The 821,214-nt window shown below is 50.3% G+C and overlaps 331 protein-coding genes across 331 annotated transcripts; 154 read left to right on the forward strand and 177 right to left on the reverse strand.

Moving 5' to 3' along the window:
• Nucleotides 1-827: 827 nt before the first annotated feature.
• On the reverse strand, nt 828-1,556 carry AUEXF2481DRAFT_4846 (uncharacterized protein; the record flags this gene model as incomplete). The annotated part of the gene is made up of 1 exon (XM_013488251.1): nt 828-1,556. The coding sequence occupies one exon, from the start codon at nt 1,554-1,556 to the stop codon at nt 828-830; it is 729 nt and encodes a 242-aa protein (XP_013343705.1).
• A 1,226-nt stretch (nt 1,557-2,782) lies between these two features.
• AUEXF2481DRAFT_39752 (uncharacterized protein) lies at nt 2,783-3,460 on the reverse strand (the record flags this gene model as incomplete). The annotated part of the gene is made up of 1 exon (XM_013488368.1): nt 2,783-3,460. Exon 1 carries the CDS (start codon nt 3,140-3,142, stop codon nt 2,783-2,785), a length of 360 nt encoding a protein of 119 aa, XP_013343822.1. The 5' UTR covers nt 3,143-3,460.
• A 568-nt stretch (nt 3,461-4,028) lies between these two features.
• On the forward strand, nt 4,029-5,102 carry AUEXF2481DRAFT_29316 (uncharacterized protein; the record flags this gene model as incomplete). Its single annotated transcript, XM_013488320.1, has 3 exons — nt 4,029-4,237; nt 4,293-4,942; nt 4,996-5,102. 3 exons carry the CDS (start codon nt 4,029-4,031, stop codon nt 5,100-5,102), a joined length of 966 nt encoding a protein of 321 aa, XP_013343774.1.
• An 899-nt stretch (nt 5,103-6,001) lies between these two features.
• AUEXF2481DRAFT_210144 (uncharacterized protein) lies at nt 6,002-6,754 on the reverse strand. The gene is made up of 3 exons (XM_013488499.1): nt 6,698-6,754; nt 6,318-6,639; nt 6,002-6,244 (listed from the first exon to the last, which is right to left on the reverse strand). The coding sequence occupies exons 2-3, from the start codon at nt 6,516-6,518 to the stop codon at nt 6,125-6,127; spliced, it is 321 nt and encodes a 106-aa protein (XP_013343953.1). The 5' UTR covers nt 6,519-6,639; nt 6,698-6,754; the 3' UTR covers nt 6,002-6,124.
• Nucleotides 6,755-13,484: 6,730 nt separating this feature from the next.
• On the reverse strand, nt 13,485-14,061 carry AUEXF2481DRAFT_29317 (uncharacterized protein; the record flags this gene model as incomplete). Its single annotated transcript, XM_013488321.1, has 2 exons — nt 13,485-13,940; nt 14,014-14,061. The coding sequence occupies 2 exons, from the start codon at nt 14,059-14,061 to the stop codon at nt 13,485-13,487; spliced, it is 504 nt and encodes a 167-aa protein (XP_013343775.1).
• Nucleotides 14,062-22,445: 8,384 nt separating this feature from the next.
• AUEXF2481DRAFT_79680 (uncharacterized protein) lies at nt 22,446-26,886 on the reverse strand. Its single transcript, XM_013488478.1, has one exon. It carries the CDS (start codon nt 26,824-26,826, stop codon nt 22,543-22,545), a length of 4,284 nt encoding a protein of 1,427 aa, XP_013343932.1. The 5' UTR covers nt 26,827-26,886; the 3' UTR covers nt 22,446-22,542.
• Nucleotides 26,887-28,289: 1,403 nt separating this feature from the next.
• On the reverse strand, nt 28,290-28,719 carry AUEXF2481DRAFT_39758 (uncharacterized protein). The gene has a single exon (XM_013488369.1). It carries the CDS (start codon nt 28,675-28,677, stop codon nt 28,489-28,491), a length of 189 nt encoding a protein of 62 aa, XP_013343823.1. The 5' UTR covers nt 28,678-28,719; the 3' UTR covers nt 28,290-28,488.
• AUEXF2481DRAFT_210223 (uncharacterized protein) lies at nt 28,708-30,103 on the forward strand. The gene is made up of 2 exons (XM_013488500.1): nt 28,708-28,990; nt 29,046-30,103. Exons 1-2 carry the CDS (start codon nt 28,910-28,912, stop codon nt 29,877-29,879), a joined length of 915 nt encoding a protein of 304 aa, XP_013343954.1. The 5' UTR covers nt 28,708-28,909; the 3' UTR covers nt 29,880-30,103.
• A 618-nt stretch (nt 30,104-30,721) lies between these two features.
• AUEXF2481DRAFT_210323 (uncharacterized protein) lies at nt 30,722-31,859 on the reverse strand. Its single transcript, XM_013488501.1, has one exon. The coding sequence runs from the start codon at nt 31,601-31,603 to the stop codon at nt 30,821-30,823; it is 783 nt and encodes a 260-aa protein (XP_013343955.1). The 5' UTR covers nt 31,604-31,859; the 3' UTR covers nt 30,722-30,820.
• A 1,986-nt stretch (nt 31,860-33,845) lies between these two features.
• AUEXF2481DRAFT_39762 (uncharacterized protein) lies at nt 33,846-36,921 on the forward strand. Its single transcript, XM_013488370.1, has 5 exons — nt 33,846-35,501; nt 35,552-35,589; nt 35,639-36,034; nt 36,095-36,320; nt 36,373-36,921. Exons 1-5 carry the CDS (start codon nt 34,328-34,330, stop codon nt 36,576-36,578), a joined length of 2,040 nt encoding a protein of 679 aa, XP_013343824.1. The 5' UTR covers nt 33,846-34,327; the 3' UTR covers nt 36,579-36,921.
• An 872-nt stretch (nt 36,922-37,793) lies between these two features.
• On the reverse strand, nt 37,794-39,925 carry AUEXF2481DRAFT_39764 (uncharacterized protein; the record flags this gene model as incomplete). Its single annotated transcript, XM_013488371.1, has 1 exon — nt 37,794-39,925. A coding segment is annotated over exon 1 (2,020 nt), but the record flags the coding sequence as incomplete, so codon positions are not given.
• A 410-nt stretch (nt 39,926-40,335) lies between these two features.
• On the reverse strand, nt 40,336-41,397 carry AUEXF2481DRAFT_65663 (uncharacterized protein; the record flags this gene model as incomplete). Its single annotated transcript, XM_013488473.1, has 1 exon — nt 40,336-41,397. The coding sequence occupies one exon, from the start codon at nt 41,395-41,397 to the stop codon at nt 40,336-40,338; it is 1,062 nt and encodes a 353-aa protein (XP_013343927.1).
• A 449-nt stretch (nt 41,398-41,846) lies between these two features.
• Nucleotides 41,847-44,074, forward strand: AUEXF2481DRAFT_39765 (uncharacterized protein). The gene has a single exon (XM_013488372.1). The coding sequence runs from the start codon at nt 42,172-42,174 to the stop codon at nt 43,924-43,926; it is 1,755 nt and encodes a 584-aa protein (XP_013343826.1). The 5' UTR covers nt 41,847-42,171; the 3' UTR covers nt 43,927-44,074.
• Nucleotides 44,075-44,150: 76 nt separating this feature from the next.
• Nucleotides 44,151-45,316, reverse strand: AUEXF2481DRAFT_4857 (uncharacterized protein; the record flags this gene model as incomplete). The annotated part of the gene is made up of 4 exons (XM_013488252.1): nt 44,151-44,880; nt 44,940-45,098; nt 45,152-45,251; nt 45,301-45,316. The coding sequence occupies 4 exons, from the start codon at nt 45,314-45,316 to the stop codon at nt 44,151-44,153; spliced, it is 1,005 nt and encodes a 334-aa protein (XP_013343706.1).
• Nucleotides 45,317-46,735: 1,419 nt separating this feature from the next.
• Nucleotides 46,736-54,624, forward strand: AUEXF2481DRAFT_29326 (uncharacterized protein; the record flags this gene model as incomplete). Its single annotated transcript, XM_013488322.1, has 9 exons — nt 46,736-47,388; nt 47,444-47,714; nt 47,765-47,790; nt 47,824-47,934; nt 47,984-48,177; nt 48,230-48,593; nt 48,653-53,711; nt 53,763-53,939; nt 53,995-54,624. 9 exons carry the CDS (start codon nt 46,736-46,738, stop codon nt 54,622-54,624), a joined length of 7,485 nt encoding a protein of 2,494 aa, XP_013343776.1.
• Nucleotides 54,625-55,314: 690 nt separating this feature from the next.
• AUEXF2481DRAFT_65596 (uncharacterized protein) lies at nt 55,315-56,969 on the reverse strand (the record flags this gene model as incomplete). The annotated part of the gene is made up of 2 exons (XM_013488469.1): nt 55,315-56,604; nt 56,652-56,969. The coding sequence occupies 2 exons, from the start codon at nt 56,967-56,969 to the stop codon at nt 55,315-55,317; spliced, it is 1,608 nt and encodes a 535-aa protein (XP_013343923.1).
• Nucleotides 56,970-57,090: 121 nt separating this feature from the next.
• AUEXF2481DRAFT_210545 (uncharacterized protein) lies at nt 57,091-59,462 on the reverse strand. The gene is made up of 3 exons (XM_013488502.1): nt 59,396-59,462; nt 58,989-59,320; nt 57,091-58,941 (listed from the first exon to the last, which is right to left on the reverse strand). The coding sequence occupies exons 2-3, from the start codon at nt 59,150-59,152 to the stop codon at nt 57,213-57,215; spliced, it is 1,893 nt and encodes a 630-aa protein (XP_013343956.1). The 5' UTR covers nt 59,153-59,320; nt 59,396-59,462; the 3' UTR covers nt 57,091-57,212.
• Nucleotides 59,463-60,108: 646 nt separating this feature from the next.
• Nucleotides 60,109-61,878, forward strand: AUEXF2481DRAFT_46949 (uncharacterized protein; the record flags this gene model as incomplete). The annotated part of the gene is made up of 3 exons (XM_013488436.1): nt 60,109-60,244; nt 60,295-61,256; nt 61,306-61,878. 3 exons carry the CDS (start codon nt 60,109-60,111, stop codon nt 61,876-61,878), a joined length of 1,671 nt encoding a protein of 556 aa, XP_013343890.1.
• A 255-nt stretch (nt 61,879-62,133) lies between these two features.
• On the forward strand, nt 62,134-64,031 carry AUEXF2481DRAFT_210415 (uncharacterized protein). The gene has a single exon (XM_013488503.1). It carries the CDS (start codon nt 62,616-62,618, stop codon nt 63,993-63,995), a length of 1,380 nt encoding a protein of 459 aa, XP_013343957.1. The 5' UTR covers nt 62,134-62,615; the 3' UTR covers nt 63,996-64,031.
• On the reverse strand, nt 63,952-64,951 carry AUEXF2481DRAFT_39772 (uncharacterized protein). Its single transcript, XM_013488373.1, has 2 exons — nt 64,731-64,951; nt 63,952-64,650 (listed from the first exon to the last, which is right to left on the reverse strand). The coding sequence occupies exons 1-2, from the start codon at nt 64,763-64,765 to the stop codon at nt 64,068-64,070; spliced, it is 618 nt and encodes a 205-aa protein (XP_013343827.1). The 5' UTR covers nt 64,766-64,951; the 3' UTR covers nt 63,952-64,067.
• Nucleotides 64,952-65,089: 138 nt separating this feature from the next.
• Nucleotides 65,090-67,210, reverse strand: AUEXF2481DRAFT_39773 (uncharacterized protein). The gene is made up of 3 exons (XM_013488374.1): nt 66,964-67,210; nt 66,006-66,906; nt 65,090-65,952 (listed from the first exon to the last, which is right to left on the reverse strand). The coding sequence occupies exons 1-3, from the start codon at nt 67,146-67,148 to the stop codon at nt 65,311-65,313; spliced, it is 1,728 nt and encodes a 575-aa protein (XP_013343828.1). The 5' UTR covers nt 67,149-67,210; the 3' UTR covers nt 65,090-65,310.
• Nucleotides 67,211-67,438: 228 nt separating this feature from the next.
• AUEXF2481DRAFT_39774 (uncharacterized protein) lies at nt 67,439-68,468 on the forward strand. Its single transcript, XM_013488375.1, has 4 exons — nt 67,439-67,611; nt 67,662-67,912; nt 67,970-68,087; nt 68,151-68,468. Exons 1-4 carry the CDS (start codon nt 67,489-67,491, stop codon nt 68,322-68,324), a joined length of 666 nt encoding a protein of 221 aa, XP_013343829.1. The 5' UTR covers nt 67,439-67,488; the 3' UTR covers nt 68,325-68,468.
• Nucleotides 68,469-69,168: 700 nt separating this feature from the next.
• Nucleotides 69,169-70,635, forward strand: AUEXF2481DRAFT_211725 (uncharacterized protein). The gene is made up of 2 exons (XM_013488504.1): nt 69,169-69,357; nt 69,421-70,635. Exon 2 carries the CDS (start codon nt 69,525-69,527, stop codon nt 70,569-70,571), a length of 1,047 nt encoding a protein of 348 aa, XP_013343958.1. The 5' UTR covers nt 69,169-69,357; nt 69,421-69,524; the 3' UTR covers nt 70,572-70,635.
• A 63-nt stretch (nt 70,636-70,698) lies between these two features.
• On the reverse strand, nt 70,699-71,919 carry AUEXF2481DRAFT_4864 (uncharacterized protein; the record flags this gene model as incomplete). The annotated part of the gene is made up of 1 exon (XM_013488253.1): nt 70,699-71,919. One exon carries the CDS (start codon nt 71,917-71,919, stop codon nt 70,699-70,701), a length of 1,221 nt encoding a protein of 406 aa, XP_013343707.1.
• A 164-nt stretch (nt 71,920-72,083) lies between these two features.
• AUEXF2481DRAFT_4865 (uncharacterized protein) lies at nt 72,084-72,761 on the forward strand (the record flags this gene model as incomplete). The annotated part of the gene is made up of 1 exon (XM_013488254.1): nt 72,084-72,761. The coding sequence occupies one exon, from the start codon at nt 72,084-72,086 to the stop codon at nt 72,759-72,761; it is 678 nt and encodes a 225-aa protein (XP_013343708.1).
• Nucleotides 72,762-74,280: 1,519 nt separating this feature from the next.
• AUEXF2481DRAFT_4866 (uncharacterized protein) lies at nt 74,281-75,465 on the reverse strand (the record flags this gene model as incomplete). The annotated part of the gene is made up of 1 exon (XM_013488255.1): nt 74,281-75,465. One exon carries the CDS (start codon nt 75,463-75,465, stop codon nt 74,281-74,283), a length of 1,185 nt encoding a protein of 394 aa, XP_013343709.1.
• Nucleotides 75,466-78,552: 3,087 nt separating this feature from the next.
• AUEXF2481DRAFT_4867 (uncharacterized protein) lies at nt 78,553-79,841 on the reverse strand (the record flags this gene model as incomplete). The annotated part of the gene is made up of 2 exons (XM_013488256.1): nt 78,553-79,311; nt 79,365-79,841. The coding sequence occupies 2 exons, from the start codon at nt 79,839-79,841 to the stop codon at nt 78,553-78,555; spliced, it is 1,236 nt and encodes a 411-aa protein (XP_013343710.1).
• A 192-nt stretch (nt 79,842-80,033) lies between these two features.
• AUEXF2481DRAFT_79696 (uncharacterized protein) lies at nt 80,034-81,404 on the reverse strand. The gene is made up of 4 exons (XM_013488479.1): nt 81,191-81,404; nt 81,064-81,138; nt 80,628-81,008; nt 80,034-80,569 (listed from the first exon to the last, which is right to left on the reverse strand). The coding sequence occupies exons 1-4, from the start codon at nt 81,219-81,221 to the stop codon at nt 80,112-80,114; spliced, it is 945 nt and encodes a 314-aa protein (XP_013343933.1). The 5' UTR covers nt 81,222-81,404; the 3' UTR covers nt 80,034-80,111.
• Nucleotides 81,405-83,238: 1,834 nt separating this feature from the next.
• Nucleotides 83,239-84,051, reverse strand: AUEXF2481DRAFT_4870 (uncharacterized protein; the record flags this gene model as incomplete). The annotated part of the gene is made up of 2 exons (XM_013488257.1): nt 83,239-83,589; nt 83,659-84,051. 2 exons carry the CDS (start codon nt 84,049-84,051, stop codon nt 83,239-83,241), a joined length of 744 nt encoding a protein of 247 aa, XP_013343711.1.
• A 2,143-nt stretch (nt 84,052-86,194) lies between these two features.
• Nucleotides 86,195-86,874, reverse strand: AUEXF2481DRAFT_210516 (uncharacterized protein). Its single transcript, XM_013488505.1, has one exon. The coding sequence runs from the start codon at nt 86,812-86,814 to the stop codon at nt 86,299-86,301; it is 516 nt and encodes a 171-aa protein (XP_013343959.1). The 5' UTR covers nt 86,815-86,874; the 3' UTR covers nt 86,195-86,298.
• Nucleotides 86,875-87,139: 265 nt separating this feature from the next.
• Nucleotides 87,140-89,426, reverse strand: AUEXF2481DRAFT_79699 (uncharacterized protein). Its single transcript, XM_013488480.1, has 4 exons — nt 89,097-89,426; nt 88,805-89,002; nt 88,497-88,752; nt 87,140-88,438 (listed from the first exon to the last, which is right to left on the reverse strand). Exons 1-4 carry the CDS (start codon nt 89,219-89,221, stop codon nt 87,482-87,484), a joined length of 1,536 nt encoding a protein of 511 aa, XP_013343934.1. The 5' UTR covers nt 89,222-89,426; the 3' UTR covers nt 87,140-87,481.
• Nucleotides 89,427-89,659: 233 nt separating this feature from the next.
• AUEXF2481DRAFT_39790 (uncharacterized protein) lies at nt 89,660-92,652 on the reverse strand. Its single transcript, XM_013488376.1, has 16 exons — nt 92,542-92,652; nt 92,423-92,489; nt 92,049-92,131; nt 91,963-92,000; nt 91,722-91,756; nt 91,617-91,670; nt 91,473-91,502; nt 91,299-91,326; nt 91,110-91,179; nt 91,033-91,058; nt 90,949-90,979; nt 90,841-90,897; nt 90,749-90,786; nt 90,579-90,605; nt 90,430-90,525; nt 89,660-90,355 (listed from the first exon to the last, which is right to left on the reverse strand). Exons 1-16 carry the CDS (start codon nt 92,591-92,593, stop codon nt 89,876-89,878), a joined length of 1,212 nt encoding a protein of 403 aa, XP_013343830.1. The 5' UTR covers nt 92,594-92,652; the 3' UTR covers nt 89,660-89,875.
• Nucleotides 92,653-92,793: 141 nt separating this feature from the next.
• On the forward strand, nt 92,794-96,204 carry AUEXF2481DRAFT_73365 (uncharacterized protein; the record flags this gene model as incomplete). Its single annotated transcript, XM_013488476.1, has 3 exons — nt 92,794-93,033; nt 93,115-93,533; nt 93,591-96,204. Exons 1-3 carry the CDS (start codon nt 92,917-92,919, stop codon nt 96,202-96,204), a joined length of 3,150 nt encoding a protein of 1,049 aa, XP_013343930.1. The 5' UTR covers nt 92,794-92,916.
• A 55-nt stretch (nt 96,205-96,259) lies between these two features.
• Nucleotides 96,260-97,889, reverse strand: AUEXF2481DRAFT_212380 (uncharacterized protein). Its single transcript, XM_013488506.1, has one exon. The coding sequence runs from the start codon at nt 97,560-97,562 to the stop codon at nt 96,315-96,317; it is 1,248 nt and encodes a 415-aa protein (XP_013343960.1). The 5' UTR covers nt 97,563-97,889; the 3' UTR covers nt 96,260-96,314.
• A 526-nt stretch (nt 97,890-98,415) lies between these two features.
• AUEXF2481DRAFT_39793 (uncharacterized protein) lies at nt 98,416-100,169 on the reverse strand. The gene is made up of 3 exons (XM_013488377.1): nt 99,503-100,169; nt 99,170-99,372; nt 98,416-99,115 (listed from the first exon to the last, which is right to left on the reverse strand). The coding sequence occupies exons 1-3, from the start codon at nt 99,698-99,700 to the stop codon at nt 98,608-98,610; spliced, it is 909 nt and encodes a 302-aa protein (XP_013343831.1). The 5' UTR covers nt 99,701-100,169; the 3' UTR covers nt 98,416-98,607.
• A 1,079-nt stretch (nt 100,170-101,248) lies between these two features.
• Nucleotides 101,249-103,971, forward strand: AUEXF2481DRAFT_4876 (uncharacterized protein; the record flags this gene model as incomplete). The annotated part of the gene is made up of 3 exons (XM_013488258.1): nt 101,249-101,427; nt 101,486-101,679; nt 101,738-103,971. 3 exons carry the CDS (start codon nt 101,249-101,251, stop codon nt 103,969-103,971), a joined length of 2,607 nt encoding a protein of 868 aa, XP_013343712.1.
• A 356-nt stretch (nt 103,972-104,327) lies between these two features.
• Nucleotides 104,328-105,716, forward strand: AUEXF2481DRAFT_88708 (uncharacterized protein). The gene is made up of 2 exons (XM_013488489.1): nt 104,328-104,655; nt 104,681-105,716. The coding sequence occupies exons 1-2, from the start codon at nt 104,478-104,480 to the stop codon at nt 105,367-105,369; spliced, it is 867 nt and encodes a 288-aa protein (XP_013343943.1). The 5' UTR covers nt 104,328-104,477; the 3' UTR covers nt 105,370-105,716.
• On the reverse strand, nt 105,477-108,186 carry AUEXF2481DRAFT_39795 (uncharacterized protein). The gene is made up of 2 exons (XM_013488378.1): nt 108,025-108,186; nt 105,477-107,857 (listed from the first exon to the last, which is right to left on the reverse strand). The coding sequence occupies exons 1-2, from the start codon at nt 108,142-108,144 to the stop codon at nt 105,560-105,562; spliced, it is 2,418 nt and encodes an 805-aa protein (XP_013343832.1). The 5' UTR covers nt 108,145-108,186; the 3' UTR covers nt 105,477-105,559.
• A 175-nt stretch (nt 108,187-108,361) lies between these two features.
• Nucleotides 108,362-109,090, forward strand: AUEXF2481DRAFT_46954 (uncharacterized protein; the record flags this gene model as incomplete). Its single annotated transcript, XM_013488437.1, has 2 exons — nt 108,362-108,448; nt 108,518-109,090. The coding sequence occupies 2 exons, from the start codon at nt 108,362-108,364 to the stop codon at nt 109,088-109,090; spliced, it is 660 nt and encodes a 219-aa protein (XP_013343891.1).
• Nucleotides 109,091-109,341: 251 nt separating this feature from the next.
• On the reverse strand, nt 109,342-110,244 carry AUEXF2481DRAFT_65431 (uncharacterized protein; the record flags this gene model as incomplete). Its single annotated transcript, XM_013488450.1, has 1 exon — nt 109,342-110,244. One exon carries the CDS (start codon nt 110,242-110,244, stop codon nt 109,342-109,344), a length of 903 nt encoding a protein of 300 aa, XP_013343904.1.
• A 908-nt stretch (nt 110,245-111,152) lies between these two features.
• Nucleotides 111,153-113,072, reverse strand: AUEXF2481DRAFT_39797 (uncharacterized protein). The gene has a single exon (XM_013488379.1). It carries the CDS (start codon nt 112,818-112,820, stop codon nt 111,543-111,545), a length of 1,278 nt encoding a protein of 425 aa, XP_013343833.1. The 5' UTR covers nt 112,821-113,072; the 3' UTR covers nt 111,153-111,542.
• Nucleotides 113,073-113,456: 384 nt separating this feature from the next.
• On the forward strand, nt 113,457-114,083 carry AUEXF2481DRAFT_29352 (uncharacterized protein; the record flags this gene model as incomplete). The annotated part of the gene is made up of 1 exon (XM_013488323.1): nt 113,457-114,083. The coding sequence occupies one exon, from the start codon at nt 113,457-113,459 to the stop codon at nt 114,081-114,083; it is 627 nt and encodes a 208-aa protein (XP_013343777.1).
• Nucleotides 114,084-115,207: 1,124 nt separating this feature from the next.
• On the forward strand, nt 115,208-116,441 carry AUEXF2481DRAFT_39801 (uncharacterized protein). Its single transcript, XM_013488380.1, has 2 exons — nt 115,208-115,508; nt 115,612-116,441. The coding sequence occupies exons 1-2, from the start codon at nt 115,342-115,344 to the stop codon at nt 116,111-116,113; spliced, it is 669 nt and encodes a 222-aa protein (XP_013343834.1). The 5' UTR covers nt 115,208-115,341; the 3' UTR covers nt 116,114-116,441.
• AUEXF2481DRAFT_4883 (uncharacterized protein) lies at nt 116,228-117,112 on the reverse strand (the record flags this gene model as incomplete). Its single annotated transcript, XM_013488259.1, has 1 exon — nt 116,228-117,112. One exon carries the CDS (start codon nt 117,110-117,112, stop codon nt 116,228-116,230), a length of 885 nt encoding a protein of 294 aa, XP_013343713.1.
• A 341-nt stretch (nt 117,113-117,453) lies between these two features.
• Nucleotides 117,454-119,637, reverse strand: AUEXF2481DRAFT_29354 (uncharacterized protein; the record flags this gene model as incomplete). Its single annotated transcript, XM_013488324.1, has 10 exons — nt 117,454-117,924; nt 117,984-118,048; nt 118,103-118,331; nt 118,385-118,540; nt 118,591-118,770; nt 118,823-119,078; nt 119,131-119,228; nt 119,283-119,372; nt 119,423-119,450; nt 119,501-119,637. 10 exons carry the CDS (start codon nt 119,635-119,637, stop codon nt 117,454-117,456), a joined length of 1,710 nt encoding a protein of 569 aa, XP_013343778.1.
• A 430-nt stretch (nt 119,638-120,067) lies between these two features.
• Nucleotides 120,068-122,083, forward strand: AUEXF2481DRAFT_97566 (uncharacterized protein; the record flags this gene model as incomplete). The annotated part of the gene is made up of 4 exons (XM_013488507.1): nt 120,068-120,308; nt 120,359-121,100; nt 121,158-121,223; nt 121,278-122,083. The coding sequence occupies 4 exons, from the start codon at nt 120,068-120,070 to the stop codon at nt 121,729-121,731; spliced, it is 1,503 nt and encodes a 500-aa protein (XP_013343961.1). The 3' UTR covers nt 121,732-122,083.
• AUEXF2481DRAFT_4886 (uncharacterized protein) lies at nt 121,769-124,054 on the reverse strand (the record flags this gene model as incomplete). The annotated part of the gene is made up of 3 exons (XM_013488260.1): nt 121,769-123,015; nt 123,089-123,890; nt 123,947-124,054. The coding sequence occupies 3 exons, from the start codon at nt 124,052-124,054 to the stop codon at nt 121,769-121,771; spliced, it is 2,157 nt and encodes a 718-aa protein (XP_013343714.1).
• Nucleotides 124,055-124,337: 283 nt separating this feature from the next.
• On the forward strand, nt 124,338-125,986 carry AUEXF2481DRAFT_39806 (uncharacterized protein). The gene has a single exon (XM_013488381.1). The coding sequence runs from the start codon at nt 124,523-124,525 to the stop codon at nt 125,882-125,884; it is 1,362 nt and encodes a 453-aa protein (XP_013343835.1). The 5' UTR covers nt 124,338-124,522; the 3' UTR covers nt 125,885-125,986.
• A 153-nt stretch (nt 125,987-126,139) lies between these two features.
• Nucleotides 126,140-127,795, reverse strand: AUEXF2481DRAFT_65505 (uncharacterized protein; the record flags this gene model as incomplete). The annotated part of the gene is made up of 1 exon (XM_013488456.1): nt 126,140-127,795. One exon carries the CDS (start codon nt 127,793-127,795, stop codon nt 126,140-126,142), a length of 1,656 nt encoding a protein of 551 aa, XP_013343910.1.
• Nucleotides 127,796-128,117: 322 nt separating this feature from the next.
• Nucleotides 128,118-129,026, forward strand: AUEXF2481DRAFT_79716 (uncharacterized protein). The gene has a single exon (XM_013488481.1). It carries the CDS (start codon nt 128,245-128,247, stop codon nt 128,968-128,970), a length of 726 nt encoding a protein of 241 aa, XP_013343935.1. The 5' UTR covers nt 128,118-128,244; the 3' UTR covers nt 128,971-129,026.
• Nucleotides 129,006-130,082, reverse strand: AUEXF2481DRAFT_65626 (uncharacterized protein; the record flags this gene model as incomplete). The annotated part of the gene is made up of 1 exon (XM_013488471.1): nt 129,006-130,082. One exon carries the CDS (start codon nt 130,080-130,082, stop codon nt 129,006-129,008), a length of 1,077 nt encoding a protein of 358 aa, XP_013343925.1.
• A 248-nt stretch (nt 130,083-130,330) lies between these two features.
• Nucleotides 130,331-132,467, reverse strand: AUEXF2481DRAFT_29361 (uncharacterized protein; the record flags this gene model as incomplete). Its single annotated transcript, XM_013488325.1, has 5 exons — nt 130,331-131,503; nt 131,535-132,107; nt 132,205-132,259; nt 132,327-132,355; nt 132,414-132,467. 5 exons carry the CDS (start codon nt 132,465-132,467, stop codon nt 130,331-130,333), a joined length of 1,884 nt encoding a protein of 627 aa, XP_013343779.1.
• Nucleotides 132,468-132,708: 241 nt separating this feature from the next.
• Nucleotides 132,709-133,840, reverse strand: AUEXF2481DRAFT_88722 (uncharacterized protein; the record flags this gene model as incomplete). The annotated part of the gene is made up of 1 exon (XM_013488490.1): nt 132,709-133,840. The coding sequence occupies one exon, from the start codon at nt 133,838-133,840 to the stop codon at nt 132,779-132,781; it is 1,062 nt and encodes a 353-aa protein (XP_013343944.1). The 3' UTR covers nt 132,709-132,778.
• A 466-nt stretch (nt 133,841-134,306) lies between these two features.
• Nucleotides 134,307-136,509, forward strand: AUEXF2481DRAFT_39813 (uncharacterized protein). The gene is made up of 4 exons (XM_013488382.1): nt 134,307-134,390; nt 134,446-134,525; nt 134,575-135,606; nt 135,656-136,509. Exons 1-4 carry the CDS (start codon nt 134,337-134,339, stop codon nt 136,434-136,436), a joined length of 1,947 nt encoding a protein of 648 aa, XP_013343836.1. The 5' UTR covers nt 134,307-134,336; the 3' UTR covers nt 136,437-136,509.
• Nucleotides 136,510-137,049: 540 nt separating this feature from the next.
• On the forward strand, nt 137,050-138,311 carry AUEXF2481DRAFT_39817 (uncharacterized protein). The gene has a single exon (XM_013488383.1). It carries the CDS (start codon nt 137,066-137,068, stop codon nt 137,888-137,890), a length of 825 nt encoding a protein of 274 aa, XP_013343837.1. The 5' UTR covers nt 137,050-137,065; the 3' UTR covers nt 137,891-138,311.
• A 569-nt stretch (nt 138,312-138,880) lies between these two features.
• Nucleotides 138,881-140,810, reverse strand: AUEXF2481DRAFT_79721 (uncharacterized protein; the record flags this gene model as incomplete). The annotated part of the gene is made up of 4 exons (XM_013488482.1): nt 138,881-139,256; nt 139,306-139,857; nt 139,906-140,329; nt 140,719-140,810. The coding sequence occupies 4 exons, from the start codon at nt 140,808-140,810 to the stop codon at nt 139,098-139,100; spliced, it is 1,227 nt and encodes a 408-aa protein (XP_013343936.1). The 3' UTR covers nt 138,881-139,097.
• On the forward strand, nt 140,740-141,406 carry AUEXF2481DRAFT_108023 (uncharacterized protein). The gene is made up of 3 exons (XM_013488508.1): nt 140,740-140,967; nt 141,016-141,168; nt 141,227-141,406. Exons 1-3 carry the CDS (start codon nt 140,916-140,918, stop codon nt 141,376-141,378), a joined length of 357 nt encoding a protein of 118 aa, XP_013343962.1. The 5' UTR covers nt 140,740-140,915; the 3' UTR covers nt 141,379-141,406.
• A 363-nt stretch (nt 141,407-141,769) lies between these two features.
• Nucleotides 141,770-142,938, reverse strand: AUEXF2481DRAFT_39822 (uncharacterized protein). The gene is made up of 4 exons (XM_013488384.1): nt 142,608-142,938; nt 142,406-142,557; nt 142,119-142,354; nt 141,770-142,068 (listed from the first exon to the last, which is right to left on the reverse strand). Exons 1-4 carry the CDS (start codon nt 142,767-142,769, stop codon nt 141,803-141,805), a joined length of 816 nt encoding a protein of 271 aa, XP_013343838.1. The 5' UTR covers nt 142,770-142,938; the 3' UTR covers nt 141,770-141,802.
• A 535-nt stretch (nt 142,939-143,473) lies between these two features.
• Nucleotides 143,474-145,087, forward strand: AUEXF2481DRAFT_46963 (uncharacterized protein; the record flags this gene model as incomplete). Its single annotated transcript, XM_013488438.1, has 5 exons — nt 143,474-143,591; nt 143,649-144,024; nt 144,074-144,160; nt 144,207-144,532; nt 144,579-145,087. The coding sequence occupies 5 exons, from the start codon at nt 143,474-143,476 to the stop codon at nt 145,085-145,087; spliced, it is 1,416 nt and encodes a 471-aa protein (XP_013343892.1).
• On the reverse strand, nt 145,010-147,719 carry AUEXF2481DRAFT_97586 (uncharacterized protein). The gene is made up of 5 exons (XM_013488509.1): nt 147,202-147,719; nt 146,351-147,151; nt 146,196-146,302; nt 145,619-146,143; nt 145,010-145,572 (listed from the first exon to the last, which is right to left on the reverse strand). Exons 1-5 carry the CDS (start codon nt 147,262-147,264, stop codon nt 145,245-145,247), a joined length of 1,824 nt encoding a protein of 607 aa, XP_013343963.1. The 5' UTR covers nt 147,265-147,719; the 3' UTR covers nt 145,010-145,244.
• Nucleotides 147,720-147,889: 170 nt separating this feature from the next.
• On the reverse strand, nt 147,890-149,109 carry AUEXF2481DRAFT_39826 (uncharacterized protein). The gene has a single exon (XM_013488385.1). It carries the CDS (start codon nt 149,072-149,074, stop codon nt 147,923-147,925), a length of 1,152 nt encoding a protein of 383 aa, XP_013343839.1. The 5' UTR covers nt 149,075-149,109; the 3' UTR covers nt 147,890-147,922.
• A 310-nt stretch (nt 149,110-149,419) lies between these two features.
• On the reverse strand, nt 149,420-152,854 carry AUEXF2481DRAFT_39829 (uncharacterized protein). Its single transcript, XM_013488386.1, has 4 exons — nt 152,052-152,854; nt 151,260-151,999; nt 150,933-151,213; nt 149,420-150,881 (listed from the first exon to the last, which is right to left on the reverse strand). The coding sequence occupies exons 1-4, from the start codon at nt 152,614-152,616 to the stop codon at nt 149,795-149,797; spliced, it is 2,673 nt and encodes an 890-aa protein (XP_013343840.1). The 5' UTR covers nt 152,617-152,854; the 3' UTR covers nt 149,420-149,794.
• A 149-nt stretch (nt 152,855-153,003) lies between these two features.
• AUEXF2481DRAFT_39831 (uncharacterized protein) lies at nt 153,004-154,657 on the reverse strand. Its single transcript, XM_013488387.1, has 2 exons — nt 153,103-154,657; nt 153,004-153,048 (listed from the first exon to the last, which is right to left on the reverse strand). The coding sequence occupies exon 1, from the start codon at nt 154,403-154,405 to the stop codon at nt 153,113-153,115; it is 1,293 nt and encodes a 430-aa protein (XP_013343841.1). The 5' UTR covers nt 154,406-154,657; the 3' UTR covers nt 153,004-153,048; nt 153,103-153,112.
• Nucleotides 154,658-154,702: 45 nt separating this feature from the next.
• Nucleotides 154,703-156,307, forward strand: AUEXF2481DRAFT_213219 (uncharacterized protein). The gene is made up of 7 exons (XM_013488510.1): nt 154,703-155,029; nt 155,079-155,427; nt 155,475-155,681; nt 155,731-155,796; nt 155,850-155,944; nt 156,000-156,047; nt 156,099-156,307. Exons 1-7 carry the CDS (start codon nt 154,999-155,001, stop codon nt 156,236-156,238), a joined length of 936 nt encoding a protein of 311 aa, XP_013343964.1. The 5' UTR covers nt 154,703-154,998; the 3' UTR covers nt 156,239-156,307.
• Nucleotides 156,308-156,499: 192 nt separating this feature from the next.
• Nucleotides 156,500-158,314, forward strand: AUEXF2481DRAFT_97600 (uncharacterized protein). Its single transcript, XM_013488511.1, has 3 exons — nt 156,500-157,431; nt 157,482-157,707; nt 157,763-158,314. Exons 1-3 carry the CDS (start codon nt 156,623-156,625, stop codon nt 157,961-157,963), a joined length of 1,236 nt encoding a protein of 411 aa, XP_013343965.1. The 5' UTR covers nt 156,500-156,622; the 3' UTR covers nt 157,964-158,314.
• On the reverse strand, nt 158,018-158,459 carry AUEXF2481DRAFT_213444 (uncharacterized protein). Its single transcript, XM_013488512.1, has one exon. It carries the CDS (start codon nt 158,351-158,353, stop codon nt 158,072-158,074), a length of 282 nt encoding a protein of 93 aa, XP_013343966.1. The 5' UTR covers nt 158,354-158,459; the 3' UTR covers nt 158,018-158,071.
• Nucleotides 158,460-159,044: 585 nt separating this feature from the next.
• On the forward strand, nt 159,045-159,790 carry AUEXF2481DRAFT_4904 (uncharacterized protein; the record flags this gene model as incomplete). Its single annotated transcript, XM_013488261.1, has 2 exons — nt 159,045-159,718; nt 159,772-159,790. 2 exons carry the CDS (start codon nt 159,045-159,047, stop codon nt 159,788-159,790), a joined length of 693 nt encoding a protein of 230 aa, XP_013343715.1.
• A 148-nt stretch (nt 159,791-159,938) lies between these two features.
• On the forward strand, nt 159,939-161,657 carry AUEXF2481DRAFT_213447 (uncharacterized protein). Its single transcript, XM_013488513.1, has 3 exons — nt 159,939-160,340; nt 160,393-161,088; nt 161,145-161,657. Exons 1-3 carry the CDS (start codon nt 160,186-160,188, stop codon nt 161,476-161,478), a joined length of 1,185 nt encoding a protein of 394 aa, XP_013343967.1. The 5' UTR covers nt 159,939-160,185; the 3' UTR covers nt 161,479-161,657.
• Nucleotides 161,658-161,759: 102 nt separating this feature from the next.
• On the reverse strand, nt 161,760-165,528 carry AUEXF2481DRAFT_97605 (uncharacterized protein; the record flags this gene model as incomplete). The annotated part of the gene is given in 12 exon segments (XM_013488514.1): nt 161,760-161,995; nt 162,015-162,329; nt 162,414-162,781; nt 162,829-162,956; nt 163,007-163,340; nt 163,394-163,447; nt 163,501-163,722; nt 164,160-164,197; nt 164,246-164,551; nt 164,607-165,085; nt 165,139-165,324; nt 165,376-165,528. The coding sequence occupies 12 exon segments, from the start codon at nt 165,410-165,412 to the stop codon at nt 161,760-161,762; spliced, it is 2,703 nt and encodes a 900-aa protein (XP_013343968.1). The 5' UTR covers nt 165,413-165,528.
• Nucleotides 165,529-165,916: 388 nt separating this feature from the next.
• AUEXF2481DRAFT_65486 (uncharacterized protein) lies at nt 165,917-167,827 on the reverse strand (the record flags this gene model as incomplete). The annotated part of the gene is made up of 2 exons (XM_013488452.1): nt 165,917-167,503; nt 167,555-167,827. The coding sequence occupies 2 exons, from the start codon at nt 167,825-167,827 to the stop codon at nt 165,917-165,919; spliced, it is 1,860 nt and encodes a 619-aa protein (XP_013343906.1).
• Nucleotides 167,828-168,534: 707 nt separating this feature from the next.
• Nucleotides 168,535-169,857, forward strand: AUEXF2481DRAFT_46971 (uncharacterized protein; the record flags this gene model as incomplete). The annotated part of the gene is made up of 1 exon (XM_013488439.1): nt 168,535-169,857. The coding sequence occupies one exon, from the start codon at nt 168,535-168,537 to the stop codon at nt 169,855-169,857; it is 1,323 nt and encodes a 440-aa protein (XP_013343893.1).
• A 954-nt stretch (nt 169,858-170,811) lies between these two features.
• AUEXF2481DRAFT_29379 (uncharacterized protein) lies at nt 170,812-171,372 on the reverse strand (the record flags this gene model as incomplete). The annotated part of the gene is made up of 1 exon (XM_013488326.1): nt 170,812-171,372. One exon carries the CDS (start codon nt 171,370-171,372, stop codon nt 170,812-170,814), a length of 561 nt encoding a protein of 186 aa, XP_013343780.1.
• A 683-nt stretch (nt 171,373-172,055) lies between these two features.
• Nucleotides 172,056-172,492, forward strand: AUEXF2481DRAFT_39840 (uncharacterized protein). Its single transcript, XM_013488388.1, has one exon. It carries the CDS (start codon nt 172,083-172,085, stop codon nt 172,308-172,310), a length of 228 nt encoding a protein of 75 aa, XP_013343842.1. The 5' UTR covers nt 172,056-172,082; the 3' UTR covers nt 172,311-172,492.
• An 898-nt stretch (nt 172,493-173,390) lies between these two features.
• On the forward strand, nt 173,391-173,933 carry AUEXF2481DRAFT_4911 (uncharacterized protein; the record flags this gene model as incomplete). Its single annotated transcript, XM_013488262.1, has 2 exons — nt 173,391-173,701; nt 173,753-173,933. The coding sequence occupies 2 exons, from the start codon at nt 173,391-173,393 to the stop codon at nt 173,931-173,933; spliced, it is 492 nt and encodes a 163-aa protein (XP_013343716.1).
• Nucleotides 173,934-175,971: 2,038 nt separating this feature from the next.
• On the reverse strand, nt 175,972-179,039 carry AUEXF2481DRAFT_46972 (uncharacterized protein; the record flags this gene model as incomplete). Its single annotated transcript, XM_013488440.1, has 3 exons — nt 175,972-176,358; nt 176,573-178,772; nt 178,834-179,039. The coding sequence occupies 3 exons, from the start codon at nt 179,037-179,039 to the stop codon at nt 175,972-175,974; spliced, it is 2,793 nt and encodes a 930-aa protein (XP_013343894.1).
• A 378-nt stretch (nt 179,040-179,417) lies between these two features.
• AUEXF2481DRAFT_39843 (uncharacterized protein) lies at nt 179,418-181,064 on the forward strand. The gene has a single exon (XM_013488389.1). The coding sequence runs from the start codon at nt 179,829-179,831 to the stop codon at nt 180,738-180,740; it is 912 nt and encodes a 303-aa protein (XP_013343843.1). The 5' UTR covers nt 179,418-179,828; the 3' UTR covers nt 180,741-181,064.
• A 24-nt stretch (nt 181,065-181,088) lies between these two features.
• On the forward strand, nt 181,089-182,691 carry AUEXF2481DRAFT_213605 (uncharacterized protein). The gene has a single exon (XM_013488515.1). The coding sequence runs from the start codon at nt 181,436-181,438 to the stop codon at nt 182,624-182,626; it is 1,191 nt and encodes a 396-aa protein (XP_013343969.1). The 5' UTR covers nt 181,089-181,435; the 3' UTR covers nt 182,627-182,691.
• A 65-nt stretch (nt 182,692-182,756) lies between these two features.
• Nucleotides 182,757-183,494, reverse strand: AUEXF2481DRAFT_29384 (uncharacterized protein; the record flags this gene model as incomplete). The annotated part of the gene is made up of 1 exon (XM_013488327.1): nt 182,757-183,494. The coding sequence occupies one exon, from the start codon at nt 183,492-183,494 to the stop codon at nt 182,757-182,759; it is 738 nt and encodes a 245-aa protein (XP_013343781.1).
• Nucleotides 183,495-183,804: 310 nt separating this feature from the next.
• On the forward strand, nt 183,805-185,732 carry AUEXF2481DRAFT_213520 (uncharacterized protein). The gene is made up of 3 exons (XM_013488516.1): nt 183,805-184,058; nt 184,112-185,382; nt 185,478-185,732. The coding sequence occupies exon 2, from the start codon at nt 184,269-184,271 to the stop codon at nt 185,364-185,366; it is 1,098 nt and encodes a 365-aa protein (XP_013343970.1). The 5' UTR covers nt 183,805-184,058; nt 184,112-184,268; the 3' UTR covers nt 185,367-185,382; nt 185,478-185,732.
• A 2,736-nt stretch (nt 185,733-188,468) lies between these two features.
• On the reverse strand, nt 188,469-189,446 carry AUEXF2481DRAFT_79743 (uncharacterized protein). Its single transcript, XM_013488483.1, has 3 exons — nt 189,379-189,446; nt 189,206-189,318; nt 188,469-188,841 (listed from the first exon to the last, which is right to left on the reverse strand). The coding sequence occupies exons 1-3, from the start codon at nt 189,395-189,397 to the stop codon at nt 188,563-188,565; spliced, it is 411 nt and encodes a 136-aa protein (XP_013343937.1). The 5' UTR covers nt 189,398-189,446; the 3' UTR covers nt 188,469-188,562.
• A 429-nt stretch (nt 189,447-189,875) lies between these two features.
• On the forward strand, nt 189,876-194,471 carry AUEXF2481DRAFT_4918 (uncharacterized protein; the record flags this gene model as incomplete). The annotated part of the gene is made up of 2 exons (XM_013488263.1): nt 189,876-194,046; nt 194,128-194,471. 2 exons carry the CDS (start codon nt 189,876-189,878, stop codon nt 194,469-194,471), a joined length of 4,515 nt encoding a protein of 1,504 aa, XP_013343717.1.
• A 1,076-nt stretch (nt 194,472-195,547) lies between these two features.
• AUEXF2481DRAFT_46974 (uncharacterized protein) lies at nt 195,548-196,750 on the forward strand (the record flags this gene model as incomplete). The annotated part of the gene is made up of 3 exons (XM_013488441.1): nt 195,548-196,176; nt 196,259-196,617; nt 196,728-196,750. The coding sequence occupies 3 exons, from the start codon at nt 195,548-195,550 to the stop codon at nt 196,748-196,750; spliced, it is 1,011 nt and encodes a 336-aa protein (XP_013343895.1).
• Nucleotides 196,751-197,143: 393 nt separating this feature from the next.
• On the reverse strand, nt 197,144-198,072 carry AUEXF2481DRAFT_214173 (uncharacterized protein). The gene has a single exon (XM_013488517.1). It carries the CDS (start codon nt 197,965-197,967, stop codon nt 197,560-197,562), a length of 408 nt encoding a protein of 135 aa, XP_013343971.1. The 5' UTR covers nt 197,968-198,072; the 3' UTR covers nt 197,144-197,559.
• Nucleotides 198,073-201,959: 3,887 nt separating this feature from the next.
• AUEXF2481DRAFT_214533 (uncharacterized protein) lies at nt 201,960-204,467 on the reverse strand. Its single transcript, XM_013488518.1, has 3 exons — nt 203,220-204,467; nt 202,152-203,144; nt 201,960-202,093 (listed from the first exon to the last, which is right to left on the reverse strand). Exons 1-2 carry the CDS (start codon nt 204,358-204,360, stop codon nt 202,234-202,236), a joined length of 2,052 nt encoding a protein of 683 aa, XP_013343972.1. The 5' UTR covers nt 204,361-204,467; the 3' UTR covers nt 201,960-202,093; nt 202,152-202,233.
• Nucleotides 204,468-204,928: 461 nt separating this feature from the next.
• AUEXF2481DRAFT_29392 (uncharacterized protein) lies at nt 204,929-205,519 on the reverse strand (the record flags this gene model as incomplete). The annotated part of the gene is made up of 1 exon (XM_013488328.1): nt 204,929-205,519. One exon carries the CDS (start codon nt 205,517-205,519, stop codon nt 204,929-204,931), a length of 591 nt encoding a protein of 196 aa, XP_013343782.1.
• An 853-nt stretch (nt 205,520-206,372) lies between these two features.
• On the forward strand, nt 206,373-207,149 carry AUEXF2481DRAFT_39856 (uncharacterized protein). Its single transcript, XM_013488390.1, has 2 exons — nt 206,373-206,655; nt 206,709-207,149. The coding sequence occupies exons 1-2, from the start codon at nt 206,544-206,546 to the stop codon at nt 206,879-206,881; spliced, it is 285 nt and encodes a 94-aa protein (XP_013343844.1). The 5' UTR covers nt 206,373-206,543; the 3' UTR covers nt 206,882-207,149.
• Nucleotides 207,150-207,228: 79 nt separating this feature from the next.
• Nucleotides 207,229-209,730, forward strand: AUEXF2481DRAFT_39857 (uncharacterized protein). Its single transcript, XM_013488391.1, has one exon. The coding sequence runs from the start codon at nt 207,391-207,393 to the stop codon at nt 209,611-209,613; it is 2,223 nt and encodes a 740-aa protein (XP_013343845.1). The 5' UTR covers nt 207,229-207,390; the 3' UTR covers nt 209,614-209,730.
• Nucleotides 209,731-210,377: 647 nt separating this feature from the next.
• On the reverse strand, nt 210,378-211,436 carry AUEXF2481DRAFT_39858 (uncharacterized protein). Its single transcript, XM_013488392.1, has one exon. The coding sequence runs from the start codon at nt 211,329-211,331 to the stop codon at nt 210,510-210,512; it is 822 nt and encodes a 273-aa protein (XP_013343846.1). The 5' UTR covers nt 211,332-211,436; the 3' UTR covers nt 210,378-210,509.
• On the forward strand, nt 211,228-212,263 carry AUEXF2481DRAFT_214650 (uncharacterized protein). Its single transcript, XM_013488519.1, has one exon. The coding sequence runs from the start codon at nt 211,438-211,440 to the stop codon at nt 212,230-212,232; it is 795 nt and encodes a 264-aa protein (XP_013343973.1). The 5' UTR covers nt 211,228-211,437; the 3' UTR covers nt 212,233-212,263.
• A 723-nt stretch (nt 212,264-212,986) lies between these two features.
• Nucleotides 212,987-214,141, forward strand: AUEXF2481DRAFT_214445 (uncharacterized protein). The gene has a single exon (XM_013488520.1). The coding sequence runs from the start codon at nt 213,372-213,374 to the stop codon at nt 214,023-214,025; it is 654 nt and encodes a 217-aa protein (XP_013343974.1). The 5' UTR covers nt 212,987-213,371; the 3' UTR covers nt 214,026-214,141.
• Nucleotides 214,142-214,229: 88 nt separating this feature from the next.
• Nucleotides 214,230-215,879, reverse strand: AUEXF2481DRAFT_65402 (uncharacterized protein; the record flags this gene model as incomplete). Its single annotated transcript, XM_013488447.1, has 4 exons — nt 214,230-214,598; nt 214,654-214,777; nt 214,830-215,257; nt 215,322-215,879. 4 exons carry the CDS (start codon nt 215,877-215,879, stop codon nt 214,230-214,232), a joined length of 1,479 nt encoding a protein of 492 aa, XP_013343901.1.
• Nucleotides 215,880-216,827: 948 nt separating this feature from the next.
• AUEXF2481DRAFT_4929 (uncharacterized protein) lies at nt 216,828-218,394 on the forward strand (the record flags this gene model as incomplete). The annotated part of the gene is made up of 3 exons (XM_013488264.1): nt 216,828-216,896; nt 216,965-217,789; nt 217,846-218,394. 3 exons carry the CDS (start codon nt 216,828-216,830, stop codon nt 218,392-218,394), a joined length of 1,443 nt encoding a protein of 480 aa, XP_013343718.1.
• Nucleotides 218,395-218,934: 540 nt separating this feature from the next.
• Nucleotides 218,935-220,481, reverse strand: AUEXF2481DRAFT_39863 (uncharacterized protein). Its single transcript, XM_013488393.1, has 3 exons — nt 219,936-220,481; nt 219,673-219,879; nt 218,935-219,613 (listed from the first exon to the last, which is right to left on the reverse strand). The coding sequence occupies exons 1-3, from the start codon at nt 220,127-220,129 to the stop codon at nt 219,382-219,384; spliced, it is 633 nt and encodes a 210-aa protein (XP_013343847.1). The 5' UTR covers nt 220,130-220,481; the 3' UTR covers nt 218,935-219,381.
• Nucleotides 220,482-222,075: 1,594 nt separating this feature from the next.
• AUEXF2481DRAFT_79756 (uncharacterized protein) lies at nt 222,076-223,102 on the reverse strand (the record flags this gene model as incomplete). The annotated part of the gene is made up of 2 exons (XM_013488484.1): nt 223,015-223,102; nt 222,076-222,955 (listed from the first exon to the last, which is right to left on the reverse strand). Exons 1-2 carry the CDS (start codon nt 223,047-223,049, stop codon nt 222,076-222,078), a joined length of 915 nt encoding a protein of 304 aa, XP_013343938.1. The 5' UTR covers nt 223,050-223,102.
• Nucleotides 223,103-224,961: 1,859 nt separating this feature from the next.
• Nucleotides 224,962-226,683, forward strand: AUEXF2481DRAFT_215155 (uncharacterized protein). Its single transcript, XM_013488521.1, has 3 exons — nt 224,962-224,979; nt 225,045-225,792; nt 225,844-226,683. Exons 2-3 carry the CDS (start codon nt 225,396-225,398, stop codon nt 226,488-226,490), a joined length of 1,044 nt encoding a protein of 347 aa, XP_013343975.1. The 5' UTR covers nt 224,962-224,979; nt 225,045-225,395; the 3' UTR covers nt 226,491-226,683.
• Nucleotides 226,684-226,875: 192 nt separating this feature from the next.
• Nucleotides 226,876-230,049, forward strand: AUEXF2481DRAFT_4933 (uncharacterized protein; the record flags this gene model as incomplete). The annotated part of the gene is made up of 3 exons (XM_013488265.1): nt 226,876-226,988; nt 227,040-229,670; nt 229,722-230,049. 3 exons carry the CDS (start codon nt 226,876-226,878, stop codon nt 230,047-230,049), a joined length of 3,072 nt encoding a protein of 1,023 aa, XP_013343719.1.
• A 1,227-nt stretch (nt 230,050-231,276) lies between these two features.
• Nucleotides 231,277-231,864, forward strand: AUEXF2481DRAFT_29402 (uncharacterized protein; the record flags this gene model as incomplete). Its single annotated transcript, XM_013488329.1, has 1 exon — nt 231,277-231,864. One exon carries the CDS (start codon nt 231,277-231,279, stop codon nt 231,862-231,864), a length of 588 nt encoding a protein of 195 aa, XP_013343783.1.
• A 519-nt stretch (nt 231,865-232,383) lies between these two features.
• AUEXF2481DRAFT_29403 (glycoside hydrolase family 79 protein) lies at nt 232,384-234,782 on the forward strand (the record flags this gene model as incomplete). Its single annotated transcript, XM_013488330.1, has 6 exons — nt 232,384-232,440; nt 232,599-232,664; nt 232,719-233,166; nt 233,227-233,326; nt 233,382-234,200; nt 234,266-234,782. 6 exons carry the CDS (start codon nt 232,384-232,386, stop codon nt 234,780-234,782), a joined length of 2,007 nt encoding a protein of 668 aa, XP_013343784.1.
• On the reverse strand, nt 234,525-236,252 carry AUEXF2481DRAFT_88761 (uncharacterized protein). Its single transcript, XM_013488491.1, has 2 exons — nt 236,091-236,252; nt 234,525-236,032 (listed from the first exon to the last, which is right to left on the reverse strand). The coding sequence occupies exons 1-2, from the start codon at nt 236,173-236,175 to the stop codon at nt 234,918-234,920; spliced, it is 1,200 nt and encodes a 399-aa protein (XP_013343945.1). The 5' UTR covers nt 236,176-236,252; the 3' UTR covers nt 234,525-234,917.
• A 236-nt stretch (nt 236,253-236,488) lies between these two features.
• On the reverse strand, nt 236,489-238,665 carry AUEXF2481DRAFT_39868 (uncharacterized protein). Its single transcript, XM_013488394.1, has one exon. It carries the CDS (start codon nt 238,435-238,437, stop codon nt 236,608-236,610), a length of 1,830 nt encoding a protein of 609 aa, XP_013343848.1. The 5' UTR covers nt 238,438-238,665; the 3' UTR covers nt 236,489-236,607.
• Nucleotides 238,666-239,423: 758 nt separating this feature from the next.
• AUEXF2481DRAFT_65554 (uncharacterized protein) lies at nt 239,424-243,092 on the reverse strand (the record flags this gene model as incomplete). Its single annotated transcript, XM_013488462.1, has 4 exons — nt 239,424-239,891; nt 239,945-240,146; nt 240,195-241,779; nt 241,829-243,092. 4 exons carry the CDS (start codon nt 243,090-243,092, stop codon nt 239,424-239,426), a joined length of 3,519 nt encoding a protein of 1,172 aa, XP_013343916.1.
• Nucleotides 243,093-243,144: 52 nt separating this feature from the next.
• AUEXF2481DRAFT_215779 (uncharacterized protein) lies at nt 243,145-244,252 on the forward strand. Its single transcript, XM_013488522.1, has one exon. It carries the CDS (start codon nt 243,314-243,316, stop codon nt 243,917-243,919), a length of 606 nt encoding a protein of 201 aa, XP_013343976.1. The 5' UTR covers nt 243,145-243,313; the 3' UTR covers nt 243,920-244,252.
• AUEXF2481DRAFT_39870 (uncharacterized protein) lies at nt 244,194-246,147 on the reverse strand. The gene is made up of 2 exons (XM_013488395.1): nt 245,232-246,147; nt 244,194-245,177 (listed from the first exon to the last, which is right to left on the reverse strand). The coding sequence occupies exons 1-2, from the start codon at nt 245,679-245,681 to the stop codon at nt 244,458-244,460; spliced, it is 1,170 nt and encodes a 389-aa protein (XP_013343849.1). The 5' UTR covers nt 245,682-246,147; the 3' UTR covers nt 244,194-244,457.
• A 166-nt stretch (nt 246,148-246,313) lies between these two features.
• Nucleotides 246,314-249,410, forward strand: AUEXF2481DRAFT_215998 (uncharacterized protein). Its single transcript, XM_013488523.1, has 3 exons — nt 246,314-247,123; nt 247,174-247,557; nt 247,616-249,410. The coding sequence occupies exons 1-3, from the start codon at nt 246,468-246,470 to the stop codon at nt 249,081-249,083; spliced, it is 2,508 nt and encodes an 835-aa protein (XP_013343977.1). The 5' UTR covers nt 246,314-246,467; the 3' UTR covers nt 249,084-249,410.
• A 1,107-nt stretch (nt 249,411-250,517) lies between these two features.
• Nucleotides 250,518-252,170, forward strand: AUEXF2481DRAFT_215939 (uncharacterized protein). Its single transcript, XM_013488524.1, has one exon. The coding sequence runs from the start codon at nt 251,004-251,006 to the stop codon at nt 252,132-252,134; it is 1,131 nt and encodes a 376-aa protein (XP_013343978.1). The 5' UTR covers nt 250,518-251,003; the 3' UTR covers nt 252,135-252,170.
• AUEXF2481DRAFT_215415 (uncharacterized protein) lies at nt 252,171-254,248 on the reverse strand. Its single transcript, XM_013488525.1, has one exon. The coding sequence runs from the start codon at nt 253,971-253,973 to the stop codon at nt 252,207-252,209; it is 1,767 nt and encodes a 588-aa protein (XP_013343979.1). The 5' UTR covers nt 253,974-254,248; the 3' UTR covers nt 252,171-252,206.
• AUEXF2481DRAFT_4942 (uncharacterized protein) lies at nt 254,171-256,383 on the reverse strand (the record flags this gene model as incomplete). Its single annotated transcript, XM_013488266.1, has 3 exons — nt 254,171-254,245; nt 254,296-254,623; nt 254,675-256,383. 3 exons carry the CDS (start codon nt 256,381-256,383, stop codon nt 254,171-254,173), a joined length of 2,112 nt encoding a protein of 703 aa, XP_013343720.1.
• A 231-nt stretch (nt 256,384-256,614) lies between these two features.
• AUEXF2481DRAFT_39877 (uncharacterized protein) lies at nt 256,615-258,576 on the forward strand. Its single transcript, XM_013488396.1, has one exon. It carries the CDS (start codon nt 256,854-256,856, stop codon nt 258,486-258,488), a length of 1,635 nt encoding a protein of 544 aa, XP_013343850.1. The 5' UTR covers nt 256,615-256,853; the 3' UTR covers nt 258,489-258,576.
• A 74-nt stretch (nt 258,577-258,650) lies between these two features.
• Nucleotides 258,651-260,159, reverse strand: AUEXF2481DRAFT_4944 (glycoside hydrolase family 76 protein; the record flags this gene model as incomplete). Its single annotated transcript, XM_013488267.1, has 3 exons — nt 258,651-259,244; nt 259,298-260,007; nt 260,066-260,159. The coding sequence occupies 3 exons, from the start codon at nt 260,157-260,159 to the stop codon at nt 258,651-258,653; spliced, it is 1,398 nt and encodes a 465-aa protein (XP_013343721.1).
• An 837-nt stretch (nt 260,160-260,996) lies between these two features.
• Nucleotides 260,997-262,832, reverse strand: AUEXF2481DRAFT_215477 (uncharacterized protein). The gene has a single exon (XM_013488526.1). It carries the CDS (start codon nt 262,523-262,525, stop codon nt 261,203-261,205), a length of 1,323 nt encoding a protein of 440 aa, XP_013343980.1. The 5' UTR covers nt 262,526-262,832; the 3' UTR covers nt 260,997-261,202.
• Nucleotides 262,787-265,128, forward strand: AUEXF2481DRAFT_215712 (uncharacterized protein). Its single transcript, XM_013488527.1, has 5 exons — nt 262,787-263,259; nt 263,316-263,496; nt 263,556-264,238; nt 264,293-264,544; nt 264,599-265,128. The coding sequence occupies exons 1-5, from the start codon at nt 263,047-263,049 to the stop codon at nt 264,842-264,844; spliced, it is 1,575 nt and encodes a 524-aa protein (XP_013343981.1). The 5' UTR covers nt 262,787-263,046; the 3' UTR covers nt 264,845-265,128.
• Nucleotides 265,129-266,028: 900 nt separating this feature from the next.
• AUEXF2481DRAFT_4947 (uncharacterized protein) lies at nt 266,029-266,883 on the forward strand (the record flags this gene model as incomplete). Its single annotated transcript, XM_013488268.1, has 1 exon — nt 266,029-266,883. The coding sequence occupies one exon, from the start codon at nt 266,029-266,031 to the stop codon at nt 266,881-266,883; it is 855 nt and encodes a 284-aa protein (XP_013343722.1).
• A 51-nt stretch (nt 266,884-266,934) lies between these two features.
• On the reverse strand, nt 266,935-268,404 carry AUEXF2481DRAFT_4948 (uncharacterized protein; the record flags this gene model as incomplete). Its single annotated transcript, XM_013488269.1, has 1 exon — nt 266,935-268,404. One exon carries the CDS (start codon nt 268,402-268,404, stop codon nt 266,935-266,937), a length of 1,470 nt encoding a protein of 489 aa, XP_013343723.1.
• A 171-nt stretch (nt 268,405-268,575) lies between these two features.
• AUEXF2481DRAFT_29417 (uncharacterized protein) lies at nt 268,576-269,241 on the forward strand (the record flags this gene model as incomplete). The annotated part of the gene is made up of 1 exon (XM_013488331.1): nt 268,576-269,241. The coding sequence occupies one exon, from the start codon at nt 268,576-268,578 to the stop codon at nt 269,239-269,241; it is 666 nt and encodes a 221-aa protein (XP_013343785.1).
• An 810-nt stretch (nt 269,242-270,051) lies between these two features.
• Nucleotides 270,052-271,938, forward strand: AUEXF2481DRAFT_39885 (uncharacterized protein). The gene is made up of 2 exons (XM_013488397.1): nt 270,052-270,701; nt 270,808-271,938. Exons 1-2 carry the CDS (start codon nt 270,271-270,273, stop codon nt 271,844-271,846), a joined length of 1,470 nt encoding a protein of 489 aa, XP_013343851.1. The 5' UTR covers nt 270,052-270,270; the 3' UTR covers nt 271,847-271,938.
• A 1,379-nt stretch (nt 271,939-273,317) lies between these two features.
• Nucleotides 273,318-274,688, reverse strand: AUEXF2481DRAFT_215364 (uncharacterized protein). The gene is made up of 2 exons (XM_013488528.1): nt 274,499-274,688; nt 273,318-274,430 (listed from the first exon to the last, which is right to left on the reverse strand). The coding sequence occupies exon 2, from the start codon at nt 274,348-274,350 to the stop codon at nt 273,340-273,342; it is 1,011 nt and encodes a 336-aa protein (XP_013343982.1). The 5' UTR covers nt 274,351-274,430; nt 274,499-274,688; the 3' UTR covers nt 273,318-273,339.
• Nucleotides 274,616-275,354, reverse strand: AUEXF2481DRAFT_29420 (uncharacterized protein; the record flags this gene model as incomplete). Its single annotated transcript, XM_013488332.1, has 4 exons — nt 274,616-274,846; nt 274,868-274,966; nt 275,017-275,137; nt 275,191-275,354. 4 exons carry the CDS (start codon nt 275,352-275,354, stop codon nt 274,616-274,618), a joined length of 615 nt encoding a protein of 204 aa, XP_013343786.1.
• Nucleotides 275,186-276,219, reverse strand: AUEXF2481DRAFT_39887 (uncharacterized protein). The gene is made up of 5 exons (XM_013488398.1): nt 276,165-276,219; nt 275,990-276,104; nt 275,873-275,938; nt 275,694-275,816; nt 275,186-275,638 (listed from the first exon to the last, which is right to left on the reverse strand). Exons 1-5 carry the CDS (start codon nt 276,197-276,199, stop codon nt 275,495-275,497), a joined length of 483 nt encoding a protein of 160 aa, XP_013343852.1. The 5' UTR covers nt 276,200-276,219; the 3' UTR covers nt 275,186-275,494.
• Nucleotides 276,220-276,428: 209 nt separating this feature from the next.
• AUEXF2481DRAFT_29422 (uncharacterized protein) lies at nt 276,429-278,345 on the forward strand (the record flags this gene model as incomplete). Its single annotated transcript, XM_013488333.1, has 1 exon — nt 276,429-278,345. One exon carries the CDS (start codon nt 276,429-276,431, stop codon nt 278,343-278,345), a length of 1,917 nt encoding a protein of 638 aa, XP_013343787.1.
• A 216-nt stretch (nt 278,346-278,561) lies between these two features.
• AUEXF2481DRAFT_29423 (uncharacterized protein) lies at nt 278,562-279,125 on the reverse strand (the record flags this gene model as incomplete). The annotated part of the gene is made up of 3 exons (XM_013488334.1): nt 278,562-278,648; nt 278,730-279,009; nt 279,064-279,125. 3 exons carry the CDS (start codon nt 279,123-279,125, stop codon nt 278,562-278,564), a joined length of 429 nt encoding a protein of 142 aa, XP_013343788.1.
• A 478-nt stretch (nt 279,126-279,603) lies between these two features.
• AUEXF2481DRAFT_4955 (uncharacterized protein) lies at nt 279,604-281,208 on the forward strand (the record flags this gene model as incomplete). Its single annotated transcript, XM_013488270.1, has 2 exons — nt 279,604-279,668; nt 279,723-281,208. The coding sequence occupies 2 exons, from the start codon at nt 279,604-279,606 to the stop codon at nt 281,206-281,208; spliced, it is 1,551 nt and encodes a 516-aa protein (XP_013343724.1).
• A 690-nt stretch (nt 281,209-281,898) lies between these two features.
• On the forward strand, nt 281,899-282,987 carry AUEXF2481DRAFT_29425 (uncharacterized protein; the record flags this gene model as incomplete). The annotated part of the gene is made up of 1 exon (XM_013488335.1): nt 281,899-282,987. The coding sequence occupies one exon, from the start codon at nt 281,899-281,901 to the stop codon at nt 282,985-282,987; it is 1,089 nt and encodes a 362-aa protein (XP_013343789.1).
• Nucleotides 282,988-283,332: 345 nt separating this feature from the next.
• Nucleotides 283,333-284,585, reverse strand: AUEXF2481DRAFT_216140 (uncharacterized protein). The gene has a single exon (XM_013488529.1). The coding sequence runs from the start codon at nt 284,436-284,438 to the stop codon at nt 283,677-283,679; it is 762 nt and encodes a 253-aa protein (XP_013343983.1). The 5' UTR covers nt 284,439-284,585; the 3' UTR covers nt 283,333-283,676.
• Nucleotides 284,489-285,276, reverse strand: AUEXF2481DRAFT_216296 (uncharacterized protein). Its single transcript, XM_013488530.1, has one exon. The coding sequence runs from the start codon at nt 285,170-285,172 to the stop codon at nt 284,732-284,734; it is 441 nt and encodes a 146-aa protein (XP_013343984.1). The 5' UTR covers nt 285,173-285,276; the 3' UTR covers nt 284,489-284,731.
• A 195-nt stretch (nt 285,277-285,471) lies between these two features.
• Nucleotides 285,472-285,870, forward strand: AUEXF2481DRAFT_4958 (uncharacterized protein; the record flags this gene model as incomplete). Its single annotated transcript, XM_013488271.1, has 1 exon — nt 285,472-285,870. The coding sequence occupies one exon, from the start codon at nt 285,472-285,474 to the stop codon at nt 285,868-285,870; it is 399 nt and encodes a 132-aa protein (XP_013343725.1).
• Nucleotides 285,871-286,507: 637 nt separating this feature from the next.
• AUEXF2481DRAFT_216143 (uncharacterized protein) lies at nt 286,508-288,191 on the forward strand. The gene is made up of 3 exons (XM_013488531.1): nt 286,508-287,339; nt 287,396-287,793; nt 287,844-288,191. The coding sequence occupies exons 1-3, from the start codon at nt 286,646-286,648 to the stop codon at nt 288,105-288,107; spliced, it is 1,356 nt and encodes a 451-aa protein (XP_013343985.1). The 5' UTR covers nt 286,508-286,645; the 3' UTR covers nt 288,108-288,191.
• Nucleotides 288,192-289,998: 1,807 nt separating this feature from the next.
• Nucleotides 289,999-291,921, forward strand: AUEXF2481DRAFT_4960 (uncharacterized protein; the record flags this gene model as incomplete). The annotated part of the gene is made up of 1 exon (XM_013488272.1): nt 289,999-291,921. One exon carries the CDS (start codon nt 289,999-290,001, stop codon nt 291,919-291,921), a length of 1,923 nt encoding a protein of 640 aa, XP_013343726.1.
• Nucleotides 291,922-294,506: 2,585 nt separating this feature from the next.
• On the forward strand, nt 294,507-298,253 carry AUEXF2481DRAFT_39903 (uncharacterized protein). Its single transcript, XM_013488399.1, has one exon. The coding sequence runs from the start codon at nt 294,954-294,956 to the stop codon at nt 297,858-297,860; it is 2,907 nt and encodes a 968-aa protein (XP_013343853.1). The 5' UTR covers nt 294,507-294,953; the 3' UTR covers nt 297,861-298,253.
• A 53-nt stretch (nt 298,254-298,306) lies between these two features.
• AUEXF2481DRAFT_39904 (uncharacterized protein) lies at nt 298,307-299,687 on the reverse strand. Its single transcript, XM_013488400.1, has one exon. It carries the CDS (start codon nt 299,608-299,610, stop codon nt 298,390-298,392), a length of 1,221 nt encoding a protein of 406 aa, XP_013343854.1. The 5' UTR covers nt 299,611-299,687; the 3' UTR covers nt 298,307-298,389.
• An 879-nt stretch (nt 299,688-300,566) lies between these two features.
• On the reverse strand, nt 300,567-302,008 carry AUEXF2481DRAFT_4963 (uncharacterized protein; the record flags this gene model as incomplete). Its single annotated transcript, XM_013488273.1, has 2 exons — nt 300,567-301,924; nt 301,993-302,008. The coding sequence occupies 2 exons, from the start codon at nt 302,006-302,008 to the stop codon at nt 300,567-300,569; spliced, it is 1,374 nt and encodes a 457-aa protein (XP_013343727.1).
• Nucleotides 302,009-302,951: 943 nt separating this feature from the next.
• Nucleotides 302,952-304,411, reverse strand: AUEXF2481DRAFT_29434 (uncharacterized protein; the record flags this gene model as incomplete). The annotated part of the gene is made up of 5 exons (XM_013488336.1): nt 302,952-303,361; nt 303,422-303,489; nt 303,547-303,664; nt 303,713-304,100; nt 304,154-304,411. The coding sequence occupies 5 exons, from the start codon at nt 304,409-304,411 to the stop codon at nt 302,952-302,954; spliced, it is 1,242 nt and encodes a 413-aa protein (XP_013343790.1).
• A 1,443-nt stretch (nt 304,412-305,854) lies between these two features.
• Nucleotides 305,855-307,078, reverse strand: AUEXF2481DRAFT_4965 (uncharacterized protein; the record flags this gene model as incomplete). Its single annotated transcript, XM_013488274.1, has 1 exon — nt 305,855-307,078. The coding sequence occupies one exon, from the start codon at nt 307,076-307,078 to the stop codon at nt 305,855-305,857; it is 1,224 nt and encodes a 407-aa protein (XP_013343728.1).
• Nucleotides 307,079-307,705: 627 nt separating this feature from the next.
• On the reverse strand, nt 307,706-309,316 carry AUEXF2481DRAFT_39909 (uncharacterized protein). Its single transcript, XM_013488401.1, has 4 exons — nt 309,184-309,316; nt 308,959-309,126; nt 308,298-308,888; nt 307,706-308,247 (listed from the first exon to the last, which is right to left on the reverse strand). Exons 1-4 carry the CDS (start codon nt 309,209-309,211, stop codon nt 307,871-307,873), a joined length of 1,164 nt encoding a protein of 387 aa, XP_013343855.1. The 5' UTR covers nt 309,212-309,316; the 3' UTR covers nt 307,706-307,870.
• A 75-nt stretch (nt 309,317-309,391) lies between these two features.
• Nucleotides 309,392-310,523, reverse strand: AUEXF2481DRAFT_216655 (uncharacterized protein). Its single transcript, XM_013488532.1, has 3 exons — nt 310,005-310,523; nt 309,635-309,935; nt 309,392-309,521 (listed from the first exon to the last, which is right to left on the reverse strand). Exons 1-2 carry the CDS (start codon nt 310,384-310,386, stop codon nt 309,685-309,687), a joined length of 633 nt encoding a protein of 210 aa, XP_013343986.1. The 5' UTR covers nt 310,387-310,523; the 3' UTR covers nt 309,392-309,521; nt 309,635-309,684.
• A 138-nt stretch (nt 310,524-310,661) lies between these two features.
• On the reverse strand, nt 310,662-310,989 carry AUEXF2481DRAFT_4967 (uncharacterized protein; the record flags this gene model as incomplete). The annotated part of the gene is made up of 2 exons (XM_013488275.1): nt 310,662-310,807; nt 310,860-310,989. 2 exons carry the CDS (start codon nt 310,987-310,989, stop codon nt 310,662-310,664), a joined length of 276 nt encoding a protein of 91 aa, XP_013343729.1.
• Nucleotides 310,990-311,641: 652 nt separating this feature from the next.
• On the forward strand, nt 311,642-312,756 carry AUEXF2481DRAFT_65409 (uncharacterized protein; the record flags this gene model as incomplete). The annotated part of the gene is made up of 2 exons (XM_013488448.1): nt 311,642-312,527; nt 312,581-312,756. The coding sequence occupies 2 exons, from the start codon at nt 311,642-311,644 to the stop codon at nt 312,754-312,756; spliced, it is 1,062 nt and encodes a 353-aa protein (XP_013343902.1).
• Nucleotides 312,757-312,893: 137 nt separating this feature from the next.
• AUEXF2481DRAFT_216829 (uncharacterized protein) lies at nt 312,894-314,418 on the reverse strand. The gene is made up of 2 exons (XM_013488533.1): nt 314,276-314,418; nt 312,894-313,982 (listed from the first exon to the last, which is right to left on the reverse strand). The coding sequence occupies exon 2, from the start codon at nt 313,940-313,942 to the stop codon at nt 312,959-312,961; it is 984 nt and encodes a 327-aa protein (XP_013343987.1). The 5' UTR covers nt 313,943-313,982; nt 314,276-314,418; the 3' UTR covers nt 312,894-312,958.
• A 466-nt stretch (nt 314,419-314,884) lies between these two features.
• AUEXF2481DRAFT_88793 (glycoside hydrolase family 47 protein) lies at nt 314,885-316,812 on the reverse strand (the record flags this gene model as incomplete). The annotated part of the gene is made up of 3 exons (XM_013488492.1): nt 314,885-315,733; nt 315,785-316,064; nt 316,115-316,812. 3 exons carry the CDS (start codon nt 316,810-316,812, stop codon nt 314,918-314,920), a joined length of 1,794 nt encoding a protein of 597 aa, XP_013343946.1. The 3' UTR covers nt 314,885-314,917.
• Nucleotides 316,813-317,357: 545 nt separating this feature from the next.
• AUEXF2481DRAFT_39914 (glycosyltransferase family 57 protein) lies at nt 317,358-319,412 on the forward strand. The gene is made up of 7 exons (XM_013488402.1): nt 317,358-317,474; nt 317,524-317,602; nt 317,656-317,849; nt 317,899-318,392; nt 318,439-318,578; nt 318,630-318,940; nt 318,997-319,412. Exons 1-7 carry the CDS (start codon nt 317,398-317,400, stop codon nt 319,205-319,207), a joined length of 1,506 nt encoding a protein of 501 aa, XP_013343856.1. The 5' UTR covers nt 317,358-317,397; the 3' UTR covers nt 319,208-319,412.
• An 864-nt stretch (nt 319,413-320,276) lies between these two features.
• On the forward strand, nt 320,277-323,508 carry AUEXF2481DRAFT_29441 (uncharacterized protein; the record flags this gene model as incomplete). Its single annotated transcript, XM_013488337.1, has 8 exons — nt 320,277-320,279; nt 320,337-320,402; nt 320,459-320,517; nt 320,573-320,591; nt 320,650-320,715; nt 320,768-320,887; nt 320,937-322,384; nt 322,434-323,508. The coding sequence occupies 8 exons, from the start codon at nt 320,277-320,279 to the stop codon at nt 323,506-323,508; spliced, it is 2,856 nt and encodes a 951-aa protein (XP_013343791.1).
• Nucleotides 323,509-325,037: 1,529 nt separating this feature from the next.
• Nucleotides 325,038-327,494, forward strand: AUEXF2481DRAFT_46998 (uncharacterized protein; the record flags this gene model as incomplete). Its single annotated transcript, XM_013488442.1, has 2 exons — nt 325,038-325,090; nt 325,115-327,494. The coding sequence occupies 2 exons, from the start codon at nt 325,038-325,040 to the stop codon at nt 327,492-327,494; spliced, it is 2,433 nt and encodes an 810-aa protein (XP_013343896.1).
• A 526-nt stretch (nt 327,495-328,020) lies between these two features.
• Nucleotides 328,021-330,847, reverse strand: AUEXF2481DRAFT_65670 (uncharacterized protein; the record flags this gene model as incomplete). The annotated part of the gene is made up of 10 exons (XM_013488475.1): nt 328,021-328,601; nt 328,654-328,726; nt 328,779-328,845; nt 328,896-329,435; nt 329,482-329,657; nt 329,712-329,994; nt 330,050-330,180; nt 330,235-330,470; nt 330,519-330,575; nt 330,628-330,847. The coding sequence occupies 10 exons, from the start codon at nt 330,845-330,847 to the stop codon at nt 328,021-328,023; spliced, it is 2,364 nt and encodes a 787-aa protein (XP_013343929.1).
• Nucleotides 330,848-332,149: 1,302 nt separating this feature from the next.
• Nucleotides 332,150-333,787, forward strand: AUEXF2481DRAFT_65502 (uncharacterized protein; the record flags this gene model as incomplete). The annotated part of the gene is made up of 1 exon (XM_013488454.1): nt 332,150-333,787. One exon carries the CDS (start codon nt 332,150-332,152, stop codon nt 333,785-333,787), a length of 1,638 nt encoding a protein of 545 aa, XP_013343908.1.
• AUEXF2481DRAFT_39921 (uncharacterized protein) lies at nt 333,772-334,639 on the forward strand. Its single transcript, XM_013488403.1, has 2 exons — nt 333,772-333,829; nt 333,879-334,639. The coding sequence occupies exon 2, from the start codon at nt 333,892-333,894 to the stop codon at nt 334,165-334,167; it is 276 nt and encodes a 91-aa protein (XP_013343857.1). The 5' UTR covers nt 333,772-333,829; nt 333,879-333,891; the 3' UTR covers nt 334,168-334,639.
• Nucleotides 334,572-336,230, reverse strand: AUEXF2481DRAFT_217073 (uncharacterized protein). Its single transcript, XM_013488534.1, has one exon. The coding sequence runs from the start codon at nt 335,944-335,946 to the stop codon at nt 334,744-334,746; it is 1,203 nt and encodes a 400-aa protein (XP_013343988.1). The 5' UTR covers nt 335,947-336,230; the 3' UTR covers nt 334,572-334,743.
• A 735-nt stretch (nt 336,231-336,965) lies between these two features.
• Nucleotides 336,966-337,349, reverse strand: AUEXF2481DRAFT_29446 (uncharacterized protein; the record flags this gene model as incomplete). The annotated part of the gene is made up of 2 exons (XM_013488338.1): nt 336,966-337,166; nt 337,215-337,349. 2 exons carry the CDS (start codon nt 337,347-337,349, stop codon nt 336,966-336,968), a joined length of 336 nt encoding a protein of 111 aa, XP_013343792.1.
• A 236-nt stretch (nt 337,350-337,585) lies between these two features.
• AUEXF2481DRAFT_65435 (uncharacterized protein) lies at nt 337,586-339,966 on the forward strand (the record flags this gene model as incomplete). The annotated part of the gene is made up of 2 exons (XM_013488451.1): nt 337,586-339,601; nt 339,652-339,966. The coding sequence occupies 2 exons, from the start codon at nt 337,586-337,588 to the stop codon at nt 339,964-339,966; spliced, it is 2,331 nt and encodes a 776-aa protein (XP_013343905.1).
• A 400-nt stretch (nt 339,967-340,366) lies between these two features.
• On the forward strand, nt 340,367-341,149 carry AUEXF2481DRAFT_29448 (uncharacterized protein; the record flags this gene model as incomplete). The annotated part of the gene is made up of 1 exon (XM_013488339.1): nt 340,367-341,149. One exon carries the CDS (start codon nt 340,367-340,369, stop codon nt 341,147-341,149), a length of 783 nt encoding a protein of 260 aa, XP_013343793.1.
• A 1,070-nt stretch (nt 341,150-342,219) lies between these two features.
• On the reverse strand, nt 342,220-344,517 carry AUEXF2481DRAFT_65552 (uncharacterized protein; the record flags this gene model as incomplete). The annotated part of the gene is made up of 2 exons (XM_013488461.1): nt 342,220-344,259; nt 344,317-344,517. 2 exons carry the CDS (start codon nt 344,515-344,517, stop codon nt 342,220-342,222), a joined length of 2,241 nt encoding a protein of 746 aa, XP_013343915.1.
• A 553-nt stretch (nt 344,518-345,070) lies between these two features.
• On the forward strand, nt 345,071-347,408 carry AUEXF2481DRAFT_65575 (uncharacterized protein; the record flags this gene model as incomplete). Its single annotated transcript, XM_013488465.1, has 2 exons — nt 345,071-345,369; nt 345,422-347,408. 2 exons carry the CDS (start codon nt 345,071-345,073, stop codon nt 347,406-347,408), a joined length of 2,286 nt encoding a protein of 761 aa, XP_013343919.1.
• A 269-nt stretch (nt 347,409-347,677) lies between these two features.
• On the forward strand, nt 347,678-349,039 carry AUEXF2481DRAFT_4981 (uncharacterized protein; the record flags this gene model as incomplete). Its single annotated transcript, XM_013488276.1, has 1 exon — nt 347,678-349,039. The coding sequence occupies one exon, from the start codon at nt 347,678-347,680 to the stop codon at nt 349,037-349,039; it is 1,362 nt and encodes a 453-aa protein (XP_013343730.1).
• A 1,106-nt stretch (nt 349,040-350,145) lies between these two features.
• Nucleotides 350,146-363,729, forward strand: AUEXF2481DRAFT_29452 (uncharacterized protein; the record flags this gene model as incomplete). Its single annotated transcript, XM_013488340.1, has 3 exons — nt 350,146-362,710; nt 362,759-363,597; nt 363,655-363,729. 3 exons carry the CDS (start codon nt 350,146-350,148, stop codon nt 363,727-363,729), a joined length of 13,479 nt encoding a protein of 4,492 aa, XP_013343794.1.
• Nucleotides 363,730-364,712: 983 nt separating this feature from the next.
• On the forward strand, nt 364,713-365,774 carry AUEXF2481DRAFT_88806 (uncharacterized protein; the record flags this gene model as incomplete). The annotated part of the gene is made up of 3 exons (XM_013488493.1): nt 364,713-364,900; nt 364,958-365,409; nt 365,461-365,774. 3 exons carry the CDS (start codon nt 364,713-364,715, stop codon nt 365,772-365,774), a joined length of 954 nt encoding a protein of 317 aa, XP_013343947.1.
• Nucleotides 365,775-366,410: 636 nt separating this feature from the next.
• Nucleotides 366,411-367,430, reverse strand: AUEXF2481DRAFT_29454 (carbohydrate esterase family 8 protein; the record flags this gene model as incomplete). The annotated part of the gene is made up of 1 exon (XM_013488341.1): nt 366,411-367,430. One exon carries the CDS (start codon nt 367,428-367,430, stop codon nt 366,411-366,413), a length of 1,020 nt encoding a protein of 339 aa, XP_013343795.1.
• Nucleotides 367,431-368,294: 864 nt separating this feature from the next.
• AUEXF2481DRAFT_217223 (uncharacterized protein) lies at nt 368,295-370,094 on the forward strand. Its single transcript, XM_013488535.1, has 2 exons — nt 368,295-368,698; nt 368,748-370,094. The coding sequence occupies exons 1-2, from the start codon at nt 368,326-368,328 to the stop codon at nt 369,905-369,907; spliced, it is 1,533 nt and encodes a 510-aa protein (XP_013343989.1). The 5' UTR covers nt 368,295-368,325; the 3' UTR covers nt 369,908-370,094.
• A 186-nt stretch (nt 370,095-370,280) lies between these two features.
• AUEXF2481DRAFT_65415 (uncharacterized protein) lies at nt 370,281-371,646 on the reverse strand (the record flags this gene model as incomplete). Its single annotated transcript, XM_013488449.1, has 2 exons — nt 370,281-371,393; nt 371,443-371,646. The coding sequence occupies 2 exons, from the start codon at nt 371,644-371,646 to the stop codon at nt 370,281-370,283; spliced, it is 1,317 nt and encodes a 438-aa protein (XP_013343903.1).
• Nucleotides 371,647-372,174: 528 nt separating this feature from the next.
• Nucleotides 372,175-373,982, reverse strand: AUEXF2481DRAFT_65500 (uncharacterized protein; the record flags this gene model as incomplete). Its single annotated transcript, XM_013488453.1, has 2 exons — nt 372,175-373,297; nt 373,348-373,982. The coding sequence occupies 2 exons, from the start codon at nt 373,980-373,982 to the stop codon at nt 372,175-372,177; spliced, it is 1,758 nt and encodes a 585-aa protein (XP_013343907.1).
• A 304-nt stretch (nt 373,983-374,286) lies between these two features.
• Nucleotides 374,287-376,113, forward strand: AUEXF2481DRAFT_39931 (uncharacterized protein). The gene is made up of 3 exons (XM_013488404.1): nt 374,287-375,283; nt 375,333-375,391; nt 375,440-376,113. Exons 1-3 carry the CDS (start codon nt 374,486-374,488, stop codon nt 376,047-376,049), a joined length of 1,467 nt encoding a protein of 488 aa, XP_013343858.1. The 5' UTR covers nt 374,287-374,485; the 3' UTR covers nt 376,050-376,113.
• A 608-nt stretch (nt 376,114-376,721) lies between these two features.
• AUEXF2481DRAFT_97676 (uncharacterized protein) lies at nt 376,722-378,026 on the forward strand (the record flags this gene model as incomplete). The annotated part of the gene is made up of 2 exons (XM_013488536.1): nt 376,722-377,566; nt 377,618-378,026. 2 exons carry the CDS (start codon nt 376,722-376,724, stop codon nt 378,024-378,026), a joined length of 1,254 nt encoding a protein of 417 aa, XP_013343990.1.
• A 211-nt stretch (nt 378,027-378,237) lies between these two features.
• AUEXF2481DRAFT_217262 (uncharacterized protein) lies at nt 378,238-379,253 on the reverse strand. Its single transcript, XM_013488537.1, has 2 exons — nt 378,532-379,253; nt 378,238-378,480 (listed from the first exon to the last, which is right to left on the reverse strand). The coding sequence occupies exons 1-2, from the start codon at nt 379,028-379,030 to the stop codon at nt 378,275-378,277; spliced, it is 705 nt and encodes a 234-aa protein (XP_013343991.1). The 5' UTR covers nt 379,031-379,253; the 3' UTR covers nt 378,238-378,274.
• Nucleotides 379,254-379,476: 223 nt separating this feature from the next.
• On the reverse strand, nt 379,477-381,370 carry AUEXF2481DRAFT_4990 (uncharacterized protein; the record flags this gene model as incomplete). Its single annotated transcript, XM_013488277.1, has 3 exons — nt 379,477-381,168; nt 381,220-381,233; nt 381,286-381,370. 3 exons carry the CDS (start codon nt 381,368-381,370, stop codon nt 379,477-379,479), a joined length of 1,791 nt encoding a protein of 596 aa, XP_013343731.1.
• Nucleotides 381,371-384,273: 2,903 nt separating this feature from the next.
• Nucleotides 384,274-386,595, forward strand: AUEXF2481DRAFT_4991 (uncharacterized protein; the record flags this gene model as incomplete). Its single annotated transcript, XM_013488278.1, has 2 exons — nt 384,274-384,303; nt 384,364-386,595. The coding sequence occupies 2 exons, from the start codon at nt 384,274-384,276 to the stop codon at nt 386,593-386,595; spliced, it is 2,262 nt and encodes a 753-aa protein (XP_013343732.1).
• A 2,205-nt stretch (nt 386,596-388,800) lies between these two features.
• AUEXF2481DRAFT_39935 (uncharacterized protein) lies at nt 388,801-391,338 on the reverse strand. The gene has a single exon (XM_013488405.1). It carries the CDS (start codon nt 391,247-391,249, stop codon nt 389,078-389,080), a length of 2,172 nt encoding a protein of 723 aa, XP_013343859.1. The 5' UTR covers nt 391,250-391,338; the 3' UTR covers nt 388,801-389,077.
• Nucleotides 391,339-391,676: 338 nt separating this feature from the next.
• On the forward strand, nt 391,677-392,422 carry AUEXF2481DRAFT_65536 (uncharacterized protein; the record flags this gene model as incomplete). The annotated part of the gene is made up of 2 exons (XM_013488459.1): nt 391,677-392,253; nt 392,307-392,422. The coding sequence occupies 2 exons, from the start codon at nt 391,677-391,679 to the stop codon at nt 392,420-392,422; spliced, it is 693 nt and encodes a 230-aa protein (XP_013343913.1).
• A 272-nt stretch (nt 392,423-392,694) lies between these two features.
• Nucleotides 392,695-394,692, reverse strand: AUEXF2481DRAFT_39938 (uncharacterized protein). The gene is made up of 3 exons (XM_013488406.1): nt 394,229-394,692; nt 393,932-394,177; nt 392,695-393,834 (listed from the first exon to the last, which is right to left on the reverse strand). Exons 1-3 carry the CDS (start codon nt 394,247-394,249, stop codon nt 392,941-392,943), a joined length of 1,161 nt encoding a protein of 386 aa, XP_013343860.1. The 5' UTR covers nt 394,250-394,692; the 3' UTR covers nt 392,695-392,940.
• A 332-nt stretch (nt 394,693-395,024) lies between these two features.
• Nucleotides 395,025-396,402, forward strand: AUEXF2481DRAFT_29466 (uncharacterized protein; the record flags this gene model as incomplete). Its single annotated transcript, XM_013488342.1, has 2 exons — nt 395,025-395,551; nt 395,607-396,402. 2 exons carry the CDS (start codon nt 395,025-395,027, stop codon nt 396,400-396,402), a joined length of 1,323 nt encoding a protein of 440 aa, XP_013343796.1.
• Nucleotides 396,403-396,727: 325 nt separating this feature from the next.
• AUEXF2481DRAFT_39940 (uncharacterized protein) lies at nt 396,728-398,107 on the reverse strand. The gene has a single exon (XM_013488407.1). It carries the CDS (start codon nt 398,075-398,077, stop codon nt 397,178-397,180), a length of 900 nt encoding a protein of 299 aa, XP_013343861.1. The 5' UTR covers nt 398,078-398,107; the 3' UTR covers nt 396,728-397,177.
• A 191-nt stretch (nt 398,108-398,298) lies between these two features.
• Nucleotides 398,299-399,424, forward strand: AUEXF2481DRAFT_4996 (glycosyltransferase family 8 protein; the record flags this gene model as incomplete). Its single annotated transcript, XM_013488279.1, has 2 exons — nt 398,299-398,356; nt 398,406-399,424. 2 exons carry the CDS (start codon nt 398,299-398,301, stop codon nt 399,422-399,424), a joined length of 1,077 nt encoding a protein of 358 aa, XP_013343733.1.
• A 344-nt stretch (nt 399,425-399,768) lies between these two features.
• Nucleotides 399,769-402,393, reverse strand: AUEXF2481DRAFT_217401 (GMC oxidoreductase). Its single transcript, XM_013488538.1, has 4 exons — nt 401,874-402,393; nt 401,745-401,821; nt 400,575-401,689; nt 399,769-400,520 (listed from the first exon to the last, which is right to left on the reverse strand). Exons 1-4 carry the CDS (start codon nt 402,180-402,182, stop codon nt 400,114-400,116), a joined length of 1,908 nt encoding a protein of 635 aa, XP_013343992.1. The 5' UTR covers nt 402,183-402,393; the 3' UTR covers nt 399,769-400,113.
• Nucleotides 402,394-403,378: 985 nt separating this feature from the next.
• On the forward strand, nt 403,379-404,892 carry AUEXF2481DRAFT_39943 (uncharacterized protein). The gene has a single exon (XM_013488408.1). The coding sequence runs from the start codon at nt 403,508-403,510 to the stop codon at nt 404,714-404,716; it is 1,209 nt and encodes a 402-aa protein (XP_013343862.1). The 5' UTR covers nt 403,379-403,507; the 3' UTR covers nt 404,717-404,892.
• Nucleotides 404,893-405,284: 392 nt separating this feature from the next.
• Nucleotides 405,285-408,347, reverse strand: AUEXF2481DRAFT_108135 (uncharacterized protein). Its single transcript, XM_013488539.1, has 4 exons — nt 407,519-408,347; nt 407,317-407,469; nt 407,157-407,271; nt 405,285-407,108 (listed from the first exon to the last, which is right to left on the reverse strand). Exons 1-4 carry the CDS (start codon nt 408,290-408,292, stop codon nt 405,493-405,495), a joined length of 2,658 nt encoding a protein of 885 aa, XP_013343993.1. The 5' UTR covers nt 408,293-408,347; the 3' UTR covers nt 405,285-405,492.
• Nucleotides 408,348-408,414: 67 nt separating this feature from the next.
• Nucleotides 408,415-408,889, forward strand: AUEXF2481DRAFT_217410 (uncharacterized protein). The gene has a single exon (XM_013488540.1). It carries the CDS (start codon nt 408,537-408,539, stop codon nt 408,786-408,788), a length of 252 nt encoding a protein of 83 aa, XP_013343994.1. The 5' UTR covers nt 408,415-408,536; the 3' UTR covers nt 408,789-408,889.
• A 148-nt stretch (nt 408,890-409,037) lies between these two features.
• AUEXF2481DRAFT_65372 (uncharacterized protein) lies at nt 409,038-409,648 on the reverse strand (the record flags this gene model as incomplete). The annotated part of the gene is made up of 2 exons (XM_013488446.1): nt 409,038-409,361; nt 409,424-409,648. 2 exons carry the CDS (start codon nt 409,646-409,648, stop codon nt 409,038-409,040), a joined length of 549 nt encoding a protein of 182 aa, XP_013343900.1.
• A 202-nt stretch (nt 409,649-409,850) lies between these two features.
• On the forward strand, nt 409,851-424,909 carry AUEXF2481DRAFT_97693 (uncharacterized protein). The gene is made up of 3 exons (XM_013488541.1): nt 409,851-416,230; nt 416,333-418,441; nt 418,529-424,909. The coding sequence occupies exons 1-3, from the start codon at nt 409,909-409,911 to the stop codon at nt 424,810-424,812; spliced, it is 14,715 nt and encodes a 4,904-aa protein (XP_013343995.1). The 5' UTR covers nt 409,851-409,908; the 3' UTR covers nt 424,813-424,909.
• A 183-nt stretch (nt 424,910-425,092) lies between these two features.
• AUEXF2481DRAFT_29474 (uncharacterized protein) lies at nt 425,093-426,149 on the forward strand (the record flags this gene model as incomplete). Its single annotated transcript, XM_013488343.1, has 2 exons — nt 425,093-425,290; nt 425,349-426,149. 2 exons carry the CDS (start codon nt 425,093-425,095, stop codon nt 426,147-426,149), a joined length of 999 nt encoding a protein of 332 aa, XP_013343797.1.
• Nucleotides 426,150-427,605: 1,456 nt separating this feature from the next.
• On the reverse strand, nt 427,606-427,767 carry AUEXF2481DRAFT_65624 (uncharacterized protein; the record flags this gene model as incomplete). The annotated part of the gene is made up of 1 exon (XM_013488470.1): nt 427,606-427,767. A coding segment is annotated over one exon (162 nt), but the record flags the coding sequence as incomplete, so codon positions are not given.
• A 3,867-nt stretch (nt 427,768-431,634) lies between these two features.
• Nucleotides 431,635-432,332, forward strand: AUEXF2481DRAFT_39946 (uncharacterized protein). The gene has a single exon (XM_013488409.1). It carries the CDS (start codon nt 431,724-431,726, stop codon nt 432,189-432,191), a length of 468 nt encoding a protein of 155 aa, XP_013343863.1. The 5' UTR covers nt 431,635-431,723; the 3' UTR covers nt 432,192-432,332.
• A 1,434-nt stretch (nt 432,333-433,766) lies between these two features.
• Nucleotides 433,767-434,874, forward strand: AUEXF2481DRAFT_39947 (uncharacterized protein). Its single transcript, XM_013488410.1, has one exon. The coding sequence runs from the start codon at nt 434,034-434,036 to the stop codon at nt 434,790-434,792; it is 759 nt and encodes a 252-aa protein (XP_013343864.1). The 5' UTR covers nt 433,767-434,033; the 3' UTR covers nt 434,793-434,874.
• Nucleotides 434,875-437,400: 2,526 nt separating this feature from the next.
• On the reverse strand, nt 437,401-437,757 carry AUEXF2481DRAFT_217537 (uncharacterized protein). Its single transcript, XM_013488542.1, has one exon. It carries the CDS (start codon nt 437,701-437,703, stop codon nt 437,488-437,490), a length of 216 nt encoding a protein of 71 aa, XP_013343996.1. The 5' UTR covers nt 437,704-437,757; the 3' UTR covers nt 437,401-437,487.
• On the forward strand, nt 437,505-438,659 carry AUEXF2481DRAFT_217641 (uncharacterized protein). Its single transcript, XM_013488543.1, has 3 exons — nt 437,505-437,730; nt 437,811-438,424; nt 438,476-438,659. The coding sequence occupies exons 1-3, from the start codon at nt 437,694-437,696 to the stop codon at nt 438,548-438,550; spliced, it is 726 nt and encodes a 241-aa protein (XP_013343997.1). The 5' UTR covers nt 437,505-437,693; the 3' UTR covers nt 438,551-438,659.
• A 706-nt stretch (nt 438,660-439,365) lies between these two features.
• Nucleotides 439,366-440,493, reverse strand: AUEXF2481DRAFT_5005 (uncharacterized protein; the record flags this gene model as incomplete). Its single annotated transcript, XM_013488280.1, has 1 exon — nt 439,366-440,493. One exon carries the CDS (start codon nt 440,491-440,493, stop codon nt 439,366-439,368), a length of 1,128 nt encoding a protein of 375 aa, XP_013343734.1.
• A 756-nt stretch (nt 440,494-441,249) lies between these two features.
• Nucleotides 441,250-442,340, reverse strand: AUEXF2481DRAFT_29479 (uncharacterized protein; the record flags this gene model as incomplete). The annotated part of the gene is made up of 2 exons (XM_013488344.1): nt 441,250-442,020; nt 442,077-442,340. 2 exons carry the CDS (start codon nt 442,338-442,340, stop codon nt 441,250-441,252), a joined length of 1,035 nt encoding a protein of 344 aa, XP_013343798.1.
• Nucleotides 442,341-442,562: 222 nt separating this feature from the next.
• Nucleotides 442,563-444,941, forward strand: AUEXF2481DRAFT_217585 (uncharacterized protein). The gene has a single exon (XM_013488544.1). The coding sequence runs from the start codon at nt 442,709-442,711 to the stop codon at nt 444,755-444,757; it is 2,049 nt and encodes a 682-aa protein (XP_013343998.1). The 5' UTR covers nt 442,563-442,708; the 3' UTR covers nt 444,758-444,941.
• A 492-nt stretch (nt 444,942-445,433) lies between these two features.
• Nucleotides 445,434-446,800, forward strand: AUEXF2481DRAFT_39955 (uncharacterized protein). Its single transcript, XM_013488411.1, has 2 exons — nt 445,434-445,720; nt 445,772-446,800. The coding sequence occupies exons 1-2, from the start codon at nt 445,613-445,615 to the stop codon at nt 446,507-446,509; spliced, it is 846 nt and encodes a 281-aa protein (XP_013343865.1). The 5' UTR covers nt 445,434-445,612; the 3' UTR covers nt 446,510-446,800.
• AUEXF2481DRAFT_217532 (uncharacterized protein) lies at nt 446,743-448,584 on the forward strand. Its single transcript, XM_013488545.1, has 2 exons — nt 446,743-447,836; nt 447,897-448,584. The coding sequence occupies exons 1-2, from the start codon at nt 446,976-446,978 to the stop codon at nt 448,233-448,235; spliced, it is 1,200 nt and encodes a 399-aa protein (XP_013343999.1). The 5' UTR covers nt 446,743-446,975; the 3' UTR covers nt 448,236-448,584.
• Nucleotides 448,585-448,953: 369 nt separating this feature from the next.
• On the reverse strand, nt 448,954-452,213 carry AUEXF2481DRAFT_65516 (uncharacterized protein; the record flags this gene model as incomplete). Its single annotated transcript, XM_013488457.1, has 2 exons — nt 448,954-452,032; nt 452,083-452,213. The coding sequence occupies 2 exons, from the start codon at nt 452,211-452,213 to the stop codon at nt 448,954-448,956; spliced, it is 3,210 nt and encodes a 1,069-aa protein (XP_013343911.1).
• Nucleotides 452,214-452,548: 335 nt separating this feature from the next.
• On the forward strand, nt 452,549-454,624 carry AUEXF2481DRAFT_217704 (uncharacterized protein). The gene is made up of 3 exons (XM_013488546.1): nt 452,549-452,586; nt 452,637-452,947; nt 453,004-454,624. Exons 2-3 carry the CDS (start codon nt 452,770-452,772, stop codon nt 454,404-454,406), a joined length of 1,581 nt encoding a protein of 526 aa, XP_013344000.1. The 5' UTR covers nt 452,549-452,586; nt 452,637-452,769; the 3' UTR covers nt 454,407-454,624.
• On the reverse strand, nt 454,564-456,662 carry AUEXF2481DRAFT_5012 (uncharacterized protein; the record flags this gene model as incomplete). Its single annotated transcript, XM_013488281.1, has 3 exons — nt 454,564-454,817; nt 454,872-455,845; nt 455,893-456,662. The coding sequence occupies 3 exons, from the start codon at nt 456,660-456,662 to the stop codon at nt 454,564-454,566; spliced, it is 1,998 nt and encodes a 665-aa protein (XP_013343735.1).
• Nucleotides 456,663-457,565: 903 nt separating this feature from the next.
• On the forward strand, nt 457,566-458,339 carry AUEXF2481DRAFT_29486 (uncharacterized protein; the record flags this gene model as incomplete). Its single annotated transcript, XM_013488345.1, has 1 exon — nt 457,566-458,339. One exon carries the CDS (start codon nt 457,566-457,568, stop codon nt 458,337-458,339), a length of 774 nt encoding a protein of 257 aa, XP_013343799.1.
• A 1,445-nt stretch (nt 458,340-459,784) lies between these two features.
• On the forward strand, nt 459,785-461,298 carry AUEXF2481DRAFT_39961 (uncharacterized protein). Its single transcript, XM_013488412.1, has 2 exons — nt 459,785-460,958; nt 461,014-461,298. Exons 1-2 carry the CDS (start codon nt 459,966-459,968, stop codon nt 461,230-461,232), a joined length of 1,212 nt encoding a protein of 403 aa, XP_013343866.1. The 5' UTR covers nt 459,785-459,965; the 3' UTR covers nt 461,233-461,298.
• A 732-nt stretch (nt 461,299-462,030) lies between these two features.
• Nucleotides 462,031-464,117, reverse strand: AUEXF2481DRAFT_5015 (uncharacterized protein; the record flags this gene model as incomplete). Its single annotated transcript, XM_013488282.1, has 8 exons — nt 462,031-462,237; nt 462,296-462,363; nt 462,411-462,624; nt 462,683-462,870; nt 462,917-463,007; nt 463,067-463,196; nt 463,251-463,707; nt 464,027-464,117. 8 exons carry the CDS (start codon nt 464,115-464,117, stop codon nt 462,031-462,033), a joined length of 1,446 nt encoding a protein of 481 aa, XP_013343736.1.
• A 2,517-nt stretch (nt 464,118-466,634) lies between these two features.
• On the reverse strand, nt 466,635-467,195 carry AUEXF2481DRAFT_217861 (uncharacterized protein). Its single transcript, XM_013488547.1, has 2 exons — nt 467,064-467,195; nt 466,635-467,010 (listed from the first exon to the last, which is right to left on the reverse strand). The coding sequence occupies exons 1-2, from the start codon at nt 467,099-467,101 to the stop codon at nt 466,698-466,700; spliced, it is 351 nt and encodes a 116-aa protein (XP_013344001.1). The 5' UTR covers nt 467,102-467,195; the 3' UTR covers nt 466,635-466,697.
• Nucleotides 467,196-468,673: 1,478 nt separating this feature from the next.
• On the forward strand, nt 468,674-469,390 carry AUEXF2481DRAFT_29490 (uncharacterized protein; the record flags this gene model as incomplete). Its single annotated transcript, XM_013488346.1, has 1 exon — nt 468,674-469,390. The coding sequence occupies one exon, from the start codon at nt 468,674-468,676 to the stop codon at nt 469,388-469,390; it is 717 nt and encodes a 238-aa protein (XP_013343800.1).
• Nucleotides 469,391-469,564: 174 nt separating this feature from the next.
• Nucleotides 469,565-470,127, reverse strand: AUEXF2481DRAFT_5018 (uncharacterized protein; the record flags this gene model as incomplete). The annotated part of the gene is made up of 2 exons (XM_013488283.1): nt 469,565-469,917; nt 469,971-470,127. The coding sequence occupies 2 exons, from the start codon at nt 470,125-470,127 to the stop codon at nt 469,565-469,567; spliced, it is 510 nt and encodes a 169-aa protein (XP_013343737.1).
• Nucleotides 470,128-471,154: 1,027 nt separating this feature from the next.
• On the forward strand, nt 471,155-472,549 carry AUEXF2481DRAFT_5019 (uncharacterized protein; the record flags this gene model as incomplete). Its single annotated transcript, XM_013488284.1, has 3 exons — nt 471,155-471,687; nt 471,742-472,358; nt 472,413-472,549. 3 exons carry the CDS (start codon nt 471,155-471,157, stop codon nt 472,547-472,549), a joined length of 1,287 nt encoding a protein of 428 aa, XP_013343738.1.
• Nucleotides 472,550-473,513: 964 nt separating this feature from the next.
• On the forward strand, nt 473,514-475,570 carry AUEXF2481DRAFT_5020 (uncharacterized protein; the record flags this gene model as incomplete). The annotated part of the gene is made up of 2 exons (XM_013488285.1): nt 473,514-474,232; nt 474,292-475,570. 2 exons carry the CDS (start codon nt 473,514-473,516, stop codon nt 475,568-475,570), a joined length of 1,998 nt encoding a protein of 665 aa, XP_013343739.1.
• A 924-nt stretch (nt 475,571-476,494) lies between these two features.
• On the reverse strand, nt 476,495-478,029 carry AUEXF2481DRAFT_217998 (uncharacterized protein). Its single transcript, XM_013488548.1, has one exon. It carries the CDS (start codon nt 477,778-477,780, stop codon nt 476,584-476,586), a length of 1,197 nt encoding a protein of 398 aa, XP_013344002.1. The 5' UTR covers nt 477,781-478,029; the 3' UTR covers nt 476,495-476,583.
• Nucleotides 477,934-479,581, reverse strand: AUEXF2481DRAFT_218202 (uncharacterized protein). The gene is made up of 2 exons (XM_013488549.1): nt 478,057-479,581; nt 477,934-478,004 (listed from the first exon to the last, which is right to left on the reverse strand). The coding sequence occupies exon 1, from the start codon at nt 479,352-479,354 to the stop codon at nt 478,140-478,142; it is 1,215 nt and encodes a 404-aa protein (XP_013344003.1). The 5' UTR covers nt 479,355-479,581; the 3' UTR covers nt 477,934-478,004; nt 478,057-478,139.
• A 70-nt stretch (nt 479,582-479,651) lies between these two features.
• On the forward strand, nt 479,652-481,012 carry AUEXF2481DRAFT_39970 (uncharacterized protein). Its single transcript, XM_013488413.1, has 3 exons — nt 479,652-480,084; nt 480,144-480,255; nt 480,348-481,012. The coding sequence occupies exons 1-3, from the start codon at nt 479,802-479,804 to the stop codon at nt 480,889-480,891; spliced, it is 939 nt and encodes a 312-aa protein (XP_013343867.1). The 5' UTR covers nt 479,652-479,801; the 3' UTR covers nt 480,892-481,012.
• Nucleotides 481,013-481,605: 593 nt separating this feature from the next.
• AUEXF2481DRAFT_5024 (uncharacterized protein) lies at nt 481,606-482,343 on the reverse strand (the record flags this gene model as incomplete). The annotated part of the gene is made up of 4 exons (XM_013488286.1): nt 481,606-481,620; nt 481,677-481,903; nt 482,010-482,090; nt 482,310-482,343. 4 exons carry the CDS (start codon nt 482,341-482,343, stop codon nt 481,606-481,608), a joined length of 357 nt encoding a protein of 118 aa, XP_013343740.1.
• A 498-nt stretch (nt 482,344-482,841) lies between these two features.
• Nucleotides 482,842-483,633, reverse strand: AUEXF2481DRAFT_5025 (uncharacterized protein; the record flags this gene model as incomplete). Its single annotated transcript, XM_013488287.1, has 2 exons — nt 482,842-483,465; nt 483,523-483,633. 2 exons carry the CDS (start codon nt 483,631-483,633, stop codon nt 482,842-482,844), a joined length of 735 nt encoding a protein of 244 aa, XP_013343741.1.
• Nucleotides 483,634-483,827: 194 nt separating this feature from the next.
• AUEXF2481DRAFT_39973 (uncharacterized protein) lies at nt 483,828-486,208 on the forward strand. The gene is made up of 4 exons (XM_013488414.1): nt 483,828-484,006; nt 484,056-484,109; nt 484,166-485,558; nt 485,616-486,208. Exons 1-4 carry the CDS (start codon nt 483,872-483,874, stop codon nt 486,035-486,037), a joined length of 2,004 nt encoding a protein of 667 aa, XP_013343868.1. The 5' UTR covers nt 483,828-483,871; the 3' UTR covers nt 486,038-486,208.
• Nucleotides 486,209-486,527: 319 nt separating this feature from the next.
• Nucleotides 486,528-487,959, forward strand: AUEXF2481DRAFT_29500 (uncharacterized protein; the record flags this gene model as incomplete). Its single annotated transcript, XM_013488347.1, has 2 exons — nt 486,528-486,585; nt 486,638-487,959. The coding sequence occupies 2 exons, from the start codon at nt 486,528-486,530 to the stop codon at nt 487,957-487,959; spliced, it is 1,380 nt and encodes a 459-aa protein (XP_013343801.1).
• Nucleotides 487,960-488,266: 307 nt separating this feature from the next.
• Nucleotides 488,267-489,925, reverse strand: AUEXF2481DRAFT_29501 (uncharacterized protein; the record flags this gene model as incomplete). The annotated part of the gene is made up of 1 exon (XM_013488348.1): nt 488,267-489,925. One exon carries the CDS (start codon nt 489,923-489,925, stop codon nt 488,267-488,269), a length of 1,659 nt encoding a protein of 552 aa, XP_013343802.1.
• Nucleotides 489,926-490,069: 144 nt separating this feature from the next.
• On the reverse strand, nt 490,070-491,101 carry AUEXF2481DRAFT_218278 (uncharacterized protein). Its single transcript, XM_013488550.1, has one exon. It carries the CDS (start codon nt 490,902-490,904, stop codon nt 490,215-490,217), a length of 690 nt encoding a protein of 229 aa, XP_013344004.1. The 5' UTR covers nt 490,905-491,101; the 3' UTR covers nt 490,070-490,214.
• AUEXF2481DRAFT_5030 (uncharacterized protein) lies at nt 491,083-491,706 on the forward strand (the record flags this gene model as incomplete). Its single annotated transcript, XM_013488288.1, has 2 exons — nt 491,083-491,140; nt 491,195-491,706. 2 exons carry the CDS (start codon nt 491,083-491,085, stop codon nt 491,704-491,706), a joined length of 570 nt encoding a protein of 189 aa, XP_013343742.1.
• A 1,557-nt stretch (nt 491,707-493,263) lies between these two features.
• On the reverse strand, nt 493,264-495,653 carry AUEXF2481DRAFT_39976 (uncharacterized protein). The gene has a single exon (XM_013488415.1). The coding sequence runs from the start codon at nt 495,178-495,180 to the stop codon at nt 493,345-493,347; it is 1,836 nt and encodes a 611-aa protein (XP_013343869.1). The 5' UTR covers nt 495,181-495,653; the 3' UTR covers nt 493,264-493,344.
• Nucleotides 495,654-496,747: 1,094 nt separating this feature from the next.
• On the reverse strand, nt 496,748-498,050 carry AUEXF2481DRAFT_97722 (uncharacterized protein). The gene is made up of 4 exons (XM_013488551.1): nt 497,602-498,050; nt 497,382-497,536; nt 497,102-497,333; nt 496,748-497,051 (listed from the first exon to the last, which is right to left on the reverse strand). Exons 1-4 carry the CDS (start codon nt 498,017-498,019, stop codon nt 496,756-496,758), a joined length of 1,101 nt encoding a protein of 366 aa, XP_013344005.1. The 5' UTR covers nt 498,020-498,050; the 3' UTR covers nt 496,748-496,755.
• A 495-nt stretch (nt 498,051-498,545) lies between these two features.
• On the forward strand, nt 498,546-500,478 carry AUEXF2481DRAFT_5033 (uncharacterized protein; the record flags this gene model as incomplete). Its single annotated transcript, XM_013488289.1, has 2 exons — nt 498,546-500,131; nt 500,193-500,478. 2 exons carry the CDS (start codon nt 498,546-498,548, stop codon nt 500,476-500,478), a joined length of 1,872 nt encoding a protein of 623 aa, XP_013343743.1.
• Nucleotides 500,479-502,041: 1,563 nt separating this feature from the next.
• On the forward strand, nt 502,042-505,460 carry AUEXF2481DRAFT_218390 (carbohydrate-binding module family 18 protein). Its single transcript, XM_013488552.1, has 2 exons — nt 502,042-504,493; nt 505,188-505,460. The coding sequence occupies exons 1-2, from the start codon at nt 502,462-502,464 to the stop codon at nt 505,196-505,198; spliced, it is 2,043 nt and encodes a 680-aa protein (XP_013344006.1). The 5' UTR covers nt 502,042-502,461; the 3' UTR covers nt 505,199-505,460.
• Nucleotides 505,461-505,757: 297 nt separating this feature from the next.
• Nucleotides 505,758-506,126, reverse strand: AUEXF2481DRAFT_5035 (uncharacterized protein; the record flags this gene model as incomplete). The annotated part of the gene is made up of 2 exons (XM_013488290.1): nt 505,758-506,042; nt 506,106-506,126. The coding sequence occupies 2 exons, from the start codon at nt 506,124-506,126 to the stop codon at nt 505,758-505,760; spliced, it is 306 nt and encodes a 101-aa protein (XP_013343744.1).
• An 801-nt stretch (nt 506,127-506,927) lies between these two features.
• Nucleotides 506,928-507,458, forward strand: AUEXF2481DRAFT_5036 (uncharacterized protein; the record flags this gene model as incomplete). The annotated part of the gene is made up of 2 exons (XM_013488291.1): nt 506,928-507,035; nt 507,087-507,458. 2 exons carry the CDS (start codon nt 506,928-506,930, stop codon nt 507,456-507,458), a joined length of 480 nt encoding a protein of 159 aa, XP_013343745.1.
• A 682-nt stretch (nt 507,459-508,140) lies between these two features.
• On the reverse strand, nt 508,141-509,343 carry AUEXF2481DRAFT_696946 (uncharacterized protein). The gene has a single exon (XM_013488553.1). It carries the CDS (start codon nt 509,133-509,135, stop codon nt 508,377-508,379), a length of 759 nt encoding a protein of 252 aa, XP_013344007.1. The 5' UTR covers nt 509,136-509,343; the 3' UTR covers nt 508,141-508,376.
• Nucleotides 509,344-509,869: 526 nt separating this feature from the next.
• AUEXF2481DRAFT_218503 (uncharacterized protein) lies at nt 509,870-511,141 on the reverse strand. Its single transcript, XM_013488554.1, has one exon. It carries the CDS (start codon nt 510,974-510,976, stop codon nt 509,990-509,992), a length of 987 nt encoding a protein of 328 aa, XP_013344008.1. The 5' UTR covers nt 510,977-511,141; the 3' UTR covers nt 509,870-509,989.
• On the reverse strand, nt 511,058-511,972 carry AUEXF2481DRAFT_218522 (uncharacterized protein). The gene is made up of 2 exons (XM_013488555.1): nt 511,333-511,972; nt 511,058-511,272 (listed from the first exon to the last, which is right to left on the reverse strand). The coding sequence occupies exons 1-2, from the start codon at nt 511,739-511,741 to the stop codon at nt 511,139-511,141; spliced, it is 543 nt and encodes a 180-aa protein (XP_013344009.1). The 5' UTR covers nt 511,742-511,972; the 3' UTR covers nt 511,058-511,138.
• An 894-nt stretch (nt 511,973-512,866) lies between these two features.
• AUEXF2481DRAFT_79856 (uncharacterized protein) lies at nt 512,867-514,804 on the reverse strand. The gene is made up of 2 exons (XM_013488485.1): nt 514,180-514,804; nt 512,867-514,122 (listed from the first exon to the last, which is right to left on the reverse strand). Exons 1-2 carry the CDS (start codon nt 514,307-514,309, stop codon nt 513,071-513,073), a joined length of 1,182 nt encoding a protein of 393 aa, XP_013343939.1. The 5' UTR covers nt 514,310-514,804; the 3' UTR covers nt 512,867-513,070.
• A 2,605-nt stretch (nt 514,805-517,409) lies between these two features.
• On the forward strand, nt 517,410-520,198 carry AUEXF2481DRAFT_29512 (uncharacterized protein; the record flags this gene model as incomplete). Its single annotated transcript, XM_013488349.1, has 2 exons — nt 517,410-517,580; nt 517,634-520,198. 2 exons carry the CDS (start codon nt 517,410-517,412, stop codon nt 520,196-520,198), a joined length of 2,736 nt encoding a protein of 911 aa, XP_013343803.1.
• Nucleotides 520,199-520,903: 705 nt separating this feature from the next.
• Nucleotides 520,904-522,373, forward strand: AUEXF2481DRAFT_39989 (uncharacterized protein). Its single transcript, XM_013488416.1, has 2 exons — nt 520,904-521,392; nt 521,463-522,373. The coding sequence occupies exons 1-2, from the start codon at nt 521,070-521,072 to the stop codon at nt 522,127-522,129; spliced, it is 990 nt and encodes a 329-aa protein (XP_013343870.1). The 5' UTR covers nt 520,904-521,069; the 3' UTR covers nt 522,130-522,373.
• Nucleotides 522,374-523,033: 660 nt separating this feature from the next.
• On the forward strand, nt 523,034-524,661 carry AUEXF2481DRAFT_29514 (uncharacterized protein; the record flags this gene model as incomplete). Its single annotated transcript, XM_013488350.1, has 4 exons — nt 523,034-523,259; nt 523,314-523,660; nt 523,721-524,061; nt 524,118-524,661. The coding sequence occupies 4 exons, from the start codon at nt 523,034-523,036 to the stop codon at nt 524,659-524,661; spliced, it is 1,458 nt and encodes a 485-aa protein (XP_013343804.1).
• Nucleotides 524,662-524,712: 51 nt separating this feature from the next.
• AUEXF2481DRAFT_88861 (uncharacterized protein) lies at nt 524,713-527,088 on the reverse strand (the record flags this gene model as incomplete). The annotated part of the gene is made up of 5 exons (XM_013488494.1): nt 526,673-527,088; nt 525,815-526,605; nt 525,588-525,759; nt 525,144-525,539; nt 524,713-525,096 (listed from the first exon to the last, which is right to left on the reverse strand). Exons 1-5 carry the CDS (start codon nt 526,835-526,837, stop codon nt 524,713-524,715), a joined length of 1,908 nt encoding a protein of 635 aa, XP_013343948.1. The 5' UTR covers nt 526,838-527,088.
• A 306-nt stretch (nt 527,089-527,394) lies between these two features.
• Nucleotides 527,395-528,504, reverse strand: AUEXF2481DRAFT_47014 (glycoside hydrolase family 28 protein; the record flags this gene model as incomplete). The annotated part of the gene is made up of 2 exons (XM_013488443.1): nt 527,395-528,431; nt 528,462-528,504. 2 exons carry the CDS (start codon nt 528,502-528,504, stop codon nt 527,395-527,397), a joined length of 1,080 nt encoding a protein of 359 aa, XP_013343897.1.
• Nucleotides 528,505-529,583: 1,079 nt separating this feature from the next.
• On the reverse strand, nt 529,584-532,883 carry AUEXF2481DRAFT_696950 (glycoside hydrolase family 3 protein; the record flags this gene model as incomplete). The annotated part of the gene is made up of 9 exons (XM_013488556.1): nt 529,584-531,080; nt 531,130-531,619; nt 531,646-531,938; nt 531,986-532,075; nt 532,125-532,157; nt 532,209-532,394; nt 532,454-532,510; nt 532,563-532,658; nt 532,766-532,883. 9 exons carry the CDS (start codon nt 532,881-532,883, stop codon nt 530,014-530,016), a joined length of 2,430 nt encoding a protein of 809 aa, XP_013344010.1. The 3' UTR covers nt 529,584-530,013.
• Nucleotides 532,884-535,008: 2,125 nt separating this feature from the next.
• AUEXF2481DRAFT_29518 (uncharacterized protein) lies at nt 535,009-535,591 on the forward strand (the record flags this gene model as incomplete). The annotated part of the gene is made up of 2 exons (XM_013488351.1): nt 535,009-535,168; nt 535,233-535,591. 2 exons carry the CDS (start codon nt 535,009-535,011, stop codon nt 535,589-535,591), a joined length of 519 nt encoding a protein of 172 aa, XP_013343805.1.
• Nucleotides 535,592-536,666: 1,075 nt separating this feature from the next.
• On the forward strand, nt 536,667-537,663 carry AUEXF2481DRAFT_29519 (glycosyltransferase family 25 protein; the record flags this gene model as incomplete). The annotated part of the gene is made up of 2 exons (XM_013488352.1): nt 536,667-536,759; nt 536,818-537,663. The coding sequence occupies 2 exons, from the start codon at nt 536,667-536,669 to the stop codon at nt 537,661-537,663; spliced, it is 939 nt and encodes a 312-aa protein (XP_013343806.1).
• Nucleotides 537,664-540,634: 2,971 nt separating this feature from the next.
• Nucleotides 540,635-545,387, reverse strand: AUEXF2481DRAFT_108185 (uncharacterized protein). The gene is made up of 3 exons (XM_013488557.1): nt 544,873-545,387; nt 542,598-544,817; nt 540,635-542,111 (listed from the first exon to the last, which is right to left on the reverse strand). The coding sequence occupies exons 1-3, from the start codon at nt 545,036-545,038 to the stop codon at nt 541,087-541,089; spliced, it is 3,411 nt and encodes a 1,136-aa protein (XP_013344011.1). The 5' UTR covers nt 545,039-545,387; the 3' UTR covers nt 540,635-541,086.
• A 306-nt stretch (nt 545,388-545,693) lies between these two features.
• Nucleotides 545,694-549,805, forward strand: AUEXF2481DRAFT_65592 (uncharacterized protein; the record flags this gene model as incomplete). Its single annotated transcript, XM_013488467.1, has 2 exons — nt 545,694-545,753; nt 545,804-549,805. The coding sequence occupies 2 exons, from the start codon at nt 545,694-545,696 to the stop codon at nt 549,803-549,805; spliced, it is 4,062 nt and encodes a 1,353-aa protein (XP_013343921.1).
• An 8,338-nt stretch (nt 549,806-558,143) lies between these two features.
• Nucleotides 558,144-561,663, reverse strand: AUEXF2481DRAFT_65667 (uncharacterized protein; the record flags this gene model as incomplete). The annotated part of the gene is made up of 3 exons (XM_013488474.1): nt 558,144-559,044; nt 559,249-561,562; nt 561,618-561,663. The coding sequence occupies 3 exons, from the start codon at nt 561,661-561,663 to the stop codon at nt 558,144-558,146; spliced, it is 3,261 nt and encodes a 1,086-aa protein (XP_013343928.1).
• A 376-nt stretch (nt 561,664-562,039) lies between these two features.
• On the reverse strand, nt 562,040-562,611 carry AUEXF2481DRAFT_29525 (uncharacterized protein; the record flags this gene model as incomplete). The annotated part of the gene is made up of 3 exons (XM_013488353.1): nt 562,040-562,192; nt 562,243-562,321; nt 562,373-562,611. 3 exons carry the CDS (start codon nt 562,609-562,611, stop codon nt 562,040-562,042), a joined length of 471 nt encoding a protein of 156 aa, XP_013343807.1.
• Nucleotides 562,612-563,150: 539 nt separating this feature from the next.
• Nucleotides 563,151-564,320, forward strand: AUEXF2481DRAFT_5053 (uncharacterized protein; the record flags this gene model as incomplete). The annotated part of the gene is made up of 2 exons (XM_013488292.1): nt 563,151-563,308; nt 563,357-564,320. 2 exons carry the CDS (start codon nt 563,151-563,153, stop codon nt 564,318-564,320), a joined length of 1,122 nt encoding a protein of 373 aa, XP_013343746.1.
• A 1,013-nt stretch (nt 564,321-565,333) lies between these two features.
• On the reverse strand, nt 565,334-566,073 carry AUEXF2481DRAFT_5054 (uncharacterized protein; the record flags this gene model as incomplete). Its single annotated transcript, XM_013488293.1, has 2 exons — nt 565,334-565,973; nt 566,039-566,073. The coding sequence occupies 2 exons, from the start codon at nt 566,071-566,073 to the stop codon at nt 565,334-565,336; spliced, it is 675 nt and encodes a 224-aa protein (XP_013343747.1).
• Nucleotides 566,074-567,364: 1,291 nt separating this feature from the next.
• AUEXF2481DRAFT_29528 (uncharacterized protein) lies at nt 567,365-568,961 on the forward strand (the record flags this gene model as incomplete). The annotated part of the gene is made up of 2 exons (XM_013488354.1): nt 567,365-567,801; nt 567,866-568,961. 2 exons carry the CDS (start codon nt 567,365-567,367, stop codon nt 568,959-568,961), a joined length of 1,533 nt encoding a protein of 510 aa, XP_013343808.1.
• Nucleotides 568,962-569,857: 896 nt separating this feature from the next.
• AUEXF2481DRAFT_5056 (uncharacterized protein) lies at nt 569,858-570,886 on the reverse strand (the record flags this gene model as incomplete). The annotated part of the gene is made up of 2 exons (XM_013488294.1): nt 569,858-570,004; nt 570,833-570,886. The coding sequence occupies 2 exons, from the start codon at nt 570,884-570,886 to the stop codon at nt 569,858-569,860; spliced, it is 201 nt and encodes a 66-aa protein (XP_013343748.1).
• Nucleotides 570,887-571,203: 317 nt separating this feature from the next.
• On the reverse strand, nt 571,204-575,426 carry AUEXF2481DRAFT_219103 (uncharacterized protein). The gene is made up of 2 exons (XM_013488558.1): nt 571,550-575,426; nt 571,204-571,493 (listed from the first exon to the last, which is right to left on the reverse strand). The coding sequence occupies exons 1-2, from the start codon at nt 575,304-575,306 to the stop codon at nt 571,390-571,392; spliced, it is 3,861 nt and encodes a 1,286-aa protein (XP_013344012.1). The 5' UTR covers nt 575,307-575,426; the 3' UTR covers nt 571,204-571,389.
• Nucleotides 575,427-575,814: 388 nt separating this feature from the next.
• On the reverse strand, nt 575,815-578,414 carry AUEXF2481DRAFT_88876 (uncharacterized protein). Its single transcript, XM_013488495.1, has 4 exons — nt 578,244-578,414; nt 578,014-578,176; nt 577,847-577,958; nt 575,815-577,797 (listed from the first exon to the last, which is right to left on the reverse strand). Exons 1-4 carry the CDS (start codon nt 578,247-578,249, stop codon nt 576,021-576,023), a joined length of 2,058 nt encoding a protein of 685 aa, XP_013343949.1. The 5' UTR covers nt 578,250-578,414; the 3' UTR covers nt 575,815-576,020.
• A 176-nt stretch (nt 578,415-578,590) lies between these two features.
• Nucleotides 578,591-580,452, reverse strand: AUEXF2481DRAFT_40008 (uncharacterized protein). Its single transcript, XM_013488417.1, has 2 exons — nt 579,863-580,452; nt 578,591-579,804 (listed from the first exon to the last, which is right to left on the reverse strand). Exons 1-2 carry the CDS (start codon nt 580,264-580,266, stop codon nt 578,736-578,738), a joined length of 1,473 nt encoding a protein of 490 aa, XP_013343871.1. The 5' UTR covers nt 580,267-580,452; the 3' UTR covers nt 578,591-578,735.
• A 1,176-nt stretch (nt 580,453-581,628) lies between these two features.
• Nucleotides 581,629-583,518, forward strand: AUEXF2481DRAFT_5060 (uncharacterized protein; the record flags this gene model as incomplete). The annotated part of the gene is made up of 4 exons (XM_013488295.1): nt 581,629-581,816; nt 581,870-582,221; nt 582,275-583,028; nt 583,085-583,518. The coding sequence occupies 4 exons, from the start codon at nt 581,629-581,631 to the stop codon at nt 583,516-583,518; spliced, it is 1,728 nt and encodes a 575-aa protein (XP_013343749.1).
• A 60-nt stretch (nt 583,519-583,578) lies between these two features.
• AUEXF2481DRAFT_219177 (uncharacterized protein) lies at nt 583,579-584,730 on the reverse strand. Its single transcript, XM_013488559.1, has 3 exons — nt 584,417-584,730; nt 583,780-584,364; nt 583,579-583,726 (listed from the first exon to the last, which is right to left on the reverse strand). Exons 1-3 carry the CDS (start codon nt 584,507-584,509, stop codon nt 583,640-583,642), a joined length of 765 nt encoding a protein of 254 aa, XP_013344013.1. The 5' UTR covers nt 584,510-584,730; the 3' UTR covers nt 583,579-583,639.
• AUEXF2481DRAFT_219221 (uncharacterized protein) lies at nt 584,418-585,163 on the reverse strand. Its single transcript, XM_013488560.1, has 2 exons — nt 584,989-585,163; nt 584,418-584,938 (listed from the first exon to the last, which is right to left on the reverse strand). Exons 1-2 carry the CDS (start codon nt 585,010-585,012, stop codon nt 584,564-584,566), a joined length of 399 nt encoding a protein of 132 aa, XP_013344014.1. The 5' UTR covers nt 585,013-585,163; the 3' UTR covers nt 584,418-584,563.
• Nucleotides 585,093-585,876, forward strand: AUEXF2481DRAFT_65504 (uncharacterized protein; the record flags this gene model as incomplete). The annotated part of the gene is made up of 3 exons (XM_013488455.1): nt 585,093-585,179; nt 585,230-585,385; nt 585,436-585,876. 3 exons carry the CDS (start codon nt 585,093-585,095, stop codon nt 585,874-585,876), a joined length of 684 nt encoding a protein of 227 aa, XP_013343909.1.
• Nucleotides 585,877-586,348: 472 nt separating this feature from the next.
• AUEXF2481DRAFT_65581 (uncharacterized protein) lies at nt 586,349-587,483 on the forward strand (the record flags this gene model as incomplete). Its single annotated transcript, XM_013488466.1, has 4 exons — nt 586,349-586,606; nt 586,661-586,709; nt 586,765-586,781; nt 586,836-587,483. 4 exons carry the CDS (start codon nt 586,349-586,351, stop codon nt 587,481-587,483), a joined length of 972 nt encoding a protein of 323 aa, XP_013343920.1.
• A 378-nt stretch (nt 587,484-587,861) lies between these two features.
• On the forward strand, nt 587,862-588,923 carry AUEXF2481DRAFT_88881 (uncharacterized protein; the record flags this gene model as incomplete). Its single annotated transcript, XM_013488496.1, has 2 exons — nt 587,862-588,892; nt 588,913-588,923. The coding sequence occupies exons 1-2, from the start codon at nt 587,914-587,916 to the stop codon at nt 588,921-588,923; spliced, it is 990 nt and encodes a 329-aa protein (XP_013343950.1). The 5' UTR covers nt 587,862-587,913.
• Nucleotides 588,924-588,995: 72 nt separating this feature from the next.
• On the reverse strand, nt 588,996-589,532 carry AUEXF2481DRAFT_5065 (uncharacterized protein; the record flags this gene model as incomplete). The annotated part of the gene is made up of 1 exon (XM_013488296.1): nt 588,996-589,532. The coding sequence occupies one exon, from the start codon at nt 589,530-589,532 to the stop codon at nt 588,996-588,998; it is 537 nt and encodes a 178-aa protein (XP_013343750.1).
• Nucleotides 589,533-590,181: 649 nt separating this feature from the next.
• On the forward strand, nt 590,182-592,219 carry AUEXF2481DRAFT_219323 (uncharacterized protein). Its single transcript, XM_013488561.1, has 5 exons — nt 590,182-590,616; nt 590,676-590,797; nt 590,846-591,062; nt 591,115-591,505; nt 591,558-592,219. The coding sequence occupies exons 1-5, from the start codon at nt 590,323-590,325 to the stop codon at nt 592,166-592,168; spliced, it is 1,635 nt and encodes a 544-aa protein (XP_013344015.1). The 5' UTR covers nt 590,182-590,322; the 3' UTR covers nt 592,169-592,219.
• AUEXF2481DRAFT_40014 (uncharacterized protein) lies at nt 592,187-593,176 on the reverse strand. The gene has a single exon (XM_013488418.1). It carries the CDS (start codon nt 593,042-593,044, stop codon nt 592,310-592,312), a length of 735 nt encoding a protein of 244 aa, XP_013343872.1. The 5' UTR covers nt 593,045-593,176; the 3' UTR covers nt 592,187-592,309.
• Nucleotides 593,177-594,653: 1,477 nt separating this feature from the next.
• AUEXF2481DRAFT_5067 (uncharacterized protein) lies at nt 594,654-596,055 on the reverse strand (the record flags this gene model as incomplete). Its single annotated transcript, XM_013488297.1, has 2 exons — nt 594,654-595,938; nt 595,991-596,055. 2 exons carry the CDS (start codon nt 596,053-596,055, stop codon nt 594,654-594,656), a joined length of 1,350 nt encoding a protein of 449 aa, XP_013343751.1.
• A 1,270-nt stretch (nt 596,056-597,325) lies between these two features.
• Nucleotides 597,326-599,136, reverse strand: AUEXF2481DRAFT_65660 (uncharacterized protein; the record flags this gene model as incomplete). Its single annotated transcript, XM_013488472.1, has 3 exons — nt 597,326-598,381; nt 598,432-599,022; nt 599,080-599,136. 3 exons carry the CDS (start codon nt 599,134-599,136, stop codon nt 597,326-597,328), a joined length of 1,704 nt encoding a protein of 567 aa, XP_013343926.1.
• Nucleotides 599,137-600,119: 983 nt separating this feature from the next.
• Nucleotides 600,120-601,229, reverse strand: AUEXF2481DRAFT_88886 (uncharacterized protein; the record flags this gene model as incomplete). The annotated part of the gene is made up of 4 exons (XM_013488497.1): nt 600,120-600,383; nt 600,670-600,759; nt 600,812-600,866; nt 601,102-601,229. 4 exons carry the CDS (start codon nt 601,227-601,229, stop codon nt 600,171-600,173), a joined length of 486 nt encoding a protein of 161 aa, XP_013343951.1. The 3' UTR covers nt 600,120-600,170.
• A 3,732-nt stretch (nt 601,230-604,961) lies between these two features.
• Nucleotides 604,962-605,920, forward strand: AUEXF2481DRAFT_219471 (uncharacterized protein). Its single transcript, XM_013488562.1, has 4 exons — nt 604,962-605,323; nt 605,374-605,439; nt 605,490-605,558; nt 605,612-605,920. Exons 1-4 carry the CDS (start codon nt 605,264-605,266, stop codon nt 605,843-605,845), a joined length of 429 nt encoding a protein of 142 aa, XP_013344016.1. The 5' UTR covers nt 604,962-605,263; the 3' UTR covers nt 605,846-605,920.
• Nucleotides 605,921-607,266: 1,346 nt separating this feature from the next.
• Nucleotides 607,267-608,958, reverse strand: AUEXF2481DRAFT_79886 (uncharacterized protein). Its single transcript, XM_013488486.1, has 7 exons — nt 608,730-608,958; nt 608,626-608,680; nt 608,321-608,571; nt 608,156-608,272; nt 607,741-608,109; nt 607,623-607,687; nt 607,267-607,572 (listed from the first exon to the last, which is right to left on the reverse strand). Exons 1-7 carry the CDS (start codon nt 608,838-608,840, stop codon nt 607,362-607,364), a joined length of 1,179 nt encoding a protein of 392 aa, XP_013343940.1. The 5' UTR covers nt 608,841-608,958; the 3' UTR covers nt 607,267-607,361.
• Nucleotides 608,959-610,665: 1,707 nt separating this feature from the next.
• Nucleotides 610,666-612,631, reverse strand: AUEXF2481DRAFT_219540 (uncharacterized protein). The gene is made up of 2 exons (XM_013488563.1): nt 612,468-612,631; nt 610,666-612,409 (listed from the first exon to the last, which is right to left on the reverse strand). The coding sequence occupies exons 1-2, from the start codon at nt 612,565-612,567 to the stop codon at nt 610,773-610,775; spliced, it is 1,737 nt and encodes a 578-aa protein (XP_013344017.1). The 5' UTR covers nt 612,568-612,631; the 3' UTR covers nt 610,666-610,772.
• A 188-nt stretch (nt 612,632-612,819) lies between these two features.
• On the forward strand, nt 612,820-613,848 carry AUEXF2481DRAFT_73434 (uncharacterized protein; the record flags this gene model as incomplete). The annotated part of the gene is made up of 2 exons (XM_013488477.1): nt 612,820-612,882; nt 613,057-613,848. The coding sequence occupies 2 exons, from the start codon at nt 612,820-612,822 to the stop codon at nt 613,846-613,848; spliced, it is 855 nt and encodes a 284-aa protein (XP_013343931.1).
• Nucleotides 613,849-614,462: 614 nt separating this feature from the next.
• Nucleotides 614,463-616,459, reverse strand: AUEXF2481DRAFT_5074 (uncharacterized protein; the record flags this gene model as incomplete). Its single annotated transcript, XM_013488298.1, has 3 exons — nt 614,463-615,270; nt 615,321-615,535; nt 616,019-616,459. The coding sequence occupies 3 exons, from the start codon at nt 616,457-616,459 to the stop codon at nt 614,463-614,465; spliced, it is 1,464 nt and encodes a 487-aa protein (XP_013343752.1).
• Nucleotides 616,460-618,182: 1,723 nt separating this feature from the next.
• Nucleotides 618,183-620,292, forward strand: AUEXF2481DRAFT_29548 (uncharacterized protein; the record flags this gene model as incomplete). Its single annotated transcript, XM_013488355.1, has 3 exons — nt 618,183-618,653; nt 618,710-620,161; nt 620,209-620,292. The coding sequence occupies 3 exons, from the start codon at nt 618,183-618,185 to the stop codon at nt 620,290-620,292; spliced, it is 2,007 nt and encodes a 668-aa protein (XP_013343809.1).
• Nucleotides 620,293-621,195: 903 nt separating this feature from the next.
• Nucleotides 621,196-623,629, reverse strand: AUEXF2481DRAFT_5076 (uncharacterized protein; the record flags this gene model as incomplete). The annotated part of the gene is made up of 5 exons (XM_013488299.1): nt 621,196-621,921; nt 621,968-622,343; nt 622,391-622,532; nt 622,594-622,865; nt 622,917-623,629. 5 exons carry the CDS (start codon nt 623,627-623,629, stop codon nt 621,196-621,198), a joined length of 2,229 nt encoding a protein of 742 aa, XP_013343753.1.
• Nucleotides 623,630-623,882: 253 nt separating this feature from the next.
• AUEXF2481DRAFT_220093 (uncharacterized protein) lies at nt 623,883-625,293 on the reverse strand. The gene is made up of 2 exons (XM_013488564.1): nt 624,714-625,293; nt 623,883-624,629 (listed from the first exon to the last, which is right to left on the reverse strand). Exons 1-2 carry the CDS (start codon nt 624,902-624,904, stop codon nt 624,137-624,139), a joined length of 684 nt encoding a protein of 227 aa, XP_013344018.1. The 5' UTR covers nt 624,905-625,293; the 3' UTR covers nt 623,883-624,136.
• AUEXF2481DRAFT_40030 (uncharacterized protein) lies at nt 624,939-625,733 on the forward strand. The gene is made up of 4 exons (XM_013488419.1): nt 624,939-625,123; nt 625,181-625,287; nt 625,350-625,591; nt 625,642-625,733. Exons 1-4 carry the CDS (start codon nt 625,041-625,043, stop codon nt 625,726-625,728), a joined length of 519 nt encoding a protein of 172 aa, XP_013343873.1. The 5' UTR covers nt 624,939-625,040; the 3' UTR covers nt 625,729-625,733.
• On the reverse strand, nt 625,642-626,661 carry AUEXF2481DRAFT_40032 (uncharacterized protein). Its single transcript, XM_013488420.1, has 2 exons — nt 626,614-626,661; nt 625,642-626,562 (listed from the first exon to the last, which is right to left on the reverse strand). Exons 1-2 carry the CDS (start codon nt 626,647-626,649, stop codon nt 625,867-625,869), a joined length of 732 nt encoding a protein of 243 aa, XP_013343874.1. The 5' UTR covers nt 626,650-626,661; the 3' UTR covers nt 625,642-625,866.
• A 453-nt stretch (nt 626,662-627,114) lies between these two features.
• Nucleotides 627,115-630,562, forward strand: AUEXF2481DRAFT_40033 (uncharacterized protein). Its single transcript, XM_013488421.1, has one exon. It carries the CDS (start codon nt 627,154-627,156, stop codon nt 630,103-630,105), a length of 2,952 nt encoding a protein of 983 aa, XP_013343875.1. The 5' UTR covers nt 627,115-627,153; the 3' UTR covers nt 630,106-630,562.
• A 2,225-nt stretch (nt 630,563-632,787) lies between these two features.
• AUEXF2481DRAFT_29553 (uncharacterized protein) lies at nt 632,788-634,816 on the forward strand (the record flags this gene model as incomplete). The annotated part of the gene is made up of 2 exons (XM_013488356.1): nt 632,788-633,402; nt 633,452-634,816. 2 exons carry the CDS (start codon nt 632,788-632,790, stop codon nt 634,814-634,816), a joined length of 1,980 nt encoding a protein of 659 aa, XP_013343810.1.
• Nucleotides 634,817-636,506: 1,690 nt separating this feature from the next.
• AUEXF2481DRAFT_220166 (uncharacterized protein) lies at nt 636,507-639,367 on the forward strand. The gene is made up of 3 exons (XM_013488565.1): nt 636,507-636,780; nt 636,833-638,512; nt 638,563-639,367. The coding sequence occupies exons 1-3, from the start codon at nt 636,593-636,595 to the stop codon at nt 638,933-638,935; spliced, it is 2,241 nt and encodes a 746-aa protein (XP_013344019.1). The 5' UTR covers nt 636,507-636,592; the 3' UTR covers nt 638,936-639,367.
• Nucleotides 639,368-640,562: 1,195 nt separating this feature from the next.
• Nucleotides 640,563-643,085, reverse strand: AUEXF2481DRAFT_29555 (uncharacterized protein; the record flags this gene model as incomplete). Its single annotated transcript, XM_013488357.1, has 1 exon — nt 640,563-643,085. One exon carries the CDS (start codon nt 643,083-643,085, stop codon nt 640,563-640,565), a length of 2,523 nt encoding a protein of 840 aa, XP_013343811.1.
• A 424-nt stretch (nt 643,086-643,509) lies between these two features.
• AUEXF2481DRAFT_40038 (uncharacterized protein) lies at nt 643,510-644,879 on the forward strand. Its single transcript, XM_013488422.1, has one exon. The coding sequence runs from the start codon at nt 643,578-643,580 to the stop codon at nt 644,643-644,645; it is 1,068 nt and encodes a 355-aa protein (XP_013343876.1). The 5' UTR covers nt 643,510-643,577; the 3' UTR covers nt 644,646-644,879.
• Nucleotides 644,880-645,303: 424 nt separating this feature from the next.
• On the forward strand, nt 645,304-646,253 carry AUEXF2481DRAFT_5084 (uncharacterized protein; the record flags this gene model as incomplete). The annotated part of the gene is made up of 2 exons (XM_013488300.1): nt 645,304-645,349; nt 645,409-646,253. The coding sequence occupies 2 exons, from the start codon at nt 645,304-645,306 to the stop codon at nt 646,251-646,253; spliced, it is 891 nt and encodes a 296-aa protein (XP_013343754.1).
• Nucleotides 646,254-646,329: 76 nt separating this feature from the next.
• AUEXF2481DRAFT_65566 (uncharacterized protein) lies at nt 646,330-647,605 on the reverse strand (the record flags this gene model as incomplete). Its single annotated transcript, XM_013488463.1, has 2 exons — nt 646,330-647,267; nt 647,317-647,605. The coding sequence occupies 2 exons, from the start codon at nt 647,603-647,605 to the stop codon at nt 646,330-646,332; spliced, it is 1,227 nt and encodes a 408-aa protein (XP_013343917.1).
• A 347-nt stretch (nt 647,606-647,952) lies between these two features.
• AUEXF2481DRAFT_40040 (uncharacterized protein) lies at nt 647,953-649,262 on the forward strand. Its single transcript, XM_013488423.1, has one exon. The coding sequence runs from the start codon at nt 648,411-648,413 to the stop codon at nt 648,924-648,926; it is 516 nt and encodes a 171-aa protein (XP_013343877.1). The 5' UTR covers nt 647,953-648,410; the 3' UTR covers nt 648,927-649,262.
• Nucleotides 649,263-650,646: 1,384 nt separating this feature from the next.
• Nucleotides 650,647-653,712, reverse strand: AUEXF2481DRAFT_29560 (uncharacterized protein; the record flags this gene model as incomplete). Its single annotated transcript, XM_013488358.1, has 5 exons — nt 650,647-652,058; nt 652,108-652,761; nt 652,813-653,098; nt 653,153-653,618; nt 653,672-653,712. 5 exons carry the CDS (start codon nt 653,710-653,712, stop codon nt 650,647-650,649), a joined length of 2,859 nt encoding a protein of 952 aa, XP_013343812.1.
• Nucleotides 653,713-654,389: 677 nt separating this feature from the next.
• Nucleotides 654,390-655,662, forward strand: AUEXF2481DRAFT_88904 (uncharacterized protein; the record flags this gene model as incomplete). Its single annotated transcript, XM_013488498.1, has 3 exons — nt 654,390-654,516; nt 654,565-654,888; nt 654,941-655,662. The coding sequence occupies 3 exons, from the start codon at nt 654,390-654,392 to the stop codon at nt 655,660-655,662; spliced, it is 1,173 nt and encodes a 390-aa protein (XP_013343952.1).
• A 169-nt stretch (nt 655,663-655,831) lies between these two features.
• AUEXF2481DRAFT_220639 (uncharacterized protein) lies at nt 655,832-656,925 on the reverse strand. Its single transcript, XM_013488566.1, has one exon. The coding sequence runs from the start codon at nt 656,721-656,723 to the stop codon at nt 656,001-656,003; it is 723 nt and encodes a 240-aa protein (XP_013344020.1). The 5' UTR covers nt 656,724-656,925; the 3' UTR covers nt 655,832-656,000.
• A 1,419-nt stretch (nt 656,926-658,344) lies between these two features.
• On the reverse strand, nt 658,345-660,255 carry AUEXF2481DRAFT_5090 (uncharacterized protein; the record flags this gene model as incomplete). Its single annotated transcript, XM_013488301.1, has 1 exon — nt 658,345-660,255. The coding sequence occupies one exon, from the start codon at nt 660,253-660,255 to the stop codon at nt 658,345-658,347; it is 1,911 nt and encodes a 636-aa protein (XP_013343755.1).
• Nucleotides 660,256-660,910: 655 nt separating this feature from the next.
• Nucleotides 660,911-662,901, forward strand: AUEXF2481DRAFT_40045 (uncharacterized protein). Its single transcript, XM_013488424.1, has 3 exons — nt 660,911-661,821; nt 661,876-662,498; nt 662,547-662,901. Exons 1-3 carry the CDS (start codon nt 661,263-661,265, stop codon nt 662,757-662,759), a joined length of 1,395 nt encoding a protein of 464 aa, XP_013343878.1. The 5' UTR covers nt 660,911-661,262; the 3' UTR covers nt 662,760-662,901.
• Nucleotides 662,902-663,596: 695 nt separating this feature from the next.
• AUEXF2481DRAFT_5092 (uncharacterized protein) lies at nt 663,597-665,291 on the forward strand (the record flags this gene model as incomplete). Its single annotated transcript, XM_013488302.1, has 6 exons — nt 663,597-663,915; nt 663,965-664,093; nt 664,727-664,763; nt 664,813-664,966; nt 665,017-665,079; nt 665,136-665,291. The coding sequence occupies 6 exons, from the start codon at nt 663,597-663,599 to the stop codon at nt 665,289-665,291; spliced, it is 858 nt and encodes a 285-aa protein (XP_013343756.1).
• Nucleotides 665,292-666,174: 883 nt separating this feature from the next.
• Nucleotides 666,175-666,850, reverse strand: AUEXF2481DRAFT_220863 (uncharacterized protein). Its single transcript, XM_013488567.1, has 2 exons — nt 666,661-666,850; nt 666,175-666,577 (listed from the first exon to the last, which is right to left on the reverse strand). The coding sequence occupies exons 1-2, from the start codon at nt 666,735-666,737 to the stop codon at nt 666,301-666,303; spliced, it is 354 nt and encodes a 117-aa protein (XP_013344021.1). The 5' UTR covers nt 666,738-666,850; the 3' UTR covers nt 666,175-666,300.
• Nucleotides 666,851-667,561: 711 nt separating this feature from the next.
• On the forward strand, nt 667,562-670,979 carry AUEXF2481DRAFT_220831 (uncharacterized protein). Its single transcript, XM_013488568.1, has 2 exons — nt 667,562-668,850; nt 668,912-670,979. The coding sequence occupies exons 1-2, from the start codon at nt 667,850-667,852 to the stop codon at nt 670,665-670,667; spliced, it is 2,757 nt and encodes a 918-aa protein (XP_013344022.1). The 5' UTR covers nt 667,562-667,849; the 3' UTR covers nt 670,668-670,979.
• AUEXF2481DRAFT_220681 (uncharacterized protein) lies at nt 670,820-671,904 on the reverse strand. Its single transcript, XM_013488569.1, has 6 exons — nt 671,577-671,904; nt 671,474-671,524; nt 671,386-671,417; nt 671,316-671,332; nt 671,135-671,244; nt 670,820-671,082 (listed from the first exon to the last, which is right to left on the reverse strand). Exons 1-6 carry the CDS (start codon nt 671,611-671,613, stop codon nt 670,973-670,975), a joined length of 357 nt encoding a protein of 118 aa, XP_013344023.1. The 5' UTR covers nt 671,614-671,904; the 3' UTR covers nt 670,820-670,972.
• Nucleotides 671,905-673,621: 1,717 nt separating this feature from the next.
• Nucleotides 673,622-675,137, forward strand: AUEXF2481DRAFT_220795 (uncharacterized protein). The gene has a single exon (XM_013488570.1). The coding sequence runs from the start codon at nt 673,757-673,759 to the stop codon at nt 675,035-675,037; it is 1,281 nt and encodes a 426-aa protein (XP_013344024.1). The 5' UTR covers nt 673,622-673,756; the 3' UTR covers nt 675,038-675,137.
• A 2,867-nt stretch (nt 675,138-678,004) lies between these two features.
• Nucleotides 678,005-679,255, reverse strand: AUEXF2481DRAFT_221102 (uncharacterized protein). Its single transcript, XM_013488571.1, has 2 exons — nt 678,225-679,255; nt 678,005-678,174 (listed from the first exon to the last, which is right to left on the reverse strand). The coding sequence occupies exons 1-2, from the start codon at nt 679,031-679,033 to the stop codon at nt 678,063-678,065; spliced, it is 921 nt and encodes a 306-aa protein (XP_013344025.1). The 5' UTR covers nt 679,034-679,255; the 3' UTR covers nt 678,005-678,062.
• Nucleotides 679,256-679,639: 384 nt separating this feature from the next.
• Nucleotides 679,640-680,137, reverse strand: AUEXF2481DRAFT_5097 (uncharacterized protein; the record flags this gene model as incomplete). The annotated part of the gene is made up of 4 exons (XM_013488303.1): nt 679,640-679,763; nt 679,816-679,936; nt 679,992-680,018; nt 680,077-680,137. The coding sequence occupies 4 exons, from the start codon at nt 680,135-680,137 to the stop codon at nt 679,640-679,642; spliced, it is 333 nt and encodes a 110-aa protein (XP_013343757.1).
• A 790-nt stretch (nt 680,138-680,927) lies between these two features.
• On the forward strand, nt 680,928-683,087 carry AUEXF2481DRAFT_5098 (uncharacterized protein; the record flags this gene model as incomplete). The annotated part of the gene is made up of 1 exon (XM_013488304.1): nt 680,928-683,087. The coding sequence occupies one exon, from the start codon at nt 680,928-680,930 to the stop codon at nt 683,085-683,087; it is 2,160 nt and encodes a 719-aa protein (XP_013343758.1).
• Nucleotides 683,088-684,899: 1,812 nt separating this feature from the next.
• AUEXF2481DRAFT_29574 (glycosyltransferase family 31 protein) lies at nt 684,900-686,182 on the reverse strand (the record flags this gene model as incomplete). Its single annotated transcript, XM_013488359.1, has 3 exons — nt 684,900-685,211; nt 685,266-685,779; nt 685,836-686,182. 3 exons carry the CDS (start codon nt 686,180-686,182, stop codon nt 684,900-684,902), a joined length of 1,173 nt encoding a protein of 390 aa, XP_013343813.1.
• A 1,077-nt stretch (nt 686,183-687,259) lies between these two features.
• Nucleotides 687,260-688,225, forward strand: AUEXF2481DRAFT_5100 (uncharacterized protein; the record flags this gene model as incomplete). The annotated part of the gene is made up of 2 exons (XM_013488305.1): nt 687,260-687,518; nt 687,570-688,225. 2 exons carry the CDS (start codon nt 687,260-687,262, stop codon nt 688,223-688,225), a joined length of 915 nt encoding a protein of 304 aa, XP_013343759.1.
• A 258-nt stretch (nt 688,226-688,483) lies between these two features.
• AUEXF2481DRAFT_29576 (uncharacterized protein) lies at nt 688,484-689,698 on the reverse strand (the record flags this gene model as incomplete). The annotated part of the gene is made up of 2 exons (XM_013488360.1): nt 688,484-689,086; nt 689,207-689,698. 2 exons carry the CDS (start codon nt 689,696-689,698, stop codon nt 688,484-688,486), a joined length of 1,095 nt encoding a protein of 364 aa, XP_013343814.1.
• A 2,590-nt stretch (nt 689,699-692,288) lies between these two features.
• Nucleotides 692,289-696,719, forward strand: AUEXF2481DRAFT_29577 (uncharacterized protein; the record flags this gene model as incomplete). The annotated part of the gene is made up of 1 exon (XM_013488361.1): nt 692,289-696,719. The coding sequence occupies one exon, from the start codon at nt 692,289-692,291 to the stop codon at nt 696,717-696,719; it is 4,431 nt and encodes a 1,476-aa protein (XP_013343815.1).
• Nucleotides 696,720-697,729: 1,010 nt separating this feature from the next.
• On the reverse strand, nt 697,730-698,623 carry AUEXF2481DRAFT_5103 (uncharacterized protein; the record flags this gene model as incomplete). Its single annotated transcript, XM_013488306.1, has 3 exons — nt 697,730-697,825; nt 698,006-698,416; nt 698,471-698,623. 3 exons carry the CDS (start codon nt 698,621-698,623, stop codon nt 697,730-697,732), a joined length of 660 nt encoding a protein of 219 aa, XP_013343760.1.
• A 1,404-nt stretch (nt 698,624-700,027) lies between these two features.
• On the reverse strand, nt 700,028-701,396 carry AUEXF2481DRAFT_220936 (uncharacterized protein). The gene has a single exon (XM_013488572.1). It carries the CDS (start codon nt 701,187-701,189, stop codon nt 700,395-700,397), a length of 795 nt encoding a protein of 264 aa, XP_013344026.1. The 5' UTR covers nt 701,190-701,396; the 3' UTR covers nt 700,028-700,394.
• A 206-nt stretch (nt 701,397-701,602) lies between these two features.
• Nucleotides 701,603-702,961, reverse strand: AUEXF2481DRAFT_5104 (uncharacterized protein; the record flags this gene model as incomplete). The annotated part of the gene is made up of 1 exon (XM_013488307.1): nt 701,603-702,961. One exon carries the CDS (start codon nt 702,959-702,961, stop codon nt 701,603-701,605), a length of 1,359 nt encoding a protein of 452 aa, XP_013343761.1.
• A 1,057-nt stretch (nt 702,962-704,018) lies between these two features.
• On the forward strand, nt 704,019-704,432 carry AUEXF2481DRAFT_29580 (uncharacterized protein; the record flags this gene model as incomplete). Its single annotated transcript, XM_013488362.1, has 1 exon — nt 704,019-704,432. The coding sequence occupies one exon, from the start codon at nt 704,019-704,021 to the stop codon at nt 704,430-704,432; it is 414 nt and encodes a 137-aa protein (XP_013343816.1).
• A 3,919-nt stretch (nt 704,433-708,351) lies between these two features.
• AUEXF2481DRAFT_40064 (uncharacterized protein) lies at nt 708,352-709,210 on the forward strand (the record flags this gene model as incomplete). The annotated part of the gene is made up of 2 exons (XM_013488425.1): nt 708,352-708,910; nt 709,105-709,210. Exons 1-2 carry the CDS (start codon nt 708,422-708,424, stop codon nt 709,207-709,209), a joined length of 594 nt encoding a protein of 197 aa, XP_013343879.1. The 5' UTR covers nt 708,352-708,421.
• Nucleotides 709,211-709,752: 542 nt separating this feature from the next.
• AUEXF2481DRAFT_221772 (uncharacterized protein) lies at nt 709,753-711,397 on the forward strand. Its single transcript, XM_013488573.1, has 3 exons — nt 709,753-710,422; nt 710,523-711,202; nt 711,376-711,397. Exons 1-2 carry the CDS (start codon nt 709,933-709,935, stop codon nt 711,023-711,025), a joined length of 993 nt encoding a protein of 330 aa, XP_013344027.1. The 5' UTR covers nt 709,753-709,932; the 3' UTR covers nt 711,026-711,202; nt 711,376-711,397.
• Nucleotides 711,398-712,799: 1,402 nt separating this feature from the next.
• AUEXF2481DRAFT_65528 (uncharacterized protein) lies at nt 712,800-714,760 on the reverse strand (the record flags this gene model as incomplete). Its single annotated transcript, XM_013488458.1, has 3 exons — nt 712,800-714,023; nt 714,075-714,546; nt 714,597-714,760. 3 exons carry the CDS (start codon nt 714,758-714,760, stop codon nt 712,800-712,802), a joined length of 1,860 nt encoding a protein of 619 aa, XP_013343912.1.
• Nucleotides 714,761-717,757: 2,997 nt separating this feature from the next.
• Nucleotides 717,758-719,821, forward strand: AUEXF2481DRAFT_5109 (uncharacterized protein; the record flags this gene model as incomplete). The annotated part of the gene is made up of 2 exons (XM_013488308.1): nt 717,758-717,958; nt 718,016-719,821. 2 exons carry the CDS (start codon nt 717,758-717,760, stop codon nt 719,819-719,821), a joined length of 2,007 nt encoding a protein of 668 aa, XP_013343762.1.
• Nucleotides 719,822-721,293: 1,472 nt separating this feature from the next.
• On the reverse strand, nt 721,294-722,250 carry AUEXF2481DRAFT_697012 (uncharacterized protein; the record flags this gene model as incomplete). Its single annotated transcript, XM_013488574.1, has 2 exons — nt 721,294-722,064; nt 722,121-722,250. 2 exons carry the CDS (start codon nt 722,248-722,250, stop codon nt 721,646-721,648), a joined length of 549 nt encoding a protein of 182 aa, XP_013344028.1. The 3' UTR covers nt 721,294-721,645.
• A 172-nt stretch (nt 722,251-722,422) lies between these two features.
• AUEXF2481DRAFT_40074 (uncharacterized protein) lies at nt 722,423-723,670 on the forward strand. Its single transcript, XM_013488426.1, has one exon. The coding sequence runs from the start codon at nt 722,543-722,545 to the stop codon at nt 723,476-723,478; it is 936 nt and encodes a 311-aa protein (XP_013343880.1). The 5' UTR covers nt 722,423-722,542; the 3' UTR covers nt 723,479-723,670.
• Nucleotide 723,671: 1 nt separating this feature from the next.
• Nucleotides 723,672-725,274, reverse strand: AUEXF2481DRAFT_40081 (uncharacterized protein). The gene is made up of 3 exons (XM_013488427.1): nt 724,482-725,274; nt 723,857-724,244; nt 723,672-723,745 (listed from the first exon to the last, which is right to left on the reverse strand). Exons 1-2 carry the CDS (start codon nt 725,023-725,025, stop codon nt 724,018-724,020), a joined length of 771 nt encoding a protein of 256 aa, XP_013343881.1. The 5' UTR covers nt 725,026-725,274; the 3' UTR covers nt 723,672-723,745; nt 723,857-724,017.
• An 86-nt stretch (nt 725,275-725,360) lies between these two features.
• AUEXF2481DRAFT_40082 (uncharacterized protein) lies at nt 725,361-727,260 on the reverse strand. Its single transcript, XM_013488428.1, has 2 exons — nt 727,149-727,260; nt 725,361-727,095 (listed from the first exon to the last, which is right to left on the reverse strand). Exons 1-2 carry the CDS (start codon nt 727,207-727,209, stop codon nt 725,708-725,710), a joined length of 1,449 nt encoding a protein of 482 aa, XP_013343882.1. The 5' UTR covers nt 727,210-727,260; the 3' UTR covers nt 725,361-725,707.
• Nucleotides 727,261-727,679: 419 nt separating this feature from the next.
• On the forward strand, nt 727,680-728,675 carry AUEXF2481DRAFT_58586 (uncharacterized protein; the record flags this gene model as incomplete). Its single annotated transcript, XM_013488445.1, has 1 exon — nt 727,680-728,675. A coding segment is annotated over one exon (996 nt), but the record flags the coding sequence as incomplete, so codon positions are not given.
• A 316-nt stretch (nt 728,676-728,991) lies between these two features.
• AUEXF2481DRAFT_40084 (uncharacterized protein) lies at nt 728,992-731,160 on the forward strand. Its single transcript, XM_013488429.1, has 2 exons — nt 728,992-729,402; nt 729,450-731,160. The coding sequence occupies exons 1-2, from the start codon at nt 729,334-729,336 to the stop codon at nt 731,010-731,012; spliced, it is 1,632 nt and encodes a 543-aa protein (XP_013343883.1). The 5' UTR covers nt 728,992-729,333; the 3' UTR covers nt 731,013-731,160.
• On the reverse strand, nt 731,151-733,173 carry AUEXF2481DRAFT_40085 (uncharacterized protein). Its single transcript, XM_013488430.1, has 3 exons — nt 732,529-733,173; nt 732,258-732,464; nt 731,151-732,198 (listed from the first exon to the last, which is right to left on the reverse strand). Exons 1-3 carry the CDS (start codon nt 732,888-732,890, stop codon nt 731,313-731,315), a joined length of 1,455 nt encoding a protein of 484 aa, XP_013343884.1. The 5' UTR covers nt 732,891-733,173; the 3' UTR covers nt 731,151-731,312.
• Nucleotides 733,174-733,544: 371 nt separating this feature from the next.
• Nucleotides 733,545-736,192, reverse strand: AUEXF2481DRAFT_222713 (uncharacterized protein). Its single transcript, XM_013488575.1, has 3 exons — nt 734,370-736,192; nt 733,955-734,315; nt 733,545-733,867 (listed from the first exon to the last, which is right to left on the reverse strand). Exons 1-3 carry the CDS (start codon nt 735,922-735,924, stop codon nt 733,762-733,764), a joined length of 2,022 nt encoding a protein of 673 aa, XP_013344029.1. The 5' UTR covers nt 735,925-736,192; the 3' UTR covers nt 733,545-733,761.
• Nucleotides 736,193-736,763: 571 nt separating this feature from the next.
• On the reverse strand, nt 736,764-740,636 carry AUEXF2481DRAFT_222752 (uncharacterized protein). Its single transcript, XM_013488576.1, has 3 exons — nt 740,627-740,636; nt 738,330-740,579; nt 736,764-738,147 (listed from the first exon to the last, which is right to left on the reverse strand). The coding sequence occupies exons 2-3, from the start codon at nt 740,136-740,138 to the stop codon at nt 736,894-736,896; spliced, it is 3,063 nt and encodes a 1,020-aa protein (XP_013344030.1). The 5' UTR covers nt 740,139-740,579; nt 740,627-740,636; the 3' UTR covers nt 736,764-736,893.
• AUEXF2481DRAFT_40088 (uncharacterized protein) lies at nt 739,968-741,235 on the forward strand. The gene is made up of 4 exons (XM_013488431.1): nt 739,968-740,587; nt 740,635-740,796; nt 740,907-741,048; nt 741,154-741,235. Exons 1-3 carry the CDS (start codon nt 740,379-740,381, stop codon nt 741,046-741,048), a joined length of 513 nt encoding a protein of 170 aa, XP_013343885.1. The 5' UTR covers nt 739,968-740,378; the 3' UTR covers nt 741,154-741,235.
• A 115-nt stretch (nt 741,236-741,350) lies between these two features.
• AUEXF2481DRAFT_5119 (uncharacterized protein) lies at nt 741,351-742,140 on the reverse strand (the record flags this gene model as incomplete). Its single annotated transcript, XM_013488309.1, has 4 exons — nt 741,351-741,422; nt 741,488-741,887; nt 741,940-742,059; nt 742,121-742,140. 4 exons carry the CDS (start codon nt 742,138-742,140, stop codon nt 741,351-741,353), a joined length of 612 nt encoding a protein of 203 aa, XP_013343763.1.
• Nucleotides 742,141-743,998: 1,858 nt separating this feature from the next.
• AUEXF2481DRAFT_5120 (uncharacterized protein) lies at nt 743,999-746,113 on the reverse strand (the record flags this gene model as incomplete). Its single annotated transcript, XM_013488310.1, has 4 exons — nt 743,999-744,882; nt 744,932-745,666; nt 745,718-745,848; nt 745,902-746,113. 4 exons carry the CDS (start codon nt 746,111-746,113, stop codon nt 743,999-744,001), a joined length of 1,962 nt encoding a protein of 653 aa, XP_013343764.1.
• A 1,826-nt stretch (nt 746,114-747,939) lies between these two features.
• On the forward strand, nt 747,940-748,293 carry AUEXF2481DRAFT_5121 (uncharacterized protein; the record flags this gene model as incomplete). The annotated part of the gene is made up of 1 exon (XM_013488311.1): nt 747,940-748,293. The coding sequence occupies one exon, from the start codon at nt 747,940-747,942 to the stop codon at nt 748,291-748,293; it is 354 nt and encodes a 117-aa protein (XP_013343765.1).
• A 5,712-nt stretch (nt 748,294-754,005) lies between these two features.
• On the reverse strand, nt 754,006-755,191 carry AUEXF2481DRAFT_5123 (uncharacterized protein; the record flags this gene model as incomplete). Its single annotated transcript, XM_013488312.1, has 4 exons — nt 754,006-754,151; nt 754,187-754,692; nt 754,741-754,962; nt 755,016-755,191. 4 exons carry the CDS (start codon nt 755,189-755,191, stop codon nt 754,006-754,008), a joined length of 1,050 nt encoding a protein of 349 aa, XP_013343766.1.
• Nucleotides 755,192-756,708: 1,517 nt separating this feature from the next.
• AUEXF2481DRAFT_5124 (uncharacterized protein) lies at nt 756,709-757,706 on the reverse strand (the record flags this gene model as incomplete). Its single annotated transcript, XM_013488313.1, has 2 exons — nt 756,709-757,604; nt 757,664-757,706. 2 exons carry the CDS (start codon nt 757,704-757,706, stop codon nt 756,709-756,711), a joined length of 939 nt encoding a protein of 312 aa, XP_013343767.1.
• Nucleotides 757,707-758,508: 802 nt separating this feature from the next.
• AUEXF2481DRAFT_697018 (uncharacterized protein) lies at nt 758,509-759,584 on the forward strand (the record flags this gene model as incomplete). Its single annotated transcript, XM_013488577.1, has 1 exon — nt 758,509-759,584. The coding sequence occupies one exon, from the start codon at nt 758,509-758,511 to the stop codon at nt 759,202-759,204; it is 696 nt and encodes a 231-aa protein (XP_013344031.1). The 3' UTR covers nt 759,205-759,584.
• On the reverse strand, nt 759,513-761,179 carry AUEXF2481DRAFT_79939 (uncharacterized protein). Its single transcript, XM_013488487.1, has 4 exons — nt 761,128-761,179; nt 760,563-761,063; nt 760,114-760,409; nt 759,513-760,038 (listed from the first exon to the last, which is right to left on the reverse strand). The coding sequence occupies exons 1-4, from the start codon at nt 761,132-761,134 to the stop codon at nt 759,790-759,792; spliced, it is 1,053 nt and encodes a 350-aa protein (XP_013343941.1). The 5' UTR covers nt 761,135-761,179; the 3' UTR covers nt 759,513-759,789.
• A 784-nt stretch (nt 761,180-761,963) lies between these two features.
• On the forward strand, nt 761,964-766,739 carry AUEXF2481DRAFT_40095 (uncharacterized protein). The gene is made up of 4 exons (XM_013488432.1): nt 761,964-762,297; nt 762,401-764,073; nt 764,130-765,517; nt 765,570-766,739. Exons 1-4 carry the CDS (start codon nt 762,097-762,099, stop codon nt 766,610-766,612), a joined length of 4,305 nt encoding a protein of 1,434 aa, XP_013343886.1. The 5' UTR covers nt 761,964-762,096; the 3' UTR covers nt 766,613-766,739.
• A 3,753-nt stretch (nt 766,740-770,492) lies between these two features.
• AUEXF2481DRAFT_223736 (uncharacterized protein) lies at nt 770,493-774,752 on the reverse strand. Its single transcript, XM_013488578.1, has 2 exons — nt 774,347-774,752; nt 770,493-774,296 (listed from the first exon to the last, which is right to left on the reverse strand). Exons 1-2 carry the CDS (start codon nt 774,397-774,399, stop codon nt 770,636-770,638), a joined length of 3,714 nt encoding a protein of 1,237 aa, XP_013344032.1. The 5' UTR covers nt 774,400-774,752; the 3' UTR covers nt 770,493-770,635.
• On the forward strand, nt 774,344-774,957 carry AUEXF2481DRAFT_223574 (uncharacterized protein). Its single transcript, XM_013488579.1, has one exon. It carries the CDS (start codon nt 774,387-774,389, stop codon nt 774,759-774,761), a length of 375 nt encoding a protein of 124 aa, XP_013344033.1. The 5' UTR covers nt 774,344-774,386; the 3' UTR covers nt 774,762-774,957.
• A 940-nt stretch (nt 774,958-775,897) lies between these two features.
• Nucleotides 775,898-776,782, forward strand: AUEXF2481DRAFT_29603 (uncharacterized protein; the record flags this gene model as incomplete). Its single annotated transcript, XM_013488363.1, has 1 exon — nt 775,898-776,782. One exon carries the CDS (start codon nt 775,898-775,900, stop codon nt 776,780-776,782), a length of 885 nt encoding a protein of 294 aa, XP_013343817.1.
• Nucleotides 776,783-776,873: 91 nt separating this feature from the next.
• AUEXF2481DRAFT_65574 (uncharacterized protein) lies at nt 776,874-778,510 on the reverse strand (the record flags this gene model as incomplete). Its single annotated transcript, XM_013488464.1, has 4 exons — nt 776,874-777,482; nt 777,538-778,263; nt 778,317-778,373; nt 778,427-778,510. The coding sequence occupies 4 exons, from the start codon at nt 778,508-778,510 to the stop codon at nt 776,874-776,876; spliced, it is 1,476 nt and encodes a 491-aa protein (XP_013343918.1).
• A 232-nt stretch (nt 778,511-778,742) lies between these two features.
• Nucleotides 778,743-779,269, forward strand: AUEXF2481DRAFT_5131 (uncharacterized protein; the record flags this gene model as incomplete). Its single annotated transcript, XM_013488314.1, has 4 exons — nt 778,743-778,765; nt 778,825-778,857; nt 778,911-779,168; nt 779,227-779,269. 4 exons carry the CDS (start codon nt 778,743-778,745, stop codon nt 779,267-779,269), a joined length of 357 nt encoding a protein of 118 aa, XP_013343768.1.
• A 526-nt stretch (nt 779,270-779,795) lies between these two features.
• AUEXF2481DRAFT_40100 (uncharacterized protein) lies at nt 779,796-780,938 on the reverse strand. Its single transcript, XM_013488433.1, has 3 exons — nt 780,534-780,938; nt 780,136-780,483; nt 779,796-780,084 (listed from the first exon to the last, which is right to left on the reverse strand). The coding sequence occupies exons 1-3, from the start codon at nt 780,880-780,882 to the stop codon at nt 779,900-779,902; spliced, it is 882 nt and encodes a 293-aa protein (XP_013343887.1). The 5' UTR covers nt 780,883-780,938; the 3' UTR covers nt 779,796-779,899.
• Nucleotides 780,939-781,056: 118 nt separating this feature from the next.
• Nucleotides 781,057-784,039, forward strand: AUEXF2481DRAFT_79945 (uncharacterized protein). Its single transcript, XM_013488488.1, has 2 exons — nt 781,057-781,204; nt 781,283-784,039. The coding sequence occupies exons 1-2, from the start codon at nt 781,123-781,125 to the stop codon at nt 783,865-783,867; spliced, it is 2,667 nt and encodes an 888-aa protein (XP_013343942.1). The 5' UTR covers nt 781,057-781,122; the 3' UTR covers nt 783,868-784,039.
• A 446-nt stretch (nt 784,040-784,485) lies between these two features.
• Nucleotides 784,486-786,278, reverse strand: AUEXF2481DRAFT_47038 (uncharacterized protein; the record flags this gene model as incomplete). Its single annotated transcript, XM_013488444.1, has 6 exons — nt 784,486-784,900; nt 784,957-785,740; nt 785,794-785,851; nt 785,902-785,936; nt 785,991-786,118; nt 786,169-786,278. The coding sequence occupies 6 exons, from the start codon at nt 786,276-786,278 to the stop codon at nt 784,486-784,488; spliced, it is 1,530 nt and encodes a 509-aa protein (XP_013343898.1).
• A 2,126-nt stretch (nt 786,279-788,404) lies between these two features.
• Nucleotides 788,405-789,646, forward strand: AUEXF2481DRAFT_5135 (uncharacterized protein; the record flags this gene model as incomplete). Its single annotated transcript, XM_013488315.1, has 7 exons — nt 788,405-788,445; nt 788,500-788,531; nt 788,585-788,609; nt 788,657-789,084; nt 789,137-789,155; nt 789,206-789,472; nt 789,529-789,646. 7 exons carry the CDS (start codon nt 788,405-788,407, stop codon nt 789,644-789,646), a joined length of 930 nt encoding a protein of 309 aa, XP_013343769.1.
• Nucleotides 789,647-789,854: 208 nt separating this feature from the next.
• On the reverse strand, nt 789,855-791,695 carry AUEXF2481DRAFT_224073 (uncharacterized protein). Its single transcript, XM_013488580.1, has 4 exons — nt 791,426-791,695; nt 790,908-791,369; nt 790,538-790,855; nt 789,855-790,478 (listed from the first exon to the last, which is right to left on the reverse strand). The coding sequence occupies exons 1-4, from the start codon at nt 791,558-791,560 to the stop codon at nt 789,957-789,959; spliced, it is 1,437 nt and encodes a 478-aa protein (XP_013344034.1). The 5' UTR covers nt 791,561-791,695; the 3' UTR covers nt 789,855-789,956.
• Nucleotides 791,696-792,482: 787 nt separating this feature from the next.
• Nucleotides 792,483-793,592, forward strand: AUEXF2481DRAFT_40105 (uncharacterized protein). The gene has a single exon (XM_013488434.1). It carries the CDS (start codon nt 792,576-792,578, stop codon nt 793,371-793,373), a length of 798 nt encoding a protein of 265 aa, XP_013343888.1. The 5' UTR covers nt 792,483-792,575; the 3' UTR covers nt 793,374-793,592.
• Nucleotides 793,593-794,660: 1,068 nt separating this feature from the next.
• Nucleotides 794,661-795,359, forward strand: AUEXF2481DRAFT_5138 (uncharacterized protein; the record flags this gene model as incomplete). Its single annotated transcript, XM_013488316.1, has 2 exons — nt 794,661-794,936; nt 795,009-795,359. The coding sequence occupies 2 exons, from the start codon at nt 794,661-794,663 to the stop codon at nt 795,357-795,359; spliced, it is 627 nt and encodes a 208-aa protein (XP_013343770.1).
• A 756-nt stretch (nt 795,360-796,115) lies between these two features.
• AUEXF2481DRAFT_29612 (uncharacterized protein) lies at nt 796,116-797,077 on the reverse strand (the record flags this gene model as incomplete). The annotated part of the gene is made up of 2 exons (XM_013488364.1): nt 796,116-796,757; nt 796,811-797,077. 2 exons carry the CDS (start codon nt 797,075-797,077, stop codon nt 796,116-796,118), a joined length of 909 nt encoding a protein of 302 aa, XP_013343818.1.
• Nucleotides 797,078-798,283: 1,206 nt separating this feature from the next.
• Nucleotides 798,284-799,989, reverse strand: AUEXF2481DRAFT_5140 (uncharacterized protein; the record flags this gene model as incomplete). Its single annotated transcript, XM_013488317.1, has 5 exons — nt 798,284-798,476; nt 798,527-798,997; nt 799,055-799,413; nt 799,472-799,791; nt 799,845-799,989. The coding sequence occupies 5 exons, from the start codon at nt 799,987-799,989 to the stop codon at nt 798,284-798,286; spliced, it is 1,488 nt and encodes a 495-aa protein (XP_013343771.1).
• A 917-nt stretch (nt 799,990-800,906) lies between these two features.
• On the reverse strand, nt 800,907-802,127 carry AUEXF2481DRAFT_29614 (uncharacterized protein; the record flags this gene model as incomplete). The annotated part of the gene is made up of 1 exon (XM_013488365.1): nt 800,907-802,127. The coding sequence occupies one exon, from the start codon at nt 802,125-802,127 to the stop codon at nt 800,907-800,909; it is 1,221 nt and encodes a 406-aa protein (XP_013343819.1).
• Nucleotides 802,128-803,083: 956 nt separating this feature from the next.
• Nucleotides 803,084-804,797, forward strand: AUEXF2481DRAFT_224411 (uncharacterized protein). The gene is made up of 3 exons (XM_013488581.1): nt 803,084-804,074; nt 804,129-804,196; nt 804,247-804,797. Exons 1-3 carry the CDS (start codon nt 803,413-803,415, stop codon nt 804,660-804,662), a joined length of 1,146 nt encoding a protein of 381 aa, XP_013344035.1. The 5' UTR covers nt 803,084-803,412; the 3' UTR covers nt 804,663-804,797.
• Nucleotides 804,798-805,582: 785 nt separating this feature from the next.
• Nucleotides 805,583-807,597, reverse strand: AUEXF2481DRAFT_65549 (uncharacterized protein; the record flags this gene model as incomplete). Its single annotated transcript, XM_013488460.1, has 2 exons — nt 805,583-807,365; nt 807,419-807,597. The coding sequence occupies 2 exons, from the start codon at nt 807,595-807,597 to the stop codon at nt 805,583-805,585; spliced, it is 1,962 nt and encodes a 653-aa protein (XP_013343914.1).
• A 1,253-nt stretch (nt 807,598-808,850) lies between these two features.
• Nucleotides 808,851-810,231, forward strand: AUEXF2481DRAFT_65593 (uncharacterized protein; the record flags this gene model as incomplete). Its single annotated transcript, XM_013488468.1, has 2 exons — nt 808,851-808,974; nt 809,045-810,231. The coding sequence occupies 2 exons, from the start codon at nt 808,851-808,853 to the stop codon at nt 810,229-810,231; spliced, it is 1,311 nt and encodes a 436-aa protein (XP_013343922.1).
• Nucleotides 810,232-810,775: 544 nt separating this feature from the next.
• AUEXF2481DRAFT_40113 (uncharacterized protein) lies at nt 810,776-811,624 on the reverse strand. Its single transcript, XM_013488435.1, has one exon. The coding sequence runs from the start codon at nt 811,437-811,439 to the stop codon at nt 811,221-811,223; it is 219 nt and encodes a 72-aa protein (XP_013343889.1). The 5' UTR covers nt 811,440-811,624; the 3' UTR covers nt 810,776-811,220.
• Nucleotides 811,625-814,040: 2,416 nt separating this feature from the next.
• On the reverse strand, nt 814,041-815,328 carry AUEXF2481DRAFT_29618 (uncharacterized protein; the record flags this gene model as incomplete). Its single annotated transcript, XM_013488366.1, has 2 exons — nt 814,041-814,781; nt 814,828-815,328. 2 exons carry the CDS (start codon nt 815,326-815,328, stop codon nt 814,041-814,043), a joined length of 1,242 nt encoding a protein of 413 aa, XP_013343820.1.
• Nucleotides 815,329-816,401: 1,073 nt separating this feature from the next.
• Nucleotides 816,402-817,930, reverse strand: AUEXF2481DRAFT_5146 (uncharacterized protein; the record flags this gene model as incomplete). Its single annotated transcript, XM_013488318.1, has 3 exons — nt 816,402-816,625; nt 816,680-817,730; nt 817,781-817,930. 3 exons carry the CDS (start codon nt 817,928-817,930, stop codon nt 816,402-816,404), a joined length of 1,425 nt encoding a protein of 474 aa, XP_013343772.1.
• A 596-nt stretch (nt 817,931-818,526) lies between these two features.
• Nucleotides 818,527-818,919, forward strand: AUEXF2481DRAFT_5147 (uncharacterized protein; the record flags this gene model as incomplete). The annotated part of the gene is made up of 1 exon (XM_013488319.1): nt 818,527-818,919. One exon carries the CDS (start codon nt 818,527-818,529, stop codon nt 818,917-818,919), a length of 393 nt encoding a protein of 130 aa, XP_013343773.1.
• An 831-nt stretch (nt 818,920-819,750) lies between these two features.
• Nucleotides 819,751-820,961, forward strand: AUEXF2481DRAFT_29621 (uncharacterized protein; the record flags this gene model as incomplete). The annotated part of the gene is made up of 3 exons (XM_013488367.1): nt 819,751-820,041; nt 820,079-820,279; nt 820,329-820,961. The coding sequence occupies 3 exons, from the start codon at nt 819,751-819,753 to the stop codon at nt 820,959-820,961; spliced, it is 1,125 nt and encodes a 374-aa protein (XP_013343821.1).
• Between the last annotated feature and the right edge of the window lie 253 nt (nt 820,962-821,214).

Genomic DNA, 821,214 nt, shown 5'->3' on the forward strand with positions numbered 1-821,214 from the left:
TTTTATTTTAATTTAGATACTAGACTCTATTTCTAATAGCCTTATTCTTATATATATACTTTAAGATATAGTATTTATAAGCTATTAGTAAAAATAGACTAAATACTTTTTTAGACCTTACTTAAAGTTAGTTAAAATACTTTTTTAGAATACTTTTTTAGAATACTTTTTTAGACTAAACTTTTTAAATACTTTTTTAGACTAGGACCTTCTAAAAGAGCATTAGATTCTAGAATTATAACGAAGCTGCTCGGCCTCGAAATCACTGAAGCCTTGCAGTCCGATCGGTAGACACTTCCTTAACGGCCTCGTTAATCTTCGCCTCTGCGTCCTGAGGTTTCACACAAAACAAGGAAGGACACGTGAAGCAAAACGTGAGAGCAGGGGTGTAACAATTGATAACCGGTCTTAATGAGAAGTTTAATCTAGCAATAATGGATGAATTTCGCAATTCGAAAAGAATGGAGAATTGGAGAACCCTAAATTTATGTCGATTCTGTATGAAATAAGATTGCGTCATGCAAATCTATCTAGAACAGCGACCCCGTCTTGTTTCCAATTCTATACTGACTTTGAGGGATAAGTGCCTATAGTGAGTGGACAACTTCGCTACGCATTATAGAGCTCCACACAAGGTTTCTCGCCTCCGTTAGAGCTGATTGCTATTGTAACTATATGCTTCGGTATTACCTAACAAGAAGGGAAAATTCTGCCGGGGGAAGGGCGTCACATTTCATCTGTTAACTCACAAGAACTCGCCCTCCGATATTCCGGCTTCACTCTCCACCGGATTTTCAGCTAACATCCTTGCAGAGGGCGAGTGGTCCCTAGATAAGATTGACAGCGAAGGCCATGAAAGCGACCAGAGGAATTGTCATGACAGCGCTTCCCAATTGAGCCGTACGCATAGCTCCACTTGTATTTTCCTCCTTCTGACTAGTGCATGCCTTGTTCGGCGCATCAGCTGCACTGCTGACGTTGGCTGGATTACAGGTCACAGCTTTAGCAGTGGCTTCATCTGTTTTTACAGGGTTGATGGTGCCAGAGATGTCATCAGAGCCCTCGCCGGCTTTGATTGGCGCACAAGCTTCGATGAAGGTTCCATCTGTCAATGCTGCACTGCCACCGGGGCAGCCACTAAGTGTGCCTGATACACAGCGGAAGTTTGGCGTAAAGACCACGTATCCGGCAGTGCCATTCTGGATCCGTTGGGTTGAAACTGATGAGATGTTGTTGCTCATAGATTCTGTGAAGTCGACTGAAGGATCTGACGAGCTAATCAAAGCGAAAAGGTCGGAGACGGTGCCATCATCAAGTCCAGTGACGTTCACAAAGCGGTTTACGGTGACAAAGCCACCAACCGGAACGTCACAGGGGGTGCTGCCGCTGCAAACCACTCCAGTGCTGATTATGAACGGCGAAGGGCCTGGCAGAGTGAACGGTTGTCTCTGCGTGCTGAAGTCTGAACAGGTTGCACGGCTCAGGATTGAGTCGGATGCTAGCGCGGTGATGGGCATAAGCAAGCAGGTACTAAGCAACGAAAATGTAAGTGTCATGCTGAGTGTGTTGGAATTGGAAATGTGAAGTGAAAAGTGAGAGGGGAGATCCAGAGAGCCAGGTAGATGAAGGATTTGTCGAGCCTGTTGTCATTGAGCACTGGCACTCATTGTACGCTTGAACGGTTTATCGTAATTGGACTTTTGCAGATCCCTAGAAACTACGGGCGTAAGTCCATTAGTGCGCATCCTCCAAGAAACATGCTTTGAATTGCTATCCGCACTCGAAACGAACAAGTGCTTGGCGTCTCTTGGTGCTAAGCCCGTACTCGCCTCGACCTCTACAATCTATCGCAGATCTCTGGCTCCTTCCGGTACATGGTAGGTGGCTTTCTGGCGCGTCGTGCATTATTTACTACTAGCCTGGGCCATCACGCGGGCGCCTTTGAGCTTTTGTCATGAATCGCGAGGGACACCTTAGTCATGACTCATGATTGATCATCAGCTCCGTCGATCATCATGCTCCCGGTATACGTACCTCTCGGTCCACTTTCTACGGTAGGACTAGAGATTTTCATACATCGTAGACTTCTGGAGTCGCAGGGTTGCGACGGTTCCATTGAGTTGCTTCACGAAGGAACATCGTAGTCCTCGCACCGTAGGTATTCGATCGAGGTCTCGGTCGCCATGTGAGTAAGTGATTCTTAATGCTGCGGAAGATCTCGTACTCGCGACGTCATATGACTCTAATCTACCAGGTGCATCAGGCTTGCCAAGCTTGCAACTTGGGCGAGCTAGTAGGAGCACAAGTCTATCGTTGAGACTCCGACATGGTCCGTATCCACTTACGAGGCTCCTGCTCTGCAAGCCAAGAGACTGCGCGCCCGTAGTGGCCCCACCATCTCGGATTTCGGCCGCAATCTTATCTTGACCTGGCACCTCACAGCGAGCAACCCAGAGCACATTGTCACCGGCGACATCCTGCCGAAGCGAACTCTATTCGAACAACACGCCCTAAACTCATCATTGCATGCCATCATACCATCAGAGGCACTAAGTTTCGGCCGTAGCGTTATCACAACAGAAACAGTCAAGTACGTTTTCAGTGAGATTGGTTCAATCAGGAGAAAGTATGGTTCATATGGCTTCGAATTCCCCACGCCTCTTAACTATCATCTGAATCTCACTTTCGATCCACCGATCCTCACCATGCCCCCTTGATATTTCCTTCCAACGTGACTAGATGAACGTCAGGGTGGTCCGCCATCATATGATCAAGCGCTTACCTAGCGAGGAGTAATAGAGAAAGCTGTGACGAACTGGCCCTCGGGAGTCGAGATACACTGATTGTCTTGAATGTTGCTAACCAAGCTGACCGTACAGTCTAGGTCGGTGAAGACGTTGACAGCCCATTTACTGGTAGAATCATCGAAGTTGATGCTACGGTATCCATAGCCCTGGATCGAGGTGCAGTCCTGAGCCTCTTGTCCGTTGAACGTGTAGCGGGGGTTGTCATCAGAGATTGCGCATCCGCTTTTGAAGATTTCGGCGACCCAATATCCGTCGGGAGCTGTTGTGGTTTGTGGTACTGGCTTGCACAAAACAGCCTGAGCAGTCAAGATAGCAAAGACCCCGGCAAGATACATCTTTTGACTTGTTGAGCGTGTTAGGTGGTGTGAAAACGGGTAGTGATAGAGAAAAAGGCTGGTGATAGTTGTTTCTGGACGACGGTGATGTGAGGTCTCGGGAACGGACTTGAGGCCTTATATGTGTTAGATGCAGCAGAAAAGACCTGTGGCTCTTCGTGCTTGCTTCTTCTATATGTTGACGTGGTGTCATGCGGAACTGTTATCAATCAGTTCTTGTAAGTTCGATAGTGTTGACCAGGTGTTGCGTCGATGGTCACCTGCGACCCACACAGTGATATGATGGTCATATGGAGCAACAATCCTTCGACCTCGACAAGTAATTTTGGCAGGAGATCACGACTCCGCATCAACAGTTGGTGGCTGTCAATTGACGAAGGCTACATGTGATAGCGCGGTGGGCCTCGAGCCAATTTTTCCTCAACTAGTTGGCGCTCCACTGTAACTGCGAGCAAGCGAATCTTCGCTCCATGCAGGTATCGGCCAACGAGATCAGACCACGGATGTCACATCATTTGCCCTTCATAGCTTGCGGCCCACTAAAAGCACTAGACTCTACCAAAGTAATGGAAGGCCTTACACACTTGTCGAGCACCATACCTCGATCTTGTTGACCTAGAGCCAGCCTTGGAGGATTCTGGGAGGCATTTTTGCCTCCAGACAACACGCTAACCACGAGCCAAGAGTCACGAGTCCCATTGAACACCCACACGTTAATGCATGGTTGCAATAACAGTACGTACAAGGACAGCCTTTCCAGTAGGAGGTTGGGCCGTGCGGTTGCTTGACATAAAAGGAGTCCATCCTGCGCCTGAGCATGTATCAAACAATCATCTCTTCTACACTTTGCACAGCTCAACTATTCCACCTGTCTACATTCTCCATCATGTTTTCCAAGTATCAGCAGATTGTTCCTCTCATGGCGCTGTTTAGTGCTGTCCAAGCCCAATATCCGCCCTTCTCCCTCTGCACTGCCGCAGGATGCGATGACTGTCCCCAAACTGTGACCAGCGGGGGCACTGGCTATCCACAATGCGTAGTATATGATTCGGAGACTGTCTTCGCTTCCGGGGATTTTGCTGCTGCTGCCTCTGGGTTAGTCCTTAACAAATATCACAAGGCGCAGATATGTCTAACTTCTTACGACTAGTGGTTATACAGTCTTCTTTGACATCGCTCAGCCAAATGAGCACTGCGCCACTATCGTCAAGTCTCCTGCCGATACTAGCGTCCAAGGCTGCGGTACTACTATTGGAACTTTCCAAAATGCCGCTTGTGTGAGCCTTAATCTAAAGGAGACCTTTATGGTACAGTTCTGCTGTGGGTCAGGCGATTGTTCTGCGGCCGGCGTCTCAGTTCCCGGTGGTCTGAAGCGTGACCTTGTCTATCGCATTCCGTCTGCTGAGGCTGGCGGCCTGTCCGCGGCTATGCTGATGTTCCAGAATGGTACTGTCATTCCTCCTGCTAAGGCAGGACCCCTGCCCCTTGATACAGGGCTTCTAAAGCGAGCTGATTGTTCGTACACCGCCGACGGAGAGCCTTACACAAGACCTGCCGACAACACTCAGGTTGTGTCTGTCAAATCTGCAACTGGTCCCGCCAACCTTGAAGTTTCCAAATCACGTACCCAGGAGTGGAGCACTTCTATCTCGGCCGGCGTGGACATCTTTGAGATCGTTAGTGCTAGCGTTGGCTTCGAGTTCTCCAAGAGTGTTACAGACAGCGATTCATTCACTTTCCCTGTTCCCTCTGGACAAACAGGCCGCGTCGGTTTCACTGCAAATCTTCGTTGCACCAAAGGTCAGCGGGACTGTATTTTCGATGACTTAACGGACACTGACACAACCATTCAGGAACTATCTCTTGCTCCGACGGCTCTAGTTATTATGGTGAGACATGTTCGCCTATCAAGACCAGCGGCGAGATTGATGGTACTTATGCTATCATTGTGTCGGCTTAGTGACTTAAAAGCGAGGGAGTCTGGGCCGGGTGATCTGACAAGACAGAAAACGGAAAGGTCAGGTATAGATTTCTCGCAACTTCGGAGGAAGGAGGCATCGAAGTTCAAACACGAACTGCAGGACGTTGGCATTCTGCTGTAGCTTCAAAGTTTACAAATATCTCGATGGCTGCTGAGACTATAGCATTCGCGCAGCACGAATATAAGATCTGTACAATCATTCCTGCTTCCGAGTTCAGCCGTGACTGTTGGGCCCAACACATCTGATGCTGTCTATTACTCGTTACTTGACTCTTACATGTTACCTCAGGGATACTAATGGTCTAATGAGCGATTGCAGTGACGAGCATCTCAGAGTGGCATTCTGATCGAATCCTAAAGCGAAGCATGAGGGTTTGACCTTGCGATTATTATGACGTACGGACTTCTCTGCGAGACCTACTGGTTGACATGCATAGATATTCTATGTCCATCTCACTATTGGAGACATTCAATATCTATCATGAGATCCCAACTGGGGTCCCATGGTTGCTTGAGTCAGTCATATCTCAACTGCATAGCAGTTGTGTTATTGAATGTGAGCATTACCTGACACTTACCACGTTTTCTGATGAGGGAGTTAGTCTCTTCATCCTCCCAGTTGTTCATCACACGGGCATGGTGATTGATAGTGAGCTTACCGCACTTGCAAGTCATGGTGCCAATCTCTCCGGCCAGTCAAACAGATACCAGTGACCGGTAGCGCGCATTTTCAGGTGAGGCATATGAGAGCGTGATGGATAGGATCTATGCGCAATCCAAGGGATTCTAAACAGCTCGCGTCAAACATAGCGATTTCGGTCTGGCGAGGACTTTCACGTGATCTGGAAAGCATACAAATCGAACTATCAAGGACAGCGGTTCCTGGGAACTGATGCTTACTTTGACTTTCTGGATGGCGTTTCTGCTGCTAATGAAGACCAATTAGACGATTGGAGTTACAAGAACTACAACTTCAGATGAGAGACTCATCCTCATAGACACTAGGGGACATCCGCTGGATCCAAGATTGTTGAGGTCGTCGGGGTATTCGATACTGTTGGCGCACTAGGATTTCCGGAGATGCTAGGGGTGAAACTTGGATGGGGTCCTAACAAGCACGGCTTCCATAACGTCAGACTCATTCTAAGTAAGTCCCAAATTACTTATCTCTTGTGTTTGATCGTATTCACTTACGTAAAATCTAGATATCAAGCATGCATTCCAAGCTTTAGCCCTCGACGAGCACCGCGAGGCATTCTCGCTAACACTTTGGCATTTGCCTAAGGAGATGGATGAACAACAACAGCGATCATATAGAGCGCAACTCTCTAAGCAAAAGGAGCTTGTTGAGAAAGCCAACGCGGCATAGGCACCTAGAGCACATGACAAAAACATCCCTATCGCAGAAAGGCAGAAACTCAAATCTGAGTACAACTAAGCAAGACGAGAATTGATCCGCTTAGAAGGCTTGGTAGAGGCCAGTGAAAGACCGTCTGAACTCCTGCAAGTCTGGTTCCTAGGAATATTTATCAATATCGGAGGCGGTTTGAGTTGTCAAAGGATCTGTAGAGGACAATTGAAGGCTTGGTGATTCCCTCGTCGCGAAAAAATTCTGCATTTGATGCAGAGCCGAACAGGTAATAGTCGCGGTGTTTTTCTGCGGTGGTAAAGAAAGCCTATCGGGATAGCTCGTCGTCGTCATCGAATATCCCAATGACAGTGACATTGTCCTTGGTACTGAAACGTGCGATATCGCCCGTCGTATCCAGTTTGGTAACTACCGGCTGACTACGTCTTTTCACGAAGGCTGTCATGGCTCCAACTTCACGGGGTCCATTGTAGGCCGTTTGGCCCTTGGTATCAAATGCAAGATCGTTGGATAGATTGGAGTCTGGTAGCGCTCGCAGAGATCTTGCTCCTCGACACAGTCCACACGTGCCAAAGCGACATTGTCCTCCACAACTCTTTCAGCCGTGCTCGCGAGTCGAGGGTCTAACTCTTTACAATACGAGCACCATGGTGCGATGCCTACATCAAAATCCCTCGGTCAGCAATGTCATTTGATCCAGTCAAGTTTGGGACACATACATGCGACCAGAGAAAACTCATTGCTCGCGAGAAAAGTGTCAAAGGATGCTTTGTTCAGGTTTTGCACGACAGAAGCAGTCGCAAAGGCAAAAAAGTACCAGAAGGAGTACTTGACACTCATGTTTGCACCAAAAGACACAACACCGCGACGGAAAGGACGAATGGGTTGAAGTCAGCCTCGACTGGCGAAAGCGAAGATACGATTAAAGATAATCGCTCAGATGTGTTTATTTGGATCACTCTTTTTTTTTTCTTTCCTTGAATGATGTGCTTCCAATAGTCAGACATTGTTGAGCGGCCAGATCACCCACTAGTTGCTGCTAAGACTCCGATCCAAACCTTTTATTAGGTAGAGGTACGATAGACTGTGAAGCTAATGGTAGCTAATTTGGCGTTGTGTACACCAGTTTGTGCTTTGGTGATGGACAACTCGTTCTTGAAACGTGCGTTAAGCTCTGACCACGAGACAGAGTCATGGAATACGTGCGTAAGGGTCCAAGGGGATCGTGCATGATGCAAGACTCTCCGCCAGCGGGCTGCGAGCCGATCCATTATATGAGCCTCTGACTCCATAAGTGGCCCCGGGCAATCTTACCAAGCTTGGCGACGTAGAGCCGGATTCCGAATCCCAACGGGTCATGGCCCACATATCATCCTCCACCCTGTTTTCTTCTGGATGACGTAAGTGTCGGCCTAACAAGAGACGCCAGATAAGCTTTATGTCGACCCTTCCTTAGTATTATGATCAGCGAGGACAAAATCCTTCGCTCAAAATCCTTGTACGAGGGTCCGCGGTCGAAGTGGCCGAGCATTCAACGTGCCGTTAGTTACCATCCTGGGCAAGTGGGCTGTGAATTTGTGTGGCTACTACACCCTGCGTTCGATCACCTTGACCGGACCTGTACAGTATCACCTCAAAGCAGGCATTCGATCCGACTCCACAATGTTCATTGTTTTCTCACTGAGATCCGCAGAAGAAGCTAGATAGTCACTGTCGGTGCCTCGAGAGGTCACATGTGGTCCTTCTGATCAACGACAATAGTCGTGCCTCATTCGGGGATTGCTAGGTCATACCCAAGGGAAAATTTTGAGGCTGGAGGATTCAGCTTCGGTATCAATCGACGGGTGTATATATGTACCTACCTGCCCTTCTCCGTGTCGAACCTGATCATTTTCCCATTTCCTCCTTACAGACTCCCAAGAATACAAAGACGACGACTTTATGTATATACAGAGGATGACCTATTGAAGCTGTATCCAAAAGCGTATCAATATCTTCACTCGCAAGTCAAAAACAAGATTCACAATGTTATACCCTGCTTCGTTCAGTTTTGGCGTCTGGAAACCGCCTTGAAAAGATGGTAGACAGGACTTGAACGTCAACAAACCGGGGTTCACCTCCTTAGTCCGACGTTCATCCGCCCACTCATAGTACAAGGTTCTGTATACGTCAGCTGACAATTCTCCCGTTCAGATCGCGCTCGAAGTAGCCAATCGATTTTGTTTACATAATCACCTTTCTATTGTCTTGGCGTTATGCTTGTAGAAAGTTCTCAAATCCATGATCCCTGCTTCTTAATCATGTCATATTTTTACACCGTCGGGTTACTTTTTTCGCTCACTTACAGACTTACTCTATATTCTATTATTCTTCACCTCTACTCTCCGTCCATTGAAATATGTCTAACATGATTCACAAAAATCAGACAACTATAGTTGGGTGAGGGACAGCCTCTTAGCCTGTATAGGACTTTTACTCAGTTTTCTAGCGATTAAAGCGCTTTTCCCACTCCTAAAAATCAGGACACGAAAGCTAAAGACAAAACAGGGCACAGAACTAACAATGTAAGTCACCATTCAAGTGTTAATGAAATTCTTTATGCACGACGTTAACTTCTTTAATGACTAGTGTTAGTACACGAGTCATATTAGGTATAACCCTATACTTCTAAGCTATGTTCTATTGCTTTGCTTCGTAGATAGGACATACTTAGTAACCGTCACTAGGCCTAGTAAGCCCGTTACTAAGATGCGTCTGTACTTTCTATAGTCGCTTCTATATGCTTGAGATAGAGAAACAGGAAAAATGAAAGCTAACTTTTAACGGGCTCGTGCTAGTTTAAACACGAACCTTACCTCCTAGATTAATTGATTAATTAATTCAATTAATCAGGCTACTTAGTTCTACGGCAAACCTATTAGCCGTCTCCTATTAGCTTTACCTTCCGTGTCCCTATCTATCCTTATTCTATTCTAGCCTCCCCTTACTCATTTTCCTTCGTCTACTACGTAAACCTACCCGTCTTATAAAGGAAGTGAAGAACCGCCTTTACTGCCAGAAGGTCTACTTTCCATTTTTCCCTTAGCCCGTCGACTAGTTACCTAGTCCTTAGGTCTTCCTAAGGGTTCCATCCCCTAAGTATATAAGATAGGTCCCTCTACCTATACCCTATTGCATCGATAGCGACCTAGCGGTCCTCTACAACTTATTAACTTAATAAGGTATAGCGTAGAACATCTTATAGCTCTAACTTCGTAAGTCGGTCCTTATTACTAGTTATAGCGCGAATGTAACGTCGTTTCTAGGACCTCGGCTGTATAACCCTATAACCCTTCTCTTTTAATAATATATACCAGTAATTCAGATTTTTCGAACGAGTATAGCCTACTTAGTAGGGGGAACGTATAACAATTTAGCCGAGACGTAGGCATAATAGTCCAATCGCGTCTAAATCGAGCTAATTATGTAGAGCAGTTTAGCGCCGACGATTACGGTCTCTATAACTTTCTAATATAGAACGTATTAAGCGGTCTTAGACACGCTGCTTACGGGCTCTCGTAGTATAGTAATAGTAGAATAAGCTACCGTATTAAAAAACAAAGTAAAGAGTAGAATTACACTATATAAATAGATTTCTAAACCGGTATATTACCTTAGAGTATATAGCGAGTGTCGGATAAGTACCGGTAAGTCGAGGCTAGAATGTGTCTTTCGTAGAATAGGTAGAGCATCGGTATCGGCTTAGATATATAACCTAGAAAGACTGGAACTATAATTACGGGGTTACCTGCTCCTTAGTAGCCGAGATCTGTCTAAGCTATCCCTAACTTCGAGAAAGAACATACTATAGTAGATTTAGGCAATATATATAAGGGTGAGACTACTGCTATATACTTCCGTATAACGGCCGTAGATAGTCTATAAAGTCTCTATCGCTCGTAATCCCTACCGTTAATATAGAGTCGGTAATTAGCTCTAATTACGATATCCGCCTCTATACACTCTAGCAGATATATATATAAACACTATGCCCCGAGCGATGGTTAGTGTTATCTTAACCTATATAACAAATTATCCTCGTAGTACTTTACGATAAAATAGATATATAAGTCCTTCTTTTATCTATCCTAGCATTCGCTGCTACTAGTGTCCTTACCGCTATAAAGCCGAAGGCGAACGAGTACTATGCCTTTAATTAGTATGTTAGACGAGCGATATAGCTTTTCTGCTCCCGAATTAATAGGCTAATATACACTTACTATTAGTTAGGGCAACATTAACTATTCTTATAACACTTTCTACTTTAGAACTGTTAATATAGACGACACATCGAATTCGGTATATCTTACTACTAGCTAGCGCCCTAATAGCGTTAATAACAACGGATAGAGTAGCTATTCTAGTAAAGCTAACGGTAGTAGCTACACCGGCAGTTTCCTTAGTCGCCTACCTAATAGTTGTATTTCACTCTACCTAGATAGGAAGCTAAAGATCCAGTATATTAGTAATAATCTTGCTAACTGATATATAAGATCGGGGTCGTTCTTAGGAGACTTACAGGAAATATTAGCTATTTTATTTACTTTTATAAGATTATTCCGGGAGTTGCTATAGAACGAATAAGCTATTAAGATAGATTAGAATATAAATAGCATTCCTCCGTAATCCTTCTCTACGATTCTACGTATAGGAATAGGGTAGAAGAATTTTAATATTAGAAAAATGTATAGCTATACTTTCGACATTAATCTAGATAGCGGATAGGTTGTCTATAATCCCGATTCGTAACGTAACTATACTTAATTACTAAGTAAGAACAGCTACTAGTATAGATATAGCGTAATTATTATAAGTAGTTTTAATTCTATAGCGAGGATCTACTCTACGAAGTATTAGGCGTAATCTAGTAGTTCTAGTCTGCTAGTTAAATCTTTCGCTGTCCCCTACTTACTAAATAACTTAAAATCTCCTAGATGACTTCTAGAATATATCTATCTCCCCTCTACCTAAAACGGAAGTTTATAGATTCTAGACGAGCTATAAAGACGGTCGCTTCTTAATAAGCATTATTTAGCCGCTAGTATAGTTAGTAGCATAAAAGTAATAGAAGAAACGCTATAGTAGAATACATATATATATAAGGGGTATGTAATATAAGTAGTAAAGCGGTTTAGACGGAAATACGACGAGATGATGTATACTATAATTGTTCCTTAAGTACTCGCTAACTTATACGACTTACCTCTACTATCTACTATACTTATTAATAGTACATATTGTCTTAATCTTCTATCCTTTGCTCTTCCTACTTATATCTAAGTTTTATACTTAACTAGGAGAAACAGCTAAATCTATAGCCTAGCATAATCTCTGTACTAGCACTCTCTTAGTCTCCGTTTCCAGTAGTACTAATACTGAACGTTAAAGTCGATTATATATATAAAGCCAAGATAATATTAGTACGATAACTAGGTGCGATAAGAGAAGATATAGTCGAGCGTATATTTTTAACGTCGCGAGGATTATAGAGGTAGAGGGTAACGAACGGCGTACTGTTATTTATACTGTTAGCTTAGAATGCTATAAAGATAGACGTAATTAGCTTATTAGATCGATAGACGGCTATTAGGGTATAATGCTAGTATAAGGACTAGACTACCTCTATAAGAAATCTTAAGATTTCGCTGTTAAGCGGATATCTAGAAGGCTATATATAGTAGAACCTTCGGACCTAAGTCTTTTATACCCCTATAACTGTTCCTATATGCTATAAAGAACTCTAGATTATATCTGCCCTCTATTATATACTACTTACTCTATAGATACTTATACGTCCCTATATATACTATAATTTAGGCCCTGCCACTTATATCGTTTGCATTATAATCCCTCCTCTATATTCTTACCCCTCCGTTAGCTACGTAAAGTAGTGCTCTAATATCTTAAAGTCTTACCCGAATCGTTCTTATAACTATATTAGTCCCCCTATACTCTCGAACGCACTAAAATAAGATAGAAGTATTAAGTCCCTATACTCGTATTAGCTCCTTCTTCGTCTTTAAGCTTTGCTAGTTAGTAGAATAGTTATAGATCGAGACACTAGAATTAGCCCGAGCATCGTTATATTTACTTCCGACCTCGTCCTTTATAGAGTTGTTACTAGATAGATCTCTAAACTAGTTTACTAGATTGATCTGCTAGATCGCTTAGAGCTAATCCTTAGCTCTATTAACAACTCTTACGCCGTCATTTAAGCTTAATGTCCCTACTAAATTTTAACAACCTAACGACTTCTAAAATACTGCCGCGCGTACTAATACTTCTCGCACTGTTAGAAACCTCAACAACTATAAAGCGCTAACTTTACACGCCTCTACTAGAGAGAAAGAAGTAGTTCTAAGATACAGCTCGAGAGTGCTTATATAGCAAGGGTGCGAGCAAAAGCTGGATCTTTAACTATAGCTAGCGGATGCAGGATTAGGGCCTAGTTCCTAAGGCTTACTACTAGGTCTGTCGCTCTTACTATAACAAGGTTATGATTTGTCTATGTCCGAGTTCCAGGAATTGGAAGAGCTGCCTCCGTATATTGAGTGAGATCAAAGGATGAATATAGAGCAGACACAATTACTATAAATAGCGCATGCCAGCTTTGACTCTCCCTACGCGACGTGATATGCTGCTACTTCCCATCAAAATGCACAAAGGTATTGAAAGAACGCATAGGACCGCAGAGAGCTTGAAGAATTTACTCTCTCACTGGCCAGCCTCTCATGTTTCAATAATACTGTGCCTTTTGATATATCGATTTTCAGGAGAGTTGGGCGCTTGGAGTAGCTACATACGCATGCCAGTGTTGGCTTTCCTTCCTTGCACGGTGCAGTCGATGCTACTATTCATCAAAATGCACAAAGTTATTAGGGATTCGGAGAGGGTCCATTGAGAGCTCGATTTGTTTCGTATTTCAATACTTTGCATCCTCATCTCTATCTTCATCAACCCTCTTCGTCCTCAGTCTCGGCGGCAGGACTACTTTCGCCTTTGTAACGGCGAATGGGGCGGTCGTCTTTGTCTTCATCCTCGTCACCGTCAAGCATCTGCTCACGGTTGCGAGCCGTGACAGTGCGCGGGCGAGCGCGAATGGTGGCACTTGCGGCCGAAGTTGCACCTGCCGGAGCAGGATCATCATCTTGTTCGTCGGGATTGTCAACGGAAGGTGCAAGGTCGATATTTCTGTCGACCACTGCGAGAGTGGGAGAGGCGTTGTTGGCGGGATCATCGCCCGAGGCCAGATCGCCTTCGTCTTCGTCTTCTTTCTTCTTCTTCTTCTTCTTCTTCTTCTTCTTCTTCTTCTTCTTCTTCTTCTTCTTCTTCTTCCTCTTCCTCTTCCTCTTCCTCTTTCTCTTCCTCTTTCTCTTCCTCTTCCTCTTCTTCTCTGCTGCTGTTTTCAGCTACAATGTCTGCTGCATGGTAGTTCTCCTCTACATCGGGTATGTGTTGTTAAAGCGGACGTAGACCTCTTACGGTCGAACCGACTATAAGCTCGATTAATGTTGCTATTGCATTACTCATAACTTCGTCCTAGATCCGTCGTCGGTGTCGTAATCCGAGCCATTTTGCGTACGCTGCCTAGTCTCCTTGTGTGCTAGTGAATCCAAGATGCTGTAAGACTATCATTCCGTTCCGCATTCCTATAACTCTACGTAAGAGCGGTATCGCTACGTTCGGCCATTAACACGCGCTTTGTCCATCTTGCCTAGTGTTACAGAGTCGTTAACTAATGCCGCACTTATAACAACTGTAAGTGCTCTTCTCGTAGCGAATCGCTTGTCGGAACTTGCTACATTCGTCTTCGCTAAGCCTAAGTCCGCTGTCGTTCAGCTGTCGAATCGTACAGTCCTGCGCGCTGTAAGTCTAGAGATCGTTATTACCTTCGTGCCCTCAGTTTTGTGTTACTGCTAGTATCTAGCATAAAGCACAGCCGTCGGTGAGATCATCTAGTGTCTTCTCGACAGTCTTACGCTCTTTACCGTTCTTCTCGTATAAGCGTTCTAGAGCCCCTAGTCCTTTACTACAGCGATCGCACTATACTAGGTCTCCTGCACTACACTCGACGATCTTTCTATCTAGATACCTGCTTATAACCCGTCGTCTGCACTTACGCGTCGTTACGAACTCGGCCATAATCTCATTATCTAGTCTACGGATCCGGCTAGCTTATCTTATACTTTCGACCTTACCTTATTCGACGATAATAATAGAATCTACCCCTTCGCCGGCCCGGCCCGGCCTGCCCTGCTAGACTCTTAAGCGTAATCGATCATTCCGTACGGCAGATCTATGTGTAAGATAAAAACAATTCCGGGAAAGTCGACTCCGGTACCGAGCGCGGATGTAGCTACGATAAGTCCTCCCGTCTCTATCTATACGGCGAGCTTATCTTCGTTATCGATCGAACCTCTATAATAGTAAGTATAACTAAGCTCTTTTACTATATCTTTACACTAATTAATGCTACGGCAGTAGATTACGCCCTTATTACGTCTGATGTGTTTCTGTATACGTTTGTAAGTCCCGATTGTCGTCTCTTCTAGCTCACCTCGCCTATATGTCTCTACGATATAGCGTGTTCGTAGTCGGGTCGTTATAGCCCGAATATATCGGGTAACGGTTTAATAAGCTATGCTAACTTCTAATTCGAATGCTAACATTAGCGGTAGCGTTACGATAAGTATAATAAGCGGCACTCGCAAGCCTCGTACGTAGCAAGCCGCTACGAGCTTCGGCCGCTAGTCGCTCGCGGTAAATGTTAGATAACATTTATCTACGAACACGCGCCGGAGTAAGCCTTTACTATATAAGAGCTCTACGTAGCTTAAGAAACCGCTACCGATAATCCTATCTACGCTAATAAAAACCAGTGTCGCTAGATCTATAAGCCCCGGGTGCCACTCTATACTATTAACACTAGCCTCCTTTACTATACTAACTAGTTTATTAATTAAAGCTCGGAACGGAATTTTAACTATAGTCACCCCTACGTTCTTAAGACATGCCGGTGCTATAAACAATAGACTCTTAATACCTCTAGTCGGAAGAATGATAACGAGCGGTATTATCTAATCGTTATATAGTATTAACTGCATTGCTACACGCTATACCTTAGACCTATATAATACTTTATCTCCGTCTTCTAGTCTAAGAGCCTTCCGCATTACTGTTTATACTTAACTTTCGGTTAGATATAACGTGTTACTAAGTAATCCCGGCGTTACTACTCTCCTCTCGGTACTATCGATAGACTATATAACTTAACTACTTTATCTAAAGAACTACGATTCCTCTTATATATCTGCTCGAGTGTTTTCTAATTGTCCTTATTATCGATACCTTAAAGCAGCGTCGAATTAAGCTAAAGTCGATGCCTAGTTACTCGTATACCCTATATTATCGCCTTCTACTACCGGACCTACTATAGCGAGTCGAGTGTTCTATTAACTACTTAGCGGAGACATTTCTCTTACGTGCTTTTATCCTTTACTTATATTAAAGCTATCTAGACTAAGAAACTTATACTATTTCTCGCTAAGCGGCCTAAACGTGTTAATCGATCGATCGTTTATATACTTAACGATATTAACCGAGACGCTGTATTAATTACCTCCTATCTTACTTCTACGGCTAATAGATATCTTAAGCGGGTCGTCCGTATCTAGTTTAGGGGCTTCTACCTCTTCGATCTTATTTACGTAGCCGTATATAAATCATTTACTAACTGTAATACGGCCGACTACGATAGCTAAGTGTCTATAGTCGTACGTCGTTAGTCTAACCTTTAGTCGCTTCTATATCTTATAAGCGATAATCTAGTTTAAGTAGCCTATTTCCTAAGTGCCGTTCTAATCGCCCTAGATATACTTAGTCTAGCCGCTACCTTTACTTATAACCGAGAGATATTCTTTTAACGGCTATACGTAAGTAAGATATACGACTAGTAGCTATACTACCTAGAAAGCGCAGTATAATTTTCGGCTTATCTTATTATAACTACGATTTATAATATCTTATAATTATAGTAACCTATCCGTAAATAATATACACATTACGGTCTTATATAAAGCCGTTCTTAAATCGTACGCTTATTAGTTCGGTTCCTCGTGCCGGTTAACTTATAGTAATATATATATATATAATAGTAGTAGCTCCTAGAATTTATCGACGTACTAAAGCTATCGTCGTATATATTAAAGCTACTAGTCTCTTATTCGACTACGTAGTTTTCGTCCGATTTTATAATTCTCTATACGGCCTAGTATAACTTCTCGCTTATCTTCGAGCCTATTCTTACTATTATTTAAGAATAACACTCTACGCTTTATTTAAATCGGATTATCTTTTAGATCGTTTAACGGTATATTAAACCTATCTTCGTCGTTATTACTCTATATAACCTTACTTTATAAGATATTCTCCGCGTCTATTACGATAATAGTTACTATTAACCTAAACCGAGTAATAGGTATCTTATAGCTATAAAGTAACACGTTTTTATTACTACTGTATTACGGCGCTTACCTGTAAGTAAGCGTTATAACGGCTAGGGTAGCCTACGTAGTGTTGTTATAAGAGTTATAGTAGCTACGGGCCAGTTACAGAAGGCTAAACGAACGCTTTAAGTGCCCCGGCCGCCTAGGTGACCCTAATAGGGTCACGTGAGTTATAGAACCGAGGTTCTGCTAGGGAATAGTTATATAGCCTATGCTACCTCTATATTTATAGCTCTTCGAGCTACGTCCTGTTATTAAACCTGCCTATTAGTTTTACTACCTAACCGTAGATAGCCTGTTAAATACTACTATACTCCGTATAGCTGCTCCTTCTACTATACACCTAACCTGCCCCCGTAATATACTGTCCTAGAGAACTACGCCTTAATTTCTATAATCTCGCGCGATAAGTTTACCGTAAGCTAAAAGACTTAATATCTTACTTATTAGACTATAGCTACCGTCGGCTAGATAACGCTCTTACGTCTCGAGAAATTTCTTATTATTATCCTTACCCTAATAGTCCCGTTCTACCGACGGAAGTATTACCTTAGCTATAAAGACTCGCGTATAATAAATAATACCTATTTACTTCTTGCGTCTCGTAACTAATAAAGCGTAGCTCGAGGCCTTTCGTAAGGTCTTAGTTAATCGTAGCGTAGTACTAGCATCCTTTATTAATAAGAGTAGAGGTTCCGGTATTATTCTTAAGGATTACGTTAGTATATACGAGGTTACTATTTATAATCTTCTTAGCTTTAGCCTATCCTACTACTAGTACTACATTTCCTACTCTTATCTTCTATCTTTAAGCGAGAGCTAACCCTTTTCCGACTTATAGCTTATAGGGTCCGATCCTCTAATATCGTCCTCTAAGAGAGGTAGGGCGCTAACTATATTAATAGTAGTAGGTCGAGTCGTAGGTATATAGGGGTATTCCTTAATATAGTGTCCGCTTACTCTATAGCGGAAATAGAGTCTATTCTCTTTATATCTCTCTCTTTCTACGACGCTAACCTATTTAGCCTTCTATTTCCCGCTATTCCTTTAAGGGTCTCCTTATCTTTTATTATAATCTTTAACTGTTCGTACTAGGGCTATTATAGTATCTTTATCCGCGTCTACCTAACTAGTAGAGGTAGGGACTCTAAGGTCGGCTATATATCCTATTATAATTATAGCAGTATCCTTATTCTTTTCCTTATTATACCTTTATTAGTAGCGCGGAACTAGTCCGTCGTTTCTAAGTTTATTATAATTCGCTCTACTTCCTCCGAAAATAAGTAGTAGTTATTACTTTTTAGGATAGTTATATTACGATCCTACCTCGGATAGGGTTATATAGCCTACTCTATAGTTCCCCGTACCTTAACGGAATAGAGTACTCTATATAATACGCTATCTACTCTACTCTACTCTACTCTACTCTACTACTCTACTTTATAGAGTATAATAGAGTATATAGAGTATATAGAGTAATATATATATATACTTATTATCTATTAAGTATATAGGTAGGTAGGACGACCTTAGGTAGTCCTACGTTTAACTTAATTAGTTATTCTAATAGTCCCTTTAGTATATACTATTATATATACTATTTACTTTACTTTACTTAATACTCCGCTTTACGAGTCTAACCCCGTAACTAGTTATTCTTCCTAAGAATAGTTAGCTATAATAAGTTACTATATAGATCTTCGCGGAATTTAAGAACGTGTTCTTTAGGTACCCGATCTTAGTAGAATCGGGCTAGCTATCTCTACTAGCGCTAAGTAGGAGTCCGTCGAATTCTAGCTAGTATTTATACTAAGGTTATCTAATACTATATCGTAGGTTAGTAAGCTATTTAAGGGCTTTTACTTACTTATTACTATCTATAAAGACGTATTCGAGTTATATAAAGAAAGCTTTAAGGTCCTTTCTATTTATAAAGCTTCCCTTCTCTTAGAAGTAGTATATACGGGCCCTTTTATAAAGGGGAAGCGTATTATAAACGGTTTTCTAGTAGTATTCTATAAAGAGCGTAGGTTTTAGGGCGGAGCGTACGCGGTACGAGCTTCTTAACCTAAGAAGGTAGTCTTAGAACGTTTTAGCTCGGCCGTCCTAAAAAGGAGGTTTCTAGTCCTTAAGTCCTAATAGTTCTTTTATAGCCTTTACGACAATTATAGTAGAGAGAGCCTCTATTAGCGCCTTTACTAGGACTAGTAAGGAAGCGTCTCCCGACTACTTAGCCTTAAGCGCCTTTAAGTACTAAGCGGCTTCCGTATTATTACGAGCGGGGCGCGTACTAGCTAATTTAGCTTCTAACGCGTACTAACGGGTATATAGCGTCTTAATAATACGTTATATCTCCTCGAGCGACCTCTCCTATTTAGTATCTCCGTTCTCCGGTTAGTTTACTAAAAGGTTAGGAGTAAGGCTAGTAAGAGACGTATCTTTTAAATTAATCGAACCTAATATTATAAGTAAGCGTCGTATATACGGGCGCTCGGCGTAGTTTAGTATTTAATAGGTTCGATAAGAGGAGGAACGAGGATCTATTTACGCGGACTCCGCTTAAAAATATATAGACGCTAAGAATACTATACGGGTACTACCTATATCCTACTTAAGGCTTCGCCCTTTATAGCCTACCGGCGGCGACCCCCTACTAAAGTAAGAGTCTAACGACTCCTAACTAGAGCCCGTCTTAATAGAGTCGTACGAAGAATACTATATAGAGGAGATCCTATACGCGCGCCTAAAGAAGAGGGGAAAAGGAAGGGAAGTCCTAGTAAAATAGGCGAGATACTACGACCCTACCTAAAAACCCTTAAAAGAACTATTATATAATAAGGCTATAGATCGTTTTAAGAAAGATTTATAAGACGCTATATATTATAACAGTCTCTTAAAATAATATAAAATAAAAAAGAAGAAGAGAAGGTTAATTTAGAATTAGGACTACTAGTACTATAAAACGGATACCGACACTTTTATTATAGAAAACTATAAAAACACTAGAAATTTATTATGGAGAACAACGGGGAGATTAATTATATAGAACCTACCTAAAAACTACTAGAAAATAAAAGAAAAACTAAGAAAAAAAGCGAAGAAAAAAAAAAAAAAAAACTTAGTTCTAGCGACTAGCGCTAAGGACTAGGGTAGGAGGGACGCCGCTAGTACTAAAAACGACCGGTTAGCGACGATTTTCTACCGGAGAATAATATATTACTTACGTGTAACCTTACTAAGCGATAATATCGACTACTAAGCTAGTAACTTTACTAGTAATTAAGCTAGAATTACCGTAGGTCGATAAAAAATAAGCGGATATCGATATAAAATACCTAGAGAGAAGACCGGAAGCCTAAAGAGGCTTAAGGGCCTTATAAGCCTTAAGGACCTTCTTAAGGTCCGCGTAGGCCTTAGTACTAAAATACTATAAGCTAATATAAAAGCGACGGAGGGCGATATATACTTAGTATCNTTATTAGAACGAGTCTAAACGGCGTAGGCTATATAAGCTATTTAAGGACTAGGCGGTAAGCGACAATTTTCGAGTAGAGAATAGTAAAAATCTTACAGATTCTCGTAATCTTTACGAGCGCCGGCGTAAGCGACGTACGCGTAGGAACGGGAGGACTAAAATATTAGGAATCCGACTAAAAACCTATAGAGACCGATAACTTATAACTTAATCGATATAGTCGACGCTAGTAATAGCGTAGCCGATATAGTAAGTAATAGTAGATATCTAAAAACGCCGATTAGTTTCGTACGGAGAGCGGCGATACTACGTAAGACGCGTAGGTCTAAGTACGAGGCGCGACGTATAGTATTACTACTACTATTATTATTATTACTATTATTATTACTATTATTATTAAGGAAAGGAAGGGTAGTAAGAAGGAGCTAAGCGCGGTAGTATACGCGTAGAGTCCCTTTATAAAGGCTGCTATTATAAAGGAAATCTATTATAGTAATAGCTACTATTATAGACGGCTACTTATACGCGAACCCGCGGTCTTATAATAGGAAGCCGATAACTACGTATTAGAAGCAGATATTTACGTAACGGTAAATAGGAAAGCGGCCGCTTACGTCGTTTACTAGTATCGCTAGATCCGGCGTAGCGCTAGTAACTAACTTTACTATTATTTAATATAACCTTATAGCCGCTTTACTCGACTTTATAAAAGAGTACCGGTTATTTTATACTAGAGGGAGAGAGGAGTAAGGAGGGAGGGGAGTAATATAAAGGGCGAAGCCTTAAACTAGGATACGAGCGGTACTTATATAGTATCCTTAGCGTCTATACATTCTTAGGCGGAGTCCGCGTAAATAGATCCTCGTTCCCTCCTTTTATCGAACCTATTAAATACTAAACTATACTAAGCGCCTGTATATACGACGCTTACTTATAATACTTTATAAGTCTAGTAGGTTTACGTAATAGACGAGAGCTATTAAGTAAGGGGAAGCTAGAAGAGAATAAGGATAGATAGGGATAAGAAAGGAAGAACTAATAGAAGACGGCTTATAGGTTTATTATAGAGCTAAGTAGCCTAATTGATTAATCTAATATTAGACTTATCTATATAGATTATTTTAAGGGTACGAATAACCTATCTATCTCGTATAACGATAGCTTTATTAACTATAAAACTACTAGGAAGATGCTAAGCTATATTACTAAGTTTATACTCGTTATTATCTAGTATTTATACTTACGATATATACGGGAACTATTTCTTACATCTTTAGTTAACTCTTTATTTTCTACCCCCTTCTTCTCTCTTATAACTCCGACTTAGTATAAAGGGCGAGGCCTTAAAGTAGGATACGGGCGGTGCCCGTGCGGCCCGTGCGGCATCCTTAGCGTCCGCACATTCTTAGACGGAGCCCGCCTAGATAGACTCTCGTTCCTCCTCTTATCGAACCTATTAAACACTAAACCACACCGAGCGTCCGTGTACACGACGCTCACCCGTGACACTTAGTAAACGAAGTAGTACTTAAGAAGAAGGGTGTCTAAAATTAAGGGTAGCGATGTTTAGAGTTAGGCGTCGCTTCGACTAGCTAATCGTTACCGGCGCTAATTGCAGCCCGAAGCTTCTCCGCACGTGTAACTTTATACGAAATGTAGCAACTCTACGTAGCTCTCTACATCATCGTTATCTATAGGTACGAAAGATTTTTTGCTTTAGATCTAAGCTGCTTCTAAACTAAGATGTCGCGACGGTGGTACTAACGGGACACACTCGGCCGCGCATCTTAGAGGGACAGTGTAGACCTAGCTTAGTGTCGCCTTTACCTATAGGGCCTTCAAATAACGATCACCTTCCCGACCCGCTACGTTATGCCACTTTAGGAATGCAGATCGGTACTAATTCTTTTGTGTTACAATTTCTTGAATACATTAATTGCGTCTTAAAATAACACCTATGAAAGACCTAAGATAGACAAAAGAAATGATGGGTCTTAGAAAAGTGTGTATAGATCATCTGTACGATCTATTCTAGCGGCGGCGTCCGATCTTAAGACCACCGATATGGATTATAGGGGCAGCGGATGTAGAGCTGGATTTGGTGGAAGTAGCAGCGGAAGACGAGGCTCTTGTAGTCAAAGTAGTGGGCACAGCGCTAGAGATAGCGGAGGATGCGCCACCGACCAGACCACCGACCAGACCGCCAACGGCACCAGTGGCTCCAGTGACGACGGGGACGAGTGCTGAGGTAACACCTGAGACGGCCGCACCAATGATTGAGCTAGGCGCAGAAGCGACGACAGATCCGACATCAGAGACGACAGACACAACGGGAGTGACGACTGCAGAAACGACAGGAGTGACGACTGCAGAAACGACAGGAGTGACGACTGCAGAAACGACAGGAGTGAAGATTGCAGATACGATCTGGCTGACAGCAGTGGCGCCTGAGTCAACAACCGCAGTACCGACCGAAATGGCTACGCTAGCACCCTGTGAAACTTCAGAAACGATGGGCACGACGACACCAGTAGCGACGGCCGGAACGTCAGAGTTGATAACAGTGCTAGCGAGTGTGGAAATTGCGCCCACGACGTTCGAAACCACAGCTCCAAGATCTCCAGTACCAGCACTAACACCAACACCTGCGTCGGTGACGATTGGCAGAGCGGCCGAGACTGCAGTGGAGATGACACCGCCAACGAGGGTAGAGGCAGCAGATTCGACATCTGACACAACAGATGGGACGAGACCAGTGACGACAGAAACCGCAGCTGATAAAGAAACCGAGGCAGTGACGCCGTTGTCAAGGAGCGTAGAAGCAGCAGATCCGATATCTGACACAACAGATGGGACGAGACCAGTGACGATAGAGACCGCAGCTGGTAGGGAAACCGAGGCAGTGATATCGTTGTCAAGGAGCGTAGAAGCAGCAGATACGACTTCGGGTACGATGGATGTAATAGTTCCATCAACAATGCTACTGACTGCAACAGGAATGTCGGTGATCTGAGGAAGGTCAGAGGTAATTCCGTTGACAATACTGCTGATGATTCCAGTAGTAGGAAGGCTGATAGGACCATTGGTAGGCAAAACAATGCTAGTGGGAAGAATCTCACTGGCAACGCTGCTGATCCCTGAGGGAAGGTCACCCAGATCACCGACTATGCTGGAAACTGCAGTAGGTATCTCGCCAGTGACGGAAGGGACGATGCTAGAGATCACCTCAGGCAGATCGGTAATAGCAGGAAGGCCGATAGTGATCGAGTTGACGATGCTGCCAATTCCGGTAGGGAGACCGGTGGGGAGAACCTCAGTAACGACGCTGCTCAGTACAGAGGTAAGGCCACTTCCGGTGGGCAGATCGGTAGGCAGAGTGATCTCGCTCACGATGCTGGGGATATCGCTAGGAAGACCGGTAACGAGAGGAAGGTCAGTAGAAAGAATCTCGCTGACGATGCTGCTCACTGCGGAGGGAATATCAGAGACAGAAGGAAGATCGGTAGGCCCAGACAAATCAGTGACGACAGACGCAACCTCACTAAGGATGCTAGTGACCGCGGTGGGAGACGCAGTAGGTCCGGAGATGTCGGTGATAGTAGCAATCACACTGACAATACTCGAGACAGGAAGACTGGTAGGCACCGAGATTTCGCTGACCTCAGAAGCAACCTCGCTAAGGATACTCGAAACTCCAGAAGGCACCAGAGTAGGAATCGAGATCTCGCTGACTTCAGAAACAATGGCACTGGCGATGCTCGAGACAGGGAGACTGGTAGGCACCGAGATTTCGCTGACCTCAGAAGCAACCTCGCTAAGGATACTCGAAACTCCAGAAGGCACCAGAGTAGGAATCGAGATCTCGCTGACTTCAGAAACAATGGCACTGGCGATGCTCGAGACAGGAAGACTGGTAGGCACCGAGATTTCGCTGACTTCGGAGATGATTACGCTAGCGATGCTTGAGACAGGGAGACTGGTAGGTCCAGAAAGGCCACTGATTCCAGAGAAGACATCGCTGATAACGCTGGAAATAGGGAGACCAGGCAGGATGGGGAGCGAGGCAGAACTCGGTACGCTTGGAGATGTGGACGACGAAACTCCAGCGGAGGCACTCACGCTAGCCGAGACGGAAGCGGAAACGCCTTCGGAAGCAGCAGACGAGACCTGGGAACTGACACCTGAGACGGCCGAGGAAGCTTGGGAAACGGCCGAAGAGACCTGGGAGCTGACGAATGATTCGGCGCTGGACGCGGCAGATGAAGCCTGAGAAACAGCAGAAGAAACTTGAGAGCTTACAATTGATTCGACACTAGACACAACAGAGGATAGCTGAGAGCTGGCTGCTGGTCCGACACTCGAGAGTGCAGATGGAGCATGCGAGACTGCAGAAGAGGCCTGCGAGTTGACGCTCGAGACGACAGACGAAGCCTGAGAAACTGCCGAGGAAACCCGAGAGCTGATGACTGAGTCCGCACTGGACACAGCAGTAGACAACTGAGAGCCGACGACCGACCGAACGCTTGTGACTGCCGACGCAACGGAAGAAACCTGAGATTTGACGGTAGAAACCTCACCACCAGCTGCAGACGACGCCTTAGACACGGCCGAGGAAATGTGAGAGCTAATGACGGAATTTGCATTTGATGCGGCAGATGCACCTTGAGAGACAGCTGAGGAGATCTGAGAGTTGATCGCTGAATTAGCACTGGATACAGCGGATGTAGCGTGCGAGATAGCAGAAGACAACTGAGATCTGGCTGTAGAGATATCGCCACCAGCCACAGAATTGACTTGCGAGGCTACAGACGACAGCTGAGACCTGATGGTAGAAACATCACCAGCGATTGAGGTGGGTGCCTGCGAGACCACTGAAGAGATCTGAGATCTGACAGTGGAAATGTCTCCACCGACGACGGACGTAGCCTTGGTAGCGATAGAAGAGACACCAGATCTGACGGTGGACACTTCTCCGCCTACAACGGAGGTGGCCTTAGACGCGATCGAGGACACCAAGCTCGACGCGCGGCTCAAGAGCGACGAGAGAGGTCCACCAGTGGGAACGTTGACTCCTCCAGTCAGTGTAAGTCCAGGAATGGTAACTGTGTTACCAGGAAGTCCAAGTGAAACGCCAATACCGCTTCCAGAGGGCTTAGTCACAATCGTTGAGAGAGTAGGCTTAATCGAAATGGAAACCACAGCGGAGCTGCTGGGTTTTATGAGGGTGGGCAACACAACCGAGCTTAAAGTAGGGAACTGGCCAGTCTCGATCGAGGTCAAATCTTGTTTGCCGGTAGTGGCAGAGGAAACGGGGATAGAACCACGAGAGATCGAATTGCTCAAGGACCTGACTGAGCTGCTTGCAGGCTTGACAGAGCTGCTTACAGGCTTGACAGAGCTACCTGCAGGCTTGACAGAGCTGCTTACAGGCTTGACAGAGCTGCTTGCAGGCTTGACAGAGCTACTTGCAGGCTTGACAGAGCTGCTTGCAGGCTTGACAGAGCTGCTTGCAGGCTTGACAGAGCTGCTTGCAGGCTTGACAGAGCTACTTGCAGGCTTGACAGAGCTGCTTACAGGCTTGACAGAGCTGCTTGCAGGCTTGACAGAGCTGCTTACAGGCTTGACAGAGCTGCTTGCAGGCTTGACAGAGCTGCTAGGCTTTGCGGAGACCTTGGAACTACTAACAGCAGCCTTGCTTGAGCTCTTTAAAGTGGGGAGCGGGATCGGGATCTTGAAGGAGCTGCTGGACTTTGTAGAGATCTTAGCACTGCTCGTGGCGGGCTTGCTAGTTGATGAGCTTGGCTTCTTCGAGGATAAGGAAGAGCTGGACTTCTTGCTAGAAGACGACAGCTTTACCGATGACGAAGAAGCCTTCTTGCTCGAGGACACAGGCTTTACGGTGACGGTCGACTTCTTTATGGTGACCGGAGATGAGGAGGCAGGCTTAGTTGAGCTAGTGAACTTCAAAATGCTCGAAAGGGGAGGTATCTTGCTGGAGACTGGCTTGACAGCAGCGGTCGATATCTTTGAGCTGCTGCTGCTGACTTTCTTGGAGCTGATTGACACCTTGATGGGAGAGACCTTTGGGATGGAAAATGTCGTCTGCGGTTTGACCGTGGTGACCTTGACTGTGCCGGACACACCGACAGTAGCAGAGAGTCCAACGCTTAGACCTAGTAGAGGGTCGCGCTTATCGAGGAGCCCATTCTGTTCAGCAGCTTCCAACGTCCCATCTCTCTTGTCCTTGGAGTTGAAAGGAGCTGCAAGGATGAGAGCAGGGGCTAAGAGACCCAGGATGGCAACTTGACCGACCATGATAAATGTATCGATTAGAGAATAACGATCGAAATTAGAGAAAGAAGCAGTGCTGAAAACGAGATATAGATTGTTGAAGAGTGTTGATCCCAAGATGTTGCTGGAGCGGATGAGGAGATGTATGACCGGACTTCATGCTGCCTCTTATACTTGTCGACGAGCATACCCGACACCTTCTGCCATAGCTGTGTAACGTGGAGTTTCCTTTTTCCAGACAGTCTGGGCTTTGTGTCAATCAGAAAACGTCAGGTTATTGACAAAAGTGGAGTTCATGAACGAAACAATTGCCTTGCCGTTATGTGTCAGTTCTGGCGGTACATTTACAATACATTCGGGTGGCGAGAGCAGCTGTGCCTCTCAATGTCAAATGCTCGGTTCAACTGAGATGAACGACGATCATCAGAACGAGATCGGCTAAACGGGGTCGTCTTGACAAGGCCTGGAAGACGTGCTCGCACGCGTCTAGGCATATGTATGGTTGCCATGCTAGTTCAAGCTGAGTATTCTCCCAAAGCAGCAGTTGACGTTTGGATAGTTGCCGTTAAGGATTCTTGAGGCTGAACTAAGGTGCTACACCAAAATCTCCTGCACAGTGTATGGTGAATCAGACCGGTAGCTTCTGCTCAACGGTCAAATCATACACGGCTTGTACCTAGAGAAGAGTGGAGTGGCGGACCTTGTAGCTAACAGCCTTATAGCTCTGACACACAATATATTTTTCCGTTAACATGCTTGAGGAAAAGACGGACTGACAATTCCCATTGTAGTGATCGAGTATTGGAAAACGTCTGGAGTAGATTCACAGAAAGCCAGGTGATGATATTGATATCCAGAAGGATGGTACGACGTCCACGCCAAAAGCTGTTATCGATCCCGGGATTGAGGGACAAGCTTCTTCAATCGGTATCGGATGTTTGATCATGTCCAGTCAGAAGATGGGACACGAGGGACGAATTTCTGGGGTACTAACGTCTGATATCGAACGAAAGGTTGCGGAGGAGCTCGGTACGATGCCTTCTAAAGCGTTTGTGGTTAGATCTTGGGGTCGGCGTTTCCGAATCTTCTACGAAACGGCGTCGGGACGCTTGACCGAGGATGACCGGATGGGCATGCGCGTGGCCATCAGAGCTGAGGTGAGTACAGATCTCCGTGACACAGTCATCCATCGATAATGCCATGTAAGATGTTCAGACCTGCTTGAATCTAGATAGGCTGTGGTCTACATCTTGCATGAGTGGCGATCCGAGGAGAGTATGCGAAGTGCGGAGATGAGCCCTGTGAGCTTCTCGCTCCACACTCCTGTCAGACATCTTTTTCCTCTAGACTGGGCGTGACATTATTGAACGTTATGGACACCGACGAGTTTACTTCAAGTAAGCTTGTCTTCACGGCGCGAGCCCAAAAAGTCTTTGGGTTACCGTTCTAGTCAAGACTTATGGCCAACGGACCAACTCCGCGTGTAAGGGGCTTGTTGTTGACTGCTGAGTCCTAGCTTGTGCTTCGCTTGTGTTGCCAACAGCAGTGCCATTAGAAGGCTTCCTTCTAGCCTTCTGCACAACTCTCGGGAAAAAGTGTGTGGGCCAGCGATCGAAACACGCGGAGGGACAAATCCGCCGTCGCGTCCTTGCATTGGTCATTCGAAAACAACAACTTGCCGAGCATTTATATTCTACTGCCATACTTGGTGTTATCCTTTTGTGCTGTGTCTCGTCGTTGTTGACTCGGCTTGACGGCCGGCGGTATGAATCGGACGAGGCCTCCTGCGACAGGCGATCGGACGGTCTTTATGGGACAGTTTGTCGCGCGGGACGAACGCGCTTTTGTAACACCTACGATCATCGTGGATCTCATGTTGCATCGGATTGGATTTGGGTACTGTTGTTGAGCGATCGAAGGTGCTGGGGAAATCGAGATGCGGAGAAATGAAAAAATCAGGCGCGTACGGTGTTCGGCTAATGACCACCTCGATGGCCGGCGACTCCGCAGAATTTGACAACCAGCAATGGGCAAAGTCGCCAAGGCCATCACTTTGCGAAACTCTCATTCAGCTGCACGCTGCTTCACTACCTGACTCCGAACACTCATGCAGTTCTTCAAGACAAACGATGGCTGCCAGATCGCCTTCCAAGACGTTGGTGACAAGACGCTCCCCGTGTTGATCCTTGTAAGCGAATTGACATGCAACGTGTTCTTTCCCGGCTCTTATTCAAGACGCACAGCTACACGGTTTTACCGGCTCATCTGAGGTCTTTCAACGAAACATACCCACTCTGTCAAAGCATTTCCATGTCATAGCACCCGATCTGAGAGGCCACGGTGCTTCTGGTAAACCACGTCACGGCTTTCACGTCTTCCGTCTGGCGATGGACCTGCACAACCTTCTCGGCCATCTTAACATCACTCAATCTAGCACTGTGAGATGTATCGCTGGAAGTCTCGGATGCTCGATTCTATGGTCTTTCGCTGAATTGTTCGGCACAGACATGTTCTCCCACATGATCTGGATCGACCAAGCACCGATGCAGAATTACGCGAGCGATGGGAGCTGGGGTAGTGCTGAAGGAAACCGCGGCATGAATTCTGCATCTGCTGTAGCAAACTTGAAAGCAACGCTGAAGTATGACCCTGACAGCGTGTACAGAGGCACAATTGCTGGGTGTCTGGGCTACAGAAGTCATCCTGTCGCGGATGAGTCAGTCAGCGATGAGGTCAGAGACGCCGATGAAGAGTTCTTCCTGGCTATCGCAAGAAAGGGGAATGCTGAATGGTATGGCAATTTGATGGCTGATCACACCGCGTTGGATTGGCGGCAGAGCATCGTAGAACAATTTGGAGGGCGAGCAGAGCACAAGACAAACGTGCTTGTCATCGCCACAGATAGAAGCGGATGTTTCCCTGCACTCGGACCATTGGCAGCAGTTGACTTTGCGAATGCTAAAGCATCGACCCCTAGAGCCAGAGGCATTGTCATTGAATGGGGAGGTCACTGGTGTTACTGGGAAGACTCGGAGAGATTCAATCGATTGGCGCTAGATTTTCTAACGGAAACATGATTTTCATATAGCCCAATTTGGTATGGCTTTGTGGTTGAGCTGCAGGCGCGAATCAGTGATGGTCAGAGAATTATGATAAAAAACACAGACGACGTGTCAGCATTGTGTAGTGGCAGTGGAAACGACGGGCAGGTCGATGCAGTCGGACGCTGCACACATGTCGCAGCTATGGTGCATCAGACACGAAAAGGACGTGAGAATAGCCTGATAACGATGAATGCTATTCCAGGTGATTACAAGGCATGCCTACCGGTGTGATTGGATTGATGACACGGGTTGATAATCCGAATGCAGGTGGTTGTGAGGATGGCCCTGACCCTGCCGGTACAAGCCCGCATTGTCCCGGCGATGCGGCATACACGAATCTCTTAGATCACAAATCTTGCGCTCTCCTACTTTCACCGTCAGGGAACAGAATGCCCTGAATCTACGGGCGCATGTAGTCGTTATGGCGTGGCCACAATTTCCAGGAGCACTGCTCGACTTGTCTCAGCCTCGATCCTCGCCGGGCACACTGAGCGGCGCCTTCGACCTTCTCCGAGCGACCTTATCTTTGTGCTCTCGCTTCGAGTCGACCTCGCACGGGTCGCCCCCCTTCCCAATGGGACTTCCACTCCACCCCGCCCACTTGTCCGTACTGACCACAGCAGTCAGTGTCACTCCCAAATCCAACAAGGCGTCAAGGAAGAGAAGGATTGAGATACATTGGCACGGCTTGTTGCACGTTCGACTTGGACTTTAGTGACCTCTGTATCCAAAACGCCTTGTATACCACAGTACCTTCGCAGTCATCGATTCTTGCGCAAGGTCTCTGCGCAAGGTCTCTGCGCATTCGACAAAGCATGGAAAGCAAGCGGTGATGCCACGGTAGGACAAGTGTAGGACAAGCATCAACTTCGAGTAAAAGAGCTGCTACCACGCTGGGGTAGGCGGAGTCCAATCTAATTTCGCTCTTCTCCCACCGAGTCCCTCCTTGCTAACATGCTCCGCACGCTCTGACAGCGTTTCGGGGACATTGATTCGTCTCTGTGGATCCCAGACCTTTCTGTCTCGCAAGCTCCGGCTTGCTCCTTGTGTTGCGAATTTCCCGACAGTCTTCGAAAGATGGTGTTCACGGAAGGGCGAACCCCGTGTAAGATAGCCCAGTGGTCCAATCTCTCAACTGCATTGAAGCGCATGTCCGATCCTGTAGCCACAGGCTCAATAGGTCTTGGATGCTCATCTTCGATCGTCTCGTGAGCTGTGACCCTGGATGATGGTGGATGCTTCCCAGAATCTCTTGCTGTGGGCTCCTGTATCATTTCTTCGCGTTCGTCTTTTCCGGTTTGATGTACGAGCCAGGCTGGAAAGCGAAACGGAGACTTGCGCCTAGAGGAGCTAGGCCTTGGACAGTCCCGAATCTTGTCGGCAGTAGCCATGAAGTGTTCGACTGGCATCTCCTCGTTTTTCAGTATCTCATATGTATCGACAGTACCGCGATCCTCATTGATACTGCTGCTGCGATTATTTGATTGTCGAAGAGCGCGACTCCCACCGTCTAACGGAGAAGGGCCACCATAGCAGTCCTCACCAATCGGCTGGTTCGCATTGTCGTCACTTCCATCTGGTTTTGATGAGACGCGTTTGACCTTCACATGTTGTATACTTGAGCTCTCACTATCCTCAACGAGAGATGGCACAGGTGTAACATCATCACTCTCTGTATGGATACCAGGTTGGTTCATTGCGTGTCGGAGTATCGTAAGTCAGTGCAGAAATGATTGCGTGGAGTGCATGAAGGTAGTCCGCGACGTGATTGTGCATCTATATCCCCCTCACGCAAGGCGACTGGGATTTCGTCGGGTAAGAAATATTCAGAGTTAGTATCCCGTAAGTGATGGTCAGGTGGAGTGACTCTGAGGTTCTTGGCCAATTCCGGCGTGATATGTATCTTGGCTTATAATATATCAGAAGCACGGGACGAGACCGTGGCAGCTGAGTCTGTCCGCGATGTACTGATTTTCTGACACCACCCAGACTTCAAGGGTCTTACCACCCCTAAGCCCCTACGATGCATCCTCACCCACACCACTTTGTGTCTTTCGACTTTCTGGACTTGTATTTGCTTGGCCAGAGACAGTATATTGTCAACCTTAGTTCTTTAGCAAGGGAACCGATGAACCAGGTTAGCATTGCCATAATCGACAAGACCTCCATGTGATGATAGAGACCTTGCAAGTGCTTACAAGGACGCCAAATGTTGAGTGAGTTCGAGCTTAGCCCGCCACTAAGCGTTAGGTGGTAAGAGGGGTCCAAGCTCTGCTGGTTTTTGACCACCTAGTGACTTCATGGACACGATTGATGTACCTGCAGCTGTGAGCTGATTATGGGACTACTGCTCACAGGGAGAATCATCAATTTGATCATCAGCACTATTCACAGCACCATGGCAAGACAACTGCCGGAAGCAGACCGACGTCGACAACTTAGCTCGATATCCGAATTCGACCTCACATGCAACTTCAAGTCCCGTGATCTCTATATGCGGTACGAAGTAGCGGTCTGCCAAGAGGGAAGAAGTTTTCTACAAGGGTGATCGAGAGGCTCAAGGTCAAGTAGTCAGACTGCAGACGACCCGAATCACCGATGGTTGCGGTGTCTCGCTGATGATAATCCATAGAAAAAATGGGTTTGGCCCAAACGCACACGGTCGCCACGCTTCTGTACTCGTCTTTTCTTTGTCGTCTTGCCTGACTTCTGGCTTGTGGCTTCCGGTCGATAGAGTCAATAATGCAACAGCAATACCATCGTTTTGACCTGGACTATCTGACACCTGCCAAGTATCTTGTCGTCTGCCCGCATATTCCCATTGACTTCGTTCACAAATAAGCACATTGCGAGGGAAGAAATCATCTTTCAACGAGTCTCCTACCCCTTGGTATATCGTCTTTAAAAATCATTGAACTTCCATGACTTTGTTGTCCATGGTCGTGTCCTTGTACTGCAAGTGAATCGCCTAAGCCTGTGATCGTCTTTTGAACTTTGCACCACTTACGTTATGTAGCATATCGATCATCACAAGGTCAAGGAGATTCCAGATAGGATGCCCTTATGCGGCCACTGTGGCCAAGAAGCAGACCTACACAAGAGCAAAAAATGCATATGTCCTTGTTATCCAAGACCCTTTCGACTCTCGTTACGGTGCTGCCAATGCTTTATTATCCATGTCCTCACCGCCAGCCAGGATTGGACGCACATTCTCCGTTCCATGTTCCTTGGTCAAGATGATATCTTCTGGCTTCTTCAGCCGCTGTGACTGCTTCGACTCAGAAACATCTCAATCTTCGTGCAGCAAGCTTTGGGAGCGCAACAAAATCCCCGGCAGCACACGCAACTGACAATGGAGTGTTTTCCTTCTCTTTCTCTAGTCGCCCATCAGACTTCTCGCTCATCAGACTTGTCGCGGGCGTCTGGCAATCGGCCGTGTAGACAGGCGGCTCTCCGCTGAGACTGGCGACACATCTGTTTGCGTGCGCTAAGCCTGAATCCAGATACGGTAGGAATAATGCGAGGCGTGGGAGCGCGAGGATTCGGATTGCAATATTACTAATGGGACAAATTGTCTAGCAAGCACGTCAAATGACAATTCTTCATGCCGTCGGTGATGCTTGATGTACTCGACGTGCTCGACGTGATTGCCGTCGTGCTTCGGCCATTAAACAGAACCAGAAAGCAGCCCGTGTAATGGTATTTTGTCGCGCCGGTAGTTCACAATGTCAAGATCCTGCGAAATTTATTTACCGCGGCTATGCGGAATGTGGTTGCACCAGATCTGTCGGCGACTGCAGACTTGAACAAGTGAGAGAGCAGGCCAATCGCGGATGGAGGCCAGCGGTGATCTGGAGCGGAACCTCCGGAAAGTCTTGGCAGCAGGCATCACGGACTCGGTCGAGAAACACCGCCCTTCTTTCTTTCTTGCCAACCGCCACAAGATTCGCAGAGCGCAAACAATTCTCCGATCGCCAAAACAAGGACAATTGATCACGGCCTAGAAGTCAGTCTACGACTCAATCGATACAGACAAGCGGCCTAGAATCCCTAGGCCTAATCGCAATCGGATATGGATCTTGCTCGCCGTTAAAACCCTCAACGGTCTATACATGTGCGATGGCCGGACAGAAGCAAGCAAGGGTAATGACTATCGCAGGATGCACCGGTGAGACTATAGCTTACCATTTCCGTGCATTGCACTCCACTTGCTGTCTCCAGTAGCAAACGTGTTGACGTCGCTTGTCTATAACTTCTCAGGGCACTTTCACTTTGAGCGTGCGGCTACAACGGCTACTATCGAATTACAAGACAATATTGACATCAGCGGAGATCTTGAATGATTGTAGCAGAATATATTCATGACCCAGACCAGCAGTAAATTTCGTGTAGCTACTTTCCTGCTCTGGTGTAGAAGCAATATGGCGTCGCATCGTTTCCGTCTGGCATCGCTCTTTGTTCTGTTCTTATACGTCGCGACTGTTTACTCTGCCGTCGTGCAGAGACAAGCAACATCTACAAAGGTCTCGTCGTCAACCAAGATCTCTTCGTCCACAAAGGCATCATCATCTGTCAGAGCCTCATCATCCGTCAAAGCTTCATCATTGACCAAGACCTCATCTTCTGTCAAGGTCTCCTCTTCCCCGAAGCCTTCGTCTTTCAAAACCTCATCGACCAAGGTTTCTTCTTCCAACGTCGCTACTGCAATCTCCAACCCAAGAACCGGTTCGACTACGTCAACCTCTGCTTCCGGGTCCGCGACAAACTGGTACGCCATCCCTCAGAGGGCAGCTCTTCCCGCAAACAGAACAAATGCCATCGCCCTGAAGCAACAGAACTTCCAGTATGGTCTCGCTGTCGCAGGTGGACCTTACTTCCCCACTGGATCACTCGGCACCACCTTAATCAATGCCGATATCTCAAAGCTCCAAGCCGAGACCAGCTTGCAACAGAGTGCTTCTTCCCAGGACAATGCAAATGCCAACGCGGATACCAGCAAGTACAATGGACTGAAAACATTGAACGATTACACGTTGCTTTACGACAACGAATGGACCGCCACTCTCCCATCTGGACCCGTCCCTGGCATGCTCACCAACTACACTCAAGATCTGCTGTTCTCCATGGAGCGTTTGTCCTTCAGTCCTTACCAAGTCCGAAGACTCAATCCTAGCTCAGACTCTCTCAACTTCCAAGTCGACGACAAGACTGCAAAAAATATCACTGGTATGACACTGCAGCAATTGTTCCAGGCCGGTAGATTGTTCTACTCGGACTACAGAGACCAGGCAAACCTTCAGCTCGGAACCAGCGATCGCTACTCCGCCGCGGTAGACGCCTACTTCTATATCAACCAGACCTCAGGAAACTTTCTGCCTCTTGCCATTCGCACCAACCAAGGAGCAAGCCTGATCTACACACCAGCAGACACTCAATCCGACTGGCTTCTCGCAAAGATCATGTACAATGTTTGCGATATCTGGTTTGCGCAGTGGGAACACTTGCCGAGAACACACGAGGTTATTCAGATTATTTACATGGCAGCTATTCGCACCCTGAGTGATGACCATCCAGTCAAGGGTCTGCTTGATAGAAGTAAGTTAGCAGGTTGGAACTCTTCAGAAAGTTGACTGACAATGTGGTAGTGATGTACGAAGTATTTGCAATTCAGCCTTTGGCAGCGGTAAGTGATCTTGGACTCCTCATCACCCCCCTTGTCTAATTTCTATCAGTCCATTCTTTTCGCTCCTGGTGGCGCTGTTGAAACCAACTTCGCCTATTCTGCAGCCTCTGCACAGGACTACAGCAGCGGTTACTACTTCAACCGCAGTGGTGCTTTCCAGTCAAACTACTTTTTGACCGATCTTACAAACCGTGGATTGATCAATCCCAAGGTCGGCCCAGCCCTCAAGAACTTCCCATTTTACGAGGACGCTTCTGTGATCCACTCGGCGACGCGTACCTTCATGACTTCATTCGTAAACTCTTACTACGCTCAGAACTCCGTGCTCACAGCCGACAACGAGATCCAAGCTTGGGTAAAAGAGTGCAACGGTGCAGCCAAGGTTATCAACTTCCCATCTGCGATCTCGAACACCAGTACACTCATTGACATCCTGACTCAAATGGTAAGCACACTGAACACCAACGCTCTTTACAATGAACATTGCGACTAATGACCATCGCAGGCTCATCTTTCGTCCACCGCCCACCATGTTGTCAACACCAACGAGCTAATCTCCGCCTCATCCGTGCTCCCTTTCCACCCTCAGTCTCTGTATCAGCCCGTCCCAAAGCAGAAGCGTTCGGTCAGCAACCCGGCAACGTTCCTTCCTCCCTACAACAAGGCACAGGATCAACTCAACGTCAATGCTCTGTTCTCGCGTAACTACTTTGCTGATACGAACCGCACATGTAAGCGAAAATAGCACTGCTTCTGTCGTTGACTTGATACTGACTTCTCTAGTGAGCCACATGTTTGACGACCCTACCACATTTAGTCGCATGAATGTGAACACACGCAATGCAGCTGCGACTTTCAAGAGCACTATGGACGCTTTCAGCTCCAAGGTCAGGGCTCGTACTTTCGACTCGAAGGGCTTGTCTCAAGGCATGCCATTTGTGTGGAAGGCACTCGACCCAAATCTCGCACCTTTCGGTGTTACAGTCTGAGTGACATAGCGAAATTTTTACTTAAGCACACGGGCATTCATCGATTCACAGTCTTGAATGCTCGTCAATGAATCGCAAGCATCGATGGAATTTATCTTCCGTACATCAGTTTCTCATCTCTATCTGATCATAAACAACCTCTTCTGTTCCGCCTTGCTTCATTCTAGAACCATCATTTCCCGTTTCAAAGGGAATGGGCTCCGTCCCCACGCCTTGGACGCTCGTCGTCAGCTGAATGCCTCGCTTGATCGTTCGTTTAATATCTCCTCAGAAGTCATCATAATCGTCTTTACCCCTTTTGTTGAACCTTTCGTGCAGTTTCTGCGATACAATTCAGCGGCTGGTCTTTGACTACACAGTGTCGATCACTCTCACCCTTGGCAGATTGACATCAGGTACAATGACCGAGTTGAGAGCAGAAGGTGCATCCTCGATCCTAGCTTTTTTCCCTGGAGAAGCTCTGGAGTGATAACGATACTTTCCAGCGCTGCCCTCACATCCATCCTTCTATGGCTCCAAACCTCCAATTCTCGAGGTTCTAGACTCGCCAGTGATTGACGCCCAAAAGTGAGGTTGGTACCAGCCGTAAGCCCCGACTGTAGCTGGGGTCAGGGCATACAGTATCTGTCGTCGTGAAGTCTGCAAAGATCTAACACTGAAACTGATAAGGTAACTCATAATTTGTACGCACGTATATCTCAGGATCCTTTTTCATCTCTTTGTGCGACTTCTTGGCCTCCGGGCGCGGATCTCTAAGAGTCAAGTGCTCTCTAGGTGTTACGCCTCTTTCACCAGCATTGACACCGGATGGCGTCCTTAATGATCCGGTCGAAGAGAATGTCTGATAGAAAAATCTTCGTGACATGGTGTCTTGCGGTGTTGTTCGACGTTCTGTGTTATGGTTGACGAAAGACTCGGGATTGATGTCTAAAGAAGAGAGGAATTCGATCGTGCATCAGTCCGGGTCCACAAGTATGAGACCGCAATGTCATTGCCCTCACTATGACCGCAAGTGGTGTCAGCTTGTTGGAGATAGATCTACTGTTCTTGCCTGCAAAGATTTCTCGGAAACATGGTGTATGTAGCGACTTCACAGTCAAAATGCTCGAGCCTCACGTTGACCTTGGAACCAGCCTTTCAACGAAAAAGCTCGACGTGCTGCCGGCGATATTCGAAGTATGGAAACCTCAGACACAGCGATGAATGAATAATAATGGCTTGAATACGCGATAGTTTTTCTGATGTAAGATCAGCTTCCGCATGTGTCTGCTCGTGCCTACACCAAGAAGGGATCGCATCTTGTCACCTCAGAGTCTTAAGCCAGTCGCGAACAGCCGATCTATCTATGCTTTCGTCTTCAAGACGAGGTAAACGACCTACGACATGCCAAATAATAGGCATCTCGCCACCGACTAAGACAGACTTGATGTGCTCTTGTATATCCTCCAGGCATCGACTTACCCCTGGCGAGATCTCCTCTGGCATCAATCGCAGGTCCGTACGCTCATGCCCTACCAGAGTTAAAATTGCAACAAGTCTAGTACGCCCTGACACTATCTTGGGCAACACTACTGCACCCCTGACCGCATCATCATCCTTGATTGCTTTTTCGATGTGCTCAAGCTGGACGACACGGCCCGCGAGCCTGATTCTATTCTCATGTCTGCCAATCACCGAGATCCTTCCGTCATGGTCGTAGCGGGCAAGGGCACTGGTTCGGAGGAGACGTGTCGACTTCTTGCAGAGGTCGTTAGCCCACGATGGCACAGTGGAGACGGCACCGAGGTCAAATTGGGGGCGGAAAGTAGTGCCCTTCAACGTCGACGGATGCTCCACGAACAGCTCTCCAACACTACCGATAGGAAGAAGCCGCTCATTGTCCTTTGGGTCTACGATCCAGAAGCCATACGCCATCTTTCCGAGACTTGTCCATGATTTGTCTCGCAAATCACCAACAATTCTGTCTGCCGCGGATGATGCATAAAGATTTCTGCCCATCGCTGTGTTCCACTCCAGCATTTTCGTACAGTCGTGGTGATTCAGACGTTGAAGTTGCCCAATCTTGGTCCCTGATGGTACCTCAATCAAGATTCCAAGGTCGTGTTCGAACTGATCCAAGATGTGTTGTATCTCGTCGCTGGCAAGGATGGCTGGATCGTACAGTGCTTCGAGCATGATGTCATCTCCCACAAGTCGGCAATTAAAAGTCAACGCGAAACCGCCACGCGAGTGTTTGATTACGTTGTCCAATGCGACCGACTTCTCCTGTTCATCCGTGGTGGGCAGCGATATGGACTGGGGAGGTACGATGTTGAAGAGACTTTGAAACTTTGAAGCCATACTTGCTGCGTTGCTAGTTGCTGCGATGTTGGGAAGTCCGTATTGCAACAGAAGTGGTTCAGCTTTGAGCTCACGTAGTGACGCAGCACGACCTTTTATCAAAGTCTCCACGGTCATGTTTGGATGAATGTTAACCTGTACCGGGATTTCGACAGTGGTAGGACCAAGAGTATGACCAGCTTCGCCCAACATTGAGGATCTTCCAGACATCACTATGCCGTAAGCAATAGATTCATTGTCGACATATGTCGCGATTGTCAACGCCCAAGCAGCTTCGGCGTACCATGCAATATGACTCTCCGAGATCCCCTTGACTGCCAAGTCTAGAGTCAATGTTTTCTCCAGCTTCTTGCTCGGTCGCGGGCAGATACCGAGAGCCACAGGAGGGTATATCGATGGAAAGTCCTTGAACCGAGCTGCCCAGAAAGAGTCGGCTTTGGAAGTATCGATGGATGAACATAGCGAGACGAATTCTTTGAAAGGAGCTCTCTCGACAGGCTCAATGCCCAAGTAGAGCATAGCAGCATCACCCCTCAAAAAAGAGTTCAGTGACCAGTGGTCCATGATGGCGTGGTGTATCGAAGCCACGAATAGATTACCGATCGTTGTGCTGCGGAAGAGAGCAGACCCCAACGACATATCGTGGGAGGCTTCACTAGCTAGGAAGCCTTGGAGATCGCCAGATCTACTCTCGGTGGTATGATGCTCTGTTGTGACCACTTGAAAGTAATCCGCCTGGTGACGCACGATCCGGGTGCGTAAGATCGAATTCAAAGCGACAACCCGACAAACGCATTGGGTCCACTTCTTCATGTCGCCACCGGGGCCGAAGGATAGAACAAGATGGAAGAGTTCAGATCTGTCCTCAGAGATCTGAACGACTTGTTGAGGCGTGCAAGAGAAGACATCTTCGACTTGATGTTCTCGAAGGTGACATAAAGCTGCGACTTCTGCTGCTGTAGGCAGATTTTGTTCTAAGAGAGTCATTGCTGTCAAGAGGAAATCTTAGAGACGGTTGCAGACAAGGAGGGAAAAGGTCGAGGGAGCTCTGAACAATCCCAGGGATCGCTTATCTCCAGCACGAGTAGATGTCACGTCACCAATACCTCGGTAAAGATGTACGGGATAATCCTTGACATGCTTGTGTAAGCGAAGGATTGCATTTGGCCAGTGGCGTTATCGTTGGGGCAAGATTCACATGGCTCTTTCGAGTGTGCTAGAAAGTACCGCCTCAATCATGTGCCATGCATGCTACGAATTCAGGTAGCTCTCAGAATTGTATGGGTGGCTATTGTTAACTCATGGGAGGGTCTCTGGTCTGCGCTAATCATGCTGATGCATCGTTTTGACGCTGATTCAATTCTCTTCTCCATTGTAAAAGACTCATGATGACTGTTCTACGACCCGCAGAATGCTTTCAAACCTCAACGACTAGCTTCCCGAACTGCTTACTGGTCTTAAGCTCCTGGAACAGCCCTTCGATAGCTTCCAAATTCTCTAGGCCCTTGACAATCTTGCTGATAACTGGTTTAATCTGCTTCTCCTTGACAAAGTTGACCATGTTCGTGAATTCCGCTCGTGAACCAAGTGTACTGCCTTTGAGCTCGATATTCTTGAGAACAGCTTGCATTGGCCAATCCATCACTGGTGCAATGGTCATACCATAAGAGGAGATGACGCCACCGGGCTTGAGTATTGGGACTGACCTGACCACAATATCACCACCAGCTCCGTCAATGACAGCGTCAATGTAAGGTCGACTCGAGGGTAGCATCATTTCTAGTTGCTTGTTCCAGTCTTCGTCCTTGTATATGACCCCTCCTAGAGCGCCCAACTGTTTAGCTTTGTCGATCTTGTCTTGAGAGCTGGAGGTTACATAAACATTACTACCCATGGCGACTGCAAATTGCAGAATTTGCAACGCGACTCCGCCGCCGATGCCTGTGATCAAGAGGTTGCGGCCCGGCTCGGCGTTTCCAGACTTCACAACCAAGGCACGCCATGCAGTTAGACCTGCTGCGGGTAGACAAGCGCTTTCAGCTGCGCTAAGATGGGGAGGAGAAACTTCGACTTCATCTTCGTTGACAAGGACATATGTCTGAGCAGTGCCAAGAGTATGATCTGGTCCAACACCACCAATAGTACTGAAGTTCGACCAGTCTTCGGGACCATGTGGATTGGTCTTCCAGCCTCGACAAGGAGTCAAGATTACATTTTGACCAAGGACGTCTGACGTGCAGTCCGGCCCCATCTCTTCAACAATGCCTGCGCCGTCGCAAAGTAGGGGCGCCTTGAATGAGATATCTGGGTACAGATGTTGACGAATGAACAGGTCGCGATGGTTGAGAGCCGCAGCTTGTATCCTGATCAGGAGTTGCTTGTGAGTTGGTGACGGCTTCGGCACCAACGAAAGTTGAAGAGGATAGTAGACATAGCCGGGTTTGCCTCTTCTCTCTTTGAGCGTGATGATGTGAGGCATGATGGTGTCCTGATTGTGTGAGCAAGCAGCGATGGAGACAGTCTTGGGAGGTTCGACTGGGAGAAGACCTTGGGGACCCGACTGACCATGAGTCTTGTTGGCCTCAGCGCTCCTATGATGTCGCTGAGCACATCGCTCTTCAACTGAGCCGTAGGCAGTTCGCGTCGAGTCTCGCTATCAATAATGATTGCAATCTGTGATAGTAGGCAAGAACTGTTGGTCGTTGCAAAGACAGCCAATGAAAAGAATGTTCGGATAACCGTGTCCTGGATTACTGAGGAGTCTCCTTGACCAAGTGGAGACCAGATCCCGGAAATGTGGCCCGGGTCACAGCGGGTATAGCGGGGTGTCCCTCCGCCACGCTTGGTGAACCACAGTGTCGGAAGGCCAAGCATCCTTGCAAAGCAGCGAGGAAGTTTCGATCGAAATGACTCGAACAACAGCGGCAACAAAGATCTCCGTCAGTCCAACTTGTTGGGGTCAATGGTCGCAGACATCAATGTGGTTGTATAGCCTCACCGGTCGGATAGATCAATGACACGCCACCTTGGAAGCAACACTTTACGTGCCCCTCCGTCCGTGCGAGATTTCTCGCGAGCCACGGGAAAGCGAATAGGCCGACCCAAGATCTGCTGCTCCAGACACTTGTCACTATAGGTCACGCAAAAATCAGTGAACAGCTCGTACAAACCAGCATCTGAGCGACAGTGTTCAAGGAATTGGAAAAAGATCCAGCTACTACACTCTTGTCAAACTCGCCTTCACTTGGAGAACATGACCCTGATATGGAAGTTGTTGATCACAGTCTCAGTGCTGCGCATCACTCGTTTCGCAATCACCTTCTGCCGAAACATCAAGAATGCACGCAGGGTTGGGGTGACAGTGAAAGTCCTGCCCGTCGAGCAAGAGAACGTCATCTGGCTGGTACTATCGCCTTGGATTCGGCAAATCACTTCCCTTCTCTTGCCAAACCGTATCTTCAAAAAACTGAATCTCGCAATCTTTGGCTGGGAATTCGGGGAGAAACGTCGACCTTTCGATCAGCTCGGCAGCAATGTTGGCTCCATCAACGACAACTCCTATATCCTTGCGGGGCTAAGCACTTTTGAGTTCTGGACGATCGATCCGGAAGCTATCCAAGATATCCTTCATCGTACGCATGCTTTCGAAGTGCCTCGAGCGCTCGAATTTGCTCTCGGCCAGTTCGGGCCAAACGTCATGACGACCAATGGAGGAGTCTGGGCAAGACACCGCAGAATTATCTCCAGTGTCATTGACGAACGTATCTTCAAAGTAGTGTTCGGAGAATCTGTCCGTCAAAGTCTAGAGCTATTGAGCACGCTTTCCGATGGGAGTTCCCCATCAGGAGACCCAAAGTTATTCGACATGCTCAAGAAGATAACAATTCACGTTCTGATGGCAGCTGGAATGGGTCAAGAACTTCCCCAGCAGGACGATAAACATATCGTATCAGAGTTAGGCTATACCATGAGCTCTATCGACGCTTTGACGACTGTAGTGACCAACCTTATCGGTCTTGTGATGCTTCCAAGCACTCTTCTTGTCAATTGGCCGCGATGGTTGCCCTGGCACGAGAAGATCACCAAGGTTGGACATGCAAAGTTGGAAGTGCGGAAGCGAAACAGACTCATGCTCGAAGAACAACGTGAACGTCAGAGTAAGCTGGACAAGAGTGATGCAAACATCATCAGTAAACTTGTCCATGCGTCCACCAACACCACTTCTGGTCAGTCACTTTCCGAGGATGAGATGGTGAGCAACCTGTTCATCTTCACCGCTGCCGGTTACGAGACGACTGCAACTACCCTGGCTTATGCAATGGTTCTGCTTGCAAGACATTCTTGCTGGCAAGACTGGATCTTCGAGGAAATCCAAGCATCATTGTCGAAAACGTCGGCTGTGGCATGGGATTACGCAGACATATTCCCCCGCGCGAATCGCATCATGGCATTCATGCTGGAGATTGTGAGACTGTACCCTCCAGCTCCCAATATCCACCGTGAGATTTCATCTCCACTGACCCTTCAGACGAGCTCAGGTGTCCTTCATCTCCCAGCACACACCCGCGTCTACATCGACTCTGTCGCAGTACATCTACTTCCATCATGGCGGAATGTGAACCGGTGTTCAGATCCTCCCACATACGACTCAGACCCTGAGATCCCAGATGAGCTGACCTTCCGACCAAGTCGATGGATCAACCCACCAGGCTCTGGTTCCGCCATCTTGCGACCTCAGAAAGGCACATTCGTACCTTGGGCAGCCGGTCCGAGAGTGTGTCCCGGACAGAAAATGGCTCAGGTCGAATTTGCAGCAGTGCTGATGACGATACTAAGAGAGCGCAGAGTTGAAGCAACTCCTTTGGAAGGTGAAAGACAATCAGACGTCATGGCTCGATTGGACAAGAGACTGGACAACAGTGTTTGGCGGACCGTCTTGGAGATGGAAGATATCTTCGATCCTCGCCCAGGACGAGGACTTGACATGAGATTGGTACAACGGGAGTGATCTAAATCCCTGAAGGTAGATTTTCGACATCGGATAAGAGCTTCCAATGTTGAGCCGGGATTTGTCAGTGGGGTGTCTTTTCATCATTACTATCATTCTAGTTCTAATACAACTCTAGTATTCAAGGTCTCCTTGTTCCCTGACGCAGCTGTCAAAGACACATGGTTCGACGAAACCTTAGCACTAACATCAACCGTGAACAAGAGATTATCACCTATCAATGTTCATGTTTGCGAATCGCGACTGTTGCCTGAGTCTAGGAGATAGCTCTGCTGCCTCTCCGTTTTCTTCTTCCGGAAAAATAGGCCAAAAGTCAGCACTGATCCGGCTTTGGCCAACAGTGGTCTGGTATCCGAGTCTTCCACTGCTTCTACCTCGGTGCCATCTGATGAAAGGTAGATGTTATGTAATCTGGGCAGGTATCGACCAGGATGCCAGATGTTCCATACAGCCGAGTTGAAGAGCATCGTGGTCGATTCGAACACATAAAAGAACCACTCATAGCGAAGGATCGGGGTGAGCTGTCTCATCGATTCCAAGTCGTCTATGGCAAGTCCGACGTTTCCCATGTGTTCAACAAGACGATATATGCAGCGTACGAGGATGAGGAACATACTCGAAGACAGTGCTATGAGTGGTACGTTGACGTTTCGACTGTGGATACCTTGCTTCTTGCAGTTGCGATAGAAGAGACCAGCAAGCAGTACACAGACAACGATGACTGCAAGCTGGAATGCGAGCGATGCTTTGGTCAACTTACTACCAAGCTCTTGTACGCTTTGTGACGAAGACGGGTTAGAGGTGAAGGCGACACCGAGACCATTGAGTGCTTCGACGACGGCGACCAGTGCGCCAAACAACGACATGATTCGATTGGGAGGAAATGGAGCGCAATAGGGCACATAGTACAGTACGCGGCCCAAGACGTGATAGTTCGCCAGCTCCAGCAGCGGTCTGCATGATGATTATTAGCTTAAAGAACTTGAGGCGTGCTAGGGATGCGATGCACGTACGGGCAGATGTATATCATCACTTGACTGACGATGAACGCATTCAAATTGGTTGTCGAGTACAGGTAATTGAACGCGCCGTACTCACGAAGACCATAGCCGGCGGTGTAGAAGACGGCACACATCGGGTGAAGCCCTATCATTCTCCAGGCACTGTAATGACTGTTCCGGAGCGTCAAACGCATTTCTGGTTCGCATATGCTTCATGAACTCACACGCATTGCCATATATGACCGACTGCCGAAATTCCATACAAGACAGTGAACAGTACGGGCGCGACTTTGTTGGGCGCGTAGACGTAGAGACTGTACAGAACTGCAAGACTTTAGCGAGGGCGGCATAGCAGGCAGGCTTAAAACCTTACCAGGCTCTCCGCTCATGTTTGGCAGATTGGTGGGTCTTGTAAAAGCAGCGATGCTCAAGGCACGGCAGTTTTCTAGAGTTGATACGAGCCGGCCAGAAGTATGGGGTTTGATTTGACTATTTTATGGTGGCTATTAGGCGTCCAAGCATTGATTGCCGATTGGGACGCGCGGCGCGGCCCGACGCTGTGGTAGTTCAGGGTTTCAGGCATCTCCACGCATGCACCCCTGCCTCACAGGATATGAGCACGGCTTGGCGACTGGCGGCATTCACGCTGTGATGATCGTCGCTGCCTAAGAGTGGCCTGATACCGGAAGGAACGAACTTCTTCCCGGCTAATCTCGTGATCGTCGGAGACTACCCCGCTCGTGATTTCTGTGATCGATGGTTTCGTCTCTATCATCTACCAGCTGTGCCTCCGCAGACCCACACTGGATGCGCAGGGGCAGACCGATCCTGAGAAACACAGTCATCGCCCGAAGGATTGTGCCGAGCAACGCGCTCGCCCAGCCACCCACACAAGTCAGGACAACACTTGTCCTTGTTTGCATGTTCATGGATCGATCATGTTGTTGTTTGCTCCAGCCATGACTTGACAATCACGACGGTTTGCTCAGTGTGATGGAATCGTGCAGAATGATGGTTCGGTCCTTCCTTTTACGTTCAGCCTCGCTATTCTCTTGGGGACTTAACAAGCTAATGCTCAGATCTCAGATCCCATGACTCCACAGAGTCTTGAATATGCTCGACCAAGAAGAGGGTAGAGGTGTTGTCTGCTCTGAAGGACGCTGAAAGTGGTCACCAGTACTTCTGGTAGGAGAATCATCACCGCCGTCTTCTCAACGTGATGTAAGTGAGAGTCCTCAGGCCATCGCTACAATATACTGGATGGTCGATCACGAATGGCGACCCTTGTCACCTACGATAGCAATCTCAACGCCAGCAACATTGCAACAAGAGTTCCGCATTGCATGGAATCCTTATGCATCATTGATTCGAGTCGTCTCGCTCTGATTGATGTATGAGGTGTGGGATCTTCATCCACCTGTCTGTAAGCGTCACCCCATGAGGTATTCAATATCTTCAGAGTGGATATTGTAGGATCGCGCACGACAACACATTCTCGGCACTATCTGAGATGATCTCGTAAGCGTTCGCCTGCGATGCGGTTGATTCAGCTTGCATGTTATCTTCGGTTCTTTGATGATGGTCCAGCCACTAACGGATGCTCGAATGACAGGCCGAATGTCGGCTTCGATAGTCGGAGGATTTTAGTCTGAATATTTCCGTCGGCAGATGATGGAGTGTTGTTGCCAGTTGGCGAAAACATCTTGCCAAAGGAGAGTAACTATAAGTTCCTGCCTCTGCTGCTGAGAGGTCCGTCTTTTCAAACATCTATTCCAATCAAACTTGAACATTACACTTTATCATTCATCATGCCTCACGACACTCCGATCGCAGTGATTGGCCTATCCTACCGTGCTCCTGGTATCGGGAGGACAGGTATCTGGGATTACTTGGCACAGGCTCGTTCTGCTTGGTCTGACATACCTGCCGATCGTTTCGAAAAGGCTGCGTACTACAAGCCCGGCGCCGACAAATCTGGCGTGTTTCGAGCTGAGGGTGCGCATTTCGTACCTGACGACATCTACGCATTCGACGCAGGGTTTTTCAACATGCGTGCAGAAGAAGCCCAGAACTCTGACCCTCAGCATCGTATGATGCTTGAGTGTGTCTTGGAGGCTGCAGAGGACGCAGGCAAAACTCTTCTTGACCTCGCCGGCCAAAAGATCGGTGTCTACATCGGTAGCGGTCAGCACGAGTATTCTCAGCGTCTGGGCGACGATCAGTTCTCTGCCAAAACGTTCTCAGCTACAGGAGTCGCTCCATGCATGGCAGCCAATCGTGTGTCATATTTCTTGGACATCGATGGACCAAGCATCACTCTGGATGCTGCATGCGCAAGCAGTGTCTACGCGGCACATCAAGCAGTTTCCGCTCTCCGCAACGGCGAGTGTACCTCAGCCTTCGTCGGATCTGCAGCACTCAGCTTGGGTCCTGGCGGTTGGCTTGCACTTGAGAAGACTGGGTTTGTGCATCATGTAACAATTCTTGTGCTTAAACATTGCTAATGAAGTCGTCAGCGCACTCTCTGAGCACGGCAGAAGTTTCTCTTACGACTCAAAGGCTTCCGGCTTTGGTCGTGGCGAAGGCGCTGCTTGTCTTTTGATCAAGCGTGTTGACGACGCGATCAGAGATGGTGATCCCATTCACGCTATCATCCGTAACACAGCCTGCAACCATGGAGGACGTTCGGACGGCATCACTCTGCCTAACGTGCAAGCTCAGAAGAGACTCCTTCAACATATCCATCATTCAGTCGGGCTGGATCCTGCTGAGACTCCCGTTGTTGAGGTCAGTCAACTGGTTCATAGCACAATGAATACAAGCTGACTCTTTCTCAGGGCCATGGGACTGGTACAGCGGCTGGGTAAATCTGTCCCCTCGACTTCCTTTCACACAGTGCTGACTCGTGTAGTGATCCCATCGAAGCAAGTGCTTTTACAGCCGTCCTCGCCAAGGACAGAGGAGCCTCTAACCCGATTTATATCGGATCCGTCAAGTCTAACTTTGGGTGAGTGATTATCGTACTGATGCATGAAACCACTTCTCACAACTCACAGGCATCTCGAGGGCGCTAGTGGAATTCTCGGCATGGTCAAGGCCATCCTGATGCTCGAAAATGACACCATCTTGCCCACGGCTGGTTTTGAGAAGATCAACCCGAGAATCTCTGACAAGGAGAAGATCAAGGTCGCAGATGTTGCAATCCCCTGGCCAGCCGGAGAGGCCAAAAGAGCCATCGTCACCAACTTTGGTACATCAGCATCTCCTCCGGTCGTATACCGCGCATGCTAAATTTATCGTAGGCTTCGGCGGTAGCAATGCTGCTGTGATTCTGGAAAAGGCACCTACAAGACCCGCCACCAACGGTGTGAACGGGCACAGAGCCTCTGCTGATTCGAGAAAGCTAGCTGTCTTCTCGGCTCGGACTGCGAAGAGTCTCGAGGACTACTTGGAGACCTTTGAAGAGTACCTCAGTGAGGCTCCGGAGTCCGAGAAGTTGCTCAAGGATCTCAGCTACACTCTCGGTCAACGTCGCACTCATCACGCTCATCGAGTCGCCATCGTAACTGACTCAGTGGCCGATCTTCAAGAGAAGATCTCGACCGTCAAGCCTGTGAGAAACAGAGATCCAGTAGTTGCCTTTGTCTTTACAGGACAAGGTGCTCAGTAAGTGACTTCTTTACCACATTCTCAGATCCAGGCCTCTGACTAGATTGTCATGATAGATACGCTCAGATGGCTTCTGATCTGCAGACCTACCCAGTGTTCGAAGCTACGATTGATCGAGCAGAGAACAGCCTCAAGAATATCGGAGCTTTCTGGTCTATAAAGGAAGAATTGGCAAAGTCGACTGCAGAAACACGCGTGAATGAGGCCGAAATTAGTCAACCGGCTTGCACGGTCATACAGTTGGCGCTTGTCGAGTTGCTGAAGGCCTGGAATGTGGCCCCAAGCTTCGTGACTGGTCACTCGAGCGGTGAAATAGCTGCTGCCTATGCTGCCGGTCTTGTTCCCTTCGATACCGCAATCGCTCTGGCCTATTTCCGTGGCCAAGCTGCTACCCTTTTGGCAAAAGAACAGACTCAATCTCAAAGCTCAAAGGGTGCCATGTTGGCTCTTGGTGTAGGACCCGAGCAAGCGTCAACACTCATCAAGCAGCACGCCAACGGTTACGCTACTGTCGCTGCTTATAACAGCCCACAGAGCGTCACCATCTCTGGAGACGAAGCCGCTATTGACAATGTTCACAAAGCTGCTGAGGCCGATGGTTTGTTCAGTCGCAAGCTCAAGGTTGAGCTCGCATACCATTCTCAGCACATGCAGGCCGTTGCCGACTTCTATCTCCGCGCCATCACTCCCTTCTGCAAGGACAAAACACCAGAAGGTGACGGCAACTCAGCGACTTTCGTGTCTTCTGTTACTGGTTTGGTTCACGATGGTGGTAAGATCGAGGCATCCTACTGGGTCCAGAACCTGGTACAGCCAGTGCGCTTTGCAGATGCGATCAAGACAGTCCTTTCGCCTAGACAAGGATCTAGTCGACCACCAAATGTCATCGTGGAAGTCGGACCCCATGCTGCTTTGAAGGGTCCGATCAAGCAGACCATCGACGCGCTGCCAGGTCAAACTCCGGCATTCACCTACATCTCTTGCCTTGTTCGAGGTACTCAGAGTAAAGAAGCGGTTTTGAATCTCGCAGCTTCACTTTACACGTCGGGAACCGCCATCGATCTTGGTGGAGTCAACCAGACATCCAAACACAATGCGAGCGTCGTCACTGAGACTCCCAAATATTGCTGGGACAAGTCAACCAGATACGAGATCAGACCTCGAGCAACCGGCGAGAAGCTTTTCCCCGGAGAGCCGTATCATCCACTCATCGGAAGAAGGATTGAGTCGAGCGGAGGTCGAGATCGCGCGTACAGACAGGTCTTCACGCTGGACGAGATGCCTTGGATCCGTGATCACAATGTTGCGGGTGCAATCATATTCCCCATGACTGGTTACATGTCTTGTGCCATCGAGGCAGTGAGAAGGACTGTCAGCAACCCTCCGGCTGCGTTCCTTCTCAAAGACTTCCATGTTGTCAGAAGTATGGAGATTAAAGAGGAAGAGTCCGTGGACATGGTCACGAAGCTCAAGCCTGCTGTTACTGGTACCGGCTCTTTCTCGTCCACCATATGGTCTTTTGAGATCTCTGCTTGGACGCCCGCCAATGGATGGACGATCCACGGTTATGGTCAGATTGAGCCAGAGGAGGTCGACATGACATCAGAGACGCCAACTCTGAAAGCCACTCTGCCGTTGATCGACAGGAAGTCCGAGTTGATCGAACACGATACTGCCTATGCGTACGAAAACGCCGGTGTACGAGCAACTCGCTACGGCCCGACATTCCAGAACACTGCTGGCTTCTGGGAGGGCAAAGGTTACACTGTTCTTGAGCATCATCTTCGTGATCTCGGCGCAAGTCTGCACAGTCCGGGACCTTATGGATCACACGTAACGGTCGATCCTCCTACCCTTGATGGCTTCCTTCAAGGAGGTGGTCCGCTGCAGACAACAGAAGATGGTACGAAGCCTGCGCAGATGCCGAACTACATCAGTAGATTCAGAATCTCCAACAAGATCCCTGCCACTCCGAAAGGCAAGTTCGACATTGTCACTAGCCTTCTCCATTACGATACCAAGGGCGGTCGTATGCAGATCAGCGTTGCCGCCTTCTACCGTGGAGTCGACAACGTGCCAATTCCAGTCGCAGATTGGGAGTCTGTGGCATTCCGCTCCATCGGATCCGCAGAGGAAGAGATCAATCCAGCAGCCAACGTGCCTGACCACTGGGCCTGGGAATTGTTGTCCAAGTTTGACCATCTACCTCAAGATGAGTTGACCAAGCAGATGTACCTTGGTGGACCTCCGAGCACAGAGATGCAGCGTGCGGAGAAGATGGAGAAGATCGCAGCTTACTACATTGATCACGGTCTTCGTGAGACAGCCGGAGATGATCGTAGCAAGTTGCCATATCACCTCGCCAAATTCGTCAGTTGGGGTATTAGAGCAGTGAAGAAGTACGGTGTAGTCTTCGACACCAAGCCAGTCGCTTTAATTGAGGAGGTCCGCAGCGGTAATGGTCAAGGAGAATTGCTTTGCATCATCGGCGAAGAACTCGTCCGCATTCTGAGAGGGGAGCTCGAGCCTCTTGAGCTCATGCTCATCGACAACCGTCTGACTCGTTATTACGAAGCAGATGTGACGAACGCCCATATGAGCAAAGTCCTGGGCAACCTTGCCGAGAACATGAGTGATCTTGAGCCACAGCTCCAGATACTGGAGATCGGAGGTGGCACCGCTGGTACAACTCTTCCCATTTTGGAAGCGCTTACCAGGGGTCGGGATGAGGCTGCGCTACTCAATTACACCTTCACAGACATCTCGTCTGGCTTTTTCGAGAACTCTCGTAAGAAGCTGGCACAATGGTCGGATCGTATCACGTACAAGAAGCTTGACATTAGCCAAGATCCCTTAACCCAAGGCTTTGCACCCGGAGAATTCGATATAGTGGTAGCTGCCAATGTCTTGCATGCCACAGCAGACATGTTGACTACCATGACCAACGTTCGTACTCTTCTCAAGCCAAGAGGAAAGCTATTCCTACTTGAAGCGAACCAGCACCCTGCTTATGTACTGCCCTTTGCATTACTTCCCGGATGGTGGTACGCAGAGGACGACTATCGCGACCGAGAGGAAGGACCCATGCTCCCAGTACCTCAGTGGGACCGTCTCTTGAAGGACGCAGGGTTCTCCGGTGTTGATACCAGCATTTCTGATCGTCCTGGCGTCGAGCAAATGGTGGGCATCATTACTTCCACCAGAGTCGGCTCACAAGCTGAGCGCAACACGATCACCGTGTGCGGACCATTCATGGACGAGGAAGAAGTTGAATATGCACAATCTGTGGCTGACATGCTTTCCAAGCGACTTGGCATCTCGGTAGAGATCAGTCCTGTTGCTGAGATTGGCGATGCTGCCGACACTTCATATGTCTTCGTTGACTCCCTGACCGATAGTCTTGTGCAGAACGTCGACAACGAGAAGTTCGAGATGCTGAAGAACTTGCTTTTGCACAACTCCGGACTTTTATGGGTGATCCCCGAAGGTTCCACACCTGATGCTGCATCGATCAAGGGCATTCTCCGAACCCTGCGCCTTGAGACAGATCCCAAGAATTTCATGGTGGTCGAAGGCATTCCTCGCACAGAGGACGGCTTTGCTGGAATACTAAAGCTGTCTCAGACACTTCGCGATCCTGAGGTCACACGCACACAAGACCAGGACTTTGTCTGGCACAATGGATCGATTCATCTTCCTCGTATGCGACAGATGAAGGAAGTTAAGGAACAGTTTGCCGTCGAGAGAGGCATTGCCTTCCGCAAGTCTCTTAATATCTGGGACGGACAGCGAGCTTTGGAGATGACCATTGACACTGCTGGCAGCCCTGACTCAATCTACTTCCGCAGAACATCAGTCCTGCAACAAGCCCTCAAGGAAGATGACGTAGTTGTCAAGGTTGAGGCAGCTGGTCTCACATCTCGGGATCTCGACTTTGTCCTCGGAACACTTCCTTGGGACGCTCCCGGATTCGAGGGTGTTGGTGAAATCGTGGCTATCGGCAGTGCGGTCAACAACTTGCAGCAAGGCGACAGAGTCGCCTTCCTCACATTGGAGGGCAGTGCCTTCTCTAATTACAAGAAGGTGCCTTCTTCGCTTACGTGCAAGATCCCGTCGGGTGTAAGCTCGACCGATGCCGCAAGCATTCCGCTCGCATATACCATTGCAGTATTGGCTCTGCAGTACACGGCAAGACTGCGAGAGGGAGAGTCTGTGCTGATCCACGCGGCTACAGGTGCTATCGGGCAAGCATGCATCGTCCTCGCGCAACACACCGGCGCTCAGATCTTTGTCACAGCAGGAAGTGAGAGCAAGAGAGCGTTCCTGAACGAGACCTTCGGCATTCCTGCAAGCCAGATCTTTTCCAGCCGCAATACCCAGTTCCGAAACGACATTCTGTGCGCGACAGATGGTAAAGGTATAGACGTAATTGTTAACTCACTGACCGGAGAGCTCATGACTGAGACTTGGGCCCTGACTGCCAAGTGTGGTCGCTTTGTCGAGATTGGTAGAAAAAATGCCTTCCAAAGTCATCTTCTCCCCATGAAGCCTTTCGACAACAACGTTGCTTTCAGCAGTATCGATATTCGCGATCTATACAAGCACCGCCCTCACGAAATCCAGGACGTCTTCGCGGATGTTACCAAATTGCTCCAGGACAAGGTTGCTGTACCCCTGCAGCCTGTCACAGTTCTTCCAATCTCTGACTTCTCGACCGGTCTTCGAAAGATCAAGGCTGGAGAGGGTTCCGGTAAGATTGTATTCACTCTAGGTGCAGATGACCAGGTCGTTGCAGAGAGCGACCTCCAGCCTACTCCTCTCGCAATGAGGACTGATGGCACATATCTCATCACAGGCGGTACCCGCGGTATTGGTCTCGACCTTGCGCAGCTCCTGATCGACATGGGCGCACGTAACATTGTGCTGCTTGGTCGTAGTGGTGGCTCAAGCCCCGAAGTACAGAAGCTCCTGAAGAAATACGAGAACAGCGAAGTCCGCGTCAAAGCTCTCGCCTGTGATGTGGGCTCACTTGTTGAGCTGCAAAAGGTCGTCGATACAATCAAGGACGAACTTCCTCCTGTGAAGGGCGTCATCCACAGCGCTCTCCTTCTTAGCGTAAGTTGTGATGAATGTCGCCATACAGATGAAAGCTGACGTTATGCCCAGGATAAATTGTTCGAGAATGCGACCTACGAGGATTGGAAGATCATTACCGGTCCCAGAGTTCGCGGAGCTTGGAATCTGGATCAGTGCTTCCATGACGGTCTCGACTTCTTCATCAATCTTTCTTCCTTCCTGGGAGATACTGGTAATGTTGGACAAGCCATCTATGCTGGAACTGCGGTAAGCATGCTCGCGTCTGTCTCGATGTGCCACATGGCTGACGTTCGCGATCAAGTCGTTCTACGACGGTTTCACGAAGTATCGCAACGCCCGCGGTCAGCACACCGTTTCTTTCGCCCTGCCGGTCGTTCTCGACGTCGGCTACGTGGCGCAGAACGACCTCAGCGAGTCTCTGAAACAGACTTTGGGCGCCACATTGACAATGGCTGATATTCGTACTGCGGTCAAGGGAGCAATCCTCGGCAAGTCATCGCCATTCCACCACAATGGCAAGATCGCCGCCTTCAAGATGTACTTGGATGGTCAGGCCGTACAGAATGGCCCGTGGAAGTACTTCCACCCTGTACATACCAAGGAGCGGCTGATCGCAGAGGCAAGTAAAAGGAAGAAGGCCGGTGTGGTAGGAGACGCCAATACCTCAGCAACATCGTGGACTGCTTCGGCGGATCCGCTGACTGGTTTGATCGAGGCCCTCATATCGAAGGTCTCCGCCATGACCATGATCGAGCGTGAGGATGTCAGAGCAGATATTCCACTTGCGACTTACAGTCTCGACTCACTCGTTTCCGTCGAGCTGCGCAACTGGATCCGACGCGAGACCAGTGTAGAGTTGGCGTTGAGCGCCATCTTGCAGGCTGAGAATTTGCAGGCATTGGCCGAGAGCATTCTCGCGCAGAGAGGTTAGAGTAGATAGAGGCATATTGTTCGTTCGCACAGCGTAGATCAACGTAATGAGCCTTGGACCTCCGTTGCCGGTGTGAAGTTGAAGTAGGTACGATCAGATATTGTGGGTCATGGTCTTGCGTCGGAGCTAGGCGGGTGACAAAACTCAATCTTTGTTCTAAAAAGAAAAGCAAAAAGTCTTTGGCTCAGTCGATGATGTCAGCGCTGCCAAGAATGCCATCGAAGCCCGAATTTGGAAGGACAGGGTTGTCCCATTAGCCGTACTTTGGGATTGGTCGACGACGATGGAGATCGCCTTGCTTCCCTTCACTCTCCCAGATTCATGCAAGAGGCCAAGATGTAGTACTCCTGGAGGTTGCCCAAGTCTCAGGACAGTCTGTTGGATGTTGCGGTCGGGATCACGAAAAACACGCTCCTTGCACTCGTTCTTCCGAAGCCCGCTGTCACCACCATTTGATTGCACCACTATCTTTCACTAACCATCTTTCAAGCTGTCAAAAGCAAATATCAATGACGCGAACAATCATTGTCCTCCATCTACGTAGTTATCTCTCTGTCATCGTCTCCATCTATCCAACCACACCGTTCACAACGAATGATCCTCGTTGCCTGACATCGCGCAAAGAAAAGAAAGGCACCATGCGACTTGGCTTCCAATGGAATAACGTTTAGGACTATCGTGTACTGACACCTAGTCGCTCTTCGGCTTGAAATTCTTCCACTGTAAGCCAAAGCTCGCGAAACAAGCAGCCGCCGCCAATCCCGCTCCCAGATAGAACGTACTTGTCACACCTTGGTTATAAGCATCCAGCACATGACTCAGACTCTCCTCTGGCACGAGCCGCCGGAGATCTGCAGGAGCGGCATGAACTATAGCTGAAACATCCAGTCCGGGAACATTAGAGGACTTCAAAGCAGTGGCGAAGACACTCGAGAAGACCGCTTGGCCTAAAGCCAAGAACAATGCTGCGCCAAAGGATTGGAAGAATTGTAAAAGAGCTGTGGCGACGGGGATGTCTTCGGCTTTCAGTACAGTCTGGATCGCAACATAAGGCATCCAAAGTGTGATACCAGCGCCCAGACCGGGAAGTATTTGATAAGGAACCCAGTATTTGAGACCTGAGGATGTGGTGAGGGTTGACAAGAGCCCTGATCCAACAGCAAGCAAAGTCGTGCCTGCCAGGATGAATGGATTGGTCAGACCGACATATGGCAGCAGTATGCCGACCACCAACGCGGAAGCGACATCTGACATGGACAAAGGCAGATACATGACACCAGACTTGATAGGAGTGACACCCTTGACGATCTGGAACCACTGAGGAAGATAGAAGATTGCGATGTAGACGGTACCCATGGCAAAGAGCTCTGTGAGGCAAGCAAAAAATACCACACGCTGAGTAAAGAGCCTCGGTGGGATCATAGCGTCGTCGCCCTTTCGAACTTGCCAAAGAGCAAAGATGCATGTGAGGACCACCGCTCCGGCAAAGAGTCCGATGATAGTCGCGCTACCCCAAGCATACTCCAAACCGCCCCATTGAAGCGCAAGAAGCATCATGACGGTGGCCGGAGCGAACAAAAATAGACCGATCAAGTCCAAGGCTGCCATCTTGCGGGCTGGTGTGGTGTTCAGATCCTGCTTTGGTGGGTTGAAAAAGAAGAAAAGGAAGAGGACTGTGATGGCGCCGATCGGCAGATTGATGTAGAAGCACCATCTCCAAGAAGCACGTTCTGTCAAGACTCCGCCCAAAAGTGGGCCAAGCATGATGCCGATGCCGAAGGTTGACTGTAGCACGCTGATGTAGGTTGTCCGTCTGGGAAGTCGTACAGAGATTGCGACAATCGAGAATCCGCCAGTCGTGCATCCAGCAGCTCCAGCACCTGCAATCGCTCTTCCAACAATCAATCCCACAGCGTTTGGTGCCGTCGCACAGACCAGAGATCCGATCTCGAACAGCGCCATGAAGGCAAGAAACATGGTCTGCGATAGTCAGCGGCTGCGCGGAAGGTTGAAAATGTGACGCTTACCTTGATAGGAAACTTTGCGTATAATTTTCCAGCGATAGGTTGGAGGGCGCATGTAGCAAGAGTATACGCGCTGCCATACCAAGCAGTGTCGCAAGTGGACTTGAATTCGGCTGTCACATATGGGACAGCGGTAGCGACAATGGCCGAGTCAAGCGAGACCAGGAAGATTGCGAGTATCAATCCTGAAATTACAGTGATCAGGTTGAGTCCTGTCAACTCAAACTCATGTGCAGTTTCGTCGATACTGAGCGGTTCCAAAGCGTGTTGTGATTGAGTGCTATTCGTCTGTTCGCCTTGCAAGGCGATGGAGTTGTCCATATTGGCAGCGAGACACAGAATTTACAATTGAGCGAGAGAAGCCGAGACATTGGCAGGCCTCATAAGAAAGGTTTGAGGTGTCGTAAGCAGTGTTGTGCAAGTGAACCTAAAAGGGTAATCTCGGTGTCGCGTGGGTCGAGCGGGCAAGCGCGGGCTTCTCCATCCTGGGGTATTAGCCGATAGTAAGCAAACCCCCTCCGCTTTTTCAGGCGTTCACATTGCTTTAGCACTGGCATGAACACACTATTCGTGTTTGATTGTATGCAAGAGCATTGGACGCAAGCACATGCGATCGAGACCCTTGCGTTCCGCGTTCTCTCCACTGCCACGTCCTAACCAAGCTCTCCATAATTCACCAGCAAATCGAGCATTGTGATACCAAGTGCTTCCCAAATGATTGTGCTCGAAAGCTCCAAACACTGACGAAGCATTGCCACCAGAGGAACCGTTTTCGCCGGCATTGAATATGTTGTTGGCGGTCGCGAGAGGCCATTCGCGGTCGTAGTAGACAGGGTGAGGCGCATACACTGCCTTCAGACCGTAGTGCAGAGCAATGCTCGGTGCCCACATCTCTGTCCACATCGAGCGTTTGTACTCAACAGTCTCGATATGCATCACTTGAAGCAGTCTGCGAGACATGCGAGATGCTGCAATAATAGCGACACGACGAGGGGGCATTGGCAAGTCGGTGTCATATCCAGTGATGTCCTTGTCGAAATACCAGCCTGACTCATTTGGATCAAAAAGAGGGCTCAATGTGATCAAATCGGCGTCCTCTTTTGGATTCGCACCAAGAACCTGATCCTTCTTGTGCGACCCGAATGCTTTCGAACCAGGGAAGTTTACCGGGCCTGGAACCATGTTGACATTCTCCTGAGCAACAAGTTTAGAAAAATCGGCCCAGGTCTCATGCAGTTTCTCGATATAATACTTTGCGCCACGTTCCCAAGCGCCATGTCTTTGTTGCAACTTCGTCCACTGGCCAAGCTGGTTGTATAGTTCGTAGTAGTGACCGATGTACCTCATGTCCATTTCCCAATTCCAGAAATGCTCGTAGTGAGCATGAGTTTGGGCAAAGTGCTGTAATGGCATGTGGGAGCTTCGATAGACTCCATGTATTGACATTCCTGACTTGTTCAACGTATTGTTGCAAAAAGGACCAGGATAGATCAATTCCATTTGTTTCTCGGACCAGAGGGTGACCAGACCTCGGAACTCCTCCGGTACAGACTCATTGCGAAGTGTGGCGTAAAGATGTTTATCCTCCCAGAATAGTGCCGAATTGTTCTTGACATGGACCAAGAGATGGACATCATACTCTCCCCTCGATGCTAGAGATGCTTCGCTGATGAGTGCTCTGAGATTCATCATGACATGAGATGTGTAGTTATAGCCCGTCCACGTCCTAAGCACAATAGCTTGTCTGGGTACGATCTGCCGATCGGAAGGCTTGGCTTGTTCCGCTTTCTTGGGCGGGTTGAATCGATGGGAGTTGTCCTTGTAGCATCTCTTTTGCGCTGCGGCCCAATCGACTGCAGTCCAGTCCACAAATGCTGGCTCGGGTCCCTCCGACGCAGGCCTGCTCTCAGTTCCAGCTCGCGACAGCCATGTGTTTTCAGGTGCCGAGTCTGTAATGTCGCCATAGACGTCTAAGCGACCATGTTTGTCGAAGCACACATCATCTCGTAGACCAAGAACTCTGTAAGAGCCGTGGAGCGGATCTGGATGGTGTTGTGGTACACCGGTATACGAGTAGACCTTTGGAATGCTCATGGTGCGAGCCTCGTCAAGGAAGCAGTCTTGTGTCCCCACTGTCCACTTGTGAGGGCTGTATTCAACGCGTCGATCGTCCACGTCCTGCTCTTTCAGTCCAGATGACCTGTCGGAATCGGCCAGGCCGCGGGACGAGGAGTTGTCCAGGTGGTGCGGGGACGGAACGAGCGTACGGATACCGGCATAGTAGCCGTTCAATCTGAAGAATGTCAGCCATATGAAGAACACAAACAAGTGTTTGCCTACAGCGGAAACTTCTCCCAGTGGGCGCCAAACACGAGCAGTCCAGCGCCTCTCCATGTCCGATCCGGTATATGGTAGAGAAGCAGGCACAGAAGCAAGCAGGCAGCTGCAACATTGCGGAGCCACCTCCAAGGCCGAGCGCAGAGGGGTGACGTGAATCCGCGCATCGATGGCAATCGAGACAAGGTCAAGCGTGCCTCTATCTGTCTATACAACTCTCGAGAACACCATGTACAAGGACCTACGAAGACGCCTGGGATTCAAAGCTGCGTCGCAGTCCGCGCACGCCTGTACGCGTGGCTGGACACAGAGCCTCAGGAACACGAGAAAGGGGTCTAGACGGCAGACCGACCGTCTCAGCTGTGGCATGTAGCCAAAACAGCGCTGGGTACACATTTACCCGAACTCACCCATATGAGGACTTGAGTGTCGTGGTAGACGAGTGTTTTGCAGTAAGAAGGTCTGAACTCAAAGAAAGCCCAGGCTTGAGGCATTCAGCGACTCTTCCAACGTTTGAGGCCAGACGGTCAAGCCCTGCACCGAGCGAAGAAGCATCTGCCAAGTGTCCGAGGCGCTTGCTTAGCATCATCATCTATCGAACATGGCTTGCTCGAGGATCCAGTATTAGGGAAGGATTTCCAGCTGCATATACCGCGACGAGGCTCAGAAGCGCGTCTTGCCGAGCGTGAATACGGCAGAGGCGCTCAATGTCTCAAGGTCGAAGTCGAGAACTGCCAATCGCATCGCGGACTACATCCATGCTGTAGACGGTGCCTGGTATCGATTGCACGTGGGCATGTTGCTTTTGACGGCTCATGATGGTCTTTCGCAGGGTTCGATGCGACACGTGCCAAAAAGACAAGCTCTCCTTGGCTCTTGGCTTCGAGCTCTCCCGCATGACGGCAGTGGTATGCACGATTACACTTCCACCAGCCATTTCTTCGAGGCATTTTTGTTGAACAACGCATCCTTCGGCAATATTCTTCTCGCGAGCTTCCCAATGTAGCCCTGACGAGCTTGAATTCATGTACCGTGGCATCCGACATGGCGATGGTGAAGCAGTACAAATGCCTGCTTGCCGGCACCTCTTGTGTAGCGTAAACATTGTGTTCAAACGATCAAGATGCTCTCTTCCTTGTTCAACGTTGCCGCATTGGCTCTCGTGGCGGATGTAGCCTTTGGCGCTGCTGTCAGCAGCAATGTCGCAAACTCAAAGACTGCCGGATCTACTGCTTCAGACATCTTCCCTCCAGCAAGTAGTAAGTAGCACACGACGTCGTGTCAATGCAACAGTACTAACCCTCTGCAGCCAAAGTCAACACTGCCCTGTTCCCTGACGAGTCCGTTGTCGGCTTCCCCGGGCCTACTCCCACTGGTAAAGAGGCCGCTGCTGCCCAGACTGCTCCCATCTACCCATACAACTCAGGTGCCGCTCAGTCTTTCCCGCTGGCCGTACCTCAACCTCACGGTTCGTCCGGCTATGGCGACAAGTTCGACATTACAAAGTACTGGGGAAACTTGAGCCCTTGGTACTCGGTCTCGTCTGCCGACTATGGTCTGCCCGAAGCAAACCCACTCATCCCAGAGGGCTGCACCATCAACCAGATGCTCTTGCTGTACCGTCACGGTGCCCGCTACCCTACCAGTGGTGCTGGCCCTTCCACCTTCGCCCAGAAGGTGCACAACGCCACCGCTTCTGGCTTCAATGTCACAGGAGACTTGACCTTCCTGGCAGATTGGACTTACAAGCTTGGTGCCGAACTTCTCACCCCCTTCGGCCGCAGCCAGAACTTCCAGCTCGGTGTTGAATACCGTCAGCTGTACGGTGAACTGCTCAACAACTTCACCGAGCAGGATGCCCTCCCTGTCTTCCGCACTCAGTCGCAAGACCGTATGGTCAAGACAGCCGAGAACTTCGCTGCTGGTTTCTTCGGTGTCCCCGAGTATCTGAACCAGGTCAACATCGAGATCTTGGTCGAGAACTCGACTGTCAACAACTCCGGTGCACCCTATGAAGTCTGCCCCAACTCCAACATCGCAACCCGTGGTAGTATTGGAAGTACTGTAGCCAACAAGTTTGCCAACAATGCGTTCAATGCCACTCTTGCCAGATTAAACTCCCAGGTTTCGGGTGCTCTCAACTTCACTGCCACAGATGCCATCGAGATGCTCCAGCTTTGCTCGTACGAGACCAATGCTCTTGGCTACTCAAAGTTCTGTGGCCTTTTCAGTGAGGAGGACTTCATCAACTACGAGTACTACTACGATCTGGTAAGTTTTCCAAAGACCCGTCTGCATTACCATTGCTGACATGACACAGTCGTTCTACTACAACAACGGTCCTGGTTCGCCCGTCTCCGCTGCTCAAGGCAAGGGTTTCTTGCAGGAGTGGCTCGCACGCTTCACTCACACCTACCCTGACGCAACCTCTGCCCTTAACAAGACCTTTGATAACTCATCGACTTACTTCCCTCTGAATCAGTCAATCTACGCCGATGCTACTCACGAGGTTGTCGTGCTGGACACTCTTACTGCTTTCAATCTGACAGCCTTGTTCAACGGTCCTCCGCTCAGCGCCACTGGTAATCAAGGCTCCAACACCTTTGTCGCCAGCAAGCTTGTTCCCTTTGCCACCCACTTCACCACCCAGATCATGACTTGCCCTTCGAGGAACCAGACTAAGCAAATTCGCTTCCTGGTCAACGACGCTGTCGTTCCTGTCTCGGACTCACACGCTGGCTGCCCTGTCGACAAGGATGGTCTCTGTCCTTTCGACACCATGGTCAATGTTCTGCAGAAGAGAGTTGCTGAGATCAACTACAACTATGACTGCTTTGGCAACTATACCGCGTCTGCCGGTGTCAACTACAACGGTCGTGCTCCTAAATCCTAGAAACTTATGAGAAGGATCAGGATCTCCGAGGAGTGGCATAATAACGAAAAGTAATCAGGGAGAACTGGTAATCAGGGAGGACTGCCGAACATCATAGGAAAATTAGATGATGCTTGCAGGAACAATAAGCTTCGCTCTTTCTCAATGCTACGGACGCATGTGCACGTGACCCAGATTGCTTCCCCACATAAAACCATCGTTGTCCTAGATAAATCACCTGGGCTTACTCAACATCAAAGAATGGCAGCGCTGTCGTCAGACATACTCTAATAGAGTATGCTGCTGCTTACCTCGACCATGCCAGTCTCACTAATTTTGCCCTTGTCAACAAACAATGCCATAGCTTTTCGAGGATACACTTGCACCGGACCGTGACCATTACGTTTGCTTCACCAAAAACACTTGAACTTGCCGTCGAGCGATGGCTCAGTGTGCTTGTGGATACAGATGGCTTCCGATATGTTCAGCATGTCAAATTTCTGGCGCAAAACTTTTGGCAACATCCCTACACGGAGCAGTCCAACGACTGTGGAGACGAGCCAGTCGAACCTTGGAAATATTGCTTCGTAGACGGAAGGGAATCCACACCTGTTCAACAAGATGAAGAGTGGAACAGCCTCGCTTGTCTCATTGAGAAGCTGTCCAGGTTACGGGAATTGACATGGGGTTGCGGAGAACAAATACCCCCGCGTATCTTGAGGTACATCAATCGCGATCGACCTACACTTCGACTGCACATGCGAAACTTTAGGATGCGTTGTTTGTATCGACCTGCAGCGGAGCCGATAGTATTGGATCCCTACGAGGTGGAGCTGGCCATCTCTGCTTGCCTGTACAGTCTGGCTATGCATTACGACACTCTGGACGATCGTGGTTATGCCAATTATGCCGAGGATGCCATCAAGGACATGTTAGCCGGAGCAGCGCCAAATTTAAGCAAGGTCGATCTTTTCTGGGAATTTAGTGGGAGCTCTCCGTGCTTTGTTCAAGCTCTTAGAGGCCCTAGCCATCGGTATCAACGTGGAAGCCTCCCCTCATCCTCAACATCTATGGGATTTCTGCGACATCTCAATATCGTTGCCAGAGACTCGGCACTAGCGCTCAAAGAGTGGAGCACGGTCACAGACTTTCCCAAGCTGGAACATCTCGAGTTGCACAACTACCTCGAAGTTGACGCATTACTCTGGTTATCGTCATGTCAGCTTTCAAAACTCAAAATTCTCACCTTAAACTTGGGTCTTGGTGACGTGTGTGAATCGGTAACTGCCGCATTGAACCAGCTATCACTTGGACTATCTCTTTTGGAGGCTTTCAAGATCAGTGGACCGTACGAGAGCTCAACGATAGATACAGTACTTGAAAACCACGGCGTGCGTCTACGCCGATTACTGCTACCACGTCCTAGTATGGTGCCGGACGGACACCTGTCCGCAAATACAGCTGGCTTTACAAGTGTTGAGTTCATGCACAAGATCCATCGAGACTGTCCACAAATAGAAGAGCTAGGTCTGTGTTTACTCAGGTCGCAAGGTGATGTAAACGAAGTGGCCGTCTATCGCGCTCTGGGGACCATACCCTCTCTACGCAAACTACATCTATCACTCTATAGTCGGCAAGCTTTTACTTTCAGTTCCGAGTCTTGCAGACAATTCCACAATCCCCGGGGGATCGAGAAAGTCATGAGTCAGGAGGAGAGTACCCAACTCGGGGGGGCTCTGATTGACTTTGCCGTTGACGCGAATCTCGCAAGATCAATCTTTCACACTATCTCGGCCGCGAAGCCAGCGATTTCGCAGCCTCTAGAGTGTCTCACCCTATCTGTCGATGGAGCAAAGGAATGCGGTGGTTTTGGTGCCTCACACTTGACTGATGTGCTATCCTACATTGGTCGCTCTTGGTATTGTACCAGGAATACGAGAGACGACAAACTACATGAATGCTTTGTCACAGAGCGAGATCCAGAAGAAAAGCTGGACCGGGAATGGATGGACGAGCACGATAAAGATCCTATGCTGGAAGGCGTTGTGTTTGCACAGAGTGTCCGTCGCTTGTGGCCTGCTGCAAAGACGAAGGATTGGAAAAAGGTATGGCATAGTTTCGAAATCGACCTTTCTTGAACTTGTTGGAGCCCTCGAAAACTTGACTGCAAAGATATTTGGGACTCAATTTTCAAGATTGCTGGCCAAGCACTACAGAGACTCTAGAAACTCTTGTTCTTCCTCCGTAGTGACGCGTCCCAAACTCTCATTCCTCCAGGGAAGTCTCCCAAACCTCTCAATTGCGACAAAATGATTTTTGGTCGCTCGATCAAATATCACCTTGACATCACTCAGTCTCTGCGCCTCCTCTTCTAGCACCCTTCTACACTCCTTCTCTCCCTCATACCGCCCTTCCCCATCTCCTTGTACAAGCTCTTGAAGATCCTCAAATCTCGCCCTATGTTCCTCGACCATAATCTCTTGCATCTTCAAATCTACAGCATGTATGGACGGCGTAAATAACCAAATCCTGTACCCCAATTTCCATCTCACTTCTAGCATCTCATGAATGTTCAATCTGCGGGCTGTCATAACGATAGATGGTGCCAACGGGTCGATGAAGTCGAATACTTGCGCTGCTTCCTTGCCCCTGTAACAATTTCGCGTGAGCTGATCAAGGAGAATGATCAAATTCATCCAAAAAGTTGCAGAACATGGCTTCGCGGCTTCCAGAATCTGGTCGGTTGTGGGCTTTTGAGAGTAGATGACTGCGAGAATATGACTGAATTGTTTACTGCAAAGGTTTCTTTCGTCAACAACACAAACTTTTGAAGAATGAACAAACCACTGTGGCGGATTCGGGCAGCTACGTACAGACACTCTTCATCATATATATCGCTTTGGTCCATGAACCAGACTCGAACATCATCGGTGCTGGGGACGATTATATGGCTCTTGTCTGGGGGATGGGAGAACCGGAAGTCATGGACTGAGTTCGTGATGTCGGGGGGTGATGGTTTCGGCCAGCGAGTTGATCATCTCATGATCAGCCATTGCGATTTACTGTCAGTGGAAGCTTTACAGTATGTTGTTTGCTGCTCTGTTGGCATTACAGTGGTTTGTGGGCAAGTGGAGACGTCATAGCTCGCCCGCCATCTGGCTGCGGAGGTTTCTCCGGGCTTGCGGGAGTGTCGGTTAGCTACATACATATTTCGATAATTCATCTGACAGAGCTCGAATGATATTGTGTCGACATTTCGCCACAAAATTATGATTCTACAAGTCGTAAACCTGTACCAAGAAGCATCATTCCACAAGAAAGAAGTCTGATTGTTTCCATCGATAGCTGAACATGCAGATATGATGATAATGGCCAGTTCTTCCCAGCTTGCTATGTGAACCATTGTAGAGACTCTAGTATCACTCGTCTGACACCATCTTGTCCATCTAACATCTAATCTTCGAGAATGATCTTCAAAGCGTGCTTCAGAGACTCGCAGTGTGTGGTGCCTTTCACCTCACCAGATCTCCATGCAATCACTCCATCTGGTCTGACGAGCAAAGCTTCGCCTCTGGTAAGCTTCCAAGTCTTCCGTGCAAGCCCCTCTCGATCTTGGTAGGTCGATGTCATGTTGATTTCGCAAAAGTCGATTGGCAATATTTGGTCCTGCGATGCTTGTAACCACGGCGAGTCCTGTTCGGCGACAAAGAGAACGAAATTCTGCTTGATTAGGTCAAGACTTGACAAGCTTTTACCTGAGACGTTGAGAATAACATGAGGCAGCCTTCCTCCTGGTAGGACGTATGGGTCGTATGGATCTTCGTGGGTCTTGTTCGAGTTTTGGTTGTCTGAGAGGCAAATCGCGCCACAGGTGAAGCGGAGACCCAGTTCACAGATCATGTCGGATAGTTCAGGTAGAGACTTGGTTCCATCGGGGCTCTTTCCATGGTAGACTCGAGTGACAAGCCTGGAGAAGGCTTGCTCCATTGCAAACTCTGCTGCTGGCTGACGCTCTTGATCGTAGGTATCAAGAAGGCGCGAGGATGCCTTGCCACCAAGAACGAAGGCAAGTTTCCATGCGAGGTTGTAAGCGTCCTAGAAGATATCAGGATGGTTGGTTTACTAAACGCTAAGATGTCACCACTTACCGCAACGCCCGTGTTGCCGCCCATACCACCCGTTGGTGGCATAACATGAGCTGCATCACCCATGATGAAGACACGACTATTTTCCTTCTTGCCCCTGAAGGTTTCTGCCGTATACGCTGCGACTGACCAGTACGAGATGAACTGGATCTTCAACCCACAATCATCGGCATTGATGCCGGAGCAGTTTTCGAAAAAAGCGCGAGCTTCTTCTTCAGACACGGAATCTGGCTCAAATCCTTCTCGACTTGCTGCACGAGTGACAATCAAGAAACCTCCTTTACCACCAGCATCGAGACGAAAGCCCCCACTCACATCTTTGTTGTTGATGTAAGTCGTTCCATGGACCGCTCGAGTACCGAGATAAGGTACCAAGTCTGCTTTGAAGTTGATCGAGATGGCATTATTGATGTGTCCTGGTCCGCTCCACTCAATGCCCTCCTTTTTTCGTGTTGCACTTCGGTTACCGTCTGAGCTTACGAGGTACTGCGTCTTATACTTCTTCAGCGTGCCGTCATCGCCTTTGACAACTACCAGCACACCATCCGGAAGTTCCTCGTAATGTACCACGCTTTGACCAAACTGTTGCTGAGCTCCATAACTCAATGCATGTCTTCGAAGTATGGGCTCGAACATATTTTGCGTAAGCCAGAGTCGGACACTTGGAGTGACCTTTGCAACTTCTGCAGGATCGCTCTCCTGGAAGGATGCAAGTGTCTTGCCTTTGTATAACTTTTCCACCACAAGCATACCGGCATCAAGGTCGAAGTTTGATCGACTCTCCTTCACAAATGTCTCTTCGAGTCCTAACTGACGTAGTATCTCGACAGTGCGAAGAAGGAATAGTGCCGCTCGAGGATGAATCGCAGTCGAGGGGTGACGATCGAAGGATATGGAAGGGACGCTAAGTCCATGTCAGTCAGAATTCTCTCTATCTCTCCGAGAGAAGTGTTATACACACCCATGATGACCCAGTAGTAGTCCCATAAACATGCCAACCATACTGGAGCCAATGATAATGACAGGGACCTCATCCGCCTCCAATGGTATACCAGAGTGGTCGAATGTGGTCGGGAAATCGAACTGTGTTCTCGACGATCCCTTCATGGGAATAGTGTCATTGATCTGTGCAGCGTTTCCTGCCATGTTGAGTGTGGTGAGAAGAGTTGATGATAGTGAAGAGGTGTGACTACGGCGGGGTATATATGCTTAACACACCTCATTTGTCCGAGCTGTTGATCAACGCCCTTGATACTCCGGTCCCGCTTGTGACCGACAATGTCCGCTCCTCCTGGACGTGTGCGATGCTCTTATCTCATAGGCGGAAGGGACGGGACCGCGTCCGCTCGGGACCGCACGACCAGCGGGACCGCGAGCCCAACGGAACCGCAATCTATTTGCAGACACCCACCTTGGTACAAATATCAGGCGCTGTCCTCGCATCTTCAATGCGTTACAACCCCGTCTTTATCTACTCACTGGTAAGATGACTATAACGCTCCATGGATCAAGATTTTCTACATGCACACAGAGGGTGATGCTCGTATTGGCAGAGCTGGACCTGTCCTATCAACTGATCGACATAGACATGGGAAAGGGCGAGCACAAGGTAATGTTTCATGCTTTGAACTCCAGTCAGGCAATGCTAATTTCCTCCAGGCTCCCGAATATATCCAAGGATTTCATCCTTTTGGCAAAGTGCCAGCCCTCGTGGATGGACCTATGCAAATATTTGAGTCCAGAGCTATTTGCAGATACCTCCTGGCCAAGTACGCATCTGCCGGTTCATCGCTCTTGTTATTCGCTAGTAGTGCAGACTACCTAGCTACATTTGAACAAGCTGCATCTATCGAGTATTCGTACTTTGAGCCTAGCATCTCGATACTGGCCTATGAGATGATGTTCAAGAGGTGAGTGCCTCCAGCCTGGATTCTGTATATGGCCTTTTACGCTGACAATACGAAAAGGATGATGGGCCGCGGAGAACCTGATATTGCTGTGGTGAATTCCTCCAAGTCCAAGTTCGAGGAGGCTTTGGATTACTACGATAGAGTCCTGCAAAAGCAGACTTACCTTACGGGCAACGTAAGTGCAGACGGGAGCGAAGTGATCGCCTCTTCCCTTACTGATTCAAGGTGTCTTCTGTAGGAAGCTTCCCTGGTAGACATGTTCCATATCCCATGGCTTGAACTGGTCCCGCGTCTTAACATGGAGGGTATGATCTTGACCCGACCGAATGTTAGAGTTTGGTGGGACAGGCTGCAGCGGAGGCCTGCGTGGGGAAAGGTGTTGCGCGATTGTGCTCTTGAGAATGGACCATAGATGCAACTTAGATGCCTTGATCTGACTGTTATGCTGACCTTGGAAATTCATCCTATGCGTATACCGTAGGCTCTATGCGCAGACCATTTAATCCTGTTGATATACATGTATTGACCGAAGGGCCGAACGGAAGCGGAGCGGGGCGGCACAAAGCGGTCCCGTGTCCAGTTGTCCGCACTTTCGCTATCCGCTCTCTTATGCCTGCTTTTAGACCCGCACATCCATGGACATTATGGATGCATCTCAACCGAGTCCGACTTCAGCACGCACGAGTACCCCTCTCACTCGTGGTCACAGTTGTGCGCGATGTCAGCGACGCAAAATCAAATGTGACGGTACACAACCCTGCGCTTCATGCGTGAAAGCTGGAGTGGTATGTGATCGCCTTCCCGGAAATAGAAGGCCATCAGCGCGTATCATCGGAACTCGTAGACGGCTTATTGGTAGAGATACCGGTATCTCAGGTCTACAACATGTCATGAATGACGCATTGCCGGCTGAGCAGAATCCACCACGATCTCCCAATGGACCATGTGAAATGCGAGACGAAACTCAGGGACCTGAGTCAAGGTAAGTCATCTGTTAGATGTGAGGATCTACCAATACTAACACTTTCTCGACGTACAGTGATCTGTTTCGGGTCGAAGCCATTCTTTTCGGCAATTCCCTATCGACCTCTCAACAACAGCTGTACTGGCCGGAGCCAGTGCAAGCCTTCCAGCTCTGGCAAATCTATATCGACAATGTGAATCCAATCAGTAACTTGATTCATGTGCCAACGACTCAGAGACTACTGCTCGAAGCAACAGGTGTAGGGCAAGAAGATCTGAGTCCACAAACCAAAGCGATGCTCTCGACTGTCTATCTCACTGCTGTCGAGTCTCTCGACAACGCCACTTGTCTCCAGCTCATGAAGACTCCACGAGATCGTTTGTTATCAAAGTTGTTCTTCACGACCCAGCAAAGTTTGCTTCATGCAGACTTCATGGCAAAATCAGATCATGGACTGTTGCAAGCTTTTGTGCTATATCTGGTATGTTCTCTCCCATCTTGTTCTATCAAGAAAGACCGCTGAAGTTGACTCGAATGAAGCTAGCAGCACGCCAACATAGCGATCCACAAAGTCTCTGGCTCGTGATAGGTGTAGCAGTACGATATGCACAACGACTCGGCATTCACCGCGAAATTACACTACAAGAGATGCCCATCTTCAGAGCAGAAATGTGTCGTCGATTATGGTGGCAGATACACTTGCTAAACCGCCACTTCACCAACATTTGTGATGGAGTTGATAATACCGATTCAGCTCACATAACACTCTTTGACACCAAAAGGCCTTTAAATCTAAATGATGCAGATCTGCACCCAGATATGATGGTTCTTCCCATCGAAAGGCAAGGCTTGACAGAAATGGCTTTTTGCTCCGTACGCTACGAGATTGGTGATTTTGTGCGCCGACTCAGCAGCGAGAATTGGAGCCAGCAGGACAAAGTGATAGGCATCCATCAACTAGAAAAGACTCTAGAAGAAAAGTTTGCAAGCTACTGTGACGGGTCTATCCCGCTGCAGAGGGTGACAAGATGTCTGATCAAGACGACTGTCTACAGACTCTCTCTGATACACTGCCATGGTCTGCTCACAATACACGAAGATACGACTACAGAAAACAAGGTCCAAATCTTCGCCACCGCACTGTTGCTCTTGCAGACTCAGAATGCAAGTTGTAGTAACCCAATGCTGGATCGCTATCGATGGCACACAAAACTCTTCTACTGCACCGAAGCGCTCTTTCCTGTTCTTCACGGCTTGGCCTTTGATAGCCTCGATGAGACAGACGAGACGGAAGCTTGGAAACAAGTCTCGCTGGCGTATCAGTATAATCCGGAATTGCTGTCTGGGAAGAGTAATGTTTTGCACAAAGATTTGTGTACCAGTCTCTTGAAGCTAGTATCGACTGCGTGGAGTCGTCGACGATCGAGGGAGAATACGAGTACGGCATCCATACCACCTGATTTTGTGGATATCATGTCCTCTTATCCGACACTACCCGTAAATACAGAACTTCACGGCAGCTCGATAGCACCATGGCAAACGGATGCAAGCCTACAAGAGTCTTTCGGTCTTGAGCAACTCCCAAATGCAACGGCGATAGACAGCTCAAGCAACCAGCATTCCCTTGCAGACGACAATCAAGCATGGGAACATTGGCTGAACTTGTTAAACAACGACGCACTCTTGGACTTTTGATGACACAGCAGGACATCCTGGGTTCACGGCTTCAAGCCTATCTGCTATATCGCAAGGCTAGAGGCTTAGTCAGAACTGGCTGCGAGTTGAACAAGAATGCAATGACTTTTATGATAAGATTAGACCATCAAGCCTTCTTACTCCTCCGACTACCAGTCTTCTTCGTCTCTGGCTTCTTAGCTTCAGTCTCGACAGGCTTGATTTTGCCCTCTGCTTTTGCTTCAGCCCTCTTCTTAGCACCTCTCTTCTCAGCCTCCTGAATCATGTTCTCAGAGTATTCCCAAAGCTGTTTCTGCAACTCTTCGTCCAGCATGTCTCTTCGCACAGGAGCAATCTCGCGACATTCTTTGATAAGCCAGCCGCCGTTTCCTCTTCCCCATTGAGCTTCCATGGCGGCGTAGAGGAAGGATTGAGCACCTTGGGAAGGGGATTTGAGGATAATGTACCAGAGAGGATAGCAGAGGAGGTAGAGGAAGAGGCCGGTGAGAGAGCCCCAGGTGAGGTAGCGACGCATACCGGGGGTGCGAGTTTGACCCGGATCGACGATGATGACGCGGGCGTTCATGGGGTTCTTGTCGGGACGAGCGTAGACGGAAAGATGTTTCTGGAAGGACTGGGCAAAGGCCATCATGGCGAGTTTGGACGACGCGTATGCCGAGTATGGGTCGAATCTCTCTGCTCTTTCTTTCTGCCTGACTTTTGCGTCCTTGTTGCCTGTGACCGGAAGGACGCCGCCAATGTAGGAGCTGCAGGTTGCCATGATGATGCGGACATCGCGGTCTGGTGGCTGGGCACGAATAGCAGGAGACAGGATGCTGAGAAGGTGGAAGTTGGCCAGGTAGTTCAAGCCCCAGTTGATCTCGACATCGTCGTCGGTCTTTGTAATCTTTCCGCCCTTGGGAGTGAGAGTGTCTGCGCAGAGGATAATCATGTCGAGGCGTCTCGGCGGCGCATTGTCGACCCATTTGGTCGCGAACTGACGGATCGAATGGAGGGAGGTGAGGTCGACCTGGGCGGCCGTGACGAGTTCGTTGTTTGAGCGATCGCGCAGCTCTTCGATGTACTCGACCAAAAAGAAGTCGTCCAATGCGTGCTGGGTAAGAAGGACGAGTTGAGCGCCTCTTGTGGCCAGATCGCGCGCGACTTCAGCACCTATACCAGAAGTGCCACCGGTGATCATGACGACCTTGCCATGCATGGTCCTCTCGGACGTGTTTGTGGCTCCTTGGAACCATCGCCTGACCAGGTAGATGACCAGCACGGCGGGAAGGAGCTTGAGCAGCACAGCCGAGTTGGGCACTGTTTCCAGTCCATCCAGAATCGCCTTTTGTATTAACGGAACAGGCATCTTGTTGGTGTACTGGAAAAGGAAGGAACAAGGGGCCACTCGGAAGTGATGGAAAGCGAGGAATCATCGCCGCAATCTAAAAGCCGCAATCTCCGACCAGAATTCACAGGTCTGGCCACGTCATTGTCGTCGTCGTGCCTTCCACTTTGATGCTCAAGTCAACAATGTCGGATGATGATGCAGACTATTACAGTGTGCCGCTGAAAGACCAGCGATACTTTGGAGCAGGCATCAAACGTCAGCGTGTCCACTTCGTGCCTTCGTCGACTTCTGAAACTGCAGCGACATCCGGCACACCGACGCCCTCGGCCCTCTCAGCCAGCCAACGTTATCTGTCCATCGTCTTGCCCAAAGCCTCTTCTGAGCCCCCCATAACTTCTGATGTCACGACAGAAAGCACAGGACCGAAAACATGCACCGTCTGTAAAGCACAATATGAAGGCGACCAGGCCACGCACTGCAGCTCGCTTGTCCACCAGATCGCCCTTCCACACTCACATCCTCCTTCGGCCCTCGACAGAAACCGCAAAGGTCTCTCCATCCTGCAATCTTACGGCTGGAATCCCGACGAGCGACTAGGTCTCGGTGCGCAGAGAGAAGGCATCCTGCACCCCGTCAAGGCAAAAGAGAAACGCGACACCGTTGGTCTTGGTGTCAACCTGAAGCACGATGAGCCAACTCTCAAGAAGAAGAGAAAGATGGCCGATAAAGTGAAGCCTGTTGAAAAGTTGGACGCTGGCAAGGTCAGAAAGCTGGAGCAGAGTAACAAGCGCAAGCACAAGAGATTGCAGGCTCTGTTCTACTCGAATGATGAAGTTGACAAATACCTTGGAGCTGGATGAATTTGGCGCATACCGAACTTCACCATCTCTCTCAACCTCTCCGAGCTCTCATCAGCTACACCGACCGCACTTCTGTCACATCGCTTGACTTGGCCACTTCCTGATTACGCCACATTCTACCACCATCGGCTTTCTCATCCTCACGTGGCCGCATCCATGACCCGCATGAACTTCAAATCCCATGACTGCCTCCACCCTGACGAATCGGATCTTTTCGCCTAGCTTGGACCCCACGTCTACGGTACTCCAGTTCATGCACCTGATAACGTGCCGACATGCATGACTGGCAACGGCATGATTCTGTGAAGAAAGGCTTGCTTTGGGACACCTGACTCTTGTGTCTTGTCAAATGTCATGTACGTCCTCTTGCCATGTGGCATACGACCTTCTGCTTTGCTTCTAGTAGCGAGGCAGGTGATTCAAGCTTCATGCACTCTAGTACGGGCCGTCCCTCTTCTTATACCACTCAGTAGGTAGTCATGTCAAACTACTCTGTACCCAGATAAGTATTCAATCTCATGACTCTTATAGCCTTGCTACCTTAGCTCATCTTTATATTGGGCATTTGCACATACGTCAATCAGAAGAGTGGCATGATTGCCCTTATCACATGTGACTTCACACACACTCCCCATACGACAAGCCCAAGTTGGGGATATTTCCTGCAAAGGAGTTAGGAAAAAAGACAAAGGACATTGATGGGGAAGATGAAGTTCCCTGAAAGTAAGTAGTTGAAGAGATGGCAAGAGTTGTGATCAAAAAAAAAGGTAACCAAAAGACTAGGCAATAGAAAAAAGAACTATACGCATTGCAGAAAATAAAGATATCTTGCCGTGAGGCGTTATGGAAGATGTTTAAGAAGCCCCCGAGAAAAGAGAAAGGACGGAATATGAAAAAGGGATATCCCCAATATTTTCCTTCTCCTCCAAACGATAGACCAACGCAAAAGAAAGGTGAGTAGCCCTGTCCAAAAAATTGACGCCATGCCGGGGAGGGGTCCCGGTGTTGAAGAAGTCGAAAAAAAAGAGAACCTGGGTATTGTGGAGGGGACAAAAACGTTGAAAGTGAGCGACGAGATCATTTTGTGGTAAAAGCTGGTGCGCCGCGCGTAAAATGTCCAAGGGAAGACAAAAGCAAAGGGGGGTATCTTTTGCCGTTGGATAAAAAGCAGTTAAATCGAAAAGATGCCTGGCGCCGGTTGATGAGGGACTTCTGCTGTTGTTGGTTCTGATGGTGGGAGGTGTGATGTGATTGTGAAGATGTTAGGATGGGGACGACCGAGATGGATAGGTGGATCTTGTGCGAGCGCGTCGAGATGGTGGATATTGGCGTTGACGAGGTAGTAAGTAATTGTGTTGATCAATGATGTTGCGATGTTGGTAAGATATCGTGATGGAATCAATGTGAACGTGAAGAAGGCAGTGGTGATGTCGAGTCTGTTGTGTTTGCGTGATGCCGGTCAAGTTCGAGATAGGCAATTGGGTCAGAGAAGTAGTCGAGTCCAAAGTCATACCCCTCCTCATCTCGAAGAACGCAAGACATCCTCACAATTGGCATCAAATCTCATACCCCAAAGCCTAATCCCCGTCGTCAACTTCTCAGTCCTCTCCAACTCTCTATCCCTGCCAAAAATAGTCTCCACAAACTCTCTTCCCGAGTTGTTACCCATGTACAACTTGTCACTGCCACGATCTCTTTTCGCAGTCTTGAGCATATGCTTCTCACACACTTTCAACAACTTGTTAAACCTCTCCCAAAGCCTCTCTCCAGAATCCAAGAAGTCGTCAATCATCTCACGGTCATCACGGTGACGCACACGAGGCAAGCATTCCTCGGCACGCTTGATTTTGCCAGCGAGTTGAATTAGGGAGAGCCAGAGGTCACCGGCCATTTCTGTGATTGGTGTCGAGGGACCGTGGAAGGCGACGGTCCAGTCATAGATCCATTTTCCGAGACTGTTGGCGTCGAAGACGCTGCCGAGGAGGAGGATCGGCTCTTCGTTTGGATCCCAGTTTTTGAAGTTGTAGCCTGCTGGGATCCCTGCTGCTCGTGCGTCGCGATCGGTAGCAGTGGCGCGCTTCGGTGGTGTCTTTTGTGATTGTTGTTGATGTTGCTGTTGATGTTGCTGTTGACGAGGTTTTGGCGGGGCTTGTTCGCGAGGTGGTGCTGATTGTCGTGGTGTCGAGTATGAGGCGGCTCTTTGTTTTCTTGCTTGTGGCTCTGGTCGAGGCTGAGGTGTGGACTGATAGTAAGGGTGTTCATCAGCCTCGGAGTATTGCGGCGGCGGCGTGTGCTTGCGTGGGTCGCGCGAGTATGCCGGTGGAATCTCGTCTTCCGTCACATAGGCGTAGTAGCGGCCATCTGCATAGACATACGTCGTCGATGCGCGTCTTGCGCCAGACTGTGGTTTGCCTTGCCGTGGGTACCGATCACTTGAACTTACATGTTCAGGTTTGCGTGCATATCCGGAGTATTCGTACGGTTCTGCGTACGAGTAGTATGTCGTCTTTGCCGAAGGGTAAGAGTAGTCCTGTGTTGCTCGTCGAGTATGTTTATGCGCCGAGGTTTTTGGTGGAGATGTCGTGTAGTATCGTGGAGAATAGTATCCATAGCCAGGCGGTGGAGGTGTCGTAGATGATGTGTGATACTCGTAGCCCGTGCTACAATGAGGCCCACCCGTATAATGCGAATAAGGTGGATACATGTCGAAGTGGAAGAAAAAGAAGAAAAAAGAGAAATAAAAGGAGATATAAAACTTGTCAAACGAAGATCAACCTTCCGGCTTCTTATGGTCTACCGTCGGAGCCGGAAGCCTCTTCTGCTACTGCTTCTAAACTCGAACGATGTCTTTGTTCTTGTGCACCCAACATTTGGCTTCCTGCAAGATATAGCGGAGAGGAAAGAGGAAAGAGTCGTGTCCAGGAAAGATCTTCTCCCGGTAGGACGCGGATCGTTATTGTTCGCGTCGCAAGTTGTCGCAAAGGATCACCGGTTACAAGAACGGGAAGGGATTGGCTGACGTTGCAAGTATAAAAGCAGGAAATTGAACAACCGGGTTCGAGGGAGGAGAAGAGACGAGTCCACTCGAAGGCGAGAGAAGATGGCTGAGATGCAGGCCTCGCCCAGCACCTTGCACACGAATGCCTTGCGTGAACCGTTCCTCACAATCTCGCCAGAGGTGCGGGAATTTGTTGTGGCTGGGAGGGGAAATGTCTGTGCGTGGCTGCCGTCCGCGATTTCATCAAACTTGATAGCGATCCAAGATATGCCCTCTTTCTCCTTTGACCAAAAGAATGGACAGACTGTTTTTCCACTCGTAAATGCAGTCGACGAGTAAGAAAAAGGGGGGTTGTGATCGTCTCTTGTCTCTTAGTTGGAGACCACACGCCTAAAGAGCAAGCCCGGCTACGTGCAGATGCAGCCCAAGAACAGCAGAATCTGCCTAACCCTTTGCACGTTGTTCCTTGATTACTCCCAAGGATGCATCATGCATCAGCTTCGTTAGCGGCCGCCAATCTAATCCTTGCAGTACCCCCGTCATCCTTCTTGATCCTGCCGAGATGAGGACTTTGAAAGGATGTTCCAACAGCTCGTGGCTTCCGGTAGGTCGGGTTTTGTGATGGGAAGCACCACACAACTCAAATCACACAAGCGAATCACTTTCTTCTAGTCTTTCCACTTGCCTTCCAATGATTTCTCTCAATCTATCATGCTGCCTGGAATCATGTCTTTCAAATTGTTTCTCGAGAATGAGCGCGTCAAGTGACTACCACGCGCGAGCAGCCGCAACAAGTTTCGTGTCTTTCTATTGCCCGGTGCTTTGAGGAGGCCGGCTCGCGCGTGGCGTGTACGGTGAGATATGATGATGCAGAACGCCACAACTGCAGGAATGATCCGGTTCGTGACAGCCCAATACGGCAGCCAGCGCATTTCGCTTTCCGCTCTCACTTTGCTGGAGGCCAAATGGTTATTGCTGCCCTTGGGTTGCAAGCCTATTTGTCCTCGCCAAAGTTTGGGAGGGTTGGTTCATGCAAACTCCCTACGCTCAAAGATCTGTTTGCGCTGCCCTATCCAGTATAGTCTTACTTGAGCCTCCTATCTTGCCTCTTATTAAATTATATAGCAGCACGTTTTACGAGGACATGGCTCCGGGGGCGGGAAGGGCCAACGTCCCTCTTCCTGTCAAAACCGTGCGCCTACCATTCTTTTTTGCACCCCAGAGTTTCACTTTTCTCCAGACCTCTCTTGCTGTTGGTGTGCGGTGCGTCTACCACATTTCTCGAGTAGATTGCGATATCAAAACCTTGCTTGACCGCTCAAGTTCGTCGCTGGGCGATATCCGCCAACATTAACATCAAGGACGCTTTCGACATCCCAACAGCAGAAAGAAATGCACTCGACTGGTCAAAACTCGGGCATCAGTCAAGACAGAATTTCTCTCTTGTTCTGCTAGACCCGTTGGAAGGTACATTGTACATTGCACATATCACCGGCGCGTAGGGCCAGACTGCCGTTGATTGGACGGCTAGTAGGTTTGATCCCGAGTTCCCCTATCCATGCCACCGGTATACTCCCTCGCGTGCCGTGATTGGCTTTATGCAACACAACCTTGCATGGAACAAGGGTTGCTCGGCTGAGTTCGCTCCCAACATGAAATATGCGTCCGAGCCCAAAAGAAATTTGAAGGGCAACTCTTTATTGTCGTCTGTTTGTTTGCCAACACTCACCGCCAACAATAGCTTCTTCAAAACCTATGCGGTGAAGAAAGATGAGAAGAGGTGAGCAGAAAGGCAAACGGATGCTAAAATTGGCAGTATTGAGTGGAACTCCAGATATTGCAAAGATACCGCGAGATATCGTCAATTCCGTCGTACGGTCGTATGCATGTGTCATTGGTCTGAGAAGTATGCCATTTCTTCCAGACCTTTCACAAGAGGTCGAGGGCCCGCTGACTCATTTCGGTGCAGCAAGGGAGGCATGCGTATGTCGCACGGGAAGTGAGCAACATCTTTCTGGAGTCGCATTGCTAAGCTTCTCACTGTACGAGTAGATGCATACTGATGGGGTACTCGGAGCGACATTTTACTGGACGGTCGTGAGGTGATCGCAAGAAGAGGGGTCGAGATGCAAAGACGGAGTACCAATGCTTGTCGTGTCATGGGAGATTCAAGTGCACCGGGACCCAGATACTCGAAATTGCGCAAACAAACAGCGAGCAGGGTGGTATGTTGCAAGATTGGAGTAACCTCTGACTGTCTGACTGTCACTCGGCTTGATCAGCCTCGTGACGGTGACGAGGCAGATTACAAGAATGACTTGCATGAGGGCAGGTCTGGCCGAGGCGCGTGGTGATGTCGCACAAGTTTCCTCCTAGTGCAGGAACAAGAAAGAAGACGTGTTGATCAAAATGAAGGATCGCTTTACCCCAGCTCGAAACAAGGGAGCTCTGTGGGGTTGCCATTTCTGCAAAAGACATGACCAGTCGGCGTAGATCGTTTATACAGAGACAAGAAACGGGTCGCAAACTGAGCACATGCAGAATGACATGCATAACCAGCCAGCCCTTGACCGAGTGCCTTATGCTCCGTCACGGCCATTGGCTTCCAATCAACGCGATTCTGAAACAAGATGCAAGAGAAGGCATCTCTCCTGTTGCCCTTGCATCAACATGGGCGTTCATTGACATGTCGCTTGCTCATGTGGAAAGACTGATTCAGCAATTGGAAAGGCATGAAATTTCCGAACGGGTATACGCATAAGTAGGTCATATCATCATAAGTCATTAGTCTCCTCACAGCTTTGTCCTTCCTTCGTCGGTTGTGCGCCTGACAGGCAGACGCGGGTTGATCCTTGAGGAATCGCTGGGACCTTGATCGGCCGGGTCTGTGGGCGAGACGAGGTTTGGTTGAACAGACTGCAGGCGAGCGTTTGTCAACCAGCCGACCTGTCGCATGAGCGCGCTAAGCTGAGCACCTTGGTAGGCCAACTCGTCCTTGAGACGCATGTTCTCGTTCAACAGCATCATACTGAGTCTGGTATCGACTTCGTGGATTGTGTTTGCTTGACGCGAGACCTCTTCGCGCAGGTTTTCATGCAGTGAGAGGAGGTGCTGTGTCGGCGATGCGTGAGGCTGGAAGTCTTCGAAGTCTGACAGCTCGAAATCGGCGAGATTGTTTGCGAAATAAGACGTGTCCTCAGGTGGAGCTGCTACTCTCTTTTCTTGCTGTGGCTGCATCTTGTAGTAATCGAGGTCTTGTTGCAGGGTTGCTAGCTTCTTCTCTTGCAGCAGACGGGCTTGGTCTTGTTCATCTTGACGTTGTTGTTGAGCGGAAAGGTAAGGGGCGAGTTTGGCCAGGGAGCACATGAGGGCATGACTCGGTAGATGCTTGCGTTTTGTGTTGAAGGGACAGCCGAACTGGCGAGCAGGACAGGCGGCATTCGTCTCTGGGCAGTGAAGGGCAAGATGGGTCTTCTGGTAGCGGTAGGGTATCGAGGCGGCGCAGGAAGGGCATGGAACATGGTGGTCGGCGCAATCGTTCCGCCAATGGGACTGCGGGAGACAAAGTTAGTTAGGACAGGGAGGGGGACGGGGATTGGACGGACATCAAGATCTTGCACGGTCATGTTCTGACGACAGGCGAGACAGGCCACTGGCTGGTGAAGACACTGCGCTGCGTCCTTGCGCCGTACCTTCAGCTCGCATTCAGGTTGTGGACAGTCGACCAAGGTGTATTGGCAATAGATGTTGATGTGGTCGACCAAGTGGCCTCGCTTGATTTGCTTGTCGCATCCCTCGGCTTCCTTTGGGCACTTGACGACGAGCTCATCCAGCATGTTGACCAAGAGCTTCGATGCCGATCCGGAACCGTTCAGTCTTCCAGCTCGGCGACAGATTGGGCAAGTGCCAGAGCGTTGATTCCAGCTGCTTGTATAATCGAGACAGTCGCGGCAGAAGTGGTGATCGCAGTCCGACACGACGACAGGGTCCACAAAGGCGCTTCGGCAGATGGGGCAAGAGAGGTTGTCATCGTATGTCGACACATAGTCGAGTGCCCGAAAGTCGACTTCTCGCTCCTTCATGGCGCATTCAGGAGAGACAGCAAATCTATCTTGAAAGATGTCAAATAAGGAAGGAACAAACCATCCGGAGCAAGGGAAGGTGCCTGCACGCTGTATCAAGGGTCCCCCCAGCTTTGGCGCTTGTCGGCCCCGCTTCTGACTGCCCGCTGCCGCTGCCGCTGCCGATCCCGCCTAAGCCCGTCATCGGCACTTCTGTTTTCTCTCATTGGCTCAAGCATTAATATCATTGACATTAGAAATCAATTCGTTTACCAGTGCAGATCATTACTTCTACTTCTGCTGCTTCTTCAGCATAGCATCCACCTCCTCTCTCGTCGCTGGCATGAGCGCATTTGGCGGCGGCGAGTTCTTCTTCTTGAACTCATCCGACATTTCTCCCATCGTCACCCATTCGACACCCTCGTGCTTGTTGATATGTTCAATGATCCTTTCATGCATCAACAAAACATGCGGTCTTCCACTGACATCCGGGTGAATCGTCATGGGAAAGACGAACTCGTCGTGCTCGCGGTAGAAGTAGTCAAAGTGGTCCATCCAGAGTTGTTCGACATCTCTTGCGCTGACCCAGCCATGACTGTTGGCTGCTTTCTTGATGAACATCATGGGTGGCAGGTCATCGATATACCAATTCGCTGGGATCTCGACAATGCCAGTATCCTCGCCCTTGACTAGAGGCTTCATCCATTCTTCCGCCTTTTTGCTGTAATCAATCTTGGTCCACGAGTCGCCTGTAAGTAGCATGTCAGTCGTGTGCTCTGAGGCTTTTTACGGAATTGAATGTGATACCTGTACGTAGCCAGTACATCTGACAATCCTCGTGGCTCATTGAGTGGTCGTACTCGATGCCGTAGGAGAGCAGCAACTCTGCACCCTCGCGGCTAGTCTCCCACCACGGTGCAACACTGCCCTTTGGTGGCTTGCCACAGAATTCTGTCAACATCTTGTATGTCTTGTCCAGAACATCGCGTTGCTGGTCGATTGTCATGTCCGCCGGGTTCTCATGGCTGTAACCGTGGAGTCCAATCTCGTGGTCTTTGTCTCGGATTGCCGCACAATCCTCGGGGAAGGTCTCGAGGGTATGCCCAGGGATGAACCAGGTAGCCTTGATGTTGTATTTGTCGAAGAGCTTGAGCAGTCGTTGGACACCGACTGTGCCAGCAAAGAGTCCTGTACATCGCCTTGTAAGCATAACTCCCGAGGTTCGAGAAGGGAGAACAGTTACCTCTGCTGATGTCGCTGGTGGAGTCTTCACCACCGTATGAGCCCAGCCATCCCGCGACTGCATCAATGTCGACACCTGGAATATCTGTTCAGCAAATCTCTCTCACAAGCTTCGAAGCCAATCGTACCGTAGCTGACCAAAACTCTCTTCTTGCCCATGTTTGCTGTGTGCTTTGTCGTAAAACGTGTGAATAGTGTTGAAAGGACCAAACCGGTTGGAATCTGAGGAGTGGTCGGTACTGACTTCAAGTACCAGCCAGCTCAAGCCCCCCGAGATCCAACATTTGCTAATTGTTTGTAGCTCATAGCTCTCGATAAGGGTACCTTGATAATTAATTGAGGGGTCGACTGCGTCATCTGCCGTCCTCGGCCGGCGTGGCACGAGAGGGGTCCTTACCCCAAATCTTCTTGGGCTGTACCCCAACTTGGTTGGAGTAGTTCTAACTACGTGAAAGTGATTGAGGCCTATATACGACACATTGTAAGACTGATCTGTCAAAATCCCTTGATGCCTGGCACAGATGAAACTACTGATCAGGCGACGAACGCGACATGTAGGCTGACATCTGCTGGAAGGCGATGCTGTCAGGACAACCCTGTACGACACCTTCACCAGAAGACAACTGTGGCCAGAGGTCAAGAACACAACCTTAATCTACCGGAATATCAATACATCAGATGGTGTAGATTTATGTGCTACTGAAAGCCTGTTTGACTTTGAAGCTGGCTAGGAAAGAAAGAAGAAAGCGGAAAGATGTCTGTGACCTATGGCACTTGGGATGTGCGACATCAGAGTGCACGTCGCGCGCATGCACCTAAAGCTGGTAGGGCCCGCGCTATGATCTTCGTTCTGCAGCCCGCAATCCTCACTATCTTAACCTCTCAAATTCTGCTCCAACTGCTTGTGACACTTGTCGATACCCGAGACTACATGCTACTCCTTCCTAGCTTCAGCAATCAATCCCTCTAAGTCAGTGTTATCTCCACCCATCTCGGCATGAAGACTCAAGTTCTTCTCCAACAAAGCGCTCATCTCGTCCATCTCCTTCTTTGCGACAGACTCGGTCTTGTCTTCAGAGATGACCTTTTCCTTTGCGACCATCAAAGCTCCAATCTCGTTGCGAATCTGCTTGTTCAGATGAAGAAGCGAAGTAGTGGTGTCAATGGCAGGATTAGCGTTGTCCTTGACGCCTGAAGTCTGGACAGCAGGAGCAGGGGTAGATGTGGCAGGCTCCATTGCTTGGAGCAAGATATTTGCACGGATGTCTGTTGGCAGAAGCGTGAAGGACGATGGAGGAATAGCGTGTGCTGTGTTGGTGTCAGGATTATGATGCGCACAACGAGAGATTGAAATGGTGTAAGAAGAAGAGGGATGGGAACAATGTGGAGTAGGTGGTAGGACGTACTGTATGTGGGAGATCTTTTTTTCTTGATGCCGCTGTTGGTTCTGTCGCGAATGTCTTTGGGGGGAGTTTTGAGCGTAGCGCGGAGATGGTCTGACAGAACGGGTGTGTCAATCGTTTCGATGTCATTGCCGTCGCCGCTCATGAGAGCGTCGCTGGACGCTTCCTGCGTCTGGCTGGAATTGTTGTGATCATTCATATTTGTGGTGCTTGTTGAGAAATGCGTTGACCGCTGGCGGTGTTTGCAGTGGAAGCGACGCTAGAACGTCGAGCAACAGGTTCAAGTGCTATGGTCAGAGATACTCGCAGTGCTGAATAAGAAAGAAACTGAGTTCGTTCGAGGTAAATCCGAAATCGAGCTTTTGCAGTGCAGAGTTGTCATACAGTGTTGCGCGAAAGGAATTGGGAGCTCGATGCCATGGGGAACTCACGAGAACATCTCCGAGTACGTAACGTATGCAGAAATGTCAAAGTGTTGTACGTTGTAGAATAATTCATGTTCAAGAAAGAATCTGGAGTTTGCTGCAACACACTTCTGAGACAACTTCGCAGCAGTCCTTACACGGCATAAGCTCGACTTGATGATCGACCCGGAAAGAAAAAGGGTGGAAATCCATACGAACGGTCAGACGAGTAATCCCTCTCTAGAAGGCTGAAGTGAAATCTAGACGATTCGGTCAGCGTCCGATCAAGGCATGGTCTGCTACAGCCTAGCCTGGAGACTCGGAGTGAAGATGCATCTCCACTACCCTTACTCTCGAAAAACAACTCGATCAGCTCCAGTCCGCAAATACTCCATTGATCCGAACGCCGGACATGAACAGTAAATCGATAAAGACAAACGCTAGAACAAAGCCGATGATCATGGCATCCATCTGATGCCACAATCTCATTAGGTAAGCTCGAGCATCACCGATCCATATTCGTTCTCCCCTTGTCCTTCTTCCAGCCTTCAAGCCAGGCAGATCATCAAGACTGTATGCGTTGTTCTTGGCGCGGTAGTCGACCATCTTGTTCTCAGAGACCGTCTTTCCAGCCCAGTGTCCTAGTGTGTCGCGATCGAGGAGTCCTTTTTGTTCAGTCTCTGAGAGGAGAGGTACACCATAGCCGCATGATGTTTGGACCTGAGAAGAGTCAGCAAGGAAAGACCATTGGACGCTACTGTACTAAACATCATCCAGAGGGAGGCTTACTTTAAAGATGTCCAACACAATGACTGCCCTTGCACCAACAGGCACTTCCATTCCCATTTGCCTTGTCAAAGGTCCAAACTCGTCATCACAAAACTCGACCACTCTGCCTTTGCAGAACAATCTCAAAATTCTCGGGGACTTGTCAAATGAGCAAAACATAATCGTACATCGTCCATTCTCATATAGGTGGGCAATCGTCTCCGCTCCAGAACCAGTTGCATCAATGTAAGCTGCCTCATTGGGGCCAAGAATGGAAAATGTTGTTGATGGGAGACCTTTTGGTGAGATGTTGATGTGGTCTCCGTAACGAGGAGCTGAGGCAATGTAAAAGAGAGGCTGTGACATGCACCATTCGCTTAGGTCCGGCGAGAGGGATGGGTAGAATCTGACCATCTTGGCTAAGGGCGTTCTTCTGATCAATGAAGAGGTGACAGGGTAGGGGATATACTGGACGGGGATGTTTCGACGTGTGTTATTGCAGGATGTATGATGGCTTGGAGTGACTCACCCCGCTTTCGCTCGGTATCGGCTATTGCGGGCGTTGTGTATGCAGCGATAATATGCTCGTGAGATAGATCAAATATCCCCAAGCGGTAAGAATCGATGGAAAATTTTGGAAAATTTGTCTCGTCCTATGGATGACTTCTTCCGAATTTTCTAGGACGAAGAAGACCACCTTTGTGCTGATGTTATCGTCACGGTCCATCTTGAGGAGCATAACCGCTATGCTCGAGAGCCGATCGCTCATATCTCAAGTCGCTTGTCTTGGAACACCGCGCATACTCGTTGCAGCACTGCTCATAAGATCCAGATCGGTCGTTCAAGAGGTCATCAACATGGGATCAAAGGCTCTCTCTGGACATGTTGTTGATCACAACCTCAGGTCCCAACCCCTGTTTGTACCAAGTGAAGCATTGCCAAGTATGAATATGCGCCATCGTTCATGAGACACCAAGCGCTGTGAAACTTCCTGGATGCCAAAGCTGTCATCGCACAATGGCTTCTCTAGCATTGGTCAAGGGCTGTGGTGGCCTGAAAGTTAATCTGTGCCGCTGGCAAAGGTCGGGAAAGAAAATTTCGAGCTGCACAAAACTTCTCTCCATTGTTTTTCTCTTGCTTTTCAGCGCAACTTCTACGACAATCTGCACGAGAAATTTCACGATATGTACCTGCGTCACTACAATCGATGAGACTCTGGTTTGACCTTGGTGTCTGCACCTTACTAGCACAGGCGCCGGTCGAGGTTTCCATGTCCATCAACGCCAGACCTTGCGGGTGAGGCGATATCTATCTACAAATTGCGCAAACCCCCATCCAACTTCACGATCTAACCAATCTCGGGAGTAACTCAAGGCGCTTTGGCGGAGTGGTTAACGCGATGCCCTGCTATTATCCAGCGGTAAAGTTTAGGCATTTCCTTCGGGAGCGTGTGTTCGAATCACACAGGCGTCGTCCTTTTTGCATTCTCTGAGGATGCTACCTTCTTTTTGAGTAGAGCCAAATGTAGAGAAAGGCCGGGCGCATATTTGGAGCTCTCAGTAATCTTTTGTCGAGGAGCGATCGTGGAGCACTACCACTTTGCGTGAAAAAGCTTGGGCCGCCATGATTTGGCGTGTCGGCGTTGAGCGCCGGAGAACAACATCCTGATCAAACACGATTGCGCATATCTATCTGATGTCCATTGGATCCTTCAACAAGACCAGCTGTTCAGAGTCTTTCCGAAAACACACTCATGCCCATCTTGATTCTCAGCCTCCCGAGTGGCCTTGCCGTGGATGTTCATGATGCCTGTTTCGATACGCTGGGTCTTGGCTTCGCTGTCAAGGCCAGCAATCAAATCGGCACGGCTTTACTCGGAAGCAGTCTATGATTCTCGAGCATTATGTACATACAGGGACAAGATGGCCTGTCTGAAAGGCTCTGTACACTACTCGCGACCGTGTCGGAGGTCTCGATATCATGACAAAGATATTATGTCAGCCAATTTGTCTATGGGAAACATGCTGACTGAATATCGAAGGGCAAGCTGTCTCCGATCCAAACACATTCAAATGCCATCCATGTTACTGCGAGCCGGGTGTGTCCGAAGTATTGCCCACTGGCCTTGAGTATAAAGCGTTTGGGCGTAGAAGTAATAAATCTCCAGACCATATGCCAAGCCAATCGCCGATATCCCTGGCTCAATCAGTGTCAGCGATGGCAACAAAATCCGAGCCATCGAAAGATGACAAGATCAACTGAACTCAACGAGTCGACTTTGAAGATTGCGCAGGCCCTCGCTGAGCCGATACCAGAATTGGCTGTGTGACCGGCCGTATGAGTGGGTTGAAAGCACGGTGTGCTCGTCTCCAGTGCGGTGGTGCTGAGCCAATCTCTCTATATCGTTGTCCGAGATACCACGATACTTCGAGATGAGCAGCGGTCAATACCATCTCGCGCGTGTTCTTGGACTGCACTCGTAAGTCCTGCTGTACCAGAAACAGATTTGTGGCTCGCTAGGCGGGGATATAGACAGTGCGAGGCCGCACAATAAACACTTTCCTCCAGCCGAAGGGCTCGGGTCGTGATGCAGATGAGGGCGAAGGCGGTGCACTTCTCGCGCGACAAACTGCACGGTCCACATCCATCTCGGAGACCATATCATCCAATTCGCTTTCTCTCCTTCTTCTTGACCCAGACCTGTTCTTCGCCGGTTTCCCCTCTTCTCGACTCAACATCATAGAGCCCCAGCTTATAACGACTCACATCCGCCTCTCCTGTATGCAAGTCAAACGTCCACCCATGCTTCGGACAAGTGATTCCGACACTCAAAACGATACCAAAATCTTCGATATCTGATAGTGAGGCTCTTGTCAATGGGTAAGCTTGATGTGGGCAAGCCTGCTCAATCGCATAGATCCTTTCCTTGTATCTGAAAACCATGATTGAATTCTGTTGTGCTTCAGAAATTGGTGTCTCGTCTAGTGGTGTAGCAGATGAGGGTTCAGCAGGTTTTGTGAATGTTTTGCAGGATTGAGGTGGTGCTTCTCTTGGCGAGTCCCAGGGGTCTGGTGTTGGCAGACATATTCTTGTTTTGTTGTTTTCTGCTCGTTCAATGTTCGGGAAAGAAGATGCTAGCCCGGCGTACAACCACGGATTGATCCGATTGTTGGTCATTGGTCCTGCTCTATTTCCGTGTCCGGAACGTGATTGTGCTGCAATACTGTCGCATGAAGTGACTCATGTGGATGGTATGGGGTCGGCGAAGCAGAGGCAGTGCTTATGTAATCACCGCGCGCGCTAGTCGGAACTTTAATCCTACTTCGGAAGATGGTGCTCGGTGCCGGCCCTTCGCATCGGATCGCATATCATAGTACACCATCTGAAGAACAGAATCAAAATTATCCACCCAACTCGTCCCAGATATCCTTTAACACTCAGATTTGCTCCACAACTTGACTTCAAAATCAACTTCGCAATTTCTGCAATTCGACAACGCGCACATTACTTCGACTCAGTACTATCAGGCCAACGAGAGACGGGGATGTTCTCAGTTTCACATATATCATGGCGGTCCATGTACGACGCCATTGAACATATCGTCCCAAAACGTCTATTCTCATGCAAATTTGTCGTTTCCAACCCTCCCGGACATGTCGAACAGCGGGAATTGCACGCGGAGCGACAGCGACAATGCTAACAGCAAAAATACTATCAGCAACAAGACTATCAGCGACAATACAATGGCGTGTTAGACTCGCCAAGAAGAAGTGAACCTGTAAAAGAGTCTGTTATCATCTTTGTTGCGAGGGGTTAAATTGCGGACAAGAGATTTCTAGATCCCCTACACTTGTTCCAGCGGTCCCACACCTCCTTCCTGCGCCTCTTCCGCTCCTTCCTTCTCTTCTTTGGCCCCTCTGGTCTGCTTCATCCTCAACAGCCTCTTCTCATACGCTCTAAACCACTCTTGCGTATGTCCTTCCACCTTATCCGCCTCAGTTCTCCCTTGATTCACAATCTCCATCATCTCCCTCACATACTTGACTTCGCCTTCATCATCCTTCAAAGAGTGCAAACCCCTTCCCACCCCTTTTCTCTTGACCCTTTCAACATACTCCTTCCTCATACTTCTTTCCACCGGCAATCTCGCAGAACCAGAAAATACTGCAGCCACCGCCATCGCTTGGAATTCAAAGCATGAAAACGTTGCTACATGGTAGGGGACACCTATAAACGCCAAGGTCGGATCAGGGATATAGAAAACATCTTTGTGCAGGTTATGCGTAATCTGCCCTGTTGTGACGAGAGCGGTCTCCGACGCTTGATGAGGTAAGAGATCGTCGAAGTGGAGGAGGGAGAGAAAAGGGTAGGACATGTGGTAGCCTGTTGCTAGGATGACATGGTGGATGTTGGTGAGTTGCTCGCCGGTAGAAAGAGTGATGGTGCCTGGTAATGCATCTCCATCTTCGAGATCTGGAGAGGCGAGGGAGGAGAAAGACCTTATTGCGCCAATGCGTGTGCAATTCTCCGGTAACATGGATGGGAGTAGATCGTATTCTCCTCCTCGACTTGATTGGAACACCTTGTTCGCGACAGGGCCTAGTTCGCGACAAATATCTGTACTTGAGACCCCAGCGCCGATGACGAGGACATTCTGTCCGGCGAAAGAGGCAGGTGAGCGATAGACCTTGGAGTGGCTTATCCGGGAAGGGAAAGCGGTTTTCCAAGATGAGACACCAGGGTAATCTGGAATATTGGGAGCATGGTAATGTCCACTTGCTACTATCACGGCGTCGAAATGCTGTTTGATGTTAGCTCTGTGCCCATGTGTGTTCTTCTACCAGGCTGCAGTCACTTACCTGACTTGACGTCTCAATTTCGCCATTGACGAGTCTAGACACATTGACCTCCCATTTCGTATCTTTCTTCTCTATCTTGTTGACCCGTGTTCGAAAAGAGATGCTGGGGAGTATATCATTCGCAGCGGCTGTGTCTTGGATATAATTCGCCAAGACGTCATGGGGGACAAAATCGGGAGTATTCGGTTTCCAACCGTGAATGCGAAGCTTCATTTCTGGTGTCGAGACGTTGTTGTGAAGACCTTGATAGCAAGGTCTTGCTGACTGTCAGTATGTTGTGATGGGAAGCGGAAAAGGAAAAACGTTACCCTGGCGGTGCATGGAGAATGTTCAAATCATCCTTGCCGGTTTTTTTCGTCGCGTCAATTGATTCATGATCAACTGGACTATCTCTTCTTTCCCCCCGGTTGCTGATCTTGAGTAAAGAGTCGAAAGCCGGCGAGTCTCCAGTCGAAGGTATCGTGGATGGATATGAAGGTTCTATCGCTGTACGATCGTTGTACACCCTGATGTCGACTAGTCAGCTTCATACTCCACTGGCCACAGATTTCGAGCAACTCGAATCCGTTGGGAGAGATGGAAAGGAGTGAAAGAACATACCAAACACCTCCAGCGACGTCCCCACGCTCAAACACCGTGACATCCAACCCAGCATTCTTGAGATGAACAGCAGAGGAAACGCCACTAACACCCGCACCTACAATAGCAACAGTTTTGACATCCATGATTGTCAACTACTACTCCTCTCTTTACTGTAGCGAAAATACAAATACTGACCAACCCAGGCACCTACCCATATTTACATCTCCACCTCCAGGGCAAAGATCCATCACGCAACTCTTGAAGGATCTCAAGCTCCACAAAATGCTTAGATAAGGACAATTGACACAACGAAACGGGACGAGTATAGATGTCGCAATTGAATCGAAAAGTGATGTTTGCTGCAGAAGAGGTAAAGGTGTGATGGGATAACCCCGCCTGTCACGTAAAGTTGTCGTTTGAGCACGCAATCGCCAAAAAACTATCCGAGATATTGCGACTTTTTAGTCTCCTACCTTGGTAATCGAAACAGGCTAGTAACAGTCTCATCTTCTCGTTGTCGAGAGTCGAAGTGAAACGAAATGTATCATTCGGGTCGAGGCAATTAGACACTGACAGTATTCGTGAGCTGCCGCGACCAGAGCGAAACGATGACACTGATCACTACGTGACATGCAAAGGAAGCGATGACTGTGGCCAAGTTTGCACGGCTACTCGGAAGAGTCTGGAATGACAGTGCAAGCGTCAGTCTACCTTTTATTCTGATATGTAATCAACACACTATCAGCGCGTCGCAAAATCTTTTATTTTTGCAAAGTCTCCAACCAGGAGCAAGACTTCTACTCCTGCTTGACATCCAAATTCTTGAGGGCCTCCTCAGCCTTGCCGACATTCACCTCAGCGCTACCAGGACCCTCAACATGACCATCAGGCTGGGCGACAACATCCTTCTTGGCGGCACCGGGGAACTTTGAACCCTTATCCTTCTTAACCTTGACCTTCTTCTCAGGGGCAGGGGGAGGAGGGTAAGCGAGCTTCTCAATCTTCTGCCACTCCTCGCTGTTCTGGAAGTCTGCTTGGATGGGTGCGAGCAGCTTGTTGAGCGCGACTGTGACGGCGGGCTTGAGTGCTTGAGGAGAGAGGATGTCGTTGGCGTAGTCTTCGTGCATTTTCTCGATGGTTGTGTAGACGAGGGGCTCGCCTTCCCTGCGCTCGACGACGAACTTCGGCTCGCCGGTTTGGAGAGCACTGAAGGGGAGAAGTACGTGCTCTACGAAACTGAGGATACCGTTGTCGGCAACGATCTTGGGAGCAGCGACCTTCAGAGAGCAGAGTTAGTGCGGCCTCGACGACGGAGTAAATCAAGACATGAGACTAGGAAAATGATACGTACGGCTTTCTTGAGCTTCTTGGTGACGACTTCGGCAGAGTCAAGAAGATCAATCTTGGACTCGGGCTCCGAACTTGACATCTTTGATCCTTGAAGACCCTGACGAGATGTTAGCACGCACACGATAGAAAGAGTTCAAGGGGGATGCTCACTGGAATCATAGGGTTCATGAGATGTGCCTGAAGCATTACGTTAGCAGAAGTTCGGCATAAGATGCGAGCCGGTGGGTGCCAGATTGATGATTTTTTTAGCAGGTGACGTTGAGGGTTTCGGATACCAATCTCGCTCATACGTCCTGGCGCCCCCTCGTTGATATACTCACGCGTTGTCTGAAGCCTACTCTGGGCAAAATCTCCTTTGCTGCAAGTTGTTAGCAATCCTCGTCATACTGGAAGTAGACGGCTTAAGACTTACACAGTGCAAAGATCTTCCTCTGGTCAACACCACCAAACTGAGCATCCACGTCAAGGTCTGGAACATGTCAGTGCTGATGTACGGTCTCTGGATTGGCGAAAGACTTACACTGCTCGTCAAGACATTGCATGATGGGGTACTATATCCATGTTAGTCAGGAAAATTTGAGAGCCTATCTGATCCGAGTCATACGATGAGTGCACTCAGAGGAGCGTTGTCTGTTCAATTGTCAGCTTGATAATCTCTCCTGGAAGCTCGAATCCACACACCAGTTTGCTTGACGACCTCGGCGCCAGCCTTCTTGGCGTCGTGTGATGAGACAACGGAGTGGAGACGGTACTGTTGGTAGAATACGTGGTCAGTGAAGCTATTCGAGAAGAGCCAGAGATGAGGCCGTGCCCATGGACCGCTCCGTTGAGAGAATCGAGAACATAAGGTGTTCATCTTGATCTGCGTACCATGTCCATGTTGAACTCAGGGGTAAGTCTGCCCTTTGTCAGTAATGTGTTCGAGATTGCGACGAAGCAATATACACTCCATCGCCATTTGCAGCCAGTAATGCCAATAAGCTTAGCTCCACACGGAATCTAGAGATTTTTGACACCACCACGTGCAACGTCATAGCAACTTACTGGTAGGAAGAACCGAGGACAAACTCCAATCTATTTAGAATGTTAGTTTAAGTCTGCTCGACTGAGGAATGCGAAGACCATGGCCAGAGGAGCGTCTTGGAAGATTCATCTGCTCCCGAGGCGCTAGAACAAAGATCAACTTACTTGTCAGTGGAAACTCCAACAGCCTTGAGAAGACTCGTGATGCAGTGACGGTAGCTACAAGACGATTAGACTTCGGAATGATCGTACACGCATTCTGGCACGTACTATTCGGCACGGTACTTGACCAGCTCAATGGGAGCCTTGACAGGAGTTAGATTGGTCCTTCAAAGAGCACAATGCAATGAGCATACCTTCACTACGCTCTTGTTAGCAAGAATATCCATGACACTGTTGCCTTTCCACATTTGCGGATATCTTTAGGGTTACTCACAGTTGTCAAGGAAGCCATGAATCTTTCCTGGTCATCAGCATACTGATCACACAAAAAGTCTCAAGAAGAACGCACATCAGCGAGCAAAATCTTGACTTTGCAGCCGGCCTGAACTAGAAGAATTTAGTGCTGAGACTGTCAGAAAGGGCCTCAAGACCTACGGAAGGAAGCAATTTGCATCGCAGGGACAAGGTAACCACAATGGGGACGACCAGTTGTAGCAGTACCCCAGTAGATTGAAGGGCTGGTACATGTTAGTCGATTGCCACAATGTGAGGTTAATCATGGCGAGCAGAAGTGTTCTGTTCTCCGTTCCTCTTATCCTTCCTGAGCTATTTCCGAAGATCTGGTGATGCGTCTGAAGAGATCGCTAATATCCCCGCATTTCCGTAGCTCGCGCAAAGCTCATAAAAAGGAACATCAAGAATAGTCCTCGCGGTACATGGGAAACACCTGCGGAAGAGCCGCATATAGCTCGAGGAAGAGATGCCAAGGAATCCTGCTCGCCATAATGATATTCGCCTTGTTGACCTACGTTCTGCCTTCTTGGTAGACCTTCTCCAGAATTTCAATGTTCATGACCTCCTGAAGGTTGTGGGAGACTATCGGAATAATGAGATTTTTGTCCATGTAAACGAGATAGGTGATGAATACTCAGTGCGAGCCTTTCGGCATCGGTGGTCGGAATCATGTTGGGGGCTGGCATGTTTGCGGACTGCGCGATGCGATAAGAAACAGCTGATATGGCAAGGGCGAACAACAGCTGTATAGGCAGATCGAAAATTGTGGAAGGAGTCACACTGCTGGCGACGCACGCCAAGCCCCGCAGCGCACAGACGTTTAGCGGCGAATGATGAGACTCCGGAAGTCAGGGAGAGGGTTTGGGCATGAGCATCGTAGATGCATGTTGGACAGTTACAGCCGTTTGTACGACGGTTTCAGGAGTCTGTTATAATTATAATTATCATTTACGCGGAAAGAATGAAATAGCAACTTCTTCCTTGGATGAAGTTTCTTGCATGAACGACAATGGACGATAACCAACACGCGACAGCGATGGCAGCACAGCCGGCTTCTACGGATGACGCTATGAAGCATATCAACAATAAGAATAATGAAGAGCATGACACGCCTGTTCACGACAAGGTGACGGTTGATGAAAACGACCATGGCCAAAACGATGGTGGAAAGTCAGCTGCAGTCACAGGCTCAGCTGCAACGATACAGATCCAAGACATAAGCGACAGAGCTCTACGCTTCATCTCGCACGCGAGCAACGAAACACTTGGAGCATGTCTGGTCGGCCTGGGTGCCACGACCTACTTCATCCTGGGAAGAGTTGGACTGTTGTTGATTGGTGTGGTCGGCGGTATAGCACTGCATGCGACATGGGACTCTGCGCACTCGTCGGCTGACAGACTCGGTGCGAAGGAGCTTGAGCAGAAGAAGAGAAGGGAGATTGGTCTAGAGGTCGTCCAGCGCGTGCTGCAATGGAACGACAACAAGACAGACGCCGGAGACACGGACGACGACGACACTGAGATCAAGCCATTGGCCCTCAAGAAGAGCGACTTCTCGACCTTCCGTCCAGACACGGCTGCCGCCTTGAGTGCTTTTACAGACGCCATCATCCGCGACTATGTCACGTATGTCCAAGCACATGCTCGCACACTCTCGTTCCACTGCTGACTGACTTCATGTAGTTGGTGGTACTCACCTGTTTTGCCCGGCGAAGACTCATTCCCGGCAGCCTGTCGCCAGACTCTCGTCAGCTTCCTCGTCTCCCTCTCCAACCACCTCTCTCGAAAGCGCCCCGTTGACACGTTCCTCGATTTTGTTACCAACTCGTCCTCGATCGTCATCGTCTTCCTCAATGAACTCGCCGCCGCCCTGAACGCCTCACCCAATGCCACCTCCGAAGACGCCGTCCATGCCTACCTCGAAATGAAGCCCGAGAGCAGTCTCGCGAGCATCATGGACGCCAAACATCAAGAGAAGAAGCTTAAAGTTGTCGCCAATGACATCCTGCTGAAGTACCTCGACAACAAGACATACATGAGCGCCCCTGCCCACATCTTCCTCAAGCAGATTCTGGCCAAGCTGGTCTTGTCCATGACCGTCGACAGCTGCTCAAAGCCAGAATTCATCAACCAGTGGATCGTCTACCTGCTTGAAGACGGAGAGCCTGAGCTCATGGAGGTCATTGATGCTGGCGTCGAAGGTTCTGCTGTTGTCAACGGCCAATCGTCAAAGAAGCAAGTCGCCGTCGACGAGCAAGCCGAGAAGCCAGCTTCCAGCCCTGAAGCCGTTCGCGAGCACCGACGCAAGGCTAGTCGTAACAAGGCCGAGGAAGCCATGGACGAGGCTATGAGAGAAGCGCAGAGGCTTAGCCAGCTGATCGCTGAAGAAGAAGCAAAGAGGTCAAACAACGCTTCGTCTACTCTTGGCAGCAGCGGCGATATATCTGAAACCACCACCCAAGGCATCATGACTCCCTCATCGTCTCAAGGTGACGCCGACGACACTACAAAGTCAGAGGCTTCAAGAGCTTCACCTACTGCCCAGTCGACCGAGAGACAATCAGAAGATTCAAGAAAGCCATTCACCAGCTTCGATCAGATACTACCCGCCACAAGCCCAACTGCTCTGTCTAGCCAAGAAGACAAGCTCCGTCTCAAGCCACCGCCGGTCTTGACTCTACACAATGCATCCATCAACATCTTTGACGATGCGTCGCCGGGCAACAGCACCGTCATGCGATCAAAGCCCAACATTGACTACATGATTCAGATCGAGCCTACTTCTTCGAGCTTCCCTGGTTGGATGATTGTACGCAAGTATACAGACTTCGAAACTTTGCATGAAGTCCTCCGTCGCATTTCCGTCATCACAGGCACTCGCTTCACCGACTCTCATTCCAATCTGCCAACATGGAAAAACAATACCAAGCACGCTTTGAGAAACGACCTCGAACGCTACCTGAACGACGCAGTTCGCTTGCAACCACTTGCTGAGAGTGAGGGCATGAAGCGCTTCTTGGACAAAGACGGCGGTGCCTCTCGTTCTCCGGGTGGCAGTAAGGGTTTCGGATGGCCAACTCCAGTTGCCTTTGATCAGATGGGCAAGAGCATGATGGACACATTGACCAAAGCTCCCATTCAAGTTGCCGGGGGCGGTAAGGCAATATTCGGCGGTGTCACGAGCATTCTCGGAGGTGGTAAGCGCAATTCTGTCGCCTCGAACCACAATGCCAGCCGCTCGTCCATCTCGCTGAACCCTGCCAACTTTCTCGAGGACAGCTATATGGGCAGCATGGGTAATGTCGGTGTCGAACGTCAGAGCACAGACAGTACCCGAAGTGTGCCTGCGCCGCTGTCCCGCACTACGTCGCTGTCAAAGCGTGTCCCGTCAGCTGCTCAATCAATCCACAGAGCTGAGCAATCTGTCGACCGGAGAAGCCGACCTAGCTTATCATCTCCTCGTGCCTCGTACCAAGGCACAAGGAGTGAAGAGTACAGTCGTACTTCGTCATCGGCTGGCTTGTCCAAGCTTGACACTGAGCTTCACCTTCCTCCTCCACCGTCCGATATCCCTGACGACTATGCCTCGCCAACCGCAGTATCGGCTCAGCCCGCCAGAATCATCGATGACATGACTTATGCTTCTCCCGACGCCCCCGCGCCCGCATCGAGCTACCCAACCTCAGGCATCAGATCACGAGGCACGTCCAGATCTCCCGAAACAACACCAGCAAGAGTCACCTCCGCAAGACCAACTCCAGCAACGACTCCAGCCGCAGCGAAACCGACCAAGACCACACCTCCCATCTCGGAACAAGAGACTCAAGTCGCCGTCGAGTTGATGTTCGCAGTCATCACAGAACTCTACACCTTGTCTTCAGCATGGAACATCCGCCGTACTCTGCTCAACGCCGCAAAATCCTTCCTCCTCCGCCCTGGAAACCCGCAACTCGAAGCCATTCGCCAGCTCATACAGACCAACGTCATTGAGACCTTTACCTCTGACTCCTCCATCGCAGCTCAAGTTCTCAAGATACGAGAGAACTCTCTGCCTACAGAGGAAGAATTGAAGGCTTGGCCGAAAGAGATGACTGCTGAAGAGAAGGAGGCGCTCAGAGTCAAGGCGCGAGGCTTGCTAGTTGAGAGGGGTATGCCCGCTGCGTTGACTTCTGTCATGGGAGCCGCGGCGAGTGGAGAAGCGCTGGGGAGGGTGTTTGATTGTTTGCAGGTTGATGGTGTTGGGAAGGGTGTTGTGTTCGGTGTTTTGCTGCAGGCATTGAGGGCGATTGTGCAGTAGACTTGTTGCGTGGTAGAGATGATACCCTTTTCGAGCTGTTTTTTTATGATACAGTACGAGACGATGTACGAGTATGAAAGTACGATGTTTATCCAGATTCCTCAATAACTTCAGGAGCATTTCATAATTATGGCTTTTTCGAAGACTTCCTTGATATTCGCGCCTGCGGCGGTCAACTGCTTAGAGTTAACCTCGGAAGGGAAAAAGTCGAAGTCGTCGTCCTTGTATCTTTGCATCTCTTCGGGCAGTAAATCATCATCGAGCCGATCCCAAAGCCAGAAGGGGGGCCTGCGTGTCAGGACAGGTGGTAAGCAGTCAATCTCGTCCCAATCAACGATACCGGTGAGGTGCCAAGAGGAATCTTCACGCTGTTCGACCGTAATGTTTCGAGGCATGCAGCCCCAGTGATGAAGCACACTGTCAGTGGTGGTTGTCTCATCAGCGTCGAACCACCCCATGCTCTTCATTTCTTGGAGCATACTGTTGAGTTTGTCGCGGAATTCTGCATGGAAGTCATATTCCCCAGGCTTGTATCCTTCATGAGGTCGAAGTGCATGCTTAATACCAACTTCAAACTGCTTGTACAAGGAAGATGTGACTGGAATGGTAGGGCCATCTCTCTCATCGTCCCAGCCGCTATTCTGGAGAAAGCCGCGTACAGCCACTTCCATCGTAGCCTCAACGCGTTCTGATGGTCCCGGCGGTAGTTTTGTAAGAAGAGGCTCCTTATCATCATCGTGGAGAAGTCTGCCAGAGACAGGGAACTTGATATCCTGCAACCTTGTGTAGAATTCAGCCAATTCTGACGCGATGACAGCCATATCTTCCATAGGTATCTCGTCCAGGACAGATGCCAGATTAACACCAGAAATTCGGGTGTACAGGGTATAGGGAAAGCCTATAGCATTGTCAAGCGTACTATCGAATCCAAGCACCTCTGCAACCTTGGGGACGCGCCCTGCAAGAAGATGAAGGACAGCCGCATCATCCAAGATCCTGGGATCGCTTGTTATGACGACAGGTACTATGTCACCATCAGCGTCAAGTTCCCTATCACCACGTGGTATCCGCAAGATAGCTTGGGTGTCTTGGATTCCTGCTTTGCTTGGGAAGTCTTGAATCGTAACAGCGATGATACGATTGTTGTAGCCTCCATCGATCCTTGTAACGTCTTTGAAGTGTAATCCGAGTTCAGTGCCTAGGGCATACACCTTGTGCTGGAAGGTTTCGAATGATTCATGCTCGTGGATCACTGTTGAGATCTCCGACGCGGACTCCACGATGGATGATGAGTCTCCTTCCGTAGAGGTCGGTTCTTTCAGAGCTTCCTGTTTGGTATCGGTCTGCATGATGGTCATGCTCGTGGGAGTCGTTCAGGATATTCACGAATGATCTGTATGCTTGACGTGAAATACTTCTCTGCTGATTGTACGCAGCGTCATGATCACCACAGAGGAAGGGCGGCGAGCTAGGCTGCGTGCAGGCTTCTACATCCCTTTGTTGCCATTGCGACAGCTTACCTGGTTGCGAAAGGCGTCTACGTACTGTCAACCACAAGACATTCACATCCTGATTGAAGAGGATGTGTGGAGTTGAGAAAAGGACGAAGCAGGGGTCCGCGAAGGAAACAAACAAAACCGGCTACGTCACGCGTTATGGCTTGTCCCGCTCCCTCCATTTCCGGTCATGTTTTCGAAAGAATAGTCGATACAGGCTGGTTATACGTGGCTCACTGAATACTGGCAGAGATGGGACTTGATACAAAGAGGTAATCCTGGTATTATTATCGATGATGGTTTCTGAATAGGAAGAGCGATTGGTCGGTCGTTGAGAGATATGTGGGTGGGAATCGAATAGCTTGCGTCGCGATGTCCTCGATTACAGAACTGGGACCTGGCTATTCTCATTTGTTGATCATATACTCTTCCGGGTAAGATAACTGGCAAACATGTCATTGGACAAGTCTGGCGAAGTGACGGCGACGGTCCTGGGATGCACGTGCTCCGCGAGCAATGTTTAGACATGGAGAATTGGAGTGGACAAGTGGACGATTCACGAGAACGTATCTGCCCACCACCAGACGACAGGGACCCATACTATCAGCAAGACAGAGCACAAATTCGACCGAACAGTCTATAGACCAGATTACTCTTGCGACTGTCATGTCGTGTTCACCCATGTCTAAAAGGCAGCGACAGGGTCGTACCCTTCACGAAAAAGTCTTGGCATAACAGCTCCACCAAGAGCATCATCGCTGCTACTAAAAACATCGTGTGTTACCGTTGGTAAAGGTGACTGCAAATGGATGTAATACGTTTGGTTACTCGATGATATATAGACCCAAGCTTGCACTTGAGAGATCGCTCGCCAGCTGAAACCCGAATCTTCGAAGCTCAAGAAGGTCTAAGCCAGAATCACTTTCTGCACCATCGAGTTCCACACACCCATACCTACAGCAGCAACTGTAGCAGCCATAGCAAAGTTGACGCCATTGTTGTTGAGCACATCCATACCTCTCTGAACTCTGCTACCTCCTGCAGTGACCTTGACTCTCTTGCCATTGTCTCCTTCGACAATTCTGCCGCTGCTCTTGTCCTCAACGGTAGCCTGGACCAAGGCACCCAACAGAGAGTCTAAGAGAGTACCACTGAATCCAGCAAGGGTCAAGGTGACCCAAAAAAGAAACTTGGAATCTCCAGTCCATGCCATGCGAGAGAAGGGCAGGGTGAAGTATGCAAGTGTAGAGATGAAAACAGAGCCTGCAAGGCCAGCAAGAAGACCAGTGATCGTGACTCCTCCGTTAGTTCCGCGAGGAACCTTACGCCAGGGCGCAGTGATAAGCACAGGAGAGCTTGGTGAGAGAATACCAAGTTCGCTACTGAGAGTGTCGGCGGCGGCAGCAGCATAAGATCTTGAGATGAATCAGCAGCTGTCTCTGATTACTGTAAACAGAAGCAGAACTTACGCAGCAATGCCAAACGGAATCACATCAGTCAAGCTGTACTCATCCTTCAAACCTGTTCCTTTTTGCGAGGCGTAGAGATGCCACAAGATCAATACTGATGCCGTGCCCGAGTTGGCCAATACTTGGGCGTAGTTACGTGCACCTTCGCCACCTACTCCTCCGGTTGCAGATTGAGTGAGGGTCTTCTTTGTTGTATGATTGATCTTTTCGTGTTGTCAGTACGACTGCTTGGCACGTGCTGCAACGCCGCTGATGGAAGTATTGCGTTCCACAGTTTGAACAGTGCAGTACCCCGAGATTGAGGACCTCGGAGCAGAGTCATGGAGGACTAACCTTTGTGCCCACAGTACCGGCAATGAAGAAACCTACGAGGAGGTTGAAGAACACACCCCAGGGATGCATCATGTGTATTTCCGCAGTCACGACCGCGGCCACAATGCCGCCTGGTGTCAGTTTATTTTTGGCGGCAGAGTACAAAACCAATGCTGTGACGGCGCCCAGCTGGCCCTTGTGTTGTAACGCAAAATCCATGACAGTTGTTGTCCTGGTCTGTGGTAGTCGATGCTAGGTAGTGTTTGAAGATAGACGTCCAGGAAGACGCGTTGAGAGAGGATCACGTTCACGGTATGACGTTGTCGTTCTTGCGATTCGTGGGTCAACTGGAGGAGCTCGTGCATGACTTGGCATTAGATCACTCATCAATCTTTCTTGTCCCTGATCGTCTACCGCGATCTGCTCATCCTTCTGCAAACCCAGACTAGGCATCTCGACGACAACTCTTTCTTCGGTGCAAACGCATGTGGAGTCGTCGGCAGTCAATGTGGCTTTCGAAATTTGAAGTCCGGCTGGCTGTGTTGAGGTGTATCTCCACTGTTTCGTTCACACGGAATTTGACCTTCGGAGCTCCGTCCATACCTTCTCAACCACTAATGCGCAATGACCTCGACCTAAATTCGAGCGCGAACCCGCCAGTTACCAGTGGTCAGTACATCGTGGACAGTGCGAGTGACTCGATGAAGAAAAAGGTATGCGACGACGACATCTCGCGGCTTCAGCCACAGCGACACAGCCACGGCCAGACGCATCTGTGGCTGCTGTACATCTAGATCCAGCCTTCAAAGGGGTCAGCAATTAAGATACGCACGTTAATGTGCCGTTTCTTGCTCTGTCCTGCTCATGGCCAGAGACACTCGTGCGTCAACAATATTTTTGCGCTCCCGCATGCGTTACAGCAGCTGGCACGCCAGCACAACGGCTGTGCTCCCATTCTTTTCCGTTCCTGCCATGTACAGGTCACAAACGTCACTGCTCATTTTACCTTGTCCAGTGGCCATGCCGCACGGCATGGTTTCAAAGGGCCTTTTCTGCATACCCCCGACGGCTGGACCAGAGAATTCAAAGTGGAAAATAAAATCGATTCAAGGGTTCTGAAGTGTTTGAAGTGATGATCGAATGGTCCGTGTTTTCTTGGGCCCCACGATCAAAAGCAAAAAAAATCGTCTCCCAAGACCGTGTCGACGGCTCCAAGAGATTGAGGTGCTGCAAAGATCAACGTCGATGGCGCGTATGACGCCCGATGACGCTAGCGAGACAGCCATGTGAAAATGCTTCGAAACGAATCAATCATGGCTTGCATACCTCCCCAACCCCCTCTGATAACACATTATATGCAAGGAGTGCATGTTGACTCCAAATTAATTGTTGCTCACCCTAAACACTGCCCCAAACAAAGCGAACAAGAACTCCGTACCCTAGCAGTTAATCGACCTCTCCGTGGCTGTGTGTCACTGTTTAATCTGACCGTCTTGATCTGTTTTGTTCTGGACCTTGAAGCTTTGCGCCACAGGAAGCACCACGAAAAGGCTATTGACCAAGGCTGATCAAACACAACCGTTTTTGACGTCCAAACAAGTAAAAGCTGTCGAAGCGTGTTTGCGCAGCCGACATACTGATCTGCGGTGTGAGAATACAAATATTCCCGCCATCGCAATCCGCCAGTTCGGCTTTGCTCCATTGACATCTTTCCCACACGATTGATCGCGTTGACACAGCGCTTTCAGCGAAAACAACACCGCCATCATGTCCGACACCGGTGCAGGAAGTCACCGCGATCAGTCGCCCTCAGCGTCGACTTTCTTGTCAACACTGATCCCTGTTCTCATCATTGTAGCAGTTATCCTCTCAATCTTCCTGATCCTTCGCCCGAAGTACAAGAGAGTTTACGAGCCGCGTACCTATCTGCCGCTCCTCAGAAAATAGTGAGTATTGCCTTTCACAAGACAACGCAGTTTTTGAGTGTTTCCTAATATTTCCCAGTGAGTATACTCCACAGCCATCAGACACCAAGTTTGGATGGGTCAAAAACTTCCGCGGTCTCAATGATGACCACGTTTTGATGCACTCTTCTCTGGACAACTACCTCTTCCTACGTCTTTTTAAGATCCTCTTCACCATCTGCTTGGTCGGTGCTATCATTACCTGGCCCATTCTCTTCCCCATCAACGCTACTGGTATGTCATGAGTTTTTGTGTATCCTCCAAGCTCATACAGAATCTAACGAGCACTTAGGTGGTGCCGGTAACAAGCAGTTCGATCTCTTGTCATTTAGTAATGTCTCGATCCCTAGCCACACCAACTACTACTATGCACACGCCATCCTTGCCTGGGTCTTTGTCGGGTTCGTCATGGTTGTGATCACTCGTGAGATCATCTACTTCATCAGTCTTCGTCAATCGATCATTACCTCCGTAGCTTACAGCAGTCGCCTGTCAGCCAGAACTGTCATGTTCACCAATGTCGACCAGGAGTATCTCAAGGAAAGCGCTCTTCGTGAGCTGTTCACTGGAGTCTCGCGTGTCTGGATTCAGCCCAACACCAAGGAACTCGATGATGTTGTCGGCGACAGAGACGATGCTGTGACTAAGCTCGAGACTGCTGAGAACAAGCTCGTCAAGAAGTTCGTCAAGAACCACAAGAAGGCAGAGAAGAAGGGCAAGACCGATACCTCCACCATTGACCGTGAGAGCGGCCGTGTCGAAGTCGATCACAAGATCCGCCCCACCCACCGTCTTGGAAAGATCCCGCTCATTGGCAAGAAGGTTGACACCATTGATTGGGCCAGACCCGAGATCACTCGCCTCAACAAGCAGGTCGACGAGGAGCTCGAGAAGACCCACAACGCTGAGAAGGTTCCCGCTGTGTTTGTCCAATTCGAAACTCTCGAGCATGCTCAGGCTGCTCACCGTCAACTCTCCAGCGGTATGCAAAAGGTCAAGGGAGCCAAGCTCACCCCCAAGGTTGTTGGCGTCCACCCCAACGATGTCATCTGGGGCAACTTGAGCAAGAAGAACATGGTCACTCGCATGATCCTAATCGCCTCAACCATCTTCGTTGTTCTCATGATCGTCTTCTGGGCCATTCCTGTCGCTTTCGTCGGTGTCATTTCCAACATCAAGACTCTCGAGACCATTTCCTTCTTGACCTGGATTTCCAGCATCCCCGACGTCATCCTGGGTGTCATTACTGGTCTGTTGCCTGCCGTCATGCTTGCCGTGCTCATGGCTTTGGTACCCATCGTTCTGAGACTGCTGGCTGGTATGTTCGAGCCTACCAGATCAACCGTTGAGTTGAGAGTTCAAGCTTGGTACTTCTCCTTCCAGGTTGTTGATGTCTTCCTCGTCACCACTTTTTCATCTGGAGCTGCCGCTGTCGCAAAGCAGATTGTCAACAACCCGGGATCTGCACCAATGTTACTTGCCAGCAACTTGCCTCTCGCATCCAACTTCTACACTGCCTACTTTGTCGTTACCATGTTGAACCAGGCCGCCATGCTCGTACTCAACATTGCCCCTCTGCTGTTCATTGCCTTCCTCGGCAACATTCTTGACTCGACTCCTCGCAAGGTCTACAACCGTTACACCAACTTGATCGGTCTCGGTTGGGGTTCCGTCTACCCTGCGTACGCCATGCTCGGTGTCATTGCCATCGCATACTCCTGCATTGCCCCTCTGCTCCTTGGATTCGCAACTGTCGGATTCGCTCTTCTGTACTTTGCCTACCGTTACCAGCTTCTTTACGTTGTCGGCAACGACTCCATCGACATGAAGGGTCGCGCCTACGCTCGTGCCATGCAACAGATTACCGTTGGTGTCTACCTCCTCGAGTTCTGCTTGATCGGTTTGTTCGCCATTGGTGTTGCCGAGGACAGAGCGGCTCTTGGTCCTCTAATCATCACCATCATCCTCGCCGTCTTCACCATTGTCTACCACGTCATCTTGAGCAAGACTCTTGGACCCATTGTTGACGGTCTTGAGATGATGCCAGGAAGTGAAGACCGTAGCAGAGCCTTCTCAGCTGCACCCACTGAGAACATGGAGGAGGGCAAGCCTAGCACTACCAGCAACCGCGAGACCTCTCCTACTCTTGCTGGATCGACCGACTCCCCCAAGCCCAAGTCAGGTCTCAAGGGCAAGCTCCAGCACTTCTTCTTCAGCTCGCGCTTCGCCACGAAGTGGCTGACTGTTCAGAAGGAGCTCGCATCTCACTTCAACGAGCCGATCCGTCCTTACACCCAGGAAGAGCTCGAGTACGCCTTTGTGCCCCCAAGCATGCTCAACGAGCAGGCCATTGTGTGGATCGCCCGTGATGAGTACGGTCTTTCTTCGCAAGAGGTTGCTGGCTGCAAGGAGCACGACGTCCCTGCTACTGATGAGGAGGCTACCCTGAACGAGAAGGCCAAGATTGAGTGGAGCCAGGAGAGAATCCGCGAGGCTCCTGTTTACGAGGAGAAGATTCCCTACTAAGCATGTACATCAACTCGAGCTTTGAGCATGAGTTTGAGCAACGAGCACGACGATGAATGTTTTTTCCTTTTGGTCGTTGGGTTTCAGTTTAATACCCCTTTTCTTTTTTGTCTAGTACAAGTTCTAATTGTTAATGCGATAATCCCGAAGAACATGAACTCTTCCAATGTGTGATGTTATTTGACTCGAGACTAGAGTAAATTATGATGGGAGTATTGAGATGATTGAGATGACCACCTTGATGTTCTGGTATAGAAGAGGCGGCGTGAGTCTTGGCACTCGCAATCGTGGCTTTCCTCCCGCAACGCTTAAGCCTCGGAACACGCATCATCCGGGGGAGCCCTTCCCAGGCTTCAACTCCCAGGCATACAGAGAAACCCACTTTCCCCCTCTTCCAAACTACTGCCTACCTGTACTCCAACACCTGACACTGCGACTCTTATACCGAGAGCGCACCACTGTTGTCCTTCTCAAACCACGATATACTCACAAAAGCACGCGCAAAGATGTCAACATCACCACACCAACTCTTCCTCCTCGCCGACCACATCAAGCTCTCACTGCTCGAACGCCAACGCGCGCAAAGCCTCAAACTACCCGGAAACAATACCGATGGCCCTCTCACCCGCAGTCTAGAATCTCTGCGTGCTGGGATAGAAACACTGGAGCAAAAAGTTGAAGAGGGTGAAGAGTGAGTTCTGCCGTCCAGCTTTACCACAAGAAGAAGAGGAAGAAGCGTCACTAAATGAGGGGGTTTCTCGCAGTGATCTAGCAGCACAAGTGCAGAAGTTGAGGACGCAATATCAAGATTTGGATAAACAGTTTCATGGCCATACCCCTACGACTGCTACAACGACACCGAACGACCCCTCCTTGGCCCCCGACTTTGCAGCCGTAAAAGCAACACCCCAACAACCTACGAGGTCGAAGGCCGTAAGATTTGATAAACCATATCGAGATTCTTCGCCCGATGATGGGGATAGAGGGAAATTATTCAACAACACCAACACTTCAGCATCGGGATTAGGAGATGCAACACAACAACCCTACACCGATAACGACAACGATACCTCAACACCCAACCACACCTCCCTCTCCAACCATCAAATCCACACCTACCACACCCAAGTCCTCAGCGAACAAGATGCACAATTAGACGTTCTATCTTCGAGTATACAACGTCAACGTGCATTAGGTATACAAATGGGTGATGAAATGGATGTTCAAAACGCCATGCTTGAAGATGTTGAAGCAGGGGTCGACAGGTTTCAGAGTAGACTTGATGTTGCGAGGGGACGATTGGGCAGGGTTGCGAGAAAGGCAAAGGGGAATTGGAGTTGGGTTACTATTGGGGTTTTGATGTTGGTTTTGGTGCTGTTGTTGGTTATTTTGAATTAAAGCAGATGGAATGAGGATGCCATAGAACACGAATTCAGAGATGAAATACAACATCTAGGATATCCTTTTCATGCTTTGAACAAGGAAACGTGGCAACAGTACAAGAGAGAGAGAGAGAGAGAGAGAGAGAGAGAGAGAGAGAGAGAGAGAGAGAGAGAAAAAGCAAGGGATAAAAGAGGCCTTATACAACTCAATCCAACAATCCAGCAGCCAAAGCCTCCAAATCCTGCAAAGTTTCCGGCGCAGAAGCTTCTTCCCTTCCAAGATCCGTCCTGCGACCTTCCTCCTCGAACCACTTCTTCTGTCTCTTCTTTGGCTGTTCGTCTTCGTCGTCTTCTTCTTCTTCTGCAGCACTCTCCCCATCATCCGATCCAGCGAGGAATTTCTTGAAATCTGCACTTGCATCGGCGAGTTCTGGCGCTTCTTCTTCGTCGTCGGAAGCATCTCCTTCTTCTTCTCTTTCTCTCTCCTTGCGCTTTTCCTTCTTTGCTCGTTTCTTTTCCTTTGCGAGGGCCTTGTCCAGGAGATCTGATTCCCGGACACGTTGAGCTTCTTCTTCCAAGAACTTCGCTCTCTGCTCTTCTGCTGTGCCCTTGGCCTTGAATGCATCTTCGTCTTCCAATTCGTAAATTTGGTGTGCATTGCCTTCGTCGTCGAAAACGAGTTTTGTGCCACTTTCCTTGAATTTGAGCAACTTCTTCTTGGACTTGAGCAGTTTTTCTCGGCGCTTGCTGTCGATAATGAGGGCGTCTTTGGCTCCGGGGATGTGCACTGCTTTTGCGCCCGGAGGGAGATTCATATCTGCTACTGCGAGTGTTGATTGCTCGTCCGCGTCGTCTGATGACTCTGCATCGGACTTTTCTCCCTGCACAGGGATTCTGCGCTTTACACTGAACAAATCGTCGTCGGACATTTGAGTCCCATCCAAAGCTTCGATATCGTCGTCGCGAACCATTTTGGCGTAATGGTCTGCCAGGACATCTTGGTTCTTGCGCTCGAACATGCGGTCGTATTTTGTGCGTACTTCTGGCTTCTTTGTCTCTTGCTTATCTGCATCGCTTTCTTCGTCTGAATCGTTGAGTTGTGCTCTAGGGGCATTCTTTCTGGCCTTTGCGTCGTCTCCTGCGATGAACTTGATTTTAGGTGCACCGGGTAGACCAAGACTTGCAGCGAATTCTTCGAGGTTTAGTTTGTCGAGTTTGAAGACGTCCTTGTCTTTTTGAATGTGGATGCTGCGAACGTAACTGGCAAAAGCCTTTTGACCTAGGTACTTGAGTGTCGGGTCTTTGAAACACATGTTTTGTAGTTGAGGCTTGATGGATTGTTGCTTCTTTTGCTTGACACTGATGCGTTCGATGGGGACCTTTTTTGCTTCGAGACGAGAAAGCATGCCTTCCTCTTCGCTGGGGTCGAGGAAAAGGACGGCTTTACCCTCGCGTTCGTAACGGGCAGTACGACCTACACGGTGGATATACGTGTCGGCATCTTCAGGAGCGTCTAGCTGTACAACCCAGTCGACAGCAGGAAAATCCAGACCTCTTGCGGCGACATCGGTTGCAAACATACACGAGTGTTGAGCATGGGAAAACTTCTTTGTAATGTCGAGACGAGCAGTTTGCTTCTGACGACCGTGAAGATGTAGCAGAGGAATACCAGGCTGCATGTGGCGGAAGGCTTCAAAGACAAAACGGACCTGCTTTCCAGAAGACAGGAAGACGATGATTTTGGACTTTTTGCAAGTCTGGATAAATGACCAGAGAGTGTCGAGTTTGTCGGGTAGCGGAGTGAGGACGTAGTTTTGTTGCAGGGATTTGGGAGTGGCAGACTCGCCTTGTTCCGAGGTCGAGACGTATTCGGGGTCTCTCAGACTAAGACGGGCGAGATCAGAGACACGCTTTGTCTGGGTGGCAGAGAAGAGCAGAGTCTGGCGGTCCTTGGGCAAATACTCGACAATGGCATCCAGGTCACGCTGGAAGCCCATGTCCAAGATGCGATCAGCCTCGTCGAGCACTAGCATCTGCACATTGTCGACGGAGAAGAGGGCGGTTTGCGACAAGTGCTGCAGCATACGACCGGGTGTGCAGACGACAATGTTCATACGCGCCAGAGCACTTTGTTCCTCCTGCAGGCTCTTTCCACCAATGACCAGACCAGCCGAGAACAAGTGACCCTTTCTTCCAATCTTGACCAGGACGTCGAAGATTTGAATGGCGAGTTCGCGCGTGGGAGCGATGATCATGGCGCCCAGACCTGCATCTTGACCGACGCACTGTTTGCGATATAGGTTTTCGAGGACGGGGATGATGAAGGCGAGGGTCTTTCCAGAACCAGTCTTGGCAGCACCCAGGATGTCGGAGCCGTGGAGGGCGAGGGGAATTGCGCGTGCTTGGATGGGTGTGAGAGTAGCAAAGTGGCAGGCTTTGAGACCTTCTTGGGTGGGGAGGGAGAGCGGGAGGTCGGAGAAGGACGTGTAGCTGCCCTTGGGATCCTGCGCAGAAGCGTTAGACTCGAGCGTTGATATAGAAGAGAGAAGAGAGAACAGAGAACAGAGAACAGAGAACAGAGAACAGAGAAGAGAGGAGAGAGGAGAGATGCGAGAGAAGAGATGCGAGATGCAAGATGCAAGATGCAAGATGCAAACAAGGCGAGACTCACCAGATCCTGGACCTGCTGCTCCAGCTTTTCCACGTCTACATCATCTCTCTTGCGCTTGATGGAACGTTGCTGCTTCTTTGGCTTTGTCGGTTTCATGCGACCGGTGACATGTGGCGCCATCTTTGGGTTCGTGCTGTGAGAGAAGTAGCGACTGCCTGTAGCGACTGCCTGTCTGATGGAAAAAGTGCGACTTTCACATGCTTAACTCCGCGTCAACTTTTTGGGTGCACGTGCCACGCTGCCGAAGCTCTCGGTTGTGCCTTCCGCCTTCCGCCCTGTTACTCGATCAGATCAACCATCGTCTTCTTTGCACTCGACACAGACATTATTGCCCATCATGTCGGACAAGAAGCCAGAGCCAAAGGAGTTGTCCGATGAATACATTCTAGCCGCAATCGCAAAAGAATCAAAAGAATTCGACAAGGTCCGTCTTCCCTTGCACCGCATCCGCCCTCAGTTCACCCATGCTGACCATGCTGACCATCAATCCCAGGATGCCGAGATCGACCGTATCCTCAAAGCCTTCCGCCTCGACTCGTACGCTGTCCTGGATCTCCAACCCGGCGTGCCCGACAACGACATCAAGAAATGCTACCGCATGAAATCCCTCCTGATCCATCCTGACAAAACCTCAAACCCTTCGGCACCAGACGCCTTTGACCGTCTCGCAAAAGCACAAAAGTCGCTGCTCGACGAGAAAGAGAGAGCGAAACTGGATGAATGTATAGCAGATGCGCGTATGCTGTTGATGAGGGAGCGCAAACTTACTACCGATAGTGAAGAGGTCAAGGACCCGGATACTGAGTTCAGAAAGGCGTGGAGGGAAAAGACAAAGATGGTGCTGGTGGATGAGGAGTTGAGACGGAGGAAGAAGATGAAGGCTCAGATGCAGGAAGAGGGCAGGGCTCAGAAGAAGGAGGAAGACGAGATTGCCGAGCGCAAGAGGAAGAGGGAGTTTGAGAGCAAGTGGGAGCAGTCAAGGGAAGAACGCATTGGCTCATGGCGTGACTTTCAAAAGGGAAAGCAGCCAGACAAGAAGAAGAAGAAGATCAAGACGCTGGGTTGACCGAGTCCACCATCTCTGTCTGTCACGAGCCACGACCCTTTCCTGCTTCGACTCCAACAACCAACATGCATCTTGTCTTTTCAGCGAGGCGTTAATGGCGTATAATTACATCTATCATCCTGTACCCTACAAGATCTGGAAACATTGACAAAACTCCACATCTTCCATCCATGCAACATGCAACATGCCTTTGCGCTAAAAGCAAAATCAGAGCCTCGACACCATCTCTTCTTCCATCCATCTCCATCCATCTAACATCTCGCAGTAGCCCTCTTGGAGTCCAACTCAACCTTGCTATACCACGCAGCACCTCCCAACGCAACAACCATACCCAAAGCATTCATCGGTCCAACCACCAAATCCCACAACACAATACCCAAAACAACCGTGAGAACTTGCTTGACATTACCACAAACACTCAACGTCAAAGCACCAGCCAACTTGTTGGTCTGGAAACTCGTAACATTCAGCAAGAAAGCCAAGAACCCATTCCCGAGCAACGCAAAGATTAATCCAGTGGTGAGTTTTCCTTGTGCTGTAAATGTGAGGAAGCGGGATACTTCTCCTGTTGCAGTTGCCCAGAGGAGAGATTGCACGGCGGCTAAAGGACACATACGGAACAGCAGCTCCAGTGCCGGTAACTTGAGACTTCCGGTGAGTAGTTTGTTTGTCGCGACAGTTTTCAGCGCTGCTAGAAAGACACCGAGGAATGTAAGAGATGCTCCGAGGACAGTGGCGTAGTAATCCCCATATGTACTCAACCCTACTCCAGCGATGATAGGGATCAAAGAGATATAAGTCATGTTTCCATAACTTCTCCCCAAGTAGCGGTAAATAAGCACTGTAGCCACTGGTGTTGTTGATCTAACGATTTGATGAAAAGGAACCGATACCATTGCCAGACTGACGTTGGAGATGGCAATGTTTATGGTAAACAGCACCGAAAAGGCTGCGAGGATGAGTTGCTCTCTACTTCCCACATGACTCAGCTTCAACTGTGAGGGTGCAACGAGCATAATCACCCAACACCCCACCGCAGCACTGGATGTGTGGAAAGTAGTGACCAACCACGGAAAGCGGAAATTGTTAAGGACAGCTTTATTGTACAATGTCAGTCCCAGATTCATGATAAAGTAAAGACCTAGACATAGCATCTTTGTCTTTGTAGAGATTGTGTATTCATGGCCATCGGTCCTTGGAGAAGAAGAGGACGAAGAAGAAGCTTGTACAGCATCCACAGGGGTTTGTTTCTCGACATCATCCGTTTGAGATAAAAGACCAGTGTTTGGTGTTGTTTCTTCCATTTCAAAGCTTTCGGCAAAGGAGGCTGGGCTGCGGAGGTCGAGGGATTGGGAGTGTGAGGATAGGCGGGGTGAGGATGAGTCTGCATCCTTGATTGGTAGAGAAGCCATGTTTTCTGCACGACGTTTGTGATTGTCGTACAGAGAACCGTTCTTTGCTCTTTTCTATTCCTCCCAGAAGTTGTGTGTTTTGTGTTGTAACCGATGTCTTAACTCAATCTTGTTGTTTTGTTGGTAGGCAAAATCACTGTTATAGCCGTTTTGCGGAGAAGAATCCGAAATATGCTAGAGAGAGTCAAATGCGCAAGTCCAGCGTCAGTTGCAGTGACAATACCAATTCCACAGAGAGAGAGAGAGAGAGAGAGGGACAGAAAGCAAAGAAACCGATTCAGCTTTCCCCAGTTCCCCAAACAGCGCATGGCCCTGGTTTTTGTGTGTTCCTTGTCTTTCCATCAAAAAAACCCTGGCACACATGAATCGAATTCGCATGGGTTCCTGGTTTTCCAAGGCGGCTGCTCCGGCAAAACAGGCATAATCTCGCCACTTGGCAGCGTTCTAACCCTATGCCAAGGTTTTACACACCAACCTATCATGATAAAAGAACTCCTGACCTTTCCTACATGGGAATGTTGGTGATTTATTAGATATGCGCGTCGTAAGCTTCTTTCTCTTGGCTGATTATCGTTTACATATGCGGAGGAGAGTCTGAATCTGGTTCGATAGCGATAAAGTTGTTTCATCTGTGTATAATCATTGTTTGATCATTCTAGCACGCCATCTGTCTAATTTCTGTCATCATGGGAAAAAAAGAGATGAAGAGGACGCGATTCATGGGGGTTTTCTTGGAAGGTGTCGTGGACCTTTTTTCCTTGGCTGATGTTTCTTTCTCGCTTCCTTTCGTTCTTCTATCATAGGCATAAGTCACGACTCCGTGTTTTGTCGGACAGCATACAAACTGCAAGCCAAGCATGTTATAGCAACCAAGCCAAGCACTGCAAAAGGTCAGAACCACTTCCTTGTGATACGCTGAATCATCACATGACGATTGACTCTTGAACTTCGAGATGTATGGATGCAAATGTTCTCGAATATGTTGGTACAAAAGAGGTGATAAGTATTTACAAGGTTGTGTGAAGATGTCGGCGTGTAATCTATCTTCTCCATCCGCCCTTTCCACCATTCTCGGCAAAGTCACCGCCTTGACGTTCCTTTTCTACTCTGGCGTCAAATTCCTTCTGTGCTTCGACCTTTGCAAGTTGTCTCTCCTCGTCTGAGGCGGAAAAGGCGAACGAGTCGCCAAGCGTAGAGCCCTCCTGCTGCTCGTTCCTCATCTGAGAGTTATTGGTAGGTGGCTGACGGGGAGAGCCCTTCGAGGAAGCAGTCTCCTGTCTGATACGATCCCAAGCACTGCCTGAAGAGCGAGGAGCAGGTACAGCCTGAGATGAACCAAGAGGTGATGAGTCTTCTGTGCTGTTGTGGTTGTTTCGTCGCGACTGGTCGACACGAGATTGAGCATAAGCAGCAACTCGTGACTCTTCAGCACGTTCGGCACGGTCAGCATTCGACTGCTCCTTGCGAGCACGTGCATTCAACTGGTCGTCCGTCAAAAGACCAGTATCTTGTGCTTCTTGCTTGTAGTCATCCTGCCATGCACCTCCAGTAGGGCTCATGTCATCGTAGTCGGAAGCCTTGCGCTGCACATCCTGCCGCTTCCAAGCATCCTCCATACCAAGTTTCTGCGATGCACGCTGTGCTTGTTGATCCATGCGGCCTTCCTGGCTCATGATGGGATTTCGTTGGCCTTGTGGTTGCATCTGGCCGCTATGTCTTTCTGCGCGTTGCTTGAGTGCCTCGATGTAGTCCTTCATACGAGGATCCGAGCCAGCCTCGACGGCATTGACCGATGTCGCGTAACTTGCAAATAGGATCGCACCAGTGAAGAAACCGACAGCACCGTATAGCTGGAAGCGTAGAGTGTGCCAGCAGTAACGAGCCATTTGTCCACGGATAGGACCAAAGCGGTCAGGGTTGAAAGCACCGCCATCGGCTGCAGTCTTGGGAGTGTAGCCAGGGAAGCGGTAGTTGCTCATTGTGCGATAGGCAGCGAGAGCACCGCCAGCTATACCGACAGGTGGACCCCATGAGACGGTCCGTAGTGATTTTGCAAAGTGGTAGCTGATGGCGTCTACCTCGTCCTGGCGCAACGGGCGGTGAACGATGGCTTGAGCTTCGTGACAGCTTCGAAGAATTGTCTTGACTATAGCATCGTCTTTCACAGGCACCATGAAGAGGTTCACAGGCCGAGGCAGCTGGTCGAGCTTGATGTGGTAGCGTGTTGGTGTTTGCGATGATGCATCGCCGTCTTCTGGTGTCGGCAACTCGCCGTATGCATTGGGCTCGCTGTTGTTGATTGCGTCTTGGAGAACCATGACTGAGTAGTTATGCTTCTCGTTAATGTCGATCGAAAGGATGGCAAGAGAGTCGAGAAACAGACCGAGAGCTCTTCGGTCATGACACGCTCGAAGAAAGTCCGGGGTAATGAGGTCATGGTTCGATGCTTGGCTTTTGTGCAAGATGCAATGCAGAGCACAAGTACAATTATTCTCAGTGCATCTTCACTCCTTCTTCAAGGAGTCCTGACCATTAACAAAACGGACAGCATCTTGTATGCCTCTGCACGAGTGCCAATAACCACAGTCTGGGGTTTTCGGATCCGCATGAAACATGTCAGGACCTCAGCAGCGGACCTGCATCCCGCATCCTCCGAAGGATTCAGTGTCACATGAGATTCCCTCAGCCTTCTGCCTTGATAGGAGTACCGAATTGACTATCCTTGGTCCTCTGCTAGACACAGCTCATCGCGCTCTGTTCTCAGTATGCCGTCTGTCGATAGCAACACGACTCACGACGAATATGTCGCACTTCCACATCTTGAGCTCAATCCTTCAGCCGCCCAGACGATCCTTTTGATCCACGGTGCAACAGGCGATGGCTCGAATTGGAATCTCGTAACCCCTCATCTATCAAAATATCATCTCCTCATACCTGATCTTCCTGGACACGGCATGGCCAGAAAGCAACCGTTCTCTGTCGCACAGGCTGCCAGCGCCTTGCATACTCTGATCCTCAAACGCGCACACAACGGTATTGCATATGTTGTGGGCTTTAGTCTTGGTGCCCATGTCGCCATGCACCTAGTATCTCACTATCCAGAGATTGCAGACTGCGTCCTGGTTTCTGGTTTCCAGGTATTCCCCCGCACGAAGATGTCACCATATCTGCCATATGCTGTATGGTTAGAACAACGCTTTGAATATGCTATTCCACGCTCTTGGGTGCGCTGGGCGATGGATGGAATTGACATCCCTCGACCAGATCTCACTATGTGTACGGCAGAGTACTTTCGCCAGGTATTCGGCTCCGGAGATGATACTGAACAATGGCCTAAACCTTGGCCTGCACGAACGCTCGTCATCGCTGCAGGCAAAGGTGGTCTAGTCCCTTCTAATGATCGTCCAGAAGATGCGAAGAGATTGGCTAGGATTGGACGAGATCAGAACAGTGCTACCAGAGCTGTTACTCATCTTGACATGAGACATCCTTGGACCTGGCAGGATCCTGAATTGTTTGCCGAGACTGTCAAGAGGTGGCTTGAAGAAGGGACAGTGCCGAATGGATTCTTACCCTTGTAACACGACACCGAGATCTGCGAGTTTTTCTGCACTGTTGATTGGGGCGGACATCTGTTTCCACAGCCTTCGATTTTCACGCCATGTCTGGGTCTTCGTTTCACGCATTTTATTGCTTCGATGCTTCCAGCTCCATTGACCAACTGCTCGCTTTTTGCTCTACATTTGCCGAAGATAAGCTGGGTCTGGCCACAAGACACAGATGCTGGCAACAATCTTAGACGTATTTCAGGTCCTTGTTCTGGCTCGGTCTGTAGCATCAGTCAAGACTCAGTATTTATGAGCATTTCTATACCAATCTAATGGGTGCGTCTGTACACGAGTAGTGGTTCCCCAGACTCAGTAATGACGATAGCCGCCAAAGACCTCCGATATCCTTTTTACAATCAGCCCGCGATAATCAGAACAACATGCGCACCCCTCTTGTGGCCTACAACACAGCTCGTCGAGTTTCTGTTCTATCAGCGAGGCGCAGCAATATGATCCGTTGAAGTGACTACCAACCGCAAGTCCAGACTCTGGAGTTCGAGCGTCCCTTAGCGACAGTCTGCCGATTCGGTTGTCCCGCTGTCTTGCAATCGTATCGACCCCACCATCCACCACTTTACAATTGATACTATGATGGCATGCCCGTCTACTTTTACCATCCCAGGACCCTGTTCCATCATTTGCCGGGTACTATGACGAAAGGATCATCTTATTTCCGCACGAGAAACACGTGTGAGATAAGGTTCCCGGCAGCCGCGGGGTGAACTCCCTCGATGATCCTATCGCTCCGTGAACTCTACCCGCCAAACAGCGGAGACCTTCTCGCGGAAATAAGTGCAGAAAGTGTATATACTCATGCTTTTCGACTACAGAGTGCTGTGGCTTTGCGGTTCCCCCATCCGACTGCGTCCCTGGCTAACAATAAGCCTTCCGCGGAGGGTCATCGCAAGCGTGCGAATAGGTTTTGGACAAGTAGAGTTGACTAGTTGTCGGCTGGTGTTGTTTGCAGCCTCTCAGATCCACTGACGGAGAGAGAACATGTCTTCTCCAACGGTAGACACACTGATCATAGAAGAGAAAAAGGTAAACTGTAGTAAGACACGCTGTACTACAAGAACCATCCACCATCCCAGCAATATCTCAAGTTCATTATCATTTCAATTCAACCACAAGCATCTCTTTTCTCACACAGCAAGCGTATCTTTACTTCTAGCATCCCAAGCGTTATACTTTTTGAACAAGCACCTATTCCAAGCAGGGTCAAGTCTTAATCATGCCACCAACTCTCCATCTCGTCCGCCACGCCGAAGGCTTCCACAACTGCTCCTGGCATGGAGAGAGTATCCACGACCCTCTTCTCACGGAAAAGGGCGAAGCCCAATGCGCCGAGCTTTGCAAGAACTTTCCTTACCACGACAAGATTGACCTTCTGATGGCCTCGTAAGTGTCCACATCTCAGATACACTCGACGTAACAACGAAAGATCGTGTCGTCTCTCGATCACATACATGAGCATCCCACTAACACATGCGCAAAACAACAGTCCCATGAAACGCACCATCCAAACCTGTAAACTCAGCTTCAAGCCCGCCGTCGAAAAGGGCCTTAAAATCATGCTCATGCCTTTAGCTCAAGAAAGCTCCAACGAACCAATGGACACGGGCTCCGAAGTCTCGGAGATCAAAAACATGTTCGGGGACCTCGTAGATGAACACCGCATCACCGACGTTTTCCCCCACTGGACATCCAATTGCGGCCGCTTTGACGAGGACCCAGAAGTCATGATTGAGAGAGCTACCATGCTACGTCTGTTTATTAGGGATAGAGAGGAGAAGAATGTGGTGTTGGTTTCTCATGGCACTTTTGCGCATGCTATTACGGGAAATTTCTCGAGAGAGGGGGAGCAATTGACGAGGATGTGGGAGAATGCAGAGTGTAGGAGTTACACCTTTGATGAGGGGGAGGGGGCCAAGATTATTGAAACGGAGGAGAGTATTGCTAGGAGACCTGATTTGGAGAGAAAGGATTCTCCTCAAGCCAAGTGATTTGTGGGGTTTCTTTGTACGATGATGCATATGTATGATTATGATTGTAGGAGTATGAGAATGAATTCATGGGTATGAATATCGTTGATGATTATGCAGAACACACTTCCCCCTCTAAGCTTCACTCTCAATCTCCTTGAGCAAGGTATCGGCAGCCAGTTTTCCGAGGTTGTTGGATGCCAGAGGAGAATCTCCAGTCAAGACATATCTATCCTGGTGAGTTTCTCCAGTGATCTTCTCGTTCAAAATCTGCACACCGAGTCTCTGCAGCTCTTCACCAACCAACCACTTCATCTTGCCTGGGATGTATCCGATGTCAATGTTTGCGCCATTGTCCAGTGAGTCGGGGAAAACATCAATCTTGTATCCGTCATAGATGAACTTCTCTCCCTCGGGCTTCCCGATGTTGGCGGCCAGCATGCAGGCAGGTCCATGACACAGCGTGATAAGATACCTCTTGTTCTTGTCCGCCCATCTAAGGATATCACCAACGACCTTGGACTGAGGAAGCCCATTCAGAGCTCCATGGCCGCCAGGCACAAAGACAGCCTTGTAAGGTGTGCTGTCATTGAACCCGCTTCCCCAGACCTCAGAAAGCGTCAAAGGGTTCCTAAGCTTCTGCTTATACTCCTCATAGAAGCTTTTGACACTCTCATCCTCCTTGGGGAATGCCCACATCTCCAACTTCACTGGTTCCCCTGACAACGTAGCGACATCGAGTTCAAAGCCAGCACGGTGTAAATGCAGCATAGGAACCAACATCTCTACGGGATGATTGCCGGTAGAAAAGAACTTTCCATCCTTCATTTGGAGATAGCGTTCTTGTGTGCCTATGACGAGGATCTTCCATTTCTTGCCCGTGTAGGCGTTGGTGTATTTGGTGCTGGGGTCGAAGTCGGTTTTGGGACCGACGTATTGGGTCAGGGAGTAGGGGGAGGGAAAGTAGGCGTCGTCCTCGGCTTGGTCGGCGACGGGTTTGCGGTCAGAGGAGTCGGACATGATTGTTGTTTCTTGGTGGGTTAGACTTGGTGAATGGTGATTGTTGGCTTGTTTCTCTCAAAGACAGCAGGTGCGATTGCTTTTGTATAAACAGGAGAGCTGCTGGAGCTTCATCGCCAACTATGACGTAGCTGCTGAGCTCAGCGCGGGGTTCTTCGGCAATCTTCACCGAATTGACAGTTGACAAAGAAACCTTGAATTGCATGTGACGACTCTGTGCGGTCAGAAAGCTTCGATAAGCAGACATCTATCCATTTCTATGGCTTCTATCATACGAATGTCACATTATCGTTCCTTCGTTTGCGGACGTATGAATCCCCTGAGCCTCGGTATTTCGTTGCTTATACATCACTCTTGGGTGTATCATGGACGAGATCGACATCGGGAGATGTTGACCGGCCATCTTCGGAACCGTCAAGACATCTGAGTCCGTACTCGATGAAGCTCTCACCATCAAGGTATCCATCCGTCAACGCTAGCTCCTCGAACTTGGGCTTTGAAGCTCCTCTTTGGTCACCAGGGAGGACTTTGGCGGGGAACACTAAGTTCACGACCCAATAGAGGAACATGGCGACCGCGAAGCATACCACCCATCCGGTCTGATACAGATGTTTGGCACCTTCAGAGACCCAGGTCGGATGGTATGCGCCGACCAAGCCAGGTATACCCAACACGGCGGCGGAAAGCCAGGCGAACAAGGCTTTCAGATTCCAGCCCTTGTTGCCATAGTAGAGACTGCCTGATGTCGGATTGAACAAGGACAACGTATGTATGTTGCCTTGCTTGATGACAAAGTAGTCGATTATGATGATCTTTGTACGACTTTTGTCAGTTTCAGCTATGGGAAGCACAACGACTAGTCTTGACTTACTCCACAGATGGGTGAGATGAAGATGTTGTAGCTACCCAAGAAGGTCACAAAACCAGCGCCACTTGCTGAGCAGACATGTCAGCATTATGCCAGCGATCTCTCATGTATCCAGAACTTACTGAGGAGCTTCCAAGGCACGATAGCCAATGAGACGATACCGCAGAAGAGCTGTCCTCTGATGATGTTGAAAAATCGAGGAAAGAGTCCGGTGACATCGGCGCCGAATGGTATAGCATTGCAGCCAATGTTGACACCGAGAACTGATAAACCAAAGCCGAATGCAGCGAAGAAGCACCCGGCTCTGGCAGCGGGGCCCCAGAAACGGTCAAGTATGGCATTCAGCAGGTCCTGTAGAGATGAATGTCAGTATGTTATGCTTCTCTGGAAAGTTGTAGTCATACCCATTGGTTCCAGTATGCTTGTCCAAACTTGCCCTGAACAGCAGCAGTAGCTCCGATGCCAAAAAAGAAGATCAGAGTTTTGCTGGCGAAAATGGAGGAAGCCTGACGCCAACCAGCATCTTTCGGTCTCTTGGTGTAGCGGGTCAGATCAGGTTGCTGCAAACTTGGTCAGTGGTCGATACTTTGGACATGATGGAAGGTTTTACATTGACCAAGAGTGCTGATGTGACTCCGAGACAGCTGTTGATGCCGTTGAGCATGCCCCAACCCAGCGCACTACCATGAATGCGAATGGTACCGATGCTGCCAACACCCAGACCGCCTCCATAATTGACACACCAAGCAAAAACACCCAGGCATGCGATGGGGCATATGATCGATTCGGCCTAGAACAAATCAGTAAGAGGAAACAAGACTCGCAGCAAGATGTTGACTGACGGCAAAAAGGTACTTAATCTTCGTCGGGTGCACAGCCTGGAAAGGCAGCTCGATCAACCAGAACAGGAAGAAGGCCAGGAGGTCTCTAGAAGTTATACCAGCACTTTCGGGCAGATGGTTCGCCATATTCCACCATGAGTTGCCAAAGATGCACCGGAAGATGACGTTGAGGTGCTGTGATCCAAAGTAGGTTTGCACACCAAACCAAATGATGGCAACGACAGCGCGGATCCAGACGAAGAAGTAGTGACCATACCTGGTAAGCCATTAGCCAGTTATCAAGCCGGAGGTGTAGAGATTGTACTGACATGCCAAAGACGCTCCTTGCAAGCACTGGATAGCCGATGTGATATTTTGCTCCTGGCCTTCCCAATGAAAGCGCTACTGAGGATGAGATAAGATTCGCCTAGACGGGTGTGAGTCTCTGTTACAAAGTGCAAAGATCCTTCCAAGCTCATACCATGATGCAAGCAATCAATGCCTGCCACCAGGTGAGGCCGATGGCGATAAGACTTGCTCCGTTGGACCATTGACTCGAATTGAAGGCATTCTAGTTCATGATCAGTCATCGCTATCTCGTGAGGGCGCTTGGTTACTTACACCCCACCAGTAGCTACTCAAAGTCACCCTGCCGCAGAAGTTAGCATTTGAGGAGCAGAGACGACATGTTCTGCTTACCATGTGTAAGTTCTGTCTTCCTTGGAAGTTGGCGCGAGATCGGCGTTGATCCATTGCGACGATGTCTCCGAAGCAGTGTTTGTGGTAATTGCGTTTTTCCACTCTGTCCGCGTTCTTGGTAGAGGAAGGTGAATCATGTTGAAACAGTCTTCCGAGGAATTGAATGTGGAGTATGTCAATGCTGCAGACGAAGCTCTACTACTGCTTTATGCAGAATTATAGACATGACGATGGCGTTGTATGATAGCGATCTTTCCGCGAGACTGGACTTATCTGACTGGGTCACTGTGAGGATAGTAATGATGGTCAGAGAGATCGGCATGTTGCGACAGAAAGTCTATCTCCACTTGTAGCTGAGCGGGTGGCTTCCGACGCAACGCCTTCTGATAGGAGAAGTCGCGATAGGGACGGTCCGAAAAGATGGGGTTAACCAACTCGATTGACATGTGGATTTCATATTGAGCAAGCTCGGGAGCGACCCTAGCGACTCTGAAATGATTATAGCAAAACCCTTGTGTTCTTTTCCTCAGTGCCACTCTTCGTTACCATCTCCCTAAAATACCCGACATGCAAGAATTCGACCTTGTCCTCAAGAATGCCTTTGTAAATGGAGCATATGTGGCCGATATAGGAGTGAAAGGTGGAATCATTACAGCACTCGGCCTCAATCTCTCACCAACAGAAGACACACAAATCATAGATTGTGAGAAAGCCATCGTCACGCCTGGAGGTATAGATGGCCATGTACATCTTGCACAAGATCAGTCGCCAAGAGCGAAAGAGGCCGGTTACAGATGTGCCGACAATGGTTAGTAGATCCCAGACCATGATTTGTGCGTTCAAGCTGACAAACTGAAGTTGAGACTGGAACCAGAAGCGCCGTAGCTGGAGGTACCACTACCGTCATGCTGTTTGCCGAGCAGTCCCGAGGACAATCTTTGCTGGAAGCTGTGGAGAATTACCACGCACTTGTCGCAAGTCAAGGGTCATATGCAGATTATGGCTTCCATGCGATCATCACCGATCCCTCTGAGAAGGTACTCCAGGAAGAGCTCCCTGTACTAGCTCAGCAGGGTATCATGAGCATGAAACTTTTTTTGACTTACAAGCACATGCGGATATCCGACCATCAGTTTCTACACGCTCTCCTGAAAGCACGTGAGTTAGGCATGATAGCCCTAGTTCATGCAGAGAATGGGGATCTGGTTGACTTCTTCACCGAGCAATTAGAAGCAAGAAACTTGACGGATTCAAAGTACAAGGCTATCGCACATCCCAGCGCTGCGGAAGCGGAAGCAACGAACCGGGCTGTGACGTTTTCCACAGTAATGGATACCCCACTACTGATTGTTCATGTGTCAGTACCTGAGTCTGCAAAGGTCATCCGAAAGGCGCAGGCAAATCTCCAACCAATATTCGCAGAAACTTGTCCTCAATATCTGCTGTTGGGAAAGGCCAAATTGGATCAAGAACACTTTTGCGGAGCGAAGTTCATTTGCTCTCCGCCACTGAGAAGTGAGAAGAAGGATATCGACGCGATATGGAGGGGTCTGGTGAACGGGACTTTCAACATCTTCTCATCAGATCATTGTCCTTACAGGTGAGCAGATACGCCAACCATATACATTGGCCAATCGCTGACGGGGGACGCATTCAGATTCGAAGATCCTTCTGGAAAGCAACTAGGCCTCACGAGAGCTGATAACGGCAACCCTCAAGGAATGTAAGTTTAGATCTTGCCTTCGCAAAACAAGTGTGTGAGCTCATCCGGTCCCAGGTTCACCAAGACCCCTAACGGCCTACCTGGAGTAGAGACCAGAGTACCACTGCTCTTCTCCGAAGGAGTTCTTCGACGAAAATGTATAGACGTCAAGCGATTTGTGGAGCTTACGTCGGAGAATCCAGCAAAGCTGTACGGTATGTACCCGCAGAAAGGTGCAATACAGATCGGATCAGACGCAGATCTTGTCATCTGGCATCCTGAAAGCTTCACTCCGAGACGTTTGAAGCACTCACGGGATCTGCACGATAACTGTGATTACTCGCCCTACGAGGACATTGAGTTTTTGAACTGGCCAAAAATCACTGTGCTCCGAGGCAGAGTAGTGTTCCGCGACGGCGTAGTTCAGGGACGCTCAGGATATGGCAACTTCATCAAAAGAGGCAAGTGTGCAATGCCAGTAGTGAGGGTTATGGAACAAGAATGGGATGTGCTGCACGCAGCTGTATGACTAAATAGCTAGCTTTACATCACTTCGAGTTGTCATATCAGTTGATCGCAGAGTCCGGTAGCCAATCGAGACCAGAAAACCAGTCCAAACCTTCATTGAGAAGAAGTTCACGGACTTCGTCGTATCCTGTGTTCGAGTCGAATAGAGACAAGTCGCCTCCAATGTTGCCATCACAGAAAGTACTGGAAGTCTGCACAGTCTCCTGCGGTTGTACGTCATTCGGTGGCAGGCCATTGTCTCTTCTGATACTTCTAGTTTCGATCTGCGCCAGTGCTGAGTCGTGCACTATTTCATAACTGTCTCGAGCATTTCTCGTTTCGGTGTTTTCTGACCTGCTCACTAATTCGACAAGTCTTTCTGCAACAGCCTCGAAAGCGTCACGATACCTAGAAGCGCTGCTCCATTGTTCGGTAATAACGTACAGAACTGTTGAGCAGGCTCCTATCTCGCTAGCACGACGAGCAGTGTACAGAGCTGGTTTGGTTGCCATGCAATATATGGAGGTGAACCCAGCAATGAAGACTGCGTGAAGATCTCGGAGAGTAAAGGGCAGGGCGGAGATACGGTGTAACTGCCTGTACAACTGACAGATCTGACCAGAAGCATCCGCGCAAGCTGCAAAATCCGCTACAGTTGGCGTATAAAATGAGCCAGATTCGGTTAACAATGGCTGTAGAAGAGATCTTCGTGCTTTGTGGAACTCCAGCATGAGCTCCGCCCGATCGAGGTTGGCGGATCTTATGAAAGGCTTGACCATTTCGTCGTCTGATTCGGAAGAATCGCTAGAGGACCGCGTCGCCGCGATATTCTCCTCGGACGAAGGGAGCGAAAGTCTCGAACCAAGGTCTTCATGAACGTTGTCCTTCCAGTCATCCAGTTTCTTCAAGCACGCTGCTACCTTGTCTTTGGTCTTGTGCGACCGATCCGTATCTTTGAGGCAGCGTAGGGCAGACCTGATCTTGCTGTGTATTCGGTAGAGGTATATATGGTGGCGATGAACAGTCAACCAAGTATCTTGCGGCTGTCGGACCACCGCAGGTGATCCAAAGACCTCTGTCGAGTCGCTAGTGCTGGGTGGTAGAGTCTCAATGTCCTTATCCGAAACTGCAAATGGCCGACCAAGCACGAGAGCGCTCTTGCGTTCGAATATGTAAACACTCCAGAACAATCTTCGCCTTCGTTGCTCGAGGCTGGAGAGGTGGACCTGATGAGGCCTGGGTCTATGCAATCCCAATTCAAGACACTGTCTCATCGCGAGACCACAGAGATGCCACACGCTAGCGCCTTATCAAGTCAGCTCACTGAAACAGACTTGACCTTCGGTCGTTGCAGAACGTAGGCCACGCCTAGCACTTACCTGATGGCGACCTCATCGAATGGATGGCTAACAACAGAGTGATTTCAACTCCATGAATACTAGTAAACTTCAGCGCTTCAGGAATATGTTGCATGGCCGACATGAGATGCTCTTCTGGAAGGCCTCTCTTCACCTTCCTCGGCTTCAAAAGCTGTATGCAACGTGATCCGATAGCGTATATCAGGTGCAACCTGGCCAAGTCAGGTCCGCTTACAGAATCTGATGCATCATTTGTGAGTGTGCGATGCATCTGCCAGATGTTGTCTTCGTCCAGAAAGGGATAGAGAGGATGCACAGTCGAGAGATAGGCTTTGATCATTTTGCTCCCGAGCGACCTGGTTGGCACTGGTGCTTGTGGTGTCTGAGCTGTGGGCACTTGGTGTGAGAAAGGTCTATCGGCGAGGGACGGAAGATTAATAGCCGAAGCATTGCTACCGGACCCTATAGCTGCTTCCACAAAGTGTGCAAGCGTCAGACCGGAAGAAAATCCAAAGTAGTGTGGTTCGGCAGCAGCACAGGAAGATAGCAAGCCCATGCCAGAAGCCAATCCCGTTGTTGGTGCTGGAAGAGAGGATGGCTGGCCAGGTACCGACGACGGTGTTGTCATTTGAGGAGTCGTTTGGTCATTAGTGTCCATGTGATCGCTGGCTTGACTTGGGTCGACATCGCGAAGTCTTGCTTCTAAAATGCCTACTCTATCCTCTAGTTGCTTCACATATGACGTGGGATATGCGTTCTCGGGGTAAGTGCAACTGGTTTTTGACCGAGCGCAATTTGAACAAGCAGGCACAGCATTGTCGCACTAGCGAACAACAATCAGACAAGTAATTGACGAATGCGCATGAATTTTCTACGGACCTTCTGGCGCCGCCCTTTGCATCTCTGACAAGCCACAAGCACTCTGGATCGCTTTGCCGGTCTTGCCACCTCTTCTTCGTCTTCGCGATCTAGATTGTGGGTCGACATGGCGTTGGACTTAAGATGTGTGCACGAAGTGCAAGTCGACAACTACCATCAACATTTTCTTTTCTCCCACACAAGTTCAATTGCGCTTATCGAAGCAATCCAACAACATCAGATGTGTGTGTGTCAGATTGTCTGCACGAGGGCCGGCCGCTTTGCTCGGTTGAGCTTGTCGGAAGTCCCGACATATTTCACACCGAGATCGCTCGACGCGTCTGGCCGACCTCGCCGTCTCTTACGCGTCGGGCCATCCGACAGACTTCGCATCTTCCTCAAACGCCACAAGGATCTATTCGTTGCTACACGCGTATAGTCAGGCTATAGGTAGGTTTACAATATGGTGGCCTTGCTTGGCTTCTCGTCCCGGCAGTCTACTCGAGTTTCGCTGCCTAGGTCCTCGCCGCCGAAATCTCGTAACACCCCTCGACGCGTTACCAACAGCAGTTTATTGTTCACGTGTGCAGCCCAAGAATGGACCCGAGCAATCTGGGAATTTCGCAATTGCAGGTAGCATATTCTACTGGTCCAATCAAGCCGGCCGATGTCGTCCGCCAGGTCTATCAGTCGATCGCGGAATATCCTGACAAAGCTGTGTGGATTCATCTGCTGCCAGAATCCGAATGTCTTGCCCGAGCCCAAGCCTTAACGGACCACCATGATCCGGACTCGCTGCCCCCTCTGTTTGGCGTACCTTTCTCGGTCAAAGACTCCATCGACGTAGCCGGTTTACCTACCACTCTGGCCTGCCCATCTTTTGCCTACATCGCCGAAAGAACTGCACCTGTTGTGTTGAAGCTTCTACAAGCTGGAGCAATTCTGATAGGCAAGACCAACCTTGATCAGTTTGCCACGGGTCTCGCTGGCGTTAGGTCACCGTACGGCGTACCGCGTTGCGCGCTTGACATCGACTATATATCTGGCGGAAGTTCATCAGGCTCCGCGATTAGTGTTGCAGCCTCTCTAGTCTCCTTCACGGTATGCACAGATACTGGAGGAAGTACGAGAGTGCCTGCTGCTCTGAATGGACTGGTTGGCTTGAAACCCACGTTGGGCGCGGTCAGCACCACCGGATTATTTCCCGCTTGCAAGAACATAGACTGCGTCTGTGTCATGGCACGGACGGTTGACGATGCGAAAACTTTGTATGATATTGTGCAAGGTTATGACTCAAGCGACGCCTTCTCTCGGAGAGAGCTTCCTACTTGGGCTCCCTGGAGTGACTCAGTACGATTTGCGATACCTGATGGTGAGGACTTGCAAAGCCTTTCGCCAACATATGCTGGTTTATTTGATGATGCTGTAGCAAATGTCCAGCAACGGCCTGATTTTGTAAAGACCAACTTTGATTATAGCATTTTTAGAAAGGCAAACCAGATGCTCTACGACTCGTCAATTGTCGCACAGCGCCTCTTGGCCTTCCAACCTTACATTCGCACTGAGGGACTTGAGAAACTCCACCCAGCGATCAAAGCAACTTTCGAATCTGCAGCAGCGAATGCATTCGATGCAACACGAGCCTACGAAGACATTTTCACTCTGGCCCACTACAAACGACTAGCCGAAGAGGAGTTCAAGAAGATCGATATCATCATTGTTCCTAGTACCGTATGCCACTGGACAATGGCAGAGTTGGAAGAAGAGCCTATGGAAAGGAATAAAGTCATGGGTCAATTCACGAATTTTGTGAATCTGTTGGACCTTTGTGCCATCAGTATTCCTGCCGGGACTTGGAAGAGCTGCAATGGCAAACTTATGTCCTTTGGCGTTACTGTTATTGGACAAGCTGGCAAAGACAATGAAATTATGGAGGTCGGCAGGAAGCTGATGTACTGAGATCAACTGTCGTCAAAGCTAAGTATCTGAACGAAGGAATAGACAATACCGATTGCTCGTTGATCACGAATATATGTTTTGACAGGCTTGTGCTCAAAAGAGACTGACAATTTATTGTTCACATCGACTTCGATCTACGAGACAGACAAATGCAGGCTGGAATCATAATGTTCATGGGTAACTCGTTATTCACCGCTTGTGCCGCTTATCACGGTCTTCTGCACCGACCACCCACAGCAATCTTTCTCCGAATTGTCAAGCTGACCCAAATTCTGTTACAGCGCCCACACTCTTCTCGTCTTTCGCCAGTGGCTGTTCCTTCTCTTCTGGAGTAGCAGTGTCAAATGGATCTCTTCCCTCGATCAGGTACAGCTTACCCAAGTCCTGATCCTCAGTCTCAATTGGGACTGGAAAAATCGTGGTCAACGCCCAATATATCGAGCCAGAAAACGTGACAACGAGAACATAGTTCCATGAATACATATTCAGGATCGGCTTGTTCGTAATTTTGACGCCCATTGAGTACAGCATACCTGGGAAGAGCGGAGCCAAAGCAACAAACCATGCTACAAAGGCACGCCAGTTGAAGCCTTGCGTGTACCAGTAGATACCGCGAGGCTTGAAGAGATGAGAAATGTTGATGCCGTAGCTGCGACGCACCCAGAAGTAATCGACCATCATCACACCAGTCGTCGCTCCCAGGAAGAGAGTATAAGCACCCATAAAGGCGAGGAAGGTCGTCGCCTTGGCTTGAATCTCCCACGGACAGATCGCGAATGACACGACAGCACAGATGAACTGTCCACGACGAATATTGATATACTTCGGAAACAAGCCAGTGAGATCATTTGCCAAAGGAATCGAATTGCCAGTAACATTGGTCATGATGTTGAAGAACACAAACAATGCACCTGCGAAGAACTTGGCAGGTCGATTCTCGAAGTGGTTGATCACTACAAGAGGATTCCACTCCACCTGGCCATACAACACAGACGAAGCGACTGCCATAGTGCAACCAAGAAGCTCCGTCAATGTGACAAATATCGGAAGCGCGAACAATTGGGTAACCCACGCAGCCTTGTCGCTCTTTGAGTGTCTCGAGATGTCCATGATGTTGACAGCGAAAGTGGCATTGCCAGAGATCGCGGCATTGACGCAAATGCCAAACAAATATCCGACAGACATTCCGTCGAGTGGAACGCTCTTCGCTTTCCAGATATCAGGGAAACCACCCGCCACTGTAATGGACCAAGTGAACAAAGCTGTCCAATACAGAGGTACCAAGACACTCTTGAGCACGAAAAGGTATCGCAATGTCCTGATAGGCAGATACAAGAAAGGTAGGGATAGTAGCCAGAAAATGACAAAGCATAGAATCTCCTGGGCGGTGATATTGGCTGATGTAGGGATGGAGTTGACTTTCCAGTTTGCGAAGGAAGGCCAAATCGCAGTAGTGCACGCTTGCACTGCTTTTCCAGCCAAGCTGACCTGTATGCCGTAGTAGATGATACACGGTACAGCTCGCACGATCATCGCCCACTTGGCTCCCTGCATACCAAAAGATGCTCGAATGGTAGCAGGGAAGTTGGTGCCAATTTTACTTCCCAGATATCCAGAAGCGGCGCAGGGTACTGAGACAATAATGTTTCCGACGAGGCATGCGACTACGCAGAGACCTGGGTTCAGACCTAGGGAAAAAGCCGAACTCGACACTTGAAGCTGAGCGGCATTGAAGCCTTCAGCGATCCAGAAAAGGCCCATCTGGTACCACTCGTATGTGCGATCTTGTCTTCTGATGGGGTCCATATCCTCGTTGCTGTAGCTGATAGACTTTGGGTCTTCGGCCCCAAAGGCACCGGGTTGTGGTTTGAGCACAACATGGTCATTCCAGAGAGACTTGAGCTTGCTCATGTTTGTTATTGTCGTGAATGTTTTGTATGATGTGCAGAATCCTGGAATATCTGCAGGTATATATTCCTGGTGCCCACTTACTACATACTATGTCTATGTGCTATCTATTTGATCAATGATAAGCGGCTGAGTACAGTTGACGAGACAGAAGCATGATCATCTTCGTGCATAAGATAGGCAAAGCGGTACTTGTCCGATCGGGAAGAACGAGTTGAGTCGTTATATTGCTCTTGGCAGTCCTCGCTTGCAGCCGGTCAGCGTCTCCATGGCATCGGATGTTCCGACGCGGGCAATTTGATCGGGAAGGAGCGACGGCATCACCCCTCATCTCAACATCAATGATTGCCTTCGTAAGAGCATTCTACTAGAATCAACATTAATCGGTGGTTCCCCAAAGCTGCTCATAATCATCGCGAAAAGACACCTCTTGTGGAAGCCCAAAAATAACCATGTCAAAACGAATTCGCATCGGCATCCTCACGCCATCTTCAAACACAGTCCTGGAGCCTCTCAGTCAAAAAATCATCGATCAACTACCAGAAGTCAGCGTCCACTTCTCCCGCTTCACCGTTCATAGAATCGCCCTATCAAGTGATGCTTTGGCACAATTCGACAACACCAAGATCATCGAAGCAGCGAAACTTCTTGCTGACGCTTATGTCGACGTGATCGGCTGGAGTGGAACCTCTTCAGGCTGGCTTGGCTTTGAACAAGACGAGAAGCTATGCGAAGAAATCACTGCTGCTACCGGTGTACCTGCAACGACCTCTGTGCTGGCACTGAATAAGCTTGTAAAGAAATTGGGAGTGGAGAAAATGTCGCTCGTCACACCGTACACAGATGATGTGCAAGAAGCTATAATCAGAAATTATGCGACTATTGGTGTGGATTGCGATTTGGAGCGGCATCTGCGACAGTCGCACAACGCCGGATTTGCGGATATTTCTGTCGCGACGCTTGATGACATGGTCAGAGAAGTGGTCAAAGGAGGTGCTAAGCACGTTTCAGTCTTCTGTACTGGTCTTAAAGCGGCCCAACGTGTCGACTTTTGGGAGGAGAAATATAACATTTGCGTACTTGATACGGTAGCCACAGTCATGTGGGATGCACTTAGAATCAGTGGTGTAGACACAGGTCGGATAGTTGGTTGGGGAAAGCTGTTTCAAGAGGTATGATCAGGCAGCTACACAAGAAACAACAGACATGAATTTTAACACAAACTCTTGACTGCCCTTCTGATACCTTCGTCAACCGTGACAATCGGGACATACCCCAAGAGCCCTCTGGCTTTGGAAACATCGTGCGTGCGATTCAGACACAAGTGCTCAACGTCTTCCTTCGAGAGGTATGCTGATGACTTGTTGCCCAAGGTGAACGCCCATGCTGCAAAATCGCTCGCGCTGCCCAATGTGAGAGCGATTGAAGTCGGTACGATTGTTGGGTTCATTTTCGAAATATCGTATCCATTAGCCTGCCAGACTGCTTTCATAAAGTCGTAAAAGTGGCGTGGATCGTCGTTCGTGATGAAGAATGATTCTCCACTGACTTGCTTTCCCTTCTCTGCCTCAATTGATGCCTCTCGTACTAGTGCTTCCGCTGCTTTGATGTGCGCTTCTGCGACGTTTCCGACATAGACGAAGTCGTAGAATGCAGTGTTGGGGCCAATCTGATAGTTCTGGCGGTTCTGTTCCAGCTGTGAGAGCATAGTAGGAAGAAGCTGTGAGTCGTCCTCTCCAAAGGTAGCACATGGTCTGATAGTCGCAGTACGCAGACCGCCTGCATCTATTGGCAGATCATTACTCGAGTCTCTAGTGATTTTGTCTGCAACTGCCTTTGTGGAAGTAGGATAGCGGCGGCCATCTGGGCTTTCGTCCACAGGATCAGATTCCTTGGCAATGATGTAGTCGGTTGCGATAAGGATGTGTGCCGAAGAAGTGTAGACAAAGGCCGCGGTGCTCTCACAAGCAGTTGCCGCGCGGAGCAGGTTGCTTGTCCCTTCCACATTGATCTTGTAGTGCGACTCCGGCGACCCTTTGAGAGGAAAGGTGATGGGAGCAACCGTATTGATGACAACATGGGGCATGGCGGCATCAAAGACTGATTGGATTGACTTCTCATCCAGTAGGCTTCCTTCTAGGTACTGTACTCCTGAGCGACGGTGCTGTTTGTTGGACCGACTCATGACAGATACTTTTGTACCGTCATTTCGTGCCAAGAGATGGTCAACAATGTGGTGCCCTAAAAATCCACAACCCCCAACCACAAGAACAGATTGAAGCTTAGTCATTGCGATGCCGTATCTCGTTAGTGATGTGATTGGGCATTGTGGTCTGGGAAACAGACGGTCTTATATGTCGTATTAATATGCCGTTGTGCTTGTCGGCCCAGGCATTGACGCGCGCCGCGCATCCCGTTTTGAATCCTTCAGGATCGGTTTCCAAGCAGTTCTCGACACCGTACACTGACAGGATATATTGTTTCTCTGAAGAACATCGCATGAATCTAGGTTTCCGCTCTCATTGTACTGTCGACAACTCACGTCATTTCCGCGGCCCAGCTCGTCCAATCGATTTGATCAAGGTTTTGACTACCTGAGAGCCATTCCTCAAATCCATCCGGCAGCAGGAAATTGAGATCGCCTGCGGAATCCGTGGTCTGCGCAAATAACGCTGACCCGCTTGAAGCATTCTTACAAGCTGCCACGTACTGTCTCGCAAGTGATGAGAACGCCTCACACAAGTTGTGGAAGTCTTTCATCGAGTTCGGGGATCTGGTGTCCGTGTCTTCGAGAGATTTTGTAAAGCTCTGGAGTAGGATGAGATCATCTTCGTCAAAAGTCGATATGATATGACAGAACAGAACTACAAAGGGTGTAAAGGGGCAATTCAAGATGGTCCAACTGGCGTAATCAGTTGCACTGCCGTCTTGCTTCCCTTGTAACATCTCGGTCACATCCAAATGATAACGTATAGTATCTCGTGCGGCCAGAACACATCGCGGATCCAGACTGATATGTGTTTCGCTTGCTGCTGGGACCACGGATCGGTATATCAGAGTTCGCAGACAGCCGATCACTACTAAATTGGACTTGACCAGGAATACCATATACTGCTTCCGGTACATGGTCGTCTTAATTATCTCGGAGTTTGTCTTCGATATTGCGTCCAGGCCGGTGACCAGCTCCTGGATGGAATCCGATCTTTGCCGAGAGGAGTGCTTCATTGATCCTGGGCTGTAAAGTCTCTCGTAAACATGACCGTGCATAGTGGCGACATCAACCAATATTCGAAACCACATATACCAAGATCTGTATTCGGGTCGTGAGGGCTCGCTCGGATAGCCGACGGTGATGTCATTATCTTGGAGAACGGCAGACCGACTGAGTCGTAGCGAAAGGCATCTGTCAAAATAGTATACTACCCAGAACAGAATCCTTTGAGCTTGCGTTTGTTGCAAATTCTGTTCCGAGATTTTGTGCCAGCCAAGAGCTTGACACATACTGCAAGCCATAGACACTAGTGGCCAAGCTGATGCAAAGTCGGCCTTCTGAATTGCGTGGGCAGCACCGAAAACTATCGCCATTACGTTCTCGGTAGATGGCGAAGTCAAGACGCTGTAGCTGCGCAGATAAGCTTCGAAATGGGCAAGGAATGCGCTTGCGAAGGACCAGTAGGCGGGATCATGTCTTGTCTTCTTGGCAGACAATTCCTCGATGAGCATGTAGTGCATCGCGCCACACACTATCGTTCGGATGGCCAGCGAGCAGGTGTTCACTATGATAAAGTTGATTGCAAAGATGCAGGAATTCAGGTGGTGTAAAGAATGGCGACCAGATGAAGAAAAAAAGACTGTCGCTAGCTTGAGCGTCCCTGACCATGTCCAAAACAATCTCATAGGGAGGAAATGAGTCTAGGGCGATCTTTTGGTAATCAATACTGCATACATCGTGCAGAAGACTGGAACTGTCTCCACTACGATTTTGCGTGGCTTTTCGCAGAGCATCAAGAGCGAGAGAAATTTCCGGTCTATCTCGTGTTGACGGTATCGACTGCAACAAGCGCTCCACGTCACCTCGAGCTCTTCGCGAATGAGCGATCATGGACGTTTCGCCGCCAAAAGACGTAGTCTGGCTGATATCATTGTCTTCCGAGTGTACTCGCGAGTCTTCAAGCGTTGGTGTAGCCAGCTCTACTGTGCTTGCCAATTCTCCTCTGCTAAGAAGAGCCCGAAGCATATTGTTAGTTTCCGTGAGTTGTGATTCAATCCCGCTCAGGCGCTCTTCCATCGAATCAATCTTTTGCTCGCTTGTCAGCTGTATCAAACCAAAACGATCCTCTCTTCTTCTTACTATTCATTCGAGATGAGCACTCTCTGACGTTTCACCTGCGGTCTGTCCTTCGTGATTTTACACGATGTCCTGGCAGATAAACAATTTGCACAAGGCGTAGATCTGTCGCAGCGAATCTGATCATGACCAGATGAGTCTAGAGCTATGAAAACTGAAGCGAGACTGGTTGTACATGCCACTTACCTTACGTGCTCGACAGTGATCACACTAAACTATTAGACAGTGCCGAGATCGCGACCGAACGCAGTGTACGACAGTACCAGGACTTACAGCACGGCCGATCTGGCCACTAGACGTCAAATTGTGATCGGTATCTGATGTCATATCGCCGTGTATCAAAATGGACGTGACTCTTTTTGAAAACAGGTGTTAATGGAGTAGGAAAGAATGAAAACAGAAGGAGAGGGCGAATGGCGCGAAGGACGATGCGGGATGCGCGGCGCGCGTTTACACGAAACAGCTGACATGTTGAGAACGTCACATCATCACGCCGGTTGCCAACAATCGCCCACAAATTACTCTTGAATGGTTGTCGCTCTTCAATTCTTCGCTTCCTTTCAACATAGCATCTTATACAACGCGGCTTGACTACAGGGTATACTATGAGACAACTTTAAGTCCTCAAAGCTCTTTGATCACTGGACGTCTCGTAGATACATGAGCCCAGTTCCCTCAAGACATCCGACATATTCTGCTTCGAACTCATCAGACTTCACGATAAGCAATTCAACATACAGCTCCGCTTTGCCAATTCCATCCATAGGACCACCTGGACCATACATCTCCATCACTGTCTTCCTCAGATGTACGTGTCCCTTGAACGCACGGCCAGACGCTTCGAAATGAGCTAGATCAAGGAAATAGGCCAGCTGATCGGTCTCGGCGGCGTCAGAATTATTCAGCTTTGACTGTTTGCTGACATGGGTTGAGAAAGATAGCACACCGTTCTTCTCACGGTGCGAATCCAGATGCTCAATCCAGGATTTTGCGTGAGGTGCGACCTTCTCGAGCCACATGCCTAACTCTTCCTGTGCAACATTTGGCTGCCGTTGTCCTTCGCGTACGAAGCAAATGTTGTTTGGGATGTTTTGCAATTGCACTCGGCCTCGCCTGATTTCGTTCGACGACCGCGGACCATTTGCCGGAACATCGAGTACGCGACAAGCGTCGAGTTGGTTAGGTTTGCTGGTTGCCTTCTTTGCCTTTGCAGCAGTCACATACGGCGAGGTGAAGGTGTCATCGACTGAACCGATTCTATGTCTGTACACACCCCAATAACCTTCGTCGTTACTCGCTCGCAGCTTCTCGGTCAGAGTGGTAAGACCCCATCTAGCATTCTGGTTGGCTGCAAACATATATCGTGAGGTAGGTATCGTCATGACTTCACGCCACACTCCAGCATCCTCGGGCAGTGCTGTCCAGAAATGCTGAACGGCCTCCGAAGCAGCCCACGATTGGTATGTCGTGGCATCTAGCCAATAGGCGACGAAAGTCGTGGCGTGAGGCTTGTCCTCTGTCTCAAGACCGTGGCTCTCATCCACAAGAAGATCAACCTGGCCCGCGGATGCAGTCAGGAGATTGTGTAGACGATCAATGGTGGACTTCTTGTCTTCCGTCAGATGATCTCCATGCTGTACAGCAAAGATTCCGTAGACGAACAGATGCTTTTTATCCTCCCAATCAGCAAGGAAAACCATGGTTTAGATTGTACGAATATGAAGAAAGAGATGAATGATACTGCGGAACTGATTAGGCCTACAAAGACATTTATCACTTGGACATGCACACATCAAATTACGGACCTCCTGACCATCCCCGCTCAGCATCGCCAGAGCTTCAAACGCAATCCGCAGTGCGGATGGGTTATCCGCATGATGCTTTAGAGAAGTAATAAAGGCCCGGCGTTGAGGGAGTATGCGGATACCGCATCCGCACGTCGGATAGAGTTTGGCAGTTGACAGAAATCAGGGTCCAGGCGGGGTACGATAATCAGCGCAATCTGGATGACCACTGCCAACTTCGTTACGACAACCATGGTCCAATACAACAATCTGTGCCGTAACCGACACATTGGATTTTGCAGTTACAATCTAAGCTGCGGAGACGCTATCCGCATGGTTACTGCCCAGACCATCGCATGATGGACCGTGACGAAACGGGGGCGCGACTTCGTATCAGGATTGCCTGTAGTGAATGCCGGAGGGGGAAGCGAAAGGTATGTGGCTCTTGATTGGAGTGTACAAATCTGTCAGCAGTATGATGCGTGGTACAGCCTTTGTGCAGGACTAATGGTTCGATACAGTGTGACGGACTAAAACCACGATGTACACTATGCGCCAAATCCGACCGTATATGTCAATATGCATCTGAAGAATCCAGAAAGTGAGAGAACAGCTATCATTGAAGACACCCGTGGCTGATGCATCCTCAGGCGCGTCTTTCAAGACGATGATCTCGTGTCTTCTCTACGAGAAGAAATAGTAGCTTTGCGGATTGCTCTAAGCAAAGCCAATGCTTCCAACATTGGATATGCTGCACATGATTTTGCGTTAGATCATTCGTCGGAAGCTGCAACTTTGACCCACACTAGCCAGCTCGTCCTGGACTCGGAAAATCAAAATGAGCCTCTAGGAGGTGAACATGCTTTCGAGAGCAGGTCGTCCCAGGCCATGAATGAGCTCTCCTCCTTGATGCTGCAACTCGATGTCGCTGATATAGGAGAGCCGTCATTTACCCTCTCGTCTCACAGAACACCACAGGAACTTGTGCCTGACACATCCGGATTGTCGCGTGAGGCCCGCCTTGACGGTGAGACTACAGTTTCCCAAGATGACCGCAGGCAACTGCTGAAATGCTTCTCGGAAACCTTCAATCGTTTCCACCAATTTCTCGACCTGAAGGAAGCGCTGAGCTGGTCTAAACTAGATCTAGGCTCACAAGAGGTCGACCTCGAATTTCGAAATTATGCCCTGTTAGCTGTTGCTGCTTCTTGTTCTGATCTGCAACGATTGAGAGATATGCAGGCGCACTTCTCAACGCATGCCGAAAGCCTTGTCCTTCGTTGTATCAAGGAACGAGCTAGTGATCTTGTCGTTCAAGGTCTTGCCCTGTTAGCTTGGATCGAGCTTAAGGTTGGGTCCGACAGTATGGCTTACAACTGGATTGCCATGGCCACGGGACAGGTACTTCATCTGGGACTGCATGCAAGTGCGCTCAAGTCGACAAAGGTGAACGATGGTCAAGATCAGATCATCCAACAACGTCGCATACGTTCCTTCTGGGCGTATTTCTCTGTCGACCGGCTCGTCACATCAAGTCTCGGTATGAATTGCACCATGCACTGGCAGCGGGTCAAATGTCCGTCATTCACGTCTATCCTTCCGGCCACCCCTTTCGTGGATGAACAAGCTCATGAGCGCTTCTGCGAAATGTGGCATCTCTGGGACTCCTGTATGGACCAAGGGCAAGTGGTTCGCTGCTGCACAAGATACAGCTTGTTAACACGGTGCCAGATACGCTTTCGGCTGGTATAACTTGAGCCGACCCGAGAAAGAAAAGCTGGTCTCGCACTCACACCAGACTATGACTAGATTTCATGCCGGTAACAACGTATCATTGCAGATCTTCAAGGACAACATGACCGAGACGGCGGTGTGGCTCGAGGTTGCTTACAACGCTGCGCTTATTCTGATTCATCGACCGCTTCTCAGCGAAGCAAGCAGTAGCAAGGCAGGTAGATTTTCCTTGACAGTAGCTACAACAGCAGCGTCAGCTATCTCTCGCATTGTGCGAGACTTCGGCGCGACTCATGACGTCTCGAGGATTGCTCCTCAGATCATTGACTACGTCTCAATTGCTGCTATCATGCATCTACTCAATGCTACTTCTGGGAGGAACAGGCTAGGTCGACAGTCCGCGAATGGCCTCCGCATTTGTGTTCAGGCATTGTCGGCAATGGTTCCCAGATGGGAGAAGCGGGCATCGAGTTCATTACGACACATACAAAACCTGGCTCGGCGATGGGAGGTCGTTTGGGCGTTGCCGTTGCAATATAGCCGAGCCATGCCTCCTCAATCTCGAGTCCAGGAAGACAGTAATGGCCTGCAAGATATGCAAGGTTATGGAGCTCTAAACTCTTACAATGTCTTCAACGATGCGGCGTTAGATGTAGCAGCAGAAACGCTATGGGGCTCGGAAGGCATCGAGGATCAGGACTGGATATTGCATAGCGCATCAAATTTAGATGGCCAAGCTAATATCTGGGATCTCGACTGGCAGCTTCTCGGAGAATAATCAAATTTGATCCAATCTGATCAATACGCTCAGCGCGGCGAACCAGTACATCATCTATGAATCTGTTAGCAATCAAAAAACTTTCACATTCAATTCCTCTATCAAACTAGTGGGGTAAACAGGTGAAACATGTGCCGAGGCAGACAAGGAAGTTCAACGATATGCTTGTGTCCAGCTGATCTGTTGTTCGTCTGCATGCGGATGCCACATCCGCATCCCAGATACGCGGGGTATGTTGGCAACAGTTGATACACCTGATTCATACCTATTGCCAACAAACTCTCTCGCTGACTATAAGGTAGCTCGTAACCTCCATTTGAGCTATCGTCTTAACTCCTCTACATTTCTTGACAATACTGAATCTCCAAACATATCATCTTTGTTAATCATGGCCACCAAAACTGTCCGTGTCGCTGTTACACAACATGAGCCTGAATGGCTCGATCTTCGCAAGTCAGTCGACAAGACTTGCAAGATTATAGAGGAGGCGGCGACTGGAGGAGCAGAGCTCGTCACTTTTGCCGAAGCCTTTATCCCTGGCTACCCAGCCTGGATCTGGTAATCATCTCGCGTCCTCTACACAACTTTAAACTTACGTTTTCCTGAGCAGGTCGCGTCCGTTAGACCCTATGCTTTCTACTCAGTACATCCAGAATTCTCTAGCGATTGACTCGAATGAGATGAGAGAAATCCAAGACTGTGCAGCTCGTAACAAGATCACCGTGTCTTTGGGCTTCTCCGAGAACGACAATAACTCTTGTTACATCGCTCAAGCACTGATCGACTCTGATGGCAAGATGCTGATGCATCGTCGTAAGCTCAAGGCCACTCACATGGAGCGAACAATCTTTGGCGACGCGTCAGGAGACAGTCTGCTGAACGTCGCAATGACGAGTACAGGCAGGCGAGTGGGCACCCTGGCTTGCTGGGAGCATGCACAGCCGCTGTTGAAGTACAACACAATTTCCCTGAAGGAGGAGATTCATTGTGCTGCTTGGCCGCCAATTGTGCCTCACCAAGGAGGTCCAGATCTTTGGTCACTGTCCAAAGAAGGTAAGGTCTACACGACCGCGCATCGCTTCAATCTGCTGATATCAAGAACAGGTTGCCAGAGTCTATCGCAGGTCTATGCCATTGAGTCTCAAACTTTTGTTCTCCACGCCACGACGGTGATCACAGAGAAGGGTATCAAGGCCATGTCGACCGAAGCCGGCCTCTTGATGAACAGCCCTGGAGGAGGAGCTTCCGCCATCTTTGGTCCGGACGGCAGACTGCTGTCTGCACCCTTAGACTCTGCGGCAGAGGGCCTGATATATGCTGATCTTGATTTCACTGCAGCCATCTTCGCGAAGACCTTCTTGGATATCTGCGGCCATTACAGTCGTCCGGATCTGCTCTGGCTTGGTTGCGATAGCAGGAAGAAGCTTCCACGAGTCGTTGATTCTGCCAACTGAGTCGATAAGGGGTTCGGGACGGTGTTGGAGCTAAGGCAAGCTCTGGTGCGGCGTGCAGGAGAAGATCCAATTGAGCGGCCCTGGCTTTCTGGACTAGGTCGAGACAGCTGTGGCTGGTGATGCGGTGCCTGACTCCTTTCAACTCAAAGCCCAGGCCTAAGTGTCTCTCTCAGTGGACGATCGAGGGGAGTGCTGCTATATAGACGCGGTGAAGCGTGTACCCGTTGGGCCTTGAGTCTGTGGCAGGCCGCGCGTGATGTGGGGAGTTGAGCGCGTCGGTTGTAGTGTAATGTTCGCCGAGGGCCTGACGAGACAGTGCGGGCATGATCGTACACTATACATATGTTAGCATCTAATAGAGGCAGTATCGACGAAACAGCCTACTGCCTGTTCAACGATTCAGGAAGAAAGAGGAAGTCCCCCTGTCTTTGAGAAACGCGCGAAGCGCGCGTTCTGATGACGTCGTTTTGGTCTGCCGGAGTGTGGCTCCGGTGAGATGGATATTGCAGAGCATCACAGGCATCAACGACGTTGAAAATAATACATACCAGACGGGGTCTACCCAATGAGAATGCCGGTATGCATGGTGAGCTTCTAAAGCTTGACGCCGGGCTCGCTTGGCCAAGTTGTGTCTTTCATGATATTCTCATGTGTTGCCAGTCCAGTTCACACTCTTTTCATGCCAATTCGAGATGAAGCTCATGGAAGAAACTTGTTTTCGGAATAACTCTTCCAAACATTATTCAGATCACTTCAGATATCTGAAGATCACACAGATCTAATGGTTGGTGATACATATACCTATCTGTAGTGAATATATGTAATGTAGCGGGCACAATGTCGTTGCTGGCAAGTCAGATACCTGTGAATGGGAGCACCCTGTCATAAGGAGCTCGGCCAAAAGTCTTGACGTCGACGCGTCTTGGCGCGTTTGGTGATGTAATCGTTCACACTTCCTAGTTTTTTAGGGCCTAAACACGACTCTTTCTTGCAAACTCACCTTCTTGTTTCACAAGCATACAAAATATCGTAGGACTTCGCCTTCTTGCAGCAGTCAGAGCTACAGACTGTGATGAGGTCCAGCAGAGAATTATACTTCACCAGCAACACACGTCGAGGTCTAAATGACGACACGCCGCATGAGGGAATACTGAACGCGATGTATATGTATTAGTTGACACTCTCAGGTCTTGACGTCGTCACTCCACTAGACTGGCAGCAGCACTTTAACACCCATGTACTCTCGCTGTTGCATCAACCTTCCTTCCATCAACACCTGGTCGGCACCAATCCTGTTGCGTTGGTCGTCAGTAGGATCAGTCGCTTCGGCAATCTGGATCTCGCGCCACTGCTGATTGGTCGGGATCTGGACGATGTTAGTCTTCTTGCTTGTCCCACCTTGCATCGGCACTCACTGGGAACCCGAGATCCATGACTCTCTTGAACTCTCTGTATACACCTTGGTCTTCGACACAGCCCTCACGCTGGATGAGAGGTGACTCGATAGCAGGAGTCATCCTCAAATGACCAACACTTGACTGGAACTGGACAATCGAGAGACGTTCTTCCTGGAGCTGGTCGACCGGAGGAGAGAACACACGGTGTCTAGTGGCTTTGAAATGGCCACCCGAAACAATCTCTAGAGTCTCTCCGATGTTGATGACGAGAGCGCCTGGTCTATAAGGAGCGTAATGCCACTGCTCGTCTTTCCCCCAGATCTGGAGACACGAGATCGGAACTGAGAAGAGCAGAGTTGTCAGGCCGAAGTCAGTGTGACCATGCATTCTGATGTTCTTCGACTTCTCGAGAGTCGCTTCATTGACTGGTCTAAACAGAGCATGGCGGAAGTAGCCTTCTCCCGAGGGCGATCCGTGGGACTGGACGTTGTCCCATAGCCAGTTGTCAGGCAGTTCGAGAACACGAGAGAAAAGTGTGAGTAAGCGGCGATTGACAGAGTTGGTCAGATACTACGGATGTGTCAGAGTAAGCCAAGCAACAGATCATTCGATTCATACCTCAGAGAAAGCTCTGATCTCGTCCATGAAAGGTAGAACGCATGCGGGCAACAACTCCTCGTTCTCCCATTGCTCCTTGTACCAATTGAACTGATTGATGCCATCCTTCTGTTGACGGTGTCTCTTGAAGCCATATTCATGCTTCCAACCAGCCCATCTGCCAGTAGAGGGATGAAACAAGAGACGTTGCTTATCTTCTTCCGAAATGTTGTTGAAAAGATAGTGTGCGATCGAGAATTGGCGATGGAGCTGCTCAAGACTGATGCCATAATTCTCCAAGAACAGGAATCCGTCTTCTCTGATGGCTCTCTTGACATCGGCAACCAGTTCGGCCTGGGCTTTCTCGTCGCCATCGAGTTTGGAGAGATCAATAGTCTCAAGCTCGGCGAAGTTGTGCTTCTCCTTTGTGGCCGGTGGAGGTATCCTGATACAAGGTCAGTCTGGTTTGGTGTGACAGCTGGGAAATGCTAACCATTGCGGCACCGATGGCTTGTCGCGAAGCGATGGCGATGGGGGATTGAAAGGAGCGGACGTGGGCATGGCGAAGGTAATTAATCAATGTGCATGCAATTGCTGTTTGTTCGTGACACACATTCGAGATGTCAATCCAATCTTTATAACTCCTTTTGACATCCTGACTCCAGCTATACCACATTGTCTACTGATCTGGTGCTCCTCCAACTATCTGCACTCTGAGGTGCTGTGTCAGAGGAGCCCCAGTGTCTCTCAAGCTCCACACACGGTTATCCGGCGGATCGGCTGCGGAGAACTCGCCTATCAGTCAGGGCAGGGAGGAGCTCCTCCACCGCGGACTTGAGTCGCTCCACATCTAGAGGAGCACCCTCCGTGAGCAGATAGCCCAGATGTATGCTCTTTTGTGAGTAATTGGTAGGTCCAATAGACATGAAGTCACTTAAGTCTCCATACATAATCAAAATCCCCGCTGCAAGAAGCGCCAATACTTTACACTGCTACAACCAACAACAATCTTCTTCTCCACAACAATCAACATGTCTCGCGAATTGATCTCCTCCGCCGAATTCCCACCCAAACCTCACAACTGTCAGTAAATCCACTTCTCAAGATAGTCATCCTACTAACATCTCCCAGGTCCTGCTGTCAAGGTCCCCGGCCTCGTCTTCGTAGCCGGCCAAACCTCCGCCGACCCCGACATCAAAAAAGCCACCCTCACCGTCCTTCAAAATCTAAAGAAAGTTCTCGAACTCGCCGGCAGCAGTTTAGAACAAGTTGTAAAGTACAATGGTAAGCCACAATACTCAATTGATGCAGATGTGTATGTGAATACTAATGGGCACAACAGTCTACCTCGCAGATATGAAAGATTTTGCAGCGATGAATGAGGTGTATATTGAGTTCTTGCCAAAGAACCCTCCGGCGAGGACCTGTATTGCTGCTGCTGCTTTGCCGGGCGCGGGGACTATCGTGGAGATTGAATGTATTGCTCAGGCTTAGAGTCTATGAATGAGAATTGCACACAACGTATCATGTATGATTTAACCTTGATCGCGCTTAATATTTGTGATGTAGAGTCTGGTCGTCATCTCACCTCTGTGCATTTGATCTCGCCAGAGTTCATGAGACATGACGAGGAGTCTGGTACCTGTTAACCTGTAACACATGTAGCGAGCTGCGGAGATGGGTCATCTTGAGTGATGAGAAGCACCAAAGAAAGTTGCTGTCATCATGTGAACCTCGTGTGTGCAGATGGACTGAGACAGCATGATGGTTTTGCTCCAAAATTCCCATCTTACTTACAATCCTTCTCACGGGTCATGTACAGTTCCAGAATTGTTAACAAGTGACAAGACCAATTCAGGCGGAAGTAAATGTTGGAGACGATTTGTGCGTGTAAAAGGATTTCATAGATGTGATCTGTCTAGTTTTCTCTGACACAGGCAATCTGCGCTGTGTACCAGTTGCTGATAGCCTTAGTATCACCGGTGATAGCAACAGAGTCGAATTGCTTTGCGGCTTCAACAGCCAAGGGGCCATCGTTGACCAATCTTCCCACCCACTTGCCGTGTTTCCTGGCAGCTGCGACAATTCTCTGAATGGCATCCACATATTCTGGCTCATCGCCTCTAGCAGGTACATAACCGAGTACAGACTGTGCAAGATCATTGGGACCGATGAAAAGATAGTCTAGATACCGTTAGCTTGCAAATATGTTTCGCCAATAAGCTGTTACTTACCAACACCAGGTACAGCAGCAATTTCTTCAACATTGGCCACGCCCTCCTTTGTCTCAATTTGTACGATAGTCAAAAGTGTCTCATTGGCACTCTTCATGTACTCGGGGGTCGTCAGGCCATGACCAATCGCTGGGAATGCCGAACCTTGGCCACGGAGGCCGAGAGGAGGGAATTTTGAGTAGCGAACAACACTCTCTGCGTCTGCAGCTGTGTTGACCATAGGTACCATGAGACCGCTGCAAGACCTTAGCAAAATTGAATCACTCGCAAAAGTGAATTACACCTACTGCGCACCAGTGTCCAATGCACGCTTCAAAATGTCAGGCGAGAAGCCACGGACACGGATAATGGGAGATACTCCCATGGATGAAATTGCTGCAACAGAGTTGTGCATTGAATCGTCACCAATGTGTCCATGCTCGCAGTCAACAATGACAGCCTGCAAAGGTCAGCTGGAACCAATAAAGTAACAAGGCTCCTGTCGCGTACATCTAGGCCGGTCATAGCCACAATTTGAGCATGTCGCACAGAAGGAATTGCAATGAAGGTCATCAAGGCCAATTCATGTTTGCGGAGGGTATTGAGGAGTCGAAGACGAGCGTTTTGCACGGGAGTGGTGTGTGCGGTATAGTTTTGTGTTTGGATGGCCATTTTGTTTGCTGTGTGTTTGGTTGGGAGCGCCGCAGGTTATGGGGTGAAGACTAAATTGTGTGAAGGATGATGAATGGACAACTTGGTCATTACAGGATCTATCTGCATTCTATACTCGCTGGAAATCGAATCCGGTGTGCCTGCCACGGTGGATGATGATAGTGCTGAAGCTGAATGGAGAAGGTTGGAGGAGTGGGAAGAGGAGGAGCGAGGGCAAGGAGGAGCTCCTCCCTCCTCCGGCCCCGCAACGTGGCTTCGCCGGCGTCGCATCTCCTGGCCGCATTTGACATGCTCCTCAACCTTCCACTCAACATCCGTCAGAGCCCGCAGCTTATCGCCGAATATGTCTCCAGCTATACGCGTTGTTGCATTGGCGCCTCAGATGTTGATGATGGAATCTGGAAGACCTGTGGGGAGGAGCTGATTTCTACCAGCTGGAACAGAGGTCATGACTTGCTACACCTCAAGACCTCTTTATCCACGGCGACTGACAAACATACCCTTATCGTTGTTCCATTGCCGCAACCTATTTTATATTTATATAAGTATTCGATCAATCTCTTTCTTGTTGTCATCTATTCTTGAATCAAGAAAAGCACAACATGTCAACATCCTTTGAAGACACCAAGCTTGACTCGACTATGAGCAAAAATGTGATACCGGACGAGGCCATTGGTATTGTTGAGGACTTCCCGCCAGTGCCTATGCCGGAAAGCCTACAGCACTATACCGAAGACGAGGTCAGAGAGATTGAGAGAAGCCTGAAGCGGAAGGCAGACTTCACCATCATGCCGATCATTGGCATCCTTTACATCCTCAACTGTTAGTATTTCAAGAAGAGTGATTCAAATAGAGCAGATAGATGCTGACCGTTCAAAGATATCGACCGTCAAAACCTAGCCGCCGCCAAGCTACAGGGTATCATGGAAGATCTCAACATGAGCACCACACAATTTGCTACGGCGGTCTCCATTCTCTTCGTAGGATACCTGCCCTTCCAGATCCCATCGAACCTGATATTGTCTTCTATCACTCGTCCCGGCGCATACATCTGTACTGCTACGGTCATCTGGGGAGCCATCTCTGCGGCTACAGCCGCGGTCAACAGCTACAACTCTCTGCTTGCCGTCCGCGTCATTCTTGGAGCAGTCGAAGCTGTATTCTTCCCTGGTGTTATCTACCTCCTCTCAGCTTGGTATACGAAGCGCGAACTTGGAAAGCGATTCGCCGGACTTTACATTGCTCAGCAAGTTGGGTAAAAACCATTCTTGCCGCGCTTGGTGTACAGCTCTGACATTGAACAGTAATGCTTTCGGTGGCCTCATCGCTGCTGGTATCCTCAAACTTGACGGCGTTCATGGTATCCGCGGATGGCGATGGCTCTTCATCATGTAAGTGTCTGAAATATGTATGTTCTTCAGCTCCTAACGGAATCAGTGAGGGCTCTGCAACCGTTGGGGTAGGCCTCTTCTGCGTCTTCTTCTTGCCCGAGTACCCTTACAATGCACGTATGCTCAAGCCTGTCGAAAGAGATCTGGCAGTGTGGAGACTCGAAAAAGAGGCTGGAGCAAGCGAAGCCAACGAAGAGATCAGCACTCTAAAGGGCTTCCTTCTAGGCCTTCAAGACCCAAAGCTCTACGTGATCATCTTCATGAACATGATGAGTCAGGTCCAAGGATCCATAGCCAACTTCTTCCCGAGTATCGTCAACACACTTGGCTACGGACATTATGAGACGCTCCTCCTCACCGCTCCACCCTATGGTAAGTTATTCTCGAGATGATCCCTAACCATATCTAACATGAACAGTGCTCGCTGGTGTCGTCTATTTCGGAATCACCTGGTACTCGGATCGAACGAACAACATGTACCGCGTCATCGTAATTTGCATCTGCATAGCCTGCGCAACCTACATTATCGCACTCTCTACCCTCAACACAGGCGCACGTTACACTGCAATGATGTTGATGCCATTCTCGTCTGTCGGTCCGCAGTTGATGCTCTACAAGATCATTAATCAACATCTCCCCCGTCCAATCGCCAAAAGAGCAGGAGCTGTAGCCATGACAAACGCCATTGGCGGCATCTCCAACATCTGGATGTCGTACCTGTACATCGGTGCTCCGCATTACTATCCTGCCTTTGGTGCCTTGTTTGCTGCTGCTAGCATCTTCTTGGTCACCATTACGGCGTATAGATTTTATGTTCTCAAAGAGAACAGGAAGTTGGAGCAAGGCGGTGAGGTTGCACAGAAGGCTATGAGGCATGGTATCACGCAGCAGCAACTGCAGATGGGCTGGCGTTATGAAGGTCTCTAGGCCTTGAGATTGAATGGCTTCGAAAGATATGGATTGAGTCCACTCGGGTATAGGAGGGTTATAGGAGGGTTATATAGCGCAATGGAATTGAAATTGGATGATAGGAAACAACGACATAATTTACTTCCCCAATTGGTTGGCGTAGAAGGTGAATTACTCATGATACAGCCTCTAGCTCTTTCAAACTGTTCGTCACAAGTCTACCAACGCACCAATTCTTCCTTCGATCAAATACAGTGTCCATCCATTGGTACATGTCCCACTTGTCACCAGCTCCAATGAAATCTGCAGGTTTCCAGCAATCTGCGGAGAAGAGCTGCCAACCGATCAAAGCAGCTTTGAAAGCAAAAATTGTCACCCAAGGCGCCTCGTTATAAACCTCGTGCTCACAGCTAAGAAGTGAGAGGAAGTAATTGATATGCGGCTCTAGTGAAGCTATGGCTTCAAGAGATGGCGAAATCTCCTGAGTCATGCTGAGATGGGTACTGTGAAGTGTGAGCCGTGATCAGATCAGATTTCCGAGATACTTACGCTGCTGCAAACGCGGCGTCAAGACTGCCTTCAACGACTCCATTCGTATGGGTATGTGACCAGTGTAACAGTTCAATCATCACCATATGCCATGTTGACTTCATCAGAACCGCCATCGGATCATCATCTGCGAATTTGTCGACCAAAGGCTCAAACGCCAGAAGACTTGCATTAAGAGCATCAAATCTCTCAAAGCAAAGCCGGCCCGTCATAGTCGTCCATCCGGAAAGTTCGCGCGCACTGCTCAACAAGAACAAGAGGACGATCAAAGCGCTGTAGGGCTCCAAGGCAGAGACGTCGAATGTGACGCTGGACGAAAGACATTCTTGTATGGCTGTGAGATATTTGGGCGATGCCGAGGTTCTCTGCGTGAGCGCTTGATGAGCCCAAGCAGTTGAGGATGAGCATGACCAGACCTGCTCGGAGCAAGGAAGATCATGCTTGATCTCAAGATGGGATAGCAGTCGAGGCTGTGACAGCGTGTCGTACCAATAGACATCGAGCTGATTGACCGTATATAGTGTCCTGCGGGATCTTGTTATCATTCAGCAGCGATGATGCCATGGAACGAAATGACCTTTTGTGACTCTCGCTGCGTATGAACTGTCTCCAGAGTGCATCCAAGTCTTCTGTTCTCCCCGAGTGAACCGTGAGAGGCTCGGTCAGACCATAGCGTCGCACAAGCTAAGCACTTAGCACTAGTAGGATTTAATCACTTCAAACTGAACTCACCTCGACCGATTTGTGATGCATCTGTAACCCGATAGTTGTACTTAGACCTCCGGAGTACATGGCAGCGTGCATCTCTAACAGAATGTAGGCCTGCACAGTGTGTATATTCATCGCAAAAAGTGGCTCCTCAGAGTCATTCATCTGACCGAGGAGCTCTCGTCCACGTGAAAACGCAAGAGCTGACATCTTGGAATCTTTCTCTTGCTCGGACTCAAATTGGAGGCTGACACTGAGCATACCCATCAACAAAGCCTCGGGTACATTGACAGTATCAAAGGTGTGCTGGTGAATGAATGGAAGATAAGGTGACACGTGTATGAAGAAGAGCTCTACGCCTCTCTGTATTGTTGCAGGAAGCAGAGTCTCCGCAAGGATCGTCCTCGTTGGGGCCTGAGACATCGAGGAGGATGGTGGGTTTTTATTCGGCGACAAACAGGCATTATTAGTCCACGGTATCGTAGGATCTCTCTCCGCGATGTCTATATGTGCGAGATCATCGCCAGACAAAGAAGGGGTTCGAGGATATACTGGGTCATGATTGGGTCCAGGACATTCAGTCTCTTTTTGATGTGTCTCGATGTGACTGAGGAGATCTATAGGCTCCGCCGAGGTACTCGTTGACACTGCGTTGACATTCTCGTCATGGCCTCGGTCGGGATCAGTGTCACATTGTGGATGTTGCTTCTTGATGTGACGCTTCCTCAGATCTCTTCGGGAGAATAGTCTGTCGCAGTAGAAGCACGGATGCTTAGTACTACCGTTTGAGGCACGATGCAATAGCAGGTGTCGCTTCAGGTTTTCCTTGTATCTGTGAGCAAGGGTTCAAGAAATCAGACCGGTGTATCACGGACATGGCGTGTAAATCTGGACTTGCATGTCACGCATTGAAATGGCTGCAAGACGCGTTCCTCCATTGACTAATTTGTAATTGCGTCCGAATGGCGTGAGAGACTGGGGTATGGGGCAGCACGGTCCAATGTCGAAATGAAGATGTTGCCAGATGCTGACCAGGTCGGGAGGGAGTGTTGCCTTTCATATGGGAGGAGCTCCTCCGAGATTCGGATCGTTTCCCCCGCGCTGAGCCCCAAGCCCTATCTCTCGGTAGATAGGCGTCTGATGGAACTAGTACGATGTGCAAGTCCTTGATGGGCGGACCGTTTCGCCGATTGAACCTATTAGACAATGCCTTTAGGTACACAGTATCCAGCTACAGCGTGTTTGTACTTCGCGGCCTGGTGTGAGTACTTGAGGACATCGTCGAGCTGATGTCGATGGTAGAGAGCTAGCACTTAACAGGCGGGTCAAGTTGCTGCGCTTCAGCAGACATGGAAAGATAAAATGTGAATATTTGATGCTTCGCAGACTTTCGTATGTTTTCAAACTTGCTCAGTAATGTCAAGGGGGGAAGAAAGAAGGAGCTGTTCAGTCCGAGACTTGGTGGCCAAAAGTCGTAGATCCTAGCGCGACAGTTACGCGTTCGATGATGCAGTAATGTTCCATCATGACCGTCATCTTCAATCATTTCTTTGACGCGAACCTCTGGTAATGATATTTTATTCTTGACTTTCACGTTCACAACTGAGCTCGCACATCTGGGCTAGAGATAGTGTCCATCCCTGTTGGCCAGCGACGCTCAACATCGCGCTGACAGTCGAACGACATCAGCCAATTTCCAACACCGCTTCTTCTCCAAGCCAAAGGGTCATCGCCTTCTGCGAGTCCTGAAGGCAGCTTCACGCTGACACCGCCGTTGGCCATGATTTCCTCCTCTAGCTTCTCGAACAAGTGAAACCTGTCATCTCGAGCTTGCTGTTCCGGACCGTCGTCGAAGTGGTAAAGCTCTTGCTGCAAATTACCTCTCTCGACAATGCTTTCTGTTCGAATACGTCTACAGTCTTCGTAGACTTTCAAGGCCCTTTGTTTCTCCTGGCGTGAACGGCTCTTGATCTTGCTCAAGCAGAAGCCTAGTGTTGCACCGTCTTCGAGCGACATGCCTGCACCTGAAGCTAGGTAAGGTAGGGTAGCATGGACGCAATCGCCAAGAAGAACAAATGTCGCATCCTCATTCGACCAGGAAGACTTCAAGCCAGCACGGAAGCACAACTTCCACTTTTGTACCGATTGACACAGAGCAAGCAACTTTGGTATGCGAGGGTCCCAATCTTTGTACAATTCAATCATCTCTTCGACATTGCCGTCTAGTGTTGTCGCATCAGCCGGCATGTCATCTGGTACAAGCAATACCATGTTGAAGAGTTCCCCATCTCGAAGAACGTAGTTGACAGCGTGGGCTCCTGGTCCCATCCAATAGCGAACCTTGTGGGGCTTCTCCAGCAACGGCGCGAGCTCCGGATCTTCCTTCATGGCTTTTGTATCAAGCAGCACACGATACGCAAGATCACCAGTGGGTGTGGGTGGGCTGGGCGCTCCAAGAAGAAGTTCCCGGCAAGTCGAGAATATGCCATCGGCTCCAACGACAAGATCCGCGACCAAACGCTCTCCAGACTTCAACAAGACAGTGGCAGTATCTTTGCCATCTGTTTCGTACTTGATATCCATGACTCTGGCGTTGATTGAGAACCTGGCCCCAAGTTCTTGAGCTCTATCCAGTAAGGCTTTATGCAAGTCTGCACGATGGAAATCCCAAAATGGGGCTCCATACTCCTTCGTCGCGTCCTCAAAGTTCATCGAAGATAATCGCTCACCCTTCCAGCCAAGCATCATACACTCGTCCGGAAAGGTCGCATGGCGGAGAAGTTGCTCCTCCAGACCCCACTGGATAAGTACACGAGAGCTGTTGGGAAGGACTTGGATGCCTGCTCCTACTTCGGCAATTTTGGAAGCGCTTTCCAGAACGTGAACTTTGTGGCCAGCGAGTAAAAGTGAGATTGCGGCACCGAGACCTCCAAGACCAGCACCGACGATGATGATCTGATGTCAAGTCAGCATTTAGAAGAGATGAACCTGATGGTATGCGAGCTGACGTTCAACTGAGTGCTTTCATCTCGTACTTGCTGCTTCAACACTGGAACATTGAAAGTACCGCTCTGTGTTGACATTGCCTTGACTCGTCAAACAGTTGTCTTCGATTATAGATCGACTAGAAAAATGCGAATTCAAAGCGTTGGAATGTGGTATAACAAATGCTCACACACAGTTCACGGCAGTTATTAAGTTACCATGAGCTGGCATAACGATTGGCACACCCATTGTGCTGACACAGGATATAGTGGAGAAGACGACAGTGTATCTGAGGGTGGAGTTGCTTACTTGTCAAGGGTGGGGTTGCCCTTGAGCCGGCCCCGCGCAAGCGCTTCCCTATCGCTGTCTTATCGCACTTTGCTGGAAAGCTTATCATCAGACTCGAGTAGCACAACTGTATGACCAACGAGGTTTGTCCCAGGTTGGAAATCGATACGGGCGGCATTAGTAAATCTGCGCTGATCATACTTCTGGCTCGTTGATGAGTCTCCACGGAACAAGTCCCTTCAGCACAAGCATACCATCTCGCACAACGGCCCACCTGATCTTACTCAATTGCTTGGAGATGACCGCAGTCAGCCCAGCAGTACTAATCTTCCTGTTGTTTGTCAGAGAAGTCGAAAGTTGTTCCGCGGTACCACTGGTCATACTGCCGATCAAGGCATTCATATCCGCTTGCGAGTCCCAAATCATCTCGTCTTCATCATCATCCGAGCCTTTGGTCCGCTTGCCGCCAGGACGCGCATGATGGAAGCTCCATATTGTGACTGTTGCGAGGTACAGACACCAGGGGTGTATGAACAGACCTCCAGCGTCAAAATCTTCGAGGTTCATCACGGCATCTTTGATGATGTGACCAGCGTGCCATGCCGCTCTCGCAGCGTGCTGACTTTGCTCATTCGCCCATCTCTTCACTACTTGTTGCGACCTGGCATAATCCTCCCTTCTTACAGGTCTGCCAAGAAGATGTCTGGCACCGGCATAAATCTGGACATCCAGGAAATCTGAAAAGAGGATGACATAAGCTGCATGGTAGAGTGCAGAGTTCGCTGTGGAGTAAATGGCGAAGCCCTTCCGTGTTTCTTGCAATTCCGCTGGTGTCATAGACGCCGAGGATTGGGAGAGCAGTTGCGTGACTGACATCACATAGGCGTCGAAGTCGGCTTTCCAGCTGTCGTACGATACTGCAATACGATGCTTCCAACCGTCTAGCATGTTACTGCCGACGACGCCTAGCGATGTTTGATCCCGTCTGTTCATGTCCCAAGCTATCGACATTAGCCCATGTAAGATCAGCACTCGAGACAATCCATTCAGCTTGCGCGATACGGCGGGAGATTGGGCGCCGATGTGAGTCTTCAATGCAGTAAGAAACAACGGAGGCGTAGCTTGTGCTTTGCGGAGCTTCTGCCAGGACTCTGCAGAGTCTGCTTCCCATACAGATTGATCGCAAGGCAGATGACATCTCAGCTCGAATGCAGACATACAGAGAGACTGACAGAACAAGACAGCATGCTGAGTATCCCACATGAAACAGAGAAGAGCAAGTCTGTGCGGCGTTAGTACCGCATAGAGGTGTCCGCAACTTTTTATCGCATACCTCTTCTTCTGCTCTGCATCGGCCCAAGCCTTCCACTCGTCTTCCAAGTCTCCGTGAGCTTCCATAGAGGGGTCAGGTTTCAGAAGTTGGCAGTCGCTGCGGCGGATGAGATTGATCAACAACCCATGGAATAGATGAGACATATCATGCTGTTTTTGTCCAGCCCGCGACTTTCCAAAGCACTCGACCAGCAATATCGTTTGTAGGATCCAGAGTTCAGGGACAGCACTGAAGCTAGAATGAGCAAAGATTTGCGGTCTCAGGACGTCATGAATGCAAACCTGTGACTATTAGCGACGGACAAACACCGGAAGTCAATGGACATACAGCTATCTGATGAGCATCCTTTTCGCAATATGTGCAACCAAGGAGCAGCACCGACAGGAGAAGTAGGGTGTCAATCTTAGACGGTTCGAAAGAAGATGTGTGTATCAAAGGATAAGTTGCGTTGAACCTGGTGAAGAACAAGTCGGAATAGGTCTGCAAAGCCGGAAGAGCAAAAAACGGATGGTCAGGTGAGATGAGATCACCGGTGGGGGTAACTGGTCGAACCGTCTCGACTAGTTGTAGTATGTGGGATCTAGCGAGCTCATCTAACTTGGGCAGCTTGGTGTTTGCACTCATCAAGGTCATAGGACGTTCTAAGCCAGTAGGTAAAGCTGGTCGCCGTGTAGCCACTGACTTACGCCTTCTATGTTGATGTGTAGAAGACACAGACGTCGCTTTAGTAGATTGTGACGACCTTGGCGAGCTAGTGTCAGCAGCTGACGACCCGTTTGTGGAAGTTGCTTGAGATGGCATCGATGACTGGTACTGTTGTTGGCTCTGCTGAGGGTAGATCATGGGGGCAATGGGCGCCTGCGTCTCTGTAGTAGTCAAGGGCTGGTGCAAGGTTGACATGTCGAAGTCTACCATGTGAGTAGAGTCCAGATCGGGCTGCATTGGTGGGAATGCATTGTAGTCCAGATCTGCAATACTGAAGCTGTTGTTGTCACTTAGCTCCGTGTCAAGATCGAATAACCAATTGTAGTTGCTCATGGTAGTATACGGCATGTTGAATGAACTCGCTACACTAAGTCAGTACTTTGATTCGGTAGTGATGATGAATGGGGGCCGCACCTGTATCAGGATTAAATGCATCTTCAAAGAGGTTATCATCAGCAGCCTGATTTGTGAAGTTGGCGTAAAGGTCATCATCGTTTAGAATGGGATTTCCGGATTGCTCAATTCCTGGTTGGTCGTGGATGAAAGGTAGCGACTCATCCATAGACTCCAAGTTCATGGCGCTCAAAGCTTGAGCATCTGCAGCGTCAAACGACAATGGTGGAGACAACAGACGAGCAGAATCGTTGACAGCGCTCTGCTCATCTGGCTTGTCGGTGTCATTGTCTTCACCTAAATTGGGCTTCTTCGAGACAATATTTCCGTCTGCATCTTTCCAAGATCGCTTTCGCGTCATGAGAGCACTTCCTTCCGCATCCTTGGCTTCATGTCGAGAAATGTGTCGGTCCAAGAGATCACGGCGCTTGAAATGTGCCCTGCATCTGTCGCACGTAAAATCACCCCCTGCGTGGTTCTGATAGTGTCTTTGCAGATGCTCATGTCGAGTGAATCGTCTATCGCAATTCTCATGATTACAGATAAACTTCTTCTCAGCTCCGGCAGTAGACTTAGATTGGCGCATAGTAGACAAATGATTGCGATACGAACTTCCGCTATAGTTGATGGAAAAGATTCGCTGAGCAGTGGACTCATGTGATGAGTGCACAACGAGGTGTTGCTTACCTTATCAGCAGGAAGGGCAAGAGCGATAGGCGACCATGACATGCGGGGCTACATCAGTACAGCGGCGGACAAGTTGCCGCGAGACTACGCGACATATGTCCTGATTCGGTGAATAATCTGGACCCTCAACATGTCCGTTGTATGGCTTGAAGAGAGGAAGGCTCACACTGATGTCGACGTCGGCGAGCCGGGGCCTCGGGGGATCTCGTTGAGCACGGCCAATCACAACCCCGCATTTTTCCTATCAACCTCAACGCGCTCTTATCAAGAATGGGGGTCAGCTTGTAATCAATAGTGGGAAACACGTCCAAGGCACCTCAGCGACTGTGGTGTAAGCAGGTAGATTTCTATTGGTCATGACTAGGAGATACTGATGGTCTCGCAGCTGCCGTATTTCACGCCGACGCCTGCGCTCCACCGACGAAGAAAGAATAATCCGTGTAGCCCTTCTGAGGCGGAGACGCACCATAGAACGTGTCTCTGTCGTACTTGTTGAGAGGCAGACCCTCGGCCAACCGTCTGGGCAAATCCGGGTTGGCGATGAACCATCTGCCCATCACAATCGCGTCCGCGTCGTCAGATTCGAGCTTGGGCACAGCATTGTCGCGTGTGTAAGCACCGGCCGCGAAAAACTTGATGTCGGCCTTGGACAAAATTCTTCGGAACGGCAACAGCGAGTGGCCAATCTTGCGCGTTGCCTCAGCTTCGACACCCTTGCCAGGACCGTATGCTGACAGAGCGTCCATCTTGGCCTGCTCGTCAAGCACTTCGTCGAAGCGAGGCTCTACACTGTGGACATAGACTGGTCTGTGTTGTTGGGGTAGAGAAGCAAGTTGTTCGCATAGGTGAGCCCAGTGAGCATTGGGATCGCTGTCCTTTGTGTCCTGAAAGTAGTTGTAGGGCGAGAGACGAATGCCGACACGGTGCGAGCCGATAGCGTCGCAGACTGATTTGACGACTTCGATCGGGAAGCGACAGCGGTTCTCGACTGAGCCTCCGTATGTATCAGTCCTGACATTGACATTATCGTGAAGAAATTGATCCAGCAAGTAGCCGTTGGCACCTATCGCAAACGTCAGATAAAGAGCAGGATGAAAGATTCGAACAGGCTTACCATGAATCTCAACACCATCGAAGCCAGCTTCGATTGCACTCTTTGCGGCGGTACCAAAGTCTGCAACCACCTCTGCGATCTCCTCTGTGGTCATCTCCTTGGGTGGTGTGGCGCTGAAGTCTGTACCGTCAAGTGCTTTGCCCGAAATGGGGATGTTACTGGCACTGAGGGGCGTCTGACCACCAAGGAGTCCAGCCGGGGAGGCGCGTCCGGTATGCCACATCTGACAGAAGATGTAGCCGCCCTTGGCGTGTACGGCATCCGTCACGCGCTTCCAAGCAGTTAGCTGCTCTCCTGAGAACAGACCAGGAACTCCTGGATAACCACTCGCATAACGCGAAATGTCAGTGGCTTCTGTAAGTTGAAGACCTCCTTTGCTGGCTCTCTGGCCATAGTATTCAACCATGAGATCTGATGGGATGTTGATGCCCTCATCGTTCTTTGTACACCTCATTCTGGTCAACGGAGCCTGCACCAACTTGTGCTCGAGTGTGATATTTCCCAGCTTCCATGATTTGAAGAGAATGGTGTCCTTGAGAGGAGTGAATGCGGGAGGAGAGATAGCCGAAGGCATGATTGCTGGTGTGTCAAGAATACAAGATTGTATCGGGGATGGCGATGGTTGTGTGATTTGCACCAGGTCGACGACATTCTTAAGTATGCTCACAAGCCATCAAATCACTTGACTTTGACGTCCGGACATTAGCGTGGTGTCTGTAGGTGTACACAAGGTGGGGTGTTTCAGCATACTCTCGATTGTTCGAAGACATGATTGCACTTGAAGAGTGGGATCGGGCCTTGACTGACTGCAGCCGGTCATCACTTGCGGGCAGGTCCCGTATCAAGGTTCCCTTGGCGAGCTGGCCGAATAATCAGCCTACTATCTCGGAAGTCAAAGGTATGCTTGTGAGTTTGGTGCCATGAGAGGAGTGCGCGACTTGGAGCTTCGAGTAAGGTTGGGGTCACCTTTGACTTGGATTGCGCGAATCCCCACCTTTCCCGCTGAAGCTTACCGCAAAGTACACAAGTCCGCCAGCTCTCTCAAAATCCAAAGTCAGACTAGGTCACCGCTATAATATCAGCCACGACCTCTCGCGTTCGCCATCACATTTTGCAAAGTCTGAACTTCACTTCAATTAACCTTGATCGTACTCTCAACACTAAATCATGGGCAAAAAGAGAGTTCTAGTTGGTTACGGTGAGTGAATCCTGTATCATGCTGTGCTTATGTCGCTGACATTTCAAAGGTGTCGACATTGATGCAGTTGCCGGTTGGCTCGGTAGTTATGGCGGCGAGGATTCCACTAGCGACATCAGTCGAGGCATATGGGCCGGTACACACGGTACCAGAAGAGTGCTCAAACTCTTTGACAAGTACGACATCAAAGCAAGCTGGTTTATTCCAGGCCATACACTTGAGTCTTTTCCCGAAGACTGCGCAGCTGTGCGGGATGCTGGTCATGAGATTGGGCTACATGGTTACAGCCATGAAAATCCTGCAGACATGACTTTCGAGCAACAGAAGGATGTCCTGGATAAGACTTTCAAGATGCTGACTGAATTCTGTGGTAAGCCACCGCGTGGAAGTGTCGCTCCGTAAGTCAGATGCACGAATACAGTGTGAACAGGCCTGACCATCACAGATGGTGGGAGACGAGTAAAGAAGGCACAGAGCTCCTTCTATCCTATGGCATTGAATACGATCATTCAATGAGTCACGAAGATTGCCAGATGTACTGGCTACGGACAGGTGACACCTGGACAAAGATTGATTATGCGAAGAAAGCTGAAGAATGGATGAAGCCTCTGATTAAGGGTGAGGAGACAGGTCTTGTTGAGATTCCTGGAAGGTATGACATCTTGCGCGTCACTGGTAAGAAGATCACTGACAGCCATTAGCTGGTACATTGATGATTTGCCGCCCATGATGTTCATCAAGAACAGCGCCAACAGCCATGGCTGGGTGTAAGCCATATTACCAAGATTGTCGCTTTGACAGTGCTGACCGGGCTCGCCAGGAACCCTCGTGACATTGAAGATATATGGAAGGACCATTTCACGTACTACTATCGCGAATATGATGAGTTTATCTTTCCGATGACCATTCATCCTGGTACGTATGCTACGTCGGGTCGACTGAAAGGACGTTGTATTGACTGGCGAATCAGATGTCAGCGGAAGACCGCATGTTCTCTTGATGCATGAACGCATAATAGGTCAGTAGCCGCAATGCAAGTTGAGGCTCACCGGTGCTAACATCTATGCAGAATTCATCAATTCGCACGAAGGCGTTGAGTGGGTGACCTTTGAGCAAATGTCGGATGAGTTCAAGAGTAAGAATAAACCACCGGTCGGCGGTCTGATGCCTGCAAGTCGTGAGGAAGCGATGCGGAAAGCAAAATGTTGATAGCCACTACTCAAGTATCGTATTGAGCTTTTGTGAAATAATGAGTAATATTCGACGTAACTATCTCACCACCTTCTTACACCTCCGGTACAGATATGATTCGCTGATATTGACATGTCGTCAGATCCCTCTCTAAACTTGCTTGGCAAATTTTGACTTACGATAAGCTTATCAGTATACAGAATAGGCAGGATGCGGCGTTGGTCCGCCTATCGCAGCTCCCGCCGAACATGGGTCAACCCCACCCTTGCCTATGCTGACCACACATCTCCACTGCTCGTTGAATACAAGACAGAAATTTGGCAAAGATGTAGTACAGCACACAATTCAGTCTGCGACGTCCATCCTTTCGCCTCAGTCTCCAAGCATCACACACTATCAATCATGTGGCGTCTCTTCTCCCGCTCCTCGACGGAAACTCCGGCCAACAAACCCGAGCCACAGCGAAACCTGCCAGCAAGCTGGTACAGATCCGAGGCTCTATACCAGCTCGAGCGCCGGGCAATCTTCCAAAGGAGTTGGATCATCCTCACCCACTCTTTGAGATTCGCCAAAGCTGGAGATTACATGTCATTCATAGTCTCTGGCATCTCATTCTTCCTGGTTAAGGACCGCGAAGGCAACATTAATGGCTTTCACAATGTATGCAGACATCGAGCATTTCCTGTCGTACAATCTCAATGTGGTACGGCGAGCATCCTCAGCTGCAAATATCACGGCTGGTCTTATGGACTCAAAGGCAACCTCTCCAAAGCTCCCAGATTCGATACTGTGGAAGCCTTTGACAAGACTGAGCATGGTTTGCTTCCTATACACGTTCATATGGACAAAGCTGGGTTTATCTGGGTGAACTTGCAAGCCGGCGAGCCAGACATCAAATGGGATGACAAGTTCAAGGGCATCGACGACTCACCAAGGATGAAGATGTTCGATTTTGCCAAAGAGTTCAAATTTGATCATTACTGGGAGATGGATGTCAAAGCAAATTGGAAGTCATTGATTGACAATTACAATGAATGCTATCACTGCGCGACATCACACCCACTGATAGCTGGAGTTTCCGACCTGACGAAATACCGTGTCGACACTACAAATGGATACATGGAGCACAATATCTTCAACAAGTCACGGACCGATGAACAATTCAGAAGAAATATCACGTTCTTCTACCCAACAACATCTGTGACCGTAACGTGAGTCTGCCTCGCAAGCATCGACTCATACTTGAGCTGACATCTTCCAGGGACAACTTCTTCTACATACAACGCATGTTTCCAGTAACAGCCACAACCAGCAAGATCGAGTATGAAGTATTCCGCCACACAACGGCTGGTGATGAGGAGTTCAAAGCGATCAACGACTTCTACGTACAGGTACTCAACGAGGACAAGGAGCTATGCGAAGCCGCTCAAGAGAATCTGAGTGCCGGTGTCTTCGTGAATGGCGAATTGCATCCGGAGAAGGAGAAGGTTCGCACCCTTCAGCGCAAGGCCTCTTTGTGACGCTCTGCTAACTCGAATCTAGGGACCTTTGTACTTCCAGAAGAACGTGCGAGAAATGGTCATGGAGCATCGTAAGCGAGAAGAAGAGCAAGGCGGAAAGGAGATCTGGCCGGCAGTGCCAAAGGCAGTCAGCAGCGCGAAGGAAGACGAGGAAGAAAGCTTTGTGTCCAAACTAGACGAAGCCGCTGGTTGCATGTCGTCTCGAGTAGATCTAGCTTGGTAGTAGATTCCAGTCAGGGCGATCTTAGCCAGTCTGCGACTCAATTGTCAATCATATGGCCAGGAAGGCTCAGCTCATCGGAAGCAGTTATTTATTGAAGATCATGATCAACTACGACGGCTTCATACTCGAAAAACAATATCTCGCAATCTTCCATGCACCCTCCACTTTCTGACAGACAAAAATCTCCTGGTTGTGATGACCTTCCTGTGTATCCTTCTTGAGCCAATATTTCGTCCCTGCTGCAGTAGTTCTCGCAAACGCCCACTCACGATCCATTACAACGATTTCGTCGATGGAGAAGTCGATGTCAAGTTTGATGGTTGAGAAGATGCGTTCGTAGGATGTTTCGAGTGCTTCTTTGCCGACCGCTGGTTGATAGCCAGGCGCCATGAGAACACCGTCCTCAGTGTATATATCGAGAAGATCTGAGATGGAGCGGGAGGATAGTACAGAGCCATATGTATGGAGAAGAGTGGTGATTTGTTGTTGGTCAGACACTAACGAAATTAGCGCGGTGGTCTCTTTGAGGCCTTCCGAGGCTTGGCTTACTTTTTGTGTCGCAAGTTGCTCAGGTGGAAAAAGAGATGTGCTCGTGTGCACCTAACAGAGTGATGAAGATAATGTTATTCTACTTTCCGGCTAAAGTAATCTTGTGTCTGCACATAAATGGAGATCGGCTTCGGGAGTGAGACGTCGGAAAGGCTCCCCTATCGTTATTGGTCGCGGATTGAGTCCCAACTTTGCCCCCATCCTTGCGACAAGTGCGACATACTCTATGCAGACAAAGCACTGCAATCCAGATACTGAGGCATGGATGTACTTCCACCGTGCACCTGGCTATATTCTTGGTGCTTAGATGGAGGATTCTTGAAAATGGGGACGTGTTGATTGATTAGTAGTTGCAGCGACCGCAAAGATCGAAATCCAGCTTCCAAAGAGAAAAAATCCCCAACAGCCCAGACAAAATGTCCAGAGTATGAAAACGTATCCAACTCACTGCGACAGAGCTGACAAAGGTTAGTTTTCACTGACTGGTAGGACCGCACTCGTCACAGGCGGAGCCCGAGGCTGTGGCCTAGCCATGGCCGAAGGACTCGCTGAAGCAGGTGCGAATATTGCAATCTTCGACATGATTCAGCCCGACCCAGCATTCAAAGAACTGGCAACAAGATACAGTGTGAAAACGGCATTTTATAAAGTCGATGTGACATCCCCGGAGGACCTGAAAAGAGGCTTTGCAGAGTTCCAGCAGCAGTTTGACGGAGCCCTCGATATTTGCATCCCTTGCGCCGGGGTGAATAAGAATGTCAAGCTTCTTGAAACAACACCGGAGGATTTCGACAGGCTTGTGAATGCCAACATCAAGGGCGCTTACTTTACCATGCAACATGCCGCCAAGATGATGGTCGAAAACAAGACTAGATGTGGCTCTATCATTTTGGTCGCGTCCATCGCGGCTTCCAGGGCTGTCCGCGGTCAATACTCTTCAGCATACTGTGCGACCAAAGGAGCCGTTCGGGCGATGTGTGCGCCGTCAGCTGTCGAGCTTGCTGAGTATGGCATCCGCGTCAACACTATCTCACCGGGGTATATCAAGACAGAGATGACAGCGCCGTTCCCTCATCTACTCGAGAGCTGGAAATCGGAAGTCATGAATTACCGGATCGGCATGCCGGATGACATTCGTGGAGCTTGCATATTCTTAGCAAGTGACGCGAGCAGCTACATGACCGGTAACGATATTGCAGTAGACGGGTACGTTGACTCGACGCTCACTTTCACTATAACAATGACTGATGTCAACGCAGCGGTGTTTTGAACTGGTGATGGAAAGAAGAGTCGCGAGAAAAGATGATCGGTGAAGAACGCGGGATGATTGTTACGTTTAGCCGAGGTGGTTGGAGAACGTCACCCTGTCACGAATTCACATAATGAATTCGAATGCCATCAACGCTGTGCGATTTCAAAATCATCATTGAACCTCGTCATCTGGCGATTTTATTTCATGTCGTCTTCCAATCTTCACTTCACTGGGCAGAGAGGAGATAATTGTAGAGCAATAGGGTCGTTCACTCCGCTGACTCGCCGCGAAGAGTGGGGGTTTGAAGTGAGCGACAGCTTCGCCGACCGCGCTGTCGACGCCATCGTCAACAATCTTTCGATTTACACGACACGAAGTCCCTCACGTCAAAGACCTTTCCAAACTCACCGAAGTTTCCATCATGAGCCAGAAGCCAGCATCCTCGACGGTCCCAATCACTGTGACAGAGATCGAGGAAATCGCCAAAACAAGATTGCCGAAGAATGTCTACGACTACTACAGTTGCGGTGCAGATGAGCAGAAGGCGCTGGCTAGAAATCTCTACATGTTTGACCGGTAATCTCAAGTGAAAGCTGCCGACCATGTGTAGTTGCCTAACAAAATGCAGACTCCTAATCAGACCTCGTGTGATGATCGATGTGCGGAACATCGATACAAGCACAACAGTATTCGGCAAGCGCTACCCGTTCCCGGTGGCATTCGCGCCCAGTGCAATGCAGCAGCTCTGCCATCCTAGAGGAGAGCTCGAGACAGCAGAGGCCGCTGCAGCCCATGGCTTGTCAATGACCTTATCTTCCCAATCAACAACCAGCCTCGAAGATGTGGCAAAGGCATGCGACATCTCGAAGCTCGACGGTCCGGATTTCTGGTTCCAGCTTTACCTCACCCAAGACCCGGAGTACAGTTTGAAGTTGATCAAACGTGCTGAGACTGCTGGTTATACTGCTCTGGTACTTACAGTCGATACGCCGGTTCTTGGCAATCGTATCAACGAGAGAAAAACACCTTTGGTACTTCCGGAGGGTATGCATCTTGGGAATTATGACATTCCTAAAGGTCCAAAGAAGCCAGTTGCCGAGCGCATCTTTCTCAATGCTCACACAGTGGAGGAGGCCAACGAGATTGTCAAGCAATCTGGACCTACTATGCACAGCTCAAGTCTCACCTGGCAATACACACTCCCATGGCTCCGCAAGGCAACATCAATGAAGATCATTCTGAAAGGTGTCATGACCGAAGAGGACGCGAAGCTGGCTGTAGAGTACGGTGCAGATGCCATCGTCGTCTCCAACCATGGAGGAAGGTGAGTTCGAACAGGATGAATTTAGTCGCATGGACGACAGAAATTAACTCTACTAGACAATTGGACTTGGTTCCGGCTACCATCGAGGTTCTTCCTGCTATTGCTGACGCCGTAGCGGGACGAATTCCTGTCATCTTCGATGGAGGCGTCAGACGCGGCAGCGATATTTTCAAGGCACTTGCACTCGGAGCTGATCTTGTGCTCATTGGCCGTCCCGTACTGTGGGGCCTGAGCTACGATGGTAAGAAAGGAGTGGAGGCTGTAGTCAACATTCTCGAGAGAGAGTTTTCACGCACCATGACGTTGGCTGGCGTGAGAAGTATCAAGGAGATCACAAAGGACAGCTTGGGCATTGCAAAGAAAGATGGCTTTGGCATCGCAAAGCTCTGAGAAGCAGGAGATGAATCACCTAGTGCAGGTCTCCATGATTTGCAAATAACGAGTGAACATTGCACATACACAATTTCTGAAAGCTGATCACTTCGAAAGCCGTCCCTTGGAATTAAGAAAGAAACTCGCGGCGAATTAGTCGTTCTCATCTAAACAGGTTAAGCATATGCAGAGATCTACTGAGGCACCCCAACCACTCGATCGATACTAGAAGCAAGTCCTGCCAGCTCGATAGGTCTGCGTTGCCACTGGGCTCCGCTCTCACAAACCCCCATTCTTGCTCAAATAGCAGCACGGCCGTGAGTTTCAAACGGCAGCGCAAAAGAAATTATTCCCACAACGATCCACAGGCTAGCACTAACGTAGATGGGAGCAACACTGAAGTTCGTGTATGTGCCAATCAAGGACGCACAGATACCACCAAGTCGAAGCAAAGTTGCAGCTGTTCCAGTCGCAGTACCTCTGTGGGGAGCAGGGAAAGACTCGGGTGTAAAAGCATACATGATGGCGTATGCTACTCCACATCAGTACGGAACCGACCAAGTGATACAAGGCGCACTTACTAAAGTTTCCGAAAAGGCCGGTGATACAAGAGAACGCGAGATCTCCTGCTTTGTTATTCGCAGCAGTGTACGCGAAGAGGAAGATACCAGAGACGATTGCTGAGGCTCCTAACATCCAGCGTCGCCCGAGACGAGTGTTGACGAGTACTGCAGCGCTCAGAGGTCCGAAAACTGAGACGATGGATTGGATGCAGTAGTTGCGGTATGTGAGCGAGAGCGAAGAGTTCGTGGTAAACCTTTTTGCGAGGTAGGTGGGAATGAAATTGAAATACAGCGGATAAGCGATGCCTGTCGGAAGAATGGTGAGTCAAGAGCGAAGAATAAAAGGAGGTGAATAATAGAGGCAATCGACAAGGTAACGAAATGACTTACCAATGGTCAACCAGATCAACCAGATGATACTAGTATGCCGAGCCAACTGAGCATTGGCAAACAGGTTCTTATAGTTGATGGACTTGAAGTCTTTGAGATTCTCCTTGATGATGGCGCTGCGTGTGAGCTTGGTTGTTGCTCCGGCTTTGATCTCCCCGCCCGTGACTCTGTCGACTTCTTGGAGCATCTCGAGAGTGAGTGGTTCAGGCTTCTTGTTCCGGCGGGCGATGTAGTTGACGGCGTCAACCGCTTCGGCATCTCGTCCTTTGGAGATGAGGTAGCGAGGAGATTCGGGCATCTTGAAGATGGCGATACGGACGAAGGCGAATACAAGGGTCATTGCTCCCAGGGTGATCATTGTGTAGCGCCTAGTGAGGTCAGTAAGAGCCTTGTTCTATGGTTTCCACTGGCTTACCATCCCATGTTATCACTCCTTTTGCAAGTCGCAGGGGTGGAGTCGGTCGGGCAAGAGAAATTTGCCAGGAAGACCCAAGAGAGCAACGACACAATGACCTGCCCAAGCATCCACCAACTACTGAGAGCCTGATAAGAGTTAGTACAAGGAGCGCCTTCTTTAGGTTGTATGAGCATACAGTAAGCAGATACTGGTGCGAGCCAGGTACAAACTCGAGAAAGATCATCGAGTCGACAGGCACATTGCCACCAGCTGCCGTGCCAATGATTGTCCAGAAGATACAGAAAGCAGTAAAGTTATTCAGGCCGGCTACAGCAGTGCCAAACAGACCTCCAATGATCAACGTCGCGTTGAAAGCTGGCTTTCTTCCGATGAGATCAGCGCTTGTGCCCCAGAAGAAAGCACCAAAGATTAAGCCAGCGTAGTAGGCGACTGAGCTGAGAGTAATGTTTGTTACACCAGTAAACTCGAGTGCTACGGATGGTTGAATAGAACCGATGCCTTGCGACCAGCTTCTCGATGTCAGCATCGAAGCGGGTAATATCCTTGCCTGTCTGTGACTCACAAGTTGTCTGTGATCCAGCCGAACCCACTGACGACGAAGAGTTCCCATTGATATCTGGTTATATTTGTGAGTAGGTGTGAATGTCAAGGTGTCGCTTCTCAATATACCTTCCCATACCAATCTCTTCCATGCACTGGTTGACAATCTCCGACTTCATGCGGTAGCTGTCCGAGATGGAGCTGCCATAGAACTCGCGAGTGCGCTCATCGCCAATGTCGACCACGGTACCAATCTCTGTCTCAGGAGACATGTTCTCCCCTGCTGAGGAGGAGACATTCTTCTTTTCGTAGTCCATCTTGGTATGTATGAGTTGGGCTTGAATGGTGTAACTTCTTGAGATCGCGAAGAACATCAAGGAGCTTTATGGTCAATCAATGGTATACTTATGTTGAGGGACACATATATCATGTATGGTCAAGCGACTTATCAGATGTAATGCTTAGTATCGTGCTAGGGTACTCAGAGTGGTCAAAAAGGACTCGGCAGCTGAACGAAGGGTGGGGGTTTAGTCTTTGAGTGGCGTCGACTGATAGTGCCCTTCTCTGGGGATATCTGTAATGGATTCTACCACATATCGCATGCAACGTTGTTCGATAAGACTCCTTCGGATACCGTCATGGTTGACAACGATTCCAAAATTAGGGTACATTCGAGATGCTCTTAGACGGAATGGTGTTGATGCACTGTCTGCGAGCAAACTTGGCTAAGACTAATCTCGATGTAGTATTGGCTCTTTAATCTGAAGAACGTTCTCTAAAAGTATCACTAGTAGATGTATGAAGAGAAGCTTGATACAATGTTCATCTTATCTCATCCTTCTCAGGAAGCGAGCACAGAAGGAGCACCGTTGACGGTCTCTAAAGCTGTCTTTGGCTGCTCCTTGAACACCTTCGCAGCACCATAACTAGCCTTGTAGCTACCACCAACACAATCCATCACAGTAGTCGGAGGGTACTTTGGTGCCTGTCCTTCCTCTCGGCAGTTTGGTAGACAGTCAATGACGTAGTCTGGATTGCCGCTGTAGAAGAATGGTACCGAGTAGCGCTCCTTGCCTGACTTGTTGATAACGCGGTGGAGGTTGGATATGTATCTGTCATTGGCCCATCGCATGAACATGTTACCCAGATTGACCACGTAAGCACCCTTGACGGGGACAACCTGTCGCGTTGTTAGTGATGCATAGTGATTTAATCTTACAGCAGGTGTAACTCACATCGAGCCATTCGTTGTGCTCTTTATCGTACACCTGCAAGCCATCAACATCTCCTTGCATAAGCAAAGTGACCGATCCGAAATCAGTGTGGGCTCCGATACCTCTTGCCAGCTTCTCGTCAGAATCTGCGGGTTGTGGAGGATAATGAAGGTAACGGAGTGTCGCAACGGCGCCAGTGGTGAACTCTCTGAAATAGTCGTCCTTGAGATCAAGTGTCTGAGCAATGACAGCCAGTACATCTCTTGCCAATGCATGCATCTGACTGTAGTACTCCATGGACGTCGCACGGAAATCGTCAACCTCGAGCATAGTCTCAGGCCAGACATTCGGTCCACTGTTCAACTTTCTGCCCAGAAAGTATGGGTGGTCGGTAGATATCTCCTCCCCTATGAAGTAGCCTTCCTTGAGATCTGGGTTGGTTCCCAGCTCTAGTATTTGTGATCCAATGCGTTCGTATCCACGATTCCAAGTGTTGGAGTCTGGCACAAGTCAGTCATGGAATCGCCGGGTCGGAATTGAAAGAGAGACACACCTTTGTGAACTCTGTCCTTCTCTTCTTGAGGCTGTGCGAAGAAGTTCTTCACCCATTCGAGTACTTTTTCTTGTAGTTCTAAAGGTACTCTGTGACCAATAATTTGGAAGAAGCCATTGTGTAGACAGCACTTCTTGACTGCTGCTGTGAGCTCTAATTTTGCGGCTTCGTCATCGCCATAGAAGACTATACATATAGATCAGCATCACCAGTGAGAGCAGAGTCGAATTTACTTACCGGAGAAGTCGAGGATTGGTGGTGCTTCAGCAGGCATGATGAACGATTGGATAGTTTCAGACCTGTGCTAAGGAATATGTGAATCAACAATAAACCAGTAGAATATCTTTCCAATCATCTGGATATATCGTAAGTGCCGGCCACGTGTATAAGACTGGTGTTCGGCGTACGATAGGCGAATGTAAGCAAGCTTCATCAGCGGGCGGGCAAAGATGGGGTTGACTTTCCCCACCATGCGCCCCAAACAGCACAACGACAAGTGACAGTGAGTCAATCCCGCGACTTCTTATCTATTTCGCCATGTCCTTATCGTATCGGGGCCAGAACTTGAGGCCACTGGTACCCTGCGGGGCCGATTCTGAATCTGAATTGCTCCCTGCAACACGCGTGAGGCAGCGTTCTTCACGAGGTGGACGACCGGGTGAAGGCGAGCGTCGCAGGTGGTCATGTTGGAAGGTGCAATAGCAAATTGCAGGTGTATGATCATGTTGTTCAAGAGCATGGTAGAATCAAGACTAACAGTTTACATCTTTTTGATAGCTTAACAGACAAGGAAACTTCCGTAGTAGTCATCCAACCATGCTGAAGCTTGCGCACTACTTTCTGTGCTGCTTGGCCACGACTTCATAGCACCAACATATCCGTCAGGTCTTACGACTAACAGAGCAATTTGTTCATCCTCGAGAGCACCCGTCCACTTGTCGATACAATGCTGACCGCGAGTATCTTGTTGAGGCACATTGTCCAAGTATACCGTCCACTTGCTAGCTTGGAGCACCTCAGGGAGATCAGCTATTTCAAAGTCTGGTTTCGATGTGGTTGTAATGAGGCAAAAGGTCGAAAGACGGCTGCTGGCAACGTAGCGCTGAGGTTGGATGTAAGAATCTGATTCAGTAGGCGCCGGAGCTTGATCTTGGTACGAAGCTTCAAGTGCCTCAGAAGCCCGACCTAGGACTGAGTCGGAGGATGAGACATGTGCGCAGACAGATTTCATGAAGTCTTTCGACCGATGAACGTCTTTGCATACGAAGTAAGTCCGAAACTGCCCCAGCATTGGGATGTCAAGCTGAGCATCTACAGGATTTGCATCGATGTAGCGAGTGAGTTTTGCTGGTGGTAGCAGACTGCCTGGCTTCGCGCCGCCAGGTGTGTCAGTAACGCGGTTCAGGGGGTTGGCACCATATTCAACCCCTACTCCTGAGATGAAGCGAACGTTGGTCAAGAAATTGCGTGCGAGAGCCTTTGCGTCTCCGTCGTGGAATGCATTAGCATGCTCATAGTCGAAGTTGATCAGATCCTGGGCGATTTTGCGGCGTTCAAGTTCATAAGTTTCCAGTAAGGATGGTTTGGCGAGTCCACGGACGGCGAGATTGAGTTTCCAGGCCAGGTTAAGGGAGTCGTGCATTGAAGTATTCATACCCTGCGCCGCTTTAGGAGAGTGTGTGTGACTCGCGTCGCCGGCAATAAAGACACGTCTGGCGTCATCTGTGAACTTATTTGCGACTCGCTGGCCAATCTGGTAGATGCCGAACCACTCAACACTCTCCCATGATAGGCTGTAGGGCGCCAGAATTTGTCTCGCCCTATCTATGACAAACTCCTGAGTCGCCTTTTCCTTGTCAATAGGCGCATCCGACTCGGGTCGGAGCTCGATGTAGAGTCGCGTCAAATTACGCTCGCGCGGAATGCAAAGAACGTTACCAGCCTCTTCTGAGTAGACAACGACCTTGCTCCAGAGATCAGGGAAGTCTGTTTCTATAATACCGTCCAGCACACCCCAGATAGCTTCGGAAGATGAACCCTCAGCTCTGATATCAGGGATAGCTTTGCGGACTTGTGAGTGTGCGCCGTCGCAACCAACTAGATATTTTGACTGCCAGAGTCGCTCTTTTCCAATTGTGGCCGAGCGGCTGAACACATCGAGGGCTATTCCAGATCCATGATTTCTGTACTTCACAAAAGGAGAACTTCTGGTGACCTCAACCCCTCTGGTCTTCAAGTCTTGCAGAAAGATGTCTTCTACCATGCCTTGATGGACGAGAAGGATGTACGGGTCCAGAAGATCTACCATGGAAGGAAAATGCTCTGTTCGCTCTGTCCTCTTCAGAGGTGTATCTTTATCAGAGCTCTGTACAGAGCATCAGCGGTTGTAAGGTATCTTCGTTGATAAAGCACTTACCCAGAAACAGATGTCGTGGATTCGAACACCTCGCTGCAGCAATGGGTCGGCAAGACGCATCTGTTTCAAAGTCTCAATCGATTTTGGCTGCAATCCGTCTGCTCGACCAGTAGAAGTCTTGTCCGCTCTGTCGTCAAGAATGGTTGTCTTGACGCCAAAACGGACTAGATTGGCAGCCAGCATAAGTCCAGCGGGGCCTGCTCCGACGACTACAACATCTTGACCAGATATCCCATCAACTTCCAGACCCTCGATTACATGAGTAGGCGACATGGAGAATGCGATAAAGTAGCAACGTAAGGTGAGGCGATTAATTGATTGCGATCGGTATCAGGCAACAGAGAATCCAGAATAGCTTTCAAGGGTACGAGAGCTGTGATATGATCGCAGCTTGGGAAGTACAAGGATGTCATACTCGAGCTAGGCCCCATTGCTGTTGGACCATTGCTGCTCGAGCGGTGCAGTGGTTTGACGAGTTGAGTCGCATAGGGCAGGAAGCTTGCCCGCAACTTCCCCCACTTTTGATAAGCTCCGGCAAATCTACGGAAGGTCTCTTTGCCGAGATAGCGCTAAATTCGAGACGCATTGATGCGGCCATTCAACCCTTTTTCCCAGAATGCCAGCAGGTGAAGATAGCATGATAAGTGCAATGCATCCTTCGTCCGCTCGACAACTCCCATTCGACGGAAACATCTATGTATGTACAGATATCAGTTCCAGTGCCTCACGCTGCGAGGCACAAGAGTGGGCATGTCGGGTTGCGCAATGTAGTATAATATGAAGCTCGCAAGAGTGAATCTAGTAGTGTAAGTAGTCACACAGCACAGCATATCACCATGGAAAAAACGACCAAGCATGATTCGATCATCGTTCCAGTCGATCAAAAAGATACCTCGGGCGACATTCGACTAGTGGACGCAGCCTCTGAGAGAGCATATGTCTGGAAAATGGACTGCTATCTACTTCCATTTCTCTCTCTGATGTACTTTTTCAATTCGGTAGATCGAAGCAATCTCGGCAATGCGAAGACAGACGGTATCGATATCGACTTGCACTTCACAGGCAACCAGTATTCACTGCTGCTACTGCTTTTCTACATACCCAACGGCTTGTGCGATCTACCTTTGAACATGCTCACGAAACGCTTCTCCGGTCGCGTCATGTTGCCTGCACTGATGCTCGGTTGGGGAGCGATGGCACTGGTTCAATCCGCCGCAAAGAATTTCGGTGGTCTTCTAGCTCTCAGATTGGTTTTGGCAGTATTCGAAGCTGGCTTCTTTGCTGGAGCCGTGTTCTATCTTTCGCTCTTCTACGCACGTGGAGAGCTCGGATTTCGAATCGCCATCTTTTTTGGATCTGCTCTCCTCGCTTCGGCCTTTTCGGGCTTAATCTCGTATGGTGTGTTCCAGGTCCACAGCAGTCATGTCCAGGGATGGCAACTTTTATTTGTTATTGAGGGATCTTTGACCTGTATGGTGGCGCTTGTTGGATTCTTCTGGTTACCAGCCACTCCGGAATCTGCCTGGTTTCTTGACGACACGGAGAAGCTCGCAGCAAGGCTCCGTATGCTTCGTGATGGCTCATCTGAAGTTGGAACCGAATTCAATCTCAAAGACTGTTTTCGGACATGGAATAACTGGAAGTTCGCCTTGTGGTGCATAATCTCGTTCACCTACTCCGTGGCGTTCACCACCACTGCAACTTTCTTGCCTCAGATTGTTGCACGCTTGGGGTTTTCGGCTGTCAAGACCAACCTGTGGACGGTTGCACCTAATAGTGTTGGCTTTGTTGTCTTATTGTGCATCACCAAATCTTCAGACTACTTTCGTGAGAGAAGTTTGCACATTGTTCTGGCTCTATGCATCTCACTCACGGGCCTGATAATCCTCACTGCTATTGATGTTGTGGACAACAAGGCGGTGGCATACTTTGCATGCTTTCTACTCTGCTCAGGTGCATACATTCCTTCTTGCTTGGTACACTCGTGGCACAACAACAATAACGTCAATGAGAGCTCTCGGGCAGCTACTACAGGCCTCTTAGTCGGTCTGGGCAATCTGTCGGGTATCCTGAGTACCGCCACATTCCGAACAGAATATGCTCCTGCTTACAGACCAACGCTGATCACGACAGCGGCTTGCAACGTGACATGCATTGCATGCACTTTATGGCTCGGTATGTGGATGAAGATGGAAAACCGAAGAAGGAATAAAGCTCACAGTCAGCGAGGAGGTGTGCATATGGCTGACACGAGTGAGAATGTGCATGGCGAAGACGATCCGAGTTGGAGGTACTTCTCTTGATCGATCCGGATTGGAGTGCGAGTGGAGCTTGGTCTCCAACTAGCCATAGAATAGCAGTATACAATCTGCCTCAGAGGCTACCATGTCGCTACAACACGAGCACTGAAGCTCAAGCTGATCCTGTGTTGGTCGTGATGGTGGAGGCTTCGGATGACCCTGTTCCTCACGAATCCATGTCACGACTGCCTCAGTACACGTACGTACCTTGGTATATCAGGTCAGGATACAGCATTGAGAAAGCGCATATCTGTGGCAGCATGGTATGGAGATAAGTCACACGCTCCGAGCTGACTCGCGTAGTTTCTGCACCTATCTTGCATCGTCGAGATGGAGGTCTTGAGGCTTCATCAGAGGCTCTCTCTGAACGGATGCTGTGAGACGGCATGATTAAATTCGAGATCATGATCACTGTGCTCGAGCAAGGTCAGATCAATATCTCAGTGAGAAATTATCCGACCATCTCAACAGCTGTCAACTGTGTTCTCATCATTCACAAAGGTTGTTGTCTATAGTTGTGCCTGCTTGTGGATGCATGGCTGGCAGAGTGAATAGAGATGATTTGCCAGATCTTGTCGCCATGATTGCCAAAACACGCGGTGTCTGTTTGAAGATGGCCGTAGAGCTTCCTCCTGGACAGGCCTAAACTCTGCTTTCGGATTGCTGGTGAAGATACGTAATTCTTGACGCATGTCTGCACCTGCCATGCTTGGCCAACGGGCCTTGTTGCGCGCTTTGATCAGGCGGTGCTCTGTAGCAAGTCCCTTGTTGTCTAGGTCAGGATTTCGTGGACTGAATACTGGTGAATTGGAGATACACGTGCCAGTCAACGCTGACAGCTCTGTACCTCACGCGATCGTCTGGCGTGAACCTTGCACCCTCGGTTATATCGCGACCGTATGTGTTGGCCTCTGTAGCCCTAGACACCGTCTGCGTTCCATTCTATATTTCCCTCTGTCAGTGGGAGGCCAAGTCTACTTTGATCTGAGATCCATCGATCACTCCGTTCCACCACGCAACAGTATCAGTAGCCACTTGGCTCAGATACTCCTCAACATATGTCTTGTCTTCCGGTGACTCTGGCCTTTGCATGTTGAGGTATTGGTCGTGCATTTCCTGGATGGTAATTCGATTTGGTGCGTAGGCGTCACGAAAGGCTTTGTCTTGCTCTGACTCAGATTCGAGAGATTGCTGCTGGTATGCCATGTTGAACCTAGCTACCAGACCATGGCCCACAGAGAAGAGGTACAGGTTTTCGACATCGTCCGACGGTCGGGCCCGTCGGCCATAGATCTCGGCAGTGATCAACTCTTCGGCGGTGCTCACGCCAAACAGCTGGTCGTACTTGAGCCCGGTCATTGCGGACTTCGTGACGCCACGATAATTCAGTCGCTCGTCGGGCGTAAGCAACCTCTTCATCTCTGCTCGTACTGTGTCATAATCCACGGTTGAGTTGGGAGTAAGAGCCATGACGGATGTCGCTATAGTAAAGAGATATATGACTATATTGTAGCGCATGGTGTAAGCATATAGTTTGGTATATGAAAAGACAGTGGAGAACTGACATGGACTTTATTGGGCCAACAAGCCATTTATATAGCACGAGCTGTGTCAAGATGACGCAGATATGTTCTACCGTTGATCAGCTATCACGTTCAAGATACGAGCAGTTCGCATCCGCGCTTCTTACTAGCTCTCGAATGCAACCCCATGGATTTTCAGAAGCCCATATCAAGCTTTGTGATGATCGGAGTTCTGGCTGAAATACTGATAAGGTCGAGTATCCGCGAAGCTTTCGATAAAACACCGTTATTGATACCAAGCACGATTCTCTCTGTTTGGCAAGTTATCCACAATAAATTCGCCGAGTGGCATTGTACAAGAAGCGGTACTCGAGACGAGCGACCTACTTACAAGCCAACGGTCATTCCGCGCGTAAGGAAAGAGTGCAGATGGCGCGTCAAAGCTCTTATCCGCAAAATTTCGCGGACTTCTCCACGGTTTCGTGCGTAAATGTAGAAGGATTATACGCCTAGGGGACCACCCGATGATAGGTACTGACAGCAAGCCAGATGGAGAAATCAAGTTTCTTCGGCCGTAAGTATAATTAGATCAAGATTAACGGGCATCGCGTAGAGATTGGCGAGATCGAACATGCCCTTATACGGATAGGCATTATCCACGAAACAGCGGTCAGTCTGGTCGAAATCCATACACGGCCGGTCTTGATGGCATTTTGCGTCTTCATATCAGCGGCCACCCATGCTAAAGACGAGGGTCACGATGGCAAGAGCATCGAGGCAGGTCTGACAGATCTCCTCTCTTGTATGATGCCCAAGTATGTTATCATGTCAGATGACTTGCCGAGACTGCCTTCTAGGAAGATCGACCGTAACGTACTTAAGAAAATAGTCGGAGAAATGGACGCGACGGCTCTACAGAAATGCTTCCTCTAGTTTAAAACAAATAGGCTAGAAAGATAGACTAGAAAGCCACCCTTTATGCCTAGTAATAGGAAGGATTTTTCGCGGCCTATTATAGGTACAACGTTTCACTCTAAAGGATTCTAGCTACTCGAAGATAGCGGAGGATCTTAACGGATCATAGGAAGGGGAATTAGAAAGCAGGTTTGCCGGTATAGCTATGTACATCTCTGTCGATCTTACAGCTTAAAAAGTGACCATCATTAGTCGACTTAGAATAACACGAATCGAGCAAGGTACGAAGCAGCATATACTCTGGCATGCCGATTGCAAGCTTCGTACATGTTTTTTCTTAAGACTGTCATCTGTTTTGCTGACTTCGAGACGTAGGGTGTTCTCCGATGACTAGAAGCAAGTGACAAATTTAGCAGACAAAGAAAGCATAACCTAAAGATATCTTGCTGATTTCTGCATTAAGCTCATAACAGTCGATGCTCTCCAGGCAATGAATCTACGATATCGCCGTCACGCCATACTAATGTTCATAGTCAGAAAACAACCGTATGTGAGTTATCACTATTAGGTGATAAACAGCTCGCAGAACAAGAGCTGGCAGAATTTCACCGCCTTGACGAAGCGGTCTGCTGGACTCCATTACCTTTGTTCTTTTCTCGGCATGATTTTAAGATGAGCAACTTTCATGGGTGTCGACTATAGGTTCGGAACGAGTCTACCCTTACGTGAGTAGACGACTGGGGTTCTCCAATCACACGTCTTGAGAGAAAGTGTGCGCTACATGCACGGGTTAACAGCCGAGAATGGGAGGCGCGTCTGCACAAGAAGGTCAAGCTTTCATGCTTGCGACGATGCGCTACAGCATATTTTCCTATGCGTCAACCGCGTGAAGAACGGAAGATCTTCATTTTTCATCGACGTTCCTGCCATGGTTGACTCCCATCCATGACTGCGAAACTTAGTCATCCCCTTCTGCGGGGCTGACGGCAATTGCGGCGGGGTCTTGGAGAGCGATATATCCGAGCATACCACTCCAGACACACTTTCGCAACGACCAATCCCAGCCTTCTCAACACCTACACATCTTGTAATTGCATCATGCCAGAACTAACAGGCGACCCAAAACGACATGATCTCTCCTACTTCAAGGACTCATTAACCGGCAGCTGCCTCTGCGGCAGCATAACAGTAACAATAAACGACAACGAACTCTTCACAAAACCACGCGGTCACCTCTGTCACTGCGCAAACTGCCGCAAAACCTCTGGCTCTGTCGTATCTGCAAATCTCATCATGGAAGAAGAAAAAGTCGACATCAAAGACCGTGATGGGACGATGAAGATTTATGAGGATAAAGCTACGAATAGTGGAAATCCGGTATACAGGTACTTCTGCTCTGTGGATGGAAAGTGAGTTGCTGATGATGCGATAATGGAGGCGTTTGCTGATGGAAGAACAAGCCCAGTGATGTCGAAAGTTGATATGCTGCCTGGTAAGGCGATTATCAAGATGGGCATGATGCCTGTTATCCCAAAGCCTGAGATGGAGAGTTTTGCGGAGCATAAACACAGTTGGTTCAATAAGCCAGATGATATCTTGTCATACAAGATTCTGCGCACTGGAGAGTTGATGGATGAGTAGAGCGTCGCTGAGTCACGAAAATAAAAGACACTCGTTGTTCTCAAATACTCATTTTCGAAACCAGAGAGTCATGTATACGATGACTCGACTATCAACCAGTATAATTTCGCGTCGCTAATTCATACATCCTCTACACTCTAGAACCTCCTAGACAGGAAATTTGCTCAGCTATGACGGACTTACACTACCCTGATAAAACCACTCGCTATTAGACACAATCACAGAACATATCGAGGCTGGTCTCTCGAAGCCTCCTGCACAATACGAGCCTACAAAATCCGCAAAACTCGACAGGGACCCAAAAAGGCCCAACTCCTACAATAACCAATCCTCTCAACCTCCACCATACAAAAAGTCAGCACCGTGAAATGCCATCAAGACCAGAACAAGCCCCAACAAATACCACAGCGGACCCACCATCCTCCTCCGACAAAGAACATCACGCCAACCTGCCGCCCTAACAACAGCAGCTCTAGCAACTCTAGGCCCTGCCAATATCCAAGAAGCAGCAGCATATAAATATTACCGCTTCCGAGAGTGGTTGGAAACCCAACCATGCCCTTCTAGCTTTTTCGATCATCGCTCCATCTCCGCACAGACGCGTCTACTTGACAGATTCAGAAAGATGGAGAGGGATAAGCCAGAAGCAGATTCCAAGCTTCATAATGGCTTGATAGATCTTCAGCTCAAGAGAGGGAAAGTGGAGATGAGAGTGGGTGTCAAGACGTGGAAGCATGGCCAGAATATTCATAAGCACATGTGTTGGTTGAGGGACAAGTGGCTGGGTAAGGAAGTGGGTATTGTGTATCATATCAAAGGATAATGTGTAAATAAGTGTATTGGGTCTTATAAACAGAACTTGTTAGCGACTAGATTTGATCTAACCGTCTGCTGAGATTGACATCCCCACATCTGTCTGGTGTATGGAGGAGTTTCATGTAATGAGTAGACTGTCTTCGGGTCTTGCGGTAGACAAAATGGCATCTCGTAATTCGGCAATACGGTTATACTGGCGCTTCCATGTATTGGCTATGACAGGGCCAAGCTCGAGCCCCTCCGTACAAGGAGAGGATTCAAAAGATCGCCATTCAGACTCGTACACACAATCTGTTTGGTACTTTGTCCATTTCGAGATTGAGTATATGACATTGGCGACATGCAGCACCTCCACTCTAGCTGTATAGCCATCCCCTTCCGTGGTGCTGAGATTGCATCTAGTGGAGCTGCTGCGCTGTTTGCAAAGTCGATTGCGCGAATGCTGTCGTCGTCTGCGAGCAATAGATTGCGCAATGCGATATCAAACCGCAGCACTTTCTCATTTTGACAAGTCGCGACAAAGTCAACCACTTGCAAGATCCGGTGAATCTTTTGCTCCACGGAGGAGGGGGCTTGAGTCAAACGTGCTCTTCAAGATCTCCTTTGCTGTAGTACTCAAGCTCCATTCCATTTGTCGTGATTTTCAAACATTTGGCGATGTTGCTCACGCCTTATAAGCGGCGGTACACTTCTTTCTCGACATCCAAACTGTTGATCAGCCAAACGTAGTCCTTGTCAGGCTCTAGAGATCCATCCAGGAGCTTGGTCGCGTTCAACGTGGGAATTTTCATGACAGACGAAGGACCATTCCTGAATACAAAGCCATCAATTCCACGACCGATGATATTGTCTGCGCTGACAGGTGTTTCGTCTGCAAGCATCAACTGGATGATACGAAATGACCCAATATCCATGATGTGATGGAGGTGTTGCGAAGAGAATGTTTCCTCTGTGAAAGAACACAGCGTCCGTTTTTATCTTCGGAAGTGGGTGGAAATTCACTGGTCCGGAAAGTGATACGCAGAGGTGGTTACCAAGCCGTGGCCGCCGCCTACGATCGATTGAAGCAAATTGCAGCTAGCCGAAGCGCCTACATCTTGGGAAGCTGCGATTGATCGAAAATACCCCTATCCAGATGCGCATACAAGATGCTTTAACGTGGTTGTGCTGGCGCGTGATCGTCTTCCTCTTCGTGCCTGATTCCGAGTCCTGTATTCTAATATCATCTTCCAAGTCGCGCCTTGATCGTTGTGAGCAAATCGGACACCAAGAAAGGCTTCGGCATAACCGCGTCGATTCCTGCAGCCAGCGCACGGTCAACCTGTCCCTTTCGCACGTTTGCAGTGATCGCAATCACCTCCAAGTGCCTCGTCAACTTGCCTGCTGCTTCCATGGACCTAATTTCCCTGCAGGCGGAAAGACCATCCATGACTGGCATCTCCAGATCCATTAATACGATATCTAGCTTGTGACCAGCACCAGCTGCTTCTTCCCACACGTCAGCGCGGCGTAATGTTTCCAGTGCCTCCAGTCCATGGTTCGCGACGTAGACGATGCAGCCGGCTTTCACCAGTTGTTTCTTCAAGATCGCCTGATTGATTAAATTATCCTTGAATTATCAGATGCGCAGATCATATGTGGTTTTCATTCAAACTTACTTCAACAAGCAGAACATGGTACGCCACCTTGGGTAGTGAAGTTTTCTCCTGCGGAACCTTTGGACTGGGTTGTGTTTTCAGCCGTTGCAATGCCTTTGGTTCTTCCTTGACCGCAGTATCTTGTACCACTTTCAAAGCTTCAGTGTTTTCTAATTGTCGAAACACCAGTTCTTGTGTCAATCTGAGAGATGGTTCCGAAGACGGTGTGGGTGGATTCGGCATGCGGCGAGCCTTGATGTAGAAAGCGAAAGTACTTCCTTGTCCTGGCTCTGAAACTACGCCCATGCTTCCATTTTGCTTCTCGGAAAGTGTGTGGGATATGAAGAGCCCTAGTCCGCTACCTCCATACTTGATTGAAGTCTTGGGACTTGCTTGTTGGAATCTTTGAAATAGTCGGCAACGTTCTTCTTCGGTCATTCCTGGTCCAGTATCGGTGACGCAGAAACTTAGATAGATCTGCTCGCCATCTCCCCATTCTTCTGCTAAAGTGACGTCTTCGTGTTGGCGTTTCGAATCTGCCCAAACAAGGCCCATTCCGATTGAGTCCTTTGGCTCTTCCAGTGATACTCCGTATCGAACAGTCACGCAGCGATGGCGCTCCAACCTTGTAAACTTGATCGCGTTCGACAGAAGATTAATCAGGATTTGAGTCACCCTCAGAGGATCGCACAGTGCCCAATTGAGTCCTAGCTCATCGATTGACTTGTGTGCCTCAATCTTCATGTCTATGTCTGCCGCAGTGATGTTGGCCTGAAGCATCTTCACAGCATTCTCAGCAAGATCTAGAGGCTTGACCGGGCTTGGCGACAAAGATAGAAGCATGAAATCCATCTTTGACAAGACAAGGACATCGTCCACGATCTTTTTCTGGTGGTCCGCACAAAAGATGATCGTCTTGGCTGCTTCTATGTTGTCTTGTATGATATGCAAATAGTGGTCCGCGGTGGCGTCCGAGTCCTGATGATCGTCCAGCGACGCAGCAATACCATTGGCTAATTGCAGCATAGCCGATAGAGGGTTGCGGACCTCGTGTGATATCGCGTCGGTGAACTCACTTTGCTGCCGTTTGGCTTCTTGAGCTTCTTGGGCAGCGCGAGCTTGCCATGCTTCGGCCCACTTCAGACGGCTCACCTCCGTCATACAAGCCATAACGGACTTGATCTCTCCGTCCTCCTTGTATGGAACAGCCGAGATGAGTACAGTCGCGGGTATGGGAGGTCCGAGTGGTGGAGTCCACAGTCTGTTCATCCGGAACTCAGTTGTGTAGGTTGGGGCACCTGCTGCTACCGCCTCCCATGCGGCAAATATCTTTGCTTGATCTTCTTCCAAGACATGAGCTTTGAAAGGCAGATGCAGCTCTGAAAATCCAGACGTGGGCTCCTGCCCAATGATTTTGAAGTAGTGTTCGTTGGCCCACAGGACGTTCCCGTCCAGACTTAGATGTTCAAGGCCAATGTCCAGATGGTCGGCCATGTATCTCATATGGTGTTCACTAGCAGCCAACTTAGTTTCCAGACGGGACTGGCGTGCTGTCGACTCCTCTGTGGATATTAGGAAGCCTATAGACGAGGACAGCTGTGACGAAAGATCGCGCATAAATTGTTCGTGGTCGTCATCGATCGGCCTCCTTGGATTGGTTCCGATCATCAAGAAGCCATACGGGCGGCCAGCGTTCGACAATGGTATAGCGCAGATGTGTTGTGATGGTTCTTCGAAGCCCTGCCATTGCACTCCGTCAAATTCTGGCCCGCATGGCGATGTGACCGGATGGTCCCTTGCCGCCTGCAGGAGGGGGTAGATGCCCTCCTCGCTATCGAGAGATCCTTGCCCTTCGGCAAGTTTGTGGTCTTCCGGTATTCCAATGCTTCCAGATAATTTGATTTTCTGAGAACCTTTGGTCGAAGGTGCGCTGTGATTTTCCGACGACCAGACTAAAGCCAGGGGGACGTCCAATGGATTCGTGCGGAAACAACTGATAAGATGAGACCCAATAGTGTCAGAGGTACAGCCTTCCGGAAGAGCAGCAATCAAATTCAGCATGTTTCGTCGGCGGTCAGTAATTTTCTGTCTGGTGACCTCGGCCAATGAGTTGTAAAATCCCTGGACTCGTCCGTCGTCTCCGCGAAGAGGATTGAAGTTGCCAGTAAAAAATGTCTCCTCGAGAAAGTTATTTCGCTTGACCATCAGAGGAATCTCCACTACTGGGACAGCTTTCTTCGTTTGCGTTGCCATATCAAAGACGGGCATGATGTTGTCCACGATCTCTGGGTATACCTCTGCAAAACCGTGTCCCATCAGGAAAGGGTGAGAGCGTCCGGCAGCTTCAACGAAAGCTTCATTGTAGATTGCGATTTTGTCCGGACCCCTGATGTCACGTCAATGTGGTTCATGCGCGTAGAGAATGACATTGCAAGCTTTGTACTCACCAATAAATGCAACCGGGACGATTGTCAGCAAAGACTTGGTACGTATAGAGACGAAGTGTGACTCCCCAAGACTCGACAGGGCCAAGCGACGTGTAATGCCACGGGAAAGATCTGAAGAAGCGGGCATGATCACTATCTGGAATATCCTGGGTCCAGTCTACTCCATCTGGAGATGCAGGCCCGAGTGGGATACCGTCTCTTTCCATGTCATGTCTGTCAAAGGAGAGTCTGGCGGGACGTCGCGCGCCCAAACGTGGCTCTCGCGAGATGTTGTTTTCACCTGATCGAGATCTTGCCGACCGTGGCCGGACCCATCGGTCGATTGTGGCTTGCCGGATCTCGAGCTCTGCAACTGCCAAGCCGAACGCGGAAACGGTCAATGACCGATTTTATGATGGAATTGTGCGAATCCCATGCGGAGAGCAGCCACAACTCGGGAGTCGGGAGATCTCCTTTGCGTTCGGGCCTCCCTGTGCTAAAGAAGGTATGCAGCGCTAGTAACTGTGTAGTTCTTCCGGGCTTCCCCAACTTACAGATCGATCGTCAGCTCATACTCGCCCTTCCTTGACATGAGAGAGAGTGGGAGCTACAGAAGTTTAGCACATGGAGAGGGGTTCGGCTTTGCCGACGGTGTTTTCTCCGGTGGCTGATTGTGAGTCACCGCGGCAGCCTATCAAAACACTTCTCAGGAATCTCTGTCATCTGACCAACGACTCGATATCCTAGAAGACTCGTACATTGGCTGGAGGTTTTGTGATCTGTCTCGATGTCCTGAAGCGTGAGTCAACTAAGATGTGTGTAATGACCTCTCATTGGTTGCAGCGCCGTCTGGCCAATGGCCATATTACACAGATCGAAGGTGACGAAGTCATCAGAATTGTACTTAAGAGACACATTAGCCTGTGAACGTAAGTCGCCCATCAAAGTTAAATTTCTACAAAATTCAGGACAGCCTCATGTTCGCATCCCTTATACACCATTCTCTTTTGTCAAATATGGTCGTAAGCAGCACATCCAGATCCGCCGCTGTTCCCGAACAAGCATCACACGACTCGGCATCCGAGGTGCGGCCAGCCCCTGTAGACAACGAGAAAGACCAGGATTTCTCAAGCGACAGCGATGATGCGTCGAATTCCTCGCAAGCCCTGGACTTCAACGCGACCCATTGCCTCTTCTGCTCCAACATCTCGGACGACATCGACACGAACTTGATACACATGTCCAAGTCTCATGGCATGACAATCCCGTCACCACACCAGCTATCAGTTGATCCAACGACACTACTCAACTATCTCAATCTCGTCATCTCGCTTGATCACGAATGCCTCACATGTGGCACACAACGACGCAACACTCAGGCCATTCGACAACACATGCTTGGAAAAGGGCATTGCGCATTTGACATATCCGATGTCGAGTCTGAGTACCGAGAGTTTTGGGAGTTTGAAGTGGATGACGAAAAGGCAGAAGTTGATGGGGACAACATTACTTTGCCCTCTGGCAGAGTGGTGACATCTCGTTCATCAAGAGCAACACAACAACGTCGCAGGCTTCAGGCTTCAGACATGGGAGCTTCCCCAGACACCTTGACCTCCGGTGAAGGCACCACTGAAGCCTCTTCTTCCTCGACGATAATCAGCCAATCCTCAGGCAAACAGACTCTCACAAAACAAGACCTGCGCGCCTTGAACCACGGCAAACAACTCGGTGCACTTCGCGCTAGTGATCGTCTTGCCCTCGCACATCTTCCAGCTTCTGAACAACGCGCCATTCTAGATTCACAACACAAACAGCTACAAAAGGCACGACGACAAGAGAGGGACATGCAAGCAAGGCTTCAAAGGAAGAACAATCAGACACTCATGAAGCACTTTGTACCAGATGTACCGGGCCCAAAACTAGGATAGGCTTGTCAATTCAAGACGAAAGACGAAATAAAAGTTGGACTCCCTCATGAGTCGTGTCGATCAGGAAAAAGAATGTGCCTTTTGACAGGTACAATCAGCGATGTGTTGACTGAGCAGGGAGCTCCGATGTTCACTGCAATCGACCAGGTCACACAATGGAAGTCTTTCGGGCACACTACCACACTACTATGACCTCCGTTTGATGTAAGAGCAGCACGAATATAACTATACATTTTCATAGCACCTCATTTCCCTGTCCGACGATCGAAGAGAGACACCTTGCCCTAGTCGCAACTACTAATTATACGTCGCTCCGTCAGACGCATTCCGGTGCTTCCTATGTCGTGCGTTCGTCCCGTGATGGTCTTTTGATTGACACTCGTCTACGAGCGACCGACACCCACCCTACGGTGAATTGACCGGATGCGCGTACTCGGCTTCCAGCGTCGTAGTCTCTCTTCGCACGCAGATAGCCGCACCCACAATAAGAAGGTACGCGTCGCTAATCGTTGCTAGTGGTGGAAGTGTCCAGCAGGTTGACAAAAGTGTTATCGGGTTGCGACAAAAGAAGCCCATCCAGCTCATTTCGCTTGGCACATGTCATTCTCGCATCTCTCCCCTCACACGCGAAACATGATCCACTCAACGCGTCTCCCTCACATGCTGCTTCCCTAATACGAGACCACAACAATACCATGCCGCGAAACCTACCATGGCTTACCAATCCCGCCCCAGTAACCAGCAAGTCAAGGACCTCTACATCAACAGCAACGATGAAACGACGTAAAATCGACACTTCACCGCCTGCCTCTCCGAATACCCTTGACGAATTCATCCGCCCGCAAAGGACAATTGTGGTAAGAAGAATTGCGCAACAGGCTCGCTCGCCTTCTACCTCTCCTCCGCCCGTGCCACCCAAAGAAGAGTTTATGCGACAAGGCTGGGATAAGGATGATGGTTGGCGCATGGTGACTGATGAGTTCATGGCCACGGCTCAGTCTTTTACCGCACATCTCGCACACGCCGAATACAAACGTCAGAAAGCATTGGCGAGGAAGAGGGAGCAGGCGCTTGGGGGCGCTGATGCTATTGCGCGACCTGTGGTGGGGGGTTTGAGTAAAGAAGGAAAGAGGACGAAGGAGGGGGAGCTGCACAGAGCGGCTGTCAGAGCAGTTGTAGGGGAGGGAGAGGAAGAGGATGAGGAAGAGCCGTGGTTAGGGACACAATTGGCGGGACTTATGATGAGTCCGAGGAAGAGGGGAGCTCTGCAGCCGAAAGCTGTGGTGGGGAGGAGTGCTACGAGGGCTGCTGCTGGCTTTGACAGGGCGAGACCTTTGGATCTGAGAGGGAGACCATTGGAAAGAGACAAGAGTCCAGAGGTGAAGAGAGAGGTCAGGAAAGAGGTGAAGAGAGAGGTCAGGAAAGACGTCAAGATGGGAGATGCACAAGACTCGACCGATGATGATCTGGATGCTGCTACACAATCTAGGACTCTATCTCGTCCACCTCGTCAACCTCGTCGATCCGCATCACCTACTCCCTCTCGTCCGAGCAACAGCAGACACTTTTCCCACAACCCTTCATCATCAATAGCACCCTCATCAGAGTTCTCCTCCGACAGATCTTCACACAAGAAATGCAAAAGCATCGACCGCGACATTTCTCGCCCAGCACCAAAGCGTGCTGTGAAACGCGAACCTTCACCAGCAAAGGTCAAATTAGAGCCAGACTTTGGCTTCCATCCCATCCCTCAACCATCACAGTCCGGCATATCAGCTGTTCAACGACGAAGAGAAGCAAGATTGAAGCGTGAACGAGACGAAAAGACAAAGATCAAGACGGAACCTAACGATGACCTTGACGAATTACCCACTTTTCTCTTCTAACTACTGCATCACATTCTCATGACTTTGTCTTCTTGGACACGGCGTTATTTGCATTCAAAGATACCCCTCTGCGCGCTTCCTTTCGATAGTTTGGGTTCCCATAACGCAACCAAAGACTTCAATCCCACCTCTACCACTTCTCCAACATGGGTCTGATGTCAATCTCATTAGTAAAACACCTGTTGCTCTGCGTGTGTAGATTCCAATACGCCTCCGCAATAGCATCAGAAGAAATCTTGGCCTCTGCTGGCATATCCTTCATCCACTCCTTTGTCCTGGGGATATCGATAACACCATCAATGATAGCATGAGCAACATGAACACCCTTTGGTGCAAATTCCCTTGCAATGCTTTGGGAAAGCGCTCTCATGGCGTACTTTCCAGTGCTGAAAGCAGACATCAAAGCATTGGACTTCACGCTTGCAGTAGCGCCGGTGAAGAGCAAAGTCCCCGGGTATTTCGCACCAGGATCCTCAGTATGAGCCAACAGCAACGGCAAAGTCTGCTGCGAGAACAAAAAAGCCCCCTTACAACTGACTTCATAACCACCCGTAAATTCCTTTTCCGTCAATTCCAACACACTCTTTCTCGCAAAAGGTCCAGAAGCATTAAACACGGCCGCGGCACATTTATCGCCGTATTTTTCCTTGATTTCGGAGACTGCGGCGGTGATGGAGGATGCTGAGGAAACGTCGGTGGAGATTCCTATGGCGGTGCCTCCGGATTTGTTGATTTCTTCGACGAGGGTGCTGTAATTTTCGGGGTTTCTGGCGAGGAGGGCGACGGGGTAGGTGAGGGCGAATTTTCTGGCTAGGGAGGCGCCGGTGCCGGGGCCTACGCCGGCGATTATTGCGAATGGGGCTGACATTTTGTATAGAAGTGTTTGGTGAGGGTGAGTGATGGTTGGCAGAGACTCGGATAGTTGTGGCGCAGAGAGGCTTCAGGAATCGGTCAACGGTGCTGGACCACGGGAGATTTCCAAGTGTGAAGAAGGTGTTTATGAGTGAGGAGAAGACAGAGTGATATATACCGATGATGTTGACTAAACATCAAGGTTGATTTGAAAGCATTGAAGCTTACGAGCTTGTGTTTGGTGACGTGATTAAAGGAGGGGTAGCTTCGGGGTTGGACGTTCTAAACGCCGAGGAGTTAAAACACAATTCTGGTCGTCTTCTCTGAGCTCTCCTTTCGTCCATATCGCAGCACAAACATGTCAAGACGAAACTACATGGTGGCATCACAATCATGTGGAATCTTCATGGATTGTTCCAGATGGTAACATACTGTGTATCGAAGGAAGCGACGTGCAAGGTGACATTCGTGAGTCTGTTCGTGGCCAAGTTCAGCTGCATCCTGGACTGGTGAGATGGAGAAGTAGACCTGATATCCAGCAAATAATCGAGTCGAAACTTATCGAGAAAGCTGGAGGAATGTAAGAGTACTTGCCTTTCGAGATCGGAGCTGCTACTGACACACCACTTACAGGTTCAGATGGGTTGCGTGTCAGCTTGATACACTGAACCACTGTTTGACACTAGTGGATCTTCGAAAGGCTCTCAATAACTTACCTGCTGGTCTGGATGAAACCTAGTCTCGCGTCTTGTCGAGAATTGAACCTAGCAATCAGGAGAGCGCCATAGCAATGCTTCAGCTGCTTCTTTGGGTCAAGAAAGAATTGTCTCTAAATCAACTCGTCGACGCGCTGGCTATTCGACAGAGTGGACAAGGACTAGTCTACGATCCGGACAACAGGATGCCCTTGCCCAGAGAAATAATCAAGATGCTTCCGGCTCTGATAGTCATCTACGAGAAAGACTCACCTCAACCCTTCGACACAGTTTTAGACATGATGGACCGCGATGGGTGGTTTCAATCCGATTCTAATTTAAGCGTCCGATTTGCGCACTATACAGTCAAAGAATACATGAATTCGAACCGAGTCCTGGAACCCTACAAGTCCAGTCTGGGTATGCTCTCCGCCCATGTGGCGATCGTCGCCATGGGTATGAGCCTTTTTACCTTCTTAGGAGGTTGTATTAGAGGACTGATTCTCCAAGGATGGTTTGGGGACACTCCGTGGTTCGAGGAAGACAGCTGGCAATATTTCAAACCTTGGGCCTTGCTCAAGCATTGGCCATTCTCGCTCAAGGTCCCTTTTCTCTTCTACTTGGAAAACACCTGGGACGCTCATGTCGGGATTGCACAGCTCAACAAGAGTTCCTTGGAGCGCATCGTCGACTTCTTAAGGAATGAACAAGTGCCTGGCAATCCATTCGCTGTCTGTATCCGGTTCACTAATCAGTACTGTCCGGAGCCTAAGACCGAAATCACGAATCCCTTGTATTATGCCATCAATGCTGGGTTCGATGATATTGTTCTGCGATTGCTCGAACATGACGGACGAACGATCGAGATAACCCCCGACGAACTTAGTGGCGGACTTGAGATAGCAGTGAATACTCTTTGCCTCTTGGAGCAAGATATGGAGCCACTACACAGACTGGACAGCCCCGAATCCGAGATTATGGACCCACCTACTCAAGTACTCGCCTCGTCCCGGTCTAGAGTCATTCGTGGACCGCTTGAACGTGGTGCCAAGCCGACTCTCCGTTCCTTCGTATACGCCGTTTCTTACCGAAAAGACCAGTTAGTACAGATCCTGCTCGACAATGATGCGCCTCTGGAGGACATGAGATGGTCCTCTATGGTACGCCGTAGTGAAGGACGTACCTTCGTGTGAGACTCGACTTGGAACCGTGAGGAGCCCTCATTGAGCACGATCCATGACTTATTGCCTCCTCATGGACAATCGTCTGTGATTGAAGCTGACCTCGATTGTGACAATATTCAGGAGAAAAACACTTGCATCCCTTTTTGCTTACCACTACATGTGGCTATTTCGCGAGGCGCAGATATCCTCGTCAGGCTGTTACTTCGCTACGAGGCTGATGTCAACCTTCCGAACCCCATCGGCTGCACGCCACTCATGCAAGCAGCGCACGGTAATCCGGATTTACGAGCAGCAGAAAATCATTCGGCTCGGATCATCCAGACACTATCAGACAGTCATGCGGACATGGATGTCAAGGACTATTGTGGCAATACGGCACTTCACGCGGCTACGAAAAATCGCTTCCCCAACTCGGAGACAATCATCCAGCTTTTGCTGAGAAATGGTGCCAACCCTTGCATCAGAAACGACAAAGGACTGACTGCGCTTGACATGGTTCGAAACAACAGTGATGAAGATGGTAATCATCTCATACTCCTACTACTTCTACAAGCCATGTGGGCGCAAAAGGCTGGTACACAGATCGCAGCACGCAAGAGCAAGAAGAGAAGACCTCGTGGCCTTTTACATGGCAAGTCACCGCCATCACGAAAGGCAAAGATACAGGGCCGCCAGCTTGCACTGACGACTGTCGGCAGTAAATTGATGACATTGGAAGAGGCAAGATTGCATTCTCCAGCGAAGCCCATCAAGGACGTCACGCCGGCGACAATTGAATACGATGTAAATCTCGAGATGTTGGATTGGGGCTGGGATAGGGAAAGAGAGAGAAAACAAGCTGCGTGGAATCAACAGTTTCTCCCTGTTTTGACTCGCCTTGGCCCTTACATATCTCTCCCTGTTCCAGCTCGCTATGACCCTTGGCCATCTCTCTGATCCAAGGACGTTGACGTTAATCACCTCACTCTCCTCTACCCGCCTGCTACTCATCATCAATCACTCGCCTACTCATCATCTACCACTCGCCTACTTATCCTCCCCTGCTTGTTCTTCCTTCTCTACTCTAGCTACCCTCATCACCTAGAAGATCCTATCGAACATTGGCAATCTAGTTCAGCCGTTTTGTCCATTATCCCCCTTTCTTGCATAGAAAGACAAAGCCTACTACCACAACAGCGATTTTTTCATGTTCCTCAGGCATCTTCCCATATTTCTATTTGCTTGTCAGTATCCACCTGGATAGAGAGAATTATATTGTACCACGGCCGATGTAGGGACAACAACTGGTTGCGTGGCCCAATGGCAAGGCGCTTGACTACGAATCAAGAGATTGCAGGTTCGATCCCTGCCGTGATCATCCTTTTGCTGCCTCCCGGTACATCATCGATATACTTAGACCCTCCTTTTGCTGCGTAAGGCAGGAAGGGTTGTTATGTTTGCTATCGTTTAGACCAAGACCAAGGCAAGTTTTTTGACTGGCAGAACTTTTTTCGCTCGAGCTTAGGAACCAAGAGAATTTGGGGTAGTTAATGGTCATTTCTAGCGTACATGGAATTTGGTTGAATGATGGAAGGGGGATAGGGATGTTAGGTCTTTTTCGTCTTTTTAGCTCTTTTATCAAGTATTTCAAAATGATATTGCTAGGGCTTTTTGATAATACCTTTTCTGTTTCATTTTCCAGATAGTTTGAGATATTTTGGCTCTGAGGGGTCAGGATCGTCGTGGCTCTTGGCCCGGGGTTTTGCCCTTTTGCTTTAGGGGGAGGGGATCACCCTGACTTTGAATTTACCATCTACTAAAACTCCTTTGCCATCAGAAAGTCGTTGTTGTCCTATGCATCCTTCGAGATGTAAAGGTCTAATGCCAAGTTCTAACTGTTGGATCTTTTGCACAAGTCTATTATCCGATTGCACTTCAATTTTTTGGCTAGAAAATATCATGTCGCTAAGACTCGCGCATTCCTAAGCTCTGTCAATTACTACAATCTGGCCCGCAACAATTTTCGCGACCATGTCACCGATGACACACACATTCTTTTCCAGCATCAGGTTCTGCACGATTGTAGATAAGATGGCCATTTAGTTTTGACAAAAGATAACGTAATTTCATTATTGCATATAGCCAGAGAAGGAAAAAAAAAAAAAAGTATTAGGTGACCTTTTATCTGACAAAAGACCAAATTTTTGATGTGACGGGGGAAGCATAAAAAAGTCCGAGCGTTTGGTCGTTGGGGAATGCCTGACTCTGACCATGAGATTTTTACAAGTCAAGAATGGTGGAATGGGGATGGAAAGTCAAAGTGTCACGAGCGAGAGACTAGCAACCTTTTCTAATTCATGACTTTTCTTTTCGTTTTTTGAGAAAGTAGAAGACGAGACAGGTTTTAATGCGAGAAATGGACTGGATCCATAGCCATCGAAGTCGACGCTTACGCAATAAACATCAAAGAGCAGTGACAAAAAAAATGAAGGCGGGAAGAAAAGATGATTTGAAAACCAAGTAGTATTTCTGACATCAAGGGATTAGAACTGTACCTCTTACTGCTTAGACGACATGACTGCAAGGGGAAAACATGTTTCAAGAAAAGTAGAAAATCGTCAAGACATCAGCAAGGCATTGTTGTAGAATTACATGTATCTCACCATCAAACCGGTTACTCTACCAAAAGAATCTAGAGCAGACGGTCTGCAGGCGAGAGGGGTATTCAGCCCCGAGCATTTATTCTTCGCGTAGTCGTATAACTCGTCCATGCCATTGTTTGTTTGGCCGGTAAGTAGATATGCTAGCGGTGTGTTGATGGGAAAAAAGAACGTGAGAGATGTGAGAAAATGGAAGATGGGGAGAAAGAAAATGGTCAGTCACGGTGGTCAAGGAGAATGTCCTAATGTCTCCAAGTCGAGCAAGAAAATGACATTTTCCATTTTGAATGTTTTGAAAATTCATTGTCGACAGTTTTTTGTGATCGAACCTCCTCATGACCATTGATTGATGTGCATCCCCATTTGCCAATGAGGAAGGAAAACCCCGAAACGCGCTAGAAGAAAGGAGGAAGGAAGCAAGGAGGTGGTTCGGTCGTCACTCTTGTTGATGTACCAAGGAGCGGGTATGTTTGGAGACGGGCAGAAAAAAGAGGTTGGAGGCAGACAAGGGCAAAGCTTTTGAGGTTTCATACGACAGAAAGATGCATCAAGACACCTTCTCATATTTAAGCCTTCTGGGTCTTCTCCTTGTTGAGCTCACGGCCCTTGGCAATGCGGGCAAGGATCTCCTCACGGTCCTTGTCGAGCTTGAGGGAGGTGATGACAACCTTTGAGGGCGAGATGCCGAGGGGGACGGACTGGCCGTTGGACTTCTCGCGGGCGACGCGGTCGACGTGGATGACCCACTTGAGACGGTAGACAGTTGTGACCTTGCCCTCGCGGCCCTTGTTGGAGCCACGGACAATGGTAACCTCATCGTCCTTGCGGATGGGGATCGAGCGGACCTGTAGGACACTTAATTAGCATCATACAAAGACAGCCGATCGACGAGCATTGTTTTGTGTTTGTGTATGGGGAATGTTGTGGTGCAAAGGTCTTGAGAGAAACAACAGCATCTGATCGTCGTGGGTCATCGAGTCGGACGGTTGGTCTTGGTCGTGGTTGTCGAAATCGGCGCTTTGCGGTGACAGGGTCGTAATCGACGGTGGTCTCGTAACGAGAGCGGTGATGGTGTTCGTATGCGACGAGTGATGGGTGGACGATTGGCGAATGATGGACTGATGTTTTTGCAGATGTTTCTCCCAAAGCCTCCAACTCTTTCTAATGCGGGTGTGCGTCGTCGATGGAGTGATGCCGGTGTGTTCATACGTTGTACTTCTCACGGAGCTCCTTGGAGAGAGGGGCGCTCATGATAGTGCGGCGGACACTGGAGGGGGCAGAGAAGTGCGCCTTGCGCGACTTGCGTCTGGAGGAAGACAGAGCTGCGTGCGATGAGGGTCAGTTGGGCCATGGATGATGACAGCAGCAGGCGCATGGCGTACAGGTGTTGATCTTGGTCATCTTGTCGGTATTTGGGCGAGTCCGGTATGTCTGTCGAATTCAGTCGCTGGTCGTCACAAAGATTCAAGCAAACTTGCACGCGGCCAGCAAATTGGAATGTGTGAGGGCGGCAGATTCTCGGTTCAGGCAAGCGTGAAGAGTCCGAGCTTTTCGGCCGGCTTGACACCCCCGGGCCCCGGAGGCGCGAGACCGCCGGGCCGTGCACAGACACTTCGCGTTGCTCTTGCGTCGATGCGCGTACTGACGACTTGACAAGTTGCTCGCGACGGGACGAGATCCAAGTCGCAAGTGTTTTGGTCGTCTTCTGTGCATATTGCCATCTGCATACATACTCCGCTCAGATCGACTAACACATATCGAGCTAGCTTCAAGGTCAAACAGCCTCACAGCGTGTCATGCAATCCGTCTTTGGTCCTCGCGTTTCCAACTTCTTGCCTGATCTTTCGGATCGCAACGGCATCCATGGTCTCCCAAGGCCATGGCTCCGTACAACAGCCACTACGACGACCGCTACGATCCCGTCGGCAGTCGCTATAATCAACAAACCCACCAGACATACTATGCTCCCGGCTCCCAGCAGCCCGCGCAACAGCAACAACAGCAGCAACCTTCGACCACTCAGACCCCTCAGCCACAGCCTCCAGCGCCGCCTGGACACCAAACCTCATACGCTGCTGGCTACTCCAATCGACCCTACTACAACGACCAGTCGACCGAGAGTCGTGCCGCAGAGACTCTGAGCCACTTGAGCGCCCAGGACAAGCCAACCACGTCTAACCGCTCCTCAAACTCTCAGTACGACACAAGCTCACGCGCAGACTCCTCATGGAACACGTCAGATCGTCCCTCCGCGAATCAGCACGAATCAAAAGCCTTGACAAACTGGCACAACGCTGACCGACGACCCGTCAATCCCTCACCTCTCTACCAGCAAGACCAGCGCCCCAACAGCACAACAAATAGCTATAGCCCTGCACAGTCATACTCTCAGCCGGCAAACAACCCAAGCACATATTCATACCCCTCATACTCTCAGTCGGACCAGCCGAGGGCACCGACAATCACCGCTTCCCAGCCGACATCCTACGATTACTCGTCCTCCAGCTTCCGCCCAGCCAGTCCCTATTTGGCTCGTCAGTCACAACAGTCCGGTGCTCACCGCTCGAGTACCTCTTCACAAACCTCTACAGCTCCTCGCGACCATCACTTGACTGCTGCCGCCTCGCACACCTCCGCTAACGTCGGTCAACCTCGCGCACCCAGTGTCGCCCCGACTTCCATTCGTGCCAACTCCTCATACGCTCACCAATCCAACCCCCCAGATCAGGCTTACTCCTCTGCTCCTACCACAGTAGATCCCGTACAGGTCTACGATCCCTGGCCGGAACAGCAGAGGAAATTGGCAGAAGCTCGACGCAAGGCTGAAGCCGAGGAGGAACGACGAGCCGAGGAAGAAGCAAAGATCAAGGCCGAGGAAGAGGCGAAGCGCAAGGCTGAAGAGGAAGTGAAGCGGAAAGTAGAAGAGGAGGCGAGGAAGAAGGCCGAGGAAGAAGCTCGCAGAATGGCAGAAGAGGAAGCAAGAATCAGAGCTGCCGAAGAAGCAAAGCGCCGGGCAGAAGAAGAGGCCAAACGCAAGATCGAGGAAGAGCGAAGAGCAGACGAGAAGCGCAAGGAGGAAGCAAAGAAGGCAGAAAGCTCATGTCTTGCACGAGAGGTTGCCAACCAGGAAGAGGCCAAGCGAAGGCACTACCGAAATATGCAGGAACAACAGCCTTCGACTTCGGCTGCACAGCGGCCTGCGTCCAATGTCATCCCTGCTGTGACGACTGTCCACGACACACAGCGTAAGATGGCCGCTGCCATGGCTAATTTGCCTTCAGCTGGTGCTGGCAGTAGTAATCTGGAGACCGAGATGGCTGCTTTTCTTAGGAGGATGCGCGACCTTAATCAAGCTGACCCTCGCATGTTTGCACGCATGTGGGAGACTGAGAGGCAGGTTCATCTCCCACAGTCTGTAAGTGCCACCCAAGCTCCAGCTCAACCTCCACCACAAGTCCCGGCTGCCATTCTCACCCCTGCACAACGAGCACAAGGTCCAGCACGCCCTGTCTTCAACCCGGCACCGGCTGAAGCACCACAAGCTCCCATAGTACCTACGCCTCACTCTGCTACGGCTGGACCTAACAGCAATGCCGCATCGAATGCTCGGAAGCAGACGGTGCAGGCCAACATCAGCGCTGCGACTCCTTCAGGAGGTCCTAATACTATTTGGCCTCCTGGTAAGAAAGCCACTTTGGCTGAAACTGCTATAAGGTGGCTCAATGCGAGAAAGGAGAACACGAACAAGCTGGTCTCGGTCGAGGCTATCCACGCATTACTCGCCCCGAATCCTTCATACATGACTCTTTGCGAGAGTCTCGAACGTATGGGACTGTACGTTGATCGTGCTCAGTTTGCTCGCGCCTTGTTGTCCGTCGTACCAGATGCTGCCAAAGCAAACCAAAACAAGCCAGCATCTCCTTCCATCACACAAGCACAACCTTCGATGAACGCGACTGCTTCAGCCTCGACTGCTTCTGTGCAGGTCACGCCACAATCTGGCTCTGCTTCCAAGAAGTATCCTAACATTGGAAGGTTTCCAGGACGACGAGGCCGACCTAGTCGTGCCGCTGTAGCCGCTCTTCAAGAAAAGGGTGTAATCGACCTTACTGGTCGTGACTCTGTGCCTCCGACGACTTCCACTCCACGTGTCTCTCAGCCATATCATGCCGCAGCTCATCCCACCGACGCTCCCACTGTCAACTACCAATCAGAGTTTCATTATGCTCCACCTGCAGATGATGTACCCGAATACGCTTCATCGTACACCCCGCCGCAGCATCAGCGTCAGTTCCAACCTCGGCCTCAACACCAGCTACAACAACACATGCAACAACAGCAGATGCAATCACAGCAACAACAAGCTGCTGCAGTACAATCTCTACAGGGACAGCACCGCAATTACTCGAGTCTATACTTTCAACAACAAGGGCAAGCCCATAACGCCGCAAGGTCAACACCTCCTTCAGTAGGACCAAGACCGCCCTCAGCCAACAAGGGCGAGGCAGCTCGCAAGCGCAATTTCGCTGAACTCGTTGACATGACAGCAATGAATTCTGACTCGGAAGAGGATGTACCTCCGGCAAAGCAGGCCAACACTGCACAGTACGACATGGCCTCGACTTCAGAACAAAGCGGTAACGTCCATAGTAACGGCCACTTCAATCCTGGAATGCCAATCAACCTCCAACAGTCTTACTTCAATGGTACCGTCTATCCTACATACCTTCCAAGTAATGCCCCACAACCTTCGGCTGCAGTAGCTTCGCGACCAATGGTCATCAGCAAACATGTTGAACTTAAGAATCAAACTTTGGTCGAGCCAGTGAGACGCGCCAAGGTCGCTCGCAAATCCAGATATGATCCGAAGACAATCTGCAGAGATGTGCTCCTGGCTACAGGACGTCATCCGGACATGCGGCCACTGAATCAACATCTCAATGTCATGCACAACTTCCTCAAGAATCACTCCGAAGGTGTTGATCAGGACAAGTTTGATCTCGAATCAATTCGATGGGACTTGATCGATCCAGGAGAGCCGATAATCGAGCCTCTTGAAACAGCCGAGGCAGACAGAGAATCCACAGTCCCGGAGGTGGAAGTGATGAACGAGAGATCGGCCACCGATGCCGACGATGAAGGCGGAAGTGAAGATGAAGGAGGAGCTCGCCTCACTTCTGATGCTCCAGCTCCTGTCACAGTCACTGACGCAGCTTTCACGACTGAAACTACACCAGCACCTCCATCATCTGCGCGACGTGCATCAACCCAAGTCGTTGCTGTTGAGATCAAGACGAGCAGAGGCCAACGTTTCACTAGAAAGCCATTTCCCAAAGCCAAGGTTGGATGGCCTCGCAAGAGTATGCCAGTGGTTGCAAGCACGAGTGTTGGCGACGGAAAAACTCCGGCTAAACCTACCCGCCGGCATACCGACATCCATCAACGCGCGACATCATCCATCGCGACCGACACACCTCGCAATCAACAAACACAAAAGATGTCGGCAACACCAGTTCCAGGCCAACCGATCGGCTATTCTGCGTTCCGCTCGACACAAGTCGATGAAAACGGTAAGCCGATTAAGAGAAGAGGTCGCCCAGTCGGCTGGCGCAAGAGCGTCCATAGTAAGGCAGCGCTTGCAGCAGCAGCAGGCGGTGGTCTACCAGTCTCATCGGCACCGAAACCATCAGCGGCGCAGCGCCAGTCCCGAGGCCAACCAAGCTATGCGCCACCAAAGCAGCGTCGCACCAAACAAGCCAAACCGGTCGTCGAAAACAAGGAGCCTGAAATTGAGTTCAACGTGTACAAATGCGACTGGGAAGATTGCGGTTCTGAACTGCACAACATCGACACCCTTCGCAAACACGTCCTCAAACTCCACGGCAAAAAGACATCGGAAGGCGACTACGAATGCGCATGGTTCGGCTGCTTCCAAGAAGAAGAGGTGACTGCATTCGATGACTTGGGCTCATGGATGGAGCACATGGAGAATGTTCACGTCAAGCCACTCTCCAAAACGTTGGGCGATGGACCTCGCTCAGGACTTTCAGGTGGCTCTTGAATTCCCCCCTTCTTGACTCTTTGTTATGAGAACCCCACCCTTTTAATGCTAACCAAATGGCGCACATCAGACCATCATTCTGAAAAGTCGGGCGCTTATCTTTCCGACTCATTCGGCAGACAAGTGACACCCATCATTTCCATGGCACGAGTCCAGAAAGGAACGCGAGAATGGGAAGTGCAGCAAGCACGCGAAGCAGACGCAAGAAGACTCTCCACTCTGACAGGCTCGAGATTGAACGACGAAAAGCTGTTGCAGCAGATGGAGGAAAAGAAGAGGGTTGTTGGACCTGCTCTAACCAAGGCGGGCAGCAGATTATGGACCGAAGAGCGCAAGCGCAACTTTTTGCACGACGAGTACTTTTACGAAGTTTTGGGTCCAGCTGAGCGATTGAATTGGCCATCACCCTATTAATCAGCTGGCATGAGTACGGCAGAGGAGGATGAGCAGAGAGGGATAGGATAGCTGATTAAAGGGCATCCAATAGCTTGACAAATGGCAGCGCAGAGCGAGCCATTGTGCACAACAGCAGGCAATCCAAAGGCAATATAATATTTGGACAAGACATGAAGGTCTTTGGTATCCTCCCCCTTCCTGTGCTTGTGGATTGAAATATAGAGCGGTCGCATAACAAGCATCCGCGACCGACTCTTGCGAAAAACTCCCATGAACTCCTAGCCTTTGTAAACACTCGTCTCTACTTGTTCCTGCATCTCCCGTCTTCTTTCCTGCATCTCCGAGTCTTTCTGGGTGCTGTTGCTCATGATCTAACAGGCTTGGCTCCAGGCACGCTATCTGCTTTGCGCTCGGCAGACAGAGGGGTCTTGTCGTCGTTTTCTGCATTTACTTCCAAAAAGTGGTAGACTACTATCAGGAGCATGCTGGCGCTTCCGAGGAAGATTGCGAGTTGGTAGAGTTGGTCGTCTGTGATCATTGTGGTGGTGGGATTTGTTTGTGTCTGGAGGGAGAGGCTGTTAGTTGGAGCTGTGTGGAGAGAGGTTGGGAGGGAGAGAGAGAGCACTCACGATTGGAGTTTTGAGTGGGAGAAGCTTGGACGGGCGAGTGAGGATTTCGATTGGCGAAAGGTAGAGTGGCTGGTGAGAGTAGTGGTATTTGTCGAGACAAGGTATGGTATAGCTGTTGATCAAGGTGTCTCTTGCGCGTACGTGTACAGTGATGGACCCTCCCGCACCCGGCACGAAACGGGAAGGTGCACCGAGCTCGAAAGCAAGAGTGAAATCTTGGCGGCCTTTTCAAACTTGGACGGATCTCGGTGACGTGCCTGGTGGGGAAAGAGCGCTTCAACTTCTGAATATTCGCAAAAGAGACGTGCCCGCGGCCCATCCACAAAGGCAGCAACCCATCCCAAACCACGGGGCCATACAAGACTCGCCACCACTCTCATTGAGCGCATTTGCTTACACCCTCCTTCTCTCCCTCTGTCAACCTCTCACACCCACACCCACACTCTCACACAAACACACGCCACCATGCCGCCCAAAAAGGGAGCCGACAAAAATGCCAACGCGCCCAAAAAGGTGGCCGTCGACAAGACGTTCGGCATGAAGAACAAAAAGGGAGGAGCGGCCCAACGCGCAATCAAGCAGATCCACAACACATCCTCGCTCTCACCCGACGAAAAGAAAAAAGAAGCCGAAAAGCAAGCACGCGAAAAGGAAAAGCTGGCCGCCGAGGCCGCAAAGCGAGAAGCCGCCGAACTCTTCAAACCCGTACAGATTCAAAAGGTGCCCTTTGGTGTCGACCCAAAGACTGTGCTGTGTCAGTTTTTCAAAAAGGGTGCTTGTGACAAGGGTAGAAAGTGCAAGTTTAGTCATGATCTGAGTCAGGGTATCAAGGGAGAAAAGAAGAGTCTGTACACTGATACGAGGGAGTTGGAAAAGGAGCAGCAGGATGAGGAGAGGAAGAAGGACGATATGGCTGATTGGGACGAGGAAAAGTTGCGCAATGTCGTCATGTCGAAGCATGGCAATCCAAAGACGACGACCGACAAGGTGTGCAAGTTCTTCATCGAGGCTGTCGAGAATGGCAAGTATGGTTGGTTCTGGACTTGTCCCAATGGAGGTGACAAGTGCATGTACAAGCACAGTCTACCACCAGGGTATGTTGCACCTCTCTTTCTTTTTACTCAACTTCACCCCTCTAGTATTCGGTCCATCTCATACTAACAACACCTCTCACAGCTTCGTCCTCAAGACAAAAGAACAGCGCGCCGCCGAAAAGGCCCTCATGGACAAATCTCCCCTCAACACCCTCACCCTCGAAGACTTCCTCGACAGCGAACGCCACAAGCTCACCGGAACCCTAACACCCGTCAACGAAGAAACCTTTTCGAAATGGAAGAAGGAACGCATGGACAAAAAGGCCGCCGAGCAAGAAGCTCAAAAGATGAAGGAAGCCACCGGTCGCGCCTTGTTCGAAAAGGGAGACTGGAATGATGGCGACGACAGTGATGCTGATGACAACGATGACAACTGGAACTTGGAAGCCATGAGAAGAGAAACCGAGGCGGCTAGACAGCGCAAGGAGGAGATTAGGCTGGGTATTAATCTGGACGAGGCACAGCAGATTACTACGGATGCTAGCGAGGGTGTGGGTGAGATGGTCGAGATTGCTGTTGAGCCCAATGGTAATGTCAAGGATACCGAGTAGAAGGGGAGAGGAAAGATGGCTGAAAACTTTGTCTTTGCATTTTCTTGGGTTGCGAAAAAAACAAACGCCAGTATGATGTCTAGGTAAACCGTACCTCTTCTTTCTGTCACTTAAACAAGTCGCAGAAGAAGGCGAGCGGCTGGACTGAATGGCGAGGAGTTGGATATCTTCCCGTCCCATTGCGTCTTTTTCCCCTCTTTTTTTCCTTTTTTTCCGTCATATCCTTGATGTTTTTTCTAACACTCCTATGGGGGGGTTTGCTGTCTTTAGAGCGGTCTTTCCACCCAAAGATTATGACATTTATGCTTTTTGATCTCTCAAACTTCTCCACTCTTTTCCTTGTCTCTTCGTCCTTTTTCGCATAGTTTCCCAAAGCACACACTACTACATCGCTAACAGAATCACCACCCTTTCAAAAAAACTCTCGAACAACGAGGCTAGACTTATGCGACCAGTTGCACAGTACATCGGAAGGGGGGGAGAGGGAGAGGAACGTGTTATCAACCGAAGAAGGAAAACCGGGGTCAAGGACTTGGAACTCTTACTCTACCATCTCCGTGTTGATGGGAAAAACAGCATTGAACCACTACACTACACGAACAAACAAAACGACCGGCAAGCACGAGATCTGGTCAAGATGACTTGACAGACCCGGAGCCTGCGAAACTTCACCCCGGGCACTATGGCGAACAACCAACTGGCAGGGACCATCTCCCTGCAAAAATTCCACCATCGTGCGTTGCCTCAAGGAACGGGCTTCGTGTGTCTCGGATAAGGTGCGAAAGCACTGGTCAAATCTTCGCCGCGGACCCGGATCGCTTCTCGATGTATGCTAGCCGGACATCCAGCCAACTGAGGCACGCATGTGGCATCTTCTCTCGGCACCCATGTTGGTAAGAAACTCCTTTATGATGACCATGTTCGAGAATTGGAAGTGGTTCTCGTGATAGTACTCGGGCATTGTCTCGCCATAGATTTGCTTGTCGACGGAAAGCAGAGCCAGAAACACTGACGATGGCGGCATAGTCAACGGCATCTGAGTATGACACTCCCAGACAGGAATTTTCTCGTCATGGGCGATGAGCCCGTGCTGACCAACAACCAGACGGGAGCCAGCGACCTTGAGCACTAGACGATAGATCTTCAGGCGGATTTCGACTGGGCTCTCTAAGAAGGGACATATTGGGCTGCTGACGGGGTGATTGGCGGTGTTGCGCTTGTCGCGTTGACACGAGTCCATCCGTTCGAAGAGAATAGATGCAGAGATACAAAGGATGGGAGGGAGCCAGCAGAATGTTCTTAACGGTTTGGAATTATGCCTTGCACCAATCTTTCCTTATTGTATGTTCCTTGTCTGTTCTTCTCCCACTAAGAAGTTGAGATGTTTACGTGTTTTCCTAAAAGAGGCTCAATACCGAACTTTCATGCATGCCAAGGTTGAAAATATTACATGCTGCGGCACCACCCTCTCTATCACGAACATACATCTTGGCATCTGGGCAGTCATGGGTTGGTAATACGGTTACTTCTGCAAGCTTGTACCTGGAGTTCCTTCGCGGAGACTTGTTCCACCAATGGCCTGTTTGGCACGAATCACGGCATCTCAGCCTCATGTGCTGCTGTGGCATCCTCTCGTCTATCTATGCTGGGCTCTGTATCTCTGGATGAGCCGCAGACCGAATAGCTCTCGCTATGTGTATGGAGTACACCTTCTTCGTACGCCGAGTGTGGTATACATAGACGAGACCATTCGATATATGCACATTCGCGTACTGGCAGTTCGGAAACACTAAGACTAAGCCCTAATGCAATCCTTCCAGGTGTTAAGTAGATAAGGCTAAGCTGTAGTGCTTCTTCTCTTAAACTCTGCCATCGGTGCTGTTGTCAAATCTTCCTTTGACTCTTGGCTGCTGCTCAGTGAGAACACCATAGATCTGACAGCTGACTTGCTTACTACCAGCCAAGCCAGGTCTGTTCGAAACCGTACACTGTCTGACGATGGCGCTCTTCTGCGAGATAACAGGGAGGGTGAATATGGTTTTGCATTTTCTGACGATAGCTTGGCTGGTCACCGTCAATGGTGTCGGCGCAGTTCCACAACGTTAGTGACTGTGGACTTTTATCGTGATCTTGGCTCACAGTGAGTACTTCTAGGTACAAGTACGGCATTTGCCAACATGACTTCTGCCCCGACGCGCACTACAAGTTCATCTGTTATAACTACGACGCCTGACCCGAGTCTTTCGAGATCATGTGGTTTCTGGATGCCGGTCGAGATCTTTCTGAATTCGTGGTACACCGAGACTGCTACATTCACGGTTAGTATTTCGATACATTGGGTCTTGTCTCTGACTAACGGCATTTATTATAGATGGCAACGGAAGTGGACTACTACATTCAATACAACAACACCATCGTACCTGCCAATTCATCTACGCGGTATGAAGGCATCACGGCGACTTGGACACCCACATCAGGATTGCTCTCCGGAACCGCAGTGACTTCTGTACATACAGACTTGTCATCTTTGGAAGAAACTGGAGTTCTAGCAACCATGCAATGGACATTCCCGGGTGTCCCCACTGGTCTGATTTCCATGCTGCCAAACACAAACAATGAACACACATATGCCATGTCCAGATTCCACACCTATTCAGCCTTTACAAGTCAATGGGGTCTTGAGCCGACTACAGTAGTGTAAGTTCCCACCCATTCACGTCCAATCCACCACTAACTTGTCCCACAAAAGCTCAATGCCACAACCCTGGGCAAACCCAATCTTCGGCATCCTCTACGTAGCCCACTACTCTTCCAACGGCACCCAAATCTCCCTCACAAACTACACAGATCTATACACAAACCTCTACACTGGAGGACCATGGCTAAACTCTTCAGTGGATTGGCCTGTCAAAGTAACTTTTGACACTATTCCAGAGCAGTTTATAGCTTGGATGTTGAGAAATGAGAGTATAGCGGCTAGGTTTCCTTGGTTGGGGGAGTGTAGCGGGTGGGTTAGTAAGAGGCCGACGGGGGCGCCTACTGTGCATGTTGTGGTTAGTACTTTGACGCATATGACGAGGGTGATTATTGCGACTTCGCCAGGGAATTTCGGTGCGAGTATGGAGACATCGAGGGCGGGGATGATCGGGGGGACGAGCTCTGGGGTGCAGAGTATGAGGAGTTCGAGGACGGAGATTACGAGTACGACGGTGGCTGCTGTTCCGACAAGCAGAGAGACTACTCCAGAGGTACCGAGTGTAATAGAGACTTCTGCTACGAAGAAGGCCATCACAACTGGACCGACAGACTCAAGTGTCGAGGCCACGAAGAAGACGACGATCGCTGCTATATCGACCAGCAGGGAAGCGACATCTGATGTATCAAGCGAATTAGAGACTTCTGCTCCGACGTCGACTATTTCAACTGGAACTCAGGTCTCGACTGCAGTTTCTGAGCAACTCTCGACGACAACAGTCGCACAGACTCCAACTAGTCAGAGGACGTCTGTCGATCATACATTTTCTACTCTTGTAGAATCACCATCTTCTATTGGACAGTCAACAGTGCTTACACGCTCTCACGAAACGACTTTCCAAGCGCCTCCCTTGCCTGTTGTAACTAGTACCATCCAAGGTGAACAAACACCAGCGACGGCATCTTTCGCCGACGAGTCCTCCGAAGTTGACCAGCCGACAACGACTGAGAACGCTAGTGGTCCATCGCTCACCGTACAACCGAGTGTTACGGAGAGTGCTGGCTCACAAGTGCTCACTACCACCACCATCTCGACAAACAATCAAGTGATCACCAGTGGGAGCTTGACCGAAACTCGACAAGCAAATCCGACCACAACAATCTTTGCCTCGGGACGGACCACTGGATCTCAAGGTAATGAAGCGAGTCAAGTTCTACCTAGTACCATCATCACGAGCAGTGGTATTGCTGAGCCTTCTGCTTCGTCTGGGAATGCAATCGTGGTTATCCCAGACATCACCCTTGACTTGACGACTCTACCACCCAATCCCTCTGGAGGTTATGACATAGGATCTCAGACACTAGTTCCAGGTGGTCCTGCCATAACCGTCGGAGAGGCTACGTACTCTCTCGCTCCTTCGGCGAGTGCCGTTGTTGAGAATGGTCAGACGCGGTCTTTAATACCTGTCGTTGCTACATCTGGTGCTCCTGAAACTACGATAAGCTCATCTGTCGAGTTAGCGCACGACTCTCAGACTACTTCAGCAGTAGGCTCTGTGAACACGGCTTCTGGTACTATCTACTCACTCGCAACATCTGGCTCTGCCATCTATGTAGTCGAAACCCGCGCGACTCAACGATCGGAAACGTCTACTGCAGCTCCAATGATCACATTAGAAAACACAGTCATCACTGCAAACACGAACTCGGCCTTCATTCTAAGCTCTCAAACACTTGAACCAAATGGCCCAGCAGTGACTTTTGACTCAACAACATACTCACTCGCCACCTCTGCCTCTACAAATGTCCTCATCGCAAACGGAGTAACTTCAACCCTTCCCCTTGCTTCTCCCACAGAAGCCGTGGCTTCCGTCATTACTGCAACTCTTGCTCCCATCATCTCACTTGGTTCGGAGATGTTGACCCAAAACTCAGCTACAGAATACGTGATTGAGGACAAGACACTCGCACCAGGATACTCTGCAATCGAAGTAGAAGGAACGATGTACTCACTCTTTCCTTCCGCAACCGCTATACTTGTAAACGGTCAAACTCTTCGTCTATCAGGTTCTGTAACTACAGAGACTGTCATCGAAGGAGAGGAATCAATTCGAAAATCCAATGACGAAGAGGGAGAAAGCAGTACCGCTTTTGCTGCTTCCGGCACTATGGAACACGTTGATAGTGAGACTTCTGTTCTTCCGTCCACTTCTGGATTGACATCTGGAGCTCCTATCTTCGTACTAGGAAGTTCTACACTTACTCCAGGCGACGTTATAACCACCCAGGGAATTGTTTACTCCATTCCCACCTCTGCAGTTGATGTTGGAGAGCCTGTCATCGTGGTGAATGGACAAACGACTACATTACCAGTGACCGAAGCAACAGGCCCCATGGTCAGGAGTTGCTCACAAGGAAGTATGGAGCAAAGTGGAAGTGGTTCTGCTATCACGACTCTTGCTTCAGGAAGCCAGGAGAGTGAGAGTATGTCAGGGGCGGAAGGTACGAGAGGCTCGGGAGTGGAAAGTACGAGTTTGATCGCTGCTGCTTCGACGGGTGGAGCGGGAAGGCGAATTGGCTTGGGAAGCACGGCAGTCGTTGTAGTGGCAGCTGCGATCGGTGTGATGGTCTTGTAGAGAGAGTTGTGTGTATATGCAGGATGAGTGAACAGACTTAATGTTTTGTAATGCGTTGAGAGATAAACCCTCTTCATGATCTTGTTCTACTTACATGATGTTTCTTACGCTGTTTTGGCTTTGGAGGTCGGATGATGTGCTGAGTACTTCTTGCTTCTCTGTCGAGTGGTACATCCTCATATATTTCTCTTGCCCTTGCCTTGAGACTTTTTGCATTGCTCAAGCATCTTTTGCAAGCTCTCTCTCAACTGCTCCCATGTAGGACAATCACTCTCGTTTGCCTCCACCATGTTCAGGATCCACTCCTGCATACCCCGACACCCGATATCATCATCAAGCTCCTTGGCGAGCTCACCCTTCTTCAATCGATGCAACATCTCATGTCTCTCCATCCTCGTGCCGAATCTATGCAACAGCTCGAACGCGATGATACCCAATGCATAGACATCCAAACAGGGGTGATTGTTCCTCGTAACAGTGTAAGGACGGTAGATCTCCGTGCCTACTGCTTTGGTGGACGCGCCTACTGTGGGGGGAGGCTCATCTTCCGGGCGCGCGATGGAGGAGACGAGACCAAAGTCCCCGATACAGATGCTGATGTTGAAGGGACGATGTGTGTTTACTGACAGGCAGGAGGAACAATTTGAGAGTGACAGAGCTCCGGGAGGAGGTTTTGAGCCTTCGCGGACTGCGAGAAAGATATTTCCGGGTTTAAGGTCTCGGTGTACTATTCCCTCTGAGTGTAGGTATTCGACACCTTCGATGACGGATGCCAGGATCTCCAGTGATGAGTGAGCGTGGAAGCAGTGACGTAGAGATGAAAAGTCGTTGGTATCTGCACCGACTGGATATACAGAAGGTGCGAGGAAATCAGAGAGCGTCATTGAATACAACGACATTTGTATGTGGAGAGCAAGTGATGGCTCATTTGATTGGTGATGGTTGTTCGTGAAGGAGGAAGTGTCGTAGCTACTTTCGGATGGGTAGTTTCTGCGCGTGATTACTTCGACTTCGCTTTCGTCGCTAACGGAAGCGACTGTACTTCGACTCGGTATCTTTTGAAGTGGGTTGCCTTCGGAGTAAGATCCTGGTTGAAGGGACTGCGTATCAGAAAAAGCAGAGCTACCTTGGGCTGATCTCCTTGAATCCTCGAACATGATACCTTCCTCTTCTTGTGTTGCAAAACGCTGGCTTTGGCCAGTTGACATCTCGAAGGGGTCTTCGTCATCATCGTAGCCGAATTGAACATCGATAGCAGGTACGTCTGGTCGACCACTATAGCCCTGTGATGTACTAGTCTCATCTTCTTCTTCCGATTCTTTGGGAGCTTCGAGCAGCTTGTGACCGTTGGACTCCAGCGCCTGTTTATTGGAGATCAAAGGTGCCCATTCGATCCAGCCGCTATGGTATCGAACAATATTCGGATGCTCCAAGCGGGCCAATGTTCTTACTTCGACAAGGATGTGATCCAGCTCTGCTTGACCATTCTCCTGGATCTTGCGCATTCGACTTGGTCCGAGAGGAATCTTCTTAATTGCATAGTGACGGCCATCAAGGTTGTGCTTGCATCTGAATACCGTGCCGTAGCCACCTTTGCCAAGAATGCCAAACTCCTCAAAGTCTCTTGTGTAGCGTGTGGAGTTCAGCAGCGGATGACCAGGCAGGATGCCATTACCAAGCAACTTTGGCTGAGCATGTAAGTCTGAACCAGCGATTGCAAGATCACTGAATCTGCGGCTCATGTCGATTGTCGCCGAATGTTCGTTTCCTCCCATCAAGCGAAGCAGTGGTCCTGGCAAGTTGCTGCCTTGCGACTGTGCCAGAATCTCCTCAATCGGTGTTTGAAGATCAACGGATTTTCGCGTGATAACAGAAAGACCATCCCGGTATGTTTGGCGAAGAGGGCCAAATTGCTCAGAGTTCAGATCACCAGTTTCGAGACCGTATCTGCCAAGCTGTCGTGAAAGTCGAGCATACTTTTCTTTGGCTAGCGTATCGACTTGTGGGTGACTCTTTTCGACATTGACACCAGAGTTCTTGAGATCCTCTAGTGCTTCACTGTAGCAGCGTTCTTCCAGCAGCGCATGTAGGAGCAAATCGCGATGGTAGCTAGAGCTGCGAGAGGCTTGATCAAGAGTCTGTGTCGCTCCAGGCTCCGATTGCTCTTCCGCCGCAGTACTTGACCCTAGAGTGCGTACCCTCGTGATTTGCTGGCCACTGCTGTCCGATTCATCGCTCGAGTTATCTGTACTTTCTTCGCGGGAGGAGCTAATGTCTGCTGCCGACCTGAAGAATGATGACATTACGTTGTTTCCGGATCAATTATATGCTCTTGTGCAATTGACGAAAGATTTGACATCTTTTGCTTGATGGAAAAAGAACGTGTTGGCGATGTGTTATGCTTGGCCGAACAAAGCGATTGTTGCCGTAGCGAATTTACTCTTCGACTTTCTTTCAGTTTCCGTAGATTTCAGGCAGGAGCGCTTGCACGTGCATGCTTCGCAGATCACTTGTCGCTCATAGCATGTTGTAAAATTCGGATTGGAGAAGATCTCGTAGATGACACAAGTCAAGAACAATTGTATTGTGGACCATCTTCAGAGACACTCGTGAAACGTTATTGGAAAGGACAACATACAGCGGCCATAATTTCGCGTTTTGAGGCCTACTCCAGGCGGTCATAATTCTTGGCTTCTAGCTCCGCTCCAGCGCATGAAACAATCTTGTCCTCTCCCAGCAATGAAATCTGCAAGCAGTACTCCTTGATGTCTCATATCTATAGACGTCTATCGCCTTGAAGCGTCTAAGAGATCGTGTCATCGACATAGCTTTCTCTGCCGTGGCTCATTCGTTTGCCATCCCAACCAAGTCCTAGGTCACGCGAGCAATTTCGCCCTCTCCAAACACCCAAAGATTCTTTCTTTTGGGACCAGCGAACTGGATATTGTTCACGGTGAAGCCTGTCTCAATTCTCAGAAGCATTTCATCGTATTCGCTCAGAACAGTCACACCTCCACCTTCCGCTGCTGCTATAAGATACCCGTTCTGAGCTACATGAAAGCCATCATCACCGAGAGTCTGAGCTAGGTAGATATACACTGGTCCTTCATGGATGGAGTCATTGCGGCTGGCGAATACGCAGTCTAGCCTAGGGGAGGAGCCAAGAATCTGGTCACCACGCTCATCGAACATGACAAGTGTCGCATTCTTTACGAGATTGAAGGACGGATCTGAGGGTACTTGTGTCTTGACGAAAGTGTCGTTGGGTGAAAATGCTCCTCCAGTAGAGCTCTGACGCTCAAATGAAGGCGGCATGGAAGATGCATAACGATTCATGCAAACAATGTTGGTGTCGTTCACTCGTCCAGGACATGGTCGCGCAAGTGGACTGATGGTACTGGACTGAGCAAGAGCAAGTCCCAGACTCAAAGAAAGCACGCTCGCAATAGTAAATAAGACCATGTTGACAATTAGTGTTTGGTCGAAGAAGGGTGGAACATTCGAAACACTTCACACGGTCATGCTTTATGGACACCTGGGTCGGGAAAATGGTTGCGTTGATGCAGCTATGACTTCTCTTGATCGTCACCGTCATCGTACTGAGACCTAATGGACTTCGGTGCATTGTCCGAAAGGAGGTTGGAGGAGCCGAACCACGGCCCCGCATTTTGGCTGACGACATTGATGGAGGTCTTGTCCAGGAACCAGGAACGGTCGCGTGGTCGTCAGATTGTTCTTCACGAGCGGCTTGGAGAAGCTGGATGTTTCGAGCAAATGTATGTTCAAAACAGTGTTGGTGCAAAAGCAACACAAAACACCAGCGCCTCAGGGCAACAGACGGTTGTGAGTTTATTCGTGGCTCGACTTTTGGAGGCGCGCGTCCAGCGGTGTGAGTTTACATCGGCCGGTCAGAGGGACATTTGAATTTTAACAGCAAGCTGACCCCATGATCGATGGCTGTCTTGAAATTAGGCATGGATAGCTGGCGACCAAGAGCTACTTTGACCATCACGTGTAGCCGAACTAATCGTCGACTCAAACTCAGCCTGAGACCGGTCAGAATGATCCAAAATGGCTCACTTTCCCTGTGGGTTATGCTTTGTCGTCGCCTGGAGAACTTGGTGTTGTGTTGCGTGATTTTCGTGAAAATGGCTCACAATTTGGTGATGAACTTGAAATCGCGCAGAGCCGCAGGAGCGACGCAGGTGCGATTTCGAGGAATGCTTTGTGGCAGTGTTTGATCTGAGTGTGTTCTTTGTACACTTTCACGTAATCGAGGTGCGGTACGACGTGATGCTACTTGCTGCAGTCCCTGTACACCGCACTTGTCATATAAAGAGGCTGCTCCTCTCGAGCATTGGATTCTTTGAATATCGTCTGAACTCACAATTTTCTACTGTACCACAATAGTGCCAATCATCCAATACTCTTCTCTCACTTCACGTTATTCACAGTATCCATAATGTTTGAATCATCAAGCATCACAATGGCATCTCCTTCGCAATCTCTAGCCTCGGACTCGACAACCTCAACTACTCGACGACCAAGCTTGAGCGCATTCAGATATCCCACAGCACCGGAAGCACCGACGCAAACAGGTAATTCGCGAGTTCGAACTCATGCTTTGCTACGTTGCTAAGTATCTGTGTAGATTCTTCTTCCTCCACGGCACAGATCTCGTGCGCTTACAGGAGGCGTTATGCTTCGTACTTGGCAGCGTCATTTGGCATAAGTTTTGAGGCTGCGCTCGCGGATACAGACGCGCAACTTGCTCCTCGGAGGCCTTCATATGTATCAGAGTCGGAGGTTGATCGAAGGGAATAAGCGTGTTTAATCAAATGGCATTTGGGTCAGAACTTGGAAGGGGGGCGTTTCGGAACAGGAGTTATGGCCAGCTTGGCCAAGTTCATTGGCGTCATTGGTGATTAATGGCAGTTGTGTTTTCACACCGGCTACCTCGTAATGCTCGAGATGTGTTATTGAGTGGTTGTGATACTTGTTTCATTGCATACAAACAAGTTTTCTGATTGTCATCGCAAACATCAATTACCTACTGCTAGTATGGAGATTTTGTGATTTCGTGATGTAACCTCGGCAAGAGTTGCGGTCTGTGTGGCCTGATTTAGACGCGGAGTCCTGACTCGCACCAATTTCCTCAATCAAAGATCTCACAGAAAACCAAAGTGACCCGCGATTTGCACTTCTTCTTTTGAGATTGTCTCGAATGGCGCTTTAAAAGACGCGCGCATATACCAGATAGGATCTACACGTGTCTGTGTTGTCTTAGGTGCGCGATCAGCCAACTCAAGAGCTGAGCTGCGCTCGACGCGAAGATGACCTCAACGGATAACCACAACCCGGCGATGGCCTCAACACAGGACGAAAAGGCCACACAAAACACAACAAGCCTCAAGGGATCAAAGTCCGATAACATGCAACAAGTTGTGAAGCAATCCAAGGGCAACTCAAAAGTACTGACGCCATGGGTCTACGATCTCGGACTGGGAACCTTCAATCTTGCATTGGATGTGTTCTTCAGAGAAATCTATCCGAGAAACACCTACAGAATTCCCAAAAAGGGGCCAGTCATTATCGTCGGCGCTCCTCATGCCAACCAGTTTGCTGATTCTATCATCCTCATGCGACTGCTGAAGCAGCATGTTGGACGCCGCATGTCTTTCCTAGTGGCTGAAAAGTCCATGAAGGAACCTTACATCGGTGCCATGGCTGGCAAGATGGGTTCTTTGCCAGTGACGCGAGCTATGGATCACGTCAAGCCTGCTCAGGGTTACATCTCTCTCCCAGATCCTGAGAATGATCCAACCCTGGTCCGTGGTGTGGGTACCAATTTCCTCAATGGCCAATACATGCATGGTGGCAGCATTATCATGCCGAAGCGACCGGGCTCGAAGGCAGCACCTGAGAGTCAGTATATTGAGGAAGTCCTGGGACCAAGGGAGTTCCGCCTCCGAGAGGCATTCAAGACCGAGGACGCTATCATGCAACTTACTGGCGAGAGCAAAGCTCCAGATGGGAGCAAGATCAAAGGCACAAAATTCAAGGTTGCGCCTCACATCGATCAAAACCGCATGTTCGATGCAGTCTACCGCGAGCTCTCCAAGGGTGCCTGTGTTGGTATCTTCCCGGAAGGTGGATCTCACGACCGAAGCGACTTACTGCCATTAAAGGCCGGTGTTGCTATCATGGCTCTGGGATGCCTGGCTCGTGATCCGGACTGTGGCCTCACCATCATCCCGGCTGGTATGAACTACTTCCACGCTCATAAGTTCCGCTCGCGAGCTGTCATCGAGTTTGGAAACCCTATCGATGTACATCCTGATCAGGTGAAAGCTTTCAAAGCTGGAGGCAATGAGAAACGCGATGCTATTGGATCACTTCTCGAAACTATCTACGAGGGACTGGCAGCAGTGACGCAACCTAGTCCGGACCACGAGACGCTACAGCTGATTCAAGCTACGCGCCGTCTTTATAACCCTCCTGGTCGCAAGCTTCCTCTACCTGTCGTCATCGAATTCAATAGACGTCTACTGAAGGGCTACACCAAGTACCAGGATGATCCGCGCGTTGGAAAGCTGAAGAAGGCGGTTGTTGACTACAATCGCCATCTTCGTGCGTTAGGTATCAAGGACCATCAAGTCGAGTGGGGTGATGCTTCCGCACGCCCTTGGTGGTGGTGTCTGGCCACGCTACTTTACCGCCTTGGCGAGCTACTGCTTCTGGCATTGGGAACCTTGCCAGGTATCCTCATGTTCTGGCCAGTCTTTGTGACTTCCAAAATGATCTCTATCAAGAAGCAAAAGAAGGCCCTTGCTGGTTCGGTCGTCAAACTGCAAGGTCACGACGTCATGGCTACCTGGAAGATCCTGGTCGCAATGGCACTTGCCCCAGCTCTGTACATCTACTACACCGCGCTTGTGAGCACTTGGCTCTATTACAATCGCATTGGTGGGCAGTACACCTTCTCTCTCCCTTGGTACCTCCGAGCAAACACCTATGTTCCCGACTTTGTCCCTCTTTGGCAATTCTCGATCTTCTTCTTCGGTCTCATGGTGTCTGTTTCTTTGGCTGCTTTACGTATCGGTGAGATTGGTATGGACATCCTGAAGTCATTACCTCCTCTCTTCGTAGCTCTGAACCCGTCATCCTCGGCCTCACTCACGCAACTCCGCGCTCATCGCAATGCCCTCGCTAAGCAAGTGCGTGAGACTACGGACGCCATCGGTCCTGATGTCTTCCCTGGAATGGTTGCTCGTGGTTTGGAACAATCCGAGGATGAAGAAGGCGAATCATACCAATCACAGATGAAGCGAAGCTCTCTGGCCGACAAGGCTGACGAGAGAAGCAGAAGCCGTGGACCCGGCCCATTCTGGTGGCCTGAAGCCTTGACTCCTGGTAGTAGATCTACCTCGTTCTCCATGGCTTCGTCAACGCCAGAAAGAAGAGGAAGAGGCAGAAATGAGTCAGTGGTACAGGAACCCCGCCAAAATGAAGATGAGAGCGAAAAGGTTGATGAGTATGTTGACTACAGTTATTAAGTGATATTTGCATAGCTTCCTCCCATCACATATTTGTATAGCGTCTTTCATCAGTACATAATGACCAAAATTCACAGCCTCTCCTACCAAGATCAATTCGATCATGGCTCTGCAAGTTGACTACGACTGCCCAGAACGCTCGTGCTCCCATCCCTGGAGAGCAAAAGAAAAGACCAAGCAAATAAGAGACAAAACATACAGCAGCAGGAATTCCCACGTGGTCACCCACCGTAGTACTAATCTGCCGTTCAACTGCTTATGTATGGCAGAGCGGACGGGATGCCCAGTTTTCAGCTGACTGTGGCCGTATGTACAAGATTAACCATCAGATCTGACTATATACTCTGACTTGGCAAAACGACCTTTGCGCAACACTCAATCCGGCGCAATCTTAGGCGTATCGGCATGAGCGCCACTATGAACAATTCCAGCGTTCAACGTAGCTTTCGTCCATGACATCTCGAAGCGTCGTCCCATGGAGAGACACCTCTGACTGGTGCACAGACCAGGATGTGGTGAGAATTGGAAATGCAGTGGCAGAGGGTATGCCAAGAAAATGGTTGACTAAGCAGATGCGATGAACTAATGCTGCTCACCGATGTGCCAACTCTCGACTTCTATATCTACAGATATACTCTTGTGCCGGCACGTGTGCGAACATTCAAAAAGCATCTTGATTGATGGTCATAAGATCGTGAACGAGTTGATAGAGGGCGCGCCACCTGATCTTCAGACGTCCTTATCCTCTTACAGCTGACTACTCTATTGCGCCAATGCACAGGAAACGTACGAGTAGACGGTATACAGTACTCGTTGAACATCATCACGCGAGGTTCGGTTTCCACAAAAGGCAAGCTCAAAAGTCATACTGTCGAATCAACTGACTATATATTTACTCAAGCTGGCCCCTGTCCAGAACAACTGAATGCATCCACATTAAACACCTGGCTCACTGCATCAGCCACCGAGCCGCCATCGCAAAAGTCTGATTGATTAAAGGTAAAGGTAGTGCCGCCGCCCTCAGGATCCTGACAGCTGAATGCTGTGACTGCGAAACAACCACCCTCGCCTTGCAGGACAGCTTGAAAATTGTTGCCGTTGACAATCGCATCGCAACCGCCTTCGATGCCGCTGAGATTCACGGTCCTATGACAAAGGATAAGTATTGGAAAGTTGGAAGTTTGACGGTGGGTTTTGCTTACCAGGCGAAGAAGAAGACGTCGTTTTGTCCCTTGCAAAAATCTGCTCGAACCAGGACGGGAGCGATTGCTGTCGCCGCGACGAAGAGAATGGATTTGAACATGTTGAGTGAGGTAATTCGTTTGCTTGATGACTGATCTTGGATGATGATAGGGTTCTGGCTCGATGGCTTTCTGCTGGAGAGTTGATTTATATACCACGACATCCTCAGCGCACACACAGAAATTCTGGATCTCGGGTGAGCTGAACGATGATTGCGTACACTTTGGACAACCAACAATGCAACGGAAATGGCTCGAGACTCGTGTGCTGGCGCGTATACTTTTCAAAACTCCAACTCTTGCATTGACAGCTTGGAATCCAGTCCAAACTTGTAGTATGTAAGTATCCATCATTTGTCGGCTGGGTACGTCATCTCCGGATGTTGGGCTTGCTTTATTTGCCAGTATATCTGGCAGGTCAGCATGATTTGGTGTAGTGACACAAGATGTTGTAAGTCCAGCATTGTGATTCGACATCTTTTTTGAGATCAAGCTCCATTGTGTCCCTTGCCAAGACAGCTTGAATTCTGATATCCGACGGCACTGTAACATTGAGCTATATTCGTACTGTATACACGCGGCTATGCGTGCAGAGGACGACTACAACGCTCTGCTACTGCGGTCAAACATTACATATAGCCACACCTCGCCTACCATATGGCTCTCTCTACGCAACTCGACTCATTTGTCTCAATACATCATCATCTATCCTCGATTGAACATACTCATAATGGCGTTCAAGACAAGCTCAATTCTCTTCGTCACCTTCAGCATCGCTGCCCAGCACGGCGCCTATGCTACTCCTGAAGTATCTACCATGACTATGTACGATGGTGGTTCGGTTACCGGAACAACCATCTTGACCACTCCTGCCTCGACTGCAAGCTCAATCTCGGACACGACCTCAGACACGACCACTTCTTCCCAGTCGCTTTCAGCCCCCTTCACCGTCCAATTCACGACCATGAGCTCCAGCTCCATCATGTCCATGTACACAAGCGCCAGCTCCAGCGTCATGAACGACATGATGTCCTCGATGAATTCTGCAATGTCTTCGGCAATGGACAGATGCAACAATTACCTGACATATGCCAACTACTATGTCAGTGTCAACGAGGGATCAATTACTGTCAGTGGAACTGCTACTGACACTGAAGCCTCGGCTTCTGCTTCTACTACGACCAAGACTATGAAGACTAGCGACAAGACGAGCAAGACTAGTGGCAAGACGTCCGGTACTGGTTTCAAGACGAGCAACACTTCTTCCAAGACCACGCTGAAGAGTACTGCGAAGACTAGCAAGACTAGTTCTGGGAAGACGAGCAAGACTGAGTCGGCTACTACAGCTGCTGCTACTACTACTACTACTACTACTTAGTGTCTGTGACGACACGGACAGAGACAGCAGGAAATATGGTTGGCAGATGATTCCGTTGAGCAGTTAGATAAATAGCAATCGAAGGGTCGAGTCATCGCATTGATCGGCGTCTCCATAGTCATGACTACATGACAAGGGATGTACATGCTGCAAATACTCCGATATGTGTAAGCGTGTCATTCTCTTGCCACAATGGATGAGACAAGATTCTTGCGAGACTATAATTTCGTAACATCGTGAATTCGTGAAGTGGTATCTAGCGCTACATGTCATCCGGCACATCATCTCCAGATGCGAAGTCTCTCTTGGATTCTCCATATTCAGATGAGTGTTGATCAAGCTTCCTGGTATCCTTGTTGAATGTCGCATGCATCTGGCTTGTCACGACGACTATGGTCAGACAATGAGGGTGTGCTTGCGCGGACCGGGAATAAGGGGGAGCCGTGGAATAACGGACTTGATTGTAGGAGGGCGTTTTGCATAGAAGTGTACCAGCAATTGATATGCCCATTGCACTTGTGTCTATTGCTTCTTTGGGACTCGATCTTGTCTGCGATGTTGTGCAGCGCGTAGAGGGAGCGGCTCTTCGTCGTCATCGCCCCCCTCGGTACCATCAACAAGAGCTTCGGTGACGAAGGTCAAGCTTGCGGACCCTCCTTTTATCATCGAACTGTGAACGCTGAGCTGTTTGCTGCCTGGCAGATGCTGCTCGAGGGGAAATGCGATTGTTTGCCGCGGCGTTCGAGCGTTGCGCCTAAGTGCATACAACAGCTTGCACCGAGGAAGTTGCGCCTAGACTGTTGTTCGTAGTATACCGTCTCTCGATGCTGGAGTCGTTAATTGCTAGCAGCTGGCGTGAGTCGGTCGCGCCTATGTTGTCGGTGATAAAGACGAGCTTGACGGCGCGACAACGATCATGAATGCCCTGTGTTTTGAGCGGCTTGGCGATGACGCGCGAGCTGCCGAGGGGACGTCGTCCGACTTCTTTCTCTCAATCCTTTCTCCCGCATCATGGAAGCCTTCAATATTGTTCCTAAGAGGGGTCCGTCTAAACGTCTACGTTCGTGAATTCGACGCATGTCTAGCTGGTCTCGCCGTCAGCAAAACTTCTGGCATTCCAAAGGTGGCTACATCACCCGATGTCAATGAATGAAATAGGTAGCAACACTTTGATCCCGGCAACGAAGGTTCTGCGCGCTGTAAGCTTTGTCTGTATGCCGGATTTTACTGGGTTCAGTCCGCTTTTTCCTGTCAAGGCGTTGCTAGCTATGGAGAGTAGGTGGCTTCCATTGCACTCTAGATTGAGCTCAGACGTCTCGGTCTCGGCTTTCGAAGAAATCTACGACCACGTACTTTGTATTGCCGACATTGAAATCAAGAAGCAAGATGTGGGTATTCGCGATTTGGAGATTATGTTGTATCTTGAGTCTCAACACTACGGTGACGAGTTGTATCGATTGTTCAAGGACTCGTTTACAAAGGCCATGGAGATCTTTACCCAAAGAGAAGACTTCAATGGGTTCACATTCCAGGACACTGCTTCACTTTCGGACAGGGTGAAGTTGCCATGGCTGGAGTATTTCTGGGGCAAGAATTACTTTTTTGAAGCTTCCGAATGGGTTTATGGTTACATCGATGATGACTGTTGCGATGACGACGAGTCCAATCAAAGTGACAGCGAAGATGGCGGACATTCAGACAAGGATGAGAGCAAGAGCGAACAGCAGAGCCAATCTGACGAGCAGTCTGGGTCAGAATCTAACGACAACAGTACTGAGACTCGGCCAACCTGAAAAATGCCAATTCGGTAGTAGCCATCAGCGAGCACTAGGGCGAATTTAGGACCTGCAAGCACATTTTCTCTTCTCCACTTGGCCGAGATCTTAGTGTTTTCTGAGCACCATCAGCGTTGTCTTGGCTGTGGCTACATTGTGATGAAGTGCACTGGTACGAGATGAGAAGAGATGAGATCAACTTCATGAATCGGATATGCCTGGCTAGTCTACCTGCTCCCCACAATACTCATGCAGCGCTCGGAGCAATTTAGTTCTAGTCGCCCTCTGATCAAACACCTCAGCATGATCCAATTTCTCAAACCACAAGATATCCAGGCTTTTGCCCTTGAATTCTTGTGTCTTCCAACTATCATCATCGGTCCCGCTGAGATACTCGCCAACGTGTTGTGTGTCAACGATTAGATCTTGTCCACACAACACTACTGTAACGAGTCGGTGGCCAAAGTCCTCCTTCCAGATGATGCTTTCCTTCCAGAAGAAGCGTCGGGATAGCGTGTGAGCTACACCGATGTCGTTGGAGGCGAAGTAACTGAGTCGGTGTTCGTTGGAGCTAGTTGGTTTCCGGTGTAGCTGGATCGGTGGTTAGTAAAACATTTAGTCTAAGTGAGAAGGTGGCATGGCTTACGAAATTGTACGCTACGTCGGGAAGATGCAGCAGGAAAGTGACAGGATCTATCAGAAGGACAGGTCCGATTTTCTTTGCAATACTCGGCGTGTACAAAAGATGGGTCGAAATCACCGACCCGTATCTAGAGCTAGTCAGTATTGCGAGATGCAAGAAACAGAAAGGATAGCACTCACGAATGCGACATTAGCACACATTTGTCCCACTGGTGTGCTTTCAAGATCTTGTCAATCTCAGCGCACATTTCTTGCTTCAGCAAAGTCTGTCCAGCCAATCTGAAGCTGATAGACATGATTTCGACAGCAATTACACCCACACTTTTGCCATCCTTGCCCTTGATCTCCTTGTTGACCTCTGCGAGGAAGTCTACATAAGGATATAGCCCAATCCCTATACCATGAATGAAGAGAATCGGCAAGTCGGTTTTGGAGTGGTGCGGCCGGTGCCAATAGGTGAGTTTGTCAGATGGCGACTTGATGGGAGAGATAAGATTGTGCGGTCTAAGAGGGAAGACGGAGAAGAAGCGCCGCAAGGGTAAGCGATGATAGCTGAATCCATAGTAGAACAATCGGAGCGAGGTCAAACAATCAACCACCCACACGCACTGCAAAAAATGTCAGTTCGTCCAAGACGTTCGCAGTCCATTTGGAAGAGAATGTTCATCTTACCAAATACCAGAAAAGGCTTCGGTGCAGCAATTCAACTTTATCAAAAGTCAATCGAATACATCTTGCACTTCCTCGGCCAGGTTCGAATTCTTTTTGACGAGTCTTCTCTATCAACTGGACGTACTCCTCAACTTCGTCTTCGTAGGCTTCATCGACAGAGTCTAAACTCAAGAAAGCCCACCGTAGGAACTCCTTGATGTTCTCTCTCTTGATTTCTGAGAGCGGGCTATTTTTGAACCACTTTGACAAAAATTCGTCTAGATCAGGTACACTTCCCATGCACTGGATGAAATCTTGTTTCCGCTGTTCTCGGGAGGCGTGCTCAGGATGCAACGCAGGGCGTTGAAGGTGACGTCTAAGAGGAAGGAAAATGACGAGATAGAAAACAGCCTCTAGAAGAGCCCAAGCAATCAAAATATCTTGTATAGAAAATCCATGCGACCTGTTCGGTCTAAGGTAAAGGTTGACGAAAGAATACGCGACGCTCAAAGGGGCTATCCAATGCAGGAAAGCAATGCAGGTACGGATGAAAATGTATTCTGAGGTCGAGGGTCCCATCGTGACAGGTGTCAATGTCGTAATGGTCAAGAAAACATAATGTGCGGATGCAGACGCTCATATACGCCAAATACAGCGCTGCGTAGGTATCCTTCTGTCTGAATTAGTCGCCCGAGAAGGAAATGTTTGCGAAGGCGTTGAGGTTTGTGCGGCATGACGATCCACGTCAAACACCGGAGTCGTGTCCGAAACACGCCATTTCCCCGGTAGTTGCTGCCTGTGATATCTGCTCGGCACCTTCAGGCAATGACTATCACACTTTCTTGCGCGACCCGATATATCTGACCAATCCTCAGGGCAGGAGACAGACCAATAGATAATGCAGAGATGGGAGATACACAGTTTGTCATCAGCTGCCTGGTACGATCAAGGTAGGTGATTCGCCAGCCCTGACCGCGTTGAGTTTTCGAGCATGGATGCATAGACAGACTTATCGCATCACCATCATCTTCTGCAAGCTACAGGCATCTCGTTGTATCTGACCAGCGTATCACTTCCCTCTCCACTCGTGGGACGCATCGATACTGTCCGGCTTTCTTGAGCCCTATCGTTTCAACCCGTCGCTCTATTCGGCTGTGAACCCCTGCTCAGAGGCCTGCATTATCAGTAGCAAAAACCACTGAAGTTGCAGTCATATATGCTATAAAAACTGTGGCTCGAACGTTGGGAGACATACAGAGTCACAACTGGTCTGGTTTTTTTTTAGCCAAAGGATAAAAGCATGCACGAGTAAAGCTATGCCTCTGCTGAGGCTGCAGGTATGCAAATAACGGTAGACATGTGCTGTTTTGTCTTAGCTAGGCTTAGTTGGAGCTGCCCGTGTCTTTGTTCTAGTTTGAAGCTGTGTGAAGCTTCCGTTTGCAACCCCTCTTCCTCCCCCATATATGTGCTTCTCGTAGCCTTCTCCTTCTTCTCAACACTGCAACTACTGACAGAGCCTCTGCAAACATGAGTACTCAATCCAAGCTTCCCATTGGAGAGAATCCCGCTTCCACCAAGAAGGACGTGGATATCAAGGTAATACTGTCATTGCCTTCTCATGAAGCATCGAGATGCTGATCCTCTTAGATCCTGCCGACCCTCAGTTCTTCAACCTGAGTCTCGAGGCCAGGAACGAGATTTACCATGCCCTTCTCGACCCCGGAGGAACCAAGATTCTGGCTGTCGAACCACCTAATTCTCTGAGGGCCGTCAACAATTTGCTTGCCTTCTCTGAACAAGTTTGCGTCGAAGTCACCGCCCTGATCGCATCCGAAATCAAGGCTCGTGTTCAAGCCGGCCTGTACCACGATTTGACGCTCGCGCCTCACACCATCGCTGTTGGAATCCCGATCAAGCAGAAGAAGAAGGCCAAGAAGGGCAAGAAGAAGCAAGACACCGACACCACCACCTTCCCTCTCGAGCTCAAAGTCTGGAAGATGGACATCGTCGTCTTCAACGCCGAGATGGAAGTCAGAGTCATTGCAAAGCTGGACTTCAAGAGAAAGACCCTCAACATGAGATTCCCTGGCTTAGAGGACGGAATGTCCATCTTCTCTTCCAACTACTGCGAATACTTCTACGAGATCTTCGAAGAGGCTTTCATGAAGGTCATGAAGCTTTTCACCGCGAAGAAAAGCTTCGATGGCTTGTTGCTCAAGGATGTGCCTGAGTTCTTGCACAAGGTGGAGATGCCTTGTCCCAAGCACTTTTGGGACAATGACGAGTTATTTGGTATGGACTACTGCGACGAGTGGGATGATTCCGATGATTACGATGATTACGAGGAGTATGATGATGATGATTTCTATGAATCTGGAGGAGATCCCTTCAGCAACGAGGAAGATGACTCTGATGACGTTGACAGTGGAGAGGAAGGTGAAGGCGGAGAAGAGAATGTCCAGTCTAGAGAGTGTGTTGATAAGGTTGATGTGAGCCACCAAAAGATCTCAAGCCCTTGAGCCGTCTCCTGGATACATCTCAACAGATTCGCTTTGAAACGCATGAGCTCGTCTCTACTCTCAACGTCAAGATCATGGTCTCGCCATGCGAACGCGACTCTAATCTACGACCATGGAGCACATTCTTCGATAGTTTCAGAGTCAGAAAGAGACACAGAAGAATCATACCGCCTCCTGACTGGGCTACCTTCAATTCAAAAGTACCGTATGATCTCAAATTGGGAAAAGTCATCCTTGCTATCGTCGCCCGGTCGAGTAAAGACAAGCTTGCCGCGCAGATCGATATCAGGAGCAAGACTGTGCATGTACTTGACTGTCAAGACACGTTGTCCGAAGAGGAACAAAGTTTCCTCGAGTTTCTGCTCGGACCGATGGATAAGGTGACTGCAGAAGACATGCAGGTATTACACTCCTCCTTCGCGGATGGTATTCAGAAGCTCTTGAACGACACTGGGCTGAGTGGAGTGACGCTTAAGCACATACGTCCTCTGCTTATGGCACTGGAATCGTCTACCCAAGCGGCTTCTGGCGTTCTTTTAAGGTTTTCAGTAAGGCGTCTGGCGAGAGATTTGTAGACGATTGGTAAAGAGAAGGGAGGAGAGGAAGTGAGGACGTTGAGAACATGATTAAAAAAAGCCGAGAACGATCGGGAAGATAGGTCGAAGTCAACACTGACCTTTATTCATGAGGGCTTGGAGACACAAAAAAGATGTCAACGGATTCCCATCACATCTGCTGCAAACTAGCGATTATCTACTCTCGGTAGATACAAACTTTTTCAAATCGATCACCATCATGTACCATTCACTACTTTTCCTCTCCTTTCTGCCCGGTCAAACTACGACCCGTGATCAATGTCTTGCCCGAATCGATTCACCGAGACTCCTCGGCATCAAGATCAAGCAATTCTGCCTTGCCGAACTTGATAAAGACGTTACTGCAGATCTCTACATACGGCATGCCTATACTAAGACGTTGATGGGATCGACAGGAACGTCCGTTGGCTTGCCACCGCGTGCATCAGCCGCGTGGTCCTACTTCTTCACTTCACTCCTTAACTCTCAAATTCGCTGCATCTCCATAGGAGAAATGGTTAAAGGGGTGAAGAAAATATATCGGGCGGTCAAAATCTTGGTATTTCCCTTGGTTCTTCTCAACGAAGCCAATCTTTCTATCTAGAATACAAATTATATAAATTCTTCCACTCCATGCTATGTGAGACAGAAAATATCAAACCAGTGATTTTCTATGCCACAATCTTTCCATCTCTTTGAGTAAACACTGCAAGCAGTAACTCTTTCCTCCTATTAAAACCCTCCACCGGTAAAATCTCCTCCTCCGAAGAGAAGAAGAGTAAAGAAAAGAAAGGGATTGTTCCATCCAAACATCCAAAAAAAAAAAAAAAGGGCATCTATCCCTTGATGATTTTGTCGTCGCACAAAAGAAGTTTTGTCGTCGTGGCTGTTCACCTCCCACTCCTGTTCGTTCGAAGTATCATGAAGAGAGCTGATCTGGTGAGGCAACCGACGCGGAAAAGAGAAGAAAAAGAAAAAGTTCTTCTTTTAAAAAGAAGGAGTGGCCTCGGCGGCAACCTCGACGGTGACGGTTCTGCGCACCTTTCTGCGCTTCTTGCATGCAGAAGCGGTGGAAGTGGCTTTGGCAGTAGTCTTTGTGCTCGTGCTGCTGACTTTGATGGCAGTAGTTGCGGTGCCACCGTTTGCGGCAAGAAGACACTTGCAAGATTTTGTGATTTGGTCGGCGCTGACACCGGGGATGGCTGAGCGAGAGCGAGGACTGTGGAGGTTTTGTCAGTGACTTGCAGGGGAGGAGGCGGGAAGGGAGAATGAACTTACATCAAGCCCCACCATGTGCAGTAGGATTTGAAGTTTCTGGGTGCTTCATTCTTGATCAGGTTGATGTCTGAGGCGGCGCAGGTGTTTGCTGCTGTGGAGGGCACGGAGGTAGGGTTGGCTACTTTGTTCCATTGGGCGAGGAGACATGAGCATGCTCCTGTCAATTTTGCGGCAGTCAATGTGGGAAGAGGAGATGAGTCGCGAGGTCTGATGCTGTTGTTAGTGATTTGGGTACTGATTCAAGTGGTGTGGAAGGAACATACTGAGCGTTGTACATCTGGCAAAAGACGTTGTAGTGGTTGATGCGGTCCTTGACGGCTTGCATATCGGACTTCCAGCATGTGGCGCGAGTCTCGAGGTTGACGTAGGAGTCAAGATCGCGAGCATTGACATCAATGACCGAGCCATAGACCGAAGAGGCGGCCAACGAGATGAAGGCGAAAGCTGAGAACTTCATCTTGAGATTGTGTTGTTGTGGTGTTTGTTTCCCTTGATCCTGATCAAGTTTGGGTTTTTTCTTTTTAGTTCCTTCCTGAAGGTGTTAATGTTCTTTTGTGTTGATGGATGAGAGCTTAGATGATTTTTGGATGTGGATGGGAAAGCAGAAGTTAGTAGGGAGGACTTGATGGTCTTTGTTATATAGCAATTTCTCTCAATACGGCCAAGCCAATTGGAAGAGGCTTGGGTCGTTATGGCCGTTGAGACCGTTCGGCACAGCAGGTGGCTCTGGAGTCGTAATTCCCAGCCATCTACTATTGTTTGCTGATATTGAACGTCTGTTGATACGAGGCAGGAGTAGGGAAGTGTTGTACTTGGCCTCATTGTCGAATGAGATGGCCGAGTGCAATTCTTACGTTCTTACATATGTTCTCAAGTCGCTTCGTATACTTACTTGTGTGTTGTTCACTGCCGAAAGACCCCTGTATAATCAAGATTAAGGGACATGAATTACCTCGACGTTGTACAAAAAAGCCGTTGTCAGTCAACGGTACCATCTTATAATATTGCCAAGACACAGCGAAACCACGCAGTGCCAGCCCGCACCGTTACCATCAACCACCGAGACAACAGTATGGAAATGGTCGAAAAGAGGTGGAATATCATCAGAGACGTTGCTTGCAGTGGCGGGTATGCGGCCTGGATATAAGTCGTGAATCATGATGCAGATGTCATGGCATAGGGAGATTGTTGATTGCGATAGGCGTGTAAGCACACCCGCTGAGGCAGAAAACCGTTCACCCGGCAGTCATGAGAGGGATGAGAATTTCGTTCGTGTTGTTCATCTCCTTTTTCGAAGTCAAAGCCAAGACGACGTTCGGAAGTGATGTTTTCTTGGAACGCGATCAGATCAAGTTTTGCGCAGCAACCATTATGATGGTGATGGGTCGATTTCTGAGGACGACTGATTTGTGAATTGCCCTGAGTGGAGTAGCAACATCTATCGAGCCCTCTTACTGTGAGTCTCTCAATGTCACATGAGAATTTTCCTCTTACTCCGATTGATAAGACCAGACTGAACGTCATCATGGGCAGCAGGGGGGTTAAGAGTATAGATGTGATGTCGCAGGTCCACGAGGGAAGGCGGCGGCTTGGAAACGGCAGGTTTCGGATGGCTGGGGATGGCTTCGGTTGACCTTCATCATCTTCGCGTGTTAGAAACGGTCAGGGGACGTGTTGAGAACGGAGCGCAGAAACAGTGACAGGGTAGTACCCTCGACAAGCATTTACGCAACCATTGACAAGGCATCTCGTCTACGAACAGGTTCTGTCTTTGTCCGACCTGTCTATTATATACTCCAAGCTATGAATTATACAGTATAAGGCTTTGTAATGTGCAGCACGAGTTCTAGTGCTGTAACATCAATTTTCGTGTTTCTGGACAAGTCTTGTTGATACCCTCCGTCCACACCATGTGCTCACAGACCAACGACTCGAACAAAGACGACCACATATCGCCAAACTCCAGCTAAGCTCTTCAACCTCTCATACAGTGCCTCTCACGTATACACCGCAACATACACGACAGAAAATCACAATCTCACGAGCCGCGAGTAATATTCAGGTTGTTTACGGCCGGGAGACGAGATTGCTGATCGTTCACGGTGTGGTCAGGGACGAGGTAGATCAACAAGAGCAAGTTCGCTGTATGAACGACCAAAATGATGATGGTAAGATCTGGCCAGCAAACATGTTATAAAAAGTAGCACAAGTGTAGAGTTGCATAAGGAAACAAGAGGAAGCAATATTGAAGATAGGAAACTAGGATTATTTTCTTGAGGAGCTATGTATATTACAGGACTGCTGAACTCCCAGCGCTGGAAACAACATTCATAATCGTGAACAGAGGTCGTGAAAAGACGATCATCTCATAGTGGTATCAATGGAAACAGGTAGGCGAACCGTTTACTTCATGAAACCGGCCTTGCCATCGTGGTCGGCATCCTTCTTGGGGTTAAGCTTGTCCATGAGGGAAGGCTTGCCGTGCTTGGAGTCGTGCTCGGAGGTGGAAGAGTGAGAGTGGGATCCGTGCTTGAGGTCACGCTCGCCAGCGACACCGGCACCGGTAAGGCCAGCGCCAGTACCGGTGGTGGAAGAGTGAGAGTGGGATCCGTGCTTGAGGTCACGCTCGCCAGTGACACCGGCACCGGTAAGGCCAGCACCAGTGAGACCGGTTGTGGAGGTGGAGGTAGAGGTGTGAGCACCACCGACAGTGCGGGGCTCACCCTCGAAGCCGTCGTAGCGCTCCTCGCGGCCAGTCAGGACACCACCCTGCTTCTTAAAGTCGGCCATGGAGACGGCGGGAAGAGCAGAGGCAGTGTGGTGCTGGGCGGCGTTGTGGTGAACCTCGTGGATGGGGACGGTGGTGTGGACAACGTGGGGCTCGATGGTCTCCTTGTTGACGACAGGCTGGATGGTCTCGTGGACATGGTGGTGGATGTGCTCACCGCCGATGGTGGGGGCAATCGACTTAGAGTGCACAGCCTCAACCTCGGTGCGCTGGTCTCTAAACTGGGCAGCCTCGGCAGCAAGGCGCTCCTTGACTTGGGAGTCGTTGCCGTGCTCGAACGAGCGGTGCTCGACGGCGGCAAGGTTGTGGTGGTGCTGCTCAGGGAGAACCTCACGGTCCTTGACAGGCTGGATGGAGGTGTGGTAGTGGTCCTGGTGAACCTCCTTGTCGATGGCGGTCTGGATCTGCTCGTGCTGCTGGAGCTGATGGCTCTCGTGGGTGACAGCGGGGGCGACCTTCTCGTGGACGGTGGTGTCGTGGTGTCCCGACTTGGACCTGAGTGAATGATGTCAGCAGACATTCGAGATGGAACTGATAGAAGAAGGGATGCTTACATGAACTCAGCGACGGCGGCCTTGGCGGATTCCATTGTGATAATAGATTGGGGTGGTTTGGTGGGAAAGTTGTGTAAAGGTGATGGAGTTTTTGGAGTGGAAGATGTGTTGATGGGAAGGAAGAAAGATGAGAGAGACGTCGACGGGGTCTCTTTTTGTAAGGTCCGGATGGCAGGAGCTCTCGGCTGCCCTCACTCGACGATTGACATCATCCGTGTCGATTTGCAAGGCAGTGGCAGATGTGACGATTAGCCTGCCCTGCTCCTTCCCCCAACGGTGGCTAAAACGACTGGGAGCACCGTGAGCCACAGCATGTGATCATGGCTTTCACTTCTCCTGCGTAGTTGGCCGAGAAGCCACAGTGCGGAGTGGGTTCCAGGACCCAAAGCCGTTAATGATCTCATAGCTGTCGTGTCTCTGCTTGCCCAAACCCATTCTTAAACCTGCCTCTTGCTAAAACTATCCCAAACTAACGAGCGGACGACCCGGACCAACCGAACCGCCAGACTCGATTTGGTTTACCTCGTGGCGGACCTCAAAGCTCTCGACCCCGCTATATCCCGCGGACGCGCAGAGAAGGTGATGCACGACCGCGAGCAGGGCTGCATACTTCATGACGCTGGAACAGCACCGTTGGACTACTGTGGCTGGGTACTTGCTGTGCACCAGATCTTGTATCCTGCATTAGCCTGTTATTTCCAGAGGGTCCAACAGCCTCATGACATCTCGGTCCCTCGGATGCTCAGGGAAAGAGTAGAGCTCATGGCATGGGTTTGGGAAGCATAATCAATACGTGTACATTTTGGCATGAGGGCTCGCAGACAAACAGCCCCAGCGGTCTGGGTCTTGATCGACACGCCAGATTATGCAATGATCGTCCGGAGAAGCCAATAGTTAATTGCGACGTCTTCTGTCTAGAACAGCCCGTTCTCATTTGGTTAATTTCCTTGATTGCTCTGCTCACTTTGGCAAGCACGAACACCTCGCATCGACGGATTCAGCACACGCTCGCTAGACGCCGCCGTCGATTGGTCGGATCTGCCACCGAACTCCACTAAGGCAGCCGCAGCGCAGACGCAAAGCAGGGATCGAGATTGCGTGTCTGCATCGAAGCTTTGGCGGCCCGTGATTTAAGAACCGCCGGAAAATGCACCAGCGCGCAAATCAGCGATCATCAACAGGAAGCACAAAGCTCAACTTCCGTCGTCAGCCAATCGTGAAGTGCCCCGCAATTCTCGACGTCACACAGCATCATCGAGAGATTCGAGACAGCTCCAAAATCCTGGAGCTCTGGTAAAGTTCGAACAGCCTTCCTGCATGAACAGGGGAATACTGAACGTCAACACACGCGTATCCCCGGGTGATGGTTGCACGACGGTATGGGAATTGCGCTCGAGCTCCAGGAAGGAAAGGCGTTTGTACAACAGGAATCAGAATTACTGCAGGCATTTGTATTGTTGCTCTGTGCGATGGTGCATGTGTCAGGACTCGCCAGAGAGCTCCAGACCGCAGCCGATTGTGTCATACCAACGTAGTTACATGGACTGCAGGCCGGTACCGTGTACGGGGTTTGCGTGAGACAACATCGTAGCCGACGCCAGTGGCCACGGCCACGGGCGGCACCACCTAGCGCGTGGCGTGAGTTCCCTGTTATTGAAGGCAGTCATAATATGACGTTGGTAGAAACACGACCCGAACGGTAGTGACATTGTCCGCGGAATTCCTAGAGTGCAGCAACCTACTCAGCATATTGATCACATACTCCCTTGATCCCCTCACTGGTCGATTGTTCCCCCGCGCGCATCGAGATTATCACTTGTCAAAAGATGCCGGTTCGCGAGAAGATCAAGAGCTTGTTCCACAGACACGATGATGAGTCGACACCTCCAAGCAGCCCGGGTCGTCAAACTCGCGCCGACAATGGTGTAAGCGCTCAGACCGGCGGGAGGCCAATATCAGGCACAGGTAAGAGTTCTCAGTAGATTGCATTGCAAATTGGGCAAAGACGGCTGACTTTATTGACAGATCAGTCTTCGCAGCCGTCTCCTGCAAGATCCCGATCCAAGCTTCGAAGGTCGCTTGATCGCAAGTCTGCTGCGCCCACTGCAAGCGACTCAACCACGACCAGAAGAAGTCTTGACACAAAGCGCAAGAGTCTTGATCAGCGTCAAATTAATGCTGGCGAGGCACCCAGTGTTCCCGCTGTGCCTGACACTTACAAGGGCGAGACCGTGGCAAGTCCCATCTCTCAAGATGCCGCAGCCAAGGAGAAAGCTCGCAGAAGTTCAAACGTGATCGGTTTCAATCACAACAACACTGCCTCTCAACCACTTTCAGAGAGATCTGATAAGTTTTCCGAAAACACTACTGATCGCAACATTATGAATGGATCTTCTGATGCGCCCGCTCCCCTCAACGTCACGAAGTCGACTCTCAGTAAATCTCGCCAGTCTTCGGCGTCTTCTTACTCTACGGCGCACGGCATTGGCCAGACAGCAGTCTCGCGCAAGGCTGTCGGTGGCGTCGAGTCCTCACGCGATCTTGATGGTCGCAGGGGAAGCATTTCGAACACGGAGCAGAGATCAAGACTTAGTATGGATAAGCCTCTGCCTTCACCTCCCAAGCAGACTGCATTGAGCGAGGATCCAGCCTTCGGCCAGTTCCTCCCCAAGGACCAGAACTACCTTGTGAAGGATGCTCCGGCTACTCCTCAGCTCGAAGGCATTGTGGACCTGAGAAACACTGTTGACACAGACGTTACCGAGCATTGGGCTCCAGGTATGTTCAATGTATATCATCAATGAATGATCGGAAGACTGACTTGTGCAGCTGTTGTCCACGAAACTGTGATGCCGCAGATTCATCACATTCGGGAGGAAGTCGTTACTCGCGAAATCCACAACCACGACATCTACCATCGCATTCTGCCCATCATCGACATCGAAGTTCTCCCAGCAAGACACTTCGTCCCAACTGGAAACGGAGACGAGCTGATGGAGATTTCGGCGGACGAAATTCCCGGCAGAACTGGCTACAACCAGCAGTGGTTCGTCGGCGAGATGTTGTCCAAGCTACCCAAGGACTCGAACTTTGGAAGAGAGCCACTTCGCTTCACAGCCAGAGAGTTCCCAGGAACCGAAGGCGACTACAAGGAGTATGTGCGCAACGGTATCCCAACAACAGAGAGGACTTGGGTTCACGCACCGACGCTCGATGACACAATGTACCTTGCTGGGCAGACGGAGCCGTTCCACTTTGGAAGCGCCAACCCCGCAGACGATGGACTCCGAATTCGCGCACCTAACGGTAGAGTGGTTGGGTCGTCACGCTATCACAAGGTGCAGCTGGAGCGTAGAGTGGAAGCGACCGAGCCACCAACAGAGTCAATGAGAGACCTCTCGATGGGCGATTATCTGCAAGCAGCCCCTTCCGGCGAAGCGACGAGCTCAGAGGCCTTGACACCTCACGCGAAGTAGTGAGATTGTCGGAAGAAGACACGAGTATGTAGCGGGCGTTGTGAGTTTACGAGGCATTGGGTTTTTTTTGAGGCAGCGTGATAGCGAAAAGCGAGGTGTTTCTAGGCGCAGAAAAAGGGCGATATATAATGTGTACACAGCATACCTAGGAATAATTCGACCTGAGTTTGCTGACCCTTTTCCCCTTGTTTCGCCTTTCCCCTCGTGTTTGGACTCTGAATTCGGATCTGACAGGTGGCGGCTATCGACGGGCTGGACAGGCCTCTCCGCATGGCGATCGTGGGGAAAGGCGGCTTGGCGCGTGAGGCCGTTCGGGGGCCGGGGCATTCGAAGACGAGAGGTCCGACCGAGTTCGCAGGTCTACCTACATGTCAGAGTAGTGGATATGGCTCGTAAAGCGCGGCAGAGGATCAGCTATGTGCTCCCTCTCACGAACTCGGCAGGAGGCCACCGTCTCGGCGTCAACGGACTCGCGGTAGACAGCGACAACTCGATCCTGTAGGTACTACCGAGACACGCAATGCAGGGCGCGACACTGACGCTGCACAGCTACTCTGGAGGACGCGACGGAGTCATCTGCGCATGGGACCTCAACTTCGAGGTCAAGCACAAGTCGGACCAGATCACGGCCGTCGACGCGAAGCCCCCGCCGTCACCCGCCTCGACGCTGCACAACCAGGTGCAAGCGCATACCCACTGGATCAATGACCTCGTCCTCGCCCAGTCCAACCAGGCCCTGGTGTCGGCCTCGTCAGACATCAGTGTCAAGCTATGGCGGCCCGCCGCGACCGACTCGATGCCACCCCAGACCATCGGTCTGCACAGCGACTACGTCAAGGTGCTGGCTTCTCCCTCGCCAGATGCCTCGTGGGTCGCCAGTGCAGGCCTGGACCGTCACATCCGTCTCTGGGACCTGAACGGTGCAGGAGAGACTCTCCGCGTCGATGTCAGCGAGGATGAGAGCTTGGCCGGCTTGAGCAAAGAGAAGGCCAGCGTCTACGCTCTGAAGGCTACACACTCCATCCTTGCCAGTGGTGGGCCTGACAGCAACGTGCGCATCTGGGACCCGCGCTCGGGCAAGCGCATCACCAAGTTTGTTGGTCACACGGACATCGTGCGCGACATTTTGATCAGTCAAGATGGCTGCACCGTCATGTCTGCGTGTTCCGACCAGACGGTCAAGGTGTGGAGCGTTACTGCCGGTCGCTGTATGAACACCCTGACTATGCACGATGCCAGTGTCTGGTCTCTGTGGTCCGATCACCCCGATCTCTCCGTCTTCTACTCGTCCGACAAGAGCGGCATGGTTGCAAAGACCGACACGAGAGGGTGCGGCGAGGAGCTGGAGGAAGGCTTGAGTGTCGCCATCTGCCAGGAAGGTACCGCTGTGCACAAGCTTGCTGTTGCTGGCGACTACATCTGGACGGCCACCCCTCGCCCCACCATCAACAGATGGGCTGATGTCAACACTGACGGTGCCGAGATTGACCTGCCTGACATTTACAAACAGAAGCGCTTCGGCCTGGCCACTTCCCGCTCGAGAATCCCCAGTCCACCCGTCAACTCGTCCTCTGACAGACTCGCTTCCCCGCCGCAACCCATCTCTCCCACCTCCCCTCCGCCTTCCGCAAAACGCTCCATCCCCCTCAAGCACGTCCTCAGACTCAGCAACGCTGCATACTTCCCCAGACCGGTAGCAAGAGAGACCACTCCAGACGGTGAGGTGACTGAAGCCGAACACACACAGCCCCTGAGACACACTCCCGACTTTGCCATTGAAGGTCAGAACGGTTTGGTCAAGCACATCATGCTCAATGACCGGAAGCGTGTCCTGACCCAAGATACCGCTGGTGAGGTTCTGCTGTGGGATCTCCTCAAGTGTGTGCCCATCAAGTCCTTCGGCAGGAAGCATCTCGAGGACGTGCAGCCAGAGGTTACCACGGTCGAGACAGTGCCTAACTGGTGCTCTGTCGACACCCGCACTGGAACCCTGGCCATCACGCTGGAGGAGCACACGGCTTTCGACGCTGAAATGTACGCTGACGAGCTCGACATTGATCAGAACATCGACTTCAAGGAGGACCAGCGAATCAACCTTGGCAAGTGGGTTCTGCGCTATCTCTTTGCGAACCTGATCAGTGAGGAAAGCTCCAGAGACTCGCAGTACAGAAGACACCTGTTGGAACAGGCGCAGAAGCAGAAGTTGGAACGCGAGAACGCCCCGACAAGCATCCAGATGCCCCCCGGCATGGCCGACGGCTGGAAGCTTGACCCCTCGGCTCCCCTGTCAACAAACACACTCAGGCCGACAAACACAAACACTATTGGTTTCGCAACTCCTGGTCTATCCATTGCTGACACTGCCTCATCATATCTCGGCTCTCCAAACTTGACGAGAGATGGCTTGACCAATGAGGACGACGAGCGCACACAAGACCGATCCTCGATTAGTGGCGACTACTTCTCGAACACTTCAACAACCGTCAACTCTACAAATGCAAACAGCCAGACCAAGCTTGTACCCCAAACTCCTGGCGAAGCTGCTACTACACCAGCTGCAGAGGACACCTCGACGGCCGAGACCACTGACACCCCATCAAAGTTCGGTAAACGTCTGCGCATGAACATGTCCTTTAACATGAAGAAGCTGGGCAAGGCTCCGACCAACGACAAAGATAAGCCTGCGATTGTTGAGGAGACCAAGGAAGAGGCAGAGGCCGACGCCCAGAGCTCGTCTGACAACAGCAATTCACGCGTCGTTGACGAGAACTTCCTCGGTTGCATCCAGAAGATTCGTTTCGCCTACGAAGATCATATCCAGGCACAGGTTCAACGAGCAGCTGCTGTAGATGCTGCGGGGGGAGCGTTGGGCCAGTCAAAAGAGCTTGAACTGCCCACTTCGGTCGTGCCATCGTTGCCTTCCGAGACGCCAGTACTGAAGCCACCGCCAAACACAACCATTCTCATCCAGGAAGAGCGACCAGAAGCCGGTGGCGTGGCTGACCTGTTCGAGGGCAAGGTCGGCAGCACAGGCGAGATGGCCGATCTGATTGAGAAGGTTGCGCCCATGTGGCTCGGTGATGCTCTCTTACGAAACCAGATTCCGCTCAAGGATCTTGTCAAAATCAGCTTCGTACTTGAGCCATGGCAGAATGTATTGCCAAGTATTGCTGCAGATGGGTATGTACCTTTTGCGATAACACTCCCGAACCCAGCTAACAAACGCGACAGTAACAATCGTCTCAACGCCAATCGTATGCTACGTGCTCGCAAGATCCTGGGCTATGTCGCCGAACGAATTGAACCCGCACAAGACCCGGCCACAGCCATGCCACCAGAAGATTATCTCGAGCTATACTGCAACGGTCAACTTATTCCACCAAAGATGACACTGGCGACAATTCGAACACACATCTGGCGAGGTGGTGGTGATGTTCTGCTGCATTACAAAGCCAACGGCAAGAGAAAGATTCTGCACTCTGCCGAGAACTTCGACACCACCGCTGAGGATGCTGATGCTCAAACCGAATCGACAGATTCTGCGGTGCCACAGGTGTAGATTTTGTGCACGATCTTTGGTTTCGCGTTCTCTGATATCTTTTCATCTTCTCATCTCCTTCCCTCACGACAATACCCCTTCTTCCTTTCGAGATGGTCTTCGCAGACCGATTTATCTGTATGTAGTGTACAAAACTTTAACAAAATCAATCTCTCGAAGACTCTTTTCAAAGCTTGCAGTTATCGCGTCATAATCTATCGCACGTTTCTGACCAGGAGGTGTTAGAATGTGGTGGAATTTGTGACACTTGCTTTTAAAGGGCAGATCGTGTAAAAGCTCAAGTCAAGTCCGGAACGCAATTATTTGGAACTACCATCACCAGACTCAAGATATGTATGTCATTTAGACACAGGTGTATTCCGGTGATGATGATCCTGAAGTTTGAAGATGCTGTTGTCGTTGATGCTCATGACATGTGATTACGAGCATCACGCGAGGTCTTGGCATTCTGGCGCGTCTGCCCGGCCACCGCGATGTTATGAAAGCGAATGCTACGCGTGAACTCTTCTTTCTTTTCACAAACTATTTCTCGATGTCTGTTCGCGTCAAATTCATCGTCCTCGGTCTTGAAAAAACTGGTCATATCACTGCTGACACTTTGGATCCAGGCTTTCAGGAAACTCTTCCTCCAATTCTCTGCTGCTTTCTCTCTCTGCTACATACCACGCGTCTCACTCTCTCCACAGTCACGAGGGGGGTCTAGCCACTGTCATGGTCGTTATCTCTCGCGAGCTGTTTGCTGCCGTCTAGATCTCGACACAGTCATAATCCTGAGCCTCATAGCATGGTCTCATTTGGGTTTCCCTGACTGCTCTTGTTGATTTCAAGCGCTTCGAATGGGCATCTCCCTCGGAACTTAACCCTAAGCCATACATCGGTTTCTCTCCAAGTCTCGCGGTCCTTTGCAGGAAGTTGCCGATTTCTCGACTAGTTCATCGGCGCCTCTTTTTCTTCTCACGAGGAATTTGTGGGCAATGCGAATGAAATGAGATATCGACGTCCGGTGCTTTTTGGAATTCTTCGGAATGAAAAAGGCGTTTAATTGGTATTATCATGCGTCTGGCTGGTAAGACCTTCTTAGAGGGCGCGCGTCGATTTTACCATCTGGACAACATGCTCTGGTCATCTATGGACAGCTTCTTCTGGTCTGCCGTTCTGGATTGCGCTCGGAGGAGATGAGGAAACCTTGTCGGACACCTTGTATGAGGATCGTCTTTGGGATCTTACATGTGTTTTGCTGCTTGTACAGAGGGCGTTCGGGGAGCTTGTTCAGCAAAGATGAATCTCCGCCTGGATGTAGACGGCCTTGTAAAGCATCATGAGCACCTCGGTGCCTGCAACCCTGGTGGTCGGGAGATCAGTCCGGACATTGCAGAAAGAGCTTGGTCATGCTTTTCCAAACAGACCGTGTCAATCTCTGAGCCTCACAATATGCTTGTACGCCACCTGTCAGAATCGCGAAAGCGTAGCAAGGACGTCAAGCTACAAACAGAGGCACAGAGTGGCACAGTCTATTATGGCATGCCAAAGTCTCCGGCTTCTGTGATGTTTCGTCCCCTCTCGGTCGCCTTGGAAGCGGTTGATGTACTTTCAATGTCCGCTCTTCTTCCATACCAGGGTGGAATTCATCACGCATTCATGATCGATGCTCTTCGTCGTCTATCAACCTGTCAGGCAACATATACAGATCCCGTACAAGCCCTACCGTGCTCGCACGACCGTCTCTCATCCGCCGCAGTTCTCAACCACAGCCAGAAAGCCTCTGCCAATAGCGTTCAGCTATCAGCAGAGTTGACATCCAAGTCATTGTTCTGACCAGCCGCGTCAATCATCAGTCTCTGCTTCGACCGCGGAGTCAACGATGAGCGCCGACATACTCGCCTACAGTATCTTCATCAGTGTCTGTCTGGCATCATACCTTTCTCAGTACACTGCGAAAGAAGGAAGTGGGTTTTACGGATGTACTTTGTCCACTTCGCGTTTTCCCACGTATCAATGCTCTTCGACGCTGGCTTTTGCTGGCCGGAGAACAAACCAAAGACTTGTCTCTGAGAAGAACGCTACAACACACCGAGAGGAAGCAGCAGAGTTTGATACCGAGAGTCCCTGGAAGTCTGGTGAAGCGGTGAGGTATATGAGCCAGCTAATGTCAGACTGAACCAAGGATTTTGAATGAGGTCGTTCAGAACTTGGGATAGCGATGGTTCTTCTGAAGTTTGATGCGCTCACGCTTCATCTTGTTTGGAAAATCTCTGGTTGATGAGAAGACACTATGAAGGGCCGAGACGTTCGACTAGTCGTGCCTATCTGACGCACTCATCCACGGTTTTTGACATGCTGATCGATGGGAAAGTGCATCTGCTGAGGTTGTACGTGCGGGACCTCTCTCGAGTGAGTGTCAAAGCTCCGGCTTGTCTGCTGTACGCCTCGGCTCTGCACTATCCCTCGTGACGCACATTCAAAGGCCGCCGTATGCAGAGGAGAAAGCATGGCGATGATGTAGATCGTCAAAATTCGGGACTTCAATGTGTTCTTCTCGGGACTTGCAGATTGTGAAAATCGAATTGTGGTGTGTTTCTGCGGAAAGTGGAGGAGGGGCTGTCTGGAGCGCATTGGTGCGCTGGTGCCATTCTTTCTTCGGAAGGAGTGGCCAATTACTTTTTTATAAGTGGTCCCGAGCCCTGACTGCAAGATTATCAAGGACTGACTACGGAAAAATAGGTCTTACCCCACCTTCTCCGCAACATCCCCACGGCCCAGCCACTCCCCCACATCAGTGCACTGCAGATCGTCAAGCCGGCACGCTGTTTACGGTCAAGACCAAGCGAGTTCAATTGCCAGATCATGTTTCGGCTGATGCTTCCGTTGCCGATGGGTTGTATAAACCATTCTTGAAAGACCTCATTGTATACAGCACATACGAAATAGAAATGTTTCTCAACAGGCGCTCTCTCTTTGTTTGGTGCCTCGCGACCTTGCTGGAAGCAGAGGCTGCCACCTTGAAATCTCGACCAAATCCGATCGCACTTTCAGAGTCTGCTCCAAGTAATGCTGGTATTCCTTTGGACTCATTTGTGTCCTTTTCTTTTGAGTTGTCGTCATGGCCTGACTTTGCTGGTAAGTTAATTGACTGCTTCTTCAGATTTATGAGATAGTGCTGATCATTGAACCGTTCAGGAAACCTCTCGCATCCAAACGAGTTCTCGTACAATCTCTTGAACAATCTCGATAGACTCCAAGGCTCTTTCCCCATTGCTCGAGTTGGAGGTAATACTCAGTGAGATTTCGCCATGCCTATGATGTGCACGCACTCGTACTAATACCAAAAACAGAGACATTGCAATCTTTGATGAGAACCAAAAGACTGGTCTTGTGGGTGTAGTTCGACCAAACATCTCAGCCGATTACCCAACCATCATCACCATTGGCCCTTCCTTCTTCGAATCCTACAAGACCATGCCAAAGGGGACGAAATACGTCCATGGCTTCAACCTGGGTGCCAATTCTTCTGCAGCCAGAGCCGCGACTTATGCTTCTGCTCCTTATGCTTGCAGAGCAATTGGTGATGACCTTGCGTACTGGGAATATGGCAATGAGCCCGATCTCTTCCACGCTTCTGGCTACCGTCCTCTAAACTACACGGAAGCTCAGTATGTCGAGGAGTGGCTGAATGGCACGACGCAGATTGAGCGAGCTGTCAAAGAAGCCTGCCCTCAGCTTGCAGGCACCAAATTTATGGCTCCTAGTTTCGCTGGTGTTGGACCTGCCAATGCATACTTCACCCTTGACCCTCTCAAAGCCTTTGAAGCAGACCTCAACGCAGACAAAGATATCGGATTGATTTCTGCCCACAACTACATGGGTGTCTCCACGGACCCTGGTATCACTCTCCAAGGCACTCTGATGAATCACACAAATGTCATTGCAAAAGCTGCTGGTCACCTCAATCTTTCGAGTAACATTGCAGCTCTTGGAGGTGACTTGGCTCCTGACGCACCATACATCCTCGGCGAACACAACTCCCTTGCTAGACAGGGACGTCCTGGTTTAAGTAACAGTTTTGGCGCTGCGCTGTGGGGTGTAGATTGGAACGTCTATCTCGCATCTCAAAACATTTCTCGCTCTCACATGCATCAGGGAACTAATTATCGGTAAGTTCCTGCCTCTTCTCCTCTTCTCTCCTGTAAATCAACAAGAATCTAACAAAAAGTAATAGTTACCAATCCTGGCAACCCATCCAAACAAACATCACCACAATCGGTACAAAACCCCCTTATTATGGCAACTTAGCCGTAGCAGCCATGATGAATAAACCCCACCCCGCCGCCTCTCTCAAGATAACCCATCTCAATGCTTCCTCGGCAAATACCTCATTCTACACTGCTCACATCGATAACTCTCTGTCACGTATCCTCATCGTCTCACTTCAAACCTACAACACCACGGCGAACAATTACACAACACTCTTTGCTCGCCCGGTCGAGAGCTATGAATTTTCTCTTCCGAGTGGATGTAAAGGTGGTGTGGTGCAGAGGTTGTTGGCTAATGGTAGTGATGCTCTGAGTGGGATCACTTGGGATGGAAATAGTTATAATTATGAATTGAATATGGGAAAGGCTGTGAGGTTGCATAATGTTACTAGGGGAGAGGGGGTGAAAGTCGATGGGCAGGGGATTGTCAAGGTGGAGGTTCCATGGAGTAGTGCTGCTATTGTGTCAGTGGACTGCTATTGAGGAAAGAAGGAATAGTACGTTGTGCTTCCACATAAGAAAAATTTTGCATGTCGAATCAACCATCTCACTCACAGAAGCATGTAGATCTTTCGTATCTATTCGACGTGATCTTCTCATCATACATGCATGTATCTCTTACAACTTCGCCCCACCACCTCCACCCTCAACCCTTTCATAAACCTCCCTCTCAAAAAGATCAATCATTTCCCCAACCTTCCCATCCCCAGGCGGATAAACCTGCGTACCAAAAAGTCCACATACACCCTTTTCCCTATCAACCCACCAAAACAAATTCGGCATCCCACTCCAAGCCATTGTACCTTTTCCCCTCTTCTCGCCATTTTCCCTCAACACCACACCCCCAATCCCCCAATCATATTCTACACTTTCCGGGAAACTTCCCACGAATACAGCAGAGATTTCTGGCTGTGCGAAAATGGTATTTATAGCCTTTCGAGAAGGTGTTGACAGGTGTGGTGAGAAAAAAATTGCGGTGCTAGAGGGAGAAAGTAATTTCCCATCGTCCAAGAGAAGGGATTCTAGGATTTTGAAGTAATTCGTCAAGTCGGCATAACCTCCATGACCGCCGAAACATTCCAGATCTCCAAAGTCTATGTTTTTGCTTCTGGGTAGGTTTACCAACTTTCCATCTGGGATCCTAAGGGCGATGGAAGCTGCTTGGACTTTCATCTCTTCAGTGACGTACGGGGTGAATTGAATACGTGAGATGCCCAGAGGAGTAAAAATGTTTTCATCCATGTATTGTTGTAATGTTTTTCCTGTGAGGAGTTCGATGATTTTACCCGTCCAATCTGTGCCGGTTCCATAGCTCCAATGAGTACCCGGTTCAAACAACAGTGGATAGACACATTTATTTTCCATCGTGGCTCTGTTTTCCGGTTGTCCGATTTGAGTTCTGTATTTTTCTAGCATTGGAACCATTTTATCGTAGCTGGTTCCCGCGGAATGAGTGAGTAGATGCACGAATTTGATTGCGTTTTTGCGTTTGCTCAAGATGGGTTTATCGTTTGCGTCAAAGCCATGTAGGATTGGTTGGGCGGCGAGCGATGGGATCAAATCTCCTACATCGGTGTCCAGGGAAATAAGACCACGCTCTACACATTGCATTGCTGCTATAGAGGTGAGGAGTTTTGTCATCGAGGCTAGGAAGAGGATGCTGTCAAGTTGAAGAGGCTGAGCATCCTTGTCCATGGAGAGAGAGCCAAATACTTTTGCATAGTCGAGTTTTCCTTTCGCATTCTACGTCAGTCTCTGATCATTTGAGATGTGGTAAGGAAGGGTGCTTACCGGATACATCTCTTGCCATGAGGATGGCGCCTGGGAAGACGCCATCTTTAACCGCTTGCTCGAATTTCTCCTCAAAGGAAGACATTGCTATATTCAAAAGTTCACTGGATTTGGACGGATTCTATTCAGTATTTGAAAGTAGAGAGAAGAATGTCGTAAACGATGGAGTTGGTGTTTACGTGGTTGATATACTCGGCTGTTTTATCCTGATGCCTGAGCCGAGGCTTGTGCGCGGGGGTGCAGGTAAGCTGCAGTTCGCTCCCTCAATCACAGACCAGCCTGTCATTCTTCCTTGCTTGGCCGCTTGGAAAACGTTGACATCGTGCTGTCTCTAGTGAGATGATAGCTTATGCATGCAAGCACATATGTAGAGCTGCCCAACAACATACTGGATACTGGCGGTCTGCTATGGCTTGTAGACTTCATCCTTCGCGTAAATGCAAGCTGATGTATTTATTGGTTTGTATAAATTACATCCTGAACGCCAAAGTTCCCATGTCGTGTTGACTTCAACTCATCATACATCATTAGGATAATCATCCTTGACTTGCGCCCCAACCTTGATCCTCCATCCGTTGATCGCATGCTTCTTCCTCCCAACCTTGATGAGGTCCTTGATGTGTCTCTCCAAAGTCTCCTTGACCTCCATAGGATCATCTCTATTCTCCGTCGCCCACACCAGAGTAAATGTAACCATCAATCCTTCCTTATCACCTCTCTTTCCAAGGTTATCCACGTACTCAGACGAGATGCGGATCTCTGGCTTCTTGAGAATTGTGCGAGTGTGGAGGTCGTAAAGGTCATCTTGGACTACTCCAGCCGGGAAAGCGCGGGACAGGATAAGACCAATGACACCGATGTATTGTGTCCACCATGCTTCCTCGTTTGAAACCAGGCGGATGAGTTGGTTGCGGTAGTCAATCTCGCGAGGGGCTAATTCGCCTTCATAGCGTGCTTCTAGCATAAGAGCCAGCAGCGCCCTATCTGCATGCGAAGATCCATGTGTCGAGCACAGGATGCCTGTTCCTGTACTGTAAAGCGCCGATGTCGAACTCACCTCTTTATTCATGTTTGCGTGGAAGTAAAACATGTTGGCGAATGCTCTAATCATGTGAACATCAATCGACTCTGGTACCCTTGGATGTCCGTGTGCAGCAGCAGGAAGAGATTGGGTGACCAGTGCTGCCAGTTTCGGAGAGATGGGCTTGGCCATGTCGCGAGTCGCTACTTCCAGGGGGTCTTGGGCGCGAATCTCCGAGGGAAGACGGTTGTAGAGGACACCTTCGCGGACACCGCCTTGACAGAAGTGGGCTTCGCGGATGCCGTGTGGAATCGCTGTAGCCAGGATACTGACGAGGAAGGAGACGGCAGGGACTTGACCGCGACGACGATCAGAGACGCGGAAGATTTCCTTGGCCTCTCTGGCAATCTCCTTCATCTTTTCGGTGTCTTCGAACTCATCCTTTTGTGCCGTGAAGCCGTTGATGATGGAGAAGGGATAGCCGCCTCCTGCTACTTGCTCATGGTGAAGCAAGAGATATCCCCAACCGCGGAAACCACCGCCAGTGAGGTAGAGCCTGAATCCGCCATTCTTCTTCGCGTCCTCGACAAGTTCATCCGGAACCTGTATCTTGCTGTACGCCTCCTGGAACTGCGTCTTGACCTGCGCGCGGAACTCTTCTCTCGCCTCATGAGCCTGATGCTTACTCTTGCCCTTCTTCAAATCCTCCAATCGTCTAGTCAAAGCAGCAGCTCCATACGGGAAACTAACAGCACTGACAGGAGAAATCTGCGTCTCTCCTCCCTTGGCAATCATCCAGGTAATCTGAGTGCTACCGCCACCCATATCCATAACCAGACCTCTCACGGAAGAAAACGAACTCGCAACTCCGTAAGCACCAATCCTACCCTCATCCTCTTTGCTCAACAACCTCATCTTCAACCCCGTCTCCTCTCTAATCTTATCACAGAACTCTGCAGAGTTAATAGCAGCTCTAGTAGCCTCGGTCGCCACAATCTCAATCTGCTCCGGCGGAACCCTGAAATCCGCACAGAATATTTGAAACCTGAGAAGCATAGAAATCACATCATCCTGCACTTCCTTTGAGATGGGAATTTTGGTGCCATTCTCATCGTATTGAGCTTCGTAGAGGGAGATTTTGTTGCGGTAAGCGTAGACTGTAGGCAAGACGCGGGTAGTTGGTGCAGATTGGTCGGTTATGGAGAGTCGGATGCCGTTACTGCCCATATCGACGAGACCCCAAAGATCTTTGTTCCATTCTGGCTCTGTGACGGGTTGATTATGCGTCGTCACATTTCTGTGAGGAAGCTGCTGTCCTCCTCCCATGGTGAAAGAAGCACCTTGATGTCCGAGTGAAGTGAAAGTCCTAGGCTGCAAAGCTCGTCCCGCAGTGGTGAATCGCGAAGGCCGTAGTATGCTGAAGATTCCCAGTACTGTCGCGAAGATACCCAGCTCGATTCAAGTATAGTTTGTAGACAAAAATTAGACAATGAGATGTTCAAGGAGGATGAGGAACCTAGACGCAAGACACCGCCCAGCAAAAACAAGGTCGAGACGAACAGCTCATCTCTTGGTTGAGCTCTCCCCGCAACGGTTTCAATGCGAGTCAGTGGCGGTTGCGCTAATTTCAGAAGGGAAGAACCATCGTCATAAGCCAGTGCATCTGGCACGAGGTCCAGTATCGCGAGCTTCAGTGCAAGAAGATCAAATCGGTATGTTAGTAGGACATCGAGTGGTGATGATTCGTCCGTTGACTGTATGCAGAAAGGCACGGAGCTGCATTCCATTACTTTGAACTGACATTAAGAAAACCGTCATCAAGGCCTTAGCCAGGACATCACCTTCACAGCCAACTAGATTCACGTAGAGCAACACATATCGAACAAGAACACAAAACTGATCGTCAATTACTGATTTCATAGGCCGTTACAACGTTGTGGTGATGATGATAAGTTCTATATCCGTAATTCTCTTTGACTTGCGTGTTTCCGTCCAAAAAAAACAAATCTCCAATTGTGCACCAGATGAGCTTCTTGACACACTTTGCTCAAGCGTCGTGTCTAATATACTGCCGTACCTGAGCGTAATGTCATTCCTCTTTCTTTAGACGTCCTGCATGGTATCTTTGTCTACGTCTCGAGCGCGCCGTAAAAGCAGACAGGGATTTATTGAAAACCCATACGACTAGGGTGATGTGAAGCAAAGGATGCGATGAACGCGTCGCGCTGGATATGCCACGCTGGCGTCCGCGGCGATAAAGAATGTCAAACGTGGCTCCTGCTCGTCTGCCGAGAGACTGCTCCTGAATGCGCTCAAACGAAATCGGCCGTGTATGAGAATCCTCTGAACTCTTCTTGCATGCCTTGAGTCAACACTGACTGTACAGGTGTAAGAACTGGTGTAACGCTCGTGAACTCGGTGTCGAAGTTGCTGGTATCAGCCTTGCCCTTAATGGTAGGCAAGAAAGGTGGAGGTACGCGCTTGTGGTAGATATCCTCCCAGTTGATGTTCTTGAAGAATGGGTGGCTCATGATCTCCTGAGCATCGGTAGGTCCACTACCCAGACGGAGCTCGGGCTCACGTGTAAGAAGCTTCTGCAGGATTGATACCGAGTCGCGCGGCATGTGGATAGGGTAGAGAGGCTCGTCTGCCAGAATAGCGTCGTAGATCTCGTCTTCATCCTCACCGCGGAATGGCGATTGTTGGAGAAGCATTTGGTAGATGAGGACACCGAAGGCCCACCAATCGACAGCACGGCCATACTTCTTGTCTAGAAGAATCTGTTCAAATGCATTAGAAATGATCAACAAGCATAAACCAGCGTAGAACTTACCTCGGGCGCCATGAACTCGGGAGTACCGCAGAACGTGCTGGTTGTGCTGCCGTACCACATGTCTTCCTTACAGAGACCATAATCAGCGATTTTGATGTGTCCATCCAACGTTAGGAGGATGTTGTCCAGCTTCAAATCACGGTAGATGACACCGTTCTCGTGGAAGTACTTCAACGCCAAACACACTTCTGCAGCATAGAATCTGTGGAATGTTAGCAGTGTTCGCGTTCAACAAATATTCTTAACTCACTGAGCTCTCTTGGTACCGAACTGGCCACGCTGAATATGCAACATCAAGTCACCACCACTAACGTATTCCATGACGAAGTAGATTCTGGTCTCAGTCTGGAAACAAGCATGAAGGTTGGTCAAGAAAGGATGCCTCTCTTTGTTCGCGATGAGGAAGACACGCTTCTCTGACCTCGTACTCTCGACTTCGTCGTTTTCAATGATGAACTCCTTCTTCAAAACTTTGATGGCATACAGCTGCTTGGACTGCTTGGTCTCGGCAAGCATGACCTTACCGAAGTTACCCTTGCCGAGGACAGCAAGGAAGTTGAAGTGGTCGAGACCAACACGAACATTACCACCTTGAGTCTTTCTTGCAGGAGGACCCATGGATGTTGCAGTCTTGCTTGGTGGTGATGCAGGCGTGTTGATAGTAGGAGTGGTCTGAGCTGGAGCCGAAGGGTATTGCTGACGTGGAGGTTGAGCTTGCTGGGGAGCTTGCTGAAGAGGCTGAACTGGGAAGCCACTGACAGCAGCATAGTCTGCTGGGTTGTAGCCTGCAGGCTGGGGCTGGGAGTTTCGCTGTGAAGAGTATTGATCTCCACTGGTGGTCGCAGTGGAGCTTCTTTGACTTGACGCTTGTTGCTGTTGCTGTTGCTGCTGCTGCTGCTGTTGTTGCTGTTTCTGGTAATCGGTAGAGGAGCGGTTGTAAGGAGGGATTCGTTGCTCTGCGGCAGATGTACGCTTGCCAGACAGGGCGGCGGCAGCGGCTGCGGCGGCAGATTGAGACGAGTATTGGCGGTGAGCGGGAGGTGGGCGAGCTTCTGACTGTTGAGGGGATGGAGGAGCGGCGAAGGATGCACGAGCAGCATCGACTGAGGTGGCCGGAGCGCCGTACTGCGAGGTACGAGGTGGAGCATCGTAGGCATCTGACATGCGGTCTTTGCCGTAGGAGAGTGGTCTATCCTGCGGGTTTGAAGCCTGGTCTTGGTGAGAAGGAGAGGGGGTGAAGGAAGGCTGAGAGGGCTGAGCAGGAGGCCTCAAACTGTTCGAGGTACCAGGGCGCAGCTTGCGCTCCGACATGCTGGTACCCTGGCGGCCCTTGGTGGCTCTGCGGATTTCTCCCAGAATCTCATTCGCTTTCTCGTTGGAGATGCCGCAAAAGTCTGGAACAAAATGGATGCAGTTATTGTGGCAGGTGGAACTACACTCGCTACACTTGCGAGCTTGTTTCCTTCCAAGAGGGAGCATGTAACCACAGTGACAGCACCAGTTGGCGCCTATGTTGGAGAAGGCCTCGAAGCGATGAGGGATGCGGTGGTTGATCTTCTCCTCATCGGGATCTGATTCTGCGTTGGACTTGCTGATGCACTTTGTGACGACGCTCGGGTAGCACTTTTTGTGGCAGGTCAATCTGCAGTCAGAGCACTGCATGCCGGCCGTGTACTTGAGGAAGTCGCCACACAGCGAGCAGCGCATGACATTGTAGAAAGTCTGCTGAACAAACTTGTGGCCGTACTGCTCGACGGCGTCTTCCTTGCGCTGACGAACAGCGCCTTTACGCCCAAGGCCGACATCGAATGGTCTGCGTTCTCGTGTTTGTTTGACTGAAAAGTGTTAGCCTTGTCAAATTGCGAGCGAGGAATGGGAACGAACCAAAGCTCAAGTTGAGCTTGATCTTGCCAACAGGCTCGAGTGAGAACCAATCGTCAATTACAACTGGGTTGGTGAGAGGAGCTGGACCACCACCGAAGCCTCCGGGGGGACCTTGCTGGCCAGCGTGTGCCGAGCCAGCGCCAGAGCTTCCCGGAGGAGGAGAGAACTGCGTGTCGGGACGTGGGCCTGAGTCGCCCATGTGGTCCGCAGAAATCCAGCCAGAGTTCTTAACTTCGGTCTCAATACGCTTGCGACGCATCTCCTCTGCAATGTCCGAGATGCGCACCCACAGCATACCGATGGGCATGGGGTGCTCGCCTGCCTTGTCATAGACGGTCAACTCAATCTCGTTGGCCTTGTCAATGTCAAAGTCGTGTTGCTCGTCGGTCCAGCGATCTGTGCGTGTGGCCTTTGTACGACCCTTGAAGCTGTCCTCGACCTTGAGGATGACAAATGTCTCTGGTCCGCGCGAGAATCTACCAGTCGCGGCATGGTCGACGTCGGCAATGGCCTGGATCCGGATGGAGAGGTATCCGCTGAGGGGTTTGCGCTGACTGGGTATGTTCAAGCTGTCGTCGTCTTGCATGTCGGTGCTGATATCCGCGACGTGCAAGTCTTCGTGGCGCTTCAGAGCCTGCTTGAGAAGGTGGATCTTCTGGCTACTCTCGATGCGACGCCCTTCTGCTTCTGCCCTACTCTTACGGTCTCCCTCGAGCTGGTACAAGCGCACCATCTTCTCGATACCATCCTTGTACTGTTTCTCGACACTGAGCTTGAACTCGAGTTGTGACAGCATGAGCTGAATGCGTGGGCCGAGATGGGGTGTTTCGGCCTTGATGAGGTCCAATCTGCTGTAGTTGGGTCTGTTCTTGAGACCACCCTGGCCGGGCGCTGGCGGGGCGTAGGGAGCGCGAGGAGGCATCAGACCATTGCCACCACCTTGACTGTATCCGCCCGGACCGGGAGTCCCGTAGCTGCCGGGGTCTTGTTGATCGTCTTGGTGCGAGGGCGGCGGCGGGCCGGAGTCGTTGGAGAGGTTCATGTTGGACATGTGGTCGCCCAGCTTGCGGGACTGCAAGTCCTGCAGCGTCTTCTCAAAGTACTTGAGGTTCCTTTGAGCATCGCGGACCTGCGAGTCGATACGTGAGTTGACTTGGCTGTTGTTGGTAGCCTGTCGCATCGAGTTGAAGCCGGCGATCAGCGTCTTTTCACGCTCTATCTTGCGACAGAGATCGCTGACGGCGGCATCCTCGTTGTTGCTCATGGTTGGCGGCGTCTAACAGGCATACACCTTTGTGGTGCAGGAGGCGCACGCGATGGAGGGGAATAGGAGGGCGCGCCGGAATATGACCGAGCAGACGCGTACGAGAGAAAGACTCTCTGGACTGCGGCGACGGGGACAGAAGTCGCGGTCGATGGGCGAGTGGTAGGTAGAAATGTGGATGTTGTTGTTATGAGAAATGAGGAGAAGATGGTGTGGCTTGAATGAGGGCTTTGGCCTTTGGATGTGGAAGGTGGAGCGGAGACAGCAGGCAGAGACGACCGACTTCTGAAAGTGGGTGCTTCGGCAAAGCCAGAGACAAAGACAACGATAGAATGTCGGTCAGCGACGATGAAGAATTCAACAAGCCGATCGATTGCACATGGACAAGACGATTGAGAAGGAAAATGTCACTGGCAGAGAGGGCGCAGGGAACACGACGCGAATCAGAGTTGAAGGATTCTGGCAGTTATTTGAGCGAGCTTGTTATTGCTGCCGGCGGCTTGCGCCCACCAGAAGACGCGCACCAGCAGAAGCTCGAATCACCCTCGAACCTCGTTTGTTGGGACGACTTTTGCCCATTTGATTCAAACATGCCATTCCGGCCTCCCAGCACTTGCCATCGTCATTCCCTGCTGATCCGCATTTCCGATCAACTATGTCTTCCTTTTCGTCTTGCTCGACTCCTCGGCACGTTGCGAGATGGAACTGATGTCAAGAATATACTTTGCGACCATCGCATCCGGGCGGGACAGCTCAGCCACAGCTCTTTTTGTGGCTGCGAATTGCACTGCGCCTCCAGTTTGAACACGGTAAACGTCCACTCGTAGCAACCACCCGGCATCTAAGGCAGTGGATCGAAGAACTGCATGACAAGGCAAATGCAACTCGGCCGCTCGAGTAGCAAACATGGAGGAAGATTCACTACTACCCGCCCAATCAACACAATGATGCCCGAGATGTGCAATGGTGGGGTCAATGACATTCAAGCTTGAAGAAAGTCGGCAATTCCTTCTGTCGCAGAACTTGCTGCTTCTGTTTGACGAGACGTGCATCTGCCTGTTTCTTCAACACCCATCTTCACATGTCTTGCAGCACCAACTTTCTTTGTCGTGCCTCGTCGTCCTTTGTCGCCGACATCTCAACTGTCGGCTCCGCTTGAACTTTTGGTTCCCAATCCTCCACGATGCAAAACGTGAATGATCCAACCACAAAATTTCTCTAGCGCCCACGACACATGCTAAGGCTACCTCAACGAAGGAGAATGATCGGAAGAGTACATGTATGTGAAGTATCTATGTCTATGAGCATTTTCTTTATCGAGTCAGACAGTATATGTACATTTGCGAACACCTGTCGAGCTCTTAATCAGCACCAGGCATATTTTTCGTTGTCCATCCACTCAATCGTCTCGATCGAGCCTTCACCATACCATCTCAAACTCGCAATGCTGTCTTTTTCCCGGTGAGTGACTTCTGCTGCAGAATTCAACTGTTTTGCTGCCGCCAGGGTTGCAGATGATGGGTTCCATATGTCGACCGATCCCACATGCCATCTGCTAGCTTCCGCTTGAGCTGCAGCCAGAAGTGAAGCGATGGCTGCAGTTACATATGTACCCTTCGCTTTCTCCACGCCCTCATCGGATGCTGCAGATGAGTCGGTGTATTCAGCATCTTCCACCACAAGTCGAAGAATATTCAACGAGTTGTCTTTGGTCCTTTGAGGGTCGCTGCTATACCACGTTCTCATCCATACACACCAGACTCGCTTGCCTTGCTCGGTACCGACGATTGCACCCTTGATATCAGGAGCCCTGCCGTACAACTCGTTTGCGACGAACTCTTCACGAGCATGCTGCCAGGAGAGAGTCTCAACATCGGGCACGATCGAGGCAATAGTCTTGCCCGAGGTCGCTGCATTCATGAGCTTCTTACGCACGAGTGTCAAGTCGACATCGCAGAGGTCAGTAAGATCGCTGGAGTAAAGGCTCTTGGCTTCGGGTAGGGGAGTGTCTTGCGAATTTGCTGTTGGAGGAAGAGAGATGTGGGCAGACGGAAACGGCTTCCATTTATGTGCAGCGTAGAATTGCTGTAGTCGGTCAGTGATGACTTGGGCATGCAATTTCACACTCCATTGACCTACCTTGCCAATGTCTGAATACAATACGCTAAACAAACACTCGTGTCCGTCTGTCTGCCACTTGGACAGCGTCTCTCCAAGATCTTTTATCATCCTCCCAGCATAACCTTTCCCGCGGTACTCCGGAGGGCAAAATACACTGGCAACACCATGACAGATGACCTCATTGATCTGGCCATTCTGGGCAACTAGAGCTTTCTTGCGAATGGTTTCGCAGCTGGAGAGGACAGAACGAGGACTACCGTCCTTTGTTACCAAGGCCCAAGGAGTTAGTCCGCCATCACGGACCAATTTTTGTTTCCCTAGGTGCTCTTCCCTGCGAAGGTATGCCTCCAGAGACAGGGGACCTTTCCACTCGATACTGTTCAGTTCGGTTTGATGTACAGCTTCCTCATGGGTCAGTTGGGTGAGCTCGATGTTCGAGCTCTTGCGGTCAGGTAGTTGTGCAGACATGGCCAAGCTATCTGCTACGTCAGTTGAGTTTTGCTTTGTCGAATGATGGCAATTGAGATTGTTTTTTGTGGTAAAAGACAGCTTGTCCGATGATGGTGACGGGTATTTGGCTCGGGACCCAGCAGTTTTGCAAGCGTCATTGTCTCGCCTCGCATGTCGCGCTGTGGCCTCGACCTCGACCGCTCCTTCATCGTCCTTCTCTGCAGTCTAGCGACATGAGAACCGGAGTGTTGGGCGAGCCAGGCAAGTATAAATCGAAGGTTGGCCGCCTGCTAGTTCATGTATGCCCTCTCGGATGCGCATCGCAGGCTGCCTCTTGTGTTACACGTAAACGCCGTCGCCGGCCGTCGGAATGACAAGGCACCGCCAAAGGTCCCTTCTTGCCCGCCTTGTTGTTCAAAGTCCATCGATCTTCCCTCATATGTGCGCGGAATAAAAGAGAATTGAAAGACGAAGTGGTTGCCTTGTGAGATCGCATGACTGACCAATTTTCCGCAACACCGCTGTCTCGATGAACAACCTATCGCTGTCAAAACTCTCCGTCCTCTCTGTGCCTCTCAAAGCCCCATCACAACACTGCCGCTTCCAGATTTGCATATACCTACAACCATACCTACACTCACACTTGTGCAAAACAAGGCTTTGTTCGTGAAACTTGACGATCTCTCAAATTGGCCGTCGAATCCGTCCGACCTCAGCCGCGCCGCTCAATTCAGCCACGCCCTCTGTCAAGCGCGCAGCCGCACTCCATACCAATTACAGTGCATTGACCGGCGTGCGTAAGTCATGGCGGCTGTCAAGAGACCTTATGATGTGATCTCGATCAATTCAGACTCCAGTGAAGACGACCTGGACAGATTTGCTCGACCACCGAAGTTGGCTCGCCATAACAACATGTACTCAGGACCAGACTACTATCAGGACGACTACTTTGGACAGGATAACATGGAAGGCTTGATGCGCACTGGATTGATTGTCAAGGACGAGCACGCTGGTATTCCACAGGCTGAAGCCGGTGCAACGGCAGCCACACCCGAGACGATTGAGAGCGGCGACGAGGACATTGATGCACCTCTCCAATTCGGCTATGAAGACATCCAGGACTTGTATCATGTCGACATAGACGACTTCCCAAACGAAGCCATCGTGATCACCGACACACCTCCTACTCCCGAACGCGGCCTACTCGATCGTGTCCTGGACATTGTGCCGGACGTCGCCCAAGACCATGTCACTCAGCTCCTCGAAACTCACCAAGACGACATTGAACAAGTCATAGAGGTCCTCTTTGCCGCGCCCTACCCGAAGGAACGCGACAAGCGCGCAGCAGAAGAAGCCGCCAAACAGACTGCGCTGCGTGAGCAGAAGGCGGCCGAAGAAGCCGAGCAGAATTCATTGCTTAACCCTCAGTGCACTTTCTCAGGCAAAATGAAGGACACCATGTGAGCGCTTTGACCCTATGCTCACAATAATTTCCGCTAACAACTTCCAGCATCGAAGTGCTCAAGGATGAGTTCAATACTATTCCCGTCAAGTACATCAGGAAAATCCAGAAGACCAAGACACATCTCTACGCCACCTACCTTGCTCTCAACGAGGCAAAACATGCTGACGTTCGTCCATTTGGCAAGACTCCTCGGAGACCCTTGAAGGACGTTGACTTTGACCTTCTTGCAACCACAAAGGACCACAAAGCCAACGTCCCAATCCTGAAGGCGCAATTCGAATCCGCCAAGAAAGCCGCCGCCGAATGGGACCTTCAACTTCGCAAGAACCTTGCTCAAAAGAAGAAAGCAGAAGAGGAAGCCGCCGCAAAAACTCTGGACGAGGTGGCAAATCTGGAACAAGCCAAAGCCAGCGGTGCTGTCGTCGAATGGTAAGTCATCCATCTTCTCTCATGTCTAGACATTTTTTACACTGCTGACTGGTCACAGTGCTGCTTGTTTTGATGAGTTTCCTTCCAACAGAGTTGTCAAATGCGCTTCGACAGATGCCCATTCTGTGTGCCTCGAATGCATGAAGATCTACCTGGAATCAGAGGTGGGACAGTCCAGCTTCAAGCTCGCCTGTCCCGGTGGTTGCGACGACACTTTCCACGAGCCTCAACTCCGCCTTGTTCCGGATGCCGACGCACTGGTCGACGAGCTCATGCATCTGCGTCAGGAAGACGACCTTCGCACTGCTGGTATTGACGACGTCGAAGCTTGCCCATTCTGCGACTTCAAGACCGTCTGTCTACCTATCGAGATCGATTTCGAGTTCCATTGTCAATCATTCGACTGCGGTATCACCTCGTGCCGCAAGTGCAAGGAAGAGACCCACATCCCCGACTCATGCGAAGAAAATCAGCGCAAGCGCTCCAAGGATGCCGCTCTCACTCATCGTCACAAAATCGAGGAAGCAAGAAGCAAGGCCCTCATTCGCAATTGCAACAAATGCAAAAGGTCTTTCATCAAAAGTGAGGGCTGCAACAAGATGACTTGTCCAACGTGCGGCAATTTGCAGTGTTATCTCTGTGGCAAGGATGTGACTGCTAACTACGCCCACTTTCAACCCCCCAACCCATGCCCCACCTTTGATGTCAACATGACCGTTGAAGGTAGACACGAACAAGAGGTCAATGCAGCTGCTGAAGCTGCTCAGGCCGAGGTTCTCCGTGACCACCCTGAGCTTGACAAAAATTATCTTGACATCAATTTCTCCGACAACGTCAAGGAAGTGGAGAGACCACCCACTCTACCACGCCCAATTCCTGACGTCAATCAGCTTATACACCAGGGAGAGATGGCCCAGCATCGTCGCCGCCCCTTTGTCCGTGCACCGTTGTTTGGTGTTCGCCAGCGACCTGGCGCAGGACGTGTTCCTGGGCCACTCTTTGCAGGTCTTCGACGTCCCGGCATGGGCGACCAAGCAGCTGCTCCTGCAGGTCTCGCTGCCAATGTCCGACCCGGTCGTGGTATCGCTCTGGACCCAGTGAATCCCTTCATCGACGATTTTCAACAGCGGGATCCCTTTCTGTATGCGAACGACAGAAATAACATGGCTGCTCACGGATTCGGCTTCGCAATGCCGTTCGACCGTAATCGCCAGGCACATGCAAACAACTTCTTGAACAACGACCCCTTGTTCTATGAGCCAATGTTGTACGGAGCGCCTGCCGCAATGCCAGTTGCACAGAATCAGCCTGTCTGGAATCACAATGATGAGGAGATACTCCAACAACTGAACCAAGCCTTTGCTCCTCCCCTGATGCACAACGAGCCGGTCGTGCGGCTCCCTGTTAACGCAGCACCTCCTGCTCGGGTTCCAGGTGGATTTCTCAACGAACCCAACGCTCCATTCGACTACAACTTCGATCCTGTCGTGCCTCAGCAAGATTTTGGCTATGGCTATGCCTGGTAGATGAAGCTTCTTGGCATGAAGTCACTCGGTCTCGAAGTGAATTTTATCACCCCTCACCCCAAATAAGCCCTTTTGACAGAAAGAAGAAACACACAACCTCACTCTTGGCCCAGAGCCACTAGAACCCCAGCCTTGGAGTTTTTCTTACTTCTTGGTGGGGAGAATTCTTCCGACTCGATAGGAGTCTTTTTTTATTTTTTTTTATTTTTACAGCACATCCGTCTCCTTCTCAGCATGGCGAAAGAAGGCGCACAAAGGATCGATACCGACTTTCAAGGAGTTATTATCTCGTTATCGAAAAGTGGTTGGCGGGGTTCCAGTTGCATTGCAGTTTTGTGCACCTGCATCTCGTAGACCCCTTGTTTCCAGTCAAACTCCACTTTTTCTCTCTTAACTTTTCTATAGAAAAGACAAACTCAGTGTTTTCTTTTCTTTCTTGATTCTGTATTTGCTGTGAGATCTTAATTCTCTATTTGCTCTGAGATAGTGGACCTCGTGAGCTCTGTAACGATTTCAACAGGATCTTTGTTGATGATGAGACGAACGTACATCCAAGCGTTGTCGATGCCTAAATAATTGACCTCGAATTTTGCTACAGCCCAAGTTGTTTCTGTATCTCTCCCGTCGGCCAACCAAACCCTTGACATCTCTCCATGATCTCTCGGCATTTTTGCCTCTCTTCTTCTTCTTTGAACACTGCTACAGCCTTGTTGAACTTGCTTCTTCCGGTGGCATTTCTCATCAAGTACAGCCAGAGTAGCGGGAGAGATTCGAGGATGCTTTCGCAACCGAAGCTATCGAGTTTTGTGAGAGTGTTTTGGAGGACAAGCCTGTCCCAGTGGCTCTGGATATCGGTGTACAGAGCTCAGAGATTGGATTGGCTTTGCAAAATGCGTTGCTTTCTGGTCAGGTACAGAGATTCGATGAGGATGTTCATAAAAGTGTAAAGGTGGAATACCGGTGCCATAATATTGTTGTAGTACCTTTTCATTGATCGCAACCTCGTTGCACAGTATTATCTGCCTTGGGGGCTCGTTCGAGAGAAAGCGGACGGTGAGCAAACATGTACCAGACGCGTCTAAGAGCCATACGACAGCGTGAGTCCTTGTGTACTGCTGTTTACGCATGCATGAGACAAACAGGCAAGGCATAGACAAGCCTCAGCTACATCTTGTATCTCCGAAACAGAACGGATCACAATCAGTGTAAGTTGATGATGTTGCGAAGCAGCGAGTCGAAGGAAAGCGCTGGTCAAGTAGTCAGGCGCGTCCAAGCGTGAACATCCCAAAGCTTCACCATTATTCCGTCCCGAACTCCGCCTCGTCTTTCATCTACAACCGCTCATCGCTAAAGGACCAGTAGTAGCTCAAAATATGCACCTGGTCTTCCTCTACATCTTCCACAACTCGAAAAAGAGATGGCATCCTTACAGGGCGCCACAAAAAACGACGCCTGTGTGATTCGAACACACGCTCCCGAAGGAAATGCCTAAACTTTACCGCTGGATAATAGCAGGGCATCGCGTTAACCACTCCGCCAAAGCGCCTTGGATTGCGGAGGTTGGTTAGACCTCACTGCGATGGAGTGTGGGGTAAATTTGGCACTATATGGTTACTTGCACAGGTGAGGGAGGTGGTTGAAGCATCACGCCATCGCGCGGCCATCAGGGACTCGGAGTTGCCAGATGACGAGAGTAAAGTCGTCTGGTGGGCGCATGGGTGTCAAGTCGGGTCCAGGTCGGTATAACCACTGGTGAAGCGGTGTCCACGAACGGAAGGAAGGAGAGAAAAGAACAGAAGGATTTTGGAAGGTGCGACGCCAAAAACACAACGCGCCAAAAGGGCATGGGTCTGCCGCTAAACCATTGACTTTCGCCTCGAATTCCGACCATACCCACTACCGTGTCATTCACACAGACCTATGTCGGATCAACAATCTGAGGAGATCATAGTAATACTCCGCAGAGCTCTGGACTCATCAGAAGTTCTAACGCAGGATGAACGACACAAAGCCTCATTTCGCCTTCCTCCAGCCGAAGAGGATACCTTAGTGCAAGGAACAACAAGAAATGCTTCTCGTGCAGAGCTGATACAAGCATGTCTCGACAAAGGAGCTTGGGATTTGACAGATGGAGAACTGCAAATAATCATCAAGGGCATTTCATCAAATACAGAATCACCACTACAGCGCGTCAACGTCTTCAAGAGCCAACAAGGCCAAGAAGTGCAAGACTTGATGGACCAAGTATATGCGAGTCACAGACTCAACGATCCTGGTGAATTGGATGCTATAATGCAATGTTACAAGGAGCAAAATTATCGCAGAGAGGCAGCACGCACGACGAGACAACTACATCGCTACCGCCTTGTTGAGCGACGATACCAAGAATTACTTCAAGACGGCATACAAAAAGCACAACCCATCGCAGATTACGCTTTGAAAAGAAGAGCATTCGAGCAAATCATGAGAGAGACCAAAGGCCAGGTAGACTTTCCTCGACCACCGACCAACGACTCTCTGTCCCAGAAAATCCAAGACTTTGCTATAAAAGCGCAATTAAAACCACGTCTCGACATCGGCATCTGGGGCTTTGCAATTCTTCGCCTCGATTACAGTGACGACGAAGCTTGGGCAATATTCAAATCGAACGTCGAGACCGTTGCGCAGAAGGTTATGCGTAGCAACAATGTTCCAGAGCCTACATGCAAGATGCTACAATTCGTCTATTTGGAAGATGAAGAAGCACTTTCCGGGGAAGTGGATCAGACAAAATTGGTCGGGTACTGGAAGAAGAATGGATGGAACGAGAATGTCCACATGCAGATAAATCACCAGTTCTTCTTCTCTGCCACGGGAAAGTTATCGCCGCATGAGAACCCGAACATACCATCTCTGTATCTGCATGATACTTACGTCGAGGAAACCCCGACCGATCCGAGCGCATTTCCAGGATTCATACTTACAGATATATTTCAATTCTTTGCTGGCGGTATCGCTGGGCTGGAGACGAGCCGTCGGTATGTAAAGTCTGTGTGGGATATTCTAAATTGAAATCGCTGTCACAATTGCCTATTGCTGAACGACATTCATGGTAGTAATTACATTGTGTCTCAAATACTTAGATCAATTGAAATCAAATGCCCAAGACCAATTCTCAAACAACTCCGCAGGAAAGTAGATCTGTGGCGAGTCTTCTGAGACTGCCAGATGCTGTGGATTGTGGAGGCTTGGAGATGCCAATTCGTTGCTTGAGCGTGCCCATGGCGACAACCCACCGACTGTCCCACTTGCATCCACCGATCGCTGTATCTTCATGAACTCGTCAATGCGAGAGACCTGAGCGCGTAATTTGTCGCTTGTGCCGGCAGCGCAGTAAAGGTCCACTTCTAGATTAGCTAGTAGATTGGCAAGATCGAGAAGTACTGATCGCACACGTCGATACGACGACTCGGTGAGACCGTTCTCGAAAGCCGAGCCCATGATGCCACCGATGCCAGCCAAGTGATGGAAGAGCGGCGAGCTGATGGCACGTAAGTACGCTACCGGTACACTAGCAAAACCGTTGATCACTTCGCTCGCAATCTGACACTTTTGATCCACGGTCGAGTGCTCGGTGGTGAATAGCACCATGCGGACAAGCTGGAGCGAGGCAGCAATATTCGCCGCTTGAAACCCAAAGAGATCGCGTTCGAGTTGTCCGGTCAATGGTTGTGTTGCTTTGAAGACGGACGGTAACTGTTCATATAGTGTCATGATGTGGGTAAGAATCGATGCATGTCGAGGACTGCCTTGATCAACATGTCCATAGATAGAAGGTGTACGCTTTACTGGGTTCCTGAGATGACCGAGACGGTCAACCGCGTGTTCAAGGATACGATATAGATCGGTGACAAAGTTCCATCCTTTCAGCCAGCTGTGGTCCTTGTGTATGTCGCTCGCGAGAGGTTGCTTGTCGCCGAAGTATTCGTCATCACACTCAGTTGGGTAACACACGTTGAAACAAGCTTCTCTACTTCTGGCGAAGCCACCCCAGATGATGGAGGAGAATATGTCCAGAGTGTAAGTGGACCAGAAAAGTCGTCTTCGCTCCTCAACCTCGACATGACCGATATTTGTAGGCCAATTGTTCTCATCCTGTAGTATACCTACAGCAACAAAGCTTTGGTAGAGACCAATGTAGTAGTTCATCTGACGAGTATCCCCATACTGTATTGACGTGATGGCGAGCAATGCGTACGCTCGCATGTAATCAAACTCTTGCGACAACGAGGCATCATGCGGAATGGCTTCCTTGGCTGCTTCAAACAGTTCCTCCGAAGATGGATCCTGCAACGATTTCGCATCCCATTTGCCGGTGTAAAGAGCTCCATCACGGACGCGAGCTGAGGAGAGCGCACACATAGCTAGGACAGAAGCGAATAGAGGTCGACTCGAGGCGTACTCCCCTCGCGAGACCTTCCGTAACAATGTCGGTCGGTGAAAGAAGGGAAACACAGGATAAACAACCTCGAAATATATCTCGGTCAGATCCATGACGACTGCCTGAGCAGGCATCTTCCTCGGCTTCCAGTTTGTAGTGGTGACAATACTGAGTGTGACTTCTCCATCTTCTTCTTCGGGAGACGTTTGACCTTGAGAACGATGTCGACTGCTCGATTGCGCCGGATCGTTCGTCAATTGACTTGCTATAGATCTGGACGACCGAGGTTTTGGACCCCTTCTGCCTATTGGCCGAAGCGAAGTGCAAGCCTCGCCATAATCGGTACAGTTTTGACACCCGGATTCACCTTCACCCGGGCGACATTTGACACTACGAGCGCTGCATTGATCACAGGCGCGTCGATTACGTCGCAGTTTTCGCGGCCTTTGGGAATTCTCGACTCGGCTCATGACAGACAAACATCGAGTGGTGTGTGATGCCGTAAACGTGTAAGCTCGGACGTTGCTTCAATGCTTGGCATGACGCGATCATGATGTCTTTCGGATGACGGCTCCATCATAATATCATGATCTGGCAAAATGATGGTAAGGAAGCCCCGTTGCCCTGTCACCCTGTGACTAGACACAACGGGGATACATGTCAGAAATTATGGCACGTTGGCCAAAGGATCTGTCAGACCGAGACCACCACTGTAGTCGATAAGATAAGTGTCGATATCATTCTACGTCCATGGTCAGGCGCGTCATACAATGGTCTAGTGGGAAAACTTACCCAATTCAGCAGGTCAGGATTATCAAGTATGCTCTCTAGAGACGCAATGTCCATCATCTCGTGGGCAGTATCTTGGGCTGGCGTAACACTCCAATGCGCATTATGACTGTCCAAATTGGCTGGTGTTGGTGGGTGTTGACAGTTGGGTATGTTGAATGTGCCACTCTGAACAGCTGTCGGCGGGTCGCCCCCATGAGCAGTCAACTTTGCTATCATGACACCAAGAACATGACTTGCTCGAATGGCATCCCGATAAGCAGGCTTTTTGCTGGACCATACATGCCGTGAGTTCTGAAGTGCTTCCAATTTCCTCGCCCTGGACTCTGGACTTCGTCACAGTCAGCTAGGTGCCATTTGCTTCGTCTCTTTGTATACATACCTCTGCGATGTTGATTCTGCAAGGTCTAAACATACAATCATAGCGGCAGCGAATTGTTCATGTAAGGTCACATTCGTCAACATCCATCTGCTCTGATACAGACGTCCTTGCGGCTGGACGGCTTGGAAATAGTCAGCCTGCAGGTCGAGTTGACGTAGTGCAGAGCTTTTGCAAATCTCTCTCGACTTCTCGTATGCCGGATCATCCTTTTGGCAGGCCATATATGGTCGATGTAAGATACAGTATCCCTTAAGGTATTGTAGCTCAAGCATAAAGCGCTGCATGATCAAATAGTCTTGGTCGACGAAGCTAGTCTCTGCGATGGTCCGGATACGCAATGATTGTGGTACATTCCTGCGACTCTTCTCAAGACTATCGTGAAGTTTGTTCGTCTCCTCTATGTCGTATCTTCGACTGGACAATGCATGTCGAATGATTGGACGCAAAAGGCGAACAGCCTCAGCTTTGCAATTGAAGAATAGCATGGGGATGTGAGTTGTGTCAGATCGCGAAGGGGGCATTACTGAGGTGTTCTCGTCGAAGTCCTCGTCCAGAAGGTTTATAGGAAACTGACAATCGCATTCATCTTCGTTGATCATTGCAGGTATACCTTGGTTAGCTGACATGGTGATGTCAAATATCTCGATGTAATGCCATGCTCTGCGTCGCATTTCGCTTTCGAATGGAGATAGTTTTGCTGACAAATGCCTAGGGTCGCGGTGATAGCCCATCTTCTGGGCCAGTCTGGTAGCCATAGTTAGGATGGGCCACGGTTGTATATCAGGATCCGCGTGAAGAGCATAGATGCAATGGAAATGGAACAGTAATGCTTCAACAGAGTATGGTTGGGCTTTGAGGTATTGGCCTGTGACAAGACATTTAGTAGCCAACCTCAGAGCTCCGGCTCGTTTTGTGTCACATGGATCAGAAGGTGCTAGTTGACCTCTTGCCGTGGCAATTTTTGCTGCCATGAACATGATGGAGAAGAGAATGCTCAACCAGCAGAAGCTTGCTGAGGATGGGTCTTTCCAGAAACCTTCGTATTCTCTCTGAAACTTGCCACTGTGTATGAATGTCAAAGATAAAAATGATTCCTTGAAGTAAGTCGAAACAAGAGTATCGACTATCTGCCGCTCTGGAAGCGCCACGAGAACCTCGTCGATGGTCAAGAGGCGTTCTTGACCGAACAGGGGATCGGCTTTCAGTGCTGGCTCAGAAGGCACATCACTAAGATCAGAGTCCATGACCGACCGAATGTCATGAATTCTCTCGAGTATCGACGCCCAATGGGTGCCGCCAACATAAGCTCCTTGCTGACTTAGGTGACCACCAGCAGATGTTGCCAGATATGCAGGAGGGTCGATCTGCGGCGAGTTTGACGAGCTTGGAGGAGTTACCACAAAGTTGCTTGGGGGAGTAGCATGCATCAGGCCGTTGACCAGATCCTCGAGTTTCTGTAAGCGGCTAGCAGCAGCATCATTGCTGTTGACAGCAGAGCGAGATCTTGACTTCTCCTTCGAGATGACCGGGCTGTAGTCGCAACTCGCAGATTCTCCCTTTTTAGCACAAGAGCTGCATGGTTGCTGTCGGTCACACTTCAACTTTCTGGCGCGACAAATTGAACACGAAAGAGGGCGGCGGTTTCGTTTTGCGACGCGATTGTCGTTGTTAGAAGAAAAGACGGAAGTAAAACTAGACAGTCCTTCCATGACGTACTGATCATATATTGACGGGCTGCAAGATATCAAAGATGGCCTGCGAAAGAATCTTCAGCTGCTGTATTCGAGCAGATGTCTAATTACATGATTGAGAGCATGGAGGAAGGCTTCTCGGAGTTACGGCCTTCCTATTCGAGCAAGAGTGGACCCTGACAATCACAAGCTGCCAAGGTTTCGGGCAAGGCAGAGCTGGATTGTGGCATGAACTCTTTGATTTGCGAAATGAGATTGGCAGGAGTCGAGTGAGGCAGATCAGTCGGTCAGAGAAGAATTCTGCCTGACTCTGCGTAGTATCTATCGTAGTACAACTGACCTTGTCGAGAATTCAATCTAGTGCCACCTCGTGTGTAAGTGAGACGCTCGTATTAGACGCGTACAGCGTCGTCGGCAAGCGCCCCTAAACACGAGCAGCAGTGACAGTCCAAACATAGCCTCAAGGTTTGAGGCAGCCGCATGTTATAATGAATCGACCGAACCCATTCGCGTCCAGCAGCTTCTTCAAGCCAGCAGCGTCGCTTCTTGGATCCTCCAACGACTCCAGCACAGCGGCAGCGCGACGCAGAAGCCTGTCACTTGATGACTCGGACACGGAAGCCCAGCGACACACCCCTGAGCCACCTCCCTCGCTATACACCATGAAGGAAGCATCTTCCACCATTCCCCCAAATGCTAAGGACGCCTTCTCGGAGCCGAGTTCACTTGCGACAAGTCTCCGTGCTGGCACGTCACGCTCACAATCACCGAGCGCGAAGGGCTCAAGTGCCGCACAGTTTGAAGATGACGAGGAATATGAGATGCGCAACATTTCTCAGAGTAGACCCCTGGTCGCAAAGAGCAATACAGTCGGAGAGCGGAGTAGTACACAAAGTATCTTTCAGAAGGGTGGGGTTGGTCAGTTTCTGTTCGGCACAGTTGTTGGCTGGAGACTATACCTGGCTCTTTTGGTCTTCTGGGTCGGAGGCTGCCAATTTGGCACTCTACTTATGAACCGCTTCATTCTATGGACGGGCACATATAAGTTTCCTTACCCACTCACCTTGACACTTCTGCAACTCTGCATGACTCACCTGTTTCTGCTGGGCTTTGCTGCTTTGACCCGAGGACTTGCTGCACCTCTAAGAAGCATTGGCCTTGGTGCTGTCGTAGCCCCTTCGAGGGCGTATAACAAAGGCAACAGACCCACTAGGTACACCGGAGGCTCACGAACAAAGTCTGTCTTGACCAACATCTCCGACTGGTTTTTGCACGGTTCAGGAGGCATTGCTGGAGGTGGTCTGTTTGAGTATCAGCACAACACAGCCAAGCATGTCTTTCCCGTCGCTGTGGTCTTTCTCGCCAAGACTGTTCTGTCAAACATCTCCTTTGCATATGCTGTTATGCCCATGTACATGATCTCCAGGATCGCCGTTGTCCCGTTGACTTTGATACTTACCGCCGTTCTACTTCGCCAAAAGCATTCAATTCAGACTATGTCAGCGGTGATTATTTCCACACTGAACTTGCTCATGACAAGCATACGTACTGGAGAGCGAAACCCATGGGAGTCAGTCGTAGCTGGAGCTTTCAGTTCCGCTTTCGTCGCGCTGTATCCCATCCTGCTTCTACGCAGTTATCGTCAACTCGTATCCGACCTGGTACCTCAAGGCGACTTGCTAAGCGTCTCAGACTCACGCATGCCCGCCATCAGCACAGGCACAAAGGAGGAAACACGCGCATACTGGAGAATCTTACACTACACCTCCTCCCTCACAATAGCCATGCTTATCCCCTTGTTACTCATCTCTGGCGAACTCAAGCAAATTCACCGCAACTGCTACTTCTTGGATGTCCCATGGTTCTGGTTTCTCATGTCCTGCGCATCTCTCGGCGGCTTTGGCGTCTTCTCCTCCTTCTTACTGCTGGTGAAAGCTACATCACCTCTCTCGGCGAACTTTGTCTCGCTGCCCAGGAGTGTTTTCCAGATCGCGGTGTTGAGTAACTTCAAGATGCCAGCGCATAGCTGGGTCGGAGCTGGTCTTTGCGTTCTCAGTTGCATTTGGTATTGTCTTGCCAAGGTTAAGGAAGGAAGAGGTAGAGGTGCAGTTAGTGGTCTTTGAGCATGCGTTCTACAGGCATATAGTGTTTAATAATCCATCACCCTGGCGTCTTTCGCTCTAGACCTGAATGAACTTTCAAATGCGCGTGATGATTATCATTCGTATGACTGTCATTATCCTATGTATGTAAGTGGCTGTTGCACTTTCTAGCTGGCTTCTAGCTCAGTCAATAACCAACCATACAGACCCTCCAACGAAGAAGACCAAAATCGCGATCGTCAGTATCACAGCTCCCGCCCGATCACCAGTTGTAATCTGCCTGGTGACAATAGAAGGCTCATCCGTGACGGTGGTACTTCCCGTACCAGCACTAGGATCACTCGTACTATTTCCACCCGTTGACGCCGTCAATGGAGGAGTGAATGCCGCGTCTTCAGTATCCAGCATAAGGGATTGAATTACTGCCAATGCAGACATTTCTTGACCAACGCCGTATGTGCCGTCCCAGACTGTTGTGTTCCATTCCATACCGCAGATTGAGCCTGTTGTGCCGCCATCGCATTGTTGAGCTGCTCCTTGGGCGGAAGCTCGTAGGTAGGGGTATATTGTCTCGTGGAGAGAAGGGATGAGTTGAGTGGTCACTGCTAGTGTGCGGGCTAGGTACGAGCGGAAGGAGAGTTGATCGGTGTCACAATTGCCCAGGGGTTGACATGTTATCTCCACCATGATCTTGTCGCCCATGGTCGAAGGGAAGAAAGTGGTGAACGTGGTGTTGAGTAGACCTTCAACTATATCTAGCCATTTTGCCTCGGATGTCTGAGACGCGTATCAGCTGAAGAGTAGACTTGGGAAGATTTGGGTGAACGTACGTGATTATACATGTAAGCCGCACCCCCAATGGCAGCTGCATAGTTGTATGTCCATTCGAAGTGGTCCACTGAAGTGCAGTTGTCGTCCGTCGACGTACCATCGAAGACTTGGTAGGTCCCAGCATCCCAGAGTGAAACATCAGAATACCACTGCCATGTCTTCTCGGCCCAATCCGTATACGTAGTATTACCGGTATAGCGACCTAGACGAGCAGCGAGTTGGAAGAGTCCAAGATTCGATATCGAGTTCTTGTAGTTGTAGCCTGCGTTGAAACTGTAGATCTGCCACCGAAGACCACCAGCGCAAGTACTAGTGTCCCATCGTCCAGCCATTTCGTTGAATACTGCTTGTGCTAAAGAAAGCCAAGAGGGTGCGTCTGCGTCTGTAGACTCGGGAAAGTTGAGTTCGGCGGCATCCATCGCGGTAAATGCCCAAAAGACCTGATCATCATTGCCTTCATCCTTTGTTTGATTTGCTGGTAGAAAGTCATCGTTGGATCCTACCTGGAACTGAATGGCTGTTGAAACAATCGAGTTGTAGTAGTCGTCTCCTGTATAGTACCAGTAGTCGATCATATGGCCGAACATTCCTCCTGCTTCCCACCAATAGTACGGCCCTGGCAGAATACCAGGTGTTCCTCCAGTGTCATTCCCGGCGTACCATGCCATCAGACCCTCTGCGACTGTTTTCGATGCATTGCGTATTGAATCTAATAAGAATTAGCTCTCGGAAAGCGCCTTTGAAATGTTCGTAAAGATTCTGTGTACCTGCATCTGTAATGTCGAGGGTAACAGCATTCGTAAGGCTCGCGAGCCAGAAAGCACAAAAGCACAGGTTAAAACTTTTCGTCGAGAACGCCATGGTATGAGATTAGCCAGATAGAGGTACTGTTGCGAGAGCAGGATGAAGCAATCAGTAAATGCCCAGTACGGAGCATTGAACAAGAATCAGTATATCTCTTGTTTGTTCCCGTTGAGACAATGACGACGGGTGGCTGGTGGTTGCCGGCTAACCGATAAGATATGCTTACGACGACAAGTGTATTGGGAAGTCTATTTTCAGGAAGAGGCTGCAGCTACGCGCGAGTGACTCCAGCGCTTTCGAGAATTGATACGATCACTTACCAGATGACAAGCTTTGTGCGTCGGATGATACAGGCCATAGTCTGTCGTGTGTAAACGGTACAGTATATCGACAGGGACTGTGGCGGTCTCTCAGTCGGAGTCTTGTCTCGTACTTGATCTGGATATAAGTCCAGGACAATTCGCAGCGTCATCAGCCACAGTGCAGGTCCCGTTGACAGGGCGGCAGTTTCCCATCTAGCAACGTGAGGTAAGGCAGATTGTTCCGCAACCCCCATGGGGTCATTGATTTTCGTCGTCACCCGCAGGCTTACGACGACGATTGAGACTTCCTTCAGGCTGCGGCTGGTCGCGGGACATGCAACAGGACCGTACAGCTTGACTGGAAAGTCACAGACAGGACATCTCATACAAATGTGCCCGTCAGAGCCGTGTATCGTCCTTGAAGATCGGTGATGTGAAATGAAGTGGTCAAACAAACATGCAGTACTCTGTCAGGCGACAGCTTCCTCAAGCCTTTTCCAAGCCTTTCAAGCCTTTTGTGACCACACGGCAATAACCCGGACATAACGCGCATGACCGATAGCGGCAGCAGCGCGTGAGCGGTCTGAATCGATTAATTATTATGACGCATACATCGCGAAGACACTTATACGCTCAAAACTTCAACGTGCACCGCGGGATGTCCTGATCGCAGGGTTGATGTCAGTGAACGATTTTCAAAGCTACAGCTATCCAGGCAAGAACGAACAGATGAATTTGCTAACAATATGCTAGACGAGTCGCTCATGAAATGCTACATTCAACTCCAAGGAAAACCTTCTATGCCCAATTGTTGTCAAACACCTTGCCGTTCACATAGTTAATCATCTCCTTCACTGGCGGCAGTCTGTTACCTTCTCCGAACATCATGCCTTGCTTCATGACTGTTCTGTAGTTCTTTCCGGGTGCCACTTTTCCAAGCACATATTCCTGCCTTGTTTCTACTCTGTCGGGCACAGGTATCGATCGGCCAACAACTGCTTCCATCGCCTGCCATGCAAAGGTGATCGCTTCCTTGGCACCAGCAGGAACTCCTGCATCATCTAGCATGAAAATCTTGGTGTTTGGATAACTCTTCTGAAGGAAGTCGGTGATGTTCGGGTTGTACGCACCGCCGCCGCACATGAAAATCTCGTCGATGTCTTGTGACGGTGCATAACGGCGGTAGTGGTCGACAATGGCTTGCGCAGTGATGCGTGTCACGGTAGCGACAACATCATCTTGTGACATGCCCAGCTTCTCTGCTCTCTCGATCAGGTCGTGTGCCATGGTGTCTCTGAACACCTCTCTGCCAGTCGTCTTTGGAGGATCCAGCTTGAAGTACTTAAACTTCAAGAACTCGTCGATCAGATCCTGGTTTACGGTTCCACGCTTACCCATGGCACCGTCCTTGTCGTACTCTTGCTTGCCGCAGGTGTAGTGTCGTACAACCGCATCGATGAAAACATTGCCTGGACCAGTATCGAAGTCGAAGCACTGGTCAATGCCACCAGCATTGTCAGGTGGAATGAAGCAAACATTGGCAATACCACCGATGTTCTGGCAAGCCCTCAGCTTCGTTGGGTGATGCAGTAATAGGGCGTCGAAAAAGGCGATGAGAGGTGCTCCCTGTCGACCAGCAGCTTGGTCGCTGACACGGAAGTCCGTCACAGTAGTGATTCCTGTCTGTGCAGCGATGAAGGTGCCCTCAGCCATGGTCAACGCGCTCTTTGTCTGACCAGCCTCAGGCATACTGAGCAGCCATATCGTCTGACCATGCGATCCAATCACATCAATATCTGCCATGGGGACATCTTCATCTCTGCAGAAGTCTTTTACTGCTGAAGCGAATGTGTTGCCCAGCAAGACGTTGACTTCGGACAGTTCCTCTGGTGTAGTGCTGTTGTGCAAGATCATGTTCATGACTCGCTTCTTGATCTTTTGCTCCAAAGGAATCTCGCCATATTTGAGCAGCTCGAAGTGCACTGGTGCTTCGGGACCAGTTTGTCGGAATCTGCATAGCGCGCAATCGATACCATCCATGCTTGTTCCACTGTTGAGCCCGAGTACAGTAAGATCTAGCGCCGTCCGGTCGCCATTGATGTATTCTGTATTGCCGTTCATGATGATCGTGGTAGGAGGTAAGGAAATGAGTTGTGAGGACGAAGGAATGAGGGTTCAATAAAGCAGCTTGTCACGGTAAATAAATGAATTCTGCCAAGATGTCATAAGCTAAATGCCGACAACACGGAGGGACCTTGAACATCCAGTCGTCCGCGAGCCTGGGGTGCGAGTGGGGAGAGTAATCGCTTAATCGGGTGCTCGTAATGAGACCGTCACGATCGCGATTAAGCGATTACCCGAACATCAATCCGTCATCTCCACGACATCGGCAGTCAGGCGCCATGGGGTGAGCCAAATATCATAGCAACGACAAACGCCTTCCGGGGCCCCGATCAGCGTTCTGGAGTCTTTCTCGGCTCCCGGTTACACGATGTCCAGAAGTGTCTTTCTAATCACTACCACGTCTCGAGTATCACGCTGAGAGTGAGAATATAAAACCTCCATTGACTACCCTTCCATGCCGATCGTCCAAACCAGTCACTTCAATCTCCAATCTCACCTCATCTCATCTTCCAGAGATCATGGGTTTCACAACAGCCTGGAAGCGGCTCACGCCTTCTCAGCTCAACATCGCAATTCAGACATTTGCTTTGATCTCCATCTTCTTCGAAGGCTATGATCAGGGTGTCATGGGAGGTGTCAACGCCTCACCAAATTACGTGCGAGAAGTCAACATCGGTACTGCTGATGGTACTGTCACAAACACTACCAAGCAGGGCGGTATCGTCAGTGTCGTAAGTTGAAGCCAACATACATCGACCCCCAGACTGGAAGCTAATATGTACTGCAGTATTATCTCGGTGCCATCGTTGGGTGTTTCGTTGGTGGCTGGGCGGCCGATCGCATTGGCAGAATCAACGGCCTGTTCTTCGCCGCCATCTTCGCTCTGATCGGAGGTGCTCTCCAAGCTGCCACTCAGAGTGCTGATTTCATCATTGTTGCTCGTGTCGTCACTGGTCTCGGTACTGGAGGTAAGCGGCGTATTGCAGAGATTGGTCTTGTAACTATGCTGACTACGACTCACAAACAGCTCTTACTGGTATCACTCCCGTACTTGTCTCGGAAGTCTCCAGCGCAGACCACCGTGGTGGTTTCCTGGGCTATGTCTTCATCGCAAATTACCTCGGTATCTCCGTCGCTTACTGGCTCGACTTTGGACTATCCTTTGTAGACAATGGCGATTCGGCAGTTCGCTGGCGCTTCCTTCTCGCTTTCCAATGTCTTCCCGCTCTCCTGCTCCTTGCAGGTATTAAAATGTTACCCGACTCTCCTCGTTATCTTGCATCCGTCGGCAGAAATGACGAAGCCCGCGATGTCCTCGAACGGGTTCGAGGAGGCCACAACTCTGCAGCCGTAGAGCAGGAGTTCAACGAGATCGTCGCCATGGCTGAGGACACCAAGCCTGCTTCTCCTATCGAGTTCATTAAGATTATACTCGGACTCAACAAGGGCGGTCATCTTGGCCGCAGAGCATGGCTCTGTATCTGGCTACAAATAATGGCTTCCTGGACTGGTATTACTGCCGTCACTGCATACTCGCCTGTACTATTGCGTCAAGCAGGATACAGTGAAATCAAGCAGAACGGTCTGGCCGGAGGTCTCAACACTATCGGTATAGTCGGTACCATCATCTCCGCTCAAATCGTTGACCGTCTCGGAAGACGTAAGTGTCTGATGTACGGTGCTGCTGGTTTGTTCCTTGTCAACCTGATTGTACGTACCTGTCTTGCTTGAACACGATCTAGCCACAGACTGACCAATTCGCAGGCCGCTTCTCTTTACGAAGCATCGCGCAGCAACCCCTCGATTGCAAGCAGTATTGCCCCTGCTGCAGTGACTATGCTGTTCCTCTTCAACCTCGTCTACGCCTCTACCTGGGGCACGGTAGCCTTCTTGATCCCAACAGAAATTTTCCCCAGCAGAATGAGAGCACAAGGAAACGGTTTCGGTATCACCGGCTGGGCCATCGGTGTGGGTATGACTGTCTTGGTGAACCCAATCATGTTCGGCAACATCCAGGTATGTCCATCCACCGCATCCATCATTCCATACGTCCACTGACCATATTCGCAGAGTCGTACATATTTCCTCTTCGCCGGATTGAACTTCATCTGGATCTTCATCGTCTACCTGATCTACCCAGAAACCTCCAACCGCTCTCTCGAGTCTATTGAAGCCATGTTCACCACCTCACCATTCTACTGGCAGATGGAGAAGGCATATGCTGAGAACAAGGACATGTTCATCAACAAGCACGAGTTGGATGCGAAGGAGAAGAAGCTTGCGTACACCTCCCACGATGAACTACCAAAGGTGTAGAGGCGGAGTAATGACTTTATTTAGGGGATCTTAAATGCTGAAGATAATCTGAACAGTCCTCGAAGAAGAATTCTGCCTGTGGAAGTTGTCATCTTGGTCCACTTCCACTTCCCAGCTCTATAAGTCCTCTTCCAATCAGCCTATTGATGCAGTGTCTGGTTCGACATGAACACGTGTATCATGTTTCACATAAGTAGAAGCTGTTAACACCAAGTTGCTTGTCTCACTTGTATTTTGACATGGGAATAATGGTTATGGGGATGACCCTGGTCGAACTTATCCAGTAGAGCATCTGTGAATTATCATCGAAGGCGTTGCTGCTAGGGTGCGTCGAACTAGCAGAACCTGAGTTGGGCTGAGAGGGCAGTGGTGGTAAACGATGAGTGGTATCCAAGCTGGCTGGAATAGTATGGTCTGAATCTCGACGTCAGCTGAGAATTCTTGTGCTATGTATAGCGGAGCTATATCTCCCGTGGGGAAGACAACATAGAGCTCATACGACGCGTGTTCCATTGCCATTCGCTTATTCGCTGTCTGGAAGATACGATCAGTCGATTCTGGTTGCTGTCAACTGTCGGACATGGATGGAATGCCACCGTGGGTCCAGTTGCTTATTGATATTGTCGGTCGGAGTCTGTCGCTCCTGTAGATTTCGGATTCATCAGTCCTGACTAGGTTCAATGCAATAATCCTAAGCCTCGCAGGGATCCTCTTCATGGTTCGCAGGGAGAGAATCAAGATAGAGACAAGATGAGAGAAGTGGTATGTTGATTGATGTGAGGGAGGTGCAGCCGAGTCTCCGAACTTCGGCGTCGCGTCGTAAAACTGCCATAAAATTGCATAAAATATCTCCAGATTTAACATCTTGTCAGTGGCTATCCACAGCTGACCATACTCTTTGCGAGACCTTCTTACAAATAGCCTGGAGTTGTAGCTTAGTATAGTGGGCATAGTAAATTCTACAGACAGTAATTTCGATCATCTGCTCTTGCCAATCGTCACCGCGGGCACTTTAAGATACTCGATCGCAAAACAAGGTAATCCTCGAATTCTTCAATGAGTGATCAAGATTATGACTGACCTCTGTCCCAGGGCATTCTTACTGGACACTTCACTCTTGGTAACACTGCTCTATATCCTGGCATATCCGATATCTGGTAGATTGCGGAGGTCAAAACACCAATATGAGCACTTCCCACCCACTTCCCTCGGACCTCTTGGAGTCCCAGATATCAACTCTTGATCTCTTGCTAGCCATGTTCCCTGACGAGAACGAATTCGGAATTTCTCAATTAGATCTTGATTTGATAACGAATGTCCGCGACAATGGTAGCGAGAATATCACATCCACACCTTCAGAGATCAATCTATCTCTACACATCCATCTGGACCCAACACATTCGATCCAAGTCAACATCACAGCACCATTACGGACCACAGAATCTGATCCATCGGAAGCTCCACCCTTGACATTCTCCCTTCGTCAACCAACATGGCTTGATAAAGCCGCTCTCGCAACTCTAACGTCCACCCTTCCTGAGGATATCTTTAGCGCACTAGACCACCTCCGAGATGAAGCGCCCTCACTCCTCCCCACTTACACCCCCACCACCGAAGACCCAGTATCCTCAGACCCCTTGGTACGAGTATGGTTCTACTTCCCCTCCCTCAGCACCCGCGAAAAGCGCCTCCACATGGTCCTCTGGGCACCCTCCTACTCCCTAACCGGCTTCGTGCTGGCCGGAAAACCCGGTCTTTTATGCCTAGAAGGTACATCACCCTCAATCTCCGCCTATATGAATGAGATCAAAACAGTCTCTTGGAGTGACATTCCTCCGCATCAGAAAAAGGTTACAGAGAGATATCGGGAAGAGGGTGATGAGGTCAAAAGGGCTTTTGAGGATATGAGTGAGATTACGGCTATGGTGGGGGAGAAGCATGGTGCGAGGCAGAATAGAGGGGATATGGCTGCTATTGAGAATTGGCTCAAGGTAAAGGGGTTGGGGCACATGTTTGAGAGTGTGATATTGCAGAGTTAGCCTCTTCGGTCTTTCTAACTCATTGGCCCTCCAGATATATATATGAAGATTCTAGTAATCAGGCCATTCAGGATCCACTTCGTTTCTCCATGCTCGGAAGCCTCCTTGTACGTCTTTTACACTCTTCATCTCTGGAGTCGCTGCAGAAAGCATCTGAACGGCGAGTTGAGAGTCATTGCCTAGTTTACACACCACCAAGACATCTCTGCCCCGTAGGTCTTCGAGAACTTGTTTGTCATCGCGAAGACGGTTGGATAGACCTTGATAAGGTAGGTTTATACTGTTTGGTAGACTGCACAGTTCGAATTGTGTGGCATCGCGGACGTCGAGAATGACAGGAGCTTCGTCATCGTGTGGTAAGGATGAGGAAAGAGTGGAGAGGAGTTCACCGGCACTGATGCGGGAGGAACGGGGGAGGATGTCAATCGGGCTGGTGACGCCGCAGAAGGCTATGTAGTCCATGGAGCCAGATGTCAGACTGGACTCTGTGACTGTGTGGTTTGCGGAACAGGAAGCACAGTCGGCACGTCTTGAGCGCAGCTTTACATTACGGAATTGAGGTGTGCTGTAGGCGGAAAAGAGGAGGAGAGATGGAGGCGGTGCTGCTGCGTCTGGGGACGCTGTGATGAGCTTGAGTGTCTCGAGGGCTTGTAGCAGACCCATGACGCCGACTACGGGACCCAAGATGCCGCCCTCACCGCAGCTGACGACCGACTCGGCTGGCGGTGGTCGAGGGAAGACACAGCGATAGCAAGGACCACCTTCTGATGCGCCAGGAGCTCTTGGCGGGTTGTTGAGGACGATGAGTTGACCCTCTGTTCGTAGAGCGGAAGCAGAAACCAGAGGCTTCCCAGACAAGACACAAGCATCTGAGATCAAGTAGCGTGAAGTTGGGTGATCTGTGCAATCCAACACCAAGTCGTAGTTTGAGAAAATGTCCAAAGCAGTAGTCGGAGTGAGATGAGCTCGGTGTGGGATGTAGTTGAGATTTGGATTTAGACCGCGTAGATTGGTCAGGGCACTGTCGACCTTGAACATGCCAATGCGGTCGGTGGAGTGGGCTATTTGGCGGTGGAGATTCGATTCTTCGACAGTGTCGCCATCAACCAGACCCAGAGTACCGACGCCAGCGCCAGCGAGATATGCAGCAGCTGGACAGCCCAGTCCTCCGGCACCGACGATCAGGACTCGAGCAGCCTTCAGTCGCAATTGACCGTGCAGACCGACCTGCGGCATGATGAGTTGGCGACCATAGCGCTTGAAGTCTGCGTTGCTGAGACCGAATCGCTGCGGCGCTTGTTCTCGCTGGTAGTATTGGTGATCCGGATTGTTCAAAGCTCCCATAATCTCTTGCTGCCAGTCCGTCTCGAGCTTGCCAGCATCTTGGGCGCGGTGTTGGGCCTCCTCGGCGTGAGCTAGTTGTTCGCGAAGTTGGGCGAGTTGGTCCTCGGTGGCCTGAATTTGTTCCCGGAGTGCTGCGACGCGGGCATCGACATCCGATGTCGAAAAGGCGGTCGTCATTGTCTCTTGTTCTGGTGGAGAAAGCTGGCGCGTCTTCGAGGCTTCCTTCAACCTGGCACTGAAGCCTGATCAACAGGGCGGGGCGTGTCAATGCGGCTCAATTCCGCAACAGCGACAAAGACGAAGAAAGTTTTTGCGCCAACTTGAACATCTGCCTCGGCACCAGCAACCATGTCGCAAGAAGAGAATGCACAAGACGCAGTGTCGCAGGAAGAATTGCCTGTCGACTGGCCCGAAGACATCGAGTACCTACGCCGACCCAAGATCTCGCCCGCCGTACCTGCCGTCGCTCTCAAGCTGCTCAACACGCCGACAGCTGCGACTGCCTCTTTCACTCGCTTCTCTGCCGATGCTCTGAGATTCCCCAACCCTGACGTCCGTATCGTCCCTCTCAACGACCCTCAACATCCTGCCAATGGCCAGTTCGGTCTCGCTGCCAACAAGCACTTCTATCCGGGAAATTTCATTCTCCCATACATTGGTGTCCTCCACACGAACAATGCAAAGGACACCGACCCCGACTCCGAATACGACATCTCGGTAGACAGAGATCTCGATCTAGCTCAAGATGCTGCAAAATCAGGCAACGAGGCTCGATTTATCAACGACTACCGCGGCATCGCCGACCGGCCCAATGCAGAGTTCCGTGACATCTGGGTTCAGACTGGCGAGAGAAAGTGGGAAAGATGGATTGGCATCTTCGTTGTTACGCCAGGCAAGTCTGCCATGAGGAAGAACGGCATCACACCAGGAGAGGAGATTCTTGTCAGCTATGGCAAGGGCTTCTGGAAGGGCAAGAAGGAGGAATGGGTCCCGCCGCCAAAGAAGTACACCTGAAGTGCACCACTCCTCATACCGCAACTCAAACCATCTTCTCGCATCGACTGACCAATGTCGTTGATCGTGGAAGCGCTTCATTGACGTCATCTGTTGACAGCTTTCGTCCTCGCCTCTCCTCAAACGCTCCTCAGCCTCGACCCTCGACGCCCAAAGGATCATCACGCGCTCGCGAAATATGGACTTTGCGCATCCATCTCCAGCTCCATCTGCTGACCTGCATGCTGCCAACTCGTGGACCAATTGCCGGGTAATTACCCACTGCGGCCCGGTGGATCAATCCGAGATGGTCCGCATCAGGATCAACAGGGTCGACCATGGCTAAATTGAGAGAACCGTGATGGCCATCTTACAACATGTCATCTATGCCTTTTTGTCATGTGCCCAATCTATCGCCAGCGGAGAATTCTGTCAACAATTCTCCTGTCATTGTCATCTCAATCATAGATTGTCAACATAGAGTAGAGTTCATGTGAATTTGTCAGCCGAGGCCAAGGTCTAGAACCGCAAAGGATTGTATTCTGTTATATCGAGAGATACAAAGCTACACCCCAAGACTCCTCTCGGCTCAAACTACGTACGCAACACTATCCCAATCCTCTATAGCCAACTTTTCCTTCCTTCTGTATTCTGTCAATAATTGGCACATTTCCCTGTTTTACTCTGCTACTCAAAAGTGTCCGTTTTACTTATTCGACTCCCCAAAAAGGCCAGTGCACCGCCCACATTACGTAGGTAGGCCGTTTGTTCCGCACGCGGCTCTGGCATTTTGTGTGGAAAGTATATAGACAAACCACAGCCCCAAGGAACGCCATCGTTCGGCAAAGGGACTTGTATAGGTGTACATTTGCGACTTGTCCTCAGCCTGACTGCGATTCTACTACTCACGCTTTGGGAACCCCCTCTTTTCTTGGACCGCCTCTTATATGCACGGCTGGCAGAAATCTCGACATCAAATCTCTTCTCCGGCTTTTGCGGGAAACTTTGGGGATAAACTCGTACAGGACAGTGGGAAGTAAGGACACAAAAATGGCTAGCCCTTTTGCTTCCATCGCGAATCAAAGAGTCACGGCACAAAAACCGCCACGAGAATCTCCAGAATTGGATTTTGACAGATGCGCCGCTCTTCATAACACGATAGCCATATATGGCTGGCTACGCAGCGGCCGCAAAGTAGCCGACATGGATCGCAAAACCTGGTGGATGAAGCATGGCAGCAAAACGCTTGAGATCTTACTACGACCTTCTCTTGTCAAGTACCTGAAGAAAATCTTTGATTTGCCGGGTGGAGATGGGAGTCATTTTTTCTATTATATTAGTAGGGTTGCGAGACCGAGGGAGATGGTGTATTTGGGGGATTTGCTGGACGATAGTGAGAAGAAGGTCAAGGGGGAGAAGCATCGATTTATCACGCTGTACATGACGAACAAGGAGTTGGTCAGTCAAAGAAGTGGCATTGTGTGAGTGGTATACCTCGAGGCTGCGCGCCTCTCCTTCTCATCGAGATTGCAAGCGCGTGGTTCTCGAATGATTTGGAGAGGACAATTAGCTGACAAGAAACCATAGATATGATCAGGAGACAGGCAAGGCAATCTTCATGCCGACATTCTTACACATCTTCGACTTGTACGACCAAAAATTACCATGGCAACGACTGGAATCAATCCTTAGTGCCTATATCGACATGATTGAAGCTGGGAAAGCGGTGGCCTTGCACGATTCAATTGGTCGCGAGCCTCGACTAGGACCAGTGGAAGGACCAGATGGACAAACATCGTGGCAAGAAATTGCACCTGCTGGACCGAAAGTGGACCCATACACTGGAGCTCGGCGGTCCCGCTACGACACACATCCTTGGAGTCTGGTATCCTACACACACGCCGACCTGACAACCTGCCTAAAGCTCTGGGAGGAGCTCTTCACAATAATCGAGATCAAAAGTGGACTACGAGACGAAGAAGAAGACCCCAACACCACCCCCCTCTGCAGTAGATCCGGTCTTTCCGCCGCAGGTGTACCCCGAGGCTTCGCCTACGACCTCCTCTCCCACGCCCGCCAACCACGAATCTGGTACGTCGCCCCGGGCATCCGTCTCCCCCAAGCCTCGGAATTCGTAAACCAACCCTTCAAACACGTCGCCGCAAAATACCCAAAAGAAACAGAGGGCATCAAGATGCCATTTTTGTTTTTCCGAGCCGAGGGCACTGTGACGTCCAAACAGGCAAATTTCCGCTGGCCGTTTAGTACGGTGCAGGAAGTGCCTTGTGGGCTTTACCTTGACTCTTATCCTAACAAGGAAAACCCATTTGAGGATGCTTGTAGACTTGTCTTGCCTTTTGCTGTGGGAGCGAATAAGAAGGCTAGAACTAGTGATGGGAGGTTAATGTCAAAGAGCCATACTGAAGTCTACGCTCATGGTATTAATCCTTTTACTTTACGTCATGGCCCGAAGTTGACGGCGATATTGGAGAATTGGTTGGTCAATGTCAAGAGTGGGCATTGGACTGTGGATGAGCAGGGTGTTTCTGGTGGCGTGGAGGCTTGGAAACAAGCGGATACGGAGGAGCATTGGGACAAGTATGTTTCGGCGCATTTAGCATTGTAGGCATGGATAAGACGGCATTTTGTATGAGCATTTTCTTGCATGTTCCAGAGAGACGATTACTTCCATCATGCTCTTGCTATAAACACGATATCCAAAATTTCTATTATGTGAGATTCTCCGTCACGACTTCGCGACACATGAAGGAAATGTCAAGCAGCTGCGATGTAGCGATATTCGACACTGAGGCTGCGAATTGTGAGTGTGAGAGCGACATATATGACAGGCCTCGAGATTGCCAAGAAGCATCGTTCTGCGTGTTTGGTATCTCTGGCCTACCGCCTGCACAACGTCACCAAGTCGCTGTCAGCCTCCATCTCGAATTTCTAATCCAAGTACCCTCATACATATAATACCATCACAACACGACTTTTACGAGGAGAAAAAAAAGAACAGTCTTTGTTGGATCGCTTGGACTGGTAAACTTTTCAAAATGTCACACCTTGACACAAATCAACAACGTCGAGCAGCCCAGGCATACCGAGTCCTCGGCATAACACCAATAACCTCTTCCTACAAAACCGGCTCTCGAGCATTCTCAACCCATCGCTTAAAAATCGCTTCTCGTGATGAGAAAATCGCACTGGCCAGCGAGATAAAACCTATAGATCCGCGGATGGATATAGATCAAGCATTCCCCTTTATGGATCTCCCGGCAGAGATTAGAGTCAGGATATACAGCTATGCTCTTTCTCGACAACGTAGACTTCACCTCGAAGTCATGAGATTACCGAATTTATCAGCAGTGTCAAAGCAATTAAGACAAGAAACCCTGCCCATTTTCCTGCGAGTCAATGATTTCTCAGCTTCTTATACACGCGGCATGGATGGCACATATGGTCTAACCTTCCTCCCCTCTACATTATCAATACTACACTCCCTGCCCCTGACGACAAAATTCTTTCGAAATCTACGCGTTACCTTCCAAGGTGATCTAGGACAATCCGACCTCACAAGCCCAATCTTCCAAATCTCCAGCACAGGAACTGCAGCACTGATAAACCACTACCACAAATCTTGTCCCTTTTGCATAGACGGGAACTTTGGCTCTTCCTTTCATCTCCCCCATCCTCTTTATGATCACCCTTGCCTAAAAGCCCATACCTTGAAAATGAAGGAAATGCATGATCTCTTCATCTCTTCCATTGTTGGCGAATATTTTCCCAAGGCGCAAGAGGCTTGGAAACAAGGATTGTCGATTTCAGAGCTTGTGGATCTGGGCAAAGTGGCTGAGGGGATTAAACAGAATCCAGAGGTTTTTGTGAGGTTTTGTTTTTGTATCATGAGGGTTGTTGTGCATACGGAGAGGATTGAGAGGTGGGCGGATCTGCATAGTAGGGTTTTGGCGCAGAGGAGGGAAGAAGGACGGGATGCGGAGGAGGAAGAGGAAGGGGGAGAGGAAGGTGGGGAGCAAGATGGAGATGCTCAGACGTGGGTGTTGGATGGTGTTTGAAGGATGAGAGCTTGAACCGTTCCTTCGATTTGGGAGGATGATCTCATATTCGAAGTGGTGGTATGTGGATATCTATACTACAAGTAAATACACCAGGGGTGTGGGAAGCGGTACGTTGGATGTGCTCTACGACAGGTTTTCTGGCGTCAATCTTGCCATTGCCTAAGTATCCTCTTTCTCGGTCAAGGGTCTGGACAATCTCTTCCAAATCCGCGCGCATCTCGATGGATCTGGGTACCACCTCTTGGACGCCGCAGCCTTCCTGGATATAGACCCAACCACCTAGCTCTGGATCCAAAATCGCTGCCGCCATCGCATACGACTTCCGAGATGTAGTTGTTGATCCACAATGTACACGACGAACAGGCGGCAACTTATGCCTCAAGTCATTAACCCTCGCCAAAGCCTTCTCATCCTCCTCTTCAAAAGCTACAATCCTGGTTTTCGGGAGCAAACCAAGACTCTTGCACCGACTCTGGCTTTTCCGCCGAATTTGAACGTTCCATCTATTTTTTACAGCACCTCTTCTCAGTCCTTCTATACTCCAGGGGTTGGAGTCCCAACAGAGGACTTTGTGGACTCCGGCTGCTACGTGGTTGAAGGCGAGGGAGCCCGTTTCTGCGGAGAGAAATACTGCTGTACAGCCTTTGTGTGATTGATGAGCAGCACGAGATATATTCGGCGTTCTGGTGGCTAGTGTAGTGTTGTGATGCGGCGAGGAAGTATGACGAGGAGCCCAGTATTGTATGATACCATTTTGCCTTGTGCTGGCCCAGAAGGCATTGTCAAAGTCTTCCTTGGTCGGGTATTCTTCTGCATCTGTACGTCGCGAGGGCGAATCCTGAGATCGGACTTTGGCTGTCGGTCGCAAGGCTGCGATGTCTTCATCTTTGACAGAAGCAACAGAGATGGCGCTATCGTGTCTCGGGACCTCCAGCGGTGTAATGGCTGTAGTCGGGTATATGTGATTCAAGCGATGGTCGCAAATAGCCAGGAAGACACTTTCAATCTCATCGTGCTCCAGAGTGCTCAGCAGACTACCCCATGCTTCCATCTCTTCTCAATTGCTGCAGTACAGCAGCAACAGATTACTGATAAGTACACAATAGTCCCGGACCAAGACGTCGACATTGGCTGGATATGGCAAGTGAGATGGGAGAGAAGACGAAAGCAAACGGAAACAGTAGAAGGATGTCAAATACTTCTTAGTTGGCAGGTGACACTGAGGTCCATCAATCCCTGACTCTCACGATCTGGAGGGCCTAGTGATTGGCAGTGCCGGAGATCGGGACAGTTTCGAAAGTGACGATGATCTTCATTCAGGGAACCTGTCTCGTCACGTTTTCGGGGCCCTGGATTATGCGCCGGCCGGCGACCGCGAGCTCTTTTTTCGGGGAACCAGGGACGCCTTGTGAGCATTCTTCGTCATCATCGTCCAAGGCTGTTCGGATACAAGGATCCGGGCTTTCTTGACAGAAGTGCAGCCAGCCATCCCTGATTGTGTATTGCCATAATGCACTTGGCGATGTTTTTGTGGAATCCTCTCTGCCCTGCATATCGCCGTAACGTACCGTCGGGTCTAAACCAGTGACACAATGTTTACCAAAAAGCATGTTACTTCCTACGCGAGCATCCCTTTCATCAAACTCTACTGGAACAAGGTTACGAGACTTTCCACGCATTCGACACGTGGGAAATGTCAAAAGGGAAAGAGACTGACAGAAAGCTTGGGTGTCCGACTGGCCTCAGGGTCCAGCGGATATGTCTCCGAGCCCGGGAGACAATTATCCCGAGCAGAGAAAAAATAACGGTGTGGTGATGCATGTGATGATTGTGGCATGCTATGATGCACAAGGCAAGCAAGACAAGAGTGTGCTCTTGACTCTCGAGATACCTGATGTTATGACGCTCTTGGCCGCCGTATTTTAAATCGTCGATATAAACCACAATCACTTGCACGACCGGGATGCCTGAAGCCCTTTTCGCCAACAGTTCAGAAGGTGACATGACCCATGACTCTTGTGGATTAATAATGCGAAGAATCGAAGGTTTTGACATTTTGTCCTAAAGCGACTCTTGTAGCCGAGTACCGTGCTCGTAATTCCAAGAAGTGAGCTGATATGGAGGCTCTTTTTACCAAAGACTTTGTCTTAGCATTTCCAAGCAGAAATTCTCTAGGAATTGCGTCGTCATAGCTATCAAGCGCGCTTAATCTCCCATTTCTGGCCTTGAATGCTGACTTCTTCGCTGGCCTTTTCATCGTAGTCGTACCAGTCGCCTTCTGTCAGGTCGATGGCGTCGAATTTTGTGTTGGATTCGATGCCGGTGGCCTTCCACTCGCCCTGAGAATTGTGAGTTATGAATGGATGCTATGTGATTGTCGCAAGATATACGTACATCTGGCTTGAACTCGACGAATTCGAGACCTCTGCAATCGAACTCGATGATCTTCTGGCTCTTGGGGGTGTCGTTTTGGACCACAGCCTTGGGTGCTTCCTTGATGTTGGCAGAGTGTTCTCTCTGGACACAAAGGTCAACTTCCATGTGTCTGTGATAGTAGCCGATAAATCACAAACCTTGCAGTTCTTGCACTTCCAGACAAAGTTGGCCTCGCCTCTGCTGCCGGAGACCTCGTTTTGTTCCTAGTGAGGTGTCGGTGGAGGAAAAACTGGAAAAGATATGAAGAGACCTACAAATCTGCTCACGCTGACCCAATTGGGGTGAACCTCACGACATGAAGTACATTGCACTTTGAATGTGTAGTAGAAAGGGCTGTCTTCAGTGTCGATGGGGGCGAGATCGGTTACGCTGTGTGTGATTGTTGGCAAATTGAACTCGTGCTTACACACCCACGACTACGATACCTACCCAGTAAGCTCTGCGGTCAGGAAAAGTGCCAACATGATGTTTTTGATTGTTTGTCCGATAGACGTAGAACGAGATGCTCACACCGCAAGCACCAGCGTGGCAGAGAGTGCCAAGGCCGAGCGGGAACCTGGAGTCGCCAAAAAATACCGATGGATCATTCACCAGAGACGGCACAATTGACGAGCACCGGACCACCCTCCCCTCGCGTTTCCAAAGGATAGGTGGTGGGCAATATACAGGGGACGCGATGCAGTAGGAAATAAGATGCAAGCACTTTGGTCTCGAATAGCGCAGACTGGTCTCGGATGCCATTGCCCGTCCTGTGTGGCTGCCGGTACCAGCGGCATTGCTAGGCGAACAGGCAATGCAGCGGGCAGGAGGCCAGTGAGATGGGCTCTCTCGTCGACTTTCGTATACTCGGGCATCTTCGCCGCCGCTGCCACCACCGACGCCGGATTCAAGCAAAAGAGACGTGAACAATGGGACCGCGCTATCGCGGACATCAAACACGATCTGGACCAGCCCGCACTGGAAACTCCCAAGGTCGAACGACAGCCCAGCCAGGCTAAGAAAGAGGACGAGGAGACTGTGCGATGGAAACCGCTATTCGATGAGCCGCAACAAGTCATGCTAGCAGGACCACAATTTGGGGAGGGACCGGCGTGGCCAGCAAACACTGGCGCACGCTTGCACCGAGGTTCTCTCCCTCCAACTTCCATTCACGCCGGCATTCTGTCGCGCGAAAGAGCTCGTGCCTCTCGATGGACGACAAAGAAGATTCGTACGAACGAATTGGCTGTTGACAAGCTCATTCTCCGTACCTTGTTGCATCTGGACAATCTTGGATCTCGCGAGCACATAACGAATACTGTATCAGAATCCTGTCTCGATTTTTTTGGCGCTTCAACAACCCATCTCAAGGCTCTTCTGCTCTTCACAAATGAGCAACACCACGAGGCTTACAATTATCCGGATCCCAATGCTCATCCAGATGATTTACCACGACAGCACAAGCATGGCGTCACTTACAAACAGGATGAAACCGGCGATTTCCATCGCATTGCCGAAGAGCTGCACTCGGCCCTTGCTCAGCTGTTCAAGAGGACCAAATCTGGACAATTACCCTATCATGATCTCATCGCGAAAGTTGCCTACAATCTCTACGTTTCCCCTGTCGCCCCTAGCTTGGACTGTTGGAACACCTTGCTCTGCGGGTTCTTGGATTGCGAGGACGCTCACATGGCCAATCTTACTATCCAAGCCATCCATAATGCGAATGTGCGTAGCAACGAGATTACACTGAAGACGACTCTCAAATACTACATCATGGTCAATTCACGGTCCGGCTTTATCACATTCGTTGATCGAATGCGTGGTTTACGGGGTGGTCTTGCACTCGCAAAGCCCGGTATTTCGATCACCGACACCGGCCGTTCACGTTTGATGGTAGATCAGGCCACCAAAAAGGTGTATCAAAAGCCATACCCCAATCCGGGTGTCTTGGAAGTGCTGATCCAAGGTGTCTTGCATTTCGTTGGCTTCGATGCTGCACTTCGAGTGTGCAAGGATATGGGCAACAACGGATGGGGATTATCCACCCGCGGATTAACGTCATTACTAGACGATCGAGCACGCAATGCCGACTACGCAGCTGGATGTCAAATCTGGGATCTGATAAAGTCGCTGCAGAGGGAAAGTCACCAATCGAGGCAGCCCGAGAGGCTTTTCCCCCAGACGTATACTGCCATGTTACGCCTTTGCAGTGCGTGTAATGAGATGACTCGATTTGATTACATTGTAAGTGAGGCACGTTCTGCCAGATATGCGCATCAGGAATTACTGGACCTGTTCAGGCATGAGACACATACCAAATCTGGAATACGACAGCTCCCACGTCCCCAAGTCGCTATTCCGAACCTGGTATATAACGTCAGTGAAGAAGACTTCGACCTCATCGAGGAGAAAGAGCCAATAGGAAAGTCAAAGCCAGAGCATGTAGCCGAGCTGAGTACATCGCCATCAGATACTCTAGCTACGTCTACCGACTTTGATCAGATGGCTGGCTTGAGCGAGTCTGAAGAAGGCGGGTCAGCATTATCACAGAGGACCGTTGATGAAAAGCTGGATCAGCACGAAGATGACTGGCTTGATTCATCCACGGCAGCTGGAGTTAGGGGATAGAACGACATACGAATTTTGTACATATAGCAGAAGATGCATTGGGCCGCGGCGTTTACGGAACATGTGGGAAGAGAGACATCACGAAAAGGATGATGCATCTGTTTGGGAAAAGGTCAAGGCGTGAATGGCCATTGATAGTGTACAACACTACGGATGAAAGCTGTAAAATAGCACATCATTATTCTTCATCTAATTGTCCCCCCTACGAATCGGCATTCAAGCAAGAGCAACTGCTGCCTTGTAGAATTGGTAGAAGCAAAGAACTACAGTGGCCGTCCAGGTCAAGGAACGAGCATGACTGGCCTGTTCCGAAGAAGTGTTGATCTGGTTCTGATATTAGCAAAGGATGAACGCATCGGCCATGTGAAGATGAGTTCCGCTTACGTAGAGCAGAGTGTACAAGATTCTCAAGCCCAAGAACACAGCAGCAAATTGAGCATTGCCAACATCGGTTCTGGTGACCTTCTCGGCGAGAACACCAGACAGGATGGTACCGATGAACAAAGGCAAGTTCTCCATGCTGTTCTTGTGTGCAGCTTCGGCACGTTCGTAGGTTGCGAAGACGGCGGGAGGGAGAGACTTCTTTACGTGTTGGATGTTACCTTCGCCTCTACCATTTGCGTTTGACCATTGTGTGTGTTTCTTGACAGTTGAGAGAGCATATCTGCGATACGTGCTCAGAAGATACAATAGCATGTTATGGAGTAGGAACACCTACGCGTGAGGGACCACGGCCAGAATGGTAAAGGCCGGGATGGCGAGAAGAGCAAAGTCAGGCATGTTGTTTGTTCGGTGGTTGGAGTAAGCTGTGTGAGTGGTATATGTATGCTGACGACGGAGAACACTCGACTTCTTATTGCTATTCAGAAGCCATCTCGGAACAGAAGCTATCGCGGAACCGGGTCTCCTCTCGAAGATGTGTGCAATGACGCGGTGCATAAAGCATCATGCAGCAATACGAATACGACATGCGAGTCATCGTTATCTTATCGCAAGTCTTGGCAGCATCAGAGCGGGGATGTCCCTTTGATTTTCTCCGAAGTCTTGTGGCGTCGCTGACAGAGAGAGAGAAGTTCCTTCGAGAACATTTTTGGTAACGAGAATTAATCCTCTTGTTTCCTGCATTTGCCTTTGGCCTTTTGTCGCCTCATATCACTATCCAGGCACTTTCTCGAAGTGTTCATCAACGCCACTCGTCAAATCAAGCGGCGTAACTCCTCGACCTTCATCCCGTTTCCACTTTTCACAGCACATCACCATGTCGATGGATCTCGACTCGGTATCCATGGCACCCGCCGCCCAGCGCGAGGTGACCAACGCTACGTGAGTTTGCCTTGCATTTCGTGCGCCTCTGACAGCCATACTGATCCGACTTAGCATCCTCTGCTGTAACTGTGGTGCTCCCATCGACGGCACTGTCGCAGCCGGCGCTCTATGTTACGATTGTATCAAGCTCACCATCGACGTATCGCAAGGCATCCAAAGAGAAGGAACGCTCCACCAGTGCAGAGATTGTGACCGTTGGTTGTCACCACCCAACCAGTGGCTCGTCGCCCAGCCCGAATCGCGCGAACTTCTGGCTCTCTGTCTTCGCAAGCTGCGCGGTCTGAACAAAGTCCGCATCATCGACGCCTCCTTTATCTGGACCGAACCTCATTCGCGTCGTATCAAGCTGAAGATCACCATTCAACAAGAAGCTTTCCAGGGCACCATTCTCCAACAAACCTTCGAAGTCGAGTTCGTCCAGGCCAACCAGCAGTGCCCTGATTGTCAAAAGAGTTTCACACACAACACATGGCGCGCCGTTGTACAGGTCCGCCAAAAGGTTACCCACAAGCGTACTTTCCTCTACCTCGAGCAACTCATCCTCAAGCACGGCGCTCACCGTGATGCCATCAACATCAAGGAAATTCACGACGGCATCGATTTCTTCTTCTCTGCAAGAAACCACGCCGAGAAGTTTGTCGACTTCCTCAGCAGTGTAGTACCCATGAAGAGCAAGAAGTCGCAAGAGCTGATTTCCATGAACGTTCACACTTCGGAAAAGACCTACAAGTTCGCCTTCTCTTGCGAGATTGTGCCTATTTGCAAGGACGATCTTGTCGCTCTCCCCATCAAGCTCGCCAAGCAGATCGGTAACATGTTCCCTCTGGCTCTCTGCTACCGTGTCGGTACTGCTGTCAACCTCCTCGACCCCAACACACTACAAACTGCCGAAGTCGCTACTCCCATCTACTGGCGCGCTCCTTTCACTCCCATCGCCGATATTCCTCAGCTTGTCGAGTTCATCGTAATGGATATTGAAATCACTGGCCCTACAAAAGGACGCTATGTTCTCGCTGACTGCACTGTTGCCCGTGCTGCAGACCTTGGCGTGAATGACACAACATACTTCTGCCGTACTCACCTCGGTGCTCTTCTGAACCCTGGTGACAGCGTCATGGGATACCTCCTCGCAGGTACCCAGTTCAACAACAACGAGTTCGAGGAGGTCGAGGCCAGCAAGACATACAAATCCGCAATTCCCGATGTCATTCTGGTCAAGAAGCATTACCCTCGCCGCAAGAAGGCCGCCGGCCAGAAGCGAAACTGGAAGCTGAAGCGTATGGCCAAGGAGGAGAGCGAGATGGCACCCCGCAAGCAAGACCAGGAGCGTCTCGAACGCGACTTTGAGCTCTTCTTGCGCGATGTCGAGGAAGATGAGGATCTCCGTCACACCATGCAAGTCTACAAGGCCCAACAAGAAGCCAACGCCATGGAGATGGAGACAGACGATGATGACGATGACGAACAAGGTCCTCAAATTCCCATGGAGCAACTGCTTGACGAGTTTGAGGAGATGAACATGAAGGATGCCGAGTAAGATCTTCGTAGTCTTTGCATGAGTTTATTTTGGCATGGCCAGCTTCCTGGTGAGTTGGTCACTAAAAGGGGACATGGGTTCTTATTCTCACGGCGTTTATAGCATGTAAGGCGTCCATGTTCTTTTTCTTTCTTACGAGTTCTTATCTTTTGGACGTTTAGAGATATCCATCAATGTCAGTCGCAAACAAGCGGCACACTTCCGTCATATTCACGCGTGCCTTCCTGATTTGTCTCAACTCTCGACGCGACTTTTGACTGCTGCCTCGGGCTTCCGTCTCACACCTTCCCAAGTGCTTTACGTGTCGGCTTGCAACGCCAATTCCGTCTTTCAGGATTCCACTGTGCTGATCTCACGGGCTTCAAATCTTCAGTCAAGCTGTACACATACTTTCACTCATCTGTACAAGTCTTGCATTCTCTCTTTGCCTGGCTACCAACGCATATCTCTGCGCGCGCTGCGCACCTTCCTTCATACCAGGACTGACACGCTGAACCTCTCACGTTATTGCACAACCAACTGCTCTTCAAGCACTGCAAGTGGATGCTCACCTCTCTCCGTGTATCCATTAAGATACCTTCACATCCACTGCATCCACCTAGCTGTCTCATTGGATAAAGCGCCTTCAAGTACTCCTGCCAACACAAACCACGAAACAGTTCTTCTGTCGCAGCAGTGCCTCGATCCAAGATGGCCACCGAGCAGAAGTCTGACTCCGTTCTTGATGGCCGGAAGCAGCAAAATAAGATGAGGCCTTCATCTGAACTCGGCTCGCCCATGCCGACCAGAGGCTCATCCCAGATCATCAAGATACTGCAGAGTTCGCCTGTTCCTGACACGCCCTTGCCTGACAGCGGCAGCCCTCTCTGGGACTCCATGTCCTTACCGTCTAGTCCTTCTCCCAAACGGAAGCCTGAGCCATCCGCGAACCTGGATCGTTGGAGTTCACGTGGATTCTCTGAGGATGTCGGACTCCCACCTCGTCAGATTGAGAAGCCGTTCAGGTTCTTGGATCTGCCACCTGAGCTTCGGAACATGATCTATGGATATGCCTTCAGCAAGTGTACACCACGTTGTGACGACTGGGAGTGCAGTTGTTGCTGGAGACCCCCACCCTCTGGTTGCAGCTGCGAATCATCGCCGAACCAATTCTCGCTTCCTCCAATCGTCTTCGTGAACAAGCATATCAGGCTAGAGTCTTTGTCTCTATACTATTCAACCAACGACTTCCGTTGGTTCTGGGATCCTCTGAAGATGTACTGTGAATATGGATATTCTCACGCCGCACGATCCGTCCAAGTGTTCGAGGTGGTCTTGAACTTTCTATCGACCAATGCCATTCAGCTCAGAAGCTGCACCATCTGCAGCCCGCAGCATCATCACGGACCCACGCGTAATATGGAGAGTATTATTGACTCGGTACGCTTCCTTGCACCACTCTGGAAGAACGTTACTCAAATCGGCAAAGCACATCCGATGATACGCGAGTTCAAGTTCGCTGACAAATCCACACTGGCCTACCGTATCTTTGCCTTCGCTGGCTCTTTGGAGACCTCGGAGCTCGAGAGTGAAAAGCTACTAGATGCAAGGCTTCGCGTCTTCTTGAAGGGTGATGAGGATGCAGCGAATTTGGTAGCTTCCATCGAATACTCAGAATATGAGACCAAGTGGTACGAACAGCGCGGTCGCAGAAGAAAGAAGAGCTTCCAGAGAGAAGAGAACCGGAGCAAAGGGGAGGAGAGGTGGACTGGCGTCCTTCGTAGTCGTATTGCCAAATGAGAGGAATGACATTCAACGACCATGGAGCCCTGGAAGGAGTGTGCATGAAGCTGGGAGGAGGATTCTGCACACCGAAGTTGAGACTACGACAATGATTGTTAGCGCGACTACGGCTTGACATCCATTGAACTCTTCGACAGTCGCTTGTACAGCGGAGATTTCACCAGTGGCTAAGACTTAACGAGATATAATTATTAGCTAGCATTTGCTTTTGATGAGTGGCTGAGATTGAGCTTTCCATAACATAGTTCAAGACAGAAACCGAAACATATTATGACTTACATCTTACACTTTTCGTCAACAACTTCATCTGATGAACAATCGAATTACAACTAGCAACATACATCTTTCTGCCCTAGTGATTTGACATATGCAGACGGCTGAGGAAATGCACAATCAAAACTGGGACCGACACCACCATGTACGAAACGGGCAACTTTTTTCTGATACGACAACCAGACCCAAGATCCCTGACTCACGACCCGCAGAACTTAACCTCCACCTCCGATACTCCCCCTAATCACCCAGCTTTCGAGATGCACAATAAAATACAGCCCCGTAATCATCACACCTAAGATCCCAAACTCCTCAACAAGGATTCTCCAGCCCCTTGGTCCTAACCTCCGTTCTCGCATGCAAGAGTGCAGCGACCTTTTCCTGCTTCTCCTTATCTTGACCCGCCCATTCCGCTAGGGTGTGCATGCTTGGATGCTTTGACTTTGGTTTCTCCGGCTTGGAGACACGGGGGAATGGGAATCTGAAGCCACGCACAAATTTTGCGTTGATGATTTTGGCTTTGCGGGAGGCGTAGGCGGGACCGAGGGCGGAGGAGGAGGAGGGTCGAGATGTCGGGGAGGGGTGTGAAGGTTGGGGGTGGTGTGGAGGGTGAGAGCATAGAGGCGAGGCACGACATTGTTGTTGACTGCTTGGTCTTCTGCGGAGACGGCAGGGCTTGGGGTTGTGGTAGGTTGTTTGGGGCTCTCGATGGCGATGATAGAAGTTTCGGGGGGCTGTATAAAGGCAGAAACATTTTCATTCCCGAGCCTGGTCTGCTGGAGCTTTTTGGCAGCTCGTGTGATTCTTCTGGATACGGGAGAAGAGGCGTTGGGATAACCTTCCTCGAAGTCTTCAGTGCCTCCTGGAACTTCGGGATCGTGGGTAGCAGCCAGCATCATGACTTGAGGTTCGTCGTCGTGAATGTCTGGGTCTCTACGTGAAGACATGTATGGGTATGGTACTGGACTGAACTTTGCATAACCCACGTCTGGAGAAGGTGGGTTGTGACGACGGTCTGTGAGTTCCCGGAAGACCGTAGCTTCTAGACTGTTGGACATGGGTGATGTCTTGTACTCCGTTGTAGAAGAACTGCCGTCGGAATCTTCTGAGACCGAGTCCGAGTCCGAATCTGAATCTGGATCTGGCAATCCGGGTGGTGTGGTGAATGTGGCCATGTGAACTTGTGTATAGTCTGTGCTATGTCAATATTTGGAGTGATCGTAGCGACAAAGTGAAGAGTACGTGATTCAAAAGTTTACGAGGGTGTGGGCTTACCAGAGACGTTTTATCTAACCTTTGTGAGAACAAGGAAGTGTGGTAGGTTTGAGGAAGTGTCTCGTAGTGAGCAGACGCAAATTGAACTTGCGATGCAACTGTGTCTGTCAAAAGTTCGTCGAGGACCAACGCAACGCAATTTTGGTGTCGTAGTCTTCTCCTTCAATTATCCCAACACCTCTGCCAACCACAATCAAGCACGGCTGGAATTGGCCTTACGCTCTCTCACAGTGGACCAGTAAACGGCTCCAGCAATCCCAGCAACCCCTACAGCCAGAAACGCAGCTCCATGGAAGGCAGGCTTGAACAGTCCTTGTTCCAACAATCGCATGTTCGAAAAGTACCTGGTAGTCCCATATGCAATGCTTCCAGCTCCACTTCCGAGTAAAGCACCGACTAGAGCATCCGACTTGTCGTTGTGTGTCTTGTCCTCGTGGAAACGCTTTTTATGTTTCGTGGGCAGAATCTCGGCCAAGTCCAGCTGATTGAATCTTTCCACACCGATGCCTAAAGCGAGGAAACCAAGACCTGTTCGCATCCATGCTAGATATGTTCTCTCGGAGGCTAGATGATCACGAGCGGTAGATCCTGTGTTCTTGAAGACTGGAGTGCTGAATCTGCCGAAGAAAGACATCTTGGTTGACCGTCTCCACGATACCGAGTCCTGCTATAGTTCTCCAGGCAGCTTTTCAATAGTAATATGAGTGTGCAGTCGCTGGAAGGTCCAAAGAGAAGATACCAAAGAACGTTGGCAAGACGACGACGATAAGGAAGTTGCAAGCGGGCAAGGACGTCACAGATAGCCGAAATGGTATCCTTGGCGAGGCTTCGATCTTGTTCCATTGAGCAGCTCGATCGCTCCATCACACTCTGATGAAGCGTCGCACGTTCTTAACGTGGGTGTTGCCCTGCCTTGCTATTGTCTTTCTCGCAATGCAACTCCTCAGATACTTTCCACGCGCTCGACTGACCGGCCTAGCTGAATTGAATCGACCCACTTTCACGTCCACCACCAACACAAAGCACTATTCGTCCACACCGAACGACAAGATGGCAGACTCGCAGTCACATGAAGAGGAGAAGAAAGGGACACCTCTGGGCCTGCCTGAACCGCCTGCCGACGGGATTAAGCTGGACGTTAGCTCTGGTGAAGGCGTAGCTCTGGACCACCTTGGACCCATGGTCGTCAACAAGGATGGCACAATTTCGAGAATCACAAACTGGGACAACATGGCAGAGATTGAAAAGAAGAACACTTTGAGGATACTACAGAAGAGGAACAAACAACGCCTGGAGGCTCTCAAGCAGGCCGGCGAAGATGAAAGCAAGTGAGAGGCTGAACATCATCCATCTTCATGATGCGATAAAGCTACACTCTTTGCTTCGTCTGGCGACATGCGCAGTATAGCTCGAGTGCAAGCGCTATCTTTGCTTGTAGCCAGACGGGCGCATACACCCTTTGTCATGAGATGGGAGCCACCAACTTTCAAGCTCGATACTGGAGGCCCGCCACGGGTCATGTCGACAACCCTGACTGCTTCTCTGAGTCTCAAGGACAAGCGTGTCGTCGTTGAAATGCTCTCGCTCTATATGGCACAAATGATGCATGCTCAAGCTCAAAAGAACGAACAAGCACCGTCGTCGCTTTTCTGTCTTTCCGAGCTCGTGCACTATGCAATCCTTACGACTCTTCAACCTCTCCGATTTTTATGCCTTTCTTTCTGGGTGTATCTCGGTGCGGTTGGGATCCTTCAATTCACAATTTTCAAGTTTCACCCCCGTTTTGTGCCTGAATTCCTCCAAGCAAGTTGCGTCCACGAAGTCGCATAGTACTGATTCTGCACGAGCGCCCGAAACACTCAAATGCAGATCGCATGCAGTCAGCCATGACTTTAAGCGAATGGTATAACGAGATCTGCCATGCCAAGTCGCATCCTGCACCACGATTGTCTCTGTGCATAACCACCCACCCACATGTACCCAATCGCTTACTTCTTCATGAGCTTATAGCTAAGACCACTTATCCAGCAAGCCTCTTTCGTCTCTTCTCCATGTTGTACTTCACGTGCCTTTGGTAACAGTTACGTCTACTCAGATTCTCGTTAGAATGCCTTTCTCTAAGAAGCCAAAGGCCGGGATGGATACGATTGCCACTGCTCTGACATGCGACCAGCGTGAGGTGTTTGTTGATGACAAAAACCACTCAATTAAGTATCGTACACTGTCCTGGCAATCTGCTGCCTTCATCATGATAACAGAGATCGTAACTGGCGGTACCCTGACCTTACCTCAAGCAATCGCTGTCGTTGGTCTTGTTCCTGGCACCATCATCATAATCTTCTGTGGAGTCTGGGCTTTGTTCACATCATACTTGCTTATAGACTTTAAGCTCAATCATCCAGAAGTCCACAACATGGGCGATGCTGGATACATCCTATTCTCACCTCTTGGGATCGGATCTGTGGGGAGAGAAGTGCTGAGTGCCGGCACCATCCTTTTCGCCATCACTGGAGTGGGGAGTATGAGCTTGTTGGGTCAATTGGCCTTGCAGACTTTGAGTCAAGGTGGAATGTGTGCAATGTCTTATCTCGGTATCTGGACATGCATCACCTTTCTGGTCGCAATACCGAGAACCTTCGGAGCTGGGCTACAAGGTTTCTCAGTAGTTGCCTGCATCTCAGTCTTGGTTGCGACTTTGGTAGCCATGATCGGGAGTGGTGTCGAGCCAACTCCTGGCCGTGTTGTTGTTGCAACGGCACCTAACACATTCTACACGGCGTTCTTGGCCATCACGAATCCTGGTAAGATGACCTGGATGACTATCGACCAGAAAGGAGAAGCTGATATGGATATTCAGTCCTTGCTTACGCTGGCCACTTCCTGTTCTTCACAATCATTTCCGAGATGAAGGTTCCAAGAGATGCCAAAAAGTCAGCTTGGGCACTTCAGGTCTTCAGCACGACTTGGTATGTTATCTTTGCCGTGGTCTCATACTGCTATCTTGGTGCTGGTGTCCAAAGTCCTTCATTCCTCAGCCTGTCCAAGGTGTGGGCGAAAGCAGCTTGGGGCTTATTCTTACCAAACATATTGGTAGCTGGAGCATTGTATAACCACTTTTCTGCGAAGCTGATCTTTGTGCGAATGTTCCGAGGTAGTAAGCACTTGACAGAGAACACTCTAGTGGGATGGACAATCTGGATTCTGCTACTCGCAATTGCAAACGCTTGTGGGTTCGTGTTGGCCACTGGTGTGCCAGTATGTTAATATTCTCGAGGTTCTCATATTCATTTACTGACCTTAGGCAGTTCTTCTCTTACTTAGGTGGCATAGTCGCTTCTGCTTTTGCTTCCTGGTACACATACGGCCTTGCAGGGGCATTCTGGTGGCACGATACGCACTACTTTGGGGATGGCTGGAGGTCCGTGAGACAGAGATGGCCCATGTTTCTGCTTTGCTTTGCCACATTGGTATTGGGAGGCTTCATCTGTGTTGGCGGATTGTACGCGATCATCAAGTCGCTGATTGAAGCCTACGCTTCCGGTGCCGTTGGTCACCCATTTACCTGCTGATCGTCTTAGCTACTTGAATAATTGTTTTTCGCACTTTCAAACTCAGCGAGAGTCTTCGCGATTGATGGTTTCGAACCCGGTCGAATATACAACATCGAACGACTGACTTGGACTCAGAAGGAAGATGACGGTAGCGAGATGTGCCTCTGTCTTATGCAAGTATAGCCGATGTTCGTCCGGCTAAACCTGCAGTCCAAACCGATTGGCCAGCAATCGAATCAGGAGCCGAAGCTGCTCATGTCGCTGTCCGTGGGAGCAGAACATCTCTCTAGCTCGTTTCTTCTTGAAACATCATACTTGTCTGTTTGCGACTCGTCTCTCCATACCATCTCGTTCGTGCCGCCATCCCGGTCATGCCGAAATCGAAGATGGACAAGAGCTCGTGCGTGCCCTGGCCAGAGTAGCCCTCGCGGGCCAAGCCGAAGCATAGAGAGATGCGCTGGCATCGGCCAGGTTCTGCTTTGAAGCCCAAGGCAGGCTTGCCATCGAGTTCAATCTGCCAATCATCCTGCCAAACCTGGTCATATCGACCTGGTCGTTGACGCGGACAGCTGAGAGTACTTGCTGAGCAGATCGATCTGCCTTCACGCTGTACCCCTAGCTCCGGCCATCCACAGCGCTACAGACCCACTGCTGTGTCACAAAATCAACACATTCTTCTCCAATCTGTTGGTTAGAGTTTTGTGAAATAGCTGCAGGGCCATGAGACGGGAATTGATGAGTCAGGTGTCCTCCTTGCTCCGATTCAGATCTGTTCCAGCCTCAGCATCATCGCTTTCTCAAAGCCGGTCCTCGAAGCCACACTTGAAACGCTGCCCAAGCCGCGACTTCACGAAGTCCAGTTGACAGCCGACAACAGTTGAACAACCTGCTTCGTCCGTCTGAATTGATTAAGTCCGAGACTGAAAGGTTACGACCTTAAGCAGGAACCACGTTACCGGTCCTTCTATTTTGGATCTTCGTATACCGAGGCTTCAGGTGCGTTTGTCTGGTCTTCCGTGATGACCGTGCTTTGCTTCCCAGCCACTGCTGTTTCCTGCCACTTCGGTTCACCCAAGTCTGCTGTTCATACCCAGCCCCTCGAGTAATATTATCCTTGTTTGACAAAGCGATGCCTTGTCGGGCAAAAATCATGTTTCCTTCCGATCTCCTTGTCGTGCAATTGCCGGTCCACTTTTTCCTGCCCAAACCTTCTTTCATGTCTTTGCACCAAGTCGTCATACATACGGATACTGAGTGTCGCAATAGTAGCAGTGCATTGTTGACTCGGCAGCTTTGCGATCCCTCGTACACATCGGTGGCTGTTGAAATAAGAAGTATAGGCTTCAACCGAAGGAATTGAGCTGTAACGGTCGAAGTAGCGACTCTGGATCCACTACCAGCCTTCAAACTGTCGCATCAACGGCGCAGTTCAATTGACGATCCCCACGAACCTCGAGACCCATTGGCAGCATCGCAAAGGCAACAGCGACAAGCGCAAGACCAGAGCAGCTTCAGTAGTTCGTCCCGGTCGTCGTCGTCGTCGTCGTCGGACAGTGCTGGTAGAAGACTCCGTCGAGCCCCTCGAATCCACATCGCTCGACCCCGTGTGAATAGGCGTAGATCTCTTTCATTCGACAGCAGCCACGGCCACAGCGACTCACACATACCCCGGCTTTCGCAACGAACCCCGTCCTCGAGAGACCTTGAACGTCACGAACCTCATCCGGCTCTTCGCATCTCCCGCAATCGACACTTTGCGATCCTCTACGCAATCGAAGAAGCAATCCGTACACCATACCCCTTCACACCCGTCCTCGAGGAAGAAGAAGCACGTATGTCAGACCTTGCGCACGACAGCAACCAGGGTAGCGGCCGGTCCGCTTCCTCAATCCGTACGCCTCGCAACATCATGGCAGACCGTCTCGCAAGAGAGGCGAGAAGAGAAGCTGAGGCTAACCGTATGGAAGAAGGCGAGCAGAGATCGTCGGAACAAGAGCATAGAAGAGCAGCTGTCACTGCTGCAGAGCGCATGGCTGGTTTCCAACCCACTGCATCCTCATCGCGCATGTCAGAAGACACACAAGCCCACCACTCCTCAAGACTGCGCTCCCAACCTGCCACACCCGCACAACCAGCCATGGGTCAAGCCATGCCTTCGCACAGAAAAAGTCAGACTGCCACACAAGCTGGAGCACGTGTGTCATCGGCGCCCGAGACTCCCAAGCCTCCCCGATTCAACGATCTCAGACCAGAAGATGTGCCTCAGCCTAGCAACCGCGCAGCCTTCCCTCATGCTTTCGAAAGATGGGAATTCCTGTCCTCGCATTGGGAAGGCCTCACTTCCTACTGGTTGCACAAGTTGGAAGACAACCAAAAGGAGATTGCTCGCGTTCTGCCAGGTGCACCTGCCATGCAACGTCAAATCCAGGATCTTTCGGCTGCTGGAGCCAACCTGTTCCACGCATTGGTCGAACTCCAGCGTCTCAGAAACAGCTCTGAGCGCAAGTTCAAACGTTGGTTCAGTGAGGCCAAGGCTGAACAGGAGAAGTGGCTGGAGGCCCAAGCTGACCTGCAAGGCCAACTCAATGCTGAGCGCCTCGCAAAAGACGAGCTCCAGCTTCAGCTCGAAGCCGCTCGTAGAGGTATTGTCCATGAGAAGAACCGTGCCAGTGAGGATCGCAAGGAGCTGTACATCGCGAAGAATGAGGCAAGACGCGCCTGGGAGAGTCTCGGAGAGAGGAATGTCAAGGATCTCGAATGCTTGAAGAACCTCCGTGAAGGTCTTCCCACCATCATCGGAGGAGAAATCCACGTGGTTCCCCTTTCCACTTACAAGCAGGATATGGAGCGTCGTCCCGCCACTGCCGACAGCCCTCAATACCATCAAGCAAGATCGCAGCAGTCGCAGCATACACAGCAGCCTCAGCAGCAGTACCAGCCCATCGTTCCGGATGTGCAGTACCAGGCCGATGAGCCCTCGCCTACCAACACTGACCCTTTTACCGAGGCAGCTAGAGCCGGTCAGCAGTTGCACCATGAGCCTGACCTTGAGCAGCTCGGTCCCGAGGACCGCCAGCCATACCTTACCGGCAGTACTCCCGCTTCGAGCTCGACTGCCCGTACTTTCATCTCGCCGCAGGAGCAGCGCCGCGACATGTCTCCACAAGGCATGTCTCCTCTCTCACCTAACGTCACCACCACTCGTCCTATGTTTCAATCCAGTCAGTTAGTCGGTAGTGGTTCAGCCAGGGATCAGCCTGAGCTCTTTTACCAGCAACTCCCTGGTAAGGTCTACCTTCACTCTTCACCTGGAAGTGGTGCTTCAGGCTCCAAGACTCCCACCGCCGTACCCGCTCAGGAAGCTCCTGGTCTAGGTTCGCGCCCTTCCTTCGACTCGAACACGTCTGAAGGAACTGAATATGAGGTGGATCAACACGGAAACGTCCGCCGTGACGCTCAGGGACGTCCCGTCGTGTATCGCAACCCCAACCGCAGCACTACACAAAACGTTAGCCACGTATCTTCCGAAGAGTACGATACTGCCGCTGATGTCGCGCGCGAACGCGAGCTTGGCGCTCGCTACGGTGTCGGTGTGGCCCCTCCCCCGGTCCCCCGCGCGCCTACGAGCAGCGCCGAAGCCATGGCCTCGTTTGCTACTTCCACTGTTGGCGATGTTGACGACATGCCTGCTGGCTATCAAGCTGCCGAACCTGCCGACTATGAGGGTGCAGGCTATGGCGACTGGGAAGGTCTCCAGTCCAGACATCACCACCCCACTCGCCTTTCCGACGTTTTGGAAGAAGACGAACGAAGCCGCACCACTGCTGAATAGGAAAAGCATGCGTATGATTCTGGCAGCGTCCCTTTGATCGATATCGACGATTTCGATCCCGAAACAGAGGACTTTGTCTTCGTCCCTCGCCCTCTTTACCCTCGCGGTCTCTGGAGCGACGAGCTCAACTGATTGTGGTCGACGCCCGACCTCGATCACGACACCGAAATTCCTCTCGGGTCTTTCTCGATGATGGAAGCTGGCGGACTGCGCCTTTTGCTTCCATTGCGGCTTTTTGCCTGCCGATTCCTTTTTCTTTTGCGTTTTCATATCGAGCATTGCTGTTTTCGTGGTCGAAGCGAAAAGCGCGGCGCTACTGGGGAGCTTCAGGCAGTGGTAATAACGACTTTGCATACTCGGATGGTGGTATTCCTTTCACGATGTCAACGATGGTTGGGGGAACAAGGGAAACACACGACAAAATCACGCAACGAACCGCAAAAACGCACACACATGGCCCTTTCTTCACGTTTTTCTTTTTTTCTGCTTTTCCTTCCCTTCCCTTAATTCCCTTCTTCTTTTCTACGTGGGCATGGAGCGAGATCTCCTGCTCTACGGCGTTTTACATTGCGGTCATAGATCGCTTTTCTGATTATACACACTTGCTCAGGATGCCACTTGCGGACTTGTGGTATCGTCTTTCAAATGGGCTGTTTTTTCTGCACTATGCTCTTCTGCTTCTATACCCAAGACTCTTTTACTCTCTTTGCTTGTAATACGAAGTTTTCTCCCATATGTACATGTGTGCTTTTGGTTTGCTGTATAGCGATTGGAGACGTGTCTCGCCGTCTTCTGGTCGAATCAGCGCCGGTTGTTGTGATCGACTACTCAATCGACTCAACACATATCAACGAGTGACAGGTAGAAGTGTAAATGTCGACTGCGTCGATGGCATAAAGTCTATCCTCAATACATGCCATGGCCCTGCCGTTCAGGACCGCCCTCTCACAGTGTCATTCGGTGTCGTAGCATCATGCTTGTCATAACCATGCCTGTCCAATATCATACGATCGTCCGAAGGATGCAGCACTGGTCCTAGGCTCCAGCATGCATCTCTCATCGTTCCATCATCGTCAACCAATTCCTCCATCCACCCTCACATCCCTCTGGTTACCGTTGAGCAAGCCACATCATTTCGCCTTCATGACAACTTCATCTCCCGACTCGTCTTCCAGCTCAGAGACCTCTTTGGTATGATCGACACAGCGTCGGTTCACCTTATTAGTGACAGTGGTGTCAGGATTATCCCAGTCTGAGCAGACGGGGTCGATTTCCCAGTCGTTTGCTGTGCCGGCTTGGAGGGCTGGAGGGCAGTAGTCGGTGTGTTTGTGGACGCAGCTGCAGAGGAGGAAGGTTGTGATTCTTGCATGACACACTGTAAGACTGTCGAATCTGTGGGTGTTTTGTCTCGATGGATAATTCGGTGAATGGCTGAGATGCTAGACGGACGTTAATGGTATGGCTCAATATTTGCCGGCACGGATAGCATACTGTTGTTTTGTAGGGTGGTGTTAATCAGGACCCGATATCTGCAGTCTTTTGATGGTATTGAATGGTGGTGATGAGGTCTTGATCTTGTTGTGATGGCAATGGTTTTGTTACCTTTGATGCTTTACTTCTTGATAGAAGCAAGTACTCGACTGCTTCATCGTACCTTCATGTTACTGAAATTGCTGCGTGCGCGTGGCACCGCACGTGGTGTTGTTATACCCTACGCTGTGGAAGGTGCAACTACGATGGCTTCCTGACTTTTTGATTTGTCGACGAGTGCAGGTGGTGTTTATGATATGGAAGAGCTCATCGCTTGAAGTGCTGATACAGAAGCTGTCCTTTAATGATTGTGATAAATTGAAAAACATTGTACACCTTGACGACTCATCTTAGTATACCGACGAGCCGAGTGCAGGGGTCCAGGCAACGAACTTCGTTCTGTAGAGAAACACTGCTCTCAAGGATTTGGAAGTCGCTGCTGTGCCTATCAACATGTATGAAATTGCTATGGTAGCACATCTACGTTCTCGCAAGGTCCACGTTTGAAGAGTGTAGGCCACTGCCAAGTGGTTCATAGAGTAGCAAAATGCAGGGACAAAGTATGCGGATCTTCAACTGCAGGGTTATACCATGATCAGCAAGTAGATCATCTTCGGCTACGCACGCATCCTGTAGGTGATTGCGTTGTAACGCCATGAACTGCTTCCGAGTCGCAATGTTGATGAATAAAAGTTAGATGGCTGAGCAAAGGGGTCGAAATATGTGACGTCGGTGGCTGTCGCATCCGATCACTTCCACTGCACGCGTCCGGCGCGTTGGTGCCCAGCAGATTCCCGAACTTCCAAGTAGAAGTTGTGGGTCCCTGATAACCATTCTCGCTCCGTATCGTCCACTACACTGTCCACGGTGCACGCCGTCGTTGATGATATGAAGATTGAGGTCTATGCTGAACCCCAATGCCATCATGGTCTCCACTATCCCCCTTGGGGCACAATCCTCAGGAGACACCGTGAATCGGACCAGAACTACTACTTCATCTGGGCACAATGTCGATTTCTCTCCCAGAAAGTCCTTCCATGAAAACTACCGCATTTCCTGTCTTGACAATCCGAGCCCCTATCTGAGAAGATCGACCCTGAGGCTCAAACGCGTGTGCTAAGACCGTCGTATTTCCGACCTCATCGGTCCTTCTTATACAGGCTTCTACTTGAAATTCTGCTTTCTAACGGTGGCACTCAACCACCCCAGCTCAGTGGCGGCGCATCTGATTTCTCCTTCGCAACCCCGTAATTTTTATTGAATCTCCAGTTCTGATCTGGGGTCAGAAAGCGCGTCGGTCGCTCTGTCGTTCGCTCCTTCCCTTCGAACTGTTATTTGCATCTTTGTTCGTCGCTTTCGTCGGCTTCGAAAAGGTGGGGTGGGGGAAACTCAATCCTCACGCATTCGGCCACACTCTGTCCGACCACATCTCAGACGCTCGAGTATTCTTTGTTCTCAGTCGGGCGAGGCACCAAGCCTCTGCTCAGTGAGTATCTTCCGCGATGAGTTCAGCAAACACACCACGGATCGAGCTCAATCCGTTCGAGGATCCTCCGGAGACTGTGAACAATGCGCCCTACTTTAACTCGAATCAGTCGAGCGATTATCTCAGCAGTATGGAACCTAGTCGGCCTGGCAGTGCTGGAGGACTCAGGCCTAAAGACAAGAAAAAGGTCATTTTTCATCCGGATGCAGAAGAACCACCGCTGTTCAGAAAACACCGTCCGGCCAGCATCACATTGCCTACGAGGATCACTTTGACGCCGCCTAGTGGATTGAGTCCCGGTTTTGCGGTCTCCGATAATCCATTCACTTCACATTCTCGAAACTCGAGCGGAACGGGCGAGGCATTGCTGTCATCTTACCGAAGTCATGCTCCTGAGGTGTCATCGGAAGTTTCGGATCAGATAAAGGCCGCTTTTGCTCCACCATCCTCACCGATCGCCACATCGCCCACAGTACCACGTATACCTCCGCGACCTGTCCTCCGACGTGGCGACTCTGCGCTATCGGTTGTCTCCAATAATGAACCTGAAAATACCGTTCAGGGACGACGAGCCCGCGAGGCTCATGAGCGAGGCAAAAGGCTGGAACTGGACGAGCGCGTTTCTTCTGCTCCGGCTTCCAGAGCCACCTCTCCCGCGCGCAGATTCGGCCTACCCAAGCTCAAGCTGAACCTTAGCGATATACCGCTCCAGGACTTCAGCAAGGTCAACGTAGAAGAAGACGCGTACGAGCATGATCCTTTCCGTCATCTCAATGATCAAGAGTCCAACGAACTGCACGCTGCACATAAGCTTGTGCGAGCTCATGCTGCTCAGCAAGCCTTGCATCTTGATTCTTCTTCAGGTTTGACTTCTGTCGGCACCACCCCTAACGAGGAGCGGGAAGCCTATCTCGACTACGTTCCCAAGCCTGAACGTCACCGCGCAGGAGTTTTGGGCGCTCTGCTCCGACTTTACAACAACGATGGCCAATCCGACTCCCGCCATGATCGCTCAGCTAGCCTACCTCAGCCTGCGCACTTCCGTGATGGAAGCAGTGGATTCAATACCCCACAGCACTCGCCACCTTCTTCTGGGTACAACACTCCAAGCGGTAGACCTCTCTCTGGCTATGGTACACCCGGTGGCAGACAGTCGAGATTGTGGCATTCTAAGAGTAATAGCGCCTCGACATCGTCTTTGGCCTACTTGGTTGGTTCCTCTGTCAGCGGTGGCACTCCAATTGCTGGCATGTCCCTCGGTGAACAAGTCACTGAAAACCTACGCCAACGAAGCGAGTCGGAGAAGAAGGCCAAGAAGTCTCGCAGCAGTAATGTGCTCAGTCGCATGGGCCGCTCTCGACTCGACGAAGAAATCAGGATTACAAAACACATCAAGGAGAACCTGGCCAGACAAAAGTATCTCCTCAAGCTTTGCCTGGCTTTGATGATGTACGGCGCCCCAACTCATCGTCTTGAAACGTACATGCGTATGAGCGCCAGGGTACTCGAAGTTGATGCTCAATTCCTTCACATGCCTGGTTGTATGATATGTTCATTCGACGACCTTTCTACTCACACGACCGAGGTGAAGATGGTCCGCACTGGTGAAGGGTTGAGTCTTGGGAAACTCAGAGACGTCCACGAAGTCTACAAGGAAGTTGTCCACGATCGCGTGGGAGTTGATGAAGCGACTGATCGTCTTAATGAGATTCTCAACAAAACGCCGCACTTCGGCAACCTGAAAATAATATTATTCTCTGGTGTCGGCACCGCATCTGTCGCTCCATTCGCATTCGATGCTGGCTGGATGGACTTGCCTATCTGTTACGCCCTCGGCTGCATTGTGGGATACCTTCAGGTCGCTTCCAGCAGGCACGATGGCATACAGAATATGTTCGAAGTCCTTGCTACCATCATCGTTTCGTTCCTTGGTCGAGCTATCGCTTCCATTAGCGGAGGTCGCTATTTTTGCTTCGCCGCTCTTGTTCAGTCGTCAATTGCGCTTATCTTGCCAGGCTATATAGTACTTCGCGCCTCGCTGGAATTGCAATCCAGGAGTATTGTTTCTGGAAGCGTAAGGATGGTATATGCTATCCTCTATACCCTCCTTCTCGGCTTTGGAATCACGATAGGAACCGTACTCTATGGCGCCATGGACTCCAATGCGGTGTCGTCAACTACGTGCCCTGCTAGTCGCACGCTCAGTAGCCCTTTGCAGATGCTTTCCGCACTCATCTTCTCCTTCTCCCTATGTATCCTGAACCAAGCCAAGTGGAGACAAATGCCCGTCATGATCGTAATATCGATGATCGGGCGTACTATCAACGTGGTTTTGAAAAACAAGTTCAAGGGAAACACACAAATCACTGCTACCATCGCTGCTTTCGCCATTGGTCTCGCTGCAAACCTGCATTCACGTTTTGGAACCAAGATCGAGAACAAGGCACTGGACGTCTGGGAGACTTACATACGACCGCAATTCAGAGCATTACACAAACGAGCTCGGGGCAAATCAACAGCTCTGCGTAACATGCATTCTAAGAGAAAAGTAGAGAGCATGGAGTTTGGAGAAGCGTACGATAACGACAGCATCTTCACTCCACGCATTCGACGTGTGGGCTATGGTCTTGCAGCCGCAGCCATGTTGCCCGCCATTCTGGTACAGGTACCTAGTGGTCTGGCTGTATCTGGAAGTCTGCTCGCTGGTGTCCAAGCTGCGGATCAGATTGCTGGTAAAGGTTCAAACGGTAGCACAGTGACTGACGCCAAAGCAATCACAAGTGGTACCAGTCTCAACACGGTCAACCTTAATATTGCGTTTTCCGTCATTCAGATTGCCATTGGAATAACAATCGGGATCTTTGCTTCGTCACTCGTGGTCTACCCATTCGGCAAGAGGAGAAGTGGACTGTTCAGTCTTTGAGCGGTTGCTTTATCCTCCCATACTTCGCCCCTCTTTTTGATCAGAAGAGAAGAGCCTATTCTGCTCGTCTGTTCCCCCTCGCCTCTTCCCAACCTCACTACACATTGCACAAGAAGTGCATTCCCTCCTGTTTTTTTTGTCTGTTCTCTCTTCCTAAGTTGTTGTCAGTCTTGTTACGATAGACTTTTTGCATGGTCCCCCGGTGTCGGATATTTGTTTCTGTCCACTTAATCACTCATTAATCTGCACTTTGTCCTTTTTTTCTGTGTTTCGGTTCGGCGTTTGTGTTTTGGAAAGGCAATTCACGACGATCATGATTAGATTATTATACTATAGACATAGACAGGAGTGGCTTCCTTTGATACCTAGAATTCGAGAATAAATCTTCCTACACTTCTTTTTTTTTTTTCGTGGTGCACTGGAATGTTTAATGCAAGTGATATGAGCACGAGAGCAATGTTTGTCTTGATTGAAGAGTGTCTGCTAAAAAGAATGGTATCGTCATGTCCCTAGTTTTTCCTCTCATCTTCTATTTCGCAGGTCTCATCCTCTCCCACATGTCATATATAGTTTGAAAGACACTAGTAGCCAATTTCAAAGTCTCCTCATCAACATCACCACCACCGAACCTGCGTTGAAATCTATCAGGATGCCAATTTACACTTTGATCTTTGAGTGTCTTGATCCTTGCTTGGTCGTCCAATGGCGCATTTGTGAAGAAGTCTTGCACGTTTTGCTTATTCACGTCTGTAGAGACGAGAGATTGAACCGGCCAGGGGATTTCCTTGAGTAGAGCTTCTGATGAGGTGGAGGGAGGAGAGGATTTGAGAGCTGCCCAGCGTTGGAGATATGCAAACCAGGCTGAGTGGTATCTCTTTGATTGTTTTCGAGCAGCACCTCTGGCCAGCGCGGCATCGACATCAGAGACAAAGGCTGCATCATGACGAGACTCTCTTGTTTCTTGTGGGCGAGGTATACGACGCGATCTCGTTGATCTCTTCTCATATCCCTTTTCCGCATTCCCCACCCATTCGAAATCTTCTTCATATTCATCATCGTCATGTTCCTCACCACCATGACGCCTCTTTGCTCTCTCTCCTTGTTCTTCACGAGAAAGTTTTTCCCTAAGCAACTCGGGGTTTTTCTTTTCCCACATTTTTGTTTTTACGTAGCAGACGTATTGGTCGTCTGACATTTCCTCGAGATGGCCGTGTGGGGTTTGGATGGTGGGGCGGGGGTACGAGTGTATGGAGTCGCCGTAGATGGCTTGCCAGTAGGCTGCTCCTTCGTCGTCGGCCATGGCGTCAAAAAGAGATTCTCGGAATGCCGTGTCGGTGTCTTTTGGAGATGTTGCTTTGTTGGAGTCGTGGAGGGGGGAAGTTGATGCTGTGTGTTTTCTGGCATTGCTCTCCTGGTCCTCTGGGCCGGTGTGTCCGTGTCTGTGACTGTGTCTGTGTGATCGATGTCTACTCTTGCTCTTGCTCTTGCGCTTGCGCCCATCACTCCCTTTCCCATCTTTGAATCGAAACCGCATAGATGACGGTGACCTCGACCTTCTCCTCTCCCCTCCGCTTTTTCTAGAGCCATCTCTTTCCTCACGTATCCTCGTCGATCGCTTCCTCGTCATACGATCATATTCATCCAAAATGCGCTCGTGCTCGCGCTGCGTCTGTTCATGCGATTGCCGCGCAAAGTCCTGATCGCGCAGTTGATCTTTGATGCTGTTGATACTGTCCGCGATACTGGGCATCGTGTGCGTGTGCCTTGCCGACCGCAGGCAGTGACGGGGGTGTTTGTTGTGCTTTTCCTTTCTTTGGAAAAGTGGAGAGGGAGGTTTGGAGATGGGTGACGCCAAGGTGGAATTGCAGGCACCTGCGTCATTGCGATTTCAAGGGTCCAGTGGGGGGGGAAGTGATGGTGGAAAGAGGGAGGGACGACCTACTAGAATAACAAGAACTTCTAGGAATTCATGTACTATTTCGATGACACGACCTAGATAACAAAACTGCGATGAACTAGCCAAACGCTTATAGCTGTGCATTAGACAGTGGTGCTTGATTGAACCCTTTCACTCTGGGGTCAGAACTGTTAAACACTTCCCACTCAGCAGTGCAAAAGTTTAACCACTCTCAGTGCACCTTTGACCAGCTTCCACACTACTTAGCGCCATACTAATTCTCCATATGCTCAGCACGAATTGACTTCCTCCGTCGATATAAAAGCATACCATGACCCAATCTATCTTCCTCTCTGTCAAAGGACTCACGGCTTTTAGGGCATTGTTCTATACATTGACACATCCTCATACTTGGCCATCTACTCTCTGCAAGCCCTAAGGCTTTCTCGTTTGTTTCATGCATACAACACAGATCTACAAGTTTCTGTCACTACCTTGGTACCTGTCCAATTTGACACCGAGGAAAGCAAGGGTGGCGGTGTGGCGGTGTGGAAGCGAAATGGAAGCATGTCAGGACAAGTGCCAAAGCTTATGTGACAAGCCAGGGCAGCGACAAGGGTCGGATTTGCCCTAATCACCAAAGTTACAGCACAGACAAGACAGTTCGTGTTTGGTAAGAAACCGCAAGAGACAAATATTGAAGAAGTTAAAGTATTCATTCAGAAATGGTTCGTTATACTACATTAAAGATAATCGTTCGTGACTGTAATCGTGTTCTACTTTGGGTATCGATTGGGTGTTCCAGGAGTTTACTTCATGAAACCCTTCTTGCCATCACCGTCGGCATCCTTGAGGGGGTTAAGCTTGTCCAAGAGGGAAGGCTTGGTCTTGGTCTTGGTGGTGTCGGTGGTGTTGTGGCCAGTAGCGTGCTCGCCCTCGCGGACGTCATCTCTGAGGCGCTCACCAGTGGTCTCGCGGCCGGTGGTGGAACCGGTCAGGCCAGATCCAGTGGAGCCGTGGTGACCGGTGGAGCCAACAACGTGCTCTCCCTGGCGGACATCATCTCTAAGACGCTCGCCAGTGGTGCCAGTCTGGCCGTAGCCGGCGCCGGTGGTTGAGGAACCGAGACCAGAGGTAGCACCGTGGGTGCCAGTGAGGCCGGAACCAGTTGAGCCGTGGGTGCCAGTGTGGACAGCACGCTCACCCTCACGGAGGAGGCCCTCAGAGCCGGTAAGGCCGGTGCCGGTGTGCGAGCCAGTGAGGCCGGTGCCGGTGTGGGATGACCCGGTGAGGCCGGTGCCGGTGTGCGAGCCAGTGAGGCCGGTGCCGGTGTGAGAAGAACCGGTCAGACCAGTTCCTGTGTGCGAAGAGCCGGTAAGGCCAGTGCCGGTGGTGGCACCGCCAGCGTAGCCGGGAATGCCAGTGTCTCTACCGTTGGCAGGGTCGAGGAGAGCGCCGGTGCGGGTGGTGTGCTCATGGCTGAAGTCGTGAGCGTGGTGGGCAGTGCCGTGGTGGAGCTGGTGACGCTCCTGGGGGTCGGAGCCGCTGAAGCCAGATGACTGGAGGTTGCCAGCATCGTATGGGGCACCGCCAACACCAGCACCTCTGACACCAGAGATGGGCTCAGTGCCAGACTGAGAGAGACCACCGGTCAAACCCGAGCCAGTCGAGCCGTGGTGGTGGGTGCTGGAGCCAGTGAGGCCTGAGCCAGTCGAGCCGTGGTGGTGGGTGCTGGAGCCGGTGAGGCCTGAGCCAGTGAGGCCTGAGCCAGTCAGACCGGAGGTGGAGCTGTGGTTGCCAGTGAGGCCTGAGCCGTGGTTACCGGTGAGACCAGCGTTGGAGCCATGGCTGCCCTGCTCAAGACCGCCACGGGTGAGGTGGTCGTCAACACCATCGTGGCCAGTGCGGCCGCCGGGGATGCTGGAGTTGTGCTGGCGCTTCTGACGGTCCATGGACTCGACGGAGCCACCCTCGAGGGCGTGCTCAGCAGTGTTGTCGGTTCTGGGGTCGCTGTTATGGCTGTGCTTGGCAGCGGTGGCCTCGTCATTGATGCCCTGCTGCTCGCTCGAACCAATCTTGACTTCATGACCACCAGAGTGAGGGATGTTGCCCTGGGGGTGGGCCTCACGGCGAGGGTCATGCTCGCCAAGGTCGCCGGGAAGATGAGCTGAACAGATGTTAGCAATGGGAATTGAATTGAGGCTTGAAGAGCTTGGAGCTCGGAGCTCTACTTACAAGGAACGTTGGACATGTTGTGCGGTTGTATCGAAAGTATGAGTTCAAGGTGTAAAGGTAAAAGAAGTTGTTTGGATATCAAAGATGAGAAGTGTCAAAGAAGATTGTATGGTATGAGGAAACAGCTGTTGGAGGGAGTTGTGGCAGCTATTTGTACCAAAGTCATCGACCTCTCCCTAGCTATGATGTACGACCCCACCATGACGTGCTTGGTTGGAAGGAGCAAACAGCCAAACCTGCAACTGCCCCGCATCCCGGATTTCTTCACCAACTATGGCCTGCACTTTCATCATTCCAATTCGCCATCTTTCCATATGACATTTTCCTTGTTTCTACCCTAAGGATAATCTCCTCCATCCAACTTCCGTCGCATTGGACGCGTAAAATCATACGATATTTTACTACGAAACTTGGCAGTGCGGTTCAAACATAGAAATAGATAGGCAGAGCCTCGTCAGAGCACGCTTCGGTTACGAAAGTCTAGACTTTTTAGCTTTCCTGCTTTCAATCCTTCCGTGTCATTCTTTCTGCCCTGCTTGTCCAAACAATCGACGTCAATGTCGTCTTCTAGCTCCGTCTTTGGTCTTCCTGCCACGCAAGCCTCACCTCATCTTGTCAAGCCACATGAAATTGCTGCACGTTGGACCTGTCATCGCTCCAACAACACAACGGCCAAGAACCTTGGGCAATTGGCTCTGAAACTCACATGACCCTGGTGAAATCATGCTTAAAGAATACGGCCAAGCCCATCTTGGCTAGTCTTGTTTCCGTATACCAAACTTGGAGGTGGAGGAAGCTTCTGACGAGTTTCTCTCCAATTGAGTCGACGTGTCTTCATTACAAGACAAACACTCATGTGTGCTCAAATAACCAGGTCGATGCAAAAGGCTTGCTTTTGGGTCGTGTAGACATACATTAGAAAATAGCGACAAAAGAAATGTCCAAAATCGTTCATGAAATCATCGGCCAGCCAGACGTTCCATCGCTTGCCCTTGGACCAAGCCAACCAACGCAGCATGTATCATCGGCGTCTCATTTTTCTCGTAACTGATCTCCACCTCGACAGTGCGTATGACAGCTTCAGGATCTTGTTGTGCCACGAAGCCATTATGAGCTGGTGTTGCGCTCAACGCAACGACACCTACGCCGGCTCCTGTTTTGCTCTTTTCGTCATTCTGTGTATGGGTGTGGATGCTCCGCAGTGATATTGTGTCATCCCAAGGCTCTTTGGTCTTGCGATTTACGGACAGCATTCTGGTTGCTCGTTCGCGCGCTTCTTGGGCAAGGGGTCGGAGAAGAGGCAATGACGTGACGGTGAGGACGACATTCAGCTCAACTGACACCCAAGTAATATATGGCGTAAGTTCGTCTGAGGGGGTAGTAAGTATTGATTCAACAGGTCATAAAGAGGCGCTTCGAGTAGACCTACAGGTATAGTCACCAACATCATTGAGTATATGCGCGGCGACTGTCCTGACGACGGCTGCAATCATAGCTCTGTTCAGACACTTTATCAGTATCACTGTCGTATGCGAGATTCTGAGGTGCTCTTACATGATGCTCAAGCAGAAGAGAGAGGCGACACCAATCTTGTTTGAGGTGGCCAATTTGGTATGCACAATCAACATGGCGGGTTGAATGGTCAGGAAGAGGTCGGTAAATGTGTTGAAGGCTATGACTATTAGTACGGCATCTACGGCACAGACTTGCTCGCACTCACATCCAGCAAAGTAAGCATAGTCTGTCTGAACCTGAACAGGCAAGCAATATTCGAAATAGTTTCCGAGGTTCAGGAGCCACAAGTCTTCAATATGCGTTCCACAAGTACTGAGAAGCAGAACAGATGCTAGAACATTGACAATGATCTGAAGAACGATAAAGATCCAGATTGGCCACTTCTTGGTTCGAGGATCGGTCTCTGCAACGCAAAGGAGGAAAGCACAGAAGCTGAGTCGTCCGAACAAGGGACAGAGATAGCTCCACACCAAAGAGATAAATCCATATTTAAGAGCAAGATATCTTTGGGCGGGTTCCAGGAAGTAAACATGGCGACCAAGACCATTGGTAAAGGAGACTTGTAGGAAGACAGCATGGACCCAACCAAGTACCTAGGCTCTGAATTAATACACAAAGTCGAGCGCGGGAACATGAATTAACCTACCAGAGCGACAGCCATAAGTCCATCATCCAGGTAGAGCCGACGGGTCGTCCGATACTTGACCGCCAATCTAGTGGTGACCACAATCGTCGACATCGCAAGCAAAACCCATACTATCCTCACGACAGGAGGGGACAGGTCAATGTCTTCATTGCTGGCCCGCGCAATTGAAAACAGACGGTCGAGCAAAGCCGACTGTTGAGTTGCATTCAACTGCAATATCAACGGCTTCAAGTCCGTCACACCCTGGTACTTTGACATTCTGACACTCACCCGGAAACCGTGCAAAGATTGTGGGCGCCAGTCCTTATATCAACCAAATCGAGACCTGGGGACAGGTTTCATGCATGAACATCTCGATAATCATATCCACGTGCCGCTGCGGAGCACTCTAAGTAATCGATCGACGGCGAGAAGCGAAAGGAGGGTTCATGCTCAAGCAATGCCAATGGCGTTTTTTCCTTCTTCTAGCATGGTCTCTGGTCCTGGGCGGCGAGCAAATGTCTGTATCTAGATGACTCGCGACAGCAAAGTATGAGTCGTGGGACACCACGTTCCCAGCGTGGTGGGTCCATTGCGATCTAGCGGCAATGAAAACCAAGATAAATTGTGGCTGCGATTACTCGTAGACATGGCTAGATGCGGTGCTAGGCGGGGTGCTTCTTCCGAGGGAAAGCATTGGTAGGACACATATAAATGTTATCGGCGTTGTTGGCAGTATCAGAGTCTCATAGTCTTTTCTGGTGAAACTACATCCTCCTACGCGGCGCTTGGTCTCTTGGTCGGCCATACCAAGAAGTATTAGAACCGGGTCGTGCTCTTGTTTGACTGGACCCTGAGAAATGTCTGTCTGTCAATGCAAGATGCGCGCGGCTATCAAGTCTAATTTGCCTTTACGGCACAAACAGATATCATGTGCTATGGTAGCGAATTACATCCGTCAAGTCAGATGTAGATGATAAGGTGCAAGGTTCAAGAGATCAAAGTTGAGCCGCCTACCTGCCTGATTGCGAGTTTGTGGTGGGCACCAAGAGTCAATGCAAAGCATGCAAGCCTCTTGACGAAGATCTCCCGAAACTTGACACGAGCAGCACGGCTCGAATTATCTTTTGAAGGAAACAAAACAGTTAACGGGCTACTGATCCATCGCGCCATCATGTACAGAGACCATTTGGAATGGTGCGGTTGAGATGGCCGAGAAGATAAGGAAAGTGGACACACCACGTTTGAGGTGTGTGGTGGACAAACCAAGAAATTCGCAAGGCATATGTCTCACTCTCCCACAACTACCCCGTCCGTTCTCGTCCGGCCGGCAGTCGCGATTCAGATATTAGTTGCTGCGATTCGTGTGGCTGCTTGATGGAAATTCACAATCATCATGACTCTTGTGCTTGGCGAGAGGGTGCCTCGTTGTAATAAAAACGTGGATATCCGAACTAGGTGAAACTACGCGACTTGGAACACAACTTCGGTCCTCGTGAACCATGACTTCCTCCATCAAACCTTTGACGTTGGTACTGCGGGTCTGACATACATGGGATCGATTCTGAGAAGCCAATACACACAGGTAAGATACGCGAAGATCCTCAAAGCCCTACATGACGCGGACCACTTTATCATTGCAGAAATATATTATAGATTATTCGATAGATGACCTCGTATCAAGAGTACGGTAGACCACCCAGACTTCATCTAAAATGCCGATTACCAGCCATGTCCATGAGCCGAGAACTGCCCACTCGTTGCAAACATGTAGCCGCACATACCATTGCTTACAGCATAGGTTCCGAACTGTTTGATTGCAGGAAGAGTGTACTGCAGGGAATTTGCAGATTGAGCAGGGCAAGTGTCGGCGTAGTAGATAAGGCAGCGACCGCCGAGGGGGAGTAAGGCTTGGAAGGCAGATCCTACGCAGTTACTTGACTGTTGGCATTGCTCGCAGCATTGCTGAGCCGAGCCTGCGACGGTGGTCTTGTACTTGGCCTTGCCAGAGATTGAAGCAACAGAGCTGAGTATGTTGTTTGTCTGGCATGCAGCGTAGGCCTTGATAGTGGAGGTGACCTCGGCAGTCACTACCGCATTTGAGTAGGCATTGTACCCATTGGTCGTGGTTACCCAAGAGGTTGTGTATACAGTCTTGCCACGGCCAAGCTTGGGCTGTACCATTGCTGTGACAGTGGCACTGACGGTGACGGTAGCTGTAGCTTGAGCAAGTGTACTTGTCTGTGTAGTCCCAGTGACGGTAGTATCAATGGTCTTCTGGATAAGGACACTCTTCAAGCAGTGAACAGCGTGCGCAAACTGCTTGAGACCCTTGAGACCTAAGCCTCTCTCATCAAGGTTGGCGGAGCCTCCAAAGCCGACTGAGCCGCTGAGACCAGCAAGACCAGAAGCTGAGGCAGTCATGTTGAAGTTGGAAGCAGCAGAAGCCGAGACAGCCAATCTGGAGCTCGATTGCGAAGACACGCTGGTAGGCTTCGAGGCAGAAGTCGTTGAGCTATCGGATGACTGTCCATTGGGATCGGCAGAGTTTGTGGTATCTGAGATGGGAAGGAAGCCAGCAGGAGCTGCGATAGTGGTGTACACGTTGGACACATGTGTTTGCGTGTAAGTATTCACTATCGTCGAAGTTGGAACCAGTACGGTTTGCGTCAAGTCGATAGTGATGGTAGAAACGGCAGTATCTGTTTCTTGGATGATGTGTGTCCAGGTCTTTGTGAAAGGTCGGAGGGTCACGAGATGCTGAGGGTGGAAAGTATGCTTGACAACAAGATCAGGCTGTTGTACTGTTGTAGTGGACATTGAGGTTGACACTGTTTTAGCGGACGTCGTGCCGCTCTCGGTCACGCATGACTCCAAGGCACTCCAGTTGACAGCCCCAAGTGCTAAGGAGAAGAGGGGAAAGGCGGCAATAGTAGAAGACCACATGTTGAGGGGCAGAGGAATATTCAAGTGGGTTGAGATGGGCAAAGCAAAGAGGGAGAGGACTCGCTCATATACCTACAGTTGCTCGTCTTGACCAAAGATACTTCCCACCATTGTGCCATCTGGGTGGCCAGGCCAGCGGTAGGTGATTTCAATCCTAATACGTGCTCGCTGCCATATTCCAGGTATGTTTGACTTGAACTTTACGCAAAAATGTGAAGGGATGAAGAAGTAGAGTTTCTAGATCACATTCGATAGAAAGACGTTGTAACAGCCGATGGGTTGACAGCCGGTGTGATGATGTGTCAAACACTTCGTGCGAGCAGGAGTCCAAGCGATCTTGAATAGCGGGCATACGGATAGACACTTGATGTCGAACACCCAGAGTCGATAACAAATTGATTAGGAGATCCATTCGACATTTAGGTGTGGTTTACAGAATCCGAGGGCGGATATGTTGATAAACGTTGAAACCAAGCATTGCCGTTGACAGCCTCAAGGCTTGAAATCAATAGCCACGTTGTCCCAATCTTCGACCATGACAAAAGTCATGTCCTTTACAACAGCTGGGCATATTGAGAAGCTGAAGCTTTCGAATGGATGGTGGGTGAAAAGTATACACAAAAGAAAGCTGAGTTAATCATCTAGCATGGCCAGTCCTGAGATCTGAGCAATCATCCCTTTCTTTTGCTCATGGATGGAAAAAGAAAATGGGTATCATCTGTAAGCATCAAGTAACCGCCTTCCCATAAGAGCCTTATAACGCCAAACCCCGAATCATGTGTACTGCTCTGTTCAACTGACAGCGCTTGTCTTGCGGGAATGCGTTCCTGTCATTGTGCGTTGTACGCCGCTCATTCTTCTGTCACTGTTGTCTGGTGCTGCGTTCATGGCGTCCAAACCGTTCATAAGATTGCTGTTGTCTTCGTCAGGTGGAGGGCCGGTACGGAAGAGGCCAGCTCCTTTCCCGCCTAGTGCACTGCTCATCATCTCCTTGATGCGTACGTATTGATATTTGCGTTTGAGGGGTATTGGTTGGGACTGCCAAAGCGGTCGTGGTTGTGAACGTGCGATGGCAGCAAGGACAAGGTCCTTTTCTTCGTCCGAGTCGATGGGACCGGTATGAGCGAACTCGTCATCCTGGAAGGGTTGTTGCGCCTCGAGAGCTTGCTCTGGGATATGGGTCAGTGATGTGTTGTGAGGAGAGCTGGAAGAGACGTACTCTGTAGCTTAGCCTGGTTCTTACGCTGGTACTCAGCCAGCAATTTGTCGTAAGGAGCACTTCTGCCCGGCACAGCACGTTTGGCGCCCATACTATGAGACTTGCAGGTCAGACTGCGAGCGCACTGTGCACCGTTGGCGAGAGGAACACCACACTGCTTCTCGACATCGACCGGCGCCTTTGGACGAGGGGCCTTGGCCTTTGGTTCGTCCTTCTTTTTCTTCTTCTTTGCTCCTTCGGTGTGGTCTTCGGCCTTGCGCTTCTTGCCCGAAGTGCCGTCGTTCTTACCAGCCGTCTTGGAGCCTATTGTACCTTCTTCCTCTTCGGATTCGCTGTCGGCATTCTCGCGTTCGGCTCTGCGTGCAGCAGCGTCGCGTGCGTCTTTGGCCTCTTTCTTTTTGCGTTGCTTCTCTTGCTTCTTCTGGATGCATTCTTCAATGTGCGCTTTGGCCTTGTGTCGGAGAACGGGACGTTTGCAGTGGTTACAGCGGACGATGTCGGGCGTGTCTTGCATCGGATGGCCGGTCACGAAGGCTCGAGCGACGTCCATGGGTACCCGGTTGACGACTCCGGTCGTGTCTTTGTCTATGCCTGAGATGGCATATGTAAGCTTGGACTAGTCGAGGCTCCATCTCCAGAGACAAGATGTTGAGCAACTCACCTCCCACGACATCCGTGTCCCAGTTGCCAGGCTTGGACACCTTGGGCAACCGCTTGACCACCTCATCCTTGAGCTTGAGAGCTTGCTTTCTGATATCCGAGCCTAGGGCATCGTCGACGTGTGATCGCGACACAAAGTTGAACGTCTTGGGTTTTCCAGCAGCCGGCGCTTTTGGTGAGGGTCAGCTCTTGCGCGCTTTGTGCTAAGTGTGACGTTGGCGCTCACCCTTGCGACCCGTGCCATTTGGCGCCATAGTGCTAATCGCATAAATCGCACGACTCTTTCAAACCATCGGGCGCTGGAATTTCAACTGCCTGTCTGCGCACTGAACTACAGCAATGAGCTATCGCGCCAAGATCGTGGATGCGTCAAGGGACGACTCCGCGCCTCCGCGTTTGGAGAAGGTTCACAAGCCTTGCCGACATCCCGCCGATCTACATCGAGTTCGTCGAGACCATCACCCGGTCGCCATCATCTATGAGCGATATCATGCCCTCTCACACCTCGGAATGACTGGTGCACTGCTGATACGGGGTCTTTTACCTAACTTCGAATTGCTGAGACTGCTACAATGGTCAATCTTGCTCTCTTGCTGCCATTAGACCAAACCTTCAGCTCCCACATGAATCTGCACTGGCGTCGCTTGGGGCGAGCGTCATCTTTACCATGAACTGACCATTAAGCACGAAAATCGGCCAGTCCAGAAGTACATCAATATGAAGTCTCTCAGATCCCTCGTTTCTCTTGTCCTGCTTCTTCGCTCGACCAGTTTCTCCCTTGAGTGTGGAAGCTTGGTGGTTTGGCGTGATTTCTCAATTCACCAATGAAAGCTTCGGCGGCAGGGCCGAGGTCCACTCTCAAAACATCGACAACGAGCACTTTCAATGCACGCATTGTTATGTAAAAGGCGATGCATTTGATGAGAGTTGCGACTGCGTGTACCAGATTAGGCATCTCTGCTCGGACCAGAGCATCATCTGTGATTGCCTGTGAGTCGCGTCAATGCTATGATCTCATCGATGGGCGAGTCAAGGTAAGTCGCGTACCATTCTCTGAATCTTGAAAGATGTAATTACACACACGAGACTTGAGAAGGGAAGAGACGTGAAGAAGTCGCATACAGGACGTCAGTAGATTGATCCTGTTGGATGCCTCCGCTTCCTTCCGCCGATGATCACGAGTTGCTTGCACCCGCTGCTGATCTATATCGCTACCGCTCCTTCTTCTCCGATCCCGAGCCTCGATTTGACGCATCTGCTCCATATGCATGAGATTCTGATGCACTCTGTCCACGACTGTTTCGCTTCTCGAGAGCGACTTGGGAAAGGGACTTATGATCAACCAACTTGCCGAGGTCGGCGACTGCGGTCCTGAATATGTAATAGAGCACATAGCAGGTGATTGCTTTGAACAGGCCTGCGAACGCATTCAACAGGTGAGCCACGGCTCGTTGTACGCGGGCATCTTCTGCACACAGCTGTCGCGTTGGTCAGAATTTGCAACTCTTCAAACAGAAGGAAGACCGCCCATTGCTCACCATAGTCGTACACTCGAGACTCGGAAACAGATGAAATGAGACGGGAATTTGGTACAGGATAACCAGCAGTAGATTTTACGGATAATTGCTTTGTATCGAACTGCAAACGCCAGCAGAACGAAGAAGATGAGAAAGGCATAATTCGTCAGTTGATAACAGCGTTCGTTTACCAAGCCTTCTTGCCTTGGCCAGCCGACTCGACACCTCGAGCAATGTTGTTGGTGCCGTCTTCGACACCATTTCCAAGCGAAGCCAAAGCATCGCCGACAGGCTTTCCAGCGTTACCTGTGACTCCAGTCACGGTGTTACCGACTTGTCATGACTGTCAGCACGAGTGCCTGGAATGGATTGCACATGGACTTACCTCCTCGAGCAGCAGCTCCAGTGACACCGCCTACGGTGCCCAAAAGGCCACCGACTCCATTGCCGAGCGTGGAGGTGACAGCAGTTACTCCTCCAGCAACGCCAGATTTCTTATCATCTCCGAGAGCCATTATGATATCTAAGCATGGTCAGAGTAGAATTTGACATGGTAACCATTGCCAGACTTACAGTGTGAAAGTGTGATGGAGAAGTTCCGAATATGAAGTCTTGCCGACAAAGAATTCTTCCAGAACACCTAACTCTGCTCTTCATTTATATCTGTGAGGACTTACATGGGTGGTTGGTGAGCTGCTAGCCATGACGTCGATGGATGTGGCTCATCATGCATGTGATTTATTCATTGGCAAGGGTGTATGCAGACAAGTTGCACCACAAGTACAATTTACCCGAGCAGTGGCATCCATGTCCTTCTCCAGCCATCCAAGACAGCACATGTAAAGTAAAGTAGGTATCGGTATACCCGTTGCACAAAGAGAGTTTGGCGGGTCAAAACAGTGACGTAGCGAAATCATGGAGATATCGGCAGATGACTGAAGATGACTCCTTGAACCTCCGACACCACAACAATCATGGCGACGAGAACGACGAGTACGTTGAGAAGCCTTGCGAGGCCCTCAGTTCTATCACGCTGGTGTCAACCGACATGTTCAGCACAATGGACGCGCACTCTGATCGCATCCAAGCCTGGCGCGGAACACCCAGACTTTGCCTTTGCTTTTGAGTACGTCGCATAGCTCGTCTATGCTCGAGGCTGATGCTAAAATGCAATGTAGTATCGATGGAGTCCTGCTGCGCTCCTCAGACCCTCTACCAAGAGCCCATAAAGCCCTTTCTTTCCTACAGACCGAACGTATCCCCTTCATCCTCCTCACCAATGGCGGCGGCAAGCACGAGTCGGACAGAGTGGAAGAGCTCAGTCAAAAGCTAGACATCGAACTGGATACATCCATGTTTGTGCAAAGCCACACTCCATTCGCCGACATGAGGGAGCTACACGACAAGACCGTCCTTGTTGTAGGAGGCGACCACGACAAATGCCAGCTTGTCGCTCAGAAATACGGCTTCAAAGCTGTCGTAACACCTGGCGATATCGTCAACGCCTATCCCGACATCTGGCCATTCACAAAGATCTTTGCCGAGTACTACCAAAGGTTCGCAAAACCACTGCCAGCTCCCATTGAAGCAGACCACCCGGACAAGTCTCTCAAGATCGACGCAATTTTTGTATACAGCGATCCTCGTGATTGGGGCTTGGATACGACAATCATCGCAGATTTACTATTGTCAAGAGAGGGAATCATGGGAACATTGTCGAGCAAGAATGGAGACAAGACACTTCCGAACAATGGCTATCAACAAGACGGCCAACCCAAACTATACTTCTCCAACCCTGACTTGTGGTGGGCTGCAAAATACCACTTGCCGCGATTGGGTCAGGGAGGCTTCAGAGAAGCTTTCGAGGGTGTCTGGGCTGCCATTACTGGAGGACAGAATGCTGGCGTCAAGTTGCAAAAGAAGGTTATAGGCAAGCCTTACCATGAGACGTATGAGTTTGCAGAGAAGAGGCTGCGCGCACACAGAAATGATCTGTACACTGGCGAGTCGATAGAGCCTTTGCGCAAGGTCTACATGGTCGGTGACAATCCCGGTAAGTTGAACTATGTATCGCAATTTGTTCGACGTCAGCTAATAATGACGCAGAATCTGACATTGCTGGAGGTAACAACTACAAGAGTACCTTCGGCAGCAAGTGGTCGTCCATCTTACTCCGTACTGGCGTATACTCTGGAGGCGAGCCTGCCCATAAGCCTACGGTCATTGTCGATGATGTCTACGATGCTGTGCAGTGGGCCATTGAAGACGCCAAGAAGAACTAGACATGATAGATCACTTACACCCCTCCCATACACCTTCTCCATTATAGATAATACACATATTGATAGTCAATAGATTCAGCTTCAACTACAGTAACCGAAAAGATCTTTCCTCCCTGGGTATCTCAGCAAGTCATAGGAATCATAACATCATCAGTCAAACACTCGCTTCCTCCAACCCCGATCTGAACTTCCTCTCTTACCATCAAAACCACTTGGATTGAGTAATCCTTAATCGTGATGGTGAGACCTTCAAATGCGGCGATGGCACCTGAGAAGGCGGCGCAGTATCCACATCCCTCTGTGGCGGCAAAGTCCCACTCGACGGAGGAGCCCACCCTTTGTCCAACACCCTCCCAGTATAAGATGGTCTCCTGCTCTGCCCCGGTCTCTGCCCCGAAGCACACCTGAACTCGACAAAAGGATACGCATTCTCCTCCAACACCACAGGACCATTCCAACACTGCGGGGGCGCATGCAAACGTACTCTGTGCTGTACTTGCTGTGCTGGTATTTCTTGTGCCCGTGCAGCTCTGGCGGGCAGTGAAGATTGTGGTCTAGCAACTCTTGAGCTAGGCTGATGTGTATCTTCAAGTCTGACAAGGGGGTCAAACCTCCCACCTAACCATGCAGAATACTCGTTCGCATTCCCTGGCAGCCTATTCATCTCTGGCCTCCACCCCTCCGGCACGCAAATCTCCCCCCCACTCGCTACACGATCAAATCTCGGTCTTCCTCTGCCTTCTCTCCTACTATCATCTCCATTGGCCACTGATTGCAAAGTAGGATAAGCCGAGGAAGTGGCCAGTAAAGCTTCATTGGCAAGTTGTGCTTTGCGGACTTCTTCGGCGTGCAAGCAAGAGGGACATTTCTTGAGCGTGTGCCAGGGGATTGGAGAGCGGTAGGCCCAGGAGAAACCGTAGCCATCGCAGGGTTTCTTGCGGAAGATAGCCTTTCGGCAGAAGCGGGGGTCTTGGAGGTGGGTGCAGCCGCAGGTCCAGATGAGGATGCCTTTCTCGCACATGGCTGTTGGTTGTGTGGTGTCAAGATTGCCACAAGCAGAGGATATGTCTCGAGTGGCCGGGGTCGCGAGGAGGTGCGTTGAGAAAGTAGTGCTGCTCTGTTTGCCCTTCAAAGAGTGTGGGTTTTGCGGTTGAAGAGGTGTTTGTTCGGTATGCAGTACTTGCATATAAAAGAAAGGATTTATACATGACGAAGACCTAATATCCCTTGCCCTCACATCCAGCAATATCAGCCTGCATCTCATGTTTGTTACACATGGAGCCTAGGGAACATGACCTGTTCGATTGGGCACTATCGCATCTCTTTCTCCCTCATATGTTCTGCCGTGTTGGAATATCCAACCAGCCATTTACCGTCAAAAAAGGCGGTAGCCTCCTCGTTGGCGAGGGAAAGTGTGGCAGTTGCTGACGAAGCACAACTATATCAAGAGATGCGGAGGGAAGAACAGAAAACAAATGACTTTCCCTGCTGACGAAATGGTGGAAGAGCAGCGACTTACGTGGTCGGTCGCACCTAAAATGCCATGTGCTTCAAAACACCAAGCCAACCCCAACAAACAAAACCACAATCAACCTTCATTTCGACTCCACCGCCTACGTACCTCTAACCTGTCACAAAGCATTTTGTGTGTTATATCTAGCTGTACTCTTTCTGTCAGGGATAAGGTACAGTAAACACTTGTTGTGTGTGTGAGACCTCCTGATCTTCTTTGCGTGATGGGCTCTTTGCTTCCGCTACCCGCCGCCACGTCTTGCCATTATTGCACCCGGACCCGCGCTGTTGGGTGCAGAGAGGGTTTGAAGATGCAGGTGTGGAAAGAGGCGTCATGCAACGAACCTGTCACGTCACGGGGATCGACTTTGCAGGGCTTTGTTACCTGTATTTCAATCACAGAATCCGATGTCGGTTTTCACTTTCTAGTGAAAGACAGAGCAAACAGGTCTTTGGCGTGAAGATGCAAGTGGGGATTGGTCGACTGGCTAGAAGATATCTGATTGGTCAATCGAATAATCATAATTGTGCTCCGTGCATCCAAGGGAAAAGTGATGGATGTACTCGGTAGAGGTACTGTCCTATCGAGTGCCTTTTCTATGAAATCCAATCCCAGGTGTAATATATGCAGTTAGGTCTATTGTGTTACTCAAATCTGCGGCCTGCGCAGAGGATGAGCCTCTGTGTTCAATACCCAGGTATCCAAGCTCACAAGATCTGGCTCGCTGAAGATGAGGTAAAAGTATTTGAGTGTCTCTCCTGTCCAGAAACTCTCCATGGTGTCTGTTAATTGTGATTGCTCGTCACGCACATCTTGCACGACGGCATACGCAATATCTGTCTTGGCGTGCGAATCAATGGCTTGGAACATACGCCATGCCTTGTCCTGCCATGACTTGTCGCCAGTGATTCTGTACATGTAAAAGACCGATTCAATGGCTTCTGGACGGAGGTAGTAGCGAGAGTCGACGATCTTGGCGAAACCGAGCGGAAGTCTTGATCTCTCGATGAGTGCTTGCGCTTGTTCTTTCAAAGATCTCGTGGCGGTGTCAAGGACTCGGTGAACAGCCAGTACGAGGCCTTTGTGCCATCTTTCTTCGGTCCACTTGCAGTCTTCGTCATCGGTGCAGGGAATGGCTTCGAAAATTTCAGGCATCATTCCACTCGGGGTTGCCTCGTATGCCCAAACGCAACCATCGGTAAGTTGTCTTGCTGTATTGAGATCTTCTGGGGCGTTGAAGATTTTTGCGCCCAGAGCGACCATACCTCCGACAAAGCACGTCAGGTGCTGGCCTTCATTCTTCCGGTCATAGCTTGCACCAATCTGTCTTGTGGAGCCAGAAATGAGGATGTCGAGGTTCTGAGGGTTGAGTGGTCTGTAGAACAGGTGTTCTTTTGCCACAGCCATACTCTGTTCATACATGTTTTGGGTCTGCTTGTCCCTGCCATTGAGAAGGAGAAATTGCTGTTGTTGTTAGTTATCGTGCTGCGATTTCCACAGACTAAGCAAGCGAACCTTTGGAAAATACTCGTAGAGCGAGTCGGCCATAGCACCAAGTGTGAATATCCGGTCATTGGTAAAGTCCAACTTGCGAGCATCTAAAGAGACTGGCCACATTCCAGGAAGTCGTGTTGAGTTCTGTGATTGTTCGAATGCGATCATGATTCTTTGTACAGCATCGTAATACTTGGGATCTCCGGTGAGCTGTGTCAATCGGGTAAACTCAAGGGAAAGAGACCCTATGTCAGCAGAAAGAGCGTTTGAGGGCGCTGTTTGCAAGTCTCCTTTTGCAGCCCTACAGAATGTAAGCCAGGACCTCCGGGCAGCATCACACACAACACTCACTTCAGCCAGTTCCAGTGTCCAACTACGGGCATCGCATTGGGTGTGTCAAACGAGGCATACAGCATGTCGCCAAGTTCAGTCGCCTTTTCCAGCAAGATCGGATGCTTCTCATCGCTGAGATCGTATGCACTCAGAAGACCGCCGACGTAGCGGATGGTCGTTTCAAACACACTTATCGACGGCGATGGAGACATATTGAAGTCAAGGTGTTTCAACGCGTTGACAGCAACCTCGAATTCCTTCTTCATGTCCATGATCCAGAGAGTATCCAGGGAGTCGACCAGCGTTGCTCCCCAACCTCCGAAACCGTTCTTGTATCCTCCAGACAATGGGCGAACCTCATCTTGCAACCAAGCATTCTTCTTGTATCCATTCCATGAGTGCTTGAAGCTGTTCTTGACAGCTGCCAGTCTCTTCTGCCTCTTGAATCTTTCCACAGGTGTCTCCTTGCCGAATGTGTACTGGATTGTTGGTATCTGAGCTGGTGGTCCGCTCGGTAGCGGGATCATTGACGAGTTCAATGGCCACTGTCGGGGCAAGTTCTTCCAGCTGAAGTCTGGCGGTAGAGGAGGGTTCTCCATCGGCGGAGGAGGCGGTGGCGGTGTCCATGAATCATGTTCGAGAAAGTTGAAGACGAGTGATAATGCTATACAGATCAAGATGCAGGTAAGGATCCATCGGCGTGAGATGGAGATCATGGTGAAAAAAATGCAGTGGTAAAGCAGAAAACGAAATAGAGCGTTGATGAATGGGAAGTGGATAAGGATGGAATTGACAGTGACGATATAGAATACACACAAAGAAATACAGCTCTCGGTCGGGGCTGTGGTCGGATATTTCGAAGAAACAGTTCCAGCGAAGGATGTTCATCCAGACTGCACTTACTCTCGTGTTTCTGACTCCCCTGAAACGCCGATCCATCTTGGCGGCGTGCATCTACATGTTCTGTCGAGCAGAGCGAGATGATACTCTATGTAGATAGGACACATGTCTGAGGAAAGCGCGTCCTCCCAGGGTGTACAGAGATGCCATCATAAGTTGTGAGGAGGATTAGGACAATCGGAAAACGGCAGCCGTCACTCTAAGACGTCGCCGAGTCTCGGCGGTTATCTGGTTCGGTAAAGCCAAGCGCGTCAATGCTACCACGCGTCTTTGGCGCGTCTGACTCCATCATCGGAAGCCGGGAATTTCACGTGATAGAGATCTGGCCATTCTATTGACAGAGCCTCATGGTGTTAGAAAAGGTCAACTTGGACAAGTAGACTTGACAAGACCAAGCGAATATGTCGGAGCTGTATCCTTCGCTCACGCAATGTGCGATTGTTGCCACAGCGTTCAAGATTCTGCTATGGCCCGCATAGTAAGCAAGTTCGCTCGATCTGTAAAACAACCCCTTAATTCGAAAGCAGCAAGTCGACAGACTTCGAAGTGCATCGCAATTGGCTGGCTATAACCAACTCTTTGCCTGTCAAAGACTGGTACTATGAGGTCGGTCGTTGTGTATAATTGCCGTCTGGATCAAGGGTTAATCGTGATTTCAGAAAACGTCAGAATGGACTCTCGACTATCCCCCGTTTTTCGCAGCGTTCGAATGGACAATGTCACAAGCGGCTGGCTTTTTTGACAACGATATGCTTCAAGTGAAGAACCTAGGACACTCTAGTTGGCAGACAGTCTACTTCCAGAGAGCTACAGTGATCTTGACTGAGCTGGTGCTGCTATATGCACTTCGCCTGTAAGTTGTTGCTGTATCCGTTTTAGATGTCCAGAAGCTAAAAAGGCAGATTTGTTCGCGGTGCGCCCATTACGGCCAAAAAGACATCTCACGCGGCTGCTATTTCGATTCTTCTCTCTCCTGGTCTTCTCATCATTGACCACATCCACTTCCAGTACAACGGCTTCATGTACGGCATCCTCATTCTGTCCATCGTCTTAGCACGTAGGCAATCAGGACTGCTGGCTAGTGGTATCACATTCGCTGTGTTGCTTTGCTTTAAGCACATCTATCTCTACTTGGCACCGGCATACTTCGTCTTCTTACTACGTGTATACTGCCTCGATCCACGATCATGGTTCAGCATACGTTTCGCCAATTGCGTTAAACTTGGACTTGGAATTGTATTCGTCTTTGGACTCGCGTTCGGACCTTTTGTATACTGGAACCAGATAGATCAGCTTCTGAGTCGCCTGTTCCCCTTTTCTCGAGGACTTTGCCATGCTTATTGGGCTCCAAACGTGTGGGCGTTGTACTCCTTTGCTGATAGAATCTTGATCTACCGTAAGTGACCCTTCATTGGACATTGATCAACTACTGACACAGATAGTGGCACCCTACTTCAGTCTTTCGGTCAACCGAGAGGCTATCAACAGTGTCACACGTGGACTTGTTGGAGACACTTCGTTCGCCGTGCTTCCAGAAATCTCACCAAGGATGACTTTTGTCCTGACTCTGGCAGCCCAGATGGTCAGTCAAATCAACATGAAGTAAATGGTTCTTTGACTGATTTGGACATAGCCGGCTCTAGTAAAGCTCTTCTTCCGACCGACTTGGGATACTTTTGTTGGTGCGCTTACTCTCTGTGGCTATGCATCATTCTTGTTCGGTTGGCACGTCCACGAAAAAGCGATCCTGTTGGTCATTATTCCATTCAGTTTGGTTGCACTCAAGGACCGAAGATATCTCGGGGCGTTCAGACCTCTTGCGGTCTCTGGCCACGTCTCGCTGTTCCCACTACTCTTCACAGCCCAGGAGTTTCCCATCAAGACGGTTTACACCATCTTCTGGCTGGTGGCTTTGCTAATGGCATTCGATCAGCTCGCGCCTGCGTAAGTTCAGCCTCACCAAACGGGACGTAAGATGAATATACTAATGGTCGATGCAGCTCTTCTAGACAGAGAGTGTTCTTGCTTGATCGCTTCTCGTTCGTGTACATTGCTGTTTCAATCCCGCTCATCGCGTATTGCTCACTGGTGCATCCGCTGGTTTTCGGTGCGAAGTATGAGTTCCTACCGCTCATGTTCACCAGTGCTTACTGTGCAATGGGAGTGGTGTCGAGTTGGATCAGTTTCTTGATTGTGTATTTCACGTCATAGATCTTCTAGACAACAATTATATCTGACAGGAAAGTGAATCGTCTTTGGATAGTCCTGTCAATCATTCCCTCAAAAACTGCAGAAATTGTGTTGTTTGCACGGATGCGACCTCAATTGGGATGGAAGCTCGGTGAAGGCACATCACGTCAACGATCTATGGAGTGCTCCACGTAGGATTTAATATATCATAAAAGATGAAGCCGCATAGTAGTGCGATATGGTGAAGTTTTCACGAACGATGCTGGTGGGTATAGTTCGGGAAGTAAGTGGCCTGTCGTGGGACGCAAAGTGAAAGGAGATTTAGTAGACAGTGCGACCAGAGTATTGATTATGATATCGCTCGCTAGAAAATCAGAGCGGTAATTTGGTACTCTACGAGTATGACTAGCGACTTTTTACGGATTACGCGACCAGAATGAGTCCAAATATCGCAGTAGTCGTCGAAGTGGCAATGCGCAGGGTCACTGTCGAGCAACGAGGATATGACGGAGCATGGAAAAGCGTGCTGGGCGTCGCGAAGAGAAAGAGACTAACCACGGGCCGACTAGTTCCCGTAGGCTGGCTGGTCGAACGCGACCAAATACTAGGAAGTCAAGGGCAGCTCATTGTGCCTTCCCCACGACGGCTCTTCACAGGTCATGACCTCCTTCCACTTGCAAAGCTTTGCTCCCTCGCTCCTCCTCCTTCCCTCTCGCCGGCCGTCACACTGAGTTGTCACCAACGGATACACACTCCTCAGCATTCTCTCAGCCACTCTCCCCGCAGACCCTCTCCGACTTCTGAAGCCTCGTTCGTAATTTATTGCGCGTAGTACCCGCGTCTGCCGCAGCAATATCTTCCTCGTCCACCGACACGCACTTTCTACGCGACCTTCCATCCGCAGACGTCGTATGACATCCGAGCATAAACCACGCGTTAATTGATCAAGCAATTGGCTTCAGCTTCGCATGCGACTTGATCACCACTAGAGACAGACACCCCACCGTGTCTACGCCATCCCGGCTCACTCGCTCTTCGCGTCCCACTTGTCCGGCTCGAAGCCCGAATCACCCTCCCTCAACACATCAACATGGTTCGCCATTCTCAGACTATAGCACGTGCAAGCTGGGCTCGACTTACCATCTCATAGGTTCTCTACAAACGAAAGCCGGTGACAATGACGCCGGTACCTGCCAAAGTCGACAACAATACCGAGGTCGGTCGACTCGTCTGATCTCATCTATGCAGATGTCCTGACTGAAAGCATCATAGGTCTGGGTCATGCCCAAGTCGGGAGAAGTCTTTACAGACTACGAATCCTATCTCTCACGGTACGCTGCTGCTTCCTGTCCCTCTTTGCATACCCCTAGACTAACATGACTGCAGCTTCGAGTTCTGCAACCGAGTACGCTAGACCCGAGAGAACAACACCTGCAAGAACTACGTCCTGACCACCGCTATAGAAAAAGTTCACAGATGCCGTCAATGGCAAGTCCGGTCTGACCTTCTTCGCCGCTATCGACTCAGAGGTATGCAATACTCTCGCCATGTTGGACAGGCTAGAAGCTCACAATCACACAGAACAACAGCTCCAGCGACATTGACAAGATATTCCCCGACGCCCTCCGCGATCCCATTCTGAGAAAGGTCCAATTCTCCGACATCTCTCGCATAGATGAGCTGGTCTCTTTCGTCTACGACGTACGTATCGTACCCACACCATCTCCCACACAGCCTCTAATCTCTACAGGAATTCCGCAATGACTACTTTCCCGGCGAGGAAGTAGGCGTCACCCTCGACAGCGGCGAGGTGTACGAGGGCGTGATCCGCGAGAAGGCCAAGTTCCCTCAACTACTTAACCCCGATGGCTCCATCCAGCGCGAAGCCTTTTCTCGTTACTTTGTCAAGCTCAACAACGAACAAGGCGACGAAGCACTTCTGGACGGCAAGTGCATCAAGAGAAGCCGCAGACTCTTCACCAAGCAAAATCTGAGATCCTTCCTTAAGAGTTCGATACAGCGAGACATGTTCACTGGTGCACCGTGGCTGGTCAAGGAGCATCTCGCAAGACAATACAGACTGCCCATGGAGATCCCTCCCCACCTCGCCCAACGCATGCAAGCCTCACCCCAGCCCGGCATGCCTCGCCAACCACATGGCACATCAATCTTCAACAAGGTCAACGGCCGTAAAGGAAAGAATCTCACTGTTGGAGACTTTGAGGCAGACGGTTCGCCGCAAGGATACACGACCCCACCTCTCAATGGCTCCAAGTTTCCTGGATACCAAACCGCAGCCATCAAGGCAGAGCCGCAAAAAGCTGTCCCTCCACCCATCAAGTACCCTATCGATGATCTGGACGTCCCAGCAAGAAAGACCGATATTGTTCGTCCTGATCTGAAGTTCATCACATCGCAAAGCCCAGCCGAGGGCGAACTCAAGATGGATTATGTCGGTCCTTTACTGGAGATCTGGAATACGCTCAACGTACATTCTGAGGTACTTTCACTAGATGCCTTCACATTTGACGACTTTGTGGAGGCGATGAAATTCACCTCGGATGATGTGACCTGCGAGCTACTCGAAGAAGCACATTGCGCAGTGCTGAAGACGATTGTCAACGACGAAGGCACTCTCCAAGTCACTCTCCCGGACATGATTGAAGACGAGTCTTCAGACGAAGAGATGGACGAGAGCGAGCCAGCCACCCCTATTATGGACGCACCTGCACACGCAACTAGAAGCCGCATGAGCAACATTAGTAACGTTGAGCCGGAAGAGTCAAATGGCAGATCCAGCAGAACACCCGCAGAAGGCCGCCATCGCCCGCATCGCACAGCTGAACTACTGGCATCTTATAGCTGGGTGGATCGACTCAAGGCTCGTGACTTTGCCCATGGAGGCTGGCAAACAATCATGGCAGGTTTGCTCCATCAGCTCTCGTTAAACCCTCGTCAAAAGTCTGAATGCGACAAGGTATTATCCAAGCTCGTGCCACTTGAAGAAGATCCCAGCCAGGAGAGTGTTCGGATCAACTATATTCGACTAGACATTAATCTTCGCATCTCTGCGTTGCAGCTAATCACCCTGCTTTGTGTCAGCACAAAAGCCGTAAGGAAATACCTCGAGGAGATGAGCGAGGAACAGACCAGAATTCGCAAGGAAAAGCTCGAGCATCAAAAAGCGAAGAAGGAGTTGTATGTACACCCCTCAAAAGCGAAGAGTTACCAGCTAATCGTTGTACAGCGTCGCAAAGCTCAACGACCTCGAAACACAGAAGAAGATTCTGTTGCCCGACAACCTCCCGGATTCGCCCAAAGAGGAGCAAGCTGATCCTATGGACATTAGCATGAGCCATGTCGATGATACCATGGATACTGTGGACCTCGCGACATCAGACATGGACGAAGAAGGTGGCCGTTCCCTCCGACGTGGCAACGAGCGAAAGCGTAAGCGTGACGAAGACACTGCTCGACGCGAGAAGCTGCGCGAGGAGAAGAGAGCAAAGACCAACCCGAAGCAGTCCAAGGAGTTTACTAAACTACTGAAAGACATTGACAAGCTCAAGGTCGACATTTCGAAACGCGAGAAGGAGATTGCCATTTGCGACGATGATCTCCGTGAGGCTAACTGTCAGCGCACCAAGGTACTTGGAAGAGATAGATTCTGGAATCGCTACTATTGGTTTGAGCGCAACGGTATGCCTTTCACTGGCCTTACCGATGGCAGCACCGGTGAATATGGGTACGCCAATGGGCGCATCTGGGTCCAAGGCCCCGATGAGATGGAGCGCTTGGGCTTCATCGATCTGCCCGAAGATCTGCAACGCACCTACATCCAAGACCACGGAATCTCTGTTCCTGATCGCAAGACCAAAGAAGAAGGCTCTACCAGCCTACGAACCGCCAACGAGTGGGGCTACTACGACGAGCCCGAGACTATCATTTTACTGCTAAGCTGGTTCGACGATCGTGGAGTCAGAGAGAAGGCACTGCGCAAGGAGATGACTGCTTGGCAAGAGCCAATCACCGACCAGATGCGCACGCTCAAGACGCATCTCGACAGCATCAACCAAGACGATGTAGATGATGAACCCGTCACACGTGTGTCAACCAGAAAGAAGACATACGTCGACGTCGAGGCATCCAGTCAGCGCTGCCTCAGGTGGAGAAACCTGACAGCTATCGAGAAGCATGGTCATCTGCATTCTGAACAGCCGAAGCCCAAGGAGAAGAAGGGCAAGAAGGAAGCGAAGGGCGTCGCCAAAGTTGTCGCAAAGGGAAAGCCTACAACCAGACAGGGAACTAAGTATGGCAAATAGACGATGGATCATGTTCGCATCAAGGCGTATTATTATTTGGGAATTCTGGCATGGAGCATGTACAAGTATTTTATCCTCAGGAAGCATAGCGAGGGAGGCATGAAAAAGCGGCGCAGGAATTCGCCGGGGAGGAAAAGCGTGGCAATAACTTGCTTTGAGCTCAGCAGCATATGTGAACTTGATAGCTTTTGACGAAGCAGCTTTTGCGCTGTGATGCAATGAATACAGAATGAACCATCATATTGCTCCTTTGAGAATGCGTGCGTGAGATTATCAAGATGTCAAACTCGGCCGGGAGACGGGCAGATCAGTGTCTTGACATCAAACCCTGATCTGGCCAGAAAGCGCGTCCCGAAAGCCACGTGAAACAGAAAAGTGGACTAGCACGAAAGCATTCTCATGTTGTTATATTAAGAAACGAATTGCGAGTTGTGAATGTGGTGATGAACTTCTCGCAAATGTGTGAGAAAAAAAAAGGGATGAGGATGGTGTAATTGATTGGCACTGAGCCGTGTGGGATTGTGATGGCAGGCAATTTGCTTGCTTGTTCCTGAGGAAGAGGAGATAGGCTTTCGCGAGGATTTCGTCGGGACGAGCACACACGCGACACACGAATCGAGGTCAAAGGGCGAGTCGCTGGTGCATGCAGGCAGGAGGCTGTATAACAATATGCAAGAATAGACAGACCCCTTTCTTGTTCAGCACATGTGCTTTGCAGGACGTTTGGGCCTTCTAGAAAACAGAGTTAGGTGGTGAGGCTTAATAAGTGGGGGTCTTGCACGGATGTTTTTCTCTGTGCCTGACGATCGTTCGCTCAGAGTATCAACGGTCGCGGTAACACAAAAGATGGCGTTGTCTGAGTGGGAGTTCGATGGGAGCGGTGTTGTACAGTGCGGGCTACTTGGGCAGGCCTCGCACACTGTGCTCCATCTTATCGGAGCCTTTTGGCAGGTCGAGTCTGGCTTGTAGGGCGATTGCTGAAGCGCTGGGCAAGTGCGAGGCCCGTGTGTGATCAATGTAATTTCCTTTGGGCTAGCATGCCGGGTGGTTTGAGCATCGCGCTCAACCGCCGTCGTCTCTCTCGCTCTTCCTGGCCCTCTTTCTTCTTCACGCCCTGCTCGATTAATTCGACGTCTCGTCTAGTCACTCGCTTCGCATTCTTTCGCCTTTCTTCTTTCGCACCCTTTACCTTCGCTTTGCAGCAGCTTCCCTTCGTTGATACGACTGCCTTTAATCGCGCCCCTCGTTCGTCATCTCCCCTTGGCTTGAGTCCTGACCAGCATTTCTCAATCTGATACAAGGACAATCCCACGACATTAAGAGGAGGACACGCATTTGCTCCAGCTGTATATACGACCTGCCCATTTGGATAACCCTGGAACATATATCCTTTTTTAATTACGCCGCCCTGCCGCAGACCTAGCCCATCCACGTCCACGTCCCCGTCCACGTCCCCGTCCACGTCCAAGCCGGTCAGCGACGGCATCCTAGTAGAACTCGCGAGTTCCCCGTCCCGTCCAGCCTAGGAAATGCAAGTGTCGGAAGCTCCCTCAGGCCAGCCCAAGTTCCATCGGCCATCCCAGTCCTTCTCGACTCTGGGCATGAGCAACGACAACCTGGGCTTCTCTCACAGCGCCTTCACCACCAACCAGCCCTCTATTTCTAGCTACTCGGACCGTCACCGAACAAACATCCCCTCCATAAACACTGGCCGCATGTCCAACATGAACTCCCAGCCTGAGCAGACGCCTGGCACTGCCCTCGACATGAACTTCACTCCTCTTCTTCCTTCCAACCTCTTGATTGGCAGCCCTTTCCAGCCTCAGTCGCCATCGGCCTTTGCTTCTCCAGGCTTCAATAGCTTCTCCAGCTTCCCTCAGCAGCCTCAGCGTCAGCAGCAGCACAACCAGTACCAGAGCCACCAGAACCAGGCCATGTCCATGTCTCCCCCTATGTACGGCGGCATGATGTCGCCTCCTCAGATGCACGCTCAGATGTACCAAGGACCTCAGTCTCCCACCCTTGGCTACAACCCCCTGAACAGCCAGTCGCTCAATGGCCTGTCGACTGCTCCTCTGGGTATTGCTCCTGGCTTGATGTCGAGCTCTAGCAGAACCGTCTATCTCGGAAACATACCTTCGGACACATCTGCCGAAGAAATTCTCAGCCACGTCCGTAGCGGCCAGATTGAGTCGGTCCGTCTTTTGCCCGACAAGAACTGTGCCTTCATCTCCTTCCTCGATGGAAGCTCGGCCACACACTTCCACTCGGACGCCATCTTGAAGAAGCTGTGCATCAAGGGTCAGGACATCAAGATTGGTTGGGGCAAGCCCTCTTCGGTCCCTACTTCGGTCGCTCTTGCTGTTCAGCAGTCAGGCGCATCTCGCAATGTCTACCTTGGCAACCTGCCAGAAGAAGTCTCTGAGGATGAGCTGAGAGAAGACCTTTCCAAGTACGGTCCCATCGACACGGTCAAGATTGTCAGAGAAAAGGCTATCGGTTTCGTTCACTTCCTCTCCATTGGTAACGCTATCAAGGCCGTCTCTCAATTGCCCCAAGAGCTCAAATGGCAGCCTCCGCGACGCGTATACTACGGCAAGGACCGTTGCGCTTATGTTTCAAAGACACAACAGCAGAACGCTGCTCAATATCTTGGAATCGCTCCCGGTTATGCACACGTCCTAAACAATGCTGATCGCGATCTCATCTCAAATGCTTTGGCTCAGCAATCCGTTGCTGCTGCTGCCGTCGCAACCACTGCTGGTGGTGTCAACAACTTGGGCAACCGCACTGTATACCTGGGTAACATTCACCCCGAGACTACTATCGAGGAGATTTGCAATGTCGTCAGAGGTGGTCTTTTGCACCACATCCGTTACATTCCCGACAAGCACATTTGCTTCGTCACTTTCATCGACCCTACCTCTGCTGCTTCATTCTTCGCTCTTTCCAACATCCAAGGTCTGATGATCCACAACAGACGTTTGAAGATCGGTTGGGGTAAGCACTCTGGAGCTCTCCCTCCTGCCATTGCTCTTGCAGTCAGTGGTGGTGCCTCGCGTAACGTATACGTTGGCAACCTCGACGAGACCTGGACCGAGGAGCGTCTTCGCCAGGACTTTTCCGAATATGGTGAAATCGAGTTGGTCAACACCTTGCGTGAGAAGAGCTGTGCTTTCGTGAACTTCACAAACATTGCCAACGCCATCAAGGCCATTGAGGCTGTCCGCAGCAAGGACGAGTACAAGCGATTCAAGGTCAACTTCGGCAAGGATCGTTGTGGAAATGCTCCTCGTCAAGTCGTCGCAAACGGCCAGGGACAATCTCAGCAAGAAGGCACACAATCGCCCAGCCCTGTGAGTGGCATGCGCGGCCAGAACTCCATCTCCCCCAGCGCTGGCGCATCGAACAACTACAACCCTCTTCAGGGACCCACCGCTTCGACTATTCTCAACGCTGGAGCCAACAACCCTCTGGCAATGTACCTCGCCGCTGCCTCGCAAGTGCAGTCTCAACCCTCATCTTCGCCCAACGATATTAGCCCTCAGTTCGCACAGATGAGCCTGTCACAGCCGCAACAACAGCAACAGCAGCAGCAGCAACCACAGATGACCACCCAGCAAGCCTTCTACAGCGGAGACTCCAACATGCCTACGCGATCTACCGCTCTTGAAGCGCCCTCGCACTTTGGTCACCACGCCACTCACTCCGTCAACTTGAGCAATGGACTCTCGAACGGCTTTGGTGGTGGCAACGTTGGTGGTAACGGTATGCAGTCTAGCCAGAACAGCGCTTCAAGAAGCCAACACTCTCGCACTGTTAGTCTGCCTGTCTTTTCGCAGCCTCAACCTCAGCATACCCATCAACAGACCTTTGCCGGACTTGGCGCAGGACTCGGTGGCTTTGGCAACAACAACTCTTACGGCTTGGCCATTTCCGCTGACCGCGGTCTGCCTGGCTGGGAAGAGGAAGAGCCTGTCAACTAAGAAAAGACTTTTGAGATGACGAAAGTTCTGTTGAAGTTCCAAGACCTTTATTGATTATCAAGGGTGCCAAGTCGCACCTATAATCCTCTTTTTCACACTCTTACCTATATTCGTTCTGATATTTCTTCCTACTTCCTTTTTATAGGCCCCCTTCTGTCTTTTGCCTCTTCTTCTTCATTCTTTTTACAATTTTTCTTTTTTATCTTCCGTCTTGCATTTTTTTTGCACAACCGAACACCCTAATTCTTGACCCTGCTAATTCTTCTTCTTTTTCTGTTCTCAAACATTGTACTTTTATGGCACATTTTGTCATCGCGATGATGCATTCTTGCCACAATCGCAGAAAAAATCTCAAGTTTTGTTTCTCTAGGCGTTTTAGGGAAAGGAGGGAAAAAGAACAAACAAACTCTATTCCTCTAAGAAGGAGACCTTGCCAGGAACCTGAGTCTGGGTTTGTAATGAAAGAAATTCATCTATCAAAACTACTCTATCTGCCGAATCTATGCCCCCGGCCTTTTCCCGTTCGTCAAAACTCACCAGGTCCCTTGCCAAAATGCTCTCCTTTAGCAACTTTCAACCAAGGCACCGAGTTCGCGTCATCAGTATCTCCACCCACTGTATTTCCCCACCAGTTGAATTTAATCCCATGATAACTCAGCGCAAAGAAAATAACAATCGTCGCCACCGCAGTGCCCGTATCCATTGCACTCTGCAAAAGATAATTATACCTCTTCCACCACTCGAATGCCTTTTTCCTGATTAAAAAGTTGAACAAAAAACCCACGATAAACCAGAGAGAGTATTGTGTAGTATTCGCAGGAGGAATGTTTCCAGCAGCGTTGAAGAAGATTGGTATATTGACGTATTTTATCCAAGAGGTTGGGTAGCGGCGGTAGAGGAGGTAAATTGCAATAGTGACGATGGGACCCAGAGCGAAGAAATACATCAATGCCGAGTAGACTTGACCGTGTTGGAACATTCGTTGGGGACCTATGGTGCCCCAGATTATGGAGGCGTTGTAGACTACTTTTGAGCCGTTGCAGGTGAAGCGTTGGGTGTTTTTGGGGGAGCAGAGGTCAGTTATGTTGGTCATCATCCAGCGGAGTACTGTGGGTTTTCTTAGTAAGAGGTGGGATTTTGGGAGGAGTCTTTGGCTTACCTCCGACTTGGACTGCGGTTGCTAGGATGGAAGAGTAAATTTGTCCGACGAATAAGACTCGAGGTGGGATTTTCTGTGTAGATGGTCAATGATGTGTCATCTCAGGGTGCATAGCAGAGACATACCATATACTGTCCGAGCTTCAGATCCATGGCAAAGTCAAGACCATGTTTGACACTGTTGTATCCGTACCTGAGAATGCCAGTCAGCAATGTCGGGGATGCCATGAGCGAAGCACTTACATCTTGACCATCATGTTGGCGATAGGCTTGCCCGGCCAAGCATAACCAGCAATAAGCTCGGTGATAATATTGAGGAAGATTCTTTGGTTAGTTGTGCCCTCCAGAATACCTTCCGGGACGATCAAAATCACTCCCATGCCGAAGCAGACGAAGATGAAGCCGTATACAGGAAGACCGGTGTCCCAATTCCTTACAGTCAAGATGCCAAGTCCGAGGACGATGACAGTGAGTACACCATACCACCAATCAGGTACCTCTTTATAAGGACGCATGAGACGCTTGTGAATATCCTCACCGCCATGTCGTGAGTTCTTAAATTTTGCCCATATCTCAGCACCGTTGTAGAGGTATGTGTGCACCACAATTGCTGTGACGGCTGCGAAAGAGAGTGCATATGATAGTGAATATGACATCGAAATGTACATTGGCGAGTACTTCTTGTACTCGGCAAGGTCAAAATCCAGGTGAGCATTGACGACACGAGTGACGTTGTAAGCCTTTCCAGTATTGTCGAATGTGCTTGAAGAGAGTAGTGGTAGACTGAATAATTAGCATTGGACACTTCCGCGGATAGAAAATCACATACTAGGCACTGTTCCAGACATTGGTATAGTAGAGGATAGGCGAAAGGAATAAATAGAACAAGACAACAACAGCGAAGGCGTTGCAGGTAATGTAGAAAGGTGTCGTGAGTGGCGTACCAGCATAGTTGATTTGCGTCCAGTCGAAGGATATCGGCAACAGTCCTAGACCAGAGTTCATCTTGAGGCACGGTCAGCATTCCCCTCGAGCTGAACGTCTATATCAGCCACTTACGCCAAAAATTGTGTTGACCTTCTGACTATGAGGGAAGATCCAAGTAATGAATGCAAAAGTACTCAAGCTCGTCCAAATATAGTCTGGGAACCAGAAGATCACGAAAGCGAAGATGGTAAAGTATGCAAAGAAGCGGTACCTAGTGATTGTCCAGCCGTTTGCTGAAGTAGGCTTCTCTGGTTCGTGAAGTGCTCGGAAGAGCACGGTACTGGCTAAACTGGACGGCCAGATGAGAGCGGCTGGGTAGACTAGCCAACGACGAGAGAGACCGGCGAGACCGAAGCTACATGTGATGTCAGTATAGAGTATGGAGAGAGCTGGATCATCTCCCGGCTTACCCGATCATCTGTGTGGAGAGCAGGAAAAGGAAGCTGAAGCCTGCGCCGAAGTCCTGGCCCCAAAAGACAGGACTAGTGATGGCGACCAGACTGCCTGTTGCATAAGCTAGCTGAGTTGAGATGTTAACACACTTGAGTAAAGTCAGTACAAATCAAGCTCAGGATAGATGATGGTCGGGACAGACAATAACAATCAAAGCATGTTCTTTGATGGTAAACTTTCCCGGATTGATGTCGAACGAAAATCGTCCCAGAGGAAGTCGCCATCGAGGTAGCTTCTCCCATGCACGACCGATGGGGAAAACAAGAAGTTGAGCAACGACATAACCGATGGACAAGGAAGGGTAACGAAGTCCGAAGAACTGGTTAGCCCCTGCGAAGACTATCACGAACACGGTCAAGAGAAACCATGCTCTGAAAGCTGGAGAATGGTCAGTCATGTTCCAGATGCATGATCCAGTCAGCTCACTATTGCAAAGAGTTCTGGGATCGTCTGTGTTGGGTACGCAAGCTGCGACTTCCGGAACTACAATCGATGTTAGGCTTTCTGTTCAATTGGAGATTAGAAAAGCACGAACATGGTGATTGATCTCCATCGACACTCCACTTGAAGGCCTCAGTTGGCACGATCTCCCTTCTCTCCTCTCCGTCTAAAAGTTTGCTAGCTCCATGATCCGAATCACTACTGTTGTCTGCTTCAATATCGGTCGCGTACGTCTCGACATTGCTTTTTGCCTTCAAATCCTGATCGAGGTGGGAGATCTCAAGTGGCACTTGGCCAATCGCTGAGCTCGACATTGTCGTACGACCGTTTGCGAATGATCCTGGGAAAATTGTACTAGAGAGAATGATGAAACATGTCCGACGAAGACAGGAGGGCTTCCTTCTATATAAGTAGCCGAATGGCATGCCTGGCCTCACCTCTGATCACATATAGGGAAAATTCCACTGGTCTGGCTGGTATCATTGCGTGCGATAACTAGCGGCGCTTGCGACATCCCAACCAACGATACGACTTCTGAGGATCAATGAGCCCTACCATGTCATGTCTTGCTATCCGAAGCAACAGGGCATGGATATGCATGCAAGATACAGACGCGCATAGCTGAGATTGTCTTTCAGACAACTCCGGTCCACAACCCAGAATCGGTCAAAAAACTGGCTCGTGAGTATGTAGCCTTGATTATACTACAGGTGGTAGATAGGCCGAGTGCTATACGTTAACATTCTCGGCAGGTACAGGCGGAGAGCACGGGGACTTTGTTCGCCTAGATGCTTATGTGCAATCAAGTTACGTTTACGTGCCTCTCAAGACGTACGTTCATGCCTTGGGAGTCTGGTCTAATATCAATGAGTTTCTGATAAGATACGCGGATCCAAGCTATCAGCAGCGGATGCTGAGTCGACTTTCTTCGAACATGCTTCTGGTGCCGTGAGAGCCGATTCTGCTCAATTGATGCGCCGTAATGCGTACTTGTCGAGGCAGGAAGTGCTAGCGATGCCTTGCATCCTTGAGCTACGTTAAAGCACCATTCGCAAGAGCACGCCATATCGAATCCTGACGACGTGCACAAGTGTTGAGATAGTCGGAGCTTCATATCGGAAGAGCTCAGTCCCTCGAGCAGTTCTCTTGGCGGGATAAGATTTAGTCAGTGCACGATGACGCATCGATCGATCTTTGTCGGGAAAGTTCAGCCACGACCATTTTAGGGCTCTTGATCTTCCTGCACGAGATAAACACGTTGTGATGATGATTTCGAGATGATCAAGACTCGACAGGATGTGGGATGTAGGCGTAAGAGGTGTTAGAGGTGTTGCGCTGCCTGTTAGGTTGTATGTCGATGGGCTTCCTACGAGTAGAACACAGCACATCACACACTCGTCTCCTTCTCGCATCCCTGCCTTTCCCCAAGAGGACCAATCGGGCGCTCGATCATGAAGATGACGTCGAAGACTCTGTTCAGGAAGCGTTTCCATGCCACTACTGGTTGTGTTTACTCGAATCGAGCCTACTCGTCATTCTTAAGAGGGGGAAGACCTCAGTTTCTCTCCCCGAAGCAATTGTTCATCTCTCGACTCTTCAAAACCTCTGTTGCAAACATGTCGAAACGCTCGCAGCCTCACGATGCTCACCCTAGCGATCACTCAGCCATCTACAACGAGGATCTGAAACATCCTTCGCCAAAGCGTGCAAAGCAGATTGACGAGCACTCGCCTTTCGAAGCGCTACAGAAGGCCATCTCCGAGCAAAAGACCGACCATACGGTTCGCAATGTCTTGCATTGGTTCAGATCTAAGGATGTTAGAGCTCACGACAACCGCGCACTTTATGCTGCATCGCAAAAGGCCAAGGAGGGTGATGGAAGCTTGATTACCATGTACCTCCACAGCCCCAAGGACTTGGAATGGCACGGCACAAGTCCTGCTAGATCTGACTTTTTGCTGGAGTCACTCAAGTTGCTGCAGAAGGAGTTGCAAGAGAAGAATATCCCGATGGCCATTGTGACGGCAGAGGAAAGAGCGGAAAAGACAGACAAGGTCATTGAGTTCATAAAGGACAACGACATCTCACACGTCTACGGAAACTACGAGTACGAAATTGACGAGATCCGCCGCGACATCAAAGTTGCACATCACATGAAAAAAGAGAAGGATGTTTCCTTTGAGCTTCTGCACGATCAAACGGTTCTCGAGCCTGGACTTCTCAAGACTGGCAGCGGCACACCCATGAAGGTCTTTACACCCTATCACAAGGCCTGGCTTGTCGAGACCAAACATGATCCCTCCCATCTTGAGCTCATCAGCCCTCCTGAAGCCAACGACAAGTCAGCAGCGGACAAGTTCAAGAAACTGTTCGACTCCAAGCTCCCCTCGCTACAAGAAAACAAGGACTTTATCGACGACGAAGAACGTCAACGTATTCGCTCTCTCTGGCCCGCAGGCCATGAAGCTGGCATAAACCGCCTCAAGCAGTTTCTCAACGACAAAGTCTCCGATTACGCCGACAAGCGCTCAGAGCCAGCCGGAGACCCATCTTCCCGCCTCTCGGCTTACTTCTCAGCCGGCGTGATCAGTGTCCGTGAAGCTCTCTCCCACGCAAAGAAATTCAACGACAACAAGCACTTTGACGAAAATGATGCGGGCGTAGCATCTTGGGTCCGCGAAATTGTTTTCCGCGAATTCTACCGCCAAGTCCTCGTCGCCATCCCTCACAACGCAATGAATCTACCCCAGAATCTTAAGTTCGACAATGTACACTGGGAAGACGATGAAGAAGGCTGGGAAAAGTGGTGTCAAGGCAAGACTGGTGTTCCGTGGGTCGACGCAGGAATGCGCCAGCTGAATACGGAGGCTTATATGCACAACCGTCTCAGGATGAACACAAGTTCCTATTTGACCGCGAACCTGTTAATTGACTACCGCAGAGGAGAGAGATACTTTGCTACTCATCTGATTGATTGGGATCTCTCAAACAACACACAAGGTTGGGAGCCTTCATACACAGTCTTCAACCCCATTGCTCAGGCAGAAAAATGCGACAAGGAGGGTGAATACATCAGGAAATGGGTTCCCGAGCTGAAAAACTTGAAGGGTAAGGATATCTTTGATCCATATGGAAGATTGAGTAAGGCAGAGTTTGAAAAGCTTGGATACCCGAAGCCTCATGTGGATTTCTCGGAGAGCAAGAAGAGGGCTACCGAGAGGTTCAAGAAGGACTTGGCTGCGGCTGTTGTTTGAAGCTGCTCTATGAAGCTTATCATGTTGTCACTATTCAGAGCCCTGTGTAATGTGTAAGACACACTTCTCAATCACGACTTTTTGCAATTACCTCATGTTCGCAGATGCTCAAGGTGGAATCGCAGACATTGTCCAAAACTCCAGTATCACCGGAAGCCTTTGACAAGGCCACGAGGGAGCAAGAAAAACAGCAAGACATGCCATCCCCTCTCACTCGACAAGCAGCCCCCTCTCCCTCAAAACCCCAACCATCATTCCTGACACCTCCTCAACTTCTTCCCCTTATTAATCCCCTTAAACCCATCATCTTGTTTCTCCGCCAGCACCCCATTTTCGCGAATCTCACCCAAAGCCTCCTCCCCGATAGTCAGTCATCCTAGCAGCCTTTTCTCGAGAAAGTCGAGTGCGCTTTCAGGAGCACCGAGTTGAGGCCTTTTGTCGTAGGTCATACAGGTGGCTCTTGTGCCTGTGGCTTGGAAGATTGTGCCGTTAGAAGGGAGAGGCGATGAGGGTGATGTTGAGGTGGTAGGAGTTGGGCGTGGGGAGGTAGAGGGCGTGGTGGTCGCCGGCTGGGGTTCCACCGAGGGAGACTATGAGGTAGAGGGTTGGTCATTGTTTAGGGTAGTGATTTGTAGGTACGAGATGGAGATTGGAAGGATGTTGACGCGAGACGAAGAATTAGGGCGACGGGGGCTGTGTTGTACGATATGTCTAAGCGCGCGCCTACGGAACTCCTATCTAGTGTTTCACTCCGCATTTGTTGATCTGTGAGCTGCAACCTGAAAAGTTATCACCGTACAGCTCACAAGACAAAGGTGGGTTCGAATTAGTCAAAGAAGACTGCCGGTTTTGTATTTGGGAGAGACCACTTCGGAAATTAATACGGTTGTATTCAGTTCTACACAATTTCGCTAAACACTAAACATTACATTTCACTTGTCTCTTTCCTCCCACATCTAGTATCTGTTCTGCTTGAGGAAGCTGCCAATGTATTTGTAAGCGTCCAGAGCAGTGTAGTGCAAGTTTACGCCATGACCAGTCAAAGGAGCCAAGTAGTTGCCAGTAGCCGAAGCAGCAGGGTACAGCATGGTAACAGCAGCCTGAGCAAGATTCATAGGGTAACTGCAGTTTCCGAAACAAAAGGGGAGATCAGCGTCACCGTTGACAATAGCAACAGGCCCAGTGAAATTGCTTGCAACACCAGCGATGGCAGCTTGGGTGAAGAGTTCTCCGAATGTGACAGTTCCCTTTGCTGCTTCTCCAGCGGCGAGGATTGCAGGATCGAAGTTGGGAGAGCGGAAGAAACCGTATTGATTGCTTACCGCCGAGTAATCGACGAGGTAACCGTTGTTGAGGCCGGAGAATCTGTAAGGCTGGTTCTGGGAAGCGATCTGGAGGTTCAAAGCGGTGACGAAGGCGGCGATAGCGGTTTGATTGCCAGAGAATCCGGTCAGAATGGCAGCGTCAAAGGTGGAGGGGTGGTTGTGCGTGACTGATTGAGTGATCGCACTACCGAAACTGTGACCAACACCGATCACAGTGGAAAAGTTTGCGTTGGCAAAGGCGGAGTTGCGAAGAGACAAGGCGAGCTGGTTGGCAATGCTGGCCTCAAGAGGTCCTTGGACTACTTGAATCGGATCGGGAGTAGCAGACTTGCCAACACCAAGACGGTCATAACTGAAGGTGGCGTAGCCTTGCTCAACGGCATAGTCAACGTAGCTGTAGCCTGGGGCGAAGTCCCAGTAGTAGCGATCGAATCCAATTCCGTGAGTGAGAAGCTGCACAGAGCTGGGAATGGTGCCATTTGCAGGCATACAGAGAGTCGCGCCAATGGTGTAGTTGCCGGAGATAGTCTGCATACCTCCCATGATGCTCTGAGCGAATGTCGAGCCCGAAGTAATGTACTTCAGGAAAGTATCCGTGACTTCCGATTCGTTGGCAGGAATGTTGAAGTTGAACTTGACATTTTGTGCAGAGGCTTGAACGGCAACATCTCCAGAAACACAGATAGCAGCACCACCGCGAGAGGGCTGGATTGTAGGGTTCGTGAAGCCAGCAGTGTTGGGTGCGCAAAGTCCAGCGGGAATGGCACCACCAAATTGGCTGGTATAATCAGCAGCGGCTAAGCCGGCGAGAGCGAGGAAAGTCAATGCAGTCATGGTTCGTAGGTGAAGTGTTGATCAAAGCGATCGCAGCTGGTGCTGTACTTATAGCTCATAGCTACAAGCTCGAGACGTGACGTCGATGTTTCCCTGAGACCCATCGTTCATTTGGAATAGGTCACCAGTTCCTGAGGCTAATGGTAAACTACAGGTGTCGTGCGAATGCTTCTCGAGAGACACGGACACGGGTTCCGCGTAGCACGGCAATATCAGTGACGTACTGTCTGGGGATAAGCGGGAGCTAAATGTTGTGCTCCATTCGGCCACCAATGCTACTTGACCACAATCTGCTGATACAGAAGTACTATGCCATTGTCTTGAAGCTTTGTCGCGAGGATTGTCATTTCAATTAACATAAGGTTCTGTGCGCGTGTGTTGTCCATCACAATCTTGACAGATGAAGCAACAAGCCGCCGTCTCCGCGGCAAATGCGGAGAATATTGATCTTCGATTTGGTCGATAAAGTTGAGGCTCGATATTTGTAAAATCCAATTGACGTGAACACAACTAAGCGTGGGAAGAATTGCGAGGAGATAGCATTCGCATATAATTGGTCAATTCCGCCATGACATGTTTCCCATGGCGAATTGTGCTCAGGCGTCAATGGTTGATGGCTTTCTTGAGTGTGAACGTTCTCATCTACCATGAATATGCACGTCTCCGACCTGCTCGAGCAATGCTCATAATGCACCAAAGCCAAGTCCTGTGTCAGCGATGCAGGAATATTGATACGATGGTCATGCTCCTGATGTCATCTGCTTTGCCGAATGGTGTGGTTGCAACAATAGATGGAGCCAGACCATGCGTCCTTCCGGTCTTGCTGCTCCGTCTTGGAGAGCGACCCGTGTTGTGAGAAGCTCTGTGCTTCCTCGATCAATTCTATACAAAAGCATGACCTGGCATGCGTATGTCTAGTCATAAGATGTCTCCAATGCTGTCGTCGACTGACGGCAGCCCTCGCCTTGAAGGTAAGAAGGATGGGCAAGACAGGCTGGCATAACGAAGCTGATGGTCACTCAGATGTAGCGAAACATGTTGTTCTTGACTGATCTCTTCATGGAGACAGGCTGACCATCCTCGAATTCGACACCAGCATCGCCGCCATCACCAGCCATGCCAGCCATTTTCTGACGAAGCTCGTCATCCAATTCGGCTTGGGTCTTGCGCCTCTTTTGCGGCTGCTCAAAATCAGCTTGTGGGACTGTTTCCTTCTGACTCTGCTTTTGTCAGATTGCATGAGATGACAATGATTTTGATAGACTCACATCCTGCTGTTGGTTATTCGAAGATCCAGATTTAGAGTTTGAGCTAGCTTGACGAGCCTGGCTTGCAGCTGATGCTTGCAGGAGATGAAGTTGCGAGAGAGCTCTATACGATGGTCTGATTGACTGTGACAACATGTTTCTTGAATGTGGTTGCAGTGAGTGAAATCGCATCTCCATCCATTATTTTCAAGAGCCATCTCGCAGAGTTTCAACGACGTCACAAGCAGGCCATCCAACTAAGCCCAGTTAGGCTATCTACACGTGATTGGCGCGCGGAGCTTGGCAATCTTCAAGTCGCGACTGGCTGTCTACAGCACCAAAGTGAACATTATTTTGCTGTCTCGACAGCCACAGTCTGTACAGTCGCCAATATGCCTGTCGTCAAAGGAGGAGTCTGGACCAACATCGAGGATGAAATTCTCAAGGCGGCAGTGTCCAAATATGGACTTCAACAATGGGCGCGAGTCTCTTCGTTGCTTGCGCGCAAAACTCCAAAACAGTGCAAGGCTCGCTGGTCTGAATGGCTGGATCCTGGAATCCGAAAGATCGAGTGGACCAAAGACGAGGACGAGAAGCTTCTACATCTTGCCAAATTGATGCCAACGCAATGGCGCACTATCGCACCCATCGTCGGAAGGACTGCCACACAATGTCTGGAGCGCTACCAAAAACTGCTCGACGACGCAGAGTCGCGTGAGAGCGATGAATTCGGTCTTGGAGGTCCATCTGGAGGAGAAGCAGCTGCGCCATCAGCGGAGGATGTGCGCAAACTCCGCCCTGGCGAGATGGACCCCGATCCGGAAAGCAAGCCCGCTCGCCCTGACACGATTGACATGGACGAGGATGAGAAGGAAATGCTGAGCGAAGCTCGTGCACGTCTGGCCAATACTCAGGGAAAGAAGGCAAAGAGAAAGGCAAGAGAAAGACAACTTGAGGAATCAAGACGTCTGGCTGTGCTGCAGAAGAGACGCGAGTTGAAGAATGCCGGTATCAACATCAAGGTTGTCACAAAAAAGAAGGGTCAAATGGACTACAATGCAGACATTCCTTTTGAGAAGGCGCCTGCTCCTGGTTTCTACGATACTGGAGAGGAGATTACCACAAATGAGCGCGAGCGCGATGCCTTCGACCCGCGCAAGCAACAGCTACAACGTAAACGACAAGGAGATCAGGACGACAACCCCGAAGATCGCAAGCGCCAAAAGAATGACAAGGGCGGAAATCAAGCTGCTTTCGCTGCAGCTGCAAAGGCTGGGAGGGAACAGAAGTTGCGCGAGGCTGAACGCAGCAGCAGACGTCGCGGTCTCGTGTTACCTGCCCCTCAGATCAGCGAAGGAGAGTTGGACGAGATTGTCAAGATGGGTATGGTTGGAGAACGAGCAAACGTTCAAGCCGGTCAGAACGACAACGAAGCCACACGCGCCTTGATTGGAAACTACTCGGACGTTGTTGGATCCACACCACTTCGCACGCCACGTGCACCTCAAGAGGAGGACCGCATCGCCAACGAGATCCGCAACGCCAGAGCAAGAACAGAAACACAGTCTGCCCTGCTAGGAGGCGACAACAATGAGCTCTACGAAGGTGAAGCTACTACTGGATTTGGTGGGGTCGCTCCCAGCAAGCAAGCCACCGCTACACCGAACCCTATGGCTACTCCGTTCCGTCAGAATGGTATTGCCGCAACACCACGTGGTCCTGGTGCCACTCCTTTACGCACACCTCGCGACACATACGGACTGAATACCGGCGATGGTATGCAGATGGTTGCACAAACACCGAGAGACCTCCGCCTACAACAAAATGCTCTTCGTAACGACATCAAGAGCAAGCTTTCTGCCCTTCCCAAGCCGAAAGAGATGGACTTTGAGTTGGAGCTACCCGAAGAACAACAGGAAACTGCTCCCGACGTCGAGATGAGCGAGGAAGATGCCGCACGTCGCGACGCCAGGAATAGGGAGGCACAGCAAGCTCTAGCAAGAGCAGAATTCAAGCGTCAATCGCAGGTCATCCAACGAGGACTACCACGACCAAGTGTAGTCGATGTTGATGCAATGCTAAAGACCGCCGCCGACGATCAGGATCCGATCAAGAGCAGCATCAACAGCGAAATGGCGCTGCTTATTGCAAGTGATGCACTCAAATTTGGCAAAGCCAAGGTCAGAGGTGCTCCCAAACCCACACAATCCTTCTCAGACGAGCAAGTCCAACACGCACGCCTCGAAATTGCTCTGGAAATGGGCAAAGACGAAAGAGGACGCGCATTGCTTGCAGAAGGCTTTGGTGCAGAATGGGAAAAGGCTCACGAAAGAGGCATGCTCCCTGGACTCGCCGGCTACGCAGAAGACGAGGTTGATGAGCACCAACTCATGACCGAAGCCTTTGATGTAAGTCTTCTTTACCATTCTAGACTTCCACGTACTAACTTCCTTCTCAGAATATTCAGTCCCGCATCATTGCTTCCGCAGAACAAGGCAACACGCTAGAGAAGAAACTCGTCAAATTACACACAGGTTACATGATGAGATCGAAAGCCCTACGGCAGAAGATTAGCGAAGCTGCGGACTTCTTGGCAAAGACGAGTATTGATGTTGATGTCAAGAGAATCGCTGCCGCTGCTGAAGAGGCTGGGTTGAACGAACGATTGGAGAAGATCAGAGATGAGGTTAATGTCGTCGCTAGACGTGAGAGGGAAGCACAAGGCACGTTTAGAGAAAGGCAGGGAGAGCTGGACTCGCTTATGGCAGCGTAGAAGGATTGCTTCACACCAGCGTCTTCGACAAGGAAGCGAAATATCATGTATAGCTCGTATTACTCCCCGATTGACTTGGGATCGTCTTTCGATGTTCAAGCCAGACTTGTTGGTCGTTCCTGTGGTAGTTTTGTATTCCGCGCACGCGTGCACATTTTCGCATGCTGCAGGTTTGACCAGCGTAAAAGCCCATCGCGACTGCCTTGTCGCGCAGTACGTATTGCTGCCTTGATAGCAGCTTCCTCATTTGGCGGTATACAAGATTAGTAAGCTTACACAACGTCCTACAACCCCACTCGACTCCCCACGTCAATGAACAACTCGACCCTGACAACGAACCGGACCTCTATATAACTCAACCCGGCTCAAAGTTATTCACACAGATTGAAACCAATCAACCATGTCTTCCGAGCTCATCTTTCACGACCTGACATCACAGAAATGGCCTTCTGCCTGGTCTCCTTTTACGGCCCGAACAGCTCTCTGCCTAAACTTTCTAGAAATCACGTACAGGCACAATGAGATCTCATACCCAGACATTGCTTCTGTCCTCCCACCTCTAGGCGTCGTTCCAGCACCCGAGGACAAAGACGAGGAAATCCAATACACCCTTCCCGCCGTCACTTTCTCCGACGGCACAATAATGGGGTCTGGAGCTATCGCTGATAAACTGGCTTCTATATCCTCCGATTACGACAAGAAACTTTTCCCACAAGGACAGAAGTCTAGAGATGCGGTGAGAAAGTTCGAGAAGGAGGTTATGAGACCAGTTGCTAGAAGTTTGAAACTGGGACCACGCGTCAAGGCTTTTGTACCGCTGTTTTTGGATCAGAGGGGTGCGGCGTATTTTGTTCGTACTCGTGAGCCTGACATGGGTAATTTGGAGAAGCTGCGTGAGCAAGTGCTTGAGGAGGAGAAGGAAAAGGGGCTGCAAGCACATGTCGAGGAAGCTGTGGTGCCGGTCCTGGAGTTCTATGACGGCTTGGAGAAGGAAGGGGATGGTGTCTTTGCGTTTGGAGGGAAGGAGCCGCAGTATGTGGACTTTGTCTTTGTCGCTTTGGTGCAATGGTGGATTTGCTGTAGAGGAGAGCAAGAGATCATGGCAGGCTTGGAGAATGTCGGTGGTGGACGACTTGCAAGTATCATCAAGGGCTGTGTAAAGTTGCTCCAACCTACAAAGTAAGCAAGAGCCAGTCTTCATGATGATCCTTGACAAGTCAGCTACAGGCAGCACAGTATCTTAGGTACAAACTTGACAGTCCCTATGCAGATCAATACAACAATTCCTACGCGAATCCTAAATGTATAAAAGCCAACTTGTCCGCAAACTAATCAGATCAACCGTCGCAAGAAGATAAACACAGGGCAAGAAGGAAGATCCCAACATCCACTATTCGATGTCGAGTCGTCTCGACCCATCCATGGGGTGCACAGCGAGTCGAAGCAGCGTCTCGGGTCGACGACTCCCCAAATAACCTCACAGTGCTGTCAGACCCGATGCTTCTAGTACAAACGCGCAACTCCTCGACAAGCGAGAGCCGGCAATATATGTAGTGTTTACCGACCCGTGCCATGATTATGAGGCCACATCGAAAGATGATATTGACGAAAGGCATAACAATATGTGTTAGACAACATCCGAGGGGCAAGTCATCTTAGCCCACAAACTATTCACGGGATAGGTCGTGAGCCGAAGACGAGATCTGGGTCCACGGCTCTCCCACACTCTTGCAACATTACCGGACTCGATTTCTCTGGTCTGTGTACTCCATACATCTCTAGCTGTAAGTCTTGGAGAGTGCACGCGGGTCATCGACCTGTGCTGCAACTTCATCTCACCGATTATATGCTATACAGTGAGCCAAAGAGGCGCTCCGGGTCAACAATCCTCAATACTCCCGCTACGCCACTGCCCTAGCTCTTTCCGTTGCATACAGCCCCTTTCACGATACCTGCGAATCGCCTGGGGAGCCCACGATTCATCGACCCGTGTCGCGTCGTCGGATGTTGCGGTCGAACATCCGCGATGCAAAGATCTTGTTAGACCTTCGCTCCCAGAACAATAGAATGCTTGGTGAAGCTAGGAGTGCTCTCCAAATAGAAAGAAGCAGATTTGATATCAGTGAGAGTGATATGAGGTGGAGGCGTGCTTTTATATGAAAGATTTGATTGTGACTATTGCTTGCGGAACTTTGGCATTATTAGCAGAATTAACTTCTATTGTCAATCATCTGATCATCAAAGAATCTCCATTCAGTAGCCACCTCCTTGGTAATATCCCGAGGACTGACTCCCACCGTATCCAGGTGGAGGATGTGGACCATGTCCTGGGCCTTGCTGCTGTTGATCATACCCACCGTACTGGCCAGGTGGAGGTGGGCCAGAAGGTGGAGCTCCGTACTGACCGCCGTACTGCTGTGGTGGTCCAGGTGGGGGCGCTCCATAAGGTGCTGAGCCATCATATGGCATCTCGTAACCTTGTTGGTAGGCACTAGGATATGCGTGAGGGTCATTGTTGGCGAAACCTGCAGGAGCGGGTTGCTGATAAGGCTGCTGATATTGCTGATTGTAGTCCGCAGGTGGAGGTGCACCATATCCCGCCTGTTGATCTGCATGTGGAGGCTGGCCGTAGGCAGGCATGTGCTGTTCGGGAGTGCCGGTCGCGTCCATGCCGCGTTGAGGATGTTGGGCATGCTGACCCATACCGAAGACGTTTTGCATATCTTCTGGACCACCATGAGAGTGAAGGTGGGGGTTAGAGCCGCCAGTGTGGTTGTGTCCAGCCTTGACACTTTCAGAGCTCAAAACTCTGTCAAGATCGTGACGCGAGTGAGACCAAGTCTCGACAACTGCGAACATACTCTTCTGAATCTCGCAGTGAGGGTCACGAATAGCGGGATGATGGAAAGCGCGAAGGACATCGTTGAGAACCTCATCTTCAGGCACATCGACGTGGTCGAAGGCATAGATGACTCGAGGAGCAACATACTGCAGAATACAAGCAGCGACCTTTCCAGCGGGCTCGTTCAAGATGTTGCTGAAGTGGTCCTTGGACAGCAGAGAGTGAGTAGGATCAGTACTGAAGGGGTCGGTCCAGACTTCGTACTGGTGCTTGCCACTGGCATCAACGACACTGCTGCTACCTTGCTTGAGACTGTTTGAAGCAGCAGCAATCAGAGGTGTGATGTAAGGTGCAAGAAGGCCCATGACGGTCAATGTAACCTTTTCGGTAATCTTCTCAATCAGACTCTCCAGACCTGGGATCTTAGAAACAATGTTGCTGATGCTGCGGACGACATTGTCACGGAAGACAAGAATGGGGTAGATCTTCGCAACAATAGCTTGAGGATCGGCGGTGTTGTTAGCAGACGCGACTGGGTTCCAAGCGCGATCTTGACTGTAGCCGCCATCATCAAAGCCACGAGCACCTGCACCAGCATTTTGAGCAGCGTACTGATCAGACTCAGATTGCAGACGTACAGCTTCCTGACAAAGGCCACTTGTACCAGGCACCTTAGACAGGAGGCTAACCAGGCCGGATACCTCGCCCGATGGACCAGAGCCGGATCGCTTTCCATCAGCAGAAGCGTTGTTCAAGGCACTTTGCATTTCATCAACCTCGCTTTGAGTGACGTGGTCGGTGGCCTCACCAAGAACAGAGTGCATGAAGTCGACTCCACCGAAGGTTCCAGTGACCAGAGGGAAGACTCGCTTGCCACGAAGGTTGATCTCGGTATTGGTACCGACATGAGCAAAGACGTTGCGATGTCCGAGCTCACGAAGGGCAAGCTCGGTGTAATTTGTGTGAGCGCCAAAGTCTTCCATACAGTGGAGTGCTTGACCGAGACAGCGAAGAGCCTCACAAAGATCCTTCTCGTCGCCCTTGTTGTTGCCATGAGTGTAGACACGTCCGTAGTGGATAGCTCTCTTCAAACTGTATCTAACGTAACCGGAAGAAGTGGCCCAGTCACCGCGCTCGTTTGCGATGTAGTTCTTCATACCAGTCTCAGGATCAATGGCAAGCTCCTCAGGCTGGACAGGACCACGAAGACGCTGATCGAATTGTCTCGCATCTTGGTTGTCGGCATAATCCTTGGGGTTGTCAATATGCTCCTCAGGACGATAGACACCAAGGCGTTCGTCGGTAACTTCAAACTCGGCAGTTGCATATCCAAAGCTCATGAAAGCAAGAACCCAGACAAGAATGCGAATGGTGCTAGCAGGCACGCCCTTGAGAGTGCCGACATCAACAGCTTGGCTGTAGTCACGAAGCCAGTTACCAAAGTACACACGCTGTGATTAAGAGTCAACTATGAAGGAATTTGATCTTTATCATCACAGTAAACCTACTTTGATCATCATCGAAGTCCATTTGTGCTTCTTCAGACAGTCGACAGTCTTGAGCATATCTTCGATGTCACCATGACGCCAATTCTTTCCTTCAATCTTTGAGATGGAAGCAATGTTTCCGGCGCCGAAAGCATGAGTGGGAGTCGCGAAGAGCAAGACTGCCGCTAGGCAGAGGCACAGCAGTAATTTGGTGTTCGCCATGTTGATGATTGTTGTGTGAGAAGTTCAAACAGCAATGATGATGACGACGAAGGTGGGACGGATTTATATGAGGCTGAAGGATGGAGGGGCACAGCTCGCAGGTGGCTGTGCGTTTGCTTGGTGGAACGCGAATGCGAGTAATGCGCTACCAATTCTTGAACACTCTTAATATAGTCATAAAGTTGTACCGCAGCCAAGAACGACGCGTAAGAGATCCGGGAAGTTAACAAGTGACTCGACACAAAGTAGATATTATGAGTATATACTCTCTACGGTTAGGAAGACAGTGAAAGGGTAGCCTGTGGCTAGGTGACCGGAGCGGAAGGCGCGAAGAGGGCGGAGGAGCGAAACGCCAAGACAAACGATGATGGAGTTGCAGGGACTTTTTGGCTTCAAGCAAAGCGGCGACTCTTTGGGGAATCTGCTTGTTGACTTTTCGACGACAAGCACTTTATCGCTTTTGTCGCACCCATTGTCCAGCCATACCTCTTCTTATTCCATTGGCGCTTTCATACTTGAGTCAAATATAGGACACCACGAGTCAAACGACAGAATGTCTGACAGAAGATCCGGAGACGAATCGCGCGCAAAACGTCAAAAGATGGAATCCGATCCCGCCTCCAACCCCTACCTGGCACACATGGACCACAGCGAGAACAACGGCTACTCTAATGGAAGATCAAACGGTGGTGCGCACGACGGCCTCACGCACTTCAAGCGCCACGCAACGACTGCTGCTCTGGCCGCAAAGGCCGAGGACGGTCCCTCCAACCCTTTCAACGGCAAGAACCTCTCCGAGCGCTACTTTGGCATCTTGAAGACTCGCAGAAATCTGCCTGTCCACGCACAGAGGTATGTGGTCCTCCTCGACTCGCACGGCGCAATTCACTGACCAGGCACACAGAAATGAGTTCCTCCAAATGTTTCAGCAAACACAGATCCTCGTCTTCGTTGGTGAGACGGGTTCAGGAAAGACTACTCAGATCCCACAATTCGTCCTCTACGATGATCTGCCTCACCAGCAGGGCAAGATGGTCGCTTGTACCCAGCCTCGTCGTGTAGCCGCCATGTCGGTCGCCCAGCGTGTCGCTCAAGAGATGGATGTCACACTTGGTCAGGAAGTCGGTTACAGCATTCGTTTCGAGGACATGACTTCGCAAAACACCATCCTCAAGTACATGACAGATGGTATGCTTCTGCGTGAGGCCATGAACGACCACAACCTCAGCCGCTACAGCACCATCATTCTCGATGAGGCTCACGAGCGTACCCTGGCCACCGATATTCTCATGGGTCTTCTCAAGGAGGTCGCCCAGCGCAGACCCGACTTGAAGATCATCATCATGTCCGCCACCCTCGATGCCGAGAAGTTCCAGAAGTACTTCAACGACGCTCCTCTTCTCGCCGTTCCCGGTCGTACCCACCCCGTCGAGATCTTCTACACCGCCGAACCCGAGAGAGACTACGTCGAAGCCGCCATCCGCACCGTTCTCCAAATCCACGCAACCGAACCCGAAGGTGATATCCTGCTCTTCTTGACTGGTGAGGAGGAGATTGAAGACGCCTGCAGAAAGATCCAGTTGGAGTCGGACGAGATGATCAGAGAAGCAGATGCTGGCCCACTGAAGGTTTACCCTCTGTACGGTTCCCTGCCTCCTGCTCAACAACAACGCATTTTCGATCCCGCCCCTGGTCCTTTCCGCGCTGGTGGTCGTCCTGGTCGCAAGATCATCATCTCCACAAACATTGCCGAGACTTCGCTCACTATCGATGGCATTGTCTACGTTATTGATCCCGGATTCAGCAAGCAAAAGGTCTACAACCCTAGAATTAGAGTCGAGTCTCTGCTCGTTTCGCCCATCTCGAAGGCTTCAGCTCAACAGCGTGCTGGTCGTGCTGGACGTACCAAGCCCGGCAAGGCTTTCCGTCTTTACACCGAGGCTGCTTTCAAAAAGGAGCTGATTGATCAGTCATACCCCGAAGTCTTGCGCTCGAACCTGTCATCAACAGTCTTGGAATTGAAGAAGCTTGGAGTCGATGATCTGGTACATTTCGATCTTATGGACCCTCCCGCACCTGAGACTCTCATGCGTGCTCTGGAAGAGCTCAACTACCTGGCTTGTCTTGATGACGAAGGTGAACTGACCGAGCTTGGTCGTATGGCTTCAGAATTCCCTCTGGACCCCGCTCTTGCAGTCATGCTCATCTCATCGCCCGAATTCTACTGCTCCAACGAGATTCTCTCCCTCACAGCGCTTCTCTCAGTGCCGAACGTCTTTGTGCGACCAAACAGTGCTCGCAAGCGTGCTGATGAGATGAAGGATCTCTTCGCACACCCCGACGGTGACCACCTTACCATTCTCAACGTCTATCACGCCTTCAAGTCACCAGCAGCACAGGACAACCCCAAGCAATGGTGCCACGATCACTTCTTGTCATATCGCGCTCTCCAGCAGGCCGACAACGTCCGCATGCAGCTCAAGAGAATCATGGAGCGCAACGAGATTGAGCTCATGTCAACTCCGTTCGAGGACAAGAAGTACTACGAGAACATCCGCAAGGCCTTGGTCTGTGGTTACTTCATGCAGTGCGCCAAGCAGGATTCTGGCAAGAAGCAGTACATTACAGTCAAGGACGAGCAGACTGTCTTGTTGCACCCTTCGACAGTGCTGGGTACTGACAGCGAGTGGGTCTTGTACAATGAGTTTGTTCTCACAACAAAGAACTACATCCGTACAGTGACATCAGTTCGTCCCGAGTGGTTATTGGACATCGCACCCAAGTACTACAACATTGAGGACTTCAAGAAGGGAGACATGAGAACATCACTTCAAAGAACGGCAGACAAGTTGAGAAGAAAGGAGATGCTCGCTGCCGGTGGCAAGCGCTAGAGTGTTCTGTCATATTGGGTGTATAGATTATTCTGGAAAGTTGGAGGGATTCTAGTTCATGCGCACTACTGTCTGCATTCTGACAGACAAAGCAAAGAAACAAGATTCCTCATGCCTCTGTGAAATGTTGTAAAATTGGCCGGTTGTGGAAGGATGATTGATTCACGAGGGCACGTGCACGCGTCAAGCCTCGGTTCAGTCTTCGCGTCTTCGCGTCTTCCTTGAATGTTGTAGAGACGGTCATCATACGCCATACCACACGCAACAAGATGTCGACACCAATACAACAAGCACTCATTACCCTCGTCCCAACTCTCAACACACTTCCGCAAGAACTCATCGACCTGTCCACATCACTACTCGCACAATCACGAAACAGGGCATCTTCGCTCAAGGCGGAAGAAGAGATTGGAAGAACATATGCATGCGCACACATAGCAGTCGAGCGACTTAGACACCGACTAGATATCGACAAGATTGTCGCTAGACCGCCCGTCGCACCACGAATCTACAAGAAGCTATATGGATATCTGGATGCTGCATTATCTGTGCCAGCGACGCCGAGGACCAACAGATTGAAAGACGTAGGAGCCGTGGGTACACCAGGGAGTGGTAGAGGGAGGAGAAGCGCTTTGGGTACGCCTGTTGGGACACCATCGAAAACGCCTGTAAAGAGTGTCAAGAGTGCTGGCGTGACTCCATCGAAGACGCCCATCTCTGCTGCAAAGAGTGCAGGAAGTGTCACGGCATCAGGCAGGAGATCAACAAGATCTGCGGCAAAAGAAGTAGAAGAGGAGGTTGTAACAGCCGACTCGGAAGAAGAGCGACAGAAGAAGACGCAGGAGAAAGAGGCGGAAGGCAATCTACCTGAGCAAGTGCGTCCTATGGCTGAAGCGATATGCGATACTCTGGACGTGCCTCAAGCCACATCACACATCTGTGCAGCCGTCTCTGCCATTTTACAACTACGAGGTTGGAACGATACGAGACTCGAAGACCGCAAGCCCACACCTCGATCGTCTGCCAAGAAGAGGAAGCGAACATCTACAGATGCAGAGGAGATTGCGCCTCAAGAAGATCCAAACACAATCACACCGGACTCTTTACCGGCACTCATCAGTGCAATCTCCCTAGTGACGACCTTCACTCTTCGCAACAGCGTCATAGATGGCACTACCTACGCTACCGCTCGCTCTTCAGCCATCCAAGCACTAGAACCTAATGCGCCGGCCTCACAAGATGTCGACGCCTTCCTCCACGCCAGCAAAGCAGAAGGCTGGCTACAACTTCCCTGGTTCCTCGCCGTCAAAGCTGCTGCCACCGCCTCGGCCGTTCCAGAAGCACAAACACCAAAGAAGAACAAAGCTCCTGCCAAAACACCACTTCACAGGAAAGAGAAACACGCTCCGAGACCAGTACGCAAAGATGTAGACATGGATACTGTAATGGAGGATGCAGATGCGGAGGCTGAGGCTGAGAACGAAGCAAGACCTGGTGCTGGGTTGAGGTCAGGCTTGGGTACTATGTTTCAAGACTCGATTGACTGGTTGAGCACAGGGAGAAGGAGAGAGTATAGAACATGGGAGGGGGAAGTTAGACGAAGGTGCGACGAAATTGAAGGCAAAGCCTGATTGCGTTAGTCATGTCTATAGACAGTTCTGACACCTGACCATCTTTTGCCGCTTCCGCGAAGAAGTCAACTCGGAATTGTCTGTCGTTCAAAGTGTGTGGTCAGCCAAAGCCTCGAATCACAGATCGACGACTCTCTTGAATGTCTACCACGGTGCCGATTTATGCAACCGTAGGCCCTCAGAATCGTGAATATATATCGCGAGAGCGCCCTGAAACATCAACACACTCAATTTGATGTTGTCAACGACTGTGAGTGGTCGACGAAAGGGTCGTAATCATGGTTTTGGAGAGCACCCTGGCTATATGGTCTGAGCTCCCAGACGCGATCGTGTCTCAAAGTCAAAGAAGGCACGATCGATATTTCTCAGACGACACAATCACTCCATTTCGCGTCTCTCTCTGTCTTTGCACCCATTGTCATCTCTTTCGTCGTCTCTGTCTCTTTGCTATGAGGCTCAAGTCGGGACGTCTACTGACATGGCTGCATCAATTGCAACGCATGGCACCGGACGTGATTCTCGAAACTCCGCATTCGGCCAACGAACAATCCTTTGTGCACTCCAATTACATTCCTCGACCTCGTCAGCACTTACTCCTGGGTGACAGTTCTTGGCGACTCGATCGTGCCTAAACACACCCTCTCCATGTTCTCAAGCTGGACGATGGATCACCTCACCAGTCGACCTCGACGACGTGAAGATATAATCGAGTTGGCTCTCGAGTTGGGATGAGGCCTCCTTCTGGGAGAGTATGTATCGAATGTGCCCTACAACACTCCCGCACATCATCGCTTCTTTGTGTGCATGCTCAACACATACACATCCGGATGCGGATATTCATGAAGGCTGTTTTCGACACAACACGCTTTCAAACACAAATGGAGGCTAAGTCACTGGTCTCCCGACCTCTTTCTTCTCTCAACCGAACAAGAGGAAATCCTGCCACTACTAACACCAGCTTATTCCGAATCCACCATAGTGCCGCATGCTATTCTTGTTCTCGTCCCTATCTTCAATACTCCATTTCTTCTTCTTTTGCTTCAGAAAAGAACAAGAGAGATAAATTAGGTATAATCTTGTTTTGAATAAAAGTTACTGATAACAGTATGACGGACGAAGGGGATCAGTCCCTAAACGCCGGCTCGAGAGAGCAAACTCCCAGCCAGGAGTCTCGAAATTCGACAACTCCTACTCCCATCGTTCGTGTCACACTTGCGGAGCCTGAGCAGACAGTCGAAGCCACCGAGTCTTCTGAAGATTCGCTTCAAGCTGAACACGAAACCGAGGATGATGTAGCTTTGCCCAAGGTTCGTTCTGATTTCGAAGAAGCCGGAACGGATGAGGAGCCTTCTGTCATCTTCTCTGGACAACCTACCGAGGCTGAGACTGAGGAGGATTCACTCCTTTCTCCATCAAGCGACAGATCCAGACTCAGCGACATAGTCATTGGACGGTCATTTTCCCCAGAAGATGACGACTACGACAACGAGAATGACCACGAAGACGAAGACGACGACCAAAGTGTAACATCCTCCAAGTTTTCTGATTCAGACTCGGACGAAGAATCAAGAGGGCGTCCAAGAATCTCTTCTAGATCCCACTCCCCTGCCAACACTTTCGTCACGCGTGTTGCAAATCAGAAAGAACTCGAGAAATCTACAGCGAAACGCCGCCGCAGCCAGGAAGGACTCCCTAGCGGTGCTAAGCGAAAGGCGACTGGAGAGAGAAGCCCTCTTGCCATCGAATATGTCACTATAGATCGCGATCACGACCACGCCGAGGTCACTTCTCCTACAGATGTAAAAGTGATCATCACAGACCCAAATGCTGTCGCAGACTTGAAGAAGTGTGCGGAGAAGAACGATTGGCCCATGTCTCCTGTCGACAGAGCATCGTCTCTTCCGCAAAGCACCCAAGACGCTGTTACGGAGGCTTTCGAGTTGCAGGAGATTCTGAAACTTGCCGAAGCCTATAACAAGGATGGGCCTAAGCATACTCCACCACAAGTTCCTGAACGACCTGGAACACCAAACTTCGGCATGTCGTCAGCAGATGCTGAAGCAGAGGATGAGGATGTCAATGCTCCCAATATCCCCGGCAGACTCACCGCCCCAAGTTCCAGGCGTGTCGAGACAGGTAGTTTGGGACATCGTCGATCTACCTCAGCTGATGAGGCTGCCAAAGCTAAACAAACCCTACGAGCTGGCAGAGTCGGCCTCATTCAGAATGACTTGAGAAGACTAGCTGTCAACAAGCACCACAACGTAAGTGTGTGGAAACCTGAAGATCTCTGGTACTTCATGCGCGTCCAGGAGGACCGAGTTCTCTCGCTGTCCAAGGTTTTGGGGCAAAACAAGCTATCGATCGACTCCGAGGGTGTTGCAGATGTGCGCGCTGAACGCGAGGCTATGCAAGATGAAGTTGAGAGAATGAAATCTGAACTTGCCGTGGCCAAAGTAGCATACGAGAAGAGAGTCTTGGAGCTGGAAAACGAAGTCAAAGAGGCCGACGCGATGGTTAAAATACTCCAAGGAGAGCGTTTCGAAGGATCTTTAGTTGAAGCTATCACCGCATCGCCAACTCAACTCCCTTCAGAGGTACAAGAAGGTCTTGACAAGGTCTCGAAGGACGTCGCAGAAATGGGCGGCATGCAAATCAGTATGAACGACAACATGGCCAAAATGCGTTCCATGCTCGACGTCAGTCAAGTACAAGAGAAGCAGATCCTCGCACTAAACGTCGACAACGCCCAGCTTCGCAACCAGATCGTCTTCTTCGAGAAGCAGGCCGAAAAAGCCGTGCAGAGGTTCCTGAATGAGCAAAAAGCCTGTGGCAAAGTCACGAAGGCATACGAAGAACACAAGAAGGAGACTGCTCACTTGGCACACCGAAATTCAACCTTGAAAGCTCTCAAGGTCCAGACGGACCTTGAACTTGCCGGACTCAGGGGTCAGATCGAGGAGTTGAATGATACTGTCTCTGAGCTGGAATCTATGCAAAACGCTACCGTAACAATCGCTGCTCCAGTCGCCGCTTCGGTTGCTGAGAAGTCAGAGCCTAGGGTCGACCTCCTGGAACGAGAGCTTGAGACGACAAAGCTGTCAAACAAATCGCTCGCAGGCAAGGTTGCCACACTGGAGCATCTTCTGTCCAAATCGGAAGAAAAGAGCAAGAGGTTCAAAGAACTGTACAAATCTGCAAACGACCAGCGTGTCTGGTCTTTCGCTCACTATGCGACCTTGAGACAACCATGGCCAATTGCTACCAGGGAAGACATTGCACAATTGATCGTCAATGTGATAAACGAGAACAGACTGCCTGGTGATGAGTCCGTCCAACCCGCAGAATCGGCTATCCACGGCCGCTCTACTGGTGAAACTTATTCAGAACTTGGCCAATCTGTGCCCGAGCTTCGACTCCCAGAACAACTCACAAGAGACCACGTCGTCCCATGGCTTGCTGCAGACATGGGTGTACGCAACATTTTCGATGAGATCCGCGCTCTCGGCATCTACCTGGATGGCCGTGTTGAAGACGAGATCTTGCGTACTCTCATCGAGCAGGGATTGTGTTATGGTAACTACGACGTATTCTCCACCTTCGTCTTTTCGGGCAGGCCCATCTCCCGCGAAGAGTTTGTTACCCGTCTTGCCAGCCTCATCGGAACCCTGGATGTCCTGGAGAAGCGATTGTACAAGGCGGAGACAGACCGTGACCTGGCCGAGAAGAAGACCTCCGAGCTTGCACAAAGGGATCATCAGAACCAATTGAAGCTCAAGCAAAACGCACATGACCTCAAGAAGGCTCGTAGGGCTATGGATACCTTTGAGAAGCATCACGGAAGTCCTTCAGGCGCTCTCGAAGACTTGATTGTACTGCAGACCAGAGAAGCAGACCTCGAAGCAGACATGGCAGATCTAAGAGAGGAAGTCGCCTACTATGAACGTGAAATGGCGCAGGTACGCCATGAAGTCATGTCCGACAGCGATCTTACGATCACTGGCGAAGAAACATGCAAGATCACCGCCCATAGGGAGTTGGAGGCCAAGATTTGCACGCTCGAGAACGAGAAACGAGAGCTTGTGGCCTCCTTCAATAAGAAGATGGCCGGAGATGATCCTTCTTATGGTGGAACAGCCGATGATAGCGTCATTGACCGTCCAATTGATTACCAACCCTCCGTACATGACTACTGGGCAGAACTCAACAAGCTTAGGGAGGAGAGTGAGCAACTCAACCGAGTCCACGAGATCGACAGCGCTCAATTGCCAAACTCTCCTACATGTCCGAACTGTAGCGTCATGCGTAAACAGATTGAGAAGTTGAAGAAGAATCACAAGTTGGCGCTGAAAAGAGCCGAAGAAACCAGAGAAAGTGATGTCATCCGCACCATGAACTCCGCCGAAGCCTTCGCACATGGGGAGAAAGCTGAGCTTCAGAGTAAGATCTCTGAGCTTACACGACAGTTGGGCGATGCCTCTTCAGAAACACCAATTCCCACCAGACCTGCTCGTTGTGACGATTGTGCCTACCTCAGTTCTGAGAACACAAAGACTAAGATCAAGCTCAGGGCAGCGCAGGACATGGTTCGACACCTCGATCACCGAGTCTTTGCCTACTCTGACCGTGCCGATACTGCCAACAAGGAAGTTGTCAGACTCCAAACCGAGGTCGACCGTTTGAATGGTCAATCACCCAGCGTAACATCCACGGCCCCCACTTCTGCCGGTAACAGTCCAGAGCAGCAAACTCAGAAAAACAACCGTATCAAGGAGCTCGAAGTTGAACTTGTCAAAACTCAACAGCTTTTGACTGACAAGATTCAGACGACGCTGGGTGGCTCTTGGGGTGCTACTAAGCTTGCTGCTGTCCCTCTTGATCAACAAGAGGACATGTGGGACTCCTTCGAGACTGAGAGTAACCATCGTAAGCTTGTCAAAGAGAGAAAGGAACTTCGCGAAGAGAATGCGAAAATGCATAAGCTTCTTGACGATTTCGAGACCGCTGCCGCTGTTTGGGTAGTCGGAGAGGAGGTCAGTGCAGAGGACTTGGATAGAGCCACCAACATAGGTCTTCAGGCCAGACTCGACCACTTGGAACTTCTGAAGGCAGATGTTGGCGAGCTGCAGAAACTTCGCGAGAAGAACGCCACGCTAGTCTCTGAAAAGGAAGCTCTTATCACGAAGGCGTATGATCTGGAAGGTGTGATTGGGTACCTCCATGGAAACAACTCACCTAAATGCTGTGGAGCTGTCAGGAACGACCTTGAGAAAGAAAGTGAAGCTCACGCTGTCACCAAGAGTCAGCTTGAAGGTGCTCTCGCTAAGGCCAACGCCAATGACGACTTTCAAACTGGCGAGGGCCAGGATCCTTGCAAGGTAGTCAAGCAAGAGCTGCAGACTTCCAAGGAACGTCTTGAAAACATCACCAAGAAATTCGAGGACGCCGAGTCCGATCACGACTGGAAAGTCGACGTAATGATCAAGGACTACGAAAGTCTACACACACAGTTCAAGGACAGCGAGAAGAAGCTCAAGGAGGCTCTTAAAAGCACCACGCCTGATGAGAACCCTGATCAAGCCGATATCAACGACTCTGGCAAGGACGTCAAGGCAGAGCTCAAGACTGTCAAGAGTCAATACAAGGAACTGGAAGATGCCTTCAAAGTCAATACAGGTCAGCTCGATACAGTGAGGAAGCAGCTTCGTGAAGTCAATCTCAAGGCTAGCGCACAGAACACTGGCGGCAATGTCACAAGTCCGAACGATGATAGCAAAAAGCTCAGAGAGGAACTTGAAGCCACCAAAACAGAGTGTGTCAAGTCGACTAAGCAATTGCAAGAACTCCTTGATCAGGAAAAGCAGACCACCAAGAAGTTGCAAGAGGATCTCGCCAAGGCGAAGGTTGTAGACCAACCTACCAACAACGACAAAAATGACCCTCAAGAACAGATCGCGTCACTTTCTCAGCAACTGCGTGAAAGTGCGGTGAAGATTGTAAATTTGCAACATCGCATTGGCGAGCTTGAAACCACCAAGGATACCTACAAGCTTGCTGGCGATAGACACTTGCCTCCTCCAGAGGACGATCAGTGCAAGGATACTATCATGGAGCTCATCGGTGCACAGACAAAGCTCAAGGGACTCATTGATACTTACATCATGCCAACACCTGAGACGCCAGGAACCCCGATCAAGCATCCAAAGCAGAACACTTTTACCGAGGATGTGTTTAGCGTGTTTGAGAAATTTGTGCTCCGCAAAGATCCTGGGGCTGAGTCGGCTCCTGGCAGCCCGACCAAGGCTTCTCACGAAGTTCCAGCACCTAGACCTATAGCTAACGACGACCCTTGCGGCGTCTACAAGAAGCAACTCAGGGATGTTCAAAAGCAGTGTGATGCTTTCGAGATGCTCACCCTGTACAAGGAGAAGTTGTTGAGAAGCGAAGAGCGTCTGGGTAGAAGAGACAAGGATCTACAAAAGGCAAAGAACATGCTGGAGAGAGTCGTTGATGATTCACCTCACGCTGTTCGCAAGCTTCTCAACGAAGCCTATCTAGCCAATCGTAGACAAGCCAACATCATCGAATGCAAGGAGATTGTCGCAGCTCAACATGCTGAAGAGATGCTTGCTCTTCACAAGAGACTCGAAAGACTCAGAAGACCTAATGCGCCCATGGAGGAACTGCAAGACGAGAATGACTCGAAGAAGAAGAAACTTCTTGACTTGCACGACGAGTTCCACAAGTACAAGATTGAGAAGGGCAAACAACTCAATTTCCTGGGAAGTCAGCTTAGCATACTCTACACCGAGAGGGACGGATGGAGAGCTGATACAAAGGGCGAGAAGAAGACACCGGTAAAGAGTCTTTGGAAGCCGGCTGAGACGGCCAAGAACGCCTCGACAGCCACTAAGAATGTGTCTCAGACAGCTTCAGCCGAAGCAATAAAGCTCAAGAAAGCAAAGGATGACGAAGCCATCGAGAAAATCAACAAGGCTATTTTGGAAGCCCACGAGGCTAGGAAGTCTGGAGTCAAGACAAGTGAGCCTGCTTCCAAGGCAGTCAGCTCCGAGTCGAAGACAGCCGACTCCACCTCCAAGACAACCGAATCCAAGTCTACGACAGCCGGAGATGAAGAAAAGAAGGAGCCGAAGGAACCGGAGCCTCCGCTTCCTAAGCTCATATATGAGTTCTGGCCTTGTCCGCCCCCAGAGAAGCAGAAGATCTTTGATGAAGCATTCGAAAAGAGTGAGAAGTTGTACGGAACCCCAGTGTACATTACAAAGGACCGTCTGCCTCATCATCCTAAGCCCAAGCCCTCGTCTCTGTTCAACGAGGGAGAGAGTTTGAGGTGGAAACTCCCCAAACTTGCCAAACGACACTGGTACTCGGATGCCGCCGAAGCTGTGGTCAGGTTCCCAACCACTGAATGGTTCTTGCCATCCTTCTACATCACAATGGTGGTTCTCGACCAACTGGACAGTGAGAGCCGTTACGCACACGCTCTCATAGACTCTGTCTACGGACGCGAACGTGGTCCCCACGATTGGATTTGGTCATGGCCCGTACTGGTTGCTGCATTCTTCTTCATCTACACCTGCTGGATCACAGACTCGTTATTCTGCAGGAAACCAATCGAGATCAAAGAGGCCAAGGTCGAAGAGAGCAACCTAATGCTACCAGATTCTTCTGAAGTGGAAATACCTCCTAAGATTGATCCTTGCAAGGATGTCAAGAAGGGACTTGCTGATCTGAAGTTCAAGTACAAGGAGACTGAGGAACCTAAGAAGGATGACACCAACGCCAACGCGGACAACGCGACCAAGGTCCCTAAGGGTACTACTGACAAGGCCGCTGCTGACAATGCAAACAAGGCTGCAGCAGACACTCCAGCGAAGGCTGCTACGGACAATTCGAAGAAGTCTGTTGGCACTGCGAACAAGCCTGCTACCGAAGCCTCAAACAAGATCGCCACCAACAACGGAGATCCTTGCAAGACTGTCAATGACGAGCTTCTTGCGACCAAGTTCAGACTTCAAGATGCTGAAGATCGACTTCAAGGCAACAAGACTGTCATCGACTGGAAGAACGACAAGAGGACACCTGAACAATGGAAGGAAGTCGAGAACACCAAGTTCTGGGAGATTGCTGGTGTTCCGGGACCTCGACGTGGTACCACAATTACCTACGAAGACTTCCAGAAGAATGGCGGAGTTGAGTTTACTAGACGTTCAAGTCAAACAGCTGCCCAGTTGGCCGCACAAAAGGGTGCATCTTCAGCTGCTGCACAAGCCGGACAAAGAGCCGCGTCTGCAAATACAAACTCCGTTCATTGGGCACCTGGTACAGGGGCACCGACTACCCAGCAGTTCTCAACAGGACGTCTGTTCAGCACTCCCGAACTAACTGGTCCCTGGCCCGCACCAACACCAGATTATCTGATTGAATTCAACACACCTGATAATGGAATCTTCGCTTCTCAACAGGGCTATGGGTCAGCATCAAGCGCAGGACCGGACTACACCGAAAATGTCTTCTCTGACCCGTCTTTCAACGTACAACCCAAGTCGAACAGTTCGTTGAATTCTGTCATATATGGCCCATCGAGTTACGCCGGACAGCGTCTTGATGACACTTTCTTCAGTAATACTCCATTTGATGAAGCTGGATTCTTTGTCCCTGCTGAGATATCATTCGGAGGCACTGGTCTTAGTGGTGGACTCGACGACTTGGGCAGCTATGTGAACAGTCTTCAGGGCCAACGCGGATCTGCCACCACAGCTTCAGCCAGTGACGCTGGATTCAGGCCCAAGGATCCTCCTGGTCAGGCAGGCAAGAACCCTGAAAGCGCCAAGGAAGGAGTCGAGCCTCCTCGTACTCCCCCTGGACAAATAGGCAAGAATTCGGCAATTGCTAAGAGAGGAGTCGAGTCGCCTCATACCCCACCTGGGCAGATCACTCCTCCACATGGCGATGCGTATGATGGCACACCTATCAACTCGTCCATCCAGAAGACGCCATCGGAATGGGTCGATTACCTCAATGCTAGACAGTCAAAGAGTCCAAAGATCAAGCAGACACCTGCACTCCCCTTTATCTACCCGGCTACAGACGATACCAAGCTGTCGTATGCAGAATTTGTCAACAGGCTACATTCGCCTGAGTCTGCGGGCAACAGTCCTTCGAAGATCGAGACCAAGCCTGTGGAGGAGTCCAAGTCTGCTGCCCCCTCCAAGCCTGCGGAAACGTCGGAGGACTCGCCATTCAACGGGTCCGGTGCATTCGATCCCCAAACACCTCCCCCTAGAATTCCCCCGCAATACAGGGATGGCTTCTTCCAGAGACTCCAGACCAACGAAGTCTGCTGTGAGCACGAGTATGAGTGGAAAGCCGCAAGGGGATCTCTATTGAAGAACCCATCAGAATACGTGCAGGAAACGCCCCGAGAGTGCGTACATGGAGGAACCTATCGTATCCGTGCCAACAATTTGAGCTCACCCCGGGCTAAAGCTTTACGAGTGGGCGTAGATGCCAACGATATCATCATGTGTCCCACAGCAGCGACCCCAGAAGCTCTGAGCGCTGCATGGACAAAGTTTCTTCACAAGTACCCTAATGTGATACTCTACCTTGGCGAATTCAACGAAAAGGAAATGAAGTTTGGAGTCAATGCATCCATCAACGTTCACAACTTCATCGCCCAGAGACAAGCTATCGCTAAGAAGAACAAGGTCAAGTACCCTTCGCTCATCGAATTGTCGCTCTGGCGTGCTGAAAATGGGTTCTTGCCTCCTGCTGAATCCGAAGTTGCGATCCTTGCAGACATCGTGGATCGCCGCAGAATCGATCTTACACAGAGCGTTCGAGGAACAGATTCGGAGCTGTCATCGTTGATTGGGCAGTATCAATACACCCCGTCAAACAACATCCCGGGAGCATTCTCTCAGATACCAGAGGCAGTGCGAAACCCTGGGTCTGTCAACCAGCAACAGCCTGCATCACGTGGCTATGTGGCGCCCACATATCCACCCGGATCGTTCTGGCAGCTACCAGAGGAATTGCGAAACCCTGGCTTTATCCCCACTGTTAGAAATCCTACTGCCACCAGTCCTACTTCAAATGCTTCGTCTTACTCGATCTCACGTCCCACAATGTCTGGCTCAAACATCGATTTGAGTGGTACACCCGGATTCAAAATACTAAGACCGCGCGGTGAAGACCCTTGTAAGGACGTCAAGGAGAGACTCGAAGCAACACAGAAGGAGCTTGATTTCTTAAAGGACCAAGAAGATTGCGACGAGGTCAAAAAGCGCGTTAAAGAACTTCACGAACAACTCTCAGCTCTGAAGATTCTTTACGACCCCGTTCGTACGCAGCTCACAAACACGGAGGCCGAGCTCGAAAAGGAAAAGAAGGCGCATGAAGAGGCCAAGGCACAGCTTGCCCTGGCAGATCCGAAGACTATCAAGACGAACGGAGATCAACTCGCAGCAGTCAAGGCTGTCGAAGACAAACTGAAGGCTGCTGAGAAGGAAGCCACCAAGAAGCTTGAGGACGCCGAGACTGAGGCCAAGAAGTGGAAGAAACAGGACGCGGAGTCTCGTAAAGCACTTGAGCTCGAGAAGAACCGAGCTGCACCTTCCAAAAAGCAAGTCGAGGAGCAGATCGAGGAACAAGTCAAGGAGCGAGTCAAGGAAGAAGCCAAGAAGCATGTCAAGGTGCAGATCAAACAAGTGGAAGTTGTCAGACCTGTCAACAAGTCTTCGTGGACACGCTTCTTGATCACACTTGCTTTGTCGACTTTCTTGGGAATCAAGTACTACGACAACTATATCCTCGGATTCACACCTCTGCATGAGGGATCAGCTCTCTCTGTGACAGACATTATCTGGTATGACTTTGTAGAATTATTCAGAGATAACAGCGGTCTCATCACCACTTTGGGCGCGAGCACCGTTGGAGTGTTGGTCATCTATCTGGCCTGGGTCTTTTGCGCTGTCTTTGACCCGTACCCTGATAGCAGACACCGCGATCTTGACGGTAGCGATGGCGATGAAAGTGGCGACAGCAGCGACGACGACAGCAATGACAACGGAGGCGACAACAACGGCGGTGATGACAAGAAGGGCGATAGCTCTAAGAAGCAGACCAAGGAAGACAATCGTCCCAAGGAGCTCAATACTATGAGCCCGATGCCTTGGTTCCCACTGGGTATTGCACCTGGTTCGCCCCAGTCACCCAAGTCACCTCAGAAGTACAGCAGCAAGAACCCCTTGTCCTGGTTCTCACTGGATATCGCACCCGACTCACCAAAGTTGCCCAAGTCACCCAGATCGCCTAAGCCGTTCAAGACGACTCGTCAACAGACTTGGAAGCACTCGGACATTTCTTCCGTCAGCACTGAGCCTTCTTCGACAAGAACGGCTGATATTCGTACCAAAGTCCATAAGGAGAAGGATGTTTCCCCTTACTGCAAAGAGCTTGAGGACAAGATCGAAGAGTATCAGAAAGAGGTCTCACAAGCCAAACGAGAACTCACTGCTGCAAAATCCGAGATAAAAGCTTTATCCGAAGCCCGAATCTCACCCTCCGCTACAGCCCCACAAGCTGGTCCCAAGGCTGATCCTAAGCGTCACCCATACGCACGCTCAGCCATCAGCTCTGTCAGCAATGCACCCGAGGTGTTTGAGTCAGTCAAGGAAAAAGTCAAGGAGACGGCCGAGGAAGCAGAAAAGACTGTCGAGAAAAAGGCCCAGCGTTCTCAGAGTATTGTTTCGACAGCTGCCGAGACAGGAAAGACTATTGTAACAGAGGGTCTTGATATCTTGAGCCTCGGTCTTTTCGGTCTGGTAAAGGACAAGGTTGCTGGTTTGAGACCGCAGATCACGTCCTCCACGGAGTCGTCTGTACCTGAAATCACAGCTACTAAATCTGACGAGAATAAGAACTCGAAGGCAGAGCTCGAAGCTACCAAAAAGGAACTCGAAGCTGTCAAGAAAGAACGTGATACCGCTCTGAAGGAGCTCGGAGATATCAAAAAGAGTCCTGATGCTAAGAAGGGCGAGAACGAGCTTTGGGATGGTATGATCAAGGGAGAAGCAGATTGGGAAGACCCATGTAAGGATGTCAAGAAAGAGCTGGCGCTTGTCAGAAAGGCACTTGAACAAGCCAAGGGAGAGGTTGAGTTCTTGAGAAAGGAAAAGAAGAAAAGAGAGTCGAAGCAAGCCAAGGAAGAATTGAGGAGAAAGGAGAGAATAAGGAGACAGGAGGAGCTCGGCGAAGACTATGAGGATGAGGATGAAGATTCACCGGATGGTTCTGACGATGGCGACGACGACTTCCCTCCTGCCGGTACGATCGAGGCAAAGTTCTTGGTCAAGGAAAATATGCTGAAGATCAGAGAGATTCAACTCAAGGAAGCTGCTGAGCAGTTGAAGGCTTGTCACGAGGCTAACAAGGCATTGCGAACCAGAATGTACGACGCCGAAGACGGATGGGCCGTCGAAAGAGAGGGAGTCAACACTCTTGATCAACTGAACAGCACCTGGTCTCAGCGCTACTCGAGGAAGAATCTTTCGGACCAAGGCACTCAAACATCACCTGTCCGTCTGGACAGTACCCAAGCCTCTTCTGGCGATGCCGATCACACCGAATGCAATTTCAAGATTCATGCCTTGACTGTCGAGCGCGATCATCTTGTGAAAGATCGTGATGAGGCCCTTCAGAAACGGGAAAATTGTGAGGATCGACAACGCCAAGCTGAGCAAATCAAGCAAGAGAACACGCTCAAGCAAGATGCTACTAGCCAAGAAGATCTCGATCAAGTGATGAGTCAACTCGAGGCTGCGAACGAAAAGCTGAAGGCTGCGGAAGAACAAGTCGATGCTGCCAACAAGGAGATTGCAGATCTCACTGCCGAGGTCATGCGTGGAAGTAGTCATGGCTTGTGTCTGACTGGCGGCAAGCGCAAGATTGTCGAAGAGAACCTTGCCGACCTTGAGAAGCACGTTGAAGAACAACGTGCCGACCATCGGCACGAGATTGAAGGCTTGAGGGCAGCAAACAGGAAGCTCAAGGCAGAAATCGACGTAAAGAAAGACATGGTTGAGAAGTGGAAGAGGGAACATTACAGGACTAAGGATGTGATCGAAGATCTTCACCGTAAGCTATCGAAAGCTCAAACGAAATACGAAGAAATAAAAAAGATGGAGGAGCAAGCATTCAAGGAAGCTGAAGTTTCGAAGAAATTATTGGATGCTTGGCAGAAAGAACTCAAGGGTCCATCGCCGACTCTTCCCCCAAACCTTTCTTCGGACCCTGATACTGCTAGGTATCAAAGACTGCTACACGACAAGACTAGGCAACTCGAAATGGCAATCTACAACAAGGAACAGGTTCAAGAATGGGTAGATTGGTACAAGACGCGAGAGGCTGAGAATCACGTTGAATGTAACAAAACCCTCAAAGTCTACAAAGAGAAGTGGGACAAGGCTCAGGAAACCCTATTCAAAGCCGCCGAAGTCAACGATGAGATGCAGAAGGTAGTGTTGATCGGTAAGAACAAGGTTCTAGAAGCAGAAAAAGAAAAGAGAGCACTCGCAAAGCAAGTCGAGGAGCTGACCGAAGAGCGCGCTTCCGAGAAGAAGGGTAAGAAACATCCTAGCCCTCCAGGTATGTCTTGCAGAACTACATCAAACATACATTAAGCTGACGGATAAGAGGTACCGTCTAGCGCACTCCAGGATACCAGGCGACAGATTCGCCTCGTTGAGGACGAAGCAAGAAGATTGGAGGCCGATTGCAATCGTCTGGCACGTGAGAATACACAACTTAAACAACGTTTTGAACATAAAATCGACACCCTCGAGCATGCGGCCGATCCTAAACTCCCTGTCAAGACCGCATACCCTACCCCCATCAGCGGTGTCAGAAAGCCAGAAACCGACAAAAACAAAACACGCCCTGCAGGAATCATCACAGACTTCAGCAACTTGGATGACCCCTTTAACGATGCTCTCGTAACTGGCGGCCTTCTTTCAGCAAAAACACCAGAGTTTAATCCAAACCGCCTCTTTGATGCCCTCGGACTCCCACATTCTGAACTCACACCCCGACGCAAACCTATACCCATGCCTATCCCACCATTCCTAGCATCCACTCCTCTGACACCACAAGGTCGCAGAAGGGCCGCAGAACGTGTGCTCACCGATCCTAAACGGGAAGCAGAACTCGCAAAGGAGAGAGCTGTCAATGCTGCCTATAGAAGTGCGGAGACAGAATTCGAAGAGTGGAGGACTGATCAATACGCATTGGTGTACTCGCGATTGAGACCCAAATTGCAGATCCCAGTCAGAAATATCCTGGGCCAATTGGAGACGCTCAGTGAGAGGAGTAATGAGGAGAGATCTGTGAAATTTGAAGAGTCCGAGAAGAAAGACGACAAGGAAGAAGCAAAAACACCAGAAAACAAAAAAGAAAAGCAATCGAGGATTGAGACAGATCAATCTCAAAAAAGCGATGATAGTAGTGGAGAGAGTTTGGATGATGAGGAGCATGCTGTAAGTTTTGTTTGATTCTCTACAGATGCAGAGGATGGTATACTAATGATGAAGCAGAAAAGATTCCTACCTACACCATTTCCGAAGAAACCGAGGTTTCCGGGTGCGACGGGATATCAGAGTCCTGATTGATATAGACCAGGACAGAATGAGAAAACACAAGAGCCAAAAAAAAAAAACAGAACAAACACCGTCTCTGCTGAAGAATCTGCTTACTGTTGGCGTTGGAGTGTTTGGGAAGGAGTTTTATCAGTTATACATGTGCTTTACATGGCATTAATATCATTCTCTTTCTTACAACTACAAGAGCCTTGGAAACTCATTTCTGATTCTCTCGTGTTTTCTTCCAGTCCAAGGTGAGATGGGTATGAACCCAGCCTGATTTTTGACTTTTGGCACGCAAAAACTTGCTCGATAGCCGACTGTCCAGCTAGAAGCCGGCACGACTAGGTGTGAGCGTCCATACTTTTAGTCGTGCAGGAGCTGGCCTTCCGCCGAGTAACTACAACAGACTTAAGAGCGCGATAGAGGAGCTATCTAGAGAGAAAAGCTGGCGAGCTAACTAGTGGCGGCAATTGGTGTTTAAAGCTTAGATGAAACCCCGCAGCAAGTGTAGGCGAGTGTCTTGTTTAGGATTAGTGCTAGCCGTCTCTAGCTATGGACCCTTTACACGTACCTATGTAGACCTCCTAAAGGAAGAAAACCGGCATTGTAAGGCTGAGCTGAAAAGCCTCATGAGCCTACTGGACTCGTTATTTCACACGACGGAGCGGGGATCTTCTCAGCTTGTACATTAGGTTCGAGGACTCCAGCTGAAGACATCGGATTCGTCTAGCCGTGCTCGCCCATTGGATTGATGCTTGAAGCGAGATCAACTTTGACCCCCTTGTGACCAGAAACCAGCGCCCGGCCATTAGTACCATACGCCATCAGAGCTGAGAATATTGATACCTGCTACTGGAGTCAGTAGACCGAGCGCATTCGGTTTGTGATGTAGCATGCGCTTTAGCAGACAGATGGCTCTCCTTGTTGTATAAAGTCTCGCACTTCGCCAACTATCGATGTGACTTTGTTGTGCTCACGACTCTCGGACATTCATAGTAGCTCGATTCGTCATGCACTCCCTTTTCTCTCTTCTGGCTTTGAGCTCCGTTGCTGCTGCCTTGACTACCACAAAGTCAATGGTATGTAATGCCGACCTTTGCCTTCGCTCTATTCGTGCGACAAACACACCTGGTCGTCTCGCTCAGGGTGTAGCCGATTGTAGCAGCTTTCTTCGAGCTACCGTAACTCCAGCCACGTAGTAAGAACTCGCCCACCAAGGATGGAAGAAAGACTCCTGCTGATGGATCTAAACCAGTACTTCGACATCAACAGTGACGGTCGAAAGTGTTAGTGTCACCACAAGCACTTCAACCAATACTGGAACCGTATTTACTACACAAACGCTGTACAGTGTGTTCGGTGGGAGCGTCATCACTCCAGCACCGAGAGCAACAGTTCAGAAACGTGATCTTCGCATTGCTAGTCCAAACACTGTTTCTGACAAGATCGTTGCTGCTTTACCTGTCCCAAACCTCGAGAAGAGACAGCAAACGGTCAGCCCATCTGTGATTCCAGCTTATGCCTCTCCCTGCTCTGGCGCAGTTCGTTACTCGAGCGCATGCTCGTGTGTAGGAGCTACGGCGACTACGATCACTGCGGCTACCCCGACAACAGTATTCATTACGACCATGACGACCATCTCTGTTTCTACTGCAATAGCTAGCGCTACCACGACCACCACGATCACGGTCCAGACTACATCAGCCGGTGAGTTTTGAATCCATTCCAGTGGGGAAGCGGGCTAACAACCAATTACAGTCTGTGTTCCACCATCCTACGGTTACGACTATGTTGGTGGTTACACATCTTCCGGTCCAGGTCAGGGTAATATAGGCGCAACCTTCCCATCATTCCCCGATATCAACGACCAACAGGGATGTTGCGCCAAATGCTTTGAGACACCCAACTGTTTCATCTACTATCTGAGCGGAGGATGTTCATTGTACGTCCTCAACTCTGCCCCAGTCACAAGTGGTTCAGACCAATGTCCTGCTGGTGTGGCTTTGGAATATACGTCCTCGGGGAATTTGTTTGGGCTGGGAGCTTGTGCAGTCTACGCGGGCTCGGGATGATCAATCCATGGAGCTTTGTAGCAAGCTGGAATCTCGAGGTTGTGATTGTTGGATGTTGTTTGCTACCGAGCTGAGTGCAATCGTTCATCTGCTGAAGAGTGGGAGAAGACTGCTCTCCTAGTTGCGCTATAAGAATCAGTTCTCGCAACATTCGCAAGCTGAGATTTGTTGCAATCCGCACCCCCCTTCATTCTTGTGAGGATAGTGGGAGGTATACTACGGCGATATAGGTTGGGTGCTTACGGTGGGGAAGGATATGTGGAGAAGGAAGACAGGTCTGTGAGTCGTGACTACCCAACATCCGCGAAACTCGACAGGGGGTATAGGGTCACCGCACGATGAAGTGGTTCATTAGCCTGTGTTCTCCGTTCGCATGGATCGCACGACCTGGTCAGATGCCACAGGCCAGAAAATGCTTGCGCTGCCCACGTCAGGGGGAGGGGCAGGAGCCAAAAATATGTTGACGGAAGGCTGTATGCAACGGAACAGAAATGCGCAAGCAAACCACGGCTTGCGTAGTGGTCTGCTTGTCCTAATTCGTCAGTATGAGCTATGACTAAAGTGCCGAATGCTGACCTCCGTGACCGAAGCTGCGGCCGTGAAGTCATGTCTGCATTGAAAGTAATTCGTGCTTGCCTAAAGATATCTTGGATCAATCCACCACTCCTTCTTATACTGCTTTCCAAACAGTGTCTTCAGCTTCACTGGCGCATTCAACTCCATGCTGAAATTAGCCCTCGGACCCACAGCTCCAGGTCCTTTGTTCTTGTATTCTCCATAATAAATATTTTCAACACTTTGGACATTATCCCAAGGCTCCCAGCCGACAGACTTGACCACGTCGCCCAGGTAAGATCTCTGGAACACGACTCGTGAGAACTGTCGCCATGGTCTACCAAGTACTGTAGATGCAACACCACTGGTTCCACCGACCTGGCACTGATTGAAGACATAGAAAGAGGTATTGTTCGCTGCTTCGCGTCCATTGGCTGTGATGAAGCCAGGGCCGACGGTCTCGATATCGCACTCTTCGAACCAAGCTCTTGCACGAAGACCGAAAATGAAGTCGACGGCACCGTTGAAGAATGAATTCACGTACACTTGTCTGCCTTCATTTGCATATATCGTATCTTGATAGCCTTCGAAACGGCAGCCGTAGAAGCCTTGGTTGGTGTTTTGAGCACTCAAAGCAAGTGCTTGTCCACTGGTGTTTGCTTGACCAAATGTGTTTGCGATGTTCAGGTTGTAGAGCTTGACGTTCGCGGTCCAAAGGCGGACGGTCGCGGTCTGATCGTTGTTTGTCAGGCCTGGAGTAGTTCGTGAGAGGTTGCCGGTGATGGTCGCTTGGTTATCTGCATAAGAGCGGCTATCGCATGTATATCCTTGTATGGTGAGCGGACCGGCCAGCTTGGGCACATAAACTTGCTCAGAGTATGTTCCTGGCATGAGGAAGATGTATTGCTCTGCTGTCGTATTGGTAAGAGCAGCCACGGCAGCGTTGACGGTGCTGAAGCTACCGAAGAACTGGGTTGAGCTATCAACGACAAGTGCACCCGGAGGAGCTTGAATTTGAGCATGCTTTCCTTTACAAGCCGGAGCAGCGCTTGTACTGCCCGAGAGAAGAATAAAGGAAAATATGAGGTTTGTTAGCAACATGTCTGTTGTACTCCCCGTGAAGACGTTGATTTGTATATCCAGTCCTCCAGGGTATGATCACTGCTTATATGAACCATCGACTGCTCCTAGTGCCACGATTTTCAGACCGGCTATACTTTGACGAGAGAGAGGTTCGGTACTTACCCCTCATATTCCCTCAAGAGACCGCATCAGTGGCGTTGGCCATTACAATGAAAAGTTGACCAACAGTATAGACAGTCCGAGCCTATCATGACTTCTGAAAGTGTCCAGTCTTCACAGAGGCATTGCCAAGGCGGAAGATCAGCCAGAGCTTGTTCCGCCAATCACAATTTGATCTCTTTGACCTCTTTTGACCAACCGGGAAAACCCAGCTTTTGTCCACAATCTCCTGCATCGTCCTTATACATGGGTTGATCATCTGGATTATCCATGATGTGATCTAGACAACGTCGCTCTCATGATTGCATACTTCATATGCTTTTTGAGTCTCCGCAGAGCCGGGATACTAGACATAGATTGAGATGGGCGCAAAGACTCACTCAGTTGTTCGTGGGTCAAGAACGATCAACGGCCAGGCAATTGGAGCGAGGGAGGTGGGTGACATTATCATGGTCGCGATGATGGATATTCAAAGACTCAGAGAGTAGAGATGAATACACAAAGCTTGTAAATCTGAGAAGCAACGACTCAACCAGTCACCAGAGCATCAACGGCATCATTGACTGTGTGCTCGTGGAAGCAAGTAGCAAGCAAGAAGAGACTGAGAGGCACGCGTCGCGAATTTCCAACGTCATCCCGGGCAACAGTTTCCCGAGCCGAGGTGCTGCCGCCACATCTTTCCCGATCTCGCAATACGTATCTGAACCACGACGTTAACCCCTCACCATATCATCCAACATGATTTGCAATCATCATGTCGGGCACACGCACTCGCTCAGGCTGTATGGGCTGCCGACGTCGAAAGAAAAGATGTGATGAAACCAAGCCAATCTGCAGACGCTGCCAAATATCTGGCGCGTCATGTGTCTATCCTAATGTCAGCGGAGCCTTCAGTGAGCGATACCTTATCTCGTCAGCTCTCGAGCATTACATTTTGCCTGGAGTATCCACTGAGCGACACTTTGTCAACTTGACTACACGAGATATCGCTCGTCTTTGCCTATCATATGGTTCACGACATATTTACCTCCTCGACGTGGACTGTGATGCTAATAATGAGATCCCGAGATCAATGCCCATATGTGACACAACTGTGGACATATCGGAAAGGCGACTGCTTCAATACTGTTTGTGTCAGGCTAATTCGATGATAGACTTTAGCTCACGCCTTTATAGATACCGAGGTCATCAGTGCCAGCCGAGTGTATGCCACTGGAGATGAAAACCCGTTCTGCTCGTTGACTATGCCCTTCGCATGTACCCGCCGGGGACCTCTGCTGTTTACTATGCTGGCGCTGAGTGCAGCCGAGATGGCAAATTCTGGACACAGCCTTTCTAATCGCCTCATGTCCAACGCTGTCACATACTACGATAGTGCTATCAACGCACTACAAGCGTCGCTAGTCAATTCAACGGACGCCGAAGAGAACATTCTCACTTGCGTGCTCTTGTCTTCCTTCGAGATCTCCAATGGGCACCGCTCAGCTTGGCTGCAACATCTGAATGGGGCCGTAGCCATACACAACTACCATGCATCTACCATCGGTCGAGAATGTGCTCTCTTCGCCTACCAATATTTCAGCTTCCGATGGATTCTTCTTGAAACGACTATGCCGCCAGGAACATATCCCCTGAAGGAGGTGATAGCAGATACCTCTATGACAGCCCAACTCTTGCTGAACTTGAATTTGATGCTGGAACAGACTATTGACTCAGCGCCAACCATAGCAATGCAAAACATTGATAACAAAGTCGGATGCTCGCTGGAGTGTCTTCAGCTAATCAACAGGATATCAACACTCTCGGCTCTCAAATACCATTGTCAGGCCGACGAGAATGTCGCGGAAGAGACGTCTGACCTGTATTCCACTACGGCTTTGGCCTTTGATGATGCCCTGAAAGAAATGATATTCATTGCCAAGGTTGATGACAGCTATCTTCAGCACAGCAGTCAATGCTTTAAACTAGCTGCTAGGGTGTATCTTCGTCTGATCTGCCTTGATGCCAGTCTCACCCATTTAGCTCTGGTCCAGATGCAAGATGATCTACTTCAGGCTCTGCGAATAGTGATAAATGAGAATCAGCCACGTCGAGCATTCCCCATGTGGCCATTGTTCATTGCGGGCTGCGCATCATCTGTGGATGAGCAGCGAAAGATCGTCTTGGACATGTTTCGTACGCTCGACAGAAAATGGCCAATAAGCAACATTTCATACGTCCGGAATGTCACTACTCAGATTTGGCAAAGCCGAGACCTGAACGGACTCGACAACAGTCGTAAGCACGACTGGCAGACACTCATCACAACATTCGGTTGGAAGCTTGCTCTTTCTTGAGTGATCGGCTGGGAACTAGCTTCATATGCCCAACATTCGCCCAATGTTCCAGAGACACAAAGCAACCTAGATCTGGCACTCAATGTCGACAGGGATCTGACGTACACCCTGAGTCAAGTGGGCAGGAACCACGGAAACACTGGCATGCGCGGATGAACCTGACGATGCTGGCGCTAACAGCATGTCTCTCTTTCGGAATTGATCGACATTATGGTGCGCTGCGGAAATGCACAATTACACTGATAAGAGAGTGCACCATGAGGAGAGACTATCGTTTGCGGATGTACCTGGGTATTTGTTCTTCCGTGACCCAGTCAAAGGACTTATGCTACTCCAACAAGCCGATGCTCCAGACGAACAAGTTTTCGCATTTCTATAGACGAGCATTCAGACTTCCCCTCCTGGCTTCATCAATCAATTCACTCAATTCCCTTCCCTTTCCAATTCTCCAGCTGACACCGTCACCCCAATCTTTGCCCCTCTCGTCCTCGGTCTTCCATCTCCACCTATCAACTTTCTGCTCTCCATTCTCCAACAGTTCAACAACCCATTTACCGAAGATTGGCATCATCTTGAATCCATGCCCAGAGTCTCCTGACAGAACAATGACAGATTTGTTGCTTTCAGGCACGAAATCGATACAATACTCGGAGTCTGAGGTATCGGCGAACCAACACAACTTCTTATCCACAAACGGTCTGTCCGCCATCCAGGGAAACGTCTCTTGCAGAAGCTTTCGAAGCTTGATCTCATCTTCAGCAGGGATGAAGTCTTGAGGCTGAGGTTTCCTAACCATGGGTGGAATACTCGTGCCCTCTGCGTCCGTATTACTAAATCCGGCTCCCAAAGGACAAAGCTTGAAAAGACGAGTAGCAGGGTCTGGCTCGAAGAAGAAGCCCAAATCGCGAACATTAATGACGGGTATGCCGCGGAGGTAATCGCATTCTTGTTCTGTGAGCTGGACGTGGGCGACTGACCAACTTCTTGCTGTTACGAAGTTGCCGAGGGAGGGGAGGAGAGAAGCTGTCCAGGCTCCGGATGCGAGGATTGTTTTCGTGGCTGGGTGGACTTTGTCATCTGCTGTGCGTATGCCGGTGCATTTGCGGCTGGCTCCTTGGCCCGTGTAAACGAGTTCTGTGACCGTGCCGGCAGTTTTGCCCAGCACAAACTTGATACCGAGGGTGGCACAGTGCAGGAATATGCCCTTTAGAGCATTGGCCGAATGGGCGTAGCCGGCAAGACGGTTGTGATAGCCAGTGAAGCCTTTCAGTGGTCCTGTGATCTGCCAAGCGTACTTTTTGAACCCGTCACTACTGTCCAAAGCTTGTATGCCAGGGGCAAAGACCGGGTGCTTGGATACAGATGCGAGTGCGGTCTCAAGACTCTTCTTTGCTTTTGCAGGTGCAGAGCCAGAGGTGGCTACGATATATCCGGTTTCGTGGTAGTATGGACCAAATAGAGGATCTTTCCACGCTTCGATTGCTTGCTTTTTGAGAGTCAGCTGCCTGTTGCTTATTGGAACAAGATACACTCACCAAAGAGAGATCTGTATAAAAGCTTTCCTCATACTCAGCTCGAACAATCTTATTGAGGTCGTAGGCTGCAGAGTAGCGAGAAGGAATCGAATCGGCAGTCTCAAAGACAGTAATGTTGGTGTATCCAGACTGATGGAGATGAAGAGCAGTGGAAAGACCCCAGGCACCACCGCCAACAATAGCGATAGGCTCTAATTCCGACATGATGGGTCGATGCAGTAGAGACGAGGGGCAGAAATACAATCACCAGAGTACAAGAGCAGTGACAAGCGCGATAGTGGTATCTATAAACGCAAGGAATGTGTCTACATGATCTGATCACATACAAAGGTCCCAATCCGGCAAGGCTGTCCTGTCGAGAGATGCGTATAGAATGGGGGCTAGTGCTACCGCTGAAAGTTGTTTGCTGCTTGATTGTTACATTGATGGCGATAAGCTTCGATAAGAAGAGCGGTCAGCGTAGCCGCATTATACCCCGCCTTTGATAGACATGTGATGACACGGAAGGAATGCCGGCGGTTAGCGTAAGCGCCTATTGCTGGAGAGGCTTATCGACAAGTATCATTCGTTCTCGGAAGACTATCCGAGATCTGCTTGCGTCCATGGTTCGATCAGAGGCCTACGTCCATAGCTAACACTGTTATTGGCGAAGGACAAAAGGCACGACTCATACAAGAGTGATCACCCAAGCATGATTCGAGACATGACAATCGTATTTATGTGTCATCTAGCTCAAGCAAGATTACTAGGATAGAGTACAGACTGCAGCGGAATCATCTCTTCCTTCAAAGTTCTCGGAGATGTAAACCGCATCAAGGCGTTCGCACTTCCGGCCTTGTCGTTTGTGCCACTGCTTCTGCTTCCACCGAACGATTGATGACCAATGACTGCTCCGGTGGTCTTGCAGTTGAGGTAGAAGTTACCTGCAGAGTATCGTAATGTGTCTTCGGCCTGACGAAGGATCTCACGGTCGTTCGCGAAGATAGCTCCTGTCAGTGCAAAACCACCTCCTTGTGTATCAATTTTCGCCATCACTTGCTCAAACTCTTCATCAGGGTAAAAGTATGCAACCAGCACCGGGCCGAAGATTTCTTGATCGAATAACTCATGGTCGAGGGTTTTGGCGACATAGAGAGTCGGCTGGATGAAGTAACCCTTACTTCCGTCGTATGTGCCTCCAAAGACTTTCTGTAGTCTGCTGTCGTCATTCGACTTATCAATGATACCTGCAATCTTGTCGAACGAGGCCTTGTGGATCACCGGACCCAGGAAGTTCTCATAGTCCTCTGGCGGTCCAACCTTCACTGGTGCCATCTCTTCCTTGATCTGCTTGAGGAAGTCTTGCGCTTTGCTTTGAGGAACATAGACACGAGAACAGGCGGAGCACTTTTGACCAGAATACTCGAATGAGGCTCTGACAGTATGTTTGACAGCGTTGCTGATATCAGCAGACGAGTGTATGAGGTGGAAATTTTTGCCAGAAGTCTCGCCAACCATGCGTGGCATGTCGCGGTATTTTCTACTGACAACTCCTTCCGCCGCCTTACCGTAGAGGCTGCGGAACACGTCTGAGGATCCGGTAAAGTTCAGAGCTGAGAACTCTTTGTGCTCATACAGGGTCTTAGTAATGAGCTCTGCATCGCCTGGCAAAAATTGGATTACGTTGGGTGGAAGCCCGGCTTCAAGGAGAATTTGATAAACCAGCCAGCTCGCGTAGATGCCTGTTGGTGAAGGTTTCCAAAGCACGACATTGCCCATGATGGCTGGACCAGATATGAGATTACCACCGATGGCGGTAAAATTGAAAGGCGAGATAGCATACACGAAGCCCTCAAGCGGTCGCCAATCGGTTCGACTGATTAATGTCAGCGTGAATAATCTTGAACGAATATTTTATAGACTTACCCAAAGTTTCCAGGTGCATTCAGAGTCGGCTGCTTGTTGTAGACTTCTTCGGCATACGAGACATTAAAGCGAAAGAAGTCAGCAAGTTCAGCAGCAGCATCAATCTCTGCCTGCCACGCATTCTTGCCTTGACCGAGCATTGTCGCAGCGATCAGTTCATATCTGTACTTCCCAGCCACGAGCTCCGCAGCCTTGAGGAAGATTGCTGCACGATCCACAAACGGCGTCTTCTGCCATGACTTCTTGGCTTCCAATGCTGACTTGATGGCGTTCTCAACATCTTCTGCGCTTGCAGAGCTCGACTGTGCGAATGCCTGAGTGTGTTCTGATGGCATGGTTGATATCGATGTCTGCTCGGTCGTTTTAGAAGTGCCAGACGTGTAGAGCGGCACCTGTAGAGGGAGCTTGGAGCGCAGTGTGCTCAAAGCTACCTCGAGATGTTCCCTCTCCGGAGATGATTTCGCATAGTGTAGATTCTCTTCATTCCGAGCATTTGGCAGTTTGAAGTGGCCGCTCGTGGCCACTCCAGCTCGCAAAAGCGGTTGACGAACAGAGCATACCGAGTGCTTCCATGAGCGAGTAGTGGGACGCAAAGTAGAGCGTATAGCAGGAGTGACGGGTCGAGGAAGCAACATCGTTTCAGGTAGGGAGTGAGAGGCTCAGAACAGAATGCAGAGACAAATCAAGCCTGAAAAGAAGTCAGGCCTATCCGCCTTTCACGTTTGTCCACATGATTGTAAGATGTCGCGCGTACGCTAGCCTCCGTGTACAACACCGAGGGATGTTATCGCCCATCAAGGTTATGAGAATGGATTGTAGGACGGAAGCAGCAAGAGTATCGGGAAGGTGTCCGGTGACGCGTCGGGAGCCGCAAAGCGGGGGCACTTGGCGGGATCCTCGCGCCTACGCTAACCTCGCATCTCTTCCCGACAACGAACCACCCTCCTTCTCCTCTCAAAATTGGCGTCGTTCAGCCGCCATGACCGATAACACAAGTCACTCGATGGTGTTACTTTGGACCGGATGTTTTGTCGCGTTTGGGCAAGCGGTCGCGCTGTGCTCGAACATGTATGAACCTCGAACAATCTTCTCTGACTGTAGAACCTGCATCGTGTGAACCTGTGACAAGACCGCAAGCATGCAGACGAGTATTCCAATTGCAACCACACTATCTATCAGCTCAAAATGGTTGCCCGGATTGAGCCGCAGTATCTCAAGGATTATCTCCAGCAAGACCCAGCTTCAAGCTCGCAGGCACACTTCAACTTCTTTACATTCGAGACAACATGCTCCGGATTTATTCAAGTCGCCTTCTCGACGAACGCTCCAAGCTATTCCAACCACGACTCTTGTGCGATCACTTGTTGTTCTTTCAGCGACAGTGCTCCCAGCAAAAGTGTTAGCTTTCCTTATCCGCACGACCAAGAACAATGTAGGCATAGTCGAATCTGTGCCTCCGCTTCGATGGGCATTCAAGAAGATGTTGTACGACAACTTTTGTATCGGACTCCAGAAGGATGAAATACTGTCCAAGACCCAAGACCTTCGCCGCATCGGCTTTACTGGCATTGCTCTGGCAAATGCTCGCGAGGCTCAGCCCACTACAGAATTGAACATTGGCTCGGTGATTGGTGACTTTCAATGCGAGGAGTGGGTGGAAAACAATCTTCAATCTGTACAACAAGCGGAGCCTGGCGACTACGTTGGTTTGAGATTCACGGGTGCAGGAACAGCAGCAGCCAAGTTCTTGTCGGATTTTTCGGCCACTTGCAAAATCCATTCATTGGAGGAGGCGAAGAGAATCTACTGTGCCGACATGGAATACTACGTCGAGCAGGTAAAGAAGATCTGTGCAGCAGCCGAAGCACGACAGGTTCGTGTCTTGATTGACGCGGAGTCTTCAACTTATCAGGGAGCAATTGATTGCGCAGCTCTTGTAAGTCTTGTGATGATGATCAGCTTCCTCGTTCTCACATTTCCATCAGCAGATAATGGCACATTTCAATACTTCGCAGAGAGCCTCGGTGCTGAACACGTACCAATCGTGAGTGCTTTAATCGCGCACTCAAGAGCTGCCGCTGACTCCAAAAAGGTATCTCAAGTCGAACATCGACAAGGTGAAGTTGCATCTGCAGCACTCAATCGAGCACAATTATGTTCTCGGAATCAAAATGGTCCGAGGCGCTTATCTGCATACTGAACTGGACAAACAATCTCTGCATATCTCTAAACAGCAAACGGATGAAGCATACGACGCGATGGTCCGATATCTGCTACAGGCAGAGGGCGATCGATCCTGGAAAGCCGACGTATTGCTTGCGACTCACAACGCACAGAGCGTCCGAAATGCCTTTGACCTGTACACAAACACTCACCTGCTCGCAGCCCAGAAAGAGCATCAAGTTCGGGGCATGACTTTCGCACAACTAATGGGAATGGCCGACGAAGTGTCGATGGATCTTGTGGTCAAGATTGAGCATGCCAAAAAGCAGGATCTGACAAGATACTTGACAGAAGTCGACATGCACAATCCATATCCTCGTCTTGGTGTCTATAAGTATACTGCTTGGGGATCCTTACGCGACTGTCTTCTGTACATTCTGAGGAGAGCAGAAGAAAACAAAGACGCCGCTGCGCGAACTCAGGACACAGCGTTTGCGGTCATGCGTGAGCTTCGATCAAGGGTCTTTCGAAGAAGTTAAATAACAGAATGTCATCATTATCTCTATCAACCGAACAGTCTAGTTTCCCAACCTTGAAATCATCACCTCATGAAACTTCATGTGCACTGCTGGACATTGTCTCCGTTCTCAAGTCACATTGGATTGCAGATTTCGAGCGACCATAGAGCTGTTTGAGCTATCTCGACTCCTGGAGAATTGCTCATTCTGCTGAAGCTTCAAGCTAGTGTAAGCGCATGATTTTACAGAAGGGGCTCGCGTTTAAGGTTATCGAGCTCCAGACGTTCTCCATGTTTCGGATCTCTGCCGAAGCTAGCGTAGTGATACACAAGTTAGCGTAGCCGCCTACACCAATCACCACCTGCGATTACTATCGTTCATGCTTGCTGGATACGTCTTGAATCTTTATCTTGTGACATCTTGCTGTTAGCGCTCCGTTCAAGTTTTCCTGGAGAAGTAATGGTATCCCGCTGCGATTGCACACACCTGTGGTTGGCTGTTGAGCCGCATCGATAGGCTAAGCCAGCATGACCAGACAACTTCCAAAGATTAGCGCAGGCGACTTTGAGCTATCCATCAGCATACTTAAGGCTCTCCTGAAAAAATGACATTCTCTGTTACCATAATTCACAAGTGTCAATCTCCAGCTTAAATCATCTTACTTCTGCAACACAAACAACTGGTCACTCATCGATGTCCTCCTACCTCAAATACTTCGGCTTCGGCGGAGACAAAGCATCTTCCGCAAAGACTGTGGGCACCTTGCCTGAGAAACATTCTCCCGTCCGGGCATTGCCAGCGACATGGTACACATCTCCAGAGATGTACGAGTTCGAGAGACGAGCAATCTTCACTCGCCGTTGGCTCTTTATGACACACAGCTCTCGCATCAAAAATCCCGGAGACTTCCTTCGCTTCAACATTGCAGGCTACAGCCTCATCATCAACAGAGACCGTACAGGGAACGTTAATGCGTTCCACAACGTCTGCAGACATCGTGCCTATCCAATTGTCGAGAAACAAGAAGGCAATGCGAAAATCTTCGCCTGCAGATATCATGGCTGGTCGTATGGACTGAATGGGAAACTCGCCAAAGCTCCTGGCTACCAAGAGCTAGACGGCTATCAGAAAGAAGAAAACAGCCTGTTCCGTATTCACGTCAAAGTCGACGTCAACGGCTTCATCTGGATCAACATGGATGCCAAGGAAACTCCGGAAGTACCTTGGGAAGAACATTTTGACAACGTGGACGAGCAAGAAAGATATAAGGAGTTCGACTTTGATAACTACGAGCTCGATCACACTTACGAGATCAAAGGCGACTTCAACTGGAAGATCCTGGCGGACAACTTCAACGAGTGCTATCATTGTCCCACCACCCATCCTGATATCCCTGACTTCATCAATCTCGAGACCTTCGACTCTGATCTCAAGGACGGGCATATCCAACACCACTGTATCTCTACGCCTGAGCAAGCAGCACAAGGCCTTGGTGTAGCCAGTACCTACTACTTTCCAAACACATCAATGACAGTCTCGTGAGTGGTTTTCTACTCCCCATTCTTCACATCCCTTCTGACACTCTCTAGTCCACACTTCATCATGGTGCAGAAGTTCCTACCTCATGGTCCGGTAAACTCGACAATGAACTACGAAATCTACCGCAACAAAACCTCTTCCGAGGAAGACTTTAAGCTCATCTCCTCCATGTACGCTCGCGTAATGGGAGAAGATAAAGTGCTCTGCGACCAAGCACAAAAGAACCTCAATTCTGGAGTATTCGTCAACGGACAATTGCATCCAAAGTACGAGAAAGCGCCATTGTTCTTCCAACAGACTGTTCGAGAACTCATCACAGCTCACTTCAAGAGGGAGCAGCGAGAGGGAAGACAAATTTGGCCAGCGAGACAGATGGTAGGCGATAGGATTAGTCAGGAGGATATTGAGATCTGCGAGGGTATAAGCTGTGGATCGCAGAAAGAAGCTTTGGTATGGTAGTTCAGGTCAGGTACTTGGTGTCCTTGGGTTTTGCAGCGACACAGCAGAATTGAAACATTGCAATACAAGATCACTGTACGTTCCAATATCGTCGTTTCAGCGCGCGGTCGCATTGAGGACTTGTTATTCAAGAGGAGAGTCGTGCTTCGATTCATCTTACAGTAGATCTATCTGACCTGTCGTTCCACTCTGTCTGCGCCTCAGACCCAGGCATCCGATCTCGTCGTCACCTTGTCTACCTTGCGTCTCTAATTCTGCTTTCCTTCCTCATGATGATTTGTAGGCTTTCCGGCCGAAAGACCACTAATCGCCATTTCCCCCCTGATTACCTCAAGCGTAGAGTGACGAGGGCACTTGTTGTTTGTTCTGAGGCAGTGCTCATGTTCTGCATTCCATCCTTCAGGTGCCTCGAGCCATGCTTCACCAGCGAAGTAGAATTGTCTGATTGCTTGAGCTATAACGAATCAGCATGAGCAATAGGGAGAGGTTCACTCAGACGTCTTACTAGCACGCTTGCAGGTTTTCCAGGGGACGTGGCAGTGTTGCATCTGTTGATGATGCCAGTGGCAATTGGGGTTGTTGTCTGGGCAGGATCGACCAAACATGTGGCTTGGGCCAGTGGGTACAGCGTCAGGTGAGGTGGTTGCCACAGCACCAGGTGGGATGTCGTCAAAAAAGGGCTCCAGGACTCCCTCTGATGAAGAGCGAGGACGTTGGAAGGTGGTCTCGACTGGACTCGGGGTATACGTGAGATTTCTGCTGGGATCGAGTGCCAGCTCTGAGTTACTTTGAGTACCCCTCAGGGCTGAGAGCCTGGGTGGTGAGTCTTCTGGGGATGACGACATGTTTGGATGTTGATGTCGCTGACAGAGATCGGGAGAAACAATTGACGCCTTACACGCGATCGAGATTGGTAGCGTGTTGGAAGATTCACCCGGACCTGGCTCCGGGGTTCTCCCTATAGAAGTGAATAGAGGGACAACAAGTGGCTCTCCAATGACCATTGATGCCGGGAAAGAGGCGGTAGAAAGGCACAATGTTTTTCTGAACTGAGACGTGTGTTGTGGGGGACGTGAAAATTTGCTCTCTCTGCTGCCTGGGAGGATATATTGAGAATGTTCTTGCCTTGCGACAGGTCTGGAGGAGCGAACAACAGACTGAACGATGCGGGCGTACCTAGGGTCTCCTCATAGTCTTGTGTAGGGTTCGTAAAGCCAACTACCAACATTTGTCTACATCATCGTCCACTCTTGCGGACGGGGGAGCGGTAGAGAGGCACAGCGATTTTCATGGTCAGACATATGTGCACGGAGAAAAGTAAATTAGTACGCTCTCTCGGGATGGAGTCGGGAATTGGGAGATGATTCTCCCTTTTGACAGACGTCAACCACAACGGAGAACTCATCTTGGTTTCGTCTGTAGTAGGCAGGTGTGAACAAGAACTGAGTTCCTATCTGGGCTGCACATCGTGCCCAGGCAACTCAGCAATACCGATACCTTCCACCTCTGATGGTTTGTTCTTATGCGACGATGAAGGCAGCTCGCTCATCCCCATCATCTTTTCTGGACTCTCCACCTCATACACCGGGGTAGATCCAGCCTCATGAGTCGGCTTGTGCTCCAGTTCAGGTGTTCGGTGCGGACTGTCCTCACTGTCTGCGAATGAGATCAAAGCGACATCACCATATCCTGCCTTGGCACGGCGGCGTCGGACGTAGAAGAGAATAGCAGCCGCGATGATAGCAATACCTGCCAACGCACCAATGACTATTCCAGCGATCGTTCCACCAGAGATCGTGTCAGACTCGGCCAACGTCGAGCCGGTGGTGCCATTACCGAGCACCTGATTCCAGTTTGATTGTCTGAGAGTGCCGTCCCATGTAGACAGCCATGCAGGAGCGTTCGGCATTACGGCGATTGTAGTGTCGCCCTGTTGTATAATGACCGGTCTAGACGAGGCCGTCGCATTTGGGCCAGGTGCTTGTGAGAGCCATGTTGTATTTGTTTCCCAGTTCTGTGCTAAAAGTGCTGCCTGCAAGAACGCACGTCCGAGATGATACGGTTGACCGTCGCGGGGCGTGTACGGTCTGCAAGGGAAGTAACGTGTTTTGTTATTTGTGATCGGATAGTCCAGCTCGAGAGTGAGAAGCGCAAAGGGTACATGGAGTTGCTTGTCTTCCTGCGTGGACTCGTCTTGGATATTGAATGAGAGATAGGTGGATGTCTCAATCAGCTCCTTATAACGACTGTTGCTTGAATCTAGGTCCTGGTTCCATATGTAGAGACCAAGATCCTGGTTGTAAGTCACTGGAAGGTACTTTGCGATTGAGTCGCATGTTTGCTGAGGCAAATACAGATATGGGACTCCTGGATTCGCTAGGATCTGCACGGATCTTTCGAGAAAACCACTCTGGGAGTTCTCTGAAAGATTACCCATGCCACTGTACAGATCAACAAAGGGCCATCCGGAGCCCGCAGATCCGATTGACACATCAACCAGTATGAATGTCGTGTTGTGCGTAGTAACAGGATCGGTCAAGCAACGAGACCGATCATAGCCTCCCATCACCAGACTTGGGTCCAGACTCAGACTTGGAGAGCCGACATGAAGGCCATAAGAGACGGATGAGACAGCCGACACGTTCTTCATGAAGGGTAGTTGAATCATCTGAGTGACATTGGATCCAGTAGCATTGAGCCATGAAGATTCGTTTTGACCTCCGTACAACGAGAAGAATCCAGCGTTCATAGTATACATTCCACCAGCTGGTGAATTCACAGTATAGTTGTGCGTCAAGGTAATCGCTTGATCGTACAAGGAGACATTCTCGTCGTCAGTGTTCCACACTATAGCTCGTTCGTGCGCCCATTGTCCATCACCAGTCAAGTTGAGAGGCCACGATACAGTCTCATCCCAGTTGCCACCATTATACAGCTCACCATCCTGCCAAAGGTATGGCTTGTGTGCTGCGGATGATGTCCACATCGGCCAGTCGCCAGATGACACTTGGTTGGGACATTGCGAGTTCTGTGTGGAGCAAGCGTCGGCTGCGATCAACAAAGATGTCTTTGTGAGCGAAGGGAGCATCGCGAAATTTTGTGCTGGCTTATCGTCCCACGAGATGTTCAAAGCGTGCCATGGCTAGGTCTGTTAGTGTTGGGGAAGGTCGTCTCATTCTTAGACTCAACTTACACCATCAGGTCCAACTGGAAAAGTTAGAATGACTTCAAGTGCGATCGCGCATTGCTTGCAACTTACCAGGTGTATTACTCCATTTCGAGACCCAAAAGTCACTCGCTAGGCAAGTCCTCGTCAAAACGCTGATCGTCAGTATCAAGAGCATGTCAGTGGTTCGAATAGCGGTTTCCGAGTCTGCGGCGACGAACTGGACACGAAGCTTCCAAAATCGCCTCGAGCAACAACTGGAGAGAAGGCCGGCGACATAAGAAGATGATTACGGCCAGGCTCCAAAAGCTGACTAACTATATTGCACAAGGATTGAGATTAAATGCTGACCGGATACAGGATCGTTAGCCACCTTTTACAGACATATACAGGCAGTGCTACATGATTAATTGAACAATATGCGGAGGATCAGGCTGTGCCGACGCTTGATTCGCTGGCTCTCATGCACGACGGAGTTGGTGTTTGAGATAGACTCGCAATAGCTTTGCGGAGGATTGTCGCTATCCTCAATCTACAACACAACAAAGATAGATGAAAATCAAAGAGCAGCCAGGCGCTTTCTTTCAGTTGGTTTAGCTGGTGATGGGAATGGCACGAACGTTCATCGCGTACAAAAGGCTGATCGATGCCAAGCCGATAAGCGGAGCGGAATCATATATCTGTCCTGGAGGATAACGAGAGGCATTATTCCTGGTCAAAGCGACATCTTGAGCGAACACGTTCACTGTTCAGTGCTATATATGATAAGCTACACAGCTTTTCTGTTGCAAACGCCGCACTAACGCCTTCGATCCCTTCTGTTGAGTGTCGATGGACGAGATGGCCGATGACGTTAGATGATGCCGTGGGGACGACCCTGCTCCTACATTTATCATTGACATGATGCCATATTATGCCTCTGCCAAAGGGGAGTTTTGCAGGGGGTCGCTCTCTATATCCTGTTCCTGAGTTCTACATAGGTAGTGCCAGACTATTTCATCAAGCTAGCTAGGACGTGGGCTTGGTGGAGATCTTGACCGGTATTGATGTACATCAGCATAGCTTCACACTTGTGAGTCTGTGTCCTGGCCACTCGCAGACAGCAGAGACCGGTAATGGAACAAGAAGACGGCTAGTAGTCTATGAGGTAGCAAGACATCGCAAAACTCCGCAAGTCAGTCATGACCCTTCGAATGAATACCGCCTACCATTACGGTTTTACACACAAAACATCACTGGTAAGCACTAGTCGAATTGCGAATATCAGATTGATCGCCGATGATTTCTCGTGACCAAATACTGAGCGGGGTCATACAGCTACACATAGACTATTGCATCTTCGTTACACATAGCGTCGTTGGATCCAGAGCCAACAGCCAAGAGGCATCCCTATGTTGGCGAGTCGGTTGATCGATCAAGACATGCAACAAGTGCTTGTCACTCCATTACCTTGACCGTGGTGGCCAGTGGCCGTTTATCGTCCTGACTCGACAGGGATGTCGAGGCAAAGATACTCCCTCAGGTCATAAGACACAGCAACAAGTCGCGCGCAACTCCCAAGATTAACATGAACAATATGGCGTCTCTCCGTGAAGGATAGGGGGGCTTCAAATGGATCAAGAAATATACTCCGCTGGGCTGTCTCCCAGTTCACACATGATTCTCGCCACATCCAAACGCTGTCGGTAATACGGTGATGGGTTTCGACATAAGATGCAATCAATTTCCGTTGCATGATGAACAAGGTGATCCAACGCGAAGCAGAAGGTCAGCAGATAGAGCGAAGGAATGGCCGCATCCTTCGACACAGAGTGAGCCATTAAATGGTGTGTTTGATTTGTGTCAAATTTGACAGCACGATTGAATGTCCCAACGGACCTGCCCGATTGAGCCTCGAGTGGCCGTTCCGCAAGTGTGAGCAGGGAGGGAAGTTTTTCGCTTGATCTCTTGGCGGCCAAGCACTCCGCAACCTTGTTCACAGCCACAAAAAAGGACCGAGGTAGCCTTCGGCAGGCTTGAGTTTGGCTTGTGAGGCTTGAGGCTCTTAGTTGGACAATTCTGTCGACTTCGGTTTCATGCTTCAAGACCCTTTGTCTTGCCTGGGACAAGTTGAATGCGCAGCCAACCTTGTACGCCCGTATAACCACTTTTCAGGCTTTCCGTAGCAAGGAGGTACGACGGTATACGGGCTTCCAAGATGTGCCGGTAAAGGCTCATCATCCTTCCGCCATCACGACTTTGCTTCTTATCGTGCCCAGAAATGGTAATACGAAAGTCATCTGGCTTCCCCCATGGAGTGATGTCTGGTCGGGTCGCGTGAGAGTCCATACGCACAATTCACACTATAACTCGCCCTACCATTGACAAGCGCCTTGATCACCGGAAGCACAAGGAATCAGGCCTTCCAACTCCGGCTACAGCAACCGAGAAAGAGTCATCCAGAATCAACCGTCTTATGGTGCCAAAATCGACGGCCTTTGCGAATTGATGCTCGAAACCGCGGAATCCTCCACCTTCCCAATTTCCATTTGCTAATGTCACTGGGGTTCAACGTCCGTGTACAAAGGGTCCGTGGAGAGACATGAGAACAATTAGCCGAGTCTGCGGATCAAGTCCTAAGCGCAATTCTCGAACTGAGCAACGGCGAGGATTATCACAAGCGAACAGCAGGCACCCAATGGACTGTTTTCATGACTCAATTTGCACGTTGTCCATCCGCAATCTGCGTGCTTTTTATGCGCGCGTGTGGTCCATTATCCGCCACGATGAGGTCGCATTCTACCTAAATTGGAAGGAGACAAGAGCAGATCTGCTTGGCGAACGAGCCAAGCATGGCCAAGATTAATCTCGCACCAGTCACTGGAAAGGTCGCCTATCATTAACCAATATGCATCCCGTACTAGGGCCCGACGGTAGGTTCTGGCCGCCATAACGGACAGGTCAAAACGATTCGTATCTGCGGGCTTATCACAAGCCACGGTACTACCAGGAGTGAGGGTGATGAGTGCTTGATAAATACACCTACTCTGCCCCCTGGTTCCTGAGATTCTGCATCTGTGTTACACACGAACAACATTCATCATGCCGAACGTTGTAGAGGTCACATCTGAGGTATGCTGACCATGACCTACATGACTCCTTGATCAACGTCGCTAACATATTCAATCATAGCCCATGGGCGGAACCATTGATGTGCACGGTGAGAAGCACCAGGAGACCCTCTCTGTCAACTCCATGGACAAGGACAAGTTCGACGAAAAGGATCCCAACCTGGTCAAGGCCGAGGAGGATACCGACTACGATGAGGGTACCATCGCAGACCCTTTCGCACCCTACGACGACCTTCCCGAGGAGCGCCACTGGGTCGTTACATTCCGTGCCATGCTTGTCGGATGTATCTGTGGTGCTCTCGTCAACGCTTCCAACATTTACCTTGGTCTGAAGACTGGATGGACTTTCGGTGCCTCGCTTTTCGGTGCCATCATCGGTTTCGGTGTCCTCAAGCCTCTCTCCAAGGCTCTCCCTGAGAACTTCCCAATCTTCGGTGGATCTTTCGGTCCCCGTGAGAACAACATCGTCCAGACTGCTGCTACCGCTGCTGGTGGTCTCGGATCCGTCATGGTTTCTGGTATTCCTGCACTCTATCAGTTGAAGCTCCTCAGCACTCCCAAGGAGGACTTTGGCAGACTTATCTCCCTGACCATCGTCGGTGCCTACTTCGGATTTGCCTTCGCTACCCCTCTTCGCAAGTTCTTCATCATCTACGTCGCGAGAGAGCTGAACTTGATCTTCCCTACTCCCTCTGCCTGCGCCCTTACCATCCGCAGCATGCACGCTGCCGCTACTGGTGAGGCTGTTGCCAAGCTGAAGATGAAGGCTCTGAGTTGGTCCTTCATGTTCGCCCTGGTTCTCCGTGTCGTCTCCCAGTACGCCACTGGTATTCTTTGGGACTGGCACATTTTCACCTGGTTCTTCATCTGGGGCAAGTACAACAACGCTGCCATTCTCGTTGAGAACTGGGGTTGGTTTATCGAGTTCACTCCTGCCTTCATCGGTTCTGGTATGCTCGTCGGTCTCAACGTCGCCCTCTCCTTCTTCGGTGGTAGTGTCCTCGCTTGGGGCATCATCGGTCCTGCTCTTGTCGCCTACGATGTCGCCTTCGGTGTTCACCCCTACCCTGATGACCCGAAGTGGGGCAAGATTGTCTCTTACTACTCTTTGAGCACCAAGTGGGCCAACAAGGATACTCCCAGCCCCCGTTACTGGCTCTTGTGGCCCGGCGTCTTGGCCATGATTGTCATCTCCTTCACCGAACTCTTCCTCCAGTACAAGGTCTTCTTCATCATGTTCAAGGCTATGGGTCGTGGAGCTGCTAAGGGCTTCAACGCCATGACCTCCAAGGCTGGCATGAGCGGTACTACTATCAATGTCAGAGATCAGGAGGAGAAGGATATCATCAAGGACTCCGCTGCTGACCACGAGCTCGTCAAGATCTGGATGTGGGGTCCTATCCTCGTACTCAGCATCATTGCTTGCTGCATTGTTCTTGGTGTCCAGTACGATATGCCCGTTGGCATGTCCCTTCTGTCCGTCTTCCTCGCCTTCTTCTTCGCCATTCTCGCCGTCCAGTGCGCTGGTGTCACTGATGTTACTCCTTTGACTGCCGCTTCCAAGGCTTCCCAGCTTGTTCTCGGTGGCGCCACCAAGGGTGAGCACTGGATGACCGAGCACGCTCAGCGCCTCAATTTGATCGGTGGTTCTCTTGCCTCCATCGGTGCTGGTCAGGCTTCCGATTTGGTTGGTGACTTCCGTGTCGGTTACCTCCTCCGCACTTCTCCCTTCCAGCAATGGGTTGCTCAGGGTCTCGGTACGATTGTCGCCTGTGTCCTTGCTCCCGCCATGTTCATGCTCTTCAGCAAGGCCTACCCCTGTATTATCGACGTTGATGCCGAGACTTGCCCCTTCGCTGCTCCCAGTGTTGGTGCTTGGCGCGCAGTTGCTGTCGCTGTCACTGATCCCGTCTTCCCCGTCCCCAAGACTTCCGGATACTTCGCCATTGCCTTTGCCATCTTCGGTGGTGCCATGGTCATCATCCGCCACTACGCCTACACTGGCTCATGGGAGAAGTACAAGGCTTACCACCCCAACGTCATGTGCATTGCCCTCGCCTTCGTCCTTAACGCCACTGTTTACGGATCTGCTATGGTTATGGGTGCCGTCCCCGCTTACTTCTGGGCCAAGCACAAGCCCAAGCACTTTGAGATCTACGGCTTCGCCATCGCTGGTGGTCTCATTGCCGGAGAAGGTATTGGTGGTGTCGTCAACGCTGTCTTCCAGATCGCTGGTATCGCCGGACCCAGCCCTTACGGTACCAACATTGCCTGCCCTGGTGACTCTTGCTAGAGGCAGCAAACTTTTGTACAAAAAAAAGTTGGAATATCATGTGTATAATGGGATTGGACGGATAGGATGTTGAGATGATACCAGTTTTGCTTTTCCGTTTTTACTTCACGACGAAATTATGCCTAGGACGATAGACTTGTCCGACATATTTATAATGTCTCTTCCAGTATAATGAGAAGATTGTTCATATCATATTGTGTGCTCTCTTACTTCCCGCCGCGTGAGATGTTTCCTGTCGCATGAGCTAATTGAACCTGCTGCTCTTTTGAATGCACGATGATGCGTTTGCGTTCACTGTGCTTGGCCTCGTCATCGACGTGACTTCCTTCCATCTGAGCGAGCTATCAACTACTTTCTTCTTCTCGATCCAGCCACTATCTGCAGACAATATGTAGTCCATTCATTACCTCCGCGGGCGCATCTTTATCTTTGCTTGTTTTGCCGTCATTCGATAACCTACTGTATATTCTTCCCGGCGCATCCACATCTGCAGCTCTATTATGATGACGAACCGCACGCTAATGCGACATTTACAAGATCCTACAGGATGCATACGGCGTGAGATACGCATCACCGTCTCAGATAGCAAAAGATACATTGAACTTGTTCTTGGAGGTCTGATGACGATGTGAAATCTTTCCCGCGTTCTGTCCATACCTCTTAACCGATAGTTCTCTCAGCTGCGTCGTGAAAGTCATCGATGGAACTTCACTGCAAACGTCCCAAGAAGCTCTATGTGGATCTCTCTCACGCTTCCCACTAAATCTGTACTCATCTACCACGCAGTAAGCAGAAAACATCATTGCACAACTGGTGCTCGAGCAAGTCTTCTGCAATTATCACCATTTTTCTTACGGATCTATCGAGAGGGACAGAATAACCAGGTACATAACGCTAGAACATCTTCAGCATCTCGGACCGCACCAGATTGTCTAGTTTCTTGAGTAGACGACCGTTGTAGAAAGACCTGGCTCAGCGTGAAGCTTTGCAGACCTGATCATTTATCCATGTGATCTTGCTTCTGTGCCTTCATCCCATCAGAGCAGAACGTGGATGGCATCAGTTGAGACATGAGTGTGTGCTTGTTTCTTAATAGTTATGATAATAGGAAATGGAAGATCTCCCTCATGCGTTCGGATTGTCAATTAGCAGCCACGGACAATGGTATTGAGAATCCTCGATAGATCACGCCCACTAATACAAGTAGGAGCAGTGAACGCAGGTAACACTTAAATTATTGCTGATCTGCCCCGCATGTAATTCCACCTCTTCCTTGATGGTACAAGTTAAGCCGTAAAGATCCAGCTACAACTTTCTCACTGCCGTCGGAAACGTTATGGACCACGTTGTCTTGTTATCAAGAAGTTTGAACTTAATCACGGATCGCGACTCGTCGACTTGCAGCCTTAAAACCCCTGTACATCACTGCAAAGGCACCAGGTCCGTAAATCTTCTGGCTTTGTATCTCCTTTTATGCAGACATTCATCGTGCACTCTAAGAGCATAAAACTCAAGGACGAAAGAAGGAGCTCCGGTCATGGACTTACGGACCTGATTATCTGCCTGTTCTCTCCATTCGCAAATTCTGACAAAGTTCAAATAGTACGACCAAGGACAACTCTCTGGAGATCTTGGAGAGATTTTTCTTTCCTGATGATTTTCCACAATACATCAACTTCCGTAGTTGAAAAAGGCATCAGAGGTATAGCCACTCAAAAGCTCAGCAATATGGTCAGATAAACCAAGAGACACTTTAAGCCAGTCTTTTGCACTATAACATCGAAACCTGTCACGACTATAAAAATCGTTGAGAGTCCGAACACACAGCAATCCCTAGTTGTCCTCTCGATAGGTATGGTGCGGATATTGAGACGTTGTTGATTGCTGCAACAATTGAAAGATTTCGTATGGGGAGGAACGGGAATACTGCTGCAGGGCACTAAGGTCTGTGTAACCTGCTTTTTGTAATCTCATCATCTCAATTGTAGCCCCCCTTCGTCTTGATGACAAACACTGAATCCTCCATGCAGGGAAAGAGAAGCACATGACGGTGAGGAGTCATTGACCTGATCATTTCCTCCACTCGTCCGCTTTGATACCGTTGGCATCGCCTTCTTTTCCAACAACGGATGCCAGATACTTGGCTTTGCTGTCGTCGACCTGTACTATCACCTTGTAAACGTCGTGATAGGTCAAGTTTGATCAAGCCTCTGCTTGTATACTACAAGCTCTTCATCAAAGCTAAGTAGATATTTTATTGAAAATCTGTGTAATGTTTCCTATCATGGTTGAGATTGCTCTATCTCGTTTAGATCAGTGAAAATGATGCAATGCCAAACACACAGACCGTGCTATCCAACACACTTCTAAACCAACAAAGCACGTTGACGTTGTGTGAAGTGTTCGCACAAAACACCAAAGAACCACCTTAGGGTCTTCATCGAAGCTCATCAGGCCCTCGACGCCAACTTTCAGTATATCCTCACGAGGAGCCAGACCCACCCCAGCGCTGATCCTCTGCCCTCTTCTCCCGATGCGCCTCAACTTCCTGATCCAAAAAGCTCGATGCGCCCTTCTCTCCACTACCCGTAGTCCTGTCCTGTAGCGTCTCATCTTTCAATTTCGCAAGCTCATCCACAAATTTCGATGGAGCTATCTCTGCTGAAGTATCAAGCTTTCTGTTCTTGCCAGACGGCGGTGATGTTGTCAGGGGAATCTGCCACCCATGATGACGAACTCTGGTTGCCTGGTGGTATTCTGCGGCTACTTCTGTTGGTATTTTGTCAATCGGTATTTTTGTAATCGTAAAGGATTGCTGAACTGCTTCCTCGCGTTTTGACCGCACCGCTGTAGGCGCTTTTGTTATCTTGATTGATGCATCTTCAAAGGGTTGTGATGTTCGATTCGAGTCTGGCACGCTCGAACGACTGGTAGCATCCGACGCAAAGGCAGGGGAGATCGAATAGTCATCATCTTCAACCCATAGATCGTCTTCAACCGGTGTTCGAACAGCTTGTGACCTTGTCTTAATCCGCTCAGTACTCAGACTTGCTTTTGCATGCTTTGTGTAGTGATCGACTGAGTCAGGCTCAGCATCAGAACTCTTCCTCTTGGTTGAAGATTCAGGCTCCGATGAACCGATAAGTGGTTTAGGGGCTGGAAAAGAAGCGTGTCCATTACAAATATCAAGACTGATCCTCTTAAAATCTGGTATGTTCCCTTTATTTTCCCGAAGTAATTTTCTGGCAGCTCTTTCACGAGCGCGAAGCTCATCTCGATTAGGCGGCGGTCGTGTAGGGTTTCTCGGGGCTATAAGATTCCATTCCTGAAGATCCAATTCGTTATCGCGTTTTACTTCCTCCTGTAACAAGGTCTCGACAGGCACAGAATCGGATTCAGCCATTGACTTCGATAGACCATAACGATCTAGACTGCTGATAACTGAGCCATTGAGTGGTATCTTTGTGATCCTCGGGGCTGGATTTGGTGCCTTTGTCTCAACTGACGGAGGGGCTGTTGCAATTTGATCACGCGAAGCCTCGACTACAGGTAGGGCTGCTGTCTTCTTCTCGGCGCGCTTCAGCTCCTTCAATTTTGCTATGTTCGCCTTGTGATCTTTATAACGCTGCTTCGCTGGATCCAGCTTGGCCTTTGCATTCGCAACGGCGTTGATATAAGCACCAGGCTCATTCGTGTGTTGGACCGTCATCAAGACAAGTGCTTGCAGTGTGTATGCGGCATCGTTTCCTGCATTGTGGAGATTTTCCGCTTCGACACCAAGTCCCAACATCAGCTTGTTCAGGCCGACGGTTTGCTTCTTGGAACCGACGAATTTCTGAGTATCGACATCCTGGATAATGTTGCCACGTGCATGAGGAGCAAACTTGAGCTTGTTGAGGTACGCAGTATCGTTAGAAAGCCCGTGGCCAACGAGAATAAGCCTTCTCGATCCGCTATCAGATGGTCGACTTGATCTAGGCGAAGGGTCGTCGAAGAGTTGGGTCAAGGTTTGGTGAATATTCCTCAGCGAAACAGTCTCGGATTTGCCAAAGTTGAACTTGTCGGGACAACCATGAACAAACCGCTTGTTGACGAGATGCTTGTATTCTTTAATGATCATATGACGAGTCCTGATCTTGGAAAGCCAGGCCGTGCCATCAGTACCGGCATCAGTACCAACGATATCTCGAGAGTCCAGAATAGATACGCCGACTTCGGTGATCTTGTCTTGAGCAAATTCATAAGCTTCCAGATCAACACAGACAAAGACAGGCTCGGCAGCTTTCAGACGTTCCAATCGCTCAAGATCCTTGGGCTTGATTTTGACAGAGTCATCAGTTGCATTTTTGAGACCGAGAATATGCTGAATCGCCAGGAGTTCGGCTTCTTTCTGAGAGTTCATGCCTGCTTCTTCAGTTTCGACTGACGCGATGGCAAGGTCGATGGAAGGTGTAGAAGCGGCCTGGACGGATTCGACACTTGGTTTGACAGAGGCGATAGTTGTTTCAGTTGGCTCAGCAGGAAGTAAGCTCAGATGTCGACGAGCAGTCCTAATGGGAATGGACGTAGGAAAGCCGAATGGGACAATCGATGATGGTTTGACCACAAAACGAATTACACCATTTTTGAGGTGCAAGGCTCGGTAGGGTATCATTCGCCACTTCCGACGATACTGAAATCCATGCAAAATAGGTAGTTGGTCGGCTTACTGTTTCGTCCAATAGTCTTCGTACACAGTTGAGAGTGATGATTCGATGGCAAAAAGAGGTTGGCAATTGACGATGACGGCGGCAAAGCCGGAGATGGGGTCTGTGCACGCCGCATGTTGGAGTCGGCGACGCTGATCAAGCAGCGGCGAAGTCCCAAGTTGAAGTTGAAGTTGAAGTTGAGAAAGCACGACTTGAACATTTCTTGATCAAGACAATCTTCATCAACTCACGATGCCAACGACATCACTACCGCGGACTGCTCTGCAGCGCGCCTTCTTCTCCGCCCGCCCTTCGCCGTCTCAATGCGTCTCCCAGCGCATCTCATCCCGCGTCAACCAGACCACCACCCGCACATTTTCTCGTAGCTCGACTATGCACTACAAGACTGTAGAAGAGGCCAAATCGAGATATCGCTTCGGACCGTTCAGTTGGCAAGCTGGTATGCTCTTCCTGTCAGCCGGTGTCGGTATGGCCTTTTACTTCCGCTACGAGAAAGAGCGCATGGCCCGCAAGCGCATCGCCGAACACAGCAAAGGAGTCGGTCGTCCTCTGGTCGGCGGTCCCTTTAAGCTGATCGACCAAGACCGTCGACCCTTCACCGAGCAAAACTTGAAAGGAAAATACTCCCTGGTCTACTTTGGCTTCACACACTGCCCGGATATTTGCCCCGAAGAGTTGGACAAGATGGCTGGTATGATTGACAATGTCAAGGAGAAGCACGGTGATGTCATGAGACCTGTCTTTATCACTTGTGATCCTGCAAGAGACACACCAGAAGTCACCAAGGAGTACCTAAAGGAGTTCCACGAGGATATGATCGGCTTGACTGGAGAGTACGAGGATGTCAAGGCTACTTGCAAGGCTTTCCGTGTCTACTTTTCCACACCACAGAACGTTCTGCCTGGGCAGGATTACCTCGTAGACCACAGCATCTACTTCTACCTGATGGGTGAGTCACTCTACAGAAAGACACCATGAATCATTGCTGACTTCACACCACAGACCCTGAAGGCGACTTTGTCGAAGCCATTGGCAGAAACTTCACCGTCGAGCAAGCATCAAGAGTCATCAATGACCACGTCGCTGACTGGAAGGGCAAGATTGACAAGTCCACCTAGACTTGTTGTACAAACATCAACCCACAAAACTTGTACGAATACTGGACGCCTTGTAAAATCACATTGTACAATACGAATCACTAAATATACTGAGACTCCTCGCTTCTTTGTCAGATTTTGATTTTAATCTTTCGGTGCATGTGGCATGAACTCTGCTCCTACTCGTCTAGGTTGTTGGATGCATGGATGTGACACTTCTGATTTAACGCACTCCAGTACGTTTGATAGGTGGAATGTGGGCTGTGGAAAGGCAGAATGATTTTCAATTAGTGGCAGCTGTCGATCAGGAGAGAGCTGGACTTGCATGGTCTCCTTGACAATGTCTCACTTTTGGAAAAAGAAAAAGATCATGCATTTTCACAGCTCACTCATGTCTATTACATCGCAACGAAATAGCCGTACTTTTTCTCCCTCAACCCACGAGAGCACGCTCTCCTCTATATAAGCTCTCCTGCGCGTCAAAGAACCATGCATCTCCACAACTACACTTCCAACCCACCTCCCTTCCATGATACTCCTCATTTCCTCTCCTTGTTCCAAATCAACAACCCTTTCCCATACAACCCACCAATAACACCAACACCCCTCTTCTCATCCACCCCCACGCCACTAGACGAGTAAATCTCCTTGCCAACGTAAACTTCCTGCAACCCTGCTTGCTCAGTCCATTGAGCCACATAAGTAGCTGCTTCTGCATTACATCCTGCTGTTGTAACATCAGAAGCGCATCTGGCTCTTTGTTTTGCGAATTTTTGCAGAGAGGAGAGGTGGGCGTGGCCGGCGATGAAGAGTTTGTCCCCAGAGGTGTGTAGATTATCGGGGTAGAAGGGTGTGCTAATCGCTTCTGTGTGCTTCAACGTCGGTGGAAAAGTGCTCTTGTCGATGCTGTAAAAGAAGATTTTTGCTAGACTGCTTGATGCGACGGCGAGGGTGGTTTCGTTGAGAATCGCAATGCCATTCGCATATGCGAGTCTGGAAAGTTGGGTCGCGGCTCCGGTTTGCAAGTCCACATGTGTGATGCCGCCGAAAGGTAGTCCGAGATAGGTTTCTAGTTTGTTCATAAAGCCATTGCTTCTCGGGGTGAAGAAATGGTCGTTGGTAACTAGCACACTTGTGTCTGAGATTTGCACAGCAGCATTAGGAGCTCTCAAATAAGGCGATGAGATACTTCTGATGAACGTAGCAGAGTTTCCGAGCCGGGAAAAGTGGAAGAGATCGAGTCTGCTGCCAGAAGTCGCGTGATTCACTGCAATAAGCGTATTTGTGGCGAGATTCAGAGAGAGACCCAGAGGATGGAAGGAATAGTCTTCTGGAGTGGAAAGAAGACGTATGCTTTCCAACGATGGCGTAGGTCGAGAGTAGTCGTAGAGATAGAGTGCGCCGTTTTTGGTAGGGGGTGTGGTGAAAATGCCCTATTGTGCATATCATTAGTACACTGTCTTGACTTTCTATACCGCTCTGACTTTTATTTTGATGTTTTGAAAGAGACTGATAAAAATGCAAGCTTACCATGACAGTATTCCACCCATCTCTACTCTCGTCGCAGCTTAAAACTACATATCCAGCCTTTTCGTCTACAACCAAATCTTCACAGTTTCTTAATTTATCTGCATATTTCACTTCGTAGCTTCCTTGTTCTGTGAACCAGCCTCGAGGTGTCGAAAGCTTGGATGGATGATTGGAAGATTCGAGATTGTAGAGTAGAGATAAGCGAGAGTAGATGTGTGGGATACAAGCTGCGATCAGCAGGAGAAACTGTTGCTTTCAGTTATTACAGAATCTGGATAACGAGTTGAGAGGACTTACGATGTTTAGTTTAAGACCCATTTTTGATGGGTTTTTGGGTGTTTGGAGGGTTTATTGGTAGGAAGGACGGAGTGACGTTGGGTGGAGGATGGGACGTCTTGCTTACGCAACGGCTTTTGGCGAGATGCGCGGTAGATCAATGACAAGCCCCATCAAACATTCCACAAGGATGGAATCGCACAGCATACTACAGACAGAGAGCTCAGACCGTGGCAGTCCCGGCGACAAGTCTTTTTTTAGCAGTCTGTGGATTGCAGCGATATGACAGAGAGGCGCATCGAAGCCGGAGTGTAGTCCTCCGGGCGACGAGCTCCTGTCCACTCTGCATGAGTCCACGGTATTATGACTGTCTGATTGTTCACTGAACTTTCCGACTATACACCTCTTTGCTGTTTTACGATCGAAGTCCAAATCTCTCTTTGTGCATGCTCATGGTCGGAAATATGGTTCTCTCTTTGTACTCACTACCGCATCCGGAACTGGCTTCCGCCCGGTCGAGTATCTGAATATCCTGCATATTGAGACAGTTCAAAAAAATTGAGAAGAAAGATTCAAGACTCATTCTCCACTATTCATGGCTTACCCTGCTGATATAGACATGGAAGGTGTTGCACTCCCCCAACCACACACTTTCCCCATACCCGAACCACCATATCTACCTCTCCGCGGGAAAGAACACTGGTCCGACATCTCCCAAAGCTACACCGCAGAACTCAAAAGCGACAATACCGGTTTCTGAGTCCGTAAAATCACTTCCAATGATCCTCCAGGATGCAGACTCGGTCCTCCCAGCCAAATGCCAGACTATCATCCCGTGGTGGAGAAATATGGCTTGCAGGTTCTGGAAGCTGCTGGCTTTCTCAATGATACAGATGTACAGATGACGCCGGATCTGCGTGGTCAACTTGCCATTGCGGGATATAGGAATCCGGAGGGAGAAATGAGGAAAATGCTACATCCAGTTTTCCGCAGAGATTTGTGGACGAATGCATCGAAAGCACAATTTGCTGTAATGCAGCCATCTATTCTGCTAGCGACGGCTATTCTGGACGATCCGGTTACGTTGTGCTATTTCCACGCTTTAACAGTGCCGGCGAAGGAAATGGAGACGCTTTCGCTGGATACTTGTACAGTGAGGACGGAGTGTAAAGTCATGGAAATACCGGAGTACTTGACTGCCGTAGAACAAAATGAGATTCTCGACAAGTTGTGCAAAACGCGGGAATGGATACAATGGACATTGACAGATTCGCTTTTCGCAGCAACAGGTCAAACAAACCGTATCGAAGACGAGGTTGGGAACAAGCGACCTGCCTCTAGCTCGTAAGTAACCACCCCCCCTCCGACTTCTTCACCATTGAACTAACTGTTCGAGCAGCAAAACAGCACAATCAATGATCGAGATATCCTCCTACTTTACAGAAGTCCTACTCTACCACCGCGCCCTAAAAACAAACCCTCACGATAGCCGCCACGAAGACATCCACCTCGACACCCTCCTAACAGCAGGAATAAAACCCTCACACCTACGCTCCCAAATCTCTCTCAACTCATCTATGAACCGCACAATCATCCAGCTCACCATAACCCTGCTCCACGAATTCACCCACGCCTTTACAATAGCCTGGCACGAACGCCAAGATAGCTCCCCTTCATCTCCATCATCCCTCCACGCCTCTATTGCAGACACAATGCAAGATGTCCTCAAAGAACCCTTTTGTCCCGGGAACAAAAGCAACGAGCAAGGCTTTTGCTTTGAGAATTACATTTTCGGCGGGGTTGTGAAGCCCATCCATACACTCCTCCCTGTGCTCAGTGACGCCTTTGTCGCACAACAAATGTGTTTGGCAGTTCTCGGTCTGAGTATCTCTCAAACCTGGGATATCTGGGCTGAAAACGATGGAAGCCATGATATGGGTATTGTGGATGACAGTAATAACATGACAAGCCCTTTGGAAAGAGGCAACGACATACAATTCCCAGTTCCTGCAAAGTGGGTTTCTTGGTTGGTGGGGGAGCGGTGTTGGGGAGAGGAAGTGCAGAGGTTTGGCTTACAAGTTGCTGTCAAGGTGCCAAAGGTAAAGGGGTGGGGGGTTGTCAGGAAGGAGCAGGGGGAGAGGGGGGTTTGGGGCACTGGGGAGGAGAGGTGGGGGGGTTGTGGACGAGGGGGATGATGAGGGGGGTGTCGTGGTTACCGAATTGGGATTGAGAGGGAAAGAGTGAAAGAAGGGTAGAGATATTAAAAGCCCGTCGGTTCGGTCTATGAGTACGAACTTCAGAGGGATCCGAGGAATGGAGACGGAGGTCGCGTCTATCTGAGTTATGTCAATAATGACTTATGCCACTTTCCCACGGACATACAATCGAATTCCGTCGTATGTTCGGTCAGGGACGCCATTGCCGACCTCGGTGGTGCCTGCGCTTGCGTTCTCGTCCTGAATGGCGACAATATCACATGTGCTGACGGGCCTCTCGCTCACACACTTAAACATGAGGTGGTTGGTGTTGGAAGAAGATTGACTTCGCTTGTATGGAATGGATATATACAACACACTATCGGACAACATTTGAGCGGCTTCCAAATCGTTGGCTGCTGTCCATCTAGCAAATAACTTTCCGCTGTTTTGAGTAGTGTCCATTTGTGTATAAAGACATGCTACATGTACCCAGGATGTGGTGGTGATGTGTGTCAGCCGAGTGTGTTCCTCCCGGAGACTACATAGATCTGACCATAGTTTCTGGCAGTGTCGAGATGTGGCATGTCGAATTCGGGCTGCTGTGTGCAATCTCATTCTAGAATCGAAAGTCCCGGAAGTCTGAGCTGCGTACATGAAGCTGGACATCGGACACGTGTACAAAGACGCGGTCGATGAAAGAAGCAGCTCAAGGCGGTACAGTTCTCAGATCAGATATTGCGACCGTCAGGGTCAAGATATCTTGTCCATGGCTTCAACCTCTCGAACGTGATCTTGACTTCAATGACGGACTTGTCCTCCGGTCAGGCAGCTCCCTGCTGTGGCTTCGCCTTCCACCTTCGCGATCGCGACTGTAGCTCTTCCTTCTCCCATAGCTCCCACTCCTGCTTCGCCTATCGTAACGGTCATGACTCCTGCTCCTGCTTCTTCGTCTCTCATAGCTGCGGCTTCGACTCCTGCTATCATAGCTTCTACTCGGTGATTGGCTGTCGCCATTCCTGACTTGTTGAATTTCGTCATCACTTCCGTCTCTCATATCTTCGTCATCGTCTCTGTCCAAGTCTTCAATCTCATCTCCTAGCGGACTGATACGCGGCTCCAGCACATCGAGGTCTTCCAATTGTGTACGAGTCGGCATTTTCCATAGCGAGGTTGCGCAAATACGGTCTTTTGTGAGCAAATCATCGACGAATTGATCGACGTAGCTCAACGAGTATGCATCCCTCGTCCTTCTCTTCAGCTTCCTGTAATCACCGAGATATTGTTCCAACGTCTCATAAATGTCCTTTGGCTCCCAAGTCAAGCGAATGTAAAAAGCCGCCAATGCTCTGAGGTATTTCCACTCTTCTTGTTGCAGGTAATGCAGTATAATCTCTTTTTCGGGTGTGAGTTGTAGCAGTTTGAAAGCCAAGCAGAGGAATGGTGTGGGTTTTTGACCGATGCCGTACGTTCCACCGATAAAGGACAGTTCGACTGCGCGATCGCAGAGGGTGGCGGCATTGAGACCAAAGCATTGTTCTTTCCAGTAGTACGAGTCGATGATGCGATCGCGGACGGCTTTTTCGAAGAGGAGGAGCGGGTTTTGACCGCGGATCAGGGTGCCGGTGTAGCCGCGGTCGTCGAGCATGCGCGTAGCATCTGCTTGGTGCGCCATGATGTGTGATGTAGGTGAGTTGGCGCAAATGATGGTCGGACAGATTTGGACATGCGATTGGATCCAGTGACGAAGTTATGCCAAGTGGGATAAAGCATGCACAAAAAGTGCGGAGCTTGTGTGTTGCTGTGGGGATGGGCTTTTGTCAACAATCATGCACGCCGATGAAGTGTATACCATGACGCTTGCATTGCATAGGTATATAGCAGGAGTAGAAGAATATGGGCAAGTTACTACTGACCAGCGGGCAAGTCCAAGTCTTGCTCTCTTCGGCATTCGGTATGAGAAGTCCCTTCTCCCCCTCCAAGTGTGTGCTAACCAGCAACAGTGGTAACAATCACTTTCTTCCTGTTTCTCGCCGGCTACACGATGCAGCAACACTCGGTGGCAAGCCTTCAAGCACAGCTCAAGCCTCGCATACCCATCGCTCCTGCCTTGAAAACCGCGCAACAACCTCTATCTGGACCACACCACCCATCACGCCTATTCGACGCCGAACAGAATGACCTCATCAACAAACACAATGCTGCCCAAGAAGCACCGACCGTAAACTGGCAGAAACTTGCGCATGTCCAACTCGTCACGAACCACCATGATGTTTGCAGCGCGATAATGCTCTTTGGCGATCTCGCACGCTCAAAATCACCGGCCCGTCGCATCCTCCTCTTTCCACAAGCTTGGGCTATGGAGAAGCAAGCTGGGAAACACGACATGATTGATCCGTACATGGACAGCACACGTCGCCTTCTTCGCCGAGCTGCTCGACGCTTTAATGTAGAACTTCGACCCGTCATCCCTCCTGCTGGTCAGGAGGGTATCTCAGTCGCAAGCCTGTGGGCCCTGACGGACCTGGCAAGAGTTATGCTGTTGCAGACACCAGGCCTGGTGCAAGATGTTGAAGCTTTGGATGCCGTGTTAGCCTACACAGAGCCTGCGCCCATGACTTTGTTGCAAGATACAGACAACTATCTCGAAGCCGAGGACTTGATTCTCGCAACACCTGCAAAGGAAGCACACAGAGTGCTCACAGCAGCCGGTCTGCAGAACCTCACCTCCATAATCCCCATGCTCCATCCCTCTCACCTTGCCGTCTCCATCATCATAGCCAGTATCGCCTCTCTCCACAACGCCATACACCCAAACAAGACCTCCTTCCTCCAAACACCCTACATACGCTTCAACGACCCCAAGCTACCAGGCCCAGAGTGGGAAGTCGACTACTCCAGAGTAGTAGAAGCCCGTCCAAAGGACAAAGATGCAGATTGGCTATGGACAAAACTATACGGCGAGTTTGCTGGTAGAAGATATGATATCTGTGGTTTGGGCCTGGAGGTATGGAGAGACTAAACTCCAAGCAGTGGTGCAGTGATATCTGAATTAGTTTGTGTATTCAATTAGACGTCACGTTCCTTTGAGCGCTTGATTGGGAGTTGTTTGCCGTAACACCCGATCGACCGTACATCCAGGGCTAAGGGGCCCGTGGGTGCAGGTACACACATGGTTCATCGCTCTCGCCTCCGACGTTTTGTAGTCTCTCATCCGCGGTGCAATACGACCGCGACTGTATGCGACCCCTCGCGCCACGCCGAGCGTCTTGCAGGAAGAAAATGCGAAACCGACCCGAATCGCTTCGTCGGCTCCGCTGCTTCTCGTAGAGACGGCAGTCGAGACGCAACGAACAGTGCCATGAAGGAATCGCGAGCGACAGGTTTGCTTGATGGCGGGGAAGAGATGGTGAGAAAAAGGTTGTGGCCAAAGGTGGTGGTGGTAAGTAATGAGAGTTGTGATGAGAATGTCTTGCTAGCTGTGTCTGTTTTGAAACGTCTATCCCATTATGCCATTGCCCAAGAGGATATTTTGGTGCATCTCACAATGACAAAAACAGGCATATCGTAATTTTTTGAGTTGTTGAGTAACGGCACGAAAAAATTTGGTCTCAAAGACTGCCTTTTGGTCATACACCCCATTTTGACATCCAAAGTAAAGAAGAAAAAATCCCATCTCACAAACTTCAACTCCGTGATCCCCCAACTTCCTCAAACCTCAATCCCCCAATCCTCCTTGATCAAATCCCCACCCTTCTCCGCAACCATATAAACACTACTACATATGTTCCCACTAACATGACCCGGGAAAACACTTGCATCCACCACTCGGAGTCCCTTGACACTTTTGACTCTTAATCTACTGTCTACCACTTCTCCCATTGCGCAGGTACCTATGAGGTGATATTCTCCCATGACCCAGTCTTTTACTGCTTCTTCGCAATCGGAGAGGCTGGAGAGGTTGCGGTGGGGGGCTGGGTATGAACGTGCTTGGATGAGAGGAGCGAGGTGGGGGGATTTGGTTAATTTGTCGATAAAGTGGAGACCGGCTGCTAGGACTGAGATGTCGGCTGGGTGTTTGAGGTATGCTGGGTCGATGCGAGGATGCGCCATGGGATCTAGGGATCAATGAGTCAGGATAGGACTTGTAGCTTTTGAGATGAAATGCTTACCAGAGCTTGTTATGTGACATGAGCCTCTGGACACTGGATATTGCAAACACGATGCTATCGTTACACGATGTGCGTGATTGTTATCTGGCGGCGGCCACAATTTCTGCGTGCGGATTCCATTTTCGAAATCTGCTCCTGCTGGAATCATGATGTACTGTAGATTTGCTGATTTGTCGCTCTCGAGATGTGTAATCACTTGTTCCAATTGTCGCTTATAGAATGGTGATGCAGGTGAACTGCTCTGGGTTTCTCGGATACTCTGGATGGTACTCTCGAGCTCGCTGGCAGAGACATGAGACTTGTAAGGCTGGAAACCTTGTGTGCTTGCGATGGCTGTCAGTGGTCCTTTTTGATACTCCACAAGGGCTTTTGTCGCTGCTTCCATTGTGTCTGGATCGCCGAGGATGTCCAGTGTGATATTTCCAGGCTTGAGGTCAAGACCAATGACAGCGCAAGCATGATCCTGAAGATTCTCACCGACGCCAGGAAGTTTGACAGCGCACTCGATACCAGCTGCATTCAGTTTTTCAGGATCTCCAATGCCAGAGAGCTCGAGGATCTGTGGCGAGTTGATCACACCTCCACAAAGGATGACTTCCTTCTTGGCATAAACAGTTTCAGTCATGCCATCAAAGACAAACTCTACACCCTTGGCAATTCCATCTTCAAGAACAATCTTGGTCACTTGTGCTTCGCAAAGCACTTTCAAATTTGGTCGACAAGCGTTTGCTTCAAAGTAGCCACGAGCAGCATAGCTTCTTTTTCCTTTGTGAGGTCCAGATCGAGCAACAGCACCAAGTGTGTTGAAGAAGCCGATATGATCTCCACTCCAAGGATCTGTAGGCTTCTTCGAGAGACCGGCGACTTCGTCCATGGCTTTTATAGCAAGGTCATTGATCGGAAATGAGCTGTCGTTGAAAGACGTATGGACTGGTCCTCGGGTACCATGATTTTTCCCGATATGAGGATAGTTAGTATTGTCAGATATGGACTCGTCCAGCTGATCGAGTGTCTGATGTTTGCGCATATATGGCTTTAATGCTTTGGAAGACCATGACGAGTCACCTACGAGAGTCGCCCAGTCGTCATAGTCCGCGTCCGAGCCTCGAACGTAGCTTTTCATATCAGCATTGATGTTTGTTTGCGCCCTTCGTACTCGAAGTAACTGACAGCATGTAATTGATAGCACTCGACCCACCAAGAGCTTTTCCTCTGCACAGATGATGAATAATTCCGCGATTGCCTTCCTAAAGCCACCGTCAGTAGCGTTCAGTGGTAGCAACTATCACGCTGACATACCTGCGGAACAGATTTGTATCCATAGTCATAGTCAGGGTTGCCCAAAAGCTGTGGGAAGGTAGCGGGAGTGTCCACGAGAGGGTCATCCAGCCTCGATTTTCCAGCTTCGAGCACACCAACCACGATGTCGGGGTCTTCAGTCAAGCGGGCAGCGATAGTCAGGCCAGCCGTGCCACCACCGATGATTATGAAGTCGTAGGTCTCGGAGAGAAAGCCTCGTGCACAAGCGCACAGTGCTGGGAGAGAGTTGGAAGCATTGTCGATACCATACAGGCCCTCACCTTGTCCATCAGGGGTTTTGTTCATCATTGTAGCTGTCTGTTATCAACGTGGTGCAAAACAAAGATGGAGCGACGCGATCTTATAAGCCATCGTGTTTGGTGAGGGCTTCTATTAGTTCATGCTTGGCTACAAGGTAGATGGCATTGGCGGCTTAGTCTCCATCAGCACTTGTCGTACACATGAGTAAGCCTATGAGATGTGATCGAAAGAGCTGGGTCGGTACAAATATCGAGATGCAAGTCCCAAGCCTCGACCCCTCTTTGGCGCCACGGCTAATAACAAGGACGCGGTGAGATCTGAGCGTGTTGGAGCATCTCGAATCCTTACCGTACTTGGCGGTCACAATCATCTGATAGTTCGAGCCCCATCGCTCGCTACGTTCCGCTGTTACGGCTGTAGGTATAAGAAGACGGTTGTCTCAGGAGATGGTAGGGTGGTATGGGCTGCATGCTAGACAGAGCTGCATGCAAACACTACGGGCTGGACACACGTAGACACAAGATCCTCGATCTGGAGACAAGTCTGACAAGTGCATGGGGTTGACTGGTTAGAGTTCAGCATCTGACAATTTTCTGAATCTCGGAATGGTCTCGCAGCAAGGTGTGACAGCTGTAAGTCGGGAGAGCAAGCGGCGAGCTCGCGATATATTACGGCTTGGCGCTTGTAATTTTTTGGCCTTGTGGTCGTTCTCAACGTCGTTAAGCAAGTCCCAAACTGGCGCTTGGCATGACTTGCGTTCATCTCGTCCTCTCGCACCAAAGGAACAATCGCAACTTCTGCCATTTTGATCATCGTCCATCGCGGAGTCAGATGCGCATTTGAAAAGTTTGACATCGAGAAGATGTCTTTCACTGCCATCTGTAATGATTTCATTGCTGCAGTCAGTGTTCTCGGACCAGAATTTGCACAACGGTCTATCGCCATGACTGGCCTCAAGGTTTCAATACTAGACATTCAATTAACCCTCTTCACAAGTACTCGAATACCAAAAGCCTGTCTGCCGTCATTTGTCAAACATTTGTATGCTTCAGACGTCGCTGCAGACACAAATTACCTATATATAAACATGGATGACGACGAATAAAATCTTCCACGGATGTCTCATTCGCACGAGGTGTCTCGCAGGCGTTGAAATTTGCCATCAGCCGCGCCAACAGGGCTTTAAAACCCGATATGTAAGACTGTTTTCTCGGCATGCGATTAGCAACGGGTGGCACACAAGACATCTTCAACGGCCATGTTGGCCGGATCCGTAACGTCTCTGGCAGCGTGGTGAACATAAAGTGAACAATGGCCATGCTGAAAATCACAGAAGCCACACAATACAATCTCAGCACGAAACTCGACTAGTCATGCACTTCTACCAATCTCTTACTACTTTGACGGCCTTGTACAGTCTATGCGAGGCTATACCATTGACAACGGCCGACATTCAAGGCAAACAAACATTTACCCTTGATCAGATACCAGGCGTCAACTCGTCCAGGCAAGCTCCTGCTCAGAAGCTCCTCAATGTCTACGCAAAGTATGCAAAGTCAGGAGCCTCAGCACCACCTGCTGTTCAAAAAGCTGCAGCCTCATCATCAACAGCGAGTGTTGCTGCCTCACCCGAGGTCTATGATCAATCCTATCTCTGTCCAGTCACCGTAGGAGGCAACACTTTGAATCTGAACTTCGACACAGGAAGCGCAGATCTCTGGGTATATTCAAATTTGCAATCTTCCTCACAGCGATCCGGACACTCGTACTACAACTCGAAGAATTCCAACCTGATGGGTGGATATACCTGGGCGATCACTTACGGAGATGGTTCAGGTGCGAGCGGCAAAGTCTTTGCAGACAAGGTCGTGGTTGGAAGCGCCACAGCTACGTCACAAGCGGTTGAAGCAGCGACATCAGTCTCGGACAGCTTCATCTCGGACACAAACAGTGACGGTATTCTCGGATTGGCTATGAGCTCTGCCAACACTGTCAAGCCAAACCAGCAGAAGACCTTTTTCGATACCGTCAAGGGCCAGCTTACCAAGCCAGTCTTCACCGCAGACTTGAAGAAAGGAGCACCAGGCACCTACGACTTTGGTTTCATCGACACCTCAAAGTACACTGGCAGCATCACATACACCAACCTGAACACCAATGGTGCTTTTTGGCAATTCAACGCAGCCGGATATGTCATCGGTAGTGGCGCCACAGTCAGCAAGACATACAGCTGTGTAGTCGACACTGGAACCAGTCTGTTGGTTTTGCCCCAAGACGTGGTCAACGCATACTACAAGCAAGTCTCGGGTGCCATGTACAGCGACTACCAAGGTGCCTGGATCTTCCCTTGCAACTCGAAGCTTCCATCTTGGAGTCTGGTCGTCAATGGCAAGCTAGTCACTGTACCAGGGTCTTACATGAATTTCGCCAACTTGGGCAACAACAATTGCTATGGTGGTATGCAATCAAACACTGGCATTGGTTTCAGCATTCTTGGTGACGTTTTTCTAAAAAGTCAGTTCGTGGTATTTTCGCAGATGAATGCCAAACCACAGGTGGGATTCGCGGCCAAGAAGCTGTAAGAGGTGAACTTGGTCACAAAAGCGCAGGTTGCAGTGGTTGACAGATTGAGCTGCTGGTCAGCAAATCGTTCCGACATTCAGGCTTTTTTTGTTCCTCATTATTTTTTTGCATCGTAGATCTCATGTACATATTTCATCTTCATTCTACGTTTCAAGTTCATCCAACAAATGCCCCACTAGTATCCTCTACACCCTTTGTGGAATATTAAAAGCTCTACCAAAGATCTCCAAGTTCAATTCGGCTCCCTACTAATGCCTTTTTTCCTAGTCACAACATGTTTCCAGACGGGATGCCACCTCGGGTACCCAGTTTCTACAGATCAAAAATTTGTCATTGAAGTTCACGATACATTCTTGCCAGTCTTGTAGCACTGCTCAGTAAGTCTTCCCAGCCTTGGAGAACAAAATCGCAAACACGAGGCATGAGATAAAGCGTTGACTGATCGCAATCCCAACGAGCTATGTTCCTGGTAGGATCACGGATAGAGACACGACCTTATCGTTGGGTGTGAGAATATCAATAAAGATGAGGTAATGGAGTTTTATGCGGAAGATGGTGAGTTGAGGAGTGGGCTGAGACTTGACGTCTCAGAACTTATTTGTGCTTTCTTGGAGACTTGATACATGTTCCGAGGTTCGGTGATGGGACAATAAGTCGTGATGACCAAGTCTCTCACTATCGTTTGCATTCAATCACATCTTGATCAACGTCATGATCATGTTCAGAGTTGAGTAGCTCGCTGTGAAGGATAGCACTATCTTGCAACTTAATGCTATCAATCACGTCTCCCGCCCCCTACATCCCCATCTTCCTCCCTCCCCCCTCTCCCTTCAAATAGCAACCCCCTCTCCTCCCCCTCATCCCCTTCCCTCAAAATCCCACTCCCCACACCTCTAACCCTTCTATGCGCATCCTCATCCTCCCTCTCCCCCTTGACCCTCCCACCCCCCTCGTCCCCCCCATTAACAACAAACCAAACATCCTTCTTCGTCAAAAGTCCCTTCAACACACCCCTATCACAAAACCCAAGGTACCGCAATCCCAAACGTTGGAAATAATTTACACAGAGTTCTAATCCTATGGCGGAGTTTAGTGTTATGGGTGTTTGATCCATCCAAGGGCGTAAGTCGAGTGTATGTTCTACATCGGCGAGGGGCTGATGGGAGAAGAAGCATAAAGTCTGTGGTGGCAGCTTTCGTGTGGATACCGCGGAGTTCAGGGCGAAGTTTAATTCTGTACGTGAAATGTAGCCGAGTAATATTGCATCGTGGGAGTTTGAGATGACGGGGAAGCCTCTGTATGTATGCTCCTTGAGTAAATTGGTGAGGCTGGCAATGGTGTTGCCTTCAGCGTTAATTGTGACCAAATCTTCTGTTCTCGTCATGATCTGAGAGACTGGGATATCAGGAATAGGTCGATCGTCGCGGTTGTCCAGGAATGGGTATTCGTTAAAGGCAATCCAAGCTTCGTAGATACCACGTTTGCCCATAGCGTCACCGACCCATTTGGCTATCATGACAGCAATCATGATAGGAAGGACATAAGTAAGAGCTCCGGTAAGTTCGAACATGATGACAACGATGGAGACGGTCATTCGTGTTGCGCCTGCTAATGCTGAGGCTGCACCCACGATGGCGTAGGTACCGGGAGTGATGCATGGAACGTCGGGCTCGCAAGAAGCAAAGACAATCCACTTGGGATGTTCGCGTTGCCAGACCTCGACTATGAGGCCAATGACACGACCGTACAGAGCCCCGATGGTCATGGAGGGAAGTAAGATACCAGCGGGTATTTGGAGACCAAAAGTCAATGCCGTGAAGAAGAAGCCGATAATAGTAGAGATGAGCAACAAGAAGATGACACCAGTGTTAGCGATGCCACTCTTACAGAGACCGAGAGGGTCAGATTGAATGTCTTTACACTCGGCAAAGAGATAGTACACCAACTCAGAAGCCTGGGCGCGTAGGAATGTGACGGGAAAAGCGATGACCGACGTAGCGATAGTGATGATGCAGACCTCAAGGATTGGCCTACCCCTGAGTGGGTATCGAGGTGAGTCTCGAAGAGCCGCTAAGCGCATATTCAGCTTGATGAGGAGACCACCATACAAACCACCAAGGACACCGATGATTGCGTACGCCACCATCTCGAAGCCATGCCAGCCAGTGTGGTAGGTCACTGAATAAGGCACAGTCTTGCCTGTGCGGAATGGATCGACAGCTTTGAGTGTGAAAGCGGCGATCATAGCGCAGACAAACGACTGCCACATGGTCTTGTCTGGGAAGTAGTACGAGAGCGATTCGAGACTGAACAGCACACCACCAACAGGTGCGCCGAACGCAACAGATATGCCAGAAGCAGAAGCAGCAGATAACACCTCGCGTTTCCGAGCTGCTTGAAGTCAGTGAGAGCCTTTGGTGAGATCGTGGTACGACAAACCTTCGTTGCTGTTGACGCTCTCGAAAGGCTTCATGAACAGGTTTGCGCAGCAACAGGCGACATGGACAAGGGGACCCTCTTTACCAAGCCAGAGACCAGAGGCAACCGCAAGACACTATAATATGTCAGCGTTGTACGTCTACAGCGTCAAACAACATACCAGCCCAGTAGACTTGGTCACTAGCGTCCAAACACCCATGAATCTTCGAATGACAAAGCCTCCAAGAACAGTCTTGATCTCAGGTATACCACTCTGCTTAGCGTATGTCGAGAACCTGGTGACGAGATATGTCGCGACAGATGCAAACAGGACCTAATGATGTTAGTCGCAAGATCATTGGGGTTCGTTCTGACGCGCATACCGAGTAGGCAAGATACAAGACAAAGTTGATGATCCAGCTACCAGCGCTGGAAGTGACACCCATACCATGACTCCACAGCTGCCAATCCGGACATGTCTCGAAATCTTTCTGTCCCCAACAACAGAAGCCTCTGTTCAGGTAGAACTTTCCACCATCTTGAACATTACTGCAGTATCCCGCCTTGAGGTCTCCCAGCCAGCCACTTGTAATATCGATAGCAGCAGCGATGGCACCGACAGCAATTCCAGTTGCGACCAAGATGAACCAAGTCTGACTATTATCGGCGAGCAGCTGGAAGTATCCCAACAGGCCAACAGCATTGGATCGCAACACTCTCAACCGTTGTCGTTCTTTTGCGTATTCGAAGATCCAGTCAATGGCAGTCAAGTTGTCATATCCGACACGTCGACCTGGTCCCTCAACATACCAGTCCAGAGCAGACGGGTCTTTTGCATCTTGCGCGACAGCCGGGGTGTTGAGGTATGATAGGATGTTGCCAGTAGTAGGCTGAACAGGGGATCGCGAGCTGACACGTCTTTGGGACAGATTCGTGGCATCGTTGTATCCAGGCGACGGACTTCGACTAGTCGATAGAGGCGAAGGTAGAAAGCCAGAAGAAGTTCGAACGCCGGACTTGAACGAGATGTGCTTATTCAAGTCGCCATCATGGTCTTCGTCACCAGGGGACTCGGCGTAGGGAGATTTCCACGGGTTGCGACTGGATTCGGCCTCGACAGCTTCATTGCTGTGAGAATGAGTTGAGGATGCTGACATGAGGCATGCGATGCAGCCTGTGGATGAAGCGAGCGATCAAGTTGGCATGTTGGTGTTGGATAACGGTTGTCGCATCGCTGCTCCATACTTTCTGTCCCTTGACGCCCCGCTGTTCGAGCCCATCACGAAACTCTATGGTTCATCCTGCCAAGACACAGATATACCGAAACCAGTGTAGAAGCATGGCAGAAAACGGGATATAGAGGTGATTGTTCGCAGTGTGCTCTCTATCTCTGTTATATATATGCTCAAAAGACGCATCACTTTGTTGTTGCCGAGTGGTCACGGTGCCTCTCTGCATTGCCAGTTTATGTTGGAGCATTCGCTTGGGCTCATGTCAATACCAAGATCGCACTTTTATGTCTTTGAATCCCAAAATCGGCCTACAATTCTGGAACACAGTCAGGTATGCGTGGCTAAGATCACCAAGTATCAAAAGCTCCTTACGAGTGCTGCGTCCATCTACACTTCCATTATCTCTTGGTATACGGGGTAACCCTGGTCAAGAACCATAAGCATCAGATTACCAAACTGATCGAGCAGACAGAGCACCATACATCCACATTCATCCCGAGTCTTGGAAAGATCTGACACCAAAAATGCCTTCTCTAGACATGGTGCGTAAGTCGAGTCATGTATAGAAGTTTTTGTACACCATTTGCCCCAATATACAAGTACATAGAACGCCGTCACATGTATGCCATGTTCGCGTACAAGGAAAGAAGGAAAAGAAGAAAGGGAGCATCTACTCCATGACGACAACGGCACCGAGAGCCTTGAGTGTCTCGACAATCTTCTCACCCTCCTCCTTGGGGACACCCTCCTTCATGAGCTTGGGTGCGCTCTCGACAAACTTCTTGCTGTCAACCAGAGACAGACCCAACAAGCTCTTGATCTCCTTGATGACCTTGGGCTTGGAAGCAGCGTCGAAAGACTGGAGCTTGAGGTTGAAGAGAGACTTCTCTTGTGCGGCGGGGGCGGCCTCCTCCTCTTCGACGGCAGCAGGGGCGGCAGTGGCGGGACCAGCAGCGAAACCACCAACGGGCAGATCGGGAATGTTCAGGCGAGTCTGAGCGGGTGAATCAGTATATGGTTCGAGATAGATGTTTGAGCGTCGCATGTCGGACTAACCTTGAGGGAGGAAACAAGGTCGGCAGTCTCGAGAAGAGTCAATTGACCGATTTGGTCAACGATGGCGGAAATCTTGGGGTTGGTAGAAGTGGCGGCCTCAGCATCGGTGGATTGCCATCTCCTTGTGAGGAATTGCTTGCTCTGGGTGGATGAGAGAGAGGCGCGGACAACGGGCGACTGGAAGGTGGCGCATCGTCTGAGGACACGTTGGCAGGAGAGCGACATGATGGCGGTGTGTGAGAGGGATGTGGTGAATCGACGAGCTCGGGACGGAAGGTGCAACTGCGGTATACAAGACTCGTGACTGCCTCTACTGAAATCTGAGGAACTTTGGAAGGAGCGATTTGAGAAGGCCCGTGCTCACGAATCTGCGGCGAAAGGCAGAACCTCCGAAGCTTTGAATCTTTGAACATTTCCAGATCCAGAACTTTTTTTCTGGTTTTATTCAATCTTCACCATATATAGTTCATTTTCCTGTCGCCAAAATGGACGTATCATGGGAAACATACAATCTGGCCTCGCGGATCTCATTATTACCGCAGGAGCTTGCTGAGACATTACAACGAGGCGACGGTGCACACTTTCTTGCTCAACTCAGCAGAGCCGCTCTCGACAGACGATACACAGACACGATCCTGATTCACGCCGAATCTCTCGTCCCACACTGCTGCGCCGAATTCCAAACCTCCTCCGATTACGTCTCTGTCGTCGCCGCATACGCTCGCCTCGTTTCCCTCGCTCCTCACATCTCTGAATACGCCGAGCGCTACCTTAGTTCGCATAATGTCGATAGCATTTCCGACTCAAATCTCTTCACCCTCGAATACTTCTTTGCCCTGATCCGCTTGCTACGATTTGACCGCCAGACTTTTGCCAAATTCGTGCCTTTCTCGCGGATACACCAGTTGCTCGACCACGATGCGCGTGCATTGCGTTACCTTGCCATTCGCGTGCTATGTCTGTATCTGAGCGCCGCAGATGCTGCTCTACAAGACATGACCAACAAGTACCTCGCCAACAATGCTGGAAGCCAGGACTTGATCGCACCACTAGGACCGTGGGAGGACAAAGAGATTGACTATCGCCTTCTCACGCTATGGGAGGAACGTCGCGTGAAGAACCTGGAACAAGAGAGGGAAGCTTTACAACAAGAACGTGCTGCCTACATGAATGCTGAGAATGCTCAGAGACAGCACGTTGTCTTGCCCGCCGAACTCTTCCACTCGTCCACTGCCTGCATCTCCGGCGTTTTGCTCCCTCGTGGTGCCGCTCCGACAGACTCGCAGACGAGTACAATCGTCGACACTCCCACCACTGCCTCAAATCTATGTGAGCTTGCAACTGCGTTAAAGGCACCGAACCCGGTACTACTGACTGGGCTTGCTGGTTCTGGAAAGACGCTCCTGGTACGCCATGCTGCACGCCAGCTGAACAAGCTGAAGTCTATGGTCACACTACACTTGAACGAGCAGAGTGATGCGAAGCTGCTCATCGGAATGTACACAACCGGCAAAACTCCTGGATCGTTCGTGTGGCAAGCTGGTGTTCTGACCACTGCAGTGCTGGAAGGTCGTTGGGTTTTCATCGAGGATCTGGATCGCGCACCGAACGACATCATTAGCACTCTGCTACCATTGATCGAAAGAAACGAGCTTGTGATCCCAAGCAGAGGTCAAACCTTACACGCCGCTCGAGGCTTCCGCATCGTTGCCACTATGCGTACTTCGTTGTCCAACAGTGGTCACGAAACGAAGCCTGCTTACAACTTGTTGGGTGCCCGCCACTGGAAGTCTGTACACGTCAGCATGCTGCCTTCAGACGAGCTGAAACAAGTCGTCATTGGTCTTTTCCCATCACTATCTGAATTCGCACCGCAATTCGTCAATGTTTTCCAGAATCTGCAACTGCTCAAACAACAAGCACATTTGGCAAGTCGCAGCAGAACTGGTCTCATGCGTGAGGTCAACCCTAGAGATCTTCTCAAGTGGTGTGCTCGTGTATCTCTTATGCTTGGAAACAGGCCAAACATGACTGCTGGCGAGCTCGATCAGATCTTCCTGGACGCTGTTGACTGTTTCGCCGGTGCGTTGCCTGAAGGCTCAGCATATACCGCTCTGACTTCGTGCATTGCCGAGAATTTGCAGATCGATCCTCAGCGCTGCCAGCATCTGCTTGCCGAACGTACTATTATTCACAAGGAGGAGCCCACAAGAGTCACAATAGGTCGTTCAGTCTTCTCTCGTCAACAGAGAAAGAGTCTCGCTGGTCCGTTCGGTAAACGCGCTTTCTCAACGAACGCACACACTCTCCGTCTACTTGATCGTGTTGCTGTAGCCGTCTCTCAAAAGGAGCCTCTCCTTTTGGTTGGTGAGACTGGTACTGGTAAAACTACCAGTGTACAGCATCTTGCAGACCAGCTTGGCAAGAAGCTTGTCCCCTTCAACTTGTCGCAACAAAGCGAAAGCGGTGATCTCCTTGGTGGTTTCAAGCCTGTTAATGCTCGCTCCATCATTGTACCCTTGAAAGAGGAATTCGATGATTTGTTCTCTGCCAGTTTCTCTTATAAGCGCAATGCTCAGTTTATTGACATGCTAAATAAGTGCATGGGCAAGCAGCAGTGGGTTCGTGTGTGCAAATTGTGGAACACTGCTCTTGGTATGGTAGAACAGCAAAGACTAGCCACTCTGCAAGCAGGCTCGAAGTCCCCTTCTAGAAATGCTGAAAACCCCGCAAAGAAGCGCAAGGTCGAACCGGCCATGACTGCAGTCCTTAGTGGAAGATGGGACAAATTCGCTTTGGAGGTCAAGAGTCTCGAAAATCGTCTCACTGCTGGTCAGGAGGCGTTCGCTTTTGCTTTCATCGAGGGTAACATTGTCAAGGCTGTCAGGAATGGCGACTGGGTTCTTCTTGATGAGATCAATCTCGCCTCACCAGACACACTCGAAGCGTTAGCTGATTTGTTCGATGTCAGCTCTCCCTCATTGATGTTGAGCGAAGCTGGCAGTGTCGAGGTCATCAAGGCTCATCCTCAATTCCGAGTCTTTGCAGCTATGAATCCTGCAACTGATGTCGGAAAGAAGGACTTACCTTTGGGCATCCGTTCAAGATTCACCGAGCTGTATGTTGAGAGTCCCGATCGCGACTACCAAAGTTTGCGCAACATCGTGCAAACATATCTTGGTCAAGAAGCTGTTCTGGACAGGTCTATCGCGTCCGATGTGGCTAAGCTACATCAAGCAGTACAAAAGCTGAACGAAGACAACTTGCTCGTCGATGGCGCAGGTCAGAAGCCTCATTTCAGTTTAAGAACGCTGACTCGTGCTTTGATCTATGCAAAGGATGTCTCACCGCTATGCTCGATTCGCAGGGCCGTTGCGGAGGGTATCCAAATGAGTTTCTTGACGCTCCTTGACAAGGAATCGGAAGCCCGCCTGCTACCACTTATTCACCAGCATATGTTTGGCAAGCTTGCAAACGCAGCTGCTGAGCTCAAGAAGCCTTTCCGACAGCCTCAAGATGGACACACTTATGTCAAGGATGGAGCTTACTGGCTCAGACAAGGCAACTTCGCCGTACACGACCAACCACACTACATCATCACACCCTTCATTCGCCGCAATCTCGACAACCTCATTCGCGCTTCTTTCACCCGTCGATTCCCCGTTCTGATTCAAGGTCCTACTTCTGCAGGAAAGACCAGTATGATCGAGTACCTGGCCAACAAGTCTGGTAACAAGTTTGTGAGAATCAACAACCATGAGCATACCGATCTACAAGAGTACTTGGGTACTTATGTGTCAGGCTCTGATGGTCGTCTGCAATTTCAGGAAGGTGTTCTAGTCAAGGCTCTGAGAGAAGGTCACTGGATTGTTCTCGACGAGTTGAATTTGGCTCCCACTGATGTCTTGGAAGCACTCAACAGACTTCTCGATGACAATAGAGAGCTGCTTATTCCCGAGACGCAGGAGACTGTTCGTCCTCACGAGAACTTCATGCTTTTTGCTACCCAGAACCCGGCTGGTCTGTACGGTGGACGTAAAGTACTATCTCGTGCTTTCCGCAATCGTTTCCTCGAACTTCACTTTGATGATATTCCGGTTGAAGAGCTGCATACCATTCTCCAGCGTCGTACTCAGATTCCTGACACCTGGTGTAAGCGTATTGTGAGTGTCTACAGAGAGCTTTCGATACTGCGTCAGGAGAATCGTTTGTTCGAGTCAAAGTCATTTGCTACGCTTCGTGATCTCTTCAGGTGGGCTTTGCGAAAAGCAGACACTATCGATGAGCTTGCTGTCAATGGTTTCTTGCTCCTCGCTGAGAGGGTCCGTAAGCCTGAGGAACGCGATGCTGTCAAGAAGGTCATCGAGAAGGTTTTGGGTCAGAAAGGGCCCAAGGTTGACATCGATACCACTGCGCTCTATGGCGTCCAGTCTCCTGTGTTGCAATCGTACCTGACCCAGGCTGGTTCTAAGGGTGTCGTCTGGACAAATGCTATGCGTAGACTCTATGTCTTGGTCGCCACCGCTCTCCAGAACAACGAACCGGTCTTACTGGTTGGTGAGACTGGTTGCGGTAAGACTACCGTCGTACAAATGCTCGCAGATGCTACCAGGAAGGAGCTGCACATTGTCAACGCACATCAAAACACCGAGACTGGCGACTTGATCGGTGCCCAGAGACCTCTGAGAAACAGAGCAGGCATCGAGCAACAGGTTCGTGACATGCTCGTATCGCTTCCTCATCCCGAGATCCAAGAGGCTGCCCCTACGGCTAGCGTCGACGAGCTTCTTGTGATCTATGATCAAGTCAAGGCCAACGCCGACCTAAGCGATCCTTACACAGCTCAGGTCTATCAGGCCATCGGTACCAATCGACCTCGCCTGAAGGCACTCTTCGAATGGGCCGACGGTTCGCTTGTACACGCCATGAAGACTGGTCAGTACTTCTTGCTCGACGAAATCTCACTTGCCGACGACTCGGTTCTTGAGCGTCTGAACAGTGTACTTGAACCTTCGCGAGAAATGTTGCTGGCCGAGAAGGGCTCGCTCGACTCCTTCGTAAGGGCTCAGCCTGGTTTCCAATTCTTCGCTACCATGAACCCTGGTGGCGACTATGGCAAGAGAGAGTTGTCTCCCGCTCTGCGCAACCGTTTTACCGAGATCTGGGTGCCTGCATTGTCTGATATCGAGGATGTTTTGCAGATCATCCGATCCAAGCTAAAGGACCATGCAGCACCTTATGCCAATGTCCTCGTTGAGTTCGCTCAATGGTTTAACCAGCGTTATAATACTTCTGCTGCGTCATCAATCTCGATCCGTGACACTCTTGCCTGGGTAGAGTTTGTTAACCGTCAGCCGCATCGCGATCCTGTCTTCTCAATCATCCATGGTGCTGCAATGGTGTACATCGATACCCTCGGTGCCAATCCTGCCGCCCTTCTCGCCATCAACCCTGGCACTGTCAACTACGAAAGGTCGCAGTGTCTGGACGAGTTGAGCAAGCTCATCAAGGCCGATGCGTCTGCTGTCTACAACTCACCAATCCACGTAGAGGTCACAGATGAGGTTTTGGAGCTTGGCGCTTTCTCTATCCCCGTGATCACTAAGGGCAGCGAGCCTGGATTCACCTTCCTGGCACCGACGACCAGATCAAATGCTATGCGTGTCATTCGTGCTCTCCAGCTCACCAAACCCGTTCTTCTCGAGGGAAATCCTGGTGTAGGAAAGACGACTCTTGTTACTGCACTGGCACAGGCAGTTGGTATGCCTCTTACACGCATCAATCTGTCGGAGCAGACTGATTTGATGGACCTCTTCGGTTCAGATGTTCCCGTTGAAGGAGCTGAAGCTGGCACATTCGCCTGGCGTGACGCACCATTCCTCCGAGCCATGAAGAACGGCGAGTGGGTGTTGCTCGATGAGATGAATCTCGCTTCCCAGTCAGTACTGGAAGGTTTGAACGCCTGTCTCGATCACAGAGGTGAGGTCTATATTTCCGAATTGGACCAAATCTTCAGCCGTCATCCCGACTTCAGACTCTTTGCCGCTCAAAATCCCCACCATCAAGGTGGTGGTCGTAAAGGTCTGCCCGCATCGTTCGTCAACCGTTTCACTGTTGTGTACGCCGATGTATTCAGCCCTGAAGATCTTGTCCTGATCTGTCAAAAGTCATTCGCTAGCTACGATGCCGACAAGATCGCTCCTATCGTCTCGTTCATTGACCAGCTTGACATCGAGACCCACCACAGAAAGATTGGCTCGCTCGGCGGACCTTGGGAATTTAACTTGCGTGATACACTGCGTTGGTTGAGCTTGATCACCGCGGACCAAGGTTTGCTGAAGGGGGGTGAGGTAGATGATTTCTTCTCGACCATTATCGCGCAGCGTTTCCGCACCTCCATGGACAGGGCTCTCGTGGCCAAGCTCTTCCAGAGTATCTTGCCAGACGCTCCAGTCACTCACAGCATGTTCCATGACATTGGTCCCAAGCATTTTCAAGTTGGCTTGGGTCTGCTCCAGAGGAACGCTCACGTAGCCAGGGTCGGCGCTGACCATCAGTATTTCGACTTCAAGCCTCATCTTCATGTGCTGGAGTCCGTCATGGTTGCTGTACAAAAGAGATGGCCAGTTCTGCTGGTCGGACCGTCGGGCTCGGGCAAGACCGCTATCCTGGAGAAGCTCGCCGCAGTCCTTGGTGTTGACATGGTCACCTTCTCTATGAACGCCGATGTTGACTCTATGGACTTGGTTGGTGGTTATGAGCAGTCAGAGCCTCAACGTGCCATTCACAGTTTCCTCGAGAAGCTCCGTACCTTCGCAGCGCTGCAGACCGTCCGCTGCTTGACCCTGGACGCAAACAAGTCTGCTCTTGAGTCACTTCAGCGCCTCCGCCAATTGGCATCTAAGGCAGACACAAGCCTGGTCACGACTGGTCGCAACGAGGTGACTCTTGAGATTTCTCACTTGCTTCAGAACTTTATCTCGGTCGCTCGGTCGTCTGGATCGTTGTCATCAAACGCATTCATGATCGACGTGGCTGAGGCAGAGTCCCTACGCGAGCAAGTCGAAGCTTTGATCTCAACGCCTACTGCCATCAGCCGAGCACAATTTGAGTGGATGGACGGTATGCTTGTGCAAGCTTTGGAACGTGGTGAGTGGTTGGTCCTCGACAATGCCAACCTCTGCAGTCCTGCAGTCTTGGACAGGCTCAACTCACTACTTGAGCCCAACGGTACATTGATCCTCAACGAGAACACTGATGCCTCTGGACAAGCCCGTGTTATCAAGCCCCATCTTAATTTCAGGATCTTCTTCACCATGGATCCTAGATATGGTGAGCTGTCCAGAGCTTTGCGCAACAGAGCTGTTGAGCTGTTCTTGTTGTCTCCTATAGCCGCATTTGAGCATACACCAAGCCTAGAGTTCTGCTCGGAGTCGAGTCTTCACAGACTCCGCAATACGGAAGCTTTAGAGAACATTGACGTGCGAGATACCTTGACTCCTCACATGGCACAAATTGTCATGGAGAGTATGTCATATCAAGACACGCCCATTATGCCTCAATTCATGTCAGGTCTGGAGGTCGGGCTCTACAAGACGCCTATCAATGTTCTTGGTAGAAGCAAGGATGTTCAATTCAAGTTTAAAACCTTGCACGTTACACAGACCGTAGACGAGCAGGCCATAACTGGTATTGACTCTGCAGTTCAGCCGTTCCACCCTCTGAATAACGTCGCGCTGGCTCGTTGCAATATCGAGCCTAGCAAGTGGGCTGCCGCGCTCTATGAGCTCGAGTGGGACATACACTCCATGCAGATCGCCCTCGAGAACGTCAGAAACCGTGATGTACCAAAACGTGAGCAAACTCGTCTCCAACGATCTGCGATTGGTCAAGGCCCAAAACAGAAGCACTTCACCAGCAACGTTTTCGGTCTTCTCGGTGCCGCTGTGGAAGTCTGGTCAAAATTCCTTGACACAGCTGTGGCCGCCCAACAACAAGGTCAGCTCGCTGGTCAGCACTCTGTTGACACGTTCAAGCCATGGAGAAGATATTGGTGGGAGTTCTTCGCCCTCGTCGACTCGGTAGATGTAGAAGAGGCAGTTTTCAAGGCGTACATCGAGATCGGTATTCGTCTTGAGCAAAACAACGGTGTCGAATTCGCTGCACGCTTTGCTTCTGGTGACGCTCAAGCTGGGGAACGCTTCAGCTCATACTTTGTGCTGCCTCTAGACCGAGCATTCTCCCCCGATAACAAGGGTGCTTCGATGACCGCCCTGTGGACAGTCATGAGACCAAAGACTGCTCGTACATTCCAACAGTTGCAGGATATTGTTGGACTCGAAGCTATGGCCGACAGATTTGACATATTCGCAAGAAGACTCGATGCCCCATTGGACCAGCTTCTGCAACTACAACAAGCATTCGGTAAAGCTTTGGCTGTCGTATTAACTGGCTCCGATGAGGCATCTGCCCTCATTGCCAGTCTCAAGGAAGCAATGTCTGCATTCAGCATTGAAGAGACAGAAATTGCACATGTTATGCCTCACTTCAGAGAGCAGTTTGAAGGCATTGCCCAGACTTTCGATCTGCTGTACGGCAAGGATATGTCTCAGTATCCTCGATCAGGAGTATTTAGCGCACTGGCCGGGCGCACACTCAGCGAACAGTTGCAGTCACAGCTGCAGCGCGTGAACTTCCTTGCTTACAGGCCTACAAAACACATCTCTGCACAGCAAGGCGACGTTTTCGAGCCTCTGGGCAAGCACGTCGGTTTCTACAGCGATGATCAGAAGCCATTTGCTCTGGAGACCAACCTTCACCAGCACGTTCTCTCGGGTCTCGACCACATTGACCAAGTTCCTATGAGCAAACTGGACCTGCTCCGGACCGAAGCCCAGATTATGGGTCAGATCATCACAAGCAATACACATGATCTGGAAGCAAACTACATCCACGTTCTTGACGGTCATCTTGCTGTATTGGCGGATGTACTTTTGCGCTCGCTGCGCGAAGTCTCCCGTGCAAAGGATATCAGACAAGCTGATTGGCAGCCCTGGATCGATTGGGCTGCTGAGTCGTTCAGCTTAGGCAAGATTGTTGCAGCAGCTCCTTCCATGGCATCTACTCAGGAAGCTGCCAGCGTTTGCAAGCTTTATCTCAATCCGTTGGTGCAATACCTTGTCGATGCTTCTGCTGCACATACTATTGATCCCGCTATCTCTGCTAGAGCTTGGTTGAGATTCGCTCTTGGATGCATGTCATTGTACATCACCAGCAAGCCTTCCGATCCTGCTTTACGTCCTATGCTTGACAGGCAAATGTTCCGCAAGACATTCGCTGACTTGCAAACTGAATTGGCAGCCCTGCAGCGCTTTGCTGATGCCACTGGTCTCTACTCTTCGCTTCGTACTGCTTCGGTCAAGCAGGATGTCATAGATCTCGGTCAAGAGCCTGCCGTTGAAGATATCGCCAGACCCACTATCTCAGAGATCACCAAGCTGCAAGGTGAGCTCAACGCTTTGCAAAGGGCGCTTGCACCACTCTACAATGCCCCTGAGGATATGATCGTGGGATTCGCAAAAGACGCCGTGCTGCGTCAAAACGTCAGACAAGTCAAGGCTCGTCTCAGTGACGGTTACCGTGCTTATGCTGATATCACTGGACCTGTCATGGGTTTCTTGCACTGTCTCGAGGTTGGATTCGCACTTGCCAGCCTCGTTCCTGAGGATGTGAAGATTGACAACACAGTCGACATTAAGCACTTCTCGCCTCTTACTGGCGCATCCCCTGACTACGTTAGAAAGGCTACTGCCATCTCTGCTGTTATGGAAGCACCTCACCACAACAATGTCAGAATGCACGCTTTATCTTCTTTCGCAACCATGAGCCGCATCTTGCCGGATACACAGCTGTCAACCTGGGATGCTGTATTTGACGTCTTTGACTCGATGTATCAGCAATGGCAAATCGAGCTGCAAACCAACCAGCAGCAGAACGCCGCAGACCACAGTCTGTACACCCATCGTGGTGATGAAGAGGCCGAAGAAGAAGCAGACGAGGCAGAGTTGGCCGAACTCTTCCCGGAGTACGACACTGAAGCAAGCACCGATACTCAGAACAAGTCTGCCGTGCCTCAAAAGATGCAAGCTCTTGCTCCCGGTCTTGCCACTGTTCTTGCAGAAATCTACAAGAAGGGCGAAGCCAACGAGGAAGATTTGCTCGCACTTGTTAAGAAGTCAGCAGCATTGCTCGGCAAACAGTCTGACGAGCAGACAATTGCCAGCGTTGACGGTTCAAGTGGCGTCTTGACTCCTCTCTTGATTCTCATCCTGCAAGAGAAAACCCAGATGTTGAACGGTTCTGGCTTCAAGAAAAACCTGTACAACATCTACACTGAAGCCAACCTCACCGAAGCAGACAAGCTCATCTCGTTGATCCGCAAGATTCAGACCAGATTCACAGAGGTTCAGCAAGTCTGGCCTGAGCACGCAACCCTTGGTGATGTGTTGCGCGTGTGCGACGAGATTCTCGGATTCGCTCACACAGACCCTATCGCCAAGATTATGCTCAAGGTCGAGAAGCTACACTCATACATCCATGAGTGGCAAGTTGTCGCTAGCAGAGAATACAGTGCTGCTGGGCTCTATGACAACATCACAAGTCTCATTGTCAGCTGGAGACAGCTTGAACTATCTACCTGGTCAAGACTGCTCGACATGGAGACATTGAAGTGCAACGAAGATGCCAAGAGCTGGTTCTACATTGCTTATGAGAACATCGTTGTTGTGCCTTTGACTATCGGCGAGGGCGAGACCGAGATGAAGAACCACGTTACCGAGCTCATCAAGACATTGTACGGCTTCTTCACGACTACCGGTCTCGGTCAGTTCTCTGCTCGCTTGAGAATGTTAGGCAACTTCCGGGAGTACATCAAGACTCGCGCAGCAAGCTTCCCATGCTTCGAAATAGCACACACTGCTTTGAGTAACTTCATCTCGTATATGGTGCGTTACGAGCCTTTGGTCAACCAAGCTCTTGATACTGGTAGACAAAAGCTTGAGAAGGATATCAAGAACATCATCCAACTCGCCAGCTGGAAGGATACCAACATCCTTGCACTGAAGCAGAGCTCAAAGGCCTCTCACGTCAAGCTGTATAGAGTTGTTCGCAAGTTCAGAGCTCTTCTTTCTCAGCCTGCTCAGAGTATTGTCTCAGCAGGTTTACCAGATATTGCATTTGCAGAAACACCTACAGCTGCCGGTTTGCGCAAGACTGAGGTTCCTGTCGACCCTAAGGCCTCTACGTTGTGCATTGAGGTAGTGCCCAAGTGGAATGAGCGACCTGCCCGTTTCAAGAACACTGCTACCACCTTAACTGTCATGCAGTCCAAGGGTGCCATCAAGGCTGAGCATATCGATTGCGCCTCTGAGATCAACATCTGGCTCAATGACACAGAATCTATTGCTGCTCAGCTTCGCAAGGCCACGCCCACCGTCTTGACCGAGGAGAATACCGAGACAGTCAAGCATCTCAAGAACCGTAAGCGTAAGCTTTTCGCCGATGTTCTCAAAGAGCTCAGAAACATGGGCTTCAAGAGCAATGTGACGAGCGATGTTCTGGCCAGGCAAGACTCACTGCAAGCTGTCCTGGCTGCAATCCCGGTCATGGAAAAGGACCTTGCTGAAAGCTATCTGCATCGTCTTTTGTACTTGATGCCTTTGGTTAGAGAAGCTGCTAGAGAACACAATGACGACTTGACCGGTGCCGAAATTGCGAGATCTGTGGCATTGTGCGAGAGTATGTTGCAAGTCCTTATTCAGCAGAGAAACATCCTTGGCTCCGTCACCGATGATCAAAAGTCTTTGGAGTCGTTCCTTGCCCAGGCTGAAAGTCTTTGGGGCAAAGGTAAGCTTGAGCTTGCTGATAAGAAGAAGCAGAGCTATGATGCTGCCACTGCTATTGCTTGCCTGCCAATCATGATCAAGTCTGCTGCTCGCGTTGTTGCTGCACAGGCTGAACTCAGTAAACTTGATTGCAGCGACATTGTCAAGGCTCTGAGTCAGTGGGCCATTCGCTTCGAGAGCTTCAAGTCACAATGGCAAGCTCTTCACTCGCTACCTGCTGGCGTCAACAGTGACCAACACATCAAGGTCCTAGAGGAAAGCAAGGCTGCTGCGCAGCAGCTGCACACCGAGCTTGCTACCATCATTGGGCAACATCCTTACCTTGGAGCTACCCTGAGACAGCTCCAACTCTGGGCTTCTGTCGGTGACAACGTCAAGACAAAGAAGATCTTAAAGAAGAACTCGATCAAGATTGATGAGTTCGGACAAGCAGCTTGCGACTTTGTCGACTCCATTCTTGGTTCTGTTCAAGATCTCGAGAAGCCTTTGAGCCAACTTCCCGTGTCTGCCGAGGATCCAAGCTGGGTTCTCCATGAAAGTCAAAACTTGTCTCTTGCGGTCAAGACCCTCCGCCTTCCTCACGTTACAACACGCATGCGGGAACTCATGGCGCAAGTGCCACAGCTCAACACCGATCTCGATGTTGCAGCTGCAGTTGTTCACTCTTTCATCCCTTTTATCGCTCAGTACAACAACCTGGCTGTCTATCTATCTTCTCGTCTTGAGAACCTCCATGCAGCCCTGAGTCAGATGTCTTTCCGTCTTGCCAAGATCTTTGTTCAACTCTCAAAGGAGGGCTTCTGTACGCCTTCTGAGAAGTCAACTGACCAGAACAAGGGTGATGATAAGCTCGAAGGCGGAACCGGTCTGGGCTCAGGCGAAGGTGCTGAGGACATCTCGAAGGATATCGAGGACGACGAAGACCTCGGTGAACTTGCACAAGAAAAGGATGACCGTGACGACAAGGACGAAATTGAAGATGAAAAGGACGCAGTCGACATGGGTGATCAAGACATGGAAGGTCAGATGGGTGACGCTGAAGAGAAGGATGACGAGGAAGGTGATGACAAGGAAGACGAAGGTGAAGATGAGATGGAAGATGAAGTTGGCGATGTCGATGATCTTGGTCCCTCCACCGTCGACGAGAAGATGTGGGATGACGGTGGAAAGGATGAAGATAACAAAGACAAGGAGGGTGACAACAACGCCGGCACGGAAGATCAGAACGAAATGACTGCTGCTGATGGTGAAGAGAAGGACGAGAAGGAAAAGAAGGAGAATGATGACGATGCCGAGGAAGAGGAGGACGAAGGCGAACAACAAGGTGCCGACGAAACCGAGAACGGCCCGCCTGACGAGACCGAAAAGACCGATCCTTACTTGCAGGAACAGGACAACCTTGAATTGCCTGATGATATTGACATGGACGGCAAGTCTGAAGATGGCGACGACTCAGGTATGGAAGACATGGGTGATCTCGATCCCATGGACCAAGATCTGCCTGAACCTGAAGGCGAGCAAGAAGGTGAAATCGATGACCCGAGCAAGGAAGAGGACGTCTCTCCCGAAGATGACATTCCCGCCGACCTCGACGCCCAGCAAGACGAAGCCGACGAGAACGCCGATGAGGACGGTCAAGACAAGACAAACGAAGTCGGCGAAGATGCTGAGAAGCCCGAGGAAGAGGAAGAAGCTCAAGAGGATCAAGACATGCTTCAAGATAACCGCAAAGACGACACCAATGCCGCCGATGAGATTGCACCTAGTGAAGCCCAAGGTGCTGGTCTCGATGATCAACAGCCTCAGGACGACAACAAGGATAATGACGCAGGTGCTGCTCAACAGGAATCTGGCGAGCAAGGCGCTCAGCAAGAACAGCAACAACAAGCTGGTGCCGAAGGTGAACGAGGAGTTGCCGAAAACTCTGCTGCCGCCGCCAATGAGGAAAAGACCGAGGACAAGCAAGAGTCTATGCCTTACAAGAAGATTGGTGATGCTCTCGAAAAGTGGTACAAGCAGCAAAAGCAGATTCAAGATGCTCCGGCCGACAAGGAGGATCGCAAAGAACAGCCTCCTGCTGATGATGTTGACATGAATGACGCCGAGTTCGAGCACTTGCAGAATGAGGCTGAAGAATCTGACGCTCAAGCTCTTGGTGCTGCCAACGAAGACCAAGCCAAGGCTATCGACGAGGAAGCCGGTGTCTCTACCAATGACAAGGAGCAGAGAGAAGACTTTATGCCTGAAGACGAAGAAGAAGGTGAAGCCTACCGCCCAGACGAGGACATCGAAATGGGTGACCGTGAAGAAGACGACGACGGCAAGCAGAACCCAGAAGGTGGAGCTGAAGCCATTCCCAACGCCTTTGTCGGAGAGGCCCAGTCTCGGGAAGACGCTCTCGACCAAGACGGTGCCGAGGCTCAAGAAGACAACGACGACTCCATCGAAGATGTCGATTATCAACTCGAGTCTGCCCACATCTCCTCCATAGCCGACCTTCCTTCCTTGTCCCTCGACGACGCAAGAGCACTGTACAACACTCATGAGTCGACGACCAGAAACCTTTCTCTACTCCTCGCTGAGCACCTCCGCCTCCTCCTCACACCCACCCACGCCACAAAGATGCGCGGCGACTACCGCACCGGCAAACGCCTCAACATCAAACGCATCATCCCTTACATCGCCTCCTCCTACCGCCGCGACAAGATCTGGATGCGTAGATCCGTGCCCAGCAAACGCCAATACCAAATCATGCTCGCCATCGACGATTCCCAATCCATGGCCGAAGGCGGAGCACAAACACTCGCTTTCGACACCATGGCCCTTCTCGCCCGCGCCCTCTCAATCCTCGAAGCTGGCGAGCTTTGTATCCTCGGCTTTGGAGAAGACGTGAGTGTGAAGCTAGGCTTTGAAACACCATTCACAGCTGAAGCGGGAGCGAATGTGATTCGCGGCTTTAACTTTGAGCAAACGCGCACGAATGTCAAGAATTTGGTGCAGAAATCTCTGGATCTTTTCAGAGCTGCTAGACTGAGAGCGCAGGGCGCAAGCTCTGAATTGTGGCAGCTGCAGTTGATTGTTTCTGATGGTGTGTGCGAGGATCACAATGGCATTAGGCAATTGGTGCGTCAAGCACATGAGGAGAGGATTATGATGGTTTTTGTCATTGTGGATGCTACAGCTTCAGCTCCTTCTTTCTCTGCTGCACCTTCTGGAACCGCTACTCCTGCCAATGCTCCTGCTTCGGGCACCGCTACTCCCGCTGCACCTGCTGCGAAGAAAAAGAACTCGTCCATTTTGGACTTGCAGACGGCAGAATTCGTCAAGGATCCTGTGACTGGAGAGATGAAGGTTAGGACTGTCAAGTATCTGGATAGCTTCCCCTTCGGATATTATTTGGTGGTTAGAGATGTTAGAGAGATGCCTGCTGTACTTGCTGGAGCACTGAGACAGTGGTTTGCTGAGGTTGTTGATACACAGGGTTAGATCTGAAGATGAAAAGTGGTTTTATGGCGTTTCAAAACGGAAAAGGGAAGGAGTTTTTATGCATGCGGTAGTTTCTAAAATTGATGTTTTGTACCCGAACTTCTCTTTGTGTCTTGTGAAGTAATTTGAGGTGGTCTTCTTACCACTCTGTTATTCGTTCTCAAATCAGGCAGCCATCTATATCGAAATACACTTTGTCCACGGTATAACCTCGGCCATACAGCAACAAACACCTATTACAAGCCTCCATCTCCTTTCCTCGTTTTCACCAAATACAAGCATGGCATCCCCTCCACCTCCCCTAGCAGGACATCTGGCGCACAAACTCCTGCACACACTCGCAGACCTAAACAGCTCAGACAACCTCCTCGGCATCAGTGCACTATTGAACTCCACGATCCATACAGAGAAGAGAGCTCTCAGCGATTTCATTGGCTTGATCATTGTGATATTACTACAAGCGCTTCTGATGTCTTTGGTGAGTTTGCGATTTCGTAGACGTGTCGGAAAAAAAGACAAGGCTAAATAGGATACAGATACGACATGTAATGCTAAGAACGGCTGGAACACATTTAATCTACTCTTCAACGAGAGCTCGTCATTATACACAAAAAGCCGTGGCCAAGTCCAATTATTTCAATTCGGAACTTACACGTCGAATCATTTCTTCGCCTAGACGACTGCGCAATGACATGTTTCAAGGCGTCACCTATAATGTGCTCTTTCTAATCCTCGTCAACGTTCTCACTTGTATTTGCGCGTCTAACATCTGGAATCTGGCCTCTCAAGCTATAGCAGCTCTACTCCTCGCAAACTATCACGCCCGATGGACAAAAGGCATTCTCTCTCTACCCCAAGCAAGGAGGGTTATACTATCCTTGCCGAAAAGGGAGCTAGTGGTTCCCTGCTTAATGTACACTTTTGCCGCAGAAGTGACGGCAAAATTGCCAGGTCTAGTGAGTAGACTTTTCTCACTCAATATGGGAGATGATATGGCGAAGATCGAGACCATCGCTTTCGGTGATGGGTGTTTGTTGCTTGTTGCATTGGGGTTGAGATTACTCGTGTTGTATCCGACTTTTGCTGCGTATGTTTGCATCGAGACTGAACACATCGACGCGAGAACTGGGGGTGGAAGTTCAGATCACGCAGCTGCCGGAGAGACGATATCCTCAGACTTTGACTTGAGGACTTACAGCGAGGCAGCGTCTTTATGCTTCAAGAAAACAGCGCCTTGGCTTGCACTGCTGCATTTCCAGACGGTACTGATTGTTGCTGCTGTTGAAGTACTCACGCTTCCTCTCATCCACAGGGCGGCTTTCGGAGCCGAAGTGTAATGAAAAGTGTAAAAGACGCAGAAAATCACGTGCAAAAGCGATAATGACATAAAAGTATATAAGTCCGCATATGTACAAAAAAGGCAGAATCTAGCCATCTAGCGGGAATGGTGTAAACGCAAAATCTAGGTATCAAGAAGAGAAGAAAAAGCAAGAGCGCGCCGAATTTTGACAAAAACCAGTCTAGCATCTAAACACCAGAGTCATCGGTGTGAATGCCATTTTCCTGGGCCCATGGACGCCATGTAGTGCACACATCGTTGACAAGACATGTATTAGCAACAGAGTCCTTGATGAGTTCTTGACCCTCGATGAATTGTAGGGCAAAACCCATGGCAACGTGCCAACCAATATGGCAGTGCATGAGCCAAACACCAGGATTATCAGTGAAGAAGGCAATTACGAGATGACCTCCTTGACCGGTTGGGCCATCACCAGGCATGAACGCTACATCGCGACGAGGAGGGTTGTTGAGGTTTAGCGCTGTACCAGCGCCGTAGGTTCCATAGCCCGCTGCAAGGATATAAAAGTCATGACCGTGCAAATGGATAGGGTGGCCAAGCGGGATAGGAGATTCGATAATGACGTAAACCCACTCTCCTAAGTTGGTAGAGATGGCAAGATCGCCTGAGTATGTAGGTACGGTATCGTTGTTAATGATGCTATACAGAGTGGCATCGGCCCAGTTGGCCTGGAAAGTAGTGCCATCCAGGTACCAACGGTAGAGGTTAATAGCGTTCGAGTTGGAGACCAAGAGATCATGCTGGACAGTCTCGTGAGGAGAGCTGACAGTCTTCTTGAGAACGGGTACAAGACTGGCAAGAGGCTCATCTTCACAAGTACCGAGGATACCACCAACACCGTTATCTTTGCGAGGATAGGTGTGAGCAGTGGAGTTGGGAGTGAGACCGGGACTTCCGGCGTAGTGAATGATACCTCTGATATCATCAGAATTGATGGTGGAGGCACAAGCGTTCTGGTTATCAAATCGGAGGAAGTAGTCACCGACATCCTGATCGGCTTCAACAATAATCTCATAACGCTGGCCAATGTTGATGGACAAGACTGTGGTCTCGTAAGGCTCGATGGGTACAAAATCGGTAGCGATGACGGTAAACTTATGGCCGTCAATGTAGAACTTGTAGGTAGACTGAATGGCGCTGTTGAGGAGCTGGAAAAGATACTTCTTGCCAGGTACGAATTCTGTGGGGACCGTGTAGCGAACGCCTGCGGGTTGACCGTCCTTGGCTGCAGGGTTGATGTTCATACCGTTGATCAAACCAGTATCCATAGTTCTGACACCAGCGACCTGTGCATCGTTGTACATGTCGTCGACGGGGATATGGGACCAATCGTTGATGATCAAATGACCGGCATCGACATCGTAGTCAGCAGACTTGGGACCAGCAATGTACATGGGACCAAAGAGACCCTCATATGCTTGGAGAGTCAAATGACTGTGGTACCAGGAGAAGCCATAGCTCTCGGCCATCCACTTGTAAGTCATACTTTGCCCAGGAGCCAGAGCGCATTGAGTGAGACCAACTACACCATCCATCTCGTTGGTGTAGTTTTGTCTGATACCATGCCAATGGATGGAAGTACCATTAAGACTCATGGAGTTGGTGACATGAATAACAACCTCATCACCCCAGCTTGCCTCAAGAAGAGGTCCAGGGAACTGGCCGTTGATGCAGAGTGCCTTTCGGCTGGTACCATCAGGGGCAATAATGCACTCGGTCAGGTCCAGGCTGTATTCGACCGTGTTGCAAGTTTTGGGCACAACAGCGTAAGAGTCATCGTTGATTGTGAGACCACAGTACTTGTCAGTTCCAGGTTGACCTTCACAACGAACACAAGTAGCAGTAGAGGTAGGCTTGGTCGAGCAAGCACTAGTATTGGTGGCAAGAGGGTGGCCGGATGAGATACCTCCGTAGTTGTTGAACTGGTAGAACTTGGCAGTGGAGCTAGTTGTTGAAGCCGAGCTTGTAGTGTTTGTGTATTTACCGGAAGACGTCGAAAGGCTGGTTGCTGGGCCAGTAACAATGGGGGCGGTGGTCAAGGGTGCTGTGACAGTCGAATTGGCCGAAAGCGTCAACACCGTCGAAGCAATGCTCGAGGTGAGGTTGTATCTAGTAGTAAGCGAGAATGTTGCGTTTTGGGCGGAGCTGATCTCGCTGCTCGTTATTGTCGAGCTGGACAGGCCAGTGCCGGTGGGTCCGACGGGCAATGCACTTGTGGTATCAGTTCCAAAAGGTGCACCGCTTGTTGCGCTAGATGAGATGCTGCTTGAAGCACCAGTACCGATTGGCGCGACTATGACGGTCTTGCTCGTAGTCACGAAGGTCGAAACACCAGTACCAGTGGGTCCGAAAGGTAGAACGCTGGTTGTGCCATTACTAAAGGGCGCACCGCTAGTGGCGTACGATGATATACCGCTTGAGGGACCGGTACCGATGGGTGCGAGCACAGTGGACGAAGACGAGGTATCGCTACTGGTACCATTGGCGGGAAGAATCGAGCTGGTAGAGACGTCAGTCTCAGTCGGAGCTGTCGGGCCAGCAGAACCGATGGCGCTGGTAGCATTGCCATATGGCGCTTCGCTAACAAAGCTCAAGGAGACGATGCTCGAAGGTCCAATGGCGATAGGAGCAGTAGGTCCTACGATTGTTGTGCTCCCGGATACAATAGTGCTGGTGCTGTTGACTAAGACGGTTGATGTGGAGGGGACAATATCGCTTGTGCTGTTTGAGAAAGCCGCCGAGCTGGATGCTGAGCTAGAGGAGATAATAGGCGCGGTCGGACCACCAGAGACTGTGCTGGTTCCATTACCATAAGGTGCTCCACTGGTAGCGATGAATGACAAGCCACTCGAGGGCCCAGTGACAATGGGAGCAGTCGGGCCAACTACGGCAGAGCTTTTAAGAGAAGACGTGCTTGGTGCAATGTGGCTGGTATTATTGCCTGACAATGTGGTCTGAGCTGAGTCACTATTATCCGTCTGAGCCAAGGAGGTGGTATCAGGGCTGGAGACCTCAGTCGTCAAGCTCGTCGATATAAGAATAGCCGACGAAGAGGCAGTACTGTTTGTAGAGATGGCCCCCGAGCCAAGAGAGGATGCAGAAGATGCCTCAGAAGACGCTTCGGAAGAGGTTACCGAAGACAATGTCGAGGATGATATGAAGACATCGCTAGACGTCTCTGAAGAGGTCGCGGATTTTGTAGAAGATGCAAAAGACTCAGCAGATGAGCTGTCAGAGGACAGAGTCAATGCCGTGGTGATATCGCTGGACGTGCTGGAGGTGGTCGAGGCAACATCACCCGAAGTGTTTGAGTCTGTGCCAGATGTAGTGGATGAGACGCTACCACTGCTGGAGCTCTTTGGTGCATCTTTGATCTTGCGTGCGCCTCTGATAGTCTTGTTGACCAAAGGCTTGCCCAGTTTCTTCTTCATGTAGCATGCAGTGCCAGACATACTGATATCGATGCATCCTTCAGTGGCATCGCAAGCGTTGACACAATCGGCGATTCTGTTCGAGGCAATGCTGACCGCCTTGAGATCACCACCTAGGTAGTCGACATAGCATTCGATAAGGAAAGTTGCGCCGCTTTCAGCGATGAAGATCGTGTTGTTTGCTTTGGGGCAAGTTGGGCTGGTGGAAGTCGGAAGGACTGACGTGAACGAAATTGTCGATGACGACTGTGCGTCTGAGACAATCGAAGAGGCTGTCAAAGACGCAGAAGAAGATGCAGAAGGCACTGTCAGAGACGCAGAAGCAGAGATAGATTCTGATGAGGATGTTGCAGTTGTCTCAGGTGCAATGGAAGAGATGCTTGAAGAAGAGCTCTCGACCTTGCCAATCCAAATGGCTCCTCTGGCGACGGAATTCTTGACAGGCGTTCCGACTCTGCTCTTCATATAGCAAGCAGTACCAGACATTGCGATAGCTTTGCAACCATCGGTGGCATCACACTCGGCAAGACAGTCTCCAATCTTGTTCGAGCTGATGTATACCATCTTCAAGTCACCACCAGAGTGGTCGAGGCCACAAGTGATGTTGTACTGATTGCCGGTTTCCGAAGTGTATGTAGTACCGTTTGATTTGGGACAGGTCGGGTTGGGGTCAGCTCTGCGAGTCAAGTCGCTGTTCGTGGACCAGAGCGATCCGCCATTGCAGGAGCCATTGTCTTCTCGGCAACCTGTGCCGCAAGAATCGCCATTGCTTCCACTGCACAGTGTCAGCAACATACTACAAGAGCACCCGGCCGCTACACATACCACCAGTTGTCCTTTCCACAGCAGTCACCAAACTTCGAGCCCTTGCAGGTCATGTCATGGCCGCACATCCCATTCTGACTGACAAGCTTGCCCTTGTCCGTGGGAACGCAAGCACCGAATTGCTTCTGGCAGCCAAGGCCGCAGAAGAACGCACCTTCGCCGCATACACCAGTACTTGAGCAACAATCGCCGAGATATGAGTTCAAGCATGTCTGGCCATTGGAGCTGCCACACTTTCCATCTACACTGACAGCGAGTCCATTGACTTCATGAGGTGTACTAGGAGCAGCAAGGACTCTAACTGCACAGAGCAGGGCGGAGATGGTAGAGAAGCGCATGAAGAAGAGTCTCCTGATAAAGAACCAAAATAAGAGTATGGTCCGAGAGGAATGGAAACAGAGAGGAGAGGTGGCAAGGCGGAATGATTGAAGCCCTGACTCTATTGCCTATTGGAAGTTTTCGGAGAGATACTGGAATCCAAGAGCAGTAGACGAGACTGACAACATACTTATAGTGATCTTCTTCGAGCGATCTTTCCAACGAGTTTCATACATGCTCGCCAACTAGCATGCATGGCTCTAGCACTTCAGACCATATCCCGGGCATGACTGACAGATTTGGGTATGGAAAAACTGGTATCCACCATGGCGTACCAAGAAAGAGCATGCTCGCGAGCATAGCAAGGGCAGGATGCCGGCACCAAGCACTCGGCGTGTAGGAAGATTGGGTGGATAGCATGCGGAAGTTCGTCAGAAGTCCGAGAGAAGATACAGAGTGTCCGGACGACGGCTCAGGCGTAATGCACCTGCATGGTCAATGTTGTACCACCATGTCGGACTTTTTAAGTTAATCGCCAACGCCGGCTGATGAAGCAGGTACGACGTGAACAAACTTAGTTGACATGTAGAGAACGTGGAAATTTTCCTTGCTTTTTTGATTCATTGCCATTGTCCAACGACATTGCTGGCAACCCTGGAAGCTCTCTTGCACAGAAAGTGGCGACGCAGAGGCAAGAAGTACGGCTCTCCACTCGGGAGCGCGGAGCAATATTATTCTTGGAGCCTCCAAGCAAGAAGCTCCAAAAATGTCCAAGATGAAGGGGAAACTGGCGCAAGATACTAGCGTAGAAGCTTAATTCAGAGCTCTCCATTGTTGTCCATTTCGAGCATGGCGTATTTTCCAAAACGGACAGCACATGGCGTGACACGGCAAGGCACGCCTCTCTTCTTACCTGCATTTTACGCCTATCCTCAATAGACATACAGTAGTCGGGCACGGGAATGAGAGGCTTGAGGATGCGTCGTGGTAAAGTTGCGGAAACAGAGGTTCTGCGGGAGGTGCCTGGAAGTATGGTTAATCGCCACTTGTCGCGAGCAAACAAGAGCAGCACGCATCACCGAGACTTTCAAGTGCTTGCCATGATGTTGGCACCACTTTTTGACATGCACTTGAAAGTCAACCCACTCTTCTCGACCACGTCCGAGAGATTAGTGAGAAGCTGTCACTTAAAGCCTTCAGTGAGCACGTTGAAGAAGTTCTTCACCAAGCTGGACTGTCTTCACGAATTCACGAATAAATGCAAAGGCACATCACGCGACGGCTCGAACATCACGCACACAGCTCAAGGCTGGTCAAGTTGTGATCTCTCAAATTGTGCAGTATTGCGAAATCATTATATCGTCGCAAGGAAGGTTCAAGCGACAAAGCCACATCTGCGTCCACATATATTCTCCGGAGCCAATCACTATGCATGCATTCGCTAGATGCAAAAGCGGCCAAGATGGCAGAGATCCGAACAGAAATAGCATCCGGAGATTTTGCTTGCTGTACGTGCTGCTTCCTTGACACCGGGATGTGATGTAAATGCCCTCTGCTTGTCACTCTCGTTGCCCGTAGGATCGTGCATCGCGCTATTGGAAGTATCTGCCAAGAGTCCCTTCCACCATGTGTCGATCTATTGCGGCTCTGTACCAGCCCTTGGGGCATCAACTGACTTTGTGATATTTGTGCGACTTTGCAAATTTCATGTAGGGATGTATCGTAATAGTATCCTCTTCAAACGGCCGGGACGATTACTAGACCTTACCAGCTGTCACGCTCTAATCATCTGCCAAGCGTGGGCCGCAAAGATTCAGCCAGAGTTTATAGCTGGACCCACCCTCTACCGTTCTCCGCCGCGACATGAGTATCAACATCTATCCGGGACCATCATTTTGGCCTTCTGACTGCGGATCTCTAGTCTCGTCTCCTCGCAAACCCCGAGCCAGATGGCGACCAAGAGCTACAGTAGTCATCTGCCATATCTAGTGTTACTCGAGAGTATGATGCTTGGGGAATTCTGTATGGTTCGCAGCGAGTGAGACATCGCGGCCAAGACCACTCGCGACCCTACCCGAAGAAGCTCCAAGAACACCATGCCGGACATCTAGGTCTTGGTCCCCGGCGTACCTAGGATTTTTTAAGATCAACTTAACGTGCCTCTCCGTTTGACGGAAACGTATGACAAAGCGGGACGATCAATGGCAGGACTAATCATAGCCAGACCCTCATTCCACGACTTGTATCTTTCCGAAAGCGCAGAGGCGGGAGAGCAGTGAAACCCAAGCAAGCCCAATACCTCTCACGAACATTTGTTCGTGGTCACTGCCTGGCAAGCGACCTCGGACAGCCGAAATCTCAAAGCTCCAAGGCCAGTGTTATGCCTGACTGCATCTAGTGTACCCGCCCTATGTATTAGTCTCTTGATGTCCCGTCCTACATGTCTGCCGCAGTCGGTCGTCCTCTGCAGCAACTCAAGCTTGCCATCGAATGGTCCGAAGCACCTTGTTCGTTCTGAGGTTGCCTCCTCGTAGCACGAAGTGGATCCTGGGCTTCAAGCGGCACACCGATTATCGCTTGTCTAGAGAAATCCGCGGTGAGGGGCGGGTGGAACTGAATAGATCAGATAAACATTGATGAAGAATCATCTCCGGTGCCAGCCGGTTCCGTCATGACGGTGTTCATGATGGGACGATGACGAGGTTGGAGATACATGGAACACGCGACGCATCTTGTGGAAGAACCTCGGGCATCTCTCAAGATTGTCACGCAGACAACCCTGGCCCTCGCTATCATCGACGAAATCTCGACCAAGTCTTAGTCTGTGTGCCTGAAATTACTATCAAGCAGTAGTTCGATGCACTATATTACTCATTTGTGACTTTGGTATCAACGTAGTAAGTATACGGGTATATAGGCCGATGTGACTGCTTGATCACGTCCGTGACTTGAAGCGCATGCTTTTGTCGGAGCGTTGAGATTGTCAACGCCATCTACCCACATCGGGCGAGGGTTTTGTTGGCGAACAGACAAGCTATGCATGATATGATGTTCTAAACAGGTTCTAGGTTGCTAAAGGGTCTGCAAGTCAGACAATTCTGAATCGGATATATAACACGTCGGAATTGGGCTGATTTGGTCTTGATGAGGCCGACGTCATAGTGACCTCCGTGGACATTGGCAAAACATCATGGTACAAAATATCTTCTGCCGACACACTCCTCCTTCTCAGTTCACTTCATCAACGAATACGAACCTCGGCTTTTGTTCTTACAACCATAGCAACCATGGCATCATCACAAAAAGTCCTGATCGTCCTTTCGGATGCCGACCACTTCGACATGAAGAAGACCTCCGGACCAGACGCCGGCAAGGTCGTCTCACAACCCTCTGGCTTCTTCCTCATGGAACTCGCCAAACCGCTTTCCAAGCTTCTTGACGCCGGCTACGAGGTCACTTTTGCTACTCCTGAGGGCAAAGAGCCCGTCCCTGACCCCAACAGCGAAAATCTCCTCGCCTTTGCCGGAAACTTCTACGAGCGCCGTCGCGAGAATGAACTGCTCGCGCGCATGAAGAAGGAGAATGGTTTCTCATCGCCAAGAAAGTTCAGAGATATCAGTGACGAGGAGTTGGAATCTTTCCGTGGTGTTTTCATTCCTGGTGGTCATGCTCCTCTGACTGATCTGGGCGACAACAAGGAGTTGGGTCGTATCCTTGAGCACTTTCACGGCAAGCAGAAGCCCACCGCCACTATCTGCCACGGACCCTATGCTTTCTTGTCCACCAAGGCATCGAGCGGAAAGTTCTCGTACGCGGGCTACAAGATCACCAGCTGGTCCGACATGGAGGAGTCTATGATGGAGATGATGTTGGGAGCTGAAATCCCCAAGGTCGAGGGTGCGCTGCGTGCAGAGGGTGCTGAGATGATCGAGGGCATCGGGCAGAAGGTTGGATACATTACCGTTGACAGAGAGGTCATCAGCGGAGCAAACCCTATGGCTGCCAACCCCATGGCCGATAAGTTCATCGAGATGATGAAGGCTTGAAACGTCACATAATCATGAGCACACGAACCTATGATAATAGCATCACTTAATGACAAACCCAATTCCTTGACTATATGTTACGGTCTCGTTCAGCAAGCTCAGGTCTCTTGTCCGTCTACGATGAAAGAAGAAGGTGACTCAATATGTCAGGATCGGGCTGTGCAAGCCGGACTCGGAGTAGGATGTTCGAGGGAACAGGGCTCGGCAGTGACGACATAATTTATCCTGGCTGGGCATCGTCAGACACCAACCACCTCGTCCATACAACTAGGCTGTCAGGTTCATACACACTCATCAAGAAAAGAGAACCTGTATACTCAGGTCTTATCAACATTTAACCGTGTAATGGATGTCCAACCATCTCTGGCGCAGCATTCGAAATTCAGCCGATTCGTCGTTGTCTGCTGAAATTCGCGCCACTAACAATGAGCTGATTTCGACTAAAAATAACGACAACCGCCACGGGAAATCAACATCCATGTTCTACACATGGCGCTCTACGTGGGAAACCATTGCAATATCATTGCGAGACGAATGGACAGATGCCATGTGAACCTGTGAGTCGTGTATTGACATATGTATATACCAAGCCCGCCACACCGCTTTCGGCCCCGACTGCGAGCTGCGTCCCTCTCGCACTGCGAGGCTCGAAGGGGCTGTATACAAGGAACTTGGTGACGACCTTCAGGGCGGAGAGATTCACCAGGAAGGATGTTCATAAGTAAGTCTGTTGAAGGCATTATGCTCCCCTTAAATCACTCGTCTTTTGCCTCTATACATGCTGCCCACCTGAATGATCAAGATACTAGGCACAAAAATCTCGCCAGTGCCGCCAAAGCTTTACTTGATCGTCATCTTCGCCGTTGATTGCGTATGCCTGAGTCTTCAAGCTATCGGTGGTGGATTGGCAGGTGCAGCTTTTGACCAAGGCACCAGTACTTCCACTGGTACGACCGTCATGGTCGTCGGCATCATCGCTCAGTTGGTCTCTGGCATGATCTTCGCTGGTTTCCATTGCATTGTATTCCCTCGCGGGTCAGCTCAGATCAAGGCGAATCGATATTTGCTGCTGGCAGTATCGCCATTGTCATCAGTACTACCATGATGAACCTCAGAGGATACTATCGCTCCATCGAGCTTTGTCAAGGTTGGAGAGAACCACTCATCACGCAGCAAGGCTATGTCATCGGATTAGATGCAGCGCCTATGCTTGTTGCCATGGGTGTCTTAGCAGTCTTGAATCCTTGTGTGCTTTTGCGCCGTGCGGAAAGAGAGACGGCTGCCAAAGGGCAAGTCACGCCGACAGACGTGGAGAAAGGACTGGCGGAGGGGCTTGATTCGAGTGCGGCAGTCTGAACTTGACTGAGCGATCCGTGTCTGGCGGGAACAGGGCCTTTTGATGTTATAGTGCTTTTCAACCTGAAGATTGCTTCGAACGAGTCAGAAAAACAGCTCCAACTATGAGAATGCTACCCCACGGTGCATTTCAGCTTTTCCTTGAGTCGAAGTCTGCTTCCAAAACAGCTTCTGTACAGTCAGTCATATAAAGACGAGTAGACGAGTAAGTTTGAGAATGAATAAGAGTCACCACTCCCGACGGCGCTGCCACGCGCAAACGAGAATCTGTCAAATTTCGTTACAAGTATTGGTGTCCGAGGTTTTGTCGAGGAAAAAGTTCTTCTATTCGCAAAAGTCAGTCACAAAAGCTGGTGTTCTATACCATGACCATTAGTAGGCATAGCCAAAGTCATGGCATACAGTACTGTCTCAAGCGCATCGAACCCGGAACCCGATGTCGAGATGCAGGCCCTTGAGTTTTCCTCGATCAACGACGATGAACACGAAAAGGCACCGATGCCAGCGGAGTCACTACGAGATCCAGAGAGTGAACCAAGTAGACGTGAGTTCAGTCCACAAGACAGGAAAGCACATCAAACTGACAACCACATCAGACTTCTTGAGCACTCGGGTTTGGAACTCGCGGTGGATATGAAGACATCGCGATGGATCATGCATGGACGGCGTTGTGTTGGACGAATACCCGGATAGCGTCGGCAGAGTCTGAAAAGAGTCCTCAAGGCCAAACTCAGGTCATGGTTGTCTGATGTGCGGCATCGAGCGACGAGGAGTTGTCTGCGGGGACTTTCGGGGTCTTGTCGACACAAGTTTGACGCGTCGGAGCAAAATTTCGACTGCAAACGCCGCAGTTGTGTAGTAACATGTCCGCAGTCGCGCAGGACTAATAAACGTGGCAGTGTCTTCTACTTGGTGTCACGTCGATTTCTTGGTACCCTCGTGCATGTCCTGTGTTGGAGCCTAGGATAATAGTGCGAGGCCGACGGCGGGACCGTGACCGCCTCATCAAAGCGAGGGGGGAGGCGTGATGCGACAACGCACGTTGACGCGGAAAGAGAACCGGAACATGAAAGGGAAACATGTAAGAGGGCCTTGGGTGTCATGTTTGCCTGGTTTTGCCATGGCGGTGGCGCCAAGGGTGTTTGGCCCGTCCTTTGGGGATCCATTCGCTGATGCAGCTAGTTAACGGCGAAACTGCCGGCCGTAGGGAGACCACCACATCGATCTCGTCCGGTCCAGCGCCAATTGCAATATAAGGGTAGATCAAAGACCTAGGGCATCACATGTGTAGACGGTAGTAACTAGCATACGAGAGAAAGAAGAAGATCCAGCGAAATGGTCAAAGACCGGAGCGCTCGGCTGCCGCGTCTTGCTGTGCTCGCACCTGCCGCTCCCGACGACTGGCGCCCGCCGTGCCTGCCGCCTGCCACAAACAAAGCCAACTCCCGACCCCCGCCGTCGCATTCCCTCTCGTCCCTCTGCTTCCTTGCCGACTTGATTCTACTCTCCTAACTTTATTGACGACAGCCTTCTTCTCATCAATAAATGGAAACATATTCAAATCCGTTGTTGGACGGCCGTCGTAGGTTTGCTCCCGAACCCTTTGCCGGTACGCCGCCATTTGTTCTCGCAACAGGAGCCGAAGCTTACTGACTTTTGCAGCCGCATTTCAAAATCAGTCAAGCATCCCATCGCAACCAAAGGAACAAATCATGGCCGACGCTCGTACCGATTCACGTGAGATACACGCTGGAGCCGAGATGAATGGCAACAGCGAAAGTCGTCCCCAAGTACCAACATGGTCAGTCGCGAACGCAAAGGAAGCGAAGCCTCCAATTTTGCTCCAACGTGCGGCCGAGCACGAACTACCAAACTCCGAAGCCAAAGTCGAAACGGAGCTCTCTGCCGGAAGTCACGCCGCCTCGGCCGACGCCGATGCACAATCAGACATTGATGAACTACTTACTGGCGGCGATGCTGAACCGGAACCTCCTCGGTATGATGGCGACTTTGATATTGAGAGACACGACTACTGGTGGAATCTGCTCGACATGGACAATCCTCGACATTCCAGAGCTTCTAAGGGCATGCGCTATGGTACAGAACGCAATCCTAGATGTGATACGTGTGAAAGACAGAACAGAGCCTGTATGACGCGGCCTAACAGCCACGATAAGACTGGATGTGTTCGGTGCTCATACACTCAGAGTGGTTGTTCTCATGCCCGCGAAGCCAGAGAATCTCATGTAAGTTTACAAGTCTCATCACACTTTCCCGTATGTGTCAGCCATGTTCTTCTCTGGAACACGAAGTAGAACGTGTTGTAGATCAAAACTAAAGCTTTACTAGCAACAACGAACTGGATTCCCGCTGCTCAAGATTGCCGGTGCTCGCAAGCGTGATGATATGGACGACGACGACTCTCGCAGCCCTCCTATCGAGCTTGCCGCAAAGCGTCCGCGTCTTTCGAGTTACAGCGGTGGGTTCCCAGAAGGAGGTAGAGCTATGAACGCTACCCCGTCACGCCCTACCTTTGATGCTTCTGCTTCTGTCAACGGACGTCATTACTCGCCAATCATGGCACCAGGATCTGGGGCAGAACGGGAGAGAAGTGGCGTGAATGGCGACAGTGCTCGATCTGCTCGACAAGACGCAGACAGCCGACAATACTACGACTCACATACCGACAGGCCTCGACACGATGACAGATACCAAAAACACGACCGTTATGAGGTCTCTGCTCGTGACATGGACAATCTGTTCAATTTGGTGGACAAGCTGCAGCGAGAAGTGAGAACACTTCGCAGCAGACTGGATGGCATGGAGACGCGGGTTGACAATATTAGTGGAGCTGTCGATATCTACAGGTCGTAGAATAGCTTAGAGTGGGGCGATGCGGCTGATGATGATGACGATGAAGAGTGTTTGAGATTCGCTATATTACAGGCAGCGGTCGGATGGAGACGAATTGTTGCAGAATTTGACACAACTTGGTGACTGGGTTGTAAGGCATTGCTGGTAACGCAGGGACAAGGATGATATACGAGATACGCTCACGAATGGGCCGGAGCTTTGTTATGGCTGATGTTTAGATATGCTTTGCACAGGACGAAGCAGTAATCGAGATGATAAAATGTTATTCTTACACGACTTCTGTATCCATTTTCATCTAGTTCATATGTACACGTGTCTCTCAAATCTGCGGATGACCATATCTTCACAGCCATACTGCTGTAGCAGCAGCCAAAGTCTTGTCATCCTCATCCACCAACTGCGTCCTTGCGACCTCTGTAATCTTGCTTCCATCGAACGACAACACAAACACGTATCCCTCCTCGCTGTCCGTCAAAGCGAGATACTCGACATCCTCCTGCCCTTCCACAATCGGTGCAGGTTCAACAGCATTAGCAATACCCCCACTCGTCGCCGTCCCATAAATCTCAATCGCCTCACCCTTAACCAAGCCCTCCTCGTCAAGTGCAAAGACAGCCACATAGCCTTTCGTCTCCTTTTCCAATCCTCGAGTAGAAGCGTAAAGAAATCTAGGAGCCCCAGAAACAGGACGACTAAGTCTTACTTCATCAGCCCAGTAGTTCTTCTCATCTGTATCTTCTGGAATAATCCTGACGCCGGAGATAAGGTCCAGAGTGCCAGAGTCGGAGATCGAGAGGATGTCGACGTAGCAACTGTGTTCTTGTACTGAATACAGGATTTTTCCGTCGGGGTGTGGCCAGCAATGTCTAGGTCCGTCGTTTTTCCGACTTGCTAGCCATTGCTGTTGATTTTCCAGTTTTCCTTGATCAGAAGAGATGGTATAGCTCCAAATGCAGTTTTTTCCGATATCGGCAATGTAGATATTTTTGCCATTGGGGGATATATCGATAGAGTGGGAACCATGTCTCAGACCGCCGAAATCTCCATGCGCGACTCCAGATCTCTGCCCGTCGTTTTCAGCGCCTTGATCCCGGAATTCTAGTTGCTGAAGGAGGGGGCCGATACTGCCATCGCTTTGGTCAATGGCGTAGATTTCTCCTGTAGGACCGCCGGCTGAGTAGATTGTTGTGGATGAGTTGCAGACGTAGCCACTCATTGCGCGAACGGGTTTTGAGTTCAAAGGTGTGAGGGTGTGGTCGGTGTTTACTTTGTAGGAGGCAACGGCAGGAGGAGATGCCCACACGGTGGTGTAGAGGGTCTTCTTGTCCGAAGATAGAGAGAGCCAAGAGTGTCCGCCTATAGCATCGGAAGTATGCTTGATTTCCAGTTTACATTTTCGAATGTCTTTATCAGGTGTGAAGCGCAGCGTGAATAATCTAGGCGTGTAGAATGTGCCGACGATGAAATCCATAGTGGAACCAGAAATCCAATAATTGATTGAAAATTTCAAGGCAATGTATGAAATCGGTCGGCGGCTTGGTCAGTTTGGGAAATGTGTTTGAAGATTGTCGTGCGGTTTTGTCGAAAAAAGGTGATGGCATTGCTTCGGAAGTCGATCTCTGCCTGAAGTGCCGCTTCCGAACAAACGCCTTCTCCGCAACGTTGGAGGCTGGAAGCGGCTTTGCAGTAAAGTTCGGGCAAAACGCCGTCAGTGAGCGATCTGATAGCGAACAAGAATCCTTCGACAAGGTAGGATGATAGAGCAGTAGATTTCCCGAAATCAGGGTCGGAATGGACGAATCGGCAGTCTTGGTAAGTTCGTATGCGCTCATCACCAAGAGCCAGAACTTCATCCGTGTCTTCATGGCTGGTTCCGAAAATCAATTCGGCTTCAAGCGCATGCCATCTTGACATCCGAAAATTGCATAAGCATATGATAGCATCGTGACGCTATTTCTCCGTTCATCAGTCTATTCGTTGCGCCCAGTGGTTGTGGTGTTTGGTGTGACGTGCTGAAGCTTTCGGATAAGAGTGTAGCTCGGATCGCAGATCTGGGACAAGCTTTGCTTCTCGTAAGCACCTGCCTCTTCGAGATGCTCATCGATGTTTTGAGACAATGGTCATGGAGCTGCGTGCGCCTGTTAGATAGAGAGATGTCGTGCTCGACGAGACTGCACTGTCTCTTGTCACAGGTCAGAGCATGGCTGAAGTCGCGGTCGGAGCTTCATCAGTCGCTGGTGCCGGCATGTCTCTTGTTGTTACGCAGTTTGCGAGCCTCTTTGTCAGCTCTTCGTGCCTGGTTCATACTTCCGCCCATACTCGACTCTTCGAATATTCTCTGTTGCAAACCACCCTCGGAGACCTCGTCCAGAAGGAAGCGACCCCAAAGGCCGTTTCTCCAGCGTTGTATCATCCATAGAGCAACAGCTTCGGTGTCTGGCGCGCCTCCCTTTTGCAGACGACCGGTCTTGTTGGCTATAGCATTGAGCAGCTCAACAATGTCGTTTGTAGGCGGGCAGTATTCCTTGTAGAGCTTTGGGTCAATCAAATTGACACGGAAGAGGAGGTAGTCGGCAAGGGTGGTAGGAGGGATGATGGTGTCTTTGACATTGCCGCACAGGGCAAGCTTCAGCATGGCTTCGGCGTCAGGGACGTATGGTATGAAGACACCGGGAGTGTCAAGCAGGTAGACGCCCTCGCCATCCTCTGTGCTGTCGATGATCTTGACGCTTGTCGAGATCTTTCGTGTGACACCTGGCTGGGCGCCCGTATGTGCAGCTTTTCCCTTTCCAACTCCTTCTTTCCGTAGTGCATTGAGCAGGGATGACTTTCCGACGTTGGGCATGCCGACGACCATGATGCGCGATCCAGTCAGAGAGGTGCTGTTCTCGAAGTAGCGACGAGCGAAGTCGAGGACTTTGCGAATGTCCTTTTTGTCCTTGTGATCGGAGAAGAGGACTTCAGAGGGCTTGTGCCATTTGCGAATGATGTTTTCCCTCTGTTGACAGTGTCAGAAGAGAGCGTGCAGCATGCGACTGCCAGACTCAGACTCACCTCCTTGTCCAGCGGCTTGTTGTTGCTCCCCAAGTCACGCTTGGTATAGATGATGATGCGCTCGCGACCTGCTAGACTCTGTTCGAACAAAGGATTACGAGAGGTTAGTGGCACTCTGTAGTCACGGCACTCGACGATCAGGTCAATCTGCGACAACAGCGTGTTCATCTTTGACAGACCAGCTGCATGATGACCGAGGAAGTAGGACCTAGGAAGAGACTCGACTGGCGGGAATGCCGCTCGCGCTACAAATTTCGCTGCCATCTTGATGCGAAAGCCTTCTTGTCGCCTTTGGACATTTGCGTACAAGACTTTCTTGTTTGGTCAGGGTCATCTCCACATTTGTTTTCGACTCGGCTTAGCTTCAGCCGAGAATTATATGACGTACCCAGCTGCAAACAGAGCCTCAGCCTCAGCCTCAGACAACTTCCGTCCTCTGTACCTGATCATGTCATCTGCCACACCGCAAAGTATAGGTATACTGTATACATATGACACTATGATTGCCCAAGTATCATTGGACCCAGAATATTGCATTCTCGCCGAAAGTCTTGGAAGCCATCCATTGTAGATTCCTCGACATCTTGAGCCTAGCGGCGTCTTGTCAGAATCAACAAGCAGCTACTTGAATCATGTCTTCGTCACATTGGATGGCTTCTTCTCCACCTCCGGACCCTACTGCGGAGCAAAAGCCAGACCCGATGCCAAATCCAGCCCTACAACTCTCTTCTTTGCCGCCGATCTTTCTATCCGAATCACACCTCGATACTTGCGAGTTACACGAACTCGAGGACAACGTGATCGAAGCTGGAGGTATTCTTTCATATGATCTCAAGGAAGCCGGGATTGTCTTGACTAAAGCGGAACGTAAGAGGCGTATCCAGCTAGATCTGCGCGACAAAAAGTGCTATACCGAGGAAGTCGAAATCGTTAAAGACACGGGTGCCTCTGACGTTGTATCCCGAAACACGACAGACCATTCGAATAAGAAGCTGAAGTTTTCCCGTTCGAATGAGTCCGAAGAGAATGGAAAGATGAACCTGGATACACACGATGTCAGTACTGAATCTGATACGGAAGATGGGTCAAACCCAACCAAGCGCAAGCACAAAACTTCCGCAGCCAAGCAGGATTCGAACCGTGCCTACTTTTCGAATCCATACATCAAGGTCCTGCGACTGAAATGGTTCTTCGACAGTCGAAAAGAGGGCACCATCCTGCCCATCGAACCATATTTGCTATACCAAGGTCGGCGTGTTGAGAAGCCCGACAATATCAAGACACCAATCAAAGGCTCAAGCTTCACTGCTCAGACCAACACACCACGGTCCATTTTAGAAAGAGCAAGAGCTGATGCCGATGACAACCCATCCTCTCCAGCTCAGCAGCGCAGCAGTCGCAAACTTGGCCAAATTGGTGGCAGTAAGACTTCAGCGCCATTCCAACCTACAATGCATGCCAAGCGAGCTCAATTGTTACACCAAACGACCTCCGAACACGACTCAGGCCAGTCCTCCGACCTTCCCGAGATGCCGCCATGGGTTCAGAACGAGGTCAAGTATGCTTGTCAACGTGCAACGCCAGCCGACCCGCCCAATGCAGAGTTCATTGCTCAGCTTGATAAAATCAAGTTGGCTCGACTACTCACTGGCGACGAAATCGGTGTCAGAGCCTACAGTACTAGTATCGCTGCCATAGCCGCCTACCCTCACAAGTTTAGCTCTGCACGCGAGATCATGCATCTACCAGGCTGTGACGCAAAGATCGCAAACCTCTTCGTTGAGTTTGCAAACTATGGCAAGATCACAGAGGCAGAAGAAGGAGAAAACAATGATGAGCTCAAAGTTGTGAAGCTATTCTACAACATCTGGGGCGTCGGAGCTACAACAGCAAGAGACTACTTCAAGGAGAAAGGGTGGAGAGACTTGGACGACGTAGTAGAATTCGGCTGGAGTACCTTGTCGCGAGTTCAACAGATCGGGGTCAAGTATTACGACGAGTTTCTGTTACCCATCCCTCGATCTGAAGTTGAAGACATCGCCGCCATCATCCACAAGCATGCGGTCAAAGTTAGTGATCAGGGTATGCAGAGTCTAGTCGTCGGTGGCTATCGACGAGGCAAAGAGAACTGTGGCGATGTGGATATCGTCTTGTCGCACCCAGATGAGGATAAGACTCTGAACATGGTCACCAATGTCGTTGCGAGTCTGGAGGAACAAGGCTGGATCACGCATACACTATTGATCACCACCAAGACCAGTGATCGTAAACAGGAAACGCTTCCTCTGAACTCGTCCTCATCGCATGCTCACGGCGGCTTCGACAGCCTCGACAAAGCGCTAGTGGTCTGGCAAAATCCCAAGCACGACCTTGACCGAACCGACACGAAGGAAAAGAATTTGAATCCTCATCGCAGAGTCGACATCATCATCGCGCCTTGGAAGACCGTGGGTTGCGCGGTAATGGGCTGGTCGGGCGGTACGACTTTCCAACGGGACCTGCGCCGCTACGTTCGACAAACCTACAACTACAAGTTCGACTCTTCCGGCGTTCGAGATAGGAGGACCGGAGCAGTGGTCGATGTCGATGGGAAAGCATACACAATGGAGGAGGCGGAGAAGAATGTCTTTGGCGCACTGGGACTGGACTACAGAGAGCCATGGGAAAGATGCACAGGATAAGCAACACCTTGAATCAAAAGGATATCAGCTCTATTTGGTAGCAAATTTGGTGCGTTGTCTCGCCCAACGCCAGTCCTGGTATTATACTCAGTCGATTTAGCGTTTCCTTCGTTCAGGCGGCATTGGTGTAGTGGAAAGAGCTCGTGTCTACTCCCACGTGGCTCGTGACCGCACGTCGCCTGTTCAAATCTCTCCACGGTCAGAGGTCCCAGTAATCCTCACACGACACAATTATGAAGAAAATACCATGTCTCTATTCCTCTGCGGGCTTAGGCCTCCCACAGGGGTTTCTGTTTGCTACTTTTTGTTGAGGTTTATATCGGTCAGAGTAATCTGTCTTGTTGATGCGTCTCCTTTGGTTTTGATGTCGTCGTTGTGGTCATTGTCGGCGCAAGAGCGTCAAGTCGCATACTTTTGCACTTTTCCTCATTGCGCAAGATCACAGAATAGTCTCTCCAGCCTACCAAGGTTGGACTGTATGCACTCTGTATGTTCATGCTGTGACGCTCCAGCTTGCGGTTGACGAGACTCTTGACAGAAAGTTTGATCTCGAGAGAGAACTAGACTCTGCCGAGCACGTGAGGTTCTCAAGCAAAGGACCAGAAGTGTGGTCAAGTGCATAAATTGTGCAGATCGATCTGCGGAGCGGAGAATTAAAAAAAGAGTTTTGCCAAGAGTGGGATTGAGTGTGGCTGGCAGCTCAAAAAGTGGCTGACAATGACGAAATGACGTTTCGGTCGTCACTGGGCGAGGGGCATGACCATAATTGTAAACTCTGGCGACAACAAAAGCAGCAGCTCTTACACACCTTCGTTCTACTTGAAACATACAACTTTGCATCAACGAAACAGCAACATGACTGCGCAAGACAAAGTCAAGAACACGGTGCGCGAAGAGGCACAGAGAGTCGCCGGCCTCGCCAACGAAGCTGCTCAGTCGGGAGCATACCTCTACCCCATCAGAGTATGACATCTTGTATCGTGTTGTGCGTCAGCAAGACTAACACCTCACTAGGGTATCTTCTACTTCCTCTCGAACCGTGAGCTCTGGAAGCCCCTTGCCGCCAAGCTCCTCCCGACCATCGCCCTCGGCATCACCACCCTCGCCGGTGTCTTCTTCTTCGGATACCTCCCTCAAGCCGCCATACTCGCCGTCTTCAACGGTCCTCTGGCCGCCGTCAATGCCGCCCTGCTGTGTTTGAACGAGAGCAGCAAGATCTTCAACACCCTCTCCAAGAACTTCTTGGTCGAGGACAGCTTGATCGATACCTTCGACGGCACTCTGGTCGCCAAGGGCGAGTCTGAGCTGGTGGCCAAGGAGCGCAAGGTCGGTCGTGGTGGTGATGCCATCGGTCGTCTCGGCAAACTCGTCTCGAAGCCCTTCGCCAAGTTCGCACCCAGCGCCATCATCAGATACGTCATGTACCTGCCTCTCAACTTCATCCCCGTTGTCGGTACCGCCATGTTCATCCTTCTCCAGGGCAAGGCTGCCGGCCCGGCTGCCCACTCCAGATACTTCCAGCTCAAGGGCATGAACCAGGCCAGTCAGGAAGAGTTCATTGCAAAGAGACAGGGCGCATACACTGGTTTCGGTACTGTCGCAACTCTGCTGGAGCTTGTCCCTATTGTCGGTGTCTTCTTCTCCTTCACAAACATCTGTGGCGCCGCTCTTTGGGCTGCCGACATGGAGTCTAGAGGCAACGAGAACCAGTCGACTGCCCAGCTCAGAGACCAGAGCAAGAAGGTCTACTAGGAAACCTTGACGGTCTTGTCGTCTTGGTAAGGCCGCCTTAGTATATTGTTGAGAGAGATGGCTCGATAAAAGCAGAACATCTCGGTCCCAGAAACAGAAAATACCCTTGTATTACAATCATCGTTTACCTTCGATGCTTTCCCACTGTCCGTCGACGCGTCGCTTCCTTGAACCTTGATGTCGGCAGTGCATGCAAGAATTGCTGGCAGACTTGCTGATCTTCATTCGCCAAGCACGTCCCCACCAGCCGGATCGGTTGGCTGTCACCCCCGCTTCGACCTCTCTCCGCCTTGTGTTTCATGCTCCAGCATCATCAATGTCGTTTTTTTGCATGCGGCTGAATGCATCATGTCCACAGCACTATGCGTAAGCCCTAATATAAGTAAGCAAGCAAGGCGACACTGCCTCTGATTTCTTTCCCCTCGCTCTTTCCTTACGACAACTATTCTGCCATTGAACGTGAAAGATGTTGTTTCGCTCACTGCAACTCTGCGCTGCGGCGTCTCTGACTGCTGCCACCAACCTCTTCGTCTCTGACTACTCTGGCAACATCACAACACTTTCACTCACAGAACACGGCGGCCAATACTCTCTGACGAAGACGTCCGCAAACGCCGGCTGCGCGCCCAATCCATCGTGGCTCACCCTCGATCCCAATCACGCTACTCTCTACTGTCTTGACGAAGGCCTCGAGGTCACCAATGGCTCACTTACTTCCTTCACAATCGCCGACGATGGCAGTTTGACGAAAGTCTACCGTGAAAAAACAATCTCCGGACCTGTCAGTGGCGTTATTTATGGGAACCCTGCCGAGAAGAGATCAATTGCTTTGGCGCATTACTCTGGCAGTGCGCTCAGTAGTTGGGACCTCGACGTCAATCGCACCGGCGGCTTTGCATTCGAGCAAGAAATCACCTTCGAGCTCAAGAAACCTGGGCCAAATGCCGAAAGACAGGACGATCCTCATGAGCATGAAGCTGTACTGGATCCTACTGGTCAATTCTTGGTTGTACCTGACCTTGGCGCTGATCTTGTGCGCGTGTTTTCTTTTGACGCAAAGACTGGAGAGGTAAAGGCCGAAAAGGCTCTTGCCGTGCTTCCGGGTTCTGGCCCTAGACATGTTGTTTTCTATAATCCTTATGGTGTTGTGGGAAACAAGGGCACGAGTTTCATGTTCTTGATCTCGGAATTGGCGAACACAGTTACCAGTTTTGCTGTTTCCTACCCTTCGGCTGGTGGTATGCAATTCAAGCAGGTCTACAACACCTCTACCTACGGAGATCTTGTGGTTCCTAACGGTAATGCCGCAGCTGAAATTGCCATTACAGTAAGCTCCCCTTCCCCCTCACTCACTTCTCCAGCCATACTGACTGACCTCTTTCCACAGCCAGACAACCGCTTCCTAATCCTCTCAAACCGCAACAACACATCCTTCCACCTCCCGAACCCAAACCCCCACAACAGCACCTCAATCCCCTCCGACTCTCTCTCCACCTTCGCCCTCAACAAAGACGGCACGCTCAACCACATACAACTCTGGCCCGCGGGAGGAACGTTCCCAAGACACTTTTCACTCAATAAATGGGGAGATTTGTTGGCAGTGGGAATGCAGTATGATAAAAGTGTTGTGGTGTTTGAGAGGGATGTTGTTTTGGGGACTGTGGGGAAGCCGGTTGCGAGGTGGCAGGGTGGGGGTAATGTTACTTGTGTTGTTTGGCAGGAGTAAAAGGGGGTGAGGAATTGGAGACAAGGGAAAGCTGTCAAATGGATGCAGGATCTCAACTACTCCGTTCTATTGCAAAATAAGTGGAGAAGCCTGGGTGTTCCTATCAGAGCGCAAAGCACTTCTTTCCCTTTGCCGCTTGTTCCTTTTAGCAGTCGGCAATTGCTGCAAATTGTCTAGAGCATCGCGATATACACTCTCAAACACGGTCATCTGGTTAGCTGGCAAAGGACCAGATTGTCTACATGTTTGACATTGAAGAGGTACAAGTCGAGAAGTGTGCGGGCTCTAGGTGACATGTCGTTTCTTGATATTCGCCAGATGACAAAAGCAGTGGCGTTCGTGGAACAAGGCAGACGCCAGCGACACGCTACACAGCATTCGGAATTCAATACCTACCATTGATCTATCGCCATCTCATCTGCGCTCCTCGATGAGAGCGTGCGAAGTGCCTTGTATAACTAGTCTTCATCTCCGAAGACGGTTTCTATTGTTGTTCAGTATCTGGGCAACCACTTCTCCTACGACAAGTCACTCGCCACGGAGCTTCTCAAGGACCCAACCTGCAAGCACTGGCAATGGATTTACTTCGTCTGCTTAGCAATCGCAAAATTGTGCTTTGACCGCTGGAACAACGTCGAATATATAAAATACAAGGGCCCAAGAACAGATATGACCGAGATTAGGTACCTTCCACTGTATGACCCGCCTTCTAATCAAACTACAGGAATCTGTCCGATCGCCATTTCTCCAGATACAATCTCAGCAGGGTCTCGTTGACAGCTGTACAGTCTTTCAACTTGGGCACCAGTGCAGCAGTCTCCGAAGTATCGAAATGGACCCCTACTTGCTCTTCTTCCGCCATGGCTTCGAAAAATCCTAATAGCTTGGCTCCAGGCACTGTATCGTCTTCGCTGCTCTTGTCTTGCAATCGGTTTACCCACTCGCCCATGTCGACTCGTTCGAAGCGAGAACCGGAAGCAAGTTCAAGTGCGTCGAGAAACTCCGACCATGAGATTGAGGAAGGATTCACAAGATTGTGAAGGGAATAACCATCCTCTGGCATCGTGTGGGAGATTAGAGTACCGATGACGTTTGCGCATACATCGACAGGAAGCCAGTCCACTTGCTGTTTGTCAAACGTCGGCATGGCGCCAAGGTTTTTTAATCCAGTAGCTACCATGATGGGAAACATCTCAGAGCTGTTCCACGAGCCCAGAGTGGTGTGGCCGCAAAGCTGACCAACACGGCAGATCTGAACCGGAGACTTCGTGATCTTGGAGTACTCCTGAGTGAGTCGTTCGATTATGAATTTGCTCTGAGCGTAGCCGGTCTCAAGAGCAAGGTTGGGATCGTCCGCGATCGGTGCTTCAGGGATCGATCTAGTGGCAGCTGCCTTGCCCATGTTTGTGGCAACACTACTTGTGAAGACAAAACGCTTCGTGACTGACTCCTGACAAAAGCGCATCAGATTCAGTGACCCTCTAAGACAATCTTTCTCAAACATGTCAACTCTCTGGTTGAAGTCCATCTTCCATGCGTTGTGTATGACTGTAGTCACTTCAGATGCAAGATCGGCATACTGCTTTTGATTGAGCCCAAGAGTAATACAAGCCATGTCGTAGGGTATTGTGATGACTTTGTTGCTTTTGGATATTTCCTGAGCGTAGCCTCGATTTTGAAGCTGATCTGCCAGCCTCTCCCGAGCATTGGATCCTCTGACGGCGCAATAGATGTTTTTAATCTGCGGGTTCATCACCAGCTCAGCGATCAGAGCATTGCCTAACGCACCAGTCGCGCCGGTCAAATAGACTACTTGGCCATCAACGCATTGCGATCTTGAGACAGGCCTTGACCAGGATTGCATCTTAGCAGAGTATTGGTTGATAATGCCATGTATCCAGGTAAACTGGTCCTTTGAAGGGCGCTTGGAGTTTTGACCTTGCTGTTTGCATGATAGAGCATGTGCCAGTCTTTCCACCGAATGGTACTCAAAGACATACATTAGCGGAAATTTACCGAAACGTCTGGTCAATAAAGGTCGTAATCGAACAGCCATTTGTGAATTGAGACCTAGGTCATAAAAGCTGACATCGCGCTTGATTTTCTCAGCAGTGAGCTTGAAGACGTTGGCCACACATTGTTGGACAAAGCTTTCGTGATCGAGATTCGACAATGTGGTGACCTCCGCATCTTGCGAATCACCATTTAGTAAGCTTGTGTATAGCTGATCGATTCGGTCGCCGAACAATTTCCACGCCTCTTTGCGGCGAACATTTCCCTTTGGCGTGACAGGCAGTGCTGTACCGCGAGGCAGGATCAATACCATAGACCTATCCAGCTGAGAATACACAGGGAAAGCTTTGCATGCTCCTTCGAGAGACCTAAGAATACCCTCGTGGTCCGGATTGCTGTTATCCGCTGACAACTGAACAACAGCAGAAGTGCATGGATAGTCAGTGCCGAACACCACAACTTTCAAGACGTCTGAGTGGCACTCCTCCAAGGTCATCTGTAACGGCAAAGCGTTGGTCTTCTCGCCATTGGAATGGATTACGATATCATCCTTCCTGCCTTGTAGGACGAAGAGTCCACTACCAGGAGGGTTCTCTTCAAAGAGGTCATTCGTGCGGTAAGGATTGGGAGCGTCAGGTGTTTGCCAAAGTTCGGCTGCCAGAGGAAAGCCCTTATACACAATACACTCGAAAAGACCTTCGCCTTGAGGTTCCATTTCGACCAGTGGATTATCAGGAAAGAGAGAACGTACGTTGTAGCATCTCGGATTGTCCCTAGTGTCTGGAATGGTACGAAATGGTGGTCCAATCTCTGTCGACCCGTATGTTGTCTTTACATTCACCCCCATGTCGGTCAGCTTCTTAAGCAAGACAGATGACAAAGCAGCACCGCCTGGCTGGAGGATCTTCAGTTTGAGTAGATCAGAGTAACTCGATGCTTCCTCCATAGATAAGTACTCGTACAGATCCTCAATGACAGAAGGTGCGCAATGCAAGCAGTCTGCCGGATGGCCGATATCGTCCAGTTTCCGCCAGGCAGAGAGCATCGCGCCGGGGGACGGCGGCCAATTCTCAGGAGGGAATGTCGTTGGTAAAGCTGAAGGCAGACCTCCGAGAATAATCGAAACGCCAGCAATGTGGAACAATGGAAAGCAGTTATACCAATTCTCCACTACAAAGCTTTGGAAGAGTCGATACATCCGCGCAATGAGCATCAGACTTCGATTGGTATGAATAATTGGCTTCGGAAGACCAGTCGATCCACTTGAGTGGATTATCATTGCTTGTTGGTTCCATGGATCCTCACATTCGAATTTCCAATCTGATGGCACGACGGTCCGAAGTTCTGCAAGACTTGGCATTGTGACGACCTGGATGCTCAGATGGTCTAGGGTGTTTTGAAGCTTAGCTTCAGTGACCATTCCAATAGCATTGCATACGTCGAGGAGATGGTCTCGGGCAACGTCAGCATTTTTGTCGCTCAAGAGTAGCAGCCGAACTCCTAATTTGCAAAGGCCGATCTGGGCAACCCAATAGTCGAACGTGTTCCCGACGCCTAGCAAGGCAATGGTCGGCTGGCAGAACTTAGCGCCTTGAATATCGATTCTGAAGGTGAATGATTTCGCGTAGTGGGCAGCTGAAAGGTCTGTGAGAGCATCAAATTCGCTCCATGTCAGTTTATCGAACGATTGTCCTCTAGGCACCAGATATGCGACCTGGTCAGGATATATACGAGCGTTATATCGAACAAGTGCTGCGAGGCTGTCTAGCTCGGGATTGGTATATCTTCGTTGGTTCAGCGGCACATCTCATCACATGTGGTGATGAATCGTTACCTTTCACTTTGAGGATCTCCATGTCTGGTCCAAAGTTCTCGTAGCTTGACATCTGCATTTTTGGCAGGGTACACGTCTGAATTTGAGACATTGGTGCCTTCACCAAGGTCTGCTGTCGCTATCGGCACCATGATGAGAATCGTAATTCGGACGCCACTGAGCTTGGGAGGTGGGAAGCGGCTCTTGCAATCATATCAGGAGACATTCTTGGTATATTCATCATGCTTGCCCGCTACGGCGACACCATGGAAGAGAGATGCAAGCCGGCAAAGCTATCACGTCGACGGTCGACCCTCGGGCAAGGTCGCGGCATTTCTTCTTACATAATTCGCCCGACTGTGCCAAGACTTTTGGAGGGTCCGCCTATCGTTCGCCGATAAGAGCTATCAGCCTTTGCTTCTGCACTTCTTGCCAGCCTATCGATCTATCACTTCGAAGTGGGCCATACAACGTCGTTTGTGTATATCGATCCTGCAAAGACTGTGGCGTTTACATCTTATCTATGTATGCCACGGCCTATTGCCACACTGGCAAGGGTGTCTGACAAGTTGGAGATAGCAGCTTCTTCCTGCAGTTTGACTTCGCGGGAACATGTAAGTGCAGATGAATCTGCTGCTGATCTCGAAGCAACACAATTCATAATTGTTTTCTCGTAACCACTTTGCCACTCCTCGAACTTCACACAGTATGGGTCTTCGTAGTCGTCTTGCTATACCGTCGGCCTCCGAACACGACTACCATGACCAGATATCCACAAACAAGGAACAACAGCCTGTGCCGTTGGGCTCGCGAGAGCGAACGTGGACATGGCCGAGCTTGTTGGGCTTCTGGGTAGCAGAAGCTTTCTCGATCTCGATGTATCAAGGTCAGCATGAACTCGGTTTGCTATCCTCATGATCACGTACTGAGTATGATCCTCAGTATCCTCAACCTCTGTCAGTAAAGGTCTGAATCCAGGTCTTTCGATTCTAGCCGTACTCATTGGACATTTTCTCGTATGCATTCCCGCTATGCTGGACGGCTACATTGGTGCCATGTTCGGCATCAACTTTCCGGTCTTCACAAGAGCTAGCTTTGGTATGCGAGGTTCCTACTTCGCGGTCTTCATCCGTGGCGTGGTTGCTTGCATCTGGTTCGGAACGCAGAGTTTTCAAGGAGGACAATGCCTTCAGATCATGATTGAAGCTATCTGGCCTAGCTTTGAAAACTTCCCCAATCGTCTTCCGGAAAGCGCACATGTCACGTCTGCCCAATTGCTGTGCTTCTTCCTCTTCATCATTATCCAAGCACCACTGCTATGGCTAAAGATCTCTAGCTTGAGATATATGTTTATGGCCAAAACAGTCATCATGCCTATCTTCGGTCTTGTCTTGTTCGTTTGGGCATTGGTCGCAGCCAAGGGCTTCGGACCAACCTTCTCTCAACCCACTCGTATCAAGGATGGCACACCTGCTGCTGTTGTCTTCCTCCAGTGCGTCACCACCGCCATCGGACCCAAAGCTACTCTCGCGCTCAACATGCCTGACTTCACCCGGTATGCCAAACATCCAAAAGAAGTCTTTTGGACTCAAGCTGTAGGTTTGATGGTTCTTGTCACCATGTGCGGTGTGCTTGGAGCCACAGTCACCAGTGCTGCGCAAGTTGTGTACGGTGTTAGCACGTGGAATCCGCTTGAGGTAGCGAAGCTCTGGGACAACCGCGCAGCTCAGTTCTTTGCAGGTCTCTGCTGGTGCTTCGCTGTCATCGGAACCAACATCAGTGCCAATAGCGTCTCCTTCTCCAACGACATTGCTCTCTGGTTTCCGAAGTACATCAATGTACGACGGGGAGCATACTTGTGCTGCATCCTGTCTATTGCCACTACGCCCTGGAACATCCAGTACAGTGCCAAGTCATTCTCTTCCTTCCTTGGTGGCTATGCTCTTTTCCTCGGTGCATTGGTCGGCATCATAATCACTGACTTCTGGATCTGTCGCCGCCGCTCTCTGGACGTACGAGCGCTCTATAAGAAGCATGATGTGCATCACTTCACCGCTGGGTTCAACATCCGCGCTTTCATCGCCTTTTTCTGTGGCATTGCCCCTAACATGCCTGGATTGGCTGCAGCCTGTGGAGCTAGTGGCGTGCCGGCAGGTGCAAGATATCTGTACAGTTTGAGCTGGCTGATCAGTACTCTTGTTGCTGGCATGGTGTACTGGATCTCGTTCAAGATCAAGCCCTTTGAGATCTCGCCAAGTCAAGAGATGTACATGGACGGTGTGGAAGGTTACGAGCCCAGTGTCACTGAAGTTCCTCAGCACACGAAGAAGGATATGGAAGAATGAGCATGACAAAAATATATATCAGGGCGTCCAATTATGATTTACGAATTTATAATGCATGGAGATTCAACTTATCTACAAGTATAATTAGAGAGTACCAAACATTAACAAAGATCACCTTGACACTTTCCCACATCATAAATCATGTCCATCATAAAATCTAGTTTGCCTGTTCCTGGAAGACTTGTAGAGCGAATTGCGTGAGGTTGATCAGCTTGTCGAGTCCTGCCACGTAAAGAGCATCCAGACGTAGTAGAGCCAGATTAAGCAGATCACAGCTGCGAGACTTGATTCGGAGCAGACTTCGCCATGAGTTCAATAGACTCAAGCACTCTTTGGCGTCGGCCGCGCTTGGCGAAGTGACAAACAGCAGAATCATGAAGTTACTTGCGATTACGAAGTTCGTTCGGGAGTCTGTACATTGTTAGTGAATCATACTTCATATAATGTGTATAGTGTTGCACTTACAGGACGGCCAAAATGCTTCCATGTGGTTGGCGTCTAAACTCTCCAGGAACTCGAACAACTCTCTGCCTACTGCTATCGCACCCGTGCGTAAGGCGTTTGTTGCTTGTGTGCCCGGTTCGCTCATTGGGCGGAACATAGCTCGGAAGAGCTGGATCTTTGCTGTGATATAGGCAAGATGCAGTCCTCCCTGTCCATTGAGGTCATGACCTTTACCGACTCTAGCAGTCGGCAAAAGGTCTGGAGGAAGATCTTGGTACCACTGGCTGAGTCTTACACGTAGTGGCTTGGCGACTTCCAGGGTAGTGTCAAGCGAGCTGCACAGTTTCCTTGTCGCCTTTATCGAAAAAAGATTGCGCAGAATAGCGTCAACAGTTTCTGTCAGCATAGAAAGCTGTATAAAATGCTCCGAGTATCCCCTATCGTCACTTCCTTCGGCCAATTCGAAGTCGTCCTGTGTTAAAGGGCTTACATCCCAGTCGTCCGATATAATGTGAGAGCTGCGACCAGTGTTCAACGCAATCCACTTTTCCTGCGTGAACACGGCCCAAGCCAGCCGTCTTCTCAGTCTCTGCTCCCAGAGAGGTAGAGGCCAGTCGGTCGGATCAAGATTCAGGCCTAGAGATTGTGCGATAGAAACAGCATCCGTTACCATTGTCCATTTCACTGGCGTGTCAGCAACATGCTTGTTGGTCGGTCTCCTCTGCACCAGCAGTAGTAGTGTTTGGACAACCGACAGTGATGGTGTGTGATAGTTTGGATGAGTGGCAGACCAGGCGATGCGAAATAGCGAATCGGTGGATGGCGGAGTGTAGACTTCAACGCATAACTGATCGTCGAATATACAGAAGGGCAGTGCATGGCCATAGACTGCAGCAAGCAGCGAAGTCGGGAAGGCTTCAGGGTCGTAAATTCCGCCACTCATGCTGCGCTCTCTAGAGAGTATCGGAAAGTATGGCTGGACAAAGCGGAAGAATCTACATGGTCAGTAAGAGCTGTTATAACATAGAGACTGGAAACATACAGTCTGATGAGTCTCTTTCCAACATCGTCACTGATCATTTCCTTGATTTCCCTCCTGAATGTGTCTAACGTGCTTGGGTCCTCGGCGGGTTGAGCTTTGGCAGCCAACTTGTTTTGCTGGATGAGGAAGTGTACAGGAATCTTGTCATTTTCTCCAACTCTTCTCAGACGGAGCTGCTGGAAGATACATTCATTGTTGCCATCATAATGATATTGACGAAGTAGATAAGGGTCCGACTCGCCACTCAATCCAACGACCTGTGCATTGCTAGATCCTTGCGCGTCCAGCGAGGGCTCCTGTGCATTGTCAAAGTAATCCATTGGGATGGACTCAGGGGTGTGGTTGGAAGCCGGTGCTAGGCCTGCTTGTACCGGGTCGAATTGTTCAAACATGAGAGGTTCAAACATGGGCGTGTCGAATTTGTATTCGCCATATAAGCCACCGGGCAAACTCGCTTCCATGAAAGATGGTGGAGGCTCCCAGCTCAACAAGTCACTCCCAAGGTCCAAAGTGCTGCCAGGAGGCAGTAACGGTTCTCGAGGACGATCTTCGTTGGGACGACGTCTCTTTGCTGGAGACTCTACAAAAGTACAGTCTTTGCCATAACGGACACAGAGTTCACAAGGTGGTTTAGATTCGAGATGACATGCTGCCTTCTTGTAACGGCAAAAGTCACAGGGTCGTTTGTTACGGCTCTTGTAGGCTCGAGCTCTGTCTTGCGCATCACTGTGCCCGAGCTGCTGTTCGTGGGGTGCACTTAGAACCTCCATGTGGAATATGCTGGCCTTCCTCGTTTAGGCGCGATAGGCGAAGTTGCTGACCGTCCTATCGGTGTAGTCCAGGTGCGCGGGATTGAAGACTTTGGAAAGCAAAAGAGCGGGCAAGAAGGAGCGACTCAAGAGACGAGAAGTAGGCGATCCTTTTGGATTTGTTTACTCCGAATGGTTTGGACTCCGCATTACTCATGGGAAATTGTCGCTATCAACCCCAATTCAATTGGCTCCGCTACATCCCACCCGTTCATATGTCCAAGCGGTATCGCTTGTACATGCTCCTTCGAATGCCGATTTTCGGTAGGATCGTCACGTCGTTGCGTAGCATGCACGCTGCAATTGCTGTAACGTGGGGCTAACCTGTTGCCTCGGATGGGGCCGCGTGCGCAATCTGAACCCTGAGGTTTTACCCGGCGGAGAAGCTGCATCGGTAAACTTCGGCAAACTCGGGCAAGCTCCATCTTGAGTCAAGGTATGCGACAAGACTGCCGCTTTCTTATCTTCCATCAATCTCGCACGCAGCTGCGCCTGCACTTGCTGTCCCTATCGATGTCTCGATAAAGAAGATGGCAAGAAATGCGACTGTCTTGACACAGATATACAGCACAGCTGGCCGTCATTGGCCGAAGCCGAGATAGGCTCGTCCGACGCATGTACACTGGTATTGAAGAGGGTTGAAAATGCCTCTGATAGCCGACTCCTCACTGCTAACTTTGTCTGCCACCACGCCTTACTGCGTACGCCCTATTCCTCAACTGCTTTTTCCTTGATCGCTGGTATAGCCCGATCTTATACTCTTATCAGGACCCTTGACAGCTGCTACCCCAACCGTCGCACCTTCTACCCCAATTCGTTCCGGAGACCCTTTATTTGGAGCCCACTTCCGATATCTCACCTACTATGACGACTGCCTCCGATATTACCATGGGATCTGGAAAGATCCGAATCCTCCTCGTCAATCCAAATGCCAGCAAATTCATGACCGACAAGTGCATTGGCATGGTCAAACCGACGCTGGCACCAGATGTCGAGGTGATTGGCTTCACAAGTCCAGAGCCGGCACCTACTGCCGTCGAGGGTAACTTTGATGGTGTGATGTCCGCCGCCGCAGCCATGCGTGCACTTATTCCTATTGCACATCAATACGACGCCTTCCTCGTGGCATGTTACAGTGATCATGCTCTGATTCGTATGCTACGGGAAGAATTCATTCAGCCCTCTATTGGCATCATGGAGGCTTCACTATTTGCTGCTCGGACGTTGGGCAATCGCTTCGGACTGATTGCTACCAGCAAGAGATCGAAAGCTATGCATGAAGATAGCATTCGACACTATGGCTTTGACGGCTTCTGCTCTGGCGTCGGTAGCTGCGATCTAGGAGTTCTTGACTTCGACACCAAGAGTGAAGATGAAGTGCTTGCCATCATGTGTGGAGTCGCCAAAGACCTTGTGGCTCGGGGTGCTGAGTGTCTAACGCTTGGTTGTGCTGGTATGACCAAACTCAAGAAGGCTGTTGAAGATGCTGTCGGTGAAGATGTTCAGGTCATTGACGGTGTCCTTGCGGGTGTACAGCATCTCTCAGGACTTGTTCGCATGGGCGGTCGCACTGCAAAGTCTGGAATGTATGCATCCTCGTCAAAAGGTAGACAGGGCAGAGGACAGTCATACTACTGATACAGAGATTTACGTAGAAACGCTCGCATCCATCACCGTCGCCTAGAGAAAAAGACGTCCCGAGTTTGCAGAGTTGAATCTGCTGATGTGGCCGCCTCCGTGGAAGGAGTCTCCTCATGAATCGAGAAAGTGTACCGAATCCTCAATGTTGTCTGCGTCCGTCTGGCTCGTTTACTTCTTGACGGGTGTGTATACGCAACAGGGCACCTCTGAACGCCCTCTATTCTTGCCAGGGCCGGCGTGTTCTTTGGGCAGGGGAACAAAATCGCGAAAGAGATCCATGTACTTGTACACATACCCAGCGATGACCGGATGGCAACCGGATGTGAAGCTCCACAAATTCAAGTTGCATAAGCTCCACCACGTCCCACTACAAACTTGCACTCCTGCTCTCATGCTCACCTCGAACCACAGCAAAAAAAAGCAGTTATATCCCTCGGATGTCGCGTGTGGTCAGAAAAGTAATGCTCATAGTGCGGACGAATGTCTCGAATGCCTTTCTTACCCCAGTCCAGTCGACTTCTGAAATGCACGCCAACGCTCCTCTCCCTCATGGCACCTCTCCCTGAGCGAGTCATTGTCTTGAGTTCATTGAGAAGGACACTGAGAAGGACACTGAGGTCGTTTGCGATACACCTTGGGCGAGTACGGCAGATCGAAGACGCGAATCCGGTCGATGTCGGAAATGTCGATGTTCGGTTCTTCTTGACTGTGCCTGCATGCCTGGCCACCTTAATTACTTGCAGGAGACTCTCTTTATTGTGAATAGTATGACGGAAGCGGGCCTGTGGTACCTCGCCCCCTGGATGTAGTACCGAAGACTCAATACATATCGTGGATGTCTTGTCGTCAAAGATGTTCGTTGTGCTCCACTTTACGGTTTGATGTGCCATCGTTTTTCACACTCCGCAAGTCGAGTGGGAGCTTTCATATTGACTAAAAGATGGTTTAATGTAGCTAGCATCAATTCTCCGTATATCTGATCAGCTTATAGGCCGATACTGCGTGCTGTGAAGGTAAAGCTAGGTCATGAACAGGGTCATACCACTCCCGAGAAATTTTTGGCCAAAATCGTCTGCGATGATTGTCCTGACACAACACAGCTACTCCTAGCACAGAACGTATCTTTTCATCGCCGTGAAATTACAAAGTCGTTCTTGTTCAGCCTGGACAGCATGGGAAACGAGAGAGTCCAAAATCAGGCGTTGCGGCGGCAGCTCCTCACCCGAGCCCTAGCTACACGCAAGCAAAGCTAAGCGAAGGATCAAAGACCCCTCACCAGCCCCTCTTCCAGCAGACAGGAAGCTTCCAGGCAAGAGTCTTGGGATACCTACCTATTGTATGTAATATTCCACAAACTAGCTCGAACATCCTTGTCAATCATGAAAAGACCCCCGCATCTCACCCCCGCATACCCACAATTTGTCCCTCATTGTCCGCAGCTCCGTAGCTCATATTTGTTTATATACACAGAAATGCCCATCCGATTGAAACCCAATTGAACAATCCTCCGAAAGCATTGGAATTTTGTCCGTGGAACAAAATAAAGCTCTTTGGTATCCGTGGATTTTTCTTCTTCTCGACCTCCCTTGCCACCAACGAGCTGGAAGATTAATAACAGACACAATGGCAACTCTGAGACATAATAACAACAACATACCGCAAGGTAATCAGGTGGATCCTGCACAAGCCCAAGGAGCCCAGATCCCACTCCAGAGCTTCTCACTTCCACAATTTCCTCCCGAAGCCGGCGGCCTCAGAGCTCTCACCTTGACGTCCGACATCAAACTCGACGACTACCAGAATCTCCTCTCGGAAGACTTCACAATCCCACAACTGCCTCCTGGAATCGAGTCTTTGACACTTGAGCTTTTTACTCTGGGTTATCCAGTTGGCTGGCTAAGTCAATTGGCCGACCGCTTGCCAAATCTCAAGAGCTTGGTCATTTACAGCCAGCTCTTTGGCGGAGTGAGCGAAGAGTCACAAGCAGACAGCGTTGAGTTCTTCAAGAGACTACCTGGGCTGCGAGCACTACATCTTCTTGATGTGTTTGCCCAGCCCAAGTTTTTCGACAGCATCGGGCCATACGTGACCCATTCCACCGATGAAGAGACCGCAAGACGAGGCTTGATGTTCCTGGAGATCAACTATACCGTTCAACATTCCGATCCAGAGTTTCTGGGAAAGATCCAAGCGACTGAATTGGCCAGCTTAGTAGGACCTGGATTAGTGACCTTGGCCTTCAATGTCAGCGATGCAGACGTCACCGACGACCCCGAAGATCCAACGAACAATGGCGAAAAGACTGCAGAAGAAGCTGCGAAAGATGGTGTTGTCGCTTTGAACAAAACACTAGGCTCTACACTCGTGAAAGCCTTGACAAATGAAGCCACAAGACCACGGGGTCTGAGAGTGTTGAACTCCACCCTCTTCACACTTACAACGACACAACTCCGCACCATTCTTGAGCAACAGAAGACCCTGATGGTGCTCAACGCAACCCTCGAAGTCGACGGCCATGAGACCTTCAAAGAAGATCTCCTCTCGACTCTTCCCTCGCTTGAATACCTCGAACAAGTCGAGATAGTCGCAAACCCTAGCCTCCAATACTTCCTTGCTGTACGTATCCCCCACCCTTTGACTCACCTGTCCTGCGCTGACACGAACCTCACAGCTCCAGAACCCGAAACACAAAGCCTTCGAAAACACCTTCCCTTCATCTTCCGACATCTCGGCTTTGGCGGAAAAGTGTACCCGCCTCACAAGTTTCAAAGCAGATATCCTTCGCTCAAGTGTCATGCCAACGATTGAATGGGAGAAGAAAGATGAGATATGGCAAGGTGGTGCGAAAGCTGCAAAGGCGGAGTTGAAGGTTACAGAGGTGATGGATTGATAGATGATAATGATGATGCAGAAGATACAAACAGAAATGAAATGATCATGTGGGAGTTATCCGAAGAATATCCGAAGACTGGTGTCGCGATTTCGACGTTGGGTGTTTGAATGGTGCATCGATGCGCCCTCTTGAGGCTCCGCAAACAATCTTCTCCTATCTCATCATACGCAGAACCACGCTTAGCGACTAAGGTCATTATGCCCGGCCGTCGTCGGTGAACAAACCTGGATTTGGGACTTGGCGAGCCACCATGAACCATCTGTTTTGACACTGCTCTGCATCACAATGCTATTCTGGCCTGAAGCTTCCAAGACGGAAAGATGATCTCGCGAACGACTCACAGCACTGAGAGGCAAACAGGCAAAGACGTTTGAAATAGGAAGGCGAGTGTGAGCTTCATACGTGTCGTCTGTATAGCTAAGATCTCTAGCAATATGTGCAGTGTTACAGTATTTGGCATGTCGCCGTCAGACAAAGGAGACAGCAAAGAGCAACTAAAAATATCAACAGCCAGACTCCACCATTCTCGCCTGTATGTGTGGCCACCAGCGAAATTCCGGAATCATCTTGGAAACAGCTTGAGAAAGAAATAGCAAAGCAAGGAAGACATCTTGAGAAAGAAACGGCAAAGCAAAGAAGACATCTGCAGAACATATCGCAGAAAAGCAAGATAGCACGCTGCGGGTATCGCTGTCATGGGGCGCTCATACTGATTTCGTATCGGCATAATGATGTTGTATGCTTTTCTCCGGCAACTTCGGGCGCCGGAGGTGTGATGTTGGTCATGGCAACACCCTACTGGCGTGGACCCCAGTTGCCAGGAGGCATGTAACGTGGAGTGCCGTAAGATCCAGGGTTGAAGGTGTAGTCAGGTCCACCACGGAAGAAGGGACCTGGCATGTGGTCGTAGTAATTGTAGACCTGAGCCTCTTGGAAACGGCGGCCGTGTTTGATGCGCTTGGGTTCCACTCGTGCCACATGGTTGCCGTAGACGTAGACATACTGCGGTGCAAAGAGGTAAGCAAGTATCTCATGATTCGGCTAATGTTAATGATCTTACGGGAAACTGGCAAGCGGAAATGGCGGAGTAGACTTCAGCGAAGTACACGAACGCAAATGCAATGCCCTCTGGAACTTGGTCAGCAATGTGAATGCGGAGGCAGGCTGGGACTTACTTCTGTGAATCTTGCGGACGTCCACGCTGTTGATGTGTCCATAACAAGCAAAGATCATGCGAAGATGCTCTTGATTGACCTGGAACGGCAAGTCGCCGACGTAGATGGCATTGGGGACGACTTCAGGGTAGATGGTAGGATAGGCGGTGGGAGCGGGTTCGCGCATGTCGACTTGAGCGAGTCTGTACAAGTACGTCTCGTCGTTACGAAGAGCCTGTCGTTGATGGTCAGCAAAAGTGGTGTGGAAAACGATGAGGCACAAGGCGGGATACCCTCAGAGCTTCCTGGCAGGGCTGGAAGAGACGGAAACGGTAGAAAGCGCCGAGCGGCAGGTTATACATGGCTCTTTCGGTGAAGGAAGGCGTCCACCACTCTTCGATGTCGCCGAAGAGACGAAGATTGTGCATGATTTCAGCGAGAGTGGGTTCCTGCTGGTCGCGGCGGGAAGCATACACGGTGCCTAAGTCGGGTCAGTCGAGCGTCGAGCAGGCGGCACACAAACTTACGATGGGCTCTGGCGTGTTCGATGCGGCAGGGGCGTCCGCAGATGTTAACTCCGTGGAAACGTTCATCAGCCGTCGCGGCTTCTGCTTCGGTCTGGGGATCAATGTCAGTCAATGTCTCGTCACCGACCGGATGCTCGACTGAGCTCTTACCTTGTATTGCACAAAGGCGACGGGAATGTTCTTGCTATCGAAACGGACTTTGATCCAACATTCGCCGATACTCTGAAAAGTTTCTCTAAGGTCGTGCAGTAGTTCGGCTCTGGTGCAGGTGCGATTCAGACTGGTCGAGGATTAGTTGGAACGACCATGAACCCGGAGCGTTGCGTTGACTTACTTGGCCACAAAGATGCACGCCGCAGGAGAGTAGGCGGCCTGCGCGTTGTCGGCCGTGATCAAGACACCGTTGACCGAGGTGCGAAGTCTTGATGCTTCCGCATCCTCCTCCTCGTACTCGACGTGGAATCTTCCTTCTTCCCAAGCCTTCCACATCTCGTAGTCTCTCCACGATCGGCGACGTCTCCTTGCGTCCCACTCGTCATCATCATCATAGTCAAAGAATTCATCGTAGCGGATGTTGTAGGCAGTTTGGCTAGGCGTATCAGACCCCGACCCAGAGCCCGAACCAGAACCCGAGCCAGAGCCGGAGTCAGAGCTTTCTTCGTCGTCAGAAGTGGGTTCTTGCGTGCCATCATGGGCAGTGGCAGGCAGCTCGATTGGAAGAGGGTGATCTGGAGCGAAAGCAGTTTGCTGACCCGAAGAGTCGCTTCCGGGAGAGTCGGGGACGGTCAAGACTTATTAAAGTCAGCACGATGGATAAAATTATTGTTGTGATAGTGGTGGAGCAAAGAAGAAGTGTGTAGAGGGAGGAGGAGATGTGTGATGGAAAATAGAGAAACCAAGGCAAGTCTTTCTTTTTGTCAATCGAAGTGCGCGCGTCTCTATGGTAGAGACGCGTCGACAATCAACAAGAGCATGGAAACCCGAAGGGAGGGAGCCAATTGGTTAAGGGTAAGGGATTGGTAGACTGACTCGACAAGTCTCAAATCGGCGTATCACGACTTTGAACATGACAAGAGTGGGAACGATAAGAGTAGAGTATGGAAAACTTACCGGGAGATGCATAGGTGATGGCACCATCAGAAGAGGCTCTACCGCGATGAGGGAGCACCTCGTCCAAGGTAGGAGATGATGATGGATCCATTGATGCGAAGTTTGCCGATGGTGAACGAGAAGATGCTGGAAAAGGACAAGATGGAGCAAACAAAGCGCGATGAGGATGAGCCACCCGAACAAACAATGAGCCGTTGGAACGGCAGCGATGGATGAGTAGGAAAGAGATGAAGGATGGAAGGATGGAAGGTTGGGAGGAGGGATGAGGGAGGAGGGAGGAGGGAATCCGAGAAAGATTGGTGCTGAGGAGAGATCAAGGAAGGCACTACTCCCGCGGGTCAATCCGACTGATTGCAGGCAGCAAGTACGAGCGAAGGAAGGAGTGGTCGCGTCGATTGGGCAGGAGAGCAGAGAGTGTGCTGCCGAAATGACCTCTCGGCGAAATCAGGTTGGAAAAGTCTTTCGAGACCTGGTCAGAGATGTCCCTACCTCCCAGAGCTCTCCCTTGAGACTCCCAACGATGGCAGGTGCTCTCTCGGGATGGCGTCGGCGTTAACGCCGGTTATATGAACGCGAGATAGCCCCATATGGACTACATAGAGTGTGGCCTAGGCTGGGGAAATTCCAGGGCTTCACTCAATTGAACATAGACATGTATACTTTCGATCAACACAGTACTAGTACGATCTACAGAGTCACTAGAGCGATATCCTTGATAAGTGTAAAGGCTTTTCTGAAGTTGTGGTAGGTATTGACGGTCTTGAAGGCTTCAAGATGGTCAAATCTGGAAAACTGCACCACAACAACATCCCGACACGAGGATATGCTCTGAAAAGCTGGATCATCGCGGTAGACACTTTAGAATGCTGCCCCAACAATGCGCAATGTATAAGAGGAAGATTGGTTGATTGGTGAATTATTTTCTGACTAGATGAATTTTGGCCTTCAAAATCCAGGACTTCCGCACCACCATGGCTATTGGGATAAGGACTTTTGTAGTACTTTCAAGGATGGCTTCTTATCTATTCTACAGTGGTAAATGTATGCTCTTTGTGGTTATCGTGTCTTGAAAGACATATGTTTGCCCAGCTCGCAAACTTTCTCTTGGTGCGAGACTGGACCCCTATACAGTATTATTGCTGGCCATCATGGATACAGACAGTTGCTGCCCGAAGAGAAGCTACTGTCCAGCTACAACGACTCTGCAATGGCAAGGTGCTGTCGTCTAGATCAACTTTCTGTATCACGGAAGAGGAATGCTATACCACAGCATATTCATACACTCGGCCATGACAATTCCTGTCCCATCTAGGACATCTCTCTGGTACTATGAATAGCACAAGTCAGACACAACACTATGCGGCATGAGAGCCATAGAATAACAACACCTTGGACAAGACCACAAAAGTTAGACAGGACGTGTTGTCAATCGGAGATAGCATCACGGCGTTACGTCCCTACCGCGATACACCCTATCGATACGACGCCGGACCGAGACGCCGGAATTCACTGTCGACACTCGCGATCGAAGGGAGCTTTCGACGAGGTCGGGGGAAGGTCATGGAGAAGTCATGCTAGGTGACTTGACATCGAGTTATAGCAGGCAGCCTCTCCCTGCTTAGGCCTCGACCGGCGTCGCGAAACCATACCGCTTTCCTCAGCTCTGTAGAGAGACTTCTGTATATCTGCAGAGCCGGAGTCCCCTGCAAACACAGGCCATTGCAAGCCCATCTGTCAATGCTTTGGCATATTCGTCCGTCAACGCGCACGAACTTATGCAAGATTCCTGCTTTGCTCTGAGAGAGGATTGACGAAGCTCGTTCTCCTTGATGAGGAGCAATCCATGATCTGGAACAATATCTTGCTGTCATGGCTGCGCTTGCAGCTTCCCACAATCCCGGAAAGTCTGTTGCGATCTGTCAAGGAACTCGCCTTCTAAATCTCATAGACGGCTTTACTTTATCACATAGCCTTGGAGGGAATTGATGAAAGATTTCCACTCTACGAAGCCAGCACCCAAGATTTCTCTCCACCCAATGCGGCATACCAAAAAACGCTCCATCTCGATAGGGACCTCAACACCAGAGTATTGGGTCTTACGAAGAAAAATGCCCGGATTCTATCGTCTCAGAACATAACACAATGTGAAAGGTACCTAGCAGTGAGAAAACATAAATATTTCAGATTTGCTATGAAGCTTGAAGAACCGGAAGGAGCGACATCGCAATAAAAGCATCAAGAAGAATAAAATCAGAACAACTGTCCTCCTCGCGTCACTTTCTCTTCATCGTAAATATCATCATAGATCGGATCACGCACATAATCAACGCTTTGCGGCGACAAATCAGCCGCTTACCAGCCCCAGGTGGACCAAGAGGTTGTGCTGCTGCACTTGCTCTCGGTCTTGTAGCCAGTATTGGTGTAAGGCTTCTGGGTGGTGATGGTCGAGTACTTGGTGGTTGGAACGTAGGTAGTGTAGGTCTTGGGGACCTGAGTAGTCTTCGTCTCGGTGATAGTAATGGTCTTGGTGTAAGGAACCTCATTGGTGACGGGCTTGCTCTTGGTGTAGTAGTTGGTCACGATAATTGGCTTTGTGGTGCAGATCTGGTGGAGATGTGAGCGGGCATTTTGAAGAATATGAATATTGATCGTGTTGAGAAGAAGCTGCGGATCAGATGTGGAGAACACTCACCGTGGTGTAGGTACTGTAGACATTGGACTCCGTGTAAGTGGAGTAGCCAGTGGTAGTAGATTTGCCGGTCTGCGAAGATATCTCAGTTGTGGTGTATGTGCTTGGCACAGTAGCAGTTGTAGTAGCTGGGTAGCTGGTCACGTAAGTCGAGACATAAGTCTCGGGCTTGGAGTAAACAGAGGTCCATGGGTATACGGTGTTAGAACAAGTTGATTTGGTGATGCAACTTGAGGTGGTCTTAGACCAGCCATGGCCATCACCACCACCGCCGGGCATAGCATTCACGGCAACGCTGCATGATCGTGAGCAGATATTCATGTCGTAAGCATTGGAGGGTTGACGAACCCCGAGGCGAGAAGAGCGACAAGAGTAGTGAATTGCATCTTGGTTTGGCGAGTATGTTTCTGCGGAAACGAAGGCGTGAAGGTCGAAGCGAGAGAATGGAGTATTGGTGATTTGGTATGCTGTCCAATTGCTTGCGCTTGGATGAGAAGATGATGAATGGATGCCAGACGACTTTTATATCTTCATGGAGCGAGAAGCCTCCCCACTTCTCCGAGGCGTGCCGGTCTCAATAGCACATCGGGGATGATTTCGACGGATGATCTCGAAAAAGAGTCACGCTACCAGGCCAACTGTATGTATGTATGCGAGCTGCATACCTTGAGTCGGATGGATGATGACGGAGCAGGGGGAAGTTTCCTCGATCGGATGCCTTGAGTAATTCACTTCCCGCGTCCAGACAGACCGCTCGTGAGGGGAGGATGCGTGATCGAGCTGACGGACACAGCTGCAGACGAGGAAACGATGCATGGCGGAGGCACATGGGCGTGGTATGGTATCGATTGGCTGGATATGCAGTGTACCGGAGCATTTTTAGAAAGCAGTCGCAGGATGAGGCATTAGGCTTCGGACCAAGGCTCAAGCGATGCGATATCATGCCATCGTCGACGACTCGTGACTGCTCTGGCATGAGTACTGACAGCTAACACAGCGCAGGTAGCATTGACCTCTGGAAATAGAATGATGTGCTTCTGTACAAAGTCTTGGTCCAGAGCTTAAACATGAAGCTTCAATGTTTGCAGCAGACGAAGTCAGCGTTCCTGCAAGTTGTGCCGTGCTGTTCCACCACCGGACTACTCGCCGGTGGATGTTGTGTATAATACAGTACGCTGTGCGCTGCTCATGACGCTTCGATGTGTGCGAGGGTCGGGAGAATTGTTCAAACGAATCATCATTCGGCGAATGGGCCAGATACAGGAACAGTGCAACAGAGCAAGGCTATTGCTGACACAGTTTTCGGGGCGGGAGGTGAGGTTCTGGTAGAGGTAGAGGTACCTGAGGAAGCCCGATACGCCGTGTGGGGTGCATGCTATGTAAGACCTAGCCAGGATGATGAGATCAGTGTGTAGCAGACGGGAAAGTGCCAGGTATGGTACTCGGCCACGGGATCCGAAAGACCTGGGGACTGGACTTTGCTGTCACTGCAAGCTACATGCGCTGATGTCAGTGCACTATTGAACTCTTAAGCCACGCCAAGTCTTGATTGAAGACGAGATTGAGAAAGAAGAATACAAACTGTGTACAACGTTGCCTGACGCCGGTTACACCGCCAGGGCCAGACACATGGGAGGGCATCAATGGGCTGTGGCATGCTTATGTTCTGTATGCATATTTTAAGGCACCAAGGTCACAACGCAAGATGAAGCAGGCAGTGCAACAGCGAAATTACAGACTGGCACAGGGTCAGCTACTTCGGGCCATCGAGACTGTAGCGAGGACGCAAGAGGTTGCGGACACGGAAGAGGGAAGAGGGAAGAGGGAAGATGGAAGAGCGTGGAAGTGGTCGGGATTGCGCATGGGCCAGGCGTGCCGCGACAAGCTCTGCGGAGAAGCAACAGCCCAAAGCGATCAAGGTGATTCGCCCTTTTCCTTCCTAAACACCAGAACAGAAAATGGGCATCCTCTCGAACCTACTCACGCAGTACTCAGGCGGAGACGAGAAAGCCAAAGCAGAACAGGCTGTTCTTCCGCCGGTGCAAACAACGCAGCAACAAAGTCCCACGCAAGCCGTCAGCCAAAGCCCGAGCCAAAGTCCGAAACCAAATGGCCTCCTCTCAGTCGACGATGAACTGCGGGAGAAGATGCGCACAAACCCGCGGGCACGCACTGTCAGACAACTATCGCTTTTTTTCGCTGGCGCCACCTTCTTCGGCCTGAGTCTCGTTGTCACGCGCAGAGCTGTCGCCCGGAAACTTGCTGCCTCTGCTCCGAGGCAATTCACGCCCTCCAACTTCCAGCCCAAGGACGTCAACGGCGGTGTCGAAGCTGCCCAGGCCTTTGCTCTAGCTACGTTGAATGTCACCAGTGCAGCCATGATGGCTACCGGCGGTATGATGTACGCCTTGGACGTCACCGACACAGAAGACATGCGATCCAAGTTCAGAAAGAGCTGGGGCTTTGAACGTACCGCTCTCGAAGAGGCCGAACAAGACGAAGAGATGGAGAAGATGGTCAAAGAGTTCATGGACAAGAAGGAAGGCGGCGATAACAAGGGCATGGCCGAGGGTCTTGCCGGCCTTGTTGCTGCCATGGCTGCGAAGGAGGAAGAGAGGCTCACCAAGCTCCAGAAGGCCCAAGACGGTCTGCATGTCTCCACCAAAGACAACTGATGGTCGACACTCCTCGTGTCTTCAGACTCCGAAGAACATGTCGTTTCCCACATGTCCGACCATCCTCCACCGACCCTAACGTCCTTCGACAGCCGGAGTCATACTGGCCTCCGCCGCCACCATCTCATGCGTTATGACCTGTATTATAATATGTAAATTAGAGACCCCCTCGACTCATTGGCTGATCTTCGCGCCTGCCTGCCCATCCCTGTTAGCTCTCCATACACCTCCCTCCTCACCACCGAACTCCTCAAGCTTCCACACCTCGACCTTTTCCTTGGTCAATTCGAGGGCTTCTTCCCCTGCTCGCCATGCTGCTTGTCTGTGTGGTGACGATACCGCAATCAGGATGCTCTCCTCAGCAATGGGCACAACACCCAGACGATGGATCATTGCAACACTATTCAATCCGTGCTTGGTCTTGATTTCATGTGCAATCTTGGCCATTGTCCTGATGGCTAGAGGAGCGTATGCTTCGTAAGCCAGATGTACTACAGGCTTATCTCCGAAGTTGTCGCGAGTCGTTCCTCATAGAATGTCAGACTTGAGTTCGTAAGTTGGAGTGTAGTTCATGGCGTACCAGCGAACAGTACAATGGCACCAGCTTTCGGACTCCGTACTTTGTTCATGATAGTAATCGCGTCCAATGTGTCGTGAGTGAGAGCCACAAAGATGCCATCTTCGGTGAGCTCGGTGGGCTTGGTGGCCTGCGTCGTTTCTGCAGTTGATTGCGACATTGTGATATGAATATACAGAACAGACGAATTCAACAAACTTGTCAGTCTTATGTTTCGCTCTTCGGTGCCGATTTTTTAATAAGCAAGTTGGTTGATACTCGAGCCAATGCCGAGGCTGCGTCACATGGGAAACAAACAGAGCAAACAGCGAAAGGCACGACGAGGCTGGAGTCGAGGTACAGACTGCTTCTGCCACACACTACACGCTCACCAGAACTCTTCTTCGACGACTGTTGCAACTTTAATACACTCGTATCGCTCGCATATTACTTGACTCGCCGTCGCTTGGTTGCGCAGTCATCGACACACCATTCGAGAGCTCGACATACTTCGAAGCCTGACAGTCGAAGGGCGGCAGTCAAACAGCTGACCGGCGTCCAGACATTGTGTTGCTGATCGCTGGGCAAGAGAGGGGGACACCAGAGTTTTGAACAGAGTCGAGGACACTGATTGCTTTGAAAAGCATCTTGTACACACGGACAAGGCATCGTCGCAAAGCGTGCTCTTCTACACAGGACTTCTTGTATCACCCTGCCGACCTAAGGAGGGGACAACATATCTCTTTGACGCTTCTTCTCTTTCTATTCCTGTACCCTTGAAACAAGGATCGAGCTCTGTCTCACATACATCCTGTCAAGCTATCTGCTGAAGCTCGTTAACATGTACGTATCAACGTGTAGCAGTCACCACCTTTGTATGGTTACCATGTTTCGCCTCGTCTTTCAATTGCATGGCTACTCCGACGACTGGCCACTGTTCCATTCGGCCGTTCGCCTAGGGAGCAGCCAGGTGGAACGCGCAGATCTGTGTGGTCAAAGTGACTGTGCTTGGGGACTCGAGACAACGTGGCTGGTCGTGGGTAGTCGAGTACCGCAACACTCAGAGATCGTTATTTCTCTCTTATTCACTTGCTGATTGATTGCTTCTCTGCAGACTAAGACGCACAACAGTGAACTTGTTCTGATCTGATACCACCCGTGCGGACCTCGACCCCTACACATCGACTTCAACAAGCGCATCATTCATCATGGCTGACGACGATAACTTCGACATTGACATCTATGGCGATGATGAGCAAGATCTCAAGCCGGAACCGCAGCCTAAAGAAGAGCAGAAACAGCATGATACCGAAACCAGTCCAGAACTTGACGGAACCGACTATGCTCAACAAGTCAACGAACCAGAGACTGAGCCTCCAATAGACAGCGATGTCAAGTTGGAAGGTGACCCCGACGAGATGAAGGTTCAGTATGAGCAGAGTCATGGAGCCGCCGACTCAAGCGGTCTGCAGGAGCAGCAGCAGATCCATAGCACTACTGGCTCATCAGCAGACCAGTACAACGTACCGAAGCAGGCACCCACCGAACAGGGCACCAAGCGCAAAGAAGGAGAAGACAGCCGTGAGGTTGACCCTGGAGCCACATCAGCATTGAGGCTAGGCGAGCTCCAGTGGTGGATCAGTGAAGATGACATCCGAGGCTGGGCCAACCAATGTGGTTGTGAAGATGAGCTGAAGGAAGTGACCTTTAATGAGCACAAAGTCAATGGAAAAAGCAAGGGGTGAGTAATGCTGCTCGTCCAACTTGAGTTCATGAGGCTAAGAGAACCATTTAGTGAAGCGTTTGTTGAGCTCGCATCGCCGCAGGCGGCGACGGCACTCAAACATCGCATCGACTCTTTCGGCGCAGACCAGCAATATGTGAAGAAGCACACATGCATCTACGTCCGTCCAGACTACAATCCCTTCAAGACCTCACCCAAAGATGCTCCTCAGCGCGGCAAAGTCGCTACGCCCGGTGCATATAACAATGGACCTGCTTTTCAGCAGTCCAGTGGTTTCCGCGGCGGACGCGGAGGATACACCCGTGGCGGTATGAACAACATGAATACCGGCATGAACATGGGTGGTATGGGCCGCGGTGGCTTCAACAACCCTCAGATGAACATGATGGGTGGTTTCAATGGAGGAGCAATGGCAGGAAACTTTAACAACAACAACATGATGGGCGGCTTCAACAATAATGCCATGGGAGGCTTCAACAACCGTGGTGGTATGATGGGCGGCAACATGCGTGGAGGTTTCCAGAACAACCGCGGCCGAGGCGGAATGATGATGCCTAACATGGGTATGGGCATGGGCATGGGCATGGGTAACATGGGCATGAATAACATGAACAATATGGGAGCTATGGGTGCTATGAATATGGGCAACATGGGCAACATGGGTATGGGTAAGTCTTTCATTGAAGCTACTAGCAATATCAGCTTATACTTACATGCAGCAGGTAACTTCAGCAACAACACGCAAGGAGGCCACTTCAACCCAGGCTTCTTTGGAGCTGCAGCGAATGGTAACGCAACGGGTGGCGGCATGTCGCCCAATGGTAACCCCCATGGTGCCAAGAGACCACGACCAGAGTAGGAGACCGAACGTCTAAGGATTGTTTGAAGCCAGACATGATGTCCTGGGTTGGTGACAAAACTCGAGAAGTCGTTTGGTCCTCGTCTACAAGCCATGACACCAGACAGCTCACTTGATTCTGGCGGACGAGTCACGCGTTCCATAGCATGCATGTATGAAATCCCTACTTTTAGTAAGCGACTGTCCAAATCCCTCTCATATAATTTGGCCCGGAGACGCAAGCGGGGCAAACAAGGTGTGGCACAATCGTCCCAACGATGAGAGCCGCAAACAATAAAGCTTCTTGCAACCCTTCGGAGAAGTGGCCTCTGATCCGGTCATAGAGAGTCGTGTCTCGTAGCGTGAGAGCGACATTGTTGCGACAGTGACGAGAGGCAAGGAGGAAATCATCGCGATCAGCAAGGACCTTTTATCGTTGGCATACTGCAGGATAACATCTGTAACAACCAAGGAGATTGAAGTGGTGAGCTCCGAGGTGCAGACAGCCACCAGGGTCCCGGGTCGAGTAGCGGGAGCGGAAAGAGAACGCTTTCCCGCGTTTCACTAGCTCCCAGCCCTATACCACGAATAAATTGAATGAGCATGTTGCATCCTTGTTGTCATGTTTGATGAGCATGTTTGGGAAGTCTCACACAGGTAGCGACGGTCATAAAGTGAAGGCGGCGCATGCTATGATGGTCGCCAACTTGACCTTATCTGCAGCACTCAGGAGTGCAGGTGCACAAAACTTGTTTAACCCCACCTCCGTACCGATTCGGCCTCGACCCTGCATCTCAGCTCTTCTTCCTCAGAGATCCTGGAGTGTTTTATCGCGACGGTTAGCGTCTTGTACGTCAGATTGCGCCGGTCTTCCCCACTAGACTGCGCATCAACCTGAAGGAGGGCTGGATTATAGAAAGAGCCGCCTCGGCCTATTGTGTGACGGTAAGTCTGACCTCTCTTCGTTCATTCTCGCACCATAATCATGTCGGTGGCTTCGATGTCTTCCATGTCCATGGACGAATCTCTAGAATTTGTACCATCAAGACCAGTTCCCCAAAAGCCGCCGAAACGATTGTCGACCACTACACAAATTGCAGTCAGCATGGCAGTCTCACCATTTGACACAGTGCAGGAAGCAGCTTCCCTGAGTAGTTCGGAAAGTGACGAACAAGTCAACTCAGAGCAGTCGCGACCCCGACGCCGTGGTAGCTTCTCATTCCTTACGCGCTCAAAATCACACGATCTTCCAGTTATCCGCAGCCCATCAGGACGCAGAATGCTACGCAGCAAGAAACTCCGCGACCAGGAGGAACGCCGTCTCCAAGAGCAGCAGATGCCCATGATATCTACATCCCCACCTACTCTGCCCACCCTGTCTAATATTGAGCCAATGGAAATCACTCGCCCTGACTCGATTGCAATTATATCCGGAAAAGGGCACGAATATCCTCTCCCAGCAAACTTCTCTCGCCCCGGAGCCAAGCAGACAAGCATGTCAAACTCATCTATGCCATCCATGTCATCGACCGGCAGCCTCACTACCGCCAACACTTACGGTGTTGCGATGCCTCCAATGCCCACCTCTCTGCCTCGTACCGAGAGTATTGTCAGCCGCGGCAGGGAAAGCTACGCCCCCAGCATCTCGGCCTGTATGCAATCTCCTCGCAGGATGCGTCGCCGAAAGGAGCCAGAGGCTTTCAAGTATGTCTCCAATCATCCTCAGGTCACTTTCCGTCCATCAAGACTGACACATCGCTTAGCATCCTCATCACCGGAGCCAAAGGATCAGGAAAGACCTCGTTTGTCGACTTCCTCAAGACAGCACTGGCGCTACCGGCACACAAGCAGACCCGTGGCCACACACCTCCACCACACTCTCACACCGAGTCTCCCTTTAAGCCATCCTACATCGAGACCGAGATCGAGGGGGAGCGTATCGGCGTCACCCTTTGGGACTCACAAGGTCTGGAGAAGAGCATCATCGATCTTCAACTTCGCCATCTGGCTGCCTTTGTCGAATCCAAATTCGAGGACACCTTCACACAAGAGTCGAGAGTCGTGCGTACACCTGGAGTCAAGGACACTCACATTCACTGTGTCTTTTTGCTTCTGGACCCTGCTCGCCTCGATGCTACCATGCACTCTACCGATCCATCTTCCTCAAGGAACTTGTCAGGCGCCGCTTTGGATCTTCTTGACGAATCACTCGATCTCGATATCATCAGAACACTCGAAAACAAGACAACCGTCATCCCCATCATCGCCAAGGCCGACACTCTCACTGCTGCCCACATGGCCCACCTCAAGCGCCTGGTCTGGTCTAACATTAAGCACGCCAAACTCGATCCACTGGCAGCATTGAACGTGGACGACGAAGATGACTCTCCTGAATCTGAGGCTCTCGACAGTGAGCTTTCAAGTTCCGACTCCGAGCTTCTTCCTATGAACAGCTCGCCGCCACTCAAGGTGACCGAAGACACCAATGCTGAGGAAAGCGACACAATGGGCAGCACCTTCTCGCCAATTAGAAAGACGTCGAGATCCATGTTGGGCCCGGTCTCATCCAAACGTGCGGACTCGTGCACTCCTGCACCGGAGGAGCTGTTCCTTCCCTTCTCGATCCTGAGCCCAGACTCACACGCCTCACCTGGTGCCTTGACACGCATCTTTCCCTGGGGAGAAGCAGATCCTTGCAATCCAGCTCATTGCGACTATGTTCGTCTGCGCGAATGCGTGTTTGGAGACTGGCGTTCTGATGTGCGTGTTGCATCTCGTGAGAAGTGGTACGAGAACTGGCGAACCAGCCGACTCAAGCGTACTCCTACATCTCGTGTGCGACAATCTGGCGGTGTCACCCCTATCGGTGCTGTTCCAAAAGAAGGCAGGACGGTTTCGCCCACTCTCACTACCAGAGCTCGTGCGGCTAGCACTTCCAAGCAAACCTCCAGAATGTACGAAGACGTCCCGGAGAGGCCTCGTACAATGAGCACAAGCAAAGCTGAGCGCGTCTTGGGTAGTCCCAGAGGTATTGCTTTGTAGTGCTGTTCCTTCACGCACTCTCCTTTATGGCGTTAATGGTCCTCCTTTCTGACATTTCGAGCGCATGATATCCTGGGTGGTCTAACCGGCGAAGGAGTTTCTGTTTCTTTCCTTCTATGCACACTCGCTCCGACTTTTTTTTGGTCACAGCACAGACACTTCTTTTTTGTTTTAGTTCGGTGAGGATGGAGCTGGGGCGTATATGAAACAGTCAAGAGCACACATGAATTTTGGTTGGTAGCAGTAGTCGCAACATCACAGATACAATTGAAACAATGATTACGGATCAATCATGTTGACCCTTGCCTTCACAGTCAGGACTCTTGGCATGTACATCGTCAGGCGTTGGAGTTATGTGCTGCGACATCTTGCTATACACATCCATGTCAAACCGTTGGATCATCATCGCCACCTCGCGCTCTATTGTGGGACATGACCGGAAATCTCTTTCGATGACCATGAATGCTACAGTCTAACACTCTTACTCCCTTGGTTCAAAAAGAGTGGGGCAGTTCAATACCTCACAAATGGCTACAAAAGATTCTCACACGCCTATGTACCACAAAGGCCATGAGAGATGAAAAGAGTTTTTGAGTTCTGAGATTCAGATAAACTCCCCTGGATTGCGATATGTTCTTTATCGTAGTAGTTTTCGACTTGGCCTTTTTTGTCTAGCTTTTTTTTTTTCTACGAAGTTGATGTTTTTTCAGTTTACATCTTGGGTTTCTTTCTTATTTCTTTTTTTTTTGCCTTTGATCTTCTGGATTCTGGCATCGCGACCCGAGTGTTTTTGTGTTTCAGATCTTGCTATCTACAGACTTTTACACGTGGATGTCCCAAGTACTCACTCTCCTTCAGGGGCAATCTTTGGGGGGGAAAAGAGAGTAACAACAGAATCGATGAAAGGGGGGGGGGGGGGATATGATCAAGTTATACTCTAGAATTCACAAGTAAAAAGAGATGGTTTCGCAGATCATTCATACGGAAAGCTATCAAGCTATGTTCTGAGATTCTCAGCTGATAGAACCTCCAATATCCTCAAGAGACGAGTTTTTGGATTCGGGTGCAATCAATGCTGAGGAAACCGCGGTGTCAACTGTAGAGATTCGAGTATGTTCCCACAATAATCTCTCAAGATCCTTGTGTCCTCTATTCTTGGCAACATCAATCAGATTGTCCTCAAGCTTCATCCCAAGAGACTTCGACCACCGGGTTCTGAGACATACCCGAATCGGCATCTGCGAGAATTTAGGGTAGAGACTATAAGCAAGCGGATCTGCGCCGTTCTCGAGAAGTGTTTGCACTAATCGAGTTCTGCCTTGGTACACGGCGAGAAACAAGATATCGGGAGAGATCCAGTCGACTGAGTGACTGAATAGCATGTAATTGATGATGTCGTCTGTGGTATCTTGCTCTCGCTCTGAGGGGTGTAAGTCGTCCACTCTCACCACCAAAGCACATTGCAACGAGTTACTGAAGTTGGCTCCGGCCTTGTGGAGTAAGACAAAGAGCTCAAAGTCATGAACGAATGCCGCAGCCTCACTTGCTGTACGCGGCAAATACTTGCCAAACTTGAGCTCGATGTCGACAGACTCGTTGATGCGTGTGAAGTCGAGGGCGATGAACCTCTCGACTAGTGCTCGCAAACCCCAGAAAACCGCACAAACGAGACCGATCGCTGCATTCGACTGGATACTAGATCTGGAGATACTTCTCCAGATATCTGAGAGCTCATCTAAATGCAAGCCCTCAATGTAGCAAATTCTGAGTTCAAAGGGCATGTTGAATAACTTCCAAGTAAGTTCTGTAGCTCCGGCATCGTAGAGTGAGAGCTTCAGGTGATTTGCAAGATTCATGCGGGCATAGCGAAACAAAGGATATCTCCTTTCGGCACTTAGCAAGTCAAGCTTTATGGGGTCTTCGTACTGCGTAAGATATCTTAAACAGATGCAAGCTATATGTGCTTGAGCATCAGCTACTTTCCCGAATCGCCATTCGTCGAGCTTCAGATGCGGATACTGTTCGACAGAGAAGTGTGCTAGCACCACTGTTGGTGCAACCGAAGGCATTACGGAAATTAGAAGATCGTTTGGCTGTACCAGAGATGCAAGGCCTGGACAGTACTCAAGAATTGCCATTGGGTCTTTTGGCGCGATGGTCTGGGTCAAAGGGTCCCTCGTCAGGGTCCTGGAAGTCGATTGCAAGAGCATCAACGACTTCGGGCAGTGCCAAGGGTCGCTTTGAAAAGCAGATGATCGCTAACAGCCTTTCGGCCTCGCAGCGTTTAGTCTCGTCCATGCTATCGAGTATGCTATCGTACGTCCCGTTTAGGTTCTTGGGAAGATTGTTCAGTTGTCTCTCGACAATGTGATCGCCCATTCTGGTCAGCTTTGGGTTCTTGAGTCCTTGCAGGTGCAATGAAGCCCAACGGAACCTGGCACTCATCAGTCTTGGAAGAATCAATATGGGAGCGATACATAGCTTACATTCCTTTGGCATCAGACAGCTTCGCTTCGATCTTGACTTTCAAAGCTGGGGTGAATTTGCATAAGACAGAATCGCTTGAGAGTTATTGCTTGACATAGCGTTCGATGTCCACGTTGATGGCGTCAAGTTCTGATGCCAGGTCGATCTGGACGTGATTTCCCGGTTTGATGACTTCCGCAGATACGACGTGAGGACGACTCGTAAGAAACAAATGCAAGTTCGGAGACTCTTTCTGCAACATCTGGATGAAGTCAGTGAGCTCAGTCTGCTCGTCGCATTCATCCAGGGCATCCAAGAATAGGTAGGTCTCCGCGTCATAGGGGAGAGCCTCTGTGAGCAAGTCGAATAGTTCGGGAATGGTAGGCGGTTGACCTTCCTCATGACACTTGTCGAACAAAACATTCGTTGCGTTGTAGAAGGTGCCCGATTGACGGGCTAATTGATGTACGAGGCTTCTCATCATAGCATCGACGGTCCTCGTTTTGGCATCGGTGAAAGTAAAAAAGTGGTATGCTATCAGGGATCGCTTGGACGCGGTGCATTGTCTTTCGGTCATAGCGATTGCAGCAGAACAGATGACAGACTTGCCACATCCAGGCATGCCAGTCAGCCATATCGATCCCGATTTTCTGACCCAATCGCTGAAGAGCTTCCCCTGTAGCAGCCAAGCAGCAGTATGCGGTGACCATTGCTTCAGCTTTGCCTGCAAGTATGGACTCGAATTTGTAGGAGAGAGCCACTCTTTCATCTCGTCGTCAATTATACGTTTGTTCAGGCGTTCTAACTTGGTAATCACTTCGTCTACTTTCAGATCGACCGTAGCTAATGTCTTAGCGTGTTGGTCGGCCGTATCGAGGCCCAAGGCTTGTAGAGCGAGGGCCAGATTATCTCTAAGGTCTTGTATAATTTCCCTCAACCTGGCCAGAGTGCTGCACTTGAAGGGATAAGAGACCCTTCGTAGTTGGTTGACTGCATGATGCTTGACCTTCGTGAATAAGTCGCTTTTGGCTGGTATGGGCTGATCTTTGATCTTGTTCAACTTCCTTTTCAATTTGGTCACGCCTCCGTTACACTGTTGAACGGATGCCAGAATGTGAACTCTGGAGGCACTAAAGACGAAGTCCTTTCGCTCCAGCTGCAGCTGGAGTAATTGCAAGGTGTTTAAGAGAGCTGAGGAAGAGGTACAGAAGCTGGCGATATCATCGCCGTAGTCCTGATAAGCGCCATAATAGTCGATGACACCTTGCAGTACTTGTATGCCTAGGGAGACGACTCCGACAGCTGTCCCGAGATCCATTGTATGGTGGGTGTGTTCAAGTTGATAGAGGCTCGAACTGACCAGGGCATCAAGGCAAGACGACCTTTGTACGCATCTTATCTGGGGCCATTTGGGCGGCAGTGCAGGTCATGAGCCCGTCTTGCAGAAGGATTCCGAGCTTTTGCTCCAATGATTGAGCTTCGTCTATGCATTGAAACATCTTGGAACTTTAGACTTCCGAAGAAGTACGAAAGCACTGCCGTGTTGATCGCACCTACCTTGTATCAGATCTACAATCTTATCAATGGAATTTCTGGAGTGGCAGCAGTCACGGTCGTGTGCAGTACCAAACCCTCACCCCCGAGTTCGCCGAAAAAGCCTCCCGGCATCCCGACGTGGTCTATGCTTTCGACATTTCCACTCCACCAAGAAACATCTATACCAACCGGCCACCACTTTACGCCTCACATCACACACAGCCCAACAATGTCAACACGCACGCCGGTGCAGCGCTTGCTGCTGCAACACAACGGCACCACACCACTCACTGCCCTCCTCGCGCCATACCTCCGGCAATCATGCTTGCGACACCAGCCCGCACGCCTCTTCAGCAACACCAACACCTGCAATGCCGGTGTACGCAAGAAGAAGTCTTTTGCACCCCGAGAGACTTCTCTGAAGCAGCCGTCGCAAAAGTCATTCGAGGTTATGAAGAAGGAACAGATGAAGAATATTGATCAGATGCCGAATGATGTCGGCTTAATTCCTGGTCAGTCGACAAAAAGAGGATGGTATACAAGAGCAGCGGGGCTAATTGAAGGGATACAGGAACTTTCATCATGCCCACTGGAAACCAATTACCCAGTCTTACACAAGACTTCAAGACACGCTACGCACTCGAAAAACACCGCATCTGGCTTCGCATGAAGGAAATATTCGGGTAAGCCTCCTCCCTCTCTTCCCTCTCTCTCCTTCCTAAGCCTCCTTTCTGCCAAACGAACCTCTCCCATACTAATACATTGACATCTACAGCCGCCACTACATGGGCTACATGCACGTAAAACCCCGCGCAGACTTCCAAACCTCCAAAATCCCCTCCATCTCAAAAGACCTCTACACTGAAATGTACACGTCCTTTTCCCAAGGAAACCTCGCCCCCATAATGCCAAAACTCTGCGAAAATATCGCTCAGTCCCTGGAAGCGCGTATTCACGCCCGCGGCCCAAATACTGGCATGATGTGGTCCCTGCATCAATGGCTTGCCGAGCCCAAAGTCGTGTCTCACAAATACATGCCCATGAGTTTGGAGGATAACAAGGACAAGACACAGCAAACCACCATCCAACAGGTTGTGGTGAGGATGCAGAGTTTGCAGAGTTTGAAGATGGTGAAGAAGGTCAAGCTGGGTGGGAAAGTGGTCGAGGTTATGGATGAGCAGAGTAGTCAGGCGAGTCCAAAGGCTGTCACGGAATATCTTGTTGTGCAGAGGTTGTGTAAGAGGGGTAATATGGGTGATTGGATGATTTGGGGTACGACGACTGAGTCGGATCCGAATGAGGCTCTTGCTGATGCATGAGGAGACGGTCCCATAGGCATGAGGGGCTGGAAGCCACAACATTTGTACAATACCATTTTCAAAATATACCACATTGTAACATAGCGAGATATAATTCTACGAGCACATGTTGACCAGCCCAAATGTTGAAGACGGTGATCGGACTCCGCCAAAGAGTGAAGACAGCCATGAGTTCATCAAGACGACTATGGGCATATCCAAAGAGAGAGAAAAACGTTGATCAATAGACTCCAAGATAGAGATCTGCGGGCGAACTGATTTAAAGACAGGAAACATGTAGGGAAAAGTCACAGGAAAGATGAAAGGCTTGTAAAAGCAATACTGAGCATTTCCATATTTCGTAGCAATGTCCTCTGGGCCTGGCAAAAACAGCAAAGGCGGTCAAAAGGAAGAATTGAGACAGAAAGGGTAACAGGAAAAAGAGCAAATGAAGCAAATCAGTCGTGCAAGACTGTTGCTACAGCAGTAAAGACAGCTTCGGGGATTTCGAGCAACGCCAGAATTTCCCGCGCCAATCATTCGAGGCTTATGATGTTGGCCAATAGCAAATCATGTCTAAAATGTTCGTAAAGGGTCGTAGAGAGTCAAAAGAATAGCCGTGTGGATCGTGGCAATGGGCGCCTTGTAGACGATTCGAAGAGGAACAAATGTCGTGGTAATCCACCGGCCGATCTCTCGTACCCGACGAGGGTGCATGGCGCGGTTGTTGGACGTTTAGAAACCGTGGACCTGGAGGGACATGTCAGTTTGACGGACAGACAGCGACAGAGCTTGACGAAACTGACCTTGATGGTCTTGGCATCAAGACCCAGGCCGGCCTTCTTGTCACACAAGAATTCCTGGACATCCTTTCTCTGATCACCCTGGAGTTGGATGACTTCACCCATCTCGGTGTCGCTCACGATGGTGCCATTGCAAGCAAAGGCCTTCTTGATGACCTTGAGGATCTTCTTCTGGTCAAACTTCTTGGGGAGTCCTTGGACAGTGGTCAAGGTCTTGCGTCCATTGCGCTCTGTGATGAAAAGATTGTGTCAGCATACCCCGCCTTTTTTCAGTGTAACCAGCGACCGCCTTATTGCCAAGAACGGTCAGATGATGGAAGGAGTGCAAAGACGTACGCTGGATACGGATGTGAATGTAGCTGCTCTGGTTCGACTGCTTTATCTCTCCGGTGTCTTCATCGGCTTCGGCGAAGGGGTCTGTTCGAGTCACACGAGTCAGCGGGTGATGCCCAAGTGTGGCGGTGTCGGTCGGCGCTTGTCCTCCGCCGTCACTGCTGGCAGATGGGCTCGGCGTCTCTGGTGGACAAGTGACCCATAGACCATGAGTGACAGTAGAGGAGGTCCAAAGAGCAAGTCAAGGTGGGGTGTGCTGCTGGTCTCGGCCTGACGTAGCGGGGTGGTGTTGCGCAAACGTACCGAAGGACTTGAGGTTTTCGATCGAGGCGGACATAAAACGCAGTTGCTGTTCTCTTTTCCGGGGAAGGGTTTTGGATAAAAGGTGTGTAAGGTGTTGTTTGGTGGGTTCTTGCGGTGGACGAAGAAGTCTTGTTGAGTGGAGAGTGTTGCGTAAGAAGTTGCGATGTTGTGAAGTTCGAAAGAGGGTTGAGGGTGACTGCGCGAGGGGCAGCCGCTCTGCCAAGATGCGCTAAATCCACGTGACTTTTTGCTCATCCAGACCCTTGTTCTGATTAGATACGGTAGCTATTCGTGCCATCTTTTGTCTGCCGTCATGGTTGCACAAAAGATAGATTTGTCTCCAGGCTATTGGACAATCAGGGTTGACTTGACGAGACTCGGCTCGGGAGAACGATGTCCGAGTCAACTTCAAGCTTCTATAGTGTTATAGGACGAGCCTCACATACGACACTTGAAGAAATCCATCATGGTCGGAAGATGGCAGAATATTAACAGTTTCTTGATTGCAGAAAATGCTCCCAAGCTCATCATTTCAAACGCCGTTTGTCAGGTTGGTTGTGCCCTCAGCAGGAGCCAAGACCCAGTCCTTGACACCACCCTTCCAATCAGCGATTCTACCCTCTCTTATCCTCACGACAACAACTCTTATGTCCTCGTCCTGAAGGAAAGACTGTCTGCTGGCCTCTTCACTCTCTGCGTTGCTTGTTGATTGGCTCAGGACGTTCTGTGATGTCTCTTCCCTCTCAAAGGTATTGTTTTCCAGATGTTGTACTTTGCACCACTTCTCTTCTTCCGATCCAACAGGCAGCACAACGGCGTCGCCATTGATGGTAGCACTGATGGAGCCCATCTGAGTTGTGTTCATACCCATCAGCAGCGAAGCTAGCGAACTGCGACCAGGAGCTCTGCGGCCCTCGGGGGACGAGTTTCTGTTGTTTGTCGCGGGTCTATGTGAGACCCAATCATGTACCAGTAGCGAGACATTAGGGTTTGCGGTAAGGTTGACAGTCTTGCGCGAAGCAGGATTCGAAGTCATGATGATGACGGGACCCGAGGGCATTTGCGACGAAGAGTCTGCAAAGGGATGTGAGGCGAGATAGGTGTAGTTCATGAGAGCGACATGAGGTTGCAGCTCTGTGCAGGTCGCCAGATGGAGCTGTCATGATGGTTAGCATTTGTTCGACGGCGAGCGTTTGGGGCGGGGTGTGCGGACATAGCGAGCATTCTCAAGACAGTTGACGACTTCGGATGGTAAAGACGTGGCCAGCTGAGGCTGAGTGTTGCTGGAGTTTTCCCACGTCAGAGGGGCGTGCGCGTCAGACATGATTTTTGCGATGAAAGTTGTGGATGTGGTACAGAGAAATGGCAGCTTTGTTATGGAAGGTCGGGCTAGGGCCGGAGCATGACGAAAGCGACCTGTAGCGCGCGGATCTAAGCCCCAGCTCTTCGTATCAGACGCGTGTGCCAAGGCCATTGGAAGCGTGTTCACGAGCTCCGTCTATAACAATACCATTCTCCGTTTCCTGCACTCTCGAGTCCAGCATACCGTCCTCTATCCCAACATGTCGTCTGACCTTCCGCGAGACACGGAACTTGGCACCAACGGTGATGCAAATGGCACCTTGCACGACACACCGACTGTCGCGCCCGCGACTGCGCCCGTGTCCAACCATGTGGAGAAAGTCATGTACTCGGACGTCCGTTTGTCGCATCACGAATCTCCAAGCTTTTGACTGACCCGTGTAGATTGGTATAAACACCTTGTTGAACCGTCTCAAGCAAAGCATTGCTTCTTCTCGCGTACGCTCACGCATGCTCGTCTTTCAATTTAACGCCCTACTGAACAAAAGCCTTAGGACTTTTCCGATTTCTTGAAGAAGCGAGGGGCCGTGGAGGAAGACCATGCCAAAGGTCTCAGACGCCTAGTCAAGTCGACGAGCGACAGCATCCACTCCAAGGAGTCGCGCCAGGGCTCATATGTCAACCGCCTGGATGAGGCTATGCGCCTCCACGACAAAATCGCCGACAATGGCATGCAATTCTCTCTGGCTCTGCACCAGATGCACGAGGATCTGAACGAGCTTTCCAACAACATGGAGAAGGGTAGGAAGCACTGGAAGCATGAAGGCCTGAATGCTGAGAAGCGTGCTACCGATGCCGAAGCTGCCATGGAGAAGGCAAAGACAAGATACGACGCTCTTGCAGAGGATTATGACCGTGCTCGTACCGGCGACGCAAAAGGTTCCAGGAGACTTGGACTAAAGGGTATGAAGAGTGCTCCTCAGGTAGAGGAAGATCTTCTGCGCAAGCTACAGGTCGCAGACTCGGACTATCAGGCAAAGGTCCAAGCAGCGAAAGCCCAAAGAGAGGAGCTCATCAAGGCTTCGCGTCCCTTGGCCGTCAAGGCTCTGCAGGAGCTGATCAACGAGTGCGATTCTGGTCTGGCCCTCCAACTACAGAAGTTCGCCTCGTTCAATGAGAAGCTTCTGTTGGGCAACGGCATCGCTGTCAGCCCGCTCCCTCCTACCGATGCTTCAGCGCCCGTCCAACATAGTCTGCGCGACATTGTCTTGAAGATCGACAACAAATCAGACTTTGACAACTATCTGGCCGGCCATGTCTCGAAGATTCCTTCCAAGACGTCGGACATCAAGTACGAACAGCACCCGACTTTGAGACCGAAGCAGCAGACACCAACTCCAGCGAGTCGACAGCCTTCTGCCACTCTTCCTGGCCCAGCGCTACCTGAAACACCACTATCGACTGTGACGACTCAACAGTCTACCTACCCCACTACAGCAGCCACACCACCTGCAACAACATCTCCAACACAGCCTTTCTACGCCAACCCTGGCAACCCACCTTACCCCACCGAGCCACCTCAGCAATACAACTCTGCGCCATATCCTACCAGCTCAGGGGCGCCACGTGCTTTCTCTGCTTCTACCCAGAGCACGAGCGCACCCTATCAACCTACTACACCTGCTAGTATGGGAGCTCAGCAAAGCTTCCCCTCGCAACAACCTTCTCTGTCTCCTGGTCCTGTCGCATCTGCTCTACCCCCGCCACTCAAGCCCGTGTTTGGTGTCAGCCTCGATGACCTTTATGCAAGAGATCAGACTGCTGTCCCTATGATAGTCTACCAATGCATGCAGGCCGTCGATCTCTTCGGACTCGATGTCGAGGGTATTTACCGTCTCAGTGGAACAGCCAGCCATGTCCAACAGATCAAGGCTCTCTTCGACCACGGTATGTCAACACCTCTTGATCATGTAATCTGATAAATCAATACTGACAACATGACAGACTCTACCACCGTCGACTTCCGCAACCCAGCAGCCTTCTACCACGACGTAAACAGCGTAGCCGGCCTCCTCAAACAATTCTTCCGCGAACTCCCCGACCCCCTCTTGACCCGCCGCTCCTACAACGGCTTCATAAACGCCGCCCGCATCGACGACGACACTCAACGTCGCGACGCTGTCCACTCTGTCATCAATGAACTTCCCGACCCCAATTACGCCACCCTTCGAGCTTTGGTCTTGCATCTCAACCGTGTTCAGGAGCATTACGCAAAGAACCGCATGTCGACTTCCAATCTCGCCATTTGCTTTGCGCCTTCTTTGATGGGTTCGCATACTGGACCGCAGATTGCAGATGCGAGTTTGCAGGCTAGAGTTGTTGATACGATTTTGACGAATACGTTCCAGATCTTTGACGAGGATTGAGGGAGGATGAGAGTGAGGTCAGGAGAGGATGCAGTTTATGTTGATGATGAGACGGTTGTGCTTTGTTCTTTGTGCATGGCGTTGGTTTGAGGCGTCTTCTTGCCAAGCGACATGAGTGTTTCTTTGCCCGAAAGCCTCGTCGAGATACCTTTTTGTTGTGTTCTTCTTTGCGAATCATAAAATTGCATTTCTTCCTGGTTCACATCATAGGTGCGGTTCCCGAGTGACGGCGTGAAGATGGTCAACAATACCGTCCCTGATGTCAATGATTTGATGTAGATGATTAATGGGCAGGGCGTTGTGAACGGTATAGACAGCAGACCCTTGCCAAGACCTAGCGACCTCGGCCTGATTATTGCCCCGGATCTTGACCTCCGCGTCACCGGCATGTGAAGAAGCATGAAGATTCACAAGACAACGAAAGGCTTCTTGCGACTACCTTGGAGAAGAGGCGACTTTATAATAGGATGAGGCAGAGAAGGAAGTCGGTATGGAATTCATGACCAATCTACAGAGTGGGCTGGATGAGCAGAAGCCGTCGCTCTTCGGTAACCACTGATGGCCGTCGCATCATGATGGTTGTAAACTGACTGTTAGCAGAACTACTATCCGAGCAACAACTTGGTGCACTGATTCCACCATCATTACGATACCTCCTTGCTGTCGCGACACACCGCTACCCCCGCTACCTGCTCCGCATCCTTAACAATTTCGATGAGCTCTACGCCTTCCTTTCTTTGATCGTCGAACGACACTACCTCCGCACATATGGCGGTGGCTTCACAGAAAACTTCTATGGACTCAAGCGCGAGCGTGTACTACGAATCAAGGGAGGCGAGATCCCGAGAGCTGCACTAGGAGCACCAGATCAAGTCCGCGAAAGCTTGAAGCTTCGCAACTCGGACATCTGGAAGAACTTGGCCATCATGGTAGCCTTGCCGTATACGAAGAGGAAACTTGACGAACACTACGACATGCATGCTGCTTCGGCGAATATCCTGGGTCCTTCGTTCAGAGGTGACGCCTTATCCGAGGATGCAACATACAGACAAAAGATCTTCCATTACTACAAGTGCTTCTTGCGGAAAGTCTATCCTAGCGTCAATGCCGCCTACTACTTCGCTCTGCTGGCTTTCAACCTGACATATCTCTTCGACACGTCGAAATACCACAACCCGTTCTTCTGGCTCATCGGCACACGCATTCGCAGAATGAACCAAGCAGACCACAAAGCCATTGCTCAAGCCGCCGCCCCTGCACCAACACGACCCGGTGCTCCCCCTGGCCCACAATCCCTCTTCAGTCCACGAACATTAACACATACCGTATACCCGCGCCTGCTCTCGAGTCTCAAGATCCTACTCCCAACATCAATCTTCGCCCTGAAATTCTTGGAATGGTGGCACGCCTCGGATTTCGCACGACAACTCTCCCGCAAAGCAGCAGAAGGACTCGAACTCCCTCCTCCCACAATAACAGGAATACCAAAACCTTCTCCTGTCTCGCCCGAGAAATCCGGCGTCACATTTGCAACCTCTGAAAACGAAAAGGAGGAAAAGCAACAAGAGAAACAGGAGAAGCGCAATCCTCCAATCTCCACCCTCACAAATCTCCCCATCTACACTGTTGCACCGATTCCTTCTGATGCAGCTGCAACATGTCCGATTTGCCTCTCAGCCATCACGACACCCACAGCAGCACAAACAGGCTATGTTTTCTGCTATACCTGTATTTTCCGCTGGGTGCAAGGTGAACATCCCCGTCAAGTCGCTTTCATGCAAGGAACAGCAGAAGACGAGGCGTGGAAAGAGGAAACTGGAGGTAACAGGCAAGGCAATTGGGAAGATGGAAAAGGCAGATGTGCGGTCACGGGACGAAGATTACTGGGTGGAACGGGTGGGTTGAGGAGGGTTATGGTATAGTGCTTCAAAGTCATGAGCCTGCTTCGTCGTCTGCAGCGAGGAGCCTGGCTATACTGTCTCGGTTGCTATACATGGCAATCTCGTCAACTGTGAAAATGCATAGTAACTTTTCAGATTTGGTTGTCTGATTGAGAAGAGTGACATTTCCGACCGTTCTCTGCGACGCAGCATCACAAACCCGGGATTCCATTGTGCATCTCTACAGTTTCAAAGACTATTGACATCGATCATTGTAGAGAGAGACCCCCAGATTTCGTGATTGCTCGTGGGCCTGGAGTACCTCTGATCTATCCTTCTACTATACATCTTATTCCTTTCCGAAATCACACTCTGCAAGTGTCAAAGTAGTAACACAAGATCCTCGTCCACCACTGCTTTTCTTTCTCTTAACCTCTCCACCACGACCCTCCATAAAGTCCGATTGTGCAACACCTTTGCCTTTGTTATCGAGTGCCCAATCCCAAGCTTGCGCGTACATCCCAACTGCAAAGGAATGGACATTGTGTCTATGGGCGGGATGTTGATCTTGCTGCCACTTATGCATAGGATTGAAACGTTGCTTATCTTCTCCTCGTTGTGCGTGAAGGTAGCGCGAAGGTTCCATGGGATGGGAAGCTCGAGTTGCGAGTTCGGCAGAGCGACGGTAGTGATCTTCCAAGCCGCGGTCTAACCAGTCTGAAGGGCCTGCTTGTCCTGGTGCGGGAATCTGTACACCAGGTGGAAGATATGTCGGGCGAGACTCTTTGAGGAGCTCGTCGACAGTGGATGTAGATGCTTCAGATATCTTGCCACAGACGCTTTGTGCTTGGGCATTTAGTACGTGGGCGGTCTGCATGGGCGTATCTGGTCCTTCGGCACTAGGCCAGCCGAAGCTCGGGATCTGAGCTGTATGTGTCTCTTGTCTTCGACGTGCTGGGCGTGCTGAGCGAGTTGTTGGGGATGGAGGCGCTGAGCCAGAGGTTGATGAGTCGGACGAAGAACACTGACCAGAGTTGTGACGACTTCTGATCCAGTCTATGGGGTGAAGTAGTATAGACGAGTTTCTATGTGGTCGCTTGTCGGATGTGAGCTCTCTAGTAACTGCTTCAAGGTCTATAGTGGCTTTCGCTTTGGCCACGATAGCATCGTAGAAATGCGAGTCTTTGCGCTTTTCTTCACCATGAGAGTCTGCCCTCGGAAGGGATTTCCCTGGAGAGCCACTACTCTGTGCCCAGGAAGAAGGCATTATCCAAGCGGAACCCGAAGCTCGTGGTGATATCCCGGCACCATCTGAGGGTCGCTTCGTGTACGAAGAATCGTCTTGCGCAGCACCAGACATCATTGGGTACTGGAATTGTGACGCGATATGCATCTCATGCTCATCGGCTGGGGATTGTGGATCCGAGCCTGGCTCAGAAGCGGCCTTGCCTTTACGGGCTTCCTTGCGGTCGACACTACCACGGACACGTCGAACAAGATTGAGTTTATCCCAGTTGACTTGTGGATAAGACCATGCTCGTATACGGCTGGCCGCGGGTGTAGACTCTATTGTCGTGATGGATCCATGTGTGATTGCGCCATGTAAGCCTGTAGGGGCTGTCTTGACCCTCCTCAAGCCGAAGCTCTTCTTCCTTTTCTGTGTCGTTGTTCGGTCATTCTGTTCGACGTCTGTTCTGTGTGTCTCGACTGTGATGACACTATCGCCTACTGTCAAGATCATGGTGTCAGAAGGATATGCGATGTTGGAGATCTCGGTGTGTATATGCGATGGTGCATGATCTGGGTCATGGAGCGTGGTTCCCGAATGTGGTGGAGAGTGTTGATACACCGATCCCTTTGGACTTGAGCGGTGAAATGCTGGTAGTTGTTGCTGTGTCGGCACCGCGTCTGTGACAGTCTCTGGATCACCAGCGCTAGTTGAGGGTGGTGATGAATCGCGGAGAGACAAGGCTCGCGACCATTGTCTTTTGAAAGAGGAGAGAGCCATGATTTGAGTAGAATGGAAGGTGTGGATTCAGAAGTCGCATGTCGCAATGACGATGGTTAACAAAGTAGATCCAGACCGAGAGCCAAGAATGTATTGCGAGTCATAAAATTTTGCTCCGATGACTGGAAAAGAAATGACAACTCGGACAAGCTCCCCCAGAAGAAGACAGCTTCAATTGAGTTCAGATGAGTTTGTTATAGCTAGTATGCTTCAGCCGGCCCGAAGCATAACCAGGCACGTTGCTTCATACCCCGTGGGGACGAGCGTTGATAGACGGCTCATGAGCTGCTCAAGTGATCGTCTCAACTTGAATGTCTTTGATGTCGAGCGAACTAGCGAGTTGTCGAACAAAAGCATTGGCGACATGTTCGACGATCTGACCATGAACGCCTTCATTCTCAAAACTTGTGGTTCGCTTGCCCTCAAGGCCGCAAGCAACAATGCGATTGAACCATGAAAGATCGGTATTGATGTTCAGGCCGACGCCATGACTGGTGATGTTCCTTCTCAAGTGGACACCCAAAGCGGATATCTTGTCGTCTGGGGTGGTCCAAACTCCGGGGTGTTCTGTAGTCATGGCTTTGATAGCGTATTGTGCGCATATCTTGATCAGAGTCTTCTCCAAAAGGCACACGTAGTTTCTTGGCGATATGTTGTGTTTCTTCAGATCAATGATAGGATATGCGACCAGCTGGCCAGGACCGTGGAAAGTAGTTTGGCCGCCACGGAGAGCTTCATGGAACTCAGCCCTACCATTGTCCTTCAGAAAGTCTTGTTGTTCCTGGGAGACGGTACCGACCTCGCGACGGCCACATGTGTAGACAGGAGAGAATTGAGTTGTAATGATGGTCGGGATTGGAGCAGGCGTTGTTGCAGGGGAGGCTTTGTGAGCCAGAAACTTTGTCACCAGTTCCTGCTGAAGCTTGGCGGCTTTGGAATATGGCACAATGCCTTTGAGTACCAGATGGCGTAGAGACATTTGTGTTGAACGGGCTGTCGGTGACTGATGTGGAAGATGACAATCGATGGCGAAGGCTTCATGAGTGGCTGCTTGACTCGTGGCTGAGAAGAAGTGGCTGAGGCTGGAAAGGTGGAGAGCTTTTTTGAGACGAAGCTTCAACCTTGATGTTTACTTGCAACTTGATTATACTGACATCATGGCACAAGACCAGAGTGCCTCCAAGAGGCCGCGCAAGATGTCACGCCTACCTAGAGGTGATACTCCAAAGACTGTTCCTCTCTTTCACTTCTGACTGACTCTCCCTCTAGTATACAAAGTAGAAAAGCGTCCACTGCTACGCGCACCAATCGCATCACAATACGCCAGCGCCGATGTTCCCAAGATTGTCTATATTTCCACAAAAACACCCTTCATGTCAGCTGTAAAGCGCGTGCAAAAGCTGCTCGCTCAGGCGGAAAAGCGTTTGGCCCAATCCGCCGCTGATCAAGTCTCCAAACGTCCCAAGTACTCCCACATCAACGACGAAATCAGCGACATCGAGCGTATCGCTGCCACCATGGCTGCACAGAAACACGAACAAGACGAGATCGTGCTCAAGGGTACCGGAAAAGCAATCGCAAAAGCTTTGAGTCTGGCACTATGGTTTCAGCAGAGGAGTGAATACAATGTTCGTATCGAGACTGGCACGGTGGGAGCCATTGACGACATCGTCCCTCCAGAAGACGAGGATGAGGCTATGAAAGATGGTGAAGAGGACATTCCGGAGTCCAGGATCCGCTACGCCAGCACCGTCCAGATCTTTGTCTCGGCAGCCACATGAAGTCGGCTGTGAGACCACCACCACAACCGACTTCAGCTCGACGTCTTCGTCTGACCAGAAAACACCTAGACCTACAAACTGATTGCTATGTCTCGGTCCAAATCGACATCATCGACAACGGACCAACGGACCTCTCGCTGCAGATGCTTTAATATCCTTCTATACATATCGTACAGCGGCATCATCGAGGAGGCACCTACGCATGACTTGCCGGAGAGCCAACATCTTCAGGCAGCGTATCAGGCTCGTCGCGTTCTGGCCGCCAGATGCCAGCACGCACGTGTACGGTCTCCACATCATGGCTGTCCTATACGATATCCTGGAAACATCATCCATACAGTCAAACAACGCTGCTAGACGAAGCTTCTGCATCGCCCCCGGAGCCTGAAACACCACAAGGGTAGACTGCTGCAGTGCTAAATCCATTTTTGTCATAGGAAAGAGCTTAAAGGACAAGTCGATCAAGCAGCTTTTCTGCTACCTACCATGGACTCTCCCGGTCCAAGTCACTCTCTGCCAATCAGAATTCTACTTGTACAGCATTCCATCTTCCGTTTCCCAAACTCCCAGTGCACACGCTCTCGATATGAAATTGTTTCTGCATCCAGACAGCTACCGAAAAAGCCACAACATGCATGATGAGATACTCCCCTCGGCGCTCAACATCACAAGCAAGATTCCTAGACCTACCCCTCCCAGATGTCCACAACGCAGTAAACAACCAAAAAACCGACAAGAGGAGAAGTTGGCTGCTTATGCTCCATCGCTGTCCTGTTCCCGCAAGTCATGACGGCTCTGCCACTAACAGAAATGAGTGCAGGTGAAGACGACGAACGAACACAGGCGAAGGCGACGAAACGAGCCGGGTACAGGGGTTTGGAGCGTCTCTGAAGGAGATAGGGGATTGTGTCGTCTGTGTCGATATGCAGGATGGGCTTGAGAATTGTGAGCTATGATGAGGAGATGGGACACTTTCAGAAACAGGTACACGTACCTGACCTTGTTTATGTTCTTGTACCTGGCTGTTCAGAAAGGCTTCATCTCGACGACAACTTCCCTCTGCTAATGTAGCTGTCAAAATGCAGAGTCGTATTCGAAACCAGAATGTGCCTTTCCTGAGAGCCTTGAGATCGTGCTCCCTCCCTGACCATCATTGATCCTCTTAATTACAGTCTGCCTTTCTACGGCTGTTGTCGGCATGCGTGACCTCCTTGTGGATGGCCTTCTAGAAGATCTCTCAATATTGAGTGGAATCATTTTCTACCACAGCGGTCGCAGCTGTAACAACTGGTTGCGTGGCCCAATGGCAAGGCGCTTGACTACGAATCAAGAGATTGCAGGTTCGATCCCTGCCGTGATCATTTTGCTACTGGTATGCCTATCCAGTACGCTGGCAAACATAATTTTTGCTACAGATAGGTTTTCCATCTTTCCATGAATTTGAAGCCTTTTTTTTTTCCTTCGCTGCTGAAGCCTGTCGGCAGTACATCGGAAGTTTGGCCATAGGTCACCTATATTCTTATTCATAAGAGAAGCAGATGCAGAGTCGTAGAGGTAGTGAAATCTAGCACAAGAAGCATTCATTGATCGTCGTAGCTATAGTGGCAGTAACACCCTTCCGGAAGCCCGGCGATCCTCTCAGCCACCAGAAGCGAATTTGCTCCTCGCTCTCAACCTCTCTCCAAACTTCCACAGTATAAACGGCGCCGGCAACCCCAAGCCCACAGCAATAAACCCAAGCACCGAATTCCCCCATCCATAACCCAATGCATCATACATGGCCGGAGCAAAAAGCGGGAATCCAAAGCCTGCAAGCGATCTGAGCACTGTTGTGGATGCGACAGCAGATGCCGCATACCTCTGATAACTATCAATAATATACGTCTGACAAGATTGAAAGACCAAAATATTGCCAGCCGAGAAGATAGCAGCACCAATGTTTGGCCCTATCCAGTGGGTCTTGTATTCAGCGGTCCAGCCATAGATGAACAGACCGATGGGAATAAGCACAGAGCCTGGGAACATCAGAGGGACGCGGAATTCAGAGCGACCGATGTTGTTGTTTTGCTTCTTGAGGCGGCGGTAGAAGTAGTCGTTGAAGGGGGCGCCGATTTGGGTGCCGAGGAAGAAGCCTAGGCCTAGGGAGACGTAGTTTAGACCGCCTATACCGGTGGATTCGCCGTAGATGCCTGTCCAGAGGCCAGGGAAGGTTGATAGGACGAGGTACATCAGTCCGTAGACGTATGCAATGTAGATAGCCAGGAATTGGACGATCGGCTGGGTGCCAATCATGACGAATGGCCGAGTAAAGGCAGTCTTCAGATGGACTGATAGCTTGCGATTCGGATCATCAAACTCGGTGAAAAGTCCCGTGTTTCCGGTTTCCTTGATCAAGCGGAGCTTCTTCCGCTTCAAAAGTTCCGGAACGTAAGTTTCTTGCAGGAAGAAAACGCCCGAAAGTTGAATAAAGAAGCAGGCTATACAAGTAGACCAAAACACCCACCGCCACGTAGTGTTCTCTGCTATAAATCCACCTGCTATTGGTCCTACAGCTGGCCCTAGCAGAGGTGCCAAGCTGTATATACTTATGGCCTTTCCTCTCTCCTCAGGTCTCCAGCAGTCGCTTAGCATACCGCCACCAATGGCCAGGGGAGCGCTACCGCCTAGTCCAGCTAAAAAGCGGAAAGCCATCATCTCCCCCTTGTTCTGGGCGAAGCCGCAAGCAAGGTTGAACACGAAGTAGAAGGCATTGGCGAGTTGAAGTACTCTGACACGTCCGTATAGCTCGGACATTGGTCCTAGGAAGAGGGGGCCGATTGCGTATGCCAGAACGAAGATGGACAGCACCAGTTGCTGCTCAGCAGTGCTTGTGATGTTGAAGTCAGAGCTGATGACACCTATTGCTGGAGCGACCATTGATGAAGAGACAGGCGAGATGAAAGTAAAGGACGATACGACCAGGGTCGCGGCCCATTTTCTCCCATTGCTCCAATTCTTTGGATTTTCCGGGTCGTCAGGACCATCCCATCCTACTAGATTGGGGTCCTTGACTGATTTTGAGGTAGACTTCCTTGAGAGCGCAGGTGGGTCGCCCTTTTCTGACTGGGCTTCAAGGTCGCGTGCTGTTTCTGCACCAAAAGGCTCCATAGGTATTTCATCCGGCTCTTGCTTCTCTTTCTCCAGCTCTGAGCTAGATTGTGGTGATAGACCATCACTACCAGCGTGTTCTGATTCCTGCTCTTCTACTTCTTCATAGTCCGAATCGGCGTGGTGGTGGTAGATACCATGATCATCGATGAAGTTTGCCGAGGTGAGTCGCTGTAGCGGACTGCTGGGTCGACTCGGCCTTGAACCAGACCTCGAGCGTGACTTGGTTGATCTGTTGGATTTATTTGATCGCGTGCGTGATAGAAATTGTCGCGTTGAGCGTCCAGTACGGATGGGCTGCAATGTTGTCGCGTTATCGTCCTCCATGACGACGTGACTGCAGCAGACGGTTTATGAGAAACTGGGCAAGGAAAAATACAGATAGGGAAATTCTCGAATCAAACTGGTGGCAATGCCTCTTGTACTTATTAGATTAGCAATTCGGAGAGGGGTTTGATCTAACGCCCTAAAGTCCGATGGTTATGAAAAGGACAGCGGCAGCGTTCTTGCCGGATTGAAGATGTTTGTTGTATTCCTTCAACAAAGTCCAGTACTAGGGAAGTCGGCACGTCACAACTCGGAAGTCGCGTGCCGAGAGGCGGTGGCTTTGCAAACATTGATTGCTTGTCAGGCATCCTATTCGGTGTAATCGAGCACTTACCGTTGGCATCGTTAGTTTACTGCCGCTTCAGAGGCAGCTTCGAGCTGAAAGGATGAGAAGAAGAGGAATTGGTCCCAAGGAAGGCAGACCGAGAATGGGTGATGGCGTGCCTGTCAGCTAGCTTGGCCTCGTCAGTCTTGGCTTCGAAAATCGACCTTACGCGACAAAAGCAGAAGCCACGAGACGCTCCTTCGTCCATCGAATGTCAAGAATCACGTTTTGTCCCAGCCACCGACCCCTGATGTTGTTGGGAAAGAGCAAAAGAAGAGGTCGTACCCGGGATCGAACTGGGATTACCGGAATCAGAATCCGAGGTGCTAACCATTACACTATACAACCTGTTATGAGCAACTCACAACTCTGGAACAATATAATACTGCGTTCTCACGCCAGCAATGTCGAATCTAGCTCTTTACCTCACATTTTTACTCTCTACCGTGGTTCTAAAGTACTTGAAGAAGCAGTATGAAAACAAAAATAGACCTTAAGTAACCGGCAGGAGGGCACAGCCCATATTTTTCTGTAAGGGTTCGTTGAGCCATCAGATCTGCCATGTGCAACAGCCTGGTGAGAGAGGGTCTCCCGAAGAAGGCATGAGAGAAATTAAAAATAGACCCCAGAGACCCGATCTAGCAAAAGTTCGTCCTTAGACTCTACGAACTCGTCTAAACACTCATCAAGATTATATAGGGGTATAAGCTGAATCATATACAAGTAAAGTTTGGGCAACTACGTCGTCGGATGTGTTTTGGACACTGGTTATTGGTATGACCCTGACGTGAGCGATATCGGCCCAGCATCGTTTCCGCATAGTCACTCCAACGGCTTACCTGGAATTGAGCGGAGGAGACATGCCTTACAAAACAACGACTCAAACATGCCTTGTAGGACAACCTTCTCGCATCTATCGGACAGGGCAAAAAGCAGGCAGAAGCATGCCTAGCTAGAGGCATACAAGCAAAAATGATCACGGCAGGGATCGAACCTGCAATCTCTTGATTCGTAGTCAAGCGCCTTGCCATTGGGCCACGCAACCTATTGATGAATCTGGAATTGTCTTGTCATTTTAACATTCTGCGCGAAAGCGATGATCGGGCCTTTACACAGAAGGGTGTTTTCCCATGTGCCGAGCGTCGAGTAGTCGGGCCGACACGGTGCATCCTCCTGCTGTGAGTACCGATGCATGGTCAGAGCTACCAGGTCGTATGCCTGAGTCTGATTGTGTTGCGATTGTGTTCCATTTAATACCAGATGCTCCTAGTCCGATGATGCGGAATAGCCGGCTCCCCAGCCTTTTCTTTCTCCTTGGCCAGGTCGTACAGGAAGAAGTCGATCAATATGGCATTGACCTTAGCACCAGGATTGTTTCGAACAATTTCCCTACGCAACAATTCAACAGCCCAGATACTGCAACCGCGTAGTTGGACTTCGTAGCTCGAGCCATGGTCAACGGGTCGTTGTGTGCGGATTGTGCTGTCCAAGGGTGGGCTGTATGTCAGGCATCCCAGCGTGTGCAAAATTTGAGGTACACGGTAGTCTTTGCAGAGTCAGTCCATTGATAGTAAGTTAGGAGAGAGACAAATGTACCTGCAAACATAGTGATTGAGTCAATGTCGTGGAACTCGCCGTAGCTTTCTTCATTGAATGCGGCCCAGATGTCGGCGACCAGAATCTGAGGTCGTTTCATGATGCGAACAGCACGCTTCTCATATATCGATTCGTCTTTGAAGCAAGAGAAACGATGAGCCAGAAGGTTAACGAGTTTCCCTGCGCTGTTGTCGGCGGCGGCAACAAGGTTGGCAACGCTGCCATCGAAAGTCTAGACGGGTCAGTGGGGAGACAAAAGCAGGACATGATTATGACTGACATCTTCAAGTACTTGACCGGCATCCCGAAGACAGGTGATTCTCTCTTGCAGCATAGGTATCTCCTCTCCAGTTGATGATCGAAAGACGTACGCGATTCTCTCGTCTGGGCACTCAGACTCATCGGCATAGAAGGAAGGAGTCGTGATAGGGATATCTGCATGTGTGTGAGTGACGAGGAGCAATTGAGAAAGCAATGGATAGAACAGGAGGAAAACATACCCTCATCAAGAGCTCTTTGCAGGCACGCGACGAGACTCCAGTAACCAGTCCATGTTTGGCCACGATACTCGACAGCATATCTCTCACTCTCGGGCTTTTCGCTCCAGAAGCTGAAGTTCAATAGATCCATGACGAAGATGAAGTTCAGAGTAGCTTCATCTTTTGCTTTGGGATGCAGTTCATGCTCAGACCAAGTTTCTGTACTGTAGCAACGCAGTTGCATCTGAGACCAGATCAATTGAGCAGCAGCCCTTGTGCCGCGAGCATCAATGTTAACATCAATGCTGTTATTGTAGATATATTCGGCATGGCGCAAAACCTTTGTGTCGGAAGTGATGTCGTCAGGGTTAGGCTTTGATCCTAGCAGTGATTGTCGGAGAAGTTCGATCAATTCATGATCCACCTCATCGTCGGACATGTTGGTCGGCTGATTGATACAGCAGGAATAGGTAGAGAGTAATGGAGAGGGATGGGCAAGAATAAGAGTGAAGGCAGGGGACGAAGCGTCATGATTGGCTGTCAGAAGAACTTGCTCTTTCCTAATCGGAGCTTCCAACACGTCGCGGTCGGGAATAGTGTTGACTGGTCATATTTTCGTAAACAGCGGCATAATCACCTCTGAGCTTCCGAAAGACATTGTTCACCTCTCTCTTCATCACACCAACACAAATTGGTGTAAGTGAAAGGAGAGGGCGACAATCGGAGGCAGTCGCGTATCCAACCTCGGTCTTTGTGACAAAGTCGGGCGCGTCATCGCAGACACACTTTTGATCTGGGGTCGACAAGTGAAGGGCAGGTAATTAGGTGAAACGAACTTGACCTCGATCAACACGACGTCCTCTCACTCGCATCCCCCGTCAACACGCTCTCTGTCTACTTCCTCACATGCCAGCTTGTCGATAGCAATCTCACCACTCCACATCCACGTCCAACCGCACAGCACCATGCCGCGCGAACGCTTCCTCAAGCAGTCGCTCGGCTCGCAATTCGCCAACATCAAGCAGGCGCGCATCCTCGTCGTCGGCGCCGGTGGCATCGGCTGCGAACTGCTCAAGAACCTTGTCTGCACCGGCTTTGGCGAGATTCACGTGGTTGATCTCGACACAATCGATCTCTCCAACCTCAATCGCCAATTCCTCTTCCGTCACGCCCACATCAAAAAGTCCAAAGCCCTGGTCGCCCGCGAGGCTGCATCAAAGTTCAACCCAAATGTCAAGATCGAGGCACACCACGCGAACATCAAGGATCCACAATTCAATGTTGACTGGTTCCGTGAATTCGTCATCGTCTTCAATGCCCTCGACAACCTCGATGCACGCCGCCACGTCAACCGCATGTGCCTCGCCGCAGACGTCCCTCTGATCGAGAGCGGTACCACTGGCTTCAATGGCCAAGTCCAGCCCATCCGCAAGCGTCTCACCGAATGCTACGACTGCGCGCCGAAAGAGACTCCCAAGTCATTCCCCGTCTGCACCATCCGAAGCACTCCGAGTCAAGCCATCCATTGTATCGTCTGGGCAAAGAGCTATCTGTTCAACGAGTTGTTCGGCATCAGTGAAGATGAAGCAGCAGATCTCGACCATACTTCAGATGAGAACAACAAGGAGGAAATTGCCGAGCTGAAGAAAGAGGCGGCCGCATTGAAAGAGATCCGCGCATCCATGGGCTCAACAGAGTTCCCACAAAAGGTCTTTGACAAGGTCTTCACCCAGGACATCAACAGACTACTCGGAATGGAGGACATGTGGAGGACACGCAAGCCCCCGACCGCTCTCGACTTCGACGCTGTCAACGTCGGAGCTGCCAATGTCGATCGCGAGTCACTGGCAGATGACCAGAAGAACTGGTCCTTGGAGGAGAACTTTGCCGTCTTCTCCGACAGCCTGATCCGCTTGAGCGATCGTCTTGACAAGCTGCGCGCAGACCAAGAGACGGGAAATGCTCCGCCGATACTGACCTTCGACAAGGACGACAGGGACACGCTTGACTTTGTAGCAGCAGCAGCCAATCTCCGCTCAATCACCTTCGGTATCGAGACCAAGTCCGAGTTTGACATCAAACAGATGGCTGGAAACATCATCCCTGCCATTGCCACAACTAACGCTACCACGGCAGCTCTGTGTGTACTACAAGCCTTCAAGATCATGCGTGGTGACTGGGCCAAGGCGAAGATGGTCTTTTTGACAAAATCAACCGAACGTGTCATCAACAAGGAATCGTTGCGCCCACCGAGACCTGACTGCGGTGTTTGCGCCACTGCTTACGCCAGACTGGTCATCAACACCGACAAGACGACGCTCGAATCTTTCGTCAAGGAGGTTCTAGTCAGGAAGCTCGGTTACAGGGAAGATGAGGTTGAGGTCAGCAACAGTGCCGGTGTCTGGTATGACCCTGATATGGCAATGGACGACAACGACAACCTCGAGAAATCGCTGAACGATATCAACATTGTCAACAACTCTACCGTCATCATTCGTGGTGAAGGTGAAGAGGGCGAGCGTGTCAACCTCGAGCTGTCCATCTCCAACATGTATGTCCTCATCCATCTTTCCGCCGCTGGCTTGCCTTGTATGAAACTAACTTCTCATCAGGGACCTTGCTCAATCCGCACCCGCCACCACCGAACCCTTCACTCTCATCCCCGATCTCCAGACCATCCCCAAGAAGACTGCTGCCCCAACAGCTATCACCACCGATGCTGCATCCTCAAATGGCCACAATCTTCCCACTCGCTCTTCTACAAAGCGTACTGCTGCAGATGCTGACCTGGATACTGGAGAAGCAGAGGCCGAGCAAATCGCCAAGCGTGGCAAGGTCGCCGAGGAGAAAAAGAGTACTATCGTCGTTGACGATGACGGCGCCATTATGCTCGACTGATGAGACAACGTCAGCACGTCAACAGGGATAGCACTCACGTGCACACAACCTCATACTACTTGTCATTTGCCTCATAGGACCAACGGCATTTCATCTACGCACAGCACATCCGTCCAACGATAGTGAACAGCGCGCTCTCGTAGTTCGGACTTCCATTTGCTGCAGCCCGGTATCGTCGAGGAGCGATCTGCTGCCGAATCCTGTCTTCCAAACTCTTCTGCCGATGTGGAAACGTTAATACAAGGGATAAACAAAAAGAAGGGGTATATCTGCTTTTGTCCTGCGAGAGGCGTCTTTTGATCTTTGTTCTAGAGGAAGGCTTCACATTATCTTCCTTTATCCATCAGTATACCCCAGCACAATGCGCATTTTCTTCTACGAAGATGTGCTCTTTAGTAGTCAATAGCCTCGATCTATCTGGTAGCAATAGGCTGTTTCGAGCGAGAATCCAGGCACAAACAACATTTCAAATCCAGATTACATCACATCATCGCTCTCACGTCTTCTGCTAAATCAGTTTACAGCTTACCCATCTTTCCTTCTATTGGAGGGACACAGCTGCCGCAGCAATACTACCGAGACAACAAGTCGTGGCGCAAAGCTGTCCCCGTCCGTCAATATAATGCCGGTATGCTGAGCTGGTACAAAACAGTCTCGGTACTTAGAGATAGCATCATCAACAGCAACAACGCCGCAAGGATTGGCGGACGCAGCTGAACCATCCAGGTATTCAGTCACCAAATCTGGGGGAGCCTCAACTCGTGGTCTAGAAAGCGCTTTTTAAGTAGAGTTTTTAAGTTCAAGCCACCGTGACGGCTAAAACCCCTGGCTTCACCCTGAAACATGGTAGAGCTGACTTGAGGACCATAGAACTTTCATGCAGATCTGAAGACATGCTGCGGACGTATTTCTAGCAGGTCAATAGCGACCATACAATCATACTTCAACAAAGTGATCGATAGGTCTTTGCTCAGCATTCACACACATCGCCATTGTCATCGCTGCAGAAGCTGCGACTGTGCAGACGTTTTTCAGGAGCAGGAGGTGAGTTCACCGTTACGACAGATGTGTATCGATTGCAACTCACAACGCCCTGCATGCTCTTGAAAAAGAACAGAACATCATCGATCCCTGGCGCATGGCTATCGAATCTTTGTCTCCTGAAGAACGGCCAACGCAAAAGGGAGTTCTCGTATCCTGCATTCGGCGTTCTCGACCACCTTGCACTTTGGGACTTGTGTGGAGGATTTTCTGAGGATCTCCCGAGAGTGAGAAAATCATTGACGAGATTTGCCATTTGACTGACCGGTTCTTCTAGGCAACATCGCCATCTATTGTACCATTTTGGAGAATCGCCATCTCATGCGCGACTCGCTACTTTACTGACGCGAGTTTTGTGTTGGTGGAGAGAAGAAAGATTGACTTTGGTGCCTGAGCTACCACGACTCCGCGACCAATCAAGGCAGCTCCTGTCCCAATAGGGCGCTTGCTCGGCACGAAGCACAGACCTCAGGAGTGCCTTTTCGACTTCTCTCCTCCAACCTGCTGCGGTTCATCACTTCCACCTAGGCACTTCCGCCCCTCTTTTTGACAGTGGCGCCGCAATTTCAATCTCGAGGCCATACCGTTTTGGACCGTAACGTGATGCACAACGGTGAGTGGGCTGCGGTAGCCATGATCTCAAGCCGGTAGGTCAGAAGAGGCACGACTCGGTAATGGGGGAGATTTGGAGCCTACCTTTTATCAAGGGCCGTTTCCCTCTCATCTGCTTCTTCCTCTCTGCTATACATTCTTTTTCTATCACCATCTCGTGTTCGTGTTTTCGTTGCAGCCGGTTTCGGTTGTTATCCACTCTCCTTAAGCAAACTGTGTTTGCGTCCTCTCATTTCGGCCTTTGGCTGTATCACACTCATTCTTAACAATTACACGTTACACGGGTATAGATTCTGATCTCTACATATCGTCATTCTTATCGCTATCGATATGCGTGCATCATCCACAATCGCCAGTGCTGCAGCTGCAGTAGCTGCATTCTCGGGCGCAGCATCTGCTTTGACTGCCTCTGCAAAGACTAACGTCGTCACATACTGGGGTCAAGGTCCCAACCAAGGCAGTCTTCAAGATGTCTGCAAGAACCCCAATGTCGACATTGTCGCCATCGGATTCATCAATGTATTCCCTGACCAAGGAGCCGGTGGCTGGCCTGGTTCGAACTTCGGCAACGCTTGTGGTAGCGAGACTTACACATACAATGGCACAAAGACACAACTCTACTCGAACTGCCCCAACATTGGTACCGATATCGCCATTTGCCAGAAGGTTTACAATAAGAAGGTTCTCCTCTCCATTGGTGGTGGATACCCTACCAACTACTTCATCAAGAACGAAACAAGTGCTGTAAACTTTGCAAACTTCCTCTGGGGTACCTTTGGACCTGTCAAGAACGAATGGACCTCGACTGGTGGCCCTCGCCCCTTCGGCGATGCTGTTGTTGATGGCTTCGACTTTGATATTGAGAGCGAGCTCTCTTCCGCCCCTGTTGTCAACGGCAAGGCTCTCACCAACTACAAGACCAACGGCTACGCCAAGATGATCAGCACTTTCAAGAACACCCTGTACCCCCAGGACTCTGTCAAGCCTTACTACGTTTCTGGTGCACCCCAGTGCGTCGTTCCCGATGCCCACTTTGCTGGTGTCGTCGAGAACGCATGGTTCGATTTCCTCTTTGTACAGTACTACAACACTGCTGCTTGCTCTGCACGCCAGGCCATCACTTCTGGAACTTTCAAGGGCTACAACGACTGGACTGGCGTCAAGTCCTTGAACGCCGATGTTAAGATTCTCGTTGGTCTGCCTGGAAGCACTGCTGCTTCGAGCGATGCCAGCTACTACCTCACGCCTTCTGAGGTGAAGACTCTTGTAAGCAAGGTTTACAGCAACACCAGGTTCGGCGGTATCATGGTTTGGGAAGCTACTTACGCTGCAAACAACGTCATCTGCAACAGAAACTACCTTACCTGGATGAAGCAGATCCTCAATGCGCAGGCTGATGGTACTACTCTCAATACTGCCACCAACCCTTGCCCGGCTGCACCCATCTCCAAGGATGGTACTTGCGGTGGCTACAACGGATTCACCTGCGCCGGTTCTGCCTTCGGCTCATGCTGTTCCAAGTACGGATACTGTGGCTCTTCTGCTGATTACTGCAGCACTGCCAACTGTGATGCAACCTTCGGCAAGTGTGGTACTCAGGTCTCCAGCTCTTCCAAGGTCTCTTCTTCATCGAGCAAGAAGATCTCGTCAAGCTCGTCTAGCAAAAAAGTCACATCCAGCTCTTCCTACAAGGCTTCTTCCTCGACCAAGGCTTCTTCTTCCACCAAGGCCGCCGCCGTTGCCGGGAAGTTTGCTGCCGCTGACAACAACTCCACCCTCATTGCTGGCACTGCTCCCGCATCTGCTATCATTGCCCCTCTTGGTACTGGTCTCGCTGCCGCCGCTGGAACTGGCGGTCTGATCGGTACTGGTGCCCCCATTGTCGTTGCAGAGACCATCTATGGAACTGCCCCTGTTTCTGCCGCCAGAGTTACTCCTTCGGCTGGCTTCCCTCAGGTTGCTCCCTACGGCAACTCGACCTCTCCCAAGTTTGGTAACGCTGGTAGCAACGCCAACAATGCCAATGGTGCCGGTGCTGTGCAGATTGTCGACACTACAATTTTCGTCACTCGCACCATCTATCAGACTCAGGTCCAGCCTGTTACCCGCACTGACGCTCAAGGTTCCGAGACTACCGAGTACGTGACCGAGACCGTCATGGTCTACACCACTGTCGCACCTGTTGCAACTCAGATCGCCACTCCCAACAAAGCCAATGCTGGTAACGCCAACGCTGGCAACTCGAACACAGAAAACTCCAACGCCGGCAACTCGAACGCTGGAAACAGCAACTCAAACTCCGACTCATCCAACTCTGCTTCTTCAGACACCGTCGCCGACCAAACCGGTCAAACCTCCTCCGGCGACACCCTCCCCGCCGCTGCCAACGACGCCCGCTTCACGGCAGTCACCCAAACCATCTACACAACCACCTACGTAACAGCCACAATCCGCCAATCCGTAGTCACCTACACAACAGTCTTGCCCATCACCACAGTAATCAACTACGCACCCACAAACGCCGCAGCCGCAAACAGCATGTCCACCAGCACAACAACCATCAAGACGACAAAGACAACCACCGAAACCATCCGCGTCGCTGGCTCTGGCGCCGCAGCACCCTTTGCATTCAGCAACGCCACAGCCAACATTTTCGCCCCCAGTGGCACTGGTGTAGGAGGTGTTTACACAACCGTAGTTTTGCAAACCTCGTCTTCCATTGCAGAATCCTCAGCTTCTCCCGTCGTTATCCTAGAAACCCAGACTATTGTCGCTGTGGCCGAGGAAACTTCTACCGCTACTATCGCTATTGCTGTCGCTGCTGCTGGACCCACAGCTGGTACTGCTAGTAACAGTCGTGTTTATGGAGCTGTTTCTAATGGCACTGCGTTTGAGCGTTCGGCGTTGGAGATGGAGATGAAGAAGGTTGTTACTGGTGCTGCGGATAATGTTCATACGGATATTGGTCTGTGTGTGTTGGCGCTGTTCATTGGTGCTTTCTTTGTCATGTAAAGAAGGTGTATAGGAATATGAGGGGAGGGAAAGTTGTATATAAGGAAAAGTGTGATGTGATGTGATGGTCGCAGGTAGAAATCCTGCTGGTTTGGGATCTTTTTTTGACGACTTGCATTTCTTTTTCTTTTTGTTGATCTGATTCTTGGATATTACTTTTTTTATGCTTCGTCGGATGGAAGAGCGAGATGGTCTTGACTCTTACTTCTATTTCTTTTGTATAGTGGGTGAGCTTGATGCTTTATGGTGGAAAGATTCTTTTATTGTTCTTATGAAATGATGTTTATATCTCTGTTATCAATTCACGTCCCGATTTCACCTTCCTTTCAAGACTGTTCTTGTCTCCCTGTGTTGCCTTTGTATCGCAATGACGAGAACTTGACGGCGAGTGGTGGGAGTGTCTCAGTATTACAATTCGTTCGAGGTGTTGTAGTCAAGGTGACGCGGTTGAAGTGCTGCATGTCTCAGAAACGAAGCATGCGATTGGGGGGTCGACAGCAGTGAACAGTCATAGCATTTCTCATTGAAGACGCCGTAGGCAGCATTGCATATGTACAGATGTGACTCGTTCCAGCAATATGTATATTCCCCTCATCGTTTGTCGTTTCACTCGCCTACGAGCTACCAACAACCTTGCCGGCAAGGAAAGTAGGGGACTTGTCGGAGAAGTTCTTGACATCGCCCATGACGGTGCTGGTCTCGGCGGATTGCAGGGCCTTCTGGCAGCTCTCCTCGGTGTCCCATTCGAGGATGGCTTGGACACAGTATTCGGCGTCGGAGGGGAACTGGACGACGGACCAGCTCTTGAGACCGTATTGGTTCCAGCTCTTATAGGCGAGGGGCATGTGGGTGTTGAGGTAGTAGTCCATGTTGAAGTTGCTACCCTTGGGGTAGATGACCTGCATCGTTTGTTAGCTGCCGCTTCCCATGAGGATGGGGGAGAGGAAGTGAAGAGGCCGTACGGAGGAGCTTCCAGCGGGCATTATGGCGGTATCGAGTTGGTGATTGGTTAAGTTATGTGATTGGTGTCTTGTTTAGAAGCTGTACGAAGAAGGAGGAGACGAGGAGGAGGGCGAAGAAAGCGCAATTGAGTGTTCACCGACATGACTGATGATAGCAAAGTGGGGTGACGACGCGGGGTAATTGAAAGCTTACAAAGCTGCAAACTTCCGCCGAGATGGGTCACCCTGTCTGCAGATCCACCCATCCTTCAACCAGCTTCCATTCGTCCTTGCCTCACCATTCGCTCATACCCTCCAAGACTTACATACAGCTCTGCCAAAGCTATCATGTCTCCATCCGATGTTGCGGACAAGAAGGGTCCTGGTCGCTGATTATTACCCCTGCTCATCAAATTTGCTGGCCAGAATGTATCAAGGACGCCAGTGTTGCCGTCTCCTCCCATACCAAGCTATTTGCGGCCTCTCTTCAATACCTGGCGAGAGCAGTGCTAGAAAACGTCAAGGAGTCCAGAACTCATCAGGCAACTACCGTCATCTCCCGTAATTCCTTGCACGAGAGCCGAATGTGATGATGCTCTTGTTCTCAGCCACCGACGGACTATCAAAAGCTTGCGATCAAGATGTCGTACCAATTCTCCGGAGTCTACCCATCGACAGATACCACTCACACTATTACCGACGAGGAGGAGAAAGCCGTATTGTTCATGCTCCTGATGGTCTGCGTCGCCCTTTTGGGCATCTGCTCCATCGCCGGCGCTGTGGTGGCCACTTCCAAATACGGCTTCGTCAAGTCTGTCTATCGCCTTTTGCAGGATTCTCGGCATGATGATCCTGTCTGGCACCCTCGGTCTTCACACCACCTTGCTTCTCGGCTTGATTTTCACCGTCTGGTTCTACGCCGATGAGCTCGCTTCCTGGAAACTCCGCAAGGTAAATATCATCTTTATGAACGTCCACAACACATTACTAAGACAGACGTAGAAGCTGGAGCAGGTTGACCGCAGGATGCAGCTCAAGACTGGCGAAGGCATCCCTCAGCAGAAATCTGACAATTCTATCTCCACGTCCCTAAACATCGACAAATTCCTGGCTACCAAGGATTCTCGCTTCGATCTGTCTGACACGCCTTGGTCTGCCGTCAACATGAAAAGCCCTACTGCCAACGAAGACTATTCTGCTTCCACTTCCTCCAAATTCAAGAGCAAAGTCTGTGACGCTGTCATGACTCCTACAGAAAGCGTCTTCTCCCAGAAGTCTTCTCGTGCTGCTGGTAGCAACTGGTACTCTCCTCGTATTCAAACTGGAGGCGTTGTGTCTAACAAGACCAAAGCTTCTGCCACAGAAGACAAATAAGGTAATAGTCATGTCGTAGACCAGTACTGATCTCCTCATGGCTCTCTTGAGGAGGAATAGGCGACCGGGTCTCTGCAGCCGCCGCTTCTCTGATTGAACAAGTGAAGAAAGAGGTGCCCCGAGACTCCTAGACGAGCAAGGGACAAATAGCTCCAACGTGCAGTCAGACATGAGGTAACGAGAGCATCGACTGTAGAAAGCTCACAACACAGGTCACAGAGAAGACAAGCGAAACACCATAGAGTAGAAAGTCATTAAATTACAAATATAATGCATTTTCGCTCTCACACCGTCTCTAATTCTCAGTCTTCGTGAGCCTTGACTACCTCTTTTCGCCGCATTTTGTGTCTTCTCTTCTATCCATCTTCCACACCAGGACTCATACACTCAAGAGCCAATCGAAGAAGCAAAGTCTTGACCCCTCTAACGTCGTAGTAAAGGACATAGCCGACGATCAACCATGCTGTAGCGGTGGGATCACGGCAGAAGTGGACGCAGACAGCGAGGAGCATCATGCTTAGTATAGTTATTGTGAACTTGTGAGATGGACTTGAGACTCAAGTCTATTAGCTGACGGAACAAGCGTGGAACGAATGAAGACGCGTACCGTCGATTGGGTCGTGTTCGATTGAAAGAGTCGGGGGCGCTATGGAGCTTGTTGATCTTGTTGCTGATATGGAGAGACTGGTCGTGCAATTTTGGAAAGACCAAGATTTGGATTGATGGGGTTGACGATGTGATAGTGTGTGTGCTGGTCTTCGTTGTTCAATGGCGGAAGATGTTTGCCCAAACAAAAGCGAGATGAGTGTCTAGTCATCAAATCGCCAGAGGGTTGTAAGTTGCATGAACGATGCCGAACAAAGCCAGGCTATCTGTTCTATCACTTGAGTATCACCTTTGTAGACGGCCATGCTCCTTTTACAAGTCCTTGAGTATCTCTTGCAATACCTGTGTAATCTCATTCGCCATGCCCAACATCTGCTTCCTGCAAGACTCTCCTACCTGGTTCACCCTCGCTCCATTAGGAAGCCACAATCTTAACTCATCCTTCATTTCAATCTCGTCCAACCTCGATACCTTGTAAAGAAGCTTCAGTAGATGTGAGCAAATCCCCAGCTGTGCTGCTCTTGTGTCACAAAGATCGTTCGGACAAGGTGAATGAGGCAGTCGAGGCATGGATGTAATGAGCTCAGGCGTTTGCAACAGAGTCCGGCAATCTCGTCGCCACTCCTCGAACACCTGAGTAGTCGCCCGAGTGCAGATATGTCTTTGGTGCAAACGAAACTCTTCAATCTTACGTCTCTGTTCATCTTGCCAGAGCCTCTCACTTTCTCGCTGATATTCGTCATCACGAGTTGCTTGCGCCATACGATCTGCATCGAACCTCTGCTCAAAATGTCCACGACGGCTTTCCCGCCATTCTGCCTCTCTTTCTGCTGATATCTGAATGCGAGGCGGTTGAATATCTAGGAAGTTGGGGTGGCGTAGTCGTTGAGCTCGCCGGAATGTATTGAAGAGGATAAAGATTGTTGCTGCTACGCAGAAGGTGAGGAGATGGTTGAGAATGGCGGTGACAAGATGGCAGAAGCAGATGAAAAAAACGATGGACAAGAGTGCTTTGAGGATGGTGATATCGGTCTTGAGTGTATTTGGCATTTTGATATCAGGAAGCCGCATCCAAATGATGGTGTGTTGAAATATCTGTGAAGATGGCTGGCGGCGAACGGATGGTCCCTTGTGATGTGCAAGGCATGTGGTAAGAACCGGAAGGGTTTGAAGATCACGTCAAACTGAGTATCATGAGTGTGAGAGCGAGGTCAAATAGAAGGTGCGAGTGACTTTCAAGAGTACAGACAAGGCGACAGCACAAGAGAACTAAAGGAAAGAGCAAACTCGAAAACAAATGTTGTAATTCCAGATCAAACTCCTCTAAATCTCCACAAAACAGAAATATTGCGTGCAATCATCCTTTTCAATCAACTTGTTCGAGCATGACACCAATAAGCCTGATTCGAAACTTGACTTCCTCCGCTCCACGTTTAAGTCGGGAGCAACTCCAAGCATCAACGCTTCTGACGCTTCGGAGCTGCACCATCACTCTGATCGTAATCAGAGGCAGCCTTATAGTCGGCTGCAGATTCTCCTACGAAGAGAAAGAAAACCTTGTCTCTGCTCCCAGACGGAGAAGGGAGGAAGGGGTCCAATAGTGAATCTTTGTGGCAGCACACATGATTGTCCATTGACCTTGAGTTGGAAGTTCGCGGGGATGACCACGTGCCAGCGTGGGCCATGATCCTGAGTGTTCATGAACACGAATTTTCCACAAGTGTTCTCGGACATGTCGGGGAAGAGGTCACTATAAAGAGTTAGCATTTGCTCTAGACTTCGACACAACGTACTTATCCGAATCCTAACAAGGTGTACGACTTGATTTCACGGTGTTGGTAAGCGGCGTGGGCGTCGGTAGGGGGATATGTCAAAACGATCTGTCCTTTCTTGCAAATGCTACGAACGCGAGTAGAGCCGTGGAGTCAACTACGGGCCCAATGGGCGCTGACTGCTACGCTGAAGCTAGCAACCGCGTCCATGCCCGAGCAGAATGACCAAGGGCTCGAGAGGCTCGATGGGTGAACATCGTAAGTTCTCATCCCGAGCTTAGACATGGCAACGTCAGAGAGTGGCGGTATCGACGATGGTTGGTATCTTCTACGAGACGACTGAGCGGCAGCCAGTGCACTGTAGGGTGGAGTATGAGGTTTAGCACTTTGCGAGGCTTTCATGAGCTCTTGGTCGTTGTCATCGCAAGAAGATATCTGAGCTCGCCTTTTGGATACATCAGTCAGCACCAGCGACGAACCACGAGTTGCTGCAGAACAATCTTTCGCGGTCGACTCCAAGCTGTCTGAGGCGCTCACGCTGATCGTAGACAATCGCGAAACAATGTCTTGCTCGTTGCTCTCCTTCGAGCAATGGATGGCCAGAGCGCGCATCACATGGAACATCTGCTCGCTGACTTGAAACCCCTTCGGGTAGACACTCTGATTCAAGATACTGTAAGACTGACCCCATTCGCGCAGCGTTTTAGATGGACCACCCAGTATCTGCACAATCTGTCTGAGTTCGCTCGTCGTCAAATTCTTCCAAAACTGGGGATGCTTCTTGCAGCAGAAAAGAGTGATAGCGAAAGGTGTACTGAATCTTGGCCCGTACAGGCTAGCAATGCTTTTCAACTGAACAAGATCATTGATGGCGAAGGGCCTAGGGCTCCATGGCAGTCCAAAAGTCGAGCCAGGGTATGGAATTTCGCGATTGTAGGACATGATCACTCCTGGGAGTTGCTCCAGTAGTCCTCTGTTGCAAAGTTCGTTGAGCGGTACAGCCATGTAGTGCTGGCCCTTGACAACGCCGTGGACCAGGTACTCTTCGTGGAAACTGGGACCAAATTCATCCCCAAAGACTTGACTTAAGACAGCCACGTTAAAAGCTGGGTTACATTTGACCATCGCTTCGGCATCCATGATGGCAACATGAACGGTGTCAGTTTTGCGATATTCCCTCGTAGAAGTGGCGTAATTGAAGACAAAGTACGGCGATTGCGACCACGACGAAAATTCCGAGTAAGCTCACTCGCGTACTACCTCCGACATGCGATTGAGTGTTGGACAAGAAGGTTGAACGCGTCATGTGGTAGACTGATTCATGGCCAATACCGCGTAAGAAGGCATGAGGAATGACGGCTGAGACGGTATTGAGCCTGGCATCTTGACCAGAGCCTGCATACCACATGCGGAAGAGGTACTTGGGAACATTCTTACTAGCATCTATAAGCAGACTTGTCAGTCAAACTATCAGCCCCACGTAGGGAATGACTCACTCTGCAGCTTTGCTCTAAGTTCCGCGTCGTCATCGATGGTTTTCCCAGTACTCTTGGTTGGCTGTAGCTGAGGTTCGCTACTTTCAGATGGTACCTTGGCAGGTGTGGATAGGCGTGAAGAAGTCGCTGCTCTATTGGCAGGCTTAGCAGGCTTGGTTCGTTTAGAATCGCCAGCTTTGATGCTTCGTTTGCGAGGCTTGTAGACCTTGCTGGAAGGCTTCGAGGTACTCTCATCATTACTCCCCCTGCAGAATTTGAAGAAATTCATGGGGTTGGGAAAGGGAATGAACATGGGGTAGGGTCCCAACAAAATGGAGTGAGAAGTTGCCGCTGCTTTGCTGAGTGTCGAGCGAATCTGTAAATACAAGATACAGGCGCTCCATCGCCTTTTTTTTATAGACCAGTCCATACGGTGTTGACAGTGATAAGTCTCGTTCTAGTCCTACCAATTGTAGACGAACAGAGACAGGCGGCCGAGAGCATGTCTTTTGTCGTGTTAGTGTCTTAGATGTCGAGAGGCGTCCTACACGGCTGCATCAGTGCGCTCGAAAACCTCTATCCGAGAAAAACGCAAGAACTCGCTCAGACAACAATAGTTGATTCAACGCGATGTTGGTCGGTGTCCATGGCTTCGGCGAGATCGAGCGTGTGCTCAGCCTCGAAAGAGACATGCTGAGCAAAGTCTGGGTATAATCTTCCTTGAGGATGACCAACTACAGTGCATCGTCAAGCAGTGGTCGATTCAGAACTTCCTTGAACATATGCAAGGTATCCGCCGTGCCTGCCTCGTTCATCCTCAAGACAATGTGGAGGTAAACAATGTTTGGAGCGGATGCTCATTCAAATGAAAGCAATCAGATGATCATCAATCTCAGCCGTGGCTCTGTATGGATCCATGAGTCGTCTGTCGCTCAGTGGAACGCTTGAAAATATCAAGACTGTCGCTCCAAATTATCTGACTACAACAAGTGCGCATCAAAGAGAGGTCGAGAGGGTGTTTTTGGCGTACTTGCGTCTGGCGCACCGCGAAGTTCATCCGATCGTGGGTTTCTTGTCGCAGAGTTCTTGTGCTCGAGCGCAGAGAAAATAGAGAAAGACAAACATAGAGAAGTATAGTGGAATTGCGACAGTACATTGGAGCATGCGTCTGCTCTGTACAGGGACTTGCAGCGTGCTACCTACTCATCATGCTCCTTGAACGTGAATGTTTAATCGCGGACGCCATCGTGCGCCTCAGAATTTGCGACACGCACATCATCATGATGATGCTCGTCATTGTGATCATCTTCGCCGTCACTATCATTATCGTCAACATCATCATCATCGTCATCGTTATCATCGTCATTTTGCTCACGCTACTGACCGTCTGCCAACTCAAAGTGCAATACAAAAAGCTGTGCCTCTAATGCCAAAGGCTTGCTCACAGTGTTTGGTCGGTGTCGCAAAGATTTACCGGTCTGCGCTTGGAACCAAGTTGATGTAAAAAGGAGAAGGTGATAAAATTGTGAAAAGCTAAAATGTAACTCACAACTACCCCTGTGCCGATGAAAAACCATGAAACAAAATCCCGGAACCACTCGCGCTGTCAAAAATGCCCATCAAGGCAATGAATATTTTCGCTCCCAGCAAGACTGACCTTCGGACATTGTGATTTCAGAGCACAAACTCATTGTCTCCAAGCTCGTCATTGCTCTTGCTTACAATCCTGCCGTCGGTGTCGACTCGGTGACAGCAATGTTTACCTCTGTCTTCGACGTCCTTGAGCACCCTTCCAAGTAGGCGTTCGGATTAGACTTGCTTCCTGGAATGATCTCGAGTTGTTGCCATTGACACTCATAGAAGCCATTGCATCAGCGACAGAGCACTGGCCAGCTTCAGCCTTTGTGTTTGCCGCATTGTATCGAGCCTCATTTCCTCTGGCTCCTTTACCGTAGCAGAGGGTGTGGATTGAATGCATAAGGTATCGCACCTGGTTGTTGACTTCCCAACCCTTTGGATAGACTTCGTTGTAGTCCTCGCCTTGACCTCCAAACACGCTTCGAGAACCGCACCATTCTAGAGGGATTTCCTCCCAGCCACCAAGTATTCTGATGATAGTTTCAAGGTCAGCAGGATCAAGTTTTGCCCAGGACTCAGGACGCTTTTTGCAACAGAAGAGAACAATGGCGATCGGGAGGGAGAACGTATTACCATGTGGAAGAGCAATCTTCCTCAGTTGATGCAGCTCATCGATGTGGTATTCCTCGTCCTCGCCTGGTAGGGCGCGATACTCATCGACTTCGAACGGGTTCAAGTCTATGTTCAAGGCAGGTAGATGCTCTGTCAAGCCTAGGCGACATAGATCGCGGTAAGACACTGCCTTATAGAACTGTCCCTCAATCACACCATGAACAAGATACTCTTCCTCGTAGCCATAGCCATCCAGCTGCCCAAGAATCTTCCCCAGGGCAGGCACGTGAATTGCGATGTTGGACTTGGCCAATCCCTCGGTGTCAATAATGGCGACATGCACAGTATCAGCACTGGTACTTCGTTGACGAGCGTAGTAGAAGGCGAAGTATGGGGGATGGGACCACGAGGAGAACTCCGAGGCGACTTCGCGTACATTTTCAAGATGCAGAAGCGTGTTGTTCACGAGCGCTGAGCGTGTCATGTCGAAGATCGATTTATGACCGCGCGAAGAAGCGAAGGCGAGGGGTGTGATGGCTCTTGTGGTGTTCAACTTGGGACTACCACCCCAACGCGCATCCCACATGCGAAAGAGATATTTTGGAACGTTCTTGCCGGCCTCTGAGGGAAGCTTGATTAGCTTCGACACCGCTGAAGAGAACAATGTGCATCTCGTACCCTTCAACTTTGTCCTCAAAGCTTGATCGTTCTTGATAAGCTGCTGATTTGCTTGAACGATCGGCCAGTTGGTGTGAGCTTCGCCATAACTCTCGTTGTAATCGTCGCAGACGTCGTAGTGGTATGACATATGGATTTGTGATTGTTGAGAAGGAGAAGATTACAATTGTGTGTTACCTTGTCTACTTGGAGCGCAATGGCTTCCATGGTTTTAAGTCGCTGGTACAGCGTCCATTCAGTACGGTCAACTGACTATGGCTACTAGTTGCAAGTCTCATCCTTGCTCTACAGCCGTGTTCAAAGACACATCGACAACATGCAGCGCATGTTTCTGGTATGCTAGTGTCTCAGACAGTAGGAGGTGTCTTGTGTCAGCCATCACGAGCTATGATGACATAGATAGATGTGCAGGAATGCGTACAGATTTAGTGTCCATGGTCAGGATTCGAAATCCGAAACATCGAATAAAGAAATTCTCAGACAATACTACTTCGTGAAAGTGGAGAACAGTAAGACGATTTCGGATGAGCTGAACCTGACTTTGATCAACGCTGTCAGAGGCGGCCAAAAGAAGATCGGGCTTGTTCCGTAGAGTTAATACAGCAGTTTCCGACGATCGTTGTTGAGTCTGCCAATAAGAGATAGAGCAAGAAAGGTAGGCGCAATGGCCGCAAGTGGTAGATTTCGCCTGGCGTGAGTGGAGTTTTGCGATAAGCCGATAAGGTTTGAGTTGACAGTCTTGTGAATAATTCGGCCCGATGAGACATCAGAGTCTACAGTCAAGAGTCTTTGCCAGTCTTGAGACTATCTTGCTGACATGTTACAAAGCAAGACAATCACTGCCGGGCTATCTCACCTTTGTGTCTGATATAATGGTCTAACACACCATGAGTGGTGCCTGAAATGAGAAACAGACGACTCTGTCAATGCCGGTCTCGCATGTGGCACTGCCAATCAGACTGATACGAACTCATGTGCCGTTGAGGTACATCGACTTCATTCGATCTCCGGGAGGTAACCCCGCTCCTCAAGATCCAGGATATCTGTTGTTGAGCTCATGTGCGCCCAAAGGAAGGAGAGGACCCACATCCAGGACGCGTACCTGGAGAGGCTCGATATTGGGCGCTCCAAGTCTGGAGGTCGAGCCCACATTATACAGCCACGATGAGCAGGCTTTCTTGCTCCGGAGTGTGAGGTGTGTCTCGAAGTAGGTCTTTGTCCTAAAGTGATGGATGGCAAACAGCATTGGGTAAGATGCACTCGAACCGTTTGACCGGTTGTACTTGCCATGCATTGTATACGCGCTGTCGAGACTGCAGATCTGCACGCCATGCGGAGCTCAACTCTGAGATATCCTATTACTTGAACAAATTCGGCAGTGATGTACTGCTAGAGCAAAAAAGCCACTCGGCTACTCCACACTGAAGCCGTTTCAACAAACGTTTTGGGCGTAGTCTTAATAGACACGTTAAAAATGTGAGACCAATACTTGCTTGCGCTTTTTCACGATTACAAGACTTAATCTGACAATGGCTGGAGCCACAGGGTATGCGGCTCAGTACACGACAAGAAGCGAATGTGGCGGACGCGCGGAGGAATCTGAGCGAGGAAATGACGTTCTGGCTCGCCTTGGTTGGCCGCTTCGAGAGAAACGGCGTCGGAGTGATGGGTGAAAGATGAGATCATCATAGAGAATATACTGCGCTCGAGATCCAGTGGTTGCTAATTGACGAAAGATGCATGCTGCAAGCTCAGTAGATCACCGTAAAGATGTGAATTGCGCCTATCTTGTGGCTAGAACACCAGAGTCACCCTGAAGATGATGGCTAGGCTCTGACAGTTGACCGTCAAAAAGAGACATGTCTCTTAACATGCGGGCAGGACTTGCTGTGCGCGTAAGTATGGCCTCCGTGCAGGAAAGTGCCGTGAAGCTGTAGTGACGGATTATCCAAAAGACCCTGATACCGGTAACGGTTGTAACGCGTGGAAATCGGTGACGACTGTGGTTATCCTCCAAGCTGGACACAAACGGTGTGTGTTTTGTGGCCTCCGTGCAGGAAAGTGCCATGAAGCTGTAGCGGCGGATTGTCCAAAAGACCCTGGTATCGGTAACGGTTGTAACGCGTGGAAATCGGTGACGACTGTGGTTATCCTTCGAGCTGGACACGAACGGTGTGTGTTTTGTGGAAAGGGAAAGCTGTTGGAGGCTGGACGTTGGCGGTTTGGGAATTTGGGAGGCTTCAGTGGCACATTTGCGGGCAGCGTTTCTCACGCCTGATTCCAGGCGACACTTGTTCTCAACAGCGTCTGGCACTCCTCGCTTCACGACACCTTAAATCGGACAGCTGGATGACAGTCATCTGCTCAGATATGTATGAGCTAGTTTGTGAGATGAACGGGGATCTACAGCGGGCGAGATCCCAAACGTACATTGGCCATGTACGGGAGACATCTGTATTTGATCTCGTGGTCGAGTTTGGCAAGCAAGCTCTCAAGGGGCACGGACAGACAGATCAGCCGAAGAAAAGGCGGCTGCCGAGGCGGCCACGAGGTGATCTGCGAACACATGCAAAGGCAGCGAGCGCTACAGCGGACAGCTGATGAGAACGTCCATCGAGCATGGCATTCTGCGTCGCAAGCACCCCTTCCGTTGCTCGTTATCGACAACAATCCAACCTTCCGAGCGGCCTCACGGCACGGCGCGCTGTATGCAGACACGTTGTGCAAGCAATTAGAGACGAAAAGCTGAACACGAGCAGCCCACAAGCTGAGCTCAACTCCCAAATCTTACCCCTCAAGTCACCATTATGAATCCGTCTACCATGATTCCATCTCGAGACAGGAATGACCATAGTAAGTTCGGTGGGCAACACATTCCATCCAGCACCCATATGCACTATGATTATATCAAAGTCTGTCTGTGAAGACTTTCGTGTGCGCCGTTGCAACGACGCCCCGTAAGCGCCATCGACCGTTAAGCATATCGATAATTGCCGACTCAGCTATTGTACGTTTTGTTTTGGAAAGACATTCCCCTTTTCATGCTCAACGATCTTCATCTACAGGGTTTGCACCCTCCTTGATACTTGATGAATTCTATAAGTACATTCGACAATCCGTGTCTCAATGCTCTTTCCAGACCGCAACGATCTCGTCTACTAATCACAGCTTCGCCTTGTTCGCCCATCCGCTTGCGGATTCTAATACCTTTTGTTTATAATCTTTTCATAATGAGGTCCTTCGATTTCAGCGCTTCGGCGCTCAGCATTCTTGCTCTTGCATCATCCGCTTCGGCATTCTGGCGCATGCCCTGCCCTGGACGTATCTCTACTGAGCGTCTTGACCCTATTGTCGCCCCTGGTGGTGTCTCTGGTCACGTTCACACCATCTCTGGTTCCAACGTAAGTCTTTGATCTAGAATTTCGATCGAAATCACATCTGACAGCTTTTCTAGGGATTCAAAGCTGAGATGACCTATGCCGATGCACGTGGAGGTGCATGCTCTTCATGCCCTATCAAGCAAGATATGTCCAACTACTGGACACCTGCGCTTTACTACCAATCTGAGAACGGCACATTCATCAATGTCCCTCAATCCGGTGATGGCACCGGTGTCTACGGTGGTATGACAGTCTACTACTTGCAGAGAGGTGGTCCCAACAACGACAACCTTACTGCCTACCCTGAGGGCTTCCGCATGCTTGCAGGCGATCCCTTCAAGCGTGCCGCCACTAGTGACTTTGCTGGCCAGGCTGTCAGCTTTGTCTGCCTTGACTACAGCGGTACCTCTTCCTACACCAGTGGTCTGCCTAACAGAGCCTGCCCTGATGGTCTGCGCGCTCAGATCTTCTTCCCATCTTGCTGGGATGGTGTGAACCTTGACACAGCCGACCACAAGTCTCACATGGCTTACCCTACTAAGTACTCTTACGACAACGGCCCTTGCCCTGCATCGCACCCTGTTCATATGGTTTCCATCTTCTACGAGGTCATTTGGTCGACTGGTGGTTTTGACTGGTGGAATGGCACCAACCAACCTTTCGTCTTCGCTCAAGGTGACGCTACTGGGTACGGATTCCACGGTGATTTCCTCAACGGCTGGGACGTCGACGTTCTCCAGAAGGCCACTGATACTTGCAACAACGACTCTGGTCTTATCCAAGATTGCCCTGTCTTCGAGTTCTTCAGCAACGCCGAGTCCCAGGCTTGCGTCATTGCTCCTACTGTCAACGAGGTCATCACTGGAGAGTTAGACGCCCTTCCAGGCTGCAATGCCGTCACTCACGGTCCTGACAGAGCTCCCTACTCTATGACCGGCTGCACTGACACTGGCAAGCTTGGTGCCGCTCCTGTCTACTACCAAAACGTAACTGGCTGGGACTACGTTGGTTGCGCTCCTGACTCTGTCAGCAGCCGCACTTTGTCCAATTCGAGCTACATGTCCAGCTCTATGACCGTGGAGTCATGTCTGTCTTTCTGCAAGAACAAGGGCCTCAACTACGCCGGTCTTGAATACTCCACTCAGTGCTACTGTGGCAGCTCCCTTCCTGACAGTCTCGCTCCCACTCCTGGTGTTCTTGGTAACTGCTTCTCTCCTTGCGCTGGTAACTCTTCCGAGTACTGCGGTGGTTCGAACCGTCTGAGCATTTACTACACATCTGCAAACTTGGCATCGTCCACCATCTCATGCCCCTCAGGCAATGGTCAGAACTTCACCACGCCCAACAACGCTACATTCAGCATCAACTGTGGTGGTGACTCCAACGGCAAGGACCTCAAGATGGCTTATGTCAACAACGGCATCCAAGAGTGTGTCAAGACATGCAGTACCACTACCGGTTGCGTTGCAGTCTCGCTCTCTGGATCCGCATGCTACATGAAGAGCACTGTCGGTACCACAAGAACCTCCTCGGGTGTTCAGTTTGCTCAGCTCGTGTCCGCTGGCTCTGTTGTTGCTTCTTCGTCGTCGTCGTCTTCTTCTCCTTCTTCTTCTGCCACTACTTCTTCGATCAAGTCTTCCTCGATCAGCTCGTCTGCTGCTGCCTCTTCATCCACCAAGTCCTCATCAATCAGCTCATCCACTGCTTCTTCTTCGATCAAGTCCTCATCCACCAGCTCATCTGCTGTTGCTTCTTCCACCATGGCTTCATCTACCAGCTCTTCTGCTTCGGCCACGAGCTCATCTCCCAGCTTAGCTACCAACTCTGCCGGGTCTGTTTACAGCCTCTTCTACTCCTCTGACTCTGGTCAGGGATCTTTCACCAACACCCAGGCATCCAGCTCCTACACTGAATGTATGACTGCTTGTGACACCAACTCCAAGTGCACTGCATTCACCTATGTTGGTGGTAAGAACGGTGCTGGCTCCGGTACTTGCTGGCTCAAGACCCAGATGGGTAACTCCGTCTCCGCTGGTAGCAACGTTCTCACTGGTTCCCGTGTCAGTCTTGGTGTCAAGGCTGGTTCCTCGTCATCATCTTCTGCCATCTCTTCCGCTTCTGGCTTTGTCACCGCTTCTGGTACCAGTGCCAAGTCCGCTGCTTCAAGCACCTCGAGCAGCACGACACCTACCGCCACTAGCACTGCTGCTGTCTGTCCTGGATCAAACAACACCATCTTCACTGATACAAGCTCCGGCGTCCAGTTCCTGATTGAGTGCGGTATCGATCACGCTGGCGGCGATCTCTCGATGGTCTACGTCAAGGATTTCGCTGGCTGTATCGCAACCTGTGCCCAGACCACTGGCTGTGTTGATGTTTCTCTCTCCGGAACTGCCTGCTACATGAAGAAGTCTGTCGGCTCTGTTGTCAACTCCAGCGGTGTCAAGGGTGCCAAGCTCATCGTCAACGATGCTAACATCCTGGTCCAAAAGAAGTTTGCTTCCACAGCCAAGTCTTCTTCCACAACAAAGTCTTCCAGCACTAGCACCAGCACTGTCGCAAGCACAAGCAGCAAGAAGACCTCCACTCTTTCAACTGTCGCCGCACCCAAGACTACCACCTCTACCAAGCGCAAGTAAACAGTCCGTGGCTTTTACCTCTGCTTCTTCCCTTATACTACATAATGAACATGGCAGGGCCATCCATCCTTTCCAGAAAGAGGAGGACAAAAAGCAAGAACTATCGGGCTCACTGAAAACAAAACCCAACAAAAACACGATAGAAGAATGACTATCTAATGAAGGGACGAAGATCTTGATGATCTAGAGAGCTCTGGGCAGTGCCCTCTCCTCTCGACTATTTTCTTGTTCATATACAACAGGTTGTATGTACATAATCGTTTTACATTGTCTCTAGCGGACAATCTTTACTATAATCAATAATATTTCACTGAAAAACTCCTTTCGTCACAATGGGTATCTTTGTCTTGTGATGGTTCAAGAAATCAAAAATCGCATCGAGTGATCCTTGTTTGTTCTTGGTAGGATAGAACGGGGTCGCGTCGAGGCCTTGGTGTTTCTAGGTGTCAATTTATGACATCCCTCGACCCGCTACTCTTCTTAGCTACCTAAGTAGCGATTGAGCTTATCTTTCTAGCCAAGCACAATCAAGCATCAGGGCACGCATGCAGATCGGCGCGTCACATTTGGCTGCTTTGGGAAGGTCATTGGCCAGACCACTTATTTTGACACGCGGAATAGTGCATGAGCAACGAGTCCGTCCGCCTCGGTTAAGCACAGGGTCCAACTCAAAAAACATTCCTGATATTGCCTGTTGTCACACGCGTAATTCATGCAAAGCAAAACAAGGTCGTGGGAAGCAGAGCGAGTAGGCGAGCTCCTATGACCATATCTGCGACGTAGAACAGATTATAAAGACGAGAGCTTAACCCTGTGCATGAGAACTCTGGACAACCATCAATAATCTTCTTCTTCAGCATACTTGACCAGCATGCCTCACCTTCGCACCCTGACCGCAGTGCTCGGCGCAGCTCTCCCAGTGGCTAACGCTTGGGGCTCACTGGGCCACGAGACTGTGGCCTTCATCGCGCAAGACCGCATAGCTGCGCATACGGTAGCCTGGGCTCAGAGTGTCCTGAGCAACACCAGCACTTCCTACCTGGCGGGCATTGCCACATGGGCTGATACCTATCGCTACACTGCCGCTGGAACTTTCAGCGCCCCGTTCCATTTCATCGACGCAGAGGATAGTCCACCGTCGTCGTGTAGTGTGGACTACGACCGTGATTGTGGAGCAAAGGGCTGTGTTGTAAGGTAGGTTTGCGAGACTTCTCTCTTGCCTGATTCTGGTGATTAACGTTTCCCTTTTGCTCCTTCTGTTTAGTGCCATTGCAAACTACACTCAACGCGTCGTTTCTACCACCCTGAGTGACACCGAGGTCAATCACGCGCTCCGTTTCCTTGTCCACCTTATCGGCGACATTCACCAGCCTCTGCACGACGAAGCTCTCGAGGTTGGTGGCAATGACATCGACGTCACTTTTGCCGGGGCCTCGACAAATCTGCACCACATCTGGGACACAGAGATTCCCGAGAAGTTTGTCGGTGGTTACGCTCTTTCTGATGCCAAAACCTGGGCCAAAACTCTCAACACTGCCGTCCAGAGCGGTATCTACGCTTCTCAGGCCGCAAGCTGGACCAAGGGCATAGACGTCACTGATCCAGTCACGACGACCCTCGGTTGGGCTTCCGAGGCGAACGCATATGTCTGTTCCACCGTCATACCCAAGGGCCAAGCTGCGGTTGAGGATGTCGACCTTAGCGGAGCTTACTACAACTCGGCCATCTCGGTTGTCGAGCTTCAGATCGCCAGGGCTGGTGTAAGACTGGCCGTCTACTTGGACGCTGTCGCGAAGAACCAGAAGGTGCTCACCAAACGCCTCATCCAGGACGACGTGGACATGAGCGGAGCCGATCTACTGCCCGCCCCTAGACCATTGAGCAAGGCTAAATTGGTGCGCGAGGCCGTTGGATATGGATGTAAGCACTAAATCAAAGGCTGCAGAATGATCTTGGTGACTGTGAAAAACTTGCTCCGAGCGTTGCACGAATTATTAGATGGTGACCTTGAGATTGAGAGTTTGGCGACGGTTAGGGGTATCAGATAGTTGGCGGAAGATAGGCGCTTGTGATTGGGCGGTTGATTTGGTCAATGTCAAGTCTTGTTGTTTAGTCCGGCCTCCCCGCGTACGAACATGGTCACACTTTAGCTGTCTTGATGCACCAGAATTTCCCGACTTGCAGCGATGTCGCTGAAAGACTTCATTCCATTGACTCTCTGTTGGATTTGTCAACACGAGACATGATTGTGTCTTTGTACAGCTCGTCGTTATCCTACTTCATTTGTTGAGAAAGATGATGTAACGATATTTTGCAGATGGGGACAAGATAGGGAAAGAGCAACTGCGGGCAAGTTCTGGGGTGATAGGCCAAGCGTGTGATTTCCTATCTTGTCGGTCTCAGCATAATTTTACATAAACATGCATAAATTTGCATAGATACACATCTGTCGCCGGCTTGTCTCGCGTCACTTCCGCGGCTCTGCATCTTTGCCATCCTGCACTTGTCCAAAATGCACCATTTCCCACCGACTTCGCCGAAGTTGGGGCTTAGTTTTGTTTAGAACGAGCATGCCTACTCACTATTGGCTTGGCCAAGGTATTTTGCCTGCAAGACAGACGGGTATAGGTCGTCGGCCTTTCCTATCTTCTGCAATCAGTGGTTGAGGGCGTATCATGCCTGCTTCTGCTTCGAGCGACTCTGTTACCTATCTCCAGCTCTTATCACATTCCAGGATGATTTGGAGTCATACCCCAACACTGCTTCGAGCATATCATGGATGTACCAACCATCGCGTCAGCGTTGACCTTTTTCACATTTGATTAATATACGACTATGTCTTTCGAGCAGAAAAGTGGCTTCCAAGCCAATGCAGCATTGGATGAGAAGACTGACTCGTCCATTGGCGAGGTTCAGGATCTAGGCTATGATGCAGAGGCCGAGAAAAAGGTGCTACGGAAGTTTGATAGATTCCTGCTACCTCCTATCGCCGTCATTCTTCTGGTCGCATATCTTGATAGATCAAATCTGGGAAACGCCAAAGTGTTCGGCTTCGAAGATGGTGAGTTGAGCGTAATGGTATGGGCGTCTGACCCAAATGCTAATCTGCTTCCAGGTATCGGTCTGGTTGGAAACCAGTTCAACACGATTTCTACCCTCTTTTATCCTTTCTATGTTCTGTTTGAAGTTCCTTGGACAATGGCTGTGAAACGCTTTGGAGCCAACCATGTTCTCGGTATTGCTATGATCGCTTGGTCTGTCATCACTCTATGCACAGGCTTCATCCAGAACTACTCGCAAGCAATCGCTGTCAGAGTGTTGCTCGGAGCCTTCGAAGCTGGGCTTGTACCCTCGATAGTGTTCATCATCAGTACCATCTGGGAGAGGGAAAGACAGAGCAAGAGAGTCGCCATTATATATGGTATGAATTGCCTTTCGGGGGCGATAGGCGGGCTCATTGCCGTAAGTGATAGGCTTCACTTAGGCTTCAGGAGACGATAGAGTATCAGCTAACGATTGTAGTACGGTATCGAGAGTATGGGCGACCGCAATGGGCTTGAATCCTGGCGATGGTTGTTCATTGTTGAAGGAGCTATTTCTGTTGTCTTATGCTGCATCTGCTGGTGTCTACTACCAAAGAATGCTGAGACTGCATGGTTCTTGAACGCAGACGAGAAGGCCATTATGGTTGCCAGAAAGCAGAGAAATCTTGTCACAAGAGGCACCGAGGAGTTTTCTTGGTCACACGTTCGCGTTGCCTTCACTGACCCGATCATTTACATCGCCTCGGCAAGCTTCTTCTCGGCATCCATCGCTCTGTTTGGGTTTGGAACCTTCTTACCGACTATCATCAAGGGTCTCGGGTGAGTCATTGGTCATACCTCAAAGGCTGACATCTAGTACTAAACTATACAAACAGATTTACCTCGTTGCAAGCAAATTATATGACCATCCCAGTCTACCTCTTCGCCACTCTCACGCTTGTCACTGCTACATTCGCCTCCGATCGCATCAAGAAAAGAGCATCTGTTCTAGTCGTCTTGCCAGTCGCACCCATAATCGGATACATCATTGCATGTGGCACAGCAAGTCATGCGGCCGGATACTTCGCAATGTTCCTCTGCGGTGGTGGCATCTACAGCTACAACTGCATTATCCTGACATGGATCTCCACCAACATCAGCCCGGACTACAAGCGTAGTATGGCTATGCCATTTTTCGTCTCGTTGGCCAACATCTCAGGTGTCGTATCTAGTCAGATTTATCCTAGCACCGACGGTCCAAGGTATCTAATGGGTAATGCTGTCAGCGCTGGTATGGAGACACTTGCGCTGTGCGGTGTAGTAGCTGTGTGGTGGACTTTGAGGCGTAGAAACATGGAGAAAGAGAAGCTGAGAGCAGAAGGTGTAGAAGACAACGGCAAGATTGGTGACCAAGCTTTAGACTTTGTGTACAATCTTTAAAGACATGTCCGTGTGACATACTATAGTTTTTTGCTGACAAAGAAACCACATTCACGTACTCGGTGAAGCAGTCTCGATCCTCGGCTGCACTCTCTCCCTATCCTTAAACCTACAACAGCTCTCCTGACACAAACACGTCTTAGGCAAATTGCGCCAATAAGCATCCGAATAATCTACCGTAATCTCCTGACCAGCCTCAATACCCCTACTCACCAAGATAATCCTCTGCGTACCCAACCACACGAATCTCTGAAACTGCGAGTTGGGGCGGCAAGAGTGGTTAACGAAACGAGTGTAGTTTCCTTCTCGGCCTTGGTAGATTTGGTAGCGTTGTTCTGCTTCTGCTTGCATGACGTCCATGCCTTCGAGACCTTTTGTAATGAGGCCTGTAAATTCGCCGATTGCGACACCACGTTCGAAGGGCTGTGGTGGGCACTGTTAGCATGTGATAATACATGTATTGGGAGGCTTCCGAAGCTTACACAACATGCTAGTAACCCGTTATTGCGTCCGTTCTTGGTGCGGAAGATCTGAACAGGTGCAATTGGTAACTGATCGCTTCCAAAGAGGTTCGGGAAACAACAACAAGTGCTTTCTGTCACATCTTCCGATTGTTTCTCTCCGCAGACGGTACAGATGTGAGCTGCTTGATGTGAGTGTACGGTGATTTGGCGTGGATCGTCCGCTCCGAAAGCGTATGAATCCACGATGGATGAGTCCATATGGGTAAAGCTAAAGTTCGGGTCGTATTGTAGGTAGGTTTGTTTCAAGGATACCGGGTCGTCGTGGTCCGAGACTACCCAGTCGTGTGGATGCCCAGTATAGACACGGGGGGATGTGTCACCGACGATCGTTAGCATATCTCGCCAGTGCGGATGCTGTGATAGTCAGCGTCTTTTCGGAAGTTATGGGGTTGTGTCACATACCAGTGTGTCCGCGGCCACCTCAAATCTAGTCCTTGTCCGCCTAAGGATAGCCATTGACTCGGGATCAAACCCAATGCGGTATTTGCAGAATCTGTAGATGCCCATGCCTGCAAAAACTAGACATACCCAGCCACCATGGTCTTTGATCTCTTTGTATCCGCGCCAAATAGCCCTAGAGAATCGAGTGATCAGTGATCGTTGTTAATCAAGGTAGACGGGATACTCACATCTTGTTTCGTATCTCTTTCTCGCTCCAGCCAATTTCAGAACATGCTTGCGCGAGTGCCTTCATTCTCGCTTTAGTGGCTGATAGTTGAGGATTATCCTTAGCAATCTCCTGCACCTGGCGATCAAAATGCTCAATCCATGAAGCCTGGACTACGACTTCAAGTGCTCGCGAGCAGCGACTGGCTTGGCTGATCTTTCGACACAACAAGTTCATGCGGCTGAAAGTTCGGTCCGGTGCTGTGGCCGGTGGTACTTGTACAGCCGTCGGCTGGTCTTCTTGTGCCATGTCCGTGATGAGAGATCGATGGGTCTGGAATCCGGTTGTTCGCCATTCGCTAGAGACGACACTTATGTCGAAGCTCATGCTACTAAACACCTGCTCCCAGATCCCTACAATCAATTTATTGAGCGTGGAAGGTCGCAATGCTGGTTCATCTCGCGCTGTTCGTCTCTGCGGTTTCTCCCGGACATCTGTCTGAAGCCGACGTACAGGTGCTTGCTCACTATCACCGACCTCAGGAGACATGCTCTGATGCGCTGATCCAGTCGGTCGTTGTAGCCTTAGTCCTCCAGTGATTTTTCGACGTTTCGATGTTTCCGAATCCGAGTCATTATTCATAGCACGTCGTGACCGACTACTCCGTCTAGGCACATATTCCCCAGAAGGCACAGCCTCATGCCCTGCTCTAGCCTGCGACTCCTGTATCCTCTCGACAGAAGACTCAAGATGTGTTTCTGCAGCCACAGAACTCCGCGCACTCTCAATCAGCGGCGAAATGTCAAAACTGCCCTATTCCCCACCAAGAACGTCAGCAATCAATAAAACATAACCGACGCCGCAGCTTGGAGCGATTTACAAAGTCAATAGACGACGAAACATCACCATCGATATAGCCTTTCAGGTCGAGCTTGCACACGGCCGGTGGTGTGTGCCCTGACGCGCTAACCGTCGCGATTTGCTGCACGATCGCTCTGGCAATGTGAGCCGACAGTTTGTCCAGCGCACTCGTGTCGCCGTTCATTGTGGGATCGTGGCTCTCTTATATGGGAAGAACGACATTGAAGATATTGTACTGTAGAATGCTGCTCTGAGTTGCGGTGGAAGGTGACGTGTAAGATTCCAAGTAGTCCGCATCATTTGCAAGTGCACTCACCGACCGCGTTGGCTTGGCGGCTTTGATTTGTTGTCCTGGTCAACGGTTTTTCTCTGTCGCAAATCCATGCAAATACGATTGGTAGGTGGCTTTAAATCGCTCCCATTGTACGATTGGGCCGGTTATAGAGTTATAGGGAGATGACTTTCCGGAGCCACGCTCGGCACTTCAAGGCTACTCCGCTAAAGCGGCTACGCGTGCATGTGAAAGCACTCATAACTTATGCACAAAGTGAACAAATCAGCAAGAGGTACGAAAGTGGGGGAAACAAAACTTCGTCGAAAACATTCGCTCAGTCAAGATTTAAGATGATTATGTATTGACAATAGGAAAGATTGAACAGAAAATGGTTCATATTCCTTCAGCTGCCACCAACTCGTCCTCTGGTCACGTTCTAGTGTGTTTATTATCGAATGTCAAGACATTTAGCAGCTGGCACCAGAGCCGCTGGGAATACCTGAGCACTTGCTGGACTTCTTGCCACCGGAGATGCTGTTACCAGACCACTTCCAGTTGGAGCAAGCGCCAGAAGCGCAGAGAATGTAGGTGTTGGTACCAGAGCTGGTGACGCCGACAGTGTTCTTCTCCATAACGAGACCAGTGATTGGGACACCGTTGGTGGGCTTGCCGGTGGGAGAGCCGTTCTCGTAATCCTGCTCAATAACAACACCGTACTTGGAGATGCCGGAGAGAGTGTTGCCAGAGTAAGTGACGTCGGAGACCTTACCAGTGGCGCCGTAGACAGTCTTGATGCGGAGACCGTTCTGGGAGTTGGTGACCTTGTTGTTCAGAAACTTGACGCCGGAGACAGTGTTGTCATCACGACCGCCAACGGAACCAATGGAGAGACCGTGACCGCCAGTGCAGGTAGAGCCTGAAACAGTGATGTCGGATCCGGAGTTGATGGCAACACAGTCATCCTGGTTGTGGATGTTAGCACCGGTGATGGTGATGCCGCTCGAGCTACCAATGTCGAAGGCATCGGTGTTGTGGCCCTTGTTCTCGCCGTCACCAGCAGAGTTGTCAACGGTAACGCCAGAAATAGTAAGCTGCTGAGCGTCGTTGACCGAGAAAACCTGAACGGGAGAGTTCTTGATCTTGATGTTTTGGATCTTGGAGTTGGTCATCTTGTGGGCGTAGAAGAACTTGGGCTTGGTCTTGCCGCCGTTAGTGCCCTTGCCGTCCCACCATCTGCTGCCCTGGCCGTCAATGACGGAACCGGAAGCACCGATGACGGTGATCTTGTCGCCCGAAACGGAGACGAGAGGACCCTTCCACTCCTTGTAGCCAAAGGTGGTAGTACCCTCGAAGGTGACAGTGGTACCAGCCTTGAGGTTGGTCAGGTCAAGAGTGGTACCGGCGGGGACAACGGCGTCCTTGATGATGATGCTGGAGCAGGACTTCTTCTGCTTGAGGGCGTTGGAAGCTGCGGAGGAACCAGAGAAGGTACAGCTGCCACGCTCTTGGAGAGTGGGAGCAGCATAGGCTGCACCGCTCAGAAGAGCGGCAATGGCGATGCCGGAGAATTGAACCATGATTGCTTTTCTTGAAAATATTGTTAAGGAAGTAAAGAGTGTAAGACGAGGCCGGCTCGAGAGTTGGAATGTGAGAATAAAGAGTGTGGATGATGAGAGACAAATCGATTCTGGTAGGAGGACGGCAGTACTTATACCGTTGTTGGTACCTTTCTCAATGGATGGCGCAAGGGTCCGATCGAATTCAGGTGCCGATTTCCTACATCTTGCGGATACCAGGAGACAAGCGAGGCATGTTGGGACTACTCATGTGTCACTGCACCATTCTGCATACAAGGAAGCATCAATATAGACCTCTTATTACGCCAGGAAGCACTCTACAGTGATTTCAGGACTCAAGTGTCGCCGCGATGAGGCTCGAGATTGATGTCGGAGAGCCCGGGAGAGGACTTTGGCGGACGCTTGGATCAAGAAGCTGTCAACGCTGCCCCACGACAACTTCTGACAAGCTCGATCAAGCACCACCAGCATATGTGAAACAGCGATCAGCTATCCGTCTGGGTGAGCCAGGGGAATGAATGTTCAAAGAGTTGCGCCAATCTAGGCAAGATCGGATCCGACATACTCGAAATTTTTCCCAGTCCGAAAGGTTCGGCGTTTCTCGAACCAGCGGTCGCAGCCGCCCGGATTAGGGCATGGCAGCTGTAGTGTTTCAAGAGACGAAACGAAACATGAAGAATAGATGGGGAGACCACCATCTCAAGCTACAGTATTCTCATCTTGCACGAAGTGCGCTTTCGCCGTCGAGTGTCCGACTATCTTACAGATGACATTATGGGTACTGGATCGTGTTGCTCGCTCGGGTGAGTGTCGCCATGTCCTCATGTTTCAGAATGCCTGCCGCAATTATATTCAGAAGCTGATTCGCACAAGGTGTATCATGCCTTCCATCGGAGTCCCGATACGCTTGACATCCAATTGGCAAGGATCAAAGATGCTTGCTAAGCCCTAAGCATTCTCATCAGTCTCAAAGTTAGGCAGCTGCCTCAAATTCAGCTCAGATGCTCCACGTGCTCTAGAATCAAGCAGACGGGTCACCCATGTACGGAACAGCAACATTGACGGAGATTATCGCTTGGCGGTGGAGGCCAAGAAAGAGACTGGCTTCGAAATAGATATGCCAAGGTCGATAGTCTCTGGAAGCTCAAAGATGAAGCTGACCATCAATCTATATCAAAATTCGAGCACTGTATAGACACATGTGAGATGGCCGACATCGACAATCATGACCGCAAGTCGTCAGATCAAACTTCATACTTTGATCCGCATCGCCCACAGCACATCTGTGGCGTCCGCCACACCGCCAATGCTCGCTCCGATCATCAAGCGCCATCAAGCCTCGTTAAGCTCATCATCCGACGCACGACCTTTGTAACACAAGCAAGGATGTTTGACAATTTGCCAAGAATAGGGCAGAGAACCCTATTGTAACATTTGCCGGCCACTGGTTAATCACTATCTACTACATGCATCTTAGCCGAGCTTGAGTCCACCCTTCGAATCCCCTCATCACAGAACTCGGATCGAGGAGGTCGCCTTGAAGTCCCTGCTACTCAATCCAACCGAAACCTCGATGTCTCCTTCCGCGATAACCCATTCTTGCTGGAACACATTCCAGTAACTGAGATCGCGTCTCGCGAGGTCGAAGTTAACTACCGTACTTTGCCCTGGCTGCAGACTGACTTTCTCGAAGCCTCGAAGGACATTGAGCGGTGTGGGATCTTCACCGGGAATCTGAGGAAGCGATAGGTATAATTGTGGGACAGTGGCACCAGCCACATCACCTGTGTTCGTGACGGTTACGGTTGCTCTGTAGAGGACATCCCATAGCGTAGGGTTACCACCCGGAATGATCTTGGCAGGGGGAGGAGTGCTGCTGATGTTAAGTCCGCCATAAACCTTACTGACACTCAGTGAAGAGATATCGAAGGTCGAGTACGAGAGGCCGAACCCAAATTCGTACTGGACGCTTTGGTTGTAGTAGTCGAATTGACGGTAGTCGATCAGGAGACCCTCGGTGAAGTCCGACTGCCACGCGTTGGGATCTCTGGTGGTAGCTAGAGCAGTGCTATTGACGATGTCGGCAAAGGCGTAGTCCTCTTGAGTCTTGGCAATTGTGTAAGGTAGCTTGCCACTCGGGTTAACGTCGCCGTAAAGGATGTCCACGATAGAATTGCCGGTCTCAGTGCCAGGCAGGTGTGCAGCAAGGATGGCAGTGACATTTGGGTTGTCGGCCCAAGGCAGGATGTTTAGACCACCGGAGTGTGTCACGACAACAGTGTTGTTGCAAACACTGGCGACAGATTCGACGACCGCGGTGCTGTTCCAGTCTGCCAAGAGCGATGCTCGGTCGTCGCCCTCCTCAGCCCAAGTCTTCAAGAAGACAAGACAGACATCAGGCGGGGTCGGCTGGAGTGACGCAAGGCCGGCAGGCGTCGATAACAAGGTATTGTTGAGGATGTATTGTACCAGGCTACCGTCTTGGCCCGCTCTGGCTTTGATAGCGTTGAGGGGGTCAACCAGGTAGCTAATTCTTCCTGTGCCACTACCACCACCTACTGGCAGTGTGCCATATTCTGAAGGACTGTCAGCAATTGATTGACCAAAGCAGATGCGGTAACTTACCATATCCGAAAGCGTTCGTTCTGAATGGAGCTCCAGAAAAATACAAGCCGTTGAGAATATCTCCAGCATCATTGCCCAACACAGCGATGTTCTTCGGCGCATTCAACGGCAAGGCACCCTTGGTGTTCTTCAACAAGACCGTTCCAGCAGCACCGAGTTCTCTGATCAATGGCGCATGATTGTCCCGAACATCAACGTTTGCCACGGAACCAAGAGGGAACTCGACTGTCGAAGCAGAAGCACCGAAAAAGCCGTTGAGAGCACCACTCGGATCAATGGGTGGGAAGTCGGTATCCTGCTTGAGATGGTAGTATGGTGTCATGATACGGTTGATCATATCGTCAAGGCGAGCTTCGGGGAGTGAACCATTGTTGACAGCAATAGTGATATTACCACCAAAGAAGCTGTTACCTCCGGCTCTGAACCCAATTGTTCCAGGCATATCCATGTCGAGGCCCGCGTTGATTGAAGCCAAACCACTATGAGTAGCCTAAAGGAAGTTAACAAGGTGCGTACAAGTGATATTGTGAAAAGACCTACACCCCAGTCGCTCATGACATAGCCTTGGAAGCCGAACTCTTCCTTCAGGATCCCATTCTGGGTCTTGGAGTTTGCACATCCATAGGAGCCGTTGACTCTGTTGTATGAGCACATCACCGAAGCGACACCACTGCGGACTGCATTTGCAAATGGCCAGGCGTACAGCTCGTGCATAGTGCGGTCATCAATGTTCGACGAGATCGCCTGGATGGTCGTTCCGTTGCGAGTGGAAGGATTACGTTGGATCTCTTGCTCATTGCCAATGTAGTCTGTAGTGTGTAAGTACTGCAATAAGGACAGCATCATATGAACTTACGCTTGACACAAGCCTGTACTCCAGTGCTTTGCATGCCCCAGATCGTCTGTTCAACAGCAACGCCACTGAGATATGGGTCGGGCGAGAAACCTGAAGATGGTTAGTGGACTTCTCACGCGTAGGCTCGATCAAATTTTACCTTCCCAATTGCGGCCGCCGCGGCCGTGTCGACCTAATATCATCGTCAGCAACTGGACTATATCCTAGAGTATGTACGACATACCTAGTGGTCCGACGACGGGGCCAAGGGCAACATTAGCTCCCTTGCCTCTGAACTCTTGAGCCATGTACAGCCCTCTGGTATAAATGAGACCCTTGTCCCAAGAGGCAGCAGCAGTCAGTCCAGCGGGGAAAACCGAAGCATAGGTTGCCTGTCTGATAGCGAGCGGTCCGTCCTGCAGACAGAGTCCTGTGAGGGGGACAAAGAAGTAAGCATATGATGCTTTTTATAGACATGCTTGCTGTTACCATTGAAGCCGAGACGCTCGATGGGTGCAATGTTGCCTACGCAAGGGCCGGCAGAGCCTGGAAGAGAGGTGAGTCACAATAGTAGTGTTGTGTAGCCATTGTGCCGTACCTGTGACCATTCCAGCCTTCTCTTCTAGAGTGAGATTGCCTACAAAGGCCTCGGCCTGTGCTAAAGCAGCTTCCCAGCCAATGCCAGCTGTCTCGGCTGTGACGGAGTCAGTGCGTGCGACCGATTGAGGGACAGAATCTTCGAGGTCCGCCTGACTCGAACTCCGAACTCAAGGCCAGTGGCAGACTGAGGATCGCACTTACGGCTTGGGTATACTGGTGGACTCGAAGTGTACAGAGCATGGTCCCAGCTACTGTTCTGTGCTCCAGCAACACCAATGGCCGCCAGAGCTACAGCAACCGTGTTCAATGGATGATGCATCTTCGCAAACAAAGAGATGAAGCTGAAGCTGACTTGCCTACCATCAAGGTACTTCGAGACCTAGCTTTATAGCATCGCGAACTCGGGGCATCTCTCTCCACCATCCCGCTATTGTGAGGGGTCCGGCAATGGGGGTTGAAATGCTGATCACCAAGACGGCCTATACAATGCGCAGGTGCCTGATGATGCAACCAATTCGATGCATCTGAGGCGTTCACAAAAGAAAATGTATCGCAACTCGTGTCGTATCGCGATCATACTCCTCTCCTTGGCACTGGAGTCAGTGAGGGGAAGACCGGGGGAGGTCACGTCGAGGCAGGCTAGTTACCTTTCTGGGGTGTACATAGCTCGTGTACCTGATCGCGACTCGAGAATCCTTATTCAGTAACTTAGGCCCGGGTCGGTAATTACAGCGGTGTGGAGAGCAGAAGGCTGATATAGAGGGGTCAACCATGCTGCACTAATCTAAGCCGAGGAAGCCGGGAGTCTGAAGCTTAGCCATCTCAAGCACCTCCATCAAACGGTTTGTAGACTATCATGAATTTGGAAGACGGAGTATACAAAGAATCGGAAAAGCGACTTGCAGGAGCAGGCAAAAAACCAAGGTGTGAAGTCCCAGTAATGTCGTATCATCAAGACGCATCGCGACATTTGGTGTCTAATGACGTATGAGTGTTGCCATCGTGAGGGCTGTGTTGCAAACATGCTCATCGCGATTGTCAACGGATGGCTACCAGAGTCACGTCCCACTTCCGGAAACGTCTTCTGCATGAGTTCCAAGGACTTCTCCAGAGAGACTCCTCCAAATCCCCGTAGACGTGAACGCCATTAAAGCAAGAATTTGACACAGCCAAATGGTGGTCGTGGGACTCAGATGACACGAGATCATGGTAGATTGATGTGTCGTGCACCTAACGTCAAGGGATGCACTCGATGTAAGCAATAGCCGATAGCGCATGTTCCATAACACGGTTCATATGTTTGAGCAGTAAACAAATGCCTTATTGGTGTTGTCGACGCTGTGGTGACTTTTGGTCAGGGTTGTGCTGTCGGCCAGGAGAGTGTCGGAGATAAGATCAGCTTCTCCGATTGGCTGAACGCGCTGCACACGCGAAAGACTTCTACGTGGTACTGACTGACCACTGCGCATGATCACGAAACGTGAACTTATGGCTGATGTACCTACTGGCATCTGCATTGACTTGGAATAACGCTTTGAATTGTACGGTTGTAGTCGAGCCTCTTGTCTTTGAGATGTTAGTAACGTTTGCACTGGTGTGTATCTCGTCAACCAGGCTGCTACGCTTTGTTTGACTTGGCTGTCGGTCAGTCATTCCACTGGTCAAGAATCCCACATGACTAGAGATAGTCACAAAACACGGAGTATTGCACCTCACCATCGAATCCTTCAGCATGCTCCTTCGTATTCCCCATCCGTGCCTTGTCTCACGAGTCAAGTAGAAGCGTGGTAAAACACATCTCAGCACGAGCAGCGACAGGCAGAACAATCATCTCGACTGACGTTTCGACCCACTGGTGGAAAAATTGAAACGAAGCTCTCTTCATGCTCCTTGTCACAGTGTTGATCTATGCTTGATTGCACTGTGGGTCTGAATAGCATCTGTAGGTCACCTTGTCAAGCACAACCTACATGTTTCAGAATAGCTTCGGTATTACTTCGAATTACGAGCAGTACTACGCCGCTTTGCCTGGCATAGTAGTTGTTGCACAGTTCACCCATCGGGGACCATGTCGGGGTAGTCGCCGTCCAATTTGTAATGAAGCAGACCAAGGCCACCTCGTACTCTACAAAAACTGACCGAGACTCAAATGTAGTATCAATTACTCAGATAGGGATGTGGATTATGACGCTGAAGGATTTCCCCAACTAGACATGGACCACCACAAGCTCCATACACCAAACTCTGACCACCTCGTGGATGTACGGACGGCTGGACGCCTGCAAAAAGACACTTCTATGATAGAGTCTTTCGCAAGCATCGCGAATCCATCTGCTGACGTTTCGCAGCTATAAAACGAGACGTCCCGACCTCCTCTCTCTTTCCCATCACAATCAGATCAATCTACACACGCTACCGATTATCGTTATCACTCTCTTGTCAATATGCTTCCCACGATTTTCACCGCCGCAGCTCTCATGGCACTCTTTCCCAGTGTGCTTGGTGGCCGTGGACCCGTTCGGGCCAATTCAGGAATGAAGATGTATTGTGACCCAGGACCTCCTTACGACTACAACAGCTGGTGGACATACGACGAGAGTAGCTGTATGTCCATACTTCCCCCACCCCACCCGCACTCATCACACCTGCTGACCCAATGATCCTTTAGTATGTCAAGCTGAGGGCATCGCCACAAACTGCTGCATGACCGTCACTACCGGAGGTAACTGCCAGCCCAAGATTGATGCAGAGAGCATCACAAACCTCAAGAATGCAGTTGCACAGCAGTCAAAAAAAGACGATTGGGATTCCTGCACCACAGTTGGCAAATGGACAGTCTGTTTCGAGCTTCTTTATGACTCTCTGATCAACAGGGACGTTTTGTCCATATACTTCCATTCTATTGATCAGTGGGTCGCTGCCGTTGAGGACGGCAGCCTTCACGACTCTTCCATTGGTATCATGCAGTTCAACTATATGGCGGATCGCACGGTCAACACAATGGTCATTTCCTATAACTGCTGGTGAGAGTGGCTTGATTGTCTAATGGGCTGGATGATATCCGAGGATGATGGCTGAGGGGCGAGAAGGGATGTTAGCTAAAATCTTGCTAAGATGTCGGAGATGCTCTTTGGACTGGATGGAGTAAATTCACAACGCGACTGGAGACTGTCAAACTGACTGGAATATCAATCAGTCACTTCATATCTTCAATTTCCTTCTCATGTAGAAAGCAAAATCACAGTACTGTACGTTCGACCCATCTGTGCTGTGTGGCGTTTCGCATCCGCCTTGCACTAATCAATAGGATAGCTTGGGACAACGCATGTACACTTAGTAGAGTCAGAATCAAAGATCGTGCTTGAGGAAAGGCAATATCATAGGAGGCCGAAAGTCAGCGAGTATGCTTGGTATGTCCCTCGGAGGCTTTATCAGAGTTTCGGAGTTACTCCCTCGGCCAAACGACGCGAGAACTCCCTTTCAGTTGCGGCTGAACATTGCTGTCGATATTTCCATGCATCGATTTCTCACGGATACCGACGGAGATAATGAGCCACGTAACAAGTTGAGTAGAATGTGCGCAAGCTCCTCAATGCCGTCAATGGACCTTTGTAACAGGCTCCGAGGAATTGAAGAAGCATAATCCGAGCTGGTGCAACTATTCAACAGATGAACCCCGTTGGAGCGAAACGTCATTGGTCGCATGTCAAAAAAAAAGGCGTCTTATTTCCACGCCCAGCCTCGTCCATTCCTTCGTTGCAGAAATCCTGCTTGTTCGCTTGCTGGATCTTTCTGGTTGAGAGTGGATCCCCCAAAATAGACACTAAGGATGCTAGGCAGAGGGCAGGCCATAGCGGACGGTGAGTAGCAAACTACCAAGATGTGTAAGTCATTGTTTGTCGAGCGGTTTTCTCCTTCCTGCAACGACAATCCTTGATATAACAAGGGCTACGTCGTCGCAAATATGATACGAATCAATGCGCGAGGCGCGATACTCACATCGATAATCGCATTAATCCTCGTCACCCTATTTGTCGCACAATGGAAGCGCGAACAGATCAATGCCTGGCGTGGCCCTCATGCTACCGATAGCTCTTCACCAATGGCTCCCAAACTGGACGATGTCGCCGAGTTCAAGGATAATGTCGCCGTTTCTGTCGCGCCCGACTTCTCAGCTGCGAACTCTACACTGGGCGTATGTCTCCAAGCAGTGCTTGCGACTTTGGAAGTGGATTTGGCTGACAAGTTTGTAGTTCCAGGCAATCCTTGCACTATCCCAAGGCACCAAATGGCGAGTAGATGGCCTGCACGCTGCAGCCAAAGCCGCCGGCATCACCGTAACCGTACCGCAACAGCCCAAGTGGAGTGAACCTTTCATCAAAGCATTCAAGGAGTTTGGACCTGTCGAAGCACATGGCGCAGCAATGGCATGGCTGGGCCACCTGGACCTGCTTAAATTCGTCATTCAAAACAACTGGGGCTCCGCTCTCGTCATGGAAGACGACATGGACTGGGACGTCGACGTTCGCAAACAAACACCGCCAATCGCAAAGGCAGTTAGGGACTTGACAAAAGCAAAGAAGGGGGATACAGGACCATACGGAAAGAGCTGGGATGTCATGTGGCTGGGTCACTGCAGTGATCCACCGCCCTTCAAGGACGAAGGCAAGATCATTACCTTCGCCGACAACACAACTGCGCCCCTTGAAAAGTATCGCGGCCTGAACCCAAGAGTCAAGGATGTGATCAAGGATGGCCAACGCATCGTCCACTACTCCATCAATCCTGTCTGCACATTCGCCTACGCTGTGTCTCACGAAGGCGCTCGCAAGCTACTCGCCCACGCCTCTCTTGGAACTGGCGGAGCCTTCGACTTGATGCTCATGCACGCCTGTCAGGACAAGGTCTTGAGATGCGTCTCCGTCAATCCTGAAGTCTTCGATCCTTATTTCCCAGCCGAGGGCGGCGCCAGTGAAGTCAGAGCTGGAGATGCTGGTGTCGACTTTGACCATGAAGTCGGTAAGGCCATGGGTCACACGGACAATACACTGAACAGCGCTCGCTGCTTTGCAAAATTTGGTAAGACGTGTTTGGAGTAAACCACGTTTTGCATTACCTGCGTTATTTACATGTCTGCGCGTCTTGGCGAGTCTTTTGGTCATTGCAATGCATTTCTGGATCTTATAAAGTCATTCTATTGGCTCTCCTACTTATCTCGCACGTGTGAAAATTACTGCTGCGTGACGACATCGCTTGAGGGGATATTTCCCCTGACTCGTGGCTTCATGTCAACATGTGCCTGGATGAGCCACGTTGACAAGCCAAACAGTACTTGTAGGAGACATGACACTGCACAAAGTCTGACCATTTTGCGCCTGGACATGTCCTTATTCTATGCCTTACTTTGAACCTCGTAAGTATCCCGTCACTTACCTGTCCGCGAGCATAGAATGAACACCTGCTACTCTCCTTATAAAGATAAAGCATACTACGAAAAGTCGATAGAGGAGCCTATCAGAGGTCGAGGTCAAGAGCAGTCACGAGGTTCTGCCGATCGACACATAAACCTGCTCACAACGCGAGGACGACTAGCATGCCGCACCAGCAAGGAAGAAGTTGTCAACTCCAGCCCAGCACTGCTCTCTCGGAATACCTGTACGAGAATAGAAAGCATGCTACTCCTATCCTCGAGCGATCCGAGATTTCTGGACGGGTCGACTTGTTCTTATGGCGCATGGGGCGAACAAGACCAGGTCGCTATGTGCATAAAAGCACTCCGACTGCATGCTCAATTGGGATGGGTAGCTCAGAGAGATAACGCACACCAAAGATCAAGCAGCATAACTCAAAACGCTTCTTGCAATTCCACAGCTTCTTAATTGCAACGCATTGCTTCTGGCGCTTGCCTACACCGAACTGAAATCCAGCCATATACTAAGCCATTCAATGCTTCCCAACAAATGCCAAAACCTCCTCTACAAAACTCTCAGGGTTCGCTTCTGCACACCAATGTCCACTTCCCTTGACCTTTGCCAACACAACATTCATCTTCAGCGTCACCATGCATTTCAATCTCCATCTACTCACCCAATCTTGTCCGTCTCAAGACAACTATTCAGATCAACAGCGTCACCTTCAGCGTCACTCTGCATTCTGTCTCTGATATCTTGGCCAGATTCTGTCCACTATAGTATAGTTGCTCGACGCCAGAGCGTCACCTTTTTGTCGAGCGTCACTCTACATGCCATCTTCAACATTTGGAGCTAAGCTGCCTTGACCTAACGTCATTCTAAGCATATGTATCGGCGTGTGGAGGTGGTGTCTCTAGTGTCCATTCCCATCCGGAAAAGTGTGCTTGTAACCACTTCAAAAGATGCCACTGTAGTAGTCGGTCTTTATGGAAAACACCAAAGCTTCACAGGGACGCACGGCCACCAGTGGTTGAGAAAAGGGTTTCCCACGCCAAGGCTCAAACATGGGTGCCAAAAACGCAGGTTTCACTTTTGACAAAGAATTTCTTGTTCCCTCTGCTTCATAGAATGCTATCATCCCTCGAACAAAACGATCAAAAGAAGATATTCCGACACGGGGAATTGAACCCCGGCCTCCTCGGACCTAGTTGTTCTTTCGAACGGTTTGAGAGCGAGAAATCCTAGCCACTAGACCATATCGGATTGATAGAGGGATTCTCCATCAAGCTAATACAAGAATCCGGAACATGTTCCGGCCCGATAACATGAGTGCCCCCTCGATGTGCAATGTCAAGCAGATCCCTCGTTCCAATAAACATTCTGTCTACATAAGTCTATGAACGATGCTGTAGGCATAACGTGCCGGAATCTGGGAAGACGTTGCCGAGATTGTGATCAACCTCACTGTCGATCGTGGGACAACTAACTGAGACCCACTATCCTTGACGGCAAGGAAACCGAGTGCCAACAGCCAGGTCCGGGACACATGAGTTCGATGAGCCAGACAGTCTTTCCGCAACCATTCTTCAGAGATGCAAGTTGTGCCCACCACAGGTACTGAACGAGGTGTGGCAACCACGTATTTAATCACTTGACAGCAAGTCTACCTTCGAGCAGAACACATGTGGCACTATCACCCAGGTCAGCGAAGTTCATAGCTCTTTGTTGTCCCCGATACGACTATATCTGAGTGCTGAATACGCTGGTTGTAGACTGGGGGATTGTTACAGTGTCACTAATCCCATTCCTCTCTTCCTCCCTCTTCCTCGTTTCACTCATGCTGTCGAAGATCAGCCACTCATACTATGTGTAACACATCTTGGCTTCTCAATGACTCGATCTTGTTGCAATCGTTCAAACCTACAATGCAGCTAGGACTCTCTCGAGCAGAAGTAAAGAAGCTTGATCCACTCTTGCCGAATCGTGTGCGAGCGGTCACATAAGGCGAGGCAAGAGGTCAATGAACCTGGTTTCCCACATGCAAACTCCACGAAGAGCACACATATCCCCTCAAACAATTTGCTAGAATATAAATCAGAAACAAAAAAGGCGATGGGGGGCGACTAGAGCAAAAAGAGCGGTCACAGACCTGTTTTACTTTGCTTTCCCTTCCGTCCCTTGACTGGTCGACTTTTCGAATTATGGTAGTGTGAGAGTAGAGCACAATGCGACTACGAGTGCATCGAGAATATTCCCGACGTCAGGTCATCGTGACACACCGTGTCGTTCAACCTTCTGGAAGAAATAGTTCGCTAATCACGTACGTAGTCATTTCGTCAAGCTAGGACAAGGTTATGGCAGAAGGAGGCCTACTTCTTAGTCTGAATCAATTGGCTGTATATTACAAACGTTCATCATATCTTTTCGTCGATTTACAGTCACTTGCTAAGGATCTAGTAACAGGGATATCTAAACACACATAGCTATCAACCATACGGTAGTGTATACATGTCACTATCTTCGTATGGATATACACATGCGTTGCACGGAAGAACATTATAGATACACAAGCATCCATGACAGTCATATCTGCTAGACCACCATCACACACAGATCGGATAGTAGCTATAACAAACACTTCAATCTAAGCAATCTCTATGACTATCTTGGAAATGTGTGATGGCTACCTGGAGGTAAAAGAGCTCATCAGGTCCGTGACTCGCTTTCTTCTTCACTGTTGACTCATTATAATCGTGACTCTTGGTGTCTCTGCACACCATCAGCGTACCGTCTCTTTGTAAAGGGAGGGGGATAGTAGAGGATTTCCATCGACCTGCGTGTTCGGTCTCCCGCACAGTCCCTTGACACAAAAGGCTGCAAAAAAATACTCGCAAGACTTTCCGGGTCCATTTCTGCAGTTTTATGCTGCAGTGAGCACATTGTAAGAAAGAAGCCCCAAGAAGGAATTGCCGAGCGGGTTTTCCTAGTAAGCCAGATATGGAGACAGGATCATGTAGCAGCATGGTGCCTCCGAGTTATTTCAGTGGTGTCGTGGAGAGTGAATTGTGACTTTTGTTCATCGGTGTATCTGGTCTATGATTTGTATCAACTTCAAACAGCCTTGCGACCAAAGACCTTGATTCTCGAGATACCGCCATCAGGGATCATGACAAGCTTGACATAGCCCCAAGCCTTGTCTTGCACATTGGCAAGAACATCACCCTCATACACATGCTCAAAGTCAGGTCCAGTCTTCTGCGGCGACAAAATCTCCACCCATGCGCTCGAGTCATGTTCAGGCGCAGTCTCTGAAGCAGAAGCAGCAAACACCTGCACCTTTTGCGGGAAATTGCCTCTGAAATGCGCAGTATCAATCAACACCTTTTCGATGATGCCGGCCACACCAAGCTTGATAATACACCAATCCACATGCTCTCCACGAGTGCGCTTGGTCTCCCATCCATCACCCATATCCTTGCCTCTTCCTGGCAACAGCAAGTTATCCTTGGTGCCGAAATGCTGATCCGAGCATTTGATAGCAACACCGCCGTTAACAATAGCAGCGAGATCGAAAACCTCGTTTACATCCTGTGGCAACACGGCCTGAACATCACCATAGAGTCTGAAACGAGCAATTCCTCCATCAGGGAACATTTGCAGACGGATATGCGTGTATGGCTTTGTGGTGGTGGGCAACAACCAAGCATGTCGTTGACTAGGCCCACACTCTTGAATCGGCAAAATAGTCTCCCACTCCGTAAAATCCTTGCTTTTAATCTCCTCTTCCCTGCTGTCATCGGCAAAACATCCCTGCACTTGCACCTCAGGAGCATGATTGCCATTGAAAAATGCAGTATCAATCTCCACACCTTTAACCCTTCCACTCGCAACACCGAGGCGGAAAACCACGTAGTCAAAAGGTTCGGTGTTGTGGCGACGGGTCTCCCAGCCATCGTACCAGGCTCCGGAAAAGACAAAGACGCCGGGTTTACGGATTGGAGGGGTGGGTGTGGTGAGGTTCTCGGCGGCTGCGAACCATTCGTCGGAGAAGGAGAGGATGCGGGAGCCGAGGGGTTTGCTGATCAAGTCGATGCTGGAGGAGCCAAATGTAGCCTGGATCTCTTCCACGGGGATGACTTTGACTTGACCATTGTTGATGGTGTCAAGGGATTCGGTGTGGATTTCCATTGTTCAAGTAACTGTAGATTGAGTGTATAGAGATGGGTATAGATGTTTCAGTTGGTTGGAAGGAGAAAAAGAGGAAAGACAAGGAGGGAAAGAGAGACAAGAAGAAGAAAGGAAAACAGAGATTGTTGGGCAAAAAGGTAGTATACGATTGCTTACTCGATGGAATGATTTCCTATCGAGTAACACCCCGCCGTATCTCTACGCGGAGGTGACCGAACTGCCCGCCATGCCCGCCGATCTGTCCCTGCCAAGACCGACTTTCGCCGACACCGCTACTGAAAATTGCGGAGCTTGATTGTGGAGAAACGATGTAGGAAGTCTTATGCGACGAGAGGAAGTAGCTCTTTTAATGAAGTCTACGAGCAAGTGGAAGGTAGAAATGGTCATATTTTGGTTTCATCTGCTCTAACTACCCAAATCAACATCCTCATCACTCCATTTGGCATCTTCGTACAGATTCCGACTGCTTCCCGAAGGATCCAACTTTTGGAAAAAGTCTGGTGGTACTGTTGGGGTATATCTTCGTTCTCGCTCCCTGTTGACTCCTCCGAACCCTGCTCCATACGTGACCAACATATCTGTTGATGTCGGTAGATGGAAAGGCAGCAGTAACGCGGGGTCGACCAAGGTCCCCTCGGGTGAATCGTCTTCATCTTTTCTCAGAACTGGCGGTGGTGCTAGTGTATTGGGCTTGTCACCTTTTGCAGGTGTCGCTGGAGTTGCCGGTTCATTGGCTTCTGCCGCCTTGTGTGCAAATTGTCGTTTGCTCTCCTCGACATGCCTTAGCGCTGCCTTGGGCAAGACCTTTTCTCCTACTTCAGCACGATAGTACTTGACTGCATGCAATAGCTGCCTCGTTGTCAAGGCAGGCAATTGCTGTAGTGTAGTGTCAAGCGCCTCGCCATCTTGTCCCAATGACGAAAAGCACTGTAGCCATTGGAGGAGTTGCACCACTGGCGCCAGATGCTTACGAGCAGCCTCAATGATGTTTTCGCCAGTAGCATTCAAAGACCCATTCTCAAAGTGCTCTGGGGCTCTATTGTTGGTTCTAGCCCAATCTTCGAGCTGGGAAATGTTCATTCGAATCTGCATAGCTTTCGTCCTGGCCAGGTAGCGCTTGTTTGACATGATACGGTTGAAGATCTCGGCACTCAGCCAATATAAGAGTTGTGACATGACTTGAGTGGCGATTACCGAGTGAACATCGTAAAGGTCGAGGACGAATAGTGTTGATGAGAGAAGAGAGGTGATGTTCCTGGGAGACACCTGAGCACGACGCTTTGGCGAAGGAGGCCGGAAGCGCTTCTCTAATGGTTCAGGCGCCTTTGGCTTAGGTTTTGATCGCAAGAATTTCCACTCATTCTGGAACGCGATGTCTTCAAATCCTGGTATAGTCTCGTGATCCAACATTGCTTCGTCCAGGACTTTGTCCATTCGCCTTTCGGCATCACGAATAATCAAAACGTAGATCTCGTGGATCAGTTCGGCCATCTTGGCTTGAAATGTCGAAGTGACTTGCGCCAACCCAGTATCTTTCTTCAGGTAATACAGGAGAAGTGTGGTGTTGGACATCCAGAAAGCGAGCATGGTCATGTCCCATTGATGCTTCTCGACGACCGCGTAGATCTTGTCTTGAGCTGCATTGAGCCACTCTGTCAACAGTTCTTGGCTAGAGTGGTAATGTGCGTATCTGGCACCAAGGAAGATGATATTTGCGGGTATAGGTTTTTGCGAAGGTGATCGTTGTGGTGTCATTTCCGTCACAACAATGTTGAGGATCCGATCCGAGTCATTTTCCTGGAAGACGAACATTTGATCGTTGAGGCACCTGTCCCAAACAAATTCTTGAGAGTCCTCGAATTCGTCCGCGGATTCCGGCTTTTCGTCCAGACCTAGATTACCTAAATCAACTTCGAGGTTCATGGCACTTTCCATCATCATGCGACGCTTCATCTCATTCTCGGCCATCTCTTCCTCGAAGCGGTCCTGCGATAGTCCGGCATTATAGAAGTCATCCGTCACTCCAGCATTCCCGATTGTGTAACCACTGTCGTTTAAATATTCTGACATGTCGCTGTTCGGGGCGACAAAGTCAAGAGCGGTTCTTCCAGTAGACGATTGGATCTCAGTGGAGGCTCCATGATCTAGCAGGATCTTCGCAATATCCTTGTGTCTGTTTGTCATGGCCCACATGAGAGCGCTCCATTGGTTCTTGTCTTGCTTGTCCACCTCGGCGCCAGCGTTCAGCAAGGAGACGACAACGTCCTTGTGGCCAAAGCAACTGGCGTAGACTAGCGGCGGAGTGCCCTCGGAGTCTACGGCGTTCACGTCGATGTACAGTGCGGCACTTCCCCTTACTAAGCGCTTGATACGGGCATCGTCGCCGTTGCTGGCAGCCATGAACAGAAAGTCCTGTAGCATTTGCCGCTTTTCGCCGTCTGAGAGGTTCTTGTCATTGACCAAGTTGTCTTCTGTACTTTCGACGTCGTTGTCATCGTCGTTGCTTCGGACCTGGGTTGCCAACATGTGGGCCAGCCTGGTGTCGTGTTCGGCCAGATCGTATTCCGAAGAGCCGAAGTTGTCGGGTTCGTTGAGTGAGAGGTTGAAGTTGTTCGAGTGAGCGATGGTGGGGGCGGTAAGGAACTGCGACTGGCCTTGATTCGTGTGGTCAGTAAAGGGTCGGTTGAGGTCGTACAGGCAGCTGCATACCTTGCCAGGCGTCGTAGTACTCGGTCTCGACATTGCCATAGCCAGAGAAGGCCTTGCGATCATCGAGCGAGCGCGGAAGGTCGGCAGGTAGCTCGCGCGGTTTGGGTCGGTCATCGAAGGCGTTCTCTTCGTCCTGGTCGTGGTCGTTCTCGTGCTGGTCGTCCATGATGCGGTTGGTCTAGGAGTACAGGGGGTGGTCGGAAGTGGTGAGTCGGGCGCAAACGTCGTTCATTGCACGATGATACAGCTGGCTGGATGATCAAGCAGCTTCAGTGGGTGACAACATGATTGAGGGAAGATTAATTGCGAGCGTTATACGATAAACACGCGGCTGGCAGCATCATCTCCCACTCCCACTCCGAAGCCAAAGCCCACCACTCCACATGTCCGTGCGTCATCTGTCCAGAAGTTCCTCTTGACAAGCCATCCTTCCCATCCTCTGTCAGGACCTACTGCCCTGTGTCTATTGCTTCTGATACTGCTTCCTATACAATCATGCGTGCTAGGACATCCTCATTCCTAAAAGTACAGAGCTGTATACGCCGATCTGAGACACATGCCGAGTCCCCCGCCATGGACGGGCTTAGGTTCCGATGCACGTCACAATCGCCGTGGTGGGGCGTGGGCGATAGGTGAAGCTGCCCGATCAATCACTTTCCATCGACATATCAATCATTTGTTGTCTACTACCTGTTCTCTTGTTCTCGTCCGCATATCTTCTTTGTGACGCTTCACTCTCCTACTACCCATCTTGCCATATTCCACATCATTGACCTGCATACTCGGCGAGCACCCGAGTGAACATCACACAACGCGCCAACATGGCTTCAGAAAAGAGGAGCGAGCGCGGCATCCGCATCGCCATTGACCGTGGCGGTACCGTAAGCTTACTGCATGACTTTCGCAAATAATAGACTAAACATGTTCCTAGTTCACAGATTGTGTCGGCAACCCCGGCACAGGCAAGATGGAAGACGATGTCGTTATCAAACTGCTTTCCGTGGACCCTCAGAACTACGATGACGCTCCTCTGGAAGGTATTCGTCGCCTACTATCGAAGTTCACTGGAAAAGATATTCCCCGGGGCGAACCGCTGGATACGACCAAGATTGAGAGCATTAGAATGGGCACAACAGTAGCGACAAATGCCTTGCTGGAAAGAAAGGGAGAGGACATTGCCATGATTGTCACAAGAGGCTTCAAGGACTGTCTGGAGATTGGCAATCAGAGCAGACCAAACATCTTCGACTTGGCCATCAAAAAGCCAGAGACTTTGTACAAACAAGTCGTCGAGATTGACGAGAGAGTCACCCTCGAAGACTACGCCGAAGATCCAACAAGGAACCAAACGGAGGCCAAGGACATCAAAGAGGCGGGAGAGAATGCCGACCTAGTCAAGGGTCTGTCAGGAGAGACTGTCCGCATTCTCAAGAGACCAGATCGTGAACAAATACGCAAGCAGTTACAAAAAGTCCATGATTCAGGCTTCAAGAGTATCGCCGTCTGTCTCATGCATGGCTACACCTTCCCACAGCATGAAGCCTTGGTTGGCAAGATTGCGAAGGACATTGGTTTCGAACACGTGAGTTTGAGCCACGAACTGATGCCCATGATCAAGCTTGTACCTCGTGCTACTTCGGCCTGCGCAGACGCCTATCTCACCCCAGCTATTCGCAAGTATATTGACGGCTTTCAAAAAGGCTTTGAAGGTGGACTCGGTACCGCCAGCGTTCAGAATGAAGAAGGCGCCAGAGGAGCGCGCTGCGAATTCATGCAGTCAGATGGTGGCTTGGTAGATGTAGACTCATTTTCCGGTCTACGTGCTATTCTGAGTGGACCTGCCGGTGGTGTTGTTGGTTACGCCTTGACTTCATACGACCCCAAGACGAAAACACCTGTGATTGGTTTTGATATGGGCGGTACCAGCACCGATGTGTCGAGATATGGAGAAGGAAGATATGATCATGTGTTCGAGACCACAACTGCTGGAGTCACGATCCAATCGCCACAACTCGACATCAACACAGTCGCTGCAGGTGGAGGTAGTCGGTTGTTCTTCAGAAACGGTCTCTTCGTTGTGGGACCGGAGTCGGCAAGTGCCCACCCTGGCCCTGCCTGCTACAGAAAGGACGGTCCGCTCACCATCACCGACGCCAACTTGTTCCTTGGACGACTACTACCTGACTTCTTCCCGAAGATCTTTGGCCCTAACGAAGATGAAGGCCTAGATCCCGAAGCTAGCAAAACGCTCTTCGAAGAGCTTACGAAGAAGATCAACCAGGAAATCAAGGATAAGAACATGTCTGCAGACGAAGTGGCTTACGGCTTCATCAAAATTGCCAACGAGACCATGACGAGGCCGATTCGTAGCTTGACTGAAGCAAGAGGTCACGACACATCGAAACACAGACTCGCGACGTTCGGCGGCGCAGGTGGTCAACACGCAGTCGCTATTGCAGAAGCGCTTGGTATTAGTCAGATTCTGATTCATCGCTACTCTTCAGTTCTCTCGGCATACGGCATGGCTCTAGCTGATGTTGTAGATGAGAGGCAAGAACCTGACTCGAAAGTCTGGGCTGATGATAAAGATACCCGGGAATACTTCCAGAACAAGATGGAAGAGCTGAAGAAGAAGTCGAAGGCCACCTTGAAGGAACAAGGATTTGAAGCAGGGAATGTCCACTTCGAGGAATATCTCAACATGCGCTACCGAGGAACTGAATCAGCACTCATGATCATCAAGCCAAGTAAAGAAGATACCGAGAAGAAGTTCGACGGCGACGACTGGGCCTTTGGCAAAGCATTTGTTGAGCAGCATGAACAGGAGTTCGGATTCACCCTTCCGGATAGAGACATCATCGTAGATGATGTGCGCGCTCGTGGCATTGGCAAGACGTTCGAAGGTCTGGAGAAGACTGTCGACCAACAGCTGCAAGAAGTCAAGCCCAAGGACGTTGGTAAGGATCAGAAAATCTATGGCAAATCTCAGGTCTACTTCGAGGGTGGCCGGCAGGAGACATCCATCTACAAGCTCGAGGATCTTACCATTGGCGACCGGATCAAGGGTCCTGCAATCATCGCCGACGGCACTCAGACCATCGTTGTAACGCCTGGCGCATCTGCCCTGATCATAGAGACTCACGTCATCATCAACATTGGCGAAAGCGATGGCTCCGACAAAAAGCTTGATACCGAGACTGTGGATCCTATCATGCTCAGTATCTTTGCTCATCGATTCATGGCCATCGCTGAGCAGATGGGTCGAGCCTTGCAAAAGACAAGTGTCAGCACCAACGTCAAGGAGCGACTTGACTATTCGTGTGCGCTCTTCGACTCGACAGGAGGCCTTGTTGCAAACGCCCCTCATCTTCCAGTACATCTAGGATCCATGTCTACTTGTGTTCAGAAGCAGGCCAAGATTTGGGAGGGCAAGCTCAAGCGTGGTGATGTGTTGGTGTCAAACCATCCCATGTATGGTGGTACACATCTGCCTGATATCACTGTAATAACACCAGCATTCAGCGGCGACAAAATTGTCTTTTATGTTGCTTCTCGTGCACATCATGCGGATATCGGTGGCATCTTGCCTGGCAGTATGCCTCCACACTCGCGAGAGCTCTTCCAGGAAGGAGCTTCAATCAAGACCGAAAAGCTGGTATCCGAGGGCAGGTTCAACGAAAAGCGTATTACTGAATTGCTGCTCGACGAGCCAGCACAGTACCCTGGATGTAGTGGAACACGCTGTCTCGCGGACAATATTTCTGACCTGAAAGCTCAAGTGGCAGCGAATCAGAAGGGTATTAACTTGATCAACACACTCATCGAGGACTATAGCGAGCCCGTCGTACAGTTTTACATGAGAAGCATCCAGGAGAATGCCGAGATGAGTGTCAGACACCTCCTCAAGGATGTCTCCAAGCGCTTCGAAGGTCAGGACTTGTCAGCTATCGATTACATGGACGATGGCAGCCCTATCAAGTTGAACGTAAAGATCGACGCCGAGAAGGGTGAAGCTGTTTTCGACTTCACTGGCACCGGCCCGGAGGTATATGGAAACACCAACGCCCCCGAAGCTGTAACTTACAGCGCAATCATCTACTGCCTTCGCTGCCTGATCAGCGAGGATATACCACTGAACCAAGGCTGTCTGGCCCCCATCCACGTCAAGATCCCCAAGAAGTCTTTCCTCTCGCCCTCAGCCACAGCAGCAGTCGTGGGCGGTAACGTCCTAACCTCCCAACGCGTCACTGATGTCGTCCTCAAAGCCTTCCAAGCCTGCGCAGCCAGTCAAGGTGATTGCAACAACCTCACCTTCGGCTTTGGCGGAAACGCCGACGGCAAAGAAGCGGTCAAGGGCTTTGGCTACTATGAAACCATTGCTGGAGGCTCTGGTGCCGGGCCTACTTGGGATGGCACGAATGGCGTACACACTCATATGACGAACACACGCATCACTGATAGCGAGGTCTTTGAGCGTCGTTATCCCGTGCTCCTGCGAGAATTTAGTCTTCGGGCTGGCTCGGGTGGTAAAGGACAACATCGTGGTGGTGATGGTGTTGTGCGTGACATCGAGTTTAGAATCCCTGTGCAAGTTTCCATTCTCTCGGAGCGTCGTGTCTATCATCCTTATGGTCTAGCTGGTGGTGAGGACGCGGCCTGTGGACAAAATGTCTGGGTGCGCAAAGTTGTCAAAGCTCCTGGCGAAGAGGCTAAAGTGGAGGAAGAGGAAGAGGTCAGATATATCAACTTGGGAGGTAAGAACACGGCGGCTTTCCAACCTGGTGAGAGGATCATCATCAATACGCCAGGAGGAGGTGGTTGGGGACCTGTGGGAGAGGAGAGTCAGGCTAACAAGAGCCATGCTGATCCGAAAAGTCATTGGAAGGGTGGTTCAATTGCTGCAAGACAGGCCGAGGGAGAAGCCAGTGCTTAGAATATTCTCGGACATGCCATAGACCCATGCAAAATAACACAAGCCAAGCAAAGTAGATGACTCCCCTGAACTTCTCACTCCAATATGCGGGTCCAGGTTAAATATATCCAATCCCCCGTTTCTTGAACTCACTCTTTTACACTCCATGGTGGCCTGGTGGGCCGTCACATCCACTTCCCATCGGTCAACGGTACCACGGCAATCTCTCATAACTCCAATCTTGCAAGTCGAGATAATCACCAGGTCAATTAGCAGTTTTCCATCCTCTCATGAAACCAATGCAGGGTGGGGTCACGTGGGAGTCGAAGAGTAGTTAAGAGGGAAGAAAAGCAGAAAGAGCGGACTCTCCGGAGAGAGGGGGTCTTTGAAGCAAAAGTTAGCAGGAGCCAGGCCTGATACTCAAATGTCACCCGCTCTTTTGACTTTTCTAGTATCTTGTTCCAAATAACAAATCACACATCCGACGACACATGAAACTCGACTCGCAAAAAGATGATGTGAAAAAAACTTTGCTTCATACGCAAATTTTTATACAGAGAAACCATACATTGCGGTTATCTTACACACATTTCCCTTTTTTCCCTTCTAATATTACATTCCCCTTTTTCCCTTTTCTCCTTAATCCCCCTCTCTTTACTTCATCGGTTGCAAAATTCCACTCCACCTCAAACTCTGACTCAAAAACTCCTCATTCAACTCCTCCAACTGCTTGGCCTGCAACCTCAAACTCGCCAAAGTGCCCTCAATAGTCTGCTTTTTCTCCGGCCCTTTTCCATCAAAGAATACATCATCATCTTGCGCAATATCAAACACTTCATCTCTTGACTCAAGTTCAGCAGTGAACTTGGCCAGCTTTTGCTGCAAAGAGGCTTTTTCCTGCTTTTCCACTTCTAGTTGGTGGTGGAGGGAGGAGAGTTCTGCCGAGAGGCGTTGACGTTCGTGGAAGGTTTCGCTGCGGGAGAGTTCGAGGGCTGCTTCTAGGTGGGTGAGTTGGGATGTTAGGGCGGTGGTGGAGTAATCTGTTGTTGTGGTTGTTGTTGCGCTGTTTGGGTCTTGATGTACAGACCTATCGACCTCGGGCTTGGTGGCGACTTTGATGGATAGTCGTCTTGCTTGTGTTATTGGTGTTGCTGGTCCCATGTCACCGATCTGAGATTCGAGATGCGTAAAGTCCATGTCGTAGGATTCGTCTGATTCTGCATCTGATTCTGCATTCGATTCGGCGGGCAGAGACGTTTGAGTCGTGTCTGCGTCGTCGAATGTTGGGGCTTCATCGGTTTGTGTTTCCATCGGAGTGGTGAAGCCTTCGAAGCGAGTTTCTTCCTCAGCAGCACCCGAAGAAGCGTCACTCTGCCTTGTCTCAAAGTCAGAAGTCTCGACATCGACAGCAGGAGCTTGCGCAGCAGCGTCCCGGGCCCTCAGTCCCTGTATCTGTCGTTTCAACTCTAGTAGCTCTTGCCTCAGAGACTCAACGACATCGTCACGCTTCCTCAGCTCGGTGTAATGTCTAGCATTGAGCGCATCCACTGTAAAGCTCTTACTCTTCTCAAACTCTGCAGCTTGATTGAACAAGTTTTCTTCATGCTCCCGTATGAGCTCGCGACAACGGTCTTCAGCTTCCTGTAATTTAGTCTCGGTTTCAACACGCTGAGATTCCAGAACTTCCTCTTGTTGACGCACAAGCTCGCGATGCCTAGTCTCGAACTCAAGAACACGAGCATCGTAGTCAGAGCGAAGAGTTTGCAGTTTCTTCGCAGCATCAGGAGATGATGGCGATCTGGGCGTCTGCTCCTGTTGGCTGTTTTGCAATTCGTCAAGCCTCTGTAGAAGCTCGAATTTCTCATCCGTTGCCAGAGCCAGTTCGTCTCGAAGCTCTGCGATCTGAGGATGCTCAACATCTTGGGGCTCATCAGCAGATCTGGCGCTGGGCTCTCTTTGCAGACCTGCAAGTTCCAAAGTATGGGCTTCTTGAACACTGCGAAGCTCTTCCATGTGTTTGTCGCGAAGCTCTTTTTCCAAGTTGGCAGTATCTACCTGTGCCTTCTCGAGAGCCGCGCGATGCTGCTCAATCTCGAGATTCTTGCTCCTCAGCGACTCTTCGTACTCTGCATGCACATATTGGATGTGTTGACTCAGCTCAGCTCCAGTGGACTGGGCACTTTGGAGCGCACTAATTTCAATCTGAGCTTCCGCCAAAGAGGCCTTGAGAGCTTCGACTTCTCCTTGTGTTTCGTCCAAGGCTTTGACCTCCTGCTCGAGTTCGTGTCTCAATCCTGTCGCTTCATCTTCCCGCGATGAGCGAAGTTCTGTCAGCTCGGCTTGCTTTTCTGCAGTCTTTCTCTGTGCATTCTCCAGGGAGACATTGAGACTGAAGATCTCGTCATTCTTGGCATTGAGCTGATCTTGCAACCTTTCGGCCTCGGCGTATGACTTTTGTAGTCTCTCGTTAGTGGTCCCAAGCAAATCGCCAATCTCGGCATAATCGGCTTGCGACCTCTCATACTTCTCACGGAGATCTTCGGATTCAGCTTGTCGACTTCTGACTTGCTGCTCAAGCGAGGCCAACTGATCTTCAAATTGCATCTCCATATCACTCATAGCCGTACGCGCTTGCTGAAGATTGTCAGAAGCGAGTTCGCCTCTCTCAACAGCTTCACGAAGTTTGCGAATCTCAGAGTCGCGACTTCGAAGTGTTTGCTCGTTTTCTGATCGGAGCTTCTTCATCTGGCCTTCGAGATCCGACCGAGCAGTGTTGTTCTCGCGTAATGATTGGAGTTCAGCCAATGCTTCCCTTGATCCCGCTTGCGATTGCTCGAGGGAAGCCCAGAGGTCGTTGATCTCGGCATTTCTTCGTTGCAGAGCATTTTCGCTTTCCATTCTCTCTCGCTGGATCTGAGCCAGGAGTTCTTCGGTACCATCCTTTGACTTTTGCAGGCCATCGATGGAAGCTCGTGACTCATGGAGAGACTTGCGAGTCTGAGAAGCTTCAGTCTGCGAGTTCTCGAGTGTCTCGCGCAGGATCGAAACTTCGCCATCCTTGGATTCAAGAATCTTTTCGGTATCAGAGAGCTTGCCGCGAGTCCGTTCAAGAGCCTCGCGTACTTCCGAAATTTCAGCACTATGAACAGACTGAGCCTCTTGAATTTGAGCAGTGAGGTCCGATACTCTCTGTTCATGAGCAGCGACCTTGGCTTCGAGCTCGTTGCTCAGTTCATCTTTTGTTGACAGGAGAGTAGTGGCTTGCTCTGTCAATTGTTCGACCAAAACCTGCAACTTCTTGTGATCTGCTTCACGGTCTTTGTGGGACTTCACTTTAGTGTTGAGCTCCATCCGAGTCTTCTCAAGAACCTCATTCAGATTTGACAGCTGCTGGTTCTTGTTGTTCAAATCGCTCTCGTGCGCGATATGCGCTTGCTGGATCAGGTCTTCGAGATTCGAGATGGCTTGCTCGAAGTTCTTGATAAGAGAATCTTTCTCCTCCTCTAGGGCCAGAATCTGTTCTTGCAGTTGAACAGTGCTTGCAATCAGAGTTCCAGCTTCCCTCTCGTCGTTGGGAGTGTCGCTCGCTTCCCCTAGAACAGCAGATTTCTCTTCAAGAGCTTTGCCCAAAGTCTCCTTCGTCCGCTCGAGGTCTGCGGCTTGAGCTTCCAGGCTTGAGCGTACGTCGGCCATGGACTTCTCTGCATCGGCCGCCTGAGTTTGAGCTAGGGATATATCGCTACGTAGCTCGGAAAGCTCAGCATCCTTGGACTTTAGTGTGCCTTGGGCGCTCTGTAACTGCGCTTCTAACTTTAGTGTACCTTTGTCATTATCTGCAATGATCTTCTGGGCCTCCTCAAGATCCTTACGGACAGCAGACAGAGTTCCTTCGGTCTCTGCGGAGCTCGCTTGACCATCTTCGAGCTGACGACCTAGCTTGGAGATCTCGGCGCCTCTAGCATCAAGGTCGTCTTTGTGTTCCTGCAGTCGCTTCTCGAAGTCTGATATTGTCTGCTTGGTCTCAGTGATTGCATCGGCTGACGACCTTTGTAGATCTGTTGACTTCGTCTGGGCTTTCGTGACTTCTTCGCGCAGCGTTGAGAGCTCCTCATCCTTAGTTCTAAGCACATCTTGGGCACTTAAGGCTTCGTTCTTAACCTGCTCCAGAGCAGTATGAGCCTCATCGAGCTTAGCTCTAATGACAGAAAGTTCTTCATCCTTAACCTTGACATCGATCTTCACTTCCGAGAGCTGATTCTCGAGAGCGTCAATCTTGTTCTTGAGTTCGCTGGTCTGGTCATTGGCATTCGAAGATTCCTGCTTCGCTTGCTCGAGGGTCGTAGTTGCTTGTTGAAGGTTGTCACGTAACTCAGTGAGCTCGGTGTCTTTGGTCTGCACTAAAGTTTCATTGTCGGAGCGCAATCTCTGGAGCTGTTCTTGGAGCTTGGACAAGGTGTTCTTCAGTGTTGTGGTCTCGTCGTTCAGAGCAGTATTCGACTCATCCTTAGCTTGTTCCAGACTGACAATTTGGGACTTCAGTCCAACAATCGTGCCGTTCATTGCGTTGACCTCAGTCTGGTGAGACTTCTGACTTTCTTCAGCTTCGCTTGTCAAAGACTCAATCTTCGACTGTAGTTCGTGGATGTTTCTAGTAAGGCCTTCCAATTCTCCCTCTTTGGCTTTTGAGCTTTTCAGCTCGCGAGATTGGAGAGTCGCCACTTCCTCTTGAACAGACTTGAGAGTTTCCTTAAGCTTCACGCTCTCCGTTTCTGATGCTTGCTGGACATCTTCGAGGCTCTGCTGTAATTCAGAATTGTGATTCTGCAGATTCTCGATAGCAGCATGGTGGTCCTTGGACTCTTGTTCGCGTTCGTCCATGAGCTCTTGCTTCCGCTTCTGGAATTCGGAGACCTCGGCCTGTGAGTTCTCGACGAGACCATTCAGCTCGGAAATGTTGTTGCTGTGCTGATGCTCGGCGTTCATCTTGGCTATCCGAAGCTCTTCCAGCTCTTTCTGGAGGCTTTCCACAAGGCCAGACTTGTCACTGCCTTCGCGTTGTGATTCTTCCATGTCTCGCTTCAAGGTCTCCAACAGATTGAAAGATGCCTCCGCCTCTTCGGCCCGCTGTTTCGCCTCTTGCTCGTGAAGCAGTTGTACCGTCTCCAGCTGACTGTGCAGATCTTCCAGTAAGCGTTCGCTCTCGACAGTCTTTTCCTGAGCTCGAGCAATTTCGTCGGCATGCTGTCGATTGGCTTCTTCCGCTTCTTGACGAAGCTCCTCCAAAGCCTGTTCCGCATTTTTCAGATCCTGAATCTTCTCTGTCTGCTCGCGTGCACGTTCTTGACGAAGAGCCTCCAGTTCTTGTTTGAGAGTTTCACTGGCTCGCTGGGTCTCTTCGGCAGCCCGCTTCACATTCTTTCTCTCCTCTTCGTGGGCTTGACGAAGAGACGAGAGCTCATCTTGGAGTTTCGAGACGAGTTCCTTCGCTTGGGTGCTCTCAGTGACGACTTTCTCTTTCTCCAGTGTTGTCATTTTCCGTAATTCGAGCAGCTCTGCTTCAAGCTTCTTGCGTGCTTTTTCGATTTCCTCACGCTCTTTCTCTTGCTTTACAGCATCCAGATCTAATTGCTCTTGGACGTTATCAATCTCTGATTCCAGGTCCTTGATGACTTGGACCAATTGCTCACTGTCTTGCTCCTTGTTCTGGATGCTCTCCCGCAGCTTCTTTTCCTGCTTTGACGCGGCAGACTTTGACTCTTCCAAGGCCGCCTGGACAGACAATATTTTGTCTTCTACACCAGCAAGTCTAGATGATGCCTTCTTCTGTGCCTCGAGTTCAGCACGGATATTAGACAATTGGGATTCGTGTTCGGATTTAAGATGATCAATGTCGGTAACGGAAAGTTCAGGTACCTTGATTGCATTGAGACGATGACTCTCGAGTTCCTTATGTAGCTCTGCCAGCTGTTTGGCATGTGTGTCCTTCAGTTTTGTAGTCGACATCGCTCGCTTCTTTTGCTTCTGTAGCTGGGCTTTGAGCTCGGACAACTCGTTCTCATGTTGTGCCTTTAGCCTTTCGATCTCAGAGGTATCCTTGGACTGTTTCTCAGAGTGTGATCGCAACTCTTCAAGCTCTTTTTGTGCAGAAGCGACGCGCTCGCTCTGTTCGTCGAGCTTGGATCTGAGCTCAGTCAACTCACTTTCGTAAGCAGCTTTGAGCTTGTCCGTTGCAGAGGTGTCGTTGGAGAGTGTGTCCAGTTTTGACTGCAGTTCTTCGACATTTCCAGAATGTTTATGACTCGACTCTTCGGCTACGACCGCTCTTTGTCTGTGGTCCTCGAGCTGAGATCTGAGGTTCGCAATCTCAGCTTCATACGTCTCTTTCAAGACATTGATTGCGGTCGTATCTTCGACCTGGTTATCGAGCTCTGATCGCAATTGGTCGAGCTCCTTGGCATGGTTGGCCTTCAGCTTATCAATCGAGTTGGCACGCTTCCGCTGGACCTCGAGCTGTGTCTGAAGATCCTTGAGCTCTTTGACATGATCATCACGCAGACCCTCAGCAATGGACGCATGCTCGACTCGTAAGTCTTCCAGCTCCTTGGCGTGTGCACCTTTCAGGTCTCTCAACGCAGCAGATGTTCTCCGTAGCTCTTTGGACTCTACCTCAAGCTTCGCATGCACAGATGCAAGAGTCTTTGCGTGCTCAGACTTCATAGAATCCATCTGGTCGAGCTCTGCTCTAAGTCCACGCATCTCAGTCGCGTGTTCCTCCTCGGTGGCACGTCTTTGTCTTTCGTAGTCTCCTCTGATGCCCTGAACCTCTTCCAAATGCGATGCCTCCATCTCTTCCATTTCGGCAACAGTAAAAGTGCCAGCCCATGTATCCGGCTTAGAAGGACTTCTAGGACGCTGTAGTCGCTCAACCTCAGCCTTTAGTGTTGTAATCTCCTCTTTCATAGCCTCTCTTAGATTGGCTTCGCGAAGCAGGTCACTCATGATACGCATATCACGCAGCTTCTGATCCTGTGTTTCGGGGGCAGTCGACGGACGGCCAACGGTGGCAGATTGTGAACGGGCATGACTTTTTTGCTTGATGGCGTCGGTCTCGATATCGGAAACGGCAGAAAACTTGCGTAGCTTGGGCGGTGATTTGAACATGGGTCCTAGGGGAGACGGCGGTCTGTCGGATGACGAATTGAAGTCGCTGTTTCTTGTTAGCTTCGCAGAAAGAGTGTCGACTAGAGTCGATGATACTTTGTGAGTTTGACAGGACTGGATGACGTTGGCTTTTCCATCTTCCCTAGCGATGTCCTCACTGCCAGTTTCCTCGGGGTTGTCACAGGAGCTTTGGGAGCAGTGGTTGGTGCCTTGGGCGCAGCACTAGGAGCTTTCGGGATGACAGGATTCGTGGTCGCAGCCAGTCTCGGTGTACGATTGACAGTCGTAGGGGTACCAGCAGCGCGAGGGGTGGTATTCAAAGGGGCTCTTGGTGTGGTCCTGCTGGCTACTGTAGGGGTTCGCGTCGCAGGGGACGATGTGGTGTTCAGTCGTGATTGAGGCCTCGTAGTGGTAGGGACAGCATTCATAGACGACATTCGTCTAGACACGCCATTCAGAGTCGGTCTCTTGTTCTCGTCGACGCTGGCCAGTCGCAAAGGCTGTCGGCCTGCTGCTGATGCTGATGCTGTCGTGCTACTCGTTGTAGATCTGACGGATGCGCTGCTCCCAGGCCGAGCTGCTGTTGATAGTGTTGGACCTCTGGCCGTCGAGCTGCCCTGTCTGACGAAAGGGGGACGCGCCTTGTCCGCGCTCCCTCCTGCTGGCGTGCGGCCTGACATGTTGATGGTCCTGTAATTTCTGGGGCTTCGGGCTTATTGAATGGTGCTTTTCAGCACTCTGGACTGCGCATCGTCGAGTCGGAGGTATGCGATGGAGATGGAGAACAAAGGAGAATACCAGGCTTCAGCTGCTAGCCACGGCAAGGACCATGCACTGTGACGGTACAGTACAAGGATTACTTAAACTCTGTTTACTGCAGTACCAAGCCTCGTGGGAAATCAGGGTTCAACCGCCCGACCCGCGACACTCCCGTTTCACCCGCCATACTCTCTAGCCACTCTTCATCTCACGTAGCAAACCTCACTAGGTGCCAGAATTGAAACTGCATGATTGAAACAAGTTGTGACTTTGATCCAATATTGACTCGTTCAAACAATTACTTTTGACAACATTTCCGCAAGCTATGCAAAACTAAAAACAAGAAAAAGAAAGGAGCTCTATGCTCGGGGTATCCTCTGGTGCGTGACAACGTAGCTTCTCAGACTTCTTACTAAACATCTCCACTACATGTCGCCTTCTATTGCGACTGGAGGTACTGTGCCAACTGCATGACCTTTTGGCGAGTCTCGTCGCTGAGCTGCTCCTCAGGGGGGCTCAGCACTTTCTGCAGAACGGGCAGGATGGACCCAGTGAGGCCCTGGATGGCAGGGTTCTGTTGTTGGTAGAGAGCGACGATCATCTCAAAGACGGCCTCGTTCTCCTCGTAGTCCTCTCTGAGGGGAAGGAGCTGGATCAGGACAGGGAGAACATCGTTGAGAGGAACGTTGTTGGGGTGTCTTCTGATCATACGAGCAACACAACCAGCAGAGTTGTCGAGAAGGCGGGCCTCCTGCTGCTGGTGCAAGAGAGGCTCGAGCTTGGCGAGAATGGTGTTGTACTGGCCAGTGATCTCGTTCTCGTTGGTACTCTTCTCGCAAAGGAGACCAGTTCCATAGGCGGCGTTACTACGAACCTCCGGGTCCTCGTCTCCGAGACGCTTGAGAAGGACCTTCATAAGACCGGTGGTATAGGGGGTAACAGAAGCACCCATGTTGCCGATGGCCTCAGCGATGGTACCGACAGCAGCGCTGCGCTCGTACTTCTCCTGGCCACTGACAAACTTGACAATGGGCTTCTCGAAGATTTGCCAGAGCTCGCCGAATGATTCGCCAAGAGCGGCAGCAAGGCAGGTGATGACCTCCATGGCGGTCTCGATGACCAGCCAGTCGTATTCAGATGACTCCAACTCCTGGTCGAACTCATCCTCACCGTCGAGGTCTTGTTGGCAGATGTGCTTCTTTTGCAAGATCTGGAGAATCATCTCAACAATCTGCTGGACTGGGGGAGAGGCGTTCTCGCCAATGTTGGCAGTCAGAATGGCAGGTCCACAAAGCTTGAGGGTAGCGGCGAGGTTACGGTGAATGTCGGTGACGGTACCACTGCGAATTCAATGTCAGCAACTGTTTGTCAAGTCGAGAAAAATTGATTTGTGAGAAGAGTTGGGATCAAAAGATCGGATCAGTAACAGAATCGCGTTCGCATCAAGTGCACATTTGTGCATCAAAGTGAGCTGGGTGTAACGAAGAATAGTCATCATGGTAGATGGGGTTTGTGCTGGTGAAGGAGAATTGTTAGATACGTACCGGTCAACTTCGTCCTGCCAAAGGGCAAGAGTGGCAGTCATGATCAAGCTGCCGAGCTTCATCAGGTCCTCAGTGGCCTGGACCTTGAGGGGAAGGCCAGACTGCCACTTGGCCATGCCACCATTCTCGGCCATGGCCCAGAGAGCGGCGTAGCCTCTCCAGAGAGTGCCAATGGCGGATCTGCGTACACCCTCGAAGGTGTGGTCGACGAGAGACATGACAGCCTCAACGCACTGCTGGAAGTAAGGGAGGAAGTGGCCACGAGTGTGTGTGAGAACGTCGCCGATAACCTCGACAGCGATCTCCTTCTCCATAGCGACGGCAGTGACAGCACCAAGGTCATCCCAGTCGTCCTCGTCATCCTCGTCGTCGACATCAATGGTTGTGTCGTCGTCGTCACCAGCGCCAATGTCGGCAATCTTGACCTTCTTTCCAGCGATAGTGACTTCCTGTCCAAGAAGCTCTCTAGCCTCCTCACCAAGGGTAACACCATCCTCGCTCTCGTCTTGCTGAAGGCACTCAATCAGGCCCTTGACAACACCATCCAGGTAGGGAGCAAACTTGTCATCGTAGACCTTGGACATGGTGCTCCAGAGGATGTAGCTGGTCTCGCGGAGTCTAGGGTGATCGAGGTGGAGGGCCTCCTCGGATGCCTGCATAAGAGGAGTGACGTAAGGCTGGAAGGCATCGGCGCCGACAGCAGAGGCAATCTTGCCCAGGGAGTCGCATACGACACCACGGAGCTCAAGCTCGTCCTCAGAGTCCTTGAGACCAACGAACTGGCCGAGGATCTGCATGGTGCTCTCGAAATAAGGCATGAAAGCTTCCTCACTGGCGGAGGCGATGGAACCTGTGGCACCGATAGCCGAGATCTGGACCTTGATGTCCGAGTGACGGAACAGAGGGCTGAGTCTGGGGATGAGCTCACCGACGTATCTGGAGGCATCCTCCTTGTCAAGACCCTCGATCATCGAGTCAATGGCCATGCAGCTCTGCTTGATGATGGCCAGGTTCTCGTCACCAGCAGGACCAGTGAGCTGTTGCATAGCGAGGTCGAAGTTCTTGACGAGAGCTGGGATCAAACGAGCATGCTCCTTGCCCATCTCCTCGGCAAGATCATCGGCAAGTCTAGCGACACCGTTCAGGGCAGCCGAACGGACACGAACCTCGGGATCCTCGAGCAAGTGAAGAACCATAGGAAGAATCTCGCCAAGCTGAGTGCTGATGAAGTCGGGAGCGCCCTCAACACACATACCGAGCGCGAGAATACCGGCGCGACGGTAGTCGGGGTTGGGGTTCTGGACAAAGGGACCAATGGCGCGGAGGAGAGGAACGGCGACTTGGCTAGGAGGAAGGTTCTCGGAAAGGATGTCGAGAAGACCAAGAGCAGAGCGAGCAGGAGTGATGTCCTCGTCCTCGGCGGAAAGCTCACCAAGCTCGGTGACGATCTGGAGAGAAGTGGTGGTGAGCTGCTCACCAATGCGCAGACCTTGGACCTTGAGCTTGCGGTATCGGACAGCCTGCATGAGGAAAGACAAAGCCTGCGAACGCGAGTCGTCATCGACATCGGTGTTGGCCGAAAGCTGCATCATGAACTGCATAAGGTCGCCAAAGTGGGCGTTCAAGAAAGCGGACTCGTAGCTGAGAAGCTTGTTGAAGACCTCGAAGGCCTGCATGGCGCGGTCCTCCTCACCGTCGTTGACAGCCTGCTGAAGGACGCGAACCATGTGGGGAATGGTGTCTTGGAAAGCCTTGAGCGACTGAGGGTCCTCATCGGTGTCCAGAACCATGCAAATCTCGGAAAGAGCAAGCATTGTGTTGATTCTGACTTCTGCGTTCTCGGGATCTTGGATGGTCTTTGTGAAGAGCTGGAGCATGGCGCCCATGTTCTCCTGGAACATGTCGGGCATGGTCTCGAGCAGGGTGTAGATGATGTAGACACCGACTTCGCGGTGGCTGGCAGTCTGGCTGGTCGAGGCTCTCTGGAGGAAGTCGGGGAGGTCAGACCATTGGCCATCGGCGAGATCGATCTGGGCGATCGAGGCAATGACGCGGGCCTTTGAGTGACGGGCGAGCGACTGCTCCTCGCTAAGAGTGGACTGGAGGAGTTGTTCGCGGATCTGAGGCTTTTGCTCGTTGGGGAGGTCGAGCCAGTGCTTCTTAACGAGCTTGCGGGATTCGATGGCGGCCAATTGGCGGAGGTTGGGGCTCTGGTGTGAGACCAGAATGTGAAGTAGCGCTACGAGCGAGGCAGGGTTGCCGTAGTAGTTCTTGTTCAACGAGGCAGTTGCGCTCTTGACACGCTCAGTGTCGGCTGTTGTACAAGATCAGCTTCAAATACAGGTGGCTACATTTTGTTGGCTTCTTACGAGTCATCAGACTCTCGAGGAGTCCGACAAATTGTTGCTCATCCATCTCGACGGTATATGAGTATCAAAGGGGAAAAGAAAAAGAAAAACACAACAAAGGCAGAAAGATATGCCTTTGTGGAGGATGTCGAGAAAAAGCGTCCCCCGTCAGCCACAAAAATGTTTTGCTGCATTCACCGTCCCCGGAACCCAAGGTGATCCGTGCGCGAAGGGTCCGCCAGTTCAGCAATGCAACGAACTCTGGCTATTTCATCTCACCATTATATGTGCCACCGAGTCCAGGTAATCATGTGGTTGTTCATGAGGAATATTCTCCTCAATCTTTCCATACATGACTTGACCAAACCCATAAAAACTCAACGACGTTCATCATGTCCTCATCAATGTACTCGCTATGCTGGTATTGCAAGAGTCCTGCTCTACTAATTATCCAGCTTTCTTGCTTCTGCCTTGGTTTCATCGCTGAACTGGATACCAGCATCGTCATTGTAGCCAACAGACTGGTTCATGGACTCGAGCTTCCCGGTCGTGTCTAGGATGAGTTGTTGAGCCAGCATGGATCTTGTAATGATGTCCTATTTTCGGGTCAGCGTGCTATCTTGACTCTGGTATGAGAGTGAGCTACCATCCATGCCTCGCCATCAGGACTTTCGGGGTCAACAGTCGCAACAAGCATCTGGAAAGTACGAGTGACAAAGTCCCACCTGTGTTACTGTCAGTGTGCTGAAACGACAGAAACATTGACCTGATTTTACATAAAGTACACCTTGTTCTTACTGTTGGCAGGTGTAGAGAAGGTCTGCTTGCGGTTTGGTTCCATAGCAGGATCATTGATCAACATCCTCATCAAGCTCTGGTGAGTGTTGAACAGATGCTTGTAAGCAGAGACAGCACCCTCTGGACATTGTTGCTCGAGGAAGAACTCGGTGAAAGCATCACGCTTTGTCGTCTGCGGGTTGGGAGAAACGTAGACTGGTTGACCGCTTGGTGGCATGTCTGCTGGGTATGCTTATGATTGACTCGTATAGACGTTGTGGCTCAGTTCGAGCTGCTCACAAAAGTGTTTCCAGGCTTCAAGCCCATCATCGCGTTTCGGCGTGACATCATCGGCCGGATGTGCCTCCACACTTTTGGGCTTCGGCGATCTGCGAAGACGTTTGGACGAGATCCCGGCTGTTCCTGTTGATCTCCATGTCTCATTACAACAGAGATCGATTTGGAATTAGATGTCTCCTAGTACTTCCAGAGCACAGTGTGCTGTCTTGACATGGCCGACTAAAAGTTCAGTCGTCGTTCTCCAGCCTCAAGGGGCTGACGCGAGACACATACCGAGTAAGGTTTCTCGGAGACTCCGCGATTATGGTAGCTTTCGCGCATGACTTCACCGATCTAACGTTCACGAAGAAGTAGGCAGGTAGGTAGGAGGCTTCTGTTAGTTCATCCCATTCGAGATTCCCTCATATCCTCGATCGTCTGCTGTCGCAACTTTGACGTCTTTTGCGCGTTCACGAAACACATTCGCATACAATCACCATGGGTTTCCGCAAGCTATTGAAGAGGGCCTTGACCGAGAACGACAACGACAAGTTTTACAAAGTCGAGATCGGTCAGGTGTTCCAAGACCGATACAGAGTAGAGACACATCTGGGAGCTGGCAGATATGCTTCTGTCTGGTTGGTGATAGACACGACGTAAGTCAGAATGTATGCAATCGCAAGATGAGCGCTAACAAGCTATAGGAATGGCGAGCATGCCGCGCTCAAGATCCTGAACAGCGATTTCTACAACGGCCATCACCAGATCTTTGAGCTTGAAGTCATGCAGAGAGTCACCGCATGCTCGAACCAATCCTCGCACCCAGGCAGGGCCCATGTCACATACCTCAAGAACCACTTCGACATTCAAGGACCGACTGGGAAGCACGTCTGCATGGTGATGCCCTTGCTCGGCGACAGCATCGCGGAAAAGGCCACTACCGGTCACATCATCCGTATTCCTCCTCCGACAGTCAGAAACATCGCAAGACAAATGCTTGAAGCGCTAGACTTCTTACACAGCGAATGCGGCATCATCCACACCGATCTCCAACCCTCCAATATCCTCAAGGACGATCAAGGCCAGTCGCCGCAAGAAATCGACGAACTTATTCGCACAGAGTCATCCGGCCCTGAGTTCAACGAGCCAGACATGCAATTCCGTCTCAACGATTTGGGTATCGCTTGTTTCGTGGACCAGCACTTGACGGACGACATTCAATCAGAGTACCTCCGCGCGCCGGAAGTCACTCTGGAAGCACCCTGGGATCCTAGTGTCGACATCTTCAGTCTCGGCTGTTTGCTCTTCCAATTCATCACCGGAGACCTGCCATTCGTAGGACGCCCTGGCCCTGGCGTAACGGCAGACCAAGATCGTATAGCCACACTAGTCTCCACTTTCGGACCTATCCCAAATGTTGTGCTGGACAACGCAGCACTGGGCAGAGAGTTTGAGCAGCAATGTATAAACGGACACGGCTTCCCTGTTTCCCTGGAGACGATGGTGGGGCAGAGCTTTGCAGGCGATGCACAGGGAATGCTGCCAATCGATGAGTTAGAATTGTTTTGCGACTTCTTGAGGAAGATGTTGGCGTCTGATCCGAGAGAGAGGCAGAGGGCGAGTGAATTGGTGAATCATCCATGGCTTTCTTATTCACCTGAGGCCTAGATACTAGATAATGACTTTCCTGATGTACCAAGCTCCTGACAGGGTGGCTCCAAGGTTGAAACTGTCTGTGCATCCAGACAGCCAATGTTTCTGCTATGCATACATTCACGAGATGCCACAGATTCACCTAGTCTTGATACTCTCGCCCGCAATGGAATCCACCAGGTATGGAGCCAATAGCATGGACTACTCGTCCTCCCTTGTCTGAAACATGATACATGCTCCTTGTCTGAATGCACAATGAGTTTGAGTTTGACACAGTTGCCGCCGTAGTACAGCCTCATCAATAATACAGTCACTAACGACAACAACCCCCTTGTTCATCTATCTCCACGCACATCTCTCAACTTGTCTAAATCCTCATGCATTAAAGCAGCAGCAACTCACGCGAGTCACTGTTTGTACAGGAGAGGCGAGCTTGAATATGAACATTCATGGACGCGGTTGTCGTATTTGGCTGCCTATATACGTGGTGTTTGAGGAAAGAGCCTACGCAAGACGCAGTAGCCACCAGCAGAGCCATCGATGATGATGCTATAAAAGTGTTCGCCCAGGTCGAGGATGTTTGGGGAACAGTCGCTGCTGGAGGAGGTACCCAATGAATTGACTGTCAGCCATGGTCATGATTCTCTTTTCATCCTTACAAATCAACTGAAAGAGGTGAAGATTGGTCAAATTGAACATATCTTGTGCGATTTGCAGCAACCTTTATATCTTAGCAATATGATCAAACATAGTCATTGCAACATTCCCAGCGGCAGCAGCAAAATACAGCAAATCCCGGCAAAATGTCAGCAAGATTCTGACTCCCAGCAGCTAAAGGCTTCAGCACGTCAAGTAACGATGCTAGCGACGTACTCAATGTCGTCAAGACTGGCTTGCCAAATGCTCGTCAACACATACACCCACTTACTCCCCTGTCTCGACATTCTGCCCAGACACCTACATACCCTTCCCCTGTCCTTGTCGTCAAGAAAGACTCTAGTATCATCATCAAATAATGGTACGCCCTTCTAAGACGCAAAAGTAGCATTGATGAAGGGCGGATTATCATGTGTGAGATCCGCAAGCACGAAATGTTGTATGTCATCTTCGCGATACGAGGACATGACACGACAGTAGAATTCGAGAAGAACATCTTGATTGTCGCGAACAGCCTGGCAACCTACATTCAAGGCTTCTCCTAGGCAAAAGAGTGTGCGGACGCACAGAGAGGAGGTAAGGCCAGGAACCGGAGAATTTGATTTCAGGGCGGGAGGAAATCTTCCGCGGATGATACGCTTCGGAGTTTGGTATGCGGAGAAGGCGGAGGATGATGAGCCTGGGCGAGAAGCTGAAACAGCCGATGTTGAGACGACTGGTGTCGAGGCCAAGGTAGATGTCGATGCCATGGTGTATGTTGATGCAGTGCTAGGGAAGTTCTCGCCTTCTGTTTCGCGGAGGAAGCTCTCAAGATCTGTCGTGTCATCAAACAGCTCGTCGTCTGTTGAAGATGATGAGACGGGACGGAAGCTGGCGCAGAAAGTGCCATGTGGGAGGAATGCAACATCTTCGGTTGGAGAAGACAGTGCGACCGTACCAAAGTTAGGCGTGCTTGGAGGCGATATGCTGTCCCAGTCACAGTCGACATCTGCAAGCTCTTCAAGCCATGCACTGCAAGGCCAGACCCAGCGTGTCAGCCACGAGGATCTTCAATTAGTCGCAGACACATATCATACCTCTGCAGAGCTGAAGCCCATGTAGTGCCAACCATTGGAAGGTCTCGGGCAAAGAACGTGGAGGACGGGGATGCTGCTTGGTATTGTTTCACGAAACCATGTATGAAGGAGGGATCGCTGCTTGCAGGAACTTCAAGACTTGACAGACGATTACATGCATTTGCTGAAATCGTGCAGGCGAGCATGAGGCTGTCTGATGGGCAGTGATCATTCATGCACACGCATGATGTTGGTTGATCGTGTCCTGAGGTGAAGCTTACTATTCGCGGACGAGATCTCCTAGCGGACCGAGAGTCCAACTACTTGTATAGCGGCTTCCTGATATCAGATCAAGGCCAGGCGCTAGTATTAATAGCAGCAGCAATCGAATGTTGTGCGAGGTCACGTCGAAGGAGCAAAGAAGCATCCGGGATTAACCTCCGCAATCGGGATGCCGCGGGCCGAAGTCGAGGAGTCGCATCGGGCAGAAAGTGGGGCATCAGCGTGGAGATGACGGCTGTGCTCACCGACAACGTCCCCAATCACGAGCTGGCCAACAACAAAACGTCTTTATCTCTTGTCGAGTTCTTGTGTGAGAGTTCCTGCTGACACTTGTCGAAACTATCAACTAGCAGACCGAAAGTTCTGTGGAATCTGTAAGATTGCGTAAGCACAATCTTCGGTGGACAGGAACAAAGAAGGAAGGGCCCGTTCCTGCTTATCGGCTCCTCAGTCTGCGGTTCTGCATCCTGCTAATCCCAGAACAAGACGCACGACGGGACGCCATCTGACAATACGGGCTGATCTTCTAGATCTCTGTGGTTATCATTCTGCTGTGCGAGCAGCTTCTCGAGTCCTTTTCATCACTTCTGGTGAGTTGCGCTTCCAACATGGCATAGTGACGAGCGCAATTGGGTCACCTTTGCGCCGCAAGGTCGATACCATGGTTCTCTACAAGCCTCGAGCCACCATACCACTCTGACGTGCGTTACAAATGAGAACTTGCTGACGGTTTCTTGTTCCTGTTGACAGCCAGGCATAACCAGACCTTAGGGTTATACGGCTCACGATCTACACATCCCGGGTCCCCCATTTTCCTTTGCACACACAATCCACACCACAGAACGCGGACTCTTGGTGACGCCATACTGTTGGTCTAGCTGCGTTCGTCAATCTTTGTGCTGCAACCTCTACAGGTGTTGAAGTTAGTGAATCACCATCATGCTGGGGAGCTCATCGGTACGTTACACTTTCGTGTTCGATCTACTATTTACATTGCACCATACCCCTTCACGACTCATGCCTCTTCTTTGTTGATCTACTACACAAAACCACATCCCACCTGACATGGAGTTTTTCACTTGGTGCATGGCCTACCCATGTCCGTATGGTCCCTGTAATCCTGCCGAGGTGGACGAGTGGAACAAGGAATGTGTAGCCATACAAGAAAAGCGTCGACAAAAGAGAGAACTGAAGGCAGCTGCTCGATACAAGACTCTCTGGCCACCGACTCGTCCACCTCCGAGATACTCTGCTCTTCCATGCCGTCTCTCTAGATACTCCATTTCCTGCCCTGCCTGTCGGCTACGTGATCTGAAATCAATACTAAGACAATGGATTGTTCAACAGAGAAAGCCATATTCGGCTGTGTCAGTACAAATTGACCGCCTGACCAGCGAACAGTTTGAGGAAGACGACCTCAGTGGTATCATCGACTTGGTCGAGGTCATTCGCATTCAATCTTCTGGACCAACCGAAGCTGCAAGAGCAATTCGCAAGAAGCTGTAAGTTCACCGCATTCGGACCTTATGGTCCTGCGCTTGGTGGACTGTCCTAGCTGACTCGAAGAAGCAAATACGGCAATGCCCATCGTCAAATCAGAGCTTTGAACATCCTGGACGGTCTGATTCAGAATGCCGGAAATCGTTTCCAAAAGACTTTCGCCGATGAGCCTCTGCTCGAACGTCTTCGTCTTATGGTCAGAGACGACATGGTTGACCTCGAAGTACGCAACAAGTGTAATGTGTTGTATCGTCAGTGGGCCGTAGCCTATAAGGATACTCCTGGTCTCCACAACATCGCTGCACTTTACAAACAGCTACCTCAAAAGCCTCGTCCTCGTCACAGTCAGGCAAAATCAAAGGTCCTCCGCGAGACAGAAGCAGATGCTCATGAGGATCCGTCGCCCACGCCTCCACTTGCGCCAGCTGTCAGTCACTCTCGTGGCCACTCGCGATCAGGCTCTGCCGCCAACGCCTCAACCTCGACCTCCCGTCCTGTGACACTGACACCAACACCGCACTACTCTATCCGTGAGGCTGTCAAAGCTTCAACCAAGAAGAAGGATAAGAATGCGACCGCCACGAAATTCAGCTTCGAAAAAGAGAAGCCCAACATGATTCAAAGTATTGCCCAAGCCTCAATCGCGTCCACCAACCTTCTCAACGCTCTACAACTTATCAACCGCGAGAATGAGCGTGTCTCTGAGAACATGGAAGTTCTGAACCGTTTCGAAGTTTGCAAGCTGCTAAGAAGGAACATACTGAGGTACATTCAATTGGTCGAATCAGACGAGTGGATTGGAAGTCTCTTGTCTGCGAACGACGAACTGGTCAAAGCACTTACCAGCTACGAGATCATGGACAGATCGCTCGATGACGACAGTGACAGTGATGCTTGGGAGCACATGCCTGATAATCATGCCACTGGTGCCGAATCGCAACTTGCCGGCCTCAAGCTTGGAGAAGCAGCGCCTCCTAAACCTCCTCGTCCTGGTAACCTTGCCATGCCCGCCAAACCAGACTTCGGTAAAGCCAAAGTAGAGGAAAGTGATGAAAGCGAGAATGATTACGAAGAGGACGACGAAGACAATCCTTTCGGAGATTCAAATGCAGTCAAGACTCCTCATGGAGAAAGACCAGGCATGACTTGGAAGAATGTCTAGAAAAAGTTCCCTTCCAGACGTTTGCGACACCCCTCCGAACGATGGAAGAGATGTCCCTCTGAGTCTTTGACGGGATGTTCGTCTCGCGGTCATGCAACTCGTCGTATCAGAATTTTCCCGTGGGATTCGTACTGTCGCCGACGATATTGTTGTCGCCTGTCTATTACTGTTGTCATTGCTTTCCTGTACCTATTTCTTCTCTTGCCTTTGCTGCTGTCGATATACCTCGAAAGAAAGCAAATGTCACTGTTTTCCAAATCTCAAAACCGTGTTCCATTGTCAAGTTTGTGAAACAGTCTACTTTGGTGGAGCACGCATGCTTGACCCAATAAGAAATGCACAAGAGCAGACTTGTAAAGAAATAATTACGTTCACATTCGTATAGGTAGCCCATGCTCAATAACACCAGACTGTCTGCTCGGGGGGCAGTCACAAAAGAAAAGCGAAAAGAAACCCCTGATCCTACCAAAGACTCCCAGCATTAGCAATTCAATGCGGCACCACAGACATTTCAAACAAAACATCCCAAATGCCTCTCTGCCAATTCTTCTTGACCCTCCTCCATGGCTTCGCCTTTCCCCTCCCCTTCCTCCCCTCTACCTTCTTGCCCTCTCTCTTCCCACGCTCCCCTTTCTTGCCTTTATCAACAGTCAACGCCATAGTCTTGACCCACCCCTGCCTATCATCTCGTTTCCTCCACTCTGTCTCCAAACGCCCGAATCCGGGTTTTTTACATCCAGTCTTGCCATGGTTATGCATATGAGACACCATATCCCCATTCCGCAGTGTCGATGATGTCGTAGACGGCGATTTCTACATCACCGTGCAGGGGATGATGCAGCAAGAGCAGTCATCGCCACACCAGCAGGGAAGCTTTACACCAGGAGTTGAGCGTTTCAGGGCGGAGGAGGGAGAGCCAGAGGAGGTGGCGGGTGTGGATGTGGGGAGGGAGATTGCGGTGCTGGAGGTGGTGGTGAGGACTTGTTGGGGCATGTTTGCGGTTTTGGCGTGGTACGTTGGGAGTTTTGGTGAGGTTTTGGTGGCTGTGAAAGTGTTAGTTCTGCCATCTTCTCGAGAGTTTGAGCAGATCATGTGTGAGAGCCATGTCTTGACGCACTGATATACTACACTTCCAAATCTCAGTCCTTTTAACTCGGTATACAAAGTCCGTCCCTTCGTAGTCTTCTTAGGTATGCTCGTTTACAGTCGCTCAGTTCCGCGTGGATGGCTTTGTATAATTCAGTCTGACGATAGGAGAGGCAGGAGAGCAGAGGGGGGAAAGATGGCGGCGCTAAAGGAAGGGATCACGGCGGAAGGGCCTGACCTTTCTATATCCTCGAAACCTTGGATTTGGCTTCCTCGGCGGGAAGTGACGACGCGTCATAGGCGCTCAAAAGCAATGGGTTCTGGGGATCGTGGCGTTTTGGGAATCGTGGCGGGTGGAGAGTGTGGCTGAGGCGTGTCAGTGGTAGTACAGAAGACCCTGGTGCGCCGGAAACATCATTGTGACGGTCGCAAAACAGAACGGATAGCTATTAATATAGTTCAGTCGTATAGATAGCCATGATACTGTGGCATATATGGGTAGAGTATGCAGGCTTTTGAAGCGCTATTGTGCAATATACATATGATCGTTTACGCAAAGCCCAAGTCCACCACAATGTTGTCTATGTGACACTGCAATTGCCGACACTTCACAACCCAAGCCCGCAACAAGGATTCACAGAACGCAGATGTATAGCAAAGAGTGTATCATTGATTCGTCTCTACTACATGCTGTAAAAGCAATAGACGCTATACCACTGCACAGCTCCTTGCAAGTAGACAATCCTCTACTGCACAACACACATCTTATCGCGGTAACCACGCACCATAGTGACATGGTTGACAAAAGCGTCCTCGGTAGTATAATCAGAAGCGGCCATTGTGAATGTATTTGTTTTCCGGTTTCGTGGGGAGAAAAAGGGCTAGAAAGTCCATCATCAGCACAACATTCGAGAAATAGTGCACGGTGTATGGCTTACTTTTTTATGTATGGTTGGATGTTGATGGTGTGAAAGTCGTTGGGGGAGGACGCGATACTATATATTGCGGACGGAGACAATGTAAAGAGACTTGGTTAGTTAGTGAAGCCTTGATGTCTTTGTTTAGGTATGACAATATCAAGAATCTGGTCACAGGACGCCCGACTCCAGGAACAACTCGTTAGTTTCCGGATGCGGATCTATTTTTTGTTGCTCTTCGCAGTCGGACAATGGCCGCAAACATATCACGGGGTTGAACGAGTCGAATTGCTTCGACAAACTTCTTGACGGTCCAAGATCCACAGACGAGTGGTGGAAGAAAGCATATTCATGATACACGAAACAAAGAAAAAACGCCGTCATGTCATGTTACATCTAATCGTCTCCGTTATCGCATCTCAAGCTTAGTACTCGTCTGAGTAGTACTCCTCATCCGGCATCATCGCACGGTAACGTCTGCTAGCAAGGTCTTGCTCAAGTCCACCATCGACATCTGGGTCTGCGTAGCCTGCAAAATGAATTAGTTATTTGCGTCATATAACATGATCATGCTCCAGAACTTACCAACTCCGCCGAAGAAGCTCAAGGCAACTGGCAAAAAGACCAATGCGTGAAGAGCAGCCCAAATGACAAGTGCCAACCAGACTCTAAAGTAGTAAACCTCGAAAATCTTGCTGCGGGTAAAGGCGAGCACAAAGACTCCAAGGAGCTTGGTGACAGTGATACCCGAAAAGACCGAAGCGCCAACATTGACGAGAGCGGCCCAGGCGCGTGCGTCTTTACCACGGAAGCTGTGGCAGCGCTCGAGAAGCGAGGGCGATGGGACCGAGAATGCACGGGCAATATGAGCGCAGAACTCAACCGAGATACCAACACAGATGATGAGATTGACAAGGGAGACGGCGTTGAGCGAGACACCAGCCAAGGACATGGTGCCAATGATATCGATGACAGTCATAGCGACAGTCATAGTAACAACGAGACCAGTCGCTAGAGAACCAAGCAATACACTGCTCAGCACGAGAATGAAGGCCAGAGCGCCTCCAATGAGCGCAGCTGAGAGGCGTACGATTGAGACGTATTGATCAAAGAAGATGTAGAACTTGCTGTAAGGGAAAACTTCGACTCCAGTGCGCGCTGTAATATCGTTGGCAACGCGGCGAGCCGACTTGTAGGCTGCGATGAAGTCACTCTGGCTGTGCATGGGTGTGTGCGAGGTACGGAAGTGAGAGGCTGGGATGCTCAAAGTCTTGTTATCAACCACAAGAGCATTGCCGTAAGCAGCCTTTCCAGCAAGTGGACACTCGCTCGTTGTAGGTGCCTCGAGCCAGCGCTGGAGATAAGAGACGAACTCTTGGCCTTCGGGCATACCGTGAAGAGTGACGTTCCATGGAGGGTTACGGTTCTCGAAGCAGGTCTCTGACCCATCAACGCAACACTCATCGAGCGAAGGGTTAAGCCAGAAGAAAAAGTCATCGATCCAGCTGGCGGTAGCGTCGGCAATGTAACTAATCTCCGGTCGCTTGCGCTCCTGTTCGAGAATATTGGCCAGTGAGAACTCCTCACAAGTGGAGAAGCGGCCGCAGATCTCTTGCTGGTGTTGACGAGCAGTTGCATTAAGGCCCTTGGTTACAAAGTAGACTGGTGGTCCAGCCTCGAAGTAGTCGTAAAGATCATCGAAGTATTTGACGAGGTACGAGTCGGAAGGAATGGCAATGCGCTGGTCAAGACCAAGTTCGACATTGGGCAGAAGTGCAAGACCGATGGTGAAGAAGCCGAGGAAGATAGTGATGACGGCAGTCTTCGTCTTCTTACCGAGCAAGGCAGGAGCATAAGTCTTGCGAATGAAGCGTTGGAGCGTACCTTCCTCTTCAATGCCGGCCAAGCCGGGCATGCCAGCCATCCCCATCGAGTTGGAGTCAGCGCCCTTGACCTTGATGAATGGGAAGCAATCTGCGCGCCCAGCCTCGACACGCTTTTGGTTGAGAGCCAGGACGGAAGTGAACATGGTGATCTGCAGTATCGCGTTGATGAACACAGCTCCGGCTGCATATGCAGCGAAGTTCCGAACAGCAGGCATGCCAACAGCAGCACCAAGAGCGAACGCGACGGTTTCGGTAGTGGCCGATAGAAGAATGCTGGGACCCATGCGGCCAAGAGCTTTGGCTATCCTCTCGCTGACTGGCTCATCGGCATGGCTAATGTTGACGCGCTCGAATTCGTGAACAATGAGGAAAATGTTGTCCACACCAACTGCGAGAACGAGGAAAGGAATGACCTCGGCAATGATCAAGGTAGCCTTCATACCAGCGGCAGCGAACAAACCAACGGATGCAGAGACGGACATGAGAACGATAAGAATACCGACAACACCAAGCATGAACTTCGATTGAACAAGGGCGTTTGCAGGATTGTTGAGTACATCTCTTACAGTCAAAGTGGTGGCTCCGAGTGCAATAGAAGCATACATGAACATGATCAAGTAGCTGATGGCAACAATCTTGGCGTCAGTGTTGGTCGACTTGCTGAGCTCTTGCTCAAGACTGATCTCAGTGTTGAATGACAGACGAAGACCACGCTCCGAGGCTTCCTCCTGGACAGTAAGCAGAAGTCCCTTGAGACTGTCCTCCCAGTCCATAGCTCTCTCGAGCTCGAAAGTATCCTCGGCGTAATTTGTGACGGCCCAAGTGACGACCATAGCAGTAGAATCGATGACACTCTTGTTGTAACCGCCGAATAGATAGCGGGGATTCAGTGGTTGCTGGAAATCAGGGAGACAGTTGACGGGAGTATCGGCGCAAGCCTCAAGATCCTCAGCCCATAGCTCGGGGTCGACCCCGTAGAAGTCACCGCCAAAGTAACCTGTCAAAGATTGAATAACACAAGCGTCTCCAGTTGGCTTATAGCAAACGTCATCAAGAGTGTAACCACCATCGATGGACTTCATTCTACTGATGCGGTTCTCGACATCGAACCACCAGTTCAGCGTGTCGTAAGACAGGACTGGACCTGGGCCAGTAGACAGGGTATCGTTGACTAGGAAGACTTGCTCGGCTCTGAAGAATGGACCGAAGGATTCATCAAAGAAGGCCTTTTCCTTGGCTGCCTCAGAGTCAGGAGAAACCCATAGCTTGACAGGATCAGTCTCGAGAGCAAAACGCATCCAGCCTAGACTAAGCAGAGCAACAACGATGACCGAAGAACTGATTGTGATGGCAGGGAAGGTGGCAGCGGTGCGACCGAGACGCGAAAAGATTCTGTCGCACACTGTGTTCAGAGGATATCTTCTGGTAGGCTTCTCGACAAGACCAGCGTGGTGCACGATATCGCCTTCATCTTCATCATCGCTAGGAGAGGCATCCTGCAACAGTCTCAAGCGCTCGTTGCGGTTCTTGGTGTGCTTAGCATAAGCAACGTGGCCAGAGACGGCCAGGATCAAGAGGGACAGGAAGACAGAGTAGACGATAATGACGGCGAAAGACAGGCATGGTAAAACGCCGACCTTGCACTCGTGAGATTCCTTGACCGAGGGAAGTTCGGGGCAAGAAGCAGCACAGTCCACACAGGCGCACTTGTACCTCTCATCGGTGCTGTTGCAAGGATGGGCCTTGTCGGATCCGGGCTCCATTCCAGGGAAGTCAGCCTCGCTGGGGACCGGGAAGTTGATCTGGAAGGGACTGCCGAAAGGCTTCTTATCACCCAAGAACTTAAGGAACTGGGTGTAGTTCTTTGCGCCGCCACCAATCAGGTCCATAGCTTTTCCTCCAGTAGCGCCGAACTTGACGTCCTTGCAGCTGTTGTAAAAGGCGCTTCCATAGTCCTCAGAGATCAGTTGATCGAGTTCGGTAACGAGCAGTTTGTCGCCCTTGGGGGCAGTGTTGGTGACATTGACGAAGAGAGATTGATCCGGGGAGCAGGTAAATGTGCAGAATAAGTTGAAGAAGTTGTCTTTGCAAGCAGGGCACGCGCCGATGATTGATTCAGCACGCTTGAGGTTGGAGCTGAGGGCACCAAGTTGCTCATCTGTACAGCAGATGGGACCCTCAGCCCACTTGTCACCACAGATGGACATCAGTGTTCTGCGAGTGTCGGCATTGGGCTGCTCGGCCAAGCCATTGTCGGGGCAGGGCAGATCAGAGCCAAAGAAGCCTTGTTTGCCACAATGACCGCGAATGGCGCATCTTCCTGCTTCATGCTTGTGGGTCAAGCCGTCGGTTGCTGTCGTTTCGATGGCGAAGGATGTTTGCTGTGTTTCGGCAGAGGCCGAGGACGAGAGCAGGCTCAGGCCCGCCACTGCGAGCCATGGCCGCGTGAAAAGCATCTTTCCAAGCTCTTTCTCTAAATGATGCAAAGGGAAAGCGTCGTGTACTAGGATGTTAAAGAGAACGGTGTGGTCGTGTGTCGAGCTCGTGGAGAGTCAGGCACCGGGCGGTATATGGGTTCCGAGACGTGCTTGAACGAGAGGTCGGTGGCGTGGTGGTGGACTTGGTCGGAAAGAAGATGGAACGTCGACGAGGCTGACACAAGAACGAACGATCACTCCAAAGCGATGTCTGTCTCGTATGGGACGGAGCACAGCTTTCGATGTGCTGCTCACAATCGACAAGCACCCGCATTCGCGCGTTGCTCCGCCCCCGCGTCTCCTTCCCACACCATGACGCTGCCAAGCCAGCCACACCTGCTGCCACCAGCCACATCTCCGATCACTAGCCATCTCCATTTGTCAAGCATTCTCATCCGTGGCTATCACATGGCACTTCAACTTGGCGAATATTCTTTGTTTTGTAGTATTACATGTTTCTTCGTCTGTATAACGTCTCATGTAGCTAGCAGGGCTCCTAGCCTCTCGTTCCAAATCGCCCTCATGCTTTTTCTCCATGTTCGGTCGTCAAGTTCTTGGTTGCACTTCATCCTCTACACACCTCTGTATCGCGGCGCGTCCCCTGTTCCTGAATGCGCTTCCTGTCGAATAGCATCCAACTGTGAGAAGCCGCTGGTCTTTGCCGCACATGCCTCATCTTGTCATCATCTTCATTCATGCCTGAGACTCGCCGCCGTTGGGAGCTGCGCTTGATGAAGCTCCGCGACCAGCACCACCTCTGCCTCCACGTCCACGTTCCAGACCACCGCGGCCGCCACGTCCACCACGGCCACCGCGTCCACTGCGAGCACCTTCGCTGTCGGATTGCCCACTACGGTATCCGCTCTGCTGGCCAGATGCTGTGCGCGAGCTGCCCCACGTACCGGCTTGGAATCCTCCACGTGCAGGGCGCTGCTTGAACTCACTAATTCTCAGCGACGAGTATTTGCTGTCTGATGAGGGACTGCGCTTCAAGACCTCCTGCATTTCTTCGTGAGAGCTGAAGTGTGCGATCCAGAAGCCCTTGCTGGTTCTCTCCATCTTGGTGAGCTTCTTCTGGTCCTCCTCGCTGAAGATCTGGCGCACTTCAGCCTCATCGTCAGTACCGTTGATAGGGGGAATGAAAATGGACTGGCTCTTCGGGACCTCCTGGGCCTTGGGAGGAGCATCAGTGGCGGAGGTTGTAGCAGCCTTCTCTTCTGTCTTGGCAGGTGCAGGGGTACCGTTGGTAGGGGCTGCAGTCTGAGGAGTTGCGGCAGACTTGGTAGGAGCGGGAGAAGGAACTTGCTGAGGAGTTGCAACCGGGGGTCTGGCGTTCTGGTGAGGTCCAGAAGCACGAGGCGCATTTGCAGGAGTGGGAGCGGATGCCACAGCGGGAGGAGGGCCTGAAGGTGTGGGAATGTTGCTAGGCGTAGGTGCTGAAGCCGCGGCATGAGCGGCGGATGGTTGGGGTGCTTGGGGTGTTTGCGCAGGACGTTGAGTGGGCTTTCCAGCACGGTGCGAGAAGTTGAAGCCCTGGGCCTTCATCTCAGTGCCAATTCTACCCTGATCAATATCGAGCAAGAGCCAACCAAAGGCGGCATCGGCCAAGTTGAAGTTCCACATGTTCTTGAAGGCCGACTCGTCAACGACACCGCCCTGAGGGCCAGTGTAGCCACCGCCGAAGGGGTTACCACCGTTGGCGACCGAAGGCATCTTGGAGACCAGTTCGAGAGCGTTGTTGAGAAGACGCTGTTGTGACTCGTTCTCGGACACAGCGGGCTCGACTTCGCTCTTGACGGTTTCCCAGACATCGTTGAATGAGGCTTTGGAAGCAGCGAGCTTGCCGCGGTAGTGGTCCAGAGTGGGGTTGACACTGAATTCGTTGTAGGAGCTACCGTAACGGAAGTGCAGACCAGCTGAGATGGAGAAGTCGGCCTTGAGGGCCACAGCCAGCTGGTTCAAGAGACCTTCGCGGGCGGGCGATGCGTGGGTGACGAAGACACGGGTCTCGGTAGGATCGTAGACGCGGTTGGCTGTATCAATGAGCTCGCCAATCTGCAGAAGGGTAGTCCACATGGTTCCTTGGCCTCCAGCAATAGTTGTGCGGCCTTCACCGTTGTCGAACAGCTTGTGCATGACAACAGCGCCTCCAAGACCCAACAGACGCAACTTGACACCGCCAATGTCGAGCAGACGGGCGTGCGACTCGTCAATGACAAAAAGGTTGTTGATCTTGTATTCCCCTGAGCGCAGCTTCTCCAAGACCGAGACATCTTCACATGCGCCCCAGACGGTGTAGACGGGCTTCTCAAGTGTGTAGGTGCCGTTCAAGAATTGCGGCAGTTCCGACAGAGGCAGGCTCTCGCGCTGGAAACGATCCTTGATTGAGGTCTGGGCAGAGGCGCGGGCGATGTCATTCTTGACGCCGTCATTCAGGAGAGGAGAATATTGCGCAACATGCTTGAGAGTCCTGATTCGGATTAGTCGGTGCAGAACAGTGAATGGGCGAGGCAGCTCACTTCTCAGCGATACGATCGAGCGAGGTATTGTCGTAGAAGCCAAAGTCACCGGTATGGATGATGTAGTCGGCGTTTGCGGTACGGGCGAGTTCGTTCAGAGATCTGAGGTTGCCTATTCCATCACTTCAGTGTCCGTTCCATCATGTTGTGCTGTGCGTGCTGCTCACCTCGGACGTCGGCGATACAGAGGACTCTGGCGCCACCGGCCTGCACCACGCGACCTTGGTTAGGGAGGAGTGGCGTGGCTCCCGGGACGGGTCCGGATGCTTGAGAGGGAGTGCCGTTGGGAATGTAAGCCTGGCTGTATGAGCGCGGTTGAGTAGGTGGTTGCTAGCAAGGCATCAGCGTCGATCTGACAGTAAATAGCAAATGCTACAAGCGCAAGATGCGGACTTACAGCCATGAGGGAGGGATGGTGTGATGCGCTTGGTCGGGGTATCAAATTAAAGAAACAGACTGTAAAGCAGAATTAAGACGAGGAGCACAAGTCCAGAGTCAGATGGGACAACGAGAAGGAAGGCGAGATGAATGTGAAGGAAGAGCTTCAACTTCCACGTCGTTTACTCCTGCACCTCCTGCCACCGCAGCTGCCAAAGCCCGTGTCTTTCGGCGCCCGGTTTTGCCAAGGCCGAGCCAAGATTCACTTATCGCTTGTTTCTCGACCAACTCTGTCTGAGTGAGAGTGCAGTGAGATCAAATGATTGTTGAACGATAGATAATCCTTGAGATGCTTCAACAAAACTACTTAGCTCTCCTGCATACAGCTATCTCGTTCATCTGCCCAATATCGTGGCTTAAACATCACAGCGCCGCCATCATCGTCCAAGCTTCATGTCAAGCGGCCCAGCCTCCTCTTCCATGGCTCTCTCAGCTTTCCTCTGCTTCCAACTTAGTACTCCATTGCATCTTCAAAGAGCTGTCTGAGTTGTGCCCTCTCCTCGTCCACGTTCTGCATGTCAAGGCTAGGTGCCAACATGAGTACTCTTGCTTGCGGCATGGTTCCTTCCACCAGCTGATCCACATCACCAAGGCCAAAGCCTAGATCCTTCAGTCCTCGCGGCTGGTCACCTAGATCCACCAAGAACTTGGAAAGTGCCTCGCTCAATACTTCTCCAGCACTTTCCTTCTTGACCTGACTGATATCCACACCGAAACACTCTGCTGCTGCAAGATGTCTTTCCGGGTTGCTCGCTCCAGTGAACTTGAATACGGCAGGTGCGGTGACAGCGACACTGACACCATGAGGGATGATCGGGTGGTCGACAGCGTACCCGTTGTGCTTGTAGCCCGGGTTTTGACCACTCACAGGATAACTCATACCATGGCACAAGTGGACACCTGCGTTTCCGAAACCAACACCTGCCAGAGTTGCTGCCAACAACATCTTGCTCTGTGCTTCATGGTCATCGGGATCTTTGACTGCTCTGGGCAAATACTTGACAGTGTCTCTCAACGCCTGTAGACTGAAGATATCTGAAATCGGGTTCGCACCCTGGTATGCTGGTCGCTCGATGGGGTTGCGAGGTCTAGGTACACGCTCATGGTACGGAATAGCGGTCCAAGATTCCAGAGAGTGACAAAGCACATCGAGTCCACTTGAAGCATGTACAGCAGAAGGCATGGTACGTGTGTTGAGAGGATCGCATATGCCGAGTGTCGGCTTCAGGTTGCGATGTGCGATACCCGTCTTTGCCTTCTTGGAAACAAGATCGAAGATGGCTGTGCCTGTTGTCTCGGATCCTGTTCCTGCTGTTGTGGGAACTGCAACCAAAGGCTTCAACTTGCCCTGGATTGGCAGACCCTTTCCGAGAGGAGCGTTCACAAAGTCCAGGAAGTCGGCCTCGGGGAAGGATGTGTAGAGGTTCATGAGCTTTGCTGTGTCGATGACTGAGCCACCACCAACTGCGAGGAAAGCGTCTGGAGCGTAAGGTTTGGCAAATGCGATTGCTTCCTTGATCCTGAGTGCAAATAAGTATTGTGCTTTGGGTTTCCTGCTCTGATGCGTAGGGGACTTACGAGTGATCCTTTGGCTCGACTCGACACTTGCTGTATATCTCATATTTGATGCCCTCCCTGTCGAGGCCCTCCTGAACTTGCTTCATTGCAGTCAAATGTAAGACAGTGCCATCAGTCACAATCATGACCTTCTTGGCTCCCATGTTCTTGAAGTCCATGCCGACCTCCTTTGTGCAACCAGGTCCGAATCGGATACTTGAGGCTGCCATCTCGAAGGCGTATTCTTTCTGTTGCGAGTAATCGATTGGCGTGGCAAGTGCACGTCGTCCCTGGGAAATGCTCAGAGGATTGTGGTGATGACCTGGGTTGCTGTGGCATGGGCATCCTGGACCGTGTGTGCCGACGGCACGCAAGAGGTTGAGTGCTCTCACTGCTCTAGATGGTGCTATGCGAATGGCGGCCATTGTTGCTGATGTGGATTGGAAAGAATACGAGGATCGGAATCAAAGGAGTCGCGACATGTTTTGTCTTGCATCACCGGGTCACTACGAATGCGAGATCCCCGCAATATCCGCTGCGGGGATTCCGCTATTGTGGAGCTAATTCATACCGACGAGCCGTGTGAATTATCACGAACTGTACATTTCCTTAGGCGCTGAAGGAGTCAGAGTGAGAGTTGAAGAAACATTAAATCGGCTGTTTGATTCAACCACAAGTTCATCAATCATATTCGAGTTATGTATCATACGAATAACACCTTCGAAGCATGCAAACTGCGGAAGACCGAGGTCCAATTGGCACCCCACAATACAGCCTGGGCCTCTCCGAGACATCTTGAACTCCAAGTTGCTGCGATGTCGGCGGAATGTTCGAGCTCAATTTCCTTGTCCTCCATACGAAAAGAACGCGAAAGCCACACAGTTCTGCACGTGCTTCGAAGTGAAGGTTACCTATGTCATGTTCAAAACATGGAGGGCTAGAATCAGTATAAAAACTGCCCGGACGGCCACCATAGCTCCATCAGCGAGCGCTGAAGCTCAAGCTGATTTGGTGGTGGTGATGGAGACTTCGGATGGTGTGGTTCTCAACACGCTCTGGAGTCATGACGGCCTCAGTACACGCGCGCACCTCAGTATAGCAGGTCAAGATACAGTGTTGTGATAGCTCAAAACCGTGGGTCCATGCGTCGGAGATAACTCCGGACTTCCGCGCTGACTCGCGTGATTTCAACCGCTTTGATCACCATGTCGGAGAAGGCGATATGTGCGACGATCTGCCACAGGTTTCTAAACACGGTCTTCTATTCATTCTCTCCTGCTCGTGCTGCCATACTAAACAGGGCTGTCAAAATGCACAAGTACTTCCGGAAATCCTGTCGTTGTGCTGGAGAAAGATGACAAGACGGCCATCTCAGCGGACGACCCTAGGAATCTGAAAAGTATTGTGCCTTTTTACAGCTCCTTGAAAGCTTGATGAGTTGCGGCGGAGATGTTGTCATAAAACAAGCCTCGTTGATAAGCATCTATCCACCTTCCTCTTCTTGGACATGACGGGCAACTCTACAATCTTCGTTGGAGATAAGGATATCACGGCTCGCCCGAGCCCAGAGAATGCAGCATAGATCTTCGGGCATGGTCCGACATGGCGAATTCCCCTCCGTCTTATCTTTACGTTAGTGAGTATTCAAACATCTAGGTCCCTGACTGCCGTATACATTCTCTGAACAAGTATAATCCACATGCACCTTCCTTTTACCTTCCCTCTCCTTCCACAGTTGTACTCGTGCGCAGTAGATACACCTGTGAACTAATCGATCTGTTTGGGTCATGACACTACTACCGAAGATTACCTTGCCCTCTAGGGACACAATCAAGAAAAGATGCACGACCCTTGAGGCTTGGGCATTGCCCAAGCAAGACTCGAACATTGCGCCCGACTATGTCTGGACGAACAAGGACATGGATCCTGTACCAATTGCCGACCAGACTTGGAGCATGTGGACCTGGGTAGCATAGTAGGTTCAGTCATGACATATCTTATTCCGCATCGTTGACCCTTGGACTACAGCTGGGCAACCGACGTGATAAATCTGGGTACTTGGGAAACAGCAAGCTCGATTATCCAGGTCGGTCTAACCTGGCGTGATGCAATTCCTATTATGGCTGTTGGCACTCTCTGTGTCGCTATTCCGGTGGTACTGAACGGAGCCATCGGTGCCCATCTGCATGTACCTTTCAGCGTTATTGTTCGTTCTGGATTTGGCTACTATTTTGCATACTTCTGCATTGCATCCAGATGCATTTTGGCCATGTTCTGGCTAGGCATTCAAAGTGCGAATGGAGCTCTCGCTATGCAGATCATGATTATGGCAATCTGGCCGTCCTTTGCTTCGTACGACTGGGATGGTCCAAACAACACAGTACGCTAAATGTCCCTCTTATCGACTTGAAAACTACCTACTGACCATTGCAGCTGCCACTAAGTGGTGGCATTAGTACCGCCGGCATGATCGCCTACTTCTTGTTCTGGATCATCCAATTGCCCCTACTCCTGATCCCTCCCACTCGACTCCGCTACCTCTTCATCGTCAAACTCATCGCAGCCCCAGTCACAGCTTTTGCAACTCTTGGCTACATGATCCATAAAGCAGGTGGAAGCGGTGCAATCTTCTCACAACCAGGCACTGCAACTGGAGATACCAGGATCTACCTCTGGCTAAGTTGCATGTCCTCGGTGACAGGCGTATGGGCAACACTTGCGTGCAACATCCCCGACTTCTCTCGTTACGCCAAAGGTCGTGCTGATGGAAAGCCAAACTACGCCCAATACATCCAGCTGCCAGTGTTGCCCATCATCTTTACACTATGTGGTGTTCTCGGTGTCATCACTACATCAGCGTCGAAAGTCGTGTACGGAGAATTCTACTGGAATCCTTTGAATATTGTAGAGCAATGGCTCAAGAACGGACATGCTGGAAGAGCGGCAGCATTCTTCGCTGCATTGAGTTGGTACATCGCGCAGGTTGGTACGAACATCACGGCCAACTCAATCTCTGCTGCCAACGACTTGTGCGTTATGGCGCCCAGATACATCGACATACGTCGTGGCTGCATGATTGCTGCCGTGGTATCTTGTTGGGTCATGGTACCGTGGAAGATTTTGTCTAATGCAGAGACGTTCTTGAGTTTCATGTCTGGATACTCTGTCTTTCTCGCTCCTATGGCTGGTGAGTGGTGCTTACTTATCGAGTTCGGGTGTAATGCTAACCTTCCTTCTCTACAGGTATTATAGCAGCCGACTATTGGCTCATCAAGCGCCGCCACATCGACGTACCAGCCCTCTACGATCCACACGGTCGCTACAGATATGTGCATGGCGTGAACTGGCAAGGACTAGTCGCGTTCCTCCTCGCTGTTTGTCCCAATCTCCCAGGACTTGCAAACTCGATTAACGGCATTTCCATTTCCGCAGGAGCGAAGCATCTTTACGCATTCGACTGGCTTTATGGCTTCGTTTCTAGTATCTTTGTGTACACTATGTTGAGCAAGATCTTTCCGACCAAGGAGGCGCTGATTCCAAAGTCGGTTTACTCTTTGGAGGTGGTAGAGGGCAGAGAAGCAAGTTCGGATAGAGATGTTGAAGGCGAAAGTCGTACAAATTCTGAAAAGCAAGGGTTCGGCAGTGCTCATGCTGTGGATATGGGCAAGGCTATATAGACGGAAATTTCTGAACATGACATAGATAAAAAAAAATGGGAGACACTTTTGAAAAACAAATGCCCTGTTGAGGAACGTTTACTTCTATCACAGGTTGAGTCTCCAAGCTGAACAGCATTGCTCAACTAGTCAAACCACAGTCAATGATGACGTTCTGCCCTGTCATACTCTTAGATAAAGCAAGTGTTCGCACCTGTTCCGCAACATCCTATGATGATAGTCAGCGATCAGTCCGTCATGATCTGATTGAAGTCTACTTACATCGACCTCAGGCAGCCTCTTCAACTTGGTACCATTTCTGTGTGCCTCTATCTTTTGCTCCGAGAACTTCAATCCCCACTCCGTCAACATTAATCCAGGAGCGACGGAATTGAACCTGATCTTTGGAGCACAGATGTTCGCCAAACACTTGGTCAAGTGTATGCTTGCAGCTTTTGTCACAGCATATGGCAATGAGCTTCCAGAAGGCTTGACTCCAGCAATACTCGCCGTTGTGATGAAAGCACCCTCGCTCTTGTCTAGATGCTCCCTCACGGCGTAAGCCAGCCACATGTGCGCTTTCACATTGTATAGAAAGCATTTATCCCAGTCCTCATCAAAGTGTTGCTCGTCGAAATCCATGAAGTTCGTCAGACGTGTGTAACCGGCATTTGACACTACGACGTCCAGGCGACCCATTGTGCTGATTGTTTCTTGCACCAGAGAGTTGATAGCATCGCGGTTCCCGATGTCGGCCTTAATGGCGTGAAAGCGAGGAGATGCTTGAGAGGAAACTGTGCCGGGGATGTTGTTGAGTTCTTTGAGGACGTCTTCGGCACGGGAGCTGTTGTTCGCGTAGTTAATTACCTGTCACGAGGGTGAGCAGAGATTCTCTAGCTAAGTGACTCAGAGGACATACGACTCGAAAGTCTGGTGCCAGTACACGGGCAATAGCAGCACCTAAGCCAGCTGTGCCAGCTGTGATCAAAGCGACCTTCTGTACTGCAGCCATGACGTGAAGGTGGTGGATTGATTTAGGACAGGATGTACTGTATGGGCTGACTACCTACAAAGCTCCTAGGCTTAGAAGGAGATAGGGCAGAATGATACACTTGGCCGAGGACCCTAGAAGTGCCGCGGGGTAGCTACTTGTGTTTACGACCTTGCCCACCTTGATATGCGGAGATGCTCCGCAGTCGACTCGCCGGTATTCCGCGGTAGAGAAGTCCGGCAGAGGCACACTTCCGCACATGCGACTTACTAAGCACTGTTCCCTCCAAGCAGTCAATGATAGCCAGATAGGTTGAATCTTCTCCATTGCGCGATGGGGAATCTTTGAGAAGGGCGGTCGTGATGGAGAGATGTTTGTGGTCAAGCTTCGAAGCTGGATAGTAACAGCCGAGATCGGGCGGCCATAAATGACGTAAACGTGGTCAAGAATCTGTAATATTGGCATCGAAGCCTCAAGCAAGTGTAGCGATCTCGACTCACCAGACATATACACAATGTCATCATTCTTCAGATCAGCACCCAGAGCTTTGTCTCGCGCATCGGCATGCCAGCCTCTGGCTGCTCGTGCCAGAGCTGCACCTTTCATGTACCGTGGTCTCGCCACAACTCAGGAACAGCCTCGCATCCGTCTTGGTTCTGTTGCCCCTGACTTCAGCGCAAAGACGACCGATGTAATGCCAATCCATACGTGCAAGCTGGTATATCGTTCTGACAATCGTAGGGTGACATCAAGTCCTTCCACGAGTGGATTGGCGACAGCTGGGCCATCCTGTTCAGCCACCCCGCTGATTACACACCTGTCTGCACCACTGAGCTCGGCGCTTTTGCCAAGCTGAAGAACGAGTTCGATGCTCGCGGTGTCAAGATGATCGGCCTGGTACGTGATCATTGAGGTTGGGAACAGAACAGAGCTGACTGAATTCGCAGAGTGCCAACGACCTCGGATCGCACGAGGGTTGGATCAAGGACATCAACGAGATCGCAAACACGAGCCTCCAATTCCCCATCATTGCCGACCACGATCGAAAGGTTGCCTTCCTATACGACATGATCAACCAGGAGGACTTGGACGACGCAGCCAAGAAGAGCATCGCCTTCACCATCCGCTCCGTCTTTGTCATTGATCCCCAGAAGAAGGTCCGCCTCACCATGATGTACCCTGCCTCCACTGGCAGAAACAGCGCCGAGGTTCTCAGAGTCATCGACTCGCTCCAAACAGCCGACAAGAAGGGTATTGCCACGCCAATCAATTGGCAAGTTGGCGAGGATGTTATTGTCCCACCTTCGGTCTCGACTGAGGACGCAAAGAAGAAGTTCAACAACGTCCGTGAGCTCAAGCCTTATCTTCGCTATGCAGAGATCAAGTAGATCCTCGGTCATCAGATAGATGAACAAACACAAGATAGACTTGACGAGCAAAGACTAGACTTACATCTGACATGTACCTATTCGTATTTTGGCTTGCTTCCAGAAGTTCGGCAGACGAACTCACCTGTCGGAAGCGGTGGAACGATCTAGATGTGTTCCATTACTGCGTGTGGAGCGTGAACATGTTTGGTGCTCGCTCCTGGCGTCCATTCGGCCGGCATTGGCAGATCAGCCTCGGCTCCCCGGATTGTTGATCGGTCCCCTCGGGAAAGCATACAAAAAGTTGCATCACATGAAGGGCACGCCCAGCATCATCGGCTTGGGTATTTGGCATTGATAGCTTCACTTTTTTCGCGCGACGCTCCTTCCTCTCTCGTTTCTTCATTTCCTCGACCGTCGCAACTTCCAAACCAAGCTCCTTCTCTCCAGCTGTCACCCCCGCAGCTTCTCCACACATTCTGCACACCACATCATGTCCAAATCAAGCATACCCAGCGTGAACGACCTGCCCTCGGCAGACGAGTTGAAGAAGGATGCTGTCGTCGCAACAAAGCAGACGTTTGCGAGTTTGCGCTCGCTAGTGTCTGGAGGTGCCGGTGGTGTTTGCGCGGTCGTGGTTGGACACCCCTTTGATCTGGTCAAGGTGCGCCTACAGACCGCTCAGGCCGGTGTCTACAGCGGCGCAATGGATGTTGTGAGGAGGACAATCGCAAAGGAGGGTCTCGTCAGGGTATGTGGCTTGCTATCACATGTTTTGTTACATCGCCAACTCACAATCTTGTAGGGTCTGTATGCTGGTGTCTCGGCTCCTCTGGTCGGAGTGACCCCAATGTGTAAGTTTGGCTCTTCTGAAAGCTGAGATACACGATTACTGACTTTGCCTCGCAGTTGCTGTCAGCTTCTGGGTATGATTCGATCTACTTCCAAATCGAGCATTTGCAGCGACTGACAAAACACAGGGTTACGATTTGGGCAAGAAGCTCGTCAAGTCGTTCAGCACCGTACACAACGATCAGTTCACCGTCGGCCAAGTATGCGCCGCTGGTGCCTTCTCTGCCATCCCTACCACCGCCATTACCGCACCTTTCGAGCGTGTAAAGGTCTTGCTGCAAATCCAGGGTCAAAAGACATTGGCTCCTGGCGAGAAGCCAAAGTACGCAGGAGGTGTTGATGTCGTGCGTCAACTCTACAAGGAGGGCGGTGTAAGATCCGTCTTCAGAGGAAGCGCCATGACACTCGCCAGAGATGCCCCTGGATCAGCAGCATACTTCGCTACCTACGAGATTGTCAAGCGCAAGCTCACACCCAAGAACGCAGACGGCACTCCTGGCGAGCTCAGTCTTCTTGCCGTCATGGCCGCCGGTGGTGCCGCTGGTATTGCCATGTGGATTCCCGTTTTCCCTGTCGACACCATCAAGAGTCGTCTGCAGTCGGCAGAGGGCAACCCTACCATCGGAGGCACCGTCAAGGAGCTCTACAGAAGAGGAGGTTACAAGGCATTCTTCCCTGGTATCGGTCCCGCCATGGCTCGTGCTGTTCCCGCCAATGCTGCCACTTTCCTCGGTGTCGAGTTGGCTCAGAAGGCCATGACCAGAATGTTCGATTAGAAAGACGCATAGATTCTGGATGAATTTGGAATTCTCCATTGACAAAGAAACCCTTATACACGAGAACGGCATGTCACAGCCTTCGCTTCTGCTGCAGCAACTTCTTGGGGATTAGGACAGGGTTGGTCGGCCTTGGCGCTTGATCTGCCAGAGAGCTTGAAAACCTTCGAACATCACCGAGTATTTTGACAGCGATGCAACTCGGTTCAAAGACGATGGAATCAGATCTGGCAGAAGCAACTCTACAAGTTCATTCTTGCTATTTCTGAGCCTCGGCAAAAAAATCTTTGTCTTTTTGAATAGATCGTCAGAAAGAGAAGCACCCACATTTCCATAGCAGAATGATCAATGAATAAAAAAACCATAAAGTCCAGTCTCTTCTTCCACCTCTGCTTCAATTCTCTACACTTTTACATCAACACTCACAACAATGTCTACCGAAACAATTGTCCTCACCGGAGCCACTGGATTCTGCGGCTTTGCAATCCTCCAAGAAGCGCTGCAATACGACTACAACATCCGCATCGTCGTGCGTAGCGCCGCAAAAGCCGACATTCTACGCAATAACCCATGCTTCAAATCTCTGACCAGAGGAACGCCAAGATACAGTTTTCACATCGTGCCTGATCTCGGTGTCGAAGGCGCTTTGGATGAAGTGACTGCAGGAGCGCAATACATGATCCACACAGCCTCGCCTCTGCCGTTTTCAAATGTCAATCTCAGTCATGAAGAGCAAAGACAACAGATCATTGATCCTGCGGTCAATAACACGATTGGCGCTTTACAGTCAGCCAAGAAGTCTGGTTCTGTGAAGAGAGTTGTTATTACCTCTTCCTGTGCTGTGTTCATCAGACCAGAGCTCTTGGGTGGACCTGAAGATGTACCTGTCGTGGTTACAGAGGACACCATCAACTCTGAGCTTCCACCCCCATATGCGAATAACTTGGTCGCTTACGTCGCATCTAAAGTCTCTGCTTTCTTGCAGTCAAAGCAGTGGATGGCGGATAACAAGCCTGGCTTTGATGTTGTAAACGTATGCCCGACTTTCGTTCAAGGACGCAATGAGCTCGCCACTTCGCCTGCAGATCTGATGAATACTTCCAATGCTCTACTCTTGAGAATGGTGCTCGGTCTGGCGCCTAAGGATTCTCCAGCCGAGTATGCATCGGTTGTGCATATTGAGGATGTAGCGGCTATTCATATTGCTGCTTTGAACAAGGACAGGATTCCTGCTGGAGACTACATGTTTGGGCAGGAAGTGCGATGGAATGATATCAACACGATCACAAAGGAGATGTTCCCTGAGCAAGTTGCGCAAGGACTGTTACCTTGCACATCGAATGTTCCTACAAAGTCGGTGGTTTGCAGCAAGGAGAAGACGGAGAGGACGTTTGATGTTGAACTCAAGGGTGTGGAGGATATGGTGGAGGATTTGGTTGAGCAATATCTCGAGCTTTCTGGTCAGAAGAGGCATGAAGATGAGGATGATGAGTAGTGTACGCTGCCACATATTCACAACTTGGCATCTCCGTTAATGACATCCTTGACCAATTTCAAGCCTTCTTCGGCAAAGGCAACCATATTTCCGACTCTGTCGCCTCCAAGCCCTGTCTCGACTTCCCTGGTGAAGGTGCCCTTCTCGCAGTCTACAGCTAGTGCAACATATCCAGGCGTTCTGTTTCTCGTGTCACCACCAGTAGGACCAGCAGTTCCTGACTCGGCAATCACATAGTCTGCCTTGAGTTCCCCTCTCACGTGTTTCGCCAGTCCAGCAACAATGTCTGGGGTAGGACCCTTGTAGTCCTTCAAGTTCTCATCATTCCAACCAGCGTATGCAATTCGGGACGGGAGGGTGTACAGTGTTAAGCCGCCCTTGTAAATTTTGGAGGCTCCAGGTGTGGAGAGGATTGATGAGGAGAGAAGACCTCCAGCTGCGGTCTCGGCAATGGCGATAGTTTGGTTGCGTTCCTTGAGGAGAGTTGTCACTTCTTCCAGGATCTTGCGAATGGCTGGTGGGGGAAAGTGGGCTGAGGCGTCTGAGGAGCCCATTCTGACGATTGATGTGAGATTGATGGGTTTGAGGCTTCGAGAGAGTTGTAGTGTTCTTGTAGTCAGTGGCTTGAACATGAGAGTGAGATTTTTGTGTATGCTGAATTACAAAAGATCGAGTTTACTCGGGTGTTTGTAAGCAAGACATCTGTGACGTGGGTATGGCGGGGTAGTTGTCATGTCAGGGTCACCTTCTGCATCGCTGGTTCTGAACATCTGGTGCTTCGAATTAGATAATGAGGGAAACTGCGTTTGCCCTCTTGTTGCAGCGGTGTCTGCGTCGTTCACTTTACAATATTGGTACACTCCCTGGTTTTGAGTGTGATCCACATGCATGGTATAATGTTTGTCTCCGGGAGTCGCAGAAGCTTCAATTTTTGGGCTCACAATCAGATACCTCGATATCGTCTCCCTTTCGCAAAGTCTCTTTCACTCTTTTATCAGGCTCATGATCGATTCAAATGTCCTTGATATTTCCGCTGCGCCAGACATCCATCTGTATCACAAAACTTAAAAGTGGTATGCCAAGCTGCGGGCAAGCAGCGGCGACATCGCTCCTTCCCAAGAAGGATTAAGCTTGGCCGAGAGATGCTTGATCGGCATGACCGCCTCCCTCTCTTCTCCACGTTCATGCTGCTGATCAGTCAACCTCGATTGGCCATGCGCCGTGCCTATCTCAACGGCGAAGTAACATAAACCCATGGTGTAACTGCAATTGGCATGATATTCCGCTCTGCTCGCCGGTGGTAGGTACCCTTGTATCGCGGAACCCTTGTATAAGTATTGCTAGATGCCCTCTTCCTCAACACTATATCCCTTTGCCGTACTTTTCCTTATCGCCCCTCTCTCCCACACCATGCCCGACAACGAGAAGTCGACCGTGCCTTTCGACGCCGAGAAGGAACTCCCTGGACCTCTGGCAGATGCTATTCGAAATGGAAGCGTGGATAAGTCTATCTTACAACATGCTGGAGACGCCGATGAAGCCTTGAAGGCTTTCATGTCGCATCCGGGAGAAGTCATCGAGCTGGATGAAGCAACAAATAAGCGACTGCTACGAAGGATCGACTTGCATCTAATGCCAGTGTGTAATTTCGATGAGTCAATGTTTCACACGCGTGCTGATATCCTGTCTTCGTGAAGGTCATGTGTATCGTCTATGGACTCAATTATCTGGACAAGACAACATTATCATACGCTTCCGTCATGGGATTGAAGAAAGATACCAATTTGCAAGGACTCGATTACCAATGGCTAAGCTCCATGTAAGATACACGATGTACCGAGTGGACATAGACATTAAGACGCAATAGGTTCTACTTTGGTTACATTTTCTGGGAGTATCCAACAAACAGACTTTTACAAAGGCTACCATTGGGAAAGTACTCTGCAGCCAATATTATCCTCTGGGGTACAACCTTGTGCACGTTTGCCGCTGTCAAGGACTTTGGGGGCGGCGTCGCCGTACGCTTCTTCTTGGGTGTGACGGAAGCCGCAGTAACGCCAGGCTTTGCGCTCTTGACATCACAGGTATGTATATCGTTCTGCAATGATCACAATCGATATGCTGACAACGCTCTAGTGGTACACCAAGAAAGAACAAGGTTCCCGCACAAGCATCTGGTTCTCATTCAACGGCTTCGCCCAGATCTTTGGTGGTCTGGTGGCGTATGGTATTGCAAAAGGGACAAGACTTCATGGATCTGCAATTGAGCCATGGAAGATCATCTTTCTCGTCACGGGATGTCTGACCATCTGTGTTGGCTTCATCTTTCTCTACGTCATCCCTGACAGTCAGCTCAATGCACGTTTCTTGAGCAAGGAAGATCGTGTCCTGGCAATTGAGCGCGTCAGATGCAATCAGCAAGGTATTGGTAACAAGCACTTCAAGATGTACCAGCTCAAGGAGGCGCTACTGGATCCTCTGACATGGGCATTCTTCTTTTATGCTCTGGTAGCAGATATTCCCAATGGTACGTCTATCGAGAAGTCGCTTAAAAGTATGACGGCTAACCCATAAACAAGGTGGTATCTCCAACTTCTTCTCGCAGTTGATCACATCTTTCGGATACACCGCTGAAGAATCTTTGCTCTATGGTACCCCTGGTGGAGCAATCGAAGTGATTGCTCTTCTTCTTTGTGGATACCTTGGTGATAAATTTGGCAATCGCCTGTTGATCTCAACTTCTGGTCTCTGGATCTCAACACTCGGCATGCTGTTGATTGTATGCTTGCCGCTCGACAACAACATAGGTCGTCTGTTCGGCTACTACCTCACACAAGCATCACCTACACCATTCGTGGCTCTTCTCAGTCTCATCTCCACCAATGTTGCCGGATGGACAAAGAAGACTACAGTGGCTGCCCTGTATCTGATTGGTTACTGTGCTGGTAATATAATTGGACCTCAGACCTTCAGACCCAAGGACGCACCGAGATATATTCCTGCCGAGATCGTCATCATTGTATGCTGGATGCTATGTATCGCCGACATTGTGTTTATCTACTGGTACTGCAAGAGGCAGAATCGTAAGAGAGCAGAGATTAGAGCTTCTCCTGCTTACGTCAAACTGGAGAACCAGGAGTGGTTGGATCTTACGGATCGTGAGAACCCTGAGTTTGTATATACCTTGTGAAGATATAACGATATACGACAATGCAGGCATGACAATTTCATTCATACACATACAGTCAACTGGAACCTGGCACTGACTGCAGTGTTTCTTAATTCCTAGACTTTTAATATCATCTACTGTGTATTCATGTACAACGAATCTCTAAGTATATCCAGCATGTTTCAGTCCTTCGATCATCCCTCCACTCATCATAGCCCACCTCAGAACATTGGCCCCTTGCACCTCCCCTCCAGCAGCAGCTCTAAATCCCTTCACAAACTCCTCAGCAATACTCACTCCTCTCAACACAACTCTCCCCTCAACCGTTCCTTCCAAGAACTCTGCAATCCAATCTGTCAACGCAGCTTCCTCTCCACTCCCCAAAATACTCTTGTTGATAACAGCAGAAAATCTTATCAACGATCTTAACGCCACAGCAGCTTGAGCAGCAAATTCACGATACCTCAACGGTCCCTGACAAAAAGTGATGTCTTCACTCCTCTTTGGCAGAACGTCCCCATATTCCACAAAAACCTCCACCCATTTGACCAATTCCTGCATCGACAACACTCCCCTACTGACATGTTTGAATCTCAACTTTCCAAGCACACAGTTCTGTTCTCGGAGATATTGCAATGTCTTAGCTAGACACTGTACACCATCTTCGAGGGGAGAACGTAAATCGTAGATGAATTCGTTGTTGAGGAAATGGAGATGCAAGGATTCGTAACGGAAGAGCGAGCAGGTGCGGGAGAGAGGTGGGGAAATCCAGGTGTTGTGACCGCAGTAGGCTGAGAGGAGGTGTGGTTGGGAGGGACCGAGGACGTAGTTGTAGATTTGAAGGCGGAGTTCTGCTGGTAGGGCGAGGAGAGATGGAGTGACTGTGGGGTGATCCATTATGATTGAAGGAACCAAAAGAGTAGCTTTTAGAGCCAATAGGATTGTTGTAGTGATGTTGGAGTGTATAGATGGTAGGTCAAAGATTGGATCTGATAAGCCGATCTGGGAAGGAACATGACAGGTTTTGTCTTATCAGATCATCAGACCACTTGATCTGATAAAACTTTTGCACCGGCGGCTGCGATATCGGGCTTGCGTACGTTCTGGAACGACTCCGCTACCGGTCATAGTCAAACCTCTAGCATGGCAAGTATAAGAGTGGCAGAGCTGCAAAAAGGCATGAACATCTGTTAGAACACCAATATGCACTATTAAGTCTTGCTGCTCAGTGTTTCTTGGCCCCCTTCAATCCACAAAGGGTATGGGAATTGATTCCTTGACGTTCATTCGCGCGCAGCAGCTAGACTTTCCTCTGCCGATAGACGATTACCCTACCGCACGGCGCAAAATGGTATTTTGAGTGTCAAGCAAGTCAAAATTCCACTTTACTGGCATGATGCTCCACAAGGCTGCCTACGACGAGCTGGTTGTTAAATCCTGCTGAGGTTCTCGCTTCATGGTACGGTGGTCAAGATTAAATCCGCCATCGCAAGGGCTCATATTCAATACCCCAGCAACATCGGTAGCGACACTTGACGATGGTTTTGTTGCCTTTTCTCTAAGAGGATGTCTAAAAGTTTGATCGGGTAAGAGTTCTAGAAGTGTACTGTAGCGGAGAACCTGGATAGGTCAAAAGCGACTCTGCACTGCGGCACGACTATCGCGACTCTGCGCACGCAACAAGACGACGGAAACGAAGGGACAGACCAGTGATTGAGAACAGAGAGCCGACAAAAAAACATCGAGCAAGATCACAAAACATACAGCAGCAGGGATTCCCACGTGGTCACCCACCGTAGTACTAATCTGCCGTTCAACTGCTTATGTATGGCAGAGCGGACGGGATGCCCAGTTTTCAGCTGACTGTGGCCGTATGTGCTCGGATCGCCATCATCCAAAAATATATGGTTCACAATTGAGCGATTCGTTATGTCATGGAGACCATAACAATGCTCTGCGATATCTGCCCTGTAAGCATCACTGGCGATGCAGTGACCAGGTAACATCTCCCAAGCCCATCCTTCGCAATCTCAACACATCTTGGCCCAGCCATGGCCGTAAGGTAAGCGTGTGTCAGGCATCAAGTGATCTTTCAGAAAATCAACAGGGAGTTGCGAGCCGAGTCAACACGTCTTGCTGTTAGAACTAATCCCGGACCTAAACTTCAAACTTCATCGCCATGGCTCATCCGCGACAGTCTGCCTTGCAAGAGTTTGCGGCTGAGAGCTAGGGGCACACCCCTCGGCTGACCATCCATGCTATTGGCATGTTCATATTGTGCGAATAATTGGTAGCAGACCCTGTAATGGCGAGATTGACCGTCTTGAAAGTCTTTTTGTCTATTTCTTTTGTTAAAAGTCTGACTTCCCCGTCGAGGGGTTCTGACCAGTATAAGATTGTGCATTTGTCAGTGTATTCAATAGACCGCTGCTTTTGGACAAAGGGGAAATTGAAAAGGTTGCATTACTCATTACATGCCTGGGGTCATGATTGCTTTAAAGCTACTCTAAGACTGGACGGTGGCAAGCTTGCTGCGAACGGGAACGTTCTCTGATCTACCAGGCTGGGGGAAGCCAGAGACTTTGACGCCGTTGCGGAAGAGCAAGCAGTGAGACGATCCGCCGAAATGGAACATACCAGTCTGCTCGCCCTTCTTGACGTGTTGACCTTCCTTGACGGTGATCTCGCAGGTAGAGACTTCATCCATACCAATACCGATGAAGGCCATGAGACCAATGGCGGGGTTGTCAGCTTCGATGAAGATGATAGCTCTTGTGGCAAGGGCACTCAGGTAACCTTGACCGGTCGAAATACCATGAGCGTCGATCTCCTTTGTGTTGGGGTCACCGAGACCCTCGAAGAGAGGCTCGCTGAAGTAGGTACCGTCCTGTACGAAGGCCTTCTTGATTGTACCGCTAACGGGAGCGTGCCAGCGGTGGTAGGAGAGAGCGGAGAGGAAGGCTTGGTAAACGGTGCAGCCCGCGAACTGCTCTGCCAGGCTGTCGTTGGCGAGCATGTCTGTGACACTGTAAGGCTGACCCTTGATCCAGAACTTGTCTCTGAGCTTTGCATTCTCCTGAACCTGGAAGACCTTGCTCTCACAGGCGTTGTTGATGACGCTGTCATCGTCGGGGCTGTCAATGGGGCGAACCTCATCCTTGAAGTGTCTGGTGAAGAAGTTGTCCCATGAAGTGTAACCGTAGTGCTTCTTGCTGGTGTCGCAGACGAAGAAGTCCTCGAACTTGTGATTGGTCTTGTAGGGGGCGTTGGCGACGGCCATCATGTCTGATGCACCAGTCTCGCCGAACCAGCCAGTCTTGCCCTCGTGGAGGACACCGGCGGACTCAGGAGTCATGAGGAACTTGCCCCACTCGTTGAGCACCTTCTTCAGCATCTTGTTGACGTCAGGGTCAAGGAATGCGGCGTGACCAGAAGGAGTAGACATGGGGTAGTCGAGAATAGCGCACATGGGTACACCAACCATACCAACAGCTTGGGCAGAGTCGGTCCAGACAGGGGCAGAACCGAAGACGTGGTTGAGGACTTCAAGCATGTGCTCGTAATCACGAATCTGCTTACGGCCGGTGGGATCTCTGCGGTAGACGTGCTTGTAGGGGACTTCTTGGAACATGGCAGTGAAGTACATGTAAATTCTTGAGTTGCCCTCAATGAATTCCTTGAATTCTTGAAGGACAGGGATCAATGGCTTCTTGTTGTTGTGGGCGTTCTTGACCTGCTCGCCGAGCCATTCGGTGTGTGTACGGTGATCCATGGGCAGCCAAGCTCCAGGTCTGTCTTGTTGTCAGCTGTCTATGTCTCCGTGTGTTGAGCAGTGCATCTTACCTTGAGATCTGGTGTTCCTCGGGGATGTCATGGTTCTCACCATGTTGTTGTACTTTTGTCGACATTTTTAAGGGAGATTTGCCTGTGTGAAGATTGGCAATCGTGAATTGAACAAAGAGGAGAAGAACCAGCAGCCCAAACGGCGAGCTTGAGGCTTTTGTTGATTCGATCCTCCAGCTCGACTATGAAGTCATCGAGCGCCCCGCATAACTGCGGCATCTCCGGCCGTCGCAAGCCACATCAATCCGGATTTAAGCTTTAACCAAGCTCTTTTCCAAGAAATCGACAGGAACACGATCAGCCCGTGGGTCTAGACGGCAGCGACGGCAAGGATACCATTTTCTTACTGACTGAAGCCTGCCAACATGGAGCTCTAGACTCGCAAGAAAAGCGTATGACTTGGTGTGAGCGATCATGGAGACGATTACACCGTCACCGAAACCGGCGCCAGACGAGAGAACATATGTCTCCGTCTTGAAGAGCGAGAGTCAATCAATCGACACAGGGGAATGTAAGAGCTTGCCCTTGCGACGCGTGTTCATGCTGTGAAACGCATTTAGCTCCGAGGCGGCTCTGCGTTGCAGTGGCTGAACGATGCCAAATCATCGTCACTGGGGTCGTCATGATTGATATGCCAGATCATGATCGTCAGCGAAGCCGCCATGCAACGTTCTCAACAGAGCGGATCGAAAGCCAGGGTGATACCAATAACAGGCCCTCTGGAAGTCGGTAGTGATATTTGGCGGCGACGACATCAAGTCGTGACGTGAGATTCTCGTACAGGGGATTTGGATTACTATTCAAACCATAAAAAGTGATCATGTGTTTGATTTACTACCTGCAACGCGCTTGATTCTGGTTTGAGTAAATTACGGGTCTCTTTCGTGAAATCCAGATGATAAAGTTGAGTATGCTTTCCGTTTGTTGGAGAAGCTAGCGACTTCGACCAAATCCTGATAGGGAACTTTTGATGCTACTAAACATGTGCCGAGCGATGAAGAGGGCTTCAGACAATAGCACAGAATACCCTTGTACGGTATTCAAGTGTGAGCGGCGTGATACTGTAGTGCGATCGAAACGGGCATGGTGCTACCTTTGACATTGATGGCTTGGTATGTGGAAAAATAAGAAAAGAAAAGATTAGAAACCATGAGTACAGCCCATGCTTCCTGATTATATCTCCTCGAAGAAGTAAGGAGCTCTCCAAAGGAAATCACAGAACAGTATCACGATACAAGCAGCGTAGAACACAAAACCGGACAGTTTCTCATATCTACTTTTACCTCTAAACACCAGCAAGCCAAATGTAGTCAACTTTTACATGCGTAGATCAATCTAACCCTTGATAATCTCGCCGGGACCGCTGCTGGCCTTACCCTCCATCTCGAGCTGCACCTCCTCGCGGACAATCTCTCTGACGTCTTGCCAGCCAGCACCGTTCTTGACGATGGTAACACGACGAGGCTGTTGCTCGAGGCCGACGAACTGCTCGGGTTGAACAGCCGCAAAGCTGAAGCCTTCTTGGTCGTTGAGCGCTTGCTCAACTGCAGATGAGAACTTGGCGGGGTGAGCAGTCGCAAGAGCGATGTGGTGAGCGTTGGGTGCGCGCTGGATAGAGCGCAGAGAAGCAGCGATACCAATGGCACTGTGAGGGTCAAGGATGTACTTGCCCTGGTGAACAGTACCTTGCGTAGCGTAGGCACCGCTGTTCTCACCGACGGGTGTCATGCCGTTACCTGAAGCATAGGTCTCGGTGATCTGGTCGATGGTCTGCTTGTCAGAGACACGCTCGGACTCGAAGTCCTCGTGTGCGGCATCGAGGATGGCCTTCTCGACTCCGAAACCGCCATCGGTCTTAAGTGCCTGCAGCCAAGTATTGACTTGGGCACCAGCAGCCTTGCGACGTTCGGTGACGTCGTCGCTACTGTTGACGCGATATGACAGGTACCACAGCAGGCGCTCGAAGTTGCTGCTGACCAAGATATCCATGGCAGGTGCCAGTGTCTCCTTAACTCCGTCTGAGTGCGCCTTTGCTCCGTCGTGCTCGAAGCCACCTTCAGCCTCGCGACCGTGAACAGGCTTCTTCTCGTAGTGACCACTGCGCCAGAAACGGTGCAAGATGTCGTTCTCATTTGTAGCAATGATGAGCTTGTCGGCAGGCAGACCCATGCGCTTAGCGAAGTATCCAGCAAGAATATCACCGAAGTTGCCGGTAGGGACGACAAAGCGGACGGTAGGGTTGGCGGTATCGAGAGAGCGGGCAAGGGTGAAGTATGATTGGAAGTAGTAGGTAATTTGAGCGAGGATACGGGCCCAGTTGATCGAGTTGACAGCGGCGAGGCGGTGGGTGCTGTTCATGTCGGCGTCACCGAAGAGAGCCTTGACGAAGTCCTGAAGATTGTTAGTAAAACATCAAACAATTTCGGAGTTGATATGCGCACCTGGCAGTCGTCGAAAGTGCCGTCAACAGCCAAGTTGTGAACATTAGCATCAAGGACTGTGGTCATCTGAGCCTCCTGAACAGGGCTGACCTTGCCCTTAGGGTGCATGATGAAGACTGATACATCCTTCTTGCCGCGCAGACCGTAGATGGCAGCAGATCCAGTGTCTCCACTGGTAGCACCGACCACGGTCAAATGTTGTCTGTCGGTGCCCTCCTTGCCCTTGTTCATGCGCACAAGGAAGTACTCGAACAAGTTACCAACGAATTGCAAAGCAACGTCCTTGAAAGCAAATGTAGGTCCATGGAACAACTCCATCAAGTGTAGGTTCTTGCTCTTGTCAAGAGTCACGACGGGTGTGACATCTTTGGCGCGGAATGTCGCGTAACTGCGGTGGATGATATCTTTGAGGTCGGCGGAGGGGATCTCACTATCAGAGATGTAAAGGCTGAAGATCTCGAAAGCGAGCTCTTGGAACGAAAGGTTGCGCCATTTTGATTGCCAGTCTGAAGGCAGAGCGGGAATTTCTTCAGGGATAAACAGACCACCGTCTGCGGCGAGACCTTTGAGTACGACGTCTTCGAATGACAGCTAACACAGCTTCTTCTCAGTTGGAGACTTGTCGCAGGGAGTGTAATGTATTCATACGTCGTAAGAGCCTCCTCTTGTGCTCAAGTAGCGCTGGGATGCGGTATGCGATGACATTTTGATGCTCCTTCTTCGCGTCTGTGTCGTTCAATTATTCGTGTCCTTCGTTCCTTGCTTTTCTGGATGATTGTGGTATGCGATCGTAAAGTAGTGAGTGAGTCACGCAATTGTAGGAAACATTCAGTAAGTCGTAAGAGCCGTTCACTTGCTGACCCCTCTGACTTCTTGATTCTGGCCAGAGCGTCATCCCCACCAGATTTGCGGCGACTTCGGAGGTGTCGAGACTCAACATCGTCCGAACACGCTCAAGACAATGACAACGCGATCTTCAGCATCTTGTCGCATAGTATCGCAGTAGGTCCACACATATTCACACATGAGTTATGTAAGTCTCTCATGCACTAGAAGCCGTCACGTGTGTCGCCGTATCAAGGCACAGTGCTATCAAGAGGAAGAGCATTCTTTACGGAGAGCCAGCGTCACATCGACACTCCGAGCAAGTACTTCCAATCTGGGAAGTGATTATGCCTCTCTACAGCTTGTTGTTCTAGTTTGCAAGAAGACTGCAAACATAGCTAAGGAAGATAGCAACTGTCAAAGTAGGTCCGGTCACTCGGAGACCGTTGAAAAAAATTGAGCACCTTGTGTTTTTGCTAGAAAATTATAGCACTCAAAAAACAACCTGAACAAGTCTGCTTCTAGCTTGGAGTCAAGACTCTCGCAAATCGCTACAGTACTGCGATGAGTAGTAGTGTAGTCAATGACAGGTGGTGCGACCGCGGAGGTAGATTTGTCTGCAGGTGAAGTCGACTTCTACTTGTAATCATAAAACGATATTTTTTGAATCCTTGATTATATATTCCGACAGCCAGCATGTGCAAGAGCACTGTGAGAAGAGAAAAAACTGCCCGAGGGCAGAGAATGGTGAGGTGGAGGAAAACTTGCCGTCAAATTCCCAAATCTCACTCTCAGGCTTCACCTCCCCAAATGCGTAGATTGTATCACGGCATATTTTCAGTACCACATTATGGATCAGAAAACTCTGCCAATCAAACAGAGCAAATGTTGGGAGCAAGATTTCATTTTTCAAACTACGATCTAAGGACGACGAACTTGCCTCTGTGAGCCTTGAGTGCTGCGATGGCAGCAGTCTCAGTCTCTTCAGCAGCAGCAAGCTGCTCTCTCAGGTCTCTGACCTGCTTGACGGCGGCATCTCTGTTGGCCTTGAGGGGGCCCATATCCTCGACGAGCTGCTTCTCGAAGGCCCTTTCGGCCTCGGTGAGGTCGCGGAGGGGGGGAGCGGTCTACATAGTTACTGTCAGTACTTGAGTGTTTTGAATTTTTCGAATTTTTCAAAAATGTGGAAATCTCGAGAACCTCGAGAATCTCAGAATTTGAGAGCCTGAGAACCAAAGGGAACAGTGCAGAAATGGAAGCAGTTTGATCTCGCATGCAGACAGATACAAGAATTATGTTTCTCAGGATGATCAAGTGTGAAGGACTCAAAGATCATGTAGATGATCTTGTCATCCGGGCGATTGCGGGCAGAGGAACGTATGTATATATACAGAACAAGAGGTACGAACTTACGTTGTCGCCCATCTCTTCATCCTCCTTGCCCTTCTCACCCTCCTCACTCTCAGTGGTGGTGGTGGCGACGGCGGCGGAGGCGGTCTTGGCCTTTGCAGTATGTAAGCTTCATTGACCCGACGAACGGGTCAAAACAGTGTACCCTCTTGGCCAGAAAGGCGACGGCGGCAGCAGCACCCCTCTTTCTACCGCCAGGGCTACAACGAAATGGTCAGATCATTGGGTTTCTGCAAGTTTCACCGCGAGAAAACGTATGGGATTGAAGACTTGGTTGTGTACTTCTTCCAAAAGACCGATATAACAGCCCAAGGCTCTCCGGCAAAAAAGCGCCTCGATGGCCTGAGACTAGTAGGCCTGAACGTGATCTTTCAGTACTCAGGGCTGCCTAGTTGAGCACCATCCCCATCTTGGCGCGCGACTTAGACGACCAACCATTCCGAAGGTACGCCTTGGAGCTCGATACGATCTGTTGAAACAGTATCTTGGCAGTTGAGACGAGTAGCGCTATGCAAGATTCTGATACACAGACCAAAACGAACAACGTTGGAGATGATCTTCATCTCGACGCACTACTGAAGCAGCCGGATGACCGAGTGCTCGTCTTACTTTCAACGAGTTCTCGTGGTCAGCTTGGCCGCGCTGGAAAGTATCGAGGCCGAGGGGCTGCATGCCTTTTAATTGTTGACAGAGGAAGCTGTGAGTCCGGCACGCGCTCGAAAGGTCTGGAAAGGCGGCTGGAGAGGAAGTGCAAACGACGACTAACGTAGCAAAGGAGGTTGGCCGGTAGCGAGGGGTAAGTACGAGAAGCGGCGATGGAAGGACGAGAAAGAGAGCGCACGGATTGACGACGTCTTGCTCCTGACTAGATCCGTTGTTCGGAAGATGCAGCGAAGTGACAAAGAGGCTTTCCGGAGTTGTTGGAGCTATGAGCTGAGGCAGCGGTCTGTGGTTATATGCAGATCGACGAGACGGATCCATTCGGAGCTTGCCGTTTGCTGATGTGGTAGTTGTTGGTTGCTGAGCCCATGGCCGCGATCTTAGTCATGGCGCTGCTCACAGAGGCTGTGTTGGTGCCGAGCGACTGCGCAAGCGGAAAGAGGTGGATGCCCGGATTGAAGGTCTCGCAAGTATGTGCTCGGGGGTAGAAGCTGTTGCGGCTTGGTCGGTGTGAGAGGCGTAGCGATCCAGTGCTACCCAAGTAGGGCATTCGTTGTATCTACGTGGTTGCGTGATCTTGACGAAGTGAAGATTCGCGTGGTGAAAAGGTGAGTTGAGGCCACGCGCAACCAATCCGGTGCAAGATGCTTGTTCTTGGAGGAAGATGGAGATAACTGTATCTGGAAGAGAAATGTCGGACTTGGAAGAGAGCCGGAGGAGTTGAGACGGACGAAAGTCGCGCTGGCTTCGTCTGAAGCTTCGCAGTTGAATACCCTCACCACCAGCGCTCGTTCTACTTGAACGTATATCATTTGCGAATACCTTGAAGAACACTTGCGTATGTACCGGCGCTGACATTTATGACCGGACGAACACAGACCGGACCGCGTGCTGTTCTGGTCCACCTCTGTTCTTCAACCAAGCGGACATCGGACGGCCACGCTGACACTCTTGGCCTCTCTTGCTCAACCAGTCAACCACTTGGGCCCGGCCTCTGTCAGAGTGTCTAGACTTCATCAGGCAGTGTCGCTACCGCAGTACAATACCGCCCACTCACTCCCCTGCTTCGCGAAGTACTGCATCTCGAATATGAACCTTGCTGGCCACGGAGACCAAGGTCAGCACCCACATTATACACCATTTCGCACCGTCTCGACGCCCTCGAGAATGCCGCCCAAACGTCGATGCTTGTGTGTGGTCTGAAAGAGTCGGAGGAGGAGACAGAGGCGTGGCGCAACACGGCTACAAACACAGTTGCTGTAGCCGCAAACTGTCAGGTTACGAGCATTACAACAGCGGAAGAGTCTAAACATCAGGAGACGAGGATAGCGCCAGATCTCGCGAGCCAAAGTCGGATGATTTTGACATGAAGATTGCCTCGCGCATTTTGCAAGTCTGCTTCGTGCTTGGTAGTCTTCACATGGAAGATGCAGCAGAGGTCCACGACGGTCTGAGAAGTCGTCTTTGCCGAGATTGGGCTTCGGTTACCTGCGGGTTATGGGTGGGGCCCAGAGCCACCTCTGCGTATTACTGAGCACACAAGGCTGGCTGTCATACCAGGACCCACACGCTGGAAAACTCTGCTGCTGAGCAAAAGATGCAAACAGAGGGTTCCGAGCTGGGTATATAAGGTCGACTTCTCTCACCCTCTTCTTTCTCTCATTAGTCGACTTTACTTCGTATGTTCTACCCCGGTGTTTTATCAGTCTTCAAATATCACTCCTGCTAACCCCCTCCAAGATAGAATCATTTCTAAATTAAACGTCTTCCATCTGAACTCTTCAAAAGAGCCACAGAACTCCAACCTGGCGGATGAATTACATCCCCGATGCCTTAGAGTGATACCTAGTATCTTGGCTCCGGCCTCGATGGTGATGATCTCGACCCTTTCAGGTGTCTGGCTTCGGTCGGCTTGACTGGGTAGGCGTTGGCGGACTTCTGACAGGCCCTTCTTTTTTCATCAAATGTTTTCCTGGCCTATGGCCGGGCTTTGAAGAAAAAAACCTCTGCACCTCCTGAAATCTCTGCACAACTCCCCAACCTGCACCACTATCCAGATCTGTGTTCCTCATACCAACTACGTCCTCTCGGTGCTTTACTTGCTGTTGCTGGATCCTTGGACCTATCTCGAGGTTTGGCAGGATCCTCGTGATTAAGGACTGCTGAGGCCTTTTGGGACAGTCCTTCCATGAGAGACACATCATACATCACACAGTCAACTCTGGGCTTGCTGTCGTTCTGTACTATCATTATCCCCTGTCCGTGCCATGTCTTTTCTCCTGTTGTCAACATGCCTCTCCTTCGTCAAACTATGCTGTCAAGAATCAAGCCATGCTATGCTGTTCATACACAGCCCCTGACTTCTTTTCGAGACTTGAGCTTCATGGTCTGCCACTTGCTTCTACTACTTCAGAGCCACTCTGCACTTGCATGATGCCCCATGCAGTCTCTGTTGACCACTATCGAACCACTCTCTGCCTGCATGCCTTCCAGACTCTCCGTCGTACTATAGAATCGAAGCAGACCAAGCATGCCATCGCTTGCTACACCAAACCAGTACTATTGGAGGGGCTCTGAGCAAATAGACGGAGTATCCCAATGTCCTAACCGTCTACTCAAGAGACATGAGCTGCAAGGAGGTTATGTAGAGGTCGTTTTGCCGGCCTCGCTCCCAAGCCGGCTAAACTTCGGCGGAACCTCACGAGACCACAACAACGTACTTCTCACCACGCTGTGGGACTCTTCTCTTCTGTTGCAAAGTCCTTGTCAGTGGTGCATCACCAAGACAGTGTGCGCAATGGTGTCTCCTGACACCTGAGAAGCATCCTCTGGCTCGACACAATTGCCCATATCGCCCTCTCGCCCAGCAAAAGCTCCAGCAACAATCAAGGTCCCTTTGTCAGATTCACCTTCCAGCATCGCCCATCGACTGCCATCTCATTTTTTGTGCATAGGTCCACCGAGATGGGAGTCTGAAAAGCCCGATGTCTGGGCACAATGGACGAGTCTTCTCTTTCGATATCCAGCCAGGCTTGTCGGTCTTTCCATCTCTTCAAGGTCCATCCAGGTCCTTCTTGACCATCCGTCCAGGAGTCTCAACTGCTCGTGCTGATACGCAAGATTGGTCAAAGTCGAGACGTGCAATACGGAGGCGCCTCTCTTTGGGAACATGGTTCCACCTGGTGAGCGTTGGTCGTCCTGCCCACTGCAGAGTTTCGTGTACACTCTGCCTCGAGCGAGGAGCGGATTGATGGCGAGGTGCTTGCTAGACTACTGTCGATCAGTTCGTGGTATTGTGATCTGCTGCTGGCGCGAGGTCTGGACGGCGGCATGAATTGACACACAGGGTTGCTCTCTGCAAGCACATCGTCAGCCGCGAAAGGCCATGGTATAGGCGATTGGTATACTCACCCTTGATTGAGAGTACCAGTTCCCCTATCAGTAGCTCCTGATACTGCGCGTCTCCTGTTACTGCGCCTTCTCCTGGTATGCGGTGTTGATCGGCGGCCCAATGCTCCCCTCAGGGACTGAACCTTTCCAAAGAGCACGTGTATGCCCTCTTGGATGCTCTGATAAGCTGATTATCACTTCCTATTACCCGCTGGCTGTACCCAATCAGCGCAACGCTGGCAATACCCAGTGAGCGCACGCATAATGCGCCTGCGCTGTCGATGAATCTTCGATCTCTTGCGCGCAACCTCTACCAGAGGACCCACTACAAACTACCATCGATTCTCCACAACGATAGCTTCAATCACTTTCTCGAACAGCGAGGCTAGACTTCTCGCCGCCTATTTCGCCAGGGTCGGCGTAAGCTATATCAGGAGACTTCGTAAGTACGACTATCGGTCTGACGCTCTTTAGGTCGAACCCCGTGGCAACACGCAGCTCTGGACGGGTGTGGGTCGCACTGCTGGTGGTATTAGCGGTGGTCGTAATGGTCATACCGCCTACGACGACATCATTCGCATCAAGAGGAAGGCAGAGAGTGTCGCTGGTCGTAAGTGATACACCATATACTGCAGTCCACAACCTAATGTTGCTCAGTCCCTGCTGCTGCCACTAGCACCGGCCCCCCTGCTCCTGCTACTGCTCCTCCCGCCGCTCTCGCTCGTAAGTACCTATAGCCTATGCGAGGGTACATGAACTAATCACATGATTAGCTGCTCCTGCCACCACCTCCACCCCTCTCTCCCGCCCCAAGATCAGGATCCTGCCTCCTAGACCCCAGGGTAAGTGATGGACTGCTCGCTTGCTGCTATAAAGTAGACTTACATGGATTCAGCCCCTGTCGTTGTCGCCGCCGCCGCCACTCCCAACGAGGAGAGCGAGGAGGAAGAGAAGGCTCGCAAGGTCGACTTGCTCCTCGACGCCGCCGGCATCAATGCCGAAGACTCTGACGCCTAAATGGCGTCTTATTGCTCTGGCCCCCTGGCCCCCTGGCTGCTATAGAATCAGTCAGGCTAGAATAATGAAGACTCGTTTCCCGCTTTCACTACATCTTTACTACTGCACGTGACCTTCGACTATTGCACGTGATGTACTCTTGCTATAAGATGTTGTTTTGTATTATCTACCCACTGTGTGTATATCGTGTTATAAGGTCGCTAACTCACTAAACAAGATGCAGATGCTTACACATTAGTATAGTGTCTCGATAAACAAGAAATTAGTCATTCGTAGCTATCATACTGATACTAGCTAGTAACGTAGTGCTACATTGTTCTAGCATACCTACGAATAACCATAAGCATACCCAGATATTGATATGATATAGAGCAAAAGCACAAATGAGCTATCTTCTGAATCGTGTGTACCTTGAAAATGGGCAGTAGAAATGCAGAAACAAATTTGGAAATATACCACTGTTCACGGAGAGACTAGAGATCCTGCATCTTCTGATTTATGGCCTCAGATTTGGAAAACACTATGCATTTCTACAGGCAAAATTCGACCCTGATACGAGTTCGGGAGTACTGAATACTTGAGCTTCTGATTATGGCCCCTAAGAACTGGAGGCCAGGTACGTTACAAAGTGCATAACATCTAGCATCTTACAGATGTCGTCTGGTATCAAAAAGGGTTGTAGAAATGCACAATCAAATTCAAAAATAACACCGTGACGCTGAGAGAGTAGAAGATGGTCCATCTCCCGACCGACGACACCATTCTAAAAAATCACCTTGCCTTTTTACAGACAAGGAATTGATCATGTCGTTGCGCACAGAGATCGAGAGCCCTATTTTCCAAAAGTCAGGGCACCTATACATGTACGATAAGAGTTGGCATCCGACAGATGTTGCACACTCTCAAAAAGGGCTGTAAAAACGCACAATGAAATTCAGAAATATATGCTCTGTTCGTTGGGAGAGCGGGAAATTAGTCAATCTCCTGATGAACAACCTGAATCTCAAAAATTCACTTTGCATTTTCACAAGCACGAAAAATCATCTGCTCATACGCAGCCGGAGTACTGCAACCCCAAGGCCCCGGGCACAAAATAATCGTATCTCACCACCATAGCACTCCCGAAAACACCACCTGTAAAAATGCACAATCCTTTTTTTCAGAAACCGCGCCCCATCCACTAAGAGTCCCTCAATGATCTCTCTCCTCACCAACATCTCAAATCCCAAAAATAATCCTGCATTTCCACAGCCCATAAACGACTCCAGTCATTAGCGGCGAGACCGATGCAGCAGACCAGCTGGAAGGGAGAAAAGTATGATCACGAGACAAGTTCCCTCGTATCTATAATAATAGAAAGTAAGAATCCTCATATGCAATCTTCTTTCCCCAATGGTGTGAGAAACTACGGACTTTTGGGAGGGGTGCCGGAGTGCGGTAGTTTAATGTGGCTTGCGCTGGTATTTATGCATTCTTTACACAAATCTTTTATGCTCAGGGCATGGAGTAGAGTCCGATGTACGAATAGATAGTCAAAGAGTAATTATTTTCAGTAAATGTGAAATCGAAGCATGAATTATATAGCTAGGAATTAAAACACCTCCAACTTTCCTAAGATGAAATCGGGTCTACCATCCGTTTCCAAAGTGTCCACCCCAGGCCTTGCAAGCCGTCATGATGCCTGTGGGTGTAACGGTAGTGACCTTTGTGAATCTCGCCGTCATGGTGGCAGTCTGCCATGAATAGGCGGTGTTGATTGTAAGTCTGGTCTTTGTGATGGGAGGAAGAGTGATGTAGGCTTTGGCGTAACCTGTCTTGATAGTGGCGGGTGGGAGAGTGCTATAAAGGTTAATATGACGGTGAAGAGGGAGAGGAGAGGAAAGGCCTACGTGGTTACAATGGAGCTGCTCAAGACGATGTTTGTTACTGTTGTTGGAGATGCGGTAAATGTGTTCTGCAACTCTCGTCAGTTCCCATCTATTTTACAACAAGAACACCAAGACTTACGGTAACATTAGAAGTAAAGGTTGTTTGTGTAACCGTGATGACAGGTGCATCGGCACTTCTCTTGACAAGATCTCTTGCATCGATATCCGCAGCTCTTCTGGCGCGGATATCTGCCAGACGTCTCTTGACACTGGCATAGTCTTCAGGCTCATCTCTGGGGATCTGGACTCCCTGAGGGAGCTTGAGAAGGCGGGGGTATCTGCGGCATGGTGGATCAGGCTGCTGAGGACGGGGAGGTACTGTGCAAGAGGCTGTTGCTGTTCGTGTATAGACTATTGCTGTACGAGTCCAGGTCTTGAGTGTGCGGGTAAGGCTGACTGTTTTGGTGGTGATTACAGGGAGAGGAGTGACTGTCACGTATCTCGTGGCCTGATGTGGTCAGTCTAGACTCCTGTATCACACAGTCTTTACTTACTGCAGGCACCGTGACGGTGATGGAGTTGTTGACTGTTGTGGTGTTTACGATCCACGATGTAGTCTGGACTGTGCTAGTTGGTGTGGTGGTCATGTTGAAAGTCATCGTTGGTGTGACCTGCATATATCAGTAGATGGTCTTGAAATCTCGATCGATGAAACTCACAGTAGAAGTGGCCTGCACACCCACATCCAAGGAGAAAGTTCTTTGGTTTGCAAAAGGTGGTGAGTTTGGATCATCGCCATTGTTGGAGATAAGGATCAATCCCCATGTGCCAGAGACCATTTGGTTTTTGTCAATATCGCAAGTAGAAGTTTCTGGTGTTCCATCTGGTTGTAGTGGAATGTCCGAGCAGAGATATTCATCTCCAGTGTCCCAGTTGACCAATTCCACATTTGCAACATCCTTGGCACATCCTAATATTTGTGGTTAGTAACGTCGATGGTTATCCCTAGTCAAGTGTCTCGAACCTGTGAATTGTGTCACAGAGGTGAAGGAGCTATTGGAAGCCGAATTGATGAAATACTTGAGTGGACGTCAGTGATATTCCCTAGATCAGGAAAGAGCAACATACATCTCCGTTGTTGACAAAGTCAATACCGTATGAGTTACAATCGGCGTTGACTCCTGATAGATAGGATGCTGACCATGCCAAAGGCAATAGTAGAGAAGAGCGAGCGAACATTGTGAGACACAAAGCGGAGAGTCTGCAGGAACCAGAGATGACAGACAATTGCAGTGCACTGCAGTAGACTCAAGCAACACACAGACTATGCAGGGAAACGAGAGCTGTTGAAAGTTCAATGTTGATATGTGGAACCAGGAGAGGTCACCTACCTTTATAGGAATTGACCTCTCCTCTTGCCAATGTACAGAAATAACACACTGCCGCCTCTTCCTCCACTTACCGCAGGCTCGATGCATGGCTGAATCGATCATTACAAACCTCATGCCCAATCCGGATACAGAAGGATGGGTAGTGTGGGTAGGAATCATGGTTGTTCTGACCCAACTTCGCCGCCACGATTCAGCCCGCTCATCACGAGGGCTTGCGGCATCCAAGGCAGGGTCAATATTTTGAGTTGGCCAAGCGCAGGTGTAGAAGCGAAGATGGGTCAAGATAGTGGAGAATGCAACGTATCGTCGGTGTTGAAGCACGCTCAGAAGCATGTGAGGCGGCAGGACAGAAGCTACAGGGGTCAGTGCAGGAGGAGTTGATCGGTCAAGCTTTGCTGCCGTATTATCCAGATATTCTCCTCGTAGAAGATCAGCAAGTGTGCATAGTAGGAAGGTAGCTGCTGAGCTTTCCAAGCCCTATCTCCAAGCTCGTCTCTTCGGACTTCAGATTTGAGGCTGTTCAGGCTGCTGATCCATCGTCCCGACGTTCGAGGCTCTTCTACTTGAGACAGTACATGACCTGATCTCTCTCAGGGAATGTGATACGTATCGTACTGGAGCTATGGAAGCTTCTTGGTACAGCAGTCAGCAATGTGGTTTGGACTGGGCTGCGTTGGCTGCAGTGGCTTGCGGCCTGCATGGGGAAACTCTATGAAATGTCCGAAGGGTGATGACGCTCACGCAGTTATCATCTCTCGATGCAATTAGTAGGGCATGATTATGTCTGCGATGCGACAAGTGTCGCATGAGTCCTTGCCCAATTTGCTCTCGGCGAAAATATCATCGTATCATTGCAAGGTTGTATGTTGTTAGTGTTGATTGTTTGCATGACAGGAAGGCAAGCACACCCCACCCGAATCAACCCCCGCTGTCAATACCGAAGCTTGGTTTCCACCCGCCGTCTGACTGGCTCGGAGCCTACCTTAATTTTATATTTAACATAGTTGTACAAAGATATGCCACAATCCATCCCACGGTTTGGTCTCTAGGCTCACGCGAGAAACCAATATAAATCTGCAAGCCTGAACATTGTTCATCAGGCTCACATTTGCAAGGCGCAGAACCTCGACCTCAACACTTCCAAGCGGGTCCTGACCCAGCATCTTATTTGTCTTGCTTATTCCGGCATTCAAGTCAGGTACATAGAGGGAGCATGAGCCGCGAAGGATGGCATTGAGGCACGGCACGCAATGGCAAACACCTCCACAAGCTGATTATTTTGTAGATTCCAATAAACCTTCGTCGACACATGTATTCTGTATCGCGTCCACATGTTACTTTGTTGCGTCTTCATCCATGTATAAATACAAGTGAACACCTTGCAGAGTCTTTCCTTGAGACCAATCATCCGGCTTCGGAGAATTCTGCTGACTTGCACCATGCGGGTTGGCAGGATCGACGGATCATCAGCATAGGTTTGCTGCAACATGCTAAGCGCATGCCTGTTCGTGCATGTAACATGGGTCTCTTGTCTCGGCTTGAGTTCGGTTGCGTCCACACTCTGCATGTTAATCCCGGCTAGAGGTTCAAAGCATGGCTTGCGCTGTTGTCATCTAGTAATAGATCGAGGTTCAGATCTTCATCAACTTCACTATATGAAGTCGTGTAACTCATGTACCTGGGGCCGAAAGAGACCTGCCCGTTCCTGGAAAGCTATTTTCTCTCATTCGTATACAGCGCAATCTAGCTGCTCGCGAATCTCAGCTCAATCATCTCGAGCTCAGCAGTGTCCTTCGGCGCTCGAAAGCTCGTTCGGAATAGGAGGAATTAACGTAGATTCTGAGTCCAGGTGCGCAGTGCTTAGTGGACTCAGTTTAACCGTATGATTCTCGCTCGTGGAGAACTCGACGTCTTTGTAGCGGCAAGTGAATCGCATGGGAACAACAGTAATCTTGGAAAGCCATTGCCCCTTACGTGTCCACCCCAAACTCGGCAGGGCCATAATGCTCTCCTTCGTACTCGTTCCGCCCCTTTTGTTCTTAGTCTGAATCACCTCTACGATAGCAGGTATTGAGTAGCGAATGTTCCCCGGTGCATATGTAGACAGTGGTGCGTCGTTGCGTCGGAGCGCTGCAATATCACGTTTGCACAAGAATCTAACCATAACGCATGTACCCACTGTGACATCGGCTGGGACGTATCGAAGTCTGATCCACCATCGGTCGTGGAAAATGTGTGTCTCGGTCCAACGAGGCTCTCTGGAGGTGCTCTGTGTGCTCTCGGTTACTTCCAGGAGGGGTTTCGCGAAGTCTGCTGGATTTTGGACCGGTCTTGGGAAGATGATGAACTTGCTATGATCATCAAGTCCATGTCTCTGGGTTGATGGAGCTCTGCGCAGACCGACGTATCCGAGGTGAACAACAGAAGTATTTGTCTGCAGCTTGTTCTCCATAATGGATGGAAACAGAAACGCGACTGACTTGGCAAGATTTTGGAACGTGACTTTGCTACTGTCCTCTGAGAGCGAGAAGAACTTGCGCACAAGTTTTGCCGCTGTGAGCTGTGGACTTGTCTCACGGTGCAGCCAGCTTTCGATGCTCGGATCAATCGTGAATGAAACTGAACTAGTAACAATATCGAGTTCGACCTTGCAGAGCTTGAACATTTCTGTAGCTGTTTCCTCAGACGCGTCAAGGTTGGCTCGAGATTGTGTAGCCAGTCTCCTTAGATGATCTGAGCTCAGAGCTGCTGGCATGGCTCTAGATTGAAGCATATGTCGTATTGCGTTACGAGAAGTCAGAGTTCTGTCGGCATTCGTCGCGTCTTCGTGCCATTTCATGTTTCTTGTCTCGCAGGTGGCAACTAGTTCTGCTTTGGTGAAGTCAAGCAGTGGACGATATATGACGACTCCTCCAGACTCGGCGAAGACAGGCGTGTCACGTTTTGCTTGGTGAAGGTCTCTGGGAGTGCCAGATCTGGAAACTCTGTACATGCCGTGGCACTCCCCTATTGGACTTCTAGGAGAGATTCCAGCGAGACCTGTACCCAAATATCCCTCACGTATCCTGCTTAATACCGTCTCTGCTTGATCGTCTGCATGATGGGCAAGTAAAAGGGCTTCAATGTCGGCATCAGCGCAAGCTTTTCCGAGAGCTTTAAACCTCATTCTGCGAGCGACCGATTCAAGATTTGAAAGTTTAGCTGGATTCTGAATGTCCTTCCAGTCGAGAGTCAAGATTTTGTGTTGTATACCAAGTGTTCCAAGCAGCTTCGCCACAGATTCTGCTTCTTTAGTGCTTTCAGATCGCAGGCGATGGTCAACTATGAAGGCAGTAACAGGCGGCATATTAAATATGCGTACGTGCTTGCATAGAGAAGCCAGAGCCATGGAGTCGACCCCACCACTGATGGCGAGGCCTGTGAGAACTGGTCAATATTTTTTGAAATGCTGGCCAACATCGAAGTAGGAGCATACCTAGTTTCCGTTTGTTCTTGCATATTGGCTCTAGTATTGTATCAAACCTCCTCTGAGCAATGGGTTCTGCGACAACTCGAGCAAGTAATCCCTTCAACATCCCATAGCATATGATTAAGAACACGAACAACAGTGATGAAGTCGCTGGTGGTAATGCGATCGGGTTGGTCAGATTGACAACCTGGAAGTCTGCCGAGACACATGGTCGGTGCATGTGCAGCCGAAGCTCGGGCATGAGCGATTGCGGAAGGTTGTCCATGGCGTCAACTTTTCCGCTTCATACAGCAACCGTCATGGCTTGACACTAAGCATAGCACGAGCAATTGTTCGCAATCTGCTCTGAATCTCTACAATGGCCGGAGTGATCCAAGAGAAGACTTCATTGGTCGAGTCGCCCTACTTGCGCTCGCTTCTAGTAAGTGTCTTGTTCGACCGTTTACATCATACACTGCCCTCCGAAAAACCCACCCTCATACACATCAATTCCATACGTGGTCGCGAAACAAAGTCCCTTCGGTTTCCAAACACATCGTCATGCACGACCCAAACGCGACAAGATAACCCGAGCTAATCACCTCCACCTACTCAGGCAGGCGCAGTAGCAGGCACAACAGTAGACACATCCCTCTACCCCCTCGACACCCTAAAAACCCGCCTCCAATCCTCGACCGGCTTCCTCGCCGCCGGCGGCTTCCGTGGCGTCTATGCGGGCGTCGGTTCCGCAATCGTCGGCTCCGCCCCTGGCGCCGCCCTCTTCTTCGTCACCTACGATGCCATGAAGCGCAACTTCGCAAACCCTGCACACACAGCTACACAAGCCGCTGGTGTACATATGGTGGCTGCGAGTTTGGGAGAGGTGGCCGCTTGTGCGGTGAGAGTTCCTACAGAGGTTGTGAAGCAGAGGGCGCAGGCGAAGCAGTATCCGAGTTCTAGAGCGGCGTTGGCGAGTATTTTCGTGTTGAGGAAGAGTGCGGGATGGGGTGTCATGGCGAAGGAGTTATACAGAGGGTGGGGTATCACAGTCATGAGAGAGGTGCCGTTCACAGTCATTCAGTTCCCTCTGTGGGAGGGTATGAAGAGGTGGGCTGCCAAGAGAGATGGAAGGGATACCGCTACTGCGCTTCAGTCTGCTGTGTTCGGCTCTATCACTGGTGGCTTTGCTGCGGCTCTGACGACACCATTGGATGTGCTGAAGACGAGGATGATGTTGGCAAAGGAAAAGGTCTCCGCCTCACAACTGTTGGGCGAGATATACAGAAAAGAGGGCATGAAGGCTTTCTTCAAGGGTATCGAGCCCAGAGTTACTTGGATCAGCATCGGTGGTGCCGTCTTCCTCGGAAGTTACCAATGGGCGAGCAATGCTTTGGGCGGCGTCAACTAAGCAAATGTGCATATACGAAACAAAAGCGTCAAGGTGTACAACTATCATGATAGAGTTCAGGAGGTTTCCCGGAAGAGGCTCGTCATTCAATTACTAGTACAAATAGATATAAGGGCCACGGGGAAGTGTTCCCTGATTCTACTAAACCAGGATCCTCTCCGAGCATCAAGGCGGAGAGTGCCTTTGACCAACAAGGCATCTAGCTGTCGACAATGATACTGAAACCCTCTGACAGAGTGAGGTGTGCAATATCGAAGGTTAGTGTCAACACATGCCCAATGTTACGAGCACCAGAACGTTCGTACAGGCGTAAGTCGAACATATAACAGATCAAGAAAGTTTGAAACAGTACTTGTAGTTTGTCAAAAAGGGGAATTATGCCATTTCGCTTCCTGCACCTGCACCAGATGATAAAGCCTTTCCAGTGTAATCAATGTATGATGTTATAACGCAAGCACCCAGCACCCGAGACAGAAAAAAGATTGGAGAAAATTCGAACATGTTATGAAGGTAGGAGGGGGAGGAGGGTGGAAAAAGAAAAAAGTGTACCCCGAAGAAGATTGTTGAGTGTTGCAGTGATCATTTTTTCATGTGACTTCGTGTTGCTCTTCCATTTAGGCACCGAACTCCTTGATGTCGGGAGTGTACTTGCCAGGGACGAGGGCAAGAGGGACGATACCAGAAACGTGCATCTCAGGGCCGAAGACGTGCATGTCGAGCTTGAGCTCTTGACCGACGGCCTTGATGTTCTTAAGACCTTCTTGGTAGTTGGGGCCAGCGCGGCGGACCCAGATCTTGACGTTGTGCTCGATGAGGAGAGGAGCGACCTCGCGGAGGGCGCGGATGACACCCTTGAAGGTGGAGGCGACGTTGGTGAAGTTGGCAATACCACCACCAATGAAGAGGACCTTGCCCTCGGGGTGCATGGGGGCACGGAGCATAAGGTCAAGGACAGTTCTGGCGTAGTGGAAGGTCTGGGTCTCAGTGGGAGCACCAGAGTACTCGCCGTAGTTGGCAAGCTCACCAGCGAAGCCAGCAGAGGCAATGGCATCGGCGTAGACGACCGAGGCACCACCACCGGCGACGAGGGTCCAGACACGACCCTCACCGTTGAGGATGGTCAGCTTGAGGGAAGCACCAGTCTTGGCATCCATCTCGGCGATGTAAGCCTCCTCCTTGGACATCTCACGACCGAAAGGAGCGGGGAACTCCATTGGGGGGCCGACATCGATGGAGACCTTGGTGTCCTTCTTGTCAGCGACGTTGAGGCCGAGAGCAGTGGCAGAGCGAGCGATGGCCCACTTGGCACCACACTCGAACTCAGCAGTCTGGTCGATCTTGGCAGCCAAGTCGAGGAAGTGAACCTCAGCAGAGGTGGCATCAGCGTTGGGAATGACAACGAGAGGGTTGATCTCGAGGTAGCTGGTGCATGTCAGTAGTGCGATCGAGAGGGATGCATATGGATAACGTACGTGAACTGGCAGTCAACGTAGACGGCGTAGAGGCGGGAGATGAAGTCGACAAGGACGTTGTGGACACCCTGAGGGACCTTCTTGAGAAGAGAGGCAGCGATCTCCTCATTTGAGGGGTACTCCTTGAGGTCGACGGGGATCAAAAGCTTCTCAGCCTTCTCGTCGACATCACCGACATCGACACCACCCTCGTGAGTGAAGAGGATCCAGTCACCCTATTGATGCAATGTTAGCCTTGGCCGACGATATAGTGAATATTGCGACGCGGTAATGATATGGAGGAGCAGTATAATAAGCCATCGACGGCGGGTAGATCCGAAAGTGAATCTCGACGACGATGGCCTAATGCAGGTCCAGATGTTGTGCGTTGGTGTAAGGGATAGAGGACATCTGTGCACGGCTTGGTGGTGGGACTGGTGGGATTTCTCCCTTCATCCGAACAGAATAGCCGGGGGAAATCACCATGCTTGCCCAACGTGACTTTCACATGCAAAGCAATCATATGAAAACTTCCCCCTAGCTATTGCCTTTTTCCTTGCTTCTTTTCTTTCAATAAAAAGACGATCAAGGAAAAACTCGACAAGCCCAGGCGAATTGCTTCCAAGTGATTGTTTTCGACATGCCAGAAGGAAAAAGGAAAAATAAAGGAAAAAGGAAAAATAAAGGAAAAAGGAAAAATAAAGAAAAAAGCCACATACCTCGCGGACGGAGTTGATGTTGATGTAGTACTCAGTTTCCTGGGGGTGAGGCACGAAAGGCTCGACCAAGAACTGTCTCAGGACACCATCGACAGTCTCGACTCTCTGGGGCTTGCCAGCGCGCTCCTCAACCCAAGCTCTAGCCTCAGGCCAGGTCTTGTTCAGGGCCAAAAGACCGCTCTTTCCTCTTCTCTTGATGAGCTGATCGGGCTTTGCGACGAACTTGGCGCCAGACTGGAGCAACCAGGGGTACTTGACCTCGGCCTCGTCAAGGATGTCCTTGGGGGAAGCATCTGCGGCGAAGTAGAGGGAGCAGAGCTTGGCGTGGGGGTTGTGGTTTGCAGCCGGGGGAAGAGGAGTGGGCTTGATGACGGGAGCTCTGGTAAGGTGGTAGTTGAGGATGGCCTTGCCATCGGCTTCGAGGATCGACTTTGCGGACATGGCTGCTTGTGGAGAACTGACGAGAAAAGGTGAGCAACGAACCGACGAGTCGAAACGAGAGTACAAGCGAGAGTAGAGGAAGAGCAAGGACAGTGACAAGAAGAGGAAGAGTAAAGAAGGAGGAAGATGGAAAGTGGTGAAGAGCTAGGAACAGCAGCAAAGCAATGGGGAATGGCTTGCGGCAACAAGTCGTGTGCTTTCGGCTCAACAAGAGTTGGGAGATACAGGCACCGCGCACGGAAGAGACGTGCGAGACATGTCCCTCGAGACTCGTCAAAAGTCCGAAGGGCTTTGAATCGACGAATCACCTTCGTTTGCCGAATGCCAATTATGGATACACAGGTAGGATGCGCTTGCTGGGGAGCTCGACGGGTGCTTACCTGGAGGGCTGGGAGAAGGTGAGATTGGGAAAAAGTCCGAAGAGGTGGGTATCACACAATCAAGGAGACGCCAATTGGTGGTATTGAGAGGGGAATCGAAGTCAAAGAAGGTGTCGGAGACTTTGATGGATTCGGGAGAGCACTCTTTGAGGAGGGGAGCTGTGGATGAGATCGAGGAGAATATTGTCGGGTCTTGGCTCCAGGTGGCCGCAGAAGGGTGCAGACGGTGAGCTCTCGCTAGCGCGGGCGGGGCGTGTTAGCGCTGCCGTTGGGTCGACAAAAAACGCCGATCCCGCAACGCAAAAGGGCTGGGATTAGTGGTGAGTGGGCTGATTGTGCTGCTAATGCTAATTTTATACAGGGGTTTCGTGGAGAGAGCTCCAGTGCACGCGCCGCCCACACCGAAACAAAGAGGACACGTCGAACACCCGAGGCTCAGATGGCTCCATGGAGGCACGGAATTCTGCAGAATGCTGAAGCAGCAGCCGTGACTCGGGCCGGAGGTGACCCATCAACAATTCACCACAGCTTATCGCTCACCCGCTGACGCCGCTCACTCAGCGCTTTGCCACGGGCTATCTTCTGGACAGGCTTCGAGACAATGGACAGCAACAATTCCCGCAAATACAAGCAGCAGATGAAGGGGGAAATTGATGATGGTACGATTTTGTCTGGTCACGGCCGGAGTCGGGAAGTGAGAGGAGAGCCGTGCACGGTGGCCGCGGCTGTCACAGAATGGCGCGTCGGTCTTGTCGGGGAATTTCCAACCCACACAAATGGCGGAAACGTAACGGCTGCACCAAAAGAAAGCGACCGCTAACCTCAACCGGACCCCTGCACCCCTCGGACTTTTGGCCCTGCGGTTGAAGCCTCAGCAAAGCGCCTCTGCGTGCGACGAGTCGAACAATATTGCTTGTCTCCAAGTCTCTCTTGCGCCTCTCCGATCTCCTGCCTCGTCCCGACTTGCTCATCTCCTGCTGGTCATTCATCTTTTGTCCATTCGACCTCTCCTCTTTCCTCCCTCCTTCCTCTGTCGTCGCTTTTGATATAACTGTAAGTAAGCTCTGAATTATTGTTGCACTCGCCGAGTCAGCTTCGGCAAGCTTTGCAAACCCCATCCCTCATCCCAGCACTCTTTCAATTGTCTTGTTCCTGCACATCCACAGCTCCAGCCTTGCACAGCATTGTTTTAGCATCGCATCTGCAGCAACTGCCCAAGCTTGAAGCCGTCTACCTGCTCACGTGTCACTTTGTCCGTCTCTTCCTCAATCGCTCTTTCCCACCTCAAGAGCTCCTTCCTTGCGAACGACCCAACTGACAGAGCACCTCTCGCAGCTTTCACAATGGTTTCCGCAACCACATCTACCCCGGCAGCTGCCTCTACCTCGCAGGCCAACGGTACCAGCCAGCCCAACGACAACATCACCCGCTTTGCCGCCCCCAGCAGAGCATTGAGCCCTACTCCCTCCCACCAGCTCTTCCACCCCAAGACAAGATGTTTCGTCTACGGTCTGCAGCCCAAGGCCGTCCAGGGTATGCTTGACTTTGACTTCATCTGCAAGAGAAAGGTTCCCTCGGTCGCCGGTATCATCTACACTTTCGGAGGTCAGTTCGTCAGCAAGATGTACTGGGGCACCAGCGAGACTCTTCTCCCTGTCTACCAGAGCACCGAGAAGGCCGTCGCCAAGCACGACGACGTTGACACTGTCGTCAACTTTGCTTCGTCGCGTTCCGTCTTCCAGAGCACCATGGAGCTCATGGAGTACCCTCAAATCAAGACCATCGCCATCATTGCCGAGGGTGTCCCCGAGAGAGTAAGTCTAGACTGCCACAAAGCAGCAACGGCAACATCGAGCTAACACGAGAATAGCGCGCTCGTGAGATCCTCCACGTTGCCGCCAAGAAGGGTGTCACCATCATTGGCCCTGCCACCGTCGGTGGTATCAAGCCCGGAGCTTTCAAGATCGGTAACACTGGTGGTATGATGGACAACATTGTTGCCTCCAAGCTGTACCGCTCTGGTGCCGTTTCTTACGTCTCCAAGTCCGGTGGTATGTCCAACGAGCTCAACAACATCATTGAGCAGACCACCAACGGTGTTTGCGAGGGTGTTGCCATCGGTGGTGACAGATACCCTGGTACAACTTTCATCGACCACTTGCTCCGTTACGAGCAGGACCCCAACGCCAAGATCCTCCTCCTTCTCGGTGAGGTCGGTGGTGTTGAGGAGTACCGCGTCATTGAGGCCGTCAAGTCTGGCCAGATCAAAAAGCCCATTGTTGCCTGGGCCATTGGTACCGTCGCCAGCATGCTCAAGACCGAGGTCCAGTTCGGTCACGCTGGTTCGTTCGCCAACTCCCAGCTCGAGACTGCTGCCATGAAGAACAAGTCGATGAAGGAGGCCGGTTTCTACGTTCCAGACACCTTCGAGGACATGCCCAAGGTCCTCGCCGACCTTTACCAGAAGCTCACCGCCGACGGCACCATCCAGCCCCAGCCCGAGCCCGCTGTCCCCAAGATCCCCATCGACTACTCATGGGCCCAGGAGCTCGGTCTCATCCGTAAGCCCGCTGCCTTCATTTCCACCATCTCCGACGACCGTGGTCAGGAGCTCCTCTACGCCGGTATGCCCATTTCCGACGTCTTCAAAGAGAACATTGGTATCGGTGGTGTCATGTCTCTTCTGTGGTTCCGTCGCCGTCTTCCCGACTTTGCCAGCAAGTTCTTGGAGATGGTTCTCATGCTTACTGCCGATCACGGTCCCGCCGTTTCCGGTGCCATGAACACCATCATCACCACCCGTGCCGGCAAGGATCTGATCTCGTCGCTCGTCGCTGGTCTCTTGACCATCGGTTCTCGTTTCGGTGGTGCCCTCGACGGTGCCGCTGAGGAGTTCACCAAGGCCTACGACAAGGGTCTTTCTCCTCGTGACTTCGTCGACACCATGCGCAAGGAGAACAAGCTCATTCCCGGTATCGGTCACCGTGTCAAGTCGCGCAACAACCCCGATCTCCGTGTCTCGCTTGTCAAGGAGTACGTCAAGGCCAACTTCCCCCGCACTCCTCTCCTCGACTACGCTCTCGCCGTCGAGTCCGTCACCACCTCCAAGAAGGACAACCTGATTCTCAACGTTGACGGTGCCGTTGCCGTCGCTTTCGTCGACCTTGTCCGCAACTGTGGTGCCTTCACCAACGAGGAGGCCGAGGACTACCTCAAGATGGGTGTCCTCAACGGTCTGTTCGTCCTTGGTCGTTCAATCGGTCTCATTGCCCATTTCCTCGACCAGAAGAGACTCCGTACTGGTCTCTACCGTCACCCTTGGGTAAGCTATTTTCTCCACTTATCTTTCAGACAAATCACTAACAATAGTTTCAGGACGATATTACCTACCTTCTCCCCAGCCTCAGCGGCGGCGCCCCCGGAAACGAGGGCCGTGTTGAGGTCTCTGTTTAAAAGAAATAAAATGATACCAAAGAAAAGGGAAACAACAGTTGGGATATGTGGAGCCTTTTCTTCCTTTCTTTCTTCTTCTTTTTTCCACAGACTCGGGGTTTATGTCTTTTCCTTCTTCATTCTTCGCATGGACCGGGGAGTTTTATTTGTCATGTCTCCCACCCCAACCTCACCCAACAATTCAGTATAATGATCAACGTTTAAGCGTCTACATTTCATCCATACAAGCTTGCATCTCTCCTGCCTTTCACAGTATTCTCAGCGTGTGCCGTCTCGAATGCACAACCTTGATTCTTACGAAAAGCTTCTATCTTCTTACCTCCAGCTTCATGTGGTATCTCAGCCGTTGTCTCACACCACGAAACAACACTGTAAGAATGCAATAAGTTTTCCATACCTCCAACAAGATCCGCTAAGAGATAATAGCCAGGGCGCTAAGCTGAGAATCCACAATCATCTGCATACCAACAAGAATGAGGTTTGTAAAAAAATGCATGATGGATTTTTCCCCACCTTCGACATTTCTTTACTAAGGGTATCCCTTGTTCGATGCACCAGGATCCAATCTGCACTCACGTTTTAACTCTCGTGCTATTCACACGCAGAGTTTGGAGATTGGATTGAATTGCTGTTGCATCTCGATGGCCATTGTATTTTGGTGCTTCGCTGTGCTGAGACGTAGTGAAGAGTATTGAGGTGTAGAGACGCGAGGGTCGTGCCTCTTGATCTTCTGTTTGTCTCGTTCCTCCCTTGAATATCGTAGCCAAGCTATGTGTTTGTCGTCCAGCTTCTCCAGCCTCGGAAGGCGAGTCCTCATCCTCGATGGTTGGAAAAGACAACTTCCAGCCTGATTGATAAAGATTTAATCTCAGGCTTTTCCACTTCAAAATTCTCCTCACCATCCTAAATCCCATTCATCCCACTCGCACCCCCATTCCCATTCATATTCACATCCTCATACCCACTCCACAAATCCCCAAACGGCAACCCCAACCCCTCAAACCCCATCCCAAATCCTTCAGCCCCGAGCCCAGCAAGATCAAACACAAAATCCTGCTGCAAAGGCTGCAAAATGACATCTTCCACATTAATAGGCACTTCCTGCTGTTGTTGAGTAACTTCCATCACTGGCTGTGCTGCAGATAAAGTAGAGTAGGATAATTTGGCGATGACGCGTGAGATTGGTTCGTCGCATTGGTTTAGGAAAATGTCGGCGAGGTCCCAGGAGGAGTCGTCGCGGGCGGAGCGGAGACGTTTGCGGAGGGAGGAGAGGGAGAGTTTGCAAGGTTCGCGGGTCAAGGGGTCGGTCGTTTCGATTGTGCAGCGGAGGAGTATCATTGCTGAGGAGGCTAGGAAGTGGGCTGTGTCTGTTTGAGGCAAACTTTCAGTCAACTTTTTACGCTTTTGAGCGAGTGAGTGAGGGAAGGGAAGGGAAGGGAAGGGAAGGGGGGAAAGGAGAAGTGATAGGGAGGCGGGTGTTGGCTTACATGGTAGCCAGAACTCGGCGAGGTGGTGGCTTTGGAGGGCACAGACAAAGTCTGCTATCTCGCGCGCTAGACTACGGAGGACGGAGAGACGATATCGCATGTGTTCACTGCTACTATCTGGTTGCTGACCATCGGAGGCGACCTGGACAAGGTTAGTTGCGAAATGCATGGAGAGTTGTCCAACATACCTTTAACGCCGTGCGTGCAAGAAGAAGTTTGGTGGAGAGGAAGCAGAGATGCAGATTACACGCTCCAGGACCCTTGCCTTCATCAAGTGGCCGAGTAAGATATGGAGGTAGATCGGCTTCCCATTGATCGAGATCACACTCCAGTCGTCGAAGTTCTCGTGGGACTTTGGCATCGAAGGGACGGCGAAGGTCCACAGCAATCTGATTGATTTCCCCTAAAATTTCGCATAACTTACAAAGCTGGATGAAGTGCTCTGCACCCTGCTCGCGATAGATGTCGTTCTTGCCAGGCGTCAAGAGCATGGCAGGCGTGGGTAGCGGTACATCATACTGTCCTTTTATCAGAGTGCCTGGAGTGCCGTGGGCTAGAGCAGATCTATTGAGGAATTAGCTTATGCTCAGACATGTCTCTTCACAACTCACAGTCTGTTGCTAATCAACACTGCCCACCAAGTTCGTATTCTGAGTCGCTTCTCGTGATCTGAACAGCCCCAATTGGTTGGGTTGCGGTTCATGCCGAAAGTATGGGCGAGGGCTATCGTCCGGCCTTCGTTGATGATGTTGCCTACGATAGAGTTGACCAGGTAAGGAGTCAGCAGGCGCTCAATTTTGACTTGGTCATATACTAACAGGACGGCCAATCATGTCAAGGACACTACAGAGAATGGTTGATACACTCGACTCATTGAAGTCTTCTTGCAATGCAGCAACGGCAACATTGCAAGCATAGATGGGATCAGGCCGCGGATGGTGTTTTAGTTTTGGAGACCGATCCCAAGAAGACAATGCATTGGTGATGATGTAGGACCACAACGTAGAAGAGACGTTGGCAGCTCCGTGCTTCCGAATAGCTAGTTCATCAAGGATGGGAAAGCAGGGATGGGCATACTCGAAATATCTAAAGAGTATCAGCTATTGTATGTTGATAGAAAATCAAGCTTGAACTTACAGATCCACGAGTTCGCCAGCAAAGGGCCCAACTAGATGTTGCAAGATGAGCTTCTGACCAGAACCAGGATCTTTGGCGGGTTGAAGACCACGGCGACGGCGAGGAACAGAGAGATATAAAAGTGGATTGCGACTTGGGCCAGCTGTAGCAGTTTGCCGCTCCTTGGAAGACTGTCTCGCTTCATCTCCTCTCGAGAGATATGGTCCCAAGATCTGAATATCTTCTTGAAAGACAGGTCCCACGATCACAGTCGATTCTGTACTCGGATGATCCAAAGGCTGAGCAATTTCCGCAGAGGCTTCAGCAGGAGTGCCTATGACCGAACTCTGGCGTGATGGTCGACGAACTTGAACACTCGGTGAACCATCATCTCTCGATCCCAGACTCTGGGTAGTCCGCTTGACAGGTCTGTCTGCTGGACCCGAAGTTGACGACCGATCGCGTTTTTGAGCGCTCTGGGCCGGAGAAGCAGTAATGCATTGCCAACCCTTTTCCCGACAAAGAGTGCATTGAGCAGCGACTTGATCAAAGTGGCAGCGAATCTTGCGTTGGCGGCAAGCTGTACAGGCGGGAAACTTGTGTGAGCGATATGGACGGGTTCCGGTGGGAGGTTCCATAGTACTTGTAGTATTAGTCTGAGCCATGCCGGAATAATGCAATGGTAGAGATAAAAAGGACGCCAGGTCAAAGTTGTCCGAGAAGTTTTCCGACATGTTCCCCGCCACTTTGCCGAGGCATCTAGTTTGGCTTCATTCAACTATTATGGGTCGAATTGATCTCATTAGACAAGAGACGAAGAAAGGAAGTAGCAGTAATCGAATCAGAGGTCATTGGAATGAGAACAGAAAACGAACCAACAAGTGTTGGAAATCAAGAATCGCGGGAGCATCGTGAGTCAAAGAGCGAAAGTCGGCTGCGCCTGCTTATACGAGGTTAGCAGATTGCCAGCAAACAAACTAGATCGACTTGGAAATGCTCTGAGATGGTTTCAGATGCATCCTAGAATCAATGAGTGCCTCTGTCCTAATTCACGGCATTAAGGTGATGGTGAGTTTGTAAAAGTACAACTCGCAGCCATTGAGGAGCGAGCAGGCAACTCATGCCTAGATATGGATCGAATATAGTACAGTGCTGTCCCATATGCACACTCGCCCGTGTTTTGTGATGCCAACGCCTCATACTCCAAGCCAAGAATGCTCATACCAACCATACCCTTCCATCTACTTTCTTTGCCCAAAGCCCAATTGCTGAGCAGGCTTCCACTGCTCCTTTCTCTCCAACAGCGCCTTGGCCTGCTCTCTCATACTCATTCTCTCATCTCTGTCCACAGATGTATCTGCCAATCTGCCTCTTTGCTCGGCATACTTGTCGTTGTCCTTTTGAGCCTGCTTATGCGTATCCGTACTCCAATTCTCATTCAAGTCCTCCTCATTCGGCAACTCTGGCCACACAAACGGGCTCTCCAACTCGACCGTCATCTTCTTGATGGCGCGCGGGCGAAACCAACGCTTGATCTGCTGCTTTGGGGCATTGGGCTTGCCTTGGGTGACTTTTTGCTGTTCGATGTAGGAGCGGACGCTGACGACACGGACGTTGTAGACGTGGAAGAGGTAGTCGCGGAGATCGAGCTTGTTCATATTGAGAGGCACGATGAATTTTGCAAAGCTGGCGGGCATGCGCGGTGTTTGGACGAGCGTGATTGTGAAGTTTGGCCTGTCCGACATGAAATCGTCAGTACTTTTTGTTCTCGTCGCATCGTCGGTATAGTCTGCGTATGCGCAATTGGGAGAGACGTACAGGAATACCTCCTTAGTTCCTACGCGGAAGGGCGCTTTGATTGCTGCTTGGACCGACATGTTTGTGCTGTATTGTGGTATGAGACGTGGGCGTGACTTCTCGGTGGTGCTCGCCGCATACCAAAGTCCAAATGCTCTTGCGTCGGCAGAATCCGACCGGCGACCGCCCTCTGTGCCAGCCTTGGCAGTCATGCTCCTTCCCTAAACACTTCCCCGACTCCGGCATGGCGTGTTACACTCAACTCTCGTAAATCGTATCAATAAAAGATAGGTATCCTGTTCTTGCTATACTGTCAAATAGTATCGGACACTCTCCATCTTCTTGAGAATGGCGACCTTGACCGAAGAACGTATCGAGCCTTACGAAGTCGTGTCATGCGTACCACATTCGAAGCCTGTCTTGGTGAACCAGTATGTGAACATGCCATCGAAAACGACTTCATGACACTATGAATAATCGCATTCTAGTCGCGTAACATACGATCGCCATGTCTTTGTCGAAAGACCGCTACTAGGTGCTCTTCTCTTCGACAATCTCGACTCTGATGCGCGTGATCATTGTGCAAATGAGAGAAGTAGGTCATTCTGCCGTGAACGAACCTAATGCTATGTGATCTGACTGACCGGTTGTCTCCAGCATTTCTTTCGTGGTTACGACTATCTATCTACATGGCTGTCGTCAGTGTAGCCATTCTCATCTCTTTCCATCTCAAGAGGCAGCCTTCACCGCTTGAGCGGCGGATAGCATTGCCGTTTGGCATCATCTTCTGGTTTCTTGCTCTCGCATGTCTCGCGAGTGGGACGGCGAACTACATAAAGACCGTGAAACGATACTCAAAGCGGCAAGCTTTGGTGCAGACGGGTTGGAAGACCCAGGTCGTAAGTATGCCATCTGAGATTAACGACTACGCCTCTGATCCACCATTCAGGTCTTTACCATTGTCGCTACGTCTATTGTGGCTGCGTGTGTACTTTTCTTGTCGACCAATGCAGCGTCGAAGCAGCGGACTCGTTGAGAAGTTGGATGAGATTGACGTTGATGATTCATGATTCTTACACACCTCGCTGCCATAAACGTACACATAATGCTGGTATCCTCCCGCCTTTTCTCGCAGAGCAAAGAAGTCTTCACACAAACTCGCCTTGAGACTACCTTACATGTCAAGCAAGCACCAGGTCTGGTCATCGACTGTGGGGTAGATCTTGCCCATGGCCTGCAGCTCGTCTGCACCCTTGAGCACATCTGCGACGTCCATGCCAGTGCGACTGGCAATGTCCTGCATGTGAAGACCCTCGTTGATTTGAGGGGTGTTTTGCATGCACTGGAAGACCTTTCTGGCGTGGCTCGAGACACCTGCAGGGAGAGTGCCACCACCACCAGACTGACCACCGTTGCTTGCGCCTTGTCCCTGTTGACCTTGTTGTTGTGCGTTGACGGGGCCGCGTGTGAAGAAGAGGTGTACGTAGGTGGCTTCGAGCATGTGGTAGTTGACCTCGTTCAAGTCGGTGAGAGGGCGGATTTGCTGGGCGACAACGTGACGCTTGCCGAAAGTCTTGAGCTTGCCCCAAACACGGGCGTATGCGTTCTCTACCAGGCCGCCCTTGCTGCCATTCTCTTCATCGTTCTGCGCCGTCTCCATGTCGATCCAGACCTTGACCTCGATGGTACCCGTGCCATCGTCCAGCTTATAGGTGATGTTTGTGGTTTGCTTGCTGATGTTGCGGATCTGACCGACAAACGAGATTGTTGTCAGTTCCGAGCCGTCGATGGCAAAGTTTTCGCTGTCAGGCTGTTCGGCTTCGAGGAGTTGCTTGATGGTCACTGGGCGTAGCGTTTCCTTTCCGTATGACTGTGGGTGTTAGTTGTGGACAAGTCGAGCTAGATGGAAGGGCAAGCTCACTCTTTTTGCGCTGGGACTGTCCTGGCTGCCGGCCATGAAACCGCCATCCTCATTGCCACCCTGCGCGCCGTACGAAGTCGTCGAATAACCGTAGTCTATTCTGATCAGAATTGCCTCTAGCTCTCTTGTGATGTTGGGGCGCCTTACCCATTGTGATTTTGCTCCGGTGCTAAATAGAGTGAGGCGAAAGGGGGCCACTGAGTGAGCTGTACGCGTCTAAGTGAGTGCCCAAGTGTAGTATTGTAGAAAGTCGAGTGTTCGGATGTGTTGTCTAATCGTTGTTGTAATGATCAAAAAGTGGCATGCTCTTTGGCGGGCGAACGCGAAATGGCAGCCTCGACCGCGTTTGACCGCGTTTGACCGCGATTGTGGTCAGAGCTTTGCACTTTCTCGTGGAAGGAGCGACTCACGTGCTGATAAGAAAGAGCCGCGAAGCTTATCAGCAAAAGTTCGAGAGGGTCGCGACTTTACAATTTGCGGAGAGGTGCTTTTTCTGCGATCCAACATTTCTCGACAATCTTGTCGATATTCGTACACAACATGGGTAGACGAGCTGTATCGCCTACCGCTTCCGAGAATGGATTCGACATCTCAAATGCCCTAGCTGGAGGAGCTGGTCTCGACTCCGACGACGAGGATCCTCTTGCCGGCTTTGAGCAGCCTAAGCCAACCGCCTTCGATGCCTCAGCTGGTGCTGGACTGGACGACGACAGCGATGGCGACGAACTGTACATTGCCGCTCAGCAGGCAGCCAACAATCGGAAGACGAAGGATGCGACAGGAAAGACTACAAAGAAAGGAGGAGGTTTCCAGGTCATGGGCCTGAACGGCCACTTGCTCAAGGCCATCACTCGCAAGGGTTTCTCGGTGCCTACCCCGATTCAGCGCAAGACGATCCCCGTCATTCTAGACGGTCAGGATGTTGTTGGTATGGCAAGAACTGGCTCGGGAAAGACTGCCGCTTTCGTCATCCCCATGATTGAGAAGTTGAAGTCGCATAGCGCAAAGGTTGGCGCGAGAGCCGTCATCTTGTCTCCTTCGCGTGAACTTGCTCTGCAAACACTCAAGGTCGTCAAAGAGATGGGCAAGGGAACAGACCTTAGAACAATCTTGCTGGTCGGTGGTGACAGTCTGGAGGAGCAATTCTCGTCCATGGCCTCTAACCCGGACATCATCATTGCTACGCCCGGTCGTTTCGAGCATTTGAAGATTGAGATGAACTTGGACCTGGGCTCAATCAAATACATTGTTTTCGATGAAGCCGATCGCTTGTTCGAGATGGGTTTCGCTGCACAATTGACCGAGATTATCCACGCCCTTCCTCCCAACAGACAGACTCTTCTGTTTTCCGCCACTCTACCCAGATCATTGGTCGAATTCGCTCGCGCTGGTCTTCAGGAGCCCAAGCTGATCCGTCTCGACGCCGAAACAAAGGTTTCGCCTGATCTTGAGACCGCTTACTTCAACATCAACACTCAAGAGAAGGAAGGTGCTCTCATCCACATCCTCAGAGACGTCATCAAAATGCCCAGTGGTCCTACTGAGCGAACCAAGCGAGCCAAGGAAGACAGCATGAACTCCAAGAAGCGCAAGCGAGGATCTGATGGTCCCGGTGCCAACGAAATTCCGACCGAACACTCTACCATTGTCTTCGCTGCCACAAAACATCACGTCGAGTACCTCTACAACCTACTTAGCCAGCTTGGCTACGCTGTCTCCTATGTCTATGGTGCTTTGGACCAGACCGCAAGAAAGATACAGATCCAGGAATTCCGATCTGGCCTCACAAACATCCTTGTCGTTACTGATGTCGCCGCTCGTGGTGTCGATATTCCCGTCCTCGCTAACGTCATCAACTACGATTTCCCTTCCCAACCCAAGATCTTTGTGCATCGTGTCGGACGTACCGCTCGTGCCGGTCGCAAGGGTTGGGCTTATAGTCTGGTCACCCAGAAGGATCTGCCATACTTGCTTGACCTTCAGCTCTTCCTCAGCCGAAAACTCGTTCTTGGAAGAGAGCCTACCGACGAGATCAACTATGCCGACCAGGTCATCTTGGGCACGCTTGTTAGAGCTCCCCTCGAGATCTGTGTCGAGGAGGTTGGAAAGCTTGTTGATGATGACGTTGACTTAGCCGGCATGCGTGATGTCTCCGTCAAGGCTGAGAAGCAATACGTCCGTACTCGAACTTCAGCCTCATCCGAGAGTGCAAAGCGCGCCAAGGTCATCGGCTCCTCTCCCCATTATTCTGAGATCCATACTCTGTTTGAGGACGATTCAGAAGCTAGACATATGGAGCTTGAAAGAGAAAACATGTTAGCCCGTGTAAGCGGTTTCCGACCACCGGAAACTATATTCGAGGTTGGCAAGCGAGGCACCACGAATGCGGCTACGGAAATCATGAGAAATAGACGTGCCAAGATCCAGCCTCGCAAGCAGCAAGAAAAGGCTGCGGAAGAGGCAGAGATTGATGAGATGGACAACGATACCTCAGTCTTTGACAATGCCGACGACGAGGACGCCCCTAGTGGTGACTTTGATGTCGATCTCGATGAGGCGTCCGAGGATGAGCTTGAGGTCACGTTTTCGCAGCCCGACAAGAAAAAGGCAAAGTCATCAGGAGCCGGGCAAGATTCGGAGTTCTTCATGTCATATACGCCACAAAACATCAATATGGCTGAAGACCGAGGCTACGGGGTTCACTCCGGTACGGATGGAGGTCGCAATACTCATTTCTTGGACGCAGCCCGCGGAGCTACTATGGATCTCACAAATGATGACACAAAAGCTTTCGGTGCACCAAGCAAGGCTGGTGGTCTGCGTTGGGACAAGAAGAGCAGAAAATACGTGGCACGAGCCAACGATGAGGACGGTTCCAAGGGCACAAAGATGATTACTGGTGAAAGTGGTCTCAAGATCGCAGCCTCATTCCGAAGTGGTCGCTACGACAGATGGAGGAAGGACAACAAACTCGACGTGCTTCCTCGTGTTGGAGAGCTCGAACGCCCGGGTAACAGAAATGGCCTCAACGAACAGCGTTTCAAGCACAACATGATCAAGGCACCCAAGGACGCCGACAAGTACAGAGACGACTACTACAAGCAGCAGGCAAAGGTTGATGTAGCAAAGGAGAAGCGAATTGGCAGATTCGAAGGTGGACCTGGAAAGAGTGAGATCAGAGGTGCTGACGACGTGCACAAGCTCAGACAAGAAGCTCAGAACCGTCAGGATAAGAATGCTCGTCCAGCAGGTTCAAGCAGTCGCGGCCGAGGTAGTGGTGGACGCGGAGGACGCGGAGGACCAAGCAGAGGAGGATCAGGCAGAGGAGGATCAAGCCGAGGTGGATTCGGCGATCGTGGCGGTAGTAGAGGTGGCTTTGGTGATCGCGGTGGTAGTCGCGGCGGTCGCGGCGGCCGAGGTGGTGGAGGTCGGGGCGGCGGTGGCCGTGGCGGAGGTAGAGGAGGCAGAGGTGGCAGAGGTGGAAGAGATTAGTAGGAGGAGAGAGTTTCTTCCTTTTGTTTTTCTTGCGCTAGCATGGGACCAACCAGAGCACTGCAAACGTTCGATGGATCTGCTCCGCAGCTCCACAACTCACTCAGCTGTCTCGTACATGTCCATTGCTGTGTTGTGCGTAATGCTCCACTCATATGGGTCTCCTCGACTCCTGTCGACTGTCCCTTGCTCTTCGGTTGAGTTCTTCGGACAGTTGAATACTCTGACCTGAGCCGTGATCTTATGCAAGGAAATGGACTTTAGGCTGACTTCAAGGTAACGGCACGGTAGTCTAAGCTCCGCGATACCGATGACACCGATCTACATGCCTTTGACTCTAGGTTGATGATGAAACATGGTCTTGGTTCTTATACAAAGCATCGTCTCACTGGAATAAGCAACGGGTCATCGCTTCAGTCTAACATGCATGAGATGCTTAAAGGTGCTTTGATCAAGACGCTAAATTGAACAGCCTTGCAGTGGCTCCCAGACTCCCGCAAGGGACGTCCGACTTGGTTGGTGTTGGTGGCACTCCGTCAATGATCAACACCGCATAAGTAGTCGTTCGCATGGGAAAGCACCGTACTTGGTCAATTGTCTCAATACATGCAATAAGCTTCTACCGGATGGACGCATATTCGTGACTGTTGCTGACAACGAATAAAATCTGTCCAAAATAGCTACTTGAGTAGACGCAGCGGAGGGCAATAGCGATGTGAGGTTGTCGTGTCTTGGCGCGTCGAAACATCGGATGTTTTCGCTCGGCACCCCAACTTCTCCATCCCAACCTCACCTCTTGGAGACTTGCCCTCTGACAGAAGTCCGTAGCGTTCTCGGACTTTTCTCTCGACTGTCTGAATCCGACTGTATCATGCGGCTCTTGCATGAGATGCACAGTAATTGCGATAGTACCTCGATATGCAGCCCCGAACCCACGACGATTCATGGACTCAGGCTGGACCGTTTCTACATACGAGTGAAGGACACGATAACCAGGGCCGCGTTCTCTCCAGGAACATGAGCTTGGCGAAGCCTGCTCATTGCTGATCACTCATTCGTCAATCCTTGCGACTTCCAAGTCCAGCGCCAATCGGGAGTCCGCAGGCTGCGCGATAAATCTCCTACCTCCGGACTGTGAGACTGCTATGCATCAGTCTCTGACGGCGTCGGAACAGGAAAGAGATGTTCCACATACTTCCGCAACATGGAAGACTTGACAGTCGTTCCGTCATTTTTATTTTCAGATCCTCCGTCTCGTGTTTAGGACTCCCGCAAGTGGTCTGTTTCCATCACATCTCGGATTCTGTTCAGGGCCGATGGCAGGTGAACAGAATTCCGTTGTCAATTCCGACATGCTTTCACGACAATCAGGACATATGTCTGTGCACGGCCATTCGACCCCTTCGTCTCCGCACACAATGGGAAGCGATGTCCGAGATCGAGGGGCCTCATCTACACAAAAACCTCGTAAAAGTAGTCAGTCTTGAGACAAGACCATCTTCCTATGGTTATAGGTGGCCAGGAGGTAGGTCCAAGCTGCCGATCCGGCCCCACGATGCTGTCAACAACGTTGGGCAATCTTTGGAAACAATGACCCGCCGACAGCATGCAATCGAGCTTAATCGAGGCGTTTCAGAATCTTCCTTCCGGCAGGCGCCTCTAGATTGTCACTTGGGCTCCTGACTGTTAGACCCGCTCCGCCGTTGATTGGTCTACATCGTACCTCTGGCCGCGCCAGCTCTTCGCTATGCCCACCCTCCTGCGGCAATTTCTGCCTAGCAAGCATTTAAACACGAGCCTAGTACTATTCAAGCATACGCCATTGCGCAAGCCGTTTCGCACACGGCGTAAGTCGGCATCTATGGTCGCCGATAGATTCCAATGCTTTTCAATGATCTGCTGCCCTGCACCGTGGAAGTGCGTGTGCTTGTAGCGACATCGTCTATCCGCCAAGATATGGTGGAACGGACATGCACGAGACAAACTCATGGGTCTCTCTCAAGAGCGTCGTGGCCCCGATGCATCGTGCTTTGAGCGGCGTAATAATGGATATCCGCCCTGTCAGCGCCGTAAGGAGGGAGATTTGCGGTCCATATGACATGTCTGCAATCATTGTTATGCTATATCCTGCACGGCCTTCCCCATGATCCCAACCTTAGTTTATGCGCATTACGCCATGGCTGTCTGGGGTGTCCGACGTTTGTTGCTGCCATTCTTATGTACGAGTCTGTCCAATCCTGACTCAATTCACGGGGCTTAGTGCGTCTCCCCCTCCACCCATCTCTCTACCGTCTCGTCTCATCTAGGCTGGCTTTCCAGCTTCATCAGTGCGTCTGTCCTCTGTCGTTTGTGTTTCGTTGATCAGTGTCAATTGCACCAACAATCTGATCAAATTCCAACACTCGTTTTTGACTGTTTGTCATTTCTTTGGGCTTGTTCCCTCGTTCTTGTTGTTTGAGAAGCCCGAAATCGAGTCTGCATACTCCGAACTTCACAAAGCTGTATAATTATCGGAACAGTTGAAACTTTTGGCAAGAACCATTACTGCAAAATTCAACTCAAGAGGAAAATCAGTACAAGTTCGTTCTCGAAGCGAACGCGAATAAGATTGGTCTAAGCTTCTATCGCTCGCTCCTCCCCCTCTCGGCATCTTGGATCTCATCAACACAATTTCGGGAAAGTATGACCGGGTGTTTACAGCCCAATTACTTCTATTTACCATTCAAGATTTGGCCTCAAATCGATCATACAGACCTTGCTTTCACGCAAGGTGGGTCCCCGTCGTGGCAGCTCCTTCCGTCATACCCTTCTCCGCCTATGTCCAGCCCGCCTTCCCCACAGAGGAAGGGATCTGATATACCACCTTCGCAAGCTACAGCTTTCCAGAACTTCACACTCTCCACCACTACTACTTCCATCAACCCACCCACCACTAGCTCTGAGTTTACCATAACTTTTGTTCCGACGGGTGTATCCGCATCGACACTCCAGAGCATACCTAGATCTCTAGATCTGGTACAGGTCGCAGGGTCATCAGACGCGCCCCGTACCTATTCTTCATCCTCTGCAGAGAGTATTGCTTTGATACGCCGTACCGGTTCTATCTCGAGTGTAAGCAATGTGCTGGATAATCTGCCGACAGCTGGGCCTAGTGCCAGACAGCCATCGCCTAACACAGGACGTGGAGGGAGACGAGCCAAATCTCACGTCGCCAATGCGTGCAACAATTGCAAGCGAGCTCACCTCAGCTGTGATGTTGAACGACCGTGCAGCAGATGTACCGCTACAGGGAAATCTGTGAGTCCCTTTCTAGAGCAGCGACCGGACCTGTGCTAACACTTTCTAGGACACATGCCGTGACGTACCTCACAAGAAGCGTGGCCGACCACGTCTACGCGATGAGGGTCAATTCCGCCTCCAACGGAGTAATGTCGAAACAGAGGTGGAGGATAGCCCAGTGTTAGGATCTCCGTCAGCAAGACCAATGGCTCGACCAGGACATCGCAAAACAGCTTCTCTGCGGACATTGGCTGCATTTGCTGCAGAACAGAGCCACCAGCCTTTGACAGCTCGAGATAGCTCGACTCAGATGTATGGGCAAGACTACTCGCTTGCATCAAGGCCACCTACAGGTTACCATCCGCCTACCCGACACCCACGTCTAGCTCCTTCCCCTGAGGTCCCCATAGCCTTCCTCGACACAGACTTTGTTGTTTTGAAAGCCAACGCCACCTTCCAGCGTTTGTTCTCGTGGCTGCAGGAGATTCGAGGGATACGACTGTCAGACATTGCAAAACCAGTCGAGGGCGACAGCTTCCAGAGCGCCCGAAACCAGCTGCGGGAAGAACGAGAGATACGCGAGCCGGCATATCTACCACCGATACTCCAACCAAGGCTCGATCCTGTATCAGGTATAGGCATCACCGACCACGATGTGGAAGAAGTCACCAGAGGCTTTACCGATCACCAATTCGCATGGACCTTTCGATTGGGAGGTGGCATAGACCAGATGTTGCCCGTCCGAATGCGCCTGGCCAAATCGTCTGTCTACTTTGTCACCCTTTTCTTGCCACCGCTACCTCCACAGATGCCTGAGCAGGTCATAGCTCCCCAGTCGCCGCCCATCATGTTCCCCACACAGATCATAGCACCACCTCCCACATCGTTTCAGAGTAGTCCTCGTATGGTACATCAACAGCCTGGCATCTCAGAGCCTCCTTCCACCTACTACACATTCCCGAAAGCTGATGCAGTACCGCAGAGCTATCCGCTACCACGACGATACTCATTTGGCGAGCAACCTCCATACCCTTACACAATGCATTATCAGTCCCAACCCAGCTTTCAACAATCATCACAGCAGATGCTTCCACCTCCTTCAACAATCCCGCAAGCCTCGGACCAACGTCCAGGTACAGCTAGCTCGAACTCAAGCGGCATCATGACTCAACCGATATTTCTACAGCCACCAATGAACACACGGTCTAATCGTCCGAGATCTGATACCATGGACTCGCTGGGTCGACACATACAAACAAGACTTAGAGCAGATAGTGGCGCTACAGTGCCGCCGGCCATCCATAGCTCACCAGTACAGCAACGGCATGCCCCTGAGAGGGCGAACAGTGAAGATGAATATGAGGCGGGCGAAAGGTCAGGTAGTCCAAGAAAAAGGAGAAGGCTTGACATCAACGAGATGTTGCAGCGTTGATTCAAAGCACGGCTACATAGAAGGTGTAACACTCCCGTCCGATTATAGACTTTGGTTGTCGGGAATGTCGTATGACGGACAGAACAAGATGTATCAACAAGACTCTGTTATGAAAGTCCACCTCGGCCACTGCCTCGAAGATCTCGTTAGAGGTTGTGCATATCTGACTGTGTCATAACTGGCCGCATATCATATCACAAGACCCTCGTGCTCTTGCTATTCAATCCATTTGGTGTAGAGACAAGCTCAAAAGCTTGACTGTCCTGATCAGCATTGGACTATCATCCCCCGACATTGTGTAGCAACAGATTCGTGCTCACCTTTGTATCTCACCGCATTGAGCAAGAAGCACCCGCTCGGACGTGATTCTAAGGCATGGAGCTATTGTCGACAGCTCGACTTGATCTACAAACATCTCTTCAATGCGACTGATTTGCTACTTTGGACAGCTTCTCCAGCTTGACCGCATAATCGTAGTTACGTGATTGATGCTCTATTGTTACACAGTGTTATGGTTGCGTAGAAGGTGTTCAGATATGGAAAGACACGTACCATGGGTGCTCAGGATGGCAAGACGCGCAGCATGGTGTAGCTTGTTGACGCGGTCATTCCACCGCAGACAAGGCCAGCACATTGCCTCCCATATCGGAACACTCTAGATGGAGTATAAACGAGTACAATACGTCAGACTGGCACGACACCGAATCGTGGCAGCGGCACCAGCCGCTGGTCACATCGATAGATAGTGTGCTGTGCATGTCTGCGTTTAGGTATTTTCATCTCGAGATCGGACGCATCTGATAGTGTCAGTAACACAAGTTCCAGGTCCCAGAAAGTATGGGCGCAGGTAGCACGAAGATCATGGTGTACGACAGGAGAGTCGATCGGAGATATGTCGTGAGATGTCAGACCGGGGGGTTCCTGATGACTTCTGCAGTACCGGATCTTGTGGCCACAGCATCAAGTACTGTACAATAATGCTGTGAGGTCTTGGACAACCGCGCGGCAAGGCTTGTCGAGTGTCGCTAGAATCGTATGTGCGCAGAGTTGGTTGACGAGGTTCCGTCGTTCATCAAGAAATACCGGATTGATACAAGGGCGGCGAAGACATAAATCGCTCGGCCCGCGTCATTTTGATTTCTTCCCGCTCGAGTCGTTAATGGTACTAATTGTTGAGGAGCTTCATCAGCAGCTTCTGCTAGATCAACAATCAAGATTCGCAAATTCGATATTTTGTCGTCGACAACCTCTTGATGCATCAACTGCAATGCTGAGGCGTAGAAGACGGCTCAAATATCCGCGACGAAGGTACTACAAACAGTCTTGATGACTTGTTCGACGAGACACAGCCGTGGACTGTCGTAAACGTTCTGCTAAAGTCGCAACCCTGTCTTGAGAAATGCCAAGTTTAGCAGTTGTCAGTCGGCCACGAATATGGATGAGCTCGCGAGCTCCGAGCCGTCGGTTGATGGAGTCACAAAGTATGCCATTACTTCCGGAGCTGAAGACATGTTGTTGGATGAAGGTAAGAACGAAAGGACGAGGTCTTGGAGGATCAAGTCGATTAGAGGGGCTTAGGATCTGGTCGCCAGAAATGGTGTAGCGTCAAGCCGAGGGTGAGAGTCGCCCAAGGTTTGAGCGGACCTCAGCGGTCGCTTCGGTCCAAGACCTTCCCTTCGGCGAAATAGATCTTGGAGTTTTCGCGATGACTGCAGATGGTAGAATGAAAGACAATGTCGCTATCGTCTGCTCACGTGCTAGTTGTACAGTGATAACATGAGCACGCCCGTCGTATCTGGTGCGACAAGACGATCTCAGGCAGCTGCGGAGGACAGCTTGGCGTGCAAAGAATGCCGTCGTCGCAAGGCCAATTGCGACCATAAGATACCAGAATGCTCAACATGCAAGCGTTATAAGCGTCATTGTCTTTACGACAGACTAGGGAAGACGCCGCTGACCAGAAGGTACGTGTCGATGGGGCTTCATTGCGGCTGTCCGGCTTATCAAGGCTTGCAGGCATCTCACGGAGGTCGAGCATCGATTGTCGCGTGCTGAAGCGATACTGAAGAGACTCTTCTCGGATCAAGAGGTATCCTATCTGCTTGATCTTGAAAAGTCGGGTGATGTGCCTGTCCTCCCAGCCATCAGGAATGTGTCCCAAACACATACACCACGAACGGCTAGTCCGGCAGGAGGCAGCGTAGAGTCGCCAGCTGTTCCTCCACAACAACAGCAACAGACATCTCAGTCTCAAATTTCGAACCAAGGAAGCGCTGGCTTTGAGGATCCCGGGTCTACATGGAGCTTTCCGACCATTGATGTCGAGCCAGATCTAACAGCGGCCTTGTATCCCGACGGCGACGAGGAGTTCGAGTGGGATGAAAGGGAGCAAACAGGTCTTGGTGGCGGGGTTGCGATTGCAGAGAATGATGAGGAGGGCGTCCGAAAGGTCATTGACGGTATGGCCACGCTTACTGTCGATGCCGCCAACTACGGATACCTTGGCATGGCCTCCGGTGCTTCTCATCTGCGTTCCCTATGGATGGAGTCTGGAAACAGTCCTTCGTGGGATTCTGGTGCCTGGAATGACCGAAGACAAGACTTGCAGCATCTGCTCAAGCGACAGACGGAAAGTGCCACAATAGCTTCAGCTGTGCAGACACAAACGCTGGTGACCAGAGCTATGGTTGATGTATTCGTGGACGCTTTCTTTGTTCGATACCATCCAGTATTTCCCATCTTACACGAGCCAACTTTCAGAGCTCAGTATGCTAGCAGAATGGCTCGACCAGGTCAAGGAATCTGGCTCGTCTTGGTGAACATTGTTGCAGCACTTGGTGCTTTCGTCACAAATCCTAGCTCGGCAGACGATACGAGCTTGTCAATCTTCCGGACAGCGAAGCGCTACCTTGCAGTCAACGCTCTGGAAACAGGCAATCTGACGCTTGTGCAAGCATTCGGTATGTCGGCAATGTTTCTTCAAAAGATCAACAAGCCCAATACTGGCTATAATTATGGCGGAGTAGCAATCAGAATGGCCATTGGACTTGGTTTGCACAAAGAGTTTGGGTCTCAGCACATGAGCCCGTTCAAACAAGAGTTGCGTCGAAGGGTGTGGTGGTCGCTCTGCGTCCTGGATGTAGGAGCCACGATAACTTACAGCCGTCCGTTGATCTGGCCGCAAGTGGGGGTCGATGTAGCTCTGCCATCGAACATTCGGGAACAGGATCTGATGGCCAATTCGACTGTAACACCGGCCGAAGTTGACGAGACTACTGTAAACACGTATCTACGAGTTCAGTCTTCTTATCATCTGCAGACGATGCCGATATACAATCGACTGATCAGTAACCCGCCGCCTCTGCCAGAAGAGCTTTTGAGACTTGACTCGACTATTGTTGAGTCTTGGCTGCGTCAGGTGCCACATTACTTCCATGATAGTAGCGGACCATTGCTCGAAGATCGATTCGCATTGCCTCATGGTATCAACTGCTGGAGATATCGAAACCTTCGAATCGTGATATTCAGGCCGTTGCTGGTGAAGTGGGCGTCACAGAATGGATCCGAGGAGACCCTCACGTGGCACGAACAGGAAGAAACCAACCGGTGCTTGCGTGCTGCTCGAGAAAGTATAACCTCGATTCAGAACTTCTGGAAGTCAAGATCGCAGACCAGGCTGACTGCGTTTTATGTCTTGTGAGTATCGATCCCCGAGAGGTCCGTTGAGCTTGACTGACCATCTACAGATACTTTCTCTTCCAAGCAGCGCTTATCCCAATTCATTGTCTGCGTTCCAAGTCTCAATCAAGACTGGCACCAGAGTGGCGAGACCAGGTGACTGCAACATTAGACGTGGTCGAATCGATGATTGGGCTGAATCCGAGCGCATCCAAGTGTCGTGACGTTATCATGAGTCTCTGCGGCTCTTATCTTCGCGATATGGATGATGAATTCGTGGATTATGAACAGGCGTTCAACTTCGAGCCTACCATGGATGCAACAGCATGGATGGCGGGGTGCGCGCCTACATTGATCAACGAGAACCTATGGGCTGGAAGTCTGGACAATACTAGTGCAGATTTGTCGTTCAGCAATTGGGAGGGCGATTGGAACATCTGATAGCTTACAGTTGTTCCTGGGTCCGAAATGCAGACGCAGAATGGAAGGAGTGTTGCGAAGGTGGTTGGAAAGATTGGTTGTCGACAACATGAATACAACATGTCTGGCAAAGGGCAGGAACCGACCAACTGGGTCAGTCGTATGGCTGGAGCGCTCCTTCCGCCAACAGAGATGCACCCAGCCGCCGCTGCTTGCAACGCGTTTGCGCGTCCATCTCCACCACCACGCCGCCAACACACACCCCACTACAATATCCTCGAAGATTGAGGCCTAATCAACAATCAGTCGTCTTAGTCTAGTGGTTTAAGACGCTGCTCCCCCATACACTCAGGAGTCATCCTGAGTGACCAGAGGTCAAGCAGAGGTCGCGAGTTCGAATCTTGCAGACGACATTGATCAGTTCTTTTTGTGCTCGTGTGGTTTTCTACGCATGTTACTTTTTGGATTATTTGGTGAGGAACACCAATATGTTGCGGCTCTCTGTTTATAAAAGTTGAGCATTCGCTTCCAGCAACATACCTTGAATCTTGGCTCATCCAAGGCTCTATTTCGCCGCTCATAACGTTGTTGCGTTTGTAGTGATCAGCCTATCCTGTCAATAGCTGTGTATTCTCTTATGCGAGTTCTGCAGCTTGGGCGGTTGGCTTATAGACGGCGCAGACCTGGGTAGTTGTGGTGAACTCTTGGCATAATTGTCAATTCACGCATGTATGGCACGCAGAGGTGACCGAAGATGGCACACTACCAAACCATGACCCGGATATCGGATCTCGATGGGTATTCGGCCTTCCCGCTGTACGACTTGTTCCACATTGCAGCAACTCGGGTCGCAGCGATCACGACCGTGAGAGACTTCGGATGATATGGCTGGAATATCGTCTACAAAACCTTTCCAGCTGGCCCAAACCCAGCACCAAGCCGCACACCTACATGCGAGGTCAAAAGCTGGCGAATTCAAGCATTATACCCAGGAAGCTTCCAGAGAACTATTGTACTGTCGGGAAAAGTACGATATCTGTATCGTCCGCTTAGATCTGAATTATGATACTATCCTAGCACCCGTGAATCCTGGTCTGGCAAGTATTGAATCTACCATTTCATATTTTCGACGCCAAAACGTTATGTATATCATTCGTGGTGCACCCAATGTATAACAGCCTGCTATGTATGCTAAGTAAACTTCCAAATCGTCTTTGTGGGTACACGATGTGAATTAGAAGTCAATATCTCTCAGCTAATTTTGTCAATCTTGACTCTAGAAGGGTTTCCAAATGATACAATCAACCGATTAACCAATCAACCAATGGTCTCTGTTGAGAGGAACTAACACTTGTACGATTATGAATCGTGTCTTGTTTGCAAGTTTGCCATCGGTACATTTGTTCTCGGTAATTTACAGTCGAGGCATCAAGTACCTGCGGTAGTACCAGCGACTGCTTTCAAGGTCCTGATACGTTAATCTGCTAGCCTAAACAGACTCAGACACCACATGAACGTGTGTAAAATCTGCCATTGCAAGTGAATATGGGTATCATATCTTCGCAATCCTCTGATTACTTCAAAACTTCAATATTGCAACAATTTGCTTTCCACGGCACCCCCCCCCCACCAAAATCTCTAACGAGAATCATTCCTCTTCATCCTTAAACCTCGTCATACCTTTATTGATCTCCCCCGCAATATCCGCCGCCTCATCCCTCGTCGACGCCTCAAAATCATACCTCTTGGTCTCCTTTTCGCGATAAACAAGTACTCTCACGACTTTTGGGTGTTTTCTACTAACTTTACACCCTACGATGCCGCTGAGATGGACACTTGTAGTTTTACCGCCCGGAGGTGCCATTGCTGGGTCTGCATTGGCATTCAAAGGATCTGTGGAGGATGCAGGCATTACATGCATGAATTCTGCGTCGAGTGCGAGGATACGTGGGTGAGAGGGGGCGAAAGATAGGGGTTGGCGGCGGATGACGAGGTAGCGTTTTCCTGCTCCGCCGGCGAGACCCCAGAGCGCGGTGGCGTTGATGTCGTTGGTGGACTTTGCGCTTTGGAGTCCCATGAAAGGTTTGCGGGACTTTGCTTTTGTGGCTGTCGCGGTTTCGAGGAGAAGAGGGGCGTTGGGACTTTCGCTGCCGGGGCTGCCTACGGCGCTTACCATGCCGCGACCATCGCCGACGCCGACGAAGCGGCGGCGTACGAGATCGAGGGCGAGTCTTAGACCCAGTGCTTCGACCGTGCGGTCTTCTGGTGCTACTGTTTGTGTGCCACGGACCTTGAGGACATAGAGAGCCTTGTCAATGTTGAGTCTTTGACATGCTGTCGTAAACAACTCGGCCAGATATGTGTCGGATGTGGTTGGTATGGGTAGTAAAGTGGTCTGGAAAGAGTGCGGATCGGTGTAGTGAATTGTAACTGTCTTTGAGGAACCAGTCCTGGGTGTGGAGCGAGGCGCTGCCGTGGCAGGTGCATCCATGAGAGGAATGGCCGAGTTCTTCCTAGCCATTGGAGCAAAGGAAGGCGTGATAGGGTTGACGTTTGGAATATAAGTAGGGGCTGCAGGAGGTGCGAGGGTTTGTATATCTGAGAGAGTCCTTTGCGTATTTGCAGGTTGCGGTGTCCCCGTTCGCGATGGGTCCAGGATAGGTGCGTTGGGAGGTGTGGGCTCGCTGAATTGTGGTGTGAGCTCCTCGTTCTCCCTATATTGCTCTTCAGTCGCTCGTACGAGACCGAATTCATCCCATGGCTTATCTCTTGCCCTGGCTCGAGGCGGCCGATTATTGTTCGAAGTAAAGTCACCAAGAGGTTTCGTGCGGGTCAAAGCGGGGAAGTCGTAGTCCACTTCTTCATCTTCGACCATACGTAGGGTCCAGCGGTTGACATTCAGATCGTTGCCTTCAAGCGGGGGTTCAATCTTCTCTTCAGCATATCGCCACAGACTCAGGCCAATGAGCTCAGCAACGATGGTGGGCACGCCTTCTTTTGCATTCTTGCGAATCGGCACTTGGATAGGCGACGAAGCCTTCTCCGAGAAAGGAGCATATATTTTGATCCACAGTGGTGTTGATTCGCCTTTACCAGAGAGTTGAGCAAACTGCTGGAGAGGGTTGCCAGCTTTCTGTGAAGTGTGTTTCAGGGCCTTGGACAGTAGACTGACCGGCTGAACGTAGCTGATAGGACGGCCAGCGGGTAATCTTGGCAAGTCTGGAGGAGGGACCATCTGTTTCATCCGTTTTGGCGAGGCTGATGTGTTTGGCGTGATGGCAGGCGGCATACTGGGCACATGTCCAGGAGTTGACTCGAGTGTGTCCACAGTGATCAAAGGGGCACCCATGCCCAGTAGAGACTCGGAGCCAGCAGTTCCAGCAAAGTCGTCGGAAATGTCCGAAGCCTCACCAAGATCAATATCTGACTCGACGTCTTCACCTTCTTCCTGGATCCGGTCCTGCATCATCTGGCCGTGCTTAACGGCGCGGTGCTGGACTCTCTGCTTGCGGAAAGTGACTGGATCTGTCTCGTTTTCTGATGAGAACTCGCTGCTCGTAGCCGTGTCTCTTCGCGGACGTTGCTTGGTGAAGGAGACTGAAGGCAGGGATGCCCGTCTCGCAGCTTCTGGATCCGCGGGTTGTGAAGGGGAGGTGATGATCTGCGAGACATGGCCAGCGTCTCTAGTGGTGTGTGTTGGAGAAGAGCCAGCTCTGACACGGACGGGCATCTTGCTGAACTTTATTTGCGAGATGGCGCTCTTGTCATCCTCATCGTCGCTGTCGTCGCTCAGATCACTGCTATCGTCCTCTTCCATTTGCTCTTTCCGTCGGCGCCTCTTGTTGTGTGTGTTGACAGCGATCGCATCTTGGCTTCCTTGACCAGTGACCATTCCGCCTTCTTCATCGTCATCATGCAGTGGATATGAGGGAGCGGTGGAGCGTTGTGGAGCCTGGAAGTACTCGGAGGCTATGGCGGTCGGGATGGGAGGGGAGTAGGTCCGCTTGATGTCTGCCGGGTTCGCTTGCCAGCCAGCAGCGCGAAAGGCCGGGTTGTTCAAGACGTTTGTGTTGAGAGTGATGAGCCGTTCGCCGACGCCGTCCTTGATATGGTGGAGGTATCCTGCCCGCAGCTGGTAGATGGTAAAGTCCTGGTTGTTAAGGAGAGACATGATGAGGATATCGAGAAAGAAAAAGGCCAGTCCCGCTGGCTCTCAGTACATTGTGTGTGAGTGTTTGTGTAGCGGCCGTCCAAATATCGACCCTATGCCCGTCTTGACTTCTTCTGTACGCCTTCCAGACTGCGACTTGTTGCTGTCAATCCGAACCTACCCCAGCCTCGGCCCGCATAAGAGCTATGTCTTGGCACTGCTGGTATGGTCTATTCTAGGAACGGCAACTCTCTTTCCTGTGGAAATATGTCCCCATTGGGATCGTCGTGGGACACAGAGAGCACCTCACGAAGAATTCGATCAGAATAAGCTCTCACTCTCATCTCTCCGTGTGGTCGCATGGGTAGTATGATCACTGACGGAGTTAACATGACAATACTCCGACTTGGCTGCAACCACTGAGCTTGGACCCCACTCCCATCATGTTTCGCGACTTGCATCTTTCTGGCAAACGCATACCAACTATCAATACATCACTGTTGCATACACATCATGGCTCTCGTAGGCTACTCGGATAGCGAAGGCTCCGACTCGGAAACACCAAATGTCGCCCCTATTCCTGCCACGAAAGCCACAACCAAGAAGGGCAACTTCCAAAAACTTGTCGACCCGTCTGCGCCACGCAAGATCAAGGTCGACCTGCCCACCGTACAGCCCGAAGCCGAAACAAATGCACCTCCTGCAAAAAGAGCTCGTACTGCTGGAACCTTTGGTGGCTTCAACTCATTCCTACCCGCACCGAAACGCGCCGCCGATGCCAAAAAGGGCCTAGGATCTGGTGTGAATCTCAAGACTGGTGCCGAGCCTGCTTTTAGCAGAGAAAGAGTAGAACCTGATCCTTCGGCTTTCACGCCAGCTTCTACGACGGCTCAAACAAAGGATGACGTAGACACATCAATACCGGCTCCGTTTCAGGATGAACCGCCGAAGGAGGTCAAGCCCAAGGGCAATGCCATGAAGTTCAAGCCTCTGTCTGTGGCACGGAAGAAGGCTCCCAAGAAGAACATAATTCCCGGCGCCACCTCCACTGCGCAATCGCCTATCACACCAGCGGTTCCAGAAACACCGAAAGCCTCAGCTCCGAAGCCAAAGGTGTCGCTATTCTCAGTCACTCAAGACAACGACACACCATCCGCTGCAGCTCCCCTAGCAGATTACCAGCCTCTACTCGCCGAACCTGAAGTTGCCGAGACCGAGACATTTAACTCGACCATGGCCGCTCCACCTCCCGTTCCTGTAGATCCGAACTCCCTCACAGCAATTGCAGACGACCTAGGCCTCTCAGCCAACGAGCGTCGAAGACTGTTTGGACGCAACAAAGATGCCGCCGCTTTTGCCAACGTCACACATCTCAACATGGAAGAAGAATACAATAACAACGAACAACTTCGCGCTCAAGGCGCTGCTGTCGAACACAGAGCTGTGAAAGCTGTTGCTCCTGGAAAGCACAGTCTACAGCAGCTCGTCAACTCTGCCAGTACGCAAAAGGAGGCTTTGGAAGATGCTTGGGCCCAAGGAAGGAGGAATAAGGCTGAGGCGGGTAGTCATTATGGTTTCTAGATACTCTTATGATGTTACGATCGCTCATGAACTCATCAATCTTTCGTTCATCCCAGCTCTGTGTGACAAAGTACGGACTGCTGTGCATCGTTGGCAGAGGTCGGCTGCGTGCGCACCTGCTTCCTTTGGAAACTCTCGTCTGCCTTCCCACCAATCTTCATCAACCCTGATACGCAAGCTCGAATCTCCTTTCAACAACAAAGTGGCGATGGTACAGTGATCAAGACGCTGCATCAAAGTGTCTTGCAAACACAAGCTCATCATACCATTCCCCCTTGTGACTTCGTCGAAAGCACGGGGTGGCTTGAAGTTGCAGAGATCGTGAGTACGAATCTCACTCGCTGCATTATCTTTTTGTCCTTGTCTTTGACCTGCGTAACGACCAGTCCTTTGTTATCATATGATTGAAGATTATGATGTTCGGGTCGCGGAATCTGCTCCGTGTAGTTGATGGAAGAGCGCTTACGCTAACCATCGGATACAAAGCCGATGGTTAAGCGCGCCCGATTAGGAAATCAACTTTATGGATAGATTGTGGGGTCGGCTAGCGTCCCGAGTCATCTACCTCTACAGTCATCCATCTACAACTTTTTCTTCCGTTCGTAACTTTCTTTGTCCTCGTCAAATCAAATTGCACATTCCTCGAGTCATATACAAAATGAACTGTCCATCAGGAAGGTTGAGAATAGCTGTACTCGGTAGCGGTACGCCGATATCACTTGACCATCTCATATATACATCCAGAGCTAAACCCATCTCGCAGGCTTCATGGGTACCGCAATAATCAAAGGTCTTCTCACCAGTATACCCGCCAACAATGCAAAGTCTGAAGGTCCTGTTTTGGAGATCCATGCTTGCGTCAGAAGTTCTGACTCCTTCTCCCGTGTTCAAACACTTCTCGGCGATGAGGTGTCTCGTGTCAACAGTGTGACCTCGATGGATGAGTGGCCCGATGCTGTTGGAAAAGCAGATGTCGTTCTGCTAGGCATACCTCCAGATCAAATCACATTTCTCGGCAAGAATCAACAAGTCTGCGACTCTCTTAGGGGGAAACTTGTGATCAGTCTGTTAGCAGGGACTTCTTGCCAACAAGTCCTCGATGCATTGACACCTCCTCAAAAATCAGACACTGAACCTTGCTTTGATGTTCTACGTGTTATTCCCAGTATCGGAGCACAAAGTCTGGATTCAGTGACTATGATTGCGGAGACAGATCACGCCAGCACAGAGCAAAAAGCACTAGGAGAATGGATCTTCAAGCAAATTGGTGGTATAAATTACTTACCCGAGGATCTTATGGATGAAGCAACTGCTACACATGCAACTTGTAATGCTCTCGTCATGCTTGCAGTGGATGCAATGACAGATGCTGCTGTGGCGGAGGGAATCCCACGGGAAAAGGCTATGAAGTTGGTGGCGCAGAGTTTTAGGAGTGCGGCTGGGTTGTTGGATAATGGTATGACGCCGGAGAGTATGAAGGAGAGTATGTCTGTGCCGAGGGGGATCACTATCAATGCTGTGCTGGATCTTGAGAAAGGCGGTGTTAGGACGGGGGTGCAGGATGCTACTCGGAACGCGATTAGGTATACGAGGAATATGGCAGGGTGAATCGAGGCACGATCATATCTTGTTCGCATACTGGAGCTCTATGGTATGTGTCTATCATAACTCTATCAAATAAACCTCATTCGACCCTTGCGTCGAAAGGATAATCTGGCAAGTCAAACTTCGGCATCTTGTATCCTCCAATCCAGCGCGTGATGCCACTCCGATATACCAACCACAGCGCAGTCCGAATCAACCAGACTCCAAGCCTCGTCTGCGGGACAAACAGCTGAGGACCTCCCTTCGGAGCACTCTGCGCCTTCTTCACATACCCCGCCAACTTATCTTCATAAGCCCTGAATGCAACCTCCGGCTCTTCTGGCCTCTGCAAAATCTCTCCTGCAAGCATATAGCCACCAAGAATCGCAAGAGTAGTTCCAGTACCTGTAAAAGAGCAATACGCAGCATCCCCCACCATAGCACACCTCCCCTTAGACCACCCCTGAGCCCCCAACTCTATCCTCGCAACATCCTGCAAGTAAAAATCCTCCGTATCCTTCATTTCCCGAATGACCCTCATAGCCTCCCACCCAGCATCAGCAAACAATTCCGCCAACACCGCCTTCTGAGCCTGCATCCCTGCTCTCTGTACAGCGCGAAGAGACGGCTCATCTTTACTAACTATGAGATATCCAGAACTGAGTTTTTCATCGTTTGGTCGTATCATGATAAATCTACCCCCGATGGCGTTGTAGCCTCTGGAGCGTGGATGGTCTTGTGGTTCGCGGGGGATGGAGAAATAGGCTACCCAGCAGTTTTGGGATTGGATGAAGGCTTCACTATTGGGATTGTTGAGGATTAGGCGGCGGGTGGCTGAGCGGAAACCGTCGGCCGCTATGAGCATGTCGTAGGTTTCTTCTTTGCCGGTGGATGTTGTGATGGTGACGGAAGAGGGGGATTGGTGGAGAGATGTTATGCTGGTGTTGAAGAGAAATGTTACATTTGGGAAGGTGTTTGCGGCCGTGTAGAAGATGTTGCAGAGATCACCACGCATGATTTCGATGTCGGATGTAAAACCTATTGGTTGTTAGTCTCTTCTGCACAGCCGCTTTTGGGAGGAACCCACCAATATCAGTATTCTTGTCTCCAACATCGAATGTCGCAAAAGCCTTATCATTCTCATCTACAAATGATAATCCCAACTCCCCAGTCGTTTTTGCTCTGATAATCTCTTCCAAGCCCATCTTCTTGATGATCTCGACAGCAGCACCTCCCATATCAATGCCTTGGCCTGCTGTGCGGAGTTCTGGATTTCTTTCTACTACGGTGACATTGAAGCCGGCGAGACCGAGCCAATATGCTGTTACTGAGCCTGCTATTCCAGCACCAGAGATGAGGATCTTCTGCGGTGGCATTTTCCAATCTTGATGCTTTGAGTTTGTGGTGTTGAATAATTGATGTTCTAGCTTCGTGGATGATAGATAAGAAAGGCTGAGTCCGATGATATAATCGGAACTGTATTGCAATTAATTTATTCAAGCAGGTAAAGTTAAAGCTATAAGAAAATTCAAGAGCAGAAAGTAGTTGGAGCCGAGGGCAGTCACTGTTTTGTATGCCATTTGTTGTTGGTGAATCCTACTGCCTTGGTACACCTTCGGGGAAGTGTCACCGAGCTCGGTCAGTCGCCCGAGATGCGCAATGACGGAGTCCAAGTCCGTTCTTTGTCGGCTTTGTGCTGCAATAGCATCATCTCTCTCTCAGACGACCATGACTCCTTGACTTGACTGTTGGTGATTCATACTCTGATGCGATGAACTGAGCACTGTTTCCAGGTTCTCAGAATCTCAGTACACTTGCTGACTGACCAATCTCTCTTCTTTGGCACAGCATCCAAGCCGACAATGCTATTGTCGTCGAAGCCTGAACTTTAAGCCATGTCTGCTTCTTACTCCACAAAGGTCGAAGCAGCACAAAGAGTTGAACTCGGATGCCCATATTGTCTGTGTTGCTGGGCACACAGACTTCCAAGCAATGTGCATAGAGACAAGGTCTCTTGGGTAGAAAAAGGGCTCTGGGGCTTTGTGAAGCTTTGACCCAGAGATCTCCGATGCGTCAATTGTCTTTCGCGGAAGCCTGCCTCTTCTACCACCTCTGCTTCCCCCACATACTCTCATCCTCTTTGTAGAAGGATGCGAGGCCACGTTATCGCTTCGACCCAATATGTCGGTTCCTTTAAACGCAAGTCTTCCACGATTTGAGCCCAGTATTGCCGAGCTTGCTTGCGTCCAGGGGTCGGAGTTCTTGCCTTTCGTGCTACACAATCTGGCTTGCATCCCTGAGAAAGATCTCGACCGGCTGGTAGAAACCCTCAACAAGGACAACATTACTGGATCAGGAACGAATGCGATACGCCTAGTATGCCCCGCTCCAACAACTATACCGCAGTCGAAGACCTTGGGCGGGGGCCTAGCTACGCATGTGCGATACTGCACAACTAATTTGGATGATCTAGACTGCTTCCCATTCGGCTTCTCGACTGTTCTTGACGAGGACTGGAAGAATGATGGTCTTTTTCTGGTTTCCATTGACTTCGAAGAGCCATTCGAAGTCACTGGTTTTCGATTGTCTTTGGACGATGTGCCTACAGCTGCTAGCACGTTGAGAGATGGTGACAATGGAGTCAAAGAGGTACAGGAGCTCTATGAGTATCGCAAACCCACAAGTCCGCCGACATGAGCAAGCAGCGCGGGAGTCTTGCGTTACATCAAGACTGCTCATGTCTTCTGACTGCAACTGAGAACATTTGCGTGGCATTTGATGATAGCAGGACCTTGTCCATCCTCGTACGGCGATGATAGACTCACATCAGATAAAAATAGAACCACTGTCAAGCGCACATAACAGGCCAAAAGGAAAGAAAAGTTGCCCACATTATCTATCTACCTATCGTGACTGTAAGCTCGAAAAGATAGAAGGACGCAAGAGGAAGGGAACAACGTCTCGACGGACAACACGGCTTGTGATGTCGAGCTGTTGATCGTACGCGCTTTCACTTCTCCATCCCGTTTCGTTGCCCACGCCTCCAATTTTCTCATTACTGCTGATCCTCACTCGGAAGATTTGAAGGCCAGCCGATCTTTTCACCACATCCTTTACAATGTGTGGATGAAGTCCTTGTGCTTCTCGACGTACTCATCTTCTTCCTTGGTTCCAGGCTCTTTGTCGCCACTGTAGCTATTGAAGCGGTAGCTTAGTCTCCAAGCACGCTCACTGGGCTTGTAGATGATACTGCCTCCGCCGTTGTTCTTCAGATACATCTGCATAAGGAGACCGTTGGGTCTATCGCAGCCCTGGTACCAAGTGGCTTCAAGACACCTTCGACATCAACGAAGGCACCAGAGAGGAGTTCCTCAAGGTTATGCTCGAGCGTGCTACCGGCGAGGAGTCCCAGCCTCGTCAGGGTGAGGTTCACTGAGCGCCACACACAACACTCACTTGCGCACTTCGCAGTATGTTCACTTTCCCGTCACTCCGCTTCGAATACTGACTTTCTAGGGCGACAAAGCGCGTGGGAGCGCATTTGCCAGCTCACAACAACGCGTTTGGCACGACATTACACAGCGATATCTTTTCTCTATTGTTGTCTTTCGATCACTTTTACACAACGTTGCGCGGCGTTTATGGAAAACACGAGATGATACCCCTGGAGCGTCTTCACTGACTTGGAGTTTATTGGGTCTTTCACTTTGATACATTCACTTTCTCAACAACACTACTTTCACTTTACTGTTTTAATCACACTACATTGACGTCCCGTGCATCGTAACTCCCATGTGAACCTCGAGTGAGCCAAATATGAACTGTATCTTGTGAAAGGATGAAGTTCGAGTAAGCCGCCTGCCGCTTAGGATACGCTCTCACGATGGCAGCTGCCCAGTTCTGAATATCATTGTGCCTTTTGACAGCTGTATACTAGATCGAGCATGTTGGTGGAGATCCGACTGTGGATTGCGACTTTACCCAAGCCCGTGACGTTCGTCAACAAGGGATTTTCGATCGCCATATCGTAGAAGTGTCTCCCATCGAGAGCTGTCGATTATCCAGAAATGATTGTGCCTGTAGATAGCTGTATAGCAGGCACGCCATGCCACTAGAGTAGTTACTGCAGACTGCGGTTACCCTGAGGTCTATGTCAACGAGGTCGAGGGGCATTTCATGACCATGCTTACTCGAAAGGCTCCAGGAGGCTTTGACATTGTTCTAGAAAGGATCTTGCATCTTGATAGTTATGCAACAGGCCGTCGTCGAGGCTCGAGATGGTTGATGGCAACAAAGTGTCGAGATCACAAGCATAGAAACATCAAATCCAGCATGTATAATCTTTTTACTCTTTTTACATCAACATCTCCCTTCTATCTTACACTGCCCTCTCTCCCTTTTCCTCCCATCACATCATTTAATTCCATCTTGCAGCCTCCCTCTCCCTCTCAACTCTCTCAGCCCTAGCTTCCTCTCCCTCCTCGTCTTCATACCTATAACTAACCTTCCTACCCTTTCTGTTGTTCTTGGGTCCAGTGGGAGCGTCGAACCCCGCATTACTGCCTCTACGTCCTCCATCCTCGCGATTGCCTCTCTTGCTTACAGTGGCAGATTCACGACGTTGTTGCTCCTTGGCCATGCGTTCCTTGATACGGTCTTCACGCTCTTGGGCATACGGATCGGAGGAGGTGGTAGTAGAGGGTTCTTGGGCGACGGCTACGGATTGCAGGCTTGGGTGTCTGCGGGTGTCGTTGGAGTCGCGGTCCTTCCTGGGTCCAGTCGGAGGGGCGAAAGATTTATTGCCGCGAGAGCCCTTGATCTTGAAGCCCTGGTCTTCGGTTGTGGGAAGGGGTTCTTCGCGACGAGAGCGGCGAGAAGATTGATGGTGATCGTTGTTTCCATTCGCAGAGGCAGAACGGTCTCTACGTGAGCGCTTGCGGTCACGGTCACCTCTGTCGCGGTCAGAGCGTTCCTTGTCCCTTTCACGGTCGCGCTCGCGACGACCCTTGGGACGAGAGGCTTGTTCATCGGCATTGGAGCGGTGATCCTTTTCGCCGCGAGATCTACTGCGGCGACGGCGATGGTCGCGGTCTCTACTGGAGTCGCGGGTGGAACGGTGCTTTTCTCTGTCTCCTCTGCGACGGCGTGATCGCCTAGATGCGTCTTCGTCGCCAGAATCTGATCGTGTCATCTCCTTCTTCTCGCTGTCGACTGGCTCGTCGTCGTACTTCTTTTCGTGACGGCGACGTCTTTCACGTCTTCGCTCTCTGGCTTCGCTGTCTTGAGATTCGACACTGTGCTTGCGTTTGCGGCCCTGTGAACCAGATCTGGAATGCGAAGGCGAGCGACCACGTTCCTTGTTGTCGCGGGCAGGCGACGCGCTACGCTCTCGCTGTGGTTGAGGTGATTGTGCTGGAAGTGATTGGGGCTGAGGTGTAGGAGTGGGATGAGCATTCCTTCCTCCTTGATAGCCACCTCTGCTATAGATGCCACTGTTGGGCAAACCTTCACGCATAGCCTTGGGACCCTTGGGAGCATCAATGGGAGGACCTTCTGCAGGACCTGCGAGGACGGTGAAGTCTTCGGGAGGCTGAGACATGTGTCCGTTGAAGCCACCATGCATATTGTGATTGAAATTGCCACGACCGCGGAAGCCGCCCCTGCCTCTGTAACCACCCCTTCCTCTTCCGCCAAAGCCTCCGTTGAAGTTATTTTGTGGGAAGAAGCCGTTTTGGTTGCCGAAAGGCATCATCGGTGTCATAGCGGGATTGAAACCACCCATGTTCATCATGGCTGGGTTGAAAGCATTTGGATCCATCATGTTTTGACCTGGATGTGTGAGTTTATGAGACACGAATATCTTCCACAATGCACTCACCTTCGATGTTGGAGTCCATGATCTGATTGCTTTCTTGGTCTTGCACACCCTCCATATTGTCTCCATTCTCTAGTCCTTGAGCTTCAGCTTGCTCTTCGCCTTGCGGGACCTGTTCGTTAGTCTCCTCAACGTTGATGTCTGGCTGCTGTTCAAGGGCTGGGGTGTCATCTCCTGGCATCTGTGACACAGAAGCTACAGAGTGGGAGTTGCGTCTCTCAGCACCAATTTCGGCTGACTCAATGCCAGCTTGTGAAGGATGACGATCACCTTCTTCAAGATGTTGGGGTTGAGAAGTGTCGTCTTGCTGAGCTTGAAGGTTAGAGGAACCAGCATTTCCACCAATAAACGCACCACCGCCTCTGCCACGGCCAGCAAAGCCACCACGCTGGTGGAACCGGTTCTGGTTCTGGTAGTTATTATGAGATGGGAACTGTTGATTGGCATAGCCTCCTTGGTGCATTTGCGGTTGATTATATCCAGCGTTGGGATAATAGCCAGCGCCAAAGTTTCCGCCCATACCCTGCTGCGCATTCCAATTGCCTCCAAAGCCACCACCAAAGCCCATACCCATGTTCAAACCACCCATGTCTTGCATGCCCATGCCGCCGGCGCCGAAGCCGCCGAACATGGACATTGGGTTCATTCCAGGCATGCCTATGAGGACGTCAGTACATGTTTCGTAGGGGTGAAAACTTTTCAACTCACCCATCATGCCCATCATAGGGTTAAAACCATTGGCCATGTTCATCATAGGGTTGAATCCGTTAGCAGCGTTCCAGTCCATGTTTTGGAAATTTTGCTGAGAAGCATCTTGGCCGTTCTGGCCTTGTTGCTGCGCCTCGGTCGATTCCTGTAGGTCCTTTTGTTCGGATTCGGGGTTCTCAAGGTCGCCGCCCTCGATTGATTGCGCGACAGTATCTCCCTCGGTATCAAGTGTTTGCTCGGATTGTTGTGGGGGTGTAGCCTCGTCATTCAATACTTGTTCCGAAGTCTGTAAAAGAAAAGTCAGGTCACCATTCCGATTGTTGGCCTAATATGATCTCACCTCTTCGACCTGACTGAGTGGATCGGTAGCCTCAAGCGCAATCGCATCATCGGTCGCTTCGGCGGATATGGCACCTTCGTCTTGCGCTTGCTCGCCAGATGCCTCAGTCGGACCCTCAGATTTGGCAGGCGGTTGTTCTGCCGACGGCTCAGACTGTGCGGAAGCCTCCTCTTGTTCAGCTACAGCGGCCGCGGCTGCTGCTGCCTCGGCAGCTTCGGCGGCAGCAGCTCTCTTCTTTTCCTCGTTCTTGATGAAGGCGCGGATGGTCATGCGCAAGGTCTTGTTCGGCTTGCACATGTCAGGATCCAGAGGAGAATGGCTGCATACTGGACAGGCTTCTGGGAGAGCTGCCTGGCAATCCTGGCAGATGGACGAGTCGCAGCACTGGAGCTTGAAAGCATTGACGGCTAGCTTGCTGCATGTGGCACATCGGAGCTTGGTAGGTATGTCGGACTGAGTGAGCGAGCTGAGTAGCATGTGAGTGATTGCGCATGCTGGAAATGTGAGATCGTGGCTGACCTAGCGAAATCGATGGCCGCTTGGTCCTGGACAGCCGCCATGATGCCGACTCGGTAATTGCACCGGTGGAGAATACACCGGCTTGTTGGTGATGTCGACTAGATGTTGCTGGTGATTGTGATAATAATGCGCATCAGTTTTGTGAAATCAGAGCATGCAACGCTTGATTGACTGACACGGCGGCTACTCCCGTTATCGCCGATAGGGTAGCCAAGATACCTTAGCGTTGCCGAACAACAACACATGAGGCTCATCATTACTTTCAATGGATGTCGTTCTCGTGAGACTGAGTGTGAATGAGGATTGTGGTTAACAACATGCCAGGCTGTGGATGCTGGAAGAGGGTACCCGAGCAGCTGTCTGATCTAGCTGGCGGCACATCGTTCGTGGAAGCCAAGCACACCCTAGCACTTTCCTCGGCGGAAACGAAAGCCACGATACCGCAGTCGTACTCGTGCTGACACCAAACAAGGGACAGTATACTCAGCAGTAAGCTCGAGTGTATGGCAGATGCTCAAGAAGATTGGCGGTATATAAAGCGAAAGCTCCCAGCTCATATATCTCCTGCATTGAGCATTATCCTGCTGCCATGACGATCATCTCCACAAATAGAAGACCCTGACAAGCATCAACTACATCATTGGTTCCTTCCTTCAACTCACTGAACTCGTCTTCCACTTTTTCGAACCACTCTTCCCATCTGTATATTTCAGCAAGGATGATACTAAACCAGATCTCATATCTGGATTGTATAGCCTTCCTCGTCTTCCTTGCCCCTCAACTGCTCATCAGAGTCGGATTTGTACAAACTGTCTCTTGTGTGATCACTGCATTGCCATTCTTTCGTATGCATCATTATTCCGCGAGCTTGGGCCTAGCTAACGTAATCCCAGTGGTGCAATTACCATACCAGTTCATCAAGGAACGTTTCTTCACGCCTGTGGACCAGAAATCGTCATTCAACCAACATGCCACTCCTTTCCAAGACTTTGTCATTCGCTGCGTTCGATATGCTTTTGCCAAAATCCCTGCTACGATTGGCAAGGTCTTCTTCAGTAAGGGTGTCGCATTGCCGTTCTTCTGGTTCCGCATGTTGAGACACGGGTATCGTAAATCTACTGTTCCGTGGCGGGAGGTCAAGAAGCCTGGACTCCATGGCATCTGGATGATTTGTGATGAGACCAAAGAGCCGGACATCGTGATTTATTACTGTCATGGTAAGCGCCGGCATGTCCTTAGAGGAAACGGGTTCTTGTTAACGAGCTACAGGCGGTGGTTTCTCCATGGGCAGCAGCTTCTTCTACCTTGAGTTCCTGCTAGCATGGGTTGGCATTCTCAAAGAGTCTGGCTACTCGAATCCAGCTCTCTTCGCTCTCGAATACACACTGGTACCCGACTCTACTTACCCAAGTCAAGTCCACGAAACACTCAGCGGATATGAATACGTTCTTTCAAAGATCTCAGACTCGTCTAGAATAGTCGTTAGCGGCGACTCTGCAGGCGCAACACTAATGCTCAGTCTCTTGCTCTACATGTCTCAAGAGCCTAAGCTACGAACACAGCTCCCAGGCCTGGGTATCATGATTTCTCCTTGGACTGTCATTGTATCGCCGAAGAATAAAGATACGCCTAGTGATTATCTCAATGCCAGCTCTTTGCACTTATACGGTAGTCAATACATTGGTTCCAAGGCCTCCGCCTCTGATTCTTTGGTTTCACCAGGAAAGTGCCGAGACAAGGAGTGGTGGAAGCGAGCATCGCCGAGTAAAGGCTGGTTCTTCATCTACGGTGCCGAAGAAGTGTTTGCACCCGAGACCGTCGACTTGCTGAACTTTTTGAAGGATGAAGTCAAAACTGAAGTGGGTGTACATGAAGAGAAGGGATGGATTCACGCATGGCCCGTGGTAAAGCTTTTCCTGTGCGACGGGCAGAAGGAGCGACAGAGCGGACTCAGGAGCATGACCAAGGTCATACAGAGTAGACTCAAGTAGACCAGTCAGATGTACACACACATATAGTAACGTTATTATGATAGAATTGTTAGATGTCTAGGGAATCGTTGGAGAAATGAACCAAATGCTTGCTAAACTAAACAACATGTATGTAGGGATGATGAATTAACAGGAAACAAGGAGAGAGAGAAAACTATGCTATCTATACACAAAAATCGTCAAGATGTTCGGCGGCTGTCGTATCTCTAAGCGATGGTATGGGTATCGGGTGATTAAGTGAGTTAATGTAGACTCAGGCCGTAAATCGCATGAGGCTGGACATGTGCAAATATGACAAGGAGATTGACGAGGGAGAAGAGTGTCTTTGGAGAGACAGCCTAACTTCTCCTGAAGAACTCCTTGAAACTCTTGCTTCGTTGCCTTCCAGTCTTGTTGTGCTTCATATCACCATCCTCACCACTAAACACAGCCTGACGTTCCTGCTCTTCAATCCTAGCCCTCTCATCATCCAACTTCTTCTGCGTCTTCTTGTCCACAGCCCATCCACCCTCCTTTTCAATAATCACACCTTCATCCTCTGCAATAGTCTGAGGGTCAAAGATACGCTGACCCCTAGGAGCACGCCCCGGCGAAGGGAAATCAGGAACAGGAATCGGCTCATTGACCCCCATCTTCCCATCCTGCTGCCTCTTCAAATGAAGACGAGGAGGTGGAGGCGCACGCAAAGACTTTGATCTCGAGGGTGCAAAGCCATTGTTGCTAATCGTGTGCTCGACATGCGGTTCCGCCTGTCTGACCGACATTGCCCTCCCCAAGGCCTTTTTCATAGATTTTGATCTCGACATGTTGCCGCCGGAGGTTTTGCTGCGGGCGGGCAGTTCGCTGGGTATTTGCTCGCGGTCGCTGGGGCTGTTGTTGTTGTTGGGGGAGCGATTGCGGTTGAATTCGCTGGGGGGGCTGGTGCGGTGGATGCTGTTCTTGCGGCGGGCGGCGGCCATGTTGCCCATTTGGAGGACGCGGTTGCCTTCGTTGGTCGAGGTGAGGTTGCGGGCGAGAGGTGTGATTTGGTCATCACCCTCGTCGAATGAGTTGCGCGACATGATTGTGATGGTTGTTGGTGTATGTGTACGTGTGTGTGGTGGTCGTCTTCGTAGCCTCCCTCAGAGTGTCGTCGGTAGAGTGAAGAGAGTCTGAGATGTTTTGTGTCTCGTTCAAGGATCTGTGGAAGCGTTTATTTCTCCAAATGCTGGGACTATTTTTGTTGACTTTTGCGGAGAAACTGTTGACGGGTGTTCGTGCGTGAGTGTCAACGGCGGTGAGTGTTTGATTTGTGTATTGCAGGAATTGTAAAAGTGTTTGACTATGTTGTAATCGTGATATCAAGTCCGCGGGATGTCTCGTATGTTTGCTGGCTTTTGGTGTGCTTTGCGTCGTTAAAGATGAAGAAACACAAGAAATTCGTATCGCTTTTCTTGCAAGGGCAACTTTGAATATGGGGTCCTCTTTTTGCTATTGATACGAGACAAAAGGTGCAGAGCGGCGCATTCAGCGAGTCGGCGCTTTTTTGTGCCTTTCTGATCCAGTGCCACCCTTCTGCCACTTTATCTGTGAAGATTGACACACCTTCAATCTGAAACGCCTGTTTGACGAGTCTGGTGTTGTCAAAGGGGCCGCGCGTTAATTGCACTCTTCGTTTTGGTAAAGATGTTCCAGCCGTCTTCATATCACTGCCCTTCTGGACCATGCAAACAACTTCGCTTCTGCCCTGTCAAACCGGCTGTTGAGTCGAGATTCATCTTTTTGCTTCGTATTCTGACGTGGGCCTTGTACGTACTGCGGCGCAGTGCTTGGACAGCCGTTGGAAAGCCAAAGAAAACTGTCAGCCTCTGTCGTTGGTGGCTTGCTTCGACCTTGCTCCCCACACACGCTAACTTGCGACTCTGGCCGACTTTAAGATGAGGACCGTCCTTGTTTCGAGGGGGAATGACGGAGAAAGTGACCTAACTTTTGAGGAATCACGCTTATAGCAGATATCATCATCGTGTATCTGCGATGAGATCATGGGACTGCCATGAAGGCTGTACCGTGCAACTGAGCGGTCTTAGAGGCTGTGCACATAGAGGCTCCAATGCCAGTAGATGGCTTCTCGGATAGAGTGTGTTACTGTCGAATAACACAATCCAGGCCTTCATCTATGTCCAAGGATGATAGATTAGCTGTAAAGATCTGACAGAGAATATTGAGTGTATACTGAATGAAGATGACTCAGTGAGATAGGCGTGCAGGATTTTGGTTTTTAGATTGCTTTCGTCTTGACCACGAGCAAGCATCGACGGTAGCCATGTCACAACTCAATTTGCACCCCGGACTACGATGTAAATCACCGCCATCGCAGGCACACTTTCCATTTGAGATAGAGACCGCAGGGCACCGCGAAGGTGGTCACAATTTCTCGAGACCATAGTCGTGAGGGCTACCCTGACCGTTGATCTCTTCCTTACAAAACAACAGATTTAAGTCACCACGTACACATAGTCTTTTCATGGTGGTTATGTGTCTTGAGAGCGATGAAAAATGTTTACATTATACAAGATGACTACGAGGTGGGTGGAAACTAGATGGGATTCTGAAACAAGATGAAAGAGTGCAATTCGCTAATTTGGGGATATCTAAAAACATTCAAAGAACACCTAGTACCACATACATCTCGTCAAGCGTCTCTTACAGACTTGCTCTCTCAGCACCGCCAACCTTCTTGGAAGTGAAGGTCGAGAAGTAGTCGTTCAGGGCATCAACAGTGCCAGTGCCCTCGACGAGCTTGACAACACAGCCGACGTAGCCATCAGGACGGACAACGACGACACCACCCTCTTCTTGCGATAGACCCATCTTGGCGTGAGCAGCAGCCTTAGCATCAGGTACCCGCTGGTCCCAGACGTCGTCGGCGTAAACGTGATCGAAGTAGCGGGCGAGCACCTCGGGAAGTAATGATCGGATCTCAATCTGAGGGCGCTTGGCAGCGAAGATGGTGTTGATGGTGAAGAAGAGACTGTGAGGGTTGTGCTTCTCGTGGTAAGAAACTTGGTCGAGGTTGGGGTGGCCGAAAGTGCTGTAGAATGAGCCCTTCTTTGAGAGACCGGCTGCGAAGTCTGAGATTGCGCGCTTGGTCTTGCTGGGTACACCACCGAAGAGGTAGATGCGCCAGCTGCCGTTGAGAGGAATCTCCTGCTCGAGGTGAACGACGTTGGCGTCTGCTACTCTGGTGACGGTTGCATTGGTGAGAATGCGTCCAGTGCGTTGAGTGGTAGTTCCTGCCTCTTTCGACAGGAAGAGCGGCGATTGTGCTGGGTGATCCTTCGACCAGTTGAAGATGTTGGGGTTGTATGCGACACCGTAGCCTGAAGTGAACTCACAAGATGACTTGAACATCTTGATGAACTCGTTGTCCTCGACCTGGTTCTCTCCGTTCTGTTGCGATGCTGAACTGACCTCACCGGCGCTAGGTTGACGTTGTGAGAAGAGCTTGGCGTATTGGTTGTCGAAGTTGAGAAGGTTCTCTGCAATCAGCTTGCGCTCTACCTCGTATGACTTGAGGATAGAACGATCTGCGAAACCACTCTCCACATGGTGAATCTTCCAGGCCAGGTTCTGAGCATCCAAGAAGGCAGTGTTCATACCTTGACCAGCCTTGGGAGAGTGAGTGTGGCAGCAGTCACCACCCATGAAGACGCGTTCGTCAAGAGTGTAGCGATCTGCGATACCCTGTCCGATGGGATAAACCGAGAACCACTCAACACGGTCCCATTCAATCTCGTAAGGCTTCATGATCTTCTTGGCTGCCTCCTGAACCTCTTCCTCTGTTGCTTGCTTGCGAGGGTTCCAGTCCTTGTCTGTTGATGAGGCGATCTGGATGTAGAGACGGACCATGTTGTCCTCGCGGGGAATGACCATAATAGAACCAGCATCAGAATGAATTGTGCACTTCATCTTGATGTCGGGGAAGTTTGTACGAACGACACCATCCATGACACCCCAGACGTGGGTGATGGGGTCCTTGTGTGTGATACCAACACCGAGCTGTTCACGAATGAAGCTGCGAGCACCCTCACCACTGAAGAGGTACTTTGCTCTGACTGTCTCTTGCTCCTTGCCGTCAACGTGTGCAATCTTGACTTCGACTGGGTATTCCTTGTCCTTGCCATCGTTCTCGAATCCCGTGATTCTCCACGGTCTTTGCACCTTGGTGTTGTACTTCTCCATGTCGGCGATGAAGACGCGCTCAATCAGGCCTTGGTGCAGCAATGTGGTGAAAGGATAGCGAGCGTCGAGGAAGCTGGGGCATGAAGCCCATGTGCCAGTGCGGTGGATACCCTTGCTCTTTTCCGAAGGATCCCAGAAGGCGACTTCGTAGACCTTTGCAGGCTCGTGAGCCATGATTGCGCGCTTGAGGCCCATGTTGCGGAGGAGATCGAGTGATCGTGGTTGGATACCATCGGCTCTTCCAGTCAATGTCGGCTCAGGTCGCATGTCAATGTGCTTGATCTTGTATCCCCATCTTGCCAGGCAAGTCGACAACAGGAGACCGACAGGGCCGGCTCCTACAATGACGATGTCGTAGTTCTCGGTAGGCATGGTGGATGTGATGTGTATTAGATGTATGGGCGATGTATGATAGGCTCGAGGCCAAGGGATATCAATGGGAGGCGATGGAGAATGGATGGAGAATGGCTGTTATGAGAATGGCGATCTCATAGCTTATGTATCATACGGACTTGCCTCTGTACTTCGCTACCGGCAGACGTCTATAACATTTTCGGCTGCCTGACTGCTACCGATTTCACGACTTGCCTCTGCCGCAACAAGGCAACATGACATCTGCGGGGCCTCCATGCTCCAAAGCACCAATCGCAATCATTCCTGGACTCAGATTAGGGCCGAGCTAGAGCGATTTGGTGGGCCGAAATCGAGTAGTCGTTCTGCCGTTGGTCGAGTGTCCGTCAGAGCCGCGGCCGGCACAAGTCGAAGTGCTTTTCGGGAGTCTGGGGAGGAACTCGAGTCGAGTCTTCCTGATTAGTCAACCCGGGCCCTCCACACTTCTCCATCACTTGGCGTCTCCATCATCGAGGATTCGTGACCGATGGTCAGATCATCTAGGGCTTGCAATGTATCAATCATCAGTCTGTGTTGCGATGTAGAGGGGGTTTGACACAGTAAGACTGCGTAGAGAGCTTTCCGTCATGCCACGTGCCCGTGTAAAAGCTGGGCTGGCAGCATCAGATCAGGACAACGACTTTTGATGTTCCCCACACGATGACCTTTCTCCACGTTTCCCGCAACTCTCGGACTCGGTACGATTTCGATCCGTAGTGTTTGCTCTTTTGCGCTGGTGTTTGCGTGCATCTTTTGAGGCTCTCGTTGTACCGATCAGCCCTTCTAGCCCGATTCGGCTCGAGTCCAGGGTTCGGCATACGTTCGCCCATATCACAAAGCTTAGAGAGACGTCAAATCATGTAGCTCGACCCCGTCTCCAAACTCTCATCCGCGGTTACCGGTGCGACGACGATATTTTATAAAGCAAGCGGACCTCGCAGATCACTTTGTCTGATCACTCACCCTACTCTTGGGACACACCGGAAAAGATGCCTGCACTTCAAACGTCTACCATCCCTCTTGTCGGACAAGCCTCGAACCTCGTCTTGGCATCCTTCTTCTTCACAGCTTGCATATCAGCATATATTGTATACCAGAGATTCTTCCATCCGCTTTCTTCTGTACCTGGACCCTTCTGGGCTAGTCTTAGCCGACTATGGATCACCAAGCACAGCTGGGATGGCGACATGCACAGAACCATGATCGCGTTACACGAGAAGCACGGCCCTATTGTTCGCAATGGTCCGAACGAAGTCAGTATAGCAGATCTGTCAGCCATCAAGACCATCTATGGTGCTGGTACCAAGTTCCGCAAGAGCGACTGGTACTCGGTCTGGCAAGGTCACAGAAAGTTTGACTTGTTCGCTGAGAAGGACGAAAAACTTCATGGCAAGCAGAGAAGCTTGATCAGCTCAGCATACTCGATGACGAGCTTGAAAGACTTGGAGCCCTATGTAGACGGTACCGTCAAGCGATTCCTGGATGCCATGAATGAGCGCCAAAACCAGGTCGTTGACATGGGCAAATGGGCTCAGCTATTTGCTTTCGGTAAGCACATCACGAACCTCCTACAAGCACTCACCCGACTAATGCATTGCAAAGACGTCATTGGAGAGATCACATTCTCGAAAAGCTTCGGCTTCATGGAAGCCCAGGCCGACGACGGTTCCTTTGCTCAGATCGAGGGGGCACTGCAGTCTGCTGCGTGGATTGGACAAGTGCCATGGCTCTACTGGCTCCATGATCGCCTCATGCCTCTGATCGGCAATCGTCTGGCTCTCAACAACCGGCATGGATCCCTCCGCAATCTCGCCGCAAAAGAGATCTCAGCCAGAATGGATCGTGGCAGTGACCGCAAAGACATCCTCTCGAAGTTGCACGCAGCACAAAAGGACAAACCCGACCTTGATGACAATGCTGTCATTAGCATGGCGACATCGAACATCTTCGCAGGTAGCGACACAACTGCTATCTCGACTCGCGCCATCATCTACTACCTACTAAAGAATCCTCAATACAAACAAAGACTGATCGAAGAGATCGACGACTTCAGAAGACAAGGCAAGCTCAGTGATCCTGTCAGACTCGAGGAGGCGGACTCGATGCCATACCTACAGGCTGTCATGTACGAGGCGCTACGCTGTCATCCAGCTGTCGGCATGAGCCTGCCGCGTGTGACACCACCCGGCGGCGCTACCATCGCCAATACTCACATACCCGCAGGAGTATGTTCCCAATATGTCGTTCGAAGGGCTCTGCTAACGTGAAATCAGACTATCGTGGGAGCCAACCCTTGGGTGATACATCGCAACAAGGAGGTTTACGGCGAGGATGTCGAGGACTTCCGCCCGGATCGTTGGCTGAAAGAAGACACTGGAGACATGCGTATGTTGCTTCGATGCAGCGATGACGATCATACTGACTTTGCCAGGACGTTTTTTCTTCACATTTGGTTCAGGCGCTCGAATGTGCCTTGGAAGAAGTAAGTGCTTATCGTCACGTAGTGAGCTGCGCGGTCGCTAACCAAAAATACAACAGACATCAGCTGGATGGAGATGTCTAAGCTGATTCCCACGTTGTTCCTACATTATAACCTTCAGCTTGCAGACCAGGATGCTGAGTGGACTGAAACGTGTTTCTGGTTCGTGATGCAACAAGGTGTGAATGTCCGCCTTGTCAAGCGTGCTGTGCCATCTTAGGACCGCCGAGTGTACTCTCCGGCGTGCTTGCGGGAAGAAATCCTTGGGTTCCAAAGTGGCCGGGTGCGAAGTCAAGAGTGTTTTGCTATAACTGGGTGGGACCGGTATGTAGAAGCAATGTACAAGAATGTCCAGATAACATCGTATCGCTGAGATTCACGGGACGTCTGCGGCCAGAAGCCCATGTTTGCGTTCTTGAGATCGGCCTACGGCAGGCACGTTAAGTAGGGAAAGGAACGAAACTCCAGCCTCAGGCATCGTACTGGCCGATAGTGCTTGTGCTGGGTTGAGTGCACTAAGAACCATAGGCTATCGAACAAGGTGATGTCGACCACGAAGCAGATCTCGTCGTCTGCGATTGCATCATCATGTGATCGTTTGAAAGGTGCCGGAAAAGTCTGTGGGTGAAGCTCGAGAGTCGAACGAGTGAACGACCAAAGCTTGGACCGCATATACCAAACGATTGACCATCCTTCTCTTGTCCTATCCTCCCTCCATACTTCACGCACCCTTACCTTTTCGCACAACTCACAACCACATTCTTCATCTGCCTTCGAGCTCAAACATCGTTCAAGCCTTCATTACCTTCTTCTTCCACAAACACAAATCACTCAATCTTCAAGCATGTCTTCTCCCAACTCAAAGACTGATGCCGCCTCTGTCGAGTCAAAGTGCACCACTTTCAGCGACATTATGACTGCTCTTGACGAGACCTACGACCGTATCGCCAGCATTGGTCCAGAGGACATCATCCGTGAGCGCCACGACAGCATGGACTCTGCTGCTGCTCGCCAGGCCGGCGGCAACATCGTTGCTTTCGACACCAAGACCTACCTCGCCAACCTCAAGGCTGGCCTCATCACCCTGAGTCAGATCCAGGTCGCCACTGGCTCTACCAAGCTGCCTGAGGAGCACGTCGCCGACTGGCTCCGCATCAACGGCCGTAAGTTTCCAAGATCTCTTCGCACTTTGGCGATGCTGATTATGAATAGCCCTCCCTCCTCCCTGGTGCGGCTCGGGCAAGTGCAGCTACCCTCCCTACCCTCTCCCTCACAAGCGCAAGCGTGACGCCGTCGCCGACAACATCGACGACGCCATCAAGAAGGTCAAGGGGGTCTTCGGTAAGTGAGACCAAAGGTACGTGTTGAATGCTTTTTCACGTGTAATGGACGTGTTCTAACGTGTTCCCAACAGCGTCATCATCATCAAGCAAAGCCCAGAGCTTTTGTTCAACATGATCAACCACCATCATCATTGCTACGCAAGATGACATGAGCACACGAAAATGCATTGTTATGGGCGTTATAAGGAGCATCCGGTGGTCGGCTGCTACGCGGTGGATCGTTGTTTCGCTTTGCTTCTTTTCCTGCCTTTTGGAGTTTTCGCAAAGATACCCACCCACGCCAGTCTGGCTTTATTCGTTTTCACATCCATCTTTGATTCACACTCGTCTTGCTTGTTCTCGTGTGATCTTGATGTGTCCCAATGACCAAATCGATGTGATGTCGTGCTGTGACAATGCAGAGGCCTATGCCATTGGCTGTCTCATGCTCTGAGATTGAGAAACCGAGTAGCTCCGTAGCCTATCTCTGGGCACATGTCTGCGAAGTCCAAAATGACTGTGCATTATCACAGCACGGCAAGTGAGCGGTGCTGCTGTTCGAGATCTGACCCTCTCGTCGAGTGGAGCAGCACGTCTGCTCGCCTAGCCAAGCAATCGCTTCGGACCCGGATTGAACTTCTCGCTCGCGCAGTTGCCTTTTTCTGCCAACACAACACCACTGCGGCAGAGTATGTTGTGCACTTCCACAGTCACATTGCCCATTCACTAACGACACAGAGAGACAATGGTCGAAAAGCAAGAAGACAAGAGCCCGGGTCTGGCCAACCTCGGGGCAACCATGTACAGCGAGTACGAGAGACTCCCCGGTCTGGCCAACCGCGCAAAAGAGCTCGAGGCTTGGAAGAAGGAGAAGCTCGCAGAGTGGCTTTTCGTGAGTCACTCAGGCTATCCACACTGACAATCTTGCTGACGAAGGTGTAGGAAGAGGAGCAGATCAGACAGGCCCGGTTGGAGAGTGCCGCTGCCGCTGCCCAAGAACAAGAGGTATGTAGTCCCGCTCTCACACGATCGAAAAGGTATTAAATGTTGACTCGTAGCAGCAGCAAGAGCGGTCTCGCAGCATCGAAGGAGGCTACGACCTCACAAAGCTCGTGGGCAGCACCCGGCCCAGCACCCAGGGCTCAGAGAACGAGGAGAGGGAGTCCGAGGAGGAGAACGACGAGAAGGAGGCCGATAAGGCAGAAAAGGAGGGATAGAACTCCTAGACACACAGCCATAAACGATCTTATTTGATGCGTTGCCTCCTTGTCATCGTGATGTGCACTCTGTACGTGGAGTCTGTGATCCTGCCAGATGCCCGGTCCGGTGAAATGATTTGCCAACATCTCAATCGTCAAGCAGCGCTTTCGGCTTTGTTCCATGCCTTTGTACAGCTAGTGATGATGCCAGTCCAGCTTCCGCCGATATAAGCATGGCTTGGTTCTCGATGAGAGGCTTTCGCTTTCCCACATCGCGTCCATGACCACACAAATATTCGTGCATTTTTATGGACTGTCGGGCACGGTGCAACGGTGATGGAGTGCTGACTTTCGTGGCACATATTGACACGTTGACGGCCAAGTCATCCTTGCTCACATTACGGCACGATCGAGGACGACTCATCTCGACACGCAGCGACTCCTGCCGCACACGACGCTCCATGAGCACCGGCTCCGACGACAAGCTGATGATCGGTCCATCTCGTCATTTTGGCAAGCAGGGCACCATCGACGCTGGATCCAATCGAGTCTAGGTGCTCCTCGGATCTCAGTCGCTCCGACGGCAAGGGCTGCGCTGCAGCTGTACCGTGATGATCGTGCAACTTCGCGCCAGCATAAACAAGAATCCCTATCTCGCCTGCTATCATCGACCTGGCAGCAAGAAAAGGTCGACACCATGAACTTTTCGTTCTAGGTCCGGCTCGAGTCTGTCGTGCTGGACCAAATCTCGACACCGTCGTTCGTATTCGGGGCATTCTGAACTCGCGGACGTGCCGTGAACGTCAAATTTCCGGACGACAATGCCGGTTCAGTCCAGGATTGAAGCCGCCGCAGGCTGTCCATATTCGCAAGCTTGCAACTACCACGTCAAGAAGCCTCGAAAAGTCGAGGGTTGTACACGCAGATCGAGATACTTCGAGTCTCAGATGCTATGCGAAAGAGATTCAACTCGAGGCCACCCATACTCGTTCCTGGAGACCTTCTCGTTTGATCGCTTCGAGCGCATTCAAAAACGACAACCAGACGATGTGGGTGAAGTGCATACTGGAATGGTCGGGGAAAGAGGTACGCGGCGACTGGAAATCGCCCTGCCATGCCTAGAGGATACAACGAAACCAAGCCTCTGGATCGGGACGCTTGATCGTATGCTTTGACGTATTGAACTATCACAAAGAAAGTTGTACACGAACAATGCTTCGTCCGGGCCCCAACATTCCACATTCTGGTAACAAGGAATGATGGCTGAGCTGGGAACTGTTTGTTGAAGTCCTCGAGGCTCGAGGGACGGTCACAATGGCGAAAGACGGATATTGCCTCCACCTGCAGGACCAGTATGGCAGTAGCTCACAACAATGAGTCGTATGGCCGCCATGCTGAGGTAGCCAACACGATTGCAAAGAAAAGGCGACGTTCTACCCCTGTTGCTGCATCCATCAGCACCATAAGAAGGCAATGCGATAGGCCTGTCAGGCACCGGGATCATCATCATAGCGTTGCCTAGCTCTGGACAGATCCTATGACTGCCCTGTACAACGTCCATTGAGAGTAAGCTGTGGCGCCAAAGATACGAGCACAGCTATCAGCACCATGAGCTTGGACGACCTGCGTCATTCGAGCACAGTCGGGTTGTGATGAAGGCACATCTCCTTGACTGCGAACGGGCTGTCCGATGAAGGTTCCAGGGAAAGTCGTACAAGACTATGTCGGAGCTATGTTCGAATGTATCTTCGGCTGCCAGCCTATGCCAGTAGCATACAGCCGGGACGTTGCTCCGAACTTAGTGGATGCCGCTCTCAGGAGGTGTGCAAGTATGCAATATGATCTGCAACGGCATACGAAAGAGGCATCACTTCTTCCAGCCGAAGCTTTGGGCCCCAAGAAGATGCGGACACGATGTTGGCTTCAGGATCTCAGGTCACATCCAAATGCGTTCGAGGTTTCAAAACTGGATTCTATTATTACCACGCGGGACCGTTGAACCCTCTTGAACAGCGAACCAGCGGAGAAGAGTAGCGGTCGTGGGAATCATTAACCATGCGCCATGTTGTCCTTCAATCCGGTGCCGCATCGATGTGTCACCCTGTCCAGAGCAGTTTCAAGTCTTCTTTAGATCGCAGGAGAAATTCTGGAAGAATTTGCAAGGCGCCTCCATCTATTCTGAGGCCGCTATACGTCATGCTTCAAGGTGCAGCTTGGCAGAACGTGTATCGCGCGTGTCGTCCAGGAGATATAGATTGAAGCCTGATTGATTATAGGAGCCCAACGTCGAGTATGATGAGAGTTGCGCGAAGATAGATGATGGTCGCGCGCGTCGAGCTACCACGTAGCCTTGACGCAGGAGAAATTGGACATCCCTTTGAACCCCTTCGTGGAAATGAGACATAGGGATGAGCCTTGATGACGGTTTGCGACGGGAGCGGGGAAAGCTCATCGGACCGAAGCATTTAGTCTGGATGGATAAGCAGGGAGGATTAGACAATGCTGTTTACCATCGTCTTGTCGTCTTTGTTGCTTGAGAAAGGGACATCGCGCAGTTCAGCATAGTCGTTGACATAATGGACGACCGTGGCCGGCCAATACGGTCGTCCTCAAGGAAGTCATCGACTCAAAGGATCAGACCGCGTGCGAGAGCATCGAATCAATCACTGCAGAGCGCTGGCCGACCGCAGGAGAACACGACTTTCACCTCATTCGAACCATTTTCGCCCCCAAATAATGTAGTGACATCGAGTTACAACAGCACGGCGAGTACTATGGCGAATGGACTCACGGTCACGAACGGCAGCGGTAGCAATCACGGCGGCCGAGACGACGCCTCAATCCGTTCCTACTCGTCCAGCAAACGGTCCCGTTCCATTTACGCTCCCGACAGGCAAAACTCTCTCGCTGAAGACGTCTATGGCGAGATAGCTGCCAGTTCAGGAAACGAGACTGAAGCCGAAGCTGCTTCTGGTTCCGAGCAGGACACACGACCTCTCGACCAAGTCTCGGCCGCATCGCATTCGCTCATTAACGTCCTCAACATGGCTCCTAGAGACGAGTCGCGTCCTCCGCTCTTCAACGACGTCAACGATCAGCTCAACAACCCCCAAGTCCTCCAGAACTCCGATGACAAGACAGTTGTAGCCTACGTCAAACGTCAAGGTGGTGCAGGCAAGGTCATTCGACGCTTGGCCAAAGATGTCAGCGATCGCGACGCCGAGATCTCGCGTCTGCGAAGAAGAGTGGAAGAGTTTGGCACACTGTTCAAGGACCATCTGATGGCTGTACACGACATGTCAAGGCTGCAGGCCGATAGGACGGTGCGCGATTCGCCTGTCTTCTCGAAGCCTTCTGCGAACGATCTACAAGAAGAGTTGGAATCTGCCTCATCGGACAATCTCTTTGGCGACAGCCGTGCTGCTCTGCCAAAAGACTCTCTCAAGCTCACAGCCAACTCGCAAGAGTCTGCTCCTCCTCTGGTCAGAAACGATACCTCGGCCAGTCCAAGCTTTCCCTCCGGCTCCTCGACTATACGTGCATCTCGCAACTCTGCAACCAACTTGAAGGTCGATACGTAAGTTGAACTCTTCTGCCTTTTCATCTTGCGTTGTACTAAGTACTAATGGACCATTCAGCAACAGAATGCCTAAGCAGCGAGGTGGTCTCTTCAATCTGTTTGGTGGTCAAGGCTCTGTGCGTCAGCCAGTCAAACAACAGAATCGTCATTCAATTGCCTCTATGCTAGATCCAAGAATGCTGGGCATTCGGAGTCCAAGCATCGCACAAACAACACGCTCCAACTCAATGTCATCCTACAAGCCTTTGGAGATGGAACAGAAAATTGAGAACGAAGATCTACCGCCACCATTGCTTGACATGAAGATCATTAAGATCCTCTTCAGAGCATTCATCGCTGATAACTATGGCTTCATCATTGACGGTCCTCGGGTTCAACAGTGGCTGTGGTCCATGGAGAAACTTCAGCCTTCAAAAAGTCGCACAACTTCAATAGCTACACGCGCAACTTCAACCACTCGTTCTGCATCCATCACTTCCATCGAGGAAGGTAATGAGGAAGGAAATATTGATGTAGTGATTCAGGACGAACATCAGAACGATGGCTCTGCAGAGGCCAGTGAAGAGCCTCGACCATGGCACGAATTTCTTACGCTTGAAGTGACTAAGCAAGCTTTGCTATCGCGTCTGCCAATTCAATTGCATGGATCGAAGATGTCCGACAGCGCTAGTATCTCGTCGGTCGACACCGATGACGGAATGCCCCGACTAGAACAGATGTGTGACCCCGCAGACTTCACAACACATGCAGAACGCTTGCGTGATGAGATCTCGGTCGAGTATACTCAATTGCAAATCGCAAGAGAGCAAGCATACGATCGTTTGATGGCAAAGGTTGAAGAGCCGAAGCTTGCTAGCAACAGGTTTTCGCGCATTTTCACAAACACCACGGAAATGGCACCCAAGAACCGCGTGGAAGCCATGGGCACCAGTACTGTTGGCATTGCGAATCTTGCACAGTCGGGTGTTAGTGGTCCTTTCGTAAAATTCGTCCTCGACGGCATCCCAATGAAGACACGCGCCAAGATCTGGCTGGAGAGCGCACAGTCGAGCATACATTATTCGCCTGAAGACTTCAACATGCTAGCAGCAGAGTACAACACGCACCCGGACGATCAACGGTATCTACATGATATTGAGATGGACACACCTCGCACTCTGACAAACAATGTGTACTTCCGAAAGGAGAAAAACCAGGATGCATTGGCTTTGCTACTCGGCTGTTTCGCCATCAGAAACAAGGACATCGGATACTGTCAAGGCTTCAATATCATTGCTGGCTACCTTTTGCTTGCGATGCCGACTACCGAACAGGCATTCTGGGTCTTCTGCTTCTTAATTGAGAAAGTTCTTCCCACGTCTTACTTCACGGCTGAACACGATTGGCAAGGCCCGCGTGCTGATACCATCGTGCTGCGTCAGTATATACGCACACTGCTGCCTCGTCTCGGCGCACATCTTGACGAACTCGATGTCCTTGACGAGCAGACAGTGCCGATAAATTGGTTCCTTACAGCATTTGCATCGACGCTGTCAGTAGAAGCACTGTTCCGTGTATGGGATGTTGTACTGGGCATTCCTGGTCAGAATCAGCAAGTCTTCCTGTTGCATGTCGCAATTGCATTGCTCAAGCTCAACGAAGACGATCTGTTGAAGCTGGATTCGGCTGCTTCAATCTATGACTTTATGGATCGTAAGATGGCTAGAGGTGTAGTAACCATTGACGGCCTGATTCAGGCGTCCTCAAGATTGGGACCAATCGTCACGGCGAAGAGTGTCGAAAAGAGAAGGGCCGAGGCAGCCAAGACGTTGTAAGTGCTACTTATGGCGACTCTTGTCAGCAGAGCCTGTTACTGAGAGGAGATGGATGTTGCTTGTCGCTGTTTTGCTGTTGCTTTTACCCGTTAGATACCCCCTTGCCCTCCCATTTTCGCATCAAAATGTTATGTTCCTTTCCCTCTTGAGATACTGTGTACCGGTAATGATATTGTCAAACCACGTATCCATATGACGTGTCCATGGGTTCACATATGGAAAGATAGTTGATGAGTCAAAAGTCTGGCTTCTCAACAGACTGAAAAGTGATATACAAGTTCTGGAATCGATTACAAAAAGACAGATCATGGGGTAGGTACCGCGGCAGCAGCGGGAGCCTCGGTGCCACTTCCCATGCCAGGTGCTGCAATCGGAGGCATGAACAGAGGAAGATATGCGACTGCTGTTGACATGACTTGTTTACAAAGTTAGCACCAGAACATGAACAGAGGCGCAGGGCGACATACGAGCCATGCCGACAGTCATGTATCCAGGAGTTGATTGGTTCTTTGTGGACTCGGGAGTCTCTGAGAGCCAGTTTTGGACGGCGAAGATGACGGCAACCCAACCGATCATCCTGGAAAGTGGCAGTGTTAGTACCTTCCTCAATTTCGTTATGCTCGATGCAATATGTAAGGTCGTCCTTACTTGTTTCTAGTGAAGATCTGGCCACATGTCAGTTGATTTGTGCAATCACAGAGGTAGATGTTGTACTTACAGCAGCCATAGGAAGCGTACTTCCGAAGACACCTATTTCAACACACGTTAGCAAGTCAGTATTTCATAATGGAACCATATGTTTGTACCAGTGACATCGGCTTCGCTCTTTGCATCGGCTGGCTCTGCATAGGGGACGACTGTCGCGTGGTCAGTTTTGATCATCCTGGTTGTAACGATATCGAATCATACTGAGGTCACCTCTGCGCATATCCTTCTTAGAAACCATTATGAATGTTTGGCGAAAATATAAGTCACTGAAATAGAGCAATACTATACACAGGCTAAAGAGGGTCGCGGTAGTGAGGACTGGCCGTCGTCGGTCCTTCCTCAGCGGAAGATTGTCGGAGGTATATCTGGCTAGCGCCGATTGGTCAGAAACAGCAATAGCGTCACAGACAAAGGAACAATGGTGCGGCGATGGAAAGAGCGAACAAGTCGCATTCAGGTTCTCCAATCACGACCTTTTTCAATGCGGCTTGTGGAAACGGAAGAGCAGCTGCCTCGTTGACTTGGGATATAGTAAATATTCACAACGAGGAAACAAAAAGGTGAGATAAGTGGCCATTGATCCTGGAACTCTGAGCGGGTCTCCTTGAGCTGCCGACTTTTGGCGCCTTGACCACTTGAGTCTTTCATCGTCGTCAACCAGTTGGACATCACCGCTCTGCATTCTGCGCTGCTGCCATCCTCGCGCAAAGTGGCTTCTCTCACGCGTCCCAACTCTCGACAAGCAGCGCACCTTTGTCGGCCGTAGTACGTCAGTCGTGATCGACGTGCGGCGACCTTCCACATCTCGTCAACCGCCGGCATGATGAACCATCATCTGCCGGCAGGGCAATCGCATATTCCGCAAACCGCTCTGCCTGCTCACTCGTCTCCCATGCAGCATCACCATCAATCGCGTCGCCACCAGGACTATCAGCAGTTCCACCAGCAACAGGCCGTGCAGAACCCTTACGCTCAGTATGCTCACCACCCGAGCGCCCAGGCCTACTACGGCCATCCCGGCGCGCACATGGGCTATCCTCCGCAGCAGCAACGATGGATGCCCCAGGGCTACGGCTACCCTATGCATCAGCACCACCAACAGCATCAGTACCAGCAACATCAGCAGCAGCAGCAGTTTCCCCCGCGCTCGCCGGTAGTCGTCAGTTCTCAACCGCATATGGCTGGCATGCCTCCGCCCGTCACGCGACAGACGAGTATACCGTACATGGCTCCCTCTCATCCTGCCCCGTCGCAATCGCCCGTCCACCAGCTGCCTGTTGCCCAATCGCCTCTGTATCATGCTCCCCCAACACCCGCCACTTCCATCCCGCAGTCACTGCCGTCGCCCGGTCCGCCCTCAGTACAAGCCTCGACGCCATCTCTTCCCGCCTCGCGCAGATCATCTGTTGCCCAGCCTCAGATTGCTGTGCGCCGCATGCCATACTACCCTGATGTAAGTTCTGCTGCTTAGGCTCTATTTTCACTGTGCTCATCGCTTCCCAGCTACCGTGGTACTCGGCCCCCGACGAGACATTCCCTGCAAAGGCCTCGAAGCGTAGAAGAAAGAGACAAGACTTGACTGCAGGCAACGATGCTGTCACTTTGCCTTCCAGAGGTGCCGCCTCCTCACTCGAACCTGTTGCAAATGCGGAACAGTCCGATGTTTCCCCTGTCGCTGCATCTTCCAAGCTCTCATCCGCCCAGGAAGCATTGACTACCTCACCGCCTCCTTCTGAAATCGAAGGCAATGCAGCCGTTCCTTCAGCAGATGTCCCGAAGCCTACCACCCCTCAAAGTCAGGCTAAGAAAGATGCAAGGCCAGCCGTCCCAATCGTGCCCGCCGTTCCCGCTGTGCCTACCAGCAGACCAAAGACTGCCACATCTGAGGCCGCTTCCACTGCTGTCAGTACCGCAGAGCAGAACGCATCTGCCGCCGAGTCTGCCATTTCCCAACCCGAAGCTGGCGCTGAGGCTCAATCTGCCGAGCCTGTCACACCCGCACCAAAAGCCGCCCCCAAGTCATGGGCAGATCTCATGCGCTCAAAGGCCACCGCTAATGCCGCTGCTTCCGCTGCTGCAGTGAACGGCGCTGCCCCCACTAATGGCGCAACTCCTTCGAGAGCCAGCACTCTTGCTGGTGCTCTGAAGCAGTTCAATGTTGACGATAATGATAAGATTGCCTTCTTGGAGCCCAGAGGACTTGTGAACACTGGTAACATGTGCTATATGAATTCGGTAGGTCATTCGGAGACATGCGGTAGAATCAGACTGACGTTTCCAGATTCTTCAAATACTTGTATACTGTATGCCTTTCTACAACTTCCTCGATCAGGTCAGCAAGCGAGCTGCCCACTCGTTCAAGAGCGATACTCCTCTTGTCGATGCAATGTAAGGCTTTGCGCTTCAAGTCGTTATACAATACTGACTCTATCAGGATCATGTTCATGAGAGAATTCAAAACCATCGACAGTGCCGAGTCTACTGAGAAGCTGCGCATGCGCCTCAAGGATCAGGAGTTGGAACAGTACGGTGACTCCATCACGCCCGAGTATGTTTACGACACGATCAAGATGTTGCCTCGCTTTTCTTCCATGAGACGTGGCCATCAGCAAGACGCTGAGGAGTTCCTCGGTTTCCTGCTTGATGGTATTCACGACGAGTGTATGACTGTGATGCGCAAGGCAGGAGTAGACTCGGACGAATCTGCGCAGCCTTCATCGCCTGCCAGTACCACATCAGGAGCCAACGCCGATGCTGGCTGGCTCGAGGTTGGACCCAAGCAGAAGCAGTCTGTCACTCGCCAGAGCGGAGAATCTCTTTCTACGCCCATCACTCGCATCTTTGGTGGTACCCTCCGATCGGAACTTCGTGTCCCCGGACTCAAGAACTCGGTCACCATGGAGCCCTACCAGCCTCTGCAATTGGACATTGGTGCACCAGATGTCAACAATATTATCCAAGCACTGAAAGCAATCACCAAGCCCGAGACTTTGACTGGAGATTTCGGTTCTCCTCGCGGACCAGGCACGACTGCTGTCAAGCAGGTTTTCATTGAAAGTCTGCCCCCAGTCTTGATCCTTCACCTGAAGCGTTTCCAGTATGACAACACCGGTGGCACTCAGAAGATCTGGAAGAAGGTCGGTTACCCGCTCGAGCTAGAAATTCCGAAGGACGTCTTTGCACCACATAAGCGTGGTGGTCTAGCCGTGCAGGGTGGTGCTCCCAAGTATCGCCTGACTTCGGTCGTCTACCACCATGGCAAGAGTGCTGCAGGTGGTCATTATACAGTTGACATTCTTCGACAGGACGAGCGCGAGTGGGTTCGCGTTGACGACACCATCATCCGCCGCATTCGTCCTGAAGACGTGGCCGAGGGCGGTTCTGAGGAAGACCCAAGAATCTTGGCGCGCGCTCTCGAGCAGCACAAGGCTGATCAGGATGCTTCCAAACGCAATCTGTTCGAAGGTCTTGATGGTGATGATGACACGGACAGCGTTCGTAGCTGGAACGAGGTCAATGGCGCCAACAAGAAGCCCACATGGACATCTACGGTCGCCAACGGCACATCATCTGGCAAGCGCACACCACTGGCCAAGGACAAGAGCAGTGTCAAGGACAACAAGGTCGCTTACATCTTGCTCTACGAAAAGATGACGGGTTGAGAACTGTGTCCTCTCATCGGAACATTCTCTGCAAAAGCTCGATCTATTCATATGATCTGAGGAATGACCCACGGCCCTCCAAGTGAACGAGGAGAGGAGCAAGTACGAGGAAGGAAATGACGAGGATTATCATTGAGAGTGGATTCGGCCCCAATGGGAGTTTTGGCGCGTGAATCGGGCTCGATGTTTTGCATTTGCATCTACAAGGCGGCGAAGAGAGACTTTCTTCGCGCCTGAGGAGGATGAAACCTTGGCCTAACGAAGCAATGACGGGGCAGAGGGTGGGAAGTGGGGACTTGTAGCATAAGAAGAGTGGGAGGAAGTTGTTTATTGGGATTGATTGTATCTTGACACCCTGCAATCAGAATCAAAAGATAGATGTTGATGATGGATGCATAGTTGAGTTGCATTGAGGAGGAAAGTAGAAGTTCGAGAAATGCAAAAGAATTATTACAGATTGAAGTTCGTTTGCTTGTCCCGCTCGTATTCTCGTGTCTGCCCTACTCACAAGGCTCGATCTGCTAGCAATGGAAAGCCGTGGTGCATTACGACGATGGAGTGAAGCAGGGCAGGTGACCAGTAGTATCCCGATACGATTTGGGGGTGGAGAGACTTGTCGCTGCCCGATCCAAGGATCTTGCCATTGCTAGCCCCCCCATCATCGCAATAGCTCCATGACATTCATGACCTCGAGTGTTCTCAATTTGCAACGATACGAGACAGAGAATGTCACTACAAAACTCACATCTTTAAAACTTATGACTAGGAGAAAGAGCACACAAATTCACGATTCTAGCAAGACTCTTCGTTTCTCTCGACGCCCGAGGTCGCGCGACGGGAGGCTATCTGAAAAATGGGGATGGCTTTGTGGAAGTGTAGGAAAATATGTCTATTATAGTATATTACCGGTAGGTGTAGATTAGAAGAGTGATAAGATACATTTACATATTATAATTACATTGTAGGAAAGATGGAAGAGAAAGATAAGGTAGAAGAAAAAAGAAAGGAGAGAAGAAGGAAGAAAAAGGGGAAAAAAAGGGGGAAAAAAGAAGAAAAAAGAAAAAAGTGTCCAATCGTGGAGACAGCGAACTGCAAAGCCTTGACTTCACGTCCTTGTTTTCACGAGAAAATATCTGCATCTGTGTCCGTTCTCGGCTACATATTTTTCATTTGGGAGAATTGGACATGTAAGTCGGAGGGGAGCGATTTGCATTCTGGTACTGTGATGACTGTGTTCTCTAGCGTATGCGCCACGGTAATGTCTTTCCTTTGTTTCCTCAGTCTCTTCGTTGGTTTTTCCTTGATTCCTTGCTGTTTCTTTGCTCTGTATACATTCTGACTTCTCTGGAATTTTGGTTCTGTCGTCTGACTTCTCTGGAATCTTGCTTCTGTCGTCGGGAGACTAGACGCGCTTGTCGGTGACTGCTGAAAATCTGGTGCGACCAGATCTGAGCCTCAGGGGCGAGAGGGTTGTCTGCTCCTCGCGCTTACGCTTCTTAGGGTTGACGTCCTTTTCCTGGTCCTTCTTTGCGCGCTTCGCAGCTCGAAATGGCGAAGGGTCGGGTAGGACTGGGGCGGCAGCCTTTCCACGACGGGAAGCGGGCTTGACGACATTTATGGTCTTCTTGACAGTTTTGATGTACTCGACTTCATCATCCGAATTCTCTGGCTCGTCGGGAGTAGTGGAGGTGGTCCTGCTGTCATGTCGGTCTGTGGCTCTTACGTTTTGGGCTCAAGAATCTCTCACATAGCATTGAATTTGTGATTAGGAGAAACCTGCCTTTACAGTCTCGATGCTTGGAGCGATTGCGCTATAGAAATGTCAACACTTGGCCGATGAGTTTTTGGATGGAGAGTCCACGTACAGCCTCTCACTGAGAGTTCTCGACAGTTCGCGGCTGAGACATCGTCAGCTGATGGCTGTAAATTTTATGGGAAGAAGATAAACGCACTTTACACCGTAGTTGTCTTGGTCGAGAGGTTTGTCGACAAGGCTGCTGATATGTGAGTCTTAGGCAAGTGGGGGAAGTATAGAAAAGGGATACACTCACTTTTCCACTCTTTTCTTGCCCTTACGGGCGGCCTCTATGGCAGAGGCATACCTGAAGATAAATTAGAAAGTAAAGGATGTAGAAGTGGTTGAAATTGACTAACGACTCGTGATTTTGGATGGCAGGAGCAGGCGAGGCGTCAGTCGAAGTCGTGTGACGGTCTAATATTAGTCAGTACGACAGATTATGTCTAGTAAGTGGAAGCGGACTGTTAATGCTAGTAATCAGCTCCTTTGAAAGGTTGTTCGTCTCCGTCTGCGATACGACTAGATCGTGTAATATTTCGTCCATATTAGATTATGTTTAAGATAGATGAAAAGTGTGGTCGGCGTGGAGAGAAAGTCACGCTTGAAATGTTTGTTAGAAAGGCGTAGTAAAGTGCGCACAAGCTCTGCTTCACTTCATTGACCAGCTCTTAGCAGAAGACTTGATATATGCCGTAAACACTCCGTAGTGTCTGAGATTTGGGAACCAGCCTGTCTAGATAGTCAACCGGGCGGGAGGAGATAATGTAAGACCGGAAGAAATGAAGACCTTGGATCTTGTCACTTCCATCTGAACATCTTGTAGATGACCGCAAATATTCATTGTACTGCCTGAAACTATCATCACCACAGTCACAGGGTCAGCTGCTATGGCAGACCCGGCAACAGTGACGAGGAGGCACGTGGATATGAGGGCACATGCGTGAGAATCCAAGTGAAGGCTGAACAACAGCAGCTGATATGGCACGAACACATCGTTTAGACAAGCATCATTCAGGTCATCTTCATCTGCATTCCATTTCAAAGCCACGGCTACGGTGTCTTGCGCTGCTGTATACATCCTTCGATCCTGAATGACCATCGCGGATCATAAGCATCTGTTTCACCTCCCGTCTCTCGATTGTCCGTCCGTCAGTCAACCCACCATCCCTCTGTAGCAGTAGGACAGTTTCCCCGTGAGCTGACCGTACCTCTGACAATCAGACAGACCTATCTACGGCGACCGATCACACGATCAGACATTCTTGTGATCTCTGCTTCTGTGGGGGTCGAGACAAACCCAGCTAGTCGCTGTGCCGGTCTTCGCAAACGACCAGTTCGGCTAGTCTCGAAGTTAGTAGGGTCGATGGGAAGCAAGAATATCAATCTTACCTGTATGTGACGTTTTCCGTGGGGGCACTAATGTACGAAGCATCGATAGAATCTTGGAGGGTTGGAGTCGCCGAAGTTGATCTCGAAGCCTGAGGGATCTCTGTACGAATTGCTGGAGACTGCATCGAAGTTCTCGGCCATTTTGGTGGTATGAAGTCCATCGCATCGGAGGTCAGTTCGTGATTGTCGGCGCGGTCGGTGACGCGATAATCGAAAGGAGATTCTGAAAGAGATGGTCCTTCTTCGTGACCATCCTCGACTCTTCTTTGGGCGATCTGTGCTGCGGAGTCGCGCATGGCAAATCCCATATCACCCTCGACACGCTTGCGCTTCTGTCCAGCAGCAGGCATGGCAGACTGCATCGAGCGACCTAGAACAGCAGCTTCTTCTCCGTTCGTTCTTGTGTTGGTGAGACCTTCGTCGGCACTGGGGAATGAGTCTCGAGACGATGCATCTCTGATTACAGGCGGCGTATTATCGACGGGCAAGTCTTGCGCCATTGAGACTCTGAGTGTTCCGTTGATGAGAGTCTCATGTTTGAAAAGAGCCCCGGGATTGTTGTTGATGAGTTCTTCCTGCGCACTGGGGACTTCAGGCGCATGATCTGTAGTTAAGTCCGTCTCGACAATATCCTCAGGGAATTGGGACTCGTCCGCAGATCGCGACTCGATGTTACGCAGGCGCGCATCAATGTTCTGCAAGTGCCCGTTCGTGATCTGGTACTCTGTTCTGAGATCTTGTATAGCCTGAAGAATGGCTGGCAGTCCAGGTACAGAGATGGTGACTGCTATGATTGAGGGGTCGGCCATAGTAACAAGGTCGGATAAGAGTGATAAATATAGAGCGTGTGTAGAAGGAGCAACGGACGACTTCTTTATTGTTGAAGATAAGGTTTGTTGTGATGGTTTGGAGATAAGTTGTATGGGTAATGGGAAGGCGCAAGTGACGCCGGAAAGCGCCTTGACTAGGCCAGAAAGCTGACTTTCACTTATCGACGCAGGCAAAACAAACACACGGAGCGTGCCAACACTGGCTCCGGTGGAAATGATGCTGAAAACCGCGTGCTGAGATGAGAATTTGAGAAGATACGGATTGGAAGAGATCGAGCGAAATAAAAGAGGATAGATATTGCTACAGGAAGTGGTATAAAGTACATACAAGCGTAATGGCCTTGTGCGAGGCCGGCAGCCAGCGACTGGAAGCGTCTCATGGCTCCAAAAGATTCAAGGCTCGTCCAGTACTCGGACCTTTGGATCCATGAATCGGACAAGCTCTGTGTGGTTGTCATCTTGTGACATACCAGACTTCGAAGCTTGTGTTATATTGAGCTGGGCACTGTGTAATAGTTCTCGTGTCGAGATCAGTGGCCCAAGAAGTTTCAGCTCAGTTGGAATAGTGTGATCCATAGTCATCTCTTATGAGCGATCAGAGCGTTGCCTGGGCAGAATGAAAGGCTTGCGATAGGCGTTTGCGTAGGCCTGGTTGGCGATAGCCGAGGTGCCTTCTGTGCGAATAGTTGAACCGATGGACATGAAGAATCTGGAGCAGAGCTCAGCCGAGGACCTCGTAGCAACATGACACTTGAACATACCCAAAGGTGGCGGCGGAACCGGCCATGTATTGGCCCAAGGTTCTCAGCATTCCATTTGGACCAGGGCCGAATCTGACAATGTTTGTTGCACCAAAGATGAAGCCGATGATGAGACCGACACCTGTCGGGTGGTGAGTGTCGGAAGAAAAGAGGATATTAGCGAGGAAGGGACGTACTGCTGCCCATCATGGCACCCATCTTGACTGGAAAGTGGTCAGTACTGAGGCGACGTGAAGAGTCTGGAAAGTTAGGCATAATTACGTTTGTCAAAGGTAGAAGGACCATGAGCACCGGCGGGCATTGAGCTTGCAGGAATAGGCATGTTGGCGAGTCGAGTAGAGCAGAGGGCGAGAAGCTACGAGCAATGCGACAATCCAATGTTCTCCAGATTCTGGTATGCGCAGAAGAGCTTCCGAGCCGAGCAATCAAGGTGGAGAGATGCTTGGCAGTCACGTGTCAGATGCAGGACAATGGATGACGGCTGAAGAAGGCGCGATGGAGTCGATTGTTCTGCTTCGGTGGTTGGCAGAGAGTTCAGACTGTGCTCCACTTCTGGCACTTCAGCTTGCAGTCTTGGCCCGAGACGGCGGCAGCGGGAGACACAAGAGCACTGTCGCTTGCCTTGTTTGTTGTTCTTCAAGACGAGCATTCACTTCCCTGTTGACGAGATTACCTATCCTTTGTCGTTGGCAGCCTCTTCCGCGTAGATATCTAGTCAACGGCGCGGGTCGAGATAGTCAGATAGAGTAGCTCGAAGGCCGTTTTGCTCTTTCCAGCCTCGAAGGACCAAGTTCTTGTTGCAGCGTCGTCTGTGCGCCTTTCCAGTGTGACGCTCGACGTGCTCCCTTTCTTGATGGCTGCACGCCTGCATAAGATTATTTCTCTCGAGTCTTTGCTGTTTTGACACTTTGTTCCGAGACACGTCGACTGCCCCGGACATGATCGACGCACGATACGGCTGATCCACGAGAACGACCACGTCCACATCCACCTCTCCCAAGTCGTCCTCTCCGTACGACCACGCGAGCATCGAAGCCCCGGCGCTTTCCCCGTCGGCCAAAGACGCCAATCTCACTCTCGCACTCGCTCTCGCTCTCGCTCGCCAGCAACAAATGACGGCAGTCGCGCCCCCTGTGCAATTCCAGCCGCCTGTCCGCTCCGGTGCATCATGGAATAGCGGCGCTCCCACCATGAGCCAGGACGACATGACCAGGATGTTCATGCCCGGCCCCCGTAAGACGGCCCAGCGCTCAAACTCGCAATCCTCCCTCACCTCGGCCTCTTCGTCCTCCTCGTCGACCATCTCCCAATCCTCTACGCAATCACAGCCCTCGCCCTCCAACCAAGACCCCACCACATGGACCACCCGCAAGAAGAGCACAAGAGGCATCTGGCCGTCAGGGAAGGCAGAGCCCACCGCCGGCCTCTCCACAACCCGTCCGCAACCCGTTTCGTCGACATCATCTGGCCCTTCTGCCGCATCCGCCATCTCGGCCCTGCATGGCCCAATGCTTCCTTCACAACAAATGTCCACCGCCCAGAATGGCTCTCTCAGAGGTGCCCCGCAGCCCCCTCCCGACACGCCCGCCATCCTCCATCTCTCGCCCATGAACGGCACGTTTGAACGCAAAACCATCAGCGTCCCTTTCTATCCTGACGTCCTGCGCATCGGACGCCAGACGAACGCCAAAACTGCCCCGACGCCGGCCAATGGCTTCTTCGACTCGAAAGTCCTCTCCCGCCAGCATGCCGAAATCTACGCTGAGCGTAACGGACGAATCTTCATACGGGACGTCAAGTCGTCCAACGGCACCTTCGTCAACGGCCAGAGACTATCGCCCGAAAACAAGGAATCAGACCCGCACGAATTGCGTGAGCAAGATGTCCTTGAACTCGGAATCGATATCGTCAGTGAGGATCAAAAGACTATTGTCCATCACAAGGTTGCTGCTCGTGTCGAACATGCTGGCATCTACACTCAGGGCACCGAGCTCAACTTTGGAGAGCTGGACCCCTCCCATCAAATGAAGCGCAGCAACAGCCAGTCCTCGCAGCAGAGTGCAAAGGCAAACGCCATGGCTGCTGTCATGGCTGCCAGAGACTCTGGCGCTATGCAACAACCACAATGGACCCGTGCTTGGCCATCGACCGTGACAACAGAGACCATTGTCAAGCGTCTGAACCGCGAACTGAGCCTTGCTAAGAAGCAGTCCTCGGATCTAGCCCGAAGCAGATCTTGTCTGGAAGGTCTGTTGGCTGCCGATTTAAAGGGCAAGCAAGACAAGTCGCCCAGACCTTCCCCTGGAAAGCAGCAAAAGTCGGACTCCAAATCATCCATCATGTTTGAACCTCCTGCTCCACCACCACAAGCTCCGCTTCCCGAGAAGCCAGACGTTGCAAAAGCCCTTGCTGATCCTGTCATTCAACCTCTTCTCATGCGTTCAGAGACTGCTCGTCCAATCTTGGCTCCAAATGGATCTCCTACTCGAGCCGATCATTCGCAAGCTCTCCTGATTCTTACACAGGAACTGAAACTTGCCAAGGATCAGATCCCAAGTCTTGAGGACCGCGTTAAAATCTTAGAAGACCAACTCAAGCAGGAGCGCAATGCACGCGAAAGCGCCGAAGAAAGAGCTTCTCTGCTAGAGTCATCTCGCGATACTTCTTCTGACGATCAAAACGAAGCATCAATCAGCCAGTCCGGCAACTCGGCTGTACACGAGGAGCTACCGAAGGATGAGACTCCTGATCTTCAGTTGCAGCTTGACAAACTTCGTGCTGCCATGGAAGATATGAAGATGCAGATGGAAGCCTACCGCCGTCGCGCAGAGACAGCCGAATCCGAACGCGACGATGCACACCAATCCCTCGCACAGATGGTTGAGCAGAAGCGCAAAGAAAATGCCGAGTTGCAGCATCAACGGGAGACCCGTTCTATCACGTCAACTTTGTCTTCTAGCACTTCAGGCACTTCGACATCTACAAATGGCCACGTTACCGAACCCTTTGCCGAAGACAGTCTGTACAGTCTTCTGTCTGAAGCTGGGATCAATGCAAATGCAGCGCTATCGTCGGAGCAAGCAGCATCAATCTCGCGACTGCTCGCCCGTAAGATGCCTGTCGCACATCATGAAGCTCACAGCGAATCTTCTGACAAGCTGAAGGAGCAGCTCGCTCATCATGGCTTGCCGCTCGGGTCAGGCTTCATTGTGGTTGTTGTTGGCATGGCTCTCATGCACTATTTGGATGGTTGGGAGAAACTGCACAGGTGAAGTTGACATGACCTCACCTCACATTTTCCCAATCACAAGCATGAATAATACTGCCGACATCATGCCACCGCTTCGCCCATTCGACATAGTGGTACAAATGACAGACCACTGACATTGGGCATTCAAGCAGTCTCTACCACGTCCTACCACAAGTCCAAGTGTATCCGCCCCGCTTCGGTGTCTTCACAAAAGACACCATTCTCAGCATATGCGAACAAGCATGGAGACAAGGACATCCGGGTCACAGAGCCCACGCATGATCACAATCATCTAACGCCTCGTTCAAGCGCCGCAAAAGCAGCTCGACACCCAGATGATCGGGCGATCATTCATAACGACAAAAAGAAGCTTACGACATCAAATTTTCTATGTTCTTACCCTTTTGTTTTGGGATCAGATTCAAAAGGAGGAAAAGCAGTGCTCTCCTCGACTTTGGACACAGGAGGCATCAGACACAAATGTACCGAAGAAGGAAGTAACAACCACATATCACTCACCCTTTGCTGGAACTTTTCCATTTGTCGTGTGACAAGGAAAGCATTGATTGCATTGTTCGGGAAACAGGTGGAGAAAGGGAGGTCGCGGCGTATGGCTTGAGCATTAACTTTCTGGTAAACTCCTTGTCGTCCTTCTACTTCTCCTACTCGAACATATCGAGGCTGTTGCCAGCAGCACGAGTCTCTTGATTTTTGGTCTGGAAAGTAGTGCTTGACCTATCACTTCTACTAGCCTTTTCCTACTTTCAATTCTACCTTCTGTATACTTTTTTCGTTCACCTTGACGTTCGACCCTCTTCACCCTCTTCCTCGTGTGCCCAATGCGACATGTCTCGTCTATCGTCTTTTAGCTTGGCTCGCTTGCTCAACGGACCACCAGTCATTGATCGTGTGAGATCGAGAGCGATAACAAATTCAGATCATGAGATCAAGTCTTCATTGTCACAACTCAGTTCAATAATCAATCGAGGTGACTACGTGTGAGCAGTGGAGTTAAGAACGTGTTATTGTGGCTACACGACATGATGTCTAAGTACTGACTTGAGGTTGTCTGATGTGTAATGAAAAGCTTTCCTAGACTCGCACACGGTGTTCTGACTCTTCGAGCAGAGAAGCAATAGAGATGTGATGGAGTGGCACAAGGGTATATCAGCGGTGGGAAGTCGGTTACAACGGCAGGAGCTGTGTCTCGCCCTTTCTCCTACAACGTAATTGAGTATAGAGATGCGATGGTTACTGTTGTGATGAGATAGTTCGACACTTACCGACTTGTTGAATGGTTACTTGGATTGCCGTGGGTCTGTCGGTATGTGCTAAGTAGCCTCGCTAGAGGTGAAGCACACGATGGGTAGCTGTGACGTTCTGTAGGACGATCGATGGGGTATGTGTGTGATTTCATAGATTAGGAAAGGCTGTGTGTAAATCTATGGCTAGCGTAATCTTGCCATTTTGATATGTATTAGAGCGCGTATGAACGTGGCAGGGTCATACTCCCATCTATGCTATGTAACAGTGTTTGACGTACGCTTCAACCGAATCTGATGTATTGTGGGACATTTTTCAGAGCCTTGAGTGTGTGTGTAGAATGAGTCTGACATACGTAAGGCATCTAAGCTCAGTTTGTGGTTCATTGGGCTCCTTACGTCTCTGGCGTTGTGATCCACTAAGCCTAACACAGCGCAGACTTTGAACGGGATATCTACGCGTCTTCATCAGAGGAACATTGTGAAATAGGTGATCAAGATATGTTCAGAAAATGTGGAGATTCGTAGATGTGATTTATACATGTCGCAACGTCTGCTGTATATCATGACAATCACTCCACATCATTACACTCGCCCGCCTGATCATAAAACTTCTGCACTCGTTCGGTAATCCAGCCCGAAGTCATGCTGATAGCTGGCCGCCCGACATTAGGTCGAGAAGTGGTCAAGCATCTGCTCTCAGCATTTAGTGCATACTGAACACAATTGCCATCCGCCTCGCAGATCACTCGACAACTCTCTAGTGACTTTGCAATGCCTTTATCGTCATTGCTGTGATTGTCCCAATCATTCCGTGGAGTAGCCATGCGTGGAAGAGCGTAGAGTCTGTACACGTCTCTGTGACGCAAGAAGCTAGTAACATTCTGTGAGTCGGAAGTTAGCAGTCGATCGTCTCAACGAAGTCTTATAGATATTACATTTCCGGCCCCTGCCAACCATGACTTTTCGAAGTCATACAAGTCCTGGATGACTGATGGCGAAACATGGTGATATGATACAGTGGGTTGGCACCACTGTGCTCCGGGTCGATAATTCATATTTCCCACAGGGTCGCCTTGGAAAATAGGCCAAGCACGTGTCAATGAGATGCCAGAGTCCTTCAGAGCTTTGCCAAGTACACAATCGCCAGCCCAATGACCTTCTGTGAAGTCTTCGTACTCTTTCTGGTGAGCCTGATAGTGAGAGACGACCTTTTCGAGAGCGGGGCGAGAGACGACATATCCATTGCCTCCTTGACCAAACTCGACGTCGCCGATGTTGATCTGCCCTCCGAGATAGTATGGCTTTGTCCAGTCGAGGTGGGATAGGTAGACCAAAAGTGTCTGCCAGAAGATGAATGTGTCGGTCTCGACGAACACGTACCACTTCTTATCTGGATATTCGTACAGAGTCCTGTTGACCATTGGGAGAAACTTGAATTTGTCCAGCTTCCTAGATGTTGTCCCGTCAATTTCTTCGCTTATCCGTTCAGAGGTCTTATAACATACCAGCCAGGGTTCTTGGCTTTGCCAGTACCTCCATCGAGATATACCGTTTTTCCGCTCAGTTCATCTGTCTTCAATACCTCTCGACCATTTCCTTTGAGTCGTCGCCAGTGTTCAAAATCTGGACTTGTCTCCTGCAGATGAGGGCTCACACTCTCCAAAGCATCAATGATGTGATGACTGTCAATCTCCTCTTCGTAGTCGGAAAAGATCAGGCTATCAGGATACCGAAGCAACGTAGTGGTCAGATGGATGGGCAATTTGTCTTGCATTTCAGTCGCACCAGTCCTCATGATGACAAGCGTGTCGTTCGCCCCAGGAAGTTCCTTATACATCGAATCACTGGGCATCGTCGCGTGAACATTGCCGGCGATTCGTTTCTCCAAGCGGGCCAATAATGGTAAGTTGAACCAAAGAAGGACGATAAATGTGCACACAAAGACCGCCCGAATATATGCCTGTGACCTTCGCCGCGCGAAGGGAAGGAAGAGATCTAGGGACCTTGCCGAGTATCCTCCAGAAAGCATTTCGATGATACAGCAGAGGCGAATGAAAAGCTATCGTGTTCCGAGGGTCCAGGAGCGATGCAGTCGACTGCTTTCTTGATTGAGATTGGCAATCCACTTCCTGACGCCTGAGCTAGAGCGATAAGTGACGCGACGGACATGGCGACAGGAGCATGGCCCAAGTACTAATCGTAGCGATGCATAAATCGGTGTCCTACAATAGATGCCAAACGCCAAGGGTGGCCAGCAATAGAGGCGTGCAGATTGTCACATCATGAGCGGTTATAGACCCGACTTGTGCATGAAGCGGAAGCTGGATCCAATCAAGTGATAATGATGCCACCGTGTGATTTCGTGCCTGTGGACAAGGATGTCATATTGATTGAAACTTATCAGGCACCGAGCCCTCGGGACTTTGCGAGTCATGGCAGACAACCAATCGGCTATTTTGTGAGCAAGCGCAGGCGCCGTGCACATGAACCGTGCCTCTGCGCGAGATGTCCAATGGTCAACCTCAGGCTACATACTCTCTTTGGTTACATGACATGAATTCTTGTTGTAGCGTTCGCAATGTATCGTCGTTCCAGGTAATCGGTAATGGTGTTTCAATAGGCAAAAGTCGAAGCATGAAGCTGCAGTACTCTTGTTCATGCTCGATGCGGTCTGCGGTGGCTGAATGCATCACGTCGAGAAAGCCCTTGTCTTGTTATCTCGACGATGCCGTCGAAGAGACAGTGCATATGCAGTTAAGCGCGCCATACAAGTCAGCTCTATAGCCGCTCTTACATGTTGGTTCGCTTGGCTTGAAAGATCTAAAGTCTCTGCTGCTGACCCAAGTCATTGACAACCAACGAGTCGACTTCTTTTCTTACTTCTCATATCTGCTGCTGTTCCTGAAGCTTATCCTGACTAGCTTCGACAATGTGTTCCCTCTTTCCTCCTCTTAGGACAGCATGCACGCTATTGTTTCTCGTTGGTCCCATCGTGCAAGGTCAGACCACTACCAGACTACCAGCAGCACCATCATATCAAGATGGAGTCTTTTCAAGCCCGGACACAGCTATCACCCAAATTGTCGACAAGGGAGTCGAGATGAACGTTACCTGGGCCACGTCCTACGAGAGTGTCAACTTGTATCTCATCTTTGGTCAGGATTATACCAACCCAAGAGGGCTGAGAAGTACTACACTCAGATTTCCCCAAGTATTGGGTAGATACTAAGATCCGGCAGTCAGCACTACAGACACCTTCTATCTTTGGACGATTGATGATTTCGGCAACAATTCGCTACCATTCTCGTTCCGGGCCGTCAATGCCGCAGGCACCTCAAAGGAGCAGGCGGGCGGCGGCTTTTACACAGGTCAATTCTGGATACGCGATCGATCTGCGACCACCACGACGACTACGAGCTCAGCAGTGCCCACAACCACGACTACTAGGAGTTCGGCGGTACCAACGGCCTCGGAGTCTGTATCGAGCACTGTATCCACCACAGCGACCACTTTGCAATCCACGAGTGCAATCACCATCACTCCGGTCTCAACCACTAGTACCACAACAGTATCGTCAAGCGCAAGCGCCTCAGCACCGACCAGTACCACCAGTTCCTCTGACTCGTCGAGCCAGAGGCACCTCGTTATTGGAGTTGGAGTTGGCATAGGAGTAGGAGTGGCAGCTTTACTTATTGGTGCGTTCGTCTTGTGGCGACGTCATAACAACCACAAGCGACGTAAGATTGATGAAATATCGGCGTTCCGGGCGGACTCTTTGGGCGACCAGAAGAGTGAACGATCATTCCAGATGAGCAAGCGACCCGGACCTTCTCACCTGTCTTCGTATGAACTCGCTGAACAACCGAAACGATCGCCAGTGGAAGTTGATGGCTAGCAAGAGCCTCGAGAGCTGCCAAGCTCACCTTTCCGGAGGTAGAAGGTGGACAGTCATGACCACGTCGTACCTTCCTGGTGCCAATAGGGGACCTCGCCAAGCGTATATGTAGGACCTCATTGCCAATTGCCGCAGTGCAAAATGAACAACGAAGCCTCAAGAAAAGTTATGGGTTTTGGAGAGGGCCGAACTCGCGAACTCCAAAGCAGCACGTTTAACACCATAAGCTCTCCATACCGTCATAGCATTCTCGTTATCTTATTTTTCGCACAGGGACAATGTTTTTGTCACCAGCTCGCTCGTTTCCGAGTGAATATGACTGCGAGCAGATTTGAGAGGTTCAGTCTGCACGAATAGAATGCCACTGTCTTTCACAAAGTCATGTTTACCAGTCAAAGCGAAGAGGTTGTTGTGACTCATTTGTGCATCAGAGATATCGAATGCGTGAAACGCTTTGAGACATGCATCGATTCGTGGTTCAGAAGGATGGATCGGAAGGTCGACCGCCGTGCCGAGAGGCAGGAAAGGCGTGAGAGAAGCCAGGAGTAAGTGGCCTAATTGAGCGCTATCAAACCCTGCGGACTCGAGGTGAAAGACGTGGTATATAGACTTTATCTCCTTCGGAGCGGCTTTATTTCTTCTAAGCTTCACAAGAATAATATCGTTATCCTGTCTCTCCACGATACCCTTGATATCTTCGTGGGCAGTTTCTGAGATAGTCGTGATCCTTGGCCGCTCGGGTGGTTTTGGATATGAATGTTGTTCGCTATGCTTCACGCTGCGCATCCAAGATCCATTTCTGGATGGCTTGATATATCGCATTACCGTCATCGATGTTGCCCACAGCGCGGATCCCCAAACCTAGCTCGTAAGGACATTGTTGGGGTGCCATGTCTCTGGCAGCAAAACTCGCTAGAGTGAAGGATTTTCCCCAATCGGGTGAATCTAGAACAACAATTCTCGCTCTACTGGCTCGTGTACCATACAGATATATCGGACCACCTCCAAGGCCAGATGGAGTTGTGTTTCGTCGATAAGAATTTCTTGTTTGTGGTGGGCGATGCAAGCGTACACATGCTGCAGAGGTCGTTTGTACACATCGATGCGCCATGGGGTTTCTGTATCATGTGGCTCCCACTCTCCAGTTCGAAAAGATCTTCGTCCATGTGTTACAGTTGGCGAAAGGAACTCGGAAAGGTCGTCACTCAGAGGATTGACAGTGTAGACCTGGATAGCAACACTCGGCCATAGTCTTGAAATGTCTTGAGGACCTAGGAAGTGCACACTGCCATCTTCGTTTTCCTGCTTTGTCGCATGCTCAGGGTCAAAGGGCCAGATACTGACCGCATCTTCTCCAGAGTGATCCTTGAACTCGTGGAATGACGGTGACCTGACCCGAGCATCCGGATCTTCGAGTTTGAGTCTCTGGTGATCTCCTTCGGGGGCAGCACGTCTTTCTCTTTGGCGCGGCATCTGTTTGTAAAATGGTGAGACTGTGGTGGTGGATATCAAGGAAGAACGTCGTATGGTAATGATCTGGCCCAATGCCACAGAGGCAGGAGTCGTAGAAGTATGGAGTGACCGAAACAGAGCAACATACACTAGAGTGGACGTCTTGGGGCGAGAGTATCTGATTGGCAGGACTCAAGGTAGCAAAAGACACAAAACATACAGCAGCAGGGATTCCCACGTGGTCACCCACCGTAGTACTAATCTGCCGTTCAACTGCTTATGTATGGCAGAGCGGACGGGATGCCCAGTTTTCAGCTGACTGTGGCCGTATGTGCTTGAATATTCATTTTTGTACAATATGATGATTCACAACGCTCGTGTATGTTCGGAAGTAGTGATCGAAGCCTTAGTGCCCCGTCGGAATATGATTGCGGGTCGACTCTTCCCAAGAGGAGTCGCCAGGAGATCTCTACCGCTACAACGGAAGGAGTATCCAGCAGGGGATTTTGTGATCGCCTTACGTGCGATTGCACAACCTCGGCCGAGTCTCGAAATGGAGTTGCCGAGGTGGTGGAGAGATCAGGATCTTCTTGAAGAATCATGAGTATCGTAAACTAAATTGCCTGCGTTCCCGATGAACGTAGTCATGCAAGTACTCACTACGTGCAAACGATATCAGTATTTGCCTTCGTGTCAAGCCGTGAAGTAAAGGTAAGGTTGCAACCATGCTCTAATAAGCGCTGGAAGAAGGCACCTTGGCAAGGATCGAATTCTTCTCGCGACCTCCAAGCATATCATTACGAGCATGTTAAGTCTCAGACACAAGATGATAGGCCAAGACCTGGATCGCCTTGGTCGGCCATATCGAGTAGGAGCACAGGATCGAGGTGGGAACGGCTATAGACGGCTCGCGCGGAATGTGGGGAAAGAGACCAGAATTGATTTGCCGTCAAACTCTCAGGGCTCGATACGCGCCCACAATTGGTCAAGCAAATGTGCGGATATAATGTTCCAAAAAGCACACAGTCGAAGACTTGAGGCAGTGTTCTCGGGCAGAACTCCGTCGCGATGAATACACAGCCTTTGTCATGGATCGATGCCCGGCTTCAAAGTGCGAGGTCGGAGAGTCCAAGCTGACAGACGACACTGTATCGACATGTGTGGTCAAAGAGCATGTAGGATCGACACTCCGAGTAAAAGGCTTAATGAGTCGACAAAGATAAGTTGTCTCTCCGAAACAGCTCTCCATCCATACGGCCGATTGCGGGTGAGCTCAGATGTTAGACAAGAGTTTGTAATGGGTGATGTGCATCAAAGATGTGTATCTCTTGAGCGGCAGATACGGAGCCAACAAAGACATGCTGATGTGTGTCTTGAGATACAGCCGACAGATACCTGCTTGTTCAGGGAGGTCAGTAAACACGTGGGCTTGGTACGGATAAGGCGGCCATTGTGATGTGTAAGACGCCTCGCTTTATCTCGAGGTATGCAGATGAAAGGAGATGATGAGATTAGGACGAGAGGGTGCGCGTGCACATTCGGTCGGGCGCAAATTCACGAAGAGACAAGCTACAAGGCGGATGTTTTAGAAAGTGTTGAGTGAAGCACGACATGCGAGAATCAGATGCCGTATGGCTGCAAGGAGCGAGAGCACGCTGCAGGATAGCAAAGCGTTTCTGGCCAATTGACCGGGCGCTTGGCGAGAGCTATCGCTCAAAGGGCAAAGAGGTCCAAAACATGCGGAGAAGGCGGCAGGAACACAGCGACAGGTTCGAAAAGCAAATCTCGGCTTTTGCAAATCACAGACGGCTGCATCAGGCCAACAGGCTAACTATTACGAGAGCAAAAAGACTCATCACGCCAGAGTGGTGAGGAAACAAGCAAGCATGACGAAGAAGGCGAAGGTTTGACAGGGCCCGACCGTTTCGGCGAGGCTGAAAGCACACAAAGAAGCCGGGCTCTCCACCCAGCGGGATGGAGCTGGGCCGAGATGATCTAGTGCTGCAGATTGGCTGTAGGAATGGACGGCTTGGGAGATTGGAGAAGATCGAAGAGATTCAGTCACCTCATGACATGAGAGCTTGGCGAGTAAGAATGTTTGCTGAAAGCTCGCCGTAGGAAGGAGCAGATTTTGTTTAGCGATTTGGGCCCTGGCTGGGGTGAAGCTCTGGTATGTCGCCGGTGGCTTGCAACCAATTGGGGGAGTTGGCTAGCGGCGGCTGTTCTTGGTTGATTAAAGGCAGTCGCCAATTGACCGGCAAAAAGAGTGACGGAGGGGGAAACGGAGCAGACGGAGGGTGCGGTGTGGTTTGGCGATGCGGAGCGAGCGTTGACCTAAAATCAGCCAAGTTATCAGCGACAGCCTTTTGGTACGGTAGATCGGATATGACATGTTGCTAGTCGCTATCAGCTGCTCTGGACTTTCCTCTCACCTTCCCATAACTCGTGTGCGACGTGTGCTTGTGCCAGACGGAGCATCAAGCATGTCGTGTTGCACCTGCCTCAATCACCAAACACAAGCACCTGCCGCCGCGGCCATTACTACCATCATGATGGCTCCTTCCGCCTGAAGCCTCGCTATGAGGACGTCCACCCGCTCCGCAACAGTGCCATGATAAGCCAACCAACAGCGGGCACGCAAGTTCCTGGCCCTCGCCCTCTGAACCGCCCAACGCTGCCCTCCAAACTCAGCAACGTCAACTTGAACATACAACATGACATTACCGACGTCGGTGTCGACGAGGCAAACCTGTCGGCCTACACGGCAAATGGCATGCTTCAATACGCCGCCCAAGCCGTCAACACCCCCGACGAGCCCAAACAGCACATCCCGCCACGCCTCCTCTCACAACGCACAACTCAACTACCACTACCTCGCCGTCCACAATCCTTGACCGCCCAAGGTCATTCTCGCTCGCCGATCCCCAAACCCGCCCCCGCACCCGTCCTGGATCCTTCAACGAGAGCCAACGGCCTACAACCACCCGCAGTGGCCACTGCTCTCCCTCGAGACAAGACTGCCGACTTCTTCCCATGGACCAACATCGAAGGCAAGCATCCGGAAGATGTCTTGAACGAACACCTCATCAAGTCCGGATTCAGCGACAAAGCTATCGGCCCGCCTAGCATCGAGACCAACACGGCTCGCCCTCATCTATGGCCTACCTTGAAGACCAAAAATGGCTTGGGAATGTTGTCTGCTATCTTCATCCAAGTGCTGGACAAGAGATCCCAGATGCGCCTTTGCACAGCCACCTCGACCTTCAAGCCGCCACCAAGAGTCACCTTGACCGACACAAAGAGAGAAGCCTGGCTTAAAGACCTCGCAAACCCCGAGGTGCCGTTGCGAAGATTGAGCAGGACCATCCCACACGGCATTCGGGGTAAAGTCCTGCTTGATCACTGTATCACCAAGGACATCCCTATCGCCAGAGCCGTCTGGCTTTCCAAATGCGTGGGTGCTAATGAGATTCGCGCCTTCAAGAGGAAAGGCATCTCTGGTCCGGCTGCCTTGGCTGGTGAACTGAAGTGGATCAGAGAGTGGACAGTATTCGTCGAGCAGTTTGTTGATGGTGTCATATCTAGCTGCGGCCAGGCGGGATGGTCTCAGAAGATGAATTATGCTGTTCGTCTGGGCACTCATTTCTATGTCGAACATCTCCTTGACGAGGAGCATTACATGGACTGGATCCTTACATCACTCAAACAAAGCTCTTCTGAAAGACTGCCCGTATGGATCCTGCTCACTCAGATCTACTGGAAACACCTCATCTCACACCGAAGACGGGGCCATCGACTCGCCGAAGCCCTACTCGGACATGCAAAAACTCTCGCTGATATGCCTTACGGTATCAATCTGCAACTGATCACACGCATCAACCAACTCATCACCATCCTGGCCGTGAATCACAGGGGTTGTTTGGTTCTGCCGAAATCATGGAACGAACACAAGAAAGCATTTGCTGCCGTCAAGCCAACAGGCCGGGGCCATCTCGATGTTGACGGGTTGGCCAACGTCACGAGACGCAACAATCGACTGTCAGGTGCATCACCGCAAGCCACATCGCGTACGTCAAAACTTCGTTTGATTGACATCCTGGACGCTGTCGGCGTGGATGTCCAAGTTGATAGGATTGCTGCACAATGTGAATTGCTGGGGCTCGACACACGGTCAATGTTGGTTGCGATACTCGAATGGGCGGCTTCAAAACATCGCTCTGGTCTTGCTCGTGTTTATCTCGCCGCACAGCTGGTCAGATACTGGAGCTTTGCCGGTTTCAGTGCGGATGACGCGGTACTGACAATGCTCGAGAAGGCTCGGCATGATGACAACACTGAGCCACGCCTGATCTATAAACTCGTTGCCGCTCTGGCACGTTCTGGTCATTTCTCAGTCGGGAGGTATCTGCAGTGGCTCATCTCCACGGGTGTTCTGTCGGGTGCCAACGCGACCGCAAGTGAGGCGCAGCTTCTCCTCGAACTACCCACAGCCTACCTCTCCTCACATATCGTCAACTTGCGACGTACGCTGTTGAGTCGTGTAGGCTACCATGCTGATGTCGAAGCACGCGAAGTTGAGAACCACAAAGTTGTACTGTCCCAGCATCTTGGCGGCATGTCACTACCCAGCCCTGGCGTCTCTTCACATGAATCCGCTCTATCCGATAAGCCAGTAGGTGCTGTGCGAATGGCAGTAGCCCAATGGCTTTGTGAAAGAGTGATACATCAAAGCTTTGGGCTGAGTTGCGATACTGCCTTCAATGGGAATCTCGCTGCTTTCTGCCTCGTTCGCCATACCCTGGAACAGTTCGAGGATTATCCAAGCTTGGCCAAGGTTGTGACTGCTGCATCCAGCAATAGTAATCCGCAGATCCTGGCCGCCGCAGCGGACACTGTCAACTTCAATCTCGAGATATTCGCCACAATGGGTTTCTTACCGAAATTGGTGATGCAGATATATCAACAACAGCGACGCCTTAGGTCAAGACAGCCGCTGAACCGCACCTTTCTCCTGTCATTGTCGGCACTGGTACGCCGTATGCCATCGGGAGGGATGCATGCAGAAGTTCTGGACAGTGAGCTTGCCATGTGCGAGATACAGAGCTCTACTGCTGCGTGTTCACCTGCATCTGATAGCATGGTACTTTCGCACTGTGGTACACTAGAGTCGGACGACGACATTGATCGAGTGCTTACTAGTGGTAACACCATGGATGAGCAGCTTTTGATGCGCATGTTCACTACCATTGCTGATCGAAGTGTGAAGATGGGACCTGAAGGGCTGTCTCGCGCTAGTAACTGGTTTGCGCAACTTCGGTTGTTCGACCAGACCACGTTTGAGCAATTGGTGCAGAGGCTTGTTGTCCGGATGGCGGAGACAGCGGCGCCATATGAGGCCGTGGAGGGTGTTGTTGCCTCCTTGGTTGGCTCCAGCTGCCTAAACCTGGTCACCTTTCATCAGATCTGGGAGAAGAAGTTCAGTACCATCAAATCTACAGAACCTGCAAACGTTACTCGTCTTGCTGTTACTTGTGCCAGGATTCTGATACCATCAGTGTCCGTCATGCACAACCATTCAGCAGAGGCATACCGATTCAGGGTCGCCCAGAACCTATTTTGTCGTCACCATATGGGTGAGATATTGCGCATTATTGGATCAGTCTTACAGTCGAGCTCTCAAACCGTTCTTTCCAAGAACGGCTCTCTTCTGGAGGAGAAAGTCACTTCATTGCTTCGCCAGTATATCGTTCGGGACTACAAGCTTGTCGCACAGGAACTCATCTCAAAGGACAACCCAATGGTCGCTCAAAACTCTGTGCAGCCTCTGCTGGACTCTCTACTAGGCAACGCATCTCAGGTGCAGCAGCCAAGCACATCCATTATTGACAAGTACAACACTATATTGGAGTCTACTACCGAACTGTCGTTGCCGTTCAGTCAACTGGCCTTGCAGCAGATGTCTTCCATCCTCTCGGGGGGCAACAGCCTCTCCGAAGACGACAAATTGAGTCTAGTTCGCACCTTCCAGAGCGCTATCGAACAGAACTCGTCTGTGTGGCCCCAACTCCTCGGCGCGCTCGACAAAGATCTGATTCAGTACATTCACTCCTGGGCAGGAGAGTCTGTCTTGGAGAAGCTTTCCTCAATTGTCGCTATTGATGGGTCGATGGAAGATGAAGCCACTGTACAACGATATCTGCGAGCTGTTGAAGCATCAGCAGTCGCTACTTCATCTCAATCAGTACCGACAACCGCCCTTGTAATGCTCACGGATCATTTCAAACGGCTTGGACAACTTGCAGAGGGCATAAATTATCTTGACCCTGCTCAGAAGGATAGGAAAGCGCGCATGTCGTTCGGCATCAGTGTATTGCTAAACCTCACAACCATACATCAGCACTCGCTTCAAGACGCGAACGCCCATGCACAAGACCTGATCCCTCTCATGGGTGTATTATGCGCCCTGTTCATCCACTCAAAGCTGCAAGGTCAACCAGCGATCCTTGAATATATTCTCGACGTCGCTTCCATGATTTCAGACGACTTGTCCAACGAACATATGCACACTATCCTGCGCAATTTACCGCCCCAGGCTCGTTGCATACCTCGTCTGCGCTATCTGTTCGGCACGCACGCATCTCCTGATGCATGGCTGTCGCTTGCGTCCAAGGTTGTTCCGGCTACTGGATCTCAAACAAACCCAACATCAACTCCTTTGCAGAGCACATCTTCTCCAGTATCGGCTACACAGTCGCCGTCATTACTACAGAGACCATGGCCTGTACCTGCTCGGCCTGGTATGGCTTCTCGCACACCCTCTGTACCAAACACGCCCACTCTGTCGCAAGCACACTTGCAACAACAGCAGGCACAGCAACAAAGACTGTCCATGGGTATGGGCATGAACAGAGGTCCCGTGGAGCTGAAACAAACACCTTATATGCTAAGGCGGTGGGAGTTGATGCCTGACCCAACACCCATCATGGGTGCCAACGACACCAGTCTGAGCCTCGGTCTCTTCCAGGCCAGAAAATGTGTTTGAACCACATAGAACCATCATACCCGATCTACGCATCGGATCGTATCCCAGACTATTCCGTTGATTTTTATCATCATCAGTACGAAAAAGTCTTGTTTTTGCATATGCATATCTACACTACTCTTCATTGTGATTTTCTTTGTCACTACTTTTCCGGTTATTTTCCTTTACGGCGTACAAGGATGGGACGAGGGCATTTTACATCAGGCGTTTTCTCAGCGAAGTTTGGACACAGCGAGGGATCGGAATCAGGTCGACAAGGAGCATTTGGGTTTTATTCCAGCACAGGAATGGAAATGGGGATTCGATAGGTATACCCCCAAAGGAAAGGAAGCAAACAGGATAGGATGAGTTCAGAATAGCATACTTCTTAAGTATAGGCAATGAGGATTGTTTATATTACATTCATGAGGTTTGCAGGTGCATCTCGTGAGGTTTTAATGTAGGAGTTTGTCTGCTAGCGAGAAGGGTCGCTGTGCATCGCGCTTGCTCTGTTTGTTAGCTTTTGATCTCTGCAACTTCTTGACACTCTGGAGTTGAGTTGAAGTGACTGGCTGGACATGTTTCGAGGTAGAGGGTACATGTCGTGGCGGTAGAAATGTTCAGTCATACCTATGCCTACGCCAGACAGACAGGGGTATTCGAAGCATGGATCACATGTCTGAACTTGCAATCACGTAGACATTTGATCAGCACATGAAATGGTGTAGAAAGGATCATCTGGTTGCGAAAACGATAGACCCCACAGACAAGACATCTATGCAGAACCACGGTCTTATACTCAGCGGTAGAATAATTCGATAACAATGAGCGCTTGGATTCTTCGAGCAACATGATACCATTTCGTATAAAGCTAGAGCTACATCTAATCTACAAGTCTCTTATAAAGCGACAAAAGCAAAAAGCAACTCGAGATAGAGCAACAAAAGACTTGAAAAGAACAACAGAAAGTAAGATCAGCGATCTGTACCGCAACATTGGTGGCTGCAGCGAGAAGGTAGGCTCTAAAGCTGTTAGACAGGGGAGGTAAGGTGTTTACGACGACGCTGGTACCATGGTAACATTTTGTTCAAGAACTGCTTGTCCAGCGTGTTGTCCCTGAACATACACTGAAGGATGATTAAAACGTCTGAGGCTTCGAGCCAGGGTCTCATGTGGCGAAGACTTCTGTTCAGCAGGACTGATATGATGGCGTGGTCTCTCAATAGTCCTCGGCCTCGACCGGACCAGACATTATTTGTGACATGCAAGGCACCATTGACCCTTATGCCTCGCCTCTGCGGACATACCATTGGTTGAAGATCCAGTATGAGATCCTTGATTCTTATATGGATGTGTCTTGTCAAGGAGAAGAGCCTCATGGAATGAGTAAGCTGCAATGAAGAGTATTTTTCGAGAAGTTCCAGCGTGTAGAGCAGATCTGGTATCGAGTAGATCGTGATGTAGAACGAGCATCCCCACTGAACAATTGGGACTAGCTCTCGACGCACGAGACGACAAACGCGGAGGAGAGACGGTAAAGGTTGAGAGACTTCGTAGTACGCGTCTTCATATGGTTGGCGAGGAAGTTCTCTCAGCTTGCGGGCAGTCATGTAGTAGATCCTATCATGAGGAAGAGTGTAGGCATAGATCATCAGACGAATCTCTGGTGGTAGACCGAGGAAGTTGAAGGCCTTTTCTGGCCAGTAGAGAAGTTTGAGCTGATTCTTGGTGTCAGTCAAGCGCACGTGGGAGCTTGAAGAACTTTGACGTACCTTCCGATAGCATCGGCGCACGAGCTGGCGGAATGATGTGATGCAGACATAGACAGCACATCCGAGGACAAAGATGATGATGAGCGCACCGGCAGAATAGATTGCGAGAGGGAAGAGAACGCCAGCGATGGCGAATCTGGACAACAATGTCATATGTTAACACAACTGTTGTGGAACAAGTTGATTATAGGAGAAAGAAATTTGGAGAGCGGGTAGGCGGAGGAGGCGCGTCATGACTGTGCCTGCCTTGAAAGAAGATGGGAGAATGCGCATGTGCAAGTTCGGAAGGAACTTTTGAGTGGGCAGGAACGACGAGAGAACGAAACCATTTATCATCGATACTGACGCATTGAGATCCGTTATAACCCAGCCCATAATTCATTTGTGGAGCGCCATGAATCTGACGAAACATCCATAATCCGATATGGAGTAGTCGAAGCCTAAGCATAGTTGAAAGCTCAACCCGTACCTCATAGCTTCCGGACAGTTGGCCGATGAGTCGTCTAGACCCTGAGCCCTCTATAACAAGACAACCAGAAAATCCATTCCTGCACTGCGAACAACTCATGGGATTACATATCGCTAGCGCCTCTTGCTCGATACCGACTTCTCATCACGCAAGACAGTCTTCAACGAGGCCAACCAGTGCCTGTAGGAGACTTCATTGTTCTTGCTTGAGCACGGTTCTGAGGATACCGCGAACCAGACGGACGGCCCTCACGTAGTAGACGGTTATCGCCATAGTGGTCTCCCTTGGTCACTTCAATATCTCAGGCTAACTGGTTCAAAACTACCAGAGAATGCTTGCTCCTTGTCCTTGTAAGAACGATCCCTTTCCGGATAAAGTAAGTCATCCATCATATCTTCTTTTCTATAACGGATGTCCAAGATTCTCAGAAAATCCTGATCGCCAGATCCTCGAAGGGGAATTCTGGGCTTCAGCTCGGTGATGTCGACTAATGCGCGTTCACTCACAATCATATGAAGACCACGCATCGACAAGAACAAGTTCACCGTGTTGGCGGTACTCAAGATAAAGGTCTCGGTGACAGCTTTGAATGCACTACAACCTTTGGAAAGTCTGGGCGTTTGATGATGAAAGTGTTTGAGCGATGGAACTGAAATTGAAGCTCCTGACGGATCTTGCGACTTGTAGACATCAGATTTGAGATATCGCTCGGGTCGATGCGTCTGGTGCGTCTGGTGCATCTGGTGCATCTGGCGCGTCTGGTAAACCAATGGCAGCTACCAACCCAAGATGCAGTGCGATCCTTAGGCAACAAACGTTCGTAGATCTGCAGACGGATCTCATGGGGAAGTCGCATGAGCGGGAAGGGCATGGGTGGCCACAACAAGGGGTGTACCTGATTATCAGTTGTCAACAGGGCTCCATTGTGTTGAGAATGTCGTCTCTTACCTTCTCCTCATGATACTTTACAGACTTGACACCAAGATAATCGCTTCAGATACGCCACAGTTGAGAGAACTGTAGGTTGAGATACCAAAGTCCCTCGAGTACCTTGAGTAGGCCTCTACAGACTAGCAGAAGACGCGGGACTAGTTGATAAAGTCAGCGTACCGATCTCCCCATAATTTAAGCGGTGAGAAAAGCGGCATGAAAGACTTACGATGAAACGCGGTTGAAAACATTCCTGACGTTCGATGAGATTAATATCTGCTGTAAGGCAAGGCGGATTGTTCGTGTCTGTGACGGGCGCGGAATAGTCTCTCCAGCCGACTTGGTGGATGTTGTCGTTTCAATCGCGGGTGACGAGCACTTGCGTTTGGGATATCTTACGGATGTGCCAAGACGACGTGGTTGTCAGGCCCCAGTCTCTCACCACCGCCCTGAGCCTAATCAAGCGTTGCCGAAAGGTAGAGTGGCACTGGCATTGGGCATATAGTCCACCGCGAGACCGTCTTGCTAGACTTTCTCTTCCCAATTCCAAAAGATCTCGTCCAATATTCTTTTCACGATACTGACATTCACTCTTCCCCCTTCTTCAACATCATCCAACACTTTGCCAACACACTTGGCGATATTCTCCTCACTCCTCAACATGCCAGTAATTTCATCTGAAGGTGTAGTAGCCACCAACACTCTCCCCCCATATTTCCTCCACCTCGTCCCTGGCCCACATGCATCCACCATAACATTCCCACCAACCCTAATCCTAAAATCCCTGACCACACCCAAAATCTCCCCACCATCCGCCATGCCATTCTCAAACAGTGCAAACAGCTCAGGCATACGAAGAAGCGTTTTCGGCATATCGATATTCAACACAAAAGCATTGTTTGCGTAAAACAAATCTTGAGCTTCCCGACGTATCATCCTTGAAGTTTGGAGTAATGGTAAGAATGGCGGTGTGAGTCTGGTTTGGCAAGGGCAGTTTGTGTGAAGTCTGAGTAGAATGGCAGGGACAAAAGCTGGTAGAGGTGAGGAGGGTGGGAATGGACATTGTGGTGCTGAAGGTCTTGTGAGAATTATTGTTTGGCGTTGGGGTAATGCGTATCGGTAGATTTGCAGTCGTATTTCTGGTGGGAGGTCGAAGAGTGGGAATGTTTGCTTCTTTTTCGCGGCTGAGTTGTCGGAGCTGAAGGTTGCGTGGTAGTAGTTTTTGCTCCACTTGATGAAGCTGGAACGTTTTTGAGATTGTAATAGCGAAGTCGATAATGCAATGCTCAGGATACTGAGGACGAGGGCTGCGAACAACATCCTTGTTGGGTCACCTCAGACACCGGTAATCTGTGATGGGTCCTTGAGAAGCGGACCTTAGGGTCTGTCTCTTAGAAACAGGTCCACGTATGCCGGAAGATGAGTAGGACAGATGTTGCTGGGATGATGGTGCCTAGAGTCTAGGTATGCGGATGAGGCCGGATGCTCATAAGCGTCACCGTAGCATAGCTCTAGATATCATGCAAGCATGTTTGCATGTAAAGGTGCGGAGTGTGCAATTCTTGCTGTCATTGAGTCGTAAGTCGTTATTCTATGTACAATTGTATGAAGGGGAACATGACGCGAGGGGTAGATGTCGAGATGTAATGTGATGCGCAAATCCAAGCGTGCCTGAAAATACGCCAAATCAGGACCACTCTCGGCGAAGTAAAAGACCAAGATCACTACCATACTCAGTCAATGATCCAAACACCAGCCCAGTCTTTCCAATTAGCGATCTTCCATTGAGATGTGGTCATGTCGGCGAATACACCTGTCTTATCCTGATAATCTTGTGTCCCAAGCTCCACCAGTCTATCAATGAGAGCTTCGGTCTCGTCTCTGGTATCACCACGCTCCCACCCCAAGCTCTTTGCAATCTTGACTTTACGCAGATTCGGGAAAGAGCCCTCGTCGAGTGTCAGGAGTACATCGATTGGAGAGAATTTGTCGTCGACGCCAGGATTGCCAGAATTTGTGAATGATAGCATGCGAAGCTTGTGGTTGGTGAAGTTTGGATTTTCGTCTGAGCCCCACTCTTGGAAGTCGGGATTGAAGATTGCAGGAGTGATGTAGTCGACGCTGACGCTGAGTTCCTCGAGATCCGGAAATAGACCTAGCACGGGATCGAGAGAGCTTATGCCCAGACGAGGTAGGTGTGATAATGAGAGTGCCTTGAGAGGTAGTTGTGCGCGAGACAGGGTGGCCAGTAGTTGGCGAATAGCATGAGACTTTGCTTGCGGACAGTGCTCGATGGTCAAGCGCTCTAGAGCAGGAGGAAAATGGACGATGCCATAGAGAAAATTGGCATCGATGCCACCACTGATGTGAAGATCCTTCAGAGCCTGGGGCCAGATGATTGAGTCTGGATCGACGGTATTTGCACCAAAGCCAGAAGAGCGTGGGAAGCGCAGACGCTCGAGGTGCTTCAAGGATCTGAGAGACTTGAACAGCATATCCAAGGGCTGGGCTTCAGACACGAGAGACAGGTCGAGACTACGCAGGTTGTGCGACTTTGACAGGGCGGCATAGCTGTTGATGGCAAAGGAAGCCTGTGGAGCGACAAACTCTTCCAAGCTCGTCTCGAGCCTACGCAAGACTCTGGCCGTCACGCTCTTTGTGCTGTGGTGCACAAGCAAGCCCAGATTGAGGACCTTCACGAGGCTTGCCAGTGGACTCTCTTTGATGCGGAGATTGATGGATGGACACATTGTGCGGTAGAAGGGGTCGTAGTTCTTGCCGTAGATCTTGGGGTAGTGGTATAGGTATGGCAGGGCGGCTACATGCCATTGTCGCGACAGCAGACAGCATGTGTATAATGACTTTTGCGCTTCGGGAGTGACGGCGACATAGGATAGGATCTCGAGGAGGAGCTCGTCGGGTAGATATGCTGGCTCAGTCGTGTGATAGTTGTGCGAGATTGGGTCATCGTCTCTGGCAGGAAATGATGGTGTTTGATCGAGGATTCCTTTGGCGGCGGCAGTCTTGTCCTTGGTGGCCTGCAGGCTCTCGGCCATGGAGATGGTCCAATTGCGCTGCTGGTCGAGCGCCATCTTGGTCTTGTCTCCCTCTCTTTCTGAAGCTTATCGAATAGCTTTGGCGAAATCAATGTGCTAGTTTGCCGCTCTCTTTCGCATCCACGATCATGGCAGAGGCCGAGACCCTCGATTTGACTCGTTCTCCCCGCACTTTTTGACCAGTACGTCACTTTTTTTCACAATAACTCCATCACAGTACCAATCCGACCATCAATCACAAAATTGCAATTGAATTGTCGGACCGTTCTACTCGTTGTATCCTCTCCAAACTCATGGAAGGGACGTCAAGATGAGCCCCGACTAGGAACAAAAGTGTCAGAAGCAGATCGCCGTTCTCCAGCTTCTAATCTGTATGTGTTGGGGCACGAGGACAGTCCTCGCAGGTAGACACTGAGCGATGGTTGAATACTCCTGATCTAGACTCGAGATCATCATCTCTTGATTCGATGCTCGCACTCAGAGCATCTTCTCCCGGAAGAACAATTATATTATCGTACGAGCTCCGTGTGGTCAGAACATACAGTGAAGCGTCGGTGATGATCGGGTCGAGCAGCCTCGTCAACTCTGCAGAACCATATCACGGCCGTCAACTTTTCACATGACACGCAAGCAAGCCAAGGCGTACATATCCTGTTCGTCGAGGCTTATCTGTTTCAGCATACTACAGATCTTCACGTGCTGTTCAGGACGTGTGCCTGGCCATGTTCCAGCCGTCGTCTCACCCGCTTCGTGTAATATTAATACCATCAAGCATGCACACTGCCACACTCAACCTAAAAGCCTGCCCCCAGCCTGCCACTCCTGCTCTCCAAATTCTTCGGACGCGCAATCCGTGTCAGATCTTTCTCTGCTTGTGTCTCGTATTCGTGAGCTTACAACGCGGGAAACGTGTGGAGCAGTGCACATCACAACCCTGAGTGGTAGAAATTGTGCCGACCATGACGTAGCTAAGGACTATCTCTCCTGAGGAGATGGATAAAACTGTCGCACATGCCCAGCGAAGTGTGCTTAGCACTCTGAATAAGTTTTCCGTCTCCATAACACCATATTCAAAATCTACAACAACATCACCATGTCGAAAATGTCCAGCCAAGTCGAACCCACCATCGTTACCGCCGTCGAGACTGCACCAGTAGCCTCATCTTCTGCTGAGCTATCACCCTCGGACAACTCCCCCATTCTCAGACGCGGCTCTCGTCAGGCTCCCCCAGAGGGTCTAAACCTGAGTTCCAAGGACAAACTCGCACCCCCCACTGCCGCAAGACAAGACTTCCCTTCTCCCGGTGCTGCTCCTGAAGGCCAACGCATCTTTGACGCCAACGCTGTCGCCGAAGACAGGGGTGTTGAGACCGTACCAGGAGGTTGGGCCGAGGGTGTTCAACAACAAGATCAAGTCGCCGAAGAGTACGAAAAGCAGGATGATGTCTCACAAAAATCCTCTCCCAGCTTGAAGCAAAAGGTCAAGGATCTGCTTCATCGCGAGTAGGTCGTCGAGACCACAACGAGAATAAGTTCGTCTAGTCTGACGACGATTATCACGACACACTAGCCCTCTACGATTGCACGTCTATCTATACATTTCCAGGATACCATCAGCCGAAAGATTGGTCACACAGCAGTATGCGCCAAGCACTTTCAGCACTGCTGCATTTCTTCACAGCGCTCACACATCATCCTTCACTTCTTTGTATCTACTTATATCATTTTTCCAAATCATACCTCAAGCTTCTGTCTTGTTTTCACTGGGATTGCGCTCCTCATTCTCGTGTCTAAACTTTTGCCCGGCCGCTTCTCCAAAGTTAGCCCTGTCCTGTCCTCGGGATACACAGGCGGCAACATCCGACCACGACGTGCCGCCCATTCGATGGCTGACATGTTATCTGCTATTGTTGAGAGTGCTTTACTTCTCCAAATGGTGCAACAAACATCTTTCGCTCCGGTCACGAAGAGTGCAGACTGCAGGTTCGAGCTCGCAACTACGTCCCAGTGCATACATCCTAACCAACACACGGGCTCGCCCGTCGAGCTCAGATACGGAATCTACCATCTCGTTCTGGCTGATCTCATGGATCAGAGAAGCGTGAGCCATACTAGTATACACGTCAAGCCCCCGATCCACAACCCGTACCTACGCGTATCACCGTCGCTGAACAGCTATGAGGTCAATTGGTGCCCTTCTACGTCCAAGCAAGCAGTTTGTGAGTCAGCTATTACTCGTGCAAGCAGAATCATCCGAACTGAAACACTTCCTCTGCTCTACACTATTGGCACTCCAATATCCTATACCTTCCACTTTTGTAGTGCCGACGAAATCAGATGGCGTATCCATGATGAGGACATATCTCTGGCGTATCCATGATGAGGACATATCTCTGGGCCTCAGTCTGAAAACTCTCGTCTTCACCCTACCAAAGACAATCGAGGATGACGGCTGAGCAATACCTTGGCTCACATCTCTAGCTACCTCACTAGCCTATTGCTTACACACACACACACTTCCCTCAAGACCGGTAATAATCATCACAGAACCAGAATACAAACAAGCTCAAAGAACCATATATCGCGCCCACCGATACCAAACCACGCGATTCAGGCAATGCACTAAGCCGGGACGCAGATAACAAAATCCCACAAAAAGCTTCAACATGTCTCCACAGGTCATGACAGCCCACCGGGACCTCATAACCTCGATCCTCAACTTTTTACATCTTGTTTTTACCTGTATACAAGAAATTGAGACAAGGAAGATCAAGTCAGTCTTTGCCACTTTCTGATCTCTTCTTGGATGCGAGAGGGAGGATAAATGTCGAAGTTTGCGTGCTGTGGCAGAGCTATGTGGAAGGGAATGGTCTGAAGAGGATATATGGAGGCGGAATTTGCAAAGCTCATGGCAAAGGAAAGCATCTTTGAGTCTACTGTAGACGGGTCTGAGGAAGTGGTTTGGCAGGCTTCTCTGTCAATTGAGTAGCATAGGGTTGGAATTGCAGAGGGGGCCAGGTGCAGTTGGGCTAGGAGATATTGGTGAGGGGTAATAATCATTTTGGTTTCGAATATAATCTCGCATCTCAAAAGCTAGCACTATTCGCACAGCCTGGCCGATAATTCACAAGCAACACGACACATACCTTCCGAGCATACGCCTGGCGAAAATCACCGATACCGTCGAGAGTCTTTCAGATCTCGAAGACCAAGTCGCAATCCGAAAGTACTTCCAAACAACAAGTCACCGCAAACCCCGATCCGAGATTGCAGTCCAAGACGAAAGGCTTCTCACACCACTCGTGGAGTACAGCCACCCAAGTAAGACGGGTACATAAGATGTTTCTCTCCGTTTTTGAGTCTCATGTTCGCAGTCTGTCATTAGGAATAGGTGTTGCGTTGGACTCACGATTAACAAGATAGACGTGCAAATGCTCTTGTCGGCTCCTCGATCAGACTGCAGCCAGTCGGCGAGGTTTACGAATACAGCCACTGAATTGTACACAGTGGTAAAATTGCCTTTCGTATATTCTGATGTGTCAACTTAGGAGCATCACTGCAGACCTAAATGAGTGCTCTGGTCAGAACTCACTGACGAACAAGAGTTGATTGATGGCCACTTTTCACGTCTTGCATTCGACACTCACCTTGTCTACGAACTTGTGTTTGCTTGCCTTGACGATCAGAAGGATGTCCAAGCGAGGTTGTTCGAAAATCTTAGGGCAGTTAGTGTCGACACCACACTTCTCTTCAGTGGTCATCAAGTGTCTACGCCTCACGCAAAGTCTAGGATCGCAGTTTATGGTTAATGCTAAGGATTGAATATAGACCATCATCCGGGGACAGACTTCGTCCTTTCACTTTGGCAAAACGATCATCGCTTTCGACTACGTCCTTGACAAGACCTCTTGAGCAGCAAGCTATATACACAAATCACACATGACTACGAGATGCCGCTCGTGTAACTTAGATCTCCTTGTTCCAAGATAGTTAGCAGGCAATAGCGCGACGCTTCTGCCTCGCGATCTGCTTGCAAATTTCCGGGCACGATATCGGGACTATCGTATGTAGCGGGCCTAGTTTGTAGACAAGATCCCGATGGTATCGGCGTATGCTGGGCACCTTATGTGACATTTTGCTCGCGAGAACACCAGACGGACATGCATCACTGAGCAAAGGTACAACTTACAAAGTTGTTGAGGGTGACCGAACAGACCTTGGTGTTTGACAGAAAGCATGTGGGTTGAGTTGAGATGGCTGGGCTGGGCTGGGCCCCAGCAAGCCAAGAGCTCGGGGCTCCAACTTGTTCCCGGCAATCGGCGCCACGCTCATGAATCCGAGCTTGGGGTTTCTGCGAGGCTGGCCATCGCAGAACCAACCTTCTTGTGATAATGCTTGCTGCATGGGAGGCAAGGGTGGAAAGACAAGAGATCATGGGTCAGCAGCACCTGTCATACCCCAATTGTTCAAACGAAGCATGACATGAATCTGGAGATGGTCGATATCCGAGATTCGGATGAGCAGGGTAGTAACGGGTGTTTATAACCGGCGTCAAGAGATGAGACAAACAAACAAGTTCGTCCCGAGCTCATCCCCCGGAGCGGACCCTCGAGGCGGATAGACGGCGCCGAAAAAGGGCCGTTGGCGTTCCTGTGTTTGCGGACCGCGACTTGCGAGAGCAAAATCGCGCGCGATACGGCACCGATTGTTGCTGACCAGCCAGACATTAGTACGCAACACGACACATTGGACGGTGTTAGAGGACGCGCAACTTCGTATTGGAGCATCGAGTATACGCATTGAACTCGCAAAGCAAGCAGATTGCAAGCGTTGGAGCAGTTGGTGATTACAATTTTGCACGGTGCGTATCAGCCAAGTGGATGGTCATGGCCTCTCCCGCATTCTCCGAGAAAATGCGGAGTAGCAAGGCACCTGCGGTTGGACAAGCAACTCCAGACAGCGCAACCTGTGTGAATTTCTACGGACTGCAAGCAGACGACATGTTACTTGAAGGAGATGGTTCCTGTTGGGAAGCATCTGCAAGTCGATGGCATGGTCGAGGCTCTTGTTCGCAGTTTGACGTTGACTCTTTGCCGAGATTTGGTTACCTTGTTGAGTAAGGCTGGACTGCGCGATTAAAAGGACGGCCAATCGCGATCGCAAAAGCCAACCAAGAGTTGCCCGAAGAGGCAGTTTTCTCCTCGACGTAACGAAGAAGCAGTGCGTAAGCTAGGTAAAAGGACGGTTAAGTCGGAAAGAAGTCTGTGTTGTGCAGACATGACGGAGAGGCTTTTTCAGGTGGTTTAGGACAGTGCGGGACGAGGCAAGGCCCCAAATCACTGAAAGCCAATTTGTGAGGAAACGACGGGGATCTTTGAGAAAAACAACCAACCTCCCACCCATCGCTTCCTTCCTTTTTTACTTCTTCGTCCCCTCCTTCCCCTCCATCAACCTCCCAATCGACCTGACGCCCAACTCGTCTCGTCCATCGCCAACATGAAGTTCACCGCCGTCTTCGTCGGCGCCTTCGCCGCTCTTGCCTCCGCCCAGATCTCCGAGATCAGCAGCGCTGCATCTTCGGCACTCTCGTCCGCCAGCTCTGGTGCTTCCAGCGCTCTCTCCAGCGCCACCGACCGCTCTTCCTCTGCCAGCCAGAGAAGCAGCGCCAGCTCCTCCGGTGCTTCGTCCACCTCTGGCTCTTCTTCGTCGTCTGCTTCTCGCTCCAGCGCCGAGGCCACCACCACCTCAGTCCACACCACCACTGTCTTCTACCAGTACCCCAACACTTTCCACAAGCCGGTCTCCCCCACTCTTCTCGGCAGCACCGTCGTCACCTCCACCGAGGGCCAGACCTCTTCATACACTCTTCCTTCGGGCGCTTCCACCTTTGACGTTACCGTCAGCAACATCACTACCACCTACACCTCTACCAACACCTTCCACAAGCCCGTCTCCAAGTCATGGCTCGTTACCACCACCTACGAGGTATGTTCATCTTTGCTGTAGCGCACCTGTGGGGTCCGCGCTTTGCTCGATTGTGCTCAATTCTGTCTACAATCAGAGTCTCGTTCAAGGACGAGCCTTTGACCAGTCCTGATACTGAGCTCAATTGAAGTCAAGCGCAAACCTTTAATGCCTATCAGAACTCCAACGCCTAGAGCCAAGCTGACAATTTTCAGACTACCATGGGTCTCCCTACCTCCACTTCATCTGAGGGCTCTGCTGCCAAGCTCGGTGTTGGCGCTTTCGGCGCTTTCGCTCTCGGTGCCGCTGCTCTCCTGTAAGAAGGTTGTTGCAATAGCAAGTCGATGAGATGATAGACGCGAAAGGGCGACGATGTCGGGATAAATTTCTTATACACTATTTCTGCAAGGCGTTATATCCTTTTTATTCCTGGAGTGCATGATGGGGACGCCATTGATGCTACATTGTAATTTACTCAACCTCCGAGTGCCCCAAGAGGGGCCAACGTCAAATCATGGGAAGGTCAAACACACATCCGATACTGTTAATAGGGAATGATAAATAAGCCTTCCCTTTCTTCATGAGTTACTCGCTCAGGCTATACGCGATGTTCAACGTCCGTTCTGTGTTGATTCACGACTTCTGACTGATGAGCTATACCTCGAACGATGGCAAAGAGTGTGTGACACAAAACCATATGTCTAGATCACATCCGCCATCTTGCACTAAAAGGGCAGTCTGAATGGATGACCATTGATGATAGGAAGTTGACGCCAAGCATTTCGAACCTCGCCGGTCATCGGAGTCGTCAAAGGGCGCAAGCATAGGTAACGTGCTCGGCAAGGCAGATAACGACTACATATATCTTCTCATTATCTCGCATTGAATCGAACTTGTCCAAGTCGTGATTTAATCCAGAACGAAACATTGTGTCCCACCTTTCTACTCAAACAGACATTGATACCATTGGAAAGCCTACCGAGGCACATCTCAAGAACGACATACCCGGCATATCAATCAGTCAACATTGTCAGATAACAATAATGGCCAGCTCTGGAGAGTTCAAACACCACGTTGTCCAACTGGACAGTCACATTGAACTCCCTCCCCTCCGATTCCCACACACATTCGAAAAGCACGTCTCCACCACTCCCTCAGAACTCCCCTCACGCATCGCCTCCGCAACCATAGCAATTGCAACCACCACCTCCTTCACAAAAGCAAACATGGTCTCCGCTCCGCAACTGCAACTAATCTCTTGTCTTGGAGCCGGCTGTGATAAGTTTGACCTTCACGCTGCCAAAGAGGCAGGTGTTACCGTGACCAATACGCCCGCTCAGAATACAAGTACGGTTGCCGAACATGCACTGAGTTTATATTTTGCGGTCAAGAGGAAGATTGTGGAGTTGAATGCTTTCACAAAAGAAGGGGAGAAGTGGAAGAAACAGGGGATGAGTGTGTTGGAGTTCAGGGGTGTGCAGCCTAGGGTCTGTGAGGAAGAGGCTGTGGGGATCATTGGGTATGGAGCTTTAGGTAAGTGCTGTTCAGGTTCATCTTATTCCTTGATATGGAAGATCGGGAAGGATGAGATGAAAAGATTGCGCAAAGGAAATTGTACTGACGAGTCTTCCAGGTCAGCGGGTGGAGAAGATGTGCAAGGCACTCGATATGAATGTCCTTATCGCCGAGCGCAAAGGCGAAGCTACTACTCGTCCTGGTCGTGCTGCTTTCGAGGAGATCCTGCGCAAGAGCACAACACTTTTCCTGACCTGCCCCCTCGACCCTTCGACTAGGGATATGGTCTCTCATCACGAACTCTCCCTTCTGTCACCGTCTTCCATTCTCATCAATGTCGGTCGCGGAGGCATCGTGAACGAGAACGCTCTTGCTACCGCTCTCAAGGAGGGCAAGCTATTAGGTGCTGGTCTTGATGTTTTCGAGCATGAACCAGCGACTAAGGAGAATTGCCCGTTATTGGCGGATGATGTGCCCGGCTTGGTTGCCACACCTCATCTAGCTTGGTTCTCTGGCCGGACGGTGGAAGGGACGAAGACGTGTGTCAGAGATACGATTGAGGCCTTTGCTAGAGGAGACCCAATCAATGTGGTTGTGGACGGAAGAGAAGCCGGAAAGTGAGATAGCGATGAATAGGACAAAACAAGACGTCGAAAATCGACTCTGAAGCCATACTCGGAACGTCCCCGTCGAGAAAAGCAACATTGCTGCCGCGTTGAGCATGCGTTCATGGGTCGGAATTGAGATCAAGACTACCTAGTGAGGTGTGTCACGATTATTGACTGGATCCATCAGCTGGTACGTCTTGCGCTCAAAGAGTCTTCCACGGAGCCATAGGTCACAGTCCGGGTACACAGTTACTCCCACCTTCTCAAGACACACGTCGAAGAGATCCTGAATACAATCAATCATCCAGACGTCGCTTATCGCCATAATCTGTCCGACAAAAATGATGGCTGCTTACGAGTCAGGGTGATGTGAACAGCCTCTCGGACTTGGCGAAATTGTACAAATTCGAGAAGCTGCGACAACCCTCTAGCATCTCTGCATTCCACTCGATCCTTCGGTCAAAGCGATGCCGAAATGCTGACCGCATTTGCTCATAGCTTCGCTCGTCGCTACCACGATGAGGTGATGTATTGACGGCTCCTCGCTTTACCTCTGCATACCTTACCCAGCTTTCATGCAAAATCACCCCAACAAACAATGAAAATCAATGCGACATATCACCTCGCCGAACAAACAATGCCTCGCTGGTATGGAGGTAATGGCAGAACCAGGTCCTACGAAGCACAAAAGACAAGACAGCGGAGATATGGCAGATGGCAGTATAACAAGAGGGAGACGACAGCAGAGAGAGGACAGCAGAGAAGAGCGGGTCACAACAGCTGAATCTTGTTGAAGACAGCGCATATGCTACATACAAGCCATCGTCTTCTCTCAAGCCTCCATCATTCTCTTACTCCAACCGCCTCATGTACACGTTCTGCAGCGAGAACCTGACGAAAAGAATGAGGAGACGCAAATGCCATATATCCAAAAAGCCATCGGAGACAACCTCAAAAAAACTACCATAATCGCAATATGATTATACGGAACATGTCAACAGGTGTCACAAAGTGGCTGAGAGAAAAAGACTGGCGTATGCGAGATGCAAGCCTCATGTACCACAAGCGTTTATGCATCCCAAGGATACCCGCATGTGTCACGTTGCACAGTGAGAAGAGAAGAAGGGAAAATGCTGCAAAGCTCACTTGCTGAAACGAAACCAGAGGTACCGAATCCTTTGTATCTTTCTTCCTTGCTCTCGTACCTTGCTTCCCTCTTCTCCTCCACTTTTATGGAGGGCGCTTTTAGAGGCTTTCGGTACCTAAGTATGCTGCAACGTTTGGGCGTCGATGCAGAGCAATCGGTCTGTGGGTCGTCACTGTGGTACTGCTTTCTCATGTGCAGGCTGGAGAAGTACATGTGAGAAGTAAGCAGGCGAGGTGAGCAGAATCGAGAACATGCAAAGCATCGCATCAAGCGAGAGAAGCAAACACTTTTGGGTGAAGAGAGGTTAATGCGAGTTTTTATGTATGTAGAAAAGGGTGTTCTTCAATTGCTTGTGAGAGTGTCAATGCATCGATCATTATGTAGAGAAACCGAAAACCTGAAACAAACTCGTCAACGAGTGGTGTGTAGTCCTGCCTTCTGTTTCGCTATCAAAGGAAATGAACAAGTCATGCCCAGTAAGACGATACGGAGTACTCAGTAAAAGGGTAGTAAAAACATGCGCCATTAAACACCTGCCCGAGAGCGCCAGTGAGGATGATAAAATTGATAGAAACAAGGGAGAGTCGTCATGAACAAACAGCAGAATTGCTCGTGCTGTGGGAGATGGAGAGGTGAAACCTCAGGTGCGGCGGACGTATAGCACGAACCAGCCAAGTGCTCTGTACACCAAGATGATAGCTAGCAAGATACCAATGTATTGGCCAGTCTTGCCGGCCTTGTAGCCATACGTATCGAGTAAAGCGGTGCCAGGGATCAATCCCTGTGCGTTCAAGGGATCCTTGTAAGCACAATCGAACTGACCGTCAACACCCTTGGGGCAGGTATATGTCCTCGAGGCGAACTCGTTGACCATCATGCCTTCGAAAACGTAGCTCTGGTAATCAATGTAGTGGAAGACGTAACGCCAGAAGGGGTTCAGATCGGCAGGACGGACCATGAAGCCCATAGTGCACATCCATAGACCGTTGGCAAAGGCAGTGGCAGCGAGGGCGACGACGAAAATGGGCACGACGGACGTGATGAAGACAACAAGAGACTCAGCGGCGATGAGGTCGAGGAAAAGCCACATGACCCAAGTCCAGAATCCTCCCGCAGTTCCGCGGAAATTGCTGAGCCAGTACACAACAACACTGAAGAGCACAGTGATGATGAAGAGGTAGGGAAGACCAGTCAGGAAGTTGGAGACAAGGAATGATGTGGGACCGTAGAGACCGTTGGCACGTTCCTTCATGAATATGGCACGGTCTTCGAGGTAGGCAGGAATGTAGGCGACGGCCATGAACGACATGAAAGCACCTCCGAAGAAGATGGCATTGGTGAAGGCTTGCAGGTTTTCTTGTGAAGCATCGAGGCGCAGCCATACAGTACCCATCATGACGGCCAGACCCATGTACATGGCGATACGAATGCCGTAGGCGATGATATCACGGTACGACTTGATGAAGTTGCGATGGATAAGCGCAATCACGATGGCGAACCAGTGAGCGCCAATCTGCTCGTTGTTGTTGGTCTCGTGAGGCGATGGGTCGCCGTGGGAGATCTCGCGAGCAATGTGGTTCAGCTTCTCTGCGTGAAGACCTGAGCGCTGCCATGTTCCAGTGACCATCTCGAGCTGGTTGACGACTTCACCTCTGTTTCTGGCGAAATCGGTGTTAACGAAGTCGATGATGAATTCGGCAGGATTCATGTAGAGCGGGATGGGGAAGCCGCATGAGTCGAAGAAAGATTGGACGTCCTTGACTGGTCCGCTGTATGCCGTGTTGCCATGCGAGAGGAGGAGAAGCTTGTCGAACATTGCGAAGGTCGACGTGGAAGGCTGATGGATACTCGAGACGACCATCAACTACGCTCGGATTAGTACGTTGATCCAGTGAGCTTGAGCTTCAGGACTTACGTTGTGTTTCTTAGCCACATCCTTGACGAAGGAGATGACCTCAAAAGCGGCGGCCGAATCCAGACCAGAAGTCGGCTCATCGAGAAACAGAATCTTGGGGCTGGTGATGAGCTGGGCGGCAACGCTGACACGGCGCTTCTGACCACCAGAGATACCCTTTCTTATAGGTGTACCGACCAGTGTGTTAGCTTGACCGTTGAGACCAAAAGAGTTGACGAGTGCCTCAACACGTGCAATACGCTCCTTGGCGCTGATAGACTTGGGCAACGAAAGACGGGCTGCGAACATCAACGTCTCTCTGACCGTCAGTGAGCCGACCAGAGCATCTTCTTGTTCAACGTAGCAGCTGATCTTGCGCATCGTCTCTGCCTCGGCCGGGCGGCCGTTCAAGAAGACATCTGACTGGGCATAAGCTCCCTTGGCAGGTACACGATTGGCAAGAACATTAAGCAGAGTTGACTTTCCAGAACCGCTGCGACGTCGTCAGCGATAGTAGGATCCAAATGACGATGCAATACGTACGAAGGACCCATGATGGCCATCAACTCCCCTGCATAGACGATACCGCTGACATTGTTGAGAATGGGCTTGTCTTCATGAGTCTGTCGATCCTTTACCGTGACAGAAACTCCTCTCCAGAGGAAACTACGGATGTTGTGGTTGGTGAGCTGGGCATAATCGCCCATCATCTTCTCGACGTCGGACATGGTTGTTGTCCTGGACGCAAACATGAAAGTTGCTTGTGAGTAAGAAGTCGTGAGGTATTTACCAGAAACCTGGTATAAGTCTGCGGGTACAGCCGAGCAACGACCTTGTGTCGTAAGGCTGAGTGAAGATAGATGAACGAGCTGAGGTCAAGATTCGACTTTTGGCTTGATGAGTCGTGGTGTCGAAAAGGGACAGTGGCAGTAATTAAAGAGCGAATGGAAGGAGTCTCAGACACAAAAGAAGGAAAAGACTGGGCCTCGCAGTGTACAAATGGAGGAGAGTCGCAGGCTGGGCAGCCCTTGCCATTTCGCTTGTTGAGTACGTGAAGGCAGGCTGCAGGTTACGAGCAAACACAGACGGCCACTATGACTGCAGAAGGAAATGGAGAGGCAAACAGCATGCAACCGAGAGTCGACGACTCAGAGGGTACCGAAGCGCGACTGTCGAATCACATGCTGGCGCTGGCTCTTAGCTTACCTTCTCATAGTCGATCCCAAGTGGCTGAGGGCAATTTCAGACGCTTCCCAAAAGCCCGGTCACCACGCGATTGATCTTTGTGCATGAAGTCGGATGTATCAGATATCTTTTGGCTTGAGGAGAACAGAACGTTGCAGTGAGCCCCTGCAGGTGTCGACAGCAGGCTAATGCAGCTAGACCTAGCTTCCCCGTACTACGCGACCTTTTCAGCCAATCCCTCAACACGCGCGGGCCGTAGTGACGTGCTTCCAGGATGGCGAACGCAGCGCAACTCAGTCAATCTCCATCGACGTCAACTCGTCCAATCAATTCAAATCTGCATTTAGGGCTGCCCAAGCGGAAAATCCTTGAGGATCTGATCAGTGATCAATTTAATTTGACCTGGTCTGCAGGACCTGTAGACGCACCCAGGAACTTCGACAATCTGTCAGCAATCCGCTTCCGACGAGGATCACAGCTGTCTCTCTCTATCCTTGACAACGTCGACTTGAAACATGACGAATTTCGAGACGATAGGTAGTTGCTGCCGGAGCGTTTGGGCGACAAAACCGCTGCTATCGGCGCACGAGGGTTCACAGCGTTGACCACGAGTGAGCGCTCCACTTGACCCTGCCGCTCCTACGGTTAGCTGTACCTCCCTCCAAGGGTCACAGTCGCTCAAGCTTTCTCCTTTGTCAATCCTGATATCTCCACCTCTTGATCACTAGACGCCGTTATACCTCGTCTAATGATTTGACGGACTCTGTCCTTAGGTCGGATGCCTGCAGCCCTTGATATGCCGCTGACCGGAACTGACTGGTCGAGCGCTGCAGCACAGACTGCGGCCATCCTTTTTGCCAGCGACGCGCGTGTCCAACACTCAATCCTTCTATTGTCTAGAAGCCACTTCCTCAAACTCTAACTCGTGAGAGATTGGCGGTCATAGCGACGGTCTAGGATCGTAGATACGAGATGCTCGGTACTTGCGGGGAGCCAGGTAGTCGCCATGGTGTAGTTCGATGGCTTCAGCCATGGCGACCGGATGGCTGCTGAAACGTTGGTGGAAGGACGTTGGGGCGTCTGTATCAGGATGTGCCGACATCGCGGTACGATTTGGAGATCTGAGATGATGAGCTCGATGCTGGCACCTTCAATGGAGCACCACTTGAGACGGGACCTGTTCACTTGGTATGGACTCTGATCGGTGGATGTGATGAGGTGCCCGGGAAGTCGTGACACCGCCCGGCTTCTTTTCAAGCGAGCAGAAACGGGTACCGTCGTAACACTGTCGTGAAACAATGGAGTCTTGCCAGCCTCTCATTCTCGTCCATGTTTCCCCGCAATGCGCGCCGAGACACCACGGCTACGTGGAGATTGATTCTTTGCGAGTTACACAGTCGACACCTAACTTAGTCGGATGGCTGCTGCCCCCTTTACCCACGCGTTGCTCTTGCACGGCTCGAAAAGTGGGTGCCGAGTGGATGAGGATGAAGACACGACCTGACGTGAAGTCTGCGGAGGATTTTTAGGCTTCATACCGTCTGCTGTCCGCGGGCCGTCCGCGTCGTCCCTGGCTCCCGCCCATCGCAACGCTTGTGGGATGGCCCAGAAGTTTGTGCCTTGCAACCTGACCCTCGCCTTCCTGAGTCGTGATGGCGCCAGGGATGATGGCGTATGGAAAGTATTTTTCCTCCTTTCTGCAGGCTTGGAGTCTGTGCTGCAATGGGCTGGGAACATGAACCCGGACTGCGGATTCCTGCTGCGCGTCCAGCAGATCATCCGTCTCGCAAATGCCTAGCAAGCTCCACTTTGAACACTCTATCGCATTACCACCACCCAGGATACGCCTGCATTCTGGAAAGGAAAGGGGATTGAAAGAGAGAGTTGACGTGCATCCCCGGCGGTGGACAGAGCGCGATGTCGTTCGAAAATCCAGCATCGCGTAGAGAATTGATTGGCGATCAACGCATCCTCTGTCCAAAATAATTACGCGAGCCGTTGATTCGTCAAACATCCAAATCCTCTAGCTTGAACTTGGCCTGTGAGTTGACCGTTGACAGGTTGACGGGTCTCTACCGCTTTGACAGCCTTCAGGTTCTGGCTGCCTGCGTAGAGTGGCTACTGAGACCATGTGTTTTGGCCTAGCAAATGTATCATTCTGCTGCAGATCGGGCGCATCTGCACCCAGAACCCGGGAGCAATCATTCTCCCTCCTCTGCAGAGAGATGCTTACCTATATACGTCACGTTTGTCCCTTACCCTTTTACCCTTCTTCTCATCCTTCTCTTTCCAATTTCTTCCCTTTAGTCTGGTACTGTTGCTTCTTTCTTCAAAAGTCTAGTTCCCTTGTTTCCGTTTCCTAAGTCATCTCCTCCGCTGTCAAGCTGAGACGGTTTTAAATCTCATTGCTTCCAGCTTCCAGGAAACAGGAAAACCGTTTCACGATTCAGATTGCTGGACAATCCCGTTTGAAGCCTTATACAACGGGCAAGACCCATTGCTGGAACACATAAGACATCATGTCAAGGACCTCGTCAGTATCAGACGATGACATGTCGTCCTTCAGTGGTCACGATGATTACGATTACGAAACCGATTGCACAACCCCTGCTCCATCATGCTCTGGAGAACACATTGAGAACGAAGAGGTGGAGAGCTTCAGAGCTCGCGAGTATCCCCAACTTGCAGGCAAAATCTATCTTGATCATGGAGGATCAACAGTAAGCTTACCCCACCACACATGACCGCTCCTACCAATATATGCTAACCAATCCCAGCTCTACGCCAAGTCTATGGTCGAGGACTTCTCACAAGACTTGATATCAAACCTATATGGCAACCCGCACTCGGACTCGACACCTTCGGCTATCGCTGGTCATCGGATAGACGCCATTCGCGATAAGGCTCTTCGCTTCTTCAAGGCCGATCCTGAAGAATGGGATCTAGTCTTTGTCGCCAACGCTACTGCCGCCATCAAGCTTACTATTGAATGTCTCAGAGATCATGCTGCTTCTACACACAAGCAACTGTGGTATGGTTATCATCGTGATGCCCATACAAGTCTTGTGGGTATACGCGAGCTCACACCTACGAGTCGATGCTTTGCTAGCGATGACGAGGTAGAGAAGTGGGTTGAGTGTGGTGGGGCTGGCGGGCCTCTTCCTCGCCAATTAGGCCTCTTCGCTTATCCTGGTCAATCAAACATGACCGGTCGTCGTCTTCCACTCTCTTGGCCTGGTATGATAAGAGAGAAGATCCTTCGAGCCAACACTTACACGCTTCTTGATGCGGCTGCTCTAGCGAGCACAGCCCAGCTTGACCTCAGCAATACCCGAGAAAGTCCGGACTTTGTAGCTCTCAGCTTTTACAAGATTTTCGGCTTCCCTAACGTTGGCGCTCTACTTGTGCAAAAGTCCTCGGCTCATGTCCTGGCAAATCGCAAGTACTTTGGTGGCGGTACAGTCGACATGGTTGTGACTCTCAATGACACCTGGCATGCGAGAAAGACTACCACTGTTCATGATGCACTCGAGGATGGTACCCTACCATTCCACTCTATCTTTGCTCTGGACCACGCCATCAACGTTCACAAACGTCTTTACGGGTCAGAGCCAATGAAGTTCATTTCTCGACACACAGCACAATTATCAAAGCAACTCCACGACAACCTCTGCAACCTACGACACCGTAACGGCAAGCCTGTGATTAGGATCTACAAGGAACGGAACACCGTCTATGGCGATAGCAAATCCCAAGGCGCCACAGTCGCTTTCAACGTGCTCAAGTCTGACGGCTCACTTGTTCCTTACACAGAAGTCGAAAAGTCAGCCGACAGCCAAAGTATCTACATTCGTAGTGGCTCTCTCTGCAATCCTGGTGGTATGGCGACCTACCTCAACTGGACATCGCAAGAGATGAGGGCCGCCTTCGCATCCGGCCATCGCTGTAGTAACCCCACACAAATCGTTGATGGTAAAGCAACAGGCGTTGTTCGTGTATCTCTCGGTGGTATGTCGACCGCTTCCGACATCAGAGCATTAATTTCCTTCCTTCGCGCTTCGTATGTGGACACTACAACGCCAAAGTCGATACCTCTGGCCAGACAACCTGTTTCTGCACAACGAGCCTCCTTCATCAAGATACGAATCCCAGAGGGAAGCGAGATGAAGTCGATCATGAGAACAGCTCCTGTCATCAACGGCCCTTCTTCTCGCCCTCCACCCGCTCTCCGAAACCGTCTACGCAAATCCTTCGACCTCAGCACCGGATCGCCCGGCTCATCTGTGACTTCCATCTCCTCATCTGGCCTCCCTCGCTCTCAATCATCCAACTTGATTGGTCTGAAGTCAAAACCCAATCTCAGTAGACGTACAAGTTTACTCAATCGCTCAGACGCAAAACCAGTGGCAGGACGCTGGGACAATTTCTGGCGTGAAGAGACTGCTGCTCTTGTCGCTGCTGGCGCTGTCGAGAGTGAAGTCGCTTCTTCTCCTGCTGCAGCACCCAAGAAAGAGAAGGAAAAGGAACGAGGAGGTTTCAGAAAGGTTGCGAGAGCCTTGACCATGTCCAGACGACACGATTGATGCCTTCACTTTCTCTCCTTGTGTTCTCTTGTTCTACACTCTGTAATGTTCATGGTTTAGTATATTTCTCATGTTTCCGGATAAATGGTGGCTATGATTGGGAGTGATGTCTGTTTTGGTTGGACGACTCTTCTTCTTTTTCCTCTGCTCTCACTATCGTTACTCTTTTCTTATTACTCTTGTCTTTTTTTGTCTATGCCAATTCGTTATACATATACCAGACTTTTCCCACTCTTCAGTCCAGCGAAAGAAATAGGATTCTCATCACGAGACCAACAAGAATACATGACCAAAATCTACTCTCAAATCGTTCTACATTCCAGTGTCCCGGGCAGCGTGCTCCATCTCACAATGACGACAATAGGTGCAATCTATCTCCTCCCGGCAACCCATTTCCACAGCTTCCAAACATTTGCCCCAAATCTCGCCTGCACCGAGATAGATACCTTTGAAACCAGGTCTTCGGGTATACCGAGGACCCAACAGATTTTAATATTCCATCAATCTATCTTGACAAATCCCCACCTGCAGCCTTGGAAGGCTGAAAATGAGAAAGCAATGACCTTCACGTTCAGCACAAGCGACCACGCGACTTTGCGTTTCCTGTTCCTCGTGGAGATCATCAGAGGAGGTGGGAGGTGCACACACTCAACCCTTCATCATGCATACCGAAATGCCCCAGTGCGGAAGGGAAAAAAAGGCAAATAAAGCGACGGTGGATCACAAGAGTGAAGAGGAAAACACTTGTGCAAGACAGTTGTGACTAGACCTTTAGCTACATACCCTTCACACTTGGGGAAATAGCAGTACAGTACAGCCCTACACCCAAAAGCAAGATAAAGCACTGCTGAATATAGCAATGTACATCAATGCTCATCTCAGTACTTTGGGAAGCCTTACATCTTGTCAATCTCGAACAGAGTAGAAGGAACATGCAGCCTCCTATCTTTCAATGACGGCAACATCTAGCATAGCTCAAGGGAGATCGTGCAATGTCGAAAAAGTAAGATAGATGAAAGCCGCCCATCTAGTGGGCCTTTGGAAGAAAAAGCTCAGATGACATTGCATTACCCTCCAAGCAGGTTCAAAAAAAAGGAAAATGTACAGCTGGGGGGAGGATGGTAGTAGTGCTAAGGAGCCGATCGTGATTATTTTAGTACGTCGCGCCGTCGGCTGCAAGCTGCATATACGGCACGGGAAGGGAAACTCCTTGAAGGATTCGGCCGTAGACTACGTTACGACCACCCCGGATAGCAAGACAGCACGGATGACAAAGGTCAGAAGAGTTGTAAATAAGCTGCACAGTCAGAAAGAATTGATAATAGGGTAAGCTGGAGATAGTGACTCAAGATAACTCGACAGTGTACTCATGCAACTAAAAAGGTCAAGAGTAATGAGGAGGGTATATAGGCACGCAATGAGACTCGCTGACATCACGGATACAAAGACATTGCGAGTCAATTTAAACGCGTCCAATCAATCTTGGAACAGTGATGAGGGCCTGAAAACTCCCAAGGAGAAGAGGGAGACAAGCGTGACAATAGAAGTTCCTGTGACATGATCACTTGTGAAGCAGAGAAAGGGAGAACAAGGGAGAAGGGACCAAAGAGGTAAATGTGGTTTTTGCATTGCAAGGGTGAATTAGGACAGGAAGATGTCTCCGACTGTGAAATCAAGTCCAACGATCCTTGTGGATGTGAGGTGAGGGACAGAATAAAGCGGAAGCTGGATGTAGGACCAACTATAGACGCCGCATCGTGGAGGAGTGAAGATGGCGGCGTATATGCTCGTGTTCCAAAGGGAATGTGTTTTGTTATCGTCGTATCACGTTGGTGATGTCTTTTGTACGCCGCTGGGTATAGAGTGAAGCAATGATATTCGTAGAAGCAATGCTGAAGGAAGATGGCTCTGTATGAGCAGTGAACGCCACAAACGCCTTGCTGATATGATTGGAGGTAGACAGAGGAGAGTCGTTGAGGTGCGTAATTTGATCATCAGACTGGAAGAGAAGATTAGCAAAGATGGCGCCAATAGACAATCTTGAAGGGAGCTCAACACACCATTCAGGTAGTCAGCCGCCATGAGCAACTCAAGACAGAGCTCAGGCGGAATGTCCAGGTCAGGGACACCAGTGTTGTCGCGGTTCTTCTCATTGTAGTAGAAGTACTCGCACACCTTCTCAAGCACCATGCCGTTGATGTTTTCAAACACGCATCTATGTGTCTTTGACTCCGCAAAGCCATCTAAAACCAATGTTAGCCGAAGGAAGGATGCAACAGGTGAAGCAGCGGAAACGCACTGATCGGGTCAAGCATCCTCTTGATGGCGCCAGATAGACAGGCCGAAGTTCTCTGCACCATGAACTCGAAGCCGTCATTGCTGACCAGCGTGACATAGTCGGGCGCTTCAGTCTGCTCTGTGTCTGCCATTGTCGATGATTTTGGTGCGAGGATGCGCGTTGGATGGAGGAAGAACAAAGCGTGTCGAAAGCTGTGGGCAAAATCACTAGCCATGCCAAGCCCTGTGTTGACCAAAGCTTCTTCGGCCATCGACTTCCGCCTTCGCCAATCCACCATCTTTGTCTACCAACACATACGTGAGCAGAAAGTGAGGAGTTGACTGTACAATTTAGATTCCAAACCCAGCTAAGTATTTTGATAGCCTTTCCTTCCAAGTCTTGATCTTCTCAACCCAAAGAACCTCAACTTCTTCCTTGTCAAAATGTCCCTTCGCATCTTCTCTCCAATGCCATCTATATCGAAAACATCCAATCTTGTCAATACGACAATCAGAGGGCCACCATCGTGTTTCCACCCAGTCCAATCATCGAATTTCCACCAAATCCGCACTCTAAAACTCTACGCCTCCTCAAAACACGCCCTCCGCCGCTCAACCTGCCTAATAACTGGCGCCTCCCGCGGCATAGGCCGAGCAATCGCCATAGCATTCGCCCGCGAAGGCGCCCGCTGTATCCTGCTCGGTCGCGATAAAGCCTCTCTGCAAGTTACCTTTAACCTCTGCACTTCCGCCCGCGGCGCCATCGGACGCACCCACCACATCATCCCAGCCGACATCAATGACGCAGAGTTCTGGAGCACGTTGGACAAACACGCATGTTGGAATCATGAAAACGGGAGATTGGACACTTTGGTTAATGCGGCGGGGGTCACGCATTCGAGTCTATTTGTTAGAACGTCACAGACGAGGGTTGATGAGGTGTTGAGTACGAATCTTTCGGCTTCGATACAGGCGTGCAGGTTTGCGGTAAAGAAGATGTTGAAGAGTTCTCCTGGTACGCCGACGGCAGAGGCGAGACGTGGGCATATTTTGAACATCTCGAGTTTGCTGGCTACTCATGGTGGTGCGGGGAGTGTGGCTTATGCTGCTTCAAAGGCTGGTGTTCTTGGTCTTACTAGATCTCTGGCGGCTGAATTGGGACCTAGAGGTATCAGAGTGAATGCGATTTGCCCTGGTTATGTCGAGACTGACATGACACGGGCAATGTCTGACGCAGCGAGGGAGGCAGCTGTTGCAAAGATTCCAGCAGCGAGATTTGGTACAGTGGATGAAGTTGCTGATGCCGCTGTCTTCCTGTCTGGGAATCAGTATGCGAACAACACCGTCTTGAACCTTGATGGTGGGTTGAGTGCTGTCTAACCTTCGATAGTCAAGCAGCCAGAAGACCGACGGCGACCAACGTCGCAAAATTCATGAATAGGTTCGGGCAGAGCCTTCTTTGGCTTAGAATACGATGCGCAGGTTCCCGTTCTATAACGTTCTGTATGCTTGAAGCCAGCTCAAGGTCCTACTGATGCAAACTTACTGCTCAAAACACTCCATGCATGCACAGCCATCTCCTCGCTAGAGTCATCAAAAACCATAGTTGTAACCACCCAAATCCCGACTTTGACGCTTCTGCTGCAACTACGCAAGAGTCAGCAAAAGTATGCCTCATAGAGGAGATAACGGAAAAGGTAATGAGGAACAGGGCGCTCGTGGATATGATGCACAAGAGAAAGTCTGATACTCACGAACCAGTCCCACTTGATTGTCCTGGTCTTATTTGAGTTCAGGGTAGAGCCTCAACAAAGCGCTTTCAAGCAACGCAATCCATCACGGCTTCACGCCATAATGCAAGACATTGCCTTCCATGCTTTTCTTGCTCCTGCGAAAGGGATTCATGCAGCCGCATAGATTTATACCTTTGCTTGAATGCCGGTGGCCTTCTGGTAGGCCTTCTCCTCTGCGGCCTTTTGCTTTGTGTTGACGCGGTGCAAGTTGGTTTGCTCTTCTCTGCTGAGCGGCGTGTCGTTTCCCACACGTTTTGCCAGGCTTTGTGATGTCTCAAGGAGAATGGGTCTACCACTCTTGGGGTTCTTGCCGAAGGTGTACGAGCGACACTCGGTGTTACGCCAACCTTTACCTGGGACTCTGTGAGAATGTGGATGATGATGGACTCTGTGTTCACGATGCGGTGATGGAGAGGAAGCTTGCTTATCATGATTGCGATGATGATGTCGGTGGCGATGGTGATGATGGGATGGGGAGGCATCAGGTCCCATCTCAGACTGAGAACGAACGAGTCCTAGCCTGACCACGAATGAGGGAGTAGGGGCATCAGACCGTCGGCGCTGATGGTGATGATGGGGGGAAGTATTACCGGCCGTGCTGTGCTTATCCATCCAGTCTTCGGTAAGGTAGTGCAGGAAGCCACCATGAGTAACAACAACAATCTCCTTCTCTGGGCGACTGTACAACCATTCTCTGGCTATTCTTGCGCGATCATCGACAGCCGAAGCAGTCGCAGACCACTTTCCCGATTTGACGTTCCAGGCTTTGGCAGGAGGCGTATGCATGTAGCTCCAATCGATTGGTTGACCTTTGAACTCGGCCTCGAGATCCGAAATTTTACTTCCTGTGTCACAAGGCAGGTCTGAGGTCTCTTGAAGCTCTGGTAGGGCGTATACCTTGAGTTGTTTGCTCTTGATAGCCGGAGCGAATGAGAGAAGGGCAGTCCAGATGGTGCGTTTCATGGGAGAAGCTATGACAGCGTCGACGTGATCCATTGAGGGAAAGGTCGACTGGAGCGTCTTGCATTGTTCCTCGCCTTTTGCTGTGAGCAGAGGATCATGCAGGGCATGAGCCGCGACATTTAGATTGTGGAAGCCTTCCGCATGGCGCACGCAGTGGATGATGGGAGGCATGGCGCTGTCCGACTTGTTGGTGTTATGGAATAACTTTGAGGTATGAAAGTGATAATGGGATAGAGGTATGACTGAGTTTAGGGACGATATACTGATGGGTGTTCGGAAAAGGAAAAGCGCGAGGTCGAAGATTTCAGCTACAAAGTAACAAAGCCCACACCGCGGCCTCCAAGGTAAACATGGCCTTTGTTTGGCTCCGACGGAAAGAGCGACTCGATCAGTCGAATAGGAATGAGACGCTTGTCATCGTTAGAAGGCGCTTTGCTTGAATGCAGGAACAGAACAAACGTCACACTTGGACCCTGCATTCTTGTCGATCGACTTTGTCACCGAGGCTCAATTTTGGCGGACGTGCTTTCTTAACCACACCCTTGAACAATGTATCATGAATTATCTTGGTTCCACAGGGGTTAATCTGGTTCTAATCGCGATACCATTGGCAGTCTACGTACGACTCGCAACCGGGTCTATGTTGAACCTGTCCTTCAAGACGAACACAGCCCCTTCGATAACTCGTGTTTGCTCCACGGGGAAGCTTTGTGTGGAGATCAGCTCCGAATCTTCCGAATGCCTTTATAAATCACCTCCCATAATGCAAATTCACTTGGCCACCTAGGCCCCTCATCCATGACTCCAGATTCCCAACGCCGTCGCTAATCAGCCCAAGCTCACAAGAAACATTTCAATGGCCCTTTTGTCTTGCCAGCCACAAACCCACAGCTTCGCGAGCCAGATCTGTTCCCCATGCGCCGTCCTTACCACCTCTGCGGAACTCTTCACCCGCATAGCCATCGTCACCGCCACCTCTACCAGCCTCGGCAAGGATAATCTCGAGGTCACGTTGTTGACTCGAGGTCCAGCGCTTGACGAACGTGGCAGGATCGTGAGAAAGCGAGAGTAAGAACTTGCGCTTCGAGTTGAGATGGCGTGCCTTTTCGAGCAGAAGGGCCGTATCGTCGTTAACCTGGGCGATCCTCTTGAGATTGGCCATGTGTCTCGGTGATGAGATGATGGCCTGCATCAGACGCTTTGTGGTGCTGGGAACCTTGACTCGCACGTCCCAGATCATGTATTTTGAGGGGGGTGTGCTTCCGTCTTCGGGGGCAATGTAGTCCTTGTCGACACGGATGGTGTAAGGGAGTTTGATAGGATCCAGAGGTGAAAGATGTTCGAGGATGAGGTCAGGAAGGTTGGGGAAGAAGACGGTCTCGTGACGGAAGAGTTGTCTGAGAGTTTCGTCACAAGTGATGCGACGTTCGTCCTCGGAGTCTGTCAGTTTGAACAAGCGGGCGTAGTCCCAGATGCCTTGGACAACGTCAGCGCGTGTAGCCGTGTCCATGTCGAGGATCCAAGCGAGACGCGAGCTCAACTTGAAACGTTCTGGCTGCTCGTCAAGATAGAGGTTAATTGTAACTTGCAGATCTTCGTCGCTCTTGCGACCAAAAGCAATGCAATCGACATCAGCTTCACCCTCCTTCTTGGACCATTCGATTTTGTTAAAGCCGTCTGACTGTAGGGCAGCAGGTCGGTTGAAGTCGACAGTGACGCGCTTGAAGAAGTGCGACATCTTGATAGGGGCCATGGGCGGGAGGCTGGCCTTGAGCTCCGAGTCCTCGTCGGCGTCGTCTGAGCCTTCAAGCAGCTTGCCTTCAATCTTGACACGGTAACGAGCTTGACTGTTGTCAGCAAAGTCGAAGGTGCCATCCTCGTTGAAGCCAGCATTGCCGTCGTTGGCCAATTGCCAGGGCTGTCCTTCGGCCGTGTTGCTGATAAACAAGCGCAGCACTCCCTCGGAGGGCATCTGACCGGACGTGCCCTCCAGGATATCCAGGCGCTTCTTTGTCATGATGGCATCCAGTCGCTTTTCTTGGTCGCGTAGCTTGCGGTATAAAATGGCGGCATCGGTGATGGTGGCTTCGGCGAGATCATCGTCAATGTCAAGGTCGGTCGGCTTGCGGGCCTGTCTTCGTGCAGCTTCGCGACGGCGCAGTTCCTCCTGTTGTGACTGTGCCAGGGCGGCCTGTGAGACTGCTGGCGCATTCGTCTGATGGCCTGCTGCGTACATTGGTCCTGTCCATGGTCAATTTAATGTTTCCATGCGACACGTCATCTTGCCAACATACCAGGTCCAGTTGGACGGCGCATCTGACCTGGAGCCGTGTATCCTCGTGACGATGGCTGCATCTTGTGTGAAAGTCAATGCGACAGGTAATGGCACGCGCAATTGATGCTTGCTCAAACACGACGCGACTCGGATGCTCCAGAGAGCGTCGGCTTACTCAAGCGCCGACGCCATCTTGCCGAGCTTCTTCCATTGCTGGGGAAGGTAGCCGCTCCAGTGACGTCCACGATGCAGGCTTCTTTCCATCTTCCTTCTTGACTACGAGATCAACGATATGTCTGATCAATCCCTGGCATACACAGGCATCGATGTCGACTCTGAGCTCAAGGTCGCCCAGTCTGCAACAGAATCGGCATCCGCCAGCCTGCAGCCCTTTGGTCGTGTTCACGATATACTCAATGTGTCCTTACCATGTACCGAGCTTGGGTCACGATGGGATCTCAACTTGTCCTTTTCCGGTGCAATTGAGAAGATCAACTCTCACAATCGGGATCTCCTAAGAGCTTTGAAGGAGGACACCTCGTCACCGCACATCGATGGACACGGTGCACTCCTGGCTCCTGCTCTTTGTCATCCTCACATCCATATTGACAAGGCTTACCTCCTGTCTTATCCCAAATACGCTCATTTGCAGATTGAGGAGGGCTCTTTCGATGAAGCCATGAAATTGACTTCTAAAGCAAAATCGAGCTTTGAGCATGATGATCTGCTGGAACGTGGTTTACGAGTCATCGACGAGAGTGTTCAAGCTGGAGTCACTGCTATGAGAGCCTTTGTCGAGGTTGATCCCATTGTCAATCTCAAATGTATACAGGCTGGAAAATCCCTCAAAGACAAGGTCGATCGACGATGCCTGATCCAGCTGTGTGTGTTTGCTCAACTTCCTTTGTTCTCAGGTGAAGACGGAGGGGACGAGATCAGAAGTCTATTAAAGAAGGCGCTTGACCCCTCTTACTCTGCTGATGTGATTGGAAGTACACCGTATGTTGAAGACAATCGCGAGAAGATGAAAAAGAACGTTGAATGGACCATTGATCTTGCTATTGAAAAGGACTTGCATCTGGACTTCCACCTTGACTACAATCTCGATCCAGATACCGAGCCGTTGGTTTGGTTCGTGATAGATACCCTCAAAGCCAAGAACTGGACCAATTGTTCTAAGAAATCCATCGTTCTGGGCCACTGTACACGACTCTCATTGTTCAAGGAGAATGACTGGAAGAGACTCAGGACAGAGATTGCAGATCTGCCGATCAGTTTTGTAGGATTGCCAACCTCTGATCTATTCATGATGCGAACAGAGACCGGAGCCCGAGGAACTCTGCCTGTACCCCTGCTGATCAAAGAATATGGTCTCAATGCTGCAATTTCTATCAACAACATTGGTAACGCATTCACGCCACAAGGAAACTGTGATCCGCTGTCGATAGCCAGTTTGGGTATTGGCGTTTACCAAGCGGGCACAAAAAGAGATGCGGAGATCTTGTATGAGTGCATCTCTACCAGAGCCAGGACCGCTATCGGGCTGTCCAACGATGGCCCTCTCCATTCCCAGACTCCACTCAAGTTAAGTCCTGAGAAAACGACGGATATACTTCTCTTTGGCAAGCATGATTTGGACTGGAGAATTAGGCGTAGTGTCCCGGAGGCTATATATCTTTACGATGGAGCCAGTGGCCGGACAGTCATCAGAAATGGACTCCTGGTTGAATAAAGACTGCTGTAACTCGGAAGCATTTGAGATCGTTTGCAGTACAACAGATCTGAGTGTGTCAGCATTACAATAGATGCACACACGTATGAACCTAGCCTGAAGCTGGCTTGAACAATGTGTGCACTGAATCGATGTGTCAAGTCTCTCTGGTGAGCCAGCACACTTCATCATGTCACCCCGATCAATGGAGCCGACGAGCCTGCACGTACAGAGCTCTCTAAGCACAAGGACAGCTCTCGTTCTGCATGTTAACGATGACTCTTCTTCTGGCTCGATTCCGTCCAAAGCTAACGCGTCTGCTTGATTGACCGATTACCAATCTGGATGTCGACGGGGTAGATACTGATGCCGAGCAAAACGAGCAGGGGCCGCGAAGCTGTTGTTCTACTGGTGAGCTCTTCATCTCACAGTATCTCTCAACCTCTCCTCAGCGCAATACCGTAGTGCGTCAGAGTATCGTCGACGAGCCAACATGGAGCATACTGCAATGCCCCCACCCCACGTCTCATCGAGACGCACGCTGTTCATGAGGGTCCTTGAGGTTAGTGGGCTCTGCGTTGTTACTCAGCAATCGCTGACGCATGGCAGGATCATTATCGCACTCATCTGGAAGCATACCGCTGGCTCACTAAGGCAATTGATGAGTACCTCTCAGGAGGTATCAGCCTCGAGGCCATGTGGATCTGGGTCTATGCCTCTTTGATCAACACACATTCTCTGAACTTGGTTCCCCATTTCAAGATTTTCATGCCTGTGGATTGCGACTTTGGAAACCTCGATCAGCTCTCGGACGAGGTCGCAAAGATCATCGATGATAATGAGCTGATGGAGCAACTGTGTTACAAGCATGACCTACCTTTCTCGGACCTTGATTGGGGAACGTTCGACTTGAGGCGCAGAGCTGCGCGTCTTGCGGATGTCGAAGCGCGTCTCAGAGGACAGAGAGGTATTGAGCCGCTGTCGGAAGTTGAGGTGATGATGGCTCGCGCCCTCGAGCTTGCCGTGCCCTTACCGATCCTCTCGCCAGCCGCCAGCCAGCTGGCTCCTACTGAAGGTGTTAGTTTGGTCAGCTATTACGCGGATTCAAACACAACCCGCAGTAGCCAGCCTGAGATTGTACCTGAGCCCGCACGCTTCTACGACGCTGTCAGAGATCAGATCATCCTCAAGCCTGTCAGCCATACTTCGCGCGCTGCTACCATCACAGCTCAACTCGGACACCCAATCACTACGCAGCAGTCCGCGCACAACAAAAACAATCCCGAGATGTCGCAACAAGCCTCCGAATCCGACGACGCCCCTCGTATCAGACGCCCTGATGATTCGGGTCGTCCTGTACGCAACGAAGAGTTGAAGACCACCAGACACGCCCCTGAGTTCATCGACCCTTCTCTCACCATGTCGGACTTCACCTTCGAGATGCCGCGCAACGGAAGCACTCAGCGGATTCCAGAGCATGCCCCATCTCCCAAACCCACCAACCCTGTCTCTTCTCCTAAGTACAATGGTTTCGGCGATCCTATCTACCCTGTCGAGTCGATCAGCACCGTCAAGCAGCCCACCATTGTCAAGCCCAGTCTCCCCGAAAAGCCTGCCGCCTCGATCCCAGCTGCTGCTCCTGTTCACCAGAGAACCGTCTGGAAGTCTCCTTGGAAGAAGCTCCCCATCCAGCTCGCCGCTCCTCCTTCCAATCTCCCAGAATCCAACGAAAGTCACTTCTCTGCGCGCAAACGTCGAAATCGATTATCAGTTACTAACAACAAGTTTCAGCCGGGCTACCACGGAAAGGGCAAGCAGCGCCAGGGAGGCCCATCTGCTCAGCAGACCGTCGCCAACTCCAACTTCAACGAGTACGAAGGACCTCTCCTCAAGCCCATGTACCAACCTCTCCCCAGCCCTGTCGAGTTCATCGAGCCTCTGAGTCCCGTTCATGGTGCTCAGCAGAATGGTCTGCCTCCTCTGCCCCCTGTTCCTGCTCCCAAAATGGACGGTCTGTCTACTCAGAAGCAGGCCGAGCTTGTTTACCAGCAGCTTCTGGCTGTGGGTGAACGCCAGAAGGCTGTCACTGGCAAGTACAGAACTCTTGCCGATGAGCAGGGTGTTCAGGCTGCCAAGAAGCCCGAGAAGGGTGCTGGTGCTGGCAGTCGCTAGACAACCAGAGTGGAGCGATGATGGTGATTAGTAGATCACAGGATTGTAACGATAGATACAATGATGGTCAGATTATCAACAAGGGCTCACAAGGAAGTGAGCAATACATGTAAATGAGTGAACGAAACCAAGAATTCCACTCCGTCCGTATATACTTCAATTTCATTGCTCTCTATATGCTGTGACTGCAAGCTTGTCACTGATGAGTCATGCGTTCAATCTTGCATCCGTCATTCTAGGTCACCATCATGATTACAAAGCGCTAGTTCTGTCCGGTCAGTCAGAACCACACTTGTCTGATCATCCCTCATTGTCTTGCGCCTCGTCTTCATCCTCATCATGCTCTATCTTACCATCGCCACCATCAACAAAGCCTAACGCAATCGCCGAGACAACACCCAAGGCTCCCAAGCACATGTACGGAAGACCCTGCCAGACACCACTCCACTTCATACCCAGAACAAACGTTCCCGCCAACAATGGACTTGCCACCATCGCACCCGCAAAGTTGAGGAGATTGAGCAACGTGTACATGGAGGCTATATGTGCCGGGTCCACAAACTGAACTGCCATACTACGACATATCACTGTAGAGGAAGCTCCAATCGTCGTCAACAAGAATCCAGTCAGTACAAGAGGCAGCGAGGGCCCTGCTGCGAGGAGTAAGCCTATTGCGAGAATGATGGCTGTGCTTCTCGCCATGGTGAGGTCTTTTCTCAAGGGCGTGCAGTCTAGACGACTTAGCAGGTAATGTGATGTTTGCGGTAGGATGAGGACGTAGAGAAGGATTGCCAGTAGAGTCCTCGCAGACATGAAGTAGCCGTATCGAGATAGTGGCCAGGAGAATCGTTTACTGATGTAGCGAGCGGCGAAGAAGCTATTCTTCAGGACTATATGCTCGCCGATGAAGGAGAGAAAGATGAGACACAAGGAGCGGGACGTGAACATCTTGACAATGTGGCGTAAGTGTTGAGCAATTGGAACGTGTTCAGAGGTAGTCTCGGATGAGGGGGTACTGGGACGAGTCTCGGGTATTGCCATGGCGATAAGTGTGACGATTCCAATGACAGACACACCAATGCAGAAAGGCAACCATGGTGAGATGCTCATCAAGGTTGCTGTCAGACTAGAAGCAACGAGTTCCGTTACCATTGCACACACCATAATGTAGAATAACGTGTTGGTGCTATTTCGAATCATCAGCACCTCAAAAGAAACTAGATCATTCGAGTTTGAGCTTCCTACCGTTCAGCTTCAGTCTGGACATCTGCAATCATCGTATAGATCATGGTCATTGGTATGCCCTGACCCCCACCCACCATCTGGAATGCGGAGATGAACCATATTGTCCAGATGGGGAAGACGTGGCGCTGCCAGACTACGAGACCTGCCCAACAGCCAGACAGAAAGATGCCGAACAAGGACAGAGTGAGGACCTTGGTACGGCCGATCCTATGGCACTCTGTCAGACTGATCTGTGCAGACAATATGTGACTGCGGACTTGAAGAGGCGTACCTGTCAGCCAGCAGTCCATACGGCAAAGCAAATGCAAAGCCCGACACCGCTTCCAGTATCTCTTGTATCGCAAGAACATAAGCAAGTCTGGCTTGAATCACGTCAATCTTGCAATCAGCCTCATCCACATCGCGAGCAGGCAGAAGCTCCCCTCCATGATCTGGACCCGATTCATAGTATCCTTGACAAATAGCACTCTCAACAAGTCTTGTAAAAGGCAATCCGATGAAGCTACCCGAAATGCTTGAGATAGCTGCGATGAGTGCAATGAGCAGTATGACCTTGCGCGCCTGCGATTTGCACGGCGGCTTCGAGTAGAGTAGAGGTTCAGTCTCACCAACAGGCGAGTCACTGCGAGACATGATGACTTTGCGGATAACCGTAATAATCTGTGACGAAGTTGAGCTCGTCCTTTCCGGAAGCTATGAGATTCGAGAGGGGGTTGAAGTAAATGTCTGCCGCCACACGGATCCTTCTGTCTTTTACGCGCGAAGCAGAGTGTCTCCGACAGGTCGGTAAATGGCTGTAAGAGGATGCATGGTAGACCGATTGAGAACATGAGCTCAATTTCCCTGCCAATGATACTCACTCATGTTATCATGTTGGTCCATGCAGCTGTTTATGGAAGGTCGTTTGTGCGATGGTGTCTGCTGAATAATGGTGGAAGGGGAAGAAAGCAATCCGACCGGGATCCGCGCGCTGCGTGAAGCTGCTCGCAATCCTCCATCTCAGTCAATACCTTCCTGATGACGACCAAGATGATCGTCATAGATTGTCCGGACAAAAGGCCCATGTTCATGACTTTGCTCCAAAAGAGCCTTGATTAAAACTAAGAAAAACTAGACTACAAATATTCGCTACATATCTGCTACTCGCTACAACCGATCCCAAAAAAGAAAAAGAAGAACCATGACGCTCTTGCCCCCAACAAATTATATCGTAGTCCTAGTAACGTGTTATTTGGGTATTTCCAATTCCAACCAATAGTCTTTGTCCTAGTAATGTGCCTTTGCTCCCCCCCCCAGGTTTGTTATGTGTACTCATTGTCCAAAGCTTGCTGCGTGTGGTTGGACTCGTATATATATTGTCGTGTCGATGTGTGTTTTTCGTGAAAAAGGTTGTATGTGTGATCGTCCAAGAATGTCGTTCTCAAGAGGATAGTGGTCGAGAGACTCGTCCTTGTAGTGTGGTCGTCAGGTTGGTCGTCGTGTAGTGGTGTCGAACTCACGACGATCATAACGGTTCCGTGTCGTCAAAGGCCATCAAGCCACCATCCACCTGTATGCCAGCCTTGACCCACTCCATGTCTTCAATATCCGCCAACCCCTTCCTTCCCATCCTAACCTTCTTGAGCAATCCTTCCACCACACCTCTGGCACCTTCCCATCCCTTGAACTCCTTTGTATCATTTCTCTTATCATCCCATTCTCCATCTTCGTCTCCAAATTTACACCACATCCAGTCTGCGCGTGCTATACGGTGGGAAGGACGCGATCGTTCTGGTTTGCCGGGTGGGCAGTCGAAGGGAAGACGTGCTTCCATGAGGGCGTACAGGAGGACACCTAGAGCCCAGCCGTCGGTGCTGCGACCGTCGTACGGTTGACCGAGGAGGATCTCTGGGGCGGCGTAGTCTTCGCTGCCGCAGCGGGTTGTGAGAAGTGGTGAGGCTGGCGGAGCTGGAATGCGGCGAGAGAGACCGAGATCAGTGAGGCAGATGAGCGGGTAGGGATGACTTTGAGGGTTCTCGAGTTGTGAGAGGGCGTTGTAGGCGGGTACGACCAAGACGTCTGGATGAGTTTGTCAGTATATAAAGAAGGAGAGGAGTAGATGGATCTCCTTACTCTCGAGTTTGATGTCGCGGTGGACAATATAGTTCTTGTGCAAGTAACGCACAGCGCTCACCAGCTCGGCAAACATACGCTGAACCATGTCAGGGCGGAGAATGTTGCGATGCTCACTGGCCAGCTCAAACAAGTCACCTCCGGGGCAGTAGCTCAAGACCAACAAGGCTCGCTCGTTTGTATACTCGAGAGCCTTGAGCTGCACTATTGAAGGATGTGACACGCTCTTCAGAATGTCGACTTCTCGCTTCAATGACACTTCGATCCGTTCCTCGTCAGCACCTCCGGCTGGACCATGCTCGACTATCTTGACAGCGACCAGTTTCCTCGGGTTCAGATGCTGTTCGTCGTATGGTGTGTTCGGTGGCAGGTGTTGTGACGTGGCTAGGATGACCTTGCTGAATGTGCCCTGGCCGAGAGAGCGTACCGCACGCCATCTTCTCTTGCCGTCTTGATGTGCTGATCGAACGGTGAAGTACTCGACACTCGGGTCCTCGGCTCCACCCACACTCTGCATATCCTCGTCGCCGTTCTCTCCATCCAGCATGCCTTTACTTGAAGGAGGGGGTGACGGCAGGACCTTTGCCGAGTCCACAGACGCTCTCATCATTCCCGTCGTATGTGTGTGAGGGTGATCCTGGGTCCGACGCTCGTCGTCTGAAGACGCCGAAGGTTGGACATATCCACGCTGCTGTGCAAGATAGTGCTCTCTCTGCATGGGCTGCTCGTTCGGCGGCGTCGTTGTGATTTGCAGACCTGCCGTTCCAACCGTGACGTTCCTCGGTCTCACATTGTGCATAGCTTCCGGCACGAAGTCGCTAATGCTTCGGTTGCGGTTATGTTGCTTGCGAATGACCGAGTCTATGTTTTGTGCCGTCTGACCTTCCACAGCAGCGTGCATCAAACTTCCGTAACCCTTCTTTTTCTTATGCGGTGAGTCGGGTGGAGGCATCATTGAGGACAGAGCACTCGTCGTCGGCGGGGAGGAGCCGAGCCTCGAAGGGGGTCTGGGTATAGTGGTGTGGTCAAAGTGAGCGCTTCGTATCCTCTTCCACGGGCCAGGCGAATTGGGATCGTTGAGCATAATGGGTGAGGGTAGCGGAGTAATGTCAAGCATTGCAGCCAGAGCGGGCGAAGCCAGAGCCGAGTTAGGACTCAAGCTGGAGGTGGAAAGGTTATGGCGTATCGCTGGTGTCAGCAACGGAGAGGCGGCCGAATAAGACGAACGGAAGGAGTCAGAGGTATCGGCCTGAGTGTTCTTGCGATTGGCAATAGGCTGGAGGTCAGTTCGAATCTGGAGACCGGCGCTGGCGGCGTGGTTGTGACGGAAGGGTAGGGCGTTTGGGTTAGAAGAGGATGACTGGAAGGTAGAAGAAGAGAGATCAGACGACAGGTCGCGAAGGTGGTGAGTGTGGATTGACGGCAGCTGGGTCGCGGTATGGCTGGTAGCCACTCTACCGTCAATGTCGTCGGCCTGCATGCTCGTAAAGTCGCTGCTACGGCCGGCCTTGGGCGTGCCAGTAGCATGCGACGGGGTACATGGCTGTTCCGACATGTTGGTAGCCGATGCTTCCTCAATGTCCCTCACATACGACTCCTTCCTGTTTTGTTTCTACAAGGAAGATTATATGTTCAGAGAAGCAGAAAGTCTTGCACGTCAGAGGCAGGCAATTCGACAGTCTCTAGACCCGTTTTCTTTGTTCGCACCTTCCCTTGGGAAAGACCGTCATGTTCAATCTCCTTCTCATTCCCCACTGCCAAAACGTCCGTGCCTGCCACTCTCTGCCTTCGCGCCTTCCACCGGTTTGTCGCGCGTGCCACGCTCCAACAACGTGCAACTTCGCGAGATCGTTCCCCCAACTCAAGCTTTCACAAATTCCAATTCTGTCAAGGTTTCGAGTTCCAGGCCTCCATCCACCTCATCTTCGTATGCCGCCGCCACTTCTATTCTTGTATTCCTTTTACGACCATGAACAACACATGTAACACGCTTGACCTGGGGGATGCGCTGTTAAACATCTGTCACGAAACGTGTCAAAAAGAGTAGAGTCATGTCATTTTAATGATCGACAGCCAACTTTCAATTCTCTCTTATTGGATGATAAACACTAGTTTGAAGAGAATCCTTCGATCCTTTTGTACCTTCTGAAATCTCTCTGCCTTGCTTTGTCCCATCCATCTCTCCTTTTTTTTATCAATCAATATTTTTCTGTCGCCAATTCTCATTAGACAAAAAGCCAAGGTTTCTGGTTTCGGTGCTTCCATCCAGTTGCTGTAGTTGCTGTGATCTTGTATTCGTAATCGTTCATTTCGTGTTGCGTTGGTCGTTGAAAAAGTCGTGTTTTGCGTGAATTGCCATGAAACCCATAAAATCAACCAACCTCTTCCCCGCTTCGTTGCCAAAACGCCGCAATAGACCGTTGAATTAACTGTCTTTCCAGCCTCCGAATGGGCAAACCACCGAGACAGTCGTTCGCGTCATTCATAGGATGGAGGCAAGAGCGTCCGGCACAATGCTGAACATTTAGCGGCCAGAGTTGTTGATGTTGTCAGCGTAGTCGCTGATGACATCAAGGTAGCCGTTCGACGAGCTGGGAGAAGGGTGAACGCCGCTCTGCACCTGGCCAGGACGGGGACCGAGAAGGCGAGCCTCAAGAGAAGCAAGACGCTCGTTGGTCTTGCGGTTCTTCTGCTTGAGGGACTCAAGCTCTCTGGCCTTCTGGTCGTGGCACTTGTCGACACGGGTAAGGATACGCTCGGTGTTGGCAGCAGCATACTCGTGGCCTCTGACAATGGTAGGGTGGACGGTGCTAATGATCTTATCGCAGACGAGTTCGACCTTCTCGTCATCCACAAGGAACTCGCTCATATGGATGATCGAGCGACGGATGTTGTCGACGCCATCACGAACGCTGCGAAAGTCCCGGAAGCTGTCACGAGCATCGTTGTGAGACTTCTTGACCACTTCCTGGAGAGCAGCAATGGCCTTGTAGATATCGGCAATGGTCTTGGTGTGCTGCGAGTCGGTTTGGGTGAGAGCGTTGGTCTTCTTTGTCAGCTTGTCGATGCTTTCCAGGGTCTGGTCGTTGAGCTCCTTGACATCCTCGGCGAGGTGAGCGAAGGCTCTGTTGAGCCAGTACTTGTCGTCGTGACCAAGAGCGAGACGGTGAGGGTTGACAGTTCTCGTGATAGGCCACATTCGAGGCACTGCAGGAGACTTGAAAGAGGGAGTGAAGCTGGGAGCAGCAGGAGTTCTCATAGAGATAGTCTCACGGCGTCTCTCTTCATTGCCGTCACCATCAACACCAAGAGTAGTCTCGTTGTCGGCGAAGTAATCCGAGTTCTCACTGACGTTGATGCCCAACCCAGATTTGTTCATGAATCTTTCGCGAAGCGAAGGAGCAGAGGAGCTGCCGCTGGAGACGTCACGGTCGCGACTGGTGCGACGGAGGGGAGGGGGCACGGCACTTGGATACTCGAAAGGAGCATCGACTCTCTGGACAGGGGTACCCGCAATGGGAACACGAGCACGCTTGAAGACATGGTCCTCGGGCTTGTAAACGTAGTCGTTGCCCGCGATAGTACTAATGTACTGCACGGGTGCAACACGAGAAGAAACACGGGCGCCGACCAAGCGACCACCGCTCAGCTGCTCGCGGCTCGTAACAGTAGCGTTGCGGTCACCCTTGACCTGCTTCACAGCCTCGGGAGAGTTGTTTACCGAGTTGTTAGGGACGGGCGAGGTGGCGGCGAACTCCTGTGCGACGCTGTGATCGACCTGACGCGAATGTTAGCAAGAGAAACTCCGTGAAACGGGGGTTGGATAAAAATATGATCTGATTAAATGCAAGGTGTATTTCAAAGTAGAGACACTCGAAGACGGAATAGGGGAAAGTGACATGCAAAGTTCGTGATGGAAAGAGATGGGAGAGAAGCAAAAGAGAAGAAGTAGGAACTTACGCGGAAGACATCGTGGCCATCCTGAACGCTGTAGAGAGAAGGAGAGTAGATAGCCTGAGTCTTCTCCTTGCGGCTGGTCGGGGGCTGGTAGGTAGTGGCGGGCAGAAGACCGCCCTCAAGAAGACCGCCTTCAATGTAGCGAGGAGTCTTGTCAGCGACGGACTTGTCAGCAGACTCGAATGCGCCCTTGTCAGAACGAGGAGTTCTGAAGAGAGTGGCAGGGAGAGGAGGAGATTGGAATTCCTCGTCAATCTGGCGGACAATCTCGGGGTCGGCGTCGAAGACAGCCTGCTGGCCCTTGAACATGGAATGAGGTTGGTGGGTAAATCTCAAGACGCCGGCCTTGACCTCTTGAACGGGGCCGCATTCATCGCCAATGGCGATGGTGATGGTGCCGGTGCTCTTGATGGACACCTTGTCGTCTTCGGGTGCAGAGGCGAAGGCGTTACCGGAGTAAGCGTCAAATGCTCTACCAACGTCGGTGATGTTAGCCGATGGTTCGAGTCCGGCAGATGGCTCGCCCTGAGGAGGAGGGGTATCCTTTTTGGGGGGAGTGGGAGGTCTGTTTTGACGGAGACGCTTGGGTGTGAGGGTAGAGAAAGCGCGCTTGAGAGAGGAATCCTCCCTCTTGGGAGAGACCACCAACCTGGGAAGCGAGGAGCCCGAGTGGGCAGGCGAAGGAATAGGCTTGACTGGGCTCTTGCTAGGAGAGGCGCCAGCGACGGCCTGCTTGTCAGGAGGGGATTGTGCAGACATGTTGCTGCGTGTTGTGGTTGGGTAAAGAGTAGTAGAGTGTTTGAGAGGGGATGTGAATTCGTTCTGCGCGCGCGAAATTGATGTGTGCTGCGAAGACGAAGAGGTGTGAATCTGGCTGTGAGGAAGTGCTGAAGTTGATGTCTTTCTCGACTTGCTGGGTGTGAGTAGACTAACCACTTTCGACGATGCGGTGCGTCTGGGTGAATTGACAGAAGCGCTCTTCGAGTGAAGTGGGAAGGGATCGACTCTTCCGAAGCGGCGCCAGTCACTGTTGTTGTGCTGAGGAGAGCCAAGGAGCTGCTGAGCCTTGGGCGGAACACGAACGACGCTTGAGTCGACGACAGGGTCCGCGTTCGTCTTGTGGACGGTCTTCAACTTAGAATGAGCCAACTTGGGGGACAAGTACACGGGAGTTCTCTTGTCATTGCCACCAGACTGCTCATGCTCCTTTTCTTCGTAGTACTCTTCAATTATACCACGCACAGTGGGTACAGCATTCTCGCTGCCAGGAGGCACGAGGCAGAGATCGCTGTCTGCATCGGTGCGACGAGCCATTCTGATGTGGTTGATAGACTCTTCGTTAACGATGGAGAGGACTCGAGCAGGTCTATGTTTGAGTAAACGGCGTTGAAGTACACGGTCTCCCACTCGGTCAGTCGTCACTGGGACGACGGCCTTCTTCACATGACCAGAAGGAGTGATAGCGGTGAGTCTTGGCAGCGACGGGCCCGAAGCGGCGGGCAGGGTGGAGCGGAAGCTCGCCGGTGGTGTCAGTGGCGGCGTGGGTAGCGGCAGCGGAAAGACTCTCGCACGTGATCGAGGACGAAAGGGAGGTAGAGGAGCTCGAGGAAGCTGGCGGTCAGGTCGACGACTACTCGCCGACTTGGCAGGTATGATGCCCACTAGACACAGTAAGGCGTGATCTCTACTGTAGGTCCTCCTCTTCAATTCGGCTTGTCTTCGTGCGGGATGGTTGGTTCGAAGGCGTCTGATAGCAGCAGAGAGTGGAGGGGGCTGAGCATTGAGATCTCTGACATTGGGAATGTACAACATGGTGTCGGCAGAAAGAGGGATGAGAAGGAGGGTGTGTGACAGGAAGACACAGATACTTGAAGAGGAAAAGCAAATGACTACATGTGAAGGACGCGCAAAGCGACAGCGAATCAAGCTCGAGAGCGCGAGGAGACCGTAGCTCAACGAGGGGAAACCATGATCCTTTTCGTAGTGAACCTAGCTTGCATTCGACGACGACGACTACTACATCATCAACACATCCGCTTCTAGTCACGTGGAATGCTATACGCTCTCCTGATTGATGGCAACGCAGACGTGGAGAGGACGGAGCAACAGCAGACTAAACCAGTAAGCGACGCCAGCGAATACGAGCTTCGGCAAGGACGTGAGGTATTTCATATCACTGGAAACAGCAACGACGAAAGAGCGACACGTAGGTGGGAGTGGACGGCACTATGTCTATCCCCAGATGGCGATGACCTTGGTGTGTCAGTAACCACATGATGGATTTCTTCCGGATGACTGACCTATACAGCATGTTGTCTTGTGCTTTGACACACGACTACCGTCCACCGAGTGGCATCCAGGAAAAGTCAGAAGGAACAAGGACTCCAAAGATTTCAACGAGCATCTTTCAGGAAGATCTTTGCACTTTTGCGAATCGACGGCAAACCTTTGGGCGGAAATCGAACTTGGAGTCAGCCATGATATCAAGAAGATACCCAAACCACCAGGAACAGGAGAACATTTTAACCGACTCTTGCCGTGTGCATTTCTATTGGAATGTCTTTCTCCATGTTGACAAAGCTTACAAACAGCGACCATGGAAGACGCGGTTTCGCTTTTGACATCTGCAACAGAAGGAGCAACTTTATCATTGGAGACTTCTCTCAACAGGACCGAAGCTCTTGGGACGCTTCGGAAGAAAGAAGAAACAGAGTGTTTGTGAGAAGAGCGAGCAAAAAGAAAACTTGCAGATTGTGAGATTCTGGGAAACCACAGAAGACTTGAAAACCCCCCCGCTTCTAAAAAAGAGAAGAAAGACGCAACCTACGACTAACTTGGGGAAAATCCGAGTAAGTGACGAAAAAAAAGCAACCGGAAAACTGCGCCTCATTGCGCCAGACACCATTGAGCGGCGACGGAAGATATCATTGGGTTGGGTTCCGTGCCGGATGCGCTGTATCGAAGAAGACTGAACTGTATTGGGCCATGAAGGTGGAAGCGGAACTACAAATGGTGTTTTCTCGTTTAGAGGATGACACATTTGTGGTTCTTCTTCTTCTCCTTGGTGGCAGGAGGCTCGAGGGCGGCAACGATGGCCTGCAAAGTGTCAGTGGTTTGGTCTTGGGAGATGCAACAACTGTGTGGATATGGAAATGACATACCTCGTCAAATACGTCCTTAAGTCTCTCCTGGGTCAGGGCAGAGCACTCGACGTACTTGACAGCACCGAGCTCTCTGGCCATTCTCTCGCCGTCTTCCCTCTCGACAGGCTTCATCTTTTGCTCACGAAGCTTGCGGAGAACAGGGTCCTTGTCGTCACGCTTCTCCTTAGGTGGGCGCAAATCGAGTTGGGTACCGACAATCAGGCAAGGGACACCAGGGCAGTGGTGGTGGACTTCGGGGAACCACTTCTCGCGGACGTTCTCGAAAGAGGCAGGAGAGACGACAGAGAAGCAGACGAGGAAGACATCGGTTTGAGGGTACGAGAGGGGGCGGAGACGGTCGTAATCCTCCTGACCGGCAGTATCGAAGAGTCCCAGGGTGTAGGGCTCATCACCAATCCTGCGAGATGTGAGCAAGGTATATGGTCTGGACGAGATTGGACATGGCTTACATGACAGTGACAGCATAGTTGTCGAAGACGGTAGGGACATACTCGGCGGGGAACTTGTTTGTGGTGTAGGAGATCAACAAGCAGGTCTTGCCGACAGCACCATCACCGACGACGACGCACCTGGATGCGCACAGGGAGATTAGCAGGGGGGCCAAGTGTTGGAGAGACGACAGCGGCGTACTTGATGGTAGCGACAACCATTGTGTATATGAGCAGACTTGGCTACGGGGTCGTCTGCAGGCTACGATCTAACGAAGGGCAGCTGTTGGCGGCAACAGCAGGAGCTGGCGATCTGACGAGATGTGCAAAGAGGAGAGTCGGTAGAGGCGATGCGACAAGGGAGAGTCGACGATCTGAGGACGTGGACAGCGGAGGGCGTGGGCGCTGCAGGGTGAAAAGAGCTGTCAGTTGTTTCGTCGGCTTCACTCACGTCGACGACGTCTGTTGCTGCCGCTCGTCACTTACTCGGAAACGTCACAAAACCCAACAACCAGACTTCAGGTCGCAATTCACCACGGCCCGATGGGATGCAGCTGGCGAAGCAGAAATATCGTGTCGAACCCGCAATGAGGTCGACCCCGAGTACGTGAGCTGTGAGAGGTTGCGGGTGTAACGGGGTAAACACTTGGACGCGGGCCAAAGCGATGCAGAACAATCACAGACCCCTCGGCCAAATGCGTTTTGCGAATCGAGGGCAATTCTTCAACCGTCACACCTGACTGTACTATGCTGTATCTATCTCTTCAAGACTTCCCTGTCCCAAGAGGCACGCGATCCTTAGCCTGCCACATTTCCGCTCTTGCCTCTGCCTCGTCCTTCCTGCCAAAGGCCCTTCTTCACCGTGCAGACCCTCCACATTGGAAAGTCGCAATCCTCGGCGTTCCAGACAATCGCTGCTTTTTTCCCATGATTGCCCAATCCGGCTTGAGCTTGCCGATCATCCCCTCCTAAACCTCTCAAACAAGCAACTGCCAAAGCCTGCCTACTCAAGCCCCATCGAAGCCAAACCACTCCAAATCTGACTGCTCCTTTTGTTTCAGACCTGCAATCCACTCTGTACCCTCATTGTTTTGTCCATATTGCATCTGGAACAATGCCGCCCAAGCTGTCTCTTTCCAGCTGCTTGCAGTCAACGGCCTTGCAGGAGCATTCGTAAGCTTGACGGGTCTCACGCCTTGTCCGGCACTCATAACAAAGAGAAAAGCCACATCTTTCGGCCTTTCCTGCCGGCTATGAAGCCGTACGGACTAACCTCTTTGAACTTTGCATTGCTATCGCTACCGCTGAAGCCCTTTATCGTTCAGCTTCAATCGAGGTGACCCCACAGTAGCTACGACGTCTTTTTACACCGCACTCGATTGTTGAATTGGCACCAGGCCGCCAGCAAATCTTAGCAACTTCACACCGCTGTACCGCCCCTTGATATGGGCAATAAGGTCTGTGCTGAAGGCATCCCAACCCATTCTAGCTTCCACCTCCTGACTCTTGCTTGTATGTCTACTTGGCGGTATACTCCTTGTCGTGTTGGTGTAAGTGCTATCTGAACGGCTTCAAGTCCTGTGATGATCATGCTGCTAAGAAATGTTGTGGTCGAGACTCTGGGGATGGACTCGCTTGGTGATAAGGGGACCACCCTGCCTTCGTCATTGACTCGTACTCAACGATGCAGCGATCTCTATTTGCGACCATAACGCGTTGTCTAGATCTTTTGCAATATAGAAGACATTCGTGTGTTCTGTTTAGTGTGTCTCAAGGTGCTGAGTGGCTCACGATCAAGTGACGTGTCCAATAGGTCACTGTTTGGGTGCTGTGATGCACGCCACCTACTCAGAGTACAATCAATTCAAATTCTCACACGCTAGCCCAAGAAAATGGATGTCAGACGAAAGTAGGTCGATTTGACTAGGTGCGGTGGTATACCTGAAAACCAAAACTCCTCTCCAATCAACAAGGCTGGCCGCTATTCTATCATAACAATGCAATGCGAAAAAACGTTCGCGCTTCAATCTCTAGTCATCAGGTATCATGTCATAACATGCTCTCTTCCATCAGCATCGTGTCAATCATCATTCAAATGCATGCTTGCATTTGACTTCCACGTCCTCAAGCCATTGTTACTGGCCACTGTTCTAATCGTGCGATCATAGTCGTAGTCGATGTCTTCATCGCTGTCATAGCGGCGGTGACCAGACGACGAAGCAGCGAATGGTTCTCTTTCTGAGGGGTCGCTGGCTTCACTTGTGTTGCCAATGACGGTGCCCTTGACTTGTTGGTCTAACTCATCCAGTTTGTAGTTCTTCATCATGAGAGACAATGGGATGAGAGGGATGCAGACCAATACAGCCACCGTAAGAATCTTGGTCATGGTCTCTTGGTAGGCGCGGTTGATGGCGATACGGGTGGGTGTACCCATAGCGTACGCCGTGGACGCGACCTTGACGCTGCCAAAAATCTCCTTGGCTTGGTCGCGTGTCTCCTCTGGTAGATATTGAGCAAGCTTGATTGGCACGTTCGCGGACCAGATGGCGCCTGAGATCGCTGAGCCGACAGCACCTCCAATTTCGAGGATAGTTAGGAAAGCAGCTGTCACTGCACCAACTTCACCATGACCGACGGACGCTTGAACACCGAGTTGAGCAGGAACATGAAGCATGCCTCCGCCAATGCCCACGCAGACTTGGCAGCCAATGAGGAAAGCATCCGAGACACCTTCAGTTCGGTAGCGAAGCATCATGATGACGCCCACAAGGTAGATGCAAGCACCAGCTGTGACGAAGTACTTGTAGTGCTTGGTGTACTTGATGACGATGGAAGTCAAGATTGATGTGACAGTCGCTGTGAATGTAAAAGTCTGGGTGATATGGCCAGCAGCTGAGACGGACTTGCCCTGCACAACCAGAAGGTAAGAATAGAAGTATGGTTGCACAGAGAGGTAGTACACCACTACAAAATGTCAGCAACAATCAGGATGGAGTTGGAGCGTCAGACTTACTGAAGTAGAAGAATGCGATCAGCACACCTGCGATGACGGTGGTGCTGCGGAATAGGTGTGGAGGGAAGAAAGCTCTAGGTGCCAGACGTGGGTTACGCTCCCAGAGTGGGAAGATGCAGAGACAGACCAGACCGCACACCAACATCGCAATGATGCTTCCATTGCTCCAGTCTCCAGGCGCACTCGCACCCAAAGTAAGCGGGATCAACAACAAAGCGACGCCAACGAGAAGGAGTAGAAGGCCGAAGACGTCCATCTCGAACCAAAGACTCTTGAGCGTGTAAATCCAATCCTTGCCAACAAACGGTGATGGAGGCAGAATACCCATTTTGGCGGCCTTTCTCTGGTTGAGGGACAGAGCAAGCGCCAGTGGTAGATATGCCACAGGAAGAATGATAGCCCAGATACCGTAGCCCCATCTCCAGCTCAGGTTCTTAAGGATCGAGTTTGCTATTGGGGGACCAATCCACACATTCAGGAGATATGGGATATCTGGGATCGTGGAAACAATGGCTCTGTTCAGCAAGTCACTCGTATCTGCGATGAAGATCTGCTGAAGGATCTGGAGTCCAGTGGCGCCTGCGGAGTAGAAGATCTGGGCAGCTGCATATGTCTTGACATTGTTCGCGGCAGCTTGCTGAATATAGCCAAGAGTAAACAGGAACACGCTGAACGTGAACGCTTCGAAACGTCCCCATACGTCTGCCACTTTCGCCATTGGTGGCTTGACAATTGCTATCTCCTGGTCAGTTGTGTTCGAGATCTCGCGTGCCAACCTTTACGTACACAACACAACTCCTTGGATGACCGAGACTGTCGAGATAAGCGCGTGTGCCTTGAACGAGCTCGTGGCGAATACTGTCAGGTTCGTAGTCACTTGTCCTTCGAGCGAAGTCGCATATGCCATCATGTACAGACTGGGAAGAGTCAGCCATGCTTGCTCAGTGGTATGATCACAAGATAACCTTACCCGCCATATGCGAATATGAGTGACCATTTCGACCACAACGCTGCAGTAGCCTCCAGCCGCTTCACGCCGGCTTGTGCGCTGATCTGGCTTGCAACATCCGATTCACTCTCTGTGTCTGAGAATACATCGTCGATAGGGGATCTGGCCATCTTCTCCCTGCTGTGACGAGGGAGCGTCTCCCCCGTGTTGGAGAGCCTCCGGAGACCTGGCATGACTGCTATCAGAGATGCCGAGGACTAGAAGGATGTTGATCGTCGCATAGATAAAGGAATAATGAAAGAGATGAGAAGCACTAGGCTCTCTCACTTGTGAAACAACAATAACCAAAGAGCGGTGCGTACTCGTGCTGTTTTGCGACCAACGTTTTGATGCAGGGAGCGGCTTGGCTGAAGCGCGTCAGGCCGTGAATATCCCCGGCCGAAGGTTGGATGACGCCAAGATATGTGTCTGGCCTCCTTCGAGAAATGTTACAGATATGTCCGTACCTAGGGATGTGAAGATATTGATATACGAAGAGACGTCAAAGGAAGTAAAATCGAAGAGGTTGGAACGTCAAAGGAGATGGGAGGCAAGGCTTCTGTTAACGAATATTGACGGGCCGCAGGAGTCGTAAGAGATTCGAGGAGCGATCCAATCATCTTATCAATCAGATAAAACTGGCGTGAAGACGGCTTTCTTGGCGCGCTAGTCACCCGCTAACGGAGGAAATCGTGACCCACCGGTTGCGAATCTCGGAGTCCTCCATCGCTCGACGGCCTCCTTGTGTCCATGCCTGGTTTGATTATATCATGAGCAACAATATATCCGCGATCATGATAGTCCTGCCACGACCAGATTGCCTTCAAAAAGGTGCACATGTTAACTGACACGTGGCTCCCTAAAAACACAGGCCCTGCCGAAAGCGCTCACCGCAAGCGATTGGAGCAACGCTAGACGCGCCCTATAAATCGACCACAGCGCTTGTGACTGCTTGCATTCGAGGAGGTCATCTCCGTCGGCGCGAGATAGACAGCTCGAGGCCCACGAGCCTCGGAAATCGCCGGTACCACTGCTCGCATGTACTGATTGTAGAAGCAGGCTGGAAAGTCGACTAAATTGTGTAAGTCGATTAGCGTAATGGAATGCTGACTGCGGAAGTAGGGCAGTCGTGCATAGCAAGGTCAAAATAGTGAACTGAAGGACGGCGACCAGCGTAGCCCTTTAAATTGCTGGATCCGACTGCCTTGTTTGCTACACAGCTCCGCAGCCTGCCGAATGTCGCACATGTGGCCATTTCCCCCAGTGCAAGCGGCTATCAATTTCAATTCGATAATTGTTGCATCCTGGACTATCGAAGCCTGAGCCGCCCATGATCCTGAAGGATCTTGGGGAGTCGCAGGGAATGCTTTGGAAGTATATTCAATGTGGCCCTCTCAGTCGGACAACATGATATTTGTATCAACGCAAGACAGATATGGCTACACAGTCTTCATATTTAAACAGATAAGCAGGCTCTCTTGCAAATCAACTTTCTATCCAAACAAAATCCATCTATATACTTTTCTACATCTTTCTCATTACCCCATCTCTTCTCTATCCCTACCTGCTCCCCCCTCCCCCCCATATACTTCAAATCCTCGTGCCAGCATAAACGGGCAAAATACCACTCAATCCCAAAAGCACCCCCTGCGGCTTACTGACCGCCTTTGCATCTTTAGGATAGCAAGTCAATTTACTACTCAACAAAGTCCAACCCCAAACCACTGCTCTACAATCACTCAGCGAATCACAATAAGCCATACAGTCTTCTTTTGTGGTGACGAGTTTTGTCTTCATCGAGCCGAAGATGTAGTCGTAGGGGTAGTCGTGGTCGCAGGAGAGGGTGTAGGTGTTTTTGGGGGTGGAGTAGGTGCCGGAGCAGGAATCTGTTGATGATGGGGCGGGGGCGGTGGAGGTGGTGGAGGTGGTGGAGGTGGATGGGGATGTTGATGTCGATATTGATGTTGACGATGCTGATGTGAGAAACGCGGAGATTGGAGTCGTGCTTGTATTGGCCGAGATGATGGAACTTGAGCTTGTGCTAGGTGAAGAGGCAGAAAGGCTCGCACTGGTGCTAGTAGAAGCACGAGAAGCAACACTTGAGCTCGAGGATGGAGCAGACGAGCTCGGACTTGTGCCTGTAGCCAATGAAGAGCTTGCACTTGTGCTGAGTGTAGAGACCGAAACCGTGCTAGATAAACCGGGAGAGGCGATTATGCCTGTAGACAGACTTGAAGAGCGTTTGACCGAAGCCGAAGAGGAAGACGTCGAAGTTACGCTCATGCTAATAGAAGTAGACAAAACTGTGTCTGGACTCGAAACAGACGAGCTTGTGCCTAGGGCAAGTGAAGCAGAAGAGTCGCTCTTGCTTTGACTTGGAGCAGAAGAACTGCGGAGATTTGATGCCAATGTGGAGGAGCTTGATCCAATGCCAGAAACATCGGGAGACGCGGTGCTTATACTTGGAGACAAGATTGAAGAGCTTGTGCTTGAGCTTGTCGACAGAACCAGAGAGCTCGTGTCAGTTTTAGAGGTCAAGACAGAAGAAGTTATACTTGGCTCAGAGTCCAAAGAATTGGCGCTCGAACTTGATGTGAATGTCGGGGTTTGTATGCTTATGTCTATGGATGAGGTACGAGTCGTTCTCATGCTAGATGATGAGGTTGAAAGGTCTGTTTCACTGGTGGATATGGCAGCAGATGTCGTGCTCATGCTTGTGGACAAGGCAAAAGAGCTGGCGTCTAACTCAAATGATGGGGTCGGATTACTCATGCTCACGTCTGAAATTGAGGAAGACGTCGTTGTACTGAGGCTGGTACTTGAGCTTGGAGCCAAAGTCATAGAGCTTATGTTCAACTCCGGAGATGAGCTCGACGGAGTCGTTTCCAGGTCTGAAGCAGAGGACTTGGTACTTCGGCTTGACGATGGAGTGGAGAAGCTGGCGCTCATGGTAATGCTAGAAGACGATTCAGAAGGACCTGTACTACTTGTAGCGACGACGTAAGAGCTGCCGCTCAGACTCGATGACAAAGCAAATGAGCTATCACCCGTCCCTAACGACGAGACTGTGGGGACAGTGCTCAGGTCTGGGGACAGCGTAGAGGAAACCACACTTGGGCTAGTAATATCAGCGCTGGTGCTCAAAGCCGAGGTGAAGATCGGGGGACTCATGGCCGAGTCTGAAGATGAGATAGGAGAAGGCGACGATGAGAGGCTGGTGTCACTGCTCAAAGAAGCAGAAGAGCTAGTACTCGAACTTAACGGCATTGCAACAGAGCTTGTGCTTGCGTCAGATAACGAGGCAGACAAGGCGACAGTCGTGCTAGATTGCAAGGTAGAAGTGCTTGCGTCTGAATTGGAAGGTAGGGCATTGGAGCTTTCGCCGACCGAGGGCACCGAAATTATCTTCGAATCACTTGAGGTGACAGGTACTGGCTCTACAGAATTCGTGGAAGAGACAGTGTCAGTAAGAAGACTCTGACTCGTTGTGGCCGAATGACTGTTTGTGGTACCAGTCTTAGTAGCCGTGTCCACGCTGGTTGATACGTCGATATTTGAGAACGTGGTTAAGCCGCTGGTCGTGCTAGGGTCGACCGAAGGGATAAGATATGAGCTCGTGAGGGAATCGTCTTGATTGTCGCTTGTGGTTGAAGCAATTACTGTAGTCAATGTTCCTGTATCACTATTCGCAGTAGAATTGGCTACAGTGGTGACGGCGGACTTGGTCGACTCAGTCCCCGTATCAGAAGTTCTGGTCAAAATCTCTGAATTCGGGCTCTGAGAATTTATTGATAACGTCGATGGGTCAGACTTCTGCGACTCGCTGGAGGCGTGAGACACTATACTGGAAGCAGAGGTCGTAGGTGACGCATTGTCTGCAATCTTTAATTTGACAGAGGGATTGCCGTTGTCATTCTTGCCTGCATATAAGATCCAACCTTGGCCATCCGCGACCAGGAAGAACTCTAAAAAGTGCGTCGAATATGGAATCGTAAGATGGCATGCAAGCGTATTGTCTTGTCCAACACCACAGTCCGAGATGGTAGCATACCCTGAGGCGCCCCACATGTCTTGTGGAACGATGGGACCTGATTGCTCGTAGTATAAGGTGTTCGGATTGGTGAGTTTCATAGCTTGGAAACGTCCTTGTGAGTCTTTGAGATTACCATACTGGTCGACGTATAGCTTATAATCGTCACCGCTGAGTCGGAAGCCAAGTACAGAGCCCTTGCTTTGTAGCACGGTGTTGTCAGCCGATGTTCCAGATCCTGATGCGAGCACGCCAACTCCTGAGATTACCAGTGTTGGGCTGATTGTAGGAGCTACCGACATAGTGTTGGTGACGGCAGTGAGTATCGTACTAGAAGAGTGGGTGGTAGATACAAGGACGGGCCCACTTGAGTGCGAAAAGCTGGTTTGGTTCCCGACAAGAGAGCTAGTACTCTCTGCGCCTACAGGGATCGACAAGATCTGAGAAGTATTGGAACTCGTGGCGGATTCAGTCTCCTTGGAAGAGCTGAGGATTGTACTTGTATTGAAAATAGACGATGAAGTGATCACGGGCTGGATGAACGAGCTCGTGGTGGTGATTTCGGTAGTAGTAGAAGACGATATTGCAGCAACACTTGACACAGCGGTAGAGCTGATAATCTTGCTGTTCATGAAAGACGAAGACGCTACCTGAGTCTCTACGATAGAAGATAGAGATGAGGTCAACTCAGGCTCTCCAGATAGCGTTGAAGAGGTAATCTCAGGCTCGACAGGCAAGCCCGTGGCGGTCGATTGGCTCTCTGTGGGAGTCGAGGTGGCTATAGAGACGGAAGAGGAGCTATAGCTAGTCTCGGTCTCAATTGAAAACCTCTCTGAGCTCGCAGTAGTGATATCAGTACTAGTGTGGAGACTAATTGCAGTAGAACCGATTCCAGGATTTGCGCTTGTGCTGGTCGTCTCGTCTACAACAACAGCGCTTGTGGTACCAGGCACGATTTCGGAGCTGAGGCTTTCGCTCTGGATAGCGGTAATTGAGGGTTCGTTCTTAGAAGTAGAAGAGCTCGTCATCGTGGACTGAGTAGTTACAGTGGCTGATGTGGTATCAGAAATGGGGACCGAGCTCACAGTGGGCTCAGTCGCGATGAACGAGCTTACCAAGCTCGAAGTACCAAGATTTCCATTAGTGGGAAGGCTGGTGGCTGCAATGCTAGTTTCAGCATCCACAAGTGTAGAGCTATCGCTGATAGCTTGACTTATAACGGTAGGACTCGTGGGCTCCAGCGGGAGGGTAGAGCTCGTTGTTTGGTTCAGAGAAGCTAGCTGGGTATTCGAAGGCTCAATCAGGGTAGTGGAAGTTGTGCTAGCGTTTTGCCCATCGTAAGTAGATGTGACACTGATAACTTGGCCTCCGGGCGTGCTGCTTGATGTGAGATATAATGTGTCACTCGAGGATGAAGCATTGTCACTGCCAAAAGCAGTATTTGTCGAGCTCATGTCGGACGCCTTGCTCTCTACAGCAGAGGTGCTATTTGGTCCGTCGCTTGGATCAGTAGATGATGTTGTGGGCGAAAAACTTGATGTTACGGAAGCATCAGTCCGTACTGCCTTACTTTCTTCGTTCATAGAAGTCTCTTGAGTCACGGTCAGACTTGCAGTCAAGGAAGTATCGCTAGAGTCGCTCGTCATTTCGCTGGTTTCTTTGGCAGCTTCTGACTCAGTCATGATTACAGCAGTGCTTGCCGTGCTACTGACGAGCACCACTTCGCTACTGTAGGAACATGTGACCGTGGATGCCTCGATATCCGATGACCCAAGAGTGGACATCGTCTCGGTGCTTGGTTTCGCCACGATCCAGGTAGCTGCAGTACTCAACGATGCAGGAACTTTGATTGATGAAGTCTCGATGGTTGAGGGGATAGCAATATTCGTCAAAATGGACGACTGTGCTGATGAGTCAAGGGCCGTGACAGTAACAATGGATGGGCCGTCGGTACTCTCTCCTGAGATACTTGACACCATCGACGAGCCAGTACTCGAGGAGGAAGATCCCGTGCTCGAGGAGGCAATCAGAGGCGTGACGCGATCGCTTGATGTGCCAGGCCTGACAGTGTTGATGCTTGTAGTCTTTCCAGAATCGTCATCATCAGAAGACGTAGCTACAGATACCGTGGAAATTGTCGCGGTGTAAGCCGGAGCTCGGCTACCGGAGTCCATGGTTGTGGACACAGATTCCACAGGAGTACTGGCGACAGCATCGCTGGTCTCAGCAAAAGAAGTTTGTGATCGTGTCTCGAAGCTAGAGGAGGTGGCCACAGAATCTGTCGATGAGCTTGTGATGGTATCAACGAGCGACGAGGTACTTTCGGTCTTTATGAAAGAACTTGTAGGTTCTTGACTGTTTGTTGGAGAGCTGACCGTCGTAACCTCGGCAGTCTCCGAGGCAGAAGTTATCACAGGTTCGATGATCAGGCTAGTGTAGGCTGCTGACAAGGCGGATCCAGTCATCTTGGTGTCATCATTCGTGACAGAGCTCGTGATAGTAGCGCTCAGTGCAGAGCTGGTAATCTGTGGTCCAACGTCGGAACTTGTGACGGGAAAGCCATTATCAACAATCGAGCTAGAGCTGTTTTCCACTCCGACGGCCTTGGAAGTCGGTACGATGCTAATTGGTATGGTCGAGGAAGTTGATGAAGGACTTTGTTCAACGTCGGTAGTGAGATCGACTCCCGTAGGAGAAGTGCTCATAGTGACTTGCTCGCTTGTCTGATGGCTTGCACTCGATCTCTCATCATCAAAAGCCGAGCTAGCGCTAGTAGTACCAGACTCCACAGCAGAGAGAGTGCTCGTAAGGTCTGTGGTCGAGCTCGTGCGGGTGCTCTCCGGCTCTGTACTCGAGCTTGGGATGACCGTTCCGATGTCAGAAGGTGCTGAGCCAGCCTCAGAAGCGGTGATAGTCTGTGTGGCCCCACCAATATCATCCGAGCTGGCGCTAGAATATTGTGATCCTATGAAAGAGGTGGTAACAGGATTCCCGGTCACAAGCGTGGGGCTCGCGGGTTGTGTCTCAGAGCCCACGATTTCAGAACTTGTAGCAGAGCCAGTGCTTATATCTGTGGGCCCATTTACGATACTAATGCTCGTAATGCTTATCTCGGTGGTGGGACTCATCGTGGTCAAGTCGGCGCCAGATGTGACAGGGGGATTTGTAGGCTCATCAATGGACGTAAGTCGAGAGTCTGTGCTCCCAGGTCCATCGTTGGAGTTGAGACTAGTAGTGACATCAGATCCGGCCTCGTCGGTGTTGGGTCTGCCGGATTCGGACGGATTGGAAGATGTCACGATTGAAATTGAGGTTGCACTCTCTGTCACTGGAAGCGAATCGGTAATCGTAGATGCTAGGTCGGTCACTGAGCTGTTTGAAACCACTCCCGACATCGATGGTAGCATTTTAGAGCTACTTGAGAAAGACTGAGTGCTCGTTGATGTGGATATTGATGGTAAAATTGGAGAGCCGTTGTTCGAGGAGGACAGACTTTGCTTGGTAGTTGTCTCAGATATAGAACTTGGGATAGGGGATACCTGTGGGATCCAACTCGACCAAGCCCCACCTCCTATCGTACCACCGCTCAGAGCGGTGGAATTGGTGGCGATGCCAAGTACGATGGTCGAGGGCAGTAGCGTGGGATCGAGGCTTGGAGTCATATGAGCAGATGTGATGGTATCCGCAAGGCTAGATATCGGATCAACGACTTGTGATGAAGCTGCACGAGAAGGGGAAGACGTCATCGACCCCGAAGATTCCTTTGACGATCCTGATGGATTGCTGGTCCGGATAGACGTGGATTGGACAGAGCTAGTTTGAGTTTTGCCCGAGCTAGTAGAAGCTGTCGTGAGACTGAAAGTCCCGACGCGGGACGTGCTAGGCCTAATTGTCGAAAATGATGCTGATGAACTCTTCAATGATGTCCCAGATGTGAGCACATTTATAGATGATATGGAGGTTGTGCCAGGTACCGTTTTAGATGAGAGCGACGAAAATTTAGTCGACGTCTTTGGCGTTATCTTGAGAGAAGATGAAGCTTTTGTTGAAATTGTTCTAGAAGACACCAGTGACTTTGCTGACGACTGATTCGACGAAGACTTTACTGATGATTTGGTTGAAGTCGAGGATCTGGCTGATGTCTTGGCAATTGATGTCGATTTGCTCGCGGGCGAAGAACTTTTCGTAGTAGTCGTCGATGTCTTCTTTGGTATAGTCGAGCTCTTCTTAGTGCTACTCGAAGTCTTCTTGGTCGTGAGAAGGACGCTCTTGGGTGAGGACGACAGTCTCTTAGTTGACGTGGAAGCCTTCTTGACGGTGCTGGAAGGGGTCTTGGACGAGGAAGAAGCCTTTCGAGTGGTCGAGGAAACCTTCTTAGTCGAACTTGAAGGCTTCGTCGAGACAATAGACGCCTTCAAGGTAGACGAGGAGGCCTTCTTCGACGCAGTGGGTGATTTTTTATTCGAACTAGTAGTGTTCTTGGTTGAACTTGACACCTTTTTAGTTGAGCTTGACACCTTCTTGATTGAACTCGAAATCTTCTTGGTTGTTGACTCCTTCTTAGTCGAGGAAGACACCTTCTTGATAGTCGATGACGATAGCTTCTTCGTCGACGCCGAAGTCTTCCTAGTCGAGCTTCCAGTCTTTTTGCCACTGCTGGTAACCACTTTGCCTTCAACACACTTGCATAAGTCTATGAGAGCCTTCGCCGAGTACTTTGCGAAAGGCGAAGTAGTTCTAGGACTAGGCTAGATGTCAGGAACGGCATTGGACAATGTTGAGTTGGCTTACTATGAGTTGTAGAAAGTACAAAAGTACCACGGCTCGGTGAATTGACGACTAACTTCTGCTCTGCAAGAAGCCTGCGTCTGTCGCTTTTCTAGCAAGTTCTCGACGGTAGCAGCCTCGGTACGCTTCTGTTTTGACACAGTCTTCGTGTCTGAGATGATACAATTGCAAAGCTTGGTGACTGCTGTGGGCGTGAACTCGAAGAACGGTGATCTTGTGCGGCCACTATGGATTTGTCAATTCCCGTGGTTGGAATATATCGTCTTGATTGCACATACTCAGACAGCCACCACTTGCAGAAGTAGACTTCATCGTCGACGGTACGACGGACAATCTCGATGTTTCGTGCGGTGCATTTGGGAGTTGCACGCTCAGCAAGTAGAGGCGAAGATTTAACCCTTTCTAGGAGATTAATGAAGAATAATATCACAGGAAAGAACCTAGAAAGCCACATGACTGCAGGTCGGCGATGGCTGATATGATATGACGTTCACGCCTTATAGCATTGGTCGAGATTTTTTCCAGATCACCTGTCGACATTGCGCGAGTGGGCATTCTCGGCTATATATTGTCAAGCTCGTAATAATGTGCATGCTATTGCACTGTGGACACTCGAATCGCATCCTAGAGGTGCGGGAGGTCATCCTGACAACGGCCGATAGCTATCAGAGTAGGCAAACGTTAGAGGCTTGCGAGTTAGGCTCAAGCAAGACATTAGGAAGGCAGTAAGATGGAGGCGACGCTACGCAGGCAGAAGCACCGGGTTCTTGGGGCTTCATGTCTCAGGTACTCCGATACGATACATCTACCTGGTTGTTGGAACAAGATGCGGTATTTGTCTGATGCCAGTCATGGCGTGAAGTTACTACAGCAATCGATGGCCTCATGCGAATCTTTGCACAGTCTGGCTCGGGGACAGGAAAACGGCCTTGACTTGACAGCGTGACGATCTGAGAGGTGCCTATCTCGAAAGATCGACGGCTGTGAACAAAACCTCACAACCTACCCTTCGCGGCTTGAGAGACGTTGGTAGGGCATCCTCCGCGTTCCTCCGGAACATATGGCCTGTGATGAAGCAAGACAGCCCTCACGACCCGAGACCACATGCCATTGGCTCGAAGCCTGTATCAATCACCAGGCAGATTATGTCGTTCGGCGTCAGCCCCTAATGAGATCCTTGGGCTGCTTGGCCCATCTACGGTAGATCCTGCAAGATCCACATGTCGAGATATAACTGGTCTGAATGAGATGAAGTTGTAAAGACGTTTGGGATTGAGATCCGAAAGCGATCCGAAGGAAGCGACCGTTTGGATCTTGGCATGGAGTGAGCTCCTTCCGCGCCTCCTTCAATAATGTCTTTCGTACGTACGCATCTATACAAACTTTCATACTGTTCAGTCGTGACATGTTGACCATGGTAGGTTAGTAAATGGGAGGAGCAGCCATTCGCATTGATTTAGGTGCATTCGAACAACACAATGCAGCTAGGCTACTGGAAATCAAGGACTTGGAGATGCTTTTGTACCTGCTAAATCCTCTCGGCTATCGCAGTACGTGTAAGAAACTTTCTCGTTTGTCTTGTCTTTAATTGGACTGTCTCTGAGCGAAATCCTACCCTGTTGTAGAGCGCCTAATGGGTCAGACTACATCTCCGAACACCTTGGCCAAACCTGTCGAGGCTCCTATGAGGAATCCAGCGGCCACCGTTGTCAAAAGCACTTCGGAGTGACCGACCTCATTGGACCTTTAAGCATCAAGATATAGTCAGGAGGTAGAAGACGCCTTTTGGGCCGCCACTTGAGACATAAACGTCGAAGTCCGAACGTTGAATCAATCGGCGATGCTGTTGAATGTGTGCGTATCGCCATCGTATAGGCTGATCAAGATTTTCCTCTAAAGGTTGAATGCGAGATTTGCCTTGATCGATGTTTGGTAGTCGGATGGAGCGAACATCTACTACGCTCAGGTACTTCAATGCCTGGTTCCATTGACATTCTTGGCCCCACTACCAAGCAGACTAGCAACAACAGTAGCCTCCCTGACAGCCCTCGAGACATGGCTTCTAACGGCTCCATCCTCCAGGACGAGAAGGCCTCCAATAGTGCAACCACCAGGCGTTGACACCTTCTCCCTCAGGATAGCAGGGTGTTCACCATCCTGTACCAAGCCAGTAGTACCTCGCATTACCTGAGCGGCCATGAGGTTGGCCTCAGCTCGTGGGATGCCCATTGCGACACCTCCATCAGCAAGGGCCTCCATGATCAGAGCAGCAAAGGCAGGACCAGATCCGCAAAGAGCGGTGCATGCATCCATGTTCTTGGGCTCGATCTCGACGACCTTGCCGATACGCGACATCATCCAGTGGACGAGATTCTTGGTATCCTTGGGCAGAGGAGGAGTCGATTGGTTGATGACAGTCATACTCTCGCGAACCTTTGAGGCAGTGTTGGGCATGGTGCGAACGATGGTGACCTTCTCGCGGACTTGTTCGTGTGACATGCCAGGATAGAGTAGGTCTTCAAGCTGAGCCTCTGGCACACCAGCGAGAATGCTGATGAGAAGCTTGCCCTCCAGAGCATCACGGACACCTTCTGCTTGCAGAACATCCTTGACGTAAAATGGCTTGCAGGCGAGCAGCACAACATCTGCTTCCTTCATCGCGCGTACATTGTCGGACTGGATGACGTTGAGGTTGGCATTGTATTTTCCTAGCTCGTTCTTGATGCGAGAAGCACTGCGGTCGCTGCGACACGTGGCGTTGAAGCGATTGGGGAGACGAGGGGGGAGGTCCTGCTCCTGTTCTGAGGATTGCGAGGTCGAGTTCAGAGAGTCCATGATGCCACCGAGGATAGCGATACCCATGGTGCCTGTACAAGGTCTATCAGTCTCTGACTGATGCGGCACCGGGCTTCGATCGTCAACATACCGCAGCCCACGACTGTCAGGGTAAGGCCGTTGTCTGACGCCATTTTGTTTTGATCAAAGTGAGTAGAAGGCGAATTCAACAGTTGGGAAACACAGTCGGCCAATCACGCGATGGTATAGGCATGAGTCGCGAGTGAAGGCGTGCACAAGATGTTTCGTGACAGCAGCTTTCCCCCACCAAGCCTCCAGCGCCGATATCGCTCCACCGGAGCTCTTATCGTTATCGCCATCTTATCGTATCGCGATGATCTCGAGGGGAACTCCAACCCGGCCCAAGCGCATCGACGCCAAATCGATTAGACTTGATGTCCATCTGGCGCGATTGCGCTTCGCTCACAAACATCAAAAGTCTGAGCACTTTCAGGAAGTCGAACACCGCGGCACCCAGCCTCTCGCCCCTCGAATCTTGCCCGAGCACAGAGTTCCCAGTCGTTCCATCTCCCCCTTGCTCCTTCCAGCAGCTGCGCATACAGAACGACCCAACGACGCTTATCCGGTCACACTCTTGTTACATCCCCGCGCACTTCGTCTGTTTCGAACTGGTCTGCTTCTCTCACTAGAGCTCCTTGCCGAAAGCCTCGTCCCGCCTCTTGACCTAAACACGCAGACCCAACTCAGCAACTCTGCACATTGTCACGCTAGCCACACTATCCCACCCCTCGACCTGGGCGCCCCGGATCGCCGCAAACCTTCTCGCATACCCCGTCCCGTTCGACGCACTCGTCTGATTACCCCCGAGCCCCTAAATTCGCATCACGAACCCCCGACTCCTCATCGCGGGCCCCCGACACCTCATAACAAGCCCACTAGCCCCGTCAAGAAGTTCAAGCTCAAGTCCCGGAAAGTATGGACCCGTTTGAAGTCCGCATGCGCTTCAACAGCCAACTTCAGCACCTCAACGCATCAGTCACATCCGCTCAAAAGGCTGCCGCATGGGCCATCAAGTACCGCGAATGGGATGAGGACCTTCACTCCTGCATCCTCGAAAACCTCGAGCGCAACTCTCTCAACAACCGCGCCAACATCTTCTACTTCTTCGAGACGCTCTGCGATGTCGCGACTGCCACGCAACACGTTCAATTCGTCCGCATGATGGAAAAGGACATCTTGCGCATTGTTGATCTTGTGGCACCTGAGGATGGCAGTGGTGCCGCCAATGTCAAGGTCGTCCGCAAGGTTCTGAGAAATCTTGCCAGAAAGAGATATCTGCAACAACAAACTGTCGACGAGTTGGAAGACTGTATCAAGGATCGCGACCAGATCGGCGGTGTGGGAGGTACAGCATCCCCAGAAGAAGCCATGCGTTACAGCAATGGCAATGTTCGTGTCGAGAAGAGACAGGTAGAGCAGCGTATCGAAGAAGACCGTGAGCGCCACAAGAGACTTAGAGAGGGCATTTGGGCGGTGAACGAGGACGAATTCGAAAAGATGCGCGTGGAATCTGCTGATGTCAATCAAGACGATTCTCGCACTGCTGGCGAGGAAGCAGCAGAGCATACGCAGTATGCACACCTCCACCACACAGAGGCAGTGGGTGCATAGACTGCTCTCTCATCTTTCCCGCCCATTGGGCCACTTTTAATGCTGATATGACTGGAGGCACGGAAAATTTGTACAATAGAATAAGGAGGAAGGAAGCATAGCGTTTTTACTAGATACCCCAATACCATGCCCTGTTTTTCATCATCAAATTGTCTCACTTTCACGATCATAGACATGGCGAACGTAGCTGTGGAAACGCACAGTGCAATTGATGATACGTGAGTTATCCATTGAAAGATGAATCATTTTCCCGCTCTACTGACGATGCCGAATATCCAGGAGATTACTGTGCCTTTATGTAACTACATCGACCTTATGGGCCAAAGACAGGAGAGCTGGTAATTGTCGGTGAGCCCTGTTGTTCTGCATGTGCTCTACGTCTCTCATCACCGGTGGATCAAACAAGATCAGCTGTGAAAAGGCAAGATATTTTTCACAATCAGGAATGTGAGTGACCATTGAGACGCAGGAGCCAGGATATTCTCAGCGAGATGATCAAATTCTCTGGATCTGTTTCTGCAGTTCTACAGCTGAGGATTCGTGTGCCATTCATGGCTGAGGTGCTTCATCTCTCTAGTATTGCATTCAGCTCATCTCAACTTCAACTTCTCCACCCATTTCCCCAGCACCTTCTACGTCATCCTCTGCAGCTTCGATTCTCTCCATCTGTTTCTTAGTCAATGGCCTCTTCTTCTTTCTGCCTGAAGGATCCACTCTAGGTGCTGAGATGGCATCCAGATATTCTTCATTCTTCATCTGAGATTTCAGCAGTGCTGCCGAAGAAGAATCAGAATGAAAAAGTCGTGTATGATAAGTCGAGTAAGAAGCTTCTTCCTACATCGGCAAAACCACAGATTAGCACGCAGGAAACATATATCAAAACTCTAGGGGGAAAAAAAACAAACTTACGTCTTCATCAAAATACTCCAATCTCGTCCATTTCTCCTCTGCGGCAATGAGCAGCAAGTTCTTGGCTCGTAAAGCTTCCAGGTTTTCGACATCGCGGTTATCCTTGTAGGTTTGGGCGAGTGCGAGGGCTTGTGGTTGTTTTGCTGCTGCTGTTGTTGTGCCGGGACCGGAGCCTGATGTGCCTTCTGCGGCTTCCGTGCGGCGGGCGGCGGTTTCTGCGTGGGTTATTGCGTCGACGTGGTGGAATTGAGGGCGCATTTGGACCACGCCGTCGACTTTTGTTAGGTGGAGTTCGTCTGTGAGGTTTTGATCAGTCCTCGGTCTTTTGATCCGATGTCGTGGTTTCTGTTAGTGAAACTTTTAGCTATCAGGATGAGACATCCTGATGCATAGCATGGCTACAGCGAGAAACATTTCATGTGATGAGGAAAAAGGAATGCAAGACTCACCACCGCGGAAAGCGCCCAACATGTAGTTCGGGTTACCCGCTTCATCCTGCAGGATCTGACCTCCCAGAGTCTGCTTTTGAAAAACCGCATCCCTGTTGACAGCTTCCTGGAATCTAGCCAATCCCTGATCAACACTCATCTCCCCACCCTCCTGCTTAGCCCTCCCCTTGCCACCTTTCGTCGGCGCAAACCCAGCAGCAGCACCAAACGTCGCACTCCCACCCCCAACCTTTGACTTTCTAATCGCATCACCCCAAACCAGACTTTGAAATTTGTTGAAATTCGCACTGGGGTTCATGCCGATGTCCATTTCCATAAAGCCGGCTTGAGGTTTTAGACGGAAGTCTACGGGACGGGCGCCATTGCGGTCGTTGTAGGCTTGACTGCGGTTGCGGTTGGGGTATTGGAGGAGGTAGATTTGTTCGAGTTGACGTGGTGTGATGAAGACGTTGTATTCTGCAATGACTGGGTCATCGTCTTCCATGTCTTCTGCCCGTGATGCTGAGTGAGTGTAAGTGACTGAGTCGACTAATCACGCGTGCTAGCAGGCTCTACGATCGCTTACGTGACATTTTGATGTTTTTGTGTGAATCAGAAAACAATGACTTTGATGGTCGTTGGATTTATTTTTTTGATAGAAGCTGGCGGCGGTCGAAGATCTTTCCCCACATTTTGACAGGGTGGTCAGTGCATAGCATGTCGTCCGCAGGTTCACCCTGGCACTCTTCATTTTCAAGCACATCACTATCGGGTGCGTGAATGCAGGGACATGCACAGCTCATAGCCATACTGCTACCATATAATAACAGAACCATGATCACAATAAGCTAAAACTTGGATTCCCAGGTGTGTCGATGGGATAGCAGAAGATAGAATGTCTACTTTCATTGCCTTGTCCCTTGCTGATTATCAGCACGTGAGTGGGGCCTTAGCACACAAGAAGTATCTCAATTGGACGAGTCAACTCAAGCTCGACAACTTCTAGCATATTGGAGAGAATCATAGGCATCATCCAATCACATATTGTGGGTTCTCTGATGCGTCCGACCAGTGCTGGACCATGAACTACATTTGGCAGGTGCAGTCCAAGCTTTCAGCCAAGCGGGTCGGCCGCAAGAAGAAGCTTCCCTCGATCACACTCCCAACACAGCTGCTCCATCAGATGTCTCAACATTTGGCTTGGACAATCACAAAATTGCATCATGAAGATTGATGAGGGGACAGAATCGACTATAGCCAATGTTTCCGACACCGCCATACTGCTGCGACTGACGAGACCTACGCGAACACATGTCGCTGGACCGTCGTGAGAAGCTCAATGGTCCTTCCTTGGCAACAAGCCCTCGATGGGGTTCGAACGGTACAGTAGGCTGCCACATTCGAACACCGCCGCCGTGCGATAAGAGAGAAATGATCTGCCCAACCTTAGGCAGTCAAATAAATCTGTCTCCACATATAATGTAGGAGTTGACTGACGTCTAAGATCTTCGACCATCTCCATTGTTTGCGCTCCCCTTGTCATCAATTCATTGTCATGTCATCGCAAAATTGCGACGATAGCACTGCGGGGGTCTGTCACGGTGGACGACCTGACCTAACGCTAGGACTAGAAGATTATGTCCTCATCCTGATACCAGCAGCATGTTTGCTATTCATGGCGCCTGTGAGGTTGAGGAAAATATGGGGTCGAAGTCGAAAAGTTGTTACGCCAACTGCGCTATGGTGGGCAAAGACGGTGAGTGTCTTATATACTAGACGACATCTCAAGATTCCATAGCAGTGCCATTGTGGATCTCAAAAAGTAATGCATCGCGAATTGAAGCTGACTTGGCTCATAGATAACCTCGGGCTCATTTGTCAGTCTAAGTTTAGCGGTACTCATCCGAGGTTGCATCAGACCACATGCGCCATCAGCAGAAATACCAGCAGAAGTCTTCTCACTCTTAGCCTCGCTTGTAGCTGCTATCCTGTCACAATGGGAACATCTACGATCAATCAGACCTAGCGCTCTGCTACAGCTATATCTCATGGTTGCCTTGGTGGTACAGGCTGTACATCTCCGCTCACTATGGCTTCGCAACAACGACACTATCATGAGAGGTCTGGGACTTGGTCAGATTGTAGCTTGTGCACTTTTTCTTGCTGTGGAAAGTGTAAGCAAAGAGTCGATACTGTTACAACGCCAAAAGCGTAGTCCTCAAGATACCAACGACATGTTCAGTCAGCGCTTGTTTTGGTGGCTCAACAGCATGTTCAGACGTGGGTATACATCGGTACTTGCACCTACGGATCTCGATAAGATGGACGAGGATCTGTCGTCCACCGACCCTCAACGCAGATTCAGACTCGAATGGCGTAAGCACTCAACGAAGAATCCCAAGGTCAGCCTACTTCGAATTATCCTGGGCGCGATCGGTTACGATATGCTATTCCCAATCATCCCTCGTCTGCTTCTGCTCGCCGTTCAATTCTCGCAACCATACTTGATCCTGCGATTCATCAGCTACATCGACAATCCCAATGAGGGCGGTACTGAGGAGGGCATCCTACTTGTCATCGCCACTGCTCTGGTGTATGTCGCTATCGCAACTTTCCAGAGCTGGTATTGGCAGGCAGTGGTCCGCTTCCAAACCAAGCTCAGAGGTTGTTTGATCAGTCAGATTCATGACAAGGCATTACGCTCTAGAGTCGATGCAAACTCCAATCCACTAATGCTCATGAACGTTGACGTCGAGAAGACACTCATCGGTATCAGACCAGTACACGAGTTTTGGGCATGCGGAGTTTCAATAGTGATCGCCCTGGGACTTCTCTACAATCAAGTGGGATTGCCCTTTCTGGCTCCACTGGTTCTTCTTGTAGTCTTCATTACGATTGCTTCGACCAATGGCAAGAAGATTGCACCAAAGGCAAAAATATGGCTCGCCACAACGCAGGATCGTGTCTCGTACATCACTGGTGTCATCAGCTCCATGAAGAACATCAAACTGCTTGGCATAGGACCGTCTGTCCTCGCCAAAGGCAATACACTACGTGAGAAAGAAGTTAACGCGCAAAGAGCCATCCGCATGTCATCGATGATCAACTTGATCATTTCTCTAACCAATTTTCAAGGAGCTACACTCGTCATGTACGGAGCTTATGCGATAAAAACCCATCTTACTGGAGAACCCTTGACCAACTCGACTCTATTCACATCTCTGGCAGTGCTCAAGTTATTCACTAATCCACTGCTCATGACCATACAATACCTGCCATCTTTGCTCCAAGTATTTGCTGCTCTTGCCAGAATCCAGGAATATCTTGTCACCAGCGACCACACGGATCAACGCACCATAAATTCGGAGGCTATGGCGCATGGTCGCAACTCGAAGACGGGCATTTCCGTATCCGAGGCTCAAGATGTCGCCCAGGTCCGTGGACTGACCTGTGGTTACTCCGTGAATAGTCCAATCTTGAGGGACATAAATCTTGACTTGCAACGTGGAAAGCTCAATATGGTTGTCGGAAGGTGGGTTTATACGATCAAAGTGTAAACTTTGTAACAGTGTACTAACATGCTTATAGTGTTGGATCGGGCAAGTCAACTTTGCTCAAAGCTCTCATAGGTGAAGTGGCTATAGCGAGTGGTTCGGTCACCGTTGCAGACGACGAGATCGCCTACTGCAGTCAAAACCCCTGGCTCTGGAATGGAAGTATCCGAGAGAATATCGTGGGAGCCGATACTGCTGACGATGCTTGGTTGACGAAGGTGTCATGGGCGTGTGGATTAGATCAAGACTTCCGAGAGCTTCCCGGCGGTATCGACACTCGTGTGGGTAATGATGGTACCTCCCTGAGTGGTGGACAAAAGAATCGAATCAGTCTGGCCAGAGCGATCTACTCTCGACGATCTTTGATTGTACTTGACGACGTACTCTCCGGTCTGGACACGCGTACGGAGCGTCTTGTCTTCAATCGAGTGCTTGGTCCCCAGGGGGTTTTACGGAAAATCGGAAGTGCAGTAGTGTTTGCTACTCACGCAATCGGTTGGCTTCAATATGCCGATACGGTCCTTGTGGTCGACAACGGCAGATTGACTTTCCAAGGCAAACCTGAAGACGCACCCGCGTCTTTTATTCGCAGACATGCTGAAGCACCGCAACATGAAGCAGACGGAGAAGACTACGACAACGCGAGCCCTGTCGATATCTCGGTGAAGACCTCTCGTGCTCCAAGCGTCTCTTCTTCCACAGCCAAGAATCACTCCAATTGGCAATTGTACAAGTCTTACTTCAAATCCTTCGGCACCTTTGGCTTTGTATCCTTCACGTTCCTGATCATAGGATTCTCGGTATTACAGTGTATACAACAACTTGTACTGAAATGGTGGGCTGATACCGAAGCAACGAGCCCATCTGAGCTCGGCAAGTGGGTCGGCATCTTGGGAGCTATCACGATAACCTTTGTGCTTGTGGTATTCCTCACGCTCTATGCCGGTTTCATTTGGATCTTTCCGCGATCCAGCCTGTATCTGCACATCAAACAATTTACCGCTCTGGTCAAAGTCAGATATTCAGCTTGGGGTGGCAAAGAGACTGGAAGCATTGCCAACAGATTCTCTCAAGACATTTCGATCATCGATGGACAACTCGCAAATTCATTGCTCAATGTCATGGCAGGTGTTTTTGATGTCATTGCGATGACTGCTATCATCATTGTGGCTACACCCTTCATCGCTGCGACTTTGCCTGTTCTTGGTCTTGTCTTTTGGACGATTCAAAAGATCTATCTACGTACTGGTAAGCAGTTGCGAATCATGGATCTGGAAGCCAAGGCTCCCCTTTGCACACATTTCTTGGAGACGGTCACTGGTGTCTCGACTATCAAGACTTTCGGTTGGGCCAAAGCATACAGAGAAAGAAACGCAACACTTTTGGAACAAAGTCAAACGCCGTATTATCTTCTCGAATCTGGTAAGTACACCACATCACGTATATTTGGATATCCACTGATCAGTTTTTCCAGTGCAAAACTGGTTGTCCCTAGTACTGAACCTGGTTGTTGCCGGTCTTGCCACAGTGACCATGGCTATAGTCGTGAAGCTAAGATCGAGTAGAGATGCTGGATACGTTGCTCTTGCACTGATCAACATCATGGACATCGGTCCCATTCTGGAGATGTTAGTGGTGGCCTGGACACAGCTCGAGACATCTATGGGTGCCATTGCCCGCATGAAGGAGTTTATCGATGACATACCCGAAGAAGAGCAAGGCCAGATCAATCCTCCCAGTGACTGGATGACCGAAGGTAGCATCAGCATCAGCAATCTGGAAGCTTCGTACTCGGACACCGCACCATCAACAATAAGAGACATCAACCTCGAAATCAAACCCGGCCAAAAAATCGCCATCTGCGGCCGCACAGGCAGCGGGAAATCCTCCCTCGCCTCCGCCATCTTCGGCCTCTTGCACATCAGCAGCGGCTCCCTAAAAATCGACAACATCGACATCACACAAGTGTCCCAAGAACTCTTGCGTTCCAAAATGATCGCTTTACCCCAAGACCCTTACTTTACAAGCGGCACCGTACGAGAAAACCTCTCTCTCCGGCCCACAGACACAAAACGCAGCGATGCAGAAATGCTAGCCTCACTCTCCCGCGTCGGCCTCCTCGCCAAATTCGAAACTTTGGCAGCCGCGCAAAGCTCAACTTGTGCAGCAAAACCAACCCCCCTCGATATAACGCTAAACCCCTCCGACATGCTCACAAAAGGCCAAACACAACTCTTCGCCATGGCACGTGCAATCCTCTCCTCTGGCTCCATCGTGCTAGTAGACGAAGCAACCTCTGGTCTCGACCATGAAACCGAAGCCACTGTCCAAAGCCTTCTGAGACGAGAGTTTTCGGGAAAAACCATAATTGCTATTGCGCATCATTTACAAACTATTGTGGATTTTGATGTCGTGATTGTTTTGGATAACGGGAGGGTTGCTGAGATGGGGAGGCCGGGGGAGTTGATGGGGATGGAGGAAAGTTTGTTTGGGGAGTTGCTTAGGGCTGCTAGTTGAAAGTGTTCTTTTTTTTTGGTGGCTTATAGGAGCTGTACTCTCAAATTGAGTGTTTTGTTGGGGAACTTTTCTGGAATATAGATGCAAGGTGATGATATTACTATGCTACTTTGTTACAATTTGCCGCTATATTTTGATGTTTCAGGATTGAATGCTGCTAAAGTGGCAGGTTTCCAACTGGAGTTCCTCTTTCTCATCTTCACGAACAACCCGTGAAGTAGAGCTAATATATGCTGGACGTACTTTAGATGGACTAGACAATAGTCATGCATACAATAGACCGCAGATCTCTCGTGGTTAAGTATTGCGACAAGACTATGGATATGCAGAGCAAAGATCGTGAAGAAATAGCAACTTCGCATTCCAGGGGGGGGGGGGGGGGGGTGTTTAAATGAAACATGACACTGTGTAACGCAAATCCATAGGTACACTTGGATGTAAACAGTCATTCCAAAATCAATATTATATGCCCTGGTGAATAATTATATAGAACAAGAAAAGAAAGGAAAGACACAAACAACATGGCTGGTAGCAGCAGCGACCGAGTCTCAGACATCACGATAGGTCCCCTGCCATTCGCCCTGTTGTGGCTGCACATTGTCCGCATTGGGATAAGGTCTCGGTCCCATAGCCCCATTGCCGCCATAATATCTCCTCTGCTGTCCTCTTACCGGACTCTGCGATTGGAACTGCTGTGACGCAGGAAGAGGAGGTGGCGACATTGCTCTTCCCGCCGAAGTGGGTCTAGCATATTCCATCTCTGCGATATTGTCAAAGCCATTCGAGCTACCAGGTCTGCTGTTGTAGCCTCTGTTGTACATGCCAGGATTGCTGGCTTGTTGTGGTGGACCGGGTGATCCGACGGCATAGCGAGGATACCAATCTTGTTGTTGCTTTGACATGAGTTGTGCTTCTGTGGGCGCTGGGATAGGGACTTGGTATGGTTGCGAGGTTCCATACATTGAAGGAGAAGATGAACGCTGTAATGCTCCCGAGCTGGAATTTCGGTACAGCGGTGGTGCGATGGCAGCTTGGATGTTGGTCATGCTGACGAAAGACGCATTTCTCGAGTGTGTTGGTGTACCGGCAGGGCTTTGTCTGACAGGCGAGCCTGACGTGGGGAAGGAGCCTTGCTGCTGCTGCTGCTGTTCCACGGAACCCCAGGAGAAGTTACGACCACCAGGTGGGGGCTGCTGTCGTGGACCACCACTCCAGGATGGAGTACGCTGATAGTTTTGAGGAGTCGTGGTTTCATACTGCTGACTACCGCGCTGACCACGTAACGGGCTTGGAGATATTGATCTGTACTCAGAGGGAGCGTTATAACGAGGTTCGTGGCGGTATCCCTCACTGTGAAGACGACGGGTCGGCGGCATGACTGGTGATTGCTGCTGTTGAGGAGGCTGTATCGACTGCCATGATTGTCCTGACATTGTTGGCTGGATCTGAGGAAGACTGGCCTGTTGATCTTGGTGGTATGAGCTTCTCCTCGAGGTAGGTGCATACCATCCGCCAGGAGGTGGAGGTACACCACTCTGCTGATCAGGATGCTCTGCCCATTGCTGTGGTTGTTGCATACCGTTCTCCATGCCATAACTGATGCCCATTGGTGGCGCGGGTATGTTTTGAGGCTGAACATTTTGTGCTCTTGCAGCCAATGGAGCCTCGGATATACGTTCAGGTCGGGGCATGCTCTTGACCAGCTTGTTGGTCTTCTTTGCTTCTGAGTTAGACCGTTTGAAGATGGAACCAAGCCGTGAGAAACGCTTGTTCTTCTTCTCCGGGTCAGGTGTGCCAGGCATACCAGGCGTGCCAGATGCACCAGCAGAAGTGGATGAGCGTTGCAACTTCTTAAGTGTGTTACCTCTCGCACTACCGCCCGATGCTTCCCTAGCCTTCTGTGCTACAGACGCTTGTTGTGCTGATATCTGCGGCACAGCAGCCTGGCTGACGTCGTTTCCACGGCTTTGTCTCCCGTCCAGGTTCATACCAGATAGACCAGAAAAGCTCGAACCTCGGCTAAGCGAGCCAAACAGACCAGAGCGGCGCTTCTCCCTCTTTTCTTGCGCGGCCTGTGTTAACGGGACTTCGTCCCCGGAGAATGTGCGTTGATGATCGAAAGCCACAGCGTTGGGGTTGATGCGCTCGTTTTGCACCGGATTTATGGTCGGACTCCTGATAGAGAATCTGCTCCTGCGAGAACCTTGGTTCAAGTCAGGAGGACCGACACCGGGAAGCTGATACTCGCTACCATGCTGTCGGGGGTCCATGACAGTTGGGGAGAAAGCTCTGTTGACCGGCTCCTCATAGATGATCTGCTCGCTACTCATAGTACTGGGCTGGTTGTACATACCGCCTGGTCCAGCAAAAGATCCAGGAGCCATGGACGAGTTGAACTGATCGTTGTGCCAAGGACCCTGCATTTCCACAGGTGACTGTACGATTGGCGCCATTCGGCCTACTTCGTAGGGAGCAGGTGACAAAGTCAAGTTTTGGATCGCGGGTGCGACAGGCGGGTCGACGCGTGCTCCTCCGATTGCGCTGAGATCCTCAGTCGAGTAAGCGCCAGGGGTAGTTACGCTCCTCTGCTTCTGTGAGGGTGCCATCTCGAGGAAAGAGACCGGCGATCCAACACGGCTCACAGGCCCAGAGTTGATTTGTTGGCCGGACATCGACCTCGCTTTGACTGGTGATGCAGTCGCCTCTCCATGGGCCTTGTTCAATCCGGCCAAAGACGTACTCGAACCCTTCCATTGCCAAGACGACTGCCTTGATTGTGATTGTGGACGTTGCTGAGATGGCAAACTGCTACGGCTGACGATCCGAGGTCTAGAACCATCTCTATCCTCTTCTGTGTTGTCGGGCTCAACCCGCTCGTTGGTACTGTGTAGCTGGGTCGACTCGGCACGTAAAGGACTTACGCTCCTCTGAGGAAGTACGGAGGTTTCTGTTTCATCATCGACATCAGGATGGAAGCTTGAGACTGACGATCTGCGAGATGATGGCTGAATGGCGAAGACGGCCTGCTGAGGCACGGGTCGACGCGTCGGGCTTCTGTTGACATGGGAAGTGTGCTCGATAACAACAGGACGCTCCAGTGGAATCTCTTTGGCGTCAGAAGGTTCCTCAATATTGCTCAGCTCTGAAGCTGGAGCTGGGAATGTTGAGTCAGCTTCCAGACCAGAGACGTGGTTTTCCTGAGGTGCGACTACGTTAGGAGCGAGAACTTCAGCCACTGCCTTCGGAACTTCCTCATTCTCCTCGCTCAAATCCCCAAATCGAGACGCTCCTTCCAGATGTGACACCGGATCGTCGTTTTCGTGAGCGATTTTGAAATTCTCGTTTGACTCGCGTGAGTTCATCGAGCCGCCGAATGCTGGACTCGGTAGCAGACCAATTCTCTTGAACCTTTCATTCTGTAGATCCTTGTCCAAGGTATCCGGCTTGTCCTCCGTCCATGGAGCAATACAAGTATTTGACTCAGCGGACACCACAGCAGATGGCTGCTCCGCAATCGTTGAGACCATTACCTGCGGTCCTTCCAAAGGAGATTGTAATGCACTTCCTGACTGAGACAAAGATCGCTCTGTGGTAGATCCACCTCCAAAACGGCCAAACGCTGTGGAAAAACGGTTGTTGGCTTTGCTGGAACGGTCATCTGGAGACGTCGGCGAGGCAATCGCGGCGTTGCTGGTTGGAGCGCGTCCGGAAGCCTGTGAGAACACACATATCAACATACACCCTGCAAGTGTTTTGGAATGAATGGTGAGTTGGGGGATTATTCAGATAACATTACGCAGCTGGAACGGTACATGCAACCAGCCACTCAGATCATTAATGCCTCCCATCCAAGGTCAACGCTTATGCTGAAGTCGCAAAGAAAACAAGTCCGCCAGCTGGGGAATGCGACCGCCGAAGATAATCATAGCAAAAACATGGAGGCGAATCGTCGAAATGCATGCGGCAACAAGATCAAGAAGCGCGTCAAAGATCGGGAGGGGAATGGCAAACACAAGGAAAAAATCAATCTACCTTCTCACTTCCACCTTCACGAAGCCTTCCTTTTGCTCTTGCGAAAAGGCCCTTAGCCCCTACGGTGGCTTTACCACCGAACATGCCGGCGGAGTGTAACAAGTCCTTGCCCTTTGTTTGCATCTTCTCAACACCTCCATGTTGTGCTGACGGGGAGCGTCCTTGGACATTCGAATTCTGGCGTTCGACAGCGGGGGTTGATTGACTAGGGTCGGCGGCATGAGTTCCCGAAGGCTCTCTATTTGTGACGCCACTGAGGCCTTTCCTCGCCATCTTCATGATGTTTCCAGGCTGGGGCTTGTAACGAATGCTGCCACCAACTGCAGAGGAGTTAGCAGGCTTGGTTGCTGCGTCAGTGACGACATGCGCGTGCTCGGGATTGGAGGAAAGAGTTGAGCTGAGCCAGTTGCTGAGGCCAGTATCCATCGATGCAATCTGCTCTCGTGAGGAGTTGTAGGTATTAATACGCTCATCAACAGATTTCATAGCCATGATTTCTCTGACAGGAGGTATACGAGCGGCCATGTTTGCAGTCGTTGATGAAGCTGACGGGGTCTCGGTCTCAGCAACAATCGGCACGGGCATTTGCTCACCAATGGCCTCCTCTGATGCTGTTGGGAGCTCTACAGTAGGCGTTGCGACTGTGTCGGGCATAACTTCGTCTCTAGTGACAACAGTAGGAGCATCTGATGGGGGCATGGCCTCGTCTCTTGTCACATTGGCAGGGTATTCTGGGGTGGTTCCATGCTGTGGAATAGAAGCCATATAGCCTGGCTGCGTGACCACAGGCTCCCCCATAGCCTCAGCTGGAAGATCCTCAACCGAGGAAGCAGCGCTCGACTCGCTGCTGCTGCTCAGGTTTGTGTTGATAACATGAAGCCCGACGCCAGACCTCGGACGCTCATATGAAGCACGCTTGACTTCCTCGCCCGGTTCACCCCAAAGGCTGGACATGCTCTGGCCTTTCTCGAAGCTGAAGCGCTTACCTAGTAAACCGGAGCTCGGGTCCTGCGGTGGGTTCAACGATGCCACAGGCTCAACAGCAGATTGATCCTGAGCGGTTTGCAGACCTTCGTTCTTCTGAACATCTCGAAGCGTTGCTGGTGCATCAAGCGCATCCTGATCACGAATCTGCTGGTCCTCAGTCTGCGTTTGCGGAGTGAGACTTCTCTCAATTTCTCTGCGTAGACGATCGGACTCCGTATCAGCAGGCGAGTAATCAGAAGCTGGCGACATTGCGTCGGAATTGATGCGTAGCCTCGGTGGGGGAAAGTAATCAGAGGATCCAGGCACCCCAAGACTATCGGGAGTGTCCTTAGGTGGTGGAGTAGGACCAACGCTGGAAGCGACTGATGAGGCCGTACGATCAACCATTAGAGGTCTGAGGTAAACATCGCCAATCGAAGGACGAGGGCCTGTCAACTCTGGAGCAGACAGGTCCCTTTCTGGAGATTGTGGTTCCGGCTGAGCAAAATCCCGAGTCCCATGGTTCTGACCAAAGGATGACAACAGCACAGCACCCAACGCTTCTCCTGCATTCTTCACAGCATCGACAGGGCTGCTTGCCTTTGGCTGGATGTCTCTGTGAGCCAGTGGTTGTTTTGCTGTCGAGGGTGCAAGATCAAGGTCGTCAGTGGAGTCAAAGGTCGCTTGTTTCGGCGTGCTCATGTCGGGATGAAAGGCGAGACTCGTGTCGTCTTGACTTCGTCTCGTCGCTTCCTGGGCAGTAGGTATGTCTGAACCAGGTGCTCCAACATACGACACCCACTCGCCAGGTAAGTGTGGTCGGAAACTCTCGCTTCGAGTAGGGTCTGGACGATCCGAAGGAGCTTGCTCTACCGACTCAACAACCGTCTCGTTGCCATCCACGCCAGACGTCTCACTTGTAGTGCTCCAAGTGCCAACTCTCTTCAAAGACATGTTGTCGCTCTTTTGAGAGTTGAAAGACATTGCGGAGTTACTTCTCGAAAGAGTATGAAGCTCATTGTACTTGCCTGCAAGATCACGAACCCGTGAAGGGCCGGGAGATCCTTGTCGAGAAATCGGAGAGGGTGCGCGATCAATTGGGCTTCCGATAACAGGCGATTCGACCCTTTCGTTGTGAGTTTGCAGAAATTGTGCCCTGGCTGCTTTTGCAGCTTCGGCAGTATCGACAGGCGAGGTCGAGGATGCGTCAGCGGCAATGTCGGACTCTCTTCGGCTGTAGTCAGCCGAAGGCGCTATCACGCGTACTGAAGCGATAGGGAGCGGTTTGCTAGGCATGTCGGTGGGCAAAGCGGCTTCCTCGTCTTGCATACTCGAGCTTTCCGCTGACATTGGGGTAGAAAGTCTCTTTGTGTATTCCAACTGTGGAGTTCTGGCAGGGCTGTTGCTCAAAGAGTCGGCCGAGACATTACGGGAGTGTGTAGGGGTGCGTCTCTTTGTGGCTAGTTGATGTGACGACGATGGTCGCGAGCCGTGGCTGCCGGACGAAGTGGTTTCCTCAGCGATGGAACCCATGTCTCTGTTCTCGGCGATACGAGCTCTTGCTTCTGCGGTAGCAGCGCTTGGCACACGGCTCATTATTGGGCTGATGCCTACGTCGGAAGCATGACCAGACTGTGAGTTGTCGCGAGAGATGGGCGTGGGGGGCACTGAAGAATCATCTCGACGCTCGAATGCTTGGCTCACGGCGTCTTCCAAGTCGTGAGAGGGGTCTTGGACAGCCTTGACTTCTGCAGGTACTGTAGGGGCGATGCTGGTGGTAGTTGGTGAGAGGTTGTCAGCAGTATTCAGCGAACTAGACAGCTCGGAGGCGTTCCAGAACTCGGAGCCGAAGCCGGAAGCGACACGATTGACTGCAGGCAGGGAGGAACCGAGCGATGCACCTACAGGCAACTCCTGCCTTGTTGTCTCGGCCCCAACGACATCAGCACCAATCGCTCTGGCTAAGACAGGGCTCTCAACTGCGAAGCCTCGATGTTCCTCATGCTTGACCGTCACTGGCTCGATCTGAGTCTTGGACTCTTGTTCTCTCAGACGCTCCTCTTCCATGCGCTTGTAGATGTCGGCAGGGCGGATGAAGGGCAGAGCTTTGGCAGAATTCGAAGCACTCAAAGATGGTGAGGCAGGCTCTTGGTCCGCGGGCTGTTGAATACTCTGAGCCGGCGAAGATGGCAAGCTGGATTGTAGACTACTCTTTCTAGCGGGGAAGCGTTCGCGAACGACGTGGGGGGAAGTGTTTGTCTTGAGGGGCGGCGGGACGTGAGCGATCTGGGAGAAGTCGCGGCGGATACCAAAGTCATGCTGCGGTTGCGACAGTGGCTGGAGAGGTTGTGGTTTGGTAGGAGTGATATGCGCGGGAGGAGCTGGGGCCCGCTGCGGTTGTTGCTGTTGCTGTTGCTGTTGTTGCTGTTGCTGTTGAGCAGAAGAAAAGGCGGCGACTTCCTCGCCAGTCTCGAACGAGTTCCTTCGTGCGTCTACAGCAGGCAGGGGCGCGTCCCCCTTGTCGTCGTAACTGCCGTATTCGTCATAAGGGTCATAACCGCCCCAGTCGTCGCCGTCGTAAGTATAGTTCTTGGCCTCTGCCCATTTGCGCGTCTTGCTGCGATTCACATTCGTCTTGAATGCAGAGGCCGCTGGCTGTGAGGCAGGCTTGAGTAGTTGCTGGTTGCTGCGCGACACGTTAGTCGTCGCGGATGCGGACACGGATATGGCACATACAAAGGTGAACGCGCGCCGTCGCGATCGTCGGTAAACTGGTATGGGCGTTCCATGTCCAACAAGAATCGTCTGCTTCACTCTACTCCTCTCTCATGGCATATACCAGACGTTCGTGTCCCCGCCCGTTGTTGCCCGTGGGGAGTGTCTTGCGGCGGCGTCGCGACTGAAAGTCGACACCCACGACGAGATATTATTGCGAGCAAGATGTGTCGGAGCAAGGTTTGAATCTCAGGTGACGGAAATAATATGCTTCGGAGGGAACACGAAGGCTAGGGGGGCTTTGCCAACCTTCTTTCAAGAGCCGGACTGCACAACGGTGTCCAAGTTTCGCTGCCAGCTGCCACCTGCCAAACGCCTGTTGATTTGGTCCGAGCCTACACCGACGACATGTGCCTTGGTTTCACCTAAGCTCTAGCCTGCTCATTCCTCCGCACATCTATCTATCAAGCAATATCCCCCTTATCTCTACCAACCCTAGAGCTGCTTGCTTGCATCTACGACAATTATCTACATGATCACCTCTGCCGTGCGACTCTGCCCCTCAGACTATGCGACTCTGCCCCGGCTCTGCCTCGTATACATTCCGTAATGCTTCTTCTTGGCGCCTAGTTGTCGTATACAACAATACGTCATCTTCCATTTTGATTGCTCAAGTGTTTGCAGTCTCAACTTCCTCTGCCTTGATACAGTAGATTGCTCTTCGTCGATGTCAAGAATCACCGAGCACAGGGGAATCTGTTTGCAGTGTAAGTCGAGTCTGACAAGGGGGGTTATGCACGACAGGTAGTACTTAATTATCAACATGCATGTCAACCCTCATTTCTTCCAGCCTATCCGTTTCTCACGATCCACTTCCGTCCTCTCTATCTTTCATGATCCAATTTCCGCCCACAAACAATGTGCCCAAGACAACTGGAACTCCCATCAGCCATGTGGCTGTCTTGCGAGCGAATGTGCGTTGCTCTTCGGTCATGGTCTGGCCTTCTGGTCGGAGGGCTTCCATGCCGGGTCTCATGGCGTTGATTTCGGAGAACAGATGGCCAACCGAAGACCCCGAGAGCGAGGGTCTGTGTATCTCTTCTTGCCCATGTCGACGTTTGGCATTCGTTAAGAGATATGGTCTTGTAGAGAATGCTCGACCTGGAGCGGCACGGCCAACTCTACAGATCAGGTTCTTAAAGGGAAGCATCTTGATGGGCTTGAGAAATTGGTATCAGTGGGCGTGATATGATAGTCGCAGTTGATGGGTTCGAAGGTAAGGTGCACTCGAACTCAGGGTCTACATGATGTTCTAGCATCCGAGACACCAATGTCTACATGACCATGTCCAGAGCCGCCTATGTCATAGACCCACGGACTTTATCGGCGATATGCCCTCCCAGATAATGAGACAATCCAACCCCATACCTTGAACCACCTCCTCCAACAATGTTATCCCCCTCGGCTCTGCGCAGAACAATACTCACAACCTCCCACCTCACCCAAGCCTCCCAAGCAACAACAACGAAACAACCTTCTCGCCCCCTCACCACCCCCTCAACCTCTCCCACAATGTCTGCTTCAAACCGCAAGCTCAAAATTCTAATGCTACACGGCTACACCCAAAACGGCACCCTCTTCCACGCAAAAACCCGCGCCCTCGAGAAGAACCTCGACAAAGCCTTTCCCAGCGCCCCAAAACCCGGCTTCTTGCCTTCTTACCCCGGAGGTGTGGAATTGGTATACCCAACCGCGCCTTTAAAGCTCAGTGTCAATGATATACCCGGTTATGATGTTGATGGTGCGAAAGAGGAGGAAGAACCAGAGGCTTATGCGTGGTGGAGGAGAAAGGGTGATGGAGAGCCATTTACCTATGCAGGATTGGAGCAAGGCTTCGAGCGCATCGCAGAAGTTATAAAAGAGCAAGGACCTTTTGATGGGGCTATAGGATTTAGTCAAGGTGGTGCTGCTGCGGGTATGCTTGCCTCGTTGCTGGAAACAGGGAGACGAGATGCATTTGAAAAGCAGCAAGCAAACGGCGGCATGCGATACCCTGAGAGCTTTGAACGGGATACTGGATACGTGACGGATGTTGTGCAGGAGCCGTTGAAGTTTTCGGTGAGCTATAGTGGCTTTGCTGCTGCTCCTAATGATCTGTACACTGCTTTCTACGAGCCGAAGATCCAGACGCCCATGTTGCACTTTATTGGCAGTGTGGATACCGTTGTGGAAGAGTCGAGAAGTCTGCGTCTTGTGGATGCTTGCGTCGCAGGCAGAGGTGTCGAGGGTGGTGTCGCTAGACTGGTCTATCACCCCGGCGGTCACTTCTTGCCTAGCAGTCAGAAACAATATGTCGCGGCATTGGTGGCATTTATCAGAGACGTGGTCGGCAGCCCGCCGGAGGATTCTCTAGAAAATAAGGGAGACAAGGTCGAGGACATGGATATGCCGTTTTGATAGACACAAGACATAGACTATAGAAGCTCATGGATCATGGTGCATTTCGTGGGTCTAAGTAAATTATACTAGTACATGGCCAGTTCGAGGCTCATCGAATCTTGCTCGGTGCCTTTTCGCCCTTGTTTGTGGGTTGGATTCTGGCCATCATTTCCTCCTTGGTAATGAGATGATCAATTCTTTCAAGATGGCCGAGCAGACTCTTCATGTTGCCTGACCACTCGTTGAGCACCTCGTCGGCGTCGCGTCTCTTTTCGAAGCTGACAAGTCTAGCAGGGCGGTCAATCTTGGCGTAGATGGTCTTGCTGACAACAAGGTCGCTGATGTACTTTTCGGTCTCTTCCTCGCTAAGGTCGAGCAACTCTGTCAGACGCTTGAAGTGGACTCTGGTGTAGTACTTTGCAATGACTCTGACATTGTGCTCAATGACACGCTTGCGCAAGTCTTGCCAGCGCTTGTGAGCCTTGGGGTCGGCGGCCTTCTCGGTGGCATCAAAGATGTCGGTCTCACAGAGGTGGGGACCGTAGTTCTCGGCGACGGCGGGCCAGCGCATGAGTTCGGGAACGGTGAAGAGGTTCAATAGGGCAGCGTCGTTTGAAATTTGTGTGTTGCGAGTGTCGCGATGGATTCTGTGAAGGAGGTCTGATTGCTCGTTGTCGTGAGGAGCGAGGATGATGAAGTAGAGAACGCGTTGAAGAGCCTAGATCTTGTCAGTTGGGGGAACAGAGTAGCAACATGGTAGGGAGGATGCTTACAGCTCGTAATTGCTCTGGGTTGTTCTCGACAGCTTCTGTATCCAGGACTTGACGGTAGTGCTTGCAAGCGTCGAGGTACTTGTCATCGTGCTTGGCCAGAGTAATCTGCTGCTCGTAGAAACGCAGCTTCAAGTCGGTGACATCGTCCTCGGGCTCGACAGGGGCATCATCGGGACCACGCTTCTTTTCCTCCTCCTCGCGCTCCTTGCGCTCCTTCTCCAGCTGCTCGGCTGACTTCTTTGGCTTACGGGCAAAGTAGCGCGTACTGATCTTGCGGCTCAGAATGCTGGCTTGTGTCCAATCGCCCTTTTCAATACAGAGGGCGACTTGCTCCAGAATGAATTCGGTCTTTTCACGACGGGTCATGGAACCGAACGTCTCAACCTGCAGCTCGCATAGAATGTCGGTGGCGGCGGTAATGTCTCCTTGGCTCTTCTTGATGTTTGATAGGATGCGTGTAACTCTGGCTCTCTCGACTTCGACAAAGATCTTTCCCTCGGTAACGGTACGGAGTGTCTCGATCAAAGACAGCTTGGTCTCGACGTTGGGTGTGTCGTCGATGAAGTCCATGGTGACCTGGACCATCTTGGTGATGGCCTGTTTGAGCTGTCCATGCTTCTTTGAGAGGAGCTGGACCTGCTCATTCAGTAGCGGCCAATCCTTTGCTTCTTTGCATATCGTGACGATGGCGACAACGAGTCTGGATGTGGATGGGAGGTCGGAGGCCTGATGGCGGTTAGCATCTTGAATGAGTCCGGCAGGGGCATGGATCAGCGCACTTGTCTGGTTTGCTTCTCAAGGGCGAGGAGCTTCTCGATAGCACCTTGCACATTGCTCTGCGAGCAGGTTAGCCGGAGTGGGTAATGTTTCGAGCACGCGATGGAGCTACCTTTGCCAGATCCTGAGCCTCGGGAATGGCCTTGTCGGTCTCCTTGGTGAAGTCTCTGTCTGCCTTGAGGCGGCCTTCAGACATGATGGCGAATGTGTGTTGTGTTTGGTAAAAGGGAAGGTGGGCAGATGGAATTTAAGAGAGAGCTGGTGCATGTACGACAGCAACAGCAGCGGCGACCAACGCCAATCGTCACTGTTCCAGAGTGCCAAGGCCGGCTTCAAGCTCGCCGCAAGCCGCATCGCATCTCGCCGGCAGACTGAACATCACCAGAAGCGTCGCATTGCCATCTAGTCCATCAAACACTTTCGCAATCATGTCCGAGTCAGCAAAGATTACGTGCGTGTTTTTGCTATACACATGCGCTCTGTCTCCGACCAATACTGACTTTCACATAGCGACCTTCTCCAGAAGCCGCGCAATGAGCTCACGTAAATCATACCCTAATCCTCCGCCGTAACATGTACTGACTTCGCCAAAATAGCGAGTATGAAATTGCTCGCGTCGAGGAGCACGAGTTCACTGCCGGTCCCCTCTCCATCCTACAAACCGCTGTTCGCAACCACAACCAGGTCGTCATCTCGTGTCGCAACAACCGCAAACTCCTTGCCCGCGTAAAGGCATTCGACAGACACTGCAACATGGTCCTTGAGAACGTCAAGGAGATGTGGACTGAGTTCCCGAGAAACAGCCAGGGAAAGAAGGGCAGAGGTGTCAACAAGGACCGCTTCATCAGCAAGATGTGCGTACCTTGATATCTCACGCATGCGCCTGCATATAACTGACGCCTATACCTGCAGGTTCCTGAGAGGAGACTCTGTCATTATGGTCATTCTTACTTGAGCGGCCTTCTACGGACTACGAGATGCGACGAATATACACCGCGACCTCCACCCGACACCATCAAACTTTCCATATAAATGTGCATCCCCTTACTTGGACACGAACCGAGATACCAACAAAGAAGGAACCGGACGAAAAACGGCGTTACCATGGGGTGAATTGGTCTGTTCCGGAGGTAATGCGACAAACAGCATTAACACTTTTTTCACGAGGATATGGCAACCACAGGCTTCAATGTTCTGGTGCCTGCCCGAAGCAACATGTCAGTGTTTAAATTCTGCCAGCTCCCATAAAGAATGGCATACTTTTCGAAACAGCGACTTGTCCAGCTGGGCCATCGTGACTACTTACCATTCTATGCATACTTTACCTCATACCTTCATTCCCTTATGTCATTTCTGTGCAGCAGCCTCTCTGCCTACCTCGGCGAGATCTAGCAGTATTTGTTTTTACGGACGTGCGCCCTTTGCTGCAACAGGTACGTATACGACTACTTGAATGATGGACTCTGACGGTCCTGTGAAGGTTGGATGCTCCGCTATCTCATTCATGACGTGAAAGTAAATTGGGTATCGAAAAGAATATGAACAAAGCTGCTAAACGTGACCAGTCGAACGTGACCTTCTTTTCCTAATAGAAGATCAACTCGATCTTCTTCATCTTGTCCTCGTTGTACTTTTCCTTGAAGCTGGGTCTGGTGAGCAGCTTGATCAAGGGACTCTCGGTGTCCTTCATGTCGAGAATTCCACGCTTCTTGGAATCAATGTGCGAAGCATCAATGATGATTCTCTCCAGTCTGCCTGCTGAGAGAGCTCCTTGAGGCATGTTAGCATTCGTGTCGGCCTTTGAGCAGATGCAGAACTTACCATCTTCAAAGAGATCGATCAATCTTTGCGGCGTGCCCACGCCCATACCGATCTTTGACTCCTTCACCATCTTGATAGCTTCCTGCAACTTGATGTGCTTGGCGAACAGCTTTGCGATCAAGGACTCCTTGGTCTGGAATCTGCGCAGAGCTCTTGTCAAGTCGGCAGCTCGGATTCCAGAAGCAGCAATGACGATGGTGTGTGGTGTCGACTTTTGCTTCACAGCGTCTGCAAGAGTCTTTCCTGGCTTGTCGGTTCTTCTCTCGTCCTTGAACTTCTCGATAAAGTCGGCTAGGTTCTCCAGATTGCGCGGCTTGTCCCATGATGTAGTGTCTACGATGGCGTGTGCTACATGTTCGTCAGTTTGATGTCAAGAGTATCGTATCGTCTAGACGTACATGGTATATGCATGTCCTCCAGCTCCATGACGCTCAACTCGGTGTGGAAGCGCTTGGTGCGCTGGGCGACGTGATCGGCAAGCAACTGGCTGTCCATATGTGCGATGGCATGGTTGACTCCAAGTTCGAGATCTAGAGCGTCCTCCTCAATGTCCTTGGGCTGCTTGGCTTTCTTTGCGTTCTTTGCCTTTTTGCGCTTTGCGGCCTTTGTCTGTGTAGCGGGTGCTTCGTCTTCATCGACGTCTTCGCGCTTGCGCTTTGATCCAGATGTTTGGGGCTCCGGTGATGCCGATGGGGAAAAGGGTTCCAGCAAAGGAATGCCAACTCCTCCTTCTTCTGTGTCCGACATGGTTGCTTTGTTATTAACGCGTGGGTTGGTGTGATTGTCTAGAAAGTCGCAGTCTCTCCTGCAGGTCTAGAGACACTTCCGAAAACTTTCCCGCCTGCTCTCTCTTTCCTTATCGATAAGAACCCTTAATTCCCAGCTCGAGCCTCAACGTGACAGCCAACCATTGATTGCATCCTTTGAGCAAACATTCTTGATCCTCGTCTTCACTTTCTGGTCGGTGGAGATCATGTAGTCGACATCATGATGTCTGGCCAGTCGATCTACCTGCAAATTACTGCCACTCTTCTTGTAGTCATCACCACAATTTGGTATCTAGCATCTGGTACGTAGACGTCATCCCTGACTCGAGCCGAGGCGCCTTCCGTAACATAAACCATGACATGGAACTCACTGTCTACAGATCACATCAGAACTCGATCACAACATCTCGACATGGCTGGTTGTGAACCTGAAGAAGTATCCAATCCAAAAGAAAAACCTCCCAACTTGCTAAGCAAACTTCCGGAGGAGATTCTCCATGGAACTTTACGATACCTTGATGATATCGACTTGTTTAGATTCGCTCAAGCATGTCGCTGGTCATACGACAAATCGATCCCCTTACTATGGCAGAATGTCGAGTTAACGGACTGTCGCACAACGAATCCTGCAAGCGTTGACTGGAGTGATGATCACGATGACACACCCATCATCCGTAAACTTCTTGTCCTAGCCAGCAATTCATGGATCGCTTCCCAAGTACACACTCTGACACACCGTTGTCATCTGCCACCGCCGGCTATCTTTTATGAGCTTCCGAGGATCAGCTTCCATGGTCGTACGCTTTCACATGATCCAAGGACACTGCGACTACTTCACAGAGCTTGTCAAAATCTTACAGGCGTACATACATTGAGAATCATTTTTGGTCACTGGGAACTTACTCGCGGCCTTCTGATAGGACTGCTGGGTCACTCCAAAGGTTCCTCAGTACGGCACATCTGGCTTGAGAACTGCAGCATCGCAGGTATCCCAAACAGTTTATTGCAATCGCTCGACCTTACGAGGCTAGAAAGTCTTCGCCTTCGCAGACTACCACTGCTTGCTAATGTCGGAAGACACGACTTTCAAGAAGTGTATAGTCGGGGCCAATTCCCCGATTGGCGAAGCGATCAGACAAATGAGATCAGACAAGACGGCCGAGGTGGTCTCATACAAACATCTGTTGAGCAACTCAAAATCCAAGAGGCTGCTGTCAGAAACTTGGTACTAGCCTATCAAGTACAGGCGAGTGATGCAGAGGCCAAGGAAAATATTGAGGCAGCCGAGAAGCTTTTCGAAAGCTTGTTTGTACAAGCTGATGAGTTCGCCGACAAGGCTTACACTCAAATTCCTGATATTGGTGGTTTGATCACTGCGATTCAGCAAGGATTGTCGGATGAGGATCGGTCCCCTGTCAACAGTGTCAAGCAGCTACTTGACAGGAATCATCCAGACTTCGCGCCAAACGATACAGATCCTTTTCCTACTTTCATGCACATCCTGGAGAATTCTTCAGCGTCCTTGACGTCGTTGAATCTGGACTGGGTACTGTTTAGAAGGACAGATCAACGTACTTCCTTGGAGTCAAAATCAAGTCTGGATGGCTTGTTTGGGCGCCTGTTCAGGTTACACTTCCCCTGCCTTCGTGCTTTTCAATTCAGGAATGCAGTCATAGAGGAGTCTGCATTTCCTCGAGATGTTTATCTGCTCGATGCTTGTGGTCCAGACTCGGGTTCGCTCCTCGCCACAGAGTTGTGTATAGCTTGGTTGGAGTTACATCCAAGACTTCGTTCCTTGGCTTGGCCAGCGGATCGTTTTTTCAGAGCTACAAGGACCCTCCCCACAGAGTTGCAAAACCGACTCGAACATGTCATCTCCAGTTTGGCACACTCACTGGAAGATCTTCGGGTGGACACCGTATACAGCCGCAGTGGTGAGTTCAAATCCGATGACTCAGAAGACCCACTGGACGTGAATCGTCGACGGAGTCGCAGGCGGTTTATCTCTGAGTTTGCGGCCAGACTACAAAAGCTTGAGATTGTGAAGATGGAGGGAGGCATACCTCGTGATGAGAAGCGTGAGACCATACGTGCTTTACGGCAATGCCCCCTAGAGAAGATTGTCATGATTGGAGTTAATTGCCCGATTGGTAACACTTGGGGCTTTAACGGAAAGGACATAGGGTCCCTCGGAATCAACGAAGATCCCAACGACCCTGACGACTTTGGATCGCTGGAGGAAGAAGATTCGGACGAGATTGTTCGCCTCGGCACAACGAATCCAGACCCTGTATCGCGCAACGAAGTGTTCGAAGCTGAGTACGGATGGCCTCCAGCTGGTCCCTTCATCCACACCTTGGCCTCTTACCACGCAAGCACAGTCACAGAACTCAAATTCTGTGGCTACCGAGGAGCACCACTTCTTTGGTCTCCCACACCCATCACAAACTACATGCTTGTCCCCCTCCGCAATTTCCATAATCTACGCCGACTGATAATCTCGCTCTGGCTCCACACTCTATGGGAAGGCGAGCATCGCGACGACGAAATCTTGGATTACTGGCTCAACACGCGAGATGCCTCAACCACAGCTCTCGTCACCACAACCACCGAAGAACCCACAGGATGGGCCAAAGAACTCGCCACAAAATATGCCCCTGCAGTCATTGCCGCTAGAATCGTCACGTTCATGGGCCCCTTCATCAGCGAACAGGCCAAATCTCAACACGGAGGTATGCATGTGAGAGCAAGCTTTTGCATTGGCAGTTATGGCGGCTTGTTCGACTTTGACGTCATCATTGGAAAGGATGCGGACGGTAAAGATGAGTTGAGAGAGTGGAAGGGTCCGAGGGAGGAGTTGCATCCTGAGAGGAGGGCGGAGAAGTTGAGGAATCGGAGGTGGTTTGGTACAAGGGTCAGGAGGGACTTGGGAGATGGACAGAGGAGTATGTCTGTTAGCTTGTGACAGCAAAGCTTTTGGGCCAAAGGCTTTGTTGATGCTTCTGTGAACATTTTCCACCATTTCTGACTTTTGCAAATTTCGAAGGTCTGAAACGATTGACTTTTCACAAAGGTTGCGAATCCCACAGTCGTATCTATCTCCTTGACGAATCGAAAGCAGTAAAATTTCTCACACGCTCACGAAAGGAGCATCGCTTCCACAACCACGTCATAACCTGTGCATACCGTATGTACGCGGCAATGAGTTGAACGATCTGATTTGAAAGCTCGCCATAGAACAACAGATATATTATAATCTCATGTCACTAGAAACCGGCATTACAACGAAGTCAAAAGCGGGAACGCCCCTGCTTTCGACATGAGAAGTGAAGAACAGCCTGTGTGCTTCAACTTACTAGCCTCTTGTGCACCCGAGTGACTCAGGTACATTAAACGTGGTGGAGGTAGATATCATGGACGCTGCTATGTTTAACATGGTAAAAAGATCATGAAGTCGCTCAAGGGGGTAGTTGTGGCATGATTGGTGATTGAGAGATATCGATTTCAACAGCCCACTCAGAGGTATGACATTCATTAGTCGATTGCTAGCGCCTAGTGATCTAAAATAGCCCTCACAAATTTCTCAAGGTCTCCATCTCCAACTGGGGTGCTTCCAATCCATATCCTGCTGCTCAAGCAGAGTAGTACCGGCCAACTCCTGGTCAACATCTCTGCTCTCTCTGACCTTGTTATCTCTCTTCATCCAGAACAAGAGTGCGATACAGAGACACAGCATAGTGGTGGACGTTCCCAAATTCAGACCGTTACCAATGTGGTAGTTAGGTCCGTCAAAGGGAAGGAATGACCAAGTAGCGATCAGGCCTCCGATATTGCCGAACATGACGTTGGTTCCGATGGCTGAACTGCGTGCTGTATCGGAGACTACGTTTGCACTGACTTGGGCGTTACAGAGAGAGCCGAATGCAAAGGCGCCAGAGGCGATGATGAAGGTTGCGCCGTAGCGGACCATGGGTGCCTCACTTGCTAGGAACATGATGCTAGAAACGTTGGTTAGCAATTGTAGGGTGCATGGCTTGATGATTGTATCACTTACTATCCAACCATCACTAGAGGAGCCGAGCAGATCAAGATGAGAAGACGACGATCAGTCTTCCAACTGATATAAGGGAACAAAAGACAGAAGAAGCCACCAACCACATAAGGAGGAACAGTGTGAAGCTGTTGGCTGACAACAGTGTTGTGAGGGTAGATCGTGCGAACGATAGTAGGTGCGAAGAAGGCGAGGCCTTGGACAGTGACGTTGTTGAGCATGAAAATTGCTGCAGTGCCCAGAGTGACAGGTGAGAAGATTCCCTTGAAGATCTTCTTGCGGTCGAACTTGTCAAGGACCTCGGTTGCTCCGACTCTCTCAGACTTGACACGAGAGATTGCCAAGTCCTTCTCCTCCTGTGAAAGCCATCTGGCGGTCGCAGGCCTGTCTGTGAGGGTGAAGAAACCGATGAGCGAGAGACACACAGTGACGATACCCTCAATAGCGAAGATCATCCTCCAAGCATGGAGACCAGCAAAGCTATCGAGTCTCAAGATGGCAGAAGCTAAGAGACCACCAAAAGCTCCAGCTAAAGGCGCAGCTACCACGTAGAGAGCTAGACGGAAAGCTAGCTCTGAGCGTCTGTACCAACGAGAGAGGTAGTAGGCAATTCCAGGCAGCATGCCTGCCTCAAAGATGCCAAGTACGAATCGAACAGCACACATCTGGCTGAAATTGTGGACGTAAGCAGTGGCAATGGAGCAGAGTCCGAATGCAAGGGAGATACCAGGAATGAACCATCCGGGTCCAATCCACTTGCAAGCCATATTCGAAGGAATCTCGAAGACTGTGACGTTGTTAGCGTGTGGTACAAGATTGGCATCCTGAGGTTGCACAAACTGATGTAGCTGATATAGAAAACAGAGAGTACAGCATTGTAGTCATAGCCGGTAAGACCCTAGGTAACAGTCAGCACTATACTGAACACTCCGGCTCGAAAAAACCTGCCAGATCCTTCTCTAAGTGCGCAATCTTAGCGTTACCTGTGTCTATTGTTAGGTAGTGTTCGTTGCAGGGTGTTATGGTGTTGGACAAACCGATGTTGGCTCGATCGATGAAGCAAAAGAGATATAGCACCATGACGGTAGGAATCACCATGAAGTCAATCTTCGTACGCAGCTTAGCCTCAGCCTTAGCATCGAACTGAAGAAGAGAGTTGCCATATCTGTATTGTGGTCAGCAAGATGTATGTGTTAAGGAGACAAGATATCATACTGGTCGGTAGCCGCGACACCACGGGCGGCCACTTCCTGAGCTGTCTCGTGGGCAAGTTCTTTGTGCATGGCAGCGTGTCCTTCCTTGTCGAGTTCGTGAGAGGCTCTCATGTTATTGAAGAATGACTGAATATAGTTGTGATGGTTGACAGTTGGATGCAGACGATCCGGGGTAGTGTGGGGGTCTGGGGTCCGGGGGACGGCGTCTTATATCTCTCTCAAGCTGCCACCCTCCTTTACACGTCGGCAGTCAATGGAGGAAAGGAGTGTAGTCAACAAGCAAAGAGGTAGAATTTTTGAGGCGGAGATCAAGGCGGGGAAGTCCTGTGGGGAATTGATTGCACGTTTCCACATGTTGTTGTTTGACTTTTGAGTCTGGCCGTATCAAGCTGTACAGCGCGAGGTGGGCGTCGTTAGTTTTCCTTGGCCTCCTTGGCTGCGCTGTATCTTCTAGGCTCAACCTCACGGAATAGCTGGATGTCGTTGTTAGCCTCCTTGGCTGCTCTGCCACCCCCACGGAATAGCAGACACATTCTTGGTTCTGATCTTGGCTAGAGCTGAAGACAGAACTGCCGTACAAGGGCTGGTCCAGTGCAACGGAATTGAACCGCAAGTGGCATATGTTCAGAATCGATTCGAGATTTCTATGCAGATGTATCAAAGAGTATTGTTCTCCAACAAGCATGATGCGCGGTCTGGTCATTGCATGAAAGCAACCTCGTGCGTTGACGATAAACCAGCACATTTATAAACATCGAGAACAGGACCATATCGATTGCTTTACCAACAAGAGTCTCGTGTCAAGAGCCGATGTTGATTGCCGTATTGCTATACATGTCCGTTGTGGCAAGCCAACAAGGGTCTTGATGACTCTACCCCCGACCACGGCTCATTCGCCAACCCGCTTTTGGATAAGACCCAGACACTATCCCTCAGGGTGGATGGTCATCTGTTCCGCATGGCTATATCGGTCGCCGTTGTCTTCCGAACGCTATGTATGGCAAAACGATGAGATGTCCCACAGGTCAGATACCATGCCAGTAACCAGGACGGGTAACGAACATTTCCGGTATCCGATTACTGCTGGGTGTTTGGAAACCTGAGGACTTTTACGACGACAGTCCGATAGCTTCCATTTGGGAATCATGAGATCGAGAGAGTGATCCCACATACGAGACTGGCTAGTGAATCCAACGTGGTCCACAAGCCAAGTACCTGACCATAGCGATGTCCCGATTTAGGTTGACTGCAAGACTCGGAGGCATGTCAACCAGAAGTCTATACATCTACCGCTTTCGACCAACAACTCTGCCGACTTCAAAAAGCAACGAGAGTCTCCCAGGGCCTCTCCGCGGTGAGGATTCAGAAATCAGCGCATGCATTACCGTAACCGAGGGCAGTCTTGGTACTGGTATGTGTGATTACCGGTGACGTGAAGAAGAGCCCATGAAGAGCTGCAGCCAGCTCTATGAAGAACTCAGCATCAGGCCTGAGATGTCTGTCAGTCTCTGTGATTTCACGGTGCTGATTTCGTCGCCTCTTGGCTTCAAGATAATAAGGTATCGATGCTGACGTGTTGAAATGCATGACCTCTCAGTGACTATTGCGAGACAAATCGTTGAGCTCGTCAAGATCTCAAATTAGATCTCCTCGTAACAGAGAACCGCAGGTTTACATCGACTACCTGCGCGTATCTAGACCTTCAGTCGCGTCGCGTTGCGCGCTACATGACTCAAAGCCAATAACGTGTATCGCGGCAGGCAAGGCCACAGTCCCTACACGCTTGTGCGAATGTCATCCTTTGAATTATGAGAGACCCATGAGATGACGAGAGAACCAGGTATCACTCAGTAGAGTCAAGCTTGACAGGTCAACTATGAATAGAAAACGTAGCACGAGTTCGGTCCGAGCCCCCGGAGCCATCGCGGACGGCGATAGACTGCCAAGCGCTGATTGGCCGAAAGTGAAAGGAGACAGAGACGCAAGGCTTTATTGTGCTCATAAAATTGGCCTTTGAATTTTTCTCTTTGCGCTGCAGCAAAATAATCGACATTTTGGTCGGGTGCCGCGTTATTGCTTGGTCGTCACATCTCAGTTGGTGAGGCTCATAGACTTGCAAAGTTTCGTTCAATTCAGCCGGAAGGACTTTTTCCCCGCCGAAGTATCCGCCAGTTTGGGAAGAAGTTGCGATTTCCATAGCCGACAACATACGCAAAGAACGTGGTGGTATATGATCAATGGCTGGTGAGAAGAAGAAGCAACAGCCTTTCTGGCTTGGGTATGCAGACTCGTAAAGTATGAGGTGCAAGAATCGATGCTAAGGTTGTCGTAGTGGAGCAGCTGCTTCCATGGCAGCAACATGCAGTAAGTCGTTGGTGAGTTCGCGCATTGTGACGAAATATTGATCAGGCTTGCAGCACATCCCTTGGATCAAACGAAATAGTGAGGATACTTTTTGCACATGTCTGGACTTCTACTGATGATGACAGCCGCATGCAGGTCATGCACCAACCGAAAAACATCCTCAGGACCCTAGTATCATTTGCTAGCCGCGATGGTATTCCTTCTCTCTGGACCGGTCTGACTGGATCTTGGCTCAGACAATGCTCTTATTCGACTGCGCGTTTTGGACTCTACAACCACTTTGCCAAGGAGGTCAAGCAAAGGACAGCAACGACGAAATTGACCGCCGGCTGGGAAGTCGTGTGTTCTGGTGTCGCTGGTGGTGCGGCAGGTCTTATTGGTAACCCTACCGAAGTCGTACTCGTCAGAATGTGTGCAGACGGTGCCAAAACTGCTGCAGAGAGATACAACTATGGCAACTCTATCCGTGCGCTATATAGAATTGCAAAGGAGGAGGGCATGTCGACTTTTAGCAGAGGTCTGACACCTAACATTGTCCGCAGTGTCATCATGAGTGAGTCATCTCCCACTGACTACGGTCTGATCAGATCGCTAATGCTATACAGACATCTCTCAGATTGCTACGTGAGTCTTCGAGACGGCAGCGAGTCGTGCTTGCAACTAACCCCTCCCAGATACTCTACTGCAAAAGACTGGCTTGTCTCAAACCCTAGTCTCGGTCTCAAAGATGGCATCTTCCTCCACTTCCTCGCCTCATTACTTGCCGGCACCGTCGCGACTACTGCCTGCGCACCCGCCGATGTCCTCAAAAGTCGTGTTCAAAGTGCTGCAACAGTCAACGGCGTGAAGCCAAGTCTTAGCAAAATCTTCGCCGAGTCATATAAGAAGGAAGGCATCAGTTTCCTCATGAGAGGATGGACGCCTGCATGGCTCAGACTTGCGTGAGTATCAGGAACTCCATGTTAAGAGGCATTATACTGACATGATTGCTCTGCAGCCCCAACACAGTCTTGATGTTTGTCTTTATGGAGCAACTCCAGCGTCTTGTGGGTGTAAGTACAGCTCAGCCCAAGCCCGTTCAGGAGAAAAAGGCTTCCGAGGTCGTGAAGGCATAGTATGCTCCTTTCGTGATATCAAGGCATTGAGTTGAGCCTCTTGCAAGCCCATACCAGCGAGGGACATTTGGCTTTTTAAGTTCGAGCTTTTCCTATTGTTCCACATAGACCATCAGCGGAAGACTCTTTGGTCGCAAGATAATAACATTAGAATCAAGTATCTTTGATCGTTTTGTGTAGAAAACAGCATACTCAACCAGTCACGTATGGTCATAGATGGCCAATATCGACATTTGCTAGCAAGAGACACTGAACATAAACGATTTTCAGATACTTGTACTCATTATGTAAACAGATCACAGGACCTAACCTAGAGCTTAGACTTCTCAGACATGACACGATCAAGCTGCAGAACATCTCTGAGCTGCATACCATGCTTTGCGGCCATCTCCTCACTCTTCTTCCTCTGCCACGCCAGCCTGTCCAGCAGGAACTTGCCCCTCTTGTTCTCGTTTCTACCCAATTGCAACAAATGTACCTCGTCGGGACCATCAACAATTCTCATGGTTCTGCCTTGAGCGTACATGTTTGCTAGTGGTGTGTCTTGTGAAACACCAGCACCACCGTAGGCTTGGATGGCGCGGTCAATGACCTTCAATGCCATGGTGGGGACAAGGATCTTGGCCTCGGCGATCTCCTTGAGGGCGAATTTAGCGTCCTTGGTGTCGATTGTGATTGCGGCGTTGAGGACTGAGAGGCGGGCAGAGTCGATCTCGACGCGAGATTTTGCGATACGCTCGATCATGACGCCATGTTCGTTGAGAAGCTTGCCAAAGGCCTTCTTGCGAGGGTCATTGAGACGAGCAACGAAGAGCTCGAGAGCCTTTTCGGCCTGTGGGAGAGGGAAGGTCAGTTGGGGATTGAGGCAGGGAGCGAGGAGACCAAACTTACAGCACCGATACTTCTCATGGCGTGGTGGATACGACCAGGACCAAGACGACCCTGAATGATCTCGAAACCGCGGCCCTCGCCGAGAACCATGTGGTCTAATGGTACGCGGACGTTCTTGAAGAAGATGTGACCGTGACCGTGGGGAGCATCATCGTACCCGAAGACACCGAGCATACGGTGGATGGTGATTCCAGGGGTGTCTGCTGGAACGAGAACGACACTCTGCTGCTTGTAGGGGCTGGGGTTGTTCTTGTCTGTCTTGCCCATGGTGATGTAGATCTGGCAACGAGGGTCACCAGCGCCTGAGGACCACCATTTCTGTACGCCATCAATCAGCATCAAGTCTTCGTATAGGATCATTACAACATACCGAACCATTGAGGACGTATTCATTGCCCTCGCGGGTAATGTCCAGAGTGATGTTTGTGGCATCACTCGAGGCGACATCGGGCTCAGTCATGAGGAAGGCGGAACGGATGTGACCTTCCAACAATGGCTTGAGCCACTTGTCCTTCTGTGCCTGGGTGCCGTACTTGGCCAGCACCTCCATGTTTCCCGTGTCAGGGGCAGCACAGTTTGTGGCCTCGGAGGCGGTGCGACTCTTGCCCAGGTACTCGGCCATGAGACCGTACTCCAGGTTGCTGAAGCCGGCTCCCTCCTTGAAGTGGTTTCGGGGCAAGAACATGTTCCATAGTCCCAATTCTCTTGCACGTTTCTTGAGGTCTTCGATGATGGCCGGGTGCCCGCTGAAGCGCTGCTTTACCGAGTCGCCGATTTGCTGTGAGAATACCGCGTCGGCAGGGATACATTCTTCTTCGACAAACTTCTCGACCTGTCACCAGCTTCAGTCAGTCATCAACGCTTGTAATGAAGATATGTTGAGCTTACAATGTCGAGGTACTTGAGTGCCTTTTCGCTGACAAAGGGTCTAGCGATCTGAGGGATCTTCTGAGAAGCCTTGAGCTGCCCATCGGCGCTGATCATCAGCTTCTCACTGAACTCGTTCTTCTGTTGACTCGACATTTTGATCTGTAGTATAGGTCCGGTGTAGTATGGAACAGGAATCGCCCGTCTTGTAACCTGAACAATGTCATCTTTCGCCCGAGGTGCTGGCTAGCATTGCGGAGAGTGGAGAGATGCTTTGCGGGGGAGCCGAGGCATCTTGCAGAACCACCTGATTCCGGCTCGGCCCTGACGCCTTCTTTCGATACAGACGCTGCCCATATCTTTGTACATGTCCCCTATTCGAACAGAGACATGCAGCTCATACTGTTCATGACTTTTTCGAACCTAGATGGGCTACGTTGAGTGTGCTGACTCAACATCATCCCGACCCTTGACCTCGGTAATCACCCAGACGTCCCAACACTTGGTACCGTTACCAGGCAGACTGGCCTGGCAGCCTTGGGAAGCTGTGCTTCATCTTACCGCAAATGTTCTTCGTCTTGTGGCGAGCTAAACATATGGTGACGGCTTGACTGACTGTCGCTGCGAGACGCACAAGTTGTATCACAAGAAAACATCAGGAGATCCGAGATCATGCCGAATCTCCCTCATCACGCCAGCTATCATCAGATGTTTGCTCTTGCAGGCCGGCCATGCAACACCATTTCTGTCGCAATGTTGTCCCAACCACTTTTATCCTGTTGTTCGTTTTCTGTCATCTCCGAATGTCGCCAGAGTTCGGCGCCGACCATGATCTTGGTCGTCCCAGCCAAAATCATCGGGCCTTTCAGCATGTCTGATCATTACTTTGGCTCGTTCCTGGCTCCGGTCTCTTCCTATTCGGCGATGCCTCACAAGGCTGTCTCGTTACAGTTGACTTCGTGTTTGCAGCACTCGTAGACTATCACCTCATCGCAAGCATAGGACATTCCTTTGTTCTAGAAATAGGTAGGTCAGTATGCCACAACACCCTTTCTCTCCCATATATGTACAGAAGTGTCGCAGTCATATCTTTTCTCTCGTATCGACCACAAGACATCAGAATCGGATTCCACCCAGACTCACGACATACGGAAAATTCACATTCATCGCCATGTCTTGCACACTATCACAACCAATGTCTCAATCACACTTCCTGCTGGACCTTCCTCGAGAGCTTCGTGACATGGTATACACCAATCTCTTCTCGTTCAACCACACTTGCAGCAAGATAAACTCCCGACAGTGCCAGCTGCACTGTAGTACAGGGCGACCAGCCATAGTGCATCTTAGTCCGATCTCCTTCGACTGGCTCAACCTCATGCACACCAATGGTGTCATTGCAGATGAAATGCGACAGCTTTATCACATTCCCTCCTTACATAATACCGCTGCAAATCAGACATGGGCTGCGCAGCTCTTCCTCAACAACGACGAATACAACCTGACATGGACAAAACTGCCCTGTCCATCATCATGTGTGCGGCATCTCACCATCGACTTTAAAATCAACTTCACTCTCGCAAAATTCGGACACTGGGATAATGACAGGAAAGACAGACCGAGCACAGTCTTCCAGGCCGTCCTTGCGTTGCTTAACCAAATCATTCAGTATGGTCCGAACATCACTGTCTCAGATACCTTGAAGCGACCAATCGCGTTGGAGACCCTCGTTCTCAATATCTCATTCGTCGACGAAGAAAAGCCACATCTGATGTCATCTGGTCCCGAGAGTATCTACATCCTAGGATATGGAAAGCGTCGTGTTTTCAATCGATTGATCGAGGATATTGTCACAGCTTGTGGAAACCATGTGTTGGAGGAGAAAGTCAGAAACATTAGAATACAAGGACCGAAGAGTTTAGGGTCGCCGAAGACAGACATCGCGATGGATGAAAGCAAAGACCGCTAATTGATGAGCGCGCGTAACCAGATGTTTCTGGTCAGAACATCAATAGCAACTTTGGCAGAGGCAGATATTATTATTAAGTGTTGGGAATCGCCAGGCGTGGCGTACATGTAATCGTCGTGATTCTTATTCCATAATACTAACTCTGGCTTCATCAACACGGTTGTATAGTGTAGCGGTTAGCACGCGAGATTTTGATCACTTTTCGAAGTTTCTCGAGTCCTGGGTTCGAGCCCCAGTACGACCTTTTGTGCTCAGCAAATGCTTCTAGTTTTGCACACTTTGGCACAGCTCAGTGGCTGGTGATGCGCTGCTAACGGATACTCTTCCTGCGTGTTCGGTGTAGCGAGCGGAATCTCGTCTTGCGTTTCTGAGTCATTAAGCTTTCTCGCCTGCCGGTTTGCTTCGCTTTTCTCTCCAGCCGGACCTGGATACGCGATGTGAAAATTATCCTTGGAAAACGACGACTATGACTTCGATCGTCCGGAGATTTTGACATACTGTAGCACTTGACTGGATGTCGCATGTTAGTACAGTCTTAGGCCTCTATGCTGTGTCTTATCAGCTGTGTAAGCGAACAGAAATAGCGTCTGACCAACACCAACCGAGCAATGTTTCAACTGCCTATCAGGCTCACGGAGCGACTTTGAGTCCGAGGTTGTGATTCGATCTATGCGCCATCCGTTCCAGTCACTGTCGCGGGACCTCGCTCTGTGACTGTGTTGGAGTCTAGTTCGCTGAGTTCCAATTGGCAACGCGAGGAGTAAACATTCTCCTATCCACGACAAACCCTTGTGCATATTCAAGATACCGATGACGATACGGTCAGCATGTGGCGTTCAGGAACGGTACCTGGCGAGAACAACCATTTCGGATCCTCCTTCATATGTTCGCAAACAGATGCAGTGCGAAACGTGTACATACACCTCCGGGTCCATGGTAGTCCAGTCAGCCATGATCGACATCTTTTACTCCGCCTTGTCAGTCATCAAACTTATAAATTGTGACAACTTGCCGTGGACGTCGACGAAAACTTAGGAAGCAACAACCAAGTCGGACTTTTGGAAAAATCTCAGATGTACCTGATGGCTAAGTAAAGATTGTGACAGGAAAATCATCCTTCCCAGCCTCGATGTCGCGACAAGATATGTGACCAAAGCAGTAAGAGCCACGACATCGCTTACAGGTCCAAGTGCTCTCTCCAACTACATATCTCTCTCAAAGCCTCTCTCCTCAACCGCACTTGACACCACAATCCCTCACCTTACCACTCTCACTTCAACTATCAAAATGCGTACCTCCATCGCCGCAGCCGTGTGCCCTTTCATGGGTCTGGTCTTCTGCACCGCTCAACCCTTCAACAACATAACTTCCAAAGCCACAAACAACACCTCGACCACATCCTGCATCTCCCCCGCCGATGCCATCCTAATCGCCAACGGCTTCGGTCAAATCCTCTCGAACTTTACCACTTCTTGGGGTGATGTCTTGATTGCAGATGACTATATCGATCAAAGTGACAGTGTGGCTACATTGATGCATTCGCCAAATGTACTTGCTTCCGATGTAAGTGACCTTTTTCTCCCTATTACGATCTCTCTCCTTTTCTTGCACTCTTACTGATGTATGTCATTGCAGTTGGGCAAAACAACCTTTTCCTCAAAAGCCTCCTTTTTAGCCGGTGAAGCAGCTCAACCAGGTGTCCCCTTTTCGTTGCTCAACACATGGTCTTCCTGCGATGCTGTCACATTCCGCTATGTTCTTTCTCCTCCGGGCTTGGACGTTCAAGGTATTGCTGTTGCAGAAGTCGTAGAGGTGGCGAAGAATGAGACTGGCAAGGGTGTTGGTGAGGGAAGTCAGAAGTGGCAGATCAAGACTTTTTATGGAGAGTTTAACTCGGCGGTCTGGTTGACTGATTTGAAGGACGGGATTGTGGGGTGCGATGTTAGTGGTAATGTCACTGTTGCTGGAAACGAGACTGTTGTTTGAGTGGTAGCTACATGGGACACCCATGATCTCGAATGGTCTTGTGAGATGGTGGGATGATTTGACATTATAGACTCAGTCGAAAGCGGAATATACGAATTACTGTTTCTGAATAGATATCGACCTCTACGTGTTTCCTATCGTCGTGATTGTCTGTTCGCCTAGCTGAGCAGACTCAGGTATATGATGTGCGCGCGACCCTCGTACGAAGGACGTGCAATATAGCTCCCCTGATTTGCGTAAGAGTAGTCCGGGTACATTCGATAGGGAAGACCGGACACAACAACGAACATGCCGTCGCTCCCCACTCCCGGATGTCGAGCATCTCGCTTCGTGCGTGACTTCATGTGAGTCACGTCGAAGCCACGGACGACGGATTCAGTTCCTCTTGAGCGACGGTGTCGGTACCTCGTTCGCGACGCCACGTCGAGGGTATATGGCTTGCTGCTGGTCGTCGAGAGACACCATTGATGCCTTGGGGGGCTGACCGACATGCGGTGATTGAGATGCGAAACTCGTTGGCAGCGAATGGTAGTGACGACGTGAGAACTGTGCGAGGTACCAGTGGCAGTAGATTACACGTGGTAGCGATGCCGGCATTGCCGCTACTAGGGGTGCTCCGATCTTGTGGAAGAAGGAGTGAGGAGAAGCAGTCTTCCACACTGAGCGTCAATCTAGTCGGTGGATGATTTATGAGGTTCCATTTGAACCCAATCTGTTTATGCTGGTTGATGGCTTTGATGAAGTTCGACGAACTGCTCAGCTGTCAGAGGAATGAGCTCGAGGCCTTTCATCCATTGCATAGTCCCATCGAAGACGAGCCTGTAGACGTGACAGTATAGCCAGCTCGTCACCATCCAGATCAAAGCTGTCGGGTATGTAGAGGTGATGTGGCGATATGACAACAGAGTCTGAGTCGGCATTCGATGTCCTTGCCATAGACTGGCCTCGAAGCACCTTTTCGCTGGCATTGGTCGACACTTTCTCAAGGTCATCAATCACCTTCTCTTTGCGCAGGTTGGCGGGTGTCCACCAATACACTGGGTATGCTCGTTGGATATTGTTGAGTAGACATGCCAGGGCCAGCATGATGGCTGAACTCATGAGCACGAACGGGATGTAAATCCAGCCCATAGCGATGATCTCGGCGTTTGTTGTCGCCAGGACGGCAGTCGCGCCTCCGGGAGGATGAACAGTATTCGTTGTGGCCATGATGGCAGAGGACACAGCACAGGCAACAGCGCCTGCGACCCATTGAAGCTCTTCCCAGTTAGAGTTGAGGTGGAAGAGCTTGTGGATGATGACTCCCGTTAACGCTGAGAATGTTTGACCTAAGATTGCGTTTCTTGGTTGAGCAAGTGGTGTTCGGATAGAGTTATAGTCCAGAATGGCACTCGCTCCCTACATCATATGTCAGCGATCGCGTCGACCTGGCTTGAATCAGTACCACATACCAAACTCGCAACCATAATCGGCGGATGCCATTTTTTCAAGCCCGGTGCATATTTGTACAATGCACCGATGGTCAGGAGTCCTATCAGAGATCCCAGGAAAGACCAGAAAACAACGACCAATCGCGTAGGCTCCTTGTACTCTTCCTCCCGATAACCAAGAAATCTAGATATGGGCTTCGGTAGCCTCGAAATACGCGAATAAGGGACGATACGATTTAGATGGGTGTCTATGTCATAGTCGAGGACAGTCAATATCCGTGGGTGCATTTTGGAAAATAGAACGCTGTGAAAATATGCTGGAGGCCAGCCTCTCGCGAGAGCAGCTAAAGTTGATCAAGTACTTCCTCTGAGGTCCAACGGACTTCCCTCGGGTTCTGGCAAGGAGACAAAAGAGGGCTTGCGGGGTTCCATCACGGTTTGTCACCAGGGAAAGCGAAGGAATGATGCAATAACTGACCATCGAACGCGCTCTGTTTGGCAGGTGCCTGCGTTGCTCTTATCTGCTGGATTCTGAAGACTTGCCTACCTTCATTGCAAAGCTGCATTTCTCTGTATCGAAACGCATTTCTTTCGCCATCAGATACTCTGCCTACCATTGAACACCAGCTGCATCTTCTCTGTGTTCTTCCCATACTCCGGAGATGTTGGACTCTAGAAGGACGTCATCTCGTCATGTGGTAAATCCAGCTTGGCCGTTTTCGTTGAAGAGAGTTACCAGTTTGTTTCCTGTACGTAACAGCCGCTGCGCCGCAGTAGCCGGGGTAGGCTGGCTCGGCGACACACTGTCTCGCTAAAGACGCATATAGTGATACCAGAAATGTGCAGAAACATAAGTAGAGGTTCAAAAGAGGAGAGGAAGCGAGATTCCGGGAGTGATGGGGACTATATATGAAGAGTTGAGGTCGTTCAAAGATAAGAGGACTCTCTGAATTGATAACAAACGCGCGGATAGGGTTTTGAGCCTTGTGCTGGGTGAAATTAAGCTTCTCCGCGGCAAGACCTGGTCAAAACAACATCAATCCGGGGAAGGAGCATCAACGACATGTTGCATGCACCATGGATGTGTTCTGTTACGACTCATTTCGCGCTATACAGTACGGCACCAGCTGTCCAGTCCGCAGGGAACCGCATTGAGTTAAGCATGGATTGAGTTGTAGGAGTGTTTCGTGGCTTGTGGTTTCTACATCAGCAGCAAAACGTGGAAGACGAGCATTAGCACAAATTCAAGCCCCGCAACAAGCAATCACATTCATCCTTGCTACACTGCTCTTGCAACCGGTGCTCAATCAAGAGGAGGGTATTCATGGTTCGTTTTCATGGTACCGATTTGTCTGGGTCATTCCAGAAAGACCAAAATATGATGCGGATAGTGGAGTCAGGGTCATACTCTCGACGCAACATTATGCAAAGTTGTGCAAGAGCTATGCGTTTGTGCAACATGTAGATGTCTAGAATTTACATACTCGACATTGTCTAGAGGGTGTAACGGAACGAAGGATGCTTGTAACCAAGCATCGACTCATCGCCATCTGTAAGTCTATAGTCGCGACCACCCTTGGCTCTCTTCTTGTTCTCCCAGCTAACGTAGATCAGCAACCAAGAAGTGATAATCAGTGACAAGCACAGCGTGCCAATATTGATAGCATGACCGGTGATGAATCGGGGACTTTTTCGTATGTTAGCTCGTATTTGGGATCCAGGGATTATGGTACTTACGCATCTGCGGGAAGGTATGTAAAGGTTGCAATGAAAGCAGCGCAATTTGCAATCATGATCTGAGCACCCGTTCCGGTTGCACGAACATAGTGGGGAGCAAGGTTGTTGGCCAACCATCCCATGACCAGAGGACTGCAAGGGAATACTCCCGCAGCGACCAGGAAGGTACCGCCGTACTGGATCATGTGGTGGTTGCTGGAAATGAGCATGATATATCCGCCCACTGCGACAGTGCATCCAGCCAACATGAAAGGTCCTCTCATACGGTATTTATCGGATAGCCATGTGACAAGCAAGACGCTGCAGGCTGCGCCAATATTGGGCGGGACCGTAAGCAGTTGAGCGTGGACAGCCTTGTAGCCGAGACTCTTAATAATAGTGGGCAAGAATAACGAATACGAGTAGATGGGCGTGATGATGGCGAAGAAGTTCAACGAGAGGAGGATAGTATTCCAGTTCAGGAATGCCATTCTGTATGAAGTGTCAGTCACATGGCCACGGATTCGAAGGCTTCAGACTTGTACTCACCGGACCCAGTGCCAGTTGAATTTCTCGTTCCTCACATCCTCTGCGGTATCAGAGCCATGTGAGTCCAAATGCATACGGAGAGCAGCACCGGCCTTTTCCTCTTCAGTCAAGAACTTTGACTCGGCAGGCGTGTGTGGCAGGAAAAATATGGTGAGAATGCCGAAAAGGACCGTGATGCCTCCCTCAATGAAGAAGATGAAAGGCCATCCGTTATACCCACCAGTGTGTATCTTAGCAAGACCAGTAGCTAGTAATCCACCGAAAGCTCCACTTAATGGAGCCGCTACGTAGAAAAGACCAATCCTGAACATCAGCTGGTGACGCCTGTAGAACATTGCAAGGTATATGATCATTCCGCCCTGTAAAATTATAGTCAGCATCAATCAAGCGGAGAATTCGGAGCAGAGCTTGTATTACCAGAAGGCCGCCTTCCATCAGGCCAAGGAAGAAGCGGGTGACTATAAGTCCAGTGTAGCTCTTTACGAAGCCCATACACATTCCTACCAGGCCCCATCCGATGATGAGGGAGGGTAGGTAGTAGCCAGCTCGCATGTACTTCAAAATTAGATTACTAGGCACATCTACGCATATGTAAGGAACATAGAACACGGCGAGTGCTATGTTGAACTTGTTGCCAGTAAGTTTGAGGTCTGTGACAAGACCGTCGATTTTGGCATTTCCGATGTTACTACGATCGATAAAGGCCAACAGCCAGAGACCGAATAACCATGGAACAACTATGAGCAGAGAGGTCAGCAAATGTGATGGTAGGAGACGGTTATATGCCTACCATGGGTGTCGAACTTCCGTGTGATGCGTCTATCCAGTTCGGGATCGACAGTTGGTCTATCATCCCAGGTGGTGTTCGTCTTTTCAAGGTCTTCTGTGTATTCGAGTTTGACATCGGCGAGACCATCCTTCTCGATAGTAGCCATGTTGAACGATTGGGCTCGAAGGATATGCAGAAAAGTGGTGGCAGATGAGAAAAAACAGACCAAGGAAAAAAAAAAGCGAGTCCAGTACTGAGGGCTGTAGATGCAGGGTATTTGAATCAACAGACAGGAAGGGGCATCATCAATGGATCGGCAGTTGCCACCAAAAAGACATGGTCCTTTTCCCGAATTCAACATGCTGTATCCCCATACTGTACCCCGCGCCCCCAGATCCGAAACCGTTCCTAGCGCGTTGGCAAACAGAGCAAGATGTGGGGGCGTAATCTGGCGTCGCCTTGTCTACTCCGGTCATCTTTTCCGAATGCTTGCAAGAGCTTGGCCATGATGTACAGCGACCAGGAAGCAGGTGAGACCATTGTAAGTCATGTAAGGCACTGCTACATGATCCTGGCTGCTCATGGTATCGTAAGTCCATGGGCAAGCAGGGCCATTGTTGCATTCAGGAAGCCATCCGGGAAGAAGAGCGGTACACAAAAAGGGACGAAGGATGGCGCGGGATGTGAGCAGCTGATCAGCATAGAAAATTCAAAGTCTCTTCTTAAACGCGAGATCGGCGAAATCTCGCGTGTTCTTCACGCCTTCTCCGCATGTCTGGCTAAATCCGACCGGCAAGGAGTTGAAGTCTATCATGGTCTGGTTCCATGCTCTGTTTGAGGCTTGCGCGGCGCGATGACTCCGCAGATTGGAATGACTCTCGACTTCCTGCATTGGTCGTAGATTCGAGGAGGCAAGGTTAGAGTATTTGTTTGGTAGGGTGTGTCAAGTATTGAATACACTTTCAACGCGTGGCGGATACACCATGAACAAACGGACATTGCTCAGCATGGCATATCGGAACACTCTTGTGTAACCCGAAATCTATTTGTAGTAGAATGGACTCTTACATAGAGTGTTTACTCTCATGCAATTTCCGCTTCGATGATGCTTTCCACAGCAATTTCACTCGTCCAGATCTTGATCACCTTGAGACCGGCCTGGTCAAGCAAGGCCCTCCACATCGACTCAGTCCTCTCCTGAGCGGCACACAAGCCCATCATGGCCAAATCGAAGGAAGTCACCTGAGGTGAACTGGCAGATATCTTGTCCAGAATAACAATCTCGTTGAGCAAGAGTTTGCTGTAATGCTTCTTCATTGCTGGTTTTAGATTGTTCAGTATATGCAGCGCATTGACATCTGGCCAATCGTGAAGGACCGAGTGCAAATAGTAGGCTCGAGCGTGCAGAATGGGCTGAGGTTCAAAGAAGTTGTGTGGCATAATCCGGACATCGTCGGCACAGATGGCGGTCTCCACTACGGCCGGTAGATCCTGGAGTACCAGCCTGGGGGCCGTGTTCAAGTGTCTCTTGCGGAACTTTTCAATGTCATGGCCAATATTTCCACCCACGTCAACTAGCAGTGGACCATCGATAGCGCCATCAAGTAAATCATCAGTGGGATATATGTCGAGCCAACTGCATTTTTCAGCCCCATACCCAGTCATCGCATTGTTAAAGGTCTTGGCTCGACTCGGATTTGTGGCGAAGAAGTCAAAGATGGATTGGCCAGCTGTATGATGGGCGGCTTGGAAAGCACCATCTGTCACGGACAGTGCATCATCCTTGTAGCCCCTCTCCGCCAGCACTCCGGGCATGGCTTTCCAGGTATCCAAGACTGTCTCGTGCATATACAACGGCCAAGCACCAAAGTGTGGAGTACACATAGCCATTGTGAAGTCGGTCTGGGCGTAGGTGCCAGAAGTAACCTCTGCCAACAGATGTTCAACCGCAAGGTGTCTCAAGAAGCGATGTAGGAGTTCCTCGTCACAGCCGGCTATGACTGCCAGTTCAGCAGCTGTCTTCTCCCCATTGCCTGCGTCTTTCCACTTCTGAAACAGGCCAAGGTCCATGCATACTTTGAGGGAAAGTTGCACAGCTGGACTGTCGACGAGGTGACTGCGAATAGTCTCCCAGGGTGATTGGATGCGTGCTAAGAACGACCTTGTGGCCGAGATGAGCTGGGCTCTTTCAAGGTCTGAGGTGATGCTCAGGCTATCAACGGTACGAAGGAGATAGAGCAGATTGACGGAGGTGGATGCAGCGTGTCCGTTGACAGCGTCGGTGGCAGGAAGTGTCTTCGTCATGATAGTGTCCGAGTGGCTGATTGTAGTTGCTGCTAGGAAGAGCGAGTGGTCGATCCATATAAAAGAAGCCTGGCCACACGATAAGTAGGTGGGCGGCAGCTCTTGACCTACATTGCTACGTGCTCTTGAGAGCGGGCTACAGGTCCACAAGGTGCGGTCTGCTCTTACCACTGCTACGGGAACATGGCACGGCTATCCAGCATGGGCAATCAAGACCGACGGATGAAAGGGACTAGTTCCCTAGCTCGTTCGCAAGAGTCGTAAATCGTCTCGGATTCAAGGCACTTAAGCTGAGACTGAGTCGGCTCGGTCGCGCAACAAATCTGTACGAGCCTTCCTGCCAATGCGACACGATTCGACCAGGCGGCTGATAGTCCTTTTCTGAAGCTTTGGCCGGTGTGTACGAACAGACCAAGGGCTGACGACGAAGATGTTCAAATGGTGTTGAGAGAGGACCACGAGTTGGAGGCTTGCTCCATGATCGTCAGTCAAGCCGCTGCCGTCTCGGCAGCCCGGTCAGTGCCGAACCTCATTCTACAATCAAGAGCTGCGACCTCTCCATTCTACCATCCTTCTCTTTGCCAGACAAAGCCATCTACGCTTAGCCATGAGACTCTGCCTTTCTGAATACCATTATCATCTCTCCGTGCGTATGCGAAAGGTGACACCGAACGAGCATATGGAAAGCTCAAACTTTTCGCCGTTCATCTGGACCCTCTGCCGCCTTGATAGATTAATCAAGCATCATGAAGATCAATTACCCCGATGAGTAAGCTCGCTCTACAGATGCACCATCTCATGCGACTCTTGCATGAGGGCTTACCACACACTCATCTCGCAAACACTCATCTGCCGCAGCATCAACATCACGTTGATGTTATCATGCAAGAGCCGAAGGATCACTTGTGGATACTAACTATCATGCGAATCAACATGCACTAACATTCGCGTCCACACATGGCCCAATCATACTGAGCTTCTATATCAGAACCTTGTAATTTTGTGGAAGTGCCGCTTCGCTAAGGACGCTGCCACTCTGAATCCTGGTTCTCGAGAATGCGGCGCAAAATCTCATTACAACACGCAGATAGCCGAGCCGGGATCGTAATCGTCTAGCACTGTTCAGAGAACCTACAACTCTGAAGCCAACCTTGTACGCACAGCAGGTCACAACGGCAAGCATCGCCAAGCTGCCTTGAACCCTCTGCATATTTGCTATGCCCTCCCTCCATCTCTGTATATCTTCACAAGATGTTGCATCGTGTGCGACTTACATGCTGAAGTCATGGATGATGTTCAATATCAGTCGTATGGAGGACGAGGACCACTACTAGTCCGCATAGCCATCGTTGAGGCCGTCACCGCAACCATTTTTCTCGTGCTTCGAGTTTACACTGTCGTTTTTATCGCACCACGAAAAGCCTGGGATCTGCTCTGGAGCGCCATAGCTTGGGTGTCTGCTTTGATCTCTATAATCTTCATTTCAGTTGCATGCCATCACGGTATTGCCAATCACTTGGACAATATCGACCCAGAAGACTTGCCAACCGGCAATCTATTCAGCTGGCTGGCCGATACATTCTTCATCCTCTCGTCTGGCACTGGCAAACTCGCAGTCATAGCATTACTCTTTCATGTCCAAGGTCCAACGAAGCGAAATGGTCGACGCTTCCTATGGTTTATTGGCGGCTCTGATATGTTCTGGAGCATCTTCCAGATGATTTTTCTTTGGTTCCAGTGCAAGCCCATCCACAAGCTGTGGCACCAGGAGATAGCTGGGTCTTGTTTGTTGACAACGGCGATCGTCAAAGTGGGCATCTTTGTCGGTGCATGGTGTGCTGCTTGTGATTTTTTGCTGGCGTTTTATCCAATCTTCTTGTTCTGGAAACTGGAAACAAGCTGGAAAATACGAGTGGGACTCTGTTTGTTGTTCTGCGGAGGTGCTGTGTAAGTGTCTCAAAATCCACTCTACTCTTGTATGGTGCTAATCTTTTCTGGAAGCGCTGGTGCTGCAGCGATCTTGAAAACATATTATCTGATGAATCTCGCGGTCGCCAAAGACTTGACATGTAAGTAGAAAGACCTATCTCCTACAGGTCGATACTGACGAGTCGAAAAGACGCAATATTTCCAACGGACACCTGGGCGATCACCGAGCAATACTTGATCATCATCATGTCAAGCATCCCAGCCATCCGCCCTCTATGCGCCCGTGTCTTCCGAAAAGCTTCGAGTAAATTATCCACCACAAAGACCAATACACATCCGACCTCTCAGACCCGCTGGACGGAACTACAGAGCTTCAGGAAAACCATGCAACCAAGCACTACACAGAGCATGGCAGCAGCTCATTATTGCGAACATAATGAAAGCTCAGAAGAGATCTTGGCCGCACATACGGGGGAACAAAAGTACCACAGTGGTATCATGGTAACGACACAAGTCAGCATAAGCCCAGATCACCAAGAGGAAGTGGATAAGCAATCATATGCAGATTCGAATGTTAGCACAGAACGAGCAACACGACCCGAATGAGAACAGTCAAAATGATCAGCCAACACACACAACAGGAGAGGCTTCTCCTCGGTAGCTGCATCATTCTTTAATACCTTTGTGTCTCTCCAGAGATCTCGTTGCGTGACTTGTCACGGTGAGGCGTGGCTGCGAGATTTGTCTTTGACTGCACCCTACTCGATACCCCTCACCACCTACAAGTCATCACTCAGGCATGCATAACTTTGCCAGAAGTCCCAGCTTCCGAGTTTCTAGTGACTTCGACTCTGCTTCCACTCAAGAATCTTCCCCTCACAAGTTTTCACAACCGAGAGTAGCTGCCCCCAGGAAAAGGGCATGGACGCCGTTATCCCCTTTCCCCCCCCTCTGCTCTGACTCTCTAGCCATGTCAAAAAGACGCAAGGCTCGTAAGGAGGAGGCGTGCTTACGATCCATCGGGAAGAGTGACGATGATGAGGAAAGCCCATAGATAATTATAGAACTGTTGCGGCAAATGCCAAGTCGGGAGGAAAGCAGTAGAGTAGCTTGCACTCCAGAAGCGATGCTAATATCGACGGAATTAGACCATACACCCGCAGCTATCATCTGGACACGAGAGCGTGACATGACAGAGCTCCAGGAATAATGACTAGCGACAATTGAAGCTGTATAAATGCACAGTACACAATGACTGAAGACACAATCATGGAAGGAAAGAAGAAATACACCGAGAGCTCGAAATTATGACATATACAAGTGCTACCAAAAACTGCAGTGCTTCAGACCAAGAATAATACAAACAGCCAGAGAAAAGCGCCATTGCTATGTGAAAAAGCGAGGTATTACAAGATGCAAGTAAGAGTTACAAACAGGGAAGAACGAGACAACAAAAAAAAACACCGAAAGGATCATAACTTCATGCATCCAAAAGTGGAGGTAATGTCGTAGCCTTCAAGGACCAACTACTCATCGATGCCCAAAACAGATCTGGGGATGAAGTTGAACACCGTGCCGATAATGGCAAGAATGGTCGAGATGATGATCAACACCCAGTTCATGATCCTCTCGGATTTTGGGATGGAATCGCCAAAAATCTTGAGATGGAAGGCGAGAGGGAGGATGATGCAGATTGTAAAGCAAGCAACCGAGCCCATCAGACTCATGATGCGGTCGAATTCGGGCACCAAGATACCCAAGACCACAAAGATGATGGTACAGACCACGCGGATCGTTGCCTTGAGAATACCACGGTTAAGACCAGACATTCCGTGGAGGGAGGTGGAGTTGCTGACCGCGCGGGCATCCAAGCCAAGAAGGATCTCAAGGGTGCTGACGATGGGACGTGCGTTTAGCGGGATCTTGGCCAGAGGGATCATGGCTACGCAGACAACAATGATGACAGACAGCCATTGAGGGTAGCCGTTGTCGGCCAAGATGTTGCTGGTGACTTCGTCCTTGACAGCGTCGCCGAACATGAGAAGACCCACAACAGCCATAAAGAGATCGAGAGTAGCAGTAAAGGCGTAGGTGATGTTCAGGCCACGGGTGTACTTATGAGGGTGTCTCATGTCGCGATAGATGTTGGGAAAGACACTGTGACCTCCCCATGGGGACATCAGAAGACCCAGACTCAAAGGAAGCGTTGCCCAGTTTTCGGGGAAGAGGTATGTCTTAGCGGGCTCGCGCAGGGAACCAGGAGTGTTGGGCTTGATGAAACCATCAATGACGACGCAGAGGACAATACTGAAGCAAGAGACGATACCAAGAATACTGGTGAAACTTAGCAGTCTCAGGGGCAAGAATGAAAGGGGGATAAGGATGAATCCGCAAACGACCTTCCACTCAGTGAGACCCCATCCAGGGATCAGAGCGTTGAGACTGTCGGCGAACAGGACAACAAGGGCGACGCATGTTGCGACCAATTCCAGACTGAACAATAGACTGGTCGCGATGCGAGCTTTGGAGCCAAAGGAGACGTAGGCGAGATCGGCGAAAGTGATGAGCGAGCTGTCAACATCCAGACACTTAGCCAGAAGCTTTGCAGTATAGCGAGTAGATACTGCAGCAAAGGCGAAGAAAGCCAAACCACAAACCCATCCAGAGTATCTCAAGGCCAGGGGAAGCGCGAGAAGACCGACACCGATCAGGACGTTGACCGAGTTGAAGATGGTCTGAGGCAGGGTGGATTGACCGACGACGACATTCACAATCTTGCCGTCCTCCTCCTCGACCTGCTTCACGAGCAGAGGTTCACGCTCCTTGTCCGGGTCGTTGACACCCTGCATTTGCTGCTTCTGGAAGAGACGCCCAGCATGACGCATAGACGACTCGTTGACTCTTGAAGACAGACTTCCGTAGGTTGTTCCATAACTGCCGCTGAAAGGAGATGACAGTTGAGGCTCAATCTGGAAGATGCTGTCGTCTTGTCCAGCACGACCACGAATGGTGCCTGCCTCCGAGGGCTCTCCAGCATCCGAGATGGCATTGTCGGACAACTTGCGGCCGTCTGACAAGGCTTGTCTGAGAAGACCTCTTTGTTCTCCAAATGATGATGCAATGTCCTGCCTTCCATAATCTTCCGATTCTCTACTGTCCTCCTCGTCGTTCTCAGACACTCGAAATGATGGTCTGACGGGTGCGATTTCGTAGAAGCCAGCTGCACGCTGCCACGATCTGGCAAAGTTGTCGATGCTGTTGACGCCACCGGCCTGACGCAGGGTGTTGATCTTCATGGACATTGACGACCTGTGTGTAACGAGTCAGCGAGAAGCATCGGCCGTAGATTGAGTATCACGGACCTTCTATGCCTCAGTCCCTGAGTGTTGTGGCCATCTGGTGAGCCGGCAGCATGCTCTGGAGCGTCCTGAACATCTGCACCCCATTGGACATGGCTCTCCAGAGTCTCCGACGAGCCTCTGCGTCCACCTCTTTCGTACTCGGTCCAATTGGACGGGATGGGCGCTCGCTCGGCGGGCATGGTGTGTTACAGTCGCTAGTTGTCGAGCAAGAATAGGGAAAGAGGTCGCGTGCGCAAAGTCGTAGCTGTAGAGTTAGTCGTTGTGCTGAGACAGAGGCTCGCACGGCTTGAGACGGTTCAGTGTTGAGGCACAGAAGATCAAGAGACGAATGCGGCAAAGGTTGACGAGGGCAAAGCAGCGGATCACTTGGCTAGATATAGGAAAAATCAAGGAAGTCGGTCTTATCTGTGGTTAGAGACTCGGGTGCGGTGGGCGCAAGCCTGATGTCAGGGTTTTGTACAGAATCTTCCGTGCGGCCAGATGGTGGTCTATTCAGATCGGGAAGATCGAAACTTTTTACAGCGTTGTATTAGACTTGCAGAGCACGCCCTAGCGGTAGTTGTGGCAGGTACTGAATGCTTGCTGGATTGCGGTGAGAAAGGGGGCTGTTGAAGAGGGGATTTGTTGATTTATTTGCTACCAATCACTTGATCGAGGCATATTACGTTATTCTTTGACTTTGTTGCAGACGAGCGAGCGGATGTGGAGAAGGGTGAGATCCGAGCATGCGATCGGGAAAGGACTTTTGACCATTTGATGAAACCATTGCCATGTCAGGAAAGTGCATGTAACAAAATCTGCCTCGGATGCAGGCAAAGAAGAGTTGATTTGAGAAGAAAGTCAGACACGGTGAGACGTTGGTTGCAAGTCAAACAGATGAGATAGGCGCATTCTGCTGCAGGAAGCCGGACCTGTAAGGTTGGGGGTGAAAGTGTTCGTCAAATAGGGAAGGATGTTGGAAGGCTCCTGTGACAAAAGACATGGGCGGGCAGGGCAAAGTGGAGAGGCAAGGATCAAGACAAGTGGCAGGCGGCTGCACGTTCAGAGTGGGAAGGAGCGAGTTGGGACTCGGGAGTTTGGCCAGGACTTGGCTTTGTGACGCAACGCACATTTACGCGAAGTCCTCAGAACGGCGCTGCGGCCTCTCAACACCTCTCACACCGCAAACTCGACGTGTGACCGCGACACCGTCAACCACTCTCTCCCCGACATACCCTCCTTCCCGGCGCAGAGCTTGTGAGTACCTATTGCTCCAATCAACCCCCTTTATCGCACCCGCATCCATCCCGCTGTTCATCTACGCGCCGGCTCTGGTGCCATCGTGTTTCGGGCGCCTCCGCAAGCCTCGAAAAAGTGTCTGAACTTTTTGACTGACGAGCCTCCCCCACAGCCCTCGATCCCAGCAGGCTCGCACAACCACTCTCTCGCCAACATGAGTGAAGCACAACAGGCCAACGAGGCCGAGAAGAACATCGAGATATGGAAGGTCAAGAAGCTCATCAAGCGTCTGACACAGGCCCGTGGTAACGGTACCTCCATGATTTCGCTCATCATCCGTACGTTTGTCCAGACATGGCAGCCACCGCCTACCACTATCTTCCAACACCCACTGACACATGCACACAGCCCCCAAGGATCAGATCTCACGAGTCGCAAAGATGCTGGCTGAAGAGTACGGAACTGCTAGTAACATCAAGTCTCGCGTCAACCGTTTGTCCGTTCTGTCGGCCATTACCTCGACTCAGCAGCGCCTCAAGCTTTACAACAAGGTCCCCCCAAACGGTCTCGTTGTTTACTGTGGTGAAATTCTCACTGCTGAAGGAAAGGAGAGAAAGATCAACATCGACTTCGAGCCCTTCAAGCCCATCAACACCTCCTTGTACCTCTGCGACAACAAGTTCCACACCGAGGCTCTGTCTGAGCTACTGGAGTCCGACCAGGCCTTTGGTTTCATCATCATGGACGGTAACGGTGCCCTTTTCGGTACCCTTTCTGGAAACACCCGTGAGATTCGCCAAAAGTTCTCTGTCGATCTCCCCAAGAAGCACGGCCGTGGTGGTCAATCTGCCCTGCGTTTCGCTCGTCTACGTGAAGAGAAGCGTCACAACTACGTCCGCAAGGTCGCCGAACACGCTGTCCAGAACTTCATTACCGACAACAAGGTCAACGTTGCTGGTCTGATTCTTGCTGGTTCTGCCGATTTCAAGAACGACTTGAATCAGTCCGACCTCTTCGATGGTCGTCTTTCCGCAAAGGTCGTCAAGGTTGTCGATGTCTCTTACGGTGGTGAGAACGGCTTCAACCAGGCTATCGAGCTCTCTTCCGAGACTCTCGGTAATGTCAAGTTCATTCAAGAGAAGAAGCTCATCAACGCCTACTTCGACGAAATTTCACTGGACTCTGGCAAGGTTTGCTACGGTGTTGAAGATACTCTCCGTGCTCTGGACGCTGGTGCTGCTGAGACCCTGATTGTATTTGAGAACCTGGAGATCACCCGCTGGACCCTCAAGTCTTCCAATGGTGGTGAGATCATCATTCACACCAACAAGGAGCAAGAATCAGACCGCAGTCAGTTCATGGACAAGGAGACTGGTCAAGAGATGGAAATCATCGAGCAGATGTCCCTTCTTGAGTGGCTTGCTGAGAAATACCGCGACTTTGGTGCCAACCTTGAGTTCGTTACCGATCGTTCTTCTGAGGGTAACCAGTTCGTCAAGGGCTTCGGTGGTATCGGTGCCATGATGCGCTACAAGCTCAACTTCGAGCAACTGGCAGAGGTCGACGAGTCTGATGATGAGTTCTACGATGATTGACAATTTGAAGCCCTCGCAAAGGGCGAGGACGCCACTCCAGTTTCGAAACTGACGGCTCCTCGCGCGCAGCGCCACGATAGCGCTGCTCCAAGTCTGGTTGAGGAGAAAGACGTTGGAGTTGTCTCGAACCACCACGAGCTTCATCCCGGTAACTCGCCAGCAAGCGTACAACAAGAGGTACAGGTGTGTGTCCATATGCTCCTAGACTCAAAAGCCATGTCGCTAATACCTACAAAGTCATCCACTCCTCGGTCATCCGTCGCACAAAAGTCCATCTTTAAGGTTCGCGAGAGCCTGACGAGAAAGCCCGCTGCGCCGAGCCCACTGAGGTCCCAGTTGCAAAACAACTGAGCAGCGGACGACAGAATCCCCCTCTCGTCCAGCTTGAAGGCAAAGGACCTTGGAAAGCTTGCCAAAGTTGAGCTCGACTTTTTGACGCATGTCCAAACAGACTATGGGTGAGAAACAAATGAACGAAAATTGATATTTCTATGGCGCACTTTTCATCTGATCTTTTTTTGCTTGTTACTTACGTGGTATGGATGGAAGTATATTGGAGAGAAAAGCCAGAACAGAGATGAAAATAAAGACTATCCTGACCACTCGAAAACTTGCTCGAACAATCATGCATGACATCACATAGTAAGACACCACAGAGCGGGCAACAACGATGCCAGACCGCGGCCTACCATCGCATTTCTCAGAGCGGTGACTTCCAGTGTCTATCCCTGAGCGCAGGAGAAGTTCTTGCAGCAAGGCACAAAGACTAGGTGCAACACAATCATGGCTGGAGCTTACGCAGGGTTACTGCGTAAAAGATCGTGCATTGATTCGAGGCCGAGAGAACGATGCACTCAGAGCCGGAGCTTACGACCAGCGCTGAATATCCACAGACCCCAAGGTCCCCCTCTTTGGCGGTAGACCTTTCACGAAAGTACTGATAATTTCATGTCCATCCACCACAGGGAAACTTCATTGCACACTACTAATCAGGTGGTCTTACAGCCATTCGAGAGCTTTGTCCAGCTCTCAAGCGCCTGGAAGTTATCGGAGAGGAGGTCGGCGACCAGCTCATCTGACACGACCTCGTCGTGCTCTTCCACCTGGGTGTCGAGGAACGAAAAGAAGGCCGCACCATCGATCTCGCGCTTCTGCTCATCGTCGGCAGTCAGGACCGCGGCGAGGGCGTTGACGGCAGCGCGCAGCATGCTCTTGTTGTTGGCAATGGAACTTTTGAGAAGTCAGTATGGATAAACATACATAGTATGGAGAGTTTGAACAGGCAGTGCCATATCGCTGCCTCACAGTCTTTGTAGAGTCGGACGGTGGTCTCGTCATAATTTCCCTTCATGGCGAGCGATGATCGCCTTGGCGGCTTGCCATCACTTTGTCGAGGATGCGAAGTTGTGCTCAGTCCGAAGAGCAGATATCCCACACGTGTCAGAGGCTGTACTGAATTTGTGAGACTAGGTCTTGCTAGAGCGTACTTGTAAGAGTGTTTTGAATCTTTGAGGTACTGACGCAACGCAACAGTGCCGATGAAGCCGGAGTTTCAATACGAGTGGTTTTTACCGTGCCTTGACTCAAGTTTGAAAGATCGCTGTAATCAAGGGTAGGAGCTCACAATGAGTCGTGCTCTCTCGTGAGCCCCTCATTCGTCTGTGAAGGTACCCCAGTGTGCAGCAAGGGCCTGTTCACGGCCGCGAGCCTGGATCTGTCTCTTTGTGATTCCAAGCTCGATGGCCGGCGGCGGTGGCGATGGTGTTGCTCATTCTACAGCATGTTAGACGACAGAGAGGGATAGTGGGGTCCGGCAAAGCATACTTGATTGGTTTGTTGTTATACGTAGGAGATGCTTGAGTATTTGTGATGTGGATTGGGGGCGCAGGGTTGTGTGTCGACAGGGAAGAAACACAGTGAATTGCCGAATAGACACGCACTGTATCATGTCTGTCCAGAGCTGAAAGAGAAAGACAAGATGAAAGACATTTACGCATCAAGACTGAGATTTCCCCTGGTTGAGACTTCACGAAGATCTCTAGTTCCTTCAAAGAAGAGTAGTTGTCTCGACAGTTTGATCAACGTAGGATTCTCGACAGGACAAGGCTGATTTCACGCAATACACATAATAGGTGCACGGGGCAGATGGAAATGGCAAAGATTAGATGGTGACAACGATTTGATTGATCATATCTAGGGAAAATGAAAGACACAAAACACGCACAACTTACTGACTATAGACCCCTATGGTCACCTATCTCTTACCACTCACCCGACGTTCTCATCTCTTTAGCTAGCTAAGACTTCAAGAACGAGGGTGAGGAACACGCTGGCAGTGGCGGCACCACATCATACTGAAAGAGTAGTTCCAGTTGAGAGCACGGTAGCAGAGAGGACAAGTAGGAGTACGAGGGTCTCTGGCAAGGACAAATCCGTTTGAGTTGTTAGAAGAGCACATTCTGGTACTGATGTGTCTTATAGCATTGGTTGGATGGTCTTGGTTTTAATGGTCGTGATATTGTAGTGATTGTGTGTTTGTTGACTTGTGTGAGTATGGAATCATGATGGGACACAGGGATTATATATATACTCTTGACAGGAGTGTGATAGCAGGTCTCTCTCACGGTAGCGCGATATTCAAACAAAGGTAGATGGTGCTTTTCAAAGACTAGTTCTAATAGTCAAAGGAAAGGAGGTCTAAAATGAAAGAAGTCAGAGGGAAAGAACAAAGACTGGTCAAAAAGAAATGCCATCTTCAAAGAGAGAAGTTGGGAGATGGACTAAGCAGTTTTATTCGTATCTTCCACGCTTCTGTTGTACATCAATATATACGCATCATTGTCAAGCGCTAGTATGTCGTAATCAGTCATAAATGCTGGTCAGGATCTTTCAAGCTCCTGGTCTCTATCCATCATGGTTATCGTAGGGTCAATGAGAATAACGTCGTTGATCAGGTCTGTTCACCAAAAATTCGCCGTCACTCAATTGATTACAATCGTGTCAAAACTCGCAGCCGCTGCATCGTATCCGTAAAGAATATAGACACGGAGACGGTGCTAATACGCACATCAAGCCCCGGGCGTTGAGTCGTCTAAAAGTCTCCCGCCCTCAACAATAAGAAACAAGTTGGACGCTGCCGTCCGACCGTGGTTTCTTCTTTACAAGACCTGAAGACTGGGCGACGGCTTTACAGGCCCTCTCGTTGTCGACCCGAGTCCGCTCCCAATTCACCTACCCTGACAGGGTTGCGATTGCCGGAGGAACACAGGCGAATGCTTCAGGTCTGGCACAGGCTCAGCCCCATTGGTCAGGGTCCTCGTTCATGAATGATGATTTGCGATACTGGGTGGAGAAGCTTATATAGTGGTGTCGAGACAATCCAAGTTTTACTCCCATCGAGAATCCACATTATCTTTCACAAGCTCATCTTCTGGAAGCTTCTTGTACTTCTCCAACGATATAATCATAGTATCTCAGAAGCAATGCAAGCGGTGATTAGCAAACAAAACAACGAGACTAACTTGCAGCTATCATCATGCCATGATTCAAAAGCCAAATGTCACAGCTCTGGTCACGGAGTCATAACAATGAAGAGAATGCGATGGTTTATATGTTATTCAGCAATTGGCGTAGTTGGAGGTATTTCGTGGTTGATTATGGATCGCTCCTGCTCTTGTTACATCGTGATATTTCGATTTTCTTTTGCTGGAGATCTCTCGCTACTTGCGTACTTGTGCATGACAAAATGAATCGTGGTGGGAACGGATTGTGCTCTTGCTTTTGAAATGGAAAGAGGTAGGCATTTCTTCTCAGTCCTCAATCTCAATGACTTCGATGATTGGGTCTTCTGTCAAGTCGATGTAGCTGGTCGAGTCATCTTGTGTTGTGTCGAAGGGAATTGGCTCGCGACCGAGTCGTGTACGATGGGTGATTATTTGAGGTTCAGGAGACATCGTCTCGATTTTGGGTCCAGCTGGCGACTGATGTGCCGCTGAAAGACCAACATCCACGTCGATATCGTCGTCAACTAGAATGTATCCCAGTGATCGATTTTGCGATCGGCTCCGAACTGATGGACTTGGTGAGAGATTGTTGCGGACTTCGAACAGAATCTCGTCGATGTCCATGTCATTGTCAAGATTTCGAGAACCGCCGAATTTCGGAAGTTCGCCGTCGTCCTCATCGCCCCCGTTGCTTGAGCCAGGATGGTCGCTGTCATCGAAACGATCTTCGCGAGAGCTCGGATGATGATCGTCTTTATCGTCCGAGTCAGGACGATTCCTTTCATCGTCCAAGTCAGGAAGATTGCCTTCATCGTCCGAATCAGGGCGATCTTCTTCAACATCCAAATCAAGGTCACCATCAGAGTCTAGTTCATGCTCAGACTTGGGCCTGCGGTATGAGTAGAACTTGTCCTCAGAGTCATCGTCAGAATCAGGATTGTCATCGTCATTGCGACCATGGGCAGGATCAGGATCATCGGCCTCGGATTCATGTTTCTCGTTGTCGTCGTTATCACGTAGCAAATGCTTGCAGCTGTTGATCTCATCCTAATAGGTCAGCCGAGCGCTCTATCACGGACATCCTGCAACTTACTAAGACCGCCTTCCAATCTTGACTTTTCCAAGTTAATGAGTCTTTGAGCTGTCCAAGGACCGCTTTGCAAAACTTTTTACGAGTTCTCAAATGAGCGTCATAGCTTTTGCTTGGATTGCCACGTTTGGTCAATCCTTTCAATTGTAACAGCGAGCAGAAATCGACTTCAGGGAATCCACCTCTGGTGTCCTTAAGCGTCGTCCCGTGGGTAGTGATAGCGCTGTGTGCCAAGTCCGTGAGATACATTGCAGCAAGGTAGCCTTCTTCATTGTTGTCTTGCCCGAGGACCAGATAACGCCGAACATCTGCGACCTGGTGCAGTCCTTTGTGCCATCTGCGATGGCGGACCTCAAAGAACATGAGGCCAGAGATCACTTTGTAGTTTTTGATCTTTGTGCCGGCAGACGATCGATCCAGCATGTTTTTAATGTCTTTGATGTTCTCAGGCTCAAGCTTCCTCTCATGTATGCCGTATCTGCGCTGAGTCTGGCCGCTTAGCATCGTTGCGAATCTAGACTTCGGTCGAGCTACAGATCCGAGTTGCTTTGGAAGCGACGAACCGATCGCTCTAGCCAGTAGTCACAGTAGTTTACGAAGTGACAGCGGTGAGTCGAGTTGCTGGGAGCAAACATGAAAGCCCAATGCTGATGTGGTGTGAGACAACTTCGGGTAGGGGCGCTTGCGTGTGAACTACGGGAGCTGTCCGTATAGACTTTGGTAATAAGCGGACTGGACAGCACTAGTGAAGGAGGACTGAACTATCGATCTAGCGGAGCGTAATCGTGTGGACCAATCGATGCCGAGAAGCTGAGTCGTCGAAGCTAGCTGTGAGTGTGAAAGTAGAGCGGAATGGTCTCGACCAGCCATCAAGTGGATCGATTGAAGCAAGAATATTGACGATTGACAGCAAGACTAGACTACCAGGAGATCGATGGCCGGATGCAGGAGGGCGCCAGAGGGCGTCGGAAGGTCGAGGAGATTCGTGCGCGCACACTATCTCTCACGATGTATATGGATCAGTGAAGTCTGCAGCTACGTGGAAATGAAGGTAGTTTCTGTATCGAGTTAGTGTCTGTAGGGAGTTGAAGCAAAATCGACTCCCAATTGACACTGCTCGAGTCTCTGCAGGTCGATGTCTCCGATGAAGCTGAGAACCTGACAAGCTTCACCCGCCATGAAACTGTGTCGTTTCCCTGCTTAGGGTCTCGATCCTCTCCCAGTCTCGAGCCCCTCCCAGTCTCGAGCTTGACCGTCAGTGCCTGTTTGTGCCGAATGAAGTCACTATGCATTGCCAGAGTTCCTATAACCTCTAGCGATTGGTGTAGACAGATGATTGGGTCCATCGAGTAGATGTGCTCTCGCCGTTGTCGTGCTGGACGAGGTCATGTTCGCAAAATTCGAACAACAAGTCGAGCATAGATAAATCTTACCGTCCGCTAGGGTTTGGATATGCCTACAGATCAGCAGAAAGCATGTGAAGAAACTAAGCCAAGCGGTTTGAACTGTGATTATGCAATTTTTTGGTTGTGTGTTACAAGTCGGTCCATCAAGTCCTTGATGGAGAGGAAATAGATCTATCGGCCAGCGTGTTGCTTTGGAAGGTCCTCGTCATCCTCACTCATAAGACCTTCCAACTCGAATTCTTCCGCATCTCTTATCTGGCGGTCGCTTGCATCTGGGATACGTGCATGTCCATTGGTCATAGCAGAGCCGTTGAGCCTGCTCTCAGGGTCTGCGACCTTCTTGTCGCTCGGTGTATCTGCGTAATGGGTGTACAGGCGAAGAAGCATGTTCACGACTGTGGCTACGTCAGCTCTGATAGACTCATGACAAAGAGACGGGAGCGACTTACAGAGGAACATCAGGAAGGCAAAGCTGTAGAGGATTAGGATATAAGCGACGTGAGTGACTCCAGCTTGTGAAAGTAGCAGCATCTGCTCTTCAGTAGCACCCATGAACAGGAAACCACTGGCATACAGCAGGAAAGGAGGCAGGAATTGGAAGCTGTTCGTGTCTTCACCGTCTTCAGAGATTGAGTTCGCGTCCTTCAAGACGAAGCTGATTTCGATGATACGAGTGATACCAGCAGCCATCAGGGTGTAACCGAAAACGCTGTGTACCATAGTACTCAACATTAGTTCCTGAGGATGGCCGCTCATGGCCCATCCGGTCATCGCAATGACAATGGCAGGAATCAAGTTGCGCTTCGGGCGGCCGCTACGATCGCGACTCAGCCACATACCGAGGAGACCAGCGCACCACCAGATAATGCCCATGCTGGTGTGCTGCAGGTCATTGCGTACCCAAGGCGTACCCCATCTGTGTTCGGTGAAGGTGTTGACACAACCCCAAGCTGCAATGACAAGACTGTCGTAGAACTCCTGGGAGCGACCAGTGCGACGCAGCCAGATCTGGCCAACAAGCAGCAAAATTGTGTAGACGATACCGTAGCCGATGAAAGCAGATCCCATGATGAAATGGGCAGCGCATTGGCCGGTATGATCGCCACGGCAGAAGCCCAAGGCGGTGATTCCTCCAAACAGCATCTGCACCCAAGCGGCGACTGGAATGACCTTGCCGAGTATACCATGTCCAGAGATAACCCATTTCCTGATCTTGCCGTTGAAGCCACGCTCGAGGTGAAGTCTGAGATAGATGCCCAAGGCAATCTGAGCGAAAAGCATTATCATCAACCAAGGGGCGTATTGAGCGTGTACGTTCTTGCTAAATTGTCGACCTTTATGGGCGTGGCCAAGCAGATAGCCGAGGATGGCGAGCGCGGTGCCGACGACCTGCACAGGCACATGCCATCGCGAGCGGACGATACCTAAGACCATGCCAGTCGGGAACAGGATGCCCCAGGCGAATGTCTGCACGAGAATATGGATCCATAGCGTCGTGTCCTGAGTACAGTCAGTTCCTGTAGCTGCGAAAACTGCGCATGAAGCCATACCAGAGGATCTGGTGAGATAGCCTCGCCTTCCGGGATCTTGTCGTCGTGATGCTCATGCGCCTTGACAGACGAGACGAGCAAAGCAAGAACGGTGGCGGCTTGGATGCTCTTGCTAAGCACTCGCGGCGACGGCTGTATTGAGAATGCCATTGTGATATACGGCACAGATGTCTACAATAGTTGTGTAGGATTGGAGTCCGAGTCTCTGAACTAGATTTCGTACATCCCTTTTCTCTAACAGGACAGAAATACAAGGTTTACCCTCAGTCCCACCTTGATCTAGAAAGATTGCTGACCACGCGTATCCCCGCCAAGCCATTGAGTCCCCTATCCGGTCGTTCCATTGTCCCTCGACACATGTCATCTTCTGACGGTCCGCACAAGAAGTAGATGTTGCTGCTGGCAAATAGTGGCATGTACCATGGTTAATCAGTATCTTGATAACATCCTATAATCCCATACATTACACTGTGTCTCAAGTTTGCATTTGCGTTGTAGAAAGTGCTGCTCGGGAGGCGCGGATCATGCTTAAGTCCGACTCTTTCGGAGCGTGGGTCCGACGTCTTCCTTCCAACTTCACCTCGCTTTGTCCATCACATGCTGCTCTCTTGATTATCATGTGAAGTCTTCGACCACTCTCATCCCCACAAAAGAAGCGTCTTGCAGTGCGGATGATAGCCGTGGCCACATCTTTCCATCGATCGAGGCCATAGTCGGGATGCTTCCAGCTCGTGAGAGCAGCAAACATGGCCAAAGATAACTACTCTTCATCGCCAATCGGACCATCCAAACTCAACATGTCTTCAAAGGCAACATCTTCCGGTAGGCACAACCAGCTCGAGGCTCTTCGCGCGCGTCAATCTGCTCTCGAATCCACTGTCGCCGACCTTCTATCTCAGCGTACTTCCCTTGTCGATCCCCTCTCCACCCCTAGCAGCTCAGAAGCAGAAGAAACAGACAGCCGTGCAAAGACAGCAGTAGAAACTGCCAATGTGAAAATCAAGTCGCAGATCAGACAGCTCCAGCAGTACAACGACATCAAGGACATTGGAACACAGCTCATGGGACTGATTGCGGAGAAGCGTGGCTGCCGTATCGGGGAGGTCCAGGAGGAGTTTGGCATCAACGCTGAAGATTGAAAAGTATGTCCGGTCCGCTTGGGGGAAGTCATCTCTTCATCACTCGCCACATATTGACAACGACGATCAGGACGTTGATACTCATGAGCTGAGACATACGACAACGCCAGAACCGAGACGAAAGGGTCAAAATTTTGAGCCTGGAATCAAGTGCTTAGGAACAAGGACCCGGTTCTGACTTCGAGCTCAGCTTTGAGCTCGCGCTTGCGAGGGAGCTATCTGAAGCTGACAGCGTGGCCCGAAAAGCTATATATCCTGAAGGGGTCCGAGACTGCAGCTATATGCAGGTTCTGGGACTTGTGATGCTCGACAGAATACACCTGTGGAACCAAGACGAGTGGACCAAGCTTACTCCAATTCTCCGGTGGTCGTCCTTGGCTGCCGCCAAGTGAATTGTTTGCGATTGTCAATTTTCCTATTGTTGCTTGTTATTGTCGATCCGGCTATATAGCTTGATACTCGAGCATCCTCGCTTCTCCGTCTTCCGCATTGCGCTTCACAAACTTCTGATCCAACAACATCGCTTTTGCATCAACATTCATCAATCATCATCCTCTTTTGCGCCTTCGCATCCGCTGCATCAGATTCATATCATTGCCAACTGCTTACGCACGTTCTTCACGCAAGATCTCACGCGTCTCTTTACACACCATCAACAACTCGCGATCATTCATCGCCCATCAGCTGCACCTCATTATCAACGATCAAGCACATCGTCCGCTCTCTCGTCAGTATTGTGTGCGCAACATTCACCTACGAATCACATACTTACGCCTGAACAGCACTTTATACAATTCACCATCATCTTCTTCGATCGTCTACTCCTCCAAGATGGCCAATCTCAACAGCCTGATCACCATTATCATGAGCGTCGCCACCTTCTTCCAGACCAAGGTAGCTCTCATCATTCCTGTCTGGAGTCAGAGACTCCTTGCCGCTCCCGATTCTTGTCATCAAGACCCATCTTTTGTGCTGGACCTCCCCATTAACGAGACCTTTACGACCACTATCTTCCACACTGCCACTATTGCAGTCGTCTCTCCCGGCAACGAGCTCGCGATCTTCAAAATGACTCTGCCTGCCGCCACCTCCACATCCCTTCTCGCCATGGTCAACGAACATGTATACCCTGCTCTCTCATCTACCCACCGACACTGAGACCCTCGTCACCATCTTCTTCTTCGGAATTCTGCTCCTAGCTGCCATCATTGGCTTCTACACTTCCTCTCCTCCTTATATGAAGCCCGAAGACCTCGTCCAACTCGAGGCACAAATCATCAACAAAGACATCATCATGAAGGAGATGCGCTTCACTCACTCTGCATCGCAGGCTCCAGGCTCAGACCGAGGAGGCAAACAGGTCACTCGCCGCAGCAGTCGAGAAGCATCGCTCCATCTCCGCCATCAAGGACGAGGGAATCCACTCGCTGCGCCTCAAGGTCGAGTGCTCCGGTAACGCCGAGCTCCTGGCCAGGTATGAGAGCACCCAACAGGTTCTCGATCTCGAGAAGGAGGCTGGTCACCTTCGTACCGAGAACAAGAGCCTGAAGGGTAAGCTGGACGCCGCAGGAAGGCTCATTGAGAGCGCTGTCGAGGCCAATGACAAGGCCAACGCTGCTGAAGAGCGTATTGCTGCAGTGAGACAGCACGCTCAAGGAGTCATTACCCAGCACGTTGAGGAGATCAAGGCTCAGAATGACAAGGTCAGAATTGAGCAGTACCGGGTCCAGGACCCGGAGAAGAAGGTGAAGGACCTGAAGGAAGAAGTATTGAGGGGTGCTTCTCTCCCGAAGGCCTCCATCTCTAACCCCTTGTCCTCGACTCGTATCGAGAAGGAGACTCGCCCTCGCCGCGTCCCTCCTTCGGCACCTGGTCCTTGCCCTGCTCCGTTTACCTCCGCTGCCCCTGTCGATGGACCTGAAGCTACACCCACCACGGTCCCTACTGCTGTCACTCCTGCCCCTCTTCCCACAGTGCCCCGTCGCAAAAAGCCGGCAAACCCCTTTGTGGGTAAGGCACCAACCGGACAATCCAGGAAATGAGGTTCACAACACCAGAGAAGTGTGTATGACAAGGGGATGGGATAGGGATGTACTAGTCCTGAATGAATGGATCGGAGTTCTTCTTTTCTTGCGCTGTCTCGAGGGCACTTTTCAGGGGAACAGGTTATGATGAAAGGCAGGATAGCCTGTCGATTACTGAAATGGAGCAACGAGATCATGAATACAAAGACTAAAAACCGATGGCTCCTCTCTCGTGTCCCCCCCCCCCCCCCCCCCCCCCCCTCGACAGCAC

The sequence above is a fragment of the Aureobasidium subglaciale genome (genome assembly GCF_000721755.1).
Source record: "Aureobasidium subglaciale EXF-2481 unplaced genomic scaffold scaffold_10, whole genome shotgun sequence".
Lineage (NCBI taxonomy): Eukaryota > Fungi > Ascomycota > Dothideomycetes > Dothideales > Saccotheciaceae > Aureobasidium > Aureobasidium subglaciale.

Coding starts and splice junctions, on each gene's coding strand:
- AUEXF2481DRAFT_696946 (XM_013488553.1), bottom strand. CDS start 509,135: ATGCGGCTTCCTGATATCAAAATGCCAAATACACTCAAGACCGATATC.
- AUEXF2481DRAFT_224073 (XM_013488580.1), bottom strand. CDS start 791,560: ATGTCGAGTCAACAGAAGAACGAGTTCAGTGAGAAGCTGATGATCAGC. Junction 791,370..791,425: donor CACTCAAGTACCTCGACATT/GTAAGCTCAACA, acceptor AGCTGGTGACAG/GTCGAGAAGTTTGTCGAAGA. Junction 790,479..790,537: donor CCATGAGAAGTATCGGTGCT/GTAAGTTTGGTC, acceptor CCTCTCCCACAG/GCCGAAAAGGCTCTCGAGCT.
- AUEXF2481DRAFT_39773 (XM_013488374.1), bottom strand. CDS start 67,148: ATGGCAGGAAACGCTGCACAGATCAATGACACTATTCCCATGAAGGGA. Junction 66,907..66,963: donor CTACTACTGGGTCATCATGG/GTGTGTATAACA, acceptor ACATGGACTTAG/CGTCCCTTCCATATCCTTCG. Junction 65,953..66,005: donor GCGGCAACACGGGCGTTGCG/GTAAGTGGTGAC, acceptor GATATCTTCTAG/GACGCTTACAACCTCGCATG.
- AUEXF2481DRAFT_223574 (XM_013488579.1), top strand. CDS start 774,387: ATGGGCGTTCCATGTCCAACAAGAATCGTCTGCTTCACTCTACTCCTC.
- AUEXF2481DRAFT_39973 (XM_013488414.1), top strand. CDS start 483,872: ATGTCGTCTGACCTTCCGCGAGACACGGAACTTGGCACCAACGGTGAT. Junction 484,007..484,055: donor AGAAAGTCATGTACTCGGAC/GTCCGTTTGTCG, acceptor TGACCCGTGTAG/ATTGGTATAAACACCTTGTT. Junction 484,110..484,165: donor AAAGCATTGCTTCTTCTCGC/GTACGCTCACGC, acceptor CAAAAGCCTTAG/GACTTTTCCGATTTCTTGAA.
- AUEXF2481DRAFT_108185 (XM_013488557.1), bottom strand. CDS start 545,038: ATGGACGACCAGCACGAGAACGACCACGACCAGGACGAAGAGAACGCC. Junction 544,818..544,872: donor GTACTACGACGCCTGGCAAG/GTATGCAGCTGC, acceptor ACACGAATCAAG/GCCAGTCGCAGTTCCTTACC. Junction 542,112..542,597: donor GTACGAAGATGCCAAATGGA/GTGATGAGGATG, acceptor GTCAAGTCAAAG/TCATCCCCGTGGAAGAGATC.
- AUEXF2481DRAFT_210144 (XM_013488499.1), bottom strand. CDS start 6,518: ATGTTTTTGTCATGTGCTCTAGGTGCCTATGCCGCGTTGGCTTTCTCA. Junction 6,245..6,317: donor GCTTGATATCTAGATTTTAC/GTAAGTGAATAC, acceptor ACGTTATGGAAG/CCGTGCTTGTTAGGACCCCA.
- AUEXF2481DRAFT_79856 (XM_013488485.1), bottom strand. CDS start 514,309: ATGTCATACCACTACGACGTCTGCGACGATTACAACGAGAGTTATGGC. Junction 514,123..514,179: donor TTTGAGGACAAAGTTGAAGG/GTACGAGATGCA, acceptor AGCTTCCCTCAG/AGGCCGGCAAGAACGTTCCA.
- AUEXF2481DRAFT_218202 (XM_013488549.1), bottom strand. CDS start 479,354: ATGGATCTCGGGACAGCTGTCGGAGTCGTCTCCCTAGGCATACAAGTA.
- AUEXF2481DRAFT_39921 (XM_013488403.1), top strand. CDS start 333,892: ATGCTCAAGGTGGAATCGCAGACATTGTCCAAAACTCCAGTATCACCG.
- AUEXF2481DRAFT_40030 (XM_013488419.1), top strand. CDS start 625,041: ATGGCGACCTTGACCGAAGAACGTATCGAGCCTTACGAAGTCGTGTCA. Junction 625,288..625,349: donor TCATTGTGCAAATGAGAGAA/GTAGGTCATTCT, acceptor GGTTGTCTCCAG/CATTTCTTTCGTGGTTACGA. Junction 625,592..625,641: donor CGGGTTGGAAGACCCAGGTC/GTAAGTATGCCA, acceptor TCCACCATTCAG/GTCTTTACCATTGTCGCTAC.
- AUEXF2481DRAFT_39795 (XM_013488378.1), bottom strand. CDS start 108,144: ATGGCGCCACATGTCACCGGTCGCATGAAACCGACAAAGCCAAAGAAG. Junction 107,858..108,024: donor AGCAGCAGGTCCAGGATCTG/GTGAGTCTCGCC, acceptor GCTTCTGCGCAG/GATCCCAAGGGCAGCTACAC.
- AUEXF2481DRAFT_220831 (XM_013488568.1), top strand. CDS start 667,850: ATGGACGACCGTGGCCGGCCAATACGGTCGTCCTCAAGGAAGTCATCG. Junction 668,851..668,911: donor ACCAACTTGAAGGTCGATAC/GTAAGTTGAACT, acceptor TGGACCATTCAG/CAACAGAATGCCTAAGCAGC.
- AUEXF2481DRAFT_97722 (XM_013488551.1), bottom strand. CDS start 498,019: ATGTCCGACGATGAGGTGGATCATGAATTGATCGAACTTCTCCGACAA. Junction 497,537..497,601: donor GCAAAGAGCTCTTGATGAGG/GTATGTTTTCCT, acceptor ACACACATGCAG/ATATCCCTATCACGACTCCT. Junction 497,052..497,101: donor CTCAATCACTATGTTTGCAG/GTACATTTGTCT, acceptor GACTCTGCAAAG/ACTACCGTGTACCTCAAATT.
- AUEXF2481DRAFT_40082 (XM_013488428.1), bottom strand. CDS start 727,209: ATGCAGCCATCGTCACGAGGATACACGGCTCCAGGTCAGATGCGCCGT. Junction 727,096..727,148: donor GCGCCGTCCAACTGGACCTG/GTATGTTGGCAA, acceptor GACCATGGACAG/GACCAATGTACGCAGCAGGC.
- AUEXF2481DRAFT_215364 (XM_013488528.1), bottom strand. CDS start 274,350: ATGGAAGCATGGGGTAGTCTGCTGAGCACTCTGGAGCACGATGAGATT.
- AUEXF2481DRAFT_79716 (XM_013488481.1), top strand. CDS start 128,245: ATGTCAAAACGAATTCGCATCGGCATCCTCACGCCATCTTCAAACACA.
- AUEXF2481DRAFT_213219 (XM_013488510.1), top strand. CDS start 154,999: ATGGGCAAAAAGAGAGTTCTAGTTGGTTACG. Junction 155,797..155,849: donor GCCAACAGCCATGGCTGGGT/GTAAGCCATATT, acceptor CGGGCTCGCCAG/GAACCCTCGTGACATTGAAG. Junction 156,048..156,098: donor GATGCATGAACGCATAATAG/GTCAGTAGCCGC, acceptor ACATCTATGCAG/AATTCATCAATTCGCACGAA.
- AUEXF2481DRAFT_88761 (XM_013488491.1), bottom strand. CDS start 236,175: ATGTCTTCCTTTGAGGAGAAATTCGAGCAAGCGGTTAAAGATGGCGTC. Junction 236,033..236,090: donor CATGGCAAGAGATGTATCCG/GTAAGCACCCTT, acceptor AGAATGCGAAAG/GAAAACTCGACTATGCAAAA.
- AUEXF2481DRAFT_213447 (XM_013488513.1), top strand. CDS start 160,186: ATGAGCCAGAAGCCAGCATCCTCGACGGTCCCAATCACTGTGACAGAG. Junction 160,341..160,392: donor AATCTCTACATGTTTGACCG/GTAATCTCAAGT, acceptor AACAAAATGCAG/ACTCCTAATCAGACCTCGTG. Junction 161,089..161,144: donor GTCTCCAACCATGGAGGAAG/GTGAGTTCGAAC, acceptor TAACTCTACTAG/ACAATTGGACTTGGTTCCGG.
- AUEXF2481DRAFT_217537 (XM_013488542.1), bottom strand. CDS start 437,703: ATGTTTCCATTTATTGATGAGAAGAAGGCTGTCGTCAATAAAGTTAGG.
- AUEXF2481DRAFT_39758 (XM_013488369.1), bottom strand. CDS start 28,677: ATGAGATCCACGATGATCGTAGGTGTTACAAAAGCGCGTTCGTCCCGC.
- AUEXF2481DRAFT_39843 (XM_013488389.1), top strand. CDS start 179,829: ATGGTCGTAAGCAGCACATCCAGATCCGCCGCTGTTCCCGAACAAGCA.
- AUEXF2481DRAFT_39813 (XM_013488382.1), top strand. CDS start 134,337: ATGCCGGAGGGGGAAGCGAAAGGTATGTGGCTCTTGATTGGAGTGTAC. Junction 134,391..134,445: donor TGATTGGAGTGTACAAATCT/GTCAGCAGTATG, acceptor GGTTCGATACAG/TGTGACGGACTAAAACCACG. Junction 135,607..135,655: donor GACTCCTGTATGGACCAAGG/GCAAGTGGTTCG, acceptor ACACGGTGCCAG/ATACGCTTTCGGCTGGTATA.
- AUEXF2481DRAFT_40081 (XM_013488427.1), bottom strand. CDS start 725,025: ATGCCTCCCATCATCCACTGCGTGCGCCATGCGGAAGGCTTCCACAAT. Junction 724,245..724,481: donor GGATAAGCACAGCACGGCCG/GTAATACTTCCC, acceptor ACAGAGTCCCAG/GTAAAGGTTGGCGTAACACC.
- AUEXF2481DRAFT_222752 (XM_013488576.1), bottom strand. CDS start 740,138: ATGTTGTACATTCCCAATGTCAGAGATCTCAATGCTCAGCCCCCTCCA. Junction 738,148..738,329: donor ATGGCCACGATGTCTTCCGC/GTAAGTTCCTAC, acceptor CATTCGCGTCAG/GTCGATCACAGCGTCGCACA.
- AUEXF2481DRAFT_39938 (XM_013488406.1), bottom strand. CDS start 394,249: ATGGGTCTTAAACTAAACATC. Junction 394,178..394,228: donor TGGGTCTTAAACTAAACATC/GTAAGTCCTCTC, acceptor TGAAAGCAACAG/TTTCTCCTGCTGATCGCAGC. Junction 393,835..393,931: donor ATGGGTGGAATACTGTCATG/GTAAGCTTGCAT, acceptor TATGCACAATAG/GGCATTTTCACCACACCCCC.
- AUEXF2481DRAFT_79945 (XM_013488488.1), top strand. CDS start 781,123: ATGATGTCTGGCCAGTCGATCTACCTGCAAATTACTGCCACTCTTCTT. Junction 781,205..781,282: donor AATTTGGTATCTAGCATCTG/GTACGTAGACGT, acceptor CACTGTCTACAG/ATCACATCAGAACTCGATCA.
- AUEXF2481DRAFT_39935 (XM_013488405.1), bottom strand. CDS start 391,249: ATGATACCCTACCGAGCCTTGCACCTCAAAAATGGTGTAATTCGTTTT.
- AUEXF2481DRAFT_39790 (XM_013488376.1), bottom strand. CDS start 92,593: ATGCCAGCCCCCAACATGATTCCGACCACCGATGCCGAAAGGCTCGCA. Junction 90,980..91,032: donor CTCCTCTGAGTGCACTCATC/GTATGACTCGGA, acceptor ACATGGATATAG/TACCCCATCATGCAATGTCT. Junction 90,787..90,840: donor GAGGAAGATCTTTGCACTGT/GTAAGTCTTAAG, acceptor AACAACTTGCAG/CAAAGGAGATTTTGCCCAGA.
- AUEXF2481DRAFT_39946 (XM_013488409.1), top strand. CDS start 431,724: ATGCGTCGTGGTAAAGTTGCGGAAACAGAGGTTCTGCGGGAGGTGCCT.
- AUEXF2481DRAFT_88876 (XM_013488495.1), bottom strand. Junction 577,959..578,013: donor CTGTATCGCCGACGTCCGAG/GTGAGCAGCACG, acceptor GTGATGGAATAG/GCAACCTCAGATCTCTGAAC. Junction 577,798..577,846: donor CTCGATCGTATCGCTGAGAA/GTGAGCTGCCTC, acceptor AATCCGAATCAG/GACTCTCAAGCATGTTGCGC.
- AUEXF2481DRAFT_39868 (XM_013488394.1), bottom strand. CDS start 238,437: ATGGGAGGAGGACAGCAGCTTCCTCACAGAAATGTGACGACGCATAAT.
- AUEXF2481DRAFT_39914 (XM_013488402.1), top strand. CDS start 317,398: ATGTCGGAGCTGTATCCTTCGCTCACGCAATGTGCGATTGTTGCCACA. Junction 318,393..318,438: donor TGATAGAATCTTGATCTACC/GTAAGTGACCCT, acceptor TGACACAGATAG/TGGCACCCTACTTCAGTCTT. Junction 318,579..318,629: donor TGACTCTGGCAGCCCAGATG/GTCAGTCAAATC, acceptor ATTTGGACATAG/CCGGCTCTAGTAAAGCTCTT.
- AUEXF2481DRAFT_221772 (XM_013488573.1), top strand. CDS start 709,933: ATGGCCAGCTCTGGAGAGTTCAAACACCACGTTGTCCAACTGGACAGT. Junction 710,423..710,522: donor CATTGGGTATGGAGCTTTAG/GTAAGTGCTGTT, acceptor CGAGTCTTCCAG/GTCAGCGGGTGGAGAAGATG.
- AUEXF2481DRAFT_210545 (XM_013488502.1), bottom strand. CDS start 59,152: ATGCGCGGATTCACGTCACCCCTCTGCGCTCGGCCTTGGAGGTGGCTC. Junction 58,942..58,988: donor CACTGGGAGAAGTTTCCGCT/GTAGGCAAACAC, acceptor GACATTCTTCAG/ATTGAACGGCTACTATGCCG.
- AUEXF2481DRAFT_39822 (XM_013488384.1), bottom strand. CDS start 142,769: ATGGCCATCCAAACACAAAACTATACCGCACACACCACTCCCGTGCAA. Junction 142,558..142,607: donor TGGCTATGACCGGCCTAGAT/GTACGCGACAGG, acceptor TGACCTTTGCAG/GCTGTCATTGTTGACTGCGA. Junction 142,069..142,118: donor TGCTGCTGTACCTGGTGTTG/GTAAGTAACAGC, acceptor AACGGTATCTAG/ACTATCTTTTCATCGGTCCC.
- AUEXF2481DRAFT_39961 (XM_013488412.1), top strand. CDS start 459,966: ATGGCAACTCTGAGACATAATAACAACAACATACCGCAAGGTAATCAG. Junction 460,959..461,013: donor GCCTCCAATACTTCCTTGCT/GTACGTATCCCC, acceptor CGAACCTCACAG/CTCCAGAACCCGAAACACAA.
- AUEXF2481DRAFT_108135 (XM_013488539.1), bottom strand. CDS start 408,292: ATGTCAGCATCCTCAACTCATTCTCACAGCAATGAAGCTGTCGAGGCC. Junction 407,470..407,518: donor TCTTGTATCTTGCCTACTCG/GTATGCGCGTCA, acceptor TAACATCATTAG/GTCCTGTTTGCATCTGTCGC. Junction 407,109..407,156: donor GAGCGTCAACAGCAACGAAG/GTTTGTCGTACC, acceptor GACTTCAAGCAG/CTCGGAAACGCGAGGTGTTA.
- AUEXF2481DRAFT_39858 (XM_013488392.1), bottom strand. CDS start 211,331: ATGTCGAATCACAATGCTGGACTTACAACATCTTGTGTCACTACACCA.
- AUEXF2481DRAFT_220863 (XM_013488567.1), bottom strand. CDS start 666,737: ATGGTGCTGATGGATGCAGCAACAGGGGTAGAACGTCGCCTTTTCTTT. Junction 666,578..666,660: donor TTGGCTACCTCAGCATGGCG/GCCATACGACTC, acceptor ATTGTGACCGTC/CCTCGAGCCTCGAGGACTTC.
- AUEXF2481DRAFT_214445 (XM_013488520.1), top strand. CDS start 213,372: ATGTCAATGAATGAAATAGGTAGCAACACTTTGATCCCGGCAACGAAG.
- AUEXF2481DRAFT_39877 (XM_013488396.1), top strand. CDS start 256,854: ATGAATCGACCGAACCCATTCGCGTCCAGCAGCTTCTTCAAGCCAGCA.
- AUEXF2481DRAFT_217073 (XM_013488534.1), bottom strand. CDS start 335,946: ATGACTGCATTGACTTTCCTCGCTCTCGCCGGCTTAGCCGCTGCTGAT.
- AUEXF2481DRAFT_216143 (XM_013488531.1), top strand. CDS start 286,646: ATGCCTTTCTCTAAGAAGCCAAAGGCCGGGATGGATACGATTGCCACT. Junction 287,340..287,395: donor CTTGGCCATCACGAATCCTG/GTAAGATGACCT, acceptor ATGGATATTCAG/TCCTTGCTTACGCTGGCCAC. Junction 287,794..287,843: donor TGTTGGCCACTGGTGTGCCA/GTATGTTAATAT, acceptor GACCTTAGGCAG/TTCTTCTCTTACTTAGGTGG.
- AUEXF2481DRAFT_220639 (XM_013488566.1), bottom strand. CDS start 656,723: ATGTCGCGCAACTCATTCGACGAGGGTGATGACCAAATCACACCTCTC.
- AUEXF2481DRAFT_220093 (XM_013488564.1), bottom strand. CDS start 624,904: ATGACTGCCAAGGCTGGCACAGAGGGCGGTCGCCGGTCGGATTCTGCC. Junction 624,630..624,713: donor GGAACTAAGGAGGTATTCCT/GTACGTCTCTCC, acceptor CATGTCGGACAG/GCCAAACTTCACAATCACGC.
- AUEXF2481DRAFT_39826 (XM_013488385.1), bottom strand. CDS start 149,074: ATGATGCTTGGCTGGAAGGGTGAGCGATTATCTTCGATGAACTTTGAG.
- AUEXF2481DRAFT_79696 (XM_013488479.1), bottom strand. CDS start 81,221: ATGGGCAAGAAGAGAGTTTTGGTCAGCTACG. Junction 81,139..81,190: donor GAGAGTTTTGGTCAGCTACG/GTACGATTGGCT, acceptor CAGATATTCCAG/GTGTCGACATTGATGCAGTC. Junction 81,009..81,063: donor CACCAGCGACATCAGCAGAG/GTAACTGTTCTC, acceptor GGCGATGTACAG/GACTCTTTGCTGGCACAGTC.
- AUEXF2481DRAFT_39989 (XM_013488416.1), top strand. CDS start 521,070: ATGCCTCACCTTCGCACCCTGACCGCAGTGCTCGGCGCAGCTCTCCCA. Junction 521,393..521,462: donor GCAAAGGGCTGTGTTGTAAG/GTAGGTTTGCGA, acceptor CCTTCTGTTTAG/TGCCATTGCAAACTACACTC.
- AUEXF2481DRAFT_108023 (XM_013488508.1), top strand. CDS start 140,916: ATGTCTCGCGAATTGATCTCCTCCGCCGAATTCCCACCCAAACCTCAC. Junction 140,968..141,015: donor CCCACCCAAACCTCACAACT/GTCAGTAAATCC, acceptor AACATCTCCCAG/GTCCTGCTGTCAAGGTCCCC. Junction 141,169..141,226: donor ACAAGTTGTAAAGTACAATG/GTAAGCCACAAT, acceptor TGGGCACAACAG/TCTACCTCGCAGATATGAAA.
- AUEXF2481DRAFT_214650 (XM_013488519.1), top strand. CDS start 211,438: ATGCGTGCAGAGGACGACTACAACGCTCTGCTACTGCGGTCAAACATT.
- AUEXF2481DRAFT_79939 (XM_013488487.1), bottom strand. Junction 760,410..760,562: donor GTTGGGCGCTTTCCGCGGTG/GTGAGTCTTGCA, acceptor AAAACCTCACAG/ACGAACTCCACCTAACAAAA. Junction 760,039..760,113: donor TGGAGTATTTTGATGAAGAC/GTAAGTTTGTTT, acceptor TTGCCGATGTAG/GAAGAAGCTTCTTACTCGAC.
- AUEXF2481DRAFT_215712 (XM_013488527.1), top strand. CDS start 263,047: ATGGGTTTCACAACAGCCTGGAAGCGGCTCACGCCTTCTCAGCTCAAC. Junction 263,260..263,315: donor AGGGCGGTATCGTCAGTGTC/GTAAGTTGAAGC, acceptor TATGTACTGCAG/TATTATCTCGGTGCCATCGT. Junction 264,545..264,598: donor TCATGTTCGGCAACATCCAG/GTATGTCCATCC, acceptor CCATATTCGCAG/AGTCGTACATATTTCCTCTT.
- AUEXF2481DRAFT_220936 (XM_013488572.1), bottom strand. CDS start 701,189: ATGTTGTTCGCAGCCCTCGTCCTCAGTATCCTGAGCATTGCATTATCG.
- AUEXF2481DRAFT_219323 (XM_013488561.1), top strand. CDS start 590,323: ATGCCCTCTTCCTCAACACTATATCCCTTTGCCGTACTTTTCCTTATC. Junction 590,617..590,675: donor TCGACTTGCATCTAATGCCA/GTGTGTAATTTC, acceptor GTCTTCGTGAAG/GTCATGTGTATCGTCTATGG. Junction 591,506..591,557: donor GGTAGCAGATATTCCCAATG/GTACGTCTATCG, acceptor CCCATAAACAAG/GTGGTATCTCCAACTTCTTC.
- AUEXF2481DRAFT_215155 (XM_013488521.1), top strand. CDS start 225,396: ATGAATGGATCTTCTGATGCGCCCGCTCCCCTCAACGTCACGAAGTCG. Junction 225,793..225,843: donor TACCGAGCATTGGGCTCCAG/GTATGTTCAATG, acceptor TGACTTGTGCAG/CTGTTGTCCACGAAACTGTG.
- AUEXF2481DRAFT_40033 (XM_013488421.1), top strand. CDS start 627,154: ATGGGTAGACGAGCTGTATCGCCTACCGCTTCCGAGAATGGATTCGAC.
- AUEXF2481DRAFT_215939 (XM_013488524.1), top strand. CDS start 251,004: ATGTCGGATCAACAATCTGAGGAGATCATAGTAATACTCCGCAGAGCT.
- AUEXF2481DRAFT_40045 (XM_013488424.1), top strand. CDS start 661,263: ATGCCTGCACTTCAAACGTCTACCATCCCTCTTGTCGGACAAGCCTCG. Junction 661,822..661,875: donor GGCTCAGCTATTTGCTTTCG/GTAAGCACATCA, acceptor TGCATTGCAAAG/ACGTCATTGGAGAGATCACA. Junction 662,499..662,546: donor ATACTCACATACCCGCAGGA/GTATGTTCCCAA, acceptor ACGTGAAATCAG/ACTATCGTGGGAGCCAACCC.
- AUEXF2481DRAFT_210415 (XM_013488503.1), top strand. CDS start 62,616: ATGCGAAACTTTAGGATGCGTTGTTTGTATCGACCTGCAGCGGAGCCG.
- AUEXF2481DRAFT_39857 (XM_013488391.1), top strand. CDS start 207,391: ATGACCTCAACGGATAACCACAACCCGGCGATGGCCTCAACACAGGAC.
- AUEXF2481DRAFT_218390 (XM_013488552.1), top strand. CDS start 502,462: ATGCGTGCATCATCCACAATCGCCAGTGCTGCAGCTGCAGTAGCTGCA.
- AUEXF2481DRAFT_40095 (XM_013488432.1), top strand. CDS start 762,097: ATGTCATCGCAAAATTGCGACGATAGCACTGCGGGGGTCTGTCACGGT. Junction 764,074..764,129: donor CTCAATATGGTTGTCGGAAG/GTGGGTTTATAC, acceptor ACATGCTTATAG/TGTTGGATCGGGCAAGTCAA. Junction 765,518..765,569: donor GTATTATCTTCTCGAATCTG/GTAAGTACACCA, acceptor CAGTTTTTCCAG/TGCAAAACTGGTTGTCCCTA.
- AUEXF2481DRAFT_215415 (XM_013488525.1), bottom strand. CDS start 253,973: ATGAGCCGAGTCGAGAATTCCCAAAGGCCGCGAAAACTGCGACGTAAT.
- AUEXF2481DRAFT_39772 (XM_013488373.1), bottom strand. CDS start 64,765: ATGGACCAAAGCGATATATATGATGAAGAGTGTCT. Junction 64,651..64,730: donor ATATATGATGAAGAGTGTCT/GTACGTAGCTGC, acceptor AAACCTTTGCAG/TAAACAATTCAGTCATATTC.
- AUEXF2481DRAFT_220795 (XM_013488570.1), top strand. CDS start 673,757: ATGCAATGTAAGGCTTTGCGCTTCAAGTCGTTATACAATACTGACTCT.
- AUEXF2481DRAFT_217401 (XM_013488538.1), bottom strand. CDS start 402,182: ATGATGAACAAAACCCCTGATGGACAAGGTGAGGGCCTGTATGGTATC. Junction 401,690..401,744: donor AGTGCTATCAATTACATGCT/GTCAGTTACTTC, acceptor TGATATGAAAAG/CTACGTTCGAGGCTCGGACG. Junction 400,521..400,574: donor ATGTCACATAACAAGCTCTG/GTAAGCATTTCA, acceptor ATTGATCCCTAG/ATCCCATGGCGCATCCTCGC.
- AUEXF2481DRAFT_40032 (XM_013488420.1), bottom strand. CDS start 626,649: ATGGCCGGCAGCCAGGACAGTCCCAGCGCAAAAAGA. Junction 626,563..626,613: donor ACAGTCCCAGCGCAAAAAGA/GTGAGCTTGCCC, acceptor TAACACCCACAG/TCATACGGAAAGGAAACGCT.
- AUEXF2481DRAFT_39863 (XM_013488393.1), bottom strand. CDS start 220,129: ATGAAGTTCTCAGCTTTCGCCTTCATCTCGTTGGCCGCCTCTTCGGTC. Junction 219,880..219,935: donor TGCCAGATGTACAACGCTCA/GTATGTTCCTTC, acceptor CAACAGCATCAG/ACCTCGCGACTCATCTCCTC. Junction 219,614..219,672: donor TGCACATGGTGGGGCTTGAT/GTAAGTTCATTC, acceptor AAACCTCCACAG/TCCTCGCTCTCGCTCAGCCA.
- AUEXF2481DRAFT_40084 (XM_013488429.1), top strand. CDS start 729,334: ATGGAGCATACTGCAATGCCCCCACCCCACGTCTCATCGAGACGCACG. Junction 729,403..729,449: donor TGTTCATGAGGGTCCTTGAG/GTTAGTGGGCTC, acceptor GACGCATGGCAG/GATCATTATCGCACTCATCT.
- AUEXF2481DRAFT_217585 (XM_013488544.1), top strand. CDS start 442,709: ATGTCTTCGTCACATTGGATGGCTTCTTCTCCACCTCCGGACCCTACT.
- AUEXF2481DRAFT_39797 (XM_013488379.1), bottom strand. CDS start 112,820: ATGGTTCTCCAAGACGCAATCAACAACAGCGAGCCCAATGCATACGGC.
- AUEXF2481DRAFT_216296 (XM_013488530.1), bottom strand. CDS start 285,172: ATGTCTTTCTTCGGCAGATTCAGCACTCCAGTCTTCAAGAACACAGGA.
- AUEXF2481DRAFT_39955 (XM_013488411.1), top strand. CDS start 445,613: ATGACTGCGCAAGACAAAGTCAAGAACACGGTGCGCGAAGAGGCACAG. Junction 445,721..445,771: donor CATACCTCTACCCCATCAGA/GTATGACATCTT, acceptor ACACCTCACTAG/GGTATCTTCTACTTCCTCTC.
- AUEXF2481DRAFT_219221 (XM_013488560.1), bottom strand. CDS start 585,012: ATGATGACATTGTGTATATGTCTG. Junction 584,939..584,988: donor TGACATTGTGTATATGTCTG/GTGAGTCGAGAT, acceptor CCAATATTACAG/ATTCTTGACCACGTTTACGT.
- AUEXF2481DRAFT_39904 (XM_013488400.1), bottom strand. CDS start 299,610: ATGCCCAGTATCGCGGACAGTATCAACAGCATCAAAGATCAACTGCGC.
- AUEXF2481DRAFT_39801 (XM_013488380.1), top strand. CDS start 115,342: ATGCCACCAACTCTCCATCTCGTCCGCCACGCCGAAGGCTTCCACAAC. Junction 115,509..115,611: donor ATTGACCTTCTGATGGCCTC/GTAAGTGTCCAC, acceptor GCAAAACAACAG/TCCCATGAAACGCACCATCC.
- AUEXF2481DRAFT_97693 (XM_013488541.1), top strand. CDS start 409,909: ATGGACGTATCATGGGAAACATACAATCTGGCCTCGCGGATCTCATTA. Junction 416,231..416,332: donor CAGTTTCCTCGAGAAGCTCC/GTACCTTCGCAG, acceptor CATCTAAGGCAG/ACACAAGCCTGGTCACGACT. Junction 418,442..418,528: donor CTCGCTGCGCGAAGTCTCCC/GTGCAAAGGATA, acceptor TTGTTGCAGCAG/CTCCTTCCATGGCATCTACT.
- AUEXF2481DRAFT_217223 (XM_013488535.1), top strand. CDS start 368,326: ATGTCGGGCACACGCACTCGCTCAGGCTGTATGGGCTGCCGACGTCGA. Junction 368,699..368,747: donor AAGGCGACTGCTTCAATACT/GTTTGTGTCAGG, acceptor ACGCCTTTATAG/ATACCGAGGTCATCAGTGCC.
- AUEXF2481DRAFT_218278 (XM_013488550.1), bottom strand. CDS start 490,904: ATGTCTCTACGCCATCTGGTACTCAAAGGCATTGTGCCATATTCCAAA.
- AUEXF2481DRAFT_39829 (XM_013488386.1), bottom strand. CDS start 152,616: ATGCGCCAATCTAAGTCTACTGCCGGAGCTGAGAAGAAGTTTATCTGT. Junction 152,000..152,051: donor TGCATTTAATCCTGATACAG/GTGCGGCCCCCA, acceptor GACTTAGTGTAG/CGAGTTCATTCAACATGCCG. Junction 150,882..150,932: donor GATGCAGAGCAGAAGAAGAG/GTATGCGATAAA, acceptor AACGCCGCACAG/ACTTGCTCTTCTCTGTTTCA.
- AUEXF2481DRAFT_79699 (XM_013488480.1), bottom strand. CDS start 89,221: ATGGATGTCAAAACTGTTGCTATTGTAGGTGCGGGTGTTAGTGGCGTT. Junction 89,003..89,096: donor GACGTCGCTGGAGGTGTTTG/GTATGTTCTTTC, acceptor AGTCGACATCAG/GGTGTACAACGATCGTACAG. Junction 88,439..88,496: donor AAATTGAGACGTCAAGTCAG/GTAAGTGACTGC, acceptor AACATCAAACAG/CATTTCGACGCCGTGATAGT.
- AUEXF2481DRAFT_216140 (XM_013488529.1), bottom strand. CDS start 284,438: ATGGCCACATTCACCACACCACCCGGATTGCCAGATCCAGATTCAGAT.
- AUEXF2481DRAFT_39943 (XM_013488408.1), top strand. CDS start 403,508: ATGCACTTCTACCAATCTCTTACTACTTTGACGGCCTTGTACAGTCTA.
- AUEXF2481DRAFT_220681 (XM_013488569.1), bottom strand. CDS start 671,613: ATGGTTTCTAAGAAGGATATGCGCAGAGGTGACCTCA. Junction 671,525..671,576: donor TATGCGCAGAGGTGACCTCA/GTATGATTCGAT, acceptor ACCACGCGACAG/TCGTCCCCTATGCAGAGCCA. Junction 671,083..671,134: donor CATGACTGTCGGCATGGCTC/GTATGTCGCCCT, acceptor TTTGTAAACAAG/TCATGTCAACAGCAGTCGCA.
- AUEXF2481DRAFT_219471 (XM_013488562.1), top strand. CDS start 605,264: ATGGTCATACCGCCTACGACGACATCATTCGCATCAAGAGGAAGGCAG. Junction 605,440..605,489: donor TCCTCCCGCCGCTCTCGCTC/GTAAGTACCTAT, acceptor TCACATGATTAG/CTGCTCCTGCCACCACCTCC. Junction 605,559..605,611: donor CCTGCCTCCTAGACCCCAGG/GTAAGTGATGGA, acceptor ACATGGATTCAG/CCCCTGTCGTTGTCGCCGCC.
- AUEXF2481DRAFT_97600 (XM_013488511.1), top strand. CDS start 156,623: ATGTGGCGTCTCTTCTCCCGCTCCTCGACGGAAACTCCGGCCAACAAA. Junction 157,432..157,481: donor ACAACATCTGTGACCGTAAC/GTGAGTCTGCCT, acceptor GACATCTTCCAG/GGACAACTTCTTCTACATAC. Junction 157,708..157,762: donor TGCATCCGGAGAAGGAGAAG/GTTCGCACCCTT, acceptor ACTCGAATCTAG/GGACCTTTGTACTTCCAGAA.
- AUEXF2481DRAFT_212380 (XM_013488506.1), bottom strand. CDS start 97,562: ATGACCATCATGCAGACCGATACCAAACAGGAAGCTCTGAAAGAACCG.
- AUEXF2481DRAFT_39976 (XM_013488415.1), bottom strand. CDS start 495,180: ATGGAGGACGATAACGCGACAACATTGCAGCCCATCCGTACTGGACGC.
- AUEXF2481DRAFT_216829 (XM_013488533.1), bottom strand. CDS start 313,942: ATGCAAGTACTGCATACCGAACAAACACCTCTTCAACCGCAAAACCCA.
- AUEXF2481DRAFT_39887 (XM_013488398.1), bottom strand. CDS start 276,199: ATGTTGGCACTTTTCCTGACCGCAGAGCTTACTGG. Junction 275,817..275,872: donor GGAAGTGCAAGAACTGCAAG/GTTTGTGATTTA, acceptor CTTTGTGTCCAG/AGAGAACACTCTGCCAACAT. Junction 275,639..275,693: donor TCGTCGAGTTCAAGCCAGAT/GTACGTATATCT, acceptor CACAATTCTCAG/GGCGAGTGGAAGGCCACCGG.
- AUEXF2481DRAFT_213520 (XM_013488516.1), top strand. CDS start 184,269: ATGCTTCAGCTGCTTCTTTGGGTCAAGAAAGAATTGTCTCTAAATCAA.
- AUEXF2481DRAFT_220166 (XM_013488565.1), top strand. CDS start 636,593: ATGAGCACGCCCGTCGTATCTGGTGCGACAAGACGATCTCAGGCAGCT. Junction 636,781..636,832: donor AAGACGCCGCTGACCAGAAG/GTACGTGTCGAT, acceptor CAAGGCTTGCAG/GCATCTCACGGAGGTCGAGC. Junction 638,513..638,562: donor CTGACTGCGTTTTATGTCTT/GTGAGTATCGAT, acceptor GACCATCTACAG/ATACTTTCTCTTCCAAGCAG.
- AUEXF2481DRAFT_215779 (XM_013488522.1), top strand. CDS start 243,314: ATGAGGGCTTTGGCCTTTGGATGTGGAAGGTGGAGCGGAGACAGCAGG.
- AUEXF2481DRAFT_40085 (XM_013488430.1), bottom strand. CDS start 732,890: ATGTCTCGCAGTGACTCGCCTGTTGGTGAGACTGAACCTCTACTCTAC. Junction 732,465..732,528: donor TATGGACTGCTGGCTGACAG/GTACGCCTCTTC, acceptor AGAGTGCCATAG/GATCGGCCGTACCAAGGTCC. Junction 732,199..732,257: donor GTCCAGACTGAAGCTGAACG/GTAGGAAGCTCA, acceptor GATTCGAAATAG/CACCAACACGTTATTCTACA.
- AUEXF2481DRAFT_39947 (XM_013488410.1), top strand. CDS start 434,034: ATGGCATCATCACAAAAAGTCCTGATCGTCCTTTCGGATGCCGACCAC.
- AUEXF2481DRAFT_215998 (XM_013488523.1), top strand. CDS start 246,468: ATGGCGGCTGTCAAGAGACCTTATGATGTGATCTCGATCAATTCAGAC. Junction 247,124..247,173: donor GGCAAAATGAAGGACACCAT/GTGAGCGCTTTG, acceptor AACAACTTCCAG/CATCGAAGTGCTCAAGGATG. Junction 247,558..247,615: donor AGCGGTGCTGTCGTCGAATG/GTAAGTCATCCA, acceptor GACTGGTCACAG/TGCTGCTTGTTTTGATGAGT.
- AUEXF2481DRAFT_39903 (XM_013488399.1), top strand. CDS start 294,954: ATGAGTTCAGCAAACACACCACGGATCGAGCTCAATCCGTTCGAGGAT.
- AUEXF2481DRAFT_39940 (XM_013488407.1), bottom strand. CDS start 398,077: ATGGCGCACCAAGCAGATGCTACGCGCATGCTCGACGACCGCGGCTAC.
- AUEXF2481DRAFT_217704 (XM_013488546.1), top strand. CDS start 452,770: ATGGGTCTTCGTAGTCGTCTTGCTATACCGTCGGCCTCCGAACACGAC. Junction 452,948..453,003: donor CTCGATCTCGATGTATCAAG/GTCAGCATGAAC, acceptor TATGATCCTCAG/TATCCTCAACCTCTGTCAGT.
- AUEXF2481DRAFT_218522 (XM_013488555.1), bottom strand. CDS start 511,741: ATGGACTGGTCTATAAAAAAAAGGCGATGGAGCGCCTGTATCTTGTAT. Junction 511,273..511,332: donor ACTTAGAGCAAAGCTGCAGA/GTGAGTCATTCC, acceptor TATAGATGCTAG/TAAGAATGTTCCCAAGTACC.
- AUEXF2481DRAFT_223736 (XM_013488578.1), bottom strand. CDS start 774,399: ATGGAACGCCCATACCAGTTTACCGACGATCGCGACGGCGCGCGTTCA. Junction 774,297..774,346: donor GACGGCGCGCGTTCACCTTT/GTATGTGCCATA, acceptor CGTGTCGCGCAG/CAACCAGCAACTACTCAAGC.
- AUEXF2481DRAFT_40100 (XM_013488433.1), bottom strand. CDS start 780,882: ATGTCGGACACAGAAGAAGGAGGAGTTGGCATTCCTTTGCTGGAACCC. Junction 780,484..780,533: donor GGAGGACATGCATATACCAT/GTACGTCTAGAC, acceptor ACGAACATGTAG/CACACGCCATCGTAGACACT. Junction 780,085..780,135: donor GATCGATCTCTTTGAAGATG/GTAAGTTCTGCA, acceptor ACATGCCTCAAG/GAGCTCTCTCAGCAGGCAGA.
- AUEXF2481DRAFT_97586 (XM_013488509.1), bottom strand. CDS start 147,264: ATGGAGGAACGCGTCTTGCAGCCATTTCAATGCGTGACATGCAAGTCC. Junction 146,303..146,350: donor TGCATCACAAATCGGTCGAG/GTGAGTTCAGTT, acceptor CTAAGTGCTTAG/CTTGTGCGACGCTATGGTCT. Junction 146,144..146,195: donor CGCAGCGAGAGTCACAAAAG/GTCATTTCGTTC, acceptor AAGATCCCGCAG/GACACTATATACGGTCAATC.
- AUEXF2481DRAFT_216655 (XM_013488532.1), bottom strand. CDS start 310,386: ATGCGTTCGCAGGCCTGTTCAAAGCAATCACCTGCTATGTGCTCTATT. Junction 309,936..310,004: donor CTTTCAAGATTCAGAGAATG/GTACGCGACTTA, acceptor AGGCAATCACAG/ATGATGCTCTGGTCCGAGCA.
- AUEXF2481DRAFT_210323 (XM_013488501.1), bottom strand. CDS start 31,603: ATGAACCAACCTGGTATCCATACAGAGAGTGATGATGTTACACCTGTG.
- AUEXF2481DRAFT_219103 (XM_013488558.1), bottom strand. CDS start 575,306: ATGCTTTTCACGCGGCCATGGCTCGCAGTGGCGGGCCTGAGCCTGCTC. Junction 571,494..571,549: donor GAGCTTCTTCGGCGGAGTTG/GTAAGTTCTGGA, acceptor TTCATTTTGCAG/GCTACGCAGACCCAGATGTC.
- AUEXF2481DRAFT_88708 (XM_013488489.1), top strand. CDS start 104,478: ATGTCAACATCACCACACCAACTCTTCCTCCTCGCCGACCACATCAAG. Junction 104,656..104,680: donor GGAGCAAAAAGTTGAAGAGG/GTGAAGAGTGAG, acceptor TCTGCCGTCCAG/CTTTACCACAAGAAGAAGAG.
- AUEXF2481DRAFT_39870 (XM_013488395.1), bottom strand. CDS start 245,681: ATGTCTGCACAACTACCTGACCGCAAGAGCTCGAACATCGAGCTCACC. Junction 245,178..245,231: donor TGTATTCAGACATTGGCAAG/GTAGGTCAATGG, acceptor GACCGACTACAG/CAATTCTACGCTGCACATAA.
- AUEXF2481DRAFT_40008 (XM_013488417.1), bottom strand. CDS start 580,266: ATGGCCGCCATTCGCATAGCACCATCTAGAGCAGTGAGAGCACTCAAC. Junction 579,805..579,862: donor GTCGAGCCAAAGGATCACTC/GTAAGTCCCCTA, acceptor ATTTGCACTCAG/GATCAAGGAAGCAATCGCAT.
- AUEXF2481DRAFT_219540 (XM_013488563.1), bottom strand. CDS start 612,567: ATGTTGAAGGGATTACTTGCTCGAGTTGTCGCAGAACCCATTGCTCAG. Junction 612,410..612,467: donor CAAGAACAAACGGAAACTAG/GTATGCTCCTAC, acceptor CAGTTCTCACAG/GCCTCGCCATCAGTGGTGGG.
- AUEXF2481DRAFT_39774 (XM_013488375.1), top strand. CDS start 67,489: ATGACTATAACGCTCCATGGATCAAGATTTTCTACATGCACACAGAGG. Junction 67,612..67,661: donor TGGGAAAGGGCGAGCACAAG/GTAATGTTTCAT, acceptor AATTTCCTCCAG/GCTCCCGAATATATCCAAGG. Junction 67,913..67,969: donor TATGAGATGATGTTCAAGAG/GTGAGTGCCTCC, acceptor CAATACGAAAAG/GATGATGGGCCGCGGAGAAC.
- AUEXF2481DRAFT_217410 (XM_013488540.1), top strand. CDS start 408,537: ATGCTCAAAAGACGCATCACTTTGTTGTTGCCGAGTGGTCACGGTGCC.
- AUEXF2481DRAFT_79743 (XM_013488483.1), bottom strand. Junction 188,842..189,205: donor AGCTCCGTGAGAAGTACAAC/GTATGAACACAC, acceptor AGTGTCCTACAG/GTCCGCTCGATCCCCATCCG.
- AUEXF2481DRAFT_79680 (XM_013488478.1), bottom strand. CDS start 26,826: ATGGTCGGTCAAGTTGCCATCCTGGGTCTCTTAGCCCCTGCTCTCATC.
- AUEXF2481DRAFT_39793 (XM_013488377.1), bottom strand. CDS start 99,700: ATGGATTTTGCGTTACAACACAAGGGCCAGCTGGGCGCCGTCACAGCA. Junction 99,373..99,502: donor CCGGTACTGTGGGCACAAAG/GTTAGTCCTCCA, acceptor CAACACGAAAAG/ATCAATCATACAACAAAGAA. Junction 99,116..99,169: donor ATTCCGTTTGGCATTGCTGC/GTAAGTTCTGCT, acceptor ATTCATCTCAAG/ATCTTATGCTGCTGCCGCCG.
- AUEXF2481DRAFT_210223 (XM_013488500.1), top strand. CDS start 28,910: ATGCAGTTCTTCAAGACAAACGATGGCTGCCAGATCGCCTTCCAAGAC. Junction 28,991..29,045: donor CGCTCCCCGTGTTGATCCTT/GTAAGCGAATTG, acceptor CAAGACGCACAG/CTACACGGTTTTACCGGCTC.
- AUEXF2481DRAFT_211725 (XM_013488504.1), top strand. CDS start 69,525: ATGCCCATCTTCAGAGCAGAAATGTGTCGTCGATTATGGTGGCAGATA.
- AUEXF2481DRAFT_40074 (XM_013488426.1), top strand. CDS start 722,543: ATGTCCCTTCGCATCTTCTCTCCAATGCCATCTATATCGAAAACATCC.
- AUEXF2481DRAFT_219177 (XM_013488559.1), bottom strand. CDS start 584,509: ATGGCTGCAGTACAGAAGGTCGCTTTGATCACAGCTGGCACAGCTGGC. Junction 584,365..584,416: donor TGGCACCAGACTTTCGAGTC/GTATGTCCTCTG, acceptor CCCTCGTGACAG/GTAATTAACTACGCGAACAA. Junction 583,727..583,779: donor AGAGGCTGCCTGAGGTCGAT/GTAAGTAGACTT, acceptor CTATCATCATAG/GATGTTGCGGAACAGGTGCG.
- AUEXF2481DRAFT_40038 (XM_013488422.1), top strand. CDS start 643,578: ATGGCTCTCGTAGGCTACTCGGATAGCGAAGGCTCCGACTCGGAAACA.
- AUEXF2481DRAFT_39970 (XM_013488413.1), top strand. CDS start 479,802: ATGTCAACACGCACGCCGGTGCAGCGCTTGCTGCTGCAACACAACGGC. Junction 480,085..480,143: donor TGATGTCGGCTTAATTCCTG/GTCAGTCGACAA, acceptor GAAGGGATACAG/GAACTTTCATCATGCCCACT. Junction 480,256..480,347: donor CGCATGAAGGAAATATTCGG/GTAAGCCTCCTC, acceptor TGACATCTACAG/CCGCCACTACATGGGCTACA.
- AUEXF2481DRAFT_214533 (XM_013488518.1), bottom strand. CDS start 204,360: ATGTCATCATTCTTCAGGTCGGCAGCAGACATTAGCTCCTCCCGCGAA. Junction 203,145..203,219: donor TGCAACACAAGAAGAGGAAG/GTATCATGTTCG, acceptor CCCTTCAACCAG/GATCTTACTCCGAAGGCAAC.
- AUEXF2481DRAFT_39909 (XM_013488401.1), bottom strand. CDS start 309,211: ATGGCGCCAAATGGCACGGGTCGCAAGG. Junction 309,127..309,183: donor AAATGGCACGGGTCGCAAGG/GTGAGCGCCAAC, acceptor CCTCACCAAAAG/CGCCGGCTGCTGGAAAACCC. Junction 308,248..308,297: donor GAACCAGGCTAAGCTACAGA/GTACGTCTCTTC, acceptor CCCATATCCCAG/AGCAAGCTCTCGAGGCGCAA.
- AUEXF2481DRAFT_39856 (XM_013488390.1), top strand. CDS start 206,544: ATGGCATCTCCTTCGCAATCTCTAGCCTCGGACTCGACAACCTCAACT. Junction 206,656..206,708: donor GGAAGCACCGACGCAAACAG/GTAATTCGCGAG, acceptor GTATCTGTGTAG/ATTCTTCTTCCTCCACGGCA.
- AUEXF2481DRAFT_39765 (XM_013488372.1), top strand. CDS start 42,172: ATGACCCTGATATGGAAGTTGTTGATCACAGTCTCAGTGCTGCGCATC.
- AUEXF2481DRAFT_39885 (XM_013488397.1), top strand. CDS start 270,271: ATGGCTAGCCCTTTTGCTTCCATCGCGAATCAAAGAGTCACGGCACAA. Junction 270,702..270,807: donor AGTCAAAGAAGTGGCATTGT/GTGAGTGGTATA, acceptor AAGAAACCATAG/ATATGATCAGGAGACAGGCA.
- AUEXF2481DRAFT_39762 (XM_013488370.1), top strand. CDS start 34,328: ATGGCGTCGCATCGTTTCCGTCTGGCATCGCTCTTTGTTCTGTTCTTA. Junction 35,502..35,551: donor CAAGGGTCTGCTTGATAGAA/GTAAGTTAGCAG, acceptor ACAATGTGGTAG/TGATGTACGAAGTATTTGCA. Junction 36,321..36,372: donor TGCTGATACGAACCGCACAT/GTAAGCGAAAAT, acceptor TGACTTCTCTAG/TGAGCCACATGTTTGACGAC.
- AUEXF2481DRAFT_224411 (XM_013488581.1), top strand. CDS start 803,413: ATGGATGATGTTCAATATCAGTCGTATGGAGGACGAGGACCACTACTA. Junction 804,075..804,128: donor TTGTTCTGCGGAGGTGCTGT/GTAAGTGTCTCA, acceptor CTTTTCTGGAAG/CGCTGGTGCTGCAGCGATCT. Junction 804,197..804,246: donor GGTCGCCAAAGACTTGACAT/GTAAGTAGAAAG, acceptor CGAGTCGAAAAG/ACGCAATATTTCCAACGGAC.
- AUEXF2481DRAFT_217532 (XM_013488545.1), top strand. CDS start 446,976: ATGTTGTTTCGCTCACTGCAACTCTGCGCTGCGGCGTCTCTGACTGCT. Junction 447,837..447,896: donor CAGCTGAAATTGCCATTACA/GTAAGCTCCCCT, acceptor CTCTTTCCACAG/CCAGACAACCGCTTCCTAAT.
- AUEXF2481DRAFT_215477 (XM_013488526.1), bottom strand. CDS start 262,525: ATGAACGGCAATACAGAATACATCAATGGCGACCGGACGGCGCTAGAT.
- AUEXF2481DRAFT_217998 (XM_013488548.1), bottom strand. CDS start 477,780: ATGCTCTTGCAATCGACTTCCAGGACCCTGACGAGGGACCCTTTGACC.
- AUEXF2481DRAFT_221102 (XM_013488571.1), bottom strand. CDS start 679,033: ATGGCCGACCCCTCAATCATAGCAGTCACCATCTCTGTACCTGGACTG. Junction 678,175..678,224: donor ACGGAAAACGTCACATACAG/GTAAGATTGATA, acceptor CTTCGAGACTAG/CCGAACTGGTCGTTTGCGAA.
- AUEXF2481DRAFT_79886 (XM_013488486.1), bottom strand. CDS start 608,840: ATGTTCGCTCGCTCTTCTCTACTATTGCCTTTGGCATGGTCAGCATCC. Junction 608,681..608,729: donor ACTTTGTCAACAACGGAGAT/GTATGTTGCTCT, acceptor CGTCCACTCAAG/TATTTCATCAATTCGGCTTC. Junction 608,572..608,625: donor CTCTGTGACACAATTCACAG/GTTCGAGACACT, acceptor CACAAATATTAG/GATGTGCCAAGGATGTTGCA.
- AUEXF2481DRAFT_218503 (XM_013488554.1), bottom strand. CDS start 510,976: ATGGATGCCGAAGCGATGGTCAAATGTAACCCAGCTTTTAACGTGGCT.
- AUEXF2481DRAFT_213444 (XM_013488512.1), bottom strand. CDS start 158,353: ATGGCGCCTGGCTATCAACCAGCGGTCGGCAAAGAAGCACTCGAAACA.
- AUEXF2481DRAFT_39806 (XM_013488381.1), top strand. CDS start 124,523: ATGGACCCGAGCAATCTGGGAATTTCGCAATTGCAGGTAGCATATTCT.
- AUEXF2481DRAFT_39817 (XM_013488383.1), top strand. CDS start 137,066: ATGCTTTCTACTCAGTACATCCAGAATTCTCTAGCGATTGACTCGAAT.
- AUEXF2481DRAFT_213605 (XM_013488515.1), top strand. CDS start 181,436: ATGCCGCGAAACCTACCATGGCTTACCAATCCCGCCCCAGTAACCAGC.
- AUEXF2481DRAFT_217641 (XM_013488543.1), top strand. CDS start 437,694: ATGGAAACATATTCAAATCCGTTGTTGGACGGCCGTC. Junction 437,731..437,810: donor TCCGTTGTTGGACGGCCGTC/GTAGGTTTGCTC, acceptor TGACTTTTGCAG/CCGCATTTCAAAATCAGTCA. Junction 438,425..438,475: donor AAGTCTCATCACACTTTCCC/GTATGTGTCAGC, acceptor AACGTGTTGTAG/ATCAAAACTAAAGCTTTACT.
- AUEXF2481DRAFT_210516 (XM_013488505.1), bottom strand. CDS start 86,814: ATGACCAACAATCGGATCAATCCGTGGTTGTACGCCGGGCTAGCATCT.
- AUEXF2481DRAFT_217262 (XM_013488537.1), bottom strand. CDS start 379,030: ATGGTCATTGGAGAGCCACTTGTTGTCCCTCTATTCACTTCTATAGGG. Junction 378,481..378,531: donor GAAAACCTGCAAGCGTGCTA/GTAAGACGTCTG, acceptor GATTCGTTATAG/CTCAAGCAATCAGACAATTC.
- AUEXF2481DRAFT_40113 (XM_013488435.1), bottom strand. CDS start 811,439: ATGCTGCGCGCTGCCGTCAACGCCCTCGCCGCGGTCCTGACTGCCGAC.
- AUEXF2481DRAFT_39831 (XM_013488387.1), bottom strand. CDS start 154,405: ATGCCTTCGGCTATCTCTCCTCCCGCATTCACTCCTCTCAAGGACACC.
- AUEXF2481DRAFT_214173 (XM_013488517.1), bottom strand. CDS start 197,967: ATGGACTCGTGTCAACGCGACAAGCGCAACACCGCCAATCACCCCGTC.
- AUEXF2481DRAFT_39840 (XM_013488388.1), top strand. CDS start 172,083: ATGGCATTTTGCGTCTTCATATCAGCGGCCACCCATGCTAAAGACGAG.
- AUEXF2481DRAFT_39931 (XM_013488404.1), top strand. CDS start 374,486: ATGCAGACGAGTATTCCAATTGCAACCACACTATCTATCAGCTCAAAA. Junction 375,284..375,332: donor CAATTGATTGCGCAGCTCTT/GTAAGTCTTGTG, acceptor CATTTCCATCAG/CAGATAATGGCACATTTCAA. Junction 375,392..375,439: donor GTGCTGAACACGTACCAATC/GTGAGTGCTTTA, acceptor GACTCCAAAAAG/GTATCTCAAGTCGAACATCG.
- AUEXF2481DRAFT_40088 (XM_013488431.1), top strand. CDS start 740,379: ATGCTATACGCTCTCCTGATTGATGGCAACGCAGACGTGGAGAGGACG. Junction 740,588..740,634: donor GATGGCGATGACCTTGGTGT/GTCAGTAACCAC, acceptor TGACCTATACAG/CATGTTGTCTTGTGCTTTGA. Junction 740,797..740,906: donor GGGCGGAAATCGAACTTGGA/GTCAGCCATGAT, acceptor ATGTTGACAAAG/CTTACAAACAGCGACCATGG.
- AUEXF2481DRAFT_222713 (XM_013488575.1), bottom strand. CDS start 735,924: ATGTCGGAACAGCCATGTACCCCGTCGCATGCTACTGGCACGCCCAAG. Junction 734,316..734,369: donor CCGCGACATCAAACTCGAGA/GTAAGGAGATCC, acceptor AAACTCATCCAG/ACGTCTTGGTCGTACCCGCC. Junction 733,868..733,954: donor TTTGGAGACGAAGATGGAGA/ATGGGATGATAA, acceptor CAAGAAGGTTAG/GATGGGAAGGAAGGGGTTGG.
- AUEXF2481DRAFT_40105 (XM_013488434.1), top strand. CDS start 792,576: ATGTCTTGCACACTATCACAACCAATGTCTCAATCACACTTCCTGCTG.
- AUEXF2481DRAFT_40040 (XM_013488423.1), top strand. CDS start 648,411: ATGTCGGTTCCTTTAAACGCAAGTCTTCCACGATTTGAGCCCAGTATT.
- AUEXF2481DRAFT_217861 (XM_013488547.1), bottom strand. CDS start 467,101: ATGCAATTCACTACTCTTGTCGCTCTTCTCGCCTCGGG. Junction 467,011..467,063: donor GTCGCTCTTCTCGCCTCGGG/GTTCGTCAACCC, acceptor ACGATCATGCAG/CGTTGCCGTGAATGCTATGC.
- AUEXF2481DRAFT_40014 (XM_013488418.1), bottom strand. CDS start 593,044: ATGGATCACCCCACAGTCACTCCATCTCTCCTCGCCCTACCAGCAGAA.